The sequence below is a fragment of the Staurois parvus genome, unplaced genomic scaffold, assembly GCF_062004578.1.
Source record: "Staurois parvus isolate SC_StPar_1 unplaced genomic scaffold, SC_StPar_1.0 ptg000454l, whole genome shotgun sequence".
Lineage (NCBI taxonomy): Eukaryota > Metazoa > Chordata > Amphibia > Anura > Ranidae > Staurois > Staurois parvus.
Genome location: NW_028318250.1, coordinates 5,771,354 through 6,924,786, shown reverse-complemented (window position 1 = coordinate 6,924,786; position 1,153,433 = coordinate 5,771,354). Strand labels below are relative to the sequence as shown.

The following is a 1,153,433-nucleotide window of genomic DNA, read 5'->3' as shown; positions in this document are numbered from 1 at the left end:
CCTCCCATTGCTGCTGTCTCCATCGCCACACTCTGCCATGTGCCACTTTCAGGTCTCCTCACACTGCTGGTGTGTAGAATTTTTTGACATAGGGTGCTGGCAGATTACGGGCCTCCTATAGCTGCTGCCAGGCCCCTAATCTGCCATAGGCCCCTATATACCGCCTCCTCATGCTGCTGCCAGGTCCAGAGTCTCTCATGGGTCCCTGTACGGCCTCCCATTGCTGCTGTCTCCATCGCCACACTCTGCCATGTGCCACTTTCAGGTCTCCTCACACACTGCTGGTGTGTAGAATTTTTTGACATAGGGTGTTGGCAGATTACGGGCCTCCCATTGCTGCTGCCAGGCCCCTAATCTGCCATGGGCCCCTATATACCGCCTCCTCATGCTGCTGCCAGGTCCACAGTGTCTCATGCCATGTGCCACTTTCAGGTCTCCTCACACTGCTGGTGTGTTGAATTTTTTGACATAGGGTGCTGGCAGATTATGGGCCTCCTATAGCTGCTGCCAGGCCCCTAATCTGCCATAGGCCCCTATATACCGCCTCCTCATGCTGCTGCCAGGTCCAGAGTCTCTCATGGTTCCCTGTACGGCCTCCCATTGCTGCTGTCTCCATCGCCACACTCTGCCATGTGCCACTTTCAGGTCTCCTCACACACTGCTGGTGTGTAGAATTTTTTGACATAGGGTGCTGGCAGATTACGGGCCTCCCATAGCTGCTGCCAGGCCCCTAATCTGCCATAGGCCCCTATATACCGCCTCCTCATGCTGCTGCCAGGTCCAGAGTCTCTCATGGGTCCCTGTACGGCCTCCCATTGCTGCTGTCTCCATCGCCACACTCTGCCATGTGCCACTTTCAGGTCTCCTCACACACTGCTGGTGTGTAGAATTTTTTGACATAGGGTGCTGGCAGATTACGGGCCTCCCATAGCTGCTGCCAGGCCCCTAATCTGCCATAGGCCCCTATATACCGCCTCCTCATGCTGCTGCCATGTCCAGAGTCTCTCATGGGTCCCTGTACGGCCTCCCATTGCTGCTGTCTCCATCGCCACACTCTGCCATGTGCCACTTTCAGGTCTCCTCACACTGCTGGTGTGTAGAATTTTTTGACATAGGGTGCTGGCAGATTACGGGCCTCCTATAGCTGCTGCCAGGCCCCTAATCTGCCATAGGCCCCTATATACCGCCTCCTCATGCTGCTGCCAGGTCCAGGGTCTCTCATGGGTCCCTGTACGGCCTCCCATTGCTGCTGTCTCCATCGCCACACTCTGCCATGTGCCACTTTCAGGTCTCCTCACACACTGCTGGTGTGTAGAATTTTTTGACATAGGGTGCTGGCAGATTACGGGCCTCCTATAGCTGCTGCCAGGCCCCTAATCTGCCATAGGCCCCTATATACCGCCTCCTCATGCTGCTGCCAGGTCCAGGGTCTCTCATGGGTCCCTGTACGGCCTCCCATTGCTGCTGTCTCCATCGCCACACTCTGCCATGTGCCACTTTCAGGTCTCCTCACACACTGCTGGTGTGTAGAATTTTTTGACATAGGGTGTTGGCAGATTACGGGCCTCCCATTGCTGCTGCCAGGCCCCTAATCTGCCATGGGCCCCTATATACCGCCTCCTCATGCTGCTGCCAGGTCCACAGTGTCTCATGCCATGTGCCACTTTCAGGTCTCCTCACACTGCTGGTGTGTTGAATTTTTTGACATAGGGTGCTGGCAGATTACGGGCCTCCCATAGCTGCTGCCAGGCCCCTAATCTGCCATAGGCCCCTATATACCGCCTCCTCATGCTGCTGCCAGGTCCAGAGTCTCTCATGGTTCCCTGTACGGCCTCCCTTTGCTGCTGTCTCCATCGCCACACTCTGCCATGTGCCACTTTCAGGTCTCCTCACACACTGCTGGTGTGTAGAATTTTTTGACATAGGGTGCTGGCAGATTACGGGCCTCCCATAGCTGCGGCCAGGCCCCTAATCTGCCATAGGCCCCTATATACCGCCTCCTCATGCTGCTGCCAGGTCCAGAGTCTCTCATGGGTCCCTGTACGGCCTCCCATTGCTGCTGTCTCCATCGCCACACTCTGCCATGTGCCACTTTCAGGTCTCCTCACACTGCTGGTGTGTTGAATTTTTTGACATAGGGTGCTGGCAGATTATGGGCCTCCTATAGCTGCTGCCAGGCCCCTAATCTGCCATAGGCCCCTATATACCGCCTCCTCATGCTGCTGCCAGGTCCAGAGTCTCTCATGGTTCCCTGTACGGCCTCCCATTGCTGCTGTCTCCATCGCCACACTCTGCCATGTGCCACTTTCAGGTCTCCTCACACACTGCTGGTGTGTAGAATTTTTTGACATAGGGTGCTGGCAGATTACGGGCCTCCCATAGCTGCTGCCAGGCCCCTAATCTGCCATAGGCCCCTATATACCGCCTCCTCATGCTGCTGCCAGGTCCAGAGTCTCTCATGGGTCCCTGTACGGCCTCCCATTGCTGCTGTCTCCATCGCCACACTCTGCCATGTGCCACTTTCAGGTCTCCTCACACACTGCTGGTGTGTAGAATTTTTTGACATAGGGTGCTGGCAGATTACGGGCCTCCCATAGCTGCTGCCAGGCCCCTAATCTGCCATGGGCCCCTATATACCGCCTCCTCATGCTGCTGCCAGGTCCACAGTGTCTCATGCCATGTGCCACTTTCAGGTCTCCTCACACTGCTGGTGTGTTGAATTTTTTGACATAGGGTGCTGGCAGATTATGGGCCTCCTATAGCTGCTGCCAGGCCCCTAATCTGCCATAGGCCCCTATATACCGCCTCCTCATGCTGCTGCCAGGTCCAGAGTCTCTCATGGGTCCCTGTACGGCCTCCCATTGCTGCTGTCTCCATCGCCACACTCTGCCATGTGCCACTTTCAGGTCTCCTCACACTGCTGGTGGGTTCCATTTTTTGTCATAGGGTGCTGGCAGATTACGGGCCTCCCATAGCTGCTGCCAGGCCCCTAATCTGCCATGGGCCCCCGTACCGACTCCTCATGCTGCTGCCAGGCCCGTAATCTGTCATGGGCCCCTGTTGTCGCTTGTTGGCATATTCCACTCGTTCAGATGCTCCTTCTCCTGCTACTCCTCTTCACGGATTCCGTCAGCAGTCTTTCTTGGAATCCGTTTCCAAGAGACAACAGTTTGCGAGCACGCACCAGACGGTGCAGAAGCTGAACGTCCTCCTGTCCAAGTTGCTGCTGCCAGGCTCGTAATCTGTCATGCGCCCCTGTAACGCCTCCTCATGCTGCTGCCAGGTCCAGAGTGTGTCATGGGCCCCCGTACCGACTCCTCATGCTGCTGCCAGGCCCGTAATCTGTCATGGGCCCCTGTACCGCCTCCCCATGCTGCTGCCAGGTCCAGAGTGTGTCATGGGTCCCTGTACGGCCTCCCATTGCTGCTGCCAGGCCCGTAATCTGCCATGGGCCCCCGTACCGACTCCTCATGCTGCTGCCAGGCCCGTAATCTGCCATGGGCCCCTGTACCGCCTCCTCATGCTGCTGCCAGGTCCAGAGTGTGTCATGGGTCCCTGTACGGCCTCCCATTGCTGCTGTCTCTATCGCCACACTCTGCCATGTGCCACTTTCAGGTCTCCTCACACTGCTGGTGGTTTCCATTTTTGTCATAGGGTGCTGTATGGCCTCCCATTGCTGCTGCCTCCACCGCCACACTGTGGCTCCACACTCTGGTTTTGGCCCCGTGACTGCCCAAATGAGTGAAGTGTGCGGTGATTCTAAGATCGACGGCACTCATCTGCATGTCATACTGACTGACAGTATTATTTCTCTTCCCCAGCAGACTCCAAGGGCATTTAAATTAAAGGTACAGTGTTCAGCACTAATATTAAGTCTCTTTGAAGCCTAGAAACACCCTTTTTTAAGTTAAATTCACAGCGAATATATTCGACTCGAATCGAAATTTTTCCACGAATTCGACGAATCAGTCGAATCGAATTTTTGAATACTTCGCTCATCTCTACCCTCAATATCAGCAATAGGATTGTATGAGTATAGTCAAATAAAATACAGTCACATTTGTAGTACAACATGACATATGAACTAGTTCAGATTCAACAATCACAGTGTACTTGTGAAATGAAAAATGTCTACAAGAATAAGTAAACAACAAAAAAAAAACATATAATGTCCTGAGGGCATAATGCATAGAGTTATATATCAGTGGAAATTGACACTATATAACTTATGGGCTAATAGAATAAACGTTAGTATCAAGGGGGGTTTTCAGTAGGTGAAGATTTACCATATGTTGTGGATTGGTCCCAGGTTTTATTGACCAGCTCTACTGAATTATGTATGGTAGCCATAATATATTCCATACATCTAATAGCAATGATAGACAAGAGTCGATCCATGGGATTGGTCAGCCAATGTCAATCCAGGGTATTGGTCCGCCAATGGATGGGAATGAGTCATCTAGCAGCAGTTATGATATGGGAACATACATTTTTTTGAGTACTTTGAATGGGAGGCCAAGAGAGCATGACCATAGTTTATTGAATTGAGTTCCCTTCTATGAGCCACACCACCAACATGTCATAGATAGATGTGAATTATAAGCATACAGAACTTCAGGTGTCTTATACCAATACATAATTTATAGATATTCACTTTATAAGTAACGCACATCGAAGACCTAGCTGCTGTGTCCTAAATGTTGACCCATTCATGTTAATAAGATGGTTCATTGAAAGTCACGCTCCAACTAAAACCTGTAGTATTCTGACTGTGATTAACAGAACTGATCTGCATTTAGACAAGCAGCAGTACATTAAGGTGGTCCTAACTTGCTATACCAGTCCCAGTTTTATCCCACTGGCCAGTGAATGATGTAAAAAAAAAGAAAACCATTGGCTGGCAAAGTGGGGGCCTTTGAAGAAATCACAACAGTGCCAGCAGACAACATGTCAGGAAAGGCCTGCCCACAGCGCAGGTAAAGCTCCACGACGCACAAATATGCGCATGCGCAGGGTCCTTGCAAGCCGAGCAGATGTGCAGGTGCTTGGGCAGAGGGGTGTGCACTTGCGCGTGCGCACACGCACTCGTGCATACGGGCATGAGCCTGTCATTAATGCTGGTGCCAAGAGAGCTATTTAAACTGCTGTGGTTATCTCATTGCTGTATGGTCTTTTCCCCCTGCTCTTGTTTCCTGACTTCCGTGATTGATTCCTGTTGCCAAACCAGCCTGTTCCTGACTTCTGCTTGATTGCCTCCTGCCCTGACCTCTGGCTTGTCCTCGGATTATTCTTCTGCCTGCTCCTATCTGATTGTCCTCCTGTTACTGAACCTGGCCTGTGACCTGACTACTCTTCCTCCTGCTGCTATAAGCCTGATCTGCCTCACCAATATCGAACCTGGCTCGTCTGACCCTGCATCCTCAGCACATGGTGCTCCGGCATCCATCCATCCCGCACAGATACACCTGCACCCTGCTCTAGCCTGCTACTCATCAGCCCTCCAGCTGTTACCGGACTGATCTCAGACACTCATACCCCACCGTGCTCCTGCGACCGCTGTCTCACCATCAGCGGTCCTCGAGCCAGAGTTGTATGGGAGGTCTGCCTCTTCACGTCAGGCTCACTATCCAGGTACGTGGCACAACAGATGAACTGTACTATGTTAGTCTCCTACCAAACCTAGGGTCCCCTCTTCTGGGTCTGCAGACATGTGCTCTGATTTAGTTCAATGCCTCAGACAGGGATAGGAGTTTCTATGATTTCTCTCTTTCAATACTGCAGACAGTTTCTTTTTCCCTTCCTTATAAGAGGTAGGGGTGCTCTGTAGTACAGTCATATTTCTCATGGCATTTAAATCATACCTCACACCTTTCCACGACGTTCCTGTGTTTGCCCCAGAGTGGGGAGGAGGAGCGGCCAGAACATGGTGTCAGTCGGACGTTAGGAGCAGGAGCTCCCGATGCCAGCAGCAAAACTAGAAATAGAAAACAGAGAGAAGGAGAGCACTGATCTGAAACAAACTGTAGCCCTGTGAGTCAGGAAGAAGCGGCTGTAAGTAAGGAATTATATGACTTAGAACAACTACATTAAATGAAAATACAGTGGATGCGGAGATACAACAGAAGATAATATTGAAACTAGAGGAATTGAAAGACATTATGGAACAGGAAACTAGAAAAGTTTTTAATAGGGTGGATAAATAATGATATCAGTGGGGGAATAAACCAGGAAAATATTTAATGAGAAGGGTAAGAGAAAGGAAATCAAGGAATTATATAGAGAAAATTAAAGATGAAAATGGGGAACTGGTTTACTCAATCACTGATATCGCCAAAACATTTCAAAGTATTATAGTAAGTTATATTATATAAAATCTAGTAACCTGAAAAAACCAGAGGGAAAAAGAGAAAGAAAAAACCAGAGGGAGAAAGAGGCGGGATTGCCCAGGTTAGAGGAGAAATTGTTATCAGCCCTAGAAAAAACAGTTTTTATAAGAAGAAATAATTGGGGCAATGAGAAGTTTCAAAAACAGCTTATTCCCAGACTGTGCCGATATATGAACACATTAGGAGAGGGGATTGATATGAGGAGAGAATAGTTGCAGGCATACATTACAATTATACCAAAAGAGGGAAAGGATCCATCCCAATGCACTAGCTATAGACCAATATCACTTTTAAATATAGATACGAAACTCTAAACTGCCAGACTGGATACATATAGATCAAGTAGGCTTTGTGCCAGGGAGAGAGGGAAGAGACAATGGATTAAGATCATTGTTTCTCCTGCAAAAAAGTAAGAAAGAGAGGGGTTCGGTGTTGATAGTATCGATTGATGCAGAAAAAGCCTTTGATAGGGTTGATTGAGGGTTTATGTTGGATGCATTGGAAGCATTAGGAATTGGGCACAGGATGATGCATTGGATAAGAATTCCATCAGCAGCGGTGAAGGTTAATGGTTCATTATCGCAATTCTTTAGGATGTATAATGGGACTAGGCAAGGTTGCCCGTTATCCCCACTGCTTTTTGTTATCTCCCTGGAACCACTTCTATTGAATGTTCGAAAGTGTACAGACATAAAAGGAATCTCGATTGGGAATGTAGGACATAGGGTGGAAGCTCATGTAGATGATATGCTATTTTATGTTACGAACCCTAAAATAGCGTTACCCAATTTAATGAAAATTTTAAAATATTACGGTGAATTATCAAATCTAAAAATCAACCCCTCAAAATCTGAGATATTAAATAGCACAGTTTCAAAGTTAGATAAACAGAGCTTGCAGGAAGCCTTCCCTTTTGCTTTGAAAGAAAGGGAATTAAGTTATTTAGAAGTAAAGCTATCCCCTTCCTTGAACAATCTCTACCAAATAAATTATATTTCATTAATACGTAAATGAAGTAAAGGAAGAATTGAGGAAATTTTCTGTAGGATCACTCTCATGGATGGGTCGTATAAATTTTATAAAAATGGTTATAGTTCCGAAGATCCTGTATAGGTTCCACATGCTGCCAATATATTTGCCAAAGTCCTTTTTTAAGATCATAAGAGGAATGATAAGTAAATTTGTTTTGGTAAATAAAAGAACAAGAATAAACTATAAAGTATTATGTAGAGATAGAGTTAATGGGGGTTTAGGTATGCCGGATTTTAGGAGATACTACCGCTCTGTGCTGATTTCATGAATAGTAGAGTGGACTCACAATATACAAGGGAAAATATGGGTGAAAATGGAATATACACTAAGTGGGTCACAGTTAGATAAAATAATATGAATTCCACAATATCACATTTTTTCAGAAAATATAAGTACATTAACACGGAATATTATAAGGGAATGGGATAGAATACACAAACAAATGGGATGGGAATATAATTCACTATTAATTCTATTAGAAGGAACAGGCTTCTTTCTTCCAGGGAAGGAGGGTGTTCGAGGAAAATCGATAAAAGATAAAAATGTACATTTGAAGGATAGCACTGAAAAAGGGGAATTGCTTACTTTTTTAACATTAAAAAATAGGAAAGATTTGTTTTTTTAGGTTAGATGAATGACGATACCACCAATTGAGGCTATTTGTAACAACTTTTCCGCAACCATGGCTGCGGAGAATATATACCCATTGGAATGATTTGTCAGTCAAGAGATAATACATAAACATGTAACTTCTTGTATTTACAAGTTTTTTAACAATATAGTGGGAACTGAACATCCATTGTATCTTGAGAAGTGGGAAAAGAGTTGGGAACAAAATTAGACAAGAACGAAAAAAAATAAATTATTTAGACTGGCACATAGTGCTGTAAATCTGAACATAGTAGAAATTAACTATAAATGTCTAGTTAGATGGTATTGTACACCCAGTGTAGCACACAAACAACGACCACAGTATTCACATTTATGTTGGAGGGGGTGTGGGTTTGAAGGAACTATGGCACATATATGGTGGGAATGCCCTAAGATCCAAGACTTTTGGCAAGGAATAATTCAACAAGTTCAGGAGATGACGGGAATTAGAATACCAAATAACCCTTGGGTTTGTATACTTCTTTTCAAATCTTTTTTATGAACTTTTTGTATAAAAGTACAAAAATACAAGGTTCAGGTCATAAATTGGGTACACACATTCCTTGCTCAACACTACATCCCAAATACAGCCTTAATGTTGCTATAACAGATAGAAGGAGGCCCACTGGTCATAAACAGAATATACATCAACTATAGATTGCAAAAGAAGGAGGTTACACATCCAATCCAAGAGATTACACATATAACATACTGTACTTTGCATAGTGGTTCACTTAATATTATTTATAGTAAACCCGGATGTACGGGCCCATCTGTACCAAACCTCTTGAGGATATTACGTATAACAAACAAGAAGGAAAAGAGAGGTACCAAACAAAGTAGGTACCAGGAGGTAAAAGAAAAAAGAGGAAAGTGTGAACCAAAGCAACCCTAAGGGGAAGAAAATAACAGAGCTTGCATCTTAATATTTGGGACCGTCTCTCACTTATCTCTAAACAATACTGTTATTTGACGAAAATATCTCTTTCCATCGGGACCACTTCTTTTCAAATTTCCCCATAGATTGATGGGTAACTGCTAAGGCTCTCTCGCATACATAATGTGTCTGCACTCTGTGATTCACTTCTAAAATAGAAGGAGTATTGGTTGATTTCCATTTATTAGTAATAGCAAGTCTAGCGGCAATAAAGATATGACCTATTATGGTTCTATAATTACTCGTTACTCGCTAAGCCTGGTGTTGAAATGGATGTTGTGCCCGACACCCTTGAAATAAGGGCAAAGACCTCTTGCCAAAACAGCTGTAGGCGAGGACACTTCCACATAGTATGGAGAATGTTCCTTTCCCCACCACAGTTCCTCCAACACAGTGGAGAGACGTTGGGGTACATTTTATATAACTTATATGGAGTAAAGTAGCTTCGATGGATTTGAAGTTTGGGGGATGAGTCCGATATTTTATTTATACCTATTATGCAGGCCTGCTATGTTGCAGTGATAGACGGTAAGGAAATAGTTAAGATCTTGGAGGCAACCGATCTAGCCAAAAGAAGTGCTCGTAAGTCTTTATTAGGAACCACAATCCGTTCTATCTGTACCCATAATTTGTCTGAAGGGGCAAACCATGCTGGAAGTTGGTCTAGAATTGTTGCATAATAATACATAGAAATTTCTGGGAGTCCCATTCCACCTTTGGTTTTATGTTTGGTCAGTGACCTAAACGGAATACGTAGTTTCTTCCCTTTCCAAATAAATCCTTTTATAGCCACCTCTAGTTTATAGAAATAGTTCCGAGGGATGAGAATTGGGATTGTTCTAAAAAAATATAATATTTTGGGAAATATCAACATCTTGAATGCAGCTATTCTACCAACCCATGAAATTTCAAATTTATCGATTCTTTGCATTTCCAATATAGTAGACTGGTACAATTTTTCTAAATTATTTTTGTATGTGAGGATGGGGCTGAAATATAGATACCCAAATATTCCAATTTCTTGTTGGTCCAATGATATGGAAATTTGTCCTTAAGAGAACTCAAATAACTCTTTCGTATAGCAATTGGAAGAGCACAAGATTTTGTGATATTAAGTTTGTAATAAGATACCTCGCTAAAAGACTGCAGGGAAGTTGAGATTGCTGTGAGGGAGTTCGCTGGGTCAGTGATGGTTAAGATGACATCTTCCGCAAACAGACCAATTTTGTGAGATGTGTACGCTACTTGGATGCCCGAGATCCGTGGATTATTTCTAATCTCGGTTGCAAAGGGTTCCATCACCAACACAAAAATGATATGGGATAGAGTTCAACCCTATCTTGTGCCATTAGTGATATTAAAGGGAGCGGACAGGGCATTAGAAGTGAATACCTGAGCCGAGGGGACTGTATATAACGCCATAATGGCAGATTTTATGAAGCCGTTGATACCAAATTTAGTGAGAGTAGCATCTAGGTATTGCCAGTGGACTCTGTCAAACTCCTTCTTGGCATCTAGTGCCAAGAACACCGCCTGAAGTCCCCTTGACTCAACCAGATGCATCAAATTGAGAATTCTACGAGTCCCATCTGCAGCTTGCCGGTCTTTTACAAAACCTACTTGGTCAGCCTGAATGAGAAGAGGAGTAATATTTAATAAATGAGTTGCTAATATTTTGGCATACATTTTAAGATCTGTATTTAGTAGGGAGATTGGTCTAAAATTTTGAGGACAGTCAGGCGCTTTTCCCGGTTTGGGTAGAGTAACTATAATATCCCTGTCAGGAATGGACTGGCCAGCAATAGTGGGACTCAGCTGCCTTATGAGCTGCAGTACCAGGGCTGGCCAGCGGGTGCTCCCAGCAATCAGAGACTCAACCTTGCAGCCAGTCAAACACCTGGAACTAATTATACTGGTGTATTTAAGGGACATTCAGACCTGCAGACTCTGCCTTGGTGTTGTGTTTCTCTTGGGCCCTGTATCCTGTTCCTGCTCTCTGTTCCTGTCTGATTCTCTGCTGACCCTGCTCTGATCCCTGGCTTGTCTGACCATTCTCCTCTGCCTGACCCTCTGTACCACGCTGCCCGCTACCTGCTGAACCTGGCCTGTGACCCCGACCATTCTCCGCTTGCTCCCCCTGTACCTACCTGCCCGACTGATATTGACCCGGCCTGCCTGACGACGCTTGCATTGTATGTACTGTTATCTGTGGGTGGTTGGTTGGTTTGTTTGCACTGTGTTATGTTTTAGTATTGCACTGCGTTTATGTTTGTATGGTTAGTGTTAATAAATTACATTGTTTATAACATATCTGAAGTCTGCGTTTCCCTGCGTCAGTCACACACCTCTGGTCATACCCGGGAGCCCTGACATTACACCAAGGCCAATCCTGACCAGAAGTGGCTGCACAGGGAAGCCATCTTGGCTTGTTGATGGGAAGGATGGATCTGGATGAGGTTGCGTATTTATATCTGCTAGTGTTTGATGACAGGGAGTATGCTTATCAAACTCTGAAGGAGTATCCCCGGGATGAACTGCTAGAATGTATACGGCTCGCTCATGTTCTAGTAGATCAGGGCACAGAGTTCTCTGAGGTGCAGCCTTTGATTGAGGTTTGTGCTGAGTTGGTTTCATCTGGTACCCCCGAATGCAGGGATGAATTTTTGCCACCATTTAGTGCAGACCAGGTAGAGTCCCTGGTGTGGTTATTAGAGGATGATGTGGGTTACTTTCTGGAGCGTTATTCCACATGTTCACCACAGACACTAAGAGACTGTATAAACGCAGTGCAGTCTTTGGTCAGACAGGCTTTGTGTAAGCTCAGCTTTGTTCAACCCATACTGCAGACATGGACAGACTTGTTGCACCCAGCCTCAGTCAGCTTACAAAAACCCAGTCCTGCTTCTAATCTATTTCCTCAAAGCTCTATTCCTGCATTCCCAACAGCTCCTCCTGCCCTGCTATCTACCGCATGTCAGTACCCTGTTCCCACTCGCTGCACCTATCCTGCCTTTAACCCTGTAAAAAAGTCCTCTGTAGCAACTGCTCCCTCTCCTGTTCCATCCTCCAGTTCTTCTCTGTCTCCAGCTGCTCCATTTGTTTGCAGACCTGCGTTTACTTGCAGTGCTCCAGTAGTTAAAACCAGAAAAAAGCGAAAATTCTTTCCAACCAATACCATCCTGCCAGTATCCAAACCGGTGAACCTGCCTTCCGTGGTTCAGCCTGAAGCCTCTACTCAGCCTGATGCCTGTACTCAGCCTGATGCCTGTACTCAGCCTGATGCCTGTATGCAGCCTGATGCCTCTACTCGGCCTGAAGCCTCTACTCGGCCTGATGCCTCTACTCGGCCTGATGCCTCTACTCGGCCTGAATCCTCTACTCAGCCTGAATCCTCTACTCAGCCTGAAGCCTCTACTCAGCCTGATGCCTCTACTCAGCCGGACGCCGGCATTCAGCCTGATGCCTCTACCCAGCATGATGAACTGATCCAGCCAGACGATCCAATGCCTGGTGACCCGGTGCCCACTGCCTTGCCAGATGATGCGGTGCCCGCTGTCGAGCCAAATGACTTGATGCCTGGTGACCCGATGCCCGCTGTCCAGTCAGACGATCCAATGTCTGACCCAGTGCCCGCGGTCATACCAGTTGACTCGGAGCCCACTGCCTTGCCAGATGACGCGGTGCCCGCTGTCGAGCCAAATGACCTGATGCCTGGTGACCCAGTGCCCGCTGTCATACCTGGTGACCCGATGCCCGCTGTCGAGCCAGACAATCCGGTACCTGATGACCCGGTGCCCTCTGTCGTGCCTGTTGACTCGGAGCCCACTGCCTTGCCAGATGACGCGGTGCCCGCTGTCAAGCCAAATGACCTGATGCCTGGTGACCCGATGCCCGTTGTCCAGCCAGACGATCCAATGTCTGACCCAGTGCCAGCGGTCATGCCAGTTTACTCGGAGCCCACTGTCGTGCCTGGTGACTAGGTGTCCGCCGCTCCGCCTGGGGGTCCGGCGCCCGCCGCTCCTCCTGGGGGTCCGGAGCCCGCCGCCCCGCCTGGGGGCCTGAGACCTGTCACTCCGCCTGAGGGCCCGAGACCTGTCGCTCCGCCTGGGGGTCCGGCGCCCGCCGCTCCGCCTGAGGGCCCGAGACCTGTCGCTCCACCTGGGGGTCCGGCGCCCGCCCGCTCCGCCTGAGGGCCCGAGACCTGTCGCTCCACCTGGGGGTCCGGCGCCCGCCGCTCCGCCTGAGGGCCCGAGACCTGTCGCTCCATCTGGGGGTCCGGCGCCCGCCGCTCCGCCTGAGGGCCCGAGACCTGTCGCTCCACCTGGGGGTCTGGCGCCCGCCGCTCCGCCTGAGGGCCCGAGACCTGGCGCTCCATCTGGGGGTCCGGCGCCTGCCGCTCCGCCTGAGGGCCTGAGACCTGGCGCTCCGCCTGGGGGCCCGATGCCTGTCGCCCCGCCTGGGGGCCCGATGCCTGTTGCCCCGCCTGGGGGCCCGATGCCTGTCGCCCCGCCTGGGGGCCCGATGCCTGTCGCCCCTCCTGGGGGCCCGGCACCCGCCGCTCCGCCTGGGGACCCGATGCCGGTTGCTCCGCCTGGGGGCCCGATGCCGGTCGCCCCGCCTGGGGACCCGATGCCGGTCGCCCCACCTGGCCCGATGCCTGTCGCCCCTCCTGTGGGCCCGGCGCCCGCCGCTTTGCCTGGGGGCCCGATGCCTGTTGCCCCGCCTGGGGGCCCGATGCCTGTCGCCCCTCCTGGGGGCCCGGCGCCCGCCGCTCTGCCTGGGGGCCCGATGCCGGTCGCTCCGCCTGGGGGCCCGATGCCGGTCGCCCCGCCTGGGGACCCGATGCCGGTCGCCCCACCTGGCCCGATGCCTGTCGCCCCTCCTGGGGGCCCGGCGCCCGCCGCTCTGCCTGGGGGCCCGATGCCTGTCGCCCCTCCTGGGGGCCCGGCGCCCGCCGCTCCGCCTGGGGGCCCGATGCCTGTCGCCCCGCCTGGGGGCCCAATGCCTGGGGGCCCGACGTCTGTCGCCCCGCCTGGGGGCCCGACGCCTGTCGCCCCTCCTGGGGGCCCGGCGCCCGCCGCTCCGCCTGGGGGCCCGATGCCGGTCGCCCCGCCTGGGGACCCGATGCCGGTCGCCCCGCCCGGGGGCCCGGTGCCTGCTGCCCCGCCCGGGGGCCTGGTGCCTGCTGCCCCGCCCGGGGGCCCGGTGCCTGCTGCTCCACCCGGGGGCCCGGTGCCTGCTGCTCCGCCTGGTGGCCCGCTGCCTGCTGCTTCGCCTGGTAATCCGATGTGCCTCTGCCCGGAGTCCGGCCCGATGTGCCTCTGCCCGGTGTGCCTCTGCCCGGTGTGTCTCTGCCCGGTGTGCCTCTGCCCGATGTGCCTCTGCCCGGAGTCCAGCCCGATGTGCCTCTGCCCGGAGTCCTGCCCGATGTGCCTCTGCCCGGAGTCCTGCCCGATGTGCCTCTGCCCGGAGTCCAGCCCGGTGTGCCTCTGCCCGATGTGCCTCTGCCCGGAGTCCAGCCCGATGTGCCTCTGCCCGGAGTCCAGCCCGATGTGCCTCTGCCCGGAGTCCAGCCCGATGTGCCTCTGCCCGGAGTCCAGCCCGATGTGCCTCTGCCCGGAGTCCAGCCTGATGTGCCTCTGCCCGGAGTCCAGCCCGATGTGCCTCTGCCCGGAGTCCAGCTCGATGTGCCTCTGCCCGGTGTGCCGCTGCCCGGAGTGCCTCTGCCCGGAGTCCAGCCCGATGTGCCTCTGCCCGGAGTCCAGCCCAATGTGCCTCTGCCCGGAGTCCAGCCCGATGTGCCTCTGCCCGGGTCCTGCCCGATGTGCCTCTGCCCGGTGTGCCACTGCCCGGAGTCCTGCCCGGTGTGCCAGTCTTTGATATCCCGCCAGTTACCAGACCCGGGCGGTGGAACATTTTGCCCAGCTATGACTGTTTGGAGCGTCCTGAGGCCGCTCCTTGAGGGGGGGTACTGTCAGGAATGGACTGGCCAGCAATAGTGGGACTCAGCTGCCTTATGAGCTGCAGTACCAGGGCTGGCCAGCGGGTGCTCCCAGCAATCAGAGACTCAACCTTGCAGCCAGTCAAACACCTGGAACTAATTATACTGGTGTATTTAAGGGACATTCAGACCTGCAGACTCTGCCTTGGTGTTGTGTTTCTCTTGGGCCCTGTATCCTGTTCCTGCTCTCTGTTCCTGTCTGATTCTCTGCTGACCCTGCTCTGATCCCTGGCTTGTCTGACCATTCTCCTCTGCCTGACCCTCTGTACCACGCTGCCCGCTACCTGCTGAACCTGGCCTGTGACCCCGACCATTCTCCGCTTGCTCCCCCTGTACCTACCTGCCCGACTGATATTGACCCGGCCTGCCTGACGACGCTTGCATTGTATGTACTGTTATCTGTGGGTGGTTGGTTGGTTTGTTTGCACTGTGTTATGTTTTAGTATTGCACTGCGTTTATGTTTGTATGGTTAGTGTTAATAAATTACATTGTTTATAACATATCTGAAGTCTGCGTTTCCCTGCGTCAGTCACATACCTCTGGTCATACCCGGGAGCCCTGACAATCCCGCAGCATTTCAGGTGGAAATGTGGATGTAGACACCGCTTCATCATAAGTTTTTTTAAGGTGAGGAACTAAGATAGATTGGAATTCCTTATAGTATTCTGTGGTAAAGCCATCCGTCCCTGGAGATTTCCCTTTGGGCAAGGCGTTAATAGCCGCACTTATCTCGCTTTCCAAAATGGGTTGATTTAGCCCTTCCAATTTTTGCTGCATTAATTTAGGTAGTTTATGTAGGAATTTATGGATCAGCTCTGGGGTAGGCTGCGGAGTGGTAGGATCTGCCTTTACATTATATAATTGGGAATAGTAGGATCTAAACGCAGCCGCTATTTTGTTGGGGGTGATAAGTAGGTTTTTTCAACACAGGATCCAGGATCGCTGCTAATTTAGATTTATATTGCCTAATAGTGAGATATCTCACAAGCATTTTACCCGCTTTATTCCCTTGTGTATAAAAAGCTGTGTTGGCTTTTTTTAGATTTAAAGCATGTTGCCATGCCACAATGGCCCTAAGCTCAAGTCTAGCCGTTTGGAGTTCCTGCAATACAGTGGGAGATAAGGATTGTTTATGGAGTCGTTCTAGTCTAGCTATCCTATCAACCATGTCTAAACATTTTTTATTCCTGTCCCGCCTCGCTTGAGAGGCCATTTTAAAGAGTAAACCTTTACAAAATGCTTTATGAGCGCACCATGTACTAAATGCATTTGTTGTAGGAGAGGAATTAATGTCAAAATATTCTTGTAAAGCTTTAGTAATAGAGGAATGAAAAGCAGGATTATTACACATAGATATGTCATTACTCCATAAAAACACTGGAGAAAATGTTAAGGACTCCTCAATGCTTAGTGAGATAGGTGCATGATCCGACCACGTCATAGGGTGGATTTCAGCACTGGATACATTTTGTAATAACTGAATGTCCGTCAAGAAAAGATCTATTCTCTAATAAGATTTGTGGGGTGCAGAATAGCGCGTATAGTCTCTCTCAGATGCATGTAGACATCTCCAAGGGTCGTACAAATTGGATTCAGATAGCACATTGGCTAAAAAGTGTCTCAGGCTGTGAGAGGGATGGGAAACATCTAAGGAATTATTTACAATAATGTTGAAGTCTCCACAAAATAACAAGAAGCCTTTCTGAATCTTATTTACTTTTTTCCACAAGGAATTGAGAAAATGGATCTGGTGCACATTAGGAGCATAGAGGTTAACTATGGTGTAGGTAATATTGTTAATTTCGCACACAATAATTAGGTATCTACCTTTGTTGTCAGACACTTGGGACAGCAACAAGAACGTAACGGAATTGTGAACTGCTATGAGAACACCACACTTTTTTTCTGGACCATTGGACATAAAAATATGTGGAAACATATGGTGTGAGCAATGTGGTTTTAGTGGATGCAAAATTAGTTTCCTGGACACAAACCATATCTCCAGCCAACCATTGTGCTTCTCTCCACATAGAGTGGCGTTTAAACGGGCTGTTAAGACCATGAGCGTTCATTGAGATTATTTTCAAGACCATGATGATTTTAGGAAAAATGCTGACAGGTTGCCCTCATGTGGTGAAGAAAGGAAGTGCATGGTGGTATAAACAATCCAAATATATAAACTTACATGGCCCAAGGTATTCCGGCAAGGAGATGAAGATGACGACCAGTTAGGGAGAGAGGAATTCAAGGTATGTGTATTCCATATCTTGCTGTCAGGGTGCTCTGTAAAAAAAGGGTTGGCAAAGAGGAGGAAAATACACATAAAAAGACAAACAGAACAGTTAACGTGAAACTTTGTGTGCAATCAATCACTGCAGTGAATGGGGGGTTCAGAGCCGAGAAGCGCAGGCCGTTAAATTGCTGTCCAAAAGTACAGCGGGTATACAGCAAATAAGTAGGAGGCCTGGGGAAGTACCGACAAGACGCATCACCCTGCTACCTGTTCCTAGTCAGGTGTTATTTTCCTGGGTGAAGCTTTAGTAGGCGCTGGCGTTTCATCTGTTGGTAGGAGGCCCCATTGTTTGGCTAACTGGAATCCCTCTTCTTCAGATTTAACCGTGATCACACGGTTATCTTTAGTGATAATCAATTTGGTAGGGAAGCCCCACTGGTATTTGATGTCGTTGTTGCGTAGCAATTTCGTAAAGGAGAGCAATTTTTTTGCGTGCTAAATGGTATGGTGCGAAAGATTGGTGAATAATGTGATCCCAGCATAGGGGGCAGGAAGTGGAGTATTTTTCCGAGCAAATAGCATTAACTCTTCCTTGACATGGTAAAAGTGATTTCTTACTATTATGTATGTATTATATTATGTAGGGAGAAATGAGGGCTTTGGCAGTCTGTGGGCCCTATGTACCACTACCTCCCTGTTTGGAGTGTGCGGTAGCAGAGCAGAGATCATTTGTTGGATATATTTGTGGCGTTCCCCGGCAGGTATATTTTCGCAAATGCCCCTGAATTTCACATTCTTCCTGGGAGACGGGTCCTCCAAATCTGCTAATTTCACCTTTAAAGCTCTCACATCTTCTTCTGTCTCCTTATGTGCATCAACTAATTCATTATGCACTTTAGCAAATTCACCCATTTTGGTTTCCACATGTGTAACTCGCTCCCCTAAACATTCAACATCCTTATTAACTTGCGCCACAAATCCCATCATATCTTTATGCAGGGAGCCTTTGAGAGTAATTAACATATCTTTCATTACTGACGCAGTAAGGGGTAAGGACTCTGCGGGGTAGTCTTTCAAGTGTTCAATAAATTCACTGGTGGTATTGTGTGAAAGTGAATTTGTATTTATTTGCTAGAATAGAATGCACATCTGCAGAGCGTTGTCTGTGCTTCTGTGGGCTGCTTGATGGGAATGAGTTTGCAGAGCCTGCAGTCATTGCTGGGCTGGATGTATGCAGAGGAGGGCTGTGACCCTCCCCCCTCCCCTGTCCCTGGAGCTCAGGAAAGGGATGATGCCCAATGCCAGGTTGAGGGGAGGGGCCGCCCACCGGAGTAAAAAACTCTGTCAATTTGCGGGGCCCCTCCTTATTTTTCCTCTTTCCCATATAGCCTCCTGTGTGCCGCCATCAGTTAGAGGGCTTACTGTATAGTTGGCAGGTTCACCCGCTGCCTCCTGTCGCTGTCTATCCCCGTAGATCGTGGCGGCTCCCGGAGCTCTGTCACTGAGCAGCCGTCTCCATCCTCTGCCGGCCACGCCCCCTGGGTTTGTATATTCCATAAAGGGGACTGTACAGTGAAGCAATATAAAAATACGTTAATATTTCATTTAATAAATGCAGCTAAAGGCCTGATCCCAAAAATGTTGGCTAAGTAAAGAAATTCCTAAAATAAAAGATTGGATTAGCAGAGTGGAATACATATGCAGGATGGAAGAACTTTATCATATCGGAGAAGATAAAATAAAAAAATTTAGAAAAATATGGGAGAGATGGATAATTTATACAATAACTAAGAAGTATGCAGAATTGAGAGTATTATGAGGGGGATGATTGAAGAGGAGGGACAGGAAGTGATAGAGGGAGGACAGAGGTTAATAAAAGGAAGGGTGACTGGGGGGGCGGAAGTGCAGGGTGGTGGGGAGGGAGGGGGAATGTGTTTTGGGGTATATCTAAGAATATTTATATTTGTAGATGTATTGTTGGATTATGTGAAACAATATGTTTTAAAACTAATAAAAGATATGATAGATACAAAAAAAATAACGTTTCTGTCTTTGAGGCAAGGTCCTATGAACAGTCTCTCTGAGGTCTTACCCAATTGTGGTTAGTTATGGCAGGGATCCTTTCAGTCAGCAGTCCAGTCTCACCATTCAGCCACCAGTCCAGTCTCTTTTTTTCATTCCATTGCATTTAAGACTGACCTCTCCCTTCCTGTCAGCAGCCTGCCAACACTCCTCTCCTTGCTTTATTGCAAAAGCCACTTGCCATCCTTCCAGAATCAACCCAGACTCAGCCAAGATGGCTGCCCCCTGCACTGGAGATACTATATAGACAAGCATTGCAAAGTGGTCTCTTTAAAGATGGCTGCTGCACTTCTGTATTAATGAATATTCTGTTTAACCCTGTGTAGCAATCATGCACACAGAGATGGACGCAGTCATCCATTTTGCTCCAAACCCCTCCATTTTGTATCTCTCTCTCCCAAATCAGATTCTTCTGATATCCCCCCTCCCTCTCTGTTGAGTGACATGTGGTCTGGATGATGACAGAGATCACAGGCAGCAAACTCATTGAGAGGGCGTCATGGCTATAAACCTCTCTAGCTGGTGCCCCTATGTCTGTGAGACTCTTGCAGTAGAAGGGATCGTAAAACCATAAACCAAGCCCTTACAGAGCCTCAAAGACATTCCAGGTAGTCGTAAAAACAGACGTACATTTAAAAACTCACTTTTCCATATAATTGTATATCTTCAAATAGGACATAACTACATAAACATAGAGCGTATATTCGGACGGTTCACTTTAATACAAATTGTTTGATATATCACATCCCCTAGCTGAGATCAACAGGAGAGCAGAAAATAATATCTCCTTAACTATCCCAGCAGGTATCTCATATTTCATATGTAGACGTTCAGCAGAAGATTCTGCATAATAATCTACTCGTGCATAGAATGTTATATGTATCCAGGGTAAGTTATGAACCATAATATAAGCTAAGAGGTATTTTTGGTCTTAGCTTGGGTCCTGCCACACCCGCCCAAATGAGGCGATTGGCTCTCTGCTTCAGGGAGACACCCTGCTGAGTTCCTAGATAAAGGCTGTGATGCTTGAAGGTAAGCTAAGCTGAGTTGAGCTAAGTTGAAGATTCTCCCTTGTAACATCGGAACCAACTCTGGGAAACGGCCCTTTTGCTCTGAAACCTGATCTGCTTAACCCAGGCTGATGACAAGTACTTTATCTATCCAAAATCCTTTCTGTTATCTCTTTGCTGTGCTATTATTCTCTGTATATTTATATATATATATATATATATATTTATATATATATATATATATATATATTGGCTACATCTTTTTCTGTAAATATTTTTATTGCACCCTTTTGACCTTTTAGTAATAAATCTTACTTTCTGAAAGTGTTGAACTGTTTCTAAAACTCTTTAATGCAAACTAAGAACCCCTGCCTCTGAATAGCACTACTGTGTGTGTGTTTTAAACTTCGGTATATCTCTGCCTGCAGTGACAGTGGTATACCAACGATTATTCAGCCATCATAGTGTCATTGCTGATATTGCCGAGTTCCCTTTTTCTCTGTACAAAAAGGAGGTGGTGGCAGTGTGAAGGGTTAATTGCATAATTAACCTGACCCAGTAACAATCGCTCTCAGGCTGCAGGTACACAGGTTGTGGTCCATTAGCTGGAAAATCTGTGTGCAGGGTGCAGCTGGGAGTGGCATTGTTACGCACGTGACAGCGCAGTTTTAGATTGGCTAGTCCTTCGGTCATGAGTTTGGTGAGAAGGGCTGGGGTCTGACGCCGCGATCGTCCCACGCTGTCCACACTGCAGAAGGATAATATAGCAGCAACAAAGGAATATGTTCTGCAGCAGTTTTTAGTTACAGTCCAGGTTACAGGAGGAATAAAAAAAAACAGGGAACTTCTTTTACACATAATTAAAAGTTTGGATTATATACAACTTCACTGATTTTAGTGAAAGTTGTGCTCCTTTATTATATAAACCCCATTTATTTGAGTTTAGTAGAGGTATAGGAGTTCACTGAATTGAATGTGCAATTATTTCTTACCCGATCTTAAAATTTAATATTATAACTCAAAAAGAATGAACAATGAAAACGTTTTATAAAGCAGGTGAATATCTACCTAAAAATATATATTTCTAAAATTTGTTGCATAACTCTCTGTGAAACTACTCTGGCTTCCTTTTGAAGGAGCTCAGTCTATACAGTATATAAATAAACATGATGAGATTGCTTCATGTGTCTGCTATATTTCAGCTCATATATTGTATTTATTCGTATGAAAAAGCTGAAAGAGCTTTAATGCTTCAAAACTCGATTTTTCTGTTTTGTACATATTATAAGGTGTTGATAAGAACATGATAAGTGACTTGTGATAAGAATCATGCATTAAGAAGGGTACAGAAAAATGTACTTGAATGATTTCTGTAGTATAGGCATCCTTATGTTCTGTTAATATAACATTAAATTGCAATAATTTGCATGCAGTGCTTTGTGTAAATATTCAAGGCCTCGCTCTGTGGACTTTTACCCATTTTCTAGTGTTATAATCTGGAACAAACATAGCTTTCAAAAAAGCTAAAAAAATATATTAAAACCTAATAGCAGTTTCTGCAGACCCATTAAAAGTCAGAAAACTAGTGCCTGAGGTTCTGCACTTGTAACAGCACCATCAGAGACCCTACTCACCTAATTTAGCACAAAAAATGTTAATGGGTTTTACATTCACCTCTGCTGAATAACTGAAAATGACTTCAATGACTGGCCAATGATGCTTTAATTTCACAAAGGAGTAAAGGGCACGTCAGGATCCCAATGTCTTTGGCAAGCCATTCAGTAGATATCTGACCTCAGATGGCAAAATCTTGGGGAAATAAAATGAGGTCACAATCCTCAAGATGTAAAGCAATGTATTTTACAGAGAGAATTGTACTGGATTTACAGTTTACAATCTTTATCCAACTGGGACTGAAACATGACTGTATTTGGTGATGCTTTCTCTCTTGATTTTACAATGTTTTGTCATCCTGTACCCCCCCCTTTTTTCTTCTAATTTTCTCTTCTTGTTATGCTTCCCTTAATACTCTTGGTATCCCGATTTTGTCTCTGTAACATTGATTTTCTCTTGCTATATAATCCTTTTTCTGATATCACATAAAACATAATAATGATGCAGCGCTAATTAAAAATAAAAATAAACAATCATGGGTGATATAAAGTGTATAAAACAAAATATATACATATGAAAAGGTCTAGAAGGCAGACCTATCAGTGATCACGTATACAATGGTGACCCCAGTCCACATGGGGATATATTAAATCGTGACCCCAAGTGCCCTATTGGGACACAATACAACAATAACAAACACAGATGTGAATCCCTGCTGAGGGATCAAGAATTAACACCATGTGAAACACACATCACATATACATAATAGCAGTGTCAAAAAAAGTCCATATAAAGGTGAGGTGATCTTCCTGTTGGCACCATCTGGTTAATAGAGCGGTTACTCTGAGGATCCAGAGGGGAGGTTTTTGCTTTGTAGAAGTAGAGGTGAGAGGCCATTGCAGCCATTCCTTTGGGTTCACATTGAGGGTGTGTGGACATCCACATCGTGCAGGAAGATCACTACACCGTTATATGGACTTTTTTTGACACTGCTATTATGTAGTGAAGTGAAAATCACTGAATTAGTGTTAGATTTACCAGTAGTTCAGCACAACCCTAAACACTTATCAGTATAATACGTAATGGCTCCTCAGCATTTTAAGAATTAAAACAAATGAAATGTTGTGTTGTTCTTGTATTAAAGGTAATTATATCCATTTCACAAATGTATCTGCTTAGAAACATACAGTTTATGTTTGAACTACAAGACATCTACATTTTTGTACATGGCCTTTAGAGACTTGAGATAACCAGTGTGACCAATAAGAGATTTATCAAAATGTAAGCCATCTAATTCCCTTTCGTAACATATATTATAAGGTCTCACTTAGGAAAACAACTTTTTATATTCTACAGTGCACTAGAAAAATGAAGAGAAGTATCCGATTGTTCCTATGAGTAGCAGACACACTTCTCTGTTGAGACACATTGATTAATGATTTCCTGTTCATAAGATTGGTACACTTGACACATGTCCTAGGTCTAGCAAAAGCCCTAAGCATTTTGTGCCCTATGCTTAATCCCAAAGAAACGTTAAAGCACATTAAACTGGTTTGGTTTTGTATATCTCTTTCAGTGTAAAGAATATAATTAATCTATACATGTCAAGAGAGGGAAGCATAAACAATGCTGTGAGGGTGTACAATTTTCTTGCAGCATATATTATTGCCATTACAATTCAGCCCATCGGTAATAAGTCTTTAAATAAGAAAGACTAGGTTTTATTACTTGTTTTCACTGTATATTGTATATATAACAATGAAGTTGATGTTTCAATCTGCTGTTTATTTGAAAAAAAGAAATTGCTTGCACTGTCACTGACCTTTTCCTTTCACATTCATACTTGTGCCTTGAAGGGTCACACACATTATTAAAAAATCTAGAAGGGTACATAGCAGAAGATTAACAAAGGTGAAACATGGGTCTACAGTAGACACCGGTCATACATGGAGCTATTTTATGTCAGCCCAAGAGATGGATGAAAATCTTTATCTGTTTTTCAAGATAGAATTCAGTTGTGAATCACACATTCTTCCAATAGGCATAAAACGGTAGTTTTCATTGGAAACTTATATCTGTTGGTCAACGTTTCGAATAATTTCTTTGCACATAACTTCCCCCATTTATCTTTAAAGTGTTATTTAACCACTTTGCACTGGAGCCTCCCGGCCCTTTAAGAGTTTCAGAACCCGGGAAGCAGGCAGGGTTTTAAGGTCATGTGACCACCGTGATTCGCCGTCACGGCGGTCACATGATCGGAAAAGGTCCCGATCTAAAGGGGAGATTGGGACCTTTCCATGAGTCATGGACATATGTGCTGAGAGCATGCAGGGCGCGCACTCTTAGCACATATGCATTTTCTAATTGCACGCAAAGGCCCAGACGCCGACGGGCCACATATTTGCGTGCGCTTGGTGTCAAGGGGTTAACCTTAAAAATGAAAAAAAAAACATACAGTGGTAGATTTACTAAAACTGGTGCACTTAGAATCTGGTGCAGCTGGGTATGGTAGTCAATCAGCGTCTAACTTCAGCTTGTTCAGTTAAGCTCTGGAAGCTGATTGGTTTCTATGCAGAGTTGCACCAGATTTTGTACTCCCTAGCTTTATTAAATAACCCCCATAGTTCTGTAGAGCATAGCATGCTTTGTACTTTTCTTCCCAGGCCTATGGTTGCTGTGTATGCCATCTCTTAACCACTTCCCCTCCGCCCTGTAGCAAATATACTGCTACAGGGAGGCAGGGGAGCGCAAAAGCACGTATATATACGTGATTTTGCATTTCCAGGTAGGGGGCGAGCGAGCCGTGTGCGCACCCTACCCGTACCTCTATTCGCAGCCTTGACTGTCAGTCACCAGGTCCCGGCCGGTGATTACTCGCTGGCGCCCAGTGATCAAGCAGGATTACCAACAGAGGGAGAGAACTGTAAGTAAACAAAACAGTTCTCTCCCCTGTCAGCTCCTGCACACTGCTATGCACAAACACAGCACACACAGTAAAATAGCACACAGTTAACCCTTTGATCACCCCAGATGTTAACCCCTTCCTGCCCAGTGCCATTAGTACAGTGTCAGTGATTTTTAATAGCACTGATCACTGTATTGTTGTCACTGGGGATGCCAGTGACACCAAGTCAGTTCCTCCCAGTGTCAGAATGCCCACTGCAGTCCCACAGTCCCACTATAATTCGCTGATCGCCGCCATTACTAGTAAAAATTAAAAACAAAAAAAAAATCCCAGTATATCTACCACCATTTTTTAAATGCTATAACTTTCACGCAAACCAATTAATTTGCACATATTGAGAATTTTTTTAAGGTATATAGGGAAATGCAAGAAACTCTGTCAGTTTTTTATTGCTATTTGTTTTACTCATGCAAATGTTAACTAATTTCCTGCTTGTTAAAGAGTAAAAGTGAGGGTAAATATTTATAGCAGAGCCCTACATAGCAGAAATACCTGACCAGTGAGTTCTAACCTTTCCCATTCTATAGAACTAAAAAAAATGTTTTGGGTATAGAAACACTTTAAATTTGTCAGAAACACTGAAAGAATCTACAGTATACCTATTGTGAAGCCTGCTGTAATGTCTCAGAGTTGCATAGAAGAGTTTTATCACACAACAATATGGCAGTGGCCTTTGGACTACAATGCCTCACTAACAGACAAAAGTTTGCAAATCTTCACTTCTCCATCTCAAGTACATCATCCTAATTCATTTAGAATAATAAATCTTTTAGTTATCATTACCTAAGTACCATGAAGAGTAACATGTATCTGCCCTATTAAATGCTCAGCTGTATAGCTAGGTGAATTACCATTTGGCAGAGACTGGATGAGCCTAGAAAATTCCAATAACCTAACTCATACCAGTGTTTAACTATTAATGTTTGGAAAGAGCAGGTTTTATATCTACAGTGGCAGTGGTTAGGCCACACCTTTCAGAGGCAGGGCACATCTGCCTTTTCCTTCTATGGCTTTTATCTCAGAAATAGCACATTCTAATTTTTTAATTTGATTTTATTTTCTAGTAAAACCTGCCCGGTCTCTGCCTCTGATATTGTGGCCCAGTAAAAAGGCAGGCATAATGTGAATGGAGTCTGTACAAGATTTCTGGCTTTTGTCTAAGAAATAATACATTTAATTGTTTTATTTCTTGATAACACCTTCCTTTGAAACTGCAAGCTGGTAAAAAGGCTGCCATGGAGTTGGCAAAGTATATCTGGCTATTTCTCAGAAAAAAAACATACATTGAGTGTTATTTTATGATAAAATCTACCTGATCTCTTCCTCTGAAATCACATCCTAGTAAAAACACTGCTGTAGTATTCATGTTTGCATGATACTTTTGGCTTTTGTCTCAGAAATAATGCACTCCGATTTCGATTTCATGATAAATCCTGCCTGGTCTCTCCCTCTGAAACTACTTTTATAGTGTGAATGGGGTCTGTACAATTATTCTGGCTTTTTCTCTGGCTAAGGTTAAACAGCAGGCATACCTGAGAAGTGTACATCAACTGCCAGATGTTATGCAGGAAAATGCACCATGTAGTACGTTAGACATGAAAGCAGGATCTTTGGAAAAGGAACCACACTGGATCACACTGGAAGCAGTAAGGCAAGGGAACAGGACCAGGATTAGTGTATCAGATAAGACTAGGTACCTGGATCAGAGTTCACCAAAATATGGATGGCCCAATGTGAGAAGAGCAGGTGATGTCGGATTTCACAGCTAACTGATATCAAAGACTCTCTCAGGGTGGGGTAATGTTGGACTTAGCTGTGTGCTGAATACAGGTTGTAATTGCCAGGGTCTCCCTGCTCAAGTACTGCAGACCACAAGTCAGGAAGACACCAGGTAGTCGGTCTGCAACAAACAGACTGTAGGTGACAGTGGAGCAAAATAGGTCACTAGATAATAGGCCAAATAGCTTCCAGGTTCTATTGAACAAGCTTATTTTGGAAGCTGATTGGCTACCATGCACAGCTGCAACAAATTCTGAGTGCACCAGTTTTAGTAAATCTCCCCCATAGTATTCATATAGTTAGTACAATATTTCTGGCTTTTGTCTCAGAAATAATACATATTGCATTGTTGTGGTCTCTAGTCAGCATGTCTGCATCATAGATACTTTTTAAATTGTGGTAGCAGACTCTAATTAAGGGTTTTCTACTAGTTTAAACAGTCTATAGTATACATTTTATATAAGCCTAACACACACCAAAAGTAAAAGATAGTATGTAATCATTAATCATTAATATAAAAAACTGAATTTCAGAACTTCCTGCTCACATACTGCCTTAGCCATATCACTTATTTTTAACCACTTGACGACCAGGCTAGAGCCGAATGATGGCTACAGCACAGTTGTCTAGTTCTGGGAGGGCATCATATGAAGTCCAAAGAACCATGTCTCCCACGTGCCCCCCTGGCCTCTGTGGTTGCTGTGACATGGTAAAGGGCCAATCAAAGCACCCTTTTTCCCAGTGATCATCTGTGTCCAATGACACAGCTGATCACAATGTAAATACAGCTCTGGTTATTGGTTGCACTTTCCTCATGCTGAAACAGCGCGAGGAGAGAGGAGAGCCAATAATCGGCAAGTGTATTTACACATCAGAGGACATCAGTGCAGCCCCAAGGGGACATTAGTGCAGTCCCAACAGTGTCCATCAGTACAGTCCCAGAAGTGTCTATCAGTGCAGTCCCAACATTGTTCATCAGTGCTGCCAGTCAGTGTCCATCAGTGCCACCAGTCTTTGTCCTTCAGTGCTGCCAGTCAGTGTACTTCAGTGCTTTCAGTCAGTGTTCATCAGTGGTGCCAGTCAATGTCCATCAGTGCCGCCAGTCAGTGCCCATCAGTTCTGCCTATCAGTGCAGCCTCGTCAGTGCCCATCACTGCAGCCTATCAGTGCCCAGCAGTGCTTCCTATCAGTGCAGCCTCATCAGTGCCACCTCGCCAGTACCCATCAGTGCAGCCTCTCAGTGCCTATCAGTGCTGCATATCAGTGTCCATCAGTGCAGCCTCATCAGCGCACATTAGTGAAGGAGAAAAATTACCTGTTAGCAACATTTTATAATAAAAACTAAAAAAAATATATTTTTTAAATAATTGGTCTTTTTTCCTTTGTTTAGCACAAAAAAATGAAAAACCTGTGGTGAAAAAAATACCACCAAAAGAAAGCTCTATATCTCTCAAAAAATGATACAAATGTCATTTGGGTACAGTGTTGCATGACAGCGCAATTGTCATTCAAAGTGCGAGAGCACTGAAAGCTGAAAATTGCCCTGGGCAGAAAAGAGGTGAAAGTGCCCGGTAGGCAATAATCTTCTGAGACTCTTCAAGCTAACTGTCCATTTCTGCTTAACTTCGAAACACCAGCTCAAACTTTTCTTTTATAGAAGACTGCATCTCTGGCTCTCTCTGGTCCAGTCTTTTTCATGATGTTTGAATTACTGAACATATGCAAAAGTAGCAAACTATAGTTAGAATACTGTCAGTAATTATGAGTAAAGGGATAGAAAGACATTTTCTCAGGAACCATGATTATATTATAAGGCCTGTTTATCATCATTATGATTGTATTAAACTCAAAGGGACAGATGCCATTAACCTCCCAATGTGCACTTGGAAGACAGCAAGCTGCCTAGGCTACTTGTGATCAGCAAGTGCAAGGTATCAACTTTTAATCACTTGCCCTCCTGAGGATTTACCCCGCTTCCTGACCAGGCCATATTTTGCGTTACGGCGCTGTGTTAATTTAACTGACAATTGCGCAGTCATGCATCACTGCACCCAAAATGAAATTTACGTCCTTTTTTTCCCACAAATTGAGCTTTCTGTCAGTGGTATTTGATCGCCTGTGCATTTAAATTTTTTGCGCTAAAAAAAAAAGACTGACAATTTTGAGAAAAAACAATATTTTTTACTTTTTGCTACTAAACATGTCCAGTAAAAAAATGTAAAAAATCAAATTTTGGCATACATTTAGGCCAAAATGTATTCTGCTACTTGTCCTTGCTAAAAAAAAATCCCAATAGGTGTAAATTAATTGGTTTACGTGAAAGTTATTGCGTTTACAAATGGTGGTATAGATACTGGATTTTTTTTAAATTTTAGTAATAATGGCTGCAATCAGCGACTTATAGCAGGACTGCGGGACTGCAGCGGGCATTCTGACACTGGGGGAACTGACTTTGTGTCACTGATATCCCCAGTGACACCAATACAATGATCAGTGCTAAAAAAAAAATGTGTTGGTGCTTCACTGTAAGCACACTGCTCTGGATGGCTGTGCTGTGCACCGCCATCCAGAGCAGTGTGCTCGAGCCGACAGGAAGGAGGACTGTTAGTAATCACTGGATGCCGGCGGGTAATCACCGAATGGCGGTGCGGGTAAGGCGTACACGCGGCTCATGCGCGCCCCCTAGCCGGAAATGCAAAATCACTAATATATGTAATTTTGTGCACCCCTGCCACCCTGTAGCAGTATATCTGCTATAGGGAGGCAGGAAGGCGATTAATCAACTTTTAATGTTTATCTTCACACTGTATTTTTTTTGCAAAGTATACTGTGCTTTTGTTTATGTTGCTGAATCTCCTCTGGAATTATACATGTTTGTTATGGCTTTGAGGTCTAATGTCTACTTTATAGACATTAAAGCTGAATTCTAGGCAAACAGATAGCTACAAAGATCATATATATATATATATATATATATATATACAGTATATGTGCAAACGTTTTAGGCAGATGTGAAAAATGATGTAAATTAAGAATGTTTTCAGAAATAGAAGTGTTAACAGTTTATTTTTATCAATTAACAAAATGAAAAATAAATGAACAGAAAGGACGTTCAAATCCATATTTGGTGTGACCACCCTTTATCCTATCTTGTGTACACTGAAGATAGTTCTTAATGACTTTGGCTGTATGTTTGGGGTTGTTGTCCTGCTGCAGAATACATTTGGGGCTAATCACACACCTCCCTGATGGAATGGCATGATGGATAAGTATCTGCCAGTATTTTTGAGCATTGAGGACACCATTGATCCTGACCAAATCTCCAACTACATTTGCAGATATGCAGCCCCAAACTTGATAGGAACCTTCACCGTGCTTCACTGTTGCCTGTAGAAACTCATTTGTGTACCGCTCTCAAGCCCTTCAATAAACAATCTGCCCATATATATATATATATATATATATATATATATAATTTTTTTTTTTTTTTTTTCATTTTTTTTTTTTAAAGCATTCTTACTTTACAGCATTTCTTCACACCTGCCATAAACTTTTGCACAGTACTGTATATATGAGCTTTTTCACCTGCAAAGAAAGGTTTAATTTTGTCCATCCAATCCTGAGATTTACACAGCTCTTCCACACAACACAGCTCTTTCTGTCAGGGCAGAATATCTGATTTTTATCTGCAGCAGGCTAATAAATGTATCTCTCATGTCATTCTGCTCTCTTCTCCTATCAGCATGTTCCTTATGTGCACATATGCAATGAAGTACAACTGCTCTATTTGTTGCCCCTCCTTCTTCCAGGCTGAGCTCTGAATGCAAGAGGCTGGTATCAAGTCAAATTCTGGTACCTACACTGCTTGCATTAAAAATAAATTATGTAATAATGAATATAAAGCTTTGTTAAATTGCATGAAGTACAGCTTTAAGCAAACAATGAACCTAATAATAATAGGTCATTTCATTTTACTGTCATTTGTTGTCATCTTGCATCAGGTCATGTTTTCAAAGTTGCCTAGTGTGCATATATTTTATGGTATACAGCAACCTATATAAACATTTATATAAGTCACTCTCATTGCAGAGGAAAATCTGATAAGTTCATTTCTCTTTTCTCTTGCAAGGAAATGGTAATGGGAAATTTGTTATGAAATTAAGCATTTGGGTTACCAGGTAACTCTTTTTAGAGGAGGAAGATGGGAAAGACGTAATTTTTCAAGAATGTCATTGCAGTAAAAATGGCCCAGCTTAAAACTTTATTTGGTCTGTTTTCTGAGTGTTTTCTAATAGTGCTTGTGGCGGAAAGAATTGAAGAGACTCTATTGTTCTTAAAGGATAAGTTCACTTAAAAAAAAAAAATCCCATTTGTGTGCATGTAAAAAAATGTGCATTTACAATTTATTTTTGAGCCTGAAAAGCATTGCACCATTGATCAGTAAATCGCTAGTGCCATGCAGGACTCCTGCAAACTGTCAGTGTATCTGCTTGTCCATACTGTACATCCCATATGGGCAAGCAGTTACAGTGTGACAGGAAGACTCAATGAACTACTGCAGTGCTCAATAGTGCCGTGGTAGTTCATTGAAGACTATAACCCAACAGCGACAAAGACTGTTGGGACTTGTAGTTCATTTATTCACAGAACTCTGTCAATTAATGGTGTGGTCATGTAGGTGGAGCCCTGCATGGCTGCACTGTTTTCAAAAACTGACAGATAGTATGGGGATCTTCTCCCAGTACTGCTGTACTGCTGTCAGAGGGATGGGGGGGATCAGGCAGCTGCTGCAGCGTTGGGAACATGTTACATGTTCCCACCTAAAACCGGGGGGAACGTATACCATGTTCCTAAAGGTGAAATGATCCTTTAACCTCTTCCCTACCGCACTATAGCCGAAAGATGGCTACAGCGTGGTTGTCTAGTTCTGGGAGAACATCCATGGACTTAATTCCAGAACACGCCCCCTGCGCGCTCCCAGCGGCACGCACCCAGCGCTGCTGGTGATCGTTATGTCCTACGGACACAGCTGATCACGTGATATGGTAAACGGCCAATCTCAGCAGCCTTTTACCATGTGATCAGCTGTGTCCAATGATACAGGAGACCACCGAGTAAATACAGTTGCCGGTTATCGGCTGCACTCTCCTCACGCTGCCACAGTGTGAGGAAAGTACTGCCGATAAGTGGCAATTGTCAGAGAAGTGATCAGCACTGATCATCAGGACACTGATGATCAGTGCCCTGATGATCAGTGCTGCCCACCTGTGCCACCCACCTGTGCGCATCAGTGCCACCCACTGTGCCCATCAGTGGCCATCATTGCCACCCACCTGTACCCATCAGTGCCACCCACCTGTCCCCTGCAGTGCCACCCACCTGTGCCCAGCAGTGCCACCCACGTGTGCCTAGCAGTGCCACCCACCTGTGCCCAGCAGTGCCACCCATCAGTGCCACCTATTAGTGCAGTATCATCAGTGCCAGCTCATCAGTGCTACATATCCTTGCTGCCTATCAGTGCCTCCTATCAGTGCCCATCAGTTTTACCTATCCATGCCACCTCATCAGCGCCCATCAGTGCTGCCTACCAGTGCCCATCAGTGCTGCCTATCAGTGCAGACTCATCAAAGCTCATCAGTGAAAGAGAAAAATTACCTGTTTTGAAAAATGTTATAATAGAAACAAAGAAAACCTTTTCTTTTTCAATTTTTTTGCTCTTTTTTTGTTTGTAGCACAAAAAATAAAACCCAGGGGTGATTAAATACCACCAAAAGAAAGCTCTATTTGTGTGGAAAAAAATGATAAAAATGTCATATGGGTAAAATGTTGCATGACAGCACAATTGTCATTCAAAATGCTGCTAATATTAATAACTTTCAGTATGTGCAGGTGTATTCTAGCAACTGGCAGATTAATATTCAGAATTATATTTCAAACCCAGGAATACCAAACACAACGTACCTTTGTCACCTAGTAGGGAAGAGACTGCTTTCTCCCCTTTCCTATGTACTAACATAGTTATGTAGGACCTTAATTGTTTCAGCATGAAATGTCCTATTCAAATATATACCTAATATTAATGTGCCCAGTTCCTGTTGGATGCTATGAATTGTATGTGGAATTGTTACATGTGGAATAGACGTTTTATGGCACTCTCTGCATTCCTAGATCTCTAATGGCCTAACAGGTCATGTGTGATGGTTGACTGAGTGATTTTTTTACGATAGGGCAGTGTTTTTCATGGTTCCTGAAAAATAGACATCCTCTCAAGACTAATTAGCGGTTTACAGCTCTGCAGCCGGCCTCTATTTGTGTTTTATTTAAGATAAAATGCTCCTTTTGTATTTCAATGGTTTTTATTAATTTTAAACAGTATAAAACACAGGCAACAAAACACACCCACGCAGGGGCTATCAATTGCACCAATAAGAAAGGCATAATAGAGCAGACAACGTTCTAATTCCAATAAGGCAGAACGTATGCCCACGCAGGGGCTATCAATGGCACATAGGTTACAATAACATCAGTGAGACTCTGACTAACACAACTAAAGACAGCTGTCCACTGTCACATCAAAACAAACAGAAAAGGAGAGAAGAAGAGCAGAGAAGAAAGGGAAAAAAACCCCAAAAAAAACCACCACACCAAAGAGCAGGGGTCCACGAGCGCCAATACCAAACTCCATTACCTCCCCACACTGGCCGGGGGGAGCGTGGGAAAGGCGTATTGTAACCACGGCTCCCATACTTTCAAAAATTTATGTTGAGAGTCGTTGCATATACTCGACATCTGTTCGTTGAGCATCATAGTAGTCATACGATCCCGCACCCCCTGGAAAAGTACAAACGGACTCTTCCAGGCCTAAAATGCTCCTTTTGAAGTTTGTTACAACTTACAGCCACAAATTCCATTTTCAAGAGGAGGGAGGAGAGCAGAAAGATGATTGTTCATGGAAAAATGAAAAACAAAATGGCTGAGACCTTAACAAGATGGCTATTCCATGTCTCTATTGCGCATAATCATTACAATTGGGCATTAGTAAATGCATAGCTGAAAGCCAACCTTCAGATTGTTTTACAGTTTTGTGTACCTTTGATATTCTCCATTTAAATTTACAAATATTTGTTATTTAATAACTCTATACAGTGTTAGCAATTATATTTTGTGAGAATTTAGCAGGAATTTGTAGTTTTGTTGTGTTTGTGCCCATTAACCTCCCTAGCGGTCTGATTATGTCCATATTTCTGTGCTGAAAGCAGTACATTTTTTTTCATGGAAATATGTTGTTTTTTTATTGTAGGCCTGTAATTTTTAGCAATAACTCACTGAAATCTGTCCGAACAAGAGTCTAGTAACCATTCTGGGTAGGATAAAACTTGAAACACAAAATCATAAATTATAATTTAATAAATAATCATAAAAAATAATAATATAATAATAATAAATTTAATTTAATAACATAATCAAACCAAAAACACTGAAATTTGAAATATAGTGCCAAGTTCGCACATCGCTGAGCAAAGTTGCAAAATCGTTTTCAGTGTCTGATGACGAATTTCCCCACAAATCATTATCACTCAATTCTGCAAGTGGTTCTGATTTACTATCACTGGTCTCTAAAGGGATGCTTTTTGGACGCCATGGACATTTCTCAGTTTCCAGGCAGATAGAACAGTAAAAATGCAGGCAGGGCACAGGACAAAGCACTAGGGACAAAATGTATGTGAAATGCCTTGATACAGTAATGTTTTACTATGTAATATTCGTTTATATAAAAATGACAGTTTTTAAAATTTTTTAATTTGCCACCGGTTCCGGCCCCCCGTACGTCCCACCGCTTGCAGGGACCGGAACACAGAAGCCGAATGCCGGCATCTGCTGGAGGAGATGGCCGGGGACGCTGTAGGAGGGACATCGCGGGAGCGAAGGACAAGGTAAGTGCTGCAGGGAATTCCTGAGCATTGCCGCATGGTAAGCCCGAGTGTAGCTCAGGGTTATCGCTTTTGGTACTGAAACTTTACCCCGAGCTACACTCGGGAATACCGCCAGGGAGGTTAATATTGGTTTTAGTGTATTTTTAGCAAAAGTGAAACATAATCTCCAGATTTTTATAGTAGTTTGCTTATTTACAGTTTTGTGTACCTTTGATTTTCACCATTTCACAAAAAAGCACAACTTAAAATGTACTAAATGTAATATTAACTTTTTAACAAAAATATAATTTTGATAAACATATAGTGGAAGCTAAAAAAATCAGTAGCACCATCTTTATATTTGATCTATAGACTTTTAGTGTAATTTACTTATTTACAGTTTTGCATACCTTTGATTTTCACCGTTTTGTAAAAAGGCACATATTAAAGTTTACAAATATTTGTTATTTATTAATTCAGTATAGCTTTATCTTTTAAATTTAGTTGAAATTTAGCTCTGAGAGTGTTTCAACCAGGCTTTGGAAAGTAAACAAATGGGCTACACCTAAAGCAGGGGCATTATACCACTTTCCCTCCAGAGGATTTACACCCCTTTCTGACCAGGCCATTTTTTTTTAACTGACAATTGCGCGGACTTGCAATGCTGTACATAAATTAAATTTATGTCCTTTTTTCCCACAAATAGACCTTTTTTTGGTGGTATTTGATCACCTATGCATTTTTTATTTTATGCGCTATAAAAAAAACTGAGCAGGAAGGGGTTAACATCTGGGGTGACCAAAAGGTTAACTGTGTGCTGTTTTACTGTGTGTGCTGTGTGCTGTGTGTGTTTTACTAGGGAAACATGCTGCTGTGCAGAGAAATACACAGCAGCATGTTATTGCTGGCAGGAGAGAGAACTATATTGTTTACACACAGATCTCTCACCTGTCAGTGTTTCTCGATGATTGCCGCGTGTCGGCAGGAATCTCCTTCTAGGATCGGTGATTGATATCTGTAGCCGCCAATGGTGGCGCGAGTAGGGCGGCACGCATGCGTCCCCTACCCAGAAATGCAAATCATGTATATATACATGATTTTGTGCAGTACTTCTGCTATATTGTGGAGGGGCAGCAGTTAATCAAAGCTGCACAGTTGTTTTTTTTGTGTACAGTCATCTGTTACCTTTGGGAAAGGTGAACTATATCTTTAAGATAAACCTGGCTCAAAATCATTTCTTTAAAAAGTTAAGGTCTCATCCACTACCTTCAATCAACCTACTGCCATTACATTATTTTATATTAAAATAAAACTAAAATTATTGTATGTTCATCTAATCTGAAATTTAAAGAAAAATCAGCTTGCATTTACAATTGTGTGAATACAGTACAGACATTTACCAGCACTCATGGGGTTATGAATGTCATAGACAGAAAATGATAACCTATTAAAATTTACATATAAATCTGAAGATATAAGGCTGCCTTCAAAGAGTCTGGATCCATTCCAGTGTTCTATTTGCTAGAACCATTAACATGCAGATGTCTGAAGATTAATATGAGCGGGACAAGATCTTTAGTTCATTGGCACTTACATTGATATATAACATTGCCATATGATGGATCACTAAAAAATATTTATGACAGTTTTAAAATAGATTCACTTGGACCTAACCTCTGTATCATCGCTGTACTCTACACTTACAGCTTTGTATTTTATTTAAAGTAGTTTTAAAACAGAACTCCAAACAAGATATTGTTTTAATGTAAAGCATTAATAACATCACTAGATGTAATACATAATAATATTATAACTTAAAGTGATTCTAAAAGTTATTTTCTTTTTAAAATAACAAACATCTCAAACTTACCAGCTCTGAGCAATGGTCTTGAGCCCAGAGCAGCCCTGTTCCTCCTCTTCTCGAGTCCCCGCTGGCGCTACTGGCTCCCCCTCTGCCTAGTGCCCACCATAGCAAGCTGCTTGCTATGGGGGCACTCATGCGGGCTCGCTCCCGAGGCAGTTCTGTCTGTCCACAAGACACATAGAGCATGGTTCGGCCCCACCCTGCTCCCTCCGCACTGGCTGTGACTGACAGTAGAGGGAGTCAATGGCTCTCACTGTGGTCTCTAAGCCAATGAGAAGTGAGAGAGCTGAGAGAGTCTTGCGCTTGTGCATATCGCTGGATCGAGATTGGGCTCAGGTGAGTATGGGGGGGGGGGCTGGGAGGAGGCTTAGCTGCACTCAGAAGATTCTCTACAACCACTTACTCCTATTACTTTCCTTTTCCGTGTTCGAAAAAGCATCCTGGAGCTGGATTTAACCTCCCTAGTGGTCTGATTATGTCAGTATTTCTGTGCTCAAAGTGGTACATTTTTTCCATGGAAATATGTCATTTTTTTATTGTAGGCCTGTAATTTTTAGGAATAATTCACTGAAATCTGTCTGAACAAGAGTCTAGTAGACATCCCGGGTATGATAAAATTTGAAACATGAAATCATAAATTATAATATAATAAATAATCATAAAAAATAATAATATAATAATAAATTTAATTCAATAATGTAATCAAGCCAAAAACACTGAAAGTTGAAATATAGCGCCACGTTCGCACATCACTTATCAAGGTCGCAAAATCGTTTTCAGTGTCTGATGACAAATTTCTCCATGAATCATTATCACTCAATTCTGCAAGTGGTTCTAATTTACTATTGCTGTTCTCTAGCTGGTCTAAAACCGCTTTTGTCCTAAAGGGACACTTTTTGGACGCCATGGACTTTTCTCAGTTTCCAGGCAGAAAGAACTGTAAAAATGTAGGCAGGGCACAGGACAAAATGTATGTGAAATGCTTTGATACAGTAATGTTTTACTATGTGATTTTAGTGTATTGAGTGAATGTCACTTTTAAAATTTTTGAATTTGCAGCCGGTTCTGTCCCCCGTACGTCCCGACTCTCGCAGTGACCGGGACCCGGAAGACAGATGCCGGCATAGGCCGGAGGAGATGGCCGGGGACGCTGCAGGGGGGACGTCACAGGAGCGAAGGAAAAGGTAAGTGCAAGAGGGATCCCGAAGCAAAGCTGCAGGGTAATCCCAAGTGTAGCTCGGGGTTACCGTTTTTGGCACTGAAAATTTACCCCGAGCTACACTCGGGAATACCGCCAGGGAGATTAAAGGATAACCGCTGCCTGATCCTCTGACAGCTTTCAAAATACAATGTCCCAGCCGTGGTGGTGAATGGAGGGGAGTTCCTCCCTCCATATTGTTTATGTGGAATCTGTTGAAGAAAAAAAAAAAAAATTGTGCATGGCCAGCTTAACTCTTCTGATTTTAGGGCCAGTTCACACCATGCCAGATTCTGAATATCACAGGAACGCTCTGTGCATTCCTGCGCAATTCAAACCGCATGCAAAATGCACAACAATTGTGATCTGCATCAACTGTCAACAAAAAGTCAACGCCACCCCAAACGCAAGTTTGTTCTATGCAATCCAGTTGCAGTGCATTTTAAGGAGTGCAGGCACTACTTTTGGTGCAGAGAAGTGTGATTTCAGTCTATTCAGAATAAATGGGCTGAAATAACACCACACAAAACCGCATGTGAATTGCTCAGGAACGCACAGCACATTCCTGTGCTATTCAGATGTGGATGTGGTGTGAACTGGCGCTTATGTATTATGAGTGCCTCAATCTTGAAAACAGCAGAACCTCTGCAGCTCACTATTTACAATCAGAGTCATCTTAGTGAAAGTGTATGTTAATACAACAATGCAATACATGCACATTTTCCTGTGCTGTATCTCTTTAGAGACCCTGCAAGTATAGAAAAATACTGGTTGATCTTCCAGAAATGCACTTGTCCCGTTGTGGGCTGACAATACACACATTTTTGTGGCTTGAGTGGTGTCATCCCTCCCAATGTCCTTTTCTACTCAACCACTCCCACTTTTAGATTTCTATTACAAAAAGGCTAATCATACTGTAGTATGAAATAACACCACACAAAACCGCATGTGAATTGCTCAGGAACGCACAGCACATTCCTGTGCTATTCAGATGTGGATGTGGTGTGAACTGGCGCTTATGTATTATGAGTGCCTCAATCTTGAAAACAGCAGAACCTCTGCAGCTCACTATTTACAATCAGAGTCATCTTAGTGAAAGTGTATGTTAATACAACAATGCAATACATGCACATTTTCCTGTGCTGTATCTCTTTAGAGACCCTGCAAGTATAGAAAAATACTGGTTGATCTTCCAGAAATGCACTTGTCCCGTTGTGGGCTGACAATACACACATTTTTGTGGCTTGAGTGGTGTCATCCCTCCCAATGTCCTTTTCTACTCAACCACTCCCACTTTTAGATTTCTATTACAAAAAGGCTAATCATACTGTAGTCCATTATAAGAAGTAAGAGGTTTAAGTAGCCTCTTTGAGATAACAGAGCAAATTTGCAGAGGATACAGGACAGATTAGAATTTCTGACAAGATCAACAGTTTTTTTTCCACATATCAAATATATTTAACTAGATTCTTCTAATGGAATATGTAACAGACAAAAGGCAAGCAAATAAGACAAGATCATTATTATGGTTTACATACACTTTAGTTCTAAGATCACTTGCTCTTCTGACCATTAACTGGTCAAAATCATGAATTTTGCCTGTTGATTCCTTCCTGTCACTAATTATCAGGCCTGACTTTCGTTTCACAGATCTAGTATACAGTAATTAGATACCTTGGTATGGATATATTCAGGGAACTTCATGATTATATCTGTTTAAATGTTGATCCCCTGGTTACTACTGTTAAAACTAAGACTGGCATCTTGTCTAAGCTCCCAGATGGTGTCACGGGATGTATTAACCTTGTTAAAATGATTCTTCTCCCAAAATCTTTTACGTTCTTTGGAACTCTCCAATCTATTTGTCCTTGAAATATGTAAAGTGTTAGATTCCCTACTTTTGTCTGAGACATCAACAGACAAGATCAACTGAACTGGTCCACTCTAAAACATTCTGCACATCCCACACTTCAGTTTATATTACTTGGCTTCACAGACTTCTTATATTTTCCATTGGTACACTGCTGAAGCCTGTAGGTTTATTAAACTTATGTCCCCTGACAGTACTTACCCCTCCCCTAGATTCTCTCGCTTATCTGTTGCTGGTGAAAAGATTGTACAGGCCTGAAGTCTTCCAACCTGATGTTGACTCAAGCTATGAGACATAGCTATCTCTGGGTAGGTAGGTAGATAGGTAGGTATTTCAGAGGTTAAACATCACACTTTACTGTGGCAGAATCTATCTTTGTTTCAGCTTTGTATGGTGTAGGCAAGGAATCATTTCTTTATCTTAGATCTCAACTGAACATTTGTGTGCTATGCTGACACCAAACTAGTAATTATTTTACTAAAGGAAGCTATATTTATTTGAAAAAATTATACCCTCTGTGTGATCTTTGTCAATTTAAATAGTAATTGATGGAGTTGTTTGTCAGATAAAAAAAATGTTATGTTTAAAAAACAGCAATATACAATTATATACAAGGTGTACACCTATCTGTCCAGGACTTTTGTTTTTTTTTATCTGACATTAATTTCTATCAGGCCAAGTCACTGTAGAATCTTCTGGTTTCTGGTGAGCTAATGTTCTTTAAGTCTTTAAGCTGTTTAATTTAATATATGGCTCAAAACACTTACTAAAGGCCAGAGGAGCCTCCAAACTCTCTTCCTCTTTCAATTTTCAAAGCATGCCATTCTTAGCTACTAGCCAAATGGTACTGTGGCTTCAGAGAAGTGAATGATCAGTGTCATCCTTTAACAATTTCCCGTTCGGCCCATGTACATAAATGGCCGGACGGGAGCAGTGCTGAAGTGGGTCACCGTTTATAAACAGCCCCACATTCCCTGCCTGTGCGCGCTCCCTGGGAGTGCGGCACCACGATCCAGTGCCCGCTGTGTCCTCTGTACGGGACCTCTGTGTGAGGTCCCGATCATGTGATCAGTGATTGGCCAATCAGTGATCACATGAATAGTAGTAAGCAAGATGTCACTTCCTTACATCATTGCTTACTACTTGTGAAATCTGTGACTGATCACAGAGTTCACATGATACTAGGCTATTCACAACAGCCTTGTACAATGTGACAAGCTGTGACCAATCATAGTTCACACAGTATTTCTCAATGGCTGCAAGAATGCAGTCAGAGAGGAGGAGAAATTATTGTTTTTACAGCCTTTATGGGTGTATTATCATTATCATTATTATTATACAGGATTTATATAGCGCCAACAGTTTGCTTAGCACTTTACAATATAACGGGAGACAATACAGCAACAATATAGGATAGGAGGGCCCTGATCCTTGGAGCTTACAATCTAGGAGTGTAAAAGCAATCAGTGTAAAAAAAGAAAAAAAAATCTTCATCACCCCCCACAAGTAGTACAGTGTCACTATGGTGACACTGTACTGCTAGGGTGACAGCATGTTAAAAAAACCATAAATAATGAAATTAAAATTTTTTTTTTTTTAATTTAGGAAAAATTATAATATTGGTTATAAACTAATTTGGGTTATTTTTTTTTTTACTAAAAAGATAGAGAATACATTTTGGCCAAGATTTATGAAGAAAGATTATTTATTTGCAAAATTTTATAAGAAAAACACTTTTTTTTCAAAATGTTTGGACTTTTTCATTTATATAGCAAAAAAATAAAAATCCCAGTGGTGCATAAATACCACCAAAATAAAGTTTTATCTGTCTCAACAAAATGCTAAAAAATTCATATGGGTACAGTGTTGCATGACCGCGCAATTGTCATTCAAAGTGTGAAACTGAAAGCTGAAAATTGGCCTGGACAGGAAGGGGGTAAAAGTGTCCAAACTGGAAGTGGTTAAATAGGGTAATGTCACTCCTCCTCGAGGTTTGGCAACATGCACTTGGAGGATGGGGCTCGTGCAGCTGGAACTTATTTGGTCTATGTGTGAGCACCCAAAACACTGGTTACTGTCCTACCCATCTGCAAAACAATCTGTGATGAGGCAAGCTTGGAGTTCTGGCATTCCTTTATCAGACAAATGCAAGTGATAAGTGGAGCAGTGATGGCAAGAAGGAGAGTGACAACTAACCTTTACTGTGTTACTATGAATGATTGCCATTCTGCTTAACATACTTCCTTGGTAACCCGTTTTTTTGTTTCACTCTCCTTGTCCCTAAAGCAGCAGTTTCATCACTGCTGTCCACTGGACGGATTGAATGCAGAGAGGTTTAGTTGTCAAGAAACAAGATTGCACAGCACAAAATGCGTAGTAGGAAAAAAACAGTCATTCAGTCTTGAAGAAAGAGATTATGGTTCATTTAGGTCCAGTTTTACTTATCAGTGCAGTTCTAGTTTATTTCATTTCTCTCCACACTTAAGTTCATCGTTCCGAGAAAGTAAAGAATGCATATGCAGAAAATGTTGTGCCTAAAATAAAGCTGCATGCTGTGTTATTTGCTGCTAATGTATTGGCTTTCTTTATCTTCAATGGTGCAGCTCCCCTCCAGTACTAAAGAAGTAGTAATACTTTTCCTAACTCCTGCTTCAAGCTGTAGCACATATAGGCTTATTGCATTGTTTCTATGACTACAGAACTTTTGTACTGTTTTGTTGCTGTTTTGTCTCCCGTTATATTGTAAAGCGCTGAGCAAACTGTTGGCGCTATATAAATCCTGTATAATAATAATAATACCAAACATCCATGCAAATCATATAAAAACAGTGTATTCTATTTGTAATTGACTTACTGTAATCATATTGTTTTATACCCTCGCTCTAATGCAGTGTTTCTCAATCTTTTTTTCAGTCAAAGCACACTTTAAAATTATGCACAATCTCGAGGCACCCCATTCCAAAATGTAAAAACCTAAACTAATACTTTTACAAAATGCTGCAACATCCACCTGCGTAGGACAGCCAACGTTAGAAGTGATTTATTCTTCCAAAGCAAGTTTAGCTTTGCACTTGAGTACTTCTTAGTATTCCAGCATTTTTCAGTTTCTCTCCCTCACTCAGCTAATGTGACCCCAGTGCTGATAGAGAGGGACAGGGGAGGGTAAAACAAGTATGCTGTGCAGGCTTCCATTGTTCCCTTTATTAACTAATCATATCATTGAATGTTAGGACTTTGGCGGCTGAAAGGTTGTAATGGTGCACAATGAAAACCTGTGGCTTTGTGCAACTAAAAGGCAAGTTTCATCCATCTGTTTTCTTGTATACAATTTTGGCCAATTTTTAGCCATTCTGCAAAGGCACCCCTAAAGAAACCTGAAGGCATCCCTGGTTGAGAAAAACATGTCTATTCATTCAAATAATTAAATGTAAATAACAAAAAGGCATGAGAAAGTCTGCTCTAATGAAATAAAGAATTAAATGAAATATTAAGATTAAAAGGCAGGGACAATTTGGTAAAACTCAAATTGTTCCAGATTAGTTACAACTCAAGGTCTACCACGAAGCACCAATTCATCTCTGTGAACTGGTAAGTGGTCAAGGTAAAGCTTTTTTGGGCCACTTACCAGTTACCTCCCTAACCTTTGAAGCAGTAAAGCCACACTCCCATATGGGATCACTCCATGAAAGGTGCAGAGGGTTTGGTGTCAAGAATAAAGCCATTTTTCAGATATATTAGACACAAATGAAACAGTGTGATAAATTAAGAGTAATAAATATTCAAGGGATCACATTATATCTTCTGATGGCAACATCCACTTAATAAAAAAAAAGTTAGAACACCTTAGTAATAACCAATATAGTAACAATATCAATTAACAATATTGTATCCCACATAAATACAGTAGATCTGAAGTATTCAGCTTCAGAATTATATAAAGCACTATATCAACCGAAAAATGACAGGGGCATTGTTAAGTTAAAGAATAAGTTCACCTTTGGGAGCATGTTACATGTTCCACCTGTTTTTTGGGTGGAATATATAACATGTTCCCACTGGCGGAGCCACTGCCCACTCTGCTGCATCTAGTGACAGCTAGCGGGGGATCTTCAAACCCGCTAGCTATCGCTATTTAAAAAAAAATCTGTGAATGGGAAAACTACAAGTCCAGAAAGCCTTGCAGCTGTCGGCTTGTAGTTCTCAATGAACTACCATGGAGCTGTTGAGCACTGTAGTAGTTCATTGTCTCTTTCTGTCAGTGTGTATCTGCTTGCCTGTATGAGGGACAAGCACACACATACACTGACATGTCTGCAGGATTCCTGCATGGCACCCGCGATCTGCTAATCATGGGTGCAACGCTTTCTAGGTTCTAATTAAAAAAAAAAATAAATGCACTTTTAGTTACCTGCAAAAAGATGTGGATTTATTATTATTTTTTTTAATTTAAACTTATCCTTTAAATACCTAAACTGGCTAAAGGCTGGATAAAAGAAATGATAGAGCCAAATCTAGCCCCAAAAAAACTATTTTGATGTTCATATCATACATCTGAATATGATAAGCATCGCTCAAATTAGCTGCGCAACTGGCAACTATCAGGCCTTTGCAACATTTGAAATGTTGATGCCTCAGATCAGGGGTCTCCAAACTGTGTCCCTTTAGGTGTTGAGGAACTGCAAGTCCCATGAGGCCTTGCAAGACTCTGAGAGCCACAGGCAAGGTTCCCAGAGGCAGAGGCATGATGGAACTTGTAGTACATCAACAGCTGGAGAGCCATAGTTTGGACACCCCTGCCACAGATAAAGACTAATGCAAGGTATACACATATAGGTTTCTTATTAACCTTTTGGTGGCCACCGCCCTTTCAGGGATGTAAAAGCCAGGAGGCAGAGGCAGGCCTTTGGGTCATGTGACCGCTGTGATTGGCTGTCACAGTGGTCACATGATCGGTTAAGCAAGTATGCATCGGGAGCTTCACCACCATCTAATGTTCTGGGAGCATTCAGGGGATGCGCTCTCAGTGCAGTAAGTAGTTTTAACAGGACTGTATATATGTGGCTGCTCAGCATCAAGGCCCATCCGCCTATATGAATACGGCCAGCATCAACAGGTTAAACCAGTGGGGTGAACAAAAAAGAACCCTGACAGACCTCTGCATCAATGCAAACGATGTGTGAGGCAGGGATCTCTCCCGCTGAGCTAATGTGTGGGTTCTTGTGAGCTACTATGGTGTATACAAAGTGCTAATAAATATTTAAATAATTATATTATAAATAAAATTGTGGTAAAATCAATGCAATAATGAAAATAAAAATATTCCCCCTGATGAAGCCACGTGACTCAGTGTCGTAATGCATAGGGGAGGGGTTCTGACATCACGACGTTTAAAGCAACATACAGCAAGTATTCAGCAATATTGCAAAACTGTACTGTGGATTCAAATTTCAACATTTTAACTTGTAACACACATGAGTGCACTACTTTATTTAATAAATTATGTTTTCAAGAGGATAAGGCACTATATTCTTTTATTACATTCCATGGCCATTATACTTATGGAGCAAAATCCCTAAGGAAACAAGGAGACCCCCTAGTGAGAAGAGGGATATTCTCATCCATCCATCAGGCTTCAGGAAAATCCATAAGGAAGCGAGGAGACCCCCTTTAGAAAGAGGGAACACTCCATTCATCCATCCCAGGGAAAGAGGGATATTCCCATCCATTTATCACTAAGTCCAATTAAAGGGACACAAGCCTTTTATGACCTCACTTAACGGTTTGGTCATACACTCCAGGTGAGAGCACAACGGGTGAAGGTGCACAATATATTTTTTATAATTGGTAAACTGCACGGCTATTATTTTCTATCACAGCACTAGAAGAAGTGTCAAGTTCACGGACTTAATAAGGACATGTTTGCAGCAGTAATATACTTGCAGTGATATTGGTATGTATTATTTCAATGCTGGACTATTATTTATTTAATACTTATTTATTCACAACATTTTGCAATTGGTAACGAAGCAGCACACTATTTCTGATTTTATTCTCCCACTGAGCTATTGTATTCTGACAGCGGGGAAATCTGACAGTCAGATCAGCTCCTGCAGCCAATGGTAGCTGATCGAATTCTGTTTTTCCAGCCTGACAGTTAGACAGAGCCGGTCATTAGACCATCTTCTTTCTAACACTCAGACTGAAAGCTAAACCATATGATTTTTAGTTTGTGTATATCCTGCTTTAGATGGCTTTCGCACAAAAATAAGTCTTGGCGTGAACAGACAGCTATATAATTATTTATTTTTTTAATTATATCTTTTATTATATTTTTCATTACAAAACTCAACAATACTGTATACCATATTCACCCAAAATTCAAGCATTTCACCTAAATTTTCCAACCCCATCTCTCTTCCTCCTCCCACCCCCCCCTCACCCAACCACCCCTCACCCAACCACCCCTCAAGCTACTCCCGTTCATATAATATTGTAAAGCGCTGAGCAAACTGTTGGTGCAATATAAATCCTGTATAACAATATAACTCTTCCTGTCTCTTTCCATCATTCCAGTCCATGTCCATATCTCTTTTCTTTTCCATTCTTTCTTTCTCTCCAACCTTTCTTTTGCCTTTTCCTATTGCTACGGCCCTCCGGATGCTCCATTCAATTTTCTTGCCTCCGACCACCTAGGACTCCCACTATTTACATATATTTTTTAGATTTCTTGAAGTCATGCCATCTACCCCATTCCTTTCTAAATTTTCCTATTTTATCTTTATCTATATGGTATAACTCCTCCACCTTTATATATTCAACCCTGTCTATCCAGTCCCTCATTGTTGGAGGCTCCTGTACCTGCCAGAATTTGGGAATACATCCCTTAGCCACACTAATTTGATGGTATAATGCACTATTTTTATACTGTTTCACTGATATATCTGACCTGTAAAATAGACCCACCCATGGATCATTCTGTATAGTGGTCCCCAATATCTCTTGTATAAATTGGATTATATCTTGCCAAAATCCTTGTATTTCTGGGCAATCCCACCATATATGTGCCATTGTTCCCTTAAATCCACATCCCCTCCAACATAATGGTGAGATTTCTACTCGTTGTCTATGTGCAACACTAGGTGTCAAATACCATCTCGTTAAACATAATTAATTTCAACTGTGTTCATATTCATCACCCCATGTGTTAAACATTTTATTTTTCTGTTGTTCACTCATTTTTGTTCCCAGATACCTTTCCCATTTCTCTAAGAACGAAAGAGGACCCGCCCCCTTCAATTCAATAAGAATTTTATATATCCTTGAAGTAACATGCTTTAGAGCTATATCACAACATATTTCTAATTACATTGTGTTCATGTTATAATTTTCTCTTCTTCTGGACAAGGAACTTTGCAAAGCAAAGGCTTTGTAATTCAAATTTTAGCAATTTTAAACACTTGCACTGTGACCTTGTTTACATTTTTCCTTTGTTCCTCAATAGACAGAATTTTTTAGCCTTATGAAAACCCCTAAATTATTGTTTATCTTTTCTTTTTTTTCCTAGGTCGTTATTCTTATGAAATTATTATAGAAAAGCAGGTATGCCAGGATAGTGGTGGTTTATTAAGAACACCTGTGCTTTATGAGAAAATAACGGCAGGCCTCTGAAGGATCCATTAGTTTTAGTGACAGTGTTATTGATTGTCTACTGCAATGTATATTTCATCAGGCCGGAAAGCCATAGCACCTTGTAATTGGTTTAGGTAAATGAGCTTCTTTTCTTGTGCGTCGGTAAGAGCTTATCTGGCTTGATATTACTATTACTGTGGCTGCTGAAGATCTATCCTCTTGGGTATGCGTCTCTGCAGTCTCATTAAGCAGCTTTGTACTAATTGTAACATTATTGTTTAAAAAAAATATTTACCTTAGATATCCAAGTTGGAATTCAAATTAAAAACTATCAGCTCCAAAAAAAGATTAAATATTTTTCATGTGAATTTATGTCAAGAGCTTGTCACGTGGTATGCTGTGCTGTTCATATTTAATTTGCTGTAAGTGCTTCTAATGAACTCCTGAACTTTACATATAGTCTGACTAAACACATCTGCGTAAAGTGGAGACTAATTACACCTGAAGATCCTGTACAGAACTTACAACATTAGAAATGATCAAAGTGGGACTTTAAAGATTAATGTAATTGGATGGGGCATAATATGCATAAAAGAGAAGATGATCCGGAAACTTCCCTCAGTCTTTTACTACACAAATATTGTTTGTTGCATAGCACATAGTAATCAAGAACCACAATACAAAAGTTATTGCTCTTATGTTAAACTTAACCCCTTAACGCTGGCACCTCTCCAGCCTTTTAAGGGGTTTCTTATGCTCTGGGATCATGTGACCGCCGTGTTTGGCTGTCGCAGCGGTCGCATGATCAGAAAGTTCCCAAGTAGCGATTGGGAGCTTTCCTTTAGGCACCAGTTTCGGGAGCAGGCAGGGTTTGTTTTCGTATTGATACACAAATATGCAGCCTCTCTGCATCAAGGCCCACCCACCGAGAGGCCGAACATTTGCATATTCTTGGAGTGAAGAGGTTAAAGTTGTATTAACTGCTTCCCGACCACCCTATAGCAGAACTACTGCTACAGGGCAGCAGGGCTGCGCAAAATCACGTATATATATATGATTTTGTATTTCCGGGTCCTGGCTGGAGATTCCCTGCCACTATAAGGCGATCTTTTTGTTTACACACCCCTGTATTAATTATCCTGATTTTTGTTTACATGCATACCTTATATTAATTGTTACCCTTACTCCATTGTGGTTTAATCTACTACATTTTTGTCATCGCAATTTTATCATGTTGGTGTATTTTGTTTTTATTCTTATTTTTATTGTTTGTATTACTTTTATTGTTTGATTTTATCTTTTGACTATTGGATTATATTTATATCACCGTATATGTATTATATTGTATATTACTAATTGTATCCTATCTGACCATTTACCATTCAGGTTAGTCCTTTCTCTATTGACATCCCATCTTTGATGTCCTAAAGGGTTTTTCTTTTAATTTTCTATTAATCATACTGTTTTTTACACATACTGACAGTATGTGTAATACGGTCTTTTGTAAGAGCATACATTGTCATTAGAATGCTCTTTATATTAACTTTTATTGCCCCATCAGCTTGGGAGATTAGGATCCTCTGCCTTTGACAACCCTCATTGTCAACTTATCAACAGTATATGTTGGCGCCTGAATACCGCCAACAAAATGGTGCCGATAGGCGCACGCACCTATATAGGACAATACAAGTTGGTCCTGGCGATCCACGACAAAATGGCACCGACACATTGCGTATGCGCCGGAAGCTGGGAAACTGGCGGCTGCGATAATCACTGGCACCATTTTCAAACATAAATAGCAGCTATTAAACGTCCCTGTCTGTAAGCCCAGCACCCTATGATGATGTGCATCGCACGAAATGCGTCAGATGGCTACAGTTTCTGGACGTCTGACCACCGCTGGTGGCCATCCTGAATTCTACATGAGCCCCCACTTGCAGAACCTGTTTAAAGGGACCCCAGACGGTGATACGCAGAAAGGTCCTCACAGTACCCTACTCTAGACGAGACCGGATGGTGTGTGACCCTGACCCTATCCTGGCAGCAGTTGACCACTACCTAACCTGATGAGACAGGCTAATTTCATATGCGCATTTTTGAAGCACTTCTGGTGAGTGCGCATTTCGTTTATCCTATATCCACCGTTTGGTACACTGGATTTACTCCCCATGCACTCATTAGGATCTATCGGATCCCCACGTGGGCTTTTTACCATTATTTTGGGACATTTTATTCACTTGTTTCACCGTAGGGCGATATACGACTTTGCACTTGATTCTATAGCAGTAGTTACTATATGTTCATTCAATATGCCGTTTTATTATTACTATGTTCAGTTCTTTATGTATATCTAGCGCTGCACCTTTTTGTATGTATAGTGTTTGGAAGGTTTGTTTTTGGTTGCCTTTTTTGGTGTTCCAGCAGCTATTTTTTGGAAATCATAGATAGCGCTCACTTACCATCTTTCTGCACTATACGGCGATCGCCAAGGAACACCGACAGGGGAGAGGTCTGTATGTAAACAATAAAGATCTCTCCCCTGTAAGTACCAGCACTCTGCTTTGTATTGCAGTGCATAGCAGAGCAATACAAAGCAGCATGCTTACATAATAAAGCACAAACAGACAAACTAGTAAAACAGCCCACATCCCACAGTTAACCCTATGATTGCCCCAGATGTTAATCCCTTCCTGCCCAGTGTCATTAGTACAGTGTCAGTGCTTTTTATTAGCACTGATCACTGTCAGTGGGGATGTCAGTGACAATTAGTCAGTTCCCCACAGTGTCAGAATGCCCACCGCAGTCCTCGCAGTCCTGCAGTCCTGCTTTAAATCACTGATCGCCGCCAATACTAGTAAAAAAAATTCCAGTATTTATACTGCCATTTGTAGACGCTATAACTTTCACGTAAACAAATTAATTTACATGTATTGGAATTTTTTTTAGCAAAAACATGTAGCAGAATACATTTTGGCCTAAATTTAAGATAACATTTTATTTTTTAAATTTTTTTACTGGATATGTTTTAAAAGTCATAAATACAGTTTTTTTTTTCAAAATTGGACTTTTTTGGTTTATAGCGCAAAAAAAAGCAGAGGTTATCAAATACCATCGAAAGAAAGTCCTACAAACGATGGTATATATACTGGAATTTTTATTCGTATTTTTTTTTATACTAGCAATGGCTTATAGCAGGACTGCGGTGGGCATTCTGACACTGGGTGGGAACTGACTAACTGCCACTGACATCCCCAGTGGCACTAATACGGTGATCAGTGCTAATTAAAAGCACTGACACTGTACTAATGGCACTGGGCAGGAAGGGGTTAACTTTTGGGCGATCAAAGGGTTAACTGTGTATTGTGTGCTGTTTTACTACAACGACATACTGCTTTGTATTTTTCTGTTGTGCAGAGAAATACAAAGCAGCATGTCCTTGTTGGCAGGAGAGAGACCTGTGTTGTTTACATAAAGGTATCTCCTCTGTCAGTTTTACACGCTGATTGCCGGTTGCCAGTGGGGAATATTCGGCCGGGACCCGGTGATTGACATCCTTAGCTGCCATGAATATATATATATATATATATATATATATATATATATGTGATTTTGCGCAGCCCTGTAGCAGTACTTCTACTACAGGGCGGCGAGGAAGCAGTTAATACATAGTCTTTTACTGGTTACTTAGATTTACGTGTTTGAAACATCAGCCTGAAGAGAATTTATACATTATATCCTTTTTTAACAGAAAAAAAAACCTTGCATCTAAGTATAGCAAGTAATTTTATATGTACGTAGGAACAGCTATACATACTCATACTGGGGCTTCTTACACAAAATTAAATTACACTTCAGTCCAACCTCATATTTTATTAATCCAGCTCTACATTAGCATTCATTAACCTGCATTTATGTATAGGACGCTTTAGACTAAACCAGCGTTTATGTTTTATGTAGGATTGGTCTATATGCTTGAAAAATACAATAGCTGAATCTTACCGAAATTCATGGTAACGTGTACCTAAACCCTCCTAGTTAGCTAAGCTGTTTACAGCAAATCTGTCCAAAATGTATTTAATAGCAACTCCAAGCTTTGTTCTGCCATCAGCACTGGGCGAAGGTTTGACAGAGCGATACTGGCTACAGAACAAATGCAGGATCTGCGTTAGGCTGAGCCACTATTGGGCTCCCAATGAGTTTAATTTATTGGAAAAACATCAGGGCACTTACTAAAAGTCAGATTGCAGTTTATGTAATATGTGTCTTTCAAAAGCAGCATGTGTATCTACCAAGCAGTATGTAGTATTGCCCACCTACTTTCTTTTCAAGTAAATATTTTTTCCAGCTACCAATACTTTGTGCCTTATATTTAGTATACTCTAACTTTACATTCTTCCTCCATATTCTGTTTCAATTCCCATATTAGACAGCTCACTTTCCATTTAACTTCATCCTAATTTCATTTTCCTGCTGCTTCCTTTGATGAACAACTTATTTTTCATAGTTTCCTTTGACTTGCATTTAAACATGTGCAGAACGAAAAAATTAGTTTAATTTTGTTCCTGATCGATTCGTTAAGTTACTAATTCAGTTTCTTTGCATTTGTAACAAAATTCATTTAGTTTTGTTTCATTTATTCGTTTTCGACCGGCTTCAAATTTTTCTTAGGGATTTGAAGTATTCAGAGAATTTGAATTTAATTTGAATAGAAAATATTAAATTGATCCGAATTCATTGTGAAGAATAGTTGGTTGTATTTTATTCGAAACTTCGGAAGATGGTTATATTCTTATTATTTTATTTTATTCTATTCTAGTCTATTTTTTTTTTAATTCTCTTCTATTATTTTCTGTTATATTATTTTCTTTTATTTTCTCTTTTATTATTTTCTTTTCTATTATATTCCTTTATTTTCTATACTATGTTATTCTATTTTTTTATCTTCTATTCTATTCTATTATTTTATTTTCTATTCTGTTCTGTTTTATTCTATTCTATTATTTTCTCTTCTATTCTATTATTTTCTATTCTATTACATTCCTTTATTTTCTATTCTATTTTATTATATTCTTTTCTTTTCTAATCTATTCTATTCTGTTCTCTTTTACTATATTCTATTCTGTTTTGTTCTATTCTATTCTTTTTGAAAATCAAATTTCAGAAGACGGCTATATTCTTTCTAAATTATTATATTCTATTCAAATCTATTCTATATTTTCTATTCTGTTCAAATCTATTGTATTCTATTCTATTCCTTTGTATTCAATTCTATTCTATTCTTTTATATTCTATTCTTTTATATTATATTATATTCTGTTTTATTCTATTCTTTTTGAAATTTAAATTTCAGAAGACGACCTTTTTTCAACACTAATACACATAGTCTTTGAAGTCAATCAGCAATAGACAACAATATGTTTATATTTCTAATTTGATTTCAAATTTGATTTCATTTTCAAATGTAATTCTAATTTCAGGCAAAATGTCATTTCGTTATGTCTGATTTGTTTAAATTCATTACTATTGTGATTTGGACATTCAGATACATCCAGATCTCAGAATAACAAAAATTTTATCCAAATTTTGAAACAAATTGCACATGTCTACATGCACTTAGAAATTGGGGTCAATACTTTCAAGTCCAGTTTCCACACATAATTGTTTTTGCTTTCTGATGTGGTCTGCAATGTACTGAACACTCCAATTCTTTCAAATTGTAATTTTAGAGTTGTAAAGAGTGATGCTCTGATAAGCAAAATCCCAGTGTGATATATGTAAACAAATATCCAGATCTAAAAAAGAGATTGATATAAATTCAGAAATCACTGATTAACATACTATTGCTATCTTATGTTTAGAGTATTTAACAACTAAATAAATCGTATGACAGGGGCATTGTCCTACTTTGGTGGCAATACCACTTTTCCTTTCATTTCATCTGATGCTATTGTACTAATGTTGTTCAAAGGGAATGAATGGTCTTTGTACATGTACATGTTCTTGTGGGACACATAACAGGTTTCAGTTTGATGTAAATAGGCTGACAAATCAAAGGGTTTTGAAAAACCTTCTTGCTATTTATAATTTGAAATTTTATATGTACTTAAGGTAGCCATTTTTGCTCATTATAAGCTCAGGCTTTGATGCATGCTTACCATTGTTACCCAATGGATTTGATTTACTGCTCCTAATTACTATGCAAGCCTATGAGCTCCTCAGTGCTCTGATAACAAAGTACTCCTTGAGAACCTGATTTTATTCTGACTATATCTGTAATAGTGACTTATCCCTTAGCTTGGCCTGAATAGGTAGTAGTTGAGACAATCACTGCAAACAATATTTATCAGATAGTTAAACTTACAACATCCATTGCATCTACAAATATCTTTACTGTTCGCAGAAGGTTCAGGCTAATGATATTGTGGATGTTGGTATTTGAAGTGCAAAATAAATCTTTCCTTTCTCACCTCAGTGTGTGGCTTGCCTGAAGAATAGCAGAAATTACAATGATGAAACTGTATTATGCAAAAGAATGGATTACATAACAAGAACTCAATGAAGTAAAATAAAGACTAATGAAATTACTTTGCTAATATAACTGTTGAAGACAGTGCACTCCCCCTCTGGCATTGTCAGATGTGACTATATCATTAACTGTAACATACCAACAGTTACACGCAAGCACATTACCAATAGCACAGCTTGCTATTATGAAAATCTGAAAGACAAAAGAGAAAACAGGCATGTATTGCAAAAAAACAATGACTTTAAGCCATTAAAGGCAAAAAAATAGCATATAAATCAATTCAACTGAATGTTCTTGGCACATTCATCCTAAGAGTTTGAGTAAAATCTCTACTTCAAGTACAGCTGAAGAAAAGCTCAGTCCTCAAAAGGCAAGAAGAAAACAAATTCAGTGACGGTCTGATACAATTACCCAGTCGTGCACCCTTCAACTCTACCTTATGTACTTTGCTATCATAACTAGTAATGCTCTTTATGACGAGCCCTATGGACCAGTCAGTTCTTTCAGCCTGTTGGCTTTTCAGAAGAACAAGGTCTTTACCTTGTAGATTTAGGTTGAGACATTGTCACATCTGCATCCTTTTCTATTGATTGCTGAATTAGACATAGACATGTTGGCCCTGATTTACTATTTGGCCTGGGTGCATATTCGTGGGCGAACGCCCAATTTTTATGGACGACCATTTATTTTTACCCCGCAACGAGATTTACTATTGAGCAGCGCCCATAAGCAGATGCCCAATCGAATTTACAAAAAGACACACGCCCGGAATCAGACTTGCTAAGAAGTACGTCTAACACCATGAAAAATCACTGCAGAGACATGTTCACTTAGAAATTTGCTTTGCCAAATATCAGGACTTCACTTTAAACAATATCTGCTATTTCCAAAAAAATTAAGAATGTGTTAAAAATCGTTTTTTTCAAGGAAATCAACACAGTAAAAATCTAGACGCCCGTGCAGTGTCTTTGGCCGATATAAATGCGCATGTGCAGAACACATTTTAGGTGTCTGCCATGGGCATTTGCTTTTTAGCCACTGCCTAATAGTAAATCTCACTGTGGATTCCTCTGACAGCCGACACTCGGTCGCGTCTACTGTGTTAAACAAATAGCACTAAGCATATCTTTATGTATTCTAATTTGATTTCCTTAGTTCTAGTGATTCTATTTTTGTTTCTTATCCTTTATAATTATTTTTGTAATGATTTTACTTATTTCGAAGGTCTAGATAATATTTACTTTGACAGCTGAATGTAAAAATAAAGGTCCGCAATAAAAAACAAAAACAAAAAACAATTCTAATATAGGTGTACTATTTATTACATTCTAAAGATTCTCTTTTGCTAATAGGAAAACGCCAATGCTAATAAAGCCCGCGCTTGTACGCCATCTAGTGAATATATCCGGTATTGCACCTAAAAATGTGCCAGATGCGATACCACATTTACTAATAGCAAAGTAGACATTGGTTAATGAGATTGCTAGACGCCGCTCAGAAGACTGACAGGTCTTGATTGATTTAATTGAGTCTGCCTGAATGGTCAGAGTCTGCTAGTAGACTCACGTCTTAGTGAATCAGGGCCGTTTTGTCTGATTATATATGTAACCGAGGTCAACTTTTCTGACTGTGTAGAACGTGATGTCATCTATTTGAATGTCTAGCTTGTGCAGTACAAAATCTTCAGTTTCCATAGCTAGCACAGTTACACAGGAATTGTATGCTGACGCTTAGGGGCTAACTTAGTTTTGCCAAACAGAAACCCAACATGGGTTTGATTTCAAGAGTCTATTAGGCTGGTTCAAATTATGTGGTAGATATTGGTATTTGTAGATCAAAAGGAAAGGTTTCTTCCTAACCTCAATATGTATTAATCTAAGAACGTGTATATTGAATCCCACGCCACCAACCTATATAAGATCTACTACTTCTAATTAGGGGTGACTGCTCACAATAAAAAGTGTTCCCACCAAGAAATCAATACATCAATAAATATATTGCTGCGCCTCCCTAAAGTGCAAAACACCTTTTCATATATACATCAATAAATATAACCTAGAAAAAAGGTGCTGGTGCAAATATAATCATTCCACACATGTGCCCAAACAAGAAATAAATCACATAGAAATTCACACAAGTATTGAAGTAAAGTACTATTCTTTTTTTTTTTTTCCAAAAAAATAATGTTTATTGTGAAGTACAGATTGACATAATAAGCTAAGATAAACATGAAATGTGAGAAAGACAATTAGCAACACACACATCCAGTCAAGAGTGCATGAAAACAAGTACAATTACAAAAACAAAGCAGTGTGGGGTAACTAAACCACGACACGGTAGTGCCTGAAATACATTAGGACGCTTGTAATGAAACGCGTTAGGCCAGGAGGCCCCAGACCTCCTCTGATAACGTCACAAAGTGTGGATCTGCAGCGGGGAGAAGAGCGCAAACGACGTCTAAGCCAGAGTCAGTGCTATAAGTTGAAAGTGGTGGAGGCGTCTGAGCGCGGATGTGAGAATGTGTGATCAAGTATACTGCTAGTATGAAAGGGGAAGTGATTCTGTCATCATAGCTAATTGTCCTTTGGGTAGTTGACCAATGCATGCAGAGGTTAGTCTGAAATGAAGAAAAGAAACCATAGAGCGGAGAAAAACAAAAAAAGAAAGGGGGGGGAGAGTAAGAGAGAGAAGAACAAAACAAAACAAAATAAAAACAAAACAGGGGGGGGGGGAAGGAGCAGCACAGGGGGTGGGCAAATGAGAAAGGGAATAACAGAGTGATTGTTATCCATACGGTGATACAGTCGCCAAACCTACAAAATTCCAGTCTGTCATCAGAATCGGTCGGTTGGGAGAGGAGGACAAACGGGGGTAATCTGCCCCCACAGAGTCAAACAAGAGAGAGTAGCGCCCTCAGGGGGTTCAATTGAATTCAGACCGACTGGTCCATAAGAGATCGGTATACAGGAGTAGTCAGAAAATGTGTCCAACAGGCCCATACGTGAGAAAATGTCGTGGGGGTATCGTGTGCAGTTGCAATCAACTCCTCCATATCCGCTATTTTTCCCACTCGGGTGAGCCAATCACGTATAGAGGGAGGACGGGTGGAGCCCCACAGAACAGGAATACAAAGTCTGGCCGCATTGACCATATGCATGGCCAGGGATTTGAAGTATTGTCCCCTGGGAAGGGGATAGTGGTGAAGGAGAAATTGAGCTGGGGAAAGAACTAAGGGCAAGGTAGTCACGGACACCACAAGCCGATGAACCTCTCGCCAAAACGGTTGAAGAGCCGGGCAGGACCACCAGATGTGAAGAAACGAACCAACAGAAGTTCCGCATCTCCAACAGCTGTTGGGAAAGGAAGGATTGAAACGATGAATCCTCAAAGGGGTGTGATACCATCTAGAGGCTATTTTGTAGCTGTTTTCCTGGGTCGAGACATTAAGGGAGCATTTATGAGAGTACTGAAAAATTAAATCCCAGTCGGAGTCTGATAGGTTAGTGTCTAAATCTCTATTCCAGGCCCGACAAGAGGGAAGAGAGTTGTATGTCCTGTTTTCCAGTAAGAGGGGGTAGATCTCCGAAATCAAATGTTTACATGGTTCTGCTTTAGCGCAAATAGACTCGAACAGGGTAAGAGGGCGGGACCAGTTCTGAGTGGGTTTATGTGATAGCAGGTAGTGTCTAATTTGGAGGTATGCCCAAAAGGGGAATTGGCGGATATCCAGACTCGTAAGTAATTCTTGAAGTGTTTTCAACTTGCCATTGTGGATGAAGTGTTTCGCCAAGACCTGTTTATATGGCCAGTGTTTAGATAAAAAATCTTGGTGCATCCCGGGAGGGAAATCAGGGTTAAGGCGGATAGAGGTTAAGGGGTTGGGTGTTTCAGAGATAGACGCGGATTTACACGCCAAACGAAAAATTTTTAAGGTGGGCCCTATCAGTGGGTGAGTAAGAAGGGCCAGTGGCGTATGTTTCGGTAAAAGCCAAGGGATTGAGGCCAGGGGTAGGGAGGAGGAAGCACTTTCAACATATATCCAATCCTTGGAGGACGTGTGAACGTGCCAATCGACTATCCGTGCGAGGTGACATGCCCAATAGTAGCGTTGAAGGTCAGGGAACCCAATACCACCCGCAAGTTTAGGGAGGATCAATTGGGAGTAGGCAATGCGCGGACATTAGGAACAACGAGCACATTCTTTTGCAAGATATGAAGAAGGTCATCGGTAACTGAATTGGTAATGTCTGGAAGAGATATAAGAGGCGGGGAAGTATGTTCATTTTGATGATCGCTGCCCGACCGAACCATGAGAAGCAAGGACGATGCCACTTACTGAGATCTTCCTGCATAGAGCGAAGCGCTGGAAGGAAATTTTTTGCATAAAGGTCACCAATGTGACGGGTAAGCTGGACACCGAGATAAGTAAAGGAATCCCTTTCCCAATGAAATGGGAATTGGGACTCACAAAAAGAGACTAGTGCGGCTGGCAGGGTCATATTAAGGGCAGAGGACTTGGAGAAGTTAATTTTGAAATTTGACAGGAATCTAAAAAAGGCAAGGTCTTTCAGTAGATTGGGTAAGGTAGTACGAGGGTCCGTAAGAAACAGGAGAATGTCATCCGCGTAGGCTGCTAACTTGAACTCTTTGTCTGCTATCATGACCCCCTTAATATCAGGGTTAAGACGGATTTTCCTTAGCAGCGGTTCGAGGGACAAAACGAACAAGATGGGGGATAGGGGACATCCCTGGCGGGTGCCATTTCTCAAATGAAAGGGGTTTGACAGATGGCCGTTAACTCGCACTTGGGCAGATGGGTCAGAGTATAGGGCCATGATAAAGTTGAGCATCTTCTCACCCAATCCCAAGGCCACTAGAGACGCCTTTAGATAATCCCATGCAATCCTATCAAAGGCCTTCTCTCCATCCAAGGAGAGGTAAAAACCAGGATATCTAGAGCCATGGATCCAATGGTTGAGATTAAGAGCCTTAATCGTGTTGTCCCTTGCTTCTCTGCCCGGGATGAATCCAACTTGATCAACGTGGACCAGAGAGGGGAGCAAGGGGAGAAAGCGATTAGCAATGATCTTAGCGAATAGCTTAATATCCACGTTCAGCAAGGAAATGGGTCTATAGTTGGACACCTGGGTGGTATCTTTCCAACTTTTGGGGATAACCGTAATGTGAGCCTCCAGGAGACGGTTATGCGGTTGTGAAGGGTGGGAAAGCGTATTAAAGGCAGAAAGAAATGGAGCTCCCAAAATATCTAGAAAAGATTTGTAGTAAGCTGCCGTAAAACCATCAGGGCCCGGACTCTTACCCGACTTCATCTGTTTCACCGCGCACTGCAGTTCATTTAGGGAGATGTCTTTTTCAAGAGCGAGAACCAGGTCCTCGGAGAGGGCGGTCGGACCGTGGAGATGGAGGAAATCGGAAATCAAGGAGGCTCTGGATTTATCTGTGTGTATAGGGGGGCGCTCCGGAGGAAGATTGTATAAAGATTTATAAAAATTTTCAAATTGAGCAGCAATGTCAGGGTTAGATGTGGCCTCAATGCCGTCGGGGCCCCTAATTTTATGAACCGTCATGGACGATCGTTGTTCACGCAGAGCTCTAGCTAAAAACCGTCCGCTCTTATTTGCGAATTCATAGTAGAGCTTCTGTGAGAGAATATATCTTTTCCTGACTACCTTACCCAGTTCCGAGAGAAGTTGTGTGCGAGCGTTCGTCAGTTCCAAGAGAGTGGAAGCGGCCAGGGTCCGCTTATGAGCTCGCTCCAGTGAGTGGATCCTGTCAGTAAGGAGTTTCATACGCTCTTGTTTGAGCCTTTTACGATTCGTCGCTTTAGCTATAAGAATACCCCGAATCACGCATTTGTGGGCTTCCCACTGCGTGAGAGGTGAAGTATCCGCGGAGTTATTCAAAGAAAAATATTCAGTTAGGGAAGAGCGGATCTCTTGTTCGGTAACAATATCCGTGAGCAGGGAAGCATCTAAACGCCAAAATTTAGAGCGCGGATGTGCAATGGGGAACTGCAATATCATAGTGATGGGATGGTGATCGGAGAAGATCATTGGCTCTATGGTGGCGGCGTGGAGGACAGGGAGATCCGATTGCGACAGAAAGAAGTAGTCTATCCTAGAGTATTTATTGTGCGGCGGAGAAAAAAAAGTGTAGTCCTTAACAGTAGGGTAAAGGGTACGCCAGGAGTCGTGCAATTGCAGGTGTTGTAGCTGTATACGTATTTGTTTAAGGGCCTTGTAGGGCAAAAATGAGCAACCTGAGGAGGAGTCTAACAAAGGACTCAAAGGGACATTCACATCACCCCCCAGTATCAGCATCCCTGACTGAAAGGCGGCCAGGGAGGAGGTGAGGGAACGCATAAACGAAACCTGCCTAGAGTTAGGAGCATAGACATTGGCAAGTGTGATAGGTCTGTTGGCGAAGGTCCCCTTTATAAACAGATATCTCCCTTCAGGGTCTGCAAGGGAATCAGTGATACGGAAGGGGAGGTGTCTAGCAAACAGGATGGAAACTCCCTTTGATTTAGCCAATGGGTTAGTGGCATGAAGGACCGTGGGAAAGCGGAAATTATGAAGCTTGGGGACGGAGTCTTGGCGAAAGTGCGTCTCTTGCAGGAACACCACGTCCACTTTCTGTTTGTGTAAATAGGAAAGTAGCATTGAGCGCTTTTCAGGTATGTTCAAACCCTTAGCATTAAGTGATAGGAGCTTCAAAGACAGTGGACCCGTCATAAAGGAAGAGGAAGGCATGACTAACGAGCAAGAATGAAGCCCGAAGCCTTGCTGCACCACTGCTTGGGAGAAAAAAAAAAAAAAAAAAAAGGGGGGGGGGGGGGAAAGGAAGAATACAGGTGATAGACGGCTCAAGGAACAGGCCAGCTGTTCCAAAAAAAAAAAAAAAAAAGGGGGTGGAGAGAGGAAGGGAACAGGAAGAAAAAAAAAGAAGTACAAAGAGAGTAGCAAAGAAACCAAGAGAAGAGATAGTAATAATTGCCGAATAAGGGGTTCAGTATAAGCTCACAGAGCTCACTGTGTGGGGAACTAGATCGGCGTGAAACCAGGAAGTGAACGACCGCCGGAGGCCCCCTGTTTAAAATTATGCGAAAGGAAAGCGGAAACGAGGATGCCGGGGTCGAGAGGTGCAAGTACCGCAGGGGATCTTCAGAGTTGGTAACGTAAGAACGATCAGCGATCCTCTACGAAGGACGGTGCAGGGTGTATCGTTAAAGGGTTGAGAACCGGGGCGATAGGAGTTGTCGCGACGTGAGGCGAGCCAAGTAGGCAAGAATCATCGCAGTCGTCGTATATAAGAGGTATCGTAAAGTGTACCGGGGGAATGCAAAAAGGACAAACAATGTCGAGGCGAGGTCCGGAACGAGATGAGGCTCCTCGGTAAAAAAGGGAGTGATGGAGGATCCTCACCACTATTACAGGCAAACCGTTTCATGTAATATAAATGTAAACATAAGAAGTCAGCCAAAACAGTACAGGTATAATCAAAATCACAACAGGTCGGGCATGAAAACGAAAATCCCCCCCCCCTCCAGCCCCTCCCCCACCCCCCCCCATTCAACAAACAGTAACCCTCCATACTCCTGAGGGACAAAACCAGATCCTAGAAAAAATACAAAAGGAGTAAACAAGTCCCCCAGGGTAGTAGAGTGAACGGGCACAACCCCCCTCAAATTAAGCATATGAGAGGGGACGAGGAGGTGGAAGGAGACCACGTATGGAGGAGGTCAGGGGCATGAGAACTTTCAGGTCAACCTCTTCAGCCCTGGCAGGGATCAGAGACCGGGCCGAGAATAAAGTACGACTCCAGTTGAGTCGGTCTGGCAGGTAGGGTAGAGAGGCGGTGCTCGTTCACTCCGCCACCCTCAGTGCTCAATATGAGCAGTTATGATCTTTAAAAAAAACATTTACCCGACTGAGCAATCAATCACCCCATCAACCCCCACCACCCCCACAAAAATATAATAAGCCTCGGCCAAATTTCACATATATTATACTTAACAAGGAAGCGGAGTCCTCTTTCGGTGAATCAGAAAAAAAAAAGGAGCATGCAATCCGAAGCATGTAGGGGTGAAGACATCTACAGCAGGACAGTCGCATATCAGCAGTACGACAACTTCAAAGGCAAAGAGGATGAGGTTCGAGTGTTTCAGGACGGGTGAGGCCATAGGACGGTGATCGCCCCGGAAACTCTCGGTCGACTGAAAAAAAAACGAGAGGCCGGAAAAGGCATGGGACGAAAGATTTCGCGCCTCGGCTTCCTGTGCGCCGGAGAGGCCGTTGGGCTGAGGGAAGCTGGCATGCCCCCTGCAGGGAGTCTTGGAGGAGTTGATGGGACCATCCGCCCCCTACGATGAGATTGGCCAAGCCGATCCATAGTGCTATCTTCAGTTCCCGGGTCCGGGGATGGTGGCACGCTCATGGAGCCATACCACTCAGGGAGGTCAGGCTGTGGGATGTCCAGGGAAGCGCAGAAAGATGGTAATTCGTCAGGAGTACGCAAGTTGTGGGTGCGACCATTAGCATGCACAGAGAGGAAAAAGGGGAACCTCCATCTGTAGGGGATGTTACGTGATCGGAGCATATCCAAAAGAGGACGTAAAGCACGCCGTTGTCGCAGGGTAATACTGGATAGGTCCTGAAACAGTTGTATTTCCGCTCCCCCATATAAAAGATGCCTCCTATCTCTGGCGCAGCGGAGGATATCCTCTTTAAGCGGAAAACTAACCAGGCAGCAAACGACATCCCTAGGTGGGTCTGCGTCTCCCCTCCTGGGGCGGATCGCTCTGTGAACACGCTCGATATCAATCATGGTTGCAGGCGGGCGACCAAGGAGGTCATTAAATATGGCGATAACCGCTTTGGAGAGATCAATAGTTTCCACTGATTCTGGGAGGCCGCGAATTCTAATATTATGCCTGCGACCCCGATTGTCTAAGTCCTCAATATGCCTCTGGATGTCCCTGATAGCAGAAGCGTGGAACGCTGATTTTTGCTGCACACCCTGTATAGCGGACCTGTTTTGTCTGGAGGCGGATTCCACCTGTTCCAATCTGGATCCCAGAGCCTGTATGTCTGCCCTTAAATCGCTAACAGCGGTATTTAGCAATGTAGTCAGGGTGGCTTTGATGTCTGCTGCCACCATCTGGAGATCCCTTAGGGAGAGAGAATGGGAGGCAGAAGGGATGTCATGCTGGGGCACTGTATCTGAGGCTTCATGTGTGGCTGAGCAGGAGGGAATAGCCATGTCTGCACATGTGGCAGTACAGGAGGGAATCGCCATATCTGCGGCTGTAGAGGGAGGGGGGGAGGGAGCTGCAGAGGGGGAAGGAGATGGCTGCTGTCCCTCTCTCTGCTGCTGGGAGCGGAAAAGCTCCTTTATGGGTCTCCCCTGCGCACTATTGCCCCGAGGGGATCGTGAACGGGCACCGGATGATGTCCGGTCCGTCTTCCCCATCCTGTGACAGCTGAGGCTCACCCGACACCTCTGAAAGGCAGTGTAGAGGGATCCGGCCGGCGGGAGCTCTCGGGCTAAGCGTCCATCTTCCTGGCACGGCAGACCACGCCCCAAGTACTATTCTTAGTACCCTACTACTACCGAGGAAACTCTTGTGTGAGTTTTCACTGCAGACCAGGAATCCCTATTTTAAAGGGCCAGTTATATACAAATAGAAGGATCCACTTGAATCATTGAAAGTGAGATTATCGGATAGGAGAGAATCCATATATGGGAGATATATTACCTTCAGGAATCCATTAATAAGGAATTAAGCACTTTGACCTGTAAGAGGACACGTCGCATAGTGGAGGTGAGCATGGATTTTTAATGTTGAAGATAATACACCTATGCATGAGTTTGGAAAAGCACATGGACTCTATTATATAAATTGCATTCACTTATTGACGTTTTTCATAAATAATATGCACTTTAAGAATAGCACTTTACTTCAATATTTGTGTGAATTGTTATGTGATTTATTTATTATTTATTGTTTGAGCACATGTGGGGGATGATTATATTTGCACCCACACTTTGATAGTAATAGCACCTTTTTTCTAGGTTATATACATTTATGTATATATGAGAAGGTTTTTTTGCACTTTAGGGAGGAGCAGCAATGTATTTATTGATGTATTAACCTCAATATGTGTCTTACTGGAATTGTAGCTGGAATTTACAATGAAGAAGGAGGCTGTTGCATCATACAAAGGGGAGACTTTATAAAAAAAATAGCTGAAATGAATGCAATGAACATAGGGTGGCAGCATAACAATAACTCAATGAAAGCCAGAAAGTAAGCACTAATGTAATTAAGCCTTGTTTACATAGGCGGCCAGGGAGGCAGTAACAATTGGTAGATGAACTATGGGGTTACCATACCCTGGCTGCCCAGCTGCAAGTTAACATGGCCAATGGCTATGTTAGACCCAATTCCTGTGGTTGTGGTGAGATGAGGAAAATATTATACCAAAGGTCCCATTCAGCAGGCAGCACCAATGTCAAATACAACTTACTCAAATAAATAGTGGTAATTTGCAACCACATGTAATGCACAATGTTCTGCTCTTCACTAGTATAGACCAAAAATATTACCTAACAACTTAGATACATCATAAGCATTACCACTATGTGATGGTTTTGCTGAAAATGTACCCAAAAAATAAAAAAAAGCCATGCACAGAAGAAAATGTATGAACAAAACTAGCCAACAATGAGCAGTAATTTTATCATTAATAAAGTTACACACTTTTGGAGCAGGAAGACATTCTTAAATAGAAACCACCTTAAGATGTTTAAAACGGTGCCAACTTTGAGAACTGAGATTGGTGGAATAACATCTTTATGAGAAAAGCGCTATAAAAAAAAACTGTTTTGCGGCTTTGCAAATAGAACAAGACAGTTCTCGTTTTCTAAAAAGATCTCAGATGCCGGCTTTTCTTTTCATGACGAATTGATCGTTAATAAGAAAAGAAGCCGAATGCTTTGCAATTTTCCACTAATTAAGTGACAGAAGATTCATCTGCAGACAGCAGGGGTTTATTTTAGTTCCAAGGAATTTTATGGCCTTGTCATATTTTTAACACAATATATGTTTAGCACACAAAAAAGCTACAATCAGGTACTTTTAGTTATTTTAAAAATCATCATTTGTAATTAAATAAATGCAAGCACGATTATTTACAAATATATTTATTTGTGACATTTCCTGACAGATGTTTGTTCTATATACTATACATAGCTCATTTTACCAAACTAACACCAAAGTAGTCAGTGTGAAAAAAATATTCCTTACATTTTTTTCATTGGGGGGAAAGAATGCCCCTTCTTACACTGGAGTTAGAGTTTCCCTTTCATTTGTGTGGGGGATGCCATTGATATAGATGTGCTGGCCATGTACCTTTAACCACAGAATAGAACCTGGTACTTTAACTATGGAAAAATTCAGCATCTACATCATTTGTAGAAAGGGAAGCTAGGGAAAAGTTATATTGTCCAACGTTCACATGAATATATAGTAATGAAAAGAGTGAAAAAAAAGAATTCTGGCTTCTGAAACCATCATGGTAGAGTGCAATGTCATCCATCTGACAGCAGGCAGGGCATGTTGAATACCGACAATGACATACAGAAGAGTCATCACTGCAGAAACTGAATTTGAAGAGAGAGATGGAGTCCAATAACAGTCCTTCATAATACTTTATTTGGTAAAAGATAAGTGATCAGTGACATGCAAATAAAACCAGCAGAACGTTAGCCCTTTTCAGCCAAAGCCTTAGTCACTGCAGAAACTGGTACTGTATGTGGCCTATAGTTCCCATTGGCTAAAGGTATCATCCAACAGAATATGGATGCCATAAATCATACATCTTGCTGACTGCTGATGGACCCCAGAAGATTGTAGACTGTGGCATTGTTCTAGAAAAAAAAATGTATTAGGACCACAAAATATAAGTGGTAAGGATGGCCCTATAACAAAGATGTGAACTGATTTGAATTTTGACATAACATTAGATGAGAAATTTGTGAAGAGGCAATAATTTAAAGTTTTTTTTTCTCCAGCAGAAGTAATAGCTGCTCCACCTAAGACACCAGACATATTGCCACCAAAATTAGTGGAGGACATAAATATTGATGACTACATTTTTCTGTTCAAGATACATTCATGTAACATTTCTCTACAAATAAGAGGCTCTCTTACATATACATTATATTCCTACTAGTGTGGAATTCAAGAAAAAATAATGGTGTACAAAGTGTGGAAACTTTGAAACTTGTGCTCGACATTTGCTCCAGATGTCACCAGGATAGGAGGTGAAAAAGTGTTTCTAATGGCGACACCTAAATCTCAGTGGTGGGCTTTCTACTCATCTGTAGATAGGTGAAATCCCAACAACAGGAACACTGGCTGCAATGAAAGCTGACAAAAGTTCTAAAATGTTCCCATATAAAAAAACAAGAAAAGCAAAATGTTGCATAGAGCTCCAAAATTAAGTAATGGTGAATGTGACTGGGCTGGAAGGTAATGACACGCACTCTGCAGTACATCATGGGAGGAGGTCAAATGCCTTGTATGCCATTAAAAAAATGGAATGGTGGGGATTGCTTGACAGATGAGTATAAGATGGTCAGAGGGTGGGCTTACACAGACCATTGTCCTGAATGAACAAGGTATCACAGTCTCTTAACCACTTCCCGTCCGGCCGCTGTTTATAAACGGCAGGACGGGACATCTACAGGAGCGGGTTGCCGTCTCTAAACGGCACCTTGTGTCTGAGGCTCGTGCGCGGCTCCTAGAGCGCGCACCCGCGAGCCCGATGATCGCCGAGTCCGACGGACTCGGTAGATTACGTGACATGGTATGGGACCAATGAAATCGGTCCCATACCATGTGATCAGCTGTGTCCAATAAGGACACAGCATAAGTGTAAACAAAAGCCGCATGGTGCGGCTTCCGCCTCCTTCTCCTCTCACGGAGTTGTCTGTGAGAGGAGAAACAGCCAAGAGGAGGTAGTAGACACCTGATCGCCCCTAAAGTGTCCCTGATCACCCCTAAAGTGTCCCTGATCGCCCCTAAAGTGGCCCTGATCACCCCAATAAGTGGCCCTGATTGCCCCAACAAGTGGCTTTGCCCATAAGTGGCCCTGATTGCCCCCACAAGTGTCCCTGATTGCCCCCACAAGTGGCCCTGATTGCCCCAACAAGTGGCTTTGCCCATAAGTGGCCCTGATTGCCCCCACAAGTGTCCCTGATTGCCCCCACAAGTGTCCCTGATTGCCCCAAGTGGCCCTGATTGCCCCAAGTGGCCCTGATCGCCCACAAGTGGCCCTGATCGCCCAACAAGTGGCCCAGCAGTGTCCCTGATTGTCAGTGTCCCTGATCGCCACATAGTGGCCCAGCAGTGTTCCTGATCTCCACAGTGTTCCTGATCGCCACACAAGTGGCCAAGCAGTGTCCCTGATCGCCGCAGTGGCCAAGCAGTGTCCCTGATTGTCACACAAGTGGCCCAGCAGTATCGCCGCAGTGGCCAAGCAGTGTCCCTGATTGCCACACAAGTGGCCCAGAAGTGTCCCTGATTGCCGCAGTGGCCCAGCAGTGTCCCTGATCACCACAGTGTCCCTGATTGCCACACAAGTGGTCCAGCAGTGTCCCTGATCGCCGCAGTGGCCCAGCAGTGTCCCTGATCACCGCAGTGTCCCTGATTGCCGCACAAGTGGTCCAGCAGTGTTCCTGATCGCCACAGTGTCCCTGATTGCCGCACAAGTGGTCCAGCAGTGTCCCTGATTGCCGCAGTGTCCCTGATTGCCGCAGTGGCCCAGCAGTGTCCCTGATCGCCACACAAGTGGCCCAGCAGTGTCCCTGATTGCCGCACAAGTAACCCAGCATTGTCCCTGATTGCCGCACAAGTGGTCCAGCAGTGTCCCTGATCACCGCAGTGGCCCAGCAGTGTCCCTGATCACCGCAGTGTCCCTGATTGCCGCACAAGTGGTCCAGCAGTGTCCCTGATCGCCGCAGTGGCCCTGATTGCCGCAGTGGCCCAGCAGTGTCCCTGAACACCACACAAGTGGCCCAGCAGTGTCCCTGATCACCGCATTGGCCCAGTAGTGTTCCTGATCACCACACAAGTGGCCCAGCAGTGTCCCTGATCACCGCATTGGCCCAGCAGTGTTCCTGATCACGACACAATTGGCCCAGCAGTGTCCCTGATCCCCACATTGGCCCAGCAGTGTTCCTGATCACCACACAAGTGGCCCAGCAGTGTCCCTGATCGCCGGACAAGTGGTCCAGCAGTGCCCCTGATCACCGAAGTGTCCCTGATCACCGCAGTAGTCCAGCAGTGTTTCTGATTGCCACACAAGTGGCCCAGCAGTGTCCTGATCATCGCAGTGGCCCAGCAGTGGCCCTGATCGCCGCAGAAGTGGTCCAGCAGTGTCCCTGATCGCCGCAGTGTCCCAGCAGTGTCCCTGATCACCGCAGTGTCCCCGATTGCTGCACAAGTGGTCCAGCAGTGTCCCTGATCACCGCAGTGTCCCTGATTGCCGCAGTGGCCCAGATCACCACACAAGTGGCCCAGCAGTGTCCCTGATCACCACACAAGTGGCCAGCAGTGTCCCTGATCGCCGGACAAGTGGTCCAGCAGTGCCCCTGATCACCGCAGTGTCCCTGATCACCGCAGTTGCCCAGCAGTGTTTCTGATCGCCACACAAGTGGCCCAGCAGTGTCCTGCTCATCGCAGTGGCCCAGCAGTGTCCATGGTCGCCGCACAAGTGGTCCAGCAGTGTCCCTGATCGCCACAGTGTCCCTGATTGCCACAGTGTCCCTGATCGCCACACAAGTGGCCCAGCAGTGTCCCTGATCACCGCAGTGGCCCAGCAGTGTCCCTGATCACCATACAGTGGCCCAATCAGTGTCCCTGATCACCTTACAGTGTACCTGTTCATAAAGTGTCCCTGATCTCTGCCACACCAGTGGATCCTGTTCACTGACATCGTCTGTGAGGAGAGAGATCCAGTACAGCTAACTGTGAGTAATTTTCAGCCTTTGCACAGAGTTTACACACACTCACAAAACATTGCCAGCCACCTCACTGTATCTCTGATTTTTGCCCAACAGTGACTAGTGTGAACCAACTGCAGCCAGATATCTGTCCCTCACCGCAACACCATCCTGATCACTGCCATACCAGTGGGTCCTGATCAGTGTCAAAAATATGGCCAAAAGATCATATACAAGCGAGGAGGCATTTCAAATTCTGAGTATGACAGATGAGAGTGACGGAGAACTCTCACTGTCAAACTCTGATTCTGTATATGAACCAGAACACAGCAGCGGTTCACTCTCTGAATCAGAAGAAGGTGTTCCAACAAAAAGAATGAGGAACTCCAAGGAGCAGCAAGCAACCACCAGCAGCTCAATACGTTCTTCTGATATGGCTACTACCAGCACTGTAAGTGCAAGTTCTAGTATTCAGGTGTCACATCCGCCACCAAGGATTAGGGCCCATACTGCTGTCCCAGATGCTCTTTTAAACCCTGTGTGGCTACCTTCAGGATCAGGAGCACCTATAATTCCCCCATTCATAGCCCAGTCAGGCATTCAGGCAGAAACCCAAAATTTTACAGCCATTGATTATTTCCATTTATTTTTCACTGAAGAGTTTTTGAATTCAGTTGTGCACCAATGCAATATTTTCGCCCAGCAATTAATCACTCAAAATCCCAACTCCTGTTATGCTCGAACATTTGAGTGGAAATGCCTCACAGTTGAAGAATTTAAAGTTTTTCTTGGCCTTACATTTAATATGGGACTAACAAAAAAAAATGAACTGCATGCTTATTGGTCGACAAATCCCATTCAACACATGCCGCTCTTTTCTGCCACTATGTCCAGGACCCGCTATAAAACAATTCTGCACTTTCTACATTTCAACGATAATTCCCTGTTCCCCCCCAGAGATCACCCCGAGTACGACAAACTTTATAAAATTCGTCCACTAATCAATTATTTCAACCAAAAATTTTCAGAAATATATTGTCCTGAAAAAAACATCTGTGTCGATGAATCCCTAATCCATTTCACTGGGAGGCTGATCATAAAACAGTACATTCCAAGTAAACGGGCCAGATACGGGGTGAAGATGAACAAACTCTGCGAAAGGTCCACAGGATACGTGCACAAGTTCCGTATCTACGAGGGAAAGGACAGTCAGCTAGAGCCCCCTGAATGCCCAGCCTATATGGGGATTAGTGGAAAAATTGTCTGGGACCTGGTATACCCCCTCTTCAATCAGGGGTACCATCTTTACGTGGACAATTTCTACACAAGCCTGTCCCTTTTCCGCCACCTTTATCTCAAGAACACTGTAGCCTGTGGCACAGCTCGACCCAATCGGAAGGGATTTCCACAACAATTGGTTGCCACCAAGCTAAACAGGGGGGAGTCAGCTAGCTTGAGAAATGAAGAGATCCTGGCCCTTAAGTGGCGAGACAAACGGGATGTGTATGTCCTTTCATCTATCCATAACAGCAGCTCATTGGAAATTCAAGGAAGTCGCGGTCCCATCCGAAAACCCCAATGCATACACGAATACAACCTGTTCATGGGGGGAGTGGATTTAAATGATCAAATGTTACAGCCCTACATACCCAACAGAAGATCAATCTACTGGTATAAAAAAGTATCCTTCTACCTTTTCCATATGGCCCTGTACAATTCCTACATCGTTTTCCAGAAGTCCACACAAAGACCTGTCACCTTCTTACAATATCAGGAAGAGATTATCACATCCCTCATCTATCAAGGAAGACCCGTACCTGAACAAATTCGGTCTGATGCAGTGAGCCGATTGCATGAAAGACATTTCCCCAATATCGTCCCCCCTACCGAAACAGACCGCAATCCTCAAAAGAGATGTCGGGTATGCTCCAAACATAGAATTCGATCTGACACCCGATACTACTGTCCCCAGTGTCCCTCAAAGCCTGGTCTCTGTATAGAAGAGTGCTTCCGTATCTACCATACCGCACTACATTATTAGTGAAGTACGGTGAAGATATATTTCTTTGTCCTCTGTTTGCTATTTCCCTGCCACGTTTCTGCCTGTTGCCTGAATTCATTTTCCTGCCTTCCATCTGAACTGACCTCGGCCTGTTTATTGACCATGCCTCTGCTTGCTGCCTGAACTGACCTCGGTGTGTTAATGGACCATGCCTCTGCCTGCTGCCTGAACTGACCTCAGCCTGTTAATCGACCATGCCTCTGCTTGCTGCCTGAACTGACCTCGGCCTGTTAATCGACCATGCCTCTGCCTGCTGCCTGAACTGACCTCAGCCTGTTAATCGACCATGCCTCTGCCTGCTGCCTGAACTGACCTCGGCCTGTTAATCGACCATGCCTCTGCCTGCCTCCTGGACTGATCTTTTGCCCTCCCACTTTAGTAGTGGGATTCAAGACAACACAGGGGTCTCACGTATGTGAGGGGATCCAGAGTAGTGTTTCCGAGCAGAGAAAACTTTTTTGTTTTCTTTGGGTTTTTTAATTCCCGGATCAGGGTCTGGAGACCAGAGGCTTCGAAGAGATTTGGGTGGGATGAAGCCTCTACCCCTTTGTCCAGTCTTACCTAACCAAGGCCCTAAGCTTAATGTTTCTGCCTGGACCAATCCTTTTACCACGTCTTTGCTTGCTGTCTGTATTGACTGTGGCCTTTTTATGGACCATGTTCCTGTCTTCTTCCTGGACCACTACTTTGCCTGTTTGCTCACCACGTCTATGCATGACACCGGTACTGACCCATCTGCACATCCCACTGGCTACCTTCCTGCAAGACACTGGTGCCACCCACCCTCTGCACTGAAACAACAGGTACTCTTTGGTTTATCTTTTGTTCAACTTCTTGGTGAATGAACATAGTGCTATGTGGACAGCCACGTACTAATAGGTTAAGCTTTTAGGAACAGGCTGTAGGTGAAGCTACACTATGCTTTATTGATATATAATGTTTGCTAATTTTTGTGATAAACAGGTTGCAATGATCAGTAATCAGTCCAAACACTGAAAATGTCTTACACATGTGGTATCCCCATACTCATGAAAAGTAGCAGAATGTGTTTTAAAGTGTTATTCTAAGAATACCTATGCAGTGTGTTAGAAATATGTTATTATTGGTAACATTGCATTAAAGAAAAAATAACTACTTTTTTCACATTTTCTAAAAATCTGTGTAAAAAATTAAGTCTTCAGAAGACTTTGCTGCTCCAGGACCTCCAAAATTGTGATACGTAGTCAATAAATTAGATGTGTAATTTTTGCCCTTAGTATGCCTAACGGTGCTTATTGCATGTGGGGCCCCTCCATTTGGTTAGGCTGTGAAAAAGTCTTGCACGTGTGGTATCGTTATACTCAGGAAGAGTTAGAGAATGTGTTTTGGGGTGTAATTTTAAGTATACCTATGCAGTGTATTAGAAATATCTTCTATATTGACAACTTTGCATAGAAAAAAATACATTTTCATTTTCTTTTAACATATTCCAAAAACTTTTGGCAAAAAATGAAGTCTTCAGAAGACTCCCCATGCCTCTTAAAACATACCTTGGGGTGTTTGCTTTCCAAAATGGGGTCATTTTGTGGATTATTCCATTGCCCTGATGCTCCAGGACCTCCAAAACGGCAATAGGTAGTCAAGAAATTAGATGTGTAATTTTTGCCCTTAGAACGCTAACAGGTGCTTATTGGATGTGGAACCCCTCTATGTGGCCAGACTGTGAAAAAGTCTCACACATTTGGTATCGCCATATTCAGCAGGAGTTAAAGAATGCATTTTGAGGTGTAATTTTAAGTATGCCTATGCTGTGTAATAGAAATATCTCATAGATTGACAACTTTGCATAAAAAAAAATATATTTTCATTTTCTTTTCACATTTTCCAAAAACATATGGCAAAAAATGAAGTCTTCAGAAGACTCCCCATGCATCTTAAAACATACCTTGGGGTGTTTGCTTTCCAAAATGGGGTCTTTTTGTGGATAATTTCATTGTCCTGATGCTCCAGGACCTCCAAAACAGCAATAGGTAGGTAAGAAGTTAGATGTGTGATTTTTGCCCTTAGAACGCTAACAGGTGCTTATTGGATGTGGAACCCCTCTATGTGGCCAGACTGTGAAAAAGTCTCACACATTTGGTATCACCATATTCAGGAAGAGTTAGAGAATGTGTTTTGGGGTGTAATTTTAAGTATGCCTATGCAGTGTATTAGAAATATCTCATAGATTGACAACTTTGTGTAGAAAAAAATACATTTTCATTTTCTTTTCGCATTTTCCAAAAACTTGTGGCAAAAAATGAAGTCTTCAGAAGACTCTGCATGCCTCTTAAAACATACCTTGGGGTGTTTGCTTTCCAAAATGGGGTCATTTTGTGGATAATTCCATTGCCCTGATGCTCCAGGACCTCCAAAACGGCAATAGGTAGTCAAGAAATTAGATGTGTAATTTTTGCCCTTAGAACACTAACAGGTGCTTATTGGATGTGGAACCCCTCTATGTGGCCAGACTGTGAAAAAGTCTCACACATTTGGTATCGCCATATTCAGCAGGAGTTAAAGAATGCGTTTTGAGGTATCATTTTAAGTATGCCTATGCTGTGTAATAGAAATATCTCATAGATTGACACCTTTGCGTAAAAAAAAATACATTTTCATTTTCTTTTCACATTTTCCAAAAACATGTGGCAAAAAATGAAGTCTTCAGAGGACTCCCCATGCCTCTTAAAACATACCTTGAGGTGTTTTCTTTTGAAAATGGGGTCATTTTGTGGGTAATTCAATTGTCCTGGTGCTCCAGGACCTCCAAAACTGTGATAGACAGTCAAGAAATTAGATGTGTAATTTTTGCCCCTAGAACGCCTAAGGGTGCTTATTGGATGTGGGGCCCTTCTATGTGGTTAGGCTGTGAAAAAGTTTTACACATGTGGTATCGCCATACTCAGGATGAGTAGCAGAATGTGTTTTGGGGTGTAATTGCAAGTATGCCTATGCCGTGTGAGAGAAAGAACTTGTTAAATGACAACTTTGTGGGAAAAAAAAAAGAATTTTTTTTACTTTCATCATTTCCTTAAAAAATTGGCAAAAAATGACAACTTCAAAAAACTCCCCATGCCTCTCATTAAATACCTCAGACTGTCTACTTTCCAAAAAGGGGTCATTGGGGGGTATTTGTACTGTCCTGGCATTTTAGGGCCCCAAGAAATTATATAGGTAGTCCGTGCATCAGGATTGATACATTTTAAAATATATCAAATATACAGTCATGGCCGAAATTGTTGGCACCCTTGATATTTCTCCAGGAAATCATGTATTTCTCACGAAACGTATTGCATTAACACATGTTTTGCTATACACATGTTTATTCCCTTTGTGTGTATTGGGACAAAACAAAAAAAGGGAGGAAAGAAAGCAAATTCGACATAATGTCACACAAACCTCCAAAAATGGGCTGGACAAAAGTATTGGCACCCTTTCACAACTGCGGATAAATAAGAATGTTACAAGCATGTGATGCTCCTGTAAACTCACCTGGGGCAAGTAACAGGTGTGGGCAATATAGAAATCACACCTGAAAGCAGATAAAAAGGAGAGACGTTCACTTAACCTTTGCATTGTGTGTCTGTCTGTGCCACACTAAGCATGGACAACAGAAAGAGGAGACGAGAACTGTCTGAGGACCTGAGAACCAAAATTGTGGCAAAATATCAACAATCTCAAGGTTACAAGTCCATCTCCAGAGAACTAGATTTGCCTTTGTCCACAGTGCGCAACATTATCAAGAAGTTTGCAACCCATGGCACTGTAGCTAATCTCCCTGGTCGTGGACGGATGAGGAAAATTGATGAAAGATTGCAACGCAGAATAGTCCGGATGGTGGATAAGCAGCCCCAAACATGTTCCAAAGACATTCAAGCTGTCCTGCAGGCTCAGGGAGCATCAGTGTCAGCGCGAACTATCCGTCGACATTTAAATGAAATGAAACGCTATGGCAGGAGACCCAGGAGGACCCCACTGCTGACACAGAGACATAAAAAAGCAAGACTACAGTTTGCCAAAATGTACTTGAGTAAGCCAAAAGCCTTCTGGGAAAACGTCTTGTGGACAGATGAGACCAAGATAGAGCTTTTCGGTAAAGCACATCATTCTACTGTTTACCGAAAACGGAATGAGGCCTACAAAGAACAAAACACAGTACCTACGGTAAAATATGGTGGAGGTTCAATGATGTTTTGGGGTTGTTTTGCTGCCTCTGGCACTGGGTGCCTTGACTGTGTGCAAGGCATCATGAAATCTGAGGATTACCAAAGGATTTTGGGTCGCACTGTAGGGCCCAGTGTCAGAAAGCTGGGTTTGCGTCCAAGATCCTGGGTCTTCCAGCAGGACAATGACCCCAAACATACGTCAAAAAGCACTCAGAAATGGATGGCAAAGAAGCGCTGGAGAGTTCTGAAGTGGCCAGCAATGAGCCCAGATCTAAATCCCATTGAACACCTGTGGAGAGATCTTAAAATTGCTGTTGGGAAAAGGTGTCCTTCCAATAAGAGAGACCTGGAGCTGTTTGCAAAGGAAGAGTGGTCCAAAATTCCGGGTGAGAGGTGTCAGAAGCTTATTGATGGTTATAGGAAGCGACTGATTTCAGTTATGTTTTCCAAAGGGTGTGCAACCAAATATTAAGTTAAGGGTGCCAATACTTTTGTCCAGCCCATTTTTGGGGTTTTGTGTGACATTATGTCATATTTGCTTTTCTGCCTCTGTTTTATATTTGTTCCAATACATACAAAGGGAATAAACATGTGTATAGCAAAACATGTGTTAATGCAATACCTTTTTTGTGTGAAATACTTGATTTTCAGGAAAAATATCAAGGGTGCCAACAATTTCGGCCATGACTGTATATACCGTGGTCTGTGGACTCTATAACTTTCACAAAGACTAAATAATACACACTGATTTGGGTTATGTCTACCAACAAAATGTAGCACAATGGATTTTGGCCTAAATTTATGAAGAAAGTATATTTATTTGCAAAATTTAGTATCAAATACTAAGAAAAACATGTTTTTTTTCAAAATTTTCAGCCTTTTTTAATTTTTCTAGCAAAAAATAAAAACCCCAGTGATGATTAAATACCACCAAATTAAAGCTCTATTTGTTTGAAAAAAATGATAATAATTTCATTTAGATACAGTGTTGTATGCCTGAGTAATTGTCATTCACAATGTGAGAGCGCCAAAAGCTGAAAATTGGCCTGGACAGGAAGGGGGTAAAAGTGTCCGGACAGGAAGTGGTTAAAACAAAGAGAACGGTACATTGAACAGAAATATAGTAATATAACAGTAATACAACCTAAGGGGTTAATCCTCCACATTGTGTAAAAAGGATGTTTAGGAGCAAGCGTCACATTCTCAGTTTGGTGTGTATTGCTAGATTTTTTTTTTCTTCGGAGAGTGCATGTGATCAGCAAAGGGCCAATCAACGCTGTCCAGACACAGGGTTCGGCATCCTGCAGTCTCATAGGACAATCAAAAGGGCATGAAAACTCCTCCTACAAGCTTTAACCAGTGCTCTGCTGGACACTGATCGAAGTCAGATGACTACTGTAACTGCTGCTGAGAAAAGGTATTTAGCAGTTTACATTTACTAAAATAATTGCATGTTCTGAGTACTGTGGGAGACTAGATATAGTGAATGCAGGGTCCTGGGTTTAGTAACACTTTAACCCTCTTGAGGAGCCTCTAGAAGATGTTATCACGGCCAGTCATACAAGAGTTTTAGATACTGGTTGGAATCAATATTTTCATTGCAAATAACTTAAAGCTCATCAGAAATGTATTCATAGATGCTGATGAGCATCTCAATTATTACAGCAATTTATTTGTGATTTGTAAGAGACAGAGCAGATTCAAACATCTGCAGAATTTCCACAGTCTGCTCCTCGAGCATTGAAATTCACTGTTCAGTCAGAGTCAGCTGAGACCTCCAAGAACACGAGAATGTGCCAACTGCTAATCTGTTTTCTGCACAACCACATGGCTGCCTTTCCATCTCTCTAACATTATAAATAGAACTAAATAAAAAGTGAAACTAATATGTGTGATTCTTAAACAGCACTGTGTCCAATAAAGCTTCCATCTCGGTTTGCTAGTCCAAGTTTTCTGACATCCTGACTCATAATGATATTGTTATTAATACAGATATTAGGGTTCCTTTTTTATTTTGTTTTCAGGAGCAGAGTTTCCATATACCTCATGATTTAAATATGGCACTTATAGCACATTGTGCCTGTTTTCAAGCAAATATATTTAAATCATTTTGACACATGATGCTGTCTGGAACTTTTTTTAATAAATATAACTGTCAAGCAATCCTGTTATGCAGTATACAGGGAGCTGCATATATTCATAATACTTTTTCAGCATGTTAATGTCAATCTTTAAAACTAATTAATACATGTATTCTAGCTAGGCTAAATTACACATTTCCATTACATATTTCATGAGTTTAGTCTCCCCTCTTGACTGTATATTGTAGACTTGCTGATGTAGCAACAGAGAACAAAGGTAACAACTGGACATATGATCTGAAATAAGGAGGGAGTTAAGCAGTTAAGGCAATCATTTAAAGTGTTACTAAATCCAGGACCCTGCATTCACTATATCTGGTTTCCCACAGTACACACAACATGGAAATGCAATTATTTTAGTAATTATAAATTGCTAAATACCTTTTCTCATCAGCAGTTAGATCAGTCTTGTTACTTTTATCAGTGTTCAGCAGAGCATTGGTTAAAGCTTGTAGGAGGAGTTTACTTTCTGCTCCAGGAGGATGAAGATACTGAACCCCTGACCTCTGTCTGGACAGTGCTGATTGGCCCTGTGCTGATCACCTAAGGGGTTATTCCTCTGCACTGTGTAAAAAGTCTGTTTGATCCTGACTTCTATGATCCTCCCCTTCTTCCAGCATCCCCCTCTTATCTCCTGATAAGTTATATCGTGTAGAGACACTCTGCACATGTTAAATTTGATATGTATTGCTAGAGAGGTTTTTTTTTCTTGAGTGCATATGATCAGCACAGGGCCAATGGGCACTGTCCAGACAGAGGTCAGGGGTTCTGCATCCTCCTAGATCAGAAAGAAAACTCTTACAACAAGCTTTAACCAGTGCTCTTCTGGACACCAATAGAAGTTACAAGACTGCTCTAACTGCTGATGAAAAAAGGTATTTAGCAGTTTATATTTACTAAAATACTTGCATTTCCATGTTCTGTGTACCAGACATAGTGAATGCAGGTTCCTACGTTTAGTAACACTTTAAGCAAGTGGGGCATGTTTGTAATGTTTTTTATAGATTAATGGATAAAGAATTCCTTTTTAAACTTTTTTCTTAATAAAATTGTTTGCATTTAAATGGAATTTGTTTAAGTTGTGCCTCAAAAATCCTGCCGTGAGATTCTTTTCCATTATATCGAATTGCATAAATTGATCACATAATATTAAGATAAGAGTAAGTTGGATTGACAAGGGAAAACATTAGCACAACAACTTCTTCAAAGGCTTGCGATTGATTATAATCTAATGAAATTGTATTTACAAAGGTCAAATAAAATAAGAAACCACAGAAGGGTATCTGACTCATTATAGGAAAGATAGCATGATCCCTTACAGAAATTACAATACCAAAAAACAACATAGGACATTTTAGGTTCCAGTACTGATTTTTAAATTTCTTCATTTTAATTATCCTCTAAAAAGAATATTTAAAAAATGATTAGGGATGAAACAACGTTACTCAACTAACCGTGGTCCCCAGGTTCCTGATCCTACAATCCTACTAGTAAATGAAACACATATTTATTGAATTTTGTCTATATGGCACATGAATTGTTTTTATAAAATTAATTTATTGACCATAGACTTACGGTGTTTTTATTCAATGCAGTTTCACAGAGCCTGATGAAGTTGGATATTTGGGACCAATAAAATACACACCATTGAGATCCCCCCTGCTATTGCCATCCAAAACTTTGTAAATCACTTGGTGTGAATATAATAAAAGACATAAAGGTTTCTTATAGTAGGGTGGGAAAGTCAACAATGAACTATGAAAATGTGATGCATTTTTAATATTTTAAAAATTGTGAATAAGTGTATGACGTTTTAACAGTGATGTATATTGTATACATATCTGGGTATAAAGTACCCATATACCCTTAAAGTCCCATATATTGTCACAATAGTGAATGTGTTTGGGGATAATGCACTAATATGGCAATTATAGTACTACTAAGTTAACTTTGCGATCTATAGTTTTTACTGTTTTCTCTCAAATACTATAAATTACAGATCCTGATGAAGCGGGTTGAATAACCCACTAAACACAGTGTCTGTATTTATGGCTGCAGGCAGAGCGGCTCAGGATCGAGCCCACAAGTGTGCCATAATAGGAAGTGGCTTCCTTTGGTGGCACACCGAGAAGGGGAGGGGCCAGGAGCACCAGTGGGAGACACCAGAAGAGGAGGATCAGGGCTGCTCTGTGCAATTTCATTGCACAGAGCAGGTAAAAATAAACTTTTTTTTATTTAAAAAAAATACTTTGAGTTTATAAGCTCTTTAAGGATAAAGAGATCAGTTTTAAGAGACTTAATAAAGGTTACAATTTTTTTTACAAGTTGCTTGCATCATATGTATACATTGGCACCCTAACATCCCACTAACAATTTAGAGCTTTTGTGGAAAGGTCTAAGAAACACAGTCCAAAAGTAGTCATTTGTGCCTCTTCTCGTGTAGACGTGACGTTTTTGTCCACTGAATATGTTCACTAAAGGCTTGTATTTCTGATGTTCTGATGTTGACCACACTGTATGCCCAGATACGTAAACCAATGACTTGGTGTTATTCCCTTGACAGAATACAAGTTTCTTTTTACCACCTAATGTATGTGCAAGTTAGCTACAATGTTTATAGAAGTTATCCCCATAATTTAAATATGTGGTGTTGAGACAAAAGGTCCATAGATCTATACAAGGAACAAATTTGGTCTGGCATGAGTTCTCTTCTGCCATGGAGAGTCTTATCTGATTTCAGATGTTTCCTCACAGTCTCAATAGCCTTTTCAGTTAGTATAGTGAAAAGAGATGTGACATCATAGGACTCCATAGTCTCTTTTGGCTCTTACTTCATTCCACATACCCTCTTGACCCAAAACGTAGGGTGATAGGATACTATCCAGATACTTAGCAATGTTATATCTGACAGACTTGATGCAGACATGGAACCTTCACATATATGCACTTCTGATGTAAACCACTTCCAAAACAAGATCAACGCAATTCGTAGGGACATCGCCACTGCTCAGACTTACACCCCACCTAGCATCCCGCACACGATAACCCCCTCAACACTCCTCTCATTTGACCTTGCCACTGTCCACACCTCCACCCCACCCCACCCCACCCCACCCCACCTAACATTCCTCAAGCTAAAACCCCCTCAACACTCCACACCTTCGACCTTACTACCACTGAAGAGGTCACTAAGGTCTTCTCTGAAGCTTGCCTCACCACCTACCCGCTTAATTCTGTTCCCACACAACTCCTATGATCACCCTCCTCCTCCATCCTACTCTCACATCTTTAATCTCTCCCTCTCTACTGGCGCTTTCCCCTCCCCTCTGAAGCATGCGCACATCACTCCCATACTTAAAAAACCCTCCCTGGATCCCACCGACCTGAACAACCTTAGACCCATCTCCTTGCTGCCATTTACATTCAAACTCCTTGAGCGCTTAGTCTATAATCGCCTGAGTTCCTACCTCACCGACAACAACCTCCTTGATCCCTTATCCTGGCTTTCGTCCCCTACACTCCACCGAAACCGCCCTACTCACCACCAAAGCTAATGGCCACTACTCAGTGCTCCTACTCCTTGACCTCTCCACGGCTTTCGACACGGTTGACCACCCCCTCCTCCTCACAAAACTATACTCTCTTGGCCTCAGGGACTCCGCTCTCTCCTGGCTCTCTTCCTATCTATCACAGCGCTCCTTCAGTGTTACCTATAAGGCTGCCACCTCCCCCTCACTCCCTCTCTCTGTTGGGGTCCCTCAAGGTTCTGTCCTCGGGCCCCTTCTCTTCTCCATCTACACCTCCTCCCTTAGCCAACTGATACACTCCCACGGCTTCAACTACCATCTCTATGCCGATGACACACAAATCTATTTCTCCAGCCCTCGCCTCATCTCTTCAGCCTCCGCCCGAATTACTGGCCTACTGAACGACATATCAGATTGGATGTCACTCCACTACCTCAAATTTAACCTTTCCGAAACCGAGCTCCTAGTTTTCCCCCCAGTCCGTGCCCCCCCCCCTGACTTCTCCATCACGACCAACAACGCCACCATCAGTCCCACCCCACAAGCCAGAGTACTAGGTGTCATTCTAGACTCCAATCTGTCTTTCCAGCCCCAGGTCCAATCGCTGACAAATTCATGTAGACTCCACCTCCGCAACATCTCCAAAATACGTCCGTTCCTAACCCCAGAGACTACTAAGCAACTCATTCACTCCCTTATTATATCACGACTTGACTACTGTAACTCCCTCCTCACCGGCTTACCTCATCACAGGCTATCCCCGTTTCAGTCTATCCTGAATACTGCGGCCAGACTCATCCACCTTACTAACCGCCCCGTATCCGCCGCCCCCCTCTGCCAATCCCTCCACTGGCTTCCGATTGCCCGACGCATAAAATTCAAATTGCTAACATTGACGTACAAAGCTGTTCATAACACTGCCCCAAACTACATCACCAATCTGATATCCAAATACCACCCAAAACGTATTCTCCGCTCCTCACAAGACCTTCTACTCTCTAGTTCCCTGGTCTCCTTCTCCCATGCCCATCTCCAGGACTTCTCCAGGGCTTCCCCCATCCTCTGGAAATCACTACCCCATTCCATCAGACTGTCACCTACTCTCCTCACCTTTAGGCCCACCCTGAAAACCCATCTCTTCAGGGAAGCCTACCCAGCCCTCACCTAACTGCCGATCTCCTCCACTCTTCCTACCACTCCATCCCCCACAGCTATTTCCTCAGGTAGCACTATCCCCTCCCTCCTAGATTGTGAGCTGCAAGGAGCAGGGCCCTCAAACCCCTCATGTATTGTATTGTTACTGTACTGTCTTGTGTACTGTCTCCCATTATAATGTACAGCGCTGAGCAAACTGTTGGCGCTATATAAATACTGTATAATAATAATAAAAATAATAATCACAAAGCAATACTCCAAGGTGTGGAATTTTCAAACTGGAAATTCTGTTGACATCAATGAAAATCTGAATCAAAAAGTATGTATTACAGAGCAGCAAATAATGCAGAATTGCTCAGCCTGATTTGTGAATCTCCTGGCATCCCTTCTTGATGAGGAAATAAGGACAAAAAAATGCCATGTTCTTTCAAAATTCTACCAGGGATACTAAGATAGAAGGGTGGGATCTAGTGACACTGGCAAACTGAGGGTGCTTGGGCTATAGCAGAAAGAGATAATATCAAAAACAGTCTTTGAAGTGGATTTTAGCTCCTTTCTCCTAAAAGTTTTTTGGAAATTTGAATCACAAAAAAAATCCACAAATTTGAATTTTCAATTTTGCCATCTGAATGCATGAAATTTGATCTAAAATATAACATCACCTGATACTCAAGATTAACTCTAGTTTTGGGTGGGCTAACCCATTAATACATCTTAATTGTACCACATGGAAAAGTGATAATAACCTGCATTCTCTTAAAAATTACAGCTATATTCTGCCTGGTTACTATTTTTTTTACTAAGAGCAATAATGCAAATGCTAACGTGTATATTTTAGAGTTTCTCTGCGATTTGCACTTATTGTTGATAACAGTTTCACTATTCAAACGTAAGACTATGTAACCTTAATGTCACATTAATTAATTCTTCATAATTTAGCAAGTCTGTTCACATGGGGATATTTAGTAAAATTGTGATGGCGCCCAACTCCAGGCAAAACATTTGGTTAGGGGAAGAGTGCAGGGAGGAGTTATAACCTCTATCATTGCTGTCTGTGTCTCCATAGGAGAGATTTCTCATAAATTTCTCTTATTTTGAGAAATTCCAGAAGAAGAAATGTGAAATTTCCCCTAAAGAAACAAAGACAACAAAAACACTTTTTTTTCTAGTAGACCTGGAAAATGGTGTGCTTGGTATCTCCAGTTTGCTTGGTTTCACAGAAAATCTCCCTGAAGGTTCACCAGCAGCAAAAAACATCCGACCAAAGTACTAACGTTTTCCTATTGTAATCAAAGCTAAAAAAAATTACTGTACAAGACTGTTCAGAGCTGTGATTTCCTATGCAAATTGCATATCTAGAGGTTTATTCCATTTTACTTAATAGAAACCAGGCATATTCCCTGTAGATTGTCTAGTGTTTACTAGCGTTTCAGTACAGAAATACTTTCCAACATTGCATTTTGATTTGTTCCCCCCTGACAATGCATTATGTAGTAAATGACCTGTATGAAGCCACTACTTCTTGATTCAAGACTTTTTCTGCAGCAATCTAAAATTTCAGAAAAAAATCTTTGGATGCTAGATTCTTTACACATGTTACATTTATCTGCTCACAAGAAACAACCAGTATACCAACCTGAATCATCTTCTAACACTATCCCTAATTCTTCCAATATTATTTTCTAACTCTGACGCTTAAGCTTGCCATACATGGATCTAAATTCAGCTGGTTCAGCAAGGACCAGCCACATTTTGATCCATATGTGAGCACACTGGTTGAACAGAAGTCAATTTCCTGATCAACTTCTGTGCAATCAGCCTGTCAGGTTTTTCCCGAACAATCATTGCCCCCGGCTGTGGCTGGCAACACTGGTCAGTGTGGTCTGATGGAGGGGAAGTCTTCACACTGTCAGAACACAATAGTGATAGTAACAGTGAGAGTAATTCCCTCATCTACCTTGAGTGTGTGGATGGGCGAATCATGTCATTTTTTTTTTCATTCAACCTGCTGTTTGAACAAAAAAACCTGGATAATGTATGGCCAACCTTAGTCACTAACAGTACTGATTCTATGAAACTCTTGTGATGTGGTGTGAAAAAATGCACTGTCCATGACTATGAACAATAAGAATGATGACTTTCGATGAGGGCACCCCCCTCCCTCCCATCCAAGAGCCAATTAATTAGTGTTTGTATGACAGATGATGGCACCGAGCAAGACTGCAAGAGTGTGCCAAGTGCCAGGACAGTCTGAAAATGGTGACTGATGTGCCTGCAATGGTCACTGTGAATTGAAAATGTTGGAAACTGCTTTGTGTGTACTGACAAAAGGTTTTGGCCTTTTAGATTGAACGAATTGACTTGATCATTGTGGAATCCTGGTATGCACAAATCATTTTACAACTTTTTTACCTGTTTGTTGAGGACATGTTACCTAAATATAACCATTCCTTTTGTGTAAACTTCTGTCAGGTATTTATTGAGGTACAATACATTTGCTTTTGATAAAGTAACTACTCATGTCATATTAGCAAAACAGAGTTACCTGTGATATTTCGTTTTAACTGACTTTGACCTTATAAGTGAAGCTCATACAATCCCCAGTGGCCTTATTAACCTCTAAAAATGCATACAAGGTTGATAGTAAGCCATGTGTGGATAATTATGCCTATTTCTCCATGCAGCATATTCCACAGATCATTGGTTTTCCAAAGCTATTAAGAAATCTTTTTAGTCCCGCCATTTAACCTTACTAGAGATGACAAAACCCAAATTTGAGAAAGGTATTGCTAAGTGGCTTGATACAGGTGAGGCAAACTTAATTTTATATGGTGAATCAATGATCCTCAAACATTTTCTTGGCTGTGCGTGTCTTTTGATTGCCATTTTTTAAAAATGGATCCATCATAAGGCAATCATACCTTCAGCATCCCTTCCACAGCTTCACCATTCTTATTTGGCTCAATGTTCATTGAACAGGTTACACCACAAGAAACATCTTTTTACATTTGTCTGCTATATTCTCAATACTATGTAATCACCTCTCAGTCATTTCTTCCTACCTGTAGCAATTTCAGAGATGGCCCAAATATTAAATATTATTGAAAATATAGAGACAAAATCTCTCAACAAAATTAAAGGAACACTTTTTAATCAGAGTATAGCATCAAGTCAATTAAACTCCTAGGATATTAATCTGGTTAGTTAAGTAGCAGACAGAGTTGATAATCAGTTTCAGCTGCTTTGGTGTTAATGAAATTAACAACAGGTGCATTAGATGGGCAACCATGAGACGACCCCCAAAACAGGAATGGTTTTACAGGTGGAGGCCACTGAAATTTTTTTCCTTACTCATTTTTTCTGACTGTTTTTCACTAGTTTTGCATTTGGCTAGGGTCAGTGTAACTACTGGTAGCATGAGGCGATACCTGGACCCTACAGAGGTTGCACAGGCAGTCCAACTCCTCCAGAATGGTACATCAGTAAGTGCCATTGCCAGAAGGTTTACTGTTTCTCTCAGCACAGTTTAAGGCTAGGTTCACTCTAATGCTGTGCAGTACATCGCATGTGATTCACACAGGAACTGCACCGCATTCCTGTGCAAATAACATGTGATTTGTGTGCGGTGCGATTGGAGCCATACATTATGATTGGCTCAAATCGCACCGCACCAAAAAGGTGCAGGATCATTTTTTGGGTCCACACTAGAATCGGATCGCAAGGGTATTCACACCTATGCGATCCAATTCTGCACAACGCATTGCGTTTTGTGGACCGATTTCAGGGTGTTGTTAACTTAACATACACGGGGTGCGATTCTGATGCGGTGCAGAATTCGCACAGAAAAACTGCAAATTCCGCAGAGCATCAGTGTGAACCCAGCCTCAAGAGCATGGAGGAGATTCCAGGAGACAGGCAGTTACTCTAGGAGAGCGGGACAGGGCAGTAGAAGGTCCTTAACCCATCAGCAGGACCCGTATCTGCTCGTTTGTGCAAGGAGGAACAGGATGAGCACTGCCAGAGCCCTACAAATTGACCTCCAGCAGGCCACTGGTGTGAATGTCTCTCAGAAACAGACTTCATGAGGGTGGCTGAGGGCCCGACATCGTCTAGTGGGCCCTGTGCTCACTGGCTGGCACCATAGAGCTCGATTGGCATTTGCCACTGAACATCAGAATTGGCAGGTTCGCCACTGGCGCCTTGTGCTTTTCACACATGAGAGCAGGTTCACTCTGAGTACATGTGACAGACATGAAAGGGTCTGGAGAAGCTGTGGAGAACATTATGCTGCCTGTAACATCATTCAGCATGATTGTTTTGGTGGTGGATCAGTGAGGCCTGGAGAGGCATATCCAAGGAGGGATGCACAGACCTCTACAAGATAGACAATGGCACCCTGACTGCCATTAGGTATTGGGGTGAAATCCTTGGACCTATTGTCAGACCCTACGCTGGTGCAGTGGGTCCTGGGTTCCTCCTGGTGCACGACCATGCCTGGCCTCATGTGGCGAGAGTATGCAGGCAGTTCCTGGAGGATAAAGGGATTGATACCATAAAATGGCCCCCATGCTTGCCTTACATAATCCAATAAAATAGCTCTGGGATATCATGTTTCGGTCCATCCGACGCAGTTTGCACATTAGACTGTTAAGGAGCTTAGTAATGTCCTGTCTGTTGTCTCATTAGGAGCATGCCCTGATATTGTCAAGCATGCATACAAGCACATGGGGGCCATACAAGCTACTGAGTACCATTTTGAGTTGCTGCAATGAAATTTCAGCAAAATGGACTAGCCCACTGCATCATTTTTTCACTTTTTTTGGGGTGTCTTTGAATTCAGTCCTCTGTAGGTTGATAATTTTCATTTCCATCAAATGATGGGGCATTGTTATGTTCCTAACACATTACCCAGTCCATATCAGTATAGATATCCAGCATGATATTTTTCCCCATTGAGATCTGATATGTTTTCAAAGTGTTCCTTTAATTTTTTTTGAGCAGTGTATATTCACCATTATCATTCTAACTGTTCTGTTGATGTTTTTTGATGCTGCCACACACCGGGAGTTACCATATTTATGCTCCATAAGACGCACTTTCCCCCCCCCAAAAAAAGGGGGGGAAAATGTTTGTGTGCCTTATGGAGCGGCCAACCCAGTATTCTCTCCGTCGCTACCGCTGTGTTAGAACACAACGGGCCGGCTGCTCGGCTCTGTACAGCAGAAACTGCAGCTCTTCAGCGGTCCTATCTGTTCCTTTGTGCAGCGATGTCCTCACCGTCTTCTCTCCCCGGTGCCGACATCTTTAGTGTGGGCACCTGCCTGTGAAAGCTTGCAGCTTCACAGCCGGGTGCCCACTGTGCATGAGCGAGAAGTGCTGCACTTTGTGAATGGCCCTGTAGTCTTCGGGGTCCTGTCACGTGTCCCACAAGACTATGGGAAGGGAGGGGGAAGGACAACTCTGCTGAAGTCGGAGTGGGTACCTGTCAAATTTGGGTACCCGCTTCCCTCCCTCTGCTCCCCAAAGGTCCGCAGTCTCTGGCCGTCCCCTGTACTATGTCCGCAGTCTCTGGTCATCTCTTGTACTGTGTATCCAGTCTCTGGTCGTCCCCTTTAATATGTCCACAGTCTCTGGTCAACCCCTATACTATGTCCGCAGTCTCTGGTCATCCCCTGTACTATGTCCGCAGTCTCTGGTCATCTCCTGTACTATGTCAACAGTCTCTGGTCATCTCCTGTACTGTGTCCGCAGTCTCTGGTCATCTCCTGTACTATGTCTGCAGTCCATTGGTTCAGAATATTTTTTTTTTGCTTTCCTCCTCTAAAACCTAGGTGCGTTTTATGGTCAGTTACATCTTTTGGAGTCAAAAATAAGGTATTTACTAAAACTGGCGAGTCTATGCAACTCTGCATAGAAACCAAACAGCTTCCAGGTTTTATTGCCAAAGCTTAACTGAACAAACAGAAAATAGAAGCTGAAAAAATACCATGCACAACTGCACCAGATTCTGAGTGCACAAGTTTTAGTAAATCTCCCCCATAGTTAAAGCAAAGATAAGAAAAATCTGTTTTGTTTTGTTCTTCTTTATTATTGGCCTCCCTGACAGTTACTTATGGTAAACCTTTTGCTTCTGTGATGTGATACTGCTGTATCCTCGGAATATGGTCTATAAATGTATTCTATGTTTGAATTCTGTATGTTTCTTTAATTCCAAACAGGACATGTCAGCAGATAATGTTTTGTGCTCTTTGCTTCTGTGCCACTCTTATCAGTTATATTGCTCCCAGTCTCTATAGACTACAAAACACCTCAATCTATGTTATTGTGAAAAGGACAGGGACATATTTCTTTGTAGTCCTGTCCTAGGGTGACAACACTGTTCCCCAATAGATATGGTACAGTAAGTGAATATTGTACCTTTAGGAAAGAAAGATGTCACTGATAATGTCACTGGTAGAATCACCAGGAGAAAATAAATAAAAAAAGAAAAACATTGTAGCCAAAGCATGTAAAAATGAATAAGCTGCAATCTAATACATTTTTGTTCTTTACTTTTTTGTGCTTTAAGACATTAACAAAAATGCTAGGGAGGTGACTTGAAGAGCTGATGATATGGTAGCTGGCTCCGTACAGCCTCTTTAAACATGTGCTCATTGCTTTGCTTTTTTAGATAATTGTTTCATAGTTGCAGCTCACCTACAACTATATTTGCACCTGATTTATATAGACATCCTCTGAATTAAAGCCCAACTCAAATCGTTTTTATAATTTTGGACAGAGTGGGAAAGAGATATAACATCTGTCTGGGTTATATAACTTCTTGTGTTCACAATGGGATGACTTTCCCTCACTTTCGTTCCCAGAAAGTACCAACATAAGCTGAAAACAATTTCAAGTAAGTGCAAAGTTCCCTAAGTGCAAATTTCCCTAACAGGACACAAATTCCCTTGTGCACAATCCAGCTAGTTGGCAGAAAAAAGACTTTCAACAGTGCAGATAAAAATATTGCAGTTTTTTGTTGCATACATTTGTGAATACATAAGAATAGCAGTAAAGCCTTGGCAGATGTTCTGATCCTTCTCTGTGCTACTTAACAGGTGCTTTTATTGCTGTTTCTACTGAAAAGATTTCCCCTTATTGATAGGAAACATGTGTGGGAAAATCTTTTGTGTGCACTGGGACATGGACAGTAACAAAAACCTAGCAAAAACAGAAACAGAAAGCACTTCAGGTACTTCTCCCAAATTCAATCAAAATCCCAATACACAAGAAACCCCTCCCAATACACAAGGACCCTCTCCTGCTACCTTCCATGGCTTTCTCAGGCACTCCTGTCCCATGGGGGAAGCCAAGAATGCATTCAGAGGCTCTGCCTGCTGACCATAGAGCTGATCAGAGACCAGAACAGCTCTGATCATTTCTTTGGTCTAAGAAACCGGAAGCAATGACCATTTCATCACTTCTGGTTTTGCCAGATGTAAACGTCACCATTTTTAAATTGGAAAACCATCTGATCACACCAATCTTGGTGTGATCAGTTTTTCCTAAGGGCAGAGAAGAAATTTGGGTTTAATATACCTCAGATTTCTCAAGAAAGAGTACCTGTCACTGCCTATTGCTATCACAGGCGATATTTACGTTCCCTGTGATAACAATAAAAGTGATAAAAAAATTAAAGATAAAGATACTGTAGATAAGATAAATAAATCAATAATAAATTTGTTGGTAAAAGTGTATTTTTACCAACAAATTGCATTTAAAAATGCTGCACAAATGCCATGTGAGATAAATAATTGAAAAACCCACTTTTTATTCTCTGTGGCCTTTGCTTTAAAAAATATATAATGTTTTGTGGATCCTATGTAACTTTCTAGCAACAAATACTGATATTTACATGAGAAAAAGTGTCAGAAAAGGCATGGTTTTCATGTGGTTAGAAGAGTGGGTGATGTGTGACAGAAGCTTCTAATCTTGGGCATAAAATGCCAGGATAGCACAACTTCCTCCATCAAATGACCTCATACACCCCAAGCTATTTTCTGAGAGGTATGTTGAGTGCATGAAAGATTTGATTTTTTGCCACAAGTTTGGCAGAATTTTTTTTTATTTAATTGTTGAAGGCCCCAAAATGCCAGAATAGTAACCCCCCTCCAAATGACCCTGTTTGGAAATTAGACACTCCAAGGTGTTTACTAAGAGGCATGATGAGTATTTTGCAGATCTCAGTTGTTGCCACAAGTTTTGGAAAATTAAGAAAGAAAACAAAAATGTATTTTTTGCTTTTCTTATTTTATTTTTCAAAACCTTGTGACATAACATGACAAAATACTCACGTTGCCTCTTATTAAATTCTTTGAGGTATCTACTTTCCAAAAAGGGGTAATTTGGGGGGGGGGTGCTTATACTATTCTAGCATTTTAGGGCCTCCGAAACTGTGATAGGTAGTGAGGAAGTGACATGACAAATTTACGCATCTTCAGGCTTTCAAAGGGGTCATTGGATTTTGGGTTTCTTATGCAGCTAGGCTACCAAAAAGTCTCACACATGTGGTGTTTCCATACTCGGGAGAAGTAGCAGAATGTATTTTTAAATGTAATTCCACACATACCCATGGCATGTATGAGCAATAAATAATTTAAGTGACAACTTTGTGTAAAAAAAAAAAAAAAAAAAAAAAGTCATTTTCCAGAAATTTGTGGCAAAAAACTAAATCATCCATGGAGTCAACATGGCTCTTAGCAAATAGCTTTTGGTGTCTGCTTTCCAATAAAGGGTTATTTGGAGTGGTTTTGTACTGCCCTGGCATTTTAGCACCTCAAGAAATGTGATAGGCAATCAGAACGTAAAAACTGTGTAAACTCCAGTATATATACCATAGTTTGTAGACGCTATAACTTTCACACAAATCAATTAATATACACTTATTGGGATTTTTTTTACCAAAGACATGTTGAAGAATACATTTTGACCTGAATGTATGCCAAAATTTGAGTAAATAAAATAAGTAAATGAAAATATAATTTTTATTCAAAATTTTCTGTCTTTTTTCGTTTAGATTGCAAAAAAATTAAAAACCCAGTGGTGATCACATACCACAAAAAGAAAGCTCTATTTGTGTGAAAAAAAGTATATACATTTTGTTTGGGTACAGCATTGCATAACCACACAATTACTAGTTAAAGTAGCACAGTGTCAAATTGCAGAAAATGCCCTGGTCGGGAATGGGTAAAACATTCCAGAGCTCAAGTGGTTAAATAGAAATCAAGACCTCCTTCCTCCTGCTGGTGACCTATCTAGTGATGCATCCTGGAATTCTTTTCACTTTTCCCATTGCCTGTCCACATTGTTTGCTCATTTTGCAATCCTCTGAAATAGGTACCACAAATCTTCTTCCTCTGTAGTACTGGCCAGCACTGTACCCCCAACATTGTTCTCTGTCAAGGGATTCACTTCCTGATTATTTTACATTTAGAAACATTGAACTGCTGTTTCTACTCCTTCGACCAATCATCCAGCAATACCAACTCATGTTCAATGTTACAGACACCTCCAGGTATATCAACCTTCCTGCACACCTTTGAATTATCAGCAAAAAGATGATACCTTACCCAACAACCCTTTAGTTACAGTATATCATACATATATACACATATCATTACATATAGATTAAAAAAAATAGGACCTAGTACAAAGCCTTGTGGTACACCACTACTGACTGGTCTCAGCTCTGAATGAACTCCGTTTATAACCATACATGAAATCTATCCTTTAGCCAACTGCATATCCACTTACCTTTTTATGAGATCATTATATAGAACTGTAACAAAAGCCTTGCTGAAATCAAAATAGACTATGTCCACAGCACCACCCTGATCAAAAACATTGGTGATGTAGTAAAAAAATAGTTTTGACTAGTCTGACATGATCTGCCCTCAGTAAAGCCATGCTGCTTTGAATCCAGCAAGTTGTGTGTTTTTAACGTGTTACTATCCATGACCCTACATTCACTATATCTGGTCTCCCACAGTACACACAAAATGGAAATGCAATTATTTTAGTAAATATAAACTGCTAAATATCTTTTCTCGGCAGTATATAACAGTCTTGTAACTTATATCAGTGTCCAGCTGAGCACTGGTTAAATCTTGTAGGAGGTGTTTTCCGTCTGCTCTGACTGTCCTATGAGGTTGCATAATCCCTGACCCTCTGTCTGGACAGTGCTGATTGGCCCTATGCTGATCACATGCACCCTCCCAAAGAAAAAAAAACTCTCTAGCAAAACACACCAAACTGAGCATGTGCAGAGTGACTCTGTACTATCAGCAGCTGGATTGGGGACAATAGAAGGGTAGGATCAGAGAAGACAGGATCAAATAGCCTATTGCACAACACAGAAGATTAACTCCTTAGGTTCCACAGTGAGAATGAGAAGCATGCTTTATTGCATATACAGACTGATTTTACTGTTGTGGGTTTAGTAACACGTTTAGTGATTGATGATCTTTCTTTTCAGGGGTGATTCCATTAACTTAACTGCAACAGATGTCAAAAGATATGTAATCCTTCACCTTGTAAAACAAACCATAAAATAGAAAGGTAGACATGAAAGGCAAAAGATTTGTGTATACATAGAAAAAAACAATATAAATACTTTTTTCCCCTTTTTTTGTAAGTGATCACTGTGACGATTGCGCATCAGACCCCTGACCTTCTCACCAAACTTGTGACCGAAGGACTAGCCAATCTAACACCGCAATGTCACGTGTGTAACAATGCCACGCCCAGCTGCACCCTGCACAACGATTTTCCAGCTAATGGGACCACAATCTATGTACCGGCAGGCTGAATGCAATTGTTACTGAGTCAGGTTATTTACGCAATTAACCCTTCACACTGTCACCACCTCCTTTTTGTATAGAGAAAGAGGAAACTCAGCAATACACTAGGATGATTGGTTATTCGTCGGTATACTGCTATCTCCGCGGTCAGGTTATACAGAGGGTTAAACATTTATAGTAGCGCTTTTCAGCGGCAGGGATTCATAAGTCACATTAAAGAGCTATAGAAACAGTTCAACACTTTCAGAAAGTAAGATTTATTACTAAAAGGTCAAAAGGGTGCAGTAGAAATATTTACATAAAAAAGATGTAACCAATATATATATATATATATATATATATATATATATATATATATACAGAGCACAACAGCACAGCAAACAGATAACAGAAAGAAGTTTAGGTAAATAAGTACTTGCCGAAAGATGCCTGGGGTTAAGCAGTTTCAAGTCTGATGAGCCCAAAAGGGATTTCTGGTCTCGCACTCAGTTTCGTTGTTACAGCGAGATTCTCCTTTCTCTCTGCCTGCTAGATGTTAAAACGCAGAAGGTCCTCACTTCTCTCTCTACACACAAAGCATAACAGCTTATTTCTACCCAAAATCAACAGGGTGTCTCTTACAACAGAACCCAATTACCTTATTTGGGAAAAGGTTTGCATAGACAGCCCCTTAGCAATGTACACTGAACGCATTCCTGACGGAGGGGAAATGAGGGGATACATAAAAAATCTTAACACAGTGAGGGCCGTGCCTGCCTCTGGTGTGCACGATTGCTACACCTCCCCCTCAGGTAGTTGCATAGGAGTTAAAAGAAATACCAAAATGCAGAAGTTTGGAGCAAAATTGAGAACGGCGCATCTCCTTTTGTGCATGATTGTTACAATCACCCTGTCGGAGATCGCCGCGCCGCTGGTCCCGGCGCAGGCGCAGTACACCTCCCTGTACGCGAGCGCCGGGACTTGGCCGACCGCGGCAATCAGGTTCGCGCATGCGCAGTGCTGACCGCGGGCGCGCGCCTGGCACCAATGACAGCGCAGGGCGGGATATTTAAACGGCCCTGAGCTGTCATTCAGTGCCTTTTGGTCTTTTGTATCCTGTGAACCTGTGAACCTGTCTGAAGTAAGTTGCTGACCCGGATTGTGCCCTGACCTTGCTGTTTTCTCCTGTTTTGACCCTTGCTTGCCTGACCTCTCTCCTGAATGCCCCCTATTGGATCTGACCTGCTGTTGCTGACCTGGCGTGTGACCCGACTATTCTCTGCCCGCTGCTCTGTACCGCACCGTCCCCATAGTTACCAACCCGGCTTGTATGACCCTGCTCCTGCTCAGCCATCCATCCATCCATCCATCCGTCCCTCTCTACGGGGTCTCCAGACCTCCTCATACCTGGCTCTCTCCCGTGGGAGCCCCTGGCAAATACCCCTACCACTGACGGGTGTCCTCAGTAGTCACGACCTGGTCCTAGGGTGCTCCAAGTCCATCCCCACCATCAGGGGCCCTGGTGAACAAGTACCCTGGGGCTTAGACTCCGTGCGCTGGGAACATCCGACCAGTGGAGTGCTAGTGGTACCGCCGGGCAGTCCCTTACAGTACCAAAAGGCCATGACTGAGCCTAGAGGAGGGCCCTCCCCGTTAGAGGAAATTTGCAGGCACCTAGCTAATTTGACGCAGGCCGTAACGGTCCTGCAGGACAGATGCATGCAGCTGGAGAATCGCATCCAGACTGGCTCTATTTCTGATCCTGCCCCACAGGCCCCGGTTACTGCACCCCCGGCCCTGGTAGCTCAGGAGCCAGTCTCAGGGGCTTCCGCCCCGCTCCCTATGGTAGAACCCCGAGTACCCCTACCGGAGCGTTTTCACGGGGACCGCACACGCTTTCGGTCATTCCGCGACTCCTGTCTCTTGTTCTTTGAGCTACAACCCCGTACCTTCCTGACCGAAAACGTGAAGGTAGGATTCATTATTTCACTCCTACAGGGGGAACCCCAGGATTGGGCCCACCGGCTAAGGGGAAACAATGATCCTCACCTGGGATCGGTCAATAGTTTCTTTGAAGCAATGGCCATCTTGTATGATGACCCACAGCGGGCAGCCTCTGCCGAAGCGACCTTATATGCGCTCCGACAGGGCCGGCGGGCGGCAGAGGAATACGCCTCTGATTTCAGGCGGTGAATGGGGGACACACGCTGGAATAAGTTCGCTCTATTGCACCAGTTCCGTATGGGACTCTCCGATCCCTTGAAAGATGAGCTGGCCCGGGTGGAGGTTCCCGAGTCTCTAGAAGACCTTATTGCCTTGACAATTAAGATTGACCGAAGACTGCGGGAACGCAGGCTTGAGAGGTCCGGCCAGGGTCACGGAAATACCTGGGGTCCATTCCTAGGCCCCAGCCCACCAACCCGACAAAGCATCCAGAACCCACCTCCAGGAGATGTTCCGGAACCTATGCAGCTAGGTCTGGCACGGCCTAAATTATCACCGGAGGAACGCCAGCGCAGACGAGCCCAGAACCTCTGCCTTTACTGCGGTGAAGCTGGTCATATGGTGCGATCCTGCCCTCATAAAATGAGTAAGTGCACCCGTTTTTCTTCCTTGTCTATTAGCAATACCTGTCCTTCGCAATACTTAGTAGTGCCCCTCTCCTTTCAGCTTCCAGGAAAGATCGTGGAGGTGACAGCCATAGTTGATTCGGGGGCATGCAGCTGTTTCCTGGATCTAGAGTTTGCTCACCAGCAGGGTATCCCTCTCCAACACAGACAGAAGGGCTTCAACATCTTTTTGGCTGATGGTTCCCAGATAAAATCGGGGGTGGTTAATCAGGAAACTCCCCCCATTGCCACTATCATTGCCAACCAGCACCAGGAGTTCCTCCGCCTGGACGCTATTGCATCACCTCTTTTCCCAGTCATTCTGGGGCTCCCATGGTTACGGGCCCATAACCCCCAGATTGACTGGGAGACCGGGTCAATCTCGTTCCCTTCCCCATACTGTCGGGAACATTGTCGCACTTCGGGCCCCGTGGGGCCCCGAGTTCTCCTTTGCTCCGAAGGAGACTCCGACTTGAAACAGGTTATTCCCGCAGCCTATCATGGGTTCCTGGATGTGTTCAGTAAGCGGGGAGCCGACACTCTGCCCCCCCACCGCCCGTATGACTGTCCAATCGACCTGTTACCAGGCTCTGAAATCCCTTTTGGGCGTATTTTCCCCCTATCTGAGCTTGAATTGGGGGCCCTGAAGGAATATATCGAGGACAGCCTCCAGAAGGGATTCATCCGCCCCTCCACTTCTCCAGCAGGAGCGGGAATCTTCTTCGTGGAGAAAAAAGACAAAACCCTGAGGCCTTGTATTGACTACCGGGAGCTGAACAGGGTCACGATAAAAAATCGTTACCCATTGCCATTGGTACCAGAACTGTTTCAGAGCCTAAAGGCTGCGGCTATTTTCACAAAGCTTGATTTAAGGGGGGCCTATAACCTGGTACGCATAAGAGAGGGGGACGAGTGGAAAACGGCTTTCCGTACCCGGTTTGGCCACTTTGAATACTTGGTCATGCCATTTGGGCTGTGCAATGCACCAGCCACCTTCCAACACTTTGTGAACGACATCTTCAGGGATTTTTTGGATGTCTTCGTTATCGTCTACTTGGACGACATACTAATTTTTTCACCCTCTCTAGAGGATCATAGGATACATGTGGCGAAAGTTTTGGGGCGATTGCGGCAGCATGGGTTATATGCTAAAGCGGAGAAATGTTGCTTTGAGCAAACTAGCATCACGTTTCTAGGCCTGATTATCTCCACTGCGGGGGTCGCGATGGACCCCCAGAAGGTCTCTGCAATTTTAGATTGGCCTGAACCCACGGACAAGAAAGGTGTCCAACGGTTTATAGGGTTCGCGAACTTTTATCGGAAGTTCATCAAGAACTTCTCGGGTCTGGTCTCCCCCATTACCCAACTAACCAAACTTGGAACCCGGTTCAAATGGACACCAGAGGCTCAAAAAGCTTTCGAAGCTCTGAAAAAGCTGTTTACCTCGGCACCCATCCTGGGCCACCCGGACGCGGCCCTGCCCTACATCTTGGAGGTAGATGCATCGGAGAATGCGGTAGGATCCATCCTGTCTCAGCGGAAAGGCACCAAAGAGTTACTCCATCCCGTAGCATTCTTCTCGAGGAAACTCACCCCAGCAGAAAAGAATTACGATATCGGGGATCGAGAGCTGCTGGCTATCAAAGCAGCGCTAGAAGAATGGAGATACCTGCTGGAAGGTGCCTCACACCCTATATTGATTTTCACAGACCACAAGAATCTGGAATATCTGAGGACTGCCAAGCGTCTACGCCCACGGCAGGCAAGATGGGCCCTGTTCTTTTCCAGATTCAATTTTCATATTACTTACAGGCCCGGATCTAAAAATACGAAGCCTGACGCGCTATCTCGTATGTTTGAGGACTCCGAAGAAGAACTGGTACCCGACACTATCTTGTCCTCAGGGAACTTCTTGGCGCTCCAGACGGACCTTCGCTCCAAGTTAATAGAAGCATCTACGGCCACACCAACCCCAGTTGGGGTATCCCTCCAGAACAAAGGGGGACTCCTGTGGAAGGAGAATTCGATCGTGGTACCTGAGGAAGTCCGGACCCTGGTTTTGGGGCATTGCCACGATCACCCGCTGGCGGGTCACTTTGGCCCAGTCAAGACTCTGGAGCTTCTCCGGCGCTCGTTTTGGTGGCCAAACATGGCTAAGGATTGCAAGCGCTACGTGAGATCCTGTACCATCTGCCAGAAGAGCAAACCGTCAAGGAGCAAAGCCTGGGGGCTGTTGCGACCTTTGCCGATTCCCGAACGGCCTTGGCAGAAGATCGCGATGGACTTCATAGTCGAGCTCCCACCGTCACAAGACCACACAGCAATTCTGGTGGTTATTGATCGCCTATCCAAGATGGCTCACTTCGTGCCACTAAGGAAGACTCCGTCAGCAACTGAGACGGCGCGAATATTTATCCGGGAGATCGTTAGACTTCATGGAGTACCCGAGGACATCGTCTCTGATCGAGGGGTCCAGTTTACATCTAAGTTTTGGAGGGCTCTGTGCAAGGCCCTGGACATCAAGTTGTCCCTCTCCTCCGCGTTCCACCCTCAGACCAACGGTCAGACCGAGAGGACGAACCAGACCCTGGAGCAATACTTGCGTTGCTACACGTCTTTCCTGCAGGATGATTGGCTGTCTCTTTTACCCCTGGCGGAGTTCGCTTATAACAACGCAAGCCATTCGGCAACGGGGCAGTCCCCATTCTTTTCGAATTATGGGTTTCACCCTGTCTTTCTCCCTGACTTGGTCTCTGAATGCCCAGTTCCAGCCACGCAGGATGCGTTGGCCTTCTTCTCCGTCAATAACAAATTACTCCAGGAAGCCATCGCTCGGGCCCAAGAGGACAATAAGAAGGAGTTTAACAAGAAACGAAGAGGGGATTTGGCGTTGCGGCCTGGGCAGAAGGTGTGGTTGGCCACAACCAACTTAAAGATGCTTTGTCCCTCGAAGAAATTGGGACCTAAATTTGTGGGGCCGTTTCAGGTAAAGCGGATGGTCAACGAAGTGGCATATGAGCTGATCCTTCCGGCCACGTTCAGAATTCATCCAGTTTTCCATGTATCTCTGCTGAAGCCAGTGATCCCAGATGCCTTCCCAGAACGAGAATCCAGACCCCCTGAGGCCATAACGGTCGAAGGACAAGAGGAATTTGAGGTGGAAACGATCCTTAAGTGCCGAAGAAGGGGGGGCCAGACCCAATTCCTAATTAAGTGGAAGGGCTATGGTCCTGAGGACAATTCCTGGGAACCGGCTCATAATGTCCACGCACCTAGACTAGTCCGGGAGTTTCTTCGTGATCACCCGTGGTGGAGAGATCGGGTGGGCATCCGGAGGTTGCCCGTAGGGGGGGGGGCAATGTCGGAGATCGCCGCGCCGCTGGTCCCGGCGCAGGCGCAGTACACCTCCCTGTACGCGAGCGCCGGGACTTGGCCGACCGCGGCAATCAGGTTCGCGCATGCGCAGTGCTGACCGCGGGCGCGCGCCTGGCACCAATGACAGCGCAGGGCGGGATATTTAAACGGCCCTGAGCTGTCATTCAGTGCCTTTTGGTCTTTTGTATCCTGTGAACCTGTGAACCTGTCTGAAGTAAGTTGCTGACCCGGATTGTGCCCTGACCTTGCTGTTTTCTCCTGTTTTGACCCTTGCTTGCCTGACCTCTCTCCTGAATGCCCCCTATTGGATCTGACCTGCTGTTGCTGACCTGGCGTGTGACCCGACTATTCTCTGCCCGCTGCTCTGTACCGCACCGTCCCCATAGTTACCGACCCGGCTTGTATGACCCTGCTCCTGCTCAGCCATCCATCCGTCCCTCTCTACGGGGTCTCCAGACCTCCTCATACCTGGCTCTCTCCCGTGGGAGCCCCTGGCAAATACCCCTACCACTGACGGGTGTCCTCAGTAGTCACGACCTGGTCCTAGGGTGCTCCAAGTCCATCCCCACCATCAGGGGCCCTGGTGAACAAGTACCCTGGGGCTTAGACTCCGTGCGCTGGGAACATCCGACCAGTGGAGTGCTAGTGGTACCGCCGGGCGGTCCCTTACACACCCTCTGTACTCAGCTGCATAAGGAGCTAGAAGAGGAGAAGCACCAGCATACTGATCTTCCCAATGAATGGCGGTGCTAGGGGAAGGGGGCATGACAGCACAAGCCTGATCACTGAATTAACTGCCAGCACCACTAGAAAATTGACCCTGCTGTGCTTTCCTGCCTAATGTGGTCAGTTTGAAATAGAAAAGCAGATGGACTGGCAGGAACACCAGGGATTTCGCACAAAGGAAACAATACAAAGATAACAGGATACTTTTTCACACAAGTAAAGCAGGCACATATCAGGAATATAAAATGCTGGGTTTGCATATTCATTAGACTTACTGGACTGTAAATGCCAGCTGCTGCTCTTCCTGTGGATAGGTAAAAAATTAGCTATCTGCCAGACATGGCAAACATCTGTTAGAAGAGATTGATTAAAAAGATCCCTTAATGGTTCAACAACTGTACTTCAAAGTTCTATTAGAACTCTAGGATGAATACCATTAGAGATGAGCGAAGTATTCAAAAATTCGATTCGGCGAATTCGCGGAATAAATTCGATTCGAGTCGAATATATTCGCTGCAAATTTAACTTATAAAAAGGGTGTTTCTAGGCTTCAGAGAGCCTTTATATTAGTGCAGAACACTGTACCTTTAATTTAAATGCCCTTGGAGTCTGCTGGGGAAGAGAAATAATACTGTCAGTCAGTATGACATGCAGATGAGTGCCGTCGATCTTAGAATCACCGCACACTTCACTCATTTGGGCAGTCACGGGGCCAAAACCAGAGTGTGGAGCCACAGTGTGGCGGTGGAGGCAGCAGCAATGGGAGGCCATACAGCACCCTATGACAAAATGGAACCCACCAGCAGTGTGAGGAGACCTGAAAGTGGCACATGGCAGAGTGTGGCAATGGAGACAGCAGCAATGGGAGGCCGTACAGGGACCCATGAGACACTCTGGACCTGGCAGCAGCATGAGGAGACGGTACGGGGGCCCATGGCAGATTACGGGCCTGGCAGCAGCAATGGGAGGCACGTAATCTGCCAGCACCCTATGACAAAATGGAACCCACCAGCAGTGTGAGGAGACCTGAAAGTGGCACATGGCAGAGTGTGGCGATAGAGACAGCAGCAATGGGAGGCCGTACAGGGACCCATGAGACACTCTGGACCTGGCAGCAGCATGAGGAGGCGGTACGGGGGCCCATGGCAGATTACGGGCCTGGCAGCAGCAATGGGAGGCCCGTAATCTGCCAGCACCCTATGACAAAATGGAACCCACCAGCAGTGTGAGGAGACCTGAAAGTGGCACATGGCAGAGTGTGGCGATGGAGACAGCAGCAATGGGAGGCCGTACAGGGACCCATGAGACACTCTGGACCTGGCAGCAGCATGAGGAGGCGGTACGGGGGCCCATGGCAGATTACGGGCCTGGCAGCAGCAATGGGAGGCCCGTAATCTGCCAGCACCCTATGACAAAATGGAACCCACCAGCAGTGTGAGGAGACCTGAAAGTGGCACATGGCAGAGTGTGGCGATGGAGACAGCAGCAATGGGAGGCCGTACAGGGACCCATGAGACACTGTGGACCTGGCAGCAGCATGAGGAGGCGGTACGGGGGCCCATGGCAGATTACGGGCCTGGCAGCAGCAATGGGAGGCCCGTAATCTGCCAGCACCCTATGACAAAATGGAACCCACCAGCAGTGTGAGGAGACCTGAAAGTGGCACATGGCAGAGTGTGGCAATGGAGACAGCAGCAATGGGAGGCCGTACAGGGACCCATGAGACACTCTGGACCTGGCAGCAGCATGAGGAGACGGTACGGGGGCCCATGGCAGATTACGGGCCTGGCAGCAGCAATGGGAGGCACGTAATCTGCCAGCACCCTATGACAAAATGGAACCCACCAGCAGTGTGAGGAGACCTGAAAGTGGCACATGGCAGAGTGTGGCGATAGAGACAGCAGCAATGGGAGGCCGTACAGGGACCCATGAGACACTCTGGACCTGGCAGCAGCATGAGGAGGCGGTACGGGGGCCCATGGCAGATTACGGGCCTGGCAGCAGCAATGGGAGGCCCGTAATCTGCCAGCACCCTATGACAAAATGGAACCCACCAGCAGTGTGAGGAGACCTGAAAGTGGCACATGGCAGAGTGTGGCGATGGAGACAGCAGCAATGGGAGGCCGTACAGGGACCCATGAGACACTCTGGACCTGGCAGCAGCATGAGGAGGCGGTACGGGGGCCCATGGCAGATTACGGGCCTGGCAGCAGCAATGGGAGGCCCGTAATCTGCCAGCACCCTATGACAAAATGGAACCCACCAGCAGTGTGAGGAGACCTGAAAGTGGCACATGGCAGAGTGTGGCGATGGAGACAGCAGCAATGGGAGGCCGTACAGGGACCCATGAGACACTGTGGACCTGGCAGCAGCATGAGGAGGCGGTACGGGGGCCCATGGCAGATTACGGGCCTGGCAGCAGCAATGGGAGGCCCGTAATCTGCCAGCACCCTATGACAAAATGGAACCCACCAGCAGTGTGAGGAGACCTGAAAGTGGCACATGGCAGAGTGTGGCGATGGAGACAGCAGCAATGGGAGGCCGTACAGGGACCCATGAGACACTATGGACCTGGCAGCAGCATGAGGAGGCGGTACGGGGGCCCATGGCAGATTACGGGCCTGGCAGCAGCAATGGGAGGCCCGTAATCTGCCAGCACCCTATGACAAAATGGAACCCACCAGCAGTGTGAGGAGACCTGAAAGTGGCACATGGCAGAGTGTGGCGATGGAGACAGCAGCAATGGGAGGCCGTACAGGGACCCATGAGACACTCTGGACCTGGCAGCAGCATGAAGAGGCGGTACGGGGGCCCATGGCAGATTACGGGCCTGGCAGCAGCAATGGGAGGCCCGTAATCTGCCAGCACCCTATGACAAAATGGAACCCACCAGCAGTGTGAGGAGACCTGAAAGTGGCACATGGCAGAGTGTGGCGATGGAGACAGCAGCAATGGGAGGCTGTACAGGGACCCATTACAGATTACGGGCCTGGCAGCAGCATGAGGAGGCGGTACAGGGGCCCATGGCAGATTACGGGCCTGGCAGCAGCAATGGGAGGCCCGTAATCTGCCAGCACCCTATGACAAAATGGAACCCACCAGCAGTGTGAGGAGACCTGAAAGTGGCACATGGCAGAGTGTGGCGATGGAGACAGCAGCAATGGGAGGCCGTACAGGGACCCATGAGACACTGTGGACCTGGCAGCAGCATGAGGAGGCGGTACGGGGGCCCATGGCAGATTACGGGCCTAGCAGCATCAATGGGAGGCCCGTAATCTGCCAGCACCCTATGACAAAATGGAACACACCAGCAGTGTGAGGAGACCTGAAAGTGGCACATGGCAGAGTGTGGCGATGGAGACAGCAGCAATGGGAGGCCGTACAGGGACCCATGAGACACTCTGGACCTGGCAGCAGCATGAGGAGGCGGTACGGGGGCCCATGGCAGATTACGGGCCTGGCAGCAGCAATGGGAGGCCCGTAATCTGCCAGCACCCTATGACAAAATGGAACCCACCAGCAGTGTGAGGAGACCTGAAAGTGGCACATGGCAGAGTGTGGCGATGGAGACAGCAGCAATGGGAGGCCGTACAGGGACCCATGAGACACTCTGGACCTGGCAGCAGCATGAGGAGGCGGTACGGGGGCCCATGGCAGATTACGGGCCTGGCAGCAGCAATGGGAGGCACGTAATCTGCCAGCACCCTATGACAAAATGGAACCCACCAGCAGTGTGAGGAGACCTGAAAGTGGCACATGGCAGAGTGTGGCGATGGAGACAGCAGCAATGGGAGGCCGTACAGGGACCCATGACACACTCTGGACCTGGCAGCAGCAAGAGGAGGCGGTACAGGGGCCCATGGCAGAGTGGCGAAGCGTAAGCAGCTTAAATTGAAGGCCATACAGAGGCCTATGTTAAAAATAATAACATGTTTGGGGCATGATTCATGGCGGATTTAGTCAGTTGTGTCAGGAACTGGTGGTTTGAAATCCAGACTAATCCACGCCTGATTCATTTTCACAAACGTGAGTCTCTCCACACTTTGGGTGGACAGTCGTGTCCTCCGCGGAGTTACAATACTTCCTGCCGCACTAAACACGCGCTCCGATGCCACGCTACTGGCCGGGCATGACAGCCTTTCAAGGGCAAATTCAGCTAGTTGGGGCCAAAGGTCAAGTTTCGTTGCCCAGTAGTCAAGGGGATTGTCTACCTCGGTTGGCAGGGTGCTGTCCAAGTAGGCCCAAGCCTGTTGTTTGAGGTCCTGCTCCAGGTCCACCTGATGCTGCTGCTGCTGCGGCTGATTAGTAGTTTCCTCACTGCGCTGGTGAAGAAAGCTACTCATCATCGACTGCAGACTGAGGCAGCCGCTGCTGGTGGAGCTGCCACTGCTCCTACCACCCCACCCCTCCCCTGCTGCCATGGCAGCGGAACACGAGCGCACAGGGCCCACAGTGTCTGAAGATGGACGTTGGCGCACAAAGTCAGAGACCAACTGACTACATAGGTGGTTTTTATAGTACGTTATTTTGGCCTCCCTCTCAGCAGGTGTGAAAAAGGCCACCATTTTTGAACGGTAGCGAGGGTCCAACAAGGTGGACAGCCAAAAGTCATCCCTCTGTCTGATGGTTATTATTCGGCTGTCGCTACGCAAGCAACCGAGCATGCTATGGGCCATTTGTGCCAAGGAATGCGAGGGACTCCCTGCCTCCATCTCCACAGCATACTGCCACGGTGCGTCTGGGTCCTCTGTCTCCTCCTCCTCCTCCTCTACCAGATGCTCCTGCTCCTCCACTCCTGTCCGCTGAGTGGAAAAACCACCCATTTCACTCAATAATTCCTGAGCACCAATGTCCTCCTCTACCTCCTCCTCTTCTTCCTGTCCTGCCCCCACAGGGGTCATGTGGCATTGAGATCTGTGCGCCACGTCTACCGCACCCTGACCAGCCATTGTTAACAGCATTTGTTCCAGGACGTGCAACAGAGGAATGACGTCGTTCATCCCATAGTCCTGCCGACTCACGAATAGCGTGGCCTCCTCAAAGGGCCTGAGCAAGCGGCAGGTGTCACGCATGAGCTGCCAATGGCTGACATCTAAGTTACACAGGGGAGTACCTTTATCCGCTTGTAACATCAGGAAATCGGTGATGGCCTTTCGCTGTTAGTAAAGGCGGTCTAACATATGTAGGGTTGAATTCCATCTTGTTGCAACGTCACAGCAAGAGGAGTCGGTACGGGGGCCCATGGCAGATTACGGGCCTGGCAGCAGCAATGGGAGGCCCGTAATCTGCCAGCACCCTATGGCAAAATGGAACACACCAGCAGTGTGAGGAGACCTGAAAGTGGCACATGGCAGAGTGTGGCGATGGAGACAGCAGCAATGGGAGGCCGTACAGGGACCCATGACAGATTACGGGCCTGGCAGCAGCATGAGGAGGCGGTACAGGGGCCCATGGCAGATTACGGGCCTGGCAGCAGCAATGGGAGGCCCGTAATCTGCCAGCACCCTATGACAAAATGGAACCCACCAGCAGTGTGAGGAGACCTGAAAGTGGCACATGGCAGAGTGTGGCGATGGAGACAGCAGCAATGGGAGGCCGTACAGGGACCCATGAGACACTGTGGACCGGGCAGCAGCATGAGGAGGCGATACGGGGGCCCATGGCAGATTACGGGCCTAGCAGCATCAATGGGAGGCCCGTAATCTGCCAGCACCCTATGACAAAATGGAACCCACCAGCAGTGTGAGGAGACCTGAAAGTGGCACATGGCAGAGTGTGGCGATGGAGACAGCAGCAATGGGAGGCCGTACAGGGACCCATGAGAGACTCTGGACCTGGCAGCAGCATGAGGAGGCGGTACGGGGGCCCATGGCAGATTACGGGCCTGGCAGCAGCAATGGGAGGCCCGTAATCTGCCAGCACCCTATGACAAAATGGAACCCACCAGCAGTGTGAGGAGACCTGAAAGTGGCACATGGCAGAGTGTGGCGATGGAGACAGCAGCAATGGGAGGCCGTACATGGGCCCATGACAGATTACGGGCCTGGCAGCAGCATGAGGAGTCGGTACGGGGGCCCATGGCAGATTACGGGCCTGGCAGCAGCAATGGGAGGCCCGTAATCTGCCAGCACCCTATGACAAAATGGAACCCACCAGCAGTGTGAGGAGACCTGAAAGTGGCACATGGCAGAGTGTGGCGATGGAGACAGCAGCAATGGGAGGCCGTACAGGGACCCATGAGAGACTCTGGACCTGGCAGCAGCATGAGGAGGCGATACGGGGGCCCATGGCAGATTACGGGCCTGGCAGCAGCAATGGGAGGCCCGTAATCTGCCAGCACCCTATGACAAAATGGAACCCACCAGCAGTGTGAGGAGACCTGAAAGTGGCACTTGGCAGAGTGTGGCGATGGAGACAGCAGCAATGGGAGGCCGTACAGGGACCCATGAGACACTCTGGACCTGGCAGCAGCATGAGGAGGCGGTACAGGGGCCCATGACAGATTACGGACCTGGCAGCAGCATGAGGAGGCGGTACGGGGGCCCATGGCAGATTACGGGCCTGGCAGATGACTACGAGGCTGCCAAGTGCGATCAGCCTCATCATCATCAATTAGGGTCTCCGCCTCACTACTAGCCCCCTCAGCTGCGTGTGGGTCAGGAGACAGACCTGTCTCTAGACCGGCTACCGAGCCACTCTCCTCGCCAGTACTTCTTCGCCTGGCTGCTGAAGAGGCGGATGTCTCCCCCCGTTCCTGACCGCCCTCTGTTAGCTCTTCCTCACTGTACAGTGGGGCTGAGCCCACAGCATGCGATACTTCGCTTGGTGAGGGAACACCAAAGGACAGGGGCAGGTAGAGGACACGTGATTTCAGTGGGCTTGCTCCCAGGCCATGCCAACTAACGGTTGTGTCTGACGTACCCACCGACCGTTGGCTGTAGGTGTCAGAGGTGACCTGGGAAGAGGAAGATGACCGAGCCAACCAATCGATGATGGCAGGGTTGTCGGTGGAGACACGACCGCTGGATGACACCGGGAGCACTGGCCTCTGGCTGCGACTAGTGCTGCCTCGACCCCTTCCTCTGCTGCCACTTCTGCTCGCTCCTGAAACATTGCCTCCTCTGCCACTCCTCTGCGTGTTGTCTGACATACTCTTTAATTCAACGATTCTGTGTCCCTGAGTAACAATTCTGTGTCCCTGAGTAAAAATTCTGTGTCCCTCAGTAACGATTCTGTGTCCCTGAGTAACAATTCTGTGTCCCTGAGTAACAATTCTGTGTCCCTGAGTAACAATTCTGTGTCCCTCAGTAACAATTCTGTGTCCCTGAGTAACAATTCTGTGTCCCTGAGTAACAATTCTGTGTCTGTCCCTGAGTAACAATTCTGTGTCCCTGAGTAACAATTCTGTGTCTGTCCCTGAGTAACAATTCTGTGTCCCTCAGTAACAATTCTGTGTCCCTGAGTAACAATTCTGTGTCTGTCCCTGAGTAACAATTCTGTGTCCCTGAGTAACAATTCTGTGTCCCTCAGTAACTATTCTGTGTCCCTGAGTAACAATTCTGTGTCCCTGAGTAACAATTCTGTGTCTGTCCCTGAGTAACAATTCTGTGTCCCTGAGTAACAATTCTGTGTCCCTGAGTAACAATTCTGTGTCCCTGAGTAACAATTATGTGTCCCTCAGTAACAATTCTGTGTCCCTGAGTAACAATTCTGTGTCCCTGAGTAACAATTCTGTGTCCCTCAGTAACAATTCTGTGTCCCTCAGTAACAATTCTGTGTCCCTGAGTAACAATTCTGTGTCCCACAGTAACAATTCTGTGTCTGTCCCTGAGTAACAATTCTGTGTCCCTGAGTAATAATTCTGTGTCCCTGAGTAACAATTCGGTGTCCCTCAGTAACAATACTGTGTCCCTCAGTAACAATTCTGTGTCCCTCAGTAACAATTCTGTGTCAGTCCCTGAGTAACAATTCTGTGTCCCTGAGTAACAATTCTGTGTCCCTGAGTAACAATTCTGTGTCCCTCAGTAACAATTCTGTGTCTCTCAGTAACAATTCTGTGTCCCTCAGTAACAATTCTGTGTCTGTCCCTGAGTAACAATTCTGTGTCCCTGAGTAACAATTCTGTGTCCCTCAGTAACAATTCTGTGTCCCTCAGTAACAATTCTGTGTCCCTGAGTAACAATTCTGTGTCCCTGAGTAACAATTCTGTGTCCCTGAGTAACAATTCTGTGTCCCTCAGTAACAATTCTGTGTCAGTCCCTGAGTAACAATTCTGTGTCCCTGAGTAACAATTCTGTGTCCCTGAGTAACAATTCTGTGTCCCTCAGTAACAATTCTGTGTCCCTCAGTAACAATTCTGTGTCTGTCCCTGAGTAACAATTCTGTGTCCCTCAGTAACAATTCTGTGTCCCTCAGTAACAATTCTGTGTCTGTCCCTGAGTAACAATTCTGTGTCCCTGAGTAACAATTCTGTGTCCCTAAGTAACAATTCTGTGTCCCTGAGTAACAATTCTGTGTCTGTCCCTGAGTAACAATTCTGTGTCCCTGAATAACAATTCTGTGTCCCTCAGTAACAATTCTGTGTCCCTCAGTAACAATTCTGTGTCTGTCCCTGAGTAACAATTCTGTGTCCCTGAGTAACAATTCTGTGTCCCTCAGTAACAATTCTGTGTCCCTCTGTAACAATTCTGTGTCTGTCCCTGAGTAACAATTCTGTGTCCCTGAGTAACAATTCTGTGTCCCTCAGTAACAATTCTGTGTCCCTCAGTAACAATTCTGTGTCTGTCCCTGAGTAACAATTCTGTGTCTGTCCCTGAGTAACAATTCTGTGTCCATGAGTAACAATTATGTGTCCCTGAGTAACAATTCTGTGTCCCTCAGTAACAATTCTGTGTCCCTCAGTAACAATTCTGTGTCCCTCAGTAACAATTCTGTGTCTGTCCCTGAGTAACAATTCTGTGTCCCTGAGTAACAATTCTGTGTCCCTGAGTAACAATTCTGTGTCCCTGAGTAACAATTCTGTGTCTGTCCCTGAGTAACAATTCTGTGTCCCTGAGTAACAATTCTGTGTCCCTGAATAACAATTATGTGTCCATCAGTAACAATTCTGTGTCCCTCAGTAACAATTCTGTGTCTGTCCCTGAGTAACAATTCTGTGTCTGTCCCTGAGTAACAATTCTGTGTCCCTGAGTAACAATTCTGTGTCCCTCAGTAACAATTCTGTGTCCCTCAGTAACAATTCTGTGTCCCTGAGTAACAATTCTGTGTCCCTGAGTAACAATTCTGTGTCCCTCAGTAACAATTCTGTGTCTGTCCCTGAGTAACAATTCTGTGTCCCTGAGTAACAATTCTCTGTCCCTGAATAACAATTCTGTGTCCCTCAGTAACAATTCTGTGTCCCTCAGTAACAATTCTGTGTCTGTCCCTGAGTAACAATTCTGTGTCCCTGAGTAACAATTCTGTGCCCCTCAGTAACAATTCTGTGTCCTTCAGTAACAATTCTGTGTCCCTCAGTAACAATTCTGTGTCTGTCCCTGAGTAACAATTCTGTGTCCCTGAGTAACAATTCTGTGTCCCTGAGTAACAATTCTGTGTCCCTCAGTAACAATTCTGTGTCCCTCAGTAACAATTCTGTGTCCCTCAGTAACAATTCTGTGTCTGTCCCTGAGTAACAATTCTGTGTCCCTGAGTAACAATTCTGTGTCCCTGAGTAACAATTCTGTGTCCCTCAGTAACAATTCTGTGTCCCTCTGTAACAATTCTGTGTCTGTCCCTGAGTAACAATTCTGTGTCCCTGAGTAACAATTCTGTGTCCCTGAGTAACAATTCTGTGTCCCTGAGTAACAATTCTGTGTCCCTCAGTAACAATTATGTGTCCCTCAGTAACAATTCTGTGTCCCTGATTAACAATTCTGTGTCTGTCCCTGAGTAACAATTCTGTGTCCCTGAGTAACAATTCTGTGTCCCTGAGTAACAATTCTGTGTCACTCAGTAACAATTCTGTGTCCCTGAGTAACAATTCTGTGTCTGTCCCTGAGTAACAATTCTGTGTCCCTGAGTAACAATTCTGTGTCCCTCAGTAACAATTATGTGTCCCTCAGTAACAATTCTGTGTCTGTCCCTGAGTAACAATTCTGTGTCCCTGAGTAACAATTCTGTGTCCCTGAGTAACAATTCTGTGTCCCTCAGTAACAATTATGTGTCCCTCAGTAACAATTCTGTGTCTGTCCCTGAGTAACAATTCTGTGTCCCTGAGTAACAATTTTGTGTCCCTCAGTAACGATTCTGTGTCTCTCAGTAAAAATTCTGTGTCCCTCTGTAACAATTCTGTGTCTGTCCCTGAGTAACAATTCTGTGTCCCTGAGTAACAATTCTGTGTCCCTCAGTAACAATTCTGTGTCCCTCAGTAACAATTCTGTGTCTGTCCCTGAGTAACAATTCTGTGTCCCTGAGTAACAATTCTGTGTCCCTCAGTAACAATTCTGTGTCCCTCTGTAACAATTCTGTGTCTGTCCCTGAGTAACAATTCTGTGTCCCTGAGTAACAATTCTGTGTCCCTCAGTAACAATTCTGTGTCCCTCAGTAACAATTCTGTGTCTGTCCCTGAGTAACAATTCTGTGTCTGTCCCTGAGTAACAATTCTGTGTCCCTGAGTAACAATTCTGTGTCCCTGAGTAACAATTCTGTGTCCCTGAGTAACAATTCTGTGTCCCTCAGTAACAATTCTGTGTCTGTCCCTGAGTAACAATTCTGTGTCCCTGAGTAACAATTCTGTGTCCCTGAGTAACAATTCTGTGTCCCTGAGTAACAATTATGTGTCCCTCAGTAACAATTCTGTGTCCCTGAGTAACAATTCTGTGTCCCTGAGTAACAATTCTGTGTCCCTCAGTAACAATTCTGTGTCCCTCAGTAACAATTCTGTGTCCCTGAGTAACAATTCTGTGTCCCTGAGTAACAATTCTGTGTCCCACAGTAACAATTCTGTGTCTGTCCCTGAGTAACAATTCTGTGTCCCTGAGTAATAATTCTGTGTCCCTGAGTAACAATTCGGTGTCCCTCAGTAACAATACTGTGTCCCTCAGTAACAATTCTGTGTCCCTCAGTAACAATTCTGTGTCAGTCCCTGAGTAACAATTCTGTGTCCCTGAGTAACAATTCTGTGTCCCTGAGTAACAATTCTGTGTCCCTCAGTAACAATTCTGTGTCTCTCAGTAACAATTCTGTGTCCCTCAGTAACAATTCTGTGTCTGTCCCTGAGTAACAATTCTGTGTCCCTGAGTAACAATTCTGTGTCCCTGAGTAACAATTCTGTGTCCCTCAGTAACAATTCTGTGTCCCTGAGTAACAATTCTGTGTCCCTGAGTAACAATTCTGTGTCCCTGAGTAACAATTCTGTGTCCCTCAGTAACAATTCTGTGTCAGTCCCTGAGTAACAATTCTGTGTCCCTGAGTAACAATTCTGTGTCCCTGAGTAACAATTTTGTGTCCCTCAGTAACAATTCTGTGTCCCTCAGTAACAATTCTGTGTCTGTCCCTGAGTAACAATTCTGTGTCCCTCAGTAACAATTCTGTGTCCCTCAGTAACAATTCTGTGTCTGTCCCTGAGTAACAATTCTGTGTCCCTGAGTAACAATTCTGTGTCCCTAAGTAACAATTCTGTGTCCCTGAGTAACAATTCTGTGTCTGTCCCTGAGTAACAATTCTGTGTCCCTGAATAACAATTCTGTGTCCCTCAGTAACAATTCTGTGTCCCTCAGTAACAATTCTGTGTCTGTCCCTGAGTAACAATTCTGTGTCCCTGAGTAACAATTCTGTGTCCCTGAGTAACAATTCTGTGTCCCTCAGTAACAATTCTGTGTCCCTCTGTAACAATTCTGTGTCTGTCCCTGAGTAACAATTCTGTGTCCCTGAGTAACAATTCTGTGTCCCTCAGTAACAATTCTGTGTCCCTCAGTAACAATTCTGTGTCTGTCCCTGAGTAACAATTCTGTGTCTGTCCCTGAGTAACAATTCTGTGTCCATGAGTAACAATTATGTGTCCCTGAGTAACAATTCTGTGTCCCTCAGTAACAATTCTGTGTCCCTCAGTAACAATTCTGTGTCCCTCAGTAACAATTCTGTGTCTGTCCCTGAGTAACAATTCTGTGTCCCTGAGTAACAATTCTGTGTCCCTGAGTAACAATTCTGTGTCTGTCCCTGAGTAACAATTCTGTGTCCCTGAGTAACAATTCTGTGTCCCTGAATAACAATTATGTGTCCATCAGTAACAATTCTGTGTCCCTCAGTAACAATTCTGTGTCTGTCCCTGAGTAACAATTCTGTGTCTGTCCCTGAGTAACAATTCTGTGTCCCTGAGTAACAATTCTGTGTCCCTCAGTAACAATTCTGTGTCCCTCAGTAACAATTCTGTGTCCCTGAGTAACAATTCTGTGTCCCTGAGTAACAATTCTGTGTCCCTCAGTAACAATTCTGTGTCTGTCCCTGAGTAACAATTCTGTGTCCCTGAGTAACAATTCTCTGTCCCTGAATAACAATTCTGTGTCCCTCAGTAACAATTCTGTGTCCCTCAGTAACAATTCTGTGTCTGTCCCTGAGTAACAATTCTGTGTCCCTGAGTAACAATTCTGTGCCCCTCAGTAACAATTCTGTGTCCTTCAGTAACAATTCTGTGTCCCTGAGTAACAATTCTGTGTCTGTCCCTGAGTAACAATTCTGTGTCCCTGAGTAACAATTCTGTGTCCCTGAGTAACAATTCTGTGTCCCTCAGTAACAATTCTGTGTCCCTCAGTAACAATTCTGTGTCCCTCAGTAACAATTCTGTGTCTGTCCCTGAGTAACAATTCTGTGTCCCTGAGTAACAATTCTGTGTCCCTGAGTAACAATTCTGTGTCCCTCAGTAACAATTCTGTGTCCCTCTGTAACAATTCTGTGTCTGTCCCTGAGTAACAATTCTGTGTCCCTGAGTAACAATTCTGTGTCCCTGAGTAACAATTCTGTGTCCCTGAGTAACAATTCTGTGTCCCTCAGTAACAATTATGTGTCCCTCAGTAACAATTCTGTGTCCCTGATTAACAATTCTGTGTCTGTCCCTGAGTAACAATTCTGTGTCCCTGAGTAACAATTCTGTGTCCCTGAGTAACAATTCTGTGTCCCTGAGTAACAATTCTGTGTCTGTCCCTGAGTAACAATTCTGTGTCCCTGAGTAACAATTCTGTGTCCCTGAGTAACAATTCTGTGTCCCTCAGTAACAATTATGTGTCCCTCAGTAACAATTCTGTGTCTGTCCCTGAGTAACAATTCTGTGTCCCTGAGTAACAATTCTGTGTCCCTGAGTAACAATTCTGTGTCCCTCAGTAACAATTATGTGTCCCTCAGTAACAATTCTGTGTCTGTCCCTGAGTAACAATTCTGTGTCCCTGAGTAACAATTTTGTGTCCCTCAGTAACGATTCTGTGTCTCTCAGTAAAAATTCTGTGTCCCTCTGTAACAATTCTGTGTCTGTCCCTGAGTAACAATTCTGTGTCCCTGAGTAACAATTCTGTGTCCCTCAGTAACAATTCTGTGTCCCTCAGTAACAATTCTGTGTCTGTCCCTGAGTAACAATTCTGTGTCCCTGAGTAACAATTCTGTGTCCCTCAGTAACAATTCTGTGTCCCTCTGTAACAATTCTGTGTCTGTCCCTGAGTAACAATTCTGTGTCCCTGAGTAACAATTCTGTGTCCCTCAGTAACAATTCTGTGTCCCTCAGTAACAATTCTGTGTCTGTCCCTGAGTAACAATTCTGTGTCTGTCCCTGAGTAACAATTCTGTGTCCCTGAGTAACAATTCTGTGTCCCTCAGTAACAATTCTGTGTCCCTCAGTAACAATTCTGTGTCTGTCCCTGAGTAACAATTCTGTGTCCCTGAGTAACAATTCTGTGTCCCTGAGTAACAATTATGTGTCCCTGAGTAACAATTCTGTGTGCCTCAGTAACAATTCTGTGTCCCTCAGTAACAATTCCTTGTCCCTCAGTAACAATTCTGTGTCTGTCCCTGAGTAACAATTCTGTGTCCCTGAGTAACAATTCTGTGTCCCTCAGTAACAATTCTGTGTCTGTCCCTGAGTAACAATTCTGTGTCCCTGAGTAACAATTCTGTGTCCCTGAGTAACAATTATGTGTCCCTGAATAACAATTCGGTGTCCCTCAGTAACAATTCTGTGTCCCTCAGTAACAATTCTGTGTCCCTCAGTAACAATTCTGTGTCTGTCCCTGAGTAACAATTCTGTGTCCCTGAGTAACAATTCTGTGTCCCTGAGTAACAATTCTGTGTCCCTCAGTAACAATTCTGTGTCCCTCAGTAACAATTCTGTGTCTGTCCCTGAGTAACAATTCTGTGTCCCTGAGTAACAATTCTGTGTCCCTGAGTAACAATTCTGTGTCCCTCAGTAACAATTCTGTGTCCCTCTGTAACAATTCTGTGTCTGTCCCTGAGTAACAATTCTGTGTCCCTGAGTAACAATTCTGTGTCCCTCAGTAACAATTCTGTGTCCCTCAGTAACAATTCTGTGTCTGTCCCTGAGTAACAATTCTGTGTCTGTCCCTGAGTAACAATTCTGTGTCCATGAGTAACAATTCTGTGTCCCTGAGTAACAATTCTGTGTCCCTCAGTAACAATTCTGTGTCCCTCAGTAACAATTCTGTGTCCCTCAGTAACAATTCTGTGTCTGTCCCTGAGTAACAATTCTGTGTCCCTGAGTAACAATTCTGTGTCCCTGAGTAACAATTCTGTGTCCCTCAGTAACAATTCTGTGTCTGTCCCTGAGTAACAATTCTGTGTCCCTGAGTAACAATTCTGTGTCCCTGAATAACAATTCTGTGTCCCTCAGTAACAATTCTGTGTCCCTCAGTAACAATTCTGTGTCCCTGAGTAACAATTCTGTGTCCCTGAGTAACAATTCTGTGTCCCTCAGTAACAATTCTGTGTCTGTCCCTGAGTAACAATTCTGTGTCCCTGAGTAACAATTCTGTGTCCCTGAATAACAATTCTGTGTCCCTCAGTAACAATTCTGTGTCCCTCAGTAACAATTCTGTGTCTTTCCATGAGTAACAATTCTGTGTCTTTCCCTGAGTAACAATTCTGTGTCCCTGAGTAACAATTCTGTGTCCCTCAGTAACAATTCTGTGTCCCTCAGTAACAATTCTGTGTCCCTCAGTAACAATTCTGTGTCTGTCCCTCAGTAACAATTCTGTGTCCCTGATTAACAATTCTGTGTCCCTGAGTAACGATTCTGTGTCCTTAAGTAACGCATCTGTGTCCCTAAGTAACGATTCTGTGGCCCTAAAGTATCTGTGTCCCTAAGTAACGATTCTGTGGCCCTAAAGTATCTGTGGCCCTAACTCTGTCCCTAATACAGACAGGTCTGTCTCTCTTGAATGACCGCAGGCTAATGAAGAATTGTAAGATGGCCGCAATTTATAGCTCCACCATTACACAGTGCTGGCTGGCTGGCTGCTGATTGGCTAATGCGATCACATGTCATGAATGAATGCATTATGGGTCAGCGCGCCTTGTCTGCGCGCCTTCCCAGAGATCCCCGCTCCGTTGCCACACATGTCGCCGCCATTTTTGGGAAAATTCGATTCGTGCATCCGAAGTTGGCTAATTTTCGGTTTCGGCGCGAATCGAATATTTCCCAATATTCGAAACGAATTCCACTTCGCCATGTTCGATTCGCTCATCTCTAAATACCATCATGGCCTGTTGCTTTTATAATCTTTAACTGCTACCTCTGTCTTCAGAAAAATGAACTGACATTACTAGAACTAATATAAACCTCCAACTTGTTATTGTTAATACAATTTATTTCTGAGCAAACTGAACAGAAGTAGTTTTTTTAGTGGTTTGCTACATCCAGGTCTTCCTCAACATAAGTGTTATGCCCAGTCTTTATTTTAGTGATCCCTTGTATTTTGTTGCCCATATTATCCAATATGGTCATTCTTTAGAAGCTGCATAATATTAAGGCAGTACTCCAATCAATTCATACTAAAGATAGTGCAGTTCACAACACATATTATTATTAGTATTATTATACAGGATTTATATAGCACCAACAGTTTACTCGGCACTTTACAAAATGAAAGTAGACATTACGTTTATAATACAATTTGGTACAAGAGGAAACAGAGGGCCCTGCTTGTTAGAGCTTACAATCTAGGAGGAACATACTGAGGGATCTTGTTTTTATACAGGCATTGACTCTTCCATACAGTTGACAGCCACGAGGAGAGAATAATGATGCAATCCATTACAGAAAGCAGTGATAGTCACCTTAGGGTCTACTGGCATACATTGATGTCCACTTATAATGTATAGCTATGGGTTGCCTCTGTGCAATACCATCATATATGAGCAGGTGCTATAATGATGGTGTAATATGATGATGGTATAGACCAGGGGCAGACTGACAACTCATGGGGCCCCCAGGCAATAGGGGATCATGGGGCCCCTGTGTCCTTCCCAAACTCAAAAAAGCCTATGAAAAAGGTACCAGGGGCATCTCATGGGGCCCCCTACTGACCCCGGGCCCTCGGGCAGTGCCCAAGTTTCCAAATGGTCAGTCCGCCCCTGGTATAGACATAGCCCATCTGTTGGAAACCTGAGACCTGATTGTATTTTGTCAAAACATCAAAGAAAGATGGCAAGCCATGTCATAGTAAAATCTCTGTAAAGCAGAAATACTGTATGTGCAAACACCATGCAGACTCAGATACTGAGGTATTTGTTTCAGCTTAACTGTCAAAAAATAGACCATGATATTGTGCAAGATACTAGCCTTGTCATCTTTCTTAGCCATTTTTTTTGACCGACTCTGCTGGATGGCCATGACATTTATTGTTCCTCTGAAGTGACTCTTGGACTTTGGTGAATTATAATCTTCATGACCTTTCACTTGGCACACTCTGCACAATAGCATGGTCTGTTTTCTTTATGCGAGGAAATTGATGGATAGTCTCTATAATCCAGTGGCTGACATTCCCTGTTCCACAATACATTGTATCCACCATACTCTGATATATGGAACCTGTCTTCCAGCCATTTTTCATTGCTCTGATGCTCTGGGTGATATCTGAAATATAATCTACTGCACCTGTTCATATCCAACAACCACAGTTTATAACACAGTGATGACTGTATATTTACTTTATTTTTAGTGATCACAGTATATGCCGAATGTTGTTTTTCATCATATATGTTTTTTTTTTTAGGGGGGGAATGGGGGTATACTTAAGTTATTATACGTAAGTTGTTTTCTTTTTTCTCTGATTTTTCTTGTGTATGTGCATTCTGAATTTGGGAGAAGAACCCAAAGCTCTTTTTTCCTGTTCATCCGTGTTTCCCCTTTTCTGCCCCCCCCCTTTTTTTTTCTTCCTTCTTTTTTCCTTTCATGTTTGCCTGCCAAGAAGTAATAAAAACCTGACAGATGTTTTTAACAATATTCAACAAAAGAAAAAACAGGAGGGTTGAAGTAGGCAAGCACACTTTATTTATGCTTCTATTATGGAGGCTCTTAAATTTTATAGAGCTAGGGCTGCAGATAACACAGGGGTCTGCAGCTTACGCATGTATTTGCAAATGTATGCAAACTAAACCCTGTTTTTATTCCAGAGCAATTTGCTTGTTTGCTGGCTGGTTGGTAAATTGAGCTGGGACTTTTTATTTGTTGTTTGACATGCATCGCCCTTCCATGTGCTCCTTGCTGCAAAAGCCAATTATAGATTGGTTCAGTTGCCATTTGTTTATACTGTTGATATACTGGTGCAGAGCACACTGAACACCTTGGCTGCCATTGTGCCATATGCTGGGTGTCCAATGTGCCCCTGTGCCTTTAAGGAGGGGTGGTCTCCCTTCAGGTTTAGCTGCCCTCAGTCTATCCATTATTATGCATTTGCTTCTACTATCGGGCTCTCAAAATTTATAGAGTTAAGATTTCCGATAATACTGGGGTGCCGTAAAGAGATTCTTCAGCTTACACATGTATTTGCATATGTGTGCAAATATGTGCAAACGAAACCTGTTTTTATGTGAACTGTTAGACAGTACAATTTGGTTGGTTGCAAGCTGGTTAGTAAGTTGAGCTGGAAATTTTTCTTTGTTGTTGTTTGACATGCGTCGCCCTTCCATGTGCTTCTTGCTGCAAAGGCCAGTTATAGATTGACGCAGTTGCCATTTTTTTGTACTAAGCACACTTTATATCACCACCTTATGGCAGAAGGCTTTCACTAAACCAATGCTGTCAGTGACAGGGTTAAATTTATTTGGAAGTTAACCCCGGACTGTGACTCATTAAAAGGTCCTTCTATTAAGAACAAACAGAAAAGGAACATGAACTAGAAATCAGACTAAAACATAAGCAGAAGCAACAGCATGCAAGAAAACCAGGAATAATGACAGGAGACTCAAAGGCAAAAAGAGGCAGGTACACAAGTTATAAAGTATACAAGAAATCCATGCAGAGTACAAGGAAAGTGGGTGAAGGGAAGTGGGATGCAGGACATTATAGGCCCTTGATGTCTCAATAAAGAGTTCCTGTCACCTGCCCAAAACTATCACAAGGGGCTTGTTCACCCCTTGTGATAGCAGTAAATTTAAATGAAAAAGTGTAAAAAAAAAAAGAAACAAAGAAAATAAATTAAAATAATAAAAAAAACTCCTTTCCCCCATGCTTGCACGCAAATGCAAACACACATGTAGGTCCGGCATGCACATGGAGATGGTGATAGCACCTCATATGGGGGATATTGCTGAGGATGTCAGAGTGAGAGCAATAATTCCAATGCCAGAGCTCACATTTTTGTAAATAAATGTATTTATTTTAAATAAAAAGCAAAACAGAACAACAAAAAATACAAAAGTGTTAAGAAAAAGACAGCAATAGGAGGCCACGCAAGACCCACTGTGCCAAACCTCTTTTCAATGCTAAACTGACCTGTAAAGGCTTTCAAAGCTTCACTTATGGTCAATATTAGATACCATAGTTGGTTTCCATTTCACAGGCATGCGTATTTTTAAATCTTGACATGTCAACTCAACATCATATTTTAGATTTTACCAAAAAAAAAGGGTATTATATTGGGTTTGTGTGCAATTAAATTCTTTTAGGTGTATTTTTTCTGGAAAAATTTACATTTGAAAAATGGAAAATATCTTGTGACGAAAAAAAAATTACAACAGCAACCATGTTATTATTCAGGGCCTCTGCTTTCAGAAAATATATAATGTTTGAGGGTTCTAAGTACTTTTCTACAAAAAACAAATCTGCAGATTTTAACGCATATGTGAAAAATTAACAAAAATTACCTGGTAGGCAAGCAGTTAAGAATGAAATCCCCATTTTTATTCATGTTTTTGCTGCTCTTTGCATCCCAACACTTCACATAATATTATTTCAGTTTATATTGGTCCCCTACATATATGTATTATGCCCCCTGCCTCTGGCTGTTTTCTGTGCCTTGGATTGCTGCCAATGTTATTTATCCAAAATGTTTTATAAAGTCAGTCCCAAACAGACCCAAAAACATTTTACTGTATTATGAGAGGAAGATTATTCTTTTGAGGAAATAGATAGTAAGCATGTTTAATGTATTTATTGATATTCAAGATTTCGAACACTAAATAAACCTGTTTTCAAATGTAACATGTAGAGATGGCCTTGAGCAATACTTCACCCACTGTTGGTACTTTTGTGACTGCTGACTTATTAAAACTTTGTCTATCAGGCGTTCAATCATTCAGCAGGAATGTTTTGCAAATCACATCAATTTCTGGGCCACCGCACACCTGAGGATATTCTCAGACAAGATTTATTTTGCTATGTGTGCTACTGTGCATTCTGGAATATCTGAAGTTTTAACTCAAATAATCTTTCATCTGAGTATGCTCTTGTGGGATGCAGAGTAGTCATACAGAGCCAGCACAGAATCTCTGCTATTTGTTCACACTTGTCTTTTCCTGTGAATATCTCATTTATCTGGGTGCCAGGTTCTAAATTAAGCAATGATTATAGACTACTTTCTTGTAATGTGATCAGTATAGCAATTTAACATTACAGCAATAAGATAATTACTGTCCTTTAGACAGTTATAAACACTTCTGAAAAAAAAAAAAATATATATATATATAAAATAGTGTTTCTGAAATCAAGGCTAGATACCTAGTTTGAAACCAAAAAACTTTCAGACCAGGTTAACAGGCTTTGTAACATATATACATATAGGGAGCATTTCTTTATATTTGAACAAGATTCTTCAGATATTTTTATCTCTGTTATAATTCATTATGTTCAATAAATATACATTAGCTCAAAAATGTCTCTACTCCTGTAATCAAAAGAAGCAGCAACAGACTATCAAAGCTGATTTTTCATTCTGAAGATACTAGTTGCCAGTTATCATTGTAATGGTTGTGAGCAGTAGGCACATGGAAGCTGTAGGCGACAGCCATCTTGTCAGGTCTCAGTTATTTTGTTTTTCCCGGGCCAAGTTACCTTACCCCCTTCCCTTATTCTGCAAATTGTGGAATTCATAGCTTTAACTTTTAACATGCTTCAAAAGAGCCTATTTTCTCCACTTAGGAACACCAGACACCAGCACACAGGCCTGGGTCAGAGTTGTAAACTACTAATTGAGGCCTGGCAAGATATTTGTTTCTACAGACCATAAAAAAGTCTACAGCTTAACACTTCCCTCTGACCTATTGTAAAACAGTGACAAAATCAGTTGTGTCACACATAATGTGTAAAACCATTAAAGCACTAGGAATGCATAGCATGCCATAAGAAACTACCGAGGAAGCAGCCATGTGTGGGCAATCTCTCTGAAACCTCTACCCCATTCACAACTTAACAAAATCCTCACACAATTCATAAAGTCCAACAGGACCAAGACACATTAATATTAGGTATATATATATGAATGGGGAACATCATACTGAACAAATCAAGGTCATAAAAGACTAAGCTAGCACATACAAAAGGAGAGAAAGTAGTCTCCTATCTCCTGGGTGACAGACCCACCTGGAATACTCTGTGTTTGATATCCCTGGACATGAAATTTAAGACTGAACAATAATCTACCAGTTTCCAAAATGCAACCTGTACATAGAGGAAGATTAGTAGTAGATTTTAATTAGTATAAAACTGTAATTGGGACTTGGTCATAAACGTGGTGACCTTCCAGCCCACACCCCTTACACCGGATGATTGGTCAGATGGTCTCTCTCAACACCCCTTTGATACCACTGAAAAAAGAAATGGCCTGTTAGGAAGCTCTCATTTTACCATCAACGAAGGAACATCTGTCAAGTTATGAGAGCTGATAACACCTAGCTTATTGACTGAACTCTGCTAAAACCAAGGACTTTTCCAATATTCTTCCTTTTCAACTCCTTTTTATTTCTCTGTTGCTTTATTCCTTTTTTTTTTCTTTGTAACATCTTTTTTTGGCAATTTGGAAAAGTGTTGAAATTATATCTAAAGCTTTTAATGCAAACTAAATAATCCCTGTCTCTTGAAGGTTGGTATTTCAGAGGCACTTACTTTTTAAACCAACAATAATTTAAAAAATCTAATAAACGGCACAGCTCCTGTTAATAACAGAAGCCAGACTGATTCTTCTCTTACTGTATATTCTTTTAGAAAAATAAGAATGGTAAAAAAAAAAAGTTAAAATCACTCTTTGGTCAAGATTTCACAAAAATGATAGGAAGATTAATTTCACAGTAAAAATAATAGAGTAAAGAAAAGCAATGAACTATTGGGGAAAGATAAAAAAACTCAGCTTTTGAAAATAGATTAGTATGAGTGAAACACATTAAATATCTTTTAAATTTTCAATCTTGAAAACATTTAAAAAAAAAACAACTACAATGGACTTATATACACCGTATTGCTGCTCTTGGTCAGAAGCTATAGTTACACTTTTCAACTGCAGAGGCACCTACCAGTGAAGGCAGATATTTACCATTACTATACACATATACTTGTAATCTGTACGTCTCAAGGGCTGAATGAAAGAAGTCACTTGACTCCCCCATCCACACTAAATAGTGTGGGTGGAGGAATATGGACTGCTAGCTATTGTATTTTGACAGCCAAAACATTGGCAATGAGAATATCCAAACAGTGGTTGCTCGTGACTGGATGCAGGCACTGTATGGCCAGGAATTTTCCACTTGGCTCCTTCGACAAAAGTCAATTTATACAATAAACTTTTGTTGAGCCAAATTTTGGCAACAAGCTCACCAATGGGTCGAATTTCACTTGATTCAGCGAGTTAGGTGAAATCAGTTTAACCTTTTCAGGGATTCCAAGCAGTTTGTATCTATTTAACCATTTGCCGCCCGCCCTATGGCCAAATGGTGGCCGGCAAACATCATCAGCGTTCCGGGTGGATGCCATATGGCGTCCTCCAGCACATGCGCAAATTGCGCTCCTGCAGAGCCGCGCAGCGGCGAGATCTGTCACTGGCCGTGTACCTCGGACACGGCCGATGACAGATCTGAGTATCGGCCCCCGTCGCCAGTACCATGTGACCTGCTGTGACCAATCACAGCAGGTCACATGACAGTTGTATACAATGGTAAAAGATGGATTGCGCCGCGCTTCTATATATTTATATATTCAACTTATACTTCTAAGGTAAATATCGATTTCAATTTCAATGTCAATAATTGTGACTTGTGGCTATAACACTAAACATATATAAAAATATACATATAAGTGACATACATAATCAATAATCCTAAAGTGATAGTGCCTTAATGGGTACCATGGTATAAAACCATATTGCACCTCTATATTGCTGTGATCACTCTATTCACATTGTGCAAAAACATATACAAATTGTGCACGTGCTTATAAAAAAGTAAATAAAATTATATATAAAGTCTTTCAAAGTAAATGTGCAAGTGAATTTTCTGTTCCTTCTTGCCGAGTGCTAAATGGTCTCCCTATGTGCTCACCTCTATATTTGCCTGAATGAATCCAGGCAAATACGCTTTTTATCCTTCCAGGATAGATGAAATGGGATGATGCTCTTGCTCTAGCCGTCCCAGAAGGTGGACATGCATTAAGATGGATCCTCCTGTTATCTCCTTTCTCTCCCTGTGTATCAATGAATACACTGACCAGCTCTCTTGGGATCTCCCAATTCCCCTCCTGGGGTTGTTTCCTCGTTCACTCCTCCTTATGCCAGCTCATGGGGTGTTGGTCAAAAAGAAAGAAAGCAGACCATGGTGTCTTATCCTTGTACATAAAGGGGATTTATTTCTGCCAATTAGGATATTGCTCAGTGGCATACAGCTCATATGTGATCCAGATAAGTATAGCTGGCAATCAACAGGTAAAAAAACTCTGCAGCTGCCCCTGCAGTGCTGTCTGCCTGCGCTTGTGCTCGGATCACCTCGCTTCTCCAGTGCAATGTCGTGACGTCAGAGCCCCTCCCCTACGCGTTGCGTCACAGGGTCACGTGACTTCATCAGGGGGAATTTGATTGGATGCCACGACTATGTTTACCCAGCTATTTATATCTCTCGGCCGCCATTTTCCCGAAGCCCGTATGGGCGCGGCCATTTTCCCAGTGATTTTCTTTAGCTATATTTAAGGTGAGTAGTTAAACGTGTATGTCCACTTGAATTTTGCATATTCTCTGTCTGTCAGACATTGCTAATTGGGTAAGCTGTGATCTATCTCTTGCACTGCAGTGGCTGTATTGCGACAACAGGCTATATCTTGTATTACAGAGTGTATACCTATGGCAGATAAACTAAAAATAATATTCTTTATTCAAAACAATATAAAGTAATTAAAACAATAAAAATTATATATTAAAAATTAAAATTGTTAAAAAATATAAAAATAAAAATTACATATATATATTTCTATAGATGACCTATGTATCATTGATTTATCTATTACCATCAGTCTTTCATCTTTTTGTACCATTAAGATCCCATTTTAATAATAAGGAAGATGTAGATGATGAAATAAGATATTATATTGGACTGTATGCGTTTTGTCCTAATATATTATACTATAATAATTCCTATAATAATAATAATAATTATTATAATAATAATATTATATAATAATATTCCTATAATGCCTAGGTTTATATACAAAAAAGCTCCTAACATTAGGGATAAGGTCGTTAAGAGCATAATAGCACCACCTGTTAAAAAACATCAAATAAGTTTTTTTCAAGGAAAAGGGTTCTATACTTGTGGTAGATGTTACAGTTGTATTAGATCGATAAATAATCCTAGGAGAAGATTCACATTTCAGAATCCCCTAAGTGGAAAGGAATACACTATCCAGCAATTTATATCATGTGATACAAGGGGGGTTATTTATGCCCTAAAATGCCCATGTAATTTAATTTACATTGGTCGTACAAAAAGGATGCTTAGAGAAAGAATAAAAGAACATGTATATAATATAAATAGGGGATATAAATATCACCATTTATCACAGCACTTCAAAAAATATCACAATAAGGATGCAAGCAAACTAGAGTTCTGGGGCATTGAGAAACATGTACAACACTGGAGGGGGGACAACCTGATAAGGGAGTCGAAGTGGATCTATGAAATGGGTTGTTTGGCTCCCAATGGGTTAAACAAGGAGTTTGACCTGGCATGTTTCATTAGCAATAAATAAACATGGAGATTACTTTTAATGATATTCTGAGGCCCTCAATATATATACATAGATTGGGGATATATGTAACTAAAATTATATATATTTGATATTTCTCTAGTTCCATTACTGGCACACTTACGGTGTGTTCAGGATGGAATTTGAGTATAATATATTAGGACAAAACGCATACAGTCCAATATAATATCTTATTTCATCATCTACATCTTCCTTATTATTAAAATGGGATCTTAATGGTACAAAAAGATGAAAGACTGATGGTAATAGATAAATCAATGATACATAGGTCATCTATAGAAATATATATATGTAATTTTTATTTTTATATTTTTTAACAATTTTAATTTTTAATATATAATTTTTATTGTTTTAATTACTTTATATTGTTTTGAATAAAGAATATTATTTTTAGTTTATCTGCCATAGGTATACACTCTGTAATACAAGATATAGCCTGTTGTCGCAATACAGCCACTGCAGTGCAAGAGATAGATCACAGCTGACCCAATTAGCAATGTCTGACAGACAGAGAATATGCAAAATTCAAGTGGACATACACGTTTAACTACTCACCTTAAATATAGCTAAAGAAAATCACTGGGAAAATGGCCGCGCCCATACGGCTTCGGGAAAATGGCGGCCGAGAGATATAAATAGCTGGGTAAACATAGTCGTGGCATCCAATCAAATTCCCCCTGATGAAGTCACGTGACCCTGTGTCGCAACGCGTAGGGGAGGGGCTCTGACGTCACGACATTGCACTGGAGAAGCGAGGTGATCCGAGCACAAGCGCAGGCAGACAGCACTGCAGGGGCAGCTGCAGAGTTTTTTTACCTGTTGATTGCCATCTATACTTATCTGGATCACATATGAGCTGTATGCCACTGAGCAATATCCTAATTGGCAGAAATAAATCCCCTTTATGTACAAGGATAAGACACCATGGTCTGCTTTCTTTCTTTTTGACCAACACCCCATGAGCTGGCATAAGGAGGAGTGAACGAGGAAACAACCCCAGGAGGGGAATTGGGAGATCCCAAGAGAGCTGGTCAGTGTATTCATTGATACACAGGGAGAGAAAGGAGATAACAGGAGGATCCATCTTAATGCATGTCCACCTACTGGGACGGCTAGAGCAAGAGCATCATCCCATTTCATCTATCCTGGAAGGATAAAAAGCGTATTTGCCTGGATTCATTCAGGCAAATATAGAGGTGAGCACATAGGGAGACCATTTAGCACTCGGCAAGAAGGAACAGAAAATTCACTTGCACATTTACTTTGAAAGACTTTATATATAATTTTATTTACTTTTTTATAAGCACGTGCACAATTTGTATATGTTTTTGCACAATGTGAATAGAGTGATCACAGCAATATAGAGGTGCAATATGGTTTTATACCATGGTACCCATTAAGGCACTATCACTTTAGGATTATTGATTATGTATGTCACTTATATGTATATTTTTATATATGTTTAGTGTTATAGCCACAAGTCACAATTATTGACATTGAAATTGAAATCGATATTTACCTTAGAAGTATAAGTTGAATATATAAATATATAGGAGCGCGGCGCAATCCATCTTTTACCATTTATACACACTAGCAAGTGAGTCAGTGTAAGTGCCAGCGCACCTTATACACTTAATAAGAAGATTTCACTATATGTTACTTATTGAACACCTCGATTCATAATAGCTCACAAGAATTCACTATCTATATCCATTCATACTAGTTGTATTCAATGGATGGCTTCATTCATGCCATCCATTGTATACTAGTGTCTACTGTAGCTGTGGATGATCAAAGCTAATCACATGCACGTCATGTGATTAGCTGTGGCCAAATCACAGCTAAGCACAAAAAAAAAAAAAACCCTGAATGAATCGATGTCATTCAGGTAAATGCTTGCTTATAGCAAAGTAATTCTTTGCTATAAGCAAATTGTGTAAAAAAAAAAAATACTGATCAGTTCCCCAAAGTAGTAAAATTTTACAATGTTTATTTAGCAAAGACATGTAGCAGAATACATTTTGGCCTAAATTTATGACAAATTTGATTTTTTAAATTTTTTTACTGGATATGTTTTATAGCAAAAAGTCAAAAATATTGTTTTTTCTCACAATTGTCAGTCTTTTGTTGTTTATAGCGCAAAGGTAAAAAATGCAGAGGCGATCAAATACCACCAAAAGAAAGCTCTATTTGTGGGAAAAAAGGACATAAATTTAATTTGGGTGCAGTGTTGCATGACCGCGCAATTATCAGTTAAGTTAATGCAGCGCCATATCGCGAAAAATGGCCTGGTCAGGAAGGGGGGTAAATCCTCTAGAGGGCAAGTAGTTAAAGTGCCTTGGTGTACCTTTAACTTTTTACACTTCTTTTTTTGCTTAACTTTATTACTATCACATGGGGGACCAATAGCCCCTATGTGAATGCTATCATAAAGTATAAGGGTTACTGGTCCCCTTATGTGGCAGGTTCACTTGTCATGTGGTTTCCGCCCATGGGGGAGACTGTTTGAATGTAGTGGTGGCCTGTGGAAGCGACCAAGTGCCTATAAAGTCAGATTTTCAGATTTACATGCATCAACAGTTATGTGTATGTGTAAAACCCCCTGCTGCATCTGAAGTATGCAATATGTACCTCTGTGACCAAGCCTAGGAGGGCAGGGTGAAACACATCAGTACACGCCAGTACAGCGCCTGAGGCCATTCCTTAACATTGGACTCATGGGGTCTGTTGAGCAGCATCCATCTCTTCGCTTGTATTGGCTGACACTGGAATCGCTCTGACTCATGCTCCCCTCTTCTTTCTTGTCGGTGGGGTGATCTTTTTCCTTCCATCCATAGCTTGGAACAGCACCACAAGGTATACTTTTCAGTATGCCACAAGGGTTACAAATTAAGTGAAGATGTATCCAAGGTTAAGACTGTTATTTAGTAGGGAAGGACTATCAAAACTGTCTTGCTTTTAGCAGTGTTTGTGTCTCTGCTGGGAAGGTTCTTCTTTTGTCCAGGTAATCATGGTTAGGTGGACTGACAGTGAAGGAAAATTAAAAAATGTAAGTTGTCAATGGAACAAAAATACAGAGGAAATCTTCCAATGGTTTGTTCCATGACAACTGAGCGAGAAAATCCTTCCCTATTCTGTCCAAAACATAAAAATGGCTGTAAATGTACTCTATAAGTAACCTGTCAGCCCTAGTGTGTAAAACAATGCTAATATTCTGGTCACAAATATGAAAAGTATGGCATTTTAGTAATACATTTTATGGTTAGAGATCAGACTAGGATTCAAGTTAAGATCAGGGTTACATGGTAAGGTTGAGGTCAAAGGTTAAAGAGTTAAACTTTCCAATTAAATCTTAGGTTAATTGTATGGGTTAAAGTAGACATTTAATTAACTACTATCTGAGCTTAAACCTGCTCCTGCCCCAATTCTAAGCCATATACCAACTAGCCTGTAAAGGAAAGATGTGTATACTTAGCTATTTTAAGGGCACTCCAGTCTAGTCACATGATTTGCGGTCTTCCTCCCCCCCCCCCCAAGAGGCAATTGGATATTTCCTGGATCAATTTTATCGATAAATGTTAGTATCCAGTTATATTATGTGTATCTAGGAAAGAATCCAGGCCTTTTTTAAAAGCAATCTACTGATCTGGCCAGAACCAACTCTTGAGGGAGTCTAGTCCACATTTTCACAGCTCTTACTATAAAGAAACCTTTCCATATTTGGAGATTAAATCTCTTTTCTTCCAGACATAAAGAGTGCCTCCTTGTCCTCTGTGATGACCTCAGGGTGAATAACTCTACACTAAGTTCACTATATGAACCACTCGTGTATTTACTGTATACATGTTGACCATATCCCCCTCAATCTCCTCTTCTCAAGAGAGAATAAATTAAATTTCTTTAATCTTTCGTCATAGATGAGCTCCTCCATGCCTCTTATCAGTTTGGCTGCCCTTCTCTGCACTTTCTCCAGTTCCCCAATTTTGTTTTGTGAATTGGTGCCCAAAACTGAACTGCATATTCCAGGTGAGGTGTTACTAATGATTTGTACAGGGGTAAAATAATATCTCTCTCTCTGGAGTCTATACCTCTTTTAATACAAGAGAGGGTTTTACTCGCTTTAGAAACTGAAGCTTGGCATTGCATGCCATTATTAAGCTTATGATCTACAAGAACTTTCTCCACCATTGATTCCCCCAGTTTTGCTCCCTCTAGTATGTATGATGAATGCATATTCTTAGCCCCCAAGTGCATAACCTTACATTTATCAACATTAAGTCTCATTTGCTACATAGTTGCCCAATTAAACAGTGCATTGAGATCAGCCTGTAAATTGGAGACATCCTGTAAGAACATTATTCCACTGCATAGCTTGGTGTCATCTGCAAAGACTGAAATGGTATTTTTAATCTCAGACCCTATATCGTTTATAATTTTATTAAAAAGTAATGGTCCCAACACTTGAGGTACACCACTGACAACCCTAGACCATTCAGAGTATGAATCATTAACCACTACTCTCTGAATTCCATATTTTAGCTAGTTTTCTATTCATTTACATACTGATTTTTCCAAGCCTGTAGACTTTACCTTACACAATAGCCATGTGTGGGGAACTGTGTCAAACGCTTTTGCAAAATCCAAGTATACCACATCCACCTCCACCCCTCTGTCCAAGGTTTTGCTCACCTCCTCATAAAAATAATTCAGATTTGTTTGACAACTTCTGTCTTTCATGAATCCATGCTGTCTTTTCTTTAAAATATTTTTTTTAATTCAAGAATACTTCCATGCGGTCTTTTATTAAACTCTTCAGTATCTTCCCAACTATAGAAGTTAAACTAACAGGTCTATAATTACTTGTAAAAGATTTTGATCTCTTTTAAAATATAGGCACCACACTGGCCTTATGCCAATCTTGTGGTACTATGCCAGTTATTAAAGAGTCCCTAAAAGTTAGAACAATGGCTTTGAAATGACAGAGCTCAATTCTTTAAGGATCTGTAGGTACAGGTCCATTATTCACCTTTATTCTTGTGACGGAGCGTAGGCAGGACAGAACACACGGGGTAGATGGCAAAAGCACACAGCTTTATTGGGGCAAACAGATGACAGTCACCGAATAGGGGAGTTCGCACACGGAAGGACCAACACACTTAAAGTCCAACACCGAGAGCCAAGGGAGAGTCTCTGTAGCAAGTAATCCAACAGGGGGGGTTGGTGTGAGGTCAGCACAAGAACAGTTCAAGTGAAGCAGGCAGAGGGCTTGTACTCACGGATCCCTGGAGTCTAGCAGACAGTCTTCCCCAGCTCTGGGAGAAGGGGGCGTCCTAGGAAGCCTTGGGTCTCTGACGAACCTGGCCACGGAAAAGGTCCTGGCCGCAGCCCAGGCTCTTTCCAGGCTCCTTTCATCAGCTACACAGTGGTGAATACCTCTGGAGCCTGGCATCAGCTTCTTAAAACTGGTCGGACCCCCCTAGTCACCTAGGCAACCGGGGGGGAGGAGGGGAGGTAGCTTGGCTCTAGCTTATCTTAGGAATGCCTTTCATCTCAGCAGAAGGGGGGAGGGGCACAAATGAGAGACAGCAGAGAGACCAGGGACAGAGCAAGGGGCTGAGAGGGGGGGCAGCTGTGACAATTCTGTCTAAATATTTCTGGATCATATCAATTGTGAGCCAATGAGGATCATCTGGGGCGGTGTCAATACCATGCCCATTATGGACAAGAGCTCCCCCATGCTCCTTTGTATACACAGAGCTGAAGGAGGTATTTAATAAATTTGCATTCTCTTTGTCCCCAGTCAAATTATTTTGTAAAGGGCCTACATGCTCAGACTGGACCTTTTTACTATTAATATATTTGAAGAATTTTTGTTTGTCCTGCTTTCTTTTGCAATCTGCCGTTCGTTTTCAGTTTTTGCGGCCTTGATTTCCTTTTTACATATTCTGTTATATTCTTTGTAATGTTTAAACGATGATAGCGTTCCTTCATTTTTATATTTTATAAAAGCTCTTTTCTTATTATTTATAGCTTTTTAACTTTGGCCATAAGCCACATAGATTTAATTTTTAGCCTTTTAAACTTGTTGCCCATGGGAATATATTTAGCAGTGTGTTCACATACAATCTTTTTGAAGACCTCCCATTTCTGTCTTTTGTTCATCGATGCCAATATTCCCTCCCAGTTTAGGTCTTGGAGAGCAGCTCTCAGCCTTGGAAAATTAGCTCTCTTAAAGTTGAGTGTTTTTATTTTTCCCAAATATAATTGTTGTTTACAACTAACAATAAATTAAATCATGTTATGGTCACTGCTACCCACATGTTCTTTTATATGGACATTAGTAATAAGCTCTGCATGGTTTGAGATGACCAAGTCCAGCAGAGCATCATTCATAGTTGGGGCCTCTATGAAATGTACCATACAATTGTCCTGTAGTAGGTTTATAAATGTTTGCTCTTTAACTGTTTCTGCAGTGCCATTATTCCAGTCAGTTTCCGGGTAGTTAAAATCCCCATTATTATCACTGTTCAAGCCCTTGCAGCCCTTTCAATCTGTGCAAGCAGCTTAGTTTCCACCTGCTCATTAACACTGGGAGGCCTATAACAAACTCCAATGATTACCTTTGTGGTACGCACCCCCATGTATAGTTCCACCCATAATACTTCAGCCTCATCACACTCTCCATCAACTAGGTTCTGTTTCACACTCACTTTGAGATTACTTCTCACATAGAGACAGATACCACCGCCTTTCCTTTTTACCCTGTCTCTCTGAAAGAGAACATAGACAGGAATATTAATGGTCCAGTCATGTGAAGGATGAAGCCAAGATTCAGCAATACCAATTAAATCATAGCTCTCTTTATGCACCAGAGCTTCCAACTCACCTATTTTGCTTGGCAGATTTCTTGGCATTGGTGAACAAACACTTTAATGCATTGGCGCCTTTTGTACACGTGTTGCATTTTTTTTATTTTCCTACAAATGGTACCAATTCCAATGGTTGTTTGTAACATGGGAACCTTCCTATCATCTACCATAGCCCTTCCCCCCATCTTTCCCCATTCCACCCAACAATAGGGACTGACCCCTGTCTGATCTGTTTGCCCCATTATAATCTAATTCTCCCTCTACCCTAGCTTAAATACTCTTCCAGCCGTCACATAAACCTTTACCACAGCACAGCAGACCCCCTTCCAGTTAGGTGCAAACCATCTCTGAAAAGTCAGCCCAGTGCTCTACAAACCCAAATACTTCCCTATTACACCGGGTCTTTAGCCATGCATTCAGTTCTCTAATCTCCCCCTGTCTTTCCTGTGTTGCAGATGGCACAGGTAATATTTCAGAGAATATCACCTTGGAGGTCCTTCCCTTCAACTTGCAGCCTAGTTCTTTAAATTGATTCTTAAGGAGCCTCCTCCTCCCATGTATTTTGTCAGTAGTTCCAACATGGACCAAGACAGCTGAGTCATGCCCAGCCCCTCCCAATAATTTATCAACCCGGTCCACCACATGCTGAACCCTGGCACCAGTGAGACAGCAAACCATTCAGTTGAGGCAATCCTGGTGATAAATTATTCTATAAGTCCTTATGATTATAGAATCCCCTATTACCACCAACTATCTAGATCATCCTGCACTACCCTCACCATCCCTCCCACATGGTCTGCTCTCCTGGCTGTAAAGGATAGCAGTGACATCCAGGGCAGCCACCCCTGAGCTTGCCACCCTCACATCTTTACCCAACTTGGCAAATCTGTTTGGGTGCTCAAAGCCAGGGTTGGCCTTCCTTTTCTGTGAGCCAGTAACACATCATCCTACCTGATAATCCTGACTAGCCCCTCTACCCTCCACATCAATTCCATTAGCTACCTGCTCAGGGAGCAGAAGACCCCTTTCAAGGTTGTCGGTTGTGCCCAGTGTTGCAAGTTGCTCCTCCAGATCTCTAACGTGAGCTTCAAGAAGGGCAACCCACTCACATCTGTCACAGCAATATCCATCCAGGAGCTGTTGCTCCATTGTTGCATACATGTGGCACACTGTGCACTACACAAAACACTCAACCCTGCTAGCACTCATTATCCCAGTTACAATATTATTATTGTAACTGTAGATACAGGTGTAGTTAATATAGGGCTGTAAATGGGAGTGCGAGCAGATACAGTTGCAAGAAAAAGTATGTGAACCCCTTGGGATTACGTGGAGTTTTGCATGAATTGGGCATAAAATGTGCTCTGAATGTCATCTAAGTCACAACAATAGAAGAACACAGTCTGCTGAACATAATACTACACAAACATTAGATGTTGCCATGGTTTAATTGCACATAACATGTAAACATTCACAGTGCAGGGAGGAAAAAGTATGTGAAGCCCTAGCTTAATGACTTCTCCCAGAGCTAATTGGAGCCAGGAGTGAGCCAACCTTGACTGCAATCAGTTTGATGATATTGGATGTGTTGCTGACAGCTGTCCTGCCCTTAAAAAACACACACCTGTTTTGGGTTTACTGGTTTCAAGAAGCACTGTGTGATGTGAACCATGCCTTGCAGAAAAGAGCTCTCAGAAGACCTACGATCAAGAATTGTTGACTTGCATGAAGCTGGAAAGGGTTACAAAAGTATCTCCAAAAGCCTTGATGTTCATGTGTCCATGGTAAGACAGACTGTCTACAAATGGAGAAAGTTTAGCAGTGTTGCTACTCTGCCTAGGCGTGGTCGTCCTGTAAAAATGACTGCAAGAGCACAGTGCAGAATGCTGCATGAGGTAAAGAAGAATCCCAGAGTGTCAGCTAAAGACCTACAGAAATCTCTGGCACATGCTAACATTTTTGTTGACACATCTACAATAAGGAAAACATTAAACAAGAATGGAGTACATGGGAGGACACCACGGAGGAAGCCATTGCTGTCCAAAAAGAATATTGCAGCACATTTGAAGTTTGCAAAAGAGCACCTGGATGTTCCACAGCACTACTGGCAAAATATACTGTGGACAGATGAAACCAAGATTGAGTTGTTTGGGAAGAACACACAACACTATGTGTGGAGAAAAAAAGGCACAGCACACCAACATCAAAACCTCATCCCCACTGTAAAACATGGCGGAGAGAGCATCATGGTTTGGGGCTGCTTTGCTGCCTCAGGGCCTGGACGGATTGTTGTCATTGATGGGAAAATGAATTCCAGAGTTTATCAAGACATTTTGCAGGAAAACGTACGACCATCTGTCCGCCAACTGAAGCTCCGCAGAGGATGGGTGATGCAACAGGACAATGACCCAAAGCATACAAGTAATTCAACAAAACAATGGCTGCAACAGCACAGAATACGCCTTCTGGAGTGGCCCAGTCAGAGTCCTGACCTCAACCCGATTGAAATGCTGTGGCATGACCTTAAGAGAGTGATTCACACCAGACATCCCAAGAATATTGCTACACTGAAACAGTTTTGTGAAGAGGAGTGGTCCAAAATGACTCCAGATCATTGTGCAGGTCTGATCTGCAACTACAGGAAACGTTTGGTTGAGGTTATTGCTGCCAAAGGAGGGTCAACCAGTTATTAAGTCCAAAGGTTCACATACTTTTTCCTCCCTGCACTGTGAATGTTTACATGTTATGTGCAATTAAACCATGGCAACATCTAATGTTTGTGTAGTATTATGTTCAGCAGACTGTGTTCTTCTATTGTTGTGACTTAGATGACGTTCAGAGCACATTTTATGCCCAATTCATGCAAAACTCCACGTAATCCCAAAGGGTTCACATACTTTTTCTTGCAACTGTATATGCTTAGATTGTATCTGACTGGACTACTTTAAGGTTCAGTGTCTAGGATTAGATTAAGCATCAATGATATGTGTTAGGTTCAAATAAGATGTTAAGTAAATTAAGTAAATTCATTTCAAATGAATATAATTTTAATTAAAATAAATTAAATTTAAATAAATTGGTCATGACAGAAATTTGAGGACTGCTTTAAATAAAATGCTAACCAAGCAAATAGTGTTTTTTTAGGAGAGCTCAGCATTTGCATCCTCCGTGTTTCTTTTAATGTAGGATTTCTTTAAAGGGTAACACAACTTTTGTGGCAAAAAAAAAAAATGCAAAAAAAAAAAAAAATAACAAAACATTTACAAGCAGCTAAGTCATAATTATAAAGTCACTCCTGTTCACATTCACTCTACACATGGACACAGACAAACAGCTATTACTTCAGAATACCAAAAGGTAGGAATCTGCAACAAAATGTTTTAAAATTTGTAAAATCTTTGCAATGTATGTAGATCACTTGGGAGCAGACAAAGAAACCTTGACCCCCTTGGCCCTCTCCTTGCAAATTCCATGGCATGGTTTAGTGTGGCACAAGGGCCTGTGGAGGATCTTCCTTGTTGGAGAGACTGGAACACCTTGTGTGAGTAATGTCTATGCAAAGAGATTGTAACTTCTGGGGAAGATGGCTGTAGCTGTTCAGTGAGGCATTAAAGTTTTCTGCACTTGTAGGACCACTGTATAGAAGTGCTCAACATAGGATTCGGCTGCAGGAAGACAAGCCATTCAGGGAAAGAGCCAAGCAGGTCCGTCTCTGTGACCTGGAAGATCTCAGGGAGCAGCTGGCTGAGTTGTAGAAATTGGGGGTCATTCGGGAATCCAGGAGTCCTTATGCCTCTCCTATCGTGGTGATGAGGAAGAAGAATGGGACGCTGCAAATTTTCATTGACTATAGAACCTTGAATAGAGGGACCATCCCTGACCAATACACCACCCCTCGCATTAAGGATACCCTTCAAAGTCTGTTGGGGGTTCAGCGTACTGGACTTAAGGAGTGGATACTACCAGATCCCATGCACCCAGAGGACAGGGAGAAGACAACATTCATCTGAGGTTCTTTGAATTCAACAGAATGCCTCAAGGGTTATCCTGGCCTCCTTGTCCAGATTTCAGCTCAGCCTGAAGTATCGGCCTGGAGCTGGGAATAGAGATGCAGATGCGCTGTCTCGAAGGCCTCATGAACCAGCTGGGGACTGGATGACTGGACCCATGTGACCTCTGAAGGAGTGCAGGCCCTATGTCAAGGAATTATCCAGAAGCTCAAAGGGGCTATCAGAGCTGAGTCCATCGGGGTTACCCTCTCAGGATTGCTGAAGTGTTATTGTGACCTGACCCAAGTGAGGAATGAGACATTGCCTAAATTGTCCAAGAGAGCTTTGAAGGTGGAACAGGAGGAAGATCCACTATGCCGTCTAACTGTGGAGGTCCTGACTAAACAGGACCCAAGCCTATTGCTGAAGAGTTCCATCTCAGATTCTAAAAGAGGGTCTCTTATACAGAAGGGGTCTTTCCGAGGAATTTGAAGATAAGTGGCAGCTAATCCTTCCCAAGAAACACCAAAAACCTGAAATGACAGCCCTCTATGATGAACATAGACATTTAGGCCCAGATAAGACCTTTAGGTTAGTGCTAGACAGGTTCTTTTGGCCCAATCTGAGAACTGAAGTAGAGAACTATTGTCACTCTTGCTTACCCTGCATACAAAGAAAGACCCTACCAGTCAAAGCTGCATACATTGGGCATTTAAAGAGTCAAGGGCCTATGGAGTTAGTTTGCATTGACTTCATGTGCCTGGGACCTGATGCCAGTGGGAGAAGTAATGTTCTGGTAGTGACTGATCATTTCACCCAATATTCTCAAGCCTACCCCGCAAGGATCAACAAGCCATCACCGTAGCAAAAGTCCTAGTGGAGACGTTTTTCATGCATTATGGCCTGCCTACAAGGATACATTCAGATCTAGGTAGAGACTTTGTGGGCAACTATGCCAGCTGCTAGGCATAAAAAGATCCAGAACCTCCCCATACCAACAACAGGGAGACACTCAACCTGAGAGATTTAAATCGCACCTTATTGAACATGCTAAGATCGTTGCCCTCTGAAAGGAAACAGCATTAGGGCAACTAATTATGCCACTGGATATTCCCCTTATAGACTCATCCTCGGAATGGATGCTTGAGTTCCAGATGATCTGGCTTTCGGAACCTCCTCAGATCACACATCCCTGATACCCTATAAAGGATATGTCGATCGATAACAAAAAAAAGCTTAAACAGGCCTGAGAAGGCAGAGGAGAATGTCACTGTCAGGCAACAGAGGAAAAAAAAGTAAGGTTGCAAGATCTTCAGCCGGGAGATCGTAAACTGTTGAGGAATTAAGGCGTGCCTGGGAAGCACAAGTTGGCAGACTGCTGGCGTTCTCAGCCCTACATCACCTGCAGGCAACTCCCTGGGCTGTTAGTATAGCAAATCTGGCCCAGCCCATGGCTCCTCAGAAGGATGAACCACTATCCCTCAGGACCCAGCTGTGACAACGAGGTCATAGCCACCGACCAACAGAGGTATAAGATGACAGCGATGAAGATGAGGTGGTGCCCTACTGGCTATGGTCAGATACCCAAAATATTGTAACCAGTACTGAGACAGCTGGAGAAGAGAGAGAAGGGTGTTTGAGTTCACAGGTAGAATCCTACCCACACCTGAAGGGGCCACCAAAGTTAAGATTGAGACAGTTATCCCACCAAGTGGAGGGGGAATAGAAGATATAATCAATTTTAATGATGAAGACCTCATCCAACCCAGATTCAGTAACCCTTGTGCAGTTGAAGAGACACCCACAGATGTGGAGTCAGAGGAAGGGATTGGATCCCTTGAGGGAAGGACCCATGCATATCCTGCCCTGGAGAAAACTAAACTTCTTTCTGTTAAGTCCATCTCAGCCGCTATTGGACTCTCATAGTCTCACTGATGCCATCAATCCATATGCAGATCCTATGCCTTCACCCATCCAGCTGAAGTGAAACATAAATCCACTCAAAAGACTAACCTATGATACATTAGGAGAAAACTCAAATCAACTAATACCTGCCATCAGATGACAAAACCCTGTGCCAGACCTCTCTACCATTTATTGGCTAGGAGGTGACCTTGACTTGTCCTCTGACCTCCCTGAGTGGGCCACAGCTATAGCTCTGGCTTGTCAACAGTTTTACTGTGAGTCAATGGGAGGTATAGGCAGATGGCTTTAGCAAACCCCTAACGTATGCCAATTGTTGTTGAAGTTAAGTTACGTTGAGCTAATCATAATCTGTGAGTACCGCCTTATTATTTATCAGTTAAAAAAATGTTTGGTAATATTTCTGTCTCTCTGAGAACCAAAGTTTTCAAGCTCAGGGAGAATGTAGCCCAGTGCTGGTCAGCTTATCTGTGCCATTGCCAGACATTTATAATAATGACTGTGTTGAATTAATGCCCCCCTCTAGTTTCTAGTTGTAACAGTGACATTGTGTATATTAGCACCGAGAGAGGATGATCTCATTGAGAGCAGGGGGTTGTGGGACATGTAGTCCCAATGTGATAGACTTGCCAGGAACTGCTGTGAATTACTGGTTCCAGCCAGCTGGAGGAGGAGAGGTGAATATTGGGAGAGGATATATAAGTTGGAGTCTGGAGAATGCTCTTCCTTTTGGGACCACATGCTGAAGCTGCAAGCAGGAACCCAGCTACTGTGGAGAGCTGAGCAGGCTGTGTGGTCCAGATGGAATGGGAATCGTTGGTGTGTGAGCTATTGACCATCTACCAGAACATCCATCTGCATTTTCTGTCAGCAGACATGACTGGGTCGAGGCGTGAGCATCATCATTGTCTCATCCACAACAGAATCCCCATGTCACAAGGCGCTAGGCCGAGTGTCCCATGCCGGTTGCAGATTCTGAGGAAACTTTCCAGGGAACCCTGGAACCCATGAGCCGCTGTATCATCAAGACTGGTAAGCAGGCAGAAGCCCACACTGTGTACACTCTTCACTAAGGGACACTGCATGCAGACACCTTTTATACCTCATACCTGCTTACCAGTTTTAGACCTTTACCTGGATTCATCTACATAAAATCATCTACATAAAATTTCTATTATTGCTGGTGCCCATTGCACAGCAATCCTTTGGGCACTTATTGAGCTAGCTGAAGACCCAGGACATCTCTTTTACCAGGACTCTCCTTGATATTCCTCAGTTCCAGGGCTTATCCATGTAAATATGTTAAGGGGGGGGGCTCTATTTAAAACTGTTCTTAGCATAGCTCATACAGTACATTTAATATACAGAGTGTGCTGTTTCCATTACCTGTGCATTAGGATTTTGAGGGAGACAATCATATGACATCATAATGTCTTCTCTTTTTCTACCTGAAGTCAGAGGCCCCCCTTACTGACCATATTTGAGACTCTGTTTGATTTATTGTGTTTACAGTATCTCTTCCAAATTCACCTGTGGTCATGATTTGAATTTCAATTTTGAATTTGAATTCCAGCAAGATGTTTACCACCTGAAAGGTATTCTTGTAACTGTTATTTACTGTTTACTGACTGAATAATTCTTAGTGAAAACACAACAGTATTACTGCATTCAAGTGTCTGTGCAACTGTTTCCTGTGTGCATTATGTCTGAATCCAGGGCATCAGAGGTGTCGAGTGGCTTGCAAGGTCAGGGCAACCTTCGGTGGCCCATCTCTTACAGAGGCCCTCACAAGGGTACTGCTACATAACCCTACGCTATTTACATATTATAGTACTCAGTGTTGTAATCTGTGGTGAATTATAATAAAAAAAGAAAACATACTGACTTATTTAATAGGAACAGTGCAAAGAATATATGCAATATGCAGGAACCCATGATAAACTAGTCGAGATTCAGTTTGCTGCAGTCACACGTAGAACATTATTTGAAAACATTCCTGTATTCCTGTAAGTGGGAGATAATTTCAAATATCAGTGGGACTAAGAAATATCTGGGCAAATCTGAGCTTTGTTAGGATAAACCTGAAAGGAGCCATTTTTGTCTTGGAATTTTACCTTTTGGAATGCTAGCAAATATCTATTTTCTACTGTAAACACAGTACTTCCAGAGATACAATTAAAAATAAAGAGTCCGTTGTTCCAATAAATGAATACTTTGCCAGGAAGTTTCAGTTTCAGACTGTCACACAACATGGGGTGAGTCAGACGTTTACAATATTGGTCCACAGCCATCATTTGTGGCATCTTGCTGTATCCAGATTACAAGAAAACACGATGCTGATGTGTTCTTTTATGCTACAGTGACTTTCATTTCTGCTACTTTTACCCTAGGCAAAAGAATAACAAGGAGCTTGTGACTGGAATACACATTTTCCTGTACTATTCATAGTACATTTTATCAGATAGCTAGAATGTCTTTCTTTTGAGCCCTTTGAATATTGCTAATTGTTGATCAATTGCTAAAGGCTAAGACAAGATGTTTTCTGCTTAATGGGAAAAATGTCATTATTCACATTAAATTGAAGATATGCCTGATACTTTATTACTGGTCACATCGTTTTTGATTGGTTGCTCTGCCAGAACACTTTAGGTCATACTGCTCATTAAGAGCCATATGTAGTGTGCAATTTTTCTATGTCAGAATTTATGTGAATATATGAGGATGTTGGTGTAAATAACAATTAGAAATACATATTACACATAAATATGCATCCTATGAAGTTCTTTACAGACTTTAACTGAGGTTGCTTGGTGAATATTTTATGACTTTCACTGATTTGTGCAATGTCTAACCCATGGCTGCCCAATGATTTCCCTTTCTATACCTTGCCCTTGGTGGAGGCAACATATAGTATATGGTTTGATTGTTGCCACATTTTTTTTTACATATGTGTAGACAGGTAGTTAATGTGATGTATCCGAATTCTAGGTGAAATCCTACACTAACAACTAGAGATGAGCGAATCGAAGTAGGCGAAGTGGAATTCGAGTCGAATATTGGAAATTTTTCCTAAAATGGCGGCGGACATGTGCGGCGACGGAGCGGGGATGTCTGGGAAGGCGCGCAGACAAGGCGCGCTGAGCCATAATGCATTCCTTAATGACATGTGATCGCATTAGCCAATCAGCAGCCAGCCAGCCAGCACTGTGTAATGGTCGAGCTATAAATAGCGGCCATTTTAGAATTCTTCATTTGCCTCCAGTCATTCAAGAGAGGCAGACCGCTCTGTATTAGGGACAGAGTTAGGGCCACAGAAACGTTACTTGGGGAAAGAGAAACGTTACTTAGGGACAGAGAAGCATTACTCAGGGACACAGAATTGTTAATGAGGGCCACAGAATCGTTACTTAGGGCCAAAGAAACGCTAGTTAGGGCCACAGAATTGTTACTCAGGGACAGACAGAATTGTTACTGAGTGCCAGAGAATTGTTACTTAGGGCCACAGAAACGTTAGTTAGGGCCACAGAATTGTTACTCAGGGACAGACACAGAATTGTTACTGAGGGCCACAGAACTGTTACTTAGGGCCACAGAAACGTTAGTTAGGGCCACAGAATTGTTACTCAGGGACAGACAGAATTGTTACTGAGTGCCAGAGAATTGTTACTTAGGGCCACAGAAACGTTAGTTAGGGCCACAGAATTGTTACTCAGGGACAGACACAGAATTGTTACTGAGGGCCACAGAACTGTTACTTAGGGCCACAGAAACATTAGTTAGGGCCACAGAATTGTTACTCAGGGACAGATACAGAATTGTTACTGAGGGCCACAGAACTGTTACTTAGGGCCACAGAAACGTTAGTTAGGGCCACAGAATTGTTACTCAGGGACAGACATAGAATTGTTACTGAGGGCCACAGAATTGTTACTTAGGGCCACAGAAACGTTACTCAGGGACACAGAATTGTTACTGAGGGCCACAGAACTGTTACTTAGGGCCACAGAAACGTTAGTTAGGGCCACAGAATTGTTACTCAGGGACAGACAGAATTGTTACTGAGTGCCAGAGAATTGTTACTTAGGGCCACATAAACATTAGTTAGGGCCACAGAATTGTTACTCAGGGACAGACACAGAATTGTTACTGAGGGCCACAGAACTGTTACTTAGGGCCACAGAAACGTTAGTTAGGGCCACAGAATTGAAACTCGGACAGACAGAATTGTTACTGAGGGCCACAGAATTGTTACTTAGGGCCACAGAAACGTTACTCAGGGACACAGAATTGTTACTGAGGGCCACAGAACTGTTACTTAGGGCCACAGAAACGTTAGTTAGGGCCACAGAATTGTTACTCAGGGACAGACACAGAATTGTTACTGAGGGCCACAGAATTGTTACTTAGGGCCACAGAAACGTTACTCAGGGACACAGAATTGTTACTGAGGGCCACAGAACCGTTACTTAGGGCCACAGAATTGTTACTCAGGGACAGACACAGAATTGTTACTCAGGGACACAGAATTGTTACTGAGGGCCACATAACCGTTACTTAGGGCCACATAATTGTTACTCAGGGACAGACACAGAATTGTTACTGAGGGACACAGAATTGTTACTGAGGGCCACAACCGTTACTTAGGGCCACAGAATCGTTACTCAGGGACACAGAATTGTTACTGAGGGCCACAGAACCGTTACTTAGGGCCACAGAATTGTTACTCAGGGACACAGAATTGTTACTGAGGGCCACAGAACTGTTACTTAGGGCCACATAATTGTTACTCGGACAGACACAGAATTGTTACTCAGGGACACAGAATTGTTACTCAGGGACACAGAATTGTTACTCAGGGACACAGAATTGTTACTCACGGACACAGAATTGTTACTGAGGGACACAGAATTGTTACTGAGGGACACAGAATTGTTACTCAGGGACAGACACAGAATTGTTACTCGGGGACACAGAATTGTTACTCAGGGACAGACACAGAATTGTTACTGAAGGACACAGAATTGTTACTGAGGGACACAGAATTGTTACTGAGGGACACAGAATTGTTACTCGGGGACACAGAATTGTTACTCGGGGACACAGAATTGTTACTGAGGGCAACAGAACCGTTACTTAGGGCCACATAAACGTTAATCAGGGACACAGAATTGTTACTGAGGGCCACAGAACCGTTACTTAGGGCCACAGAATTGTTACTCAGGGACAGACACAGAATTGTTACTGAGGGACACAGAATTGTTACTGAGGGCCACAGAACCGTTACTTAGGGCCACAGAATTGTTACTCAGGGACAGACACAGAATTGTTACTCAGGGACACAGAATTGTTACTCAGGGACACAGAATCGTTGAATTAAAGAGTATGTCAGACAACATGCAGAGGAGTGGCAGAGGAGGCAATGTTTTAGGAGCGAGCAGACGTGGCAGCAGAGGAAGGGGTCGAGGCAGCACTATTCGCAGCCAGAGGCCAGTGCTCCCGGTGTCATCCAGCGGTCGTGTCTCCACCGACAACCCTGCCGTCATCGATTGGTTGGCTCGGTCGTCTTCCTCTTCCCAGGTCACCTCTGACACCTACAGCCAACGGTCGGTGGGTACGTCAGACACAACCGTTAGTTGGCATGGCCCGGGACCAAGCCCACTGAAATCACGTGTCCTCTACCTGCCCCTGTCCTTTGGTGTTCCCTCACCAAGCGAAGTATCGCATGCTGTGGGCTCAGCCCCACTGTACAGTGAGGAAGAGCTAACAGAGGGCGGTCAGGAACGGGGGGAGACATCCGCCTTTTCAGCAGCCAGGCGAAGAAGTAGTGGCGAGGAGAGTGGCTTGGTAGCCGGTCTAGAGACAGGTCTGTCTCCTGACCCAGACGCAGCCGAGGGGGCTAGTAGTGAGGCGGAGACCCTACTTGATGATGAGGAGGTTGATCGCACTTGGCAGCCTCGTCGTCATCAGGCAATTTCTTCCGCATCATCAGGAGAAGAGGGTGGCAGCTTGGCAGCGAGCAAAACAGTCGGTGGGTTGCCCAGGAGGCAGCAGGGTCGCAGCAGTGTCAGTGGAGCCAAACGGCCACGGAGTAGAGCACCAGCTCCACTGCAGCCTACCACCACGGCCAGTAGTGGTGCCGGTGTGCACGGAGGAAGCAGCAGTCAGCCAGTGAGGAGTATCGGGGGCAAAGTTTCCTACTCGGCGGTGTGGCAATTTTTCGTCAAGCCGCCCGAGGAAGTAAACGTAGCCGTATGTCGACTATGTGGCCAGAAAGTCAAGCGTGGCCAGGGGGCCCATGTTGGGACTACAGCGTTGCGGCAGCATATGCAGCGTCGCCATTTGGTGGCCTGGGAAAACCGTGATAAAGATACGGCGGTTCTGCCCGCCCCAGCCCCCGCTCCATCACCCGCTCCGTTACTTGCTCCGTCACCCGACGTCAATCGCCCTCCATCAGCCAGTCAAGGCTCCAACACCTCTGCTGAGGGGAGTTGTCGCTCGTTGGCATCTTCCGCTCGTTCAGATGCTCCTTCTCCTGCTACTCCTCTTCACGGATTCCGTCAGCAGTCTTTCTTGGAATCCGTTTCCAAGAGACAACAGTTTGCGAGCACGCACCCGACGGTGCAAAAGCTGAACGTCCTCCTGTCCAAGTTGCTGGTGCTGCAGTCCCTCCCTTTCCAAGTGGTGGACTCAGCACCTTTCCGAGAAATGATGGCTTGTGCCGCGCCGCGGTGGAGAGTGCCAAGCCGTCATTTCTTCGCCAAAAAGGCAGTGCCAGCCCTGCATTCACATGTAGAAGACATGGTGGGCCAGTCTTTGAGCATGTCGGTCTCTGCCAAAGTGCACGGCAGCGCCGACGTGTGGAGCTGTAACTACGGTCAGGGACAGTACATGTCATTTACGGCCCACTGGGTGAACGTGGTGCCGTGACAGCCGCACCAGCAACTTGGACAGGTCACGCCGCTTTTGCCTCCACGTTTGCACGTCCTTGGTCCACAAAAGATGTCCGCCTCTACCACCTCTTCTTCCGCCGTGTCCTCAGCCGCCACCCCCGTGCCAAGTCCCATTACCCGACCGGCATATCACATGTGCAGGGCGCAACGGTGTCACGCTGTTCTGCACCTGGTATGCCTTGGCAAACGTAGTCACACAGGGGAGGAACTTCTCAGTGTAATGAACAGAGAAATCGACAGATGGCTGTCTCCGCGCAAACTCAAAATCGGAACCATGTTGACGGACAACGGAAAGAACATGGTGTCTGCTCTGCGTCAAGGAAGGTTGTGCCATGCGCCATGCATGGCTCACGTGTTCAATCTGGTTGTCAAGCGGTTCCTAAAATCCACCATCCCACTGCAAGACATCCTTAAAATGTCACGTAAACTTTGCATGCATTTCAGCCATTCCTACACCGCAAAGCACACCCTCATTGAGCTGCAGCGGCAGAACGGAATTCCACATCATCGCCTGATCTGCGAAGTTGCAACAAGGTGGAATTCAACCCTACACATGTTAGACCGCCTTTACGAGCAGCGAAAGGCCATCACCGATTTCCTGATGTTACAAGCGGATAAAGGTACTCCCCTGTGTAACTTCGATGTCAGCCATTGGCAGCTCATGCGTGACACCTGCCGCTTGCTCAGGCCCTTTGAGGAGGCCACGCTATTCGTGAGTCGGCAGGACTATGGGATGAACGACGTCATTCCTCTGTTGCACGTCCTTGAACAAATGCTGTTAACAATGGCTGGTCAGGGTGCGGTAGACGTGGCGCACAGATCTCAACGCCACATGACCCCTGTGGGGGCAGGACAGGAAGAAGAGGAGGAGGTAGAGGAGGACATTTGTGCTCAGGAATTATTGAGTGAAATGGGTGGTTTTTCCACTCAGCGGACAGGAGTGGAGGAGCAGGAGCATCTGGTAGAGGAGGAGGAGGAGGAGACAGAGGACCCAGACGCACCGTGGCAGTATGCTGTGGAGATGGAGGCAGGGAGTCCCTCGCATTCCTTGGCACAAATGGCCCATAGCATGCTCGGTTGCTTGCGTAGCGACAGCCGAATAATAACCATCAGACAGAGGGATGACTTTTGGCTGTCCACCTTGTTGGACCCTCGCTACCGTTCAAAAATGGTGGCCTTTTTCACACCTGCTGAGAGGGAGGCCAAAATAACGTACTATAAAAACCACCTATGTAGTCAGTTGGTCTCTGCCTTTGTGCGCCAACGTCCATCCTCAGACACTGTGGGCCCTGTGCGCTCGCGTTCCGCTGCCATGGCAGCAGGGGAGGGGTGGGGTGGTAGGAGCAGTGGCAGCTCCACCAGCAGCGGCTGCCTCAGTCTGCAGTCGATGATGAGTAGCTTTCTTCACCAGCGCAGTGAGGAAACTACTAACCAGCCGCAGCAGCAGCAGCAGCAGCATCAGGTGGACCTGGAGCAGGACCTCAAACAACAGGCTTGGGCCTACTTGGACAGCACCCTGCCAACCGAGGTAGACAATCCCCTTGACTACTGGGCAACGAAACTTGACCTTTGGCCCCAACTAGCTGAATTTGCCCTTGAAAGGCTGTCATGCCCGGCCAGTAGCGTGGCATCGGAGCGCGTGTTTAGTACGGCAGGAGGTATTGTAACTCCGCGGAGGACACGACTGTCCACCCAAAGTGTGGAGAGACTCACGTTTGTGAAAATGAATCAGGCGTGGATTAGTCTGGATTTCAAACCACCAGTTCCTGACACAACTGACTAAATCCGCCATGAATCATGCCTCAAACATTTGCCACTTTCAGGTCTCCTCACACACTGCTGGTGTGTTCCATTTTTTGTCATAGGGTGCTGGCAGATTACGGGCCTGCCATAGCTGCTGCCAGGCCCCTAATCTGCCATGGGCCCCTATACCGCCTCCTCATGCTGCTGCCAGGTTCACAGTCTCTTATGCCATGTGCCACTTTCAGGTCTCCTCACACTGCTGGTGTGTTGAATTTTTTGACATAGGGTGCTGGCAGATTACGGGCCTCCCATAGCTGCTGCCAGGCCCCTAATCTGCCATGGGCCCCTATACCGCCTGCTCATGCTGCTGCCAAGTCCAGAGTCTGTCATGGGTCCCTGTACGGCCTCCCATTGCTGCTGTCTCCATCGCCACACTCTGCCATGTGCCACATTCAGGTCTCCTCACACTGCTGGTGTGTTGAATTTTTTGACATAGGGTGCTGGCAGATTACGGGCCTCCCATAGCTGCTGCCAGTCCCCTGATCTGCCATGGGCCCCTATACCGCCTCCTCATGCTGCTGCCAGGTCCACAGTGTCTCATGCCATGTGCCACTTTCAGGTCTCCTCACACTGCTGGTGTGTTGAATTTTTTGACATAGGGTGCTGGCAGATTACGGGCCTCCTATAGCAGCTGCCAGGCCCCTAATCTGCCATGGGCCCCGATACCGCCTCCTCATGCTGCTGCCAGGTCCAGAGTCTCTCATGGGTCCCTGTACGGCCTCCCATTGCTGCTGTCTCCATCGCCACACTCTGCCATGTGCCACTTTCAGGTCTCCTCACACACTGCTGGTGTGTTGAATTTTTTGACATAGGGTGCTGGCAGATTACGGGCCTCCCATAGCTGCTGCCAGGCCCCTAATCTGCCATGGGCCCCTATATACCGCCTCCTCATGCTGCTGCCAAGTCCAGAGTCTGTCATGGGTCCCTGTACGGCCTCCCATTGCTGCTGTCTCCATCGCCACACTCTGCCATGTGCCACTTTCAGGTCTCCTCACACACTGCTGGTGTGTTGAATTTTTTGACATAGGGTGCTGGCAGATTACGGGCCTCCCATAGCTGCTGCCAGGCCCCTAATGTGCCATGGGCCCCTATACCGCCTCCTCATGCTGCTGCCAGGTCCACAGTCTCTCATGCCATGTGCCACTTTCAGGTCTCCTCACACTGCTGGTGTGTTGAATTTTTTGACATAGGGTGCTGGCAGATTACGGGCCTCCCATAGCTGCTGCCAGGCCCCTAATCTGCCATGAGCCCCTATATACCGCCTCCTCATGCTGCTGCCAAGTCCAGAGTCTGTCATGGGTCCCTGTACGGCCTCCCATTGCTGCTGTCTCCATCGCCACACTCTGCCATGTGCCACTTTCAGGTCTCCTCACACTGCTGGTGTGTTGAATTTTTTGACATAGGGTGCTGGCAGATTACGGGCCTCCCATAGCTGCTGCCAGGCCCCTAATCTGCCATGGGCCCCTATACTGCCTCCTCATGCTGCTGCCAAGTCCAGAGTCTGTCTTGGGTCCCTGTACGGCCTCCCATTGCTGCTGTCTCCATCGCCACACTCTGCCATGTGCCACTTTCAGGTCTCCTCACACTGCTGGTGTGTTGAATTTTTTGACATAGGGTGCTGGCAGATTACGGGCCTCCCATTGCTGCTGCCAGGCCCGTAATCTGCCATGGGCCCCCGTACCAACTCCTCATGCTGTGACGTTGCAACAAGGTGGAATTCAACCCTACATATGTTAGACCGCCTTTACGAACAGCAAAAGGCCATCACAGATTTCCTGATGTTAAAAGCGGATAAAGGTACTCCCTGTGTAACTTAGATGTCAGCCATTGGCAGCTCATGCGTGACACCTGCGCTTGCTCAGGCCCTTTGAGGAGGCCACGCTATTCGTGAGTCGGCAGGACTATGGGATGAACGACGTCATTCCTCTGTTGCACGTCCTGGAACAAATGCTGTTAATAATGGCTGGTCAGGGTGCGGTAGACGTGGCGCACAGATCTCAACGCCACATGACCCCTGTGGGGGCAGGACAGGAAGAAGAGGAGGAGGTAGAGGAGGACATTGGTGCTCAGGAATTATTGAGTGAAATGGGTGGTTTTTCCACTCAGCGGACAGGAGTGGAGGAGCAGGAGCATCTGGTAGAGGAGGAGGAAGAGGAGACAGAGGACCCAGACGCACCGTGGCAGTATGCTGTGGAGATGGAGGCAGGGAGTCCCTCGCATTCCTTGGCACAAATGGCCCATAGCATGCTCGCTTGCTTGCGTAGCGACAGCCGAATAATAACCATCAGACAGAGGGATGACTTTTGGCTGTCCACCTTGTTGGACCCTCGCTACCATTCCAAAATGGTGGCCTTTTTCACACCTGCTGAGAGGGAGGCCAAAATAACGTACTATAAAAACCACCTATGTAGTCAGCTGGTCTCTGCCTGTCTGCGCCAACGTCCATCCTCAGACACTGTGGGCCCTGTGCGCTCGCGTTACGCTGCCATGGCAGCAGAGGAGGGGTGGGGTGGTAGGAGCAGTGGCAGCTCCACCAGCAGCAGCTGCCTCAGTCTGCAGTCGATGATGAGTAGCTTTCTTCACCAGCGCAGTGAGGAAACTAATAACCAGCCGCAGCAGCAGCAGCAGCATCAGGTGGACCTGGAGCAGGACCTCAAACAACAGGCTTAGGCCTATTTGGACAGCACCCTGCCAACCAAGGTAGACAATCCCCTTGACTACTGGGCAACGAAACTTGACCTTTGGCCCCAACTAGCTGAATTTGCCCTTGAAAGGCTGTCATGCCCGGCCAGTAGCGTGGCATCGGAGCGCGTGTTTAGTGCGGCAGGAGGTATTGCAACTTCGCGGAGGACACGACTGTCCACCCAAAGTGTGGAGAGACTCACGTTTGTGAAAATGAATCAGTCGTGGATTAGTCTGGATTTCAAACCACCAGTTCCTGACACAACTGACTAAATCCGCCATGAATCATGCCCCAAACATGTGCCACTTTCAGGTCTCCTCACACTGCTGGTGTGTTGAATTTTTTGACATAGGGTGCTGGCAGATTACGGGCCTCCCATAGCTGCTGCCAGGCCCCTAATCTGCCATGGGCCCCTATACCGCCTCCTCATGCTGCTGCCAAGTCCAGAGTCTGTCATGGGTCCCTGTACGGCCTCCCATTGCTGCTGTCTCCATCGCCACACTCTGCCATGTGCCACTTTCAGGTCTCCTCACACTGCTGGTGTGTTGAATTTTTTGACATAGGGTGCTGGCAGATTACGGGCCTCCCATAGCTGCTCCCAGGCCCTTAATCTGCCATGGGCCCCTATACCGCCTCCTCATGCTGCTGCCAGGTCCAGAGTCTCTCATGGGTCCCTGTACGGCCTCCCATTGCTGCTGTCTCCATCGCCACACTCTGCCATGTGCCACTTTCAGGTCTCCTCACACACTGCTGGTGTGTTCCATTTTTTGTCATAGGGTGCTGACAGATTACGGGCCTCCCATTGCTGCTGCCAGGCCTGTAATCTGCCATGGGCCCCCGTACCGCCTGGTCACGCTGCTGCTGGGTCCACAGTGTGACATGGGTCCCTGTACCGCCTCCCATTGCTCCCACTCTGCCATGTGCCACTTTGAGGTCTCCTCACATTCCTGCTGGTTTCCATTTTGTCATAGGTTGCTGTATGGCCTCCCATTGCTGCTGCCTCCACCGCCACACTGTGGCTCCAAACACTGGTTTTGGCCCCGTGACTGGCCAAATGAGTGAAGTGTGCGGTGATTCTAAGATCGACGGCACTCATCTGCATGTCATACTGACTGACAGTATTATTTCTCTTCCCCAGCAGACTCCAAGGGCATTTAAATTAAAGGTACAGTGTTCTGCACTAATATTAAGTCTCTCTGAAGCCTAGAAACACCCTTTTTTAAGTTAAATTCACAGCGAATATATTCGACTCGAATCAAATATTGTCCACGAATTCGCCGAATCAGTCGAATCGAATTTTTGAATACTTCGCTCATCTCTACTAACAACCTCTTCAATGTTAAAGTCTATCCATGAGAACGTTAGCAGTATCTTCCTAATGTTAGTTAAAAATGACTTAGTTCTCATATATTTACCATGTCCTTATTTGATCTCCATATTTCATAAACGGGATGGTAAGGTGCCTTGAGCAAACTGTCTTGCAGCTTGAGGGCTCAGCTGTAAATCAAAGAGCACATCCTTCTTTTGCAATGGCTAAAAAAAAAATGTTTTGGAGCGACGCATGCTACTTATGTGAAAATTGCTTACGGCATTTTTCATTTGGTCTTCCATCTGCTAGGAAGTTGGAAGAACTTTATCAATCTTAAAGTCAGGCATTGCATTAGAGATTCCCAGAAGGCTGTTCATTTTCCTGAGCCTGCTCTGTGGGGTCTTTGCTCCCGTACTAACACAATAACCATACTTGTTTTTCAGAGTAGTAGGGTCCTTCCATATTGCTAACAGAAAGTAGAGTACCAAATGAAAAATGTTGCTAACAGGTTACATGCTAGCAATATATATCACTCCAAAAGTATTCTTACAGCTAATGGAAAGGGAAATAAACTGAATGAACAGTTTGATTTACAATAGAATAAAAAGGCATAAAAGTGAGCGCTATGGATGAGCTGCTGTAACACCGAAAGGCACCAATAACCTTCTGAGACCAAATTATATAATAAGGTGCAGCGCTAAAATAATGTAAATCTCAATACAATAAAGTGCAATGAAATGATGGAGTAAACAATCTTAATAACATATGGAGTGCAAGTAGTGCTAATTCAAGTGACAATTCAATCAGCAAGGCAAATGTATAAAGTGACAACAGTGTAAATGCACATCCATCAAAGTGAAAACAGTGCCAATAAAGTGATAAAGTCTGTATTTCAATCAATGAATAAACTTGAAGCTTCAGATAAAAGTGTTCCTCAGTGTGTCTTCTGGTGATAAATAAATAATAGAATTACGCACTCACCAGATGCGTAATACCATCACGCATTTGAGAATAATTATATTTCAGTGGGCCAGCTGGATCATCTTATGGACACCTCTACCCTGTTATGGACTCCCCTCTGGGTCATCAATGGGATGCAGTACCTTTCACCTCTTCCTGCAGTGGGCTCTGTGGGTGGTGAGGCTCAAGAGCCCCAAGAAAGGATGCCAGAATAGTGTGATACTGCTTCAAAGGGTTTTATTGATCCATTCACGGGTAAATAACAAAAGTAAAAGTAAATCACAAACTGACCATAAGCTGGAGGTAAAGATGGCCGGACCAGCAGGGGCCTCGGTGGCGTTACATCAGAACGCTGCAGCTCCTCCCTTACGTGTTTTGTGCTCTAGCACATACTCATAGGGGGTGTGCCTGCAAATGTCCAACATCTAGTATGTCCTATTTATAGCATGAAAATGACACGCATGTGCATCGCGTCTGCCATTTTGCCAGCTATTTCACACATGCGCGGTACGACCTGCGCCATGCTATCAGCTACCATGCACGTGCGCCGTACATCATCGCCATTTTGTTGTGGATTCAAGATCCATATAGATTGATACAGGATGCGCACGCATTCAGGGGCCATTTACTTGATGCCTTCCTATGCGCATTATACTACGATCACCAGGGAATGAAAGCCAAAATACACCAAAACTATAATCATTGTTCCATATTAAAGCAATGCATTATTGCGAACAAGCGGTGATTATAAATAGGTAGGTATCATATATATATATATCATAGCATATATTAAAACATGTATGGATACATAGTGGTATATATAAGATATATTAAAATATAGTCAGTAAAATACAAAAATTATAAATAAAAATGAATATAATATATAAAATATAATTTAAGACCAGATCTGTGCTGATAACTCAACATCAAAGTTGTGCAACATCAGTAAAAATGAATTGACATAATAAAATTCTATATATCTAAAAAATTGCAAGAGCAAAACCCAATTATACCATATAAGAAAAATAAAAAGAATAAAATGAAAAATAAATCTATGTCTGGTAAAATATTTAATGCATATAGCTAAAATAGAATAGCTATAAAAACTAGAATAAGATGATATACCATAAAAAACGAATAAAATTGAGATGACAATGAGGGAGTGTTGGTGGAAATAAAAGATAAAAATATTCCTGGTAAAAAAGCCGAAAATGTAAAACTAACTGTTATCTATAAAACAATTGATATCGAACTCAACATTGAGCCCTTTGGGATATAAGGTATCCAGTTCAAACATCCACTTTGATTCTAACTGAGAAACTGCCCTTCTTTTATTCATTCCTCTCCAATGTGTTTTTATGACATCAATGCCTGTAAATTTTAATGAGGAAGGGTCTCTATTGTGGCATAGACGACAGTGCTTAGAAAGGGAGTGTTATTTATAGCCCTTTTTAATGTTATTCACATGTTCCCTTAAGAGGTCTCTCAGCCTTCTTGTAGTTCGACCAACATATTGTTTTTTGCACGGGCATTGTAATAGGTACACCACATGTTTATTATTGCATGAAATAAAATTATCTATTGTATATATCTTCCCTGTAGTTGTAGAAATAAAATTATCCATTTTCCTTTTCCTCATGTTATTACAGAGGCAGATTACACATTTGTTACAGGGGAAAAGCCCTTTCATCTCAGCAAAGAAAGTTAAGAACGCAGAGTCAATACAGATCCCCAATGAGAACATGATAGTGAATACAATGTACCAGTAAGCAACATATATGACTCTCTATATCCTATAACTGATAATAACATTGGTTCACGAAACTGTGACTGGTAGTCTAACCAACAAAATAGGAACAACCAACGATACAATTATGGTAGACCAAGGCTTAATAATCACTGACAGTATAATGTTAGGCCTAATGAAGAATATGCATCTGCAAGGACAAATAAGGGTACATTCCATAACCAGCATTGGAGAAATCATACTTCCAAACCTCAGTCTCAGCAATTTAGAAGTAATAATAATGGTCCCCCGGTATACAACTGAGATTATTATGAAAATACAAATAGGAGTGAAGAGCACACACCTGCTAATTTTTAGGAAGCGCCATAACAGAGGAAAAAGGGGAGGCAATAGGGTTAACAAACCTGAAAAAAAAAAGACAGTTATAAAAAGAGCAGGTATTTACAATTTAAGTAAGGTTGAATTGAGTTGACAAGTATCTCTTAAGAAATATTTTCTAAGCAACCCCATTACACATAATGCCCCACTAGGTGGAAACATCAATTCGAATCTTAGAAATGCATCCTTATTCAACCCTCCAACTCAGTCGCAAGCTTACATTAATGCCTTCAGGGACACAGTAATTAAGGATCTCAACGACATTAAAATAAAACGTGTCAGGGATCAGAATGCTGGTAAAAAAGCTATGAATTCTGTTCTGGATAGAAAAGACCTTTGTTTGTTCACATTATTCAATATTTCATCTCTATCAATATTAGCCACTGTTTCTAAGGTGCAATCTAACATAGATTCATCATAACCTTTCTCCAAGAATCCTTTTTTTAGAATCGCTGCCTGGTAGGAGTAGTAAGTTTCAACACTAGTACAGTTTCTTCGAATCCTAGGGAACTGTCCTTTTGGAATATTGGTTAGTCAAGCTGGATGATGGCAACTATCAAGGGGGATATAACTGTTCCTATCTGTTTGTTTGAAAAAGGATTCAGTTATGATCTTACCCCCTTGATTCAACAAAGTTAAATCCAAAAAGTGTATGCTGTGTACACTATATTCAAAGGTAAGTTTGATGTTTAACGTATTGTTGTTTAAAGTGCTGACAAAGTTCATTAACTCCTGTTCTTCACCATTCCAAATTAACATTATATCATCTATATAGCGTCTATAGAATGAGAGCTCCCTCTATTCCCTGGCATATATAACATCTTCCTCCCACCTGGCCATAAAAAAATTGGTCAGGCTGGGAGCAAATTTCGCTCCCCTGGCAACTCCCTTGGTTTGTAAATAAAATTGATTATCGAACCAAAAATAGTTCTTTGTCATCGCAAATTCTAAAAGTTCAAATATAAAATCTTTTTGTAAAAAAGTCATGTCTTTAAAATCATTCAAATAAATTGTACTGCCTCCATGCCATCCAAATGATTTATGTTTGTATAGAGTGACGTGACATTTGCGGTAACCAAAAATGTTGTGGGTGCTGTTACTACATCTCTAATATCCTGCAGAACCTGTTTGGTATCATGTAAATATGCTGGAGTTTTGGTTACTAGTGGTTGCAGAAAATTATCTATATATTCACCTGCCCTTGAACATAACAATCCAATCCCGCTAATGATTTGTCTACCCGGGGGATTATTAGGATTTTTATGTATTTTTGGCAATATATATAACACGGGCAGTCTAGGGGCAGAAGGGCACAAGAAATCTCTTTCTTTTTTGTTTATAATCCTATTTTCATAGCCTTTATGGATAATTGTTTTAAATGATCTTTTAAAAGGTCCCAAGGGGTTCTTTTTCAGTAAGTGATATATATCTTTATCACTGAGGATATTATTTAACTCTTTGATATAGTCCATTTTTAATAGGACTACCACCCCACCAAGGTCTTTTCTATCGGCAAGCCGCGGCTCGCAAGCCACATGCGGCTCTTTGCACACTTTAATGCGGCTCTTATGTGTGCCGGGCGCCCGCTCCCCTCCCTCCTCTCGGGCGGCCGCCCCAAAAGTCAGGACTCTGCAGCTAGCCCAGCAATGGGCAAACTACGGCCCGCATACGGCCCGGAGGACCTCTTAATCCGGCCCGCGGAGTGTGGCAAACATTGGCTGTCAGGATGTAGGCGGGGCAGCGTGACAAACTCCTCTCCTCTCACAGTCCGCCCTGAAGACCGGAACGGCACGGGAACACGGCGAGAGGAACGCGCGGAGCAAAGGTAAGTGAATTGACACAATATGGGGAATGAATTACTATAGGGGGGATGAATTACTATATGGGGATGAATTACTATGCGGGATGAATTACTATATGGGGGATTAATTACTATGGGGGATGAATTACTATATGGGGGATGAATTACTATGGGGGGATGAATTACTATATGGGGGATTAATTACTATGGGGGATGAATTACTATATGGGGGATTAATTACTATGGGGAATGAATTACTAAATGGGGGATGAATTACTATATGGGGGATGAATTACTATATGGGGGATGAATTACTATGGGGGATGAATTACTATATGGGGATGAATTACTATGGGGGATGAATTACTATATGGGGGATGAATTACTATGGGGGATGAATTACTATGGGGGATGAATTACTATATGGGGGATGAATTACTATGGGGGATGAATTAATATATGGGGGATGAATTACTATATGGGGGATGAATTACTATATGGGGGATGAATTACTATGGGGGATGAATTACTATATGGGGGATGAATTACTATGGGGGATGAATTACTATGGGGGATGAATTACTATATGGGGGATGTATTTTCAGTTTTAAAAATGTGGCTCTCAAAATAAATTTCAATCATGGTTTTGGCGAGATTTGGCTCAGTTGAAAAAAAAGGTTGCCCACCACTGCTCTAGGCTATTGCTTTCCTGGGTTTTATACATGTAAACACAAGAAGTAAAATATAGGGGGGATTTAGTTCCCCGGTGCTTTTTTAAGCTCTGGTTCATACTGATGCGAATTAGATTTGCATGTCATCTAAAAATATATTGGTTTGTATGAAGGTCGTTCACATCTATGCGGTGCGATTAAGATCCGGTTAAGAAAAGGGTCCTCTGCGAGCTTAGAGCGGGTGCGGTACAATTTTATATCCAGCTATGCCCAGTTCCCCCAGAAATCACATTAAGTTTGCACCTGTCAAAACACAAATCGTACTGTGAAATCACATCAATTCGCACCGCATCTGTGTGAACCTAGCTTAAATGTTCTAATTGAGCTCTTTTCATTCTGTTCCAGATTTGTTACACTCTGGAGTTTTCCTTTGTGATATTACCTGCCAGCTTCTGTTAAAGAATATATAAACCAAACATTTCATATTTCTGATATGCGCCTGCTATACCATGTACTTGTATGAAAAGGTATCCTGTTCTCTTTGTATTGCTTCCTTTGTGTGAAATCCCTGGTGTACCTACCAGTTCCTCCAATTAAAAAACTGACCACACTAGGCATGAGAGCACAGCGTGGTCCGTTTTCTAGCTGTGCTGAGAACTCAGACTGCTGCTCTCAAATGATCAAACTGACACGCTTCCTTGCACAGCTGTTCACTGGGAAGATCAGTGTAATGCGGTTTCTCCTCCCTGAGCTCCTCATGAAGTTGAGAACAGAGGGTATGTGATCACTTATAAAAAGGGGGAAAATGGTATTTATAATGTTTTTTAATATGTATACATAAATGTTCTTCCTTTCATTTCTATTTTAAACTGAATGGGTTGTTTTACAAGGTGAAGGTTTACAAATGCTTTAAATTCTTCCAGAGGTATGGCATGGGTTCATCCTACATATTCACAGCTGTACAACCTCTGAGGAGGTACATTTAGTGGATTCGGTTCAATTTGAGGAGCAACTTTCTAGAGGTGCCTTATTTTGGTGAACTGTCTGGGAGTCTGGAGGCTGTTCTGGGTCCAGGGCCTTGAGCGCAGGGAACTCGTGACTGGGGATAAGAAAGCCTCAGAGGATTTTGCTGTTGCTGAGGCAGGGGATGAGCTGAGAGTTGGAATAACTGGAGTAGCACTAGAACCTCCTTTGGCATATTGCTAAAGTCATACATCTGCTTTAGAGCAAACTGCCCCTTGACAGTAACATTTTACTTTATTGAAAAAAAGAAATTACCATTGTGTAAAAAAAAAAAAAATCTCCATGCCAGGTATTTACATTGGAAGGACTTTGGCATTTTTTATTAATTTATTACGCACTCTTGCATTCTTTTGGAAGCAAGCCATTGCAATTACTTCTTCAGACTGCCAAATGGAGGATTCTACTTGTAAAAAGCATGAAGCCTGGACCTCAGTATCTAATATACGTGTAGCCTCAGTCAGTCTGACACCAAACATTAAGGCCTGTTGCAGCAAACCTACTGTTGGGAAATGTGCCAGTTCATATACTGACTCTTCATTCTTACAAATGATTTAAATATTGAAATATCAAAGATATATAAATGATATTGTAATGATATGGGGAAGAATTCCAAGAATATGTGGCATAACTACATGGAAATGTCTTGGGTTTTTAGAGACATTAGAAAAGGTTCTAGTAACTGACACTAGCTTTTACTTCCTTTAATTAAGGTGTTACTAAACCCAGGACCCTGCATTCACTATATTTGTTCTCCCACAGTACACAGAACATGGAAATGCAATTATTTTAGTAAATACAAACTGATAAATACCTTTTCTCATCAGAAGTTAGAGCTTGTGACTTCTATCAGTGTCCAGCTGAGCACTGGTTAAAGCTTGTAGGAGGAGTTTTCATTCTGCTCTAGGGGGATGCAGGACCCCTGACCTGTCTGGACAGTGCTGCATATGCTGATCACATGCACCTTCTCAAGAATTAAAAAAACTCTCTAGGAACACACCGACTGAGCATGTGCAGAGTGACTCCACACGATATGTCTTATCAGAAAATAAGAGGGGGGTAATGAAAGAAGGGGAGGATCACAGAAGTCAAGATCAAACAGCATTTTTACACAATGCAGAGGATTAACCCCTTAGCTTCCACAGTGAGTATAACAAGCATACTTTACTGCATATACAGACTGATTTTACTGTTGTGGGTTTAGTAACACTTTAATCACTTGCCCTCCAGAGGATTTACCCCCTTCCTAACCTGGCCATTTTTTTGCAATACGGCGCTGCGTTATTTTAAATGACAATTGCGAGGTCATTCAATGATGCACCCAAATTAAATTCATGTCTTTTTGCCCCCACAAATGGATCTTTCTTTTGGTGATATTTGATTGCCTTTGCGCTTTTTATTTTTTTGCGCTATAAACAAAAAACCTACAATTTTGAAATATATATATATATATTTATGACTTTTTGCTATAAAACATATCCAGTAAAAAAAATGTCAAAAATCAAATTTCATCATAAATTTAGGCCAAAATGTATTCTGCTGCATGTCTTTGATAAAAAAAATCCCAATACGTGTAAAATAATTGGTTTACAAGTTATAGCGTCTACAAATGGCAGTATATATACTGGAATTTTTTTTTATATATTCTAGTTATGGTGGGGATCAGCAACTTAATGCAGGACTGTGGCGGGCATTCTGACACTGGGGGGGAACTGACTAAGTGTCACTGACATCCCCAGTGACACCAATACAGTGATCAGTGCTAATAAAAAGCACTGACACTGTACTAATGACACTGGGCAGGAAGGGGTTAACATCTGGGGTGTTCAAAGGATGTTTTACTGTGTGCTGTGTTTTACTGTGTAATCCCCCTGCTTTGTATTGCTCTGCTATGCAGAGCAATACAAAGCCACTGTGGTGGAGCTGACGGGGGGGAGATCTGTATTGTTTACATACAGACCTCTCCCCTATCAGTGATACTCGGCGATCGCCGGGTGCCAGCGGGAAATCTCTAGTGATCGACAGCTGTAGCCGCCAATGGCCCTCTACTCATGAATAAAAACACGTATATATACGTGATATTGCGCAGCCCTGCTGCCCTGTAGCAGTAGTTCTGCTATAGGGCGGTTGGGAAGCGGTTATCTAAAAATCACCATTAAAAAAAAAACAAACAAACAATAAATAAATATATATATATTCATATATATATTCATATATATATATATATATATATATATATATATATATATATAAATAAACACTGTATATATATATACTGTATATATATATTTATATATATATATTTATTGTTTATTTGTTTTTTAAATGGTGATTTTTAGTTAACACTGTGTATATATATATATATACAGCATATGTATATATTGTATATGTAAAAATGAAGTTTGAAAGTATTTCATCCCAGTTCGTTCATGGTGCTTCTTCAATGAACTGAATTTCTGCTCCACAGGTTGCACAAAAAATGTGCTCTCTTTGTAGAACCTGTTTATTCATATTTCATATTTCCTTCACAATGGCAATCTCATTTTAGTACCCAAAAAGTCAGTCTCAGCCATTGTTGTAAATTCATCAAACGCCTATATTGCTTCAAAACAAATCCACTTGTTTTTTAGAAACAAATCATTTAAACACATTAATGAAGTATGACTCACAATAGCATGTTTACTTTTATTCTAATATAAATCTCACTTATTTTGGTTCCTGTCAATTGTGTATGCAATTTCTTCAAAGTGTTTTGACAATACCTAGATATTTGCATGAATTTCCAAATCTGCTGCATAATTTAGATATTTTTACTGCTCTAAAAAGGTAGAGTGCTGCTGAAAGAAATGCTCACTTACGGTGTTTTAGTTTCTGTCACCGCACAATCTATGAAAACAAATACAAGGCAGCCCAAAAAGAAATTTTTCATATTCAATTAAACGAGAAAATCACTTGCGCTGCTGTAGACAGAGCCCAGCCTTCAATCCTTCTGTGATGGAGCAGAGGCCACCTGGGTGTCTATAAAAACACAAGTATCATCAGCTAGCATAGAGGCATAAAGTCTGATCTGGGCCCTCTTGTCATGTATGATAAATCTGTTTTGTAAGGACAGAAACAGAGCAGATAAAATGATCTCCTTGACTTTTCTGAGCAGTCACAATATCTGTCTAAAACGCAGATCAGCAGGATAAATGTTCTACCTCTGTCCCACAGGAGTCTCCAAGGAAATAGACTAGGATAAGTATACCAAGTTCAATCTTAGCAACAACTTAACACATTTTTAAGCTATTTTTTAATTTACTTACCTGGACTGTCAGCTGTGTGTGCTCACAGTCCTGACCTAATCTTCCCAAAATACGCCTGCATTAAACTTAAAGGCAGCCTCTAATGCTATACAACAGACACCCCAGGTATTAAATCCTAGTTTCTTCCATATACACTGTGGAAACCCTGTAAAAAGCTAAAGCTTCTAATCTAAGGTGATCAGGCAAACTGTTCACCCAATGTAGCCCTCAGTGCTTACTGTGGAGCTCCACCCAAAAGGAGAAGTTCCACTTTAAGGACTGCTCTCCTGCTCCCCTTTAAGGATTGGCACCTTTGGGGGGCAGGGGTGGTGGGGACGGGTACCCGAATTTGACAGGTACCGGCTCCCACTTTTTCGGTTCAATCACCTAGGCGACTGGAAGTGGAAGGTGTCCTCCCATCCTCCCTATAGTCTTTTGGGACAAGTGACAGGTCCCAGAAGACTACAGGACCATTCATGAAGTGCAGCGCTACTCGTGCATGCGCAGTGGGTACCCAGCTGTGAGTTAGCAAGCTGTCACAGCCAAGTGCCCATGCTGAAGATGCCGGCACCTGGAACACAGGCTGGCCAGTGAAATGGGCTGCGGAGGAACATACCTCGGGACCGAGGGACAGGTAAGTGGCTGTTTTTTAAAAGTCAGCAGCTACAGTTTTTTTAGCTGCTGACTTTTATTTTTTGACAGGGTGAGTGGAACTCCGCTTTAAACAGCCAGGCCTGAGCAGTGTGGGTGCTGGGGGAAAGGAATGCATGTACCAGTTTTCAGACAGGGGTTTTCCAGCAAAGCATTGAAAAGATGATCAGATATTATGAAGGTAGAATGTGATATCCTCGAGTTCTTGCTATACAGTTTCACCAACCCTTTGTTTCTCTGTGTACAGTACATCAAAGGTCTACAAAAAAAAACTACAAAATGTCTTCTTCCCTCTAAGCAGGGGCATCCCTAGGGTTGGTGTCACCCAGTGTGATAACACTGAGTGACACCCCCTCCAGGGGCAGACTGACCATTCGAGCACTCGGGCACTGCCCGAAGGCCCGGGGTGAGTAGGGGGCCCCATGAAATGTCCCTGGTACCTTTTATAGGCTTTTTTGGGTGTGCTTTGAGTGTGGGTAAGGATACAGGGGCCCCATGATCCCCTATTTCCCGGGGGCCCCATGAGTTGTCAGTCCGCCCCTGACCCCCTCCGACGATCCCCGCAGAATGGATCAGATATGCGGATTGAGCATAATGGATCAGAGTCCGGTCCATTATGCTCCCCAATCTGCAGATCCGATCCATCCTGCGGGGATCGTTGGCATGCAACCTAAACAAGGTGACACCGGACCCCTCACGAAAAGGTAAGTTGTAAAGAAAGCCGACGATCCCCGCAGGATGGATTGGATCCATTCTGCTGGGATCGTCGGCTTGCTTTACAACTTACCTTTTGTGGAGCGGATCCAGTGTCACCCCATGCGGTCGGTGTCACCCGGTGCAGAGCGCACCCCCTGCACCTGCCTTGGGACACCACTGCCTCTAAACTGAAGAATGGAAGAGTTTTCTTTCAAATGTCTACATCACAACCTGCTGACATGGACACTGCTGATTGGCTGAACCACAAAAACAAATGGGGCTACTTAGAGATTGAGAGGTTTTCTGGCACAGAATGCAGGTCTAACATAATGCAAACTCTATGTCTTTGTATACCTTCTTTTTATTTCATGTTTTGGTGTACTATTTTTCTGACCTGTTTCATGATGTGGATCTATGATGTGACCTGTTTGGTTTCAAGTTCATTTCTTTTCTATGTTCTGATTGATAATGTAATGGAACTGTACTCATTACCACGTGTTTTCAATAAAAACATTTATGGAAAAACAAAGAAATAAATGGGGTGCTAAATTCATATTTTCTAAGGGACATTGAAATTGTCACTTGGCACATTGGCTACACTTCAGCAAAAATAGGGACTCTTGCCATACAAATGTATAAGAGTTCAAAGTCAAATTCATTCTCCTCCCTGGTTTAGGAATTTTGACTGTGCCTAATTGGACTCAAGTAAGCAGATACCCCTTAAACGCTTTAGGTTTTCTGCTATGAATCAATTTTATTATTAAAACATTGGACCCTTGGACATTTCTTTGGCACTTTTAATGGATTGTATGTATGTGACTTACCATTGGCTGTTCAGCAGCAGGGTTCACGATACTCCAGCAGCATCTCAACATCACAAGAAGGGTTGGAAACAAGACCAGTCTGTGTCCTGGACTAGAGCAGTGAATTGCTGGCAGAAGAGACACTGCACAGGGTAACTTAACAGGGTAAGTTAAAGGAGGTGTTAGGTGTTTTTTATTTTAAAGCCTGTGTGAATGGGTAGGGGTTGAAGGAGTGGAAACAATTGGGTGGATTGGTTTCTACAGAGATGGGCTTTTAACGGCTTCCTGACTGCCCTATAGCAGAACTACTGCTACAGAACGGCAGGGCTGCGCAAAATCACGTATATATACATGATTTTGTATTTCCGGGTCCCTACCCACTTCAAATCCATGCAATTAGAATAAGGTGTTCTAGATAAGGTGCCAACAACTAGAACTTCCATAGGAAATATGTAGGTAAAACATGTCTTATTTAAACCTCAGACATCTAGGGTCTGGTGCTCTATTTGCTTTTAACATTTGAGGAGTCATCATGCCAATATCAATAAAGCTACTAAACCTTTGATTTTAATATGTGAGGTGTAATCATGCCAAGATCAATAGATTTCTCTAAGGCCCTCAATAAGAACATTGCAGATACCTATGAATCTAGCAATGGATTTAAAGATATATATAATCAATCATTCAACTGTAAAAAAATACTCTTTAAGTGGTGTAGTTTTCAAACAACTGCTACTTTTTACAGAACTGGCTGGCCCAACAAATGCAACCATTTTGGTGCTAAAAGAAGTCTTCCAGAACCCCAAAATTCCATCACGAATTGTTCAGGTAACTACTGCAATCACTGGGGTCAAAGTGCATGTATCTGCAATCAGAAAGAGATTGCACCAATTCAACTTGCATGAGAGGTGTGTTAAGAAAAAGTGTTTGCTGTTTAGGAAGAACATTAGACCAAGATTACAGTTTGTCACTGAACATGTAGGCAAAGACCAGGCTTTCAGTAAAAATGTATTGAAAAATGATCAATCAAAGACAGAATTATTTTGGTCGCAGTAACAATGCTTGCTAAAAACTGAAGACAGAATTTCAAGAATGGAAATGTTCTAGTTTGGGGTTGCTTTGCTGCTTCAGGGACTGGGCAACTCTCAGTCATCGAATCAGTTATTCATTCTGAATCATATCAAAGTGTGCTTGATAAGAGTGATAATGATCTAAAGCACACTAGGAATTCCATCAAGAAATGGTTCATAAAGAAGAAACTGGACTGCCCTAGTTTGAGTCCTAATTTGATTCCGCTTGAAGTTTTGAAGAAGAATTTTTAAACTGGCAATTCATGCACGGAAACCCACAAATATCTTGCAACTGAAGACGTTTTCTATGGAGAAGTTGCCAGAAATTTCACTGACTCAATATCAAAGACTGGCATGCAGTTATACAAAATGCTTACAAAAAGGCATTTTTTAAAATTGAAAAAGCACAAGAATATTATTATTCAAGAATATCACCTTCATTTTTATACAGGGTTTGACAGAAGATCTAATGTTTGACTGTTCAGATATGTTGAAAGCGTCAACAACTTCCAACAAATTCCAACAACTTCCATGGGGTGTAATCAATTTCTCACGATTGTATACTATATATTTTACTGTGATTTAAATGTATTAATTGTTTTTATGCTAAAAATCTTATATTTGTATTTTGAAATACCTATGGATGGAAATAAGCACCAATTTCTACATTTTTTTAAGTTATTGTAGGCACAAGCATTTTAGAAAAAAGCAGCACTATTGTTCAACAGCTCTGGGCCAGATACTTAAATATTTTCTGCTTTTTCAAGGTCCCTGTTGTTTTGAGCACTCTCTCCCCATCTGTTTGTATTCCACTTCTTTGTCTCTGAGCTGCTCAGGTAAAAACCTTTAATAAACTGGTCAGATCCGGGTCACAAATCTGTGCATCTAACTCTTGAAAGCTCAGCAGAAATTTTTACGTTTTCAGCTCTCTTAGCAACACACCTGAATATACATGCCAGTCAGAAAAAGATGGCAATAAAAACACCGTACATACTGTATAAGTGTGTGCGATGGCTAAACTCTGTATCTCTATTCATTGTTTTTTTATTAAAAAAACTCCTTTCGTTTTTCACTACACTTGTTTAAAGTGGCTACAAATCTAATTTGATCAATATAACTATGCAAAATTAGATATCTGGTAATGCATTATTTTTGTTATAAGTCTAATTATATACTGTGTTAGTATCCATTTAGGCTAAACTGCCTGCAATATGTTTCAATTACATAAGTGGTTGAGAAGTACCCTGGGCCAATTAGTGCTCATTAACATAAAATTGTTAGTTGCCTGTCTATTTCTGGATTCAGTACTTTTCAGTCACAGTACCAGAACAAGCATGTTATACATGTGTGTCAGAAAAAAATAGCAGAATTTCTTATTTTTATTCTTGCTGTAGGTCAGTGACTCACATTTAGAGGCAGTGCCAGGCGGTGCATGGGTGTGCTATAGCACCCCCATAAATTCTCATAGAATTCCCATAGCACCTCCTACAGCAGCCATCACCATTGAAACACTGCTCTCCAGGTCCTCACCTGTCATCACCTGGCAGACCCAGCTTCTTCATGCAGGCTGTGCTCCTGCCCCTAAGTCAATCCTAATAAATTTGCTGGTGCTAACTGGTATGCTGTGAAGCAGCACTTCTGCCACCCACACCCCCCATCAGCCTCCTTGCTTACCCCCTACTTGCTGTTACCAACACTGGCAAGATTATACGTATACTGCTGTTGATTGTGTGTGATTGAGTAAACTGTACACCAACAAAGGGGGCACATTGACAACCAATGTAAGGGAGCACACTGACCCCAATTGTAGAGAGGCACACTGAGCACTGAATGCCAATGTAATGGGGCACACTGAGCACTGAATTCCAATGTAAGAAGGCCCACTGACCACTAAGGTAGGGGAGCATGCTTAACACTGACCATCAATGTAAAGTGGCACACTGACCATCGTAGAAGGGTACACTGAGCACTTATCACCAATGAAAGGGAACACACTGAGTAATGACCACCAATCTAAGAGGACACACTGAGTACTGACCGCTAATGTAAAAGGGCACACGGACACTGATCACCAATGTAAGGAGGCACTCTGAGCACTAAACAACAATGTAAGGGGGCTGCTGCCCACCATTGTAAAGGGACACACTGACCACAATTATAAGGGGCATATTGAGCACTGACCAACAATGTAAAGGAGCACATTGAGCACTGGCCGCCAATGTAAGGGAGCATACTGAGCACTGACTGCCAATGTAAGGGGGCACACTGAGCACTGACTGAAAATGTAAGGGGATCACACTGAGCAATGGCTGCCAATGTAAGGGAGCACACTGAGCATGACCACCAATGAAAAGGAGCACACTGAACACTGACTGCCAATATAAGGGAGCACACTAAGCACTGACCTTTACTGCAAGGAACTACACTAACTGCCAATGTAAGGGGACACAATGAGCACTGACCCCACATATAAGGGGGCATACAGACCACCAATATAAGGGGGGGCACACTGACCAACAATGCAAGGGGGCATATAGAGCATTGACCACTAATAAAGTGGAACATACTGAGCACTGACCACCAATTTAAAGTGGTACATTGACCACCAATGTAAGGTGGTCATTTGAGCACTTTGCACCAGTATAGGGGGGCCCACTGAGCAACTAACATTGTTCATAGTCCTGACCCACAATACCCTTTATGCTATATAGTGCTTACCCCTTTTCATTGTATGTTATGTCGTATGCTACACAATGAAGGGGGCACACTAACCACACAGTCCTGACTGCAATACTCTACATACTGTGATGTATGTTACATAGTCCTGACTGCTGCCCCACGTGATATTTTGTACATTACACAATTTAGTCTATTGCACTACTCCATGTTTTTTATTACAGTGCTAAACACTCACTCCATATACTATGTTGTATGTTATGCAGTCCTTACTGCTTGCCTTTCTGCACTGGATAGTCCTGGCCACTGCATTGTTTACCATATAATGTACATTATACAGTCCTGACTAGTACACTTTGTGTGTCTTGTTGTACATTACATAGTTCCAACCATTGCACTTTATACCCTATATTGCTCATTACATAGTCCTGAACCTGCCCCTTATATGCTACATTGAATACAATATAGTCCTGACCTCTGCACTCTATGTGCTACATTGCTCATTATATACTCCTTATCAAGATGGTTTTATCAGTTGCTGGTTGCAAAGTATTTTCCAACTATTTTAATAAAATGCTTCTATAAGGTGGAATAAGATAAAGTCTTAGTTCTCTGTGTACTATATATTCTGTGTCCAGAAAATAATATATGTATAATGGAAGATCTTCTTTTTTAAAACCTTTGTGCCAAGGTTTGTATGTGTCTGTTAGACTAGCACAGTAGTTAGGCACAGGGGCGGACTGACAACTCATGGGGCCCCAGGGCAATAAGGGATCATGGGGCCCCTGTGTCCTTGCCCAAACTCAAACCACACCCAAAAAAGCCTATGAAAGGTACCAGGAGCATCTCATGGGGCCCCCTACTGACCTGGGGCCCTCGGGCAGTGCCCGAGTTCCCGAATGGTCAGTCCGCCCCTGGTTAGGCATATTTTGTGGGTACAGGGACTGTGAAATACTGTATGTGTACAGGGTGTACAGCAACTAGATTCAAACTCTTGTTAACCTATACCTCATAAGCCAGTCCCACTGCTAGGTGTGACCTCCACATGCCTACCACTCTCCAAGGTGCACTGCATGGTGCAAAATTGCTTTTTCTTAGTGTACCAGTGGGTGACCGCGTCTTTTACAATCCTAGCAACAACCATGTGCCATACACATGCATTTAACATTTGCTTGCTAACAAAGCAATAACAAGGAATAGGGAATTTATCTTTGATTTGAAGAGTAACTCCTTGGCTGTCAACAGACTGCTGGGGATTACATAGTTACATAGTTAGTCTGGCTGACAAAAAGACAAAAGTCCATCTAGTTCAACCATAAAACAAAAACAATTTAAAAAATAGTTAAAATCCTATACCCACAGTTGATCCAAAGGAAAGCAAAAGGTGCAAAGCATGATCCAATTTGCTCCTGCAGGGGAAAAAAATCCTTCCGGATTCCCCAAGAGGAAATCTGTTATTCCCTAGATCAACTTTACCTATAAATGTTAGTATCCAGTTACACTGTATTATGTGTATATAGGAAAGAAATCAGGCCCTCTTTAAAACAATCTACTGAGATGGCTAGAACCAACTCTTGAGGGAGTCTGGTCCACATTTTCACAGCTCTTACTGTGAAGAAACCTTTCCATATCAGGTGAAATATGTTGGAAATTATTGTACCGATTGTGTAACGCTGACCAAAACATCACTACCAAGTTTGGTTTACTCAGATTGTTATTTTAATCCAAAACTTTTCATTGATTGTAATGAACTTTATAATTTTTATCTTCAGTTTTTATAACTTTTCATGGCACCTGTAAAGTCCCATTTACTCTCCGTTTCACCAGTGAGTTTATTCTTCTCCCCTGTTTTCTCTTTCTTTGTATCCCCTCCTTCGTTTTCTTTCTCCCCTTTCTCCTGTTTTCTTTCCTTCCCTGACAGATAGGTATTTCACTTATTGTCATTGCTTCTGTGTCTTCCCAGGGCACGAGGGCTGCGGTCCCTGCTCATTGGGGTTGGCGGCCTCTATGACCAGGCTTTGGGATGGCACAGTGTTTGTCCATCAGAGAGAGGCATGGCCTGCATGCTCTCATGGCCGTTCCTCTTCCTGGATTGGGTCCCATGCGTTGTCGTTGGCATGATGCGTGATGTCATCATGCTGCACCAGTGTGGTGACGCCGCGCGCCTCGTGGCCAGGAAGGGGCTGATGTGGCTGGTCAGACATGTGGATTGGTCCGCTCCAGCTCTTTTTAATTTTGTTTAATGCCCATTGGAGCTTTTTGGGAGCTTTTTGAAGCCTCCCTGGGGGTATAAAACATTGGTTCAAAAGCCTGGTTATTGCTTATGCAGCCATGATGAAAATCCATCTCAGCAAACCGGGTTTGCTTAATACAGATTGTTGGACAACTTTAGCCTTTTGAATATTTTGCCATTATCTTTATTTATTGTAGGCATGTAGTCCTGAAGTGATTTTTCTTCCCCTTTTTGGGCCTGTTTGATGCCAAACTACCATCAATTTTTCCTAGTTTTTCTGGTCATCTTGTTGCACCCCCAGTAAGTGCTGCTATTTTCAATTTTGGTGATTTTCTACCATTCAGTCATCACCATTATTTATGTATGTCATTGTTTATTTATACAGAACCACCTCATCAGTATTGGTGAACAGACAGCTCCTTGGTCTGCCACTGGTATGGTTGGGCGGGGCCCCTCCAGGAGGCATCTGGGTGGCTTTTGTTCTCTCCCACTTTCTTTCCTCCTTTCTTCTGTCCATTTTTGCTGTTTGAGGCACATGAAATCCCTGGCTGCATTCATGGAAATCAATGTCTTTTAACTATTTGGTGGTTCTCCCTATCCTTCTTGCCCCTATATGAGGCTATGTAAGTGCATAATGATACTCTATGTCAATTATATTATCGATATTGATGGAAATTTCTAAAATATATATTGCTTGAAGTGAGGTGATTGTAGCCGTATCAGTGCATTTGCGACAGAAACAATTGATTACTGTCCTTGATACTTTTTTTATTTGCACTAACATACAATTTTGAGGACAAGCTTTCGGGGAATGTCCCCTTCTTCAGGTCTAAGCAGTACTGAAAAAAGCTTAGACCTGAAGAAGGGGACATTCACCCAAAAGCTTGTCCTCAAAATTGTATGTTAGTGCAAATAAAAAAAGTATCACGGACAGTGCTCAATTGTTTCTGTCGCAAATGCACTGATATGGCTACAGTCACCTGACTTCAAGCAATATATATTAGCTGCATGTCACAGAATCTTATCATCCTCACCAAACCATAAATACACTGCTGAGGATGTTACACAGCTCATTGAATTCATACTTACACGCAACTACTTTGCTTTCAATAAAGACATCTATCTTCAATGTATGGGTACTGCGATGGGAAGTAAAATGGCACCCCAATATGCCAATTTATTTATGGCTGACCTGGAGGAAAAATTCCTGAACAGCATGGAACAAAAACCATACAGATACTATTGCTATATTGATGATATTTTCATCATATGGACAGAAGGTGAAGAAAACCTAAAACAATTTTACTCATTGATGAACACTTTTCATCCATCAATCAAACTAAAATTGGAATACTCAAACACACGTCAACTTCCTAGACACCACAGTATACATCAGGGATGATACGCTTCACACCTCAATATACAGGAAACCCACTGACAGATGCAACTACCTCCACAGTTCTAGCTTCCACCCCCAACACACGAAGCGTGCCATCATACCCAGTCAGGCCATTAGATACCACCGAATATGTTCTGACCCAAGAGACAGAGATAAACATCTTGGGACACTAGCAGACGCCTTCCATAAGAAAGGTTACAAGGACAAAACTATCAACACCAGCATAAACACAGCCTTGAGAACACAAAGAGAAAATCTACTTCAGTACAAGGAGAAAAAAAACAAACAACCGTGTACCTCTAGTAACCACATACAACCCAGCACTAGAAGGAAAAAGAAACATAATCAAAGATTTACAACCCATCATAACAGAGGATGGAACTCTGAAAGAAATATTCCAGCAACCACCATTACTGGCCTTCAGACAACCCCCCAACCTCGGAAATAAACTACTCAGTAGGAAACTTCCTTCTGATTATGATGTCACAAATAATGGAAGCAAACCCTGAAATAAGAAACGCTGCAAACTGTGCAACCAAATCAATCCATCAAAAAGTGTCAGACACTCAAAAGGGATCTTTAATATTTCCGGTTCATACAGCTGCACCTTCAGTAATGTTGTGTACCTTATCCAGTGCAGAAAATGTAGCAAAGTATCTTATGTTGGCGACACAGGACAGAAGTTGCAAACAAGGATGAATTTGCACAGACATAACATCAAGGAACATAAAGAAGATGACCTTTGCACACCTGTGGGACACCATTTCGCACAACCGGACCAGACTTTGGGAGACCTCAACATTTTAGTTCTTAAAGGAAATTTCAAATCCATTCAGGAAAGAAAAACTTTTGAACTAAGAATGATAATTCTATTTGACACAAGAGATAACGGCCTGAATTTGGACATGGGATTCCTCAAGTTTTATCACCTCAACCATGACTGTCTCTGTGAGTGTTGTCTTCCACCACCCCCCCCCCCGACTTTTCTTTTGCTGTGTCTTATCTCTCTTTTTTTTTTTTCTTCCCCATCCCCTACATCTCTTCCAACATTCTGCTAATTCTTAGTTTAGACCTGAAGAAGGGGACATTCCCCCAAAAGCTTGTCCTCAAAATTGTATGTTAGTGCAAATAAAAAAAGTATCATGGACAGTACTCAATTGTTTCTGTAAAATATATATTGATATATACTGTATGTTTGTTGTAGGTTTCATGCCTTTTTGAGCACTTCTGAAAAAGAGATTGTGATTGGTCTCGAAACGCATCAAGTACAATCATATGCATGACTTATCTCCACATCTTCACTGGAAAAACATTTCTGATGATACCGCCACACTTTGTATTGTAATTTATATGTCTTTTTTTAAGATTGTGAAAATAACAATTGTCTAAATGAACCACTGATGTATTTATACATGATACAACCCCCCCCCCCCTTAATCTCTTCTTCTCAAGATAGAATAAATGAAATTCCTTTAATCTTTCTTCATAGCTGAGCTCCTCCATGCCTCTTATCAGCTTGGTTGAAAGAATCCAGGCCTTTTTTGAAGCAATCCAGTGAGCTGGCCAGAACCAATTCTTGAGGGGGTCTATTCCACATTTTCACAGCTCTCAATGTGAAGAAACCTTTTCGTGTTTGGAGATTAAATTTCTTTTCCTCCAGACATAAAGAGTGCCCCTTTGTCCTCTGTGATGACCTCAGGGTGAATAGCTCTACACTGAGTTCACTATATGAACCACTGATGTATTTATACATGTTGATCATATCCCTCTTTAATCTCCTCTTCTCAAGAGATAATAAATTCAGTTCCTCTAATCTTTCCTCATAGCTGAGCTCCTCCATGCCTCTTATCAGTTTGGTTGTCCTTCTCTGTACTTTCTCCAGTTCCCCAATGTTCTTTTTGTGAATTGGTGCCCAAAACTGAACTGCATATTCCAGATGAGGTCTTACTAATGATTTGTACAGGGGGAAAATTATATCTCTCTCTCGAGTCTATACCTCTTTTAATACAAGATAGGATTTTGCTCGCTTTAAAAACCGCAGCTTAGCATTGCATGCCATTATTAAGCTTATAATGTACCAGAACTCCCAGACCCTTCTCCACCATTGATTCTCCCAGTTGTACTCCCCCTAGTATGCATGATTCATGCATATTCTTAGCCCCCAAATGCATAACTTTACATTTATCAACTTTAAGCCTCATTTGCTGCATAGTTGCCCAATTAAACAATGCATTGAGATCGGCTTGTAAGTTGGAGACATCCTGTAAGGACGTTATTCCACTGCACAGATTGGTGTCATCTGCAAAGACTGAAACAGTATTTTTAATCCCAGACCCTATATTGTTTATAAATATATTAAAAAGTAAGGGTTCCAACACTAAAGCTTGGGGTACACTACTGACAACCTAGACCATTCAGAGTATAAATCATTAACCACTACTCTCTGAATTCAGTCTTTTAGCCAGTTTTCTATCCATTTACATACTGATTTTTCCAAGCCTGTAGACTTTACCTTACACATTAGCCACATGTGGGGAACTGTGTCAAACACTTTTGCAAAAATCCAAGTAAACCACGTCCACCGCCACCCCTCTGTCTAAGGTTTTGCTCACTTCCTCATAAAAAGAAATCAGATTTGTTTTACTTCTGTATTTTATGAATCCATGTCCTGTCTTTTTTTTCAAGAAAGAACTCCTCCATGTGGTCTTTTGTTAACCATTTGCCCTCCAGAGGATTTACCCCCCTTCCTGACCAGGCCATTTTTTGCGATATGGCTCTGCGTTATTTTAAGTGACAATTACGCGGTCATGCATTGCTATACATAAATGAAATTTATTAAAAAAAAATCCCACAAATAGATATTTCTTTTGGCGGTATTTAATCAGTTCTGTATTTTTTATGTTTTGCTCCATGAACAAAAAAAGACAGACAATTTTGTAAAAAAAATATATTTTTGAGTTTTTGCTATAAAACATATCCAATAAAAAAAATTTAAAAAAATCAAATTTTGTCATAAATTTAGACCAAAATGTATTCTGCTACATGTCTTTGCTAAAAAAAATCCCAATACATGTAAATTAATTGGTTTACTTGAAATTTCTAGCATCTTCAAATGGCAGTATATATACTGGAATTTTTTTTTTTTTAATTTTATACTAGCAATGGCTGTGATCAGAGACTTATAGCGAGACTGCAGGACTGTGGGACTGTGGTGGGCATTCTGAGACTGGGTGGGAATTAATGCCACTGATATCCCCAGTGACACTAATACAGTGATCAGTGCTAATATAAAGCACTGACACTGTACTAATGACACTGGGAAGGAAGGGATTAACATCTGGGGTGATCAAAGGGTTAACTGTGTGCTGTATGTGTTTCACATTATGTGCTGTGTGTGATTTACTACGGAGACACACTGCTTTGTATTTCTCTGCTGTGCAGAGAAATACAAAGCAGCATGACCTTGCTGACAGGAGAGAGACCTGTGTTGTTTACACACAGGTCTCTCCCCTGTCAGCTTTCCCTGATGATCACCAAGTGTCAGCGGTCGGATCCCAGTGATTGACATCTCTAGCCGCCAATAGCGGCACAGGTAGGGTGGCTCGTGTGCACCCCCTACCCGGAAATGCAAATCACATATATACAGTTGTGTTCAAAATAATAGCAGTGTGTTGAAAAAAGTGAATAAAGCTCAAAATCATTCTAATAGCGTTTATTTCCATACACACAAATGCATTGGGAACACTACACATTCTATTCCAAATCAAAACATGAAGAAAAATATATCAAATTTGTGTTGTTCCTCTAACAAAATTGAAGAAAAGTGAATATTAGACTGTTCAAAAAAATAGCAGTGTTTGTATTCTTCTTTACAAACTCAAACATTCACAATATAAACTGAAAAATGTTTGAAGATTTTGCTTTCCTTTGAATCACTTAATTAATATTTAGTTGTATAAGCACTGTTTCTGAGAACTGCTGTACATCTGTGTTGCATGGAGTCAACCAACTTCTGGCACCTGTGAACAGGTATTCCAGCCCAGGATGATTGGACTACATTCCACAGTTCTTCTCCATTTCTTGGTTTTGCCTCAGAAACTGCATTTTTGATGTCACCCCACAAGTTTTCTATTGGATTAAGATCCGGGGATTGGGCTGGCCACTCCATAACGTCAATCTTGTTGGTCTGGAACCAAGATGTTGCACGTTTACTGGTGTGTTTGGGGTTGTTGTCTTGTTGGGACACCCATTTCAAGGGCATTTCCTCTTCAGCATAAGGAAGCATGACCTCTTCAAGTATTCTGATGTACTCAAACTGATCCATGATCCCTGGTATGCGATAAATAGGCCCAACACCGTAGTATGAGAAACATCCCCATATCATGATGCTTGCGCAACCACGCTTCACTGTCTTCACAGTGTACTGTGGCTTGAATTCAGTGTTTGGGGGTCGTCTGACAAACTGTCTCCTGCCACTAGACCCAAAAAGAACAATCTTACTTTCAGCAGTCCACAAAATGTTGCGCCATTTCTCTTTAGGCCAGTCAATGTGCTCTTTGGCAAATTGTAACCTCTTCAGCACATGTCTTTTTTTCCAACAGTGGGACTTTGCGGGGGCTTCTTGCAGATAGCTTGGCTTCACATAAGCGTCTTCTAATTGTAACAGTACTCACAGGTAACTTTAGACCTTTAATCTTCCTGGAGCTGATTGTTGGTCCTTGCCATTTTGGCTATTCTTCTATCCATTCAAATGGTAGTTTTTCGCTTTCTTCCACATCTTTCAGGTTTTGGTTGCCATTTTAAAGCATTTGCGATCATTTTAGCTGAGCAGCCTATCATTTTGTGCACTTCTTTATATGTTTTCCCCTCTCCAATCAACTATTTAATCAAGGTACGCTGTTCTTCTGAACAATGTCTGGAACAACCCATTTTCCTCAGAATTTCCGAGAGAAATGCACTGTAACCAGCATGTACAACATTTGCTGCCTTCCTTCCTTAAATAAGGGCAATAATTGCCACCTGTTTTTCAAAGAATGAATGACCTCACTAAAAGAACTCCACACTGCTATTATTTTGAACATGCCCCTTTCAATTAGTGATTCAATTACACAGAATCAGTAGCATCCATGTCATGACTGTTGGATCTGTTGGATTTCTATTACTCTACTACACCTGCTAGTAAATTATTTGCCATGTAGAAATATCATTTCTACCAAAAACAGTGATTGATCAGGTTAGTGATGTCTGACTGCTATTATTTTGAACACAATTGTATATATGTGATTTTGCGCAGTCCTGCTGCTCTGTAGCAGTATTTCTACTTAAGGGGCGGCGGGCAAGCGGTTAAACTCTCCAGTATCTTCCTGACTATAGAAGTCAAATAAACAGGTCTGTAGTTACTTGGTAAAGATTTTGATCCCTTTTTAAATATAGGCACCACATTAGCCTTGCACCAATCCAGTGGTACTATGTCAGTCATTAAAGTTTCCCTAAAAATCGGAAACAATGAGTTCAGTTCTTTAAGGACCCGTGGGTGTATGCCGTCTGATCCAGGTCCTTTAATCACCTTTATTCTGTCTTAATATTTCTGGATCATATCAATTGTTCACCAATGTGGATCATCTGGAGCTGTGTCAACATCATGGCCATTATGGACAAGAGCTCCCCCAATGCTCATTTGTGTACACAGAGCTAAAGAAGGTATTTAATAAATGTTCCTTCTCTTTGTCCCTAGTCACCCACTCTAGATTATTTTGTAAAGGGCCTACATGTTCGGACCTGACCTTTTTACTATAAATATATTTGAAGAATTTTTGGGGGTTTGTCCTGCTATCTTTTGCAATCTGTTGTTCGTTTTCAATTTTTGCGGCCTTGATTTCCTTTTTCCATATTCTGTTATATTCTTTGCAATGTTTAAACGATGCTATCGTTCCTTAATTTTTATATTTTATAAAAGCTATTTTCTTATTATTTATAACTTTTTTTTAACTTTGATCATAAGCATACCACATGGGTTTCATTTTTAGCCTTTTAAACTTGTTGTCCATGGGAATATATTTTGCATTGTATTCACATACAGTCTTTTTGAAGAACTCCCATTTCTGTCCTGTGTTCATCTATGCCAATATTCCCTCTCAGTATAGGTCTTGGAGAGCAGCTCTCAGCCTTGGAAAATTAGCTCTCTTAAAATTGAATGTTTTTATTTTTCCTGTATGCGCTTGTTGTTTACAGCTAACAATAAATTAAATCATGTTATGATCACTGCTACCCAGATGTTCTTTTATACGGACATTAGTATTAAGCTCTGCATGGTTTTAGATTACCAGGTCCAGCAGAGCATCATTCCTAGTTGGGGCCTCTATGACATGTACCATAAAATTGTCCTGTAGTAGGTTTATAAATGTTTGCCCTTTAACTGTTCCTGCAATGCCATTACTCCAGTCAATTGTCCACCTGCTCATTAACACTGGGTAGCCTATAACAAACTCCAATGATTACCTTTGTAGTACGCACCCCCATGTGCAGTTCCACCCATAATGCTTTATTCTCATCACGCTCTTCATCAACTAGATCCTCTTTAACATTCGCTTTGAGATCACTTCTCACGTAGAGACAGACAGACAGACATATAGAGACCTTTCCTTTTTACCCTGTTTTTCCAAAAGAGAACATAGTCAGGAATATTAATGGCCCAGTCATGTGAAGAATGAAGCCAAGATTCAGCAATACCAATTAAATCATAGTTCTCTTCATGCACCAAAGCTTCCAATTCAACTTTTGATTGGCAGACTTCTGGCATTAGTGAACAAACACTTTAATTCATTGACACCTTTTGCACACGCATGTTGCATGTTTTTTATTTTCCTACAAATGGTACCAATTCCAATGTTGGTTTATAACATGGAAATAATGAATATGTTCTATAAGCATAACCATATCAACTCTCCGTAAGACAGAAGCCAAAGGGACCATAGGGACTTCCAATAAAGGGCAATGGCCCATGAGGTGGAATTGCAGATAGTGTAAATTAGCCTTATTTTGTTTACTGAGATCCCCGAAAGCGATACACCCAATGAGCAAATTTACAAGGATAAATCCACAGGAGAACACACCAAAGTGGAGGCCAAATCCGAAATCCTACGCCAGATCAAGGAAAGACCAGGGCAAGCCCAAAATACATGTACGAGGGTACCAGCCAAGCCACACCCCCTAAAGCAAAGGTGCAATGTTCCCAGAAACAGGACATTAAGTCTAGAGGGGGTATAGTACCAGCACGTTAAAAGCTTCAGGACCGTCTCATGAACCGAAAGAGATCTTGAGCCCTTCCATATGTTCTCCACCATAGAAACCCAGTCCTCATTGGAGAACGTATTCCCACACTCATTGTCCTGTTTCCATCTATACAAAGAGGGCAAGGGAAAAATGACATGTAAGAAGGGGCGATAAATATTTGAGATAAGACCCCTACACCTGGATGAGTTATGACTGACGTTCAAAATTAGTAATCGGGGACGAGGGCATCGAACCAAAAGTGGGAACCGAAAAAGTGTTGACCTCAGTGTTTCTTTAACAAGTGTTGTCACAGTTTCAACACTGCAGTTTAATTAAAGCAGGATACCTAAAGCTGCCTGAAGATACAAGAACTCTGCTCCAGATTGGAAGGACAGCAAGCAAATCAGCCTCTGATATTTCCTTCCCTATGAAGTCTGATTTCCACTAATATGCTTCCTCTACTTCTCCTTCTTACATTAGTGTTCTCTGTATACAAATTATCTTTACTTTACCCATCATCTCCACCCCACAGCTTATACATATCACCGTCACTCCTACCCTCTTCCTTTTACCACACCCATCAGCTCTTGCAAATACTGAACCCACGTGTGCTCATATACATCCCGTTCCCATCTTACTTTCCTCACTCCTAATCTGTGGGGACGTTTCCCTCAATCCTGGCCCTCCATTTTCTAACTACAAACCCAATACCTGGCATTCCATCATTCCATTCCTCCTCTGATACAATTAACGCAGTTTAAGTTCTATCCCCCCCCCCCCCGCTTCCAAAAACCAACCCCCTAATCTCATGTGCCCTCTGGAATGCCAGGGCAGTCTGTAAAAAGATCACTTCTGTCCGTGACCTTTTATCTCCCATTGCTTTAACATACTTGCCATAACTGAAACCTGGCTTCAAGATTCTAACTTGGCTTCTGCTGCTGCACTCTCCCATGGCAGCCTCCACTGGACTCCCTCGCCTAAGCCTAGTGGACAGATAGGAAGTGGAAATGGATTCCTTCTATCCCACAGAGTACCTTCCAAGTCCTTCCTACCCCTCCCTCTCTATCCCTCTCTTCTTTGGAGATTCATCTGTTTTCTCCAATATCCCTGAGGATTGCAGTGATGTATTCATCTCCTGGTCCAGTATCACGCTTTTTTGATGACTTCATGGCTGTGGCATGAAACCAAATCCTGCAGGACTTCACCCTATATAAATCTGCCCTCCTAAAATACAATTCCTGCCTCCATGCTGCCAAGCAAACTTGCTAATACCTTGTCATCCAGTCCTCATCAGCTCTTTGCTATCTTTAACTCTCTGCTTTGTCATCCAAACCATTTACCCACTAACTCATTTACTGCCCAAGAGATTGCCAATCACGTCAAAGACAAGTTTGATGCAATATGTCTTCCCCACTTAACATACCATGTCTAACAGCATAGTCAACACTTTCCTCCTTTGAACTGGCTACTACTGAAGAGGTTACAAACTTTTCTCACATGCCCCCCTTCCCCCTAAAGTATGCACAGATTGCTCCCATATGTAAAAAGCCCTTAATACATCCAACCAACCTGAAAAAATTTAAGACTAATCTTGCTGCTCCCATTTACCTCTAAACTTGTAGAATGCTTCGTCTACAATCGTTCTACCTCACTGTAAATAAATTTCTTGACCCATTACAGTCTGGCTTTTGCTCACAGCACTCCACAGAAACTGTCTGCTAAAACTCACTAACGATTTACTAACTGCTAAAACCAATGGCTACTACTCTATACTCTTATTACTAGACCTCTCTGCAGCCTTTGAAACTGTTGGCCACCGTCTCCTTCTCAATAAACTCCACTGCCTTGGTCTCAGAGAGACAGCTCTTTCCTTGTTCTCCTCCTACCTATCATAGCGCTCCTTCAGTGTTACCTATAACACTGTCTCCACCTTTCCACTTCCTCTTTCTGTAGCAGTCCCCCAAGGCTCTGTTCTTGGACCCCTTCTCTTCTCTATCTACACCTCCTCTCTTGGTCACCTGATAACCTCCCACAGCTTCCAATACCATCTCTATGCCAATGAGACCCAAATCTACTTCTCTACTCCTCTCCTCACTCCTTCAGTCACCTCTCCCATTGCTAACTTTCTACTTAACATATCAGCATGGATGTTGCACCACTTCCTTAAACTAAATCTCTCTAAAACTGAGCTGATAATATTACCCCACTCATGTCCTCCTTCATGACTTTTCCATCAAGATCAGGGGGGCAAGTGGTTAACTTGTAATTCACCAGCTCAACATCCCTTGTTATGTATTTATTTATTATAGTATCAGTGAAGGTTTTGCTGCATACATTCTAACCCTCTTGTATTGAACTGTATTGTTGCTGTATTGTCTCCCATTATATTGTAAAGCGCTGAGCAAACTGTTGGCGCTATATAAATCCTGTATAATAATAATAAATATCAATAATGCAACTGTCAGTCCCTGAGCCAAGGTACTAGGTGTAATTCTGAACTCTGACCTATTGTTTAGTCCCCAAATCCAATCACTGTCAAAAGCTTGTAGACTTTACTTCCGTAACATCTCTAAAATTTGCCCCTTTAACTAATGAAATCACCAAGCTACCTCATTCACTCCCTTGTTATCTCTCACCTTGACTATTGCAACTTCTCATTGACCTACCATGCCATAGGCTATCCCCTCTTCAGTCTATCATGAATGCTGCTGCCAGAATCACCTACCTTACAAACTGCTTAGTGTCTGCTACCCCTCTCTGCCAATCCCTCCACTGGCTTCTAATTTCCCAGCGAATTAAATTCAAAATACTAACAACAACATACAAAGATATTCATAACTCTGCCCCAAGCTACATCACCAAACTTGTCTCCAAATATCACCCAAACCGTCCTCTTTGCTCCTCACATGATCTCCTGCTCTCAAGCTCCCATGTCTTCTCCAGGAGTTCCTTAGAGCCTCTCCCATCTTCTGAAACTCTCTACCTCAATATGTCCAGCTATCCCCTACTCAGGCTGCCTTTATGTGATCCCTGAAAATTCATCTCTTCTGGGAAGTCTATCACAACTCCAATTAAACATTTATCACCACCATTATCTCATCTCCCACATCTGTAACCTTTTGTACCACTTGCCCAGCCCTCTTAATCCTCTTGTTTTTATTTTATTGTAACTGTATTGTCTCCCTCTATATTGTAAAGCACAGCACAAGCTGCTGGTGCTATATAATTCCTGTATAATAATAATAATTAATTTTAGTGCATACAGACAAAAAAAATTTAGATTTTTTTGGTAAAATATAAAAGATGATGTTACCAAAGATACCCAACATGTCATGCTTTAAAACTGCATTGACGTGTGATTCAGGGTTGGGGACATAGCTCCCACTCCTATATTCCAGAACCAGCAAATCATCTCTCAAATAATTGTCTGGAGTCATCCCTGTTTATATATGAAGTTGAAAGCATCAGCATGACAACCAATGATTTACTGTTCTCAAAAAGAGAAGCTAGAAATTACAGCTTCCATAATTATTTTCTGACAGATACATAGTTTAAAACAAACTGTTTCATTATTTAGAGAAATACCTGCCACAATTACCTATTTAGCTGATAAACAACTCACTGGTTCATGTTCAGTGAAAAACAGTGTAGAGGTGGTGAAGCTAACCTGCTACTCACAGTCTGTACATCAAGGACAACTGTCAGGAAAGGAAATTTTGTTTATTGATGGTCTATCAAAAAGCCAACACAAAAATTTTCTTATAAAAATACAAAAGTAGAAATACAATAAATATATGCATAGCTACATTACTTGCATGTAACACATAAATCAAAACTTAACCTCTTGCCGTCCGCCTGCTGTTTATAAACGGCAGGGCGGTGGCAGTCCAGGGGCGGGTTGCCGTTCCTAAACGGCACCCGCCTTTTCTAGCTGTGCGCGCTCCCTAGGATTGTCTCCTCCGGACACAGTGAAACACCGATCGTCGGACGGGACCTCTGTACGAGGTCCCGGTCATGTGATCACTGATTGGCGAATCAGTGATCACATGCAAAGTAGTAAGCAAGATGTCACTTGTGACATCATTGCTTACTACGTGTGAAATCTGTGAATGATCACAGAGGTCACATGGTACAAGGCTATTCACAACACCCTTGTACCATGTGACAAGCTGTGACCAATCACAGCTCACTCAGTATTTCTCAATGACTGCAAGAATGCAGACAGAGAGAAAGAGAAATGATTGCTTTTACATCCTATATAGGTGTAAAAGCAATCAGTGTAAAAAAAAAAAAAAAATCTTCATCACCCCCCACAAGTAGTACAGTGTCACCATGGTGACACTGTACTGCTAGGGTGACAGTATGTAAAAAAAAAAAATAATAATAATATAAAAAAAATAAAATAAAAATCTAAAAAAAAATGTTTAAAAATTATAATTTTTGGTTATAAACTAATTTGGATTTTTTTTTTTACTAAAAAAAATAACGGAATAAATTTTGGTCAAGATTTAGGATGAAATATTATTTATTTGCAAAATTTTATTAAAAAAAACATTTTTTTTCAAAATTTTTGGACTTTTTCATTTACATAGTAAAAAAAATAAAAATCCCAGCGGTGAATAAATACCACCAAAATAAAGCTTTATCTGTCTCAAAAAAATGGTAAAAAATTCATATGGGTACAGTATTGCATGACCGCGCAATTGTCATTCAAAGTGTGATAGCGCCGAAAGCTGAAAATTGCCCTGGACAGGAAGGGGGTAAAAGTGTCTGGACAGGAAGTGGTTAAAGTCCAACAGAAAGTCCATACGGTAAATACATACTTAGACCTATGCGGTCAATAGAGGACTTGCACAATAAATATATGCATAGTTACATTGCTTGCATGTAACCGCAGAAATCAAAAACTTAAAGTCCAGCAGAAAGTCCATAAGGTAAATGTATACTTGGACCTATACGGTCAATAAAGGACATGCATACCTTAATTAATAGCCAAGAAAAGGGCCTTTATGGCCATATCAGAAAAAACAGTAATACATAGCATATAAACAAACACATTACATAACCAAGACTAAGGAACATAGACCTTCAGGTACACGTGGCCTCTCTTCAAAAATGCAGCTTCCAACATAAACCTAGGGTGTGTCAGAGAAGAAACAAAGGATAGCCCCGGCACCCAGAGGTCAACAAGCAGCAACAACAGGCCTGATACCCCTCCACGTCTCTATCCAGGCCTCCCGCCGCCACCCGTCTCTCTCAAGACCCCGAATTTTGCCCACCTCACCAAGGATGTCATGCACTACCACCGGGACAGGAAGGACTTTCTGCGGCAGGGACACCTGGCACTGTTCATTCCACATGAAGTAACTGACAACTAGGCTAACTAAGAACAAAGTGCTCAAATCAAAACCCTTGCGGTCTTGCAATGCTCCCACATGCAGTGCAGGAAAGGAATGCCAAGGGCCCTCCCCACCTCTTTACAGACTGCCACATTGAAGGGGCACTGAAGCAGGAAGTGGTCCATGGATTTCACCTTACCCCGACACTCCGCTCTCGGACAACCTCAGTCATCCAGAGAGCGGTACTTCAAGTTCCCCCTCACGTACAGTCTGCCATGGAAGCCGAGCCAGGTCTGGTCCCTAAACGTGAAGGGAATCCACTCAGAATTTATTAAACGCAAACCCTCCTGCAAGATATGGCCTGGGCAATCCCTCAAGGCCAGCGGTGCGTGAAAGACAATAGACACAATCCTCTCACCCAAGAGCCTCCTGGGAAGGGACTTGATGTCCTCCGCTGACACACACCACCGCCTGAGTGTTTTCAAGTTCGGGGCAATGTAAGCCAGGAGCTTACCATGCTTAACCCTTAAGCTTTTCACTGGCCCACCTTCCTCCCAACAGCACAGAAAAGGCCTAAACCAGTTCCGGAAGAGACTTACCCATGCAGGCGGACTCTCTGCCAGCATGTTACCAAAGTTGTGCTTCAAGAACACCAGAGAGAAGAAGACCACTGGGTTGACCATACCTAGGCCACCCTTCCGCCTGGATAGATATGTCACATCCTGCTTCACAAGGTTCAGCCTGTTTCCTCATAATAGCGGGAAGAAACAGCTGTAAATCCTCGTATAGAGAGATTCAGACAGTACTGTCTGAACTGGCAAGATACAGACAATACTGACATACAGAAATATGGGGATCAGGTACGTTTTCATCAGGTCTACCCTTTCCCTCAAGGAGAGCGCGACCCCTTCCAGCACTTCATCTTGATCTCGGTATCAGACGGCCTGGCCTCCCAATTTGATTTGCCATAATCAGCATAGCCAAAATCGATGCCTAACACTTTAACTGTCTGCTCGGGCTCTGGGAGGGTATCCGGAAGTGAGAAGCAATCACCCTCCTCACCCATCCAGAGAACTTCAGACTTGTCCTGATTAGTCTTAAACCCCGACACCTCAGAATACTGCTCTATCTCCGAGACTACCACCTGCGCCTCTTCAGCCCCGGAGACAAAGACAGAAACGTCATCGGCGTAGGCAAGGACCCTCAAAGGTGGCTCCCCAGGAATGCCCACTGGCACCCCACCCAATGCTCCGCCGTCTAACCTCCTTATGAAAGGATCAACCGTGAAAACATAGAGTAGAGGGCTCAGAGGACACCCCTGGCGCACCCCCGAACCAACCTCAAAGGGCTGCCCAATCCAACCATTCACCAGCATGAAGCTCTCCACCCCATTATACAAGGTCTTAAGCCAGCCAATGAACCTCCCCTCCAGACCATATCTATCAAGGAGAAGCCAGAGATACTCATGGTCCACCCGATCAAAAGCCTTAGCCTGATCCAATGTCAGTAAGTACTTTCCCAAGCCTTCAGCCCTGCACTGCTGCAAGACCTCGTGGACAGCTAACACCGCTGAGAATGTGCCTCTGCCCTGAACCGAGCAGTGCTGCTGACGGGAAAGCAAGGTGTCTGCGACTGACGCCAGGTGCCAAAAAAGTATCTTAGCCAGGATCTTCCTATCGACATTGAGAAGGCTGATGGGGCACCAGTTCCCAATCATCGAAGGATCCTTACCTTTTGACAGCAAGATTACAGCAGACTTTCTCATGGAGGGGGGAAGCGAACCTTCCTCCAGACAGCAATTAAAGACCTCCACCAGATAAGGCGCCAAGCTGGACTTGAAACATTTATAAAATTCTGCTGTCAATCCATCTGGCCCAGGCGTCTTTTTAGGGGCCAGACTCTCTATGGCTTTGAACACCTCTACCACCGTAATCTCACCTGTCAAACTTGGAAGCGGGACGTCACTCCCCAGACCTGGTGTAGAATCCAAGAAACCCAACATCCTCGCTCGGTCGAGATGCTTCTTCCCAAGAAGATCCTTGTAAAAGGACCTTGAGACCTCCATGATCCCTGATCTGGATTTCATCAGAGACCCCGTACTATCTCTCAGGCCTAGGACCGTCTTAATCGCTACACCATGCTTGCAGTTCTGGTAAGGGTCGGGTGAGTGGTACTTCCCGTAGTCCCTCTCCAGAACCAAGGAGGCATGCCGGTCATATTGATACTTCCTGAGAAGAAGTTTCACCTCAGAGATCGCCCCAGGATCTCCACCGTACGAGAGAAGGCAATCAAGCCTCCTCCGAAACCGCTGGTAGGCGACATATCTATCAAGTTGTTTCTTCCTCCCTAGGGCCTTGAAAAACTTGCTGGATCGCCGCTTAGTAAGCTCCCACCACTCTGACTTACTGTTGCAGAAATCCAGAAGAGTCACCTGAGCCTGGAAAAAGTCCTCGAAGGATTGTCTCACATCTTTGTCTTCCAGCAAGGTCGAGTTCATCTTCCAGACGACCCTCCCCTTCAGCGGTGCATCTGAAACATTCAAGACCACAGATAGCATAAGGTGATCATAAAACTTTACTGCCCGACACTCAGGTGCCAAAAAGGCAGAGCCCCCCTTCAAAAAAACCCTATCTATCCTGCTCTCACTATTGCCACGGCTATATGTGTACCCCGTGCTGTCCGGGCTGCACTTAATCAGTGCATCCACCAGACCTGCATCCCTGACCACTGCATTAAGAAAACCGCTGTCATAGCCCAGACTGTCAGAGGAGCCTTTCCTGTCTTTAGGCCTAGTGATGGTGTTAAAGTCACCCCCAAAGACAACCTGCCGGGCTGTAAAAAGGAAAGGCTTAATCTTTGTAAAGAGGCATTTCCTTTCCCACTTGAACTGCGGGCCATAGATATTAATCAAATGCAGGTCCTGCCTCTTCACAGAGATGTCCAGGACCATGCACCTTCCAATCTCCACCTCAATAACCCGCCGGCATGTTACCATACCGGTAAAAAGGACCGCAGCCCCACTGTAAGGCTCAGCCGCAAGGGACCAGAAGAAGGGCCCACATCTCCACTCCCTCTTTGCCAGGTGTATTGCAGCAAGGCTGTTCAGATGGGTCTCCTGCAAAAATAAAATGTCAGCATCATTTTCACTGAGCAAAAATAAGGCTAAATTACGAGCGCTCACAGACTTCAAGCTGGCAACATTAATGGTTGCCACTTTTACTGGGGCAGGAACTGCCATCAAGATGATTGAGGTAGGCATTCCTTAGCCTCAACTTCCCCTGCTGGGGACCTCTGCAACTCCTGGGGACCCTCAGAATCAATAACAACTACCTCCGTCTGATCCATGGAATCAGTACTATCTTCTCCATGGTCAGACAGAGTACCAAACTTATTTTCTACTGCAATATCCGACAGGTCCGAAGAGCTGGAAGACCTTGCCAGAGAAAGGACCACTCTATTCCCCCTGACTCTCTTCCTCCCAGCCGGGATCCACTCCTCCGCATCCCCAGCAGAAGGGGCCACCTTACTCTCCTCCTGAACCTGAGGGGATACCACCACCCTTTCAGCAGCCCTCCTCCCACTCATACTAGCCCCCTTCCGCCCCACCGCCCTGGAGCCTGTACCCACCACTGAGGGGTGCCCAGACTCCGAAGACTTAAAGGCACAGCTACCTCCTTCCACCCCACGGGCAGCCTCCGACAACAAGGAACCCTTGATGGGCACAATGCACACACGAGGGTTGAGGTTAGACATGGACAGGGAAGCAGGCAACACAAGTGACGAGACAGATGACACAGACAAGGGGGACCCAGAAGGACGCACAGACACAGGGGAAGACTCACTAGAAGAAGCCGGTACAACAGGAACCGACACAATGGGGGACTCAGCCACAGAAGCAGACCTTGTATCCCGACAGGGGGAGCTTACTAGGGGTAAAGCCGGGGCAGCCACCTGGACCTCAGAAGAAGCCTCCTGAAGGGGGACAGAGTCCTCCGCGTCCATCCTCAGAAGCTCCTCCGCCAGCTTACCCTGGTTGTAAAGAGCTTCCGGGCACAGGCTATAGGGATGCCCTAACACATTGCATAGGTTGCAGCGGATGATGCCGCAGCTCTTGGCTTGGTGGCCCCTGGCACAGAGAACACCTCTGGGTAGGGCACAAGGATGAAAAATGGCCCTTGTCACCGCATCGATGGCACAACTTGGGTTGACCCTGGTAGAAAACAATTATACAATCTCTGCCAATAAAAGCAGCGGATGGGATGTGCTGTACCACATTCTCGTACACTTTAAGTCTGACATGGGTCGTCCACCCACCTGTCCAGATGCCTTTCTGGTCAAGGACCTTACTCAAGGGGCCTAACACCTCCCCATACCTCTTCAGCCAAACCATCAAGTCAGCAGGGGGAATGGACTCATTTCTGACTAGAATTGTTACCTTCTTAGTCAGAGGCTGCCTGGATATTACTCTAGGTCAGTGTTTTTCAACCTTTTTTGTGCAAAGGCACACTTTTTTCATGAAAAAAATCACGAGGCACACCACCATTAGAAAATGTTAAAAAAATTTACCTCTGTGCCTATATTGACTATATATAAAGTAATTCTCTTGAATAGGAATCAAACACAAAGAAATTATTTTATAATTACTTTATTATGAAATAATAAAGTATTTTATAATTGGACCCGGGGGCCGGACCAAGAGTAGATGAATGATGTGTATGTGTCATCCATAGTAAGTATAGTAATATTCCCCCATAGTAAGCATAGTAATTAATCCCCCATATAGTAATTCATCCCCCATAGTAATTAATCCCCCATATAGTAATTCATCCCCCATAGTAATTCATCCTCCATATAGTAATTCATCCCCCATAGTAATTCATCCCCCATAGTAATTAATCCCCCATATAGTAATTCATCCCCCATAGTAATTCATCCCCCATAGTAATTAATCCCCCATATAGTAATTCATCCCCCATAGTAATTAATCCCCCATATAGTAATTCATCCCCCATATAGTAATTCATCCCCCATAGTAATTCATCCCCCATATAGTAATTCATCCCCCATAGTGTAATTCATCCCCCATAGTGTAATTCATCCCCCATAGTAATTCATCCCCCATAGTAATTCATCCCCCATATAGTAATTCATCCCCCATATAGTAATTCATCCTCCATATAGTAATTCATCCCCCATAGTAATTCATCCCCCATATAGTAATTCATCCCCCATAGCAATTCATCCCCCGTATAGTATTTCATCCCTCGTATAGTATTTCATCCCCCGTATAGTATTTCATCCCCCGTATAGTATTTCATCCCCCATATAGTATTTCATCCCCCATATAGTATTTCATCCCTCATATAGTATTTCATCCCCCATATAGTAATTCATCCCTCATATAGTATTTCATCCCTCATATAGTATTTCATCCCCCCATATAGTATTTCATCCCTCATATAGTATTTCATCCCCCCATATAGTATTTCATCCCTCATATAGTATTTCATCCCTCATATAGTAATTCATCCCTCATATAGTATTTCATCCCCCCATATAGTAATTCATCCCTCATATAGTATTTCATCCCCCCATATAGTATTTCATCCCCCCATATAGTATTTCATCCCTCATATAGTAATTCATCCCTCATATAGTATTTCATCCCCCCATATAGTATTTCATCCCCCCATATAGTATTTCATCCCCCCATATAGTATTTCATCCCTCATATAGTAATTCATCCCTCATATAGTATTTCATCCCTCATATAGTATTTCATCCCTCATATAGTATTTCATCCCCCATATAGTATTTCATCCCCCCATATAGTATTTCATCCCCTCATATAGTATTTCATCCCTCATATAGTATTTCATCCCCCCATATAGTATTTCATCCCTCATACAGTAATTCATCCCTCATATAGTAATTCATCCCCCATATAGTATTTCATCCCTCATATAGTATTTCATCCCCCCATATAGTATTTCATCCCTCATATAGTAATTCATCCCCCCATATAGTATTTCATCCCCCCATATAGTATTTCATCCCCCCATATAGTATTTCATCCCTCATATAGTAATTCATCCCTGATATAGTAATTCATCCCCCATATAGTATTTCATCCCCCCATATAGTATTTCATCCCTCATAAAGTAATTCATCCCTCATATAGTATTTCATCCCCCACAGTACTATTCCCCCCCCCCCCTTCTAGTAAGCCAAGTCCCCCGTGTCAATTCACTTACCTTTTGCGTTCCTCTCGCTGTCTTCCCGCGCCGTTCGGGTCTTCAGGGCGGACTGTGAGAGGAGCCTAGCTCCCCTCCCCTCACGTTCGGCACGCTGCCCCGCCTACACACATCCTGACAGCCACATCCGCAAGCCGGATTAAAAGGTCCGCGCGGACTTTTGGGGCTGCCAACCGAGAGGAGGCAGGGGAGCGGCCGACCGAGAGGAGGGAGGGGAGCAGGCGCCCGGCACACAGAAGAGCCGCATTAGACTGGGTAAAGAGCCGCATGTGGCTCGCGAGCCGCGGCTTGCCGACCACTGAATCATTAGATTCTAATGATTGGTCTATTTGTGAGCCGAAGCCACATGTTACAGATGAAATTGGAATTTTTCCCACGGCACACCAGACAATATCTCACGGCACACTAGTGTGCCGCGGCACAGTGGTTGAAAAACGCTGCTCTAGGTGACAAACCCTCCCATTCCTTATCCCGCTTATAAATGTGGTAGTACCTGTCCCAAAACAAACCGAGGTTCTCTGGTCTGACAAAGGATAAATCGAATTCGCCAGACCCTACAGGATTAATCTGGGCAAATATCTCCTCCACTTTAAAGCCCATCCCCATGATTTTATCCGCCACAGAACTCCTAGAGGGGGGACTACCAACCCCAGTCCACCTCAACTGGACCACATTCCTCCTAGTAAAGGAACTCCCAAAACTTGGCCACGCACCAAAGGGGGGGACCTGCAGGGGAACCCCCACCCCTCCACCACCCAGAGCGGCTGCATAGCTGACCTTAGGCTGTGCACCCCCTGACACCACACCAGCATATGAAGCTCCAGCAACCAGGGAACCCCTGGGAGCCACATTCACCCCACCACCACCAACCACTGCTGCAGCTATTCCTGGCTTAGCAGGGGCCTTAGCATGCACAGGCTGCACACCGCCCAAAGAGTCAACTTGGCCGGCAGCCAACACACCAGTGGCCACTGACCCTCCTACATCCCCTCCTGCAGACTGAGGGGAAACAGACACTGGAGTAGGGACCCCCTCCCCCTCACCAGAAACATCAGCCTTTGTTAAGCAAACAATAGATGCAGATACAGTAGATACAATACCGTCCCCAGCAGTGTTTGAAACCACGCTCTCGGCCATTGCTGTAGGCAGACAGGCAGCCGATTCACCATGCCCCTCACACACCTGTGTGGAGACACCGCCCTCGGCAGCCGGCCTGAGCACGAAGACAGTTTTCTCCTTGACCCTTTCTTTGGGCTTCCGCGGGGCTACATCCATCCCTTCATCATCTGAAGAATCTTCACTGAACTTCCTTCCACCCAACGAGGACTCCAGCTCACGAATAACTTGAAAGGTACCCACATACTCTCCAGAATCTTCAGCCCCCGATTCCTGGGCCACTTGACCAGGCGTCAGCATACCGCTCACCTCCAAGGCAGATGAAGCAGGCATTTCCTCCTGCAGCAAAGATTTCCCAGCAAGCTGGCCATCCTCCTCCACAGCCACATCCATAGACTCTCCCGAGCTTACTTCAGCATCTGGAGCCTTCACACCTTTCCTCATGGACATAAACCTGGCTTCGTTCTCAAACTTTTCTTTAAAGCTGACGCTTGTTTCCTTCAACGCAGCACCCAGCAGCACTTGGTTCTTAACTTTGTCTTCCAAGGCACGGACTTTGGGCTTGTGCACGGATCTTTTGTTGCTCCAAGCCTTATCACAAACGGCCTTCTTCTTCCTGAGGTCCATACGCAGCTTGGCCAACTTCTCCTCCTCCTTCACGATACGCAGCAGCCTTGCCGCAATCTTGCTACGGTAAACCGCTAACAGCTCACCTTTCTTGGGGCCACCACCAAGGTCTTCAAAGGATGGGGCCACATCCTGACTGACGCCTTCCAAAGCCTTGGAAAGGCTGTTCCCGGGACCTCCACCCGAGCCTCCTCCTGGGCCTCCCCCAGGATCCTGCATGCTACTCGGTCAGTAGCTGGGACTCTAGGTCCTGGCTTTTTGGGCCTCTGTGGAGCCCAGAGCACACTCACAGTGCAGCCACACCCTCCGCTGGTGGTACTGGGGATCACCTGCCGTGTGGGCTGCAGTACCGGTGCTTGCCAGCAGGTGCTTTAAGCAGCCAGGATCTCACTCCTGCAATCAAGCCATCACCTGAGGCTGATTGCAGGAGGTGTATTTAAGCAGTACCAAGCCTGCAATCAGTGCCTTGGTGTTTTCCCATGAGCCCCTGTATCTGCATCCTGTTGTCTACCTGCCTGATTCCCCTGCTTGACTCTGACTCTGATAGAACTCCGCCTGCACCGACCCCGGCTATTCCTGACCATTCTCCTGCCTGCTCCTTTTGTACCTTATCCGCCCGATTGATCCTGACCCGGCCTGCCTAACCATTCTACTTCTCCAGCTCTGTCTACGCCTGTGTTCCTGAGCATAGAATTATTAGTTGGAGGCTTGGTTTTTGGTTGCATGTGTGTTTCTGTATATTGGTGTAAGCTCTTAATAAATTATCTTATTACATCATTCCTGCAGTCTGCTATTCCCTGTGTCAGTCCACACATCTCTGGTCATATCCAGATCCTTGACAACAACTCAGTTCTACCTGATATATTATTATTATTATTATTATTACAGGTACTTACATAGCTCCGTCAATTTATGCAGCGCTTTACTTATATATAGTGTACATTCACATCAGTCCCTAACCCTCAAGAGGCGTACAATCTAAAGTCCCTAACTCACATTCATACATACACATACTAGGTCCAATTTAGACAGGATCCAATGAACCTACCAGCATGTCTTTGGAGTGTGGGAGGAAACCAGAGTACCCAGAGGAAACCCATGCAGGCACAGGTATAGTACCTGTTTTCCATTTGGAAAGAGTCAGTGGAACTTAAACAGCTGAAAGCTACAAGCGTGTGTCAACCTTTTGCTTAATGGAAAACTGATCTAGATGCAGAGGGGAGTTGTAGTATAGTTAAACCACTATACAGTAGTTTGATCATAATGGACATACAGGTTTAGTCTACAAATTTGTAAACCAAATACAGTTATGTGGTGTTAAATATGACATTTGTTTCTTTTCTTCAGGTAAATCTTATAATAACAATGCAAATATAACTTCTTCATGTATACAATACCTGGAAATGAGAGTAGGAAATTTAAAGTTTGATAGAATCAACAAAGAATTCAAAATAGTCACCTTCTATGAAAATATGGCCAAAACTACCTGAAATGAAAAAGAAAAACTCCCCTTACCAAATTAAAAAGAAAGATCTTCCAATTACAATTGACAATGACTTCATAGCATATCCCAAAATTAGGTAAAATATATATAATTCATCTCCCTGCTGCCCGAATACAGTCACTCAGCGAGAAGGATTTTACACACTCGCAGTGGATGGGAGAATCTATACATTTTTTTTCCCATTCAACCCTCCGATTGAAAGAAAAAAAAAATTAACAATGTAAGGTCTGCCTTATGCCCTTAAATTGCTTAACCAACACAATTGAAAACAACTGGGAGCTTCCCTTTGTTTTCTTATCACAGTCTCCTCCACACTATATGATGCCAACTTGCAACCAGACACAACTAAATTAACACAGATCCACAGAAAGCGTCAAAAAAGAGCCCATCTTAAAGTTGCATGTGGTATAAAAAGATATTCTTTTTTGAAACATATATGAATATAGAAAAAACACTAAAAGTTCATAAATCCTTCACCTAATAAAATTGACAACATTGTAATCAACATCCTTCTGTACGGACCAAATTCATACATCAAACCAGTCTGTACAATTATGTCCTAATTCCTATGGTTTTGCCAAAAGTCCAAAATCATGACTGATATATAGCCAGTGGCTAAAGTTGTATCCTACCTATATAGTACCTATATAGTTGTATAGAAAAGAGTTGGAGGTGAATGATAAGGCTGGAGTATTCTTGCCATTAATTTTATTGTATACAAACAGCAATTGTGTTTGGTTTATGCATTCTTGTGTAATTATCTATTCTCATATATATTTCAATATATAATCTATTTGTATACCACACAGAGCTTTAGAAAAACTTTCCTTTTTCATTTCTTTGTGGATTTCTGTTTAAATATTATATTATATACTGAGTAAATATATAAAATTGTTATTACAGTGTTTGAGAAATTTAATTTTTTTGTTTTGTGTTTTACATTTGTATAAACTTGCATTTCCAAATTTTTGTTCATGTATTGACTACTGAGATTTACTGCACATGCTACAGTTCAAAATGAATAAACTTTAAAATATTGCAGATTACCAGTCATTTGATGTAATAGGTGCATTAATTTTCTTTTTTCTTAGTAGATTTTTTGTGAGTGCAGAAGAACTCCTTATGATCCTGCTAAAAGTCGTGTGTGTTTGTCACTTCTCATGTACGGAATTGAAATCTCAATCATTATAAGCTCTCTTGAGTTCTCTTCTGTAAACTGTGGAACATAGTTTTATGTGATAAAGCTGCTTTAACAACTTGTGAGAAAAAATATCAGCCAAAAGGGAGAGTTGCTTTTAGTCAGTCAACCGCTAGTAGCACTGCTATGGCTTGTATTGGAAAAAGCAGCAGAGTACAACCATTGCATGGCACTGTAAAAAACGATATATATGTATATGGGGCAGATATCCCTGCCTCATGAAAATTATATATGTAATATACTATATATATATATATATATATATATATATATAGTGACAGTACAAGGCTCTGTCACTTTGGAGCTGGTCAGGAAGAGGACACAGGGTTTGCACTTGCAATCTTTCTCCAGATTCTGGTATTTTCGGATGGGGCTCCGTTGTTTGGAGACTCAACAGAGTCTTGGACAAGAAGGAATCTCCAATCCAGTGTCTGGTTGTTGTGGACAACCAGCAGTATGTATGCCCGGGTGCACACAGCCCTTGTAAGGATAGACTGGTGAGAGCAGTAGGTGGTAGGAATTGGAGTTGGTGCAGTTGCTGCTGTTTGAAGACAGAGCCCTGTCAGGATAGTTGGGAGCTCCTATTGGAGCAACTCCTGCAGCCCATGTAAGGGGGATTCAATAGACTGTGAAAATCTTATCCGCTACAAAAGTCTGGGAGTCTGACGAACCTGAGGAGGTCAGTGAGCCCAGGGGGGCTGGAGGGAATCTGTAAGTCTCTGGTGGGAGCAAGCTTGAGGTACTGGAAAAACCCTGTCAAGAGGCCACGTGGGGCCTGAACGGCAAGGTGCTGTCACCTAGGCTGAGAGAGCCTGAATAGTTAGTGGTCTGGGAGACAAAAACAAGCAGAGGTACTGCTGACCAGAGAGCCAGGTGGCTTGGTATTTTGCATTTGAGTTTGCTAAATGAAATGGAAACAACTGTGTGGGAATCCTGAATTAATATTTTAATTTTTGTTTATTAAAAGTATATTAAAAGCCCTTAAAGGATAAGTTCACCTTTCTACAAAAAATTATTTATTTTATTTATGTCAGGTACTTATATAGTGCCGTCAATTTACGCAGCACTTTTACATACCGTATTTTCCGGCGTATAAGACGACTGGGCGTATAAGACGACCCCCCTACTTTTCCTGTTAAAATATAGGGTTTGGGCTATACTCGCCGTATAAGACTACCCCCCTCTACCAACCAATCACGGCAAGCGATGTACCAGTATTTTCTGTGCACACTGCATACAAAGCCTGCTTGGATTGGGTGGGTCAGCTCTCCCTGCCTGCCCAGCCCTCCCTGTCTCCAAGATGATCTGAGAACTGCCACAGTTATTAATATATAATAATTAATGTTAATTACCGTATTTCCTAAAGGGGTCAAGAACTGCAAGGTACTGCCTAGCTGACGCTTCTGCACATGTCTTCGGCAACAGTAGACGATCGCTGATCACCATTCCTCACAGAACTGCATGAGACGTCGGATGCAGCCGTTCAGTGCTCGATTGAGCTTGACTGAAACTGTGATATGCAGAGAAGGGATACACATCGGGTAGCGGCAAGAAGACGCTTCTGCACATGTCACAGTTTCAGTCAAGCTCAATTGAGCACTGAACGGCTGCATCCGACGTCTCATGCAGTTCTGCGAGGAATGGTGATCAGCGATCGTCTACTGCTGCCGAAGACATGCGCAGAAGTGTCAGCTCGGAAGTACAGGTAAGGTTTCAGCACAACACCCGGCGTATAAGACGACCCCCGACTTTGTAGAAGATTTCCAGGGGTTAAAAAGTCGTCTTATACGCCGGAAAATACGGTATATATTGTATATTCACATCAGTCCCTAACCCTCAAGGGGTGTACAATCTAAGGTCTCTAACTCACATTCATATACAAGGGCCAATTTAGACAGAATCCAATTAACCTACCAGCATGTCTTTGGAGTGTGGGAGGAAACCGGAGTACACAGAGGAAACCCACGCAGGCACAGGGAGAACATGCAAACTCCAGGCAGGAGGTGCCATGGCTGGGATTCGAACCAACGACCCTAGTACTGCCAGGCAGAAGTGCTAACCATTTAGCCACTTTGAAGATGAAAAAACGTGCATTTATTATTTTTTTTGTAGTAGGAGCCTGTAAAGCATTGCACCAGCGATCAGCAGATTACTAATGCCATGCAGGGCTCCTGCAGACTGTCAGTGTATCTGATTGCTCGTACATGTCATACGGGCAAGCCGATACTTCCGACGGGTAGACTCAATGAACTACCACAGTGCTGTTTTTAAAAAGTGACAGCTAGTACAGGGAACTTCTACCCGTACTGCTGTCACAGGGAAGGGGGATTAGGCAAGGGCTGCAGGATCAGGAACATGTTACATGTTCCACCCTAAAAGCAGGTGGAACATGTAGCATGTTCCCAAAGGCAAACTTATCCTTTAACTGTAACTCCCTTGTTAAGTGGAATTTGTGTACAAAATCTACCACTGAGGTAACAATCGCCCAGACATATATATATATATATATATATATATATATATATATACAGTGTATATATATAATTTTCAGAACATTAATAGATTATTCACGTCATGCTCACCTGTTTTACACATCTCTTTGCAAAATGCTTGAAAGGTTTTATATTCCCTTTAACTCATTTTAACATACATTTAATTCAGTGCAAGACAATTCAACATGTAAGACCTAATTTTACATTGTGATAAAGTACATCCATCTGTAACAAACCACAACTTCTATTCATTCTTAAAAAAAGAAAGATCCCTTCGCTACCCAAGATTCTTGATATATCTTCACAAAAGGACCAGTTCAGTACCTTCATTTACAGCAAACAGCCTTTACTAGAGTCACTAGAGCCACTCTCAAGCTACTGAAGCACTGCTGCCCTGTGCACACAGACCTAATCGTTCACCTTTGGCCTTTATTCTGATCCAAAGGCTTCAATACTTTCTGAAGCTCTAACTTTCAACAAGTATGAAGGGATCTGACTTCACTCTGCATGCATGCTCTGTGTCGGTGACTAAGAACGTACTGAAGCCTGAAACAGACAGAAAACTAGTAATCTTAAAGTGATTATTTTAATTAAATATTGAATTTAATATCACTTTTGAGAAATCAAGAAGGGCTATCCTCACATTTTACACTAAGGATTTTCTATAATTACAAGTCTGCATGTTCTGGTGATAACACATTTTTACACAATTTTTCATGACCCATAAACATGAAAAGTAGAATTTCTAAGCTGTGACATGAATAACTTGGTTTTCATAGAGTAAGCAGGTGACTTTTTTTCTAATACTAAAAAAAGTTCACTATTCTGATCTTTTTTTTTTAAACATGCAGTCGTGTTTGTAAGAAATCCTATTTCAATGTATGCAATTCCAAAATTATTTTGAGATTACAAAGGCCTCTCATCATCTGCAATCTGCTGCATCACAATACCCACCAGAAGGCAAATGAAAACATCATGGATTACAATCAGCTATTTGGTTACAGCTGATTATTATTATTATTATTATTATTATTATTATTATCTGGTTATTTTTACCAGAGTACTGCCAACTCTTCTGAAAGTCATAGAAAGTCTGTGGCATAAAATAAAAAATAAAATAAGACCAGTGACCAATAATAATAATTATTTAAATAAAAAACAAAGCAATGAGGTTCTTAATTTTTTATCCTCGTAAATAATTTTGTGTCCTACCAAAAACAGTACCACACTTTAGATAGCTCTAGAGATTAATAAATAGTGAAAGTTTAATAAATGTAGATACTTTAGTCAGTTCTATTTTAATTTCAAACATATATTTTACTTTTCTGTAAAATATAAAATCCATGGTTAATGTGTGTTGGTTGGCCTTATGATTACACACCCTTTGCTAAGAGTCATAGCACTTTCATTTGATAAGCTATGTGTGGATGATTGAATGGGATGGCACTTGAAGGTATTAACAATAGTGATTTATTAAATGAGATCAAAGTTTTCATCTTTCTAGAGACCTCTACTAAGATATCTTAGTCCCAAGAGGCACCAAAATGTTGATTGCTTTTAATAAATCAGTTATGTTACATAAATTCACATTTAAACCACACTGTGAGAAATCATTCCCTTCTCAATAAATCAATCTTTGGCTCTGCCCCAATTATACTATATTATATGTTATTTTGTGCACATCACATATATTGAAATTAACTGAGCTGATTCGGATGGTGTTTAAGTCACTGGAATGGTTTAAATGAAAATACTAATTAAATATGTTGTTATTTTATGAATCCACAACATGTAAAATAGGACATGGGGTTGGGCCTCTAAGGCCAGTTGACCATTGCTGTAGCATTCTTTACCTTTAACAGATACTTTTTATGCTATGTTGGTAGTCCTTTAGAGCTCTTGTATCCTAGACCATTATCCCAGCTCACGGCTCCTACATCCCCTTGATGCTGCCAAGCCAAGCCAAGCATTAAGTACCCTTAATGAAAGACCAATATGTTGAATATGTTCATAGACAAATTACACATTGATATAAAATGGAGAGGGTAATTATATAACAACATGTTAACTTGCCTTACAGGTCCTCACACTACAGTATATATAGTAGTTGTTGGTAAGTCCAAGGGAGACTGCACAGATATAGTACAATGTTTTCAGCAAACACCATTGAAAGAGGGTAGATGATGCTCACATTATTGTGTCTCTGTACTATTGTTGTGTAATCATATCCACATTGGCAACGCATAATAGAGAACAATTCTCTTTGAAATCTTTCAGCTGTATCAACAACTATGAGTTGTGAGGATTTAAACAATCCATTCAATTTATTTCCAACCAGGCATGATCTCACTCAACATATTTATACAACAAGACTGAGATATGTGGCCAGCCTACATAAAAATCCACACAATGTATATTTTTTCAGCCACATACTGTAGCTGAAGTTGGAGTTGGAGTTGGTTTTTAAAAAGGACATTAGATTGTAACAAGGGTGCTCTGCTTTAAGTAGTATGTTGAAGTGAGAGGTACTCAACTGAATTATTTGTGAGCAGTTATAACATTTTTTCTTTCCACACATTTTTTTCCACACCTGTTATACATTTGGCAAAACCATGACATAAAATACATCCCCTAAAATAGTAAGGTATGAACAGTATATGAGGTACAAATAAATAAATAATTTGCGCTAGTAAATGTGTATAAATATATAAATATATATAAAGAAATCATCAAATCATAAGTCCAGAAAAAAAAAATATATATGCCAATACCACAAAAAAAATATAAAAAAACTTTTAAGTGCAAAAAACTTTTGTGCAAAAAAAGTGTCTAAATATGACCAAATCACCAAAAAACCTTGATAATATAATGGCAGATCATCCATAAATATATCTTCAGAAACGGAAACTCTGCAACACACCGATCCTCATCGATCGAAATAACAGGATGAAAAACTTTGTAGTTAATCGAAAATCCACTTCTCCAATAGATAAAGGACCACCTTCAAACGTATCCATGGGGGGAAATGCCAAGCACTCGAGAGAAACAGAAAGACTTCATGGTGCAATATTATAAAAACCAATTCCTTTATTAGGTACTCATTGCACTTACTCAAGAGGTGTCCCAGCCGACACCAGCATCAACAGCATAACAGCAATCACATAAACGAGCCTGGCTACTCAGCACATGCGCAGTAGCTGGCAGCCAAAAACGTAATGACGTCACATCAATCAAGCTCCGCCCTACGCGTTTCGTCATCGACGTCCTCACGGAGTGGATAGATGTGAGACGTCTCAACCTCCATAAATATTCACTCACAGGAAACGAACAGCTGACATCAATGGGGAATCAAGCAAAGCAAGCCGCCCCACAGATGACAGGAGTCCACAAAGGATATACAATGTATCCAATATATTTGCCATCACAAGCAAAAAAACTTTAAAACAAGAGAACAAAATAAAATAAAAAGAAATTTAAATAAAACACTAATGATAAATAAATCAAATAAATAAATAAATACATTAACGGGCCAGTACCCTCTAAGACTGTGTTTCAAAAAGGGAACTTAAAGGGCCAGTAACACTTTAAACACAAATAAAGGGGAACTCTAGTAATAATACAAAAATAATGCAGAAATTGTACAAAAAACATACAATCTCCCATATATCATCTTTAAACAGTTGCCTATATAAAAATATACTTAAAATAACATAAAAATTAAAAATTAAAAATTTGTGAGAAAACAATTCAAATCTATATTGACATTTAACCCAAATGGTTGCAAGGAATTTAGTTCATAAATCCAAAACGTCTCTTTTTTGGAAATCTCATTAACCAAATCCGAGCCCCTCCAATGGGGTTTTACCATCTCAATCCCATAAAAAGTAAGTAAGCTCGGATCACAATTATGTACCAATTTGAAATGTTTGGATACACTATGTTTATCAAATCCTTTTACTATGTTTCTTATATGTTCGCCTATTCTTGTTTTTAAACATCTCCCAGTTCTCCCAATATATCTCAAATGACATGGACATTCTAAAACATAAATCACATGTGTAGAATTGCATGTAATCAGGGATTTAATATCATATTCTTTTTTGGAAAATGAAGAGCAGAATGACTTTCTTTTTTTATTATTACCAACTTTTACAGTCCTACAAACTTTACACTTCCTACAAGGAAAAAAAACATTTAAATTTGGAAACAGATCGAACTTTTTTGGGGGTTCGATGACATTGCGAGCCAGTTTCATCCTAAGAGACTTATTTTTCTTATAAATGAATTTAGGAGTTTTAGATAAGAATTTATTTAGTATATCATCTTTTAACAAAATGGGCCAATATTTTTTAAACATTCATTCAATATTTTTGTATTGCATATTATAGTTAGTAATAAAGGGTACATTATTTTCAAATCCCAAATGAGCCTTTCTATTTCCAAGAAACGTCTCCCTATCTTTAATACTAATCGAATTTCTCTCTTTAATCAAAAAGGTCTTATCATACCCTTTCTCTATAAATCTTTCAATTAACACCTCAGATTGATCGAAAAAATCTTTGTTAGCGCTACAATTTCTTTTTAATCTGGTAAACTGACTTTTTGGAGTTCTATATAACCAATTTGGATGATGTCCACTAGAAATAGGTATATAGCTGTTTTTGTCCACTTCCTTGAAGTAAGTTTTGGTACAAATTTGGCCATTATCTTTATATAGGACCAGATCCAAAAAATTAATTTGCTCAAAATCACTAATAACAGTGAATCTCAATCCATAGCGGTTCATATTAATATATTCCATAAAGGAATCGAGCTTTTCTCTGGATCCATCCCATACCATTATAATGTCATCAATATACCTCCTGTATTGTATACAGTAACAAATGTAAAAGCTTAGTACACTAGCACTGATAATCAATCATTATTAGACAAGATAGCAACAAAAAAAAACAACATAATGCTTTCAGTAATGACTGACAATGTGATTCAGCATCTTTAAGTCCCCAGCTCAATGTAAAAAGGTTTTAAAATCACAAAAGACCCCCAACAAACCCCACCCCCCCCCAAACAAAAAAAAAAAAGCAGCTTTGGTTGTAATACTCTCTAAATCCAAAGCTAGTGCCCTACAGTAATTTCTTTTTTCTAAAAGATCCTCTTAGTGTAGAGCATCATGGGCTAACCCCTGAGGGGGTGTCATAATGGCAATCTACATTCACAGTATATAATAAAGAGAACTTAGCCATCACATCAGTGCTGCTCTAAACAGCACCCATAACTGTCCAACAGATTTCAGCTTTAAGCCCTATAGAGGGATAATACACAGTTGTAGGCCAATCAAATTCAACCTGCTGCCATTTTAGGACACCCAGGCATGATTTTCTGGTAAAAATACCTTGGTCAAGGCCAACTCAAATCATGGACCTGGAGCAGATTATTATCCTAACAGGTTCAGTTTCTGTTTGTGAGTGTGTGCCCACAATTATTTGAGGATCTGTTTTTTCAGAATGTGTGTAAAAGTAGTAGATTGCGTTATAGATCTAAATCAATGTACTATTCTTTTCCTCTGAAGAGAAAAACGTATTTTAGGCAGCTATTTTCTTACTGATCTCATAGTAGACTTACCATTCCAAGTGTCATAGAGGATTCCTGTTGCATTTCTTTTACCGTTTTCCTGTGTAAGGAAATCCTTTGAGTAGAAGAACTGTGTGCAGAGCACTTTTACGAACTATTTCCTCTTACTGAAGTAACTGACTGGTAACTTTCTGCCAAATTAGATTAGAAAACTAATAAAGAGGTTTTTTTTTTTGGGGGGGGGTTGTTTTTTTTAAATCTACAGTATGTGTATTTTGTATGACTGGATTTTTGGGGATGAGTACCAAATATAAGTGGGGGAAAAAATTTATCAAGATATTATCACACACTGGTGCATAAAAGATAAATGCATAAGAGCTACTCTGCTCTGTAAACAAGGACACAACACTGTAAGTTAAAGTAGATTAAATCCAATGACTAAAATGTCATATAAATGTATGGTAATTCAACTTCAATATTTGTTTTCAATCTTTTTAGGTCTACAGCTTTTATTAAATATTACCTGGTGCATCTGCCAAAAAGGTTCTTGTTCAGGTACCCCCTGGTAACTGTCTTCCAATTATGCTCCTGCATTGCTACGTGCACCTCCTGCTGGGACTTCATGTCAGCTTGCCAGCACACATTGCACAGGTATGATCCACCATTATCAGTAAACTTGTACAGAGCATGCACATAGACCATAAGGCAGGCCATAGACTATGTGAATTTCATTCCTGCAGCCACAACTGATCAACTTGGGTATATTCAGCATTCCTGCTGAATCGGTTGACTATGGCCCGCTTAAGTGGCTGAAAAATACTTTAAAAATATGCCAATATTTTATTGCTCATATCAAAACCACACTCAACATACTGTATATTGACATCCAGCTGCAATTCATCCACCAATTCATAGATCACCAGATACCAAAAACAATATTCTAACAGCAAAACTTATAATTAGAAAAAAAATTCTTATCACATTTAGCACTCATCTGAAACACCAGACCCACATTTCTGTAGGCCTATTAACTGGTGCTTCAGCTTCCCTATTAGTGGTTTCCAGGAAATCACCATTAGTAACAGAAATTGTCCCTTTGATGTTCATCCTCCTCCTAACTCTTTGATTACTCCCAAGCTCCACATCAGCACAGATAGATGGGATTACAGCTACAGAGGAATCTGTCCACCAATGTGACAAGGACTTAGGTTTGTCCTGAGTGCTTCTAAGCATTTTGATACCTAATCACAACTATCTTGTCCAGTTACACCTGCTCCATCAGGCACAGTCCCACTGAGCATAAAATGCCAGAGGAGCTACAATTTATATCCGCAAGCATGTCCAGAAATCCAGGAGTCCAAGGGATGACAGAAGCCCAGTGTAATGTAGGAGGGCTGGAGTAAAGAGAAATCTCCCCACGAGACATACAGTAAATGGCAGAAAAAAATTAACTACTCTATCTGAAAAAAAGGGTTTGCCTTTAGATACAATTTATTGTGTTTTTCTTTTTTTTTCAACATCTCTGTCAGGATCTTAGACCAAGGTGGCAGACTGAGGAAGATCATGAAAAAGTTGATTAACAATAGAATCATCCTACAGATATCTTTTCTTTGAGTATGACAGCCCTGTAGCCTCGGCACCTTAATCATCTTGAGTAGGGCAGAAAAGTCAATGGAATGAAAAAGATAAGAAAGGAAACTGAATTATTGTATGGATGATTTTATATGGTACAGCAGTTTTATACTATGGTAGCACCTAAAGTGTCATGGACAAGGGGAGCAGAAGTTAATTAGCATGTAAAAGTTTTTTAATGACTTAACACCTAAATATACTGCATGTCCACAGCAGGGAAGTATTTTTACTGCTACTGGATAACTAAAAAAAATGTACAACATTGGGAGCTTTAGTGTGTTAGAATGCAGAACACAGTCAGGGTTTACCAACCAAAGACAGCAGTATATTAACAGCAAAAACATTTATTTTTGTTTTCTCAAAAGTAAAAATGCCTGGGGATCAAGACTAACTAATGGTGGCTATATACAGTGCAATAAAACTGAATGATCGATGTCCAATATGACAAAACAATCGAATCAGACATTAATCAAGTGAGACAAAAATGACATGGCCAAGTGATGAGTGGCAGATAGTGACAGTTTCAATCCACCCAAGTTGATCGTTTGTGGTGAAAATAAAAATAGATCATACAGGGTCGATCAAAGGCATTTTTCATGCCCTTATGAATCACTTATTATCAGTATACAAGTAAGAGAGCAAACAACATCATCAGTTGACCCTGTGCAATCGATTATTTTCTTCCACAACCGATTGGGTCTATTAAATCAGTTACTATCTGTCACATATCACTCTGCCATGTTATGTTTGTCTCAGTCCATTGATGTCTAAGTTGAATGGTTTGTCAAATTGGACTTCAATCATTCAGTTTATCACATTGTATATGGCCACCATATGACTCTGTATCTTTCTTGTTTCCTCCGTCTCTTCCTTCTCACTAACCCTGAATCCTTTTATTTTCTCCATATATCTTTATGTTTCACTCCACCGGTCATTTTTTGGATTTCAAAACTGGCCTTTGCTTTCCTAGCATGACTTGTCATATGCTAGGCTTGTATATGTATGGAAGTGCAATTGGAGAGTGTTTAATAGCTTTACCCTGGCCATTCATTTGGCAATCTGACTTTCTAAGCCATGCATTATCACAAAATGCTTCAATATTTAAAGATTTTGCTGTTTCTAAATATGGTGTACACATTTAATAATTTGATTACTTGCTAGCCTTTGCCAAACTTCTGAATTATGCAGGGTATAAACACATTTCTCTTTATAACCACAATAGATTTTAAATCAAATCTTATTGATGTCTGAAAAGGTAACAGTTTAGTAAGAGGTTGCATGCCCGCCACATGCATGCTGATTATATGTGAATTAGGTTTAAAATGACCTGATTTGACCAATTTAAAAAAATAAATAGTATTCTTTTGTAATCAGATCACATACGGGAAGAAACCAGCTTAGGTTACAAATGGTCAACAGCATGTAAAATCTATATTATATAATAGTGTAGTGCCCTACTAGGCAGCTAGGGGAAATCTAATTATCAGCTAGGGACTAGATATCAGCCCAGGTGCAATAGTCAGAGGAGTAAAATTTCCATTAGGGCTGGAAGGCTCTGCAGAATTAGCACTCTGAGACTAACCCCTGCTCTAGGACTTTGGAGAGAGTTCTAAAAGAAGTGGGCAGATGTAAGGAGTAGCTGATCTGCATATTCAAGGGACTCTGACCAATCCCTAACAGGAGGCTTGGCAAGGGGTCAGAATAGCCCTTAAATATGAGAGAGCCTGGCCGGTAGCAGGAGTGTTGGGGTGGAAGCCTGGGAGGGGCCCCAGATGGGAGAGGGGCTCATTTACAGGTGGAGGAACTGGACAGGAGGAAAACTTGCACCCTTACCGGCCCCCTGAGAGAGGACCAGCTGTATAGCAGAGGAGGAGCAGCCCAGCTAGAAGGCCTGATAGCAGCCACCAAATAAATAGCAGCACGGGAGAGGGACAAGTGAGTAAACCTACACCCCCTGGGCTAGATAGGGGAAAGAGCGCTCTGGTCTGAAACTAGATTAGCAACCTGCTGGGACTGTCTTTCTTTTAAAGTGGCAAGACTGGATCCCCTGTCCAGGGATTTCCTCCTGGCAGCCAGATTGATGAATATTTGATGTCTGGAGAAGTAAACTAGGAGATGCTGGCTTGAAGTTTCTGCATAGACTTGTAAATAGTTCAGGAAGTTTGTCCTCAATTCTCAGTTCCATTGGGCATTCTGTATACCCCTTATCCCACACATGTTTTATTCCCCTAATTAAACAACCACAACAACGCTCAAAGTCTGTGTATTGACTCCTGAACACAAGTGAATGTAAATGCTTGTTCCCTGGCTGTGCAGCATTATAGGGGAACCCAAAAACCTCAGCAACTCCTAAGGGGTTAGTGCTACAATAGCAATAATACTACAGTATATAATTTTATAAAATATTCACATTAGCCCATGTATGCTGTTGTCAAACTTAATGCATGCTTTCGTTTTGCCAGTGAAAGGAAAGTTACCTGAGCCATATAGCCTGAAATAAAACCGGACCTTTTCCTCCTAGAGCAGGCTGACATGACAGACAATCATTGATGAACAGTGACTGCTGTTTATTCTATGTATTATCTAAATGTATATTTTTTTTCACTTTATTTTGTATGTGATGTGTGTTCTGAATAAATGTAGTTTTTTAATGTTTTAAGTTTTAACAGTGTATGTGTGAATGATTATTCTATCAGAAAAAACTGCCCAAAGTTTCCATTATTAAAGAGAATTTTTAATACAAATAAATATAAGAGTCAATGACAGTTTTGCTGTCTACAGTATATGTGTCTTCATATTTTTGTAGAGTTTCTGAAGTTCACACTTGGAATAATGTACCACTGAGTATCTGCATTCCAAACCTTCTATTCATTTTTTTTTATATTCTTGACATTTTAAAAGCTTTTCCGTATAGTATTAATGCATTGCAGAGAAAATACTTCACTTTGTCTAACCTTTGTTATTCATGCTCATTGATTTTCCACCTTTCCTTCCATGTTCTCACTGTTTCCCTGAGGTTTTTATCCATGTCTCCTCTAATCTCAGCATTTTGACTATCCCCTTGATTGCTTCTTTGTGAACTTGCTCGGTCTAGTGCTGTAGTACCTCTAGATCACTTCTCCATGGGTCAGTGCTGTCATTGCTGAACTTTAGACAATGTTCTACTTCTATCTTTCTGCCATTTTATAACACAGTATATTATTGTTCTCCATAGCTAACTCTGCTCTATCTAACCTAAAAATCTCTCTCTGCAAGACCCATTCATTGTGCTCTCTAACAAGTATCTGAGTTTTGCCTTTACAGTAAATCATATGTAGAGACCTTTAAGAGTTGTCCATTAAATAATATCTTTTTGAAGTTTAAATAATAGTAAAGGAAATGCTGAATGAATATTGGCAGCTTTTAAAAAAATGTAAACCATCCTGGACAAATAATCTAAGAAGATCTATTAGAAATTTAGTGTTGTGCTGATTACTGCCTAAACTGTGTTTCAGTTTTGGGTGGATGCTGGCAGGTTTAACAACCTGCCGGTGTACTATATAACTCAGAAACTGTAATAATGAGATATTAAAGTAAACCTGTTAGCACCATAAAAGCATTGGACAGGTTCCTGAACTAAAAATCTGGTACTGAGCAGTACGTGCATGTGCCTTTGACTGTAGTCTTTAGGATCCTAGGTGCCCTGGATGCCATAATGCTATAACAAGCAAGATATGGTGGTGACTGTTTACGGTTGGATTTCCCATCACCTTCTGTCCGGGACAATAGTATTTAGGGTAAATAGAGTGGATGAATTAACCTGATAATAACACAGACAGCAATACAAATCTTACAGGGTTTTTAACATTTTCCCACTACCAAAACGAAAAAAAATGATATACTTTGAAGAAACCTTTTGTGTTTTTATATCTATACACAAATGTTTTGTGTTTCATTTCTATTTTAAACTGATTAGGTTGTTTTACAAAGTGAGGGTTTCCAATCACTTTAATTATATACACACCATGTATATACAATTTGTATATAGTATCATTGGTGTGTGTGACCAGTTGCATTAGGATGTTGTGGGCTCATGTTTGCTTGCTTGCCTGTTTTTATGTGTTTGCTTAACTACTGATTGCATTGCTGTTTGCTCTTCATTATTTTGCAGTAAACACTCCTACTGCACTTACTACAGAGTGTGAGTTCCTCTCACGAGTTTTATAGACTGGTTATATTCTTATCAAATCAATCACAGAGGTTTCTAACACTGGTTTACTGCCACATTGCATTGTCCAATTGCCTTCCATTAGCATATACACATTGATAATCGTATTGTTTTAGAAGCTGCCATGTTACGGGTGTAATGCCCTCCTAATTAGGTTGCTAGGTAAATTTGGCTTTTGGTTCACGCTGTAATCAGGGGAGCTGTAGTTGTTTGGTCTGGTCTTTTCAGGGCTTTGCAGGCTGAGAGCTTGATTACTTTCCCCTGTTGCTAGAAGAAGTTTCTGGAACTTAGGGAGGAAGAATTTAAATGACCAGCCTGAAAATTGATCAGGGCCTAGCCAATCCCTAGGGAGGTGTGTCCAGATGGTAGCTGGATGCTCTTAAATAGTCTAGATCCCTGAGGAGAGATCTTTTTCCCTGCTGAGGAAATGGATCTGTAAGCTGAATGGAGGGGGGGGGGTGCTGTTTGTCCCTGGAGTCCTGTGGACTGGATGTTGGACTACTCTACAAGAGGCTGCACCTAAAGAATGATTCTGTTCCTGGAATATGTGAGTAGAGCCTCCAACCTGTTCTCACACCTACTTCATGGTCCCCAGCCATTAACCTGTGGACTGTTCCAGTCTGCCTTTACCTGTTCTCAAACCTACTTCATGGTCCCCAGCTATGAACCTATAGACTGCTCTAGTCTACCTCTACTTATACTCAAACCTACTTCATGGTCCCCAGCCTTGAATCTATAGACTGTTCAGGTCTACCTTTACTTGTGCTACTCTTACTGAGTGGCACATATCCTCTGCTAAGAATACCTAACAGGAGTACCTTTTGGAGTATACCATACCACCCAACCCCCCACCTGTTACCAGTTTTGTAAGCAAATAAAATCTAAAAAGACATCCCCCAAACTGTTGAATGACCCGGAGTGAATGAACTGTTGCTGTGTGCCTAGCTGCCTCTGAATTGTTTTGGAAAATAACCTGTTAAACATGCAGTATTTCCAGAGACTGATATGAGATTGCTACCATGTTATAAGAGAATGTTAGAAATCTGCCAAATTGCTGACAACTCAAGAAAAAAAAAGTCTGCTGTGATTTTCTGATATACCTCACAGGAGCCCTTCATGCTCTATTTGATAGGTAATTAGGAACCAAACACAGCAATGTGACCGGCCATCCAATTTATCCAAGTATTACCATTAGATACTGACTGCAAGTCTCTGTTTTTCATTTACTAATATTATACTGACCTTTGCTCAACTATTTTACATTGCACAAATAAAATAAGTATTTTGGTAACAATTGCATCATTTAAAGATTCAGCGTGGGGGTTTGTTTAATTGCTGTTGGGTAACCTTTCATTCTTCACATTCCAGAAATTAAGGCAGAAAAAAAACATTTTAGGCTTTCACAATATCAGAACAGTATGTGCAGACAATCACACCTACATTGACACCGTGTAGAAGAAAATACAGCGCAATTGCATTTCTGTGATTAATATGCTGGCAGCTCGTGAGTGTACTGATAACGCAAAGAAAAAAGAAACAACAGGGCACATAGCTCTGCTTTCTCTAAGCAGACTTGAAATAAAGCAGTATAAAAACAGCTTGGTGTTTGGTGGGTGATTATGAATAGATTTTTTTCTGTTAAATACAGAATAACAGAGACAAATTCCATGCGTTGTCACACAGTTGAAAATGTGCTCTAATGATGCATAGCGATGAAAATAATAGTCTCCAAGTAGCTCAAAGAGGAAACTATAAAAAAGTTTTTAAGCAATTATCGTGTCTACTGAAAGCTTGTACAATATTCTATTAGTACAACTAGTCCTTAGTTCTGTCAATGCCCCCCTCCCTTTCACCAAAACCTATATATCTATTATACCCTGAAGAGAGAAACTTCAATTTTCAGAACATAAGTTATATATTTTTCTGCATTACTGTATGAAATATGACGCTATCACTGCTGCACAAAAGACTGCAGACAGGTTTGTATTCCTTTTTTTTCACTCAATCTTTTCTTTTATTCAGCCAGAGCAGGCATCATTATTACGTTATTTATATTTTAATTGTGAGGAGTATATACAGTACATAAATAATAATAATGTGTCTTTTTTTTTTTTTCATTTAAAGTGTAAATTCAGCTGTACAAAAAGCACACTATGCTGTCCCATACAAGTAAAGCAGCATAGTGTGATAATCCTACCTACCAGCCAGGGCTCCCTTTCTGTTTAAACAATGAACTCCAAAGCCACATTTAAAATATGCTTCTTAAAGCAGTTCTTCAAAATCCCCCTCCCCCACCCAAAGAAAAAAAAAAATAATCAGCAGCTACAAATACTATAGCTGCTGACTTTTAATAAAAGGACATTTACCTGTCAAGATATCCAGTGCTGTCCTCACCTGGGATGGTATTTTGCTGGTCTTTGGGTCCCCGGTGCTGCCAAGCTACATGTGGGAAGCCGGCTGTGACTCCTTGCAACTTCACAGCCAGCTTCCCAGGCATGAGCTGCATTGCGCTGTGTGAATGGTTCTGCTGATCTGTGACACGTCCCAAGAGATTGCAGGCGGTGGGGGAGGGGGTGTGGCAATTTTTACTCAGATCACGTAGGCGATCAAGCCGAAAGTGGGTACCTGTCAAGAGCAGGTACCCGCTCCATCCTCTCCCCCCCAAAAAAAAACAAATACAAAAGTTGAAGAGGAAGGAGGGAGGAAGCAGAAAAGCAAAACTTCCCCTTTTGCTTGAATTTCCACTTTAAGATCCTACACAGCTCCATCCCAAGTTATTATTGGGATGGAGTATCCAATGGGATCAGAGTTCCCTGGTGCCATGGGAGGGAGCACAGTCCTTTTCTTCTGGGCCGGACCTGTGCAAGGTGTACTCTCTCCTGTTGCAGCCGCTGAGGTCATCATACAGTAGGTAGGTTTAGCACACTATGCTGCCATAAACATGAGGGGCAACATAAAGTGTTTTTAAAACCTAAAGTGAATTTAAAATACACATTTTATATAATTACTGTAAGTTTTATATATGGTGGAAATGGACAATTGCAAAATATAAAAAATTAAATGTAAAAAAAATCTCTCCTTACACAGAATAGTCAGCGTTCCCTAAATGGTCATACACATTGATCCTCTTTTATAGAAAGGGGCTGTGTTATCCATTCCATCATGCTTATGCAACTCAGCTGACTGAGGACAAAGGTTTTGTACTACATTTTAGGCTGTTCCTTATTTCTAGCAGTGAACTTGCAAAGGTCCATACTCTGGTTATCAACAAAGCCATGTGGCCATCATTGCTAGCACTGTTACATGACTTTGTTTAGTAAGAAAGACATATTACACAGTGCTGGGTTTCTCAGTCAACTTTAAAGAGGAATTAGATGCTTTAAAGCTAATTTCACCAAACAGTTTGGCATTGTGAAATTGGAGGCCTATGTTAACAGAATTTTGGTGAAGGTGAAATTGTTGTTTTCTTCTCTGTACCTAAGACCGAACAGTATTCCTTCATTGTGGGTCATAGCTCTGGTATACACAAATCCTTGGCAAAATAAAACAAGCCTTTAAGCATTAAAGTGTACTCTGCTGAATGAATATGACAAGTTTATTGTGTGTGAGGAGAAAGACAGTATTTTTAAAATACAGAGATTGGTGATATCAGTTCCTACCTTTCTGACTTATATTTGTATCTACACTCAACGGCCACTTTATTAGGTACACCTGTGCAATTGCTTGGTAACACAAAATGCTAATCAGCCAATCATATGGTAGCAACTTAATGAATTTAGGCATCTAGACATGGTGAAAAACTAAACTCAAACTAAGCATCAGAATGGGGAAGAAAGGGGATTTAGATGACTTTGAACGTGGCATGGTTGTTGGTGCCAGTATTTCAAAAACTGCTGATCTACTGGGATTTTTACACACAATTATCTCTAGGCTTTACAGAGAGTGGTCAAAAAAAGAGAAAATATCCAGTGAGTGGCAGTTGTGTGGAGAAAAATGCCTTGTTGATGTCAGAGGAGAATGGACAGACTAGTTCGAGATGATAGAAAGGCAACAGTAACTCATGTCGATATGGACCAAAATCTCTGAGGAATGTTTCCAACACCTTGTTGAATCTATGTTATGAAGAATTAAGGCAGTTCTGAAGTCAAAAGGGGTCCAACCCGATAGTAGCAAGGTGTACCTAATAAAGTAGCCGGTGAGTTTATATCTGCAAATTAAAGTGTTTGCAGTTTGTTCCAACTTTGTAATGTTAAACATACTGTACATATTTAGTAATCTATCCATACAATTCTTTTTTTTTATATTTGTAGTGATTAAATCTATGCATGGTTAACGTAAGATCTCTTGATTTTTCCTGATATTTCATAAACTATGCATATTCTTAACTTATCAACAGTGACAAACATTCCAAATGGAACGACGTCTTTCCAAAATATAGTCAAAAACAATGTGGATAAGTGTTTAAGTAAGGCAGATGAAAAATAAAGGAATTATGCCTTTCTGCTCCTGTATTATAATTCCTGCTTTCATATATTGATTCTTTAAAATGAGCCCAACTATTCCCTTGCAGCTCGCATAGTTTTTAATAAATCACTAGCACATTAACTTCCTTATTGCCAGACCATAATGTGCTAATTGCTTCATAATTGCCAAATATGCTAATTAATGCTTTCCTCAGGGCACTTTAAATAAACCAGCACTTGTATAAAAAAAACATAAACAAAAGACAAACACACAAAAAACAAACAATGTCACAGAGAATTGACTCAGCTTATAAAGTTAATAACCCTTTATTATTTCAATCGTAGAACAAGTCAAGTCATACAAAAGAGTCCAGAAAAAAATTAACAAAAGCGACCAAAGATGTTATTGGTTTGTTTATCTCCGATTTGTATTGTGGTTTAAGCCCTTGTTTGAAAAACGCATTCACTCTTAGTCCAGACCAGAAACTGTCAGGGACTTTTATTGGAAAGTGGAACAGTAACAAGATAATTACTGCATGCAAATGATTGCTTTTTCTACAAGCATCACTTGCTCTGGGGAGTTTGTTCTTCATTGCTCTGCTGAGTCTTGGTTGATAAAGGAAGAGCTGAGTAAATAACAGCTTATGGACACATATGTTAAATAGGAATAGTTTCGGGGCTTGTAGTTGACATATTTCCATTACTGAAGTAGAATGCATAAACATATTTTTTAGGCTTCTTTCAATACAAAACTCTTACACTTTTAGCTGCTTGACCTATCTTTTTAAGCTATCTGCTGTGCTCCCCAACCTTCTCGTGAAGTGCATTAACCAGGTGTATAGGAAGGAGCACAAGTCTCCTAATGAGTATTCTTGCAAACAAAGCACATCGTATATTGTACATGTAACTCTTTGAAGGATAATGCACTGGTAGAGTGGCTATAGAGCACCAGATGTCAACCCTAGAGTGATATGAGGTATCTACCTATGCTATGCTGTCACTTGAATGCCAAAGACCCATTTGAATACTTGCTTAAAATGTTCACATGCAATAGAGTGAAAATCAAGTTGAAAAACAAGCTCTGTGTTCAGTAAGACTCTATACTACCCGCTAAGATGATCTTATCAGGATTCACTATCAGAAGCATTGTTTGAATCAGGACCACTGGTTGCAAAATTTGGTCTTTATATAGCAATTCCTGGTGATAAGCTTGGTTTAGTGAGCCAAAACTGTGATAACAGCCTATGAAGAACCTCATCATCAATGCTCCTCACCCTTGTTTTTGGCAAAAAAATTAAAGAAAGACAGAGGGAGATATAATAGAAGGGGATGCACAAAGTACATTATCAGTAGCACACTCCCTGCATAATAGCTGGAGAGTATTGATTATATTAGAATATGCAACATTTTTTTTTATTTTTGTGGTATTTTAAAAAGGCGAGCCAAGAAGAGCCAGGGCAATGACTTTCATGGCCATGTTAAAGTGAACCAGTTTCCTGTGCATTCAAAACTTGGACTGTAATAAAAATTATATTTTAAGTTAATTAAAAATGTATAAATACACTAAAAAATATTGCATTAATAAGATTTAAATAAAGTAGATCTAAACCCAGGCACTAAAATCTTTATATAATCTTTAACATGCTAGTTCTGTTTCAAAATGTGTTTTCAATCAGTTTAAATTGGAAGCTGTCATTAAAATAATACCTGGTGATCCTGATGAACCTATGGTCTTTGTTACGCATCACTAAATGGCAGATCGCAGTCCAAATCCAGACTGAGCTACTGTCCCATGCAGACTGCTGCGACCGCATCATTTAGAAGCTGTCTCTTTCCACCAGCCTCCGTCGCTGTCCTTATCACAGCAGAGCAGAGAGTGGGAGGCAGGGCAATTCTGGACTGAGTGTGGGAGGCACAGCACAGGATGTACGGCGGGAACAGGAGCTGCTGGGGTTAACTTTTAAAGTTGACCAGCAGGTGATTGGTTACTAGGACACAGGGCATTCCTAGCAACCAATCACCTGGTGGTTAACATTAAACGTTAACCCTGGCATCTCCCTCTCCTGCCCTCTATCCAATACTGTGCTGTGCCTCCCTCATTCCAGTCCAGAATAGTCACACCTACCATTCTCCACTCTGTCTAATGTAGGTGAGTGAAGGGGGGCAGGGGACACTACTGTGTGGGGAGATGATGCAAAGGGGGGCAGTGCTGTGAAAGGTGGATGTCAAGAGGGCAGAGCACACTATTGTAGAGGGGTGTGACGTAAAAGGGACAGTTATGTGGGGTGGGTGATATAAATGTGGGGCAGTGCTGTGAGGGGGAGGGGTGTAAATGTGGGGCAGTGCTGTGGGGGGGGGGTGTAAATGTGGGGCAGTGCTGTGGGGGGTGATGTAAAGGGGGACAGTGCTGTGGGGGGGGGGTGATGTAAAGAGAGGCAGTTCTGTAGGAGGGAGGGAGAGATATGTGAAAGGAGCAGTGCTCTGGAGGGGGGGAGGGTTGATGTGAAGGTGCAGAGGACAGTACTGTGGAGGGGAGGTGATGATTTGAAGGAGGTTGAGGACACTGCTGTGAACAAAGGGGGTGTGATGTGAAGGGGGTTCAGTATGCTACGGTAAAGGAGGTGGGGGTGATGTGAAGGATTTCAGTCATCACACAAAAATGCGTTTCGGACCTCTGCTGCTATAAAATTTTACTGATCAGACTTCTATTAACTTTAATTCAATACCACTGGTCTATGTCTTCCAATTACTCTCCTGTGTTATTAGTGTCAAACATACTTCCATTGGACGCTATAAGCAGCCATGTCAAATTTCATTGTCCACGAGGAAGCCAACACTGAAAAATAACACACAGTAGCTGCTTCAGCAAGTGCATAAGTATAGGGCATGGTTGCAAAGAGGTTGTTTGAGCTCAAGCAGCACTTAGATGTAAAAGGCTGAAAAAAAGGTGAAGATAATATTTTCCAAAAGAGAAAAACATGGCAATTGCTTATTGTACATAATGCTTTAGCATACAGTTAGACTTTAGATCTATTTAAGCTGCTCACATTAATGTAAATAATTAAACTATTAAAAGTTTTATGAATATAGATTTTCTTTATTACAACACATACTTCAACATTATGGTCTGAAAATAGATCTTACAGTGGGCCCAAAGAAGGCCCATAGATGGAAATATTGCTGAACTCTGTAATCTTGTCTGACAGGTTGTATTTTTTTTCAGCAGCAATCCAGCTGTTAAAATCTAAACCATATATAGGTAGTAGAACATTTTAAGGAGCTGAATATTCAGCAGAGAGGAGCTGAGAAAAATGGTCAAATGCCAAAATACACTATTCTGCTGAGGCCAATATATATGTAAAATATGCACAGACATCAAATACATTATACTTACAATATATGCAGATATATTTCGTTATTAATTTTGAATTTGTGATTTACAAGGATTAACTAAAATCAGTGAAGACAGATATGTCACTGCATTAACAAGTGTACAAATCAAAAACTTTTAACTATGCAGAACATTTAAGGTTGCTTTCTCTAATCTTTTTATTAGAACAACTAAATGTCTGTCTTCATATAAAATAACAGCAGCAATATTTAAGTTCATGTGGAGTTACCTCCTGACTTGTCATATCTCTTGGTGACTGAAGTAATTATATCTCTTTGCCACATATCCTAGCAGTGTTTCTAACCCCCTAGGAGCCACATTGTTCCTGCTACAAAAAAAGGAATTCCTGGGTGACGCCAATTCTCTAACTACATTCTTCATGATATAAAAAACATTAAAAATTGAAAGGGAATTGAGGTACATCCTAGAAACTGTGTACATATTTGGAAAATGAATTGCAGAGATCATACCACGGAAGAATCTGTGTTTTGGGTGTACTGACCCTTTCAGTTGACAGGACATTGGAAATTGACTCATGCATATTCTTAAATTTCTTGGTAACTAAGGAGATCTCACACTACAGTCTCAAGCTTAATTTTCCCCTTCTCAAACTGCGATATTTTTCTTTTTGCCTGTCTTTAGGCTAATTAATGTTCTACCATTTTCTGCCTTGTTCTCTATGGTAAATGAAAAATCAAGCAGGGGGTAACATGACAATGTTAACTTGTATAACTGGCATAAAGCAGAGCACGTTTATGGCTCCAGTTGTGAGGTGAGAGCCAAAAATGTTATTAGAGGTTTACATTTGTCATTGATGATTTCATTAGACTCTATTGTAAAAAGAAGCTTTTCACGGTGGATCCTTCATTGCAAAATGGCTTGGTCCAAGAGTGAATGCACAGCTTTATTTTATATTGGCTATTGTTTTATTACTACCACTACAAGAAAAAGGGGATATTAAATTGCTCCTAAACATATATACATCCTAGCACTCATATTCTTTCACTCACCAAAAACACATAGAAAAATATATGTCCTTTTTCAATTATATATTTACAATATCTTACAGCAAGGTTAATGCATATGTATACAGTATGTATAGAAAATCAACATGGTTAATAAATTAAGCATTAATACAGTCATTAGGAGAGGCAGATTAACATTTACCTGTAGCTGACACAATGGAGTTGTTCACAGGCTATAGATAAGAAAGGGTAGTATTGCAATATCTAAATCTCTTCATGTACTAAGTATGTTATAACCAAAATCAGTGGAAAATCGTGTCATGTTTGTGCATCTAATACCATAATAAGTGCTTTAGAAATTAACATATAGTACAACTGTACTATTTATGTTGCTGGCGTAACCTCTCAGTTTTTACTGACAAATGAACTTGTTGAAAAACTATTTTAGTCTAAAATATGGAGTTTCCTAAAAAAAACACCCATTGTTTTAGTGCACGATGTATTTACTAGGCTAAATGACTAGTGGTGTCTTTTGTTGGTCTCCACTATCATGTTATGATCTTGCAATAGTACAGAATTCTAATTGTACTGTTGTCATCGCTAAATGCACATTGAACCACACATGTGCCTCAAGAAAAAAGTACCAGATTTTTACTCCCGACCCCCCCTAGGCCAAACCTCTTCTGCTGCCATCTTCCTGACTTAGTCAAGTGGCTAGACATAATGGGGGGGATTTGCTAAAATGTTAGCACTCAGAATCTGGTGAAACTATGCATGATAGCCAATCAGCTTCTAACTGCAGCTTGTTAAGTTAACCTCCCTGGAGGTATGATTATTTCAGATTTTTGGTGCTGAAAGTGGTACCATTATTTTGCATGGAAATTTGGCATTTTATATTGTAGGCCTGTAATTCTTAGGAAAAACTCACTGAAATCTGTCCGAACAAAAGTCTAGTAAAATACCGGGTATGATAAAACTTGAAACACAAAATCATAAATTATAATTTAATAAATAATCATAAAAAATAATAATATAATATTAATAAATTGAATTCAATAATATAATCAAACCAAAAACACTGAAATTGGAAATATAGCGCCAAGTTCGCACATCACTGAGCAAAGGCGCAAAATTGTTTTCAGTGTCTGATGACGAATTTCCCCACAAATCATCACTCAATTCTGCAAGTAGTTCTGATTTACTATCACTGTTCTCTAGCTGGTCTAACACCGCTTTTGACCTAAAGGGATGCTTTGTGGACGCCATGGACGTTTTTCAGTTTCCAGGCAGAAAGAACAGTAAAAATGCAGGCAGGGCACAGGACAAAGCACTCGACACAAAATGTATGTGAAATGGTTTGATACAGTAATGTTTTACTATGTGATTTTAGTGAATGTCACTTTGTGTCATTTTCAAATTTCCCGCCGTTCCATCCCCCGTTTGTCCGGACGCTCGCAGGGGATGGAATCCAGAAGACAGATGCCGGCATCCGCCGGATTACATTGCCGGGGACACTGCAGGAGGGACATCGCGGGAGCGCAGGACAAGGTAAGTGATTGAGGGATCGTGGAGCAGTGCCGCATTGTATTCCCGAGTGTAGCTCGGGGTTGCCGCTTGTGGTACTGAAACTTTACCCTGTGCTACACTTGGGAATACCGCCTGGGAGGTTAAGCTTTGACAATAAAACCTGGAAGCTGATTGGTTGCTGTGCAGAGCTGCACCAGATTTTGCACTCTCCAGTTTTAGTAAATCTCCCCTAGTATGACACTAACAAGACTAGAGTCATAGCTACACAAGGTGTTTTGAGTCTGGAGGCAGAAAGGCTGAAGGAGACAGGTTTTCCACTCTGTAAGTACACCTTGAACTGGGAACTACAAAAGTAGGCCAACAACCCCACTGTTAACAAATTTGTTCTAGGTTTACAGAGACAGAGAAGAATGCTTTTGACATATTTAGGGACAAACCAGTATATATATACCATTCTAAATGCTCAGTTGTTGTATTTTTATTTTTGTCACGTTAAAACCAAGCACAGTCTTATTTGAATATGACACTATAAATACAAAGTATTGCTTGGTGACCTATGTATAAAATCAGCTTTATATAATATGACAAAAGAGAAAAACGTGGTAAATCGCAAATTCCTAGAGTGACATCATTAAATGGAGATCTGTGTGATATGGGCTACTGAACTTTTCAAATCATCATTACTGTTGAAGAAGCCAATTGGTTTAAATTTCCTTATTCTCAACATATAGGCATATCTCATATGTATACATGACACATACAGCCATATGCAAATGATGGTAAGCTGGCATATTATACTTATTCTAATATATTACAATCTCCACATCTAATCCTGGTGTAATTGCTTTTCTTTATGTTTTAAATTAATAGGAAATACTTTTTTCAAGAGTGTCAGATTATCCGCATGTTCTCAAGGGAAATATACATCTTTTTGAGTCTTTTAACCCCCTTTACACCCACCTAAAGGCCAACATTTTTGTTAGCATGTCTATAAATGTATTAGAATGGTTATAATGCTTAGAATGCCTCTTAGAATGTGTGTCTGAGACTAACTTAGAAAAGGGAATGCAAAAAAAAAATCATATTATACATCAGATACCTAGTACAGTGTCCAAATGAAACATTAATTATTGCTTATTAATGAATATTTAAGGCGTAGCAGTTTATCTAGAGGTTTGTTACTAATTGAAAAGAAATTAGTAACTTTGTATTCATTTAAATGTTTCTGTGAATGTATCCCATTAGGTCATTAGGTAGGATCAGTAATACAAAGTTTTCTTACAGTATGAAAGGATGTTGACAAAATTCTTGAGATTTCTCAATCTTTTTTCATTTCAAGGATAATATGATATTTTTTTAATATAGCAATTAAGCTTCTGTGTTGTCACTGGTAATCTGAAACCATTCTCGTGATGTTTACAATATTATTTCTGAATCATTTTCATCCGTGTCTAGTCAGTTGGCTGTTGGGATTGAACAATCCATCCACAAATCCCAAGATGTCTGAAGAGCAGTAGTTGAGAGCACTATCTGTTAAATAAGATGGTTTGGAACTTTTGAAGTTACTGATAAGGGGGCTTGTTAGATAATAGTAAACATGCAAACTATGTGATGTAACCAACCACACAGAATCCAGCCAGCCGCTACCGACATTTCATTAACCGATGACTTTTCATTAACAGATGACCTAATTCTTAAACTTTTAGATATCAGTGATATGGGTATAGGCTGAACTCATATGTACTCTCATATTGTCTTCTGTGGTGGATAGGGGCAGTCTAAGGAGGGGCACAAACTTTTCATGATTCTGCCATTTAAAATGAAGGCTCTAGGCAGTTATTAGATAACATTTTAGAGTGAACTCAAAGAATTGAAAGCTTGTTTGTAACTGGTAATCTGCATTGTTCTATACCATATTGCTGAAGACAAAATTGCCAAAAGCACGTTGTTATGGCAATACCTTGAATGAATAGAACACCTGTATTTTTTGTTTGTAACTGGTAATCTGCATTGTTCTATACCATATTGCTGAAGCCAAAATCGCCAAAAGCACATTGTTATGGCAATACCTTGAATGAATAGAACACCTGTATTTTTTAATTCTGATAGATTTTGAAAAAACTTAACCTTCATATTCACTTTATCATATAAATGTGTCTATGCAGAAAGAAATGACATCAGCTGTAACTGATATTTTATTTCCATTCCAATCTTATCGAGCGAAGTGTACTTTGTCGTGAGGCATGAGTAAAATGATATGTATGCACTGGGTTTCTCAATACTTATCATAAATTCAAATGTCAACAGGGTAGAAAACGGGGGTTCTTTTTATTAATTTGGTATGCAAATTTGAGAAGGAAATAAAGCACTTGAGCAAACATGCTTTTGTAAGGTTAGCATCTCTCCCTAAGGTAAATGCTGATTACTTTTCCTGAATGCATATAAAGCAGGTTTAAACGGTGCCTTGAATGCCAATACTTCAGGCTCTTTTGTAATTTTATAGAAGCGTGGTAATGGGCACCTGTAGGCATATTAATAGATTTTTATGTTTGCTGTTTTAGCTGAATTTTAGAACAATACAGGAAGATCCCTGCTTGGACTAAATAATTTTTTTAGGTAAGGATTTTACTACTGGTAACAAACTACAAAGGGAACTACATATGTTAGAAATTGTTTTGGGGAAAAAAAATTGATGTTTGGGGGAACCAAAACTTTATCTAGGGCATTTGAACAGTGCAGGGTTGTTTATGGATATATACTGTATACATTGCTCAAAAAAATGAAAGAACACTCAATTTTTAATTAGAGTATAGCATCAAGTCAATTAAACTCCTGGGATATTGAGCTGGTCAGTTAAGTAGTAGAGGATGTTGTTAACCAGTTTCAGCTGCTTTGGTGTTAATGCAATCAACAAAGGGTGCACTAGATGGGCAACAATGAGATGACCCCCAAAACAGGAATGGTTTTACAGGTGGAGACCACTGACATTTTTTTCCCTACTCAACTTTTCTGACTGTATTTCCCTAGTTTTGCATTTGGCTAGGGTCAGTGTCACTACTGGTAATATGAGGTGATACCTGGACCCTACAGAGTTTGCAGAGGCAGTCCAACTCCTCCAGAATGGCACATCAATACGTGCCATTGCCAGAAAGTTTGCTGTGTCTCCCAGCACAGTTGCAAGAGCATGGAGGAGATTCCAGGAGACAGGCAGTTACTCTTGGAGAGCTGGACAGGGCCGTAGAAGGTCCTTAACCCATCAGCAGGACCGGTATCTGATCTGCTCCTTTGTGCAAGGAGGAACAGAATGAGCACTGCCAGGGCCCTACAAAATGACCTCCAGCAGGCCACTGGTGTAAATGTCTCTGACCAAACAATCAGAAACAGACTTCATGAGGGTGGCCTGAGGGCCTGCATCCTCTAGTTGGCCCTGTGCTCACTGCCCAGCACTATATAGCTCAACTTTGCCATTGAGCACCAGAATTGGTAGGTCCTCCACTGGCGCCCTGTGCTTTTCACAGATGAGAGCAGATTTACCCTGAGCACATGTGACAGACGTGAAAGGGTCTGGAGAAGCCATGGAAAATGTTATGTTGCCTGTAACATTGTTCAGAATGACCGTTTTGGTGGTGGGTCAGTGATGGTCTGGCGATGCATATCCATGGAGGGATGCACAGACCTCTACAGGCTAGACAATGGCACCCTGACTGCCATTGGGTATCGGGGTGAAATCCATTGTCAGACCCTATGCTGGTGCAGTGGGTCCTTAGTTCCTCCTGGTGCACGACAATGCCCGGCTTCATGTGGTGAGAGTATGCAGACTGCTCCTGGAGGATGAAGGATTTGATACCATTGAATGGCCCCCATGCTCGCCTGACCTAAATCCAATAGAACACCTCTGGGATATCATGTTTTGGTCCATCTGACGCCGCCAGGTTGCACCTCAGACTGTCCAGGAGCTCAGTGATGCCCTAGTCCAGATCTGGGAGGAAATACACCAGGACACCATCCATCATCTCATTAAGAGCATGCCCCGATGATGTCAGGCAAGCATACAAGCATGTGGGGGCAATACAAACTACTGAGTACATTTTGAGTTGCTGCAATAAAATTTCAGCAAAATGGACTAGCCTGCTGCATACTTTTTTCACTTTGATTTTTGGGGTGTCTTTAAATTCAGTCCTCTGCAGGTTGATAATTTTATTTCCATCAAACAATGGGGTATCTTTACTTTCCTAACACATTACCCAGTCCATATCAGTATAGATATCCAGCATGATATTTTTCCCCATTGAGATCTGATGTGTTTTCAAAGTGTTCCTTTAATTTTTTGAGTAGTATATATATATATATATATATATATATATATATATATATATGCCTAGTCACCTATTGGCAAGTTCTAATGCTTAGGAGTGTAAGTGGAGATATTTCTTCCATTGCCGTGATGGCTAGTGCTTCTCTAGTTTGGCTTTAGCTCAGGTAATATATCCAACCTGCCTCCGCTGGCTAGTAATAAAGGAAAATTTAGGAGCTGAAGCATAACACTGTGCTCATAATGCTGCGCAAGAAAAGTAAAAGCTGCAATGACCCCATAAACCCTGATAAAGAATATTTATGTAAGGAGAAGTAAAATTCTGAATACCAACTTACCCTTTAAACTTATAGGCATGTTTATGTGAGGGCTATTTTCCAAATATAGATATTATTACTAAGTAGGGCTGCATGGACAAATAAATCCCTTGCCACTGACAAATTGGCAAAATTCTGCACCTGTTTCTGCAAGGGCACAGAAAAAAAACAATTGTTTTCTATGTGCCCTGTTCACACCACAACACAGGTATCATGTTCAGATTTTGTCTGTGCAAGAATCTGCAATGTGTATGCAGTGTACATGAAAAAAACATCAACATTATGAATTGTTTTGTCTGTGCATTTGCAGAGAATTTATGTTACATATCTTTGCACAGCTTTTGGCTTACCCTTTAGTCATAAAAAACACTAGTATGTAACATTTTTTATATATACATATGTGTGATATTGGCAGTTTGAATGCAACATATCTACATTATGCCTGTTGCTAGCACTAGCGTTACCTCATTATCTCTGCTTTCTATCGCTTGACACTGATAATAAAGTTGCAACCACACCATGCTAACAGAAGATGAATGGTGGTTAATTATGGTCCTCATTATGATAACACCCCGACAAAATCAGTTTCAAAAGTTCCATCACTTTTTCTGATTCTAACAACTGCATTAGCACGACAAAAAGAAATATAATGTACTTTTAATGTTAAGTTTAATAACCCAAAACACTCTATCATTTGACTTTTTGCTGGCAGCATAAAAGGTGCTGTTAAATATAATTAAACCCTAAATGAGATTTTCTTGCTAGGAGCTTCGCTTCAGTAAAAACATTGTAAGGACAGGCTTCAATTACAATGCTGCCTTTCTAAAAGGGGAGTTTAGCAGAAAAAAGAATTTGGATATCTATATGGCCTGGCAGATGCATAGGAATGGGCTGCTAATGAACACTGCCTGAATAAAGACAGAGGTGGTAACCATTGTTGGCAGAACCTTTTGTTATTGAGAAATACATTACTTCAGGCACAGAAGGACCTGGTGGCAAAATGCCATCATTGCAAGCAGAGACGTTTAGCATTTGGCCTATTATTGATATCCATGGATAGGCCCCTTTGTTCCAACAGTAAAAGAATTACCTGAAATCTTCCTAGATAATTTGTGTAGTGAGAATTCTGGAATTTCCACATTATAAGCAAAGGTATCTTATATCACTAGGGTTACATCACCATAATGTATTTATGTTTCTCAGGCCAGTTACTTAACCCCTTCATGCCTAAGGGTAAAACAAATTTGAACACCTAAGCACAATTTTGCAACTTTGACATGTGTTAGTAAAACTGCACATATCATCACAACTACTTCGTACATCCAGGTGGATTATACCTTGTTTTTTTCAGGATAAATTGGGCTTTCATTTGGTGGTAAATGGTAATGGATATCTCCTGATTTTTTTTCTTTTATTATTGAAGGAAAACTGGCCCAAAATAGTAAAAAAACAAATAATTATTTTAAATTTAGCTGTGTGTTTCTTGTTACTACCATAACCTACCACCAAAGAACAACCCAAAATAAATTTCCCAGCTCTTGACGATCGCAGAAATGCGTATGTTATTTGTTGTTTGTACCCACAGTACAGCCTAGAAACAATAGTGCACATTTTGTTTTTTGGGGTTTTTTTTTTACCTAAAACACACTGACACTAACTGACACTGATACCAATTTAAAAAAAAGAAAAAAAAAATCCTGACCTTTAGCCTTGAACTTTGACCCTGACCCAAACACTAACCCTGGCACTGAACTAAATTAAACCTTGATCTAGGTATTTTTTCTTTATTTTTTTATTTTATTTTTAATATTTATTTATTTTTCTTTCTTTGTAACAAAAAGATTTTCTTTTTCTCTATGCAAGGAGATAGGGAGATACAATGTATCTCTCTTCTCCATTCAGAGAGAAAAACAAACAAACAAGGGGCCGGGCTGTACACTGACTGATCACTGTGATAGCCAATCAGAGGCTATCACAGTTATCATGTGACCCTGAATCGGGAGTCCCGGGTCCCGATTGTTAGAACGGGACACGGAGCTCTCACTGACACTCTGGTTCTTGTGCTGGGAGTGCGCTGAGTGATGCGCTCCCAGCATAAAAACAGGTACGCAAATATGCGGCCCCACAGAAAAAAGCCCAGTTCCGTGAGGCCGCATATTTGCGTGATGTCGGCGCCAAGGGGTTAAATACTTTACACATATGGAAGTTTATAGTTTGTCAAAAGCCGAGTGAAAACAGACAAACAAATCACAGCTGATCCAACCATCAACTTCTGTAGTAGCATGTTATATTGCAAAATATAGCATAAATGCTTATTCGTGTAACCCAGGAAAGTAGATGTATATATCGCAAATAAGAACGGTCTTTAGGAAAAAAAACCATAGTGCGTAGCCTCTCCCCATTAGTATGTAAAGAGATTACTACAAAGGGTGTGTTCTGAGATCTGTAGTAGCCTATAAATGTCCCAGTTTTTATCTGATATGTGTACCTTTAAATATTAAAATGTTATAGATGAAGTATTGTGAGTTGAACCACCTGCTGTTTTCTCTTATCTCTCAGAGGTTACCTGAAGTGTTTTGGGAGTTCTTAGCCACTTTGGGTGTTTTCATTCACTATGCTGTATAGAAAAAATAAATTAAGAAAGGAGTAGCACCCAGTGGCAGCTATGCAGACCTGGAGATACAAGAACAAACATTTAGTCAATTATGTCTCTGAGAAATACACCAACCAGGAGTGGACTGACCATTTGGAAACTCGGGCACTGCCCGAGGGCTCGGGGTCAGTAGGGGGCCCCATGAGATGCCCCTGGTACCTTTTTCATAGGCTTTTTTGAGTTTGGGCAAGGACACAGGGGCCCCATGATCCCCTATTGCCCGGGGGCCCCATGAGTTGTCAGTCCACCCCTGACACCAACTGTTAGTTTTCTGTAGTTTTAGTATGATTTATCAGCCCAGTAGAGGTCTGTGGAGCCAAACTATGTAGGCTTGGATGCCAGATCAGGAAGCTGGCAGTGAGGGGATACTGTATAGCAATTTTGGGGGGGAGGAGGCAAGGGATGGGTGGACTAGACCTACTTAGGGGCAAAAGCATAAGGAGCATTTTGTGGGAAAGTTTCCTTACCTATGAAACTCCAGTTAGCTGCAAAAATGAATTTTGTAGCAGTCCTGCATTGTTCGTGAGTATGCCAAGGTCCCACTCATATGCTGGGTAATCAGAGTGGATAAGAGTACTGGTTGCCAGGGGCAAGGAATAAGGTAAGTACTTCACCTTTGTTATTACCTCTCAAAAAACAATTAACCCTTGCAGTGTGGGGAAAGGGGGGTAAGAATTTACTGCATAGAATTTTTTTTAGCTGACTGGAGTTCGTCTTGAAATGTATACATCCTTGCATACACTTTTAAGTTGAATACTTGTTGTAATTATTCTTTTAAACTAGATTTTAAGTTGGTGTCAGAGTTTGATTTACTAAAACTGGAGAGTGCAAAATCGGGTGCAGCACTGCACAGAAACCAATCAGCTTCAAATCTTAACTGAACAAACTGAAGTTAGAAGCTAATTGGTTAGCATGCACAGCTGCAGCAGATTTTGCACTCTGCAGTTTTAGTAAATCAACCCCATAGAATGCATACAACAATTAGTTACTAAATATATTTTTAAACTGGTATCTTAATGCATTAAGTGCTGTTACATTTTTACTGTTTAATAAGTCTTCAGTGCTGAGCTATCTTTCTAAGTTTGGCCTGCAGTTTATTTTAGGTTTGATATTCCTGTCTTAAAGGAACGTGAGCTATTTCTAAAGTTAGCTGGATAGATAAAGACCTTTTTAAATTACTGCAAGCTCGATTTCCTCCTAAGTAACATGAATCACTTTTCATCTTCAACTATTGTTAGGTACTCTTCACTCATAATTATATTGCATCAAGTGAGCGACAAATGGCTGTGAGTGGTGGTGGTCAGTCAACCATTACTTTTACTGAACATAAAAGCAGATAGGTTAAAAAAACGACAGGCTCCAAATTAAATTGAGTTATTGGCAGGAACAGGAAAGGAGACCTTGACCCTAGATGACACAACCATTATCATTAATAAGTGGAAATGGATAAAACCTTGTTGAAACTGCTTTGGGCGAATGTCCCCTGAACGGCCATATGAAGTTACCAGGAAATTACTTATATTGTAGCTAAAAACAAATAGACAAAATCTTTACAAAACCGATGTATGTAGTAATATGTTATGTAAGTTGAGTTGGATGCTATTGAACATACCCTGTCTGTTATTCCATTAGGCTGGCACAATCTTTTCCAAAAGGTGCAATAATATCACTTACCCATGACTTGTGTATGCTTTAATATTTAAAATTGAGTCTGTAAAAAAGGCTTGCAACTGCTTTGTTGTTGTTTTTTTCTATCAATTTAGTTTGTCATTTCACCTCCCCATTGCTAAAATCTGTCAGACAAACCTTTGCAAAGTAAGCGATTGCTCTCTTTGAACTTCAGCTACAAGACAAATTGCACCACTTCGGCTGTTTCGCATTTGCCCCACGAGAGAGAGATGCCATCATTTAATGCCGCCAAGTAAAAAGTGCTAAGTAAGAGGAGAAAAGAAAAAGACTAGCACTTTCTGCACCAAACACATATCACTTGGACACTTGATGTGGTATAAAAAAAGTCTTTTTTTTACATTCTGTAAAAATAAAAGCTATTTATGGGAGTCAGTACAACACAGTTGCTGTTAGAAAAATACTTAAGTACTTATAGCTAATGGAGTAGTTGGCACCACAATATTACAACAATATACCCCATGTAAAAAATGAGTGCACACTTTTCCAGCTCACCCTGTATGCCTATGTTTCATACAGACACATGGCCCTGATAAAAGACTACTAAAATCTGTCCAGTTTTGCCATTTGTGGCTGTCATTGTGAATACACTGCCAGGTATTCCATCTTTCCATGGTAAGAAAATTTCCTTATGACATGGAACATAGTAGAATATCAGCCATACCAGCCAAAACAACAAATGCTTTCAGGGAGTTAAGAGAAATGTTGACTCCAAATCGATCCTAGTTACATTTTCCGCCTCGGTAGGTTTTTTTTCTTGCTGTTTCTGCTCTTGTTTCTTGGCCAGATTAGGGGGCTGTACAGCTCACCCTTTGGATTTCTGTGTTCTAGAACTAGCTTGGTATCCTTATGTCACACTTGCACTCCTCGTCCATGCATTTGTATAACTTGAGCACGTAAGGTCTGAATGCCACTAAGTATGGTCTTCTGGTGTTCCAAAGAGGTGATTCCTAGGCTCATAACATCCCTGGAGAAGAGAGCATAAATGTTATTGAGAGTGACATTATGGATATCACTTGAGGAGACAGTCAGCCTAAAATATAAAATATCTTTCTATTTTCTGTAGATACCACCAAATCGAATCAATTTATCATGTACCTCATGGGGAGTACTCTTTACCCAGCACAGCCTACCAGCAAAAGTTAATAGCAGAGAGTCTCACTCTCCCCACTTAATTTTCTTTAACCCCATGGTGCCAGTGCCTCCTGGCCCTTTAAGGGGTTTTAGCTGCCGGGAGGCGGGGCAGGGTTTTTGATTATGTGACCACCATGATTGGCAGTCACAGCAGTCAAATGATTGGAAAGTTCTGGATCACAAGTAGCGAGCGGGAGCTTTCCGTTAGCAGCTGGTAATTATGCCGGGAGCACGTGCAGTGTGCGCTCTCGGCACATTTCAGTTTTTGTTTGGGTACACATATACATATACAGCCTATGGCATTAAGGCCCACCCTTTGAGAGACCACATGTATGCGTGTGGCTGGCAGGAAGGAATTAAAATGCACCTGTCATGAGACAAGTATAGGGAATGTCATGTTACATTTAGGTTCCATGCAAAACTGAGCTTAAAAAATGCCTGATCCAGGGGCGGACTGACAACTCATGGGGCCCCTGGGCAATAGGGGATCATGGGACCCTTGATTCCTTGCCAAAACTCAAAAAAGCCTATGAAAAAGGTACCAGGGGCATCTCATGGGGCCCCCTACTGACGCTGGGCCCTCGGGCAGTGCCCGAGTTTCCAAATGGTCAGTCCGCCCCTGGCCTGGTTCCTTTGGCAAATGGTATAGAGTGTTTTTGTACACAGTTTAGGTGAGTTTAGGAGAGTTTAGCATTTTATTCTGCCAGAAAGCTCCAATCAAAAATGCAAATCAGAAGGGTTATTTTTCCTGCTTCTAAACGTTGAGCTTAAAATATGTCTCTAATCGTCCTAATGTACGTGGATACATAGGATAACACTGAGCTGCTTCTACTGGCAAAACACAAGACTCCTGTAGAAGCAGCAATTTTTAAACCAGTGTGCATGGAGCCATAAAGAGGAATGCTTGTTCATGTTCCAGGACATTGCTACTGCCCATGCTTTACTGTACCTCTTATTGTGCATTTTTAAATAGCTGGTTTCCTGAACATTCATTTAAAGTGAGGGTGCAAAGCCTGCTGAATACTTTAGTTTTGACCATGAAAGTTTCATGCACCTTAGGACTGATTTACATTGGTGTGTGGAATAACAACTGAGGATTATTCACTTTTTATATTTCTACTTGTATATAAATCTGTTTAAAGTTTCAGTGCAAGTTTGTGATTCCTGCACCCATTTATTTAGGTCCCCTCTGAGTGCTGCTTCTTTAAATGTAACTGTGATTGGATGCATATATCAGTTTTCGCTTGCTTCTCCTTTTTATAGATATTCAGAGGAGCCTAATTATTTTTTGTTTTATTGTTGCCTATCTTTGTCTGGCTTCAATAGCACAATGGCCAGGAAACTATCATTCCTGAAAGGAGAGATCACGGGAGAAGCTCATACAAGGCAAAGTAACAGATTTGCTTAATTGCCCGCTCTCCAGTAGCATAAAGTCACCTTTTTCTTTTCTCTCCAGCAACACTTCAACTGGGAGCAAAATTGCTAAGTAATGCTGCTGGGAAAGGAGGATCATGTGACTCACTTCATGTGGCAGTGTTGGCTCTTGGTGGTTGGCGCAGCACTGTAAGGAATGTCTTTAGTCCCATGTAAGCTCCAACTAGAATGACTAGAACCTTTAAAAGGTCAGACTTTCTTTGCTTTTTAGCAGCTTAACAAGAGAAAATAGGGAGCAAAGATAAAATGAGATTATGGAGTTGGAGGTGGGGTAATGAATTTGTTACTTTGTCATGTATTTACTAAATACTGGTTAATTCTAAGATGTTAGAGACAGAGTGAGTTTTGTTAAGGGCTTTGCTAAGAATGTTTGGCTAAATTACTTGATGTCATTGGTGTGGTACAGAGAAAACTGTAGCCGTGGCATCAGGGCAGCACAAGAAGGGATGTCAATGGTGAGGAACAAAACAGAGCTTTTTCATTTTTTGTGGCTGCACCCCATGGCTATTAAAGGGGATGTATAGTCGAGCAGATGGTATAATTCCATGGTATCACAGATTAGCTTGTAAAAAATGGCCATTGATTCTCTTGGCACAAAACCTGTGTCAATGAGAATTGACAGTTAGCAAATACACTGCCTGTGTCTGTGATGAGTAATAATTATGATGTCAATGTACTGAAAACAGTCCCCAATGAACAGTAATGCTAAATTCACAATGTACACTGTGAAAGCATTTGCAGTTTTATGTATTTTTTTACAGGTGGTATGACATGTATTTTTGCCCAATTGCCTATGTGTCAGCAAGCATTTTGCATCTCTCTGCATGATTTTTGCACATATTTACCTCAAATAAAGTAAATAAAAAATAACCTTTGTCGAAGTCCAACTCCAGCTTTTTTTTTTTTTATAAATATTTATTAATTTTTCAAATCATATACAAAACATTTCAACATTTATATTAAAATAGTTACCAAAACCGTATTTTCTCCTTATATAATTTATTTATATATAACTTCCTTTTCTTACCATCCCCCCACCCATACCCCCCACCTCTATCCCCCTATCCCCTTCCCTCCTCCCCCCTCCCTCCCGCGCTCCACATTTTCTCTTCTCTGATTAAGTCCATATTATTCTGTTGTTCCTAAACCCAATTCTAAATCCACTTCCAGGGATATTATCTCTTCATTTATTTCACCTTTTTTCTATATACTTCCCAGCCTTTCCATTTGTTATTATACATCTCCAACTTGTCCTCATGCGTATAGTACAATCTTTCTGTCCCTGAAATCTGATTTACTCTACCCATCCAATCCTCCTCAGCTGGCACCTCTCTTTTCTTCCAGAACCTGGGTATCAGGCTCTTTGCTGCGGTCAAGTAATGCCATATCCCCAAACTCTTATATGCTTTCACTGAGAGTTCTGAGATATGGAGGAGACATAGTTCTGGATCTAATCCTATATTGATTTTGGTAATTTTCCCTAGCAAATAAACTATCCTCCGCCAGAACACCTGTATTTCTGGACACTCCCACCACATATGATACCACGTGCCCACCTCTCCACAACTTCTCCAACACATCCGTGAAATTTCCGTATTCATCTTGTGCTCCACATTAGGGGTAATGTGCCATCTATTCAAACACTTACAATTTATTTCTACTTCCCTCATACTAATATTTTTGTGAATTAATGTGAGCATTTTCCTCTGCTCCTCCTCCTCTATTATTCTTCCCATATCTCTTTCCCATTTCTCTATGTGCATTAATGTTGTGTCGGTGTCAAGTTCCATTAATATCTTGTGTATTTTTGCCGTTCCGTGTCTACCATTTCCCCGTGACTCAAATATTCTCTCAAATGGATTCCAGTGTTTTATAGTTCTTATAGGCTTTGGAAGGCTCTCAAAAAAGTACTTCAGTTGGTAATATCTTAGTCTATCCATCTTATTAAAGACTTCTCCCTTTCTTTCCTCCATATCCTTGTATGACCCGATTTCCTCTCCTACCATTATATCTCTCAATTGCACCTCCTGTTTTATAATCCATTTCCCTGCTATGCTATCCTTACCCGTGGTAAAATATTTTGTGTTCCTAAGTGGTATTAATTGTGAATTAAAAACCCACCCCTTTTGTCTGTGTAATAAATCCCATTCTTTTAAAACATTAAGAGTGTACATACTAGTGCTCTCCTCTAATTCCCTATATTGTGCAGGTACCCAAATACTTTTACTTAAACTTATTCCACTCAGTGCTTTCTCAATTTTAACCCAACTTTTCTCCGGATTATGAATCCAGTCGAATATTCTCGCGATAATCCCCGCTTTATAATATCTCCTAAAATCTGGTACCCCCAATCCTCCTCTTTCTTTACTTTTAGTCAACGTTTCATAACCTGTTCTAGGCTTTTTATTCCTCCATATACATTTTAATATCATTTTCCTAAGTTCTTTAAAATATGCCTCTGGGAGTTTGATTGGGATCATTTGAAATTTGTATAATACTTTGGGGACAATTACCATCTTTATCAAGTTTATGCGACCTATCCACGTTGGGTTTCCATTTCCCACTTTCCTCAGCTCCTCCTTAATCTCATTTAATAATGCTATATAATTAGCTTTATATAGGTTCTTAATTGAGGCTGATAGTTTTATTCCTAGATATTTAATTCTTTGTCTCTCCAAAGTAAAGGGAATTCCTCTTGTAATTTTTCCTTTTCACTATTTTTAAGGTTTATATTTAAAATTTCAGTCTTTGTCGGGTTAATTTTCAGGTTCGACAGTTCTCCATACTCCCTCAATGCTTTCATTAAATTTGGAAGTGATGTTCTGGGGTTTCCAACATAAAACATCAGATCGTCCGCATAAGCCACTACCTTGTGTTCTCTATCTCCTATCTTTATTCCTTTTATGTCTATGTTCTTCCTAATCATGGACAATAAGGGCTCCAGTGATAACACATATAACAATGGCGACAATGGACATCCCTGTCTTGTACCATTTGACATCTTAAAATACTCCGATCTTCCTCCATTTACCATTATGGTAGCGGTAGGCCCTCTATATAACTCTCCAATCCACCCTCTCATTCTATTTCCAATTCCTAACGCTTCCAGGGTATTCATCATAAAACCCCAACTCACCCTGTCGAATGCCTTCTCAGCGTCTATCGATATCAGTATCATTGGGGTTTTCCCTTTTTTACCCTCCTGTATAAGCAACAGTGATCTCAAAGCATTATCTCTACCCTCTCTTCCTGAGACAAACCCCACTGATCTCTATGTATCCACTCCGGCATCAACTCTTTCAGTCTATTTGCCAGAACCTTTGCATATATTTTAGTGTCTACATTCAACAGCGCTATTGGTCAATAACTCGCACATTGCGAGGGGTCTTTATCTTCCTTCTGTATCAATACTATATTAGCCTGTAAAGATTCTCCCCTTATCTCCATCCCATTCCCCAAGGCGTTCATGTAAATCTTCATCTTGGGTATTAAAAGCTCTTTATATTTTTTATAGTATTTGACCGTATATCCATCTGGACCCGGACTTTTCCCTCCCGCCATGCTTTTTAATGCTGTTTTTATTTCCTCTGCAGTTATTTCTGCCTCTAAAGAGTTCAGTTGTGTTTCTCTTAATTTCGGTAGGCCTGCGTCCTCTAGGTATGTCTTTCTTTTCCCTCTATTTACTGTTTCCATTTTCTTAAACGTATCCTGAGGTATGATATTATACAGCTCGTTATAATACTCTTTAAATATTCTAGCAATATCCTTGGTTGAGTGTACAAATTCCCCCTTGGGATTTATTTTTTTCTCAATATAATTTCTATTTTTCTTCTTTCTTAAAGTTGTCATTAAATACTTTCCCGGCCTATCTCCCCATCTATACCTTTCACATGTTATTTTATTAAAGACTCTTCTTTTTTCCTCCTCCATTACATTCTCTAATTCTTCTTTCTTCTTTATTAACAGCTGCATTATCCCCTTAGATCTTTCCCTTTTATGCACCTGTTCAAGATCATATATTTCATTTAATAATCTATCTATCTTTTCTCTCCTTTCTTTTTTCTTTTTTGTCCCCATTGCAATGAGTATACCTCTGATGTAGGCTTTATGTGCTTCCCACACCGTTGCAACCGACACATCCTCTGTTTCATTCTCTTCAAAAAACCATTCAATTTCCCTCTCAATTCTTTGGCCAGTCTCTTCATCCATGAGAAGTGCCTCATTCAACCGCCATACATATCCTTCTCTCCCCTCTCTACCCCATCTTAACTTCATTGCAACTGGGGCATGATCCGACAGGGTGCTTCCTCCAATTTGTACTTCCACCACCAAACTCTATCATTCGATGTTCTACTAATATGTAATCTAATCTAGAATAAGTCTCATGTACATGCAAAAAGAAAGTATAATCTCTCTCCTTCATATTCCTGATTCTCCAGATGTCCACCAGTTGACACTCATGCAACAGTTTCTTTAACATTCTCAAGGACTTGCTTTCCTCCCTCCTCACACAGGAATTAGTATCCATCCGCGGGTCCATACAGATGTTAAAGTCTTCCGCTACTATCATACACCCCCTTTTAAAATCCATCAATCTCTTCAACACTTCTCTCATAAACATCTCCGGCCTCTTATTTGGACTGTATATGTTTGCTATTGTAAACTCAGTTCCCTGTAATTTACCTCTCAAAAATAAAAACCTTCCCTCCAAATCCGTTAATCTCTCCTCCACCTCAAACCTTATATTCTTTGCAAAGCCTATAGCAACTCCTTTTGCTCTTTTGATTGGTGAGTCCGCATAAAACCATGTTGGAAAATGTCTGGTCCTCAATCTAACCTTCGATTCTATCTCTAAGTGTGTTTCCTGCAGAAATACCACTGAGGATTTTCTATGTTATAGTTCTTTAAATAATCTAAATCTCTTTCCTGGACAGTTTAACCCTTTTACGTTATAGGTTATATATTGGATTTCTTCCATCTTACTCTTTTCCTGCTAACTCCTTCTTCCTCCTTCCCTTCCACTTTCTCATTCCTATAGAGCGTTTTTATCCCACTACACATTTCTCTCCCCTTATCCCTCCCCCCCCTCTCAGTACTCCCCTCAATCCCTTTCCTCTCCCTCCCCTCCACCCCCCTCCCTCACCATCTCTCCCTCCCTCCCCTCTCTTTTTAGGCCTTCGCTTTGCCTAACCATCATTTGAGGAGATGACATCCACTTTTGATTTAATCCTTACTCCAGCTTGATTAGAACAAACCCATTGCTCTGCAAAAACTAAAATAAAAAATGTATCTCTTCTGCATTACCCACCCTATCTCCATTGCTGTCTCTCCCAGACTCACTGTTCTGCAATCCACTACCTGCTGATCCACCCCCATGGGATAAATTATCAACAACCCACCATGGGCTTATAGGAGAAAGTTGCAGAGCATGATGCAATTGTATATTGGTTTTGAAAATGTGCTTGTGAATATTTTGTATTTTCACAGGTGGCCAACAGTTTCAGCGTCTTTTCACCTGTTTTCAAGGCTCTTCTTAGCTTCTTAAAGTTTTAGGTGATGTTGAAATGAAATAGTAATAGGAAATAGCAGTCATCCTCCACCCCCCCTCCCCTCCACACACTTATGTGGGGCGTATTTAATAAAGGCAAGTAAGCTGTTAACATTGCAAGGGAATTTTAACTATACAAGGATATTTTCCATTAGCTTAGCAAATCTAGTGCAAATTTACCTTGCAATCAATATTCAATCGTATACAAGGAGAATAAAAAAACAGTATTTTGCTTGCACATGATTGATTGATGGAGGTCAGAAAAGCTTTACCTCATTCACTAGGATAAGGGAAAATTCCCTTTAAAAGTGAACGGCCTACTTACTTTTAGTAAACTAACTCCATGGCAGGGGCGGACTGACAACTCATGGGGCCCCCAGGCAATAGGGGATCATGGGGACCCTGTGTCCTTGCCCAAACTCAAAAAAGCCTATGAAAAAGGTACCATGGGCATCTAATGGGGCCCCCTACTGACCCCGAGTTTCCAAATGGTCAGTCCGCCCCTGCTCCACGGAGTCTGATAGAAAACTGCTGCCTTTTGCTGTGTCTTTCTGTAGAAAACCATCTGGGTCACATCCTGTGTGATTAGCCAGGGAAGGACTGGAAACCTTTGGCCTGGAGGGACAAATACAACCAACTGGTCCTTTCATGAAAGGGGAGTTTCCTGTGGGCTAAAAAAGCCTACCACACAAAGTAGGATATAATATTGCCTGTCATGATTGGTGAGATGCTAAAAGGTGGGGATCCTTTTAAAGGAGTTAATTTACTAAGACACACCTTGTGTATATACACGCTCAGTATGCTAAAAAGAGTATTGCAAAGGATAATTTGTAAATTAGTAAGGTAGAACTAAATGCAAAACATTTTATTTTTTACTTTGGCTAGATACTAGCTCATTGGTTAGATTTTCCTTTCCCATTGATAATAAATATTTCCTGTCTGTTTTTCCCAAAAGATTCCCCCCACCCTGTTTTTGTTAATAAAACTTCAAGATTACATTCAGTCTGGTTTATTGCAGAATAGGAGAGTTTAGCACATTTTAAATTACACATGGAAATGTGTAGAAAAGACAGAACATGTACCTTTAAGTAAAGCTATCATAATTAGGTACTTACCAGCTTGTTACAATATTTGAGCCACTGACCTGGAACAAGTATGCAGATAAGGACTTCAGACTTCTCTGGCTGATAATACATACTTGTGCCTAGTCAGTGACTCAAAGTATTGAAGCCAGTAGGCAACATAACAGCCAAGCATAACAGTTTCTTCCGAAGGAGATCAGAAATGGCAGAATATGTTTACTTTCAACTGTTTTACTTATACTATGCAAAGAAAAGTGTGACAAGCAACAACAGCCTGCAGCTAGCATCAAAAAGCAGTTAAAGGGAAGTATTTTAGAAGTGAGAAGACTTGTCAATGGTCTCTGGATTACAAAGAGTACAGTACATGGTGATATTTAAATGTATTTAATTTTAGCGGCTTCTTTCTATTTGATTGAATAAAACAGAGTAAAATTTCATATTTGTTTGACATGGGATAAGTCATCTATAAAGGGGTACGTTGACTTCTAAATTTGTAATGCCCCATGTTTGCATTCCTACATCACCCCATCACACCCCACAATGAACACACAGCAGATGTCAAAATAAACACATGAAACTTACTGAACTGTCATTCTAGCCACTGACTCCAGGTAGCAATATCCTGCTGCTGTAAAGTTATCTTTGTATCTCTCCATTTCAATGGCCTGCAGCCATTCCCCCACAGAGCTAAATGAGGGAAATGTTGTAAATGTCCGTTCAATTAATGGAATGGAAGTGCTGTGTGATCTGGAAAATATAGGAACAAATGAGCGGTTCTGTTAATTGTCATTGTTCTACACAGGTATTAGGCATTTCTTATTTAAAAAGACAACTTTAAACACTTTCATCTTTGCCAACATCAGTCACAAAGCATCGGATGACTTGGTAGTATGCTGACAACAATCTCATAAATGTTCATAGATCACAACTAGAAATTAGTGAACAAATAATGTGCTCCACAAATAGCCCACCACATTGTTACAGAATTTCAACTACATTATGTTTGGAACTGCCAATTAGTTGTTGTTTCCCTTTTCTTTAAATAACATCTGTGATGCCTCTTACAGCTGTTACAATATTTGCAGTGGAATGAATAAACGAACAAAAGAAATAATTAACAATTTTGTATTTTGGTGAAGACCCTTAATGGAATCATTATGGGTATTTTTTGTAGTTGTCCTCATCCCTAACATATCATAAAGCCTTTTTTTTTAATAGAAACTGGGTCATGGCGAAACAAGCAGCTTTTTCTTCAAATTAGAAAAAAGAATCTGTTACAAAGTTTGTTAAAATTCTTGGAATGTACACCTAGAAGGGATTGTTTTTTTTTTTGTTTTTGTTTTTCAAGAAAGTGGAAGTTGCACCTTAATTTAAAATTATAAACAGAAAATGAAGTGTTAGGATGTATTAGTGTTTATGTATCCTGTATTTTAATTGTGTAGAGATGAAGGAGTAAAGGGTTTAATGATTTGCGTGTTACCTGACTGCGTCGAGAACAGTTAAGTTACACATAATCTCTCTAACGTCCCAAAATACTTTTTGGGCATTAGTGATGTTGAAATACATGAAGCTTATACTCAGTGGCTGATTGTTCAAAAATGGGCAAATTTTTTTTCTAAAAAAATGTCCTAAAAGACATGCTCAAAGTTGAAGGGTATAAGGGCCAGTTTTGGACATTTAGGGGTTTATTTACTAAAGCTGGAGAATTCAAAATTAGGATCACATCTACATTGAAACCAATCAGCTTCTACCATCAGCTTGTTCAATTAAGCCTTGGTAAATAAACTCCTTACTGTATTCTTGCAGTTTAAAAAAAAAAAAAAATTTAGATAAAGCAGTAGATTGGTGTATTGGGCTGAAGATGTTTGATCTGGATTGGATCTCTATTCAAGTGGATTAGTTTACTCATCTATTATTATAGCTATATTGCTAAAAAAAAAAAAAAAATACAAGATTTTAGTATCACTTTTGCAATAGGAAACAATAAGAAAAGAAAAATAAAAAATTAAAAGGAAAATGTAAAAATACTTACCTTTCTACTTGGCTTGAGCAACTTTTGGCTGCTCAGGGTGGCCCAGCGCCACCCTGAGCTTTAAGAAAGCCTTCCTTGCTTTAAGAAAGCCTTTTTGAAGCCATAGTTAAGGAAACCTAACTTTTAAATGTAATCTTTTTTTTCTTTCACTTTGCATTTATTTATTGGAAGGGGGGGTGATTGGGCTACAAAAATCTATTCTATTTTAAGGAATATATGAAAAAGCAATTGATAATCTCCAATTTTACATTACACATACTCAGCTGATTGTGTATGTCATTCTTATTTTTTCTCCAAATCCTGTAAGTGTTTGTGAACTCTAGATCTATTTTGCAATTTGGCATAATGTGTATTAAGCCAATAATGTTTGGGTAAATCTATTGCAATTTCTTACCTTAAGAACTTGCCAGTAACACCTATTAATTTTACAGGCTGACAATGCTAAGCTGCTGTCTTGATAGTTCCTTTGCTTGGTCTTTGGGCTGCCTATCTGATAGACCTGATAGGAAGCCCAATGGCCAACTGAAGAAGTGCATACAAGAAGTGAGAGCCAGTGACTTAAGCTGGCCATATATTGAACGAAGTTTGGATGGTTCAGTCCAGGGGCGAACTGACAACTCATGGGTTCCCCGGGCGATAGGGGATCATGGGGCCCGTGTCCTTGCCCACACTCAAAGCACACCCAAAAAAGCCTATAAAAGGTACCAGGGGCATTTCATGGGGCCCCCTACTGACCCAGGGCCCTCAGGCAGTGCCCGAGTGCTTGAATAGTCAGTCCGCCCCTTGTTCAGACACATTTTAAACCATGTTTGGCCTTGCCTGTTTGACAGAAGTCGATCAGGCTTGTTGGTAATATTTTCTTGATCAGTCGACTGAAGCCACTGATCAGTGTATTCTGACAGGGGAGAGTCTCGATTTCAGCATACCATGTCCCAGCGGGGAGGATTTCTCTATCCACCTTGCTTGTGTGTATGGAGGAATCCATTTGTTTTTGTTTTGTTTTTTTCATCTGACCCACTGACTGAACAAAAAAAAATGGCCAGCTTAAATGTTGTCAGCCTTGAACAGGAAGTGCTGGCAGCTGGAGGTTACTGGCAAGAGTTTATTATTTTCTTCATTTTTATATGTTTAGAGACTCTAAAACCTATAACAGAAGGCAATATTACAAATGTACTGCTGTGTCCATTTGTAAGCCATACAGCATAAAAAAATTTGTAAGGAGCTTAGACAACTCAGGTCTTCCAGAACATTTGAGAATGGATAATTAGTATGAAAAATAGCTGAGATAGAGCTTGACTGGCATTTAAATGTAAAATTCAAATGTGAACCACTTATATTCCCTCTACATTTAAAGCTAAATTCCTGGCAAACAACTAAATACACAGGTGAAATACATATATGAAAGCTGTTTTATCTGCCAAAATAATTTGTATTTCTGTCCATCCATTCCTAAGGTTTATGCAGCTTTGCCACACAGCATTGTCCTGTCAGTGGAGGTGACTTGACGTTTCTCTGCTGCAGTTTCCCATTTATATACCTGTGCCCCCCACTCCCAACCTATGACTAGACAGTAAATGCAATACACTTACGAGCTCATCTCTCTGTTACTCTTCTCTTTTCTCTGTTTATCATGCTCACTGCACTGTAGTATTTGTGATTGACTGCTTGTGTTGCTTTTGTCTCCCCCTCTCTGAGTTTTGCTATCCAGGACCACTGCACTTTCCTCACACTGTCACAGCATGAGGAGAGAAGAGAGCCAGTAATCAGCAAGTGTATTTACACATCAGCGGACGTCAGTGCAGCCCTAAGGGACATCAGTTCCGCCCCAACAGTGTCCATCAGTGCAGTTCCAAAAGTGTCCATCAGTGCAGTCCCAACAGTGTCCATCAGTGCTGCCAGACAATGTCCCATGGTGCTGCCAGTCAGTGTCCATCAGTGCCACCAGTCAGTGTCCATCAGTGCCACCAGTCAGTGGCCATCAGTGCCGCCAGTCATTGTCCATCAGTGCCACCAGTGTCCATCACTGCCACCAGCCAGTGACCATCAGTGCCACCAGTCAGTGTCTATCAGTGTCTCCTCATCAGTGCCCATCAGTGCAGCCTTATCAGTTCCACCTCCTCAGTACCCACCAGTGCAGCCTATCAGTGCCCATCAGTGCAGCCTCATGTAAAATGTTTTAATTTTTGGTTTCCAAGAGAAAACAAATTCAAAATTTGGTATTTTTTCATTTGTTTAGCAAAAAGTAAAAAACCCCAGTGGTGATTAAATACCACCAAAATATAGCTCTACGTCTCAAAAAATGCAAAAAATTTAATTTGGATACAGTGTTGAATGACTGGGCTATTGTCATTCAAAGTGCAACAGCACTGAAAGCTGAAAATTGGCTTGAGCAGGAAGGGGGTGAAAGTGCCCGGTAGGCAAGTGGATACATTTAAGAAAGTAGTAATGAATATAGAGCTACATTAGCTTGTGTATTGTATATCCACATAGACTTTCTATGATCAGGGTTTCATCTTATAATTTTGCAAGTAGTTCTATCACTAACACAAAAAGTGGAGGCAATTATGGTCACCTCTACCTTTAACCCCTTTTTTGATTGAGTTAAAACCTATTTAATTTGGGTATAGCTAGCAATAGTTAGTTGATTGACTTGTAGCTTCTCCATGCCAATTTTTCAGTTCCAGCTGGAAGGGAAGAGGTGGCTTGCAGATGTTATGAAATGTCTTCAACAAGCCAGAGCAAGTTCAGCTGGATGTGAGTAAATGCTACTTTCTTTTCCATGAACTTTACCATGAACTGGATAAATTAGAACTTTCAAAAACATATTTCACTTGGGCGATTTCAGAAAGATATGACAGACGTGTGACATACAAGATGAGATTCACTTTGAGGTTTCTAATTGAAGACAGCATAAGGGTAAATAAGGGTAAATATAATTGCATCAAGACTAAAATAATAATTTTTCTTCTTGAGATTTGTGCTGTTGTAGAAACATGTAGCCACTGTATAAGACCTGTGAGCAGGGGCAGACTGACAACTCATGGGGCCCCCCGGGCAATAGGGGATCATGGGGCCCCTGTGTCCTTGCCCAAACTCAAAAAAGCCTATGAAAAAGGTACCAGGGGCATCTCATGGGGCCCCCTACTGACCCCGGGCCCTCGGGCAATGCCCGAGTTTCCAAATGGTCAGTCCGCCCCTGCCTGTGAGTTCAGACTTTAAATTTATCTCAATAAAATGATCCAATGATTGGTACATTTAGGGCTAGGCAACAAGTTACTTTAATGCCACCCTCTCCTAGAGCATATACCTAACTTCCTTTGCTTCTCCCTCCACTCCAGTCACATGTTCCTCTATATTCGTATTTGTCTTTGTCCTAGGCAGGTGAACAAAGTTACAGAGGAGCAATCTATATTCTTCTGTGAGGGGGGCGCATGCGCGGCCGGCTCTGATGGTGGACGTGCTTTGAAAGCAGCGCCGTCCACCTGCCAGAATCTGAGCGGCTCACACCGGCCCTGGGACTCCACACAGGCTCCGCTGCCCTTATATAAGGTTCCCGCACCTCCTCAGCTATGCCACGGAGGAAAAAAACCTCCGATCAGCCCGGGAAACTGACCAAATTCTTCCCGGCCGTCGGGCCGAGAATTCAAGATGGCGCCCGTGGCTGTAAGCAGGGAGATATCAGCAGCGCCCAGCAGGAGGACTACATTTCCCAGCAACAAGATCCCAGGCTGCAGCACTCGCTCTACCCCGGGGACCCTGGTGAGTTGTCACCCCCACTGTCCCCTACATCACTCAACCCAGCTAAATCCAGGCCACTGTTAGATCAGGACCCCAGTACAGTATTTCAGGCCTCAAATCCTCCATCACAACCATCTTACACAGCCATGCCTGACATAGACGCATTCCCTGCGTCTGACCTACCTTTGACGGAGTTATGCATGAAAAGCATGCTCACATCTTTGCGTCAATCTTTACACAATGATATTTTTACGTCTCTCAATCAGCTATCAACTATAGTACAACAACAGGAACACAGCATAAGCCACATTGAAAATAGCATGGGAGACATAATCACGGCGCACAACAACTTGATTGACGCACGTGCAGATCACTCAACCGATATTGAGCAAATCAACCAAAAACTAGCCGACTTGGAAGACAGATCACGCCGCAACAACATTAAGTTCAGAGGGATTCCTGAATCTGTCGCCAACGACGACTTACTACCATACATACAGCAATACATCAAAATTCTCCTTCCATCACTCTCTGACATAGAGATCGCAATTGACCGTGCGCACCGCCTACCAAAACCCTCCTTTTTACCAGCATCCATCCCTAGAGATGTATTAGCTCGCATTCATTTCTACCATGTAAAAGACAAAATTATGTCGGCGGCCCAAAATCCACCGCCACTCCCGCCATCACATACAAATCTCCGCTTATATGCTGATCTATCTAAAGCTACCCTCCTCAACAGAAAAAGAATGGTATCCATCACCAAGGCCCTCAGAAACCACGGCATAGCCTACCAATGGGGGTTCCCCACCAAATTAACGGTGCGGCAACATGGTAGGATCTTTACTATCAAATCACTGGAGGCAGGCCTGGATTTACTAAAAACCTGGAATATCCTCCCTGCGGAATCACAGGAACCTGCGCATAGCTCTATGGAGGCAACATAGTCTTTACAAGACATATTTTCTACTGAAACATGCTCACATTCTCTCCCAGGAGCCATTCCTTAATTCAATATCTCTGGCGTTCGGCCTAGACCCACTGAAGTTCGTACTACGTGTTTACAATTGGCTTGACCCCCCCTGGTGGTCAAGTCCATTCGAATCCCCCAGTTTTGAAGTAGCAATGTTGGCTACTCAACATATTTGCATTTTTCGCAAATATTTTTTTATTGTTCTCTATATCCTCACCCTTCTCTCACCTTGGCACCACTGGACACCCACTCAAGACCCAAGTGTTAATTACCTCGACACATCATGGAATACTCCCCTCAACGCTCTGATTGAGCTACAATCCTATCACCCCCACATGAATACCTATTTTCTTGAAAAATACAGAATCATACGCTTCTCTCAAATACCACACCAGTTTATGGAAAATCTTGAAACCATGCTTACCAATGATTAATCTTACATCATTAAAGGTACGAGGCCTAAACTCACCATATAAAAGATCACTACTATCTAAAGAAGCACGGAAGTCGCGAGCGAACATACTCTTCATACAGGAAACACACTTCGCTACCCAAAAGACACCCAAGTTATACCTTCATCGTTTTTCTCAGCTATTCATGGCAACTAACCCCAAAAAGAAAAATGGAGTGATTACGGCCATTAACGACTCTCTTTCATTCCGTATCCTATCACAGACGGCTGACCCACAAGGACGCTACCACATACTAGTGTGCAACATAAACGACAAGACCCACACTTTAGTGAATGTATATGGCCCGAACTGCAAACAGTTACGTTTCTACCGTAAACTCTACAAAGTCATTTCTCCACTTAAACAAGGGAAACTCATCATCGGTGGTGATTTCAACATTGTGGGTAACCCGGACATAGACTCGTCTTCCACCTCGAAATCCACGAAATCTACTCTTAACCAATTCCTTCATGACAACGACCTATATGACATCTGGAGATGTCAACACGGCTCTGAAAGAGACTATACTTACTACTCTCCCCCACATCTCTCATACTCATGAATAGACTTGTTTATAACGGACAAATGGACATTACAACATGTGACGTCATCCAAAATAGGGACTATAACCTGGTCAGACCATGCTCCAATCCAAATATCACTAGACGACGATCAAAATGTAGCGCTCCCACCTATCTGGAGACTTAACTCCTCACTCCTAACATCACCGGAGAATCAGAAACATATTCAAGAAGCCCACAAACTCTTTTTTGATACCAATACCACCCCTGATATATCCATCACCACACTTTGGCCGGCTTACAAGGCCTACATGAGAGGTATCCTCATACAGTTGTGGCCAAAATTATTCAACCCCCAATGCTGTAAAGGGGTTTAGGGACTATAGTGTACATTTGGAATTGTATTCAGAATCAAATCCTACAAGGACGTTGTAACTACCCAAATGCAACTAAAATGACATCAATTGTTTATGTAATACAGTAGTAAATGGTTCTTATGTGGTTTCTTCATTGCCACAATTATTCAACCCCTTAAAGACTACCACTCTGAAGAACAGAGGTTCATACAGGTGCTTTCCATCAGGTATTGAAAACACCTGTGGATGTCACCGAGCAGCAATCAAGCATAATAAGCACCAATTAGGCAGCTTTAAAATGACTGTGATACTCAGCTCCTTCTAGACATTTACTGGTGTGGTTACAAACATGGTGAAGGCAAGAGAATGGTCCAGGAAGACAAGAGAAGAGGTGATTTCTCTTCACAGGAAGGGCAATGGCTATAAGAAGATTGCAAAGATGTTAAACATACCAAGAGACACCTTAGGAAGCATCATTCGCAAATTCAAGGCAAAGGGCACTGTTGAAACGCTACCTGGTCGTGGCAGAAAGAAGATGCTGACTTCGACTGCTGTGCGCTACCTGAAGCGTAGAGTGGAGAGAAGTCCCCGTGTGACTGCTGAGGAACTGAGAAAAGATTTGTCAGATGTGGGTACAGAAGTTTCAGCCCAGACAATAAGACGCACACTGCGTAATGAAGGCCTCCGTGCCAGAACTCCCAGGCGTACCCCCTTGCTGTCTCCAAAGAATAAGAAGAGTCGACTGCAGTATGCCAAAAGCCATGTGGACAAACCACAAAAGTTGTGGGATAGTGTTCTGTGGACTGATGAAACAAAATTAGAACTGTTTGGGCCCATGGATCAACGCTATGTTTGGAGGAGGAAGAACAAGGCCTATGATGAAAAGAACACCTTGCCTACTGTGAAGCATGGTGGAGGGTCAATCATGCTTTGGGGCTGTTTTGCTTCTGCAGGTACAGGGAAGCTTCAGCGTGTGCAAGGTACCATGAATTCTCTTCAGTACCAGGAGATATTGGATGGAAACGTGATGCAGTCCGTCACACACCTGAGGCTTGGGAGACGTTGGACCTTTCAACAGGACAATGATCCCAAGCATACCTCCAAGTCCACTAGAGCATGGTTGCAGAGGAAAGGCTGGAACATTTTGGAGTGGCCATCGCAGTCACCAGACTTAAATCCGATTGAGAACCTCTGGTGGGACTTAAAGAAAGCAGTTGCAGTGCGCAAGCCTAAGAATGTGACTGAACTGGAGGCCTTTGCCCATGAAGAATGGGCGAAGATACCCGTAGATCGCTGCAAGACACTTGTGTCAAGCTATGCTTCACGTTTAAAAGCTGTTATAACTGTAAAAGGATGCTGTACTAAGTACTAAGATTGAATGTCACTTGGGGGTTGAATAAAACTGATAATGCTGTGAGCACAGAAAAGACATTTGTGGTTATTTCATTATAACTGTTATGTTATATTTGTCTGACCTACAAGTGCCTCTTTAATGTAAATGTAAGCAAGATGACTGAATGATCAAAAGCAATGTCAAACTGGCCAAAACACTCAATTTCAGTGGGGGTTGAATAATTTTGGCCACAACTGTACAATTAAACTCCCGCATTAAGAGACAACGATCCCAACAAGTTGACCAACTCATGACCTCCATTCGCTTAAATGAACAACTCAATAAACAACATCCAAATCCCTCCACAACCGCGACACTAAACTCAGACAGAAATAAATTACGCACCATTTTACTGCACACGTACGACGCCAATCTGCAAAAATTGAAAGCCAAATTCTATGCACTGGGTAACAAAGCAAACTCGCTCCTTAGCAAGATCATTAAACAAAAACGACTTAAAACCAAAATACCCACAATCTGACATCCTACTTCACACGTCACCCTGACAAACCCACAAGATATAGCCAACGCTTTCGCGGCTTACTATCAGACACTATATAACTTAAAAGATGACACTAATACGACCCAACCAACAACACAATCAATGGAACAATTTCTGCATAACACTAATCTCCCACGCATTACCCCATCTCAACTTGAATCTATATCCGTACCGATTTCTCCTGCTGAGATTGGGAAAATCATACGCACCCTTCCTTTAAACAAATCACCAGGGAATGATGGCTTCACTAATGAATATTACAAAACATTTGCCCCCAACCTTAATTCGTACCTATCTGTTCTATACAACCATGTCGCCTCCTGTGGGGAATTCCCCCAAGACATGCTACATCCAATAATTACTACCATCCCGAAACCCGGTAAAGACCCTCAACTAGTACAAAATTACAGACCAATCTCGCTTCTTAACACGGATATAAAAATATACGCTAAAATAATCGCCCTCAGACTACTCCCTTACCTACGGACTCTAATTCACCCAGACCAAGTGGGATTTATTCCTGGTAGACAGGCGCCTGACGCCACTAGACGTATTATATCCCTAATACACCATCTTGAATTAGATACCCAACCTTTGCTTTTACTATCGCTTGATGCTGAAAAAGCATTTGACCGAATCCATTGGCAGTTTATGTCACATACGCTCCAAAAATTTGGAATATCTGATTGGATGTTATCAGCTATTCTGTCCCTGTACTCTAAACCTTTAGCCAGAGTTCTAACCAATGGCACACTATCTCAACCCTTCTACATTTCCAACGGAACTAGGCAAGGCTGCCCACTATCCCCTATAATTTTTGCCCTACTCATTGAACCACTAGCAACCAACCTTAGAAACGACCCTAATTTCACGGGAATCAAATTGCTAAAATCCGAACACAAGATCAGCCTATTTGCAGATGACATTATCCTAATGGTCACTAATCCATACAACTCCCTCAATTCGATACGAACACACATTCAAAATTATGCATCCGTATCTTACTACAAACTCAATGAGCCTAAATCATCTATATTGAACTTACACACACCTGAGATCACTCAAAGCCTACTCTCTAAACACTTCCCTTTTACTTGGGAAAAACTTAGCATCCCGTATTTGGGAATTAAACTTACTGCAAGGACAAACCAACTCTATACTACTAACTTTAAACCACTACTTGAATCTATTCCGCAAGAGATTAAAGGACTATGCACCACTACTCTCTCGACATTAGGCAAAATGGCGACAGTTAAAATGTGTATACTACCCAAGATACTCTACATATTTCGTACACTCCCTATCCCAGCACCCCACACTTTCTTCACAAAACTCCAGCCAATATTGAACAAATTCCTTTGGAACTCGAAAAAGCCCAGATGTGCCACAAACCTTCTAATCCGTCCACCCTCCAGAGGCGGAGCGGGTCTCCCACATGTGAAATCATATTACCTTGCCTCTCTACTTGATCAGCTCTTCTTCTGGAGACAGCCCACAATAAGTAAAACCTGGTCTCTTATGGAAACCTCCCTGTTCCTACCACACACCGCGTCAGACTTATTATTTGTACCCCGCGGAGCACACCCTACAAATCCACACAACCACCCTTGCATACAAGCTTCCCTAGCAGCTTGGTATGACTTTATTGCCCATAACCAATTACGCAACAACAACCTTCAAATTCCCACTCCGCTTTTGTCCCTACACTTCCTCTCACCTCATTTAAACCTAACTTTATGGATAAACTATGGAATACATCATATACAAGACCTATACACTAAAAATAAATTAGATTCCTTTCAGACTATTCGAGGAAAATACCAAATCCCGGCTACTGAACATTTCACTTATACACGTATAGCCCATACCCTGTACAAGGTGAATGTGCCACTCAACATAAAAATCCCAGCAACTGCACAACAATTCTTCCAAAGAACAACTTATCCAAAAAAAGGTATATCAACTTTTTACACAGCTCTAGTTGAAGCACAATTTACCACATACACATCATCCCTAGCGAACTGGGAAAAAATAATCCCCCAGCCAATATCTCCCAGCATGTGGGAGAAAACTTTCACCATCACTTTCAAGGCTTCAAAGTGCAGCTTACATTGGGAAACATACTTGAAAATACTTCATCAATGGTACTTAACCCCCGTTAAACTGTCCTTATTCTACCCTCAACATTCCCAAACTTGCTGGAGACATTGTGGTGAAACAGGCTCACTTCTCCATTTATTGTGGGCATGTAAATCCCTCACCTCCTACTGGAACCAAGTTTTCCAGATAATCTCCTCCATCACAAAGACACCAATAATTCCAAACCCAGCTCTAGCGCTCCTCCATATTGGCATAGACAAAATACCACTATCTTCACGCATCATCACCGTACACATCTTGTCAGCTGCAAAGCTCAATATCACCAGGCTGTGGCGATCCATCACCACTCCCTCTTTACCCCGACTACTAACTGACCTTAACTTCCTATGCGAGATGGAGAGAAGAACAGCCCTCCATAATTCCTCGTATCATAAATTTCAGACTCACTGGACTCGATGGTTACATAACCCCAATTGCTCAATAAAATGATTTTATAACATCAGCATTACACGATTCTGATAACTTAGGTGCCCCAACCTCCCCCTTTCCCCCCTTCTCCCCTTCTAATCCCCCCATATATATATCTACCAAAGTTTTAGCAAGGTTCACAAAATTAGAGCATACCTCTAATGTAACTAAGACGAGATTTTACAATTTACCCCGGCCAACTGGCGGGGTACCTCCACTCCATCCTCTCCTATCCATACAATGTTTGTATTAATTGTGAACAATTTATACCGTTGTTCTCTGTTACGTTGTATGTTTCTAAAATTTCTCAATAAAAAATACTTAAATAAAAAAGATATTTAACATATATTCTTCTGTGAGTCTAAAAATCTGCCAGTTTTGGATTTTAGGTGAAAATAGGAGTGAATATGACTTGCAAAATGTTTCTAATAAAGCCAGGATGTCAGTCAGTCAGTATGATATATCAGAGTAAATGAGCGCAAACATACAATTTTCTGATTGGTCAAACAGGAAACCGCGTATTAACTTCTCTGCAGTTGCACCAAAAATAGGTAAAAATGATAATCTGTCAATCTGAGTGTTTTCAACAGCTCCAAATAATATAAACATATATTTAGCTAGATTGGAGATCTTCTTCAGTAAGTTGCTATTAATATGGTTTTGATACAAACATATTTGCCCTTGTGTTGCCTTTCTTTAGAAACTTCAAAGTGAATCTCATCTCTTACATCACACATATGCCATGTATCTTTCTGAATTTATCCAAATGATATAAGGCAACTGAATAAATCCTGAATAGAGTAAAGTCATTTCATGTCACTGATCTCCACTTTTAATCCAATTATTTGATGCAGCAGCTGTCCATCTCCCTTATAAATTTCACATTCAGCTTTTTATTCATTGTAATACAGTGAAGCCAGAACCTGTTTTCATTTTCTCCTCTACTCAGTGCCTGGAAAAAAAACCATTCCAATAGCCAATTGCTATGAAAATTATAAAGCTGTAATTATATTAGAAATTACTATTATATTCCTCCATATAGGGAGCATTTAAATATAATTATACAGCTGTATAAAGAACATAGAACCATTGTGCTGCAATCTATACAAACCAAACTGATGGCACAGCACGAAAAGAAATATTTGAAAGTACCAACAGAGAATGCAGGTATTGTAAAGATTTCAAAGTAATCAAAGTGTGTAGCACTTTGTGACTGTAGACCAGGATACAAATTACATGTTTTAAACCTGAAGATGCTATGCTTTTCAAACAGAAGGAAACATTTATTTTGGTAGACTTTGGAACAAAATAGTCCTGAATAGAAAAATAGGTCCTGGCAGAAATGCGTTACTCAGTTTTAAAGTTAGATAGTAGCTAGATCTTCTTATGTTCTTTATCTGTTCTAGAAATGTTGTCAACGTTTGGTCAGATGTCAAAATTCAACGGAAAATTTGGCTGACAATAGCACGTTTTGCTTTTATTGTATTTTTTAAATCCTTCCTCAGTATGTAAAGTCTCACCTATCTCTGCCAAAGGGGTGGGGGAGAACAGATCGCTACAATACTAATTGAGAAAACTAAGCTCAGGATGTAATTGTCCTAATATAGCCACAGTCTTTTTTTTTCTGTATGATACATATAGTGTAAAAGACAGTTCCATTGATCTTGTAAGAAGTAAATACATATAACTGCCACTTCAGGTAATGGATTTTGTGGCTAGTGATAAGGCTGGCTGAATGACAAACAGAATGCACATGAAAAGGTCAATAGTTTATTTTAATAGGTCACTTCAACCAAAGTTGTTATATAAATTCAGCAGAAGGAATCAAGTGTATGAAAGTATATGTAAACCCAATCATTCAAATTTCATACAAGCTGTAAACATGACAATGTGACTACAAATAAAGATAATAGTATAAACCTCCTGCGCTATGAAGTAGAAAATAAATAAAATAAATAACAAATGGCTGCTAACTCTCATATGGATCCTCCCAACTCTCTAAGATGTCCCATCTTAGAGAGTTGGGAGGATCCATATAAGAGTTGCCTATATTACGGGTACGTACATCTGAAGGGAATCTGAAGGTGATCTGAGATGTTAAATGCATTATATTGAAGTGGCCTTTACTACTGCTTGGAAGGATACCACAAAGGGGAATCTGTTCGTGGAGCACCCAGTTGTGATCCCAAAAGCGGTTTGGCCCATTGGCTCACGGTAAGGAGGTGAGGAGGCAATTCAGCCATTTTTTAGATTTATCACCAGTGGCTGTAATGCACATCCATTGCACCACCTGCATGTTTTGTAAGAATTAGTGAAACACTTGGAATATATGCACATCATTTTGGACTTTTATATTTGATTTTTTAGTATTTTTAGGATTATTTTTAGGCAATATTTTGGGATTATTCTTGAGAGTTATTCAGTGGGGGAGGGTGTTGTGTTTTTCAGGCATTGTGTGATTTTTTTTGTGCACAATTTTTGGAGTTCTTTTTATATATTTTTGTCACTGAGCATAAGTCACTTTATATAAGAGGATTATCCCCCAGTGCAGGGATTCACTTGTATGTGGCACATGTTTGGTTTGCTTTTTAGGCTGTGTTCAGCGCTGATCTCCATTAGGGATTTGGGTATTGGATAGCACTTTGTGTGTGTTTACCACATTGGGTCCAATTAGGACCACATTTTTTATTTTTACAAGCTTTCAGGTCACTATAAGATCCCAGAGGTTATCAGGTCACTATATATTTATGTATCACTATTTATGTTTTTTTATGAATCACCATTTATGATTTTTATTGCTATTTATAATATTTGATTATTATTCATTTATTTATATATATATATATATATATATATATATGATATATATGAGCGCTACACCACTTCATATATGTTTAATGTAACTCCAAAATTAATTTTTATTATGTTTAGTTTTGCAGCTCTAATTAAAAAAATACCGGTGGCAGTGTCCTGCCAGGAAAGTCCTTGTTCATTTATTTACGGTTATAAGGTGAGAATGCTCTATCCTTGTCTCCCAGTTGTTCTCCTGCATTGTCACCCTGTCACTGCTGGAGACCAAAAGTGGTTATGTCAATGCATATTGCACAGACGTGGTCCAGTGCTGTCACTATACCTATTGAAACCTGCCCAGAAAAATGCCATGTAGAGTGGAGTGTGAGCATTACACATGTAGAATGTGTTTATCAATATGTCTTTATAACTGAATACGTACAGCGAGGGGCGGACTGACCATTTGGAAACTTGGGCACTGCCCGAGGGCCCAGGGTCAGTAGGGGGCCCCATGAGATGCCCCTGGTACCTTTTTCATAGGCTTTTTTGAGGTTGGGCAAGGACACAGGGGCCCCATGATCCCCTATTGTCCGGGGGGCCCCATGAGTTGTCAGTCTGCCCCTGCGTACAGCAAAAACTAAGGGGATTATGCTTCAAGAAGCTTTAAAAATAAACATGTTGTAGCAGGAACAGCAATATACATTGATAAAGCTTCTCCTCTATAGCTCACATCTGAGTGTTTCATTCAGCCTTAGGGGAAAGGGAGAGCAGCTGGGCCATCATTGTTTGCTGTCCTGTATAATGTACAAGCATTACTCTGGTATTGACTTAGTTAAAGGAAAGTTATCATGAGACAAATTTGTGGGCTGTCATGGCTGATCTACTTTTGGAAATGCAATACTTGGCTGTCTCTGACTCTAATACTTTCTAACTCATTGACCTGCAAGAAACATACACTAAGCGATGCCAAAAATTCAGTGACTCCGAAGATACAGGAGCCGATACCATAGCATGGCTGCCAGGCAACTATCATTCTCATAGGGAGATAAACAATTGCAGACTCCAGACTTCCTGCACCACAAGCGTTAAATATATTGAGTATAATGCTGGAGCCTGTTGGGTTGAGGTATACTGTAAGTGATACGCTTTATCCCTGCATCCCTGGATAAAAGGCGCATTTAACTATTGCAATGTGGGGGGCTACTGCAAGGGAATATTTTGGCCCATTCAGCTTTAATAATGTTCAGTTGTATTTGCTGCTGTAAAGTTAATATATTTGTGTGCAAACCAGAAAGAATGTTAAAGTGGTTGTAAAGCCTTAGTGTTTTTTTAACTTAATGCATTCTATGCATTAAGGTAAAAAATCTTCTGTGCTGCACGTTCCCCCTCACCCCCCTTCTACTTAACTGACAGAATCCAGAGATGTGCATGAGAGCAGCAGCTCTCCTGACTCTGTCTCACCTCACTGCACAGATTGATAACAGCAGGACGCATTGGTTCCTGCTGCTGTCAATCAAAATCTGTGACAAGGGAGTGGGGGTGGGACCAAAACGCCCTGTCTGTGTCAATGAACACAGACAAAACGGCTAAGGAGGAAGTCTGCACAAGTGCCCCCATAGGAAGAGGCTGCCTATGGAGGCACCTGCTGAAGAGGAGGAGCCAGGAGCGCCAGTGGGGGACCCCAGAAGAAGAAGATTGGGACTGCTCTGTGCAAAACCATTGCACAGGGAAGGTATGTATGACATGTTTGTTATTTTGAACAAAGAAAAGTGAACCTTTAATGTTTCTTTAAGATTAGTTGTCCATTAATATATTATCCTGCTAGTATATGCAGTTGCAGTATTTAGTTGTTGGAAAGGTCAGTAAATGTCTGAAAACTTGTGATATAATGGAAGAGGTCAAGCACCTAGAAGCAATCAATTAATTTGTAATATAGTGTATTCAATTGGCATGCATAGGTTATGCTAATGAATTCTTCAGTATTGAGTATAACAATGATCTTTTGAACTAATGCACAGAAAATGAAGCTATACAATGTCTTGTATCGAATTCCAATCAAGCTTTAAACATGCATGAAGGCTTTTGCAACTCTTCTTTGCCATATAAATATTTCTCTGAAACACAGAAACATAAGTCATTTCCTGTATTTTTTTGGGTGATGGATCAATAAAAGGTCTTTGTATATGAGAAGCAAGGCCTCTATTGCAGCAGTGCTCCATCAGCAAATGTTAGAGATAATCATTTCAGGTCTTGCTTGTTCTGGAAATCTTACACTCTCTACTTAACTTGATAACGCTCCAGCTGGGAATACGATTTGTGTACAGCACGACCTCTGGACCACTGCGGATGTGCAGGTTGATGATGAATAAAATATCAAGCAAGAGAGAGCAAGACAGGCAGAAAGCTCCAGCCCCCGTATTAGACCACACAGATATTACACCAATAAATGTTTCAGTAACAGGTGAGATTTAGTCTCATGTAATACCAACAACATAAAAAGCCAGCAGGATCCTCAGCTGTACAAAGAGAGCAATGTGAAAACAGATTATGCTATAAAGCTTTGCTCTACAAGGTCTGTTTCACAAGACTGACTTTACATTGCTCGGCTGGACAGCTTATTTGCAGGAAAGATGGCCAGTGTTAGTGGACATGTTGCATGCGTGAGGTCTTTATAGCTTCTGTAAAGCAATCAGTTCTGCCACATCTTTTTCGCTATTACAAGAAATTTCTATGGAAATAATACATTGGACTATGTTAAGTACAGATCATTATTGGCAAATATCCCAAACAAATATAACACTAAAATGTGTATATAATGATACCCATTTAGATGTTTAAAAGAAATAACTAGGCACTGAAGCAAATGAAACCATTTGGAAATATTTTAACAGTGGCATTGGATGCAATTCATCAATCAAAGTCACTATCGGTGGCACATATTATCTGGGTAAAGCAACTGTTTCTCGGAGAAAAACAGTATTGTTTATAGCCTCACCCTCCATGACTGCCACAGCAGTCACAGAGGCTAAACACAATACAAACTTTCATTCAATGTGGCAAAAGTTAAACCCAATGTGATTCTGCGCTTGGATAAAAAATATAAACCTAAACAGCTAGCATAGGTGTAAAATACTAAACCACAGTAAACATAATAGATAACGTACAGCACTAAAAAATAATTCAAAGTAGTGACAGTCCACTGTGATCAAATAAATGTCCACATCAAGAAATGTCCATGATAATGGGTATGTTTCACACAATCAAAGAAGAAGAAAAAGACCCACTTTTCCAACAGGACTGAAGAGAGAGTAACACTGTAGGTTACTTCTGGTGACCACAGGTGAGTGAAACCTTACCGGAACCATTGGGCTTTCAATTTACTGAAAAGTCAAAAGCACATAAAGGGATCAATCCCATAACATATTCATGCTGTATGGCAGTACTCCAATCTTATGGCTCCACTGTACCTTCTCTCTCCATCAGTAGTGGTATGTAAAAATACATAAAAGCCAAACATGCAGTATGTTCCAAAAAAACAAATTTATTAAAAACGTATTACACTTACAATGGGTAGATATCAAAACATTACAGAGCTGCAGCATTCCCAATGCATAACAAGTTGGTCGCTCAGCGTGGTGATGTCAGGCTCCAGCCAACGTGTTTCGTCATAGGATTGCCGTTGTCAGGGGCAATCCCTTTATGCACTTTTAGCATTTCATTAAATTTGAAAGCCCAATGGTTCCAGTAAGGGTTCACTCATCTGTGGTCACCACAAGTAACCTAGAGTGTCACTCTCTCTTCAGTCCTGTTGGAAAAGTGGGTCTTTCTCTTCTTCTTTGATTGTTTGAAACACACCCCTTATCATGAACATTTATTGATGTGGACATTTATTTGATCAAAGTGGACTGTCACTACTTTGAAAGATTTTTTAGTGATGCACTTTATCTATAATGTGACAAAAGTTACAAATATAAATCAAACTGGGATTGCACACTGGTAATGTTAACTACAAGAAAATGAATAAAATCTCAGCTTTAGCTCAGTCCCCTCTCATTGACCTTGCCCCTCTAACATACCTCACCTAGATAGGGCTTAATCGCATATCACCCACATAGGAAATCTTTGAATAAAGTGGCTGTAAACCCTTACATACAGCCAGTAAAGTGATTGCTCTTAGGTGATACACAGAGATGAAAAAAAAAAATCATCCAACATACGTTGTACCTGTTTATCTGAAGTTTTCTCTTCTCTACATCTTTTCAAAGTTCAGAATTTACAAAGCCTGTCTGAGCTTCCAGAAAACAGGTGGCAGGGAGCTGAAATTACATACTGCAGAGCTGAGTGAGGAGAAATCTGAGTGCTGATTGGAGGGAAGGGACATAACTCCCCTTTCACACAGCACACAGTAACAGAGCTGAATCTGTCAATCACAGGCTATGTGCTGGAGCTCCCTCCCGTGTCACCTTTTTTCTCTTGATGTCAGGAAACTTGTCAGAAGTGATTCATGCTGATAGCAAATGAAAGAAGCAGCAGACAGAAATGACACTTAGTGCTCTTAACTGAGACAAGTACACGCTACAGAGGGGTATGCTTTGTTCATATTTCATGTCTGAGGGTTACAACCACTTTAAGCCCTGTCCAGGTGAAACCCATCAGAGGGGCAGGGCGGCCAATGGGAAGGGGACTAAGCTGAAGCCGGGATACATATTCATGTTCTTATGGTTAACATTTCCAGTGTATGGTCCCAGTTTGTTTAATTTATGCATGCATCGAATGGAACGAGCTGTTGGAGAGAACTGAGACCTGGAGCAGTAGAAGCTGATGGAAGATGTTCACAGCAGCATTGGAGCAGTACAGTTCAATATTATCAAATAGGTACAAGAAGATATTTGGTTGAGGATGAAATAGGTTGGCTGTGATCAGCCAATAAAGGGGAATAACTTTTTCACTTTACTTGTGTTCAATGGTAATACATTGTAAAATAAAAGATTAAAGAGATATGTAAAATTTACTGCATTCAGGTCTATGACATTAAAACATTCTAAGGTTTTACAGGAAAAAATTTTCTATCACAAATTACAGGAAAGATTATGTGTTAGTCTTATAATCTATATGATTTAATATTTCCTTAAAGTTAGTGCTACACTATGAAGTAGTGTATTTTTTTTGGGATCCTCTTTAACATTATGGTAAAGATCATTTTTCATAGACCAAAGGCAATACATTTTTAGAACATTCAGTGTCTACCGCAAAATAATAGCCTGTTTCCCTTTAACCTATAGCAGGATCATATTTTACAGTTCAAAAGGACAAGAAATGTTTAATTTATCAGTACAGAAGAAAAACTCATCCATATATATGTTGGATAGTTGTAGTCCATGTGCGGAAGAGTTGTAGTAGCATACACATGCATGTAATAGCCAGAGATACTTAGTTTACAAATAATTCACTGTTAAATCTGAACTCTGAAAAGCTGTTGTACAGGCTCCCCGCTTGTACTGAAATTGCTTACTCTGCTTTTACTGCATACTTTGAGCTTCCCACAGTGTGTTTTAGAAGATGCAGGAAGCAGATAGAGACCTTTTCATTTATGAAATGGAGGACATCCAACATTATCAAGCTCTTTCTTTCTCAAACCCACAGCTACTAACCTGGCCCTTTTGATCCAGAATTTCCGTTCTTTTAGTCATGAAGGCTCATCATCACACGTTACATTACTTTTGAAAGGATAACTGAGGCAGGCTACTGTGATGTTTTTTTCTAACTAGGGATAGCACTCTGTGGGCCCCTCTTACAAGCCATGCATTGCATTAAGAAACACAGAGACACAGTGGTGATGTCACTTGGTCTCAAAAGTGAATTCTGATGTACCTACTGTACCTCACAGAGAGACTTGTGTTGCTTACTTTTGTTCAGAATTTATAACAAGCACTATGTTGCATAGTGATTGTTATAGTTGAAATATTGTGTATTAATGATTTATGCAAATTACTGATACATGCACTTTACCTTACCACTTGCCTACCAGGCACTTCACCCCCTTCCTGCCCAGGCCAATTTTCAGCTTTCAGCGCTGTTGCACATTGAATGGCAATTGCCCGGTCATGCAACATTGTATGCAAATGACATTTTTATAATTTTTTTCCACACAAATTGAGCTTTTTTGGTGGTATTTAATCATCACTGGGTGTTTTATTTTCTGCTAAATGAACAAAAAAAAAGACCAAACATTAAAAAAAATCTGTTTTTCTTAGTTTCTATTATAATATTTTGCAAAAAGGTAATTTTTCTCCTTCACTGATGTACACTGATGAGCCTGCATTGATGGACACTGATAGGCTGCACTGATGGGCATTGATGAGGTGGCACTGATAGGCAGCACTGATATGTTGCACTGATAGGCAGCACTGATATGCGGCACTAATGGGCACTGATAGGCGGGACTGATGGGCACTGTTGGGCTGCACTGATGAGGAGGCACTGATGAGGCTGTACTGATAGGTGGCACTGATGTGCACTAATAGGCAGCACTGAAGGGCACTAAAAGTCAGCAATGAAGGCCATTTATAGGCAGCACTAAAGGACGCTCATAGGCAGCACTAACTGGCAGCCCTGATGGGCACTGGTTGGCAGCACTGATGGGTACTGATTGGCAGCACTGATGGGTACTAACTGGCAGCACTGATGGACACCGATTGGCAGCACTGATGGACACTGATTGGCAGCACTGGTGGACACAGATTGACAGCACTAGTGGACACTTTTTGGCATTAGTAGGCAGCACTGATGGGCACTGTTAATCTGATTTTTAGTGTAGATGTCTCCTTTCACACTTGCCAGTTATCAGCAGTACTTTCTGCAGGCCAAAGGACACAGCAATCACAGAGAGCTCCAGGTGTACACCACAGTGGGCACGTGGGGAGCGCGGTTCTGGGAGGACATCAATAAATGCCCTCCCAGAATTGGATGACCGCACTTCACCGTCATTTAGCTATAGTGCAGTCGGCAAATGGTTAAGGATACCACTGAGGGGGATGCATTGTAGTACAGTACCATGTGTATGGTGTTACTGAAGGGAATATATTTGCATTATTGTATAGAGTAGTTGTTGTTGTTGTATATGAGGTGTAATGTATAATAAAGATATAAGGAATGTCATGAAAACATGACAATCATAAAAACATGACACTTGTACATGCCATTCTATGATTTCAATCACAAGCCCAACTTTTGTACTAATGTTAATACAAGATTCTTTAGGTTGTAAACCATAGTGATCAGCAGACATTCGTGTCTGCCAGATTTCTACAAACAGTACAATTTACAAAGAGCTGGAAGAAAATGCCTACCTTGTTGTTGTGGATGTGGCCGACTGACATTTCTCAGGACTCTGCCCATGTTTGGATAAAATGTTGTGAATATGAGTGAATTTTGGTCTGTCATTTCTGTCCTTCTGCCAGCAATCTAACATCAGCTGATGGAGAGCAGGTGGACAGTTCACTGGTGCTGGAAGTCGGAATCCATCTTCTATGGCTTTGATGACCTTGGTAATAAAACATAGAATACACATCAAATTTCTCTCTCTCATTCTCTCTCTACAGCAGACATGTCAAGCTTAGATGAAACATTGAATTGATTGGAGTAGATTAAATCTTCAAGTGGGGCATATTGTGTCTACTATTGGTTACACCTACTTCATTCCAGAAAAAAGATTATGGCAATTTGGACCTTAACAATAAAGTAAAAACTGCAATGTACAATATCTAATTCCAGATAAAGGGACCAGAAGACATTTCCTGAAGTATTTAGCTGGAACATTATGTTGGGAAGTACAGTATAAATTATCAATTCGAGAACAGCTGGAGATGCATTATTTTTTTTTATCCTTAAGTCACTAAGGGCCACAATGAAGCAGCTACATGCAGCCCATAGACGTCAATTTTACACATCTGCTCTATCCTGCATGTATGCAATATTTGTGCAATTCTCTTTATAATTGTAAATAGGTGATGATATGTACAGGGTGGCCAAAAGGTGTAAAAACATCTTCAGTTATGTCAAGGTGCATGTAGCCAGACCTCGCTGTACACATCCAGAGCCTGAGTTGAATCTGGGTAATTTGGAGAACAAAAGAGTCTTCTAATGACCAGCAAAACATACAGTATATAGTTTATGTGTGAATAAATATTTATAATACAAATGTGTGTATGTATACATATTTATAATATATTTTATAATTGTAATAATATAATATTAATTATGACAACTCACATCTTGATTAGACATGTCCCAGTAAGGTCTTTCACCGTAAGACATGACCTCCCACATTATTATACCAAAGCTCCATACATCACTGGCAGTACTGTAACGATGATATTGAATTGCTTCTGGTGCTGTCCATAAAACTGTGCTCTTTCCACCCTGCAATGTAGCAAATAATGATCAATTCCCAATTCTAAACTCACTCATAAGTCATTTATAAATAAACATATCCAAAACACAACATTTTAGATTTTACATTATCAATTTTGAGCCATTGTGGATCTTTTGGGGCTGTTTCAATATCATCCCTATTATAGACATGAGCTCCTCCATTTTAATATTTATTACTATCTCAAGACAATTTGCTGAACAAATTATATAGTAAACTGATTGTTTTGCATTGCTGCAATTTGCATTTCTCTCATTGTTCCCCTTTGATTGCACTGAATTCTATGAAATGTATATAAATATCAAACAATTAGACAATAGCATAAACAATCTTTATAATTCATGTGCACAGAGATAAACTTCAGAGGACAATAGCAGATTAGAAAAGACAAGTATAACCTCAGTTTTAGCTCAAGTTAAAATACTGACCAGCTATAAAAAAAAAAAATTCTTACATTTGAATTTCGAACCATGGTGGAATACACTGTGTCAAGTTTATCATCTTGAATATGTCGAAATCCAGATATTTTGCAGACCAGGTTAGAGTTGACAAGGACTTTGTGTGCAGCAAGGCACTTGTGAATGTAGCTCATCTCTGTCAGGTACTTCATTCCAGAAGCTATGCCAGTCAACATACCCACCAGCTGAGCAATTGTAAATTTCCCCTCATGTTTCTAAGGGAAAAAGGATACTTTAGATAAAAGTTGAAACTTCACATCATGTCATAAACAGTAATATGAGCATTACCAAAGATATCTGGAATTTTTATGATCCATTTAGGAAATATAGTTAAAGTCCTTTCAATTCAAATGAAATGCTATTAATGTTAAAGTAGAATTCCAGACAAGACTTCAGTAAATGTAGATATTGTGTTAGTTACAGCACCATTTAGAAAAAAAAAGTTGCAAACTCCTTTACTGCACCCATCAATAACTTCCTCTAATCAAATTACGTGGATGGGAAAGGATTCAGTGTTATATCCTAAGCTAGCTATACACGCATAGATTTCTCTCTTTCAGTTCACCTGCTGAGCAAGAGAAAATCAACAGATTCCTCTTTAGTATGGATGAGTGTTGTTTTCAGCAGCCACAGAACTTATGGCTGCCTTATAACCCAAACAGTGGCTGCATCTGATAGGATGTAGTTACTGCTTGAGCTAGAATTTCCCACCCAGCTTGGTTGATTTTTTTTAACCACTTGCCCTCCTGAGGATTTATCCCTTCTTCCTGACTAGGCCATTTTTTGCCTTTACACCGCTGCATTACTTTAACTGACAATTGCATGTTCATGCAACGCTGCACCCAAATGAAATGTATGTCCTTTTTTCTCATAAATTGAGCTTTTTGGGTGGTATTTAATTGAATGTGCGATTTTTTTTTTTTGCGCTATAAAAAAAGAAGTCCAACAATTTTGAGAAAAAAACAATATTTTTGACTTTTTGCTATTAAACATGTCTATTAAAAAAAATTTAAAAAATCAAATTTCATCATACATTTAGGACAAAATGTATTCTGCTAAAAAAATCCCAATACGTGTAAATTAATTGGTTTACGTGAAAATTATATTGTTTACAAATGGTAGTATATATACTGGGATTTTAATTTTAATTTTTTATTTTTACTAGTAATGGTTGCGACCAGCGACTTATAGTGGGACTGCAGGACTGTATTAGGCATTCTGACACCAATACAGTGATCAGTGCTAAAAAAAAAAGCACTGACACTGTAATAATGGCACTGAGGAGGAAGGGGTTAACATAAGGGGCGAGCAAAGGGATAACTGTGTGCTGTGTGCTGTTTCACTATAAGCTGTGTCCGTGTGCTTTACTGTAAGCACACTACTTTGCATGGCTGGCTGTGCACAGCCATCCAAAGCAGTGTGCACGAGCTGACAGGGAGGAGAACTATTTTGTTTACAAACAGTTCTCCTCCCCGTCGGAGATCCTCGGCAATCACCAGGCACCGGCGAGTAATCACCGGCCGGGACCCAGTGATTACGCTTCTCAGTTTGAACAGCTTGGAGCAGCCACTACTGAGCTCAATTGGATCAACTTCTACCCCTGCTCCAGGTAAGCTGGCAATTAACATCCACTTTCCAAACACAGGAGGGGTGCTAGCCCAGCAAGCTGTTGTACATGCACAAATGAAAAATCTGGATGGCTGCACTTCCTTTTTCTTCAGAGCAACATTTTATTTATTCAAAAACAGTGCATAAAAGCATTTCAATGGTACAAGAAGCTTATCTGGAGTAAGAAGAGTGCACTGCACAGGCACTCAGAATGGGCAACTTGGATCATCTGCTAGCAGACACATTATTTGAGTTGTTCTGCCTGTCCTGCATAAGCAGGTTCAAGGGGGATAAGGGGCCAACTGTTTTTGTGGAGAGGCCTCCCAACAGCTGCATCTGTAATGGGATAAAATGCACCATTTAAAATAGAAAGAACGCTGGTATGACTATTTACAGAATATGGAATTGCATAGGGAAATTTTTTGGACAATCTTGCTGAAGGTGAACCTACACTATAGGTGTATTTTGACTAATAGCTCCTTTGTGGTCTATAGCTCACAGAAGCAGAATGTTGTATGAGGCAGGATCATTTCCAGTTACAGGCATGGAATGTAATATTTTCTTCCCCAAACTCCATCCAAAAACAAAACATGTGTTCGGGAATAAGCTTTTAACTTTAAGTATTTTTTTACTGAATTTTGTATATCGCCTGGTGAAAATGAATTAGCAAAGTGACAGAATATCTTCAATTTTCACTCACTGTTCTACTGGAGACCCTGGATCCACCCTGCTTCCAGTTATTAGGCAGAATGTGATCTTTTAACATGACGAAGATCTCAAGCCTGAGAGGTCAGTTTCCAGGCCTAATCACGAGTCACGTGAATGTGAGGGTGGTATTATAAATCCTCTGTAAGATCCAACACCATCTGAAATGAAGCTTACACAGGGATCATGCTTTAATCCAAGAACTGAGCAATGGAAACTTGGTGCAACTCAGTTCTGTCACCTCTGGCTCAGGTCTTCTACTCCCTGCTCACCACTATCACTAATAGTGATAGTAGTCTAGCTTCTGTGTTTACAACTGATAGCCTGTCTCCCAGTGGCTCCAACATATCAGATCTTCTGAGCATATCCCACCGAGTGCAGGACAGGGACAAGAAAAATGCAGGTGCCTAGGGTGCGGTGCAGTCATGGGTGGGAGAGAGTGCATTTTTGGGCTGCACCCTCTGTAATCTATATTTTTTTCCTTGGTGCCTGGATGCCGATGCCTGTGTTGGATGATCTCCCAGCAAGTGAGAAAGGTGGAGCTGCCTGCAGTGTGGGGGAGGGCAGTTGGGGGGCATGACTGAGTTTCTGAACCTATTCTCGGAGAAAAAAAGCCCTGAGTGTGGTAAGTATAAATGAGTCGACAACTGAGCTTTAAAAAGAATTACCTGAATGAGCAAAGTGATACAGTCTCTTAGAGTGAACCTGTGCTTTGTCTATACACATTAAGTACTTACATGATTATTAATTGCTTTATGAGATAGCCATAATCATTTTAAAACGAGCTCTCATTCACCTCTGTATCTATAAACATTACAGAGAAATTGGTTTTCAAAGTTTGGAAAGCATAATCTTGTTAGTCCTGTATGTAGCTCAGTAATTTCTAAGCTGTCAGACACCAAATGACAATCAGTTTCAGAACTGATCATTGAGGAGCCTCAAAAATGAACTACTTTATAGTGCGCATGGTTAGAGAGTCAGTGAAGATTTGTTTTAAAGAGTTTTTTACTGCTTGTTAAGAATATGTAACTCTGGACACAGATGCACTTTAAGCAAAATATGCTTTTTTTTTACTCAAGTCTATACATTAAAAAAAACATACATACATACACACACCTAAAAAAATTCACTTGGTTTGTTTAAATGAACCTGTATTTAAGGCATTTTATAAACATTTAATGCACAAGAAATAGCATCTAACAGTAATACAAAGTGGTTAAAAATAGTTGCTCTAAAGGGATAGTGGTGTAATTATCATGCTTTTAGCAGCATCCTTATTTTTTTCAGTTCTATTTATGATCAGTTGAATAACAGCTATCTATGAGTGTCATAATCCTAAAAAAGAAACACATGGCTACAATCACATAATGAATAATATATACAATATATCTTAAAAGCCAGTGAAATTCTCAGTTCTATTTGAAAATGTTAATTCAGGAGCACTTAAACTTGTTTTTTTTTTGCAAATCGTACTTTGCAAATGCAATATATTTGCTGAAAAACATTGTGTTTCTTATATAAAACTGGAGATGAGTAAACAGGATTAAAATTGAAAGTGTTGCCCATATTCACCACTCCAGCTCCTAGTCTAATCTCTTGGACAATTAAAATATTCCAGTTATTTATAAATAGGATCCTTTAAATGACTGACTTTATATTGTGCACTAAACATTATACTTGATTGATTTATTGATTTGAGTTACTAGGCTATGTGCATCATCATTGTACTTTTGCACTGCTACATAAATCCGCATGAGAACACAAGCATAGCTGAAGATAGCTGGAAACTTCATAGGGTGTAATAAAATTCCACATAACAGACAAGCTCCCAGTCAGCAAAACATATTCATAAAACCTGCAGAAGCAGTACATGGCGGGATGCATTTAGGCTCAAACAAATGTTCTTTTTAACACAATCATGCAGCCTGAAGCTTATATGCTATACATGTTGTCTTGTAAATGCTCTATGTGCTCTGTCATAATCAGCTCAGACAAAATTGTCTGCTGTTCAGCTTTTGTTTTACACCCTCCAACCTTTTATTTCCTCTACACCTTTTATGTTTTCCCGAGCACAAACTTACTATTGTGGTCTGTGGTTTTCATGTGCTGTGTAAGTGCTGAAGGGGAGGGAATTTTAATTTTCTAGCTTTAAATCGAATAATACAACAAACTGATGCGACACACAAATATTCAGCTTAAAAGCCTCGGGGTTTCAAGTGGACAACTGTCCTTGATGTATTCTACTAAGATAATAGCCAGGGTAGGATAAAGGATGTCAGCCTACACATTGTTAGCAATGCACATCTCCAAAGAATTATATTTATGCGATGAAACATAAAAGCAGAAAAACAAACAACAAACTAAAATGCTCTCTTTTTCTTTCCCATCCCTTTATCAGTATATTTTTAAAGTTTAAAGAAAATAGTTTTTTCCACATCCCACTCTTTTGTCCAAAGCAAACATGTAGGTAATTGATGTGTAAAAGAACACTTTGTCAAAATGACATGAGAAGACACAGTTGGGCTGATTTACTAAAGGAGCTGAGAATCTTCGCTCACAAAATGTGTGAATATTGACTTCATAATTATATTCTCCTAGATTGTACGCTCTAATGAGCAGGGCCTTCTGTTTCCTCTTGTACCAAATTGTATTGTAACTGTTATGTCTACCTTCATTTTGTAAAGCAGTGCACAAACTGTTGGTGCTATATAAATCCTGTATAATAATAATAATATTCAATGATGGGAAACATCTGCCCAGGATTACATATTCAAAGTGAACATGATTTGGATTTCACATGATTAGATAATTGGAGTACATTTTCACACAATTTTTGAGTTCTCCTTCAATTGAGCACTTTTAATAAATTAACCTTAACTGGTCACATTGAGCTATCTTTTAACGATGTTCTCTAGGTAGGGTGGTGACAAAAATGTTATTGGGAAGATTTCCCTTCCATTCTTGTCTAGGGGACACAACAAAAAATGAGAGGAAACCTCTCCAGAGTAATCTACTTGTTGACAGTTTTCACTTTAACGTGTTTTCCCATTCAAAGATTTCCCCTTTATCCCTGTCCTGGTGACAATGGCAAAGTTTTGGTTTTCACAGCACTTCTTTTCCCGGTGACACTGGTCAACTGGATAAATAAAGAAAGTGAATCTCCTCAGCGAGATCACAGACATCGAAAACGACCTGATGTAATGCTTTGACAGTTTATAAAAAAAAAATTTAACACACCATTAAAATATCTGAAATTAAGGTGTATGCCATCCCAAAGTGTAATATTGCAGATATGTGTCTGTATTATTATATTATTGTATTAAAAAGTATCCTGCTCTCTTTGCATTGTATACTTGACTGTGAAATACCTAGTGATCCTGCCAGTGCTCCTGCTTTTTTTTTTCTATTCTGACCATGCCAGGCATGGAAGACTATCCGTCCAAGTGTGGTCAGTTTGCATCTTGACATATTTATGTACTCTTGCAGCAGGTAATAGGCCTACACAAAATTGTATAAGTAAGTACGTAAATTGTGAATCAATACAATACGATGAATTGAGGCCTTGAATGGTACAATATTAATAAACTTTAGCATTAAATGTTAAGCCTAATCATACATAGTTCTTGATTGATTTAAACTGTAGGCTGATATAGATAGAAAAGATTGCATTAAGTAACACAATAACTACTAAACTCCTTTTCCATCATAAAATAACTAACAACAAAAAACGTATGTTGCTATCATCAGTAAAATGATTTCTTTTTTTAATAGATGTTATTACGTGTTTTGGAAATATGTATTAGTAGGAACAGAATAAATGTCCTTCCAATATGAAGTATCAGGCATTTGGAGACCTCTAACAGGAAACATAGAAATGTAACCTGAGTGAAATATGAAATATAAGCTGCCAATAGGTGATTTTCAAAGCTTATTAAGACTTGAAGTTGAGAGTGGAGTGCATTAGAAATGCGTGGTTGAGCTGCATTTTTATTGCCCCGCCCAACCATTCCCTTAGGTTGCAAAGCAGATGGGGGTGCTAACATGCCACTGTGGAGATGCTTTGATTAGTGGGTGCATCAAAAATTACTGCTCCTGTTACATCATAACACAACTCATTAAAGAAAATTGTTGGTTCAGAAGTTATGGGCTTAAAACAGAGGGTAAGGAGGTGTCATACTGCTGCCTCACTGCCCAGCAAATGCCTCATACCCAAAGGTTTTCACTTTTCAGGGGTGCGGCATGTCTAAACTTAACCTTACTGCTGATACCTATTCCAAAATGAGATATCAGTTTGGGTGCACTGATGCTTTAACGTGCATAACTAAAGAACAGATATTTCAACTTGAGGATTACATACCCTTAAAAAGGAATCCAGAACACCATTACCCATATATTCCATTACAGTCATCATTGTATTACCTGTAAAGTAGTAAAAGCTGTGTCATTAATATATTTCAACATATATGTAAGATATACATGCTACTTGGATTTAAACAAAGTGAAATAGTGGTATATTGATGTTTCAGTAATATGGCAAAAATGTTTGATTTGGAATCAGTAAATATTTGCTAGATACGCTCAACATTACTGGTTTAAATGGGCCTACTTGCAGACAGTTAACTGTAAGAAAAGTTCCGCTCTAGTGTGACCCTGACAACTCTGGTTAGTCATTCTGGAGCTATCAGTGCCATATGATGACAGTACTTTTATTGCAGCTCACTATGTCCAAGTGGCTTCTGCCAGCCCGAGTTCATTTCTTTGCGGCCATGACATATCGGGGGGAGGGGGTTACAGATCACAGGATCCAGTACTTCTGGAAGTGTCAGCTCACTTTGCAATAAATATGAACCAACACGCTCACCATGTTTCCAAATCCTCTCCTATGTCAGGGGACATAATGGTAAACGGTTTATAGATTTACAATTTTTATTCCATGATATAGCTCATGCTTGTATGACAATTACTTGTTTTATGCTTGAGATGCTTTATCTGGCCTTTTTACCTATCTATTTATCTTTGTACGAACGTGTATGCTTTTTTGTACTGCTAATTACCTGAATTCCTAAAATATTAAATAAAATCAGTTTAAAAAATTAACCATTAAAACATTAAAAGAACCATAAAATGAAAAAGGTATTGGACACACAAGTATGTATAATATTTGCAGTACTCATTACAGGGTAAAAATTTAGCAGTGCAATCCACTGACAGTGTCTCAACATTGTTGCATGCAAGCTATTATATGTACAGAAATATGAAGCATGGATTAGATGCATGGTTCATTTTACCTACCTAGATGAGTTGATTAAAACTGTAGAATTTGTTTTCTTACCTCTAGTGATGACTCCTTCTAGGCGTATGATGTTGGGATGGTCAAATTGTCCCATTATGCTAGCCTCTGCCAGAAATGAACGCTTCTGTTTTTCTGAGCAGCCAGCTCTGAGAGTCTGTATTGCAACTGGAAGTTCTCTTTTGCTTGGTAGTTTCAAGCAACCCTTGCAAATTTCACCATATTCCCCTGAAATACAATATAGATTTGAAAATGGTATATACTGTATCATCATATCATCTAAACGTTTAAAAAAGAACACCAGAAGTGTCTCTGCCTGTAGTAGGAACAGAAGATTGTAGATTCAACTAGACAGTGCATACAATATTATTTGATTTCCATGCTTTGATTGTGTAATATATATATATATATATATATATATATATATATATATATCTCAATCAGCCAATCACATGACATTGATGCAATGCATTCAGACATATAGATGTGGTGGAGACCACTTGCTGAAATTCACACTGAGCATCAGAAAGGGGGTGAAAAGGGATTTAAGGGACTTTGAATGTGGCATGGTTGTGAAAAAATAAATGGATTTTTACTAACACATTATCAGTTGGCTAAAGTGGACACAGATTCATAGCTAATGGTAAAAAAATTGTTTTGTATCATTCAATTTAAACATTTTATTATTAGCAAAACCATTTATTTTGATTTAACTGGAATTAGCCTTAACATTAAAGTTACTGTAAATAAAGCATACCAGAAACAGCTCAATAAAATTCAATGTATAGTTCTGTGCTCTGGCTCACTGGGGAGATACTGTAGATGTTGATGCATAAAAGGAATTGTGAATCATCAAAACAGTTTATATACATACACTTTTTACATATATTATATATATTAATAGATTACACATATTTCTGAAAACTAAAAGGAAAAGCCCCCCAATTTTTTTTTGTTGGTGACTTTGTTAGGGAAAATAGTTCCCATACACTATACCCATGATACCAGCACAAGAAGTTAAAGGCATAGTCCATCTTTCAGAAAAATGTAATCAATGCACCAACTATGACCAAAGGGAACAGTCTCATGTATTGCTTACCTCCAGTCTATACTGGTAGAAGTAATGAATGAACACAAATATGGTGACATGCCCACCTTACTGCCGGCTGTCCTGCTGAGCCCCTTTGTCATTATGTCAGATGGGACTTAGTAGTAGTAGTATATTCATTCATAGATCTTGGTGAATGGATGACAAAACTGTGTGGGCAATGTCACTCCCAGCCACACTCAAATTCAAAAAAGATGTCTGCAGGGAAAAGCACCCACAATTCAGGAAAGGGGGGACATTTTGATGTTGGGGGTTTAGGTTTCCAACCATGCTTTTTGCTACACCCTGAATTTGGTTGCAGCATGAAACAGGGTCCAAAAGGTGAACTAAGCCTTTACCCTAGGCTCATAATACTGCAGGCTGTGTGGCCCAAGTTTGCTTGGGCACCGCTACCCATTTATTTGAATGGGCTGCTGTGCCCGCATATTCCGTAGAAAAAAAGGCACTTGCACCTTTATAAAACACAGCTGCAGGGAAATTGCATCGTCTTTTTGACCATGCAGTTCTCACACCCATAAACAAGCTATGGGCTGAGATGTGTGAGGGTGTTATTCAGAATGAATGGCAGCCATGCGCATCTTGTAAAAGCAGGATTTGGCTGCAGGTGGTTGCTGGTGCGGGAACAGGTGCGATTCCTGCACCCACAACCAGCCTGCTGCAGACAAATTTGAACCTACCCTGAAGGCAGAATGGGTCACTAGTGCAGGGAGGCAGAGACAACTTTAAAAATCTTATAGAGAACATTTTTGTTGCTGTCTCTGTCTCCCCTGTAGAGACTTCCCATCACTATCTGGCCTTTCAATGCCCTCCTAGGAGTCTATGGAACTCTATGGTTCTTGCAGAAGTTGCTAGTGGTTCCTTGAGCAATGAGAAAATACTGCCTCTCACATAAGTTACCACTGGCACCAATTTTTTTTCAGCTATCTGTAACAAAACTATTCTTCCCACTGGCCACCAATGTAAGAGATATTCTTCCCACTGACCACCAGTGTAATAGGACCCTTCTCCGCCAATCACCAATAAAAGGGGGCCTCTTCACCACTAACCACAAAGGTAACAAAGCACTTCACTGACTTGCCAATGGACACTACACTGACCATCATTATGTATAGAGACTTCAATGACCACAGTGCAAGGGGCATTTTTCAACTGACCACTAATGTGAGGTAACACTACATTTTTCACAGTCTGCATTTCATTTCCAGCAACTAATATTATGCGTTTCATTTCCTTAATATTACTGAAAATAATTTTGTCTTACACAGGAGCCCTGGAAGTCAAAAGCCCTTAATTTGATGCATACTTTACTCATTTTTTATATACTTATTTCCTTAACCAGCTGTTTGCACTAATGACCTGTGAGCTATATACATAATAATTATAAGCAGGGGTTCCCTGAGACCTGTAAGGTAATTTAAGGGTTTTTTAGGGGAATTTTAGGAGTAGCAAGATGGTGTCCACGCCAGAAGTGCGTCACCACGTACCGGCGTGGACGCCGTATTGCTACTCCTAAAACCTATGCAAACTACACCCATAGCATGTGGTTTAAATGCTTGTTTTCTGTTGATACCAAGTGAGTTGGCAATTGGCGGTGCTATGTCTTTCTGTTTACATTAAATGGTATTACACTATGGAGGATCTCTCTTTTATGTCATTATTAAGATCTATATGTGAGTTGGCTGTATTATGTTTACGCACATCTGAAGGGAACCAGAAGGGGACCTGAGATGCTAAATGCACACTACTGATGTGGTCTTTACTATTTGGAAGGATACCATAGAGGGGAATCCATTTGTGATCCCACAAGCATTTTGGCCCATTTGGTCACGGTAAGGAGGTGATGAGGCAATTCAGCCATTTTTGGATTTTATCATTAGTGGCTGTAATGCACATCCACTGCATGGAACACTTGGCATACGTGCACTTTTTTTGGACTTTTACAATTATTTATTTTAATTTATACTGTTTTTTACTTTTATAAGTATATTTCACTATACAATTATTTTTAGTCATTTTTGGTATATTTATATGTGTTACCAATTGGGGAAGATTGTTGGGTGGTTTTCATATATTTGTTTTAATATTTGGAGTTTTTTTTTTAAGTTCCCACTAACCATGAGTCACTTTATATAGGAGTTATATCCCCCTTTGCAGGGATTCACTTTCATGCGGCAATTGTTTGGTTTGATTTTTTTAGGCTGATTTTTAGCCACTGATCCCAATTAGGGATTTGGGTTGTCTGTTTGTTACTTTGTGTGTGTGTTCACTAAATTGGGTCCAATTAGGACCACATGTTTTTCACATTTTTCCTGTCACTTCAAGATCCCAGAGAGGATCAGATCACTATACAGTATATGTGTCACAGTATATGTTTTTTATTAATATCATATTTTTATATGTGTTTATATTAATTTTTATGTAGTAGCGCTACACCATTATATTTATATTCTCAGCACTATTTCCCTTATAGGTATAAGTTTTGGGTGTCATCAGCTTTATAGTTATTTATTTTATTTATTTATTTATTCATTTACTTCATAGTGCAGGAGGCAAAATCATTATTATTGTCTACAACTCTTAGGACTCGTTTACACTTGCTTCAACTTCAGCACCCATTAAAGAGCCTAATGCTTCAACATGCTTTTTTGATTAATTTTTCATGCTTCTGTGATGCTTTAATGATGTTTTGGTGGTGCTTCAATGATGCTTCAGTGGTGTTTCAATGATGCTTCGGTGGTGCTTCGATGATGCTTCAAGGATGCTTCGGTGGTGCTTTGATGATGCTTCAAGGATGCTTCGGTGGTGCTTTTTTTTTAACTTTAATAAAGCTTGGCAGATGCCATGTGGATGTTGATATCCCATACCTGCAATACCTCAAAAACAAAATGAATCTAAAGCTGAATAAAAGCTTCTCAAAAGCTGCAGGTGCTGTAAGCGAGCTTTGCCATAGACATCTATGGAGGCTTTGAAGATGCTTTGAAGCACCACTAAAGCGAAATGGGGTATAATTCTTGAAGCAAAACAAAGCAAACGCATCAGGTAAACAAGACTGTAATTAAACCATTTTATTTAGTGACAGGTGCTTTGATTGGCATTCAGAGTGTTTTAAAAAAGCCTGTCCATTGCCATGTTGTGAAGCTAGTATACATGAGCCCCCCATCATCACAGTGCACACACTTGTCTGATCACATGCAGTAAAAGCAGTCTATGAGCTCTTTCTGAAGCTCCCTGTGTGATATCAGTTTATTCTTTCATTTTTCAGCAATCATCTTTACAGTTTTCATCCAAACAGTCATCATGGCTCTGACAGCCACATAGGAGGTCTTACACGGTATTGTGCTCATGATCATACCAACGTTTCCATCTACTCCACTTATTGCCTGCTTTTGCTTAAAGGACTGTAAACAACTTAGCCAACTTAGTCTCATGTCTGCAATATTTACAAGCTTATGAGCCAGAACAGCACTAAAGCAGCCCATAGAATAGTCATTTTTTTCTGGCACCCAAGAAGGCGTGCTTCCAAGCCATGGATCTGTGTGTGAATGTCCATTCACACAGAGATCCATGGCTCGGCCCCTCCCTCTCCTGATTGGCTCACTGTCTGTGATTGAGAGCAGCAGGAGCAAATGGCTCCTGCTGCTGCCTCAGCTAATCAGGAGTGAGAGTCCCCAGAGAGCCGAGGCTCAAGTGGACATCGCTGGATTGGGATGGGGCTCAGGTAAGTGTCGAGAGAGGGGGGACTGCTACACACAGAAGTTTTTTTTACCTTTGTGCATAGAATGCATGAAGGTAAAAAACCTGGAGCCTTTAGAACCATTTTAATATTCTAGTTATTCTTTAATAGAGTTTGTAATATGTTGATGATGCATTAACATTTAATGCACTGTTGAGATTATTTACAGACAGAAAAATGGGAAATCTTTCATAATGCTGTTGAAAAAGTACAACAAACACAATGTTCTGCTATACATTATACTGATGAACAAAAGAGTGTACTTTATCTTTGTCCTCCAGCGTTGTTAGGCTATAAGACTATATTAACATTATTATTTTTTGCAAATACTTATATGTTCCAGGTGCCCATCAAGGTGAAACATTTCCGCTGTCATGGAAACTAAAGTATGGCAAGTGCTTACAGTAGACTATTTAACAGTGTGATCACTGTGCTTCAAGGCTGTGGATCAATTGTTTAAATATCAGAACATTCACTTCTAACGGTGGCAACTGGATATACTAACGCTATTATTACAAATTACTTATATTTTTTGAATGGCAATTATAAGGAGAAATTCCTGCTGACATGAAAAGCGAAGCATGGTAATGCTGTTAATAAGATTTTAGACATAAACATAATGGCTCCTTTCTTATACAATTTAAAATGTATGTCTGGGCAAAAAAAAAATTATTAAATCGTATTTAGCACTGCAACACACACATTTCCCCATGTTGTCTGTCTTTGAAAAGATTGCAGCTACACAAAATACCTGTTGATGTGTAAGAAATCCAGTTATCTTGTAACTTCATGTATAATGTGTTCCACCCAAAAGGGGAAGTTCCGCTGTTAGGACTGGTCCCCAGAAATTGCCAGGTATCTGCTCTAACTTCTGCTGAGATTGCCTAGGCGATTGGAAGTGGAAGTTGTCCTCCCCCTCCCTCCCTGTAGTCTTCTGGGACACGTGACAGGTCCCAGAAGACTACTGGACCATTCAGAAAGTGCAGAGCAACTCGCGCATGTGCAGTGGGCACCGGCTGTGAAGCTAGGTGCCCACACTGAAGATGCCAGCACCGGAAACACAGGACAGCCAGTGAAATGGGTGGGACCAAAGGACAGGTGAGTTGCTGTTTTTTAAAAGTCAGCAGCTACAGTTTTTTCAGCTACTGACTTTTATTTTTTTACAGTTTGGCTGGAGCTCCACTTTAACGGCTCTGTCCCTACTGCACTGAAATTCCAAGCAGGTAGATTGGGTAAAGCTCAACTCCAAAAAAATAAAACATCCACCTTTGAAGTGCCTCCCACTGCGTTGCATAATTGCTCATTATGTCTAGGGAAGATTTAAAGAGGCTTTTTCACTTACCTGATTCCTCGCTCCAGCCCACTCCAGTTCTCTCCTCCTCCTGAAGTTCCAGTCTGTGGGGGAGCCTTGGCATCATCATATACTGTACAGGGACATTAACCTTTTATAGTGCGACGAGGAGGCTGGAGTTTAACCGGAGCTGGTCACAGCTTGCAGAGAAACTGCAGGTAACTAATAGGAGCAAGGAACGGAAATTATTTACTCCCTTTTCCTAGGCTCCAAAACTAAATGAGATGTTTTTTATTTTTTTTTATTTTTCTGGAGTCGAGCTTTAAATTACTAAAAGGTCAGAGACTATTCACTTAGCAAAGTTAATATTCACTATGCTAAATGAATTATCACTTAATAAGGTGAAGCTGATTTCACACCAATCATCTAATGTTGTCCAAGAAACAAATCCTTGCTCATAACTAGATAAAGTGAACACATCTTCACCTTATTTACTTTGGTTGGTGAACATGCTCTTTGAAAATTAAACGGTCTTTACACGCTTAGTAAATAATGCTGTCACCACAATGTCACCACAATGTCACCACTAAAAGGACTTTGGCTAAATCAGCAGGTATTTTTCTGTATCTGCAATATTTTTTAAAGTGATATACCATGGGAAAATGCACATGTATTGCAGAGATGTAGTAATTGTGCTTTTTTTGCCAAGACATACACCTTAATTTTATACAATTTAATTAAAGTAGTGTGAAACAAAACATGCTTTACAAGTGTGTTTTCCAACAGTTTTACAGAACCTCTTGTACAAATGATTCCAAAAGTGACAAGGTCACATCACCAATCTCCAAATATATATTTTTTTCATAAGAGGCATCACTATTCACCAAGTTTAAATTATTATACAAATATAATATAATTTTAATATAACTTTTTTGAATATATAAATGTACTTCAAATTCATCTGACATTTCTATAAAAGGAAGAATTTTCAAAACATTTGTAAATTACATTTTTACAGTTCAGGTATTCATCAAAAAAAACTTCATCAGAGATGCATAATTAAATGTAATTAGCATCTTAATCCTAATAAAATATGTGCAGTATATACTCTTTGTGTAATGCCAATTTAATTAATGCTCTGTAATTAAAGAAGTGGGAGAAAGTACAATCTACTAAATAGCAATGATTACAATTAAGATGTTATTGATTGCCATTGCTAATTAGTAGCTTTGGTTGTCATAATTCAGTTTACTGGTGAAAATGATATAACAGAGAACATAAAGCAGGTTATAAGCCCTGATTGAATTAAACATACAATGAGCAGACAATACTTGCAGATGAACATGTTGATTAGTGAAGTAGAATGATTAACTTGAAGTAAAACTTAGAGGATGCAAGACTGATTAATTATTTCTCTTGTCATTGTGTAATACACACTTGTCCAATAATGCAACCTCCTAAATGACTAAAAAGTTGGTTCTCATAATACTCAGATCTCATAAGATACAGTACATGTTGAAATATTAAATTACATTTTATTTAACTTTTTCACTGCCAGGACCTGCTTCCTGCTTTTCACCACAAATGATGGAACCGGTCCTGCTATTTTTACTTACAGTGGGGCAAAAAAGTATTTAGTCAGCCACCAATTGTGCAAGTTCTCCCACTTTAAAATATTAGAGAAGCCTGTAATTGGCATCATGGGTAGACCTCAACTATGAGAGACAAAATGAGAAAAAAAATCCAGACAATCACATTGGCTGATTTGGAAAGATTTTTTTTGCAAATTATGGTGGAAAATAAGTATTTGGTCAATATCAAAAGTTTATCTCAATACTTTGTTATATATCCTTTGTTGGCAATGACAGAGGTCAAACGTTTCCTCCAAAGGTTTTCTATGGGGTTGAGATCAGGAGACTGGCTAGGCCACTCCAGGACCTTGAAATACTTCTTACGAAGCCACTCCTTCGTTGCCCGGGCGGTATGTTTGGGATCATTGTCATGTTGGAAGACCCAGCCACATTTCATCTTCAATGCCCTTGCTGATGGAAGGAGGTTTGCACTCAAAATTTCACGATACATGGCCCCATTCATTCTGTCCTGTACATGGATCAGTCGTCCTGGTCCCTTTGTGGAGAAACAGCCCCAAAGCATGATGTTGCCAGCCCAATACTTCACAGTAGGTATGGTGTTCTTTGGATGCAACTCAGCATTCTCTCTCCTCCAAACACAACGAGTTGTGTTTCTACCAAACAGTTCTATTTTGGTTTCATCTGACCATATGACATTCTCCCAATCCTCTTCTGGATCATCCAAATGCTCTCTAGCAAACTTCAGACGGGCCCGGACATGTACTGGCTTAAGCAGGGGGACACGTCTGGCACTGCAGGATCTGAGTCCCTGGCGGTGTAGTGTGTTACTGATGGTAGCCTTTGTTACGTTGGTCCCAGCTCTCTGCAGGTCATTCACTAGGTCCCCCCGTGTGGTCCTGGGATTTTTGCTCACTGTTCTTGTGATTATTTTGACTCCACGGGGTTAGATCTTGCATGGAGCCCCAGATCGAGGGAGATTATCAGTGGTCTTGTATGTCTTCCATTTTCTAATTATTGCTCCCACAGTTGATTTGTTCACACCAAGCTGCTTGCCTATTGCAGATTCAGTCTTCCCAGCCTGGTGCAGGTCTACAATTTTGTTTCTGGTGTCCTTCGACAGCTCTTTGGTCTTCACCATAGTGGAGTTTGGAGTGTGACTGTTTGAGGTTGTGGACAGGTGTCTTTTATACTGATAACAAGTTCAAACAGGTGCCACGGATACAGGTAATGAGTACAGGACAGAGGAGCCTCTTAAAGAAGAAGGTTCAGGTATGTGAGAGCCAGAAATCTTGCTTGTTTGTAGGTGACCAAATACTTATTTTCCACCATAATTTGCAAATAGATTCTTTCCAAATCAGCCAATGTGATTGTCTGGATTTTTTTTCTCATTTTGTCTCTCATAGTTGAGGTCTACCTATGATGCCAATTACAGGCCTCTCTCATCTTTGTAAGTGGGAGAACTTGCACAATTGGTGGCTGACTAAATACTTTTTTGCCCCACTGTAAGGTAAAATCAATATATACAGTGAAGCAGTGCAGCGCTGAAAGCAAAACACAGCCTGAATCCAAAATGATTAAGAAAGAAGATTTAAATAAATAGTAGAAATAAAAAGTCCAAAATTTCTTCTTTATGGTGCTTTCTTCCTTTTGCAATCACCAAGTGCTTCAAACAAAAAAGTGCAAAATTCAACCACCAGATGTCTGCTCACCTCCAGCTCACATAGTACTGTTTGGTCTAACTGCACTTTTGGTCCCACAATGGACACTGAAAATCAACTTGATAGATTTCAACTGTAGTTCACACCTTGTTCAGAATACAACTCTCACCAACACTTCACCTCATAAATAAAAAACTTTGTGAGCAAATTGGATCATGCTTTATTGTTTTTTTTGCCTTCCTCTGGGCCAACTGTGGGTATAGGATAGTGTATATGGAGGTTTTCAATGCGTGTGTGTGTGTTGATTGAACTTAATGGACTAGTGTCTTTTTTCAACCAGATTAACTATGTACGTATGTAACTTTATTGGAGATGTTTCACCTACCAAAGGATTTATATTTCCATTCCTGAGATGTACACAGCTCTACCCCACAGCATAGCCCTGTCTATCAAGGAAGCAGGAGAATCAACACACACATTATTCTCTCACTTGGCCCTCAAGTGCTTATGCTTATCTAAGCATGTCTGCTAATAGAAGAAACTTAAAATAAGGTTAGTTTTAATCACCAGGTACAATTATAACCAAAGTCAAACTGTTTTTTGTTGTTTGAGATAAAGTGGGGAGGGGTTAGAACACCTGTCAGGTTTTTATTGCTGTCTGTGGCTCTGTTAGGTAGATTCCCCCCTCTCTATTTGTCCTTTTTACCATTAACACTGAGAGTGAAAGTGAAAGAAAATCTAAAATTTTGGAATGTTGCCAAGAGGGATTTCCTCTCACTTCCTGTTTTGGCTATAGGACAGGAAGTGAAGGGCAATATCCCCAATGGGACACAGATGTTAAAAAAAACTGACAGGGTTTATAACCCTCCCTTACACTATCCAAAAATGAAAAAAATGTTTTGTCCTGTTCAACTTTAAAACCCTGTTGTAGTCATGCCATGTTTTTATTTTTCATAACTGCCTCCCGCCCACCATATAAGGAAATGACGGGAGGGAAGTGGTTCTCTCATTCTGGAAGGATGTCATATGACATCCTCCCACTCTAGCTGTGCATGCGCACCCCCTGGGGCACGCGGTGTGGCGATCGGTACTGCGCTGCATCCCTGGGACACAGTGGATCACCATTTGCAGTAAAGAGCCAATGACGTAGGCTCTATCATGTGATAAGCTGTGTCCAATCACAGCTGATCACATGAAAATAGGAAATGCTGGTTATCGGCAGTCCTCTCCTCATGCTGACAGCGCGTGAGGAGAAGAGAGATGGTAATCAGCATTCCTCAGAGGGGACATGTACAATGATCATCAGGGCACTGATCAGTGCACTGATGATCAATGTAGCCATATCAGTGACACCTGTCAGTGCCCATAATTGTCACCTGTCAGTGTCCATCAATGCCACATACCAGTGCCCATCAATGCACATCAATGCCACATATCAGTGAACATCAATGCCACATATTAGTGGCCATCAGAGCTGTCTTTCAATGCCAACTTTCAGTGCCAGCCAGTGCTGACTATCAGTGCCAGTAAGTGCCGCCTATTAGTTCCAGTCAGTTCTACCTATCAGTGAAGCATAACAGTGCCACCTATCAGTGCTCTTCACTGCAGCCTCATTAGCGCACATCAGTGAAGGAGAAAAATTACTTTTTTACAAAATTTTATACCAGAAACTAAGAAAAAACTTCTTTTTTCAAAGTGTTGTCTTTTTTAGTTTATTTAGCAAATAAATAAAAAAACCCAGTGGTGATTAAATATCACCAAAAGAAAGTTCTATATGTCTAAAAAAAATGATAACAATTTAGTTTGGGTACAGTGTTGCATGACTGCACAATTGTCATTCAAAGTGCAACAGCACTGAAAGCTGAAAACTGGCCTGGGCAGGAAGGTGGTAAAAGTGCCGTTAGGCAAGTGGTTAAATAAATGTTTTGCCCATTTCAGCTTTAAAACCCCATTGCTGTCATACCACGTTTTTATCTTTCTTAATTGTTGAAAAGGAGTAAAGGTTATGTCAGTTCTTCACTGCATTTTTTTTACTCATGTGTTGGATATCTTTTTTGCTTTCTACCATGGTAACTACACATGAAGTAAGTTCAGTGAGAATCACACCAAAGGGCACACAGACAGCAAACAAAAAACCTGAGCCATTTTATTTCTCCTCCCTCTCCCCTTTCTATCAAATGTTTACATAAATGTCCTAACTACAGCTAAGCTTTTAACCGCTTCCCAATCGCCCTATAGCAGAAATACTACTACAGGGCAGCACGTGTGTGCAAAATCACACATATATATGTGATTTTGCATTTCCGGGTAGGAAAATTAATAGCTGCCTCCATTCGTGTCAATGACCAGGTGATTACTCACCAGCACCCAGTGATTACTGAGGATCTCCAACAGGGAGAAGGACTGTTTTGTTTACTGTCCACAGCACAGCCATCCAAAGAAATGTGCTTCCAGTGAAGCAGACTGACACGGACTCTTATGTAAAACACTCCCAGCACACAGTTAGCCCTTTGATCGCCCCTCATGTTAACCCAGTGGTTCTCAACCTTTCTAGCGCCGCGACCCCTTAATACAGTTCCTCATGTTGTGGTGACCCCCAACCATAAAATTATTTTCGTTGCTACTTCATAACTGTAATTTTGCAGTAGGAGGAATAGTGCCACGTCATTGGTGTCATTGGGAGGAATAGTGCCCCATCATTGGTATCAGTGGGAGGAATAGTGCCCCGTCATTGGTGTCAGTGGGAGGAATAGTGCCCCCTTCATTGGTGTCAGTGGGAGGAATCGTGCCCCGTCATTGGTGTCAGTGGGAGGAATAGTGCCCCGTCATTGGTGTCAGTGGGAGGAATAGTGCTCCATCATCGGTGTCAGTGGGAGGAATAGTGCCCCATCATCGGTGTCAGTGGGAGGAATAGTGCCCCATCATCGGTGTCAGTCGGAGGAATAGTGCCTCATCATCGGTATCAGTGGGAGGAATAGTGTCCCATCATCGGGATCAGTGGGAGGAATAGTGCCCCATCATAGGTGTCAGTGGGAGGAGGAATAGTGCCCCATCATAGGTGTCAGTGGGAGGAGGAATAGTGCCCCATCATTGGTGTCAGTGGGGGGAGGAATAGTGCCCCATCATTGGTGTCAGTGGGGGGAATAGTGCCCCATCATTGGTATCAGTGGGAGGAATAGTGCCCCATCATTGGTGTCAGTGGGAGGAATAGTGCCCCGTCATTGGTATCAGTGGGAGGAGGAATAGTGCCCCGTCATTGGTATCAGTGGGAGGAATAGTGCCCCGTCATTGGTGTCAGTGGGAGGAATAGTGCCCCGTCATTGGTGTCAGTGGGAGGAATAGTGCCTCGTCATCGGTGTCAGTGGGAGGAATAGTGCCTCGTCATCGGTATCAGTGTGAGGAATAGTGCCCCGTCATCGGTATCAGTGTGAGGAATAGTGCCCCATCATCGGTGTCAGTGGGAGGAATAGTGCCCCATCTTCGGTATCAGTGGGAGGAATAGTGCCCCTTCATCGGTATCAGTGGGAGGAATAGTGCCCCATCATCGGTGTCAGTGGGAGGAATAGTGCCCCATCATCGGTGTCAGTGGGAGGAATAGTGCCTCATCATCGGTATCAGTGGGAGGAATAGTGCCCCATCATTGGTATCAGTGGGAGGAATAGTGCCCCATCATTGCTGTCAGTGGGAGGAATAGTGCCCCATCATTGGTGTCAGTGGGAGGAGGAATAGTGCCCCATCATTGGTGTCAGTGGGGGGAGGAATAGTGCCCCATCATAGGTGTCAGTGGGGGGAATAGTGCCCCATCATTGGTGTCAGTGGGGGGAATAGTGCCCCATCATAGGTGTCAGTGGGGGGAATAGTGCCCCATCATAGGTGTCAGTGGGGGGAGGAATAGTGCCCCATCCTTGGTGTCAGTGGGGGGAGGAATAGTGCCCCATCCTTGGTGTCAGTGGGGGGAGGAATAGTGCCCCATCCTTGGTGTCAGTGGGGGGAGGAATTGTGCCCCATCCTTGGTGTCAGTGGGGGGAGGAATAGTGCCCCATCCTTGGTGTCAGTGGGGGGAGGAATTGTGCCCCATCGTTGGTGTCAGTGGGGGGAGGAATCGTGCCCCATCCTTGGTGTCAGTGGGGGAGGAATAGTGCCCCATCGTTGGTGTCATTTGGGGGAGGAATAGTGCCCCATCGTTGGTGTCAGTGGGAGGAATAGTGCCCCATCATTGGTGTCAGTGGGAGGAATAGTGTCCCATCGTTGGTGTCAGTGGGAGGAATAGTGCCCCATCATTGGTATTAGTGACACCAATGATGGGGCACTATTCCCACTGACACCAATGATACTTACCTTGCAGACCCCTGCTCCAGCCTGGGCTCGCTCGCTCCCTCCCTCTCCCATGGTACCGACACTTACCTGTCAGATGTCTTCCTTCTCCGGCAGCTCTCCTACTCTTCACTCGCTCGATCTTCGCGGTGCCGCTCGGCTCCTCCTCTCCAAGCTCCACCTCCTTGCCGGTGATTGGCCGCCTGTGTGCCTCTCCTGAGCTACAGTGCCAGCGGCCAATCACAGGCGAGGATTGATCTCGAGGTGTGTCCAGATGACAGGGGCGGCATGTCATCCCGCCCACACCTGGAGACGGCGGTGGCGGCGGTGGCGGCGAGGAGCGGTGTCTTGCTTCCTAAGACCATCGGAAATATGTGTTTTCCGATGGTCTTAGGCGACCCCTGTGGAAGCGTCGTTCGACCCCCAAGTTGAGAACCGCTGTGTTAACCCCTTCCTGCCCAGTGCCATTAGTACAGTGTCAGTGCTTTTTTTTAGCTCTGATCATTGTATTGGTATCACTGGGGATGTCAGTGACAGTTAGTGAGCTCCCCCCCAGTGTCTGAATGTCTTCCGCAGTCCCGCTATAAGTTGCTGATCACCGCCATTACTAGTAAAAATTAAAAAAATGTTAAAAGTCCAGTATCTATACCGCCATTTGTAAAGGCTAAAACCTTCATGTAAACCAATTAATTTACATGTATTGGGATTTTTTTTAGCAAACACGTAACAGAATACATTTTGGCCTAAATGTATGACAAAATTTGATTTTTAAAATTTTTTTACTGGACATGTTTAATAGCAAAAAGTCAAAAATATAGTTTTTTTCTCAAAATTGTCAGTCTTTTTTTTTATAGCGCAAAGAATTGAAAATGCACAGGCGATCAAATACCACCAAAAGAAAGCTCAATTCATGGGAAAAAAGGACGTCATTTGGGTGCAGCATTGCATGACCGTGCAATTGTCAGTTAAAATAACGTAGCGTCGTAACGCAAAAAATGGCCTGGTCAGGAAGGGGGGTAAATCCTTTGGAGGGCCAGTGGTTAATTAAACTTGTGAATGTGGTTTTCTGAAAAAAAAAAGAAAATATGCCCACTGCTTTTGATATGTCTGTAAGATAAAAACAGTATCATTGTCAAGTTGTAAGGAACATGATGATCGTCAAGTAGTGAATGCACTATTTTCGCTGCGGTCCAGGGTGATGCAGTCCATTTAAAATGAATAGGCTCAAATCACACTGCACTGAACCCCATGTGAATCACACAGGATTGAGGAGCACATTCCTATGCAGTTCCTGGTGTGAACCATCCCTTTTCATAATTTCTAAGTGTTAGCAGCATTATTCCAGAGGTTATAGCACAAGGCATGTGATATAGGAGAAATATATCATTAACAGCACTGTTTGTAGTAAAAAACGAAGGCAGATGAGGGGGTGCCTTCTATTTTACTACAGGAGTCAAAACCTTTTGATTTTAGATTTGGTGAAATCTTTTTGAAAAGTCTTCAACTACATTCATATCCCAATTGGAAATTGTGAGCAAATATAACCAAGGAGTAGACTGGTCTATAACTGCTCATTTTCTGTCATTTCTAGTGACAATGACATGCACTTTTGTTTTTTATCTTACTGTTGAGTAATGTGCTTTTAAAGGTTTTCAAGGGAATTTATTAGCAATTATCCACCATGGTCCTGATATAAAGCACCTCTAGGAAAAGACCATGGATTTTCACAACATTCCTCAAGAACATAAGGATTGTTTTATACTCAATGCGCTGTCCTTTCCAGTAAGCTGTTACTAGAAGGACTTCTGATTTCTCTTAAATTTCTTGAGCTACACCCGTGTTCTCTCTCTGTGGCTTAAAATGTATTGAAGTAGGTCAGCATAACAAATAATAAAAGGTACAGTGCTAAAATACTAAACCAAATATTTATTCCAAATAATAACTCATAAAGGAATAAATTATGATATCCATAAAGTGACAGTTTGTGGTAAAGAGCTGAGTAAAGGCTGATGATAACTTCAAAATTCAGTGATGTGCCAAAAGGTATAGTAAAAATACGCACTCACCAGATGCATATTTTAAATACACATGTAAACAAAATAGCCAGAGGTCCCCTTGTAGGATGGAGTGGATGAGATAAGCCAATTACGGATTCTCCTCCCTCTGGGTAGTATACAGCCTTACAGATGTCTCCTTGGTGGGCACAGGATGGATCCAGCCAGAGGCCTCCTTTATGGATGGATGGATACTTTACAGCCAATCGTAATGGAAAACCTCCCTCCTCTGGATGCAATGGAATACTGCCACTTAACCATCAGTAATGGGCTCTGCAAATTAATTTTAGCTGGACGTAGAGCCAGACAAAAGGTAGTGCAGTATTGCATAAGCAAATGATTTATTAATAGATTACACATGGTAAAATACAAATAGCAGCAAAGTAGGTAATGTGGAGAGAGACTGACCATCCACAAAGCAAGATGGCCACCGGACCTACACGAGGCTCCGGCAGTGTGACGTCACGGCATACTGGTTCGTCCTTTAGGTCAACATAACAGTAAAGCAAGGCTAGTATTTCAGAAAGCGGTCAGCAATGGCAGCTCACATTTTTCTCTTTCGAGAGGGTCTACTGTAAATGGTAAATAAGTATAGAAAAATATTTCCAATAGCACCCCCCACCATCACCACCACCACCTGTTGTGTCCACCCGTAATCCTGTCTTCTCCATACTTTCTGTTTGAGCTCATAACAGCGTGATCCACTGTGATGAGTATTTCAGATGACAGTAGAGCAGTGGCTTGCAGGTGTCCTGGAGGCCATACTACCACCTCATGAATGCCTTTTTTCTTGTGACAGTTTTTTGCTGAAAAGGGATTTCGAATGAAATTACTGTGCTGCAAATGCTAGCTGAGCATTTGGCTCCAAGTTGTGGCTTGGTCTTATTGTATTCAATGAGTGGGTTTGACAAAAGATGCCACCTGTCAAACTTGACAAGCTGTGCTAAGTTGGTTGATGGCCATGGAGCTGCATGTTAACTTTTAGGTGTGAAGTCATGGGTTGTAAAAACATGGCTCAATCATTGCTTTTTTTATTGCGTCCCATGTAAATGATGCATAAGACTGATTTACAAATTAAACTGAGAACGGTCACACACAAAAAAAAAAACTTTATGAAGATTCACTTCAGTTATCCAATTATGTGAAAAGCAGATGGCTGTGTAAGTATTGTACTGAAATCTCAAGCAGCTTTGTCAGAACACCCCCCCTCCAGAGTACTGAATATCACTTTTCTTTTTCAATATTATTAGTATTTTTAAATATTTCAAGACATACACTTTAAAAAATATATTATTTTTTAATAAATCTCTCTAATATTATCCATTTTCCGACCACCCCATAGCAGATATACTGCTACAGTGCAGCTGTGCTGTGCAGAATCACATATATAAAACGTGATTCTGCATTGCCTGGTCATGGCTGCACGTGTGCACCGTCGGCACGCTGCTTCTGCTGTGATTGGTCATAGCAGAAGCCGATCAGGGGTTTCTGGCCAATGGATGAGCGCTGGCACCCGCTGATCATCTAGGAGACTGACAGAACACAGCTCTGCCTATGTAAACAAGGTAGACCTGCATCCTGTTAGCAGCATTGTGGTGGATTCTCTTTCCCTGCAAGCAGGGAAAGAGAAACCAGCATAATACCTAGAGAAAACAGCACACACGTAAACATCACACATAGCTAGGCACCACCTTAACCCCTTGATCGTCCTGGATGTTTAACCTCTTCCCACTTAGTGTCATTTGTACAGTGTCAGTACATATTTTTAACACTGTATACTGTTTTAGTGTCACTGGTCCCCACAAAGTGCCTGTTAGTGTCAGTTAGTGTCTGATTGTCTTCCGCAATATCACGATTCCGCTATAAGTCGCTGATTGCCACCATTACTAGTATAAAAAAATAATAAAATACAAATTCCAGTATACATACCATAGTTTGTAGACGCTATAACTTTTACGCAAACCAATAAATACACGGTTATTGGGATTTTTTACCAAAAATATGTAGCAGAATTCATACTGGCCTAAATTTATGAAGCAATTTAATTTTTTTATGTTTTTTTAATGGATATGTTTTAGAGCAGAAAGTAAAAAAAGTTTTTATTTCAAAATTTTCGGTCTTATTTTGTTTATAGCGTAAAAAAATAAAAAACCCAGAGGTAACCATTACCACCAAAAAAAAGCTATATTTGTGGGAAAAAAAATTACATAAATGTAACTTATGTACAGCACTGCATGACTGCGTAATTATCAGTTAAAATAACACAGTGCCGTATCGCAAAAAGTGGCCTGGTTTGTAAGGGGGGTAAATCTTCCAGAATTTAAGTGGTTATTCTCTGTCATTTTTAAATTCACACTAGACCACAAAGCCATTCCCCCAACCTTTTGCCCATACATCAGTGCGCAAGTACTAACCCCTAGCCTAGCCTAGACAATAATGACCAGCCTGATCCTTCTTGGCACAGAAGAACAGGCTATGGATTTTTTTCTCTATGGCTATCACTGCAGTGAAAAAGCTACTTTGATTCTCATTAGAATCCATAATAATTTACCAAAGAGAGAAGAAGATTAGGGATGTGTTTACTGCCTCTAGCTGTTGAAAAATAATGTCCAGGTAGAGCACTGTCACCATAGAGAAGCTGTATGTAGAAATCACAATTTTGATAATACATACATCCAGAGTCAAACCATTTACCACTGACTCCTATCCTGAGATATTGCAAATATCATCAGCTCAGAGCAATATTTCTGCAGGGTGATTGTCATGTAACAAAGTTTCTAGCATGAAAATCTCTTGTGCCACTTCACCTTGCAGGTACATAGAATACTCACAAAGGATTACATTTGAAGTTTAGGATAAATGAAGTGTATAAATTAACCAGTATGAAGAGTATTATGGTAGCACAATTAAAAGTGAGAATTACACATAAACGAAACCATGCTGCTGTGATTAATTACAAAACCAAAGTAAATCCCCTTAGCATGAATACAAATACACTTCTATAAATCCCAGAGCTTCAGCTCTGCAAGTGTCCTAGACTGGTGCACATCAAGCACAGTAATTATCACTGCTGAAACCCTGTAGGGGAACACCTCACACATGCTGTGAATATTTCCCATTCCGTTTAGTGGACTGAGCATCTGAAAAGTATTTTAGTATCCTCATGTGAGATTAGCTGCTTTTTTAATCTATATGTAGCAAACCTGTCAATTTCAGATCCTCCAGCAGGATCTACTCTATTATGCTCCTGAACTTATATTCACCTCACTATTTTATTTAACAGAGTTCAGTTAAAAGAAGACAATAAATATTTTAGATCAATTTTATTTAATATTTTTACATTTTTAACTATATATATATATATATATATATATATATGCAATAAAAGGTCAGGGGAGAACTGGAAACTGAAAGTGCTGGTCATAGCTGTGGAGCAGGGAGAGGACCACCAAGAGGAGGAGAAAAATTCAAACCTAATCCTGACAGCACAGGGGGTCACCGGTGTTCAGGGTGCAGGGTGGCCTTACCAGGTTGTGAAGCCTGTCTGGAAAGTATCCAGGGATGTAATAAGAAAAATATAAACATTATTTGATACAAGATACAAAAAACATAGCACTTAGGGCAATGACGCCTCAGTCCTTAAAGGCACTTTGGGATGTCACACAGTTCTCCCACCATCTCTTGGTGTTCAAAACACTCTGCAAAATCCTTTGTTGGAATCCTCAGATCAGCTTCTAGTTCTTGCACTGTCAGTTACCAATCTTTGTTGATTGCATACACATTTACCATTCTCAGGTGTTTTGCTTGTTGCAGGCCTTCCAGAACATTGATCACTTTCAACAGATTCTCAACCATCTTTTAAGTGTTTGTGCCACACTTTTATTTGAACTGTACTCATTGCATTGTCCCCAAAAGCCTTCTGAATCATTCAAATAGCTTCCATGGAGGAATGTTCAAGTTCAATGCAAAATTTGATGCAGATGCTTTACCCGTTGAGTCATTTTGAATGCAATGGCCACACAGTACATTATCCAGCATAAATCCAGCATAAATCTTCCACCAGCTCTAGATAGTAGAAAAAATTCTTCCAAATGCACAGAGAACAGCAGAGCTATGGAAAACATATCCATTTTCTTGAAGACACTAGCTAAAAGCTGAGAAATGATAGTTTGCAGGGTTATCCTGTTCTGGCTAACTTTTTTTGTTGTCAGTGCTCATACGACAGTAATGGCTGCAAGGTGTTCTGTGGTTAAAGAGGGGAGGTCATGATGCTCATTCGCACCTACTCCATTCACAGTCATTAAAAGTAATGCAGGGCTTTTTATGAATGGATGAGTGAGAAACTCTCAGTGATCAGTTTACGGTTTGCAGCTGATACAACTTGTCTCAGCCCTTCATGTCCAGTGCTGACAGGAGACTTCTGCTTGTGTAAAAATAGGATATGCAACAAATGCTGCAGCAGCCAGGGATGAGACACAAATTATTAAAGCTATTTTGTGCAATGCAAATAGGCTGAAATCATTGCTGACCACATATCGGCTTTAGATGTTGTTTGCCCGAAGTTCAGCTTCATTCTGTTGGCTTGTTCTCTTATTATTATTATTATTTATTTCAGGTACTTATATAGCTCTATCAATTTACGCAGCGCTTTACATATATATTGTACATTCACATCAGTCCCTAACCCTCAGGAGCCTACAGTCTAAGGTCCTTAACTCACATTCATAAATACACATACTAGCAGTGGTGGAGTTAGGTTTTGTGCTACTCTAGGCAACACAAAAATTGGCCACCCCTCCTCCTCCGCGGAGAGAGACTGACATTGACCAACAACACCCCTGTCCCCCCACCCGAGAGAGCCTTTCACTACCATCACCCACTATGCACCAGGCGTCCAACCCCCCCGGCAAGAGAGAGAAAGACACTCACTTGCACAGCTCCGGACATCTCCAGGAATGAGAGTCAGGCTCACCTTCAAGCAGTCCACAGTCTCTATCGGTTCCCACCTGGTCACCATGCCACGTGTGTCCCTACTTCCATCTCTTCTTCCAGGGGGCGGAGCTGCCCCCACTAAAAAATTCTGTCCTAGTCAAATACGCCTCTGCATACTAGGGCAAATTTAGACAGGAGCCAATTAACTTACCAGCATGTCTTTGGAGTGTGGGAGGAAACCAGAGTACCCAGAGGAAACGCACACTGGTACAGGGAGAACATGCAAACCCTGGCAGGTAGTGCCATGGTTGGGATTAGAACCAGCAACCCTAGTGCTACCAGGCAGGAGTGCTAACCTCTTAGCCACTTTACTACCCATACTTTTTCTTTATCTATTTCTGACAGTTCTGTCTTTAAATTGGATTTTTTGCAATCAAGTATACTATAAATGTGCTAATATACAAGTGTAGTAAAAATATTTGTTTCTGACTTGCTCGTGTTAGGCCCCATATGTAGAATGATTGCAGCTTTAGTTTCCATTTCTTGTTATATGGTTGAATTACTGGTTCTGAACCATGTCTTCTCCAGACTCATTGCATAGATTATTCCCTAGTTTATAATCAAAGTTCCCTTCTCTGCCTCTGTTCATAAAACCTAATTCATCTAAACAGCATCTCTAACTTGATTTTTCACAAGTTTTCATGTTTCTTCTGACCACTGGATTCCCTAATTGCACAATAATCAATGATCATGTACTGACCCCTGGGCCAGCACACAGGGAGGCATCAAAACACTTCAGTTACATATTTTCTTTGCAAAAAAAAAAGCAGTGTCAAAAAGGGCGAGAAGAATGGGTAGTTAGTATTCAGTTAACAATGCTAGCATTAAATTGTTGTTTTATTTGTCACTGATGAATAGTTCACCCAGCTGCTGGGCCATGAAATCTCTAGTGAATTTCCAATGCATGTCTGTATGTAAATCCTGCTTTTGGAGTACAATTTGTTGTTCAGACCTTCACTGTACACATCTCATTTGCTGAATGCAAGATACTTTGGAACATTGCACTGCAAACAACACAGGCAAGTATCCTGTATCCCTGTCTTTTATTATAAACACCAAGACAACTACTGTGGGTAGTAAAGGTACATTTGATCCCATATTTCTGAGCCGTATGGGGCCATAGTATAAACCCCTACATTGATATAGAGGAGAAAAATTGAGCTTTTTGGATTTAATTCTTAAACTTGCAGTGGTGTCCATGGCCCTCTCTCATCTGTAGACCCTACATGCATACAAAAGAGATGAAGGTGCTTCTCAAAGGCTTAATATAAGATAATTTGTAAGGACAGTGGGGTTTACTTATAAAATGCAAATGGACTGTTCACTTTGCAAGGAGAATTTGTACTTTGCAAAGGGAATTTGCCACAGAACCTAGTGAATGTAGTGAAGCTTTGCGGATTTCCATCATGTAATCATGTGAAGGCAAAAATGTTTTTTTTTTTTACTTCCACCTGGCATTCTTTGCAAAATGAAACTTTGCCATATTCACAAAGCTCTGGGGAAAATTCCCATGCAAAGTGCAACTTAACCTCAACGCAATCAACCTAATTGCCTTTAGTAAATCAACCCCAATGAGACACTATTGTTAAAGTAGATACTGCTCACGTAGCAAAGTGAATGTTAACGTAACAATGGGGGGGATTTACTAAACAACACTCAAAATCTGGTGCAGCTGCGCATGGTAGCCAATCAGCTTCTAACTTCAGCTTGTTCAATTAAGATTTAATAAAACCTGCAAGCTGATTGGTTTCTAGGCAGAGTTGCAACAGATTTTGCACACTCCAATTTTAGCAAACTTCCCCCATTGTGTTCACTTTGAATTGTGTTCCAGTTTCAGATTACAAAGTATACACTCACTTTACTAAATGAATAGTCCTTTGTGCTTTAGTAAATCAATCCCAGTATGAAAATAAAATGATCTTTGATCCATGGCCCAAAACAGTAAATGTACAATACAGCGAAAAACACTCTGACATGTGTTAAGTTCTGTAAACAGTATATTTTGTATATATTTTCTTTCTTTCATCACTAAAAAACAATTAAAAAAACCTACCTACTTTGATAACTATTAAAAAATATATATTTATTAATTATATTTCCATTTGACAAGTAGAGTGCTAAGCTTCTTAACTACTTACATTTAAAGCTGACATTTAATTGGATTATATTTTGCATTCCCTGGTTCTTTTCTGACCTCTCTTTAGCATGCCAGTGACATTTTAAGAACACTTTCCATTTTAATTGCATACTCTGTTTTAGACTAAGTGAGTGTAGATAGCGTCTTAAAAAAACATCACAGCACCCTACCTCAGAACTTTTTTCAAGAGCCCTCTGTCCTGACACGAGCAGTTGAATGAGTGCTGGGAGGGGTTACATATCAAACTGCCTTGATGAGGGGACATCAGCTTGAGGAGAGGATGTTCCCCTGTGCAGACTGCCCAAGATACTGAGCCTTCATGATTGGAAGAACTGAAATACAATGAATGAAAGCGGTGGGCCAGGGACAGTAATGCTGGTGAGGAAATGGCTAGATGATGCTGGATGTCCTTCAGACAGAAAATAAGGAAGGCTCCAATTTGCTGCACCTTTAAATGCACAAAGTGAGATGCTAGCAGCATGCAGTGAAATCAGAGTAAACATTTTCAGTACAGGGAAAGAGCATGTTTAATTATGCAAGACTTAAGGCTGGTACACACTGGCCGAATATCTGCTGGTACTGGCCGGTTTGACAGAAGCATGGCCTAACATCCGGTCTCTGTGAAATGAGCATGCTGAAAAACTAGCAGCTGATGGGCATCAGTATGCTCTGGCAGGGTGGCAGTCCCCCTATCAAAACACAATTGCTCAGCGGGTAGATCGCTGTACTAACATCACATATTTAGAACAGGAAGATCCTCAATTTTTTTTTCTGTTCAGCCCGCTGGGTTGAATGAGGAAAAAAATATTTGTGTGTACCAGGCCTAAAGGTAAGGCTAGGGTTTCACTTTAAAGATAAAATTGACTGAAAACCATGACTTTTCCCTTTAAAATCTGATATTTTACTGTTTTGACCATACTTTTACCATCTTGAGAGGTCCACTTTCAGAATACTGTATGAAAGATCAGCAATTAGTTTTTTCTACTAAGGTAGGTTGATGGCTATTGTTTATTTGTACATCTTTATTACTCTTTGTACATGGCTAGAAATGGAGCAAAACAATCTGACTTTTTTAGGTAGCTTTTGAAGAGCGCTCATGGCACTTTTTTAACATTTGCTTTTTGTTGTGATTTTGGGGACTATTGATCAAAAACATCATTTCATTCCAACAGCAAACCAGCCTAGCCATCTGTTAAGGGTTAACTTTTCCTGGTTGGAACTCAGAAGACCTTCTAGTGAAGTTACACGCAAACAATGGGTGGAAGGGACTCATTCCAGAGACAATGTACTATTTGAATATCTACAGGTGGTCTAAGACAGACAATCTTGAGAGCTTAGATTGGGGACTATAAGACTAGCTAAAGTGTATATTCTCAACCAGTACTATTTGTTTATTGGGGTTGAGGAGATTGCACCTACAAAAGTTAATTAGACAGTCAAATACAACTTTGGACTTCCAAACAGTGAGTCACCACACCGACCAAGTTAACAATACATAAGACCATACTTGTAAGTCTGAGAAGAGTAAACAAAACCTTGGGGAGGGTGATAAGCCAACAGTCTTTTCAAACGAAGGACAACTGGTTGTTTACCCTATTACCTTTACAATTATGTAAACAGCAGTTTCCTGTGTCATTCTTAAGACCAAAAGTTGAAACTCAGAACTTATATTTTTACCCACAAAGACATTAAAAGAAAGACACATTATTGTTGGGGTTGGGGACTGTATACCACTAAATTGAGTATGAAATGGTGAAAAGTAAGGTATATTGTGAATTGGTATCAGTTGTATATTTCTATCAGAAAGCAAATGTTTTCACCCAAGTTTAAACCTCAGGGAAAGGAATAACTGAATACACATATATCTTCTATGGTTCCTATCCAGGACATTATAGGTATAATCAAATATATATATCTGGATGAGACGTATATTTAATACCTGAAATCACCTTGGGTTCCACCCGAGGTATGAGTCATCATAAATACTCAAATCGTTTTGTGATCCCTAACTGCCCCCTGGTGGACAGGTGAGAGATAGCTTAGGTACATACACTTCTCGACCGGCCAATCAAAAAGCCTGTTGGGAGGGTCTTTTAGAACAATAGTTTAGATGGTATAAAAAAGCCATACACCTCATTTAAAAAAAAAAAAAACACACTGAAAAAAAGAGAGAGCCAAAGAAAGACAAGCTGAAGAAATCTGACGAGGCTGAAATCCATCCCTTCTGAAGAACCACTACTTCATCCTTTCAAACTTTTAAAACTTTCTACTAAACTTCTAAACCTCTGAATTTCTACCATTTTCCAACATTACCTATCTCTCACTTGCCCCTGCGGTCATTATTCTGAAGGAGTTTCCATTGCCAGCTGAATCCACTGGGGAGACGTCATAATCCAGTTTTGGGTGTGGTGAGACTGTTTAGATCTAATATTGTATTGCATATTTCCTCTGTTGCTTAGAGTGATAAGAATTACATTAGAGTGATAATAACTGCATTGGGTATATATATATATATAGAGAGAGATCCATGTATTACTGCTAAAATTGTTTGGTGTCATTTAAAAAATTTACATATTTCATAAATCATTAATTTTTATTGGTTAGAGTATAATTTATCAGGGAATATTTTCTCCCATTCCTATGGCCACGTTTTGGGAGAAAATGACCTCTGAGATACTCTAAATTATCATTTATTACTAAATTTAATTTTTAATCATTATTATCTAGAAATATTGTATTGTGTATAATATTGGTATAGTATATCTTTGATCGTGTGTACCAGTATCCATTCATCACCAGTCTTTTGCATTTTGTGTTAATATATATATAATTTTTGTACATAAATAAATTTATATATTTATCTATTATAAGGCAAATTTTGTGTGTATGGTACGAAATCATACTGGCTAAAAGGATTCAAGGTATAATAATAAGTGGTGATCAAATTATTAAGGTGTCCAAATTATTGGTTTATTAAATATTTGCCGTAGTTTAATGGCTGGAGGCACTGTAATATTTTATTTAAGGGAAAGGGACACCGCCCTTCACAAGTAGAATAAATCCTTACATAAACCACCACATTTTCATGACTTGAGTAAAAAGAGTTTAACTGTTTAACCATTTGCCGCCCACCCTATGGCCGAATGGCGGCTGGCAAATGTCAGCGTTCCGGGTGGACGCCATATGGCGTCCTCCCACACATGTGCAGATTGCACTCCTGCAGAGCCGCGCAGCGGCGCGATCTGTCACCGGCCGTGTACCTCGGACACGGCCGATGACAGATCTGAATATCGGCCCCTGTTGTCCGTACCATGTGACCTACTGTGACCAATCACAGCAGGTCACATGACAGTTGTATACAATGGATGGCTTCATTCATGCCATCCATTGTATACTAGTGTCTAGCTGTGAATGGTCACAGATAATCACATGCACACGTCATGTGATTAGCTGTGGCCAAATCACAGCTAAGCACAAAAAGAAAAACCCTGAATGAATCGATGTCATTCAGGTAAATGCTTGCTTATAGCAAAGTAATTCTTTGCTATAAGCAAATTGTGTAAAAAAAAAAAATACTGATCACTTCCCCAAAGTAATACAATGTTACTATGGTAACATTGTACTACTTTGGTCATAGTGAAATATGAAAAAAAAATCTTTAAAAAAAGAAAACAAATGTAATTAAAAATAAAAAATAATAAAAAAAAAAATATATATATATATTTTTTTTTTTCATACGGTCACCAGTCAGTGTCCCTGATCACCGCCATGCCAGTTATGTGATGACGATGTACTGCACTGGTGACAATATGTAAAAAAAAATTAGTGAAACAAATTTTTTTAATTTTCCGAAAAATTATGACAAAAAAAATACAACTTCCAAAAACTTGCCATGCCTCTTATGAAGTATGTCGGACTTTCTACTTTGCAAAAAGGGGTCATTTGGGGGATATCTGTACTGTTCTGACATTCTTGGACCTCAAGAAATTAGATTGGCTGTCAGTACTTCAGGATTGATCAATATTCAGATCTATACCATAGTTTGTGAACTCTATAACTTTCCTACAAACTAAAAAAAAAATCCTAATTTGGGTTATTTTCACCAAAGACATGTAGCAGAATACATCTTGGCCTAAATTTATGAAGAACAATTATTTATTTGCAAACTTTTATAACAGAAACAAAGAAAAACGTGTGTTTATTTCAAAATTTTTGTTTTTCTTTTGTTAATTTAGCAAAAAATAAAAACCCCAGTGGTTATTAAATACCACCAAAAGAAAGCTCTAGTTGTGTGAAGAAAATGATAAAATTTTAGTTTGGGTACAATGTTGTATGACCGCACAATTGTCATTCAAAGTGTGAGAGCGCTGAAACCTGAAAACTGGCCTGGGCAGGAAGGTGTAAAATCGCCCGGTATTAAATTGGTTACCTATACTTCCTAAATAAAGTAATTTTCAGAACTAAGCAAAAATGAAGTTTTTGAAAAAAATATGCTTAAAAAGTAACAGTAATTCTGTTCACTCCACGGATTGTACAACAGCCTTTTTTTGAGAGAGAGACATTTGTCGATTGCTTTTATATTCACAGAGCACATACAGTATATCTTAGTTCTGATTAATGCTTATTCTAATGTTAAATGTTTATTAAAGATTACAATTCTTCTTACAAGGGACATGAGGAGACAACCTTTCTTGTAGGGGCAGAGCCATTAAGAGCCATTTGAGTAAAATTTAAAATGATTAGAACCTCTTCTTAAAGTTGTCAAAGCCCCAACTGGGGAGATCTTAAATTACTTTCCAATAACAGATGTAACAGGATATCTCAGACAGCAAAAATCTGACAGTTCTAATGCATAAATGTTTTCCCCATTCAAGACAACACAAGCATTGTATATACAGGCATACATATACAGTACATAAACACACACATAATAATGCTTAACAGGGCACTGTTCTGGTACTACTTGACATGGCTTAATGTCTTTACTATGTCTCTGCAACCCCAGCAGGAAAAGGAATAGCCTCAACTGAAAAGGGTTCATGTGGAGTTGATAAATATACAAACACTTTCCACTAGTGAAATAACTCATTATTTTTAAAGAAACTAACAGCTCTATGACTCATTTTTAAAAATAAACCATTTTATTTATTTAAGAATTAAGGCTTGAACTCAGTGTGTTCAGGCTTAGGGGACTTCAATGTATCCACCTCCTTTCCTGCTGGGACTTCACAGTAGCAGTGCAGACGTGCAGCATACAGGGATTAGCAGAATCTATGGATTTACGTCAGTTATATAATGTATCCCTTTACAAACTGGCACACTGAAAAAATAATTTCATTATCTGATTATGTCAAGTTACATATACATAGCATGAAGTAATTTATTTGGGTTCTACACTAGCAAGCAAGATTCTTAACTACAAATAATTGATGGCAATTGTGACTGTCCTTTTCTCAACAGATTCCTTGTAATGGTAATGCCTTTGCTAAACTGATTTTAAAAAGGAAAGTATACAGGTAGTTGTTTTTTTTAAGTGAGTGCAATGTTTACATTAGGATCTGTGTTGACAGGCTTTTCTTCCATTCAAATGGGTTTTGTAGTTCTGTAAGTCAACCCAATAGAATCAGGTACCATGGAGGTCAGAAGGTCAAATTCAATCATCAATTAATTCTGAACAATCTCAGAAGCATCTCAAACTGATGTCAAACTGATGCCAAAGACAAGTCCAAAGCTTATCGACAGATGCTCAAGGTGGAGCTTTTACTACTAAAACAAACATTAACCACTTACTGACCACCTCACCTGGAAGTACGGTGGAAGAGCGGATCTCCTGTTCTGGATCACATATCTAGTACATGATGCCCCCCCCCCCAACTGACAATGCTGCTCCTTACTGTGTCCTGGCTCATTCATCCAGAGTGATGCCTCACTAATACAGGAGATGTATTACTGGCCAGATCACCAGGTGAACAGTTAATCAGCCAACTAAAAGAAAACTGATGCAGCCACCACCATATAATGATTAGCACGCTGTAATATATAAAAAATTTTGTTTTGGGTTTAATACCGCTTTAAACGCTAAGTTCACTTTTTGAAAAAAGAATAAATGCACATGATAAAAAGTGAATTTATTATTTTATACACAGGAGCCCACAGAGCATTGCACCAACTATCAGTGGATCACCGATGTAATGTCAGGCTCCTGCACACACTGCAGCTCTGTTACTCTTCCTTTGTATGGGCTTTCTGTTAAAGAGCAGTAGGCAGTGTGAATGAACTAGAAGCATGCTGATCAGCATACTTACTGTCCATTGAGAACTACAAGCCATCTGCCGTGGTGACAGATGGGACTTTTAGTTTTCTCTTGCATAGATTCCTGTGAATAAATGATGTGCTGTGAAGACGAAGCCTCGCATGGCTGTATCGTTTTCAAAATGTGGCAGGGGGTGCAGGGAGAGGAGGATCCCATGCCCTCTGTCACAAGGAGGAGGATCAAGTGTGTGGGGAGCAGTTCTGGAACATGTTACACCCCAAATAGGGATGTAATGGGTAACATGGTCTAAAAGGTGAACTTATCCTTTAAAATGCTTGGACTAGTCGAATCATATCCTGACCAGTGTAAAATAGGGGTTATAGTATTTTCATGTATAACCCATTTAGTAGATTAGGATTAAGTCTGCATAAAAAAGATAATTCTAAAAATTAAACCAGCAACAATATTTATATATCACAACCATTACAAGGTGATACTTGGACTACATAGACTGTTTTCTGCTACCATTATAGTTTGAGTTGTAAATTGAAAATAGCAATTCCAACTTTGTTAAAGGCATGTATGTTTTTTGTTTTTGTTTTAGAGCACAGATTTTGTTCAAAAATGTATCAGTTGGGATAGGGTTGAATGACTTTTAAAAGTAGAAGGACAAATTGAGGATTTCCAGCATTTCAAAATTAATGATTTGGCAGTTATTATCATTGCTGTAAAAAATTTAATTTCTTGTGGACCAAAATAATCTTCAAATATATATATCCATTTTCTGAGCATTTTTGAGATGGTTAGGAAAATATTATCCCAAAACACTTTTATACATAGTAACAGAAATTATTTTTTTTTCCTTTTAGAGTGTACAGTCTCAGCTCAATTTTGCATATTAAGGTACCAGCCTTCCAGTAATACCAGTGAGTTTTGGAAAAACAGGAGTATCAAAAAGGTACTGCATATAATACAGTGGTATAACAAACACATGTTCCTAGATTGTAAGCTCGAAAGAGCAGGGCCCTCGATCCCCTCATGTTTTGCATTGTATTGGTATTGTTCTGTCACATGTTCTGTTCCCCTCTGTAATGTACAGCGCTGAGCGAACTATTGGCGCTTTATAAATACTGTATAATAATAATAATAATAACCTTAATATAACATACATAATTGCTCAGGTAAGATTTTTAAACAATAAATTGTCAGGTACCACCCAAGGCCTCATTATCTTATTGTCTCCATTGTTAGACAGTGGAGTTCCTATATGAAGAGTTAATACTGATGAGGGAGATGAATGATGAAGTTAATACATATCCCATCTTAAGTCTGGGGTAACCAATAAAAATCTGAGCTATTTGAATATACAGTGAAATTGAAGTATCACAATAAGAAGGTCTTGTGAAGGAGCAAGAAGATAGAGAAAAAATAAAGAGGGGAGGGAGTTAGGAAAGGGGGGGGGTAATTACTTACTATGCCCAGGGGTAAAGGGCACAGATAGGTTAGATTCTTGCAAGGATTGCGAAGTGAGGAAAGTACGTTGTTTGAAAAAGACGTGCTGGAAGTAGGGGTTTATCATCTAAGAAAAAGATACAGAGTCACCAGGAGAGAAATCTGGATTATATCTGGATTATATTGAATAGGGGTCATTGGTGAATAGGATCATTCTGAAAAAAGATATAGTAGCCTCAGCAAGATGTTCATTTTTAGGATAGCCCAGGTCTTTAAATTTGAGCTGAGGGTTTAGTGAATGTTAGAGAAATGGAGCAATTATAAGTTTGTCAGGGCAGTAGGTAAATAAATTCTAAGATACTTAATAGACCTAGAGGCCCAAGGGAATGGAAACTTTTCATTGCACCTCGCTACCACCTCAGGGGGAAAGGAACTGTTCAACGTGAATTATTTTGAGTAGCTTATTTTGAAATCAGCAATATAATGGAATTCTTACAAGGCTTTGAGAAAGTTAGGAATGGAGATCAGGGGTTTGATAAGTAAAAATAACAAGTCATTTTCATAAGCAAGGGTTTTAATCTCTTTAGTTGAAGCCTGAATGCTATGAATATCAGGGCTCTGTTTTACCGTTCCTAAGAATGGTTCCAATGTAATGACAAAAATCAATGAGGACAAGGGACACCTCTGCCAGTTGCTATTGCTTATGGGGAAAGAGTCCGATAGGTGGCCATTAACCCCTACCCTGGCTGTTTGGTTTGTGTATAGAATATCAATACATGAAAACATTTTGGCTTGAAAACCTGTAAGGTTAGGCACATGTAGTCCTAAGCCACTCTAATGCCATCTCAGCATCAGTGGAAAGGAAGAAACTGGGTATGCTCTCAGTAGATGCCCTGTAATTAAGATTCATTTTCTTAATGGTATTGTCCCTCAACTACCAACCTGGGACAATGTCCACCTGGTTTAGGGATATAACCTTTGGAAACAGAGGCAGAAGTCTCTTGGCCGTAATCTTGGTGTGGATTTCACATCAATGTTTAATAAAGAAATTGATTGAAAGTTCGAATAAAGGGCAGGGTTCTTGCCTTCTTTCAGAATAACTAAAATGTGAGCTTGTCTGGCAGGATGGGGAAGATGATCAGCTGGATCACTTGCTATTATGTAGTAGTGGGGGGTGAGGTAATCAGCGCTTGGACTATTTCCTACTTTGAGTTGCATAACTGATAACCAAACTTCTTCATAAGTAAAAGTTGTTTTCACTGCTTTGCCAGTGGAATCTGAAATTGTGGAGACCATATTGTGAGAGGAAAGGTATTATCCTATCTAAGTCTAGGTTGGTTGGGGAGCTGGGAGGCTGGTGATTTTTTTTTAAATTATAGAGAGTTTCATAATTACATCTAAACAGGTTTTCATTCACTGTAGTAGTGCAGTGCTTAGTTCTGGAAGTGTCGCTAATAAATTTTACCATATGGGCAAGGTTCTTGGTGGGTAAGGCTTGAGCAATGCATTTTCTGCTTTTGTTGCCATGCTTGTAGAAGAGCTTATTGTGAAGCTCATTTAATGTTTCTTTTCAGTAAGGCAAAGCAACTCACAAGGGCTGCCAGGTGTCTCTGTAGTAGTGATTGCTTGGTAGGGCCAACATAGCTTTAATAAATATGTTTTCACTGAGTGTAGCAAAGAACGTGAAACAGGGTTTATATAACATACTAAATCATATACCAGGGCAAATAAAAATAACAGCATTTATTTCAGACATACGATTGGACAATTGAAATGAACACAGTTTCATAATTTTCACCTAGTGAACAGCGGCTGTTTCTTTAGTAAATATTCCTGAGACACTGTGAGAAAGAGCAGTAAAGTACAATCACTGTGTGGCACTTCAAAGTAAGGAGCAGCACCTGAGTATGTGAGAAACAAATATGGCTTTGCCTATCTACTTAAATAACTAAAAACTATACAAAGAAGCAAGGTCTTTAAAAAGAACAAAAGCTAGTAAGATTATTTACATCAAGCAAATATATTTACTATGTTTATCTAAGAAACACTGACATGACAATATATTCACTTAAATAAAAGATACTTTAACATTTGAAAAAGAAAATAACTTTTACTTTGCAGAGAATTTAAAAAATGTGATGGATGTCTAGGTTTTTAAAATATCTTTAGTAGCAGCTATACTTGGGCATTGAATAGGTTAAAGTCTTCAAATTTTGCTATATGTCATTAAAAAAATCCTTAACCTTACAATGAACCTATCTTTATAAAAAAGAAGCCTGAAGAACGGAGCTTGAAGTTTAGGCGTGCTCAAGTGATTAAAGCTTCAGGGTTGTAAGAATAGAATTAATTTGCTTTAAAGTTTTCAGCAGCAAAGCGGATGAAAATCAATAAATCATTTAGTAACTTAGCATATTTCCAGACAGTTTTCTGCAAAGCCTCTCAGAACAGATGTTAGCTTGTGATGTCTCACAGAGAGATCAGCAGCATCGTTTAATGCTATCCTAGCTGCAGGTAAATGAGAATATAAACTGAAAAAAGACAGCAAATTGTCCACACTACTGAACGTCAGACATCCTCAGGAGTGAATCACCCTCTTCCAGAGGAGTTATGTATTCAGAGTGGTATACCAAGAGAATTGGCTTATGTTTTTCTTCTGTCAAATTTGAGTAAAGTATTTATTCAGACATGTCTTTCTTCAAGCCTTTAAAAAAAGACCTTGTGGTCAATGGAAATCGTGATGAAGAAGACAATATGGATCTTGGATAAAAGCTCTTAGCAAGAATTTTCACTTAGAGACGCATGGGCCTTAATCATATTAGAGTACCATATTACTATAAATACCAACCAGGGTTGGACTGACAACTCATGGGGTCCCTGGGCAATAGGGGAACATGGGGCCCCTGTGTCCTTGCCCAAACTCAAAAAAGCCTATGGAAAAGGTACCAGGGGCATCTCATGGGGCCCCCTGCTGACCCCGGGCCCTCGGGCAGTGCCTGAGTTTCCAAATGGTCAGTCCGCCCCTGATACCAACTCATTTGTGAAGTGTACATTTCATCTTAACTGTCTACAATGTTGGCTGCTTTTTTTTCAGTAAATTGTGATAATATTGATCTTTCAAAGGAACCTTGCATTTACTTGCCCCCCTGCCATATAAGGCCAATAAGAAAAACCTTTACAAAAGGTCAATTTTAAGCTTTACGGAAACAATGATTTCTTCTGATTCTAATGATTAATATTGATTCTAATTATAAATTCTAATAATTTAAAAAAAGCGGTGTGATATCTGTTCCATGATAATTATATAAAGCTCCAGTCAGCCTAAATGTTATGTGATGCTCTCATACCAAAGACTTCAACAATGTAAGATCAGAAGCTTAAATAGCAGCTGGTTGCTGCACATTTGCCTTTATAATAATGTAGGACCTCAGTATGGACAGAACTCTGCCAATGTTCAAAAGCCTTTGCAAGTAACAACCCATTAATGCTTCCAGTGGCCTCTTTACACTACCATATTATATCAAACAAAATGAAATGCTAATGTTCATAAAGATCTGACCAGTACTGGAGCCTTGAAAAATATTTTCATTGTTCATTGAGGGAGGTTAGAGCTGAACTCCAGGACAGAAATCTAAATTCCCCTATTACTTCATTTGCTTTCCATCCTTAAAAATTCAATAAACATTTTTTTTTTTAAAGTATCATTTAATGTTCATGATGTCAACACTTTAGAAGGGTGAAAGCTGCTATGCCCTCACATCATGAAGAAGAATCAATGAGGTACCAATGTCCCTTTCCTTTCTTATTCAGCGCCTCTCTTTCAAACTACTCATCTCCTGCAATCGGGATGCCTTATCTGTGGACAGACACCAATTGCTCCTGTTTGAGGGCTATTTGTTGGAGGTTATGCAACAACATAAGGCCTTTTCTGCAATCTGCTCTATTCTCTATCACAGGCAGGTTAAATTCACCCTTGCCTTTCCCACTGTTCTTCATATCCAGCCACCGGATGGAGAAAGGATAATCAGAATCCTTCCAGAAACCCTTCCAGAATCAACCAAGTCCTCAAAAGCCACCACATGCGCTTTGGTCGGGCCGAAGACTGCTACTTTACCTGCTGACCTGTTTTATCGAAGGATATGTAATGGTTTTCCTTGTTTTTCTATGCTTTCTCAGGAACTGATGTAATTTGTCTTAAAACGGCTACCGTTTGATATTTGTCTGTCTTGTTCATGCCTCCCCTGAGGCGATCCGCCTTGCACACCTGTCCCCCCGGAAGAGCAAAGAGGATCTTCAGGTGTTTTTGGTTTCCCTTTAGCCTTTCCCCCTCTCACCCCCACCCCCTTCCCCTTTCCCCCTTTCTTTTCCACCCCTCCCCCCCCCCCCAAATCCTCCCACCCCTCGAGTGTCAAATGTGAGAGCTACGCTGTATTGCTCTATATGGAAAAAAGTGAAGTTCTCGATATACCTGGGGAGCTCTTCCCCATTTGTTAGAGAAGTTCTACATTTATTGTTCTGCATTTTTGTCTTTTACTGTTGCAATTCCCTAGGTAACGCATGCTGCTCTGATCAATCTGGACTCTTTGGGGTGATGCCTGGCATGGTTCTGACATATTGTAGGCCTTATTTAATCTTTATCTATGACAGACATGGCTTCACCTGATGACAGGGATCTCGTGGAATGTTAAGGGATTATGCTCACAGAACAATCATATGCAAGTAGTACGTTATTTGAAACGTTTGGGGGCAGATGTTACTCTTCTGCAGGAGACACATCTCTCCACCAGCGACCTTTCTCGTCTTTCGAGACTTTGGGTGGGACACGTGTTTGGTTCTCCAGCCGTGGGCCGTAAGGCAGGGGTGGCTATACTATTCCATAAAAATTTGTGTTACACTGTTTGCTCTGGTAACTCTAATTCTGAGGATCACAGACTCACTGTCCATATTACTATCGCCTCTCGTGACTTTGCTATGTCCACTTTATATGCTCCCAATTCTCCAAGACAAACATTTTACCAGGGACTGACTTCATGGGCCTTACAAATTCCAGAATCATGTCATATCCTGGGTGGAGACTTTAACGCAGTTATGCACAATGATATTGATCGAAACAGAGAACATCCCATGCGACATCCTGCTCCCAGGATTGTACCAACCTATTTCTTTAATCAATCTAGATGCTAAAACACTTTCCAAAATTGTGGCATCCAGGTTGGCCCAACTGCTTCCTGAAATACTACATTCGGACCAATCCGGGTTCACAAAGTATTATTAGCCCTGGAACATGCTAAAACAAACCCACAGATAGATCAGCACTTATATCTTTAGACGCCGAAAAGCCTTCGACAACATAACCTTTGCATGGCTCTTCATGGTTATGAGGAGGCTTGGTTTTTCAGGCCCTATTTTGGACTTTCATACGACACATGTACTGCTCGCCCATGGCTAGACTAGTCACACCTGACTTTATTTCCTCGAGCATTCCTTTGACCAAAGGCACTAGGCAGGGCTGCTCACTCTCCCTTCTGCTTTTTAATATCACCCTTGAACCTTTATCCAGACAGGTCAAATTGACATGGGGGGTTAGTGGTGTCTCGATTGGTGAACTTACGCTCTACTCAGCTCTCTTTGCAGATGATATATTACGGTTTTCCTCGGATCCACCCAAAGACTTGCAACTACTTCAAGACCTGTTTGCAACCTTTCATAAATGCTCTGGCCTTAGAATCAATTTTGATAAGAGCGAAGTACTTCCTTTGAATGCTACTACATCAAAGTGTTCATCCTCTCCCTTTGGTATAGATACCTAATCCATTACGTATTTGAGCATCCGCATAGGCAGAGAACCATCATCTCTATTACCTAAATTACCCTCCTTTAATTAACAAGATTGTACAGGAACTGGAGGTTTGGATGACTCTTCCCCTTTCCCTCTTTGGGGGATGTCATCTTTACAAAATGTTTTTTTTTTTGCAAGATTGCTCTATCCTTTGCAAACACTCCCTCTTCTGTTAAAACATTCTGATGTTCAGAAGATCTATAGGGCTCTACAGACCTTTCTGTGGCAGCATAAAAAACCACATATTGCATTACAAAAGCTTAGTCTCCCAAAGACTGAGGGGGGTGCAGGTCTGCTGAATATTAGATTTTACAACCTAACCTGCCTCCTTCATCAGAGTCTTGATTGGATTACTGGGAAGTTATGTTATTTGAACTACTCAATAGAAGAGGTCCTGGTGTCTCCGGCTACACCTTCCAGCCATTCTGCACTCTAACCTCAAGACCTTGCCTCAATCCCTCAGTTCAAATATACTGATTAGAGACACAGTACTGGCCTGGAGGGAAATGCGGAAACTACTTGGCCTACCACCAAGGATATCCTCCCATCTGCCTATTCTTGGAAACCCTGTGTTCACTCCAGCGAGTGAGCATGCAGCATTTACCCACTGGTCTCATAGTGCACTTACTAAAGTCATATCTATATTTGATGACACCAAATGTACCTTCCAGCCCTTTTCAGTACTAGCTGCCAAATACTGCCTACAGGGATGTCATATCTTCACTACCACCAGCTGGTGACCTTCCTATGGATGTGCTATTCTTCAAAACAAGATGCTTTCCAGTGCTCCTTTATAGAAATTCTACTACGTCAGGATAACTATTCCATCTCGGCAATTAACTCCCATCTAATCTCACACCAGTCTGCAAAATACCATCTTACTCCTTTTAAGCCATGGACTCCCATACTGCCTACTGACGATGCTCCAGATAAAATATTGTCAGGATACCGGAAAATCGCTTCACTCATGCTCTGTGAAACATGGGAGGAAACTCAATTTAAAATCATCCACAGAGCTTACTATCCTTTTTCAGCGAATCCAGCTGTCACTCCCCCCATGCATGTCCTTGGTGTGACCAGACTCGACCTACTCTGTTTCATCACCTTTGGGAATGTGCTTGAGTTTCCACCTTTTGGGACCAAGTTCATCGTTAAATTAATCATCTGTATAACATCTCTCTCACCAAAGACCCTATTCTCCCTATTCAATTATCAAGATCATGCGATGTCGACAAGTTCTACTGCACTTCCTCAGTGGATTCATATTTGCTTGCTGGTAGCTCGCAGAACACTCATGCAAGCTTGGACACAGCCAAACCATCCACAGCTTAAAATGATAATACAGGCACTAACTGCCTTATTTAATCTGGAGAAACTGGACACCATTACCCAGAATTTTAAATCTGCACGCCGCTTCCTTTCTAGATGACGGCACTTTATGGAACACTCTTTTACTCCTGCAAAACTGGCCACCCATATGGAACCTTTTCAATATTCAGTTTTGTATCTCAAAGCTCAACTCACCAATACACTGGGAAAACTACGATTATCCAACTCCTCTTGTAGCCCCACCCCACAGCTCTATATTTCCCAGTCACATAATAGAACCCATGCTCCTCCTTATGTTTCTTAGCCCATATGACACTCTTTCTCAATTGTCTTTTTGATAGAGTCATTATTGTTCAGGCCTGCATAACCAAACTTCCGTTCCTAGGGAATTGTTTATAAAAAAAAATTATTTCTTGGAATTTGGCTTATGTTCTACTGCTTTGTTGTAACATCGGATACTGTCTTTTATTTCCATTACAGAAGTTGTACTGACTTTTGTACTCACCACTGTCATGAAAAAAAAATGGTTTACAGGGTTGTATGTCAAGATATGCATGTACCAAGTGTATAAAATTCAATAAATATTGTTTAAAAAAAAAACCCTACAAAACCCAGTTACAAGAATACTGTAGTAGGCCTCTGTGTCCTGCATTTGTCACCACAATGCTATCAGTCTGACCTGGCAAATATGTCAGATGGCTTATATAAGTGGATAAATCATAAACAATTATGTATCTTATATAACCCCAATATTATGCACTGCCAGTTTTTATTATAGAAATATGGCCATACACAATTACGATCATGAAAAGCCCACATGTAAAGACACTATTTGACATTCGTTAGCATCCAGGTATCATCCCTTGAATTCCTGAGTATAGAGGTGTAAAATCATCAAATTGCAATCCACAGATGTTGAAATTATGTAAGGAGCTGTATATTTGTAAATGGAATAATTATAACATGAACTATGCTTGATCCAGTGTAAACATGTCTGTAAAGCTCTTGGCGGTGTTTCAAGCATTCGGCTGCCAAAGCCTGGTGATCTCCTTCTGTATATGGTGTCATGAAAAGTAAGCATGCACAGCTGCTACTACAGGAAAAACGTTCTTCTATAGGACAATCTCACACATAATAACCATTATATTGGTGCCTTGAGTCCAAATTCAATGATGCAGACTTGATGCAGCTATACCTAGAGATGTAAAATATTCCTTCATAGCAAAGTCAAAGTTTTTTTATTTTAACTTTATTGAAAATGAACAAAAAACACTTTATTCAAATTGATGCACAGCAGCACATTGTGCCGCACATTGTCTTACGTTGCATTGCATAAAATTTCATACACACTGCAAATTTATGCCATGCACACCAACACATTTGTATGGTATGAAAGAGCACAGAGTAGTAAACAATTGTTTTCTTAATTTCTTTGCATTAATCCTGCATTAATTATTGCAGATCAACACAGATCAATACACATGATGTGAATGAGCCTTTAGGCCAGATTCACATAAATTCGTTTTCCCTTTTGTCCATCTTTTATTATGTTTTTAAAATCTGTTTTATTGCATTTACATAAATTATTATTATTCTGTTGGGCATCACATCACATGAAAATACATAAAGAAACAGACATGCCTCATTTTTCAAGGTGCACTACACCACATACATCTGAAGCAGCCTTATTTACCAGCCTTATTTAATAACATTGTTTTCTATGACACATCTGCAGATTTGCTTTGCAGTGTTTGCATTAAAACATGAAAGTGAGAACAGGCCATAAAGTTAACAGTAGTTAAAATGTTACTAAACCCACAACAGTAAAATCAGTCTGTATATGTAGTAAAGTATGCTTGTTATATGTGGAACCTAAGGGGTTAATCCTCTGCATTGTGTAAAAAGGCTGTTTGATCCTTTTTTCTCTGCCCCTCCTCTTATTGAAATGGCCACCTGATACAGACTGAGCCTGTGGTTACATGCACATGCTCAGTTTGGTGTGTATTGCTAGAGATATTTTTTTTTTTTTTACTTTGGTGGGTGCATGTGATCAGCACAGGGCCAATCAGTGCTGTCCAGACAAAGGGTCAGAGGTTTCACATCCTCCCAGAGCAGAAAGAAATCTCCTCCTACAAGCTTTAATCAGTGCTCTGCTAAAGTCACAAGACTGCTCTAACTGCTGATGAAAAAAGGTATTTAGCAGTTTATATTTACTAAAATAATTGCATTTCCATGTCATGTGTACTGTGGGAGACCAGATATAATGAATGCAGGCTCCTGGGTTTATTATCACTTTAAGTGATTTTTTTAATGCATGCATCAGAGGTGCGTTGGGCTCTGAATGTTTGTACAACTTTTAACTTTCTTGTTTATTCCCTTTCTGACATCATATACAACCAGGTTGTTTAAAATGGGTGTATGTTGAAGCAGCAAAATCTGTAAAGCATTTTTATTCTCAAGATAGGTAATATAACTTAAACCAGTACTGTAGCCAAAGGCTTTGCCACCTAGCATGTATTTTGAGGTGAGTTCTTGCTATGAAAGCTATCCCCAATAGGAACCAGGTAGCCACACCTTTGGATGTAGTACTGGCTCAAGCTGTATGAGTTGTCCTAATAATAAAAATGTTTTAAGGACTTCATTGCTTCAACTTGCATCTATGTTTAAAACTATGTCACAAATTTAGTTTATAAAAATCTTATTGCTGTGTGTTAATTTTTTTAATAAAATGTTTTTGCATATATTTTTTGTTATAAATGATATTTGTACATAGGGATAGCCTTGTTAGCACATTTTGTATAAAACTTGTTCATTATTGCTTCACAGTGACTGTTCTTTACTGCTCCTACCACTCTATAAAGGCCTATCGGTCTGTCTAGATAAATTGCAAACACAACCTCTTGGTGTAATCAGTTATCAGTCATTCAGCAAGAGTGATACAGTAATTGCACTTTCCTGATATAGTTAGGCAACAAATGGACACATTGCACATGTATCAAAATTATTTTGTGAAAATATGAAAAATAAAACTCTGTTATATGAACAATAATAACTGAAATTGTGTCCTTTCTGAAATACTGTAGTTACCCTTTAACCCTTTTGTTCTACTAGTGTAGTTAATTTAAACTCCACGCCATTAAATTAATGACACTGGTCTAGTTTAGTACAAGCTCATGGTCACTTTAGCAACTAATGTCTGTTCTACACTAATTCTGCTCCACTGCACGTTATAACAGGGAATGCAGTTGAGATGGAGTTCATATATTTCTTTATTTTTTACACAGTGCAGCCTGATTTTTAATGAAGTTTTCTCCTTTTATTCACCCACTTGTGGTCTGCTATATTTCAGACTTGTGCGTCACACCTCAGAACATTGCAGCAGTCCCTCTCTATGTGATCAGAATGGAGTAATGGAGGCACTAGAATATATGTGTTTTCCTTCAGCTGCATTTGTAGAAAAGCATAACCCAACACTATGTGCCGGAGAACTAATATACACCAAATGTATCTATGCTGAGATCACAGATTCTTATTGCCATTCTGCAATAAACTGAGCAAATAATGTGGGATCAGATACATATTAGTCTTTTGATTGGACTTTCAATAATAACAACTGAATAATATTTATTTCTAAAATAACAGTAAACCATCATTAATGCAGAACATAACATGTTACAATTATATAAAATCTCCATAACTTTTTTCAACAAATTCATAAACATACAGACTTAATGAAAACCCTCTCATATCTATACATAGATATTAGGTAAGTCAGCTTAAAGCTGGAGTTTACCTGATTTTTTTTTTTACTCTACAGCTTTGGTTACAGCAATTAATTAAAAAAAAGTATGCCCCACGTTATGCAGGCACCTGGATCCTGGAGGATCCTTCTCTAGTGATGAGCCAAACTTATCTGGTTTGGCTTGAGCAAGGTTTGCCAAACATGACTAAAGTTCACATATCACATCCAAAGAACATTAAAGTCAATGGGTGCTGACTGTTAAAAACAATTTAAAAAAAAAAGATGTACAACATGAATATACATAAAGTCAAATAATGAGTTACACACACTCGTTAGTTGCAAAGGGTGAAAAGACAGGGAAGTCAAAAAGTGGGTACCCTTTCATACATATATCTTCCGGGGTCCATAAACCCTTAGTGGCCCATAGCTAATGTACTAGCACAAAGCAAAGCCAAATGCTAAATAAACAATATCAGTGACCACGGATAAACATAATCAGATTGCTTATTAACTGGTTGCTAAGTAGACAGCAGAACTTATGAAATAGTGATAAATATAGAGGGACAGGGAAAAAAAAGAAAAAAGGGAGAGTGATTGAAGAGGAAGGAGTAAAGTACATTTTTGCTGACCTGCCCCCACCCCAACATATTGGTCAGGATCTGCCCCAAGGAGGTAAAGCTTGCCTAATATCACTGTCTCATCAAGGACAGATAGAGTACCACTTCGTACCGGTACTTCAAGAATTTCTCTATTGACAAAAATCCTGATAATGTTGGGTTGTCTTAAAGTGAGCCCAGCAATATCAAGAAGAGGTATGTTTTGAAATATTACCTGTGAAATACGTATCAATTATTTCATTTCTTCTATCAAGGTCAACCTCTGAAACCATTCTTTAATAGCTGAACACCAATGGCACAGGACGGACACAATGTCTTGCTGAATTTCATCATAAACATTGCCAGGACTTTACAGTAGTTACATGTGGGAGCAGAGTTATAGTGCAAGATGTATTGTGCTGGGGAGAATGTAAGATTTTCAGCAGAAACCATTGAAGTGATCTCATGAAGTTTGGAGCATGACCACCAGACATGCAGCATTCTTGCCCACAACACCAACACGTATTGGGGATTGCTGGAGAAAACTTATGGAGAAGGGTTGGAGTCCTATACCAGCGAGTGAGGTTCTTGTAGCCACACTCTTGTGTAGCTATGTTCATGGATCCTTTATGAACTCTCATACAAACCAACACCCATTCCTCTTCCTTCAGCGATATCCCAAAGTCTTGCTCCCAAGCTATACAGGAGGAGCTAGAAAAGGCTGATTGTTCCCCAAACAGTGAAGAATATAGGTGAGAAATCAAATGTCTTTAGGGTAGGGGTCTGTGGCATAGAGCTTCACTTGGGTTTAGTGGTCTTGTTCATTGGTCAATAGCTCTATGAGAAATAAGGAAATGCCTGATATGGAGATATGTCCTTAATGTTATCGTGTGCGGGGTAAGTAAGGCATTAATTTCCATTAGAGAGAGGTTTGCCTTGTTTAAAGAAGTGGCAAGCTTGAACGTCCCTATAGGGCCATATGGAAGATAAGAAGATAGGTGTAAAACTAGGGGGAACAGCGGGATTGATATGTAAAGAAAGCAAAGGGCCAGGATGGGATGTCATGGCATATGTTCTACAAGCACTGCTGTATGCTTCTAAAGTGGGGCCAATCAAGGGGTGTGTTTTTGCTGCCAAAGGCATATGTTGGGAAGGAGCCAAGGTAAATTTGTAAGAGGGGGGGCACATGTTAACTCAAAGAGATCCAGCGCTTTACTTCAGTGTGCATGGTTCAGTCTTCAGTCAACCATGCGGGTTAATAGACAGGTCTTATGGTAACGACTGAGGTCGGGAAGGCTGATGACTTCCATTGTCTTTGGTAAAGTTAACCGGGCATATTTCATTCTGGGCGGTTTACTTTGACAAATAAATTTTGAGCAACATAATCCATAGGCGGTAAAGAAGGACGTAAGTAGGTAAATGAATACTGTCTTCATCAGATAAAGAAAGTTTGGGAGTATTATCATTTTAAGAAGTGTCCCAAACCAGGACATTTGCAGATTTGTAATTCTGAAAGTCCTTACACATATTAATCAGTGCCGGGAGATAATTCCTAGTATACAATTCAGATAACTTAGATGGAATTTGTATGCCCAGATATATAATGGCATACTCTGACCATCTAAAGGGAAAGTTAGATTTACAAAGTAATACTTGCTCAGAAGTTAGAGAAATATTAAGAGCCCTTGATTTAGAGTAGTTTATTTTCAGATTTGACAGACGCTGGAAGTGTTCTAAATCTCTGAATAAATTAGGTAGGGTAATGTGCGGTTCTGTTAGAAAGAATAACATATCGTCCTCAAAGGCCGTGATTTTATAGACCTGATCTTTAACCTGTATTCCTTTAATATTTGGATTGTGTCAAAGTCCGCGTAAGAATGGCTCTAGTGACAAGACAAATAGAAGGGGAGAAAGGGGGAAGCCCTGCCTAGTACCGTTGCTGAGCTCAAAGGTACTCGACAGGTGGCCGTTTACCTGCACTCTTGCACTTGGTTTATGGTAGCTAGCAAATAAAAGCACACATCTGAGATAAAAGTCCAATGACATGGAGGACCACATCCAGGTAGTCCCAGGCCACACTGTTGAATGCCTTCTCGGCATCCAGAGACAAAAAGAAGACTTTTTGATATTGTGTCATTAGCAGGTGATGCAGGTTCAGGTCTTTGATTGTGTTGTCTTGGCCTTCTCTATCTGGGACAAACCCAACCTGGTCCAGTGAGATAAGTGTCGGGAGTAGAGAAAGAAGACTATTAGCAAGAATTTTGGCGTACATTTTGATGTCCACGTTAAGTAGGGAAATAGGCCTGTAATTAGAAACAGAGGTCTCATCTTAACCTTTTTTTGGGTTCACTGTGCTGTGTGCTTGATGTGACGGATTTGGGTCAGTAGATAAGGTATTGAAAGCTGTTAGAAAGCAAGAACGTAAAAACAATTCTTGCCATTTTCTAGGCTATTGCATAAGGAATTGCCAAACAAATTTCATGGGGTATTGGACATTGTTCTGGGAGACATGCACCAGACAAAATAAATGGTTTGGCTATGCTATCGATTTTAATAATGCTTCAAGTGCAACATTATAACTTATAAAAAATAGAGTTTTTGTCAAGTATTTTAACAAAAAATGTCCCACAATGTACATCAAAGGGTCTGGTATAGAATCAGACCTGAAGATCCTAGAATGAATTATGGGGAATTCCCCACATTTTTTTTATCTATCCTTGCTTAATCACTCACATGACTGGAGATTAGGGCCATGTAAGTGAATTTGGCTGGTGACATTGCTAGTTGTTAATGCTTGGGGGGGGGTTCTAAATTATTTCTCAGTAAAATAAAACATGTAGACATGAACAGATGGGTGAGTTTGCGTTGAATATTTAAAATAAATTAAATAGCATGTTTGGTTTGTGGAGCTCAGATAAAGTGTAGTTCCACTTTAATAACTACTGACAGGCTTAAGAATATGTATATTAGCAGTAGTAATACTGCCAATATACATGACACTTGGCTCTTACCAAATGGATAATGGATATGTTCAACCATTCATCAGCATGTCCAAATAGCCAAGGTTCAGACCATAACTTAGCCTTAACCCTAATTTTCTCTCAGGGTGCTCTATCCTCTTCCTATGGCTAAACCACAGGCTTGCAGGAAGTTAATAGCTTCAGGCACCTGGCTGAGCTGCTGTGAAAAAAGTTCCTGACAAAGAGCTGTCCCCCCCCCTCATCATTGATAAAAGTTCTTTCTTTGCTTTTCCTGCCTGTAGCACAATTTGTGAATGAGGGAAAGTATGAGAGTGACAGGATGCTCCCCCACATTCACAGATAATGTTACAGACAGTAAAAGCAATGAAATAATGTTTCTCAATGGAGGTGCAGAGAGGATGGGGTAGGTCCTTATGAGGAACTTTTTCACAGCAGCTCTGCTGAGAGCCCATAGCTTTTTACTGCATGCCGTACATTCATCAACAGGAAGACAGGCATCCCTGCAGTGATGATTTATCCAGGATCCATCTGCCTGTACAATGTAGGACATACTTTATTACAGATATGTGATGTTACTACAGTTGCAGAGAAAAAAAATAAAATTTAAGTAAAATGTAGGTAAAAGTATGTAACTGGAGTCAGAATTTTGATTTTAGAGTAAGAATATCAGTCTTAAGAATTATTCAGAATTAAGATAGTGCCACTAAGTATGGCAGCCCTCCCACCACTTAATCTCCTGTAAATGTTATTATCTTTTCCTGATAACAACATACAGTTATTCATGTCTCAAACATCAAATTATACAAATAATGCCAAATCAGCCCTTTTGTCTTGTTGAGCAGGTAATAGGTATTAGTGTATTCAGTGTTTATTTCATGCTTGAACATACCTGTACCAAGGATTCTTTCTATTTTTATGCTGGAGTTATCCAATTCTTTTGCAAATAGGTGAACAGCTTGCATTGGGTCTTCACATGTGTCTGGATCTATGTAAGTTCTTCTTGTTGGTATTTTAACTGCAATCAGAATTTGAAAGAAAAATAGCATGAATAATGGATGACAATAATAGACATATTCTACATACAGTTTTAGAAAGGTTTATATTGTTACCCAAGGATAAAGGTTCAGATTACCATAGCCTGATATATTAAACTGTCACTACAAAAAATGAAGTTATTTTCAAACAGACAAAATGTTCAGTACAAGTTTGAACCTGCTTCTTTGATTTGGCTGTGAAAGTGCATAGTCTATGTAATCCAGTACACAATATAGGAAGCCAAGGTAATCCTGAGGTTTTTTTTCCTTTTTGATTAAAGTGATCATAAAGGCTCAAGATTTTTTTTTACCTTCATGCATTCTATGAATGAAGGTAAAAAATCTTCTGTGTGCAGCAACCCCCTCAGCTCCCCCCCCCCAAAAAAAAAAAACTTACCTGAGCTCCACTGAGATCCAGAGATGTGCATGAGAGCCTTGGCTCTCTGGGTACTATCCTTCCCTATTGGCTGAGACATTGGCTCCTACTGCTGTCAATCACAGCCAGTGAGCCAATGAGAGATAGAGGGTGGGGCCAAGCTGCAGCTCTGTGTGTTATTTGGGTTCAACACGTCTCCCTTTCATCAAAGAATGGCTCTAACAAATCCACAAGCTGGCTGAAATGGAAGAACTAATTTACATAGCTTGTGATTTCCCTACAAAATTCTTGGGCAAATGGGCATGCTGGATTCATTTCCAGATGACAGCAGAATTTGCCCATCTGATTAACCCCCCCCAACTCTTGAATCATCCCACATCATTGGACTACCTTTCTCCCTTTATATCAACCTTGCCCTACATCACACCATGCTAGAAGAGAAACCTGAGCTTTAGACCCCGCTCTGTTCATATTTCCCCCCCTCTACTCCACGAACTACTACTCTCCAGCAGCTGGGGTACCCATCACCTCCCCCATGGCCTGGGAGTAGAAGTAAGAGATGGCCACTCGGCCTCTCTCCCTTACCCACCCCTCCTCCCCCCATCTATACCCATCTAACCCTCATCACCCCCCCTTTTTTTATCCACTTTTCAAGGAATTGATTGATCCCCTAACCAAGCCATGCCTCTCCCCCCTCAACCCCCTTCCAGGTTTGTTCCCTACCCCGCCCCACCACCCTCCCCTCCCTTTCTGTAGGGGCGAAGCCCCATCAATCCAGTAATGTGTATGCAAAATACCTCAATTTGTACCTGTTGTACTTTCAAGTTGATGCCTGTGCTTACATTGTGTAAATTTGGGCTACATTTCATGTATGTACTGCTTAAATTCTCCTAATAAAATTCTTTGTGAAAAAAAAAAACTTCTGTGTACATCAACCCCCTCAGCCCCCCCAATACTTAACTGAGTCCCATCAAGGTCCAGAGATGTGCACAAGAGCCTTGGCTCTCTAGGGATTCTTCCTCCCTATTGACTGAGACAGCAGTGGGAGACATTGGCTACTGCTGTCAATCACAGCAAGTGAGCCAATGAGAGATAGGGGGTGGGCTGAGCTTCAGCTCTGTGTGTGCATGGACAATCTGCTTGGGAGCAAACCTGCTTGAGTGTCTTCATAGCAAGCTGCTTGCTCTGGGAGCACTAGGCAGAAAGGAAGGATGGGGAGAAAAAGAACATAAAATGTACACAGAATACAAAGCCTGTGATTACCTATACTAAACCTCCCTCAACACTTTCCTCTTTTGACCTTGCTACTACTGAAGAGGTCACTAAGGTTTTCTCAGAAGCCCGTCTAACTACCTGCCCCCTGGATCCTGTCCCCTCACAAATACTACAGTGACCCTCTTCTTCTATCCTATGCGCCCTCACTCACATCTTCAATCTCTCCCTCTCTAATGGTGCCTTCCCCACCCCTCTAAAGCATGCACACATCACTCCCATACTTAAAAAGCCCTACCTGGACCCCACCAACCTAAACAGCTTAAGAGCCATCTCCCTGTTCCCGTTTTCCTCTAAACTCTTAGAATGTTTAGTCTACAATTGCATGAGCTCCTACCTCACTGACAACAACCTTCTTGACCCTTTACAATCTGGCTTTTGCTCACTCCACTCCACTGAAACTGCCCTACTAAAACTCACTAATGATCTACTAACTGCTAAAACCTATAGCCATTACTCCGTACTCTTCCTACTTGACCTCTCTGCGGCTTTTGCTACTGTTGACCATCCCCTCCTCCTCAAAAAACTCCACTCTCTTGGCCTCCAAGACTCTGCTCTCTCCTGGTTCTCCTCCTACCTATCCCAGCACTCCTTCAGCATTACCTATAACTTCACTCTCCACTCCCTCTTTCTGTAGGGGTCCCTCAAGGTTCTGTTCTTGGATCCCTACTCTTCTCCATCTACAACTCCTCCCTTGGTCACTTGATAAACTCCCATGGCTTTAAGTACCATCTCTATGCTGATGACACACAAATCTATCTTTCTGCTCCTCACTTCAGTCTCCTCTCGCAGTACTAACCTACTAAGTGACATATCGGCATAGATGTCACTCCACTTCCTCAAACTCAATCTTTCCAAAACTGAGCTCTTAGTATTCCCTCCCCTCCCTCCCCTGACTTATCCATCAAGATCAATAACACAACCATCAGTCCCTCCCCTCATGCCAGGGTGCTAGGTGTAATCCTAGACTCCCATCTGTCCTTTCAGCCCCAAATCCAATCACTTTCCAAATCTTGTAGACATCAGCTCTGCAACATCTCCAAGATATGCCTGTTCTTAACCTCGAAAACTACTAAGCAACTTATTCACTCCCTTGTTAGCTTTCACCCTGACTATTGTAACTCCCTGCTCATTGGCCTACCTCATCGCAGGCTATCCCCTCTTCAGTCTATCATGAATGCTGCTGCCAGACTCATCCACCTTACTAACCGTTCCATATCTGCCACACCTCTCTGCCAATCCCTCCACTGGCTTCCCATTGCCCAACGGATAAATTTCAAAACATTAACAATAACATATAAAGCCATTTTTAACTCTGCCACAAATTACATCACCAATCTTTTCTCCAAATATCACCCAAACCGTACTCTCTGCTCCTCGCATGACCTCCTGTTCTCTAGCTCCCTTGTCTCCTCCTCCCATGCCTATCCCCAGGACTTCTCCAGAGCCTCTGGAACTCTCTACCCCATTTATCAGACTATCGCCTACTCTGCTCACTTTTAGGCAATCTCTGCAAACCTATCTCTTCAGGGAAGCCTATCCTGCCCTCAGCTAATAATGGAATCTTCTACTCCTCCTACCAGTCCACCCCCCATAGTTACTGCCTTTTGTACCTCTAGCCCTCCCTCTTAGATTGTAAGCTCCAAGGAGCATGGCCCTCCTAACCCCCTTGTATTGAACTGTATTGTTGCTGTATTGTCCCCCATTATATTGTAAAGCGCTGAGCAGGGGCGAACTGACTATTCGGAAACTCGGGGCACTGCCCGAGGGCCCGGGATCAGTAGGGGGCCCCATGAGATGCCCCTGGTACCTTTTTCATAGGCTTTTTTGAGTTTGGGCAAGGACACAGGGGCCCCACGATCCCCTATTGCCCGGGGGCCCCATGAGTTGTCAGTCCACCCCTGGTGCTGAGCAAACTGTTGGCGCTATATAAATCCTGTATAAAAATAATAATAATCTATAAATATCTGTTTGTAGATTGCTATTACTAAACATTTCTCATACAGGTTCTTTTGGTGTGATTTTTAAGATAAGCCTGAAGATTCTCTTTAAAGTGGAACTTTACTCTCTCAATCAATAATGACTATTTTTAATCCTAATGCTGCTAGCATTAGTAAATAGATAGGAATGTGTATTATATTTACTTGTTTTAAAGTGTTTTTTTTATTTATGCAGTTACTTGCTGGTTTCCAGGCCTAGGCAAATGATGTTATACATCCCAGGAGTCTTCAGGGGGGAAGGAGGGGTTTTCTCAACTAAGCACACCCTCCTGTCTGCATGACTGAGCTAAGAGCAGATGGATTCAGGAAATAATGCTACATTAATCATCTACTCTTACTTAAGATGGACATGGCCAGAAGTGCTGGGGGTGTTTTTAAAGTGATTTCTCAGCAAAAGAAAGCATGTAGACATAGATGGATTGTGTGAGTTTGCTTTAAATATTAAAAATGAATTAAATAGTGTTTTTGGATTTTGGTTTTTAGATGCAGTGTAGTTCCACTTTAAGAGCTCCAAGGGAGATGTAACTGATAATATCTGTAGGCACCTCACACTGTGAAGTGTTTCCAGAAAGTAGTAAAATCAATGGTGATCAGAAAGACACATGGACTAGATTACTTTCTGATAAACAGTAAGGAGAAGTGCTCATAATTAGGCCAAAGCAACTATATTCCACTGCCCTGAAGACAGATAATCTATCTGAATTAATGAGATAGACCTTTATAGTCTTTATTAATAAAGCTAGGAAAGATCCTATTCTGTCCATATCATGTAGACCTATATTATTACCTAATACAGATGGCAAAGTTATAGCCAAAAAACAGACTTAATTAGGTCATCAAATTGATTGCGCATCTTAGTCAAATAGGAATCATGCCATGAATGGCATGTACATAAACCTATACAACCTGTTCACAAATCTCTCACATTAACAATGATATTCTCTGTACCAGTCTCTTCTTCCCTTGATGCATGCAAAGCATTTTACTCCAATGGCAGGGAAATTTTTGGGAAAAGCTCTGTCGTGTTAGCCTAAAAATGATCCTAAAGTGGTTTGGACAGCTATAGGAAACTACCTAAGCAAAAGTAAAATTGGGGCAAATATTCTTTTCAAATCTCTGCTTATTTTCTGTAATTCTTTTTTAACTTGACTTGGATCCCCTACCAGTCCAAATTAGGGCATTTGAAGCTATAAAGTTATCCAAGTAGGTCATGTAACTGAAATAATATCTTTATATGCCGACAACACACTGTTGTATCTGGGAGATAATAAAAGAATGTGGGACGTATTCTGCAATTACGAACAGTGAATTTTATTTCCATTTATCCAGATGCTAAATTTATAGCATATGCTTCCCTACAGCTTCAGGTGAGCTCACTGCATTTTTAGTCATAAGAATATCCACTAATATTACCCAATTCCGCTTTTTTTTATATTATGCCCATTATACAGGCCTTAGGTGAACAGTGTGGCCATCTTTGCTGCTTTCCCTACAAAAGGTGGAAGTGTACAGTATGTATAGACACATTTGTTTCACCATTGGCTTGAGTAGGGAAGGCTTAAAACCCTGATGGGTATTTTTTTTTTTTTGCTGTCTGTGTTAGGCAAATTTCACTTCACCTTTTGTATCAGAGATGAAACAGAAACTCTCCCAAAATGGGGGAATTTCCCACTTAGACAGTTGTCCTTGAAACCAGTGTCACCATTGGAAGATTTTACCTCACCTCTTGTTCTGAAAACATTTTTTTATTTTCCCACTTTCTTTCTTAGTGACAAAGGCCTACAGTACAAATAGAGGGGCGAATCTCCCCAGTGAGAACAAAGACAGAAATAAAAACCCAACAGAGTATCTAACCTTTCTCTACTCTACCAAAAATGGGAAAAAAAAACTAAAAAAAAATGTTTTGCCTAGAGATACAATTTACCATAATTAAGTTAATTTTAAAAAATCTTCCCAATTGTATGCTTTTTTGAGAAATTACAGCATGGATAACCAGGAAACCATGCAAAGATATAAATACACCATTGCATTCTTTCATCTAAGGTAGCCTTTCTCAACTTTTTCAACACAGAGGAACCCTTGAAATAGCTTTCCAGTCACAGGAAACCCCTGCTAAAAATTACTATATATACAACATACAACTCATTATACTTTTTTTTTTGCCCATAGAGAAATTTATTGAGAAAAACAAACAGAATACAACATGGCAATAGTCAGATCAATATTTCCTACCAATCAGATAGTAAATGGGTCGACATATATCTGAGCTGACAGTGTAATAAATCACTCTAACTGAATAATGCAAATATTAGTAATTACATACATTTGTACAACCCTTATACATTATTATTAAAAATAAGATATCATAAATTCAGGTGAAAGTATCAAGCCATGTAGCACAGCATAAAATCAGCAATGCCTATGGATATTTGACCATTAATGGCAAAGAACGTTACAGTCATAAGTGTGAAGAATCAAGTAGTAAGAGAACAATACAAATAAATTGCTCAGTATGATAACTTGGTAAATAAGCAAGACTACAATCATAAGAGATCACCATAGAAGAAAGAGTGAGGAGAAAGAAAGAAAGACAAAAAAAAGGAGGGGGAATTAAGAGAAATCAAACAGAGAGGTAGGGGGAATTAGCAAGGAGTAATTGGTCAACCAGTACAGCCACGTGTGGATATATAGCTACAATAGGATATTATCTTAGTCATCTCCACAAAATAGCCGAATAATCTACAGGTAATTGAAACATGGACCATTGTGTACACGTCTCATGAAATCTGGGGTTAAGGTCATGTACCACGGCAATAGACCATTCCATCTCATAAATGTAATCTATCTTTAAAATCCAGTCCCTAATCAAAGGTACAGAGCAGGCTTTCCAATGTACTGGGATCACTGCTTTCGCAGCATTCAGCATGTGTGTCACGAGAGAGTGTTTATACTTTTTCAAAGGTTAGCGGTCAAGTTGCAGAAGAAAATATTCGGGAGTAAGATCGATTTGTGTATCAGTAATTTGAACTATAATGTTCTTAACCTTTGTCCAGTATTGTTCAATGGGCATTCCCACCTTATACGGAACATTGTCCCATGGGCCTGGGTACACCTCCAGCAAGTAGCAGAGGTAGAGGGGAAAAGGCGTCTTAACTTATCAGGAGTCATATACCATTGGGTCAGGATCTTATACGAAGTTTCCTGAATTCTAGATATCAGGGAGCATTTATGTGTTAGTATGCAGGCTCTAAGCCATTGTTGATCTGAGGTATCAGTGTGCAATGCTTTCGTCCATTGTGCCTTAAATCTATCTGAGGTTAGATCATGACCCTGTTGTAACCAGGAGTAAGAGAAAGAAGTAGTTTTACTAACATCCTTGCCTTTCAAACAAACATATTTGAATGGCATCAACAACCTGTTAAAGTGATATGTTTGTCTATGATGTGAGATAACTACAAATCTGCAGATAAGTCCATAATGGAAACACTTCCATCCTCAAGCCCATCATCATTGAGGCCCTGGATTGAAGTATACCTTTTTGGAAGCAGTGGGTGGCTAAAAGAGGCGTATCCAGCGTCGCAGTTGGAAGAAATTTATGTTCCACTTCCGGTATAAAATCTGGATTGCTAATTAGAGGGGTGAGAGGACTGGGTAATGTGGAGAGGTCAGTACGTGAGATAATATAGTGAAAGGTTTGTAATGTAGCTCCTATGAATGGATGGTAAAGAAGCGGCCTAGGACATTTCACCAATGGAATCCATGGGGCAAATTTCAGTGGGACAGATGAAAAAGATCATTCTAAATTGACCCAATCTTTCAAACCCGAGTGGCAATTCCAGTCCATTATTCTGGCCATGTGAACCGCATGGTAATACTTTCAACTTTGGAAGTCCAATAACTCCAGTAGATTTTGGTTTAGTCATCAAATGAAAGACAATACGTGGTTTCTTAAAGGCCCACACAAATTTAGCTTGAAAAGCCTGAAGAGTTTAAAACAAACTGTAAGATACCCAGATGGGGTAGAGCATGCACCATATATTATATGCCTGGTAGGATATTCATTTTTATGATGGAGGCTCTCCCAAACCAGGAGAAATTTTTAACTGTCCATTATTTAAGGTTTCATTCCACAGAAGTTAACAGGGTCAAGAAGTTACATTCAAACAGTTTACTGGCATGACTCGTAATCCACATTACAAGATATTTTAAAGCCTTAACTTCTCATTTGAAATGGCAGAGGAGTTCAATTTCAATTAGTTTTTGAGATGGGAGTGAGATATTCAAAGCCTCAGATTTGTGGTAATTTATTTTTTAAATTAGAGATATACCCAAAATCATGAAAAATAGCCAGTAGATTAGGAATGGACGTGTGGGGTCTAGTTAAAAAAAAAAGAAGGTCATCAGCATATGCTGCTACTTTGAACTCTCTCTTCTGAATTACATGGCCACAAATAGAAGGATTAAGATTCACCATGCATATAAAGGGTTCCAATGTTAAAAAAAAAGCAAAGGCAATAGTGGGCAGTCTTGTCTAGTACCATTAGATATAAACTACCGGTTCCAAAAGCGAGCCATTAATCTTAATTTGAGCGAACGGACTGCAATAAATAGAGGAAATCCAGGAGATCATTTTAGAGTCCAGGCCAATGTGTCTACAAGTAGGAAACATATAGTCCCAGGCCACTCTGTCGAAGGCCTTCTCCGCTTCAGTAGACAGGAGAAGACCCTTGACTGTATCCATACTCCAATCTTTTGCACCAAATTTACAGCCTTCATTACATTATCTCTTGCTTCCCTGCCAGGTATAAAACCTACTTGCTCAGGGCATATTAGTTTAGACAAGAGGGGTCGAAGACGATTGGCTAAGATGTTTGCTAACAATTTTAAGTCTATATTTAGACATGAGATTGGCCTATAGCTCCTGCAATCAGTCACATCCTTGTCTGGTTTCGGGATTACTGTAATGTGTGCTGAGAAGAATGAGTTGGGGATAGTCTGGGATTCGCTGAGGGTGTTGAAAGCCTGTAGAAGAGGCGCCTTCAAAATTTGCTGAAAAGTTTTATAATATTGGGCTGTGAATCCATCAGGACCTGGACTTTTGCCCGACTTCAGTGCTTTAATAGCCAGTAATAATTCTTCCTCAGATATAGGTTGCTCCAAATCTGCAATCTCCTCAGCAGTCAGGGAAGGCATTTTACTATTAAGTAAGTGTCCTTTGAGAATATGTTCCCTAGAGCCCTGTAAGCCAGAAGGTTTGTGCTGTACTGGAAGGTTATATAAATGTGAATAGAATTCTTGAAATTGTTTAGCGATACGTTCCGTGGTATGCTCCAGATTACCCTCTTTATTTCTAATGCCATGAATATTGTTAGCCAACTGAATGTTTTTTAAGGCCCTGTCAAGAAATTTGCCACTTTTGTCTCTATATTCATAATAAATGTATTTTCAAAAAAACAAGATATGTTTTGCAGTCACATCCAAAAGTTGTTGAAGAACTTTATGCACATCTTTAAGTTCTGTCGCCACCTGGGTTGCCAATGAGTATTTGTGTTGTGCTTCAAGGGATGCAATTGTATTAGATATATCTACAATCTGTCATTCTTTCTCTCTTACGCATGCGCCTAATTTTATAAATTCACCCCTTAATGTGCATTTTTGCGCTTCCCAGATCATCAGGGGTGCAACATCTACCATGGAGTTCACAGAGAAAAAGTCAGAGAGCTCCCCCAGTATATGCTGCTGGGTCTCTAAGTCCATCAGCAAAGTGGGGTTCAAACGCCATATACAGGTTTTCCTGGATTGTGGTATAACTGGGGTCAGAATTATGGAAATAGGGGCATGATTCGAAGTAGACTGGATCACAATATTAGCTGCCTGTAAGTCCGGTAAATCACGCTGTGTCAAAAAAACATAATCTATACAGGAGTATTTGTTATGTGGGGCCAAGTAGGAGGTGTAATCCTTATCCTCAGGATGTAACATTCTCCACGTATCAACCAGTGTTAGCAGGCGTAGCAAGGTTTTAATTCTCTTAAGAACCCTAAATCGTACACTAGAAGTGCCAGTGAAGTTATCTATCAGTGGATCCAGCAGTACATTAAAATCTCCACCTAAGATAATACAACCCGAGGAGAAGCATTTCAACTCATCTACTATGGTTTTGCAAAAAGAAACATGCAAATTATTCGGGAAATATACATTCGTCAATGTGACTGGGCAATCCGCTAAACTGCCTTTAAGAAATAGATATCTTCCACCTGGATTTGTCAACTGTTGAGTCAGGGAGAACTACGCTGCTTGGTTTACTGGGATAGAAACTCCCTTAGTTTTAGAAGTTTTGTTGGTAGCATGAAAAACCTGGGTAAAATGATTGTGTATCAATTTATTAATATGGCGAAAGTGAGTTTCCTGTAAGAAAACTACTTGAGGGCCCGCTTTCAAAAGTTCACAAAGCAGAGCTACTCTTTTTTCAGGGATATTCCGTCCCTTACAGTTGAAGGATACAATGGTGTTTTTTTTCCCTAACACAGAGAATGCCATATTCACTTAAAGATCGTATGAATGATAAGACCACTATGTTATAACTGCGTAATTTAATGCTGAGAGTTAGGTCTCCTCACATTAACAATACACAGAGACTTTCGAATATGGATGACCAATACTCCTAAAGAGAAGAGAAACAAAGAAAGAAAAAAAAAAAAAAAAAGGAAAAAAAGGGGGAGAGAGAGAAACGGATGAGGGTAGTGAAGGAGACAGGAAGATCAGAGTGAGCAGTCACAGTAACCCAATATCAAGTGTATAGACCAGAGTAAAAAAACAACGCCTATCGATGTAGTTATAGTGTCAATGTAGTAAATAGTAACAAGCAGATACAATTACTACTGGTGGAGTGCATGGGAGAAACTAAGGTTTCAGTTTTCCCCAAGCAGTAAAAGAATTATCAACTGAAAAAAAGAAAAGTGAACCCTAAGTCTTCCCAGAAAATGGCAAAACTAGCATTTGAAAAAACCCGTTATAATGGCTCCCGAACAGCGGCATGCAAACCATCTTAGACTAGTATCAGACAGACTGAGGAACTATATAGCAACAACCTCTGATAGGTAACTCCATGGGGGGAAAGAAGGGGAAAAAGAGAAGGGAGTCTCCCCTCTCATTCGCCCCCCCCCCCCACTCCCTTAAATACAAAGCAGGCAATCACATGAGTGAAGCCTTCCACAGCGTAGATTGAGCTAAATGAAATTGCATATATGTACCATACAGCGTATATCACCTGTGGAAAACAGTTATAACCTTTTGCAGCAGCCTAAGAAAATAAGTGGCCTAGACCACCAAATAGACAGAGCAGGAGGCAAATCAAAAAGTTGCGCCATCTGTGTACCATACAGGTGCAGGACAGCACAGCTCAGCAAGACAGACATACCGAAGAGAAGAAGAAAAAGAAAAAAAAACCCTCCCCCTCACATGTTCCAACCCCCCCAACCACTTCTAGTGATGTCCCAAGTAGCACTACAGTTAATGTGTCTAACTCCTCTGGCAAGGGCAAGGTCAAAGTACCGTATTTTCCGGTGTATAAGACGACTGGGTGTATAAGACGACCCCCTACTTTTTCTGTTTAAAATGTAGTGTTTGGGCTATACTCGCCGTATAAGACTACCCCTCTTCCAATGCAAAACAGTGGGAGGAATAGTGCCCCATCACTGGTGTCAGTGGGAGGAATAGTGCCCCATTATTGGTATCAGTGGGAGGAATAGTGCCCCATCATTGGTATCAGTGGGAGGAATAGTGCCCCATCATCGGTGTCAGTGGGAGGAATAGTGCTCCATCATTGGTATTAGTGGCAGGAATAGTGCCCCATCATTGGTATCAGTGGGAGGAATAGTGCCCCATCATTGGTGTCAGTGGGAGGAATAGTGCCCCATCATTGGTGTCAGTGAGAGGCATAGTGCCCCATCATTGGTATCAGTGGCAGGAATAGTGCCCCATCATTAGTATCATTGGGGGGAATAGCACCCCATCATTGGTGTCAGTGGAATAGTGCCCCATCTTTGGTGTCAGTGGTAGGAATAGTATCCCATCATTGGTGTCAGTGGGGGGGGGGTAGTGCCCCATCGTTGGTGTCAGTGGGGGGGGATAGTATCCCATCATTGGTGTCAGTGGGGGGTGGAATAGTGCCCCATCATTGGTGTCAGTGGGGGGGGGAGGAATAGTGCCCAATCGTTGGTGTCAGTGGGGGGGAGGAATAGTTCCCCATCGTTGGTGTCAGTGGGGGCGAGGAAAAGTGCCCCATCGTTGGTGTCAGTGGGAGGAATAATGCCGCATCATTGGTATCAGTGACACCAACGATGGGGCACTATTCCTCCCACTGACACTTGCTGACCCCTGTTCCAGTACGGTGCTGCTGCAGTCAGCATATGTGGTTGCAGCAGCACCTAAGCACGCAACACTTACCTGCATCTCCACTCAAATTTCGCGGGGCCGCTCAGCTCCGCCTCCTCGCCGGTGATTGGCCGCCTGTGTGCCTTTCCTGGGCTACAGTTCTGGCGGCCAATCACCGGTGAGGAGGCGGAGCCGAGCAGCCGCGCGAACATCCAGTGGACGAACCGAAGGAAGGAGCAGCCGCGCTTCCTGGACCGGATCGTCGTGGGACCGGAGCCAGGTAAGAGACAGCAGCCCCTGCCCACCCCTGTACTTAGTTTCCCTTCTGTTGGAAGGGGGGGCGGCGCCGCTGCCGCCGCCCCCCTAGAAAGTGTCAGCATGCCGTTACCGGAGTATAAGACGACCCCCGACTTTTGAGAAGATTTTCAAGGGGTAAAAAGTCATCTTATACGCCGGAAAATACGGTATCAAAATGTCAGAGAACATGCAAGGGGATGCAAGCCCTTACAGAAGCAGTGAATAGGACCCAAGGTAAGGTCAAATACAGTTCAGAATGAGTCCCTGATTCTCGACGTCTTGGGTGATTTGGAATGGAAGGAAAGGCTTGCAGGTGTTAGTCCCTGATGCTGCCATAGTTTATTCTTCTTGGTAAATTGATTGATTGATTGAGTCAGGTGGAGTAGTTGGACGACTGTTCAATGCTGTTGGGAGTCAGAACTCCATATACCACTCAGGTAACTCAATGAGTGGCAGCTGAAGTGTCTCACAAAAGGATGGCAAGTCAGCAAGTGTGCAAAGTAAAAGTGGTTTGCCGTTATAATTAACATTTAAAGCAAATGGAAACTTCCAGCGATAGGCATACCCTTTCTCTCTAAGCACTTCCAACAAGGGGTGCAGTGCTCTCCTATTTTTGAGAGTTATGAGGGAGAGATCTTGGTACAATATAATATTATCACCATTAAAGACAATATGATCATTAGCTCTTGCTTTTGCTAAAATGTCTTCTTTCAGAAAAAAGCTGTGTAAACAACATATAGAAGCGTGCTCAATCTTGAAGATGCTTGGGCTCTAAAAATAGAGGAGATGTTGCAGGCTGAGGAAGTTGAGGCACGATGTTGACAGGTCTTAGGTGCATGTCTAAGCATCTTGCCCATTTCGCTGCCGCCGGGAGTCTGCTGTGCCATGGTAGAGACTGTCGGGATCATGGAGCTCAGCTAGTGTGTGTCCATCCGCCTCGCCATCCAGGCCACGCCCCCAACTCATGATACTTTAGTGTGATGGTCAGTGGGAAGAATGCTCCTTATACAAGGTACAAGCACACAGATATACTGACAGGTCTGCATGAGACCTGCATGGCACCAGTGATCTGCTGATTGCTGTGCAATGCTTTAGAGGCTTCGGAAACAAAAAATGATAAACACACATTTTTTTACCTGCAAAAAAGTGTGCATTCATTATTCTTTATTAAAAGGTGATATTATCCTTTAAAGATTAACTAGAAGATCTTTTATTAAAAATATCCAGCATTTTTTTCAGCATTTATGCTAGTTGATAAATCTTGTTGAAATGGAAATACAATAAACCACCCACAATTGGTGAGTGGACAAATTGTATACATTGACAGGACAATGATCCAAATTATATTTTAAATTCAACCATGGACTATTTCAATAATATATTAGGGTTTAGACTGAGTCCCATAACTTGAGGAATGTTGAAAACATGTGGATAGATTCCAAACACTCCATGCTTGCAAGACAACTTTATAAAATGATTGCACTAATAGTGTTCCAAAAGAAAAAAGCGGTAAAAATTCCAAGTGAAAAAATAAAAAGATTGTTAGCCCTCTACAAAAAATGTTTGAAGGCTGTGATTTCTTTGACTGGGATGTTATTAAGTAACTTTTGCACATGCCATGTTTTATTTTTCCAGTCTGTTCAATTCAGCGAATAAATTGTAATTGTACATTAAAGTCTACAGAAGATTTGTTCCTTTCAGAGGTTGTGTGAACTTTTCACTGAGGAAAATCAACAGATTATAGATTTTAGATTGAGCAAGAAACAGAAAGCATGTACGTTAAAAAAAGGTTAAAAACTAAATCTACCACTTGGACAGTAGTTTTCAATCAGCCCTGGGATTCACCACTATAATACTTCAGTCTATAAAAAGCATGTCAAAATTGAGCTGGAACCACAAGGTAATAATACATTGTCACAAAGCAACAACGAACGACTTCTCAAAACTGCTCAAAACTATGCAACATATGAAACACTTGAATGGTTTGCTTTCTCATAATTTATTTAATATTTAGCACTTTCTGATATCTGTTCTGGGAGGGTCATGCTTAATTTCTTTAAATAGCTCTGAGCTTTGCTAATCACATGAGGAGGGTTTTGTTGTTTTGTAAACCAAAATACGAAATAAAAAATTAGGCAAATTAATAAAAGTTGGAAAAATAAAAATGAACAGTATCAAAAACTGAAACTGAAAAGCTGATTAAAGCTATTAAAGTTAAATTAAATCCTAGAATGTTTCCATTCTCTAATGTCTGCATCATTACAGGAATGTAACATGGGGTTTGAAGGAAGGAGTCATAGCATGCTGTGGTGGACACAGGCATATGACACTCCAATGGCAAATGCTAAAGAGTTTTTTTTAGAGGTGTCAGTGCTGGAACATAATGGAGGTAGTAGAGAAAGCTGACTGGAAAGAGGAGCATATTGGATCTTCTCTTGTGTGGAACTTCAGTTTGAGATTTACAGAGTATCTTTAAACTGGGAAATGCCCTAACACATGAGTTACTTATGGCAAAATCAATAGAGGATTTTTAAGAGGAATTTGATAACTTGTAAGTACAGCTATCCATTGTTCTAACAACCATACAAGAAAAAAATAAGTAAATAAATCTAACTGCTGCGATAGAGTCAAGAAAGAATATTCATCCAAATGTAACTATACTTTCACAGGGAGATTTGTTTTATCTGAGCCATTGAAAGTTTGAATGACAAATTAATAGATTTTTTGTTCTGCCAATCTTCACCTTATTTCTCTGCTAAATGTTCTCCTACTTATATAAGTTCAATTTAAAAAGTAGTAGTGTTGATATAAAGTAAAATAATGGTAAAAATTAGACAAATGTGAAATAAGTTAAAGTGACACTAAAATCTTAAATCTAATTCTGCAAGCATTGCGTCAATGGGGGATACTCCCTAACTCTCCTCCTGAAGCACCCTGTCCTCCATGGCTGTCAGGCCTCACCGAAGTCTGGCAGGTTGTAGCACACAAGCGATCCTCCAAGAAATCCACAAATGAAGGCTCCTGAAACCCAAAAGTGTCCATCAATACTACATATACAATTTCCCGGCTACCTGACAGTGATGTACACCTTCCTAAGTTCTACCCAGGTGCTGTCACAGAAATATCTGCTCATGACTCTCTCCTGGGTCCCCTTTTTTAAACTTTTTGGTTGTTCATGGTTTTTCCAATCACTGTTTCTCCCATCCCTAAGTCTCTTAGTACAAGTGCATCTCCCATGGGCTCTACACTTAAATATCTACTGGCTGACAATTGGAAGGTTCACCACACCAACATCTATGCCAACACTGAAAGTAAACTGCAACAACTACATTAGAACCGTTTCTCACTCATAATGCCACTTAACTGCCTGTCTATCATTGCTAAGGGTCTCAACCCCACTGCAAAGCAATTTTCATTATGGATAGAAACATCCAGGGCCAAAGCTGATTTAGTATGTGTTCAGGAGAAACACCTCCAAGCAACGGCTGTTCCTAAATGCACCACAAAGACTACCCACATATCTTTTTGGCATGTGCATCACAGAAAAAAAGGGAGTCCTTCTAGCTATTTGGAAGACACTTTCACTTTCCCATTAAAAAGTTCAATATTGGATGAGGAGGGCTGCTATTTTATTCTTACTTGTGTTATTAATAATATACTGTATACTTTGGTAGCCATATATACATCAAACTCCCACCAACTCTGCTTTATACTCGAAACTTATATCATCTGGTAAATATGGGCACCTCTTAGTCTGATCCACATCTAGACTCCAGTTCTCACTCAAAAGGTCATTCCTCTTCATTGAGGTCATTGTTACATGCAGAGGAGGTTTATGACATCTGGAGGTGCCAGCATGCTAACGAGAGAGACTACACTTTCTTCTCCTCCAGACACCGTACCTACTCTCGCATTGATCGTTTTGTAACTAATAAGTAGCTCTTGCAGAGAGTTTCCACCTCTTCAATCCACAACATGTCATTTTTAAACCCAGATGTTAAAGTGTATGCCAAACTCCTAGCAAACCAAACAATAAATGTTCTACCCACTTTGATCAAGAGAAAACAGATGGGTTTTGTCACTGGAAGGCAAACCTGCTGCTAGGAGAATTATACATTTCATACATTTTGAAGAAAAAAAAATGAACTCCTTCTCTTCTGTTGTCCATCGACACAGAGAAGGTATTCAATAGAGTTCACTGGCACAGGTATTTACTTCTGGCCTACAATCGAAAAAAACTTTCAGCATTATCTCCTATAATCTTTAATTTAGTGATTGAGCCACTGGCAGAAGAGATTCGCTCTCATCCATCCATCATGGGGTTTAAGATTAAAGCTAAATCACATAAAATCAATCTGTTTGCCAATGACATTATTCTTCCTCTGAGCAATCCGGTAACTTCTTTTCCACATGTGTTCCAAGTCCTGACACTATTCAGTAATATCTCTTACTATAAGGTAAATCCTATGAAATCCCCAATCCTAAATCTTGGAGTAAGCAAAGCCAATAAACACACCCTCCATCAAAAGATTCCATTCACATGGAGCTCAAAGGGGATACATCATCTATGTATCATTACCAATGCTTCCTCCACCTCACTAATAACCTCCAACTTCTAACTCTTGATGGGCAAAATTGAAAAAGAGCTTCAACGCATGTCACAATTCGAATTGTGTTGGTACGGAAGACTGGCATCCTTCAAAATGATTATACTACCCCAAATTCTATATATTTGCAGGACACTACCTATCCGAATTCTAACATATTACCTGACATTCCTGTTGAGCCTCTTCAAGAAATATCCCTGGAAAGAGAAAAGAGCCAGATGTGCATACTCCTGCCTGATTAAACATAGATCATTAGATGGAGTGGGCCTAGTAGAGATTAATACTGGGATGTACAGCTTGAACAAATCAAAACCGGTTCCCATCAGAGGAAGCACCAATATGGGTAGAGGTTGAATCAGCTCTGTCACCTACTGAAGACATAAATTTAATCCTCATAAGTGACATGTGGAGACCTTGGGACCTTGGTTCCTTACCCTTATCTACCCAAGCTTCATTATTAGCTTGGAGACACTTCAACAATACACAGGCACAGTACGACATATCCAACACAGTATCAATCTCTATAAATATTCTTTACTCTTTGATATTTATGCTGAATACTAAAATTCGGCATCTCTAAAGTCTCAAATTTTCTTACCCAAGGCACCACCAAAAACATAAACGAGCTAGAGCAGGAATACAACCTACCTAGAACAGCACTATTCACATGTGCTTGTATAATACGCCTCCTGTCCAAACATCCCATCCCTGCACTCATTACTCATCATAAAGCATGGTGTTTTTATACCTCGACAAACAAAAGGTGAAAGGAATTTCTCGTTTTTATAATATTTTACAAGATAAAACCATCTTTTGTAAATCAAACATGATAACTAAATGGGAGAAAGATCTTCACTCTACATTCACTCCCAAACAATGGCAAGCCACCTTTTGTTCAATAACCACAACATCACATAGTGCTAACCACTGGGAATTGGCATTGAAAATCACCAATAGATAGTACTACACTTCTTGTCAACTAGTTAGGTTTTCCCCCACCTATTCCTCTCTACGCTGCCTCAACTGTGGCCAAGTGGGCCACCTATTCCATACCCTTTGGTGATACCCTAATCTCACCAGCTTCTGGAGACAAACATTCCAGCTCCTTTCCACCTGTACTTGGATACTAACACCTCCATGCCCTGCACTGGCTCTACTTAATATAGGCTTTGACAAATACTCACACTCATTTAGACCGGTTGTCATAGACATAATACTAGCTGCTCGATCTACGGTTCTAAGGAATTGGAAATTTAATATGGCACAAAACCTTTCTATAGTAGTGAGCACAGTCCAAGACAACTATATCTTTGAATGATTGTTAGCTATAAATTCATTAAAATATGATGCTTTTAACGAATCTTGGCACTGTAGATTGATCAAATTCATTGAATATTCTAAACCCAGTAATTATATTGTACTTCAATATCTAAGATAAACTGTTACAGGATGGTACTTTGAGATTTGCACTGTACTGTTATGTTCTGTTATCCCTCTTGTAACTTTGTTATAACTAATACAAAATATTGATCATAAAAAATAGATTGCAGGGACATTAAGTAGTTGATGTATATGGATTATTTTTGGAAAAAAGGATATTGTTTAGTGTCACTTTAAAAAATAATTTTCCCAAGTTGAAGAGAGTGCTATTCCAGCTTCCTTCCTTTGAAAAAAAAAACTTTTTTTTTAGCAGTATGAATTATCAAAAATTTTCAGCAAAAAGGTAAAAAGTCCTTTTAAATTAGCAGAAGTCTACCTATAGGTTTTCACCTTAGAAGTATAGCTTAAATTAGTAAGGCAGCAGTATAACTAGGCAAAACCGTCAGAAAGATTTTTGTGTCATTATCAATTCTGCACTTGATATAAAGGACATCTATGCTTTTATATACAGTAAATTAAACTTCTTTTCAACAGTGTTTTATTATTTATTCGGATAACTATAATTATGCCTAGCAGAGCAGCATTATTGCTTCTAACTTCAGCTTGTTCAATTAAGCTTTGACAAATAAACTGGAAGCTGACTGGGTTCTATACAGAGTCTCACAGATTTTGCACTGTCCAGATTTAGTAAATCATCCCAAGGCCTATAAACATGTATATATGTTTGTGCACACACCTCAAAGAGCTACAGTACAATTATAATTCCTATTTTTTTTTTTAAGGGAAGGTACAGTATCCTATCACAACACATCACATCTTATCTTTCCATTATATTGTTAAAGGTTATATAAATTTTCTCTGAGATAATGGTTCAGTACAACTAATGGCTGGAACCTTAATTAATTAATGAACTAAGAAATAATGTTATACAATTTATACTCTGATAGGCCCCTTTTACTTTCCAAAATCTATAGTCTTCTCTCCTACTCTCTGCAGAGTGGAAAGGGATTTCCTAAGGTGCCCATATCACTCTCTGGCCATGCAGTGGTATGAAAACATCACAAAGAGTTGACCATTCATTGTGGGCACAACAAGGGAAATGTATTATTTTTTAAATTAAAGAAGTGAAGAAAAAGGGGGAAGAAGATATGGCAGGAGGCGTAACTTTCTCCGGAAATGGACTTAACACTCAGAAGATATTTCTGGATCTGAATATGGTCACTGTAAACAAGTATTTATTTAACCTTTTGATAAATAAACATTTTTTACATATCATCAACGAGCCTTTTGAGTTGAACGTAAAGTGGTTTTAAACATCAGACATGAAATATGAACAATGCATACCCCTCTATAGTGTGTACTTGTCTCAGTCCAAAGTACTAGGGGGTATATTTACTAAAGCTGGAGAGTGCAAAACCAGGCTCACTTCTGCATAGAAACCAATCAGCTCCTTACCTCAGCTTGTTCACTTGAGCTTTGGCAATAAAACCTAGAAGCTGATTGGCTTCTAGGAAGAAGTGAGCCTGATTTTGCACTCTCCAGATTTAGTAAATATACCCCCTCCTGTCATTTCTGCCTGCTGCCCCGTTCCTTTTATATCTTCATGAGTCACTTCGGACAAGTTTTCCTGACATTAAGTGGTAAAAAGTGACAAGGAAGGAAGCTCCAACACAAGCCTGTGATTTACAGTCTCAGCTCTATTACTGTGTGCTGTGTAAATGGGAGTGTGTCCCAATCCTCCAATCAGCTCTCATTGAGTTCTGCAGAGGGTAATTTCAGCCCCCCAACCCTGTTTTTTTAACACTGTTTTTGGAGCATATAAAAAATTGGTCACACAAATATTACTGCTGCTAATATTTTTAGTTTTTGGCAATTTCCATTTTTAGGAAACAACCAAGTACAAGGTGAAATTCCTCTTTAATAAGTCCATTCTGTCCAACAAATCTATCAGCAGCAGGGACTTTAGTATAGCAATCATAAAGATTCCAGGTACAATACATAGTTTCATAAAGGATGCTATGGAGAAGTTCCTTTCCATTATGGGTAAATTATTTGAAAGTATAAAATCCTCCAGCTAGCTTAACCCAATAACCTCTATGGGCACAAATACATTATTTGGCCATGATGAGGTGAATGCTCTCTCAGAGACAAAAGCATCCACTATAAATAGCATTTGTACATTTATCTCAATGAGGTGCTAAAGATGCGATACAACACTATGTTATTAGAAGGAATGTTCAGTACCAAATTTAAAGGTCACAGACACAGAAATGTGGCTACTAAAAATCAGCATGTGCCCACTAAAACAGATCATTGTACAAAGATTGCAAAAAATGCGTACTCTGTAGCAATCACTCTCTGGTTTCCATACACAATTTGTCCTGTATGATAGCAAAAATATCATCCTGATTATAGTTTGCCACGCATGACCAGCTTCACACATTCAGGTGAAACTCATTTTAGATTGGCTCATCCATACGAAACCCACAATTAAGTGAAACAAATGCGTGTCCCTTGTCTATCACCCAGCTATAGACACACACTAACTGCTAGTGATTAACAGAGCTGTGATGAGCAGTGAATGCTAATGCCGTATACCTTGCTCCTGTCTCTTCGTAAGTTTGTGGTTAGTGGAAAGGCTGCTCAAGAACAAAATTCTATTAATAAAGATGAGGGATCTTTTATCTACAAGTAATTTAACAAAATTCCACAGCATACCACAGTAAACAAAAGAGGATTCCAGGTCTTATCAAATGTAATGCATTTTCATCAATCATGTTTTTGTTTTAATAAAAGAGTTCCACTTTTTATCTCCCTCTGCTTACCAATGTTTCTTAGGTGCCTTTTCTGCAGTCTTAAAATAAACGTTTTCTAAAAGAAAATTCTAGACAACCATTGCTGACCTACTACTTAAACTTTTAGGTGTTTGGTTGTCATAGGATTCTCTGGTTCTAATATTGTCCCCAACCCAGAGCAAGTTTGGAGCAAGTGAAAACAGAACTCCTGATCTGCATTGTATTGTTAGTCAAAGATTTAGAATGAAAGCTAAAAAGCTAGAATTTTTAAAAAGAGATAAGCAATAGCTGCCTATATATTTCTGTTATTATAGTACATTGTTTTTTAAAAAAAATGCTAAATTCACCCAAAATTTATATCCCATTGGTGGATACAGAGGGCTGAATGATCATTGGACTTCTTATACCTTAGGGCTCCTTCACATAGGTGATTACTTGTATACACAGCATTAGAGCGGTAAGAATCAGCAGATACTTGCGGCTGGAATGACAGGTGTATGTGAACAAATGTGTCCGCTCAGTGTGTACAAAGTAATGACAGGCTGAGAGGAGCTGTCACTGTTCAAATGTATCCACAAACTTGACAGTTACAATTGGTTAGGAACAGATGATCAACCCTGAATGAAGAAAGATGCATCCAGGCTTGGACATCTGATAACCTAACCTTAGGTAACCGACTGATGTGTGGATACATGAACAGCTCCTGTCATGACTTTGTACAAGCTGAGTGGTTGTTCACATACACCTGTCATTTCAGTTGCAAGAATCTGCTGATCTGGTGAATGCAATAAACATCCATATAAAGGAGACCTTAAGGATCTGAGAGAGAGCAACTTCTGAATTCTGCAAGATGGAATTAGATGTATACCTTAAATGAATGACATTTAGTTCGCTAAAGCATTGGGTATCATAAAAAACTGAAGTAGTAGACCGGCGCATGCGGGTGGAATCACAATACTCCTTTTCTTAGCCAAGAGTCCTTCCTTGGTAGCAAGGATGAACACTTGTTTTTTTAATCCTGTGCTAAAAAAAGAATATTGAAGAATATTGTAATTCTCCTAGTGTGTGCCGGTCTACAACTTCATATTACTATTGTTGCTGTCAGGAGCTTCCTGAGAACTGCACACTTGCACTGGACCTACATGGACATGAGCAGTGGCTGATATTTAATTGTGTATCATAAAAAATGTTTTTTTTCAATATAACATTGTTTTGCACCTTTATCCCTTGCTGCAGTTCAGTAGCGTTGATCTCCAGTAACCTAAGTGCAGCCACTTCCTGTCTTAATGTTCTTTCAGGGTGGGGTACCTGAGAGTGACAACATTGAACCATACTTCTGTGCTGAAGCAGCCACTTTTCATAATATACTTGTGTGACAAGGGGACAACACAGGAGCACAATCGGAGACAGGGACGAGGTGTTGTCACACTATAACAGGAAGTGCTTAAACAAGGACATTCATGACCACCAGATATTATTTTAATGAACGCTGCAGGATAAAATTTTATTAAATTACTTATCAACATTGTAGATTTTATATTAACTTGTTGAATGTCATCTGAGAGTTTAGAAATTAGGTTTACAAATGCTTTAAGTGTCACTTCTGTGGTATTTTTCTTTATGTAAAATAAATGAAAAATCTAAACTGAAGAATGGTAAGCACTTTTAATGGCTGTGGTCTATGGATGAACATAGAATAGATATGCAGAGGGAAAAAAAATCTGTGGTTCAACTCAACTCACTAAAAGCCTATGTGTCCATGTACACATAGGCTTTTACTAGAGTTTAGAAGCAGCAGAGTTCAGGGTCAGTTAAACGTTCCTCCCCTGAACGCAGAAGAATTGCATTCAGGAGAGCAATGTTTTGGCCAAAAAATGCTAAATGTGGCAAAACTACATGTACACACATCTAAATGTGTCTAAACTCTAGCCATGTGTAGTGTTTGGGCATTTATTCATATCAATGGAAAATACTCTGACCAGTCAAATAAATAAACGTCCAAGTCCTAGATGCCGGTAAAAGCGGCTAAACGGTAGCGTTTTTTTGCAACCCGGAGAGCTTAACGTCTAGGGGAGTTCAAGTGTACATGAGGCTTTAAATATCAAATGTGTTTGTACTAGTTTTTTTATTTCATTGTTTTTTTCCCCAGTTCACATGTTTTTGTTGCATTGGTCAACAAATCAGACCATAAATGCCTCATAGCAAATCTGCCGCAACAATAAAGAAAAGAAAAAAACTATACTTACAAAATATTGTAAGCATGCCTAGGTGCCAGAACTTGCTGCTGGATTTTCAGCAGGGGCGGACTGACAACTCATGGGGCCCCCGGGCAATAGGGGATCATGGGGCCCCTGTGTCCTTGCCCAAACTCAAAAAAGCCTATGAAAAAGGTATCCGGGGCATCTCATGGGGCCCCCTACTGACCCCAGGCCCTTGGGCAGTGCCCAAGTTTCCAAATGGTCAGTCCGCCCCTGATTTTCAGCAAGACATAATATGAGCCCTGAATTCTGGGGGACTTGGATATGCAATAGAATTAATAATCCTCAGCACTGCATGCCAGGTCCAACCTCCTTCATTAGAGAGTGTGCCGATTTCAAGCAAGGCTCAGGATAACCATTGACCACAGGAAGTATTCAGAACCTGTGTGACTGAGCCTCTCATAATTTAGGGCTGGTTCAGATACCTGTAGAAGCCTTCAGTAAACCTTAAGCACTATTTTATGTTTTTTTTTTGGTTTATTTTGCTATCATTATTGGTTGACACTCACAGTTTCTGTACAGTCTTGTTCAAATAGTTGAAGGCCTCCCAGTCTGAGTGTTGCTATACAGCTGATTGCAACAAGTACTGTACATGCCAAATGAAATTCACCTTCAAAAACGAGTTGCATTTAAAATTAAATTTGATATATTCTAATTAAACATATCAATTGGTGTTTTTTTTCTTTTATCTACCTGGAACTTTAATGGCACCCTTTTTAACAAAAAGTAATTATTGCCTTTTTCCTCATTCTCTTATAAGAAAGAGTAGCTCTTGTATGTTAAATGCTATATTGCAATAGCAAGCATTTTGAATCACAGTCAAAGCCAAGAAAAAAGTGTGGTGTGTAAACTGAGTCAGGCAAGGACTGCCAGTGTGATGCTTCAGGGAGCAGAAGATAGCAAAATTACATGACATCCGCCAAAAAAATCAAATCAAGTTATCCTTTCTCACATCTGGACCAATTTTGACAAGGCCTGTCTATGAAATGATTGCGTCTTGATAACCCAGAGATGTCCCACAAAGACAAAGCCTTATGCCAAGCGGAGAGAAAAGCTGACATTGTCAGCAAACCGCACAGAATTTTAACAACACAGTGTTTTATACACTCCATGATTGACTTGGTTTATTTTTCTAGGAAGGCAGATTGTAAAGGTATCTGTAGCTGCCAAAAATGTATTATATTGTGGGAGATACAATGAACATTTATTTTAAGTTAAAATAAAACATAACAAATTAAGAGTTTTTAGTTTTTAATAAAAATGGTTTTTGAATTCAACTTTTTTTAATGTTGTGCAACCACAAAACCCATTTATTTTATTTATTGTATTGCACTTGGTATGTTCCCTGCTCATTTACTGTTTTGTGTTATTAATACTAGTTATCTCACTTCACCTTCCCTAGTTAGTTTTTATCCTTGTTGAGTAAAGGGGGTTTCAGAGAGTCAAGAGGCTCATGATGGGGGCATATCTTTTTACCTGCTTGGAGAATCCAGAAAAAAACACCCTCTGTAATGTGACAAGCAGAAATAAACTACATTAGATACTGCTTATTAGTCTTCCAGTTGAGTTCTCATTCCAGTGGATCTTATGAAGTCAGAAAGTTGCCGTACTGTCCGTACAGCTTGAGTTTCAGAAAGTATGCCTACTTCATAAAGAACCATTTAAGACAAAACATGTTTACCCACTAACTCCTTCCAGTAATGCCCATGTTTTTTAAATCACATATGCACACAAATTTCTATTTTTGAACCCCCCCCCCCCTTTTTTTTTTAGCTTTCTCTAATGTTGTGAATCCTGGAAACGGGTATGGCAATGTAACCAAATGTACTTTGAATATTCTTGATTAACAGTTACTGTATATAATAGATTGGTGCAGGTCTTCTTAAGCAGCTAAACAGTCTGGATCAAAAATTAAGAATTATGATATTTTAAACAATTAAAACATTTCCTCAGTGCTAAAAATAATTGTCTAAACAGTCGCAATTTTAATTGTTCACGTGAACAAACTAAATTAGCTTGATGTTCTGCTTTGTTTGTAAAAGCTTTTAGAAAAAAAATGGTATTTGAATATTAGATTCCTGCTAAATAGAATTAATATAGCTACTGTTGAAATAAGCGATATGTACAATAACTCCCTTTACAGTAGAACGCAGACTGGGAGATGGAGCAGCAGCATTAGTTGCCAATAAGAGCATGCTAAAAGTGGAAGCAGGCAGAGTAAGCAAAGGGATGAGCTCATAAGCATGTTTTTGCTCTTTCAGTATCCGGTCACAGGTTTAGAAAAGAGAGGTTGCATTGCTTAACTGAAGTAGGGAAAAATCAGTTCATCAACCTGGCCCAGATAATTGGTTGGGCTGTTTGGAATCTGATTGTTTGATTGCTCCTGTGGACAGGTGTCTTTTATACAGGTAACAAAATGAGATTAGATGCACTCCCTTTAAGAGACTGCTTCTAATCTCAGCTTCTTACTTGTATGAATGACACCTGGTAGCCAGAAATCCTGCTGAATGATAGGGGATCAAATACTTATTTCCCTCATGAACATGCAAATCAGTGCATAATTTGTTAGACATGCATTTCTTTTGATTTTTTGTTGCTATTCTGTCTCTCAGTGTTACAATACACCTACCATTCGATTTTTAGACTGATCATTTCTTTGTGAGTGGGCAAACATTCAAAATCAGCAGGGGATCAAATACTTATTTCCTTCACTGTACATTTATTTTTATTGAAACTAAAATCTTGTAATTCCCAGTACAACAGCACTCAGACTGCTAGAGGCTGGGGCAACATTAGAAACCAATCAGAAACTTGCTAATAGGAGCAGACAATAGGGGTGATGTATTATTTCTTCTTTACTGACCAGTATCAGTGCTGGTTAACATATATGCGGATTGAATGCAGTTTGAACTGCATCGAATCCTCATGACGTGAAAAAAAATTGCTTCCTATGGTGCCTGTTCACGTACTGTATGTCCAGTGAACTGGCAATATGGATTGAAAAAGGGCCCTTTCTGATTTCTGAACAGCGCAGTCCGGTTCAGGTGCGGATTACAGGCTATTGACTTCTATGGGAACCGTTTCTAAACCACACGTCATCAGTTGTGAACAGGATAAAATCCTGACCTGAACCTGATCTAAACCTGTCCTGAACCTGATGTAATGCAAAAAGGAACACAGCAGGGCGCCAAATTAGTATAAGTATAAACACATGAAATTTTGTTCATGTCGGAAACCTGTGCACAGCTCCGGTGGTCGATGCGGCATGCAAAGACAGCTCTCCCCGATCTGGTAAAGCCAGCAACAGCTGCAAAGATTTGTGACAGGTGGGCGGGCTGCAACGTGTTTCTGAGGCCCTCCTCCTTTCTCAAGCAGGCCCGCCCCTTGGATGAGGAAATTTAAGAGCTGTCAAGTGGCTGGCAGGGACCAAGCGGGGCCTCGGAAAAACACATCTTGGCCCAGACCCACCAGTCCCACCTGTCACTCACGGCACCGTCACAAATCTTTGTTAGCTGGCGGGAGCGAGTGGAGAAATGCCTCTGACTTCCATCTCCTAGTGGGTCTCCACCTATGCCTTGCAGCTGTTGTCGGTATCAACAGACCGGGAAGAGTTGTCTTTGCATGCCACACCAACTACTGGAGCTGTGCACAGGTTTCTTACATGTGAGCCTTGAATAAAGTTTCTTGTGTTTTTACTCATACTAGCCTTGCGCCTGCTGTGTTCCTTTTTGCATGCCTTCTGAGGGATTCCCCATATCCTTGGTGAGGAGCCACCGGAGTGTTTGTGTAGTAGCTTCCTAGCTGTCCATCCACCCACCCATCCAGCATTATACTCATCATGGACTGATCACGTATTTATATAATGTATTGTTACTTTTTGTGTTGACACTGTTTGCCTGTATCATAAGAGATATACATTGGTACCTTTAGAGGATTCTCATTGTTGACCCGTACATCTATGGACTTTCATTAAGGCTAAATTGCATCACCATTTGGAGCTCTGAATATGATTGTATGATCTACAGGGCGTCGTGCACTGAACCTGATGTAAACCTGACCTGAACCACTGAACAACTACTGTGTCAATTAGCTGTGAAATCTGAGCTTCAATCTGCACCGCACATGTGTGAATCAGCCGGGGGGCAGGAGAGGGACTTGGCTGTACTGCTTATCTGTAGCAGAAAGACATGAGGTTTCCAGCCTAGTATTGCTGTTTGGCAGAGCTGTGTAAATCTCTGGACTGGCTGTAAAAATTATAAATCTTTTTATGGATAAAGCTGCCCCCATATATGTATTTTACCTGTATAATTAGCTGTTTGCCTGGAGTTCCATTAAAATATAAAGGTTGTAGGATGGAGAAAAAATATTGAAATCTGTTTGGTAAACCTAGTATAATGATGTCATTCATTAGTGCTGGCACAATGATGCCCTGTAATACTTTTTTTAACATGTAGTTACTGTTAAGGTGACATCTAAAATTTGTGTGTAATATTAAAAAAAAAGGTTAAAAGAGTTAAAAGAAAATTATAGATGTGGGTAATAGGCACTGAGGTTTTTTGGAGAATAATAAATGTCTAACCTTCATTCAATGTCAGCTTCATTTTCAACTGAACACCATTCTATGCATTCAAGGATCAAATGCCAGGGTAAGTTTGGTAGGCCATGTTATTAGGCCAAGCGGTTTGTACTAATGTCAATTATATGGAAAATTTATAATAAAATACAATAAATATTTAGGTCATAAAAGTATTGTAAACTCAATGCAATTATTATTATTATACAGTATTTATATAGCGCCAAAAGGTTTGCTCAGCGGTGCTTATAGTGGGGGACAGTACATGAGACAATACAGTAACAAAACAATGCATGAGGGGTTCGAGGGCCCTGCTCTTTCAACCTGACAATAATAAAAATACAAGAAAGCCTGAATGTAACAATTTGTACACACTGACATTTTACTTTAATTATATTCTTGTTAGCCTCCAGTTTGACTTGTTTTCTAAATTAAAGATCTTTCCTAGAAAAATGCTAGATAGATGAATAGAACAATTTCAGATTGCTAAAGCAATCTCCCTAAATGTTTGATCATCTGTTCTTTCTCTATTTTTTTTTTGTCCTTATTCATCCTCAGACTGTTAGGATACAGCATACACATATACAGTATAACACAGAAGCATAATCTTACCACAGAAGCATACACTGGTCAACCATAACTTTATGACCACCCACCTAATATTGAGTAGCCTCACTTTTTGCAGCCAAAACAACCCTTTTGCCACCAAAACAGCCCTGACACATCAAAAGCATCATTTACAGTCATGGCCGAAATTGTTGGCACCCTTGATATTTCTCCAGGAAATCATGTATTTCTCACGAAACGTATTGCATTAACACATGTTTTGCTATACACATGTTTATTCCCTTTGTGTGTATTGGGACAAAACAAAAAAAGGGAGGAAAGAAAGCAAATTCGACATAATGTCACACAAACCTCCAAAAATGGGCTGGACAAAAGTATTGGCACCCTTTCACAACTGCGGATAAATAAGAATGTTACAAGCATGTGATGCTCCTGTAAACTCACCTGGGGCAAGTAACAGGTGTGGGCAATATAGAAATCACACCTGAAAGCAGATAAAAAGGAGAGACGTTCACTTAACCTTTGCATTGTGTGTCTGTCTGTGCCACACTAAGCATGGACAACAGAAAGAGGAGACGAGAACTGTCTGAGGACCTGAGAACCAAAATTGTGGCAAAATATCAACAATCTCAAGGTTACAAGTCCATCTCCAGAGAACTAGATTTGCCTTTGTCCACAGTGCGCAACATTATCAAGAAGTTTTCAACCCATGGCACTGTAGCTAATCTCCCTGGTCGTGGACGGATGAGGAAAATTGATGAAAGATTGCAACGCAGAATAGTCCGGATGGTGGATAAGCAGCCCCAAACATGTTCCAAAGACATTCAAGCTGTCCTGCAGGCTCAGGGAGCATCAGTGTCAGCGCGAACTATCCGTCGACATTTAAATGAAATGAAACGCTATGGCAGGAGACCCAGGAGGACCCCACTGCTGACACAGAGACATAAAAAAGCAAGACTACAGTTTGCCAAAATGTACTTGAGTAAGCCAAAAGCCTTCTGGGAAAACGTCTTGTGGACAGATGAGACCAAGATAGAGCTTTTCGGTAAAGCACATCATTCTACTGTTTACCGAAAACGGAATGAGGCCTACAAAGAACAAAACACAGTACCTACGGTAAAATATGGTGGAGGTTCAATGATGTTTTGGGGTTGTTTTGCTGCCTCTGGCACTGGGTGCCTTGACTGTGTGCAAGGCATCATGAAATCTGAGGATTACCAAAGGATTTTGGGTCGCACTGTAGGGCCCAGTGTCAGAAAGCTGGGTTTGCGTCCAAGATCCTGGGTCTTCCAGCAGGACAATGACCCCAAACATACGTCAAAAAGCACTCAGAAATGGATGGCAAAGAAGCGCTGGAGAGTTCTGAAGTGGCCAGCAATGAGCCCAGATCTAAATCCCATTGAACACCTGTGGAGAGATCTTAAAATTGCTGTTGGGAAAAGGTGTCCTTCCAATAAGAGAGACCTGGAGCTGTTTGCAAAGGAAGAGTGGTCCAAAATTCCGGGTGAGAGGTGTCAGAAGCTTATTGATGGTTATAGGAAGCGACTGATTTCAGTTATGTTTTCCAAAGGGTGTGCAACCAAATATTAAGTTAAGGGTGCCAATACTTTTGTCCAGCCCATTTTTGGGGTTTTGTGTGACATTATGTCATATTTGCTTTTCTGCCTCTGTTTTATATTTGTTCCAATACATACAAAGGGAATAAACATGTGTATAGCAAAACATGTGTTAATGCAATACCTTTTTTGTGTGAAATACTTGATTTGCAGGAAAAATATCAAGGGTGCCAACAATTTCGGCCATGACTGTAAGTCCTGGTGGGGCATCCATGGATTGGATTGGTTTTTCCAGCACATCCCATAGATGCCTGTTTGGATTGAGATCTGGAGAATTTGGAGGCCAAGTCAACATCTCAAACTCATTGTTGTGTTCCTAGAACCATTCTCTAACCATTTTTGCAGTGTGTCAGAGCGCATTCTCCTACTGAAAGAGGCCATTGTAGTCAGGAACCATTAGAGCATTTGGGCACTGCCCGAGGGCCCAGGGTCAGTAGGGGGCCCCGTGAAATGCCCCTGGTACCTTTTATAGGCTTTTTTGGGTGTGCTTTGAGTGTGGTCAAGGACACAGGGGCCCCATGATCCCCTATTGCACGGGGACCCCATGAGTTGTCAGTCCTCCCCTGGTCAGGAAATATTGTTTTCATGAAGACGTGTACTTGGATCAGCAACAATGTTTAGGTAGGTTGTACATGTGAAAATAATATCCACGTGAACAGCAGGACAAAGGTTTCCCAGAAGAACATTGCTCAAAGCATCACACTGCCTCCATCAGCCTGCCTTCTTCCCATACTGCATCCTAGTGCCATCTCTTCCCCAGGTAAGCGATACATGCGTACCTTTTCATCCACATGATGCAAAAGAACACATGATTCATCAGACCAGATCACATTCTTCCATTGCTCTGAGGTCTGGTTCTGATGCTCATGTGGTCATTGTAGGCACTTTTTGATGTGGACACGGGTCAGAATGGGCACCCTTACCAGTCTGTGGTTATGCAGCCTAAAACACAACAAACTGTGATGCTCGTATTTTCTGCTTTCAACACATCAACGTCAGGGTTAACATGTTTACTTGCTGCCTAATGTATTCCATTGACTTTCAGATGCCACTGTAACAAGATAATAAATAATAATATAACAATATAGGGAAGATAATAAATATTATTCTCTTTATCTGTCAGTGGTAACAAAGCTATGGCTGATCATTGTAGTTTAGACTTAAATGATTGAAAGGCAAAGGCTGATGGCTTAAAATAGATAACCTAATCACTGAAATCTCATAAGCTTTAACACAATAAAATAATTTCATGATTTGCTTTGATTTTTTTTTAAAGCTGTATGTTTTATAAAAATAATTCCCTGTGATCCTGCCATGATAGTCCTTGTTTAAGCACTTCTTATTATAGGTGACAAAGGGCTCTCAACTATCCTGGATATTCACTTGGTCACATGCACCTCTGAGGGAAAACGCAAGTAGCCATACCCAGGGACGTCCCTAGGCAGGTGAGGGGGTGCGCGCCACACCGGGTGACACCTACCGCACGGGGTGACACTGGACCCGCTCCACAAAAAGGTACGTTTTAAAGCAAGCTGACAATCCCTGCAGGATGGATCGAATCTGCAGACTGAGCATAATGGATCAGAGTCCAATCCATTATGCTCCTCAATCCGCAAATCCGATCCATCCTGCGGGGATCGTTGGCTTGCTTTATAACTTACCTTTTAGAGGAGCGGGTCCGGTGTCACCCCATATAGGTTGCATGCCGACGATCCCCGCAGGATGGATCGGATCTGCGGTTTGGGGAGCATAATGGATCGGACTCCGATTCATTATGCTCAATCCGCAGATCCGAACCATCCTGCGGGGATCGTCAGCATGCAACCTATACGGGGTGACATCAGACCTGCTCCACGAAAAGGTAAGTTGTAAAGCAAGCCGACGATCCCCGCAGGATGGATCGGATCTGCGGATTGAGCAGAATGGATCGGAGTCTGATCCATTATGCTCAATCCGCAGATCCTATCCATTCTGCGGGGATCGTTGGAGGGGGTGTCACCAAGTGTTATCACACTGGGTGACACCAACCCTAGGGACGCCCCTGGCCATACCCACAAAGATTAATCAGGCATGGTCTGCCTTTATTAAAATCAATTAACCTGTCCAGAAGATTTATGTGCAGTCAAATCTGGAACAAATGCATGTAGACAGGAAAGGGTTTATTTACTAAAGCTGGAGAGTCCAAAATCAGACTCCCTTCTGCATAGAAACCAATCAGCTTCCAGGTTTCATTGCAAAAGCTTCATTGAACAAGCTGAGGTTAGAAGCTGATTGGTTTCTATGCAGAAGGGAGTCTGATTTTGGACTCTCCAGCTTTAGTAAATAAACCCCGAAGTGTCTGAAAACAGTTGGCAGGGATCAGCAGCACCGAGATACAGAAAAAAAAAAAAAACCTAAAAAGCGGTGAAAACAGTATTCCATCAAAAGAAAACATATACATTCAGCAAAATGAAACACTAGGAACTTTTATCCATTTATCCATTTTTTACAACCATTGTTTGATTCTGAAAATAGGCAAACAAATGAATGCAACCAGGGCCTGCCTGTAGGAACACAATCCTTACGGCTCAGAGCAACATCCTTCTACTAGAATAACCTCTTTTACATGGAACCTTTCTTATTTTACTGTTAACATTGTGAGAGTGTGTAAATCTGTAAATAAAGAAAGTTGTATTTCTACTGATGATGGGAAAAATAAGCATCTAATAATCTAATAACTAAACAAAAAAAGAGCTACTTCTTTGCCTCTGCTGTCTTGAAACTACCTGTTATTTGTCATACTGTAAATACAAACAATGTAAAAAAAATCCTCCCATTATTCCGAATGTGGCGTTAGCTGCTAAAATATTAGTGGCATGCTTGAAAATAAGCTTTTATAGGCTTAGGATAATTATTCCATGATTGTTGACACAAATGTACTCAGTATGAGGATATTAGAGGAGTCTGAAAAATCAAGGACTTTTATGTTCACCTATATTTCCATTTTGGTGCAGTTATAACAATAAGCATACTCACAATGGAAGTACAATTCTTCATCTCCATCCTGACTTGCCTTGCTGTAGCCACACTGCCTGTAGAAACAGAGTGATGGGTCATAATAATCATTTTGTGCCAGTTGTATTTAATTTTGTATAGGTTTTGTAAACTGGTGTTTTACAGTATTTATTTTGCTGTGCATATACAATCTTTATTTTTCAAACAAACATTTATTACAATGAGTACCTATGGCACTTATGTTACAGAATGTCATTGATCTAATAAGAGATCATAGGAGAAATTGTTTGCTTTCAGATGCTCTCTCCTACTCTCAAAGCTCTCCTGAATAATAGATTGTATTTACTATTATGGCTGAAACAAACATTTGTGCTGTTGTACCATGTATGTGTAGCACCATCTAGTGTGGTAAATGTATTGTGTATGACTCATGGTAACTGTGTGAGTCTGTAATTAGGTCGGGTTACTACAGGTCAGGCTGGATGGCTTAAAGTTTGGGACTCTATCGCTGGCTCTAGAGGACCATGAAACCTTCCAGAAGCCAGTGGGCAGAAGGGGTGGAGACCTAATCTGAATTTTTATGGGAGTTTAACCAATCCAAGGTTTGGAGGCCCTGGTGAGACTAACCCATAAATATGGGAGAGTCGGTTTGGCAGAGGAGTTGCATGGAATATGAACTGCTGAGCAGACTGTCGGTGGCCCAGGAGGGGCCCTCTAGGTCTGGTGGGGCTGGGTTGCGGCTGGCACAGGAGGGTCTGTTCAGCATCACGGCATGAACAGGATCAAGGCCTGGGAGCAGTGGGAACAAGGAGGGCAGAGTGAGTACATTAGCACACCCAGGAATTTAAAAAGGGGAAGATTGCTACTTGTAGAAAGCTTTCAAAGGACAGCACTGTGCTTAATAATTCATCCTTGTCCTGGGAGATCTTTAGAGCAGTCCGGAGGGTTGGTAGTGTCTGCAGGCTGTGGAGCTGGGAGTAGTTGTACAGGGGAGAGGAGACATTTCAGCATGTAGTTTGCAACAATCTAAGCTAACGTTCAGAGGGGCTGAGGGTCCCTAGCCCATATGGGGATTTTTCTACTGATCCACAAAGACTGACCATTTTTAAGGAAAAGAACAGTCCAGGATCTGTTTCTGTAAATAGGAAGGAAGTTGTCCCTGTGCATGGATTCAGTCAAATTGGGTGTCCCATAATCCCTATTGCCCTATCCAAGTTATTTCCCTTAGTAAAATAACACAAAAAAACAAGCTCATGGAATGTTCTCTGATTGTGGATGCAAGTGTGGAAAAAGCATGTTGCCTGACTGTGCAGAGCTTAGGGACCTAGAAACACAGTGGCCCTCAAGAGGGTAGCGCTACATATGTTAACACACGTTACCCCAATATGCATTAATGTTCATTATGTGCATTAGCTTGTTATGGTGGTATTCATTTTGAATTGCATCCTAACACATAAAGGTACTGCAGATCTCATGCACATGAGTTGCATCTCACCACAATGCACAGTAACACACAACCTTGTGGAGCTGCATCAGAAAAAACGTTGTATTTCCATTGTATAGTCTGTTCCTGTATTTTGACAGCTCATTCAAAATGAATGGGCTGTCTTAATGCAATGCATGTTAATGCATGTGTGTTAACGCAATGCATAGGAATGAACAAGCGTGGAAGGGCCTTAGCAGCACAGAATTTTCATTATGCGCAATGAATGTTCACTTAGCTTAATTTTTTTTTCTCTGCTCATGATTGGATAGATAGTCAAAGTAAACATAGCCTTACTTTCTTTACTTAGCTAAAAGAACTTGCTCTATTCCTAGAGCGTGTTCACACCAGAATGAGGTGCAGGAAGGAATCATTTCATAAGATTTTCTCACACCACATTCAAAATGCACTGCCTTTGTGGTCTGCTGTAAGTGCCATTACATTTGTAAGGGAACCCCAAATGACGATCACAAACTCAGTGTGTTAACAGGCACCAGATCGCATGGTACCGCAGCACCATGCTATTTGATGCGGCACATTTTTCACTTCTTTTTGTGCATTCTAGTGCAAATTGCAGCCCATTCAAATGAATGTGCTGCCAAATCACACTGTAGGGGAATGCACAGGAACAGGTGCAGACTGACAGCTCATGGGGCCCCCGGGCAATAGGGGATCATGGGGCCCCTGTGTCCTTGCCCAAACTCAAAAAAGCCTATGAAAAGGGTACCAGGGGCATTTCATGGGGCCCCCTACTGGCCCCAGGCCCTCGGGCAGTGCCCGAGTTTCCAAATGGTCAGTCCGCCCCTGCACAGGAATCACACAGGACACCAGACCACATTCCTGTGCGATTTTAGTGTGAACCAGCCCTTATAGTAAATAAACATTCACAAATAGGTGAAAGGAAAAGCAACAGCATGCTAAGCCAAACTCTCATTCTGCTACTCATAAATATGTTCCTTTTTAGCACCTGAGCACTGGGGTACAGTCTTTGTGTTGCTTATCTGTTTTCCAGGCTAAATTCTGTACAGTGGATTCAAAAGTACATTTAATGATGTATTATTGAATAAAGAACTGCATTAATGTGTGTCTTTTATATCTTGAATTCAACTTTTTAGCTTTTCAAACAATGTATTGCTACCTCTGTAAAACAAAAGAATTTGTCAATATCTAGTTCAGTAACATATATTGCAAATTGGATTACATGGGATAACTTTTCCTTTTGTTACAGGTTAGGAAGTCTTACCTTCTCCATATCATGAGTCCCACCACCATGGATAGCAGAACGATGAATCCAGCCACAGACACTATCACTATGATGATGAGAGGGTTCTGTTCACTGGATGCCAGAGCCACTGCAATACACACAAGTAGAGTATGTCATTAAAAAGGGTAATGTTTCATGTTGTTATACACTTCAAAAGTGAGAGAAGCAACGCATAGAGCTATATAATAAAATAAATTCCTTCACTAAAGTCACAATACTTATATCCTTATAGAAATACCTTGATGAACAACTTGTGTGCCTTGCTATTGGTCAGCAAGGCCATTCATTGCTTTCATAACAGATGGCAAGGCTCAGATTTGCTTAAAAAATATACTTCAATTAAACATGATAATTTTGAACTTAGTTGCTGCATGCCTAGAGTGGCTCCTCTTGTTCTTCTGAAACACCCAGTTCAGAGTCTATGTACAAATGTACTTTAGTTTGTACAAATCATGAATGGGAGATTTAGCAGCACAGAATCATACTGAAAAGTGCCTACATCCAAACCATATGAACATTTGGGAAACTTATTCAACCTGTTCATATTAGATTTTATGGATATTAATCACACTTCCCTGATTTATTGTACTTGGAGAAAATTTTCAAATCAAGACCATGCTACATTGTATATTTATCAACTTTTACAATTAACTTGCACGGTTTTTAGGTTTGGATCTTCTACAAAAAAAATATTTGGAGACATAATTGCGAAATAAATGTATGCCTACATTTTGGAAGAATAATATTATGATTAGCACAATATCAGTTGAGTGAAATTTAAGTCCTCATGCATACTGAATGTTTTTATAGCTGCTGTTTTTGGCTTTTGGTGTTTTTTTTCTACAGCCAGTAAACTCCTCAGCAAGTTATCCTATGTGTCTATGCACACATAGACTGTAATCAGCGTTTTTTGGTAGGGGCATTCTTTGGCTGAAAAAAACACCCACAACTAGTGGGTTTCTAGAGGAGATTTTTTAGCTGTAAAAACGCTCTAACGCTGAAAAACGTGGTAAAACATGGCAAACCAGAGTTTTAGGACTTTTTTGAGCAAAACCAAAAAATTTTTTTGATTAAAATAATGCTAAAAAATGCAAACGTTAAAAAAAGCGGCAAAACTCAGCTAAACACTAATGCAAAAACGCTAAAAACACTGAAAAACTCACATTTTTAATGTGGCTTTAACGTCACCAGCATTATTAAAACACCCAGTGTGCATGGAGCCTTATTCCTTCATAAAAGTAAAACAAATTTATCATAATGTCTACTGTATATAGAGTACCTATATGCTGATTGTGCATCAGAAAATACCATAATTAACTGTTCATTTTCACCTAAAACAGTATGGCAATCTGCCAAATTAAATAATGCCTACATTCCATCTAGGAACTACAAGTGGTAGACAGTCATGGGCAATAATTATTTATTGTGGTGATCTGCCATACAGTACATTGTGCTAATCATAATACTATGATTCATATTTGAGACCATAGGTATAAAAACCTTATCAACCCCCTTCTGCTGCCAACTGCTGACCCTTAAAGATGTTCTAAATGCCAGGGGGTGGAGGCGGGCATTACGATCATGTGACTGCTGTGATTGGTAGTCACAGTAGTCACATGATCAGAAAGCTTCCGATCACAAGTATGCATAGGGACCTTTCCAGTACCCTGCCGGTGACTGTGTTGGAAGTGTGCTACCAGCATGGGAAGATGTTAACATAGGGCCACATATATGCAGCCTCTCGGCATTAAAGCCCGCCTACCGAGTGGCTGCATATATATGCGCTTGGCCGGCGGGAAGAGGTTAAAAATCTAAGCTAAGTACAAAACAATAGAATTACATGTTAATTCATGAATAAATGTAATTATCTCTCAGTCACTTCTATATGTGGAACCTTACATCTTACTAATGCTGTCATGTCTAACAATACAAACTACAGTACCAGAATGTATATGTAATTATGTACATTGATGTGTTGCAATAATACACAGAAATGTGCACTGTAAGCACTGATGCAACTCAACGTTCATTTTCAAAAGGGGTATGCCTTGAAAATAAACTTTGAGTTTGAAACGCGTTAAGGAGGAGCCCTTGTAAGCCATTGACGTCAAGCCGTCGGATCACGGGGATCCGACAGCCACTCCATATTCCCAGCTGGTCAGTTGTTCATATGTTTTACATAAGCGAATCGTATGTGGCATTTTTGTAACACTACAGTTCTTTCTGTACGTTTTTTATAATATAACTTTTACCATTACCAAATAAAGTACTTTTATCATACTACACTATGGGATATTCCTAATGTTTGCTCTGTACCGAGCACTTTAAATCCCTCAGCACCTCTTCCAGTCAGTATCCCGGTACCTTAAAGAGGCTAAATATCTGGAAAGACTAACGCACCCCAGGACCCTGAGGAGGACCACCCACCCCTGGCTGTATCGTCATCCATACCCGAGGGACCTCTCCACACCAGGAATACTATATAACAACGCGCTTTTTTAGCGCATCTGGTAAGTGTGCACTCTGTACATCAATTACATCATCCAGAGGAGAATATATATGCATTTGGATTCTATATAAACTTTTGGAAGGTTGTACCTGATCCTAATACATTTTGGACATTTGGATACTTCCACGCATGTCATTATCATGCGTTTTCTATATTCTTATTTCTAGTGCATCTTCAGCGTTACATCTTGTCTGGTCACTCCACATATATAAATAATGCATTTTTGCTGTATATGCGTTTATAAAACACACAGCAGGTCTTTTGTTTAAATGTTCAGCGCTGCACCAATATTTCTTTTTTGTTGTTTAGAGGCATTGTGGTTTACCTTTTAGTGTGTTCAGCTGCTTACTCTATCACTCAGATTTAGCGCTCGCTTTATTTTATCATTTTCTTGAATTAAAAATTAAGCTATATAAAACTTTAATATGGACTATGTATAAAAATTTTTACTGTGGAGTGATTCCCTGACTTTATGGCTAGCATGAATGCACCATTACATTGGTAAAGTGAAAAATACAATTTGTTTACTGTTGTTCTCTTCCTCATAATTTTACATCCTGCTGTTGCTACACAGCATGTAGAAGTACACATTTCTTGGTCTGTAGCATGTGTTCATGGGTTGAACCATGCTGTGGAATAATCAATGGTTGAAGAGGATCATTATTATGGACCTGTGTACAAAGGGTTATTTTTTTCCCTTCAGAACTACTTTTTTCCTCAAGTAAGTAGGGATGCCAATGTGGCTTGGAGCAGTTCAGAGGTAGCTCAATGGCAGGTCATAAGGAGGTTTTAAGGTCAAATTTATCTGTGAAGCATCTCAAAAAAGTCTCAAATGGAAGCTAAATGCACCTGAAAAATATAGTTGTTAGACTACACCAAGTGTGAATTATCTTTATGAGGATTCATAAGGATTATTTCATTTATTTCCAAGGCCACTTTTCCCTGAGAAATTTAAAAAAAGGCTTGTGGAATGTTTTATAATGATAAATAATATATTTATGACATGGTATTTAAACTATATACCATGTAGACCTTAATGAAATATTTTAGAGACGTTATGTAAAGTCTTAAATTATTGCAACCTCACAGAGCTGAAGACAAGCAAATTCTGGAATACAATTCAAGTAACACTGCACTTCTCAATGCATATCTCAAACAAGAAAATTATGCATGTCTCAAACAAGAGAATTATGCATTTCTTCCACTAGGAGATACTACAGGAGAAATGCTCCAGTTTAATTTGCTTGTGGGCTCTATCTTGTACCCCATACAGTTGGGTGATTGTTGGGATACGGTAGATGACAGTTTCTGTCCTACACTCAGGCCAATTGACAGGTAAGAGGGTTAATTTATCTGAAAAAATTGTCTTTTTTTTATAAACTTTAAATGATGCCAATTAATGTTCTCCACTATCATAGCATAATATTTACCTATAGTCTGGTCCCTAAATTGTTTTTTCTTTTCCTCCGCTAAAATGGTGAGACCAACGTTCAGAGTTTGGAAACATTTCCACAGTGCAAAGAGCAAAGCTGCAATTTGCAAATATTGTGGGAATAAATATTCTTTTCCAAATACTACAAGGATGAAAAAACACATCCTTGAATGCCAGAGGTGCCCTAAAGACACTAAAACATATTTTATGGGATTAAATGAGGACCATAGAGAAAGTCCAAGTACTGTAGCTCTTCTATCCAGAGTTCTCAATCCAGAGACACTCTTTCTGCTGCTTCTGGATCATCACAAAGTATTCCTTGCTGTTGAGGGAAACGGAGGTGGTTACATATTCTTATGTATAGTTGAAAGGTTCTTAACATATACAGTCTTTGCTATTCCATTTGTAATAAAAAAAATAAAAATTTATAAGGCAAGTTTATTTTATTTACTGAATTGATATTCATTTATTTTAAGCATTATTCTTTTATATACACCACGTTTCATGTTCCCAATGTAACAAAATTACTTTCAGTTTGTAAAACTACTCCACACTACATTTTCTTAAAATTTTTCAAAAAATTTCCATTTTTTTCTGGGAAAAAAACAGGGAAAAACTTTTTTTTGTTTTCAAAATTTCCAGAAATTTTAGATCTCTAGATGTCACATCCACTCCCTATACCATTTACGTCACACACTTCCCTGAATTGAATCATTGCCTCTATCTTTTCAATTCTTTAGACGTTAAGGTACTAATAAAAATCAAATATTTAGGAAATAATTTGACTGTCTGTTGGAAAATAAATGACCAGCACAAAAAATATTGTCATGTAAATGTTTATTAGAAAGATTGAAATTGCTAAACTTTTGTTCTCAAGTGTCTCTGTGACAACATGTGTGCAGGCTATAAAGTGTTGCTTGGAGAGAACAGTGATGAGTTAAAATAAACGCAAATGTCACATTTTTTTTTTAAATAAACATAAACATCACATGCTGGTCTCCTGCCAGGTCCACTTTAATGAAATCCGTATTTCAAAATTACTCTGCTGAAATATTAAATGAAGCCTTTTGGCTTCCACGAGCTCTGACACAGCCATATAAGATGGCATGAGAAAAAAATATTCCTGTTTATCACAAGGCCGTATTAAAATGATGACATCTGAATGCTTTTCTTATTCATTAATTTTCTGCCACCCAATGTTTGAATAAGAAGGCTCTAGGCAGCTACACTTTTTTTCCATAAAATTTTTATTGGATTCAATTCATTCTGAAAATGTCTCTTGAGCAGTAAACGGATGCAATTTAAGGCCCCGTTAAGCACAATCTGTAAAATTCATACCGAGCAAGCTATCATTCCAACCTTTCATTTATATCTGTGGTGTCTGTTTAAATGGAAATCATCCCTTTCTCAGCCAACAATATTTTTGACATGCATGCCTCTGCCGTACCTTTTTAACCAACTGTGGGTGAACTATCTATATTGTGGCTTTAGAGCCCTTTAATGGAACAAAATGAGAGGTTTTCATACATACATACAATTTCTCAGCAGATAAAAACCACTTGCCCCAACTAATCGGTTTTCTTCCAAATTGATATAAAATCCATGCCCTAGTTAATCCTCAACCTCCTCCAGCAGCCTTAGTTCAGATTACAAACCTAGGGAAACCTTAAAATGCTGCAGGCAGTTTTACATTGTAATAAGTGGAAAATCCACTTGGCAAACATTTCATGTAATAATACATCTATGTAGGATAAGTATTTTTTAGGTCAGTTTAGCTTTCAGGTTTGGTGCTATAATGTTTTAATTTAAAGTATTACTGAACCCAGGACCCTGCATTCACTATAGCTGGTCTCCCACAGTACACAGAACATGGAACTGCAATTATTTTAGTAAGTATAAACTGCTAAATATCTTTTCTCATCAGCAGTTAGAGCAGTCTTGTGACTTCTATCAGTGTCCAGCTGAGCACTGGTTAAAGCTTGTAGGAGGAGTTTTTATTCTCCTCTCACTGCCCTATAGGATTGCATAATCCTTGATTCACTGTCTGGAGAGTGCTGATTGGCCCTGTGCTGATCACATGCACCATCCCAAGAAAAAGACATTTTTTTTAAAAACTCTCCTGCAGTACACACCAAACTGAGCATGTGCAGAGTGTCCCCAAGGCTGTGTTCTATTAGAAGATGAAATGGGGAACTTGTAAGAAGGGGAGAATCAGAGAAGAGAGGATCAAACATCCTTTTTACATAATGCAGAGTATTAACCCTTTAAGTTCCACAGTGAGTATAACAAGCATGTTTAATGCATATACAGACTGATTTTACTGTTGTGGGTTTAGCAACACTTTAACCAGTTTGCAGGTGTGGTAGTATCATTTTTTATGTTAAGGCTTTACCTTAAAGCTGATCTTCATTGATAATTCCCCAATAAGGTTAGCATACAAATGTGACAGAGTACCCATAGCCAGTTTTAATTAGCAATTATTTATGTGATTCTTTAGCCCACGTTTATTGTACCACCCCCTATCAACACCTATTTGTACAGCAATAAAAACAGATCAGTAGGTTTGCAGTGTTTCCTCTGCTGTTTTAACCCTCTTTAAAAAAAGTAATGAAATAATTGACAAACCCTGTCCTGAAAGTAACAAGATTAAATTCCTAGTGTGACAACTTAGCACTGTGTTTTGTAATACATCATCATTAGGACAACGAGTTTTAAAGTGGGATTCCAGTGGCACCTGTTTCTGCTCCATCTACTTCTACTGCTTCTGGTGCTTGTAGAAAAACTATGTTGCACTTTAATTTCCCCTGCTCCTGTCTGAAAACACCCAGTCTTGGCATGTCCTTTGGGCTTCAGGAGCTGTTAATGGCAGCTGCTGTGTCCTACGTGGTGTACGCAACTTGCACAGAGCCAACTACATCTATATGAGAAAGAGTTACAACAGAGACCATCCTCTGTCCACACTGTATCCTAGAAACAATAGATAACACTGTATCTTAAGTTGTTGTTTTGCTTTCTGTGTGTGAACAGGGTCGGTGCTTCCACTAGGCAAAGTAGGTGGCCACCTAGGACGCACTGCCTCCTAGGAGCACCTGTGCGCAGCACAGACTGGCACTCTCTCTGAGTGGGACGCTGCCACATCATGAATGATCCTTCAGTTAAGAGAAGGGGTGGCAGAGGGGAGGAAGAAAGGACAAAGAAAGATGTCTGGTGTCTGGGACCAGTGTAGCAGCTGAGAATGCGCACCTTCCAGTGTTCCTCTCAGACTCAGTCCCTTACTGCAAGTCTGCTGGTGGCTGCTGATCACTATGGAGTTCCAGCCCTTCTCTTCCCATCCACCAGCAGAGGCGGAGGCAGAGCTGCACCTGTGGAGGAAGGCGATGTCTGACTCTGATGTCCCGTGTCTGTGTGAGTGTAAAGAGAATATGTAATCCCGAATGAGGTAAACATAAACAGTCTATCCTTTTTAAAAGATCTCCACAGGTTTAAATAAAAAGTGGGATATCAAACATTTAATATTATCTCATATAGTTGAGATATCTTGGTGCCCTTGTTGTCTTTTCTAATAGCAATGAATTATGTTAATATATACATTATATGTATAATATTCAATACTGACAATGTGCAGTGCTGTCATATACTGTTACTCTGTCTTATACATACAGTATATTAGTGAAAATATTTATATTATTAATTATAAATTACACTGTTCAACAAATTTTTATTTTTTGCCAGTTTTGGAAACAAAAGGATCCATTTCTTAATGAATTTCACATTCTGAGTTCAAATATAACAATGAAATTTGTCAATTGGCTCTAGTTTTTCTGTAAACGGAAAGTTTTCTATTATAGGCGTAATGACTACATAATGCACAATAATTATATAGATAGATGTCTTTCCACAAATATAAAGCAAGTGATATTGACTACATAACAAAGCCTAAATGGCATAATATATTGCATAGGATTACCAAGAAAAATTATAGCCATAAGCTAAGTTGAATCATTTTAATACTTAGGATTCTCACTAGTTTTGTCTTCAGTTTGTGTCGGTTTTGCTTCTCTTGGCTTTTCTCTTGTATTCGAGGAAAGGGCTATCTCTTACAACTGCACGTGACTACACGCTTCAGGTTCTTCCTCACTTGACTCAACCACGAAGGATTCTGGTGCTTTAGGAATTGGTAGCCCCTCTCCATGAGGAACTGGACGTATTGCCGATGGAATATTTGGATAGTGCACAGATAACTTTTTCTTCTTATTTAGCCCTTTTACAATTGGAGGCACCATACAAAAGTAACAATTACTAACATGATCTGTTGGCTCTCTCCAAATCATTGGCACAACGAAAGGCATAGATGCCTTTTTTCCATTCAACCATTGCTCCAGTGCCGTCCCACAAGAATTGCAGCATATATGTGGTGCCCAGCTCTTGTCCTGGTCTCCTATCTTGCAGCCAAAATACAAGTTGTAGGCTTTCTTAATCATTCCTGTTATCCTCCTTTTTTGTGAGATAAAAGTTATTTCACCGCAGATATAGCAGAAATTATCTGCTTTATTCATACAAGTTTGAGGCATTACTGAGTAGCCTATATAAGCATAAAACGAAATGTAAAGACGCTGTCGAACTACAATCAGCTACAGATACTGCAGCTTTTATGCAGTGAAGTGATGCAATTAAAGGCTAATATTGCATCATCTCAGTATACATGCAATTTTCTATTGGTCACCAGTATCAATTGCGCAATATGCAGCTGAAGTTGCATCATAATTTTGAATGGCTTACGTCATTAGATGGGTGAATATATCATGGAAACTAGAGCCAATCAACATTTTTTAGGGTCATTTTTGTTTTCAGCACCCCAAAATTATGTAAGATTAGCTAATTTTATGCCCAAAACTTTTTACCTGTTAGACATAATTTATAGATATTATTTTTGTATTCATATATATCTTAATTTGATTTCTTTATTCTCTTGTTCCTTACCAAGATTTCTGGATGTTTTTTGTGTTAGTTGGTGGGATTAAGTAATTTTTATAATAATTTAATTTTATATGTGAGATTAGCTATGATTAATGATTGGTTAACCTGAAATGGGTCAGATGGTTGCTATGGATGTGCCTTATTGTCTTATAAACCATCTGAAGCAATAGTGTATTGCTGATGTTAGTTTACTCAGCTCATATCTTCCCTGGGTTTGTATATGGAGAAATGGTGTTCTGTGCTGCAATACCTAGGAGCAACCAAGGGGGATAAAGTGATTATAAAGACTCGTGCAATTCTTCTTAAGTCCCCTGCCATGGCTCCAAGCGCCTCCCCCCTACTGATTGCCCCCAGAGCAGGCTCGCTCTGCTCTCATGCACATCATTGGATCGGGATAGGGCTCAGGTGAGTATATAGGGGGGGGGGGGCTGAGGGGGCAGCTGCACACTGAATTTTTTTTTGCCATCATGCCAAGAGTTGTCATCATGAAAACTGGGCATACATATTCTCATATTGATATTTAACTTTTTGGAAATTTGTAACAAAGCAAAACACATGTGCTTAGAGGCTGTGATTGACATAATTATCTGCATGGCCAACTTATGCTTTCTGAGCAGTTGAAGCTTGCATAACCACTGGGGTTGATTTACTATAGAGAGAGATTGTTTGCTTTGCAAAGTGACTGTTTACTAAGCTTAGTAAATAGGGTAAAGATGTGTTCCCTTTAGCTATGCAATCATGAGCTAGTAAAAATCCCTTTCTATACATTTTCTTTGCATACTAGTAAGTAGTCACTAGTATTCACTAAAATACTATTATTTAGTCTATTAATCATGTATGGGGAAACCTGACCTAGGAGCTTTTCATAAAAGTCTTTTTTTTCCATTTTGGATAATGTAAGGGGGGGTTATAACCAGGGCTTTTTTTCTCAGAAAATAGGTGCAGGAACTCACCTACGTCCCCCACCTTCCCCCAGGGGGCAGGGGTTGAGCATGCAGGGGCAAGAGGGTGCTACATTAGAAGCACAGGGTTCTGGAGGATGCTAGGTACAGGGTTCCAAAGAGTGGTTCTAGGTACAGGATGCAGAGTTCAGGAGGGTGCTAGGTACAGGATGCTGGGTACAGGGTGCAGAGTTCTGGATGCTGCTAGATACAGGATTCAGGAGGGTTCTAGGAACAGGATGCAGTGTACAGGAGGGTTCTAGGTACAGGGTGCAGAGTTATGGAGGGTGCAGGGTTCTGGAGGGTGCTAGGTACAAGGTGCAGAGTTCTGGAGGATGCTAGGTATAGGGTGAAGAGTTCTTAAAGGTGTGGGGTTTTGGACAGTGCTAGGTACAGGGTGCAGAGTTCTGGAGGGTGATAGGTACAGGGTAAAGAGTTCTGAAGGGTGAGGGGTTCTGGAAGGTGCTAGGTACAGGGTGCAGAGTTCTGGAGGGTGCCGGGTTCTGGAGGGTGCTAGGTACAGGGTGCAGAGTTCTGGAGGCTGCTAGGTACAGGGAACAGAGTTCTGGAGGGTGATAGGTACAGGGTACAGAGTTCTGGAGGGTGTCAGGTACAGGGTGCAGAGTTCCACCTTGAATCACTATCCTTAACAGGATTGTCTTCCCCCTGCTAGCACAGCCCCCCATACCCCTTCCTGTAAAATACCACACTAAAGGCTTTTCATTTCTCCCCCAAATCTCTCCTCCCAACCCAGACCTCAGATACAGTGTTGCTCCGTGCAGGACAGGCGATGCCCTTCCTCCCCAGCTCCTCCTCATGACCTGTCATGACACATCAGAGCTGAGGAGGAGTGTAGTGAAAGCTTGCCTGGCTCTAATGTGATAGGCGGCAGCAAGAGAAATGCTGCAGGTGCTGAGAATTGCAGCAGTTCAAAGCCTGGATGTCCAGCATTAGTACACCAGCTGTGCCCAGGGTGGGATCAGTGCAGTGGCCTGGACACCCTACTGACTACTGACCCCAGGCCCTCGGGCAGTGCCCGAGTTTCCAAATGGTCAGTCCGCCCCTGGGTGTCACCAGGGTTACCAGGACTAGTGCCCCTATTTGGAAGATTTTCTCCCTATTATTGTTCTGGTGTCAAAAATGTGACCCAAAATTTGGTATTTTCTTTCACTTTTGATGGTAAATAAGTTTTGCCTTTAGTTACACTTTATGGCAATCCCCCAAAATGCCTATTCTGCCTCTCACGCCAAACATAAAGATTTTAGACTGAGGAGTGCTATATTTTGCTTTGTAAAAAAGCTTCAATTTTAATATAATTACTTATTAGGTTAAGGGAATGTAAAAGGTCAAATTAAATTTACAAGTGGTGAGCCATGCTCCAAGACCAGATTTTCTTCATTTATCCAAGCATATGTAGAATTCTTATTAAGCTGTACTTTCAGCACCAAAGTTATGTGTTCAATTAAAATGTACATTAAGGTTATATTACATTTAGCAAAAGTAATTTCTTTTAATTTCTTTTGTGTTACTTGCCACAGTATATCAAAAGTAATTATAAGCAGCATGTGAAAAAGTTATAGAATTACTTTCTATTGTTATTTAAAATTATTTGATTGAGGGTAGCAGTCTTAGTGCCTGCTCATAAACATTTATACTACCATAATGGATGATTACCACTAATTTCAACTATATCCCCCTCTACAAATATATACATACATAGAGTATGTATATGTACAGTGTATATATATATATATATATATATATATATATATATACACACATACACACACACAGTATATATATATAATTGTTTTTATTATTTGTTTTTTAGGGAAGGTTAAGTTATCATAAAGATGCTATCAAAAATATGTACCACATTTTAATATTATACTCTCACAAAAAAAAAAAAGATTACTGGTACAGAGGATGACACAGTAACTGTTTAAAACATATCTTATACAATGTATTTAATTATTTAAAACCAAATATAAAAAGAGGGGGAAATTGCAAACCCCCTAACATGAGGTATGCCTCTCTCAAAGTACATTCATACAAAATCCCATAATTAGCATGATTTACAAAGATCTCCTATTGTAGGATCCCCAAAGTTGATGAGTTTTACATATAGCTTCTGCAGTACCTTACCTTGGGATCTGATGAAAGAGCAACCTAGCTAAATAAAGAGTAATTTAATTATGTGATCATACCAACTCATTAAAAAAAATACCATATATTACTTTGGTCGTGCATCTCTGCATACCACTTATGGAAGTACAATGAGGCAACCCCTTGTGGCATACATGGTGGCACTTCACATTGATCATATAGGTAAAGATGGCATATCACATAATTAATGTGCAATTTCTAATCATTGATCATCAGCCAAAGAAGGGGGAAAAAGAAGAGGAAAATAACATCAGAGCTAAATTAAAGTATCTATAGTGATAAAAGATCCCCTGTTAGTCAGAAATACATAAATAAACAGTTATTTGGGATAAACTCTCTGAGGCTAAATACACCATAGCAAAGATGTTTACTCTGAAGATTACACCAACCCAAATTATGGCTCCTAAAACCTACATGGCATATATGATAACCACAGTGTAATAACCACAAACATGGATTTTACATATAATGGCAAAAACCACCAATTCACTGACCATGTATGCATCACCGCTCTTCTTAATTCCCAGATCTAATTGTCAAATTACTATAAGGGTGCCTGCATCCATCAATCAAAAAAGCACAATAGGGGGGCTATACAAATTTAAAAAGAGCACAACTTAATTATAATACATACAATTGGTCCAAACTGCAGATTACCAAAAGCAAATGCTGAATTTACACTGGTATAAAACAGCCTCCTCTGTTATATAAGAGGACATACTAAAAGTAATGACAGAATGGAATGCCCATAGACTTTACCAATGCAGTGCAATGCGCATAGACAATAATGGAAAACAAAATATAAACTCATTTGCAGGCAAATCTGAGAAACATAGCAATTTCACCTTTTCCACGGGTGTTCTCCAAGTAGAGTAGCAGATTGTAAGATTGAAATTATTTGGGACTATAGCTGTTTTCTAGGGAAAGACAGATAAATGACACAAAGGAATGCCCATAGAGTATGATGGGAAACAAAATGTGACCTGGAGTTAAAACAATTAGACATATCATATAAATCCTTAGCAGAAATACTTTCCAAATTCAGTGATGATGTTTAACATTGAAATTAGGCAGTATTATTATTGTTTTCTATAGAATAACAAGGATGAATGACAAAAGGGAATGCCCACAGAATATAATGGGAAGAAAATTTTAAACTAATTTGCAGGAAAATCTGAGAAACAGCAATTTAACCTTTCCCACAGGTGTTCCCAAACTAGAGTAGCAGAAATTATTTGGGATTATATATATACCACAACTATCCGCGCTAGGGCAATTAAGTGATTCTAAAGGCTCTACTTACTTGCTGTGTGCAGTGGTTTGCACAGCGCAACCCGGATCCTCCTCTTCTCGGGTCCCCCACAGGCTCTTCTGGCCCCTCCCTCCTGTCGGGTGCCCCCACAGCAAGCAACTTGCTATGGGAGCACCCGCTGCGCTGTGTGTTCATTCACACACAGCGCTGCAGCTGGGCCCTGCCTCCTCTCTCTTCTCATTGGCTCACTGGCCAATGAGAAGAGGGAGTCCCGGGATAGCCGAGACTCCATTGCACATTGCTGGATTGAGAGGGGGCTCAGGTGAGTATTAGGGGGGTCTGGGGTTGATGTTGTACACAAAATCTTGAGCCTTTAGAACCACTTTAAGTGTCAAATATGTTACCAAAATTATGCAAAAACATGACAAAAACAGTGATATGTCAAATTACTGTTTCATTAACACTTATAGTAGATAAGTAGAGCTGCTGCTAAGATAGGGTTTGTCCCCCTTATATTGCAAACCAAGATGAAAACAACTCAAAGCACTGCTCTATAGGGTAATGTATGTCCAGTGTCTGTACAAACACCAACCAACTTAAATTTCAAATAATTGTGCAATCTATAGTGCCATTGTGCAATCTTCTTCCAAAACAATAAGTGCCAAAATTACTGTGCGGTGCTCACCTCCTTTTATCCCACACTCACCAACAGTTGTGGACTCATATATAAGGAGTCTAATGTGCTTGTGTTACAAATCCCTTCTGTTCGATGAGACTTCCCCTCAGTCATTCTCTCCTCCACTATGTCTCCTGTGGTTGGAAGGCTGGTATACTCTCACATGAAAAAAGGAATGGCAAAAGGGCCCACATAGTGTAATTCCATTTTATTGACAACACAATTAAAATTAGTTGCACTTACATAGGTAAAATTTTTAAAGCATAAAAACCGCCAGATCGGAAGTCGCGCATCAGCGTGCGTTCCACCAGCTGGATATAACATCACATCTGGTCTCCATCTAATGCATTTCACCCCTCCCACAGGGCGTCACAATTTGCTTCCCATTATACTCTATGGGCATTCTTTTGTGTCATTCACCTGTTATTCAATAGAAAACAGCTATAATCCTAAATAATTAAATTCTTACAATCTGCTGCTCTACTTGGGGTACACCTGTAGGAAAGGTTCGTTTTGTTTCCCATTATATTCTATGGGCATTCCCTTCTGTCATTCACCTTTCTCATTCCATAGAGAGCAATAATAACTCCACTTAATCTCAATTTAAACATCACCCCTGAACATGGAAAGTATGTCTGCTAAGGATTTATTTGGAATATTGAATGGTTCTGACTCCAGGTTAGTTCCAATTATACCCTATGGGCATTCTCTTTTGTCATTCACCTTTGTCATTCCATTGAAAACAGCTATAATCCCAAATGATTTCAATTTAGCAATCTGCTACTTCACTTGGCGAACACCTGTGGTAAAGAATAAATTGCTATGTTTCAGAGATTTGTCTGCAAAGGAGTTTATATTTTGCTTCCCATTATATTCTATGGGCATTCCCTTTTGTATTTCACTTTTGTTGTTCCATAGAAAACAATAATAACTCTGCTTAATCTCAATTTTTAACATCACCACTGAATTTAGAGAATATGTCTGTTAAGGATTTATGTCATACTGTATGTCTAATGGTTCTGACTCCAGGTCACAATTTGCTTCCCATTATACTCTATGGACAGTCCCCTGTGTCATTCATCTATCATTCCATAGAAGACAGCTATAATCCCAAATAATTTTATTATTACAATCTGCTACTCTACTTGAGGAACATCTGTGGTAAAGGTTACATTGCTATGTTTCTTAGATTTGCCTGCAAATGAGTTTATATTTTTCCCATTATTTGCTATGGGCATTCCCTTCTGTCATTCATCTTTGCCAGTCCGTAGAAAACAAAGATAATCCCGCTTAATCTTAAATTCTCAATTTTAAACATCACAACTTCAATTGAAGAGATTATATCTGCTAATGAATAATTTAATATGTCTAATGCTTCTGATCTCAAGTCACATTTTACTTCCTATTATAATCTATAGGCATTTCTTTTTGTCATTCACCTATGTCATTCTATAGAAAACAGCTACAATCCCAAATTATTTCAATGTTTCAATCTGCTACCCTACTTGGGGAACACCTGTGGGAAACATTAGTATGCTACGTGACACAGATTTTTCTGCAAATACATTAATAATTTGCTCCCCATTATATTCTACGGGCAATCCCTTCTGTTATTCACCTTTGTCATTAGAGAGTATGTTTGGCTAAAGATGTATTCAGAATGTTGAATGATGCTGACTCCAGGTCAAAATTTGCTTATTGTTATTCTCTATGGGAATTCCTTTGTGTTCATTTGTCATTCCATAGAAAACACTTATAATTCCAAATCATTTTAATCTTAAAATCTGATACTCTACTTAGGGAACACTTGGGGTAAAGGTGAAATTGCTATGGTTCTCAGATTTGTCTGCAAATGATTTTATATTTTGCTTCCCATTACATTCTATGGGTATTTCCTTCTGTCATTCACTTTTGACATTCCATAGAAAACAATAATAATCCCACTTAATCTTGATTTTTAACATCACCACTGAACTTGGAGGGTATGTCTGCTAAGGATTTATGTGACATGTCTAATGGTTCTGACTGCATTATTCTCTATTGGCATTCCGTTCTGTTCCATTATTCTCTATGAGCATTCCACTGCCCTGTTAAAGTCTATGGGCATTCCATTCAGTCATTCCTTATAGTATGTCCCTATACAAGCACACCAATCAGACAGAAAGGAGCATCCAAAATATATATAATTCAGTTATCCATCAATTCCAATTTTCCCCCTTAAGATAAAAAAGAGACATTAGCAGATAAATTCCTAAATACCATCAAAACATATATATCAAACTCATCTAGCCATAAACCAAACTCATACCTATTTCTGGGTCGTCATGAAAACTATCGCAATGCTATATGTAGATAGGGTAACCTCTAGGCACATCTATATACCTTGCAAAGGATGATGCAACGTCGGCATACACTATACGCTATTCATGTGACATCATCGACTGGTGCAAGCGAGTTCTTTTGCACATGCACATTGTGTCAAATGAGCTGAAGGATGGGAGCTGCAACTACAATATGGGCATGTGTCGAGCTCAGCCAAGGACACTGACAACTACCACCACAACTCAACCTCCATGGGTGGAATCGCTAGGAGAGGACAAACTGCTCCAGCAATGCCCAGATAAAATTATATTGCCACAGTGCCTCTGAGATCTTGGAAACTTTAGAACTGGATACTTCCCAATAGTGCCATCATGCTGACAAAAAGAAGAGCTGAACTATGCATAGCCACCATTACTCACCTCTCCTGACACCCAATATATCATTTGCAAAAATGCATTACCCAACAAAATTTTTTTTTACATAACATCGTAATGTTACTACCAAAAAAAAAAGAAAGACACATACAAATAACACAAACAAAGATACCTTCCCAACATTTATAGGACAACATATGAACCCAAAATGTCAAAGTGTTTGTTAATATGTAACTATACACATCTTTATACCATAAACAAAACCAAAAGCCAGACTTAAGAGAGGGAGCACAAACACACTACAATTAATCATTCACAAAAAAGGATTGAAGCCTAATACTTCATTTAAGCCAGGATGAACAGTAGCCTTCAAAGTGTCCATTCATCAGGCTTTCTTTTATAATATATTTTTTTTATCAAAATCTTCCCCACTTAATTTTCATAAACTCTAACGCTGCACAGTTGAAAATAGAGGAATCATAATTATGTTCAGTTCCACATTTCTGCCTATTGGGGTATAAACAGTAGTAACCCCTTTCAAATATAATAAATGTGATCATAAATCCTTTGCCAGAAATTGTGCATCATTTTGCCTACAAAAAGGCTCCACTCTTGCAAAACATAATATAGACCACACCCTTAGTCTGGCAATCAACAAAATGTTTAGCTTCATACATTTTTCCGTTAGGTCCTCCAAGGACCCTCCAAGATCCTCTCACAATAATCACAACAGCCACATTTGAAAGTACTCTCCTGTTCCTGTGACCTAGTGTCTGACCTAGAGTCTGCCACAAAATGGCTATGAACAAGTTGGTCCCTAATAAATCGAGAGCTCTTGTGTGATTTCTGGATAATCTCTATTGTTGGATCACTTGTTAACAGGTGCCAGTGTTTGCGTATAGCCTCCTCAATTTGTAGATGTTGGTTGTAGTAGGTTGTAATAATTTTCACTGTATCCATTTGTTTATTGGGCTTTTTACCAAACAGTAAGTCCTGCTACTTTTTACCTTTTGCCTTATTATAGGCTTTTTTTTTTAGGTTGTCTTGGTATACCTCTCTTCAACAACCTGGTCCTCAGTGCCTGAGCATCCTTTTCAAACAGGTTATCAATTGAACAGTTACGTTTAATCTGTAAATATTGGGAATACAGTATATTTTGAATAAGTGGCCAAGGATGAGCACTATGAGCATGCAAAATCGAATTCCCTGTGGTTGGTTTTTAATACAACAACATGCTTAGAATTACATTTCACTGTACACAGAATTTATTTTGGAAATCCTTTGGCACATTCTGAACAAGAATGTGTTTACATTCGATGGCTTATAAATTTTATAAGATATGTTAAACAGATACTGTGTCATCTCCTGTACCAGTAAAATCCTTTTTCTTTGTAATCTAATTTATCAAAGGTCATTATTATGTTGCTGTATATTAATCTAGATTAATAACATTTCTATCAACCTAAATGGTCAATCTACTCAAAAGTTATATTTTAGTGGGCCATGTCATCTGTTGGAGTTTTTTTTTCTATCATCAAAATCTCCCTGCAATAGGTCTCAACTGTATTCTTACACTGGGGTGTTTTTACTCATTGGGGTTGATTTACTAAAGTCAAATATACTGTGCACTGAAAGTATAGTTTGGTCCACAGCTTAGTAAATGAAGTAAATATTCACTTTGTATATAATAGCCAATCATATGCAAGAAAAATAAAAAAACAGCATTTTTGCTTGCACATAATTTGATGATGTGTAGTGTTCTCATATATTTCTGTTGAATGCCTGGTATCAGGGTATAGTGCCTAGCTCCTATTCTTTGTATATCCTGCACTATTGTCATACATTTCTGTTGAATGCCTGGTATCAGGGTATAGTGCCTAGCTGCTATTCTTTGTATATCCTGCACTATTGTCATACATTTCTGTTGAATGCCTGGTATCAGGGTATAGTGCCTAGCTGCTATTCTTTGTATATCCTGCACTATTGTCATATATTTCTGTTGAATGCCTGGTATCAGGGTATAGTGCCTAGCTGCTATTCTTTGTATATCCTGCACTATTGTCATACATTTCTGTTGAATGCCTGGTATCAGGGTATAGTGCCTAGCTCCTATTCTTTGTATACCCTGCACTATTGTCATACATTTCTGTTGAATGCCTGGTATCAGGGTATAGTGCCTAGCTGCTATTCTTTGTATATCCTGCACTATTGTCATACATTTCTGTTGAATGCCTGGTATCAGGGTATAGTGCCTAGCTCCTATTCTTTGTATACCCTGCACTATTGTCATACATTTCTGTTGAATGCCTGGTATCAAGGTATAGTGCCTAGCTCCTATTCTTTGTATATCCTGCACTATTGTCATACATTTCTGTTGAATGCCTGGTATCAGGGTATAGTGCCTAGCTCCTATTCTTTGTATATCCTGCACTATTGTCATACATTTCTGTTGAATGCCTGGTATCAGGGTATAGTGCCTAGCTCCTATTCTTTGTATATCCTGCACTATTGTCATACATTTCTGTTGAATGCCTGGTATCAGGGTATAGTGCCTAGCTGCTATTCTTTGTATACCCTGCACTATTGTCATACATTTCTGTTGAATGCCTGGTATCAGGGTATAGTGCCTAGCTGCTATTCTTTGTATATCCTGCACTATTGTCATACATTTCTGTTGAATGCCTGGTATCAGGGTATAGTGCCTAGCTGCTATTCTTTGTATATCCTGCACTATTGTCATATATTTCTGTTGAATGCCTGGTATCAGGGTATAGTGCCTAGCTCCTATTCTTTGTATATTATGACACCTTAAGCGCAGATTTTTTAACATTTTTAATGATTGGATGATAGAAATCAGCAGAGCGTCCCTTCATTTCAGAGCTTCCCCTCAGATCTTGAGCAATTGCACTTGCAGTGCACAGACTGTTTGCCTAAATCATCCCCATTGTGTTGCATTACTCATACTATAGGACAAACATTTGCCAGCCAAAGACGATACCTTTTAAAACAGTCTTGGCAAGAGTGTATAATTAAATCAATTACTCATAAATAAAAAGGGCCATCATCTGTAAAAAAAAATGTAGGACTTAATTCCATGCATGTATAAATAAAAACCGAGCATTTGTAAATAAATAATTAGTTCGGTAAAAAAAAGTTTTGCAGAGGAGGTGCTACTATTCTTCAATGTGGCGATGAGAAAAAAATATAATTCTTAAGGTTTTTAGACATAAACTGACCCCTTTAATTTCAAATGTGCGCAGTAAGGCATATTTATTAAAACGTGACATTCAAAAAACACTTATTACTAGTGACTCGTTCTGGTGCATTTGTTTTACATTTTGGGGACTTATTAACCTGCAGCGAATGTTTAGTGAATGTCATATTGACTGCTTTACACCTCGGCTGCATCAAACTCTACTTGCAGTGAAGTCGCACGATTTCAAAGTCAGATGACATGCTAATTTCAGACGCGATTTGCAAGACATCTGATACAGATGTCTATGCAAATCGCACCAAAGTAGTGCATGTATTACTTTAGAAATTGGTGCGACTCTGACCAAGTCGGAACCGCACCGATATGACCGCTCTAATTGCAGACAATAGGCTGCGATTTGGCATGCAATTTTCAAGTCACATGACATGCAAATTGCATGCCATTTCACAACCAGTGTGACCGGAGTCTTAGTCTAAATTAAAAAAACACTTTCTCTTATTGTTATATGTTGCATACATGTACAGTATATGATTACTTTATATGTTTTTTAGCTTTTTGCAAATTGCAATTGGAAATCACCCAAGTTGTATTATTTCTTTTTTTTTTTCAGGAGTTGATTTTCAGGTTATTGTGCAAAAAAAGGAAATAAATGTTTTGCTATATTCCATGTTAGGTTCTCAGTCAAAAACACATGTAAAGTCTTTCATTTTCATTTAGCAATTTTATCTGGTAAGATATTGTAATGGATCAATGGTTTCCTTTTAGCATGTGCTGTAGTCCTTATTTCTTTTCCTCCCTGTTTCACTTTCTCACATATGCCCATTTACATTTGCCTCATGGAGCTCCTGATCAGGTCCCCCTAAAAAACTGGGAGGCAGACCTGATTGGAAAGCCCATGTAAAAAGGACCCTAAGGCTTCTTTACAGTAAGAGTTGTGAAAATGTGAAATAAACTTCAACAGTAGTTAACTGTAACTAACTCTGTGCAAGGCTGCATGTGTTTCTAAATACACAGAATATTACTGGTTATACATACTGTATCTAAAAGAAATAAAGTAGCTGATTGTTGATTCAGAGGGTATCCAAGTTCCTTAAGGAACCATGAAGGACTTTTTTCCTGCTCCAGCCACAAGCTTACCACGCTATAGCCAAATGATGGCTACAGCGTGGCTGTCCAGTTCTGGGAGGGCGTCATATGACTTCCTCCAAGAATGCGCCCTCCCGTGTGCCCCCAGCAGGGGGAAACCTGGTGATCTCTATGATTGATGTGTCCTACGGACACAGCTGATCAGGTGATGAGGTAAAAGGCCAATCACAGCGGCCTTTTACCGCTTGATCAGCTGTGTCCAAGCATGAGGAAAGTACTGCTGATAACCATCAGCTGTCACAGAGCAGCCCGGCACTGAGAATCAGTGCCCTGCAGTTCTGCCCAGCAGTGCCAACCACCAGTGCCCAACAGTGCTACTCACCAGTGCCACTCAGCAAAGCCTATCTGTGCCCAGCAGTGCCACCCATCAGTGCCCAGCAGTGTCATCCATCAGTGCCCCACAGTGCCACCCATCAGTTTCCCCCCATCAGTGATACGCTGATGATACTCAAATCTACCTATCCACCCCTCACCTCACCCCCACATTCTCCGCCCGCATCACTCACCTCCTAAACGACATCTCCGACTGGATGTCGCTCCATTTCCTCAAGCTCAACCTCTCCAAAACCGAGCTTCTCGTCTTCCCCCCAGCCCGCGCCCCCCCCCATCCTTTCCATCACTACCAACAACACCACCATCAATCCCGCCCAGCAAGCCAAGGTCCTTGGAGTCATTCTGGACTCAAACCTTTCCTTTCAACCTCATATCAAATCACTTACAAACACATGCAGGCTCCACCTCCGGAACATCGCCAAGATACGCTCCTTCCTTACCCCAGACACCACTAAACTACTCGTACACTCCCTGATTATCTCACGCCTTGACTACTGCAACTCCCTCCTCACCAGCCTACCCCAGTGCAAACTCTCCCCGCTTCAGACCATCCTGAACTCAGCTGCCAGACTCATCCACCTCACCAGCCGCTCCACCTCTGCCACCCCCCTCTGCCTCTCCCTCCACTGGCTCCCCATTGCCCAACACATTAAATTCAAATTGCTCACCCTGACCTATAAGGACATTCACAACACTGCCCCTAACTACCTCACCGACCTGATTCCCAGGTACCACCCTACCCGGACCCTTTGCTCTTCACAGGACCTCTTTCTATCTTGCTCCCTGGTCTCCTCCTCCCACGCACGACTGCAAGACTTCTCCAGGTCCTCCCCCATCCTCTGGAACTCACTACCCCAATCCATCAGACTGTCACCTTCCCTCCTCACCTTCAGGCGCTCCCTGAAAACCCACCTCTTCAGGGAAGCCTACCCCACCCTCACCTAACAGCCGCTGCCCTTCCCTCCTCCTACCACTCCATCCCCCACAGCCATTTCCTCCTGTGCCTCTACCCCCTCCCTCCTAGATTGTAAGCTCGAAAGAGTAGGGCCCTCTTACCCCTTGTGTACTGTTTGATGTTACTGTTCTGTTTCATGTATTGTCCCCCCCTCTATTGTACAGCGCTGAGCAAACCCTTTGGCGCTATATAAACTCGATAAATAAATAAATAAATAAATCAGTGCCATCCATCAGTGCTGCCCAGCAGCTGAACCCATCAGTGCCCATCAGGGCCCTCCATCAGTGCCGCCCATCAGTGCAGCCAATCAGTGCCATCAGTCAGTGTCACCCATCAGTGCAGCCTATCAGTGCTGCTTTTTCATGCCACCTCATCAGTGTCCATCAGTGCTTCCTATCAGTGCCCATCAGTGCTGCCTATTAGTGCAGCCTCATCAACGCACATCAGTGAATGAGAAAAATTACCTGCCATCATTGTTGCATATCAGTGACAGCTCATCAGTGCCGCCTATCAGTGCCACCTCATCAGTGCCTCCTATCAGTGCCCATCAGTGTTGCCTTTCCATGCCACCTCATCAGTGTCCATCAGTGCTTCCTATCAGTGCCCATCAGTGCTGCCTATCAGTGCAGCCTCATCAACGCAAATCAGTGAAGGAGAAAAATAACCTGTTTGCAAAATTTTATAATAGAAACAAAGAAAAACTTTTTTTTGTCAAATTGTTTGCTCTTTTTTTGTTTTTAGTGAAAAAATAAAACACCCAATGGCAATTAAATACCACCAAAAAAAGCTCTATTTGTATGAAAAAATGATAATAGTTCATTTGGGTACAGTGTTGCATGACCGCACAATTGTCATTCAAAGTGCGACAGAGCTGAAAGCTGAAAATTGGCCTGGGCACAAAGGGGGTAAAAGTGCCCAGGAGGCAAGTAGTTAAAGGAGTTTTTGCCTTCTGGATCAACTGCAGGTTTAGAATTCTGTAGATGCAGGTTTTTATTTGATTTATTTTTGTCTATTGGTTGAACCTGATGAACTTGTAATCTTGTAAATCAAGGCTCTTGATCTCAATCTAGACAAATGTCTGTGGAATGAGATACAATAAATAATTTAAGCCAGCCATAGACAGTAAGAATAAGGGACTGGCTGAAATTCAAACTAAGTATGGGCAGGCTGAATGTACCGCAGTTGATCGATCAACTTGGGTACAACCAGCCTGTCGGAATTTATATGCGATTATTGCTAGAGGCTATGATAGCTGCTAGCAATAATCACTGTGTGTTTTCCTGGCAGGGACTCCCCCCATTGGGAGAACACAATTGCTCTGTGGAAGGGGTTCCCACATCAACACTGTGTTAATGGGAGAATCCAGTGATTTTCTTTCCTGAAACCCATGGTTGTTGGAAAGAAACTTGATCCATCTATAGCTGGCTTAAGTGTACAACCTTCACTATCAGCCAAACCTATAAGGGTTGGATGTACAGCATCAGCATTAGCTTCTAATTTATATATATTTTATATATGTCCACCAATCTATGATCTGAGCCACAACAAATGGAGATCTGCAACAACAGCATGCTGCATACTTATTCTAGTTAAAAGTCCTTCTCTAGCCATAAAATATTTGCTGTAAATATAGTTTTTGTCAAGCTTTATAACTATACCCACTTGGATAATCACCCCTTTACTTCCTGACTATACAGTATAATAGGTGTCATAAGAGAAAGAGAGAGCAAAACTACCTAATGGTGACAAAGATAGTAATTAAACACTTATTTGAAGAGCGAGAAAGGGTTAAAGCCTCAGCCAGATTTGTATTGTTTTCTATTATTAGGAAGAATTCCCCTTTCTTTGTGTCTAGGTAATGGCCACCAGAAAAAAACAGTAGGCAAAGAGAAATCATCCAGTGGGGTATAAGAAGAGAGTAAAACCTTACAGAGGTTCTAACTTTATTCCACTCTATCATAACAGAAAACAAATGTTTGGCTAGAGTTTGGCTTTAATAGTATGTCTCTTCTGGTTTAAAAAAACCACCAATCTGCAGTTTTTTCTTTTTAGCTGAAGTTCAACTTTAATAAATTCAGTCAATAAAATCATACAACTTTGCAAATATTACCTATTTTTTCCATGTGCTTTTAAGAGCTGTCATTACAGATCCAAGACATTAAATTATTTATATGCAACTTTCAGGCACTTTAAGGCTAAATTCACACCACAGCACATTCTACAAAGCAATCAGCAGTGGATCACTTTCAGTGTGTGGCTAAGCAGTGGCTTCCAGGGATTGAGGAGGAAATCCTGCCATCTTTGCTGAATAGCAATTTTCAATGAAACATGATGCAACAGCAAAGCAAGCATTCAGTTTGTGGTTGCAGCTGGGCCTTATTCACTTGAATAGGCAAGTTTAACAGGCACTGCCTCCTGTAAACTCAGTAAGCTATGGTAATTTTGCTACGACATGTGTATAGCATGCTCCAGCTGTACGTTTTCTTTAGGGTGGGTGTTTGGGGGTCAATAACAACGCAGCTTAACCACCTGTTTTATTGCCCTTTCCTAAGTATATATGGAAAGCTAGATATATGGAAAGAGCTCATTTGTAGAGTTACCCTTTAACTACACAGCTCACAAAAATTAAAGGAATACTTTTTAATTAGAGTATAGCATAAAGTCAGTTAAACTCCTGGGATATTCATCTGGTCAGTTAAGTAGCAGAGGGGGTTGTTAATCAGTTTCAACTGCTTTAGTGTTAATGAAATTAACAACAGGTGCACTCGATGGGCAAGAATGAAATGACCCCCAAAACAGGAATGGTTTTACAGGTGAAGGCCACTGACATTTTTTTCCCTACTCATCTTTTCTGACTGTTTTTCACTAGATTGGGCAGCACAGTGGCTAAATGGTTAGCACTTCCGCCTGGCAGTACTAGGGTCGCTGGTTCGAATCCCAGCCATGGCTCCACCTGCCTGGAGTTTGCATGTTCTCCCTGTGCCTGTGTAGGTTTCCTCCCACACTCCAAAGACATGCTGGTAGGTGCATTGGCACCTGTCTAAATTGGCCCCAGTATGTGTATGTATGAATGTGAGTTAGGGACCTTAGATTGTACGCTCCTTGAGGGTTAGGGACTGATGTAATTGTACAATATACATGTAAAGTGCTGCGTAAATTGACAGCGCTATATAAGTACCTGAAATAAATAAATAATAAATAAATAGATTGCATTTGGCTAGGGTCAGTGTCACTATTGGTAGCATGAGGCAATACCTGGAGCCTACAGAGGTTGCACAGGCAGTCCAAATCCTCCAGGATGGTACATCAATACATGCCATTGCCAAAAGGTTTGCTGTTGCTCCCAGCACAGTCTCAAAAGCATGGAGGAGATTTCAGGAGACAGGCAGTTACTCTAGGAGAGCTGGACAGGGCCGTATAAGGTCCTTAACCCATCAGCAGGACTGGTATCTGCTCCTTTGTGCAAGGAGGAACAGGATGAGCACTGCCAGAGCCCTACAAAATGACCTCCAGCATGCCACAGGTGTGAATGTCTCTGATCAAAAATGAAAAACAGACTTCATGAGGGTGGCCTGAGGCACCATAGAGTGCAATTGGCATTTGCCATTGAACACCAGAATTGGCAGGTCCACCACGGGCGCCCTGTGCTTTTCACAGATGAGAGCAGGTTCACCCTGAGCACATGTGACAGACATAAAAGGGTCTGGAGAAGCCATGCTTGTAACATCGTTCAGCATGACCGTTTTTGTGGTGGGTCAGTGATGGTCTGGGGAGGCATTTCCATAGAGGGACGCACATACCTCAAAAGGCTAGACAATGGCACCGTGACTGCCATTAGGTATTGGGATGAAATCCTTGGACCCATTGTCAGACCTTACTCTGGTGCAGTGGGTCCTGGGTTCCTCCTGGTACAAGACAATGCCCAATCTCATGTGGCGAGAGTATGCAGGAAGTTCCTGGAGGATGAAGCAATTGATTCCACTGAATGGCTCCCACACTTGCCTGATCTAAATCCAATAGAACACCTCTGGGATATCATGTTTCGGTCCATTCCACATAGCCAGGTTGCTCCTCCTACTGTCCAGGAGTTCAATAATGCCCTGGTCCAGATCCAGGCATGCATATAAGCACTTGGGGGCCATCCAAATTACTGAATACCATTTTGAGTTGCTGCAATGAAATTTCTGCAAAATGGACTAGCCTGCTGCATAATAAGGTGTCTTTGAATTCAGTCTTCTGTAGGTTGATCATTTTCATTTCCATTAAATGATGGGGCAGCCTTACATTCCCAACACATTACCCAATCCATATCAGTATAGATATCCAGCATGATATTTTTCTCCACTGAGGTCTTTTCAAAGTGTTCCTTTAATTTTTTTGAGCAGTGTATAATGAATATTAAGGGAAAACAATATTATAAATTATAACAATGTCCTTTCTCCTTTTTATCCAACAGTTTTTTTTCACAGGGATGGGCAGAAATATTGTGCCTGTTAATTGTTACTATACCAGTTTCCCTTTAGCAGCAAAATGAAAAATAAAGGAAAAACAATTCCCAGGATAGAGTTTCCTGATTGGAATGTAAAGTAAAGCCCCACATCATAGTACTTGGCAGGCTTGTGTGATTTAACAGTAGTTGTACTCTGATAGTGAAGAATTGATTTTGGCACACAAAAATGGATCATTCAGCTGTAATGTATAACTCTCAAGATATGTTTACATTCTCTGTGTCAGTGAATTCCTTCATAAACAGATGCATGGCTGAATACAATTAACATTCATTCCAAAAAAAGGCATGCAGGACTCTACAATTAAACATTTTAAGGTTTTATTTTATTCCTGGGATTACAAACTCTGTAATTTTACTAGTGCACTAAATTACAATCCTGTCATGATGGAATTTCAATAACCAGAGCTATGTTGGCACATTTGTAGCTGATTAATAATTAAGCAAAAGAGGTATTGCTTTTGTAATAGGATAAACTGAGCAGACGAAAAATGCTGTGTAGAAACACACATACAGTTTAATCTGTTGTGGATGAAACAGGTGGTGCTGAATCATAGGTCAAACATGCCATCAATATAGTGAAAATTGCATGAGGAATTAATGTAAATTTATGGAGATTTGGCTTCCCAACGAACAGCACTGCTATATACACAAGATGGTATAAAAACACTTGTTATATTTATGCATAGAAATCATCAGTCTACTTTATTATGCTTCACTGATGTCCATTCTACTAAACACAAATGAACCTCACACCACAGCTCCTTGGCTATCAAATAACTGCTAGCTATTAACTGCAGACTTCATACACCTGGATAGGTAAAGCTTGATGTTTTTAAAAAAATGCTATAGTAAATAACATCTAAGATTTTTATGCAAATGTAAAAACATCAAAATCATAAAATATACTAAAAAAATAAAAGTTGGTTATATACTGTATACTGTATGTTTGTAAAAAACTGATTTCCATCAACAATTACACATTTTAAAGATTTGAAGGATTTGAAGTTGCTGCTTGTAAACCTAGGAATTATATTTTAGGTTGACTGTATTTTTATTAATATTTTAATAAAGTGAGCACAGTTATCAAAGACATCCTGAGAGGTAGAGTGATGCAAGGGCTCATGAGTCCCCTCTATGGGGGCATATAAGAGCAGATAATGCGTATGTGACATAAGGGGGCCTCACCCCCAAATCCAATAACTGAGTGCATCAGAAGTGCATCATAAGGGTGGATATAAAAAGAAAGAAAAGGGAGTGAAGAGATAAAGGATTAGAAGGGAAGAAGTGGGTTAAGGGGTGGAGCTGGACATCCCAAGGATCTGCCCAAAAACTACAAAGGTAAAACAATTAAGCTACATGTGTGAGAAAGGAGACTGGGCCTAAGAACAAAGAGAAAGACTAGTGTTTCAGAGAGCAATTCACCTAAATAGAGAGTTTGGAAGAGGAAAAGATATAGGTAACTGCACTATAACATTCACCATCCTTCCTGGCTGCGTGCAGAGTTACTCAGTAGGTCATGAAATGTATATACCATCCCTGCCCATACTTGCTAGACCACATTTCTGTGGGCAGGAGGACCTTCCTGCTAACCACATGGTCCAGCCATGTGGAAACAAAAAAGGTTGCAGCCTATGCTTGCTCCTACTCTGCATGGCACCATGTTGAACCTCTTTTCCACTAGAAGAGCCATAAGGTAAGCCTCTGACACCCCTTGAGACTTTCATCCCTATCACTGGAGCCTGCTGATAGGGAATATTGTATTATGGGAGAAAAAGTGGAAATATGGAACTGCTAGGAGTAGGAGTGCAGCCCTTTTCCTGCCAATGGTTGGTGTTCCAGTACTGCTCCTAATGAGCTGTTAAATGACAAATCATTGCACATGACTGAAAATTACTATGGTGCAGTCATCCTGTGGAGCTCTCTGCTTCCTCCTCTCCTCTGCGACATGCCGCTGGTTTATATCTTGCCTAGCCAATATTGTGTCTCTCCTCCACTTTTCTCTTATGCCATATTTGTTCCCCAAGTATAAATGGATACCTTGCCATTGTCCTACCCCCTCCTCATCACTGGAGCCAACTTGGCAGTAAGCTGCAGGAACATCAGTGCCTGTTGTTACCTCCATATATGCTCACATTGCTCTCCCCTCAAACTCAGATACATTTTTTTGCTGCACATCCTTTTGCATAAAGTGGATGATACTATGCCTAAATAACTCAACTGACTCCTCCATGCCCATCAGTGAGGCAAAGGTAAAGTGTCTGTGAATGGGGAGACAGAACAGGGAACTTTGGCAGCTGGAGGTGACTTCAAACTATTCTGCTCCTGGGAGAAAGAGTAGAATGATAAAGGATTGGTTAGCCACTCCAACGTTTCCTCAGTGTGTTCTGGGATACAGTATGCATACTGCCAGAAAAGAAGGCACATGTGACCTGCCTCTAAATGATGCACCTTGATCACTGTCTATAGATGCTACCTCCCCCTCGATTGTTGTCTGGTAACCACTTGTTGTCTGGTAACCACTCTCTCCCTTTTGACCTCCCAGACATTATGCTGTTAATGTGGTATTTTTTTCCCTACTTTTACTTGTAATCCAGGATGGTAATCGGACTTACGGCCCAGTTTTATTTAAGGGCTAAGAAGGGCCAGAGATAGACCCTTGCATGATGACGACCCTATAACTACATGGGTCTCAAGTTCCAGAATACAAGTTCACTATGGCAGTGGGACTGTCCTTTTTGTGTCTTAGTGGAGACATGTTGAGTCCATATAGTATTAATGCAACTAGGCCCAATGTGGCTGAGGTACTCACAAACACAGGTAGCCGGTGTTGATGAGATGACCAGATCTATGTACTTACATAGTGGAAATAGTTTGGAGACCATAGACTAATGTGGTGCTTCAGGAGCAGCAATGGCAGGATGATGGTGCTTCCTTCAGGCTGAATAGTGGAAATGAGTGTCTGGAGTAGAGGCACGTGCTGCACTCCAACCAGCAGACAATGTCAGTGATTGGTCCCTGAGCCTCAACCCTCATTATGGGAAAACAGCCAGTGGCTAGAAATTTATGCAATCAGTTATGTAGCTACTGGTGCTTTAGGCAAAGTTGTCCATAGAAACTAAACAAAAATCAGTAATCTGTAGTCAAACATTATAGTATCAGTGAAGGCAACTGTAAAGCCCAAACTACAGCCAAATGTTTACAATTCATTTGTGGACAGAATTGGGAAGGGCTTGAACACTTTTTTGTCACTTTTGTGTCAATATTAGGGAGATTTTGTGTATTTTGTGAAAATATATTCAATGGACAGACAAAAACAAATAACCACTTTTGATAGAATAAGGAAGAAATAGAACTACCTGAATCATTTTTATTGCAGTCAGTCCTGATGACAACCACTACTGCGTTTTATGTCCTAGTGTTATTAGGATAAAAGTAAGGGTAAATCTCCCTAACAAAGTCCTATACAGGAATAAAGACCTGACATAAATTTGAAATCTTCCACTCTCTGTTCAGATAAACATTGCCTTGAAATAAGTTTTAAATGTTAATTAGAACATTATAATGTAGATGTGTGTGTACATATTTTGTATCCCCATAATATTGCTATTCTGCTCTATACCCTCATAAAATCTGTATAATTTCTGTTTTAATTAAAGTGGAAGAAAAGCCTAACTATAAATATTATTATAAATGTTTCCTCCCTCTCCTTCTACCTATCATGCCTAAACTGTATATAAAAAGGTGTGTGTACTTACTTATATATAATCTGTTCTAGTCACGGTATACCCAAGATCCTGCTCCCCTGTGTCAGAGAGTGGCTGCTGCAGGGGAGAGGAGGAAATGCTGATAATGGCTGGGCCATGGGAGCCTGGGATTGATGTCACAGCTCCCAGAATCCACAGCCATTGTTGAACACTCCCTTACGCTGAGCTACAGAATCATGTAACTGGACCAGAGAAGAATAGGTAAGTAGGTAGGTGGGGGTCATTTTCAAGAATAGTTATAGTTACAGTTTTCTTCCACTATAAGCAAAGTTTAAAGACTTGTTTCAGATGTTATATGCATATGTATGCACACACACACACACACACACACACACACACAGATATGCATACTAATTTGATGTGGGGGATTTACTAGACAAGGGTCTACTCATTTAGCACAGTAAATGTACAGTTGGCTTAGTAATTAGAATGAAGGTGTGCTCACTTTGAATATTGAATAATGTAAAAGGGGAATTGTAAAACAGTATTTTTGCTTGCATATGGTGCTGAAAGTAAAATGGCTAGCACTTCCTCCTGGAAGCACTAGGGAAGATGGGTCAAATCCCAACCACGGCACCACCTGCCTGGAGTTTACTTATATTCCTTGTGCCTGCGCAGGTTTCCTCCAACACTCCAAAGACATGCTGGTAGGTTAATTGGCTTCTGTCTAAAAAAAATGGCCCTAGTATGTGTATGTATGAATGTGAGTCAGGAACCTTAGATTGTAGCTCTTTGAGGGTTAGAGACTGATGTGAATGTACAAAATATATGTAAAGCACTGTGCAAATTGATGACTCTATATAAGTACCTGTAATAAATGTATAAATAACACAACTTCACCTTGTTCACTAAATAAACATTACTCCTTTAAATGAGCACTACTCTAAAAAAAATCAACCCCTATAAACAATAGGGCTACACAGTGTACCTAATTAGTACACTGTAAGGGGATGTAGGATCTCCTGTTACATACACTTGATCAGGTATAACCCAAAAAGAATCCAATTTAATTCAAATACAAGAATTAACTTACATTCTCCTAGTGTTTCCACTTCAATGCTTGGACTGTAGCTACCATAATCTTGTGATGATGATGATGTGCGAATTTGGAAGACATAGACTGTTCCCGGCTTCAGGTTATGAACCGTCACTGATGTGAGGGGTGTTTTCAATGTGGAGTAACTCTGGTCTCTTTGGTCCTATGGAAACATAAAATATAAAACATTTAGGGATCAAAAAAGATGCTAATCTTTACTGTTCTAACTGGCTACATTTGAAGCATTTATGCATAATACCATTCAGTATACACTTCTGCAACAAGATATACAGTACATAACACAGTGCCAAGACATAAGCACTGTTCAGCAGCTGCAGGGCAAACTTATCCCTTTAACGAACAAATCCCTATTATTAAGACATGGCAGGAATCTGTTATCTGACAGCAAATAAGTTTCAAGTTATTTATTTGGTATTTTGATTATGAGATTGGGAAAAGATCTGTAATTTTAAGTTAAGAAAGCAATGAAATGTAAAAGAACTATCTTATGTTGTTATCAGCAAAACCAAAATGAAAAGTACTAAAAAAGGGAAGGATTAAAAAAAAAGTAAATGAATCTGCCTTAAACTTATCTGTTGTGATATATTTGCACACACAGAGCATCAATATGTTTTTCTTTTTTAATTCAGACACAGTTAAGATAGTTACACTTCATAAGCAGAAAATAGGGTGTGTTTGTTACAAGTCTTGGCAAAGGAAATCATAGTTGTTCCTTGGAAAAAGAAACCCAAATAAACAAGAAATTGAACTTGCTATATTTATATGCTATTGCCCCTTAAAATGCAACTGCCTCCTCTGTTATAATGCAGTCATTTCCTATAAAGGACCTGGTTGCTGTAGAAAAAAATCGACAAGGTGTTTTTTGGGTACCGTGTAGTCCATCTCTTCCTGCTCTCCTTGCTTACTTATTGGCTACAGTGGGGCTTATTTACTAAAACTGGAGTGCAAAATCTGGTGCATCTCTCCATAGAAACCAATTATCTTCCAGGTTTTATTGCCAAAGCCTAACTGAACAAGCTGAAGTTAGAAGCTTGCAATGCACTGCTGTACGAGTTTACGGGTGAGGTATGAAGAGCAGGCAGAAACAAAAGAGAAAAGAACAGGAGGTGCCAGATAAGTACAGTGGTTATATGCTGCGTAAAATGGCATGGGATTAAAAACACTCACAGGAACCAAGAACATAAAAAGTTTATCTGCAAAAGGGTATGGAGCCACTCCACTCCATACTGCAAGTACCGCCAGTCATTCACCTACGGTGCCATGGGTGTAGGCTGGAAAATCGTGAAGCTGAGTGAGCTGGTTGAAATCCCCAGACACCATGGAGATGAGATGTCACTGGAAGAAGCTGAGGGGCAGATTTGGGACAAAGAGAACACAGGCTATGTGCTTGGAACCTCTTGCTCCTTCTACAGGCCTGTAGAAGGAGCGAGAGGCTCCAAGCGCGTAGCCTGTGTTCTCTTTGTCCCACATTCAGCCCTCCTCCTCTTCCGGTGACATCATTTCTGCCTGTGCATTCCATGCTGGTCAGTGCGGACTCTTCCTGGTCCAGGCGGATTTTGAGCAGCTCAGTCTCATCTCCATGGTGTCCAGGGATTTTGACCAGCTCACACGGCTTCACACTGTTCCAGCCTACACCCATGGTACCTTAGGTGAATGACAAGCGGTACCTGCAGTACGGAGAGGAGTGGCTCCATAGCCTTCCACAGATGAGCTTTTTATGTTTTTGTTTCCTGTGAATGTTTTTAATCCTATGTCTTTAAACACAGCATATAACCACTGCAGGTATCTGGCACCTCCTGTTCTTTTCTCTTCTGTTTCTGCATGTAGAGTTGGCCATGCTCTATAGGATGGCTGCTGGTACTTGACACCCAGTGTTCCAGAGACCTTTTAAGGACTTGTATATGTCCATGGACATTTTTATTATGATCCCCCTTTCAGTAGTGTTTTAATAACCATTCAACCTCTGAACCTTCCTTTAACCCTTTGAGGACCGTAAGATTACGGAACGCCAAAAGAATCAAATTTTTGTTTTTAAAGTTCGTACATTTCAGTTGCTGTAACTAAGCCATTTTATGAAATAATTGGCAAAAAGCTAGATCCATTTGTTGATAAGAACTAATATTTTGACTCAAACCAAAAAAAAAAAAGTATTTTAAGTTCCTAATCAGATGATACAGGCAATTAAAAACATGGGACAAATACGTCCCTTGGTCCTCAAAGGGTTAAATGAAGAGCAGGCAGGAGCTAGCTCCTCAGCTACAAGGAAAATAGGACATGGTTACTGTTCCTGTAATAGAGCACACAGGTTTTAAAGTATCTTTCTACTTTGCAGTTACGTTTGTGAAAACCTTACTCAACAATTGTTTGTGTCCGCATTCACATAGCATTCCTAAAAAATGTTTTAAAATGTTTTAGGCTTTTAACAGCTTCTAAGGAGAAGGTGTCCTGACTAATTTTAAACATTTCTGGACATTCCAAAGTGTCTTTGTCAGTGAGGGATAGTCTGAACTATCCCTCATTGACATATAATGCCTCAACCCTTTGTTAGGACAGACAGTGTTCAAATGTAGTTTACAGCTGATAATGAGGAACTGAAAACACAGTACGACAGCGTTAATTATGTTAAACATTACTCCACAGCCTCCTCCTAAACATACAAAACAGAGAGAGAATGAAAGGATTTTTCAAAAGCACTTAAGGTGACAAGTCATTTTAATTTTTTTTTAAGTTATGCTATGTAAATGGTAACATGTAACAAATATAAAGTTATGTCATCTCAATTTGGCTAGAAAAGTGAAATACACTTTAAAGGCTATGTTAACTTTTTTTTTCAATAAAATCCAACTCCCCTAATGCACCAATATACCGATAATGTGCCTCAGTCGCAAAAATATTCAAGCTCTCTTTGATTTAGAGAGCAAGGCCTTACCTTAGCCCTTGGTGAATTTCTTAGAAAGTTTTTTCAATTCCTGGAATGTAGACAGAGGACAGATGAGCCAGTAGGACCCCGGAAGCGGGTTACCAGCTGATCTCATTAGCACACACATCCTGCACTGACCTCATTAGTACACACACTTCACCCATCAACTATTTTTCACAGCATCCCCAGGATCTCTCCCTTTGTGCATTTACTTGGCTACCCCAGTATCCCTTCAGAAGGGCTCAGGCTGCATGCAGCCCATGGGACACTCCTGATATAGTGCAAGGACCTGCTTTATTGGATACAAAGCAATTGGATAGATGGTGTGTCCTCCTATTATATAGTTTTGATAAATCTAAAAGAGTTCATACAGATATTGTACAAACAGATTGCATAGTGTATGACCACCTTTATACACCTAAAATGAACTAGTTGCGCTTTTAGTGTTATTAATTGTTAACAGCACACCAAACACAAACTCAAGCATTGATTTTGCCACATGAAAAAACGGGTGACAAATACAACAAAACACACAGTAAAAACCGTGTAAAACGCACCATGACAAGATGTCTCATATGCTACTTTGCCATAGGTAGCGCAGCCCATTGAATGCCACTAGAAAAACGAGCCAAAAAATGTACTCTCAGTGTGAATGGGGCCTGAAAGTGAAATTGGTGCATTTACACAGAACAGTGAGGCTCCATGCACATTCGTGTGTTTCCGAATGCATGGTAGACTGCACAGAAAATGCATACTTTGCAAATGTGTGAGGTGTTTGTGTTGTCATTACATGTCAAAGGTACCCCAAGTGTGGCAAACACAGAAAAAACTGTGGTAATGCATCATGCTTCTCTCCAAAAAAAATTCTGGAGCTTCTCTGGGGTGATTTGTGTGTGTATGGCAGCCCATTCAAGTAAATGGACTGCACTATGCATGACAAGTGAAAACGCTCCAAAACACCCAAAATAAACGCATGCGGGAATGTGAGTCTTCACTATGTGGAGAAATGGGGCTGACAACTGAGTATCTCCATCCACTTCCTCCAATGTAATTGTATAAAGATGGCAATACACTATGCAGTCTGATTGTACAATCTCTGTAAAATTTCCTTTAGGTTTACCAAAACTATGGAATAGGAGTAGTAACCTGAACAATCTATTCCATCTGTATCAAATCAGACAGGCCCTTATACTACATGATGGGAGAAAGGTAGTATTGTAATGAGGGAGGTGTGATCCAGAGTGGTAAACACACCCTATCACACCCTCTTCTGTGCTTCAACAAGGAAGTGAAGTCTTCTGGGATGTGGCCTACAGGAAGTGAATGCTAAGATATCATCTAGGAAATCATCAATCTGAAAATCCATTCAAACATTGAAATAAACTGACAAAAAAGTAAACCTCTTGTGGATAAGGTAAGTGATAGAAAAAAGCATTGGGATGGCTGGGACCACAATGGCATTGAAAAATGCTTCTGTTTATTATGAAAAGTGAAATTCTGCCCGGAAAGGTGAACCTACCCTTTAAGGTGAGCTTGGCATAATATATAGGAAGTAGCCAAAAAATGTTGTATTATCACGGAGACAACAGTAATCAGTAGCCTAGAAATGCAATATTCAAAATTAAAACAGCTGCAATTTTGTTCTATTTCTGTCATGTTAATTTAAGGGTGCAGTTGCTTCATAACAAAATAAATACTTAAAAATAAAACACAGCAAATTACAGTAAAACTAATGTTCACGCGTCACCCTTCAAAATTCACAAAAACCTGGTCTTGCTGGACCCATCTCCAAACCACTCCCTATTATTCCCATCTCTTGGGTGGCTCTCCTTAAATTTTTGTCTCACTCGGTCACCTCCAGGCCAGAAATTTTTCCTGGACCCCTGTGTTTAGAGTACTCATATTCTGGTGGCTAACTGATACCATGCTGAAGGTAGCAGTTTGGGAGTAGGTGAGCGGGGATCACTACATCTCTACATCTCTGTCCCCTATTCACTTCCTTTTTCCTTCCCCCTCCTTTTTTCCCCTCCAACCCCTTTTTTTCTTTTCTTTCTACTGTCTTTCTTTTTCCCTTTCCTTCCTCATTCCCATTATCTTGGGTGCCCACATTTCTCCAACTCATGGTATCGAGTACCCCCACGTAAAAATGTCCTCTTTACTACCAGACTTATGATAAGAGCCCTCCCCCATAGGCTAATTTACCAAGAGGCTTTAGTTAGACTAGATATCCAAAATAAGTGGCTCCTTGCACAGGTGCCATACACAGTACTAGCACATTTTTGTACAAGTGTTGGTGGACTTACCCAAAATATTCGCTCCATCAGAACTTGCCTGTTCTACAAACCCAACGCAAGTATGCTCTCCTATTTCTCAAGTATATATCATGCATATTGTCTAAACACATTCTCCATTATTTATCCCGTTGAACATTACTGAAGCTGTAAACAAGTCCTACTTTCTTGTATCTTGTTAAAGTCTTTACGGGGAAAAAAGAAAAAAATAATATTCATGCCAATTAAAGTGACTCTCTGTTCAAAGTTTTTTTTTATGATTTTGGACAGTGTATGGCATTTTTAGAACACTTCCCAGGTTATTATAAAAATAATGAGTTTGGTATGGACCACAGTGTTGTTACCAGTGGATAATGAGTATAGTGCTGTTTCATATGGTGCACTGTATCTGAAGTTTATATGGCCTTAATTTCTGCATTCAATGACTAAGCTGCTGTCCATTGCTACAACAAAAAAGACAGAGGTTGATTTACTAAAATTGGAAAGTGCAATATCTGGTGCAGCTCTGCATAGGATCCAATTAGCTTCCATTTTTTTCTGTCAGCTTAATTGAACAAATTGAAGTTAGAAGCTGATTGGCTACCATGCACAGCTACACCAGATTTTGCACTCTCCAGTTTTAGTAAATCAACCCCTATGTGTCTAATTTGCAGGTCTTTTCCTGTGGAGATGTTAGCCCCTATCCAGGAGTGTTGAGCAGGTATAGGTTAAAGTGTGTCTAAACCCAAGAACCAACATTTAAAATATTGCAGCTTACAAGTCCGTAGATGTGGTAGCTGCATTGATTTCACCTGTTATTTTCACCTTCTGATGCTGCCAGTAACACATTCCTTGTAGATAGGTGACAACACTTTCTTAATGCACTATATCTTTTGAGGAACAAAGTTGTCACCTTAGAACAATGCTTAAAAAAAAAGAAAAGACTTTAGATTGTAAGCTCCATGAGGAGGGTCCTCCTATTCGTTCTGTATTGAACTGTATTGTAATCGCACTGTCTCCCTTTATATTGTAAAGTGCTGCACAAACTGTTGTTGCTATATAATTCCTGTACAATAATAATAATACAACAAAAAACTTTAAGATGGCAAAATTCCAGTGTATTCGTGGTGGTGGAGTCGACTGAAATAGCATAAGAGCAGAAAATAGGAAGTTTACATACCTATAGTGCTGTCTCCTTACTCATATCTAATTTGTTTATTCATCCATTCCTGTAAATTGTATTTACTTTTGAGTTTTACGTAAATTTTAAATCTTTAGATGACTTTCACCAATGACCCTCTCCCACAGCAGCTTGCTGTAGAAAAGCTTTCCAAAAGTTAAAGAGAGTATTGATATGCTCAGTGCATTTAATCATGCACAGTGATAATCACAGCACACAAAACACTGAGGCAATAATCAGCCAGGTATTTTGCATAGTGTCAGATTACCGCCTGTAAAGCACTGAAAATGGGGCCCCAAGAGTCATTTAGTCTTTTACACTGTACATTTAAGCACTTTCTCCTTCTCTTTCCCATTTTCTAGTTGATCCTCTGGCAGAGTCAAGGAATGCATAATTTTAATTAAATTATCTTGTACTTAAAAGAAATGGGTAATTAATAACTTATTCTTTGTCATAGTGTCCACTGATGAGGATCAATTTAAAATTTGGTAACATTATTTAAACTATTAATTTTCAACAGAAATTCTCATAAGGATAGCTGAAGTTAATTGAGTGTCCTACCCTCTTTTTTTTAGTAAGCTCTTTTCACACCTTTACATTTTGAAATTGCAAACTATATCTGTTAGGTCTGAGCGTTTTTTATCATTCATGATTATACATGTGCTTTCTAGTCAAGCTAGGCATAAAATAAAAACATAAGAATGCTGTCATTTTTTGTGTATTCCTATAGTTTCTTGGCGCTGGACGAATGCAAATGTGCAGCATCCCAGCGTCTGGGCCTAGACACCGAGCGGCCGCACATTTGCATTCTATTAAAAAAAGACATATGTGCGGAGAGCGTGTGCCCTGCACGCTCCCAGTACACATGTCCAGTACTCGCGGAAAGGTCCCGATCTCTTCTTTCGATCGGGACCTTTGCCAATCATGTGACCGCAGTGACGTCGTGTCACGGCGGTCACAGGACTCTAAACCCTGCGACGCCTCACGACTTCTGAATCCCTTAAAGGACCAGGAGGTGCCGCCGCCAAGGGGTTAAATAAAAAACAAAAAAGGGGTGCTATGTTTTTGCACTCTGTATTTGCAATGTGATAAAATATTAGTTCTGCACTAATAAGTGCTTCTCTAATTCAGATCACGTGAATCATATCAAAAGTTGAGCACTTTGCTGGGTCTGTCCCTTGTACTTCTGGGGTTAGAGCTGAACTATCTTGTTGAAAAAATGGCATTTAACCACCTCCCACCCGGCATATAAGGAAATGATGGGTGCAAGATGGTTCTCTCATTCTGGGAGGACATCATATGACATCCTCCCACTCTAAACGTGCATGCGCGGCTCCGGGGGCTTGCAGCACAGCGATTGGTGGTGCGCTGTGTCCCTCGGACACAGCGGATCGCCGATCAACGGAAAGAGCAGATGATGTCGCCTCGGTCATGTGATCAGCTGTATCCAATCACAGCTGATCGCATGTAAATAAGGAAATGCCGGTTATCTGCATTTCTCTCCTCACGAGCTGTCACGCTGACATCACGATAGGAGGGGAGAGCCGATAACCGGCATTCCTCAGAGGGGACATGTACACTGATCATCAGGACACTAATGATCAGTGTGCCCTGATGATCAGTGTAGCCCCAGCAGTGCCCATCAATGCCAAATGTCAGTGCTCATCAATGCCACCTGCTAGTGCCCATCAGTGCCACATCAATGCTACATGTCAGTGCCTACTAGTGCACGTCAATACCACATATCAGTACCCATCTGAGCTGCCTTTCAGTGCCAACTATCAGTGCCATTCAGTGCTGCCTATCAGTGCCGCCTAACAGTGCCAGTCAGTGACACCTACCAGTGCCAGTCAGTGTCCCTTATCAGTGCCAGTCAGTGTTGCCTATCAGTGCTGCCTATCAGTGCCCATCAGTGCTGCCTATCAGTGCCGCCTAACAGTGCCAGTCAGTGACACCTACCAGTGCCAGTCAGTGCCGCTTATCAGTGCCAATCAGTGTCGCCTATCAGTGCTGCCTTTCGGTGCCCATCAGTGATGCCTGTCAATGCCCATTAGTGCCACCTACCAGTGCCTCCTCATCAGTGCTCATCAGTGCCACCTATCAGTGCCATTAGTGCAGCCTATCAGTGCCCTTCACTGCAGCCTCATTAGCGCACATCAGTGAAGGAGAAAAATCACTTATTTACAAAATTGTATAACAAAAACTAAGAAAATTTTTTTTTTCAAAATGTTCAGTGGTTATTGGTTTGTTTAGCAAAAAATAAGAAACCCAGAGGTGATTAAATACCATCAGTGATGCCTGTCAATGCCCATTAGTGCCACCTACCAGTGCCTCCTCATCAGTGCTCATCAGTGCCACCTATCAGTGCCATTAGTGCAGCCTATCAGTGCCCTTCACTGCAGCCTCATTAGCGCACATCAGTGAAGGAGAAAAATCACTTATTTACAAAATTGTATAACAAAAACTAAGAAAATTTTTTTTTTCAAAATGTTCAGTGGTTATTGGTTTGTTTAGCAAAAAATAAGAAACCCAGAGGTGATTAAATACCATCGAAAGAAAGCTCTGTCTCAAAAAAATTATAAAAATTTCATATGAGTACAATGTTGCATAACCGCGCAATTGTCATTCAAAGTGTGACAGCGCTGAAAGCTGAAAATTGGCCTGGGTAGGAAGGGGGTATAAGTGCCCTGTAGGCGAGTGGTTAACGAGCTAAACCATTTAAATTACACAAACATAACTGATTGCATCAGAGGGGGTGACTAATTTCTTTGTTTCTTAGACTGTTCCTATGGACCCCCTGAAACATCAGTTAGACAGATAGGGATCAGATAATGTTGAGAATTCCCAGGATGCTATGCATATGTAATGTGATGTATGTACCCTGCATTAAATGTTCATTTGTAAAAATTAAGATTTTATATAAATATTCAAACATAAAACACTGAAAAAATAAAATACAATTGGCCTAAAATAAATATAGTTTTTGATAGGTTGAGCCTTATAGGTATGCCATAAGACAAATGATGAATATCATTGAGTTGAAAAAAGAAAAAAAAATCACAGATTTGTATCCAACATTTGTTTTGCATCTGTTTTTTAATTATTAGGGGCACAGGCAATTTCACACGTTTGGATATCCACTGAAAGAGAAGTTCCCTAGGAATATCTGATATTGCTGTAAAAGAATATACACTTATTTATATACATATTTTGGGTGAAAATTATATTTATCTATTATGTCTTTCTTCTTTTAATTCATTACAAGTAAATGACTTCTTGATTTCTCAGCTGTGCTACACCATGCATCCTTACATGTCTGTACAGTAACGGATGTACACATATGTGCAGACATACTGGACGTAACCATGCATGTCTAATATCATCGGTCATATGTACACACACGCTTGACTGCTCCTGGTCCATTCAGTCAGTTGTATACACTTACAGGTACACAAACCCATTGCACAAACACACATGTATTGCCAGACAAATGTAGGCATCATAGTGATGGCCTTTATCATTGTACTTAGCACTGAAAAGATCTAGTAACTGTTTTTTATCCTTCCTAAAAAACCTCCCTGTGAAAATGTCTTCCCATGTTTTTTGTTCTCACTGGCAGCAGGAAGCACCATGAGAATGTGGTTCCTGGGAAATGTGGCTTCCAACCATAAATATGAGCTGAAGAGTACAATATTTGCATTTGTGTGCAGAGCCGGTGGCAGCACAAGGCTGTTTAGACAGCCACATAAGGGGTGCCAGGATGGGGGGGGGGGGGGAATCCAAGTTCCCAGACACTTGCTGTGGATTTGGATTTTTAAAATACCTGTCTTGAGTTCCTTAACCCTTTGAGGACCATAAGATTGCGGAACGCCAAAAGAATCAATATTTTGTTTTTAAAGTTCGTACACTTCAGTTGTTGTAACTAAGCCATTTCATGAAATAATTGGCAACAAACTAGATCCATTTGTTGATAAGAACTAATATTTTGACTCAAACCAAAAAAAAAAGTATTTTAAGTTCTTAATCAGATGATACAGGCAATTAAAAACATGGGAGAAATATGTCCCTTGGTTCTCAAAGGGTTTAACCCCTTGGCGCTGACTGCCTCCCGGCCCTTTAAAGGTTCTAAGAGCTTTGAGGCAGAGACGGGCCTTCAGGTCATGTGATCGTTGTGATTAGCTGTCACAGCGGTCACATGATTGGAAAGCTCCTGATCGCAAATATGGATCAGGAGCAGGGGCGGACTGACAACTCATGGGGCCCCCGAGCAATAGGGGATCATGAGGCCCCTGTGTCCTTGCCCAAACTTAAAAAAGCCTATGAAAAAGGTACCAGGGGCATCTCATGCGGCCCCCTACTGACCCCGGGCCCACGGGCAGTGCCTGAGTTTCCAAATGGTCAGTCCGCCCCTGATCAGGAGCTTACCGATCACAGCCAGCTACCATGCTGGGAGGTTGAGGTTGGGGGTTGCTTTGCAGAGGGGTGGCTGGAGAGCAGAGGGGCGGGGGGGCTCCTCAATGTACCTTTGCATGTACACAAAAATCCTTGCACTGGCCCTGTTTGGGAACATTAGTGATATACTCTGTGAGGCCCAGAAAAAGCTTGGTAACTCAAAAAAAGGCTGTATAACCATTGTAAGTACACTGCACTAGAGTGCATTAATGAGAACTTAATGACAGGATTTAGCTGTACAGTTTAGTTTCCCTTTAATTCATAGGTGCTTTACTCTGCTGGAAACTGCATAAGTGCAAACAGGGCCCTATGTAATACTTAAACCCACTCGCGTTCAATATTCACACTTCAGGAAGCATCAATGACAATCTAGAAAATGATGTTGACCTTGTTAAATGTATTATAAGTGACTGTAAATGAATAAATAGGTTTATTTAATAAACTTGATATGCCAAGTCATTAAAAGGAATCTGTCACCTACAAAAGAGCACACGGGTATTTAGCAGTTGCCTAATTAGATAAAGTAATGTTTTTGCAAAGTCTGTTGGTGTTTGGATTAGTATTATAGTGTAATACATATCTCATTCTTGGACAGAACCCACTGAATGATTCTTCGGAGTGTTCTGACTACTTATAGCCTACATACATTCCAGCTTTTGTTCTTCCTCCACTAAGTGCTCTTCCAGCTTTTGTTCTTCCTTCAAAAGTTTACAGCCACCTTTGTGTGTCTATAAGCCACACAGAGCATGTCTTGGCCCCTCCCCCTTCACTGGTTGTAATGGCAATGGCTCCCACTGCTGTCTCTATGCCAATGAGGAGTGAGAGAGCAGAAAGAGTGTCAGCTCTTGTGCACATCGCTGGATCAAGATAGGGCTCAGGTATGTATAAAGGGGGTGGGGGGGTGCTGGACGGGGAAGCTGCACTCAGAAGCTTTCTACCTTACTGCATAGAATGCATAAAGGTAAAATACCTTCTGCCTTTACAACTTTAACCTTAATTATTTCAATTACAGTATGAATATTATTTATGTACCATCATAGCCAGTTTCCATGTATCATGCAGCATAAAGGCTGTCATAAATACCTTGCTTTTGCCACCACAAACTGTATACTATAATCATGTGGTTGAAATAGTTCTTTCTCCTCTGATCTTACTTCTTGTGGATGTGGTATTCTGACTTTTTGTATTTCTGTACTTTATTTTTTTACTTTTTCAAAGGTTCCAATTTTATTTAAACTCACTATGTTTCAGCTTGCCAACCCAAACTTTCCATTATAATAACATATTGCACACATATGTTGTTCAGTTTTCAAAAGTGATTTTAAAGTCTATATTTTATAAAAAATAACAAACAATTTACACTTACCTTCTCTTTTGAGGTCCCCCGCTGGATATCTTGACTCTTCCTCTTCTATGTCTGCCCCCAAAGCAATCCATATTTCAAACTCTTGGCTTGTATACATAATCCATAAGTACTACAATAGTGAAATTACCTTCCTGAAAAGTTACTACATGGATGTATAAGAAGATGCTATTCCATTGACACTAAACACAACACCTAATTTACAAGGTCCAGAAGGCTAATAAGACACATTATACACCCTAAAAGAAATATGTATCAGATCTATATCATATTTGGTATCTAAAAATTGCAACTTTGTGCTGCAAAATACTATGATAGTTTTTGTATGGTGAAATAAAAAATATTAATATAAACAAATCAAACTGCGCAAATTCTTTACTATACAAAGCTGCAAATATTAAAGAGGATATCCTCTCTTCACATAATTGTTAATAAATAAAATATTGTGCTCTATATACTGTAACAATGTTACAAACTAAACTTATCACATATAATCATTGTGAAATCACTAATGTCTATGTAAAATAATCAAATCAGTGAAAAAAACAAAATAAATAGTGACGTTTAGTCCAAGCAGAAAACAATAACGTCTGTTTAAATGCAATGCTCCACAATCAATAGTGAAGCCGTTTTCCAGTTCTGTGAATGTGAAATTAATGCTGTTAATCCTAATTCATCCATTTGTTAGCCAATATGTGCACCACCACCATGTGAATAAATGGAGGCTTACCAGAAGCAGAGACCCCTTAATTTTAGGGGGTGTTAACCAGCATAGCAGTATAAGATATCATCCAGATTTCCATGTCATGCCAGGATCAGATATCTCTCAAGCCTCACAATCCAGGATGTGAACTCCAATACGATGTCTTGCACAGGTCTGCACAGCAGGTGAAAACCAACGCATGTCCTGCAGTGTGAGGTGGTGAGTAGAAAGTTGCAGCCAGATCTTCGCTGATCAGCTGAAGATGGACCTCATCCAGCACTCAGGAAGCTGTCGGTTCTAGACTCGTTTGCACAGGGTGTGTTGCATTGATAAGTCCAGCTGAACAGTGCACTACACATTCTCCTGCATGAGTGCATTTTCTACTGGAGTGCGAAGCAGCAGTGGAACACAACAGTTTAACTAAAGCAGGATAACTCAAGCAGCAAGAAGATACAACAAAGGCCTCTACTGTACACTGGATAGACTGCAAGCAAAACACCCTGGGAAACATCTCCTACAAGTCTGATTCCACTCCATCTACCTTTTAATATGCTCCCTCTACTCCTCCTTTTCATTTTACTATCCTCTGTTCTCAAAATTTAATTTCTTTTCCCCTCTGCTCCACCCCAAAGCTTATACATATGACCCTCACTTGTACCATCTCCCTTACTACTGCTCTCATCACCTCCTGCTGATACTTTACTCACCTGCTGACCCAAATACCAGGACAAGAAGGCATGCGCGCTAATATACATCCTGCTCCCAACTTACTTTCCTCACCCTCCTTCTTCTCCTAACCTCTGGGGATTTCCCCCCAAACCCTGGTCCTCCAATATCTCACCCCCACACCAGGCATCCTCCTTCCTCCAGGAATAGCTGCAATCCACTCAATTTAATCTCAATCCCCATGCTCCTAAAGACTATCCTCCCTTTTTCATGTGCACTCTGGATAGCCCGATCTGTCTGTAATAAGGTCACCTCTGTCCTTTTTGTCTCCCACTCCCTTAACCTACTAGCAATTACAGAAACCTAGCTGCAAGCATTAGATTCTGCTTCTCCAGCAGCACTTTCCTATGGATGCCTCCACTGGACTCACTCACCCAGACCCTGTGGTTGGAGAGGAGGTGGAGTTGGTTTGCGTCTATCCTCACTGAGCACCTTTCAAATCCTCCCTACCCTTCCCTCTCTATCCTTCTCTTATTTCGAGCTTCATTGCATTCGGCTGTTTTCTCCCATTTCTCTGAGGATTGCAGTGATCAGCCTCCTGGACCGGTGTTGCGCTTTCTTGATAACTTCTCTGCCTGGCTATCCTACTTTCTCTCCTCTGAAATACCCACTATCATTCTTGGAGATTTTAACATCCCCATTAATGTGAACAACCCAGCTACATCCCAACTCTTCAACCTAACCTCATCTTTTGCCTTAACACAATGGAAACAGTCCTCCATTCACTCTGATGGGAATACATTAGACCTTGTTTTCTCCCATCTTTGCACTCCCTACAACCTCACAAACATCCACTTTCCTCTCTCTGATCACAATCCCATCACCTTCACAGTGTCCTCATCTTCAAACACCTATCCCTCCAAGCAGCAAACAATTACCCGCAGAAACTTTCAGAACTTTAACCCTTCTCTTTTCCACTCTGCAACTGACTGCCTCTATGACAGAATCTCTCACCTGTCCTGCCATGATCTGGCCACTTCTGTTTACAACATTTCGCTTTCATCCACACAAGACTCACTTGCTCCTCTAACTTCACGAAGTATAAGGCCCTGACCATTACAACCTTGTCAGATTGACTACACGAGAAATCTTAAAAGACATAGTCATGCACTGGAGTGACTGTCGCATAAAACCAAATTCCAGCAAGCATTCACCCTATATAAATCTGCTTTCTTTCAAATACAATTCATCCCTCCATGCTGTCAAGCAAGCCTACTTTGTCCACTACACAGATACCTATCCCACTTAGCATACCTTATACTAAACCTCCCTCAACGCTTTCCTCTTTTGACCTCGCTACTACTGAAGAGGTCACTAAAGTTTTCTTAGAAGCCTGTCTCACCACCTGCCCCCTGGATTCCTGTACCCTCACAACTACTACAGACACCCTCTTCTTCTATCCTATGCTCCCTCACTCACATATTCAATCTCTCCCTCTCTACTGGTGCCTTCCCCTCCATACTTAAAAAGCCCTCACTGGACCCCATCAATCTGAACGTAAGACCCATTTCCCTTCTCGCATTTACCTTTAAACTCTTAGGACACTTAGTCTACAATCGCCTGAGCTCCTAGCTCACTGACAACAACCTTCTTGACCGTTTACAGTCTGGATTTTGCTCACTCAACTCCACTGAAATTGCCCTACTAAAACTCACTAATGATTTACTAACTGCTAAAACCAATGGCCACTACTCCACACTTTTACAACTTGACCTCTCTGCTGCTTTTGATACTGTTGACAATCCCCTCCTCCTCAAAAAACTCCACTGTAAGGGATTTCTGGCAAGACAAATCACGATTAGAAATGCGCATGCGCATAGGAACTCCCGAAGAAGAGTTGTCGGTTGTGCGCATGCACGCAGAAATGCGTGAACACGCACGTGCACACACATGGCAAAGACTGGCGCCAGACAGCCTATTTAAAGAGTGTCTGCCCATGTTAAATGCTGACTGGTCTTCAGCTCCCCCGTGTCCTGCTTGTTTCTGTGTGATCTGCTCCTGACCTTAGCTTTCCTTCTGATTCTGTACTATCCATGTTGCCCGACTGTTGATGACCCTGGCTATTTCCTATGACACCGCTCCTGTCTCTTACCCTCACTACCTGCCTTGCTCTGGTGCACGCCTGGCAATCTACAAGACCTGCTCTGCTTGTTACTACTGTGCCTGAATCAGAAGATCATCCGTCTTCCAGGGTCATCATCTGCAAGAGCTGCAAACAACAACTACTGGCGCTCTTGTCCCCCTGGTCCTAGATTCCCTCTGTTCCAACTCCAGTGGGGTCGGGGCTAGTGACACAAGTGAGACCAACCTCGTCATTTTAGTCTCCCATCAGGTACGTGACATCCACTCTCTTGGCATCCGAGACTCTGTTCTTTTGGTTCTCCTCCTACCTATTGCAGCGCTCCTTCAGCGTTACCTGTAACTCTGTCTCCTCCCTTAATCTTCGTCTTTCTGTAGGGGTCCCTCAAGGTTCTGTCCTTGGACCCCTTCTCTTCTCCATCTACACCTCCTCCCTTGGTCACTTGATAAATTCCCATGGCTTTAAGTATCATCTCTATGCTGATGACACACAAATCTATCTTTCTACTCCTCACCTTATCCCTTCAGCCTCTTCTCGCATTACTAACCTACTAAGTGATATATGAGCATGGATGTCACTTCACTTCCTCAAACTAAATCTTTCTAAAACAGACCTCATATTATTCCCTCCAGCCTGTGCTCCCATCCCTGACTTCTTCATCAAGATCAATAATACAACCATTAATCCCTCCCCTGTTGCAAGGGTACTACATGTAATCTTGGACTCTCACCTGTCCTTTCTGCCCCAAATCTAATCACTGTCCAAATTTTGCAGACTTCACCTCCGCAACATTTCCAAGCTACGCCTGTTTTTAACCACTGAAAACACTTATTGAGTCCCTTGTTATCTCTCACCCTGACTATTGTAACTCCCTCCGCATTGGTCTACCTAATTGCAGGCTATCCCCGCTTCGGTCTATCAAGAATGCTGCTGCCAGACTCATCCACCTTACTAACTGTTCCATATCTGCCATCCCTCTCTGCCAATCCCTCCACTAGCTTCCCGTTGCCCAACAAATAAAATTCAAAGCATTAACAATAACATATAAAGCCATTTATAATTCTGTCCCAAATTACATCACCAATCTTGTCTCCAAATATCACCCAAACCGTACTCTCCGCTCCTCCCATGACTTCCTGCTCTCTAGCTCCCTTGTCTCCTCCTCCCTTGCTTATCTCCAGGACTTCTCCAGAGCCTCCCCCATCCCCTGGAACTCTCTAACCCAATTTATCCAACTATCACCTACTCTGCCCACTTTTAGGTGATCTCTGAAAACCTATCTCTTCAAGGAAGCTTATTCTGCCTTCAGCTAAAAATCAAATCTTCTATTTCTCCCATCAGTTCATCCCCCACAGTTATTCCCTTTTGTACCACCAACCTTCCCTCTTAGATTGTAAGCTCCAAAGAGCAGGGTCCTCCTCACCCTCTTGTATTGAATTGTATCGTTGCTGTATTGTCTCCCTTTATATTGTAAAGCGCTAAGAAAACTGTTGGTGCAATATAAATCCTGTATAATAATAATACTAATTTCAATGTTCTAGGCAATACTGCACGTGTCGTGCAATTGCTGTGCACTTAATATGCGGGCCTTAAGTGAATGTTTGCATTAGTACATATACACAGGGAGCACATTTTTTTAAAATTATTTTTATTTATTTTAGAAACATTCATTTTTTTCAATTTTTTTCATTTAACTTTATTGCTATAATAAGGGGTCTCACAAGCCACCTATGTGATAGCAAGGACAGCTGCAAGGGTCTCTTTATCAGGGACCTATAAACCCCTCAGTGTCTCCCCTGCCCCTCATTGCAGCTACCTAAGCACAGAACAGCACAGTGTGCTTGATTAGCTGCTTCCATAGCAATTTTCAGTGGTCCTTGCCTCCTTAAACCAGGAAAGCCTGGGAACCACCACTGGCTGTTGTGGTGGTGGGGCGGGGGGGGGGTGTCACGACTCTAGCGCAGTAGCTCTATAGGTCCACAGTTTGGGTTTTCCCCAGGGCGTGGGGTCTAAGCCCCAGTCTGCTTGTTCCCCAGAGCCCCTGATGGTGGGGATGGACTAGGTCGCGGCCCCCAGGTATGCCCAGCTGTGGTAGAGGAGACCGCTAGTGTCACGTACTTTAGTAGTGAGCCTGACGTGAAGAGGCAGAGCAGACCAGAGCAGGATGCGGATGGATCCATGCGGCAGGTAGCGAAGTCAGGTGGGCCGGGTTCGATATCCGAGAAGGCAGAGCAGACAAGAGCAGCAGGCAGAGGGATAGTCGGGTCACAGGCCAGGTTCAGCAACAGGAGGTCAGAATGATCAGGAGCAGGCAGAAGAATATCCAGAGACAAGCAAGGGGTCAGGGCAGGAGAAGGTCACGATAGTCAGGAGCAGGCTGGGTTCGACAACAGGAAACAACTCAGGATCAGGAATCACAGGCAGAGGAATAAGACCATATGGCAATTTGGGTCCTGCAGTGGCCCGTTTAAATAGCCCACCCGGCGTCGACAGGCGCACCTGGGTCCTAGTGCCTGCTTGCACCATCATTGGTGACAGGTGCGCCTGGGTCCTAGTGCCCGTCTGTCTGTATGCCTTGTCGGGATCCTGCGCATTATCACTTATGTACAAGTGAACTGGAAGGTGTAGAGCCATCTGGATCACTTTTGAGCATTTGCTTTAAACACTTAAAGTCCAGGGAGTTTTAAAATGGCCTAAGGATGTCAGTTGGTTAAAAATCATATTTTTCTTTTTAATCAGGTGAGGGAGCTGAGGGTGCATGGAATGGACCGCAGAGATTTTGCTCCTCCCTGGAACTAGCACTGGACTACCTGTGTGCTGAACTACAACCTATGCAGAAAGGACTTTATGCAGTAGAGAGTTAGGTGTCTGGGCAGCAGTAGGTTGTTTCAGGTCTGTTAGCGATCAGCATTGCATTACATTCAATAGAGCACAGGGGAGATATCCAGGATCCTTTAGACTATTGATGTCTCATTAGAGTGAACTTGTCACCAAAAAAATCATCACATATGGGACTTTTTATCCCCTATGTGATGAAAAAAAAGCTACCGTATATACTCGAGTATAAGCCGAGTTTTTCCAGCACATGTTTTGTGCTGAAAAACGGCCCCCTCGGCTTATACTCGAGTCAACGTCTGCAGGTGTGGGCGGGATGACATGCCGTCCCTGTCATCTGGACACACCCCCCGGATCAATCCTCGCCGGTGATTGGCCGCCAGAACTGTAGCTCAGGAGAGGCACACAGGCGCCCAATCACCGGCGAGGAGGTGGAGCTTGGAGAGGAGGAGCCGAGCGGCACCGCGAAGATCGAGCGAGTGAAGAGGAGGAGAGCGGCCGGAGAAGGAAGACATCTGACTGGTAAGTGTGTACCATGGGAGAGGGAGGGAGCGAGCGAGCCCAGGCTGGAGCAGGGGCACTATTCCTCCCCCCACTGACACCAACGATGGAGCACTATTCCTCCCCCCACTGACACCAACGATGGGGCCCTATTCCTCCCCCCACTGACACCAACGATGGGGCCCTATTCCTCCCCCCACTGACACCAACGATGGGGCACTATTCCTCCCCCCACTGACACCAACGATGGGGCACTATTCCTCCCCCCACTGACACCAACGATGGGGCACTATTCCTCCCCCCACTGACACCAACGATGGGGCACTATTCCTCCCCCCTTGGCTTATACTCGAGTCAATAGTTTTTCCCAGTTTTTTGTGGTAAAATTAGGTACCTCGGCTTATATTCGGGTCGGCTTATACTCGAGTATATACGGTAAATTAAAAAATGTTGTTTTAAGTTGTAAAAAATGAAAGTCACACTAAAGCACATAACAATCCCCCCAAAAAATTTTAAGGCCCCCCCCACTCCCAAATATATGCACAAATGAATGCTTTAGGGACGCCTACACACGTTGTTTGGGATACACATGTTACCTATTGCACGTCGGAGTGAGCAATATTTCTAGCACCAGATCTCCTCCATAATGCTAAATGACCTATAGGGGGCTTTTAAAGCATCACCTATAGAAAATTTAGAAAATATACAGTACTGAAGTTCGTTATCATTTCACAGGTGTACACAAATTTAAGGTTTGACATACTGGGTATCTATTTACTCAGTGCAACCTCATCTTTTATATTTTACAAAAAAATTTGGTAATTTATTGTGTTTGTGCGTCCTAAAATTAACTTAAGTTTAAAAATGTGTGCAAAAAATGGAAAAATGGCTTTGGCAGCAAAAGCGTTAAAGTGCATGAAGATGAAAAAACTTCTGTATCCAGCCCCATCAAGCCCCACCCCCTTATACATACCTGAGCCCTATTACAATCCAGCGGTGTGCATATCAGCAGCAACTCTCTCTGCTCTGTTCCTCCTCACAGAGCAGATCCTTAGCAGCAGGAGACATTGTCTCCTGCTCCTGTCAACAAACTCTGTGATGTGGGAGTAGGGGGTGGGGTCATGGGCATCAGGGCTCAGAAGCAAGCCCACATGAATGCCCCCATAGGAAGGGACTTGAAGAGGGATGAAGAGGAGGAGCCATGAGCGTTGGGGGATCGGGAAAGAGCAGGATCAGCGCTGCTCTGTTTAAAACCATTGCACAGAGAAGGTAAGTATGACATGTTTGTTATTTTTGTAAAAAAAAGAATAAAGCTTTAGAAACACTTTAATGTCATTAGAGAGGACAAGGGGATACTCTTTATGTCTGAAGGAAAAGAGATTTAACCTCCAAACACAGAAGGGCTTCTTCACAGTAAGAGCTTTGAAAATATGGAATAGAATCCCTCAAAAGTTTGTTCTGGTCAGCTCAGTAGATTGTTTTAAAAAAAATCCTGGATTCTTTCCTAAATGCACATAGGTAAAGTTGGTCCAGAGAATATCCAATTGCTTCTTGAGGGATCAGGAAGGAAACGTTTTCCCTGCTGAAGAAAATTGGACCATGCTTTATCAGGTTTTTTTTTGCCTTCCACTGGATGGACTGTGGGTATAGGATTGTGTATATGAGGATATATATACAGTACATATATATATATATATATATATATATATATATTTATATAATTTTTTTTCCCCTTCTGTTGGTTGAACTGGATGCACTTGTGTCTTTTTTCAGCCAGACTATGTGACTATGTAACTATGTACTGTACATGGTGACAATGCAGGAGCACAATTACGAGAGTTGCCACCACAGAAAAAGTGCCTGAACAAGGATCTTCATAGCAAAATAACTAGGTGCTCTTTTAATGAAAGCTTTTTATGAACGCTGAAACTACACAAGCTTGTTAAAGCTTGTAAAATACCATAATCAGATACAAGAGCAAGCAATTTGCATGTGTACATTGATTCAATGGCTTTTAATTCACTTTGGTCGTCTGCATATGGCTTTCAAGATTCAAAGAAGATTAAGCCATGCCACAGAAAAAGTTGCATTCTTCCATGAGCATACAAAGTGTTTCCTTGGCTGCACAGAAAATAAATGCATTACAATAATGTCTGAAGGACGGCCGCATTTTATCCTCAATAATGCAAGCCTACACCAAGTGGGATCATGTAATACCAATCTTTTATAGCAAGTGAAGGGAAAATAGGATACTTATAAAGTTACAAACGCAGAAGGAATCCATAGTTCTGTTAGACATTTATCTCCAACAAAGACTTTGCTGCTTTGCTTATCTGAACTGATTTGTAATCTGTTCAAAAGCAGCATCCATAATTAATAGTATCTCACAAGCAACAAGAAGTGACATCTTTCCAGCTCTGCCTGTAATTTATTTGGTGACCCCAGCAGAGGCAGGATGGGACCTTTCACAAGTGAGAACTGATAAAACCAAAAGAGGTATGAGATTGCTTGTAATCTCGGCAACCACACACTGCTTGTCTGCTGCCCTATATCAAACCTGTGCAAATGACTCTGATTGCTTCAACCCCCAGATCTGTCTACACTGCACTTTCTACTCTGAACCTTTTGTTCGGGTGAATTCCTGGCCTGCTAATGTGTGCTGATGTGGGCTTTGTGAGGAACTTTTCAAATGACTTTTAAATGTAAGGAAAAAAAGTGTTGTATTATATGCACTGCTGTAACAAAGTCATTACAAGTTAAATAGCCAGCCAATGTTTTCATACTCTCAAAACAATTTTGCCTGCTGTGGATATGTGCCAAATCTTTTCCTTCTAATTTTGCATTGTCTTTTTTATGGTATGAGTCACTCATGATGAATGAATGAATTGACCACTTAAAGGACAACTGTACTTTTGGTAATTTCTTTTTTTATTGTTGTTTAAATTGTTTGTAAACCTCTACAATTAAGCTCAATTGGGGTGGAATGCTTCAGTGGGACATAGCCTATGGTGTAAATGAAATGAAGTGACCACTTAAAGGACAACTGTGTCTTTGGTATATTGGTGGTAATTGACCTTTAAAGTGGCTGTTAACCTCTACAATTAAGCCAAATTGCAGATACATGCATCAATGAGACATGACATAAGGTGCTGACTGTTTTGGAAACCAGCTACATTGAATAAAAATACTATGCTGTGATATTAACTGTGTGCTACTTTGCCTTCACTATTTATCTTACATAAAATTATCAGTTGTAGAACTACTGCCATAACAACCATAGCAATATTATGTGGCCTAGGGCCTAGGGGGGCTCATACAGGACCTGGAAGGGTGTTTGTCCTGTTACTACCAGTCCTGGCTACTCCTATGAAATAGTTTTGTGGCAGTCAGAGCTTGTACAGCCAGTTCACTTCCAGGTACTCCTACCTAAACAGAGCCACCACCACCAGCAGCCCGGAACCCAACACAGTGTGCAGTACACTTATAAACTGGGTAAATGCCAAACTTCCTAACAGGCAGTGTAACAGACTGAAAGGTTTAGGGTGGTCAGTAGCAGAGGCAAATGCTGTAGGGAGACACTGCTGTAAGAAGACCTCTGAGAGCTCAGGACTGCTGGACAGGAGAGTGTTGTGTGTGTGTTTGTGTATGTGCATGTGCATGTGTGCATATTAAGATGACCAGATTCTCAAAATGGTATCCAAGAGCACCCTACTGACCATGCCCACTTATAACCACACCCAGAAAATTGAACCGCCATTATTAAACATCATCAAAAGAGTCCGAAATTTTTTAAACAAGAGACAGACATTTAAGGTATAAAGACAAATTATTCAGATTTAAAATAAAAGGCACCAAGATATACATGCATAGTTAGTAAAAGTATGAAGACAAATACCAAACCATATTTAATGCTTGCAACATGTGCCAAAATAGTGCCAATGGTTTTGGCAAACCACAAAGAAGAGAAGTGTTTAACAGCAATGTAACCACCAATGTAAATGACCTTTCAGTGTGAGGAGAAAACATTTTAGTGGTGTTTCTGAAGGTAAAAACTAGTGCTGTATCGGTGTCAGAGTAAAAATGCTGCTGTGTTGGTGGTGTCTTTCCAAGGAAGACCTCTTTCACATCTGTGTCAGATAGAGGTTGGAGTTCTTTGGGGTGCACAAAACTTAGGAACCTAGTGGGCCTATGGAAAGAAGGGGGGCTAAAGGACACTGACCTTCGTACTGGTGACTACTGAAGGCACTGTAAAAATTGTGAATGTAGTCTAAAGCTAGCTGTAGACATGAGATGGCATATAGATCATCCTGTGATCTATTGTTAGCCAAACTCTGGCAGTATGTATGGTTCCCAACCTGGCTGCTGGCTATTTCCCCATATTATTATTATTATTATTATTATTACATTGAGTTTATATAATGCCAAAGGATTTGCTCAGCGCTGTACAATAGAGGGGGGGACAATACATGAAACAGTACAACAACAAACAACACACGAGGGGTTAGAGGGCCCTACTCTTTCGATACTTACAATCTAGGAGGGAGGGGGTAGTGGTACAGGAGGAAGTGGCTGTGGGGGGTGGAGTGGTAGGAGGAATGAAGGAGGACGGCTGTTAGGTAAGGGTGGGGTAGGCTTCCCTGAAGAGGTGGGTTTTCAGGGAGCGCCTGAAGGTGAGGAGGGAAGGCGACAATCTGATGGATTTACATACACTTTACCTCCCCCCCAGTTGGTGTTTCAGTAGCTGATAGACTAATAATAAATGCATTTGTGACCCTCATGTAATGTGCCCTGCTGCCCCCCCCCCACATAAAGCACCATGCTGTGCCCCCACATAATGTGCCATGCTGTTCCCCTATCATAATGTGCCTTGCTGTGCCCCCAACCTAATGTGTCCTGCTGTACCCCCACATAATCTGTCCTGATGCCCCTCCATGTAATGTACCCTGCTGCCCTCCCATGTATTGTTTCTTGCTATGCCCTACTGTGCCCAATGTAATGTGCCCTGCTGTGCCCCATGTAATGTTCCATACTTTGCCCCATGTAATGTGCCTTGCTGTTCCCTGCGTACTGTGCCCTGCTGAGCACCCCATGTAATGTTCCCTGCTGAGCACTCCATGTAATGTTCCCTGCTGAGCACTCCATGTAATGTTCCCTGCTGAGCACTCCATGTAATGTGCCTGCTGCCCTCTTGTGTAATATGCCCTGCTGAGCCCCGTGTAATATGCCCTGATGCCTTCCCATGTAATGTGCTCTTCTGCCCCCATGTAATGAGCTCTTCTGAGCCCCCCATGTATTATGCGCTGCTGCTCTCCCATGTAATGTGCCCTGCTGCCCGCCATGTAATTTTTCCTGCTTCCCCCCATGTAATGTTCCCTATGAGCTCCTCATTTAATGTGCTCTGCTGTCCACTCCCCCCCTCTGTGTAATGTGCCCTGCTGCCCACCCTCCCCCCTTCTCATGTATTGTGCCCTGTACACTGCCCTGTTGAAACCCCTATACTTTGACCTGCTGACCCCCTGTACACTGCTTTTCTTAGGTGTGACCCAGAATTGAGTGTCTATGCAGAAAAAAGCAAGCACAAGTCTCACATTAAATAGGTACATTTTAATATTTATTCTTTTATTTATTTCTGCTAAAAAATAATAGTTGTTATATCAACAGCTCACTGATCACACCAATGTTCCATGACATGTACATGTGAACATTATACCAAGGGTTCCCCCTGAGATCTCAAAATTTTGCCAAGGTTTCCTGCAGGGTAAAAAAGTTGAGAAACCCTACACTATATTGTAGATTAAAAACTCCTGTACTGTGTATACTATATTGTAGATTACATACTCCTGCACTATATTGTAGATTACATACACTATTTTATTTATTTATATAACACTGTCAATTTACGCAGCGCTTTACATATATATATATATATATTGTACATTCATATCAGTCCCTAACCCTCAAGGGGTGTACAATCTAAGCTCACTAACTTACATTCATACATACACATACTAGGGCCAATTTAGACAGGATCCAATTAACCTACCAGCATGTCTTTGTGAGTGTGGGAGGAAACCAGAGTACCTGGAGGAAATCCACGCAGGCACAGGGAGAACATGCAAACTCCAGGCAGCTGCTGCCATGGCTGGGATTCGAACCAATGACCCTAGTACTGCCAGGCAGAAGTGCTAACCATTTAGCCACTGTGCTGTCCCACACTATATTGTAGATTACACTATATACACCATAAAAAAAACCTAAGCAATACTTTATGAGTACAAGAAGGCTTTTTTTTTTATTTAACTGTGCCTCTTTAAGCCCCTCCCACTGTTAATGCACCTTGGCCACACCCTCCAGTTTCCACACTGAACGCTGCATTACTGCTTTCCAAAAAATATCCAAAGACACCCCAGGTCTTTTAACAATTCTAGCAATGTCCCTGGCATAATGAAAACCATGCACACTTTTTGTTGCAGTGCATTAACTATATCACATTTTTTTTTCTTTTATCAGGCATGGGCCCAACTTGTAATCTTGCACACAAGCTCAATGATTTAAAAAAATGTCTCTTGTAGTAATTAATCACTCAGAAGAGAATCCAAAGACTGGATATGACAGCCAGGGTATCCATGGGCTACAAAACAAGTAAGCAACGGCAGAGCACATATATCTGTTATGACAGGTTCCCTTTAAGCAGTGTTGCTAAAGCTACCATAGACTGCAGAAATAAAAAATATTCTGTCAACTAATGACTTTGCCGTCTCCAACAGTCTTAAAGGCATTATGCAAATATAAAAGTCATAAAGGGGCACCATTTGGGTGACAGAACTGAGTTTGATAAATGGTGCTGATCTAGAAATATCATGTAGTACATTTATGGAAATGTGTATGTTGCATCTTAATGTAATAAAGTGGATCATGGTGAATACAATACATATAGGGTAAGAGACACGTGAATATCTGTTAACAAGTTTAAAAGACAACTCTTGTGCAGCAATGTGAAGAAATATCAGGAATAAATGCCTCTTTCCACTAGGTTACAATATATCTTAATAATGCAGGCTGTGAGCTCTGGTGAGGAAATACAGTTAGGGAATGGAAACAGCTTTATTACCATTCTCCACCAGGCAGTGAGGAGGATAATACACACCCCAGACAGTACAATAACAAAGTGATGATGCTCATAGCAAAAACCAGCACAGCCACATGGAAATTGGCTTTAAATAAATAGAATTTTGTGCTCAAGTTGCTAGATATATGTCCTATTATTTTAAAAACAGGATTTTGTTAATTTAAATATGTTGCAGCACTATGTTCTGTTGCTATTGAGAGACAAAGGAAACATTATTTTTTTTTAAGTTCATTTTTCTGTGTTTTCTGAATACTGTTAAATGTGATCTTTGGAGTTTCTATGTATCCTGGTTTTATACAAAGACTCTACCAATATCACATTTGCCCAAAATGTTCATAGATATATATGTATGTGATGTATATGTATATTTTGTTAAAAAGTTAACTTTATTGCAAATATTAAAAATCTCTACAAGATATGATAAAAAGCGCACTAAGCACCAAATGTAGGCATGGACCGTCACATATATCATTCATGAAAATATCTAGAAATTTACAAAGACTCTACCAATATCACATGTGCCCAAAATGTTCATAGATATATATGTATGTGATGTATATGTATATTTTGTTAAAAAGTTAACTTTATTGCAAATATTAAAAATCTCTACAAGATATGATAAAAAGCGCACTAAGCACCAAACTTAGGCATGGACAGTCACATATATCATTCATGAAAATATCTAGAAATTTACAAAGACTCTACCAATATCACATGTGCCCAAAATGTTCATAGATATATATGTATGTGATGTATATGTATATTTTGTTAAATAGTTAACTTTATTGCAAATATTAAAAATCTCTACAAGATATGATAAAAAGAGCACTAAGCACCAAACGTAGGCATGGACCGTCACATATATCTTTCATGAAAATATCTAGAAATCAATATACGTAGAACGTTTGTATAAAGTTATGTGTAGGCTTGTATACCTTCTGACATAATTAAGACAATTTAATGTCCAGACATTGTATATTCCACATGATCCATTTTTAAATTCTTCAATCTTTGTATACTTATGCTATATTGTTACAGATTCCAAGGCTGTATAATTCATTGTACTGTATATAGTGCCACTAATTGTTTAACAATCATGCTGGTCCATATTAGAAAACCAAAAAAGACTTCCAGTAATGCTAAGCCCACATTATGGCTGGATATCCATCAGTAGTCAGTGGTAACCAGTCGATAAACAGACAGGCATACATTTCAGTAAAACCTGGTAAAATTGTAGCAGCAGCTATAGCACAAATGCTTCTTGATGGTTTTCAGATGACTCCCATTGATAGATAGGTAGCCTATAAATGCATATCTAGATATGTACATACATGGATATCTCATTAAAAGGATAATGAATGAGATAATATGCAGTGCACTGTGAGGACACAAACTATAGTAGGAGCAGAGGAGCAAACCAGATATAGAAATTCAGAAGCAAGCATAAACTGCTAGTACATGCCAAAGCAAGCAGGTTTATGCAGGTATTTGAATATGCCAAACACTGAATGACCCCTGACAGCAACCAGAGGTACCAATGTTTACCAGTTAATTTTAAATGTTTATTTTACTATAAGTCAACTCTTTGATCATCTTTATTAAAAAAAAATACCCTAATAATTCAAGATAACTAAAGTTTCGGGCATATAAATATTAAAGTAAAACACTCATATTATGGGTAGACTGGTTTCTCTTTAAAGGCTAAGTTCACCTATGAAACATTTTACATGTTCCACCCGTATTTAGGGTAGAACGTGTAAGGCCCCTTTCACACAAACGTACCGATTGGGTCCGCCTGTCTGTTTTTTAGGTGGACCCGATCTGAACTTCCATTCTCCTCTTTGGAGCTCCAGGTGTAAACCTGCCGACATCCAATTCCATTTGTTAAAAACAGACAGATGGGGATCTGTTCCCCTTCTGTCCAGTGGATCAGATTGGATGGTAGTGTGGTGTAAATGCATCCATAAGGAATAGCGGGTCGTGTCTTGATCGCAGACCCGTCATCCGCCTGCTCAGCGGGGATCAGCGGTCAGATCCCCTGCTGAACCAGCGGATCACAGCCAGAGTCTGTACCATGTGAAAGGGGCCTAACATGTTCCAGTTCATGCCTCTTTTGCCCCTGTAAATGAAAGAACTACAGGTTCCGTCAGATTACAGCGGAGTTCTACCCAAAAGTGGAAGTTCTGCTTTTCTGCCTCCTCCCCTCCTCTGCTGCCACATTTGGCACCTTTTGGGGGGGAGGTGGGAGCGGATACTTGATTTTGACACCAGGTACCTGCTCCCACGTCCGGCTCAGTTTGCTGTGGCGAACTTAGGTGAAAGTTCAGTCCCACCCCCCTGCAGCCCTCTGGAACATTTCCAAGGTCCCAGAGGACTGCGGCCCATTCACAAAGTGCAGAAACTGACGACTTCCCCTTAGTCAAAATGGCGGCTTCTGCACCCAACAGCGGATTGAAGAATGGACGGGTGAGTGCCCTAATATTAAAAGTCACCAGCTACAGTATTTGTAGCTATTGTCTTTTAATTTTTTTTTTTTTTGGGGTGGGGGGCTGGGGGCTGGAACTCCGCTTTAGCTAAGAAGCAGAGCATGTGCACTTAAGCTAAATTCCCAAGGGAATGCAAGGGAAATGAAAATATAGGAAACCACATAACTAGGCAGTTGATATGAAGACACCTTCACTTTATTTACTATTAAAAACATTATCTGCATAGTTTCTGTGCAACCACTATTCATGTATATATTTAAATACAGTGCATGTATATACTTTTCAACAGGGATGTATATCAAAATTCCACATCAAAATGCTAGTTGTATGGCTTCTTACTCAAATATAATTGCATATCTCCTAGCAGATTAACATAAATTGTTTTCTCCTATCTTTTTCCCCGACAAAATATTTTCAATCCCTCCTGTAGTAGCGATTGTAGTCAATTGTAAGGTGGTATAACACTCTCCTGACTTCACCATTTATCCTCCTCTAACCTGTAACATAACCCATTCCTTGTAATAGCCCAAGCTGTCCAATAAAAGTGACAATTACAATTACAAAAAGACAATTACAGTCTCAGCTGCTAAATGGCCAGAGCAATTGACAATCAACTAGCAGAAGGCACTGACTGCTGTAGAGTGTATGAAAATTAGGTTTCAAGGTTGCCCCGAGAAAATTCAAGCAGCCTAGTGTCAAAGTTTCCTAGCAGCTACTAAAACCTCTGACCAGTGAGGTTTCAACCTGTAAAAAACCTTTGCAAGACCTACTCTAGACCAGTACTCCTGATTTACCTGTTACCAGTGCAGTACTAGAAAGTTAGCATTATAAAGGTGCCATATGCTCAAATGTCATTTAGTACCTCAAAACATCCCTGTGACACCTAATACTCCCACTGCCTAACCTCGATTCAGAGGTCATATTCCAAACATAGCAAAGGTTAAGGTTAAAAGTTGTAATGGAAATACTGACATAGGGTTACAGGAGCTGAAGCTTCATGTTTCTAAAATGCACAAAACAGCTTCACAATGAAAACCTCCCAGTACAGTTAAGGTTGTAAGACCACCATACAGGCATCAGTAGCTACCTGCGCAATTGTTTAGATATTTTTATTGGGCACATATCAACACTTTCAGACAGTACTGAACGCTATTCTGCTCCCTTTCATTTTTATCACCAACTTTTTGGCCATCAAAGTCACCATAAAAAATTTGTGGGACCTGAGATACTGAAGACATCTAAAAGGTACTGTATGTGCAGCAATGCCTTGTGGATGCATTATAGTGCTGTAGCCTGTTCTTTTTTTTAATCCAAACAGCTTTTATTGTCAAGATAACAGAGAAAATGGAACAGTACTTACAGAATCCACTATGATATTACTGCAACAGCAGGATTACACATAAATAGAACAATGTGGATACGCAGATTCCGTAATAAACATAATAACAGAAATGGTAATCAAAAAAAACAGAGACCACAAGGATCCAAAACTTTCTTGACAATATCTTGTTTTTTCCTTTTTATGTCTTATTCCTTCACGACCAGATGTAAACAGAAATGGGAGAAAGGAACAAAGCCCTAAACATGTCTTCCAACAATAAAAAAAAACCACATCAACAACAACCTCTGGTTCATCCGAGACATCTCATCAAAAAGAATGGGAGATGCACATGAACTTTCCCAGGGGGAGGAGTGGAGTCACACACTTGATATAAAATGTTATACCTGCAGAAGTCGGTCCACTATCAATTGAGGAGGGGCGAGCCCAGGTGTATCCAGCCAACCCTGCCATGCCTGCTGGAACTTAGGATAAGTATTGCAATGTTGGTACATGAGTTTCTCCCGTGGGCGTAAAGAACTAACATATTCTATCCATTGCTTACTAGTCGGAGGAGCCGATGATAACCAATACCTTGCTATCAACTTCCTAGCCAGATATAAAAGTCTAGATACCATAATATACCCTCCTGGTTGGAACAGTTCTTGGTCCAGTGCCCCCAACAGTCAGTGCAAGGGATCCTGGGGAACAGTATATTGCGATATTAGAGAAATAAGTTGGAGAACCTCACTCCAATATCTATGTAACTTGAAACTATGCCAGAGCATATGAATGAAATCACCCTGTTGGACCCTACACCTTTGACAATCAGATGAATCCCCTGCCCCACCAATACAGTTGAACAGGGATCCTATATGCTCGATGGAGAAAAAACAATTGAGACAATTTATGAGAGGGAGAAAGAGAAATTCCTGGAACAGATTCCAGGGCAGCATCCCAGACATCTCCAGCAAACTCTTCAATACCCCGAGACCACTGCGCCCTGCTCCGGAGACTAGCTTGATCCTGTACTGTAGACAATAGCTGGGAGTATGCCCGAGAAATCATGCCCTTCTTATGAGTTGCCTGAGTGACATCCTTAAGAAAAACTAAGTTTGTCAATGTGAGATTAGAGAGCAAAGACTGAGCCTGTACCGCATGGCGTAGCTGAAGATAACAATAAAAATGCTTACTGTATGTGTAAATGTAAATTACATTTACAGCTTAGAAAAGGACTTTAGGATTGCCCCCGAATATAGCTGATATACAAATTTCAGGCCTCGATCCCTCCAGTTGTGAAAAACCTCCAGTTTAGCCAGTTCTACATATTGCTGATTATTCCACAAGGGAGTACAGAAACTGTAGCCTGTTCACTACTTTTAGTATATGGATACATTTTAAAAACTACTGTGAAAATAAACAAGTACCTGGTAATATTCCAATTATGTGATAATTATAACTTTGATTCTCCTACAGAGGATGATCAAAGGCACCCAGGATGTTTTCAAGGATCCTGTATAACTCACCTTTTAGAGAAATATTCCACAGAAACCTTCTCCGACTGCTGTAAGAAGATCCAGGCTACCTGAGCCCTCTTCTGACACCAGAGGGGGGAAAGCCTATGAAGAACATTCTCGCTAACTGAAAATTTCCCTTAATTTGAGAGAGCAAGAAAAGTTGTTCAGAAAAATTAGCTTTCAATACCTTGAACTTTGGAAACAGATACAAAGCACAACATCTACCTTTTGCAAGAGCTGCCTAAAAAAAAACGACGTTGTTGGAGAAAGTATAAAAACAAACCACATAATCCTGTCAATAAATAGGATGATAACAAAATGTAAAAACATCAGAAAGAGAACTGCTAATGTATTTTCAGCACTGTGCAGGAAGGAAAGCAAAGACAACCACAGACAAAACTATTTGCGCAAAGTTACAAAGTCAAGATAAAAAAATACCGGTACCTAATCTATTTTTATATTTTATTCTCTTCTATATATGTACAGTATATATACAGTATTCTGTTAATTACAAAATATTAAAAATAACTCCATGAGTTTTACTTGTAAAAATAACATGGTATTTGTAAAACCGGTTATCTGGTAAAGTGTAAGACAGCAAGTACAGTATGTATTTTCATGGCTTCTTACATTTCCATTTAAGATAAAGAAAGCAAGTCCTTGAGGCAAATAAATTTAGTTCTTTACATCATGTTGTTTATGAAACATGTACTAAGGCTAGTTTTCACTGAGAATCTTTAAAGATTGGATGGGATGGATTCTCAAACCTGTGGACTAGATTTTGGGTTTTCCACAGGTTTCTTGATTACTGGAGCTGAGTGCAAACTAACAGCTGTTGAAGCACTCTCAGGACTAGATACGAGAAGCAAGTAAAATAGGTGTCCTTTTATGAAACTGAGATCAGCGGCGATCCTGAGGATTGTTGCTGATCTCTGATCATTAGTGGTTTAGGAAACAGAGATGATCAGCGGAGAACATGTTCTCTGCTGATCATCTCAGCACACAGCTGGCCAGTGTATGAAGGAGCAATCTTAGCCCTTCACTGGCCGTCTGTGTTCTCCCTGCAGATTCTCCAGCTCAGAGCTGGAGAATCGGAGGAACCGCAAACGAAGCAGCGATAATTTACCTCTGCTTAGTAAACGGTCTTTGACTGATCTCTTACTGTAATCTCGCGAGATTACAGTAACAGCAGACGTTTTCCAGCATTGAAAGCGTTTTAAGATCGCTTCTCCCTTCATTCAGAGAACTGATCTACACCGCTTCATAAAAGGCATTCAGAGGAGAATGGTCTTCTCCGAGAATGCCGGAGAACTGAGCAGCGGTAATTTACCGCTGCATGATAAAAGGACACCATGGTGCATTAATTCAACTATTTTACTTGCTCCACATACCAAATCCTAAGAGCTTGAACTACTACACGTTTGCTTTGTCATCTATGCGTACACTCACCAATGCATTTTATCCTTAATATATGCTTGTTTGTGTATGTCTGTATATAGACATATATTAGTGAATTTGCCCAAAAGAAAAGGAATAGGAAATTGGATACTGCCATGGGGGACATGTACCAATGGCAAATTTTAAATAAAAAAAATAACATAGAGCAGGGAGAGGACATTTTCAGGTGAGTGTAAAGGCAGAAAGTTTTTTAGCTTACTGAATTTTATGCAGCAATGTAAAAAACCTTCTGCATGCAGCTTCCCCCCACAGCCCCCCCTCCACCCCAAATACATACCTGAGCCAGATCTCGGTCCAGTGCTGTGCACGAGAGCCAAAGCTTCCTCAGCTCTCTCACTCCTCATTGGCTAAGATACAACAGTGGAAGCCATTGGCTTCTACTGCTTTCAATCAGAGCCAGTGACGAGGAGCAGTGGGTGGGGACGTGCCCCGTTCTATGTGTCTTATGGACACCCAGAGCAGGGCTTGGAAGTGAGCAAGCATGAGTGCCCCCCGAGTAGCTCAGAGCACCAACGAGGAACCACAGAAGAGGAAGACTGGGCTGCTCTGTGCAAAACCATTACACAGAGCAGGTAAGTATGATATGTTTGTTGTTTTAAGAAAAAAAAAACTTTAATATCTATTTAAATTGTAGGTTTGAGGATGTGTTAAAGCTGTATATGGTGCTATGGAGCTCATCTTGCTGTGCTCATTTTCACCTGTAGGTTCATTGCCTGCTCTAAAAACGTGCTGCTTTAGGAGCTGGGATTGTATTTATAATCCCTGTATACCAGCCGCAATTTGTAAACAGCGATGGCAGACAAGCAGATAAACATTATGTGACTTGAGTAGGCATGGGTGCTTATACTTACACTAACATTTGATTTCAGCAACAAAAGACGTGCCTAAATGTCATACATTAGGCTGCTGGTACTGAAAATTAACATACCACATTACCTATTACTATGAAAACAGCCAATGTGTTTGGAAGGTAGAGACCAGGTTGGTGCTCTGCTAAAAATACACTGTCATAGTTTTTTTTACCTCCCAATATAGTAGATAGTGTACAATCATGCAATTAATCCTAATAATAGCCATGTGTATCACTAAGTTAAAGATCTTCCATGCTACCCTGCCTCTGTAATGCAAGTAAATTTGTTGGAATGGCTCAGTTTATTGCATGGATGGGTTATATGTTCATGTAAGGTCAGAAACTATGGACAGGCTTTGCCTACTAGGCTCCCGAGCTATGGAGATTCTGAGGGCACTATACAACATGAATGTAAGTGTAAGCAATCAGTTACCCCTGCCTGTCTTTTTTTTTTGAACAAACTCAAAAAAAGATCAAGATTTGCTTTGCTATAGAAAACGTCTAGAAATGTGCCTAAGAATTACTATAAAAATGTACCTATTGTCCTGCATTCTTTCTGGAAAATTTCCTATTTCCTATGTTTTCACGCTCATAACTGATCTCACACTGCAGATACAAAGCTAAGGAATTGCTGTCTGTAACTGCTAGTTCAAAGAGATGGAGTGAGGTTGGAATATGTCACTCTACTGCTCATTGTTATCTTTGCTGAAGCTAAATCTGTACCTGAAGACCTGAAGTGGAAGGATCTTCCTGCTTCTGCTTTAATCATTCTGTGGATCTGTGCTTCCTTCATCTCTCCTGCTTGATTAGACAGGCAGCTTTTACATTAGAAAACTAAACCCTGCCTCTGCTAAGATGATCACTTCTATACATATAGAAGAAGAAATAGTAAATTAGCAGAAATTAAGGGGTGCCATGGGTAATAGTGGTGATTTGTTATTTGTACTCTACTTGATGTTTTTGAGGCACAAATTTCATAGCTCAGATCCTCTTCAAGTACAGGTTCACTTTTCCTGCTTTAAGTATGGATTCACTTTTAGAAATAGTGTTCATAAATATGAATGTTAATCTATAGAACTCTGCATTTAATAATGTAATTAGTAACAGCATGTATATCCAAGCCTGGACATGTGCCAATATTTTATCAGTCAAAGAAATCCAAAAAGTTCCAGATACTATGGAATTGCTGGCACAGATTCCAGTCAACTGATCATTTCCCTTTCCAATGCTTCCACTCTCAAATCAATGTCCTGCTATGTAATCCATATTGTATAGCTTTCAGTTTCCAATATAATGTACATAACTGACATAATTGTTATCCATTGTTCATGTAGGAAATGTTTTCTTCCCAGAGATGGCCAGTTTAAAATTACTTAACCAACGTACACCTTTACGTTAGTAAGTAGATAATACATAAGAAGAACTTCAGTTGAAATATAGCTTTACTGGTTTTAAAAAGTCAATATTTGCATAGATTTAGATGTCCCCTGATCCTCAGGCAATAATGCTCATGCCTGCCAACAGTTCGCTCAGGCACTGAGCTATACATTGTATGATAGGAGCTAGGTGCCTGAGAAACAATAGTAAACTTTTAAACAGAGGAACACTTGCCTAATAATCCCTAATTCTGACCTGGATTAGTAGCAGCTCCTCCATATCAGGACATGTGGTCTCAGGCCCTCTCTCTCTAGTTACTGCTTCCCTCTGGGGTTTCTAACCCAGCCACACAGAGACGGAAAGTGATGTAATTAAAAAACTGTCACATTAAGCAGCAAAGCCACTTACAAACACATACAGCAGAAGGCAGCATATTCATATAAGTGTCACAGAAGAAATAAATGTGCTGGGATCTTCACTAAGTTTACAAACTTTAAGATCATTCAGGTTATTAGTAGTAAGATAGAAATATTTGAAACACTGGAATTGAAAGAACTGAATATTTGATTTTAAATTTTGACCATAAATATGCTAGGAGTCTTTCACATGGGTGAACAAAAAAACCCAAAACAACACTATATTTGTAGTCGTGCAGTGTTTTATAGATCTGAAAACAGGTGCATTGTTGGCTATGGAACAATGCACACATCTGTGTATAGATCAGTAAAGCAGTGATGAGTTCAGAGCCTATGTCACAAGATTTACAGGGCACAATAGGCTAAAAAGAAAACACAGCAGAAGCTGTCCATTTATGGAGTATGTTGAGCTTAAATTTTTGGACACAGCCATCTTAGTTCAGTTTAAAGCAACTGTGTCATAATAAATGTAATATGGGGCTCCCTGTTAAAAAGATGTTAGTTACTCTCCTCTGCTGCTGTCCATGCTGCTGATTACTGTAGTAAGGAGAAATAGCCCTATGTTGTGTTCTCTGCATAATGCTGCAGAGAACTGTCCCAGATGGGGGAATCGTGTCACATGACTTGTCAAAATCATGACTGGTTTCCTCCTTATCCTGCACTTTTTTCCATTCATTACAATGAACAAAGCTTTGTTTGGTTCAAAGTCATGAAGCACGTGAAGCTGAAAGCACATTAGTAAAGCACACAGCTGTGCATAAATGTACTAGATTTTTGTAAGCAGCTATATAGCCATGGTTACACCATATAGCAGCTTTATAAATGGGCCTCTAAGTCCATTAAACACATTTGGCTCTATTCACAAAGCTTTAACACCAACATAAGGACCTTTATTTTAGCCATGTAACTATGATGCTCAAATCTCATTGGACTGAAAATAAATCACTTATTTTAAAATAAGTATCCTTATCCTGGTGTGCTTACTTTGTGAATTGAGCCTATCATACTATAGTTTTATCCTCACCAGGTACATCATCCCAGTCAGGAGATTTATGTGGGATTTGCCTGATATGTATGGAAAATTGTCTTGTGGGTTAGTCAATGGCTCATACAAGGATTGCATTGCGCTGCCAATAACTTGAAAATTTACTGTTAGATTTACTGGGAAATAAATTATATTTTTCAAATGTTCAAATAGGCAACTTCTGTATTTGAGCAAAAACAGCATCAATAGTCTCCTGGATTGTTTAAAGGGGAGATGTACTCTGGAAGCTGTGCAAAGGAAAAGATACACAGAGGGAAGGGACTTGTCAGTCACCAGTTTGTCTGTGGTCTCCCTGCAGCTGGTCTTACCCTATTACTGACTTACCATGCCTTGGTGTGCACTGTTTTTATGTGTGGTAGAGCCAGGGTATTACTTCTTCGTGTCAGAGTGCCAAACAAGCAAAACAGTGAGCAGCACAATAGTGACATCCCCAAATCTAACTCCACATCTGCTGACATTAGCAATCAGATGCAGGTAAAGGCACAGGAGTGCCTTGAAACCTGCACATACCAGGAGCTGCACTGCTATTTTTCAAGAGGAATTCCAGGACAGAGTTCCTGGAAACTACAGGCCAGTCAGTCTAACATCCATAGTATGTAAACTTTTAGAGAAGATGATAAGGGACCATATCCAAGAATTTGCTGATGAAAACAGTATCATTAGTAGTAATCAGCATGAATTTATGAAGATTATTCTTGCCAGATCAATCTGCTAACATTCTACAAGGAAGTGAGCTGCCATCTAGACAAAGGAAGGCCTGTGGATGTGGTATATCTGGATTTTGAAAAACCATTCAATTCAGTGCCCAATAAATGCTTAATTTACAAATGAAGGTCCGCCAATATGTTTAATTTATTCTATAAATTATATAGAAGTTGGCATAAATAGTTCAATCTCAGTGTTTGCTGAGCTAAGCTACGCAGGGCAATAACTTCAATGCAGGATACTGAAACTTTATAAAATTACCTTAATAAAATAAAGGGGTGGACAGCTACATGGAAAATGAGGTTGAATGTTGAAATATGTAAAGTAATGCACTTGGGGGCTAAAAATATGAACTCAAGTTACTCTCTAGGGGAAGAACCTTTGGGGGAATCCAGGATGGAAAAAGATCTGGAGATCCTAGTGGATCACAGACTCAGCAGCGGCATGAAATGTCAAGCTGCAGCAAGCAAAGTTAGCAGACTATTAGCATGCATAAAAAAGGTATTTACTCAAGAGATAAAACAATAATCCTGACACTTTCCAAAACTCTGGTTCAGCCACATCTGGAATATGCCGCCCAGATCTGGTCACCAATCCTCAGGAAGGATGTGCTGGAACTGGAGAGAGCCCAGAAAAGGGCAACACAACTAATAAGAGGACTGGAGGACCTCAATAACGAGGCAAGACTACAAACATTAAATGTATTCTCCCTGGAGAAGAGACACTTGAGAGGAGATATAATCACAATACACAAATATCTTAATAGTGAATCTAGTATAGGGAATAAACTATTCAGTCTCAGGGAGTGTAAGAAGACACGGAGCCACTCAATGAAATTGGAGGAGAAGCAGTTTAACCTTAAACTGCATAGGGGTGTTTTCACTAGAACGGTAAGGATGTGGAACTCCCTTCCACAATCGGTGGTGTCAGAGGGAAAAATTGATAGTTTAAAAAAACTCTTAGATGGGCATCTTAGCAAACAGTACACAGGGATATGGGAAATGTTTTTTGACATGAACACACACACCCACACAGGTTGAACTGGATGGACTGGTGTCCTTATTCAGCATAATCAACTACGTAACTATGTAACAAATAAAAAGTACATTATTCACAGTACTGATTAGGCACAGTTACCGTTTTTAAATATTCCTTATACCTTAGCAGATCTTCACTTTTCAAGCACAGTTCAACTTTAAGAACCTCAGGATTGGTTGTCTCTTAATGCTTGTGCCTGGAAGAGTTCCATGTTTTTCTTTACCTCACCAACTCTCTATCCAGATCACTTCTTAACCACTTCCAGACCGGACACTTTTACCCCCTTCCTGACCAGGGCAATTTTCAGCTTTTAGCGCTATCACACTTTGAATGACAATTGCGCGGTCATGCAACACTGTACCCAAATGAATTTTTTACCATTTTTTTGAGATAGATAAAGCTTTATTTTGGTGGTATTTATTCACCACTGGGATTTGTATTTTTTTTGCTATGTAAATGAAATGTCCAAAAAATTTGAAAAAAAGTGTTTTTTTTATAAAAATTTTGCAAATAAATAATATTTCATCATAAATCTTAGCCAAAATTTATTCCGTTATCTTTTTAGTAAAAAAAAAAAATCCAAATTAGTTTATAAGCAAAAATTATAATTTTTAAACATTTTTTTTTACATTTTTATTTTATTTTTTTATTATTATTATTTTTTTATTTTTTATTTTTTTTACATACTGTCACCCTAGCAGTACAGTGTCACCATGGTGACACTGTACTACTTGTGAGGGGTGATGAAGATTTTTTTTTTTTTTTTACACTGATTGCTTTTACACCCATATAGGATATAAAAGCAATCATTTCTCTTTCTCTCTGTGTGCATTCTTGCACTCATTGAAAAGAACTGAGTGAGCTGTGATTGGTCATAGCTTGTCACATGGTACAAGGCTTTTGTGAATAGCCTTGTACCATGTGACCTCTGTGATCATTCACAGATTTCACACATAGTAAGCAATGATGTCAGAAGTGACATCTTGCTTACTACTTTGCATGTGATCACTGATTGGCCAATCAGTGATCACATGATCGGGACCTCGTACAGAGGTCCCGTCCGACGATCGGTGTTTCACTGTGTCCGGAGGACACAGCGGGCACCGGATCGCGGTGCTGCGCGCTCCCAGGGAACGCGCACAAGCAGGGTGCGGGGAGGCCGTTTATAGACAGCCACCCGACCCTGCAGTGCCACCGTCCGGCCGTTTATATACAACGGCCGGTCGGGAAGTGGTTAAGCTAGCCATACATGGTTAGAATTTTATTTGAAATTGGTCATTTTTCAAACACTTTTTTTGCAATGGTTAACAAGGACAGTTCAACAATCATTTATAACTGGAGTAGTGGGAAAAATCGTAAGCAAAAGATGGAAATTTTTTCTTGTTCCTTACCTGAAAGAACAAACTTCAAACTATGATTGTGGTTTTCATTTGGGAAAAATCATACTCCTTGTAATGCACATGTGCCAGGTAAAGTTTGATTCAGAAGTTTTGTTGTCTGTCCTGCATTTTGTTTTCTATATGATGTATAAAGAATGTGGTAGGATCATGGCCATAAACATTACATCTCTTTCATGCATTCAGAAATTGAATGTTAAAATTGTAACCATTGGCCTGGCAACTGAAGCAAATTTTTAAGGACTTTCTAAGAAAATGTATCGAGGTACTGCAAGATACATGCACCAACAAATGATTTTTCAACATTTCTGTAAGTATGTTCAAGCAAAATTTTACCCATGCAAGGCCAGCAGATCAGAGTTGAGTTTTAGAAGAGATTCAAGTGGAGCTTTTTCACTGGAGCTATGCCTTACCCCTGTCTTTAAATGTGGGAGCCAAATTCTGTATTCACTAAAATTATTTATTCTGAATAGGGGGTCCACAGGAATGTGGGAATGGCTGTAAAGGGCAGTTTTCAAGTGAGATGTATGGGGAGAAAAATAGATATATGCTCTTCTTTTTCTTCTTTTTGTAGCTCAAAACTTGATAATTATAGTATTGTTCCTTCATATTCTGTTCAAAAATAGCAACCTAACAGTTGTTTGCATTTGAAATGACCACTTAACTCCATTACTGAATGTGACTTTTCACTTTCCTCAGCTTGGTTTACCTCAAAAGCTCTTAGCTAGAAAAATAAACTTTGCTGACTCTGATCCATTTCCTGTTCCTGTTTTGCTCCTGCTCGGGCTATACTGTCAATTAACACGATTCAAAGAAAAGAAATAAGTACAAGAAAAGCACAGGAGTTAATTGGCTATATTTAGTTATTTTCAGAGCTAATCATTTCAAAATATTGTCCTGCTTTTTAATTAAACTGAAGTTTTATTTTACTGCACCACAGTTATTGCAATGTAGAATCCTTAATATAAGCTGAGTATTAACAGTGCCACACTACCAAGTGCGAAACTGATTTCAAGCATTACTGTGACATTTTATAAAGGCATACAAAATCCTGTCCATAGTCAAAGCAGCAGTAAAGGTTCTCTCTCAGCAGGGCACTGTAAAAGCAGCTTTTACAGGGCAATTTTTTGTGTATTTTATGGTTTGTCAACAGATTTACTCAGGCTTTTATATAATCCCATGTTCAACTTGAACTCTGCCACCCTGTTAAGACAGAAACTTGCAGGTTATTGTGATATCATAAACCCCACTTAATCTTAGCTTTCCACTCCTTTTCTCTGTACTTCACAAGTATGGTTGTAAAGGACAGGTCCTATTTATTTAGATAGGAATGATACAAAGATACTGTAAGCGGTATTGTCCACTGCGCTTATATCATGTCTAGTGCAGGGAATAAAGTGCTAAGTGTAAAGTGCTTTCAGCCTGTTATTGGTAGAAAATCAGGAATCACTGTACTAAGCTCACACCTCCACAACACAGACAGACACAGTTGCACACATTTTAACAGTTACAGTAAGTGAAGGAGCCCGAGACAAGCAGACGCTACAAAAAAAAGCAGAAGGTGAGAGCAGTGGCGTCCCGAGGCAGGTGCGGGGAGTGCGGCCCGCACTGCGTGACACCGACAACATGGGGTGAGACCGGACCTACTCCAGGAAAAGGTAAATTGTAAAGAAAACCCATGATCCCTGCAGGATGGATCAGATCTGCAGATTGAGCATATGGATCAGAGTCTTATCCATTAGGTCTCAATCCGCAGATACGATCCATTCTTCTGGGATCATCAGAGGGGGTGTCACAAAGTGTTACCCCACCGGGTGACACAAACCCTAGGGACGCCTCTGGGTGAGAGAATGTTAGGGCAGTGCAGACACATAAGGCAGCAGCATTTAAAATTTATGTAAATCCTCACCTTGGTAAATAACCCATTTGGTTTAAAATAGAAATTAAAGGCAAAACATTGGTAGAGGAGAAACAGCAGGACACTGATCTTCTGATCTTCCCAATAAATGGCTGGGGAAGGGGGGTTCAGGAAAAGTCTGTTAATTGGAGAAGAGAACTGACCACGGTGTGCTCTCCCATTCTTAGTGTGGTCACTTTTAATAGGAAAGCAGGGGGACTGGCAGAAGTATCAGGGGTTTCGAACAAAGTAAGCAATGCAAAATAACTGGATACTTTTTCATATACAGTATCAGGAATATGAAATATTGGGTTTACATACTCTTTGAACAGCTGTTGATCTGCTTCCAAACTATTTATGCCACCAGGCGGAGTCTAAGTGCCATTCAACAGCTCTGTGTTTACCTGCTGCCACCTTATGTGTCAGCACTGTCTATGCGCTGTACCACAGTAGGTACAAGGCACTCCCTGGAAAACTGTGCTTGCTGCAACAATTGTAGGAATTGCAGTACACATAAACCCCCTCACTCTGTACTGGAGGCTGGAGAAAACAAATAGTGACTGGAGTAAAGCATAGGACTAAGAGTGTGGAGGTAAAAAAACATCAAGTTAAAGGGGAATACAAGACACAAGTTTCTAGATAGAAACATACAAAAATGGCTGGCTGAAGGGGTGAGAAAAGTTGGCAGGGGCGGCTCAAGCCATTTTTTTGCAGTGCTATGCTGGTGCTGAAGGTATAACGGGAGAAGCTGAACCCTGATTCTGAATTCCATGTTATAATAATGTATTGATAAACTCTTAAAAATGTGATGTTAAATAGTAATTGTACTAAGCAATCATGGCATAATAAAAAATAACACTGACTGTAGCAACTAGAGATGAGCGAATCGAACTTGGCGAAGTGGAATTCGTTTAGAATATTAGGAAAAATTTGATTCACGCCGAATCCGAAAATTAGCAAACTTCGGATGCACGAATCAAATTTTTCCCGATCGGCCGATTTTCATCCCTTCTACAGCCAGCAAAAAGTGTCCCTGCAGAGAGCTCCGCTATTTCTGACAGTTCTCTGACAGTTCCTTCACATTTACAGCGGTTGAAACATTGTATCTATTTGTTTCCATTTAGGATACAGATGTTTTTATTCGGAAACAAATAGATACAATGTTTCAACCGCTGTAAATGTGAAGGAACTGTCAGAGAACTGTCAGAAATAGCGGAGCTCTCTGCAGATACACTTTTTGCTGTACTGGAATTCTTCTTATTTTCATCCTACTTCTTCTTCTTCTTCTTCTTCTTCTTCTTCATCCTCATCCTCTTCTTCTTCTTCATCCTCATCCTCTTCTTCTTCTTCTTCTTCATCCTCATCCTCTTCCTCTTCTTCTTCTTCTTCATCCTCATCCTCTTCTTCATCCTCATTCTCTTCTTCTTCATCCTCATCCTCTTCTTCTTCATCATCATCATCCTCTTCTTCTTCTTCTTCTTCTTCATCCTCATCCTCTTCTTCTTCTTCTTCTTCTTCTTCTTCTTCTTCTTCTTCCTCACCATCATCCTCTTCTTCTTCTTCATCCTCATCCTCTTCTTCATCTTCATCCTCTTCTTCTTCTTCTTCTTCTTCATCCTCATCCTCTTCTTCTTCTTCTTCTTCTTCATCCGCATCCTCTTCTTCTTCTTCTTCTTCATCCTCATCTTCTTCTTCTTCTTCATCCTCATCTTCTTCTTCTTCTTCATCCTCATCTTCTTCTTCATCCTCATCCTCATCCTCTTCTTATTCTTCTTCATCCTCATCTTCTTCTTCTTCTTCTTCTTCCTCATCCTCATCTTCTTCTTCTTCATCCTCATCTTCTTCTTCTTCCTCATCCTCATCCTCTTCTTCTTCTTCATCCTCATCTTCTTCTTCTTCTTCCTCGTCCTCATCCTCTTCTTCTTCTTCCCCTTCTTCTTCTTCTTCTTCTTCATCCTCATCCTCTTCTTCCTCTTCTTCTTCTTCTTCTTCTTCTTCATCCTCATCTTCTTCTTCTTCTTTTTCTTCTTCTTCATCCTCATCCTCTTCTTCTTCTTCTTCTTCTTCATCCTCATCCTCATCCTCTTCTTCTTCTTCTTCTTCTTCCTCATCCTCATCCTCTTCTTCTTCTTCTTCTTCTTCATCCTCATCCTCTTCTTCTTCTTCCGCTTCTTTATCCTCATCTTCTTCTTCATCCTCATCCTCTTCTTCTTCTTCTTCTTCTTCATCCTCATCCTCTTCTTCTTCAATTCAAGCTGCTTCTGCTCCGCCACTCTGCCATTGGACTCTTGATAGTCGTCTCCCCACACTGCTGCTGGGGGGCTTTTTAACATAGGCCTTTGTATGGCCTTCAATTTAAGCTGCTTACGCTCCGCCACTCTGCCATGGGCCCCTGTACCGCCTCCTCATGCTGCTGCCAGGTCCAGAGTGTGTCATGGGTCCCTGTACGGCCTCCCATTGCTGCTGTCTCCATCGCCACACTCTGCCATGTGCCACTTTCAGGTCTCCTCACACTGCTGGTGGGTTCCATTTTGTCATAGGGTGCTGTATGGCCTCCCATTGCTGCTGCCTCCACCGCCACACTGTGGCTCCACACTCTGGTTTTGGCCCCGTGACTGCCCAAATGAGTGAAGTGTGCGGTGATTCTAAGATCGACGGCACTCATCTGCATGTCATACTGACTGACAGTATTATTTCTCTTCCCCAGCAGACTCCAAGGGCATTTAAATTAAAGGTACAGTGTTCTGCACTAATATAAAGGCTCTCTGAAGCCTAGAAACCCTTTTAATAAGTTAAATTCGCAGCGAATAAATTCGCATCGAATCGAATTTATTCCGCAAATTCGGCGAATCAGCCGAATCAAATTTTTTAATAATTCGCTCATCTCTAGTAGCAACCATTGGACAAGAGAAAATCTTTGGCATGCCACAGTGAATGGCATCCCCAGCCAATAATGATAAATAATATTCCATCCATGATCCAGACTAGCCAGTCAGTGGCAAAATGGCTATATAGTGCCTGAGTGAGTAATAGTGAACCAAACAAAGTTCAGTTCGCTGGACATTTACCGAACCCAGTAGGAAATCCACCAACTATGAATATAGTGATTGAACTCTATTGAGGTCCATGGCTTCATTCACGCATGAATGTTTTTAATATGGCTGTTAGGGGTGTATGGTGCTTTTTTTTTTTTTTTTTTTCTGCCTCTAAATGTCCCTGCTTGTTAGCCTTTTTGCCCATGCAAACCATTGGTTAAAGCTTTTAGGAGGAGTTTTCATTTTGTTCTAGGAGGATGCAGAACCCCTGACCTATGTCTGGGCAGTGCTGATTGGTCTTGTGCTGAACACATGTACTCTCCCAAGACAAAAAACTCTCTAGCAATACACACCAAACTGAGCATGTGCAGAGTGACTCTACATGATATATGTTTTATCAGGAGATAAGAGGAGGGGGGGCACTGGAAGAAGGGGAGGATCAGAGAAGTCAGGATCAAACAACCTTTTTACAACTTGCAGAGTATTAACCCCTTAGGTTCCACAGTGCGTATAACAAGCATGATTTACATATACAGACTGATTTTACTGTTGTGGGTTAAGTAACACTTTAGGCTGCTTTTCTTCTGACAGTAGAAAAGGTGTTCAAAGGAACTGAGCAAGTGCCCAGTGTGCATGAGACCTTAAAGAGATATTAAAACCAAAACCAAAAAAGTAATATAATGCAGATTCCTAACCCTTAGATATGGTAACTGCATTAGTTTTCTCTATTTTAGGCTTTTTTCCTTCTGTTTTACCCTGAAGATCAGGGCAGTAACATACTTCATGTATTAGAGTGCCCACACTATGGAGGAAGAAGCACAGGGTGTACCTTTGGACAGCAGCATTGTCAGTCTGTGGGGAGAGGGGTGTTAGATGCACTAACAAATTGAAGCCTAACTCCAACTAACACTTTTGAGGCAGTTACAGCAACAGTTATCTTTTCCATATTGGGATACAGCTTTTATATATAAATGAAAGCTGATCACTTTAAGAACTCCTGTCAGTGGAAAATGGTTTGTCTCATCCCACTAACTTCTACATATGCAATAGAGTTTTCTCTTTTAAAAACAACAGACTTACTACATTACTTCAATGTTCAGTTCAGACTCTTATTTTAAATATACTATATATGTTGACCTCCCATAGATTAGCCGTATAGCTCCAAAATGTAAGAATGATGGTGGCTTTCTTAAAACAATGACTGTGAACAATTATTCAGTATTCCTCTCAGTATAGAATGGTATTTTCTCACTAATGACAGAAATGTCACTTATTTTGTCTGATTTTGTTAGTCAGCTTTCTGTTGTCAAGATTTTTTGTCAACACTTTTCTGAAGCAACATTCCAAAGACATTATTTTTAGCAAACCCACGTTTTAAATAGCTGAAAATGCAAATCTAAAAAAATGGATAAAAAGAACAGAATCATAGGCATTTCTTCTATAGACCAATTACGGTTCCAATCGATTAGTGTTTTACCATCTGGCCTTAGGAACACAAAATTTGCTCCTATAATAACTATATTTCAAGTATATACCATCATCAGCTAATATCATCTTATGTTGTATAAAACTTCCAGTTGAAATCATTTGAATATTATCATTTTGGTCCTGTCCAATATCTTGCAGCTGTTTTTACTATATTTCTTCAGTGGCTAGATTGGTGGTTTAAATTATTAAATGATTGGCTTTACAAGTTATGGAACCACAATAATCAGTTACCATTCTTGCAGTTGGATGATGTGGAGATGTGGAGATATTTAAACATCTTTAAGTAAATTACAACAATGCTTTTATATACAGAACAAAATTGCACATAGTACATAATCCTTTTCTATGAAGGTACAGTGAAGGAAATAAGTATTTGATCCCCTGCTGATTTTGAATATTTGCCCACTCACAAAGAAATGATCAGTCTAAAAATTGAATGGTAGGTGTATTGTAACACTGAGAGACAGAATAGCAACAAAACATTTAAAAGAAATACATGTCTAACAAATTATGCACTGATTTGCATGTTCATGAGGGAAATAAGTATTTGATTCCCTATCATTCAGCAGGATTTCTGGCTACCAGGTGTCTTTCATAGCAGGCTCTTAAAGGGAGTGCTGTTAATCTCATTTTGATACCTGTTTAAAATACACCTGTCCACAGGAGCAATCAATCACATTCCAAACTCTCCACCATGGCAAAGACCAAAGAGCTGTTCAATGATGTCAGGGACAAGATTGTAGACCTACACAAGGCTGGAATGGGCTACAAAACTATCGCCAAGCAGCTTGGTGACAACAGTTGGTGCAATCATTCGCAAATGGAAGAATTACAAAACAACTGTCAGTCTCCCTAGGTCTGGTGCACCATGCAAGATCTCACCTTGTGGAGTGTCAATAATCATGATAACAGTGAGGAATCATCCCAGAACTACACCTGAGGATCTTGTCAATGATCTGCAGGCAGCTGGGACCACAGTCACCAAGAAAACAATTGGTAACACACTACGCCAAGGATTGAAATCCTGCAGCGCCAGCAAGGCCACTCTGCTCAGGAAAGCACATGTCCAGGCCCGTTTGAAGTTTGCCATTGAACATCTGAATGATGCAAAGGAGAACTGGTTGAAAATGTTGTGGTCAGATGAGACCAAAATCGAGCTCTTTGGCATCAACTCTGTTTGGAGGAGGAGGAATGCTGCCTGTGACCCCAAGAACACCATCCCAACTGTCAAACATGGTGGTGGAAACATTCTGCTTTGGAGATGTTTTTCTGCTAAGGGTACAGGACAACTGCACCACATCAAAGGGACGATAGACAGTGCAATGTACCAACAAATCTTGGGTGAGAACCTTCTTCCCTCCGCTAGGGCATTGAAAATGGATCATGGAATCATGGATGGGAGTTCCAGCATGACAATGACCCAAAACACACGGCCAAGGCAAAAAAGGAGTGGCTCAAGAAGCACATTAAGGTCCTGGAGTGGCTTAGCCAGTATCTAGATCTTAATCTGATTGAAAATCTGTGGAGGGAGCTGAAAGTTCGAGTTGTCAAACATCAGCCACCAAACCTTAATGACTTGGGGAAGATCTGCCAAGAGGAGTGGGCCAAAATCCCTCCTGAGATGAGTGCAAACCTGGTGGCCAACTACAGGAAACATCTGACATTTGCCACCAAGTACTAAGTCATGTTTTGTGAAGGGGATCAAATACTTATTTCCCTCATGAACATGCAAATCAGTGCATCATTTGTTAGACATGCATTTCTTTTGAATTTTTTGTTGCTATTGTGTCTCTGTGTCACAATACACCTACCATTCGATTTTTAGACTGATCATTTCTTTGTGAGTGGGCAAACATTCAAAATCAGCAGGTGATCAAATACTTATTTCCTTCACTGTATATTGTTGAAATTTGATCACAATGGTTGATTCTTAGCATGGTTTCCTGTGACTTCATATAGTTGATTGATATATATTCACCATACTTTTTATATTAGTATATGTTTTAAGGGGCGTGTAGGTTTGGTGTTGGAACTGTATGAATTACCAACCTTTCTGTTTTAACCTATAGGTGTTCTCTAGGAATATGGATATTTTATATGAGTAATCAATAAGCTGTATAATATTTTAACAATTTTGGATGCATGACTATATAAGCTTTTTTTAAATTATTCACTACATATTTTTTATTCTTCAGGAAAGTGAAACAGTGAATTTGATTGGTCATTATGGGAAGCAACTCCACTTAGGATCACATATTCTTACTTCCAGCTTAGAAGAATGAAGCATAATATACAGTATGGTATAATATCAATTTTCATCAATAGGATGAGCTACATAAAAAATCTGAAATGATCATTTTTGGTTGAAAAAAAAATGGGAAGATGGAACCTGCTATTCAAGGTGTCAAAAGCAGGTGTGAAATGTCCTTTTTTTGTCATTTAAAATGCTGTTATTGCTAAAGGTAAGCTATGAATTTAAAATTGAGTTAACAATTTGTTGTTGTTTTTACTACGGTAAGGAGACTGAAATATCAAATCACAGAACAGAGATTTGTGCTCCAGTCCCCTCTACACTGTTCTTATAGGTTTTAAAATTAATTCAGATTGAATAGCATGATGTAAATTTGGAGAGTTTATGAGCTGTGTGCAAGACAAAGGGCAGCTGAAAATTTTGAGTGGCCTTCATCCAGTAAAAACCATTCACATTCCAGGAAAATCTAATTCAGTCTATCAATTTATATAAGTAGTAGATACATTTATCTTTTTATATCCATGTTAAAAAGATAATGGCTTCAGAAAATTGATTGTATAGTTATGTTTGCTGACCTGGGGCAGATGACCTCACTAGCCTCTCCTAATGAGAACACTACTGTTACTACTCAATACAAAATGAGGTGGTCATTTAAAAAGCCCTTTCTCACCCCAAATCAAATAGACCATACAAAATAAAGTACTAGAGCAGGTCATGCCATGAGAGATCCATACAAGGTAACAATCTTTATTTTAATAAAAAAAATTCCATGTGGGATTTACAATCCAGCTGTACAGACAATATTTGAATATAGGGATACTATAACTTTTGCTATCCATGTGTACAAGATCTGTCCTAATTGAACTTTCTGTGAGGTTATTTTATGTATATGAGCAGTGTCATTTTTGTTATGTTTTACTGTAACATTATTTAAAAAAAAAAAAAAGAATGTTTAAAATATAGCTGGTGCCTGTCAGATCTGGGTGACTAGGTCCTCCTATCATTATCTATAATTTCCCCTCTTCATGTAGGATAATTTTTTAATGAAGACATGGCTTTATCTTTCTTATTTTGTGTCCTTGACAGTGAGTCATCAGTAATGCATCGACTAGATAAGAGTTAAAGGAGAATTTTATATGGCAATAGATTAATACAAATTTTTTATAGAGGTAAACAGAAGGAGGAAGGAAGGAAGGAAGGAAGGAAGGAAGGAAGGAAGGAAGGAAGGAAGGAAGGAAGGAAGGAAGGAAGGAGGGAGGAAGAAGAAAAGGGAGGAAAAAGAAAATAATCAGATCTGAATCAGTTGCAGACATGGGTCATGATAAACCTAGGAGTGACATTCTCACAAGGTCAGCAAGGATCAGTCAAAATTCCTTGATAATTAATGTTTAATTGAGGGGGACCAAATCTTTTTAAACTTACATACCAAATCCTTAAGTGTTGTGGGCATTTTCTTTTTATTTAGAAACCATGTCATTTTATTGCATAATCGTATGGGTTGAGGACCACTAAGGCTTAGCTAGCACATTTTGCTGTTTTAAAGAGAAATTATCATAGAGAAAATAGGAAAAATTCAATGCATTCTGGTGGTTTCAGGTTCAACAATGCCTCCCACTGAGATTTGTGTATGCCTTTTCCCAGAACAGTATATACTAGTTGATACACACTGGTCCAAAATATTTTGATCTTAGAAAATTCCCACCATATATGAAAAAGGATGTCTGGACTTTGGCATCATCTAAATCATTTATTAGAAGAAGTAGGTGTGAACTTTGCCAATGGTTGTGGAACCATAAACCATCACTTAAGTAATTTATCATTTGATTTTATCATTAATGTATTAGTAGGGAATCAGGCTGAGGTTTGCCTGATACATTTCCAGCTTCCATTTCCTTTTCCAGGTCTTTCTCCTATTTTGCTACATAGGGAAGAGGGTTTGGCATTTGTCCTTCTAGAATAGATGTATATATGGTGGAAACAGTTCCTTTAGATGTTGGTCCATGTAATCATATTTGTTTGAACATCGTGAGTATCTGGAGGGATGATAAATTATTGTGTAATGAAGTATTTATTTTGGAGTTACCTAAAGATTTCCTAGATGTTGTATCAGTGGCAAACTAAGGGGGGTGCAGTCCCTCAATCTGAGACTTCCTCTCACACTGAGCTCTGTCTGTCTGTCATTGAAGCACCATTGTGGAACCAATGGAGGTGCTGTGGCTGTTGGACATTTATTTTTTGTCCACAGTGCCGTAAAACACAAAAAAATAAACATATCAGGCAGCCACCACACCTCCAGCGAGTCCAGGCTGGTGCTTCAGTGACAGCTGGAGCTCTGTGTGAGAGAAAGTCTCCTCCCCTGCTCACACATATGACAGAGCCGAGAGGACTTTCTCTCTTTCTCCCAGGCTGTGCTCTGGCAAAACCATCTAGTGAGTGTAGGAGTGTCTGCCCTGAGTGTTCTGTACCCTGGGGGGGATGGTGTACTGAGGGGTGTGCACTCGGTAGATGGGTGCCTATACCAGGGGAAGAATGTGTCTGTACTGAGACGTTTGTACTGGGGGATTAAGAATGTTGGGGGCAGTATGTACTGAGATGTGCTGGGGAAGGGGGTGTTTTTGTACTGGGGGTTCCGGATGTGCTGAGATGGGGGGTTGGTCTGTGCCTAGGGGTCTGTGATGGAAGGGTAAGTCTGTGCCAAGGGGTTTGTGCTGGGGAGATGATTGGTCTGTTCTAAGGTCTTTGTGCTGTAGGTCAGTCTGTACTGATGGGTCTGTGCTGAGGCGATCTGTCTATGCTGAGGGGTCTGTGCTAGGACAGTCCATCTGTGCTGAGGAGTCGGTGTTGGGTGGTTCAATCTATGCTGGGAGTGGAGTCTTTACCGGGGGGGGGGGGGTACTGAGAGTGTCCTCTGCACTGAAGAGTCTGTGCTAGGGAGTCCACCTGTGCTAAGGGGTCTGTTCTATGGGGAGTTGGACTGCATTGGGGGAGGGGATGGAGAGAGTCTATGCTGAAGGGTTTGTACTGGAGGATATGAAGGGTTTATTCTGGAAGGGTTCTATCTGTTTTGGGGTGCGGTCTGTGCTGCAGGGGTTGGTCTGTGCTGGGGATCCATCTGTACTGAGGTTTCTGTGCTGGGTGGGGGTCAGTCTTTGCTGCAAAAGAGAGTCTTTACTGATGGGTGTGTGTTTTGGGGGTCGGTCTATGCTAACAGGAGAGTCTTTACTGATGGATTTATTTTGGAGAGGTCTGCATTGAAGGGGTAGGCTAGGATAGGGCACAAACAGCAATAAAAAACATGTCAGGTGTTTTTATTTTAAGAATGTTATGGTTAAATGAAAGTAGATATGGAGAATCCCTAAATAATCTTTTACTGTTAAACCATAAAAATATATAGACCAATTCATGGTAAATTTCTTTTATACAACAGCAATGACTACTGTTCAGTTGAAGAGCTGCAGATCAGACCATGCATATTCTATGTACTCATCAAATGCAGGATAAGGACATTTTATTTAGAGAAGATCAAGTTGCCTACATTTTAGAAGAATATATTTGTGAGCCCACTAACGCTTATGCCTTGTGGCAATGCATTTGCTTTATGTAAAAATATGGCTTTCGATGATCGGAAGAATTGTATTTATTTATTTTTATTTTTATAAATAACACTTGAGGTGTAGGATGAGTATAAGGAAGTGCTGTTAGTGTGAAGCAATCACATTACCTGCCATTATTCCAAGCTAAAATGGTTTCTATTGGTGGAATCTATCAATGGAGGAAAATTACTGGGAAGTAGCTTAGGATAATAGTCCATTAAAGAGCAATTCCACAACCAGTAAAATCAATTAGTGCACTGCTGATGTTATCCAGGGATTATTGCAAATGTGCTTAAATCACAAAGATTACCATTATCTTCACCTTCTTAGTCTTATCTTTTTTCTTTTTTTTTTTGCATATGGGTTCAGTAAAAATTGTCCTACTAAGAAGGACATACCAGAAACTGTTAAAGGACACCTGTCATAAGAGAAATATTAGGCTGGATCTGAAAATTGTGGATGCATGGCTGCTTCTGGATAAATAGTATGAGTCACACTAAAAGGAGAACTGAGGATTAGCATGAAAGCCAGGCAATTAGCATTTTACTAGAAAATTGGCGATGGCTAATCTAACAGCTAACAAAAATAATCTGCAACAAATCTTTAACTTGCAAGAAAACCGAGCTTTCACTGCTGTTTTCCTCTTTTACATGTCATGAACAATATTTATCATCTACATGCATGATCCTCTGAAAGGTTGGCAGTGCAATTTTCCTTTTGCAAATTAAGGCCATCTCATTTTCTAAATAATCCACCATGATTAGACCTTTAGTTACGATATTTGATTTGTTCAACTCAAATTGGATATGCAGTTATGCCTTGGAAATACAATTATACATAATAGGAAAGGTTCAGTATTGATTTAGCTACAGCTTGTCACAGCTAATTAGTTTATTGTTCTGCATAACTAAAGGACGTATTCATTTTGAGAGCCCGTGTTTCTGTCTTAATGTAATCATGTTGTGTTGATAGGATTCCAAATTTCACTGCAAGACATGACTTGAAATGTCTCTCCACACTCCAGGAATTTCAAAGGAGATCAAGTATAACAGGAGTGGCTAGGAGCCAAGCTTTATTTCCATTCTAAGAATTTGTATGTGAACTTGACTCAGCACAATGTAAAAAAGTTATATAGAGTATTATACTGTAAACACATATGATATAAAATCAGAGAGATCAGGCTACCTGACCCCTTCTAGACCATAGATATGTAAAGCAATATCTGACAAATTTCTACTATTTGATACCTGAGTGTATATCTGTTAGCTAGCAGATTCGATCTAAATAACTTCAGTTACCTATAATGTAGCTATATAAAGGCACCTTGAAGATCTCTAGGCAGGTATGAAAGAACCTGGCTTTTCCATTTACATCAAATATATATTCAGTAAAATAATTGAATGGACATTCAGGAGAATTGCTACAAAATTCGGACCTGCTGGTATAGAACTCCCGCTCTCCTACATAAGTTATCATCCACTACGCCGAACACATGCTGGAGATGTGGCATAGTAGTTGGGATGATGCTCCACATCTGGCGGGTGTGTGGGAAACTCCACCCTTTTTGGCATCTGATTCATGATATTATCTGGCTAGTTACCATGTACACCTTGGATTTCACACCTGAACAATATTTATTACATCATACATCTCTTTCTGAAACACACTATAGAAAATCCCTAGCTATGCATTTGGTCAATGCAGCTATACTCTGCATTCCAGTTCATTGTCATTCTACCCGTGTGCCCTTGATCAAAGGATGGCTCACTAGAATAAATAAAATAGAAGAGATGTAGGAATTGATTGGTATATCCCAAGACCAATTGCATAAGTTTACAACTGATTGGTCTTGCTGGTCTCATTTTCAGACAACTGAGTGATACAGGAACTACATACAATAGACAGCCTTAATGTTATAGGTGCATCATGATTGCATTTCCCTCTTCTGGGTACACAATGTAGCTGTCCCCTTCTGGGAGCCATTTTGGAGGTGGAGGTGGGTGGGGGGTTTTTCTTCTTCTCTCCCCCTTTTCACCCTTCCCAACCTGCTTCTTGATCCATACCCCCCTTTCCTTAGGTCCTGTCTCATAATCTCTTTTTCTTCCCTTACTTCCACTTGACCCCTGCTAGACATCTCCCTCTAGCATAACCATCTAAGGAACCTCTGTACGGTCCAACACTTGCATTTCTGTAGTTATGAGTTTTGTTTCATGGATATTCCCCTATCTCTACTGGGAGGTTTTCTGTTTGTTTACTGCCATTATACAGCTTATGGTTTGGGGTACTATATACTATTTGCCATCTTATGGTTACCGTCCTACAATGTTTATTGTAGGATATTTTTTGTATTGTGCCTACTTTATACGTCTGTTAATCCTTTCATTTTATTGTTCATGTATTGTCTTTGACTCTATCTTGAACAGCGATTGTAACTTGTACTTTTATCCTGACTTACAATGTAAATAAAACGTTTATGGAGAAAAAAAAATATTGAATGCATTTTTAATATAAAGAGTACATAGAGATGCCAACATCTGTCTTTATTGACTTCCTGAAATTGTTTTAGGCCAATAAGCTCTTCTGCTTTGCACAGTGCTACTGTTAATTGTAATAAAAGTCCAGTATACACTAGAGTGAAATTTAGCATACTTGCATCCGCAGACTCATGATCCATGGTTCATGGCTAACATATGTATTAGCATGCAGGCAAATGTATTAGTGTGCACGCCACGCTCCACACTGACATTGGTGCCAATGGCTTATTTACGGTAAGGTGGATTGTGATATGACCAGATTGCTGAGTGGTCTTCAACTAGTTCCTGATTTACCTGTGGCTTGACCCTATACCTTTGCCTTCCCATACATGATTGCTTTTGACCTGTTTTTGGATTCCTGTCTACCTGTTGTGACCTTGGCCTGTGTTTAGGCTCCTGTCGCCTGATTTGATACCTCACTGCCCGTCTGTGAACTGACCTCAGCTTGCATCCTGACTTTGTCTCTGCCGTATATTCATGTGCCTCGCTGACTGGTTGTTGATAACCTTTGGATAGTGCCCTGCTTCTAAATTCAAACACAAATATCCCATATTTGGCAGCTTACCAATCCTTGGATGCTGAAGCTGCATTCATTTTCTTTTATTCTGACGTTTTTTTAAAATGTATTTCCACCTAGTAAGTTTGCAGATAACTTACACCCAGTCCTTTCATATCTAAGCTTTTTTACCTACTGTATCTTTGGGTGAAGCCATAGTTGTCATCCAGGCTGGACTTCAAGCATATGTGTCTTTGTTTATTTCCATTACATGGTGGAATGAATATACTAGTACTTTGCACAATAAAGATATTTTTTTTTAAGTGACAACTCTGGTTAAAGTAAAAGCTACTTTGACTATACTTCTGCAGGTCACAACAGTGCTGTCAAATGACATCACAGAGCCAATTCAGGCTCTGAAAAGATACCCACCATATGATCGAAATCCACCCAGATGCGTGGACCGGCACCTGGCTCAGCCTTTGCTCTCTCCCCTATGCAGCCCAGTGTTCCAGTGAGCTCTGGAGGGGCAGAGCAGAGGGCCTGTGACTGACAGCCCCAGCTCTCTGCTCAGAGTGGAGGGGGAGAACTGAGAGATCAGCAATCAGAGCCAGCGGGGGACAGAAGCAGCATCCGGTGCATCCACCTAGTTTAGTATAAATGTTTTTTATTCACAAGTCCATACTTCTTTTTCAAGAACAAATATTCTATTTAAAGTGTTACTAAACCCAAGACCCTGTATTCACTATATCTGGTCTGCCACAGTACACACAACATGGAAATGCACTTATTTTTGAAAATATAAACTGCTAAATACCTTTTCTCATCAGCAGTTAGAGCAGTCTTGTGACTTCAGCAGAGCACTGGTTAAAGCTTGTAGGAGGAGTTTTCTTTCTGTTCTAGGAGGATGTAAAAGTCCTGACCCTCTGTCTGGACAGTGCTGATTGGCCCTGTGCTGATCACATGCACTTGCCCAAGAAAAAAAAATCCTTTCTAGCAATACACACCAAACTGAGCATGTGCATGTGACTACGAATTCAGTCTGTATCAGGTGGTCATTTCAACAAGATGATGGGCAGAGATGAAAGGATCGAACAACCGTTTTACACAATGCAGAGGATTAACCCCTAAGGTTCCACAGTGAGTATATTAAGCATGCTTTACTGCATATAAAGAATGATTTTACTGTTGTGGGTTTAGTAACACTTTAAGTATGTATTCTCAACAAAGTACATTGATCCAAGCTGGGCCAATGCATCTCTGCAAAAAGCCAAACCAAAAGTCAATGGGGGGAGGGTGAATCTTTAACCATTTGACGCCCGGCCAATAGCCGTATGGCAGCCGGAAAAATTTGCTAGCTTTCCGGGAGGCCACCATTTGGCGTACTCCCGCACATGTGCAGTTCGCGCGCTTGCTGAGCCGCGCAGCGGCGCGATCTGTCACAGGCCATGTACCTCGGACACGGCCGATGACAGATCTGAGTATAGACCCCGTTGCCGGTACCATGTGACCTGCTGTGACCAATCACAGCAGGTCACATGACAGTTGTATACAATGGATGGCTTCATTCATGCTATCCATTGTATACTAGTGTCTAGCTGTGAATTGCACATGTCATGTGATTAGCTGTGGCCAAATCACAGCTACGCACCAAAAAAAAAAAAAAAACCCTGAATGAATCGATGTCATTCAGGTAAATGCTTGCTTATAGCAAAGTAATTCTATAAGCAAATTGTGTAAAAAAAAAAAAAATACTGATCACTTCCCCAAAGTAGTACAATGTTACTATGGTAACATTGAACTACTTTGGACATAGTGAAATGTGAAAAAAAATCTAAAAAAAAAGAAAAAAAATGTAATAAAAAATTTAAAATAATAAAAAAAGTAAAAAAAATATATATATTTTTTTTTTTTTCACACTGTCAACAGTCAGTGTCACTGATCCCTGCCATGCCAGTTATATGATAACGCTGTACTGCACTAGTGACAGTATGTAAAAAAAAATAGTAAAAATAATTTTTTTTATTTTTTCATTTTCTGAAAAATTATGACAAAAAAAATACGAATTCAAAAAACTCGCCATGCCTCTTACGAAGTACGTTGGACTGTCTACTTTGCAAAAAGGGGTCATTTGGGCGATATCTGTACTATTCTGACATTCTTGGACCTCAAGAAATTAGATTGGCTGTCAGTACTTCAGGATTGATCAATATTCAGATATATCCCATAGTTTGTGAACTCTATAACTTTCCTACAGACTAAATAATACATCCTAATTTGGGTTATTTTAACCAAAGACATGTAGCAGAATACATCTCGGCCTAAATTTATGAAGAACAATTATTTATTTGCAAACTTTTATAACAGAAACAAAGAAAAACGTGTTTTTTTTCAAAATTTTTGGTCTTTTTTTGTTAATTTAGCAAAAAATAAAAACCTTGGCGATGATTAAATACCACCAAAAGAAAACTCTAGTTGTGTGAAGAAAATGATAAAATTCTAGTTTGGGTACAATGTTGTATGACCGCGCAATTGTCATTCTAAGTGTGAGAGCGCTGAAACCGGAAAAATGTCCTGGGAGGGAAGGTGTAAAATTGCCCGGTATTGAATTGGTTAAAATAACCCTGGCTATTTTCAAAGCTAACAGGTAAGGGATTGTCAAGCAAAAAGGATGGAGAGATGGGTGCTGCCATAGGGGGCACAGACCAATGCAAAAACAATTCTTTAAATATACTGTTCATCAGGGAGACAATCCTCATTCTCATGCGACTTCTAGGGCAACACAAAAACACTGTTCATTTATAATGCATGCTTAGGAGATGCTGTTTGCATTGATAGAATAGTATGATTATCATGGAAAGCATCAGCTACATTGTATTTTGGCATCACATATTTTTCATGTGTAATTGATTTTTTTAAAATTTTAAAGTTGACAGCAGCAGCACCCTGATCTGATTCCCTTCAATTTGACAAAAGTTTTTTTTTTTAGGTATTTTTGGCTATGAAAACTACAATTGTGCTTCACATGTTATATATTGACAAAAGTTGGAGTCAGAGCAATCATTCTAGGACCATAATTCATTGTTAATGCTTAACTAATAACCTGTAAAGACGTTTAAATCAATGCAATTTTAAGGATTGATATGTTGGGTACCTATTTACTCATCCCAATCTCATCTTTTATATTCTACAAACAATGGGTAATAAATTGTTTGTGTGCACTAAAATAAATACAAAAAAATGTATATTTTAAAAACAAAGAAATATTGCATAGACATTATTTTGACAATCTCTTGTAGGCCACATTTGCAAAACCATATAGCTCATGTAGCTTTTCAAACCATGCAATGCTATAAAGTGTATATTTTTTGCTCTTTGAAAATGTTGTATATACTGTGTAACCACAGTTTGAGCAACCTGTTGTGAGTTGCATTTGCAAAATCACACACCTCATGCAGATTTTCAAGCCAAAAAATACTATTAAGCTTATTTTTTTCACTGTAAAATGAATGAATTTTATACAGACAATACAGACAGCATTTAACCCCTTACTGCCAACCTGCACAGAGATCAGGCTTTCAATGAGAGTCCTGGGTCTAGTACTAATAATTGGGAACCAGAAGGCCTGGTTCTCGATCAATTGATCGCTGTAATAGCCTCTGGCTACCGCACAGCCTTACCCCTGTGTTTTTTTTTTTCACCTCTTGAATGGACAAGAAGATACATTGTATCTTTTTCGCCTTGCTAAAGGACAAAAGTATAAACCAAGAAGTGTGCTTAAAAAAAGAAAAAAAGAAAAAAAAAGAAAGAAAAAAATAGCTACATAGAACAAGGTTTGACCTACGTCACAGCCAGAGTTAGAGTCAAGGTTAGGGTTAAAGGTCACGGCCAGAGTCAAAGGTCAGGGTTAAAGCTTGGGGGTCAGAGGTCAGGGTCAATATAGAAAAGCATATAAAGTTAATAGCGGTTTTAAATTAGTATTATTGTCAGTTAGTATCAGTATATTTTAGATTTAAAAAGTCCACACTATTGTTTCTGGGCCCTACAGGTACAAATAACAAGAAACGTATACATATATGGTATCACTATGATCAGCAGGAGCAGGAGAACTTATTTTGGGTTGTTCCTTAGTGGTAGGTTATGATATTAGCAAGAAATATACAGCTGTGGAAGATCTTCTGGACAGGTTAAAAAAATGTGTCCCAATCACTGTTGACAATATATGAGAATCTTCAACTGTTCATTTCCTATTCATGCCTCTCTGGATTAGCATGTAAAGCAGTTTTTTTTTTAATTTGTTTTGTTTTTGCTGAAACCAATGTGACCCTTCATCAGGTGCCCTGACACATTGTATATCTGTGCAGTGCTAAGCAAATAAATTGGTTCTACTTGAATTTTCAGTAGCCTTGCTTCTAGCTATTTTCTTGTAGATGCTTAGGAATGAAGACACAAACAAGTCCACAATATGTCAAGTTAGTAGTATCTGAAATCTATTCTATCTGTTCAATTCAGTAGTTCCCTGAATATGTTATTTTTCCAGCAATAATGTAATGTCCAGTAAGACTACAGAGTGTAATGGTTTGAATTATTAATATACTGTAACATATGTGTTACTATTTTATATTTCTCTATAAACTCAGTGCACTCAGATTGTATGGCTCTGGATCTGAAGCATTTTACAAAGCACTTGTTTGAAAAGCAGTTTTTCATTTGAATTAAACTGTTGGTCATTCTTTGGAGATGTAAGTAGAAGATTGCTATTAATTGCATGACAGCATAATAAACGTTCATTCATCAAGTAAGCCAGCACAGTAAAGGAATATGTATGGTTTCCAAGGTAACCCTTAAGAATAAAAGACATATGTTGGAGCTTAGTTTTATAATAAATCATTGAATTTTTTTTTCCTAATGGAGTATCCACTAGAAGTCAAAGACAGTAGCTTTGGTATTCTAGTAAATTTTCCATGTAAACATTTACTCTTCACAGTGTTTGTAAAGAAATTCCCCAATGTGAACCTTAAAGCGGAGTTCCACTCACCCTTTCGAAAAATAAATGTCAGCAGCTACAAAACTGTAGGTGCTGACTTTTAAAAAACAGCCACTTACCTGTCCCTTGGTCCCAGGGTGTGTCCCCTGCAGCCCGTTTCACCGGCCGTCCTGTATTCCAGGAGGCTGGTATCTTCAGTGTGGGCACCCGGTTGTGCAGCTTGCGGCTTTACAGCCGGGTACCCAGTGCAAATGCGTAATTAGCACTGCGCTTCATGAAAGGTCCTGTAGACTTCTGGGACCTGTCACATGTCCCAAAAGACTACAGGAAGGGAGGAAGGACACCTTCCGCTTCCGATCTGACCGGAAGTGAGAGCGGGTACCTGTCAAATTTGGGTACCCGCCCCCCAAAGGTGCCAATCCTTAATAGGGAGTGGGGGAGCAGTCCTTAAAGTGGAACTTCCCCTTTATGGTTGAGCTCCGCTTTAACAGCATTAAAAACCTCTCAAAGAATCTAACCCAACCCCATTCTGCCAAATAAATAAATAAATATATGAAAATGTTTGAGCTATGGTTTGTCATACCCTTTAACAATGAACATTAGCATAAAAAATATGTCAAATGGTTATAAAGTAGAGACAAAAGAGCTTACAATTAGCGTTAACATGGGACAAAGTACAAAAGAAAAAACTTTATTTTGCCAAACTTTACAAATGAAATGAAAAGCAGCTGCAATGAGAAGAAATAAAATGGGTGCCAGCTTCTGAGTATTTTATGAGAAAGTATGACTTTTATGAAATTTATGAATGAAAAAGTTGGAGCTATGGTTTGTCATACCCTTTAACACTGAACGTCAGCATGAAAAATATGTCAAATAGTTATAAATTAAGAGACAAAACAGTTTACAATTAGCATTAACATGGTACAAAATGCAAAAGAAAAAAAGTTATTTTGCCAAACTTTATAAATGAAATGAACAGCAGCTGAAATGAGAAGAAATAAAACGGGTGCTAGCTTCAGAGTATTTTATGAGAAAGTATGACTTTTATGAAATGCTGCAATCACCTACATACTTACAAGCCTCTAAACCTGCAGAGAAAATATTTTCTTTTATGTTGTATTAGCGGAGTCTATTTGGGCAGTAATGGCACTGAAAACAAGAAAAGCTCAAAATACCTTTTCATAGTACTTGATCTCATACTCTGTGTTGTTGATGAATGGAAAAGCTGGCTCCTGCCATGATAACGTGATGCTTTTTTGATCCACTTTGTCCGCCCGAATGTCAGTGATCAAAGACAAGGCTAAAAAGATGAGAGCAGAAAATTAGCCAAAGTTGCAAATGAAACATATGCTTATACAAAATATCCATTTAAGCAAGACTGCATTAGACCAAAATGATTTCAAACTGATGTCACCTATCACTCTTTAAAGCTTTTTAGACCTCTGTTCATCAGGTTTTATAATATTGATATGTAACTCAAGAAGGCTTTCAGTGCTTGTCATTGCACATGTTACAGCTGTTTACAAACAACACAGTTCAGAGACTACTAGCATTTAGTAACGCACAGCAATCAATTAGCAGCATTTAATTAGTCTATCCACACTTTTTCTTTTCAGCAATATTACCTGTCAGCAATTTTAAACATATTAAAGTATAATTCAAGGTTTCAATTACCCTTAAGGCCACATGCACACCGGAAGAAAAACTGTCACTTTTTCATTTTGTTTTAGCCTCTGAATGAAGTTCTATTTCAGCCAACGGAGGATATTTTCTAAAATTGGTGCACTGAGAATCTGGTGCAGATGTGCATGGTAGCCAATCAGCTTCTAACGTCAACTTGTTCAATCAAGCTTTGGGAATAAAATCTGAAAGCTGATTGGTTTCTATGCAGAGCTACACCCGATTTTGCATTCTCCAGTTTTAGTAAATAACCCCTAATGTGTCCATGTACATTGTGGCATTTAGGTTTCTATTTTAGAGCTGTGTTTAGGGGCATTAAGAAAAAAGGCCCCAAACCTGTATTGACAAAGGAGCTTACAGGCAAAATACATACTCATATGAGCATAGGCACATGTATGCATGAAAATTAATTCCAGTGGCGAAAAGGAACAAATATTCTGGCCAAAAGAAAGAGTTTACTTGTATATACATCTAAACACCATACATCTGTAAACATGCAATTTTGCAACAAAATCAGCATTTTTTATGCTGGAGTATTCTGTCAGCTCATGGCAGAGATATCCAGTGTAAATTGGAGTCCTTTAATACCCCCATGTGCATAATGCCCAAGTACCGGTAGTTTGTTTGGACCAGTTTCTACCATATAAACTATTTAGCATGTATTTAAACATTTTACATTAAACCAAAAACCCTGCCTATAAACAGCTTCCACATCTTCCATGCAATTACCTTTACTTTAAAGCAAACATTTAGAATTTTTTTGACATCTGGTTAAGCCTTGCCCAGAAGCCAGCACTCTGCACACTAAAGCCAGCCATAGATGGATCGAATCTCAGCCGGTTCAGCAGAGATTGATCAATCAACTTCAGTATAACCAGCCTGTCAGATTGTTTGCATGTGATTACCATCAGTGGCTATAGGTGCCAGCAGTAATCATTGTGTTCTGCTGGCAGGGAATGTTCCCTGCCAGCAGACCATAATAGCTCTGTGGGAGGGAATCCCTCATCAACACTGACAATGTTGATGGGGGAATCAAGTGATTTTCTTTTCTGCAACCTTAAAAAAATTGCATTATCTATGTCTTGCATAAGAATGACTTACTGATGGTCAAACTGCCTTTATTGAATAAGGCGATAACAGTTGGGTAGGTCCCGCTTAGTCTGGAAAGTCAGACCCATAAAATAAAAATAGGAAAAAGCACAAAGAGGTTGATTTTCTGGTTAATAAAAGTAATAATAGAAATCTTGTGGTACCAGCTCATGAGCAGAATGCTTGGTTTTATATATTAAGAATGAAATAAGGTTCTCTGTTAAAGTGCAGGCATCTCCAAAAGTTTACATTTCTTTATTATAATAAAGATATAAGCATCTTATCTATACCAATGCAGAGTTCATACAGGAAAAAATAACTTTGTGGCTCCACACAACATAATTTATTGAACAAACATGTCAAGACATAACATAGTCTTTTACAGGATGTTAAATATATCCTCAATAAATTTGTACTTAGCATACATTATGAAGATATTGGCAACTGTTTGCTTTCAAGAAGCATTTAATCTTCTCTTCTACATTCTGTAGAGGCATTGACTAAGTTAATCGCATTTAAAAGTAAAGAATAAACAAATATCCAGCTTTTGCTAATTTGAGAACTGTGACTGTATCTATAAATGAATACTTATGGAATTAGCGAAATTGTGCGGCAACACATTTGCTCTTCTAATCCTGACTTGGTAAATCAGTAGACTGGAAATAACAGATCAGTAGCCTTTGGAGCTGAGATATTAGCACTGTGAGATCTTTGTGCTTAAGTGTAAGGATCTGGCATCAGAAATTGAATGGTTAAAGGTAACAGAACTGCAGTTTACAAGCCAGGTAAAGAACCTAATCACACAGGCAGAGGCATAACTAGAACCTTCAGGACCCTGGTGTAAGAAACCATAAAGGGCCCCCCTGGCCCCTGGTGGTGGAAAACCAGGGCTCAGTCGCAAGTGCAAAGTTTGTGACCCTGGTACTTCCACCACTGGTGTCACAATTTTTTTTATTTCTGGTATTTTCTTTTTAAAATATTTTTTACCATTTTATTTATTTATTGCAATTTTATTTGTTATTTTTTACAATTTTTCAGAAGCCCCGTTTTGGCTTTGGTGAGATATTCAGGGCCTAACAGACCTCTGATGTTTCACCTCTGAGACAGAGAAAGGAGATTGAAGACACAGCCCTCAATCTCCTTCTCTGCAGCCTCAGCTGTACAGAATGAAAGGGCAGGAATAGCACTGGACAGAGCTTGCCACTCACTCATAAATTGAAGCACATCACTGACTGTTTGTTAAGTCAAGCAAGGGGCCAGTAAATTTACAATCCCCTTCCCCTCCCCCACTCACCATCCCAAAAACATCCCCCCACAGCAGCTGGTAGGAGGGGGGAGAGGGGAACCCGGCAGCACTGAGAGAGATGATGGAGGCTGGGGAAGTACACAGGAGCCTGATTATAGCAGGAGGTGACTAGGAGGGGCGGTGGGAACTCATAAAGATTGAACGTATCCCCTCCATTTGCCTCCTGCAGCTGCTGAAAGGAGGGGATCAGTTCCTCTATATGCCACCGCCCCTCCTATCCTGGCATAAAGGGGGCTGCACAGGCCTCTGGAGCATAGGGCCGAGCTGCAATTGTGACCCCTGCAACTCCTGTACATACCTCCCTGCACACAGGTATATGGCCACATCCAAGAGCCATAGACAGGATGCAGGTCTAAATACACAGCCTAAAGTTGCAGGTCAGAATACAGAGATACTATACCATGAAGAAAAGGAAGAACAGAGGATATAACTAAGCCAACCAGGAGAAACAGACAGTAGAGATAGGAAAGATGCACATGGATAGATATACAGTGGGACAAGGAGTTGTTGGAACAGAACATAGGCAGAGACTTAGGCCCCTTGGCTAAAGGATTCTTTTAGTGAAGAGATTGAAAAACAAGGGTTTTGGGCAAAGGGATAGTTCCATCAATTACAGGTCTTGCAGGGACAAACAAGTAGCAAGGTCACGGACGGTAATAGAGTACAATAAAGGATAAGTTGAGGGTGAAAACTTGGTACAGCAAATAGTAAGTCCAGGGACCCAAAGCAGCTCTAGGGAACAGCAAGGATAAGTCCTGAATCACAGTGATATTGGCATGAGATGCAGCTAATATAGTGGACCTACATACCAGAGATATAGAACTGCATTGGGATAAGTGCAGGGGAACACAGGGCAACAATCCAAGCACAGAGAGGGTACAACAGCCACAGCCTACAGCAAGAAGAGAGTTAAGAGTCACAGGGTAGTGATTCTGGTTCAGCAAGGGGCAATCAGCAACAAAATACAGCAAGGAGGGTACAAGCAGCTTCTAGTTCACTGGAGGTTGAAACACAGAAAACCTCATCTCAGGATCTATGCAGGTAGCACAACATAGGATACACAACATAGCAGTCCACAGGGTAGCAGATTACAGGTCACAGGGCAGCAGGGGCAAGCTGACAGCAGGAGGCTTCAGGTTCTGCTCATATTTTCAATACTTGAGCTGGGGTAAAATCCTATGGCTAATGTTTGGTGGCTGAAATTGAGCACGTTGTCCACAGTATGGGAAGCAAGGTCAAGCTGTGCCAACTGGAAGACAAGGGTGGACCCAAAGGAAGTAAAACTGCAGCCTGCATGTGACATGTGGGGTGGCAGGATGTATGCATGGGCTCTGGGGAATCAGCTGGGCACCTTCTCTTGCCCCACTCAAGTGATGTGGGGTGGTGGAAGGTAAATGTGGGTAGTGAGGGAACAAGGAGGACGTATATATATATATATATATATATATATATATATATATATATAAAATCATAATTTGTAGTTGGATGGAATGCATAAACAGGTATTTGTCTTTTTGAACAGGTCAGGTAACATAGTTCAAAGGAGAGTTCTGAAAACATAGCTCAGAGTGGAGAAAGACACAGACGGGCTGGGACCATGAACAGAGACAGGATTCACAAGATCTACAATTAAAGAGGTCAAAATGAGGAAAAGGATTTAAAAAAATTGAGCAATGTGCTAACACGGAAACTGTACAAAGAAGGAAAAAGCATGCCCACAATCTAGGCGTAGGTGAGAAGATCCAAGTTATACTCAACCTGTGCTCTTTAATTATTATAATAATCCTCAGCTGCTGCAACTTGAATATCCCCCTGATATTCAAACAATCTTTTAACAAAGCTGAATGCAGTGTTACATTGTGAATGTGCCAAAAATATAAACATTACGCCACTTAAGAATGATGAATATAGTTACCACAATCTATGTGAAAGGTGCCAAATTATATAGGAGTTATACAATGCCCAGCTACTGCAACACAACTATCCACCTGATGTGCAAATGATCATATAGTAAAAAGCTGCCTCCAGTTTAACTATATGATTGTTTGTGCATCAGGGAGATATTTTTGTTGCAGTAGCTGGGCATTGTATAACTCCAATATAATTTGGCACCGTTTGCATAGATTGTGGTCACTATAATCATCATTTGTTAAGCGGTGTCATTTTTTATTTTTGGAACGTTCATTTGTTTGGAGCTGCATTCAGTTTTGTTGTAAAAAAAGCAAGTGAGAAGATGGCGCAAATACAAAGTAAGCAGGCAGACACAGAGCAAAGCAGATGTAGATGGACCAGTCATCACAGTAAGAGAGATACCAGAAAACACAGGGCTGAAACCAGACAGATTTGTGACAATAGGACCTGTTCCCTGTTTAATAACAATAAATATAGACTGTAGGTATGAATTCTGGTGATAACAAGAGATCAGTAAACTAAGGGTTACTAACTCTACCTTTAAATTACTACCTGGATCTATCAATATACCCTTTATAAATCCACAGAAATGTATGTAACATGTAACTCCACAAGACTGATGCCCTTGAATGCCAGTGTAAATATAAATAACTGATAGGTCAACTGATATATCAGTAATTTGCTTGTCTCCGGTGATGTCCATGTATAATGTTATCTCTAAGGCTGCTGCTATGACCAATTAATTATCTTGCCAGAATTCTATTAGCTTTTCATCCACCTAATTTCTTATTTCAAGGGCACACTTGCTAGCTATTCCAATTTTGACAGTCAAATTTAGCATCCCAGTTACCAGTTAAGCACAATATTTTTTGTGTTCCTAATTAGACAGAAAATGCTTCATATTCTAATAACATTAGTCACATGTAGCATTCTTAGCACATGTAATTTTAGAATAATTTGAGCATTAAATTAGAGCTATGGGATTAGCATTTTATTTCCTTCTTCAGTGGACCGTGTTTAGTCTGATCCCACAGTGGACTGTGCTCTGACTGATATTGCAGCCCATTACCTGCCTATCTTGTGTGACGCTGCATAGTACAGCTGACAGCTTCAATGGCATCTGCCTGCAAGCCACTTGACTGCAACAAGGAAATGATCCAAAAGTGGTAAGATTTATTGGAATTTTAAAAATTGTATGGATTAGCTCTGGAACACAGATCGTTTCAACAATTATAGAGAGAGGTTAGGGGCCCTGCTCAGAAAATAGCACCAGCACGCATTTCAAACAGATAAAAATTAGCTGTGTTGCACAGCTTTAGTAGTAGCAAAGGAAAGCAAAAGGCAATAAAAAGATAACAAAAAAATAAGAATAATAATATTTATCTGACTATAAGATCCAAGAAAATAGTAAGAGCAGATAAGAAGACATAAGTAACAGGAATCGGATGATAGAATGGGAAAAATAAGTAATTTCACCAAAATGAGTGAAGAAATCAAAAGGTGCTTTTCAGCAAACTACATACATCAAAAAGAGATAGAAGGAACACATTGAAATGTATTATATTAGAAATTGTTATATCTATGCAATAAAAATATCAATGGACTATAATCAGATTTTGGAAAGTATAGTTAAATGTCTTCTAAAAAGCATTGGTGATAAAAAAGAGATGGAAAGCGGCGGTATTCTAGATGAATTTTGCAAAAACCCTACTAGTGTTGCTCATTTGGAAAAGACAGCAGCCTCCATTAGGTTGGGAAAGGTCAATTTATTTTAAAATACCAAAAGAGGACAAATGGAGCTTTGATTTCTAGACAATTGCACGTATCTCACATGCTAGCAAGACATTGGGAAAGAAGTAGAGAGACAGGAACTCTGCAGATGATGACTGAAGCCATGAAATTAAAATGTATGTACACCGCGACAACTACACTTCCCTTATTTGCTCCCATTTCCCATTAAATATACAATTGGAAGCATTGTTTACATCTATTTTATAAGTGCAAAAAATACCTGTTGATCGAATAAAAAAACCCCACAAAACAGCTATTTTAGGGAGATTAGAAAAGGTGAAGATGTTTTGCAGCCCTAACTTTTTGGGGTTGATTTGCTAAAGGCAAATAGGCTTTTCACTTTGCAAGGAAATTTACATTGCAAAGAATATTTATTGCAGGTACTTATATAGCACAGTCAATTTACACAGCACATTACATACAATTATTGTACAATCACATCAGCCCCTAACCCTCAAGGGGCGCACAATCTAAGGTGCCTAACTTACATTCATACACATACCAGGGCCAATTTAGACAGGAGCCAATTAACCTACCAGCATGTCTTTGGAGTGTGCAAGGAAACCAGAGTACCTGAAGGAAACCCACGCAGGCACAGGGAGAACATGCAAACTCCAGGCAGGTGCTGCTGTGGTTGGGAGGTGGAAGTGCTAACCATTAAGCCACAGCACAGTGCTGCCCATAGCAAATCACATGCAAAGAAAAACAAATATTTTAGCTTTCACACTATTGGATTAAGTCATCAAAGCTTCACCTTATTCGTTAAGCTAAGGGAAAACTCACTTGCAAAGTTCTAATTCTCCAAGAAAGTGAACAGTCTGTTTGCATTTGGTGTATCAACCTCTTAGTGTCCTAGAGTGACATTTTTTTCTCCCCATAGATACAGTAAGGTGACTGAAGCCACCCTTACCAGAAAGTGTGTTACAGACTGGATCACCAGGTTAAAAAAAAAACTTTAAAAAGAAAAAGGAGTGCATCCACCACATCTAAGGATGGGGAAGCTGTAATATAATAATTGTTTGTTGTTTAGCTTAACCATTCTTGCTCGCTTTTTGGGAAAAAAACAACTGTGGCAAATCAGGACAACATAGCAAAGATATAATCACAATGTCAAGAAAAGTTTGTATAGGCAGAGTTGAAATCCTGCAAAGGCTGAACAATGGAAAAGCAAAACTTTTGAACTGTAGAATTAAAGAAAATCACAAAGCCCTAACTGGAGAAGAACAATCAGTCAAACTGAAAGAGGAGAAAACTATAATGGAAAAGGAAATACTGAAACAAAAAAAATAAAATATTTTGATCACACAATACAAAGGCTGGACTCATTGAAGAAGACTCTAACACTGGAAAGGATGGAAGCAAAAGGAGAAAAATAACAGAGGGTAAGCAACAGAGGGTAACATTGCTGACACTGTGAACTGAAAAACAATTGCTGACAGGCAAGGCTAGATATACCATTAGTCATAATAGGCATGTGCCTATAGGTAGCGGAAGGAAAGAGGCAGTTTTTCCCTGTATGGTTTCCAGCCATATATTTTTTTCCCATCATGTAGAAAACAATTGTCGCATACAAGCCTAATTCTGCATTGATAGGTCAGGTTACTGTGCCCATAGGCTCCGGTTATGGAAATTTCTGCTGAAAGATTAGATTCACGAAAGCCCATGAGGTCATGAAGTGCTGAAGTCAACTAAATGTCAACAATGACTATGTACACTGTATTAAACCAGAGCAAGCACCATATACTGTAATCAAATAAATCAAATGAAAAAGGGAAGATCTGTTTGTCATGTCTGTTACTTTGTATTTTAAACAACAATATTAGTACTGTAGCCTTTTGTAAAGTTGCACATTGTACAAGGTATATTTTTTCATCTGCATCTAACACATGGTATTTATATTTTGCGACTCTTATTAACTTAAAGCAGAACTATACTCAAATGGGGAGGAGTTGCTTTAAAGCGAAGCTCCACCCAAAAGGGGAAGTTCCGCTTTAAGCCTTTGTCCCCCCCCCCATTAAGGATTGGCACCTTTGGGGAGCGGGGGAGGTACCCAAATTTGACAGGTACCCACTCCCACTTCTGCTGCAATCGCCTAGCTGATCGGAAGCAGAAGTTGTCCTCCCCCCTCCCTCCTTGTAGTCTTCTGGGACACATGACAGGTCCCAGAAGACTACGGGGCCATTCACAAAGCACAGCACTTCTCATGCATGCGCAGTGAGCAGCTGTCACAGCCGGGTGCCCACACTGAAGATGCTGGCTCCAGGGAGAGAAGATGGCCGGTGAAACCAGCCGTGGTGAGGGCACCGCTGGACTGAGGAGCAGGTAAGTGACTGTATTTTAAGAGTCAGCAGCTACAGTTTTTGCAGCTGCTGACTTTTATTTTTTTTTTTTCAGGTGGAACTCTGCTTTAAGTCCTCCTCCTCCACTTCTCTGCCATATTTGGTTTATCATTTTGAGAGGGTGAGCAGGTACCTAGGTATACATTCACAATTCCTAGGCGATCCGAGCAGAAAATATTCCCCCCTCCACAAAGTCTTCTGGGACATGTCACAGATCCCAGAAGAATTCGAGACTATTCACGCATGCACAGTGGGCAGACAGCTGTGAAGCTAAAAGTAGCACAGTCGGCTGCCCACATTTAGGATACCAGCACCGGGAACCCAAAGACTAGTGAAAAACTAGCCCAGGTGAGGACAACGCTGGACCCTTGGGCAGGTAAGTGTCCTTTTATTAAAAGTCAACAGCTACGGGATTTGTAGCTGATGACTTTTAATTTTTATTTTGTTAACAACTGATTTAAAACATCTTCCTAGTGCATAAGCAGCCCCATTTCTTGTTTTGTATGATGGGATTGCTACTTTCAAAAAGGACTTGGTAAAACAAAAAACAGCAATTTTATTTTTATTTCAAAACAGAAAAAAAGCAAAAATCTGCTTGCTAAAATCATTGCAATGTGTACAATTGACCTATAGGGAGTTATTTTCCTTTGTTGCCAACATAACAAAACAATATATAATTTTCTACTTAGCATTAATTATTTTTTTTAATTTGAATTCCTTTTTTTTTCTTAGGTGATTTAAACCTCTAAACAATAGACCACAGCAAAGCTGTGAATGTTGACTAACACAGCAGGAGCAGAAAATGAAACCATAGATTTATTGTAAAGGCATTTATCAAACTTTACCTCTGTAAATATGTTTTGCTTTTGTTTGCATCTGGAATTCCCCCATGTTAAAGGTGGACAATGATCTTAAGCCAAAGTCCTGCCTCATATCAGCAAAAATCATTGACAAGCTTGGTGCTTTTTCTACAGCCTCAGGGAAAAGCCCACATCTAACTTGTCCTTGAATTTAAAAACTGAATAGGTTTGTGCAGAGCATATTTTATGAACTCTCAAACACAGTGGCAATAAAACGTCTAAGGAGAAGTGTTTGCCCTGAAACTTTAGCATCTGTACTAAAGTCAAGTCAAAACATCCAACTGCAATGCTGCTAAATTCATTTTGACAAGAAAAGGTGATGCTGGAGGGACACTGTGAAAGCCAGCTTGCTCCCTCCTTATTTCTACAGCCTTTCTTACAAAAAAGTGCAGCAGATCTCATGATATAATGGTCAAATGATGTCTATCAGGTTCTAGATTTATTTTTGACTAAAATTTACATTCTTAATTAGTTCTCTGGACAGTAAAGTGCAAAATATACAAGTTGTGAGATAGTGATGGCTAAAGGAAAATTAAATGGATGGATATGTGAATGGATGAAAAAATGTCTGAATGGAAAAAAATGGGATGGATGGAAGAATGGCTGGATAAAGTATTGGCGGATACAATGTCAACTGGAGAGATGCTGACAGATACAGTAGATGCAGGGCTTTTTTTCTGCCGGAACATGGTGGAACACCGCTCTGCCACCTCCGGCAGCCCTCTCCACTCACCACTCACTTCCTCCATCTGCTTCTGTGTGCAGGCGTGGGCTAGCAGATGCCCCACATCTACTTGATATGTGCCCCAGGACTGGGTCCAGACACAGCAAGCTGTAGTACCAATGTAGTACCTCTGTCTGGCTGTCAGATCTGTGTAGCACCGTGCCAAGTTAAGCACTCTGAAACTGTTCCTAGGCTCGGTACTACACAGATCTGACAAGTAGAGCTGCATGGATGAGAATGTAATATATTGGGGGGGAAAAAAGCCCACTCTGCATAATACAACAGCCAGTCAGCTTCACTGATCTAAATTAGAGCCCCTGAGACAACTGAAGGTGAGAAAGCTGTTGTGGTTATGGGGAGAGGAAGGGGAGCTGGTTGTGCAGAGAGGCCATGGAGAAGTTGTGAATGTTCTGCAGAGGTCAGAGGTGGGGAGAGCGTGGGGGGTTATAGATTGTGCAAAGTGAGAATTGTGGATCGGGATATTTGTACAGAGTTAGGATAGCTGTAGGGGGAGCTGGGGTGCAGATGTTGAGAGCTGTGGAGTGGATTGGGGTGAGCTGTAGATAGGGGTGCAGCAGTGAAATGTGGAGAGATAGGCTGTTGGGGGGGGGCAGAGGTGATTGTGAATTAGGAGTGTGAGGGGAGGGGTTTGGGTGCTAAGGTGACATGTTTACAGAGGGTAAAAATGGGAGTTGTGGATGGGGGGGCACATGCTAAGGTAAATGGTGGAATGTGGGGGGGGGAGAAGGTTAGCTGTGCATGGGGGGGTGAGCTGTGGATGAGGTGGAAAAAGGTGAGCTGTGGATTTTACTAGGATAAGCATTGCTATAAATGCCCCACTGGAGTTGATGATATGATCATGTCATTGTACATAAGGGCAAGTTGGTCACTGAGACGCCTTCCTAGGTTCTGAAGATTGAGGCTTGAGGTGGGGTTGTCAAACAGACATAAAGCTGTGGAGGGGGTGAGAGCTAGACAGGCAGGAGAAAGTAAGCTGTGGATGAGGGGGAGAGCTCTGGACAGGGGGGAAAGGGTGAGCTGTAGATGGAGGAGAGAGAGTGAGCTGTGGCTGGGAAGGGGTACAGAGGGTGAGCTGTGTATGGGGGGAGAGGGTGAGCTGTGTATGGGGGGTGAGCTGTGGATGGGGGGAAAAGGTGAGCTGTGAATGGGGGGGGGGGGCAGGTGAGCTGTGGATGGGGAGGGAGAAAGTGACCTGTGGAGGAGGGGAGAAGGTGAGCTGGGGGGAGAGGGTGAGCTGTGGACTGGGGAGGGAGGGTGAGTTGTGGATGCGAGTGGAGGTAGGGGGGAGAAGGTGACCTGTGGATGGGGGGAGGGAAGGTGAGCCCTGACCACACTCATTATTTCTCTTTTCCCAGCTTTATTTTACCTATTGGATTTCAATACAGTATCTCTCACTGTCATAGATGCTGCATAGATAATTTTTTTTTGGATGATGGCTTACCACTAACCAAAAGCCAATAAATATTTATTTCAAATGAGTTCTAGGTAGCAATGAAATTATTTATCTTACTTATTGTGCTTTTCACTTTTAAAAATAGTAAAATACAAACCATTTGTGAAGTAGATTTGTAAATAAGGAGATTTTTGAAAGTTTAAAGCTATTTCCAGTTTTGCTAACAGATTAGACCAAACAGTTGTACCACCCTTTCCTCACACATAGTTCATACCCTTGTACCAATCACATTTCAACTTTTGTGCTACATCAGAGCTCTTCCATAATTGGTAGTTTTGATAAATGCTTTCTGCATTTGCAGTTGCCATTCTGCATTACCAGTGGTGATTCGGTTGGTTGTGAAAATATAGTGTAAAAGTTTAGCAAAAATCCTATATATTTTTTTATAACGCAGTGCAAAATGTTTATGATGGCTTCCAGATATTTACCAACTTTTTTTTTGTGTCTGAAAGTCTATGAGAAAACACTATGTTAGGTTCACATTGTGTGCCATGTGTTTGCATGGGCACAGCAGCCCAATCACTTGATGGCAGCACCTGAGGGAAATGCAGGGAAAAAGTATTCGACCCATTTTTAAAAATGCCACCATACAGAACCTCATAATGCCATGGCACAATGCGGTTTCATGCACACAAAAATGCACCGTGTTTTCCAATGAATAGTAGTGTCATTAAGAATTAATGTGGATCAGGAATGTGTGCAATTATGCACACCTTCAGACCAGAAAAAGTGTGAACCTAGCTAATAAAAGCACTACATTACTTGTATCCTCCCATTTTAACATGTCAGATACACATTCTGCTTATAGTATGTAACAGTTTACACAATGCAAGCATTACAATGCATTTACATTGTGACAAACAGAGGTCATGAATGATTTATGATATACATATCATAGTATCAAACACATTTTGTTTGATAAGAAAAAAATTAATGAGGTACAAGAATAACAAGTTAAATCTAGGCTTTCCTGTAGTCTTGCACAGTTACACAGCTCCTCTCCTATACTAAAATTGCTTGCACTGACAAGCCCTCATTCAGGACTAACATCCAGCCATTAAGACATTTTAATATTTGCATAACTGCTCTCAAGGACCAGCCTACTGCTTGTATCAGGACTGAGGGCTCTTGAGAGGAGTACCTGAGAAGAGAAGGGTGCTGTGATGTTTTCAGGAAGCTAAGTATAGCCTACCAGACCCTACAACAGTCATCATCTGCTGCATTGCATAGAGAAGTGCAGAGACAGTGATGTCATCAGTGGTCCTAAATGAAGGTATGTAATGAAAACTGAAAGGTTTTATTTACATTTTTATTAGCATGTTGATGAAGGAGAATGGAGAAGACAGGGAAGGCAAAATAAAATCAAAATAAACTCCAGTTAACACTTGTGGATCAGCCTGTACTACCCTTTCACTACCAGGTCATTTTTCAGTTTTCTAGTCTGCCTTAGTTGACTGCCAATTACATGCAACAGTGTGATAGTTTGACTGACAAAGGTCAAACTATCACAGTTTGACCTTTGTCAGTCAAACTATCACACTGTTGCACAGCACTTTACGATATAAAGGGAGACAGTACAATTACAATACATATCAGTACAGAACAGGGGCGGACTGACAACTCATGGGGCCCCCAGGCAATAGGGGATCATGGGGCCCCTGTGTCCTTGCCCAAACTCAAAAAAGCCTATGAAAAAGGTACCGGGGAAACTCATGGGGCCCCTTACTGACCCTGGGCCCTCGGGCAGTGCCCGAGTTTCCAAATGGTCAGTCCGCTCCTGGTACAGAAGGAATGTGAGGGCCCTGCTTGTGGAGCTTAAAATCTAAAGGAAGATGGAGGTGGTACAAAAGGTGATAGCTGATGACCTGATGGAGGTGGCTCAAATACAGTTCCTAGGCAGAGGTGGGGGTAGGCTTCCCTGAATAAGTGAGTTTTCAAAGATCGCCTAAGGGGTGGGGGCTGACCGGACATACTTGGGTAGGAAGTTCCAGAGGATGGGAAAGGCTCTGGAGGTGAGCATGGGAGTAAGTGATGAGGGAGATAGAGAGCAAGATGACTTGGGAGGAGCGGAGCGGGCAATTAGGACGATATTTGTGGATGAGGTTGCAGATGTAGGTAGGGGCAGTGTTGTGGATAGCTTTGTATGTTGGGTTAATATTTAAATTTTATACGTTGGGTTAGTCAATAGCAAATAGCAATTCTAAGACAGTATTAAAACTCCCCTTTTTTGGAAACTAGAAACCACTAGACACCTGTCAGGGAGCGAGGAGTCAGACACACAAGGAGGTGCAATTAAAGGTAGGTTTATTTACACAGAAACAAGGCAAGAGTCTATGCAATTCCGACAGCAACAGCAGATGACTTGGTAGGACAGAAGTTCTCCTGCCGAGGTCATCTTCCAGGATAATCAAGTCGAGAACCAGTGGGAATCGTAGCCAAAGCCGGGGTCAGAAGCCAGGAAGAATGGCCGCCAGAGCCGGGGTCAGAAGCCAGGAAAAATGGTCGCCAGAGCCGGGGTCAGAAGCCAGGAGGAGTCTTTGCCAAAGCCGAGTTGGTATCCAGGAGAGCAATGAGCTACCTGTACAGGAGCTTGCTGCTGTGCAACAGACAGGACACGAATGCAATGGACAGCTACAAACAGCAGACTTAAATGACATAAGCCGTCACCTCCTGGGAGGAGCCACAGAGGGCTGAAAGCATAAAGGATCCCACAATGCTTTGCAGACCTAAGATGGATGCCAGCACATGGAGAAGCACAAGCCCTGAGGAAAGGTAGGACCTTGATAACACCACAAGGTTATCACATATTTTTTACATAATTTTTTGCAAATGAAGACACATGCTGGGACTGAAGGGGTTAGCACATGGAGCTGGGTAATGGTGCACTAGATACCCTATGGTACGGATCATACACAGAGGGAGTAAAGGGGTTAAAATATAGGTCACATAGCATGGCAGGATGGAGATGAACAGGGCGATGTGCAGGTTAAGGGAGGAAATGAGTTAATAGACATTACAGTTTACATACAGAGACAGCATTTATATCATATGTACTGTACAGGAGAGAATTGGTTGTGAATAGGTGAAAAATTACCCTGGTGTCAGTGAACTTCAGCAAAAGGATCTTCAGTTTCTGATCTGCTCACTCATTCACCATTCATAAATCACTGTACTCTCTCGCTTTTTTATGTTGAAAGAACAATGGGAGGGATCAACCAAGTAAACAATAGCATGTGATCACACTGATAACCAACTACAATAATCACATAGTACCAAGTCTCTGGGCTTCATATTCAGCAATTAGTGGGCAGAATGGCCATTTATTTATCCAGTGCCACTATAACTAGAACTGGGTAAATAATAGGATGCCAATCTGCCATATAAAGTGTACCCCAATAGAAAGGGTGTTAAGGCAAATTGCCTTTAGAATACAAAATTGAAAGTACAATATAATTAGAACTGGGTACATAATGGGAGGCCAAGCCATCATATAAAGTGTACCCCAGTAGAAAGTGTGTTAAGGCAAAATGCTTTTAGAATAAAAAATTGAAAGTACAATATAGCTAGAACTGGGTACATAATGGGAGGCCAATCCATCATATAAAGTGTAGCCCAGTAGAAAGTGTGTTAAGGGAAAATGCTTTTAGAATACAAAATTAAAAGTACAATACAACTAGAACTGGGTAAATAATAGGATGCCAATCTACCATATAATGTGTACCCTAGTAGAAAGTGTGTTAAGACAAAACACTTTTAGAATACAACATTTTAAGTACAAATAGTTGCTGAAATCCCTTGAACATTCTGTTAGTTATTCAATCAACAGTCAAACATATTCAAGGCTGACATCTCTTACAGCTTTGACTGTTTAAAGTATGTAGGCAAAACTTTTTGTCTTCACATAGAGTAAAGGAGAGTTAAGACCTATATCAGATTATTTTTTGCTGTCCTTGTCCCACTAGCTAGATTTACTTTTTTATTATTATTATTATTATTATTATTATTATTATTATACAGGATTTATATAGTGCCAACAGTTTGTGCAGTGCTTTACAAAATGAAGGCAGACATTACAGTTACAATACAATTTGGTACAAAAGGAATCATAGGGCCCTGCTCGTTAGAGCTTACAATCTTCTTTCACTTTTTGTTCTAGAGAGGCAACTGAAAATAATAGGAACTCTGTCCAAAATGAGGGAAATTCCCATCTTGGATAGTTGCCTCCATAACTTTTGCCCTGGTTGAATGATTTGTCTGTATTTCAGGAGGCAACTCAACATGTTGGGGTTTCCTTTACTTTATGTTTCTGTGGCAATGGCCACCAAGAAAATATAGAAGTAAATTTCCCCAACACTGATACAGCAATGAAAACATAAAAGACGATCTCATCTTTTCTCATTCTTAAATAAAGAGTTTTACCTTTACCTTAAGGCTTTTACCAATTTACTAATCATTGAAAAATGTATGCACTATGTTGCATGAACAAACCTGTGTTTATGTTCCCTGTGTTCCTTAGAGTACATATACAGTATATAAAATTAAAGGAGACTTGTGAACATGTCAAGACTAGAAATTCTCAGTGTCTCATTGTTTCTGTTCTATTTTCTCTTGAACAAAGAAGACTTCTGCAACCTGATTATATACAGAGGCTATGTTGTGGAGTTAGCAATTCTTATATATGATTTTAATAACCAGGTGGCAATTCAAAATTTTCAGAATTGAAAAATTCATAAAATTTTCGATATGGTCTTTTTTTTTACAGTGGTGGTTAGAGATGAGCGAATCGAAGTATCCGAAGTGGAATTCGAGTCGAATATCGGAAAAATTTCGATTCGTGCCGAATCCGAAAAACAGCCTAATTCGGACGCGCGAATCGAAATTTTTCCGAAAATGGCGGCTGACATGTGCGGCGACGGAGCGGGGATGTCGGGGAAGGCGCGCAGACAAGGCGCGCTGCCCCATAATGCATTCCTCAACGACATGTGATCGCATCAGCCAATCAGCAGCCAGCCAGCCAGCACTGTGTAATGGTCGAGGTATATATAGCGGCCATTTTGGAAATCTTCATTTGCCTGCAGTCATTGAACAGAGGCAGACCGCTCTGTACTAGGGACAGGGACAGAGTTAGGGCCACAGAAACGAGAATTGGGGACAGAGAGAAGTTACTTAGGGACAGAGAACCATTACTCAGGGACACAGACTTGTTAATGAGGGCCACAGAATCGTTATTTAGGGACAAAGAAACGCTAGTTAGGGCCACAGAATTCATACTCAGGGACAGACAGAATTTTCACTCAGTGCCAGAGAATTGTTACTTAGGGCCACAGAAACGTTATTAGGGCCACAGAATTTTTACTCAGGGACAGACAGAATTGTTACTGAGTGCCAGAGAATTCTTACTCAGGGCCACAGAATTCATTCTCAGGGACAGACAGAATTGTTACTCAGGGACAGACAGAATTGTTACTGAGTGCCAGAGAATTGTTACTCAGGGACAGACAGAATTGTTACTGAGTGCCAGAGAATTGTTACTCAGGGACAGACAGAATTGTTACTGAGTGCCAGAGAATTGTTACTCAGGGACAGACAGAATTGTTACTGAGTGCCAGAGAATTGTTACTCGCACAGACACAAAATTGTTACTTGCACAGACACAGAATTGTTACTCGCACAGACACAGAATTGTTACTCAGGGCCACAGAATTCATACTCAGGGACAGACAGAATTGTTACTGAGTGCCAGAGAATTGTTACTCAGGGACAGACAGAATTGTTACTGAGTGCCAGAGAATTGTTACTCAGGGACAGACAGAATTGTTACTGAGTGCCAGAGAATTGTTACTCAGGGACAGACAGAATTGTTACTGAGTGCCAGAGAATTGTTACTCAGGGACAGACAGAATTGTTACTGAGTGCCAGAGAATTGTTACTCAGGGACAGACAGAATTGTTACTGAGTGCCAGAGAATTGTTACTCGCACAGACACAAAATTGTTACTTGCACAGACACAGAATTGTTACTCGCACAGACACAGAATTGTTACTCAGGGCCACAGAATTCATACTCAGGGACAGACAGAATTGTTACTGAGTGCCAGAGAATTGTTACTCAGGGACAGACAGAATTGTTACTGAGTGCCAGAGAATTGTTACTCGCACAGACACAAAATTGTTACTTGCACAGACACAGAATTGTTACTCGCACAGACACAGAATTGTTACTGAGTGCCAGAGAATTGTTACTCAGGGACAGACAGAATTGTTACTGAGTGCCAGAGAATTGTTACTCAGGGACAGACAGAATTGTTACTGAGTGCCAGAGAATTGTTACTCAGGGACAGACAGAATTGTTACTGAGTGCCAGAGAATTGTTACTCGCACAGACACAAAATTGTTACTTGCACAGACACAGAATTGTTACTCGCACAGACACAGAATTGTTACTCAGGGCCACAGAATTCATACTCAGGGACAGACAGAATTGTTACTGAGTGCCAGAGAATTGTTACTCAGGGACAGACAGAATTGTTACTGAGTGCCAGAGAATTGTTACTCAGGGACAGACAGAATTGTTACTGAGTGCCAGAGAATTGTTACTCAGGGACAGACAGAATTGTTACTGAGTGCCAGAGAATTGTTACTCAGGGACAGACAGAATTGTTACTGAGTGCCAGAGAATTGTTACTCGCACAGACACAAAATTGTTACTTGCACAGACACAGAATTGTTACTCAGGGCCACAGAATTCATACTCAGGGACAGACAGAATTGTTACTGAGTGCCAGAGAATTGTTACTCAGGGACAGACAGAATTGTTACTGAGTGCCAGAGAATTGTTACTCGCACAGACACAAAATTGTTACTTGCACAGACACAGAATTGTTACTCGCACAGACACAGAATTGTTACTGAGTGCCAGAGAATTGTTACTCAGGGACAGACAGAATTGTTACTGAGTGCCAGAGAATTGTTACTCAGGGACAGACAGAATTGTTACTGAGTGCCAGAGAATTGTTACTCAGGGACAGACAGAATTGTTACTGAGTGCCAGAGAATTGTTACTCGCACAGACACAAAATTGTTACTTGCACAGACACAGAATTGTTACTCGCACAGACACAGAATTGTTACTCAGGGCCACAGAATTCATACTCAGGGACAGACAGAATTGTTACTGAGTGCCAGAGAATTGTTACTCAGGGACAGACAGAATTGTTACTGAGTGCCAGAGAATTGTTACTCAGGGACAGACAGAATTGTTACTGAGTGCCAGAGAATTGTTACTCAGGGACAGACAGAATTGTTACTGAGTGCCAGAGAATTGTTACTCAGGGACAGACAGAATTGTTACTGAGTGCCAGAGAATTGTTACTCAGGGACAGACAGAATTGTTACTGAGTGCCAGAGAATTGTTACTCGCACAGACACAAAATTGTTACTTGCACAGACACAGAATTGTTACTCGCACAGACACAGAATTGTTACTCAGGGCCACAGAATTCATACTCAGGGACAGACAGAATTGTTACTGAGTGCCAGAGAATTGTTACTCAGGGACAGACAGAATTGTTACTGAGTGCCAGAGAATTGTTACTCGCACAGACACAAAATTGTTACTTGCACAGACACAGAATTGTTACTCGCACAGACACAGAATTGTTACTGAGTGCCAGAGAATTGTTACTCAGGGACAGACAGAATTGTTACTGAGTGCCAGAGAATTGTTACTCAGGGACAGACAGAATTGTTACTGAGTGCCAGAGAATTGTTACTCAGGGACAGACAGAATTGTTACTGAGTGCCAGAGAATTGTTACTCGCACAGACACAAAATTGTTACTTGCACAGACACAGAATTGTTACTCGCACAGACACAGAATTGTTACTCAGGGCCACAGAATTCATACTCAGGGACAGACAGAATTGTTACTGAGTGCCAGAGAATTGTTACTCAGGGACAGACAGAATTGTTACTGAGTGCCAGAGAATTGTTACTCAGGGACAGACAGAATTGTTACTGAGTGCCAGAGAATTGTTACTCAGGGACAGACAGAATTGTTACTGAGTGCCAGAGAATTGTTACTCGCACAGACACAAAATTGTTACTTGCACAGACACAGAATTGTTACTCGCACAGACACAGAATTGTTACTGAGTGCCAGAGAATTGTTACTCAGGGACAGACAGAATTGTTACTGAGTGCCAGAGAATTGTTACTCAGGGACAGACAGAATTGTTACTGAGTGCCAGAGAATTGTTACTCAGGGACAGACAGAATTGTTACTGAGTGCCAGAGAATTGTTACTCGCACAGACACAAAATTGTTACTTGCACAGACACAGAATTGTTACTCGCACAGACACAGAATTGTTACTCGCACAGACACAGAATTGTTACTCAGGGGCACAGAATTCATACTCAGGGACAGACAGAATTGTTACTGAGTGCCAGAGAATTGTTACTCAGGGACACCTAATCGTTGAATTAAATAGTATGTCAGACAACATGCAGAGGAGTGGCAGAGGAGGCAATGTTTTAGGAGCGAGCAGACGTGGCAGCAGAGGAAGGGGTCGAGGCAGCAGTATTCGCAGCCAGAGGCCAGTGCTCCCGGTGTCATCCAGCGGTCGTGTCTCCACCGACAACCCTGCCGTCATTGATTGGTTGGCTCGGTCGTCTTCCTCTTCCCAGGTCACCTCTGACACCTACAGCCAACGGTCGGTGGGTACGTCAGACACAACCGTTAGTTGGCATGGCCCGGGACCAAGCCCACTGAAATCACGTGTCCTCTACCTGCCCCTGTCCTTTGCTGTTCCCTCACCAAGCGAAGTATCGCATGCTGTGGGCTCAGCCCCACTGTACAGTGAGGAAGAGCTAACAGAGGGCGGTCAGGAACGGGGGGAGACATCGGCCTTTTCAGCAGCCAAGCGAACAAGTACTGGCGAGGAGAGTGGCTCGGTAGCCGGTCTAGAGACAGGTCTGTCTCCTGACCCAGACGCAGCCGAGGGGGCTAGTAGTGAGGCGGAGACCCTACTTGATGATGAGGAGGTTGATCGCACTTGGCAGCCTCGTCGTCATCAGGCAATTTCTTCCGCATCATCAGGAGAAGAGGGTGGCAGCTTGGCAGCGAGCAAAACAGTCGGTGGGTTGCCCAGGAGACAGCAGCAGGGTCGCATCAGTGTCAGTGGAGCCAAACGTCCACGGAGTAGAGCACCAGCTCCACTGCAGCCTACCACCACGGCCAGTAGTGGTGCCGGTGCGCACGGAGGAAGTAGCAGTCAGCCAGTGAAGAGTAGCGGGGGCAAAGTTTCCTACTCGGTGGTGTGGCAATTTTTCCTCAAGCCGCCCGAGGAAGTAAACGTAGCCGTATGTCGACTATGTGGCCAGAAATGCAAGCGTGGCCAGGGGGCCCATGTTGGGACTACAGCGTTGCGTCAGCATATGCAGCGTCACCATTCGGTGGCCTGGGAAAACCGTGATAAACATACGGCGGTTCTGCCTGCCCCAGCCCCCGCTCCATCACCCGCTCCGTTACTTGCTCCGTCACCCGACGTCGTCAATCGCCCTCTATCAGCCAGTCAAGGCTCCAACACCTCTGCTGAGGGGAGTTGTCGCTCATTGGCATCTTCCGCTCGTTCAGATGCTCCTTCTCCTGCTACTCCTCTTCTCGGATTCCGTCAACAGTCTTTCTTGGAATCCGTATCCAAGAGACAACAGTTTGCGAGCACGCACCCGACGGTGCAAAAGCTGAACGTCCTCCTGTCCAAGTTGCTGGTGCTGCAGTCCCTCCCTTTCCAACTGGTGGACTCAGCACCTTTCCGAGAAATGATGGCTTGTGCCGCGCCGCGGTGGAGAGTGCCAAGCCGTCATTTCTTTGCCCAAAAGGCAGTGCCAGCCCTGCATTCACATGTAGAAGAGATGGTGGGCCAGTCTTTGAGCATGTCGGTCTCTGCCAAAGTGCACGGCAGCGCCGACGTGTGGAGCTGTAACTACGGTCAGGGACAGTACATGTCATTTACGGCCCACTGGGTGAACGTGGTGCCGGCACAGCCGCACCAGCAACTTGGACAGGTCACGACGCTTTTGCCTCCACGTTTGCACGTCCTTGGTCCAGCAAGCATGTCCGCCTCTACCACCTCTTTTTCCGCCGTGTCCTCAGCCGCCACCCCCGTGCCAAGTCCCATTACCCGACCGGCATATCACATGTGCAGGGCGCAACGGTGTCACGCTGTGCTGCACCTGGTATGCCTTGGCGAACGTAGTCACACAGGGGAGGAACTGCTGAGTGTAATGAACAGAGAAATCGACAGATGGCTGTCTCCGCGCAAACTAAAAATCGGAACCATGTTGACTGACAACGGAAAGAACATGGTGTCTGCTCTGCGTCAAGGAAGGTTGTGCCATGCGCCATGCATGGCTCACGTGTTCAATCTGGTTGTCAAGCGGTTCCTAAAATCCACCATCCCACTGCAAGACATCCTTAAAATGTCACGTAAACTGTGCATGCATTTCAGCCATTCCTACACCGCAAAGAACACCCTCCTTGAGCTGCAGCGGCAGAACGGAATTCCACAGCATCGCCTGATCTGCGACGTTGCAACAAGGTGGAATTCAACCCTACACATGTTAGACCGCCTTTACGAGCAGCGAAAGGCCATCACCGATTTCCTGATGTTACAAGCGGATAAAGGTACTCCCCTGTGTAACTTAGATGTCAGCCATTGGCAGCTCATGCGTGACACCTGCCGCTTGCTCAGGCCCTTTGAGGAGGCCACGCTATTCGTGAGTCGGCAGGACTATGGGATGAACGACGTCATTCCTCTGTTGCACGTCCTGGAACAAATGCTGTTAACAATGGCTGGTCAGGGTGCGGTAGACGTGGCGCACAGATGTCAACGCCACATGACCCCTGTGGGGGCAGGACAGGAAGAAGAGGAGGAGGTAGAGGAGGACATTTGTGCTCAGGAATTATTGAGTGAAATGGGTGGTTTTTCCACTCAGCGGACAGGAGTGGAGGAGCAGGAGCATCTGGTAGAGGAGGAGGAGGAGGAGACAGAGGACCCAGACGCACCGTGGCAGTATGCTGTGGAGATGGAGGCAGGGAGTCCCTCGCATTCCTTGGCACAAATGGCCCATAGCATGCTCGGTTGCTTGCGTAGCGACAGCCGAATAATAACCATCAGACAGAGGGATGACTTTTGGCTGTCCACCTTGTTGGACCCTCGCTACCGGTCCAAAATGGTGGCCTTTTTCACACCTGCTGAGAGGGAGGCCAAAATTACGTACTATAAAAACCACCTATGTAGTCAGTTGGTCTCTGCCTTTGTGCGCCAACGTCCATCCTCAGACACTGTGGGCCCTGTGCGCTCGCGTTCCGCTGGCATGGCAGCAGGGGAGGGGTGGGGTGGTAGGAGCAGTGGCAGCTCCACCAGCAGTGGCTGCCTCAGTCTGCAGTCGATGATGAGTAGCTTTCTTCACCAGCGCAGTGAGGAAACTACTAACCAGCCGCAGCAGCAGCAGCAGCATCAGGTGGACCTGGAGCAGGAGCTCAAACAACAGGCTTGGGCCTACTTGGACAGCACCCTGCCAACCGAGGTAGACAATCCCCTTGACTACTGGGCAACGAAACTTGACCTTTGGCCCCAACTAGCTGAATTTGCCCTTGAAAGGCTGTCATGCCCGGCCAGTAGCGTGGCATCGGAGCGCGTGTTTAGTGCGGCAGGAGGTATTGTAACTCCGCGGAGGACACGACTGTCCACCCAAAGTGTGGAGAGACTCACGTTTGTGAAAATGAATCAGGCGTGGATTAGTCTGGATTTCAAACCACCAGTTCCTGACACAACTGACTAAATCCGCCATGAATCATGCCTCAAACATGTACCACTTTCAGGTCTCCTCACACTGCTGGTGTGTTTAATTTTTTGACATAGGGTGCTGGCAGATTACGGGCCTCACATAGCTGCTGCCAGGCCCCTAATCTGCCATGGGCCCCTATATACCGCCTCCTCATGCTGCTGCCAAGTCCAGAGTCTCTCATGGGTCCCTGTACGGCCTCCCATTGCTGCTGTCTCCATCGCCACACTCTGCCATGTGCCACTTTCAGGTCTCCTCACACTGCTGGTGTGTTTAATTTTTTGACATAGGGTGCTGGCAGATTACGGGCCTCACATAGCTGCTGCCAGGCCCCTAATCTGCCATGGGCCCCTATATACCGCCTCCTCATGCTGCTGCCAAGTCTAGAGTCTGTCATGGGTCCCTGTACGGCCTCCCATTGCTGCTGTCTCCATCGCCACACTCTGCTGCCATGTGCCACTTTCAGGTCTCTTCACACTGCTGGTGTGTTAAATTTTTTGACATAGGGTGCAGGCAGATTACGGGCCTCACATAGCTGCTGCCAGGCCCCTAATCTGCCATGGGCCCCTATATACCGCCTCCTCATGCTGCTGCCAAGTCCAGAGTCTGTCATGGGTCCCTGTACGGCCTCCCATTGCTGCTGTCTCCATCGCCACACTCTGCCATGTGCCACTTTCAGGTCTCCTCACACTGCTGGTGTGTTTAATTTTTTGACATAGGGTGCTGGCAGATTACGGGCCTCACATAGCTGCTGCCAGGCCCCTAATCTGCCATGGGCCCCTATATACCTCCTCCTCATGCTGCTGCCAAGTCTAGAGTCTCTCATGGGTCCCTGTACGGCCTCCCATTGCTGCTGTCTCCATCGCCACACTCTGCTGCCATGTGCCACTTTCAGGTCTCTTCACACTGCTGGTGTGTTAAATTTTTTGACATAGGGTGCAGGCAGATTACGGGCCTCACATAGCTGCTGCCAGGCCCCTAATCTGCCATGGGCCCCTATATACCGCCTCCTCATGCTGCTGCCAAGTCCAGAGTCTCTCATGGGTCCCTGTACGGCCTCCCTTTGCTGCTGTCTCCATCGCCACACTCTGCCATGTGCCACTTTCAGGTCTCCTCACACTGCTGGTGTGTTTAATTTTTTGACATAGGGTGCTGGCAGATTACGGGCCTCACATAGCTGCTGCCAGGCCCCTAATCTGCCATGGGCCCCTATATACCGCCTCCTCATGCTGCTGCCAAGTCTAGAGTCTCTCATGGGTCCCTGTACGGCCTCCCATTGCTGCTGTCTCCATCGCCACACTCTGCTGCCATGTGCCACTTTCAGGTCTCTTCACACTGCTGGTGTGTTAAATTTTTTGACATAGGGTGCAGGCAGATTACGGGCCTCACATAGCTGCTGCCAGGCCCCTAATCTGCCATGGGCCCCTATATACCTCCTCCTCATGCTGCTGCCAAGTCTAGAGTCTCTCATGGGTCCCTGTACGGCCTCCCATTGCTGCTGTCTCCATCGCCACACTCTGCTGCCATGTGCCACTTTCAGGTCTCTTCACACTGCTGGTGTGTTAAATTTTTTGACATAGGGTGCAGGCAGATTACGGGCCTCACATAGCTGCTGCCAGGCCCCTAATCTGCCATGGGCCCCTATATACCGCCTCCTCATGCTGCTGCCAAGTCCAGAGTCTCTCATGGGTCCCTGTACGGCCTCCCATTGCTGCTGTCTCCATCGCCACACTCTGCCATGTGCCACTTTCAGGTCTCCTCACACTGCTGGTGTGTTTAATTTTTTGACATAGGGTGCAGGCAGATTACGGGCCTCACATAGCTGCTGCCAGGCCCCTAATCTGCCATGGGCCCCTATATACCGCCTCCTCATGCTGCTGCCAAGTCTAGAGTCTCTCATGGGTCCCTGTACGGCCTCCCATTGCTGCTGTCTCCATCGCCACACTCTGCCATGTGCCACTTTCAGGTCTCCTCACACTGCTGGTGTGTTTAATTTTTTGACATAGGGTGCTGGCAGATTACGGGCCTCACATAGCTGCTGCCAGGCCCCTAATCTGCCATGGGCCCCTATATACCGCCTCCTCATGCTGCTGCCAAGTCTAGAGTCTCTCATGGGTCCCTGTACGGCCTCCCATTGCTGCTGTCTCCATCGCCACACTCTGCTGCCATGTGCCACTTTCAGGTCTCTTCACACTGCTGGTGTGTTAAATTTTTTGACATAGGGTGCAGGCAGATTACGGGCCTCACATAGCTGCTGCCAGGCCCCTAATCTGCCATGGGCCCCTATATACCTCCTCCTCATGCTGCTGCCAAGTCTAGAGTCTCTCATGGGTCCCTGTACGGCCTCCCATTGCTGCTGTCTCCATCGCCACACTCTGCTGCCATGTGCCACTTTCAGGTCTCTTCACACTGCTGGTGTGTTAAATTTTTTGACATAGGGTGCAGGCAGATTACGGGCCTCACATAGCTGCTGCCAGGCCCCTAATCTGCCATGGGCCCCTATATACCGCCTCCTCATGCTGCTGCCAAGTCTAGAGTCTCTCATGGGTCCCTGTACGGCCTCCCATTGCTGCTGTCTCCATCGCCACACTCTGCTGCCATGTGCCACTTTCAGGTCTCTTCACACTGCTGGTGTGTTAAATTTTTTGACATAGGGTGCAGGCAGATTACGGGCCTCACATAGCTGCTGCCAGGCCCCTAATCTGCCATGGGCCCCTATATACCGCCTCCTCATGCTGCTGCCAAGTCTAGAGTCTCTCATGGGTCCCTGTACGGCCTCCCATTGCTGCTGTCTCCATCGCCACACTCTGCTGCCATGTGCCACTTTCAGGTCTCTTCACACTGCTGGTGTGTTAAATTTTTTGACATAGGGTGCAGGCAGATTACGGGCCTCACATAGCTGCTGCCAGGCCCCTAATCTGCCATGGGCCCCTATATACCTCCTCCTCATGCTGCTGCCAAGTCTAGAGTCTCTCATGGGTCCCTGTACGGCCTCCCATTGCTGCTGTCTCCATCGCCACACTCTGCTGCCATGTGCCACTTTCAGGTCTCTTCACACTGCTGGTGTGTTAAATTTTTTGACATAGGGTGCAGGCAGATTACGGGCCTCACATAGCTGCTGCCAGGCCCCTAATCTGCCATGGGCCCCTATATACCGCCTCCTCATGCTGCTGCCAAGTCCAGAGTCTGTCATGGGTCCCTGTACGGCCTCCCATTGCTGCTGTCTCCATCGCCACACTCTGCCATGTGCCACTTTCAGGTCTCTTCACACTGCTGGTGTGTTTAATTTTTTGACATAGGGTGCAGGCAGATTACGGGCCTCACATAGCTGCTGCCAGGCCCCTAATCTGCCATGGGCCCCTATATACCGCCTCCTCATGCTGCTGCCAAGTCTAGAGTCTGTCATGGGTCCCTGTACGGCCTCCCATTGCTGCTGTCTCCATCGCCACACTCTGCTGCCATGTGCCACTTTCAGGTCTCTTCACACTGCTGGTGTGTTTAATTTTTTGACATAGGGTGCAGGCAGATTACGGGCCTCACATAGCTGCTGCCAGGCCCCTAATCTGCCATGGGCCCCTATATACCGCCTCCTCATGCTGCTGCCAAGTCTAGAGTCTGTCATGGGTCCCTGTACGGCCTCCCATTGCTGCTGTCTCCATCGCCACACTCTGCTGCCATGTGCCACTTTCAGGTCTCTTCACACTGCTGGTGTGTTAAATTTTTTGACATAGGGTGCAGGCAGATTACGGGCCTCACATAGCTGCTGCCAGGCCCCTAATCTGCCATGGGCCCCTATATACCGCCTCCTCATGCTGCTGCCAAGTCCAGAGTCTCTCATGGGTCCCTGTACGGCCTCCCATTGCTGCTGTCTCCATCGCCACACTCTGCCATGTGCCACTTTCAGGTCTCCTCACACTGCTGGTGTGTTTAATTTTTTGACATAGGGTGCTGGCAGATTACGGGCCTCACATAGCTGCTGCCAGGCCCCTAATCTGCCATGGGCCCCTATATACCGCCTCCTCATGCTGCTGCCAAGTCTAGAGTCTCTCATGGGTCCCTGTACGGCCTCCCATTGCTGCTGTCTCCATCGCCACACTCTGCTGCCATGTGCCACTTTCAGGTCTCTTCACACTGCTGGTGTGTTAAATTTTTTGACATAGGGTGCAGGCAGATTACGGGCCTCACATAGCTGCTGCCAGGCCCCTAATCTGCCATGGGCCCCTATATACCGCCTCCTCATGCTGCTGCCAAGTCCAGAGTCTCTCATGGGTCCCTGTACGGCCTCCCATTGCTGCTGTCTCCATCGCCACACTCTGCCATGTGCCACTTTCAGGTCTCCTCACACTGCTGGTGTGTTTAATTTTTTGACATAGGGTGCTGGCAGATTACGGGCCTCACATAGCTGCTGCCAGGCCCCTAATCTGCCATGGGCCCCTATATACCGCCTCCTCATGCTGCTGCCAAGTCTAGAGTCTCTCATGGGTCCCTGTACGGCCTCCCATTGCTGCTGTCTCCATCGCCACACTCTGCTGCCATGTGCCACTTTCAGGTCTCTTCACACTGCTGGTGTGTTAAATTTTTTGACATAGGGTGCAGGCAGATTACAGGCCTCACATAGCTGCTGCCAGGCCCCTAATCTGCCATGGGCCCCTATATACCGCCTCCTCATGCTGCTGCCAAGTCTAGAGTCTCTCATGGGTCCCTGTACGGCCTCCCATTGCTGCTGTCTCCATCGCCACACTCTGCTGCCATGTGCCACTTTCAGGTCTCTTCACACTGCTGGTGTGTTAAATTTTTTGACATAGGGTGCAGGCAGATTACGGGCCTCACATAGCTGCTGCCAGGCCCCTAATCTGCCATGGGCCCCTATATACCGCCTCCTCATGCTGCTGCCAAGTCTAGAGTCTGTCATGGGTCCCTGTACGGCCTCCCATTGCTGCTGTCTCCATCGCCACACTCTGCTGCCATGTGCCACTTTCAGGTCTCTTCACACTGCTGGTGTGTTAAATTTTTTGACATAGGGTGCAGGCAGATTACGGGCCTCACATAGCTGCTGCCAGGCCCCTAATCTGCCATGGGCCCCTATATACCGCCTCCTCATGCTGCTGCCAAGTCCAGAGTCTGTCATGGGTCCCTGTACGGCCTCCCATTGCTGCTGTCTCCATCGCCACACTCTGCCATGTGCCACTTTCAGGTCTCTTCACACTGCTGGTGTGTTTAATTTTTTGACATAGGGTGCTGGCAGATTACGGGCCTCACATAGCTGCTGCCAGGCCCCTAATCTGCCATGGGCCCCTATATACCGCCTCCTCATGCTGCTGCCAAGTCTAGAGTCTGTCATGGGTCCCTGTACGGCCTCCCATTGCTGCTGTCTCCATCGCCACACTCTGCTGCCATGTGCCACTTTCAGGTCTCTTCACACTGCTGGTGTGTTAAATTTTTTGACATAGGGTGCAGGCAGATTACGGGCCTCACATAGCTGCTGCCAGGCCCCTAATCTGCCATGGGCCCCTATATACCGCCTCCTCATGCTGCTGCCAAGTCTAGAGTCTCTCATGGGTCCCTGTACGGCCTCCCATTGCTGCTGTCTCCATCGCCACACTCTGCTGCCATGTGCCACTTTCAGGTCTCTTCACACTGCTGGTGTGTTAAATTTTTTGACATAGGGTGCTGGCAGATTACGGGCCTCCCATTGCTGCTGCCAGACATGTAATCTGCCATGGGCCCCCGTACCGACTCCTCATGCTGTGACGTTGCAACAAGGTGTAATTCAACCCTACATATGTTAGACCACCTTTACGAACAGCTAAAGGCCATCACAGATTTCCTGATGTTAAAAGCGGATAAAGGTACTCCCTGTGTAACTTAGATGTCAGCCATTGTCAGCTCATGTGTGACACCTGCGCTTGCTCAGGCCCTTTGAGGAGGCCACGCTATTCGTGAGTCGGCAGGACTATGGGATGAATGAGGTCAAATCGGCCATGGGCCCCCGTACCGCCTGTTCACGCTGATGCTGGTCCCACAGTGTGACCTGGGTCCCTGTACGGCCTCCCATTGCTTCCACTCTGCCATGTGCCACTTTGAAATCTCCTCACACTCCTGCGGTTGTCCATTTTGTCATAGGTTGCTGGCAGATTACAGGCCTTCCATAGGTGCCACCAAGCCCCATATCGGCCATGGGCCCCCGTACCGCCTGGTCACGCTGCTGCTGGGCCCACAGTGTGACCTGGGTCCCTGTACCGCCTCCCATTGCTCCCACTCTGCCATGTGCCACTTTCAGGTCTCCTCACGCTCCTGCTGGTTTCCATTTTGTCATAGGTTGCTGTATGGCCTCCCATTGCTGCTGCCTCCACCGCCACACTGTGGCTCCAAACACTGGTTTTGGCCCCGTGACTGGCCAAAGGAGTGAAGTGTGCAGTGATTCTAAGATCGACGGCACTCATCTGCATGTCATACTGACAGACAGTATTATTTCTCTTCCCCAGCAGACTCCAAGGGCATTTAAATTAAAGGTACAGTGTTCTGCACTAATATTAAGTCTCTCTGAAGCCTAGAAACACCCTTTTTTAAGTTAAATTCACAGCGAATTTATTCGACTCGAATCGAATATTGTCCACGAATTCGCCGAATCAGTCGAATCGAATTTTTCATTTCTTCGCTCATCTCTAGTGGTGGTATAAGCAAACCATCTATCAGATTCCTCAATACAAGCATACAGGGTCAGTATTTTTATAGCATAAAAAAACACACATAAAATGTAAATGCAAAGAAATTGCTCATATTAACCAATCAGATTTCTTGCTTCCTTTAAAAGATATAACTCAATATAGAGCTAGGAGCTCCTGCTCCCTTCTCCTTTCCAGTTTTTAAACACATTTCAGGTTAATTGCTCACACAAGGGGGTTCTAAGGAAATCAAAAGGCATTTTACCACTAGGAGTTGTAAGAATCTTGTCTACAGAGACACCTTTCTACGGTGTGAAAAGAGTTACCAATCTCTGGCCAAAAAATAAAATGGCTATATGGAATGAACTTCTTATTTTGAGATTTGATATTATGAGCAATATTAATCTTTGCTGATCAGCTCAAAGTTATATTTAATGTTAGGACATTGATGTTATTTTTCTTTTAAGAAGATTTGAAATATTAATTTATTTAGATTTTCTGTAGAGTATAAAACTGCAAGATTTAAACCATAGTAATGTACATCCTGCTGACCCAAGAGAATGTACTGTTTGCAATATCTCTTATTATGGATTTGTAAATCAAATTATAGGACGATGACATAATTGTCAGGTTTGTCAAAATAAAAGGAACAGAAGAGGGCTCGAAACTAAGAGTAGCAATGAGGAAGCTTTATTAGATAAAAAGGCAATTGGCAACTCACTCAAAAAGATGCGCTTATCATGAACCTCATGCAATGCAAGTTCAGTCTCTTATTCCAGGCCAAGATGTTCTTTCACCGCTGCCAACCAGGTGGTAGGGAGAGACCAGAAGAGTGGGGTACCTGCAAATAATCCCCTCTAGTATTTCTTACACTTGATGGAGAGTAGCCGAGAATAGTTGCTGTCTCATATAACAGGCAACTTAATGCAGTGCATTTGCAGACAACAAATCACATGGTACTGTAGTACCAAACAGTTTGGTCCAGTGCGTTTTTAAAACAAGCACTGCTTTTAAGCACTACTTTCTGCATGGTCCAATGTGTTTTGCAGTCCATTCAAATGAATGGACTGTCACAATGTACTGCACCGGAATCAAATCCCATTTTATTGTCACTATGGCAATTTATGGGAGCTTTTGTGTCGGATGCATCAAGTCACATTAGGTGTAAAGATTGCTACAAATGAAAAAATGCCTTGTCTTTTACCAGCCTTCAACTGTATTTCTTCAGTTGATAGTTGTAAAATGAAACAAGTATTACCATATCTAAGGGAAACAAAGTATACCATTCGCACATGCATACACACACACACACACACACAAGCCCACACACGTACATGCATATTCTCCTAATAAATATAATAAGTAAATTTACGTGTAAGAAAATCCAGCTAATTAATGAATACATACAGGGGAAAAGTGTTGACAGGCTAATTAGTATTTGTCTTCATACAGGATATGAATAGAGACATAATGATGAATGGAAAGTAGGATTACATTGAATTAATTAGTCAAATTGGTGAAGGTGCAGGAGGTGAAATATACAAGAAAAATCATATAGGTGTATGGAAGCTGATTTTAACCATTTCAATACCGGGCAATTTTACACCTTCCTGCCCAGGCCATTTTTCACGTTTCAGCACTCTCACACTTTGAATGACAATTGCACGGTCATGCAACATTGTACCCAAACTAAAATTTTATCATTTTCTTCACACAACTAGAGCTTTCTTTTGGTGGTATTTAATCACCGCTGGGGTTTTTATTTTTTGCTAAATTAACAAAAAAAGACCAAAAATTTTGAAAAAAAAACCATGTTTTTCTTTGTTTCTGTTATAAAGGTTTACAAATAAATAATTGTTCTTCATAAATTTAGGCCGAGATGTATTCTGCTACACGTCTTTGGTGAAAATAACCCAAATTAGGATGTATTATTTAGTTTGTAGGAAAGTTATAGAGTTCACAAACTATGGTATACATCTGAAAATTGATCAATCCTGAAGTACTGACGGCCAATCTAATTTCTTGAAGTCCAAGAATGTCAGAATAGTACAGATATCCCCAAATGACCCCTTTTTGCAGAGTAGACAGTCCGACGTACTTCATAAGAGGAATGGCGAGTTTTTTTAAGTTGCATTCTTTTTGTCATAATTTTTCGGAAAATGAAAAAATTAAAAAAATTATTTTCACTATTTTTTTTTTTACATACTGTCACCAGTGCAGTACAGCATCATCATATAACTGGCATGGCAGTGAACAGGGACACTGACTGGTGACAGTATGAAAAAAAAAAAATATATATTTTTTTTATTATTATTTTTAATTTTTTATTACATTTTCTTTTATTTTTTTTAAGATTTTTTTTCATATTTCACTATGACTAAAGTAGTACAATGTTACCATAGTAACATTGTACTACTTTGGGGAAGTGATCAGTATTTTTTTTTTTTACACAATTTGCTTATAGCGAAGAATTACTTTGCTATAAGCAAGCATTTACCTGAATGAAATCGATTCATTCAGGTTTTTTTTTTTTTTTTTGTGCTTAGCTGTGATTTGGCCACAGCTAATCACATGACATGGTCATGTGATTGGTCCCAGCAGGTCACATGGTACCGGCAACGGGGGCCGGTACACAGATCTGTCATCGGCCGTGTCCGAGGTACACGGCCGGTGACAGATTGCGCCGCTGCTCGGCTCTGCAACCGTGCGAACTGTGCATGTGCGAGAGGACGCCAAATGGCGTGCACCCGGAAAGCTAGAGCATTTTTGCGGCCGCCAAATGGCTATAGGCTGGGCGGCTAATGGTTAAGAATGATACGTATTTAAAAGATAGGTGTAAGACAGACATATTACATAAGTTAAAAAGCTGCAGATACTTTATTGGCAAGTCATATATTAAACGGCATTAAATAAAAGATTTATTTTCCTTCAGTGTGCATTCTGCATGTTTCCTTACTTGCAGGGAAAGCTTCTCTCATCTATCCCTTGGTGCTGTGACACAGTGATGCATCAGCAAAAGTATTAGGGTTTCTGGGCCCATAGATGGAGCTGGGAGCTCTAAACTTGACTCAAAAGTGCATATCTCTTCATGGTAATGGCAGAATGCACCTGATGTGTTTATTGGTTAGAAGAAGCTTTCATTATGATAAGGTGTTTAAATATGTGAAACATTTTTATGCAGAAGGATGTTATCAATAATGTAGATATATTTTGAGACACTGATTCATTTTTAGCATTGGTTCCCACAACAGCTGATCTGATATCATTACATCTGCAAGCATAATATGCAAAAGGCTTTACCAACTATTACTTGTGACATACTGTGAAAGTGATACAATTTTTTTTTGTTAATAAAAAAGAGTTTTATACTTACCTGCTCTGTGCCGTAGTATTGCACCTTATCTCCTCTTCTGGGGTTCCCTACCGGAGGTCTCTGCTCCTGAACTTCTCTGAGTACCCCTATAGCAAGCAAGCTGCTTTGAAGGCACTCATGCAGGCCAGGCCTCAAAGGATTTGATTGGCAGCAGCAGGAACCAATGGCTCCTGATGTTGCCTCTGTGCCTGTGAGAGCAGGGAGAGAGCCCATTGCTGATGCAGATGGACACAAAACTGGATTGATACAGGACTCAAGTAAGTATTTAGGGAGGGAGTGAGGGGAATAGCTAGTGGAAGGATTTTACCTTAATCCAGGTACGAAAAAAAGAAAAAAAAACGTTTTGGCTTTAGAATTACTTTATGATACAAGGTCAATTCACTAAGAGATAAGTACCGCATGACTTTTTGAGTTAAAATAACTCATTTGGTATTTATTTCAAAAGTAGTCAATTCACTAAAAAACACGCATTATTTACAGACTGCATTAAATATTTATGTTATGTGATATTTAGCACTTAAATTTTGCATTATTTTTAGAGTTTTTTCACTTTATTTTTGCAGGCTACGCTGCACCAGAATGGACACAGCAATATTCTGAAACTATGAAAACATTGTATTGTGTTTTCATTCACAAAATGATCTCCCTCTGATGAAATCTTGCAATTTATTTTCATTCCTGAGCTCAGAGGACAACATTTTTACACTGATACATTGTATACTTTTCACTTTCTGGCCAATGCAGAGTTCCTTTAAGTGTTATTTTGTACATTTCTAAAATACCGCCAGCAAACACCAGGTGATAAATAACGAATGTGTGTGTTTTGATAGATGAATTGACTTGAATGATTTATCTCATATTTTTTTCCAGTATCTAGCTCACTATTTTAACGAATGTGCAGTATTTACCTCACATTCGATATTTTACTTTGATGAATTGACTCTTTTATTATCTAATGCGATAATTTATGCAAATGAGTCATGTGTCTGTGTTATCGCATGGGGTAAGCTTTAGTGAATTCACCCCAAAATACTGACATCCATCAAAAGCAGGGGTGACCAGATCTGTGTAGCTGTACAAAGGAGACTGGAACCAAACTAAGTGTAATTATAACAGGATTTATTAACACAACAACAGCCATCCAACACAGCCATCCAATATGAAAACAGTATACAAGCAATAGTGAAACACATGTTACACAGGAAACCAAGTGAAAATTAGCTAACTAAGTATGATACACTATACACATGCAAGTGGGATCAGGGGAACAGATACAGGTGAAACTCAAAAAATTTGAATATCGTGCAAAAGTTAATTTATTTCAGTAATCCAACTTAAAAGGTGAAACTAATATATGAGATAGACTCATTACATGCAAAGCCAGATAGTTCAAGCTGTGATTTGTCATAATTGTAATAATTATGGCTTACAGCTCATGAAAATCCCAAATCCACAATCTCAGAAAATTAGAATATTGTGAAAAGGTGCAATATTCTAGGCTCAAAGTGTCCCACTCTAATCAGCTAATTAAGCCATAACACCTGCAAAGGGTTCCTGAGCCTTTAAATGGTCTCTCAGTCGGGTTCAGTAGGAATCACAATCATGGGAAAGACTGCTGACCTGACAGTTGTGCAGAAAACCATCACTGACACCCTCCATAAGGAGGTAAATGCAAAAGAAGTTGGATGTTCCCAAAGTGCTGTATCAAAGCACATTAATAGAAAGTTATGTGGAAGGGAAAAGTGTGAAAGAAACACACTGCAAGATGCTTGAAGTCCAGTGTGAAGTTTCCACAGTCTGTGTTGATTTGTGGAGCCATTTCATCTGCTGGTGTTGGTCCACTGTGCTTCATTAAGTCCAGGGTCAACGCAGCCATCTACCAGGAGATTTTGGAGCACTTCATGCTTCCTTCCGCAGATGAGCTTTATGGGGATGCTGACTTAATTTTCCAGCAGGACTTGGCACCTGCCCACACTGCCAAAAGCACCAAAACCTGGTTCAATGACTGTGGGATTACTGAGCTTGATTGGCCAGCAAACTCGCCTGACCTGAACCCCACAGAGAATCTATGGGGCATTGCCAAGAGAAAGATGAGAGACATCAGACCGAACAATGCAGAAGAGCTGAAGGCCGCTATTGAAGCATCCTGGTCTTCCATAACACCTCAGCAGTGCCACAGGATGATAGCTTCCATGCCACGCCGCATTGAGGCAGTAATTGCTGCAAAAGGGGCCCAAACCAAGTACTGCGTACATATGCATGTTTGTACTTTTCAGAGGTCCGATACTGTTCTATGTACAATCCTTGTTTTATTGATTGCATGTAATATTCTAAATTTCTGAGATTGTGGATTTGGGGTTTTCATGAGCTGTAAGCCATAATCATCACAATTATGACAAATCACGGCTTGAACTATCTTGCTTTGCATGTAATGAGTCTATCTCATATATTAGTTTCACCTTTTAAGTTGCATTACTGAAATAAATGAACTTTTGCACGATATTCTAATTTTTCGAGTTTCACCTGTATAGGCAGCAAGACCAGGGGAACAGGTAGAAGGCAGCAAAGTAAGGGTAGCAGATACAAGATTAGAATCAAGACATGAAAATCAGGATGTATATAGGGCAAAAACACTGAGACACTGTAGAAAGCTAAAGGAGGGACTAAATGCCTCCCAACAGCTAGCATCAGGAACAGACTAATTTCTTGGACCTGCTGGCTGCTGGAAGAAATCTGCTAATAGACACCAGAACTACACACTTCAAATTTGAGCACCACAATGCCACCAGAAGGTGCTCTGGTTCCTGACACATATGCATTGTGTGTGGATGCCAATATCCTGACCTACTTTAGTGTAGTAACAAGTCTTTAGAGTAAACATTTAGGCCCTGTCCAGCTATAGTTCTCCCTATATAACTCCCCCCCAAAAATGCTTTAGTTTGTATTATATACATACTGTTTATAATAGTTGTATGCCCACTATGGAAATAAATGTTTATCCTTAGAAAGGAATCAAAAAATGTATTGCCATTATACCAACAGAGCACAGAATCAAATTCAAGTACAGTATAGCTACACATAACACAGACACACATATCACTCAAAGTCACTGCATAGTGGTAACACAGTGACATCCGTTCTCTTGAATCAGTAATAAAAAGGGTCAACTTGTCAGGCACAAAATTTGTACAAAAATCTTAAGATTTGCCATGATACACATTTATATTTAAATGGTAAGCCCACACCCCAAAGGCGGACAGCCAGCTAAAATGAGAAGTTTCAGCTGTTGACAGCAGGTGGACAAAACCCAGATAAATGAATTTTTCTCTAAAGACAGAAACAGTCCTCCTTGCTGAATGACGTGTCCTGAACGGTGAACAGTGAACACAAGAGGATGTCCAATTAGTATTCAGTACAAGTGTAGCAGTGAAAGGGTGAAATACAGTCTAAACTAGGAGTGAACATGCTGCTTGCTGTCTAATCAACAACACATTGTTATTACCTCTTCTCCCATCTTTCTAACAGGATTCTGTGTATCTGCTTAATTGAAAGAGTAGGAGGATGTGCTTTTTCATTACAGAGATGGGAAGGCTTTACATTTACTAGATGGATGCTTAGGAGAAAGTCTTGCATTTTCCACCAAGGATATAAAAACAAACTCATATATATTTGAAAAGCTTTTGTAATGGTTGCATAACACAACCCAGTTCCCTGTGAATTTAGCTTCATCTAGCACAAGAAATCAACTATCTCAAGCCTAGTTTAAAAATATGTTGTAGTGAGATATATTGTATGTGTATATATTATTAATGGCCAACGCAAACATTTTCTATATGATTTACAGCACAGTAAAGTTTATTATGAACAATGTTTTGTGTAGAATTAATAGAAACATGATTTGCAAATCATGTCAAGGCAAATTTTAATCAAATAGTTTAACCCTGAAAGAGGGATATATTCCTAAAATCTAGATAAGATGACTTTTAAAAAACTGCTCTGATACAATATTATGGAGCTCAATGACCTGTACTGCACTGCCCACTTATTAGGTAGGTAATCATGTATATGCACTTGATTATAGGTAGGTAAATGAATAATAATAATAAATGAATACACAGTTTTTGCTTTTACTGACAGTTTTCTTTTTTTGGCCAAAAGAATAGCAAAGGAATACATATAAAGCCAGCTACATACATAACAGTCTGAGTATACAGTTTAAACCTTTCATCCCCAAACAGGGATTTCATGAAACCCTAGGGTTCCTCTAGAGGTAGGTAGGGGTTCCTTGAGGACTAGCAGATTGGCCTATAATGTTTTAGCTCTCTGTATGGATTCATTCTTTCCACTTACCACCAATGTATGAGGCATTCATTCTTAAACTGCACATAGATGTAAGGGTTAGCTCCTCACTGACCATAATGTAAGGATGTATAGTTTCCTATCACCCACAGACCATCAATGTATAGGAAATTCCTCTTCCACTAACAGCCAATAGAAGGGGACCCTTCACCAAATGCCAAAACAAAAAAAGTGTTTAAGTGATTCTAAAGGTTGTAATTTAAAAAATAAATAACAAACATGTTATACTTACCTGCTCTCTGCAATGGTTTTGCACAGAGCAGCACCGATCCTGGTGGTCCTGGCTCCTCCCCCCCGCTGAGTGCCCCCAATAGCAACCTCTTGCTATGGAGACACTTGAGCAGACTCGATCCCAAGCCACGCTCCTGTGAATAGACATTGTCCATTGACACACAGAGCATGGCTCACCCCACCCCCATTCTCTCTTCATTGGCGCACTGGCTGTGATTGACAGCAGCAGGAGCTAATGGCTCCCACTGCTGTGTGAGCCAATGAGGAGAGAGAGACCTGAGAGAGCTGTCGCTCCCATGCAGGTCACTGGATTGAGATCAGGCTCAGGCAGGGGCGGACTGACCATTTGGAAACTCAGGCACTGCCCGAGGGCCCAGGGTCAGTAGGGGGCCCCATGAGATGCCCCTGGTACCTTTTTCATAGGCTTTTTTGAGTTTGGGCAAGGACACAGGGGCCCCATGATCCCCAATTGCCCGGGGGCCCCATGAGTTGTCAGCCTGCCCCTGGGCTCAGGTAAGTATAATAGGGGGCTGGGGGGGGAGCTACACCCAGGAAGTTATTTACCTTACTGCATAGAATGCATTAAGGTAAAACACCTTCTGCCTTAAGAACCACTTTTAGCTACTGACAGTAAGGGAGTCTGTCTTGTTTTCTGGACACAATTATTTTTCATTTTAATTTTGTCAACATTACACAAAAGTATTTTATTACATAGAGCAGAGGGTGATAAGACTGATCCACCAATGATATCATATATTCTAGGTATACCATATTCTTTTTTTTTTTAATCACATTTTTACAATAACTGATCTTGCTAATGTACAGTAAGCTGTAGATAACAATCTTAGCAGAGGTTCCCTGAGACCTGTACATTATTTCAAGGGTTCCTGTGGGGTAGAATAGAAATGCTGAGAAAGGTTAAAAGAAACAACTGTTTCTAAACAAATTAGTTTATCTTAGTAACAGCAAAAATGTAGTGAAATCCAGACCAGGCCAAAGTAAACATACCAAAACTTACAGAGCTCACATTTAACTAGTATAATAAAACTAGGCTAAAAAGGAATTACATAATTGGTTCACAGAACTTCTCCAGAAATTTACTTTGCTGCTAGAGTGATTGGTTCAGTAATTTTCTCATAAGTCTGCACTGAGCTACATGTCAAATTACAGGCATCCCTCAACCAACTTTTTGTTTTTTGGTCAGATACTTTCTAAGCAGTAAAACCCTGACTAACAGACTGCAAACACTGCAGCTTCTCTCACAACCAAACTAATGTTGCTCAGATGATTATAGTGAAGGCAAAATCTCTTACTAAGGCTCCATGTACATGGAACATTTGAAAAACACTTCTGAATGAAGGAAACTGACTGCTGGAAAACGTAGGTTAAAAAACATCTGTTTAGTCGTGTTTGCATACCGCATTTATGCACGGGAGCTAATGGCTCCCACTGCTGTGTGAGCCAATGAGGAGAGAGAGACCTGAGAGAGCTGTCGCTCCCATGCAGGTCACTGGATTGAGATCAGGCTCAGGCAGGGGCGGACTGACCATTTGGAAACTCAGGCACTGCCCGAGGGCCCAGGGTCAGTAGGGGGCCCCATGAGATGCCCCTGGTACCTTTTTCATAGGCTTTTTTGAGTTTGGGCAAGGAAACAGGGACCCCATGATCCCCAATTGCCCAGGGGCCCCATGAGTTGTCAGTCTGCCCCTGGGCTCAGGTAAGTATAATAGGGGGCTGGGGGGGGGAGCTACACCCAGGAGGTTTTTTACCTTACTGCATAGAATGCATTAAGGTAAAACACCTTCTGCCTTAAGAACCACTTTTAGCTACTGACAGTAAGGGAGTCTGTCTTGTTTTCTGGACACAATTATTTTTCATTTTAATTTTGTCAACATTACACAAAAGTATTTTATTACATAGAGCAGAGGGTGATAAGACTGATCCACCAATGATATCATATATTCTAGGTATACCATATTCTTTTTTTTTTAATCACATTTTTACAATAACTGATCTTGCTAATGTACAGTAAGCTGTAGATAACAATCTTAGCAGAGGTTCCCTGAGACCTGTACATTATTTCAAGGGTTCCTGTGGGGTAGAATAGAAATGCTGAGAAAGGTTAAAAGAAACAACTGTTTCTAAACAAATTAGTTTATCTTAGTAACAGCAAAAATGTAGTGAAATCCAGACCAGGCCAAAGTAAACATACCAAAACTTACAGAGCTCACATTTAACTAGTATAATAAAACTAGGCTAAAAAGGAATTACATAATTGGTTCACAGAACTTCTCCAGAAATTTACTTTGCTGCTAGAGTGATTGGTTCAGTAATTTTCTCATAAGTCTGCACTGAGCTACATGTCAAATTACAGGCATCCCTCAACCAACTTTTTGTTTTTTGGTCAGATACTTTCTAAGCAGTAAAACCCTGACTAACAGACTGCAAACACTGCAGCTTCTCTCACAACCAAACTAATGTTGCTCAGATGATTATAGTGAAGGCAAAATCTCTTACTACGGCTCCATGTACATGGGACATTTGGAAAACACTTCTGAATGAAGGAAACTGACTGCTGGAAAACGTAGGTTAAAAAACATCTGTTTAGCCGTGTTTGCATACCGCATTTATGCACGTTTGCGTTTAGAAGCGTTTTTTTAATATAACCTCAGGAGACCTTCCAAAATGCCCAGAATGCACTGAAAAACAGTAAAAAATTAACTATTTCAGACATTTTGAGAGAAATAGAGAGAGCGGAAGCAGAGATGACCTGTCTTTTCTGGTTGTATTCACTGTGAATCCCATCATGAGCATAATACAGCATGTTTTAACATTTTTTCCTTCACTCAAAACCTGGAACTGACTGCGCTGGTGTACTGGGTCCATTTGAATACATGGAAAACACTTTGCATGCATTTCTGATGATGAACAAAGGCTCTGGACAGCATCTAGATATGAAACAGTTAAAAACACTTCTAAACAGAAACGCTTATAAATGCGGTTAGCCAAATTTACAAGTGTTTAAAAGCGTTTGAATGCTGATAAAAATCTATTAAGTTTGGTGCGTTCAAAAAAATGACTGTAAACTCAACTGCCTGTAAATGACTGTAAGCAACATAGTGTACATGGACACATAGGAAAACATTAGGGAGAGTTCAGGGGCTGCTGAAAAAAATGCAGAAACGCTCCTAAACGTGAGTTTATCAGCTGCAGTGTACAGTACATGAACCCTAAGGCACAAATCACAGAAAGAACAAGATGAAAAAGGTTAAATCTAAGCAAAATGATGCCATGGACTCAAGGTGACAACTTCCGTCAGGTTTTCTATAATCTTGTTTGGGAGGTATTTACTAAAGGCAAAAGAGCTGTTCACTTGGCAAGTGCAGTTATTCCCCAGAGCTTAGTGAATGAGGTGAAGCTCTGCTGACTTTCATCATCTAATCATGTGCAAGCAGAAATGCTTTTTTTTAAATTTTCCTTGCCCTTGATTGGTATTCTTGGGGAAGCTTCCCCCCATTCACTAAGGTCTGTGGAAAGTTCCTTTGCAAAGTGCAATTTTACAATGTATTTTACTAAACTACCCCCATTGTCTTCAAGACAAAGATGTCACTTTAATAGGATCACAACAACTATCAACACCATTTTTTAACTGGTGGCAGGATGCAAGCTCTGAAAGCTTTTGCTATGTGTTTCTAAATATGGAAACATTACACCCTAAAACAAACATTTAATATATTGCATCTTACAAACGTATAGATATAGAAAACATTTGAAATTATCTAGTGTCTGTGCAGCTGATATCTAAATTGTGATTCACTTCACAAATAAAAAAAACAAACATTTAATATATTGCATCATACAAACGTATAGATATACAACAAATTTGAAATTGTCTAGTGTCTGTGCAGCTGATATCTAAATTCCCTCTAATTCTTAGCTGCTAGCAGCCTTGTGAATCACTTCACAAATAAAAAAAAAACATTTCTCAAAAACTCATAAACCAGTACCCTTAACACATTTATCTCTGTGTGCTTATATAGTCTGTGATAGTAACTAATACAAAGTCCCAAATGCTTTGGTGCAAAATACACTCAAATCTTCAATGTGCAATTGTGTTCCCAATTTTTAAGTGTACTCATTTATGGTCATGATGAGTTCTTGGGAAATGTTTTTTTTTTTACTTTATTGAAATTGGTCTGTGTATTTTGTATGGTATAATATGCCACAATTATAGCAGATAAGCTCTGCACATTATTTATTTTTATACATTTATAGTGGCTGCATTGAGCCTTCTTTTTTCATTTTTTCCCCTTTAAATTACCTATTGATCCAGCCAGTAAGTCTGTTACTTTTTCCATGAAAAAATGGCAGTTGGGGTGGGAGGTGGGACAAACCATTTAATGCTGACAGGGGTGCTTACAATTGTCAGCTCTTATTAAGTTATGTAAAACCTTTATCCCAAAAGGAATAAGAAAACTGTTGCTTAAAAACGTGTTAGCTGGAGTTTGGCTTTATTCTGTTACTCGTGTCCATCTAAATCTGCTAGCACATCTAACAGTAACCTCTACTCAGACTGACAATGCTGCTGTGCAAAAGTGTCTCCATCCAGAGAGCAGACACCCTAAGGCAGGAAGTGTGTTGCTGCCCAGATCACCAAGTGAAAATAAAGAAAAAAAACGAATACATAAACCACATTTAACCTCCCTAGCGGTCTGATTATGTCCATATTTCTCTGCTCAAAGCGGTACATTTTTTTGCATAGAAATATGTTGGTTTTTTTATTGTAGGCCTGTAATTCTTAGATATAACTCACTGAAATCTGTCCAAACAAGAGTCTAGTAAACATCCCGGGTATGATAAAATTTGGAACACAAAATCATAAATTATAATATAATAAATAATAATATAAAATAATAATATAATAATACATTTAATTCAATAATATAATCAAACCAAAAACACTGTAACTTGTTCAGTTTTCAGTGTCTGATGACAAATTTCCCCACAAATCATTATCACTCAATTCTGCAAGTGGTTCTAATTTACTATCGCTGTTTTCTAGCTGGTCTAAAACAGCTTTTGACCTAAAGGGACGCTTTTTGGACGCCATGGACATTTCTCAGTTTCCAAGCAGAAAGAACAGTAAAAATGCAGGCAGGGCACAGGACAAAGCACTAGGGACAAAATGTATGTGAAATGCTTTGATACAGTAATGTAATACTATTAGATTTTAGTGTATTGAGTGAATGTCTCATTTTTACATTTTTGAATTTCCTTCCAGTTCCGTCCCCCGTACGTCCCGACGCTTGCAGGGAACGGAACCCGGAAGACAGATGCAGGCGTCGGCCAGAAGACATGGCCAGGAACGCTGAATGGGGGACATCGTGGGAGCGCAGGACAAGGTAAGTGCTGGAGGGATCCCAGAGCAATGCTGCAGGGTAATCCCGAGTGTAGCTCAGGGTTACCGCTTCTGGTACTGAAACCTAACCCCGAGCTACACTCCGGAATGCCGCAAGGGGGGTTAAAGTGTTAGTTCACCTCTTCATAAAAATTAAACAATTTAAGGATTGATAGGTAGTTATATAATATTTTTTTTGTTTTGGGGTTTAATTCAGCTTAACAAAATGTTTTGACTATGCAAACGTGTTTACATTTTGCCTTTCTCCTTTATTCCAATGCATTTCACCCATTTTTTTCCATTTTAATGAATTAGCCCCCTGGTGTTGTTTAAATAACTATTGATATAAAGAAATAATTAAGACTATAACACATACTCTGGACAATGAATACATACAGTATGTATAACATTCCACATGGATTTGAGTTAAACTTTGATTAATATGATATACAGAAGGGTTCATGAATAACTAATGTGGTATTTCTGGAATTAAGTAAGATGAATTACAATTGGGAATCATGTGAGATGCTGTTTTATTAAAAATATAATCATGCAAATGGAGTTATATACATATGTATGTAAAGTTTCAAGTAATTTTTACCAATGTGTAATACAATGTGAAGCTATTTTACTGCAATGAATGGGGTCTTATGATGTGTAGCAAAATGTACATGGGGAATGAGATAAACTAGTAGACCTGTTTTACTTGTCTCTTGAGCATCTAACACTGATTTAAGCAGAAAATCTATTAAATATTAGATTAAAATTGCTGCTGGTGCAGTGGTCTGTCTCATAGCCTTCGCTATCATCATTCTATGTGTATATTGTCACAGCACCCCATCACAAACCACCTTCCAGCTAGAACATTTTGTATATATGATTTATAACATACAGTATATTTTTAGGCTTATACACTGCTCAAAAAAATTAAAGGAACACTTTTTAATCAGAGTATAGCATCAAATCAATTAAACTCCTGGGATATTGATTAGGTCAGTTAAGTAGCAGAGGGAGCTGTTAATCAGTTTCAGCTGCTTTGGCGCTAATGAAATTAACAACAGGTGCTCTAGATGGGCAACAATGAGATGACCCCTAAAACAGGAATGATTTTAGAGGTGGAGGTCACTGACATTTTTTTCACTCATTTTTTCTGATTGTTTTTCACTAGTTTTGCATTTGGCTAGGACCAGGGTCACTAATGGTAGCATGAGGCGATACCTGGACCCTAAAGAGGTTGCACAGGCAGTCCAACTCCTCCAGGATGGCACATCAATATGTGGCATTGCCAGAAGTTTTGCTGTGTCTCCCAGTACAGTCTCAAGAGCATGGAGGAGATTCCAGGAGACAGAAAGTTACTCTAGAAGAGCTGGACAGGCCTTAACCCATCATCAGAACCGTTATCTGCTGCTTTGTGCAAGGAAGAACAGGATGAGCACGTCAGGCCAGCAGGCCACTGGTGTGAATGTCTCCGACCAAACTATCAGAAACAGACTTCATGAGGGTAGCCTGAGGGCCTGACATCCTCTAGTGGGTCTTGGACTCACTGCCTGGCACCACAGAGCTCGATTGACATTTGTAAATGAACACCAGAATTTATTACCTCTGGAGTAAATTCTGTGGAGAATGTCATGCTGCCTGTAACATTGTTCAGCATGACCATTTTGGTGGTGGGTCAATGATGGTCTGGGGAGTCATATCCATGGAGAGATGCACAGATCTGTACCCTGACTGCCATTAGGTATTGTGATGAAATCCTTGGACCCATTGTCAGACCCTACGCTGGTGCAGTGGGTCTTGGGTTCCTCCTGTTGCATGATAATGCAGACAGTTCCTGAAGGAATTGATAGCATTGAATGCCCCCTATGCTCATCTAACCTAAATCCAAAAGAACAACTCTGGGATATTATTTTTCTGTCCATCCAACGCCACCAGGCTGCACCTCAGACTGTCCAGGAGCTCAGTGATGCCCTGGTCCAGATCTGGGAGGAAATACCCCAGGACACCATCCGTTGTCTCATTGGGAGCATGCCCCGACATTGTCAGGCATGCATACAAGAACGTGGGGGCCATACAAGCTACTGAGTACCATTTTGAGTTTCTTCAATGAAATTTCAGCATAATGGACTAGCCTGCTGCATCATCTTTTCACTTTGATTTTCGGGGTGTCTTAGAATTCAGTCCTCTGTAGGTTGATAATTCTCATTTCCATCAAACGATGGGGCATCCTTGCCTTCCTATATTGTAATATTCTCATATACCTCAACCATATTTACATTTTAGGTCAACCCAAAAAAGTCTTGCATAGTGTGGATAAAGTTTATAATTCCTATTTTTACTGCTATCCAGGGCTCTGGTAATGAGATTACCCTCATCTTCCAGCCTGTTGACAAAAGTGTCACAAGACAGGATGGGAAGAAGGGGGGATTCCACAATAGAGACACAGGCCTAAGAGTTTTACAGGCAGAGAAACTATCCAGAAAATTTGGGAGAGTAATGGAAATACATTAAATGTCAGTTTCAGTTCAAGAGAGGCCGCAGAATAGTCTCAAAGATGCTACACAATCAACAATTTACTCCAAAATAGAAAATGTTCTACTTATTTCCACCTTCCTTGTCACTAGTATGGAAGTATTTATGAATTTGTTACATACACAATGCTAGAAATGTGTTGCAAATGCCTTAATGAATCACCCTCAGACTCTTTCCAGAGCCACTAGGAAGAATTTGCTCACTATAAAAATGTAATTCCTCTTTGTTCAAACTCCTTACAACACACAGTCTTTCTGAGTGGCTGGACTTTGGCTGGACTCCACCTATGAAACTAGAGGAGAGGCAAAGCTGTGGGAAGCTTGACAGAGAGTGGACAGTGCTGGGTTGCTAAGGGAGAGAGGAGAGCCTCAGATAGTTCTTTAACTCCGTCCAGGCATCCAATAAGGGCATACCAGCAGTGCAAAAATATCTCATGGTGAGAGTCAAGGTGATCTATTCTACAGCCATCATCACCCAGCTTGGGTATTTTGCATCCTTCACATCTGGTCTGCTGAGTGTTTTCTACTGACTGCTGTCAGAAAGATATCCAAAAGGCATCTGCATGGTGAGAGTCCTTTAGCCATCCATGTTTGTACTGATCCTGTTGGATCTTTCAAGATCTATTATGCTGCCAAAGAAACACTATTTAAAGGGGCTCTTCCTCCATTCATCTTAATTCACCTTAGGATAAGAGAATGGGAGTTTTTGTCATTTTTTTGTGGATTACAAATATATTTATTTTGATGGTAAGCACTCCAATGTCAGATAAAGCCCTCCCTTTCATTAGCAGACCATGCTTATATTAACTCAACTGGCAAGTTCCTAGTAGTGATAAGCCATACTGCAAAACCTCATTGAAATCAATGGGAGCCAGACCTGTCAAATTAACAACTGCTAATTTTCTAGGCTAATAAGAAAGAGTGTACAAAATTGCATGGAGGGCTGAGCTCTATCTTCGGAACATGTACAGATGCAAAAAATTAAATGCTAAAAAGTTACATTTAAAAATGCCCAATTCCTTTAAAAAACATGCCTGGAGGGGGTGGGATTGCCCTAATACTGCCTGTGTGTGTGTGTGTGTGTGGGGGGGGGTAATATACAGAAATGTTGAAAAAGCACTGAAATTTACAAAGGAAAAAGGCATTTAAAATTGCCAGCAAATTACATTTTTTGCCTGCCTTTTTTTTCTAAATAAGCTTACAATGCATTTTGGGGGACCTTTGGATGAGTCTTTTTAAGAAGCTGGAGATAGTCATTTGTTGGCAATTTAAACTGCATGTTTTTTTCTTTTTTTTTTTGTAAGTGTCACTGTTGCTGTACCACATCCAAAAGTAAGAATAAATTAAAGAAAAAAAAAGGACCATTCCATTGAGTCCCTCCCATAATACATACTAGACTTATTTAGTCTGTTATAGGTTTTAAGAGGGCACCTCAAATGAAAAAAAAAGTGTGAGGTACTCTAGGAAATGTATTCCAGACTCTTAGGGTATGATATAAATTTTAGGATTTTAAGGATTCAATGCAAAAAATCCATACCAGACCCTTAATCCAAGCATTGAGCCTGGCTAGCCTGGAAAGGGGGGGGGGGGGTAGGATGAACATGCACCCCCTGAATCATACCAGGCCACCCTGAACATGAGTGTGACCTCCATTTGGTAAAACACTTTGCCCCTATGTTGATGAGGAAAAGGATTTCTTCCCTACTGCCATGGCCAATGGTTGTGGGGTCTGCAGGCAGGGGTCTAATTGGAATGTGAAAGCCCTCTTTCGCAATAAAGGTGGACATTCAGGTACTTCACCCCTACATGAATAAGTATGGGGCACATAGTACACCCACCTCAGTCAAACCTTCTCTGCATGCACAGATTTTAGTTTGGCTTGCCAGTATATTATATTTTCAAATATATAGTATGAGTGAAATGTACTTGTCATAAATTACACACCTTAGTAGCCAAATTAGTTCACGAACACTAACTTTTCTAGTTATCACAGTGCTGCATTCAGACAGCAAGGGGACCAACATTTCCTTTTATTAGAAAGTCCAGATTTTCACAGCTGACTAGCACCCCTTTGACTCCAACAGTATATCACAATAGTGGCGAAAGGGCAAATGGAAGCCGACACCACTATATCAAACGCGATATAAAAAAAAAGGTCTTATGAACTCTAATCAAATATGAAAAGCGCAACGCTTTAATCCAATTTAATCCTTTCCAATCCGGTTAATGCATTTTACATTTTGCATTAACCAAAAGGGCAATTTTTCTTTTTATCATTTGAAAATGCTGCAGTCATCAAATAAATGTACTAATACTTCACGTGTTTCCAGGCAATGTTGTTGACAGCACTGTGTATATTACTAGTGGATAAGGATTCTTACACACACATATTACTGTAAGCTTATTGACCATCCTTTACAATAAAAGCATTGCCATATACAAAAGTCTTTTACTTTGTTTGCGGGTTGATGGCATTGTATGGAAGAAGTGTACACTATATATGGCTCTTTTTTTTTCTTTTTCTGTGCGGATAACGAACTACAGAATGCAAATTCAATAGAATTTTGGCCATTATGTTATTTTTGTTTCATCTATTCAGACACAGAAAACATGCCGGTGTATTTTTTTTTTCTTATTTCTAACATGGGGGTTTATCTCAAATCCAACTAGCTAAAAAAAAAACTGATGTGATATATTACTATGATTTGCAATCCTATTTTACTGAAGACTATAGTTGTATATAGTTGTGTCAAAGTGCTGGACCCCAGAAATTTCTTTAGCTTTGAAATATTTCTGACGGGATCAAAAGGATAGCTGTTTGTAATGTATTTTAAATGTCATGTCTGGTGACATTGTTGTATATACAGAAAATTGAATTCCAGATGGATGTACAGCTGGCCATCCTACCATTTGTACAGTATGGCATCAATATCTCCCTCTCCGTGCCAGCAAATATCAAAGAAATGGACACAATATAAAGGGATATCTGCAGCGAGTGGGAATATTTAGCTGTCCTTATGTACATCATCCTAGTCTCATGTTGTAGATAAATAGAAAGCTCTCACACTGGTATTAAGAGAGAGTACAGTTTAAGTTAAATTAACAATACTTTACAATCTAAATTTTTTTTAGTATTTATATATTTATTACAAGTACTTATCAAGGGAGGACTGACAACTCATGGGGCCCCCGGGCAATAGGGGATCATAGGGCCCCTGTGTCCTTGCCCAAACTCAATAATAATAATTGTGTCCAGAAAACAAGACAGACTCCCTTACTGTCAGTAGCTAAAAGTGGTTCTTAAGGCAGAAGGTGTTTTACCTTAATGCATTCTATGCAGTAAGGTAAAAAACCTCCTGGGTGTAGCCCCCCCCCCCAGCCCCCTATTATACTTACCTGAGCCCAGGGGCGGACTGACAACTCATGGGGCCACCGGGCAATAGGGGATCATGGGGCCCCTGTGTCCTTGCCCAAACTCAAAAAAACCTATGAAAAAGGTACCAGGGCATCTCATGGGGCCCCCTACTGACCCCGGGCCCTCGGGCAGTGCCCGAGTTTCCAAATGGTCAGTCTGCCCCTGGTACTTATTTACACAGCACTATATATATGTATATATATACACTGTATATATACATATATTTTGCATTCACATCAGTCCCTGCCCTAAAGGAGCTTACAATCTAAGGTCCCTGAAATTTATACATACTAGGGACAATTTAAACAGCTACCAGCTACCTACCAGCTTGTCTTTGGACGGTGGGAGGAAACCAAAGTACCCGGAGAAAACCCACGCAGGCAGAAGGAGAACATGCAAACTCCTGGCATGTTCTGTAATATTACACTTCACACTTAAAGTTATAAAAAAAATAGAAATTAGAAATGTGCACATCATATTGTGTATGTTTAAGTCTGTTTCAGTTAGGCGGGACGTACATTATACATTTTTTTCATTCAACCAGTGGGTTGAACAAAAAAAAAAACAAATGCAGATTCCCTCATCTACATTTTAGAGGTCGATGAGGGAATCCCTCCCACTAACTACTGTGTTTTCATGGCAGGGCCTTCCCCATCATCAGAATACAGTAATCAGTGTTGCTGGCTATAGCCGGCTGCACTGGTTATTCGAAAAAAAAACAAAAACTGCAAGATGATTGTACAAAAGTCAATCGAAAGATTGATTTCTGTACAATCAGGGTGTCCATTTATGGGCTTGAAATTTGATCAATGTATGGCCGGCTTTAGGAATTTTCACTAAATCATTGTATAAGAATTTTTAATAAATTTTTTCAGATTGGATCAGGTTTATTGTTATTCCACATGCCAAGGTTAATCTGCATTTGAATTTAAATATAGAAGATTATACAACACTGTTTAAATGTGTGTGCTGCTATAAAATAATGTTAAAAAAAATCCTGCTGTTTACTTAATAGGATTAGGTTAGACCTCATACTTTGATACAAAAGCAGATACTTGAAATGTATATCTCTAAATAAGAAAAATATTCTAGCCTTCAAAAATATACATTACTTAAAACATTTGAAACCTGTGGATTTTATTTTGCTTTAATCTAGTTTGTTAAAAAAAAAAAAAAAAGAAAAGGTTTTGGTGTAGCTTGATGCAAACTTGCACACAGCTCAAATGGGTGTAATTTCTGGGGCCTTGCGGTCATAATAGCCAATTTGCACTCTCTGTTGTAGGAATTCTGACATATGCTTCTGTATGCATGACGAGTGTAGTGACTGTTACAATTTTCATTCATAACTGCACTGCAACAATATTATTGCAATAGATTTTGATGTTGCTCATATTGCAGATCAAAGATATTTCTTTGATTTACTTATAATCCCAGCTTCAGCAAACCTACTAAAGATTTCTGTTTTTTTTACAGCTGAATTCTAGACAGATAAAAGACACAAATCAATACAGCCTTGTAATCATTATTATATCATTAAATGTAGGTTTTTTTAATGCAAGCTGAATTTGCCCTGGTATTAGAATCTTGTAGTCCCTGGATAGCAGCTCTGGAGTGCGAGGAAGAAGCAGTACAGGGAACAAATCAGTTCATGTGCTGACAAGAAACATGTGTTTCTATTCATTTCACTGTCCAAAAACAGGCTGGAGAGGGTCCAGGACAACCTGGGCTCAGAGGAAGTAAGTTGAATGATGCTGGCCATCAGACTGAGTACATCAAGTAGCAGAAAAAGAGTATTGAGAAATATCCTGAACGAAGATGAATATTGCAGCAAAAGCTAATTTAGTTGTGTTTTTTTTAATGGGCTATTTCCATTTATCTTGTCTAATTAACTCCACCCTACTCCTTTTTGTGTTGTTTTTACCATCTCTATGCAACTTGTTTATTTTGTTAGTAGCATCACATTTTTATAAAAAATGTTGTTAGGAATCAGCATCAGAGATGGCCAGATCTGCATAGCTACACTAGAAAACTGACACCTGACTACATATAGTAAAGCAAATGTATTAATAGTAAAACAAAAGACATCCAAGCACCAGCACACAGGAAGCATAAAAAACAAAAAAACACAGCAAGTATAAAAAAAACCCATAACCATATAACCAAGATGTCTAACTAACAGGAAGCCTAACTACAAACTAACTAAATACAATATGTACTAAAATGGGGAACACAGATAAACAGGGTAGACTGGTGATGCAAGGAACAAATGGCAAGAAGAAACCAGGACTGGGATCAGGTACAAGGGTGAGCACAAATAATGTAGCAGGGTACATGATGCAGGGCAAGAGCAAGATTAGGAGCAGGATAAACAGCACACAGCATCTAGCAGCAAGCAAAGCAAAACTCTGACACAAAGTGCACTAGCAAAGAAGAGATTAAATACCTGCCCAGCAGGCAGCATCAGGTGGAAACTGTATACTAGAAACAGCTGGCTGCTGGGAGACACCAGCTGGTGTACACCAGAACTACAATTTCCCACTCAAAGCAGTGCCACCAGCAGATCTTGACAACTGTACTATAATGTAAATAGTAATATGTATTAAAAAGGCCTTTAATACATTTCTAAATAACTGCAATGTTTTGCACAAGAAACAGTGTCTTTGTACACAATATAATTTACAGCCTTTATAACTTCTTCCACAGTAATAATATTTTATTATTTTAAAACTTTTACTGGTTGAACTGGAAAAAAGGTTTCTTTTTGTGCATTATTTTGTTGTACTGTCTAGAAAATAGTATACTCTTGGAACAGCATTACCTTGTGTGCCTTCTCCCTCTCCCTTAAGAAAACATGTATCACTTAGGAGTTTGTTTAATTATTTTTGCATAGCTGTTCATCCCTTAAAACTGCATGTGAATTAATTCAGTGAAAATGGAGTAAAATTTAATGTTCTCAGACTATATTCTCTTCAGGTCAAAAGTTATTCACTGGAAAAAACAGGCTGAATGGGAAAATGTCACACTATGGCCACTAGATGGAACAGAGGAGCATATTCATCTCCTATGTTATTCAGTATCATCTAGTGATCATAATGTACTATTTTCCCATTTGCACTTTTTTAAAATAAGATTTGATCTGAGGAGAATATAGTCTGAGAACATTTGATTTTGCTACATTTAGATGGAATACATTAACATGCTATTAAGAAACAGCTATGTATTTTTTTTTATATAAATACACCTCTTAGTATTTTATGTAATATAATATATAATATGTAATGTTGCATCAATAGTCCAATGAAATAAATAGATATGTAAAATGTAAAACTCTTCTGGCTCATTAGAGGTATATAGATATGGGAACCCAAGTATATAAAGTTGAATTCCAGGAATATATATGCAATAAAACCATCTATTAGTCACTTGTTTATTAATTCAAAGCAGTTAAATTGTAGTGTTGCTTGCTAAATGAACCGTATTATTTATGCAGTTGCCAAATGCAAGTTAATCAGCCTTGCGGTGGGTGCGTCTCTTCTACAGGGAGGGGTGGGAATCATCAGTTCATAATATTTTACCTGTAGCAACAGCAGCAATTAGGAGTGTAGTAGTACTAAGTATTTCAGGCTTTTGTTGTTAATCTTCTTATTCTTTAGCATCCAATAGAGTTCATAGATATCAAGAGTATTTTCTTCTGCTCCTATGTATATAAGCACATTACTGGTTTTACCTTTAACTAAAAGCATGTAAACTATTTATAAAGGGCTGCATTGTGATATCTTATGCAATAATGTCATCTGTAATGTGGTGTTATTATACATTTTTATTTAGACAATATAGTTAAAACGAAGAGAACGCCTCTAAAAAAGTAAAGTATGACCCATATTAAAAATTACTTTGCTGTGATGCACTAAGTGTATTGATTGTCATGTTGTCCTAGCACTTGTATTCATGGTGACTTTGATTGATCACTCAATCAAATCAGCCATGCAGCTCACAGGACAGCATAGAACTTCTGATGAGCACTGAGGTGGCTTATTTCAGCCATAATCACATGTAGACCAAGTGCAACTTTTTCCCTAGAATATTCTCTAGCAATTGAATGAAAGGCAAGGATTGGACTAAACCAATGTTCCCCAAACCTGTTCTTAAGTCCTACTGACAGGTCAAGTCTTGTTGATAACCACCCAGGTAGCTGTATTGCATTGCTAAGACTACCAGCACATATGTGAAATTACCTCCAAAAGATGCAATGATGAGGAGAATTGAGTGTATGTTTGGGGGACATTTGTCTAAAGAAATAATCATTTGGTCCATTACTTGTTCTTAGTTAGAAAAATTAAAAAAAAAAACTGATAGTGCTTTTAACTCTTTCCTGCTCTATTCAAAATTGGAACAAAGTTTTTTTTTGCTGGAAAACTACTCTGTGTATTTGTGTTATTGGGTTCTGTTGAGCTCAAGCCCATGCAGTTCCTCGCTCAACAGTATTGGCAATAATACCTCTGCATAAACGCTCACTTTCCAGTGTTACTGGCTATGAGCAAACTAATATTTTTTTTCCAGCATGTCCTGTTACCTGTAAGTATCCCTCATATATGGCTATGTACCACTGATTCCTTTATTGGAGGCTCTAATTATCTCCCTTAAACTTAAAATGTATGTTACCCTACATATTTACAGTATACAGTGTTTTATAAATCATAGTCTTTATCATTGTTATGTACATCTTCCATCTGAAATATCTGATTGATCCTGCCAGTCACCTTTGTTCTATACTGATCATACAAAGTACAGAAGCTGATCTGTGTTAGCGTGGTCAGTTTGTATCCTTTGGCTGGCTAATCGGATGTACAAGATACTGTGCAGTCACACAACATGCTTGCTTCAGCTACCATGCCCCCAACCAATCACAGCCTACCTCTGGTACACATCTCCTCCCAATAACAGCTTGCCCCTGGCACACACCCCCTCTCAATCACAGCCTGCCTCTGGCACAAACCCTTCCCAATCACGGTCGGACTCTGGCACACACCCCCTCCCAATCACAGCCTGCTTCTTGTACATACTCCTCCAAATCACCAGTTGCTCCTGAACATGCCTCCTGCTCAATCACAGCTTGAAACTTTCCTTGGGCTGAATAGACTCTGCAATTCAGGCACACAGTGTGTCTGCACATTTTCCTGCCCCGCCTCTACTATCAGGAAGAAAAGATGCATGTTTACATGAGGAAGAGATGCAGGTTTACATGACAGAACGTTTAACCTTGTAAAAAAGGTAAGAATGATACTTTTTTAAATTACGCAAGGGCAGTTATTGTGCCTGCATGTCAGAAGCATGTAAACACTCCTGTTCCATGACATCTGCTGGTCTTATTCCAGCATCCTGGTTTTGGCTTTGGCTCTGTCTGCCTGTCCACCTGCAAAGTGACTGATATAGCCAGTCACTGGGTGGAATCCAAAGTTGCTTTAAGCCAGCCAAGCCTGTAGTCTCATGTTTTTTTATAGTGTGCTTCAAGCACCCTGTTTGTCTACCCTGTTCTGCTGTTTGGATTCCCCTGTTTATGACCTCAGATTGGAACTTGGACTATTCTCTGAACTTTGCTTGCCTTTTGACTATGGATTTGACCGTGGCTATTCTGAACATTGCCTGACTCGTACCTGGACTGTCACTGAACCACTCTGCCTGTCTGCCAACCACAATTACCTGTTTGTTATGCTCAGTTTGCACCTGCCCCAGAATGGTGGCCAGGCACTATAGTATTGTCTGGGGGCAACTGAATACTGGTAGGCCATGTTTGCCTTATGGAAAAGGGGGCTGCTTTAGGTGAAGAAAACAGAAGGCAGCCATAGTGCCTGTCCACCTGAGTTAGGGGTAGGCCTGACACTGCATAGTTTTAACTGTATGAGAGAGTGTATATAACATTGTATGTTCACAACACCTTTAATCATACAATGCATTGTTATAATGTGCTTGTAACATTTTTGCTAAGCGAACCTAAGCAAGTGGTAAGGGTTAGTGTTATCAGCTTTTAGTTGATGAAACTTCTAGATGGCTGGCAATAGAAACAGAACATGTTATAGTCACAGACCTGAGCACAGCAGCAGCGCAAGATAAGTAGTCATTGTCTTTCATGGCTGCCTCCAGCCGACAAGCATGTTAATATCTGACAGGCCTCTATGTCTTGTTTACGGCTGATTGCAGAGTGGTTCTGTTAATGAAAATTGAGGCCATCCTTTTGAACAAAGAGGCAGCCACATGGAATGGTTTAATCAGATGTCGCTCACACACTGCAAAAGCATTTTGTGAAAATTATAAGAGAAGCAAAAAAGAAGAGCCTATTGTCATGTTATTTCTTTTTGTTATACTAACAGTGTTAGGCAATATAAGCAATTATCCTAGTGACAAAATTAGAAGACACATGCAGAATGTTCTCATTCGGTACTGTTGCTGTGGATATTAAGCAGTATGCTCAGTGCATAATATATTTTATATTTAAAAAATTAAGTACAGTAAAATAGAGCTGTTGCTCATAACCTATCAAACTCATCTGTCACCTTTCTAGACCAGAAAAAAGCAAAGGGTGTTTTAAATGACTGCAATGCCACTGCAGGTGACATGTACTGTACATACTGTACATACTGTACATTAGGGTTGATTTAATAAAGGAGTTAGGAATTACCAATAAATTGTTGTCATATTCACTTTGAATCATGTACAAGTGAAACATAAAAACAGGAATTAGCTTTTTCAAATGATTGGAGTTGAAGTGAATCTCCTTTAGTAAATTAACTTCATTAGATAAACTGGTAATGGTATCCAGGACCAAAAGGCCTTTGCAATTGTATTTAAACCAGTGACGTAGCATGCATTGTCAGCTCCCCCCAGCCGCCTCCTCCTGCCCTTTCCCTCCCTCTAATCTGTCCTCCAGCACCAATTGCCATCCTCTCTATCCCTCCATCTCTGCCCAGCTCCCTCACTAACAGACAGCCTGAAAGGTTCCCCGGCCTCACCGCAGACTTTCAGTCAGACTCAGTTCCCTTTGTGAACAGGGGGCTGCAGAAGCTGGAGGAGGTGAGTGGAGCTTAGCACTAGGAGGAGGAAGCAACATCTGAATGCTGTGGTCTCTGCATTATGTCACTAGCTGCTAGAAGCCAGGTGGTCCTAGGTACCGATATTTTGGCAGCGGTAGAACTTGGGGCCTAGGCGGCTGGACCCCTCAAGAAGCCTGGACCCCTTGGGAAGCCTGCATACGTCCCAACTTTACAACTTAAGAATGAGGGACACTTCAAGGAGGCAGTGACCTGTGGTGTTCTACTTGTGCTGCAGCAAAAAGTGTTAAACAAAATACAGTCTTCCTTTTACCCATAAAATACGCTTTTATTGCTGTGCCACAAGCAAGAGTCTCACAGACAACATATTAACCCTAGTACAGTCATTAGAAAAAGACTTTCATTACATATGGTTTTGCTAACACTTTGTCTGAGCCTACATTAAAGAAGAGGTTCATTAAAATAGTCAAGGAGTGCTTAGCAACCAGTAACTGTTAATACAATAAACACTTTGGTGAAGAGTATATAATGTACATTATAGTGTATATTGTGCAGGAGTCTGTAAGATAGAGAGCAGGGGTCAATGGTGTGCAATGCACAGAGTGCAAGGGTCAGGATTGCACAACACAGAGTACTGCTGTCAGTGTCAGGTTTAGGTTACATATCACAGAGTGCAGGGGTCCAAGGTGTGTATTTCAATGTCTTTAAAGATCAGGAGTGTGTAACACACAGAGTGCTTTAGTCAGTGCTGGGTTTTGTAGTACATGACAGATAGAGAGCAGGGGTCAGTAATGCACGGAGTGCAGGGGATGGGAGTGTTATATTCAGAATGCAGGAGTCCTGGAGTACGTAATGCACGGAGTGTAGGGGGCAGTGCAAAATTCCCCCCCCCCCCACAAGCAGTATTCTCTCCCACCTTACCCTTTCAGCAAAAATCCCCACTCCGTCCCCTCCAAAAAAAACAGCATTCTCACCCCTTACAAAGAAAATCTTTGCCCCCTCCCCAGCACAAATCATCCCCCAGTCATTCTTTCTCAGCACAAATACCCCTCTACGTCCCAAATCAAATTCCCCTCCCAGCACAATCCACCATTCCCCCTCCCAACACAAATCCTATTCCTTCCCAGTACAAATCCTCCTTCCCCAAATCACCCCTTCCAGAATAAATCCTTTTCCACCCCACAAATCCTCTCTTCCAGCGTTGTCCCCATATCATTACAGATCCTCCTCCACCAATTTCTCTCTCCAAATACCCCCAGAAATAATCCTACTTCCCCCCATATACCCCCTCCCAGCACCAAAAATCCACCCAAAGCTCCTCCTCCCTGCTAACATTCTCTCCCTCCCTTCAAGCACAAATCCTCCCCACAAATCCTCCTTCTAGCACAAATAGCCTCCTCTCAACATAAATCCTTTCCCCACTTCTAGCACAAATCCTTTACCCCAAATCCTCCTTCCCAGAACAAATCTTCTCCTCACCAAATCACCCCTCACTGCACAGCTCCTTATCCGGGCACAATCCCCCTTTCGCCCAAATCCCCCCAGTGCAAATTCCCTTTCCTCAAATCTCTCTTTCCAGCTCAAATCCTCTCCCCATTTCTAGCACAAATCTCCCCTCATCCTGACACAAACCCTTTTTTGGAACAAATCTTTTGCCCCCAATCCCCTCCAGTACAAATCATCTTACACCCCCCCAAATATGCCTACATTTTAACAAAATCCCTGCATCCCGCAAGTCCAGTCGAGTCCTGAAGCCCAATGCCAGAACAAGTTCCAACACTTGGCTCCACTAACCCAAATGGGAGGGGCAAGCTAGCATGGACAACCAGGACAACTGCCCTGCATCTCTTGCAGGATACCCAGGGTTCCAAATGTTGCAATGGTCCACTCTATGGCAGCTGACATCTCTTTGATTTGAGGGGGGTTGTAGGTTAGAAGGTATGGGCTAGGGGGTACTTTGGGAGAGAAAATAAATTTTGCTGGGGATGTTACGAGGGTCAAACTTCAAATATGCCCCTCTCCTTCTAAGTCCTCTCTAACCCAAAACAAAGCACCCCCTAGCACAGCAATGGGCAAACTACGGCCCGGTGGCCGTTTACGGCCCGGCGGACCTTTTAATCCGGACCGCGGAGCGTGATATATTGACTGTCAGGATGTGTGTAGGCAGGGCAGCATGACGAACGTAAGGGGAGCTAGGCTCCTCTCACAGTCCGCCCTGAAGACCGGAACGGCGCGGAGCAAAAGTAAGTGAATTGACACAGGGGGGACTTGGCTTACTACTTGGGGGGGAATAGTACTGTGGGGGATGAAATACTATATGAGGGATGAATTAATATGGGGGATGAATTAATATGGGGAATGAATTACTATAGGGGGGATGAATTACTATAGGGGGGATGAATTACTATATGGGGGATGAATTACTATGGGGGATGAATTACTATATGGGGGATGAATTACTATGGGGGATGAATTACTATGGGGGATGAATTACTATATGGGGGATGAATTACTATGGGTAATGAATTACTATGGGGGATGAATTACTATATGGGGGATGAATTACTATATGGGGGATGAATTACTATGGGGGATGAATTACTATATGGGGGATTAATTACTATGCTTACTATGGGGGAATATTACTATACTTACTATGGATGACACATACACATCATTCATCTACTGTTGGTCTGGCCCCCGGGTCCAATATATGAACCCATTGTGGCCCTCAAGTCAAAAAGTTTGCCCACCCCTGCCCTAGCACATATCCTCTAACCCCCATCCCCTCCCTAAAATCACCCCTGGCAGAATAATTGTTACTTGCCCATGCCCCCCCACCTTCCCAGTCACTCCTCTGCAAGACTCCAATAAACGTTCTATTACAGACCTCAGATCAGCGCAGATGCTGTAGGCAGTGTAAAGCGGTGTGCCTTCTCTCCAGCTCCTCCTCCTGGCCTGTTATCAAGAGAGGGCTTCCCTTGCGGCTAAGTTCCAGACTCCCCTGAGAGTGGGACAGCGGGAGTCAGGCCCAAAGTGGCACAGGTTGCCTGTAGGAGTGCTTGTTGGTGGTCCACCCAGGAGTATAGCTGTTGCACGAAGATGAGGTCTGCAGACAGATGGCGCCTGTGCGAGGTATGCAAGCCCTTCTGGAAATAGAGGATTACTGGATCAAGGTAAGGTAAGTTACCAGGTAGGAATCAGAGCAGATGTAGTCAGATGGGATAGCCGAGGTCATACACAGCGGAGCGAGAGAGAGAGAGAGAGAGAGAGAGTATCCGTTAGCCTAACTGAGGTCAGATCAGGGGTAAAGCAGAGTAGACAGGTCCAAGAGCAAGCCGAGTCGCTATCAGGAAGTCACAGGTCACAATAACACAGGAAACAGGAACCAGGAATAAGGTATGGGGAGCTAGAGATCATCCAGCAACTTGAGGGAGTGAAGAGCCTCCTTATAAAGGCCGTTTGGCTCCAAAACTGGACCTGATGCATGTATTTCTGCGGCCATGTAGGGTACTGGCGGAAATGTCTGGTCTTCCAGGACTTCTGCCGTGTATAGGACCCTGACACCTGTGTTCATGAAACATCAGAGCCGAGGAGGAGGCAGCTGCAGTCTGGTCTGCAGTGAGTAGCTTATAGATGCAACTGCAAGGATAGAAATGCCTGCAGACATAGAGAGATGTGACTGCAGCATATGGGGGGGGGGGGGGGCAAGTGGGACGGTAAAACCCGGGCGCCCTGAATGTTTGTAAGTATGCAGTCGCTTGGGTATTTCTGCACCCCCCTAAATGTTACACCCAGGGAAACCGTGCCAACTGCCCTCCTTCCCCACACTATGCCACTGTTTCAGACTGCACCTAAATAAGTAATACAGCTATGGTGATCTTCTGCCATTAAAGAGTTTAGCATCTATTCACTTTTTTGTCTCTATGCACTTTGTACCCAGTAATATAAACCACCTTTCCACAACATGATTAGGAAATAACCTAATTGTTGCAACCCTCTGATATGATAACTTAATCAGATTTTTAAGTGTCACCAAGTCTTCCATACAAAAATAACTTTCTAATTCAGTCTTTCTCAACCTTTTCATCCTAGGGAAACCCTTGAAATAACTTTCCAGTCTCAGGGAACCCTTGCTGATAATGTCTATATCTACAACTCATTTTACATTAGTGTGATGGTCAGTTGGAAGAATGCACTTTACATTAGTGGTCATTGAGAAGAATTAACAGATAGATAAAAAGATAAATGGTGTCAGTGGGAACTTATCTGAAAGGCAGAAATTGCTCATTGCATAAGGAGCCCTTAGCAAGCTCTTGAGGAACCCTGGTTGAGAAACCCTGTTCTAATCCAACATAATACCCTACACATCCCTGTAAAATTGGAATCTGTATATGAAGTTTAATTTTTTTTTCTTTTTAAAGTGTTGTCTCTGCACACAACAGGTGGAGGCTTTTTTTCTTTCAATTGCTGTCCCTGGTTACCAGCAGAGCACGTATTTTGCAGTCACATGCACTCCTCCTACAAGCTACAAATCCCATGAACCAATTCTCTTGTCTATTGTAATGTACGTGTCCAGGGGCGGACTGACAACTCATGGGGCCCTTGGGTAATAGGGGATCATGGGGCCCCTGTGTCCTTGCCCAAACTCAAAAAGCCTATGAAAAAACGTACCAGGGGCATCTCATGGGGCCCCCTACTGACCCCGGGCCCTCAGGCAGTGCCCGAGTTTCCAAATGGTCAGTCCGCCCCTGTACGTGTCCTTTTTTGAATGGAATTTTAAGAAGAGGAGCTTTGCTCTACTATTCCATGCTGGTGCTGGTTGCGTTTACATGGAATACTGTAGCCTCATAAATGAGCACAGGAGGGTAGCTACATTCCCACATATAGTAGGACAGACTTAATTCTAAATGCAAATTGTTTTTAAATTAACAAACATGTCATATTTACCTGCTCTGTGCAATATTTTTGCACAACGTATTCCTGATCCTCCTCTTCTCTGGTCTCCTGTCAGGGCTCTTAGCTCCTCCCCCACACCGAGTGTCCACCATAGCAAGCTGCTTGCTTCCAAGCATGCTCTGTGTGTCCATTGACACACAAAGCGTGGCTTGCCCTCCTAACTGGCTGTGATTAACAGCAGAAGGAGCCATGGGCTCCAGCTGCTGCTTCTCTGTCCAGTGAGGAGAGAGAGAGCCGAGAGAGCTCTTGTGCACATTTCTGGATTGAGATAAGAGGCCAGGTAAGTATAAGGGGGCTGGGGGGACATGCCTGCAGAAGGTTTTTTACTTTAATGAATAAAATCTATTAGGATAAAAAAAAGTCTTCTGCCTTTAGAACCACTGTAATCACCCTCATAATGTAAGTTGAGGCACAGCAGATTTTAAATTCATATTTAGTGCTAAGAGATGCTACTATTAGAATGTACAATAGTGACAACAGATTATGGTAATTGATTTATATTTTTTGTTTATTGAGTTTATGACAGCTTAATTAAATACTGCTTACAAATAGGTGTTTGCACTGACTGCACAGAGCACAGCAGTGGATTTAAAAAGCATGAACATGATCACTGAAAAGAGATCTACTTTACACACAGCTGACCTCATCCCTCAGGCCTGTGAGTCACAATCCAAAATAGCTATGTCCAATAAACCTAAAACAGATTTTTTTTTCAGCTTTGGATAGAATGATGAAGGATGAAAACACCCTGCAAGGACAACCCTTCCCTTGCAAAGTAAGCAGTCTACTTATGGAGTTAATTTAGTAAATCAACTCGACAAACATTAAAAAAAGCATTTTTTTTCTGGAGTATAGGAAAAGGTGGAGGATATAAACTCTTTCAGATTCTGTGACCACATTGAGGAGATTTTTTTGTGGTCTCTGGGACAGGAAGTGAGGGGGAAAACACAGTTGAGGCTCAAGCAGCAATCAAGCAAGTCAGAGCAAGTGTGAAAGCTTTCATTTTCTAAGGTGTATTTGAACTCAAGCCACTGATATTCCAATACATAGAAACATAGAAAAGACCAAGTAGTCCATCGAGTCTACCGATTTTTTTTTTGTTTGTTTTCTGGGGAGGAGTACATGGATAGTACACAGTTCACAGCATCTGATGTAAGATTAAAAAATGTAGGATCCATGTATGGATCAGAAACAAATTCCAAGCAATTGCTAATAATGTAAACTACACTAAGCTGTTATCGTCAACCTTTTTTCACCAAAACATTTTACATTAAGCTATTTTTTCAAGTTTCTTTGTATGAAAAATGGCTAGTCAAAAAAATGTAAATTGGCAATATAAAAAATTCAATGATAAAATGAAAATGTAGTAGGAATAGATGGGAGAGAGTGGTAATTTATAAGCTACCACCATTTAACCTCTTCCTGTCCATTTCACAGTAATTTAATTTCTTTATAAATTGGTCCTTGGCATTCATCTGTAATCCCTTGAATGTACATGTTTGCCCCGGAGCATGCTCTCATTTGTGCTCTCGCACATATATCTGAACTAGCAATGGAGCATTAACAGTAATAGGCTATCATATGAGTATGCAATCCATCTTATTGTGATTGCTTTTAATAGATGTGCTTGCACTAAAGAAGCCTCTGCGGCTAATCTCTCCTTTACAATGAGCTAGTTGCATTAATGTGTGTTGGGATGTGCTGTCAGATATGCTACATGTACTTTTTTTGGTGTGTTTTGGTGTTTTACTCCAATGCATGGGCTGCCTTAATGCAATACACAATAACACATGGTATAACATAATTCAACCTCTTCATGCCGGCCGCACACAAATGTGCAGCCTCCCAGCGCCTGGGCCTAGACGCCGAGCATCCGCACATTTGCACTCTATTAAAAAAGGATATATGTGCCGAAAGCGCGAGCCCTGCGTGCTCCCAGCACACATGTCCGGTACTTACGGAAAGGTCCCAATATCCTCTTTCAATCGGGAACCTTTCTCGATCATGTGACCGCCGTGACAGAGCGTCACGGGTGTCATATGTCCCTAAACCCCACCCCGCCTCCCAGCTTCTGAAACTCTTAAAGGGCCGGGAGGCGCCGGCGTGAAGGGGTTAACATGTGTGCTCAAAAATAACAGAATAGTATGAATAGGTCCTTAACACTTATAGAAAGGTATTATTCAGTCTAAACAAATGTCTTTGTAGTTTTTACTTTGATTTAGATTGTGAGGCTGCTGGGTTTGGTAAAATGCAACTTTTGCTACTCAAATTAGCTTAGATCCAAACCAGACAACAGAAATAGTAATTTACTGCAAGCCAATAGAAGCTGTGCTGCATCTGTACACTCCCTTCCCAATCAATAGTGGGGACTAGGTGACGTGAAAGAATGACTTACGTTTTTTTTTGTTTGATAATTCTTCCATGCTGGTATAGCCAAGACATGCAACATAGTAACATAATTAGTCTGGCTGAAAAAAGTCAAAAGTCCATCCAGTTAAATCGTTTAAAAAAAAAAAGTTATAATCCTACACCCACAGTTGATCTAGAGGAAGGCAAAAAAAAAAAAACAGCAAAGCATGATCCAATTTGCTCCTGCAGTTGAAAACATTCCTTCCTGATCCACTGAGAGGCAATTGGATATTCCCTGGGTCAACTTTACCTATAAATGTTAGTATCAAGTTATATTCTGTGTATCCAAGAAAGAATCCAGGCCTTTTTTAAAGCAATCCACTGAGCTGGCCAGAACCAACTCTTGAGGGAGTCTATTCCACATTTTCACAGCTCTTACTATTAGATTCAATTTTTTTTCTTCCAGATGTAAAGAGTGCCCCCTTGTCTTCTGTGATGACCTCAAGGTGAATAGCTCTACACCAAGTTCACTATATGTACCACTGATGTATTTATACATGTTGACCATATCCCCCCTTAATCCCCTCTTCTCAAGAGAGAATACATTCAGTTCCACCATTCTTTCCTCATAGCTGAGCTTCTCCATGCCTCTTATCAGTTTGGTTGCCCTTCTCTGTACTTTCTCCAGTTCCCCAATGTTCTTTTTGTGAATTGGTGCCCAAAATTGATCTGCATATTCCAGATGAGGTCTTACTAATGATTTGTACAGGGGTAAAATTATATATCTCTCTCTCTGGAGTTTATACCTCTTTTAATACGAGAGGATTTTTCTTGCTTTAGAAACCGCAGCTTGGCATTGCATGCCATTATTAAGCTTGTGATCTACCGGAACTCTCAGATCCTTTTCCACCATTGATTCCCCCAGTTGTACTCCCCCTAGTATGTATGATGAATGCATATTCTTAGTCCCCAAGCGCATAACCTTACATGTATCATCAATAAACCTCATTTGCCACATAGTTGCCCAATTAAACAGTGCATTGAGGTCAGCTTGTAAGTTGGAGACATCCTGTAAGGATGTTATATCACTGCACAACTTGGTGTCATCTGCAAAGACTGAAATGGTATGCTGACCCCATAAACAGAGGATGTGTTTCATAAAAAGAGAAGTGGTTTGGTTACCGCTTCTGATACAAATTGTGCTCAGTAGTGTAATTAAAAAAAAACATCTTATCTGGTAGATAGGTGATGGCATTATTATTAATACATCATTTAACGTAACAGAGAATTCTGCTCACTATGTGCTTGGAAATTTGCGTCTAGTACTTGATGGATTTGAAAGAAATAATTAAGTGTTCTTCCATGGAAAGACCACTTACTGTTATCTCACATATATATTCTTATTATTATAGCCAAATTTACCACCCTAACTCCTCGTCCCACAGTTTTTACACTACATAGACAGTAATATACCGAAACGTGCGGATTGTTCCCGATTGGTGAGCTATTACTTTGTGGAATATTTCGCCGAATGGTTCACGGCGAATATCGGCATTTTTGTGGTGAAATTGGTCCCATAGAAATGAATGGCGGAATGCTCAAAACTAGAGTGGGAGCTGACAAAAGCTAGAGTGTGAGCTGAAAAATCAGGACATGATTTCTAAACTGCCATCACTCCCTCATTTTCAAGCCCACCTACACAAATCTTATATCAAAACGTTCAGCTATCCCTGCTGCCACTAAAAATGTCCATGGCTAAGCCATAGACCTGATAGTTTCCACAATATGACCATTTGTTTGCAACTCACGCTGCCTATTGACAATCATTGAAACTCCACTCTAGCACCCTCAAATTTGAAGGGCAATTTATAAACTGCGACTGTGCCTTCAGTTGTAATATTTCAGAGACATACTATGCACCAAATGTAGGTCTGGGTCTTGTGATTCTCACAATATAAAGCTCTTCCGTGTAGGATTTGTAATTTTTAAACTACAACCGTTTGAAGATGGCAAGCGCCAGTGAAGTGAGCAAGTTGGAGCAGTTTGTTTTTAACCGCTCTTCTTTGCCCTTGCTGTAGAGTGAGTTGCCATAGGAACCCAGGTGTGTGAGCAGGCAGCAGAGTGACAAAAGCTAGAGTGTGAGCTGAAAAATAAAAGTTGAAATGCATTAATCACTCTATCAAGCTTGCCATGTGCACTTTTTAAATTTGATCAATCAATTGGTTAGTGTAATGTTTACTATCTTTACTCACTCCAAACACTCCACGCAGTTACTCTGCCCACTCCATAAAGTTACTCTGCCCAGTCCAACCTTTTCACAGTTACTCCAGCCACTCCAACCACACAATAGTTACTCAAGCCACTCCACCCAGTTACTCCGCCCACTCCAGTTGTAGACTACTGGTGGAGGCAAGAGCACTTCACACAATTTCCCCAGAAATTGTAGCTTTTCTAGTTAAAAAGTGTATTGTAAACAATGCAAAACAAATGCTCATTTAAATATAGTCCTCAACAGCCCCATAAGATATGTATCTATTTTGTGTGTGCTATTTGTTTTTGCAAACTCAGATATTAACTTAAAATATTAGTGATTACATAATTTTGGTGATGTACATAGCCAATACAGTGAACAGAGCCCAGTAGGTCCTCCCATTAAAGACTATTTGCAGAAAACTAGAGAGGGCAGATGCACTACTTGTCACCCTGCACAAGGAAAGAGCATGGCAGTTATTGGTCTTTATTACAAGAAACCTCTGCAGGGAAGAAATTGTTGGAGGTATTTCATGGTGCATTACTGCACAGATCTAGAAGAAAAACAATAATGTCCAAGATCAAGAATCAAGTAAAAGTACAATAGGCACTTGACGTTAGACAATATTTGTTTAGCCTGAATTTCCGCAAAAACCAAGATCTTATGTTATCTGGTTAATGATGTTAGTGAATGATGTTAGCTGGCTTTTGCAGGGAAACATTTCCTCAGTGGTTGTGATATACACATAATTGAGGAGCAATATTAAATCCACATATACCAACATCGAGTAATTCAGGTTAAGCAATCCAAACACAGAGCATACAAGCAATGATAACAGGCAGATTTTAGTTTTCTGTCCTACGTTTTCATCAAAATGAAACCTAACATAGCTCTTTTATACTTTCCTCAGATATCCTGAAAATGTATCAGTCAAAATGAACTTTGAAGTCTAGACAACTGTAATCTATCTTTTTAATTGTTAAACAACTAGTTCCATTGTCTCACTCCTATGGCAACTCAGGAACCTACTGGTCTTGAAGTTGCAAGTCGTAATTGTAATAAACGTATGGATCTACTTGTATTCTGGCCGGAAGTTTTCTTTTTTATCTTTCAAATATTTCTATTTTTAATAAAGACAGGTAGGAAAAGTAGTATAACGTTTTACACAAAAAATGTTAACATATCCAAATGAATCCATAGAGTTACAAAATAGACTATATAATATGAGCAGAGCATGTTATAGCCTTACCAAAATACAGCACATAAAGAGATGGCAGACACCTAAAGGGCTCAACCATCCAACATTATAGGGTATCATTATACAACCTTCAGATCATCAGATATCTTAGTAGATTACCTACAAGAGGTCAAATAAACCAAAAGGAAATAAGGAGGGAAAATAAAATAATAGGAAATTGATAAGAAAGAGAAAGCACAAAAAGAGGTTATATAAGGTTCGGAGCAATTTTAGGGGTTTGCGGAATGTCAAGGGAAGTGATTTGGCAGAATGTGGAGAAAACATTTTTCCAGAAGGTTTGAATATGAGGACAATTCTGCCATATGTGATATTGTAGCACCCCCCCCCCCCCCACACACACACACACATACACAAAAATCTCCAGCAGGTATCTGGAAAGTAAGATATAATTGTTTGTATCATGAAAGGGCATCTATACCATCTAGTTAAGAGTTTAAAGTTCCTTTCTTGTGTTAAGAGACCACTGTGAGTTTGTGTCAGAGGTTGAAGGATTTCAGAAGATCAAAGTCAGAGAGGGTACAATGGAGTTTTTATTTCCATTCTGCTACATAGTAAATTCTTGAGGTAAAGGTTTCCAAGAGTAAAGCTGGAAATAGATGGATAGAATTTCAAATGAAAATACTTAAGAAAAAAATGTAGAAATTCGCAGAACATTTGTTTGTCCTTTGAAATGTTTTGTTTGCTTTTAACATATGATTTTGGAATGAAAGAACTTTCTCAAACAAAAATCACATACTCTGTTAGAAATTTATTCACTGAGAAAAATGTTCTATCCTGCTCCTTTTAAATTTTCTTGTCAATCTGGTCGAAAACTAATGTCAATTTGACCCACTAATGAAAAGAAAAACAAACTTTCTTAGAACCTTCTTTCCCCAAGAATTTGCATTCAAATTCTACTCATCTATGGTCAGCCTAATAGACTGTAAAGTAATGAGATAATATGGGTCAGTCAATCAGAGTAACGGCAAATTTGTTCATAAGGGGTCAGAGAGCGTATTCAAGATACTGTCTGATGTAACAAAGAACAGAATTTGTGACGTTAAAAATTTCACAGCCAGTGACAGGCATAGTCTTTTATAAATGATGGCTATATTAAACTGTTGTAAAGGTTTAAGCTGTTAAATCTAGTTTAGATAATTCCAATACCGGAATTTCATATGTACCAACCACACGCAACATCTCCATCGATATGAAAACATATTAGGCAGATATGTAAGGTCTGCATTCTTTAACTTCAAGCCTTATTTGGAGATTACTCAGATTTGCTAGCATGTCCTCAGTTGTACTATGGGAAGCAGACCTGTAGTGTAATAGAAGCATTAAAAAAACTACGCTAAGTGGAAATCTTTTGTGCAGTATTGTTAGCCTCATTTTTAAAGTTTAGTTCCATAGCTACCCTGGTCTGGGCTGTGTCAAAATGTGCTTAATGTCCTTTGACTAAAGAAAATCCTGATAGTCTTTTGTTACAAATTAGGCACCATTATCTTTATTTACAGTTAGGTCCATAAATATTGGGACATAGACACAATTCTAACATTTTTGGCTCTATACACCACCACAATGGATTTGAAATGAAACAAACAAGATGTTCTTTAACTGCAGACTGTCAGCTTTAATTTGAGGGTATTTACATCCAAATCAGGTGAACGGTGTAGGAATTACAACAGTTTGCATATGTGCCTCCCACTTGTTAAGGAACCAAAAGTAATGGGACAGAATAATAATCATAAATCAAACTTTCACTTTTTAATACTTGGTTGCAAATCCTTTGCAGTCAAATACAGCCTGAAGTGTGGAACGCGTAGACATCACCAGACGCTGGGTTTCATCCCTGGTGATGCTCTGCCAGGCCTCTACTGCAACTATCTTCAGTTCCTGCTTGTTCTTGGGACATTTTCCCTTCAGTTTTGTCTTCAGCAAGTGAAATGCATGCTCAATCGGATTCAGGTCAGGTGATTGACTTGGCCATTGCATAACATTCCACTTCTTTCCCTTAAAAAACGCTTTGGTTGCTTTTGCAGTATGCTTTGGGTCATTGTCCATCTGCACTGTGAAGCAGCGTCCAATGAGTTCTGAAGCATTTGGCTGAATATGAGCAGATAATATTGCCTGAAACACTTCAGAATTCATCCGGCTGCTTTTGTCAGCAGTCACATCATCAATAAATACAAGAGAAGCAGTTCCATTGGCAGCCATACATGCCCACGCCATGACACTACCACTACCATGCTTCACTGATGAGGTGGTATGCTTAGGATCATGAGCAGTTCCTTTCCTTCTCCATACTCTTCTCTTCCCATCACTCTGGTACAAGTTGATCTTGGTCTCATCTGTCCATAGGATGTTGTTCCAGAACTGTGAAGGCTTTTTTAGATGTCGCTTGGCAAACTCTAATCTGGCCTTCCTGTTTTTGAGGCTCACCAATGGTTTACATCTTGTGATGGACCCTCTGTATTCACTCTGGTGAAGTCTTCTCTTGATTGTTGACTTTGACACACATACACCTACCTCCTGGAGAGTGTTCTTGATCTGGACAACTGTTGTGAAGGGTATTTTCTTCACCAGGGAAAGAATTCTTTGGTCATCCACCACAGTTGTTTTCCGTGGTCTTCCGGGTCTTTTGGTGTTGCTGAGCTCACCAATGCATTCCTTCTTTTTAAGAATGTTCCCAACAGTTGTTTTGGCCACGCCTAATGTTTTTGCTATCTCTCTGATGGGTTTGTTTTGTTTTTTCAGCCTAATGATGGCTTGCTTCACTGATAGTGACAGCTCTTTGGATCTCATCTTGAGAGTTGACAGCAACAGATTCCAAATGCAAATAGCACACTTGAAATGAACTCTGGACCTTTTATCTGCTCATTGTAATTGGGATAATGAGGGAATAACACACACCTGGCCATGGAACAGCTGAGAAGCCAACTGTCCCTTTACTTTTGGTCCCTTAATAAGTGGGAGGTACATATGCATACTGTTGTAATTCCTACACCGTTCACCTGATTTGGATGTAAATACCCTCAAATTAAAGCTGACAGTCTGCAGTTAAAGCACATCTTGTTCGTTTCATTTCAAATCCTTTGTGGTGGTGTATAGAGCCAAAAATGTTAGAATTGTGTCGATGTCCCAATATTTATGGACCTGACTGTATATCTAGTGACATTCCTTCCAAAAATCTAACTACTTCTACTGACTTCTATGACATTTAATCCAGATAATTTTGGCTATTTTCAGAACAGGTCATTACATCTAACAAAGTACAACTAAGAGAAAAGCTTTTTTTTTTAGTTTTAGACAGAGTGAAGATGGATTTGAACACCTGTCAGGTTTTTATTGCTGTTAGGGAGATTTATCATTATCATCAAAAGTGAAAATAAAATAAAATTCCAAATCTTGGATTGCCTCCAGAAAATGAATAGAGGGAAAATTTTCCAATGGGGACACTAGTTCTGGCAACCTTGGGTGTCCCCAAGAAATTACCTTTATTTGCAGAGATTTTCTCACTTCCTGTTTTGGCTGAGACATGGAGTGAAGGTAAATCCCCCAGTGGGCACAGATAGCAAAAAAAAAGGGTTATAACCTTCCTGTACTCCATCCAAAAAGAAAGAAAAAGTTTTGTCTGTAGTTCTACTTTAAGTGATCCTGATGTTATGAAGCTAAAGAAATATATTTCTATAGATTCTATATCAATGTACTCCATAGACTTTGTAGGTAAAGCTTGAAAATATTTTCTTTTCAGATTCTAACCAATAAATAAACATTATGTTACTTTATTTTTACCTCATCATATTTAAGAGAGCTTAAAGAATTCCAGGTAAGGATATTTTTACATACAGTAGTTACATTGGTCCAGCTTGTAATTTTGCATATACTATACTGGATCCCTCTAGAAGCTGGAAATCACTGTAGCAGGTATCACTACTATAGTAATCAATTGTAGACACTACCGGTCACCATGAAATATAAGTACAAAAACACACAAATGTCCAACTCTAGGTCCCCAAGAAAAATATTATTTTCAAAATGTCTCCATACACCTCGATGGTATCTTCTTTTAATCCACCAGTTCTTAACCGCTTGCCGCCCTGCCACTGTGTATATATGTGTGCAGGGCGGCAGTGGAGCGCAAAACCACGTTTAAAAACGGGTTCCGCGCTCCCGACACTTTCGCCGGCAGGGGGCGCGCGCGCGCGCTCCCGCCGACCCGCGGGTGACACTATTTGATCCAGGAGGGATCAATCATTAGATTTCAGCCAGTGATTTCTGGCTGAAATCACATGATCGGTCCCTGTCCTATCCTGTCCTGTGTTGACATACACAGGGCAGGATATGATGTCATTCTTCTCTGCCTGGACACATTCCGTTCCAGACAGAGAAGAAGACATCCAAAAAGTGAGTACACAAGCACTACACTACAGTTAGAACACTCTAGGACACATTTAACCCCCTGATCGCCCCCCCCCCCTCCAGTTAACCCTTCACTGCCCTGTCACCAGTGTTACTGATCAGTGAAGCGATTTTTACTGATCAGTGTCGCTGGCGACTTTCGATAGAGTTAGCGCCCCTCCCTGATAGCGCCAGATTGCCCGCCAGTACACCAGTAATCCCGTTTAACCCCTTGATCGCCCCCCCCCTCCAGTTAACCTCTTCACTGCCCTGTCACCCAGTGTCACTGATCAGTGAACCAATTTTTACTGATCACTGTATCAGTGTCGCTGGCGACTTCCGATAGAGTTAGCGCCCCTCCCAGATAGCGCCAGTTTGCCCGCCAGTACACCAGTAATCCCGTTTAACCCCTTGATCGCCCCCCCCCCCCCCCAGTTAACCCCTGCACTGCCCTGTCACCAGTGTCACTGATCAGTGAACCAATTTTTACTGATCACTGTATCAGTGTCGCTGGCGACTTCCGATAGAGTTAGCGCCCCTCCCAGATAGCGCCAGCTTGCCCGCCAGTACATCAGTAATCCCGTTTAACCCCTTGATCGCCCCCCCCCCTAGTTAACCCCTTCACTGCCCTGTCACCAGTGTCACTGATCAGTGAACCAATTTTTACTGATCACTGTATCAGTGTCGCTGGCGACTTCCGATAGTGTTAGCGCCCCTCCCAGATAGGGCCAGTTTGCCCGCCAGTACACCAGTAATCCCGTTTAACCCCTTGATCACCCCCCCCCCCTCCAGTTAACCCCTTCACTGCCCTGTCACCAGTGTCACTGATCAGTGAACCAATTTTTACTGATCACTGTATCAGTGTCGCTGGCGACTTCCGATAGTGTTAGCGCCCCTCCCAGATAGCGCCAGTTTGCCCGCTAGTGCACCAGAAATCCCATTTAACCCCTTGATCGCCCCCCCCCCCAGTTAACCCCTTCACTGCCCTGTCACCAGTGTCATTGATTACAGTGAACAGATTTTTACTGATCACTGTATTAGTGTCACTGGTGACTTCCGATAGTGTTAGCGCCCCTCCTAGATAGCGCCAGTTTGCCCGCTAATGCACGGGATTTTTTTTACCAAAAACATGGAGCAGAATACATTTTGGCTTAAATTTATGACTAACTTTGAGTTTACGATATATTTTTTATAGCTGAAAGTAGAAAATATTGTTTTTTTTCAAAATTTTTGTGGTTTTTTTTGTTTATAGCGCAAAAAATAAAAAGCGCACAGGTGATCAAATACCACCAAAAGAAAGCTCTATTTGTGTGAAAAAAAGGACGTAATTTTCGTTTGGGTGCAGCATTGCATGACCGCGCAATTATCATTTGAGTTAGTGCAGCGCTGTATAGCAAAAAAAGGCATAAATTACAGTATCTATACCATAGTTTGTAGACGCTATAACTTTCACACAAAGCAATCAATATACACTTATTGGGATTTTTTTTACCAAAAACATGTAGCAGAATACATTTTGGCTTAAATTTATGACTAACTTTGAGTTTACGATATATTTTTTATAGCTGAAAGTAGAAAATATTGTTTTTTTTCAAAATTTTTGTGGTTTTTTTGTTTATAGCGCAAAAAATAAAAAGCGCACAGGTGATCAAATACCACCAAAAGAAAGCTCTATTTGTGTGAAAAAAAGGACGTAAATTTCGTTTGGGTATAGCATTGCATGATCGTGCAATTATCATTTGAATTAGTGCAGCGCTGTATAGAAAAAAAAGGCATAAATTACAGCATCTATACGATAGTTTGTAGACGCTATAACTTTCACACAAAGCAATCAATATACACTTATTGGGATTTTTTTTACCAAAAACATGGAGCAGAATACATTTTGGCTTAAATTTATGACTAACTTTGAGTTTACGATATATTTTTTATAGCTGAAAGTAGAAAATATTGTTTTTTTTCAAAATTTTCGTGGTTTTTTTGTTTATAGCGCAAAAAATAAAAAGCGCACAGGTGATCAAATACCACCAAAAGAAAGCTCTATTTGTGTGAAAAAAAGGACGTAAATTTTGTTTGGGTATAGCATTGCATGACCGCGCAATTATCATTTGAATTAGTGCAGCGCCAAACAGCAAAAAAAGGCCTGGTCATTAAGGGGGGTAAATCCTCTGGGGCTCAAGTGGTTAATGTTCCACCAATTTTCAATGCTCCTCAAACCAATGCTAACATTAAGAACTGGTGGATTAAAAGAAGATATCATCAAGGTGTATGGAGACATTTTGAAAATAATATTTTTCTTAGACCTAGAGTTGGACATTTGTGTGTTTTTGTGCTTATATTTCACGGTGACCGGTAGTGTCTACAATTAGGATCTGAAGCTTCTGGGGTGGAAGTAGTACTATAGCAGTCTGGGGTTATTGTATCACAAGAATTTTATTTAAGGAAGGAGTGGTTTTTGATACAGATCACTACTATAGTGATCTCTACTAGCTTCCAGGTTCCCTGCTGAGTGGCTGTGCTGCTGCAATCTGAACACAGGAGACTGGCCACATATCACCAGTTGCCATTGCATTTTCTCAATGAATTCAAATCAGACTGTGGAAGAGGTGGAGAGTCAGGGCAGTGACATAACACTCTCAACCTTGTCCAATCACTGGACATAAAATGCAAAGCATTTACTGAATGGAATCCATGCAAATTCCTCTTCTCCCAGCAGGGTGGCATGGGACCCAGACGCTTGTGGAGATCACTGTAGTAGGGCTGCTTACTACAGTGATATACATTTTCTAGAGGGATCCCACAGATATGGAATATACAGTACATAGTTATATTGGTCCAAGCCAGGCTAATATAACAAAGTAAAAATGTACATACTTGGATTCTTTAAAAAATGTTGAGAGCTGCTAGCCTGTGTAAGACAGAACTTACTGCTCCATGTCCTTTTACCATACAGGGGTTCTGTTACAAGTGGTTTCTAATTTGCCAGTATGGGCTGAAAGTGTCGAAGTAGTAAAGATGGTCATTCTTCATTTCAGTAAATCATTATTTCTTGAATTAATCGATCATTATTAAATTAGGCCATTACGTTTTATGGAATAAATGTGAAGACTGATTAATTGGATTAATTGTCTGCCCCTCATGGTTATCCTTTTCATCCCATGGCTTTAGTGCTACATTGGACGGGTAATCTGCAAACCTTATTCAAGTTTTCTGGTCTTTATTGAAGATAAAAGTTGTTGAAGGACAAATGTCTGATTCTCAGTAAAAATGGTAGTTTCCTAATCATGACGCATAAAGAACTGTTGTCATGGCAAACACTTTTCTATAAAGAATTGATGCCACCTATAAAAGCCTATACAATTGAGGACTTACTCCTGCAAAACAATTTTCCTCAGATGGGAAAGAGAAATTTAAAAAGACTACCCACTTCAATTTGGCTACCTAAAATGGAAAGCTGGCAAAAAGTTTGCTTTGGTGTGCAAGAGATAAGGTTAATTTGTCTAAGAGCATTTTGACATTGCTGTAGCCTATTAATGAATGTCTTTTAGAGTGAGTAATGCAAACATGGGTCTTCTAGGCAAATGAATGTATAATTAAACCTTTGTTCCATTATACAAAAAAAAGTGAAAATGTGACATTATTAATTTCAGTGTCAGAACTTGAAATTTGCACTATTTCATCAGGTGCCTGGTCAGCCTGTTCTAGATTATGAACAGATGTGTCTGGGGTTGAACAGCTCTATTTAGCAAAGTGATTCATTTTGTTATAACACCTGCCATGTTTCCCTTGTGCAAGGTATAGTTTTATGCATCCTTAAAGACATGGTAGACTTTTAAACATTTTTGGTGGTTTAACAAGATATTAGTGTAGTTATATTCCATGAGCTTTTTGCTTGCCTTGTCTTGTAAACCTCATGCACACAGGACTTTTGCCCATCTTCCTAGATTCTTTTCCTCCTGGAAGCAGCATTTTGACAGACAAAAATGCTTGACACTTGTAAATGTGTGTAAATGTGTCAAGGTGTGTTTAGGCACATTTAGGTGCACCAAGTGCTTGGGCATTAATTCATTTCATTGGCCACAATAATAATTTATTCTGGCCATTAAAATGAATTAACACTCAAGTGCTTGACTCATTTAGTGTTAATGTAGGTTTACACATGTTTACAAACGTCAAGAATTTTTTTCTGTCAGAATGCTGTTGCTCCTGGACATGCTGGTAGTGTTTTTTTCTGCCTCTCAGCGACTATGTGTGCATGGACACATAGGCTAACATGCAGGAACATTTAGAGGCAGAAAAAATACCAACACCCTAACAGTACCATTAAAAATTTCCAGTGCTCATGAGGCCGTAATGATGGGCTCACATGTTGTTACTGCAGTTTGTAGAGTCATGGCTGATCGTGACTGATCAATTTCTCAATGTCCAAATATTGCTTCAGCTAGCTTATCCCTATGCACCAAAAGGACAAGACAACTTCCTATTTCTGTTACACAGTGTCCAATGCATGACCTCACCATCTTCAAAGAGCCCTGAGTAATAAGCACCAATATTACATTTAAATGCAGGTTTTATGCATTGAAACAAAACTTCACCATAATAACTAGATTAAAAATAATGTTCTTTAACAAGAAACATTCATTCCAGAATAATTATGCTACCAAAATGAGTGTGTGCTGTAAATTGTCTCCACCATTGCTCCTGTTTCTTCTTACATCATAGGATAAGTTCACATTTTAACAAAAAATAAATGCATCATTTTTTTGCAGGTAAAAACAAATGTGCATTTAATATTTTTTGTTTCTGGAGCCTCTAAATCATTGCACCAGTGATCATTAGATCACTGAACCCATGCAGGTCTGACCTGTCAGTGTATCTGCTTGCTCATACATCACTTTTGAGCAAGCAGATACAGTGGGGCAAAATGAGAAAAAAAATCCAGACAATCACATTGGCTGATTTGGATAGAATTTATTTGCAAATTATGGTGGAAAATAAGTATTTGGTCACCTACAAACAAGCAAGATTTCTGGCTCTCACAGACCTGTACCTTCTTCTTTAAGAGGCTCCTCTGTCCTGCACTCATTACCTGTATCAATGGCACCTGTTTGAACTTGTTATCAGTATAAAAGACACCTGTCCACAACCTCAAACAGTCACACTCCAAACTCCACTATGGTGAAGACCAAAGAGCTGTCGAAGGACACCAGTAACAAAATTGTAGACCTGCCCCAGGCTGGGAAGGCTGAATCTGCAATAGGCAAGCAGCTTGGTGTGAACAAATCAACTGTGGGAGCAATAATTAGAAAATGGAAGACATACAAGACCACTGATAATCTCCCTCGATCTGGGGCTCCACGCAAGATCTCACCCCGTAGGGTCAAAATGATCACAAGATCGGTGAGCAAAAATCCCAAGACCACACGGGGGGACCTAGTGAATGACCTGCAGAGAGCTGGGACCAACGTAACAAAGGCTACCATCAGTAACACACTACGCCGCCAGGGACTCAGATCCTGCAGTGCCAGACGTGTCCCCCTGCTTAAGCCAGTACATGTCAGGGCCCGTCTGAAGTTTGCTAGAGAGCATTTGGATGATCCAGAAGAGGATTGGGAGAATGTCATATGGTCAGATGAAACCAAAATAGAACTGTTTGGTAGAAACACAACTCGTCGTGTTTGGAGGAGAGAGAATGCTGAGTTGCATCCAAAGAACACCATACCTACTGTGAAGCATGGGGGTGGCAACATCATGCTTTGGGGCTGTTTCTCCGCAAAGGGACCAGGACGACTGATTCATGTACAAGACAGAATGAATGGGGCCATGTATCGTGAGATTTTAAGTGCAAACCTCCTTCCATCAGCAAGGGCATTGAAGATGAAATGTGGCTGGGTCTTCCAACATGACAATGATCCCAAACATACCGCCCGGGCAACGACGTAGTAGCTTCGTAAGAAGCATTTCAAGGTCCTGGAGTGGCCTAGCCAGTCTCCAGATCTCAATCCCATAGAAAACCTTTGGAGGGAGTTGAAAGTCCGTGTTGCCCAGCGACAGCCCCAAAACATCACTGCTCTAGAGGAGATCTGCATGGAGGAATGGGCCAACATACCAGCAACAGTGTGTGCCAACCTTGTGAAGACTTACAGGAAACGTTTGACTCTGTCATTGCCAACAAAGGATATATAACAAAGTATTGAGATGAACTTTTGGTATTGACCAATTACTTATTTTCCACCATAATTTGTAAATAAATTCTTTCCAAATCAGCCAATGTGATTGTCTGGATTTTATTTCTCATTTTGTCTCTCATAGTTGAGGTCTACCTTTGATGCCAATTACAGGCCTCTCTCATCTTTTTAAGTGGGAGAACTTGCACAATTGGTGGCTGACTAAATACTTTTTTGCCCCACTGTACTTACTGACAGGAAGGCTCAATGAATTACCATGGTGCTGTGGAGCGCCGTGGTAGTACATTGAGAACTAAAAGCTGACAGCTGCAAAGGCTGTCTATACTTGTAATTTTCCCATTCACAGGATACTGTGAATGAGTGACATGGCCAGTGGGTGGAGCCCCGCATGGCCACATTTTTTTCAAATTGAGACAGCCAGCAAGGAGGAAAAGATCCCAGTTAGCTGTCACAATGCTAATGGGGGGGGGGGGGTGCAGGGACTGGTCCGTTCATAACATGTTGCATGTTACACCCTAAATATGGGTATAACATGTAACATGTTATGAACAGTGAACATATCCTTTAAATCATTAGGCTGTCAGAAGATCGGCCTCTACAAATTTGGCAAAGTGCCGAACAATAGAGAGCAACTGAGCATGCGCAGAGCAGGGTGAGACAGTGTTGTACTGGATTTTAAACAGTATAGGCACTTATTTTTTAATATTTTACATAATTATACCTGTAAAAGGAACCAGCCTGAAGTGATCTAATAGGCCTTAATTGTATAACTACAGTTCCACTTTAATGCACTACCTACACTGTGTGAATTTTATGCAGTTCTGTTTTATTCTGTTTCTTCCCCTTTGCTTACACTGTTCTTTCCTTTACAATGGACACTACAGTGGCCAGACCTCTGCTAATAACTGATATGAAATGTGTTTGTCCATGTGTAGCGAGGTCGTATCTGCTCTGATCTGCTCTCATTTTTTCAAAATTTCTGCAAAGCATAGACCTTTTGCAAAACTCAGAACAATTACTGTATATATTTTGGTCTGTTTGTGGTGATTGATTCTCACCTCCTCTTGCATTTCTTTTATGACTTTGGCCTGTGTCTGTGGCTGATCTGTCTTTGAGAAACATCCACTCCCAATTCGTGTGATCCTTATCAGTTCCTAATTGGGGCGGAGAAGAGTTGCTCATTTGACCATCTCCCAATAAAGTTAGACCAGCTCATGGGGGAGGTCACAGATGGGGGGCACAGTCACAGATGGGGTGCAGTTTTCTGCATGAGTGTGTTTGATGCTGGAGTGTGAAGCTGCAGTTGAACACAGCAGTTTAACTAAAACAGGATAACTCAAGCAGCAGGAAGATACAACAAGGAGCTCTACTGCACGCTGGATGGACTGCAATTAAACACCCTGGGAAAAATCTCCTACAAGTCTGATTGCCACTCCATGTAGCTTTTAATATGCCGCCTCTACTCCTCCTTTAAATATTACTATCCTGTGCTCCCAAAATAGCCTTTCTTTACCCCTCTGCTCCACCTCAAAGCTTATACATCTCACCCTCACTGCTACCATCTCCCTACTACTGCTCTCATCACCTCCTGCTGATACTTTACTCACCTGCTGACCCAAACACCAGGACTGGAAGGCATGTGTACTTGTATACATTCCACTCCCATTTTACTTTCCTCACCCTCCTTCTTCTCCTAACCTCTGAGGATATCTCCCCAAATCCTGGTCCTCCACTATCTCACCCCCACACCAGGCACCCTCTTTCCCCCGTGAATAGCCATAATCCGCTCAATTTAATATCAATCCCCGTGCTCCCCTCCCTCATGTGCAGTCTGGAATGCCAACTTTGTATGTAATAAGCTTACTTCCGTCCATCACCTTTTTGTCTCCGACTCCCTTAACCTACTAGCAATTACAGAAATCTGGCTTCAAGCAGCAGATTCTGCTTCTCCCACAGTACTTTCATATGGAGGCCTTCTCTGGACCCACTCACCCAGACCCAATGGTCAGAAAGATGGTGGAGTTGGTTTGTTTCTATCCCCACTGAGCACCTTTCAAGTCTTCCATAACCCTCCTTCTCTATCCTTCTCTTCATTCAAGACTTAATGCATTCGGCTGTTTTCTTCCATTTCTCTGAGGATTGCAGTGACCTATCGGCCTCCTGGACCAGTGTCTCACATTCTTGATGATTTCTCCACCTGGCTACCCTACTTTCTCTCCTCTCAACTACCAACTATCATTCTTGGAGATTTTAACATCCCCATTAATGTGAACAACCCAGCTACATCCCATCTCTTCAACCTAACCTCATCTTTTGCCTTAACGCAATGGACACAGTCCTCAACTCACTTTGATGGGAATGCATTAGACCTTCTCTTCTCCCATCGTTGCACTCCCTACACCTCACAAACACCCCCTTACCGCTCTCTGATCACAATCTCATCACCTTCACAGTGTCCTCGTCTTCAAACTCCTATCCCTCAAAGCAGCAAACAATTACCCACAGAAACCTTCCCAACTTTAACTCTTCTCTTTTTTACTCTGCAACTGACCACCTCTATGATACAATCTCTCCCCTGTCCTGCCCTGACCTGGCCACTGCTGTCTACAACAGTTTGCTTTCATCCACACTAGACTCACTTGCTCCTCTAACAACATGGAGCATCAGGCCACAACCATTACAACCTTGGCAGACTGAAGCCAAATCTCATCAAGCTTTCACCCAATATAAATCTGCTTTCTTAACATACAATTCCTCCCTCCATGCTGCCAAAAAAGCCTACTTTGTCACTCTCATCAATAGCTTGTCATCCAGGCCTTTTCATCTCTTCTCTACTTTCAACTCTCTACTTTCTCCACCTCCACCCAGTACCTCACTCACTGCTTACGAGATTGAAAATCATTGACCAACCAAGATTGATGCAATTAATAGGGGTATCTACACTGCACAGACATACATCCCACTTAGCATACCTTATACTAAACCGCCCTCAACACTTTCCTCTTTTTACCTTGCTACTACCGAAGAGGTCACTAAGGTTTTCTCAGATGCCCATCTCACTAACTGCCCCCTGGATCCTGTCCCCTCACAACTACTACGGTCACCCTCTTCTTCCATCCTATGCTCCCTCTCTCACATCTTCAATATCTCCCTCTCTAACGGTGCATTCCCCTTCCCTCTAAAGCATGCATACATCACTTCCATACTTAAAAAACCCTCCCTGGATCCCACCAACCTGAACAACTTCAGACCCATTTCCCTGCTCCTGTTTACCTCTAAACTCTTAGAACGCTTAGTCTACAATCGCCTGAGCTCCTGCCTCACTGACAACAACCTTCTTGACTCTTTACAGTCTGGCTTTCGCTCACTCCACTCCACTGAAACTGCCCTAGCTCACTAATGATCTACTAACTGCTAAAAACAATGGCCACTACTCCGTACTCTTACTACTTGACCTCTCTGCGGCTTTTGATACTGTTGACCATCCCCTCCTCAAAAAAAAACTCCACTCTCTTGGCCTCTGAGACTCTGCTCTCTCCTAGTTCTCCTCCTACCTATTGCAGCGCTCCTTCAGAGTTACCTATAACTCTGGCTCCTCCTCTCCACTCCCTCTTTCTGTAGGGGTCCTTCAAGGTTCTGTCCTTGGACCCCTACTCTTCTCCATCTACACCTCCTCCCTTGGTCACTTGAAAAACTCCCATGGCTTTAAGTACCATCTCTATGCTGATGACACACAAATCTATCTTTCTACTCCTCACCTCACCCCTTCAGTCTCCCTTCGCATTACTAATTTACTAAATGACATATCAGCATGGATGTCCCTCCACTTCCTCAAATTCAATCTTTCCAAAACTGAGCTCATACTATTCCCTCCAGCCCGCACTCCCTCCCCTGACTTCTCCATCAAGATCAATAACACAACCATTAGTCCCTCCCCTCATGCCAGGGTGCTAGGAGTAATCCTAGACTCTCGTCTGTCCTTTCAGCCCCAAATCCAATCACTGTCCAAATCTTGTAGACTTCACCTCCACAACATCTTCAAGATACACCGGTTCTTAACCTCAGAAACTACTAAGCAACTTATTCACTCCCTTGTTATCTCTCGCCTTGACTATTGTAACTCTCTCCTCAGTGGCCAACCTCATCGCAGGCTATCCCCTCTTCAGTCTATCATGAATGCTGCTGCCAGACTCATCCACCTTACTAACCATTCCATATCTGCCACCCTTCTCTGCCAATCTCTCCGTTGGCTTCCCATTGCCCAACGGATAAAATTCAAAACATTAACAATAACATATAAAGCCATTTATAACTCTGCCCCAAATTACATCACCAATCTTGTCTCCAAATATCACCCAAACTGTACTCTCTGCTCCTCGCACAACCTCCTGCTCTCTAGCTCCCTTATCTCCTCCTCCCATCTTCATCCCTAGGACTTCTCCAGAGCTTCCCCCATCCTCTGGAACTCTCTACCCCAATTTATCAGACTATCGCCTACTCTGCTCACTTGTTGGTGATCTCTGAAAACCTATCTCTTCAGGGAAGCCTCTCCTGCCCTCAGCTAATAATGAAATCTTCTACTCCTCCTACCAGTCCATCCCCCACAGGTACTACCTTCTTGTACCACTAGCACCTCCCTCTTAGATTGTAAGCTCCCAAGAGCAGGGCTCTCCTAACCCTCTTGTATGGAACTGTATTGTTGCTGTATTGTCTCCCGTTATATTGTAAGCACTGAGCAAACTGTTGGTGCTATATAAATCCTGTATAATAATAATAATAATATGTTGTCAGAAGTCTGCAGTACAGAGCAGCTTAGTGTAAATAAAAAGGATGTTCCATGGGTGAATAGGGAAAGCTGAACCTTCCACAAAATACAGTAAATCAGACTTGATTTAAAGTAACACTCAGTGGGAGAGATTTACCAAAACTGGTGCACTCAGAATCCGGTGCAGCTATGCATGGTAGCCAATCAATTATAACTTCAGTTTGTTCAATTAGACTTTAACAATAAAACCTAGAGTTTGATTGGTTTCTATGCAGAGCTACACCAGATTTTGCAGGTAGGTAGGTTTAATAAATAACCCCCAGTGTATACATTTAGCAATTTACAAATGAATCTTCAGGGTCAGGACACAAACATTTTTAAGTACAACTTAAAAGTATATGTAGGCTCCTTTTAGTTACCTGCTCTCAGATAGCTCTCAGATAGTTATGAAAAATTAAAAAGTCTTGAAAACAGGCTCATTTTAAAAATACTCAAAGAGTTATGAAAACAGTGCTCAGTGATTTCTTTGTAGCACTGTATCATTTAGATGGTGCAGCGTTAGCATGTTCCATAATTAAACTTACATGGCCAAGTTCAATGTTGCAGTATTCTAAGATAGATTAGTTTGATTAACAGCGCTGTATACAAGCCAGAGGAGAAATATAAATGGAAAAGATACCCTTTATGAGAGCCTTCATTTTCATATCTTAATTTTCCTCTAAATGGCAGTGACATATAAATTGAGAAAGAAAAGATCTCCCTTGGGTAAAACATATCTATATAATGATGTTTTGTAGGTCAGACTCAGCGCCAGAGGCTGTCTTCCCATTGGGATCATGTCCAGTGAATGGATTTACCACCAGTAAATTTTGTGCCTTAGTCTCTTGACTTGTCACTAGGTATTACTGCATGATTTCTTACAATTCATTGCTTTCTAGCAAAGCACACATTAAAATGTGGACTCTTTTATTAACTGTTTTCCTATAGAGAAAGTAAAATAAAGGTTTTTGGGGAAACTTTTACCTTTCTTTGTCTAATGTGTTTTATTTCTGTGATTGTTTTAAAGGGTGTAGTGCAGGAAAAGAGGTGTAATAAACTGTCAGAACATTACTGTGGCATACCACTCCAGGCAAGAATGTCTGGATTTTCATATAGAAATCATTCCAGTGCTCTGTTTTTATTTCACAAGACTAAACTTTTTTCAGAGCAAAGCTCAGATTACATTTTAAAATACATGGGCCAAAAGCAAGCATAAACTAATAAGACCATTGCTGTGTGGGGGACAACAAATGCTTTAATGAGGAATTGCTTGCTAAAGCCCAGTTTCAGAACATTATGGCAAGCTCTGGTGTTGTGTAACTATCCATCAAAATTCTTCTTAAAAATGACATAGTTTTTAACCACATCAGTACTGGGCTCTTTCACCCCCTCCTGCCCAGGCCAATTTTCAGCTTTCAGTGCTGTCACACATAGAAGGATAATTACTCAGTCATGCAACACTGTGAAAAAATAATTTTTCTTATGTTTGCAAATAAGTAATTTTTCTTCATAAATGTTGACCATTTCTTTGGTAAAAATAACCCGAATCAGTGCATATTATTTCGTCTTTGTGAATGTCATAGAGTCTACAAGCTATGGTACCAATCATTGAAAATTGATCACATATATTATACTGACTGCCAATTTCACATGCCAGGACAGTACAAATACCCGCCAAATGACCCCTTTTTGGAAAGTATATAATCCAAGGTATTTAGTAAAAGACATGGCAAGTTTTTTGAAGTTCTAATTTTTCCCAGAATTCTTTGGAAAATGAAGAAATTAAATACAATTTGTTTTTTTTGTCATATTAACTTAATATAACTTATTTCTCACACGTGGAAAAAGTATACTTGCAACTACACCCCAGAACACATTCTGCTACTCCTCCTGAATATGGCAATACCACATGCATGAGACTTTTTCACAGCCTAGCCACATAGAGAGGTCCAATATCCAAGGAGTACCTTCAAGCGTTATGGACGTTAAGACCAGGCCTACTTACAACACTTTCTGCTTACATGTAGAAAATCAGTATTTTTGCTAGAAAATTATTTATAACCCCCCAAACATTATATATATTTTTTAGCAGAGTCTTTAAAGAATAAAATGGAGGATTTTGCTAATTTTTATGTCAAACAGTATTTGTGCAGTGTTTTTTTTTAACTAAATATTACACACTAAGTCAAAAATACACTGTAATGAATTAAAATGCACACAAACACAGTATAATACCCTATTTTTGGTAAAATTTAAAATATGGTGCTGTGCCGAGTATATACTGCACACCAATGTCCCCAATTTAGAGTTACAGAGGAGATCTGATGCTAGAATTATTGCTCTCACTCTGACGTTCATGGCAATATTGCCATTTACATATGCATACAGGACCGACATGTGCGCTTGCCTTTGCAGGAAGCATGGGGGGGATGGGCGGCACTTTAAATGTTTTTATTTATTTATTGGTGGGATACTGGTACACTGATAGATGTATTTATGCACTTGTGCACTTGTACACTGTGACAAATGTTGATCATCCACCGGCGGACATTAACAGATGTTGATGGCCCACTAGGGACACTGACAGATGTTGATGTTTCAATGGAACACTATTGCAAATGTTTTTGTGCACTATACACTGTGACAGATGTTGATGTGACACTGGTACACTGTGACAGATGTTGATGTGACACTGGTACACTGTGACAGATGTTGATGGGACACTAGTATACTGTAACACATGTTTTGTGCACTGGTACACTCTTGATGGGATACTGATACAGATGTTGATGGGACACATGGACAGGGACAGATTGTGCATGGCGTACTGTGTGGGGATGGCTGTAGTCTGTGTAATCTGTGTGTAGCTGAACATTAAAATCATTAGCTACACACAGATAATGTCAGGCTACAGCATCCCCCTTGCACTGAACTCTTACTGAGCTCAGCGGGTGAGCCAACACAGAGACACGTGTCTCTGTTTACACTGTGTGATAGCTGTGATTGGACACAGCCATCACATGATCGGGAGGGACAATCACAGTGCCCATATTCCATTGGGACACAGCCATCACAGTATGGTACCGTTGCAGGGCCCGAGGCAGGGCGAGACACACATTCTGATGGGACATATAGGTACATCCAGTCAGAACGGCGAAGCTCCAACTTGGCCATTTACGTGCAGTGGCTGGGTGGGAAGCAGGTAAAAAAGAAACAGATGTGGACTGGAAGTAAGCTTATGATGTATAATTTAAGACACAAAATTAAAATGAATCTGTGCTCAGACTATGCACACTAAAGTATTTACATACTCTTAAAAAGCAATAAAATCACTTTAAAACAAGTCCACATTTATCTCCGTAGCTATAGACACTGTGGGAACATGTGCCTTCAAAGTTCACAACAGAGGCACTGAAATTTTGTATTTATTTATTACCTTCTATTGCAACAGAAACTTGTCAATCGGCTATCCCTCTAATATACTGTAAAACAAACAGAAGATGCTTATAAGCCGTTAGAAACCAGAAACAGTCTTTCTTGTGACCCTTGAATATTTTTGAGTTAGAATCGCTTCACATTACAAGCATATAAAGAGGTCACGAATGACTTGCTTTAAAGCTCTTTTTATGTTTATAAAGAATATGTAAATAGTTTAATGTTCATTGTCTAGGTACAGGTTCACTTTAAAGTGGACTTTTCACCTCATTGGCAAGGTCTGCTTAGTCAGAGTGCCCTCTTCCCTTCCCTAAAACACTGCATAAAAGTACCCATGTGGGGGAATGTGAATTAGTTAAATAATATCTCCCCTAGGTGATGTTATCCTGGGAATACCAAGCGGCCCAAATCTCACCAGAAGATACTGCAATAGCACAGAAGCACAGACAATGCCACATTTTCAAGGATCTGACCAGAATCAGGATGAAGTCACCCTTTGCCTTTGCCAGGTGCTGAAGGAGGAAGTTGGGGAAAGGTAAGCATGGTATATAACCATTTCTCCCCCCAAAGGTAATTTTATACAGCATTTTAGGGAGGGGGGATGTGGCAACTTGAATAAGCAGAGCTTGCCGCTGATGTGGAAGGTTTGCTTTAAAGACACCACTGACCTATGCATTAATTTACAAATACGTAATTGGTAAACACCTGGCTGATATTGTAAGCTGAAATATCACTTTCCATGGCTTATTTTCCAAGTTTTCACTATTTTACATAATAATTATTCAACTAGTATTAAAATTAGATGTCAAATCTATCAAAATCTAAAATATGAGACAATGTATCAAGTCATTAGTTGCACTAGGGGGATCTCAATGTAGTTAACAGTAAATTACTTTGTTTCAGGCTGAAAAATACTAAAAAATATTGAAACAGCCACAGACTTTTGTTAAAGTCACTGGAAAATCATATACTATATTTTCTGCTGCCCACAAACGGCTGTAATTTATTCTTTGAGTGTACACACAGCAGAAAAGTTATGTATGGTACTTTTTGAAAACTATTTAATCTCATTGGCACAGTATGGACTTCAGAAAGAAAAGAAAGATATTTGTGCAGAGACAGAGGCTGATTCATAATCAAGATTAATTCAGAGAGCAAACATCCTAACCTCTCATATACCCCGAAATCAATATGTGTGGTCATTACAAAACATGGCATAGGAGCACAAGCAAATGCAGATGTTTTGCTGCACGTAATCAGTTTATCTCTGAATTCAGCACCATGGACAGAAAATAATGCATCAGAGTTTGATTGGAGGTTAGGCTGGCTTTTATCAGGTCATTTACACACCAGTGAAAAGCAGAACTTGCATTAAACATTGGCAACAGCGCCAGAAAATGTTTCTGCAATTTGTCAAAAGCAATTTGCTAATGGTAATCTTGTCATATTTTAAACACAATTATGGGTTGTTATTTATCAACGTCTGACAACTTCAAAAATGTGACAGTGTGGGAACAAAACAAGCAGCCAGTTTATCAAATAAAAAAAAAATATTCACAGTATTTTCCACCTTTTTCCTGTAAAGTACAAACTACTTTAATGTTCACCATGTAATATAAAGAATGACATTGATAATAATAATAATAGCTTGGCACAGGCAATACAAGGCTCAAGATGTGATTTAATTACAGGTGTAGAAGAGTTGAAACCACTGTACAGGCTAGATTCAGCCCTAAAATAAAGGAGTGGAGTAAATGACTTTTTTAGCAGTCTTAGAATACGAAACAGATTTTTGTTGTCCTAGGTTAAATGGGATGGTGAGATAGTGGAGCAGAAGAGGTAGAGATCAAAAGACACGCAACTAAGATGTATGTTGTACTTCTGGTTTATAAAGATATTACCTTCTGTTAAAATGTTACTAAACCCACATTAGTAAAATCAGTCTGTATATGCAGTTAGTCTAGGTTCACACCTAAGTGTTTTCCTCTTTGCAGGAACGCACTACAGTCCATTTAACATTATTTCCTTTGTGACATGTTCACATCTGCTCATTTTCACCCGGGGCATATTTTGGAAAGGGTCAGGGACTTTTTTAAACTCAACAAGTTGTGTTTTTGGTTCTATAGACTTCAATGGAGATGTTGCAGAAAAACACGTAGTGAGTTTTTGCTTATTGCGTTTTAATCTGCCTAGCAACAAGGAAAAAACACAGCAAAAAATGCGCAAAAATGCATGTGGATAAACGCAAAATGCACCGTAAAAAGTATTGCAGAAATGGATCAAATGCAAACTGCATAGGTGTGAACCTAGCCTAAAGCATGCTTGTTATACTCACTGTGGAACCTAAGGGGTTAATCCTCTGCATTGTGTAAAAACGCTGTTTGATCCTGACTTCTCTGATCCTCCCCTTCTTCCAGTGCCCCCCTCTTGTCTCCTGATAAGACATATTGTGTGGAGTAACTCTGCACATGCACAGTTTGGTGTGTATTGCTTGCAAGGTTTTTTTTTTCTTGGGAGAGTGCATGTAATCAGTACAGGGCCCTTCAGCAATGTCTAGACAGAGGTCAGGGGTTCTGCATCCCCCTAAAGTAAAATTAAAACTCCTCCTGCAAGCTTTAACATGTGCTCAGCCGGACACTGATAGAAGTCACAAGACTGCTCTAACTGCTGATGAGAAAAGGTATTGAACAATTTATATTTACTAAAATAATTGCATTTCCATGTTGTGTGTACTGTGGGAGACCAGATATAGCGAATGCAGGGTCCTGGGTTTAGTAACTCTTTAAGACGTAAAAGATCAGTTCAGTGATGTTTTTATTTACATATTGCATACTATCAAGTATCTTTACGTATTATTTTAGATTGAAGCTGGAAATGATCCAGATGTTCAGGACTCCCCATCCAACCCAAATATTTGCTTCTTTTTATGAACTCATTGTTTGTACAATGTCCCTGGTCTCATAATCCACCAGTAGTGTTCAGCCGGACACTGATAGAAGTCACAAGACTGCTATAACTGCTGATGAGAAAAGGTATTGAGCAATTTATATTTACTAAAATAATTGCATTTCCATGTTGTGTGTAATGTGGAAGACCAGATACATGGATGCAGGGTCCTGGGTTTAGTAACACTTTAAGACGTAAAAGATCAGTTCAGTGATGTTTTTATTTACATATTGCATACTATCAAGTGTCTTTATGTATTATTTTAGATTGAAGTTGGAAATGATCCAGATGTTTAGGACTCGCCTCCCCCAAATATTTGCTTCTTTTTATAAACTCATTGTTTGTACAATGTCCCTGGTCTGATAATCCACCAGTAGTAGTGTGTTTTGTACATGCAGGCTACAGTGTAAGAATGACACTATTTACCTCACTAGATACCAAAATTGCACATTTTTCTGGAATGAAATGATTTATGTTGATGAATTGTGTTTGTTGTAATCTATCACCAGCAGCATCATTATTATCATCATTATCATCATAAACATAAATTAAAAAAAAGCATGATTTGACATTAAAATAAAAAAAAATTGAACCCTTACATAAATTAAAAAAACCCAAAACCTATCCACTTCACAGTACAAATCTTCCCAAAATCTAATTAGCCCTCAGCACAATTTGTTACTTTCTCCTTGACTTACCAAACCTTCCATCTTTCCAGGATTCCCCTTAGCAGTATCACAATAAAGTCAAGGAGGAATTCAGTCAAGGTTTCTATGGCTCTGCAATATGTCGCTGTGTCTGAGGTCTGACAGGCAGCGAGACTGTGAAAAAAGCCGATGGCTGCTGTGCCCGGCACTAGCAAAGCCGATGTGAAATGCAATGAAGATGTACACTATAACCAAAGCATACATGTACTAAAAAGTTCATGAAACCAACAGAGATACAGGCCTTCAGTGATAGTATCTACTGTTCTTATCTCCCTTTCTATCTCCCTCATGCTCTCCCTTGAGCAGTTATTAGAGTATGCAGTAATTGAGATCCTTCTCTTGAATAATTCCAAGCAATAAATAAAGAATTAAGGGAAGGATTTCATTCAAACGTAAGGCCTCATTCATGCAGAATGTTTTAACCACTTCCTGTCCGGGCACTTTTACCCCCTTCCTGTCCAGGGCAATTTTCAGCTTTCAGCGCTATCACACTTTGAATGACAATTGCGCAGTCATGCAACACTGTACCCATATGAATTTTTTACCATTTTTTTTGAGACAGATAAATCTTTATTTTGGTGGTATTTATTCAGCTCTGGGATTTTTATTTTTTTTTGCTATATAATTAAAAAAGTCCAAAAATTTTGAAAAAAGTGTTTTTCTTATAAAATTTTGCAAATAAATAATCTTTCTTTATAAATCTTGGCCAAAATGTATTCCGTTATCTTTTTAGTAAAAAAACAAAAATATGCCAAATTAGTTATAACCAAAAATTATAATTTTTAAACATTTTTTTTTACATTTTTATTTTTTTTTTTATATTATTACTTATGTTTTTTTTTTTTTTTACATACCGTCACCCTAGCAGTACAGTGTCACCATGGTGACACTGTACTACTTGTGGGGGGTGATGAAGTTTTTTTTTTTACAGTGATTGCTTTTACACTCATATAGGATGTAAAAGCAATCATTTCTCTTTCTCTCTGTCTGCATTCTTGCAGCCATTGAGAAATACTGTGTGAGCTGTGATTGGTCAGAGCTTGTCACATGGTACAAGGCGGTTGTGAATAGCCTTGTACCATGTGACCTCTGTGATCATTCACAGATTTCACACGTAGTAAGCAATGATGTCACAAGTGACATCTTGCTTACTACTTTGCATGTGATCACTGATTGGCCAATCAGTGATCACATGATCGGGACCTCGTACAGAGGAACTGTCCGACGATCGGTGTTTCACTGTGTCCCGAGGACACAGCAGGCACCGGATCGTGGTGCTGCGAGCTCCCAGGGAGTGTGCACAACTAGAATTAGCGGGTGCCGTTTATGAACGGCAACCCGCCCCTGGAGTGCCACCGCCCTGCCGTTTAAAAACAGCAGGCAGACGGCAAGTGGTTAAAGTGCCAGCAGCATTTCGGCAGAAAAAACACCTGACATGCTTTTACAAGCGTTTAGGCACATTTGCAAGCAACAAGCGCTTGGGCGTTAATTCATTTCATCGGCCATGATAATAATTTATTCTGGCCCTTGAAATTAATTACCATTGAAGCGCTAATTGCGCCTAACTTTAATATGCATTTAGGTGTGTTTTCATACTATTTTTTCTACCAAAACACTGCTGCTCCTGGATCACTGGCCCTGGTAAACGCTGCTGCTGCTATAAAAACACTAAAAAAGCTTCTAAAAGTCTATGTCTGCATGGACACGGATAAGATGGAGGGCTGTTTGGAAGCAGTGAAAAAACCTACCTGACTCCCCTAAGATCTCATGCACACTGGGCAATTTAGAAATGGCAGCAGTGTTAGCTGTATAGTCACAACACAAGTTTTTCCGCTTTTTTTTTGTATTTTTGCATTAGCGTTTAACCACGTTTTGCCTTGTTTGGCTGCATATTTCCACTTTTTTTGGAGTTTTTTCTTCCAAAAATAAATTTGGCTCAAAAAACACCTAAAAATGCGGGTTTGCCATATTTTACCATGCTTTACTGAGTTTACCAGAATTTACAGCTAAAAAACTCTTCTTGAAACTCACTAGTTCTGGGTTTTCTTTGCAGGTAGAAAACACCCCTGGCAAAATACGCTAATTAAAGCCCGTGTGTGCATGGACACATAGAATAACATGGAGAGCCATTCGGAAGTAGTAAAAAAAAACCCCACCTGACTCCCCTAAGGTCTCATGCAGACTGCGTTAGTTGTATAAAGTCATGTTAAAAACACATGTTTTTCCGCCTTCTTTACTATTTTTGTATTAATGTTTAGCCAGGTTTGGCCACATTTTTCCACGTTAGCATTTTTTAGATTTTTGTTTTTCTAAAAGTATATTTGGCTCAAAAAATGCTTAAAAATGCTGGTTTGTCATGTCTTACTGTGTTTTACCGCATTTACCAGCGTTAGAGAATTTTTACAGCTAAACAATCCCACTAGTTCTGGGGTTTTTTTTCAGCCAGAAAACGCCTGTGCCATAAAACGCTGATTGAATCCTATTTGTGCATGGACACATAGGATAACATGCTGGGAAGTTTACTGCTGCATAGGAAAAACTCCAGAATCCCAAACCAACAGCTGTAAAATGCCCAGTATGCATGAGGCCTCAAAGTAGTGCCAATTGCTGTGCCATTGTTACTGCTTGCTAATTCATATGAATGACTCCTCACAAAGAATAAATGTAGAAGATGTATTACTGCTCAGAGTGGTAACTTCACACATGCACACCCAAGATTGGGAACTTTACTGTGCAGGAAACCATTTGATGTACTGTATTGTAGTCAGGGGTGGACTGATCATTTGGAAACTCAGGCACTGCCCGAGGGCCCAGGGTCAGTAGGGGGCCCCATGAGATGCCCCTGGTACCTTTTTCATAGGCTTTTTTGAGTTTGGGAAAGGACACAGGGGCCCCATGATCCTCTATTGCCCAGAGGCCCCATGAGTTGTCAGTCCGCCTCTGATTGTAGTGTTTCAATTTGTAAGATAAACTCTTGGTTTGCTTTTCAGTTTTAACCCTTTCGCTGTACCAAAGATTATGGGATTGAGTAGGATTAAAACAAGCACACAATCCCAATAGCAGCCATGAGCTTGTTTTAAAGTGTTACTAAACCCACAAGAGTAAAATCAATCTGTATATGCAGTAAAACATGCTTGTTGTACTCACTGTGAAACCTAAGTGGTTACTTCTCTGCATTGTGTAAAAACACAGTTTGATCCTGATTTCTCTGATTCTCCCCTTCTTCCAGTGTCCCCCTCTTTTCTCCTGATAAAACATATCATGTGGAGTCACTTTGCACATGCTCAGTTTGGTGTGTATTGCTAGAAAGTTTTTTTTTCCTTGGGAGAGTCCATGTGATCAGCACACGACCAATCAGCAATGTCCAGACAGAGGTCAGGGGTTCTGCATCCTGCTAGAGCAAAGATTATGGGATTGAGTAGGATTAAAACAAGCACACAATCCCAATAGCAGCCATGAGCTTGTTTTAAAGTGTTACTAAACCCACAAGAGTAAAATCAATCTGTATATGCAGTAAAACATGCTTGTTGTACTCACTGTGAAACCTAAGTGGTTACTTCTCTGCATTGTGTAAAAACACAGTTTGATCCTGATTTCTCTGATTCTCCCCTTCTTCCAGTGTCCCCCTCTTTTCTCCTGATAAAACATATCATGTGGAGTCACTTTGCACATGCTCAGTTTGGTGTGTATTGCTAGAAAGTTTTTTTTTCCTTGGGAGAGTCCATGTGATCAGCACACGACCAATCAGCAATGTCCAGACAGAGGTCAGGGGTTCTGCATCCTCCTAGAGCAAAATTAAAACTCCTCCTAAAACCTTTAACCAGTGCTCAGCTAGACACTATTAGAAGTCACAAGACTGCTCTAACTGCTGATGAGAAAAGGTATTTAGGAGTTTATATTTACTAAAATAATTAAACTTCCATGTTCTGTGTACTGTGGGAGACCAGATATAGTGAATGCAGGGCTCTGGATTTAGTAACACTTTAAATGTATCACTTTTAATATGTGCTGCATATAGATCATAAAAAAATCATAAATCTGTGTTGCTGGTCAGTATTTTTACACGTGTACATACGTACATGTGCAAATATGCGCAAACATGTGCAAATATGTGCGTATGGCACACTCCCATGATTTAAAAAAAAAGAGACACATTTTTATCTGTGTGTGCACATACACACAAATACATGCAAATATGTGCATGCGCTACACACCCCATTTTTTTCTGCCAGTATATCTGATGTTCATAGATCAGTACCATGAGCAAGTACTCTAATGTTGTAGTTTTTGTTGCTGTTGCTATTGTGAGCTTGATGCTAACACAAATCTGTTTTGAACTGAATGTATTTTGTAGCCAAGAGGTTAATCAGATTACTTTCATGCTGTTTGCAAGAGGTTAATTAGAATTAATTTAGAAGGAGGTGTTGTACAGCATACCAGTAAATCAAATAGTCATATCAAGTGTGCATGTTAAATTAATTGTAAAGGTACAACCTCATTTTCTTTAATAAATAAAAGAAAAATTTGCTTAAATAACTACACATTTTCCCTTTAGAAATTGCATAGTTTTTCATTTCTTATATTAATCCCATTTGCTGTTTTATGTCCTCAAGGCATTTTCTGCTTTATAGAAATATTGATGTCAAACTTTTTTAGTGTTATTAAATATGGATAGCATTCTGAACTCTTCAGATATACCAAATACATTAAAACTGAATTCAAATTAGTATCTCATTTCAGACTTTCTGCGGCAGTTAACCTGAGGATAAATGTACCAATAAGACCCCATCATACTGCATATATCATACAAATTATAAATAAATAAGCACTGCTGCTATCTGATAACAGTTTAAAAAATTCATGAATATATATGTAAATGTTCCTATACTCTGACAGGCCTTATGTCAGATGAAATTACCCATATCCCAAACCAATGTCTCTCCAAGCCACTGTCAGTAATCAGCACAATAATATCAAATTCACTGCATGGGGTACAGACAAGGTGATTTGTCACTGGAACCTTACTGGACTGATGCCATGGCACAGCAATCACCCACTTCAAGTCCCTCCTTGTTTTAATGTATTTTGCACAAGAAAATTCTAAAATAAAATTATGAAATATAGTACTTAGTGATCCATATCCTCTGAACATTATTACTTTGAAATAGAGTTATTTGTTAAATATTTTCAGCCTGCATGCAGCACTTTTTAGTTTTGATTCCATTAAAGCCGATGTATAAAAGCTGAAAAAAATAATTGCTCTTCTTTGCAACCAACCAAACTTCAGATTGGTTTTGTGTACTGCAAGTCAGACTCCAAACCTCTCACATCCAAATTGTACTCACTCTGACAAGGGTGACCTGCAGTGACCTGCAAATGTACTGAAGAAATAAGATGAAAGGCTCTATCTTTAGTCCTCATGCACACTTGACGTCTTTACAGCTGACGTATTTTTTGGCTTTTGGCGTTCTTTTCTACAACTAGCCCCCAGCATGTTATCTTATGTGTCCATGCACACATAGACTGTAATCAACGTTTTTTGGCTGGGATGGTTTTTGGCTGGGAAAAAATCCAGAACTAGTGGGTTTCTAGAGGAGTTTTTTAGCTGTAAAATGCTCTAATGCTGAAAAATGCTGAAAAATGAGGCAAAATGCTGTAAAATGCCACAATCCAGCATTTGTGGACTTCTTTTGAGCAAAAATTAATTAAAAAAAACACCAAAAAAATGCAAAACGCGTAAAAACATGTGAAAACACCGCTAATCGTGGCAAAACGCCGCTAAATGCTAATGCAAAAATGCTGAAAAACTCATGTTTTTGATGTGATTAACACAGCTAACGCTACCAGCGTTATCAAAACGCCCAGTGTGCATGGAGCTTTAACATGTTGTACATTTAGAATTAAGGTAATTTTTCATGAACTGCTTCTTTGATCCGGGCAAGGAACATCTAAAAATGCCAACTCACTTCCTGTTCCAGTGACAACTTCACATTTCCCAGGTGTACTATATGTGCTGGTAGCAATGGCCCCAGAAGAAATAAAAAAGATGAGTATCACCAGTGAAGACACAAACAGCAATAAATGCCCTTGCCCAATTTATCAAAAACAAAAAAAAAGATGGTGCTTTATATACACTTTAAAAACAACAAAACATATGCTTTTAAATAATGTAAAGGGTGGTAAACTTATTACATCTGTTTTTTTTTTTTACGTTCCCATTTTTCTCCTGTTGTCTAACAGTAGATCCTCTATTCCACACCCATGGCCTTTCACATAAACCCTTCGCCTTTCACTTATGCAACAGATTTCCACTTTGGCTTGTTTACATTACTGAGTTTTTTAATGGTCTACAGAAGCAGTCCCCAGTGAGATGGTGCTTATCAGGATGATTCAAGCATTTATTGTGCACTTTATTTCAGAGTAACACTGGTCTAGCCTCTGTAATTTCTCCTTAATATAGAAAGAAAGCTCTTCCACTCTGGGGAGTAGGGATTAGAAAGCATATATGCCTACCTCAAAGTCCAACCTCAAGGAGCTCTCTCAAAATAAACATAAGCACGCACTATTGTTTATTCAACCTACAAGGGAAAATCCAGCATATGTCACCTGGTGCGCTATAGCAAAGATTACAGGCTCCATTTGATGGCCCATAGTATGATCCCTACACTAACATCCTCCTCTCACACAGTCTGCTCAGGCAATGCCCTCTAGTAGGCTATTCAATGTCAATTTATGTAAACCTTATGTGTTGCTGCTGCGGCAGCTGTTCGCCACACTCAGAATGTTGGAGGGCACATTGCCACCAGCTGAAACACAAACTGACCTCCTCTCTGGATACCAGAAGTTTGTAACTGTAAATCTGTCATCTGCATTCAGTGGCGAGCTCTGGAACTGTGGAGGATAAACACTTAGAAGACCCAAAGCTCAGCGCAACTAGGGCTAGCAGGTGCTAGAAGAACAAGCAGCCATATTTGGTGATGCAAGTGACTGTAAACATTCACAATGCCTGTCTTGCTTTCCCACTGCTCATGTCCTGCTGTGTGGCCTGGACTACTCACCTCTTGCTGTGCCTGTGCAGCCTGGTTCCTATCAGGTCATGGCCTGGGGGTTTGGGGACCACTGGTCTACACCACATTAAAATTGTGCACTTGTGTAAAGCTGGGCAAATGAAATCTTGAACTATTTGAGACTTTTTGCATACATTTTCCTAGGAGTTTTCATATGAATTTATGTTGGAAATTCTAATAGTATATATCCAGCTTAAGTTTGAAAGAAGAATGTCAGGAACCTCCAGCATAAAGTGTTTTTAACAATTCCAAATCAGAGCACTAAAGGGCACTTAAAAAAAAAAGATCTGGAAGATCTGCAGTTTTTTAAATAACAGTGTTGTATTTACTATAATGGTTGGTGATACAGGTAGCAGAGATAGGGAGCAGCACCAAGCTTCAAAATGTACAAATTGTGATAGTATTTTTCTTGTTTTGTTTCCCCTTCACTGTTACCTTTGGACTTTTGTTGCCAAATTCAGGAAGATGGGGTACAGGGAATCTTGAAAGTCAGAAAGCTCTTTATGGTTCAGAAAACATGAAACCACTTCTCCTTTATCTTCCTAGTAGATCTGCATATATGAAAAGTAGGCTTACATATAAAGCAAACCTCATGCTTCCTCAAGTGAAAGGATTTTGTACTCACCATAAAATTATTTTCTTTGGCCCCATTGAGGGTCACAGCTAAATGATAATGACAATGTAGAGTTGTTTTGCCACCTACAGTAGACAATGACAATGGGCACATAAAAAAATGAAGGCTTGTCCATTTAAGGTTAAAATGTCTCTCACTTCACACCTGCTCAGTTGTACCAAACAGTCCAAAGAAAGGACAATAGGAAAAAGGAGAGGGAGCTGTGTGTTTTTGAATAGGCTCTGAGAAAAGGATTCTACAGTAAGTACAAAAGTCCTATTTTTTTCTATGGTTCAGTAAGGGACACAGCTTGATTATAATTAAGCAAGTCCAACCTAAGGAAAGCTGGCTAAACAGACGGGTGGACACAGCAACACAATCACAGAAAAACCAACACAATAAGAGAAATCAAGTAAAATAGGAAACCAAGGGCATAAAGCCGACATTTGCAGAACCTTTTGTCCAAAACTATCATCTGCCAAGGCAGATACCATGATATAGAACACAAAAAATAGGTTTCAATTGCACAAACCTGAGACACAAGGACCAGATGACAAAAGAAAAATACTCACTGTTCTAATGGGGTGGACATTTTAATGGGAGAAAAAAACACTTGCAGCACACATGCATCATCACAACCTGTTGAATCCAATAGAAATAGTTTATCTGAAATCTGGAGAACCCCTTTATCAACTTCTGGAAAAGAACAACTTCCATCTGCCTAAAGAAAGCCGTGTATGAGAGACATCCTGATGGCCCTTACCACATCTTGCAGTGAAAATAGAAAAATCTCTTCAAAGGGTGAAAAGCAGAGACCACTATGGGCAAAGAGAGGCCCTTGGTCATAAAATAACCTTGCTGTTGTTTAAAATCTAATCGGGCTCCTTACATTACAATTTTAATAACTCAGAGACAATTTAGTCAAAGTGTTGGTTACAAGACAGGCTAACTTGTAGAATAACAATGTAGAAGAAAAGCTTCAACAGGGTCCAGAAACACCAATATTATTAGATGTTGATCCCACCTCAGAGTGGAGGCCCAAAAAGAGGAGCACATGGGCAATCCCTTAAAAAAAAGTAAAAATCAGAGAATTATTACCAAGACACTAAAAGGAATAGACAGCGCAGGCACCAGACCCTGGATGTTTTAAGAACCAAACGTTGCTCTACTCCTAAAAGATTGAAGAAAAAAACACAGCCTAGCTAAAAGGCCTCTTTAAGCGTGGTTGGAAAAATGTGAAATACTCAATAAAAGACCGATCCTTGAAAAAATAGATTTTGCCAATCTGACAGAGGCCACAGCATGTGGGCTAAAGACAAACAAAAGACAAACCACAGCACATGGGCTAAAGACATAGTTAGCATACCACTCCCCACTCTCTACACACCAACCACATAGGGTCACACGCCTGGCACAGCAATAATTTATAGAAAGCCTTGTATTCTTAAAAAAAATATAAGGCATTCCATGAATGGCAGCAGTGCCTTGTGAGAAACCCCCTGTAGCTACTATGTAGAAGGATGGCTGCTCAGCACAGGAAGATAGCAACAAGCACTGTGGCAATTAATACACTTATTGCCTTTCACTGAGATCACTCAGGTTTAAGACTTGCATATTTATATTGGCTCAAGCTGAACCAATGGAACTGCGCAATAAAAATCTTACCTAGACTTCAACTTTCAAACAAAACTTCTACTGAAAGAAATATAGAGGTTGCGATGCTATATTTTGTTAGCTAGAGTTAGCCTGGCAACCAGCATTTTCAGTGCTCTTCCTCTTTCTCAATACAGGTTTCCTTTAATTAAAAAGAAAAGCTGTCTACATGGTGCCGGTACCATCATTTGACAAACACTAAAGCTACTGAAAAGATACGTAAGTACATTATTTGTTAGCGTGACTGATGGCTTAATATTAAAAATTAATCTGACCTTTTCTGCTACTGTCTAGTGAAATACATGATTAAAATGGCAAAATCCAATGTCACAGCTCTCTGAAAAGTACAGTACAAAATATGCTATAAATACACTTTACCCGGTGTGGAAGGACGTCTGGTTTAAAGGATTAACAGGCGTACAATGAAAACCTAAATAAAGTACATTCTGTAGCTTTCCCTGCAGTTCACATTTCAGATCAGAATGTGAGCACTATTAATTAAGGCAACACGTACCTGTAGCTGTAATAGCATGCCACATTCACAGCAATAGAAAAGAGATTTGCACACTCTCTGGGAGGGAAAAAATTGACTAAATAAGTTAAGTGAATGTAATTGTTCACAAATCATAAACCTCTTTCCTAACTTCATAAAGACCTGAAAAGGCACAGAGAGGATTTAATTCTTTTTCCTTTTTTTTAGGAAGGAGCTGTATTTTTGCATTACTGTAAACTCAAGCATGAATAGTTTTAAGAGGGAAAATAAAGACACAATGAGATTTGTTTATAAAAGAAATAAAATCTCAAGGGGAAGTTTAGGTGCTGTCTATGTCAGCCAGTGTGATTCCAGCTATCATTTCTCTATTGCAGAAGAAATATACATCTGACTATTAGTAATAGATAAAAAGGTTTGCTGGGGCAGTGGCCAGCTGAGATAGTGTGCATGTACTGGAATCAGCAGAACACTGAGTAAGCCAAACCTTTAATGGGCAAGCCAAGCCCTGAAAGATCCACATTAGGACATTTGAAAAAGCAGCAGAAGTGTTGTGTTGTATATTTGTCCAGTAGTGCCGTGGACAGCCAAACAGCCACAATAGTGGTGGATGTCTTGATTAAGTATTATAGCAATAAAAGTCCTTACTTCAACAAATCATTTATGTATGCTTGGAGAAAACATCTATGGAGTAGCCTTGCTTTTATGTAAATAATTTGGTCATTCCTACAAAAAATTGCATATTAATAAAAAGTAAATTATTTGCCTGGAAAACATTATATATGCAGAGAATCTGTTTACAACAAAAAACTCTTTTTTTAACTAGTCCTGTAAAATGTATTATATAAAAGGAAATGGTCAGCGACAGCAAAGATATATCAAAGAAATTTTGCATAATGTAATGATTAATCAAGTTTTTTTTTGTTTGTTTTTGTTTTTTTTTGGAAATTACTATAAGTTTTTTTTTTGCTTGCAACCACCTGAGAACTTGATTTTTGATTATTATTCATGTTTTTTTGTGTTTGTAATATCAGTAATATTTTTAGTGTAACCTAACCATGGCTTAAAAATCATTCATGACGTATATAGCTGAACTTTTAGCAACAGCAAAAAACTGACTACGAACAAAAGAAATAGTTATTTTATGCTATTTGTATGCATTTCTGGACTGCAATAATCATAACACTATCATCAAGTTAGAATTGTTATATTATACTTTACTCATACTCAGGGAAATTCATCATGCCTGATGTTCACTACCATCAAGTTTGTACACATTTGGACAGGTGTCTTCTGGCAGTGTCTTTTTCCCAGAAGAATATAATAACAATTTAGATGTAGAAACATATGTCCATTTACATCCGTTTGCATGCACCTGAATGCACATCATTCAGTTAGCTAAGTTCCACTCTGTAAAATCAACACTAAATGGACTGCAAAGACATCTTTTTCTTGATTGGTGAATCAGAGCTATACTTTTCAAATGTAAATGGTTCTTAACATAGAAAACCATTGTTTGGGTTCAGATCCCTTCAACACTGTTTGGTTTATGGACCATGAATGCTCATGCAGAATGATCATTCTTATAGGCTCACCACAGGACTATATAGCACAATGGATTCTTTCCATTACATATTATAAAACACTCATTAGAACAGAGGGTATTATGACAGTACTGTAAAACATGTCACTTAGCAATGCATGTTTTTAGGCTGATATTCTAAAGGAATTGAAAATCTTCACTCAGTATTTGTAGGTGAATTCACTTTACTATACACATTTAAAGTATATGTAAAACTAAAAATTTCATTTCGCATAGAGTAGGCATGTGAAGACCAAGGCTTTCCTGACACTTTTTGTTTACATGTAAAAATAAGTATTTTTTGCTAGAATATTACTTTGAATCCCAAAACATTATATATTTATGGAGGCCCTAGAAAATAAAATGGTGGGTGTTTAAATTTTTTTATGTCACATGGTATTTGTGCAGTGTTTTTTCAAACACAATTTGTTTGGAAAAAAATTTTTTATTTTAATGCACAATATAATACACAATGGTTTGGTAAAATATAAAAGATGATGTTACACCAATTAAATAGATACCAAACATGATATGATTTAAAATCGCACACGCCCATGCAATGATGACAAACTACGTAAATTTTACTTTCCAACGGTGAAGCTTTAAAAGCCTTTACAGGTTACCACTTTAGTTTTGCACAGGAGGACTGGGGCTAGAATTAGCACCCTTGATCTGACATTTTCAGCCATACCTCACATGTGTGGTGCAATCACTTTTTACATATGCGTGCGGGACCAACGTGTGCATTCACCTTTGCACGCAAGCATATTTTAAAAAAATATTTATCACATTTTTTTATTTTTAAACTGTCCATTTAATTTTTTTAATCACTTTTATATTTATTTATTTATTTCAGGTACTTATATAGTGCTGTCAATTTACACAGCGTTTACACATATATATGGAATATTCACATCCCTAACCCTCAAGAGATGTACAATCTAAGGTCCCTAACTCACATTCATACATACACATATTAGGGCCAATTTAGACAGGATCCAATTAACCTACCAGCATGTCTTTGGAGTGTGGGAGGAAACCCACACAAGCACAGGGAGAACATGCAAACTCCATGCAGGAGGTGCCATGGTCGGAAATCGAACCCATGACCCATTTACTGCAAGGCAGATGTGCTAACCACTAAGCCACTGTGCCGCCCACAGGGAATAGAAATATACTCTATGATAGCAATAGGCAGTGACAGATACTCTTTAGACCTCAGATCTCTCTTCTGCCCTTCAAAGTTTAGATCATAATTTCGGTATAACCACTCAAAGTCCAGTGATTTACCCATACTTCGCTGGCTCTTAAGTGGGTAGAGAAGTTTTGGTATCCCTCTCATATTTTGTATTTCTGTCTGTGTACCCACTAGGGATATTCCCCCTCTATTTCTCCTAGTCATGAAAACAGAAAGTGATGAAAAACTCAAAATTTACAGTTGTCACCAGAATAGGAGGCAAGAAAAAAAATATTCCAATTGGGACAACTGTTCTAGTAACAAATGTCTATGAGAAAATTTCTCACTTTCATGAGATTTCCTCTCACGCCCTGCTGTGGCTCCAGAACAATGTGAAGGGGAATCTCCCCAATTTCCAACATTAGATACAGCAGAAAATATAAAACTGACAGAGGCTTTAACCCTTTCCTGCTATTCAAGACAAAAAGTTTGGTTTTTGATTTCCTTTAAATATAATGTGGATTTTTTTGAATTTTAAATAGACTAAATTACATAACAAGATTGTGGCAATTCCTAACAAACTGCACGGTTTTCTAGATACCCTGTATTTAGTGTAAATTTGGATTGTAAACGTGAATATGGAGAAATTGAGGAAAGTGGAAAACTAGATCTGGACCCTAAATGTTATCTTATAGGTATTGCTATCTTAAAGTATTGATTTTAATGTAAAGAACCAGGCAGGTGGCTTCTAAACCCCAGAGAATGTCCACAGTCTCCTTGGCTTGTAGTGTAACAAAAATAGAAACTGAAGCCCCACATCACTGAGGTCCAGGTACAGCAAACCAACTGCTGACAAAGCCTGGGCTTGTAATTGCATTGGAAGTTTCTGCTCATTTCTAGTCCATTCACATTGTGTTCTATCAAACCCTGATGAAGAGTACATTTTTGGACCCCTGAAAAGTGTTAGCCAGTCTTTGCAACTCAGAATACAGTTGCATATGAAGTTCTTTGCAGTGGTGTGGTGCTTCCATTTCCATTTGTGGTACATAAATACTGTATGAGGTAGACCAGGTTTCACATCCACAAAAATGCATCATTTTTAAACAGATAACCAAAATTCACTGATAACATAAAGCCTGCTCCATCAGGAGAGAGTCAGGGTGTCCAGTGGCAAGTTTAAACATTAACAGCAATGCATGCATCCATCTAAATGGTTCCTGACCAAAATGGTGTTAGGTTTTCAGACACTAGTTGGTTCTATGACTAAGTCTTTTCTATCAATCCTATAGATAGTATGACTCACAAGCTTACAGTACTCACCAGATGCCTCCTTCTTCTTGCAAATAATACATAACTTGTACTCTCAATGCCTGTACTGATGCCACATCCTCTGACCTTGGAAAAGTCAGTAACCATTGATCTACATTCCCAAAGTTCTATATGCACCCTTCAGCATCTCTCTTAGCTAATGATGCTGCTGTCAGAGCCATGTGAGGCCCCATACCCTCTGTGATGACAGGATGACAGAACCTCATGACCTATACAAATCAAGAAAGTAAATGTATTTAATTTTTTTATTATTCCCATTTTAAAATGTCAAATATTTTGTGAGATTTATGAGTACTGGCATTTCATTGCAAGGAGGGTACTCCTACCACTTGTGTCTACTGTGACAGAGCTTTCTTATATGCAGTAGAGAAAGACTCTAGAAGAATCATTTTTGCAGCTAACAAATTATTACATTAATCAGTCACTTAGCACTTAGTGTAGCTTTGGTTTCGTTGATTGAGTCATTGTTCCCAATACTTACAAACACAAGTCTTGTATATGTAAAATATTTGGCTTAGAACATACATCAGAATTTGTTGTAGATGGAAGATAAACAAATACTAAAGCTAAGAGGTTTTTTTTTGTCAATTGAACAAATTAAGAAAAGGTTTTTTGTTCTTTTTTTGCCATTTGTGTCCCATTGAGATTTCCCTTTATTTCCAGTATTGCAGACACAACAGGATATTTCTAAAGTGAAAGAAACACACTCCTACACATTTGTCAACAGAACAGGTATCCCAACCTATATACCCAGAATTCCCCATCTATTCCTCTGTTTTGGTAACAGAAAGTGTAAATCTCTTGAACAAGAACACAGACAGCAATAAAAACCTGAGAGGGGTTGCTATTCCATCTAAATTGAGAAAACAATGTTTGTAGATACATTTCAACCCTAAATTATTATAAACAATAGATGTAAAACTAGAAAATCTCTTCTCACATAATTTCTTATATTAATAAAATCTTTGGACACATAGAAGACAATATAGTCCTTTTTTTTTTGCTGTGCCCTACTTCTAAGTGAATTGTACAAAATACGCAATACAAACTTTCCAGATACAAAATGCAACTTTTCAAAGTTACAAGTCCCCAGGAAGTCAACTTAAATGTCTGTGAAATTCCATGTTTATTACTCTGCTTATTAATCTCAAGTGAAAAAGAAAAAAAATAAAATCTCCTGAATTATTCATGACTACTTCCTTTTACTAACAATCCCCGTGGCCTACATTTTAGCAGCTGGGAAAGCCACGGGTAGTATCTTAAGCAAAATGTGCATGACATTGTAAGTCGAGTTGTTAGTTTTGTTGCTGAAAAGGCTTTCATTTTCTCACACAGCATAACAAGAACTAAAACAATATACAGTTGTCATTCTAATATGTTTTTCTATTACTACTGAAAAGCAGCAATCAGAACTTAAAAAAAAAATCAATGATTCTGGGACAGTTTTTTTTAGAATTAATACAGCTGTGATGGACATTTGTTTCAGTGGATGGATCAAGGCTTGTTAGCTCACTGAAATATAGAAAAAACAATGAGTACTTCCGGAAGTGTGGATTTTATAGGTCAAATTCTCACTGGTTCCTCTTGCTGTGCCCCACATCATTGCTGTAGTCTATAATTTTGTGGAGGTAAATAGCAGAAACCCTTGAAGGCAGCAGGGATCTCAGGAGATCAACACTTCTTGAAGTTTTTTTTTTCCTCCTGGTGGACCATTTCTACTGAATGCAGCAGCATTAATCAGTAGGCATATACTTATCTTATCTTGCGTATCTTAGTAAATTTAGCTGACCTATTTAGTAAAGTAACAATGTTACTTTATAGCTGAACCTAAAATAGAAAAAACATATTTACTTAGATATGTAATAATAAAAATAAATACATGTATTTGGTGAAAGATCAGCATATCTCTAAATATGGCTTGATATGAGCCTCCTGCAGTGCCCTGTACAGCAGCATTGCGAGAGGCAATAGCATCACTGTGCTTGGCACAGTGCTAAAAACTTAACCTTGATCTTAATTACAGGATGGGAGGTGACCTCATCAATGCTCGGCTTCTGTGAGTGGAGCTATAATAAAGGAAGTAGCATAAACATGCTTTGTTATCCTGCTATTCAGTTCAGCCATTGGGAGAAAGGAAAAGCTGCATTGTGTATGCTCTAAATCACACCAGTCAGAGCTTACACAGGAGTAAGGACTTGTCCTACAACCCTTTTGTGACAGAACAAGTCAAATATAGGCAGCACAGTGGCTAAATGGTTAGCACTTCCTCCTGGCTAGTACTAGGGTCATTGGTTCGAATCCCAACAAGGGCACCACCTGCCTGGAGTTTGCATGTTCTCCCTGTGATTGCGTGGGTTTCCTCTGGGTACCCTGGTTTCCTCCCACACTCCAAAGACATGCTGGTAGGTTAATTGGATCCTGTCTAAATTGGCTCTAGTATGTGTATGTATGAATGTGAGTTAGGGACCTTAGATTGTACACCCCTTGAGGGTTAGGGACTGATGTGAATGTACAATATATATGTAAAGCGCTGCGTAAATTGACGGAGCTATATAAGTACCTGAAATAAATAAATAAATTACCAAGCACCACTGCTGTCACATTCTGTGATTGCCATGGTCCATCATACAGAAACATAGTATATTCTTGATTTTGGGAGCAGAGTGGAGTGGCAGGAAAGTGAAGCCAAGGGTGGCATTTGACGAAGAGGAGACACGATTCCTCCTTTATTGAAATTTTTATATTATTATTATTATTATACATTATTTATATAGCGCCAAAAGGTTTGCTCAGCGCTGTACATTGTAGTGGGGGATAGTACATGAGACAATACAGTAACAAAACAGTACACGAGGGGTTCGAGGGCCCTGCTCTTTCGAGCTTACAATCTAGGAGGAAATGTATTGTAACTGAACTGTCTGCCTCATGGTGCAAAGCACCGCAAAGACTGTTTGTGCTATATAAATCCTGTATAATAACAATAATTATTAAAGCATTGAAGAAAACGTTTTCTTTGCTCTTCAGTATGTGATGCTGAGGTTATTATTTTTGACCCTTTTCTGCCAATGAGTGATTTACTTTTTTCTCAGCTATATGGCTTAGGATCTTTTGTCTTTTTTTCATATATTAAAACAGACATTTCCCAAAGCTCACATCAAAAAAAAAAATCAAATATTAGATAACATTCTTTATTTGGTGTTTCCTATAGTACCTCTGAAAATGTTTATTAAAATTATATTTTCAATATGAATAAATAAACTGTTATTAGTATGCACAAAGCCAGTACAAAAGAATGCTTATAAAGATCCAGGAAATAGGAGGTTTTTTGTGATGCATACCCGCTCAATCTCATTATTACATTCCTTCACTTTACAACAATTTATAATGGAAAGTTAGAATGTCATAGTAAAGTGTTAAAATAATAATAAAAAGTAAAGAGATTGACAAAAAAGCGAGAAAAAAAAAAACTGTCAGAGGAAAAGTTCCATTTCCAGCTGAACTACAATGAAAATAATGACTTGCACCAGCTTCAGGATGGAATTCTTGATCAGTGAATTTTTAGACAAAGGAAAGAAAGGTCTATAAACTGGAATAGTTTCTATAAAAATTTATTTAATATTTCATCATATTGGTAAAATGAGAAGAAAAATTTCTGAAAGCAGATTTATAAATAGGCAAATCTGTCAGAATCAATATCATAAATAGGTCCTATAACTTCCTCAATGCCTAATAAATGTAGGTGGAAAAAACTAAATAAGTAAAAAATGGATAAAAAAAAAAACCGGGATACACTTGGTTAGAGACTAATTGGAAGTCAAAAGAAAAAGGGGAAAAGGGGGTTCCAAAATGGAAATTGTGGATAACCCCAATAATAAGCATAGCCGACTCACATAGAAGTAACTATGTGGTGTCCTCGGGACCCAAAAATAGCATATAGGAAAAGGAAGGAAAACATAGGGGAAAGAGACCCCTAGGTCAAGAAGTTCCAAAAAAGGACCTTTTTTGGACCTTCTTGACCTAGGGGTCTCTTTCCCCTAGGTTTTCCTTCCTTTTCCTATAAGTAAAAAATGGAGTTTGCAAGTGAAAAATAAGGAAACATAAAAATATCTTTATTGTACTTTCTACTAAATTCCATTCTTACTTCATTGAAAATGGTCTCATCAATCTGTGATGCCTAAAAATCCTACACCGAGTTCAATCACCTTAACATTAAACATACCATATACCAATGCTTGACTGATTACAGTGTGTGAGCTCCCCCTCTTAAGCCCCGTATACACACTGAGAATATCGGACAAATGATCTTCCATTTTTATTTTTGCATGCTAGTCTCATATGGGAATTGAAGAGGTTACTAAAGTTATGACAATTTTCATATGACAGAATAAAAATTTGTTAGTGATGTATGAAAGGATTAAATGGAATATAACTGAATCCATTTTGTATACACTAATACAAGATGCTAGTTTAACATACATATATGAGATATGTACACACTAACAAAACTGTCTATGCCAGCTTCATGTAGAAATGAGTGTTTTTGCAAACTTTACAAAAAAGCAGATAAGGTTTACTCTCATTTCTGAAATGTTTTAACCACAACTTGGGCGTTGGGTCAGATTACAGCCATGGTCTGGGCGTTAGACCAGATATGGTGTGACAGATAAAGCAGAAGAGTGAAAATGCAAACCTCATACAAATAATTGTTGAGTTAAAGTAAAAAAATGTACATGTATTTGACTGGATGGTCTGAGGGTGTGTTTGCCCAAAGACTATAGTATAATAACCCTGATGTTATGCCAATAAAACTGAAGTGTTTGCAATCGCAACTGAGGTGACTTGAGTGCATTCACTTTCCGAGATTTCGTAGCTGTGTCCAGGTGTGACTGTTGGTATCTTGAGGGGGCCCCCAAGGAACAAAGGAAAAAGACCACCTACCTACTTTCAATGTAATGTATTTGTATTGTATTTTCGGCTGAAAACTGCACTGGTTAAATGAAAATCGTATGACTTTGTATCATACGACAAACATTTTTGTGATTGTATGATTTTCTGATCGTGTACGCGGGGCTTAAGTCTAGCCAAGTGTACAATCCAAACGCACATATTCCTGCGTTGAAAATGGCTGTGTGTATAAGCGACTGTCGGCTGGAACCGAACAGAATCAGCAAGGGAAAATGTTACCAGCACACTGATTTTTTTTTTTATGGGTCCAAAAGTTTTAATGAACGATCACATAGTTACAGCAAGGCAATGTTTCAGAGTCTCGCAGGACCCCTTCCTCAGGCATGTGACAAATTGTGACAGAAACTGGAGAACTATTTAAGAAAACCATCCACCAACCAGAGTGGAGTGAAATTAGCCTGGCCCCGCCCCATGATGTCAAGTTCCCTCCAAAAATGCATTCAAATAAATGTAAACAGAAACATTACAAACTGCGAAAATAAATAAAAAAATAAAACAATAATCAGATGTTCATAAACTGCATTCCCAGGGATATAACCATCGTGGTCACATGTATATCATAGTACTCCCCATATAGTAATAAAGGGTCAGCTGAAAGCAGCGCTGTATTCTGGAAACAACGACCAGCAACATATATGTCCCTGACAGAAGATAAAGACTGTTGCCTAGAGATGTGGGGGGTGTCTCCGATTGCCAAGTGAGCTGCAATGGGGACACACCTACAGTGGTCCTATTAGTGCAGCGGCCGACAGTTTCATGGCAACGCATGTCACCTGCATGCACTCTGCAAGTTTACTAATCACGCATGCGCTCAAAGTCAGTGTGCTGGTGACATTTTCCCTTGTTAAGTCTACCCAGACACCCTACAATCTGATTAAAAAATTTTTGTACATTCTTCTTATATACCAAAAACTTTATAGTGTATGAGCCTTGCTAATCATTCAATGCATTTTGATTCTAAGCAGGTAAGCCCTCGCATTGCATAGTTTTTGGTAAAAAAAGATTTCAAATTTTAACATGTATGAATTCTTTTAGTATGTTTTCTACTGTGCAAGGTTTCTAAAAAATACATATTTTAGGCAAATAAACGATCAATATTGTTAAGTAAATCTAATGGTTACCTGAACAGAAAGGGGTGCTTTTTGCCTTTGTATATTCTGCTCATTCTGGCTAATTTATTATAAAACAAAGCTACAGTACATATTGAATACAGTAATACATGCAAACCAATCAACAACCAGCTTTTACTGTTACGACTTATTCGAAATCTGATTGGCTGCAATAGACTACTATGTACATTTACCATTCCATCAAAGCCCCTTGTGTTTCTTAAGTAACTTGTTTGAATATGCATAAAAAAGCAAACCCTGGTTCTATATTCTAATTGATCTTAATAAAAGTGATGGAGATTATATAAAAATAACAAATTAGTATCGATAAAAAAAGATAAAAGTCCTCTACTGTGTGTAAGCAAAACAAAAACTGATTTAAAAGTCTCTAAGAGGTCTTATATGCCATTTCTTTATAGGGAATGGGAATCTTAAAATGTGAGTTACTCAGCTGTATTCCTTAGTGACAGCATTATAACAGATGGAGATCTACAAGCAATGTTAGGTTATTGTCTTGAAATAAAAATGAATTACAAACTAAGAGTAAAGCAATACATAGTACGCCCTTCGTCATCTATAAAAGTGTGGGTTTTTTTTTTCTGCAGTTGATCAGAGAGAAATACAATCCACCTGAGAATGCCAGTTAGAGAAGTAAATTCCAGTATCACTTGTACTTCATTGAACAGTTTTATCAGTATATATATTGCTTACCACTTCTACCCAACTTACAAGAATAAAAAAAAATCAGTAAAATGAATAAGACATTTTCCGGGAAATGACGGTGGAAAACAAATACAGGAAAACAGAATGGTAAGAAGGGCAAGAAATAACTCTAACTACTTGCCCTCCACCATTTTTGTGGTACGGTGCTGCATTGCTGACAATTTCACGGTCATGCAACGCTGTACATAAATGAAATGTATTTCCTTTTTTCCCACAAATAAAGCTTTCTTTCAGTTGTATTTGATCACCCCTGTGTTTCTAATTTTTTGCGCTATAAACAAAAAAAACCTGACAATTTTGAAAAAAAAAACGATATTTTTGACATTTTGCTATAAAACATATCCAATAAAAAATGTCAAAAATTTAATTTCTTCAAAATTTAGGCCAAAAGTTATTCTTTGCTAAAAAAAATCCAAATTAGTGTATATTAATTGGTTTCTGTGAACGTTATAGCGTCTACAAATGGCGGTATATACTGTATACTGTATTTTTTATACTAGTAATGGCGTCGATCAGCAACTTAAAGCAGGACTTCAGGACTGTGGCGGGCATTCTGACACTGGGTGGGAACTGACTAACTGCCACTGACATCTGCTGAGCAGAGAGATACAAAGCAGAATGTCCATGCTGACAGGAGAGAGATCTGTGTTGTTTACACCCAGATCTCTCCCCTCTCAGCTTTGCCGGCGATCGCTGAGTTCCAGCCCAGAATTGGCAGCTTTGACCCAGTGATTGAAATCCCTAGCCGCCAATAGCGGAAATGCAAATCACGTATATATACGTGATTTTATACAGCCGTGACGCCCTGTTTTCATCAATAGAATTCCTAAATATTACATGATAAAAATATTCTGTTGACATCATTATCACAATCAAGGGCCTACCTGCCAGTTTTCAAACACCAAAATAGTTGATTTCTCATAATTGCCAATAGAAGCATGCCTTTAAAAAGTATAAGCATGTCTACATTGTATCAGAAAAAAGATTTTGTTTCACATGCAACAGATATACTTTAATGCAAGGTTACGAATGAGACAGGTAAAACATATCTTGAGGTGCCTATCATTTGTTCCTGTCAGGGATATGTTGGCCATGGCATAGGGGCCTGCAGGTGTTCGTACTGTTGTGCGTGGCCATGCACATATGCGCACACATATGCGAATGTGTGGGTGTATGTGCACGGAAATGTGCATTGGCTAATTCTGGTGCCCACTGGCCTATAAAGGTGGCCTATAATGGTGCCTCAGCTGCACTAGTGAATTGTTGTCTGATCTGCAGCTCCCCTTCCTATATTCCTGTGCCTGTTCCTATGAGTGATTACCTGTGATTGATCCCAGCCAGGGGCGGACTGACCATTTGGAAACTCGGGAACTGCCCGAAGGCCCGGGGTCAGTATGGGATGAGATGCCCCTGGTACCTTTTTCATAGGCTTTTTTGAGTTTGGGCAAGGACACAGGGGCCCCATGAGCCCCTATTGCTCGGGGGCACCATGAGTTGTCAGTCCGCCCCTGATCCCAGCTTGTTTCTTGGACTCTGCCTTTGCCTTCTGACTCTGCTTTATCTGCTCCCACCATCACCGACCTTGGCTTGTGACCCGACCACTCTTCTACCTGCCATTCATGTCTGATCCGCTTATCTGTTACCAACCCAGCTTGTTTGACCCTATATACAGCCTGCTACCAGCCTGCTCCACTGCCTGCCTGCTCTGCTACCAGTCTGCTCTGCCACCAGCCTGCCCTGATGTGACGTCTGCCTGCTTCCAGCCTGCTCTGCTGCCAGCCAGTCCAGCCATCCCATCTGCCAGTGAAATGCCAGCAATTTCCGCACAGACTGCAGTACTGACCAGGCACTCATACCCCGCCGTGCTCTTGTGGTTGCTGTCACATCTTCAGTGACCCTGGAGCTTGAGCCGCACGAGAGGCCTTCCACTCACAAGTAAGGTACGTGACAGTTGCATAACTCTCCCTAGCTTTCACACATTTGGGTTTATTTGCTCACTCTGTCAAGTAAATAGGTGAAGCTTTTTCACTACCAACATTCAATCAAGTGTCAGCAAAAAGCCTGCATTTTTCATTTCCCTTGCACATTATTGGGTATTCGAAATGAATGAGGATTCACCTTATTAGTAAACATTCACTATTCCTTTAGTAAATGAACCCCACTGGGTGAAATTGCTCTTAACAACCATTTATTAGAGATGAGAGCCATGCTTGATTTTTGAATGTTCACTTTTTCAGCCTACATACTTACTGCACTATGATGTTTATCTTTCTATACTCTGACAGCTTTTCAGGTATTGCAAACCGCAATTCTTCAACTACTGCCGAATAATAATCTATAATATATCAAATAAGCTAATTTTGCTGCCTTACATTGACCTTTTTACATTAAACATTTTTCTGTAACATTTCAAGTAACACACAAATGTGCTTAGTTTTAATTACAAAGACTAACCTGTAAATTACCTCATTCATTTTCTATTTTAATTTGAGAAGGAGAATTATTCATTTGAACAATTATGTATTTGTGTTTTTCTATGCATGCCTTAAAGTGCTAAGTGACTCTGCAACTCTTTATGCTTATTAAATTGAAATCTTTTATTCATTACCGTATTCTTGTTTCATTTATTTACACGGTCTAAAAACATTTCAAAGCCCACAGGCTAAAGTCTTTTCTAATGTGCTGCACTGTTCATTTTTTGCAGTTTCCTGGACTAAAGTGAATCTGAAAGAAAAAAAAATCCACACTGTAACAAGTATAAAGTTCAGGCATCTAGAACTGCCTACACCTATACTTAGCAGCCTGTAGTCCTACTTGCCACTATGATCAAGTCTTCAAAGCATCAACATTCTTTTGGACATGATAACGTTTGCCTTTAGGCTTCCTGTAATTTTCCCATTTGTCAGTGAGGCATCCAATCATAATGATCAGGTAGGAATGTGTGGAGGGTGGGGAGGGGGGATAACACTACCAGAATTTGCTGTCCAAATGAGAAAGGCTTGGCATTTAGGTGTAGTAACAAACACTGTAATTTGCTCAAGGTAGGTATCTGTATTTAATACTTCTTAACAGCATAGCAAATGTCTATAAAGATCTTTTTTACTATAAAATATGGAAATAAAGTATAGCCTTTGCAATGAACCTGTGCTAAATTTAAATCCCTTAAACTGCAGGCATAGTATAGAACAGTTATCTAGAGATGCCTGCATGTAGGGTCACTCACCCTATAGAGCCCCCCTGGTGCCCAAAAGCCTGAGACTCTCAGTAGACTCTCAATATGCAAGTAGCCATTTAACATTCTGTCTCCATGCAGGTAGCTTTACATGGTATGACACCATACATGCGAATGAAGACAATTTTATTTTTTTCTTCCACATATAATGATAAACATATATAGATAAACTACGATTGGCAGCTCTTACATTACATCTTGTTTTGACAAATTGCAAGTCAATTAAATTATTATGTTGCAAAGCATATAAGGGGAGATTTATTAAAACTGGTGCACACAGAATCTATTTTACAATTGCCTCACTAGTCACATCCATTCAAACCCTTAAAATTGAACTGCTAATTTGGTGCAAATAGAAAAGTAAGCTTGTATTTGCCAAATATTTGGTGCACTGACAATAGAGTATTTGACCCATAATTCACAGTTTCACTAATAAAAAGGGCAATAAATGGTAGCAACATCATTTTGTAGCTTAATAAATGCGATAGGGCACTTGTGAGATGGGGAAACAGCTCTCATTGTTCGAACACTGTTTGTGTGGAAGTAAATTAATGTTTTGACTGACATTCTGCTGTTTAGCCACAAGCTGTCACTGTTTTTCTAACACAGCCTCAGACTGCATAGATATTTGTATATTCACGAAGAGGTGGGGTTTTGCACACAGATTTGGAGAGAACAGGAATGAGAGAGAGAAGCCATGTTTTGGAGCATGGTGAATAAGGGGCCGTGTGAGCTGAGAATCTGATGACATCCAGGTGTGAAAGCTTCCCTCAGTAACCAGAGATTGCTGCCAGGAATGCTGATGAGATTGCTGCCAGGAAGCTGATGAGATTGCTGCCAGGAATGCTGATGAGATTGCTGCCAGGAAGGCTGATGAGAGCAGAGGAACTAAGCAACATATACGGCAAGACCGCATGCTTGTTGGAGAGACATTTGTTCTGTTCAGAGCCACCAGCGGATGCAAAGCAGACCCGGGCCGGTAAGATCGTGCACGCACCTCATTTCCGTGTTGGCGCCTTGAGACTGAGTCCAGGCCTATAGTTAGTTAGTTAGGGTCTCTGTTTGTGTCAGGCCACAAGCATTTATGGTTGTGCTTATTTGCCACATCTAAGTAAAATTCTGTTGTGGAAAAAGCTGGTGTTGGGGTTGCTTTCCTCGTTCGTGACTTCACTGTATCCTGGGGAGCCCACCCCGGTACACGGCTTACACACTGCTATCTTCAATGGTATGACTATTTTTTCTTTTTTCTTGTTCAAATTTTTTTTGGGTTTTTGACAGGGGGTTGGAAACAGAAAAAAATGGACAATACATAAACAGGTAAACAGAGGTGTTGATTACTATAGAAATGGTTTCCTTACAAAGATGGGGAGAAAAACACAGGTACGTAAGTATAACATTTTGAGATCATTTTTTTTCTTTTTAAGTTGATTTCATTGACATGTTTATAAAAACAGGTATTCAAAATTAAAAAATATATCTCCAAAATAAAATGTAACATTCATTACAAAAAAAAAATCTAGTTTAACTGCTCCTAAGAAGTGTATGGAAATGGAAATGTCCAGCCATGAAATGTCTGCTGAACCTTTATTACCTCCATGCAGACATAATCCCAAGGAGATTACCTCAAGAAAATGTTGAAAGAGTTGTTTTTCTTTGTAAAGGGAAGTATATTTTTGCAGCATGAGATCCATGACCTTTTGAGTGCACTTTCAACTCTAGTAAATCAGATCTTTGGACTGAATGGCATCTAAGAAGCTCAGCTTGTATGAAAGCTTTTACTGCAGGTCTTAAAATTCCAAGTCTGAAACTTTCATATTTTGTCTATTAGAGATTGTTTTTTAATAAACACAAAAAAATCCCAATAAAGGACAGACAACATCCAGCAAAAAAGAAAACTATGAACATAATTGTAAAATATTACACAATTTAAAAAAAAAACTATCTAACATAACCTTATGCCCCCCTTCCCCAAAATAAGAAAATCAACAAGCTTCCAACATCCATCATCTTCACATCAAACAGTTATAAAGTGATTCACTTCAACCTATAACCCCAAACTTTTTAATACAGCAATAATCAGACAAATAAATAGTTTGGTACCAGACCAGCTTTCTATAACCATTCCAGCCAAATATTTAGGAAATTATTCAAGCCTTTATGTTGAAAGGCCAACTGTTACACTTCAAATGCAAGTTAATGGTCGATAGCCACTGCCTTACTGCTGTTGGAGACATCAAGGTTCATGATTGTGAAATTCTTTTCGTAGCAAAAAGCAATGTTCCGCAATGTTCTGCTAAGCCCCAGGCTCAAATTGACATGACTTTGTGGAACATCTAAATGCCCCAAAATACATGTATAAGGATTACATAAACAGGTAACATTAAAGGATAAGTTCACCTTTGGGAACATGTTATATGTTCCATCTGTTTTTAGGGTGGAAAATTTAAAGTCTTCCAGCTCCTGCAGCTCAGCAATCCGATTCCTCTGTGTAACCAGCAGTACAGGGGGAATGTCCCTGTGCCAGCTGTCACTTTTCTGTCATTCACAGTTCTGTGAATGAATAAACTACAAGTACCGGCATCTTTTTGTGGATCTCAATGAACTACCACAGTGCTGTTGAGCACTGTGATAGTTCATTGATTCTGCCTGCCTGTACAATGTATGCTTTGTAGGCTCCTAAAAAAATAGTAAATGCACATATGTTAATCTGCAAAAAAAATTTGCATTTATTATTTTTTTAAAAGGTGTACCTATCCTTTAATGTGTTAAATAACATGTTTCCAATGTATCACAAGCAAATGATATTTTCAGAGAAGTTAAATCTCCTGAAGCTTGACCACATTGAGTACAATTGAATTATCCTAGATACCTGTTTTATAAAGTGAATATGGGGTTCTATATTTCCTATTAACAGAGAGTTATTCTCTGAGAAGCTAATATTGAGACTGAAGCAATCACCTGTAAAACCTCTAGCCACTTATTTTCATCTTGTCAATGTATCCCTTGTGAGCTGCTATGTATGCACCAATATAAATGTCTAATTCCTCACATAAATAATATATACCATGTGAAAAAAAACAATATTGGGCTAAAATGAATATATAAACCTATATACTGTGCACTGCAAGAAAAAGAAAAAACAAAAAAGTTAGACCAGCAGCTAAGCACTACATATGACTCTCATACACATCAGTACAAATATAATCACCCAGTTAATGCTGTGGTGGTGAAACTATGATTATATGCTGTTCCAATCTTGTATATAATGGACTGTGAATTACATACACATGCTCTCTGAGTGTATACCAAATAAATACATAAATAAATAAAATAAAATTGAATGTGTAAATAAAAAAGTGTCCATGTAAATAAAAAATTCCACCTCCATGCCCAACCAGACCACACTGTGTGCCACTGCCACCAGGTGTACTCTCACTTTAGCAATATGACCTCCCACTAAGTGTTTGGTCATAAAGTGTGGGTGTCCCTTTAAATGGACTATAGTCACCACTCCCCAGAATGCCAGATACTGGAGATGAAACTCTCCTCCTGTTGCCTCCACTCCACAATATGCAAAAAAATACTGAAGATAGTGCTTTATCCTTAAAAACTTTTATTGCCTGCCACAAACAGATAAATACCGCTCACATAGTGTAGGTGCTAGATCGCACCAGATATATCCAGGCATTATATATATGCAGCAACCTTATGCAATAGCACTATATCATAATCCACACTTGCCGTATCGAGTTGTCATCCAATCCCCAATCCAATGCATTTTGTCACAGGGCACATGACGTCCTCAGAGGTTTAAATAATGAGATTTATTTAAATTGCCTTATAGGTAATTATTAATGCAGTTGGTGAACATACCAGTATGGAGGGCTATGTTTACAAATCTGTGATTTATATTATGCACACAATTTAGAAATAAGTGAATCCAATGGGTGCCATGTGTAATTTGCATTGGGAGATAGTTATTTCATTTAACTCTTAAGCATAGATCTTGATAAAGAATTTTAACTCATTTGATCAATTGAGGACGAAAGAAAAACTTTTCATCACTGCCCATTCAATGCTTTCTATTTCAATATTTTTATTAAAGAAGTTTTTGGAATAGAACAGGCTCATGATACACCCAAGCTGGGGCAGAGCGGAAGAAAAGCAGATACAAATCAGCAGGGTATATTAGCCAAGTAATGGAATGTCCAATGGCACCAAGGGGGAATGGCAAAAGGCAAAACCAATCAATATCACCAGCATTACATTATCTTACCAAAACAATTAGGAAAAACCCCTGCCAAGAAGTATCAGCTCAGGGAAAATGGGAGAGAAACATAAACTAATGAAAAGATGAAAGTATAGGAAAGTAGAAAGAAATAAGGAAGGGAGAAAAGATTCAGGGAGAAAGAAAGTAAGAATGGAAGAATCACCGATCCAGGGCCAACACAGGCAATGACTACAAGAGGCCATAGCTAGTAGGAGGCAAGGACGGCAAGGAGTAATTTATCCAAAGTTCCCAAACCTTAAGGATTCTCGGATGAGAATCCTGAAGAATGCTAGACATCTGTTCACTGTTCATCATAGCATTCAGCCGGGTCTTCACACCCTGGAAGGCAACCGAAGGGGCTCTTCAGGCTTGAGCTATAGCACGTTTGGTCGAAATGAATAGGTAGGATGCCAATTTCTGCAGAGACATGGACAGACCCAAAATTGGACAATGCAGGGGGCCACTCTTTCATCCTTACAGACCATAATATGAAATAATGTTTGCAGCAAACCAAAAAGCCTAGACCAGAAGCCTATCAATCGTGGGCATGTCCACCAGATATGCAGGATGTCCTCATGTAGACCACAGTTCTTTAAACATCTATCTCCACCACTCAGATTAAAGTGAGCAGTCCAAGCCGGGACCCAGTAATACCGCAGGAGAACTTTGTACGCTGCCTCAAGAGTGACGGTATTAAAAGAACATTTTGCCAACATCTCCCAGACCTTGTTCCAATCCTCCGCTGCAATTGAGAAACCTAGATCTTGCTCCCATTGAGTCACATAGGACAGGGACGGGGAGGAAGACCTACTGTTAAAAGAGGCATAAATTACAGAAATGAGACCAGGAGACCCTGGGGAATGTTGACAAATGTGTTCAAAGGGCGTTTTGAGGTAAGGATATGTGGAAGTACGATGTAAGGACATAATCCAATGGCGTAATTGCAAATAACAAAGATTATTCCCGTGGTGGAACCCCCTGTGACTCCCGAAGAGTCTGCCCATTCAATACTTTCAAAAGCCGTGGTTGTATTCAAGAACAATAACTGTCTAGCTCCAAAGTACCACAGAAGTGTTTAAACATTTTATAAGTTATGCTGAATATTGAAGTCATAGAAACATTAGGCATGAAGCATGTTTGATCAGAATTTATGATTTTTTTGTATTACTATAACCAAACACTTTTCCATCATTTTGGCAGTTAGTTTAACATCTACTGTGAGCAAATATAGAGTGATATGAATCTGGATACAACATGTCTATACCTGGTTTCAATATAGCCCCAAGTATTTGTCTCATACATAAGGCTGCTAATAAATTAAGCTTAAAGGATGACAACTAGTGTCCAAAAAAGGCTAATTCATAGATCTTATATATCTCTGCTAGTAAACTATTCCCCAGAAGCCTTATAATTAGGAAGTGTTTATAATGTGTTTTTCAATTCCAAGAAAGGAATTATATTTACTAGAAAATAAGTATATTTCAATTCCTAGAAAGGAAGTATATTTACCTTATATTTCCAGACTACAAAAATGGTTATCTTAATTAAACACTTATATAATTGTCGATCTAAGTATGATGGTTTATAATCATAAAGAGTTATTGTAGAACACACAGAGTGTCAGATATAGGGATGAAAATATAGAAGATATAGACAAGCAATATTTTGGGGAACATAAGAAACTACCATACCCGTTTCACTTTCTGTCGGCTCTATAAAATATATGTAGAGGGCTGTTGGACCCATGCTACAATTGCTACTAAATAGTCAGATGTTCCTCCCTCAGTGCAACTCTTTTCACTATATCCTGTATCACTTCACAATTATTTAAAGGCATAATGTAAGGATTATTAATATACTCCACTCCCACTATTTACTTGCACTATCACTTATGACATACTTACAGATTAGATTCAACAGCTAAAATTTGTTTTAGCTGAAATACCAACCAAGAAGCCTTGCAATTTTTCCACATTAAAGCAGGGTATACCAGCAGGTTGAGAAAAAAAATCTGACTGATTCCCTCATCGACACAAGTGATGTGGATACTGAAAGCTCCCCCCTGCACTATTATATCCTGAAAGCAGAGACCCCCTTCCCAACAGAATACACTGATCATCGTTGCAAGTGCTGAGTTATTATGGTGTTCCTATAGGACCGCTAGACAAAAGCCAGAATAATGACCAGCTTCTGTTGAACAGACCAAATTTTGATACGTGTATACCCAGCCTAAAAGGTTATTAAATTCAGAGTAAAAAGAGGAAGATGCAGGAAACAATCACAACCAAAAAGGGTATAATTTCTGAAAAGCAGAGGTATCTCTAAAATTACTTTTGAATTGTATTGCTATTGGAGAATGAACAGATATCCCCTAACTACATAATCAGTCTTGTAGATTAATGGCTTAATATTAGGAGAGCCAATTGCTAGGTTTATTCTAGATAAAGTGGAATGCAACCTAGAAAAATAAGATGTTTTTTTCTCTCTAGGATACAGCAAATACCATATATTTATTATCCCAAGATCCTGCAACAGTTCAGAAAAAAAGAAAGACAACTAGAAGACTGTAACCCAGGAGGAAAGGGTCTATCCATTAAGTAATTATTAAAACTATTATATTTGAAATTATTATTATATTATTAAAATCTCCTACTGTGATAAGAAACATGTACTGCTTATTCAATGCAATTTCATCACTTAACGTTAACATGGTGATGAAATATAAATATTAGCAATTGTACATTTAGTGCAGTGCTACAAAATCCATATCTAGCTTTTAGATCCACCTCTTTCTAAATACAAATTATTAATATTATTATTATTTAGGAATTATATAGTGACATCAGTTTGCACAGCACTTTACAAAATAAAGCCAGCACAGTATGACAAAACAAACCAAAAAAAACTGCCCTTAACTGCAAAAAAAGTAGTATTCTCAGACTGCAGGACTCATACTGTATAGATACCAGACCTTAACACAATATATGAATCAAAATAAAGTGTGGTGCCCTTTAAAATACAAATCTATCAAAGTGACAAATAATGAATAATCCTATTATATAAATATAATAAACAGATATATAGTGATGATGATATAAATACCAGCACAAGTGCAAAACAAAATGTCCCAATCAAATAGTCCATATAAAGAACCAAAAAATCTTCAGTGCCAGGAGATAATAACCAAGTGCATAGGTAGGAAAAAGGTGCTTCAGAACCCCTCTGCCAAGAGTTAACAGAAACTCTTAACATATGAGGCAATCTCAAAGGAAGATAACACAAGCCATGGCAATTAAGCAATGATACCTGGATATGTACACTCAGCAGGGAACAAAAACACAGAGAGGGACTCTCATATTGTAATATATAAAAACCACTTCAATTTATCAAAGCAAATACACTTAGAATTCTGCTCAAAGTGATCACATTTTAGTAACAGTAAGCGCTGCTGGCTTTCCCATCGGTGTGCACTATGTCTTCAGGTGTCTGGCCCCACCCAATGCATTTCTCTCTAATGAGTATCTTCAGGGAAAGAGGATGACACAGGACACTGTATAGATAGTTTATATGCAGTTACAGAAGAAGATATTGCACCAATGTAGGATTCACAGCAACAAAAAACAGCAATGAAAACTGTGCTCAAAAGCCACACAAATCAAAAATAAATAGAAAAGTAAACAACAAAAATAATTAATGTGTTAATAAATATTTATCAAAACCACCAAACTTTATACTAATACAGTATATCCACCATCTGATAATATGCTCGCCATCTAGTGGTCAAAAAAGATTATACCTCAATAAGTCAGTTAATGGAATGAAACGAAATGAAGATAATAAAAATTATTTTCTTAAAAAAGGTGCATGATCTCCATCCTACAATTCATTACAGTTATAAATAAAATTGTATTAAAATACCTCAAAACAATAAAAACTATTTAAAGTTACAGAAAGAAGACAGGAAAAGGCAGGAAAAGCTCAACTATTACTGATAATTAATCCCCAGGGACAATATGTTTTCAAATATTAGATTTACTGGATCTCTCACTGTGAAATCATTCTCTGGGTATTATTCCCCTACCAGCGGGGAGAAAATTTATCAAACTCAATCAATTTCAAAGAGGAAGGGTCTTTAATATGACAAAAAGAATAATGACAAGACAAATGATGTGCCTTAAAACCCTTTTTGATATAGGCTATATGTTTACCTATCACAAGAGCACTGGGGGTTTGGATAGGTTAACATATAGCCTATATCAAAAAGGGTTTCTGTACAGCATCCCGTGTCAGCCTCTTTCTCTAAAAACGCTCATTAGAGATATATGCTTTGGGTGTGTCCAGACACGTGACGTCATCAGGGGTGGTTACTGTTACTGAGAGGTGATCACTTTGAGTGGCATTGTAAGTATATTTGCTTTGATGAATTGAAGTGGTTTTTACATATTACACTATGGGAGTCACTCTCTGTGTTTGTCCTCCCTGATGCTTTTACATATCCAGGAACCATTGCTGAACTGCCATGATGTAGGGATTTCTGGCTGCAGAGCAGCAAGGCACTGTGTGATCTCCATTTGAGATCATCTTATGTTACCTCTTGGTGGAGTAGCTTTGAAGCACCTCTTTCCTACTTATGCACCTGGCAATTATCTGTTGGCACTGAAGATTGTGTTTGTTCTTTATGTGGAGGGTAAGGATGGGTAATTAGGATTCACTACATGAGCCAAAATGCCACATGTCTGCTCACATTTCAGCTCAGGGCATGCCCCCTTTTCCCAATGGAAAGATTCTCAAGCAGATTGGAGGGATCAAAGACATAGAGGTGACCACATTACACTTATCACCTTTCACTATCCCAACCTATCCTTGCTTGCTAGTATAGCATGAAGTCATCTTTAGGAGTGCTATTGAAGATAATTGAACATTGTTGCATCTGCTTTAGGCTAATCTGTAATGATTAATCAAAATCTAAATAAAAACTAAATAAAAAAATAATGTTCATGTCACTTGACATGTATATTGCTTATTTTATTTGCAATATGTAGATATATCAAAAGCCAAATGTAATACTTACAGGTATTGAAGCATCTTAAATGAGTTTTTCTTTTTACATAATTTTTCTCTTTTCCTTTTAACAGCCCACAAGTTGGACAGTAAGTGTGTATATGTTTTTTAAAAATGTATTTTTCCACTCACAGATGAACTGGCCTTGCATTCCAAGCATGGAGTGATGATCTGACACCTTGACTACATTTGATGGTGTCCATAGGAGTTGATGTGGAGAACTCAGGTGCATTAACTTGACTTCTCTTCACAATGGTTGCAATAGCAGGTGATTGTGGTAGACAGACTCATTCTTGATCAGTGGATTGACAAGTTACTCCAGGAATATCTTTCACCAAAGTAGTTTACCGTCACTCCACTTACAAATATTTTCTATCCGGAAAACATAGACATTGTATGCACAAGCATCAAAAGCATATGGCCATCTGAACATTGTCCCCACCTTGTCATTTACTCCTCATTTGGTGTATTGTTGTCTATGATATATTGAGGTCGTGTAGAAATGAATCAATATGTATAGTGCATATAAATAGGAAACTCTTGTTCTTTTTAGGGCAGTATGGTGCCAGCCTAGTGTTAGTGAGAGCAAACCTAGATAGGTTCACAGGTCTTCCTTCCACATTCAGAAGCTTTTTGGGAATTCCTGGGTTATTTTTCTTCACAGGTGCCAACATAATAAGTTTTTTTAGTTTAACTCCCAGTCTGTAGGCTGTGTAGAAATGATGTGACATTGTGGCCCTGCAGTCCCTCACACACATACAGCACCACTTGCAAGTCATAGTTCTTTTAGGCTGCCCATCCTATTGGCTTTCCAAGACACAGCTGCAATTTCCAGGCAAAACTAAATTTGGTACCAAAAGCTGTTCAGATTTTGACCCATGTTTATTAGGCATTTACTGCATAAATTAACAGCATTCTCTGAATGGCATTCAGCCATTCATCCAATATGATGTGAGATACACAGTTGTAAATTAGAAGAAGGATCCCTACCCATATATACCATACATCCTTGATTGCTGCCATCTCGTCTCTCTCACATCAAACAGTTGTAGTACTGTGGTTGTCAAAACTAATAGCTAATGAGAGTTTGTGAAATTATTCAGGAGACTTGGTAGCTGGAAAAATAGCTCTTTTACTCTAGGTATTTCATAAGCTTGCAGATTCTTATTTGGGTTTGTGCAGACCTGCTATTATTAGCATCTCTATGTAAGCTTGCAAATCAATCTGAGTAGCTTTTAAGTAGCTTTCAGCTGCCCTGAAATGCACACCTTTCCTCTAAATTGCCATGTCTAGTATCATTTTATCATTGTCTTATAGTGTAAAGAGCTCACCGCTGACACTATGTCAGTAATTCTATATGTGGCAAACTTGTAGTCTCTGGAATTTTTTTTAAAGTGCAGAGGTTGGGATAAATAACTAGCCATAAAAGGGTAATAAAATTGTTAGTCATGGGATTATGTTCTCTTTGGTTACCAAGGCTTTTTATCCACATTAAAGGGACTGGGTCAGTTTGACCCACAACAACACTTTTGTGTGTACACTCTTCAGAGACAGTTCAAACAACATTAAAGTATCAAGACATAGCACATAGAAACATAGAAAAGTGATGGCTGAAAAAGGACCGAGTCCATTGGGTCTGCCTATTTTTTTAACACATATTTTGTTTTTTTTATATTTCAAAACAGGCATACAAAGACAAAGTAAAAGGTTTAATGGTAATGTTGCTCTGCAGAAATGGGCCAATTTGACCCACAACATAATAGTGGTAATCACAATTTAATGAATTAATATAACCTTTAAAACATGGACAATACATAACAACAGGCAATTGTCATTAGCCAGAGATCATCCCTTCCTAAATAGAAAAGGCAGTAAAGATAGAATTGCCAGCTCTAATTGCTTAGAAACACTGAGGTTGATTAACTAAAACAGGAGAGTGCAAAATCTGGTGCAGAACTGCATATAAACCAATCAGCTATGAGGTTTTATTGTCAAAGCTTAATTGAACAAGCTGAAGTTAGAAGCTGATTGGCTACCATGCAGAGCTGCACCAGATTGTGCACTTTCCAATCTTAGTAAATCAACCCCTAAGTCTACATAGTTTCTACCATTTGTCTAGCCCTTCCATAATAGTAGCATTTTACAATAGAATTTTAGCAAAAGTGTTTTTAAATCTGTTGCAACAAAAAGCCTACAAGCATTTGGCATTGCATAAATAAATGTTATGTCTTCATTTTCATCTCCTATCTGAAAACAGAAATCCCTTAACTAAAATAATCAGCTTTTAACACAAGTACTGAATGAGTACTGAACTGAGTAGAAATACAATTAAATATTTATATAGGATACAGAAAAGGTGCTGAAATGGACAGCTCCCAAAGAGGTTCAATTCACTAAGCTATAACCAATGTGTTATTTGTCTCATTGGCTGTCATTGATAAAAATAATGGTTGTTAAAGCACCTAATGATCACCACAGTTTAGTGAATTTAGCTTTATAGCAGACAGATTTCTAATTTTTGCTACAGAAACAATTGAGTACTGCCCGTGATACTTTTTTTATTTGCACTAACATACAATTTTTCAGGACAAGCTTTGGGGCTGTACCTTGTTCTTCAAGGTCCAAGTAGTACTAATACACAAAGTTTTATCAGAATGTTAAAAAAAGACAATCTGTGAATGAAAAAACAAACAAGTGTACACAGCAATGGTAATTGAACTGGGGGGGGGGTGTGGAGGTGGGGGGAAGACAGTCACAGAGGAGGTCATAAAACTGTTGAATAATGATTTAGAAAACCCAGGTCTAGATTTAGGTAATTATCTTTTGTGTCACATAGAACTATCATTAGTTCCAAACTTTTCCTTTCTTGAATAGTTTTAAATTTTCCTTTGACACTAAGATATTGAGGTCTTAGAAACATAGAAAAGTAACCACAGAAAAAAAACAAATGGTCCATTCAGTCTGCCCTTTTTTTGTTTTGTTTTTTTTTTGTTTATTTCATTAACTTTTTTGTCTGAGTTTTGAACATACCTCCACTTAGTTTAAGGTCATGTCCCCGTGTTCTTGATTTCGGTTTCCTGTTGAAAATGCTGTCCTTCTGAACCTTATTCACCCCCTAGATGTATTCAAAGGTTTCAATCATGTCTCCCCTTTCCCTCCTTTACTCTGGACTGTACATATTAAGTTCCTGAAGTCGCTCTTGATATGTTGTATCCCCCAGACCTTTCACTATTTCTGTTATCCATCTCTGGACTTTGTTATATCTTTATCAATATCTTTTTGTAAGTGAGGTCTCCAGAACTGGACATAGTATTCTAAATGAGGTCTAACTAAAGATCTATATAGGGGAATCAGAACCTCCTTCCTCCTGCTAGTGATCTCTCTAGAGAAGACTGAACAGAAGTACTTATTTAGGTGGTTTGCTACATCCTATCTCTACATCTTATACTCTTCTCTGTCAGCTACACCTCCTGTTTCCTTGAAGCTCCTATATGTTGTTTTTTTCCTTTACCATCCTACTTATCACTTTAGTGAACCATATTGTTTTTTTCTTCCATTTATTCTTACTAACTTGCCTGACATATGATCTAATTGCCTCCATGATGATAGACATTAACAGTGCCCACTGATTACTTACTCCCGTTGTTTTACTCCAACCTTTAAATAATTTTTTTAGAAATTCAACCATTTCAGCAAAATGTGTCCTTTTGAAATCTTAAACTTTTGTTTTTGTATATGGTTTTTCAGTTCTTATTTTAAAATCAAACCAAAGACATTGGTGATCACTAGAACCTAAATTTTCTCTTCACTCCACTTCAACTCCACTTCAACATTAGACAGTCGATCCCCATTTGTCAGTACTAGCTCTAAAATATGATCACCTTGGGTTGGACTTTTTACTAACTGTTTCACAGAAACCCCATTCAGTGCTTCCATTACATCTTCCATAGTGTGGTGTGGTTGTGAGCATTGATGTCCCACAGGTGTGCCAAAACTATCGTCCTTACGTTCCTTAATGGTGTACTGGTTCATCCTTGTTTGCAACTTCTGTCCTGTTTCACCATCATAAGTTCCTTTGCTACATTTATTGCACTGAATGAGGTACACATTACTGGAACATGTCCTGAAAATTGGTATATTAGTGCAAATGAAAAAAATTATCACGGATGATACTCAGTTGTTTCTGTCGCAAGTGCACTAATACAGCTACAATCACCTCAAGGAAGATGGAAGAATGTAGACTTGCAAACAAAACACAGAGCACAAAGTTGTTGCCAGACCATTTTTCATTTCAGTAATAAATGTTTATCAGCACAATCTATTAACCAAAACAAAAAGAAAATGGTATGAAATCAAAATGTTTAATCATAATGCAGTTAAATAATGGAACACATTTTTGTAATGTAACTAATATTTTCAAATTTAAGTATTTTAAAGCAAAAGATTGTAAAAGTAGTATTAAACAGTCATGCTACATAAATAAACAGAATACAGGTAATGCATTTTAGGCATGGTTTAAGAACATATGAATTCGGTAGAATTATATAATTAGATCTTGAAAATTAAATAGAAGGGGAAGCACATAACAATAGCTGGAAGGCAGAAACTTTCAGCAAGGAAACACTGTCAGAAGCAGTTAGAAGAGGGAATGAAGTTCACATTTGGAAATAGAATGTTACAGAAATGACATACTGCACAGGAGGACAGAGTTAATGTTGTGAGGTCATTGCTTTAAATGCATAGTGCACTCCAGACATCAGAGCTCAAATATCACAGGCCATGTGCATTTAAGGGCTGCTGGGAACAGAAGATTAAACCTCTGTAAATGCAATAAATCTGCCATAAAATGAGTAACTGGGTTCTGATTTTACATAGTAAATGAATTCTGCAGCGTAGCAGAACAAACAATAGTCTTATTATTGTGTTAATATGAGTGTCTGGGGCAGATCTGGTGCAGGCACAAGCACAATCCGTCTTACGCAAAGACTTCTATTTAACCCCATGCTGTTTACCGATTAGCAGGAAGGGTGAGTCTATGAATTAATTTATACCACCTGCTGTCTCCATGTTGAGATTTTTCCTGTAAATAACCACTATGGAAAAACTAATTAAATACCCAGAGTATAGTCTGGCTTAAAAATAAATACATACTGAATATTTTAAGCAAATATTTGTAAGACTTTTTAATTCCAAGTAAAAAAGCCATTATATTTCCTTTTTAGCTCAGATAATGTAATGTCAAGGTTTCAGTGAGCTTCTTCCTTTCATTTGGAGGTCTGTGATTAGATTTGTGAATTCATTTTGTGTCTTTCAGCTTGTATGGCATTGAAAGAATGTGTAGAATCACATAATCTGAAGTCGTGTTGTACCTGAAACACAGCAGCTCCGTCTCTAATGATTCTGTTTTTTTTAGATTCTCTAATTCTTTAAGATGTTATTTTGTCTGGTAACAGTGTCCATATAAGTTGAGGCAATCCCTCGTCAAATCTGTTGTGTTTGTTTTAATTAATAACACCAGATGACCAGGCAAGTATGCCATAAGCTACTATTTAGAATCCACAAAAGTCAAAGGTAATGGTGGATCAGGCCTATTTGGATGAAGTGAATGCTCATGGATAATACATAATCTGGGCTACCACAATTTATGCTGTATATTTTGTGATATTGGTAAGCCTACTCATTATCTCTAGTATTTTCTTGCCATTTAAAGTTTTGCAGACTAACATAAAATATGCGTTAGGGCAGTGACTGCTATTAGAAAGCATTTGTGTAGGAAAATGGAAGACTGCTGTGCTACTCTGAGTGCTTTTAGTGCCATTTCTACTGTTAAAAGTGAAGGCAAAAATGCAAAAGCGTTCTCTGAGACTTTATCACCTTTTATTAGCCAACACTTCAACCCTATTATACTTATCTTTGCCATGCTCCTCCAGTGCTCTATTCTCCAGGAGTTAAAGCCTATAAAAACTCAATTTCAGATGTTGTGAGAACTTATACAGGGTTGATAACATGTCTTCCTCATCAAATGGCAGCGACTAGATCATATGGGGAGAGATTTACTAAAACAAGTACACTCAGAATCGGGAGCAGCTCTGCATGGTAGCTAATCAGCTTCTAACTTCAGCTTGTTCAATTAAGATTTGACATTAAATCTTGGACACAGATTGGTTTCACTGCAGAGCTGCACCAGATTTTGCACCATGTAGATTTAGTAAATACCCCCTATGACTGGCCAGTCACATACTCCACTTACCTGGAAGTGCTGGATATTTGGAAAACTCCCAAAAAATTAACAGAGCAGTAAGGGAGCATGGAAAAGGTGAGTACAAGTGGGTCAGGAGAAAGCTAGTAAGTGATAGTCAAAAAGAGTCTCTAATATTTTCAATATTGCTTACAGAAGACACTCTCTAGCAGTATGTATCTTGCAGTATCATTCAAGAATGCTAACCTTTTTTTTTAAATGGATTGCTTTACCACAAGGACTTAGGTATCCCACTTTCAGCTTCAGAATCATCAATTTCCTCCAAACCCTCATATTCTTAATTTTCTGCTAACATTGCCATAGCGCATGTGTGGAAATCTCCTGTGGTCAATGTTGCTTTGGGCAAACATAAAATATCTTGGAATATGATTAATGTAAAATTCACTAGCATTCTCATATAAACAAACCATATTTGAAAAGTGTGGAATCCCTGGATTAGATACTACAGGCTCCTTAGTAACTGGGGTACCTTGAGGATTGGAGGCTGGGGTCGAGGGGACCATCTCTGTTCTATTACCTTTTTATCTTCTTTGCCTTTATCTACTCTCTTTTCTTCTTTTCTTATTCTTGTTTTGATTCTGGTTATTATATATGGATGCCAATGTGGTGGCCATGGTGTCTCTCTTGACCTGCTCTGAATTGGGATGCAAGGCATGGCACTTTTCAGTACTTAGAAACTATATGATGCTATGACACCCCAATCTTTCAGTACAGTAGAGATAATACCTGAGATGATATTCATTAATTCTTTTATTGCTTCCATGCTGTTTGACTAAGATGGGCCAGCCCATGATTTTGTTTGAGGAAACATTCATCCTTCGACACTTATATAAAAATGTTTGTACTTTTGTACTTTGAAAACTCTTTGAATAAACAGCTATTGAAAACAAAATAAAATTCCCATGTAGATGAAATTAAATACATACCCTACTCTAAAACACATTTAAACAAATAATTTTTCATTCTCAGTCAGAAAATTAGGTATAGAAGTAGGTGCATGTTTTTTTAACATTTATATCAAGGCAATACAGTTACATTTCTCTAAGTTTCTCCACTTTAAAGACCCTGCAATTGTAAAACAATATCTGTTGATCTGTCAGAAATGCACTTAACTCCTAATTTTACATTTATGAACTGACAATACATGACATTTTTTTGAATGCAGTGGTGTCAGACCTACCCAGTTGTCTTTTGCTAAATTGTGTAATTTATCCCACTATCTTCATATGGGAACCAAAAGCACATATTCACTTGTAGTTCCAAAATAAGAACTCAGAGAGCTAAATAGACTCTTTGAGATAGCTCAGGAAGTGTGCAGAGGGCACAGGGCAGACCCTAATTTCTAGGAAGTTCAAAAGGTTTATTTAACAGACCAAAATAGAGCAAATAAGAGAAGTTAACTATTAGAGTATATGTATACTTTGAACCAACTGCAGTCCAGTACACATTATGTGAAGAAAATAAAAGGAGAAAAATGTGTTCTTAAGTTGATGTGCTTGTTAGGTTAGTAGGTCAACTCCAGTCCACTGGGTAATTGGAAAGTGTGTTTCATGATATTACTAGAATTTCATATTGTAGCAGCTAAGAGTTTCCTAAGGTCAATTGCATAGAGTATGCTTTTTCCCCAAAAGAAAATTAAATAAAATATATCTTTTACAGATATGTGTACAGATACAGTATATAGGTGAAACTGTGGTGTTCATGTATTATTGCAGTACTGATCAGGTCCATAAGCTCATTGTACCCTGCTGTTTAAATACAGTACATAGTGAGGTTTTCAAAATGATTCCTAACATTTGTTTGCACATATGATCAGTGTGTCTAAGATATCTTATCTGATTGCAAGTAATCTTCTCCTATCTTATAACTGATGGTTAATAATATTAACCAATACACTGCATTTTAAACATCTTCACAGATTTATCTGTGCTTTTTGTAAAGACTGAATCTGCAGAGAGGACCAGTGGCATGAACTACCTCAGTATGTCATATAGATGTATTCCTCCCCACCTTCTAGACTTAGTCAATATTCCTTCTTCACCAGCCACCATACAAAAAAAAAACCTAAAAAAGCACCATAAAACCTCATTCTGGTGATCTGCTAATTCTTGGGGTGTATATTTATTGCTGAATTGAATTTTGGGTCTGATTTATGTAAATTGGGTGTGGAGCATATTTTGCTTATATTTATTACTAATGCTTTCCAGGGAACTTTGCAGCTTTGCTAAAGAAAAGAAGTCTTGTAAATGACTATATCATGGATGTTATCCTCTACATTTTACAGCTATCAACATGTTTAAAGAACATTTGAACAACCTGTAAATTCTGCTGTAGCATGTAAGGCATAAATAGCATACTTTTCCAAGGGTATAGCTAATTCTGATGACAAATCTCTGAGAAGTGGAAACACAGCTGCTGTGTGAATGCTGTGGGTTTTACCAGATGGTGTTGATGACAAAATATATTTTAAAATATGCAGCCCAAGAAATAAACAGGTGAACAGAGCTCCCTTAAAGCACATTGATAATAATTTCTGTGATTATCAATATGCTGTGTTTTTTTTGGAGTTAAAGTATATATATATATATATATATATATATATATATATATATATATACAAACACACACTATACTGCCAAAAGTATTGGGACGCCTGCCTTTACATACACATGAACTTTAATGGCATCCCAGTCTTAGTCCGTGGGGTTCAATATCGAGTTGGCCCACCCTTTGCAGCTATAACAGCTTTAACTGTTCTGAGAAGCCTGTCCACAAGGTTTAGGAGTGTATTTATGGGAATGTTTCACCATTCTTTCAGAAGCTCATTGGTGAGGTCAGGCGCTGATGTCTGACGAGAAGGCCTGGCCTGCAGTCTCCGCTCTAATTCATCTCAAAGGTGTTCTATCAGGTTGAGGTCAGGACTCAAGTTCCTCCACCACAAACTCGCTCATCCATGTCTTTATGAACCTTGCTTTGTGCACTGGTGCGCAGTCATGTTGGAACAGGAAGGCGCCATCCCCAAACTGTTGCCGCAAAGTTGGGAGCATGAAATTGTCCAAATTGTATTGGTATGCTGACACCTTAAGAGTTCCCTTCACTGGAACTAAGGGGCCAAGCCCAACCCCTGAAAAACAACCCAACACCATAATCCCCCCTCTACCAAACTTTACAATTGGCGCAATGCAGTCAAGCAAGTACCGTTCTCCTGGCAACAAACGCAGACACGTTCATTGGATTGCCAGACAGAGAAGAGTGATTGGTCACTCCAGAGAACACGTCTCCACTGCTTTAGAGTCCAGTGGCACTGCATCCAATGCTTTGCATTGCACTTGGTGATGTAAGGCTTGGATGCAACTGCTCGGCTATGTAAACACATTCCATGAAGCTCTCTAGACACTGCTGTGCTAATCTGAAGGCCACACGACGTTTGGAGGTCTTTAGCTATTGACTCTGCAGACAATTGGCGACTTCTGTGCACTTCAGCATGCGCCAACCCCGCTCTGTCATTTTACATGGTCTACCACTTCGTGGCTGAGTTGCTGTTGTTCATATTTGCTTCCACTTTGTTATAATACCACTAACAGTTGACCGCAGAAATATTTAGTAGCAAGGAAATTTAACGGATGAACTTATTGCACAGATGTCAACCTATCACGGTACCACGCTTGAATTCACTGAGCTCCTGAGAGCAACCCATTCTTTCACAAATGTTTGTAGAAGCAGTCTGCATACCTATGTGCTTGACTGTATACACCTGTGGCCATGGAGGTGATTGGAACACCTGAATCCTGAAACATGAATGATTTGGCGGGGTGCTCCAATACGTTTGGCAATATAGTGTATATGTAAATATATATATTTATATATATATATATATATATATATATACAGTAAAAGTGTTTTTCTTTTTTTGTTTTTGATAAAGTAGGAAAGGATTAGGTCAGGTTTTACTGCTGTCAAGAGTTCCATTACTTTATACCTGGTAAACATTTTGTCCCAAGGACAGGAAATGCTATTTTTTAAGGTAAGTATCAAATGCTAGTAGCTCTGTCAGCTTTGTATTATCTGTTTGAACTAGCTGGCATACTCAAGAAGCCTCTGAACCAGAGTTTTGTGAAGTGGTAGAATTATAGTTGTATCCCTGTGTGAATCCTGGGTGGAAATGTGTGAATCCTGGGTGAAAGTTATGCAAATTAGATTGTAAGCTCCAAGGAGCAGGGCCCTCCTAACCCTCTTGTATTGAACTGTATTGTTGCTGTATTGTCTCCCTCCCAAACTGTTGGCACTATATAAATCCTGTAAAATAATAATATCTGAAAACATTAAAAGTAGGCCCAAAGCAGTAAACTGTATCAGTAAATTAGTCTTATGATGGACCATCAGAGAATTTTTTAGTGGGTCCTGATCCATAGGGGTCGTTTTGCTTTTTGCCAGGTAAATGTAATGTTCCCTAACACTCAATCCTGAAAGAAGAATAGTTATAAGAACATACGACAATAAAGTTAAAGAACATTCACTAATAGGGAAATAGACTAACACTATAGGTCCTATAGTGTTAATCTATTTCCCTATTAGTGAATGTTCTTTAACTATAGTATATACTATAGTATAGGATAAGAACATTCAACCATCAGGGGAAATATTATGAATATACTATATTCTGCACTGTGTACAATCTATGGAGATTCCTGTGAGAATGGCTGAATGAATGAGTGTTCGGCTGAGCAATCCTCCAGCTGCAGTATGAAGTGAAACATTTAGCAGTGGTATTATTACCACTGCTAAAGGCGACATCATCCTGTTCAAGGCTCCTGGTAGTTAGTGAGCCAGCATCCTAAGAACCTGTGAATCAACCCTGCCAGGAACATTTTGTCTGCATGATAAGACATTCGCAAAGCATATTTTTTTTTGATAAAAAGGTCTGTAAATATGCTTTACAACCTGATTAACACAAGTTAATGAAGAAAACCATAATTTATTGGTTTCTAATATACTATCCAGAATGCACCTATATCTGTGCTAATCAGGCCTAAATGATTACCATTAACACACACAAGTAGTTAAGTAAATCTTGGGTTCCCTTTTTAAACCATGATTAATCAATGACGTGTGACTGGAACTACATTCATAAAGATCAGTTTGCATTTCTTAATTAAATTAAGATGCATCAGAAACAGCCATTTACTATGATACTATATAGAGCAGTGATATCCATCTGGCAGTTTGGGAGCCTAATTTGGGCCTTTTGGCCTTTTCTTACAATGCTGAGCCAAAGTAAAGAAAATACATATTTTCAGCAGCAGTGCTTCTTTTCAGAATATAAAGTGTCTGAATGTGCTTGGTAATTTTTGATCCTTATTAGTGTAAATAGCTACATGATTAATAAATATTTTGGCATTCATGGCATGAGAATCAATTTATTTACATTCAAGAAAAAAATTTAAAATAGAAGGTAAGGGGCATTGTTTCAAGAGCTATTATTTTGAAGACTTGTGCTGGCAACGAAAGCCTGTTTTACCTAAAATGACCCACTGTGCAATGATAGTATCAGTATCCACAATGATAATCATCACTGGTTGCTAAAACATATGTAACCGGGGCTGTAGCTGTTAACTGCTTTGGAATGTCTTCCTTTTGTTGCTGCTTTATTATCTTTCTGTAGTGTGGACATGGTTAAACTGAATATTCTTTAATGCAGAAGTGCAGCAGCCATCTTTAAGGAGATCAATTTGTAATGCTCATCTGTGCAGTGGCCCCAGTGCAGGGGGTAGCCATCTTGGCTGGGTCTAGAGGATGGTGATTTTATGATGCAACAGACAAGGGGACAGGGAACTGGGTTGCTGAAGAGAGGGAGCTCTGTTTTGCCACCAGCCTGCAGAATGCAGGGATGAAGCCAATGCGGGGACGTGCTGCTGCTATTGCAACCATCTTCCTGTGCTGAGCAGCTGAGAGCGAGCACCACAGGGTTGCAGTGAAGGGGGAACAGTGGTGTGTGATACATGTTAATCTGTTGTTTGTTGGGAACTGTTGTGGTTTTTTTCAAGAGCCCCAACATTGCCAGCCATCTTTTTCATAATCAATCACTGGCCAGTGGTATAAAACTGGGACTGTTATAGCAAGTTAGGACTGTCTTTACAAACTGTTGCCACCATGTATGTAAATGGAGTTTAGTTCTATTAATTTCTGTTAGTCAGAATACTACAGGTGTTTAACCCTATCTCTCAGAGTAATGTTGTATTATTGATTGTCTGTATAAGTTATCTTGCTAAACCTCTATTCTATGTTTGACCTAATAAATTCTTGAAATACCTCAAGGTGTGTTGGTAAGTGCTCAGTGAGAGAAGTGTCTCATCTTCAGATGTGCATAGAAATCCCAAAACAATTCAGCAGCTCCTCTAGGAGTAGCGCTACTCATATATTGTATGTTTCAAACAGCAGATCCTTATTTTGTTAGTCTAAGGAAGGCCATACACAATGAGAAATCTGAACAATGGATAATCAAAAGCAGTGGTCGAATAAACATGCGAGGGTACCATAAATGGGGATCGAAATTTGTACTGCCAAACTTCCAAACACACTTTTTTCATGGATACATTTCATGGCTCATGCGCAGTTTGCGTTCATTCTTTCATTTCATACAATTCCCCCATCAACGATTCAAAATTTGGAAAGAAAAAAAACATGTTGGAGCAATCACTTTCTGCTGCTGTACGAAAACCACGTGTCACACCTACCACACTAATGATGTGAAAAACAAACAATTTCACTTACAATATGAATTTTCATTCAGATTTGGCATTGTGTATGGCCTGTCTTAGTTAAAAAAAATGATATGTATATTGAAAGGATCTAGATAACTTCCATTTTGTATTATGTACGCCATTTTAAGTATTAAGTTAGCTTTTTGCAGAAATATTAAAAGTTTAATGAAACTGTTTTTGGTTGTTCAAGGATGTATCAACAGAAGCTAACATGACCCTGACAATGTCTTTGTCTGGCTGTTTTTCCAGAAAGTTAGCCAAAACAATTTGTACCAAGAAATGTATATGTTATGTTTCATGTAGTTAGCTCATGATGGAAAGTTACAAGTTACAGTTTTGAAACTCGCTCCCCCCTCCCTTATTATTATCTGTAGTCTATATAATCTTATTAATGTCTAATAAACTTTGAACATCTCTGAACATAAGCTGTCGTGATTTCCGTGTTCAAGGGGTGTTCCCAGAATTCTGCTGATAAACCAGGAATCTCTCCACAGACCGGGGGTCTCTGAGGGGAAAAGAAAATCATTCCTTTCAGCTGGGGGCTCGTCCGGGATGACCACCCACCTCACTTGGTAAGTAAACCTTTTGTCTTTTTATGACTAAAAGCTCTTTCTTGCCCTGTGTTGAGGGAAGGTCTTGAATCATTCTGTATTGTCTATATAGACCCGTGATAACCTGTAGCTGCTTTTGGTAAGCAGACTTAACTCTTTGGTAGAGTTACAAAATAGTGCACTATAAAAATATAAAAAAGGTGTTTTTGGTAAACACAGTTCTCTGGTAGAACACACTGTTTTTGGTAAAACAGTGAAGAGATAACTTTTGGGAAGTTATCAAGAGGTTAATAAGTCTGTGGAGCAGATTCTGGTTTATCTGTCTTTTGCTTTTTCTTTCTGTTGCGTAGAAGTATAAGATAATTTGTTGTGTGGAACAAAATAAGATTTTAAGCTAAAATTGTTTTATCCACTGTCTAAATATGGGTCAAGGAGGTAGTTACCCACCAGGTCCCCCAGAAAAGGGAGAAAATTGTAAGGATTATGTTGCTAGAGTTTGTGGAACGGACTATTATTTAATAAATCCCTGGGTAGATTGTATGGCAGGCTGGACAGAAGCTATGGGGAGTACAGACCCATTCCCAAGAAAGGGGGCAAATGATCCTTTTCATACAGACATGATTAAGGGATTATGTTTGGGGGACAAACAAGCCTTTCCTTGGTATGAGGGGGACCCACAATGGAACCAAGCTTATATGAAGAAAGGGGGAGAAAACTGGTTAAAATGGTCACCGTATTGGGTTGATAATAGCAAGGGAAAGTTCAATTAGATTTTCTCTTTAAAACAAAAGAGGAAGTTGAAATTGGATACATTAAAAATATACCAGGAAAAGCATCAATCTGAAAAGACATGCAGACCCAAGATTGGACTGAAAACAGTTCAGACACCAATCCCACCCCCCCCCCCCCCCCCGTATAATATATATCCTTCATTAAGTGGTTTTAAAAATGCTGCTGCTGATGATTTTTTGATTCGTTTGGGGATGATTACTCCCCAGCCTAATGCCCCTCCAGCCCCTGCTCCTGTCTCTGCAGCTCCAGCCCCTGCCCCTCCAGTCCCTGCCCCTGTCCCTGCGCCACTTCCCGTCCCGGATCTACAACCAATACAGCCAGGCCCCTCCACTAGACCCAAACAGATTATTAGTATAAAATCACCAGAGGAGGGTAGCCAAGTTCAAGGCATCCTTACGGAGAATAATGACAACGAAGGAGAGTTGGAATACGAAGAACAGGGACAGGTAAATATAATAAAATTACAGAAAAAGGATGGTCAATGGAGAAGAAGTGACACCAGTCATAGAAAGGGCAGAGATGTGGAGGAATTTAGAATGCAGCTTAGATCCATGGATAAGAAACTAGAGGGAAAAAGAGAAGGTGAGGGGGCCGTAGGAGGAAAGGAGTTGGCTATATTGACACTACCTTTTCTCACAGCAGGAGAACTAATTCTAATAAAACCCATAGAATTAGAAGATATTAATAAGATTGTTAAACATTGTCCCAAGCCTACAGTATCTCCTGGAGGTACACTTGCTTATTTAAAAAAGGCATGTTTAGGAAGAAATTACACACAGGAAGATATGAGATTGATCATTGATGGTATTCTGGGAAATAATCCAGCTTGGGATTGGATAAATGTAAAAAGCATTAGTCACATAGAACCAAGTAATACACAGGCTACTGCCTATAAACTAAATACCACAGAAGGGAGATAAACTATGTGGGAGGAGCTCGACACAGAATTAAAAAGGGTTTTCAAGAATAAGGCTTTCCTCCCTATTGCTACAGCATGTAAACAGAAGGTAGAAGAAACTGTTTCTCCTTACAACACACCTATCAATTCTGTTAAGAAGCCGGATGGCTCTTACAGGTTTGTACAAGATCTGAGGGCCATAAATAATTTGGTGGTTCCATTAGCCCCAATAGTGCCTGACGTGCCATCACTCCTTACCTCCATTCCGTCCGATGCAGAATATTTTACAGTGATTGATTTAACAAATGCATTTTTTTCGGTTCCTGTGGACCACCAGACGAGGGCGCTATTTGCATTTACGTTCCGTAACCGCCAGATGAGCTAGTGTAGAATGCCCAGGGCTATGTAGATTTGCTTGCGGTCTACTCACTTGCCCTCCAGACCACACTGAGGTCCTGGACCCCTCCCAATGGTTTGGTCCTCATTATATATGTGGATGACCTATTGATTTGTAGTTCAAGTCAGGAGGCCAGTCAGGAGGATAGTTGGTCTCTGTTAGAATGGTTGTCAGGGAATGGTCACAAAGCATCTAAAAAGAAATTGCAATGGTGCAAAAAACAGGTTGAATACCTTGGTTTTATTCTAAGTCATGGTGAGAGGAATGTCAGTCACAAAAGAGCTGTGGCTCTCGTGGGTCTGCCCCGCCCACAAACAAAAAAGGACATGCTAACTTTTCTTGGTATGATTGGTTACTGCCGCCAATGGATACCTGATTGTTCATTCTATGATCACACTCTGAGGTCTGCCACACTTTCAGAATCACCTGACATTCTCACATGGTCAAATGAAATGGTTGATGCCTTTGTGTACCTGAAGAATGCTATGGTAACAGCCTCTGGTCTTGGACTACCTGACTATAAGAAAATGTTTCATCTGTATGCTAGGGAAAATTGTACAACCATGGCGGGGCTCCTGGCTCAGGAACATGGAGGCAAGCTCCGCCCTGTAGCTTTTTTTTCCAAAGTAGTGCCAACTCAGGTTCAGGACATGCCTGCTTGTCTGAGAGTTTTTGCATTCTGCGTAATGGTGGTAGAAATGGGTATTTCTTTCACATTGGGACATGAAACTACCCTACACACCACACACCAAGTGTCCTTACTACTGAAAAACATACACACTCAACACATGTCAGCACAAAGGTTGAGCGGATATGAAGTGATACTTCTATCTGATCCCAACTTGATTATTAAATATTCTTCAGCAAATTCAGGTCCTACTCCAATTTTGAATGCCCTATTGGGGCTAAAGGGGGAACAGGATGAAGTGGCACCAGAACACAATTGTATAACCCACATACAGCAAGACACTTCCCCTAGGTCCGACATGTCAGCTGTGGCTCTTGATGGGGCCCCAGATGTGTTTGTTGATGGCTCATGTTCTAGGCCAAATGATAGTACTTACCATGCAGGATACGGCATTGTGCAACTTCCTGACAAAATACTCGAGGCAAAGCCAATTCCATATCAGTCAGCCCAAGCAGCCGAACTGATTGCCCTTACAAGAGCATGTCAATTATTTGCAGGACAGGATGTCAACATTTACACAGACTCCAAGTACGCCCATGGTGCTGTACATGATTTTGGGGTCATTTGGGAGAGAAGAGGATTCATTGCTGCTGATGGCAAAACCATATCTCACTCTTCTTTGATATCTGATCTACTCAAAGCCATACAGTTACCAAAAACATTAGCCATTCTACATTGCAGGGCACATACAAATCACAGAGATCATATTGCCAAAGGAAATGCATTAGCAGATAAGGTAGCAAAGGAAGCCGCATTACAACAGGTGGCCAGTGAGCAGATGCCTTTGCTCACTTCAGGCATCACAACCACCCCACATGACCAGATGTATGCAGATCTACAAAAATTTGCTACAAAAGTCGATTTAGCAGACTAGGATGGTTCTGGAGCACAACTAGATCCAGCTTCTGGTCTAGTGTGCTTAGAGGGGAAACCATGCATTCCCATGTCAAGTGCCCCATTGTTCATTGCACAGTACCACGGTCTAGGACATAGAGGATGGAAAACAACATGTGAAACATTATTGCAGGATTTTTACATTACAGGTTTATCTAGGTTGGTGAAAGAATATGTTTCTAGGTGCATTACATGTATAAGGAACAATCCACAGAACCCAAAGAAATCACAACACCAGCATCTAGTGTACCCAACTACACCTTTCACCCATTTACAAATAGATTTTACCCACATGCCAAAAACAGGACAGAGGCAAGAGTTTTTGTTGGTAATGGTGGATATGTTTAGCAGATGGGTGGAAGCATTTGTCACTAATAAAGAAGACGCACAAACTGTAGTCAGAATTCTCACACAGGAGATAATACCCAGATGGGGCTGTCCGCTGCAGATAAATTCTGATAACGGACCAGCTTTTGTGGCCAAGGTATGTCAAGATCTGGTAAAAGTACTTAAGAGAGATTGGAAGTTTCATATTCCCTATCATCCTCAAAGTTCGGGTATAGTAGAAAGGATGAACAGGACAATTAAGGAAAAGTTGAGGAAGGCCACTGGAGGAACCTATACCCACTGGAAGAAGATGTTACCTGCAATTCTAGCAGAGGTAAGAATGACACCTAATAAGACTACAGGGTTATCTCCTTTTGAAATATTAATGGGAAGACCGTTCCCCACTCCTTGGGCTAGACAGCCACTTATGTTAGAAAGAGGGGACCTTGACCTGGTACAACAAGAGTATGTGAGAAAATTGATTCGGATTTTAGATAAGGTTGAAAGAAATGTTGCTCGCACTTTTCTTTTTCTTTTCAGGAACCAACACACCTTTTCCAAGTGGGAGATGTCGTAGTGGTCCGCCAACTCGCTAAAGACAAGAAGCAAGGCTACCCCTTTGGACCACCTACTACGGTGATAGCGGTTACCAGAACGGCTGTTCTGGTGGAGAATTCCCAGTCCTGGATCCATGCTAGTTGAGTGAAGAAGGTGAACCAAACACCTGAGAAATATGAGATGGAAAAAGGAGGTGAAGTATGAGACAAAAATCCTCGAAGAGTGGGTGAAGTAAGTGAAAAAGGCCCTGAAGATGAAATGTTTTACTGCCCCTCATGGTGCTTTGAAACTCTGGGTCCTATTGGGCACACTGACTGTGCTCTTTTTCCTGCCAGTATGGATCCTAACTAACTGTATTTATCACCCTGAGGACTTGGGCCTAATAAAAGGTATCTGTGGTCAAGGACTAGTTTTAAATGAGACCCAGATAACCAAAAGTGAAAGAAAGTCAAAAAGAAAGTTTTGAAGACAACAATCCTTTTTCAGGAAAAATGTTGATGATGCAGTTTAAATATGCTTATGCTCAAAAGTCAGGTTCTGATAAATGTTGGATATGTAGTAAGTTACATCCTAGCACATATGAAATTCCTCTTCTGGCTGCTCCAGTCAAAATATTTTTGTTAATAAAAGGGAATGTAAGTATTGGTTTGACCAATATTACTTCTAATGCCACCATATCTTTTCCAACTCTGGGAGTCACTCAACTCCCCGATTGGTGTTTTAGACTGGGGAATACTTCCCACAAGGGAAAGGGAATGTGCTCTCAGTCCATATTAAACATATCTGATACTGGAAGGAGGGATGGAACTTCTTCTGTGAAACTCTGGCAAGTAAATGGTAAAACCCTGAATGAAAGTTTAGAAGGGATACAAGATAATGTGGGGAAAACTATGTTTGGAAAACTTCTTTTTTATTTTACATTTGTTGTCACCCCTGAATTTCACTCTGCAATACAAAAATTGCCGATCTCCTTGGGAAACAATACCTATATCTGTTGTGGTAAGATCTGTTACCCTTGGATACCAGGTAATGTCCAGGGCTGGTGCTATGTAGCCCAATTAGTGCCAATTATGGCAGCTATAGACCAAAAGGAACACCAGGTAAAAGCCAGTACATACCCAAAACACCAACTAACTCTGAGACAGAGAAGAGAAACCAAACAAGAAAAGGTAGATCTATTCTCTACAGGGGATAAGGTTTGGTCATGGTTTCCTACTTACACTGGATGGGGAATAACACTTATGAACAAAATAAATAATTACACAAACATTATTGATGACATACTGGAGAGGAACTCTAAGGACATAGGGTTGCTAAATACTGAGACCAGAGCTTTTAGAGAACAGCTGGAGATGCAAGAATTAGCTATTGAAAGTATGAGTGCTGCTCTGACAGGTTTGTGTGAGATGACAGAGGATTATGAATGTTGTACTTGTATATATAATACCACAATGACTGTTCCAGATTATTATGAAATAATAAAGCAACACAGGGAACAGGTAGATGGTTTGATGGAAGAAGCTAGAGCTATAGGGAAAGATGGATGGACTCCTTTTGATTGGTTAGGATTAGGATTTGGTTCCATCTTTTCATGGATGAAAGGTATCGCTGTAAGCATAGTCATGATATTGTTTTTTGTTTTATCTTTATATCTATTTTTTAAATGCTCATTATATTGCATTGCTAGAGCTACCAAGCCGCAAAATACAAATGAAGGTTATCTGGCTATGTAAAGAATTGAGATCATGTTCATGATCTCAGAGGGGATTGAAAGGATCTAGATAACTTCCATTTTGTATTATGTACGCCATTTTAAGTATTAAGTTAGCTTTTTGCAGGAATATTAAAAGTTTAATGAAACTGTTTTTGGTTGTTCAAGGATGTATCAACAGAAGCTAACATGACCCTGACAATGTCTTTGTCTGGCTGTTTTTCCAAAAAGTTAGCCAAAACAATTTGTACCAAGAAATGTATATGTTATGTTTCATGTAGTTAGCTCATGATGGAAAGTTACAAGTTACAGTTTTGAAACTCGCTCCCCCCTCCCTTATTATTATCTGTAGTCTATATAATCTTATTAATGTCTAATAAACTTTGAACATCTCTGAACATAAGCTGTCGTGATTTCCGTGTTCAAGGGGTGTTCCCAGAATTCTGCTGATAAACCAGGAATCTCTCCACAGACCGGGGATCTCTGAGGGGAAAAGAAAATCATTCCTTTCATATATATGTGAGTAGACTGAAGAATCTTCTTTAAACTAAAAATATGAGTGTGATATAGGTAATGAATATCATTTTGGGGTGAGGAAGTGGAGGGTGGTACTTGACACAACGATGAGAGTCCAGTAGACACTAATGGGGCAAACTGTGATGTACTGCATAGTTCTGCAGAGATATGAGTGGCATTAGTGGCACATGTTAAGAATCGTAGTTCTTCAGAAACTCTGATCAATGGCGTTTTCTTGGATTTGAAGTTCCATACCAGTAGGAGATACTTCAGAGATTCTGGTTTGAATAGAATACTATTACATCTTAAGATTCTAAAAAGCCAACAGGCAGTAGAGGCAGCAAAGCTTTCAAAGTTAGCATTGGTTATGAAACATACACATGTATGAAACACATGCACACACACACGCACTCTCTATTTCACTCTGACCCATTTTAAACCAAAAGAAACAAGCTGAACAAACTGTTTCTCTTATTCATTAATTTTTTGAACATATTGATCTAATTTACTGTTCAAAAATATACAAACCTCAAGGACAATCAGCTCTATTAAAGGAGTAATGTGAAGCAAATGTTCCAATCAATTTGAAACAATCAAATGCGAATGTGGAGAAGACCTTCAATAAAATATCAATTTCAAGGAAGAAAATAGCAGACTTTAGCTGCCTGTTTCATTATATTGTTATGTAGTAAATAGAAAAATAAAATATTTTGGATCACACCAAAATACGTACGTCAGTGTTTTTACCACAAAACTTTCACATGAAAACCTGGCTTAGACTCTACACCACACCAATGAATTTATTACATTAAAAATTATTATTACGCCTTGTTAATATATAAGTTGGTAATCCTAAGACATCTTTACAGTATATAAAAAATATTATATAATTTTATTTATTTATTTATCAATTCATTGTAGATAGCAAACAAGATTAAAATATGTTGGCCAAATATTTTTAAAACACATATTGACTTGCACCTTTCTGATACTAGTGCCCAAATATGCTTTAAAAATTCAAATGGACCCCCAATGAGGTATTCAAAGTGTGTGCAACCCTCTCCAGAAGCCACAGCTGTTTCTCAAAGCATGGATTCAAAATCAGTAAAGTTTCTCAAAATATGGGGTTAAACTAACAAGGAGTGTGGGATACAGTGTATGACATGGATCACAACATATAGCTATATTTTGCTGGCAGCATTTGTTTGTTTCCTTCCATATGATGGAAGAGCATGCTGATCTTCCAATTGGCTAAAACGAGCTAAGTCCAACATTCTTCAGCATTTGCATTGCTTTACATGTGTACACTTAAAGGATAGGTTCACTTTTTACAAAAAATAATAATTGCACATCTTTTTATCATTATGAGCCTGTAAAGCATTGTACCCTTGATCAGCGGTGGCAGTTCAGGGCCTGGATTGATTTTATTGATGACTCTATATGTTTTTAAAGGAAGTGAGTGTATTTTTGAGTGTACTTTTACATGTAATAAACAATATTGCGCTATGATGGCTCCCTCTGTCTTTTGATATGCATGGAGTAAATTAAAGTTTTGGAAGGTGACACTGGAGGTTTGGAGTAGAGAAACAGTAGCCCTGGAGCATGTTCCACAAGACCATTCCTTCACACCTGCATAGAAGTAAAAAAAATCGAATTGAGGCTCATATAGTCATAAGGTTATATTAGAGTTGCAGGTATAGAGTTGCAACCCTCTGGTGAGTGGGGATCTCTTACAGGGAGTCACAGAGCACGTGTGGTGTTTATTGTTAAAACAAAGCAAGGGAGCTGCAATATCCACTGTGAAGGGAAGGAGCATAGCAGGCATGATTTGTTAAAGACTGCATGACTTGTTAAATAGAAGATAAGCGGAGGGAGGAGATCCGCTAAGGACACTGCATTGAGCAGTTTTAATGATGAGATATTGTGTTTATTATAATTTTTTTTGTGTCACATATGGTATACATTGGTGTAGTCACATGTACAGTGCTGTCAATTTTTGGCTTTTGATCTTTAAAAGGACAGTGTACCCTTTATGAGTAGCAGTAGTCTATTTGACACTAATTATACATAGATCAGGTTTTTAGATTATATTAGTGCAGTCAATATATTCACTCACTCAATAGGGTGAGTTGAAGCATCATCCTTTGATTTGTGCACTTTTGGTAGTGCATTAAAAAAATAAATTTTTTGGATGCTCAACCTTCATTCAACTGCTTCTTTATCAATAATGTGGTTCTGTAGTGCCTTATCAGTGATGCTAAATAAAACTTTTTATCTATTTCAATGTTTGCAGTGGAAATGTGGGTATATCAAGTTCAATTCATCAAAATGCATCTGCACATGGCAGTGTTTTTTTCTCTGTCCATCAGCAATTTCTATTTCAGTATTGGGTTAGTTCTTAACTCTTGTAATGCACTCCTTTTCAGCAAACTGAGATGATGAAATTATCCCTAGTATGGTTAAAACAGAGCTTTAGTGGTACTGTGTTGTCCACAGGTATCAGGAGATTTTGTGAAATCTTAGCAAGAACAAATGTGTAACACACAGCAGGGTGTTTCAACATTTATCCTAGTTAGTCTTCTCAATATTCTGCAATCATTTTGGTTGAAGGAGGGGGAAGCAGTGTTAGAATTACTTTAGTAGATTTGAAGTGGATCTATACTAAAGAGCAATTCGCTATCTTATAGGAAACATCTAGAAATTATGGATAAGCAGTACCCTGAACAACTTATCTTTTTTTTTCTTGTGTCTTTGAAGGATTATTTATCCAGATAATGGTATAGTTAGTAGTTGAAGATAAACTCCAACAGTTATTCCCACACATGTACCCTTAATCCACTAACTGTGGCATCATGCAATGTGTCAAGTTAGATTCTGGTTGTTCTAGAAAACAACTGGATGTGAATGTGTGTGAAACTACCTTTGGTTTATAGCCTTACTTTTCAGCAAAATATCTCGTCTGGGTACCAGACTTATAAAGTGGACACAATTTAATTAAAACGAAGTGAGTGCCTCCTAGTAACAAATTGGGCCAAATCAGTTTTTGTTTACAAAAAAATAATGCAAATGTTCTCCTCAAAACATAATTTATGTAAGACCAAGCTATAATGTTTTGAGATCTTGAATTACTTTTAGCAGCACTTGATGTCCCATTCGCTTCAGATGTTCATTATTTGTACAGCATCATCTGTATTGCCACCAAGACATTCGACTTACTGTGTCATATTCGCTAGAGATGTGTGGATCAGACAAAGCAAGTGAAGTGAAGTGAAGTGAAAGTGAAGATCTGATTGACTGCTATGGGCAATATTGAACAACACATCTCATGTGCACCTTGAGTAATAATACCAAATACATAAATTCCCTATTGTACAACAGCAGTGATGGGAAATTGGGTTCAGTATAGTGTTCATAGCAGTCCTCGTGTACAGATACTTCCCTTACATTTAGGAAACCATATTGCCTTCACCCTTAGCCTTTAATCATCAAATAATTTAAAACATAAGTTATTGATTTTTTTCTTTAAGCTAAGCTTATGAACAGAACTCCCAATCTTGTCAAGTTGGCATATTGTGATTTTTAGTCTAATCCAGCTTTAGACCTTTGACAACATAAACCCTATAAAGGTCCATGAACGTTTTACTGGTGTTTGCAATATATATGGAGCTATAAATGAGCCCTGGACATGCCTTTTAAATGTATTTCTTGCATGATAGTCATCATTGATATCTTAGTGAGTGGGATTCGGCTCCTGAGATATAATCTACAAATCCACACACAACACAGCCATACCAGTGACATTTAATTTACAATGCACTAGGCTCTTTAGTACCGGCATAGGCACACCATTTAATCTGGGTCAAAGCACTACGTTAGCTCCTAGGAATTTACACTCACAGGAAATAATTGAAAGTGACAGTTCATTAAGTATGCTTCACTCCAAGTGCATTATGGTTTGAACTCACTGTTATTAAACTGCAGACTGCAAATGGCCCAGCTTACATATGAAGCAAACAGCAAATGGCGTGACAACAGGTAGATATTAAAGATGATAAGCACCTAATGTATTTACAACAAATTCTTGTACATTCATTTTCATTTCGCTCCATGAACCTAGCAAAAAAAGAAAATTGGATTCTGGAAAAACAAAAGCTTGGTATTTAAAGATGGCATAGCTCTTTTTTGAAATTATGTTTCGCAATTTCATATTACTGGGCCATAGCAGGTTCAATATATAGCAAAGCTATTTCCTACTGTACATTCATGCAGTGCAGTAATACACAAACTAGATTATTATAGGCTTAGCCTGCCAAAAAAGCAATGGTTGTAAATTATTTTTTTCTTTATGGTTTATGTACATTAAAATGCATTGAATCCTGTTTAAAGATCCCATATAGGTTGCTCATTTTATAATGCTTGAGAAGAAAATACATAATAGAAGTCACTTATCCTAATCTATTTTAAATTATATTATATGTATTCAATGACTACAATAGCAGAGTATAGATCTATATTTGTATTTTAATGGGCTATTGCCTTCATATGTAGCATTTTATGAGTAAGCAAGAATGTAGTACACGGGTCTACACTTTCACTTTAAAACAAGTGATTACTGTTATTTGACAGTAATCATCCGACAAAATAGTATTGCCTTAATACTGCTTAGTCAATATATTTCAGACAAGCTTGATATGACTGCTGTCTGTAACAGAGAGTTTGTAAATCATGCATATAAATAAAAAGGAATTAAATGCCTCCAGTTTGGAGCAAAAATGCTGGTGGCCTTAACCAGAACACTTTAACCCCTACATGACCAGGCCATTTTTTGCTATTCGGCACTGAACTCCTTTAACGCAATTGCGCGGTCAGGCAACACTGTACCCAAAAAAGATTTTATCTTTTTTACACAAATATAGCTTTCTTTTGCTGGTATTTGATCACCACTGTTTTTTTTTCTGTGCTATAAACTAAAAAGATTGAAAATGAAAAAAATAACATATTTTTACTTTCTGCTATAAAACCTATCCAACAAAAAATAAAAAAAAAAATCAAGTTTCTTCATAAATTTTGGCCAAAATGTATTCTGCTACATATAAACACAAGATATGGGGTGAGCACAGATAATATGGTAGCCGCTAGCACAAAAGGCAAGGTAACAAACCCACAGTACTCAATTCAAATGTAAGTGCAGCTCTAAAGCATACAGTAAGTGACAAATGCAATCATAAAGTGCTTATGTGAATAGAAGTGTTCATACAATATTCCAGTGAAATAAATCAAATACAATGTCTCAGATCACATAGAATCATAATCGTGGGTGGAGTCTTACATGACGACGTGATGCTTCAGTGGCCGGAGATCGCAGCGGCGGCCATTTTAGTATGCTTTTATGCATTTAACCCTTTGCTGTATCCACGTGGATTGCTTTTAACTATTTACAATCAATACTACACTATGTCGCTATACCTTTGGCTCCTGTGGTGAGCCTCTCCCCCTAGGAGGATCCTTTGCTGGTTTTGCATAGCCCTGACCCTGGAGAATTTTGGTCCCTATTTATGGCTTCCTGAGACCCCCCATAAGAAGCAGCATTAACACTATTATACAAGTAGCGTTCTGTTGAGTGCACATCCATATAAGGTGGTGGATTCCTATGTTGGATCATGAGCACTCTTGAGCATCCCTGCTGGTATTGCTGCACCTTGTAGTTCCATGAACATTGGGCATTGCTGTGACCTGTAGTGGCACAGACTATGTATAATCCCCATTATTGCTAAATAAGCACACATATATCACTTGGCACTTCTGTGACCTGCAGTGCCACAGACTATCTACTATTTATATTCAGAATTTTAGAGTTTATTTTATGATTTTATGATTCTATGTGATCTGAGATGTTTTATTTGATTTTTTTCAATGGAATATTGTATGGGCACTTCTGTTCACATAAGCACTTTATGATTGCATTTGTCACTTATGCTTTAGTGCTGCACTTACATTTGAATTGTATTCTGCTACATGTTTTTGATTAAAAAAGTTCAATAAGTGTATATTGATTGGTTTGCATGAAAATTATAGTGCCTACAAACTATGGTATATAAACTAGAATTTTTAATTTAATTATGTTTTTATACTACTAATGGCGGCAATCAGTGGCTTATAATGGGACTGCAATATGGTGGTGGGCAATCTGATACTAACTGATGCTGGGCTCGAACTGACTAACTGACACTAACATCGCCTGTAACGTTAATAGTGATCAGTGATGAAACTATATACTGTCACTGTCACTAAAGACACAGGTTGGGAATGAGTTAACATCTAGGGCAATCAAAGAGTTAAATATGTGCTATACTATGTGTAATGTGTGTACAGTGTGCTGCTTTTACTAACTGATCTCACGTTTCTCATGTCTGCTTTGCAAGCATGAGAAACTGATAGATTGCTCCCTTGGTATTGTTTACCAACACAAGAACTCTGGGCTGTGATTGCAAACAGCAGATCAACAGGTCCATAAACCCAAAAGTAGGCGGCGACGTACTAGTATGTCGCTCTGCCTATAGCTGCCGCATGCCCACAGTACAGTGTGGGCGGCCAGTTGGTAAGTGGTTAAGATGGATACATTAATTGTTTTGTAAACAACCCCCTGGAACATAGGTGGAAAAACGTCCATATATATTTGTCACGGTATATGGGCCCAGCCAATTATCAATTCCTGCTTACTGATCTGGAGTGTCACGATATGAGTTCTCTGCCAGCCCAGTTATTAATCCCCAGGTATTAATTCCTTGTTCCTAATCCCTCCTGGCCATAGGAAGAGCTTCCTCCAATTAGTATTCACTCCTGTGTGCCAAAGACCCCTAGCTGTAAATAACTCGCCCCTCCACAAAAGGTCCCAAATTTAGGAAGAGCTTCCTCCAATTAGTATTCACTCCTGTGTGCCAAAGGCCCCTAGCTGTAATTAACTCGCCCCTCCACAAAAGGTCTCAAATGCAATTAGTATATACATCCCTAATTAGTGCCTTACTTTTGTATTAATGTATTCCCCCCCCACTAATTATCCTGCCCAACCAGTCCTTTCTGTGTACAGCCACAAATTAAATTACTGTAGTTCCATTCTCTTCGTTGTCACCTGCTAATGACCCCCCTCCGCCTCTCATCCTGCTCAGGGGGTTTATGAGGCCAGTGCTAGTCTCTCTAGTGTGCCATTCTGCTGGGCAACCACTGAGGGGTCCAGCTGGACTCTAGTGGCCCCCGGCTCTGACTGAGCCCCATTGGAGGAAGGGGGATCCCAGAAGCTATATCAGCCCTGCCTGGAACGCTGTCAGCTCTGCCTGAGACTATCGCATCAGCTTTGCGTGAGTGTATGCTCCCCTTGTGCTATCTGACTGCTTTTTTACTGCCTATTGGATTACAAATTGCTGTGGAGCCTTTAGCTTTGTCCACCGGGGCTGGATTACAAGTATTTTGGACTCTCTCTCCCTGCACTACTCCCCATTGAGTGACTGTTGTCTGTTTTAAATAAAGCTTTAAGTGTTTGCCTTGTGTGTTCTGTCCCACTTACCCTCCGACACAATATTGTTAAATAGTTTGCAATTAACAGATGGAACAGATACAGATCTCATAGTTCTTATTTACTTACAGTGCATGTCCAGATAAAACTACTGCTATATGGGGCTTTATTAGGGAGATTTTTTTCCCGTTTATTGTTTTGATGACATCATAAAGAGAGAACTGAAGGAAAATCTTCAACAGCTTCAGATATGGTGCCTTTACCAAATACTATATCTAAGGGGCTTCAGGTATGACAAGTTTGCTAACTAGCAACCATATTTTTTCCATAACAACGGATCTGCTTACAACTGTCATTTTACTGTCCATCATTTCAGAATGAAACACAGAAGAAAAAAAATATTTTCTTGTTGGCAAACCTTTGATATAGAGGTCACTTACTAGTTTTGGATAGAGTGGGGAAGGGCTATAACCTATATCAGTTTTTTTTTGCTGACCATGTTCTTATTGGGGGAAACAATTGTAAAATTTTAGATTTCCCTTAACATTTACCTTTGATAGGTCACAGGACAGAAAGTGAGAATGGGACTCCTAAACAAGAATTGTAATAAAATAAACTGAGTTCTAAACCCTTCCCTGCCAAATTTGGCTGTAGTTCCACTTTAAGGGCTCAATTTCACTTGCGGCCTGGGGATGGGGGGGGGGGGGGGGGGGCAGTAAAAACAGCTGAGATGCACTTCTACCGTTTCTCAACTGCTCCTGTCATATGGAAAGAAGACAGTGTATAGCACCACAGTATACCAATAAACAATTACTTAAACTCCACCAAGGTTTCATGAGGACATAGCTCTACACAGTTGCAAGTGCTTGCGGTTATTTTGTAAGCATTCTGTTGAAGAGACCAGCAAACAGAATGCTTGTGATTGATTATAACTATTTGTATGTCATATTCAGCTGGATGTATTTTCTTTCTTCTGGGAAATATATTTGTTAGTAACTTTGAGGTGCCACTTTGATTGATTAATAGCACATCTTCCTTTTTACATTCGCTTACAACATGCTTGGGAATGATGTCTGGACAAAGCACAGCTGTAGCTATCATGACACCTTTTTCCACTAGAAGTTTTAATCCTTGCTAGCAGAACTCAAGACAAATAGAAAAACACCATTTAGCTGTGCAGTTCTTTCAGGATAATTAAAGTATATAGTGTAAAGTGAAAATACTCTTTTGTTTCTTAGTTTTGGATAAAGGAAGAAAGTTATGGCAGTTAAAACTTATGGCAGCCTTTTCTGTCTGTGGCCCAGTTTAGAAGATTATCCATCTATTCCTGTTCTGGGGCCAAATATTTCAGTGTGGAGAAATATCTCTAATAGGAACATGATAGCAATAAAAACTTGTCTGTCCCACTGGATATTCCCCTCGTTTTCTTGACAACATTGTCTTCTACATAGGAAATTAAAAGAAATCTCCCCAGTGCTGTAAATCACAGCCAGTGAGCCAATGAGGAGAGAGCTGGGGAGCAGCTGCTCTTTTTGTATTATGGTCACATAGCGCGGGGCTCAAGAGCAAGCATGCACCAATGTCCCCACACCAAGCAGCTGACTATTGGAGGCACTAATCAAGGGAGAGGAGCCAGGAACGCTGGTGGGGCACTTGAGAAGAGGAAGAGAATCATTGCACAGAGCAGGTAAGTATGACATGTTTGTTATTTAAAAAAAAAAACAAACCTTTAATATCGCTTTAATGGAAACCTTTAAAGTGATATTAATAAACTAATTAATTTACCAATCTTCTAGGACCTTTGGCCTGCCAGTTGTGCTGACCCTATTTTTTCATTACTTTACTAAACCAGGATACGTATGCAGATACCTGCCTTTACTCTGACATTAAAGTGGTTGTAAAGCCAAGACATTGTTTATCTCAAAGCATACCCAGTATTTGTATCCCTCCACCTCCAATACTTACATGAGTGCTCACTCAATTCAGCACTGTGCCCATCTGTAGTGATTCTTTCCTCTCCCTGCATTCACAAGACACATGGGCAGCAGTGGGAGCCATTGGCTCCTGTTGTTGTCAATCCAATCTTGTGAGGAGGGAGCAGGGGGCAGGGCCCAGCCACACTGTATGTCTGTGGACACACACAGCTAAGCTCGGGAGCATGTCCACCCATGTACCTCCATAGCTAGAGGCTTGCTATGGTGGCTCATGCAGAAGAAGAAGAGCCTAGAATGCCAGAGGGGGGACCCCATGAGAGGAAGTTCGAGCCCGCTCTGTGCAATAACATTACACAGAGCAGGTAAGTCAAACATATTTGTTATTTGAAAACTAAATATTTTAGCCTTTAAAACCGCTTTATTGATTTTGGAAAACACTCCAGCAAGAAAGTCAGATGGTAGCACCCTATATTTCTCCATTCCAGCAATGAAATTGGTGTCACCCTCCTGGCTGTGGCAGAAGTGTATAAATCACAAAAGTGGCTGGATAGATTTCAGTTCAAGCAGAGCAAGGTTCACATATTTGCATTTCAACCTTGCATTTAGCTGTTTGACTAGTATTCCACTTTAATCACAATAATTATACCCCAAATTCTCTCTGTTATGCAACAGAACTGTTATTAACTAATAACAGTTCTGTTGCATAACAGAGATCATGTGGGGTGTAATTAACTAAGCCACTCTATTTGTTTCTAAATAATTATAAGGGATAAGGTCATCTGGTCATTTCTTGATATTCATGCCAAGCTATGTCTGATCAATCAAAAGATGACAATAATTTCATGAAAAAAATATTTCTGCATTTCTTATTACTCATCAATATTTTCCATACACTTTGACTGTCTGGGCTTCTGTCAACCATGTCAGGTCATGTGAATTATGTATGCCTGAATGAAGCAAGTGCAAGGTTACAGGGTGATATTTCCTGTTGCTTGTCAATGAGTTGTCTAGATTGTGCTGAGTACTGTACAGCCTGGAACACTTTGTTGCATACTTCAACTATTTTGAAGAAAGTTTTGGGATGGAACATGCTGAAAGCATATAAAAAGAGAAAGCAAGTTAATATATTTTACACACTCCTGTTATATGAAATAAAAAGGATAGCATTAATTCCACAGGCCAGCTAAAAGCTGAATTATATAGTCGCTGGAGCTCAGATATTTTACACATAGTATCAGCTTTTACTTTCCTTTTTATGACCTTCAGTGAATAAATTAAATGTGGAATTTTTGCAGCCTTGGTTAACATAATCTTTTTTATCTCAGGCAGAGCTAGTAAGAGCTGCTGGTGCTTTCCATTCAGAATCATGAAAGTATAATTCTACTTTCTGGACTAAAGCTAGATGTGATATTGTCAGGCTGCGTATTGTAGTATCAGCTTTCTGAATAGCATGTATAAACTGCTACCTCTTCTTTTATGCTTGATTTGGTTTTGGTTGAACTCAAAAGGTACTGCAGCTTGATATACTTGTACATATAAAAGGATTGAACCGTTTTTTATTTATTTATTTATTTTAGATATACAGTACCAGCTTTATGTCAATAATCTTAATAATTTGTGATTAACAATAATTTAATTTGCATTTAGATATGTATATGAGGGTATTATATACACAGACCATGCTTCCTGCATTCTGAAGCTTTAATTTGGATGTGATTTAAAGCTCCTTTTCACAGTGCAAGTCTATTGGCACTTAAAAATAAATTACTCCTATTGCAGTCTGCCCCATGTATAGCTGCTGCTTTAAAAAATAAAAAAAAAATGTTTAGTTTTATTAACCCTACACAGAGCTGAAAATGTAGGACTGCTGGCCCTGAAACCTAAGGCCAGCCACAAACGAATTGGAATTCGGCTGTTCAGAAGGACCCGGACAAATTTTGATCTATCTATAAACTGGCTAATTCCCCATACCATTTTGTCATAAGAGACATAGCTTCAGTGACCTTCCCCCTCCCTTCAACTTCAGTTTATACAATCCACCAATTCTTAGCTGCAAGACAAACGCCCCTTAGCAGCACTTGATAGGATTAGCAGAATGTAACCCCAATACAGATCTCAGTCTTATCAGTTGTTTAACAGTCGTAAATAGCTCAGCTGGTGGAATGGTCAATACATATTCCTGATTGACTGGTTATTAGTAAAGACTCAAAAACTTCAGTGTATTTCATAACTTCTGAAATGATAATGGTATAGCCAGAGTAAAGACATATTTACCTCTATCAGTTAATTGATAGCATTTTGAGCCCAAACATCCCTATGCTAGGAGGTACCAGAGGGGATTAGGTCCCCACACCCCTCCTAGCAGAAATAGATATCCAAAACTTGTTATATTTATATTCATTCACAAGGTAATTGCACGCTGGGCAATAATATACACGTTACCAGACTGTAACGTAGGTATTAAAAGATATTAATACCTATAGAAAACTGTATTTGGGACATGGTCATAAACACAGTGTCATCCTGGCAGCCACACCTTAGACCGAATAATTGGTCAAGTCATTTCTGTCAACATTACCTCGAGGTCCAGAAAAGGGGACTGCAACCACAGTTGACAGCTCCCATTTAACATCAAACCAAGGAACACTTGTCAAGTTGTATGAAAGCCAATATACCACCTTGTTTGTTGGTTGGAGTCTGCTGAACCAGGATTTAACACATATCATTATTTTTTGAAACCCTTTTTGTTTTGCTGTTCCTTGTTGTCTTTCTGTTCTCTTTGTAATACCTTTTTCTGTAATTATTTTATTTGCACCGCTTTTTACCTTTTCATTATTAAACAATTTTATTAAACAATATTTTGGAGAGTGTTAAATTGTCTCCAATGCCCTAACACAGAGCCCAAAGAATCCCTGTCACTTGAAGAACACTACCACCTGGTAAATCTCTAAATATATCTGTCTGCGGTGACAGTATGTGGTACAGACGTTTATTCTAAAATCATAGTTGCTATTGCTAATCTTGTGAATGTTTACTACTTCTCAATTAAAGTAGATGGTGGCAATTTAAAGAGTTGATTGCTTAGCTAACTAAATCCACTGGCAATTGATCCCCACTTATTGGCACTTAGATTGTGGTCCAGCAAGCTGGAAAATATGTATGCAGGGTGAGGCTGAGAGTGTCATTGTTTCGTATCAGTGACAGCACAGTGTGTGGTTGAACAGCCATTTGTCACACGTCGATGCAGTGGGCAATGGTCTGACTTGCATTTGTCACACAAGGCACTCTGTGATTAGAAAGTAAATACATGATTGGGTTTTCAAAGTGAATTCAGTTTCAAACTATTAAAGCATTATTGCCCTCCAGAGGATTTACCCCCCCCCCCCCTGACCAGGCCATTTTTTGCGATACAGCACTGTGTTATTTTTACTGACAATTGCGCAGCCATGCAATGCTGCACCCAAACAAAATTTATCTACTTTTTTCCCATAAATAGATCTTTCTTTCAGTGGTATTTGATCACCTGTGTGTTTTTTATTTGTGTAAATTAATTGTTTTATGTGAAAGTTATAGCATTTACAAATGGAGGTATAGATACTGGATTTTTTTTTTTACTAGTAATGGCAGCAATCAGCGACTTATAGCGGGATTGTGGGACTGCGGCAGGCATTCTGACACTGGGGGGAACTGACTTGGTGTCTCTGACATCCCCAGTGACATCAATACAGTGATCAGTGCTAATAAACAGCACTGACATTGTACTAAATGGCACTGGGCAGGAAGGGGTTAACATATGGGGAGATTAAAGGATTAACCGTGTGCTCTGTGCTGTTTCACTATGGTGTCCTTTTATGAAACAGAGATCAGCGGCGATCCTGAGGATCGTTGCTGATCTCAGATCATTAGTGGTTTAGGAAACAGAGATGATCAGCGGAGAACATGTTCTCCGCTGATCATCTCAGCACACAAATGGCCAGTGTATGAAGGAGCGATGTCAGCCCTTCACTGGCGATCTGTGTTCTCCCTTCAGATTCTCCAGCCCAGAGCTAGAGAATCGAAGGAAACGCAAACGAAGCAGCAATAATTTACAGCTGCTTTGACTGATCTCTTACTGTAATTTCACGAGATTATAGTAAAATCAGCTGTTTTCCAGCGTTCAAAGCATCTGAAGATCGCTGCTCCCTTCATTCGGAGAAGTGATCTACACTGCTTCATAAAAAGGCTCTCTCTCCTCTGAGAATACCGGAGAACTGAGCAGTGGTCATTTACTTCTGCATGATAAAAGGACACCTATGTTGGCTGTGTATGTGCTTCACTATAAACACACTGCTTTGTATGGCTCTGCTATGCAGAGCCATACAAAGCAGTGTACATGAGCTGACGAGAGAGATCTGTATTGTTTATACACAGGTCTCTCCCCCATCGGAGATGCTCGGAAATCACCGGGTCCCGGCTGGTGATTACTCACCGTTCCCTGATGATTGACAGCCGAGGCCGTGTATGGCGGTGTGGCTCGCACACGCCCCCTACCCGGAAATGCAAAATAATTTATATATACATGATTTTGTGCACCTGTACTACCCTGTAGCCGCATTTCTGCTATAGTGTGGCACGGAACCAGTTAAAGTATTTTTCTTAATTAAAATAATAATCAAGTTATACTCACCTGCTCTGTACAAAGGTATTCCTTTGCATTCCTGAGTTGTGTGTCTATAGAGCTATAGTCCATAGACACACACAGTTGGGATTAGCCCCAGTCATGCCTCCTTCTCACTACACTTGAATAACAGCAGCAGTAGTTGTCGCAAACTTGCGCAACACACAGTGAAGGATGCAAACTCCATTTTGTTAAGAGCACCCATTTTCTCCCCTCACTCCCTCCCTCTCTGAGAGGAGACATTTGGCCAGCATGTGTGTGTGTGCTGGTTGTGGGTCACTGGCAGGCCAAGGCATCTCTGAGCATCATCTGATAAGGCAAGCTTTTTCCAGAGTTGAGAGAGATTCCAACCTCATAAAACCTAACTCAGCGTAAGTGACAAAATCAGATAACCTCGGTTAAAACCATTTTCCCCCTATGTCTCATATCTTGGGATATGAGAGACTTGATTAAAAACCGAACATATCGTCAGATGGACGATGAGCAGGCAAACATTTTGATAGGTCACTCGCCTTGTCTCAAACACACAGGAAAGCAGGAAAATAGATCTTGTGAACCAATTAGTGTACTCTTTCATAATTCATATCTAAGCAATCCTCAGACTTGTCTGCATAATAATCTACCCGTGGGTGGAGTGTCACTTATGCAGATGAAAAGTTTTAGGCCAAATATGAGTTACGGGAGATTTTGGCTCTAGTTTAGGTCGACACCCAGACCTCCATGCCTACACGGGGTATTGGTCCGTGGTGTCAGAGACACCCCCTGCTGGGGAACTACGAATTGGGCTGTCAGGCCTAAGAAAGGAAGTTGAAGAAGTCTCCCATTTTTAACATCAATACCACCTGGGGAGACATGTGCCCTCTTGCTCTGAAACTTGGATCTGCTAACCCAGGACTTTGGCAAGTACCTTAACCCTTTCACCTCTCTCTGATATCTCTTTGCTGTGCTGTGGTTCTTTGTATATTTATATATATATATATCTTAGTTACATCTTTTTTCTGTAAATATTTTTATTGCACCCATTTGACCTTTTAGTAATAAATCTTTCTTTCTGAAAGTGTTGAACTGTTTCTATAGCTCTGTATTGCAATTTACGAATCCCTGCCACTAAAGAGTACGCTACTGTTTGTTTAACCCTCTGTATAACAGGCCTGTGTTATGACCGTGTTATGCAGTTGATTATTTCAATCATTATAGTGTTATAGCTGATAACGCAGAGTTTCCTCTTTCTCTGTACAAAAAGGAGGTGGTGGCAGTGTGAAGGGTTAATTGCGTAATTAACCTGACCCAGTAATAATCGCCCAGGCTGCCGGTACATCGATTGTGGTCCGTTAGCTGGAAAATTGTTGTGCAGGTTGCAGCTGGGTGTGGCATTGTTACGCACGTCACATCGCGGTTTTAGATTGGCTAGTCCTTTGGTCACGAGTTTGGTGAGAAGGTTTGGGGTCTGACGCCGCGATCGTGACATATTGGTGGTGGTGATCTTGCGATCGTGACAGTAGCCAATGGCTTCTGCTGCTGCTCGAGTCCTGTGTGAGGAAGAAGAGAAGGGAGAAGAAATGCAGCCATGCACAGGGAAGAGGAATACAAATTTAATTTTTACCTTAATTCAGAGAATGCATAAAGGTAAGACAGGTTTTGGCTTTAGAACCACTTTAACTAATATTTACTAGACTAAGTGACTAGTCTATTTGTATTGTCTTTCTTTTTTTAATACCATGCCAATTGTATTGTGCATAATTCCTTCTCCCTGGAGCTTCTTCCACTCACAAGTGCATTCTTTTTTTTTTTATCACAGCACAGTCACTCAACATGGCTATCAAATATCTTGTTTACATTTGTTTACTAATGGTATACTCACCCTGAGGTCAACAAGAGGACAAGGGGGAACTCTTAACGTCTGGAGGAAAAGAAATTTAATCTCCAAACACGGAAAGGTTTCTTCACAGTGAGAGCTGTGAAAATGTGGAATAGACTCCTTCAAGAGTTGGTTCTGGTCAGCTCAGTGGATTACTTCAAAAAAGGTCTGGATTATTTCTTAGATACACAGAATATAACAGGATACTAACATTTATACGTAAAGTTGATCCATGGAGTATTGCCTCTTGGGGGATCAGGAAGGAATTTTTTCCCAGCAGGTGCAAATTGGATCATGCTTTGCTGGGCTTTTTTTTGCCTTCCTCTGGATCAACTGTGGGTATAGTACTATAATTTTTTTTTTTATGGTTGAACTGGATGGACTTTTCTCTTTTTTCTGCCAGACTAACTATGTAACTATATATGTAACCTTAGTTCTTGATTTTAAGTATTTCGGTATTACGTTCTGCATTTACTTTATATTGCAAATATCTTTAGGACCAAGTATTACTCAACCAGGGAAAGATTACTCTTACTCTATATCAGGACATTTTATTCTTTAAACATCCACTGAATGTAGATTGCTTGTGAAAAGAAAAAAACTTGCAAGCAGACAGGCCCTTTTTTTGCAGAAGACACATGCTATGTCTCTTCTACATTAAAACAAACGTACCTGCTTGTTTGCAATCTTTAGAACATACACTGAGCTGTGCATGCACAGCTCAGTGTATATTCTCAGCATGCATGCACATGCATAGGAGTTACATCATTCTGGCCAAATGGATTCCTGAACCCAGAAGACCTAATGAAGATGTTGATGCTGATGTGGGAGTGAAGGAAATTTAATTTAGTCCTTACTTGTCTCCTCTGTCATTACTGCTTATTCCTGCCTCTCATTGTGTTAATAAACACTAAATCCTGTATAATAAACACTGAGCCACGGGAGTGATGTCATCACTGACTGGACAATCAAGCAGCCCAAACATCCAGAAGAAGGATGAATGGGAGAATATGGAAGTGCCTGTGACAGCCAAGAGTGCTGACACTGCAGCACTGGAGGTGGTTACTTGGCAGGTAAAAGCTGGTACACAGTGGTACATGATTCAGATCAATAAACAAATCTAAATATCACACAAAGATAACCTGAGTAAATGCAAAATGCGGTTTTTAAATAATGATTTTATTTTTTAAGGGAAAAAAGATGTCCAAGCCTGCCTGGCCCTATATGAAAAAGAAATTGCCTCTCCAACAAACCCCCCTCCCCCTTTTTCTAAATCATGAATGAGCTGTGATTAACCACATTTTTTGGAAGCTGAGTTAAATTTCACTTGCCATACCTAGGCCTGATTACTTCCAAACCTGTTGGATCAGACAATCAATTAAACAGAATATGTCTGATAAAGTGAACCATGCTAAAAGATCTAAAAAAGGAACACATTATGTCACAATCTAGAGAAATTCAAAAACAGATGAGAAACAAATGTTTGGACAGCTTTTTTCCCTTAATAAATTAAAACATCATTTAAAAACTGCATTTTGTATTTTCAAGGGTTATCTTTGTATAATATTAAATTTGTTTTAGGATCTGAATCATTTAAGTTTGACAAATATGCATACTTTTTCACAGCACTGTAGATAGATAGATAGATAGATAGATAGATAGATAGATAGATAGATAGATAGATAGATAGATAGACAGACAGACAGACAGACAGACAGACAGACAGATAGACAGATAGACAGATAGACAGATAGACAGATAGATAGATAGATAGATAGATAGATAGATAGATAGATAGATAGATAGATAGATAGATATTGGAAAGAGAGAATTTACAAAAGAATAGCGTATTCATTCATTTAGTAAGTTGATGCAAAGAGCAATGGTGTTGTGCAGCAGCCCATTCTATTAAATTTCAGTTCACTGCTGTCAAGATTAGAGAAAGACGAACTGTGGCTGTTATAGAATACTGCACTTTGCAGATTGCTGCTTGCCTTATTATAAAGTCAAGTGAGATCAGGGCAGTCAGCCATCAGGAAAAGTTAATTTGTCTTCTTAAAGGTAAACGACTGTGTATTTTAATGTGGTGTGTTAATAGAAGGAGTAGTGGAGTACAGCTGTGGTACAGTATTACTAAACAGAAAGCAAAGCTTGCCTATCTAATGAAAAAATGAAGCCAATTTACTAAAGGCTTTCAAAATCTTAACACAATAAGTAGCGTGAATATTAACTTCAGTTATCTAATCATATTAAAAGAAAATCCCTGTTAAATTATTTACTTGAAAGCAAAATAAATAAAATAAATTCCGATGTTGGACTTCCAGAAAATGGCTGCTGCATTGGAAGGGTTATATAATACAGAAAGAGGAGGGTGTCTTAAGTTTTTACTTCCCTTTTCCTCTCACCCCGGAAATGTGTACTTCCTCTCCTTTCCCCACAATCACACACAGTGTGCACAGCACCCCCAGAGGCTGGATGACTGACTGGCCACTTCAGGATGCACTGGGGAGGAGGTGATGTCAGGAAGTGGGTGGAGGAGTGTTGTGAGGAGGTGAGTGGAGGAAGTGGGCAATGAACCCAGATAATCCAGACTCAGCTTCGCCTCCTCTCTGCATGTTCTGCAAAGGTAACGAGGGGAGGGGAGGCTGCGCAGGGACAGAGGGGCAATGGTGGATTTTTCAGTGGCAGAGTAGCTCACTGGCAGAAAGGTAGGGTATCTGGGGTATTGGGGTCCAGTTATAAGTGTGCTGGGAGGCAAGAAGGTTCAGAGACAGGGGTGCAGGTGGTTTCTGGGGTACTGGTACTGGGTAATAGGGAGCTGTTAAGGTGTACAGTGCCAGGAGTTGAGTTCTTCATAGGTCTGAAAACTTGTCTACTTGCAAGTATGCAAATAAACTTCTGTGAGCATAAACCATGATGGTACAGGCTCCTGGCCTGCATGGCCTACTAAACTAAGGTAAAGCCTGGTACACACTGGGAGTTATATAATTAATTCGACCCAGTGAACTGAACGAAAAATACTTAGAGGTTGCATTACTAACTAAGCAATGTTAGTACAGTGATCTCTCCCGCTATGCCGTTGTGTTCCAACAGGGGGGCTCCCTCCCCCCACCAGAACACACTAATCAGCTGGTCGGTTGCTAGTTTTCCAACATAAATATTCATTTGCAATAAGCACGTATTATGTTTTAGTTGATATGATTATGTTCACTTTAGTGATCTAGGTTTAATCACATATATGTTTTATGTGCATGATTTCACATTAGTGGACACTTACCGTATTTTCCGGCATATAAGATGACTTTTTACCCCTTGAAAATCTTCTCAAAAGTCGGGGATCGTCTTATACGCCGGTATACGGCACACTGACACTTTTTAGGGGGGCGGCGCGGTGCCGCCGCCGCCCCCCCTTCCAACTGAAGGGACACTAAGTACAGGGGTGGGCAGGGGCTGTTTCTTACCTGGCTCCGGTCCCACGACGATCCGGTCCAGGAAGCGCGGCTGCTCCTTCAGTTCGGCCACTGGTTGTTCGCGTGGCTGCTCGGCTCCGCCTCCTCACCGGTGATTGGCCGCCAGAACTGTAGCTCAGGAAAGGCACACAGGCGGCCAATCACCGGCGAGGGGGCGGAGCCGAGCGGCCCCGCGAAAATCGAGTGCAGGAGCAGCAGGTAAGTGTTCAGTGTAGAGGTGCTGCTGCAACCACATATGCTGGCTGCAGCAGCACCATACTAGAACAGGGTCAGCAAGTGTAATTGGTGTCAGTGGGAGGAATAGTGCCCCATCATTGGTGTCACTGATACCAATGATGGAGCACTATTCCTCCCACTGACACCAATGATGGGGCACTATTCCTCCCACTGACACCAACGATGGGGCACTATTCCCCCCCCCCACTGACACCAACGATGGGGCACTATTCCCCCCCCACTGACACCAATGATAGGGCACTATTCCACCCCCCACTGACACCAATGATGGGGCACTATTCCACCCCCCACTGACACCAATGATAAGACACCATTCCTCCCACTGACACCAATGTTGGGACACTATTCCTCCCACTGACACCAATGATGGGGCACTATTCCCCCCACTGATACTAATGATGGGGTACTATTCCTGCCACTGATACCAATGATGGGGCACCTATTCCCCCCACTGATACTAATGATGGGGCACTATTCCTGCCACTAATGCCAATGATAGGGCACTATTCCTGCCACTAATACCAATGATAGGGCACTATTCCTCCCACTGACACCGATGATGGGGCACTATTCCTTCCACTGGTGTGCATTGGAAGAGGGGTAGTCTTATACGGCGAGTATAGCCCAAACACTACATTTTAGCAGAAAAGTAGGGGGTCGTCTTATACGCCCAGTCGTCTTATACGCCGCCAAATACGGTATTTCTTATTTGATATTTATTCACTAGGTATTTTGGTTCACATGTTTATTTTTATTTAAGCGAGTAGCGCTACATTGGTTCCACATGTTTATGCTCAAGATCATTGGTATATGATTTAATGTGAACAGCTTCTCGGGATTAATTAATTAAATTTTTGGAAGGTATTCTGAGCGCAGGAGGTTCACACCATTACTAGTTTTCCAACATGCCCCTTCGACAAAAGCTGTACACAGGGGTCAAATGTTGGTTGGTTTTTGTTGAACACAGGGGCGGACTGACTATTGGGGAACTCGGGCACTGCCCGAGGGCCCGGGGTCAGTAGGGGGCCCCATGAGATGTCCCTGGTACCTTTAATAGGCTTTTTTGGGTGTGGTTTGAGTGTGGGGGAGGACACAGGGGCCCCATGATCCCCTATCACCCGGGGGCCCCATGAGTTGTCAGTCCGCCCCTGGTTGAACCAGCCAATACTGGACAGTATTTGCCCCTTGTGTATCACCCTTAAGTGTAGGGTGTTTTAGTTAGCAGGGGGTGGTAGGCCATTAGAATTAAGTTATTAGAAATTATTGATAGCCTTTAGGTCTCCTTCCAACCTATGCTTTGTGTATATGTATGTATACTACACAGGCGCTCTGAGCAATGCATTGTGGTGCCATTCATTTAGAATAACACCTCAGTACACAAGTACAGTAGGTGCTAATGAACACACACTATGGTGCACCACAACACACTTGTTTGCATTTTGGTGCACTGCATTAAAAAAGTAGCAGGTCTGTTTTTTTATTGCCATGCATTGGCAGCCTATTTTTTGATGAAATGGTTGATGCCGCACAGTTGCATGACACAATGAAACAGCCTAGTGTCAAGGGGCCTTAATATTTTGACCTGTACTACCAGTCATTTGATGTGTGAACTATGAGGATTTAGAAGGGGGCTTTCCAAAATGGCAGACAGTATGTGCTTTCCCTATGTTCTAGCTTCTTAAATCTGCTATATTATACAGTATACTTGAGATCCTAACAAATATGTTTTTAAATATTTCAGTGTTTCATAAATTGAATGCTTTTATTGTTAAAAGAATCACAAAGCAATATATTGGAAAACACTTATAAATACCTCATTATTGATTTAAAATTAATGTTAAGTAAACTCTTAAACATCATTGTATATATGTTTCCTTACCCTTTACCCCCCTCCCACTGTGCTGATCTAACCCAACCACCCATTTCTCCATTGTGTATTCACACACTTCTGGCACTGAATTTAATAGTGCTATTCTGCAATGTTTACTTGCATGCATGAGAACCCCATTGACCACTTCACCTGACCAGCATCCTTTCCCTCTGCGCTCAACACCTCTCCCACATGTCCCTGCATTACTCATCATTGCACCAACACTGCCACCAGGGCCGCTGATAAGGGAGTACCACCGGGCCTCCTGTAGGGGGCCCGGCCCCGTCACAGAACAGGTGGGCCTGGACAGCAACTTCAGGCTTCATGTAGCATCAAGTGTACAGTTAGTCCATACATACTGTTCCCCTGTGTACATGGCTCCCGGGTGGTGGTAACATTATTCCCGGGCTGGGGGGACCATCAGTTCATCCAAAGAGCCAGGAGACAAGGGGGACTTTTTCTTTTTTGGGCACCTGCGGACTTACACTATCCAGGGCCATTCCACAGTTGAGAAGATGAAGTCCTGGCTCTCTTGGTCCCTGCTGCTGGCTGACGGAGTGATTCAGCTTGCCTAAGTTTCCCTGCACACTGCCTGCCTCTTTCAGCAAGGAAGTACTGAGGAAATAGAGCAGGAGAAGAGTGCTGGCAGGCTGGAGGCAGCTGGCTGAAACTAGAAGGGACCTGTGCAGGCAGCAGAATCCATGTGTGATGTCCCTCTACTCAGCTCTGCAGCCAGCCCAGCACTGCAATGAGAGGGATCCCAGCAGCAGCGGAAGTCACAGGAAAGGTACAGTAATGACATGACAGCACATACACACCTTTCGCCATGTCCTGACCATTGCCTAGGCTATGTTCAATTAGACAGCAGGGAGCAGCCAAATGTAATCATTATTATCATCATGATGTTGAGGAACAGCACCTGCACTGTGTGATTATCATGATAATGATGATGATCATTGAGCTCTGGTTCACACCGGTACAATTTGCGACTTAACAGTTCCAAATCACATGATAAGTTGCACCCCATTGGTGGTAATGGAACCGTTCAAATTGCTGCAACTCATGTCAAGGCGACTTTGAAAAAGGTTCCTACAGTACTTTTTTCCGATTTCATTGCAACTTGCATTGACTTCTGTTAAATGGAGTCGTAATCCGCAGTAAAATCGTAGGTACAAATCTCTCTGGTCTGTGGATTTGAAATTGAAGGGCTGAAGGAAGGACAGTCAGATGCATCCCTAAGCCAGCCATAGATGTTGATGGGGGATTTGAGTGATTTTCTTTGTTGCCGGATAGAAAATTACATCATGTATGGCCTGCCTATAACAGGCTGGGGAAAAAAACATAACATCACATAAAGACAAAGTTGTATTTTTTTTAGGTGGGTAGGCAGGATCAGGAAGGTGGGGTCAAGGGCAGGTTTTTGGAGGCCATGTCAGGTAGGCTATACAGGGCCCCATGATTTCTAACAGCAGCCCTGACTACCACATAATGATGTTTGCCTTAGCACTTGCAACCACTGTACCAACACATTCAGACCATTTTTTTTACTACTTTTTTTCTTACTTTTTAGGCTTTTTACTACTTGCTGCATTTACTATTATGTACAGTACAGTATATAGAAAAAAATGCAAAAATTAATTACAAATATTGTTTTAAACATAGCTTTGTTTATGTATTTCTGGAGATGCTTCCCTCTCATCTGGCATACCAACATATAATGTTACTGTTTTGGCAAAGCCTTAGGTTTCATGTACATCAGGAAGCTTAGAGGCATATTTTAAGCTCGACGTCTAGAGGCAGGAAAAAAACCCTTCTGATTTGCATTTTTGAGAGGAGCTTTCTGGCAGAAAAAACAGTAAACTCTCTTAAACTCGCCTAAATTGTGTATAAAAACTCTCTATATCAGCATTTTTTTCTGCCAAGGAAATTTTAATTTTTTGTAAACCCAGCGTGCATGGAGCCTTAGGGTCTATATTAAATGCCTTTTGTCTGCATCAGACAGGTATTGCACACAAGTCTATGTGAATGTGAAATGCAAAACTGAAGTAGATCAACTGAAGGTCAAATGAACCTGTCAATGAAGTTTGAATGATTTCAAAAGCATCTCAAACAGATGTTAAACTAATGGCAACAACACAAGCCCAAAGGACTTGTGTTTGCTTTGGAACTGCTAAGCTTCCCATATAAGTCTATGGGAATTTAAAAAAAGCTAACAGAGGTCAAATGAAGATCAGAAAGAGGACAACTGTACCTGAAATGATTTAAAAACTGATGGAAAAGCGTGCTTCATTTGCTCATAGAAGCCCATCAACACTGACTCTTTGGGGTTTATTTACTAAAGCTGGAGAGTCCAAAATCAGACTCCCTTCTGCATAGAAACCAATCAGCTTCTAACCTCAGCTTGTTCAATGAAGCTTTGGCAATGAAACCTGGAAGCTGATTGGTTTCTATGCAGAAGGGAGTCTGATTTTGGACTCTCCAGCTTTGGTAAATAAACCCCTTTATGTATGTGTATCTAAAGCACCCAAGCCATATATGATGTTGGACATGTTCTTGTAATGTCAAAAAAGTCCAATCTTTTTATACATCTAGCTCACATTTAAATCTTACCAGCAAGGTGCATCCACAAATACTTTCTGCCCTAGAGTGACAATATGCCAAAGTTTAGATATGGCATTGTCACCTTTTGCTGTACACTTTAAAAATGGACTACAGGCAGACATGCCAATACACAGTGCACAGACTTATTCTGCAATAGGCATTACAGTAGGGGCCTAAGTTGTTGTTATTTTGTTAATGTCAGAACTACTTCTCAATACAAGTGAATAGATATGCAAAAGCACATCAAAGCAGATCAAATGATGGTCAGCAGGATGTATTTTACAGGTCAAATGCACATATCAATGAATTATGTATGATCTTAGGAATACCTTAAACAGGCCCCAAATGCATCCAGAATGCACCTGAACACAAGCTGCATATATTCATGGACACAAACCCAAAGCCTGGTGACAGAGACCCTAACTGTGACTTTCTATTTCCACTGGAGTATATACACATCCACAGGAATTTCATACAAAGATTTACTTGAGGTATATCACACAGTAGAAACATAAGTGAAAACTGTATGTAGCAGCCCTCTAGATAGCCAGTGAGAGCTAGAGTTTATTTTTTAGTTAGGAGGGATGAATAGAAGCCTGGGTGTAATAGTTAGTTGTGTCAAATTGTGGTCAGAGCTGAGAGGCTCTGCAGGTCAGCTCACTTATACCTCCCCCTGCTCTAGAATCTTGGAGATGTTTCTAGAAACAGTGGGTGGGATGAGGATGGGATAGCTTGCACACGTAGGGGACTCTGGCCAATCCCCAAGCAGGAGGCTTGGCATGGGACCAGGGCAGCCCTTAAATGTGAGAGAGCCTGCTCAGCAGCAGGAGAGTTCAGGTAGAAGACGGAGAGAGAAAGCTGAAGTGTAGAAGCCTGAGAGGGGGGCCAGTTTTGAAGGGGCTCACCTCCAGGCAGTGGTGCTGGAAAGGAGGAAAGCTCAGGACCTCATCGGCCCCCAGAGTGAGGACCACCTTTGCCACATGGAGGAGCAGCCCAGAAGAAGGCCTGGAATCAGCCACCGACCCATCAGCAGGTAGAGGATTGAGCGAGTAGACCTACACCACCTGGGCCAATTAAGGGTAAAGAGGCACTCTAGTGGGAAACTGGATTAGCTTTTTTACTCAAGACTGTTCCACACTAAAGTGGCAGGCACTGGATTCCCTGCCCAGGGATTCCTTCAGACGTCTGGATAGAAGAGAATTATCCAGAGTCTACAGTGGTACACCGGGAGAGGCTGGCTAGCTCTCCAAGGAGATAATTTTTTGTCTGTAAGGACTAGTATATAGTTCCAGAAAGTTGCAGTTCTCTTGGGCACCCCATACCCTCCTTACCCCATCCAAGTTATATACCCCTTAATAATACCCAAATAACCAAGCTAAAGGACTGGTTACTGTCTCCTGGATGCAAGTCTGTGTGGAAAATGCATGTTGCCTGACTGTGCAGGACTATAGGGGGACCCAAATCTTCAGTGACTCCTAAGAGTGTAGTGCTACATGTGCTTTTGTATAAAAAATGCTGTCTTATTTTACTGGCAGAGTTCAATATAACTCTTATAACTCTAACATTTTTGTGAGAGTTTTTATCTACTATAAAGCAGAAGTAAATCGTTGAATACAAGTATATTAACTAACTATCTGCCAAAGCATTTGTAATTGTGTTCAGTCAATATCTGGCCCACAAAGCCCTGTAAATCGGCATAGCCAAGTCATGACCTCACTTTTCTCTGTAGTAGTTAGCTAATAGACCTTGATAATTAAGCTGCTGTCAGTTTGTGATTGTTCAAGAAGCAGAAGAATGATGAGGTCATTGTTCTGCTCTCCCCTCTTTGCTTGCTAACATGTTAAGGCATTGTAATATTGTTAACTGATGCATTTGTGCAAAAAATAGAGCTAAACATTGAAACATTGAAGAGTGATGGCAGAAAAAAGAACAAGTGGTTCATCCAGTATGCCCCATTTTTTTATGTTTTATATTTTTTTTTGTTAAAATTTTTGTCTGAGTATAGATCTATATGTGTCCCAAGCATGTTAGAAATCACCTATTGTTGACTGACTCACTATTTCTGCAAAAAACACTTGACCAGCAGACCAGTGGTGCACAGGAAGAAGCTGGTGGGATCATTGAAAAGTGATTTTTGGTTGTGCCTGGTTGTGAAGGCCTGGAGGGACAGACTTGGAAGATGGGGCACACCAGAAGAAAGCAAGTGGGAGCACAGAAAAAGACTTCCTGAATGTGCCTGGCTGTGAAGGCTTGGAGAAGCAGAGTTGGCATACGGAGCATAGCAGGAGGAAGCTTGCAGGACACAGAAGAGGAATGTTTTGAAGTGTCTGGTTGCAAGGGCTTGAAGGTGCAAAGTTGGCAGTCCAAGTGTACCCAGAGGAAGCAGGAAAATGGTGGCACAGGTGGGTGGAGTGTACCTGGTAGAAAAGTTGAGGGGAAGAGCTGACAGATGTATACTATAAACAGTAGCTGTAGTGAGTAACTGACAGAATGAGCATTCCAGGAGCAGCAGCTGTGGCCATGAGCTGACAAAGGAGTGTACCTGTAGTAACATCTGCAGAATGCGTAGACCAGGTGACCACAGGCGAGTGGTCCAGGTGGCAGTAGAATGTCAGGAGAGAATCAGGGACTGGAAAGACACCAGAGCAGGCAAGTACAAATGGGGGCTTGGAGACATTAAGGACAAATGTTGCATAGGTGTCTGTATATGGAAAGTGACAACCCTTTCTGGATGCAGCTGAGTGACCACAGGCGAGTGGTCCAGGTGGCAGGAGAATGTCAGGAGAGACTCAGGGAATAGAAAGACACCAGGGGAGGCAAGTACAAAAGGGGGCTTGGAGACATTAAGGACAAATGTTGCATAGGTGTCTGTACATTGAAAGCGATAACCCTTTCTGGATGCAGCCAAGTGATGTGAAGGCACCTGATTGGCCATGTTACACCAAAATTAAGATCTGGAAGCATGGGCAGCCTAATAGAACGTATGCTTCTGGACCAAGGAAGATAAGTGATAGCTATACTCAGAGTGTTTCTGCTCCCTTTCCCAGAGTAAAAATGAATGTTACTGTTTTCAATGAATACATAGCTGGATTAAAAGGCTCCTTTCTTCCATCTGCCTGAAGTTCAGATTTACATTTTTGCAAAGTGAGTGCCTGCTATATTAATTTGGATGAGTTATCTGTTACACCCAGGTGATCTGTTGAAGAGCAAATTGCATTTTGGGAAATGGATATTTCACAGTCCACAAAGAGTTCAAGTGTTTTGGCTTGTCCCATTTGCTGCATTATACCTTTTGTGCCAAGGAAACTGCATTATATTACAGAGGCATACGATGTTTAAATTGTTGTCGGCTCAGTGGGTTAATATATCTGTCCTATACTACAATAGCCTACATATTTCTGTGTCTATTGGGTATTTATCTTCTTCAAATATTGCATTTATCTGCTTGGTAACAGAGGGCTTGCATGATGAATGTCTCTGCAGCAAGGGAACTGAAAAGAGATTGAGGAGATAGCGTTGTATTCTAACTAATTGCTTTATAACCAAAGAAAAAGCCAAGTGACCTGCAGTATTTGATCAAACGGCTAAAAAATGATTTCAAGCAGGATCAAAGTTTAATCTCTTAAAATTAAATTGCTCGTGAATTCCTTTTGAGAAGTGCATGAAAATCGTTTGTCTCCATTAACCTGAACTACTTGAATAGACTTTTATGCAAATGACTAATAACATAATAGTACAGAAAGAAAGAGAGATAAGGATGTGGGAAGATGGCAGACATCGGCACTGGTTTCAAACTCTGTAATAACATAGCGTGAGGAGGTATCAGCAAGCCTTACAAATCTTTCTCCAGCCTCCATTTAAAATCCAATTAGTTTCAGCAGATACGACATACCTATTAATTAAACCACCTGTCCAATCACTACTTGGGATTTTTTTTTTTAAGTTAAATCAAGGCATTGCAGAGGTAGGTGGATTGGTAGGAGAGACAGAAAGTTCTCAAGAAATTAACCTGCCACCTAAAAATACATTTATCTTACTTGAGAGAACTAATTATCCTGTCCATAGATTGTTTAAACTAGACTGATGTAAAATAAATACTTTGGTAGATATTCTCACTTTTCTTATTATTACTCTCCTGGCAGAGAGTCCACTGAGAACCTGCAAGCAAACAGTTATGACTTAAATTTTACTAGAGATATAACATTTTTAACACAATTTCTGGTTTGGCCTATTCTTAATTCATAAGTAGAGCTAACTGAAAAGTGTGTTGAACTGGATACAGAATAGAAAGAAGAATGTGATTTAAAACTTGAGACCTGTCAATATACAACTTGCATGAAAAAAAGAAACTTCTTTAAAAAAAAAGAAAAGGTTTCATGGGTTTTCAGTATCAGAATAAAAGATCACAGCCGAGGGGCATATCTACAGATTATGGGGCCTCATAGCATTATTTTGATGGGGCTCCCTTATGACCCCCATACTGTCATTGATCTGAACATAAAGAATGTCTAAATCAAGGACAGGTAGCAGGTGATTTGACGGCACAGGCAGTACTTTCATAGACAGAGAGGACGGGTGCTGTGAAATAAAATTGTCAGGAAAGGAAAGTTAAAGTTCCAACTAACTTCTCTATCCCTAGTGGTTCACCTGTCTTTTCCAGCATATCACATCTCAGGGTCTCCCACCCCTTCCATAACCACAGTAAACAAGTGCTGAAAGAAAGGGCATTGAAAGCAGTAAAAAGCAAAAAATCAATAATATTGACCATCACAAAATTACATATTATGACATTGTTGGTACTTTTTCACATAATTACTAAATAACCCCAGTAAAAACTTCTTCAAATACTTTTTTTTTTTTTTTTGCAGAACTACAAACAGCTGTCAGTTTGTATCTCAAGAAACACTCTGAGATTTTTACATTCTCAGGAAGACTGTATTAGACATTTAGGGTTAATTTCAGTGCTGGCTGGGATAACCAGATACTGTAAGGGCAAGAAACCCACACTACTAAGGCAGCTAAACAAATTTTCTTTACAGTACAGTCAACAAAGAGGAACTGCGACTTTCCACATGTCTGAAGTTTCCTTCTGTATGTCTGATGTCAGCTCTTCTCAATTGGAAATGTCACAGGGGGTGCAGGTTGAGTGTCAACAGCAACCTCTGTAATTCTCAATCACACAGAGATGGAGATGTGTTATCTTCACATGCACAGAGATTTGCTGTTTGATATGCCTCAATAGCGGAACAGGGCTCCCTTCCATCCCCAGTCCCTATAATGACATGGAATGCTATGGTTATTGTTCCACCACTGATACGGCAAATACAATTGAACTCCAGGCAAATGTTTAAAAACTCAGCAATTATTAAAGTTTTTCCATTAAAGTGTTGCTAAATGCTATTTTTTTTATTCAATAAAATTTTATGCAATGGTATTTCACAGAGCAGCCCCAAACCTCCTCTTCTCAGGTCCTCATGCCAGCTCCTCCTCTTCAGTGTCTGCCCCTATAGTGGTAGCAGACATGCAGTGTCACTCTGTAGACACACTGAGCCCGGCTCGGCCCTGCCCCCTCTCCCTCCTCAATGGATTTGATTGACTGAGGCAGGAGCCAATGGCTCCCGCTGCTACTTCTATGTCCAGTGGGGAAAGAGAGTATTTAGGAGGGGCTGGGGAGGAGTCAGTCTTAGAAGGTTTTTTACCAATGCATTAAGGTGAAAAACCTTTAGCCTTTACAAGAACTTTAAACAATATTAAATACATGTTTAAATGCAGTTAGTGAAAAAAAATATTTTATCTTTATATCAGCATTGCCCGATCTCTTAGAAAGAAGCATTCAGACTGGGGGAAAGAGGACCAGAACTAGGGGTCATTCAGGCTCTACTCCACTATGCATGCTTTGAAAAGAGACATACTAGCAGGTGAGTGAGCAGAGGGATTAATTCATCCATGTTCTAATGCTTTCCAATGGTCATGGTATGTTTTTGACCAAGCTTTTGTATTGCAGTGGATGTTAGGGAACTGACAGTGGTGTCTGGAATGGGTACCTATATTACAACACTGACTGAACAGACCTATAAATACTTTGGCAGGTAACACAGGTGTTGCATAGATATTTCATAGGTGTTGCATAGGTATTTCAATTCAATGTAGTTAGCTGCTTGTCTGAAGTACAGGTAATTTCAATACTTATTAGTACACAATCAGTATTGGATACTCACTGTACATGTCAGGGGCGGACTGACAACTCATGGGGCCCCCAGGCAATAGGGGCTCATGGGGCCCCTGTATCCTTGCCCACACTCAAAAAAGCCTATAAAAAAGGTACCAGGGGCATTTCATGGGGCCCGCTACTAACCCCGGGCCCTCAGGCAGTGCTCGACTGGTCAGCCCGCCCCGGTACATGTACTATATTTGATTGCATCTACAATCATGAACATTGCACGAACAATGGTGTCCTCAATGCTGAGCAATACGGGCAGATACTTATCCATCATATTATACCATCAGGAAGGTGTGTGATTGGCCCCAAAAATATTCTGAAGCCAGACAACGAACCCAAACATACAGCCCATGTAATGAAGAAATATTTTCAGCGTAAAGAAGAACAAGGAGTCGTGGAAGTGATGCTTTGGTCCCCACAGAGCCCTGATCGCAACATCAAGTCTATCTGGGATTACATGAAGAGACAGAAGGATTTGATGCAGCCTACATCCACAGAAGATCTGTGGTTTGTTCTCCAAAATGTTTGGAACAACCTACTTGCTGAGTTCCTTCAAAAACTGTGTGAAAGTGTACCTAGAAAAAAGTGATGCTGTTTTGAAGGCAAAGGGTGGTAACAATACATATTGATTTGGTTTGGATTTTTCTTCTGTTCATTTCCTTTTTGTAATAATTTTGTTAATTGATAAAAATAAACTATCATCACTTCTATTTTTGAAAGCATTCTAAATTTACAGTATAACACAGTTTGAACTGAACTGACTGGTATTGATATTCAGCCTTACCAACTATGTAATTATGTAACTTTACATAGAGTGCTTGTGTCTATGTAATAACTGATCAGCATTTTGTATTTTGTATGAATATTGCAGAATCATAAGCTAATGAAGATTGGTTGTCCACTGCCAATCACAAAACTTCTACAGCCTATTTTAACAACTTTTACAAAAGAGGACCTGTGCATGATTAATTAAGTATACCTTATTTTTTTTTAGAAATCTTGCACTCAACCCCAACCCTCCTAATCAAATCTAAATTCAGGACTAAATACCTTACTTTTATCAAATCCAGTTGTTACTGTCTATTTTGTATTCCACACAATTATGTACTTTTTTTTGTTGTTACAGTATATTGCAGTATGTTAAGATTATGGTGATACCAACTCATGCCAGGTGGGAAGTGTGCTTCCAAACCAGCCTGTTCATTTTGTACCTTTGGCATGTTCTTCTGTCCCCCCTGCTTCATTGTTGCTAATTAGTACAGTCCCTAGATAGACAATCTCTGCTCCTGTATGTTTGTTTAATATTGTAGACAAGCCTTAGTAAAGCTATTGGATAAAATGTATTATAACTGGATAAGACAGAATCTGGAGCAACCAATCACTTTCTATTTTCAGCTTGTTAAATTAAGCTTTGAAAATGAAAGTTAGAAGCTAACTGGTTAGATGAACAGTTGCTCCAGATTTTGGCTGCTCCAATTTTAGTAAATGCCCCTCTTACACTACAAAATACCAGAACACATCATATGTACTGTACTTATATGAAGTGAAACTACAATGAATTCTATTTCTTTGACTTATTGAAGAGTTAAGCTGCCTCATAAAAATGTCATATTTATTAATATATCATCATCATTATAGGGTATATTGCTATGGAACATTAATAAACAGGTGTCAGGCGGGGAGGGGTTAATATTTGCCAGTGGATAAAGGTGTTTATGATTTTTTTCTGTAAAATGGAGACAAAATGCAAAACTTAGCAGTACCTTCATAAGGAACTTTTATTCTCTGTGAAAGAGAGGACCTGTAGGCAGGGCTGGGACAAGGGGTGGGCAGGAGTGGCAGCTGCCCTGGGCACAATAGTTTACTGTAGGGATAGCTCCTTCCTTCAAGGCTGACAGGAGTAGTGACACAGCATCACTACTCTTGCCAACCCAGCCATGGAAGCAATGAGGAGAGGAGGAGAAAGCCAAGAGGCGATGCAGGCTGTGGTCTCTCTTTCCTGCCTCCTTCTTGTATTCAGAAGCCATTTGGCATCTCTGCCCTGGGCACTGGATCACCTTGTCCCAACACTGCCTGTAGGACTTGTATTTGTTCTCTGTGCAAAATATATTTCTTTTTTTTCCATGACAAATTATCACAAATAAAGAAAAAACAAGAAAAGATGTGCATGTTACTGCCTTGCATAGGATTTTGCAAGGGGTGTGCAGGATGTGCCTGGGCACACCCAAATAATCTGGTGACCGTTAGCATTATCGCTTTGTGTGCAAGTGGGGAAATGAGAAAAATCTTGCACTGACCAGCTCTTCAAAGAGAGTGTGTTTGTCTGTATGTGTATAAAAATATACAGTATATATTGTGAGAACTAGCATCAAATGGTCCCATTTTTCCAGCACACACCACTCGCTTTATTCTTTTTTTAAAGTCCTTTTAGCCCAATTTTATTTAAAAGAAAGTTCCACAACATGCTTCCCACGCAGAGGTATCCACCATCAAACAAATGAAACAAATAATCAGCCTCCTGTTTTGTACACAGATTTCTGCTGCTCTGGCCTTTCACTTAGGCTCACAGCTGTCTCCTACAGACTCCTTCCAAAATAGCTTTTAGCACACAGCTAGCAGCCTCTTGCTGCTCTGGCTTCCACCTCTCCTAGGTGGAGCCCTCCTGACTCCTGGGCAACAACCTCCTGTCACTAGATGGAGCCCAGAACCCTGGTCCTGACTCTAGAAGAGAGCCATGCACACCTGACCAATCAGTATCCTGGCCATTCCCAAAACCTGGCCCCAGGATTGGAGTTTTCATCTCTCCCAAATCACTTTGAAATCTCCAGGCTCCAGGTCCCAAAATGGACTTTACAAAGACATAAGGAAAGTGAAAAGCCACTTTCCTCTGCATCAAACAAGTACCCTGGAGCCCCTCAATCTGCCTTGTTGAGAATCCCAGGTGAAATATCCTTTTTATATCGTGACAGATAGCCACACTGTCAATATATATATATATATATATATATATATATATACAGTACTCACCAGCCACTTTATTAGGTACACCTTGCTAGTATCGGGTTGGACCCCCTTTTGACTTCAGAACTGCTTTAATTCTTTGTGGCATAGATTCAACAAGGTGTTGGAATTATTATAAGCATTATCCTGCTGGAAGTAACCATCAGAAGATGGGTACACTGTAGTCATAAAGGGATGGCGATTCTGCTCTGACATCAACAAGGCATTTTTGTCCACACAACTGCCACTCACTGGATATTTTCTCTTTTTAGGACCATTCTCTGTAAATCCTATCCTGAATGGTTGTGCATGAAAAGCCCAGTAGACCAGCAGTTTTTTAAATACCACATCTAGATGCCTAAATGCATTGAGTTGGTGTCATGTGATTGGCTGATTAACAATTTGTGTTCCCAAGCAATTGAACAGGTTTTTTTTTATTATTATGTCCTCCAATGTAGTGAACACACTCACAAAACTGCTCCTGATGCAAAAAAAAAAGTGAGCACACAAAAGTGAAGCACACACAAAAGTGCACAGGATGTACGTCTGACCCTCTTCCGAAGAGAAAGGGCCCTAGCCCTGATCCTCCGGGGTGCAAGGTTCCCAAGAGGGACTGAGGCACACAGTGGTCCACCTGGCCGAAACCAAGTAATTAGCGCGGCTCCCCTGAAGGGAGACCCCATAAAAAGAGGATAACCAGACCAAAAGGCCACTCCCCCCCCAAAACTTTCAGGGCAGGCTCGAGGACCTACACCATAATAATCGGGAAGGTGCTAAAGTGAATACAGTGCAGTGGAAAAAGTGCAAGTGACAAATAATTGAACAGGTGTACCTAATAAAGTGGCCGGAAAGTATGTACACACTCATGTGTGTTTGAGCTTTGTGGTGCACACCTTAATGCAATAGGCTGTGCACACTTATGGTGACTTGTACTAACTAGTGAAAGAAAGTAAATTAAAATATATTTTTTTCCTTGCAGGACCTTACCAAGCAAGCAATATACTATCGTAAAAATCACTGTTTTCTTAAATCATCTTAGCAGCAATTTATACCATATCTCAATCTATGAAGAAATAAACATACTGAAATACATGGCACTAAAAATATTTCAATCAGCCTTGAGATAAAAGATTTGTTAGAGCTCCATGAATTGTGACATACTCAATGCGATAGCACTGGGACATAATCCAATAGCTTAAAGCTTTTTTTTCTTATGCACATGTTGTGACTCTATTTTACAGACTTTGTGCTCTTCTGTATACAGTTCTTCTTTTGTACATGAACAAAAGGATTCATTAGTTTTAACCTCATTATGGTCAGACCAGGTCATGTATGCTAATCACCTTATTAGTCATCAGGGGTTCTATGGCACATCATCTGAGAGTAAAAAATGCCTTCATTCAGACAATGCCCTATAGGTTTCTCATTAATCATTGTTCATATCTGGACAGTGTTAAGACAAGGGCAGAAGATTCAGGATGAGACTTCTCTGCCACAATAGCAATAAATCTGTAATAACTTAATGAGTAGGTATTGTAACTACATTAACACATCAAAGCCCAACTCCAGCAAAATATATATATTTTTTATCTTTCGACAGACTTTGGAAGAGTAAATAATTCTGTTGAATTTTTTTTTGCTGTCTTTGACTCATTGTCAAAATTTCACCTTACCTCACCTCTTGTCCAGCAGGAGAAGAAATTAAGAAAGCTGTTCTCAATGGGGCACTAAAACACATGCAGTAATAATAAGCTGACAGAGTTTGTAACCCTTCCCAATGATATTAGAAAAAGTGTTTTGATGAGATCTGTGTCACCACTGGAGAGATTTCCCATCATTTCCTGTCCTCACAAGAAGTGAATGGAAATGTCCACAATGGAAATACAGATGACAAAGATAAGCCTGACATCTGTGCTATCCCTTACTCACTCTGTCCAAAACTGAAAAAAAAAGTTTTGGATGGATTGGACATTAACGTATACATGGAAAGATAAGTGCAAGCTCTGGATCTGTCATCATTCTCCTGTCTTCTGTCATCTTACTCTTTGTGAGTCACTGACCTGGAACAAGCACAGAGCATGTGTAGTCTAAACAGGTCTTAACTTCTGGCCCTACCTACTTGTTCTGTGCTTGTGATTCACTACATACTGACCCCAGGATGAGGATGGCAGTCATGGTGCTTACTCAGCAATGACAGCTACTATATTCCTATTCTCACAAGTTTCCTTTAAACACTTCAGTAGAGTTAAGAATTAATGTGTATGTTACCCCAAAAATTGTATCTACTATAAGTACTGTATACGTTAGTATAAGTCTATCTAACAAATTGCACTCTTTGCCTATTTTTAGACTCCATCCATCAGAAGTAATTGGCTTATCCTGCCAGTCCCCCTTCTTCCTTGTTCAATGGTTTTTTTTTTAATGTTTTTTATTTTCATTAATGGTTAAGGTCACTTACAGAAGCCACATGCCAATGGAAAATAGATTTACATTAGCTTAAGACAAAAATGATAAAAAGATTGGGCAATCTAACAGAGGCAAGAAATGTTGGGCATGAGCAAGATATGCCCAAACCAATAATATCTAGAGATTGCTAAGTAACATAGTAAAAGTAGTGCAAACAAACAGAGACAAGGACCCAATATACAATGTTGATCAATATAGCATAGATCCAAGGGACCTGGTTATAGGGGCATGAAGAAAGGGAGAAGTGGGGATGGTGGTGGGGATCCTGGGGGCCTATAAAAAACAGATTCCAGAGGAGGCAGACAGTAGTCTAGGATTACCATGTGATATATTGTCAAGGGCATAGCAAGGGATCATCAAATTGTGAAGGCAGTTAATTGGTCACCCAAGGCTGCCAGAGCCTTGTATACTTCCAGACCTTATCCTGGAGGACCACTTTCATTTTAGCATGGATCATGGATTATGGTCTTGGTGACTGAATATTTAGTTTCAATTATATTTAGGGGGCTATATTTCCATGCTTTTGCTATGGTCTATTTAGCAGCTGTAGTTACATATAAGAGCAGACAGAATTGGACCCATGTCAAGTTAGGTGGGTGACAATAGCAGTGCTATAAGTGGATCAGGGGAGATCAAGATTGAAAAAAGTGTGGAAAGAATGTGAAAGACTTTTACTCAGTAGCAAGTCATGCCTTGTTTTAAATTGATCATTCAAAATATGGAAGCAGATTTATGCTTGCATGATCAGTTTAGACACCAGGGCTTGCTGTTCAGAGAAACAAGAAAAAGTGCAAGAGCACATCGTGGCTATATCTTTTCTAGTCAGTTCAGGTGCCACCTTACTGCCCCCCCCCCCCCCCCCGCCTCCAAACATGCCCTGTCAAGCTGCAGCTGCTTTGAGACTTAAACTGACCATCTGCTTGTGGTGTAAATAGTTCCCGCCCACATCAGAAACTAACCCTCCCTCCCCCACTATGCAGTAGAAGATTTGGAAGATTACTGTGTGGATAAGTGACTGAAATTAAGCTGAAAAAGGTAAAACATAAATCCTAATATGGTGCATACGCTTTATGAACTTTATTAACATTTGTCTTGGAAGTTGTGCTTTCATGCATACTTTAATCAGGTATTATGGATAATAAACAGAAACTAGAAAAGCTACAATTTCTGGGGAAATTGTGTGAAGTGTTCTTGCCTCCACCAGTAGTCTACAACTGGAGTGGGTGGAGTAACTGGGTGGAGTGGCTTGAGTAACTATTGTGTGGTTGGAGTGGCTGGAGTAACTGTGAAAAGGTTGGACTGGGCAGAGTAACTTTATGGAGTGGGCAGAGTAACTGTGTGGAGTGTTTGGAGTGAGTAAAGATAGTAAACATTACACTAACCAATTGATTGATCAAATTTAAAATGTGCACATGGCAAGCTTGATAGAGTGAGAAATGCATTTCAACTTTTATTTTTCAGCTCACACTCTAGCTTTTGTTGCTCTGCTGCCTGCTCACACACCTGGGTTCCTATGGCAACTCACTCTACAGCAAGAGCAGAGAAGAGCGGTTAAAAACAAACTGCTCCAACGTGCTCACTTCACTGGTGGTTGCCATCTTCAAACGGTTGTAGATTAAAAATTTTTAAATCCTACACTGAAGAGCTTTATATTGTGAGAATCACAAGACCCAGACCTACATTTTGAAGCATAGTATGTCTCTGAAATATTAAAAATGAAGGCACAGTCACAGTTTAGAAATTGCCCTTCAAATTGGAGGTGGCTAGAGTGGAGTTTCAATGAATGTCAATGGGCAGCGTGAGTTGCAAACAAATGGTCATATTGTGAAAACTATCAGGACTCTGGCTTAGCCGTGGACATTGTTAGTGGCAGCAGGGATAGCTGAATGTTTTGATATAAGATTTGTGTAGGTGGGCTTGAAAATGAGGGAGTCATGGCCGTTTGGAAATCATGTCCTAATTTTTCAGCTCACACTCTAGCTTTTGTCAGCTCCCACTCTAGTTTTGAACATTCTGCCATTCATTCCTATGGGACCAATTTCACCACAAAAATGCCGATATTTCGTGAACCATTCGGCAAAACGTTCCACAAAGTGTTAGCACACCAATCGGGAACAATCCGCACGTTTCGGTATATTACTGTCTATGTAGTGTAAAAACTGTGGGAGGAGTTAGAGTGGTAAATTTGGCTATAATAATAAGAATATATATGTGAGATAACAGTAAGTGGTCTTGCCATGCAAGAACACTTAACTATTATGCAGAATTATAAAATGCTGACCTAAGTGCCAAGTATATATAGTGCTTATCTCTTTGCTCCCGTACACCTCCCTAAAATGCTCACCTGTTGGGGAAGTGATAGATATACATATATACAACATATACAATATACATACCTTTTCTCCAGTGGTGCCTGGACAAGGGTGACAACATCCTGCTTCTGGACAAATCCTGGGGAATGCTGAGTAGCCCAAATCTCATGAGAAAATGATTCTACACTACACTGTAACATCTTATTGTGAGATTTGAGCTATGAAATAGTCTCAAAGACCTTGTCAGCACTATGGAAGCTAGGGAAAGGTGGGTATATTATCTATTTTTTCCCCAAATATACTTTTACACAGCATTTTTGGTAGGGGAGGGGGCAGCTTGAATAAGTGGACCTTGCCACTGCTAAACCAAATCGCTTAGCAAATTATGTTGTAATATTGTAACTGAAGCACAGACTTCTTTCACACATGGCTTCTTTCTGTTAGCTGGGCTATTATCGTCTGGGAGCCAAGTGCATTCTCTGTGTGACAGCTCCCTCTAAGCACACATTTAATGAATATTCCATACTGCTGTATCTTTGAGTAGGAAACAAAAGAAAGCATAACTCTTAGGAAACAGTTTGTTCCACTGTTTGTTCTGTTTTAAATATTTAGTATTGCTAAATCTTTAGAGACCATTTAATGCTTACACCTAAAGGACAGCATTATGAATGCAGCTTGAAAATTTTTTTTAACTGGTTACGGATCCGCCAATAGCAGATTGATGGCTGGGCGCACCTTTCGTCCCTGGACATCATATGACATCCGTCACGCCGCTCGTGTGAGCAGCATGGTGAGCAGTGGTAAGCCTTGTCCTTCGGACACAGTGCATTACCGATCATTGTAGAGCCAATAACATTGGCACTTTACCATGTGATCAGCTGTGTCCAATCACTGCTGATCACATGTAAACAATTGCTTGTTGTCAGCATTTACAATCAGGGCAATGATCATCAGTTCCATGATCGTCAGTGCAGCCCCATCAGAGCAGCATGATAATGCCCATCAGTGCAGAATATCAGTGTAGCCCCATCAGTGCCAATCCATGTCTATCAGTGCAGCATATCAGTGCCCATTAGTGCCACCTATCAGTGCCCCTCAGTGCTGCCTCATGAGAGGCCATCAGTGCAGCCTCATCGGTACCCATCAGTGCAGTCTCATAGTTACATAGTTAGTCTGGCAGAAAAAAGACAAAAGTCCATCCAGTTAGAACATTAAAAAAAAAAAAGTTATAATCCTGTACCCACAGTTGATCCAGAGGACGGCAAGAAAACCCAGCAAAGCATGATCCAATTTGCTCCTGCTGGGTAAAAAAATCCTTCCTGATCCCCCAAGAGGTAATCGGATATTCCCTGAATCAACTTTACCTATAAATGTTAGTATTCAGTTATATTCTGTGTATCTAAAAAATAATCCAGGCCTTTTTTGAAGCAATCCACTGAGCTGGTCAGAACCAACTCTTAAGGGAGTCTATTCCACATTTTCTCAACTCTCTCTGTGAAGAAACCTTTCCGTGTTTGGAGATTACATTTCTTTTCCTCATCAGTGCCCATCAGTTCCCACCAGTGCAGTCTCATCAGTGCCTATCAGTGCAGCCTCATCAGTGCCTCTTCATCAGTGGCCATCAGTGGCACTTATCAGTGCTGCCTCATCAGTACCCATCAGTGCAGCCTCATCAGTACCCATCAGTGCAGCCTCATCAGTGCCCATCAATGCAGCCTATCAGTTTCCATCAATGTAGCCTATCAGTGGCCATCAGTGCAGCCTTATCAGTGCTTATCAGTGAAGAAGAAAATTTACTTGTTTGCAAATGTTTATAACAGAAACTAAGAAAAGGGTTTTTTCAAAATTGTTGGTCGTTTATCATTTGTTTAGCAAAATATAAAAAAACCCAGCGGTGATTAAATACCACCAAAAGAAATCTCTATCTGTCTCAAAAAAATTATAAAAATTTCATTTGGGTACAGTGTTTCATGACTATTGTCATTCAAAATGCGACAGCACTAAAAGCTGAAAATTGGCCTGGGCAGGAAGGGGGTAAATGCGACCAGTATGGAAGTGGTTAAATAATATATAGAAATGAAAAGGTCCCTGCTATTCTAGTAATATGGTAAATTTGGTAAAGCATCCCTATTTGTATACTGTTAAAAGTATTGGGACGCCTGCCTTTACACACACATTAACTTTAAGGACATCCCAGACTTAGTCCATAGGGTTCAATATTGAGTTGGCCCACCCTTTGCAGCTATAACACCTTCAATTCTTCTGGGAAGGCTGTCCACAAGGTTTAGGAGTGTGTCTATGGGAATGTTTGATCATTCTTCCAGAAGCTCATTTGTGAGGTCAGGCACCTATATCAGACGAGAAGGCCTGGCTCGCAGTCTCCGCTCTAATTTATTCCAAAGGTGTTCTATTGGGTTGAGGTCAGGCCTCTGTTCTGGGCAGTCAAGTTCCTCCACCCCAAATTTGCTCATTCATGTCTTTCTGGACCTTGCTTTGTGCACTGGTGCGCAGTCATGTTGGAACAGGAAGGGGCCATCCCCAAACTGTTCCCACAAAGCTGGGAGCATGAAATTATCCAAAATGATTTGGTGAGTTCCCTTCACTGGAAGTAAGTGGCCAAGCCCAACCCCTGAAAAACAACCCCACACCATAATCCCCCCTCCACCAAACTTTACAATTGGCACAATGCAGTCAAGCAAGTATTGTTCTCCTGGAAACTGCCAAACAGAAACACATCCATCAGATTGCCAGCCAGAGAAGCGTGATTCATCACTCCAGAAAACACGTTTCCTCTACTCTAGAGTCTAGTGACGGCGTGCTTTATACCACTGTATCTGACACTTTGCATTGCATTTGGTGATGTAAGGCTTACATGCAGTTCCTTGGCCATGTAAACCCATTCCAAGAAGCTCCCTATGCACTATTGTTGTGCTAATCTGAAGGCCACAAGAAGTTTGGAGGTTTTTGACATTGCAGACAGTTGGCGGCTTCTGCGCACTGTGTGTTCCAGCATGCGCTGACCCCGCTCTGTCATTTTAAGTGGCCTACCACTTCATGGCTGATTTGCTGTTTGTTCCCAGTTGCTTCCACTTTGTTATAATACCACTAACAGTTAAACATGGAATATTTAGTAGCAAGGAAATTTCACGGATGGACTTATTGCACAGGTGGCAAACTATCACGGTACCACGCTTGAATTCACTGAGCTCCTGAGAGCAACCCATTCTTTCACAAATGTTTGTAGAAACAGTCTGCACGCCTAGGTGCTTGATTTTATACATCTGTGGCCGTGGAGGTAATTGGAACACTTGAAACCAATAATTTGGAAGGGTGTCCAAATACTGTTGGCAATATAGTGTATGTAAATCCTTGATTTAGTAATGTTGACCCCATGAGAACAGCTTTCACCTCTACCATGTTGAGGGCTTTGATAAGATAGGGGATTACTTCCAGTGGTGTTTAGAAGATTTAGTCTTGATGCATAGCCGTAGCTTGCCACCCCCTCCCCCCCCTTCCTTTTCCATAGTCCCCAGGCCAATAATATTCTTACTAGTAAGTCATCATACAACTACTTCCACAGAATGGAAAGCAAGCTTGTTTCAGGGGCTTCTTGAATGTATAGTGTAAATAAATGGCAACTACTGCTAATTTGTGCCTTAAACCCTGTCTGAACTGCAGACTCCTCTCAAAGGGCATTATAGTGCCTGCATGTGTTTGTGAGATCCACAAAGGAAGGTTCATGTTGAGGAACCAACTTTTAGAAGTGTGATCATTTGAATGCAACATATGCCTTCAATTTGGGGAACAGCTACAGCAAGTTAGAGCCTAATGCTTGAACTTACTAGGTATTGTTAATTCCACAAAGAAAACTTTATCTTTCAATTACAATAATTGGTTTATCACCTTAACTCTTTTTCTTCCCTTGGCTGTGAATTGTTTACCATAGGTGCTTTTATATGTGTCCATTTTGCTGCCTTTATTTCACATTATCTGCCTTATTTGATTAGTTGTGGAATAAAGCAATGATGATGAGGAAATATAGTAATCTATAGCATCCAAACATAAATCATTTTTCACTGACCTGACCACAGCAAAATGAAGCAAATTTTTATTATGGGATACTGAACTTTCTCATTACCATTGCTCCTTCCACAGCCTCATTTAAAAAGGCCACTACTATGTTTGGCTGTAGCTTACTATGTATGATTCTGTTTCTAAAAGGCAAGCATGTTAAAGCCTAACTCCTGTTCTTACCTTTCCTTTTCCCTTTCATCCTATCCACCCCCTTGAAACAGAGCTACACCTTTTCTATATCTTTATACATACCTTATTTCCAGGTGTCTTTGGTCCAATGGTATGACATCATGGGTGTTTTTACCTGTGCATGACTGACAGGTATAGGACAGGCTTATGGAAAATGTAATAAAAAAAGAGAGATAGCTTTTTTTAGGATATGTGTCACTGTTGAGAAGGAATAGGAAATGCAATGGCTAATTACTGTCATAGGCTGTCCATATACCACATTGTTCTCAGATTCAATGCAAGGACAGAAAGGCAGAATTACTATGATTAATGTCCATCACTTACAATATTAAATATAGCAAAGACCTTTATTTATACATATTTTTCTCCAAAATACAATAATATATTTACCCTGTCTTGCCTGTCCTTTTTTTGTTGTACATCCCTTTTATTTAAAAAAAAAAGAAATGACAATAGTAAAAAGGTGTTGTGGCATTTAAAAAATATATTTGGAAAAGCAGGTCAGTTTTTCTTTGTCTGTTTTTTTTATCAATTTTAAATGTCACCTATTGTCTGCAGTAGACTTGACACTAGCTATGTTGCTTTCTTTTATAAGCCTGTATACAGATCAATCATGCTAAGACTCCATTCAGCTTGAAGAGTCTAAGCTGTATATTTTAGGAGATCCAGCAAGGTGGCTTAAACTCTCCTTTTTATGTCATTTAATGACCATATTGACTGCTGCGCTCTGTGCTTGCACAAGATAAATACACTTGAATCCTCTTTATACTTCTGATTAAATGCGTATTAAAAAGGGTAAACGTTAATGAAATAAAGCTAAAGGGATTTACTAGGCACCAAGGAAATAGCCTAACAACATCTTATAGGTTAATGAAAACAAATGTTTGCTTTTGCTGTAGTAGTGAATATTTCAAATTTATCTTTATTAAAAATAAATAATAATCTTCTAGATAAGGAATGCTGGCTGCAGATTAACAACTGCAGATCATGCTGACTCGTCTGTTACAGAATACTGATAGCAAGAAGGACATTTTTAGATGAGAATTTTAGAGGGTTTATAACCTGTGGAATTACAAAATAAATGGGATCACTAAGCAAAGGAGTTATTGTGGTTTGGCAATCCTATGGTTTACAGACATTGGAATACCTCCCAACTTTGGAACCTGACAAAAAGGGACACCTTAGGCCAGTGAAGACACATATGGCAAGCTGTGCCAAAAATGGACGTGACCAAATTGAGCTAATTATTGGAGGCTTCTTAAGGAACACACAGTATTTAGATTAAATTAGAGAGGATCCTTGGAATAAAATAATGCTCTGACATCAATTGAAGGAAGATTTGCCCATTTATGGTAGTCAGTGAAAGAAATATCATCAGCGGACAATGAGAGGAAAAAATACAGGCAGCGGTATGAAAAAATGCCTTGGTGCCTGCAGGAGTGAAGTATACCTTATTGTTGGTGGTAATTGGGGGATGGTGGTGGGAAATATCAGGCATTTATGTCAGTGCCGTATGGTGAGAGGCATTAATGCTTAGTGGGGGTAAAAAGGCAAAAATAAAGCCCAGAGTGGACATTGGTGTTCAGTACGGGGGGGACAATAGTGCTCATTGGGGTTTGATGGAAACAATAAGGCTTGGTGAGGGCAAAAAAATTTCTCAGCTGGAGGTTGGGGAACATTAGTTCTTTTTTGGAGAGGGGTACAATAGCACTCAGTGAGGCAGTGGGGAGGAATAAAAGTGACATTGGTTTCAGTGGAAAACACCTTGAACAGAAGTCTGTGTCCTGGTCTGCTGAGCTCTCTCCCTCTCCTCCTGTTTGCCAGGATTATGTAGACTTTTTCAGCAGGAGATCACTCCACCACACAGAGTCCGCAGTAAGCTGGAGTCGTGTTCTACAGTCCTGGATCCATGTGGCGTTGACATTGTGTTAAAGTCCTGGGAGAGTCACGTGAAATACAGGATGATATACCTATACTAGACTAGGGGTTTTTGTAAGGTAAATAATGTAGTTAGGAACATTATCATTAAAATACATTACATGAACAAATTATGCACTGTTTTTTGCAGTAGCAGTTTACTACCTCTAGCCTTATTATACTGGTTAGCTGTTAGGGAGTATGTACAGAGAGTGTGGAGGATATAATTGCTGAGCTTATAATCACCAAGGCCTTAAGGTTAAAGTGTAGTACGTAATATGCAGGCTGCTGTTGTTGTAAAAATCCTCTTCCTTAGAGCCACTGGATACTTCATCTACAAGTGCTGTGCCACTGCTAAAAAAAATATTGAAATTGATTGCCTGTACCTTCCTCCATTCACAGAACTCATACTATTATCCCATAATGCATTGCATTCTGTGAATGGAATATGAGAATAATAGTATGAGGTTTATAAATGGCAGAGAAGACCGAAAGAGGCAAGTGAGTGGTGCAACTTTTTCCAGTAGCAGCAACTGCTGTTTAACTCTCACAGCACCAGGGGACAACTGCTCAGGACAGTATCCAGCAGCTGTAAAGGAGGCACAGCAGGGAAGATTTTCAGCGGAAACAGACCCCTATAACAAATGGAATGCACATGATTACACAGAATTAATGTGTATGGAGCTGTATTCAAAAATAAATAAATCTTCCTACCTGCACCTTGCGTTTTTCATCTGCATAAGAAGTGTATTGACCATGTAGTTTCATGGTGTCATTGGTTGGCCTGTATGGACAGGCCAAATCATCACATTTAAGTGTTAGAAGGTCCTGTTTGTTTGAAATATGAGGCATGGCACTGCACAGGTTAATGCATGACCTCTGTCTGTAATCTGAAAGGTAACACTTCCTGTGAAGAAACTAAATATCCCACAATCCCTGGGTCTTTCAGTCTAGTGCTGGTGCAGGTGAAAGCAATTAACAGAGCTTACCACACTTGCTTCATAAAACATTTGTGATACAACACAGAAAAATAGATAGGTGTGCATATGATCTGGAACAAGAAGCTGTTTGTCTCGCTGGTGAAATGGGACATGGTAGGTGAATCGATGGATAGAGATAGAGGAGTAGATCAGTCATGACACTACAAACTGCAGCCACATGTGAAACATCATTACAGGGTAAGGAAAACAAGGAGCACAGGGAATATAGCTACACTAATACCTAGTTAAAACAACAAAAACATTTGAAAATGTACATTTTTTTAATTTTTAATTCTCCCGTATTTACTAGCTATGTATTACATTAGATTCTTTGTGTCTCTTGTCCTCCTTACATTCCTATTTTTGATCTGCCATCCATTAGTTAAAATGAACCTTTAGCAAGGCTCTAAAATTCATACATTTACATATTTGTTAACAAGAACATGAACTTTCAAACAGACCACAACTGAACTCAATAGCTACAGGCATCATGGAATAATTTATTCACAGAAACACAAAAACATTTAAGTCACTTTCTCATGTTGCTCAGCTCACCCTGCTCCCTCTTACTAACACACAGAAGGTGCTCTTGGAGGTGGAAGCAGGAGACCTAAGCTTCTGACAGAATGACTCAACTACTATAGTATGTCTGCAAAGAATTTTGAGCATGAATTTTCCCACAATGGCTATAAAGGTCAATAATTTTCCCACAATGGCTATAAAGGCTTCTTTCATACTCAATTCATTGCTTGTTAAAAATAGTGTTGGGCTAGATGTTCAAGCTGAGCTTATTTTCATCTCGAACATTGGCCATTTGTGTGTTCTCCACGCCCACCGCGCCCCACAATGCACTGCACCCTGACAGTGCTTTGTGATTGACCAAAGCATTGCACCTGACCATAGGTCAGGTGCAATGCTTTGGTCAATCATAGCACATGATGATGTCACAAGGGGGTGGGGTAATCCCATCGAGAAGTCATCACAGTATTTAAGAACTGTCATCCCAGTGCAGCTGTCAGATGGGACAGCTAGCGTTGAGAGGGGATCAGGTTTTTTTTCTCTTTTTCGGATCGACCGAGGCAGGCATCACGATTGACATTGGCTCTCCTAGATGGGACTTTTTTTAATTTTTGTTTTTAATAAAGGACTTGTCAAAGACTTTATACTGTCATTTTTTACATTACACTTTTTTTACCCCATACTCATTCACATGGGTGTGCTGGGATCTGGGGGCCTCCCTGTCAAAGGGGGCTTCTAGAATCTGATAAGCTCCCTGCCAAAAGATACCCACACCCACCAGCCATGGTTGTGGGGAAAAAGCCCTGGTCCCCATCAACATGAGAACAAGGTGCTTTGGGGAGGGAGCTCCATCTGCCCTAAAGCATTCCCTCATGTTGAGGGCATGTGGCCTGGTATGGTTCAGGAGGGGGGGGTCACTTGCCCGGACCTGCTGGGTTGCACGCACAGATAGGAGTCTGGTATGGATTTTAGGGGGGGGGGTAATCCCATCGTGAAGTCATCACAGTATTTAGGAACTGTCATCCCAGTGCAGCTGTCAGATGTGACAGCTAGCGTTGAGAGGAGATCAGGTTTTTTTTCTCTATTTTCGGGTCGATGGTGGCAGGCATCGTGATTGACATTGGCTCTACTTTAGGGGATTTTTTTTTTAATTTTTGTTTTTAATAAAGGACTTGTCAAAGACTTTCCACTGTCATTTTTTTACACTACACTTTTTTTACCCCATACTCATTCACATGGGGGTGCTGGGATCTTGGGGCCTCCCTGTCAAAGGGGGCTTCCACTGTCTGATAAGCTCCCTGCCCATAGATCCCCACACCCACCAGCCATGGTTGTGGGTAAAAAGCCCTGGTCTCCTTCAACATGGGAACAAGGTGCTTTGGGAAGGGAGCTCCATCTGCCCTAAAGCATTCCCTCATGTTGAGGGCATGTGGCTTGGTATGGTGCAGGAGCGGGGGGGGTCACTTTCCCGGATCTGCTGGGCTGCATGCTCAGATAGGGGTCTGGTATGGATTTTGGAGGGACCCCATGCCATTTGTTAAAAAGTTTTGGCATGGGGGTTCTCCTCAAAATCCATACCAGACCCAAAGGGGTAAATCCCACATGTTTTGTTTTTAAATCTGTTTATAAAGGTTATCACACAAGATTTACACAATATTCAAACAGGATTCACATTTTTTCATTTGGCTAGGAAAAACGCATGAATCCTGGATGAAAGTTGTGTAAATATTATGTAAATAGACCACAGAGTGTATAGTAATTGTACAAAAATGCAGTTATTTCATCTAGGATACAATTTAATTTATTTAATTTTATTTATGTAATTTTTAGTATAACTGGTTGATTTCATATAGTGCAGATATCACAGGTAAATTACATTAAGCTGAACAGAAAACATGAAAAAAAATACTGCTGAATTTGTGTGAAATGTTAGATGACAAGGAACATGTTCTTTTTGTTAAAATGTTAAAGCACTGTATTTTTTAGTTTTGCCTTTACCAATAGGTGGTCTGGAGTCTTAGCATGAGGCCTGTGGGTACATATTTTATGCAGATAGCACCTATTATGCCCCTTTGACTGGTGTTTCAAGAGTAAAGGCCCACCCTTCTCTCAAAAAAAGTGACACAACCCATTAGACACCAACTTGAGGTACAACCAATGCCCAAGAAAAGGTGTTCTGTATTCACCTGTGCTTCTTTTAAAAAATCCCCATCTAGGGTTAAAGTGATCCTGTGACCAAGCTGAGGCAATTTAAGTATTTACACCTGCTTAAGAAGAAGTAAATAGGCGTTGAAATAAGCCTTGCTGACATCAGGTAATTGTACATTCGGGTTACTGCACCCACCCAGATGTCAAATTGAGAGAAGCTGATGTGTCCATGCAGCTGCTGTGTCCGAATTGACATGAATGGAATTGCTTGCAGGTGGCTGCACAGAACACATGTGCATCCCATAAAGGAAAAACATGACCATCACAGGGGTGTATAGTTACATATGCCTGTGTAAACAAAGCCTAACTATTAAAAGACTAGAAGGCTCCCAAGTCACTGCTAATAAAGGGAGTTGGAAATGATAAAGTGGCTGTGAAATCAACCAAAATCTAAATTCAGTTCCTCTGCTATGAATATTGAGAATGAATTGCTCCCAGTCCTGAAGGTACAGAGGTTAGTAAAGTTGGTTTAAATGCTTATTAACTGCTTGTTAATAGTAATTAAATGTCCCTAGTTGGACCGCAGGTTCATTTTAAATCTGGAAAAGCAAGGTTCCCCACAATTTTATTCTATGACTTTAATACTTCAGAATTAATTAGTCTCATATACTCGCTGGTCCTTGATGTTGCCTCTATAGGGTGCTAATTAATGTTGTCATTACAATTGAGTATGATGGTTTTTAACTGATATTTTAACCTTTATGATACTGATTTTATCTATTCTGTGTGAATCACTTGCTGAGGGGGTTATACCTGCTTTTTTTCTGTCATATTTTTTTATTCTGGTCTCATATACAGTATATTTGCTATAACCTTTGTACATGGATTTCAAGGAGATTCCTTTACTAGGCTCTAATCAGTCAGCTTAATTTACTAAGTCATAAGAAACATTATAACCAGCTAAGCAGCTTCTGTAATTCAAATGAGGGTTCTGGAATATAGCCCAAACATTCATACTCGCATGGGAGGTTCAGTCACCTTAATCCAACAACACTCTGTCATGAAATATTGAGATATATAGATTGTAGAAGGAGAAGACGAGACATGTGAAAGTTTATAGTCTGTTCTAATTTACATAACTTAATCATCATAGTGCCGTGAAGTCTAGAACAGGTTTTAATTGATCAGTTACCAGGCTAAAGGTATGATTTGTTGTCAAATCACTGAGCTAAAAGATGTTAAATTGGCTTCATATGTGGTTGACAGGTAATATTGAAGGCCCCATTCCTTGCCTCTTTTATGAGTCTTGCAAACCCATTGTCTTCTCCATCCAAAATGTGCACTTCACTGTCCTCAAAGAATGTCTCTTCTTCTTAACGTGAAAAGACAAAGAAACCACTTAGTATACCCATAGCCCAACATAGGAGGCAAATTATGCAATTCAGGAGTCAAAAGTCTAAACAAAGATAGGACTTTATTTTGTTTAAAAGAATAACTGTTTATTAAGAAGGTCAGCACAGTAACAATCAGACAGGTAAGTTTTTTTGGGCTTAAGACCGTAACAACAGTAATACATTCAGTGAGATGAAAAAAAGCCCATCCATAAGGAGTAACATTGAGCTCTGATAAGGCACATAAACATAATCAATCTACCGGCAGGTAAATGCTTTGACTTCCACTTGAACAGCTTTGTCATAAAACAGAGCAGTTGCCTAGATGGGCTCAACCTAGCGAGAATGAAGAAATCGTTCCAGGAAACCAGAACATCTGTAAAAATTCAGATAAATGTACCAAGATGTGTCATGTTTTCAGTTTTAAAAAGGGGCAGGAAGAGAAACATATCTTAATTAGAGACAATGTACAGAATAGAAATGGGGGAAGGATAAGAAGAAAGAATGGGAGTGTCTGGTGGGAGGGAAGACAAGAGTGTACCCCATTACAGGATGTGGGCGCCTAACAGCTCAAAAACGGTGTGCGTTCAGGAGAGTCAGAAAATTTGGCCCAGGGGAATCACAAGTCCCAAAACATGGAATAATTTTCATTGGCCATTGCCAACAATTCCGATGTTTGTTTAATATGATTCAGTTCAGCAACCCATTCTCGGATGGTAGGTGATGTAGGGGATTTCCAATGCCCAGGGATTAAAGTACGCCCTTCCAGAAGACAGAAATGGAAAAGACCCTTTTAAATATGCTTGATGGAGCCTGGAATCATAGTGAGAAGAGCTACATTGGGTGTCTCTGGCCATGCTCTACCTGTAATAAGGTGACTCAATTTAAATATATCTGTCCAATTTTACCTAATTTTAGGGCAGGACCATCATATATGGAGATGTGTACAACCTGGCTCTTCACATTTCCAGCATATATCAGGTAGCATCAGAATGATCTTGTGAAGCAAGCATCAATACCATCTGGTCAGAAGGTTGTAGTTCCATTCCTGTGCTTGAGAAGCAAGTGTAATTTTAAAGGTAAGAAGGAAAGCTTGCTCCAGTCATCCTGAGATGGGCTATGGTCTAGTTCCTGCTCCCAGTCTTGATGTAAAAGGGAAGGTTGAGACAGGCATGTGACAGTAGAATGCCATATAGTTTGCAGACAGAGTGTAAACACACTTTGTTGAAGAGGCCAAGATTTTACAATGGAGGCAGACTCCTATGTAGCACAACCTTGTTGAAACCCTCATAGTTGTATTGCAATTGAAAATAGAGCAACGATCATCCCCGATATTAAATAAAAGGAGGTGCAATGTCCCTCAGGGGTTTCAACCCATTCGAACCAAGCGCCAGTCTTATGAGTGATGGCTTTTCAGGATGCCAATTAGGAAATCTCTTGACAGGCAGTCCTGGTGGGAACCCTGTTTTCTCCAGAATTGGAGTCATAGAGCCCAGGCAGGAGGAAATACCATAGTCCCTAATCAATTTATCCCATACTGCAAGAAGCGAAGACGGTAAAGGCGTCAACTCATGTGAAGGTGGGCGAGAGGGTTGAATCTAGGGGAGGGAAGTTAGAGGAATGGGTTAAATATCAGATTCAAGGTGAACCCAGATAGGACTTACCGGTACTTTTGAGGTGAAGTGGATAATAGCTATAAAAACAATAGTTATTTAACACCCATCTATGTTATATTATTATTTTTAATATTTCAAATTATTTGGTGCAAATAAAAATTCTTATATTAGTTAATGTTTTTATGTAAAAGGACGATTTGTACTTAAGCCATAACTTTCCATTAAATTAGGTGATATATACACTGTGTGTGTGTTAGTAAAAGAACATACTGTTTTATAATAAGGACCTTGAGAGATTCTGAGTGATAAAAGACATGAGCTAAAATGTTAGCAGTCTAAGTAATAAAGAGGCACAATTTAATTTTTAGGTTGTTGGCTGCCTTACTAAATGTTGCGAGAGACTTTCAAGACCAATAGCATGTCAAATTTCTTTTTCTAGCTTTTTCATGGCTATAATGAAATTGCTTTTATTTACAGCCTTGTAAGATATTAAATTGTAGACAGGGCTTTGCACAAGCTTGTAATAAAGCAGTTGATTCTGCACATTAGCTGATCTGAACTTTTCAAAATGTTGTCTTAAAAAATCGAGTGCATCTGCATTATCAGATGTTATTCTGTTTTCCAAGTGACTTCCATCTGTTGCGATCAAATACGGAACAAACGAGCCATTCTCGTCTCTGATTACTTTTCTGTGAATCTTGCTCCACTGGGGACTGTTTTCCAAGGCAAGTGTTGAAGTTAAAATTCTGTTCTGCACATGCCTCTAGATTTAACATGAACAGCTGACATGAGTTTTGTTAATTGTGTTAAAAATGACACTTGATTTTGATTTTATTGGATGTATTTTCATTAACTACATAATAGGGTATAGCAGTCAGTATGATTTAAGCTTGGTATATATGTGCGCTTGACAAGAATGTTTCTAACTTCAGAATAAATGAATAAGAATTAACCTAAGGTTTGCATTAGTATTGTGCATCAAACGTTCTTGGTTTTAAAGAGCATGGCTGAAAAGAAGTAAAAGATAAGATCCTACAAAATGAAATCAGGGGGCACAAATATTTTGCTCCAAATGTTCAGTAGGTGTTTCTTTCAATTCCTTTTGTAATTCCTTATGTAAAAAACATGAGTATTCATAATCATGTTGTGAAATTCAGTGGTGAGTACCCATCAATATGCAAATTCAATAAAACATTTGCAACACTTTATGAAGTTATAGCTGTATTCAAAAGTCCTGTGCCAAATTCATGAAATACCATGATGTAGGTGATGAGAGGACTTGAATCTCTTTCGCTCTTTATATATATATATATATATATATATATATATATATATATATATATATATATATATATGTGTGGCTTTCTTGAGCCAGAACATGATGGAACTCCACTTTCTGCACTGGCCCTGAACTTACTGCTATCTGGCTTAACTGGTATTGGATTGGTAAACCATTAAACAGAGGCACAATCTAAGCAGGTTTGTCCAGCCAACACAGGAGGGCTAAGACAAACAAAGAATGTGCTTATCAGGGCAATTACCTAATCTCATGTCAGTTTTTGAATGACAAAGTGCCCACTAATAGATTCCCCAAAACAGACAGCACTTGTACCTTTTTTCAGAATTCCATGAGCACTTAGCCTTTTCACATAGCAGCAAGCCACCAAAGCAGAGAGCCCTGAACATCAGTAAGCTTACATACTGTGCATAAATGCGTGTGGACAGCTGAGAGTAATAATGAGGTTTGGCTTCCAGGTAAAATGTGGACTTAGAAATTGAGGTTTTATTTCAAGTTCTACAAAGCGCCTGGACTCTAGGACCCAGAACATCACTTAATAAGTTAAAAGTTTGTTTTCTTCACATCAGTCATAAACCCAGTCAGAGTGCACGTACAGCAGCTAAAACACAAAACTGAGCCATTTTTCTGTGGGACCTGATGCCCGTTGTGTTTGAGAAATTGGGCGTTTTAACAACACAAGGCAGTGTTTAGCTTTATTTTGCTTTTTTGTTGTATTGAAATGTCACTTAGTGGTGCTTCACTCATTTTTATGAACCACAGCTAAACACATGGATAATCAGAGGCTTTAGAGAGCTCCAGTGCATTGTGGAGAAATACAGACATGCTGCATTTTTCCACACCTCTCCATATCGCACCTCTCCTCTCCATTGTAGTGTTAGCAGGGAACATAGAAAACAATTGTTTTCTTGGTGCCCTTGCTGAGTTTTTCAAGTACTGAAAAATATAGGTCCCTACGCAAGAATGAACAAGTTCTAAGTTTTAGAAGAAATGGTGTATGGCATAGGAGGAACCCCCATCCTTGAATGCATTGAACATAAAGATACCTCCAACAGATTGCAGCACACACAGAGAATTTAGTTACACTTACCGTGGCAAGCAACAGTTTCTTGAAAATGATTCCCTTTCCAAAGAAAGGTCATCATTTGCCTGCAACTGTTGCAGCCATTTTAAACACCATTTTGTTGTATATACAGTATAAAATGAAGAAACTTATATCCAGTCTATGGTGATAAGAATGTACACCCATCTGCCTAGTAAAGTTACCATTGTAAAGCATCGTTCCACATATATATAAAAATGCACAAAATCATTTCTACCAGCTTAGAAAACAGGTAAATCTACATTTAATTTTTTCATTAGCAGAGCTCTGTATCATAATGCAATTTTTGCAACTTGGAATAAAATAAGGGTAGACTGATCATGGAATACCTCAAAACCTTTATCATTGAATCAAAAATAGGACTTTCACAATTCTACAGTCTTCACACATAGGGCGTTTTTTTACAATGTACAAGTGATTATTGAGCTCCAAACCAACTTTGCAAGTACACTTAACAAGTGCATTAGCTAATAATTGCTGAACTAACTTATGATTGTGCTGTCATGACGGTTAGGTCCTATTGTTGTGTAGTGGAACTAAGTATTTGCAAATGAAAGGGAAACCCACCCTGTACAAGTCTATCATTTTTTTAATATACTGAACTGCATTATATTAACCAATGCCTGAAAATAGAGTGAAGTAGCTTTTGTAAGCCCTATATGAGATTGCATATTCTTAAGATACATTTTTTGGCATACAAAATGCCATACCATAAAAAATGTGCTATAAATATGCCAATAACATGGCTATTACTGAAGAAGTTTGAGTACAAATTTAAGTGTAGAGTAAAAAAATTAAGCAGAGTTGTTAGGGATTCTGAAGAAGTCATTGAAGTCATCAAGGGTTAGACTTTATCATGCCTGGTGTGCTTACTCAGCCTCCTGATTAGGCATCTCAGTTACAAAAAAGCCCAGAGATTAAGACTAATTAGTTTAGCTGCTGGCAAAGATTTCATCTGGGAGCAGCAGTTTGAAGAACCATGGCTCGAAATCCAAACATCCATTGATCTTTAACAGTAATGTAAAGCTGCATCAGCTGGTCTCACCTCGTCACACCTCTGTGTACTGAAACAAAGCATAGTCCAAACTAATTCTTAATCATGCACAGCAATTCTTTATGGCTGTTTACCATATGCAGTAATATTGGTCAGCTACTGTAGTGCTTTACTGGTATAACCATATTCTAGCAACTATCTTTCATCTTATAGGGATTTTTCACTCTGGGTATTATATCAATAGGGGAAACCTTTCAAATGCATATCTAAAAATGGTTGTGGCTACTTACTGAAAAACACGCAGATAGGAAATACACCATATATCCATATATAACATTGTGGCTCTATGGTTTCCTTGAAAGAAACACAGCTTTGCAAAATTAAGAAACACACTGTACATATATACATGCCATCATGGTTCTGATCAATTAATGTCTACACTACTGGATAGACATTATATGTAATCATTAGGTATAAGACATTGCACCAGATACTGCACTAGGGACTGCAGTTTTTTGGCTATTAAAAAAAATATTGGCAAATATCTAGTATTATCTGTTGTCACATTAACAGTCTTTGCAACAGTCATAGTGCTTGTTTACACTAGTATTGCCCTCTGAAGAACGACCCCTGAATTATGTCACCTTCCCACTGCCTCTTTTAAACCCTAAAAGCTTGTATCACTACATCAAAACCAAATGCATTTGCATGGTGGTTGCGGGGCAATTGTGGCATGGCCCCATTTACTTTAATTGCTCATGTTCATCTGATGGCACTGCCTGCCAAACATAGCAGTGGGGTACGTTTTGCTGCTCATGTGTATACCCTTATATGGCTGCCTTTGCAGCTGAAGGGGACAGGATGGGGGAAAGTAAAAACAGGCATCAATGTTTTTACCATTCCCCCCTTTCCCCCAACCACAAGTGTAAATTAAAGTGGAATTTTAGTCAGAACATGAATTCCTGCTAGATCACATCAGGCTGGCCCCATTTGCAGGTATAGCTATGTTAAACATTAAAATTAAGTGCCTATACTGTTTAAAATTTGCTAATACACTGTCTTACACTGCTCTGCCCATGCTCAGTTGCTCTCTATTTTTAGGCACTGGGCCAACTTTGTAGAGGCTGATCTGCAGGCAACCTAAAGATTTAATGCTGCCCAGGGGCTCTAGGCTTCAGAAAAATGGCAGCCTCCGGCAAGAAGAAACAGGAACAATGCTGGAGGCAATTTTGGTAGCATAATTAATAATATGAAATGCATGTTTCTTGCTAAAGAGTGTTATTTTTTATCAAGTTGTTATGATTAAAGTTCTACTTAAGCTATATATAGTGCCCATTTAAGAGGACCTATCACTGAACTGCACACCTTACATGAATCAGTAGTGCCCATGCCAACATGACCAAATCACTTTATTATTTTACATAAAAAATAGCTCTTGCTTGTCATGATAAATAAAAAAAACACTACTCTCGAGTTCTACAGTGTGACCTAAAGGGTAAGGAAATCTACTTCGCACAGCCTACCTTTTGATCGGTATACACTTCTGCACTTTAAAGCAAGAAGCAGGTCCTACATATGTAATGACCAAATATATCAAACAAACTATACAAACACTGTATTAATACACATTAATAAAATGATTTCATTAAACTGATTTCTTTCACATGTATATCTATAAATATTAAAAAGGCAGCTATCCCTTTTTAATTAAACAGAGTATGCATGTGGGAGATATAAGAAGGATCTTAGAGGAGCCAGAACATTTCCTAATGAATACCCATATTCAAATGTAAAAGACAACTTTGGTTATCCTAATAAAGCTGTAGTACTTTATTGGTATAACCAAATTATTCTAGAAACTCTCTTCAATTTTTGGAGGGATTCATCTTTCTGGGTTCTACAGTATACCAATAGAGAAAGCCTTTCAAATGCACATCTAAAAACTATTGTGGCTAGCTATTGAAGATACACAGAGAAGAAATACACCATATAGCCATACATAACATTGTGGTTTTAATCAAATGATGTCTACACTACCGGATAAACATTATAAGTACACACTAGGTCCAATACATTAGATCAGATTCAGCACCAATTCAAATATTAATATAAGAAAGAAAAATAACAATTTGTCATTTTAGGATAATGTGCTCCACAGAAGTGATGGTTTCCATGAACTCCATAGTTGACGGTCTGATAACGTATGCAGTTTATGGTATGTGGATTTTTAAAGTTAGGTTGTATCTGTGCTACAAACCAACAGTTATGGGTACAAAGTTGGTCCAGGGACACATGATTTGCTTGGCTCTGCCCACTATCCTAAACCTTATAAAATCTTATATTATGGATTTGTTATGGAAGTAGAACATGGACAACAAACCCAAAATGTATAGTTACTTTCCTCTTGTTGTTATATCAAATTACCTATTCAAATGTATAAAATCAACATATATATTAACTGACATGAACAGATCTATGTACACAATAAAGCGCTAAATGATATGTCTGTTCTGGAGAAAATACATGCATAAAAAATATTTACTATACAGTATAAGAAATTGATGGAGAGTTTACAGCATGTGATCATAAACATGTATTGTCACTTCTGAAGGAACATGTGTTCTTGGATGCTTTGATGTCTGATTTCAGAGAAGAATCTAAACTGCTACATTGATTAGATGGAGACTGTGGTGTGCTGAAATGTCTTGCCTTAGGGTCCTCTCAAGTCCTGGTGTTTTGCAAATTTAGTGTTTGATGTGCTCCTCTGTAATCAGTGGAGCTGCAGTTGTTTGCTTTGGGATGATCAGGGTCCAACAGGCTGTACACTTGTTTGCTCTTTCCTGCTTTCTGGAAGGCACCAGAACAAGTCCCAGCCAATCCTTGAGGGGGCATGCTCAAAAGGAAGCTAGGGCGGACATGAATAGTCTAAGGCTGCTGCAGGTGGGGGATCTGATCCAAAAGAAGAAGCACCCAGCCTGGAGGTTTGTGGCCCACTCAGGCCACCCTGCACCTTTACCAGGAGCTCGGCAAGGCTCCCAGCAACTTTAAGGTGAGGGCTCTATCTTCAGAGAGACTGCAAGTTAGAAAAGGGGGATTTCACCTAGGATCTGTTCTAGAGAAGTCCACTACACATCTGTTTGCCTGAGGCTGAGAGGCAACCCAGCACCCAATGACTTGCAAGTACAGACCTGAGAGAAAGATCACGGTGAATGCTGTTTGTTAACCCCCTGGTGCACTAAGACTGAGGTTTGCCTGGGACCATGCTTTGGTGCCTAATATCTCACTGCTCCCTCTACCCCAACCAAGTTCTACAGCAATAAATTCAGAAAAAGCAATCACCTAGACTACTTTTTGTGCTAGACATTTGTGGATGATACTGTGTGCCTGGCTGAAGGAAAAGTGTACCTGGTATCAGGTAGAAGGACCAATCTGAGTGTCTGGACTACAAAAAGTATGCATCAGTCAGAGTTTCTGTTTGCCTATTTCTTTTTCTAGTGACATCACACTTCCATCATATAGATTGGTTGTTCCCTTGTGACATCACACTTCCAGTACACAGATTAATCTTTCCCCATGAAAACCCACCTCCAGCACTCAGATTAGTCTTTCCCCTGTGAGATTCATCATCCACGACACACACTTTGGTTTTCACACTGTATCCCTTCTACAGTGCATGCTTTACAGTTACAGTCACAGCAGCCACACATTCCCACCATGATAGCTGGGATTTGCAAAGTCATTAACTGCAGATAATGTGGATTTATAAGCATTGAGGCTATTGACGAATACTGTATATTTTAATGGAAATTGTTGTGCTTAAAATATACACTGCTCCAAAAAAATAAAAGGAACACTCTTTAATCAGAATATAGCATTAAGTCAATTAAACTCCTGGGATGTTGATCTGGTCAGTTAAGTAGCAGAGGGGGTTGTTAATTAGTTTCAGCCACTTTGGTGTTAATGAAATTAACAACAGGTGCACTAGATGGGCAACAATGAGATGATCCCCAAAACAGGAATGGTATTACAGGTGGAGGCCACTGCCAATTTTTTCCCTACTCATCTTTTCTGACTGTTTTTCCCTAGTTTTGCATTTGGCTAGGGTCATTGTCACTACAGGTAGCATGAGGCGATACCTCGACACTACAGAGGTTGCACAGGCAGTCCAACCCCTCCAGGATGGCACATCAATATGTGCCATTGCCAGAAAGTTTTCTGTGTCTCCCAAAACAGTCTCAAGAGCATGGAGGAGATTCCAGGAGAAAGGCAGTTACTCTAGGAGAGCTGGACAGGGCTGTAGAAGGTCCTTAACCCATCAGCAGGACCGGTATCTGCTCTTTTGCACAAGGAGGAACAGGATGATCACTGCCAGAGCCCTACAAAATGACCTCCAGCACGCCATTGGTATGGATGCCTCTGAACAAACAATCAGAAACAGACTTCATGAGGGTGGCCTGAGGGCCTGACATCCTCGAGTGGGCCCTGTGCTCACTGCCCAGCACTATAGAGCTCGATTGGCATTTGCCACTGAACACAAGAATTGGCAGGTCCGCCACTGGTGCCATGTGCTTTTCACAGATGAGAGCAGGTTCAGCCTGAGCACATGTGACAAACGTGAAAGGGTCTGGAGAAGCCGTGAAGAATGTTATGCTGTCTGTAACATCGTTCAGCATGACCGTTTTGGTGGTGGGTCAGTGATGAGCTGGGGAGGCATATCCATGGAGGGACGCGCAGACCTCTACAGGCTAGACAATGGCACCCTGACTCCCATTAGATGTTGGGATGAAATCCTTGGACCCATTGTCAGACCCTCCGTTGGTACAGTGGGTCCTGGGTTCCTCCCTGAATTCTGTAAATATGCATTTTTCATAAAAGCAGCTAAGGATAGACTGAAAAAAATTAAAGGAAGCCAGGAGTTCCACATGAGGAACATATATGTAAAGACATCAAGTATTCATATTTATCTGCTTAAAAAATAAAAATATAACTTACAAATTGATTTTCTACTTCTGAATATTGTTAAAATGAAATTAATTAAAAAAAAACTATAAATTCCCCTGCAATACTCTGTTTCCTGTAACAACTATTAAGAATGAATGAATCGGAGAATTGTCAATAAAAGTTCTTTCTTTAGACAAATTGATTAATATTGCTAAGTTCTTTTAAAAAGTTATGCTCAGACATGGCAGTAAAGTACAGATGTACAGTATATATTAACTGTAAAAATGATCATTAACATTTGCTAGAATAAGTTTATCGTGGGGAATCTAATGCTAAACAAAAGTGAATTCTTCATTATTACTTCTTAAAAAAGCAACAGAGAGAAGTCTTGCCTTGACAAAATCCCTTTAACCAGTTGGTTGCACAAGCACTAGCTAACCAAATGTACAAACTCCCCTCAAACCACTACCTTAAAAACAGGAGGGTGAAAAGAGTAGTATAACAAGACTTTGACTGTACTAACTAGAGATATGGAACAAAAATATATTACAACATCATTTCTTACAAAAATTTAAACTTTGTGTACATAAATAAAATATGATCATCACACATTACATTTTCCTTATGAAACAAAGAGGGGAGAGAAACCCATCAAGAGATAAAAAAAACAAGAAGCTTAGTAATTAAAATGGCATTTCTAGATCACCGCGTTTTGCAAAAATCTAATTTCTTCAGGATCTTCGCCAAGGTCAATATTTGTGTGGTTGATGGTTTTTACAAGAGTAAAATAAATAAATCAAATGTAACAATACTTATAACTATGAAACAAAATAACAGTAGAACAAAATGCAAAGTATCAAAACCTACCCCAAATAGGGAACATGGAAGAAAAAAAGGGGAGGGGGGACACCTACACACTACAGCTGGAGGCTTGGGGGAAGAAGAATTAGAAAAGCCACCCAAACACATAGGTTCTCATTAGAGATGAGCGAATTATTCAAAAATTCGATTCGGCTGATTCGCCGAATTTGAGGAAGAAATTCGATTCGATGCAAATTTATTCGCTGCAAATTTAACTTATAAAAAGGGTTTCTAGGCTTCAGAGAGCCTTTATATTACTGCAGAACACTGTACCTTTAATTTAAATGCCCTTGGAGATGAGGAAGGAGAAGGAGAAGGATGAGAAGAAGGAGAAGGATGAGAAGAAGGAGAAGGATGAGAAGAAGGAGAAGGAGAAGGATGAGAAGAAGGAGAAGGATGAGAAGAAGGAGAAGGAGAAGGATGAGAAGAAGGAGAAGGAGAAGGATGAGAAGAAGGAGAAGGATGAGAAGAAGGAGAAGGATGAGAAGAAGGATGAGAAGAAGGAGAAGGATGAGAAGAAGGATGAGAAGAAGGAGAAGGATGAGAAGAAGAAGGATGAGAAGAAGAAGAAGGATGAGAAGAAGGAGAAGGATGAGAAGAAGAAGAAGGATGAGAAGAAGAAGAAGGATGAGAAGAAGGAGAAGGATGAGAAGAAGAAGAAGGATGAGAAAAAGAAGGATGAGAAGAAGGAGAATTCCAAGCCGGCAAAAAGTGTATCTGCAGAGCTCCGCTATTTCTTAGCGGAGCTCTGCAGATACACTTTTTGCCGGCTTGGAATTCTTCTTATTTTCATCCTACTTCTTCTTCTTCTTCTTCTTCATCCTCATCCTCAGAAGAAGAAGAAGAGGATGAGGATGAAGAAGAAGAAGAAGAAGAAGAAGAAGCAGGATGAAAATAAGAAGAATTCCAAGCCGGCAAAAAGTGTATCTGCAGAGCTCCTCTATTTCTGACAGATACAATTTTTCCCGGCTTGGAATTCTTCTTATTTTCACCCTACTTCTTCTTCTTCTTCTTCATCCTCATCCTCATCCTCTTCTTCTTCTTCTGAGGATGAGGATGAAGAAGAAGTAGAAGAAGTAGGATGAAAATAAGAAGAATTCCAAGCCGGCAAAAAGTGTATCTGCAGAGCTCCGCTAAGTGTATCTGCAGAGCTCCGCTATTTCTGACAGTTCTCTGACATTCACATTAACAGCGGTTGAAACATTGTATCTATTTGTTTCCATAAATGGAAACAAATAGATACAATGTTTCAACCGCTCTATGGAGTGAATGTCAGAGAACTGTCAGAAATAGCGGAGCTCTGCAGATACACTTAGCGGAGCTCTGCAGATACACTTTTTGCCGGCTTGGAATTCTTCTTATTTTCATCCTACTTCTTCTTCTTCTTCTTCTTCTTCATCCTCATCCTCATCCTCAGAAGAAGAAAAAGAGGATGAGGATGAGGATGAAGAAGAAGAAGAAGAAGAAGAAGAAGAAGTAGGATGAAAATAAGAAGAATTCCAAGCCGGCAAAAAGTGTATCTGCAGAGCTCCTCTATTTCTGACAGATAAACTTTTTCCCGGCTTGGAATTCTTCTTATTTTCATCCTACTTCTTCTTCTTCTTCATCCTCATCCTCATCCTCAGAAGAAGAAGAAGAATGAAAAGAAGAAGAAGAAGAATGAAAAGAAGAATGAAAAGAAGAAGAAGAATGAAAAGAAGAAGAAGAAGAAGAATGAAAAGAAGAATGAGAAGAATGAAAAGATTCTTCTTCTTCTTTTCATTCTTCTTTTCATTCTTCTTCTTCTTTTCATTCTTCTTCTTTTCATTCTTCTTTTCATTCTTCTCATTCTTCTTTTCATTCTTCTCATTCTTCTTCTCATTCTTCTTTTCATTCTTCTTCTTCTTTTCATTCTTCTTTTCATTCTTCTTCTTCTTCTTTTCAATCTTCTTCTTCTTCTTTTCATTCTTCTTTTCATTCTTCTCATTCTTCTTTTCATTCTTCTCATTCTTCTTCTCATTCTTCTTTTCATTCTTCTTCTCATTCTTCTTTTCATTCTTCTTCTTCTTCTTTTCATTCTTCTTTTCATTCTTCTCATTCTTCTTTTCATTCTTCTTCTCATTCTTCTTTTCATGAAGAAGAATGAGAAGAATGAAAAGAAGAATGAGAAGAATGAAAAGAAGAATGAGAAGAAGAATGAAAAGAAGAATGAAAAGAAGAATGAGAAGAATGAAAAGAAGAAATAAAAGAAGAATGAAAAGAAGAAGAAGAATGAAAAGAAGAAGAAGAATGAAAAGAAGAATGAAAAGAAGAAGAATGAAAAGAAGAAGAAGAATGAAAAGAAGAATGAAAAGAAGAAGAAGAATGAAAAGAAGAAGAAGAAGAAGAATGAAAAGAAAAAGAAGAAGAATGAAAAGAAGAATGAGAAGAATGAAAAGAAGAAGAAGAAGAATGAAAAGAAGAATGAAAAGAAGAAGAATGAAAAGAAGAAGAAGAAGAATGAAAAGAAGAATGAAAAGAAGAAGAATGAAAAGAAGAAGAAGAATGAAAAGAAGAATGAAAAGAAGAATGAGAAGAATGAAAAGATTATTCTTCTTCTTCTTTTCATTCTTCTTTTCATTCTTCTTCTTCTTTTCATTCTTCTTCTTTTCATTCTTCTCATTCTTCTTTTCATTCTTCTCATTCTTCTTCTCATTCTTCTTTTCATTCTTCTTCTCATTCTTCTTTTCATTCTTCTTCTTTTCATTCTTCTCATCATTCTTCTTTTCATTCTTCTTCTCATTCTTCTTTTCATTCTTCTTCTTCTTTTCATTCTTCTTTTCATTCTTCTTTTCATTCTTCTTCTCATTCTTCTTTTCATGAAGAAGAAAAGAAGAATGAGAAGAATGAAAAGAAGAATGAAAAGAAGAAGAAGAAGAATGAAAAGAAGAATGAGAAGAAGAATGAAAAGAAGAATGAAAATAAGAATGAGAAGAATGAAAAGAAGAATGAGAAGAATGAAAAGAAGAATGAAAAGAAGAAGAAGAAGAATGAAAAGAAGAAGAAGAATGAAAAGAAGAATGAAAAGAAGAAGAAGAAGAATGAAAAGAAGAAGAAGAAGAATGAAAAGAAGAATGAAAAGAAGAAGAAGAATGAAAAGAAGAAGAAGAAGAATGAAAAGAAGAATGAAAAGAAGAAGAAGAATGAAAAGAAGAATGAAAAGAAGAATGAGAAGAATGAAAAGATTCTTCTTCTTTTCATTTTTCTTTTCATTCTTCTTCTTCTTTTCATTCTTCTTCTTTTCATTCTTCTCATTCTTCTTCTCATTCTTCTTTTCATTCTTCTTCTCATTCTTCTTTTCATTCTTCTTCTTCTTCTTTTCATTCTTCTTTTCATTCTTCTCATTCTTCTTTTCATTCTTCTTTTCATCCTTCTTCTCATTCTTCTTTTCATTCTTCTTCTTCTTTTCATTCTTCTTCTCATTCTTCTTTTCATGAAGAAGAAAAGAAGAATGAGAAGAATGAAAAGAAGAATGAAAAGAAGAATGAAAAGAAGAATGAGAAGAATGAAAAGAAGAATGAGAAGAATGAAAAGAAGAATGAAAAGAAGAAGAAGAAGAATGAAAAGAAGAAGAAGAATGAAAAGAAGAATGAAAAGAAGAAGAAGAATAATGAAAAGAAGAAGAAGAAGAATGAAAAGAAGAATGAAAAGAAGAAGAAGAATGAAAAGAAGAAGAAGAATGAAAAGAAGAAGTAGAAGAATGAAAAGAAGAATGAAAAGAAGAAGAATGAAAAGAAGAAGAAGAATGAAAAGAAGAAGAAGAATGAAAAGAAAAATGAAAAGAAGAAGAAGAATGAAAAGAAGAAGAAGAAGAATGAAAAGAAGAATGAAAAGAAGAATGAGAAGAATGAAAAGATTCTTCTTCTTCTTCTTCTTTTCATTCTTCTTTTCATTCTTCTTCTTCTTTTCATTCTTCTTCTTCTTTTCATTCTTCTTTTCATTCTTCTCATTCTTCTTTTCATTCTTCTCATTCTTCTTCTCATTCTTCTTTTCATTCTTCTTCTTCTTTTCATTCTTCTTTTCATTCTTCTCATTCTTCTTTTCATTCTTCTTCTCATTCTTCTTTTCATTCTTCTTCTTCTTTTCATTCTTCTTTTCATTCTTCTTCTTCTTATTTTCATTCTTCTTCTTCTTCTTTTCATTCTTCTTTTCATTCTTCTCATTCTTCTTTTCATTCTTCTCATTCTTCTTCTCATTCTTCTTCTCATTCTTCTTTTCATTCTTCTTCTCATTCTTCTTTTCATTCTTCTTCTTCTTTTCATTCTTCTTTTCATTCTTCTCATTCTTCTTTTCATTCTTCTTTTCATTCTTCTTCTCATTCTTCTTTTCATGAAGAAGAAAAGAATAATGAGAAGAATGAAAAGAAGAAGAAGAATGAAAAGAAGAATGAGAAGAAGAATGAAAAGAAGAATGAAAAGAAGAATGAGAAGAATGAAAAGAAGAATGAAAAGAAGTGTATCTGCAGAGCTCCGCTATTTCTGACAGTTCTCTGACATTCACATTAACAGCGGTTGAAACATTGTATCTATTTGTTTCCATAAATGGAAACAAATAGATACAATGTTTCAACCGCTCTATGGAGTGAATGTCAGAGAACTGTCAGAAATAGCGGAGCTCTGCAGATACACTTAGCGGAGCTCTGCAGATACACTTTTTGCCGGCTTGGAATTCTTCTTATTTTCATCCTACTTCTTCTTCTTCTTCTTCTTCTTCATCCTCATCCTCATCCTCAGAAGAAGAAAAAGAGGATGAGGATGAGGATGAAGAAGAAGAAGAAGAAGAAGAAGTAGGATGAAAATAAGAAGAATTCCAAGCCGGCAAAAAGTGTATCTGCAGAGCTCCTCTATTTCTGACAGATAAACTTTTTCCCGGCTTGGAATTCTTCTTATTTTCATCCTACTTCTTCTTCTTCTTCATCCTCATCCTCAGAAGAAGAAGAAGAATGAAAAGAAGAAGAAGAAGAATGAAAAGAAGAATGAAAAGAAGAAGAAGAATGAAAAGAAGAAGATGAAGAAGAAGAAGAAGAAGAATGAAAAGAAGAATGAGAAGAATGAAAAGATTCTTCTTCTTCTTTTCATTCTTCTTTTCATTCTTCTTCTTCTTTTCATTCTTCTTATTTTCATTCTTCTTTTCATTCTTCTCATTCTTCTTTTCATTCTTCTCATTCTTCTTCTCATTCTTCTTTTCATTCTTCTTTTCATTCTTCTTCTTTTCATTCTTCTTTTCATTCTTCTTCTTCTTCTTTTCAATCTTCTTCTTCTTCTTTTCATTCTTCTTTTCATTCTTCTCATTCTTCTTTTCATTCTTCTCATTCTTCTTCTCATTCTTCTTTTCATTCTTCTTCTCATTCTTCTTTTCATTCTTCTTCTTCCTCTTTTCATTCTTCTTTTCATTCTTCTCATTCTTCTTTTCATTCTTCTTCTCATTCTTCTTTTCATGAAGAAGAATGAAAAGAAGAATGAAAAGAAGAATGAGAAGAATGAAAAGAAGAATGAGAAGAAGAATGAAAAGAAGAATGAAAAGAAGAATGAAAAGAAGAATGAGAAGAATGAAAAGAAGAAATAAAAGAAGAATGAAAAGAAGAAGAAGAATGAAAAGAAGAAGAAGAATGAAAAGAAGAATGAAAAGAAGAAGAAGAATGAAAAGAAGAAGAAGAAGAATGAAAAGAAGAATGAAAAGAAGAAGAAGAATGAAAAGAAGAAGAAGAAGAATGAAAAGAAAAAGAAGAAGAATGAAAAGAAGAATGAGAAGAATGAAAAGAAGAAGAAGAATAAAAAGAAGAATGAAAAGAAGAATGAAAAGAAGAAGAAGAAGAATGAAAAGAAGAATGAAAAGAAGAAGAATGAAAAGAAGAAGAAGAATGAAAAGAAGAATGAAAAGAAGAATGAGAAGAATGAAAAGATTATTCTTCTTCTTCTTTTCATTCTTCTTCTTCTTCTTTTCATTCTTCTTTTCATTCTTCTTCTCATTCTTCTTTTCATTCTTCTTCTCATTCTTCTTTTCATTCTTCTTCTCATTCTTCTTTTCATTCTTCTTCTCATTCTTCTTTTCATTCTTCTTCTTTTCATTCTTCTTTTCATTCTTCTCATCATTCTTCTTTTCATTCTTCTTCTCATTCTTCTTTTCATTCTTCTTCTTCTTTTCATTCTTCTTTTCATTCTTCTTTTCATTCTTCTTCTCATTCTTCTTTTCATGAAGAAGAAAAGAAGAATGAGAAGAATGAAAAGAAGAATGAAAAGAAGAAGAAGAAGAATGAAAAGAAGAATGAGAAGAAGAATGAAAAGAAGAATGAAAATAAGAATGAGAAGAATGAAAAGAAGAATGAGAAGAATGAAAAGAAGAATGAAAAGAAGAAGAAGAAGAATGAAATGAAGAAGAAGAATGAAAAGAAGAATGAAAAGAAGAAGAAGAAGAATGAAAAGAAGAATGAAAAGAAGAAGAAGAATGAAAAGAAGAAGAAGAAGAATGAAAAGAAGAATGAAAAGAAGAAGAATGAAAAGAAGAATGAGAAGAATGAAAAGATTCTTCTTCTTTTCATTCTTCTTTTCATTCTTCTTCTTCTTTTCATTCTTCTTCTTTTCATTCTTCTCATTCTTCTTTTCATTCTTCTCATTCTTCTTCTCATTCTTCTTTTCATTCTTCTTTTCATTCTTCTCATTCTTCTTTTCATTCTTCTTTTCATCCTTCTTCTCATTCTTCTTTTCATTCTTCTTCTTCTTTTCATTCTTCTTTTCATTCTTCTTCTCATTCTTCTTTTCATGAAGAAGAAAAGAAGAATGAGAAGAATGAAAAGAAGAATGAAAAGAAGAAGAATGAAAAGAAGAATGAGAAGAAGAATGAAAAGAAGAATGAGAAGAATGAAAAGAAGAATGAAAAGAAGAAGAAGAAGAATGAAAAGAAGAAGAAGAATGAAAAGAAGAAGAAGAATAATGAAAAGAAGAAGAAGAAGAATGAAAAGAAGAATGAAAAGAAGAAGAAGAATGAAAAGAAGAAGAAGAAGAATGAAAAGAAGAAGAAGAAGAATGAAAAGAAGAATGAAAAGAAGAATGAAAAGAAGAAGAAGAATGAAAAGAAGAAGAAGAAGAATGAAAAGAAAAATGAAAAGAAGAAGAAGAATGAAAAGAAGAAGAAGAAGAATGAAAAGAAGAATGAAAAGAAGAATGAGAAGAATGAAAAGATTCTTCTTCTTCTTCTTTTCATTCTTCTTTTCATTCTTCTTCTTCTTTTCATTCTTCTTCTTCTTTTCATTCTTCTTTTCATTCTTCTCATTCTTCTTTTCATTCTTCTCATTCTTCTTCTCATTCTTCTTTTCATTCTTCTTCTCATTCTTCTTTTCATTCTTCTTCTTCTTTTCATTCTTCTTTTCATTCTTCTCATTCTTCTTTTCATTCTTCTTCTCATTCTTCTTTTCATTCTTCTTCTTCTTTTCATTCTTCTTTTCATTCTTCTTCTTCTTATTTTCATTCTTCTTCTTCTTCTTTTCATTCTTCTTTTCATTCTTCTCATTCTTCTTTTCATTCTTCTCATTCTTCTTCTCATTCTTCTTTTCATTCTTCTTCTCATTCTTCTTTTCATTCTTCTTCTTCTTTTCATTCTTCTTTTCATTCTTCTCATTCTTCTTTTCATTCTTCTTCTCATTCTTCTTTTCATGAAGAAGAAAAGAATAATGAGAAGAATGAAAAGAAGAAGAAGAATGAAAAGAAGAATGAGAAGAAGAATGAAAAGAAGAATGAAAAGAAGAATGAGAAGAATGAAAAGAAGAATGAAAAGAAGAAGTATTCCAGTAGAGCAAAAAGTGTATCTGCAGAGAGCTCCGCTATTTCTGACAGTTCTCTGACAGTTCCTTCACATTTACAGCGGTTGAAACATTGTATCTGTTTCCGAATAAAAACATCTGTATCCTAAATGGAAACAAATAGATACAATGTTTCAACCGCTGTACATGTGAAGGAACTGTCAGAGAACTGTCAGAAATAGCGGAGCTCTCTGCAGGGACACTTTTGCCGGCTGATCGGGAAAAATCCGATTCGCGCACCCGAAGTATGCTAATATTCGGATTCGCCGCGAATCGAATTTTTCCTGAAATTCGAAACGAATTCCACTTCGCCTGGTTCGATTCGCTCATCTCTAGTTCTCATAATAAACTGCAAAATAAATGTGAAAGTAAAAAATGGGGTGGGGGAGACTCACCTATCTTAGAACACCATGAGGTTTCTACATGAAAGGAGCAAACCCCATAACATATAGATATCACAAAGGTGTAATCTCACAAACCTTTCAAGATAATGGACCACAAAAAAAAGTAGTGGTCACACAGAAGAGGTCAAATTCTAGATGAAAATAAATGAGTAAACCTAAAAAAAAACAATGGTGTACATTACCATTATTAAGATTATTTACCACAAACGATCTACCTCTGCCATCCTAATATGGACAATGACCAAAATAGAAAAAGTTGTTGGGACCCACTTTTTAGGACAAACAATGAATAAAGAAAAAAAAAGAAGCAAAAACATATCCTCTATAACTTATTAAAACACTGTGACTCCACTGTAACATCCAAACCAATAAAAAATAAATAAATAACAAGTGTCCCAAAGCACCAAATATTATATAAGTAGGATAAGTGAGTTAACATGCCCAAAATGCTCAAATCCACTCAAAATGTGAATTCACAATATCTATACGAGGAAATATAAACTCACAAAATCTAAAATTATGTGTGCATATCAGTATGTCAAGATGGTGCCTAGCATCTCTGGAATGTTAACCTTACATATAAAAAGTCAGGTAAAATTCCCAGCATATGGAGGGACCACTCCCCCAGGATATGACTCCACAACTGGTAGTGACGTCAAAGTGTGGTGTCAAGCTTTCGCTTGCAAGTGATACAAAGTGCCTTTCTAAACCCACATCCACCAGAACAAAGGATATCAGCATAATCCCCTAGCCAACAGGACCAAACATCAACCTATCACATCCAAACTACACAACAACATCATGTACACATGGTGATCGCCGTTAAATGGTTACCTAATGCATTATAATAAAGAAACTCAGGTGTCTACATCTCCAATACCCACACACCTTTAATCACCCTCTAGTGGCCACCCAGCAAAGTACAATATAAAAACAAAAAATAAAGAAACCTAAATAGACATTTTCACCTCCTACATCAATACCCTAATGGAAGACAAGAGATCGCCTGGGCACACAGACCAGGATAAAACACCCACTAATAAAAATAATATTGTTGCTCAACCATTCCCCTGTGCCTTCCTAGGGGCCCAGTTGACCTACAATATAATTTTTTTTTAGTGGGTCCTACATAGGACCTATGTGTTTGGCTGGCTTTTTTGTTTTTTCTTCCCGCCCACAGACTGGGTCGTATCTGGCCTCCAGGTGTACGGTTTAGGTGTTTCCCCCTTCACCCCTTTTTTTGAATTTTTCTTCCATGTCCCCCATTTGGAGTAGGTTTTGAAACTTTGCATCTTGTTCTACTGCTATTTTTTTCATAGTGTGTTATATTGCTTTTTTTAATTATATATTTATTATTCACTTGTAAGGCCAGCAACCACACAAATATTAAAGTGATTATAAAGGTTGAAGGTATTTTACCTTCATGAATTATGCATGCAGGTAAAAAACCTTTAGTGTGCAGATCCCCCCTCAGAACCCCCAATACTTACTTGAGTCTGATCTCGAACCAACGATGTGGATGAGAGCAATGGCTCACCCGGGTCTCTTCTTCCTGCTGTTAATCATAGCCAGTGGGGAGGGAGTGGAGTATGGGGCCAAGACACACTCTGTGTGTCTTATGGACATACAGAAGAAGCTCAGGAGCAAGCATACACAAGTACTTCCAGAGCAAGCAGCAGGGTGGAAGAGCCAGAAGTTCCGGTTGGGGACCAGGGCTGCTTTGTGAAAAACCATTGCACAGAGCAGGTAAGTATGAAGTTTATTATTATTTTTTTTTAACTGATACTTTAACATTGAGGATCCTGAAGAAGCAAGATTTTTGCAAAACGCGTCAGCCTAAAAGCGCATAATAATTACTATGCTGTTTGATGATTTATCAGTCTCTTGATGAGTTTCTCTCCTCTCTTTGTTTCATAAGGAAAATGTGATGCATATGATTTATAAACTTTTGTAATAAATTATGTTTATAGTTGATGTTTCATATCTCTAGTCTGTATAGTCAAAGTTCTATTATCCTATTCTTCTCACCCTCCTTCTGCTCTTGAGGTAGGGTTCTGAGGGGAGTTTACACTTATGGTTAATATTATGAATGGTACCAATACAGCATATATAATCTTCATGATGAGCATGCCCTTTGATCTTTTTCTGCACAAGCACTAGCTATTTTGCATATGTGTAGAATATTACTTATGTTTAAACAAAGGAGGATAATATCTACCTCTAACAAGCAATGCATTACAATTTGAAATATAGATAATTTAATGGATAATTAACCCCTAGCTATCCATGCACATAAATACCTACACTATAGTCAGAAAATATGCATTGCTGTGTAAAGTAACTTTATTAGTAAAAGAAAGCATGCAGTAAGCATTGACTGCTATCTCTCTCTGTAAAACTGTCAGACATATATCAAGCAATAGCAATATATTCAGTAGTGTCACAAAGCTAAAGCATATTAGAAATGACACATGCTTCATTCTAACCATAGCACTTGTTGCTCATTATTTATAACCAACAGAGTAATCACACAAAATATGCAAGTCTGCATTTAAAGCCTAGTCTAAGCTTACATTGTATACTATCATTTACTTTGTTAGAAGGTTCCAAGCAATCCATAATTCAAAGTGAGGCTGTTTACGACTCCAGCTCAATAGCGGGAAGTGAATGTCACTCTAATGGTGCCTCTTCCAAAGATTTAATTATATTAAATGTTATGACAATAATAATAGTAATCAAGAAAGATTAAGCAGATGGTGACTATTGACCAAGATGATAAAAAGGCATTAATTTACTACTTTTAATAGGCTTATCTAATCTGATTGTGGCTATAAACATTAATTACAAAATCAATCAAGGCAAAGCATTCACTCAAAGCTCTTCTTTAAATGAGCACTTAGCACCCTCTTCTTTTACTGTATTTCCAAAGATGAAATGATTATCATAAGAAAGAAAATGCAACCATTATATCCTGAGATCACACATTAGAAAAACACAACTTAATGAAGCCATGTTTACACTACTTTTGGAGGAAGCTTTGAAGTGTTTGTAGGATAGGATTATATTTCAGCCATGCATTAAACAAATACGAAGTGCACTCAGTTTTCATGTAACTTAGCATACCCTTTTGTATTTCTGCTTACTCATAATATGTCAAATAAAAACTCCATAGATATGATGTAAACAAACAATAGATGACTCATAGTTTTATTTAATAAATTTTGCTAGATCATTCATGACTATCATAAAACATCCCATATACATGCCATATCTTAAGCTAAGCATGTTAAAAGCCATACCTTTAATAATCTATTCCTCTGGCAAGGATGTAAGTCAGATCTTAGCTGTGACAAATGCACCAAACAAAAAACATGAATGAGCCAATACTTGTTAAGAATATTAAAAAGAACAAAAGGAAAAAAGGTAGGGAGGATAGAAAGAACACGTCCTTTTGTTAAAAAAAAAGCAAAAAGTTTTGTAACCTTCCCAAACGCTTTATAACATTTTTCTGTGAAAGTTTCTTCTCTGTTCCTTTGACCAGTCCTATGCCTATTACTAATAGTTAAATTAAATTAAAATTAATGAATTATGAAAAATCTACTCCATTTACAGTGCTGAATATACCTTCGCCATCTGACTTTGTTAACTTCAGATCTGCTAAGCTGCTTTTTAAAATGTTTCTAAATTCTTAGAATCTGAATTGAATTTCCCTGTTCTGTCAACCACAGATAAGCAGAAGATAATTTACAGACCTAAGTGACAAGCTGTACAGAATGTTGAATTTAAAAAATTCCATTTCCTTAAATTGAACATTTAAACGTATTATATATATGTACACTACATTGCCAAACGTATTGGGGCACCTGCCTTTACATGCACATGAACTTTAATGGCATCCCAGTCTTAGTCTGCAGGGTTCATTACTGAGTTGGCCCACCCTAAAGCTTCAACTCTTCTGGGAAGGCTGTCCACAAGGTTTAGGAGTGTGTCTATGGGAATGTTTGACCATTCTTCCAAAAGCACATTTGTGATGTCTGACAAGAAGGCCTGGCTCGCAGTCTCCACTCTAATTCATCCTGAAGGTGTTCGATTGGGTTGAGATCAGGTCTCTGTGCAGGCCAGTCAAGTTCCTCCACCCCAAACCACTCATCTATGTCTTTATGGACCTTGGTTTGTACACTGGTGTGCAGTCATGTTGGTACAGGAAAGGGCCATCCCCAAACTGTTCCCACAAAGTTGGGAGCATGAAATTGTCCAAAATGTCTTGGTATGCTGACACCTTAAGAGTTCCCTTCACTGGAACTAAGGAACCAAGCCCAAAACTTGAAAAACAACCCCCACACCTTAATCTCCCTCCACCAAACATTACACTTGGCACAATGCTTTGCATTGAACTTGGTGATGTAAGGCTTGGATGCAGTTCCTTGGCCATGGAAACCCATTCCATGAAGCTCTCTAGGCACTGTTGTTGTGCTAATCGGAAGGTCGGAGGTTTTTAGCTATTGACTCTGCATACAGTTGGCGACTTCTGTGTACTGTGCGCTTCAGCATGCACTGACCCCACTCTGTCATTTTACATGGCCTACCACTTCGTGGCTGAGTTGTTGTTGTTCCGCTTTGTTATAATAGTTGTTCCAGTTGCATCCGCTTTGTTATAATACCACTAACAGTTGACCATGTTTAGTAGCAAGGAAATGTCATGGACAAACTTATTGCACAGGTGGCAACCTATCACTGTACCACGCTTGAATTCACTGAGCTCCTAAGAGCGACCCATTCTTTCACAAATTTTGTAGAAGCAGTCTGCATGCCTAGGTGCTTGATTTTATACACCTGTGGCCATGGAGGTGATTTAAACACCAGAGTCCAATGATTTAGAGAGGTGTCCTAATACTTTTGGCAATATAGTGTATATTGATTGAAAATCACCACTCCTAGGAATAAGGCATCGCCTCCTAGTGGAGCACAGTGGCTTAATGATTCACCCTTCTGTCTTGAGACACTAGAGTTCTTGGCTCAAATCCCCACCAAGACACTACCTGAATGGAGTTTGTTCTTCTTGTGCTTGTTTGTGTTTCCTCCCATACTTCAAAGACATGCCGGTAAGTAAAATGAACCCTGTATGTGATATTGGGACCTTAGATTCTGGGCAGGGACTAATGTGTATGTAAAAGTGAACAAATATAAAAAATGCAATATTTACCCATTTTTTGTTACCAAACACTGCAATCCCTTCCCCCTCCCCAAGTCAGCAGAATTGGACAGTTCTTGAATTGGTGATCTCCTGTGTCCCTCACTAGAATCAGTAGCTCCACCCATTGACTTCTGCATCACTTCTGAGCTTTGTAGTGATGTGGAGGTTGGTGGGAGAGATCACTGATCTCAGAGGGGGACACGGAAGATTTCACACAATTTGCAGTATGTGGTACCATGGGATTTGTTTACCATGGAATTGGTTTGGTACCATGGGATTGGTAGATAGTTTCTAAAGTGTAGGTTTTTGCACAGATTTTGGGGTAAGATTTCTCTTCCATTGAGTGGTGTTTGGTTGGTTGGGCAGGCAGGGAGATAAGTAAGCATTTACCATTTTCTTAAAACTGTGTATTTTTAATGCATGTTCTGTTTAGCAATAGAGCTGTTTTAATTGTAGATCATGTAGATCATGTTGCCTCATGTAACTTTGGAATACCCACAAATGCCATTACGTTTCCTTGAGTGCCCTGGAACCTCAATACTGATATACTAATTTCAAAACTTCCCTGCAGTGCTAAGCGCTTGTGCATTAATCCAACAAAAATGTTGAACTGCTAGGACACTCAAGAAGATGTTATACACCTGAAATGTAATCCAATGAGAAAAATATGAAGACTTCACAGTCAGTCTGGAACTGTAGACTAAAGATTTCCATGCAACTGCTGGTTATAGTTTTGAACAAGTTAGACTTCAACAGATTTTTGGTACTTTTCAGCAGTGATTCAGGTATATACACACCAAATGTGGTGGGACTGTCTTGGGCGACTGTTCTTTTTTTCAGTGCAGAGTGATGCAATCCACTTCCTTGCACCACACAGCATCCAATTGAACTTTATAAGATGTCTGTGTGAGATTTCAATAAAGTCTTTTAAAAAAAAGTAAACAGCACTGTGCTGATCCAGCCGACTGTATTGCACACCAGCTGCTACATTGTAACCCTGTTGTATGATGTACCCTTAAGCTTGTTACAAACCTGTGCAGATCTGCTTAAAGCTTTGTTTAGTGGGACAACCTGCATTCTTGGATCTATATGCAGCACTCCAAGACTAAATCTGATAGGTACTTTAATGTAGAACTGAATTTTTATTATCTTGATATATTTGTATTTAACCCAGCAACTGCAGAGACAGGTTAAAATGCATAATGTTAAGTGACAATGCAGATCTACTTCAAAGATTTCTAAAATGCTGCTTGAAGCATGGTAAATGTTTTGTAAATTCTTGTTATTTTGTTGCGTTTCAGACAAAGGCTTTACAAGCTATAATTAAACAATGTTTGTGTGTATAAAGCCTTAGTTTAGCCTACATATCCTGTATTTAAGTAAAGTATAAACCTATTTTACTAGAGTTAGGCTTGAATTGGAATTCCTAAGCTATGCATTTAAGCTATCCAAATACTTAGGTTTTGCATAATATCCAAACAATTGTTCTACAGAAATGAAAGATAGACTGATATACACCCCTTCATTGCCATGATATGTATTTGTGCACATTCAAACTGTAAAAATGCAGAAAACAGATATTAAGGTGCATACAGAGATTTAAAAGTGGAAACCAATGTTATTATCAGTCTAAAAATAACTTGCGGCTACAGCTGCCACAGTTTTTGAGAAAGAACATTAGTCTCTATATTTGTCACGTCTCTGTTTTATTAACATTGGTTTCAAGATACATTTTTACCAGTCTGGCTGGTAAGATATTAGATTTCTTCCTTGTGAGCATATGAATCAGAATATGTTTCTGTAGACAGAACTTGTTGCTCAGTTGAAGCAAGTACTGGATTCTGAATATTTTAGAACATAACTGTAACATCAGAAGAGTAACTCATGGTTACAGAAGTGACATTGTTGTCTTTAAATAGCTGTGAAATTCTTTAGATATTAGACCTTGAAAAACAATGTTAAAAATCCAAAAGGAAAGTAGCATTTCCTTACTTTTCATGTAGTTAAAGGATCAATCAACTTCACAATACAGTAATATTTCAGTTATGAGTTGACTTTGATAGGAGGAGTCATTGGATTTTATAGCGACGTAATCCAGCCGGCTTCCTTGCCAACTTCTCCCACGCAAAACCTAAATTTTACTCATTCAGTACATAAAAAATCTTCAAGCAGTCTGTTTATAAATATTTTCACATAAGATTCGCACAACATCACTCAGAATCCACATCCAGGGATTTTTGCAATTGAACCAAATTAGATTCAATTTTGGGTGAAAGCTGTGTGAATTGTGTGTGAAAAAAATAGACCTCAAGTGTGTCTCTAGTTTTGAGCAGGAAATGGATAATACCACAGTCAGATCATTTTTGTTCTTGTAGACCTGTTTGGGAGATTTTCCAGAAACTTCTTGTCCTAGAGACAACTATAGAAGTGAGGAAAAGTTTCTTTAACCACTTGTCCTCCAAAGGATTTACCCCTCTTCCTGACCAGGCCACTTTTTGCGATACAATGCTGCGTTACTTTAACTGACAATTGCACGGTCATGCAACGCTGCACCCAAATTCAATTTACGTCCTTTTTTTCCACAAATAGAGCTTTCTTTCAGTGGTATTTGATTACCTCTGCATTTTTTATTATTTGCGCTATAAACAAAAATAACTGCCAATTTTGAAAAAAAAACTATGTTTCTGACTTTTTGCTATGAAACATATGCAATAAACAAATTTAAAAAATCAAATTTCTTCATACATTTAGGCCAAAATGTATTTTGCTACATGTCTGCTAAAAAAATCCTATCACGTGTAAATGAATTGGTTTATAACGTCTACAAATGGCAGTATATACAGTATACTGGAATTTACATTTTTTTTTATACTAGTAATGACGGTGATCAGAAACCTCTAGCGGGACTGCGGCGCTGCAGAGAGATAAAAAACAGCATGTCCATGCTGACAGGAGAGAGACCTGTGTTGTTTACACACAGGTCTCTCCACTGTCAGCTTTCCCCAATGATTGCCGAGTGCAGGCCAGGAATCACAAGCTGGGACCCGGTGATTGACACCTCTTGCCGCCGGAAATGCAAATCATATATATATATATATATATATATATATATATGATTTTGCGCAGCCCTGCCACCCTGTAGCAGTACTTCTGCTATAGGATGGAGGGCAAGCGATTAACAGGGACACCACAGCAAGAAAAAACAAATTATAATAGGGTGGGGGAACCTCCATCAGCTTATTTATTGCTGCTTGTGTCCAATCTGGAGAATTCTTCTTACTTCCTGCTATTGTGACAATGTTGAAACCAGTTTAAAGTACATACCGTATATAAGAAGCACTAGATCTCTTATTGTTGATATTCAGAAATGTGAGTGAGGTGTTTAATTAATTAAGCTGATTACCTTTGGTGAGGCTGCTTACAAGTAACACAGTGCTCCCAACTAGATGTTCTGAACAAAATACAAATTTGTGAAAGAAGCAGTGAGAGCACCACATCATTAATCCAAATTAAATTTTAATGAATTCACATTAGTGTGAAACAAGACAGCCAACATATTTTGAGCTGCTTATATGTGTGAAATCAGAGAGCAAAAGTAGCAAGCTGCACAGCAATGAACTTGGATCTCTATGATTAACGATATGGCACTCTCACTGCTTCTCTCAAGACGTTGAATCCAAGACAGGAAGTAAGAACAAATCTCCCCAGAAGGACGTAGACAACATGCAGGTTCACACCCGCAAAAACAAGCATTGGTGTAGATACATCTGTGCATCTGCTACACAGCAGCACATTTCTGTGCAGATTAGGAATGGGTGCAATTATGCACCCATTCCTGACCTGTACATATGTGAACCTAGCTTTAGGTAATGGGGTTTGGTAATTATGTAAACAGTGTATACCTGGGAGGCATCAGGTAGGAAGATTTAAATTGTTTATTCTGAACTAAAACTAACATTTCAGAAACATATTCTTTCCTGGCTGTTTACAAACAACTTATAACCAAATAATATGGTATGCTCGTATTCAAAAACAGAAATAACACTTTTGCTCTATAGGGACAACTCTAATTTTTTTTTGTTAATTGTTACTCAAAGATGATGATCACAAAAAACATCTGCTAATATCCATATGCATTCTGCTGTCCCATGCCATTTGTATTCATCAATACTCTGTGTTGCAACAGGTCATAATTACAAATAATTAGAAAAATGCATCATCATCTAATCCTAAATTGTTTATTTTGTGTCTTTTTTATTTTTAAAAGAAAAAATGGAAATTGAATGACTGCTGGTGCTAACATTTATGGGGTGATCATTATGTTCTTGAAATGGTTTGCTTTTTAAATGGTTCACTTCTGTTGACTATATGAAGCTGTGATAGCTATTGTCAAGGTATTACTTTGACAAAAGTTGGTTGTCAGTTTTTTTACAGAAGAAAATGGCTGTAATTCTTTCTGATGTGCTATATTTTTTCCAGAATGTATACATTATTGAAAGCATTGGATTTTAAAATTTCCTAGGTGATCAAGGTATGGAAGCAAGATGGACAAAATAAACACTGATACATCTTCTAACTGCAGAAATAAGGTTAATGATAAAGTTGTACAGTACCTGCATTACTGGTTGAGATGTTAATTTCTGCAAACTGCTTAGTATACATGCTAAAGTCAGAAACTCCATTTACAGACTCCACCCGGATAGTGTAGTTCATGTGGGGCAGCAAATTTATCAATGTAACTGTCCGTTCAACTAATCCAATCTGTTGTGGAACATAACCAATGCTGCTGCCACAGGGCTCACATTGTTGAAAGGCAATGGAGCAACGGTCACAGAAAATATTGTACATGAGGTCCCCTCTGCCTCCTGTATCCAGTGGCGGATGCCATTCTAAAACTATGGTTGTCTGCTTCATGCTATAAATGAGATCTTTTGGGGCCGAAGGTGGGCCTGGAATAGAAAAACAAATGAGGTTTACAGAAACCAGTCATACATGTAAAAATAGTATATATACATATGTATTTATACAATGGGAAAACATTTGATGGTATGTTTTTCTATTCATAATTTGCACATAGAAACATGCATAAAGTCTTTAGAGCAATACTACCCATTACTGCTATTTCTAGTCTAAGGCTGGCCATAGATGGGCCAGTGGGCTGATTGAAAAAAGGTGAGGTGGATGGAGGAGTCCTCCCTATCATGCTATTGTATTCTGACATTGGGACTTCTCCACTGTCAGAATACACTGATCGGCAGCTGCAGACAATTGTCTGAAGCCAGCTGATCAAGAAACATTTTCCAACAGTCCCATTTAACTGAAGGTGAGCTAAAAAGGACATAAATGGATCAAAATTCGGCCATTCCCTTTTAAACCAGAGGAAATTGGATCCATCTATGGGCAGATGAAATCTTTGGATTTAGAGTGCATAGCAGCAAAGCTTATTGATTCCCTATCTCCCAGCTGTCCATCTCTTCATAGAGTTCTTGACTTCCAGACCTTCAAAATTAACCTGTTGCTTTGCCCATGTTGAGCACAGCAACAGGTTCACTTAATTGCTACTCTCCCCAACAACACAAACTGACATTCCCTTCCCCAATGCTCAATTAGCCATGAAAAGATGTGTGTAAGCCCATGACTTGGAATTTACATAGGGCGAAGGATTATTTCAATCCCTCATGTGACGACTCTAGGTAGAATAATGCCAATCACAAAACACAAGCTTTGGCATGTGGGAGGAAGGGGAATTAGTCACATATCCTCCACCACCAAAGGTACCAGATATTTTTCTTTGCTCCTGGACTAACCAGATGGATTAGCACTGGAGAAAAGAGCAGGTAAGTGCAATAAACTGTTAAAGCTGGGCATTAAATCAACCTCAAAAGGAAAGTCTAGGTTTACTATTAAGCAGAGTTTTCTTTCAGTAAAACTGGCATGATTTTGAAATAATACAGACACATTTTCAGTGGACAGATTAAGGCTGACCAAAAATATCACACTTTTTTTGTAAGAAGAGGCTTTGAGGTCTACAAATGACCCATTCTCTGTGTTATTTGTGTTATCCATTTAATTGTTATATGCAATGCAGAATTAAATATTAAAGTCACAGCAGATCTCCACTTTTAAAATGCTAGTTGAGTCATTGTCATTCAGTTCCTCTGGCTTTAATACTTTCTGAGTTATTGGCCAAGATCAAAGACAGAGATCAGAATATAAGATCTTTGTCCAAATCAATTATTACTTTTCATGCATTCTGAGTCATAGATCAAAACCTGTGTAATCAGATTATCTGATCTACATACTTACTATTGGATCACCATGAAAGCCAGGCTACTTGCATTTTCAGAAGGAGATGAGCAAGAAAAAAATACATATTGCCTTTGATATAAGTATCCTTTAATCAACAATTCGGGGCAATAATTTGAATGGGTTTATTAAATGTTACACTTTGTGTAAAGGAATCTATGATTACTCACGTGTACACAAAGTGGAAGGCGAGTCCAGAGGAGATCTGTAGAAGTTCCTCTGACAGGTACACACTGTAGATGCTTCTTGATTGGTGTAGCTGTGTTGAGGACATGGAACACAGGTCTGCAGTCGGCTGGACATCTTGTAAAAACCAGGAGGACAAGCTGTTGTAATGAAAAGATAAATAAGTATTCACAAATGTAAACCAATACAGAACACAAAAATATCTGTTAACTATTAACTGTTTTATCAGCAAACAATAGAACAAAAATTATCCCTTTTATCAATTGCATGAACATAAAAGTAGAGTCCTACACCTTCTGCTCTCACGGAAGTTGTCAAGATCCTCAATGACCATTTCCTACTGGAATACATGTTTGTGAAACCCCACCTAACAGCCTCTAAATTCTACACCCAATGGGCCCTTGGATTAGTGACCAGGGATGTTTACTTCTAACATAACTTCCTCTTATTCCTTAATATAGGACCTGTCTACCCACCCATCGAGACTTGTGGTGGCTTTCTAGCTTACTGTTGACATCACACCACTTCCTACCCCCTCTCTTTCTCTTTGTCATTGCCACCTTCAAGAATGTTTACAAACATAGTTTGTCTGTTTATTATACTGAAGAAGAAAAAAGAAGGAGGGAAACACCACCATCCTTCAAAAATTGGGGACTTTTGAGGCACATCATCTAAAATCAATAATGTATTGATATAAATAAGCACCACAGATATTGTAACATTTACATTCCTATCCAATAACAAAATATTCACATAAAAAAGGGAAAGGTTTTACAATCAAGAAGAATATTATATTGCTTCAGAGATGGTTCAAACATTTAGGCTCGACGCATCTCATAGACTTGATCCACTTCTTCAGGAGCCATCACAATGTATATATTCATGAATAATGATCTAAACAAAACATATAAACTTTAATTACAAGTCTTCATGCCGGTATAATAGGATAGTACATCAAGGGCACTTTATGGGAAGGGGGGAATGAGAGGGCCAGCTCAGAGGAAACAAAACCACTCCCAGGGGGAAAAGTGGCAGTGAAGAAATGGCAAACCCAGATACTCCTGTGCTTAGGGATGGACTCAGTATAGTTAGGACCACATCACGAAATTCTTCGGATATGCACACCTTGCTGCTCTCAAAAGACGGGGGAAGTCCAAATATACTGAATAGAGAAAAACAAACAGGGGGCGCACCAGCCTAGTGCATTACCTTAAAAAATATGTTTATTATCTGAGGATGAGGCAAGTCCTCGAAACGCATCATCAAGGACACATTGTGGGAAAGGGGAAGGGGAGGGACAGCTCAGAGGGAACAAAACCACTCACAGGGGGAAAAGAGGTAGTGTCATATCCAGCCAAGCTGACACCATATGATTTATCTCTATGAAAGGTATCCACCATATCCATTAGATTTCTTAGCACAAAGCAATGACCAACACAGTGACATAAATCTTTTTTGTGGACATAACCTTTTTATCACCTCCCCCATAGGAAGGAATATTAACAGAAAAGGTAACCCAATAGGCAATTTATCTTGGGGTAATAACCCGCCAAAGCGACTTAATTCTAAAGATATTTATATTCCTTTATATTTTGTAGATGGTGAGGATGGAACCCCAGAGGACCAACATTTACTGTACATATATTTAAAATTGCATCTTTGCATGGGCATACTCCTATTAACAAGTATAACAAACCAAAAATCTCTAAATCATATGTCCTATCCATAACCCACTTTGGGAAAAATCTAAAGGAATATAAATATATAATATAAATATCTCTAGAATCAAGTCATTTTGGCAGGTATTACCCCAAGGTAAAGTCAGGGCCATCTTTAATGCGGGGCAAAAGGGGCAGCTGCCCTGGGCCCAGTTTTTGATGTGGGGCCCAGAGCAGCTGTCCCTTGAGCTCATGCTAATCAGTGCATCAATTTTGCCCTCCAGGTACCTGCCGGTACCCGGCACAAGTTTAGTGTCCCACAACGTCCCCTCCCTATTAATGGCTCCGCCCCTCCTAGACTGACTCCACCCCCCCAGCTCAGGCTCAGTGCAATGAGTCTCTTCCCCGGAGACGTGCTGCATCCCTGCCCCTCCCGGGCTCCTCTGTGGATGGCTGCCGGGTGACTCCACTCTGCCAGGTGAGTGGTGTGTGTCCCTCTGTTACAATGTGTTCAACCCTGAGCCTGGCTCCCCCTCCCCCGCCTCTTACAACTTTGCTGCAGAACGTCTTGCAGCGGGAGGACGAGGCTGCTGAGTATTGTAGTTTGTGACAGGGAATGACAGCTGTGGGGTTCACCTCCATCCCCTCCTCTGCATTTCCCAGCCATTGCTCCATACCAGAATATGGAAGAGAAGAGGCGCTTGTGAAGCCTGGCAACCAGACTGACCGACCTCTACCTCTCCACCCAAAAGAATAACCCCCTCCCCACCTCTCCACTCTAAACAATAACCCCCACCTCTCCACGCTAAACAATAACCCCATTGCCCTCCTCTCCTCCCTCAATAACCCCCTCACCCACCTCAACACGCTAAACAATAACTACCTCTCCACCCTAAACAATACCCCCTTTCTGGCTCTCCATCCTTAACAATAACCCCCTGCTCACTTCTCCACCCTTAACAATAACCCCCTCCCCACCTCTCCACCCTAAACCATAACCCCCTCCCCCACCTCTCCACCCTAAAGAATAAGCCTCTCCCCATCTCTTCACCCTAAACAATAACCCCCTTCCCCACCTCTCCACCCTAAAGAATAAGCCTCTCCCCATCTCTTCACCCTAAACAATAACCCCCTCCCCCACCTCTCCAACCTAAATAACAACCCCCTCTCCTACCTCTAAACCTTAAAGAATAATTCTCTCCCCACCTCTCCACCTTAAACAATAACCCCCTCCACACCTCTCCACCTTAAACAATAACTCCCTCTCCCACCTCCCCACCCTAAACAATAACCCTCTCCCCCACCTCTCCACCCTAAATAACAACCCCCTCTCCTACCTCTCCACCTTAAAGAATAACCTTCTCCCCACCTCTCCACCTTAAACAATATCCCCCTCCCCCACCTCCCCATCTTAAATAATAACCTCCTCCCCACCTCCACCCTAAACAATAACCCCCTCCACACCTCTCCACCCTAAACAATAATTCCCTCTCCCACCTCCTCACCCTAAACAATAACCTCATCTCCCACCTCTCTACCCTAAATAATAACCCCCTCCCCACCTCTCCACACTAAACAATAACCCCCTTACCACCCTAAACAATAACCCCTCTCCACCCTAAACAATAACCCCTCCGCACCTCTCCACCCTAAACAATACCCCCCCTCCCCTCCCTCAATAACTCCCTCACCCACCTCACCACCATAAACAATAACTCCCTCTCCCACCTCTCCACCCTAAACAATAACACCCTCCCCCACTTCTCCACCCTAAACAATAACCCCCCACCTTATGGGATCATGTGTTATGATGGGGGTAGTATAGTGGAGGGATTCCTGTGTACTGATGTGGGATGGGGGTTGTGTGTAATAATGGGGGTAGTATGGGGGAAGGGCTCTTGTGTAATGATGGGAAAGGATGGGGGAGGGATCCTGTGTAATGGTGGGGGAGGGTGATCTCTGTAATAATGGGGGCAGTATGGGGGAGGGGGGTTCTGTGTAATGATGGGCGTAGTGTGAGGGAGAGGGTCCTGTGTAATGATGGGGGTGGGAAAGTGCATGGGGGGGGCAAGAAAATGTTTGCGCAGGGTCCAAACAATATTAAAGACGGCCCTGGGTAAAGTACCTATTGGGTTACCTTTGTTGTTAATATTCCTTCCTATGGGGAGGTGATAACAGGGTTATATCCACAAAAAGGATTTATGTCACTGTGTTAGTCATTGCTTTGTGCTAAGAAATCTAATGTATATGGTGGATACCTTTTAATAGAGATAAATCATATTGTGTCAGCGTGGCTGGGCGTGACACTGCCTCTTTTCCCCCTGGAAGTGGTTTTGTTCCCTCTGGGCTGTCCCTCCCCTTCCCATAACGTGTCCTTGATGTAGTATCCTATTATACCGGGATGAAGAATTGTAATTGATGTTTTGTTCAGATCGTTATTTATGAATATATATATTGTGATGGCTCCTGAAGGAGTGGATCAAATCAATGACACGCATCGAGCCTAAATAATTGAACCATCTCTGAAGCAAAATGATATTCTTCTTAATTGTAAAACATTTCCCCTTTTTTATGTGAATATATTGTTATTAGAAGGGAATGTAAATTATTATTATTATTATTATTATTATACAGGATTTGTATAGCACCAAGAGTTTGCACAGCGCTTTACTAAATTAAGGTACACATTACAGTTACAATACAATTAAGAGGGCCTTGCTTGTTAGAGCTTATTGTTACAATATATGTGGTGCTCATTGATATAAATACATTATTGTTTTAGATGATGTGCCTCAAAAGCCCCAAATTTTTGAGGGATGGTGGTGTTTCCCTCCCTCTTTTTTTCTTTTTCAGTATAATGAAAACTAGGGATGCTGCACTTTTGCATTTTATCCATACAAGATTACACAAACCAGGTGAAAGACACCTTTTATTGTTTTTTTACTTTATGGGTTTAAACCTTTTTTTTTTCTTTTTTCTTTGAAACATGATTAAACACCCTTAGCATTATTATTACATCATTTTTCATCTCTTCATCAAACCTGTTATTCCCTATACAATTTAAAACTAAGGTATTGGAGATTTTTTTTTTATCTCCACCATGGCAGACTTCTGTGGCACAGCATGGACAGGCATGATGTCTAAAGCTAAAGATACCTATCAGACCATAAAACTACCAGATATACAGTTAAACAAATCTCTAGGTAGACTGAGGAAATTGTTAATGAAGAAAGTTAGGTTCTGTTGGCATGTACAATATTTTGAGAGGTACATTCAAGAAAACGTATGCTCTATTGGTCTTAGAGTACAGATTTTTCCCAACATCTCCTCTATTTCTCATTCTCTTAAGCAAGAATGGGAAGATATACTAACAAATTGTTGAATAGAGATGATGCCGTTCTTAATTAGATATTACACCAAAGAAATAGAGGAATTAAATAAATAAATCAAGGACATTTTTGATCAACCCAATAATGGTCTTACAGGGCAAACTTGGGTAACAAAAGAAAAGGAATTGAAAGAACAAATTGAAAGAATAACAGGTGACATCATTGATACCAAAGAAGGTAAATTCATTAAGGACTCTTCTGCATTTTATGAAGGTGTGGCTTATAAATGGAAAGAGAATGGTCCCACTAATAAAGTTATTAGGGGTACTCATATTCCCAGAGTTAAGTATCAGACTGATACAGAAACAGAATCTGACTGTTCTTTGTCCTCTCTCCCCTAGAGACAAAGCAATTTTGATATGCACATTCTATTCTGCAATTCAATCTACAGATCAGAGACATATGATCCATAATGGAGTTGGGCATAACACTGGTGTAAGTGGTGGTGGGTCTCGGAAACGTTCTTTTTTGCCAAATCATACTCCATATGGAGACACACAGTCCTAACAAAAATTTCAAAGGGCCAATGTAAGTTCAGATTCACGCACTCCTGACAATACACTTTCACAGAATACCTAAAAAAGCTTAATGCATAAGAGCAATCTTGGAAGTACCTCTGGGGGGTACAGAACACTGTAACCCTGGGAACAATTTAGGTGCTGTGCCTAAATAGACGGTCAACCACTTACAGTTGTGGCCAAAATTATTCAACCCCCACTGAAATTGAGTGTTTTGGCCAGTTTGACATTGCTTTTGATCATTCAGTCATCTTGCTTACATTTACATTAAAGAGGCACTTGTAGGTCAGACAAATATAACATAACAGTTATAATGAAATAACCACAAATGTCTTTTCTGTGCTCACAGCATTATCAGTTTTATTCAACCCCCAAGTGACATTCAATCTTAGTACTTAGTACAGCATCCTTTTACAGTTATAACAGCTTTTAAACGTGAAGCATAGCTTGACACAAGTGTCTTGCAGCGATCTACGGGTATCTTCGCCCATTCTTCATGGGCAAAGGCCTCCAGTTCAGTCACATTCTTAGGCTTGCGCACTGCAACTGCTTTCTTTAAGTCCCACCAGAGGTTCTCAATCGGATTTAAGTCTGGTGACTGCGATGGCCACTCCAAAATGTTCCAGCCTTTCCTCTGCAACCATGCTCTAGTGGACTTGGAGGTATGCTTGGGATCATTGTCCTGTTGAAAGGTCCAACGTCTCCCAAGCCTCAGGTGTGTGACGGACTGCATCACGTTTCCATCCAATATCTCCTGGTACTGAAGAGAATTCATGGTACCTTGCACACGCTGAAGCTTCCCTGTACCTGCAGAAGCAAAACAGCCCCAAAGCATGATTGACCCTCCACCATGCTTCACAGTAGGCAAGGTGTTCTTTTCATCATAGGCCTTGTTCTTCCTCCTCCAAACATAGCGTTGATCCATGGGCCCAAACAGTTCTAATTTTGTTTCATCAGTCCACAGAACACTATCCCACAACTTTTGTGGTTTGTCCACATGGCTTTTGGCATACTGCAGTCGACTCTTCTTATTCTTTGGAGACAGCAAGGGGGTACGCCTGGGAGTTCTGGCACGGAGGCCTTCATTACGCAGTGTGCGTCTTATTGTCTGGGCTGAAACTTCTGTACCCACATCTGACAAATCTTTTCTCAGTTCCTCAGCAGTCACACGGGGACTTCTCTCCACTCTACGCTTCAGGTAGCGCACAGCAGTCGAAGTCAGCATCTTCTTTCTGCCACGACCAGGTAGCGTTTCAACAGTGCCCTTTGCCTTGAATTTGCGAATGATGCTTCCTAAGGTGTCTCTTGGTATGTTTAACATCTTTGCAATCTTCTTATAGCCATTGCCCTTCCTGTGAAGAGAAATCACCTCTTCTCTTGTCTTCCTGGACCATTCTCTTGCCTTCACCATGTTTGTAACCACACCAGTAAATGTCTAGAAGGAGCTGAGTATCACAGTCATTTTAAAGCTGCCTAATTGGTGCTTATTATGCTTGATTGCTGCTCGGTGACATCCACAGGTGTTTTCAATACCTGATGGAAAGCACCTGTATGAACCTCTGTTCTTCAGAGTGGTAGTCTTTAAGGGGTTGAATAATTGTGGCAATGAAGAAACCACATAAGAACCATTTACTACTGTATTACATAAACAATTGATGTCATTTTAGTTGCATTTGGGTAGTTACAACGTCCTTGTAGGATTTGATTCTGAATACAATTCCAAATGTACACTATAGTCCCTAAACCCCTTTACAGCATTGGGGGTTGAATAATTTTGGCCACAACTGTAGATCCTATTTTTTTTATCGCAGACTCCTGGGGCCACCCCTTGATCAATATGTAGTCAAAGAGAACCCAGATCAAGAAGTCTAAGAGTTATTAATCTTTCTTCCAGATGATGAGGAACGAGTCTTAATTATGGGGTTGAATTTTTGCCCAGATCAACCTGTAGATACTTTTATAGAAGTTAAAGACATACAGTATATCTTGTTGCTAGAAAACTAACATTTAAATATCTATATGATAAAGACAGGACTCGTAAGAACAAGAATCAAATTGAAATTGACCAATATAAGAACTACACTGTGGCCGATTTTAGGGCCTTGCGAGATTTAATACAATTACTTAATGAAAATTAAAACAATGGTCAGGGGGAAGTAGAGGAGAACAATTTGGGATTATCTCAGATCAGTTAAAAATCCACTGAGGAATACACAGAACAGTTTAGGCCTAAATCACACAAATTTCCACTCTTAAATATTCTCCCTGCATCTGGGCATTTGTTACTTAAACAGGCAAGGCCATTGACACTCTGGACCCCACATGCATGGGAGAGACCAATTTAACTAAAGGACAATTAGAAGCCCTCAAGCAAAATTCTATAATCATCATAAAGTCGGACAATAAAGGTGGAAATATAGTTGTAATGGACCAAGGCCACTATGATTTGATGTGCAAAGCTCTTCTACAAAATAGAAACTGGTATAGATCAGTCCCTGAAGATACTTTCAAAATTTTAAAAGTTATTGGTGCAGGCATATAATGATGGAATAATTGACAAAAACAAGTATGAATACCTTACAGTGAAGTACCCTAAAGTGTTTGTTTTCTATGCTCTACCAAAAATTCACAAAAATTCAGTGGATCCCCCGGGACATCCTATCATCTCTGGCATTGGAGCCTATTCAGAACCAGCGAGTCGCTTTATTTACTTTTTTCTCCTCCCCCATGTTATGAGGTTGTCATCCTATAATAAGGACACTCCAGATCTTTTACAAACACTAGAGGACATTGTAGCCCCTAGAGAAGCATGTTTAGTTGCCATTGATGTGGAGGCATTGTACCCCAGTATACCGCACACTCAAGGTTTAGAGATAATTGGATCGTTCCATTCCGAAATGGATTTGACACAACGTCCCTTGAAAAAATTTATTCTGAACTTGTTAGATCATATTCTCCATAGTAACGTATTCATGTATGCTGGCTCCCACTTCCTCCAGGTGCAGGGCGTTGTGACGGAAACATGTTGTGCCCCCTCGTATGCAAACCTGTACCTGGGGAGGGGGGAGAATTAGCTATTTGCCAGGGAGAACTTGTTGATGTACCTGTGCCACATTCTTTTGTGGCACAGGTACATCAATTATATCCTCATGGTATGGACCAGCCCTATTCCCTTATTACATTAGTTCCTAGCAGGTTTAAACAATAAAAGTTTTACCCTTTACTTTACCCATTCAATTGCAATAAATATTACCATCCTTGATTTGAATATTACAAGGAGGAGGATGGCAAACTACCTACATCCCTTCGTAGGAAAGCAACGGCAGGAAACACTATTTTGAGGGCAAACAGTGCCCATCCTAAGGAACTAGTTAAAATAATTCCTTATGGGCAGTATCTCCATATTAAATGTGATTGTTCTAATGTACAGGATTGTGAAAGGGAAGCTTGAGCCTTGAGAGATTGTTTACTCTCAAGAGGTTATAGCAAAAAAAGCATATCAGAAGGCATGTGGGCGCTTGCAGTCTGAGTTGCTGCTTCCATTGAGTAGACAGCCTGTAAAGCAGCTGATGATTACTGTCAAGTTTATTCCTACCTATACTTGTCATCATCATCAAACCAGGGATACACTGTCCAAATTCTGGTGTCTGATTATACAGATGAGATTGTGGGAACATATGTAAAGCCTTATCAGGAGATAGTATATAGGCATACTACATCATTAAGGATAATTAAGTGCATAGTTCTGTTGCTGTCTCCCCTGAAGACATTGGACACCCATGGGGAACTTTTAGATGTGGTAAATGTCCAGAATGTCAATTCATCAGGGAGTGTACCCTGATGGTACGTGGTTTCAACCACATTTCCATGCAAACTGCACCACGGTGAGGGTTGTATAGTTAACTACCTGCACTTGTGCATTCTATGTGGGCAAAACTAAGCAGCCTTTTCATAAATGTATACATGATCATGTTTACTATATGCCTAAGATTAATACTCTGATTGGCCGTCATATAGGTCTCTCACACAATTAGGATGTTACTGCTATGCAATTTATGACTCTGGATAGAGTGAGGGAAGATCCTAAATAAGGAGACTTTGATAGGAGAGTGCTTAAACAGGAGTCCAGGTGGATACATCTGCTTAAAGCCATAGTACCACCTGGCCTCAAAGCTGTGATCAGTTTTGCATCATTTCTGTAATAATTTGTAATTTATTTTACTTTATTGATGTATTGATATATTGATATAGGGTATGTATGTTTGTATCTTGTATCTGTATTTGTCAGATGAGGTTATCCATATGTATATATTATGTCTGTGGAGGCTAGGTTTGGGTGATCTTTGTATTTCTCATTTTTTCTAGGTGTTGAATCTTTTATATTTTGTTTGTGTTTGGGTGTAGTTTAATATTAATACAATTTCTTTTTTTTTTCACCCGAAAGGATATGGACCTGGATGCATTGGGGGTGGTCCTGGGCTGCCCCCCCAAACCCCTTCTTGGGTAGTAGGGTGCTGCCTTCCCTATTGGATGAATTGGCGGTGTTGTATGCATTTAGACTTGTATGCATGCCTCTGGCGCCCAGGGGTCATTCTGATGGATTCCCATTCTCCAATTATTGGCCATTTGCTGCTTTTGGTGTGAATTTGGTTTGCGTGGTGCGTCGCGTGTGCGTCTCCGCCTGCCATTTTGTCGGTGGGTTGGGTGACTCTGAGCATGTGCGGTGCGTGTGCGTGATCCCGTTCTGGGATGGAGGTTACACCCGGCCATGCTGCATTGTTTGGATGATACTACAATTGAATCTGACCATGTTGCACTACTTTTACTTTACTTATAACTAGGTTGGAATTCTATGGAGTACATTCAAGCTCACTGGAGCTGACGGGAGCCTTGCTTGTTCTTAAAAAGGTATGTTGGTAACACACTTTGTGTCATGCTTGAAAATAGAGAAAGGATAGTAACTTTAATATGATAATGGGATTATATTTATCTTTGATACTGTTTTTGCAGGATATTTCAGTCCTATCCAAGATTTTTCCTGATAGCTGTTTATGAATCTTTACTGTATGCTCTGTAGTTGGACTTTTGTACTCTTCCCAAGGTGGGTTATGGATAGGACATATGATTTAGAGAGATGACAACTTTTGATAGAATAGTTTACTTGAGCTTATAATCTTTTTGTTTGTTATACTTAATAGGAGTATGCCCCGTGTGAAGATGCAGTTTTTAAATATATGAAAATGTCGGTCCTCTGGGGTTCCATCCTTATCATCAACAAAATCTAAAGGAATATAAATATCTCTAGAATTAAGTCACTTTGGCAAGGTAAATTGCCTGTTGGGTTACCTTTGTTGCTAATATTCCTTCCTATGGGAGAGATGATAACAGGTTATGTCCGCAAAAAGGATTTACTTCACTGTGTTGGTCATTGCTTTGTGCTAAGAAATCTAATGGTGGATACCTTTTTATAGAGATAAATCATATGGTGTCAGCGTGGCTGGGTGTTACACTGCCTCTTCCCCCTGGGAGTGGTTTTGTTCCCTCTGAGCTGGCCCTCTCATTCCTCCCTTCCCATAACGTGCCCTTGATGTTCTATCCTATCATACCAGGATGAAGACTTATAATTAATGTTTATATGTTTTGTTCAGATCGTTATTTATGAATATATACACTGTGATGGCTCCTGAAAAAGTGGATCAAATCCATGAAACACGTTGAGCCTACATGATTGAACCATTTCTGAAGAAATATGATATTCTCCTTGATTGTAAAACCTTTCCCTTTTTTATGTGAATATATTTTTATTAGATGGGAATGTAAATGTTACAATATATGTGGTGCTTACTGATATAAATAAATTATTGATTTTAGATGATGTGCCTCAAAAGTCCCCAATTTTTGAGGGATGGTAGTGTTTCCCTCCCTCTTTTTTTCTTTTTCAGTATAATGAAAACTAGGGATGCGGCACTTTTCCATTTTATCCATATGAGTTTTGTATGTTTATTGATATGACTAAATACCCTGCTCTCACTGAGTTAACTTCTGTTCTCTCCTTCCTGACTCTTGTGCCTACCCTGTGCCTAGTCCTATTGAATATGACACAGCCTCTATTAGTTCATCCCCTTTTTCTGACCTTTCAGGCTTTCTTTTTCTTGCACTAGAAATTCTTTTGAAATTGGCTGTATTTTATGACAAACAGCTTCATTTGATAATGTTCTATTATATCATTTGTTTTTATACTCTTCTATGATTTAATAAAATACCTATGGTTGAAAAAAAGTAAGTATTTTGTTACCAAATTCCAATGTTTGGATGATTTGGGTTCATAGAATCTTTTGTACATAAAAATAAAATTTGGCAATCATTTACACAGTTTTTCAGCCTACTGGCAAACGTTGTGTTATGAACTAGTTACAGGAAAGTGAAAATACACTGCTTTGAACTGTTTTATTGGTTGCAACTCTTATGCTTTGATTCCAGCCTCCTTTTCTGATGATGCCTATTTAGTGGAAACAAGTCAGATGGAGCTGTTTTATGACATCATCATGCACACCGGCGGGTCCTGTGTGAGTACGTTGAATTGTAGATTATGCATGTTTCTCTCTCTCTCTGGCTAATTTTGGCTAACTGTATTTGAATTCACAATTTTCTTCACTGGTCTGGAGCTAGCAAATGCATATCATGTTTCACATGCTCCATCCAGTCTATAGCCTAGGCACTTTTTGCAGGATTAAACCCGTTTTCTAATTGTAATGATTCATTGGTGGTAAAATGGTTTACTGCTATGCATGGCCACAGTACAGCTGCAAGTCACACGGTGCATTAATACTGTAATCTTCATAGAGGTAATATCAAGTGCACGACAGGCAGAATATGAAAAAACGAGCTCTATGTTAGTAGTTTTGGAATCATTGCAAACATAACTAGAACCTTCAGGGCTCCAGTGCAAAAAACTATTAAGAGCTCCCATGGGCCTTCCCACTGATCTCTGGGCCCTTTACTCCTGTTGCAGGGTATTTTATTACAGTCTAGCAGTGGAACCCTTTCACATGCTCTACAGCTGGACCCTTCTTACCATCTTGGGGCTCCCATGGTGGCAGAACAACAGGGTCCAGTCACGAGCTTTGCGACCTTGGTAGCTCCACCAATGGAGTCAGTAGTGTTTTGTTTTTGTTTTTTTCACTATTCAATTTTATTATTTTTTGGGGAGGAATCCAGCAGCAGAGGCAGTGCTGTCAATCCAGAAATCAGTAGGCAGAACATGGTGTGAATCAGCAGTGAAAATGCAGACAGTCATGGCCCATCCCACTGTAATGGAAGCAGTCAAAGCATTTGTCTACAGTGACAATGCTGCTTTGGATTTACGGGCAGGGCAGCAGCATTGGCATGAAGTAGATTTCATTGGCAACAGGTATTTGTTAACTGTTTCAGAGGGGGTTAGGATGCACCTAAAATAAAGTGCTCCAGCACCTAATTTTCAATGGGATGCCATAGTTATACTTTAATTCATTTCATTGTGATATGTCTAATGACATCATTGCATCGTTCCAAATGTTGTTACCAATCCTGTGGAGCCTGAAATCCATATCAGATGAGGAGCAGTGTAAAAACCATTCTATTTCTGTGTTGATAAAAAAGTAATGTCCTATTCATATCCACACCAAACCCAATGTTATATCAGTAGTCTCCACAAAGTATGGTTTCATTACCCACAGCTAGATTAGAGGGTAGCATCAGCTGTAAATACAAACAAGATTTATTGCCACTGTCTACATCACTTTAATCCAAAAAGTCTGCCAATTTACACAGCTATCACAAAAGACCAAAAAGGCTTGGATAAAGTGTTTATTTTAAGCACCAAAGCACATTTATTTGGTGGGAGTAAAAATAATGGCTATGCATACAGCAGGAAGAGTGAAAACAAATCATGAATTAGAGAGACATGCAACAGGTGTGCAGCCACTATCTATATTTCTCAGGTTAAAAGCAATTTTCATTGTACTGCTGTAAACTATTCCCTGCATTCCTGAGCTTCTGCAAAAGTCTACATCATTCCAGTAATAGTCATATATATTGAAATCATATATCCACAGGGAACACACTTGTCAGCTAAGAAAAAATTCTATAGTCTATTTGTCAGAAGGGTATTTACACAAAGGACACATCTGCTTTCATCTACTACAAAGTAAATAAATGAAAGAAGAACACTCTAACATGTAGGGGATCCATGAAACCAGCTCATTCTTAAAGAGACAATAAACTCTGGTGTAAAAAAAAATCTATTTAAATGTATATTTTAATTAAAAAAGGAATTTGTATTGCTCTTAGACTCCTACAAAGCTCTAAATTTCTTTTTTGCTGCTGTGATCTGACCTCCTGTTAGAGGGTGGCTATGTACGTTCTCCATAGCCCTGTTGTATGTAGGATCATAGCCACCCTCTCTTGCGCACCCTTCAGATAGACTATGGGATTTGCAATGTGCATAGAGCAGTGCACCGCTCTTTCCAAACAATTAGTGGTGGGGTGGGGTGGGGAACCGGAGACTCTGGAACTCACAGAGGACATTACAAAAAACACAGTAAGAAATGCTTTGGTAAAAAATTGATTGCAGGGCCGCTAAGTGGTAAATGTGCATAGATTATTTTTATAGAAAAACAATATTGTCGCTCTAAACTGCAATGAATAAAAGTGTACATATACAGGAGTTATAGTTCTAATTGTGGGGTTCTAAATTTGAGCTGTGTTTAAAGGTAAGCTGAAATGAGCTCATTCATAAATCAAACATTAATCCCTACATAGATCTTTGAATTCTCTATAGCATAATTACCTTTAATGTATGATCCTCAGTTGTCAGTTTGCTATTATTCAGGCATGTCAAAGACATTTCCTTTCCAATGTAACTCCAGATCAGACGGAGGTCATTGGCACCTGTCACTGAATGATGTCATAAGCATCTCAAACAGATATCATACTAATGCGATCAGCATAGGCCCAAAGGAACATTTGTGGAATGTACTAAATGCACACGATGTACTGTTGTATTTTTTGTTTCAGTATGCTTATGTAGCTCTAACCCTCATAGGAGCTGCTGGATTTGCCATAGTTCTTTCCTATACAGTGCAGAGGCAGCCAGGCACACAACAACAGTTCCACAATCAGCAGTCCAGGGGAAATCTTTTTTTTTTTTGCGGTTTATTGCTGTAAACTTGAACTGAATGAGAACAATGGAGAATGGGATACTTAAAAACACCTGAATACAAATGCAGGTTGAGGACACCTCTTTCTATAGTGGCAGCACAGTCAGTACATTAACTGTACATTATATCTTTTAACCAATACCTTAACAACGATGATATAACTAACTGACCTACTTTATTAGGCCTAGGGTCTTAGAAGACACCTGTATGCACCAACTGACTATATCTGCCAAAGTCCACTTAACAGGCCCTCAGCCTCGAGGACAATTTAAACTCAATACAGCCACATCACCCTGATTACCTTGCTGCCTTAAGTTGAATCAGGAGGGCACACTCATACCTCCGATGGGGCCCAATCCATTATTCTCCAAGTTATTTTACAGCCAACCTTCAAAAACGCTGGGACCTATGCCACAGAAATCTTATGCTTGGGTGGCCAAAGTGCCCTTTGTATGCCTTCCTGCAGGAGTAATAAAACCCCATACCCAGCCCAATGGCATTAAGGTGAACGCCATCCCCATGCAGGTACATTTAGGTATCTCTTTCCAACTCCAGATGGCGGATTGCCAGACCACCATTCCAAAGAAAAAATCTAGCAACTTCCCGATTAACCTTCATACACGCCTTGTTAATCCTGTCAACATACCGGGCTATGCACCAGCTGGACCTGGCCACCATGTCAGACCACATTAAAATGGTATTAGGGAAAAAAGACCTCAATCGTAAAAAATCTAATTTTATGTCCCTGATCAGGCCAAGCATGAATCGAGGCCCTAAGTCATTACCGCCCAACTAGAATGTCAGGCAGCCTGTCCAATCTGGCATAAAGGTGAACCTCTGGCAAAATCCGGGACCATAACGTGCCCAGGACCCCAATCCACCTCACCCGAACCGTGGCACACCATAATCCTGTTATCCCTTAGATCTGACCTCCAGCCTTTTGGCACCCCAGAAGACGTAGGTATGGCCAAGGATCCCCACCAAGCATTCCAATGTGTCTGAAAAACAAAACAGTATGAACATGCCAAGCAACACAAACTGCCCAATACTTAGAGACAATCTGTCCTGTCCATTCAAACAAAACATTGGCATTGTCGGTTGAAGTAATTTCTCTTTTTTTTTTTTATTTTAACTTAGGTGTGAAAGCAAACATAATAAACAGCACCATAGGAAGACTGGCAGCCTCCAATTAACCTAAATCGCGGGTAAGCACACATGTCGCGAAACTTTACTTGTATTATTCACAACTGTTACAATGAATGTGGCTGAACATACAAACGGAAACGCTGCATTTCCCATCACCCGTGTGACGAATAGGCAGCTGCTATAAAACCTGCGGACAGCAAGCACTTTTTAAAGACAGAGCTGAAGTGAAATTTGAACAGCGCCAAACTATCCACATGCTTCAAAAAAGAGCCTAGATCAATGGACCAGAGCACAAAGCACTCCTGTACTGCTCGTACCGGACACGCTGCCTACCTAGGAACCTGACCTAACTCAACCTTACCCCTGTGCCCCATTTGGTCCGTTTTGGATTTTTTGATCCACAAGTGCATCTTATCCCCAACCACAACCATATAACTGTCAACCAGACCCCCACCACCCACCTTCGTAGCACACACCAGTTCCCCAATGCGCAGGGCGCCAAAGAAAGCAAGGACAAATGTAGTGTGAAAAAGCACAACCTCATAAGAAGAGGAGCAAATACTAGAACCTTGCTCCAGGAGACACCAGAGCATTTCAAAAGACACAGGCCGTCGCATATCCAGGGACCAAGAACTGTTTTGTAACATTCGTAAACCTCAACATATTAAAGAGATATGCCATGCCAGCCAATTTGCAGTTCAGAACAGACACGTCCTCCTCGTAGTTCTTACCAATAAGATAAAGCAGGATGAAGAGGCAATTGTCATATCGAACACAACCTTCCATTGAACTCACCAACGCATGCCATTTCTGCCACACCTCCTCGTACGTAGACCACGTGGAAGGGCAAACAGAGCTCTAAATCAAACTTGCTGCAAAAGCAATGCAATGTCCCATAATTGGCAGGGGCAGGGGCTTCCATGTTGCTCCGCCTCTGGTGCCATCCACCAGAATTTCTCCCACTGAAAATGAGAACGCATCAGCAATGGAGTTATCAACTCCCCGGGACATGAGCATCAAAAATAAATGTATTCAAATGCAAGCACTGCAAACAGGGGCGGAATGACAACTCATGGGGCCCCCAGGCAATAGGGGATTATGGGGCCCCTGTGTCCTTGCCCACACTCAAAGTACACCCAAAAAAGCCTATTAAGGGTACCAGGAGCATTTCATAGGCCCCTTATTGACCCCGGGCCCTCGGGCAGTGCCCGAGTGCTCAAATGGTCAGTCCGCCCCTGACTGCAAAACGAAATACCTAAGAAGATGCACCACTGGAGGAGAGGAAGCTGTAATAGAGTGAATGGTGTGAACCACTCCCATGTTGTCACAGTTACATTTTACTCGCTTATTCCTGAATTCCTGGCCCCATAACTCAACAGCTAAAACATTGGGGAACAATTCCAGTAACACCAGGTTGCCCAACAACTTCAAAGCCCTCCATGACTCCAGCCCTTGCTGTCACAGTTAAATTTTACCCGCTTATTCCTGAATTCCTGGCCCCTTAACTCAACAGCTAAAACATTGGTGGACAATTCCAGTAACACCTATATGCCCAGCAACTTCAAAGCCTTCCACAACTCCAGTCCTTGCCCCACACTAAGGAACCCTAAGGAACCAGCTGCATCTGTGTACAATTCCAGATTGAGATTGGACACCGCTGCATCCATCCACAACGAACAGCCATTATGCTCACCCAGGAACATCCCCCAAACTAGCAAATCATCCCTATGTTCCTTGGTCAAATGAACATAATGATGTGGAAAAAAATGTTTTTTGCTTTTTTTTTTTCATTTTTTAAATTTTTTTTATTTGATTTCTCTTGTCTTCTTCCTGTTTTCCAATCACTCTATCATCACATATACATGCCTGATTCTTTTTTCACAGCCAATGATGCATATATATTTCCTTACTTCTCACATCCTCACTACCTCTGTGACCAAGCCACAGTGGGTGGGGCGAAACACATCAGAGGGCATGGTCAGAAAAGGCGGCTGAGGTCATTCCTCAACATTGGGCTCTTGGAGCTGGTTGAGCAGCGTCCATCCTATCACTTGTATTGGCTGACACTGGAATCGATCTGACTCATGCCCCCCTCTTCTCACTTGCTGGTGGGGTGATTCTTTTTCCTTCCATCTATAGCTTGGAGTGGTGCCATAAGGTATACTTTTCACTCTAATGATGTGGAGCTTTAGCTCTCGCAGTGCATGCAGCTAAACTCCTGCAAAAAATGACCCATGGGCATAATGCGGCGGGCAAAATTCAACTTTCCCAAAAGGGATTGCAGTGATCACAACTGAATCTTTTTGGCCCTCAACATAGCAGCAACCATCCCTCACAGATCATCCATTTTCTCCAGTGGCAGGCTGCGTTCCATCTTCAACATGTCAATGGCAATGCCCTGAAACCTCAACTCCATAGTAGGTCCCTCCGTCTTATCCTTTGCCAATGGCACGCCAAAACCCTCAAAGACATGTTGGATGGTGGATAACAAGATGGCACAGGTCCGTTCACCAGGTGGGCCAATGACCAAGCAGGACGGAGTCCAAGCCAGAAACCTCCCTGATCACCCACTCCATGAGCTAAAGGTTTCAAAAAGAGAATAGGAAATTCCACAGTCCATGGGTAAGCAATGGTCAACAAAGTATAGACCCTACCAGGTGATGTGGGTGCCTGCCCCGACCCCTGTAGCATACCTGAGAGCTGATCTCGAAGCCACTGAGGGCCATTCACCACCAAAGCCACTAGTATTTGAGCAATCAAGCTCTCTAGGTCACTCATAGCCTTCTCACTGCATAGGCCAGTAAAGGAGAAGCTCTTTTGTCACTGTCCCTGCTCCAGCTGACCACAAGGCAAAGTCACCACCCCTTATCACTCCCCTATGGTCACTTCCTCCTCCCCCTCTTTGCTCTCTCCAATCATAAATGGACCCTTAGCTTTTCAAATAAAATCAATGTTAACCCTTTCTTAAATTTCAACCTAACTGCAAACCTAGTTATGCCCCAGCCTTCCTTTTAGGCTGTACATGCCGCTCCAGGCATTTCTCTCTATGAAACAAGCTAAATACTAGCATATTCAGCTGACATATGCTGTACAAATGCCCTAAGAAAGGAATACCGATCCATTTTTATAAAAGCTATGTTAGAGTGACAACCCTAAGCATTAGTAAATACAAGAGCAGGACATTGACAATGAATCCAAACAATACAACTTACTACTGCATGGAAGAATCTGTGAAATGATAATGTTGTTTTACATGTTTGCTGTTTTTAGTCAATGAAAGTAAATTCCCACTTTATTAGTTGCCAGACACCTTTGGAAATCATTCCCTTCTAAACACTATTAGGTATATTAAAAAAGGCAAAGAACAATGAGGATAGAGAACTAGCCCATAGCATCCAGTCAGCAATCACTGTTCACTGTTTGACAGTTCTAACCTAATGTAGGCTGACATATAATTGGTTGTTGTGGATTTGAACACTTTGCAGTACGTCACTGATCTTTTTTTATTGCACTATGACTTAAGAGAAAAAAAAATCATTTACTTTAATTTCCAGCTAACCATTTTTTTCTTTCTACTCTCTCCATTGGTTTAATACCAAAAACCTGACAGCAAATTGTTCATATCAACCATAAATTGAAGATTTTTTTGAGTTGTTTCAATTCCTAGATAGTGTGTTAAAGCAGAACTTTACCGTCTCTATCAATATTGATTATTTTTAATCCTTATGCAGCTAGCATTAGTACACAGATAAGAAAGTATATCATTGTACTTGTTTTAAACCTTTATTTTTTACATTTCTTCAGTTATTTCCTGGTTTCTATGCCTAGGCATTTTACGTCATATATCCCATGAGTTGGGAAGAGGGGTTTTCTCAGCTCACCTCTCCCTTCTGCCTGCATGTCTAAGAGCAGATGGATTCCAGGAAGTAAATGCTATACAAATCATCTGTCCTTAGTCAAGATGGCCATGGCCATATATGCTATGGGTCTTTTACAGTGATTTCTCAACAAAATAAAGCATGGAGACACGGATGGATGGATGAGCTTGCTTGGGCTATTAAAAATGAATTTATATCCCTCTGCTCCTCCCAAACAACTGTACATTGTGCCCTCACTGCTTCCTTCGCCCCTCTACGGCACCCACCACCTCCTCCTAATACTCCACTCTCCCACTGACCCGAACACCCCCATTGGTAGACTTACAAGCTCCTGCACATCCAGCTCCCATGCCACCTTTCTCACCCTTCTTCTCCTCCTAACTGCGGGGGACATCTCCCCGAATACTGGCCCTTCACCACCCCGCTCACCCACACGGCACCCTCCCACATCCTGCCGCAACCTCCTCAACCTAGTATCTGTCCCCCTACTCCCTAAAACCACCCCCCCATTCTCGTGTGCATTCCTGAACACCCGACCGGTGTGCAACAAGCTCACCACCATCCACAACCTCTTTGTTTCCTGCTCCCTCAACTTCCTAGCGATCACGGAAACCTGGATCCAAGCCACTGACTCTACCTCCCCTGCAGCACTCTCCTATGGAGGTCTCATCTGGACCCACTCACCCAGACCCAACGGTCATAAAGGTGGTGGGGTTGGTCTGCTCCGGTCACCACAGAGCATCTTCTGAGTCCTCCCAAACCCCCCCTCTCTATCCTTCTCCTCCTTCAAGGCCCACTGCATCTGACTATTCTTACCAACCTCCCTGAGGATTTGCGCCATAGTCGCTCCAGCGCACAACTGTGTCGTTTGAGAGTTTTGTTGTGATCAGTCTGTCAGGGCTGGAGTGGACGGGGTCTGATGTTTCGTGTGGTTAAAGGCGCTAGCGAGTCAAGGGCGGTTGACAGCGAGTTGTTATAGGCAGTCATGGCCAGGTTGGGGCAGGACAGGGGGAGGATGCTGTCGTAATCTACCGGCCTCCAGGACCCGTATCCCGCTTCCTTGATGACTTTTCCACCTGGCTACCATTCTTTTTCTCCTCCGAGCTACCCACCATCATCCTTGGGGATTTCAACATTCCTGTTAACATCGACAACCCGGCCACATCCCAACTCCTCCACTTATCCTCCTCTTTTGAACTCGCACAGTGCACACAATCTACCACTCACTCCGACGGGAATATCCTGGACCTTGTCTTCTCCCATCTCTGCACTCCCCACAACCTCACAAATACCCCCTTCCCTCTCTCTGACCACAACCTTATTACCTTCTCTATCTCCTCGTCCTCTAATGCCTACCCCTCCAAGTGTCATACTACTACCAGCCATAACCTCCGCAACCTGAACCCTGCCCCCCTCCACTCTGCAGCTGATCAACTTTGCGACAGCATCCTCCCCCTGTCCTGACCCAACCTGGCCATGACTGCCTATAACAACTCGATGTCAACCGCCCTTGACTCACTAGCGCCTTTAACCACACGAAACATCAGACCCCGACCGCTCCAGCCCAGACAGACTGACACAGCCCAGACAGACACAAAAACTCCCAAACAACGCAGTCGTGCGCTGGAGCGACTATGGCACAAAACCAGATCCCAACTAGCATTCACCCTCTATAAATCTGCCTTCCACACCTACACCTCCTCCCTCCATGCTGCCAAACAAGCCTACTTCCTGACCCTCATCAAGACCCTCTCCTCCAATCCGCGCCGGCTCTTCTCTACCTTCAACTCTCTCCGCCCCCACCTCCACCCAGCACCTCACTCACCGCCCTTGAGATCGCCAATCAGTTCAAAAACAAGATAAACACAATTTGCAGGGACATCGCCATCGTTCAAACTTCCTCCTCACCCATCCCCTCTCACACAGCAACCCCCTCATCACCCCTCTCCCTCGGCCTCACCACTGTTCAGACTTCCACCCCACCTAACATTCCTCACACTGAAGCCCCCTCAACACTCCACTCCTTCGACCCTACTACCATTGAGGAGGTCACCTCGACCCTGTCCCCTCACAACTCCTACGACCTCCCTCCTCCTCCATCCTACGCTCCCTCACCCACATCTTTAATCTCTCCCTCTCTTCCGGCGCATTCCCCTCCCTTCTGAAGCACGCGCACATCACTCCCATACTCAAAAAGCCCTCCCTGGACGCCACTGACCCGAACAACCTTAGACCCATCTCCCTGCTGCCATTCACATCCAAACTCCTCAAGCGCTTAGTTTACAATCGCCTAAGCTTCCACCTCAACGACATCAACCTCCTCGATCCCCTACAGTCTGGCTTCCGTCCCCTACACTCCACCGAAGCCGCCTTACTCAAACTGTCCAATGACCTTCTAACCGCCAAAGCTAATGGCCACTATTCAGTGCTCCTACACCTCGACCTCTCCGCGGCTTTCGACACAGTCGACCACCCCCTCCTCCTCAAAAGACTACACTCCCTCAGCCTCAGAGATTCCGCTCTCTCCTGGCTCTCGTCCTACCTATCACAACACACCTTCAGCTTTACCTATAACGCTACCACCTCCCCCTCACTCCCCCTCTCTGATGGGGTCCCTCAAGGCTCTGTCCTCGGGCCCCTTCTCTTTTCCATCTACACCTCCTCCCTTGGCCAACTCATACACTCTCACGGCTTCAACTACCACCTCTATGCCAATGACGCGCAAATCTATCTCTCGACCCCTCGCCTCACCCCCTCAGTCTCCGCCCGAATCACAAACCTACTGAACGACATATCAGATTGGATGTTGCTCCACTTCCTTAAACTGAACCTCTCCACAACCAAGCTCCTAGTCTTCCCCCCAGCCTGCACACCACCCCCCAGACTTCTCCATCACGTCCAACAATGCCACCATCAGGCCCGCCCCGCAAGCCAGAGTACTAAGTGTCATTCTAGACTCCAATCTATCCTTCCTGCCCCAAACTCATGCAGACTCCACCTCCACAACCATTTCTCTCACAAACACTGACATATGCATTTATTCCAAAATCATAGCTAACAGACTTATATCTTTTTCATTGAAATCGGGTGGGCTTTATGCACAGCCATTGAGACACATGATACTTTTCAAACTATATCGCTGATTGAATATGCCAATTAAAGCAAAAAATACTGGCCCTGTAACACAAAAACCTAGCTAAAATCTCTGGTAATAGCATCTTGTTGGAGTCTCCACAGAACCACAATGGTAGTTGCCAGTGTTGTCTTTTATCTTATGTTCTAAATCCTTACAATGGAACAACAGGTAACAAACTATGTAACAACCCAAAAATGACCAGGATTTATTATTATTATACAGGATTTATATAGCGCCAACAGTTTGCTCAGCGCTTTGCAAAATAAAACGGAAGACAATACAGCAACAATACAGTTCAATACAAGAGGGATAGGAGGGCCTTGCTCCTTGAAGCTTACTATCTAGGAGGGAGGGGCTAGTGGTACAAAAGGTAATAACTGTGGTGGATGGACTGGTTGGAAGAGTAGAAGATTCCATTATTAGCTGAGGGCAGGATAGGCTTCCCTGAAGAGATAGGTTTTCAGAGATCACCTAAAAGTGAGCAGAGTAGGCGATAATCTGATAAATTTGAGTAGAGAGTTCCAGAGGATGGGGAAAGCTCTGGAGAAGTCCTGGAGATGAGAATGGGAGGAGGAGACAAGGGAGCTGGAGAGCAGGAGGTCGTGCGAGGAGCGGAGAGCACGGTTTGTGTGATATTTGGAGACAAGATCAGTGATGTAATTTGGGGCAGAGTTATAAATGGCTTTATATGTTATTGTTAATGTTTTCAATTGTATTCGTTGGGCAACGGGAAGCCAGTGGAGGGATTGACAGAGAGGGGTGGCTGATAAAGAATGGTTAGTAAGGTGGATGAGTCTGGCAGCAGAATTTATGATAGACTGAAGAGGGGATAGCCTGCAATGAGGTAGGCCAATGAGGATGGAGTTACAATAGTCAAGGTGAGATATAACAAGGGAGTGAAAAAGTTGCTTAGTGGTTTCCGAGGTTAAGAACGTCCGTATCTTGGAGATGTTGCAGAGGTGAACTCTACAAGATTTGGACAGCAATTGGATTTGGGATTGAAAGGACAGATGGGAGTCTAGGAAAACACCTAGTACCCAGGCATGAGGGGAGGGACTGATGGTTGTGTTATTGATCTTGATGGAGAAGTCAGGGGAGTTATAAATGGCTTTATATGTTATTGTTAATGTTTTCAATTTTATTCGTTGGGCAACGGGAAGCCAGTGGAGGGATTGACAGAGAGGGGTGGCTGATAAAGAATGGTTAGTAAGGTGGATGAGTCTGGCAGCAGCATTTATGATAGACTGAAGAGGGGATAGCCTGCGATGAGGTAGGCCAATGAGGATGGAGTTACAATAGTCATGGTGAGATATAACAAGGGAGTGAAAAAGTTGCATAGTGGTTTCCGAGGTTAAGAACGGCCGTATCTTGGAGATGTTGCAGAGGTGAACTCTACAAGATTTGGACAGCAATTGGATTTGGGATTGAAAGGACAGATGGGAGTCTAGGAAAACACCTAGTACCCAGGCATGAGGGGAGGGACTGATGATTTTGTTATTGATCTTGATGGAGAAGTCAGGGGAGGGGGAGGGGGCGCGGGCTGGAGGGAATACTAAGAGCTCAGTTTTGGAAAGATTGAGTTTGAGGAAGTGTTGTGACATCCATGCCGATATGTCTCTTAGTAGGTTAGTAATGCGAGAGGAGACTGAAGGGGTGAGGTGAGGGGTAGAAAGATAGATTTGTGTGTCATCAGCATAGAGATGGTACTTAAAGCCATGGGAGTTTATCAAGTGACCAAGGGAGGAGGTGTAGATGGAGAAGAGTAGGGGTCCAAGGACGGAACCTTGAGGGACCCCTACAGAAAGAGGAAGTGGAGAGGAGGAGGCAGAGTTATAGGTAACGCTGAAGGAGTGCTGCGATAGGTAGGAGGAGAACCGAGAGAGAGCAGAGTCTTGGAGGCCAAGAGAGTGGAGTTTTTTGAGGAGGAGGGGATGGTCAACTGTATAAAAAGCTGCAGAGAGGTCAAGTAGTAAGAGTATGGAGTAGTGGCCATTGGTTTTAGCAGTTAGCAGATCATTAGTGAGTTTTATTAGGGCAGTTTCAGTGGAGTGTAGTGAGCAAAAGCCAGACTGTAAAGGGTCAAGAAGGTTGTTGTCAGTGAGGTAGGAGCTCAGGCGATTGTAGACTAAGCGTTCTAGGAGTTTAGAGGTAAATGGCAGCAGGGAGATGGGTTTTAAGTTGTTCATGTTCAGGATTTAGCTTGTTGCTCAACACTACAACTTACAGTATCACTATAAGCTGATGACCACAATATCATAGGTACAATGTACATTTATACTCTTTTTAGAATATTGTTCCTACTTCTTTTAATGAGTCGATGACTAGTGGAGATGTGAATGGTCTTTTTGGCCCTTGCATGGACATTTTCCTCTACTGCCATTGTAGTAAATATAGTGAGTGTCTGGGCTAGGCCCACATAGTTCAACAACAGGTGATGACAGACACATTTCTATGTTTGATATCTCAGCACCTGATCAATATGTATGTATTATGGATGCTTTGCTCTTTCTATGTAAACTATTATGTACAGTATGTATGAGCTAATGCTGTATTTTTGTGCACTTATTTTAATGTATTCATGTTATAGAACATACCATCCTCCTCCAAAACTCACCCCAGATGAAAGAGATCGATCTGAAATGCGTTGGGTGTTCTACTGATGATATTCCATTAAGATAAGGAGGACCTCTTATCCTTAATAGACTGGTTATACTGGATCTTTCAAATCATTTTAGCCATACAATATGATATAATTTTGTCTTTTGCTTTTTATCAATGACATCATTGTGTGTCTTTTAGATATTGCAATACAATGTTGTTATATTTTGTTTTTGAATTGCCTTTAAAGTCCCACTCTTTTTTGGGGGCCTCCCACTTACTATAGTGCTTGGGGATGTAGGCAACAATGTCAATGTTAACAGCATCAATAGCACTGTCTGGATGCAGATGTAGGTGGAGGTGTGTTGGGATAAAAACCTTCCCCTTTAAAACTAAAGTATATAGTATGTGGAACATGTTTTCTAGTTCAAAAGGAGACAAAGTATATAGACTGAGTTGTACATGTCAAGAGTTGGAGATATCTGTTAAACACAGAACACATGGTTCTCTTTCATGTTTTTTTGTATTGAATGAGGAATGTTTAAAATCTCTGGCAGATTCTTATTGCCTCGCTGTCACTGTATGGTACAGTCACTCTTGCTTTTTGCCCTGTTAACCATGACAGAAAGTGAGGGAAGATATAAACTTTACAGCTGTCACTGAAATGGCGGTATAGGGGAACTCTCCCAATAGATACTTGTCCAGTGATAACTGTTAACGATGATATTTTCTTTCACTTTTGAGAGATATTTTGTCACTTCCCATTTTATCTCTAAGAATGAAGTGAAGGCTCCAGAAAAAAAAACTTGACAGAGGTGCTAAGCTTTCCCCATTCTATTTTATCCAAAAGTAGAAGAAAATATTTTTAATGAAGTTCATATTCAAATACCTTTCCAATCTCATTTCTATATTTTTTTAATAAAATAGTATATTGCTTCATACAGTATTCTCAAAATAGGAGCGCACTTATCATATGTGTGAAGAATACAATCTGTGACAGCCAAGGGGCCAGGGCAATTAACACCAGTCCCCAATTTCATGACAACTTAGTATTTGGATTATGATAATATTACCGGGTAGCTTCACACACTTACATCTCCTGTCACGTTCTTGGACAATCAGAATCTACTGTGACACATTTGATGACCCAGTGGTGATTGGATTCAAGTGACCCATGTGGCTATAAATGATGGTGTATGTTCTTGACACTCATTTGAAATAGGGATGTCACTTGGTGGGTGGTAAAAACTGTTCAGCATTACAGAATATGTCCAGTTGAATATGACTAAATACTATTAGCCAGGGCTTTTTTCAGCTGGAACACGGGGGAACGCAGTTCCGGCACCTCCAGAACTGAATGTGTGTAATGGCGAGGGGTGCTGTGATGTGCTGGAGGGTGTATTGATGCTGGCTGTTGGGGTATCTATTGTCACTGATAGGAATCTATTCTTGCATGGTGGTCTATTGTTGCTGGGTGGGTCTTATGTTGCTAGGAGGTCAGTTGGTGCTGGGAGGGATCTCCTGCTGAGGGAGGAGTCTATTGCTGCTGGCTGCTGGGAGAGCTGTTGTTTCTGCTGGAGGTCTATAATTACTTGGGTGGTGTTTTGTTGTGGGGGATCTATTTTGTGGATGATCAGTTGTTGCAGGCTGCAGGGGATCTACTATATTTTACTGCTTTTTTGTTATCATTAACACATTACATACAAATTACTTAGTACCACAAAATTATACTTAGTTCTGTATTCTCTAAAAGGGGCGGTGCTAGGAGATGGGTAGGAGGTGGATCCAGTGGACTGTGCTTGGAGGTGGGTAGGGAGGTGAGACAAGGGATGACTCAAAAGGTGGGGAGAGATTGCACCTAATCGCTGAGAAAAAAGCCCCACTATTAGCTATTCTTGTCCTACTGTTTTTGACATTGGTTTACTGATTCATGGATATTTTTCAAAACTTTAATGTTGAAATCTTGTATATAGCAGGGGGTGCTGCAAGGAATGCAGATATTAACACACCTGCTTTTCTTAAAAATTAAAAGCTGTAAATGGTTAGAACAAGTACACAGTGGGATGGATTTTCTAAAGGGAGATGAATGTGCATTCTGCAAGTGCAGTTGCCCCAGAGCATAGTTAGTGAGTTGAAGTTTCAATTTACAAAGAATACCTAATCACATGCAAGGAAAGAAAACCCTGCGGTTTTGCTTGCACATGATTGGATGATGGATATCAGCAGAGCTTCTCTTCATTTACTAAGCTGTGGAGCAACTGCACTTGCTAAGTGCACAGTCTATTTGCCCTTAGTAAATCAGCCCCATAGCGTCAGGAAGGTACATAATAAACCCACCTTTAAATTTCAAAGAAAGATTTCCTAGTTTCAGTATGCCGGGTCAAATGCAGCAGAGCATGAAACATTATTGGGTTAAGCATAATTAGAAGCAGAGGTATTGCCATTTCATAAGTACAACCTATAATTGTTTTGTTAGATGATGGATTTTGTGATGTGAGAACACAGATCTTCTCTCGGCTCTGCCCACTGTTTGTAATGGAATCTGAAATGAAATCAGAACTATCCTTTGTGCTTTGATTTGTTCACTTGCATTAATGTAAATTGGTTTAAAAGAAGCTTTGAGAAAATGCACAATGACCAGCCATTGATAGCAGTTGTATTCTTTTTGTGCTCAAAGGACAATTTTATACATGTTTGACCTGTGCCTTTGGAAAATTGAATGCTTTGTGGACAGGCTGACATAATGTTTTGTACTGCCTCATAGAAGAAAAGATTGGTTTATACCACACAATAAAGCCAACAGCTTTGAATGAAGGATTTACACTGATCTGTCAATGTCCTGCTGTTTTTGCCAGTTTTATGGTAACTCTTGTCACTACAATTGGTCCTCAGAGCATTATTAGGGTACCTTGGACTAAACAAGGTCCTTAATACCTGTAGAACAAAAATATAGCATACATCAAGGCTCATATGTAATAATCTTTTTTTAATTAAAAGCGGAAATATATTTTTTTATGTAAAGTTTAGCCTGCAGCAATCGCAGTTCTGCAATATAAAAAGGAAAATTATAGAACAATATATACAATATTTACATTTAAATTCTTAATAAAATCTAACCCTTTCACTGACGTCACAGTTTTTGCATTTTCTGCACCCATGTTTAAAAAATCAGTTTAGGCCTGAAGATTGCATTAAACTCCCAAACATTATATATTTTCTGAAAGCAGACATCCTAGAGAATAAAATGGTAGTAGTTCCAATATTAACAATTTAGGAAAAGCAAAATTACCGTAACATACACTAACATTAATTTTAGGGTCAGCAATAAAAAGACAGGAGAGTGGATGGACTTCCACTCTGCTACCTCCATTCTAGCAGAGTCACTGTCAATGTTAATGGGGAAATTCCTCCCGCTGAGCCATTGTGTTCTCTTGGCAGGAGGCTGGGCAAGCCATCCACACCAGGAGAACACAGTGATTGTTGCTAGCAGCTATAACAGCCACTGGGAAAATATTTAAAATTCAGCAGGCTGTTTGTACCCAAGTTGATTGATCGATCAACTTGGGTACATTCAGCCTTCCCATACATGGTTCAAATCTCGGCTAGTTCCTGCTGAACTAGCCGAAATTTGAACCAGCTATGGTTGGCCTAAGTCTAACAAATTAAGTGGTGTTGTTCTCCTAGATGTTGTATCTAAATGAGTTGCATGAATCACAAAACTAGTTAAAGTGATTTACAGTTCTTTAGTAGGTAAGGTTGCTCACATATTGTATTTCAGCTGTACATTCAGTTGGAGATTCTGATAGCCCACCCCCTAAGAGGATACACTCATGCCCTTGACACCTCCATGATAGGGTTCGGCTTTGCGACTGACCACTCAGGCATGAGCACTCCCATACAAGGGGAGTGCTTGCCTATATCCACAAAGCCCCACACTATTTCTGCAATGGGGCAAGGCCTCTGATGAAGTTGGGAGACAGCCTAAGAATGTAAATGACTAAGTATATTTTTCTGTGGAGGTGGGCTATTTGGAGGCACTGTCAACATACCCTGAATGGGCAAAGTGACAGAGTTTTGTGTAATAAATGGTCTATCCTTAAAAAAAAGGATTTGTTTAGATTAGTTAGATGAGATTTTCCAACATGCTACAAAATGCTCTTCTCCTGTCTGGAGCTGTTAATGAAGTGCAAATACCATTGTTACGAAGAACAGTGTCAGACATGGCCAGGGTAAAAAACAGAATTATGATTTTGCTCTAAAAGCTCCCTTGCACAGAGATAGAAAATAACAGTCTCTTCCTCTAAAACATCTGCAACAGTCTGAGAGCAAAATGTATAAAAAATCAGAACCTAAATATGTGCTAGAGAAATGGAAAAGCAACATTCACAGCTTCCAATTTCTTTCTTTTGTCCAGAAAAGTAAGTGCAACATATTTCAGTGAGAAACACAACCGAGCACCATATGCTGCATGCACAAGATTTTAGGAAGCGGCCTGGGCACAGACAATGTGACCGAGAAAGCATACACTATTTACTTCTCTCCATATGGTTATGCTGTTTTGGGAAAATTATTTTTGAGCACTTCCTGTGAAACTAAAAAAAAATGCATCATTACTTGTGTGTTTGCTAAATCATGAAAAAGCATTTTAAGTCTTCAAAAAAAAAAAGTCAATTTTGCAAGCACAATGTTATTTTAAATTCAACCTAGTTTTTATAGCAATGAAATTATGGTCTAAAACAAGAATTTAGAGAGGAGAATTATTGGAGGATCAGTATTTGAAAGCCCTACTCAACCGACTGCTTGATTGCTGTGACCCACCGCACTGAAAGGCTGTGTAGTGTCCAGTAGTTTTTGTCTATAAGGGTAATAAAAATTCTAGTAGTCATAGTGAAATCTCAAAATGCTTTTTGATTAAAAATGAACATATAAATATCCCCTTAAAGATTGGCCAATTGCTACGGTAAGTAAAAGCTTCAGATTTGTGTTGAATGTGAATTTGACCTGAACAAGTTGTTCATAGTTCAAGTCACTGCCATAGCAAACATTTACTAATAGTGCCTTTCCTGGCAGTTGAACTGTGGTCAGGTGGCATAGTAAAGTCAATAATGGGAGTATTCATTTGTGTCAGCCTCATCCCTATAAAAGTCAGGCTTCCAAGCAGACTTTTGTCAGTGTGTTTGGAGAATTGTGGTAGATAGGGAGAGCTGACAGAGTGTTTGCAGGGAGAGATAGTTGTTTCTACACTATAGTTTACCAAATCGCCACATTCTCAATTGCACTATTGCCAAAGCTGCTATTAACGTTTGGCAATCACCTGTATTCATCATGTCTTTAAGCACAGATAATAGTGAAAAAGCAAGTTTTAAATCCACAGGACAAAGTGGATGTTAGGCTACACCTTTGACAAGAAGGACATGTCTGATTTTTCTTTCTGGCAGTGGACATGCTATGTAGCTAGGGCATGTGGAGAAGATTGTGGAGAAGCCTTCTTCAACCTCCTTTTTCCAGATGTAGAGCAACACATTTTCCTAAGCAGCTGCAAATGCACTCCATTGTCCCCCCACCTCCACAGCTAATCCTTTCATTGCCTCCCAAACTGGCAAGGAGGATTTCTTTACACATCTGCTGTCAACAACATCATAGTGACTTCCAACCTCTGCCTGCAGTATGGTAAATCTGCCAGTCATTTGTCTACCACTAGTATGAGGAGACATGATTCTTCACCACAAATCTTAGCAGCACATCAATGGTACTGATTGATAGCCAAAGGCCTGCACTTCTCCTCCTCCTCCTCATCATTCTTCATTTTCCACCCCTCCCTCAACTCCACAAGATTCTCCATCTGCATCAGCTACAAGATTTGCGGCCTCGGGGGAAGTCTGACAAAAAGTTTGAGGCCTTTACCTTATGACACATGAAGCAGGGTAGAGGGTCAGCATTGGACCATGCTGCCTAAGGCCAAAGATAGAGTTGGACATTGTTGTAAGTGGCCGTATGGTTGCTTCCATTCCAGCTGATGGAATCTGCTCAGTTATTCAAGTTAATGGTCTTTGCTGTACCACAGGGGAAGGTGTCCAGCCATAATTGTTTTGCCCAGAAGCCCTTCCGCCCCCTCCACCAAAATGTGGAATGTAATGTCTCTGTGTCACTGGAACACATGTCAGTGGCAGGCTTCACATGACCACATGCACATGGTCCAGCAAACATTATGTAGGGATATTTGGTCAATTGCCATGGCCATATTTAGCAAATTACGTTGACCAAATATGGCTATGGTAATATTTGGTCAATTACTTCAGCCAATATTCCCACCTAGTTGTTTACAAACTAGTTGTCAGCTCAGAATTTGTCATTCTGTGAGGAGTAGCACTGGGAGCAGATAGTCATTGAGGATCTGCCTCACTGTACAAAGAAAATGACAATGCATTTACATTGGGGTAATGGTGTTCGTAGGGTGCTCTGCAATGGAATGACATCCAGGAGAAAAGGATCTTAGTCATCCAGTGGAGGGAAGGGAGACCAGATGACATGGGAGCACACTGTGCACTGGAGCAGTTCTTCAAGAGTGGAAGCAGACTCTAGTAAACTAAATAGGAATAAGGAAGGCACCTCTAAGTGCAGTATGCAGCAGTTTATTGAGTAGAAAAGGTTAAAAACACTTACAAGATAGCAGTCAGATAAAAACTCATCAGGTATAATGCCAGGGAGACACACTAAGCCGACCAGCGGTTCTGAGTGTGGTGGAACGCGTGGGCAAGATGGACACCATACTTCCAGGAGAGGTTTGGAACACAAACGCCGGAAGTGACATCAAGGACACCTTCCTCAGAACGTACCATTCATTTCAATGAAGTTACTGTTCAAAACTTTAGCACAGTTCAGCAAACCTCCTGCAAACCTAACCTAGGTATGTTCGACACATCCATAGTTATGTACCCTGGTGTCCAAGATGTCCTGTGGCAGGTCAAAGGAATATATGCCCACTTTAGGTGGTCTTACTCAGTAAGCAATACATTTAGTGGCCTGGAAGAAATGTGGTGGCCAGGAAGAAATGTAGTGGCAAAGCAAGCTGCCTGCCAACTGCTTAATAATCAATACACCCATGCTCTGGAACTGGAATGAGTATTTGTGAGGGTGTGGGATGAGAATTTGTGAGGGTGTGAGACAGACTATGGGGAGCTAAGGTTCTTTTCACCATGTCAGTGGCTCCTGATTCAGGATACCTCTTTCACAGAGATTAGCAGAAAAACCCACCAGAAGTTCCTGCCGGAGAATACACTGCATGGTGTAATAGACCAAGCTCTAGAGTCACAGCAGTAACAGGAATAGGGCACTTCCTGCTGTCTCAGGGCAAGCAGGATCCTTTGCCTACTGCCTCCATCCCAGTGAGGCAGGGACAGCAACAGACCGAGGGAGAGCACGAGAAGGAGGAAAGTTGGGTTGCCGGAGGTGAGAAGGAAATTGGACAGGTTTCTAGGTTTTACCCATCCAAACCCCAGGAACTAAATGTGGGTAAGATTAAATCTTTGAAGACACTGTTGTTCTGCTGCAGTCAGTTTCTAATGAATAGGCTCATTCGTGCTGAATTGCCTGCACAAGAACTTGAGGATTCATGCCATGAAGAAGAAGAACCATTACTGGTTGGTATCCCCATCAATAAAAGAGGGAAATGGCATACAAATTGAGTAAACCATTATTATTTTACACTTTTTTTTCCTAGTTAAATTGTTATCATATAGGGAATCACTAGAGACCTATGTAATATCATTTTTGTGACAGGTTTTCTTTAATGGACATCAGAGGGTTTATTTACTAAAGCTGGAGAGTCCAAAATCAGACTCCCTTCTGCATAGAAACCAATCAGCTTCCAGGTTTCATTGCCAAAGCTTCATTGAACAAGCTGAGGTTAGAAGCTGATTGGTTTCTATGCAGAAGGGAGTCTGATTTTGGACTCTCCAGCTTTAGTAAATAAACCCCCAGGGGTATATTATCAGAGTACCAACATTCTCATTGCTTCTGTGTTCTTACTAGCTGGTGGAGGTCAGCAAACAGAAGTTCACTGGTCTCCCTTCCATCTACCTGCTGACACCCTCCATGATTGTCCCAGGCCCACGGGTGACATAGTGGGACTGTAGAAACATGGTGGGAGGACCTGTAGAAGCAATCAGGCAGCTGTGCATTTAATGTCCCTTCTACAATAAATATCCTTCCTGTTCATAAACTGTTTAAATTTGACTTTAGTTTTGTCTTAAGAATATACAGTAGAAACCACAGATGATAGAGCTGTGTAAATGAGGCCAGGAGCAGGGGGATTTTAAATAGCAAGGTTAGGCCCAAATGAATTAGAAACAAAGAACACAAACTAGGATTTTACTATAAGAATTAAGTTACTGTAAAGGATAAAGGTTAGTAGCAGGATAGTTTTATGAATAATAATAGGCCAAAATGTACAAGAGACAAAGAGCACAGGCATCTGCAAGAATTAAAGTCTCATTTTTCATGGGTATGGAAGGGTTTGCCATATGTGTCCTACTTGGGAGATTTCCACTCACTTCCTGTCCTGTAGCCAAAACAGTAAGTGAGAGGAAATCCCTCCAAAGTAAGATAATCCTTGGTTGACACCTGGGTCACCAGAACTAGTGTTCCCATTGAAATATTTCCTCTCTATTTCTGTTCTGGTGACAACCCAAAGTTTGGGATTTTCTTTCACTTTCACTTTTGGTTATAGTAGTAAACAGGACAAATAGAGAGGGTGAATCTCCCTAACAGGTAGGAATGGCCACCGCAAAAGGAGGTCAGGGTTTTTCTTAGACATGAAAACTCATGTCTCTAGGTTTCTTCATAGTGTTTCTATCCAACATCTTTTTTATGACCTTTTTTTGCATTTCATGTGGATATCTTTGTGAGTATTAAAGATACATTAGTATATTGTCCCAGTGTAGTCATTTTCATTTATTTCATTTAGAAAGCTATAATATTTAAAATATAGTCATTTTGCAAAAATTCCCACTTATTAGAAAAGCAATTTGGTGACACTTTAAAGGATTACTATTCTAGAGAAATAGTGACTGTCCTTGACAGAGCTGTCCTGCGGGACTCCAGAGACATCTTTCATTATCTTTTCAATATGGCAGCTCTCAAGCAATTCCAGACTAGCGTGCAAATATTACAGGGCTGAAAATAAATTACCAAAAAAATAATTGAATTCAGCACACCCATCCATTCTCCACTCACAAAGTATCATCTTTCCACCTGTGACTGCTTAATAACATAGCAAATCTAAATTATTAAACACTTGTGAAAAAAGGTTTGGCATACTAATGCTTGTCTTTTTTCCCCAACTCTATTTGGAAAGCAGGTATGAATGTGGAATTTTTGTAAATGCATTCGTTAAAGTCAAGTAAGAAGTCTATGAATATTTGATGCACCAGCTGCAGTAAAGTGCAAACTTAAGGTAATAACTGGCTGTGTAGGGGGCTGATTGAAAATATTTCTCTTGCTGTTTGTGCAGCCTTGCTCCTCCTGTGAATTGTCTTGAATATCCTTTTATATCAAAGTAATATCCAAATAACATTTGTTGTGTAGATGTTTGTCCCCTCCTGCTGATCAGAAAGACACAACAGAAAAAAAAATCTGCCCTGGTACATATTACATAAATGTTAGCATTTTGTTCTTGCGTCTATGCTTGGTGTAAAAACCTAGGCATAGATAAAATTACTGAAAAAGCCTGGGTGCAACATTTTGTTGTTGATTTTTTTTTTAATTTAAAGTTAAAGCAGCAGAGCAAATAAAAAGTATGGTATCTACTACTAACCATACATTCAATTAACTATATAATTATTCCTTATGGCAGCTGCTACAATGCAAGCATTGAATCTTTAATAAACCAGTTGCAATACGTGAGCTGTTTGATCAGTCCCAGCTGAAGATCCAATCAAATTTTACTTAATCAAGCTTTGCTTTTGTTGTCTGAATGATTATTGAAAAAAACAATCAAATCAATGATTGATCATTGCAGTGACACATAGTTACTGTTAAAACCTGTTTAGGTTCACTGCACTTCAATTTACCTAAATTAATACATACAGTATAGTGGTGTGCAAAAGTTTTAGACAGGAAGAAATGCTGTAAAGTAAGAATGCTTTCAAAAATATATTTTTCATTGTTTATTTTTTCAATGTACAAAATGCAAAGTGAGCAAACAGAAAAATCTAAATCAAATCAATGTTTGGTGTGACTACCCTTTGGCTTCAAACCAGCATCAATTCTTACACTTGCACACTTTGAACAACTGTTCTGTCAGAGATTTTGCAGGATTAGAGTCAGGTGTATAATTAACCAATAATACCAAGCAAGTGCTAATGATCATCAATTTCATATATAGGCTGAAAAACAGTCATTGATTGAAATAGAACCAGCTGTGTAAGAGGCTTAAAACTGGGTGAGGAACAGCCAAACTCTACTACTAAGGTGAGATTGTGGAAGACATTTTTTATCTTACAGGTCATACATCATGGTAAGACTATGGTAAGACACATGGTAAGACTATGCACAGCAACAAGACACAAGTTAGTTATACTGCATCAACAAGGTCCCTCCCAGGCAAATATTTCAAAGCAGACTGGGGTTTCAACATGTGCTGTTTAAGCTCTTTTGAAGAAGCACAAAGAAATGAGCAACTTTGAGGACCGAGGACGCAGTGGTTGGTCAAGGAAACTTAATGCAGCAGATAAAAGACATCATGCTTGCTTCTCTTCAACATTGGAAGTTGTCCAGCAGTGCCATCAGCACAGATCTCACAGAAACCAGTGGGACAAAGCTACGCCCATCTACTGTCTGGAGACGTCAGGCCAGAAATGGCCTCCATGGAAGAATTGCACCCAAAAATCCATACTTTCAATGTGGAAACATGTCTAAATGACTCTATGCATGAAAACATAGAGTATACAGAAAAATGGCAGCAGGTGCTCTGGTCTGATTAGTTAAAAGTTAAAATGTATGGCTGTAGTAGGAGGCAGTTTGTTCCTCGCACATTTTGGGCTGCATTTCTGCAAATGGAGTTGAAAATTTGGTCAGGATCAATGGTGTCCTCAATGCTGAGAAACACAGGAGATATTTATCCATCATGTCATACTATCAGGGAGGCTTGTGATTGGTCTCCAACTTATTCATCAGCAGAACAACAACCCCAAACATATAGCTAACGTCATTAAGAACTATCTTCAGCATAAAGAAAAACAAGGAGTCCTGGAAGTGATGGTTTGGCTCCCACAGAACCCTGATCTCAACATCATTGAGTCTGTCTGGGATTACATGAAGAGGCAGAAGGATTTGAGGCAGCCTACATCCTCAGAAGATCTGTGGTCAGTTCCCCAAGATATTTGTAACAACTTACCTGCTCAGTTACTTCACAAAGTGGGTTAAACTGTACCTAGAAGAAATTATGCTGTTTTGAAACAAAGAGTGATCACATCAAGTATTGATTTGATTCGGATTTCTCTTCTGTTCAATTACTTTCCATTTTGTTAATTGATACAAAGCAACTATTAACATGGAACATTGTGACCAATACTTACTGTAATTTTCCTTTCCTGGCTTTGCCTCATACAAGCAACACAATGGGTCAACTCTGCCTCCTGATCCCTTATCGGACATCCCTGTATAGAATACCAGCAACACCATTTATAATTAACTGACCCAAATACCTGAGACTTTAGACCAAGCTTTCCAAGATATTGAGACAGCCCTGGAGGAATGAGCTCATCTCTCCTAAGGTCATCCTGGGACCTTTAGGAAGTACAAAAAAAGCATCTGATTTCTGAAATGTTTAATTCCGACACAAGCTAGTTTGAAAAAGAGTCTTTATATCTAACTTGCTCCAGCAAGGATCTTTGGAACTTGGTGATGAAGCTGGAACAGATTCAGTTTAAATAGAATTCTGAAGAAACCTTCAGGAGGAAGCTTAGAGAAGGCCTCAATATGGCATTAATAGGAAAAATGTTGCAATTAAGGTCATTACAGGAAAAGGTACAGTACCAATACCTGCCTCACTGGAACTATAGCCAGTAGAAAAATTGTCTTCAGAGTGAGGTACCACGCAGAGCTTTCTAAATCTGGAAAGAAGGTTAGTTCCACTAACCTTCTCAGGATTAATGGAAGATTCCACTTAGGAAGGAGTGGATGGATAGGGGGACAAATCTTGATGGCCACCATTAGAAACGTCATCTCTGGCTCTTTCCACCAGGATATTTCTGTTATGATTGATAATGCCGATACTTGCATCTTAAGAGTGTTATAGTTCAAACCAGTGTCAAGCCCTGCTTGGAAGAAGCACAGCACATTCACCAACGAAGGAGACTATAAGAAAAATTGTTTTTAGGAAGGAAAGGTTTCAAACTTCTGCCACACCTGATGGTATGTGGACTTCATAGAAACCTTTCTGGCTGAAAGAAGCATAGACAACACTGAGTTCAAAATATTTTATTCCTTGAGCTCGCTCCTTTCTAATTATATATGTAGTCAATTCCAGATGGGCCAGGTTTGGATGAGTCTGGCCATCCTGCAACAGCAGGTCCCATTGGGAAGTCTTATTGAAGGAAATGTCTTCAGATGACACAAGAGGGAGAACCACTGCCAGAATGGAGCAATCATTATCACCGACACCTCCTCTTCAAAGATCTTCAAAAAAGATTGGAAAGGAAAGGTAGACCACCTGAAAGTCTTGTGTGTGAGAGGGCATCCTGGGCCGGAGCCTGTGGACACCCTTATTTAAGATGTATGAGACAGGTGTTTTGCTATCCGTCAATAATCTGGCTCTGATCCTGTATGTCTGGTGAGAATGGTGCTTCTCTCAGCTTCAACAGGTTGGAGCAGCAAGGAACTAAAGTGTTCCATGGTCCCAACAGTGGGCCCTCAACCCTGGAGACTAGCATCTGTCATAACTATGATCTAGTCTCCAGGACTCCTGGGCCTGCCTGGTGAGAGTTTGGAATCCAGGGTCCACCATGTGAGGTTCTTCTGAATGGAACAAGGTACTGTATCTGGACAATCTGATAAAGGAAACTGTGAATCCACTGATTCAGGAGACAATACTGTATTCTCCTGGTATGCCATTGGGACCACGGTACTATTGAAATGGAAGTCATGAGAATGATGATTGATCTCATTAGACTCCTAACAAATGCACATGATTTGTCTTGGGAAGATACACGTTGCAAAGGTTAGTGTTGAAGGACATCCCCAAGTATATGAGACTCTAGGATGGGATAAGCTGGCTCTTCCCTATATTCCCCATCCATCAATCTCAATGTTTTAACAGAACTCTTCTGGATTCAGCAAGAATAAGGACATTATCCAAGTAATGAAATATCCAGACACCTTGTTTACTAAGAAATGCAATTACCATAACAAAAATTTGAGAAGATTCTTGGGGCTGAACTGAGACCAAATGGTAAGCATCTGATTTGTGCCTGTTTCTGAAGTGAAATCTTAAGAGCTACTGATGCTCTTTGGTGATCAGAATATGGAAGTAGGCATTCTTAAGGTCCAATGAGATCATCCAATCTCCTCTTTGTATCACAGTGGTAATGGTCTTCAGAGACTCCATTTGGAAAGATTCTTCCTTTAGATAGGAGTTTAGGGTCTAATACTGGGTACCATTTGTCTGAAGATTTGCTAGCAAGGACAGGAGAAGATTTTAACCCTCCCCAGACTCTGGAACTAGAACTATGCCCTGAAACTTTAGGAATTCTGCAACATATAACTCCAGCAATTACCGTTTTTCTGGAGATACTAGATACTTTGCTGAGGCAAGCAAGACATCAGAGGAGGCCTCTTGAACTCCAGCAGAAGATCTCTGAATACCACTCTTAGAACCTAGGTACCTGGAATGCTATCCACTCATATTTCGCGGAAATAGGTTAATCTTGCTGCCACTGGTGAATTCCAGCTTGGCAGATCTTCAGAAGAATTTTAGGGCTGGGTGTTCTAAGACTTAGACTGCTCTCTGAAGACATTGTGTCTTGCACAATATGGAAACCTAAAGAATCCTTCCTGGAGGATAGAAGCGTGTATCTTTGAATTGATTGTAAGTATTTCTACATGCCCGAAATGCTTGAAAGCAACATTTCTGATCATGGTGGAGATGGCCAGATTTATTTCCAGTCACCTAGTGAATAGCTTCCTCCAAAGCCTTCCCAAGACTAGGTGGACTAGGTGGATCCCTTTGAGAGTGTGTGTGCACGAAACGTGTCAGGGGGGAGCCTACGTGCTGACGTCACGCCACCGTGTCCTTGTGATGGTTCGGTGGCCATCTTTGTGAGTGCTTTTTATCCATTGATGATTTTATGCTCCACTTGATTGCTATCTTTTTAATAAAACCTACTACACTATATGGGCAGCACAGTGGCTAAATGGTTAGCACTTCCGCCTGGCAGTACTATGGTCACTGGTTCGAATCACGACCACGGAACCACCTGCCTGGAGTTTGCATGTCCTCCCTGTGACTGCGTGGGTTTCCTCCAGGTACTCTGGTTTCCTCCCGCACTCCAAAGACATGCTGGTAGGTTATTTGGCTCCTGTCTAAATTGGCCCTAGTATATGTATGTATGAATGTGAGTTAGGGACCTTAGATTGTACACCCCTTGAAGGTTAGGGACTGATGTGAATGTACAAAATATGTATGTGAAGCGCTGCATAAATTGACGGCGCTATATACTGTAAGTACATGTAATAATAATAAATATATGATACTGTCTCTGGGCTCGGTCTATGAGCTTGCCCTTTAGGAGGAATCCCTTTCCTTGGTTCACCGTGGGCTGGAGATGGAGACTTGGCTACTCTACTTTTGCTTGTTCATTTGATACATCACTGGCTTCTGAAGAGAACCCACCTTCAACCAGCTCACCGGCAGGAGGAACAAGCAGGAACACCCCTTAGTGTCATTCCGCTCTGGGCTTGCTTGCTACTTACTTCTGGTGAGTGCATTATGGTGGAGATGCAGTGCAGATGTCACAGAAGTCACTACATTTTTTTGATTTGACCATATCACTGTTTTCGGGACTATTATGATATTTAGAGGACTTATTTATTTTCATTTGTTATTTGTTATACCATCTATTTTGTTTCTTCATTGGAGTATTCACTATTCTCAATTTCTTTTTTGTGATGTTTGTTTTCTTTTTTACGATCACACTGGTCATAATTGATTATAATACACATTTTTATTAGCGCTGCACATTGATATTATAGAGATTCCAAAAAAAAAGAGTTTGTCCAGAAAAAAGAATAGAACATAGTTCTTACTTCAAGGCCATGATAGAGGATCAATGTTTTAACCATAGAGCCCATCTGGCTGTAATTGAGTGCACCATGATCCTGATGGTGAGCCTAACCAAGTCTACCACTACTTCAGCAATGAATTCTGCAGAAAAGCTTTAGACCTTCCACACTTAAGCTCACTGAATCCTTATGCATGCAGCCTTGACCCATGGACTAACCCAACCTTAGATGACAATGCCGTTATGGCTCTGGCAAATTAATTCAGAGCAGCTGGGGATCTACAGGCAGCAGCTGTGGAAAAAAAACCCTTTTAACCCTGAATCTGCTCTTCTTTCCATAGCATCCCTAAGGGAGACTGACTACTCCAAAGAGAGAGAGTAATATGTCTTGCCAGGCATGCAAAGAGGCATACCTCTTTGGAGGAGTCTTCCAAGACTACAGATCAGACGATCATACCAAGTATAAATTATTCATCCTGTTCTGAATGATTGGCTTTTTATCTGGCTTAGTCCATTCTTCATTCATAAGTTTCTTGATTTCCAGTATCAGAGGGAATTTGGGAAACTCTCTTTTTAATTTTGGGGAGTACTCTCTGTGCTCTTGTGATAAAGGAGACGTCACTTCCCACTCAATCACTTCTTTTGCTTCTTCTATAAAGGAAGGAATAAGGGCAAAATCAAATAAGAAAGCTTCTTAACCAATTACCGCCCAGCATATAGACAAATGACAGCCGGGCAGGACATTTACCAGTGCGAGTGGACTTTCTGGGAGGCATGATCTGTCACCCACTATGTCCACCGGACACAGTAAATAACCAATCAATGTACCCGCTGCTTCAAATGAGGAATCACAGGTGATCACATCACAAGTGTACACAATGGATGGCTTTCATTCATGCCATCCAGTGTGTACTATTGTGTTGATCTCTGTGATTTGTCGCAAGTGAGCACATGCTACAGACAGGGCAAATCACAGTCCATCTGTACCATGTGATTAGTGGTAGCTAATTACAGCTAACAATAGTAAACACTGAATGAATAAATTAATTAAATTCTGTCAAAATGAGTGCTTATAACAGTGAAATTCACTGGTACAAGCAATCATAATGTGTAAAAACAAAATCCTGATCACTTCCCCGAAGAGTACAATGTTACCATAGTACAGTAACACTCTTCTGGTCACAGTGTGTTAAAAAAATAAAAACAACAAATAAAAAAATGTAAAACAAAATTTAAAAAAAGTTTTTTTGTTTGTTTTTTGCTTTTTTTTTTACACGCTGTCACCAGTCAGTGACCCTGATCACCTCCACACCAGTTATGATGATGCTGTACTGCACTGGTGACAGCATGTAAAAAAAAAAAATGTGAAAAAAATTACAACTTCAAAAAACTCACCATATCTCAGACTGTCTAATTTTCAAAAAAGGATAATTCGGGGGATATTTGTACTGCCCTTAATATACCGGTAGTTTGAAGACTTTAACTACAGACTACAGACTAAATAACACACACTGATTTGGATTATTTTCACCAAAGAAATGTAGCAGAATACAGTTTGGCCTAAATGTATAAAGAAACATTATTTATTTGCAAACTTTTATCACAGAAACAAAGAAAACTTGCTTTTTTCCCCAAAATTTTCTGTCTTTTTTCGTTTATTTAGCAAACAATAAAAAACTCAGTAGTGATGAATTACCACCCAAAAAAAGCTTTATGTGTGAAAAAAAATGCTAGAAATGTAATATGGGTACAGTGCTTCATGACTGCACAATTGTCATTCAAAGTGCGACAGTGCTGAAAGCTGAAAATTGACCTGGGCAGGAAGGGGGTGAAAATGGCTAGTATTTAAGTATGTTAATGTTAGACTTGATATCTTTATTATCATTATTATGATTATTATTATACAGGATTTATATAGCACCGACAGTTTGCTCAGCGCTTTACAATATAATGGGAGACAATACAGCAACACTACAGTTCAATACAAGAGGGTTAGGAGGGCCCTGCTCCATGGAGCTTACAATTTAAGAGGGAGGGGCTAGTGGTACAAAAGATAATAACTGTGGGGGATGGACTGGTAGGAGGAATAGAAGATTCCATTATTAGCTGAGGGCAGGATAGGCTTCCCTGAAGAGATAGGTTTTCAGAGATCACCTAAAAGTGAGCAGAGTAGGCGATAGTCTGATAAATTGGGGTAGAGAGTTCCAGAGGATAGGGGAAGCTCGGGAGAAGTGCTGGAGAAGAGCATGGGAGGAGGAGACAAGGGAGCTAGAGAGCAGGAGGTCGTGCGAGGAGCGGAGAGTACGGTTTGGGTGATATTTGGAGACAAGATTGGTGATGTAATTTGGGGCAGAGTTATAAATGGCTTTATACGTTATTGTTAATGTTTTGAGTTTTATTCGTTGGGCAATGGGAAGCCAGTGGAGGGATTGGCAGAGAGGTGTGGCAGATATGGAACGGTTAGTAAAGTGGATGAGTCTGGCAGCAACATTCATGATAGACTGAAGAAGGGATAACCTTCAATGAGGTAGGCCAATGAGGAGGGAGTTACAATAGTCAAGGTGAGAGATAACCAAGGAGTGAATAAGTTGCTTAGTACTTTCAGAGGTTAAGAATGGGCATATCTTGGAGATGTTGCAGAGGTGAAGTCTACAAGATTTGGACAGTGATTGGGTTTGGGGCTGAAAGGACAGATGGGAGTCTAAGATTACACCTAGCACCCAGGCATGAGGGGAGGGACTGATGGTTGTGTTATTGATCTTGATGAAGAAGTCAGGGGAGGGGGCACCAGCTGGAGAGAATAGTATGAGCTCAGTTTTGGAAAGATTGAGTTTGAGGAAGTGGAGTGACATCCATGCTGATATGTCACATAGTAGGTTAGTAATGCGAGAGGAGACTAAAGGGGTGAGGTGAGGAGTAGAACGATAGATTTGTGTGTCATCAGCATAGAGATGGTACTTAAAGCCATGGGAGTTTATCAAGTGACCAAGGGAGGAGGTGTAGATGGAGAAGAGAAGGGGTCCAAGGACAGAACCTTGAGGGACCCCTACAGAAAGAGGGAGTGAGTGGAGAAGAGTAGACGGAGTTATAGGTAACGCTGAAGGAGCACTGTGATAGGTAGGAGGAGAACCAGGAGAGAGCAGAGTCTCGGAGGCCAAGAGAGTGGAGTTTTTTGAGGAGGGGGGGTGGTCAACATTATCAAAAGCCACAGAGAAGTCAAGTAGTAAGAGTACGGAGTAGTGGCCATTGGTTTCAGCAGTTAATAGATCATTAGTGAGTTTTAGTAGGGCAGTTTCAGTGGAGTAGAGTGAGCAAAAGCCAGACTGTAAAGGGTCAAGAAGGTTGTTGTAAGTGAGGTAGGAGTTCAGGTGATTGTAGACTAAGCGTTCTAAGAGTTTAAAGGTAAACGGGAGCAGGGAGATTAAGTTGTTCAGGGGTGGGGAAGGCACCGTTAGAGAGGGAGAGAATGAAGATGTGAGTGAGGGAGCATAGGATAGAAGAAGAGGGTGTCCGTAGTAGTTGTGAGGGGACAGGATCCAGGGGGCAGGTAGTGAGACGGGCTTCTGAGAAAACCTTAGTGACCTCTTTGGTAGTAGCAAGGTCAAAATAGGAAAGTGTTGAGGGAGGTTTAGTATAAGGTATGCTAAGTGGGATGGATGTCTGTGCAGCGGAGATGCTCCTATGAATTGCATCAATCTGGTTTTTGAAATTATTTGCAATCTCATAAGCAGTGAGTGAGGTACTGGGTGGAGGTGGAGAAAGTTGAGAGCTAGAAGTAGAGAAGAGACAACGAGGACTGGATGACAAGATATTGATGAGAGTGACAAAGTAGGCTTGTTTGGCAGCATGGAGGGAGGAATTGTATGTTAAAAAAAGCAGATTTATATAGGGTGAATGCTTGCTGAGATTTGGTTTTACGCCACAATTGCCCCAGTGCACGACTATATTAATAACTTATTTGCCTTGAGCTACCTCTTTATAGCACACTTTGCAAACCAGTTTAGGTGGTAGGAGTTTCATTGCACAAGCCCAACGGGTACTCTCCATCTGGTTCCTGGAGACCAACCGGCTAACTGAGCAGATGTATGTCATTGGTGACAAAGGAGGAAGAACTAATAGAGTACAATTATGAGCAATGTAACCCATGACACTGCTTTGATCTTGCTATAGAATGGGAGGCATGTAGAGAGGGTGAGCAATGATCACCAGAAGACATTGCAGTTTTTGTGAGCAGAACTTAAAAAAAAAGAGGAAGGGCTAATCATCAACAGATTCACAATAGAAAGAAATACAGTAGCAATCCAGAGAGAAAACATAACAACCCTGAGGCCACACTAACCAGCAGTGTAGGAAGCAGAACGGAGGCAGAGTAGACATAGGCCGGCAGCAGGAGCGCAACAGTGCTGGGGTGACAAGTTTAAAAAGATTATACCAGCATTTAAAGAGATTGTCCCCAACTCAATCGTAAGTGACCTTCCGCTTTCTAGGACCAATCAGCTCCAGCCCCCTGCTGCCAGTCAGAGCAGCTCTGATCATACACAAGCACTGGCTCGGAATGCAGTTAGGGGAGCGGTTCCTAATATCAGTGCTCAGCGCTACCAGGATGGAACACAGCCTTAAGGGGATGGAAAACACTATATCCCTGTCACTATCATCAGGCAGTACATGTCACCTGGATAGAGCCTAGGAAGAAAATCAAGGAAGACCCAGGATGGCAACATAGTTACCAGCATACACAGACATGTTATGCTACTCTCTCTGCTCTGGAACCAGGAACACCCTCCTTCAGGAAGACTTTACCTCCAACCAGATTGCCTTGTACTGTGGCTTGAACAGCAGGAAAAGTCACATGAAAAACATCAGGGACACCCACAGCAAGGGTAGAAAAAAAGAAGATCTGCCTCAGGTGTTTCCAGTGTTCACTGGATATTTTCTCATTTTCGGACCATTCTCTGTAAACCCTAGAGATGGTTGTTTGTGAAAATAACAGTAGATCAGCAGTTTTTTTTAAAGACTTAGACTAGCCCATCTAGCACCAACAACCATGCAACGTTCAAAGTCACTTAAATCCCCTTTCTTCCACATTCTGATGCTCGGTCTCAACTTCAGCAAGTTGTCTTCACCACATCTACATGCCTAAATGCTTTGAGTTGCTGCCATGTGATTGGCTGATTAGCAGTTTGTGTTACCAAACAAATGAAGAGGTGTACCTAATAAAGTGGCCAGTGAGTGTAGATATATATGTATAATATTTATATTATATTCATAAGACAGCACTTATGCTTTGTTGTGTGTCATGTGGTGGATGTGGTCTATTTAACCATTTGCTGACCATGCTATAGTTAACTACAGCGTGATCATCCAATTCTGGGAGGGCAACATATGTGTCCCTCCGTGCGCCCGCTGTGGCGTACACCAAGTGCTGTCTGTGATTGCTGTGTACTTTGGACACAGCTGATCACATTTTATGGCAAAGGGCCAGTCACAGTGGCTTTTTCCACATGATTAGTTGTGTCTATTCACAACTGGTCATAATGTAAACACACTTGCTGTCACAGTGTGAGAAAAGTACTGCCAGTAACTGGCAAGAGTGAAAGGAGACATCTACACTGATAATCAGGGCACTGATTTTCAGTGACCTGATTATCAGTGCAGCCCCAACAGTGCTCATCGCTGCTGCCTAATAAAGCCAATCAGGGTCCATCAGTGCTGACAATCAGTGATTAGCAGTGCTGCCAATAAGTGCTGCCAATTTGTATCCATTAGTGCTGCCAGTCAGTGCCCATCATTGCTTGCAATCAGTGCGCATCTGTGCTGCCAGTCAGTGCCACCTCTCAGCGCCACCTATCAATACCCTTGATGCCTTTTAGTGCTGCTTATTAGTGCTCATCAGCGCCGCCTATCAGTGCCCATCATTGCTGCCTATCAGTGTCCATCATTGCTGCCTATCAGTGCCCATCAATGCCGCATATCGTTGCAGCCTCATCAGTGCCTCCTCATCATTGCCCACCAGTGCCACCTCATCAGTGCAGCTTCATTAGTGCACATCAGTGCTGGCAATCAGTGCCCATCAGTGTGGCCTCATCAGCGCACATTAATTCAAAATTGCCTGTTTGCAAAATGTTACAATATAAACTAAGAAATAAAATTTTTTTCAAATGTTTTGGCCTTTTTTGTTTGTTTAGAAAAAAATAAAACACCCAGTGGTGATTAAAGAAAGCACTATTTGTGTAAAAAAAAATTATAATAATTTCATATAGGTACAATGTTGCATGGCCGTGCAACAGCGCTGAAAGCTGAAAATTGGCCTGGACAGGAAAGGGGAAAAAGTGCCAGATAGGCAATTGCTTAAACATGACTATTGAGGATTTATGGAATTTGATGTTTACTGGAGTTTGTGAAACACTGTGATTATCATTATCTGTCATTATCATTCTTGCTTTTGATATGAGATCCTTTTATAGTGAATATAGACGCATCAGTGACTAATGTGAATATTATTAGGAGTGCAAAAAAAAATCTACATCTGTAAAATGTAGCAAAGTGGGCTGTTGAATTTCCCATCTCTTATTTTGCATTACCACAGCAAATGTCTTCCACATTCAATTAGTAGCACATTATTGTGGAATGAAATCAATCAACCAGGTTTATGCAGCTTCTGTCATTCTTGGTCTCAGCTACACTCATCTAAAATGTCTAGCAAGAAAGTGCCCTATCTTGAACAAAGCGACTGCCTAAAATATCCATTATAAACATCTGGATTACTAATTCTAATGCCTTCATGTCCCTGGTGTTCAGAAGTAGAGTAAATGAAAAAACAGGCTTGGAATACTTAAGGAAATGAACAAGAGCAGGGAGAAATTGCTATGATACACTTGCATTGATTGTGTAGATGTACACTTGCAAATATTTTAAATGTAAACCTATCTACCAAACTGTACGCTGATGTCCAATGAATGAAATATAGTCCTAGTTTGTTATGCTCACTGAACATTCAAGTAATACCGCTTTTCTGAAATGGAGTGCATGTGTCAACATTTTACTTGAAAATAAAATACATTAAAAAAGTCTAATGTCACCAGCTTGCTAAGCAATGATATATGAATGTGCCAAGCATAGAGGAATGTAAAAAAACCCTGTATGCTGTGCTAAAAAAGCATCTGATTGATATTTGCCATTAAACCTTCTTTTCTAGGCAGCATCATATGCAGTCTTAGATGTGTGCTGGCCATGCTCACAGTAGGCATATCTGCTAGCTATAGTACCATTTCTTCACCATTGCCTGTAATGATTAAAGGACGTCACTTTTAACCACTTGCCCTCCGGAGGATTTACCCCCCTTCCTGACCTGGCAATTTTTTGCATTACGGTGCTGAGTTACTTTAGTTGACAATTGCGCGGTCATGGAAAGCTGCACCCAAATACAATTTTCATCCTTTTTTCACGTGAATTGATCTTTCTATTGGTGGTATTTGATCGTCTGTGCGTTTTTTATTCTTTGCGCTATAAAAAAAAATCCGACAATTTTGACTTTTTTGCTATTAAACACGTCCAGTAAAAAATTTTAAAAATCTAATTTTGTCATAAATTTACACCAAAATCTATTCTTGTCTTTGCTAAAAAAAAATCCCAATACGTGTAAATGAAATTGTTTATGTGAAAGTTTTGGTGTTTAAATGGATACTGGAATTTTTTTTATTACTAGTAATGGCGGCGATCTGCGGCTTATAGCGGGACTGCGGTGGGCATTATGACACTGGGGGGAACTGACTTGGTTTCACTGACATCCCCAGTGACACCAGTACAGTGATCAGTGCTAAAAAAAAAGCACTGACACTGTACTAATGGCACTGGGCAGGAAACCCCTTCCTGCCCAGTGCTATTAGTACAGTGTCAGTGCTAGGGGCGTTCAAAGGATTAACTGTGTGCTGGGAGTGTTTTACTAGGGGGCTGTGTCAGTGTGCTTCACTGTAAGCACACTGATTTGGATGGCTGTACTGTGTACAGCCATCTAAAGCAGTGTGCCCGAGCTGACAGGGAGGAGAACTGTTAGTAAACAAAACAGTCCTCCTCCGCGTCAGAGATCGTTGGAAAATCACCAGGCCCAGGCAAGTAATTCAGACCCGGCATGGGTAGGGCGTATATATACGTGATTTTGCGCACCCGTGCTGCCCTGTAGCAGTATTTTTTCTATAGGGCGGACGGGAAGGTAATAAGGTTATCTTCATCACTACTTCCCCCTCAGTGTAGCCCACACCCAAAAATACTTACTTTAATTAATGCTCCTTAGTTCTTTGCTGTGTTGCCCTGCCTAGAGCCAATATAATTTAAAGACAACTTCACTAAAAGTAAAATTATACTTTAATCTCAACTTTTAAATTGTAGAGACAGTTTAACAGGTCAAAGTCTTTAAAGTGATATTAAATTTTTTTTCGTAATAACAAACATGTTTTACTTACGTGCTCTGTGGAATGGTTTTGCACATAGCAGTCCGGTCCTCCTCTTCTTGGGTGCTCCTGGCTCCTCCCCACTGTTGAGTGCCCCCAGAGCAAGCTGCTTGCTCTGCGGGCACTTGTGCGTGTTCTCTCCTGAGCCACCTCTTGTGTGTCTATGAAACACACAACACACAGGGTGCAGCTCGGCCTTTCCCCATGCTCCCTCCTCATTTGCTGTGATTGACAGCATGGGAGAGCCAATGGCTCCCACTGCTGTGTCTCAGACAATGAAGAGGGAGAGATCCAGGAGAGCAGCTGCCTGCATGCACATCACTGGACTAAGATTGGCTCAGGTAAGTATTTTGGAGGCTGAGGCGAAGCTGCAAACTGAAGGTTTTTTACCTTCATACATTCAGCCTGTAGAACCATTTTAAGATACACATTTACGCTGAATGATACAAAGAACAAATATTAAATTAACCGCTTTTCACAGCTCTATAGCAGAAATACTGTTACAGGGTGGCAGGGCTGTGCAAAATTACATATATATTGGCCATTGGCGGCCTCAGCTGTCGATCACCGGTTCCCGGCCGGTGATTCCCCGCTGGCACCTGGCAATTGCCGAGTATCACTGATGGGGAAGAGACATGTAAACAATACAGATCTCTCCCCTGTCAGCTCCTGCACATTGCTTTGTATTGCTCTGAATAGCAGAGCAATACAAAAAAATGTGCTGACACAGTGAAAGACACACACAGCTCACAGAAAAACACACAGTTAACCCTTTGATTGCCCCAGATATTAACCCCTTTTTGCCCAGTGCCATTAGTACAGTGTCAGTGCTTTTTATTATCACTGACCACTGTATTGGTGTCACTGGGGATGTCAGACAGTTAGTAAGTCCCCCCTCCCCCCAGTGTCAGAACACCCGTCACAGTCCCGCTATAAGTCGCTGATCGCCGCTGTTACTAGTGAAAAAAACATTCCAGTATATATTCCACCATTTGTAGACACTACAACTTCACATAAACCAATTAATTTACATGTATTGGGATTTTGTTTTTAGCAAAGACATGTAGCAGAATACATTTTGTCCTAAATTTATGACAAACTTAGATTTTTTTAAACATGTTTAATAGCAAAAAGTCAAAAATATTGTTGGTCTTTTTTTGTTTATAGCGCAAAAGCTAAAAAATGCACAGGTGATCAAATACCACCAAAAGAAACCTCCATTTATGGGAAGAAAAGGACATACATTTCATTTGGGTGCAGTGTTGCATGACTGCGCAATTAAACTAACGCAGCACCATATCACGAAAAATGGTCTGGTCAGGAAGGGGGGTAAATCCTCTGGAGGGCGAGTGGTTTAAGGATCTAATGTGGCATTTCTTATTTCTGAAAGTTGGGAGCTTTATTCACATCACTTACCTGTAAATACATATGCCGCACATTGTGCAGACAGCTGGATCCTGGAGGAATCTTCACTTGCAGGGATGCCTGTCCTCTTCCAGAGAAAAAAAATTTGTCAACTTAAGTTGAAAAAAACCCTTACCTCTGAGGAACTTTGATTGAGAGTGTGTTTGTGCAGGTATTTTGCTCCCTGAGTTCAGTTTAAAAAACCGACAAGAAATCTAAATAGTAGTGAAGAGCACAGTATTGTAGCTGCCCAATTTTATCAAGTCCTGACCACCAAACAGCACACAATTTATAGCCTGAAGCACATCACTCTATCCCCATCTATTAAGCTATTTTTGATGGTTCAAAAGGTTGTGTTGTAACAACTATTTTACCAGGTGAGAAGATCCTTTTATCTGCTCCTTTATTGTATTCACGCAGCTACTCTAAGAGGTGTTCCATTTTCTGTACTTTACAGATTCTGCTTGTTCTGCACTGTGTCTCTGTGTGTGGTAGACCATGGCTTTTTCTTTCTCATGCCTTCAGCAACATAAATAGTGAGTAACACAGTAATGACATCATCAAATTTCACTTCAAATCTTCTGAGACTAGCATTTGGTGTCTTAGATCTCACACAACAGATATACAACTATGAGGCTGTAGACACAAGTGTAACTATTTATCTTCACATGCAAGAAGTGCACTGCGATTTTATAGGAGTCATTTTGGACAAAAGATATATTTTTCAGGGTATTGTTTAGGCATAGTTAACATTTCTAAACGTTCTCTTTAACCACTTCAAGTCCGAACACTTTCACCCCCTTCCAGTCCAGGCCAATTTTCAGCTTTCAGTGCTATCACAATTTGAATGACAATTGCACAGTCATGCAACACTGTACCCAAATGAATTTGTTTAGCATTTTTTGAGACAGATAAAACTTTATTTTGGTGGTATTTATTCACCACTGGGAATTTTATTTTTGCTATATAAATGAAAAAGTCCAAAAATTTTGAAAAAAAGTCTTATAAAATTTTGCAAATAAATAATGTTTCTTCATAAATCTTGGCCAAAATGTAATCATCTATCTTTTTAGTAAAAAAAAAAACCCTAATTAGTTTATAACCAAAAATTATAATTTTATACTATTTATTGTTTTTTTTTAACATACTGTCACGCTAGCAGTATAGTGTCACCATAGTGACACTGTTTTACTTGTGGGGGGTGATGGAGTTTTTTTTTTCTTTTTTCACACTGATTGCTTTTACAGCCTTTATGGGTGTAAAAGCAATCATTTCTCCTTCCCGCTGGCTGCATTCCTGCAGCCATTGAGGAATACTGTGAGAGCTGTGATTGGTCACAGCTTGTCACATGGTACAAGGCTGTTGTGAATAGCCTTGTACCATGTGACCTCTGTGATCATTCACAGATTTCACAAGTAGTAAGCAATGATGTCAGGAAGTGACATCTTGTTTGCTACTATTCATGTGATCACTGATTGACCAATCAGTGATCACATGAATTGGGACCTCACACAGAGGTCCCCCCACATCCATTGCCTGTGCACGCTCCCTGGGAGTGCGCAACACCACGAAAGGTGCCTATTGAGTTTGGAGAACACAATAGGCAGCGATCGTGGTGTTGCGCACTCCCAGGGAGCATGCACAGGCAATGGATACGGGGGGACATTTAGAAACACCCACCTGCTTTGGCAGCGCTCCCATCCAGCCATTTATATATATGGGCCAGATGAGAAGAGGTTAAAGTACAGACAGTCCCTGAGTTACAAACATCTGACTTACATATGATTAATACTTAAGAACAGAGGCAGCGTGACATCATGCGTGAAACCACACATTGGCCATCTTGCTGCTCACCACATGCTGCCACCTACTGTCCAGCAGACTTGCCAGCAATCCCACATTGCTGCATAGCCAGGTAACCCTTCCCTATGCTATCCAAAACTTAAAATCTTTTTTTTGTCTGGAGTTACACTTAAAAATGTACTTGTTCAAACTTATATACAAATTCAACTTAAGAACAAACCTACAGAACCTGCTGTAGCCAGCGTTGTTGAATCTTGTTCATAACCCGGGGACTGCCTGTATAACTAAAGGCAAAACTTTATTTTTATTTTTGGATAGAGTGGAGGTGAATTATAACACCTGTTAGGTTTTTATGGGAGATTAAACATCTCTATTTGTCCTGTTTACCATTATTAATGAAAGTGAAAGAAACCCCAAATTTTGGTTTGCCCCCAGTAAAGTAATAGAGGGGAGATTTTCCATTGGGGGCATTTGTTCTGGTGACCTGGAGGTCCCCAAAGAATTCCTTTGATTTGCTGAGATTTTCTCACTTAATGTTTTGGCTGTGGGACAAGAAGTAAAAGTAAAGCTACCAAATGGGACACGGTTGGCAGAAAATAAACTGAAGGGGGTTAAAACCCTCCCTTACTCCATCCAAAACTGCCTATAGTTCTACTTTACCATATCAGATCTTTACTTTTTTCATTTCATTCCACTTTAAAGTTGTGTTCAAGACAGTGGTTTGGATGCAGTTATAGCAAGTCTTTAAGCCATCGTAGCAAAGTAAGCATGTTGATTAATATTTGCTACTCATCTTGTTACATTAAGCTTATGCAAGCATTCACTGTGGCCGGGGGGTATAGTTTATATGAAGCCAGCTACTATAGATCAAGCTAAGTAGTAGAATAGTTTGTTGTCTAAAAGAGCAGAACAGAAAGTAACAGATACTTCAAAATGTCTGTGCAGGAATAAGGGAAACGGACAGGGAATACATATTACTAATAAAAAAAAAATTGTCCTGCCTTCTTTATGAAACATTCTAGGTAGACTTACTAACTATACCTACCTTATCATTATAAAAGGAATTTTTGTTTAGGTGTCTTTCCATAAATTGATTTCCACTCTGTCTTATTTTGTCAGGAGAACGTGTTGATATTTAGTTAGATTAAATGAGTATGCAGTAGATATACCTATGTGTTTACTGTATAAAAGTGCACTGTTAACATAAAATGTTTATTATTTACCCTAAAATGTTAGCTCACAGGCAATAAATATCTGGAGATAATTATACCAGTTGGATGCATAGTGTCCATTACCTGAAAATGGGTTATTATTTGCTATTACTACTATTTTATGATCCTGAAGATGCAGTTGCTTCTACTAGTTGTGTACACAGGTACTTAGCATATATTTGCATAAGCAGTTATGTAATCACTGGATATCTCTGAGTTCTCATGGAAATACTGGAAGTGAATAGGAAAAACACTGACTTTAGAGTGCATTTTATATATATATATATATATATATATATATATATATATATAAATATATACACACACACATTATATTGTCAACAGTATTGGGATGCCGGCCTTTACACACACATGAACTTTAAAAGCATCCCAGTCTTAGTCCATAAGGTTCAATATTGAGTTGGCCCACCCTTTACAGCTATAACAGCTTCACCTTTTCTGGGAGGGATGTCCACAAGTTTGTGTCTATGAGAATGATGTACCATTCTTCTAGAAGAGCATTTGTGAGGTCAGGCACTGATGTAGGAAGAGAAGGTCTGGCTTGCAGTCTCCCCTCTAATTCATCCCAAAGATGTTCTATCAGGTTGAGGTCAGGACTCTGTGTAGGCCAGTCAAGTTCCTCCACCCCAAACTCGCTCATCCATGTTTCTATGGACCTTGCTTTGTGCACTGTCATGTCATGTTGGAACAGGAAGGGACCATCCCCAAACTGTTTCCACAAAGTTGGGAGCATAAAATTGTCCAAAATGTCTTGGTATGCTGACACCTTAAGAGTTCCCTTCACTGGAACTAAGGGGCTAAGCCCAATCCCCGAAAAACAGCCTCACACCATAATCCCGTCTCCACCAAACTTTACACTTGGCACAATGCAGTCAGGCAAGTACCATTCTCCTGGCAACTGCTAAACTCATACATGTCCATCGGATTGCCAGACAGAGAAACGTGAATCGTCACTCCAGAGAACACGTCTCCACCGCTCCAGAGTCCAGTGGCAGCATGCTTTACACAACTGCATCCGACAGTTTGCATTGCACCTGGTGATATAAGGCTTGGATGCAGCTGATCGGCCATGGAAACCCATTCCATGAAGCTCTCTACGCTATGTTGTTGTGCTAATCTGAAGGCCACATGAAGTTTGGAGGACTTTAACTATTGACTCTGCAGACAGTTGGTGCACTGTGCGCTTCAGCATGCGCTGAAATATTTAGTAGCAAGGAAATTTACTGGATGGACACAGGTGGTACCACGCTTGAATTCACTGAGCTCCTGAGAGTGACCCATTCTTTCACAAATGTTTGCAGAAGCAGTTTGCATGCCTAGGTCCTTGATTTTATACACCTGTGGCCATGGAGGTGATTGGAACACCTGAATCCAGTGATCAGGAGGGGTGTTCCAATACTGTTGGCAACATATTATATATATATATATATATATATATATATATATATATATATATAAAACTACTAGAGAGCAGAAGGCACAGAAACTCTCAAGCCACCCATCCTAGATTGTGACTAGGCAATCATGAAACGACAGCACACAGGTGAGGTCCTGTCTCATCGTCTGTAAGCAGGTTCATGCTGTAAGATAGAGAATACTGTGAATAACAGTCCTGATAGTCCCTAGAGTGCTAACACTCCCTATCCCAACTGAAATGGTCATTTAAGGGGAAAAAATCATTACTAATTGCACTGTGTTAGTCTCTTTAAACTACCTAGGTAAAACATTTTAACAGCTGAACACTGGAAAAGAAACAAGCCTTGATAAGAAGGAAATAGAGTGTAATTTCACACTGGATAGTTAATAGTGTATTTGAGGACTGCATATGTTCTTCTAGAACCACAGGGATAATACCATAAATTACACTGTGCATTGTACAGATACTTCCTATTTTTTCATCATTGCACTTGTGGGACTTGTATTTTTACAAGCCTCCTATGACATCAGAATTAAATGCCACGTACTCTACAAGTGTATAGAAAAGAATGGAACACCTTGAAGCCTTCTGACAGCATGAGTAGTGGAGGCTTTGTTTAATGAAGGTTTAAATCAGCTGTCATTCCTTCCCCTGGCACACTTGTCATCTTGGTGGTTCAGTTGGCATCAATCTAGGATTACATGTAGTTCATCAGTTCTTAATGATATTTCTATTACTGGAATCTTACAGAAAACTTGGCGGCTGGGGAACTAATTTTTCATGGAACGATATGAGTTGTCAAATATACATTAACTTTTCTACCCTAATACTGCAGTATATCACACATATTATAACATTAAAGAAATGCATCTTGTGTATGGTTTTGTCTAGAATTGATGACGCAAATAATTGATGTACAAAGGCACGGCAGTATCAAAAGGAATGCGCAGTAACAAGGACATAAAGACAGGTCAGACCTTGCAGTGTAAGCTATGTTCCCAAAATGAATTTCACTTATAACTTTACAGTTTTGTACAGTTTTTGTGTGTGTATATATATATATATATATATATATATATATATATATATATATATATAAAAATAATGTTCAGAAGTATTGCTGCACATAAAATTTATTTAGAATGAAGAGAATATACAAACCATATTAGAAGTATTCCATAGCATGACAGTTTCAGGCTAGCATGATGACGCCCTTCATCAGATTGGAACACAACCGATATGTGACCCTTGACCTCTGATTGCATTGCAAAAGAATATTACCGAGTGCTGTTCACCTGCTTTGGTACTTTGGATATATATATATATATATATATATAAGCATTTCCAAGCAACAAATAAAGGCAGTCAAACTGCTAATTGCCAGTCATGGTCATCATATTGTACTTTAAGGACAACTCCAACAAAACCTTTTTTTATGTTATGGAGTGAGAGAGGAAGAGCTAGGATCTTTCCCATGGTTATAATGCTGTTACTGCTGGAGACAGTTCACCTCACTACTTGCTTTGTCGCAAAAATAGGCAATGCGGACAATCTCACCAACTTTTGTCTTATCTATGCTTTATTTTTTTGCATGTTGTTTATATGGTAAGTAATTTTAGATATTGTTTGGAAGTTTTAAAGTGATACTAAACACACTGTTTAATTTACATTATCCCTTCTCTTTCTGTATGTGTATGATGGCACTATAATTATTTTACTGTCACATGACCCAGCTCTATCCCAGCCTGTCTGCAGGGAAACATGAGCAGGAGTGTCTAGTCCTCTGCTGCTGGTCACATGTTCAAGATTAAAAAAAAAAAAAACAGTTTTTGAACACAGAGTAAAAATAAATAAATAATACCAATAAATTGTATATATATATATATATATATATATATATTCAGCAAACATGGTGTGGGTGGATTTCTTGGATTTCTGCCAGCCACAGACTGTGCCATGCCCCTCCAGCCTGTGTGTTAGAATCACAGGCTGGTGATGACTCCATTAATCTACATGTAATATCCCACCCCCGTTGTGTTTGGTTGGTTAGTGGACATGGAAGAGGAGAGAAGGCGTGGGCTGTCATTTACCACTGTGTGTACTCAAACATGTGGGACTCTTGAGTCACATGGGCTGCTCAGATGTGATGGGGAGGAAATGCTCAGCATAGAAACTCACTGAAAAATGAGCATGTGCAGAGTTGCTTCTACAGATGCAAAATCCGTAGCTGAATTGGGGACATGAACAGAAGGATAGACATAGAAGGCAGCAGGATCAACCAGGTTTTTTGAAAAATACAGAAAACAAATCCCATAGTGACTGAGTAAGTATGAACAGCATGTAATACAGCATTTATTGATAGTTTTTTTATGATGTGGGTTTAGTGACACTTTATGTTACTGTTTTAGCATTGGAATACATTTCCTTTTCTTCCCTTTTCCTGTTCTGTATGTCAACCATTATCTTGACAGAAAGTAAGGGTAAATCTACCTAATGGGGACAGAGATGGCAATAAAATACTTGCACAGTCTACAAGAAAGCCTGTTTGCATTGTCGGTTGTGCCCCCATTTATCCACGTTTCCTTCTGTATGACACCCATCACATTTCCCTTCATTTTTTGTTAAGTAACAAACCGTAAAAGAGACAAAAAAAGCTAGGTTCCCAAATGAGAACATAAACAGCACTACACAATTGGCAGAGTTGGGAGCCTATTATTCATTCTATCCAAAACATAAAATAAAAAAAAGTTTTCTGTGGAGTTATGGTTTGAATTTTGAGGTAAGCAAATTAATAAAATAAAAACAAGCAACACAATATATATAATCCACTCCTTGCATTTGTTACGTTTTGTGAAATTATATTTCTTTATTCAGAAAACCCATGAAAACCTTAATGCAAAATGCCAAAAATATTTGTTTATCTTTCAGTCTATGTGTATTCCACTCCATCTCAACGCGCATATAGTATTTTTTCAATTTACGCAGCTCTTTACACATAGATTGTAAGCTCCTTAAGGGCAGGAACTGATGTGAATGTACAATATAAGGTCCCTAACTCACATTCATATACACACATACTAGGGCCAATTTGTACATATTTCTAAATAGGTATGGATGTCCTTAATGTTCTCAAATGCACCTCAGCAGCAGGATCTTTGAATGATGTTGTGCTGAATTATAGGGTATTTACAACAAAAAATGAAAATCCTAATTGTGTCAACATAAATTGGTCTTCATAGCCCCATTATAAACCATGAAGGATCTAATTGTGCTGTTACATGTATTACTTGGCAGATTGGAATTCTTATAGGGAAAAATTGCATGCTATGGTCACACTGCAGTACCAGATTCAACCAGCTATAAACGGTTTGTTAATGTAGTATGCATACTTAGAAAGCCTAGAAACTTCAAATGAAGAAAGTAATCTGTGTTACCACGTATCGTATATAGTTCTCATGGACTTGTCTTGTGTGTCTTGGTACTAACAGGGGTCTGTCAGGCCTCAAGAATGATGTACTATAATACAAAGCAATCACTGAAATAATCCTCTGCATGAATAAGACCCCATACCTCTATCTCCTCCTGAACAAACCATTTAACCTACTGAACTTTACCCAACATCAAGGTCTTGTAGCTTATCTCCACTTCATTTTAACAGCTAGGGCATCTACATTGCCCTAAAGGTCAACTAGTTGCAAGATGGGTTCACTTCTAGACAGCAACTTAGCTACAGGGTGTATGTAGGTTAAAACAAATACTGTAAGATACAAGTGTATCAAAGACACCAGATCAGCGTTTAGTAAGTCATCATAACTTTGTTGTGTGGGCTATAATCTCAGCGGGCAAGACATTTTCTCGGTGGTTAGCACCGACAGCTTCCAAAGGCTGAGAGGAACATCATTTTATCCGAATTCCTGAGCTATGAAGGAGGGCTGATTAGTGCGGCAGACCTTTTTGTCACTGTTTAATGACATATTGATTCTTCGCAGCCGGCAGGTGCTCAATACTGACCTTCACCTGTTTACAAATGTGTTTGGTTAAAGGAAATAAAAGGAGTTCTATAAAAATTGGCTGCTGTGAGTGTGGGCTGAAAATATAGTTTTTGTAGATAGGGAATTGTCAAGTTAGATGTGCAAAGAGCATTTGTTCCTTGTGCTGTCCAGGACAACAGTCACGGGAATAACTCTCTGAAACTTTAATTGACTTTTGTCCTCATTTAACTCACGGTGACTAATGGCTATGGATTAAATGAAACAGGATTGCCAGGAATCTGACTGTCACACCATCTACTGCATAGAATGAAAATGTATTTTTTGACTGCCAATCTACACTGAGGATGATGCTTTTGTGAGTTTACTACTGTGATAAAAGTATTGCCCTTTTCCATAATAGTATGAATTCTTTTCTACTACAAATATCAGAGAAAATTTTTAAAACAGCATATTTACAGATCGATTGCTTGGTGTCCAAAACAGAATTTTTGCTACAAAGCTTGTACCTGTTACAGGTAATAATTTTTTTAATCATATATATGTGTTTTATGGCATATACAGTGCATTGAATAAGTATTCATACCCATTGAAATTCTCCACATTTTGTAATGTTACAACGATAAACAGAAATGTATTTTATTGGGATTTTATGTGATAGACCAACACAAAGTGGTACATAATTGTGAAGTGAAAGGAAAATGATAAATGGTTTTCAAAATTGTTTACAAATAAATATCTGAAAAGTGTGGCATGTATTTGCATTCAGCCCCCACCCCGAGCCAATACTTTGTAGAACCACTTTTTGCTGCAATTACAGCTGCAAGCCTTTTTGGGTATGTCTCTACCAGCTTTGCACATCTAGAGAGTAACATTTTGCCCATTCTTCTTTGCAAAATGGCTCAAGCTCTGTCAGATTGGATGGAGAGCATCTGTGAACAGCAATTTTCAAGTCTTACCACAGATTCTAAATTGGATTTAGGTCTGGACTTTGGGCCATTCTAACACATGAATATGCTTTGATCTAAACTATTCCATTATACCTCTGACTGTATGTTTAGGGCCATGGTCCTGCTGGAAGGTGAACCTCCACCCCAGTCTCAAGTCTTTTGCAGACTCTAACAGGTTTTCTTCTAAGATTGCCCTGTATTTGGCTCCATCCATCTTCCCATCATCAACTCTGACCAGCTTTCCTGTGCCTGCTGAGGAAAAGCATCCCCACAATATGATGCTGCCACCACCATGTTTCACAGTGGGGTTGGTGTGTTCAGGGTGATGTGCAGGGTTAGCTTTCTGCCACACATAGTATATTACATTTAGGCCAAAAAGTAAAATTTTGGTCTCATCTGACCAGAGCACCTTCTTCCACATGTTTGATGTTTCCCTCACATGGCTTCTTACAAACTGAAAAAGGGACTTCTTTTGGCATTCTTTCATCAATGGCTTTCTTCTTGCTACTCTGCCATAAAGACCATGGGCCTCTTGTCTCCTCCTCTGTTTAATGTTCTTCTTGCCCGGCCTGTCGGTTTAGGTGCATGGCCATGTCTTGGTAGGTTTGCAGTTGTGACATAGTCTTTCCATTTTCAAATGATGAATTGAACAGTAATCCGTGAGATGTTCAAAGCTTGGGAATCTTTTATAGCCTAACCCTGCTTTAAGCTTATCCACAACATTTTCCCTGACCTGTCTGAGAACTTCATAGACCTCTGAGGGCTTCACAGAACAGCTGTATTTATACAGAAAATAAATTACACACTGGTGAACTCTATTTACCAATTAGGTGACTTTTGAAGGCAATTGGTTCCACTAGATTTTAATTAGGGTATCAGAATAAAGAGGGCCAGATACATATGCATGCCACGCTTTTCAGATATTTATTTGTAAAAAAATTTGAAAACCATTTATCATTTTCCTTCCACTTCACAATTATGTGCCACTTTATGTTGATCTATCACATAAAATCCCAGAGCTACAATGGAATGGTTTAGATCAAAGCATATTCATGTGTTAGAGTGGCCCAGTCAAACTCAAGACCTTAATCCAATTTAGAATCTGTGGCAAGACTTGAAAATTGCTGTTCACAGACGCTCTCCATCCAATCTGACAAAGCTTGAGCTATTTTGCAAGCAAGAATGGGCAAAACTGTCACTCTCTAGTTGTGCAACACTGGTAGAGACATCCCTATGAAGACTTGAAGCTTTAATTGCAGGGAATGGTGGTTATGTAATGTATTACAAATGCATGCCACACTTTCAAGATATTTATTTGTAAAAAAAATTGAAAACCATTTATCATTTTCCTTCCACTTCACAATTATGTGCCACTTTGTGTTGATCTATCACATAAAATCCCAATAAAATAAATTCACATTTTTGGTTGGGGCTCTTGACATCTGATATAAGGGGGTGGGGTACACTAGACACCTGCTTATAATAATTATGAGAATAATGCAATTCTATACTAGTTAAAAAGGGGATTGCACACCGCTGGCATCATCTACAAGAAACTTTATTGGAGACTACTCATGCAGGACACTATGGCAGAACCATGTTCTGTCTGAGCAGTCTCCAACAAAGTTTCTTGTGGATGATACTAGCGATTTGCGACCCGCCTTTTCAGACTTGCATTATCTGCTACAGGAGTGTGTGTGGGCTCCGTGCCCTTCACAGCTTAAGTATTAAGTTATTACAAAAACCAGTAATAATTGAATGCAGAAGCAATTATTTAATAAGATAAAGATTAGATACATTTGTATAGTTTTACAGATACAACCTGCCCTTTGAGGACAACCATAATACTGATGCGGCCGTGATGAAATTGAGTTTGACAGCTCTGATATAGATAGTTTAATGTTTGTAGTTTTAGTACATAAGGTACTTGAGGCATGGGATTTTGAGAATTACTGGACAAGACCAGCTGACTTTAAGCTAATAAGTTAAACAATGGCTTTTCAGTGGTTCCTAAGGGCTACGCCACTTTACTTTTGTATTTATATATATATTAAAAATGTGGTAATAGTTAACAACTACTGTGGTTTGCAGTCATCTTTTTCAGTGAAGCTATCTCATAGCTACTGATAGAACTTTACTTTTGTTCTTAACAATAACATTAAATTGCCTAACATTATAAAGTTTATAAACTGACTTTTTCAACATACATATTTGACATATTTGAACAAATGCTAGATATTCATTTACACAATTCCTTCAGATAAAAGTGAATAAAAACACTACTAGAAACAAAACACAAATAACACAGGTCTTGTTAGTGATTTATTAAGCAAAGATAGCAAAAGATGTAATGCTGTACTCTAGAAAAAGTATGTACACCCTTGGCTGCAGCAGATGGCATTGCCCATTTTAGCAGAAATTACTTCTGGCAGGCATTTGCATAGCTGCCCACCAGTCTCTGACATTGACTCTGTGAAACTTACGGCTAGTGCTACATGAAAAATTTAGTTGCAAGATGTTTTTTTGTTTTTACACATGAACTGCCAGCTCCCACAACACTCCATCGGGATTCAAATTAAGACTTTGACTAGGCCAATCCATCATTTTTCATTTGTTCTTTTTTAGGCCATTATTTGGCAGATTTGCAAGTGTGCTTTGGATCATTATCATGTTAGCAGATTCATTTCCAGATCAGCATTAGCTTTTGCACATTGATATGAAACAGAAATGATAGTTGAATTGATAATTGCAAGCTGTGAAGGCCCTGAAGCAGCAAAACAACCCCAAACCATAACATGTCTACCACCATGCTTCACAGTTGGTGTGGGATTCTTTTCCAAAAATGCTATCCTAGGTTTGTGCCAAACATGTCTACTGCAATCCCCCTGTGATATTCTTTTTCTATAACAAAGGCTTTTCCTGGCACACCTATGACGCAGTTTATATTGGTGCAAACTCTTTTTGATTGTAGATCCATGACACTAACTCTTGCAGGAACTACTGCAGATTTCAAAATTAAAATTTTGGGATTCTTGGAGACTTATTTTAACACTAAACAGTCAGTTCTTTGGTTGATTTTGCTGGGCTATCCAGTCCTGGACAAATTAGTGGACGTTTTATACCTATAGCACAATTGGGCAATTTTTTTACAGTGAAATGATTGATTTCAGTAAATTTGGACATCTTTTTAACCAGATTTATAGATATCCAAAACCTCCTTTCTGAAGACCTTAAATATCTCTTTTGATCTTGGCGTGATGACATCACACATATCAATAGCAAAGAGAACACTAGACATTAGATGTTGGAGGTTCCTTTAAGACAGTTCCTTCTTCTTAAGGAGGTTCTAATCATTGGCACCCAATTTGAAACACTAGTTTTAATCTCATTGATTTAACCACTTACCCTCTAGAGGATTTACCCCACTTCCTGACCAGGCCATTTTTTGCGATATGGCCCTGCGTTACTTTAACTGACAATTGCGCGGTCATGCAACGCTGTACATAAATGACATTTTCATTTTTTCCCACAAATAGAGATTTATTTTGGTGGTATTTGATCACCTTTGCTTTTTTTTTCCTTAATTTAAAGAGTTGATTGCTTAGCTAACTAAAGCCACTGACAATCGATCCCCACCTATTGGCACTTTGATTGTGGTCCAGCAAGCTGGAAAATCTTTCTGCAGGGTGAGGCTGAGAGTGTCATTGCTGCATATTAGTGACAGCACAATGTGAGGTTGATCAGACATTTGTCAATGAAGTCGATAAAGAGGGCAATGGTCTGACCTGTGTTTGTCACACAAGGCACTCTGTGATTAAAGAGTAACCACATGATTGGGTCTTCAAAGTGTATGCAGGTTCAAACTTTTAAAGCATTATTAACTACTTGCCCTCCAGAGGATTTACCTTCCCCCCTCCTAACCAGGCCATTTTTTGTGATACAGCGCTGTGTTATTTTAACTGAAGTCGATGAAGAGGACAATGGTACGCTGTACATAAATTAAATTTAAGTAATTTTTGCCACAAATAGAGATTTATTTCGGTGATATTTGATCACCTCTGCTTTTTTTTATTTTTTGTGCCATCAACAAAAAAGACCAACAAGTTTGAAAAAAAATATTTTTGACTTTTTGCTGTAAAACATCCATTAAAATAATTAAAAAAATTAAAATCCTTCATAAATTTAGGCCAAAATGTATACTGCCACATGTATTTGCTAAAAAATCCCAATAAGTTTATAATAATTGGTTTATGTGAAACTTATAGCACCTACAAATGGCGGTATATATACTGGAATTTTGTTTTTTTGTCAACTAGTAATGGCGGTGATTAGCGAATTATAGCAGGACTGCAGAGGGCATTCTGACACTGGGTGGGAACTGACTAACTGCCACTGACATCCCCAGTGACACTAATAAAGTGATCAGTGCTAATAAAAAACACTGACACTGTACTATTGACACTGGTCAGGAAGGGGTTAACATCTGGGGTGATCTAAGGGTAAATTGTGTACTGTTTTACATTATGTGCTGTGTTGTGTTTTACTGTGGAGACATGCTGCTTTGTATTTCTCTGCTGTGCACACAGGTCTGTCCCCGTCAGCTCTGCCGATGATCACTAAGTCCAGACCGAGAATTGCTGGCCAAGATCCGGTGATTGACATGTCAAGCAGCCAAAAGCGGTGCGAAGATGCAAACCACGTATATTTACGTGACTTTGCGCAGGCCTACTGCCCTGTAGCAGTACTTCTGCTATAGGGCGACGGTGATGAAAATTGTAGGAGTGTACTTACAATTTCCACATGACATTCATTAATTTATTGTATTATATTATAATAATAAATAGACCATGCAACTTTTATGTGTCGTTTTTTCAAGTATATAACCTATATTTGTAAGTACTATTTGGATGAAAATGATTGCTTGTTCACATATGTTGAAAAAGTCAAAACTTTTTGTGGGATGTACTTACTTTTTTACATGACTGTGCAGTTAATAAAACATGCAGATATCATTCAGTTCAAAAGACAGCAGTAGCTAAAATAACAAGGCAACACTATATGTCCTTGATATTGGCAGGGTTTCACACTATTTGATGCATGTTGAACTCTGAATGAGGCTGAGTTTTGTCAAAGATAACAGAATAAGACAAGAATGAAAACATGTACTTTTTTCAGTTGATTGGCTTGTCAGACCTGCAATGAAGAAACTGCTAAGGATATCTTTCAGAGTTCAAGCTTTGTACTAAGGACACTGATAAAAATGAAGACATTGATACTGACAATATGAAGCTTTTTTTTCTGTAGTACCTATTACTTAAACTGTACATAGGGCACAGAAGTCTTTCCCAGACCTTTCAAAAGGGATTGAAAATGATTTACAACCAAGAGATTATATATCTTGCTTCCTACAAACTTCAACATTTAGGAAGGCTTACAAAATGCAAGAACATTCTGGCTAACAGAAGTGAATCAGCTTCTTTATTAAAATAAAGCATTTCACATATTCCTTCATCTACCATCTCACTCTGGAGGAAATACAGTACAATACAATACAATTTTTTCTCATAATTTTGCATGACCTGGTTCAGAGAAATGTTAAGATTCCAGAAGTCTACAGCCAATGTAGCTATTTATTTTAGAAATCACTAGTTATAAAATAGTAATACAAGCCTGGTAAAACGTTTGGTTCTAGCACCACTTGTAGAAGCCATGTAGAATGATATTTCTTGTTAACACACATTTTAAAATGGAAACAAAACCAGGCCAAACACCCAGCCACAGAAGCTTAGCCACAATCCGACACTCCCTAAATGGACCGTTGTTTGGCTTGCACCTAGTTGAGGTCACACATGTTAACCAGGCAACCACAGGGACCTACCTTGACCACAAAAGATGGCCACAGATCACTCTACACACACAGTAAGGGAATGTTCCCAATCCGGGTCATCCTCTGACAAGAATGATGATGCCTCATATGCCAAAATCACTAAGGCAGTAGAAAAGCTCTTAATCACAGAAGACATAAGCAAAGCACTGTCATTGAATAACTGTAGCAGTATGTGTTGGGACAGGTCCAATGCCTCATAAATAATGAGCACTGCAACTCTACACTAGAAGATAAACTTGAGCACTCATGCTCTGTTATAAAAAAAAAACCACAAAAAGATACAGCAAGCTCTCATGGGCAGAGTTAAAGAATCTAGAGAACCATTTGGGAAGAAACCTCTGTATCATCAGTCTTTCAGAGAACTACAAAGTAACTACACTCTTGAACTATGTTTTACATGCATTCCAAGGGTCTTGGACTTTAAGCACCCCTATGTAGCAGAACAATCCCACCAAATGGGACAGAGGTTCATACTTAAACTTTAGTTTAGTGACAGAAACAATTGAGTACTGTCCGTGATACTTTTTTATTTGCACTAACATACAATTTTGAGGACAAGCTTTCGGGGAATGTCCCCTTCTTCAAGGTCTAAGCAGTACTACTCACAAAGTTAGCAGAATGTTAGAAGAGATGAAAGAAAAAAAAAAAAAGGAGGCTAGAGATAAGATCTTCACCTTCCGTCCATATGATGAAAATATCATCAATATAGCGATAGTATCTGTATGGTTTTTGTTCCATGCTGTTCGGGAATTTTTCCTCCAGGTCAGCCATAAATAAATTGGCATATTGGGGTGCCATTTTATTTCCCATCGCAGTATACATACATTGAAGATAGATGTTTTTATTGAAGGCAAAGTAGTTGTGTGTAAGTATGAATTCAATGAGCTGTGTAACATCCTCAGCAGCATATCTGTGGTTTGGTGAGGATGATAAGGATCTGTGACATTCAGCTAATTTTCAAATCCATTCAGGAAAGAAAAACTTTTGAACTAAGAATGATAATTCTATTTGACACAAGAGATAAGGGCCTTAATTTGGACATGGGATTCCTCACTCATTATCCAACATTTTTATGACTATTAGCTGTAGCTTGACTCCCTCTGTGTGAGTGTAGTATCCCCCCCTCCCCCCTCGCTTTGACTGCATCTTATCTCTAGCCTCCTTTTCTTTTTTTTCTTTTTTTTCTTTTATCTCTTCTAACATTCTGCTAACTTTGTGAGTAGTACTGCTTAGACCTTGAAGAAGGGGACATTCCCCGAAAGCTTGTCCTCAAAATTGTATGTTAGTGCAAATAAAAAAAGTATCACGGACAGTACTCAATTGTTTCTGTCGCAAATGCACTAATACAGCTACAATCAACTCATAAAAAAGTGAAAAATCTTTGGACATAATATTATACTCTTTGAGGAAAGAACAATTGAGTACTGTCCATGATACTTTTTTTATTTGCACTAACATACAGTTTTTCAGGACAAGCTTTCATGGTATGTCCCTTCCTTCAAGGTTTAAGCAGTACTGATACACATGGGCAAATGGTTTTAGCAGAATGTTAAAGTAAAGCCAGCCATAGATGGAGTGATTTTCTTTCCTGCTACCACGGGTTGTAGGAAAGAAAATTGCTCCATACCCCCATCAACACAGTGTTGATAAGGGAATCCCTCCTGCGGAGCCATTTCTCCCAGTGGGGAATGGGGGCAATCTCCACAGGAGAACACAATGATTACTGCTAGCAGCTATAATAGCCACTAGCAATAATTGCATGCAAAATCAGACAGGCTGGCTGTACCCAAGTTGATCAACGAATCAACTTAGGTACATTCAGCCTGTCCATACATGGTTTGAATATTGGATCAGCTCCTGCGGAACTGGCTGAGATTCGAACCATCTATGGCCAGCTTTAGACAAACCTTGAGGGAAAAAAACAAACATACACTGCAATGGTAATTAACTAGGATAGTTAGTGAGATAAGAGAGAGAGCTATAGACAGGGGGCTGGGGGGGGGAGGGCTAACAGTCCCAGAGGGGGTTGGTTGGACTGGATAACGAGTAAGAAAACCCAGTTTCCACAATGTCCCCTTCCTAGACACCACAGTACACATCAAGGGTGACAAGCTGCACACCTCAATATACAGGAAACCCACTGACAGATGCAACTATTTCCATAGGACTACATCTTTTAAGCAGTCTGATCATGCCTTATGTCATATTTAAGCATTCCAATCATGGCGTGAAGAAAAGAGTTACCACCGTTCTGTGAAGGAGGCTGTCAAATGATGGCATGGCTCCTCCAGGAAACAGGGACCCATAAAGAACCAGTAATCAACAGAGCCACTGATAGTGTGGATAGATTACATTGAAGCTTGTGGCGATAGAGTCATGCATTAAATAAAATGCAATAACTAGTAGGTTTAGCCCAGAAAGTCCCTGTGCAGTAGATCATGTCACAATATAGAACTGAGTTTGCAGCAAGCAACCTTGATGATGAACTTCAGCGAAGCAGAGAGCTAAGTTGCTAAACAAGGGCAAAGTCAAGTACCAGAGATGGGAATCATGTTAGAGACAGGAGCCAGGTACACAGCAGAAAATCTGATCACTTCAAAGGGGGAAGTATCATAAGACACAGCCGCTAGAGCAAGTATATATTTTGCCCATTTGTTGATTGCACCAAAATTGAATATTTCTCAGTGTTATTTAGAGCCTTTACATCTTGTCACATTGCTTCTCATTGTTCATTATATTCAGACTTCAGTGCATTAACAATGTTACTGAGAGAAATCACCAATACTAGTCAGAAGCAGTGCTTCTAATGCTCACTTATCATTCTTACTGGATGCATTCCACTCTTACTAATAGCGGACTATGCAGATGGCAACTATGGCCAGTTCTAGGATTTGTTTGTTATATGGGTTGAAAGTTGGCACAGAATGGAAATGGGAGTGGTAGAAACAGCAGGGACAGTTCACTACTTGTTCTGTACATGCTCTAAAGATAGCAAGTTTTTGGTTAAATATGATTGGTTTGAAAAAGTACTTTGAATGTCTTAGTCAATTGGCTACTAAATACACTGGCTGTCTAATAAAATATATACTGCATGTAACAGTAGGAAATAGGAAACAGGTGTGACAGAGCCATTTACTCATGACAAAGACCATTCAGAACCAACAAATACTTTTAGATATAAACAGCAACATTTCAAAAGGGCAGCAAGGTATTTGTTTTGCGATATTTGCCCATGACATTTGCACTTGACAGAGGCCATTCAGAAACATTTGCCCATGACAGAGACCATTTATTGTAATTGAGAAATAGCATGTAAGTGCTACTTCATCTGACAATAAAACGGTTGGTAAAAAGTAGAAGCAGGAAGAAAGCACTGCAGTTCACGAACTTGTCACAACAATGTATTAACATACAGATTCATGAATGCTAGTTGGCTGACATTGCTGACTCAATTGCTTTTTTGTCTTTGCAGTCACAGCAGGATGATGAATCTGATACTGTACCTCTGAGCCAGCTCAGTTCAAGTGCCACTCAATCTTCCTTCTTCTTTTCAATCATTTGTCCTCTGAGTCCAAGATTGTCATCATCTCAATCTCCATTTGCTCATAGCCACATTGCTTCTGTAAATGAAAGCATCACTGGTGGCTGTCACTGACGGTTAAAGAGAGTCCTAACTCTGAAGTGCATGTTTGGATCTAAATATTTCTTATGATTAAAATACTTTGAGATACAACCTGCAACATTCTCCGGGGTACTGCTAAATGTAGCGGTTTTCATTGCCCATGTGCCCCTGCAGTTGACATTCTCACTTTCAGTACTGAAATATGCTTCTATGTTCATTTTACTAATGCTGGATTGTTATAGTCATTACGCTGGTTTTAGAAGAAGTGTTGGGGTCTTGGCCATGTCAAAGGTTTTGTTACTTGGTCTCCACAGCTGGTCATGGAAGAGGAGAAAACTGTGGAGGAGCTCAGATTGCTTAAGGAAGAAAGCATCAAGCAAGCAAAAATTTGCTTTTTACAGGAGGTCAGTTCAATGTCTCTTTAGGATGCTCCAATTACATGGTGCACAGGGAAAAAGTTAAAATATTTGTGTGCACTTAGGGGGTGGATAAAAAAGAATGGGCATTTTCATTGTTGTACTTTCCTGGCTGCAGTCCTACTTCCAAGCCATAGTTGAAAAACTAAAAATTAAGCAATATGACAAGGAAGAGGAGGAAGAAAGGATTGAATTAAATAAAAATAGCTCTCAATTCAAACCAGTGTGGTGACATGCAAATATATGGTTAGGCTCTATATTTATTAATGGTAGGGCTACTATGTTTGTGTCACTGTGACCAATTACATATGCTATTTTGGCAGCACAGTGGCTGGGTGGTTAACACTTCCACCTAGGAGCACTAGGGTCATTAGTCTGAATCCCAACCATGGTATTACCTGCCTGGGGCTCCCTGTTCTCCCTGTGCCTGTGAGGATTTCCTCTGGGTACTCCAATTTTCCCCCCACACTCTAAAGACATGCTGGTAAGTAAATTGTCCCTAGTATGTATGTGAATTAGGGACTTTAGATTGTAAGCTCCTTGAGGGCAGGGACTTGTGTGAATATACAATATATATGTAAAGAGCTGAGTAAATCGAGGGTGCTATATAAGTACAGATAATAAATATTTGCACCACCGCACCTTTTACTAGAACATCAAAGGCATTATCATCACAGACTGGTATTTTGGGACCACGCAGGATTCAATTCTAATAGTGTTATCTATATGGTTGCTTCAGCACCCACTCGAAGAATAGGGGACAAGGCTGAAAGGTGTTCTGCTAATAGAACAGCATAATAACATGCCGAATATGAATAACATTTACTATGGTGAGGATAATGTAGAGATGGGCAAGATGTAGAAAACAGAACAGAGTGATGATGAAGGATCTGAAGAGAATTGTGTTAATGAATCATCTGCAGGATGGATTTTAAGAAGTTCACCACCTCTAGTTTGATAATTTATTTATTCTGTAAAAGAGTAACAGCATTTACCATGGATTTTCTTTGCTCATGCAATATAAATGGAATTTTGTGTTCAAAAACATTATGATATTCAGAAGGATAGCACATTAAAAGTGATCTGTAAAAGCACATCCTTGAAATCTGTATATAGCTACAATTATGGCATAGAAGGAGCTAAGATAGCAGAAAAAAATCAACTGCTGTGTAGGGCACCCTAACTGGGCATTATAGAGTTTGCAAAGGATAGCTATTGCCACAGTAAAATTCTGCCTGGATGTAAATTGCTTCTATTGCTATCTTTATCTTGGCAGATGTTAACATTGTGCATTTAATGAACCAATTAATCAAGATTCTATCCAGAATTATATATGGCCTTTTATTCTGACCATTTGTTTCTTTGGATTCTTCACCACTGAATCACGAAGTGAATGAAGTGTTTCCACCTCATCAACATTAAGGTATTAAGAAGACAGAACTGTTTATAGTGTGACCCAGCAGACACATAGTATTTCATTGTCAGAAGAACATAAAGCATTCTACTGCATTCTCCTCTGATAATATCCGCTGCTTGTAGTACGAACGGGATAATTACATTCTAATAGGGTAGAAGACAACATAGAGGTTTAATTGTAGGTACTCAGATGAGCAACTGTACCTCATTTGGAGGTAATGACCCTGGTTTTGCTAAATGTATAGATCTAATTATCTTCGCTAACACACTCCATGAGAAGGTACAAATCTTTGTGGATGTCATTACCCTTCCTATTATTAGAATAGCAAAACACATTATAGTTAGTAAAGATTTTTTTTTTCAAAGCTGGAAATTCACACTAAGAACATATTTTTTTTTTACGCCTAGTAGAACATACATTACTGTAAATGCGGATCCTCCTATCAGTGACAGGAACTATTTTAAAAAGTTTGATACATTTTCCATAGTCAATGCAAAGTAGAGATCTTTTCATGGAAGAGTTTCCACTGAGCCATCATCCATATTCAGCTCCTAGTTTAGCTGTAAAATCACGTACGATCTGACATTTTAGTTTTTGCCTATATGATGGCATGTTCAAGCACTCATGTCCCCCCAAACCCCAAAATTGCTGGTATTTTTTTTTACTTACTTGAGGATTTATCATCCCATCTGTCCAGTGGACAAGTAACCATGAAGACAATTGGGATTGATTTACTAAAGTCAAATTGGTTGTTCCCTTTGTGAGGGAATTTTCCCTTAATGAATGTTGAGAAAATTCACTTTGCAAAGAATACCTTATTTTGTGCAGTAAAGAAAACTGTTTTTTTGCTTGCACATGACTGAATGATGTAAATTAACAGAGCTTCATCACATTCACTAAACTAAGGGAACATTCCCTTGCAAAGTGAAAATTTCCCTCAAAGTGAACACCATATTAGCCTTTAGTAAACCTACCACATTAGGTCAAGGGAAATCTCCCTAAACTGGACAAGCAAGAAACTATTGATGATGTTCTAACTCTTTTCCACTCTATCCATAGTTAAAGAATGTTTGGAGTTCTGCTTTAAATCTTTTCAGTAGAGAGATTTCCCCATCAGAACTTTTGACTGTAAACTGTACTAGTCCAATTGAAAAGCCTAGCAAAGAGGTTTCATATCTCTTGCAACATTTTCTAAAATGTAAAAAGAACAACTGAAAATTGGTGGCAAGAGTAAAGATGCACAAGACCACATCAAAAGAGCATCAAAAGTGTTTGAGTGTGAAAGGGCACTAACAGCTATGGCCGGTTCATGAGGCTCAACGCATCATGAAATCATGTACTGATATATAAGTCAGATTTATGGTCTCAAAGTCAGTACATTTAAGTAGAAGGTATTTCTACAGATTAATGTAGAAATGAAGAAGTACCTTCACATGACGTACAATTGTGTGCATCCAAGACCACTATAATTTTTCAAAAGGTAGACATAGGTTTAATGCATGGCAGTTAAAATATGTTGTACATACAGTGGGGATCGAAAGTTTGGGCACCCCAGCTAAAAATTTGTATTAATGTGCATAAAGAAGCCAAGGAAAGATGGAAAAATCTCCAAAAGGCATCAAATTACAGATTAGACATTCTTATTATATGTCAACAAAAGGTAGATTTTATTTCCATCATTTACACTTTCAAAATAACAGAAAACAAAAAAATGGCGTCTGCAAAAGTTTGGGCACCCTGCAGAATTTATAGCATGCATTGCCCCCCTTTGCCAAGCTGAGACCTGCCAGTGTCATGGATTGTTCTCAATCATCGTCTGGGAAGACCAGGTGATGTCAATCTCAAAGGTTTTAAATGCCCAGACTCATCTGACCTTGCCCCAACAATCATCACCATGGGTTCTTCTAAGCAGTTGTCTAGAAAACTGAAACTGAAAATAGTTGACGCTCACAAAGCTGGAGAAGGCTATAAGAAGATAGCAAAGCATTTTCAGATGTCAATATCCTCTGTTCGGAATGTAATTAAGAAATGGCAGTCATCAGGAACAGTGGAAGTTAAAGCAAGATCTGGAAGACCAAGAAAAATATCAGACAGAACAGCTCGCAGGATTGTGAGAAAAACAATTCAAAACCCACGTTTGACTGCACGATCCCTCCAGAAAGATCTGGCAGACACTGGAGTTGTGGTACACTATTCCACTATAAAGAGATACTTGTACAAATATGGCCTTCATGGAAGAGTCATCAGAAGAAAACCTCTTCTACGTCCTCACCACAAAAATCATCGTTTGAACTTTGCAAATGAACATATAGACAAGCCTGATGCATTTTGGAAACAAGTTCTGTGGACCGATGAGGTTAAAATTGAACTTTTTGGCCGGAACGAGCAAAGGTACGTTTGGAGAAGAAGGGGCACAGAATTTAATGAAAAGAACCTCTGTCCAACTGTTAAGCATGGGGTTGGATCAATCATGCTTTGGGGTTGTGTTGCAGCCAGTGGCACAGGGAACATCTAACGAGTAGAAGGACAAATGGATTCAATAAAATTTCAGCAAATTTTGGATGGTAACTTGGTGCCATCTGTGAAAAAGCTGAAGTTAAAGAGAGGATGGCTTCTACAAATGGATAATGATCCTAAACACACCTCGAAATCCACAGGGGATTACATCAAGAGGCGTAAACTGAAGGTTTTGCCATGGCCTTCACAATCTCCTGACCTCAACATAATTGAAAATCTATGGATAGACCTTAAAAGAGCAGTGCGTGACAGACAGCCCAGAAATCTCAAAGAACTGGAAGACTTTTGTAAGGAAGAATGGGCAAAGATACCTCAAACAAGAATTGAAAGACTCTTGGCTGGCTACAAAAAGCGTTTACAAGCTGTGATACTTGCCAAAGGGGGCAGTACAAGATATTAACTCTGCAGGGTGCCCAAACTTTTGCAGACGCCATTTTTTTGTTTTCGGTTATTTTGAAAGTGTAAATGATGGAAATAAAATCTAACTTTTGTTGACATATTATAAGAATGTCTAATCTGTAATTTGATGCCTTTTGGAGATTTTTCCATCTTTCCTTGGCTTCTTTATGCACATTAATACAAATTTTTAGCTGGGGTGCCCAAACTTTCGATCCCCACTGTATAGACCCTAGCAAGATGACATTGAGGGGGTGATTTACTAAAACTGGTGCACACAAAATCTGGTGCAGCTGTGCATAGTAACCAACCAGCTTCCAGGTTTTATTGACAAAGTTTAATTGAACAAGCTGAAGTTCAAGCTGTTTGGTTACTATGCACAGCTGTACCAGATTCTGTGTGTCCCAGTTTTAGTAAATCTCCCCCCTTAGTTTCCTAATTTACATTGTAAAATTACTTTTGAAATGTCAAACATATTTGTATTTTATATTGTACACTTAGTGAATTAACATAGATACAAGCTTGAAATACTGTACGACTGGAAATTAGCCTTATCAATTAACAATTATCGCCATTGTTGTCAGTATGCCATGTGAACTTCTTCAGTTGGCTATATAATAAACCTAATACACAATCCAAAGGTTAACTGAAGAAGTTCACATGACCTGCAACCTACAACAATGCTAAAAATTGAGTAGCAAGGGCTTTTAGAGTTTTTAGGCTGTAAAAACCTCTAGGCAGGAAGTACTGCCAGAATCTCCAGGTATGACATTATGCATCACATTCAAAAAAGCATATTTGCTTAAAGTAAAACTATGGACAAAGCTTTTTTTTCTTTATTTTTGATAGAGCAAGAGAGGGTTATAACAGCCGTCAGATTTGTTGCCATCTGTGTTCCATTGCAGAGATTCCCCTTCACTTCCTGCTCTATAGACAAACCGGAAGTGCATGGAAATCCCTGCAAATTAAGGAAATTCCTTGGGGACCCCCAGGTCACCAGAACTAGTGTGCCCATTGGAAGATTTTCCCTCTATTACTTTTCTGGGGACAACCCAAAATGTGGGATTTTATTTTACTTTCACTTTTAATGATAATGGTAAACAGGACAAATAGAGAGGGTGAATCTCCTTAACAAGACCACAGACCACAATAAAAACTGACATGGGTTCTAATCCATAGCCACAATTTCCAAAACTGAAAAAAAAAGTTTTGCCCTTAGTTATACTTTAAGAATACTGAATAGTACAGTATGACATAATACCAAAAATACTGAAAAATAGATTTTGGTGGTTATATTTTATAAGATGTTTCTTCTTGTCCCAGAATTATGTTTCAGAGGCTGTCCTGACAGCGGGACACATCTCCATATATTTTGGAGCTGTAAAGCTCTTAAACTCATCTGGCAAGCTGATACTACAGTGGCTTGAATCACAGGAGTCCATGTGACCCTCACCTACTCAATGTGCCTGCTCTTTGGGGATCTCCCTGCTCTTTGGGGAGATTTCGCTCCCCTGCCAGAAACTGGTGCACACGCTGTTTAGTGCCATACACTGGGCCATGGCACTGAAATGGCATTCCCCTTCAGTTCCATGGCCCCAGGTTGTTCAACATATGGAGGCGATCCAGTTGATGGAAGGGATCCACCAAACCATCATAGATATTATGCATATTTTCCACCATAAATGGTCATCATTGTCCTCTTATTGAATATTGTAGTAATGATTAGCTGATTGGCTGTACTTTGGATTATACCTCTACCTCTGTACCTCTGGAATGTATATCTTATATGTTTATTACCTGACAGTATGAGTATAAGGCTTTATATATAGTGTTATATTATTTCTTCTTGGTGTTTTTTGTTTTTTGCTATGAAAGGCTATATTGCCTGTTATAATGTATTGGGTATTTATATTGTCTTTGCCCACATACTCTTTGCCTACATGTTGTATGTATCTTTTATTACCTTTAATAAAAACATTTGTAATTAAAAAACAAATAGATTTGTGGTTTATATACATTTTAAGAGTCACAGGCACTTTTCTCTGTGTACTAGATGCAACAGCATGTGGGACTGGTTGACATTATTTCAAAACCCATAGCATTCCAAACTCAACATTTTCTTTCAGTAACTTTAGAGCCTTGCCTTGACATTGGTGAGATTAATGTTCAACTAACAATGCAAATGTGATATACAGGAACACAATGTTTGTTATTTTCTATGTCAATAATAGAGTTCACGACAGAGCATTTATAACAGAGAATTTGCATTTTATTACTTCTTTGTGCGTACTTTAGATTATGAAAAAAAAAAGATCTGTATTATGCCATGATGTAAAAGGATAATGCAACAACTGATTGGCTAAAAAATAGCTATGCCATCTAGCTGTGCGCTAGTTTATCTACTTTGAAGATAATACATCTACTTCTAGATGAGGGACATTGGACAGGGCCCAAGCTGTTGCACGTCATTTCTGAACTTGGAATTGCAGAAGTAACAATGGTTTTGCAGTTGCAGAATAATGACATCATCACATTACACTCAGATGACAGCAGTTAGTAATTTTTACAAGTAGTAGTTTTTACAAGTAGAGCAAAAACGGGTATAGCATCAAAAGCCAACACACTAATTAAAGTATAAGGGAATAGAGTAACTGCAATCTTTATATACAGACAAGAAGGGTATCATATACAATGTCTTTGACAATGATACACAGGAATCACACCTAAATGATCATTTTTATTTTATTTTTCTTGTTTTTTTTCTATCTGCACTAGCAAACAGCCATTCTATTTTACCACTCTCTGCAGCATTTAGAATCTTCCTACAGCGAAATGAAGAAGATGGTTAGGTCACCAGACTGGAGATTCCTCAAAAAAAAGTGATGCCTATCTATTTTTGTCTTAAAAGCTTTGGGGTGAACAAAATTTACAAACAAATTACGGAAAAACAAATGGTCTTTTAGAGTGTAAGTAAAAATGCATATCAGTCCACCTATGGTATAGGTAATACTAAGAGGCTTTGTAAACTTTGTGCATACACTGTAGAATTCCCTGTGTTTTGTATGTTAGTGTTAAAGCATTAAATCCAAAACCAAAATGGAATATATTGCAGCTTACCAATTCTTAGATGTGGTGGCTAAACTGGGTTTCTATTTTTTGTTTTTTTCCTTTATTTTCACCTGTTGACCTGGCCAGTAAGTCTGTTATTTTTCAATTTTCTTTAACAGACTAAGCTGTGCAGCAAAAGGGCATGTTGAGACACACCATTTAACACTGACAATGGTCAGCTTTATTCGTATAAAAAAATGTATCCCAAAAGGTAAAAAAAATGTTGCTGCATCTGCTTAAAAACTGCTAGCTTGAGTTCTGCTTTAATTTGTTAGCTATATTCTTATCTAAATCTGATATTGTATTTAACACTACCCTCTCCACAGATTGACATTGCACCTGTTCACGGATGTCTCAATTGTTCCTTCATCCAGAGTGAGGACAGAAAATGTGTTACTGGCAGGATCACCAGGTAAAGATAAAGGAAAAAAGACAAAAAAAAAAACATAACAAAATCACCACATCTAAAGACTAGGATGCTGCAATATAGAACATTTTTGTTTTTGGGTGCAAAGTACAACTAAAGGCAATGTTTTTCTCTCTTTGTTTTGGATAGAGTGGAGAGAGATTACAACACCTGTAATGTTTTTTATTGCCATCTGTGCCCCGTTAGTGAGATTCGCCCTGTCTATTAGTCCTGTTTACCATTATCACCGAAAGTGAAAGTAAACTAAAATCTAAACTTTTCCTCCAGAAGAGGAATAGCGGGGATGACCCTGGCGACAACAAAGGATTCCCGAATTTAATAGAGGTTTTGTCTCACTTCCTGTCTTGTTTATTGGGCAGGAAGCTAAGGGAAATCTCTCCAATGGGATACAGATGGCAAAGGGGTTGTTATCCTCCTTTACTCTATCAAAAATTAAAAGAAAAGTTTTGTCTTTAGTTCTACTTTATTACTGCTTTAAAGAATGCTTCAGTTTTAGCTATACTAGGCAGTGGCATAACTAGGACCTTCAGGGTTCCGATGCAAGAAACCATGAAGGGCGCCCCTGCCCTCAGCCAGGGTCCTTCCGTCTCAGCCTGGTGGCGGAACGGCAGGGCACAGTTACAAGTGTTATCTTTGTGACCCTGGTAGCACCAGCACTGGTGTCAGGAGGTATTTTTTTTATTTTGCATTCTTTTTTTTATTATTTTTTTTACCATTTTTAGTTTTTTTCATAATATTTTCATAATATTATTTAAAATAATTTTTTACTATTTTTTTAGGAGTCCCATTGTGGAGCTTTGGTGAGATATCAGGGGTCTAAACAGATCTTTGATGTTCCACCTTTGAGACAGAGAAAGGAGATTGAGGACACAGCCCTCAATCTCCATCTCTACAGCCTCAGCTGCACTGAATGAATGGATTGGAATAGAGCTCTGTACAGAGCTTCCCATTCATTCACAAACTGAAACATCGTGAACTGTGTTTACAATGTTTCAGTTATGAATGGACAGGGTCAGTGGTATAGATCATGTCATTTACCGGCTTCTTCTCCGCTCTCCATCCTGACAGGTCTGACAGATCCCCACAGCAGCCGGCGGGAGATGGGTGGGGGGGACCCAGCATGGGGGGCAGGAGAGCACAGGGGGCAAAAAAGAGCATGGGGGCAGGAAAGAGCACTGGGGGGCAGAAGAGCATGAGGGTGTGATGAATGATTTGTAGCCCAGTCCAGCCTTGTGTAGGTCTACAATCTTGTCTCAGACATCCTTGGACAGCTCTTTGGTCTTTGCCATGGTGGAGAGTTTGGAATCTGATTGTTTGATTGCTCCTGTCGACAGGTGTCTTTTATACAGGTAACAAAATTAGATTAGCAGCACTCCCTTTAAGAGACTGCTTCTAATCTCAGCTTGTTACCTGTATGAAAGACACCTGGCAGCCAGAAATCCTGCTGAATGATAGGGGATCAAATACTTATTTCCCTCATGAACATGCAAATTGGTGCATAATTTGTTCGACATGCATTTTTCTTGAATTTGTTGTTGCTATTCTGTCTCTCAGTGTAACAATACACCTATCATTCGATTTTTAGACTGATCATTTCTTTGTGAGTGAGCAAACATTCAAAATCAGAAGAGGATCAAAAATGTATTTCCTTCACTGTAGATGAAGCTCCAAGAGCTGTAAACCACTAATTAGGCTTGGAAAGATGTCTGTATGGCAGAGACACTTTACTCTGCTCTATCGTAAAACAATAACTCAGTCAGCCATGACCTGGTAGGCCATTAGGGCTCTAGGATTCAGAGCTTGCCATAAAACTTCTATTCCACATGTCACAGTTTCACATACAGTTCATAAAAGTCAAAAAAGTCAACAGGAACTGGGCACATTAATATTAGGTATATATTTGGAAAGGTCATTTTGTGTAGAGTCAAATGAGGTCATACATGACTATGTAAGCACCTAGGAGAGAGAAAAAAGCAGTCTCTTCCCTCCTGGGTGACAAGGGTACGCTATGTTTGGGATCCCTGGGTTTGAAATATAATTCTGAATATTAATCAGCCAGTCGCTAGAATACCACCTGCACATACTGTAAGTTATTAATATTAGTATGAAACTGCAGTTGGGACTAGGTCATTAACTTGGTGGCCATCTAGTATCCATCCCCAAACTGGATTGGTCATTTGTTCTCAGGCGATACCCCTTTAAAACCATAGAAAAAAACTGACAGGCCTGGAGATGACAGCTCTCGTTTAACATCAATCAGGAAACATCTAACGGACTTGAGAGCCAAGGCAACCTTTTTGCTCGGACAATTGGACTCTGCTTAAACCAGGACTTTGCAAGTATTCTGCCTTCTTAACTCCTTTCTTTTATTTATCGTTGCATTACTGTTCTCTTTATGTCTGTGTAGCATCTTTTTCTGTAAATATTTTAATTGCACCATTTTGACCTTTTTAGAAATAAACCCTATTTTGAAAAGTGTTGAAACTGTCTCCAAAGCTTTTAATGCAAACTAAAGAATCCCTGTCTCTTGAAGAGTGCTACTGTATGTAATAATCCTCTGAATATATCTGTCTGTGGTGACAGTGTGTATTACAGACGCTTATGCTAATATCATATTGTCACTGCTAAGATTTGTGAGTTTCCTCCTTCTCTGTAAAAAGGCGGTGGTGGCAATGTGAAGGGTTAATTGCGTAATTAACCTAACCCAATAACAATTGCTCTCAGGCTGCTGGCACATAGATTGTGGTCCCATGACCTGGAAAATCTTTGGCAGGGCACAACTGAGAGTGGCATTGTTATGCAAAGGACAGTGCAGTGCGAGATCTGCTGGTCCTTTAGTAACGAGTTGGTGAGAAAGGCAGGGGTCAGATGCCGCGTTCTGTCACAGAGGGGGGCAGGAAAGAGCATGAGGCTGGAGAGCAGGGGGGGGGGTGGAAAGATCTCAGGGCTGAATAGCATATGGGAGACAGCAGAAAAAGAGCTAGACAGGAGGCTTCTCTTTCTCTCCCTCCTGCAAACATTCAGAGGTTCAGAGATTTCAGGAGGACCATGGAGAGATAGTTTCCTCTATATGCAGCCTCCCCTGCCATTCCTCTTATCCAGGTATATGGGGGGGGGGCTGCTAGGGCCTCCTGCAGCATGGGACTGGCAATTGCGACCCCTGTAGGTACACCCTTGATACCATGGATTAAATTAGAGATAGCTCTGGAAGCTTCAAAGCTCTTAAAGCTCCACACTTTAACCACATGCCGCCCAGCCACTGTAGAAATACGGCGGCAGGGCGGCACAGCTGGGCAAAACTACGTTTTAAAATGTGTGTTTGCAAAACAGGTAGGGGGCGCGCGAGGCGCACCACCGCCCTGCCTGTCCCGCTGATCACGGCCGCAGATGTCAGTCGCCGGGTCACAGCCGTTCGTTACCGGCTGTGTCATGCCGATTAGCAGCAATCACTGACAGAGAGCAGGGCTGCAGTAGCTCTGCTTTCTGTCAGTTCCCTTTCAGCTCCTGACATGCTGAGCCGGAGACAAGAGTTTATCTCTCCGGATCAGTGGTTTCCGGTGCAGTACACACCCCTGCCCCCTAGTAAAACACTCCCCTCACACAGTTAACCCTTTCAGTAAATAAAAAAGTTAACCCCTACCTCCCCAGTGCCATTAGTAGTGTCAGTGTTTTGTTTTTTTTGCACTGATCACTGTATTGGTGTCACTGGGCATGTCAGTGACCCCAAGTCAGTTTTCCCCCAGTGTCAGAATGTCCACCGTAGTCCCATCATAAGTCGCTAATCGCCGCCATAAGTCACTGATCGCCGCCATTATTAGTATAAAAAAAAATTAAAAATCCCAGTATCTTACTGGGTTTTTTTTAGCAAAGACATGTCGCAGAATGCATTTTGGCTGAAATTTATGACGAAATTTGATTTTAAAAATTTTTTTACTGGACATGATTAATAGCAAAAAGTCCAAAATATTGTTTTTTTTTCCCCAAAATTGTCAGATTTCTTTTTATAGCGCAAAAAATAAAAAAACTGCACAGGCGATCAAATACCACCGAAAGAAAGCTCTATTTGTGTGAAAAAAGGACATAAATTTAATGTATGTACCATATTGCATGACCGTGCAATTGTCCATTAAACTAGCACAGCGCTGTATAGCAAAAAAATGGCGTAAATTGCAGTATCTATACCATAGTTTGTAGACGCTATAACTTTCACACAAAGCAATCAATTTACACTTATTGGGATTTGTTTTACCAAAAACATGTAGCAGAATACATTTTGGCCTAAATTTATGCCAACTTTGAGTTTACTATATATTTTTTATAGCTGAAAATAAAAAAATATTGTTTTTCTTCAAAATTTTTGGTCTTTTTTTGTTTATAGTAAGAAAAATAAAAAGCGCATAGGTGATCAAATACCACCGAAAGAAAGCTCTATTTGTGTGAAAAAAAGGTTGTAAATTTTGTTTGGGTGCAGCATTGCATGACCGCGCAATTATCAGTTGAATTAGTGCAGCGGCGAGTAGCAAATAGAGGCCTGGTCATTAAGGGGGGCAAATTCTCAGGAGGGCAAGTGGTTAACTATCAGAGCTTGGCATTCTGCCCCCAAAAAATTAATGAACTGATAGCATTTATTAACCTCTTTTTTTCTAGTGCAATCCTATGCATTCTTTATAAAACTGTATACAACTATGATATTAAAAGTATTATGAACAATGGCAAAATAATGTCCCATCTTCCTACCAAGATAACTGTAGATTCCAAATCTTCACTGCATGCTCCTCACAGAGACAGGGTTATATTTATTTATATTTGCATTTGCTCAGGGGTATGGTAAACTCAGCAGGAATAAGATAACATGTATGGAATCATAAGACCTGACAGCTAATGTGTGACTTGCAGCTGACTGACAAGAGAATTTTCTGTTCTTTAAGTACACACAGACCAATCTGGAAACTCTGCGTGCAGTCATGTCACATTAACGTCTGCCAGCTGGGACATGGGCATGGACCATCAACCTTTACCATGTGTAAGAACAGCTGAAAATGGTAGCTTCTCTTCAGATTAGAAAATGCATGTGCACCCCACTAGTTGATATGTGGTTAAAAAAAATAGGTGTGCAAGCACTGAGGTTTTTATGTGAGAGCAAAGCAATGGGGAAAAGACAGGAATTATGAGCAACCGCTTGCCTAATGAAGGTCAGTTGAGGAGTCATTTATATTTAGCAGAAATGGAGTTGTGCGTAAATATGAAAATCTAAACATCAAGTGGAGCCTTGCTAAATAGAAAAACCAATTGCTGTACGTGGAAAAAAAATCACATAGAAGATTTCATACAGCAGCAGACAGCCCGTGTTAGGGCTTAGATGTGTGTAGATAGGCAAATGCAGCATGCTTTCAGGTATGTTCAGCTTACATTTTTTATTTGAGATATTTCAAGTTCAGTTTATATTCTTGTGACACTAAATGATATCCTTATTCTCCAAAAATAAGCCATATACTGCACATTCATTAATTAAAATGGTATTAACCAGGGGAGGACTGACCATTTGGAAACTCGGCACTGCCCGAGGGCCCGGGGTCAGTAGGGGGCCCCATTGTACCTTTTTCATAGGCTTTTTTGAGTTTGGGCAATGACACAGGGGCCCCATGATCCCCTATTGCCCGGGGGCCCCATGAGTTGTCAGTCCGCCCCTGGTATTAACTACTCGAATAACATGCACTTTCACCCTTTCCTGCCCAGGCCAAATTTCAGCTTTCAGTGCTGTCGCATTTTGAATGATAATTACGCAGTCATACAACACTGTACCCAGATTACATTTTTTATAATTTTTTTCCCACAAATACAGCTTTCTTTTGGTGGTATTTAATCACCCCTGGGTTTTTTATTTTTTGCTAAATAAACTAAAAAAAAGAAAAGAAAAAAAAAGAAAAGAAAATTTTGAAAGAAAAATGCATTTTTCTTCATTTTTGTTATCACATTTTGCACATAAATAATCTTTCTTCATAAATTTAGGCCAAAATGAATTCTGCTACATTTCTTTGGTGAAAATAACCCAAATCAGTGTGTTATTTAGTTTGTAAGTCCACAAACTATGATATATATATTTGAAGACCAATCAATCCCAATGTACTTATATCTCATTTCTTGAGGTCCGAAAATGCTAGAACAGTACAAATATATATTTTTGAAGTTGTAATTTTTTACAATTATAATTTTTATAATTTTTTGAGAAATAAGAAATAAAAAAATCTTTTTTATTTTTAGATACTGTCATCAGTGCAGTGCAGTGTCATCATATAACTGTTGTGGTGGTGATCAAGGACACTGGTGACAGTATGCCAAAAACCCCCACAAAAATCCATTTTTATTTCCTTTTTTATTATAATTTTTCATTTGTTAATGATTTTTTAACAAACTGCAACCAGAGCAATATAATGTTACCCTACTAACATTTTACTACTCTGGGAACGTGATCCCGATTTATTTTCTTTTACACATTATGACTGCGTATACCAGTGAATCTCACTGGTGTAAGTAATCATTTTTACTGAATGAAATCAATTCATTCCATGTTTGTTATTGTAGTTAGCTGTGATTGACATGTAAACATATAGTACAGATGGGCTGTGATTGGCCCTGTCTGTACCATGTTATCACTGTGACCAGTCCAAGAGATCTACATAATAGTGCACAATGGATGACATAAATGAACACCATCTATGGTGTACGGCTGTCATGTAATCTGCTGTGATTGGTAACAGCGATCACTTGGTACCATCAGCAGCTGGTACACTGATCAGTCAGGACACAGCAGGTGACAGATCTTGCCGCAGAACCGGTAGGCACAAGGTGCAATCCGAGAGCACATCATATGATATCCACCCAGAAAGGTGAATGTCCCACCCTGGCCATCATTTGACAATAAGCCAGATGAGAAGTGTTTAAATCCTGCTTTTTTTTTTAAATGGGCCCCAGGTGGTTGATGCCATAATGTGCTAGAATGTACAACATATTACCACATTATGACAGACTTCCCTGAAAAACAAAGCAATCTAGTGCTGAGTTGTCACCACTCTAAGCACTTCCAATTTTGCCTGGTCTTTTTTCCAGGCAATTGTTCTCTGGCCACCTGAATAGTCAAACTCCAATGGTCTTCCTGCCATGCATGTGTACAGGAATTACAATTGCAGCACAGCGCACTCTGTAATCACAGCACAGACAGTGAGTCATGAATGAAAAGGCACATGTGCGAGTGTTGTCATTGGCCAGAGCCAAAATCACTATCTTTTCAAGGGAGCCTCTTTAGATTGTGTCCAAGGTAAGATTTGTTATATGCTTACCTGTAGGTTAAGTTAAATACCAGTTTACGTGATTTTGCCTTTCCGGGTAGGGGGCACACGTGCCTATTGCGCTACCATTGGCTCCCTGGCATGTTGATCAGCGAGTGATTCATAGCTGGGACCCGCCGATTGTCAGGGCTAGCTTCAGGAGAGATCTGTGTTGATAAAGAACACAGATCTCTCTGATGACAGTGGGGATGTGACAGTTTTTGTCTCCCTGCTTTACAGGGAGAAAAAAAACAATCACATCTCCTAGTAAAAGTGTACACAGTCAATACATTATGCATAGTTAGGCACACAGTTAACCCTTTGATTGCCCCAGATGTTAACTCCTTCCTGCTCAGTGTCATTAGTACAGTGTCAGTCCATGTTATTAGCACTCACCACTGTATTACTGTCACTGATCATGTCAGTGGCAGTTAGTCAGTGGCAGTTACTGTGAGAATGCCTGCTGTACTGTCACAGTCCCTCTATAAGTCGCTGATCGCTGCCGTTACTAATATAAGAAACAAATTCCAGTGTATATATCATCATTTGTAGACACTATCATTTGCACGCAAACCAATTAAAGTGATTTTAAAGGCATATATTTTTAAATAACAAACATGTCTATACTTGCCTGCTCTGTGTAATGATTTTGCAGAGAGCAACCCAGATCCTCCTCTTCTCGGGTCCCTGCTGGCACTCCTGGCTCCTCCCTCCTGTTGGGTGCCCCCACAGCAAGCAGCTTGCTATGGGGGCACCCGCTGCTGCGTGTGCCAATTCACATATGGAGCCCCACCCTCTCTTTCTTCTCATTGACTCACTTGCTGTGATTGACAGCACCGGGAGCCAATGGAAGGAGGGGGTCCACGGATAGCCGAGACTCCAGTGCACATTGCTGGATCAAAGAGGGGGCTTAGGTGAGTATTATGGGGGCTGGGGGGGGATACTGCACACAGAACAATTTTTACCTTCATGGATAGTATGCATGAAGGTACAAAACCTTCAGTCTTTACAACCATTTTAATATACACTTATTGGGATTTTCTTACTAAAGACATGTAGCAGAATACATATTGTCTTAAATTTATGAAGATTTTATTTTTTTTTTGCATATGTGATGATAAAACACCACCACAAGAAAGCTCTATTTGTGTTAAAAATTATGTAAGTTTCATTTGTGTACAGTTTTGCATGATCACGCAGTTGTCAGTAAAAGTAGTGCAGCGCCAAACAGCAAACCTGGTCATGAAAGGGGGGGTAAATCATGACCACACCTTTTTTAAACAATGGTACTTGGAGTTGGACTCAAGTTCATAGTGAACTTGAGCTTGATTCCCAAAGCATTAACACAAGTATAAGGATCACAGAGTTCAGTTATTATTTGACTGTCATTTTTAAACCTCAGCTGAAAAGAACTATCACTTTCTGAAGATAACTATCTTGGTATGTTTGATGAATTGAGCATTATGTCTAGAGAACCATGTAGATCCATAGCTGTTGTTTTCTACTGATTAGCAGTGATCAGTCAGTGTTCAGGGTCATTCGTGAGAACTATTGTTGGGATATTCACCCTATACTGGACAGTGGAATTGTATGTTTGGTGAAGAATTGATCCTATGAAGGTCTAATGATCTGGAAATGATTAGTTTCCCTCAAGCTCTAGGCCAGACATACAGTGTAAAACGTATAGAACAAGTGCAGAATAACCATCCCAGTATGAGCTTGAAAGCAAATTCAGCTTTGGCATAGAATGGAATTGGTGAATCAATATTGGTATAGACAACATTGAGATCATGAAAGTTCTTTAAAAATGAAAAAAACAAAATAGTTCTATTTATCCATATGATATACTGTAGGGGCACTGTGAACAATTCCTTATTTTTTGTAATTATAATTTTTTGTGTTTCTTTAAAAGCTTAGTAAAGCCTATAAACATTTTTCTGTCTTTTTTCAAACATACTGTATATAAATACACATGCAGTACATAGGATAAATTGCAGAAATAAATCATTCCTTGAGCCAATATAAATGTGAGCTGTAACCCACTAAAATGTTGGATTTTTACAACAAATCATACAGCGTTCCACTTTCAGACCTTGTATATGTTTTATAATTACTAACCTGCATTCCTATGGATAAAGAATACCCTCTGTTTTAGAGTCCTGAATGAATAATGAGAACCAACTGAAAACACTAAATCTATGTATTGAGTATCTTTTAATATCATGAATAAAATGAAATACCGGTGTTTATCAGCTGTGGATCAATGCAGTTGTAAAATCCACTCATGCATAACTAGGCGGTGGCAAGTCATGGAGGAATCTGAGATGTTTTATAGGGCACATAGTAATGACTGTCTCCATCCTATGCTACTATGCTGGTTAATTTACAGAATACAATAAAGATCAGTAGGTCTCCAGGAAATGAGCTATAATGTTTTTATTGAATTCATTGATTTGTGTTGTCTTGCATATTTATCAGATACATACTCAAAAATCTCTACGTATAAGGTTTTGAAAATGTTGCCACAGTCAGCATTGTACTTTTTAGTTGTATTACATGTTGAAAGTCATACAGTATGTGCATTTATATATAAAAAAAGTTTGAACATGTTATTATATATTTATACCCATCTAAAAGTGCAGCACAATTCTTCACTGAGGGGTTAATATGTCTATGTTATTGTGCCCAATTGTCAGTAACAGATAGAATTTGAAGATGACCTTTGTCACTATATATGATGCCTCCTCCTTTAACTTTAACTCCTTCCCACCTGGCCCTGGTGTCTCTTTAACTTGGCTATTATGTCCCAGAGGGGCGAGAAGGTCTACCTGATCATGTGACCTTGTGATTGGCTTTTACAGTGGTCTTGCCAGCTCCTAATCATTACTAGAGACTGGTAGCTGTCTGTGACAACTTGGTCACTGTGGTGGAAGCTTGCAGAGAGTGCACTCTCAGCACAGAAACCTCTGCTGCTCATGGACGTACAGTTGTGGCCAAAATTATTCAACCCCCACTGAAATTGAGTGTTTTGGCCAGTTTGACATTGCTTTTGATCATTCAGTCATCTTGCTTACATTTACATTAAAGAGGCACTTGTAGGTCAGACAAATATAACATAACAGTTATAATGAAATAACCACAAATGTCTTTTCTGTGCTCACAGCATTATCAGTTTTATTCAACCCCCAAGTGACATTCAATCTTAGTACTTAGTACAGCATCCTTTTACAGTTATAACAGCTTTTAAACGTGAAGCATAGCTTGACACAAGTGTCTTGCAGCGATCTACGGGTATCTTCGCCCATTCTTCATGGGCAAAGGCCTCCAGTTCAGTCACATTCTTAGGCTTGCGCACTGCAACTGCTTTCTTTAAGTCCCACCAGAGGTTCTCAATCAGATTTAAGTCTGGTGACTGCGATGGCCACTCCAAAATGTTCCAGCCTTTCCTCTGCAACCATGCTCTAGTGGACTTGGAGGTATGCTTGGGATCATTGTCCTGTTGAAAGGTCCAACGTCTCCCAAGCCTCAGGTGTGTGACGGACTGCATCACGTTTCCATCCAATATCTCCTGGTACTGAAGAGAATTCATGGTACCTTGCACACGCTGAAGCTTCCCTGTACCTGCAGAAGCAAAACAGCCCCAAAGCATGATTGACCCTCCACCATGCTTCACAGTAGGCAAGGTGTTCTTTTCATCATAGGCCTTGTTCTTCCTCCTCCAAACATAGCGTTGATCCATGGGCCCAAACAGTTCTAATTTTGTTTCATCAGTCCACAGAACACTATCCCACAACTTTTGTGGTTTGTCCACATGGCTTTTGGCATACTGCAGTCGACTCTTCTTATTCTTTGGAGACAGCAAGGGGGTACGCCTGGGAGTTCTGGCACGGAGGCCTTCATTACGCAGTGTGCGTCTTATTGTCTGGGCTGAAACTTCTGTACCCACATCTGACAAATCTTTTCTCAGTTCCTCAGCAGTCACACGGGGACTTCTCTCCACTCTACGCTTCAGGTAGCGCACAGCAGTCGAAGTCAGCATCTTCTTTCTGCCACGACCAGGTAGCGTTTCAACAGTGCCCTTTGCCTTGAATTTGCGAATGATGCTTCCTAAGGTGTCTCTTGGTATGTTTAACATCTTTGCAATCTTCTTATAGCCATTGCCCTTCCTGTGAAGAGAAATCACCTCTTCTCTTGTCTTCCTGGACCATTCTCTTGCCTTCACCATGTTTGTAACCACACCAGTAAATGTCTAGAAGGAGCTGAGTATCACAGTCATTTTAAAGCTGCCTAATTGGTGCTTATTATGCTTGATTGCTGCTCGGTGACATCCACAGGTGTTTTCAATACCTGATGGAAAGCACCTGTATGAACCTCTGTTCTTCAGAGTGGTAGTCTTTAAGGGGTTGAATAATTGTGGCAATGAAGAAACCACATAAGAACCATTTACTACTGTATTACATAAACAATTGATGTCATTTTAGTTGCATTTGGGTAGTTACAACGTCCTTGTAGGATTTGATTCTGAATACAATTCCAAATGTACACTATAGTCCCTAAACCCCTTTACAGCATTGGGGGTTGAATAATTTTGGCCACAACTGTATATGTGTTGTATGTGGGTGAAGAAACCCACCCTCTTTGTGGCTGCACATATGCATGTGGGCAGCAAGAGGTTAACATAGTATCATCTGAACAGAACATATTTCTTTTAGAGAGGCATAGAGCACACACAGTGGAGTTGATTTACTAAAGGCTGTGGTGAAAATTTACTTTGCTAACAATACCTAATTACATGCAAGGGAAATAAAAGAATAGTATTCATGCTTGCACATGATTGCATGATGGTCTTCTGCTTCCTGAAGATGCACAGAGCACAAAATGCATTGAAGCTAAGCCGTTGACATCACTTTCAGGTCTACCTCCAATGTCATTTCTGGTTTCCTGGAACGCACACCAGGCTCTGTGGTTCCAAGCAGTGGTGCTGGGTTAAGGTCTTTTGCAAGGAACTGTTTATATCAGTGCCTTTCCTGCAACCATTTTATGTGAATGCACATTCTTATATTTTTAATACCTTCCTGTTTAATAAAAACCTACTACATTATACGCACTTTCTTTGGGTTTTTGGTTGTTTGTTCCAGATGAATGAGAATTGACAGTGGGATCCATGAGCAGATTGGTCCCAGTTATCCCGCACTATGGATGTGATATCTAGCTCTTGCAGGCTGCTTTGCTGGCCATATAGGTCTAGTGAGTGAGGAGCTTATCTACACGTGGTGAAGCACATAGTATTTAAGAAGTTACTGTCACGTAGTTAACTTATGGACACGGTGATTAGAAACATAAACATATATTTGGGACTCTCTCTCTCTCTCTCTCTAATGTCAGGTTTCTGTGATGTCAAAAAATGACAGATGTATCATTTCAAATTTTTTCCAACTTTAACCGCTTCCTGCCCGCTCTATGGCTGAATGGCGGCTGGCAAAAACCCTCGTCCCTTCGGGTGGACACCATATGGCGTCCTTTCAGGCATGCGCAGTTTGCATGCCAGCAGAGCTGCGCAGCGGCACGATCTGTCACTGGCCGTGTACCTCAGACATGGCCGATGACAGATCTGTGTACCGGCCCCGTTTCCAGTATCATGCGACCTGCTGTGACCAATCACAGCAGGTTACATGACAGTTGTATACAATGGATGGCTTCCTATCATGCCATCCATTGTATACAACTGTGTCTAGCTGTGAATGGTCACAGCGATCACATGCACAAGTTGGATCAATCACAGCCCAGCTGTGTCATGTGATTAGCTGTGGCCAAATCACAGTTAAGAAAAAAAAAGATCCTGAATGAATCGATTTCATTCAGGCAAATGCTTGCTTATAGCAAAGTAATTCTTTGCTATAAGCAAATTGTGTAAAAAAAAAAAAAAATATATATATATATATATATATATATATATATAGATCACTTCCCCAAAGTAGTACAATGTTACTATGGTAACATTATACTACTTTGGTCATAGTGAAATATGAAAAAAACCTTTAAAAAAGAGGAAAAATATAATAAAATTACAAAATAAAAAAATATATATTTTTTTTTTTAAATTATCAATTTTTTTTTCATACTGTCACCAGTCAGTGTCCCTGATCCCCACCATGCCAGTTAAATTATGATGCTGTACTGCACTGGTGACAGTATGTAAAAAAAAAATAGTGAAAATAATTTTTTTTATTTCTTCATTTCAGAAAAATTATGACAAAAAAATTACAACTTCAAAAAACTCGCCATGCCTGTTATGAAATATATCGGACTGTCTACTTTGCAAAAAGTGGTCATTTGGGGGATATCTGTACTGTTCTGACATTCTTGGACCTCAAGAAATTAGATCGGCTGTCAGTACTTCAGGATTGATCAATATTCAGATCTATACCATAGTTTGTGAACGCTATGACTTTCCTACAGACTAAATAATAAATACTAATTTGGGTTATTTTCCCCAAAGACATGTAGTAAAATACATTGTGGCCTACATTTATGAAGAACAATTATTTATTTTCAAACTTTTATAACAGAAACAAAGAAAAACGTGTTTTTTTTTTCCAAATGTTTGGTCTTTTTTTGTTAATTTAGCAAAAAATAAAAACCCCAGTGGTGATTAAATACCACCAAAAGAAAGCTCTAGTTGTGTGAAGAAAATGATAAAATTTTAGTTTGGGTACAATGTTGTATGACTGCGCAATTGTCATTCAAAGTGTGAGAGCGATAAAACCTGAAAATTGGCCTGGGCATGAAGGGGGTAAAAGTTCCCTGTATGGAAGTGGTTAATGTGACCTATAAACTGTACAATTCACTAAAATAATGTGGTTGCATAGGTGTGCACACCCTCTTATAATTGAGGATGTAGCTGTGTTCAGAATTAAGCAATCACATTTAAAATCATGTTAAATAGGAGTCAGTACACACCTGCCATAATTTAAAGTGCCTCTGATTAACCCTAAATAAAGCTCAGCTGTTCTAGTAGGTCTTTCATGACATTTTCTTAGTCACATCCTACAGCAAAAGCCATGGACCGCAGAAAGCTTCCAAAGCATCAGAGGGATATCACTGTTAAAAGGTATCAGTCAGGAGAAGGGTACAAAAGAATTTCCAAGGCATTAGATATACCATGGAACACAGTGAAGACAGTCATCATCAAGTGGAGAAAATATGGCACAACAGTGACATTACCAATAACTGGACGTCCCTCCAAAATTGATGAAAAGACGAGAAAAAAATTGGTCTGGGAGGCTGCCAAGAGGCTTACAGCAACATTAAAAGAGCTGCAGGAATATCTGGCAAGTACTGGCTGTGTGGTACATGTGACAACAATCTCCCATATTCTGGGCTATGGGTACAGTGGCAAGATGGAAGCCTTTTCTTATGCAGAAAAACATCCAAGTCAGGCTAAATTTTGCAAAAACTCATCTGAAGTCTCCCAAAAGCACGTGGGAAAATGTGTTATGGTCTGATCAAACCAAGGCTGAACGTTTTGACCATAATTCCAAAAGATATGTTTGGTGCAAAAAGAACACTGCACATCACCAAAAAGAACACCATAGCCACAGTGAAGCATGGTGGTGGCAGCATCATGCTTTAGGGCTGTTTTTCTTCAGCTGGAACTGGGGCCTTAGTCAAGGTAGAAGGAATTATGAACAGTTCCAAATACCAGTCAATATTGGCTCAAATCCTTCAGGATTCTCTTCTGGTGAAGAGGAACTTCATCTTTCAGCATGACAATGACCAAATGCATACATCCAAATCAAGAAAGGAGTGGCTTCACCAGAAGAAGATTTAAAGTTTTGGAGTGACCCAGCCGGAGCCCAGACCTGAATCCGATCGAAAATCTGTGGGGTGATCTGAGGAGGGCTGTGCACAGAAGATGACCTCGCAATCTGACAGATTTAGAGTGGTTTTGCAAGGAAGAATGGGCAAATAGTGCCAAGTCAAAATGTGCCATGCTGATAGACCCATACCCAAAAAGACTGAGTACTGTAATAAAATCAAAAGGTGCCTCAACAAAATATTAGTTTAAGGGTGTGCACACTTATGCAACCAAAATATTTATTTTTACTTTCCTCCACCTAAAAGATTTCAGTTTGATGTTCAATTGAGTTGTACAGTTTATAGGTTACGTTAAAGGTGGAAAAGGTTTTGAAATGATTTATCCTTGTCTCATTTCTTTACACCACAGAAACCTGACATTTTAGCAGGGGTGCATAGACATTTTATATCCACTGTGCATATATATATATATATATATATACATACACATACACACTGTACTTAATATTTGGATTTGATTTAATTATGAGTATGATTTGATTCATCAGTCTGAAGTCTTGTTTCTATTCATGCACTAATTTGTAAGGCTAGCACCTACCTTTTTTTTTGTTTTCCCATAAGTAAAGTGTCACAGTTAAAGGAGCAGTTGCCTTGATATTGCTTTTTTTTTGCCTTGGAGTCCTTCTATATATTTTTAGTTTATCTTATAACTGAGTTAATTTTAATGATTTTCTGGGAAATCTCAATAACAGCAAAACAGACAGAATGAAAAAAATATATTTTTTATTTGCTATATTTGTATTTCCACAAAATTGGAGTTACCCTTTAAATTAAATACAAATATAGCAAATAAAAAAATGATAGCATATACAGTTGTTACACAAGCCAAATTGTAATTACTTTTCCTTTCAAACTGCAGCACTGTCATTTTCTGTAAAATTCAATGCAATATGGCAGCCTGGAAGCCTTCTGTACACAGTTGGTGTACGGAACATCCTCACAAATTCAATTTCCTGTTTGGCTGATGAACTGTGCAATAAGATACAAGCCTGATTGTAAGCATCATAGATTCTTTAGGGTTATCCACTTTTATGGGGATGCAGACACTGCAACTTTTCTTATCAGAACATAGAATGTGCACCAGCTTTTTAATGAATTAGTCACTCCCATTTAGAATCAGTACTCTAAAGAGTGTAACAATCCGTTTTTCACTTCACAGCAGAAACAGATAGGACTCTGCTACAAACCTTGGTAAAATCTTTGCAATGTACATTTATCACCTAGAAGGATTTTCTTTTAAATAAAACTGGAATTTCTTTCTAACTTGTTCCCTCTGACTGTACGCATATATGCATCCTTTGACCAGATAGTAGGGGTTCTAACCTTTCCCCATTCTATCCAACACAAAATCGGGCATAGTTAATTTTGCATTTGCAATTAAAATCTTATACACATACTATATTTTGAATGTATCTTTCTGAAATCAGAGGACAATCTGAAGGAAATCAGACGTTACAAAAGTGTAGCTGCCATGTGATATATGACTTTGATTTCTCATTTTTGTCTTCCTAAATCTGTAGAGATGAATTTCTTAAGGCAGTTAAAAAAAGTTTACTAAATATTACTATAGTATGAAAAAATAAGCACTGTTTGTTAGAAGTTGAAAGGGCTAAAATTTAAATTGTTGCTTTAGTCTGTGAGTCTTGGAGGGTACTGGATAATGTTCAGGGTTACCTGTCTCTTTGAGCAATGTAATCAAAAGTGACACTATGTTCTGAGCTCATTCCCTCGCTATATTTGTTATAAAATTTGCTTGTCTTCTCAAACTCCAACTCTTGTCTTGTAATAGATTTTGTAGGGCAATGTCATTTTGCCCTTGAGGAAATTAAGTAAGATCTAAGGCAGACCTTCGCCCTATAGATTCCATTACCCACAGTACCTAGGCGGTTGATTATTAAGGCACTCAATTTACTGTTAAAATTTACAGAGCCTCATAAACATGTGCAGATTAGTCATGCTTGTTTGCTTATTTAGATTTACATAAAAACTGGTTTGTGTTTGTGAGGTTGTGTACCTTCTCATGGACTAGTCAGCTTCATTTTAACCACTTCAGGACCGACATGTTACACCCTCTTCCTGTCTAGGCAATTTTTTTTTCAGTTTTCAGTGCTGTGATAGTTTGATTGACAATCACTACATCATATAACACTGTACCTAAATTAATTTATTTTCTTTTTATTTTATGGAATAACACATGGCGTTATTTTTATATATTACTATAATTTAAAAAAAAATACTTTTTCAAGGATAGATTTAAAAAAAAAAACTATTTCCCTTACATTCTTGTATAACAAAAATGCCAGGACAGTATGAATACCTCCAAACTGACCCCTTGAACACCTCATGATGAAGCCAAATGCAAGTCTTCTTTTATTACTGGAAACTCCCTGTAGAATGAAATTGCATTGCACTAAAAACACTTTAAATGCCCTTCAAAATAATTCCACAATTATTAGTAGGACTTTAAACCCCACTACCTCAAAACAATCCAACAACATTGGTTGTAAATGGCATTTTAAACCACTCCAAAACAATAGGAAAATCATTGATGGTCAGTGGCATTTTAAATCCCTTCCACTTCTCCCACATCATGGTGGTCACTGGCACTTTTAATTTCCCCCATAAAAATTTCACAATTGCTCCTTCCTCCACAGCAGCTGAAGGATTTAATGGATATATTAATTTATTAAATCCTCTTTCTGCTTACATTGGTGATTACAGTTCTTAGTCATCGCACTAATCAAATGGCACAAAGTTGCACCAATCAATTATATGCCTTTAGCAGATGCTCTTCACTGCCTAATATGAAAAAGTGAAACTAAAAGTATGTCCACCCACCCTAGTAATGGCACTGGCTACTGTTCATAGCTACTAGTGTCAGCTTTTGGAGCATATCGGACAGTAAATTTACATTGAAAAAAAGACAAATTAAGACAAATTCAGTTTGGCTTTCTCATTCAGTGTTCTTCCTAAGGCTGCTACAGGTGAGCTGTGAGCAACAGTGAACTGATCTCCCACCTACACTGACTAATAGAAAGGGCAGTTCTACACTGACCACTAACATTAGGAGATACCATTGTTTTCACTGTCTGTTTTTTTTTTTATTTCTGTTATTATCTTGAATTTAATTAACCACATGCCGCCCAGCCACTGTATAAATATGGCGGCAGGGCGGCACGGCTGGGCAAAATCACGTTTTAAAACGTGTGTTTTGAAAACAGGTAGGGGGCGCGCACGAGGCGCGCCGCCGCCCTACCTGTCCTGCCGATCACAGCCGCGGATGTCAGTCGCCGGGTCACAGCCGGTCGTTACCAGCTATGTCCCGGCGATCGGCGGCAATCTCTGACAGAGAGCACAGCTGCAGTAGCTGTGCTTTCTGTCAGTTCCCTGACAGCTCCAGGACACGCTGATTGGGAAAGAAGAGTTTCTCTCTCTCGATCAGCAGTGTTCCCTGCAGTACACACCCCCGCCCCCTAGTAAAACACTCCCCTCACACAGTTAACCCTTTCCCTGAATAATAAACTTAACCCCTTCCTCCCCAGTGCCATTAGTACAGTGTCAGTGTTTGGTTTTTTTGCACTGATCACTGTATTGGTGTCACTGGGGATGTCGGTGACCCCAAGTCAGTACCCCCCAATGTCAGAATGTCCGCCGCAGTCCCGCCATAAGTCACTGATTGCCGCCATTATTAGTATAAAAAAAACCCTAAAAATCCCAGTATCTTTCCCGCCATTTGTAAACGCTATAACTTTAAACCAATTAATATACACGTATTGGGTTTTTTTCTAGCAAAGACATGTCGCAGAATGCATTGTGGCAGAAATTTATGACTAAATTTGATTTTTAAATTTTTTTTACTGGACATGTTTTATAGCAAAAAGTCCAAAATATTGTTTTTTTCCCTCAAAAATGTCAGCCTTTTTTTTTATAGCGCAAAAAAAATAAACACCGCACCAGCAATCAAATACCACCAAAAGAAAGCTCAATTTGTAAGAAAAAAAAGGATGTAAAATTCATTTATGTACTGCATTGCATGACCGCGCAATTGTCCATTAAACTAGCGCAGCGCTGTATAGTAAATTGCAGTCTCTATACCATAGTTTGTAGACGCTATAACTTTCACACAAAGCAATCAATATACACTTATTGGGATTTTTTTTACCAAAAACATGTAGCAGAATACATTTTGGCCTACATTTATAACCAACTTTGAGTTTACTATATATTTTTTATAGCTGAAAGTAAAAAATATTGTTTTTCTTCAACATTTTTTTTGTTTATAGTGTGAAAAATAAAAAGCGCACAGGTGATCAAATACCACCGAAAGAAATCTCTATTTGTGTGAAAAAAAAGGACGTAAATTTCGTTTGGGTGCAGCATTGCATGACCATGCAATTATCAGTTGAATTAGTGCAGCGCCGAGTAGCAAAAAGAGGCCTGGTCATTAAGGGGGGTAAATCCTCTGGCGGTCAAGTGGTTAAAATAATATTACTAAAATTACTCTTCGGGTAGAAAATAAAGAATGTAAAAAAATATATATCTACCCTGGGTGTCAAATATATAGGCATGCCACAATATTTATGTTTTAATTGAAAATTTTTTTTACAACATACTGTACTCATCACATTAATGTGCCATGAGCTGTAGGTATAATCATTTTTAGTAATAGTTCACTGAGACCTCAAAATTATTATAAAGGTTCATTGGAGTAAAAAGGGAAGAGAAAGCATAAAGAAGTATATAGTCTAGTATATAGAATCTCTTAAATATTTATATCAGCTTGATTTAAATGGTCGTGTTGTTAACAATATCCAATATCCATCACATTAGGTTTAAAAAAAGAAAAAAACTGAAGAGAATCAGTATTCGATAGCCATTAAAATGTGCAATAACAAGCCTGCATTTCAGGATTTTTTTATATAATTGATTAAGGATTACATTTCACCAATCTAACTGTGAAAGTCGTAACGGTTGCATTATAGACAATGGCATTGCAAATGTGTTCAGCTACAATTATGAAAAAATAAAACAAACATACTGGCCAGCAACTGAACATTTTGTCCAATTTAGTATAATGGACTATATATACAGAGGAATTTGCTAAAACCACCAAAAAATGCTCAGTTTAATTTACTAATTTAAAAATATCACCTAAAATTCAGTCCTATTGTGCATGCACACTGGATACAGCATATACTACTTATGATCATCTAGCAAGACTATTGTCCTGTAGTGCTACTCTCGCAAGGGCCACTGTGTTGTTGGTACTCATAAGCTCCCTCTGCACAGCCACACAACAGGTATTTGTCAGACAGACTTGCAAGAGACAGTGACCAGTCCATTGGCTTGGTTTTGTTGCTTTATTAGGGGAAATCAACTTGTATAGGGAAATAAGGATTTTGGAATGCCCAGTTTAACTTGAATCAATGAAGGGGACAACGTCCTTTCTATCTACAAAGACAGATCCTGGACTGTTCTTTTCCATGAAAGCTACCAGTCTTTGTGGAACAGCAACAACAGCTCTTTATAGATAAGTAACTAGCAGGCCCTACAGAAATCAACTTAGCTTCTTGTAACTACACGCATAGATATCTTCTCTCCACTGCAGAGCTGCTCCCAGCTCCACAGCCTGGTAACACCACCTTCTCTCCTAACTTCTTGGAAGATCTTCTGGAATAAGGATAAAGAATTGAGCCCAGCGCTGTCCTTTGAAAGCTTGCTACATGTGGCAATCTTTTCCCTTGTGGATCCCAGGGAGTACTGATGTATTCTATCCTTTTTGTTCCCCACTGCTCCAGATCTCGATCCCATTCACGCCTCACTGCTGAATGTATCCTCCTGAGCCAACCTGGGCCCAGCCTGGAGGCCGACCCCTCCCAGGTACTGACAGTCTCCTCAGCACTCCATCTTTCAGCTGACTCCCCTGTCAGCCTGACTCTCCCATATTTATGGGCCAGTACACCGCTCTATCAGGGCCTCCAAACCTGGGATTAGCCAGACTCCCATAGCCATGCAGATTAGGTTTCCACACCTTCCTGTTTTCTGACTTCTGGAAGGTTCTATTGTCCTCCAAAGTTAGGAGGAGGCAATAGAGCCACAACCTGTTAAGTCATCCAGCTGACTTGCAATAACCCAACTGTGACGATTGTGCGCAATAGAGGCATGGACGCTGTACAGGGTAAGCCATCTTTTTAGGTCGTGGCTATGTTGTCTCTCCTGTCCTCCCTTTTGAATGGAATTGTGAGTCTGTAAGTGAACAGAGGTCAGGAGTGCCTCTTGTCCTAGATAAAAACAGAGCTACAGGAGCTCCATGGCTGTAAACCACTAATTAGTCTGGTCCCAGGGGATCTTTGAAAAACGACTTTCCTCTGCCCGATCGTAAAACAATAACTCTGTCAGTCATGACCTGTTAGTCATCTCAGAGACTTGAGAGCAAAGCAGCCTTTGTTCGAACATTTGGACTCAAACAAAGGACTTTTGCAAGTATTTTGCCTTCTGAACTTCTTTTATTTCTCTGTTGTTTTATTGCTCTCTTTATATCTTTGTTACATCTGAAGAATCCCTGTCTCTTGAAGACTGTATGTAATAATCCTCTGAATACATCTGTCTGTGGTGACAGTGTGTATTACAGACGCTTATACAAATATCATAGTGTTACTGCTAAGATTTGTGAGTTTCCTCCTTCTCTGTAAAAAGGTGGTGGTGGCAGTGTGAAGGGTTAATTGCGTAATTTTCTTTGTATGCCATTTTTTCTTTTTTTCTTTGTATGTTAATTGCGTAATTAACCTGACCCAGTAACAATCGCTCTCAGGCTGCTGGTACATAGATTTTGGTCCTGCGAGCTGGAAAATTTTTGTGCAGAGTGCAGCTGAGAGTGGCATTGTTACGCAAGTGACAGCGCGGTGTGAGATCGGCTGGTCCTTTGGTCACGAGTTGGTGAGAAGGGCTGGGGTCTGACGCCGCGTACCGTCACACCGACCTCAATCACAGACTCACACAATTACCATGAGTCATACACAATAATTTCACCTACAATACACTACACTATTCTAGTAGCACCCTAGAGGGTGCTAAAGTTATCAGAGATATTGTATCTTCAATACACTTCAATACTGGGAATTTTCACCCCCTTCCTGCCCAGGACAATTTTCAGCTTTCATTGCTGTCGCACTTTAAATGACAATTGCACAATTATGCAACACTGTAGCCATATGACATTTTTACCATTTTTTTAGACAGATAGAGCTTTCTTTTGATGGTATTTGATCACCACTAGGTTTTTATTTTTTGCTAAACAAATGAAAAAAAATGTTTGAAAAAAAATTCATAGTTTTAGTTATAAATTTTAGCAGATAAGTAATTTTACTCCTTCACCAATGTGTGCTGATGAGGCTGCACTGATAGGCTGCACTTATGGGTACTGATTAGGCAGCACGGATGGCAACTGATGAAGCAGCACAGATGGGCACTGATGAGGTGGCACTGATGAGGCTGCACTGATATGCGGCAAAGATTAGCACTGATATGGGCACTGATAGGCATTGATAGACAGCACTGATGGGCACTAATAGGCAGCACTGATGGGCGCTGATAGATGGCACTGATAGGTAGCATTGATAACCCCTGATAGGTGGAACTAATGAGGAGGCACTGATAGGTGGCACTGATGGGCACTGATATGCAGTACTGATGGACACTGATAGTCAGCACTGATGGGAACTTATAAGCAGCGCTGATGGGCACTGATTGGCACTTATGGGGCTGCACTGATGATAAATTCCCTGATTATCAATGTAGATGTTCCTGTGAGAATTGCTGGTTACCAGCTCTCTTCTCACGCTGTCACAGTGCGTGAGGAGAAGACTGACAATAACTGACAAGTCTATTTACACTGTGATCAGCTATGATTGGACACAACTGATCATGTGGTAAAGGGCTGCTGTGATTAGCCCTTTACCTCTGTCTGTGATTAGCTTTGTCCACAACAACACAGTGATCACAGAGCACTCCTGATGTGCTCCCTGAGAGTGCTCAGGGGGTGAGGTTCTGGGAGGACATGGCAGGAGGAACCTGAGCCTAGTTGCTTGCCAGGTGCAATCTTATAGTATGGCAAATTTAATTTGGATCATAGACCATTATTTGAAAACTCCTGTTCTATTCTGTAATCATATAGGATCTTTTTCAGTTACAAAATATATCCATTCTACAATGATACGCAAATATCTTTCTTTTCTGAGCACCAAAACATAAACTATCATGTCAAATGACAGACATTTATTCTGAGACCAACCTATTTAACTCAGAAATAAAAACTACCACCCCAGACACCTCAAAGAATCCATCATCTTTAGACAAGCCATAAGATACAAGTTGGTCTGTTCTAACATTAACAAAGACAAACACAAATATCATACACAAATTGTTACTTAAAAAAAAAAAATCAGCATTCACAGAACCTACATTTTTGTCATATAAGCAAACAAAAAGAGAAAAACGCATTGCATTGGTTGTCAATGAAAAAAAAGCAAAAGAATTCCAGTCAACATACAGGAACAATAGACTGAGACATATTCCTTGAACTCTATCTCTTGCCATATATGATCATACTGTATATTTACATACCCAGGGCTGTATTTCTGCATAGACAAAGTAGACATTACCTATGGTGGCAAGATTGTTGGGACAACAAGTACTAGCTCCTGGGGTTGATTTACTAAAGGCAATTAGACTATGTAATTTGCAAGGGAATTTTCCCTTAGCTTAGAAAATGTTGGGAAAATACACTTTGCAAAGAATATTGCAAAGGAAAAAAATAACAGTATTTTTGCTTGCACATGATTGAAGGATAGAAGTCAGCAAAGCTCACTAAGCATTGAGAAATGTCTCTTGCTATACACTAGGCTGAACAAAAAATAAAAATCCAATAGAACCCTCCATCTGCAAATACAGCATAGATGGGAGAATCTCAAACTGCACCTATTGCATCCTGACAGCCTGAGTTTACGCAGCCACTGTTTGGCCAAACATTTTCTGTCTGGCGTCTTCGATTTTTCCATTGAAGTATGCCAGGCAGGAAGGTGGTGACAGGGTCAACCACAAAGTGAACTGAAGCTGTTTTTTTCTGTAAATTTGCATGGTGTATGGTCGCTTTATTCTTCAAATGATTCCAAAGTTCCAGTGCTGATTTGAAACATCAGATCTCAAAAAGAGAGGTTGGTGGGAAATGTTATTGAAAGAGAAATTCGACACTCTGGACTGTGGCCTAAATAGAAATAGATTTTCAGGTTCCACAAAGATTTTCAAAGCAACAAATTGTTTCTCTGCCAAAGCAACCTGTTTCCTTTCAGGCTAAGGATCAACATTATATTGAAATTTCAAAAGACTTTCACTATCACCTCCTCACACTTAGGTGCGAAGTGTGTCCAGTCTTCTTATCTCCATACCATGTGTGTTTCCCTCAATAATGCTTCTGTGTCCTGATTCCTATCTGTAAATCCTAAAATTTTACAACAGCTAATACCACTCATGTGGTTCTCGGATTCAGACAAAGAAAATGTATTTCAAAAGCTTGCATTTTCAATCTTCTGAATTAGCCAATAAACTGCCAATATCACTTTAACTCCAAACTTACCAGGTAAATCGCCATCTAATCAGAAAGGGATGCTAAACTATAACATGATTTTGATAACTAATACATAATTTAGTATAACGTTTATTAGTTAATATGCTACACAATGCAATCAGAAAGACGCATTTAAGACATTTAACACATACATTTTGAAAAATAATATTTATACACAAATGTAAGGACTTAGATACAACAAGCTAATAGGGAGCCTTTACATAATTAGGAAAATCTCAGTACAGTCGCCTGAATTTAAACACCATGATCTGTAAATGACCCCCTTTATTGCCTTTTCCTCCTTCTTCACTAAATAGTAATTAAATCCCTCATACTCTTCCTACCTCTGTAAGCACTATGTTGTGGTTTTACGACCCATTTCTAAATGATTGTGAAGTAACAGACCATTACTGTGTTATTTAATAGCAGGCAGGAGTCCTTGAGGATAATGTTACTTTCATCAGGTCAGTGGTTAAGGTCTTCAGTTTCGTTTTTTTTTTATCCAGTACTTTTTGTTGAAGATGTGAAGTGTACACAGCGTATATCCATAAATACGACAGTCCAGAAATACGTGCAGGCACTAAAAAGAGCTTGTGCAGCATACACTATACAACAAGAAATACTTGGATTACACAACATTTTAGAAAACATAACAGCAGGTTTTGAATATACTTTGAATATATATTTTGAGTATATATGTTCATCAACTAAATAACCAGAACTACCCATTTTGTTTAAGAAGACCTAACTAGCTGAGCCCATTTGCTGGTGTACAAAGCAGCTCATGCACAAACATACAAAATGTGCCTCAGCTCATACTTGAAGTGAATTACAATGTTGATACATCAATTTCTCCCTTATCAAGGTTGAATTAACTTGTCTGTACAGTTTCATTTTGTAGGAGGATTAGGCAATATCCAATGCCTTGCTAATAACGTTCAGGCATTACATACAAGTCTCTGCACTACTACAAACACAGTTGGTTGAAACAACTCCTTGTCCAAAGTGCCTAAAAGGCATGTTACTGGGTCAAGAGGAACAGTAGCCGTATAACCATAGATATAGTTTCAAAAATGTAATTCCAATATCTACTTAATTTCGCACAACACAAAATCATATTGCTAAAATCTTCACTATTGCTATTACATTTAGAGTGGAGAGGGGAATTATCTCTTTCCCCATTGAAATAGTTTGGCTTGGGATCTATAAGTTAATGTATGAATAGTTGGGTGAAACTTTGTGAAGAGGATGAAGAAACCAAAGATACGGAACATAATGCCACCTCCCACCTATCCCTATCTATATCTCCCACTCTTTTCTAAAGGGCAATTTAGCAGCATCCTGAGACATAGACATTTAACTGCTGTAGATACATTAAATCATTTCCTTTTTAAGTTTAGTTTGGGATATTTCCTGAATTATTGCTGGTTCTTCCAGTTTTAATACGGAAAGGTGAGCTTGTGCCTGCAGTGCATGACACACCTGCAAGTATGTATAAAATTGTTACCTAGGTAAGCCATTTTCCTTATGCAGTTCATCAAAGGATTTCAATATAGTTGTGGAATATAATTGAGAGATTAATTTATTAGCCTTTGCCTGCCATGTGTAGAACAACTCCAGCTTGGCCAGCTCAACATAGTTATGGTTATGCTAAATCGCGGTGCAACTGAGAAACCCAAATACCCCCATGCAAGTTTTAAATGCTGTCCATAGTTTCTACAGGAGGACCACAGTTGGACATTAAGGGGGTACTAATGAGAGTCCCATTTCCAAATGGGATAGTGCAGAGAAATCTGGATACAGGTAAGTAATTTAACTGCATATAGGGCCTGAATAAGTCTCAATATCCCATTCTTTTAGATGTTGTAGTGATATGCATTGAACACCCTCAACACTATGGACCTCCTAAAAACTTGTACGTCTAGTATATAATGTGTTCCTACATGTGCAACATAAATAAACAAACAGAAAAATGCAGCGCAACAATATATATACAAATTGTAGTGCTAAACAAACAACTATGCTTGTGAAAATCAATCTGTGCTATACCAGACGTCTAATCAATACATACATATAGGACTCCATAAACTGCACATAACTAGTGCTCTAAGTAAATTGTGCACAAAACTAACAAATAATTGTCCTTAATAGTGAACTATCCCTACCAGCACGTGGACTTGTGTGGTATATATCCCATACAACATGATCCACATACACCAACTATAAGTGACTTCGGAAAATAGTCTCAAAAAATGGTGAACCGTCCCTTTAAATCCACTGTACTTCAAATAGACCAAGGTAACACACTACTGTATATACGTATACGGTGCTCCTGTGTCACCCCTTAGTGCTCATCCACTTCCAACACTCAATTGCGTGCATCTCCAGGTTTGACCCGTAATGACAGGTCAAACTACGATTTCCCCTTTAACCGGGGAGGGTATACTGGTACATAAATCTTCACCACCATTAGCCAGCACTTATTCAAAATGGCGGCAGGTGCACTTCCGGTTTCCGGCCTGACATCATCAGCGCAACCTGCGCGTTACGTCACATCATGTGACTTCATCAAGTTTGTCATTACAGGTCAAACCTGAAGGTGAGCGCAATTGAGTGTTGGAAGTGGATGAGCACTAAGGGGTGACACAGGAGCACAGTATATGTGTATACAGTAGTGTGTTACCTTGGTCTATTTGAAGTACAGTGGTTATGTGCAGTTTATTGAGTCCTACATGTATGTATTGATTAGATGTCTGGTATAGCAGATTTTCACAAGCATAGTCGTTTGTTTTTGCACGTATTTATTGTTTAGCACTAAAATTTGTATATATATTGTTGTGCTGCATTTTTCTATCTGTTTATTTATGTTGTAGTTATGCAACTAAAAAATACATTTTAAGGTTCAGTACCACTAGTCCCACTTGTTCCTTGCTGAACAGTAGGGTAGTCAATTTGATCCTAGCTAGTTGTTTTTTTCCAAATCAGTGCTCTAAAGTGGGTATCTGCAGTATATGTGTAATTGATTTCCTGGGTATCCACACAGCGGAGCTATGGAATATGTGAAGTAACTGAGGAGCCCAGACCATCGTAAATAAATTTACTCTACCCAAAACTGTAAGGGATAATTTGCACAATCTATTGCATTTCTTTTTAAACTTTTGTAAAAGAAGACAAAAATTTTATTTCAAGTACGACTGTGGATCTGAAGTAATCACAACTCCAAGGTATTTAACTCATGGAATTATTTGTATTTGTCACAGGGAGCAATAGGTTGACATTGGGGGTCCAAAGGTAACAACACTGATTTGCTTCTGTTTATAGAAAAGACTGAAAATGTACCAAATCTATCTATAAGAGATATCTATAAGAAATATGGTGGCAAGGATTCTGATATGTCTCTGAAATGTAACAGCATATCATCTGCATATAGTAAAATGTTTTCCTCCAGGGGACCACTGTGGAAACCTACAATGTCTGTGGATTCCCTAATTAGTACTGCTAGAGGCTCCACTGTCAGGGCAAACAGAAAAGGTGATAACAGACACCCCTGTCATGTTCCCATCTTCAGTGGCAGGGGATCAAATAAATTGCCATCATTCTTTTAAACAGGCCTAAAGGGCCTGAGTATAATATCTGAATCCACCTGACAAACTGATCACGTAACTCAAACGCGCATATCTCCAACAGATATGGCCATTAGATGCTGTCAAATGCCTTGGCAGCCTCTAATGAAAGGATGGCTCTGATACTGGGATTATCCACTGGGATTTGAAGGTTTAGAAATAGAAATGGATCTTGTGGGGATAAACCCTGACTGATCTCTGTGCACTGATTTATGGATTACCCAAGTTAACTTATTAGCTAAAATGCGTGCCAATAATTTAACTTCTATTTTCAACAGAGAAATTGGCTTGTAGGAGTCCAGCAGGAGTATCTCTTTACCAGGCTTTGGTAGGACAATTACAATGGCCTCATTCTTGGAAGGGGGTAAGCTTCCTGACAAACCTGCTTCAAGGAATGTTTTTAAAAGTTCTGGAAAAAGTGTCCTGAGAACAATGTTTATAAACCTCTGATGGTAAACCATCAGTACCCAGTAACTTGTTTTTAGAAGTGCTGGCCAATGATAGAGAAATTTCTTCTAACATTATTTGGGCATTAAGTACAGCGTGATCAGCTGCATCCACCTAAGGAAGGGAACACCTATCTAAAAACTGTGACAGTTCTACATGGTCTAGCTGTGCATTAAAAGTATAAAGATCTGTATATCGTTTGGAGGTCTGTCAAATCCCTTTATATTTTCAGGTCTCCTGAGATAGTGCCTATATGTGATGTTTCTTGTGGCGGCCCATATTTTCTCACTCCTCAAAATATTTTTGTTGTATAAAGAAATATTTCTTTTCAGCAGCACTGATAGCCATGGATTTATATAATTTATGTGCCTTCAGCCATCTACCCTTACTAGAAGAGTTAGGGTTCTTTATACAAGTGGTTTTCACAGATTGGGTTTCTTCTACTATGGAATCCTAGATTTATGTTGGATGAAGGAGACCTCCTTTATAAATAAACCCCTTAAATAGACTTTGAGTGTGTCCCTTGTAATTGCTACAGAAGCAGTGTTGGTGTTCCACTCCAGAGAGGCTAAAAGCGTCATTCTCCAAAAACCAAAAAAGGTTCATCTTCCATAGAGATCTCTTAAATGCACCTTGTACTCTTAATTTTACCCAAAAAGATGAATTATCTGATATGTGTTTTGGTTCATAGTTAGAGAAATCTAAAACCAAATAAATAACTGAATTGCCTAGTTCTAAATCTATGCTGGAAAGGTTACCATATGTAGCAGAATAACATGAATAACATTGACAACACATATTCCTCTCCCTTCACACATCTCTCAAGCCCAATTCACTAATGAATCTGGCAAAGGGTGTCATTCTAAGTACAGACGTAGCACAGGTATTAGCAGAGGACAGTTTGTCAAAGGTAGGATCTAGTAACTAGATGCTAGTAACTGCACATCAGGACATAATGCCATAAATTGGGCTAGGCATTTCAGTATTTTAGACTATACCCTGTATATATATATATATATATATATATATATATATATATATATAAAACAATGCAGGTAAAGCCATCAGTCTTATAAACGAAGAACATATACTGTATCTGCTATAGTCATTGATCTGTTCCTGTATGCATGAGAACTGCATCGTATGCGATCTAAGATCACACTCACACCTCCAGAATAGGAGAAATAAGTGTAGCAAAAATTAATATGGTACAGTATTGTACGGAGCCAGTGTGATGAATCTGGCTTCAAATGTGTTTCCTGGAAACACACCACTGATGGTACATACATCATTATAGTATTGAATTACGATGAACATTTAACCTTGTCACTTATTCCTCTGACATGCCAGGAGAGCATTAAAAGTTTACTACTCATGATGTAAACCTATCCCCATATATTACCAGGAAATATGTCCATCTAAGGCATTGTCCCAGGCTAGTCTGCCATCAAAATATTATAATGTTGGAGCAGAGTAGCAGGAACCCAATCCCAAAAACCGTCAGCCAGTGAGAGTGTGCTGTACAACGGGCAAAGAGACAAATTAGTTCCAAAAATTTGGTGGTACATAGGTAATCAGAAAAAGCAACCAGTAGTAATTGAACAGAATCTTAAGGGCAAATGTGGCCAACAACAAGTAAACATCCAAGTGAACAGAAACATCATGTCCTCACAGGCCATGTGTTTGGGGGTCAAACATAGCTTGACTGTCTGTTTGTTAAATGAAAAACAAAAAAGCCTAGGTAGAACTGTGTACTCTGTGGATCCACCACCATCTTTCAGAGGTAAATTTGGCTTGGCACCAGTTCCTTGTTTAGTACTGAGCATTTACCCTGCTGAGGGTTCTTTTAGAATTCCTGCCATGCGATCCAGCCAGTGCATTGCAGAGGAAAGATTATCAAGTGGGTTTCTCCTTGTGTAACCACCCCAGGTTTAGCTGGGTAGAGCATAGCATATTGATTTTGGTTGAAAAGGTTCATAATACAGCATTTAAATGAATAAAGCATTACTAGATTTTCTTCCAGTGCAATCCACATAGCTTTAGAAAAAAAAAATCAGTTAATTATCATATCCTTACAATATATGTACGTTTTAGCAGCTAAGTGTAGAGTTTAAGTGTTACTTAAGGATACGTGTTATTTACCCTAATGCATTCAATCAAATGTTTTCATTTTTTTAAAGCTAGATATTCATGTAGTTGTATTCAGTGTGTTGCTTGTTTGTGTTACCTTTTAATAAAGGGCTCACATGTTGTGGCTGCAGTTTGTAGTGCCATGGCTGACCAATTGCTTTATATCCAAGTATTGCTGCATCTAGCCTGTTCCAATTCACCAAAAGGGGAGAGATAACTTCTTGTTCCAGGTCACACACTGTCATACACTATCCAATTCATGTCCAGTTATTTTTCTATGTTTCATCACAAATGTGGGAGTGCTAATGTGATTAAACAAATCTCTTTCAGCTTGGTAAGCTGTGTCTGTTTGTGCCAGATCTATTTACTGTATATGTTCCGTTCTCAAAACACTGACTATGTGTGGCTCTAAACGGACAGCTAAACCCTTGTCAGAATCTCCAGCAAACAGAAGCCCACTGCTTGTGTTGTCTACCAAAGAATCCAACTTTATTTTATAGGTGAAACTGAAACACAATACAATAACAGCATATCAGTATACATAGAGTAACTAGTGTAACATAAATGACAGATGACACAGAAGAAAGGCACTTACAGGTGATGATGTCTCAGGCCCCTTGGGAGAGAAGCAAGCACACTGCATCCCCAGTGAATAGAAGTCTAAAATGGCTGACGAGCTTCCTAAACCAAGAGTCATTTCCTGTCTGAGAGCTTACATATGCAGAGGAGACCTGCCATTCATGTTTGCCACTAGATGGCAGTGGTACACTACATGTCCCATATAAGTAACTTCAATTCAATTAGCCTGTGAAGGCAACACAGTCCCTGCCTGATATAATATATTATATCACTGCCCATGCATATCTACTGTACAGGGAAAACACATAAGAAAATACATTTCGGCCTAGATTGGTAACATAAACTAAAACATGAGTCCACAACATATCAGGGTCTTTTGGCTATGGTACTTCAAGCTTATGGCCCACATGAAGAAATAGTTTAGTCCATAAACCCATCTTCGGATTGGAGTAGCCGCCCAAGGCCAAACTATCTCCAACCCCAATTGTAATCCACAGGATGGAATTTAACTCAATGGCAAATGTCTCGCCTGAATGCTATCAGTGAGGAGCTCTCTGCTATGTATTGTGCCAACTACACAACAGAAATGCTATTCAAAGGAGAACAATGACATCTGAAACTGGTCTAGTATACACTTTAGCAGTCCCTTGTTTTGTCACTTTGACTTCAACCTTTCTGACATTACCATCTTTACTTGGCAATGTATTTGTGACAATTCCCACAGGCCAGTTGTTTCTGCTTTCTTGACTATCTTTCAATAAAACATTTCCATCTTTGACGTTGGGACTGGTCTCAGTCCATTTCTTGCGACTTTGTAAGGTACACAGGTATTCTCTCCTCCATCTCTTCCAAAACGTATCAGCCAGGCATTGGACTTGTTTCCATTGCTTTACATGAAGTTCTGTTGTACTAAAGTCCCCATAAGGGGCCGATAAAGAGTCTACCTTTTGGGTCAAGAGCATGGCAGGCGTAAGAACTGCAGGATTATCAGGATCTGTAGATAGTGGTACCAAAGGTCTTGCATTAATGATAGCCATAACTTCTGCCATGAAAGTACTCAAAGTCTCATGAGTCAAACGAGTAGGTTTAGCTTGGAGTAACATTGCATCTAAAATGCGCCTAGCTACACCTATTAATCTCTCCCAGGCACCTCCCATGTGAGATGAGTGTGGAGTGTTAAAGATCCATGTGCATCCTTTGTCTTCAAGATAGTCTAGAAGTTCTGCATCATTTGAGCATATATGCAGCTCTTTGCATGCTCCTACAAAGTTAGTACCTCTATCAGAGCGAATCAACTTAGCTGGACCACGAATAGAAAAGAATCTTCTTAGAGCGTTAATGAAACTGGATGCCGACATGGACTCAACCAATTCTATATGCACTGCTCTTGTAGAAAGACATGTGAAAAGAACAGCCCAGCGTTTGCTGTCAGCACTGCCTCCTCTAGTTCGTCGTGTTACAACTGCCCAGGGGCCAAACACATCAACACCCACACTAGTGAAGGGAGGTTCAGGATTGACTCTATCTTTTGGCAACTCTGCCATCTTTTGGCTTTCCAATCTCCCTCTGAGCTTACGGCACACGACACATTTGTGAATAATTGCAGACACTAAACGTTTTCCACCAAGAATCCAGAAACCTGCAGCTCTGATTGCACCTTCTGTTATGTGGCGCCCTTGGTGAACTATCTGGTTGTGATAATATCTTACGATCAATGTAGCAATGTGGTGATCATGAGGAATGATGACAGGATGCTTCTCCTCATCTGACAGCGTGGCGAAGGATAAACGGCCACCCACTCTCAACAGTCCATCTTGATCTACAAAGGGACTCAGTTTTGTAAGACGGCTCTGTTTTGGAAGTGTCCTTTGTTGTTCAATACAGTCATATTCTTGTCTGAAACATGCGTGTTGTACAGAAGAAATTATAACTGTTTTGGCCTGTGAAAGTTCTTCTAAACTGACTCTTTCATGGAAAACTCCCCAGCTTCCGGGTTGATCATCATTCGTTTTCTTTTGGAAGCTTTTGGCAACATGAATTAATTTTGCTATAACCCTGCTTAGTCTCTTCCAGTTGGAAAATCTTTCGAAACAATGCGTCCGTAGTCTGGTGTCAAAGGCTTTAGTACTGAAGTTTACTACTTCTGACCTAATTTCAGGATCAGCTTCAGGATCCACTAAAGGATAAACATTGTTGTCATCAGGATTATCTACAGCTGTCTGATACAGAAAAGGTGGACCGGAGAACCATATAGAGTTCTGAAGGCAAGCTATCTGTGTAGGCCTGGTAGCATAATCTGCAGGATTTTGTTCTGAGGGTACGTAGAACCACTGCTCTGGACAGGTTGTTTGTCTGATCCTATTCACCCGATTGGAGACATACAAGAAGAATCTCTTTGTAGTGTTGCAGATATAGCCTAAAACTGTTTTACTGTCTGTAAAGAATTTCACAGCATCTAGGCTTAGGTCTATCTCGTCTCTCACTAGCTCATATAGTTCAACCGCTAGTACAGCTGCACATAACTCTAGGCGTGGAATTGTATGTGCCGGCCTAGGGCTCAGTTTGGATTTTCCCATTACGAATCCAACATGACAGACATTTCCTGCATCACTTACCTTCAAGTAAGCGACTGCACCTATTGCTATAACGGAGGCATCTGAAAAGATGTATAGTTCTCTCTTGCAGGCCTGTGACAATGAAACAGGAACATAACATCTGGATATTTGAAGACATTGTAAAGCTTGTAAAGACTCTGTCCATTGTACCCACTCATGGAGTCTCTCTTGTGGAAGTAAGGCATCCCACTCACTTTCTCCACTTGACAGTTCACGAACTAAGGCCTTACCTTTTATGGTGACTGGTGCTACAAACCCGAGAGGATCATAAAGACTGTTCACAGTGGATAGGATCCCTCTTCTTGTGAATGGCTTTTCTGCTAAAGAAACCTGAAACACAAAGCAGTCTTTATCTAGATCCCAGCTTAGGCCTAAACTATTCTGTAAAGGAAGGGTGTCTGTTCCCAGGCACAGGTCTTTGAGATCTTTAGCTCTATCTTCTGCGGTGAAAGCTTCCATGACTTGTTTGCTGTTAGAGGCAATCTTATGTAGTCGCAGATTAGACTCCGCCAGCATCTGTTTTGCTTTGTTGAGAATGTCGACTGCTCCTTCAGGTGTGTTAGCTGAAGCAAGTCCATCGTCTACATAGAAATGTCTCATCACAAAGTGTTTGGCATCTTGACCATAACATTCTGCACCTTTCTGGGCAGCTTTGCGCATGCAGTATATGGCAACAGCAGGAGACGGGCTGTTACCAAAAACATGTACTCTCATTCTGTACTCTGTCACCTCTTTAGCTATGTCATTATCCTTGTACCACAGGAAACGCAGGTAGTCACGATGGTCCTCTCTCACTAGGAAACAATAAAACATCTAGTGCACATCACCTGTGAAAGCAATAGGCTCTTTCCTGAAGCGTAAGAGGACTCCCAAAAGTGTGTTATTTAGATCTGGGCCACTCAGTAGTACATCATTCAATGAAACACCTCCATGTTGAGCACTGGAATCGAACACAACTCTTATTTGGTCTGGCTTGTGTGGATGGTAAACGCCAAACATCGGCAGATACCAGTGTTCTTTACCTTCATCCAGTGACGGTGCTACTTCAGCATGATTATTATCAAGCATTCTTTTGATGAATTCTGTAAAGTCTTTTTTCACTTCAGGCTTTCTTTGCAAGGTTTTACATAGTGTGTTCAGGCGCTTCAAGGCCTGCTCTCTGTTACTGGGTAAGTAACACCTTGGTGTGCGAAAGGGTAAGGGAGCTACCCAATTGTTGTTTTCATCTTGGAAAGTCTCTTTATCCATGATATGGAGAAAAGCTCGATCATCTATAGACATTGCTTGTTTGTCGTCATCTTTTGTTCTCTGGAATACTGAGTTCCCTAAAGTGTCAGACTCCATGCCGCTACTAATGTCTCTATTGTAACTAGAAGGAAAGTCACAGTATGGTTTTGGGATGTTAAGGGTTTCTTTCACAACAAAGCTGTTTTGGCATGGACTTAGAAGGGATGTGCGTCCATTCAGTAGCACAGATGTCTTTGACGTATTGACACTGTCAGGCCGATGTACTGCTCCTAGACAAACGTCTCCTACTATGACCCACCCTAGGTCAAGTCTTTGGGCATAGGGGGCATTAAAGGGCCCATTAATTTGTTGGCGTACCTTATGTACTTGTAGAATGTCTCTCCCAAGAAGTAGAAGAATAGAGGCATCTGTCTGGATAGCTGGAATAAGGTGAGATATTGAATTGAGATGAGGATGATGACGGGCTACTTCTGGTGAAGGGATTTCTGTTTTATCATCCGGTATCATATCACACTCTATCAAAATGGGAAGTGAGAGATGGACTCTCTTGTCAAGAGACTCAATAGTAAAGTCAGTAGCTCTTCTTCCTGAAGTTTCTATCATTCCTGCACATGTCTTTAGGGTGTATGGGATAGCACTTGATGTAATGTTGAAGGCATCGAAAAAGTCTGACCTTGCCAGTGATCTGTTACTCTGTTCATCCAGAACTACATACATCTTAACTGCCTTCTCCTTTTTTCCTGTGGGGTACACTGTTGCTAGGCAGATCTTGGCACATGAGCGTGGACTTGTACTGTCGCCACAGATTTCAGTGCATTTGGACATTACTGGGGTAGCTGAATTATCCTTTTGCTCCCTGCCCTCATCTTTCTGCTCTTCAGCGACCTCTAGTGGTTGATGCAATGTATCAGGGTGTAAAGCTGTGATGTGTCTGTTACTGCCACATTCTGAGCAATCCGCTTGTATTTTGCAGTCTTTTGCTAGATGCTTAGTGGTTCCACAACACTTGAAGCAGATGCCGTTTTGTCTAAGAAAGGCTATCCTTTCCTTGATGGGTTTACTTTTGAACCCTTTGCACTTGTTTAGAGGATGGGGCTTTTTATGGAGTGGGCAAAGTCTGTCAGGACCTTCAAAGGTGTTTACCTTGTAGCTGCTTGGACAGCCTGGGTCCTCAGAGGGAACCGCTGTCTTGTGGGCGATCACTGAAGTCCTATTGTAGGATCGAAGTGGCTTTTCTGCCTTTGGCAGTTGACTGCTGGTGATGAAGGAAAAGCTGGGATCACACCGGATCCTTGCTTGCTGCTGTACAAATCTAGAAAACACAAAGAAAGGGGGAAAGGGGACATCATATTCTTCTTTGTATTTGGCTCCAACACTCACCCATTTTTCTTGCAGGTTGTGAGGTAGTTTCTCCACTATTGGCTTAGTACCGCTGGCGGTATCTAAATGTGCAAGTCCTCTTAAATAGCCTTCTTCTTTGGCACACTGGACTTCCCAAAGAATATCACCCAGCTCTTGCAGTTTCAAGTTGTCTTTGCTATTTAGCTTGGGAAAAGACTCAAGTCTTTTCATTAGAGCACCTTCAATTGCCTCTGGTGATCCATATCTTTCCTCTAGCCTTTGCCAGGCCATATCAAGTCCTGCTGGAGGGTTAAATATATGTACCCTGCGCATCCTTCTTGCATGTTCTGCTGACTCCGTCCCAAGCCATTTTATCATCAGGTCCAGCATCTCGGCTGCTGATAAGCCTAAGTCTTTGACTGCATACAGAAAAGAAGACTTCCATGCCCAGTAATTCTCAGGGCAGTCATCAAACTTGAGAAAGCCCGAATTAACCATTTCTTTACGGATAAGATATTTAGTGACATCTTGTGTACTCTGGTGTTTGGATTGCTGTACTAAGGATTCATTTTTAATCGCTCTGGTACTGCTGGCCTCATCGGTTTGTTTTCGTACACTCAGGGGTTCTGCTGGTCTTGGTTTAGATTCAGCTGATTCTGGATTGGTTTGTTTTTGTACACTCAGGGATTCTGCTGGTCTTGGTTTAGATTCAGCTGACTCTAGATTAGGGAACTGTTTTGTTGCATTGCTGCTTGAAAGTTCTTGGACATACTCCCTTGTGCGTTCTACTGAGGAGAGGGGTTTCTCAGGCACATATGGGCCTTCGTGGATAGACCCACTTCCATACCGTTCCATTTCGGCATAAGCTGCGGCCTCTGCTGCGGCGGTGGCGGCTGCACACTGACGCTGAAGAATATGCAACTTTGCTTCTTGTTCTGATTTTTCTTTTTCTTTCTCAGCCCTTTCCTTTATAATGGCAGCCTCTGCTGCTGCAGCGGCGGCTTCTTTCTCAGCAATTTCCTTCATAACGGTGGCCTCTTTCTCAGCGAATTCTAGCTGAACACGAGCTGCCTCTGCTTTGGCGTGAGCTCTGGCTAAAAGGGCACTTGCTGATGAAATCTGACTGGACCTTGCTGATCTAGACGAGTGTGAGCGTGCATCATCTTGCTGGACACTTGGCATGCTCTCCCTGCCTTGATGTGTCCCGGGTGGCTGATCTTCAGCCTTATACTGTCTTCCTGATCTTAGACTCATTCTGTCTGTGCAGTGACTCCTATCTCCAGGCTTGTTGCGCTTCACCTTTTCACTGTTCCGTTCTCAAAACACTGACTATGTGTGGCTCTAAACGGACAGCTAAACCCTTGTCAGAATCTCCAGCAAACAGAAGCCCACTGCTTGTATTGTCTACCAAAGAATCCAACTTTATTTTATAGGTGAAACTGAAACACAATACAATAACAGCATATCAGTATACATAGAGTAACTAGTGTAACATAAATGACAGATGACACAGAAGAAAGGCACTTACAGGTGATGATGTCTCAGGCCCCTTGGGAGAGAAGCAAGCACACTGCATCCCCAGTGAATAGAAGTCTAAAATGGCTGACGAGCTTCCTAAACCAAGAGTCATTTCCTGTCTGAGAGCTTACATATGCAGAGGAGACCTGCCATTCATGTTTGCCACTAGATGGCAGTGGTACACTACATGTCCCATATAAGTAACTTCAATTCAATTAGCCTGTGAAGGCAACACAGTATAGTTCTTACTTGCAAAGCCCAAATCTGAGGTAAGCAGCTTGGTTGGAAGGTGGAAGAGGCATTATTTTGGTGGTGATCTGCAGAATAATCACTAGTGATAGGCTGAACACCTCCCTGTTTGGATTGTGGTTGAACATTCGAACTTAACAAAAGTTTGACCGTGAACTTTGAACCTAATGCAAGTATATGGGACTTGTAAGGCTTATATGCAAGTTATTGGCCATAAAAGGGGCATGGGGACTCGAGTACTGCCCTGAGGGACATGAATCAGTGAAAGAAAATTCAAAAAGCACCGCTTTTAAAGGGTCAGTCATTTTTCATTGCTTAAAGTTAAAAAAAAAGAAAAATTCCTTTAAATATCATGTCTTAACTACCTACAAAGTTGCAGATCTGTACAATGTATAGAACCTGCTGCAGCAGGACTGACATTTTTATCAAAAAAACAAACAAACACAGACTGGGGTCCCCCCCCAATCCATACCAGAACATTTAGGTCTGGTAGGAAGCTTAGGAGGGACACCCCCAATCCATACCAGACCATTTAGGTCTGGTAAGAAGCTTAGGACGGATACCACAGTAAAACTTTTTTTTAATACGTGGGGTTCCCCCTAAAAGCCATACCAGGCCCCTTAGGCCTGGTAGAATGTTTAAGGAGAATCCCACCTCCCAAAAATGGGGGGAAAGTACATGGGGTTCCCCCAAAAGCCATACAAGGCTCCTTAGGCCTGGTAGGACTTTTAGGAGGAACCCCACCCCAAATATTTGAGGAAAAAAGCATGTGGTTCCCCCTAAATTGCTACCAGACCCTTGAACCGAGCACAGGCCAGGAAAGGGGAGGGATAAGCGAGTGGCCCCCCTCCTGAAGTATACTAGGCCACATGCCCTTAACATGGAGCGGGTGCTTTGGAGTAGGGAGGATTGCCCCCCCAAAAACACCTTGTCCCCATGTTGATGATCAGAAACAGTTGACCCCCTATTTGTATTTTGACAGGTTCCCTCTATCAACAAACCAAATGGCATTATCTACAGTATAGTTTAGTCACCCTTTAAGCAAATAAGCTGTATGTTTTATATTGCTGCCACCAGTATCATAGTGTTTGAGTTATAGTCACAAGCATTATGGGCAGAGTGCCCAATGGCTGAAATGAAGGTCTGTTTTAATAGAACAGCTGACAGAGAAACATTGCCTACACCAGCCTGTCTAGCTAAAGCCAGAATTGAGAGATTAACTGACAACATGAAGGTCCCATTCTTTCCCTCTAGTGATGGTAATCCAAACCAGTTATTAGCAGTTTAGATACTATAGTTAGTTGCATAGAATGTGAACTGTCATAAGTCGCTATGTATTTTCCATTTAGTCCTTACACGGTTTATCAAATAAGTCTACATATTACATTTTGTAATTACTCTCATTATATGTATTTTGATATTTTATAACACATACAGTATTCATTGATAGCAATATAATGATATACTATTATCAGAGTTGATATATTATTTGTAGTAATTTAACAATATTAGGTAATATTATCATTGTTGAAATACTATGTGAAAAAAACATCACAATAAGGAGACAAGCATGGAATCTGTTTTACAAGAATTTTAAAAGGAAATTTATCAACTTTTTTTAAGATATGTTTGACAAAATCCTTACATTTCCTGTGGGTGGGATGAATGGTTCTGGAAAAATGAATTGTGGGACGAAATGCTCATCTCTGTTTATGACATTTATTTAGCAAGGTGCCCGTTTGCAAAGCTCAAATGCATGTTATTTAATGTCTTGAAAAACAGTTCTGACGCAAGCTATAATAATGAGATATATCTATTTCTTAAAAAATCATGACTTTGACAGTTTAATACCTCTGCATTGTGTGAATACTACAAAGAACATGCTTCCTCCATGGATGAAGAAGAACACTTTGCTTGACATTAGTATGCAAAAGAGCACTTAATACATGTCCAGTGACTCACCGATCACGAATAAAGATCCGTTTACTTGTCCTGCTGAACCTATCTATATCTTTTATTGGATGCTTTCACTTTGCTTTCCTGGATTGTTATTCCAGTCAATATATTTCATTTAGAATAGCAGAGAAAAAGAAGAACATTTATCTATGATATTAAATCATAACTGGTGGCTGTGGAGCTCTCCGAAAATAAATTCAGCAGCAACAATTTTTTTTTTTTTGCTGTTACACTGAGCATCTTTTGATTGTTTTGTGCTGGGCACCAACGGGCCAATTATGTTGCAATTTATGTCTTTGCAGGCTATAACTAGTATTATATTGGTGTACAAATGATGAACCCACATCACAGTACTTAGCACATAAGTCAGAATCTAACATGTTAGCCATCATGTGTCAAGATGCCTAAGTGGATGTCATGACATTAACAATATGTATGCTACTTACTGCATTGTGAGTCTTCAGATATTGCTCTCACTAAGTTTACAACAACCCAAAACAGTGTGACATTTATCAGTCATATAAATATGGCAAATGTGCACCTGGAGAATATGGCAGCTGGCAGTTAAGATACTGGCTCAAAGATGATTTTAGGAGCACAGAGAACTGTGGTATGAAAGATAGTGAAAAGCATGAAAACTACGGAGGGTCACCTTGTTTGGGGTGGGATAGAGAACATACAAGTTAACCTGGCTGTTTTATTTAATACCCCAGGATCAAAGCCCTGTCAGGGTATGAAGAAATTAAATAAGCACCAGTACGTTAACTGTTTATTTTTTATATTCCAATGGTTTTTATTAATTTTTAAACATTATAAAACAGCAGCAATAAAACTCGCCCACACAGGGGCTATCAATTGCACAGAAAAAAATAAAAAAATAAAAGGAAAACAGTGCTCTAACGCCAACAGGGCAAAAGGTACGCCCACGCAGGGGCTATCAATGGCACATAAGGTAACTGTTTATTTTTTAACCAGAAATTATGAACACCCAATGTGGGATTTTTAAGGAGTCAAAATTATAAATACTATCCAATCTATAAAAATGTTACATTTATTACCACTTATGATAAAATATCAATCATTAAATATTAAGCTGATACATTCATATGGTTGTTAGAACCACCATAAACCACACATATCCTTTGATTGTCATCATTACAATAGAATAATGATAATAAAATATATGTGGAACCCAATGCGTTTCGAACTGTACGTCTTCATCAGGGGTCCATTGCTGGAATTATTTATTTCAGTCAGCAAGTTTCCAAAAATGAATCTTTATGTCTTATATCTACATCTGTGTTCTGGTCACACTGCTGACAGTCTTTGGATCTTTTCTTTAGCATGGTTTGTCAATTTTTGGATACTTGCTTACTGCAATATAGGAAGCTCCACCACTGTCCCTGATGAAGACGCCCAGTTCAACACATATACGATTCCACATATAATATATTATCATAATTTGATTGTAATGATGACAACCATAGGATATGTGTGGTTTCTAGTGGTTCTAACAACTGAAATTATATTTTAATGATTGTATGACATTTGAGAAACCATGCGCAACGGTGAGATTAGGGTCTGTAGGCTGCTGCTAGCAACAAACACAAGAGTGTATGGTAATAAATCAATTAGGATGCTGCACTACCATGGTTTTCACTATATGTTTTACGTTCTTTATCACCAAGTAATATATTTATAATCATATTTATTAAAGAGTGTCGCACGAGTATCCTCATTGAGGAGGGTGGTGCATTTTAGCACGATACATCACGGAGGATTGTAGGAGCACCCTCATTGAGGAGAGAGGTGCATTGTACCATAATACACAATATTGTTATTTATGTTTATTTTTAGAGTTGTGATTACACATTTATCCATTGAGGAGGGAGGTATATTGTAGCACTATATACATAACTAACCACGCATCTTTTAAAGTGGGATTCACATACACACTTATCACTTTAAATATTTTCTCACAGTTTTTTCTCACAGTGGCAGCACAGCATCCTAATTGATTCATATTTTAATGATTTATAGTTTTTAAGAATGCAAATAATGTTTTTATATATTGGATTGTATTAATGATTTTGATTAAATAAACTCCTGCATAGGGTGTTAAATATTCTTGGATGATACTATTTAGGAAGTGGCATCATGGGTATTTAAACCTGACTTTAAAGGGTTGTATAGTTTATTTTTCAATTAAAGCAGAGTTCCAGTCATTTTTGTGTTTATTAAAAGTCAGCAGCTACAAAAACTGTAGCTGCTGACTTTTAATAAACACACACTTACCTGTCCCGGAGTCCAGCGATGTTCTCACCTGCACCGTCCCTTCTCCCCTTCTCTCCTCCATGGGGCGGGCATCTCTACTGTGGGCACCAGGCTGTTACAGCTTGAGGCTTCACAGCCAGGTGCCCACTGTGCATGCACGAGTCACGCTACGCACCCTAATTGGTCTGGCAGTCTTCTGGGACCTGTGAAAATTCCCAGTAAGGGAGGAGGGGGCCAATCTTCCAGCTCACTTCTATCTGAGCTGGAAGTGGGAGCGGGTACCTATCAAAAACAGGTATCCACTCCCCTCCAAAAGATGCCAAATATAGCAGTGAATCGGGGATGAGGCAAATAAGCGGAGCTTTCGTTTTTGAGTGGAACTCCGCTTGAAGTTGGGGAGGGTTGGGGGGTTGCAATGTATTTTAATGTTGTGCATATTGACCAAGAATTTGAAGTCTAGCCAATGACCAGAGCTAACTTCAATGACCAGAAAGTTACAAGACATTGGGTCATAAATACCTTACTTGGAAGTCGGGAGAATATACATCCTTGATGGACTGGTTATCAACCAAGACTCTAAAACTTCAGCATATTTCATAACTGATGAAATAATGACAGCACAGCCAGAATATAGACATTCATCTTCATCAGTTATTGGGTAGCATTTTGAACTCAAATAATCCTATGCAGGAGGTACCAGAGTGGATTAGGCCTCCACACCCCTGCTATGAGAAATAGATATCCAACCTGTCATATCTATATCCATTTTGAAGCTAATTTCATACTGGAGCAGTAGGTATTCAAAAATATGAATACTTTAAAGAAACTGTATTTGGGACTTGGTCATAAATGTGGTGACCTCCCAGCACCCACCCCTTAAAACAGATAATTGGTCAGATGGTCTCTTTCAACACCCCTTTAATACCACAGAAAAGGGGAATGTCAGGACCTTTTGACAGCTCCTCTTTTAAAATCGACCAAGGAACACCTAACCAAACTTGATAGAACCACTCTACGGTTTTTGCTTGATCAATTGCACTCTGCTAAAACTAAGGATTTGCAAGTATTCTTCATTTTTAAATATTTTTTATTTCTATGTTGCTTTACTGTCTCTTTGTTTTTTTATAACACCTTTTTTCTGTAAATATTCTATTTGCACCATTTTTACCTTTTTCATTATTTAACCATATTTGGAAAAGTGTTGAAATTGTCTCTAAAGCTTTTAATGCAAACTAAAAGAATCCCTGTCTTTTGAAGAAGTGCTACTGTAGTATAAATCTTTGAACATACCTGCCTGTGGTGACAATGCGTGTTGTAGACGTTTAATCTAAAATCAAAGTTGTTATTGCTAAGATTGGCAGTTTCCTCCTCTGTAAAAAGGTGGTGGTGGCATTTAAAGGGTTTATTGCTTAATTAACTTAATCAAGTGACAATCACTCTCAGGCTGCTCACACCTAGATTGTGGTCCCACAAGCTGGAAAATGTTTGTGCAGAGTGCAGCTGAGAGTGGAATTGTTATGCACGTGACAGAGCAGTGTGAGATTGGCCAGTATTTTGTCACAAGTTGGTAAGAATGGCAGGGATCTGACACCACATTCATCACATTTATAACTAATAATTATTGGTGATTCTATTTCCAGCCTACAAATTTCACATTCTTGCACTGTCTGTTTAGTGCCCTACTGCACACATCAATGTGATGTATCTAAATTGTGCATGGCTCAATAGTCATGATTAAACCAACATAGTCATCATAATAAGCATGTGAGTATAGTAAAGCAGGGCCAGTTTTTATTATTAACATTATGAAAAACCAAATGCTTTTATAAGTCTGGGTACTATGGAAGCGTTTGTCATTCCACAAGTTGTCTCAATTATTACAATAAAATTATGTTTCTGGTGCTGGATGTGTTGAAGTTATTTACAAATCAAATAAAAGCCTTTTAAAAGGTGTGCTTTTTTATTACAACACTGCAAAAACATATGAACAAAATGTATGAAAAAGTTACATATGAACTGTAAACAAAAAAAATAGATAAATACAACAAAAATAGCTAAAAGGAGGAATGAGTTAATGAAACAATTAAATATGAACAACGTATTTTAATTTTTTTTCAAACATTTTCAGGCTTCCTGGAACAAACATTATGGGATTGATTTACTAAAACCGAAGAGTGCAAAATCTGGTGCAGCTGTGCATGGTAGCCATTTGGTCTCTAATTTCAGCTTGTTCAATTAAGCTTTGACAATAAAACCTAGAAGCTGATTGGTTTCTATGCAGAGTTGCACCAGATTTTGTACTCTCCAGTTTTAGTAAATCAGCTCCTATGTGTGAATCAAAAGACAAGTTGCTGTGAGTAAGAACAAAAAATGCATTGTTAAAATGTACTGTAGTTATCAATAAAGCCTGCAAACAATGATTTGCAGGCTTCTTTCACACAGGAGTAGCTCTCCTGAAAATCATAGCAAGACTTGGATGTCAAACTGGCAGGCTGGTCCCACAATTGTAGCTGTAAGAGAGAGTGTGGGAGTTCCAGTTCTATTTAGAGTGCTCAAACTGGACACTTGGCATAGAAATTAAACTACTGGACAGTAGTTGCAAGCCAAGTTGCAAACCAAGGTATCACATGCTACATCCTTTGTCTCCTTGCACATGGGGCATCTAGCACCTGTGCATGAAACACTGACATTTTAATTTGCCCAGGAAGCACAGGTGCAGTCCCACTGCCCGCAGCCTGCAAAAGTCTTTGACAGGCTAAAATTTGTGCGATTTGACTGGGTTGACTCACATTTAGGGCCCTATGAGATGCATTTAATTCCAAACTGTGAAAAACTTGCCAGGCTTGCAGGTATATGTTCCTGGCATGTGGCAATATATAGCAGCAGTATACTTTTCCACAATACAATTCACCTTTTTATTATCAAAAAGAGATGCAAAAAATGGTTCTAAAGGCTTAAGGTTTTTTACCTTCATGCATTCTATGCATGAAGGTACAACCCCCCCCCATAGACCCCCGCCCCCAATCCTCACCTGAGCCCCCTCTGATCTAGCGATGTTCATGACAGCCTCTGCTGCCTGGGGACTTTTCCGTGTCTGAGACAGCAGTTTGGTTCCCATTGGCTCCTGCTGCTGTCAATCACAGCCAGTGAGCCAATGAGAAGAGAGCTGGGCCGTGCCACGGCTCTTTGTGTCTTATGGATGCATAAGGCTCGGGGACAAGCATGCAGCGGCACCCCCAGGGGAGTGGCTTTCCCTGGGGGGACCTGCTCGAGGAGGAGGAGGAGCCAGAAGTGCTGGAGGGGACCCAAAAAAAAGAGGATCTAGGCTCTGTGCAAAATCATGGCACAGGGCAGGTAGGTATAGACACGTTTGTTATTTTAAGAAAAAAAAAACAAAGCAATAGCGTCACTTTAAACTCCAGCAAAATTGCTAAAAGGAGTGAACGGTCTATTTGCCTTTAGTAAATCAACCCCATTGCAACAAGTGTCAATGTGAGAAGCAGCGATAGAGGACTGATCTTTAAGCTGATCAGACATTTCTGCACTGTGTTTTGCGTTGTGTTTTTCATTTTTACACTTGCATCTTTGGCACATTTTTGCCATGTTTTTGATGCGTTTTTTCTTTTTTAAATTTTTATTGTTGCTAGGCAGATTTTAAATGCAAAATGCAATCCACCTCAAAAACGCGGCACAAATGCATAAAAAAATGCAGCAAAAACGCAATACATGCTTTTCTGCAGCATTTACATTGAAGTCTATAGAAACAAAAATGCAGCTTTTTGTGTTCAAAAAAGTTCCTGACCCTTTCCAAAAAACGCACCAGGTGAAAATGCACAGGTGTGAACATATCCCATAGGAAATCATGGACTGTACTGCGTTTCTGGAAAACGATGCAGAAAACGTGTGAACCTAGGCTGATGAGATATCATGGGTTGAATTACTAGGCAAATAGGATGTTCATTTTTGGGGGGAATTTTCACTTTTCAAGGGACTTTTCCCCTAGCTTAGTGAATGACTGGAATGACTTATGACTTCTATCTATCATGTACAAGCAAATCAATTTTTTTTAATTCTACTTGCACGTAATTGGGTATTCTTTGCAAGTGAATTTTCACCACAATCACTAAGCTTAGTGAACATCCTTTTTGATCTTATTAAATCAACCCCATGTGTGTACAAAACTCAGACCATAAAGGTTGCTGCAAATATGCGAGGATTTACTTAATTGTATCATCTAGGGTAAGTAAATTCCAGAAAATTGATGCTGACCACAAATGATGCATGTGTGCAAATTTTTTAATTTGTCCCTATGCAGATAGGTCCAATCTGCATATAACCATAAATCATACGATCCATAAATCGTGATTGCTCTTTCCCCAAAAAAATAATAATCTTGCTGATCAGACACATCTACGTGCAAAAAATAAAGAGAATAAAAAAATGATGAATTGGTAATTTTCCTGATTCACTCATCCCAAGACCTCATCATTCCTGTTGTTCCGTGTATTACTAAAAGTAAGGGTCATGTACAGTATATATTTCATAGAGTCATTACTATTACAGATTTTATCTATTATCGACCATACTAAATGCCTCAAACGTCGCAGTCGCGCGCTGGAGAGACTATGGCGTAAAACCAGGTCCCCTCGTGTGTTCTCCCTCTACAAATCTGCTTTTCTCACTTACACCTCCTCCCTCCACGCCGCCAAGCAGGCCTACTTTGTAAACCTGATCAATACCCTCTCCACCTGTCCTTGTCAGCTCTTCTCCACTTTCAAATCCCTGCTTTCCCCCCCCCCCTCCTCCACTCAGTAACTCACTCACCGCCCACGAGATTGCCACCCATTTCCACAACAAGATTGACGCAATCCGTAAGGGCATAGTCAACTCGCAATCTACCTCCACACCTAGCCTCCCCCCTCCATCACCCCCTCATCCCTCCCCTCGTCTGACCTCGCAACAGCACTGCCCCCACCACACCCAAGGCCCCGCTTACCGCAACCCCCTCAGCACTGTACTCCTTCAGCCCTGCCACTACTGAGGAAGTCACCAAGGTCTTCTCAGAAGCCTGCCTCACTACCTGCCCCCTGGACCCTATCCCCTCTCAACTCCTCCGGTCACCCCCCTCTTCCCTCATCCGCTTCCTCACCCACATCTTCAAGCTCTCCCTCTCTACTGGCGCATTCCCCTCCCCCCTAAAGCATGCGCACATACTCAAAAAACCCTCCCTGGACCCCACTAACCCAAACAACCTCAGACCTATCTCCCTGCTGCCACTCACTTCCAAGCTCCTTGAGCGCTTAGTCTACGATCGCCTAAGCGCCCACCTAACTGACAACAAACTCCTTGATCCACTACAGTCCGGCTTTCATCCCCTACACTCCACCAAACCGCCCTCCTCACTAATGACCTACTAACCGCCAAAGCCAAAGGCGACTACTCTGTCCTCCTTCTCCTGGATCTTAGACATAGTTGACCACCCCCTCCTCCTTAATAAACTACTCTCCCTTGGCATCACAGACACCGCTCTCTCCTGGTTCTCCTCTTAGCTATCCCGATGTTCCTTCAGCGTTTCCTACAACGATGCCACCTCCCTTTCCTCCCCCTCTCTGTTGGGGTCCCCCAAGGCTCTGTCCTTGGACCCCTTCTCTTCTCCATCTACACCTCCTCCCTTGGCAAACTCATACACTCCCACGGCTTCAACTATCACCTCTACGCTGATGACACTCAAATTTAGCTCTCCACCCTTCACCTCACCCCCACAGTCTCCACCCGCATCACTCACCTCCTAAACGACATCTCAGACTGGATGTCGCTCCATTTCCTCAAGCTTAACCTCTCCAAAACCGAGCTCCTTGTCTTTCCCCCTGCCCACGCCCCCCCCATCCTATCCATCACTACTAACGACTCCACCATCAATCCTGCCCCGCAAGCCAAAGTCCTTGGAGTCATTCTGGACTCAAACCTTTCCTTCCAACCTCATGTCAAATCACTTACAAACACATGCAGGCTCCACCTCCGCAACATCGCCAAGATACGCTCCTTCCTTACCCCAGACACCACTAAACTACTCATACACTCCCTGATTATCTCACGCCTTGACTATTGCAACTCCCTTCTCACCGACCTACCCCAGTGCAGGCTCTCCCCGCTTCAGACCATCCTGAACTCAGCGGCTAGACTCATCCACCTCACCAACGGCTCCACCTCTGCCACCCCCCTCGGCCTATCCCTCCACTGGCTCCCGATTGCCCAACGCATCAAATTCAAACTACTAACTCTGACCTACAAAGCCATTCACAACACTGCCCCTAACTACCTCACCAACCTGATTCTTAAGTACCACCCTACCCGTACCCTTCGCTCCTCACAGGACATCCTTCTATCTTGCTCCCTGGTCTCCTCCTTCCACACACGACTGCAAGACTTCTCCAGGTCCTCCTCCATCCTCTGGAACTCACTACCCCAATCCATCAGATTATCACCGTCCCTCCTCACCTTCAGACACTCCCTGAAAACCCACCTCTTCAGGGAAGCCTACCCCACCCTCACCTAACAGCCATTCCTCCTTCATTCCTCCTACCACTCCATCCCCCACAGCCACTTCCTCCTGTACCACTACCCCCTCCCTCCTAGATTGTAAGCTCGAAAGAGTAGGGCCCTCTAACCCCTCGTGTGCTGTTTGTTGTTGCTGTACTGTTTCATGTATTCCCCCCCCCTCTTTTGTACAGCGCTGAGCAAACCCTTTGGCGCTATATAAGCTCAATGAAATAATAATAATAATAATAATTATCAATTGAAAATATGCTGGTGCAAGTTTTTTTTATTTAGGCTTATTCAAAATATTTCAGCTACAGTGATGACATACTGGTGTAAGTTTTACAAAATATAACCTCAGAAGATATGTTTGATCATTCCCTAACAAAATCACTGACGCTTAACCAAGACAAAAGTGAATACAACACAGACATACTCAGAGATGTATTTACCACAAGGCAAACAAGGCATTTGCCTAGGGCGGCATTTTTCAGGGGCAGCAGTATTTATCAGGGGGGCAGTGCTGCCCCCCGAAAGAAGAGATGGAAGAAGGGACACAAGTTTCATGGGGAGCATGTGGGATCTGAGGCTACAGGCTGCTTGATGGTGTATGCAGAGCCTGACTCTCTTGTTTCTGGAGATGTCTGGAGCTCTAACGGTTTCTCCTCTCTCGCTAAGGTGGTGGGAGGTTGTCAGTGTATGGGGGGTGGTGGTAGTGGAGGCCTCTCTTGGGTGTGGGGGGTGGTGCTGGGGCATTGTTGGTCAATGTCAGGCTTTCTTCATGGGGGAGGGGGGTGTTGGGGTCGGTGTCAGGGTCTCTCTCCGTGGGGGGAGCTGATTTTTGTATTGCCTAGGGCAGCATGAAACCTAAATACACCACTGGACATACTGTATATAGGCCTCTCAGAACAAATAATCATGCTTGTCTGATGAGTGATTCTTTTTATAAAATATTAGCATAGCATGAGATTGACTGCACAACAAAACAAACAAAGAATGATCAAGCGACCATATTAAAAAGCAGTTGGAGGAAATCTTGTTGCTGTTATACCCTAAGTATTTTGCTGCCGCGTTTTGCAGAAACGCAAGTACAGTCCATCTAACATGACTTCCTATGGGACAGGTTCACATCTCCGCGTTTTCACCCGATGTGTTTTTTATAAAGGGTCAGGGACTTTTTTGAACGGGAAGCGTTTTTGGTTCTATAGACTTCAATGAGAATGCTACGTTTTTGTTTTTGTATTGTGTTTTTGCTGTGTTTTTGCTGCATTTTGCATTTAAAATTTGCCTAGCAACAAGAAAAAGAAAAAAAAAGGAAAAAAAATGCAAAACACATCAAAATCGTGGCAAAGACGCAAAATGCAATGCAAAATGCAATTCAGAAATGCCTCAAATGCAACCCGCATAGGCGTAAATCTAGAGTTAGGGAGAATTCACATGGGAACAGAGAGCTGCCGTACAGTACCCTGCCATAAAATGCAGCATGTCTGTGTTTTATCGCAGCATGCTGCAGTGTAACCCTAGGTTGTGTTGCAGTGTGAATGGGACACATACAGGGACGGACTGACCATTTGGAAACTCGGCCACTGCTCGAGGTCCCGGGGTCAGTAGGGGGCCCCATGAGATGCCCCTGGTACCTTTTTCATAGGCTTTTTGAGTTTGGGCAAGGACACAGGGGCCCCATGATCCCCTATTGCCCAGGGGCCCCATGAGTTGTCAGTCTGCCCCTGGACACATAGGAAACAACTGTTTTCTGTGTGTCCTTGCGGGGACATTTTACAATGCAGTATAACGTCTGTCCCCGTACTGTGTGAATTCAGCCTTAGCCCTGTTACTGCAGCTGATGCTTCATCATTCACAGTAGCAAGTCTTCATGTTTAGCCTGAGAGAAGAGGCAGATTGTAGTCGAATCCCAAAAAGGTCACATCAGTTACTTTAGATCTTTTATGTGGATCACAGAGTCAACATTTATATTGTTGCTATGTCAAATAAAAGGTCAGTTCTGTCATATAATATGTTTAGTGTAGTATTATCATCACTAGCATGATGCAATAATATAGTGTTTACTACAATAATGGTATTTGTGGGAAAGCTATGGTTTTTAGGCTGGGTCTAAAGCAGACTTTCTCAACCAGGGTGCCCAGGCACCCTGGGGTGACTTGAGGTTTCTTCAGGGGTGCCTTAGAAAAATGTCTAAAAATTTCTCCGAAATTGTATACAATTGTAAACAAGCCAGCAGGTAGAAAAGCCTGCCTTTTAGTTATACAAAGCCACAGGTTTTCATTGTACACCATTACGACCTTCTAGCCGCCGCCGTTCTGACAACCAATGACATCATCAGTTGGAAGAGGATGTCAGCTGCCTGCACAGCATTCTCGTTTGACCCTCCCCTTCTCCTCTCCATCAGTTCTGGGGTGCTAAGTGATGGAGAAAAACTGAGGGAGAAGAGGAAACATTGGAATACTAGTCAGTACCAGTGTGCAAAAGTGTATTTGCTTTGGAAGAATAAATCACCACTAATGTTGGGTGTCCTACCTGTGTGGATGTTGCTGCATTATATAAAACTATTAGTTTTTCACATTTTAGAATGGGGTGCCCTTTTAAAATAATGGACAGTCTTAAGGCACCCTATATTAGAATGAGGTGCCTCAAGACTGTCCATAATTTTAAAGGGTGCCTCGGGACTGTCCATAATTTTAAAGGGTTCCTTGACTAAAAAAAAAGGTTGAGAAACACTGGTCTAAAGGATAAGTAAGGCTGGAATTTCAGCCCATATCTTTTTTTTTTTCAAGTTTAATGCTTAAGCTAAGATGGGGGAAGAGCCCTTCATCATCCAGTATGGCTTACGCATTTATAGGGGTGATCCTTCCTCCTCCTTGATGCCAAGACTGGCTCAGGTGTGAGCCCACAAGTGCACACCCTAGGAAGTCTAGGAAGTACCCTTCCTATGAGGGTACACCAAGAAGAGGAGGAGCCTAGAACACCTGCAGGGGACCCCAGAAGAGAAGGTTTGTACAGAGCAGACAAGTATACCATGTTTATTATTTAAAGAAAAAAAATTAGACTTTACAATCACTTTAAGATGAAAACGAATGCATTGATTTTATGACATGGAGCCACATCTTGTAATAGTGCACTTTAAACCAAAACATCTAAAACAAGAGGAACTCATCACTTGCATCACATTTTATTAAACCATGCTGACAGAATGTAATTCAGAGACTAAAACATAAAATATGAACACCATAAACTGGTATTGACAATGTTAAGTATAGCAAATGTTTTCTATGCACAGTACTATTTGGACTGCAATCAGAAAATTGTTATTTATCTCCTCAAATCTAACTTCTGATATAGAAAAATAGCCACTAGTACATATTGTGTTACTTTAATTTGTTACATTTTTCCATATATTTCACCTTGGCACCATTTTCTTTCTTATGTCATCATCTGTATGAAATATACACATGCTCAATTTGCTGAATACATTGGATTCATACATAAGAAATATAATGCTATTGTAGCCATTAGTTAATGAAATCACTGAAAGATTCATGTGCAGGGAAAATAATTGCAGTAACTCACCTTGAAAAATACTTTAACAGGGACACTGCAATGTCTGCATGCTGAGAGAGGAGGTTATCTTTACATAATAGATACTACATACATCCTAGAAGTAATACTGTTATAGAATGCGTATTCAAACCTCTACCATTGGTCTTTGGTAAATAATGTGTGCCTTGTATTCATGAGTTTGTAATACTGTACAAGAAATAGCTCATTGTTTCATTGTTACTTTCTACATCTATGCGCTTATTAATCCATGTGTGAAAATGTACTTCCTTTCTATTTAGCATGCAATGTGATAAATCCATTGATGTTGACTTACTAAAGACAAATAGACCATTTGCTTTGCAATGGAATTTTCCCCAGAGCTTAGTGAATGAGGTAAAGCTATATTGACCTCCGTCATCCAATCATGTGCAAGCAAAAATGCTGGTTTTTATTTTCCCTGCACGTGATTAGATATTCTTGCAAAGTGGAATTAAACTGGATGCACTAATCTTTGGGGAGGATTCACTTACAAAGGGAACAGTCTGTTTGCCTTTAGTAATTCAACCCCATTGTGTACAGCAAGTAGACACCAATGTTGTTTTTATCATGTGTGAATCTATAGTACCTTTAAGTACTTGCACAAATGGACAGTATTATTATTATACAGGACTTATATAGCGCCAACAGTTTTCTCAGCGCTTTACAATATAACGGGAGACAATACAGCAACAATACAGTTCAATACAACATGGTTTGGATCCTTGTAGCTTACAATCTAAGAGACATTACAGCTTAATGTTTAATACTGTGATTTGCAGTACAAACAAGCAGCCAGTAAAATCTAAAAACTGTTATCTTCCATGTTTGTGCTGGGTCTTCCTCTCAGTAAGTACTGTAGGAAGACCAGGATTACGACCCCCAAGACTAAACTTTTAAAGCCTAACTCTAGCCAAAATAGTTTTTATGGCTTTGTATAGAACAGGGAAGGGTCAGAAACTTTTGCTTACTTGCAGTCTGTGCCTTCACTGGGGAGATTTCTCCTGACTTCCTGTTTTGATAACAGTGTTTTGGGAGGCATTGCATTTTTGGTAATCCTTCCTTGCTTAACCACAGGAGCAGTGCAGGACCGGGTGGTCATTTATAAACGGCCTCCGCATTCACTGCCTGTGCGCGCTCCCTGGGAGCACGCGGCACCGTGATTCGGAGCCAGCTGCTTTCGGAGGACACAGCGGAACACCGATCATGGTACGGGACCTCTGTGCGAGGTCCCGATTCATGTGATCACTGATTGGCCAATCAGTGATCACAGGAACAGTAGTAAGCAAGACATCATTGCTTACTACATGTGAAATCTGTGAACAGAGGTCACATGGTGCAAGGCTATTCACAACAGCCTTGTACCTTGTGACAAGCTGTGACCAATCACAGCTCTCACAGTATTTCTAAATGGCTGCAAGAATGCTGCCAGAGAGGAGAAATGATTGCTTTTACATCCTTTGTGGGTGAAATGTATTTTTAAAATTATTATTCATATATTTTGTAATAAAAACAAATTTCAACATGCAGTACATATATATATACACATACACACACACATATATATATATATAGATGATAGATAGATAGATAGATAGATAGATAGATAGCTATATATATATATATATATATATATATATATATATATATTGAATATGGCCAAAATTGTAGCATTTCAAATATTTGGGAAGAATATTTTAAAAATATATTTCAAATATATTTTTCTTCCATATGGATGTGCCTTGAGTCAGCTGCTCCCATTCTCTCCAAAGCCAGGGCACTCCAGTGAGCACTGGAGGTGCAGACCAGACTTCTGTTTTTTTGCTATCCCACACTTTTCCTTTAACTGTCATAGTTTTCTGCCCTCTTAACTAAACTGCCATCAAATATTATCATAACCAATCACATGTGCAATCCCACATAGAAGAAAAATATATTTTAAATATATTTTAAAAATACATTCTTAATACATTCTTCCCAAATATATTGACATATATTTCAAATACTACAATGTTGGCCATATTCAATATATTTCAAAAATATATTTCAATATATTTGTGAATATATTATTAAAAATATATTCAGAACACATGCTACAATATATATCAAAGTGTAATTTGGAATGCATTTACAAGTATATTTAAAAATCTATGTTTAAATGCATTTTTACAGATGTTCAAAAATATCTGGAAAATATATTTTGAAAATATATTTTTAAATATATGCCTTTGGAAATTATATTTTAATTTACATTTTTGGAATACGTTAAAATATATTTGTGTATGCCAATATATTGTAAATATGTGTCACGTGTATAATTTTCTTTTCTAAATATATTGAAAATATATTTTTCTTCCATATGGGATACCATGGCAACAGAGGCCAAGATGACAGCTTCCTTTGCTGTAAAAAATAAGAAGGTTTAGGCCCCATGTACACGGGACACTTCTGAACAATGGAAACTGACTGCTGGAAAATGTAGGTTAAAAAACGTCTGTTGAGCCGCATTTGCATAACGTGTTTATGCGTGTTTATGTGCGTTTGTGTTTAAAAGTGCTTTTTAAAGATAAGCACAGGAGAACCTCCCAAATGCCCAAAATGCACTGAAAAGTGGGAAATTATTAACTATTTCAGACTGTTTCAGAGAAATACAGAGAGTAGAAGCAGAGTGAGCAGTATGCTTTGAAATTAGCTTAGGTGTGAGTTGTTCATTAACATTTCCTTTTTTTTCAAGGGTAGAAAAGGTATCTGGTGGAGTGAGCCATAAAGGTCACCTGGCAGGGGGTCTTCATGAGGAATTTGAAGTGTGAATGGTTATTAACATATCTTTTGTTTACAAGGGTGGGAGAGGTCTGAGGTGTGAATTGGTCAACAATGTGTGACAAGCTTGGTAGAAACATCCTGTGTTCAGTGTTTTGTCCATTTGAGTACCTTGAAACCACTTTGCATGCATTTTTCATGATGAAAAAAGGCTCTAGACAGCATCGGGAACTGGAAGAGTTAGAAAAAAATTTCAAAAGCAAACACTTATAAATGCGATTTGCCATGTTTAGCAGCGTTTACAAGCATTTTGCGTTTTAACCGCTGATAAAATCGACTGCTGAACGCAAGTTTTCTGCGTTCAAAAAACGCCTGTAAACTACAATGCCTGTAAATGACTGTAAATGAAGATGTATACATGGACACATAGAAGAACATTAGGGTGAGTTCAGGGGCTGCTGAAAAAAACGCTTAGTAAATGCTTATTAACTCTAAGGGATGAAGAAAAAGGTCAAATGTTTACTTTATTCTTTGCTCCAGCTGGCTCTTCTCTTCTCTACCTTGCTTGTGAGTGATATCGCACTGTCTTCATGTAAATTGCAGGGCTATTGGCCCTGCATTATACTCAATGACACCACTGTGGGACCATGACCCGGAGTGTCATATAGAAGAGATTTCAGGGAACCAGTTGTAGGCTGCTGAAGCGAGGGGTATGATAAGTACTTTTTTACCTCTAGCTGTGCAGAGCGATGAGAACCACTGTTTTATCACAGACATTATCTAGCTGCAAAATGAACAGGTGCTTCTTTTATTCTAGTTTAATGCACAGCATACCTGTTGGCTATGCTATGAAATACAGCTGGAACTGCAAGGTGCTGGAGCAGCTGTTACATTCCAAAAATCAATCTTTCATAAATATTATTTGATTTCAGGAAATCTATCCAGTGTGTCCATGTAAAAATAAGGTATTGAAAGATAGACCAAACACAGGAGCTGTTATCGTTTTTATATTTTCACCCAAAGGGGTAATAAGAAAGGCAAAGAGTAAATGGAATAGATCCCTTAAATAAATAAGGAAGCAAGAGCATGCATGTCTTTTAAATGTATTTCATTTTTAAATACCTTAGAGGCTTTAACCAGTCTTCTGATAATGTGGTAAGAAGACCAGAAAATACACCTTGCTGTGTGGGAAGATAGGAACCAATCTCCGTGTTCTAAATGTTGGCCGTCTAGTTTTCCATCAATGACTGCATGCAGCACCCATATAAATACATTTCTAGGTAATAGCTTCCGTAATGTACAGGGAAAATAGGAAGCAATTCACTGGAGGTCACAGTAGCTCAGCTGTAAAAATTTGCTATGCTCTTGTGCTAAAAGAACATTTAACTGAGAAACATGCTAAGACATTTCATAATTTATCATTATTACAGTAATATGAGGCTGGTGAGGCATCTCTTTTTAATCAGGTATGATTGAGTACTTTTTAATATACACAGTTCTGAGAGAGTGAATTTCTTTTCCACCGTGAACAGTGACTTACCCAGAAAACATTGCAAATGTATCATTAATAGAAAAGGTACTCAGACGATTGCACTGTGTTAACCTTGCCACTGCTCAGAAATGCAAAATATGGAAGGGATTTGAAAATGACATATACATCACAACATTGGGTCATTTGGACAGTTTTTGTGTCATCCTAGATTGTAAGCTCTAACGAGCAGGGCCCTCTGCTTCCTCTTGTACCAAATTGTATTGTAACCGTAATGTGTACCTTCATTTTGTAAAGCGCTGAGCAAACTGTTGGCGCTATATAAATCCTGTATAATAATAATAATATTAAAGTGGTTGAATCATTAGTAGATTTTATAAATTGGAACAGCCACATCTGAGTGATCTAAACAGGAACCTTGGGTCATTTTCAAATCAATTAAAAAAATAATTGTACAAGGACAGCATACACTAAGAGATGTTAAAGCGGAGTTCCACTCACCCTGTTTAAAAATAAAAGTCAGCAGCTACAAAAACTGTAGCTGTTGACTTTTAAAAAACAGCCACTTATCTGTCCCTCAGTTCCGCGGTGTGTCCCCCGCAGCCCGTTTCACCGGCCGTTATGTATTCCAGAAGGGCGGCATCTTCAGTGTGGGCACCCAGCTGGGATAGCTTGCAGCTTCACAGCTGGGTACCCACTGCTCATGCGCAAGTAGCGCTGCGCTTCATGAATGGTCCTGTAGTCTTCTGGGACTTATCCCACACGTATCCCAGGGAGAGAGGGAGGGAGGACATCTTCCGCTTCCGATCGCCTAGGTGTTCGGACCGGAAATGGGAGCAGATACCTGTCAAATTTGGGTACCCTCCCCCCCGTCCCCCAAGGTGCCAATCCTTAATGGGGAGCGGGGGAGCAGTCCTTAAAGCATAACTTCCCCTTTAGGGTAGAGCTCTGCTTTAAGGGCAGTTGCAGTTGTTTTACAATCAGTTTTTCTATTCTACATTCTAAATATGACAAAGGATATACCATAGATCAGGGGTCTCCAAACTATTGCCCTCCAGTTGTTGAAGTACTACAAGTCCCATCATGCCTCTTCCTCTGGGAGTCTTGCCTGTGGCTGTCAGAGTCTTGCAAGGCCTCACGGGACTTGAAGTTCCTCAACACCTGGAGGTCCATAGTTTGGAGAACTCTGCATAGATCAAGTGTGGACAATACCAAGCAAAAAAGGTGTTGTGTAGAGGGGGAGAACAACTGCTACTTAACTCATTCTGGACCCAGCGGTAGTGTCATTGGGCATGGGGTCCCCAAGGGAAAATGCTACTCTCCCTTGGGATGCCTGTGGGGAGGGACTCGTCCTCACTTAAAGTGAATGTGAACTCTGCCTATTCTAAAACTTTTTAATAACATAAAGTAACAACCTAAGTCAAACCTTTCCAAACAAAAACAAGAAAAATATTATATAAATACCTTTTTCAATATGTTAATAAACAATCAGATGGGCACTATGCAGGCCTGACATCCTGGGTTTCCGAAGGCTGGGGGAGGAGATGCCTAGTGACAATTGTCAGCTTCTCCCGATATCACATATCAAAGTAGCTGCCACTCAAATGTGCAAGTAATAGTAATAATAATATGAATATGCATAATAATTAAATTATCAATAACACATATGCAACTTAATATGAATAACACTAAATCCTACTACAGTGGAAAGAAGTGTCCACAGGGATCTGGTCATGGGAGTACAGGCAACACAGCATCCTTTAGCTCCCAAACAGAAGGTGGTGCTGGGCGGGGGGGGGGGGGGGGTATGTCAGTCACAATCTGACTACAAGAGTACAAGCATTATTCAGATTGCACAGATGCAAGCTAACCAAGCTAGAATGGATTCACATTCACGCTCAGCATGGTGAGAAGGAAACAGGTTGAAGGGGACTGGCAAGATCACCAGGTATTTGAATGTATTTCAAAACTTTCAAAACAAGAAATAAAAAAAGCACACCACATGCATAATTGAGGAAAAAGAAAACAAATCCCCAACTATGTACCGTAATTTAAAGTGACATTAAAAGGTACATTTAAAAAAAATAACAATGTTATACTTACCTGCTTTGAGCAATGGTTTTGCACAGAGCAGCTTTGATCTTCCTCTTCTTGGGTCCCTTGGTGGCTTTCCTGGCTTCTCCCCCATGTCGAGTACCCCTAGGCCAAGCTGCCTTTTTGGGGGGTACTCGTGAGTGCTTGCTCCTGAACCACCTCTGTGTGTCCATAGGACTCACAGAGAATGTCTTGTCCCCACCCCCACTCCCTCCTCACTGGCTGTGATTGACAGCCAATGAGGAGGGAGAGACCTGGGAGAGCCGCTGCTCTTTTGCACATCGCTGGATTGAAATCGGGTTCAGGTGAGTAAAAGGTGGGGCTGCGGCGGACAGCTGCAATTAGAAGGTTTTTTACCTTCCTGCATTGAATGTTTGAAGGTAAAAAAACCCTCTGCCTTTACAACCACTTTAACCTCTTGGCGGCCTCCTGGCATCTGGGCCTTGACGCTGAGCTGCCACATATTTGCATGCAATTAAGAAAAACATATGTGCTGGGAGCGCACGCCCTGCACGCTCCCAGCACACATGTCCAGTACTCACGGAAAGGTCCCGATCTCCTCTTGCGATCGGGACCATTCCCAATCATGTGACCGCTGTGACAGCGAATCACGGCGGTCACATGACCCTAAAACCCGCCCCGCCTCCCGGCTTCTGAAACCTTTAAAGATCCGGGAGGCGCCTGCGCCAAGGGGTTAAGGTTCACATACACTTATACCAGTACCTGTTGACAGTCCTTTGAACACCTGCATCTTGCTTTACATCAACAGACCCCATTTGCCCCTTGGGCACACATTTCATTTCAATTAGACATCCCCATCTAGAGGTTAGGAGAAGGAGGAGTTCACACCTGAAATACCATTTAACAGTTTACTAAATCAATAGAATAGAAATATTTGCACTTGCAGCTGTTCTTTGAAGTTGATGACAGCTTAGGTTACAAAAGTCCAGCAAAGTTCAGAAAGACCTGTAGGCATGTCCCTGAAGTCAAGCATCTCAAAATAGGGGGATGTGTGTAGTCCCAGAAAATGCACGTTGGTCCAGGAGTCCTTCCCAAGGGAAATGTAAATGAAAAACGCTCATCTGCTTACATATTAATCTGTTCCATCCACCCACAGAGACATCCAATAATTACTCTCATTGTGGCAACTAACTCAGGAAGCTCTCTGCCTTCCTAGTATATCCTTACCCAAGGTGCCCATTCCTGAAGTGTGCACAGCCTAAAGATCGTGCAAAAGATGAAGTTTTCAGCTGAGCCACTAAGAAGAGTTAAATAAAAATGAGACAGCTTTTAGCGATCAGTTTGTGGCTGTTTTTGGCACTGTGTTGTAAGTGACAAGAATAAGTGACAGCTGCTGTAGTGAGCCCTGCAATGCATTGTGACTGATATGAAGATGTGAATTAGAGAGAACAAGCAGTGTCCGTTGCACTTCGTGACAAGCATGGGTGAAGGATCTGAACAGCTTTGAAAGGAGCTGTGCAGCTGCTGAAAATAAACACCCTATGTTACTGAATTTATTTATAGGTGAGGATGTATGTGATATGTGATGAGAAATCATCTACTGACTGGCCACGGGAGGATGGAAAGGCAAAGAAGGCGGCATGGCATAGCCTGCTGACAATCAGAATGTGAAGATAATATACAGTTTTAGTCTATTCATGTTTAATCATGCAATCAGGAACAATAAAGCCTTTGAGAAAAATGTATTTTTTCTTAACATGAACATGCACTGTATATTGACCCCTTCACGCCTAAGGATTAAACAAATCTAAATGCCTAAGCACAATTTTGCAACGTTGACATGTGATAGTAAAACCATACATATCATCACAACTACTTTGTACATCCAGGCAAGGGCGTCCCTAGGGTTTGTGTCACCCGGTGCGATAACACTTGGTGACACCCCCTCCGACTATCCCCGCAGAATGGATCAGATCTGCGGATTGAGCATAATGGATCAGACTCTGATCCATTATGCTCAATCCGCAGATCCGATCCATCCTGCGGGGATAGTCGGCTTTCTTTACAACTTACCTTTGCGTAGAACGGGTCCAGTGTCACCCCGTATAGGTTGCATGCCTACGATCCCCGCAGGATGGTTCGGATCTGCGGATTGAGCATAATGGATCGGAGTCTGATCCATTATGCTCCCCAATCCACAGATCCGATCCATCCTGCGGGGATCATCGGCATGCAACCTATACGGGGTGACACCAGACCCGTTCCACGAAAAGGTAAGTTGTAAAGAAAGCCGACAATCCCCGCAAGATGGAATGGATCCATCCTGCGGGGATCGTTGGCTTGCTTTACAACTTACCTTTTCGTGGAACGGGTCCGGTGTCACCCCATGCGGTCGGTGTCCCCCGCACCTGCCTCAGGACGCCACTGCATCCGGGTGAATTATACCTTGTTTTTTTTCAGGACAAATTGGGCTTTCATTTGGTGGTAAATGGTAATGGATATCTCCTGATTTTTTTTTTTTTATTATCAAAGGCAAACTGGCCCAAAGTAGTAAAAAAATATATATTTTTTTTATTTAGCTGTGTGTTTCTTGTTACTACCATAACCTACCACCAAAGAACAACCCAAAATAAATTATCCAGCTCTTGACAATCGCAGCGATACCATATACGTATATGTTATTTGTTGTTTGTACCCGTAGTACAGCCCAGAAACAATAGTGCACATTTTATTTTTGTCTTTTTTTTTAACCTAAAATACACTGACACTGACATTGACACTAACTGACACTGATACCCATTTTTTTTAAATCCTGACATTTGACCCTGACCTTTTGACCTTGACCCAAACACTAACCCTGGCACTGAACTAGATCAAATCTTGATCTAGTTATTATTTCTTTTCTTTTATTTTTTAATATTTATCTTTTTTTTTCACAAACATTTTTTTTCGCTCTATAACAGGAGTTAGAGAGATACAATGTATCTCTCTCCTCCATTCATAGAGAGAGAAAAAACAAGGGGCCGGGCTGTACAGTGACTGATCACTGTGATAGCCAATCAGAGACTATCACAGTAATCAGGTGACCTGGAATCAGGAGTCCCAGGTCCCAATCGTTAGAACGGGACCGGATGCTTTCAGTGACACCACAGTCTTTGTGCTGGGAGCAAGCCGTGCATCGCGCTCCCAGCACAAAGACAGGTACGCAAATATGACGCCCAACAGAAAAAAGCCCAGTTCTGTGAGGCCACATATTTGTTGTACGTTGGCATCAAGGGGTTAAGTTCTGCCCAAGCTTTGCTTCAAAAATAGCTTTTCTTAGAACTGTCCAAAAAACTTCAAACATCCCCGAATGATCTCCCAACAATCTCCCAACAAACAAGCTCTATTTCCTCAGATTGTTTAGTGCCTCAGAAGAGTACACCGATTTCACTCTGGCTATCTTTAAGCCTCAAAGAAATTTCAGAATGCAATGACAGAATGGTGCTATTAAAGTCGTTTTCCATGGAAGTGCTAAAATGAACTGGGTAAAAAAAGTTGAGTACATATCCTTAAGAGAAAATCATAGGCAGGAAATGAATCTCTTTGTTACTGCCCACTGGTGTGTGGGTTAGAGAGGATGCAGTGACTTACAGGAACTGTGCCTAGTAATTTAGACTTCTCTAGTTTAATCCATAAGAATAAAATTCATACAAGAACATTACTTTCTCAGTAAACATCTTTTAAACCTTAAAAGTTAAAAGTACTTCTTGTGGTGCGTATTTTACTGTTCTCTGAATGAATAGAAGTACATTATGAACTGCAAGCACCATCATTGAAAGAAGAAGGAATATATTACAGCTGGTTCCCCTTTCTTTTAAAAATAGTTCAGTTCAGAGGTTTGCTTAAAAACACACTGTTCCCTTGTCCATCCAAGTGACAGTGTTACTCCAAAGGGGCCCCTGACCTTATAATCACTCCCATGCCACTGCTTCCTCTGTCTCTGCTGTCACAGAGATCAGTGGTGTCAACAACCTGGGAGAACAGTGACAACTTCACTTGGTCATGTGACGATTGGCTGCTAGGCCCTAATGTTGTCACAGGCAAGCAGGTCACATGCTTCCCCATACCCAGAACTGCTGGGTAGAGTTTGCTGGCTGCTACAGAGGAAGGCGTTGCAAGAGAATGCAGATAAGGAAAGCTGTATGTGTTTCAAAACACCACTCCTCTACGTAATGGAAAAAGAGGTTCTGTAGACCTTTCCTAGGGTGACAACAATGTTTATTCCTATTTACAGCATGGTGAATTAGCATTGTCACTCTAGGACAGGAAGTGTTTTACTTGCTGGATCACTAGGTGAAAATAATAAGAAAGAAGTCTGAAAAAAATGAATGCCACCACATCTTAAAGTTTGTAAGGTGCAATATATTAAATTTCTGTTCTTGGATTTAGATACACTTTCAGTAGAGTTAGAAGACACAAAATAAAAGTAAAAGTCAGGTCTCTGTCTCATTGCTGATAGAAGTGTTAACTCTCCAGTGCCTCGAGGGAGCCAATGCCAGTGGGAGGCCAGGGGATCAGGTTTGTGAATGACATATGGATAAAGTTCTGGAGATGCAGCCCTCCTCAGATAGGGAAATCAACAAACTGGAAGAAAGCATACAGGTGGAGCAAACTCCTAGTGTATTATCCAAGGTTTATTAAAAAGTGTAAAAAGACAAAAGACATACTCACAAAACATAGCGCATATATAAATCCTATAAGACCACAGACATGGCCACAGGGATGACAGAGTGTCCAACTGGTGGTCCGGTTGCCTTTTGATGTGTTTCAGGAATCCCTTTCCTCAGAGCTATGGCCAACTTGGGCTGGAGCCTTACTTTATATGTATGTAACCAGTAACCAGTCGCACCTACAATGAAGCCTCTCAGAGGGGGAGGGGGGGGGGGTTGGTACTGGTTACACACATATAAAGTAAGGCTCCAACCCAGGTTAGCCATAGGAAAGAGATTCGTCCCTAAATCGCATCAACAGGCCGACCGCACCACCAGTCGGACACTCTGCCATCCTTGCAGCCATCTCTGTGGCCTTATAGGGTTTATATATGCACTATGTTTGTGAGTATGTCTTTTGTATTTTTACACTTCTCTGTCCCATGGCTATCAGAGCACTGGCCAGAGCATCACCCATAAAGGCCCTTGTAACTGAGGATTAAAGATGAGTGAACTAATCTTTTAAAAGCAGATTTTGTAGCTGATTGGGCCAGACTGCAATATGCAGATGATAGAACATTTTATTTCCAATCTGCACCACTGCTGATCCAATCCACTAAAAAAAAAAAAATGGAAGGATATCCATTCCCCTCTGTCTAGGTGGATCAGATCGGAGAGTAGTCAGTTGTAAACGGAAAGCAGAGTTTAGAGCAGTGCTGGTCCTGTTCATGTCCACTCTGCATAGACTGAATGGACATAAACCTCTCATCTTCCCACTCTCCTCTGATCAGCAGGAGATCAGCAGACAGATCTCCTGCTAATCTAAACAGAGCCCTCCCCGTGTGAAAGGGACCTTTACCAAGAAAGAGATTATTTTCAAATAAACAGAAAAAATAAGAAATAATAATTTTCAAGAACAGTGGATTACATATAAGTTAACTGCATTGAAAAAAAAAATAGCTTAAAGAGTAGTAGAAGCTCTGACCCCACCGGAAACGGAAACATGGTCAGATACACAATCAGTACTATAACGACAGTGGAAGAAACAAGCCTGCAAAAACAAAACCAGTACTGTACTGAACTGTACTTTAAGAAACATGACCACAGAGACACAATCAATATCATACTAAAACTTCAAGAAACATGTCTGCAGAGGAAAAAAAAAGTGTTATATTGAGACTAAAAAACATGACCACAGAGATACAATCAATACTATGATAAAAGTGCAAGAAATTTGACAGAATGAGTACTATACTGAAACAGCAAGAAAAATGGCCACAGAGACAGCATTGTTGTGTGCGTGTGAGTATATTTATAATTTATGGAGGGTTGAGTGTGTGAGTATAGCTCAGATTCCAAAAGCACGCAATATCAGCATGATATGGAAGCCAGGACCAGCAGCACAGCAGCAGCCCATAATGTCCCTTACATTTTTTCAGCAGGCCCATTTCTCAAAATGAGTTTCTTCAGATTATAAACCATATGATTTACAGATGAAACTCGAAAAATTAGAATATTGTGCAAAAGTTAATTTATTTCAGTAATGCAACTTAACCTCCCTAGCGGTCTGATTATGTCCATATTTCTGTGCTCAAAGCGGTACATTTTTTACATGGAAATATGTAGTTTTTTTATTGTAGGCCTGTAATTTTTAGGAATAACTCACTGAAATCTGTCTGTACAAGAGTCTAGTAAACATCCCGGGTATGATAAAGTTTGAAAATGAAATCATAAATCATAATTTAATAAATAATCCTAAAAAATAATAATATAATAATTATAAATTTAATTCAATAATATAGTCAAACCAAAAACACTGAAATTTGAAATAGAGCGCCAAGTTCACACATCACTGAGCAAAGTCGCAAAATCGTTTTCAGTGTCTGATGACGAATTTCCCCACGAATCATTATCACTCAATTCTGCAAGTGGTTCTAATTTACTATGCTGTTCTCTAGCTGGTCTAAAACCGATTTTGACCTAAAGGGATGCTTTTTGGATGCCATGGATGTTTCTCAGTTTCCAGGCAGAAAGAACAGTACAAATGCAGGCAGGGCACAGGACAAAGCACTCGGGACAAAATGTATGTGAAATGGTTTGATACAGTAATGTTTTACTATGTGATTTTAGTGTATTTAGTGAAAGTCACTTTTTGTCATTTTCAAATTTCCCGCCATTCCGTCCCCATACGTCCCGACATCGCAGGGAACAGAACCCAGAAGACAGATGCCGGCATCCGCCGGAGGACATTGCCGGGGACACTGCAGGAGGGACATCGCAGGAGCGCAGGACAAGGTAAGTGCAGAACAGATGCCGGAGCAGCACCGCATGGTAAGCCCGAGTGTAGCTCGGGGTTACCGCTTTTGGTACTGAAACTTTACCCTGAGCTACACTCGGGAATACCGTCAGGGAGGTTAAAAGGTGAAACTAATATATGAGATAGACTCATTACATGCAAAGCAAGATAGTTCAAGCCGTGATTTGTCATAATTGTGATAATTATGGCGTACAGCTCATGAAAACCCCAAATCCACAATCTCAGAAAATTAGAATATTACATGCAATCAATAAAACAAGGATTGTACATAGAACAATATCGGACCTCTGAAAAGTATAAGCATGCATATGTACTCAGTACTTGGTTTGGGCCCCTTTTGCAGCAATTACTGCCTCAATGGCATGAAAGCTATCAGCTTGTGACACTGCTGAGGTGTTATGGAAGACCAGGATGCTTCAATAGCAACCTTCAGCTCTTCTGCATTGTTCGGTCTCATGTCTCTCATCTTTCTCTTGGCAATTCCCCATAGATTCTCTATGGGATTCAGGTCAGGAGAGTTTGCTGGCCAATCAAGCACAGTAATCCCACAGTCATTGAACCAGGTTTTGGTGCTTTTGGCAGTGCGGGCAGGTGCCAAGTCCTGCTGGAAAATGAATTCACCATCCCCATAAAGCTCATCTGCGGAAGGAAGCATGAGTGCTCCAAAATCTCCTGGTAGACGGCTGTGTTGACCCTGGACTTAATGAAGCACAGTGGACCAACACCAGCAGATGACATGGCTCCCCAAATCAACACAGACTGTGGAAACTTCACACTGGACTTCAAGCATCTTGCAGTGTGTGCCTCTCCATTCTTCCTCCATACTCTGGATTCTTGGCTTCCAAATGAGATGCAAAAGTTGCTCTCATCAGAAAAGAGGACTTTGGACCACTGAGCAACAGACCAGGTTTGTTTTTCTTTAGCCCAGGTATTACGCTTCTGATGTTGTTAGGACATTTGAAGCCCATGTCCAGGATCCGTCTGTGTGTGGTGGCTCTTGATGCACTGATTCCAGCCTCAGTCCACTCATTGTGAAAGTCCCCAACACTTTTGAATGGCCTTTTCATGACAATCCTCTCCAGGCTGTAGTCATCCCTGCTGCTTGTGCACCTTTTTCTTCCACACTTTTCCCTTCCACATAACTTTCTATTAATGTGCTTTGATACAGCACTTTGGGAACATCCAACTTCTTTTGCAATTACCTTTTGAGGCTTTCCCTCCTTATGAAGGGTGTCAATGATGGTTTTCTGCACAACTGTCAGGTCAGCAGTCTTTCCCATGATTGTGATTCCTACTGAACTAGACTGAGAGACCATTTAAAGGCTCAGGAACCCTTTGTAGGTGTTATGGCTTAATTAGCTGATTAGAGTTGGGACACTTTGAGCCTAGAATATTGCACCTTTTCACAATATTCTAATTTTCTGAGATTGTGGATTTGGGGTTTTCATGAGCTGTAAACCATAATCATCACAATTATGACAAATCACGGCTTGAACTATTTTGCTTTGCATGTAATGAGTCTATCTCATATATTAGTTTCACCTTTAAGTTGCATTACTGAAATAAATGAACTTTTGCACGATATTCTAATTTTTCGAGTTTAACCTGTAGTCATATTACTTTTTTACAAACTAGCAGCAGGCCCATTATCAAAGTTGGTGGTTGGTTGTTTGGTTAGGTCACCTCTATGTCCTAGTAGGCAGTTGACTAACTGGTCATGTTGACTTGGAGCAAGTGCACGTCTCATACCTACATTCAACCTATGCCAGCATTTTTCTTATGACCCCAAATGTCAATCTAATCTAACCAGTCACAGTCTTTCATTTATTGGCAAGCAGAACTGACACTACTGGACTATCTTCTACTTCTGCCCAAGGTGGAATGGTCAGTAAGCACTGGATATAGTGCCTTATCATATATTGCTTTTAATAAGGCATCAAGTGAGTCACAACCAGCTTGATTACATTATTAAGAACATAGAAATATCACTCATCTCCTCCTAACACTTGTACCAGATCTGTTTATCCACCCTAAATTTTAAAGTGTTACTAAACCCACAACAGTAATATCAGTCTGTATATACAGTAAAGCACGCTTGTTATAGTCACTGTGGAACCTAAGGGGTTAATTCTCTGCATTGTGTAAAAAGGCTGTTTGATCCTCTCTTTTCTGATATTCCCCTTCTTCCATTGTCCCCTAAATGTCTCCTGCTGGAACATAGGTTTGGAGTCACTCTGCACATGCTCAGTTTGGTGTGTATTGCTAGAAGACCAATCAGCACTGTCCAGACAGAGGTCAGGGGTCCTGCATCCTCCTAGAGGATAATGAAAACTCTTCCTATAAGCTTTAACCAGTGCTCTGCTGATCACTGATAGAAGTCACAAGACTGCTCCAACTGCTCATGAGAAATGTTATTTAGCAGTTTATATTTACTACAATAAGTGCATTTCCATGTTCTGTGTACTGTGGAAGACCAGACATAGTGAATGCAGGTCCTGGGTTTAGTAAAACTTTAATATTGCAAAGCCATGTGCAAAAGTCCAGCAATTTAAATTTACCAGTGAAAAATTCACTTTAATGGTTTTGTGTTTTTATGGATAATTTCCCATTTCTCTTCAGCATGAAAAACTGTAGTTTTGCAGCTGAAATGTTGGGTAGAAGCGAGTGTAGAAACAACTAGTGATTTTAAGTTAAGAGTTGGTAAAGGGGCTAGTGCAGGTTAGTAGCCTAATGTCAGGGAGGATGGAGTAAGGTAGTGTGAGCTGGTAAGTTGAGGTCTGGAAAAGATGCACTGCAGACCAGTGATTTTAGGCCAGGAGGGAAAAAAGTACAAGGGGCATTTAAGTCAAACCAGAGTTTTTGAGTTTATATAATAAAAGAACAAATTTCAAGAAGTGGAAATTGCATTTATTTTCATAATACTCCCCTGCTACATTTTTATACTTTTCCCAGTGTTTAACTAATGCCTGGAATGCCTTCAGCATAGAAAGATCTGTCAGTATGCCTGAACCATCTTAGGACAGCCTACTTCACTTCCTCATCAGTGAGGAAATGCTGACTACCCAGGAACTCTTTTAGGGGTCCCAACAGGTGGAACTCACTCTGAGCGAGGTCCAGGCTCTAAGGGAGATGTGGCAATACCTCCCAGCCGAGTTGTTATTATGTGCACGTAGTGTGGTGAGCAGTATGAGCTTGTACATTGCCCTGGAAAAACAGGACGCCCAGGCTGTTTTTTTCTGCAGACATGTGTGCACATCACTCAGAAAATTACAGTGATATTCGCTGTTAATAATGGCACCATGGGATAGAAAAGCTAAATGATTAATGCCATGCTTGTCCCAGAAAACACTTGCCATCACTTTACCTACAGACGCAATTGTTCAAAATTGTTTTGGTGGTGGTGGAGTCTGAATGCTTCCACTGCTTTGATGCTTATTTTGTTTCTGGAGTGAAATGATGTGCTGTGGGCTGGGAACTACCATGGCCACAATAATCACTGATGAACGTATGGCCATCTTTCAAACATTTACATCATTCAAATGTCTTACTGTGGCTGAGAATCTCCTCACCGTACTGTGCTTGAAGTCTTCTGTAGATATCTGTGGGTTTTACACCTTCGTGCACAAGAAACTTCATCACCTCACACTGTTCCATGCAGAAACTAACACTTTTGTAAGCCATCTTGATTAATGGTCTCTGGACTGGCTCGTAACAAGTGCGCTGCCTGCCAGTAATAGGACTCAATTACCACTTACTACTTCGTGTAGTACCGCCATGCTAGGTCTTTTTATACCTGTAAAATTAAAAGTCCCGGTTTGACTTGAATGCCCCTTGTATATAGTTAGCTGTTAACCTTGGATATATTTTATAAGGTTCTGTACAAGGCTAAATTTTGGCCTCCGGAAGGTAGTGGATGCAATGTTTTAGGCTGACAGATTTAGGTAGGAGCTTGTGTTGGTGTGTATGGCTTAATGCTGTAAAAGCAGAGAAATATCTGGCCCTCAGCGCATAGATACTGCACAATTCAGTAGAAGGAGTAGGGGAGGGGAGGGAGGGGGAAGAGGGGGTTGGGAAATTAGGATAAGATAAATAGTATAGTTCAACATGAACTAGCAAAAAACCATGATAAGTTCTATAGGCACACAAGTGATAAATAAATAAAGTCCATATAGAGTCTCTGTATAATGACGTGGTTAGTGGTTAATGGCTGCTGTCCTATAGAGCAAGGCCAACTCTGTCTTTCTCTCCTCTATGGCTTAATGCTGTTATTGTTCTCTGGCCATCACTGTCTCTTTTCTGTTCTGGTTTCCCTTGTTCATCTTAGTTACAGATGCAGCTTCATATTCCTACCAGCATGTTGGAGTGATCTCACATGGACAGTAATAGCGTTGCTACAAAGGACTCCAAAGGACTCCAACCTGAGAAAGTTAGCAAGAATTTAAGTTGTGTCCAGTACTCATAATTTGAGTCAGTTTGGAGATGGGTGTGGCAGGGAATGATGTGGCTGTGCACATGTCGATGTTGGGGTCACAGAAAGGATGTCAGACAAGATCATTGCCATGATTTGTGATTCTCCAGTGAGGCAAAAAATTGCCAGGGCTTATTTTATTGATCAATGAGTCACTGATTTAGCATGTGTTCTATTTGCTTGGCTATTTACATAATGTAAGTCCATCTCTTCTGCTGGGAATTATGTAGTTCGAAAAATCTTAATTCATGAATTATATGATTACCTGCAGAATGGGCAAATCTTTGTTGATATATTCAGGTAAAAAAAAATACAGGTTGCCTGTTTTTCAAACCCATGCACTCATCACTTGTCTAGCACAAACATTTTCTTTCTTTCTTTCTTTCTTTCTTTCTTTCTTTCTTTCTTTCTTTCTTTCTTTCTTTCTTTCTTTCTTTCTTTCTTTCTTTCTTTCAGCTGGGAAATGCCTTTAATATTACAGAAAATGTTGTGTTGAACGTGACCAAATACTAGTAGCTAAGGTGTTTCTTTCTTTCTCTTTCTTTTTCTCTCCCTGTCTATATATATTTTATTTCATAGTCTCTGTGAAGTAAAAACCAACTGGTAAGAATATTATAGATTATAACAAGTGTCTAAGTCACCCTAAGTGAAGCATCCAGTAGTTCTAACAGTATAAGTTGGCAGGTTAGTTCTGATCTGGCTATTCCACTGCCACTGGTAGAGAGAATAGATTAAAAGAACATTATTGCTTGGATTATTTCATGTACAGATCTCCAAAGGTCTTTCACCTCTATGACAAAATTTCATCAGTTTAATCCTTCAGGCTGAAATAACTATTATTGTATTGTTCAGGCTGCAGAGGAAATTCTTATGTCACAGAAGCTCTTATTGCTTTCCTACAGCAGTGCACTGACAATAGCTAATAACAGGTGCAGGTTACAGAGATCACTATAGCATGAACTGTAATCTCCTAATACTCATTTTCTAAATCGCAGTGCACAATGGGTCACATGATCAAATATGCGTTCATAACCTTTCTTCATGTTCAGCAATATGCACACAACACATCAAACACAAGTGCATCTCTAGCTGAATCATGCATGTGACATGTATAATACTTTTTATATAATAATGTTCTTTAACAAAATATAATAAATGCCTTAAATTTTAAAAGGATGTCAGTATTATTGCTTCAACTTTTAAAAATAGTCGGTTTGGTGGGTTAGCTTTTATATCAGTACCAACAGTGAAAAAAAATTGTTCATTATACTGCAATTTTGTAATTATTTATTTTCATAATACCAGGGCTTTTTTTTCCGCCAGAAATTGGCGGAACTTAGTTCAACCACCGTCAACGCTGACCTTGTGTCTTCCACTCACTAATGTCATTTGGCTTCTGCATTTGGAAGTGACAGCACTCCTGACCTGGCTGCTGCACTGAACCCTCCCTAGGTACAGCTGATGTAATGTACAGGGGGGTGCCAATGACATCACTATTGCTGGTCATCCAGGCATTGCCTCGCTGTGTTTTTCGGCACTGGCAGCATCCAGTAACATCTCTTACCACTGCCAGCCCTGTCACATTGGAGCCAGGGAGGCTTCCACTAGGCTTCTGACATGTCTTATGACAGATCATGGGGAGGAGCCTGAGAGGAAGAATATCTTCCCTGCTACATTGAGCCATGCTGTATCTGAGGTCTGTGTTGGAAGATGGGAGAAGAGTGTTGAGGGAAAGAAATAAAAGCATTTATGGTGGCATTTGTACAGGATGGGGGGCTGTGCTGAGAAGGGAAGAGGATTTATACCAGGAGGGGTGATGGGGAGACTTGTTTCAGAAAGGGGGAAGACAATCCTGTCAATGATGAGGATTTGGGGGTGGAACCCTGCACTCTGCACGCAGCACCCTCCTGAACCCTGGACTCTGTATGTAACACCCTCCTGAATCCTGCACTCTGTATGCAGCACCCTCCTAAACACTACATTCTGTATGTAGAACCCTCCTGAACCCTGCACTCTGTATGCAGAACCCTCCTGAACTGTGCACTCTGTACGCAGCACCCTCCTGAATCCTGGCTCTGTACTCAGCACCTTCCTGAACCTTACATTCTGTATGTAGCACCCTCCTGAAACCTACACTCTGTATGTAGCCCCCTACTGAATCTTTCACTCAGCACGCAGCACCCTCCTGAACCCTGCACTCTGTACGTAACACTCTCCTGAACCCAGCACTCTGTACACAGCAACCACCTGAACCCTGCACTCTGTAAGCAACACACTCCTGGTATTAAATGTCCCTTTAGGAGCTTCCCACACCCATTTGCTGCTGCATACATAACCCCCGACCACCATCCCCCTGGGGGGGGGGGGGCATGGTTGAGTTCCTCTGAGAAAAAAAGCCTTGCTTATTACTATGGCAATACTGGTAAGGTAATATATGTGAATATCTTTGAAAATTCTCTAATCGATTTCCATGCAGCAAGGTAAGCTTATTCAACACTGAGACCACCCACTGAAGCCCCTCCACTACTAGAGGTAAGCCTGGCTCTGCCTTTTACAAGTCCAGTGTGACCATCTTTACTACTCACTGAAGCTGGGAGATTGGACTGTTGAATAGTAGGTTTAAGACTTAGCTGTAGAAGAGGACATAACTTAGTTGGCATCCGAAGGCTTCCTAGATGCACAGATATTGATTGGAGAACTATCAAAAGTACCAGTAACCATCAAAAGGGATCTTCATTTAGACAATATTGGCTTTAGGAGTTAATTAAATTTAGCTGGACTTCTGTAAAGTTGAAAATGTATTGTAGCTTATCCAGTTCTGATGTCAAGAGAATACCCCAACATTTACCACAAACTGTCACTCCTTCTATCCTATTCTTAGACAGGAACATCTGCTTAAACACCCTAAATATATAATCAAATCCCATTGTGCCAGATAGTCTGCAATAAGTGTTAATCCTTTGAGCCGCATGGCGGAATTTGATTTGAATTAGAACAAGGTGTTTTCATAAACTGCCACACCATCCATCCTGTTCTTAGACAACCAACATCTGCCTTGACACATTACACAATGATTAGATTAATGTGACCAAGTTACCTATGTGGCTATAAATGCTAGGGTATGTTTCTAAAACTAATTAAAAGTGGTTTGGATAAGCTGGGAAATGCCTTTAATATTACAGAAAACGTTGTGTTGAACGTGACCAAATACTAGTAGCTAAGGTGTTTCTACAAACTGTCACACCACCCATCCTGTTCTTAGACAATCACCATCTGCCTTGATACATTACATTACACAATGAATAGATTAATGTGATCGAGTTACCTGTGTGGCTATGAATGCTAGGGTATATTCCAACTAAGTAAAAGCAGTTTAGATAAGCTGAGAAATGCCTTTAAAATTACAGAAAAAGTCCAGCTGAATGTGACCAAATACTAGTAGCTGCAACATGGTGTGGGTAAATTAGAGCCTTCAAGGGCATTTTGACAATATTCTTAGTTTAAACAAACTAACATATCTTATGGGGTCACCTAAATACAGAGATACTGTATGTACAACTAGAAACATTAATTTACTATCTTTTAATTTGTTAACAATGTTATAGTATAGGAGGCGCAAGTGACGTCACACCGCAAAACTGGAAGTGTGTTGTCGGCCATTTTGTTGGAGGTTTTATTGGTTAGATACATGGATACAGATGTGCACTAGTGTCCAAACTGAGTATAATACATTTTCAATAAAAACAGAGTTTTATATAAGAAGAGCACTATATATTCTGTTGTTTTTTGAGAGACTTATTCCTATTTACTGTGTGAATACTGAGGATAGAAATAAATTGAGAAGATCAACAAGATGGAGAAAGGCACAGCAACTGTGACATAGGATATCCCACTTTAAGGGGCAAGCACATAAGACCTGATATTAGGTGAGGGCATATGTATTCAAGGTGAGGGCATATGTATGCTGGTGAAGGGATACATACACATGGTGGAACATTGAACTTAATGAATCATAATATGCAGCAAAGAATTGGGAATATTGGACAATGCTACTAATAAGTGAATGTTATATCATAACATATATAGTTGTAAGACAATATGGACACTTGGAACTAGTTATTACTGTCATTTATTATTTATTTATGGATATACAATAATAATTGGATACTGGTTTTGATTTTTTTAATTTGGTATATGGTATCATTTATTAGTTCATTATTATTACACTGCACGGCACAATTTTGGAGGTATATTTATGTAATGTTATAGTTTAGAAGGTGTATATTCTGGCTGTCTTAGGCAATTGAACCATTGCTACATGATATGTCAGTGACTAATCCATTAAAGAAACAGCTAAGATACCCTTTTGAGAACTTACCATACAAATATATTCAATGAAAACCACCAGTGAATATGACTACATGCTGGTTGGTGTTTAATAAAATTTACATTCTCAGCTGTGTTATTAACGATTTGTTAATAAAGCAGTTACCTTTACCCTGATTTCCCATTTATCTACTATTTTCTGCTCATCTCCTACAAAAAATGTTTTTGAAACTTCTCCATTCATAGATTACACACACTAGGTACTTCTTTTGTAGTTTCAGACACTAGAACAAGAGAACAACTGATGTCTCCAGTAGAATAGTATACGAGATTACTTTTGACTGAATTCATAGATTTTTTTTTCTTCAGAAAAGCTTGTTTTTAATCATTGTAAAGATTTTCAAAAGAGACAACTGAATTTTTATTATTTATTCCAAACAATAGAGCCATCTTAGGCTAGATTACCAGGTGAGGCTATTCATCTATGCTGCATTGTGTGCTTGTCAACTGTCTATAGATATATTGTTAAAGCTATATCAACTGGCAGAGTTGCACAAAAAATAGATTAATGGGTCACAATGTTGTAGAACTTGTGCTGCCAAGCCTTCTTTTTTAATTGTCTTCAACGTTATATTTTTATAAATGATCATGTGACTCAACTCCTTATTTTAATAATGAACTGATTTCATATCAGCTTGCTATTGGAAGCAAGTTTATTTTCTGTTTGGGTTTTGTGCTCTGTTTATGTCTTCATAGATTCACGTCTTTATTTTGTATTTTTGTATTGTTTATGTTTACAGCATTTTGTCCTTTTATTGTGATTGTACTATTGAAAACATGTTCTAATGATTGGCATGGCATCTTCCAAATAACAATATATGCTTCTTGCAAGGATGATAGAATACTGTGAGGATCTCATCAGTCTGTAGTTCCGCTTTTATTTTTAAAGTTACAGGCTACTTTGGATCCTACATCAGGCTGTATTGTTCAGCTACTGTGCAGTCTGTCCAGTGGAATCAGGGGACTATGTTATCTGTCTCAGTTGCCTGGAGAAAATGACAAATCTATTGGCAGGTAAATCAATTAACATATACTGCACTTTTTTAAAGTCCAAGTTTTATCATGTTGAACTGCAGTACGCTTTAGTTAGGGAAATATGCATTTACAGTTTCTACTAAAGAAATCAACCAAAAACAATGTTGCACGTAATAAAGTAGATGCAAACCCTAACATAATAATATTTAGTTTCCCAAAGCATTGTTTGTCATAAACAATTGGAATTTTTTTAATAAAATACTTGTTTTCATCTATTTATACTCGTGTTTCTCTTGTGCCGTCTCATTGCAGTCTTTTCCTGTCTAGATGCACTACAGTGACTATTTCATGGTATATCTCAGGGTAGGTTTCTTGATGGAGACAGCAGTGGAACATACCTGTGCAAGTGTGTTGAAATGCACTTGCAGATTCCAATGGGGAATGGTGGGAACTGGGTGTCAGAGTGCCAACACAGGGGCACAACTGAAGCAGGGAGAGAGCATTGTCACACTATAACAAGAAGTGCCTGAAGAAGGATCTGTATGGCAGGATTGTAAATATACCTTATTAAAAACTGCAGATTTAAGAATATTGAAGTATTAAAGCAGAACTAAAGCCTCATAGGTGAAGACAGAAGGGTTGATTTATTGAAATTGGAGAGTGCAAAATTTGGTGAAACTCTGCATTGAACCAATCAGCTTTCAGGCTATTTTTCAAAGCTTAATTGAACAAGCTGAAGTTAGAAGCTGATTGGCTACCATGCACAGCTGCACCAGATTTTGCAATCTCCAGTTTTAGTAAACCAACCCCAGAAGAATCTTACCTCTATTTATAGGTTGCCATGGTGCTGCACATGTGATCAGCTATGACCCCAGCTATTTGAAGATTTGAATATTCCGTTGAGAGCTGACACAAGCACACTGGCAACTGTGGAAGTTTTCATGAGAGGCATGCCTTAAATGTAACTGTTTTGTGAAACAATTAAATCAGTGGTTTTAGTACCATTTTACAGCTTATATTACATTTTAGTGATTAAGTTTACATTTACTTTAACTAGAAATAGATAAATATTCCTGGAGGCTTATTAAAAGTTATGACCTAAGTGATATCTATACTGGCTGTCTTATGAACATGCAGTGTAATATTTTGAAGCATGGATGTCCTTTCCTCAAGCATATTTAGAGATAAACCATACATGAAAGAGCCTAGTTGCTGATAAAATTTGCATTGTAAACAATTTATTTAGCTATTAGAATGAAATGTGGTAAGCAGCATCAGAGTCTACAGTGATGATATCAAACTACAATAATGAAATTTCAGGACAACAGCCCTTTCTGTTAAAAAAAGAAACACATGATTTTATCTGTCATAACAAATGCAGACAAGATGAAAAAAAGCCAATCTTTTTAACTTGTACAGGTGACAGTAACCTCTAAGAGGTAGTCACATGACATTAAAGCGGAGTTCCACCCAAAATCTCTGCTTGTTTGCCTCCTCTGCCCTTCACTGCCATATTTGGCACCTTTTGGGGGGGGGGGAGAGGGTTTTGACATTTACTGGATAAATCTTTCTGCGCTTATATGGATAACCCTACAGGTTTTGAGCTGCTATCACCTGACCTGGTCTTAATAGGTGAAACAACTTTGAATAAATAAATGGTGAAGTGCTAATCCTAATGAATATCAGAGTGTAAACTAATAATAATACAGTGTAACAATGTTGATGATACCACACATAAATACAATATATACAGTGTAATACAGTATATTATATACACACAGTGCTCTGATCCAGATGGATCCACTCGAGTGCAACTAAGGTGAAAAAACACAGGATAACCTGTGTCCAAATATAGTGAATCCCTTTTTCAAATGGAAAAAAACACAAACCTCCCACTGTCCCTGTGGGGGACTTTTAATGATATATACAGTATGTGTTCATTTATATTGAAGGGAAAAATTCATAAGTGTATGGTGCCAATTAAAAATAACTGACATATAATAAACAAAAATTCAGCATGAGACGTGAAACAACCACATAATAATAATAATATACATATGTGAATCAAACAATAAAACACTCAAATAATGTCCAATTTCATATATCTGAGGTCTTTAAACACACACACACGTGCACGTAATCAGGTGATCTTCACTCTGGTGAAAAAAATCCTCCAAAGGGCAGAAATGCCCCCTCGCCTCCAAACCTTGACACAAGGGTCAACTCGCCTTTTTTAGGATCACACCACGATCCTTAGGAGAATAATCTCATCGAGGTGGAGATGCCACATAAGCTCCTTTCCTCAATACCACTCTCAGGTCACATTCCCATCAGGACCATGTTATTAAGACACAAGCAGAAACATCCTCCATAGTGCAATAACGTTTATTTTGCCAATATATCCAAATAAAATGTCAATTAGCCCACTCACATTTATCTCCTTCACAAAATGCTTTTACACCTCATGCTATGGGTGTACTGCATGGTGTACCATAATGGCATCCAACCGGAAGTGCATCACCGGAAGTTGCGTACCGACGTGTTGTGTCACGTTACCACGTGACTTCATCAGGGTATCATGTACCCGCTCCCACTTTCGGCTCAGTTCACCACGGCGAAGTGAGCTGGAAGTTTGGACCACTCCTTCCTCCCGCAGTCTCCTGGGAACCTTCACAGGTCCAAGAAGATGCGTGGCATGACTCGCACATGCACAGTAGGCACCCGTCTGTGAAGTCGCAAACTGTCACAGCCGGGTGCCCACAGTTGAGATGCCAGAGCCGTAGAAAGAAGAAGCAGAGAAGGGACGGCATGGGTGAACACATCGCTGGACCCTGGGAGAGGTAAGTGTCTGTTTATTAAAAGTCAGCAGCTACAGTTTTTGTAGCTGCTGACGTTTAAGAAACACAAAAACGGCTGGAACTCTGCTTTGAGTGGCAAAAAGAGAATTAAGTGCTAAATAAATTACTCCAGAATAAAAGAAAACAATTTCACATTCCCATTCTGATCTTGTTCCAAAGAAGATGTTATATTCTATAAATGACAATGTGAAGATCTTACTGACCAAATGCAGATGTTGATGTCCCGTATTCATCACTCAACCACCTCTACTTCCTACTATAAACTGTCTTGACCTTTTTTTGAGTTCTACACAAGCCAAGACCTTATCTTCTGCCTGAAGCTAACTTTGTTTTTCATACTGCCTTGGCTGCTTGTCATTGCCTGAACCCTTTGCTCTCCTTCTCCTGCCAACAACTAACCTACTTGTATTAGCTTACTCTGCTCCTTCATCTGCCTGTGCTTCCCTATTACCTCAGTCAGCACACATACAACATAAATAAAGCACTAGTATCCTCCCCCTATATTTCCATCCATGCCTTTCTAGCCCTACAGCAGTCATCCATGGTTTCCTATTAGTTTGCCATAACGACACCATACATTGCATTACACTGTCATAGCTTTGCGGCACAAAAATCTATAACCATCACCACTCATTACACAAGAACAATTTAGTAATTGGGGAAAACAGCCAAACTTTGAGTAGCTATTGTGATGTTCCATGATGGGCAATATTGGGTTTCAACATTATTTGGTGCAAGAGCAACATTATCAATAGGTTACATTTAGTAACACCACCAGCTCTACTATTAGAAAATATAGAAAGTGCAAAACTAGTTCTGTAAAAATGATCGCTTTGCAAATATTTTTGTTTTCCTTGCCAAAATAATGCATTATAACATTTATGGAACAAAGGAGAAAACAGGTTCCAGGACAGAAAGAACATATGATTCCCGTTAGCTTTAAAAATTATTGAAGTTGACAGTAACCAAGCTTTTCTAGAAATGTATCATTTATCCAAGAAAAAAAGCATGATGTACATTTCTGGCATTAAGAATAATAACATTAAACATCATTTACACATGTCCTGAATAAACAGTCTAATTAACTCCATAAGTACAAAATATGTCTGTCATCTTTGTGATAAAAGCTGTTATGATTAATTAAATCAGAACTTAACCCACAGAAATATAAACACAAAAGAAATACTCTGAGATTTATAAGCTGTCCATCTGTCAGGACATTAAATTTAGTTTTGGGTGTACAATATGTGGTTAAGACCTCCCCATTGTCTCAATGATAGAATTTCAAATACACATTATTAGGCAAAATGCCACAAAGTCTGACTTTTATATTTGTGACTGGCTATAGTAAAGTGTGACATTGCCAGTGCAAATGTTGAATCAAACGTTTTCAATTTATTTAAGCTGCATGTTGGTACTTGTATGCCTGAAATGCCATTGCAGCTTGCATCATATTATTAGGTAAATTTAAAATAACACATTGAAGAAATTCTTTTAAAAAAGACAATGCAAAATAATGCAGTTTCTGCCATATACATAAATGTTCTATATTCAGCGTATTACTAAACAGTTTGGCAATGTAGATAAGACTTTGGAGTTCAGCTCTTATATTTACCAAATGGTTTATTTCATATTCAAATGAAGGTAAGTACATAAATTGTTGCTCCTATGCACCCGATATGTAAATTGTATACATTTTTCCAGCTATTTATAAACACTTTCCTATGAAGTTCATTAATTCTGACAGCGGTTTAGCTGAAAGCTAGATTATTGGTTTAATATTCTATCTGTGACATAATGTAATGTTTTCTTTCTGTGGTTCAAGGGTAGGATATTCTGCATGACTTTTATTTAGCAGTTAAATTTGGCCAAATATGTATATCTGTTGACTACCTTAAAATATGGAAATATACATATTATGCCAGATAAAATGGAAAAAAAATATATATATATATGCACACACACCACACACACACATACACTATATATATATATATATATATATATATATATATATATATATATATATATATATATATATATATAGTTTATTGTGTAAAGACATGGATTCATTTTTTTTTACATATCAATTAATAGTAATTAATATTAGGCAGCAACTAGAAATGCATATGGAGACTTTGTCTCTTCACCGACTCTGACCTCAAAGGCATATGTTTGGGCCCCTTCTAGGTTAAGAAAAAAAAGTTTGGTGAACAAAAAAATCTTGGTAAGAGCAAAGGTCTATGTTCTCTAATGTAGGTAAAAACAAGGAGGAGCTCCACTTGGGAAGGTAAGAATTAGAATGAATAAAGTCATTCAAGGAATACAAAAAAATTTTTGGATTTAAAAAACACTTACTCAGGTAAAAGTGCTTTGGTTGTGGTCCAGTCTATGATGGTGAGTGAGTCTCCACTATGGATGGTGAAGGTTGAATGGTACTTTATGGCTGGTACATGCTACAAATGGTGAAGAACAAATGTTGCTTGCTGGAAGATATGTGATAGGGATGGTGAGGGGTAAATGGTACTTGGTTTAGGAAACATGCTATAGATGGTAGGGGTTGAATGGTAATTACTGAAGGGTATATGTTATGGATGGCAAAGTTTGAATGGAAAGAATGAAAAGCATCACAATGCAAATGTAAGACAATTGACGGTCAAAACAGATTGTGTAAGATTAAAGACTGTAAGTAGTAAGTAAACCTTAATGTCATCCAATTTGCTTAATTTGGATAGAATGGCTCAACACAAGAGAATGAACTATATAGGTCAGGATTCAGGAGCAGTCCACATATAGTTTAATTAAAAGGGGCATTTTTTCTAGGACAGAGAGGACATCTGGTTTACAACAGGCATGAAAGAAGCCACCATAGTGTAACTGGAACAATCATCCCTAAATAGGGGGCTTCAACACCATCTAACCATCTAAAATTCACTTATAATGCCATACCATGCTATACTAGACTTGTATCAGTGGTTCCATATATACTTGTATCAGTGGTTCCCCCTGTTCCCCTTTTGCAGGACTGCTCCTAATGAGTACTAGCTGTTCTTCCACAGCAGCCCCTATCCTTGCCATTCTGTACTGCAAAATTAACCATGCCTCTTTTAAGGCCCCCTCACACTTTTTTTTTAAAAGGTGTTTATTGCCGTATGCAAGTAATGTATGGCAAAACATCATGCATTTAGCATGTCTTTATACATATAGACCGTGACACATATCAGGATCAATACAGAACAGACATTATCATACAACATAAAAATGCACCAAGATCATTATCAAGGTTCCTCAAAAAGAGAAATAAAGAAAACATGGCCCTTCTGCTCTTAGTGCAATTTGGCCACACCTATCATTTGGCAATGTGCACTGCACATGCTGCCTCTTTACTGTTCTCTGAATGGAGGGATTGGTGAGTTATGAGTACCTAAACTTACTTTCTTAGGGAAAAAAAAACCCTGCTCATAGTATAGCAAAGCATTAGTCACTATTTTAGGTACAGTATTAAATGAAGAATTCCCAGTTACTAAAGTAACAAGACAAGGTTCTACTTTGAACAGAATATATAGATATAATTCTTCTTTTCTATTTTACTGAAGATCATCAAAATTCTGCAGTGACAGTAAAAACTCAAACCGCATGAACTAATGCTGTTAATCAATAAATAAGTGCTGCATCATATTTTAGTTTTAAAATCAATGACTTGATGCAATGCTTTCAGTAACTATAAACAAAAAAAAATCTTTACGGTCTTAGCCATAAAGTTTCATTCTCTTGCCTGTTATCTGGAGGTAACATTTTACAGAGCAAGAAAGAGCACTTCAGCAAATTGAGCTAGTACTAAAATACATATTAAATTTAATCAGGAATTACTGCACAGAAAACACAGTTTCCAAACTGTACTTGTGGAATTTATTTAGGTAAAATAAGATTTAAATCTCCTGCTTGTCCTGTATAGTTTAGACTGTTATATCATTGCTAGAAAAGATTGTTATCCTTAGCAGATAGGCAAAATCACTTGACAAGGAAAAGTTCCATTACCGAGCTAGATAAATGAAAAATAAGGACAGTTAATGTACTCTCCAGCCATAAAAGATATGGACAAGATGTAACTGAGCTGGATCCTTCAATTTCAGGTTTAAAGATGCCATATTTTCTCTATCATCTTTCCCTTAGGTTTAATGTACAGCTCTCTGTCCTACTGAAATCATCAGTAGGCTAGTAAAAATAACTGTTAGATTATGTTATGAACATTAATTAGATGACACTTGGTCAAGACGAACCAAAAGCAGTGGCCCTATCTTTTTATAGAATCATGTTCTGTATGTAGCTCTATACCAGTAGGAGTCACTGGTTAGGATGGGTCCTCTGTTTTGTGCCTCGACCTCTTTTAGAATTCCATGCCCTCTGACACACTAGGTTGAGTGTACAAAGCATGCACTATCATAGAAAATAACTAAAAGTAATGCTTAGTACCCCATAATAGTACTATATCAAAGAAAACAGGCACTGAACCAGTTAGTATAGGCAAACTTACCCAATTTAGCATAAAGGGAGATGTGTAATAAGATTGAGGCATAAGATAACACTTGTTGTCCAGATTAGCATAAACAGTAGCAAGGTAACCTAAATGCAGCAGTGAACAGCAATAGAGCTTGGTTTACTGAACATAGGGGCAATACTGCCAAAGTGCATTGATGGCAACTATGATAGTGGATGTGCACTGTCCATAGAAATAAATGAAAAGGGAGAAGGGAACAAAGGGGACTTGCAGGATGGTTTTACAAGAGGGTCAGTTCTTTATGCCATTCTTCTAAGCCCTTTAAGAAGCACTGGTGCACTTAATGACGATTTCTATAAACCAGCATGTAGTATAGGTGCAGTAAATATGCAGAAAAGGTGCAGTATAGGTGCAATATAGGTGCAGTATACTTAATGTCCTGCCTCCAGTAACTCAGGCCCTGCTAGCAGTATGTACAATCAGTTCCAGTGGTGCTGCCATGAACTCTCTCCCTAGAAAGGGGCCCCCCTCTGTCAAATCACAGAATGCCTCTGGTGATCAATGGTGGGAAGAAAAGGATGAGAGGATACTCTGCTCTCCCTGAAGCAATGCTGTGGTCTGTGCTGCACTGCCTCTGGTGTCCCTGCTGGTCTGGCCTCTCAGCAGTCTGGTCAGTATGCAGAAGATATGCTCTCATTAGATTCCTCAGTGCCAATAGAGAGAGACTAGCTGAATAGTCTCAGAAAAGCAGCTCCACTGCTCATCCTTGCCCCAGTGTCTCTTGGGAGTTATAATGCAAAGGGTCCATAATCTCCGCAATAGGGCTTACTTGCTAGACTCCAAATCCCATGATCCTAAGGGCTCTGTATAGGAATCCATAGGCTTTTCTGGCTATAGCTCTCCCTCTGCTGACTGGAGGGGGTAGTGCAACATTCAGCATACCAGCAAGCAAGTGAAAGTGAACTGAGTGTAAAGAGGGAAAAAGGTCTAATTCACCATGTTTCTGTATTCCAGCACCTGGCTACATGTATATCATTCCCTGCCAATATTTTACTTTCAAGGGTCTGAGTATAATAAAACAGCTATGGGATAAAAAAAACAAGCATACACTATGTATAAAAAAATGATAATGTGAAAGTAGAGGTACTCATTAATGCTTTTCCTTTTAAAGGTTTGGTCCATCATGAGCATGTCTCACATTCCATGTTAAACATTTATTTAAGTTATATTATGGAAAATGCATCATTGGAAGTTGGAAAATCCCATCATGCATGAGAACACCCAAATATTCAGTTTGGGTTGGCTCAGAGCTAGGTTAGCACAGAGATCCTACCACCGAAGTCTAGAGAAGATATTAGAACTCAACTGAATTTGTCCATTGGTATTCTATCCAAAACTATAATATTACTTTTCATAATAAATGTATTCATTTTTATATCATTTGGAAAAATATATCTTTATTTACTATAACTATTTTAAATTTATTTATGGTACTTATATAGCACCGTCAATTTACGCAGCGCTTTACATACATATATTGTACATTCACATCAGTCCCTAACCCTCAAGAGGTGTACAATCTAAGGTCCCTAACTTACATTCATACATACACATACTAGGGGCCAATTTAGACAGGAGCCAATTAGCCTACCAGCATGTCTTTTGGAGTGTGGGAGAAAATCGGAGTTCCCGGAGGAAACCCAGCCAGGCACAGGGAGAACATGCAAACTCCTGGCAGGTAATGCCATGGTTGAGATTCGAACCAGCGACCCTAGTGCTGCCAGGCGGAAGTGCTAACCATTTAGCCACTGTGCTGCCCAATGTATTGTAATGAATCTAATAAAAAGTGTAAACCTCCAATGAAAAAGGAAATGATGTGGCACTACTACCTATGAATAAACCCTAAACCTGTAAAAATTAAACTTATAAATGCATGTAAATATCCACAATAAAACAAATAAAATGAATACACAAATAAAGTGATATTATAGTGCATGTGATAAATGCCAACTATATAAGCGAAAAAAAGAACATGCATAAGCTGATAATGATGCCTAAACACAGTGTATGTGCATAGAAAACAAACCACACAACATTCACACTTATCTGGACTGAATGTCCAATTTTCACGTGATCGTGAGTAATAATACTTGGCTATCCCAGTGGAAGTCACGAGACACATGTGACGTATCGCGTAGGCGTGCGGTGACGTACTTCCGGTCGGACGCCATCTTTGTTCACCCATTCAGCTACAACCATTGTGAAGGGAAATATCTGTTTATGCTGTTCACAAGAAGGAGGATTATATGAGTGCATATCTTACCGTTACCTACATTTTTTAATAAAAGCAGTATTACACTATTTGGAGCTTCTGCTTATATTCTATGAGAGTTACTGGCCATACTTACTACACTACGGGAAAGAGGTCTGCCATTACATATACCAGTCTGAAAGAGGGATGTCATCCAGGAGAAAGTGATGTGGTTATGGAGGAGCTTTACACATGAAGGATCCAGTGATAGAGATCCTAATAGCATTGTGACCCTTTACGGGTCGACGCGGAAAGGTGAGCGCGCATTTTTTCCATTACTGGATGCCCTCTTGTCACCATCTACACAGATCACTCGAGTTCACAAGATTTCATATTTTATGTGTATTGCACCCATTTTGGACATTTTTTGTTATATTAGTGTGTGCTATATATATGTATGTTCTGCACGGCGTGAGATATATTTTTTGCACTGTATGCATGTACATGCATGTAGATATATTGATTTGTGTTTTCATCGTTTTATTGAGTATTTGCACGAAATGTAATGTGTTTTTTCACATATTGATTTAGTGGGTTGGTATATTTTGTATATATGTTACATGTACATGCGTTTTTGATACTTTATGTGGGGTATATTTTTTTGAGAAATAATAATAGTCCTATCATTGGATTACTCACGATCACATGCGTTTATGAGTTTAATTTTTACAGGTTTAGGGTTTATTTATAGGTAGTAGCGCCAATTCATTTCCTTTTTCATTATTGTAATGAATCTGACCTGTGATAACACGTTTGGCTGTTTGATATATCCAAACCTACAGACTTACAATATTGTGAAATGATGCCGCACCGGTGAATATAACAAAAACATACAAAAAACGAATAAGTAAACAGTGTTCAATGTATCAAAAGTCAAGTCTCTCTTAAAGCAAAGTCCATACTATATATATTCAGATAAAAAAGATTTTTCACCATCCAGTAAATCCTTGTGGTATAACAAAAACACAGAGTGCCACCACCTTAAACCAAATGCAAAATCACCAAACTATAAGCTGTAGCAGATAAAGCAGACACAGCATGTTTCTCAGGCAGAAATCCTCCCTAGATGTTGCACTTGCAAAAGGCAACTCCCACTGGAACTGAGAGAGCTCACCGAGGAGCTGAGAGAGCCGCTGATGACCCATGACTCGTACAGTGGCGTGAGGTCAGCACTGAGGATCCTCACCAATTAGTTTCATGCAATCAGACATTCTCAAGGACCACTTAACCAAGTTCACTTATAAAAGCACAGAGACTCCAAGGGCATGTTGCTTCCTGGACCAGTTTCCTTCCTCTTCCCAGAAAGATACAAGAACAGACACCTGCCCTGGTTGTGTATAAAGCCCATCAGAGTGTGAGAACCCTCTACACCATATTAGGCTTTACATATATCCCAGCTAATCCCAACTAGAATGTCCAGTCAAGGAATTTACTTTTCTGAATGTTTGATTGAACCTGATAACGCAAATTCAGAATAATTGTCATAATAATTGTCTCCACAAAAAACACCTAATCTTGCATGAAGGTATTGGTTGCTAGTATCCTGAGTCTCTGTATTGGCTTTTATCAAATGCCATTACCCTGACATTGCTTAACCAGGCCCAAGTTGGGGTCCATTGAGGGGAAGCATGTGACTATCTTACTACCACCTAATGGAGTCCTCTCTTCATATATACCACTCCACCAAGTAGCTACCCCCTCACTTTATATACCATATCCAGGGAAAAGAATCCCAGCCCAGTCTACTTGGCAGAGACCAGCCTAAAAAGGATCACTAACCTCCTCTTACAAGCTTACAAGTAGATGTAAACCCTATCCAAATGTCATTTAGTTTTTTTACATTTTTTAATCCCTAAAGAGAATAGAGCTGCTGCTCTCCTGTAGCCTATTTGGTACCATGTCCTGTCTATATGATATAAAACAGTGAGCCATGACTGCATAATGTGTGTTGAAATGGCCTCTTGATGCTGTTTTACTAAAGAAGTCAAGAATTTTTACCCCAAAAAATGTAGTTTTAGTTTTGTTCAAATTGAATACTTATTCATGTGCAGATAAAATAAACAAGAATTTGCTTCTTACATGATTAGATAAATAAAGAGAATCTTCGCCAAATTGATTGAGTGAAGGTTCTTAATTCCTTTAGCAAAGCAGTCTCGTGGTCTAAATTGGCAGCTTGTGAGATATCAGAGGAAAACAACTTGTTGACAGGAAGAGTTTGAGCAAGGAACTTCATAGAAGGATCTTCAAATATTATTCAAATGAAAAGTGTGGTTGTAAAAATACAGAAATGACTTTTGAAATTACATTAACATGTTAAAGCTTATATAAGATTTCAGTTACTGAATTTACATATACTTTATTACGGAACATTTAAATTCATGAATAAGCCCAATTGTGACTGCTTTCCTTCATCCTCATAAAGCAGGAAATAGCAAAAAACAGGGCTCTGAGGTTAATACTAAGCAAAAAACACCTTCATTAAAAGCAGCACACTTACATGTCAGAAATCACCAATCCACCAGTGTGTAATGAATGAAACATCAAATACGATCTGCTGAAGGTACACAGAGGAAATGAATGTCCGCCAAACATGCAGCAGCAGGGGCTCCAATGGACCAGCAAATAGTGTGGATAAAAAGAGCTGGTAGTGTCTGCAGCTGCACTGTGAGGATGCCAGAATCCGTAGCTGATGTCATGAGGGGCAAGCATAATGTGTTTCAAGGGCTCTTTCTTTTCAGCCCTCTTTTTCAAATGCATCTATCTGCTTGCCCATTAGAGCCCCAACCATAAACTTCCCTACCACTTACCTGAATCATGGGTGCTTCTCATCACAGCATTCTGTTATCTTTTGAATTTGGTGCACACAGCTACATCATCCATTTACAGATCTGTGCAGAATAAGAAGTTCCTCCACAGAAGGATTCAATGGAGCACAAATGTGATAATGTCACTGCACTTTTAGCCTATTGATTATGTTATGTCCTTCTTTTTATTCTTTCAAAGTATATGCAATTTTTTTTTAATATTAAACCCTTTCTCTGCCAGGCCCTCAGGTAAACTCAGGTGGCCAGACCATTTTTGCAATTCTTCCATTCCTTTTTTATTTTTCTCTTTCAGCTTTCAGAGTTTGTGAAAGACCTTCCCAAACCATGTGTTTTCTGAAATCATGGGACCAGTAGAATAAAAGAATAATGCTATTGATTTTTTAGGCTCTGTGATATTTGTGAAATGTTCATCAAATAGCTATTTTTACCAAAATTACACTAAAATCCTTATTAGTGGATAGATGCATGGCAATTAAAAAGATTAAATATTTCAAAAGACCTGTGCTTACATGGAATCCTAACCTTAGAGAAAGCTGCTGGCACTAAACTTATACCCAAAATAAGTGAATGATCAATTAAATAAACAGTGCAGCGCTAATAAATAATATATATATAAGTAACCAGTGAATAGGTGATACAATAAATAAACTCAATATACACCCCCTAAGAGTATATATCCAAAATAATCAATAATTATATAATAGTGTCATGCGTTTAATCCCTCATAGGGAATATCTAGTGCAAAAGGTGACAAATATAATCATAAAACAATATAGTGGCAAAAAACGTACAGTGCTCAAAATAAGTGAACCAGAATTCAGTTGCAAAAAACGTCCAAACAATTGATAAAAATAATGCAATGCTTTGTGGTGGTCTTCCCACTCCACTCTTTATGCAAAAGTAGTGTGCAGTGTGCGTGATTCACACGTGCCAATCCTTTAACGGCCAAAATGCCCCCTCACCTCCTTACTTAGACCCCGCAGGGCCAGCACGCTTTAAGGATCAAACGATCCTATCAGAATGGATTCCTCTCTGGGTTTCGCCTTCCACCTCCAGCATCCACCTCCTGGGATGTTTACTAGATTCTTGTTTGGACAGATTTCAGTGAGTTATTCCTCAAAATTAAAGGCCACATAGTACATTCATAAACAGTCTCTTAGATGTGAAATTAAGTGATTTCTCTTTCTCACAAGCTATTGTGTTTTCCACAAGTTTTGTGATTTTTCCCACTGAGTTTCCCACTGAGTTGATCCAATCACACAGGAACCTGTGTGATTCATGGTGTGAACCTTGAGGTGGAACACAATTGCAAAATCAGTTTTGGGTGGAGCACTGGATCAACTCAGTGGGAAAAATCACAAAACTTGTGGAAAACACAATAGCTTGTGAGAAATCACTTAATTTCACATCTAAGAGACTGTTTATGAATGTACTATGTGTCCTTTAATTTTGAGGAATAACTCACTGAAATCTGTCCAAACAAGAATCTAGTAAACATCCCAGGAGCTGGCTGCTAGTCTGGTGGATGCTGGAGGTGGAAGGCGAAACCCAGAGAGGAATCCATTCTGAGAGGATCGTTTGATCCTTAAAGCGTGCTGGCCCTGTGGGGTCTAAATAAGGAGGTGAGGGGGCATTTTGGCCGTTAAAGGATTGGCACGTGTGAATCACGCACACTGCACACTACAAAGCATTGCATTATTTTTATCAATTGTTTGGACTTTTTTTGCAACTGAATATTGGTTTACTTATTTTGAGCACTGTACGTTTTTTGCCACTATATTGTTTTATGATTATATTTGTCACCTTTTGCACTAGATATTCCCTATGAGGGATTAAACGCATGACACTATTATATAATTATTGATTATTTTGGATATATACTCTTAGGGGGTGTATATTGAGTTTATTTATTGTATCACCTATTCACTGGTTACTTATATATATATTATTTATTAGCGCTGCACTGTTTATTTAATCAATTAAAAAGATTCCTGCTAAATTCCTACTAGATATAAAAGTTAAAACTGTATTGAGTTAGTACATAACAAATATTTTTAAATTGTGCCTTTTTGTGAAATGGTGAAAACCGAAGGTACGCAAAACTGTAAATAGGCACAATTTACTCTAAAAACGTGAGGTTATAATTTTTCCCTTACAGCTTTTAGAGTTTGTAACATACCCCCCAAACCATATATTTTCTGAAAGCAAAGGATCTATAGAATAAAAAAAAGTGTTACAAATTTTTTTTAGGCTCCACAATAGTTGTGAAAATGTTAATCAAATCACTATTTTCACTGAAAATACACTAAAATCCTTATTAGTGGATATATACATGGTAAAATTTATAAAATTCCTGCTAAATTCCTACTAGATATAAATGTTAAAACTGTATTGAATTAGTACATAACAAATATTTGTATATTCTGAATTGCGTCTTTTTGTGAAATGATGAAAACTGAAGGTGCGCCAAACTGTAAATAGGCACAATTTACTCTAAAAAACTGAAGTTATCATTTTTTTCTTACAGCTTTCAGACTTTGTAAAAGATCACCCCCTCCCCCAACATATATTTTCTGAAAGCAAAGGACCTACAGAATAAAAAAAAAAGCTACTAATTTTGTCCATCAAATTGCTGTTTTCGCTAAAAATACACTAAAATCATTATTAGTGCATACAAACACAACATAACTTATGGACGTCCTCCTGAATTGCTACTAAAGTTTATGCCCATGGAGGACCGTGGTTACCTGCATGAGGATGCCCAGGTATTCCGTGCCAAATTGAATGATAAAATTCATGTCAATTGGGATGCAGCAGCTGCACAGGCACAGCCACTGCTCCCAATCTGACATCCGTGTAGGAGTGGATGCAAAACTCCAAATGCAGGCAGTGTGAGATCAGGGACATGCACCTGGTCCCACATGGATGTCAGTTTGGGAACAACGGCTGTGCTCGTGTAGCTACATCCCAAATTACATCAATTGGACTGCCTGTTCAGGGATGCACGGAACACCTGTGCATTCCTGTGCAGGTAATCATGGCCTTGCAGGGGCATACGGTGTAGTATGCCCTGAGTGAACAAGGCCTTGATATGTTTTTATTTTGTTTTTACTTAAATTTTTTTACTATTTTATTTTTTAATATTTTGTTCTTTTTATTTTGGGGGAGGGAGGCTTTGGTGAGATATCAGAGGTCTAAGCAGGCCCCTGATGTGTCTTTTTTTAAACAGAGAAAGGAGCTGAAGACAGTCTCTTTATCTGCAGCCTGAGCTGCACTGTGCATGAATGCTTGAGAGTCTGCAAAGAGACTCCTATGCATTCACAAAACTTCACTACAGTAAACAGTGTTTGCTATACTTCATTTATGAATGGATAGAGGACTATTGATTGCTCACTATATCCATTCAAGGAAAGGAAGGGGTCTGGTAAACACGTTTACCTGCTCCCCCCTTCCCCCCGCTCTCAATTCTGATGTCAGCTTCCCCCTGTGCCCATCAGAAGCTGCAGATGCCAGGAAGAGGGAGAGTCAGGCAGCAGGGGACAGATGGCAGGGGATTGTGGATTGGTGGAGTCCCAGGGAACATATTGTTGGAGCCATGTGATGGACAGAGCTGCAAGTGATCAGTAAGAGCAGGGGCAGCATTGCGGGGGTCAGAATGGGGGAGAATATACATATTTAAAAAGCTCCTGTGGCTTCCCTGCAGCATCTAAATCTGGTAGCTGCAGGGTAGCCACAGGAGATTGGATCAGATTGATGGATTGGGGGGGGGGGGTGATCAAGGCAGGAGATAAGAAAGGCAGCGTGGCAGCAGCGATGGGGGGGGGGGGCGGTCATATCTTAGCTGTATAACTCTGATCAGGGGCTTGTTAGCCACTATTCAGAGCTATCTGTTTGTTCAACAGAGTCTGCTGGACAATTCTGCTTTAAGTTTATGGTCTCTGAAGTGACCATGAGCTTATAGCAGAGGAGGACTGCAGGTCTGAATAGAGTACAGACCTGGCCTGCTAGAAGCAGTGCTGTAGGTGTGTACTCAGTATGAACCTGGCAGTGAAAGGGTTTAATCTCATTGGTGAAATGTTGTAGAAATCATCCAATAAAATAAAAGTCTTTGTTATACCCCCTGATGTCTTATTCATTTTTCAAATTAGATTTATTTAGAAATTTGACAAGCCAAGTATAACTAATATTTTGCTTGGCACTTTTAGACTTTAAATTATACCTAATTAAAATAAATATATTCAGGAGAAATCATTGATGAAGCCATCAAATAAAATGTTATATGTACAATATTTATCTATAGGAGACTCTTTTTCTGGAACTATGAAAGGTGATGAAAGTAACCTTGCCGAACCATAAATCACTCAATTAGACAACGTAATGATAATATGCTTTGTATGCATCAATAGCATCTCTAAAAGCGTGTTAATTCCCTAATTGTCATTTTTACTAGTGAAGGTTTGTGGGTAAGTGTTTCAGCTGTATGTCATGCTATGTGTAATACAAATGAGCTGCCAAAGCTCATTAATTAGCAGTCTTCCTCAATTTAGGAAAGTATTATTTTGTAAACACCTACTGTATTTAAGATGATATTATTGTTATGTTTGTGTTAAAATAATATCTCAAGGGACTTCTCATTTTTAATTTTCCTTGCACATGCCTGGGTATTCAAATTCAACTCAACTATGTATTAATAACTAACGCGCTCTTTTCATTTAGTAAAATAACCTTAGTGGGCCAGCTTATTTACAGATGTTTTATTGTGCAGAGGAGCAGAAAACCACAACTATTTGGTAGCACTGCAAACCAGTAAGCAAACCCTACTGTATGTGAGTAAAAGAAAAATATGGCTGCCCCTATGTTCATATACAATTATAAGCTATGCTTTGCAACAATGTTTTTTTAAAACATTAACCATCATATTTTGTTGAGGATCATTTTGATGCATCTGAAATCTCCTCTACATGAGCTCCTATGGTGTAAAGGTGTCAGATCTGTCCACCCACAAGAGCACTACATGTGTAAATTTCAGCACATACATTCATAGAAAATACAAACACATCTCAAATATAGCAAATACATTCATAAAAAACACACACTTACTGTTTAAAGTGTAGCAAGAAATTAATTTTAGGTGTGCAAATACCTGTGAGTAGGTTGTACAGTACTGTATATCTACACTTTCCAAAAATTAAATTAGCATGTTTTTTTAACATGCAGGTTATGTTATGCTGTTCTTGATCGATGGGAAGTTAAGCAAGATTAAAATTCCTTAAATTTTGCTAATTATTTGACTCGTTTGTGATAGATTGTCCTGTGCTGTGGTTTACCTATACATGTTAATATTCAATTGTTTGTTCATTTAGGAATGTATCTATTTTTTTTTTCCAATCTACCTACTTGGCCAGAACCAGTTCTTGGGGGAATCTTTTCCACAGGTCTTATTATATATAAAGAGGAGATTTACCAAAACTGTTGCACTCAGAATCTGGTGCAGCTGTGCACGGTAGCCAATCATCTAACTTCAGCTTCATAAATTAAGCTTTGACAATAAAATCTGAAATCCGAATGGTTTCTATGCAGAGTTGCACCAGATTTTGCACTCTCCAGCCTTAGTAAATACCCCCACTGAGTGCCCCTTGTCCTCTGTGATGACCTTAAAATGAATAACTCACGTTCACTAGATGGACCATATATGTATTTATACATGGTGATCATATCCCCCTTAGTCTTATCTTCTCAAGAGATAACAATTTCAGTTCAGCTAATATTTTCTGATAGCTTAATAACTCCATGCTGCTTATCAGTTTGGTTGCCCTTCTCTGCACCTTTTCCAATTCACAAAAATCCTTTTTGTGAACTGAAGCCCACAACTGAATTGCATATTTCAGTGAGGTCTTTCTAAAGATTTGTACAGATGATGTCTCCACTTAATTTGTATGATGAATGTATAATGTATGTGTGATGCATGCAAGTTTTTATCCCACAAGTGCATTACTTTACATATATCAACATTAGACCACTTTTGTTACCTAGTTGCCCAATTAAACAATGTGTCCAGGTCTGCTTGTAAGGAGACATCCTATAAAGATGATATTCCACTGCATAGCTTGGTGTCACCCGAAAACACTGAAATTGTACTTTTAATCCAAAACTCTATATCATTTATAAATAGATTTAAAAGTGAGTATCCCAACACTAAACCTTGGGGTACACCACTAATACATATAGACATTTCAGAGTATGAGTCATTAATCATTACTCTCTGAATATGCTCTTTTAACCAGCTTTCTATCCATTTATAAACTGAATTTTCTAAGCCTATAAACTTTAACTTACACATTAGCCGTTTGTGGGGAACTGAGTCAAACGCTGTGTGAAATTACTAGATGTGGATCACTAGATATGTATGTAAGTGAAGTGCAGTGTGAAGTAGGAGTTCTTTAAATCCACTGAATGCCTCAGCTCTGACCAAACTGATCAGTTCAGTTAAAGCTAAGTCAGTCATTTCTCTGATCCCATCCATGGCCCGTCATTTCTTTTGGACAGCTATGAGAGACTATTGATTCTGAGATGCTATATCCATACTGTCATAATGAGATTATATACAGCTATGAGTTAGATCTTGAAATCAGTGCAATTGTCTGACAGAGGAGTTCCTAGACTATACATTAAAGTGGCATGTGCACTATAATAGCAAACTAAAACGTTCAGTGTCAAAAGTGTTGTAAACATATTACCAGCAATATGTTGAAAACTGGCATCCTCTACAGGCAAAGGGTATCTTAAAGCCTATGTGCAGCCATGTTAAAAATAAATGGAAAAATCAGCACAAGGGACATAACTTACAGGGAATAGGATGTGTCCCTTGTGCTGTTGCCTCTTTTTATAAGTTGAAATGCTCCTCTGTTCATGGCCCCTCCACCCCAGTGGGGGTTAATGGAACTGTGGGAGCTGCCACAGGCTCTCATTACAAGAGCCTGACTGTACTCTCCCTTTCGGCCCAGCTGATTAATTCATAGAAGCTGTATTACAGCTTCTATGAATGGAAGAGGATGTGAGAATGGAGGACGGGTAGATGACTGATAGGTCTGTTACCTCCATTCTTAGAGCACAATTCATTCATAGCTGTAGTACCAGATTCTATAAATGGGGAATCTGGGTAAAGTTGGTATGTATAGTCACTCTCTTTTGATGAGAGCCTGTGATAGTGCCTTAGTAGTATTAACCCCGCCACACTGGGAAATTTCAGTGGCAGTGGTGGTGGGGGGTTATGGATAGCAACTAAAAAAAGGGGATATTAGCACAAAGGACACATCTTACGGACTGTAAGGTATGTGCCTTGAGCTAATTTTCCTGGGGTTTGTTTGGCTGTACTTAGGCTTTAAATATCACAATACTGTGGTTTGCTTTTTTTAATAAACATTATTGCCTGTAAAATGACACACTATATAACCAATCAGAGCCTTGGAAGATTTATTTCACAGGCAGTATGCATATCAGCTAATCAATTCATGAATGCCAGTCTCTGAATAGATGGTAATGTGGCTGACATTTACCAACTAGACCAATTTAGGTTCTGATGTTTGGTGAACTGTTGAAACCTATTTACTGCACACACAGCCTGTTTCTTATGTTTTAATAAACTATAATAAAATGCATACAAGTCTTTACTCATATTGCCATAAGGCTCGATTCACACTGCCACGACTTGGGATCCGACTTTTGAGACTCCAAGTTGCATGACATGTGAAATCCCATGTTAGTCAATCAGAGCTATCTTAATTGGCACTACTGAAGTCGATCCGACTTTAGAAAAGGTTCCTGTACTACTTCAAGGCTACTTAAACTTAAATAGACTTAAATGGAAGTTGCCTCCAAGTCAGATTCACATCTATATTGACGTGAATTGGATCCAACATTACAGTAAGATTACCCAGTAAGTCCCTGAAAGTTGCTTCAGAGTCACTTTAAAGTAGTACTCAAGTCACCTGGTAGAGTCGCACTGTAAGTCTCGTGATTTTCAGGTCACAGTAGGGTGAATTGAAACTAAGAGTCATGTGTGGTATAATAGCAAAATAAAGAAAGGTCATTGTCTAGTGTTGTAAACATGTTACTCCCACTGTGTTTTTGACTTTTACAGGCATAAATGATAACTTAAATGTTATAGTTTCCTGTCCTGGGTTTGCTTTTGTTTTTATAAATTGTATTGCCTTTGAATATTCATTTTACACTCAATATGCACATCAGTTAATCAATACATGCATGCTAGTCTCTAAATAGGTTGTAATGGGGCTGACATTGACTACATAGTTATTTGAGGGTACTGATGTTCATTAAGCATAGATATTTGTACTGTATACACAGATGGCTTCATAGAATAGTTTTCTTTAAATGTAATACAATCTATAAATTTCTTTACTTATAGTATATTACTATTAAGTATTTAAGAACAAGTTGAGCATTTGATAAGGAGTTCCCTAACAAAAAAAGGAAGTATAAAACTAAGTTGTAATGGTCCAAATAGAAAAAGATAGCAGTGCATAGACTTTGCACGTTTACAGGTCACGAGGTGTGACGTGTACATAAAAATGTCAGAGCGGATGATCTAAAGTATTACAAATCCTTTAGTGTCAAAAGAGGCATGTAATGAATTTTTCAAGTTCTTAGCTGACCTGGATTGGAAAATTGACTACAGTTTTACAATTGCTCTAAGCCATTACAGTAGGAAACAATATAGGGTGAAATGTGTTTGTATGGAGTTTCCCTAATTGAGGATACATGAAAGCGAAGCACACAGGAAAATATAATAAATGTATGATTAGATCAAAGTAAATACAACATTATACAAAAAAAAAATGAGTCACACAGGCTGAGAAATTTAGAAAAGAGATGATAGTCCAGCTGCAGGAAAAAAGGGAAAGGTGATTTTTAAGATTATAGTACACCTAAAGCTAAAACCTTTTTCTTTAAGGGAATGACAGCTTTGTTATGGTCTTGCACGAGGGGATGTGCCATTGCTGTAACAGGATGCATAATTATTATTATTATTATTATGCAGGACTTATATAGTGCCAACAGTTTGCTCAGCGCTTTACATTATGGAGGGAGACAGTACAGTAACAATACAGTTCAATACAAGAGGGATTAGAGAGCCCTGCTCCTTGGAGCTTACAATCTAGGAGATCAGTTAAATGATCGGACAGCGAGTAAATGTAGCTTGCAGTTTACTTTTTTTTTTTTAAATTTAAATATTTATTGAATTTTTCATGTTAATACAAGTACCAAAAAAGGGAAATAATTCTCATACAAAAAGACATTTATAACATTTCTGTCTTTCCCTTACTAAAAACTCTTTTCATTCCCATCCCACTACCCCCCCTTCCTGCCCCTCATCCCCCCTCCTCCCCCTCTGCAGACTCTAGCCCATTCTAATCACTTGAGGCTTTATTAATTTTTTACTAACATCCTACTTCATATTTTCCTATATTTCTCTTTCAATCCCGCTCTTTCCCACTTTTCCCATCTCCTAAAATAAACTCTCATCCTATCTTCCTGCATATGGTATGATCTTTCCATTCTACCTATCTGGTTTACTCTATTAATCCAGTCTTCCTCCTTCGGTACCTCAGATCTCTGCCAAAACTTGGGTATCAACCCTTTCGCCGCATTCAAGAAGTACCATATACCTGAATCTTTATATTTATTTACTGATGTCTCCACATTGTGTAGGAGGCACGTCGTTGGGTCTAACCCTATGTCAATTTCAGTTATTTCTTCAATCAATTTGACTATTATCTTCCAAAAAGCCTGGATTTTCGGACATTCCCACCATATGTGAAACACCGTGCCTATCTCTCCACATCCTCTCCAACACATATTTGAGTTTTCCCCATTCATCTTGTGCTCTACACTCGGTGTAATATGCCATCGTGTCACACACTTATAATTAACCTCAACCTCTCTCATACTAACATTATGGTGTATCAATCTAAACATCTTTCTCTGTCTATCTTCATCAAACCCAACTCCCATGTCCCTTTCCCATTTTGTTATAAAAGTTAACTTTGTGTTTGTGTCTAATTCTATGAGTATTCTATACACTTTTGAAATACCGTGCTTCCCATCCCTTCGTGTCTCTAACAACCTTTCAAACATATTCCACTCCTGTTTTAGTCTCAGGGGTTTCGGTAGATTTCCAATAAAACATTTCAATTGATGATATTTCCACTCATCTATTCTAATAAAAATATCTCCCTTCTTCTCTATTAAATCTTTAAGTGATCTCAATTCCCCATCCACCAAAACATCTCTCAGTTGGGTATCCTCCTTTCTAAACCATCTCCCTGATATCTTATTCTTTCCCGGGGGAAAGTACTCAGTATTTGTGAGAGGCATTAATATAGAATTAAATTCACATTTCATGTTTTTGTGTAAATTGTCCCATACCCTAAAGACATTTAAAGTGTAGATACTTGTGCTTTCTTTACTTCCCCTGAACTGTGGTGGAACCCATATCATCTGACTCAATCTAATGTCACTAAGATCATTTTCAATTGTTACCCAACTTTTCCCCTTATGGTTAAATGTCCAGTCATATATTCTTGCTAAAACCACTGCTTTATAGTATCTCTTGACATCTGGTAGACCCAATCTCCCTTTCTCTTTAGTCCTACTCAATGTTTCATATGCTATTCTAGGTTTTTTATTCTTCCATATGTATCTTGTTAACATTTTTTTCATTATCTTAAAGAAGGCTTCTGGAATTTTAATTGGTACCATTTGAAATCTATACAGTATTTTAGGCATAATTACCATTTTGACTAGATTTATACGTCCTATCCAGGATGGATTTCCTCCTTCTAGTCTTTTTAAATCTTCCCTGATCTCATTTATCAAAGAGATATAGTTTAATCTATACAAATGCTTAGATGAGGCAGTGAGTTTTATTCCTAGATATTTTATCTCTTTTTCTCTCCATATAAAGGGGGATTCTTTTTGTAGTTTTTCTTTTTCATTCTTTGGTATATTAATATTCAAGATCTCTGTTTTCGTTGGATTAATTTTTAAATTTGATAGTTCACCGTACTCCTTCAGAATCTTCATTATATTTGGGAGAGTTATTCGGGGATTCCCCACATAGAACAATAAGTCATCCGCAAAGGCCGCTACTCTATGTTCTATGGATTCTATCTGAATTCCCTTTACCGATCCACTATTTCTTATTATTGACAACAGAGGTTCGAGTGACAATACATATAACAGGGGGGACAGTGGACAGCCCTGTCTTGTACCATTAGACATTCCAATGGGTTCTGATCTCTCCCCATTTACCGTGATGATTGCAGTAGGCTCCCTATATAATTTACTTATCCACTCTCGCATTCTATCGCCTATCCCCAGCACTTTTAAGTTGTCCATCATAAAGCCCCAGTCCACTCTATCAAATGCCTTCTCTGCATCAATTGACAAGAGCACCACTGGGGCTTTCCCTTTTCTACTTTTCTGAATAAGCATCAGGGTTCTCAAGCCGTTATCTCTACCTTCTCTCCCCGGTACAAAGCCCACCTGGTCTCCATAGATCCATTCAGGCATCAGATCCCTCAACCTGTTTGCTAACACCTTTGCATACAGTTTAGTATCTGTGTTCAATAATGAGATAGGTCTATAGCTGGAGCACTGAGATGGATCTTTTCCCTCTTTGTGAATAAGTACTACATGGGCCTGTAGGGATTCTCTCCTCACTTCCATCCCACCTCCCAGAGCATTCATATATTTCTCCAGCTTGGGTAACAGTACTTCACTAAATTTCTTATAGTACTTAACTGTATAGCCATCCGGGCCTGGGCTTTCCCCCCCCCCCCCAGTGCTTCTTAATGCTATTTTAATTTCTTCCTGGGAAATTTCTGCATCTAGGGAGTTCAACTGTGCTTCACTTAGTTTTGGTAATCCCGCATTTTTTAAGTATATCATCTTTTTTTCATTAATTCCCTCTTGAGCTTCTTTTAGCGGGCCTTGGGGACTAATATTATATAACTTTTTGTAATACTCCGTAAACACTTTAATAATCTCTTTATTTGAGTGGACCAACTCCCCCTTTGAACTCTTTATCTTTTCTATATAATTCCTATTTTTCTTTTTATTCAAAGCTCTCATTAGATATCTTCCTGGTCTGTCTCCCCATCTATATCTCTCGTTCAGAACCCTGTTGTATACTCTTCTCTTCTCCTCATCCATCAACCTCTCTAGCTCATCTTTTTTATCCAATAACTTCTGTCTCGTATCTTTTGTTATTTTCTTCTTATGGATCTGCTCCAAGTCCAATATTTCTTTTAAAAGCCCTCTGACCCTCTCTCTTCTTTCTTTTTTCTGCCTTGCTCCTGTCGCTATCAAGATTCCTCTTATGAATACCTTGTGGCTTTCCCAGACTGTAGCTATCGATACTTCCTCTGTTTCGTTCTCCTTAAAATATACCTTAATCTCTTTCTCGATTTTCTGAACTAAATCCTCATCCAGAAGAAGAACCTCATTTAACCTCCACCCTAATCCTCCCGTCCACCTTCTTCCCCATCCCATTTTCATTACGACCGGAGCATGATCCGAGAACGTCCTTGTCTCTATGTCAATTTTAACCAGATGATCTATAAGTTGATGGTCTATTAAGATGTAATCTAATCTCGAGTATATCTCATGTGCATTAGAGAAGAAGGTATAGTCTCTGTCTTTCATATGCATTATTTTCCAGGTGTCCACTAGTTGATATTCATGTATCACTTTTTTCAAAGTTCTCAGAGACCTACCCCCCTCTCTTTGCACGGAAGAGGTATTATCCTTTTGTGGGTCCATACAGAAATTTAGGTCTCCAGCTACTATCAAGCGCCCTTTTTTAAATTCCATTAATTTTTTCAACAGACCCTTCATATACATCTCCGGGTTTTTATTAGGGCAGTATACATTGGCTAAAGTACACTCTATCCCCTGAAGTCTACCTTTTAAGAATAAAAACCTCCCCTCCGGGTCGGTTCTTCTATCCTCCAGCTCAAATCTCATATTCTTTGCCAAACCTATTGCAACCCCTTTTGCTCTTTTAATTGGAGAATCTGCATAGTACCATGTTGGGTAGTGTTTGGATTTCAATTTCACGTTTGCCTCTATCTCAAAGTGCGTCTCCTGTAAAAATACCACTGACGTAGCCCTATGATGTAACTCATTAAACAACCTAAATCTCTTCCCTGGACAACTCAGCCCGTTCACATTATAGGTTATAAACTGTATTTCTTCCATCATTCCCAATTAACTCCAACTCTCTTCCAGATTGCCTCTTCCTCTTTATCCCTTCTGTCATGCAGAGTATTGACCCAATACCTCCTCCCCTGCCTCCCTCCCACCCAACTCCCGTCCCCTCCACCCTCCCTCCCATTCTCCCTCTCTTCCCACCATCCCTCCCCTCTCCCTCCCCTCCATCCCCTCCCCCCCAACCCCACCACCATCCCTCCCCCCCCCCTCCCCCCTCTTTTTAGGCCTTCACTTTGCCTATTCATCTTTTGTGGAACTAACATCCACCTTTGATTTGATCCTTAGGGCTACACTCCTCCCATGGCTAGCCTCCCCTCCGTCCAGATCTCCCCATTGACCCCTATCTACTCTTGTACTTCTTAACAAGAAGGGGGAGAGTTATAGCAAAGCTAGAGGAGTGAAGGAGGAAACAAGAGACAGATTAGGGACACGGAGGGACAGAGAGAGGAAAAAAAACAAAAAAAAAAACAAAAAAAAAAAAAACCCTTTCTCCCCTCCACCCCCCCCTCTGCCCTACCTCCCCCCCTCCACCAGTCTCCACTCATCCCCTCTCCTTAGTCCAATTCCCCCATGTTCTTCTTTCCATTCATTAATTTCAATTCTCTGCATTTCCAGTCTATCACAAAAGTTTCTCAAGTCCTCTGGGAACCTCAAATGGGCTGTTGTTCCGTTTTTCCATCCTATTAAACATTCCGGTACCCCCCATCTATATTGCACCTTCTGTTTTCTCATCTGCTCCAGCAAAGGCCTCAGAGCTCGCCTCCTCCAGAGAGTCTCCGATGACAAGTCTGCATATATTTGAATGTCCATTTCTCTGTATTTTATTACTGGTTTTCCTTTAGTTTTCCTCCAAATTCTTTCCCTTTGCTGCAGATCCATAAATTTAACCAGTATGTCTCTCAGCCTATCCTTCTCATGGTTCCCCTGGATTTTCCCATTTCTGGAGATTCCTTCTATATTGATCCTTTCCATATCAGAGTTTCCCATTATATAGTTCAGTAATTTGCCAACCACCTCTTCCATTAGTTCTCCTTTTAGGCTTTCCGGTACCCCTCTTATCCTTATGTTTCTCCTTCTTTCTCTATTCTCTTGGATTTCCGCCTTATACCGCAATTTTTCCTGAACTTTTTCCATATTGATTATCTTGTTTTCTAGTTTGGATATGATCTGGGTCTGATTTTTAACTTTCTGCTCCGTTTCCTCCACTCTTAACAACAGCTGGCCCAGGTCACTCCGAATTTTTACCATTTCTTGCTTTATTGTTCTCTCCAATTCTTTAAACATTTCTGTCATCTCTTTTTTATTTGGGATTTGTAGGTCTTTTTCTGTCTCTGATATTTGTTGATTACTACTGTCCAAATCCATTACTTGTTTGGGGCTACTTTGAATACTTAATTCTAAATCTCCTTTGTCATTTCTGCTCTGGGGCCTTTCTGGGGTCCCGTTTCCCAGGGATGTGTACCTTTTAATTGTACCCGTTTGGGTCCCTTTAGGCCCAATTCCTTTTACACTTTTGTTCTTCATTGCTCCTGGACCTTTTATTATTTGCTCATGAATTCGTGTTTCACAAAAAAAAAAAAAAAAAATCTATGTGGTATAGAACTGGAAATCCCAGGCCTGTCTGTTAACTTTCTGTGTATTTCTTTACCAGCACCATATATTCTTCTCTTCTTTATATTCTCTGGGGGTCCCCTCTGTTCTCTCACTCTCTGCTTTCCTTCAGCTTAACACAATTCCTCCCATATCATCACAGTTTTTTATCATCACAGTTTTTTTTTTATTTTGAGGACACAGCCGGAGTCACTCACCCTCCCTGCGCCTCTCATGGGATTTATTCAGCTCCTCCGATGAATTGGCTCTCTTGCTCACAGGGGGACCCTCCAGGAGTTTCCAGGGCTTTCCCCCCCTTCCTTGTTTGGAAGGGAGTCCTCCTCCGTTCACCCCCACAGGGCTCCAACCATGGCTTTCTGTCTCCAGCTTGTCGGCCGGCCGGCCGGCTTCCTCTCCTCCCAGGGATGAACTGCGGTCGGTCACATGCCCCGGCCGCACCTCCCTGTTTCCCGGCAACCACAGTCAGCTTCCACGCCGCTCTCTGCTGGTCTCCGTTACCCCGCTCTTCCTCCCGCGGGCCGCCACTCGGCCGAAGGAGCCCACCAGACCAAGGTAGGTCTCTGGTTTCTAGGACACCATACCTTCAGGGGGATTCATGAGTCAACAGGGGATCGGTCGGAGGGGATCCAGGCGGGAGCTCCTACCGCGAGCTCTCCACCGCCGCCATAGTTAGGCTCCGCCCCTCACCAGTGACTCCTGTAACTTGCAGTTTACTAAGCAGACACATTATATTTTATAATAACTAGGAAATAGCTAAGCATGGTTGCAGAACTACATTGTACACAGACACAAACTAATTTGCCTTTACTAAATTACCCAGATCTGATTGCCAATTTTACTTGACAGCTTGAGTACTACATGTTTTCACTGACTTTTATTAGGAATAATAACTTCAGGCAGTGAGTCATCATTAGACATGTGCATGACGGAAATTTTAATTTCGTTTAGTTTCGGATACATTTGTCCATTGAAGAATTTAGTTTTGTCATATTCGTGATGTTGAACCAATTCATTTTCAGGATTCGTTTAGTTAAATTTGGCATTCCTTTCGTATATTTGTTGGATTTTAAAAAGAATCTGCAGCTTTTTTCCTAAGATTGCTAAATATTTCAGGTGGATCCAATATTCATATATTGAAACTATTCAGAAGTATTCAATATTTTCAGATGCAATGGAAAAAATAATGCAAAGTTTGGTGGCCCAAAATTTTTCAAATCTAAGAATTGCATTAGACTATGGAACTAAATTGACTCTGACAATTACAAATTGAATTTAAATCACAAATTCTTGAATTATCCAAAACAAATTTAAATTGAATTAAATTTCGCAAAGGCCCTGAACTGCTATCGAATCATGTGACTTCATATGAATGAAGCAAATGAAACTAATGCATTTGTTCATTTTAACTTTTTTCAAATTGTTTTACATTCATTACTATGTCCATTCGGAGATTTGTATACATCTGAATATCAATTTATTATGAAACGAAATGCATATGTCTAGTCATCATATAGTCTGCTATGTCTACAAGGTTTATTACTAGTAGAAATACCCCGAACAACACAAGAAATTGGGACCTCCAATGATCTGTGATGCTCCAACTCCTGTGGTTTTTTTTGATTACTCAGAAAAATGGCCATCCAGAAACAGACATAACTTATAAAATTCTAAGAGACTGTTAAAACTGTAAAACACAAGAATTAACTGAAAAATGATACATGAGGCAGTGCTAGTTTTTGAATTATTCTCTTTTCAAAACAGACACATAACAAATTAAAAGCTCTAAAAAACGAGATACATTAAAAATATATTTTTTTTTAATCCAAATGTTTATTTGTTTATTCTTATTTGAAAATATGATTGAGCATGGGCCTAATATGTTTGCTGCATGCCAGCTACAGGGCACATATGAAGAAACAATTTCACTCCAACTGACCAGGTTTTAATGAGCAGGACACCAACAAATTACAGAGCTTGTAAATTCTTCAACATATTTCATGTTTCAGTGCTTAATCATAAAATGTTTATTGCTTTAAAGACTATGTAATGAAGCATTGATGTTCACATCAAATTATTAAAGATTACTTCTGGTGGAGTGTGGTTTCTTCTATATATATATTCTGCTGCTTGGAGGTAGAAATGGGTCATCATCTGCCTCCTTAGACCTTCAAGGAGCATTATGGGTCCTGTGAACAGCATGGCATTTTTGTTATTCTCTACTAGTTTAGCTATTGCGGAATGTGTTCCCTTAAAGTGTGTCTATAGCCATTTTTTGGTTTTTGATAGAATTGGGAAGTTTTAGAATCTCTGTCAGATGTTATTGTTATCTAGGTTTCTATAAAGAGACTTCTCAGGTCTAGAGACTTCCCCTCGTTTTTACCGTTTACAAGACATGAAGTGAGGGAAAATATGCAACAGGGATACAGATGACAATAAAAAGCTGACAGAGTTTCTAACATCCACATACTTTGTTTACTTCTATCTGTGTTGCAGTAGGAGATTTATCTTTACTTCTTTTCTGGCAAAAAGTTTGTCCCAGGACAGAAAACAAGGGGAAATCTCCCTAACGGAGCATTAGTAAAACCTAACTATTTAAAGCTAAAGAAAAACTATAAGGACTATATATATGCTTTAATTTGTTCAATGTAAACTATTTAGTGAATGTGAATATTGATTGTAAAAACAATTGTGAGCAAACAGGATCCCATATATAGGTAATAGAGATATGTTTATAATTGTTGGGGTGGTATTTATTACTTATACATATTGTAGAAAAAAAACATTTCTCCTGGCTACTTCTCAACTAGTAATAGCTGTTAGTGGTGGATATAGGGACAGGTACTACATGGGTTACACCAACCAATCGATAAAATCATGGAAACTGTTCTACTTATATACCATGCTGTTCATTCAGTTTTCAAACTTCCCTGCCAAGGCAGCACATCATGGATCATAACTCACTTTTCCATACTGCAGTTACAGCAATACAGCAAGGTCAAATACTGTACTGTTCTGTGATTGGATAGAGAAGGAGCAGCAACACACTGAAGAGGTCAACCTTATCTTCCCCCCTTCTATCATCCTGTGTACCAAGGATTGCAGTCAAGCCTTATTGGCTTACAGTGCTACCCCTTTTTCCCTCTTTCTAAGTCATTCTGTGCAGAAACTTATTACATTTAATTTAATGTTTTTATAACTAATGCATAACAGGTTTAAAATAGAGTTTTTCATATCTGTATACAATCTTGCTTTAAAGCATAACATCATTTTGTAAAGTGCTGCTCAAACTGTTGGTGCTATATAAATCCTGTATAATAATAATAACAACAGGCACAGACAACAAATGATTTGCACACAAAAACATCATTGTTGCCAAGTTATGTTTAAAAATCTCAATAGCTTTGCCTGTAGAAACAATAGAAATATTTTTTTTATTTAGAACGGCAGTCTTGTTTAGTTGCCTCTATTGTCTAAATCATTCAGAAAAAGAACATATAAAAAGCATTCAAAAGTAGCAAGAACTAAACTTCCATGGAGTCGTCTTCGTATATGTTATTCAGATAAACATGATCTGCGTCTGGAAAACTTTTGCATTAACATATATACTTTTCCTTGCAAAGGTAATATATTTTGTCATTTGTCACCGAAGCTAAAAACTGCACAATAGGCATCAGAGTGTCTGATACCTCCTATTATTATTGATTTCAGCTTCCATATCAGTCAATAACAAATTACAAAGAAAAACCACTGCCATAGACCTACAACACCTGTATTCCAATCCATCTTAATATCGATGTCTTTATAACAGATATTGCATGACCCTTCCCAGGGGCATGGACACAAACAGGGACAGTGCTTTGATTAAAATCTGCTTAATGTCATAGTGGGTCGCTAGTTTGATAGCAGAGTTAAACGATTTAAAAAGTAATTTCAAACAAAGGGGAAAAAAAGCTCTCAGCTTCGCCCTCCTGTACAATTTAATTATGACTATGGAACTTAAAGGTAAACTTCACCTAGAGCTTTGGTCACCGGAGTAAAAACCCACAAAATCAAGTAATCAATAGTGTCATTTGGATTTTTAAGATATTTATAAGTTAGTTGTTCATTCAAAAGAGAGTAAAATGAATTTGGATCTCAATTGGAACATTGTGCTACTGTCTGCAATTATTGGCATAGCAGTACAACTGTAAATTTCCCATAAACTTTGCCAAATAAATTGCAGTGGAGAGAATTTCTGCAAAATGGAGCAGACGGAATCTGGAGCATAGCAACCAATCAACTTTTGGCTTCAGCTTGTTAGGCTTTGAAAATGAAAGGTAGAAGCTGACTGGTTGCCCTTCACAGCTGCTTCACATTTTGGATGCTCTGGTCTTAGTAAGTTCCCCTAATGTGTTTCAAAGTAGAACATTAGAGAGTTTGTTTGCAAAACTAAAAATCACTCATGCACTGTAGCTGCTCTTTGGTCTTAAAGTGTTACTAAACCCCGGACCCTGCACTCACTCTCTCTGGTCTACCTCAGTACACAGAACATAGAAGTGCAATTATTTTAGTAAATACAGTAAATATAAACTGCTAAAAAAAAGCTTGATGCATTCCAAAATGAACAGAACATAACTGGATATTAACATTTATAGGTAATAACACCGCAGCACAGGACACACTATCACAAATGTGAAAAAAAAATATTTCATTAAAATGTTTAAGGAATATTAATCTTGCGTAAAGTGATACTAAACCCAGGACCCTGCATTCACTATATTTGGTCTCCCACAGTACACACAACATGGAAATGCAATTATTTTAGTAAATATAAACTGCTAAATACCTTTTTTCATCAGCAGTCAGAGCAGTCTTGTGACTTCAGCAGAGCACTGGTTAAAGTTTGTAGGAGTTTTCTTTCTGCTCTAGGAGGATACAAAACCCCTGACCTCTGTCTGGGCAGTGCTGATTGGCCCTGTGCTGACCACATGCACTCTCCCAAGAAAAAAAAAACCTCTCTAGCAATACACACTAAGCTGAGCATATGCATGTGGCTACGGGTTCAGTCTGTCTTATCAGGAGATAAGACATGGACATTTGAACAAGAGGAGGGGCAGAGAAGAAAGGATCAAATGGCCTTTTTACACAATGCAGAGGATTAACCCCTTAGGTTTCACAATAAGTTTAACAAGCATGCTTTGTTGCATATACAGACTGATTTTACTGCTGTGGGTTTAGTAACACTTTAAGGGAGTGTCAATGTCCCTAAAGGAGTTCCTTGTGCGGCCTGATCTTTCTGTGATTGGTGAGTTAGCTCTCCAATGATTTAGGGTGGAGCCGTATGGAAAATGGAGGTCTGGTGGGTAAGTGAAAGAAATTTCTCTCATCCAGTAATGGACCCACCTTCCTTTGTGTACCTAAATACATACTTAAGCATGTTAGCACTTGGACATAAATATAAAAACTTCTCATGTTAGCATGAAAGCCCTGATTTATAGCTCTTGCCTATAAATAATATTTGTCTAAATGTTGTCAGACTGAGTAATATCCACTGGTGAAACCAGTCAGTAAACAGCTAATGTTATCCAGAAAGTTTTGCTTCTGTGTTAAAGTCAGAAAATTCAGTTTATCCTAAAGTGTGTCAAAACCTGAAAACAAAAAATGTAATTTATTGCAGCTTACCAGTTTATACGAGAGTAAGCACATTTTCCTTTTTGCAAGGACAGCCATAATCTAGTATCTTTACTCTATGCTGTCTGAGCAAGTTTATGAGAGCAGCCCATTTGTATAATTTCATTCTTTATACAGTATATAGTATACTTTTGGAGCAAAATTCCAGCCAGGTCCCTGTCTAACAGCAGACGGGGACTGGAAGACCAGGAAATAACATGGGTAACAATTCTTTCAATCTGATCCATTGATCCAGCTTGCTTGCTCCATTGCTCCAAAAATTGATCCAGACTGGATCCCAGATCCATTTTTTTGTTTTTGATGTTTTGGCTAAATAAAAATCCAAAGCCCTTTTAATGATACTAGTCAAGTACATCAGCCATATATAGCTTGGTATCTCATAGCAAGTGAGAACTTGAGGCCTCCTAGTTATGTTAATACTAGGCTAAATGCCATTCAGCTTTTGGTGAATGAAAGAGGTCCTCATCACCCATGCAAAGCACCAGCAAAATGATCATCTAACAATCAAGACAGGACTATCACTTCAAGTTGTTCCAGTTAATAGTCATATAACCCAACTATTCACTTCTCTTTTAATCCACATTCATGAGATCCTTAAGCTATAGAAGCTTACAATTTACACTAGCAGCAGTGCTATTCTTGGCACAGAAAACTGTGGGGGATTTATATGACATATCCCCTCAATAGAAAAATGATAATATCTCTCTCATTCAGCAGTGCAGGAGTTAAAGTAAATCTATAAGCACAACTTTTTTTCATTTTGAATAGAGAAAGAGAGGGTTATAACTACTGTCATATTTTTTTCATCATCTGTGTCCCATTGTGCAGATTCCCCCTCACTCTGTCCAAACAAACAACTCCCTGCAAATTAAGAGAATTCCTTGGGGACCACCAGGTCACCAGAGTAGTTGCCCCATTGGAAGACTTTTCCTCTATTACTTTTCTGGGGACAACTCTTTTACTTTCACTTTCAATGATGATACTAAACAGGACAAATAGAGAGGATGAATCTCCTTAATGGGGGCACAGACAGCAGGAAAAATTGGCATGGGTTCTAATCACACACACACACACACACACTGTCCGAAACAACAAAAAACTTTTGCCTTTAGTTATGCTTTAATAATCGGAGACAGGTAGTGGAAATGATCAGGTGCATGTTAAGAACACTAATATAATAATCGGTTAAGAAAGTATAAAGGTATATTTGTATACTGTATTTTATTATATGAAATATGAATCTGTAGTCCTCTGTTACCCTTTGTGTATTAGTATTTGCTTAGACCGATTTTTGGCTAAGGATACCCATTAGAGTGATAGAGGAATTGCGATGGCCTGGTTTCCCTTTTGTAAAATGGCGGCGGTGGCTTCGCATCATTAAGAGACATTAACATATAAGGAGAGCGATGTGGGACGTCCGTATCCCTTCAGACGAAGTCCGGAAGTGACGAAACGCGTTAAGGGTGTGACGTCGTGACGCACGCACGCAGACCGGAAGTGTCGCCGCGGCCATTTTGTGGGTTGTCAACACATGGCATTTGCATTTGTTTGATAGAGCTCACACAGAAACCATGTTGGAAGCTGGATTAATGAAGTTTTAATGTAAGTGGCTATTAAAGATTTCTTAATTATACCCTGAATATGAGCCTTGAGACCCTTCTTGTCTTTTGAGGACCTTGGAATAATTTCTTGGGAGCAAATTAGAAGATCTCATTGGATGCTGGTATATGGATACAGAGGGTAATAGTATTTAATACTATTGGTGTTGGTGGATACACAGTGTTGCAGTGTTCACAGAGTGGTCACAGTTAACTCATATGTGCACGGAAGAGATATATATATATATATAGTTTTTGCACAGTTTTTGTGTTTTTGTGTTTTTGCACAGAGTTATTATATTATTTATAAAGGTAATGCACTAGATTATTTAAATTTGTTTTTTTGAGGTACCACGGGACGAAATGGAATTTCTTCCTATTGGATGATAAAGTTTGGACATTGGGACATTTTGGACACTATTTTTGTTTGGATTGGGACATTTTTTTGGGACACTTTGTATTGGACTTTTTTTGACTTTTTTCTGATTTTTTGAGTTTTTATTATTATTATATTTGAATATGAGTATGTTTATGTAATTTCAAAAAGGTGATAATATTGTTAAGAACACTGCTAGGAAAAGATATGAAAACAAATTGATTGTATTCTATTTCCTCTCAACTTTTTCTGCATAAAAGGAATGAATGAATAAGAGTAGAAAAGAGAAGGAAACATAGAAAACATGAGAACCGAGAAAAAGTACGGCAGAAAAAAAGCGGTCCATCGAGTCTGCCCGTTTTTATGTTTGGATTTTTTGTATCTATTTTTATATATAGTATAGATCTACAGTATGTTTGTCCCAAATTGATTGTATTCTATTTCCTCTCAACTTTTTCTGCATAAAAGGAATGAATGAATAAGAGTAGGAAAGAGAAGGAAACATAGAAAACATGAGAACCGAGAAAAAGTACGGCAGAAAAAAAGCGGTCCATCGAGTCTGCCCGTTTTTATGTTTGGATTTTTTGTATCTATTTTTATATATAGTATAGATCTACAGTATGTTTGTCCCAAATTGATTGTATTCTATTTCCTCTCAACTTTTCCTGCATAAAAGGAATGAATGAATAAGAGTAAGTCAGGAGTCTGCTTTTCAGAACCATGGCCAGAGGTCAAAAACATATGGCAGGATTTCCCTTCATCAATCCTGAATGCAATACCTTTCTTACTAACATCCCAGCTGTGGGAAAGAGGCAGCAAGAGTCAACCATTTCATTATTCACAGAGGTTTCAACCCAAGATAAGATACCTGAGAATAATTCTGAACTGAACCTAATAGCTTATGTGCAAAGAATAAAACAAAATTTACTGGCACGTGAAACTGCAACAAACTCTTCCATTTGCACAGAAAACAAACCCTACTATAAACTGCAGGTATAAAAAAAAATCTGCCTTAAGGCTAGGTACACATATGTGCGGGTGGTGCAGCTGCAAATCCACACGAAAATCTGTGCAGCTCCACCCACCGCACAGAGGAATGCGTTCTATTTAGTTCTAATAAGTTCTAATGGCACGCCGCTTGCACTGGAAAACGCAACCATACTGGGAACCGAGGTTCCCGTGCGGGCTGCGTTTTCAGAAGAAGCGCAGGGACTTCTTCCCTGTGTGTCACGGGGCACAGGAGTCCATTCAAATGAATGGGCTCTCGTGCCTGTGCAAAACGTGGCCTGCATGGCCGCATAAATGTGATCCAGTGTAATGGAAAACCCTGCTTAGAGAAATGTAAAGGCACCCATTTTTTTTTAATTTTCATCTAAAAATGCTAGTTTCCTGGCTGTTGTCCTCATCGTTGGTATTTTCTGAATCATTTCCCTAGAACAAGTATTGAGGAATTCTGGCTTACTTTACTTGTTGAAAGATGACTCCTAGACCTAGACATCAACTCAAAAAGTAGTGAAATGAGAAAATCAGTATGACAGCCAAGAAACTTGAAATTTAAGCCCCTGTTCACACTAGAATATGATGCAGGTAAACCTGTGATACATGGGCCTTTCCCACACTGCATTCAAATTGCAGTTCCCTTGCAATCCCCTGAGGGTATCAGTGCAATGTTAATGACACCCCCAACGCAGGTCGCAAAAGCAGTGCATTTGCCTACACTGGATCACATGGTACAAAACTACTATGCAATCCAGTTGCAGTGCATTCTCAAAAGTAATGCATGCACTACTTGGGTGCGATGAGGTACGAGTTGAGCTCGTTGAAAATAAAATTTAAAATCGCTCCACACTAAATCGCATGTGAAATGCACAGAACGAAACATAGAAAACATAAGAACCGAGAAAAATTACGGCAGAAAAAAAGTGGTCCATCGAGTCTGCCCGTTTTAATGTTTGTATTTTTTGTATCTATTTTTATATATAGTATAGATCTACAGTATGTTGTCCCAAGCATGTTGGAAGCCATTTACTGTTTACTGGCTCACTACCTCTGCTGGAAGCATCAAATACCCTTTCAGTGCAGTGCGCATTGCTATGCGATTCATGGATAATTCATATTTTGAACCTAAGCTAAAGGAGGGCAGCAATGGCAGCCCATTATTTTTTTCAACATATGCTTCCCCTAAAATGACAGGCCAACCATTTTTTTCATTTATAGTTGGTATTAACTCAGACACCCAGTTTTTTATTTTTGTATTGTGACATTGCTCTGTTTTTCAAGTTTATCTTTTCCTATTATAACTCTGTGATTTACACAGCTCTGCCAAACAACAAAGCCCGGATCTAAATCTGATTTATTTCTGTTGCAGTTAAGTAACACTGGTCCAGGCACGGACTGACCATTTGGAAACTCGGGCACTGCCCAAGGGCCCGGGGTCAGTAGGGGGCCCCATGAGATGCCCCTGGTACTTTTTTCATAGGCTTTTTTGAGTTTGGTGCAAGGACACAGGGGCCCCTTGATCCCCTATTGCCCGGGGGCCCCATGAGTTGTCAGTCCGCCCCTGCACTGGTCATTTGCCTCTTCCATCCTGTGATGGGAGGAGAGATGGAAACATTAAACTGATAGGCTCACCTCTGTCAGTCTGTTCTCTTCTCCAATCAGCATACTTCATGTTAGCGGTAGATTGATTTTTTGCTGTTCTTCTTGATTTTAGGGCTATGTGTTGTAAAACAGTGGCTGGTGTGTGGTCTGGTGTAGTGGGATCACTGCAGTGTGGATGTTCCAATCACAGTGCATTATGCTGTTCACTTTTTTCTTTAAAACCAACTTCATTGAAATGTCACACAGTGACATTTCATTAAGTTGTATTGGCCATGGTGTGGTGCAAGCCAGTGGATTACTTTCCACTGTGCTGAGTTGAAGGAAAGTACAGTCTGCGATATTTTTTTTTCACTGCACACTGCCAACACACCACCGCAAAGCAGTGATGTGAACCGGGCACATAGGAGACCAAGCATTTTGCCTTGTCCTGTGGTGGAAATATACTGGAATAGCTACACAACGCAATCCCACTGCACCTGGTGTAAAAAGACCCTTACAGTCTGGGCTCTGTTGTACCAGGGCTGCAAGAGGATGGTACCAAGTTAATTCAGGTACCTACACTGCTTGTATTTGAAAAATGAACATTATGATGTAGTAATAAGTAGAGATGCATTCATTTTGTATCTACCTGAAGATTTCAAATCAATATATTTGGCTTTAACTTTGATACTGGATAATCTAGGAAGAAATCGTGTCAGCTATATTTGTCAATGACTCCTTTCTTTCGTTATTACATTTTAGAAGTCATGATTCTTCTCAGCTTATTAAATGCCAAGAAAGAGAATGACATTACAACCACTTCATGCCAGAACTGGACTGCATCTTTAAACACTTAGCGGTCATGAAAATTGCTGAGAATCAGCATCATTTTCATCCAGCAGAGTTCTGAAATCTGTAAACACTTTGAAAGCCTCACTCCATCCAATATACATGATCAGAGTCACTATTGATTCTCAGCAGCTGATTCTTGTCCAGTAGCTCATAACAGAATGTGTACTGCTTTTGTGCTCGTCCTCACAGTAGGGACCTTGTAGCAGTATCTCTCTCAGCCTGCCACTTATTGATTACAGTTTTTGCAATCAGAGTAATAGTGAAGGTAGAAGCAGCATGTGCGGAAGACATCAGATTCTTGCTCTTATTTTAGCTTTCTGTAAAACAAACCCTTTAGCTTACATACATGAATTGCTCAAGTGCCCAAACTAATTTCAGTCCCCAAATTGCTGCCTTTGGAGGGCAGTCAAAAGTGCCATTGCTCCATGCCGACAAAGGTCATTTAGTTTTCAAACTTCAAAAGTCATATAATATGTTTGCAATGATTTGTCACAACAAGAGAATATATTGTGGAATAGTTGTATACATTTCTTTCCTCATTTTCTTTTACCCTTTTTTCCATGAAGGAACCCTTGAAATAATGTGCAGGACCTGGGGAACCCCTGCTAAAATGAATTCATTGGTGATCTTTGAAAAAATGCCCCTTACATTGCTGGCCATTGTCAAGAATAGCCCTTTACAGTGGTAGTCAGAATACAACCCTTACATACAGCTAAAAACTTAATTGTCACCATGTAGCTTCAATTGAGAAGTGGTATCCCAGGAAATATGCAAGCACCAAGAAATGGGAGGTTAAATAGCCACAGCTCAAGGAACCTCTAGCAACCTCTGGAGGAACCATCTAAATCTATAAAATCCTGGCTGAGAATAGCTGCCTTATTGATTATGATTAAGACAAAAAAATTGAATTGTATAAAATATTTGTTTTTGTAAAGTAAAGCTACTTTCATAAACCAGGAAGTAGAGTCTTATGTTTTTTTCACATTTTACAAACTACAGACCACAGTAGCTCAAGATGAAATGTAGCACTGCCTTGTACTTTTCTAGGATCAGGTTTTGAGCTATATCTTTGGTGTGACTAATAAGACCATACTTAAAGATCCTACCTTAATATTATTCAGCTATGAAACTGGTATGCCACAGTGGGTGTATCCATGTATCCCTGGATACATATTTGTCTTCTAACTGAAACAAGGTTATCTTGAGAACATAGACTTCATCTTCAACAAAGACCATAGCAGATATCAATATAGATCTTAAAGATCTTATGTATAGAGAAAAATTGGACCCAGAACTACATAGTTCTACTTTAAATAAATATTTTTTCTGCAGATGAAAGACTTCCATAGAATGCACATTATCCTTATTGGTAGTTAAGCAACTAATGACAATTTTCAAATATGCAAAGTGGTATGTGTTAGAATTGTGCACTCACTGGCCACTTTATTAGGTACACTTTGCTAGTGCCAAGAAAATATCCCTTACACCGCCAGCCTCAACATTTGATACAAGGCAAGATGGATCCATGCTTTCATGTTGCTTACACCACATTCTGACCCTACCATCTGAATGTTGCAGCAACCAGGCATTTTCTTCCACAACACTGCCACTCATTGGATATTTTTTCTTTTTGGACCATTCTCTGTAAACACTAGAGATGGTTATGCATGAAAATTCCAGTAGATCAGCAGTTTTTTTTAATACTCAGACCAGCCTGTCTGACACCAACAATCATGCCACATTCAAAGTCACTCAAAACTCCTTTCTTCCACATTCTGATGCTCAGATTGAACTTCAGCAAATCATCTTCACCATGTCTAGATGCCTAAATGCATTGAGTTGCTGCCATGTGCTTGGCTGATTAGCAATTTGTGTTACCAACCAATTGAACAGTTGTACCTAATAAAGTAGCCGGTGAGTGTATATATATATATATATATATATATATATATATGTGAGCGTGTGGAGCTAAAAGGGTAACAACCCTTTAATGCTGTACCAGCTTAAATACTGACAGATCACCCACCCACAATGGAAACATAGAATCAATATACACAGCTCAAAAAAATTAAAGGAACGCTTTGAAAACATATCAGATCTCAATGGGGAAAAATATCATGTTGGATATCTATACTGATATGGACTGAGTAATGTGTTAAGAATGTAAGGATGCCCCATCATTTGAAGGAAATGAAAATTATCAACCTACAGAGGACTGCATTCAAAGACACTCCAAAAAACAAAACAGAAAAATGATGCAGCAGGCTAGTCCATTTTCCTGAAATTTCATTGCAACTCAAAATGGTACTCAGTAGTTTGTATGGCCCCCATGTGCTTGTATGCATGCCTGACAATGTTGGGGCATTTTCCTAATGAGACGACGGATGGTGTCCTGAGGTATTTCCTCCCAGATCTGGACCAGGGCATCACTGAGCTCCTGGACATTCTGAGGTGCAACCTGGCAGCGTTGGAGAGAAACACAGCAAACCTTCTGGCAATGGCACATATTGATGTGCCATCTGGGAGAAGTTGGACTGCCTGTGCAACCTATGTAGGGTCCAGGTATTGCCTCATGCTACCAGTAGTGACACTGACACTAGCCAAATGCAAAACTAATGAAAAACTGTCAGAAAAGATGAGTAGGGGAAAATATGTCAGTGCTACCTGTATAATCATTCCTGTTTTGGGGGTCATCTCATTGTTGCCCATCTAGTGTGCCTGTTGTTAATTTAATTAACACCAAAGCAGCTGAAACTGATTAAAAACCCCCTCTGCTACTTAACTGACCAGATCAATATCCCAGGAGTTTAATTGACTTGATGCTATACTCTGATTAAAAAGTGTTCCTTTAATTTTTTGAGCAGTGTATAAGAATGACCGAACAGTATTATACTAGAAACCATAAAGAATACTTTAAATATAAAAAATATTTTTATTAACCATGACATCAGTTAAAAAAAACAACATTACATATCAAAATAAAATTGGAAGGTATAATGGCATGAATCTGCTGGAAAAAGTGTGTCAATGTGTTTTGTGGTTTTATGCCCCTTCTTCAGGACATCAGATTTCTTCATAGAATAAAATGTCATATACTGGTGAATTTCATCTATTAAACATAGAGTATAAAGTGAATACATTATATGACTGCAAATAGGGTGATATACACAAAATGCTCCAAACATATATTTCCTCCACCATCAAGAAATAGGGATAGAGATAAGGATGGGATAGGTGGACTGTTATTTCTTGATGTTGTAGAAATTTCTTTACATCACTGCTATGTATGTAAAGGCCATACTTCAAGCAGCTGGACACACTTTACACATTTGCTGCTAACCTCAGTATCTCATATTGGTGTTTCTTTTGCAAAGGAATTAATCACAGACCCCAGTTTTGACAGCATGGATTTTCTGAAGTATAACTTTTCTCAGAAATCACAGTGATTACACAGATGGATCACATATTTCAGCAGCACAAATTTGTTACAAGATGACAGATAACACTGTTCTAATGCCTAATTCCAATTCATAATCCTAACACTCTGGGGCATGTTATGCAGAAAGCTACAGTTCATTGAGCTGCTTAATATCTACACTGCAAATAAACAGGTCTGTAAACTGCACACCTTTCTTTTATCTCTCTTCAGTAAAAGATTTGGAGGGTACCCTATATGGCCTTGCCTAAATAAACAACACTCCACTATGTGGGGCATAGGACTTCTTCTATGCACCGCCTAATGGAGTGCATGCACAAAGTTCTTTTCTAAGGACAAATGCAAGTTCAGCGATTTCATAGGAAGAGTTTATAGGAATTTTTGCTTAATTGCCAGATTATGTAAATAGTAGTAAAGTCTGGAGAATGGACCATTTATCTTTACCTGTGTATTTGTACTTATCATGCAAGGACATAGCAGTATGTAGAAGGTAAAGAGTGCCTCGTACAAACAGTCAAAGGATTTTAAGACAAATGTACTAAGACTAGAGCAGCCAGAATCTGAAACAGTGATGTCTGGCAACCAATCAGCTTCTAGTTTTCATTTTCAAAGCTAAACTGAATAAGAAATCTAAAAACTGATTGGTTACTATGCACCGCTGCATCAAATTCTTCTGCTCCAGTTTTAGTAACTTCCCCCTTTGTATGTAAGATTTGATTTTTTTAATAATTGAAAGTCGGGGGATTGAGATACATCCTTATTCAGGGCTGATCATAGAGTCTGATTATTCAGACTCATAGGGCTGATTATTCAGTGTGATCATAGAGGCTGAATACTGTTTGAGCACTGAAGCTGGCTGCTCTGACATGTGCCAGTAACCTCTCGTTATCATTGTAGCAATTATTAATGAAGAGCAATCAATGAATGAAGAAAGGTACACATTTACATAGTTAGTATGGTTGAAAAAAAACAAAAGTCCATCCAGTTCAACCATTAAAAAAAAAAAAGTTTTAATCCTATACCCACAGTTGATCCAGAGGAAGGCAAAAAAACAGCAAAGCATGATCCAATTTACTCCTGCAGAGAAAAAAATTCCTTTCTAAACCCCCGAGAGGCAATCGGATATTCCCTGGATCAACTTTACCTATAAATGTTAGTAACCAGTTATATTCTGTGTATCTAAGAAAGAATCCAGGCCTTTTTTAAAGCAATCTACTGAGCTGGCCAGAACTAACTCTTGAGGGAGTCTATTCCACGTTTTCACAGCTCTCACTGTGAAGAAACCTTTCCATGTTTGGAGATTAAATTTATTTTCCTCCCGATGTAAAGAGTGCCCCCTTCTTCTCTGTGATGACTTCAGGGGTTCACTATATGAACCACTGATGTATTTATACATGTTGATCATATCCCCCCTTAAGCTCCTCTTCTCAAGAGAGAATAAATTTAGTTCCTCTAATCTTTCCTCAGAGCTGAGCTCCTCCATGCCTCTTAGTGGTCTTCCTGTAGTACAGCTTCTATGAACAGGGTGGGAGGAGGGGGTAGAAAGGACAGGTATATTCAGTAGAGATGAGCGAAGAAATGAAAAATTCGATTCGACTGATTCGGCGAATTCGTGGACAATATTCGATTCGAGTCGAATAAATTCGCTGTGAATTTAACTTAAAAAAGGGTGTTTCTAGGCTTCAGAGAGACTTAATATTAGTGCAGAACACTGTACCTTTAATTTAAATGCCCTTGGAGTCTGCTGGGGAAGAGAAATAATACTGTCTGTCAGTATGACATGCAGATGAGTGCCGTCGATCTTAGAATCACTGCACACTTCACTCCTTTGGCCAGTCACGGGGCCAAAACCAGTGTTTGGAGCCACAGTGTGGCGGTGGAGGCAGCAGCAATGGGAGGCCATACAGCAACCTATGACAAAATGGAAACCAGCAGGAGCGTGAGGAGACCTGAAAGTGGCACATGGCAGAGTGGGAGCAATGGGAGGCGGTACAGGGACCCAGGTCACACTGTGGGCCCAGCAGCAGCGTGACCAGGCGGTACGGGGGCCCATGGCCGATATGGGGCTTGGTGGCACCTATGGAAGGCCTGTAATCTGCCAGCAACCTATGACAAAATGGACAACCGCAGGAGTGTGAGGAGATTTCAAAGTGGCACATGGCAGAGTGGAAGCAATGGGAGGCCGTACAGGGACCCAGGTCACACTGTGGGCTCAGCAGCAGCGTGACCAGGAGGTACGGGGGCCCATGGTCGATATGGGGCCTGGCGGCACCTATGGAAGGCCGCTAATCTGCCAGCAACCTATGACAAAATGGACAACCGCAGGAGTGTGAGGAGATTTCAAAGAGGTACATGGCAGAGTGGAAGCAATGGGAGGCCGTACAGGGACCCAGGTCACACTGTGGGACCAGCATCAGCGTGAACAGGCGGTACGGGGGCCCATGGCCGATTTGACCTCATTCATCCCATAGTCCTGCCGACTCACGAATAGCGTGGCCTCCTCAAAGGGCCTGAGCAAGCGCAGGTGTCACACATGAGCTGACAATGGCTGACATCTAAGTTACACAGGGAGTACCTTTATCCGCTTTTAACATCAGGAAATCTGTGATGGCCTTTAGCTGTTCGTAAAGGCGGTCTAACATATGTAGGGTTGAATTACACCTTGTTGCAACGTCACAGCATGAGGAGTCGGTACGGGGGCCCATGGCAGATTACATGTCTGGCAGCAGCAATGGGAGGCCCGTAATCTGCCAGCACCCTATGTCAAAAAATTTAACACACCAGCAGTGTGAAGAGACCTGAAAGTGGCACATGGCAGCAGAGTGTGGCGATGGAGACAGCAGCAATGGGAGGCCGTACAGGGACCCATGAGAGACTCTAGACTTGGCAGCAGCATGAGGAGGCGGTATATAGGGGCCCATGGCAGATTAGGGGCCTGGCAGCAGCTATGTGAGGCCCGTAATCTGCCTGCACCCTATGTCAAAAAATTTAACACACCAGCAGTGTGAAGAGACCTGAAAGTGGCACATGGCAGCAGAGTGTGGCGATGGAGACAGCAGCAATGGGAGGCCGTACAGGGACCCATGAGAGACTCTAGACTTGGCAGCAGCATGAGGAGGCGGTTTATAGGGGCCCATGGCAGATTAGGGGCCTGGCAGCAGCTATGTGAGGCCCGTAATCTGCCTGCACCCTATGTCAAAAAATTTAACACACCAGCAGTGTGAAGGAGACCTGAAAGTGGCACATGGCAGCAGAGTGTGGCGATGGAGACAGCAGCAATGGGAGGCCGTACAGGGACCCATGAGAGACTCTGGACTTGGCAGCAGCATGAGGAGGCGGTATATAGGGGCCCATGGCAGATTAGGGGCCTGGCAGCAGCTATGTGAGGCCCGTAATCTGCCTGCACCCTATGTCAAAAAATTTAACACACCAGCAGTGTGAAGAGACCTGAAAGTGGCACATGGCAGCAGAGTGTGGCGATGGAGACAGCAGCAATGGGAGGCCGTACAGGGACCCATGAGAGACTCTGGACTTGGCAGCAGCATGAGGAGGCGGTATATAGGGGCCCATGGCAGATTAGGGGCCTGGCAGCAGCTATGTGAGGCCCGTAATCTGCCTGCACCCTATGTCAAAAAATTAAACACACCAGCAGTGTGAAGAGACCTGAAAGTGGCACATGGCAGAGTGTGGCGATGGAGACAGCAGCAATGGGAGGCCGTACAGGGACCCATGACAGACTCTAGACTTGGCAGCAGCATGAGGAGGCGGTATATAGGGGCCCATGGCAGATTAGGGGCCTGGCAGCAGCTATGTGAGGCCCGTAATCTGCCTGCACCCTATGTCAAAAAATTTAACACACCAGCAGTGTGAAGAGACCTGAAAGTGGCACATGGCAGCAGAGTGTGGCGATGGAGACAGCAGCAATGGGAGGCCGTACAGGGACCCATGAGAGACTCTGGACTTGGCAGCAGCATGAGGAGGTGGTATATAGGGGCCCATGGCAGATTAGGGGCCTGGCAGCAGCTATGTGAGGCCCGTTATCTTGCAGCACCCTATGTCAAAAAATTAAACACACCAGCAGTGTGAAGAGACCTGAAAGTGGCACATGGCAGCAGAGTGTGGCGATGGAGACAGCAGCAATGGGAGGCCGTACAGGGACCCATGAGAGACTCTAGACTTGGCAGCAGCATGAGGAGGCGGTTTATAGGGGCCCATGGCAGATTAGGGGCCTGGCAGCAGCTATGTGAGGCCCGTAATCTGCCTGCACCCTATGTCAAAAAATTTAACACACCAGCAGTGTGAAGAGACCTGAAAGTGGCACATGGCAGCAGAGTGTGGCGATGGAGACAGCAGCAATGGGAGGCCGTACAGGGACCCATGAGAGACTCTAGACTTGGCAGCAGCATGAGGAGGCGGTATATAGGGGCCCATGGCAGATTAGGGGCCTGGCAGCAGCTATGTGAGGCCCGTAATCTGCCTGCACCCTATGTCAAAAAATTTAACACACCAGCAGTGTGAAGGAGACCTGAAAGTGGCACATGGCAGCAGAGTGTGGCGATGGAGACAGCAGCAATGGGAGGCCGTACAGGGACCCATGAGAGACTCTGGACTTGGCAGCAGCATGAGGAGGCGGTATATAGGGGCCCATGGCAGATTAGGGGCCTGGCAGCAGCTATGTGAGGCCCGTTATCTTGCAGCACCCTATGTCAAAAAATTAAACACACCAGCAGTGTGAAGAGACCTGAAAGTGGCACATGGCAGCAGAGTGTGGCGATGGAGACAGCAGCAATGGGAGGCCGTACAGGGACCCATGAGAGACTCTAGACTTGGCAGCAGCATGAGGAGGCGGTTTATAGGGGCCCATGGCAGATTAGGGGCCTGGCAGCAGCTATGTGAGGCCCGTAATCTGCCTGCACCCTATGTCAAAAAATTTAACACACCAGCAGTGTGAAGAGACCTGAAAGTGGCACATGGCAGCAGAGTGTGGCGATGGAGACAGCAGCAATGGGAGGCCGTACAGGGACCCATGAGAGACTCTAGACTTGGCAGCAGCATGAGGAGGCGGTATATAGGGGCCCATGGCAGATTAGGGGCCTGGCAGCAGCTATGTGAGGCCCGTAATCTGCCTGCACCCTATGTCAAAAAATTTAACACACCAGCAGTGTGAAGAGACCTGAAAGTGGCACATGGCAGCAGAGTGTGGCGATGGAGACAGCAGCAATGGGAGGCCGTACAGGGACCCATGAGAGACTCTGGACTTGGCAGCAGCATGAGGAGGTGGTATATAGGGGCCCATGGCAGATTAGGGGCCTGGCAGCAGCTATGTGAGGCCCGTTATCTTGCAGCACCCTATGTCAAAAAATTAAACACACCAGCAGTGTGAAGAGACCTGAAAGTGGCACATGGCAGCAGAGTGTGGCGATGGAGACAGCAGCAATGGGAGGCCGTACAGGGACCCATGAGAGACTCTAGACTTGGCAGCAGCATGAGGAGGCGGTTTATAGGGGCCCATGGCAGATTAGGGGCCTGGCAGCAGCTATGTGAGGCCCGTAATCTGCCTGCACCCTATGTCAAAAAATTTAACACACCAGCAGTGTGAAGAGACCTGAAAGTGGCACATGGCAGCAGAGTGTGGCGATGGAGACAGCAGCAATGGGAGGCCGTACAGGGACCCATGAGAGACTCTAGACTTGGCAGCAGCATGAGGAGGCGGTATATAGGGGCCCATGGCAGATTAGGGGCCTGGCAGCAGCTATGTGAGGCCCGTAATCTGCCTGCACCCTATGTCAAAAAATTTAACACACCAGCAGTGTGAAGGAGACCTGAAAGTGGCACATGGCAGCAGAGTGTGGCGATGGAGACAGCAGCAATGGGAGGCCGTACAGGGACCCATGAGAGACTCTGGACTTGGCAGCAGCATGAGGAGGCGGTATATAGGGGCCCATGGCAGATTAGGGGCCTGGCAGCAGCTATGTGAGGCCCGTTATCTTGCAGCACCCTATGTCAAAAAATTAAACACACCAGCAGTGTGAAGAGACCTGAAAGTGGCACATGGCAGCAGAGTGTGGCGATGGAGACAGCAGCAATGGGAGGCCGTACAGGGACCCATGAGAGACTCTAGACTTGGCAGCAGCATGAGGAGGCGGTTTATAGGGGCCCATGGCAGATTAGGGGCCTGGCAGCAGCTATGTGAGGCCCGTAATCTGCCTGCACCCTATGTCAAAAAATTTAACACACCAGCAGTGTGAAGAGACCTGAAAGTGGCACATGGCAGCAGAGTGTGGCGATGGAGACAGCAGCAATGGGAGGCCGTACAGGGACCCATGAGAGACTCTAGACTTGGCAGCAGCATGAGGAGGCGGTATATAGGGGCCCATGGCAGATTAGGGGCCTGGCAGCAGCTATGTGAGGCCCGTAATCTGCCTGCACCCTATGTCAAAAAATTTAACACACCAGCAGTGTGAAGAGACCTGAAAGTGGCACATGGCAGCAGAGTGTGGCGATGGAGACAGCAGCAATGGGAGGCCGTACAGGGACCCATGAGAGACTCTGGACTTGGCAGCAGCATGAGGAGGTGGTATATAGGGGCCCATGGCAGATTAGGGGCCTGGCAGCAGCTATGTGAGGCCCGTTATCTTGCAGCACCCTATGTCAAAAAATTAAACACACCAGCAGTGTGAAGAGACCTGAAAGTGGCACATGGCAGCAGAGTGTGGCGATGGAGACAGCAGCAATGGGAGGCCGTACAGGGACCCATGAGAGACTCTAGACTTGGCAGCAGCATGAGGAGGCGGTTTATAGGGGCCCATGGCAGATTAGGGGCCTGGCAGCAGCTATGTGAGGCCCGTAATCTGCCTGCACCCTATGTCAAAAAATTTAACACACCAGCAGTGTGAAGAGACCTGAAAGTGGCACATGGCAGCAGAGTGTGGCGATGGAGACAGCAGCAATGGGAGGCCGTACAGGGACCCATGAGAGACTCTAGACTTGGCAGCAGCATGAGGAGGCGGTATATAGGGGCCCATGGCAGATTAGGGGCCTGGCAGCAGCTATGTGAGGCCCGTAATCTGCCTGCACCCTATGTCAAAAAATTTAACACACCAGCAGTGTGAAGGAGACCTGAAAGTGGCACATGGCAGCAGAGTGTGGCGATGGAGACAGCAGCAATGGGAGGCCGTACAGGGACCCATGAGAGACTCTGGACTTGGCAGCAGCATGAGGAGGCGGTATATAGGGGCCCATGGCAGATTAGGGGCCTGGCAGCAGCTATGTGAGGCCCGTTATCTTGCAGCACCCTATGTCAAAAAATTAAACACACCAGCAGTGTGAAGAGACCTGAAAGTGGCACATGGCAGCAGAGTGTGGCGATGGAGACAGCAGCAATGGGAGGCCGTACAGGGACCCATGAGAGACTCTAGACTTGGCAGCAGCATGAGGAGGCGGTTTATAGGGGCCCATGGCAGATTAGGGGCCTGGCAGCAGCTATGTGAGGCCCGTAATCTGCCTGCACCCTATGTCAAAAAATTTAACACACCAGCAGTGTGAAGAGACCTGAAAGTGGCACATGGCAGCAGAGTGTGGCGATGGAGACAGCAGCAATGGGAGGCCGTACAGGGACCCATGAGAGACTCTAGACTTGGCAGCAGCATGAGGAGGCGGTATATAGGGGCCCATGGCAGATTAGGGGCCTGGCAGCAGCTATGTGAGGCCAGTAATCTGCCTGCACCCTATGTCAAAAAATTTAACACACCAGCAGTGTGAAGAGACCTGAAAGTGGCACATGGCAGCAGAGTGTGGCGATGGAGACAGCAGCAATGGGAGGCCGTACAGGGACCCATGAGAGACTCTAGACTTGGCAGCAGCATGAGGAGGCGGTATATAGGGGCCCATGGCAGATTAGGGGCCTGGCAGCAGCTATGTGAGGCCCGTAATCTGCCTGCACCCTATGTCAAAAAATTTAACACACCAGCAGTGTGAAGAGACCTGAAAGTGGCACATGGCAGCAGAGTGTGGCGATGGAGACAGCAGCAATGGGAGGCCGTACAGGGACCCATGAGAGACTCTGGACTTGGCAGCAGCATGAGGAGGCGGTATATAGGGGCCCATGGCAGATTAGGGGCCTGGCAGCAGCTATGTGAGGCCCGTTATCTTGCAGCACCCTATGTCAAAAAATTAAACACACCAGCAGTGTGAAGAGACCTGAAAGTGGCACATGGCAGCAGAGTGTGGCGATGGAGACAGCAGCAATGGGAGGCCGTACAGGGACCCATGAGAGACTCTAGACTTGGCAGCAGCATGAGGAGGCGGTATATAGGGGCCCATGGCAGATTAGGGGCCTGGCAGCAGCTATGTGAGGCCCGTAATCTGCCTGCACCCTATGTCAAAAAATTTAACACACCAGCAGTGTGAAGAGACCTGAAAGTGGCACATGGCAGCAGAGTGTGGCGATGGAGACAGCAGCAATGGGAGGCCGTACAGGGACCCATGAGAGACTCTGGACTTGGCAGCAGCATGAGGAGGCGGTATATAGGGGCCCATGGCAGATTAGGGGCCTGGCAGCAGCTATGTGAGGCCCGTTATCTTGCAGCACCCTATGTCAAAAAATTAAACACACCAGCAGTGTGAAGAGACCTGAAAGTGGCACATGGCAGCAGAGTGTGGCGATGGAGACAGCAGCAATGGGAGGCCGTACAGGGACCCATGAGAGACTCTAGACTTGGCAGCAGCATGAGGAGGCGGTATATAGGGGCCCATGGCAGATTAGGGGCCTGGCAGCAGCTATGTGAGGCCCGTAATCTGCCTGCACCCTATGTCAAAAAATTTAACACACCAGCAGTGTGAAGAGACCTGAAAGTGGCACATGGCAGCAGAGTGTGGCGATGGAGACAGCAGCAATGGGAGGCCGTACAGGGACCCATGAGAGACTCTGGACTTGGCAGCAGCATGAGGAGGCGGTATATAGGGGCCCATGGCAGATTAGGGGCCTGGCAGCAGCTATGTGAGGCCCGTTATCTTGCAGCACCCTATGTCAAAAAATTAAACACACCAGCAGTGTGAAGAGACCTGAAAGTGGCACATGGCAGCAGAGTGTGGCGATGGAGACAGCAGCAATGGGAGGCCGTACAGGGACCCATGAGAGACTCTGGACTTGGCAGCAGCATGAGGAGGCGGTATATAGGGGCCCATGGCAGATTAGGGGCCTGGCAGCAGCTATGTGAGGCCCGTTATCTTGCAGCACCCTATGTCAAAAAATTAAACACACCAGCAGTGTGAAGAGACCTGAAAGTGGCACATGGCAGCAGAGTGTGGCGATGGAGACAGCAGCAATGGGAGGCCGTACAGGGACCCATGAGAGACTCTAGACTTGGCAGCAGCATGAGGAGGCGGTTTATAGGGGCCCATGGCAGATTAGGGGCCTGGCAGCAGCTATGTGAGGCCCGTAATCTGCCTGCACCCTATGTCAAAAAATTTAACACACCAGCAGTGTGAAGAGACCTGAAAGTGGCACATGGCAGCAGAGTGTGGCGATGGAGACAGCAGCAATGGGTGCCGTACAGGGACCCATGAGAGACTCTAGACTTGGCAGCAGCATGAGGAGGCGGTATATAGGGGCCCATGGCAGATTAGGGGCCTGGCAGCAGCTATGTGAGGCCCGTAATCTGCCTGCACCCTATGTCAAAAAATTAAACACACCAGCAGTGTGAAGAGACCTGAAAGTGGCACATGGCAGCAGAGTGTGGCGATGGAGACAGCAGCAATGGGAGGCCGTACAGGGACCCATGAGAGACTCTGGACTTGGCAGCAGCATGAGGAGGCGGTATATAGGGGCCCATGGCAGATTAGGGGCCTGGCAGCAGCTATGTGAGGCCCGTAATCTGCCTGCACCCTATGTCAAAAAATTTAACACACCAGCAGTGTGAAGAGACCTGAAAGTGGCACATGGCAGCAGAGTGTGGCGATGGAGACAGCAGCAATGGGAGGCCGTACAGGGACCCATGAGAGACTCTAGACTTGGCAGCAGCATGAGGAGGCGGTATATAGGGGCCCATGGCAGATTAGGGGCCTGGCAGCAGCTATGTGAGGCCCGTAATCTGCCTGCACCCTATGTCAAAAAATTTAACACACCAGCAGTGTGAAGAGACCTGAAAGTGGCACATGGCAGCAGAGTGTGGCGATGGAGACAGCAGCAATGGGAGGCCGTACAGGGACCCATGAGAGACTCTGGACTTGGCAGCAGCATGAGGAGGCGGTATATAGGGGCCCATGGCAGATTAGGGGCCTGGCAGCAGCTATGTGAGGCCCGTAATCTGCCTGCACCCTATGTCAAAAAATTTAACACACCAGCAGTGTGAAGAGACCTGAAAGTGGCACATGGCAGCAGAGTGTGGCGATGGAGACAGCAGCAATGGGAGGCCGTACAGGGACCCATGAGAGACTCTAGACTTGGCAGCAGCATGAGGAGGCGGTATATAGGGGCCCATGGCAGATTAGGGGCCTGGCAGCAGCTATGTGAGGCCCGTAATCTGCCTGCACCCTATGTCAAAAAATTTAACACACCAGCAGTGTGAAGAGACCTGAAAGTGGCACATGGCAGCAGAGTGTGGCGATGGAGACAGCAGCAATGGGAGGCCGTACAGGGACCCATGAGAGACTCTGGACTTGGCAGCAGCATGAAGAGGCGGTATATAGGGGCCCATGGCAGATTAGGGGCCTGGCAGCAGCTATGTGAGGCCCGTAATCTGCCTGCACCCTATGTCAAAAAATTTAACACACCAGCAGTGTGAAGAGACCTGAAAGTGGCACATGGCAGCAGAGTGTGGCGATGGAGACAGCAGCAATGGGAGGCCGTACAGGGACCCATGAGAGACTCTAGACTTGGCAGCAGCATGAGGAGGCGGTTTATAGGGGCCCATGGCAGATTAGGGGCCTGGCAGCAGCTATGTGAGGCCCGTAATCTGCCTGCACCCTATGTCAAAAAATTTAGCACACCAGCAGTGTGAAGAGACCTGAAAGTGGCACATGGCAGCAGAGTGTGGCGATGGAGACAGCAGCAATGGGAGGCCGTACAGGGACCCATGAGAGACTCTGGACCTAGCAGCAGCATGAGGAGGCGGTATATAGGGGCCTATGGCAGATTAGGGGCCTGGCAGCAGCTATAGGAGGCCCGTAATCTGCCAGCACCCTATGTCAAAAAATTAAACACACCAGCAGTGTGAGGAGACCTGAAAGTGGCACATGTTTGAGGCATGATTCATGGCGGATTTAGTCAGTTGTGTCAGGAACTGGTGGTTTGAAATCCAGACTAATCCACGCCTGATTCATTTTCACAAACGTGAGTCTCTCCACACTTTGGGTGGACAGTCGTGTCCTCCGCGGAGTTACAATACCTCCTGCCGCACTAAACACGCGCTCCGATGCCACGCTACTGGCCGGGCATGACAGCCTTTCAAGGGCAAATTCAGCTAGTTGGGGCCAAAGGTCAAGTTTCGTTGCCCAGTAGTCAAGGGGATTGTCTACCTCGGTTGGCAGGGTGCTGTCCAAGTAGGCCCAAGCCTGTTGTTTGAGCTCCTGCTCCAGGTCCACCTGATGCTGCTGCTGCTGCTGCGGCTGGTTAGTAGTTTCCTCACTGCGCTGGTGAAGAAAGCTACTCATCATCGACTGCAGACTGAGGCAGCCACTGCTGGTGGAGCTGCCACTGCTCCTACCACCCCACCCCTCCCCTGCTGCCATGCCAGCGGAACGCGAGCGCACAGGGCCCACAGTGTCTGAGGATGGACGTTGGCGCACAAAGGCAGAGACCAACTGACTACATAGGTGGTTTTTATAGTACGTAATTTTGGCCTCCCTCTCAGCAGGTGTGAAAAAGGCCACCATTTTGGACCGGTAGCGAGGGTCCAACAAGGTGGACAGCCAAAAGTCATCCCTCTGTCTGATGGTTATTATTCGGCTGTCGCTACGCAAGCAACCGAGCATGCTATGGGCCATTTGTGCCAAGGAATGCGAGGGACTCCCTGCCTCCATCTCCACAGCATACTGCCACGGTGCGTCTGGGTCCTCTGTCTCCTCCTCCTCCTCCTCTACCAGATGCTCCTGCTCCTCCACTCCTGTCCGCTGAGTGGAAAAACCACCCATTTCACTCAATAATTCCTGAGCACAAATGTCCTCCTCTACCTCCTCCTCTTCTTCCTGTCCTGCCCCCACAGGGGTCATGTGGCGTTGAGATCTGTGCGCCACGTCTACCGCACCCTGACCAGCCATTGTTAACAGCATTTGTTCCAGGACGTGCAACAGAGGAATGACGTCGTTCATCCCATAGTCCTGCCGACTCACGAATAGCGTGGCCTCCTCAAAGGGCCTGAGCAAGCGGCAGGTGTCACGCATGAGCTGCCAATGGCTGACATCTAAGTTACACAGGGGAGTACCTTTATCCGCTTGTAACATCAGGAAATCGGTGATGGCCTTTCGCTGCTCGTAAAGGCGGTCTAACATGTGTAGGGTTGAATTCCACCTTGTTGCAACGTCGCAGATCAGGCGATGCTGTGGAATTCCGTTCTGCCGCTGCAGCTCAATGAGGGTGTTCTTTGCGGTGTAGGAATGGCTGAAATGCATGCACAGTTTACGTGACATTTTAAGGATGTCTTGCAGTGGGATGGTGGATTTTAGGAACCGCTTGACAACCAGATTGAACACGTGAGCCATGCATGGCGCATGGCACAACCTTCCTTGACGCAGAGCAGACACCATGTTCTTTCCGTTGTCAGTCAACATGGTTCCGATTTTTAGTTTGCGCGGAGACAGCCATCTGTCGATTTCTCTGTTCATTACACTCAGCAGTTCCTCCCCTGTGTGACTACGTTCGCCAAGGCATACCAGGTGCAGCACAGCGTGACACCGTTGCGCCCTGCACATGTGATATGCCGGTCGGGTAATGGGACTTGGCACGGGGGTGGCGGCTGAGGACACGGCGGAAAAAGAGGTGGTAGAGGCGGACATGCTTGCTGGACCAAGGACGTGCAAACGTGGAGGCAAAAGCGTCGTGACCTGTCCAAGTTGCTGGTGCGGCTGTGCCGGCACCACGTTCACCCAGTGGGCCGTAAATGACATGTACTGTCCCTGACCGTAGTTACAGCTCCACACGTCGGCGCTGCCGTGCACTTTGGCAGAGACCGACATGCTCAAAGACTGGCCCACCATCTCTTCTACATGTGAATGCAGGGCTGGCACTGCCTTTTGGGCAAAGAAATGACGGCTTGGCACTCTCCACCGCGGCGCGGCACAAGCCATCATTTCTCGGAAAGGTGCTGAGTCCACCAGTTGGAAAGGGAGGGACTGCAGCACCAGCAACTTGGACAGGAGGACGTTCAGCTTTTGCACCGTCGGGTGCGTGCTCGCAAACTGTTGTCTCTTGGATACGGATTCCAAGAAAGACTGTTGACGGAATCCGAGAAGAGGAGTAGCAGGAGAAGGAGCATCTGAACGAGCGGAAGATGCCAACGAGCGACAACTCCCCTCAGCAGAGGTGTTGGAGCCTTGACTGGCTGATAGAGGGCGATTGACGACGTCGGGTGACGGAGCAAGTAACGGAGCGGGTGATGGAGCGGGGGCTGGGGCAGGCAGAACCGCCGTATGTTTATCACGGTTTTCCCAGGCCACCGAATGGTGACGCTGCATATGCTGACGCAACGCTGTAGTCCCAACATGGGCCCCCTGGCCACGCTTGCATTTCTGGCCACATAGTCGACATACGGCTACGTTTACTTCCTCGGGCGGCTTGAGGAAAAATTGCCACACCACCGAGTAGGAAACTTTGCCCCCGCTACTCTTCACTGGCTGACTGCTACTTCCTCCGTGCGCACCGGCACCACTACTGGCCGTGGTGGTAGGCTGCAGTGGAGCTGGTGCTCTACTCCGTGGACGTTTGGCTCCACTGACACTGATGCGACCCTGCTGCTGTCTCCTGGGCAACCCACCGACTGTTTTGCTCGCTGCCAAGCTGCCACCCTCTTCTCCTGATGATGCGGAAGAAATTGCCTGATGACGACGAGGCTGCCAAGTGCGATCAACCTCCTCATCATCAAGTAGGGTCTCCGCCTCACTACTAGCCCCCTCGGCTGCGTCTGGGTCAGGAGACAGACCTGTCTCTAGACCGGCTACCGAGCCACTCTCCTCGCCAGTACTTGTTCGCTTGGCTGCTGAAAAGGCCGATGTCTCCCCCCGTTCCTGACCGCCCTCTGTTAGCTCTTCCTCACTGTACAGTGGGGCTGAGCCCACAGCATGCGATACTTCGCTTGGTGAGGGAACAGCAAAGGACAGGGGCAGGTAGAGGACACGTGATTTCAGTGGGCTTGCTCCCGGGCCATGCCAACTAACGGTTGTGTCTGACGTACCCACCGACCGTTGGCTGTAGGTGTCAGAGGTGACCTGGGAAGAGGAAGACGACCGAGCCAACCAATCAATGACGGCAGGGTTGTCGGTGGAGACACGACCGCTGGATGACACCGGGAGCACTGGCCTCTGGCTGCGAATACTGCTGCCTCGACCCCTTCCTCTGCTGCCACGTCTGCTCGCTCCTAAAACATTGCCTCCTCTGCCACTCCTCTGCATGTTGTCTGACATACTATTTAATTCAACGATTAGGTGTCCCTGAGTAACAATTCTCTGGCACTCAGTAACAATTCTGTCTGTCCCTGAGTATGAATTCTGTGGCCCTGAGTAACAATTCTGTGTCTGTGCGAGTAACAATTCTGTGTCTGTGCGAGTAACAATTCTGTGTCTGTGCAAGTAACAATTTTGTGTCTGTGCGAGTAACAATTCTCTGGCACTCAGTAACAATTCTGTCTGTCCCTGAGTAACAATTCTCTGGCACTCAGTAACAATTCTGTCTGTCCCTGAGTAACAATTCTCTGGCACTCAGTAACAATTCTGTCTGTCCCTGAGTATGAATTCTGTGGCCCTGAGTAACAATTCTGTGTCTGTGCGAGTAACAATTCTGTGTCTGTGCAAGTAACAATTTTGTGTCTGTGCGAGTAACAATTCTCTGGCACTCAGTAACAATTCTGTCTGTCCCTGAGTAACAATTCTCTGGCACTCAGTAACAATTCTGTCTGTCCCTGAGTAACAATTCTCTGGCACTCAGTAACAATTCTGTCTGTCCCTGAGTAACAATTCTCTGGCACTCAGTAACAATTCTGTGTCTGTGCGAGTAACAATTCTGTGTCTGTGCAAGTAACAATTTTGTGTCTGTGCGAGTAACAATTCTCTGGCACTCAGTAACAATTCTGTCTGTCCCTGAGTAACAATTCTCTGGCACTCAGTAACAATTCTGTCTGTCCCTGAGTAACAATTCTCTGGCACTCAGTAACAATTCTGTCTGTCCCTGAGTATGAATTCTGTGGCCCTGAGTAACAATTCTGTGTCTGTGCGAGTAACAATTCTGTGTCTGTGCAAGTAACAATTTTGTGTCTGTGCGAGTAACAATTCTCTGGCACTCAGTAACAATTCTGTCTGTCCCTGAGTAACAATTCTCTGGCACTCAGTAACAATTCTGTCTGTCCCTGAGTAACAATTCTCTGGCACTCAGTAACAATTCTGTCTGTCCCTGAGTAACAATTCTCTGGCACTCAGTAACAATTCTGTCTGTCCCTGAGTAACAATTCTCTGGCACTCAGTAACAATTCTGTGTCTGTGCGAGTAACAATTCTGTGTCTGTGCAAGTAACAATTTTGTGTCTGTGCGAGTAACAATTCTCTGGCACTCAGTAACAATTCTGTCTGTCCCTGAGTATGAATTCTGTGGCCCTGAGTAACAATTCTGTGTCTGTGCGAGTAACAATTCTGTGTCTGTGCAAGTAACAATTTTGTGTCTGTGCGAGTAACAATTCTCTGGCACTCAGTAACAATTCTGTCTGTCCCTGAGTAACAATTCTCTGGCACTCAGTAACAATTCTGTCTGTCCCTGAGTAACAATTCTCTGGCACTCAGTAACAATTCTGTCTGTCCCTGAGTATGAATTCTGTGGCACTCAGTAACAATTCTGTGTCTGTGCGAGTAACAATTCTGTGTCTGTGCAAGTAACAATTTTGTGTCTGTGCGAGTAACAATTCTCTGGCACTCAGTAACAATTCTGTCTGTCCCTGAGTATGAATTCTGTGGCCCTGAGTAACAATTCTGTGTCTGTGCGAGTAACAATTCTGTGTCTGTGCAAGTAACAATTTTGTGTCTGTGCGAGTAACAATTCTCTGGCACTCAGTAACAATTCTGTCTGTCCCTGAGTAACAATTCTCTGGCACTCAGTAACAATTCTGTCTGTCCCTGAGTAACAATTCTCTGGCACTCAGTAACAATTCTGTCTGTCCCTGAGTAACAATTCTCTGGCACTCAGTAACAATTCTGTCTGTCCCTGAGTAACAATTCTGTCTGTCCCTGAGAATGAATTCTGTGGCCCTGAGTAAGAATTCTCTGGCACTCAGTAACAATTCTGTCTGTCCCTGAGTAACAATTCTCTGGCACTCAGTAACAATTCTGTCTGTCCCTGAGTAAAAATTCTGTGGCCCTAATAACGTTTCTGTGGCCCTAAGTAACAATTCTCTGGCACTGAGTGAAAATTCTGTCTGTCCCTGAGTATGAATTCTGTGGCCCTAACTAGCGTTTCTTTGTCCCTAAATAACGATTCTGTGGCCCTCATTAACAAGTCTGTGTCCCTGAGTAATGGTTCTCTGTCCCTAAGTAACTTCTCTCTGTCCCCAATTCTCGTTTCTGTGGCCCTAACTCTGTCCCTGTCCCTAGTACAGAGCGGTCTGCCTCTGTTCAATGACTGCAGGCAAATGAAGATTTCCAAAATGGCCGCTATATATACCTCGACCATTACACAGTGCTGGCTGGCTGGCTGCTGATTGGCTGATGCGATCACATGTCGTTGAGGAATGCATTATGGGGCAGCGCGCCTTGTCTGCGCGCCTTCCCCGACATCCCCGCTCCGTCGCCGCACATGTCAGCCGCCATTTTCGGAAAAATTTCGATTCGCGCGTCCGAATTAGGCTGTTTTTCGGATTCGGCACGAATCGAAATTTTTCCGATATTCGACTCGAATTCCACTTCGGATACTTCGATTCGCTCATCTCTAATATTCAGCACTCTTTATGAGCACAGGTCCAGTGCTGTTATTAAATCTGAAAGCCTACTACACATGATGAGAATATTGTAGGAATGAATTTTTTTTTGCATGCCATTCTCATATCAAAAATGAATAGGTTAATAAAGTTATGAAAATTCTCGTAAGACAGAATACAACTTCAGAAATTATGAAATGTATTGTATTGTATTGTTTCATTTCTGAGCATGTGCGGTCTTGGTCACTTGATTTTTTTATGGATGAATACTGTACTGATGAAACAAAAATCATTCCCTCTGTTATCATTTGAAAAAAAATTTGCATATGTTTGCATGAACTGTCATGATCAGCTCTCAATAGCTGTGTGCTAATGATCAGATTATTGGAAGGTCACTCTAAAAGCTGTATTTTTTGTCCGATATTCTCATCATGTGTATGGGGCTAACCACTTGCCCTCCAGAGGATTTACTCCTCTTCTTGACCAGGCCATTATTTGCATTAAGGCGCTGCGTTATTTAACTGACAATTGTGCAGTCGTGCAACACTGCACCCAAATTAAATTTTTCAATGAATATAGCTTTCTTTCATTGGTATCTGATCGCCTGTGTGGTTTTTATTTTTTGAGCTATAAAAAAAAAAGGCCAATGATTTTGAGAAAAAAAACAATATTTTTTACTTTTTGCTGTTAAACATGTCCATTAAAAAATTTAAAAAAACTAATTCCATCATAAATTTAGGCCAAAATGTATTCTGCTACATGTCTTTGCTAAAAAAAAATCCCAATACGTGTAAATGAATTGGTTTACACGAAAGATATAGTGTTTACAAATGGCGGTATATATTTTTGATTGAAAAGATACTTTTATTACAGAAGCATCAAAAACAACATGATGCGGTATATATACTGAGATTTTTTTTATTTTTAATTTTTACTAGTAATAGTGGCTATCAGTGACTCATAATGGGACTGCAGCTGGCACTGGGGGAACGGACTTGGTGTCACTGACATCCCCAGTGACACCAACACAGTGATCAGTGCTAATAAAAAGCACTGATACTGTACTAATGGCACTGGACAGGAAGAAGTTAACATGTGGGGCAATCAAAGTGTTAACTGTGTGCTATTTTACTGTAAACTGTGTGCGCATGCTTCGCTGTAAGCACACTGCTTTGCATGGCTCTGCTATGCAAATCTATGCATAGCAGTGTGCAAGAGCTGACAGGGGAAAGAACTGTATTGTTTACTTACAGTTCTCTCCCTCCGTCGGTAATGCTCCTCGATCACTGGGTGCCGGTGAGTAATCACCAGCCAGGACCCCGTGATTGACAGCTGAGGCCGCGAATAGCAGCATGGGTAGGGCGCGAGCGAGGCTCGTACACGTTCCCTACCTGGAAATGCTAAATCACGTATATATACATGTGATTTTGCACACCACTGCTGCCCTGTAGCAATATATCTGCTATAGAGCAGTGGGAAAGTGATTGATTTTAACTGACTTTGGATTGCAGCTAACAGACCAGCTAGCATTACAAGGGACACTTTGCTTTAAATGTAAGTACTGTCCCTTGCACTGATTTTTAATGTAGGACTACACTTGGGCTTTAAAAGCAGTATATTGGACTAAAGGAACTCTGGATGAAAACATACCAGGGGCAGACTGACCATTTGGAAACTCGAGCACTGCCCGAGGGCCCGGGGTCAGTAGGGGGCCCCATGAGATGCCCCTGGTACCTTTTTTATAGGCTTTTTTGAGTTTGGGCAAGGACACAGGGGCCCCATGATCCCCTATTGCCCTGGGGCCCCATGAGTTGTCAGTCCGCCCCTGAAACATACAACACTTTTTATAACATAAACAGGCATGTGCAAACGTTTACAATATATATTCTGTATATAATAATCCAAAAGATAAATGTTAGTGTTTCATGATTTTTATTTTTGAAACTAGTGAAATAATATTTGCCTTGGCATTTATGCTGTTCTCTGACTGCCTTACTAACTAAATCCCCATGTTTGCTGTTGTGCTTATTTTCTGAATGTCCCAAAATCTGAATCATACTTACAAGTGTCAAACATCAATTTCTACAATTATGCTCATCTTCTAAATTACAAAGATCTGTGCAAAGATGTTACAGTGGCCAAACACATCTCAATGATATCACTGATTTAAACAGTGCCTGCGATAATAAATCAAGGTTCCCCTGAGGGGCAATAACATTTGTTTCTGAGTGTTGGAAGCTCTCATTCTTGAATACAGAGATTTTACAAATTTATGGAGGAAAGAAAACATGTATCCGGGTATTTGGTGCTTTCATATATCCACTGAGTTGCAGAGAACAAAGCAGCAGGTTGTAGTACAGTGACAATACATTCGAGGACATCCAGTCATTCTCTGTGAGACATTTGTTAGTCGATGGTCTTTCTTAGCTGCTATATAAAGTAGGTTTACAACTTACCGGTACTTTAAAACAGCTCAGCATCTTTATTCTAAGTGACCTTCTGACTTTTAAATGATTTCCCTTTACAATATGTGTCTGATTTCAAGCATTTTTTTTTCAAACAGGACACTTAAGAAACTCAAACAATCAAATTAACTTGAAAGACTTTCTTTAAAGGTCTTTAATTGACTCTCCGTAATGTTTAACCTAATGAGTTTCTGATGCCTAATCATATTTAACGATAGCAGACAAGCATGTACTTGATTGTTTTAGTGTGCGTGTTGATTGCCTAGCAAAGAGAGAAAAATCAGTGACAATCACAAGATATGGTAATGTATACATGAAGCATAATCAGCCATAGCCAAATATACAGATATGGTGATGTTCCAGCATAATGTAATTCACACACAAAAGCACTCTTATAGACCTTTTGTTAGCAACAAAGCCGAAATTCCGGGTAATCTCTATCACCATTCTGTTACTGCATCACAAGATTATGAAGACATATTTATTTCTTTAAATAGACATCAACACAGTCTTGAGCTGTAGTTGCAGTTAACACTACAGTTAACACTGTAGTTGTAGTTAATACAAACTATATACTGTATGTAGTCTATACATATACTATAGATGTAATCCCATAATATGAGTGCTTCAACAACCTCCTACAATATGGAAAAATGTATCAAAAGAGCCCTAAAAAAAAAAATCCAATATGTCCATATAATCACTATAGACTCATACCAAATTATAAATGTTCCAAAACAGGATGAAAATGACTCTTCATATGATAATATCCCAATTCCTCAAATCTTGTGACTTCGATTCATGAAGTTATTCAATTCACCATTTGTGCATGCCCCAAACATCAACAAATCTTATGCTCTCACCTTAAGGCTATACCTAACTGATATTAGGTCATATGCGCTTTCCCATTTAAATGGGGCTCACTTAAGCCACGGATGGATTCCGTCTATGGTACCCAGGTTTATTACCTATATATTTTGAATATTACATTTATATTTTGTATCTTTATTTATTATGGCCAGGATTAAAAACACATTTCCTTTTTTTAGTCAAGTATATATGATATACTGCATATTCAATTTTATATTTCTTTTTTAGCTAGCAGGTGGAGCTTTAGTTTCCTTTTTCACCAGAGTCTGCTTAGAATTCATTTTTAAAAAGCTTGTTGTTTACAGAGCTCCATAAATCAAGCTATAATCAATCCAAAGACCTTAATTACTCATCGCAGTGACTCATCCCTTATTGGAGGACTTAGTTGGAAGTTTTAATCACAGTTTTAAGACAGATGTGAGACAGACTGCTACCGCTGTGCTATCAGATAACTATGTTCTAGGAACTATTTACGATGTATTATTTGCAAAACAAAGATTTCATACATACAGTAAAAGTGGATGAAAAAGATCAGATTATTTTAAATTGACTTTAACCTCCCTAGCGGTCTGATTATGTCCATATTTCTGTGCTCAAAGCGGTACATTTTTTTGCATGGAAATATGTATTTTTTTATTGTAGACCTGTAATTTTTAGGAATAACTCACTGAAATCTGTCCGAACAAGAGTCTAGTAAACATCCCGGGTATGTTAAAATTTGAAACACGAAATCATAAATTATAATTTAATAAATAATCATAAAAAAGAATAATATAATAATAAATTTAATTAAATAATATAATCAAACCAAAAACACTGAAATGTGAAATATAGCGCCAAGTTTGCACATCACTGACTAAAGTTGCAAAATCGTTTTCAGTGTCTGATGAGGAATTTCCCCACGAATCATTATCACTCAATTCTGCAAGTGGTTCTGATTTACTATCGCTGTTCTCTAGCTGGTCTAAAACCGCTTTTGACCTAAAGGGACGCTTTTTGGACGCCGTGGACTTTTCTCAGTTTCCAGACAGAAAAACAGTAAAAATGCAGGCAGGGAACAGGACAAAGCACTCGGGACAAAATGTATGTGAAATGGTTTGATACAGTAATGTTTTACTATGTGATTTTAGTGAATTTAGTGAATGTCACTTTTTCAACTTTCAAATTTCCAGCCAGTTCCGTCCCCCAGACATCACAGGGAACGGAACCCAGAAGACAGATGCCGGCATCCGCCGGAGGACATTACAGGGGACACTGCAGGAGGGACATCGCGGGAGCGCAGGACAGTGAAAGTGAAGAACAGATCCCGGAGCAGCGCTGCAGGGTATTCCCGAGTGTAGCTCGGGGTTACCGCTTGTAGTACTGAAACCTTACCCCGAGCTACACTCGGTTATACCACCAGGGAGGTTAACAAAATATTAAAAGTATTAAAATTGACCCAAGGTCAACACAGTCTACCTTTAGGAGTTCAAAATACTGTATAATATGCTATATTTGACATCGAATTTAAACTATGATACAAAATCCTCAATGTATATGTAAGTATGGAGTCTATTTAGGGTTTCTCATTTTGATGAGTTTCTAATCACTTCTCATTCTACCTTTCAGGAAGGAAGTAAAAGGGAAATATCCCTAATAGCACACAGCAAAAAAAAGCCCTACTCTATTCAGAAATAAAAAGAAAAAATACTTTACAAACAGTATACCAAGTAAATGTTACTGTTCTGAGCTGGTCCACTCTTGGCCCCAAAAGATTCCCTGAGTGCATATCCAGCCTGTCACTAAGACAAATAGAGCAAACAAAAGTCAAGTTGATGACACACCAAACTCTTGATGCAAATATAAATGTTCCATGAAAATCAAGGATACAGCAAGCAGGTGGAATCTAACGTGTTTCTTGCAACTAAAGGGCTAATATGTGTGAAAAAATGTTAGAGACTGTGGAATAAAAACATGGGCCATCAAGCTGACATTAGTTTGGTCTAGAGATATGCTTTACCCATCATTGAAAACAAGCCCTGAATAATTAGGAGTCTATTTATAAATGTTTTCAAATAAGAGTCACACAACTTTTTTACCCAAGAGTTACACATTTTTCTAATGCATTCAATGAAAAATATGTGAATCATGGGCAAAAATCATGTGATTCTTATCTGAAAAATTGTAAATACAAAATGATAAATAGGCCCCTTTAAAGTGTAATGTTACCTATAGCAACATGATGAAAAATAATGTTCTTTAGCAAGGAGCAGGGGTGGACTGACAACTCATGGGGCCCCCGGGCAATACGGTATCATGGGGCCCCTGTGTCCTTGCCTAAACTCAAAAAAGCCTATGAAAAAGGTACCAGGGGCATCTCATGGGGCCCCCTACTGACCCCGGGCCCTTGGGCAGTGCCTGAGTTTTCAAATGGTCAATCCGCCCCTGGCAAGGAGCATACATTTCCCTTTAATAATTATGCTATCAAAATTAGTGGGTGCTGTAAATTGTCTCCAGCATTGTTCCTGTTTCTTCTTGTTGGAGGCTACCATTTTGCTGAAGCCCAGAGCGCCTGAGCAGCAGTAAATCTTTAGGCTCTCAGCAAAAAAATAGAGAACTGAGCATGTGCAGAGTAGAGTAAGTAAGGTATTACTGAATTTTAATAATATACTGTAGGCACCTATTTTCAATGTTTTACATAGCTATATCTGCAAAAGGGGCTAGTATGAAGTGATCTAGCAGGACTTAATTTTCTGCCTAAAGTTCCAATTTAGGTACAGCTAAAGGCAACATTTATTAGATTTGGGGAAGCAAAGGAGGGTATCAGAAGTATGTATTAGAATGCATTAAAAAACCTAGGAGTTCATTGATGCTCCTTTATAAAAAATTCCAAGCTAGATCTCAGATAATGTATGTCTACAAGCTATGAATGGCTGGAAGAGAAATAAGCTAACAGTTCCAAATGACTTCTGATGTCTCCATAAAGAGTACCCTATCACACAGGGGACTTATCAGGCTCCATGTGTTAGCAGTAAAATAAAGTGCAAACAAAAAAGGTTCCAAGCTAAAAAAAGATATTAAATATTTAGAAAAACAAAAAATAAATACACCCCCACATCCTTCAACACACAAAAGTACACTAAAGCATGCTACAGAGCACATGTGTAAATAAATGACAAATGTACAACATATATTGAGTTTTAGAGCACACACTGCAATGAAAGGAATAATCCAAGGGCCATTATGTATGGTAAATTGATGAGCTATAAAGGCTTTTAATGTGTTGCCTAAACAATTTTGGATAACATAATTTGTCACCATGACAGGTGTGCATGCAATTTTGAGACTTGACATACTTGGTATCTATTTACTTAACTCAGTTTTGATCTTTATAGTTCACAGAAAATGTGAAGATTTTATTGTGATGATGTGCACTAAAATTAATTTGACTGTATTTTCTAATGAGAATATATGTTTGATCAGTTGTACAAATATTGTACAACATAAAATATTAAGACTACCAATATTTTATTTTACAGAAATCTGCTTATTTACTATCAGAAAATATTTTGAGGCTTTTGCTTCTAGTTAAAACAATACATATCTTATTATTTGTGTGTAAAGTGAAAAAAATAGTCCTGATAGCAAAAGGGTTAAGGTGAATGTTATATGTTCATGTATGCATATTGTTTCTTAATTTATTATGGTCAGAAAATAAAGGAAATAATTTATACAGGGTGCAGCAACATAACTTCCTTTTTTCAAAACGCAATAAAACCCATTTTATGAATCAGAATTGTTTTTATTGTCTTTAATAATGTAGGTACATATCTAAAGTTCTGTTTTACACAGTTTTGAAAATCATATGAGGTAGGTGATGTCCCCCATTGTCCATACACTGAATAAGTGAATTCAGACCGGTATGTGAACATGTTGGAGGAATTTGTTTTTCCACGACTTGATGAATTGGACATTTGGTTCCAACAGGACGGAGCAACGGCTCACACTTCAAGAGCATCAATGGCTGTTTTAAGGGAACACTTCCCGGAGCGCCTCATCTCAATAAGGGGCGATTTGGAGTGGCCAGCCCGCTCCCCCGATTTGGCCCCTTGCGACTTTTTTTGTGGGTTTTTTTTAAATCCCGCGTTTATGTAAACTGTCCAAGGACCCTACAAGACCTGAAGGCCAACATCCGCGCAGAAATTGCCAACATACCAGCTGCTATGCTGGTAAGGGTCATGAAAAATGCCAGAAATCGGCTTATTCAGTGTGGACAATGGGGGGCGTCACCTACCTGATATGATTTTCAAAACTGTGTAAAACAGAACTTTAGATATGTACCTACATTATTAAAGACAATAAAAACAATTCTGATTCATAAAATGGGTTTTATTGCGTTTTGAAAAAAGGATGTTATGTTGCTGCACCCTGTATTTATATATATATATTTTTTTTTCAGTATATAGTATTTGGTGAAATTAACTTTAAATATATTTTTTCCTATTTCCAGCTACTAGGTTGAACTGTAGGGCCCCTTTTATCTGTTTATTCCTAGCTACTTAAAAAAATCCTGCTGTTTGTTGTGCACCCTATATTAAATTATAGTGGGTAACATTAATCCTGCCCCATTCCACTTTCATGAATGTTAATGTTAGCCCATCACTATAAAGGGTAGCCTTACCAGGAGAAACATATGAGAGGCAAAAAGGGGAAAGGTCATTGGGCGAGACCAGGAGCACTGCCCGAGGGCCCAGGGTCAGTAGGGGGCCCCATGAAATGCCCCTGGTACCTTTTTATAGTTTTTTTTGGGTGTGCTTTGAGTGTGGACAAGGACACAGGGGCCCCATGATCCTTACTGCGCAGGGGCCCCGTGAGTTGTCAGTCCGCCTCTGGGCGAGACTATTAGGAAATGTTGAAAGTTTCAAAGTGCAGCAACCAGGGATCCACTCAAGCTGCATCTGAGTGTATATGCAAAAGAAAAATGGGGAGAAGAATTTAAAGGAGAAGAAGGAGGCGGCAAACAAAAGAAGAGGGTGAGGAAATAGGTCGGGAGGAGTTGTCAGTCCCGAAACCACAAAATTACCTCAGATATATTCAGAAGAGAATGTAATGTAAAATCTAGTAAATCCAAGTACGATCAAACTGTTCTTCCCTGTGGTACGCATCATTTTTATCTTGAAATTAAGCATGAAATATGCCTATGTATTAAATCAGTAGTACTAAATGACTCATATGAAGAATGGCAATTTTCCTAATAAAATAACATTGTACTAAATAAAACTCTGAACTTAGTAAAATTGGGGTTTAATTGAAAATCAAGTCATGAGGATTTTTCAATATATTTTTACCTTTGCAGCATATTGTAATGTACTGATATTATTTAAGAAACTTGGTGTAGCATAAAAAACAGGTGGGAGCCATTTTATTTGACTGCACTGTAGCTGATAAATTATACTGTGATTTTTTTTTTCTGTAATTTTCTTCTGGGAACATTTCTTCACATAGAAACTTTAATTATACCAACAATTTCCATAAATACTCTATATATGAACACCACAAAGAAAGTGCTGTAAATGGTGTTCATAATTGTCTTAGTTTCACTGGGAAAAGTTATGATTTTCTACTTTCAGTTTGAAACAGCTGGAAGTTTAGTTAAATCCAAGGCAAAAATGAAAATGAAAAAAATAAAAAAAACGAATAAGAATGTGAGCAGATTAATTACATTTTGTTCTATTGGAAAAAAAATAATCATACTAGGTTTGGGGCAAAGTCAACTTTAGCCTCTGACCACTAATCATTAAAATCTGGATAAGATGATCAGAATGGTCAAAGCCTTGCTGATTGGGGCCAACAGCAAGATTAGACTGTTATCTTTGTCAGAGCTGCAAAGGTGATGCCTGAGGTCTCCTCCTTCATTTATGAAAGAGCGTTTTCAAATCAACAAACCTTTTTTACCTATTTATTTATGCAATAAATGATAGAATTGCTTGTGGGTCACTTAAAAAAGTGAGCAGCATAAGCAGAATGTAGACAAATATTTCAAATGGAAAGAGCTCATATCATTCATTTTTTTAAATGAATTTGTAAATGTGCACATCCTAATAAAAATATATTGTCAACATACAGTATTTTTTTAAATGATGATTTCTCTACTAAGCTTTTAATGATAAACATGGGATGAAACAAAGGCTCATCAAATAAGCATGTTGTGCTTTATATTATATGAAGCAAAGTAGAGGTTCTTGCTTTATCATATTGATTGTTTACACTCTCCAGTCTGAAATAAGTATCTAGAGGATAAATGAGCAAAACCTTTCCAGCCATGGTACTGACAATACACTCCAAAAAGCAGAGTTCCAGCTGAAAAAATAAAAGTCAGCAGCTACAAAAACTGTAGCTGCTGACTTTTAAAATACAGACACTTACCTGTCCCTCGGTCCAGCGGTGTCCTCACCACGGCTGATTTCGCCTGCCATCTTCTCTCCCCAGCGCCATCATCTTCAGTGTGGGCACCCGGCTGTGACAGCTTGCAGCTTCACAGCCAGGTGCCAAACTGCGCATGCGCAAGCAGCGCTGAGCTTTGTGAATGGTCCCGTAGTCTTCTGGGACCTGGCACATGTCCCAAAAGACTACGAGGAGGGAGGGGGGAGGACAACTTCCGTTTCCGATCCCCTAGGTGATCTCAGCTGAAGTAGGAGTGGGTACCTGTCAAATTCAGGCTTACAGTGGAACTTCCCCTTTTGGATGAAGCTCCGCTTTAAAATAAACCTATGGCTTGGTCCACTTAAACAGCCTGTAGGGTTGGATTTCAGGCAGATTCTGATGCCTATATATTGTATCTAACTAGTTATTTTTTAGAATACATTTAAAGCCTTAAAGTGGACATTTCTTTTGCTCATGAAGGGGCAATATAAAAGTTTAACTTAACTCTTCTTCTTGGGCAGCAGCATATATTTTCCTTACTTCCTCAATGCTCTACTCAGCATTGGGATTGGAGAGGAGCCATGTGTATGCTTTAAACTGACTTATTGCAGCTTACAAATGGTTTGTGGCTTTTTCTGATGATGGTGATGGACCAATCACAAGGCATCAGGACTGTCACATGAGAGAGGATGAGTCAGTCATCTGTTTACCCACATCCAGAAGTGCTGGGCATTTCACTTTTTTCCCAGTGGCAGGAGTGAGAAAAGGTAAGTACTTGCTTCTGGGGGAAATTGGGGGAGGGAGGAGATAGGAGAACGTATTTCTAAGCCCTGCATTGGTTGGTAGGTAGGTAAAAAAAAGTTAAAATATGTAAACTTTTTTTTTAATAATCTTTATTGGCTATATGCCCATATGGAAGAAAAATATATTGACATATATTTGAAATGCTCCAATTTTGGCCATATTCAATATATATATATATATATATATACACACACACACACATACACACTGCATGTTGAAATGCATTTTTTGTATATTACAAAATATATGAATTTTTTTTTTAAAAATATATAATTTTTTAAATATATTCTTCAGATTATTTTTAATATAGTCGTTTAAAGTCATATAAAGTCATTTTAACATACATATTTACATATATTTGTAAATGCATTCCAAAAATGTAGATTTGTATTTTTAAAGACATACAGTATATTTGAAATGTATTTTTATATATAATATTTATATAAATATTTTTCATATATTTTGTAATAAAAACTCATTTCAACATGCAGTATATATATATATATATATATATATATATATATATATATATATGGCCAGAATTGTAGCATTTCAAATATATGTCAATATATTTGGGAAGAATATTTTTCAAATATATTTTTCTTCCATGTGGGTGTTTACATTTGTTTTGACTACAACTTTGAAGATTTCAATGACATGTGGACTGTCAACAACAGCTTATGGACATGGAGGTAGACACAAGTGCAAATTGTGTAATTTCCCCAGTGTCCCACAACTTCTATAACATGTTCTCTCACCAACTGTTGTAGCATGAACACAGTCTTTGACTATCTCATGTTGCATGCCTGCAGATTTCAATAGCATTACATTCACTGACCATTCTGGGGTTGATTTACTAAAAGCAACTAGACTGTTCATTTTTCAAGGGAAGTTGCACTTTGCAAAGGGATTTTTTTCCCCAGAGTTTAATGAACAGGGTGAAGCTCTCCTGATTTCTATCACCCGACTGCATGCAAGAAAAAACTGAGTTTTCTTTTTATTTCACAACATTCACTAAACTCTGGGGGAAATTCACTTGCAAAGTACAACTTCTCCTGCAGAGTAAACAGCATATTTGCCTTTTATAAAGCAACCCTTATGTGTGGCCCTATGTGTGCTGATGACAGGGGCCATCTTCAGGCCACCTATTAAAGCAAAGTTGATCACCACTGCTCTATGGAGAACTGTAGATACCGGTATCTAAAGATATAAAGCATTCGTGTTTAATGCCTACGAATGCTTTCAGTTTGTGTATGAAAAGTTTTGCATTACAATCAATGAATGAGTATATATGGAAGACTTGACATCCAATTGACTACTCCTGATGAAGTCACATGATGTGACATAACGCGTAGGGTACGACGATGTCGTCAAGCCGCGGACCGGAGGTGCACGTGCCACCATTTTGGATAAGGGAATCCTGCACTTTGTCCTACAGTTAAACAGTATAGTGAGTTTTTAACCTGCGGTGTCCCAGGTGGACACTTTTAAATGTGAGTGTATTGGATTAATTTAATAAAGTGAGTTTTATTTGGCAATACTTCACTATATGGAGCATTTTTTTCATATTTCTGTGAAGCATTTTGGAGATTTTAAGTGCTGACGGTGGTGAAGATCTTGGTACCATTATACCCTCCCGGGTTAAAAGGAAAAGCGTAGTTTGACCTGGTATTTCGGGTCAAACTTGAAGGTGAACGCAGTAGTGTATCAGAGGTGGATGAGCACTAAAGGGTGACACAGGAGCACCGTACATGTGTACACAGTAGTGTGGTCACACAGACCCACTTGGAGTACAGTGGATTTAAAGGAACAGTTCACCATTATTTTGAAATTATAATTGTGGGACACTTATTGATAGTATATTTGGTATACGATGTACAGGAGATATACCGCACAAGCACATGTGAAGATATTGGAGTGTTAAAGGGACAGCTCACTATTTAGAACAGTTTATTTGATATTTGCGTACACTATTCATTATGGGTATTCATATGTATGTGTTGATACAGTATATATTTGATGTAGCACACATTATTGTCACTAAGCACAATTTTGGTTTCACTATTCGTTTATACACGTTGGATATTAGTAGCACCGTATTTCAGTTTATAGTAATGCATGCATTTTTTTGATTTAACATATTCAGTTTGCCTGCTTATAATGTTAAAAGTATTCCTTGTAGCTTTAACCTGTATTTGATCTTCTCACAGCAATCATTTATGAACAATATGATATTTGCACTAACTGAATTATGCTCTCTAGTGTCTAAAGATATATACTGTATATATGTGTGTGCAGAGCAAACTGTGCAATTTAAACACAAATAAGAGTGGAACTTTAAAATATTCAATGCTAGCTAATTCTTTTCATTACTGAATTCTATGGAGTTCTCTAGAACGAGCTCTGACTATTTAGACTGGGTAGATCTTTTACTAATGCTATTCCCACTGAATCACACATGTCAAATCTAATTTGAAAGGAGAATCAAACTGGTATGGCTGCCTCAGTTTTCTATTAAACTGCAAACTGTCGGGGGAGTCAGTAATGCATTGTGCAGACATACTGGAGATCTATATCCGAATATAGAACAACGCTGTTGTGGAATCCCCTGCTGTGAGGGAATTACATCTTTTTTAACTGCCAACCCCTCATACAGTGTAGGAGACATCTGGGTCACTGAACCATTCCAGGGTACATCAAATGAAGAGATATTATGGTGGGAATTATAAAAGCTATAATTGAAATGTCTATGATTACTGTTCAAACTTTTTATCAGCTAAAGGTTCACTCAGGCTGAAATGTCACCTATTTTATTTAATTAACTATTACAATAACTAGCAATACAGTATGTTGTAGATTTAACTGAAAGGTTTAGTGTGACTATTGAAATATATAATAGTTTCCTCCCTGGACTGCAAGATAGATTTGTTTTCCTGCTTGCACACCAGGAACAGGCTATGAGCCCCCCAATGTATTAGGAACTCAACTTGGTTGACATCTGAATAAATGTCACTTGACCCTGATTTCATCTCGGATTCGGATTCTGACTCACTTCCTTAGATTCCTATGTAGTGCCTGGTTGGTTGACAACCATTGTCTCATGACCCCATTCGAACATCAATGCAGCTCCTCGGGGCTAATATGACATGTAGGGTAAGAAAGTGAGAGTGCAGGCACAGTGGTGATGAAGGGTGGGGGGTGTTGGTACAGTGGTGGTGAAGGGAGTGGTTGCAAACATGATGGTCAGTGGTGCCTCCATTAGGAGCTGTCAGCTGTATCTCCAGATGCAGTGCTTCCTCCTGCAGTCAGGACTCCCACTATTGAACCCTCTTTCACCCTTGACTCTGAACCTTCCTGCCTCCCAGCACTACTGTCACTGAACCCTAACCGCGGCAAAATTGATCATTATCCTTGCTTCCCTCTTTTACCTTTACTGGAACATGCAGTGAAGAGGAGAGGCTGGGTTTTTGGGTTCTTTGTCCACTTCCTCTTCTCTCTCTAGTGAGATCAGCTCCTCCCCAGTGCAGCCTGTAGAGGCCAATCAGACCTCTGGCCTCTGGAGGCACTGTGCACCTTGTGTAAGTTCCCAGGGAATGGGGAGTAAGTACCCACTTCTGGTCTGTTAGTAATTGGAAAACCAAACACCAGGGGCAGACTGACCATTCGGGCACTGCCTGAAGGCCCGAAGTAGGTAAGGAGCCCCATGAGATGCCACTGGTACCTTTTATAGGCTTTTTGGGTGTGCTTTGAGTGTGGGCAAGGACACAGGGGCCCCATAATCCCCTATTGCCTGGGGACCCCATGAGTTGTCATCTGCCCCTGCCAAACACTGAGACACCCATCGCAGCAGCCGTTTTCTTGAAATCCAGCATATTTTTTTTTCCCTTTGTTTATTTTACTTTCAGATACACATCTTGTTTGAATTACAGCCTTGCCATTTATCACTCCTCCCTACGTTGTATATTATTATTTTAAACATTAAATTTATGTATCAGGCTGGAACTAAGGGGTAACTAAAATTTAATTTTATTATCTGTATTCTTCTTTTACAATAAGTACAGGGTATTCTGCTGTTGCCCCTCCAAACACACATGAGAGCAGATCAACTTCCAATTACCATCTGTACCCTAATGCACAGTTTTGTTAGTCTATATAATAAAAGTTAAATTAATATAAATTAACAAAATGCAATGGCTTAAAAAGGTATAGACAACATGCACATGACATACACATACTGTACATACAGTTAAGACAAATATATATGTCATCAAACATGAAGTTTAGGAGCATTTTAAGAATACCAATTTTATAACACTAAATAAGTAAACTAACTAAGCATTTTAGTGCTTTTTACAGTTAATGTACCTTTAATTTTCTGTTTGGTAAAATGGCACAATTTTATATTCACACATATTGTCAACTTATTAACTCAATACACCTTTATCCTTTACATTTAGTAGCATATGATTTATATTTAGAAGTGTATTTTTATATTTAAAAAAAATATCCTTCTGATAAACACTTTGAACAACTATAATGGGGTTTTAAAAATCATTGGTGCTCCCCTTTTAATACTAATGGTTCTTGGCTTTTAGTACATACATAATCTAAGGATCATTTGCAAACTTAAATCTACAATGTTTATGTTAAAATAGCAAAATTGTTTTAGACACCTGTGGTGAAAAATGGGAGGCAGATCATAACAGCCAACTGGTTAAAGTATATTTAAAGTCAAAACTTGTTTTCTTTTTATTTTGGGTAGGGAATGGTGAAAACCTGTCAAGTTTTGTTTCGATCTGTGTCCCACTGGGGACTTTACTTTCACTTTCTGTCCTGTAGAGACAACAGAAAGCAGGAGAAAATCTCTCCAATACGGACAAAATCCCCTGCTGTTACCAGAAAAAGTGTCGCTACTGGAAGATTTCCCATTTAACACAGTTCTGGTGGCAACCAAAACTTTGGTTTCTTCTTCACGTTCATTTCAGGGAAATGTGGTCCCAAGTAAAAAGAGTGCATAATCCTTATTAGAACACACATATCAATAAAAGCTGACAGGGGTACTAACCTACCACCACTCTATTCAAAAACCTAAATAAACATTTTGGCCTTAAACACTTTAATCACTTGCCTACCAGGCATTTATACCTCCTTCCTGCCCAGGCCAATTTTCAGCTTTCAGCACTGTCGCACTTTGAGTGACAATTTCGCGGTCATGCAACACTGCACCCATATGGAATTTTTATCATTTTTTTACACAAATAGAGCTTTATTTTGGTTGTATATACTCACCGCTGGGTGTTTTATTTTTTGCACTATAAACAAAAAAAGCAAAAATTTTGAAAAAAAAATTTTTTTCTTTGTATCTATTATAAAATTTTGCAAACAGGTAATTTTACTCCTTCACTGATGTGCGATGATGAGGCTGCACTGATAGGTAGCACTTATGGGCACCGATAGGCAGCACTGATGGGCACTGATAGGCAGCACTGATGGGCTGCACTAATATGCAACAATGATGGGCACTGATAGGCGGCACTGATGGGTGGCACTTACTGATGGCACTTACTGGCGGCACTGCTGAGCATTGACTCACAGCACTGTTGGGCACTGACTGGCAGCAATGCTGGACACTGATGGGTGGCACTGCTGGGCAGCACTGATGGGTAGAGGTGGTTGGCACTGCTGGACATTTATGGGCATCACTGCTGGGCACGGATGGGCGGCATTGGTGGGTGGCACTGCTGGGCGCTAATCATCAGGGCATTTATCATCAGTGTCCTGATGATCGGTGCCGATCCCTCTACTGAAAACTGTCAGTTATCGGCAGTACTGCTGCCGATAACCAGCAACTGCATTTACTGGAGATCTGCTGTGTCATTGGACACGACTGATCACGTGGTAAAAGGCCGCTGTGATTGGCCTTTTACCACCTCACGTGATCAACTGTGTCCGCTGGACACAAGAATCACAGAGATCGCCGGGTGCATGAACCCGGTGGGCATGCGGGAGGGCTCATTCTGGGAGGCCGTCATATGACACCCTCCCAGAACTGGCCGGCCGCAGTGAAGCCATCCTTCGGCTATCTGCGGTTGGCAAGTGGTTAAATCCACTTGCTCTTTATAGTGACGGCTAGCTGTTACAAGAGTAAAATTATTATGTAAAAGATGTGGTTGATTTACTAAAGGCAAACAGACTGTGCACTTTGCAAATTCAGGTAAATATTACCTAGAAAGTCTCCCCGCGCTGAGATGTAAACAGCAATGGAAATATATAAGGTACTACCAGCAGCTAAACACCTAATACTATACCTGTAGGTAGATGAAACATATACTAAAAAATGGTGTAGCTCTCAGTATCAGATAAATGCACAATATAAATAACATATAAAACACAGTGACAGTACGTGCTCTTAAAACAACTAAGGTCACAGCAGACCTGATAGGTGACTGACATACAGTGAACCCAATCCCTTTAAGGGATCAAAATATAAATGTTGTCCCCACAACTGGGACTTCAACTTCAAGGCATGAATCACTGTAGAGGGATAGGTGCTCATCATATATAAATAAACAATAGCACATAAGTGTATATCAAAGTCCAATAGATGTGAGAAAACGTGTAGACACAACTTAGGTCTTCTAAATTATGCAAAGACTATCGTTACCCACCAATAGGTGCTCCAAAAAATGGCTGCAGTGGCCTCTCACCACTCGGCGACCCCTAAGGGCCACAGAGCCTTATGGATCTCTCCTTGATCCTTCTGATATAATTCAGTTGCACTCAATTTCCCCAGAGCTTTTTGAATGTGGTGAAACTTCACTTAGTAAAGAATACCCAATCAGATGTAAATAAAAAACAGCAAGATCCCTCCTAATTTGTTTGAAAAAAACAAGCTTACAAACATAACAATTAAATATAATAATAATAATAATAATAATAATAAATTATATATATAAGAGCCACAGATTAGCAAAAATAATATTATTCTCCTATTGTTCTCAGGGAGGACTCGGGTTCCCTGATTTGTACCAATATCATAGGGCTTCCCAACTTACCCAGCTGTCAGCCATCTATTCCACTGGCACAATCCTGGACTGGGTCTCTATGGAACTCCTAGGAGCTGCTTCTGTTAACACTGAGCACTTGATATGGATAGCACAAAAAATTTACACCACCAGTGTTGGCTCCGACTCCCTAGCTCTATGGGACTCACTTCATGACATAGAGAATATAATTTTCTTGCATACATCTCTAGCACCTTCACTTGATAACCCTATGTTCTCCCTGGGGCTTATCCACAAGTTGCTCTAAGTGGTGGCAAGACAAGAGCTTGCACTGTATAGAACAGTTTTTCACCACTCAGGGCTCTCTCTCTCTAAGGTATAGTTTAAAAACATTTAAACTTCCAGCAGGAGAATGAGTCAGATTCCAACAAATGCATCACTTTTTACAACCTATTAAGGGAGAAGAGAGTCACCTGTAGCAATTGCTTATGATGGTATCTTCAAGCCAAAAGTCAGAGAGGGGGGCACCTCAATCTTCTATGAAACACTAATCCACCAACAAACTAAACTACCATATATGCCAGCATGGGAAGTGGAGGTTGGCAAGACTGACACCTTAGCTACTTAGCATTCTAGAAATTTAAGAATCTCCTGTGATATATTGACTGTATCTCTTATAGAAGCCAATTTCAAGATGGTAATTACACTACCCGTCAGACCTGCTAAAATGTATGCAGAATCTTCCCCTCTATATTTTAGTGGCTGTGACTTGCTGGGAACTATAAGTCATCTTTTGTGTGAATGGGAAAGTCTTCACAAGTTCTAGAACAAGGTACTAAAGCTCATCTACAAGTTTACCAGTAATCATGTTCCAAAAACCCCACAATGTGTATAATATAATAACCCACTCCAGGGGACACCTAAACACTCTCAATCCACGATACATTTTATATTCCTGGCAGCCAAAATCACTATTGCTAGGGCCTGGAAAAATCCATTGACATCCTATCCTATGGTCAAACATAAGATGTTTTAGATAATGACCCAAAGTTAGCCAGTATACTTAAAGACAAACAGCAGCATTTTGAAAAGATATGGAACCCATGGATTGAATTCATTTCTGGCGCTTGAATCATAACTTCCTGTTTACTCCTGTGCCCCGATTCTTTCTTGCTCCAAGACGGAACACTGCATATTCTACTTCTTATTACTGGTCTTTCTACTATGCTTTCCTTTCTTCTCTGCCCAATCTGAATTCGTGCCTAGGTTTCTCTCTTTTGACAATTATGCTTCCATTGAGGTGATCTCCTGTATAGGTGCCTTAGCAATTCATCCTAGAAATATTTTTGGCTGCACTGTGTCATATCTGGTTATTGTCACAACCTTCTCTTCAATTGTTTTATACAAAAATGTAATAAAAATCATTGAAAGTAAAACAGAAACAGCATTTTTGCTTGCCCATAATTGAATGATGGAACTCAGCAGGGCTTCACCACAGTTAATAGGCTCCGGGAAAACAAATTCAAATGCACTTGCGAAATGCACAGTCAATTTGCCTTTAGTAAATCAGTCAAAATCTTATCTTTACTCTATAATTGTTATCAGGCAGAAAAGGGAATGCAAGTATTTAAATTACTGAATGAGTGTGCATTTCTATTGGTTGTCCATTTAAATGCTTAGCCCTGTGGTACCAATCAGAATGGTAAGGCTACTGCTAATGGTGCATTTTTAAACTTTGAGAAGCTCTGTTCTTTTTCATGTGTAAAGGTCCTAGAAATGGGTGCCAATGTACAGTCTAAGCACCACATTTTCCCTGTAAAGGCTGACATTTTCTTTTCTTCTGGATATCATTCTTTTCTGCTGTGCCGTTTTAAAGCAATTGTCAAGAGTAGAAAGATTTCTCCACACATAAAACATTAATACACACAATGCCGATTCAAATATGGCTGTGTATATTTTATTATTTTTATTGGTGTTCATTTCATTTCCATAATTTGCAGGCATGGCAGTTTAAATTGCTTTATCCTGGGGTGTTCTGATGACTTTCTAGGCACAGTATGAATTATAAATAGATTTTACAGCAAACATGATTGTTTTGAATCTGAATATTATCAGTGGCAACTGATTAAATATAGCTTTGATCACTGGGGAATTCTAGTGTGTATCTATTGAAAAAAAAATTGTGAATACCCTGAATAATTGAAATACAATGGTGTTTAGTAACTATAGCACAAACATTGGTAAACAGCAGATCAACATTAAACTTTAAAGCACATAGAGAGCTTTGCTGTGTGTCATTTAACAGATAGCAAAAGATAAGCAAACAGCAGTTGTAGACTTCCAGAGGCAGAGATGCACCGAGCAGCACAGCTTTACCAAACAAGAAAAAAACAAGCTGATGTTCTGTAGCTAATGAGAGTCTACTATTGAAGGTGAAGAGAAGGTCACTGACACATTTATCTCTTTCATGAAGTTAATGTTACAGCTTGGTGTTACTAGGACCAACTGTCTAATATAATAACTCTATGGATTGAACTCATATTACTACATGCTGTATAGAAAAGAAAAATAATTCTCTTGCAGCAAACTGTTCTGTTTTATGGTTGGACATAAATGGGGAGAATTACTAAAAGCTTCCATGTGCACAGTGGCTAAATGGTTAGCACTTTCGTCTGGCAGTACTAGGGTTGTTGGTTCAAATCCCAACCACAGCACCACCTGCCTGGAGTTTGCATGTTCTCCCTGTGCCTGTGTGGGTTTCGTCTAGGTACTACAGTTTTCTCCCACACTCCAAAGACATTCTGGTAGGTTAATTGGATCCTGTCTAAATTGGTCCTTGTATATGTATGAATGTACGTTAGGGACCTTAGATTGGGGATTAGAGACTGATGTGAATGTACAATATATATATGTAAAGAGCTGCATAAATTGACAGTGCTATAGAAGTACCTGTAATAAATAAATAAACAAGCTGATTGGCTACCATGCACAGCTGCACCGGATTCTGAGAGCTCCATTTTTAGTAAATCTCCCCTAAATTGTTACATCTCACTACCGAGAGATCTGACATTCCACAAGTTGCTGATTTGCCATTGTTGGCCTCCATTTGAAAATGCTAGTTGCCTGGCACTAATGGAAACCCTCTAATTTCTGTACATTTTAAACTAATGACTAGCAGCAAGCATGTTTCTAGCAAATGAAGTCAGATTTATGTCAGAGCTCCTAATTTTCATGTTTCTTCCAGGCCAGTGATTCAGAGCACAATTATGCCATTAGCACCAAATAATTAGCAATTTTGAAAAAGAGTCATCACTACTTCCCCCATTTTTTTCTCAGAACAGGTTTCATTACATTAAATCTTGGTTCATGTATTTGCATATCCTTAACAAGCAGTAAATGAACTTTAAAACAAGCTCTCATTTATCTCTGTAGCTGTGGGCACTGTGAAGCAATATATCATCAAAGTTCACAACAGAAACACTGAAATCGTTTAGATAATTCTTAGTTCACCTTACTCCCCCCTCCAATTTGTGATTCAGCAGACCTTCAGCCTTACATTACCTAGTAAACACTGTGAAGCTGCTCTGAAAGTTCGGAAATGGGTGAGGTAAGCTCCCTGAAGAAAAGGACAGTGATTCTATTGTGAACTATGAGAATGGATTTCACCACATTGCCTGCAGCTATGGCTGTCAGTTGTGGTTTTTTTCAAAGTCTATTTACTGCTTGTTAATGTTAGAATGTTTATAGCCTGGCTTAAAGCAGTTTCAAAGGCAATTTTTAAAAATGAAAGTAATAATCATGTTAGACTCACCTGCCCTGTGCAAAAGTATTGCACAGAGCAGCCCTGAACCTCCACTTTTGGGGTTTCCCTGCCAGCAATCTTGGCTCCTCCTATTCTGTGTCTGCTCCCATAGCAAGCTTTTGCTATAGGGGCAGACATGCGGGCTTGATCCCAAGCCAGGCTTTGTGCATCCATTGACACACACTGTCACAATCAGGGGTCAGGTTCAAAGAACAGTTGCTATAGCAGTGGAAAGGCTCACCTGAAACCAGCAGGATAGGTACACAGGCAGGTCACCGTGGCAGAGGAGTGGGATCACCCAAGGTGCGGAGCCTAAGTACCAACCGTTGTTCACCAGAGCTCCTGATGGTGGAGATGGATTTTTCTGTGTGTTAGCACCAGGTCGCGGTCCTCAGAATCACCCCACCAGGAGGTGAGCAAGCAGAGGTCCAGTAGCGTATAAGCAGGTAAGGATCAAATGGAAGCGTGGTCAGTAAACAAGCCAAGGTCGGTAATGAGCAGTCGCAGGTTGGGATCAGGCAGAAGCGTAGTTGAGAAGAAGCCAAGGATAAATAACGAGTGGTAGCAAATATGGATAACAACAGAGAAGGCAAGGTGCAAGATACTGGCTGGAGAGCACAATAAACAGGAAGTGCAGAGACACGGCTTATAACAGGAAGTTCATGGGAGGAGCAAGGAGTTCAAGGTTCATGATAAACAAGGTCAAGGTAGGTTAAACCAAATATTTGTCAAGGGAGCTGTCCAGCATTCCAGGTGGCTCAGCAAGAAGAAACATTGCCTCTTACCGCAGAAGGCTTAGGTTCGGACCCAGGCTCTGTCCTCCTCTCTCTGCTCACAGGATTGGACTGACAGCCAAGCTTTTGAGAGCAGAGAGAGTGGAAAGAAGACTGGCAGGGGGGCACATCCCTGGATCTATACAGGACTCAGGTAAGTATTTGGGGGAAAGTTTAAAGTGGGTGGAAACATGTTAAAACCTTTCCTTAGCTTAAAGCGGTAAAAAAAAAAAAAAAACTCAAGGTAAAGGCATAATGTGCTAGTATGCATTGTATGCTTGCACATTATGAAGGAATTGCCTTGAAATTAAACCCTCAAGCGGAGCTCTGTCACGGCTCCCCAGGGCTTCCATCTTCACCTGGTCTTCCTTCTGGATTTGCGAGCTCTGGCCAGCTGACTGGCTGGGCCATGATGATGTCACTCGCCCATGTGCAGAAGTCCTGGGCCATGGCACAGTGTTCTGAAGGAATGGCACAGGTATACTGTTCCTTCAGAGTGCATGCGCTGAATATCAAAAAGGGCTATAATCTCCTTAACGGTTCACGTTGAGGAGATATTAATTTTACCTACAGGTACTCTTTATTATAAGCTTACCTGCAGTTAAAATTATTAAAGAAGAGTTTACTACCACTTTAATGCAGGGAATGTCCTTTTAATATTATTAAAAGTATATCATATCTAATAGTTTTGGAATCTCCAAAATATTTTTTAACCCTAGCCGTCTACAGGGTTTTTCACCTATGTTTTAAAGAATTACCTAGCTGCCAAACTTTCTTCAGTTCTGTTTTTCCAATCAATGTGATTTTTTTCATGTGGACATCCAGCAATGTGCATTGAAAAGATGACAGTTTAGTAGTCACAGAAAAGTTCAGGCATGGTTATTCTGATATTATTATAGATATATATGATGTCCCCTTAAATTGGTACCTGACATCCAGCTATCTGAAAACTTTGCTTTCCACTCTCTACTGCCTGCCTATTCTTTCAAACTATAGTGGAGTTGGCACTACCTTCTTTGTAGCTGGCTATCTAGGAATAGCAAATGATACTATAACCTCACACAGGCTGTGGCCTTTTGGCTGTTATCCTAATAATACAAGCAAAATGCTGCCAAAAATGCAAAAGTGGGTTTCATTTGAATTTGAGTATCAGATTTCAGACTTCCATTGAGCCACCTAGAGTGTATCAATAGATTATTATCAGCATGGGGAAAAACAACCAATATATTTATATATAATATTATTTATTTGATGTTTATTGCAAAAAACTAAAACCTAAATTAATGCAATCCTTTATGTGATGCCATGTATCGCCTGCTAATGGCCACTAAAGTGAAACATGTCCCATTTTACTACAGACCTACAAATATCTTTATTATTTCTGCTGCAAATATCACTGTTAATTTGTTTTGAACTCCAGTATATTGTGTTTGTGAACTCTGATATATATGTTGTTGTCGTTGTTAATATTGTTATTATTCTGTAGCTGGATAAGCAATGACAAGGGTACAACAGATGTCCACCAGTAAATCCTACCAAAGTGCCTATGGCATACTCCTTACTTTACTCAAATAAGGAACCCTACACCAAAATGAAGAAACATTTGGCCATATTGGCCATTTATTAGCAAATGCCAAAAATAACATTCCTTAAAGCAGAAACAATAATAATCAACTAACCATAACATAAAAGGTTGCCGATCAGCTTTGCATCTGCATTGTTACTTAACTATCCCCAGCCACGCTACACTGACTCGGGGACAAATCTACCACTCCGCAGATAAGACCTTGCTACCACCTCCCAGATAACATACCATTAAGTGGGATCCAACAAAGGACGCTTTACTTTAGATGGATCCCTACTATGAACTGTTACTGAAAGTTTTATCGCCTCCAAACCACAAATACCCCAAACCAGCGCTAAAAACGTATCCAAAGCAGGGCGGGAGGGTGGGAAGAATCCCTAGCTACCACTGTGCTATATGCTGGGTGTCAGGTGCGCTCCCAATACCTGTTAATGAGGGGTGGGGCACCCTCACGTTTATCTGCCCTTGTTTCTATCCATTTAAATGCATGTGCCTCCACTGTGAGGACTCTCTAGATTTACAGAGTTAGGACCACAGATACTCAGGGTACCGTGACGTGGCTCTGTGGCTTACGTATGTATTTGCAAATGTGTGCTAACTAAACCCCTGTTTTTAAACGCATGTTTCTAGATAGGTTAATTTGGTCTTTGATAGTTGGCCAACTGGCTGGCAGATTGAACTGGCTTTTCTTATCCCCCTCTGTTGATAAGTTATACATATCCATGTTCCTTGCCGACAATAGCCGTGATTAGACTGGGGTAGGCTGGCAAGTTGAACTGGATATTTCTATTTTTTGAATCTTTCACATAGTGACGCCCTCCATGTTCACTGTTTAAAAAGCCAGTTATAGACCTGGGCAGGTGATCGTTTTTTTGTTTTGTGTTTGAAGAATCCTTCTTGCCTGATCGCTTCGCAGCTTTGCCGCCTTCTAAATCCCACCTTGTCTAATCACATTTTTGACCCACCCACTCGCTACAGAATAGCCAATCAAGCTAAGTACCCAACCTTCCTATGTGAACACCAATTTTCCTACTCTTTCATGTTTCCCCTGCCCCCCTAGTCATGTAGCCCTGCACTCATTTTTCTTATTTTTGCTTCGGGCCTATCTTTATTCTTATCAAAACATTAGTGTGGTTATTTCATGTCAACATTTTCAATATTTAGCTTCGGATGGTCTTCTTAGCTAATAGCTTAACCCATGATTCTATCAATAACCTATCAATGGCCTCCTTTAGCTATAGTTAGCTAATATAATTTTTTCTACATACATATATACGTGAAAAGTATCACATATGATATGATATCCCTGGGATTGCTAGGACTGGGTTCTGGAAGCTAAGTATTTTTTCAGTTTTTAGAAATGTTTTTAGTTAAAAAAAATTAAAATGAAAGCAAACATTTGATCAGCATATTTAAGAATAAACCTTCCTCCTACCTAATCGACTAACCTTTCACTAGCTACATTGCCAGGTACTTCCAGGTATTCCTACCTTACACTATTCTGTGTAAGGTAGGACTCACTGGAATTGTAGCTTAAAGTACTTTCCTTCATGCCTGAGAGCTGAGAGGAAAAGAGTGGTAAGTATATGCTGCTGTACAGGGCTAAGTTGATGTAAATCTGTGGCTTTTCTTTCTCTATATACAATTCTGTATCTCTTCTTACTATGATTTGTGACTGAATTTTGCATGAAAATGCTTTAAAATATACTTTTCTCACATTTGTTCTATTACTTAGTGCTGCTTATCTAGTGCACTAGGTCACGATTTGGTTCTAGTTGGACAGTCATTTTAGACACCCTACAAAACTGATGTAACAGGAAATAAAAGTTTATGAAAAATAGAAAAAAAGACTACTGAACTATAGGTCGCAGTAGGGAACTGGGTCCTTACTCCTGAAGCACTTAGCAAAGATAACCAGATTGCCTATAGCAGAAAGGGGGTTTATAACAGTTAGGACATACTTTAGCTGCTGTGTTCTTTTTCTGACTAGTGTCCTATTCCTGTAGGTGGTACTATAATCCTATGGGCAAGAATGAAGAGAAGATGGGTCTACCATTGATCATAACAGAAATAGAGACTGTTAGTACAATGATTATCAGACTGCATATCTAGTTCAGCAACTTTAGTTAAACTATAAAATAAACAGACCAAGACAAAAGTGTTGAAAACTTTACCTGAAAAAGCAAGCAATAGCTATAATTTTCACTAATAATCTTGTAATTAAAATTAAATTGTGGTTTATTGATATATAGACATTAAATTCCCTGTCACATTAATTTGCTGGTAAAGAGACACAGTGAGCCTGGTCTACAATACGTGTGGCTGGATGCCAACAAATCAATATAATTTCAATCAGCTTTTGGAGAAAAGAATTAAACCACAAAGTCTCAAACTGCATAAAATGACCTCAGTGATTTATTTAATGAAATTTATTATACAGCTGTAGTCATACTTTACTAGGGCTTGCATTGACTTGTTTTATAGATGTACTTGTGTTAAATGTGCTTTTGTACTTTCCCAATTATTCATGAAAGAGGTACTCGTGCACTATTAAGATTTAATTTACACTGCCAAAAACTCATTTGTTTGTCTGTTAGAAGCCATCACAGACAGGGACAAACCATCTCTCCAGGATAAAATACTGATAGTCTGCACCACATCAAAAGTACTTAGTCTCTGGCAGCTGAGTTGCTAGTTATTTCCTTCCTTTCATCATTATCTCTGTAAGAGATGCATCCTAGTTTTGAATTAATAAGTGCAATAACAACTCACATGAATAATGCTTACAAACTGTATCCAAAGCCCCTGGATGGAATTAATCCAGGGTCTCCAGCATTGCTAGGCAAGAGTGCTAAACCATTTAGCCACCATGTTGAGTGGGGTCCTAGGTTCAGTTCCTTCCAGTTACGCCATCTGCAGGTAATTGTATATTCTTGTGTTCGTATGTTACTGGAAGCCAGTCATGGAACCATAATTCCGTGAATCTTGAAATAAATAAAGCTAAACTCTTTTGAATTCTGAATAATGAAACATTACCAAATATTTTACTTTTTAAACAGAAGCTGATAAATCTTATATACATATATGTACTATGTTCAGCACAACTTACAAGTAGTAAACAAAATAATTTGTTGCCTTATTTTTTTTTTATTTCTCTTGTTACAAATTTTGTTCCTCCTTGTTTTCTTGTCTTTGTTTTGTCTCATATTAAAATCTATACACTTAAAGTAAACCTTCCTACAAGTAAAAGCCGAAACAAATATTACATAGCAGGTAGGTGCACTAAGGTGTATGATTTTACCTTGATTTTCACTCAACTGCCAATTCAGAACCAGGTATTTCTGGGTATGGGGCATGTGTATACATCCCCACATTGCAGTGAGCAATACTCATTGCCAAAAAATTTATATTTACATTAGATTTTTGTGGATTTCAGATGAAGGATGGGGTTTAAAGGATCTGAAGGTTTGAAGGATGAAGGATTCAAATGGACCTAGCACCATTGGTGTATTTAAGTTTTGTGCTGCCCTAGGCAACACAAAAATAGGATGCCCCTCCTCCCCGGCAGAGAGAGCCTGACACCGACCAACATCAGATCCCCCAATGGAGAGAGCCTGACACCAACCAACACCAGCCCCCACCCCCCACGGAGAGAGCCTTTCAGTGACCAATAACACCCCTGCCCTGTTCCCTTCCCCCCCACCCGAGAGAGCTTTCCACTAACACCCCCCCACCCGAAACAGCCTTACACTGACCCCCACTCCCCCCGGCAACAGAGAGAAAGACACTCACGTTCACAGCTCTGGCCATCCCCAGGGATGACAGTCGGGCTCTGCATACACCATTAAACCACTCCATGGCCTCTCTCGCATTCCACCTGGTCCCCATGCCGCATATGTCCCTTCTTCCAGTGGCCAGCACTGCCCCCCTGAAAAATGCCGCCCTAGGCAAATGCCTTGTTTGCCTTGTGGTAAATACACCCCTGCCTAGCACCACATATGTTTTTCATGTTAAGTATAAATCTCAGTTGGTTCAGCAGGGACCAGCTGCTATTTGAACCATGTATGGGAAGGCTGAATGTACTCAAGTTGATTGATTGATCAACTTGGGTACAACCAGCCTGTTGTTGTATTTCACATGTGATTTTTGCTAGCGACTTTTATAGCTGTTAGCAGCAATTACTATGTTCTATCAATGGGGACAACTCTCCTGCCCCCCCTCCCCCACCAGGAGACAGGAAAATACAATAGCTCCACAGGGGGATTGCGCCAGCAGCTCTGACTGCGTTGATGGGGGAATCAAGTGATTTTCTTTCCTGCAGTGTGTGGTTGCAGTGGCTTTAGTGTAACACTTAAGTATCACCTACCTACCACAGGGAGCTGAATGCGCTCTTTGATAACATCTTCATCTGCTCTTCTTTGCAGTAGGCCAGAGCCATCTTTCTTCAGGCAAAAAGTATCCAGGGTCGGCATCTGCTGAACTAAGATGCTGACCCATACATGACATGATTACAGGTTATCTGTGCAGTTCTTGGCTGTGTTCACAAATATCTGACACATATTAGCCATATTGCTGCCTCTTACCTTGTGACTTACAGTGTTGCAGTCTGGTCACTGGGGAAGAGGAGACTAAGGAAATGCTTCTTCCTGCCTACAGTGGATTACTGATAAATATCTCAACCTAAACAAAGTCACTTGACTGGAGCTCTGCAACATCTTTGTAATGCTAAAAGACACATTTTTATAAAAATAATTATACTTGTTACATATGTACTTGTTGTATATTGTGATGTTGGGAAATTACTCGACCTTGTTCTTACTGACAGATACTATTTAAGTCTTTAAGACTACTCATATGTGCCTAGATTTCACTCCTTCAGCCCTGTTGACTATATAAGAGAAATCAATTGATTCCCCTATCTACACTAAGTAGTGTGATTGGAGGAATCTATACTGCCAGCTAAGGTGTTCAGACAGCTGTAGCACCCAAGGTTGCCTGAATACCTGAACAATTACTGAATATGATAGGATATAGCCAGTGTTCATCCAAAACTTTCAGTCCACTCTCTTTAAATTTGAAATGAACTTTTTTGGTACAAACAGGGACACCCATGGCTTGAATGTTGGTTGAGTCCTGTTGAATTTGATGAAGTTCGATTAGTTAGTCTAAGTATGCTTCCTATAGACTGTCAGCAACATGCGCATGTAAACCTTAGAAAAAGTTTACTTTAAGAAAAAATGGAATATACATACTTACTAGCCTGTTGTAAGTTGATATATTGATATATTATGGCTATTACCATTTTTAGAATATGGTTTTCAGAAACAAAAAACATTGTTAGCTTTACTTTCTTCCAAAGCACTGGTTTTAGAATGTATCCGTTTATTAGCTGCAGTAGGGACATTAGACTGTAATATTTGTGTAAGTTGTTAATTTTTTACATTCCAATTACTTGATACATTGATCCCTTTGATCACTTGATCACTAGATTTCTTGCTTATTATCACAAAGACTGACATCCTTAAAGTAAATTTGTCATCTGCCATGATCAATGAATCTAACATTGGAAGAAAAAACTAGATAACGCTCTAATCTCAAAACCATCAGTGCTGGGCACCTTGCAAGCCCTTGAAAGTGCATAAACTGTTGTTTCTATCTAAAGTCAAACCCAACCAATTCAGTAAAGGTGGCAGCATTGTATTAGGAAAGAATATGGAGGGAGACAGAAGGGGATGGGGATTAGGCAGAGATTTACAGTACAGGAAGCAGAGCTAATTACACTTGGTGCTTTGTGTACAAGTAAAGGTTACTTGGTCTTTGGGCTGTACCTGAATGAATTCAGAGCAGAAAAATCAGGGAAGTGTTGTCAGTCAAAACAGAACTACACTCAAAAATCAAAAAAGGCAGCACACAGCAGGTACAGCCCAAAGACCAAGTAACCTTTACTTGTACACAAAGCACCAAGTAATCTTTACTGGTCCACAAAGCACACTGGATTCCTGCCAGATCTACAGGTATATTTCTGTATTTGCAGCCTTTGTAAAAGGATAATACATGGGAAATGTGCATTCTGTGTTTTAAATCATTTTTTAGCCTTGACATACACCTGGGTGAACCAGAGCAATCTATTCCAATGGTAGGCTTCTTAAAAGGACATTTAAAAATGTAGCTATAAATAATATGATACCTCCAGTGGTGTAGCTGTCTTCTACACACCCGGTTTAATCATAGAGCTCCAAAAAAAACAGCATACATATGTCTATTTGAAGAAAGCTATTGAGCTAAAGACAAAACTATTCTTCGTCATGCATTAACAGCCTGCACAGTGCATTGATTTGGTTGCACTCCATAGCCATGGAAATTCAAAGTCACCGTTTAAAAAGAAAATCAATTAAACTATCTGCTTTAACAGAAATGTCTAACTCATTCTAATCAGTGACATATTGCTGCACACAGGGCCCAGTGGATTTGTTTTTACAGAAGAATAGCTCAGAGGAATATGATGACCACAGAGAACTAATTACAGCAGTAATTCTCCTTGATCATATACATAGGTGAGCATTTATTTAGGTGGGGTGTCCTACTGTGTACAAGACCACAGAAAATATAGTGTAAGGTAATGTTCTGTATAGTAGCCTGAGCAGTTTATGAGAGCACATATAGAAGATATAGTTTAAACTAAATGAATAGTTTTGTGTGTTGGCTTCTCCCCTTATATCGAATGACAAAAATGAAAGGCATATGAGGAAACGGTATAAAGGATGTGTGCAAGCAGCTCTGCTGACCACATATATCAAATACAGTTTATACCAGAGACCAACGCCTTCGGTTTATTTGTATTTTCTTGTACGTTTTCATGTAATATGTCTACTGCATTCCATCCTGATGTGTAAGTGTTAGAAAGACATGTTGTACTGCTTCTTCAAAATAAAGAATTAAAAAAAAAAAAAAATATATATATATATATATATATATATATTTTTTTTTTTGCTAGTTATTTCTTACAAACCGCTTAAATATGAACTGCAGGCTACAGTAATATACCCGAGTAATGGTAAAATATGAAAGTGCAGCGCTAACTTAAACAATGATTACACATAAGATAGATCCCATATGAATGTGGATCGGCAAAAAAGACGGCGTCAGTTCATCAGATGTGCTAAATACGTATACAGTCTCCAACACTTGAAGAGCCAGGGATAGTAGATATCAGCAATGATAAAGAAAAGCCAAGTAATGCACTGACCAGATAGCGCAAGTTAAAGCGCATGGGACATTTAAGACCTGTCCCTGGTACTCAGCCACTGTATCACTGGAGCAAGGCGGTGTCATCTGTAGGGTGACCACTAGATGTCATCTGTCCGGATGGAAGCTGTGTCCAGCCACTGTGTTGATGGATCAGGTGGGTGTTGTCTGTAGGGTGACCACTAGATGTCATCGGTTCCAGGAGAAGCTGTATCACGGATCCAGGGATGTCACTGCAGATGTGTTCTTGTTAGGCACAATCCCAGGACCTACTGGATTTACAGGCTCCCCAGAAATAAAGAGCCCGTGGAAAAAGATGATGATGTGTACTTACACGATACGCGTTAGGGAAGTGCCAAGCTTTGTTTATCTTATGTACATGTACCTCCGGTCTGGCCGTTTATAAGCAGCTGTACCTTTGCTAAGTAAGTTCTTTTCTGATTGTTCAATTTTAAATAAACGTTATCACACTATTTGAGGCCTTTTTCCACGGGCTCTTTATTTCTGGGGAGCCTGTAAATCCAGTAGGTCCTGGGATTGTGCCTAACAAGAACACATCTGCAGTGACATCCCTGGATCCGTGATACAGCTTCTCCTGGAACCGATGACATCTAGTGGTCACCCTACAGACAACACCCACCTGATCCATCAACACAGTGGCTGGACACAGCTTCCATCCGGACAGATGACATCTAGTGGTCACCCTACAGATGACACCGCCTTGCTCCAGTGATACAGTGGCTGAGTACCAGGGACAGGTCTTAAATGTCCCATGCACTTTAACTTGCGCTATCTGGTCAGTGCATTACTTGGCTTTTCTTTATCATTGCTGATATCTACTATCCCTGGCTCTTCAAGTGTTGGAGACTGTATACGTATTTAGCACATCTGATGAACTGACGCCGTCTTTTTTGCCGATCCACATTCATATGGGATCTATCTTATGTGTAATCATTGTTTAAGTTAGCGCTGCACTTTCATATTTTACCATTACTCTGGAGGTTCACGAGGTGCCTTTCAGTGCCAGCAGCTACCCTATCTACATCCTCATACTGCGCTCGATTTTATATATATATTTATATATAAGTTTATTTTATCTACAGTAATATACCCAATTAAAATGTATATAAGAGTTGTTTTACCTGCCAAAGGATTTACATTTCTGGCTATCCAGTCCTGTGGTTTTCGCAGTTCTTTCACACTGTACAACTAAGCTAGTGACCTGAATTTCCCTGCTGAAGTTAAGGGTTTCAGCCAGGTCATATCTCTTCCTCCAGCTTTTGATTGGAAAGACAAGGATTGTTATTATTATTATTATTATTATTATTATTATACAAGATTTATATAGCGCCAACAGTTTGCTCAGCACTTTACAATATAAATAGCAGAAGTTCACCCCTTGGCCTTACTGCACATTCTTCTTTCTATACATAATATGCCAAACACTATGGGAATGACCACTGCTGGTATTCCCAAGAAAATTAAAGGAAGCCAAAGGATGTCTCCATGTACCTGAAACATGACTCTTAAGAGGACTGGTCCTTTAAAGGATAATTGTACCAAAGAGGACTACCACATACCAATGGGACTTATACATATAGATGTCTTGTTTATCGGAATAAATAGAGACTCTTCTGCACATACATGGAAGAAGCAGAGCCTGACCTGGGAAGCAGTGGTTGTACAGCTCCCAGCAGTCACACAACAAAGATCTTAGAATATATATAAAACATGTAGTCATAGTTGGGGTAAAATGCAATGTCATTTAACCACTTCCCTTCCGGCCCATGTTTATGGGCAGTGCAGGAGTGGGTTGCTGTTCATAAACGGCGCCTGCCATTTTGCTGTATGCGCACTCCCTGGACACAGCGGAACACTGGTCATTGTACAGGACCTCTGTGTGAGATCCTGATCATGTGATCACTGATTGGCCAATCAGTGATCACATGAATAGTAGTAAGCAAGATGTAAGCAAGATGTCATTTATCACATCACTTTTTACTATGTGTGAAATCTGTGAATGATCACGGAGATCACATGGTACAAGGCTATTCACAACAGCCTTGTACCATGTGGCAAGCTGTTACCAATCACAGCTCAAACAGTATTTCTCAATGGCTGCAAGAATGCAGCCAGAGAGAAGGAGAAATGATTGCTTTTACAGCCTTCATGGGTGTAAAAGCAATCAGTGTAAAAAAAAAAAAAAAAAATTCATAACCCCCCAGAAGTAGCATAGTGTCACTATGGTGACACTGTACTGCTAGGGTGACAGTATGTAAAAAAAAAACATAAGTAATAATATACAAAAATAAAAATATATATAAAAAAAGTCTTGAAAAATTACAATTTTTGGTTATAAACTAATTTGGGTTATTTTCTTTTTACTAAAAAGATAACTGAATAAGGTTCTGCCAAGATGTATGAAGAAAGATTATTTATTGGCAAAATTTTATAAGAAAAACACTTTTTTTCAAAATGTTTGGACTTTTTAATCTATATAGTAAAAAAAATTAAAATCTCAGTGGTGAATGAATACCGCCAAAATAAAGTTTTATCTGTTTAAAAAAAAAATGCAAAAAAATTGAAATGGGTACAGTGGTGCATGCCCACGCAATTGTCATTCAAAGTGTGACAGCACTGAAAGCTGAAAATTGGCCTGGACAGGAAGGGGGTAAAAGTGTCCGGACATGAAGTGGTTAAAAGATAACAGTACTAAAATCAGTTAACCTTTATGGTACAATGAATTTGAATGTTTCCAAAATTGATAATTTTATACAGCTTGAAGGTGTTTATATTAGCCATTTCCTGTTTACATTCTTACTTTACTGGATGATGTGAATGTGTGAAATTCTTTGTTAAATAATGTATCTTGATGGCAGCATGAGTACACCTACATAATATTTCCAGCTCTGAAAATCTATGGACCAAACTTTAATTAGACTTGTAATTGAGAACAGGCCTGATACCACACAAGGACAGAATGACCCTAAGAAGAATTTTCCAATTAAATCAAATAATAAGCCGTTAACTTCTTATCTAGTGGGAGATATGATGGCTCATAGGAAGAACTCCCTTCACCTGACCGATACCGAGAGAAGAAAAAAAGAAAACTTAATGAACACACTTTAATAAGCATTCAGGAAAGCTGTCCTTGGACATGATGGAAAGTAGACAAGAAATTATCTAATCAAAAGCACAGATGATGAATTCTAAATGCTGAGGATTGCATTTTCATAGTATTCTCAAAGAGAGACTAGAGTATTTAGAAAATTGCAATTAAGCTATTAAGTAGCAGCTAGCTTAGAACTATGTAAATAATATATTAATTCAATTTAAAATCATGGTAACTAGTTTTACTTCTAAAGAGAAAATACAAGCAGCAAATGATGATAATTTAATATTAACAATTCCAAAAACCCTTTCTGAAAGTCTCTCCAGGATCAAGGTTTACCTACTGTAGAGATCCCACTTTTAATTCAAACACCACACAATGGTTACACAGTTTAGCCTGCTAAGATTTTAATTTGACCAAATAAGTAATTAATTGGATCATGGTTGTATTCTTTAAAAACACAGTACAATTTGTGAAAAAAAATGCATCCATATTGATGAAAAAAAAATATGTATTATGTTTTGTTTTGGGAAATTGGTGGATAACAGGTGCTGAAGTCTGGCTCCTGAATATTATTCCACAGGTTTGGGGCTAGAGGGAGTATCAATGGACTACAAGTGTGGTGACAACACTTGTCATTGTCTTACTGAGACATTGCCAGACCATGGCACATGGCTTATTTACCCCAGTTCACCAGTCAAGTGCCCTGGGTCTCAGACCTGAAGCCACTAATTCCTAAAAAGGTTACAAATACTAACTACTAAATAGGAGAGAATAGTGGCAAAAAAAGGGGAACAAATATTTTAAGTAGCAGATATCAGATCAAATTCTAGTTTTGGGCAAAATGTAAAATAAAAACTTCCTTCTAATTTATAGGTCAAACAGTAGGAAAGTATAGTTGCTCTCTACCTATGTTAAGAAATACTTAAGATACTAGTAGAGAGGGAGAGTTAGCAATGAGAGACAAAAGAGAAGGGATATTGAGAACAAAGAAGAATATGAGTCTTGTTCATTGTGTCTGTCTACATCTTTTTACCATAGGTGTGCTCAAGCATGTTCTGAGTCTTTTTGGACACTGGTAATGCCCCTGGAGTCTTAGACAGTGCTAAAACTAGTGGGTCCAGTGTGACAGCCAATCAATTGGTATTTTCAGTAGGATATCAGCAAAGGCAGTCCCTATGTTTACTCATGACAAGTTTGCTTTAACATTTTGATGTGATCATTAATTGTTTGAACTGTGGTCAGCACTGAAATAGTCAATTCGGTCAGAGATTTCTTTTAATCAATTTCACTTCAGATCAAACACTAACATAAAATATAAGATGACAATATAATTTTACTTCTTTTCTATTGTTAATTTTTGAATAACATTGCCTATAGAATAAATAGTCATATAAAACAGTAAGTAGTGTCAAATCTTTGATCTACAATGACTTAGTTCTTCTTCAAAGTAAACACGCTGTAATCTTTGACCCAGTTAGTTAAACAGAATCATGATTTACATGAAAACAGAATGATAAATTCATTAATATGATTTCCTGGCTTGCATGCAATATTGAAGCATGTTTATATATTGCTGGCAGTTAGAACGTAAAGTTGACTTACATTAGCTCTTCAATCAAACCCATGTAACAGACTGGTGGGACTCAGTTGCAGCATAATAAAACTAATACATCACAAAAGGTTGACTCATGATTGAAAGATATGCCAGGTTTTGTTAATTTTCTATATGCCCACTGAGTTGCGTTAGCCTCCCATAGCACTGTGGCAAAAGGACATCTTTTTTTATTCAGCATCCCATACTGTTTACTACATAATTAGCAGACCAATTAGCTGCTAACAAGTCACTTAGACACCCAGTTAGCACAGCTATAATTCAGGCTTTTTAATATGTTTATAATTGTTTCCAGCATTCTCGGTGAAGAGCAAAAGCTAATGAAAGTGAGGCAAATGTATGCAAATGGCAGTCTAATAAGTTTTAGCTATGGGCAGTCTGGTTGCCAGACCTCTTTCTGCTTTCAGACCACCCTTTGTGTAAGCAGATGCCAGAATCTCAATTCTCAACAGCTTCATAATGTCATTGTTTGCACATCTCATATACAGTTCGCTGGCGAGAAATTACAAGCCTGGCATGCATTACTTGGTCAGTAATACCAGCTCTGTTCATCTCCCTTGGCTACTGCATTTGCTAAAACAGTTTTCCATACTAGTGGTGAATACATCTGTCTTGGCTCTAAATCACTGCAATGGATTTCCCATGCAATGTTAGAAGAATGAAACAGACCTAAAGTTGAAGGCAAAAAAAAATGCAGCAGAACGTCTCCTGAATACAAGAATTGTGTTTGATGAATGCTTCTGTAGAAGTGCTTTTAAATTCACACCAACAATCAGTCAACCAATTTCTGATTTTGATAGGTAAAACCACATTACAGTTTTATATATATATATATATATATATATATATATATATATATATATACTGTATATATGAAGAAGCCCACACAGCACAACATAAATTCTTATCTCACCAATGAGTGCTTGCCACCGCTGAATAGATGAAGAATATTGAATATATAGCATATATAACTCGTGACTTCTGTGGTGCATCCACGGTTGGAGAACCGGAAAAAAGTTCGTGACTCTTGTGTTGGACAAGCTGAAAGAAGTTTGCACTAACCAGATATCTCAGCACATGGAGCATGGAGTAATTAAGACCTACTCCTGGTACTCTGAAAGGAAGCCACTGGAAAGGATGATGTCATCTGATATCTCGCCACTAGATGTCATGTTCCCAGGACAGCAGGACGATGATTCCAGAGATGCACATCAGCCAATAAGGAGATGAATCCAGCAAGCCAGCCAGCAATACACAGGAGACCAAGAGGAACCAGGCACCTTCAAAAAGCCCAGGCTCCCTCCAAAAAAGAGAGCCACAGGCCAGAAGCTTTGATAGTGTAGTATTGCATTTATTATGTAGTAATTCACAATGATAAGAAAAACCACACTTACAAATAAAGGTCACAGGAACAAGGGGCAGCTAAAGGATATGTCCAGACAGTGGGGGGCACATATCCTTTAGCTGCCCCTTGTTCCTGTGACCTTTATTTGTAAGTGTGGTTTTTCTTATCATTGTGAATTACTACATAATAAATGCAATACTACACTATCAAAGCTTCTGGCCTGTGGCTCTCTTTTTTGGAGGGAGCCTGGGCTTTTTGAAGGTGCCTGGTTCCTCTTGGTCTCCTGTGTATTGCTGGCTGGCTTGCTGGATTCATCTCCTTATTGGCTGATGTGCATCTCTGGAATCATCGTCCTGCTGTCCTGGGAACATGACATCTAGTGGCGAGATATCAGATGACATCATCCTTTCCAGTGGCTTCCTTTCAGAGTACCAGGAGTAGGTCTTAATTACTCCATGCTCCATGTGCTGAGATATCTGGTTAGTGCAAACTTCTTTCAGCTTGTCCAACACAAGAGTCACGAACTTTTTTCCGGTTCTCCAACCGTGGATGCACCACAGAAGTCACGAGTTATATATGCTATATATTCAATGGTATACTTTATTTAGAACAATTGTATGTTATCAGGTTTCTGTGGTTCTTGAGACCTGTTTATGAGCGCTGCATATTTTATGACATATTATCCGAAGTTTTTTTGAGGTTTACTTTCTATGCTAGCAGCTCAACTTATTATCTTTATAATCCATACACTCATTTATTTGAATAATTACTAGACACCTAGCGCTGTTGTACTCCAATTTTTTAGATGAAGAATATTGGTCGTCTAACATTTATACCTTCTATATTTTATTAAGGTATTGTTGGGTCCCTTTTTTCCCAACAGTATCATTGATTGTTGTTGGCTATGGTGAGATGGGTTTTATACATGTATTTAAATTGTGGAGGAGCCTGTGGACGTCGTTGACACTACGCCGCCAGTGCCATGTGGAGGCCCTGCGGCCACCTATAATTTTAAGAGGGTCAGTGGGTCACTTTCACTTGCCACCTGATTATATGTTTTACTTGTTTTTTTAAAATAAATTGAAGTAATATACTACACTATGAGTATCTCTCTGTGTTCTCTGTGAGGGGTCTTTCCCAATTTCACAGCCACAGAGTGATTTCAATCCCAGCCCTGGTTCCATTGAAGAGGAATATCCTATCCTGGGAGCTTCCTGACCTGCAGGATTTCGTTTTCCCACAAGAGGGCGTTATCGTCATCCATTTTGGCACATATCCATTTTCTGACCAGAGGGAGAGAGGGGAATCTCCAGGATTTCTTACACACATGCGTATTTTAAATGCGCTTCTGGTTAGTTTGCGTTCTTTCCATTGGCACTGGGAATTAATTAGCACCTTTTCAGGACTATTATTGTGTTGATTTCCATGATTTGATCATTTTACAGAGCGGCATTTTTTTATGTATATGTTTTACTGAGGATTTGTATATGCGTTTATCCTGGATGTTCAGCTGCTGTTTCTTTGAGAGCGCTCACTGTGTGTCCTTTACCTATACAGCTTCTATTTAAATTGTCTTTTTGAAGAAGTATATCTGTATCTTGAGAAAGAGACCCTGCTTGGCTCAGAAACATTGCTTGACAACACCTTAACCCCTTTGTGGTGACTAATCCAAGCCCTAAAAGGGTTTCAAAAGCTGGGAGGCAGAGGTAGACATTCAGGTCATGTGACCATGAACAGGTCCACTCACAGGGTGGCTGCATATATGCGTACTGCTGGCACCAAGTGGTTAATAAAAGATTGAAGATATCTGTGATGTACTAGCAGCATTTTTTTTTTTTGGAAGAAGTGCTAGACCGGGTGTCGGCAACCCGCGGCTCTTTTTCACCTTTCCTGGGGCTCCGGAGCACACTGCCCACCAGGTGACAGGCAATAGGGTCGGCAAGCCGCGGCTCTTTTAATGCAGCTCTTCTATGTGCCGGGCGCCCGCTCCCCTCCCTCCTCCAAACATTGGCTGTCAGGATGTAGGCGGGGCAGCGTGACGAACTCCTCTCCTCTCACAGTCCGCCCTGAAGACCAGAACGGCGCGGGAACACAGCTAGAGGAACGCGCGGAGCAAAGGTAAGTGAATTGACACAGGGGGAATGAATTACTATAGGGGGGATGAATTACTATATGGGGGATGAATTACTATATGGGGGATGTATTACTATATGGGGGATGTATTACTATATGGGGGATGAGTTACTATAGGGGGGATGAATTACTATGGGGGATGTATTACTATATGGGGGATGAATTACTATATGGGGGATGAATTACTATGGGGGATGAATTAATTACTATATGGGGGGTGAATTACTATGGGGGATGAATTACTATATGGGGGATGAATTACTATATGGGGGATGTATTTTCAGTTTTAAAAATGTTTCTCTCAAAATAAATTTCAATCGTGGTTTTGGCGAGATTTGGCTCAGTTGAAAAAAAAGGTTGCCCACCACTGACCTAAGGCTATGATTGTGATTATGACGATACACTGTGGCCCTGGTTAACCCTTTGCTTACTGGGCCCTTAAACCCCCTTCATGACCAGAGCGCTTTTCGCAATATATGCAGTGTCGGATTTGTTTTAAATGTTGCAATGGTTTTGCGGCTCCCAGTCTTTTTTTCCCTCTCGGAAACGGGTCCAAGTGGCTCTTTATGTCTTAAAGGTTGCAGACCCCTGTGCTAGACCATCAAAAGGGTAGATGAGAATAACAAAAAACAGTGGCATGGGATAGAGTCATAAATTATAACAACTCCCCTTATAAGTAGAAAATTGTTTGGGTCAAATAGCTTTTTTAATATAGACTGGATGCTTAACAGTATATAGACCCCTTTCCAATGTTCTGATTGGTGCTAACAGAAGTCAGTGCTAATCCAATATAAATACCACAGCCTACCCAGAACAGGCTTTGAATTCTTATCCAGTGCAGGTTGCTGATATTGTAAGAAGGTACGTTCAGTATTGGCACCTACTGTATAGACATACAAAGCTGTATAGGTAAAAGACACACAGTGAGCGCTCTCAAAGAAACAGCAGCTGAACAGCCAGGATAAACGCATATAAAAATCCTCAGTAAAACATATACATATAAAAATGCAGCGCTGTAAAATGATCAAATCATGCAAATCAACACAATAATAGTCCTGAAAAGGTGCTCATTAATTCCTAGTGCCAATGGAAAGAATGCAAACTAACCAGAAACATGTGGAGGCCCGGCGGACACCTATAATTTTAAGAGGGTCAGTGGGTCACTTTCACTTGCCACCTGATTATCTGTTTTACTTGTTTTTTTTAAATAAATTGAAGTAATATACTACACTATGAGTATCTCTCTGTGTTCTCTGTGAGGGGTCTTTCTCCCAATTTCACAGCCAATATCCTATCCTGGGAGCTTCCTGACCTGCAGGATTTTGTTTTTCCACAAGAGGGCGTTATCGTCATCCATTTCAGCACATATCCATTTTCTGACCAGAGGGAGAGAGGGGAATCTCCAGGATTTCTAACACACATGCGTATTTTAAATGCGCTTCTGGTTAGTTTGCATTCTTTCCATTGGCACTAGGAATTAATGAGCACCTTTTCAGGACTATTATTGTGTTGATTTGCATGATTTGATCATTTTACAGCGCTGCATTTTTATATGTATATGTATAGATATACAGTATGTCTAGTAGCACTCATAGTAAATCTGGCAGAAGTTACGCAACATACCGACATTCGCAACTCAAAGTAGAATATCACAGAAGTGACAAAAATATGTAAGAATAATTTAGACACTGCAGCAGAATTCAAAGCACTGTAATAAGATAGAAAAAGGCCAGACAGCTCTGAGAACCTGAATACTCTGACAGTAAGCAAGGCTTCCCATCTTTAGAGATACTGCTATCCATTCTAAAGATGATTAGAACAAGTCAGGGAGCATGATCAGACAATTTATGCTGTGTGATCTAAGAGCCAATTATAGTCATTAATAACACACTGTAAACTCATTAAACTCAATGTAATGTCTTTGCTGGGAGTTACAAAACAAATTCTGTAATGTATCGAGAATATGCCTCTAATTACCCTTAATCAAAACACGCTAATGTGGTTTTCAGGAAAACAGAGCATGTCCCTGAAAATGTTTTAAGGGCTTGTAATCTACTTTCTCCCACTCACCTTTAAAGGAAGCTTTTATTAGTATAACACCCTACTTATGTTTCCAATGTACATTCAATTAACAAAACACCTTTAAGTGAATACATCTCTCTTCTAGGCAACAACAAATAGTCAGTGCTTTTTATGTGAACATGTAAACAGTGCCTAATATTCTTGGCACCAAAACAAGGCAATCAAGGGAGGACAAGGGGAGAGCCACCTATTGTATTTGTCCTTGTTTCTGGGAAAATAATAGTAAATCCAAAATTTTTCACCAAAACAGAAAGAGAGAGTAAACATTCCACAGGGGTCAACTGTTTTAGAGGGGATTTCTCCCTGTTGTGTCTCCAGGACAGGAAATTAAATGAGAAGGGATCCCCCCCCAGTGGATCAAAGTGCAGAAAAAACATACACAAGACTGGCCTCAATGTCATTTAATGCAGTACAGTTTTTCAGAGTGTTCACATTCCAGCCGTAGAGAAGAATTGCTAGACAGTCATCTCAAGCTACTACTGTATTCCTTACCTTAACACCTCTAAATTAGCAATCACATCAAAGAACATTATTATACATAATTTTTTTGTACAGTTAGGTGTAAGAACTATATTGCTCAGTAATGTTGTTTGTTCAACGTACCTACCCCTCCTCCCCCCTCCTAGGTATTCTGTATAAGCTAAATTTAAGTAATAAGAAACAAGTGGCTAAATGGTTAGCACTTTCACCTGGCAGTTCTAGGGTCATCGGTTCAAATCCCAACCACGGCACCATCTGCCTGGAGTTTGCATGTTCTCCCTGTGCCTGCATGGGTTTCCTCCTGGTGCTCCAGTTTCCTCCCACACTACAAAGACTTGCTGGTAGATTAATTGGCCCTAGTATGTGTGTGTATGAATATAAGTTAGGGACCTTAGATTGTATGTCCCTTGAGGGTTAGGGACTGATGTGAATGTACAATATATATGTAAAGCACTGCATAATTTGACAGCGCTATAGACGTACCTGTAATAAATAAGCATCCTACAAAAACCAACATCATAAAGTTTTACATTTATTAGGACAGAGAAATTGGGAAGAAAAAGGCAAAAAGAAAACATTAGTACAATGGTAGAACCCTTTCCCTTAGTCTGAGAAAAAAAAATTAATATGTTGGAAGAAGGAGAAAGTCACAGTGATTTGTTCATTCCATTTATGCAGTTATGGGTTCCTTTATTCAATTTTATGTAAGGATAAAAAGTCACACTGGACTGAAAAAAAATGGTGTGGCATTTTCATTCTTGCAATACACTTTCTGAGAACTCCTTGAGGTACCCCAGCTGCCCACAATTGGACTGTTCTTCTGTCCACATAACAGGTCCACCACTCCTACACTCCTTTCATTTTTTGAGAAAAAAATGAAAGCCTGACTTAGTCCTAATTTTTTAACCAGTTGCAACTGCAGGATTTAAAATTAAAATAGCAATATTCAAGCTTTAGACTCAGTGTTCTGTAATCTACTGCCAACGCTCAGCTCAGAGTCCTCACCCAGCATCACCCAACCCACTTTCTTTGAGTCCAGGGTGTCAGGGATATGCCAATGGGGATGATATGAAGCAGCCCTGAACTCACAGGAAAATTCTGCAGTGGAGGTCTTTGACATTATTACATAGCATTCTCTGGACGAAGGAAAAGAGGATTCATGACCATGTGATACAATACAATGGCATAGCTACATACCTTGGGGCCCTATTGTAAAATCTTTATGGAGAGTTCCAATGACCTCTTTGTATAGCACCTCACACTATCAGTTGTGACAATTTGTTTTGCTGATCTCAACATAAAGTATGCCTAAATCAAGGACAGGTAGCAGGAGAGCTGTCAGCATAGTCAGAACAATACTAGCACTAGTGCTATGGATTTAGGTTGCCAGAAGGAATAGGAAACAGTACCTAGAAATAACATTTAACCATAAAATGCATGTCCAGCCAAAACTTTTTATTTATTTTTTTAATAAAGGGGGACAGATTTAGAGTCCCTCATGTTTTACTCTAACCTGGGCATCCATTTAAGAGATTTATCTTCACTTCCCAACCTGCTGAAATGTTTCACCTTACAGGAAGTGAGGGACTTTAAGAGGCAGTGACCATAAAGTAAAAATATAACATAGCTTGATTTGACGTCATTCTTAACCATTTGACGACCGGGCTACGGCGCGGCCGTCTAGTTCTGGGATTCTGGGAGGGCGTCCTCCAGAACTCGTCCCGGCACCCTCTATAATCGCTGTGTCTTTTGAACACAGCTAATCACATGACATGGTAAAGAGCCAATCAAAGCGCCCTTTTGCCACGTGATCAGCTGATAGCAATATAAATGCAGTTGCCGGTTGCCGGCTGCAATTTCCTCATGCTGTCACACAGCATGAAGAGAGAGGAGAGACTGTAATCGGCAATTGTATATACACATCAGGACATCAGTGCAGCCCCAACAATGTCCATCAGTGCAGTCCTGGAAGTTTCCAAAAGTGCAGTCCCAACAGGGTCCATCAGTGCTGCCAGTCTGTGTCCATCAGTGCTACCAGTCAGTGTCCATCAGTGCAGTCCTAACACTGTCCATCAGTGCTGCCAGTCAGTGTCCATCAGTGCCACCAGTCAGTGTCCATCATTGTCGCCAGTCAATGCCCATCTTTGCCATCTATTAGTGACCTTCAGTGTCACCTATAAGTGCCCATCAGTGCCTCCCATCAGTACCACCTATCAGTGCCGCATGTCAGAACAGCCTCATCAGTGCCGCCTCATCAGTACCCATCAGTGGAGCCTATCCGTGCCCATCAGTGCTGCATATCAGTGCCCATCAGTGCAGCCTCATCAGCGCACATCAGTGAAGGAGAAAAATTACCTGTTTGCAAAACTTTATAACAGAAACTAAGAAAAAAAATATTTTTTTCAAAATTGTTGGTCTTTTTTTGCTTCTTTAGCAAAAAATTAAAAACTCAGTGGTGTTTAAATACCAGAAAAAGAAAGCTCTATATGTATCAAAAAATTATAAAAATTTCATTTGGGTACAGTGTTGCATGACCACACCATAGTCATTCAAAGTGCAACAGCATTGAAAGCTGAAAATTGGTCTGGGCAGGAAGGGGGTGAAAATGCATGGTAGGCAAGTGGTAACAAAAAAATTAAACAGTCAGAAACAGAAAAAAAAATGGCTGGTAGTAACAATACATCCTTGGTTAACATACTAACATTCAGCCACAGTTCACCCCATAGTAGGAACGCATAACAATGATGTATCTTGCATACAAATTCCTCATTGGAGCAAACATAAACGTCCAATGTGTTTGGAGGATACTTATTTTCCCTTTTTCTTAGGGGTATGTATAGACTCTTGAATAAACGTTCTGTCAGTACATGCTTAACCAGCCAAAGATATGCATAAAAGAACATCCATGGACTGGAGGTCACCACTAAAGGAAGATTTTGCTTTACTGCTGCCTACTGCATAGAGATAACAACATGGAGCTGTGACTAGTGACACCATAATTCCAAAGAATCCTCTTGTGTTTCTAACATCAGCTTTTTCTTACTAGAAACTTCACAGGGGTCAAGATAAGAGTCAAATGAAAGCTCTCCAATTCCTAATGATACAACACTGGATGCTATGTTATCTTCCCACGCACACAGATTTTCTTTTTTTTTGTCACATAAGCCTCCCAAATGACCTCCCTTCCATCCCCAAACCCAATGGCAGCCATATGGGCTGATAAGGGCTATAGTTACACCACTGTAGGTTTACAATGCAGAGGTATGGGGGTCCAAGAAAAGATAGGGTTGGGTTTTAACCTGGCTACAGTTGTTACAATCTGATTTAGAAATCTCTCTATAATCTTCTGTAGGCTAACCAACACATGAACCTGGCACTGTATAGATGTCATTAGTTTGTTGCAAGGTAAATAGATTTGAAAGGGGTGTAGATCAGTGAGCACTCTTAATAAAAGCAACTATGCACAAAAGGTAACCATATAAAACCTTAAAAACCTACTCTAGGGCACTACGATAACCAAACAGCCAGAGGTCCCCTTTAACCTCCCTGGCGGTATGATCATGTCAGGAATTTTGTGCTGAAAGCGGCACCATTTTTTTGCATGGAAATATGTAGTTTTTAATTGTAGGCTGTAATTTTTAGGAATAACTCACTGAAATCTATCCGAAAAAGAGTCTATTAAACATTCCGGATATGATAAAACTTGAAACACGAAATCATAAATTATAATTTAATAAATAATCATAAAAAATAATAATATAATAATAATAAATTTAATTCAATAATATAATCAAACCAAAAACACTGAAATTTGAAATACAGAGGCAAATTCGCACATCGCTGAGCAAAGTCGCAAAATCGTTTTCAGTGTCTGATGACGAATTTCCCCACGAATCATTATCACTCAATTCTGCAAGTGGTTCTGATTTACTATCGCTGTTCTAAAACCGCTTTTGACGTAAAGGGATGCTTTTTGGCCGCCATGGACTTTTCTAAGTTTCCAGGCAGAAAGAACAGTCAAAATGCAGGCAGGGCACAGGACAAAGCAGTGGGGACAAAATGTATGTGAAATGCAGTGAAACAGCAATGACAGCAAAAATGTCATTTTTTAAAAATTTCAAATTTCCCGCCGGTTCCGCCGCCGGAACGTTCCGACGTCACGGGGACCGGAACACGGAAGCCAGATGCCGGCATCCGCCGGAGGAGATGGACGGGGACGCTGCAGGGGACCCATCGTGGGAGCGAAGGACAAGGTAAGCTCTGCAGGGACCCCCAGAGAACGCTGCATGGTAAGCCCGAGTGTAGCTCGGGGTTACCGTTCTTGGTATAGAAATTCTACCCCGAGCTACACTCGGGAACACTGGCAAGGAGGTTAAGGGATGGATGGGTGTTGCAGCCTGAGTTTATAGGGACTCCCCTCTCTGGATACTGGGATGAATGTTAAACTTTGATGGGCTCTGAAAATCATCCACAGGGGAGCCAAACAAAGAGTGCCCATAGTGTAGTAAGGTATTAAAGGTATTTATTCCAAGATAAAAATTCCAGAAATCAGGGTTAAAAACGATGCATCGGTATGTTAAAAGTACAGGACTAACCGTCCAAGATTAAAGATGGCCACCGGACCTTCATGAGGCTCCGGCGGAGTGACGTGACGACGTAATTGGCTCCTCCTTACATGTTTCATGCCACGCACGTCTTCAGAGGGGATGCCAATGCAGCCATGACGTGTGCCGTCTGTATTTATATAGTGACACATTTTTGGTCACTGCCGATGTGGCGTCACTCTGTAGTAATATTGACCATAAGGACGGTATACAAGCAGCCAAATTCTACCTCACCACTAATAGCACTTTACCTTCATCCAGAAAAACTTTATATTGGACGTACTACAATTCGCTATGAGCAAAAACTATTTTTGGTTCAATAAGAAATACTATTTACAAACTAAAGGTGTAGCCATGGGGGCAGAATTTGCCCCAGTCCTGCCAACCTTTTTATGGCACGCTGGGAGGAGGATTTTATCTATGTCAGGGACTGGCTGACACTTGTTCTATATAAGAGATACATAGACAATATTTTTCTTCTTTGGGATGATGAGGAACAGGCACTGATCAATTTCTTTGGGACACTCAATAATAACAACCTTAATATTAATCTCACATATGCATACAGCACTCAAGAGATCAATTTTCTGGACATGACTCTGATTAACCACAATGGTAGGATTGTTACTAAATCTTTAAAAAAAAAAAAAATGATTGTAACAGCTACATACCGATAGATAGCTGCCACCATCCATTATGGTTGGCTAATATCCTTAAAGGGCAGTTTTTGAGGATCAGGAGAAATTGCACTGATCTAGATACTTATCATTCACAAGCTCTGATCCTCAAACAAAGATTTCTGGAAAAAGGTTATAATGAAAATACCTTGAATACTACACTAAATTTGGTGGCAGGTATGAATAGAAGCAATATGCTTAAGGATAATGAAAGACATGGACAAACCCGAATTTGCCCATTTGGCACCACCTTTTCAACACAATATAGGGCCATCAGTAAGATTATTAACAAAAACTGGGGGAACCTTAAGACAGACCCAATATTATCCCAAATTTTACTAGACAAACCAGAAATCATATTTCGGAAGGCAGCTGCTTTTAACATACTGATGCATCGTTTTTAACCCTGATTTCTGGAATTTATATCTTGGAATAAATACCTTTAAAACCTTACTACACTATGGGCACTCTTTGTTTGGCACCCCTGTGGAGTGATTGATTTTCAGAGCCCATCAAAGTTTAAGATCCATCCCAGTATCCAGAGAGGGGAGTCCCTGTAAACTCAGGCTGCAACACCCATCCATCCCTTAAAGGGGACCTCTGGCTGTTTGGATTGTCATAGTGCCCTGGAGTGTTTGCTGTGCTGCTCGCCACTCAGAGAGAGGATAATCCATTACTTGGCTTACCTTGCTTTCCTTAAGAGGACCTCTGGTAATTTATTTTTATGCGCATTTCCATTGTGCATCTGGTGAGTGCGTAATTATACTACACCTACAAACACAAGCACTGAAGTATTGTTGGAATTGGCAGCTTAGAGCACAGATTGTCACCTTATGAACTTTCATTATATACTCATTGTCACTTTATGAACGTTTATCATTCATTTTATTTCATTTATTATTGGGTCATTTATACGGATATTTTTAAGATCATTTTAGCGCTGCACTTTTGATTTATAAGGTAAATAGATTGTATTCCGGCCATCTAACTGTATGATTTAACCACTTGCCCTTCAGAGCATTTACCTGCCTTCCTGACCAGGCCATTTTTTGCTATACAACGCTAGGTTTATTTAACTGACAATTGCGCTGTCATGCAATGCTGCAACCAAATTAAAAATGTACGTCTTTTTTTTTCCCCCATAAATGGAGCTTTCTTTTGGTGGCATTTGATCGCCTCTGCATTTTTTATTTTTTTGCACTATAAATAAAAAAGACCGACAATTTTGAAAAAAAAACAATATTTTTGACTTTTTGCTATAAAACTTATTCAGTAAAAAAATTTAAAAAAGTTAATTTCTTCATAAATTTAGGCCAAAATGTATTCTGCTACATGTCTTTGCCAAAAAAAAAATCCCAATACATGTAAATTAATTGGTTTACGTGAATTATTATTATTATTATTATTATTACATTGAATTTATATAGCGCCAAAGGGTTTGCTCAACGCTGTACAATAGAGGGGGGGGGGACAATACATGGAACAGCACAGCAACAACAAACAGCACACGAGGGGTTAGAGGGCCCTACTCTTTTGAGCTTACAATCTAGGAGGGAGGGGGTAGTGGCACAGGAGGAAGTGGCTGTGGGGGATGGAGTGGTTGGAGAAATGAAGGAGGACGGCTGTTAGGTAAGGGTGGGGTAGGCTTCCCTGAAGAGGTGGGTTTTCAGGGAGCGCCTGAAGGTGAGGAGGGAAGGCGACAATCTGATGGATTGGGGCAGTGAGTTCCAGAGGATGGGGGAGGACCTGGAGAAGTCTTGCAGTTGTGCGTGGGAGGAGGAGACCAGGGAGCAAGACAGAAGGAGGTCCTGTGAGGAGCAAAGGGTACGGATAGGGTGGTACTTGGGAATCAGGTTGGTGAGGTAGGTATGGGCAGTGTTGTGAATGGCTTTGTAGGTCAGAGTCAGTAGTTTGAATTTGATGCGTTGGGCAACCGGGAGCCAGTGGAGGGAATGACAGAGGGGGGTGGCAGAGGTGGAGCGGTCGATGAGGTGGATGAGTCTAGCCGCTGAGTTCAGGATGGTCTGAAGCGGGGAGAGCCTGCGCTGGGGTAGGCAGGTGAGAAGGGAGTTGCAGTAGTCAAGGCATGAGATAATCAGTGAGTGAACGAGTAGTTTAGTGGTGTCTGGGGTAAGGAAGGAATCATATCTTGGCGATGTTGCGGAGGTGGAGCCTGCATGTGTTTGCAAGTGATTTGACATGAGGTTGGAAGGAGAGGTTGAGTCCAGGGTGACGCCAAGGACTTTGGCTTGCTGGGTGGGATTGATGGTGGTGTTGTTGGTAGTGATGGATAGGATGGGGGGGGGGGGTGTGGGCAGGGGGAAAGATGAGGAGCTTGGTTTCGGAGAGGTTAAGCTTGAGGAAATGGAGCGACATCCAGTCTGAGATGTCGTTTAGGAGGTGAGTGATGCGGGTGGAGACTGTGGGGGTGAGGTGAGGGGTGGAGAGGTAGATTTGAGTGTCATCAGCGTAGAGGTGATAGTTGAAGCGGTGGGAGTGTATGAGTTTGCCAAGGGAGGAGGTGTAGATGGAAAAGAGAAGGGGTCCAAGGACAGAGCCTTGGGGGACCCCAACAGAGAGGGGGATGGAAGGGGAGGTGGCACCGTTGTAGGAAACGCTGAAGGAGTGTCTGGATAGGTAAGAGGAGAACCAGGAGAGAGCAGTGTCTCTGATGCCAAGGGAGAGTAGTTTATTAAGAAGGAGGGGGTGGTCAACTGTGTCGAAGGCCGCGGAGAGGTTCAGGAGAAGGCAGTATGTATCCTGGAATTTTTTTTTTTAATACTAGTAAAGGTGGCGACCAGCGACTTATAGTGGGACTGCAGGACTGTGGCAGGCATTCTTACACTTGGAGGGAACAGACTAACTGTCACTGACATCTTCAGTGACACCAATACAGTGATCAGTGCTAATAAAAAGCACTGACACTATAATAATGATACTGGGCAGGAAGGGGTTAACATGTGGGGCGATCAAAGGGTTAACTGTGTGCTGTTTTACTAACTATGCTGTGTGTTTTACTAGGGAAACATGCTGCTTTGTATTGCTTTGCTATGCAATGCAATACAAAGCAGCATGTTGGTTCTCACAGGAGAGAGATCTGTGTTGTTTACATACAGACCTCTCCCCTGTCAGTGTTCCTCAGCGATTGCCGGGTGCCAATGGCAGTGCGGGTAGGGCAATGCATGCGCACACCCCCTACCCAGAAATGCAAAAGCACATATATATACATGTGATTTTGTGCAGCCATGCTGCCCTGCAGCAGTAGTTCTGCTATATGGCAGTCAGGAAACGGAAGTCTGGGATTGAAAAAAAATAAATATACATACTGTACCTAGATGACTGCATCATTGATCTGATGCTTCAGCTATCCCCCGTTGGATCTAAAACCAAGAATTAAGCAATCACATGACTGCTGATCACCCAGTGCTTAGTCTTCACTGAGCACAGAGTGGTGACTGTCAGTTACCAGCTCTCTACTTTGCCCCTCCAGTGCACATTGGAGCACTGGGCTGGGGAGGAAGCAACTAGCTCAGGATCTTAGTGGTGCTCTGAGAGGCTATGCCAGCTGCCTCTCAGGAATCTGGATGGAGACTGACATTATTTTCCGGATCCCTGCAGAGCCTGGACTGGCTCTATGATGTCAGCCGACAGTGGACTTTAGCCTGCTGTCAGCTGAATCTTGATCCCAGGAGAGCAGAAATAGGTGCACTCTTGTGACCCACAAGAGGAGTATGACCAAAAGAGCTTCGACCATACTTCTCTTTTAAATCGGCTAAATGCATTCTAGGTGCGTTAAAGGGAAAGCTTTGCATGGTCCTATAGTTTGTTATAGAAAGCAGCCATAGCCTGAGTAGAAAAGTATCTTCCTCATAGCTATTACTCCCTGCTGACCGCAGAGCTCTAGCTCTCTGCAAAGAGACCACAGCTTTCACACAGGAGGCAAGGGTCCTTCTCTACAGTATATTGCTAGGGAATCGTACACAAATGATGAGACCTGGCACATGTTTTGTTTTGATGCACCTCGAATGTATTTAGCTGATGTAAACTGATATTTCAATTAAGTATTTTTTCTCTCCACGTTAAGAAAAGTATTTATGTTTGAATGCAATGTTTCCATAACAGGATACTAAAAAGATGCCTGGTACATTAAAGTCTTCAAACAACTCATGCACAAACACCCACTATGACAAATATACCAAAGAGTGTTATTTTACCAAGACAGAAGATAGAACTGCTGATTTTATAGCTTTACTGAAATACCAATAGCAAAGTTTTATAACTCTATATAAATCCACCTAGAAATCAGTTTTCATCTTGTTTCCCTCTGGTACTTTAATCACAGGATACTATTGTCCCTTTATCTTGTCTTATGGTGCAATAAGCCAGGACACAAGTTAACATTTTGTCAAGCAAAGAACATGATACCAAGCATCACATTATCCTGATAAAGATGGTTTCTAGAGACAGTTGTGCAGATAAGCAGCACTGTGGATGTCTAAATTGTTAATTATCTTGTTGTCTAATCCTTGCCCACAACAGGGATTATAGAGCTATACCCATCAGACAAGTGCATGCATGAATCTTTTACAGAGAAAATCTTGCTGGTTACTTACTATATCGGTTACAGAAACACTGAATGTGTTTAAAAAAATTAAGCCAAACAAAAGGAGCAAAAATAAAAAAAAAAGAGTGGAGTTTCTAAAACCTGAAACAATACAAATTTGACATTTCTTCAAGAGCAGAACTGGCTATTTTGCAGATGCACCTTATTTATGATAGATTTTGCAGCATTTTTCTTTCTACCATCAAATTTCATATGCATTGTCATATATAGGTGTTGTGTTTGTTTTGCTTTGTTTATGAGGTTGATTTAATAAACAGCAATGTAGCAGCTCGAACCAGACCCCAACGCTGTATTGCCTAAATACATGTACATAGGCAAACTAGAGTTGCAGCATACTAGCCTAATGTTAGTTCAAAATGACTTTGCTATTTTGGTTCAAAAGTATTTTCTATACACTGACAAGTGTTACCGCTTAGTAAATCCTGGGAGGTTTCTCCTCTTTCCCTGATTTTAAAAGTTCAGTTCACTCAAAGGTGATATTTCAGTTTTGGTAAAGTGGAAAAGTTAAACTAGCTGACAGCTTCTTACATCTCTTGGGCATTCCATTATTAAGTTCTCTATGCTTGATTTTCCTGGACTGTACACTGACTGTGGCCACAATAAGGGATTTATTTATTATAAAACATAGACAGTGCATAAAGAGGAGTGGTAAAACCCAAAGCTGAAAGGCTGTATTCAAAATGCCAAAATGGGCAGGTGGGCCGGAGCTGACCAACACTGCTAAGACATTAAAGGCAAAAATAACCTATTCCCAATAAACCCATTCCAATCCTCTTCACTGCTGTTTTCAATAGTGCAGATGCTGGTGAGTTCCTAAATAAAAAATTTAGTGTACAGCTATATTTGGGTGTAGGTAGGGATGGCTGTGTCAGGGCGAATGAATCGATATTTATAATACATTTAAACACGGTCTTTATTTGGTTTCTAAGGGTATCACAATTCCTTTTCCTTTTCTTTAGTTTATGCACGACCCCAAGTGACTTTAGCATGTATTTGTATATAACATTTCCAAAAGGGGCATCATCTGCATAGAGTCTGTACATTTTCTTGTCATAACCTAAATACCTATAGAGCTATGTATAAGAAAAGTGGTAACTGAAAATGGAATGTGTTTCCCATAATGACCAGTCAGATTCCTTTCTTCATTTTCTCAAATAATAAGATATAAAACCTAATTGGCCACTATAGGAAAAAAACTATATATTTTTGTCCATATTTGTATAGCTAGCCCCCATAATTTCCAGGTCCATAGGGGTCATACTTGCTTCTATGTTGTGACTGTGATCCATATTGTAAGCCACTTTGGGGCCATGGTGATGTTAGCAATTTAAAGTACTCTACAAAGTGCTGCTTAATATCTTAAGGTTGTATACATATCAAGAGCAATTAGTAGCAAAGACTCTATGTTAACATTATGTTAGGAGCATTTGAAGAAGTCACACTATAAAAATGTGAAATGGGCATCTAAATCTGAAATTAAAAAAAAAACCAACATTTTTTCATGGTTAGATTAAAAAAATGGAGAAATGAAAAATCACAAAAGTTGATAGCGTTCTTTCATTTTAGGGAGAAAATAAACAATTCAGATTAGTCACTGAAGTACAAGCTCCAATTTTGTGATTATATTCTCTTTTTTTTTCATGAATCAGCCTCTTTTAAAGACAAGAGCATAAGCTAACAGATAGGTTATATGTAATGATATATGCATCCTAAATTTAATTTTGTAGATGTGCTATATACTGTACATTTTAGCATCTTTGACTATTATGGCCCTTCACATAAACAGTTAAAATCTACCAGACCACATGTCTTAAGTCCCTGACTGATGAATACATTTTCTCCTTGAAAGGGGAAATCAGCAGGAAGGTGAAAAGTAACTGCTGCTTTCTGTAATGACTTAGGTCCCCTTCCTGCTGGGATATCTGCAAGTCATACAGCCTTCCAGTTTAGCCCATAAAACCTTCTTCTGCTTCCATTATGGCTTCTTCTAGAAAGAAATGAATGGAATGCCGTTCAAACCTTGTCCTGGAGTTTGGCAGAAGATAAAACTCCATGTGGTTTCAGGATGGCAGGATTGCATTAAGGCAATGTTTGTTGCTAAGCACAAGTCTTATAATGCTGAGAGCTATCTATTACACAGACAAATGCATTCGTTAGTTTTTACACTTTACTTGAGTTAAAAAAGAAATCCACTAAGCCCTATTCATATAAACAACAAGATAATAAAAGCACATTCAAATAAATACAATAAAAAATAAAAACAAGGCTGTTCTACACAAACTATTATGCCACCTTTCTGATTATCTCATTGCAAAGCAGGTCTGAAAAAAAGTCTCCTGTCAGTTAGCATGATGTAGTACAGGAGATGGACAAAACAACATTTTTGAGGGTGTCTGGTGTAGATCTTTATATTAGCTGCTTTCCCATTGTGACTTAATAGCAAATTATTTTTTGGTTGAAGTTATTGATATCAAGAGCTCCTCATTATAAAACAAGACCCCTCTTTTTATTTAGACATGCATTAAGAGATGGGAATGTGAAATGCAAACGTTAAAAAGCCCCTGTTATCAACTTAAAAAATTGCATGAAAAGCACAAAAAATTATTTATTTTTAATGGTTACTTGCAGAGATTTTCATTTCCATTAATTTGTTTTTTTGTTGTGCCTTTGAACTTGCTATAAAATTTGACTACTCCAAGAAAGTCAATTCCATAGCAGAATTCCTTCCCTCTTTGCATGTCATAGCCCTCTACTCTTCTAGATGTGTCCAATTATTCTCTCTGCTGGCTCTGCTCCTTCGTTTTTACACTCACTTCCCTACCTAACATTTTAAGGGGAGGAAGTGAAGAGGAATACTTTAGAGTGTCACTTAAGTGATAACTCTGAATCTTCTGAGACTGTTGACTTCACATCCAAGATGGCAGTGCCCAGCAGAAGTCTCAGGGCGTTTGGATATCTATACAAGGATTGTTTTTACAGGTAAATAACATGCTTGAAATATGTTAAATGTGCATATTATCTTATAGGAATATTTCTGTTGACATGACAATCTAACAACAGGGTCTCTTTATGATGTATGTTCCGATGATGCAAACATGGGATTTAGCTTTACTTTTGCTTCCTGACAACGGCTTTTTTTTCCATAGCAGTTCGCTGAAAATATTTTTCAGTATATTCTTTTAAACAGTCTATTTGAAAAACTGAAGAGCACAATGAGCCTGAATAATAAGTATCTGCTGCATAAAATTTCTAGGTAGTTGAGCATCTGCATTTCTTAGATTACATACAAAAATACTTGCTTTAGCTTGACACCAAAGCAACCCCCTTACAATATTTCTCAGTCTGTCTTTACTCCGTCAGCATATCTGTTTAAAAGACCTTAGCTGTCAGTAGTCACAGTTAAAAGAAGGCAGGGACTGCACGATAAGGCTCCCCGGATGGAATCTTTGACCTTGATTGACTAGAGATACTATAGCGTGGTTTCATAGTTCTTCAGTCAGGGAAGACAACTGTAATTTCCAAACACAGGCCTCCACAGCATTATCTCCCCAGTTTGAAGTTGTCTCATTTGTGACCAAATAGGTCGGAAAACATTAACCTTGGGCCTTGTTGAAATTCTCCTTGTAGAGCAGAATGGATGTGTGATGAGACGATGGGAGTTTGATAGTGAAGGTTTATCTGAACAAGGGTAGCATTTACATGAGGGTGTCAATCATGCTAAAGATTTAGGAAACATACAATACAGCAGGAAAAAGCACAAGAAAAATGGCATAGAAGCATATTGTTAGGAAGATATCTCAGATATGTGTATTAAAAACTCTGCTTGCAATTATTTCTGCTCTCTTTTTTATATTCAGTATGTTGTGTATATAGAAAAATAGATTTTGCCAGTAGCTGTGTTAGCAGTCTAGAGCCCAGGAGCTGACAATTGCCTGTGTGAGGGTACTATTTTTATTTGATTCCCACTTTTTGTCTGAAAATGTAAACTCTCTTTAAGGATAACTCAATCAAAAAAATTAGTTTAGATATCAAGTTAAATAGTGAGTTCTTTTTTCAAACATACTAAGTAAGGGAATCTAACAAAATTATATACAGTAGTTAGTCTTGAATTATCTCTTTGTTTTCTTTAATTGCTATCGGTATTCCTTGCTGAGATGATTTTCATTAATTTCTTCTTCTGGTGACACTCTGCCTCAGAAAGGTGTCAGTGTAATTAGAAATTAAAGGGAATTTCATCAAAAGGGGAAAAAAGACAACAATCTTAAAAAAAAAAAAAGTTTTTTAATCCTTTTCCATGCTCCCAAAAAAGTTATTTATTGCTGTTTGTGCCTCATTTGGGGTTAATGCACAGTGTACAAAATCAAATAAATCAAAATTAAAGTTTGTTGGGGTTTTTTCAATAGGAATTTCGCTGTAGAAGGAGGTTCAAAAAATCCCTGGTGGTTGTTCTTTCATTGTTTTCTAATCCACTTTCAAAGAATATTGAATAAAAATGTAATGTGTGTGTGTCATGGCGGATGGGTAAACGTCCCCTAACTTTACCAGATCGCCAGCCAGAGGTAGGAATGTTTTTAGCCCTGTAGAGTGGGTATCTTGCACATAATCCCCTCAGTTTTTTTAAGAACCATTTGGAGAATTAATGAAGTAATAAAACATTGATATCAGCAAAGCGGGGAGCCCTCATACTTGCAGATTTCCAATCATGGGGATAGCTACCTGTATGCTTAGCGTGACAGAGTGATATACTGCGAGGTAGTTTTATGATGTCTGTCAATTTCTGTGATTTCAATAAACACTTAGGAATAATGGAGAGAAAAGTAAATTTTAAAAAATGCAATACTAAATACTGGCAGATCAGTCGACACAAAATCAGACTCCAGGGCTGAAGGGGAAATTGCCAGCAAAACATATCTATTTATTTGCTCATCTCCAGTGAGTCAACTGAAGTAAAACCTTGATATGATAAATACTTTTTTTTATTATACTGTATGCTTTATGTATATGGTGTGGAGTATCATAACTGCACTGTGTTTATCATCCACGCTTTCCTAGTTGTTATCTACATCTGAAAAACACAAGCACAGTACTACATACTACAGCTATAAGGAGATTAAAACCAAACCTTGCAGTTTAACAGAATAAATGAAAACCACTTCTTTTTAGTGGCGGCTTCAAATTATGAGCTATTGATTGCCTGCACAGTTAATGTAAATGTAATTGATGTTTGATAAAGTGACTGAGAGATGCATTGATAGTTCGGTTTGCTTGAGTGGCAGTGATGCGGATTAGACAGAATGTGATTGTAAATAGACTGTGGAATGCATCTCATTAATTTCTAGGCACACCAAGGGTGACTTTTTGTATTAGAGAATAGGAGTATTCAGATTTTGATCTACCTGGTTGTTTTGAGATTTTGGTGTTCAATGTGTAAATATATATATATGTATATATATATATATATACACTATATTGCAAAAAAGTATTAGGACACCTGCCTTTACACTCAAATGAACTTTAATGGCATCCCAGTCTTAGTCCATAGGGTTCAATATTGAGTTGGCCCACCTTTTGCAGCTATAACAGCTTCAACTCCTCTGGGAAAGCTGTCCACAAGGTTTAGGAGTGTGTCCATGGGAATGTCTTACCATTCTTCCAGAAGCACCTCTGTGAGGTCAGGCACTGATGTTGGATGAAAAGGACTGCCTCGCAGACTCCACTCTAATTCATCCCAAAGGTGTTCTATCGGGTTGAGGTCAGGACTCACTGTGCAGACCAGTCAAGTTTCTCCACCCCAAACCCACTTATCCATGTCTTTATGAACCTTGCTTTGTGCACTGGTGTGCAGTCATGTTGGAACAGGAAGGGGCCATCCCCAAACTCTTCCCACAAAGTTGGGAGCATGAAATTATCCAAATTTTCTTGGTAAGCTGATGCCTTACGATATCCCTTCACTAGAACTAAGGTGCCAAGCCCAACCCCAGAAAAACAACCCCACACCATAATCCCCCTCCACCAAACTTTACACTTGGCACAATGCAGTCAGGCAACTACCATTCACCTGGAAACTGCCAGACCCAGACACGTCCATTGGATTGTCAGATAGAGAAGAGTGATTCGCCACTCCAGAAAACCCATCTCCACTGCTCTAGAGTCCAGTGGCAGTGTAAGTTACACCGCTGCATCCAACGCTTTGCATTGCATTTGGTGATGTAAGGCTTGGATGCAGCTGCTCGGCCATGGAAACCCATTGCATGAAGTTTTCTACACACTGTTGTGCTAATCTGAAGGCCACATGAAGTTTGGAGGTCTTTAGTTATTGACTCTGCAGACTTCTATGCACTGTGCGCTTCAGCATGCACTCACCCCGCTCTGTCATTTTACGTGTCCTACCACTTCGTGGCTGAGTTGCTGTTGTTCCCAGTTGCTTCCACTTTATTATAATACCACTAACAGTTGATTGTGAAATATTTAGTAGCAAGGCAATTTTACGGATGGACCTAATGTACAGGTGGCAACCTGTCATGGTACCACGCTTGAATTCACTGAGCTCCTGAGGGCGACCCATTCTTTCACAAATGTTTGTAAAAGCAGTCTGCATGCCTAGGTGCTTGATTATACACCTGTGGCCATGGAGGTGACTGGAACACCTGACTCCAATGATTTGGAGGGGTGTCCCAATACTTTTGGCAATATAGTGCATATATATATATATATATATATATATATATATACTAAATTGCCAAAAGTATTGGGATGCCTGCCTTTACATGCACGTGGACTTTAATGGTATCCCAGTCTTACTTCGTAGGGTTTGATATTGAGTTGGCCCACCTTTTACAGCTATAACACCTTCAACTCTTCAGAGAAGTCTGTCCCCCCCACATTACATCAGGGTCCTTAGAGTCATCCTGCATTACATCAGGGTTCTTAGAGTCCCCCTGCATTACATCAGAGTCTCTCAAGGAATGGGAAGATCGCCGCGGCGATCGAATCTGCACATGCATAGAATCCTGACAAAATGTACAGGCAGGCAGGCACTAGGACCCAGGCGCGCCTGTCACCAATGACGGCGCCGGGCAAGCACTAGGACCCAGGAGCGCCTGTCAGGAGTCGGGCGGGCTATTTAAACCCGGCTCTTGCAATGCTCAAATGCCTTATGGTCTTACCTGTTTTCCTGAAGTTCCTGATTGTAGATTGTTTTGTTGCCGACCTGTCTGACCCTGATTTGCTGTCCGTCTCCTGCTCTGATCCCTGGCTTGTCTAACCATTCTCCTGCTTAACCCTGTACGTTCTGACCTCCTGTTAACGAACCCGGCTTGTGACCTGTTTATCCCTCTGCCTGCTGATTTTGTACTATCCCGCCGGCACCACTGTTACCGACCCGGCCTGCCTGATGCTGCTCCTGTTACCTCCTCACATCAGACTCTCACCTGCTATACACCTCCAACGGTGCTTCTACCACAGCTGGGTGAACCCAGGGGCCGCGACCTGGTCTCAGCCTGCTCCAAGTCCATCCCCACCATCAGGGGCCCTGGTGAACAAGCAGGTCGGAGCTTAGATTCCGTGCCTTGGGGGAATCTGGTCTGTGGAGTGCTAGAGGCTACTGCGGTTGGATCCCTGATAGAGTCCTTAGAGTCGTCCTGCATTAAATCAGGGTTCTTAGATTCCCCCTGCATTACATCAGGGTCCCCAGAGTCCCTCCACAGTACATCAGGGTCCTTAGACTCCCCCTATATTGCATCAGGGTCCTTAGAGTCCCCCTGCATTATATCAGGAGCCTCAGAGTCTCACCGCATAACATCAGGGTCCCCAGAATCCCCCCACATTACATAAGGGTCCCCTGAGTCCCCCCATATTACATCAAGGTCCTTAGAGTTCATCTGCATTACATCAGGGTCCCCAGAGTCCCCCTGCATTACATCAGGGTCCCCAGAGTTCTCCCACATTACAACGGGGTCCTTAGAGTCCTTCTACAGTACATCAGTGTCCCCAGAGTCCCCCCACATTACATCAGAGTCCCCAGAGTCCCCCTACATTACACCAGAGTCCTTAGAGCCCCCCCACATTACATCAAGGTCCCCAGAGTCCCCCAACATTACATCAGGGTCCCCAAAGTCCCCCACATTACATCAGGGTCCATAGAGTCCCCTGTATTACATCAGGGTCCCCAGAGTTCCCCCACATTACATCAGGGTCCCCAGAGTCCCCTTGAATTACATCGGGGTCCCCAGAGTACCCCCACATTATATCAGGGTCCCCAGAGTCCCCCGCATTATTTCATGGTCCTTAGAGTCTCCTCCACATTACATCAGGGTCCCCAGAGTCCCCTCGCATTACATCAGGGTCCCCAGAGTTCCCTCGCATTACATCAGGGTTCTTAGATTCCCCCTGCATTACATCAGGGTCCCCAGAGTCCCTCCACAGTACATCAGGGTCCTTAGACTCCCCCGCACTACATCAGGGTCCTTAAAGTCCCCTCATATTGCATCAGGGTCCTTAGAGTCCCCCTGCATTATATCAGGAGCCCCAGAGTCTCTCCACATAACATCAGGGTCCCCAGAATCCCCCCGCATTACATCAGGGTCCCCAATGTCCCCCTAAACACTCCCTCATACTTAAACCATACACCCATAACCCCCCATAATTTGTCACTCACAAAACCATAACTCTACCAAGCATATCCTACCTTCTATCCAACCCAACAGTACCTCACATGCCCCATACTCTACCACCTATAATAACCACATAATTGAGAACCTGTCCAAACCAACTCATACATGTATGTTTACACACACATACAGACACATGTGCACACACAGACATACTGACACATGTGCACACACAGACATACTGACACATGTGCACACACACACATACAGACACATGTATACAGCCCTATAAAAAATTGCAGTATATTACTTTCCCTCACACAGCCAGGTACTGCACTCTAGAGGGAGGCAGAGAGCACAGCAGACACTCCCCCTCCCTTTGCTTTCACTCTACTCAGCGTTTTCAGCAGTCTGACAGCTCCCAGTGCTGATGTACAGGCTGCCCTGTGGGACACACTTGCCCTCACGTTATTTCCACTCGCCATATGTGTGCAGGCGAGTGGGAATTTTGAGGCATGTATTTATATATATATATATATATATATATATATATATACACACACTCACACGGGGGGGGTTGATGCTGTTACAGTCTGGCACAATAATGTAATATTGTATGACTTTTCCAGTATGCAGAAAGGAATAGGCCCCTTTACTGCTGGGGTTGGCCTATACTTGTGATGCAGCATGTAAAGTTGCATGACTGTGTGTCAGTGTTCATCCTCCTTAGTGTTAATCACTGCTTTTACAGCCAGTACCAGGTATGCAAGCCTGCACTGTCATAGCCTTAGATGAGTCATGAGGGATAATTTATGAACCTATAGGTATTCTTCTAATTACTGCATTGGAAGCTTCCCTAAGTATTGGAATATGGATATAGACCCTTATGCAATAAGCAATGAAAGCATTACATAGCCCTATCTCTGATTTTATTACCCCCTTGTGTCCTGTATTGCTTCATCTGAACATCTGGTATGGCCTTCGTGAAAGTGTCTTGCTAAATTCAGTTTTAAATGTATTTCATGTCAATAACAGCATGAATGGAAACACCACTGCTATAGAACCCCATGGTAGGTAAAAACAGCCTACTTATACTGAAATATTTTGTGTTGACTGACAATTCAGAAATTATATAGATACTATAAATATATATATATATATATATATATATATATATATATATATATATATGGTGGGGGTTAGCTCAGGTGGGGGATCACCTTCCTTGGGAAAAAGGTAGTCCAGACGGCAGGTCTTTCTTAAAAATCTGACTTGTAACCAGTTTTATTTAAAAGGTTGCATGCATCATAAACAAAATAGAACAGAAGATAAACCCTCACCATGCAGGCACTAACTAAACAGAGGAGATTCCTATTTCACAGGTGAAGGGCTTCTCCCTGTCACCAATAAAACAAAACGGTGTGCAAACCTTTTCCTTTTCCTTTCTTGTACAAAGCAAACTCTTTCATTCATTCACAGCTCTCTCAAGTATGAATCCCTGAGTCCCAGGCCAAGAGCAACTTCTTGCTCCAATCCTGCTTTATTTTTACCACCTGCTGGTGGTCATTAGTGGACCGCAGAATCCGGTCCGTACCCAACTCTGCCAAAGTAGCCTGGAAAGCCCAGACTGGACTCCACCTTAGTCTCCCAGATATGAACGCATGTGAGGTGACACAGAGGGGTTTATTTACTAAAGCTGGAGAGTCCAAAATCAGACTCCCTTCTGCATAGAAACCAATCAGCTTCCAGGTTTCATTGCCAAAGCTTCATTGAACAAGCTGAGGTTAGAAGCTGATTGGTTTCTATGCAGAAGGGAGTCTGATTTTGGACTCTCCAGCTTTAGTAAATAAACCCCATAGTGTCCATTAATCACCTCGCCTTTCATAATGTCACATTATATATATAAATCCGGGCCTTGATCACCGTAGCTGCTTGGGAGGGACCACACAAATGCAGGGTCTTGTACTGTTTTAGTTTTATAGTCACGGTTCAAAGTTGTAGCAAATACAATAGAGAAACATTATGGCACACTGGTAAACAGAACAGTATCCACACAGCTCGCTGTAGTATAGTTTACAGTAGTGTTACTGGAAGCCAGCCTCTACTGGAGGGGTGACAGTTTTTTTCTATAATCTTGCTGCACTGACCCACTACGAGATGTCCTCAGAAGGTTCCTCTTACTGACCAGGAATATTTCCCTGCACTAAGCACTTTCCCTTACCAGTGCGTTCCTCATCCCAACCTTCTGCTCACTTAAAGTGTACCCAAATTATGTTGGAATCCCTATTTAAAGTCTCCCTTGTTAAGGGAATTTGGCATCAAATCAAATACCTACCTTCCCTAGAAAAGACTAACAGAATTTCTAAGTGGACAATTTACCTGAACAGACTCCTCTTCCCCTTCAACACAGTGCCATATACAGGGCAGAAGAATGCCTGCACCTTTCTATCTATCTATCTATCTATCTATCTATCTATCTATCTATCTCTCCATATCTATCTATCCGTCTGTCTATCTATCTATCTATCTATCTATCTATCTTGCTGTGTCCTACAAAAACATTGGATACTCTGTAAAATAAATACCGTATTTTCTGGCGTATAAGACAACTTTTTTTACTTAAAAACATACCCCAACAATTGGGGGTCATCTTATACGCCAGGTATAGAACGCTGGATGTGCGGTAATACTGTATGGTAGCTTCAGAGCCTGCTGAAGTTGTGACATCATCAGCCCGCCTCTCTGACACAGCCAATCCGAGCAGGCTCTATATTCATTAATAGAATACATCACTTGCCGTGATTGGCTCATATGACATCCTCCCATTCTCCTCGCATGCGCAGCGAACCGCTGTGTCCCTCGGACACAGCTATCACCGATCACGGAAAGAGCCAAAGAGGTCGGCTCGGTCATGTGATCAGCTGTGTCCAATCACAGCTGATCACATGTAAACTGGGAAATGCCGGTTATCGGCATTTCTCTCCTCTCGAGCTGTCACGCTGACACCTCGAGAGGAGAGGAGAGCCAGTAATCGGCTTTCTGCGGAGAGGACATGTACACTGATCATCAGGGCACTGATGATCAGTGTGCCCTGATGATCAGTGTAGCCCCAGCAGTGCCAGCTGTCAGTGTCCATCAGTGCTACATCAATGCCACATATCAGTGCCTACCAGTGCACATCAATGCCACATATCAGTGCCCACCTGAGCTGCCTTTCAGTGTCACCCATCAGTGCCAGTCAGTGCCACCTATCAGTGCTGCCAATCAGTGCCACCTATTAGTGCCAGTCAGTGCTGCCTATCAGTGCCATGTATCAGTGCTGCCTTTCAGGGCCCATCAGTGATGCCTGTCAATGCCCATCAGTGCTGCCAATCAGTGCCACCTATCAGTGCCAGTCAGTGCCGCCTATCAGTGCATATCAGTGCCGCCTATCAGCCAGTCAGTGCCACCTATCAGTGCGCATCAGTGCCACCTATCAGTGCCAGTCAGTGCTGCCTAACAGTGCCATTCAGTGCCACCTAACAGTGCCAGTCAGTGCCACATATCAGTGCCGCCTATCAGTGCCCATATATCAGTACCATGTATCAGTGCTGCCTTTCAGTGCCCATCAGTGATGCCTGTCAATGCCCATCAGTGCCACCTACCAGTGCCTCCTCATCAGTGCCCATCAGAGCCACCTATTTCATATGGGTACAGTGTTGCATGACCACGGAATTGTCATTCAAAGTGTGACAGCGCTGAAAGCTGAAAATTGGCCTGGTGGGGAAGTGGGTATAAGTGCCCTGTAGGCTAGGGGTTAAATGGTGTTGCCTCAGAAGGGGGGTAGTCTTATACGACGAGTATTGCCAAAAAATCTATGTTTTAACTGGAAAATTAGGGGGTCGTCTTATACACCCAGTCGCCTTATACGCCGGAAAATACGGTATTTATTTTGCATATTGTGTCTCTTTTGAAGCCCTGCAAGTGCCTCTCTTCACTGCTGCATATATACAGTATGAACCAATTACTAATATTAATTATTGGGTAAAAGTGATTAAGCAGATAACATTGTTTTGAATGAACACATGATACAGTTAATTGGAAATGTTTTTTTTAGGTCCCATCTTTCTTCACTGTTCACTGTTTGTATGGAACTTATTTAGTGTGCACTTAAACAGCATTTAGACCTAAGAGAAATGTGAGGGGTGCTATGGCTGACTTCTTTTCCTGAAAATGCTAGTTCCCTGGCTGGCATACTGACCCTCATTGACTCACTGTAACTGTCGCTGATTCACTGGGTTTGATTTACTAAAGCCAAATAGACTGTGCACTTTGCAAGTGCAGTTGCACTTATCCCCAGCGCTTAGTGAATATGGTAAAAGCTCTGCTGATTTACATCACACAGGGAAAATGCTGTTTTTTATTTTCCTTGCACATGCATGTATATTCTTTACATAGTGAAGCTTGACTACATTTACTAAGCTCTGGAGAAGGTAAGCGCAACTGCACTTGCAAAGTGCACCATCCATTTGCCTTTAGTAAATTTATCCCACTGTCTCAACCTTTGAGTCACTGCTTTGACACAAATACGCAGAGGATTTAGTTGAGTCTTTTCTGCAAATTTGTTCGAGAAGTACCTAGTGGGTCAGCATAACAGCCAGGCAGCTAGCGTTTTTAAAACAAAGACAATAACAACAGTCCTATATTTATCTCATTACAAACTGCCATTGGGGGAAAAGTATTTTAAAATTAAATTGCTCAAAACATGTTTTAAAAAACCCTTGTATTACAAATGTCATAGAATTTATGCTTATAATAATACACAACAAAATAACTTCAATGTATTCATGCAGTCACTGGCTTTATCAAGTGGGTGGGTTAATCGTACACATTTAATAATTTCCCCTTATGTGTCCTATGAGAGCATAAATTATTCACACTCAACATAAAGAAATCCTACAAAATATTAGTAAAAAATTCTCTTCAGGGATTTGATATGTAAATGCTCAACAGCAAGCAGATGGCTGATAATGGCTAGCTGCCACTGGGGCAGTGAAGCGTACAACAATAGCAAGATTGCAATATGATTTTAACTGTGTCTCTTTACTCTGTGATTTAAAGTGAACAAATAGAAGTTAGAGTGCTTTTCAAAGTTCTCCCCACTTCAGTCTTTGAGAAACAAAAACTATTAATACTGCAAATGGCAGAGGTATTGAAGTGAGGTCAAATTCCGCTTAGTCTGATGAAAGTACTTGATTCTGTATTAGAAAAGAAATTGAGGATTTCCTCAAGAGCCATCAGAGCTTTCAGGCAGCAAAGGGCAGAATGGTAATAAGAGGAAGTACATGGAGATGGAATGGAGTTGTAATGGGCTAATGACGTAAGCTGCTATCAACTGCCAGTGTATTATCCTTTTGCTTAGTACCTGGTACTTCATCTACGCATAATGTTTACTTGTGCCGTCATTTATATTATAAAATCAGTACTCCTCCAAACCATATATTCACATTCCACTGATTTTTAAAAAATGATATGGAGTGGTAAGAACTCTTAAACCACTTCAGATTATTAAAATGTGTGTAATACAAGGTGCATATACATACAGTTGCTGCCAAATATGCTAAACTTAACAATTTTTAATGACTACTAAAACTAGGAGTACCCATGGACATTATAGTTATCTGATTTAGGTAAATTAAGTTGGAATACGCAATGATCTCATGTCCATTGGTTCCTCGTGAGCTGGCTGCCTGCCAACTTTTGGAAGGTTCAGTTAGTAGGGCTAGTAAGAAAACTTGTCCCAATTACTATGGAACCCCACTGATAGGCAAGCACCAGCTTCTGCTCCACCACCATCCTTTTCCAATGTGTATACTGTACACTGCAATCTTGACTGAGCCAAGCCTGCAGATATGTGATATACGCTGCAGTGCCTTGTGCTCTGGGGCTGATCCATTAAACACAGTAGCATGACTTGCCTGATTTGAGCTAAATCCCATCCAATGAGGGCACTTCAGTGGCCATTCAAGTTGCTCAGAAGATAGCAGGAGTATAAGAGAAATGTTGCACAAAATTCATGGAAAGAAAGCTCCTAATTACAAAGCAAAGCTGAATCAGAGAGGGTTTTAGTCCTCATGCACACTGGATGTTTTTACAACTGCTGGTTTTGGCTTTTGGAGTTTTTTTCAACAGCCAGTAAACTCCACAGCATGTTATCCTATGTGTCAATGCACACATAGGCTCTAATCAAAGGTTTTTGGCAGGGGAGTTTTTTGGCTGGAAAAAAACCCAGAACTAGTGGGTTTCTTGTGGAAGTTTTTTAGCTGTAAAAACGCTCTAACAAACGCGGAAAAACACGGCGTTTTTGGGCAGTTTTTTTAAAAAAAAATTGTATTCATTTTTTTTGTGTAAAAAACGCTAAGAACCACAAAAGTGGAAAAAGTTAATGAGTGAAAGGGACATTTTCTGACATTTGCCCAGAGGTTTGGGTTTGTGCTTTTACCACCTGCGTATTTAATGTGACTTTGCTACGGGTGTTTTTAAAACGCCCAGTGTGCATGAACAAGGGTTAACAAGGGTAGTAGCAGACAGCTTGTGGTGCCTGTTCTTAGATGTTTTTTAAACAATTAAAACAGTTAGGGGGTTCATACACCCTAAAGTGTCATTAAACTCACATAATTAAAAATTATCAGTGCATGCTGCATTACATGCTGTTCATACGCACACAGTCACTAAGGGATTTGCTTTTTGTATTCTGAGAAAACCAGTTTAATCTTGCTGTTCACTGTCCCTCCCCTCTTGTCAGTGTCGCCGCTGCAGCCTAAGATTATGTAGCCCAGCCACTGCCACATCTACTGAGCATGCTCCAGTTTTTAACTTCTTCGTCATTCATTCCCTCTTTCTTTTCTTATCTGTTCAGCCCACATGTGGGTTTATACACTCTGGATAAATGACAGGCCACTCTCTCCCTCCTCCTCCATGCCCACTAAACAGTTAAAGGCTATAGAGGCAAGATATTACATGACTGATGGAGGCTTCATCTCCCTGTAATTCTAAGCACATGGACACAGGCTGGAGGGGCATGAAGCAAGCTGAGACTGGAAGAACCCCCCCCCCTCCGATAGCCCACACAATGTTTTTGCATAAAAAATAAAGATTTTGGTTAAAATACATATTTGTGATGATTTGAACGCTGTAATTTATATATGTTATTTAACACTTGACTGGCAGCAGAATACTAGAAGCTCTTCTCGCTGATGTTTCCCTGCAGAAGTACTGGCAAGGAGCTGGGTCACATGACAGCTGTATATTAATTATGAAAACAGTACTATGATCTTTTTCTAATGATCAATAACGTTTCTTTATTCATATACATAAAGAGAGAAGATAAAGTAAGCGGGAAAGACAATATGGTATAGAAAAATTCTGAAATGCAATGCTACATTTACACCAAGTGACACTTTTGTGTATATATTCAGGAATATTTAAAACAGCTGAAAATAAAGACAGATATAGATATAAGAACTTAAATTCTACTTCTCTTGCACACAATATTCATACAATTTTATTAAAGGCAGTTTGAATTTCATGTGTATTGGCTAATATTATATATTTTTTTTTTTATGTAAAGAGCTAGTGGTAGAAATTGTTCAGATTTATTCTATTTTAACCATGTAAGTGAATGGTACAATGCTTTTCCCCACATTTGGCTCTGAGGAAGAGGCAAGTCTTCGAAACGCATCAGCTGTTGGAGGTCCAGAGTTTCCATCATGGATGCACACTTAGTGCGGATCAGACCGAACTGTTCCTATCAGGGGCGGACTGACAACTCATGGGGCCCCCGGGCAATAGAGGATCATGGGGCCCCTGTATCCTTACCCAAACTCAAAAAAGCCTATGAAAAAGGTACCAGGGGCATCTCATGGGGCCCCCTACTGACCCCGGGCCCTTGGCCAGTGCCCGAGTTTCCAAATGGTCAGTCCGCCCCTGGTTCCTATACAATGTAACTTGACTGTTTTGTCATTTTGTGAGTATAATACTTACTTTTATCATTTAATAAATACATTTATTAAATGCATTTTTTAAGGTAATGCACTAGGTCGATGCCTCTTTTTGTTTTTCGCTACTCCCCACATGTCTGATGTTCGACGTGTGTCATGTATTACAATTGGAACTACAGATTACAGAAATTTGTCAGATCAAGCTCAGCATTCCAGTAAAGTACTTAATGGGTCATTTTCAACAGTCATGTTATGTAAGAATCATGTTCACCTTACATATTATGTTCTTGACAAATCAAATTTAGCAGTTATTTCACTAATAGTAGGAGTAGTCACAATCAACTGAACTTGTTCTGCAATGTTAAAGGCGTTTTGTAAATTCACTTTTTGATGAGTCTCAGGAAAACACACCAGCATTTATATCCACATACAGTAGGTGGCTATAATGTCAGGTCATATTCATGAAGAATCTACCATATGTTGTAGTTACAATTTTATCTGTACAGAAAAGTGTCCTTAGACACTAGTTATAGTTATTTGGCTTTCGTCATGCTATTTTCATATTGATTTCCAAAAATCTGAGAAATAAAAATGAATCACTTGTATATGGGCAGTTAAAATAAGAAAACTGTCTGAAAAATAAATTCATGTTAAACTTTTCACGGCCATAGGCCATCCATTGCTAGGAGTTAGGGCCGAATTTAGCAGTGTTAGCTTGTGTCAGTTATATTGACAATAACCTTGTGTATTTTTTAATGTAATTTATGTTGTTTTTAAAGAACATATAAGTCTAAAAATATGATATAGTGTTTAATAAGAACCCTGTTCTGTTTTCTTTTAATTAATGGATGATAAATACACAAAGATATAAAAAAATGTTTAAAATGTTTTCTATTTTTTTAATCATTATTATTTTTATGATGTAATTGTATTTTAGAAAGTACACTTTTAAATGACATTGCAAATCAAACTGCAGATTGTAAATGGCAGTACTCATCTGCAGGCCTTATCATACTTTGTTAGTGAAGCCTTTGTTAGTGATCCTTGCATGGGATCACTAGCTGACATTGCAATCACAATACTGGAAATCGCTCTGATTGCTTCCCCAATAGTAGTGGGGACCAAAGCTGTCAGTGACAGCAAAGATTGAGTGTGACAGCTGCTTGGAAGAGGTGGGATTAAAGAAAAGGTACTAAAGAAATGTAGAGAGAAAAAGAGAAAAAGAAACAAGAGAAAAGTACTCCTTTTGACCTGCCCCTACCTTGCTCCAGTGTCTCCCGTTTATACTGGTGACTGAAAATATCTAATCCAGGGTTCCAAACCCTCTCGAATTTTGCTTGTTTGTCCTTCAAAATGCTGGTAAATTTTTCATAAAGCATGATCCACAGTATTTTATTTTTAGTGAGAGCATATGTTTTTGCAGAGGATTTCTATACTATGGGCTATGGACATTTTAGCAGACAGAAGGATATAAAATAGTATTGGACATCCTTCTAAGCTGAATCAACTTGCTTCAAGTTGTTTTGTGGTCTGGATTTTGGAATAAACTTAAATGTTTGGATTCTAGTCCTTTCAGAACACTCTTGTAAGGCTTAAGGGTTCCTTATAATGTGTATGATGTGACTTTTAATGTGTTTATTTCTATCTCAGTCAAGCCTGTGAAATTTTCCTTTATAATGGAACACATTCATATCTGTACATCTGCACCATTATTTTGTTAAAAGAAAACCCACACGCATTAAGCATTCACTGGCATCATTAGAGGTGTAACAAATTAAGTGTGAATTTAATGGTGTTCTATATATCACTTAGGTTTAGTAAAACCTACTCAAATGTTGGCATTTAAAGGCACCACATCCTGTTTTGTTAGCCTCTGCCATGATTAGAAGGAAACCATGCCTAATAAAATGACCATCAGATCATTGCTTGATAAGCCTGCTGTTAACCACTTCCAGGCCAGACACTTTTACCCCCTTCCTGACCAGGGCAATTTTCAGCTTTCAGCGCTATCACACTTTGAATGACAATTGCGCGGTCATGCAACAGTGTTTTTCTTATAAAATTTGGCAAATAAATAATATTTCATTATAAATCTTGGCCAAAATTTATTCCGTTATATTTTTAGTAAAAAAAAAAATAAGCCAAATTAGTTTATAACCAAAAATTATAATTTTTAAACATTTTTTTTTATTATTTTAATTTTTTTATATTATTATTTTTATTTATTTATTTTTTTTTACATACTGTCACCCTAGCAGTACAGTGTCACCATGGTGACACTGTACTACTTGTGGGGGGGGGTGATGAAGATTTTTTTTTTTTTACACTGATTGCTTTTACACCCATATAGGATGTAAAAGCAATAATTTCTCTTTCTCTCTGTCTGCATTCTTGCAGCCATTGAGAACTACTGAGTAAGCTATGATTGGTCACAGCTTGTCACATGGTACAAGGCTGTTGTGAATAGCCTTGTACCATGTGACCTCTGTGATCATTCACAGGTTTCACACGTAGTAAGCAATGATGACATCTTGCTTACTGCTCTGCATGTGATCACTGATTGGCCAATCAGTGATCACATGATCGGGACCTCGTACAGAGGTCCAGTCCGACGATCAGTGTTTCACTGTGTCCGGAGGACACAGCGGGCACCGGATCGTGGTGCTGCGCGCTCCCGGGGAGCGCGCACAAGCAGGGTGCCGGGAAGCCGTTTATAAACGGCCACCCGACCCTGCAGTGCCACCGTCCGGCCGTTTACATACAAAGGCCGGTCAGGAAGTGGTTAAAGAGTACAGGGTGCTCCTCAACATTTGCTTGTGATCATCCTGAAGTGGTAATAAACCCAAAACATAAAATGTCTTATATTGCAGCTAACAATCATTAGATGTGATGGCTGCATCTGTTTTCTTTTCTTTGGCGTTTTTTCCCTCTGTTCGCACCTGGTGATTTGGATGTATTAGTGTGACACCACTTTGGAGGAATGAGCACAGGACACAGCAGACTTTAACATTGTCAGTCTGGAGAGATGGGAGTTTTAAATGTATTAACAGGTTTGAATGCAATAACAAATTGAAGACAAGCTCACGCTTTATAATTAGTTACAGTAAACAGTTTTTTTTTCCTTTTGTTATAAAGGTTTTACAGAAATAAGTAAAAGCTGATAATTTTAGTCACCCGTCAGTGCTAAATAAATTGTCTCATCCATGTAAACTGATATATTCTGCTTGAACTTAAAAAATAGCAGAGTTGCTTGCTGGATCTTAAAAAGAAAACTAATGCAGCCATCACATCTAAGAAATGATGCAATATAATACATTTTCTCTTGGGTTTAACCACTTGCCGCCCTGCCACTATAGAAATACAGTGGCAGGGCGGCACGGGCAGGCAAAACCACGTTTTAAAACGTGTGTTTTGTAAACAGATAGGGGGCGCACGCAAGGCACGCCGCCGCCCTATCTGTCCCGCCGATCACCGCCGCGGATGTCAGTCGCCGGGTCACAGCCGGTCCTTACCGGCTGTTTCCCGGTGATCTGTGGCAAACAGTGACAGACAGCACAGCTACAGTAGCTGTGCTGTCTGTCACTTCCCTGACAGCTCGAGGACGAGCTGATCGAGAAAGAAGAGTTTCTCTCTCTCGATCAGCGGTGTCCCGTGCAACACACACCCCCGCCCCCTAGTAAAACACTCCCTCTCACACAGATAACCCTTCCCTGCAAAATAAAGTTAACCCCTTCCTCCCCATTGCCATTAGTACAGTGTCAGTGTTTTTTTTTTTTGCACTGATCACTGTATTAGTGTTTTTTGGGATGTCAGTGACCCCAAGTCAGTACCCCCCAATGTCAGAATGTCCGCCGCAGTCCCGCAGTCCTGCCATAAGTCGCTGGTCACTGCCATAAGTCACTGATCGCCGCCATAATTCTCTGATCGCTGCCATTATTAGTATAAAAAAAAAACTAAAAATCCCAGTATCTTTCCCTCCATTTGTAAACGCTATAACTTTCACGTAAACCAATTAATTTACATGTATTGGGTTTTTTTTTTTAGCAAAGACATGTCGCAGAATGCATTTTGGTAGAAATTTATGACTAAATTTGATTTTTGCATTTTTTTTTACTGGACATGTTTTATAGCAAAAAGTCCAAAATATTGTTTTTTTTTCCTCAAAATTGTCAGCCTTTTTTTTTTATAGTGCAAAAAATAAAAACCGCACAGGCAATCAAATACCACCAAAAGAAAGCTCAATTTGTGGGGAAAAAAGGATGTAAATTTCATTTATATACCGTATTGCATGACCGCGCAATTGTCCGTTAAACTAGCACAGCGCTGAACAGCAGAAAAATGGCGTAAATTGCAGTATCTATACCATAGTTTGTAGACGCTATAACTTCCACACAAAGAAATCAATATACACTTATTGGGATTTTTTTTACCAAAAACATGTAGCAGAATACATTTTGGCCTAAATTTATAACCAACTTTGAGTTTACTATATATTTTTTATAGCTGAAAGTAAAAAATATTGTTTTTCTTCAAAATTTTTGGCATTTTTTTTGTTTATAGCTTGAAAAATAAAAAGCGCACAGATGATCAAATACCACCGAAAGAAAGCTCTATTTGTGTGAAAAAAAGGACGTAAATTTCGTTTGGGTGCAGCATTGCATGACCGCGCAATTATCAGTTGAATTAGTGTAGCGCCGAGTAGCAAAAAGAGGCCTGGTCATTAAGGGGCGTAAATCCTCTATCTCTCAAGTGGTTAATACTGCTTTAAGCGGACTTGTTCATTAAATGTACTTTTATTTATATAATAACCTGATATATTGTTCATTTCATTTACAACAACCACAACTTTCCTGAACTTCCCTTAAATACTTTATACTTTTGCATTCCTATTGACTTGTATAAAGAGAGAAATAGTTCTGATGTGAACAATAGGCCCTATCCCACACTAGCCACTGCATGATCTCCCGGTGCGCGCCGCTCGTGGCATGCAGGAGGGTGCATTCTGGGAGGACATCATATGATACCCCCCAGAACTGGACATTCAGCTATAGCATGGTTAGTGTAGGTGATAGGTGTGGGTGGTGAATTCAGGGAAAACGTTGAGTATAATAACAAAATATTGCAAAAAGAATAAAATATTTGTATCTAAAGGTAAAATTATATTTCTAAACTAAGTGTCAAATAAAAGTATCTAGTAACAGTGAAGCAGTAGTATGAATAAGTACAAGATGAAGTTTTTAAACGGGTTTTGGACCTATGTGTATTATATCTGCAAATATCAGCATATGATTTATAGAGGACCGTGGATAGCAATCGCTCCCTTGGGCCAGTGTTATTTTTACTGCAAAGTGTCAGTGATGTAAAAAGTGGGCCATCAGGACATTCATGTGCAGTGAGATTCCCACACAGAAAACTCCACACAAACAATTGTATATCAGATCCAGCATAACTGGAGACTAAAAAGCATAAAAGGTATTAGAACAATGTTTTCACAATACTTTGGAAGAAAAGCTGTATATTTTCATTTCTTAACCACTTGTCTACTGGGCACTTTTACCCCCTTCGTGCCCAGGCCAATTTTCAGCTTTCAGTGCTGTCGCACTTTGACAATTGCGCAGTCACTCAACACTGTACCCATATGAACATTTTTTTCACACAAATAGAGATTTCTTTAGGTGGTATTTAATCGCCACTGGGTGTTTTATTTTTTGCAAAACAAACTAAAAAAAAGCAAAACATTTGAAAAAAAAAGTTTTTCTTTGTTTCTATTATAAAATTTGGCAAACAGGTAATTTATCTCCTTTGCTGATGTGTGTTGATGAGGCTGCACTGATAGGCAGCACTGATGGGCACTAATGAGATGGCATGGATAGGCAGCACTGATGGGCACTGACTGGCTGCACTGATGAGGTGGCACTGATGAAGCGGCACTGGTGAGCATTGATGAGGAGGCACTGATGATGCTGCACCGATATGGAGCAATGATGGTCACTGATAGGGCACTGGTGGGAGGCACTGTTGGGTACTGGTGGGTGGCACTGCTGGCCACTGGTGGGAGACACTGCTGGGAACTGGTGGGTAGCACTGATGGGCAAAACTGACGGGGGGCGCTGACTGACGACACTGACTAACAGCACTGACTGGCGGCACTGATGGGAACTGATGGGCGGCACTGATAAGTGCAACTGCTTGTACTGATGGGTGGCACTGTTGGGCACTGGTGGGAGGCACTGCTGGGAATTGGTGGGTGGCACTGCTGGGAATTGGTGGGTGGCACTGCTGGGCAGGCACTGCAGGGCACCGATGATCAGTGCCTTAATGATCAGTGCAGATTTGTTCTGTCACATTTGCCAGTTATTGGCTGCACTTTCCTCACGCTGTGACAGCGTGAGGAAAGTGCTGCCGATAACCGGCAACTGTATTTACTCCGTGATCTGCTGTGTCATTGGACACAGCTGATCACGTGGTAAAAGGCCGCTGAGATTGGTCTTTCATCTCATCACGTGAGCTGTTGTGTCCGTAGGACACAGCGATCATGGAGATCGCCGGGTGCTTGTCGCTGGGGGCAGGCAGGAGGGTGCATTCTGCAAGGACATCGTATGACGCCCTCCCAGAACTGGACAAGTGCACTGTGGCTGTCATTCAACTATACCGTGGTTAGCAAGTGGTTAAAGCAGAACATAACTGTATCTGATCACCACAAACCAGAAACACAATTTCAATAATTTTTAATATCCAAAGCAAACTCCCTCATCGATCCTTGCCTCCATGCTTTTTTTTGAGAAATCACTTTGAACCCACCCCCATTTCACTTTGTGGAATTCATCTGCCCTTAGCTCAGGCACACAGACAGGAGGGTGTGATCAGCTTAGAAAACCCCTCCACCCTCCTGAAGACTCCTGTGGTATATGACAACATCAAAAGTCTAAAACAATTAATATATCTTCCTGTCTATTTACTAATGCTAGCAGAATAAGAAGAGATTTCTACACCAATAAACTGTACATGAGTACAAAGGATGAGCTGCTGTTTTGGTCTGAACCCTGGTTCAGACCAAATTTTAGCTGTTCAAAAGTTCAGCAAACAGCCATACTAAATGGGTTTTTGAACTTCCTCTGCAGATACAGTGATAATATTACTGCTGCTAATTTTCACAGCTTCCTGCTCAGCATCACAGACATCCTAACAACCAGTGCAGCTATCAGCTGAATGTGCTGGGCAGGGATACATCACTGGTTGTTAGGCCTCCAATGACTGCTGGCTCCCTAACAACCAGGAAGCTGTCATATTTAGCAGTGGTAGTAACATTGGGTCGGGTATGGAATTTTGTGTGAGATTCCTCATTAACTTCTATACTTTACCCTCATCAAGGATAAAGGTCTGGTATAAATGAAGGGAATCCCTGGCTGCTTTGTTTACAAATAGAAGGATGCAACTGGGAAGTTCAACTGATTTTTTTTTCTCTACACATTTTTTGCTGATGGTAAGTTGTATATATTATACAGATAGGCCACTTCACAAGTAGTTTAAGCAAATCCTTCATGCGTTTTGTTTAAAAGAATTTAGCATTGTCAGGGGAATGTCCTATTTTATCATATACAGTATTCTGCCTATGCCCTCGTATCCAACCCCTTTGGACCCATGTACTGTCAAGTCTACAGCAACTTTTTAATATGCCATTGTCATTAGATCCTATCCATTTTGTTGGGTCTACCTCTCCCTGACATCCATAAAAACTCTAAAAGGCTAATCTCACATATTCTGACAGCTACCAGGCGAGAAATCCTCCTTTACCGGTTGTTCACCCAGGCTCCATGTTCCACAGAACTTCTGTCTATTAACTTCCCTGGCAGTTTAACTAATCAATATTTTTGAATGTCCAAGTGGTACATTGTTTTGAATGGAAATGTGTTGTTTTATATTGTAGGCCTATAATTCTTAGGAATAACTCACTGAAATCTGTCCAAACAAGAGTCTAGTAAACATCCCGGGTATGATAAACTTTGAAACATGAAATCATAAATTATAATATAATAAACAATAATAATACATTTAATTCAGTAATGTAATCAAAACAAAAATGCTGAAATTTGACATAGAGCACTAAGTTCGCACATCACTGAGCTCAGTCGCTGAATCGATTTCAGTGTCTGATGACGAATTTCCGCACAAATCGCTATTGCTCAATTCTGCAAGTGAATCTAATTCACTATCGCTGTTTTCTAGCTAGTCTAAAACCGTTTTTTTGGATGCCATGGACATTCTCAAATTTCCATGCAGAAAGAACGGTAAAAGTGCAGACAGGGCACGGGACAAAGCACTACGGACAGAATTTAGGTGAAATGGTTTGATACAGTAATGTAATACTAACAGATTACAATGTATTGTTTGTATGTCATATTTTTACTTTTTTGAATCTCCCGCCGGTTCCTCCCCCCTGCATACCGACGCTCGCAGGGAAGGAAACCTGAAAGACGGATGCCGACATCGGCAGGAGGACACAGTGGGAGAACATCAGGGGATCGCAGGACAAGCTAAGGATCAGGGGATTGCAGGACAAGCACTGCAGTGTAATCCCGAGTGTGGCTCGGGCTTACCGCTTTTGGTACTGTAAATTAACCCTGAGCCACACTCGGGATTACCACTAGGAAGGTTAATATGGAACATCTCATGGCCAAAGTCAATGATACCCTAGAACAGTTTCATAATGTATGCGCACTTTGGGATCAGTCCATCTATGGTGCCCCTCTTTCCTCTGACCAATTTGTTTGGACTTTGTATGACATAAAGCAACTTTCTTTTCCCTTTGATTACCACTAATATGTACTGTATACAAAATTATCTTTGTTTGCTGTTCTGATTACACTGTTTCTGGACAAGTGAGAGTTGGGCTTAGCTCCAACCCTACCCCTCTACATGACATGCAATGGGCATGATTTGCTAAAACTGCAGAGTGCAAAATAATAAATAATAAATCAACTCAACCCCCAATGTTTATTGGCTTTCTTTTCCATTTGTCAAGGATGGTTATTTATTTTTTATGTATACTGCAATTTCCTCCACACATTGCTTTGTGTATCTTGATATATTTTTGCACTTGGATCTATTTTATCTGAAAATCCAAATCATCTGTTTCTTTTGAAAATCCAAATAATTATACATTTAAAAAACGAATTGTTGCCCCTAATCAAACAAAATTGAAAAACAAAATTGTTTTAGTAAAGGTTTTCCAGAGCATTCCCTAGCAACCCAAGTCATTTGCTTGACAATCCCTTATACAATCTATTATAACAGAAAATAGCCATACTGATTTCTAAGAAGATAGGGTTTGGATTCGATATCTGAACTTCAAGAAAGATTATGAACTCTGAACGTTGGCGTTTGGCTCATCAATATGCGTACATTTTCGTTGCCTTTACTGTATGTATATCAAGCCTATCCCCAGTGCTCATCATAAAGCCCTAACCCCCATTTCTCAAAATCCTATTAATCTTCTCCTAATTTCTAATCCTCAAACCTTACTCACCATAAAAACCTACTCCTAATGCAAATACCAATCTTAAAGTGTTAGTTAACCATTTTAGAAACAATGAAAAATTGAATTAAAACTATACACCCTTCCACGCCACCAGTCAATGCTGCACTTACCTCCGTGGGTAATACAGTTTTACTTACATGCTGGCCGATGCTGCAGTCCTGGAGTTTTGGAAATCATGCTGTTCTTCGTCTTCTTTCCCAGATGGATCAGAGCAGTTCTGATTGGTCAACCCAGTCACTTGCTGTAGGGTGTTAGTTCACCTTTTCACTTATTCTGAAAAGGTGAACCAACACTTTGACATTTAAATTAACAACTTTAGCCACTATTACCCAAGAATACCCTTACAAATAAGTCTTGCCACATACATAAAAGGCTGATTTTGGCATACAATACACCAAAAAGGCAGGTCCCCAAGAAAGTACAATTGATTTGGTTTAGTGACAAGGGACAGTTTTTTCATTTCCAAAATAATTTTGCATTACCCTTTGCTAAGATAGCAAAGAGTAGGATAGGAGAACAATAGTGGAATTTGCCTTATGTAGGATTGCCAAAAGTTAAAAAGCATTTCTGCAGTATAACATTAGATATAGAAAGGGAGATCATAATATCACAAGTATTGACAAATGTGGCATCGTCTGAATAGTAGACCTGAATTAACACTTAGCTACTGATGAATCTTTGACAGGCTTGTGGCTGTAGATAAAGTTAATATACCATCACTTCACAAACCATCAAAGACTCTTCACAGACCTTGCGACTGTTACACTGTTACAAGATGTCTTTGCATCCTGATGCTCCACACTGTCTGGGATCACTATTCATTTTCTTTAACCAGAAGGATCATGTGTCATCTCTCATAAGATCCAAAATATTAATATTATCCTTCTGACAATACACACTATGAGCTGCATGCAGATGCAAAATGGTATGTCCTAGCCTTATAGAATTACCTAGAAACTGACTAAACAGTTTTACGGGTCCTGCTCCTGGGAACTGTGTAGTATTTGGACTAACTGCAGTAATTATGATGTGCTGGTGCTGGGAACCCTAATTCCCACCCAGTCTCACGAACATCTTATGGCTTGTGCACATGAACATGCACATGTGTTCACACATGGGAAGCTAACTAAACATGTAAGGAAGAGGATGCAAATAGGAACGTGTACACAATGGCGATGTTCACCACAGATATTGGCGCCTAGTGGGCTATTTAAACCTGGTCCCTGCATGAGATCATTGCTGAATGGTCTTTAAACTTCAGTTCCTTTTATTCATATCTTAAATCTGCTTGACCCTGATACTGAACTGGCTTTTGTCTGACCCGCTCCTGGATAATCCTTGCCTGTTTATGTTTTCTGTCTACCTTTGTTACCGACCTTGGCTTGGACTCTTGACCAAGATTTTGGCTATGCATTTTTACCTCGCAGCCTGCACATTGTCAATTTCTGCTTGTCCCTAACCTTGACCATGCTTACGAATTGATGCCATCCCACTCGGCTACTAGTTATCAAACTCGGATTGTGCCCAAGCCCTGATCTCTTCCAGACTTGGTGTATTCTTGGTGCCCTCACAACTGTGCTTCTTCTTACTTGAAACAAACTTTCCCAAGTTGAAGTCTTTGGTTCCAGCTTCTTGGTACTTGCGTTCTTCTATTGCCCTTGTAGCCCCTGTCCCAACTTTCAGGGGTGCTTGGATATGATTTGTGCAAGCAGATTCCACCATCATTTCAAGCTCCTCATATAAGTATGTGACACCCAGCCATCAGAACCTGCTCATCCATAAAATCTATGGCCACTTAAAGAGGCAAAAACTCTCCTCATACCAGGTGAGGTTTGACCTCCACCTAAATGACAAAAGAGTCCATTACGTATCTTTCACCCATAAATTAAGCAGCATGCAAATTAACATTGTAAATCATCTGGAAAATGTTTGAAAACACCGCAGTTACAGGATGTCCAAAGTACTCCCACCAACAGGATAAAGCAATATCTGCCAAATGGTAAAGTTTGGGGAAATTTTTTTTTTTGCCCTGCTTTTTGCCCTTTTTATTGTATAGTAAGAAGCCATTATTTCTGTATCTCATTTCCTTTCCTGTTTTTGTAATGACTACTTCTGTATACATTCATATGCACTGCAAGCCTAGGGATAATTAATAAAGGAAAAAAAAGTGGCCTTCTGTGTATTACACCAAGAAATAATTTAATTCCTAGAGAAATTATTGCATTATATTACTAATGTAATAAGCTCGTTTGTAAATTTGTTGATAATCTTTGTGAGATTGTATCATTGCAGCCAGTGGCTTATAGAGAATGAGACAGCCAATCTGATTGTTTACAGATTAGTGTCAATGTGTGGAAACTGTCATATCTGCCATAGACAAGGACAGATCTCATTGTCAACAACAGGAGTGTGTTTGTGTATGTGTGTGTGTGTGAGTCCAGACCAGTAAGCTGGTATGCATATAGGCAAATGCAAGGCTTCAGGCTCACAGAATCTGATAATCTGCTTGTTTCAGCCAGGTTTGATTGAGTCTCCCTTTAGTGGTGGCTTGCAGTATTGTCGTCTGTCTTAAAGTGTTACTAAACCTACAACCAGGGGCGGACTGACCATTCAAGCACTCGGGCACTACCCGAGGGCCCAGGGTCAGTAGGGGGCCCCATGAGATGCTCCTGGTACCTTTCATTGGCTGTTTCATAGGCTTTTTTGGGTGTGGACGAGGACATAGGGGCCCCATGAGTTGTCAGTCCACCCCTGCCTATAACACTAAAATCAGTCTGTATATGCAGTAAAGCATGCTTGTTATACTCACTGTGGAACCTAAAGGGTTAATCCTCTGCATTGTCTAAAAAGGATATTTGATTCTCTTTTCTCTGTCCCTCCTCTTGTTCAAATGTCCACATCTTATCTCCTGATAGACAGACTGAACACGTAGCCACATGCACATGCTCAGTTTAGTCCTAAAGCTAAAGTCTATGTATATCAGGTCTTAAACATTGAAGAGCATGTTTACTGCAATAAAGCATTTAAAAAATCTTAAAAATATTATATATATATATATATATATATATATAACATTGTAGACTTGTGGACTACATGGGAGGCTGACTGGAACTCTAGTAAAAAAAAAATCCACATACACTTTTTTTCACTGTGACCTTCAAGTCAAATATTAGCAAAAAGAAGTGGTCATTTATAAAAAAAAATCTTTGGATGCTAAACATTGTTATACCCCACTCAAGAAAAGAAAAAAATTATAAAATATGGTAAATCTTTCCCTATTGCTATTGGTTTTAATACCTAACTAGGAGCTAGGAGACTCTCCCATTAACCCCATCTAACTATCATTTAGCATCACAGTTTTTTGCTTTTCTTTTTCTTTATATTGTTTAAAATATTTTTTTTAAAAGGTTGTGCTGTACTCCAAATGATTAAGGATTAACACATCTGTCATGCAGATTAGTATCTAAAAGAAGGCACCCCAAAAATAGATTGCGTTTTAAAATTACTTTACTTAACTAGCTAAATTCTGTATTCAATAAAAACAAGTGCTTGCTTCATCTTTTCTATTCCTCTTCAGTCTTATTCTAAATTAGTGTCTTCAGATAATCACTCATTATGAGAGTCTTTTATTTAATTTTACTTGGGTCAAGTAAGCAGATAAGTTGTCAAAAGACATTGCCAACATTTTTAATTAAAGTAAAAATGGAATATGGGTCCACCCATATTAAAGCACCTAATGGCATATGGGCTGGTAACAACAGAACAAGGAGCTTCCAGTCATAAATACAAGGGACATTCAAGTCAAACCAGGACTTTTGAGTATATATAGTAAAAAAAAACGAACTTCAAAGAGTGGAAACTACATTTATTTTTTCAACATACTTCCCTGCTACATTTATGCTCATTCCAATGTTTAACTAATGTGACGTTTGTCCCAAAAAACACTTGCTATTGCTTTACCTGAAGATGCAATTGTTTGAAATTCATCACCGTTCGGTGCTTGAAGTCTTCTGTAGATATTCTTCTTCAGTTGCATGCCTTCATTCACAAGAAACTTCATCACCACCTGCTGTTCCACGCATGCGCTAACACTGTTGTCTGCCATCTTGGTCTTGGAACTGGCCCACGACATGTGCGCCACTTATTAGTAATAGGACACACTTGCCACTTACTACTGCATGTAGAACCGGCACGCTAGCATAGTATTTTATACCTGTAAAATTAAAAGTCCCAGTTTGACTTGAATGTCCCTCATATTTCCACTTATAAAACGGGTGTGCTGTAAGAGGGGGACCCAGCTCATTTCATTTTATTGTAATTAGACTCACTCTGTGTTTTACCAGCTTTTGCCTTGTAAAAACCTCCTTTGCTCCTAGTTGATCAGAAATCACAAGCAAAAGAGTTCCTGATAAGGTATTGGTGACACAGCACAAGCCGCTATAAATGTCAAAGAACTGTCAAAGAAATAGTGGAGCTCTCTGCAGAGACACTTTTTGCCGGCTGTAGACGGGATGAAAATCGGCCGATTTTTTTACCGTTTCTGGTTTTTTCGTTTTTTTAAAGAAAAATTGGCCGGTTTTCTCCTCATCTATGGCCTGCATTAGTGGCTCTCGTCTTGTAGTCTGCAATAAACTATCACCGCACTGTGAGCGCTGTGGTAGTTCATTGATTATTCCTGTCAGAAGTATCAGCTTGCTAGTACAAGATGTACAAGCAAGCAGATACATTGACAGTCTGCAGGAGATGTGCATAGGATCAGAGATCTGCTGATCACTGGTGCAATGTTTTAGAGGCTCTTAGCACAAACAATAATACATGCACCTTTTTTTTACCTGCAAATAAATGTACATGTATTATTTTTTGTGTAAAGGTGACTTTATCCTTTAACTATTGTGCTATTCCCTGCTTTCAAAGAGGGCCCTAAGTGAAGCACATATCCGGTGACACACTTGCTAAAACTCTCTTCTAGCAGTCTTGTAGTCTACTCCTAAACCACTTGGTGACTATTCTGCAGCACTGTTCAGATTCTCTTACCTTGAATTGTCAGGTACTACAGCATACAAGTACTTGTTCCACTGACCATACACCAGTCTCGAGTTTCTACACCTTTTTTTACTTCTACGGCTACTTGGGAGCAATACAGACACCCAGGAAAAGTCTTCTGAATCTCAAAGAGGCTTTTCCAAATGTTTTTGCTTGTGCCCCACATGTAGATAGCTTGCTTTATTAAAGGAGCTGCTCTGGATCAAGACATTAATTATTGAAGACAGAGTGAAAAGCAAATTAAGCTCCAGAGCTCTTACCAGTCACAATCAGGAGATTACACGTGAGAATTCAGGCATATATAGATAAACGTTTCTGAATTTCAGAAATTCAAGAAGTTATTTAGCTGAAATAGGCCTGGAAATACAAGGGGTGTCTGCTTGCTACAGTCTGCTGCTGCTGCCCAATATAGCTGCTATTTGTATAGCTAACTCAGACAAAAGCAATTATACATGGCTAATACCTAGAACAGAGGTGTTTTTGTATGCTCCAGTCTTGTGCCATATGAATTCATCATAAACCAACTGAACTTATGCTGACTCAAGGCTTAATACTTTTTTGGCAGTGGACCAGAAAGATAAAAACACAGTTCAGTAAACCAAGAACAAAGGGATAATTGGATGATGAAGTTCACTAAAAATAAACACAGCCAATTAAAAAGTACATGTGCACAAAGTACTGATAAACTTCTCTGTATATTCTTTATCAACTTTTAAGTTCATTATCAACTATCAGAAGGAAAACATTTAAACAATACAAATCACACAATACACAATGAGCCTTGTTAACAGACAAACCAAATGCCTAAAAAAAATCTTTTTATATATGTTATATGAATGTGTACCAAATGACACCAGGATGCACTAATGCTGCTAAAGTACAACATTTGTAAACATTATTTATAACATGGTTGTGCAGGTTATTGCTTCATTAAAGTTGCTACTGAAGGGGCAAGTAAGCAACAAAAACTAGTTGCTTGTTAGTTCTGTAGGAATGCTTAAAAGGGTATCAGCTGTATAGTAAAAAGTTAGTTGCTTTCTTCTAAATTTTTTGTATTCTGATAAATTCCTCAAACTGTGTTATATTAATCCATGGATGCCTTTGAAATACTTTCATAAAAATCAGAGATCATCCTTGAATATGTGTCACTTAGCATTAGGGAGGTACTCCTGGTTTGGTCCGAACCCACTTTCCTTGTTTGAGTGATCACCCAAATACCAAACTTTTAGCACTTTATCAGGTAGCTGAGTGTCATCTAGTAGAGGCTTTTTAATTGCTATTGTAGCGGGACCATTGATGTTTCCTTTTTAAAGAACTGTTTCCTTTTCAAGACTGCATGTTGTCAGAAAGGGTTTGATTGGCTCAGCTCTCAGCAGTACTGGAGTGTTTGTGGGAATTGCAGTTTCATCACAGAGGCAGACAATGTAACTTTATACTGCACAGGACTACAGGACCAATATGCTTTGCAAGGAGGAGGGAGAGGAGAGCCATGTGTGCCTTTGCAGAGGACATGTGGGACTAGTCTGCAGACCCTACTGTTGAAGTACACTGACACTGTTTCCAGATCAGCAACAGTTGCTAAGGACAACGGTTATCTACAGCAGCTTAAGTCAGCAGCAACTGTGATCATTGGTACCAGTCACCAGAAACGGCAGTTACCAACTGCAACGACATCTCCCACCGCAGAGAGAGGTCAGAGTGTTGGAAATCCCAGAGGAGGCGTGTGACCATCCCAGGTGAGGCACCTGACAACAGGAAACACTAGTCAGAGAGAGAGCCCCATTCATCATCCCTTTAAGGAGTTAACCCCTGAAGACTGTTCTTCTTGGATGTGGTGAGCAACTGCTAACCAGTGACATGTCAGTCCTTAAGAGCGCTCCACCGATTCACTAACACAGACCTGTGCAACACATAGACTCACACAGTGTAAAAATCCTGCAGTATACAAGTGAATTTGGGACTGAGCCTAAAGAGATGTCAGTAGCTGGGGACATATTGTTGCTGTGGTTGCAGGGGGTTAATTCTGATCTATAGCTATACCGGTATATACGTATATACATGAATATTGTGTTTATTGATGTTATTGTTCAATTCTAGAAGGTTTGTGCATTCAGTGCATTTAACTGCTATTTTCCAAGTTAATTGGCAGTCTATTTGCAGAGATTTACCTGTCTTATTAAACCTGTTATAAAACTTCCCACAAGGTGTACTGGTGTGCTGTGGATCCAATATATATGGTTCACTGGAGTAAGGGCAGAAGTGCCCGTTTATTCTAGCACCTCCTTTGGGGTGAGCGCTACACTCTTTCCCATCAATGGAAGTTAGGGAAGCAGTGGATGCCAGTACCTTGCTTTTCATTTGCAGCCAGTAACATCACCTGGCTATGTTCATTTGTATACCCCTGGCAATGTAAACAAAAGGGTGGTTATCATCACTGAATGAACATGACCGCTTGTCAATATTTGGACAATGAAATTGCAGCCATATTGAGTCAATTATTAATTAACACACTATGCCTGCACCTTTTTTGTATTTTACATGACAGATCTGGGATCTGTCATCTGAAATGTAAACAAAGAAGTGGTGGTAGTGGTAACATAATTGAATAAATATGTCCGCATGGTCATATTTGGGCAATGACATTGACCAAATATGGACATGGCCATATTTAGCCAATTATGTTATACTGTATACTATTCCAGTCCCTTTTTTTAAATTTTAGATGACAGATCAGGAAGCTGTTATTAGCATGGTGTGGATGGGTCTGTGGGTCAGCATGTTTTTTTTAACAGGTGCATGGATGTCCATCATCGTAATTAACATGCACCTGCTTCACTGGAAAGTGCATTTACATTGTGGAACTTTTTAAAAATGTTTTATGTTTTAATAATATAAATGAGTAGAACAATGTGTACCCATTACTCATTCACATTGGGGGTTAGGGCAGTATCTGGCTAACTGCATGCTCAGATAGAGGTCTGTTATAAAATGTATACATTTGTTTTCCTTTTTGCATTTATGGGGCCTCCCACGATATGCATACCAGACCCTCATTAGGATAAGGGACTGGTATGTACCTTTGGGGGGTGAACACCTTTTTTGTTTTTATTTGTGAAGGGTCCCCATTAACATCTATTTAACATCTATATCAGACTATTGACTAGGATAAAGCGGTATGGTATAGATGAAGGGAATCCCTGACTGCTTTTGTTACAAACAGAAAGAAGCAGCTGGGAGCTGTCATTTGCCAGAAATTTAAATGGCATTTCTTTCTTTGCAAATGCCAATTTTGCTGTAGGTTGTATATATTGTACAAATGCACCACTTTGCAGGAAGGTTGAGGGCATTCCCCAGGCATATTATTTAAAAGAATGTTAGATTTTAATGCTGCCCTTTAAAGATTATTAAAATCCACCAAACTTTTTTGCTTTGGTACATATTCAGCAGGGCTTGAGCCCTATATGAGCTTTGTTTGACAAACCCCTTCCTATTAGCATTACTTTTTAAAACATTGGCTCCCATTGACTTCAGTGGAGTTTGATTTAGAAGCTGAACTTCATTTAACAACCGTTAAGTTATTATTATTATTATTATTATTATTATAAAGTATTTATATAGCGCCAAAGGGTATGCTCAGCGCTGTACAGTAGCAAGGGGGACATAACATGAGACAAGACAGTAACAATACAATACACGAGGGGTTCGAGGGCCCTGCTTTTTCGAGCTTACAATCTAGGAGGGAGGGGAAGGTGGTACAGGAGGAAATGGCTGTGGGGGATGGAGTGGTGGGAGGAGTGGTGGAGGTTAGTTGTTAGGTGAGGTCAGGTGTTAGGTGAGGTTGGGGTAGGCTTCCCTGAAGAGGAGGGTTTTCAGGGTGCGCCTGAAGGTGAGGAGGGTAGGTGACAGTCTGATGGATTGGGGTAGGGAGTTCCAGAGGATGGGGGAAGTCCTAGAGAAGTCCTGCAAATTTACCCCAAATCTGAGCCCCAGACACTCAGATAATCACTAGCTAGCAGTGAAGTTCAGGTCTCTGCCATACACACCCGCCCTCATTTGTGCACTTTAAAGTGCAGTCCAAGCCATTACATGATCTACTGGTTTGCTGTTTTGCTCATTCCTCGTTAGCTCTATCTTTGATCTATGTCTGGCAGTGTGTGCGTTAGATCAGTCATTCTGTGCTGATGTCATCCTTTCAGTCATGTTTATTCCTAGAAAAAACGGATTCAGTTTACATCAGTTTGCACATCCATTTTCAGTTCAGTATAATTTACATCAGCTTCCACTTCAGTTCATTTCAGTTTATATTAGTTCAATTCAGTTCAGTTCATACATATCAGTTCAGTTCCGTTCAGTGTACATCAGTTTACATCCATTCTGCTCTGTTTCAATGGATATGGGCATTGAATGTTTCTTTTATTAAAAAAATGGCCCTAAACTGACATGGATGTCGACGGATGTAAACAGATGATCATCCGTTTGCATCCGCCCACCCACAGACATACATTGTAGTTCAGTCTGGGTCAGCTTTTCAAATGGATCCAGACTGAACCACAATGTATATCTATGGGTGGGCGGATGTAAACGGATGATCATCTACTGAATGTTTACTGAACACCCTTGTGAAAGGGACCTAACTTGATTACATGCTACAACTACTGTTGGAAGTATGTACTCTATTAACTTGTATGGAATCTGGACTGTTTGCACCTGACCTGGAAATCAGCCTACCAGGTCTGCTGCTATCTCCTTGTACTGAGCATCTAAGGACTTTGTCAAAAAATTATTTACCTATCCTTATCTTTCCCAAACTAAAAGTGTTCCCTATTTTTCCTAACCCAATGTGGGGTACACATTATATGCTTTTTCTTCTTTGCTCAGCCCAGAGATATTAGTACAGTGATGTCCCCTGCTGAGCTATTGTGTTCTGACAAGGGGACTGCCTCCCCGCCAGGACACACTGATCAGCATTTGCAGCCACTGGCCGAATGCCCATTGGCTGCTGGTCTTCTAGCATGTCCCTTTGCCCTTTTGGCTTCTGCTGCTCTGCTGTACACACAGGCTGAATGTCTACCGATTTCTGTTGAACCAGCAGATATTGGCTAATATACCAGCCTTAAAAGTGTAAAGTTGGCCATAGATGGATCAAATCTTGGCTGTTTCAGCAACATTTTTTTTGAGTTTAGATACGCTTTAAATTAAAATTCCCTAGTATCACTTACCTGGTCTCCTTCCTTCCTAGGTTCACACTTAAGTGTTTTCACAGCGTTTTGCATTTTGCAGAAATGCACTACGGTCCATTTAATAGTATTTCATATGGGACATGTTCACATCTCCATGTTTTTACCTGCTGCATTTTTTGGAAGGGGCCAGGGACTTTTTTTTAACTCAAAAAGCTACATTTTTGGTTCTATAAACTTCAATGGAAACACTGCGGAAAAGCATGTAGTGCGTTTTTGCAGTGTTTTGGATGCATTTTTGCCACATTTTTAATGCATTTTTGATGCGTTTTCATTTTAAATCTGCCTAGCAACAAGAAAAAAAATTAAATAAAAAAAGAAAAATGCTGCAAAAACGTGTCAACAATGTATGTGCAAAAACGCAATGCGAAAAAGGATCAAATGCAAACTGATTAGCTGTGAACCTAGCCTCAAAGTGGAAATACACAACATCTGAGCACCACAAACCAAAAACACTGTTTCATTGTTTTTAATTTTTAAAGAAACCCCCCCATCCATGCATGCCTCCATACTTTATTTTTCTGATAAATCACTTTGGAAAACAACCCTCTAACTGGCCGCAGCTATCTTTAGTAAGGGCAGGTAGTTCATGTAGCATTTACTTCCTGGAATCCATCTGCCTTTAGCTCAGGCATGCAGGCAGGAGGGTGTGCTAAGCTGAGAAAACCCCTCCTGAAGACTCCTGGGATGTATCACATCATTTGCCTATGCCAAAAACTAGGAATTAACTGAAGGAATGTAAAAGAAAAAGTTTAAAACAAGTAAATTCATATACACCTTCCTATCTATTTACTAATGCTAGCAGCAAAAGGATTAAAAATAGTCAACGCTGATTGAAAGACTGAAGTTCCCCTTTAATTTGTTTTCAAATAAGGGAACTGTCAATAAACAAAGACCTCCAGCCAGTTTTCATAGTATTACTTTGGAAACACTAATTTAATTCAATGACAACGGTTTTTAAAATTTACATGGAGGATCTTTGGACCTGAAGTGAAGGAAATTCTCTTATCATCAAACAAAGCAAGAAACTAAGTAACAGTATGTCAATTTGAGATTTCGTGAATGTAGTTTCTCTGTCTCTAAATGCTTTATAGCCATTTTAAATGAGAACTTTGCAGTGGGCATCAAACACTTGTCGTTGTGTCATCTGTGACACCGAGGGTGATTTCTCATTGCGGAACTATGCTTCTTCAGGATTATTTCCACTAATCACAACTGTCTAGTTTTGATTGTTGCACAAAGAGATATGCACTCTTCTCAGCCCTATAAATTATACATAACCATGACAAGCTATAAAATTTATATATCCAGTAAATTGTTATTGTCATTTTCTTCTTGTGAAGGAATGAAAAAAAGAATCTCAAAATATATGTACTGCAATTTTTTTTTTTTTTAACAGACATGGAACTTGTTTTTCAGAATTGCAGAGTTTAAGAGTAAGCAAACTTTCTGTAATGAGAAACAAATTCCTGTAATATATTATACCTATCTCTTTATTTGTTTTTAACAATCACTAGCATTCATAGCCTACAAACTTAAAGTGTAAGCAAAAACCTTTTTTTTTTGTTTAGAACAGAGTGGTGCTCAGTAGTGTTGGGCTTGATGTTCGAGTCAAATGTAAGTTCCACTCAAACATCAGCCATTTGTGTGTTCGGCAACACACAAACAGTAAGGGCATTCGGCGGGCTGTTCGCCCATCGTGCCCCACAATGCACTGTTCTCTGACAGTGCATTGTGATTGGCCAAAGCAATGCACCTGACCGAAGGTCAGGTGCAATGCTTTGGCCAATCACAGCACACGATGACATCACATGAGGGTGGGGTCACCCGGTTGATGTCGCCAGGTGGCCCCGCTCCTTAGATATTTAAGAACTGCCAGGCTGGTGCAGCTGACAGACGGCCAAGAGACAGAGTCGATAGCAGAGCCTTTTTTTTTTTCTTTTTTTGGGTTGGTGGCTGCTTGGGCATCGTGATCGACACTGAATCTATATTGTTTTTTTGTGACTGAGCAGGGGGGCAGGTATCTAGGGGCCCCCTTGTTAAAGGGGTCTTTCAGATTCTGATACGCCCCTCACCCGCAGACCCTCACAACTATCGGCCACGGTTGTGGGGAAGATGCCCTTGTCCCCATCAACATTGTAACAAGGTGCTTTGAGGGGCCTCCCTGCCCCCAAATCACCCCCCATGTAGGGCATGTGGCCTGGTATGGTTCAAGATGGGGGTGCTCGCATACTCGGATGTGGAAGATACCGTTTAGTGAACTGTCCTGGTTCGAATGTTCGACCGTGAACCAAACAGGGAGTGTTCGACTAATCACTAGTGCTTAGTTATAACCCATGGACAAGTATTTCTGCTGTCTGTGCTCCTCCCAGGCACATTCAGTGTGTCTACTTATCCTAGTGGCCACTGCCAATAGGACTGAAGATAAGAGAAAATCCAGAATTTGTGGTTACCTCACTTTGAAGAGATTTCCTCTAACAACTGTTTTTTTTTCAGGAGAGAAAATCATGGAAATTCTTCTCTATGGGACACAATTAGTAAAAACAATTGGCATTTTGAACATTTCCTACTTCAAACAAGCGCTATAGCAAAACGATGGATGGTGTAATCAAACAGTCATAGCATTGTATCACCAGCACAGCATTGTCGAAAAATATAAGCAAGACATGTATTTGCCACCAAAAAAGAGTGACATTTCAGGGCCACTGAGGACCTCTTCCTCATGCAGCAGTGACAGGAAACACTCATGAAGTAGTGATTGGTGGTTCTGGTCTTTTTAAAATTGAACTTTAGGAATTCAGCCAATTTGTAAATTGTCCTAGGAGGTATATGCCACTTTGTGAACTTATCTCTTTAATTTACATCTGACAGTTTTATTGAACAATTTCTGCCTGCTCCTCCCCTCCACTGTTCATTCACAGAAGCCTTTGTATTTTGTAAATGAGCTCATATAATACAAAGCGCTCTATGACTGGGCAGGAGGAGGGGATGAGTGAGCACAATGGCTGCATGCAACTCTGCAGCTGCAGTTGCTGAGACTAGAAGGTCCAATATTTGGAGAGCTGGAAATATAGCAATAACTATGCACCTGATGCTCAGTATCAATGTCAGTTGCACAAACAAGAGATGCATCCATGAGGTGGCATATACCTTGTTGAACTTAACCCCTATTAATGAGCCACATACAAAGTGACTGAATTCCTGAAGTTCAGCTTTAAACTCTGTTTCTGTTCCCTTTTCAGTTGGTACAATGATGTGCTGGTGATCCTTTTATGCTTACACTTTAAAGTGAAACACAAGGCATATGCAATGTATGCAGCGTTATTGTAAGATTCAAACAACTTGGAAGACCATGTAGAGGTCTAGGGACCTCTGATGTGTTTAGGAGAAGGAATGTGGAATTACAAGGGCTTCACTCTATTTATAAGGACAAAGCCCACAGTCAAAGTATTTTTAATAAGGTAGAATAGGTAATTAAAGATTTATAAGGAGCTAGGAGCATTTAAAGGATCTGTGTCTGCTTTCTCAGGACTAACATGAGAGATAACATAAAGATATTATACACAATTATTTGTACACTAGTTACACTAATATAGGAGGATGGCAGCACAAAGTAAATCCGAGCAATGTAACAAGGTTCTTTTATGGGCTGGATGGTGTGCATTAGTTGGTAAAGGAAACTGAAAGTTGCATTGGAAACTCTGGGGTACCCTTCTGCAATGTGACAGTGATATGCAAATCACAAGCATGGTTCAACATACTGTAATTAACAATATCTTCGAAAGCTCTCACAAATATGTGCATTTATTTCAATTGTAAATTTAGCTCTGATGATGGGGTGGGCCAATCATAATGGGTAATTCAAGTTTGGATGGGAGTAAGCCTAATCATAAGTTCCCTTATTTTTCTCTGTGCAGTACCTTTCTAAAGACTTCCATATTAGACATGTGGATCTGATCAATCACCTCATATTTTAAAAACATTGTATATACTATATATATATATACAGTTGTGCTCAAAAGTTTGCATACCCTGGCAGAAATTGTGAAATTTTGGCATTGATATTGAAAATATGACTGATCATGCCAAAAAATGCTCTTTTATTGAAGGATGATGATCATATGAAGCCATTTATTATCAAATAGTTATCTGGCTCTTTAAATCATAATGATAACAGAAATCACCCAAATGGCCATGATCAAAAGTTTCCATACTCTGGAATGTTTGGCCTTGGTACAGACACACAAGGTGACACACACGATTAAAATGCCAATTAGAGGTTAATGTCCCACATCTGTGGCTTTTTAAATTGCAATTAGTGTCAGTGTATAAATAGTCAATGAGTTTGTTAGCTCTTATGTGGAAGCACTGACTAGGCTATATACTGAGCCATGGGGATCAGAAAAGAACTGTCAAAAGTCCTGCGTAATAAGGTAATGGAACTTTATAAAGATGGAAAAGGACATAAAAAGATGTCCAAAGCCTTGAATATGCCAATCAGTACTGTTAAGTCACCTACTGAGAAATGGAAAGTTTGGGGATCTCTTGATAGCAAGCCAAGTACAGGTAGACCAAGAAAGATTGCAGCCACAACTGCCAGATGAATTGTTCAGGATACAAAGGGAAACCCATAGGTAACCACAAGAAAAATACAGGCTGCTCTGGAAAAAGACAGTGTGGTTGTTTTTAAGGAGTACAATTCGGTAAAACTTGAACAAAAATGAACTGTTAGGTTGAGGTGCCAGAAAGAAGCTTTTACTGCACCAATGCCACAAAAATGCCCAGTTACAATATGCCTGACAACACCTTGACATGTCTAACCAGGCCTTCTTGTGTCATTGATGCAGTAAAGGCTTCTTTATGGCACCTCGACCATGCAGCTCATATTTGTTCAAGTGTCATCATACTGTGCTCCTTCAAAACAACCACACTGTCTTTTTATAAAGTTCCATTACCTTGTTATGCAAGACGTTTGACAGTTCTTTTCTGATCCCCATGGCTCAGTATCTAGCCTAGTGAGGGCTTCAATGTAAGAGCTAACAAACTCATTGACTATTTATACACTGACACTAATTGCAATTTAAAAAGCCACAGTTGTGGGACATGAACATCTATTTGGCATTTTAACCCGTGTGTGTTACCTCGTGTGTCTGTACCAAGGCCAAACATTCCAGGGTATGTAAACCTTTGATCATGGCCATTTGGGTGATTTCTGTTATCATTATGATTCAAAAAGGAGTCAAACAACTATTTGATAATAAATGGCTTCATATGATCATCATCCTTCAATAAAAGAGCATTTTTTTGGCATGATCAGTCATATTTTTAATATCAATGCCAAAATTTCACAATTTCTGCCAGGGTATGCAAACTTTTGAGCACAACTGTATATATATATATATTGTATACACAACATTTTTAAAATATGAGGTGATTGATCAGATCCACATGCAAACTTTTGAGCACAACTGTGTATATATATATATATATACTGTATATCAATGGGGGCAGCTTTTCTCTTTTGCGTATTTGAGACTGTTATGTGAATTTAGAAGTTGACAATAAACAAGAATGCTGGCTACTGCCTCATATGGAAATTACAGATGTAGTTAAAGCCTAACTCTAGCCAAAATTTTATTTAAATTTTAGATACAGTGGGGGAAGAGTTTCCATTTTTGTCACGTTTTTTGTGCAGAGGGGCTGCCTGTAGGTGAGCTCACTCTTAGCTTATGTATATATGCTCCATAGCTCTTGGATAGTTTTGAGTTTGAGAAAACACTTTTTACAGTGGTATACTGCTCCTGAAAACGTTGATTGGATGAAACACGTTGGATGGAGCAAGAACTTTGTCATCACACAGAGGCTGCTCACATGTTTAGTGCAGAAAATGGAGTGGTCCTCTCCAAAAAGTTTGGGAGTTGTTATCCTTACTGCTGGGAGGTAGAGCTCTATAATGTGAGTGAGTTTTTAATGGTTTTAAATATGTTATTTTATGAATGTCTGCACCCTTTTCTTCATTATGATTGTCTTTGTTTGATTTTTTTTTTATATATAGTTAAGTGGTCAAATTCAGAAGATGCTTTTATTACCACTGAGGAGCTTGTTCTAAGTATAACACTGTGGAGTGGACATTTCAGCACTTAGTAGTGGGTTGAACTGAGGAGCCTGATTGTGGGAATATCACTGTAGAGTGGACATTACTGCACTTACGTAAGTGGTGGACTTATTTTTTTTTCACAAGTTTGTGCTGCATACTGTTCAAGAATAATTTGTAGCTTTTTTCAGTAGTGCACTATATTGTTTGGGCTGGACTTTTGATGTGAACATTTTTTCACCTAACATAATATCTATTTATTTTTTAATTGGAGGTTATACACTGACGTGCATTTTACTGTAATGTATGCACTTTATATTTAGTGGTAGAAATAGGAATTATATTTATTTGAATATATGTTTTTAAGATTTGATTTATATGAAGGAATTATGACATCTTATTTTTTGGGTAGATGTTCCCATTACTTTTTACAGTGGTGCCTTGGTCTGGCACTGAGGCTTCAATGTGTATTTGTAAAGGTATATAATAAAAACATCTGTTTGTAACGTGAGTAGTTGGCCCAGTTTCATTAAGTTTTGTCTTTTGCAGGCTAGCTTGAAGGTATGCTGGGACCTTTTTTGTGATGTTTTTGCTTAACTCTGTGACCTCACTGAGGAGAATTTTCTCTCACAATCTGTCCCTCTCAGCACCCCCTTCCAAAATATATACGGTGGATACATTTGTCAACAGGGTAGGAAAGCGTGGAGAGAAACAAAAATGTAATCAGAAGATCTAACCCCTTCTCGCAATGCTAAAACTATGCTTTAGTTATTTCCAGTGTCTATGTTGGAGAGATTTTTCATCACTTCCTGTCCTGACAGAAACTGATGGAAATTAAGTAAACACCTAAGAGAGAGAGAGAGACTTTAACCCTTCCTGCTCTACATAAAAGGGAAAAAAAAACATTCAAATTCCAGAAACAGAATTACTGTTAGAACTCATGTTAACCTCTATGATCCCCAAATTGCTTTCAACCGATTATTAATTACCCTGATTGATATGTATGTACTTTGATATTATACAATGATTAGTTATTATCAAATGGTTTAACAGATGAAATAACAGAAATTTAAACACTCAGGGCCCATAAGAATGCATTTGCTTGGGTCCATGGAGCCTTTAAATGGCATTGGATGAATTTGTATTATAAAGCTGGCATCTTACTGAGATAGTACCCTTTATTTGTTACAATTAGTGGTTATATACCTTGCCTCAGAGCTCCTTTACTGTGCTTAGAAGCAATGCAGGGATGTAATAAGATTGATTTACTGAAAGCAAATAGGCTGTTCACTTTGTAAGGGAATGTTCCTCTAGCTTAGTAAATGAGTTGAATCTCTACTGCCTTTCATCATCCACTCATGTGCAAGCAAAAATACAGACTTTCTTGCATGTGATTGGGTATTCTTTTCAAAGTGGTTTTCACTACATTCACTAAGCTAATTGAAAATTCCCTTGCAAAGTTAAAACTCTCTTAAAAAGTGAACAGCATATTTGACTTTATTATATTAACCTCAATGTCTCCACTCTTTCACTTTTACAAATTTATGGGCAGCATAAGTGAATTGGTGGGATGGGGCTTGGCTGTGGTGTGGGAGGCAATAAGCAGAACAGTGTTTTTGGCCAATTGGCATGATAATGCCAATTGGCATAAACAGGCTGCTTTATAGCCAATTGGCATGCAAACCTGTCAAATTCTGTATTATTATCAAAATATGGAAATGTAATTTGTTTTATTTTTATATCTACTCAATAGAAATTGACCAACTAAGCATCACTTCAAAACAATGCAAATTGTGTCAAAATCCAGATACACAAATTAAAAATCATCCATATTAATTAACTCTGTAGTTTAATACATAACCTCCGATTTTAATCATGGTTTCACATCTTACTAGAATTTAATATCTTTGATAACTTTAATTACACTTCTAAATTCCATTAATTAAACAGACATTAACTTATGCAAAGTGTACATAAATATTTCAATAGCATGTACAACAATTCATTATCTAAAAACACCTTTCGCATCTAGCAACATCTGGAAAGCATAAAAAAAAAATTTCTAATTAATATTATAAATGACTAAATTAGCTTAAACAGAATTATATCCCCTAATCAAAGCTGGTGAAAATGAAAATGTGAACTTCAGCAAAGTTTGTAAACTAATTTTGTCAGTAAAGTATCTTTGATTACAATCTTTTGTGCCTAAGCATGTCATTGAAATTCAGGCCCAGGTGCACAGGGCCTCAGCCTCTACTAGCTGCTGAAGTTCTGGCAGGGAACAGGAGTTAAGAGCTAAATCCAAAAACTCTGGATATAGAAAGGAAAGGTTATAACCCCTGTCAGTTTGTTTGCCATCTGTGTCCCAGCATAGAGATTTCCCTTCTTTTCCTGTCCCATTGCTGAAACAGGAAATGTGTGGAAATCCCTGAAAATTAAGGGAATCCCCCCCCCCCCAGGTCACCAGAACTAGTGTCCTCTATAGAATATTTCTCCTGTGATACTTTTCTGTAGACAACCTAAAATTAGTGATTTTTTTTCACTTTTAAATATAACTGTAAACATGACAAACAGAGAGGGTAAATCTTCCTAGCAGGGGCATAGACAGCAGTCAAAACTGACAGATGTTCTGATTCCTCTACCCTCTATCCAAAAACATAAGAAAGTTCTACCGTTAGTTATTCTTTAATGTCAGGTGGTGGCAGGGCTTAAATTCCACATACAAAGAAGTCATGGTTAGTATACCATCTGGGCACAGAACTGAAGTCCCTCTTTGAATCCAAAGGAACTGAAATGAAGGCCAGCACAGCTAATTGCAAGCACCACAAGGTGCCTGAATTTTATCAGAGATGTTAGTATACATGTTTCTTGGATATAGCAGGTTCATCTTAAGCTACCTCTCCTAGGACAACCTTAGTGAGCTGTATTCCAATTCTAATGATTTTGCCAATACCTCTAACTTGTGGACTTCAAAAAGAGTTGAGCTTACCAGAATGGGCATGGATGTGTCAAAATAACAATTTGTTTTTGATGATAGATTGGGGTTTTAATTTGATGAAAGCTTATCTGTCATCTGTTAAGAAAAGTCAAAATGTTGGGTATAATCTGCAGCAGCTCTGTACTGTGCAGGCAACAGTAGCAAACTTTTTTACTTTCACAGAATGTGTAGAAATTGGTCCCATAGAGGACTGTGACTATGGTTTCAGATCTTCTGGTCTGTTTAGATGAACTAGACTCACAGTGGCTTTAGAGTAGCTATAAAGTTAACAAGTAGTTTAGCAGATGTTATTTTCCTTCTCAATTAGAAGAGCGGGCTTTGAGTTGTTATGGCAAATGCCATTTTATTCGACATAGTGTGACTCCACTGAGACATTCTTGGCTGGTAAATTAATTAACACAAAACACTCAATTTATATAAACTCTCTTCTGTATTCAAAGGAAGTTTTATAAGCCTAAGCACTTTCAAGCATGAGGACTAATTGGGCTGATAAAGAGGTTGCTACAAAGGTTCAAGTGGGCATGTTGATACTTGTCTACTTAGTGGTCCCTTTGACGCTTCTATTGTAAAACCCGCCCCTAATATCTAGCAGTAAAAGAATATTCTAGATCGTCATCTGTTTCTGTCCTAGAAAAATATATTGTTATTTTCAAAAAAGAGAATAAAACAGAAGATTCTGTAAACAGAATGAGATCCTCGTCCATTTAAAGATGGATATTCTGGTTCAATCCTATCATACTGGGGTTGATTTCCTAAAACTGGAGAGTGCAAAATCTGGTACAGCTGTGCACGGTAGGCAATCAGCTTCTAACTTCAGCTTGTTCAATTTAGCTTTGAGAAAAAAACATGGAAGCTGATTGGTTTCTATGCAGAGCTGCACCAGATTTTTCAGTCTCCAGTTTTAGTAAATCAACCCCATGGTGAGGGGTGTGGTTACTGCTAAGTAAATTAGTGTAGTAACTCCACCAGATGGCTTTCCCTCACTGATTCCTCCACTGTTTTCTACTTGCAGTGGTCAAAACATGTCCTAACTTCTCTAGTGAGTTAATGTGTGGAGATTTCTTTTAAATAAACACAATAAGGGGAATATATCTGGAGAAGCCAGATCTGGACAGTTGTGCATGGCAACCAATTAGCTTCTATCTTTTATTTTCAAATCTTAACTGAACAAGTTAATGATATCGGCTGATCGATTGTCATGTAGAACTGCTCCACATTCTGCTTGCTCCAATTCCCACCAGTAAGTACATAATTCCCACCAGTAAGTACATAATATCATAAACTAAACTAGTAGAAATTGGACATATAGGAAAAGTTAGAAATGATCCAAAGGAAAAGTCAATTTCTAAGTGATTTATTAATTGCAAAGGTAGTAAGTATTCCAAGTGTATTTTGACCAAATAATGAAGTGAAACGTTAATTTAGCAGAACTGCATATAAATGTATTAAAATTTTGTTGTTAGCCTTTTTACCTCTGGATATTATTAATTGCTAGAAAATCATATAATCCTTAAATCTCACTTTTTTGCTATTACTACCTCATACCGCAAAGCTTTCCACAGCTAACCATATATTAAAAAGACATCATCTCCCAAAAAACTTTTCCTTTGTGCAGCCTAAAAAGTGAATTTGCTAAATCATTGCACTGTCTTTGGGTATATTTGTACATGTTAATTAAAGTACTTCTAAGATGTTTCTTTTAAAGACTGAACATTTCATATTTTCCTAATATTTCCATGTAAGTAAGATTTTTCATTACTTTTGTTCATTTGGTTGCCTGCTTCTCAGGCCTCTCCAACCTCCTACATGCTTCTTAAAATGCGGTGCTCAAAATTGTACCGTTTTCCAGATGTTACCTTACAAGCAATTTAGATAGAAGTTTCCTTTTCAAGTGCCGCTTGGTATTTACCGATACTGAATATTACTTTTACTGGGTAACTCCAAAGCCTTTCTCAGTCTTTGTTTTGTCCATTGTTATGAATGTTTTCCTCTTGAATGCTGAGTTTAAATTATGCCTATAGAAGTATAAATGATAGTAGTGGAAAACCCCCCCCCACAAACGACATATTGTGTATCAGATCCAGGTGTTAAATCTACAAGCTGTTTTTCTATAACAGATCATATGGTTTTTCAATGAACAGATGTACAAGCTGGAAAATGATTTGACCACCTAGCAAAGCAGAGTTTTGATAAGAACCATGTCATGTTAAAGACGGCAATATTTTTCCTTTATGGAAATGTATTAATTTAGCACACCTAACTGTCAAAGTACTATTTTTTCTGTACATAACATTATAAATATTAACAAAAGAAAAGGAGACTTTAAAATGTGCTTTCATCAAGTAACAATACCATTTATTTTAATATGTAAAAAAGATAACATGTGTTTCATGAACAGGGAAATTAGATTTTTTTTGTTTCACTTGTTTCAAGAGCACTTTGCAAAAATGATTAACCAAATATCTGAATTAACATTTTTCACTGGCATTATTTTTATAGGGTTACAATCACAGCTTGGAACATTCTCAACAGGCTGATCCCAAGATGCTTACAATATGTATTTTTCAAAATAAATATCATGCATTGAGAGAGATCAATGGTGTTTACTGTAGAAATAACATCTTTATATTCTTAAATTAGGCAATGAAAAAAAAAAATAAAACTGCTTTACACATGCTTATTTTTCTGTAACAATATGGGAACTGATCCAAAATGAATTATTTTAAATATATAAGGCTTCATGTGATGGCATGTGCAAACAGAAATTACGTGTAGTATCCATCTTACCATTCACAAAATAGTTTCAACTTAAAGACACAATAATAATTAGTTGTGATGGGTTACAGATCATAATTTCTCTTAGTATGAGTTTTAAACGGAAAACTTTGAAGAAGTGAAAAGCATCCTGGGAAGGGAATCAAGCTAGTCTTAGAATCTTGATTCAGAGAGCACCCAGCTATTCTTTTAGCCAGCTATGCACTTCATTGGGCTCCTTTTACAAAGCAAAGAGCAAAGGTGTATATCAACCACACATAATTTACTGTAAGTAGCAACCAATCAGAATGAATATTTTACTAACCCAACAACAGAAAAGTGCAGTGTGGTTGGTGTATGTGAGTTAATGCACTATTTATACCTTTTTAATACAGTATATTTGCAATTTTGCAAATGTAAATAAACAGTTATCAAGCCTGCAAGAGTCAACCATCTATAAAAGAATATAAGAACAACTGAGGTAGAATCAAATGCTGACAGTTGGAATTAAGGCTTAAAGTGGCTGGAAACCCTTCAAGATTTATGGTGACAGTGCGGGAAGCACTTGAGATACAGTGGCATACACAGACCTGCTAAATCTACTTAAATCTACTTTTAAACACAGATTTGAAAATTTCAAGTCAGTTGCAATAAAAACCAAATTGGATTGTGGGGTTCCATCCTTCTTGGCTACAATCATATAGATAATTCTAACTTCCTCAAGGAATATATATTAACGCAAGGTAAATACATAGCTTAGTAATTCTCATTTGGAAACCTTTAAATACTGCTTTTGTTGCATCAGTGGAAAACCTTTTTTGATACCAGTGATGAGTGAATTGTACATCGATAGAGGTTCAGACTGGATACTGACAAAAATCGTTTTGGAAAAATTTAAAAAGTAAACACTGGCATATAGACAGTACATTTTCTTTTGTTTGTTGAGACTTAAACATTTGATGTTCCTCTCCAAGTTAATACAAGCTAGTATGCCTGTAATCAATAGGAGACCTACACCCCTATGGGAAAAAACCAGCCCGGTGCTGTCAGATTGCATGTTCTTACAAACTACTGGTACCTCAGGGAGTGGTACAAACAATGGTTCAGAGCCTATGTGTCAATTGTCTATAAGGGAAAGTTAAGGTGTATCTATGGTCAAAATGTAAAATTGGCTATTCCTTTCCTATTGCAATTATCTCTAGCCTACCTCTAGCAATCCAAATGACCTTGAAGTCTGAAAACACATTTTCATCCTTCAATGCAGTGACACATATTCACTATACCTTGTGAATATGCACTATTGCGTCACACATTTCACAGAGCCTGCTGTCTGAAATACAGAGGAACTGAGAGAAGGAGTTTTAGGAGGCAGAGTTAGTACAGAAAACATACCACATCACCACAGTTAGCAAACAGCAAAGTAGCATGGGATATGTAATCCTTATAAATCAAAATTAAAACAAATGAATGAGCAAAGTAGAGGTTGATGAAAGAGATGGCCAGCATACAGGAAGCACTCACAACTTAATTTAAAAGTTTACTAATTAGGGTATATTGTTTGTTTGTATTGCTATTACAATGCTGATTTTCTCAAATTAATTGTGTGCTTTGGCCATAGAACTCCTTAGCAATTCTATCATTTCTTCCTTTGAAATAGTAAAGTATTCTATTACATGCTCACCATTGCAGTAAAACGTTATTTTAAAAAAAGATACATGGTAAAAAATAAGCTTTATTAGAAATAAAACACAACACTCTCTACTACACTCAACAGTTTTTTCTTAAAGTAAAACAAATTCATGCGCATCATTCCTTCATGTCTGACAGAAAACCTCTTTAACAGTATATGTAACAAAATCTCTTACAGTACTAAGAGCTCTACTCCACTAAGAGAGATGCAGGGGTTGAATTAGTAAATTCAACTAGACTGTTCACTTTTCCCTAGAGCTTAATGAATGAGGTCAAGCATTGCTGATATCCATCATCCAATCATGTGCAAGCAAACATACAGTTTTTTTTCCTTTACACTAATTGGGTATTCTTTGCACATTTACTAAACTCTGGGGAAAATTCCCTTAGAATATACATCTACCCTTACAAAGTGAACAGTATATTTGCCTTTAGTAAATCAATCCTACCAATAGGACTTTAGGGCTATATGGGGTTCAATTTGCAAGGGAATTTTAATTTTTCTGTTAGCTTAGTGAAGCTCAGCTGGCTAATTAAGTGCAAGCAAAATACTATTTATTTTTGCCTTGAATGAATTTTGAGTGAATTTCACTGCTTTAATTAAACTATTGTAAAAAAAGCTTGCAAAGTGAAATTTCATTTGCAAAGTAATATATATATATATATATATATATATATATATATATATATATATATAGTCAGTTGTGTTCAAAATAACAGCAGTCAGACATCACTAACCAGATCAGTCACTGTTTTTGGTATGAATTGTATTTTTACATGGCAAATAATTTACTAATAGGTGTAGTAGAGTAATAGAAAACCAACAGACCCAACATTCATGGCATGGATGCTGCTGATTCTGTGTAACTGAGTCATTAATTGAAAGGGGCATGTTCAAAATAATAGCGGTGTGGAGTTCAGTTAGTCAGGCTGTGAAAAAACAGGTGGCCCTTATTTAAGGACGAAGATAGAAAATGTTGTACATGCTGGATATAGAGCATTTCTCTTTGAAAATCTGTGAGTAAAATGTGTCCTTCCAGACATTGTTCAGAAGAACTGCGTACTTTCATTAAAAAGTTGATTGGAAAGGGGAAAACATATAAAGAAGTGCATAAACTGATAGGCTACTCAGCTAAAATTTTCTCAAACGCTTGAAAATTGCAACCAAAACCAGAAAGACATGGAAGAAAAAGGAAAACTACCATTCGAATGGATCGAAGACTAACCAAAATGGCAAAGACTCAGCCAGTGATCGGCTGTAGGGTGATCAAAGATGGTCTAAAGTTGCCTGTGTGTATTGTAACAATTAGAAGACGCCTATGTGAAGCCAAGCTATCGGCAAGAAGTTCCCTCAAAGTTCCATTGTTGAAAGAAACAACATGTGTTGAAAAGGTTACAATGTGCCAAAGAACACATCGACTGGCTTAAAGAGAAATGGCACAACATGTTGTGAACTGATGAAAGCAAGATTGTTCTTTTTGGGTCTAGGGACCTCAGACAGTTTGTCAGACGACCCCCAAACACTGAATTCAAGCCAGAGTACCCTGTGAAGACAGTGAAGCGTGGTGGTGCAAGCATCATGATATGGGGATGTTTCTCATACTATGGTGTTGGGCCTATTTATCACATACCAGGGATCATGGATCAATTTGAATGCATCAAAATGCTTGAAGAGGTCATGCTGCCTTATGCCAAAGAGGAAATGCCCTTGAAATGGGTACTTCAACAAGACAACGATCCCAAATAAGCCAGTAAGCAAGCAGCATCTTGGTTGCAAACCAACAAGATTAACATTATAAAGTGGCCAGCCCAATCCCAAACCTTAATCTAATAGAAAACTTGTGGGGTGACATAAAAATTTCTGTTACTGAGGTAAAACCAAGAAATGCAGAGGAATTGTGGAATGTAGTGCAATCATCCTTGGCTGGAATACCTGTTCACAGGTGCCAGATGTTGGTCAACTCCAAATAACACAGATGTAAAGCAGTTCATAGAAACAGTGGTTATGCACCTAAATATTAGTTCAGTGATTCACAGCTAAATCTTCAAGCATTTTTCAGTTTATACAGTAAATGTTTGAGTTTGTAAAGAAAATCCAGATACTGTTATTTTTTTGAACAGCCTAATATTCATTTTTCTTCACTTTATGAAAAGTGATAACAAATTTGAAACATTTTTCTTCATGTTTTGATTTGGAATAGACTGTACAACGTTTCCAATGCATTTGCGTGTATGGAATTAAAAGCAATTATAAGGATTTTGAGCTTTACTCACCTTTTTAAACACACTGCCATTATTTTGAACACAACTATATATATATAGATATATATATATATATCTATATATATATATAGATAGATATATATATTTATGCTGCCATTCCATACTTAATTAATTCAAAGTAACTATTGTGGTCACAATGTGTTCTTTGGAACCATACTAATCTGGAATCTTTCTTGTAGCCAAACAATGGGAATCTTCTAGAATCCCTTGATACAGTCATGAGTACAGCGAATTGTTATTAGATTTAGTCAAACTAAAATTCCTAGTGTAAACTTATGACCATTGAGCAAGCTTTCTAAAGAGGGAGACAGAAACCTTCTTCTCTCAAGACCCTATGCAGTAATTTTAATTAATTCATTTTAATAAACTGGTAACAAAAGAGAGTGGGTTGTGTTTTATTTCTGGTAGAATGCACTTTTACAGTGGATTCCTCCAAGTTACAGCACATTCTTAGCACATTCTTTAGTCTTGTACTATGTCCTGGGGCATTACTGGTGCAGAAAAGTCTGGTGTCCACAAGCACTGGGTAAGTAATTTTTAAAAGTTAGGCTGCATTCTCACAGCCCTACAGTCAGCAGGATAGAACACTGTACACCTGATGTACTAAACTGTTATCATTCAGAGAAGACCACATCTCATTTTCTGTAAGTCTTTGAAAAAACGGTTAAAATCCATAATAATAATAACTAGCAATGCATTAGTTAATGTACCCATTGGATTAACTAGTGGTAGAAAACAAGGAACAATTATGGCAGAGCAGATTTTTATTTCTCTTTTATATCTGATCATTAAGACTAAACTAAAGTTTATACCAATGTTTAGTTACTACCTCAAAAGGACTAAGCAGTTGAAAGTATACATTACATATTTTCTGATAGAAAGCGATTCATATAACGTTCATTATTATCCCACACTATTACAGTTATTTTATAAACATGCAAATTAATTACACAATATTTTCAGACAATATTGGCTGATACCCAGTCATCTTATACTGGACACAATTAGCTTTCATGCAGGACATATATGCTACATTCAGCTGCCTATTGGGTAAGTAATAACACATGACACATACATATTTGTGCATGTCTGCCTACTGCATCTGTAGTATCTACAACAACCATGAATATCTGTAATAGTTCAAATACGATACTGCCCTGACACGTAAGTGCATGTATGTGTGTATGCCTGTAGTATCGTACTTTAATGTTTGTTTGTCATTGACATTGCTTATGCTACCCTGCAGAATGCATGTAAATGTCCAACAAAATAAGGCAATTATAGTCAGTTTACTAGATATACTGTTAATATTTGTGCACAAATCACTGCAGACCTTTGGAATGTGAAAATATGCTATATAATAAAAGTGCACATTTTCTATATCATAACATCTGCAAAAAAAATAATAATTAGTGGAGAATTAAAAAACTTGCAAAACAGAGTCCGCAAATTACAATAATATACACCAAGAGTTAACTGACAGCTTAAAATGAACCTGTCACCTGTCTTAAAGTTTAACTACCAGAAAATAAAAAATCTACCTTTGCAATAAGGCTTGGGTTAGGGTACATGCTTGCGATTGTCTAGGGTACCCGTAAAAAGCACTTTTACTCACTTTATACATCACAACTGCAGACTCCTCTTTCCATACATCTGTTTCCCTCTTCTCTTTGGTGCTCCAACCAGCAGTCACAGTTTTGATGTCATAATGTATAATGCATGACCAATAGCCCTACATTTTAAGTAATGGTGCCAAGGTCCCATTCACAACCCAGAGTTTCAGAAAAAAGAGGTGAATGTCATTTGCTGGGGGAGGTAAAAGGTAGGCAAAAGTGCTTTTTATGGATACCCTAGGCAAAAACAAGCATTTAACACTTCCAAGGCGGAGAAGTCCCACTGCAAGGATAGATTTTTCATTTCAGTTCAGCATTAAGAGTATAAACTAGATGAGCTGTCACCAAAGTGTGCCTGAAAAGTACCATATCAATCCGCAAAATAGTTTTGGTGCACTGCTCTTGTACTCCAGAATGTGATTTCTTTGACTTAATACTGGGATGTGTGTTTTAATTCAATACCAAACTTTTAATGATCTGGCATTGGATTGGTAAATGGTGTGGAAATTAGGTGTGACACTAAGCAGAGTTTAGTATTGAGCTGAAGCAATTAAAGCCAGCATATTTTGATAATTATTGGAGCACCAAAACTAGAATAAGGATTGGTACACTCAACTCTTGGTGTCTGATTTTTAGCCAAATTGGTAATTTAAACAAATGATATAGACAATTGTCCCAGTTTAAACTGCAGAGAGATATGGTAACGACAACAGATATAAGCTGCAAGAAATCCCATTGTGCACCTTACTAGCATTTGGAAAGTTTTAGTGGTAAAACCTGTTTAAACACTTTATGAACAAGCCTGCATATACATATAAATGTATGTATATATATCTCATTGTAGACAATGGTTAATCAACAGAGGTATACAGTGCAGATATGTTCTATAGCAATTGATCTTTTTTTATTTTACTGAATCATCTGTAACGTCTCTAATCAGCTACCGAAATGTAACATTCACTTGCACTTTGATTTTTGTAATTATACCAGAAATACATTGTCAGTCAAGAGAATCTATAGAAACTTTAAACTGAGTTTTACCTGTACAGCTACCTTCCTTTTCTTCAAAGCCAGCACTACAAGTACATTTTCCAATTGGGACCAGCCACTCCCCCTCTGCACTGCAATGCATCCTGGGTGGATTATCCAAGTCTACTTCAGAGTTATTCACGCAAGTCCCCCTAACTTCCACCAGTGTTGAAAAGGCTGCCTCTGCCACTGTGTCCGGAAATACTGCCAGGTTCTGCACTGTGGAGAGACACTTTTTATAATAGACACGTACAGAGACTATGGCAACACAGGCCCCAACGTCCTGAAATCCCAGGTGAAAACCTTTTTTGTTCAGGTGTCCAATCTCTCTGACTTCTGTATTCAGTTTCATTTTACGTTCTCCTAGATCCCCTTGAGTGAAGCTTTCGTCAGCTGCAATGGTGTCAATTTTTACGTACTTGCTTTCTTTGATGTTTTTCCCCAGATCATAATCAGATTCAATATAGTAAAGGTTAAAGGTTTCCTTGCATGTCCCCACAACTCCAGGAATACTGTTGCAGTCTCTCAGAGTGAATTTTATCTCAATAAAGATCCTTTGCCCATTCCGCCGCAGAATCCAGCCCGTTTGTAGCCAGTTGTTCTGATTAGGCTCCATGACATTGCACACTTGATAAGTACGAATGGGCTTGTAGTTCTCATCAACACCACTAATTTCCTCCCACTAAGAAAAAATAAATAAGAATAAGAAAATGCTTGCATGCAGATGGCTTGAATGGAGAAAAAAAACATTTAATAGAATGGGAACATCTGAGAATGTAATAGTTTATTACAGATTGCAGACTCAGACAGTGAAAACTGAATGTCTGTGGCATTCACTTACATTCACCAAGTTTTAAGTGTTTAAAATAAAAAAAAATCAGGAATGGGTATCTGTAAGAATCTAAATCTACCTTGTTCATTGTAATAATGCAAGACTCATCAAATGTGACGTTGATTTCCTTTTTGTCCCAGTGGGTTTCACCCACTAGACCTAAAACTCTTATTTAAAAATATTAAAACCAATTTGTATATTTTTAGGAAAGTTATAGATCCCATATTTTTAATGGCATGCCTGCACTAACTTGTTTATGAGTTTATATCCTTTTCTTATGCTTCCTTATACTTTATATAATCTATCTATAAATAATTCTTTTTTTTTTTGTAGCATAATTTACCTTACTCCTTTGAAGGACAGGCCACTGTTTAATACAAATCTTCTCAATTTCCCTGCACTACTTGGTAAAATTAGTGATAAACAAGAAGGAGAAGTCTATTTATTCATTTGATGCTGCTCACCCCTTTGTGTTTCTTCCTTACCGTCTCCTATTTTATTATGTGATCTAATTGCTTTCTTTTATACTGTTACTGCTCCAACATCTTAATTGTCTTTTTCTTTATATCAATTCTGATCATGTTTTACAGAAAACAGGTTCTTGGTCCCATTTGATAAAAACATCATGTAGAAAGCTGTTTATAGTATGGAAAATCTCTCTCTTCTCTTTCTAATATAATAATGAGGAGCACTGATGGTATAACATTTCTAAAGAGGACAAGTTGATGGAAGGAGTTGCTGCAAAGCCCAAATTAGATGCTATTTGACCTTTTATTAATATAAATGTCAATAAAATCTAGTGAGTCAACCCATACAAGGTGGGCACAGAAAGAAATCACATGGAGAGTGTTATTGATTTTCAGCATGCTGTGGTGGATCTTCGTTGAAATTATAATGTGTTGCTATTGGTTACAGTGAATGGCTGTTTCCACTTATTCTGGTCAGCACTTACTGCACTGTTGAAATATTGACAGTCACAGAATCCAGACTGGCTTACTCATATTTCATGTGTGGTGAAGTTATTAAAACACACAGAAGGCAATAAGCCATGTTGGTTGCTATTAGTTACATATATTGTTAGTACATTTTATGATTCATTATCAGAATGGTTAAGGTTATCATGTACAAAAAATAGAAGACACATGATTATTTGGGAACATTGTATTTGTGACCTATTTATTTAAATGTATATTAATGTTTTACTGATTTTGCATTGTATTTTCCCATGGATTTATTTGTTTATGATTTGGTATTACCTAATATTTAGTAGCTCTGTGCCTCAGTAATACTTTTTCGTTTATATCTATTTACGATATAGCACAGCAGCTGTGGAACTTTTCGAATTTGAGTTAGGCTTTATTTTATTTATATAAATATTATTTACATTTCGTATTTATATGTTATATTTATATATACTACTACGCCAATTCAAGTCCACTCTACAACACATGTCTACACTATTGCAACAATACAAGTCCAGAGAAGCAGAAGAAAAATTCACATTACTTACTGGTTCTGTTTAAGAAAACCACAGATATAGTGATAATTTTTTCAGCAAAGCTCATGTTTAAATAGTGAGAAATCTATTTCACCTGTTGATCAATGCAGTTCTTTTTAAAGTTCTCAAATATAAAGCATAGAAAAGCGTATATATATATATATATATATATATATATATATATATATATATATATATATGTATATATATATATAGGATAGTAAGATTCATGAGGTTAACTCACTCTTCATTTTATGTTTCTCTTGCAAATTATTGAGTAGACAACTTGAACTTGAGGTGGCATAGAATACAGCCCTTCATTCACTACCTTACTACCTTGGTAAAAGCTCTGTAATCTCTCATAGACCTAAAATGAATCATTGGGTAGTAACCTGTCACACCTCTGACCTATAGCTACCATTGTTTGGGAGATTGGTGGAGGGAGAGTCAGTGGGCCATCTTGAGTATTCTAAACTATACAAGTGACTCCCTGACTATACAGGTTACTACCTGTTGTTGGGCAATGGGAAGCCTCCACTGGCTTCCCATTTCCCAATAAATAAAATTCAGAACAATAACAATAACATATAAAGCCATTTATAACTCTGCCCCATATTATATCACACCAATCCTGTCTCCAAATATCACTCAAACTGTCCTCTCTGCTCCTCCCAGAACCTCCTGCTCTCTAGCGCCCTTGTCTCCTCCTCCCATGCTTGTCTCCAGGACTTTTTCAGAACCCTCCCCCATCCTCTGGAACTCTCTACCCCAATCTATCCGACTATTGCCAACTCTGCCCATTTTAGGTGATCTCTGAAAACCTCTTTGGGGAAGCCTATCCTGACTTCAGCTAATAACCAAATTTTCTATTTCTCCTATCAGTTCATCCCCCACAGTTACTACCTTTTGTACCACCAGCCTCTCCCTCTTAGATTGTAAGCTCCAAGGAGCAGGGCCCTCCTAACCCTCTTGTATTGAACTGTATTGTTGCTGTATCGTCTCCCTTTTGTAAAGCGCTGAGCAAACTGTTGGCGCTATATAAACCCTGTATAATAACAATAATAGTATATTATATCTAATTTTAGCTTCATTTAGTTAAAAGTATAGACCTAATAATGTGGTGGTCATGTTACTTTAGATTGAAAATAAGATGGCATAAGCGAGAATTTTACTTTCACTGAGGTAAACATTCCATTAAAAGTAATGACCAGTCTGCTACATTTTGAGGGTAATAGTTGTGATCCTCATTTTTCCCGAGGGGACTGTTTTTTCCATAACTTTATTTTTGTCTAGAAAAGTTATATATATTTACAGCAGGAAAAAATACAAAATGGTGACTGTATATGTAAATGTCTGTGAAGGTTCTCATTTATCCAGGTAATGGTATACCTAGTAGTAATTGGTCACATCTTCAGTATTGCAAAGGGGGTTATTAACTAAAACTGAAGAGTCTAGTGCAACTTTGCATAGAAACCAATCAGCTTCCAGGTTTTATTGTCAAAGCTTAATTGAACAAGGTGAGGTTAGAATCTGATTGGCTACCATGCACAGCTGAACCAGATTCTGAGAGCACCAGTTTTAGTAAAACTACCCCAAAGTCATTACCACTAAGTAAACCAGCGCTAATTGTTTATCATGCTGTGAAGTTAGCAAAATGTAAGTCTTATATGCTAAAGTCAATATTCACTCCTAGTCTGGTCCATTATTGTGAGAGAGCTTTGCTGTATATCAGATAACAATTATGTGAACATATCTTATACTAAATGTACTAAATATGGTACTGAATCCAGACTATGAAACTATGATATGGCACATTGACAGTGTTAAAGACTCTGTGGTTTCTCCAATTTTTAATAGGAATTGATGAAGCCATGAAGCCTTTTTTTGTTCAACATTTACGCAGTGAAATCACATATTTGTGATTGTGTTGTGCCCTATTTTTCAAAGTAAATTACAAATGTTCTTTCTTAGTAGTTCCTGTTAGCTCTCTGTAATTTGCCTAGGTAGAATAGGAAACCAAAAATAACTACCTGGCATTACAAGCTATTTTGTAGGTCTACATTTTCTCTAAAGAAATACTGCATTATACTCGTGCTGATCGCATCCCTGTGCAGCTTCCCATAAAATGTTCTCTCTGGAAATACCACCTTCTGAACTTTATGTATACCCTGGAGGCATCTCAAAGTATTTGTCATAACCTTCTGTCTGTGAAGACTATAAAAAGAAGCTTATCTTGAGAAGAAGAGATTCTAGAGCAGTTTAGGTTCATCTGGGTTAATGGTGACAAGTACCAGCAGAGTTACATACATTAAATCAACTGAATGCAGCTAGTATATTTAACCCTACACATTATAGGGTATGTTTTAAATTGAAGGGGGTGAAGATTTGCACTTCCTTATATATCATATACCTTTAAATCAATTTTTGTTCATATTTATTTGACAAAGTCAAAATCATTTTATTATGACAAAGTTTCCTGACGTATGTATGGGATTTTCACTGTATATCTAGAAATTCAAGAAATTCTGAAAAAGAGTAAGGCAGTAGAGTTTTTTGCAGTACAGCTCCTTGTGTTAAGGATGCCTGTGTATTGTATCACACTGCTGCTTATTCTATTACTTGTATGGAGGACTTTACTTTTTTTTATTGTGGCTGTAGGCATCACCAAAATTCTACTTCTATTCCAAACACTAAACTATGCCCCTACGCTAAGTCCCTCTCTAGTATTGGTTCTACAATCATCTGTAATGCTGGATGCATCCTTGGACTGTTTCCTCAGTGCATCAAGGTGAGTGGTGAGAAATTTGTTTCATGCTGCCCATAGTTGCTGCATGAGACAAAATTCTCACCTTTCCTAATGGTAAAGATAGTCCTTCTTATAGCATACTTTGCATAAAATAGTGACAATACATAATGGAGTTGATTTACTAAAACTGGAGAGTACAAAATCTAGTACAGGTGTGCATGGTAACCAATCAGCTTCTGATTTCTGATTGTTCAATTAAACTTTGACAATAAAATCTGGAAGCTGACTTTCTTTGCAGAGCTGCACCAAATTTTGCACTGTCCAGTTTTAGTAAATCAACCCAATGTATAGTTGAGTCAAGAAGCATGCGTATAAATAAATTTGATTTTTAAACCAGTTTGTGGATAATTAGTTATGTGGTTAAAACGCGGTCTACATACCTTAAGGAATTGCAAAATATGAATTATTATTATATCAAATGTAATAATTAAATGTTTGCAAAGACTGATAATGAAACAATTGGTTGAATGCAACTATTTATGTAAGAGGACATATGCTATAATGAGTTGTCCATTGAAATCAGTGGCGCCGACACTAGATCTATCCTTGGTTTGCTCAGGTCACTAGTTAATGCTATATGATGATTATTAATTGTCTATAACCACATTAAGTTCAGCAAACCACCCATCAACATGTCAACCCATCAAATGCAACACTTACTCCATTAGATGGATGTGAAGTCCAGCCCAGCTCGGCCTGTGATTCTTTGGAATCCAGTAGGATAACTAAAATTAAAACAAAAAGGAGAAATTATGTCATGTTGTAAATCATTTCTCATTGCTACGACAATAACACAGCAATACGGCAACCAGCTATCTTCTTGTGCATCAAATTAAGTGTTTAAAACATTTCCTGATTCCAGAATCTCATCCAGCGCAAATGCAGGTTTTTCCACTGACTGGAATTCATAATAGAATTATTGCACTTCTTGTCTTTACTCCAGCATTTTACTGGCAATGAAAAATATAGCACCCATTGCTTCAATCTACTACTGGATGGGAATTTTGAACTTGGATCAGTCTGTTGCCAATCACATTGCACACAAGAGCAGCCCTATTCCCTTATTCGTCACAAAGATTATTCATTGGCAAAGACTGAACATTTTTATAATATGATAATACAATAAAAATTGAAATATACACGTTTAAAAAGTATAATATTATTTGAAACAATGCATGTCTTTAGCAATATATAGAGTGAGATGGTATCTGATTGGTATATGATTTAAAAGCCCAATTTCAGATTAAGCCTTAGTTTTTTATTCAGTGGTGAAGGAATGCAATCTTTGCCACCTTTTTAATGCTGTCTATGACTCCACTGAAAAAATATAATCTTTGATTCTTTACTTTGTGACACCGATATGATATTTAAACAAGAAACAAGGAATTTATACGATAAAATCTTTCATTCTTTTGCCCATCCTCCATTCACCGAGGGGCATAACACCAGAAGATTGCAGTCATAAGGGTCTCTGGGGGGCAGAGGACTGAAGATTTCAATAAACATAGCATTGTAAGTTCTGTCCCTGGTGCTGATTTTTTTTTTTTTAAAAAGCACCAAACACAGCTTTATGAATGAAAAGACTGCATCCTCCATTCACAAAACTCTTTTCATTGCTTTGCCCATATTCTTATAATTTTCTGTAAACACATAAGCATTCTTATCTTCCTTGCATAAACTACTATTCCCATCAGCACTATGAAAATGAACAAAGGCAGACACAATCAAATGCAAAAAAGGTAAAGTACAATTCCAGCAGAAACCTAACTAGTCTTTAAAAAATGCTCCCTCCCAACACTTATGCTGAATAATCTGTGTAAAAAAGATGTATGTACTTACCTATTTTCAGCTTGCACCGGTCTGCTCACATAGGTTTCCTGTATCAGTCAGCAGGACCTGCAGGGGAATTCAGAAAGTGCCCGACAACTGGGAGAGACGGGAGCGGTGACATCGCCCATAACCTCCCATGTCCCAGCTGTTGTCAGCAGGCCCTCCTCCTCTCTGCAGCAGCCTTTGGCTGACACAGGTGAGCAAGGTCATGTGATCAGACCAGAGCGGGCTGAAAATAGGTAAGTATATACATCTTTAATTTTTTACAGATTATAGACATTTATTGCTATTCGGCTGTGTGCTATTTCAACTGGTAGTTGTGCAGTAATGCAATGCTGTACCCAAACAAAATTATTATCCTTTTTTCATGCAAATACAGCTTTCTTTTGCTGGTATTTGATCACCACTGTTTGTTTTTTTTACACAAAGCTGTCACTTGATGATATATTTCTCACACATTTCATGGGCATATGTGGAATAACACACCAAAACACATTCTGATACTTCTCCTGAGTATGGGGTGCCACATGTAAGAGACTATTTTTACAGCCTAGCCACATTCAGGCCCCCAAAATCCAATGACCACCTTCAGGCATTCAAAGGGCATATTTCCCCATGTCACTTCCTCACTACTTATCACAGTTTAGGAGGCCCTTAAATAGTAAAAGCACCCCCCCCCCAAATGACCCTTTTTGGAAAGTAGACACCCTAAGGAATTTGATAAGAGGCATGGTGAGTAGTTTGCAGATACCATTCTTTGTCACAAGGTTTTAAAAAAAGAAAAAAAAGTAAAAAATACATTTTCATTTTCTTCATTTTCCAAAAACTGGTGGCAACAAATGAAATCTGAAAAATACTCACCATGCCCCTTAGCAAATACCTTGGAATGTTTACTTTCCAATGAATTCTAATCTACAGTATTTTAGGATTGTGCTATAGTATTTTAGGTTTTTTTTATTTGCAGCAGCAGTGGAATTGTTTTGTTTTTTTTTGTGGTTGCACATTTTACTCTGCAGATTGTACTGTCACTTTATCCAGCGCGCAGAGTAGGGCACATCTAATATCTACATTGACTAGCTAACTTCAAGCAGACTGGTGTCAATGAAATGCTATTGTTGTCCAGTGAAATACAAGGATAGCAGTGCATCCAAACCCAAAAATCAGGTAGGAGAAAAATCTATCCACACTGTATACCTCTACAATAAATAAACATCATTTCTATAAACTGTGAAGAGATACTCAAAATCTGAGTTATAGAAATGGAGCTAAGGCTTACAGTTTGCCATCTCAGTTTTGAAGTTATTTCCTTAATCTAAGGTTAGGGCCACAGATGTTAAGTGTGTTAAAGATGAAGAACAGATTTGCTACAACTGCTGATTTGACGTATGCCTATTAAATTGAAGTTCCACAACTGTTCCATTAGGGTGAAAACTAAAGAAAATGTTTGATAGTCATTGTAAGTATTAAGTCATTTTTTTCAGTTTCCAAATCCACACTCATGGATCCCATATTAACCTCCCCCCCCCACACACACACGCTGTAGTTACTTTTTCAAGGAAAGGACATGAAAGAATAAAAATCTGAAGGAACATTCTTTTGCAGATAGTTGTACTATGGTGATTGCAGCACTATGAATAGAATGCGTGTTATCTAACAGAGAAATTATTAGCCATAAAATATTCTAAACACTGCTTTCAAGATTGCAAGCTATTTTGCACCTCAGTGCTTGCAAATGACACCTCACTGAACATACTGTTCAGAATTCATATTATTCCTACTGCAAATATAATACAAAAAAATGAAATAAATAAATAAAGAATATACAACATCTCCTTTTATTGCGCTAATGAGATATGGATTGTTTGCTTAGCTGCCGTCTTGCTATGCCTCATCTTGACAGAAGAACCATGTAAGTTCTAAGTAAGCAATAAAGCAGGAGGGATGCTCCCTGTGTGCACAGGATGGTTTCAGTCAATGCATCTGTAGGAGAAAAAGCCTTTCAAAGGATACACAATTTCATCCATTATTAAGATCAGACTCAGTGTCTTCTAAAAAAAGACTAATAAGAGGCGAGTACAGTATCACATAAAATCTATAAGTCTAGCCCAGGGTCTGCCTTGACTTTAAGAGCTTGGCTTCTAGTCAATATAAACAAGATATATTTTCCTCCTTTTAAACATGCTATATGCATTACAAAGATGTACCATGTTTGGATTAGTACCAGTTTGAGTGTGTGGAATGTGTTTTATGGCTTTTGAACATTGGAACAGTTAGCTTAGGTGCAGGAGTATCAAAGCTACAGTTGTGGTGTTACATTGTCTGTGGATACATGACACTGATGCTCTTACTATATTATTATTATTATACAGGATTTATAAAGCGCCAATAGTTCGCTCAGTGCTGTACATTAAAAAGGGGGACAGAACATGTGACAACAATACCAATACAATGCAAAACATGAGGGGATTGAGGGCCCTGCTCTTTCGAACTTACAATCTAGGCAGTCTCTGATGGGGGTGCTGCTTTTGATTGAGTACTGCGTTGAAGGAGTGCGAAGCAGTTAAACACAGCAGTCTAATTATGCCTTCTCTACTTTCACAGGTAAATGCACCTATCTCCTATCTCCGCTCTTAACTAGAAAAACGCATTGACTCCTGCTGCTTTTCTCTGGGTAAATGCACCTATCTCCTATCTCCGCTCTTAACTAGAAAAACGCATTGACTCCTGCTGCTTTTCTCTGGGTAAATGCACCTATCTCCTATCTCCGCTCTTAACTAGAAAAACGCATTGACTCCTGCTGCTTTTCTCTGGGTAAATGCACCTATCTCCTATCTCTGCTCTTAACTAGAAAAACGCATTGACGCAGCCCCCATCATGCACACAAAACTCACCTGAACAGTTAATGTATCACAATCCAAAAAAAACCCTGAACCTTACAAATTAGTTAACCAAGTAAAAACGTCAGACTAACTTTACCCTCAATATCTCTTTTAAACCTAACTAATAAACTAAAGCTAAACTACTTGACCTCTGGAAGATTTACCCCCCTTCCTGACCAGGCCATTTTATGCGATATGGCACTGCATTATTTTGACTGACAATTGTGCGGTCATGCAATGCGGTATATAAAAAAATAAGAAATGTATGTAATTTTTTCCCCACAAATATAGCTTTCTTTTGGTGCTATTTGATCACCTCCGGGTTTTTAATTTATATGATAATCACAGAAAAGACTGAGAAATTTGAAAAAATAAATAAATTGTACTTTCTTCTATAAAACATACCCAATAAAAAATTAAAAAAATCAAATTGCTTCATAAATTTAGGCCAATATGTAATCTGCTACATATTTTTGTTAAAAAATTCCCAATAATCGCATATTGATTGGTTTGAGAAAAAATTATTGCATCTACAAACTATGGTATATATACTGAAATTTTTATTTTATTTTTTTACTAGTAATGGCAGCAATTAGTGACTTATAGTGTGACTGCGATATTGTAGTGGACCATCGGACAATAATTGACACTAACTGGCACTTTGTGGGAACCAGTGACACTAACACAGTGATCAGTGCCAAAAATATACACTGACACTGTACTAATGACACTGGCTGGGAAGTAGTTAAACATCTAGGGTGATCAAGGGGTTAGCTGTGTACCTAGCTATGTGTAATGTTTACTGTGTGTGCTGTTTTCACTAGGTAATGTGCTAGATTCTCCAGCACATTGCCACTGACAGAACACAGCTCTGCCTTGTTTACATAGGCAAAGCTGTGTTCTGTCAGTCTCTTAGACGATCGGCGGGTGCCAGGCTCATTCATTGGCCGGCACCCACTGATAGGCTTCTGCTGTGACCAATCAAAGCAGAAGCGGCAAGCCAGTGACCACGAAACGTAGAATCACATCTATGCATGTCATTCTGAACAGCGTGGCCACCCTGAAGCATTATATCTGCTATGGGCGGTCGACAAATGGTTAAACCCTCATCTACTGTTTACCTCACAATTACCTTGGAACTCAATCCTTATACTGAAGAAAACTCCTAATCCCAAACATTAACTACATTTCTAAATCCAAGTATAAAATTCAAGTCCAGCCATTATCCTATCACAAGTAATAATGGCAACCAATATTATGCTATAGCGTGAATAATTATGGTTAGGAACATTTCATAAACTTAACCCAAAAAAAGTTATTGCACATGAACAATGAGAATTTGACTGCTGACATACAATGTGCTAAAAATTATGCTGAAAAACATTTACATTGAAATGTTTACACCAATAAGATAGAAAAAATAAGATAGAATAAATAGAAAAATTAAATCTTCCACAATGTGAGTCCTCTTTAACTGCGATTCCCAGAGAAAAATCTATTAAACCATGTGCTGTGCCCACCATACACCCCCTCCCAGGTGTGCACTCAACAGAACATAGCCTTTATTCTGCCTTGTTACATAGATTCCAAATGTTGAGACCACCAGAACATAGCCTTTATTCTGCCTTGTTACATAGATTCAAAATGTTGAGACCACCAGAACATAGCCTTTATTCTGCCTTGTTACATAGATTCCAAATGTTGAGACCGGGAGGTTCCTCCAATAATCACCCATGATATGAATGGTTGCCAGGATCATAATAAATACTCCTCTCCATAGTTACATAGAAAGAGAATAACATTTGCTCCAATCGTGTATTACCCAAGCTAAACAACTTTAATAAGCCAAATATTGCACTTACAGCAATTTCGTCATATCCTGACTTAATATGACAAAACGCGTCAGTGTGTGACGCAGATCCGTAACCGGAAGTGACGTGACGGCATTCTGTCCAGCAGATCTGGAGGTGGTGAGAGCACCAGTGGTATCTGACTCACTAAAAGGCTATATTTTAAAGGCTTACCTAATTTTTAATTGCTGTAAGTGCAATATTTGGCTTATTAAAGTTGTTTACCTTGGGTAATACACGATTGGAGCACATTTTTTTCTCTTTCTATGTAACTATGGAGAGGAGTATTTATTATGATCCTGGCACCATTCATATCTATGTAACAAGGCAGAATAAAGGCTATGTTCTGGTGGTCTCAACATTTGAAATCTATGTAACAAGGCTGATTAAAATCTATGTTATGGTAAGTGCACAGCACGTGGTTTAATAGATTTTTCACTGGGAATCGCAGTTAAAGAGGACTTACATTGTGGAAGATTGTTTTGGACTTTCTTATTTAATTTTTCTATTTAATTTTCATGGGACTTATTATTTATGGTGTATATAATTTGGGCACTATAATTTGAAGTCACATATATTTTGTTGTATTGTTTTTTGAAGTTTTTTTAATATTTTGTGCACAATATGTTTGCATTGTAGGAACAACAATGAAGACAAGGAATTATGCACTGGGATTGATAATTAGGATTGAATGTGTTATATATACATAATGCACCGCTATTGATCACTAATACTGAGGCTGGTAACATTTGAAGCTCGTTTGACATAGCATTGAAAGTGGCAGCTAATTTGATACAATAATACATTGAGAGCATCATTTGGTGTGATTTAGTGATCATATAACCATATATTCATTGGTCACTTTATACAATAATAAAGACATGTTTTTTGCAGGTAAAAAAAAATGTGCTTTTACTCATTTTTGTTTTAGGATCCTGGAAAGGATTGTACCAGCGATCAGGAGATCTCAGGTGCCACGCAGGTCTCCTAGAGACTGACAATGTACTCTGTCTGCTCATACCTCATATGAGCAAGCAGATTTACACTGACAGGAAGAATCAATATACTACCACAGAACTCTACAGTGCCGTGGTAGTTCACTGAGAACTACAAGCCGACAGCCACAAAGGCTGTCGAGACTTGTAGTTTCCCATTTACAGGTCCATTGGAATGAATAACGCGGCCAGGTTAGGAGGAGCCTTGCATGGCACAGCTAGCAGGGGATCAGAGGGGGTGTGGGGGCCAGTCGTACAGTAACATTGTTACACCCTGAATGTGAGTGTAACATATAACATGTTACAAAAGGTGATCCTATCCTTTAAGAAAAGAATGATTAAAAATGAGCATGGCTTCCTATTTTTAAAGATCCCTATTTTTAGTAGATAAAAACACCCACCATATTAACCAATTTGGTGAAAAAAGATGTAAAAATAATTATTTAACGATCATCTTTGGTTCATACAATTTATGCAAAAGCCTGGTCTTCGCATTCCAAAGTCTGAATGCATCTCTCAAAGAATCAGTGAAGTAACTGGACCATGACTCCAATAATCCAGTTCCCATGCTGTTATTCTTAATTACTTAATTGATTTTATAGGAAGCTTTGCGGTTGCAATGTAAATAATAATTGCAATGTTTTATTAGTCAGATGAAAGAACAGTCTGCAAACATTGCAGTCCCATGCACATATAAATAAGAAATGAAAATAAGGGTTCTTTTTGTAAATGTTATTATTGTGAAAATATATAAATACAGTAAGTCCCCTACTTACGCATGAGTTCCGTTCTGAGAGTTCGTTCATAAGTCCAATTTGTTTGTAAGTCCAACAAAGTAAGGTTTATAATACTGTTCTCACAAATAATGCATAAAAAACAAACACACAAAATACTGTAAAGAAAGGATGTTTAATCTTACAATATCTTGAAAGGTACAGTAGTACAGTGCAACAGCTGACATACAGGGGCTGGCATGGAGTGACAAGACCGTTGCTTTTATGCTTGCTTTCAGACATCCTAGGCTTGAAATCAACACTGTACTACTGTACACAATTGTACTATACAGTTAAATATACAGCAGAACAACCGCTCGTGCAGGGGTAGACTGACAACTCATGGGGCCCCTGGGCAATAGGGGATGATGGGGCCCCTGTGTCCTTGCCCAAACTCAAAAAAGCCTATGAAAAAGGTACCAGGGGCATGTCATGGGGCCCAATACTGACTCCTAGCCCTCAATAGGGGATCATGGGGCCCCTGTGTCCTTGCCCAAACTCAAAAAAGCCTATGAAAAAGGTACCAGGGGCATCTCATGGGGCCCCCTACTGACCCCGGGCCCTCGGGCAGTGCCCGAGTTTCCAAATGGTCAGTCCGCCCCTGCGCTCTTGGCAGAGGGTGCCCGCAGCTGACAATGTCCGGCAGACACATAAGCTACTTTCATGATTTGACATGTGAATGCATGTTTGCATCTTTGAAAATTTGCAACTTGGAGGTTGTTCGTATCTTTGAAAATTCGCAACTCAAATGTTCGTGAGTAGAGGACTTACTGTACATCAATGAAATGAAGTGATTTGTTTTAATGAAGTTACAAATCTTAAAGTAAAACTAAAGGCTCCTATATGCCAGATTAAACAAGTACCCAACATAGTTAACCAAGTTTGATGACCCAAACCTTCAGATTCCTTCTTGGGCAGAGGTTTTCCTGCCAGCAGATTGAACGTGATCATCACCGCAGCAGGTTAATGGAATAGTTCACCCTTTACACACAAACACTAGCTGGCATCATGTGTTTTAACTGAAATGCACACATTTACAGCATCTGCTGTTGCAATTTTGACCTATTAAAAGAAACATCTGCCACACCCATACAGAATGTAAGAGTTTAATAAGGTAGTTTTCTTCATAGAGGCTTTTTAACAGAACTTCATAGAGAAGCTTTTTAATATTTGATTAGTAGAGAAGAGCTCAGGGTTCAGTCTGAATAGTTCAAAACAAACTTTGGCTGTTTGCGTGTTCATGTGAATGCTGAACTTTTTGTTAGTGTGGTGGGAGCCAGTAGGTAGCCAGTAGTAGGTCCAGAAAATGTCATCCAGTGCAAGCAAGGGTGTAGATATTTTTCTTTCATTGGGTTGATGGGCAATGTTCATCATTTTAAAAAAAAATTAAGGACTTGTCAAAAGTGTGGTGTCATTATCTACTGTTTACTATGTACTTCTTATTCAGTTAGATGGGGGACGGTATCTACCCCCATCCACAAACCCCTGAAACCACTATGTTAAGGTTGTGGGGAAGAGGCGCTTTTCATCATCAACAAGGGCAAAAGTTGATTTACCAGAGGGTCCACACTGGCAAGGTGTATCCCCATGTTGTGGACCTTCCTGGTATGGTTCAAGTAGGGGCACATATTCCCCCCTTTTCCTAGTGGGCTGGTATGCTAGGATAAGAGTTTGGTGTGGATTTTTTTGGGGGGGCTCTTGTTTTTTTTACTTGTTTTTGTGTAAGGTTCCCCCTTATAATTTATACAAGATATGAAATTTGGAGGGGACCATATGCCATTTTTTTCCTTTTTGCATGGGATTTCTTTGATATCCAGGGTCTGGTATATATTTTAGCAGGAACCACTTGCAGCATTTTTGTGTCATTATTATTTACAGTATACCACACCCTCACCTAAAAGATGGCCTTTGATTCTTTTTTACATTTGGCTCCTATTGACTTCAATTGGGATCTGTTTTACTTTCATTGAAGAAAAAAACACAAGAACATTTTACAAAAATAAAATTACAAAAGAGACAATAAGCAACAGTAAAATACACAGGATTAAAAGTGAAAAGTACTTCTTAGTAAAGTTTGCCTGTTGCCTGCGCTTTGTTTCCATGCAGAGTTGGATTCACTTACAGGGTAAGTCCAATTTGGTGTATCAGAGTCACTGGCTCTCAGAAAGTGACTCACTATAGTAGAGCTCAGAACTGCAAATGCAGCCATCTTTTCTAGTCCCTGGATAAGATGTTACAGAAATAACACAGATCTTTTTAACCATCTGAACCTTGCAATACAGGCATGTTTGGTGTCTAACTGATTGCCATTTCTCAATATGAAGGTATCTCCATCATAGAAAGAATTATGAAAATTGCATGAAATTTAACTCCGCGTACAGTATCTCTTCATTTAGATTTAGATGGACTTGACTAACAAATTAAAGCCAAAAACAGTTAACACTTTTTAGGCAGTTATAGCAAAAGTTTTATTTTCCTTTTGGGATAAAGGTTATACTGTATATAAATCCATAAAAGCTAAACATTGTAAGCACCTCCTTTATTGTATATAATTTGTTTCAACTCTCTAACTGCCACATATCCTGGACAGTTTGGTCTGTAAAATGAAGTTGAAAAGTAATCAATTTACTGGCAGGATAAACCGGTGAAAATAAAGGGAAATATGCCTAAAAAGATAACTAATGCAACCAACACTTCTAAGATCTAAACTGCAATAATAAATGTTTTTTTGGGGGGAGGGGCGCTGTAGTTTTACTTTAAAGTGATTGTAATTTTTTTTTTTTTTTTAAATAATAAACATGGTATACTTACCTGCTCTCTGCAATGGTTTTGCATAGAGCGGCCCTGCTCCTCCTCTTCTGGGATCTCCTGCAGCACTCCAAGCTTCATCTCTTCAATAAGTGCCCCCATAGCAAATTACTTTTTAGGGGGCACTTGTGTAAGCTCAATCCCGAGCCAGCCTGTCTACATCTATAGATACAGAGAGAGTGCGGCACGGTCCTACCTCCTGCTCCCTCATCACAGGATTTGATTGACAGCAGAAGGAGATAATGACTGATATCAATATGTCACAAGAAGAAGGAGAGAGCACAGCTGGATCGAGATCAGGCTCAGGTAAGTGTGTGTGGGGGGGGGGAATCTTGTGGCACAGAAGGTTTTTTTTTACCTTAATTCATAGAATGCATTATGGTAAAAAATCCTGAGCCTTTGGAACCACTTAAGTTTTAGGACATTGGAGAGTGATTATACAGTACTTACAAAGGTTTCTGAAATTTTCCTTTAATTTACAGATCACAAGCAGTCTGATCTGAGGAATTTTAGCAGTTTTTTTTTATCCAATCATTATGAATGAACTCATTGATTTGGCAATGGTAAGCTTATTTCACATACTAAAGCACAAATATAAAAGAACAGAAAAGGTTTAGATGAAGTGTCTTCTTAGTAGTACGAATGTTGAGTTTTACTAGAGTAATTTGTATGTGGATGCAGTAATGCAGTAAAGCAATGTTCACCTTTATTCTCATTTAGGCCTGCTTTAAATCTACTTAAATTAATCAGATGCTTGAAACTCTTACAAACTCCTTTATTAAATCACTCAAATCTCAAATGACTTGTTAACTAAATTATCCAATTTAATGTAATTTTAAATTACTTTGTTAGTCAAAACAACAATTTAAAAATGTAAGTACTGACTTTTCTATTAAACTGTTAATTATTGACACTTTAAAGAAGACTATAGAATATTCTTTATTGGTATTGTTGGGGCTGTTTTGTCTTGTATTACTAATTTATAAAACCTGTTGGATTAACAGTTTTATTTGTAAGCTGTTACTGATATTAATATTCTCTTTCAAGCAGTTAATTAACATGATTCTATAATATCATTGAATCTATTTACACTGTATGTAAAGCCAAACACTATTTTTATAGTGTTGGATTAAGGGAAGAACGGTTAGAGCTGTTGCTTTTTCTTCAATTTAGGGTTCTATTGGAGAGATTAATCATACCTTCCTGTCCTACTAACAATAATCTGCAAAAGTCACAAACAGAAATAAAAACCTGACAGGGGATCTAGCCTTCCCTTAGTCTGCTAAATACAACTTATTTGGATTAAGTTAAATGTTTATTTTTCATTATGTCTTTTTTAGGTAAAATATGTAGGCAGAATACTACAAACACCAGTAGAAGTGTGAGAAGAGATCAACACTCCTTTAATAGGTCCGCAAGGGATTAAGTGCCAGTCCAGTTCACACGGGGATACATATAAAAAAGGAAATGTGTAGATGACTGCACTTCAATGCAAACTACCTTTACTGATAAATATTCAAAAACCAAGGTGAAGTGGTAGAACATAGACAGCTAACACATTACTAGCACTTATTCATAGACCAGTAGAAGTGAATTACATTGTCACATCCATAACCTTAAAGCGGCGTTCCACTCAAAGGTGGAAGCTCTGCTTATTTGCCTCTCCCCCCTCCACTGCCATGTTTGGCATCATTTGGGGGGAGGGGGGCGGATACCTTTTTTTGACAGGTACCCGCTCCTACTCACGGCTCAGTTTGCAGCGGCGAAGTGAGCTGGAAGTTTGGCCCCCTCCTCCCTCCCGCAGTCTCCTGGGAACTTTCCCAGGTCCCAGAAGACTGCTGGACCAATTAGGAGATGCAGCATGACTCTCACATGCGCAGTGGACACCAGGCTGTGAAGCTGCAACCTGTCATGGCCTGGTGCCCACAGTTAAGATGCCGGCACCGTGGAGGGGAGAAGGGACAGTGCAGGTAAGAACATCGCAGGATCCTGGGACAGGTTAGTGTGTGTTTAATAAAAGTCAACAGCTACAGTTTTTGTAGCGGCTGACCTTTAATAAACACAAAAACCGCTGGAACTCCAGTTTAAGAACAACTGGGTTTTGCATAGAAAGGAATTCAGTACAGAACTTAGATGTTTACATATAAAGAAATTTACATAATAAGAATTTTTCCTGTGAATAATTTGTTTCAAATTGTTAAAGTGTACAATAACAGATTGTAAAAACATAGGGTAACAATAACTGTAACAAACTTATCCCAAAGGGAATGGTAAGGTTATTGAGATAGGTAATTGGTACAGTAAAGTCAGGGGTTAGCATGCAATAAGGATATGTGAGCCATTTGCCCTAAACATGTTGGAACCTGGTATACCATTTCTTTTTTTCGGCGAACATTCATTCACATGAGCATTGTAGATTCATATACTTAATGACATCTGCAAATCCTCTAACATCTGCAAGTCCTAAACTCCCGCTAACACTTTTTAAGCAGTAACATCAACATTTTGTTTTTCTTTTGGGATTAAAGTTTTATATGAATAAACATGGACTATTGTAAGTCTTCTACCAGTGTTAAAGTAACACTAAACCTATGGAGTTAACTGTTTAAAAAACAGGTGCATTCAAGGCATGCCATGAATGATAACCGGCATAGTTGCTTGTGCTCTCAACCCAACTGTCAAGCCATCAAATGTCTGGTGTCATGACAAAACATACATGTAGTACCATGACAACTCCAGATCAAACAGAGGCTATGATGTCAGCTTCCTTGGATGTAAAGAATAGGAGTGTTTAGTTCTGCTTTAAATTGTTTGTCTCAACCGTCTAACTGCCTTGTTTGCTGGATAGTCTGATCTGTTAAATAAAGTTAAAAAAATAATAGACTTACTGGACAGATAAATAGGTGAAAATAAAGGAAGAAAACCTAAAGAAAGAAAACTAATGTGGTCACCACAACTTAGAAATGGTATGCTGCAATATATTAGATTTTTTTGTTTTGGGATTTGATACCACTGTAAGGATGCTTTTTAAAAAAAAGTTTCAATGAGAGAGAGAAAGCTTGAAGGAAAACTGCTTCTTTTGTGCTCTTTTAAGAAACTCATAATGCTGTCAGATATAAAACATTTAAACATAAACATAGCTAAATTATAGTTGAATATATATATATATATATATATATATATATATACACTATATTGCCAAAAGTATTGCGACACATGCCTTTACATGCACATGAACTTTAATGGCATCCCAGTCTTAGTCTGAAGTGTTCAATATTGAGTTGGCCCACCCTTTGCAGCTATAACAGCTTCATCTCTTCTAGGAAGGCTGTCCACAAGGTTTAGGAGTGTGTCTATGGGAATGTTTGACCATTCTTTCTGAAGCGCATTTGTGAGGTCAGGCACTGATGTCGTGCGAGAAGGTCTGACTCGCAGTCTCCGCTCTAAGTCATCCCGAAGGTCTTCTATCAGGTTGAGGTCAGGACTCTGTGCAGGCCAGTCAAGTTTCTCCACCCCAATTTCGATCATCCATGTGTTTTTGGACCTTGCTTTGTGCACTGGTGGCAGTCATGTTGGAAAAGGTAGGAGCCATCCCCAAACTGTTCCCACAAAGTTGGGAGCATGAAATTTTCCAAAATGTCTTGGTATGCTTACACCTTAAAAGTTCCCTTCAGTGGAACTAAGGGGCCAAGCCCAACCCCTGAAGAACAACCCCACACAATAATTCCCACCTCCATCAAACTTTATTGCATTCACTGCATTCTTTTTTATTTAAGGCCATAGCATAGTGTTGTGAAGTTTACATTCTTCAAGATAAATCAGCATATGGTCCTCATAAGAGATCCATATTTAAATGTATATGACTTCAATGTATAGATGAAAAGACATACCTAAACTATTAATATTTTATTGTAAATAAATTTGATTGATGTGTTCATGTAATGTAATCTGTTGTGCAGGTTGAGGTGTGAAACTCTACTTTGATAACAGATGGTAAGAAATATATCAAATGAAATAACTTGCAAAACAAATCACGTTTCTGTTTTAAAAATAGCTGTTAAGTTTCCTCCCTTTTAAATCAACATTTACCTTAAAGTTTAATTTTCCCTATTTGGCTGTATGTATGGCAGATCAATACGTTTTTTAGGCTACTTTCACAGTGATCCGTAGCAAAAATGCAGCAACCGCCAGTAGCGCCAAATGATATGGATGGACCTTCTATGCACCTTCTCTAGCCTTTCATGGCAGGAGTGTTAGATTATATCTACGAATGCATCAATTGAGCATACCCTGTATGGATTAACCCCTTGACGAAGACGTAAGACAAATATACCGCCTCACAGAACTGGGCTTTTTTTCCGTGGGGCCGCATATTTGCGTATCTTTCTTTTTGCTGGGAACTGAAGTGTAACTATTTTAGTAAATATAAACTGCTAAATACTTTTTCTCATCAGCAATATATAGCAGTCTTGTGACTTCAGCATAGCACTGGTTACAGCTTGTAAGAGGACATTTCTTTCTGCTCTCGGAGGATGCAGAACCCCTAACATCTGTCTGGACAGTGCTGATCGGCCCTGTGCTGATCACATGCACTCTCCCAAGAAAAAAAACCCCTCTATAGCAATACACACCAAACTGAGCATGTGAAGAATGGCTACGGTTCAGTCTGTCTTATCAGGTGGACATCTGAACAGGAGGAGAAGCACAGAAGACAGGATCAAATGGCCTTTTTACACAATGTGGAGTATTCACCACTTAGGTTCCACAGTGAGTATAACAAGCATGCTTTACTGCATATACAGACTGATTTTACTGTTGTGGGTTTAGTAACGTGTGAAAGTTCAGCACTGGCTAGCCGATCACATCATGTAAACTCTAATTATTTTTACAGCAGTGATGGGTGTCCCAAATAAGTATTGTCTCCCAACCTAAAAGAGAAACATACAACTTACAGTAAGTAGGAATAGAACATGTTTACAACCAGAGGCAACATGTTTTATAAGTTGCACATAACAATATAATTGTTTAGTGTTATTATTAAATGTTTAAAATATATCCAAACCCCGACACTTAAACCAAATATACTGTTGTACATATACCTGCAATATCAAAAAGTTTAATTCAGTTTTTAATTAAATCTCATCAGCAATCATCTCATCATACACTTAGTTTCCTAGGATGACAACAGCTACTATAGTTCACCTGCAGTGTTGTCACCCATTACGCACTACTACAAACAGCTGCTCCATTTTGCGATAGTCCATGTATTAAGACTGTACTGTTCAGTTGCTTGAATATTAACATATCCACAGGAAGTTGTTACAATGAGTCTAGTTTTTAACAAAAAATAAAAAAGAAATTCTACTTCATTTATAGTGCATTACAATACTAAGTATTCTTTTGTGGGAATTTAATTCTATATTAATCACAGTGGGTTATGAAATTCTCTTTTTCTTTCAACTGTATATACCCTTGTAAAAAAACAAGCCTACTAGAGCTAAATATTCTTGAATAACTCAACATGACAAAAACTGTACCAGTGTAATAGAACAAAACAATGCAAAAAGAGAGAACAAGATAAAGAGGTACAAAGTTGAAAGGTAAAACTTTTTTTATTTTGCATACAGTAGAGAAGGGTCAGGTGTTTAATGCATTGTGTATCTAAACCAAGGAGATTCTTCACAATGAGGAGATGTCATGAGGATAAAAAAATCCATTTTAAGTTGCCACCAGAACTGAAATAAACTAGAAATCTTTTAATGTTCCTGTGACAATTGTATAAAAGGGAACTTATCTTTGGAGATATTTCTTCCCACTCCCTGTTGTGTTTAATGTACAGGAAGTGAAGGAAAACCTCTAAAATGGGACACAGTTGACAAAAAGCCCTACTCTATGCAAAATAAAAAAAAGGGTTCGAATTTGGATGTAGCTTAACCATTTGCCTACAGGGCACTTATACTGCCTTCATGCACAGGCCAGTTTTCAGCTTTCAGCGCTGTCGCACTTTGAATGACAATTGTGCGGTCATGCAATACTGTACCCATATGAAATTGTTATCATTTTTTTGAGACAGATAAAGATTTCCTTTGGTGCTATTTAATAACCTCTGGGTTTTTTATTTTTTGCTAAACAAAACAAAAACAACTGAAGATTTTGAATGAAATGTTTTTTCTTAGTTTTTGTTATACAATTTTGTAAAGAAGTGATTTTTCTCCTTCACTGATGAGCGCTAATGAGGCTGCAGTGATGGGCACTGATAGGCTGCAGTGATGGGCACTGATAGGTAGCACTGTTGGGCACTGATGAGGAGGCACTGGTAGGTGGCACTGATGGGCATTGACAGGCATCACTGATGGGCACTGAAAGGCAGCACTCATATATGGCACTGATAGGCGGCACTGACTGGCACTGATAGGAGGCACTGACTGGCACTGTTAGGTGGCACTGACTGGCTCTGTTAGGTGGCACTGATAGGCAGCACTGACGGACATTCATAGGCAGTACTGATGCACACTGATAGGTGGCACTGACTGGCACTGATAGGTGGCACTGATTGGCAGCACTGATAGGTGGCACAGACTGTCATTGATATGTGGCACTGACTGGCACTGATAGGTGACACTGAAAGGCAGCTCAGATGGGCACTGATATGTGGCATTCATGTGCACTGGTAGGCCCTGATATGTGGCATTGATGAGGCACTGATGGGCACTGGCAGGTGGCATTGATGAGCACTGATAGCTGGCATTGATGTGCACTGACAGGTGGCACTGCTAGGGCTACACTGATCATCAGGGCACATGTCCCCTCTGTGGAATGCCGATTACCGGCTCTCCTCTCGAGCTGTCAGCTTGACAGCTTTTGAGGAGAGAAATGCCGATAACCGGCATTTCCCTATTTACATCTGATCAGCAGTGATTGGACACAGCTGATCACATGATTGAGCCGACATCTTCGGCTCTTTCCATTGATCGTGATCCGCTGTGTCCGAGGGAGACAGCGCACCACCGATCGCTGCGCTGTGAGCTCCCGGAGCCGCGCATGCGTGGTTAAAGTGGGAGGACGTCATATGATGTCCTCCCAGAACAAGAGAACCGCCCTGTGCCCGTCATTACCTTATATGGTGGGCGGGAGGTGGTTAAAGGATAAGTTCACCTTTTGAACAAAAATAATAAATGCACATTTTTGTGCAAATTAAAAAATGTGCATTTATTATTTTTGTCCAAAGGAGCCTGGAAAGCATTGCACCAGTGATCAGTAGATCGCTGATGCTATGTAGGTCTCCTGCAGACCTGTCAGAATATCTGCTTGCCGAGGGGCGTGTCCAAGATGGCGACCGGAGCGGCCGCATTATCCGGAGCTCCGGCGCCGAATTCCGGAATCCGCTGCCATCCGTGCAGCAGCGGATCACGGCGGAGCAGCGGAGGGCCCTGGTATTATCCCGGATACCTGGGAGGTAGACTCCGGGTGACATTTCCGCCCTTCGTGGCGGCGGACATCCGCGGCCTGGTGTGGCCGCGTGGGCCGGAGCTCCGGCACCTTCTATCCGCACCCGCTGCCATCCGGGCTGTGGGGGATCACCCGAGGACGTCTGCAGCGTCCTCTGCATCACAGAGGCTGAGAGAGGGACGTCGCTGAGTGTTGCTGCTCCCCACGGCGGCGGCGACGTTTGCGGCCTACACCATCTGCCAGAGGCCTCCTTTCACCTGGTCACAGTGAGTGGGGGGTACAGGTAGCATCCTGTCATTAAGATCTCCCCACAGTGATTTGGGGAGTGGGCCTCATATTAATAGCCCCAGAGCCCATCTTCTTCTGTGACCGTGGCCCTTACTGGGCTCAGGGGCCTACTGGGGCCTTGATACTGCCCCGGAGGGAATCTCCCTGCAGGGCCTTGTACTCAGAATTGGAGGTCCTCTGCTTCCTGCTTCCCACCCGTCCCTCTCGTGTCCTGAGTTGGGATCTGATGCCATCATCCTGCTCCGGAGTGAACTTTTTGCTGGTTGCTGCGACTTATGTTCTACCTACCCTTTCGAGGCTTGTTGAATATTTTTACAATATAATGTTCTCGCAGATGGGTTTGACAGCATTCATGTAACTACAACCCTGAACCTATTTTGGGCGCTATAGGTCCCCTGGGGTTATAATATCCACTCACTTTCCAATTTTCAGCTGATCACCCCCGGGAGACTCCTTGTATGCCGTCCACCAAGAAAAAAAAGGGACAAGCTCAGTAGTCCCTCACGACATACCTACTTAAGGCTCACGAGATTTGCGGCATGTCTCCAGTTAATACAGAGCAAGCATCCCTGTCCGATCCCACACGTGATACCACCACTCCCTTATCGGCCTTGGTCAGCAAAAATACACAGCAACTCACAAAATGGGACTTGGAGTCCTGCTTGGAATCTATGTACGCAAAACTAGCTGCCAAATTTCAATCAGAATTGCATAAAAGCACTAATGTTCTCTCTCAGGAAATAGCCACGCTGGGCTCTAGGGCAGACCGCTTGGAAACCAAACACGATGAACTTAGCCTGGCCTATGGTGAACTTTCCAGAGAGCATGATCATTTACAAACAGCCTTTTCACAACTGCAGGCGCAGGTCGAGGATCTTGATAATCGCAATCGCAGGAATAATCTGCGAATCAGGGGAATCCCGGAGTCTATGTCGGATCTTTCATTAATTATAACCAAGTTATTCAAGTCACTCCTTCCGGATCGTGACCCTGGGTCTTTTGCCTGTGACCGCATTCACAGAGCCCTACGCCCTAAATCTCCTGCTGACAAGCCGCCTAGGGATATTGTCTTGTGCATGAAGGATTTTCTGACCAAGGAAGAAATACTCAGAGCTGCTCGCAATACTCCAACGATCTCCTTTGAAGGCTCGGTTTTACAAATCTATCCTGACGTTTCCCCGGCCACGTTGGAGAAACATAGAAAAATGAAAGAAGTTACAACTGCCCTGTTCTCAGCTCGTATCCGTTACAAGTGGGGCTTCCCTTTTAAGCTGATAGTGCCACATAATGGGAGCACATATATAGCTACATCCCTTCCCGAAGGTAGAGCAATCTTGGCCAAATTAGGCTTGGCGGATGCCCCATCGCCTCAACGTCCACCCTCCACCCCTCGTATCTCTCCCATTTGGCATTCCCCTTCCCCACGGAGGGATAGAAGGAGAGTCAGACAAGAACCGGGTTGACAGGTCCATTCTCACTTGCCTAATACCCATTGTCTTGATAGTCTTTGGTCCTATCTATTGTTTTTTATGACTTTACTAAGATTTGGGACACAGGGATTTTGCTCTCTATTTCTTACATTGTCAGGTTGTGTATTTCTGTGGTTGCTGCTGTGATATTTTTGCAATACTGAGTATTATGTATGCCTTGCATTGATAACTGGACGAGTTAAGGTATAACAAGGGTCATTGGACCCTCCTAATTGCGCCCATTAATTCATGGTTGTACTACTCTTTGACACGTTACCCCACCCTGCCTCCTGACATGGCCGGAGGTGTCGCCGCCCGATTGCGGGGTGGCAGCTCTGTTTTCCATATTCTAAGGAGACAGGGTTTGGGCCCATGTGGCCCCTTAATGTTTGAACTTTTTGTTTTATCAGGTATGACAACTTTTCTGCCTGATCCACGTTCTTCAGTTACCCTTTCAAATATAGAAGATATTAAAGCTTCTTCTCCATTGTTTTTCGTTTTCTCTTTTCTCAAAACTTTAGTGCATGAGGATGGTATTGTGTCGGTCCGTGGACGTCACGGCCCTTATGTTGGGGTCTGGCGGTCCCCTAGGCTGGTTCTGCCACCTGTACGTCTGTCTGATGCAGACCTGCTGGTCTCTATGTCTAGTCAAATAATTTTAGGGGATATCCTTGTAATGTGTACTTTTATGATGATAGTGGCAAGCTCTGTTTATTATGGTAATTCAATGTATTTCGCATAATGTCCAGGGTTTCAATTCGCCAAATAAGCGCAAAACAGCCTTTCTTCAATATAAAAGATTAGGAGCAAAAATCATCTTATTACAGGAAACACATTTTGCAGCCGCAAAACACCCGACATATTTTCATAAATCCTATAGGCAGGGGTATTATACCCTACATTCCTCCAAGAGTAGGGGAGTGGCCATCTTTCTACATAACTCATTTCCCTTTGAGGTTCAACATGTGTATCGTGATCCAGACAGTAGGTTTATCATTCTTAAAGGCACCCTTTCAGGTCGAGAACTTACAATTGCTAATGTCTATGCACCAAATTCAGCACAAGCTACCTTTTTTTCTAAATTTTTTGGTGCTCTGGATAAGTTTTTGTCCCCCCATCTATTGGTGGGTGGCGATTTTAATCTGGTGGCAAATCCTCTTTTGGACCGTAGCTCCTCCTCGCATACTTCCCAAGCTTTCCCAAAATCCCTTACTAAGAAACTAGATGCCCTCCAGTTGGTGGATGCCTGGAGAGCGCACAACACGGGAGCCAGGGATTACACATTTTATTCCCACCCACATGACTCTTATGCTAGATTAGACTATCTCTATTGTACCCCTATTTTGCTAGCTAATTCTAGGATAACTAGTATTCATTTGAGCCCCTGGTCGGATCACAGTATTATGGCCTTACCTATCACGTTTGTGGGATTGGCACCTACTCCCTTTTCTTGGAGACTTAATGACTCTATGCTAACTGATACTGACTCTCGCCAGGAGGTGGTTACATCTCTTCAGGAATACTTTCAATCTAATTCAACCCCTGATATTTCCCCAGCCACACTCTGGGTAGCCCACAAGGTGGTCCTACGAGGCCGACTTATCTCTATGGCTTCGACCAGAAATAAAAAACGTTGGCAGCAGATACTACTTTTAACCCGAGAATTAGAAGCACACTATAGAAGCCATGTAGCTAATCCATCTTTACTCAATGAACAGCTATTGTCCCAAAAACGCCTGGAACTGAATGCCCTACTTTCCCAAAAAACTGAAAAGGCCTTCCTCTGGTCGAAGGCCTCGTTCCTATTACATAGCAACTCAGCATCTACCATGTTTGCAAAGAAAATTGAACCATTCTTTGCGCCCCCACACATGTATAAATTGCGTACTAATTCGGGTGCTATCTCATCTTTACCTCAGGAAGTCTTGGGTATTTTTGAAAATTTTTATTCTAAACTACTAGCTTCCCCACAGTCGGATTCTGTTTCTCTATCAGATTCATGGATAGATTCTATACCCCTTCCTGCTCTCACACCTTCTCAGATTGCCTCTCTTAATGCCCCCTGTACTTTAGAGGAAATAACATGTGCGATAGGCGCGCACCCCCTGTAAAACATCATTAAATAAAGTTATCAAGTATGGAGCCAATGTAGAGGTGAAATGTTTATAATAGCTAGCAGTAAATCCATCAGGACCCGGTGCAGTAGAGCGTTTCAGGGCGCCTATGCGCAAGCCTTGCTGCCTGCGTCCATTGACACAGACAGCGGGGCTTTGACTCATTCTCCTACTGCCTTGTCAAAGAGTTTGATTGACTATCAATCTGCCCTGTGAGGATTGAGATCAGGCTCAGGTAAATATAAGGGGCCTGGGAAGAGGGATCCTAGACACAGAGAGTTTTTTACCTGAAAACCTAAAGGTTTTAGAAGCACTTTAATTGTGTGTGAACCAATATAGCCATGATGACCAAGTCGCCCATTAGCTGAATGGAGCAGCAGGAAATTGAAGGAAAAGCTAGTATGGACTATTGGGGAGGGGAGGACTAATGTGATCCAGAAAAACACAGGTCCTCTTACCTTTGTTTCTATTATGTTAAATTCCTAAATAAACCTGTAAGTCACTACATTGTGTATCTGATTTGCAAAACTTTAATAATAACTATTTTTGCAGACTTTTTCTATTACTGAGCTGCTATTTCAATATTGTGGAAAAAAAGGTAAGGCGGTAGAGATTGTGAAGCCATTGATTTTAAATGATATTTGATGGCTGAGCATGATTTCACATTTCACTAAAGCTACAACCCAATGCACAACATCATCCGTAAAGGGATTTCCACAATGATGGGGCCGGCAGCGAACACACAACATTTGACGGCTTTTCCATATGTCTTACATAACTTTAATAGCTGTTCTAGGTGCAGACTGGGTAAACGGAAGGTAGATTGGAGCTGTAATCATCCAGAACGCTATTTGAGGAGGAGAAAGCTGTACCTCAAATGTGCTTGGAATCAAAACACACAATATGTTTCATGGCCAATTCTCATATCATAATAAACTTTCTCATCCGACTCGCAATTTCTCTGCTTCTGCCCTCACACATCTGGTCTGGAAATGGTAGCTGGAGATTGCATTATGCTTCTCTATCTGCTATTACACAAGGTTATCTCTGCATCACTGGCCCTGCCTTGCCTTTAAATGATTTATACCCATGCTATGTGATTGATACCAGCTATTTAACAACGCTCCCGTAGGAGAAGAATTACGTTCAAACTCCTGCACAGGAAAAGACAAAGCAGGAAAAAGTACAGTCTGAAGGTATTTCCAATGTGAACATCTCGGCAATAAATAACATTTCCCCTGCCAGGGAAATAAAAGGTTTTGCTGATCTGCGGGTATACTTTTAAGCCTAGCAAGTGAATTTGGATGCTCTTTTCTCTGGTTTAAGGAGAAAAAAATATTTAAAAACCACTACATTAATTCATAGCTAATACAGTATATGACTTAATATTTTAAGATTCAGTATTCCTTATGTGATTATCAAAGGGTAATTCCTGAAAATCTAATTAGTACACCAAGCACTAAAAGGGAAAAATAATGTTTTGGTGTAAATTTTTATTTTAGTTGTTTTTTTTTTTTTAGTTTGTAAGTTTTAAGCTGTGTCTCATACCTGTTTAATTACTTTATGATACCCAGAGCACTATGGGTTAGAAAAAGAGGAATAGTGATGGGATAAACACCCCCCTGTTCGGTTCACAGTTGAAAATTTGAACCTAATGAAAGTTCGACCACGAACTTCGAACAGAGGAGACAATTCACTAGGTGGTATCTTACCGCATCTGAGTATGCAGTAAAATACTGCACAACTGCTAAAATGGCGCATGAGTTATATTATTATGTCATGCAGTTTTTTAGCAGTGAAAACATTCTTTAATGTTTCAGCTGTCAGCGGGATTCCCCACTGACAGCTGAATGTAAAAAGAATTGCCGGTATTGCCATCATCACAGCTCTATATCAATATAGGACTAAGGTAAGTATTTTTTTTGGGGGGGAAGGTAAAACATTTTTTACCTTAAGAACGTTTTACCTTTAGAACCATTGTAAGGCAGGGAGAGTCTGCCGTGCTTCCTCTTTAGTGTTGGGCTTGATGTTTGAGTCAAACACCAGACGTTTGTGTGTTCGGCGAACACATGAACACTAAGGGCATGCCCCACAATTCACTGCGCCCTGACAGTGCATTGTGATTGGCCAAAGCAAGTCAGGTGCAATGCTTTGGCCAATCACAGTGCATGATAACGTCACAAGAGGGCGGGGTGACCCCACCCCCTTGTGACATCATCACAATATTTAGGAACTGTCATCTCAGCACAGCTGTCAGAGAGCGCCAGCGTCGAGAAAGCAAAGCTTTCTTGCTTGAAGGTGGTCCCCCATGCTATCTTGGACAGTTTGACAAAATAACTGGAGTCAGTTTTGGTCCATTGGGATCTTGGACATCTCTACATCTCTACAGTTCAGTTAACCACATGCCGCCCAGCCACTGTATAAATAGGTTGGCAGGGCGGCACGGGCAGGCAAAACCACGTTTTAAAACGTGTGTTTTGTAAAGGGCACGCGCAAGGTGCACCGCCGCCCTACCTGCCAATCACCGCCGCGGATGTCAGTAGCGGGGTCACAGCCAGTCCTTACCGGCTATCTCCCGGCGATCGGCGGCAATCAGTGACAGAGAGCACAGCTGCAGAAGCTGTGCTTTCTCTCACTTCCCTGACAGCTCAAGGACAAGCTGATCGGGACAGCAGAGTTTCTCTCTCCCGATCAGCCTGTCCCCATCCAGCACACACCCCCGCCCCCTAGTAAAACACTCCCCCTCACACAGATAACCCTTTCCCTGAAAACTAAAGTTAACCCCTTCCTCCCCAGTGCCATTAGTACAGTGTCAGTGTTTTTTTTTTTGCACTGATCACTGTATTGGTGTCACTGGGGATGTCAGTGACCCCAAGTCAGTACCCCCCAATGTCAGAATGTCCGCACAGGCGATCAAATACCACTGAAAGAAAGCTCGATTTGTGGAAAAAAAAGGGTGTAAATTTCATTTATGTACCGTATTGCATGACCGCGCAATTGTCCATTAAACTAGCGCAACGCTGTATAGCAAAAAAATGGCGTAAATTGCAGTATCTATACCATAGTTTGTAGACGCTATAACTTTCACACAAAGCAATCAATATACACTTATTGGGATTTTTTTTTACCAAAAACATGTAGCAGAATACATTTTGGCCTAAATTTATAACCAACTTCGAGTTTACTATATATTTTTTATAGCTGAAAGTAAAAAATATTGTGTTTCTTCAAAATTTTTGGCCTTTTTTTGTTTATAGCGCAAAAAATAAAAACTGCACAGGTGATCAAATACCACCAAAAAAAAGCTCTATTTGTGTGAAAAAAAGGATGTAAACTTTGTTTGGGTGCAGCATTGCATGACCACGCAATTATCAGTTGAATTAGTGCAGCGCCGAGTAGCAAAAAGAGGCCTGGACATTAAGGGGGTAAATCCTCTGGAGGTCAAACAATTGCATATATGATTAAAAAAAGTTCTTCTTGAATACATGTGTAATTATATGTTTGCTGCATTATATTCCGATAGGGGGGTTCTTTATTTATAGATACAGAAAAAGAGAAGATTGCTGATGGGAGACCCCAAAAGAGGAGGTTCAGGGCTGCTCTGTGCAATATGTACAATGTGCTGTATGTACTATTTGCTGTACCATTGTACAGAGCAGGTGAGTATAATGTGTTTATTATTTTAATAAAAAAAGAATCGCCCTTAAAACCGCTTGAAGGCTTGTTTGATTGAAACCTTTGACAAAGCAGTCCAGTAAGGGAGGAGTCACTGCTCCGATGCATTCACTTGCATGAGTGTAAATTTCAACTTGAGCTTTTTAAACAGGATTGTTTCAATGACCTAAGAACAGCCTGTACAAAGCAGCCTAAAACTCCATCTACAGCTCAAAAGGAGACTGCAAAATATTAAAATCATCTATTTTATTTGTAGCTAAAAATACTGTATATATTTGCCATAATAAATATTGATATTATGTACAAAATATATTCCCTTTATGGATGAAATTCTACTTTACATTGAGAACACTCTTTTTCTCTAAGGAACATTAAAGTAGAACTGCAATCTCACTTAAAATTACTTATTAATATTTGTCCCACCAGCATCTGACAAAATAGCAATACTGTGTTAACTTTCCTTAACGTGTTACTAAACCCAGGACCCTGCATTCACTATATCAGGTCTCTCACAGTACACACAACATGGAAATTAAATTATTTTAGTACATATAAACTGATAAATACCTTTTCTCATCAGCAGTTAGAGCAGTCTTGTGACTTCTATCAGTGTCCAGCAGAACACTAACTAAAGCTTGCAGAAGGAGTTTTCATTCTTCTCTGACTGTCCTACGTGGCTGCATAACCCCTAACCCTCTGTCTGAGCAGCGCTGATTGGCCTTGTGCTGATCACACTCCCAAAGAGTAAAAAAACTCTCTAGCAATACACACCAAACTGAGCATGTGCAGATGGTCCCCAAAGATCTGTTCTATCAGCAGATGGATTGGGGACAGTAGAAGAAGGGGAGGATCAGCGGATACAAATGGAGAAACAGAAAAAGGGAGCACCGACCTAGTGCATTATCGTTTAAAATAATTTATTAAAGAAACAAAAATAGGTATCATACTCACAATGGACATAATAACACAGGCATGTCAAACTGAACAAGACGTATGATCCAAACAACATCTGAGTCCATACGATGGAATCCTAACGCACTTCGAGGACATAACCTCTTCCTCAGAGCCCAAGGATCAGCGGAGACAGGATCAACATCCTTTTTTACACATGGCAAAGGATTAACCCCTTAGGTTCCACAGTGAGTATAACAAGCATGCTTTACTGCATATACAGACTGATTTTACTGTTGTGGGTTTGGTAACACTTTAGGTCCTGTTTCCAATACTACTTCCTGCATTTGGCACCAAGCTCATCCTGTGTGGAGCTCTGCGGACTTCCATCATCCAATCAAGTGCCAGTAAAAAGGCTGCATTTTTTCATTGCACATGATTGGGCATTCTTTACACATTCTGTAAGCTTCGGGGAAAATTTCCATACAGAATTTATTAAATCCCTTGCCTTTATTAAATCAAGCTGATTATGTTTGTTGAACATATACATTTGCAGACTGACATTATTACAGGGGAACAATAACAGTTGTCTGAGAAATCTATTTCTGAGAGTTGGTTTTACCCCTAAGGCCAGTCACCTAGGGTATACCTGTAGGATTAATTATGTATGTTTATGGAAAGGCTTTTTTGTGGGTATACTTCTATGTGTCTCCCCCTACCAAAGACTGACAGATAAAAAAACTTAGCTGATGGTATCTATTCAATTGAATAATCAGTTTAAAAAATATTGTCTCTTTTTTTTGTTCACTGCCAGGAAATGAACTTTAATTATTCAAGAGGTTTGTACTTTTTTGTCAGCGGTGTCTTTTCAATACTGTTTGAAGAGCATCTGTTTCACTCCCTTGTTGCTACTGCATATTTTGTACACTTTATCTTAGTCCCACTAGTAGCATGGATATAAAGCCGGGATTTTCTACTAGGAGCTTTTGAGTCACAAGCAGTTCTTACTGCTATCTTGGGTGCTACCTGTGGCTGCATCATACATCTTTGTAAACGTAAAGTGGAGTTCTACCCGTTTTTTTCAAGAATACTTCATAATGTTCCTTATTGTAGTACATATATATAGTTCAGTATTTTTATTTTTGTAAAGGTTTATATACCTTTTTTCTTTATTCCGTTTCTTCCACGGCGTGGTACATCATCTCCCATTGTTACCTGGGATCCATGAGTCACCAATCCCAGGGATCAACGAGCAACCCCGCTTGTAGCATTGCGTTATTCCAAAACCGGAAATGATGTGATGCCAGGTGGAGACAAGCGCCATTTTTGAATAGGAAAATCAGTCCGTTTGTTATGACAACCTGTTCTAAACATCTTGCGCCGCGCACTGTCCCTACTGCGCATGCACGAGATCGAGAGGTGCATGCTGTGATAGCCAGTAGCACCTAATTCAGGAAGTGCACAGTAACGGGCTTCAGATGCCTACATCAATCATGAAACCTGCCTGCTTCTGAGATCCATGTAAGTAAAATGTACATTATTTACATAATGAGCATGTCCTATGTGGTTGCATAACCCCTAACCCTCTGTCTGAGCAGCGCTGATTAGCCTTGTGCTGATCACACGCACCCTCCCAAAGAGGAAAAAAAAACTCTCTAGCAATACACACCAAACTGAGCATGTGCAGATGGCCCCCCCAAGGATCTGTTCTGTCAGCAGATGGATTGGAGACAGTAGAAGAAGGGGAGGATCAGAGAAGACAGGATCAAACATCCTTTTTACACATGGCAGAGGATTAACCCCTTAGGTTCCACAGTGAGTATAACAAGCATGCTTTACTGCATATACAGACTGATTTTGCTATTGTGGGTTTAGTATCACTTTAAGTCCTGTTTCCAATACTAATTCCTGCAGTTACATGAGATCCATGTAAGTAAATTTACATTATTTACATAACGAACATGATTTAATCCTTGACAGTAGTATCATATTTAACTGCAGGTTGTAATAATTACAGGGGAGCCGTTTTTTAAAAAACAATTATGGCGACTGGAACTCCACTTTGAGGGCAGTTACAGGTTATCTAACTGATGCCATCCTTTTACAATTTTGTAATTTTATTATTTCTGAAAGTTTTCATTACAATTTTGAGTACACAGCCACTCTAAAAGTAACTCATATAGTATGCCTGCAAAGGCTGATATTTAAGAAAAAAAACATTGTTTTTTCATATACATATTTTATATATGCATTATGCTGATAAGTAAAAAAAAATATTTTCACTTCATTTCTTTTCAGTCAGATTACAATAGTATGCAACATCACATAAACGGTAAATATTTCATCTTTACCATTTTTCAGCCAGCAGATGCTTGAGTGTGGAGCTCTTTGGTTACAGATTGCTAGTTTACACTGTATTTGAATACAGAATAGCAGGATCACGTCATAAGTAATTTAAAGTGTTACTAAACCCAGGACCCTGCATTCACTATAGCTGATCTCCCACAGTACACACAACATAGAAATGCAATAATTTTAGTAAATATAAACTGCTAAATATCTTTTCTCATCAGCAGTTAGAGCAGTCTTGTGACTTCTATCAGTGTCCAGCAGAGCACTGGTTACAGCCTGCAGGAAGAGCTTTCTTTCTGCTCTCAGAGGATGCAGAAACCCTGACCTCTGTCTGGACCGTGCTGATTGGCCCTGTGCTGATCACATGCACTCTCCCAAGAAAAAAAAAACTTTCTAGCAATACACACCAAACTGAGCATCTGCAGAATGACTCCACAAAATATGTCTTATCAGGCGATAAGAGGGGGACACTGGAACAAGGAGAGGATCAGAGAAGACAGGATCAAACAGCCTTTTTACACAATGCAGAGGATTAACCCCTTAGGTTCCACAGTGAGTATAACAAGCATGCTTTACTGCATATACAGACTGATTTTACAGTTGTGGGTTTAGTAACACTTTACAGAATGGAAACACCCACCGCCCTTTTCCTAAGTGGTAGGCACTTTTGCCTAGCAGACTAGGGTTGTCGGTTTAAATCCCAATTATGACACTACCTGCTTAGAGTTTACATGATCTCCTTGTGCCTGGGTGGGCTTCCACCCACTCCAAAGACATGCTGGTAGGTTAATTGGCTCTAATATGGTTATGTTTGAATGTGAGTTAGGTGTTTTAGATTGCAAGCTCCATGAGGGCCTGGACTGATGCGCATGTACAACATATACAGTATATGTAAAGTGCTGTATACGCACCTGTAATAAATAAACACATTTTTAGATTGCAGTAGTCAACAAATATGAGGCTTTTCTTTTCAGACAGTCCAATCAGCCATCTAGTCATTTGCAATAAACGTATCAAAACAAAAGTCCTGCTCTATATGAAAAAATAAGTGTATCCACCTAAAAACTAAAAAACAATCAGCAAATAAAGGTGAAACTTAATATAATAGCCCATGAATGTTACTACATATCAAGACAATAGATATGCAAGAAATATAATATAATACGTGCAATCATTAATAGTGGTGATTAAACAAACAGTCCAATAAATAGAAGTCCTTGATGCAGTGATATCCAGTGTATAAACAGAAAAAAAAGTGCTCAGTGGAATAAATGGCTGCACCCGCAGTTTATATGAACTGCAGTCCTAGGTAGAGTGAAGTAACATCCAAATGTGGAAAAGAGACATCCGTGAAATCCTTCACCACTATGCATTCACCAGAACTAAGATCAAAAAGGCTTGTAATAAAAGATCCTCCAAGATATGCATATCTCCTCCTCTCAGGGCCTTCAGTAGCGTGTCCTGAAAGAAGAGCTGAAGCAGAATGTGTCACATGCCTGATGAAGGGGTCCTGCGAGACTCCGAAACGTTGCCTTGCTGTAACTATGTGATGGTTTATTAAAACCTTTGGACCCATATTGGTGATCCTCGGTGTGCTGGTGACATTTTTTCCTTTCCTTTCGAAGCAGAATGTGGAGCGCTCACATTAGGCGTCTGGTCTCCCTGGTGGTAGGGCGTGAGTTTCTGAGCGCTCCACATTTTGCTTCAGCTCTTTTGACACAGGGGAGTCAGACCACGTGACCAGACCGGGTTGAAAATAGGTAAGTATATGCATCTTTTTTTTAGAAAAGTTAGATTTTTTAAAAGTTAGATTTTATTTCCATCATTTACACTTTCAAAATAACAGAAAACAAAAAAATGGCGTCTGCAAAAGTTTGGGCACCCTGCAGAGTTTATATCTTGTACTGCCCCCTTTGGCAAGTATCACAGCTTGTAAACCCTTTTTGTAGCCAGCCAAGAGTCTTTCAATTCTTGTTTGAGGTATCTTTGCCCATTCTTCCTTACAAAAGTCTTCCAGTTCTTTGAGATTTCTGGGCTGTCTGTCACGCACTGCTCTTTTAAGGTCTATCCATAGATTTTCAATTATGTTGAGGTCAGGAGATTGTGAAGGCCATGGCAAAACCTTCAGTTTACGCCTCTTGATGTAATCCCCCGTGGATTTCGAGGTGTGTTTAGGATCATTATCCATTTGTAAAAGCCATCCTCTCTTTAACTTCAGCTTTTTCACAGATGGCATCAAGTTACTATCCAAAATTTGCTGAAATTTTATTGAATCCATTTTTCCTTCTACTCGTGAGATGTTCCCTGTGCCACTGGCTGCAACACAACCCCAAAGCATGATTGATCCAACCCCATGCTTAACAGTTGGACAGAGGTTCTTTTCATTAAATTCTGTGCCCCTTCGTCTCCAAACGTACCTTTGCTCATTCCGGCCAAAAAGTTCAATTTTAACCTCATCGGTCCACAGAACTTGTTTCCAAAATGCATCAGGCTTGTCTATATGTTCATTTGCAAAGTTCAAACGATGATTTTTGTGGTGAGGACGTAGAAGAGGTTTTCTTCTGATGACTCTTCCATGAAGACCATATTTGTACAAGTATCTCTTTATAGTGGAATAGTGTACCACAACTCCAGTGTCTGCCAGATCTTTCTGGAGGGATCGTGCAGTCAAACGTGGGTTTTGAATTGTTTTTCTCACAATCCTGCGAGCTGTTCTGTCTGATATTTTTCTTGGTCTTCCAGATCTTGCTTTAACTTCCACTGTTCCTGATGACTGCCATTTCTTAATTACATTCCGAACAGAGGATATTGACATCTGAAAACGCTTCTTATAGCCTTCTCCAGCTTTGTGAGCGTAAACTATTTTCAGTTTCAGTTTTCTAGACAACTGCTTAGAAGAACCCATGGAGCTGATTGTTGGGGCAAGGTCAGATGAGTCTGGGCATTTAAAACCTTTGAGATTGACATCACCTGGTCTTCCCAGACGATGATTGAGAACAATCCATGACACTGGCAGGTCTCAGCTTGGCAAAGGGGGCAGTGCATGCTATAAATTCTGCAGGGTGAACAAACTTTTGCAGACGCCATTTTTTTGTTTTCTGTTATTTTGAAAGTGTAAATGATGGAAATAAAATCTAACTTTTGTTGACATATTATAAGAATGTCTAATCTGTAATTTGATGCCTTTTGGAGATTTTTCCATCTTTCCTTGGCTTCTTTATGCACATTAATACAAATTTTTAGCTGGGGTGCCCAAACTTTCGATCCCCACTGTATATATATATATATATATATATATATATATATATATATATATATATACTGCATGTTGACATTAGATTTTTAAAAATATTTTTTTTAAATATATTCTTCAGATTTATTCTGTTATATGTTATTTTAACGTATATTTTTATACATATTTGTAAATTCATTCCAAAAATGTAGATTTGTATTTTTAAAAACATACAGTATATTTGAAAATGTATTTTTAAAAATATTCTTCATATATTTTATAATAAAAATGCATTTCAACATACAGTATATATATATATATATATATTGAAAAATCCAGCAGGCTGGTTAACCCAAGTTGATCAATCAATCAACTTGGGTACATTCAGCATGACCATACATGGTTTGAATCTGAGCTGGTTCCTGCTGAACCGGCCAAGATTCAAACCATCTATGAATGGCTTAAAATACCACCCAATAGTTTTTAGGCACTATTGTGTGGTAATACAATGTTGGATGAAAAGAGAATCTATGTTGTTTCTTTTGTGATTTTAGTGCCATCCATTTTGAAGTACATACCTGTTCTAAAATGTGGAATTTTTGATACAACCTTTGAACCGCACAAAATACCATGCTTGCCACCCCTTCCAATAAATAAATATACAGTATTTATAAACAGTATATGCAACACATGTTTTCCGGGATCCATTTATTAGAAAAATATGGAATAGTCAGTAGACATTTTGCTAACTTTAAAAAGAGAAAAACTAAAGATACTATGACTGATGTATCTTAATAATTAACCTGTGGATTAGGGATAAGATTCTTTTCCAGCAGAACTATAGTATTCCCAGCTGGGTGCACACCAGAAAACTAAAACTTGTATCCAGGGGCGGACTGACAACTCATGGGGCCCCCGGGCAATAGGGGATCATGGGGCTCCTGTGTCCTTGCTCAAACTAAAAAAAAGCCTATGAAAAAGGTACCAGGGGCATCTCATGGGGCCCCCTACTGACCCCGAGCCCTCGGGCAGTGCCCGAGTTTCCAAATGATCAGTCCGACCCTGCTTGTACCCAGACCTTAATTGCTACCATCGGTCTTTGTCAGAAGGCCAAAGCACATGTTTTCTGTAATATATATGTAAATTCTTCAGGTAACTCCCGCTATCACAAAATGACTAAGGGATCAGTATAAGCCCTTCCATGCATTATAGCAATGAACAGATATAAGTTGGCCACATATGCAATGACATCATGGCTCCTTTGCATACAGTGTGTAGCACAGTATCGAAAAACACAGATGTGTTGGTTCATTTCTTCATAATAATTTTGGAGCCAATACAACCATGTCCACCTCTAGTGTTCATTAATATTCAGACTTTTATATTATTCATCAGCTAAAGGCAGTTTTGTCACCGCTTTTCTCTTGCCCTTCATTTATGCTTCTACGTAGTGTGGATTCAGCAAGCATGATGTCAAAATCATAAAAGACCTGATATATCACTTTTATGTTCTTGGTACAATACTACAGGTAGGGAAAGGGCAGTTCACTGCCATCAAATTTTATATTTCCATGTTTGATCTACAGAACATGCCCTAGTTTAATGTTAAAATTCAAATATGGACGTTTCATCCCTGGAAGGAGAGATAATTGATCTGACTCTGGTTATGTCCTAAAGATTGTTTGGTCTCCACATGATATATGTGATGTAGAGAATCTCTGCACGTTTCAGAGTTCTTTCTTTAGCCGGATGATTATTTATAATGAATGGCACTGGCAGTGTCCCTGAATGCCCATAAAGTGCATCCTTTCCTGGTAAGACAGAAGCACTGCTAGGCTGCACATAATTCACTTTGCATTTCAAACTTATTTTCAACTCACTTGAATTTGACCTGCCTGGTTCCACTGGCAAAAGCTGAATACCTTAGTATATACTATGAACAAAGATTTCTGTCAGACAAAGCATCCCATTGTCATATGCAGGCTGCATTAATGTAGGATATGTGTAATGTGTGACCTGGTCACAAATGTTAATGTATTCCTTACAATCTCATCCAAGCTGTCTCGCAAGCATACATATCATACTGCTGATGAAGAACTTAATATATATTTCATATTAGCTACACAAAGATGGAATACCAGGCAGATAAGTGGCAATGATTATATCCAAGTAAGCACTTTCCCCCACTACCACAGCTCAGTCTTTCCCCACTTAGTTATAGACAATGAAGCTTAATCAACAAACCATGGATACACATGCTTAAAATCTATTCAAACCCCAATTTAAACCGGAACTACATTGCACCTGAGCACCACAAGCCAAAACCCCTATTTAATTACATTTAAATATGTAACCCCCCATGTCTCAATGCTTTATTTTGCTGAGAAATCACTTTAAAAAAAATCACCCTGTCATTTTTGACCATGGCTATCTTGATTATGGGCAGATTAATCATGTAGCATTTACTTCCTGGAATTCATCTACCCTTAGCTCAGGCACACAGATAGGAGGGTGTGCTTAGCTGATATAGTGGCTGCATTTGTTTACTTTTTCAGGCTTTTTTCCCTTTGTTTTTTTTTCTGGTAGGCTAACTCTTCCACTGCATCTATTGTGAAAGCTATGGTTTCCACCCAGGCTGGACTCCAAACATGCCTTCCTCTCTCCATCTCCATTACATGATGCTCAGGAGATTAGTAGTTTACAGGAGGTTAAAGAAAACACAATGTGTGTGGTTCCAGTTTATCTCACAGGATGGACACTGAATTTCTGTTAGGTTCAAGATATATTTTCTATACTTGCAGAAAATGTTCTTTGCCTTAAAAGACAGTGTAGGCACCACATCTAATGGCTGGTAAGTTGCAATATATTATAGTTCTGTTCTTGAGTTTATCCCAAGCAAAAAAGGTCTGGATAAAATGACAGTAGGAAAAAAGAGATAGATTCTTATGATGTATTCTTCTAGGAAAAGGTTGACAACATGATGTCATATTATTATTATATTGTTATTATACAGGATTTATATAGCGCCAAAAGTTTGCTCAGCACTTTACAATATAAAGGGAGACAATACAGCATTGATACAGTTCAATACAAGAGAGTTAGGAGGGCCCTGCTCCTTGGAGCTTACAATCTAAGAGGGAGGGGCTGGTGGTACAAAAGGCAATAACTGTGGGGCATGAACTGATAGGAGGAATAGAAGATTCCATTATTAGCTGAAGGCAGGATAAAATCTTCTTTATTTTATATCCATCCAGGTAAAATAAACAATGCACAAACGTTGATGTGTATCAGCCACGTTGGACCTTAGTCATAGTCCAAGGCTTATCAGGGCTGAAACGAGTCAATGTTTGTGCATTGTTCAAGAAAAAATTACCCCCTTGGGACTTTAATGCAGCTGACCAAACATCACACAAGTATTTGTAAAAAAATTCATATATGCTTTATTGTACAAAAATACATGAAAAAATTCATTACATACACGTTGATAACTCTGATAAGCTTTTCTAATGATATAATCCCTTAGGAGGTTAAAGTAATATAACATTCCCCAAAAAACCCAATACGTTTCAATCCTTATAGTTAAAGATCTTCCTCAGGGGGTATAAAGCAGGATCTCTACATAAATACATTGAAAATAAATAATAAATCATTATAATACCATCAATACCAATTGAATGATCTCCATTTTCATACTTACAGAACATCAATTGAACAGCTAATACTGTATATACCAGAGCAGTCCTAAAAACAATGGCTTTCAATACAGAGTTGCATATTCCGGCAGATAGTGATAGTGATGTGAGCAGTCTGGAGGTTCATGGGTGGACACATGAACATCCCAAATGATTTGCCAGCAAAGAAAGAGACCAGCCCACTCTCATATATATCATTCATGTATGGGGTGAAACATGGAAACCCAGATATTCCTGTTCCGTATTGGTAGGGGAAGAGATGGTATGATTTCCAATCAGTTAGCCTCAATCACTTCATCACTATCTCAAGAGGTGGGGAAAGCACAAACCCAAACCTCTGGGAAAATGTCAGAAAATGCCCCTTTCACTCATCCACCAAACGTTTCTTAGTATTCCAGGAATTCCCAACTCCATCAAGACCAGACAAATAATTTTAGTATTTAATGAATTTTTTTAAGTATTTTTGTTCAATAAAGCATATAGGAATTTTTTTTTTACAAATACTTGTGTGATGTTTCGTGAGCTGCATTAAAGTCCCAAGGGGGTAATTGTTTCTTGAATTTAACATTGGGGATGAACAGCCAGATACTGCACCCCTTTTTTATGTTTGCGCATTGTTTCCTTTACCTGGATGGATTTGAAACAAAGAAGATTTTATACATATGTCATGTAATGTTGCTGACCTTTTCTTGGAAGATTGTTTGATAGTACACACGGCTATGGTGTAAGTACAGGTATTGTCATTTTTACAGGACCGCAAGCATTACACTTCTACACTATGAATTTGTCAGGATGTACTGCACGGAAATTATTGCTCTAAATGTTAAACCTGTTTCAGAAATATGTTGGTTTGAATAACAATGCAGACACTATTTCTGAGCAATGAATAGGTGAATTAGTCTATCATCCATTATGCCTAGGATTTTGGGTACTGTCAGTAAATTGCAGCTTTATAGGATTTTTTTTTTAGTCAATTGAATATTCAATATTTCATACTTTTAATCCTGCAGCTAAAATGTTTCACATGTTTACTTATTCTTTGCGTCTTTGTTGTAAAAGACTGTTGTTTACAGAACACCATAGCTGAAGCAAATGAGCCAGAGAACTGATTAATTCTTTCTTCCTCCTGTTTTGTTTAGATTTGATCCTACAGAGTCTCAATCAGTGATGGAAAGTTTTCTTCCATAGAGTTATCTCATTAGAGAACCCATAATATATTGTGTGCTTTACATTTCTCTATACAGCTGCATACAGCTCCTGTAGAAAAACATTTGTAAAAATTGTATACTTCTCTTTGTTTCCTGTGTTTCAGAACTTCCTGGAATACTGGCTTTTAAATAATAGATATCAGTTGGAACACTATCAAAAGTGTGTTTGCTTGTTAAGGTAGAATTCACAAATCCAAATAAATTCCTAGTGGTAAAGATAATTTCTATTAGTGGTATGAAGTCTACAGAGTGGAGGAGGGAAGAATATATATAATATATAAGGCACAGCACAGTACATGGTTACAACATGTGCTGGGTTATTGTGTGAAGCCATTTTTAGATTCCCTTGTGTTCTTGCATTTAAAGGATAAGTTCAACATTTTACAAAAAAATAATAAATGCACATTTTTTTGCAGGTAAAAAAAAAATTGCATTTATTATTTGTTGTTTCTGGAGCCTGTAAAGCATTGCACCAGTGATCAGCAGAACACTGGTGCCATGCAAGTCTCATGTACGGGCAAGGAGATATACTGACAGGAAGAATTAATGAACAACCACGGCGCTCCAAGCCAACTGAAAACTACAAGCTGACAGCCGCTAAGGCTGTCGGGAATTGTAGCTCATTCATTCACAGAACACTGTGAATGAATGATGCGGCCGTATGGGAGTTTTTTCCAAATTGTGACAGCTAACGAGGAGAAGATCACCTGCTAGCTGTTGCAATGGGGAGCAGGAGTGGGGTCAGTCCATTCGTAACATGTTACACGTTACACCATGAATGTGGCTATAACATGTAACATATTACAGAAGGTGAACGTATCCTTTAAAAATAACAGTACTATGATTAGCATTAGTACTAATAATTATAATATTATTGCAAACTTGATTTGTCTAGAGGTACTGACTAATCAAACGTTTACCAATGTGTCATTTCTATTTGTAACATATTTTCTTTGCCATATGTCATTTTTTTTTTCATTTCATGAACTTGGTGTCATCTGTTTATACAAAATAATTACAGCTTCATGAAAGCAGTTTTATTGGAATTTGTTTTTCTCTAGAATAAAAATATATCCATCGTAACATTCTCTTAAATGGCAAACGTAAAAAATGTGTGTTATCTACCTTAGGGAAATAATTCTTGTGGTAGGGTGAAACAAAAGCAGGAGCATGGATTCACAGAGAAGTACACTTACTGGCACTTACCTGTGTAACATTTTTTGAAAGTTCCATTCATTGATGAAAAGCACAATACAGAAAAGTCATAGTTCATTGTACTATAGTGCAAATACTCAAGGGGATATAGACGGTTTTATTACTGTAACAGTAACTTTTCCTGCACACTATCCTTATTCTGAAAATACAATCTTTACAAATCTATTACTTAATGGCCCTACAATCTATTTTTAATTAAAACACTTCTTGCTGTGCTTTTCTGCCTCTTAGTAAAAGTCCTTTATGAGCTCCTGCGCCTCTCCTTTTCTCTCCCACTTCCACCTGTTTGGAACAAGCAGTGCAGGTTAATTGTGGTCGTGCACTCGTCGTACAATTCTCGTAGCCCAAAGTTTCTAGTCCATGTTGGGAGCATACAGGAGATTGTGGCTACAATACTACATACAATGTGACCATCTCACATACAATGTGACCTCTCCTTTTCCCTCCCACTTCCACCTGTTTGGAACAAGCAGTGCAGGTTAATTGTGGTCGTGCACTCATCATACAATTCTCGTAGCCCAAAGTTTCTAGTCCATGTTGGGAGTGTGCAGGAGACGGTGGCTACAATACTACATACAATGTGACCATCTCACATACAATGTGACCTCTCCTTTTCCCTTCCACTTCCACCTGTTTGGAACAAGCAGTGCAGGTTAAATGTGGTCGTGCACTCGTCATACAATTCTCGTAGCCCAAAGTTTCTAGTCCATGTTGGGAGTGTGCAGGAGACGGTGGCTACAATAGTACATACAACGTGACCATAAATGAATGTAGCCACCTTCTAACAGGTAGTCAGATTACAGCAGCAAAAAAAAAGTATTTGGAAATTTGGAGGCTGAGAGCAATAGAAGGTGCTTTTTGAGTTAAGAATACATACTTGAAAATATATATATATTTTTTTAAAAAAGAGGTTAGTGTCACTTTAAGCCTCCAATAGCCAAGGCAAGAATTACAGTATGTCAAATACTAACTATGGAAAACTCCAGCCAGATGAGATCAGAATACTGATGGTAAAAGTTTGTGTTAGAAAGTCTCAGGTGCCCTTTTCTTTTTTTTTTTATTTAAATAAACACAAGCCACGCTGCCTGAACCATCTGGCCAAACAGCCTTGAGAACTGAAATCTGCCTGAGCTTCAAGACTTGCATGTGTAATTTTATGGGATAAGGACTATCCAAAGTACTGATATAACAGCTGCCAGTTCCGTACCTCTCGTGAACGATACAAACTATGACTTGGTTAAAGAACCACTAAATCAATAAAAAAGCATACTGTCTGATCAAGACAGTCCTTACTAATACATTAACTGATAGATGGGTGTCATGTAGCATACTATGACAGCATTTTATATACTGTACGTGCTTTTCCTAGTTGTTATACATTCCTTATAAAACTTGCTTTAGAGTCACATAATTAGACTTGTAGGCCTCATGCGCACTGGACATTTGCCCAGCTCTTCTGAAAGCCTTTTCTCCTTTTCCCTTGGAAGGACAAAAGCAGCATACAAAGTTGCATTTTGCAAACATGTTTAGGTGTCCTTAGGCACATTAGGCATTTTGAGACGTTCATTCCATTGGCCAGAATATTATTTTTTTTAATATGCTAAACATGTATAGATGCATTAGGGCGAATGTAGGCGCTTCAGACATTTTTTTCATACATACATAGTTTTGGTAAATCTAAAGTTGATTGTACATAGATTGTATAGCCAGTTTGTAATGCGTATGGTGCCCCTAAGACGTTGATATGGGATCAAATCAGGTACTTACACTGCCTGCATTCATAAATACTTTTAATGGTGTTTAAATTCAGCCTAGTGTTTAGCTTTACTTGTAACAAAGAAAGAAGTATTACCTTCCTGCTTGTTCTATCACTAAAGGATGTATATGAATCACAAAAGTGGATAGACAGACTACTATTACAGTTTACAAATGCTCATTACGATTATATATAGTGTTGTTTGACTGGCGTTCAGCTTTATGTGATTCTGCCACATTTAATTCCAGCCTACGGTGATTTCAATTGTTAAAGGATTGGCAAGCCGGGATTTGTGGTAGGCTACATAGGGCACTGCCTTGGACAGCAAAGTTTCAAGCAGAGGAACCCTTCTAACTCAATTCATTCTAAATGAATACATTTACCTTCATGTAAACATGCAAGCATGAACAAGAGATATTTTATTGCCATTTGCAATTCATTTATTTAGAATAGTGAGATATATGTGGTAACACTGTATATAAGGAGAAATGGATACATATATTTGCACTACGGATTAGCTGGACATACCTGGGAGGTGAATGCTAAAAACAGAAATGGTAATTTTCTGGGCTAATGCTAGGGATTGTCAAACAAGGTGCATGAGAGGCTGGACAGTGCCCTGGGGGCATGTACCAAAGCCAAAAAAAAAAAAAAAAAAGCAAACCTTAAAATTCCATTTGGCGGGGAGCAGTGATTTTAGTAATGCTTAAAGTGAAACATTAAAAATGCAAAACTCCATTAACAAACATGCCTGGGGAATGCCCTGACTCTGCCTGTGAAGTGGTTCATCTGTGCAATGTATACAACTTAATACAGCAACACTGACATTTACAAAGAACAAAGTGTGTTTAAATTGCCAGCAATATGACAGCTCCCTGTGGCTTTATTCAGTTTGTAAACAAAGTGGATATGGATTTCATTCATCTATACCAGACCCTTATAACAGATGAAGGTGTGATATAGATGTTAATGGGACCCTCTACACAAAAAAGCAGCATAGGGTCCCCCCTAATTCAGACTCTTAACAGCCAAGATTCAGTCCTAACTTTTGTTCAGAGCAAACCTTAAAGTGGAACTACACTGCATCTGAGCACCACCTGTGTTCCATGGACACAGACAGTGACAGATCGCAACGCTGCGCGGCCCCTCTTCCGGGTGAACGGCTGCTTTTGACAGGACGTCATATGATGCCCAGTCACAACGGTGAGTGTCCTACCCGAACATCAATCTGCTATGGGCCGGGTGGGTAGGTGTTACAGCATCTGACAAAATAGCAATACTGTGTTAACTTTCCTTAACGTGTTACTAAACCCAGGACCCGGCATTCACTATATCTGGTCTCTTACAGTACACACAACATGGAAATGTAATTATTTTAGTAAATTTAAACTGCTAAATACCTTTTCTCATCAGCAGTTAGAGCTGTTTGTGACTTCTTTCAGTGTTCATCAGAGCACGGGTTAAAGCTTGTAGGAGGAGTTTTATTTCTGTTCTATAAGGATGCAGTACCCCTGACCTCTTTCTGGACAGTGCTGATTGGCCCTGTGCTGATCACATGCTCTCTCCTAAGACAAAAAAAACTTCTCTAGCAATACACACAAACTGAGCATCTGCAGAGTGACTGCACACGATATGTATTATCAGGAGATAAGAGGGGGACACTAGAAGAAGAGGAGGATTAGAGAAGTCAGGATCAAACAGCCTTTTTACACAAGGCAGAATATTAACCTCTTAGGTTCCGCAGTGAGTATAACAAGCATGCTTTACTGCATATACAGACTGATTTTACAGTTGTGGGTTTAGTAACACTTTAAAGTAAAGAATGGTTAAGCTTTTTAACCACTTTAAAATAGTGAAAGTTTGGCACTGGCTAGCCGATCACATCATGTAAACTCTAATTATTTTTACAGCAGTGATGGTGTCCCAAAAAAGTATTTTCTCCCAATCTAAAAGAGAAAAATACAACTTAAAGCGGAGTTCCACCAGGAAAAAAAAAAAAAGTCAGCAGCTACAAAAACTGTAGCTATTGACATTTAAAATACAGAGACTTCCCTGCTCCTCGGCCCAGTGGTGTCCTCACCACCGCTGGTTTCACCGACCTTCTTCTCTCTTTGTTGCCGACGTCTTCAGTGTGGGCACCCGGCTGTGACAGCTTGCAGCTTCACAGCCGGGTGTCCACTGCACATGTGCGAGAAGTGCTGCACTTTGTGAATGGCCCCGTAGTCTTCTGGGACCTGTCATGTGTCCCAGAAGACTACGGGAAGGAGAGGGGGAAGACAACGTCCGCTTCCGATTGTCTAGGCGATTGCAGTGGAAGTGGGAGCGGGTACCTGTCAAATTCAGGTACCCGCCTCACCCCTGCTTCCCAAAGGTTCCAATCCTTAATGGCGTGCAGGGGACAAGGACTTAAAGCGGAAATTCCCTTTTTGGGTGGAGCTCCACTTTAAGTAAGAAAAGAACATGTTTATATCCAGAGGCAACATAGTTTATAAGTTTGACATACCAATATAATTGTTTAATGTTATTATTAAATGTTTGAAGTGTATCCAAACCCCAGATTTTACTGTTGTGGATTTAGTAACACTTTAAACTATGCCCTAACTTGCACAAGTTAGAAATTGTTTACTCTGTGTACTGGCAAACTGGTCTAAGGGTCCACTAACCATTTCTCTTACTTAAATAGGGTGGCAGCAATACCCTCCAGAACAGCAATTCAAAGTAAATTCAGGTTTTAGCATTATAGTGGGTAACAGGGCAGGAATCCCCACCTTAAGATATAAGGGCTAATAAGAAAACAGGCCAAAATGTGTTACTGGTTTGAGGAGGTCACACTGTATCTGCTTCAGTACTGGTAGGCATACCACCCGGTAAACAATTAAATTTTTCACCATTGATTTTACATTATTATCATATTTCAAAAGTGGTGGCTTTAGTAAAAGCACAGTATAAGTGTTGTGGGAGCACATATCTAGCTCTTTCTTTAAATGCTAGCAATATACTGTACATTTATAGGCAGATGAAGTCTAGTTTCCCCACTGCAGGTAGCACTCATCCAGAGCGGCAATGCAGCTGGAGGGGGAAATCAAGAGAAACTTGGTTTCTCTATGATTCGATTGGTTCCCTGGAGCAGTTTTGCAGTTGGATAAGCTGTATCTAGGTGATCCTGGTGGCCATCTTGGGTCAAACAAGTGCATCTGGGTTTTGGCTTACTTTGGTGCAGTGGGTAGTCTGGGAAGAGCATAACCGTCTGTCAGGGACATCACTAGTGGCAGGGAGAGGTTCCAGAGGAGTAAGGAAAGCTCAGGGTCTACATATGCAACACCAGAGATCTCCCCTTTAGGTTGGACCTGCTAGGCCACACTCTGCCCTCCTTGACAGGCGCTGTCTTCAGTCCAGGTCTGCTCTCCGCTGCCTCTCAGCTCAATTGACTGTAAGTTCCTGGTCAGGTGGGCTTCCCTGTTGCACTGTTACAAGTTCTTCAATACATTGGTTACTGCTTTCTGGGCCCCTGTGTGGGCCATTCTGCACCTACTCAGCAAGTTTCTTAAAAATAATGAGTATTGCTATTAAATGTAGCTGCCGTTCACATAATGGTGGTTGAGGCTCTGTAGGCTTCTTCTTCAGCTTATCAATTCAATCGTCAGTCGACGGAGTGATATTACATTGTTCAGCTATGTAACTCTTTCTGAAATTATTGACAGCATTTTAACAAATATTGTCCCCATCTACAAAAATGTAGGTTCCTGCTATATGTGATTGCGGATATAGTGTACTTCACCAGTGTAAGACCAATATTTAGAGTTTCCATTTCCCTTTTTTTTCTTTTTTTGGAATTTTCATTTTGAATTTATATCACAGAGTATTACATAATGTTGGCTTTTCTCTACAGGATAGGTGCCAGAGAAACCCCATGTTGTAGTAAATGTGACTTAAATCATGGTGCTCTCATATGTCTGCTGTGGAGGTGTCCCAAACTTGTAAGATACCGGGATTTAGTGGTAACCAAAATTAATGGTGTATTTAGCACGCATGTAATACCCCACTTGTATATTGGCCTGTTGTGAAACCACAGAACTACAGCAGACGTTCCTTGCAGTGACATGTTCTTTATTCACAGATTGTGGAATGGTAGTATTGAAATGGGTCTCTACAACTCTCATGGTGGCAGAATGAGTCATTCAACAAACATACAGCATATGAAAAACCTACTTTTGAACAGTGAAAAATCTCAAAAGACACTCCTTCATACAGGCTAGATGGCTGGATGCAGCGACTGTGGAAACTAGCCACAGGGGTAACACATAATATATGATTAGCCTTATTAAAGTCACAGAGCATATAAAATGTGGATGAGAGGATGAAAATGTGGGCAATCAGCCAGCAAGGTAAATGTTGTTGTCTTTGCTGAAGATTCTCCCAATCTTGAAAATGTTGAAAAAGTTGCCAAAAATAAAATCTGATTAAAGGAAAAAAAAAAGAATTTTCACAATTTACGTGCTCCAGCTTTCTACACGTGAAACTAAATTCAATAAAATATCACATAAGCTGCATTCTTGAAAACCAACAAGACTTAGTTGTAAGCAGGGGCGGACTGAGCATTTGGAAACTCGGGCACGGCCTGAGGGCCTGGGGTCAGTAGGGGGCCCCATGAGATGCCCCTGGTACCTTTTTCATAGGCTTTTTTGAGTTTGGGCAAGGACAGGGGCCCGATGATCCCCTGTTGCCCGGGGGCCTCATGTTTTGTCAGTCCGCCCCTGGTTGTAAGCAGGTTGAAATGCTGGCTTTAGTAAGACAGCGGCTGGCCCAGGTTAGGGAAGGGCTAATGCAGTTCCCAATCTTTTATCTTTTATCGGCTCTGTCCCCTTCCCTGTGCTGTAAATAAGAGGGGGTAGGGCTCTGCACACAGAGAGCAGCTGCATGGGAAGAAGACACAAACAAGCCAAATTATGTAATCTCCAGCTATTACACAGGGCTCCAGTGTACATCTGTTGCCTCCCTAGACCCCGAGACCTCCAATATGCTGCTGTTACATTCCAGAACTAGGAGAAACCATCTTTTTCACCTTCTAAAATGAGGATCCCAGGGTGCCACCAATAATGATGGACTCTGCCATTATGGACTAATGCCTGAAAAGATATGCCTGGGCCACATATCAGTTAGTCAGGGTTAGGACAAATGAATGGTTTGCACTTGTAGCATGGTTACATTACAGTTGAACAGTTATGACTGTCAATTGTTCGCTTGAGCCTGGTCTGAAGTTATTTGAAGAGCTGCATTCTGGGGCTGGCGTATCCAAAAGAACCTGAGTATGGAAAGCACTAGAGGGTTATGAAACCCATTACATTACAGTGTCAAGTCAGCACGTAGGAAGAAGAGAACAATGTAATTACTAAGGGTAACCAAGTTTGTGTACATGACACATAGCAACCAGTCCAGGCTTGGTCCCTGGGTGAGATGAGGTATCCTCCGGTAGTGAGGTAGTCGTTACTTTGTCTGACATGCTAGTGGTCCATCTCCGCTAGCAACCAGGAGCAGACCAGTGTTATGGGGATCTTCAGCCTAGGTGCAAGGTACAGGAGCAAAGGAGTTAACACAGGACACGATTTGAGATCCAGCGGGATCTTATTCTGTTACTGAGAATGATGTAACAGAGGTACATTGGCTGGTGGCTGTGGAGTGGCTCGGCCCACCACTGTGGATGCAACAAGTAGACATCACAGCATACAGAACGATGGGACACCACCTAAGCCCTCATGCACACTTGATGTTTTTACAGCTGCTGTTTTTGGCTTTTTACTTTTCTTTCTACAGCCAGTAAACCCCCCAGCATGTTATCCTATGTGTCCATGCACACATAGACTATAATCAACGTTTTTTGGCAGGGATGTTTTTTGGCTGGAAAAAAACCCCAGAACTAGTGGGTTTCTAGAGGAGTTTTTTAGCTGTAAAAATGCTCAAACGCAGAAAAATGCAGCAAAATGTGGTAAAACGTTGTAAATCACAGTAAATCACGGCAAACCAACATTTTTGGATTTTTTTTTACTATTAAAACCCTAAAACCGCAAACACAAAAAAATGCAACTAAACGCTAATACAAAAACGCTAAAAAACACTGAAAAACTCACGTTTTTAACGTGACTTTACACTGCTAACGTTACCAGTATTATTAAAATGTCTAGTGTGCAGTCCTGGGCATTGTTCAGTATGCCCGTTGACAAAAGTACAAAATCAAGAACACAGGGACCTGACCCTTAAACTAACTGGAGGAAAGTTCAAAGCTAATCTCAGAAAGTATTCTTTTACTGAAAGAGTAGTTGATGCTTGAAATTAACTTCCAGCAAAAGTAGTGCGCCAGTCATCAGTAAAAAAAAACAAAAAAGCACAAAATACAAAACACACACAAAAAAAAAAATGGGCAAACTCGATAGACTGGTTGGCCTTTTTCTGCTGTCACTTTTCTATGTTTCTAGTGCACAGACACGGTAGGCTCTGCTTACTACTTGGTGTAGTTGGAGAGAACCCACTTTCATAGTGATTTCCCAGTATACCCTGGAATTCAAAAAGACTGGCACAGACACAATTGATAAAGTGTCTCCAATGCGTTCTAGAAGTAGCACAGCGTGTGCCAAATTCATGTACCTTTCTAGAACATGTAGAATGTCTGAAATACATATTAACAAGAGCTAGTAACACCAAAAACAGTGGCGCAGCTGCTTGATTGAGTTCCCCCATTGTGAGATTAACCACAGTGCATGATCACTGCTGCTAGAAAGTCTTACTATAGATGTCTAGGAACACTTCTATTGCCAACAACTAAAGCTGTCAATAAGGGCCCTTTCACAGGGCCTGCGTCTAGTCCAATCAGCAGGAGATCTGTGAACAGATTCCTCGTGCGTGACAGCGGAATGGTTGTCATTTTTTTACATCAGTGTCCCTTCTGGTTTTTCCTTCAGCTTGATACTGGTGCTTAGCGAACCCATGTTAGATCTATGAGCAGACACATGTAAATGGCCAAATGGGCATATGTCCTTTTACATCCTTTTACCTCCCATGCATCAACTTTAGATCCAAAAAAACCTGCTAAAGCCAAAAAGTCTTCCGGTATAACCTAGGGTATGGTTGCCATCATTCCTATTTTGCTAATGGAACAGTTTATACCTTACATTTGGTGTAGTTTCCTCAACTGAGGTTGCAAGATGAAAATCAGCTTCAAGAGATACCAATCATTTTTTGAGACAATAACACAAATATTGTCAAATCAACATGCTGTTAAAAATTGTCATGTTTTATTGGGGAAATATGCATTTGATGTACTAATAAAATGTCAAAACTTCTTTTTAAAATTTTTTTTGGTTTACTTATATTCCAAGGTTGCCTTAAAAATCCCACCAAATGTAAGGTATAAACTGTTCCATTAAAAAAAACGCTAAAAGGATGTCAACGGTTTTTTTTTCATACTTTGACTGACTCAGGGGTAGTCTGATGTAAATGGAGGCTTAAACATTTACATCCTCTTGACTATACAATGTCATTGAGCTTATATTCAGATCCATCTGAAAAACTAACAAGCAGATCAGACCAGAACAGCCATGTGAAAGGAACCTTAAAGTGTAAGCAAAACATTTCTTTTTCATTTTGGATAGAATAAGAGAGGGTTATAGACTTTTTTTTTTTAAATCTGTGTTCCATTGGGGAGATTTCCCTTCGCTTCTTGTCCCATAGTCAAAGCAGGAAGTGAGAGGAAATCCCTGCAAACTATAGGAATCCTTTGGGGACCCCTAGGTTACCAAAACTAGTGTCCTCATTGGAAGATTTCCTCTATTACATTTCTGGGGACAACACAAAATTTGGGATTTTCTTTTACTTTACCTTTCAATGCTAATGGTAAACAGGGCAAAAAAAGAGAGTGAATCCCTCTAGCGGAGACAGCTAATAAAACTGACAGGTTTTCTAATTAAAAAAAAAATAATAAAAGTTTTGCCTTTAGTTATACTTTAACCAGTTCCCAACTGTGCTATAGCCGAAGGACGGCTACAGCGCAGTTGTCTGGTTCTGGGATGACGTCCATTGATGTAATTCTAGAACACACTCCCTGTGCACCGCCAGTGATTGCTGTGTCCTACAGCTGATCACAGGCAATGGTAAACAGCCAATTGTGGCAAGCCTTTTACCATGTAATCAGTTGTGTCCAATGACACAACAGATCACCGGTAAATGCAGTTGCCGGTTATTGGCTGTACTTTCCTCACACTGTCACAGCTTGAGGAAAGTACTGTCGAGAACCAGCAATTGTCAGTGAAGGGATCGGCACTGATCTTCAGGGCACTGAGGATCAGTGGCCTGATCATTAGTGCCCAGCATAGCCGCCCAGCAGTGCTGCCCACTTGTACCCATAAGTGCCGCCCACCTGTACCCATCAGTGCCACCCATCTGTGCCCATCAATGTCACCCACCTGTGCCCTGCAGTGCCACTCAGCAGTGCCACCCACCTGTGCCCATCAGTGCCACCCACCTGTGCCTAGCAGTGCCACCCACATGTGCCCATCATTGTCACCCACCTGTGCCCTGCAGTGCCGCCCATCAGTGCTGCCCATCAGTGCTGCCCATCAGTGCCACCTATCAGTGTAGCATCATCAGTGCCAGCTCATCAGTGACGCCTATTCATGCCACCTCATCAGTGCTCATCGGTGCTGCCTATCAGTGCCCATCAGTGCTGCCTATCAGTGCTCATCAGTGCTGCCTATCAGTGCAGCCTCATCAACGCACATCAGTGAAGGATACAATTACCTGTTTGTAAAATTTTATAATAGAAACAAAGAAAAACTTTTTTTTTCTAATTTTTGGCTCTTAGCACAAAAAATAAAACACCCAGTGGTGATTAAATAGCAACAAAAGACAGCTCTATTTTTGTGAAAAACAATTCTAAAAATTTCATATGGGTACAGTGTCGCATGACTGGGCAATTGTCATTCAAAGTGCAACAGTGCTGAAAGCTGAAAATTGTCCTGGGCAGGAAGGGGGTATAACTGCCCAGTAGGTAAGTGGTTAAAATTTAGCAAAGGCACCTATTCAAAAAGTAATTAAACATTTCTATTTATATATTCAGATGGCTTTGTGATTTTGCTATCACAGCAGATCTCAAACTCATACAGCTCATAAATACAACTCATATTTTTTTTTTACAAGATGCATAGTGTGGAAAAGGTTAGACGCAGAGAGCTTGCCATGTTTTATTCTACTCACAGCAGACATTCAGAACATGGCACATGGATATAGGCGCCCTCTACTGGAAATATTCATAAGCAAGAGAGAGACAGAAGACACATGAAACACAAAATTAAAGAACAGGTTTACCTTTTGAAAAAAAAAGAAAAAGAAAAACGCACGCGCAAGATTTTGCAGGGAACAAATGTGCATTTTTAATTTTTTTTTATACTGCAGCCTACAAAGCATTGCACCCATGATCAGTGAAACATGAATGCATTGTCAGGATCCTGCAGACACTCAGTACAGCTGTACCTTCTGTGCAGGCAGACAGTGCTCATCAGCACTCTCATCAGGGACCTATTTACCACAAGGCAAAGAAAGCATTTGCCTAGGGCGGCATTTTTCAAGAGGGCAGCGCTGCTCCCCAGAAGAAAGAACACATGCCGCATGGGGACCAAGTGGGATTCGAGAAAGGCTGCGAGCTGCTTGACGGCATATGCAGAACCCGACTCTTGGTCCTGGGGATGTCCTGAGTTGTGAAGGTGAGTGTCTGTGAGTTTCTTTCTCGCTCTTGTTGGGAGGGGGGAGGGGAGTTGCGGCAGGTATATGGGAGAGGCAGTGGTAGTGGAAGGCTCTTTCGTCGGCCAGGGAGGAGGGAGGTGGTGTTGGTTGGTGTCAGGTTCTCCCCTTTTTTGCTGGTTGATGTTATGCTCTCGACGCGCTTGGGCGGTTTCAGGCTGTCTCCTTTGGGGGGTTGTTGGTCAGTGTTACGCTCTCTCCATGGTGGGGGGTGCTGGTTGGTATCAGGGTCTCTCTGCGGGGGAGGTAGATTTTTGCGTTGCCTAGGGCAGCACAAAACCTAAATACACCACTGGCTCTCGTAGTTCATTGAGAACAACAAGCCGTCAGCCATGGTGGAAGATGGGACTTGTAGTTCATTCACTCACAGAACTCTGTGAATGAATGATGCGGCTGTGTGGGCAGAACCCTGCACAGCCACTCTGTTTTTAAAATGTGATAGGGAGTGCCCCACCCACTGTCACGGGGGGGGGGGTGAGGAGGGTAAAGGTCAGCTGCTGCAAAGTACCATGTTACACCCTAAATGCGGGTGTAACATGTAATGGGGGTGAACTCATCCTTGAAGGCTGGTTCACACCAGATGCAATCCAGTACATTTTCAATCTGGATCAAAAATGTATGCAGACTGTTTTCCATGTATCCCAATGACCCTAGTTCACACCAGTGCAGTGCACTAAAGAAAAGTAGAACATACTGCATTTTGTGTATTAAACACATCTGGAATGTGGCAAAATGTTTAAAAAATGCACTGGAATGTATAAAAAATGCACCGAAACACACATGTCCTGAATTGAGATAAAGAAAAAAAAACAGTGTTTTGCGTTAACTACTTGAACTCCGAAGATTTTACCCCCTTTATGACCAGGCCGTTTCCTGCTATTCAGCACTGTGCTACTTTAAGTGGCACCTGCGCAGTCATGCAACAATGTACCCAAATGAAATTTATATCATTTTTTCACACAAATAGAGTTTTCTTTCAGTGGTATTTAAACATTATTATATAAAAGAAAAATGACTGAAAATTCTGAAAAAAAAATATATTTTCTACTTTCTTTTATAAAACATAGTCAATAAAAAAAATGAAAAAAAATCAAGTTTCTTCATAAATTTAGGCCAAAATGTATTCTGCTACATGTCTGTTGTATAAAAAAAATTCCAGTGTGTATATTAATTGGCTTGTATTAAAGTTATATTGTCTAGAAACAATGATATGAACATTTGAAAAATGATCAAACCTGATGTACTGACATCTTGAGGACTTTAATATGCCAGGACAGTACAAATGCCCCCAAATGACCCTTTTTTGGAAAGCAGACAGTCTATGGTATTTAGCATAAGGCACATTTTTTTGTCACAATTATTTTGGAAAAAGAAGAAATTAAATATTTTATTTTTTAAAGAATTTGTTTCCATACTGTCACCAGTGCAGTACAGCATCATTATATGACTGGTGTGGCAGTGATAAGGGACACTGGCGACAGTATGTAATAAATAAATAAATAATTTTCATGATAAATAAATAATCAATTTTGTACTTTTTCAATTTTTTTACATACTTTCATCAGAGTAGTTCAGTGTCACTGAACCTTGGGGGATCAGGGATTTTTTTTTTATTGCTGTTACAATGAAAACCACTGTAACAGCACTGTTTTGAACTGTCATGAATGGGTTACATTCATAAGAGCTGTGATTGATAGTGATTGACTACAATAATCACATGGTACAAGGTGCTGTGATTGGCCCAGGTACCATGTGATAGGTGTGGGCCAATCACAGCTCACTGATATAGGAAGCAGAGCTGTTATGAATGACATTCATTCATAACAACTGTGTTGACATGCTGCTCAAAGTGGCCTGTTAACAGGAGTGGCAGCCCACTGTGTACGGTGGAAACAGCAGTCATGGGGGGGTGCAGCACGCTCCAAAACTTGTGCAGGCTGGATGACGCACATGTAAGTGATCCAGTCTGCATGTGTTGTCCACCCGCAATAAATATACTGTGGGCAGTCAGAAAGTGGTTAAATAAAGGAAAAGGGGGAGCCTAGCTTTGCTCTCTGAAGAGCGATCAGTGTTCAGATCACTCTTTGGAGAGCATTTGACAGGTAATGAGGAGACACTGTATCACCATCTCACTGCCTGTTTTAACCCCTTGAACCCCACATTAGCATACCACAACCACATACATTGTACATGGTTGCAGGGCTCCTGCAGAGCAAGCTGTCAAAAGAGACAGAGAGTATCATTCTTGATGTAACATGTGTACACACAAAGCCACTGCCTCTGCAGCTAAAGGAGGTTGTGGTTGGGCTCAAAAAGTGTGGCTCAATTGCAATGTTTTACCACTTCTCAACCATTAGTGTGAATGAGTCCTTAGTTTTACAGAACTGGAGGTAATTGTAAACCTTGGTATTTTGCAGTCTGTCATGTAGTATATTGTAGGTGTAATTTGTATATGTATATATATATATATATATATATATATCTACAGTATATTCCTGGTGTACACACATAGACAGGTAGCAGTCAATTTACACATTAAAAGGGAAGTCATCAAGACTGATACAGTTGGCAGACTACCCCCCGATCAGGCCATTTTTGTGCTACGGCGCTGCATTACTTTATCTGACAATTGCCTGGTCATGCAACACTGCACATAAATAAAACATTTTTTCCCACAAATAGACCTTTCTTTCGATGGTATTTGATTGCCTGTGCGTTTTTTATTATTTGCACTAAAAACAAAAAAAGACTGACAATTTTGAAAAAAACCAACAACAATATTTTTGACTTTTTGCTATAAAACATATTCAGTAAAACAAAAAAATCTAATTTCTTCATAAATTTAGTATTCTACTACATATCTTTGCTAAAAAAAATCAGAGTACATGTAAATTAATAGGTTTACGTGAAAGTTATAGTGTCTACAAATGATGGCATATATACTGGAATTTTTTTTCTCTTTATGCTACTAATGGCAGCGATGAGCGACTTATAGCAGGACTGCAAGACTGCGGTGGGCTTTCTGACACTGGGGGGGAACTGATTAACTGACACTGATATAAGTGCTAATAAAAAGCACTGACTTTGTATTAATGACACTGGGCAGGAAGGGGTTAACATCGTGGACAATGAAAGGGTTAACTGTGTGCTGTTTTACTCTGTGTGCTGTATGTGTTTTACTAGGGAAACATACTGCTGTGTATTTCTATGCTGTGCAGAGAAATACACATCAGCATGTTACTGCTGGGAGGAGAGAGACCTTTGTTGTTTACACACGTCTCTCCCCTGTCAGTGATACTTGGCAATCGCTAGGTGACAGTGGGGAATCTCTGGCCGGGACCCAGTGATTGACATCTGAAGCCACCAATGGTGGCGCAGGTAGGGCGGCGCGCGTGTGCCCCCCCCCACCCAGGATTGCGAAATCACGTATATATACATGATTTTGCACAGCCCTGCTGTCCTATAGCAAAGCATGATCCAATTTGCTCCTGCAGGGAAAAAAATTCCTTCCTGATCCCCTGAGAGGCAATCGGATATTCCCTGGATCAACTTTACCTATAAATGTTAGTGTCCAGTTATATTCTGTGTATCTAAGAAACAATCCAGGCCTTTTTTGAAGAAATCCACTGAGCTGGCCAGAACCATCTCTTGAGGGAGTCTATTCCACATTTTCACAGCTCTCACTGTGAAGAAACCTTTCCGTGTTTGGAGATTACATTTCTTTTCCTCCAGACGTAAAGAGTGCCCCTTGTCCTCTGTGATGACCTCAGGGTGAATAACTCTACACCGAGTTCACTATATGAACCACTGATGTATTTCATAGCTGAGCTCCTTCATGCCTCTTATCAGTTTGGTTTCCCTTCTCTGTACTTTCTCCAGTTCCCCAATGTTCTTTTTGTGAATTGGTGCAAAAAACTGAACTGCATATTCCAGATGAGGTGTTACCAGGGGCGGACTGACAACTCATGGGGCCCCCGGGCAATAGGGGATCATGGGGCCCCTGTGTCCTTGCCCAAGCTCCAAAAAGCCTATGAAAAAGGTACCAGGGGCATCTCATGGGGCCCCCTACTGACCCCGGGCCCTCGGGCAGTGCCCGAGATTCCAAATGGTCAGTCCGCCCCTGGGTGTTACTAATGATTTGTACAGGAGTAAAATGATATCTCTCTCTCTCTGGAGTCTATACCTATTTTAGTACAAGAGGTGATTTTGCTGGCTTTAGAAACCACAGCTTGGCATCATTGCATGCATGGAAGCCACCTAGGTGCATAATATGGATTGGACATATATGCTGGATTGGTGGAGTGCCTGTGCGTTTGCTATGACAAAAAAGGATTCGGTAATTTGAATGGGACTCCGAAGGCTTCTGTTCCTTGTATTAGTTGCAAGTACTCTGTGGATTTTATCATCTGTTCTGGGATCCAATAAATGCTATATCTCTGGAGAACAAAGTTGATGCTGAGATGTAGTCAGATTGGAGGAGTTGGCTTTTAGACCTGCACTCCTGTTTCCACAATAACACTAATAATCCTAACAATAATCATTAGCCATCATCCATATATTTACAACACCTCAGTCGAGTGGTGACTCTTCTACCAATGTGAGTGCTGCTCTTCATTAGTGTTTTATATACTTGCCTGGAGTTCTGCTTTAATAATTGCTGAAAACAAATGACAGATGTAATACACTGCCATGTCAATGCAATGAATTTAAACACTAATATGTCAGTGCATTTAAATTATTTACAGTTCCCTGGGACATTGCTAACTTTAACATCCCCTTATAATCAATACATTTTATTTAAGAGACAGGAACACCAGGGTTTTTTTGAAGTTCAGGCAATAGCTAAACATCCCTGGGTTGTCCAAGCCTTGTTCATAATACAGAGAAGCAAACAAAGTGCTAAACACAGGCAGAGGTAGGCAAACACATAAATAAGCCGATAAGAAACAAGGCTAGAGAGAAAAATGAAGGATCATGTGGATAGAAAGCTTGCTTATTTGTTGGATTCGGTACTTGGTTGTCTTTATTGAAAGCAGCATGTAAATAGATGATGCTGGGTACAGGACCACACAGTGATAAGAGGGGAGGAATATGAGGCACATGCGGCAATATAAAGCAACATTAAATGACAATATCAATCTACCATGTCATAAAAAAGGTTCCTTCTGCGGTGTAGCACCAAATGAAACCTGCAGCATACAAATGATTCGCAGCAAAAAAAAAAAAAAACATATTACAGTGGAGATATTAAGAATCTACTGAAAGTCTAACCTCCTTCTCAGCAGAAAGAAAAGCTAATATGACATTGAACTGTGTGGGGCATTCATCATGTATTTAAGAGTACCATTTTATTGGTTGCTATAAAATAACTGGATGTTATTAGAATGTTGCAACAATACCTGTTTACACTGGGGAAAGCAATAGAAAAAGAATTGCACCATGGGGAAGGGAAATTATTCTATGGTCTGAGGCTAAATTTAAACCTATGTACAGTGATGTGTGTTTAAGGCTAAGTTTACCTTTCTAGGCAGCATTTCACTTTTCATAATAAATAGAAGCCTTTTCTAATGTCTTTTACACCCAAACCATACCAAAGTGCTTATTGCTCACTTACCTGTCCATGGCAGCTTTCAGTCTGCACCCTCTCTGTTCAAAATTTTATAAATGGCATTCTAAGCCCTGACTTCCTGTAGCATCATGTGATCATCTAGGAAACTTCATATGACATCATGCACTGCCTAACTGCACCATAGAATGGGATGTGTGTACCATTCTGCACCTCTCTCATTCCTATCATACCATCTCTTTTTTATTGCCACCCACTTTCCTACTTCTTCCTTTAAGGTGGCTTTACACTCACATTGTACAATCTCCTTTAGATCTAGCATCAGCTATGTAGTGCAAGGATAGAAAAGCTTCAGAACTGCACCACAGAATCAAAAAATTTTTGAAAACCATATATCACTAGTGCTGCTGCGATCAACACTTAGATCCATATATATATATTTGGACACAGGCGCAATTTTAGATTTTTTCAGGTATTTACCAAAACATATTCAAGCTATAGTTATATAATGGATATGAGCTGAAAGTGCACACCCTCAGGTTTAAATTGAGGGTATGTACATCCAAATTGGAGGAAGGGTTTAGGATTTACAGCACTAAAGAGTAGCCATCCACCTTTTTCAAAGGACCAAAAGGATTTTGGACAATTGAATCAAAAGCTGTTTCATGGCCAGGTGTGGGCTACTCCTTCGTTATCTTCATCAATTAAGCAGGTAAAAGGTCTGGAGTTTATTCTAAATGTGGGATTTGCATTTGGAATCTATTGCTGTGAACCTACATCATGTGTTCAAAGGAGATGTCCATGCAAGTGAAACAGGCCATTGTAAGGCTTCAAAAAATAAACAAATCCATCAGAAAGATAGCAGCAACATTAGGAGTGGCCAAATCAACAGTTTGGTACATTCTGAGGAAAGAAGAACGCACTGGTGAGCTCAACAACATAAAAAGGCATGAACGTCCACGGAAAACAACAGTGGTGGATGATCGCAGGATCCTCTCTATGGTAAAGAAAAACCCATTCACAACATCCAGACAAGTGAAGGACACTCTCCAGGAGGTGGGCATATCATTGTCAAAGTCTACAATAAAAAGACTTCACAAGAGCAAATACAGAGGGTTCACTACAAGGTGCAAACCATTCATAATCCTGAAGAATAGAAAAACCAGATTAGGCTTTGCCAAAAAACACCTAAAAAATCCAGACCAGTTCTGGAATAGCATTCTTTGGATGGATAAAACAAAGATTAATCTGTACCAGAATGATGGAAAGAGAAAAGTTTGGAGAAGGCTTGGAGCAGCTCATGATCCAAGGCACACAACATCATCTGTAAAACATGGTGGAGGCAGTGTGATGGCATGGGCATGCATGGCTTCCAGTGGCGCTGGGTCATTGGTGTTTATTGATGATGTGACAGAAGACAGAAGCAGCCGGATGAATTCTGCAGTGTTTAGAGATATATTGTCAGCCCAGATTCAGCCAAATGCAGCAAAGTTGATTGGACGGCGCTTCACAGTACAGATGGACAATGATCCAAAACACACTGCAAAAGTAACCCAGGAGCTTTTGAAGGAAAGAAGTGGAATATTCTGCAATAGCTGAGTCAATGATCTCACCTGATCTCAACCCAATTGAGCATGCATTTCACTTGCTGAAGGCAAAACTAAAGGCAGAAAGACCCACAAACAAAGGACAACTGAAGACAGCTGCTGTTAGAGCCAGGCAAAGCATCAGAAAGGAGGAAACCCAGTCTTTGGTAATGTCCATGGGTTCCAGACCTCAGGCAATCATTGTCAGTAAAGGATTCTCAACAAAATATTAAAAATGAACATTTTAATTATGATTATAATCATTTGTCAAATTACATTTGAGCCCCTGAAAATGGAGGAACTGTTTATAAAAATGGTTGCAGTTTCTAAAATTTGTACTTGATATTTATGTTCAACTCCTTGAATTAAAGCTGAAAGTCTGCACTACAACTTCATTTGGATTGTTTCATTTTAATTTATTCTGGTGGCATACAGAGCTAAAAGTATAAAAATAGTGCCTGTGTCCAAATATATATGGACCTAACTGTATATGATGTACTCATTAACAAATATGTTTGATTAAAAAACAGCGCTATTGCCTCATAATACAACATTTCATAACATGCATCAATATAAATTCATGAAATATAAAGTGCAATCAAGTGCCCAAAAATAGAAAGGGCAATATCACTCAAAAAAGTGTCCTGTGCTATCAGAATGCAATAAATAAATAAAAAAAAACTGTCCCAGATGAAAGATATATGAATTTCTTCTCTCCAATGCAATAAAGTGTCCTGTGCATAAAAATATTATATCCATAATTGTAATGCAGAAAGATCCCACTTTAATTGCGTGCTGCACCTTCAGTGCAACTTCCAACAACAAATCTACTAAATCACCCACCAGAACTCATTGCTAGTAATGTGAAAAACCAGCAATAGAGCATATGGATTGCAGAATTCATTGCTCTCATCAGAGCTCAATGGATTTCTCATCAGAACTGTCTCAGGCTAGCAATTTCCCCCAGTATCCACTCATACAGACCAGATCCAAAGGAGGAAAAAAATCTTAGTGTAAAGCTATCCCAACTTTTTTTCTTAAAATTCATACACCAAACACTTGCAAAAAATAGTGCCCCAACTTGATACTGGTATCGCATGCAATCTTTCTTTACCAGACCTTCTCTGACCACATACTCTAACCACGAGCATGGACCTGGCTCCAGTCAAGTGCTTGACTGATTTGGTACAGACTGAATAGATTGTTCAGAAAGATCCTTTCCATAGTTTTTATATATCTAAAGGAAATTGTATGTTACAGTTAGGGGTTAGGCTTGGAGGCCAGTAGCTATAACAGTAGAGAGTCCCCCCCCCCAAGCTGGACGGGTTACGGCGGGTTACCCTAGTGGATGACACAGGCTCACCTAAGGTGCAGAGTCTAAGCACTAACTGGTATTCACCAGACCAATTGTGGAGGTGGGTTTTGCTGTGAGTTAGTACCAGGTTGCGGTTCTTAGGATCACTCCAGGAGGTGAGCAAGCTGGGATCCAGTAGTAGATATAGAAGGTAGGGATCAAGCAGAAGCATAGGTATTGCATTAGGTTGTGCACCTTAAAGATTAAAAATTTCCCTGCCAGAACAGTGAACGAGAAGTGCATGATCACTGCTCTTATGGCAGAGCCAGTAAGAGGGACCTCTTTCCGATACTCCAGAGTGATAATGCTAATGCGCATGGGGCGATTAGGGTGTGCCCAGACACAACCAGGACACCCTGTGCGCATGCCTATGGTAGTCAATAAACACGCCAAAGGTCAGTAGCAAGTGGCTGCAGGTTGGGATTAAGCAGAAGTGTAGTCAAGGAACAAGCCAATGGTCTCCCACGATTGACAGTGGACATACGGATGACAGCAGCGGTGACAAGTACGAGATACTGTCTGGAGACGATCACACTAATCTGGCAAAAAGGAAGTGCAAAGGCATATCCTAAATAGGAAGCTCATGAGAGGAACAAAGGGGTCAAGGTTCAAGAGAAACAAAGTTCAAGGCAGGATCATTGTCCAGGGAGCTGTCCAGTATCCCAGGAGGCTCAGCAAGAAGAGGCATTGCCAGACACCACAGTGGCCTCCAGTTCAGACTCGGTTTCTGATATTGTACAGAGATTGTACAATCAGATTGCATAGTGTATGGGCAGCTTTATACAAGTAGATGGGAGGGAGTTGGTGGAGACACTCAGCTGCCCGTTGTTTTTGTGTAAACACACTAATTTCACTAATAACTTACTAATAAAATAATCATTTTCACTGTAATAGACGGGCACACCTATCTATCCAATCACTCTGTTCCCTGTTAAACAGACCCTTGCACTACACTGTTGATGGTACATCTAACGGAGATTGTACAATCAGATTGTATAGTGTATGGTAAGCTTTACAGACTTTCAGGGACACACTGCTCTTGTTTTCAGTACTAGAGCTTGGCTCCCTATAGGCTGTTATCTGATCACTCTGCTCCTGCACATTGACAAATGAACAATCTATGCAAGAAGGTAAGGTACAAAATGAATGATCAGCAGAAGAAGACACTGGCTATAATTTCAGGAACAACGCTACTCAGTGACAACGACTGCATGTAGGTGGGTGGGAGCAATCTCCTGGAAAAGGAGGGCAGGTGCAGGGTGTGTGTTAATGATGTCAGCTGCTGAACTATTTTCTTCGAATGGTTTTCATGTTCTAAAGGACAGATAGCAAGAAGTAATGAAGGAGTTTTCTATAGGAGACACTGGAGAATGAGGTATTGTCTGCTCTAGAATATGATGAAATATTTATTTTCTGCAACAGAGGTACATAATAGTATATTGGTACATAGAGAAGATATAAGAAAAACAAGGTGAACTTAGCCTTTAAAGTGTATGTGAACCCAAACGATAAACTTCTCCTGCTTTCTCCTTCCTGGTCTTCTAAATATTCCAATCAGAGGAAGCCTAGTATTCATTGATAAATTACTAGGCTTCCTATGAATGGATGCACAGCACTCATCTGGACTCAGTTTTGTACCAGCAGCAGATGGAAACAGAGTGCTGTATACTATGTGTAGCTGAATTATGTAGAGCTGTTCATTAATCTCCAGTGCAGCTGAGGCTGCTAACAAGGGAGTGAGAAATTTATGTCCTCAATTACTTAAAAGTAAGACATCGGGGTCTAGACCACCTACATTTCATCAAAGTCCCCCTACCTCCCACCACAGGCCCTTTAAAAAAAAAAAAGTAAATTGTAAAAATTAAAAAACATAATAAGCACTCATTCTCACCTGTACTCTGGGCACATGAATGAGTGGTTCAGCACGTTTCCACATGTTCCCTTGCATCATGTGTAGGGCAGCCCTTTAATTTCAATGGGCTTCCCTATGTTCAAGAAACATGGAAAAAAAAGTCCCTGACTCTTCTGAAAATGCATCACACCGAGCCCTATAGTGCTGCAGCACCATGCGGTTTGTAGGTGCATGGGGATTCCAATAACAATTAATGGCACCACCACACGTCTGCTAAATGGCAGTGTATTTCTGTGGATGTTTTTAATATCCATTTAATATTATTTTATGATTTTGCACGCATTACTGACATGCATAGATGTGATATTAAGCTTACTGTATGGAAAAGAACTGGCTGTATGAACACAGCCGCAGGTGATGGCTGCACCTACAAGTCTGGGGTGGGACTGTCAGGCTGTACAGGGTCCTGTGATTTCTAACAGCATCCCTGATCTCTCCATACCATTTTATGTAGCTGTCCAGGGGAAGAGGAATACTATACAGTGTCATTTTAGTCTAAACAAGGTCTACAGGCATTTATTTATTACAGGTACTTATATAGTGCTGTCAATTTACTCAGCACTTTACATATATTATTATTATTATTATTATACAGTATTTATATAGCGCTAAAAGGTTTGCTCAGCGCTGAACATTATAGTGGGGGACAGAACATGAGACAATACAGTAACAAAACAGAACACGAGGGGTTCGAGGGCCCTGCTCTTTCGAGCTTACGATCTTGTACATTTACAGTGAGGAACAGAAGTATTTGAACACCTTGCGATTTTGCAAGTTCTCCCACTTAGAAATCATGGAGGGGTCTGACATTCACATTGTAGGTGCATTCCCACTCTGAGAGACAGAATTTAAAAAAAAAATCAGGAAATCACATTGTATGATTTTTAAAGAATTTATTTGTCTTGCACTGCTGAACATAAGTATTTGAACACCTGAGAAAATCAGTGTTAATATTTGGTACAGAAGCCATTGTTTGCAATTACAGAGGTCAAACGTTTCCTGTAGTTCTTGATCAGGTTTGCACACACTGCAACAGGGATTTTGGCCCACTCCTCCACACAGATCTCCTCTAGATCTGTCAGGTTTCGGGGCTGTCGCTGAGCAACACGGAGTTTCAGCTCCCTCCAAAGATGTTCTATTGGATTCAGGTCTGGAGACTGGCTAGGCCACTCCAGAACCTTGATATGCTTCTTACGGAGCCACTCCTTGGTTATCCTGGCTGTGTGCTTTCGGGTCGTTGTCATGTTGGAAGACCCAGCCACGACCCATCTTCAATGCTCTGACTGAGGGAAGGAGGTTGTTGCTCAAAATCTCACAATAAATAGCCCCATTCATCCTCTTTTTAATACAGTGCAGTCGTCCTGTCCCCTTTGCAGAAAAGCACCCCCAATGCATGATGTTACCACCCCCATTCTTCACTGTAGGGATGGTGTTCTTGGGATGCAACTCATCCTTCTTTTTCCTCCAAACACGACGAATGAAGTTTAGACCAAAAAGTTCTACTTTGGTCTCATCTGACCACATGACTTTCTCCCATGCCTCCTCTGGATCATCCAGATGGTCATTGGCAAACTTCAGACGGGCCTGGACATGTGATGACTTGAGCAGGGGAACCTTCCGTGCAATGCATGATTTGAAACCATGACGGCGTAGTGTTCTACCGACAGTGACCTTTGAAACTGTGGTCCCAGCTCTCTTCATGTCATTGACCAGCTCCTCCCTTGTAGTTCTGGGCTGATTTCTCACCTTTCTTATCATCAGTGATACCCCACGAGGTGAGATCTTGCATGGAGCCCCAGTCTGAGGGAGACTGACAGTCGTCTTTAGCCTCTTCCATTTTCGAACAATTGCTCCAACATTTGATCTATTTTCACCAAGCTGCTTGGCAATTGCCCCGTAGCCCTTTCCAGCCTTGTGGAGGTCCACAATTTTGTCTCTGGTGTCTTTTGACAGCTCTTTGATCTTGCCCATGGTAGTAGTTGGCATCTGACTGACTGTGGGGTGGACAAGTGTCTTTAAAGAGCTCAGACAGGTGCTACTAAGTTAGATTAATGAGTGGAGTAGAGGTGGACTTTTTACAGTTACAGTAACAGGTCTTTGAGAGCCAGAATTCTTGCTGTTTCTTAGGTGTTCAAATACTTATGTTCAGCAGTGCAAAACAAATAAATTCTTTAAAAATCATACAATGTGATTTCCTGAATTTTTCCCTCCATGATTTCTAAGTGGGAGAACTTGCAAAATCATAGGGTGTTCAAATACTTCTGTTCCTCACTGTACATCAGTCCCTAACCCTCAAGGGGTGTACAATCTAAGGTCCCTAACTTACATTCATACATACACTAGGGCCAATTTAGACAGGAACCTACCAGCATGTCTTTGGAGTGTGGGAGAAAACCGGAGTACCCAGAGGAAACCCACACAGGCGGAACATGCGAATTCCAGGCAGATAGTGCTGTGGTTGGGATTCAAACTAACAACCCTAGTACTGCCAGGCGGAAGTGCTAACCATTTAGCCACTGTGCTGTCCATGTTTTGGAAGGTAGATAACATGCAAAAATATATTCAATGTACCTAAAATCCTGTAGGAAGATTTTTGTTGGAATTAATGGATTGGTGACAGGGTCTTTTTAACACAGGTAATGCGTTGTGTTATTTCAAATGTGTTAGCACAACGTATCATGCAAATGAGACTTAAGTGCTTTAACCCATATCAACCAGTCAAAATGTAATCTTGTACTAGTTGGCTGCAATGGAATGGAATTGGTTGCTAAAATTAGCATGTGACAATCAAGCTGTTATTCGCAATCACAATTATTGCAATGCGGCTACTGAAATATTTGGCCACCTATGACTGTTGAATTGTTTCATCAGATCATGGTCAACCCTGAAGACCTCAGCAGGACAGTTTTGTCCAATTCACTATTGTTCTACTGAGGAAAAAAAATAACCCAGCACTGTTCCGTGAAAACTCAGGAGGAAAAAAAAAAGCTTTTTGAAGGCTTTGATCATTCCTAATGGAACAATCAGAAGTCATCACATAAGAGTGCCCTTAATGTGACTGAACAATCACAGAATCAAAACTCTCATCATGCTTTTTATCTATAAAGTAAATCAAAGTTAATAAAAACCTGGAGCCACGTTGTTTTCAGCAACCTAATTCTAGCTGTCATTCGAAGTACCTTCTGATTGCTGTGCAATTCTTTTTCTTCCTTTCTCTTCTTTGTATAGGCATGAACACTTGGGCAATGCAAACATGTTTGTGTAATAATCATTCAAATATAGTTTTTTTTACTATTTATTGATTTATTTTTAGTTTTGGATAGAGTGGGGAAGGGTTAGAACTGCCAGGTTTTACTGCTACCTGGGGATCTGTTGAAGGGTTAAGGCTAAGTTCACACCTATGCAGTTTGCGTTTGATCCATTTCTGCAGTACTTTTTGCATTGCATTTTTTCAAATGGGTTTTTTACGTGTTTTTGATGTTTTGCTTTTTTGGGGGGGCAACTTGTTGTCGGGTAGATTAAAAACGCAAAATGCATCAAAAACGTATAAAAAATGCACGCAAAATGCAGCACTTGCGTTTTATATGGGGTTCCATTGAAGTCTATGGGACTAAAAACACAAACTGCTGCGGGAAAAGAAGTCCCTGACCTGACCCGTTCCAAAAAACGTGACTGCAAAAACTGCATAGATGTGCACATGATCCATAGAAAATCATGATAAATGGCATGCACTGCATTCCTGCAAAACGCATCGAAAAATGCACAGGTGTGAACCTGGCCTAATAGTCTTCCCTGCATGAGCATGGAAAAAGATTTTTACTTCTGCCTGTGCTGGTATTAGACTAGGTTCACAAGTATGCAGGTGGGGAACTGCAGGCAATTTACATGCTCTCCTGCACCCACAGCAAAGACTCCCTAATTTTAATTTTTAATCACTTGCGCACCGCCCGCCCACACTATACTGCGGACAGGTGGTCCATACAGGCACAGCAATGTACCTGTACTTCCATGTACAGGGTGCTTGTGTGCGTTCCCCAGTGTGAGTTTGTCAGCAGATTCCAGCCAATTATTCATGGCTGGGACCTGCTTACCAGCTGTGTCCAATCACAGCCCATAGCTCTGTGTTGTTAATCAACACAGAGCTTTGGTACAGAGGGAGTTATCTCTCTGTTTCTTCTCCCAGCAAATCAGGGAGAAGAAACAAAAAGTTTTTTTAGTAAAAAGCAGCACACAGGGAGTTATCTCTCTGTTTCTTCTCTCTGCAAAGCAGGGAGAAGAAACAAAGAGATGTTTAGTAAAAAGCAGCACACATTACACAAATTAACATGTATTAGGCATATACTTAACCCCTTGATTACCCAAAATGTTAACTCCTTTCTAGCCAGTGTCATTACAGTGAGAGTGTAAAATATTATCACTGATCACTGTATTAGTGTCACTGAAGATGTCAGTGTCAGTTAGTCAGTTCCCATACACTGTCAGTTAGTGTCAGATTGCCCGCTGCACTATCACAGTTGTACTATAAGTTGCTGATCACTGCCATTAAAAGTATAAAAAAAAAATAAAAATGCCAGTATATATACCATAGTTTGTAGATGCTATAACTTTTACGCAAACCAATCAATATACATTTTTTGGAATTTGTTTTACAAAAGACATGTAGCAGAATACATTTTGACCAAAATTTATGAAGAAATTAGATTTTTTTTTTAATTGGATGTGTTATATAGCAGAAAGTAAAACATATTGCGTTTTTTTTTCAAATTTTTCATCTTTTTTCATTTATACGATAAAAAATTAAACACCCAGTATTGATCAAATACCACCAAAATAAAGCTTTATTTATGTGAAAAAAATGATATAAATGTTGTTTGGGTACAGTGTTGCATGACCGGACAATTACCAGTTAGTAGCGCAGTGCTAAATAGTATAAAAATGATCTGGTCTTGAAAGGGGTAAAACCTTCTGGAGCTGAAGTGGTTAATTTTTCATTTTAAATGGCACCTCCCCACACTAGAAACTGAAAAGCATTTTCCCATGCTGGAAAATGCATAGTACTATGTTATTTCCTTGTGGTTGCGATTTCAGAAAAAGATGCAAGGACCTTCTCATGTGTTATCCCACAGGCACAACAGCCCATTCAAATGGATATGCTGCCCTCTCTACACAAACGTGGCTACAGGGAATATGGAGTAGTGTGAGCCTAGCCTTAGGCTAGGTTCACACCTATGCAGTTTGCGTTCAATCAATTTCTGCAGTGCGTTTCTGCACGTGCATTTTTGATGCATTTTGCAGGGGTTTTTTCAATTTGTTGAGGGGCAGATAAAAACACAACAAAAACGCATAAAAAGCATAAAAAAGGCACTACATGCATTTATGCAGCGTCTGCATTAAAGTCTATTGAACCAAAAATGCAACATTTGGCATTTAAAAAAGTCCCTGACCCTTTCCAAAACACGCACCAGGTGAAAACGCAGAGCTGTGAACATGTCCCATAGGAAATCATGGTAAATGGACTGCTGTGAGTTTCTTCAAAACTAAAAACGCATAGGTGTGAACTGACCATTTGAAAACTCGGGCACTGCCCGAGGGCCCGGGGTCAGTAGGGGGCCCCATGAGATGCCCCTGGTGCACCTTTTTCATAGGCTTTTTTGAGTTTGGGCAAGAACACAGGGGCCCCATAATCCCCTATTGCCCGGGGGCCCCATGAGTTGTCAGTCCACCACTGGGTGTGAACCTAGACTTAGGGAGAGTTCCCTTTTGTTCTTGCCAGGACAGTGAGTTGGGGGAACTCTATTTATTAAAACATGGACATCAATAATGCCTGACAAGGGTTCTAATCCTTCCCTGCTAAATCAAATCATGTGGTTTGGTGTGGCGTCAGGCATTTGTTTTCTGCATTTCTCACTCATAGGGAAGCCCATTGAAATGTATGAGCATGCCCTCCATGCCATGTATGGGAATTCACAGAAAAACCGTGGAAATGTGCGCATTCTTAGTCCCCCCTGTAGGCTAAACCTAGCCTGAGCATTTGTTTTCACTTTCGGTTGGGGGACGCATTAAAACGTGGTTGAGCCTCTTTTTTCCCACCCGCAACTGCTCCACCTTAAACAGCAGATGGGAGTGTACACATGCAGCACAACAATTAAACCGCCATTGCATTCGTCGGGCTGTATCGCCTGCCGAACGTGGCCCATTCAAGTGCAATGCATGAGAATGTGGAGCAGTGGTGCTGGCTTTTAGTAATTCAAATGGGCAACGAGGATGCAACATATCACCTTCTCACAGCCTGTTGAATGCCTTCTGAAAAGCAATTCACTGCAGATCGCTCTTCAGGGGGTTGATGCTAGCGTAGACTAACCTTAAAGCAGCAAAAAAAAAAACCACAACAAATCCAGGTATTGTTTAATTTTTTGGAACTGTAACAATAGTTATACCATGCATACAGGCAGAGCGTTACTATTTACCCAATAAGTAGTTTCGTTTTTCTGAAAATAAAAGAGAACCAAATGTCAGAAAGGAGCAGAACAGTGTAATCTTTATAACACATTTCAGACTTGAGCTGCTGATTCAGAGATTCCTACATTTTTCATTTTCTCTCCAATCCTTACTAAATAAGTGGGATAAGCGTGTATTACTGTCAGATACAGATAATACAGCATATAGAAGCTTTTTCTTTTCGATTTTTTCTTTCCAGATGACTCAATGTCATAACATACAAAAAAATCATAACATTTCCTTCATAGTAGAAGTAATAGTTTCTTTGAGATGATGTTCCCGCTACAGGTTGTCCATTTAAGAGATCAGTCAGTAATATTCATCACTGTGAGTGCTGCACATAATCAGTCTGGAAGTTATGTGGTTCAGTTGCCCTTTTCTTCTTGTAACCATGACAACCATCAACCTGAACTTGACACCCTGCCACCCTTTCCTTAACTGCCTATACCACAATTCAGAGCAGAGATGGCCAATTTCATTTTACAAGACAGGGAACTATTCAGACTAATATGGAAGTCAGCAGACTCTTTTTATGAAGCTTGATATATAGCTAAAGACTCAACTTTTTTTTTTTCTTTTAGTTTTGGAAGTGTTTAACCATTAGCCGCCCGGCCTATAGCCGTTTGGCGGCCGCAAAAATGCTTCAGCTTTCCGGGTGCACGCCATTTGGCGTGCTCCCGCATATGCGCAGTTCACGCGGTTGCAGAGCCGCGCAGCAGCGCGATCTGTCACCGGCCGTGTACCTCGGACACGGCCGATGACAGATCTGAGTACTGGCCCCCGTTGCCGGTACCATGTGACCTGCTGTGACCAATCACAGCAGGTCACATGACAGTTGTATACAATGGATGGCTTCAATCATGCCATCCATTGTATACTAGTGCCTAGCTGTGAATGGTCACAGCAGGTCACATGCACATGTCATGTGATTAGCTGTGGCCAAATCACAGCTAAGCACAAAAAAAAAAAAAAACCTGAATGAATCGATTTCATTCAGGTAAATGCTTGTTTATAGCAAAGTAATTCTTTGCTATAAGCAAATTGTGTAACAAAATAAATAAAATACTGATCACTTCCCCAAAGTAGTACAATGTTACTATGGTAACATTGTACTACTTTGGTCATAGTAAAATATGAAAAAACAAACTTAAAAAAAATAATAATAATGTAATAAAAAATTTAAAATAATAAAAAAATAATAAAAAAAATATATATATATTTTTTTTCATACTGTCACCAGTCAGTGTCCCTGTTCACCACCATGCCAGTTATATGATGACGCTGTACTGCACTGGTGACAGTATGTAAAAAAAAAATAGTGAAAATAATTTTTTTAAATTTTTCATTTTCTGAAAAATTATGACAAAAAAAATACAACTTCAAAAAACTCGCCATTCCTCTTATGAAGTACGTCCGACTGTCTACTTTGCAAAAAGGGGTCATTTGGGGGATATCTGTACTATTCTGACATTCTTGGACCTCAAGAAATTAGATTGGCTGTCAGTACTTCAGGATTGATCAATTTTCAGATCTATACCATAGTTTGTGAACTCTAGAACTTTCCTACAAACTAAAAAATACATCCTAATTTGGGTTATTTTCACCAAAGACATGTAGCAGAATACATCTCGGCCTAAATTTATGAAGAACAATTATTTATTTGTAAACTTTTATAACAGAAACAAAGAAAAACATGTTTTTTTTTCAAAATTTTGGGTCTTTTTTTGTTAATTTAGCAAAAAATAAAAACCCCAGTGGTGATTAAATACCACCAAAAGAAAGCTCTAGTTGTGTGAAGAAAATGATAAAATTTTAGTTTGGGTACAATGTTGTATGACTGCGCAATTGTCATTCAAAGTGTGAGAGCGCTGAAACCTGAAAAATGGCCTGGGCAGGAAGGTGTAAAATTGCCCGGTATTGAAATGGTTAACCTCCCTAGCAGTCTGATTATGTCCATATTTCTGTGCTTAAAGCAGTACATTGTTTTGCATGGAAATATGTTGTTTTTTTATTGTAGGCCTGTAATTTTTAGGAATAACTCACTGAAATCTGTCCGAACAAGAGTCTAGTAAACATCCCGGGTATGATAAAATTTGAAACACAAAATCATAAATTATAATATAATAAATAATCATAAAAAATCATAATATAATAATACATTTAATTCAATAATGTAATAAAACCAAAAACACTGACATTTGAAATAGAGCGCCAAGTTCACACATCACTGAGCGTAGTCGCAAAATCGTTTTCAGTGTCTGTTGACGAATTTCCCCACGAATCATTATCACTCAATTCTGCAAGTGGTTCTGATTTACTATCGCTGTTCTCTAGATGGTCTAAAACCGCTTTTGACCTAAAGGGACGCTTTTTGGATGCCACGACCGTTTCTCGGTTTCCAGGCAGAAAGAACAGTAAAAATGCAGAAAGGCACAGGACAAAGCACTCGGGACAAAATGTATGTGAAATGCTTTGATACAGTAATGTTATACTATGTGATTTTAGTGTATGAGTGAATGTCACATTTTTACATTTTTGAATTTCCCGCCAGTTCCGCCCACCGTATGTCCCAACGCTCGCAAGGAATGGAACCCGGAAGACGGATGCTGGCATCGGCCGGAGGAGATGGCCGGGGATGCTTCAGGGGGGACATTGCGGGAGCGCAGGACAAGGTAAGTGCTGGAGGGAATCCCTGAGCAACGCTGCAGGGTAATCCCGAGTGTAGTTTGGGGTTACTGGTACTGAAATATAACCCCAAGCTACACTCGGGAATACCGCCAGAGGGTTTAAAGCTGAACTCCAGGAATTCAGTAACTTTCTCAAAAGTGCTGGTTTACTATGGTTTAAACTGTTACTAAAACCACAACAATAAAATCAGTCAATAGGTAGGTGCTAATTCATTAAATCAATAAATCATATGACAAATAATATAAAAAATTATATAACAGGAAGACGGCGCAAGGTGAAACGTACGTAGATGCGTGATCCCGTCACTTCCGTGCCCCCATGACGTCACATCCGGCCCGCTGGTAGCGAGGCTTGGAACACACGCCAGCCATCACCTTTGAGTTTTATAACACACACAGGCTGCATAGACTGGCGCCGATATTTGGCCACCATTACATGTGAGTGCATCGGCATTTTATTTATTTGTACCATGGTCTTTAACCACTTCCAAGTCCGAACACTTTTACGTGAAGAAGAAAATTAAGATTTCCTACCTTATGAAATTTATATGAAGAGTGACCATGTCTAGACACTACAATTGTGTTACCTAATTGCTCTTTATCTACAATGCAAGATATGTGTAATGGCACTATTGCCTCTGTCTCAAAAAAGTGGAGTGAAATTTTATGTCACTACTGTGCTGCACTGTAGTGTGAACATCCCCCTCCACAGGTCCCCAAAGGTGGCATCACAAGGCAAAATGTAAAAGAAATAATAATAGTTGCAAATTTGGACTTTACTGTGGTTACTGTGTAACTTGTCTGAGACATTAACTCATAAATTTCCTATTATACCATGACCCTGATTAACCACTTGCCTACTGGGCACTTTGACCCCCTTTCTGTCCAGGTCAATTTTCAGCTTTCAGCGCTATTACACTTTGAATGACAATTGCGCGGTCATGCAGCACTGTACAGATATACATTTTTTAGTATTTTTTTGAAACAGATAAAACTTTATTTTGGTGGTATTTATTCACCACTGGGTGTTTTATTTATTTTGCTATATAAATGAAAACATTCAAACATTTTGAAAAAATAGTTTTTCAAATGCAAATACATAATCTTTCTTCTTAAATCTTGGCCAAAATGTGTTCAACTGTCTTTTTAGTAAAAAAAAAAAATTAACCCAAATTAGTTTATAAGCAAAAATTATAATTGTTCAAAAAATTTTTTACATTTTTATTTTATTTTTTTTTATATTATTATTTACTACTACTTGTGGGGGGTGATGGAGATTTTTTTTTCTTTTCTTTTCTTTTTTTTTTACACTGATTGCTTTCACACCCATAAAGGCTGTAAAAGCAATCATTTCTCCTTCTCTCTCCCTGCATTCTTGCAGCCATTGAGAAATACTGTGAGCGCTGTGATTGGTCACACCTTGTCACATGGTACAAGACTGTTGTGAATAGCCTTGTACCATGTGACCTCTGTGATCATTCACAGATTTCACTAGTAGTAAGCAATGGTGTCAGCAAGTGACATCTTGCTTACTACTCTTCATGTGATCACTGATTGGCCAATCAGTGATCACATGATCGGGACCTTTGCTAAAACAAAATCCCAATACGTGTAATTGGTTTACGTGAAAGTTATAGCATTTACAAATGGCGGTATAGATAATGGGATTTTTTTTTTCTACTTGTAATGGCAGCAATCAGCGACTTTTAGCGGGACTGTGGCGAACATTCTGACAGTGGGGGGGAACTAACTTGGTGTCACTGACACGCCATTGACACCAATATGTGGATCAGTGCTAAAAAAAAGCACTGACACGAGGGCCCAGGGTCAGTAGGGGGCCCCATGAAATGCCCCTGGTACCTTTCAGGCTTTTTTGGGTGTGGTTTGAGTGTAGGCGAGGACACAGGGGCCCCATGATCTCCTATTGCCCGGGGGCCCCATGAGTTGTCAGTTCGCCCCTGGCAGGGACCGACCAAATTTAAATACACGTATGAGTAAGCTGATTGTACCCAAGTCGATCATCAATTAAAATGCTACTAAACCCGGGACCCTGCATTCACTATATCTGGTCTCCCACAGTACACAGAACATGGAAGTGCAATTATTTTAGAAAATATAAACTGCTAAATACCTTTTCCCCTTTTGACATCCCCTAATTCCCTCTCCATACAGAGAACCTATGCCATAACTATTTTCCTATGCAGGGTTATCTTCTAACATTCTGTCCTTTTTATATGGGTACATATACACACATACTGTATATATAACTTTAATACATACCTATTTATTTTATATATATATATATATATACACATACATATTTTTTTTTTTTATTATATACATTTTTACAACAATTCCCTTTTTACTATTTTCATTATCTTATATACATTAATGTCTCTCCATACGAGATAATATTTTTACAATTATAATTTTTAAAACTTTTTTCCCCCTTTCCACCCCCCCCCCTTTTTTTTGTTGTTTGCTTTTTGTATTTTGAATTTTTTCATTTTTTGTTTTATTTTTTCCTAATGCCATGCTTTTTAACATTACCTCTGAGTGTCTCATATTGTTACCAACATTCACTATTTAAATCCTTTTATATTGTGCTGATCTTGATTTTATGTTAAACCCATGATATGTTTATTTGATGTGAATGCACAATATATATGTAAAGCGCTCTGTAAATCGACGGCGCTATATAAGTACCTGTAATAATAATAAAATAATAAATATAAGTATATTATCCCTCCACCAGTGTCATTAATCTTCCTGTTCAGAGACAGCTTGTCTGCTGCTCTGTGACAGTATCCTCCTTCTTTCCCCGTCCCTGGCCCTGTCCATCATCTGCCCCTTGCTCTACATAAGGCTCCTTCACCCCCAGCTCCTACCTGCACATGCTCAGAAACGTGTCGCATTTTGATGATGTCAGACGCCACTCGTGCTGATTCCGGACATCTTGGAGACTCTGCCAGGCTTCACCATCTATGCTGCATATGCACAGCACCACCTGCTGGAGGACTCAACCATCTGCTGGCAGACACCTCGGAGAATCCACCTGGCTTACCATCCATGTTGCACATGCACAGCACCACCTGCTGGAGGACTTAACCGATCTCCTCTCTGGATCAGACACACAATATCTGGCTATACTGTAGATGTCTCACCCTCTTACCCATGAGCCTGTTTTTAAATTCTAAGATGAGAGTTACTACTTATCTTTCTATTAAATACCTTCACAGTACATACTTAGAGGCACTGTGTTTCTTTGTTTCCCTTCTGCAGAGTTATGCTTCACTCCTACGCAGCCTGCCCTTAGTGCCTACTGGACTACCTTCACCCCTGCCCATTTGGAATTCATCAAACATACATGGACTGTCACACCATGCGCCTGTTATCCCTTTTGTATTATCCATGGGAGGTAAGACTGCACTAGTACTGTTATGATCAAGCTAAAGATCATAGTTGGAGTCACTATTTTGGGAGCAATATGGAGGTTTACATGCAGCATCTCCAGTTGATGCTGTTGGTGCTACTGTCAGAATACAATGTCCCAGCAGGGGGGATCCCTAAATCCACTGCTTAAACAAAAAAAAAACTAAAGCTCGCCATACATGGATCAAAATGTGGCCAGTTCAGCAGGGAACAGCCAAATTTAAATACATGTATGAGCATGCTGTTGTACCCAAGTCAATCCTTAATTAATATGTTACTAAACCCAGGACCCTTAACCATGAACAAAGGTTTTAGACCTATGCTCCAGTAAGTAGCAGGCACTATGTATTATTAATGGGTTTTTTATCTTAAACTTCTCAATGTATGCACACTAGACTGAGTTTCTAATGAATAAACTAATGTCAATATTCTATGGTCACATTTTGTTCCTTTCATTTAAATGTAACTTTGAGTTTCAGATTCTGCTCCAATCATTTTCATGAGTTTCTGCTATGTATGAGCCAGAATCTTTAATATATTCTAGTGGTTTATTATGGTTGGCAAGAATATATCTGTGCTCACCAAAGGTAAAAATAAGTGTAATACAATGTTTAAGACAATGCGGCATCACTTCACTGCATTACGATGATACTTCTACAAGGATCCTTCTGTGCCTCACCTACTGTCCATTTCAATAAGGGTCATTCATGTAATTGTTAATTCTATTACTACACATTATATATAAGCTGAGGTGAAGACTCTGCAGAGCAGATAAGTTAATTAGAATCTGTGAAGCCTTCTACTCCTCCCTACTGGTTTAATATTTTTTTCTTGTGCTGAAGACTCCTTATCAATTAAATGCATGGTTGTTAAAAATCAACGAGTGTCTTAAAAGCATAATAAACATCACAAAATCTATACAGCTGCAGATTAGAACAGTGCACCATATGTTCTAGACTGCACAAACTCCCTAAATATAAAAACTCACAGGGCTGCAGTAGTCTGCAAAATGTGAAAATGTAGTTTAATGGCAAGCAACTAAGAAAGGTGTGACGGTCATAATTTAGAATACGCATATGCAATCAAAACTAAAATCTAAGATAACATTTTTGTTAGGTCTAAATTCTGAACTAGAATATATACTCCAGTACACATTCTAAATTAGATTCTAATATCTTATATTTTTGTCCTAATCTCTAGCCATTTTATATTATTTGAGTCTCGTCTGTATGTTTTTTGTTTTTTGCATCTTTCTATCTTTTAAGCCCCTTTCACACAAGGTGGACTCTATTCCAATCAACAGGGGATCCTCTCACAGATCCTTTGTTAATCAGAGCAGAGCGGGTGGATGACAGGTCTGTGTCCACTCAGTTTATGCAGAACAGACACTGACAGAGCCTGCTCTGCTCTACAGGTAGCTGAGTGTAAAATGGATCCCCTTTACTTTTTTTTTTATCAAACCAGATCAGATCAGAGGTAGGAGGGTGTAAACGGACACAAGTCCATTTACACCTGCCAGTCCATAGGGGTGAATGGACCATCTGGTCAGGTCTGCCTAAAAAACCGACAGGCTGACCTAATCAAAATGCTCATGTGAAAGGGGCCTTAATGTCTTCTTGCTTGGTTTGCTTTATACTGTCTTGTTTTTATGCTGTTGCATCCTTGTTGTTTGTCTGTATTCCACTGTGATGTGAGCTTACCATAGTGTATTATACCTGTTTTCCTGCATCTCTTTCTTCCCTGTTCATTCTACTTTTGCACCAAGTTATCCCTGCCTATGAACCTTTGGCTTACTCTCTGCCATTAACCAAGGTGCATTGTGACTTAATTTTCTGTAGTATTTTGATTTCCCTCTAGAGTTATTTTTGGCAGACTGGATTTTTTTCTTATGTCCAACTTCCAACCAGATTATGGTGCTCTTTCTCACCCAGGTATGAAAGGGAGGGTTAGCATTCTGTAAGTTCTAGATATTTCAGATTGCTCTCCCACCTTACTTTAAAGGAGGTTTCTGTTCATGAAAGAGCACTCTAAGACAATTAATCCCTTCTTCTAGTACAGGGGTGTCAAACTGGAGGCCCTACAGCTGTTGAAAAACAACAAGTCCTATCATGCCTCTGCCTTTGGGAGTCATGCTTGCAACTGACAATCTTTCAATGCCTCATGGGACTTGTAGTTTGGAAACAGCTGGAGAGTCACCAGTTTGACACCCATGTTCTAGTAGATTCCAGGTCTGTTTCGTGCTCTTGTAGCTTATTTACTGTGCATCTACCTTGGATACTCTGGTATTTGGCCTTGAAGGCAACATGTCTTACTTCTCAGTCTGAATACAAACAGTTTCTATGGTTCTTGACTACAAGATGTCTCATGTTCTTTTTGGCTTCAGCATACTGTACTTGGTGCTGGCACTAAGACTACATCATTTATCTCTGTTGTTCAGAGGCTATTACCCAAAAAATACATAGGTCATAGCCCATTTAACACCAGCATATCTCTCCCAAGGCAGTCTGTATCTGCTACAGTTACCCAAAAGACACCCTGATCAAATAATGATCACCAAGCACAGTGCACTATGGCAGCTTAGCTGTTGCATTGCGTTGTATCACCAGTGTCCATGTTTCTGTTGATATAAGAAATCTATCTGCAATCTGTCTGTTCAATGTCTGATGATCTTGTTCCTTACATTAAACCATATTTTTGAGGAACAATGAAATTACTTTAAAAGCTAACCCAATATCTGCTGGGCACTATATACTTTAAATGGAAAGAAATATTACTGTGTTGTAAAGTTTCTACACTACTAACTGGAGTATGATTTACTTGTATTAGTAAATACTATGGGTACCTTTTCATATTAAAAGGGACCTACCTGGAAACAATTATGGGAACTGCCTTTGCTGACTTTTTAACTTTTTAAAAGTCCAAAGGCTGGAATTGTCCATCAGATCTTTGTTTTGCTATCTAAGTAGCAAGTCAGTGACCTGGCATAATAGGGAGGACCAGGGACGGACTGACAACTCATGGGGCCCCCGGGCAATAGGTGATCATGGGGCCCCTGTGTCCTTGCCCAAACTGAAAAAAGCCTATGAAAAAGGTACCAGGGGCATCTCATGGGGCCCCCTACTGACCCCGGGCCCTCGGGCAGTGCCCAAGTTTCCAAATGGTCAGTCCGCCCCTGGGGAGGACAGAAGTCTCTGATTCATTGACTACATGCTTGCACAAGATCTTTGACTTACTTTGTAGTGAGGTAAGGATAAACATATTTGGGGCGGACTGACCATTTGGAAACTCGGGCACTGCCCGAGGGCCCGGGGCCAGTAGGGGGCCCCATGAGATGCCCCTGGTACCTTTTTCATAGGCTTTTTTGAGTTTGGGCAAGGACACGGGGGCCCCATGATCCCCTATTGCCCGGGGGCCCCATGAGTTGTCAGTCCGCCCCTGTTTGGGTTGATTTACTAAAAACTGGAGAGTGCAAAATCTGGTGCAGCTGTGCATGGTAGCCAATCAGCTTCTAACTTTAGCCTGTTCAATTAAGCCTTGACAAAAAAGAAAACTAGAAACTGATTGGTTTCTATTCAGAGCTGCACTCTCCAGTTTTAGTATATTAACCCCATTAGGTCTGGTACACTTGCATAAAAACAAATCCTGTTCTCAGAATCATTTTCCCTTAAAGCCAGCATGTAATGTGACTGGTTTAGATACGTGTGATTTATCCATTAATACACTTGGTCAGTTACAACTCTGCTTTTAAGCTAACTTTTTATAATAGTGGTAATCTGTCTTTTCTAAAAAATGAACAAAATCCAAAACATATTAAGGCAAAATTGCCTGTTGAAAAGCATGTCAAGAGCATTCATTTTGTTGTCCTCTGGAAGAGCAGATTGGCATCTTGAGCTCAGTACATGCCCTGGGATGCCACTACCACCTGCTCTAATTGTTATTTTCATTCCATGCCAGCTTGGGATTGCACACTCATTGAATAATAGAACTGGGCAAGTCTATCAGCAAATGGCTGTATTCTGCCCACCACTGCCCCAAGAAATACAAAAAGTCTTCTTTAGCTAAACAAACCTGTTGCAAATACACAGCTAGAAAATAGAAGCAAAAGAGAATATACAAAATATTTACATCTTGTGCTACTTTTAAAAATGTACAAATAATTATTTATAAATAATTTGTCTAACAGAATTATTTCTTATGATCGTCAGCTCCATATTGTGGCCATAATGTGGTGTTTTCCTGAAATACCCCAATCAGCAAAAAAAAAAACGCATTATGGACACTAGGTGGAGCTGAGAAACACTGGAAATAATCATATTAGACAAATTACAGGGATTATTTTTAATAGCTGTGCAAATGATTGAGGCTGTGCAAATGCTTGATTTTTTAAAAATAAGTCCCTATACTCAAAAGATGAGGAAGGCACATTTTTCTTCTGTCTTCTGAGTTTTGTTTGTGTATTTTTCTTTATGCAAAATGAAATAAAATATTGCGTGAAAAAGAAAATTAATATTTCCTACCTTATGAAATTTATATGAAGAGTGACCATGTCTAGACACTACAATTGTGTTACCTATTTGCTGTTTATCTACAATGCAAGATATGTGTAATGGCACTATTGCCTCTGTCTTATAAAATTGGAGTGAAATTTTATGATGTCACTACTGTGCTGCACTGTAGTGTGAACATCCCCCTCCACAGGTCCCCAAAGGTGGCATCACAAGGCAAAATGTAAAAGAAATAATAATAGCTGCAAATTTAGACTTTACTGTTGTTACTGTGTAACTTGTTGTCTGAGGCATTAACTCATAAATGTCCTTATTATAACTATGACCCTGATTAACCACTTGCCTACTGGGCACTTTGACCCCCTTCCTTCCCAGGCCAATTTTCAGCTTTCAGTGCTGTCGCACTTTGAATGACAATTGCGCGGTCATGCAACACTGCACCCATATGAAATTTTTATAATTATTTTCACACAAGTAGAGCTTTCTTTTGCTGGTATTTAATCACCACTAGTTTTAATTTTTGCACTATAAACAAAAAGATGAAAAAAGTCACTGATGAGGCAGCACTGGTGGGCATTGATGAGGAGGCACTGATTAGGCTGCACTAATATGCGGCACTGATGGGCACTAATAGGCAGCACTGAAGGGCACTGACTTGCGGCACTGATAGGTGGCACTGATGGTGGCACTGTTGGGCTCTGATAGGCACCTTTGGGGCTGCAATAATCAATGATGTCTCCTTTGACATTTGCTTGTTATCGGCTGTATTTTCCTCACACTGACAGCGCGAGGAAAGTACTGCAGGTAACCAGCAAGTGTATATACATGGTGATCAGCTGTGATTGGACACAGCTGATCACATGGAAATGACCACTGTGATTGGCCTTTTACCATGTCATGTGATCAGCTGTGTCCAAAGGACACAGCAATCACAGGGAGTGCTAGGTGTGTGCCGGTGGGGGGTGCATTCTGGGAGGACGTCATATGATGCCCTCCCGTAACTGGATGATCATGCTGTAGCCATCATTCGACTATTAAGGTAGGGTAAGTGAGCGCTAAAGTAAAATGATAAATAAGTTGAAAGGAGAAAACAGCAGCTGAACACCAAAAAGGCACCATATAAACCTCCAAAGTAATCAAAATAAAGCAAGGTGCAGCGCTAAAATGTTATGTTTAGGACATATAGACATCTTTATGTAAAAAATACAATAGAGCAATATAATAAAACAATATCAAGGTGTTATTTCTTGCTTTATTTTCATCATTCGACTATAACACAGTCAGAAGTGGTTAAGAAATAGTGACCACTAGGAATTATAAAGAACTTCTGCAGGAATACTGTAAAATACTCCACTGACATAGTGTATAATCACCTTTTCAGAAAAAATGGTTACTTGGGGTTAGACCACAGACCACATTTTTCTTGCCTTCCACTGTGATCTTGTGACCTCTCATTTACAGATTTACAGATGTATTTATAGAGCAGAACACCTTCAAAAATTAGATTTATACAGATTATAAAACTCTATTCTACATACTGTATGTATGCTTTATTTGGCAAAATATTAATTTTCATAACAATTTACTTTGAAGTATACAAAGAAAAAAACGGGATAGGATGATTAAAGGGTAGTCTACTGGACTCTTATTAATGTGACCCTGGCCTTTATTTGTCGTGGGCATAGATATGAAATTCATATATTTTACACCACTGTGTCCTCAGAATTGCTGGTTCTTTACACAGTTACAAAATAAAGCATTTTTTTTGCAGCTTATATAGAGTTGTTTGAGGCTTATTAGCTTTTATCAGTGCAAGATGAATTAAACACAACTTCTTTTGGTTTATATGGCCTGGCTTCAGGGACAAAGATACAGAAAAGCCATTAGAATGAACTTGTCATGTTAGAAGTATGGTAGCTGTCTTTTCTGACCTTTTTGGTGTTGCTTATTTATCAGCGATCGTTGGTACCCTGTGTCTTTACTACTTAGTAATTCACTGGTCCAGAACAAGAATGCAAGTGAGCACATTTGACTGGCTGCATTTTGTTTTGAGCAAGTGACTCATAATTAAAAGCCATAGGATGGGCATGTCTGACAGGGAATGCGCAGCAAGAAGATCACATGGTTGTAATATGACAGGTCCACTTACGGTTATAGGACACTTGACCAATAAGAATGGAAAAGCTATATTTTCTAAAATATTATGGGTTTCTAACAACATTCAAAGCCCTGCATGTCTTTTTTTTAAGCTTGGGCATATTTTATTTTATAAGGAGAGCCCTGAAGGAATATCTCAGTTCTTTAAACAAGACAGGACAGTTTAAGGTTGTAAATGTAGCAAAAGAAAAGATCTGCGATTTATCTCTCCATCTAACAATAAAATAGAAGCTGGGTGAAATATTACTGTAGAGGTTTGTAAATAGCCTGTGTCTCATTTTTCTCTCTGAAGTTATTCCACAAAGCTCTTACAATGACTGTCATGGTGGAGATGAGAAGAGACAGCACAATGTAATGTGCAGCGGAGTTTATAAAGAAATAAAGCAGGAGAGAGAATGTAATGGCTTGATTTACATTCCAGGCAAACAAAGCCAGCCAATTCTCAGGAGTACTGTACCCGAGGCCGTAAATACATATCAGAATACAGTATGACCCTTTATGCAATGTCCATCTATTACCTCACGTTACCCTGCACTGTCTGATCTCACCCACCGCTGTCTAGAACTGAATTGTGTCTTATTTATATCTCTAGCTACTTTGTGCTGTTTAGTCTATTGTTTCTGTGATGCTGTAAATTGCCACATGAATGGATTGCATGCTAGAAATATAAAAACAATATTTCCAATCCATAAAATGAAATTCTCATGATACACCAGGGCTGCAAGTTTATGAGCTAATGATGGTTTTGTTCTCTTTATGTAAACAGTTGATGCTAAATGAATATTATATTGGTATATTAGTTTGTATGTGTTTGTGTTTGTGTATTTTTTTTTTCTTGCACTCGCAAATAAAAGAATGAAGAATGTCAAAGGAATTCTTTGACTTTTGATTTGTTAATGCCCTTCAGGCAAAGATGTAGCTACAATAATGCACCCCATGAAATGAGCGAGAGGGAGAGAGCACATGGGACCCACAACACAGAAACATCAAGCCTTAAAGGTTCCTCTCTTCAGCTGTACAATGTTATCCAAGCAGCAATGGCATTGGGTAAATATTCAAGATGAAACAAACATTTCAGGCTATCAATTTGTATGCAGCGTAGTTGGTTATTCTATTGGGATTCTGGTAGACTGTTGTTTGGCATCTGATGCCTAGTCAGGTTGAACTACACTGAGTCACATTTTGATTAGAAAAAAAGTAAATTCATAAAATAAATTCATCCAACAAGGCTGAGAAGTTCTGCAAATAGAAAAAAATAAGCCCCCCCCCCCATCAATGCCAGGTATATGACATGTTATTTGTATAACAAGAGGGCTGAAAGCATACTATATAGTGCTCTGTTGTGCTAGTACCAGCTTATATGTTGTGTTGCAAGAAGACGGGGCAAAAATGTAGAGTACAAAATGTGCTTTTCACTAAGATTGGACTCTTCTGCACCATTAGCCAAATGTGAGGCCAGAATACAGGCACAACTTACCTGTACCTTGGACGATGAACCAGTGAAAGGTAATTTTTAAAACTTTCCCATTTTATTTGATGTTGTTGATTTACTAAAAATATGCTGCAGAAGTGCATGGTAGCCAATCAGATTCTAACTTAACACCCTCTTGTCAGGCCGTTGTATATAAACAGCCGGACGGTGGCAGTGCAGGGTCAGGTGGCCATTTATAAATGGTCTCCCAGCACCCTGCTCTCTGGGAGCATGCAAACACCGATTGTCGGATGGGACCTCTGTACGAGGTCCCAAACATGTGATCACTGATTGTCCAATCAGTGATCACATGCAGAGTAGTAAGCAAGATGTCACTTGTGACATCATTGCTTACTACGTGTAAAATCTGTGAATGATCACAGAGGTCACATGGTACAAGGCTATTCACAACAGCCTTGTACCATGTGACAAGCTGTGACCAATCACGGCTCACTCAGTAGTTTGCAATGGCTGCAAGAATGCAGCTAGAGAGAAGGAGAAATGATTGCTTTTACATCCTTTATGGGTGTAAAAGCAATCAGTGTAAAAACAAAAAATCTCAATCACCCTCCACAAGTAGTACAGTGTCACCATGGTGACACTGTACTGCTAGGATGACAGTATGTAAAAAAAAAAAAAAAAATAAAAAATAATATAAAAAAATAAAAAAAAATGGAAAAATAAGTTTAAAAATTATAATTTTTGGTTATAAACTAATTTTGTTTTTTGTTTTTTTTACTAAAAATATAACGGAATACATTTTGGCCAAGATTTATGATGAAATACTATTTATTTGCAAAATATTATAAGAAAAATTTTTGGACGTTTTAATTTACATAGCAAAAAAAATAAAAATCCCAGTGGTGAAAAAATACCCCCAAAATAAAGTTTTATCTGTCTCAAAAAAAATGATAAAAAATTCATATGGGTACAGTGTTGCATGACCGCGCAATTTTCATTCAAAATGTGATAGCACTGAAAGCTGAAAATTGGCCTGGACAGGAAGGGGGTAAAAGTGTACGGACTGGAAGTGGTTAGGTTTGTTCAATTAAGCTTTGACAAAAAAAAAACTGGAAGCTGATTGGTACCTGCATCAGATTTTGCACTCTCCAGTTTTTGTAAACCCCAATATGTAGCTGTGAACAACGCTGAGCATGGGATTCCCCCATTCCATGCTCCAGCACTCCATTTATGCAGTCATAATGAGGATGGCAGTACAATGGTTAAGTAATGGTTACCTAAATTTCACCCTAGAAAATTGTTGAACAAAGATAGAAGACACTTCTAAGATATTTTCATATTAAAGCTGGTGTTGACATGTACTGTATGTGTGTGTGTGTGCAGGGGTGTATTTACCACAAGGCAAACAAGGCATTTGCCTAGGGCGGCATTTTTCAGGGGGGCAGCAGTGCCCCTTGGAAGAAGGGATGGAAGAAGGAACACACATGGCATGGGGACCTGGTGGGTTTCGAGAGATGTTGTGGGTTTCATGACAGTGTATGCACAGCCCGACTCCCGTTCCTGGGGATGTCTGGAGCTGTGAAGGTGAGTGTCTTTCTCTCTCTCGCCATGAAGGATGGTGTGGGGGGCAGTGGTAGTGGAAGGCTTGGGTGGAGTGCAGGGATGCTCTTGGTCAATGGCAGGCTCTTTCTGGGGGGGGGGGGCACCAATTTTTGTGTTGTCTAGGGCAGCATAAAACGTAAATACACCACTGCGTGTGTGTAGACATGTTTATTTCAATTGTCTTTGACTAAAAAGGTAAGTATTAAAAGATCCCTTCTAGTACCACAAATAGGAGGTAGTGACTGGCCAATCCTCACTAACTGCAAATAAAGGCTGCAAATAACATCTTCTTCAAACACCTGTATCACTATTTCTATGTGTCAGTTTTGTGAAAAAGCCTAACTCTTGTTAGCAATATCTTGTCAATAACTCTATGACTAATGTTTCATTGTGACAGCAAGTGTAAGAACTAGGGACACAAGCAGTTGCACATTTTCAGTTCCCTGCTACAAGGCTAATTAAAGTATATTTGAACCCTCACCTTGTAAATCAACCCAATCAGTTTAAAATATAAATGAAAGTCAAACATTTGTGTATATATTTATATTTTAAAATATTTATATTTTAAAAAGTTATAAATATCTCATTTTTCATTATTTTAAGTGATCACCTCTGTTCTTAGCTGCATAAGGGACTTACAGAGGCTGAGGAGGAAAAGCAACAGCACACTGATCTTCACAGTAAATGACTGTGCGGGTGGGGGGGGGGGGGGTGAGTATCAGTCTGATCATTAGAGGACAGACAGGCTGGCTTCCCAACACAGCTAGAAATCTGGGATGGATGTTCTCTTGTGCCTACTATGGTCAGTTTGATATAGGAAAGCAGAGGGACTGGCAGAATCACCAGGTATTTCACACAAAGGAAGCAATACAAAGAGAACAGGATACTTTTTAACACAGGTACATGGCATATCAGGCACATATCAGGAATATGAAATGTTGGGATAACCAGGGGCGGACTGACCATTTGGAAACTCAGGCACTGCCAGAGGGCCCGGGGTCAGTAGGGGGCCCCATGAGATGCCCCTGGTACCTTTTTCATAGGCTTTTTTGAGTTTGGGCAAGGACACAGGGGCCCCATGATCCCCTATTGCCCGAGGGCCCCATGAGTTGTCAGTCCGCCCCTGGGGATAACATATCTTTGGAAGGATAAGTTCACCTTCTAACAAAAAACAATAAATGCACATTTTTTTGCAGGTAAAAAAATATGCATTTATTATTTTTTGTTTCTGGAGCCTCTAAAGCATTGCACTAGGGATCAGCAGATCGCTGGTGCCATGTAGGTCTCCTTCAAACCTTCAATCCTACAGCCACAAAGTTTGTAGTTTTCTCATTCACAGGATAGTGTAAATGGGTGATGCGGCCGGGAGGACGAAATGCTTTTTATAAATTGTGACAGCTAGCGGTGGAGAAGATCCCCCACTAGCTGTGAAAACGGGGTGCAGGGACTGGTCCGTTCATAACATGTTACATGTTATACCCTGAATATGGGTGTAACATGTAACGTGTTACAAAAGATGAACTTATCTTTTAATGTTCTCATGGCAAGGGACATTTTTCATGTGGATTTAAAAATGCATATTGCAGTCATAAGGGGTTAATGCATTCCTCAGCTTCTGTGTATGCGTTATATATGTTGTTATCACAGTACAAGAATGTTTTCCACCAAGACTACTGAGACTCGAGTTTTTTTCATCTTAATGTCTGCTTACACCTTGTTCATGCTTGCTGTATTTTTTATTTCTTTCAGTAAACTATTCTGCATCCAGTAATTACATTATAGGTGTTTATATATTATTATTGAATTGGAGGTTTCTTAATATAGCAAATTGCAGCTAAGGATGGAAAAAATGGTATTGAATCCCTTGGAAGGTGTTACTGACCTTTAAAACAACTGCAATGTCAAAGAAGTCAAAACCAGTAAAACATCTTATATTATTTTAGGATTCCAGTTTTAACTTACAATGCCTGTGTAGCTTTGTGAACAGCAATTTTAGAGATCTTGAAGTAATGTACAAAAAACAAAGTGCAGAGGATGCCATCATTGACCTCCCCTTCAGAAATTATGAGTTCTTTGGTGCCATATTGACTGAGTATCTTCAGTACTTTTTGTGTCATTGAACCATAATAAGTATGCAGATTTACTCCAACTTCTCTTTGGCTTTCCTGATCTACATTCTTGCCCCAGGTAAGTCACTCAGACAGCACTGAAGCTTTAGGATCTCCATGAATAGTATTTTCAGAAAGAGGTCAGCAATTGGCAGCCTTCAGATTTCTTTAGGCAAAGGTTCACTTATATCTGACACAAAGTTGCCCATTTATTAAAGGAGAAGAATGTTTTCAGAAACCTAAGTAAGTAAATGTGGTGAAACTGTTTCAATAACCTGCCATGTGCAAGGAAATTAAAAGAAAAAACTGTATTTTTGCTTTTATGCTACTGGGCGATTGAAACAAAGATATGTCACTCTATTTGCAAAGCTAACATTCACTTTACTGAATGAACATTATTTACTCCCCCCAGTACATCAACCCTATAAGCTGTACTCCATCACCATGTTTTCATTTTTCTAACGTCTCACCCAATTATTCTGATATACAACACATATAATTTAATAAGAAATTAACACACTATGCTTTTTCCTTCTGAATATTCATAGGTATGCATAAATAGCTAACAATCCATTTCTGGCAACCTATTGATTACAGTGCAATGCAAGCTGCCTTTTACAAGTGAAGAGGTGACTATAGTTGGGGACAACAAATCAATAATGAAGTGTGAACCTTAATTTATAAAGCATTTCCTTCTCAATTACTTTTCAGATTTTGTTTCTTTTATAGCATTCCAGAAAAGTTTAATTGAAATGTTGCTTTTATATTATGTGTCTATGTCAGATATAATTTATTTCAGATGAATGATGAAACGTACTTTCTGTCATTTTAATTTTCATTTACACTGCAATTCTGTCTTGTTTCTGTACTGCAGAAACACTGTACTATGTCAGAAGAGTAACAAGATTATCATATGAAAGCTGAACTCTGGGAATTAAACAAAATGTACCCTTGCGATGGGGCCCCCTGCACTGCAGGGGTTAAATACTTGTCTAGTAATGCAGGGATAAGATGTAATACTTACCTTATTCCTTGCTCAGGCAGGCTTCTTCCATCTATGTGAATGGCCCAAGGCAGCATTCTCTTTAAGACACTTCAGGCTGCTGTTGCAAGCTCACCTCCTCCTGTACAATGCAGGGTTATTAACCTGCAGCATATGTGATGATGCAAGAGACAATCCACAACCTGGAGCTTCAGGTAGAAGAGAATGTTGCTGGAGCCTGTCAGACTGATGTATGGGGAAGGTAATACACCTTATCTCTCCAGTCCTAGACAAAAAGGCACTTATATTTATACAATGTACTAAAGCAATGAAAGCGGAAAGCTGATCAGGAGAATCATACATTTCCAGTTTGACTGATCAATGTTCCCTCAAGGACCTTTGGCTGGTTGTCAGCCTGACACATGACTATAAGATTGTTACCCAATAAGGCAAAGAATAGCCAAATCAGGCAACTGTCCTCTCATGAATATGGATAACTTTATTTAAGAAGACAGTGCAAGGAGCTATGATATACAAGATGGTCTACAGACAGCGTGTGCTGCTGATTTGGAAAGGCTCCCAAGATTTCAAAAGCTGGTACATATCTTTTATTGTCTGACGGTAATACAAAAGAGGATTGGTTTATACAAAATAATATTTTAAAATCTCATGAATACAATCCTAATAAATAATAATAATAATAATAATTGCAACCCTCTGAACATGTCAGGGGCTTCATTTGAGACTCTTTATTTTGATTACGTTGTCCGCCAGTGGTTTAAACTATTGTATATTGTGGCAAATTTTGTTAAATATGCATATCTCAGATCTCACTGAATTGGCTACACTAGGGTGTATGCTTAATAAACAGTGAAAGGCTGGTGATAAGCGAAGATAAATCCCTAGTGAAGTGTTTAATAAATGGTGATAAGTCAATTAGGATCTAAAAAAAAAGGAAATATCTGGCTCCTGCACTTCACTGTGTTTTCTCGGAGACAAGTACAGAGAATGTAATAGGAATGTACCTGTTTAATAAATGGTGAAAGTGTCTTATGTGATAAATATGGAGAAAAGCCACCAAGATTTACTGCCAAGCCAAACCAAGTAAGTCATGGTGAGAAAGGCTTTTTTGATAAAACACGAAGTAAAGAGTAAGGGACGTTACCATTTCACACATAAATCAGGCATAATGACATGAGTGCCCATGCTGTAAAGCATCCAATAAGGCGCTTTCCAGCATGTAACTCCTTCCTTCCTCCTCCCTTGATCTTCACAGGGGAATTCATTACTACCTATAGGACTGTTTGGTGTACAGATGCTTTAGGAACGATGCATGACACATTCATGTTTACAACTGGCAAATATTTTGCTACTTGATACTGCTGAGCTATGTTCACTAAGGGCCTATTCACACCAATGGAAGTGCTTTTGCTGCTGTGCATTGTGCATGCCCCCTGTGAGGCATTGTTTCAATGCACTGCAGTGGTTTTTTAAATTTTATTAATAAACTATTTATAAACTAACAGTTCATTGAACTCTATGCACAACAGCCTCTATACTCTATACACATTAATGCATGTTGCAATGCTTTTAGGCAGCATACCGATGTACAAAAATGTCACACATGTCCTGTAACAAGCATTTTCTTCCATTTTTGCCAAATCTCCTGACAGATGAAAACCAATCTGTGTTCACCCACAGAGAAAATGAGTGTTGACATATGTGCATCTGCTCACATGTTCATTTCTGATTGTCACATTAACGGACACAGAGGTTCTCAATTTAAAAAAAAAAGACAAATATTTTTACTTAAAAAAAAAAAAAAAGTTTGATTAAAGTAGGAACTGGTGTAGTATTGATGGTGATTGAAGTGGACAAGAGATGCTTGTATGATTGGGGGAGAGGGGAAATATGTGGTCAGAAGCAAAATTCAAGGGGATATGAGGGGCGATAGCAGAAGGATGAAGAATACAGCAGGCAGGGAGAGTAGATACAGAGGCAGTGAAGGCAATGCAATGTAATGTGTCAGTAATATGGGGGAATGGGAGAAGGCAGTCAGTCCTGGAGTATAGTGCTAGAATAAAAACATTGCTGTAGCCAGAGGGGGAGATTGGCCAGAGGCAGTGACAATAACGAGAGGGGAGACGTAGAGATTCGGCAGCCTGGAAACCCAGCAATCAAGCTGAATAACTGGAGTTTCCAGGTGATAGTTAGAGATGAGCGAATCGAACTTGGCGAAGTGGAATTCGTTTCGAATATTAGGAAAAATTCGATTCGCACCGAATCCGAATATTAGCAAACTTCGGATGCGCGAATCGAATTTTTCCCGATCGGCCGATTTTCATCCCTTCTACAGCCGGCAAAAAGTGTCCCTGCAGAGAGCTCCGCTATTTCTGACAGTTCTCTGACAGTTCCTTCACATTTACAGCGGTTGAAACATTGTATCTATTTGTTTCCATTTAGGATACAGATGTTTTTATTCGGAAACAAATAGATACAATGTTTCAACCGCTGTAAATGTGAAGGAGCTGTCAGAGAACTGTCAGAAATAGCGGAGCTCTCTGCAGATACACTTTTTGCTGGAATGGAATTCTTCTTCTTTTCATTCTTCTTCTTCTTTTCATTCTTCTTCTTCTTCTTCTTCTTCTTTTCATTCTTCTTCTTCTTCTTTTCATTCTTCTTTTCATTCTTCTTCTTTTCATTCTTCTTCTTCTTCTTTTCATTCTTCTTCTTTTCATTCTTCTTCTTCTTCTTTTCATTCTTCTTTTCCTTCTTCTTTTCATTCTTCTTTTCATTCTTCTTCTTCTTCTTTTCATTCTTCTTCTTCTTCTTTTCATTCTTCTTTTCATTCTTCTTCTTCTTCTTTTCATTCTTCTTTTCATTCTTCTTTTCATTCTTCTTTTCATTCTTCTTCTCATTCTTCTTTTCATTCTTCTTCTTCTTCTTTTCATTCTCCTTCTTCTTTTCATTCTTCTTTTCATTCTTCTTCTTTTCATTCTTCTTCTACTTCTTCTTCTTCTTCTTCTTCGTGCCCCGTGACTGCCCAAATGAGTGAAGTGTGCGGTGATTCTAAGATCGACGGCACTCATCTGCATGTCATACTGACTGACAGTATTATTTCTCTTCCCCAGCAGACTCCAAGGGCATTTAAATTAAAGGTACAGTGTTCTGCACTAATATAAAGGCTCTCTGAAGCCTAGAAACCCTTTAAATAAGTTAAATTCGCAGCGAATAAATTCGCATCGAATCGAATTTCTTCCGCAAATTCGGCGAATCAGCCGAATCGAATTTTTGAATAATTCGCTCATCTCTAGTGATAGTTATGCCAATGATACTGTTTCTCAGCAATACAAAAATGTCAACCACCCCAATCTATAACTAGCTTTCACAATAAGGTTCACATGGAAAGGATTTCCACAGCGCAAACAGCCAGAAAATTCCCCAGCACACTTACCAGCTACCCTACAAAAGAATCAAAATGACACTAACAATTTCCATATTTGTGTTTGCACAACATCTGCGAATATATGTGGGAGCTGCACTGCCTCGTCAAGGTCCTTCTGCGTTTACTGTATCCACTGCTATACATGCTCCAATATGTAGACTCTCAAACATTAGAGTTAGGACCAGATGGGCCTCAATGAGGCAATGTGGCTTCCACTTATATTTGCAGATTTTGTGCAAATTATTGGACAAATATGCACATTTTTAGATAGTGTGCATCCTTCTAAAGCTTTCTCCACTCTCCACTCCAGGCTTTTCTCCTGACATTGTGGTGATATTTAGGGATGAGCCCATGGGAAGCTATACCATGATTGCATTACTGCGGCCCAATCAGCTGTGGTAAAGACACTCCTCACCCCAGCTGCATGTATACAAAGGACCGGGAATGCTAGTGACATCCATGACCTAATATGGCCATATGGCCAGGTAGGGAAATGCTCCAGCCATAGCTGATTGGCCTGCCAGGGATTTGAACAAGTGACAGCATCCCATAGGTCTTGCTGAACTGAGTTTGGGCAGAACATGGCTCATCCACTCAAACAAACTTGAACCTTTCTCCAGCAGTGATAAATCAAGTTCTGTGTGGAGAAAGGTAAACCACAATCATGCAGGCATGATCGCATTTTAATAAACAGACACCTATACCATTAAAAGGTACCATATACACATTTTATTGTCATTGGTTTCTGAGTGGTAATAACTGACATCTCCCTTACTGACAGTTACATTTTAAAGCAACTTTTGAAGGACAAAGATAATTATTTGTTATTGTTAAACATATACCACAATTTCAGGATAATAACAAAAGTATAAATAGCTGTGATTACCATTTAAAAATCACCTTCATTAGTGTGTCCTCTACAGACTGCAGAAAAAATTGTTCTGATATTTTAGGCTACTTCATACCATGGCTGTAATAGGTCCAATATTTGGATTAAACTTTTGCTATGTATCACTAAAATGAAACTCTATGCAAGCTCAGTGATTTATTGCCAACATATGGAAAGAACATGACTTGAGGCACTGTGAGATCCTCCAGTAGATAATGTACAGAATACAATGAACATGTTTATCTGACATGTTATGTGACATTTCTGGACATTACAGTAATGAGCAGACAGGCTATTTAGCTGCTGACACAGTCTCCCAGATATAACTTGGTGTTTTTCATTACTAGGCTCCCTTTGTATTCCTGCTGTCCAATGTAATCCAAAAATGATTCACCAAGACAGTAAGTGGTCACACAATCACCAACCTATATTATACATAAAGTAAGAGCCATACCTTTATTTACAATATCCTGCACATAAAAAAACAGGATTAGTTGCCATTATAAAAAGCCAACCAGCACTTATGTACAATATTGCGCTTTATCACGGCCAACAACCCCCCTCAACCCCCCCCCCCATGATCATTTTGATAGCAACATACCACAAGTAGCAGCAAACACCCCCTGTAGATTTATGAACCACTCCAGCATTAACAGCAATTTGTGTTTAAGAATGGTTCTATCACTTGCGCCATGATGGGGGGAAGATATGAAAAAATTCATCATTATCTGCAATGAGGACTGGTGCACCAAATTATGTTGATGGAAGTGAAATTAAAGCCTAATTTTGTTTTTGCTACTTATACTGCTGGTGTGAGCACTTACAATCTGTATTGCTTCTCAATGTGCTCTAGTTTTCTTTTCCTTCTAAAAAAGCCTATACTTGGAGCACTGGCTGCACTTTCCGGTGTAAGAGAGGCTCCTTGGCTTGCATGGTCCTATGGAGCTTCCCATTCATAAGCTCCCATTTAAAACTGCAATCTGACGTAAGGATGCTCATTAGAGACCTGCATCCCGAATTTAATTTATTGAATGTATCCTGTAAGTAGTGGCTACACATAAAGTAATGACTGAGCATTCCCTGACAAGAGCATAACATGAAGCTCAAATAATGAGTAAGCTCATCAGTGTATAGTGCAGAAAGAAAATGGTTAGCAATCAGAGTGGTTTTCAATATGTGAACTTCAGATACTGGTAGAATAAACATAGAGTGATCAATGTACCTCCAAAGTTACTGGTTCTTAGTCCTTGTGGTTCAAGTCTTCTTTTGAAAGCAGATGGGCTACTCATACATTTTCTAATTAAAACCAATTTCCAGAACAGTCCTTATAATATTAAAGCTAAACTCCAGAAATTATTGGAAAGAGTATAAATATACAGCTAGCCATTTTCCTAATTTATACACCCCTTAATATGTCATCTCTAACCACTTTGCTTTATGGACACTGGTCCGTGTTGGTTATCATTTATCTGTGACCTCTCCCAACATTTCATCATAACAACTGCCACATTAATTTCAGGAAGCAAATCACCTATATGTTACAATTTTAGCTGCTTAGATATGATATGGAAAGAAAATGTTGCAACTCATAGGTCTTAAAGTGAGCCTAAAAAATTCCAAATAGAGATACCCTGCAATAGAAGAGCTAATATACTTACCTCTCTGGTGACCCATGTCTCTGTCATGTCTGGCCCTTGTCTGTCAGGAACATGTAGCTCTCCTGTTCCATGATAGCTGCTGGTCTCGTTCCAGCATCCTAGTTTGGTTGAGCTGCATTCTTTCTGGCAGTCTATTCCCTTGCAGGGTGATTGATAAAGGTAGCCTCTGGGTAGAGACCAAATCTGTTTTAGGTCAGCCAAGCCTGCAGTTTCATGCTTGTGATAGTGTTTGTAACATGTGCTTCAAACTCCCTGTTTCCCTGCCTTGTTTCCATGTCTAGTCCTGCATCTTAGCCATGCCCTGTCAGCTCATTCAGATTCCCTTGTTCCCACGTTCAGAACTCTGTCTGACTTTTGACCATGGACTGCCTATGACTACTCTTGGAATTCAGTCTGCTCTGAACCTGGACTGTCACTGGACTGCTCTGCCTGTCTGCCAACCGCAAGTAACTGTTCACTGTGCTCAGTTCCAGTACTTGTTCACTGTGATCAGTTCAAGTACCTGCTCTCTGTGCTCAATTCGTGCCTGCTCCAGAAGGATGACCAGGCACTATAGCATTGTGTATAGACCTGGGGGCAACCAAGTACCAGTAGGCCTGCTTGCCTTATGGGACAGGAGGCTGCAATTGGTGAAGAGCACAGAAGCAAGCTACAGTTGCCCGACCACTAACTCTAGGTTTAGATGTGGTATTCTACTTTCACACCACTCAGGCTCTGCTGTCTCTGCATTCAAAGCTTCTGTAACTTGAATCCTTCAAACTCAACATCAGTGCTGTATTCTGCAATGATCTAGGATCTTGGAGGATGGAACCAAATAGTGAAGTAGAGGATTTAGCAAACTGAAGAATACTAAAAGTCTGAAGGAGGCTGCAATGCTGGAATGAAAGGAATGCAGGCGATATGGGACACTAAAGAAGAAAAATTAATAGCTCCTCTATTGCAGGAACCTCCATCCATCCATGGATTTTTTAAGCAACCGATAGGATTGATTCCATTTTTGAATCCTATATCCTACTTTGTCAAATCATACTTCAGAAATATGTTATGCTCCGTATGAAAGTACACCTATTCTCCTAATTCACTTACTATTTCATTGTCTCTCAATAAATTACAAATAAATGCAGAAAAACTATGGAAGTTAAAAAGGAATTAATAAATATTTTGGACATCTTTTCCTGCATGGAAAGTGACCCTAAACAATTTACTAATAACTGCTACCTATGTGGTATTCTAAGGAAAAGATGACACTTGTCTGAAAGTTTCTTGCTGGTTTAATTACATTCTGGATGTAGCAAGAACAAAGATAGAATACCAAGCTTGTAGCGATAATTGCCATACTATTGATTGATACCTTCTATAGCAATTAGATAATACATTAATTACATGGGCAATAATCAGTTCCTGAGTACTTGAAAGACATGTAAAATATAACTGTATTTGGAGAGTATAGCTTTCTTCTCCTGAGATCAACCACTTATTATGTTTTCCTTAATTATCTTATTCAATAATTCTACAGTTTTAATCAGATTACAGATCATGTAAATGGAAGTGTATGGGGTATTGTTTCAATTCACACACATGGAAAAAAGGCAGTGAACATAATCACAAAATAATAATTTCTTTTTTAGATTAATAAAGTATTTTGAATCGGAATCTGAAAGAGTATTCCAAGAGAATATAGAATGGTATATATTTAAATAACCTGTTGTATGGACACAAATCCTTATAGACTCAGTACATTCATGGATAGGTGATTGATCAGTTCAAATACCATTTCCTTATGATGCAACTTGTAAATGCTTACCAAAAATATTAAAACATGTACTATCCCTAACCTTTTCTCTATAAAGTTCCTATTTCCATCACTTTCTACAAGGCTTAGCACATTCATGTATATCATCTTCAATCTCTGCTTCCATCAGTGCGATCCTCTTATACCAAGCTCAGAAATGCCTCATCTTTGAACCGCTTATATCTACAACACTCACACCTAAATCTTTCTTTCTCATCTCTGTGTAACTCTGGCCCTTTTTTCTTTTCAGAATTCATCATACACCTTTCTCCAACATCTTGAAGCTTGGATGAAAATGGACTTCTAAAAACAAGTTGTTCACCTAGATGAAAGTGACATCAAATATTTCTAAGATGCTTTGGCTTGTTTTACACAGTGCTCTTTGCCATTCCGGCAGATTGCGAGCTGTAAAGGATCACCTGTCTATTCTACACAGTGCCACATCCTTCTACCTATTTCATATTTGTCATCCCAAATAACTTCTTTTTTGCATAACTGTTGTGTAGCGGCAATTCACAGATGCAGAGCAGGTAGAAACATTTTTTTAAAGCCATAAGAATTGCAAAGGTTTCAATGAGCATAATAAGAACCCACTGGGCTATAATTCTGATAAGATTGTCGACAGGTCATTTTTAACTCATTTTTACACTGTATTCAACTATATCATATCAAATGTCTAATGTGGGTATAGAGTTATTACTTTAAAAGAAAGCAAACTGACATCTCCAGAATGCAACAATGCAGATTGCCAGACATTGCCTAGCTCATTCTGTACTGCCTACCAGCTGGCATGTTTTGTGTCACATAGCCTCACTTAACTCACAGCTTCAGCAACACTTTTCAAATATTCAAGAACGAGTCTTTTCCTTTAGAAAGTTTAAGGTGATGTTCACTTAACAGGTGAATCTTTAGATATTTCATTTATTACATGTATTTTTATGGCAACAACAATTTACACAGCATGCTAAATATTGTACAGTCACATCAGTCCCCTGTTCTTACAATCTAAGGTCCCTATCTCACATGTGCACACATACTTGGGCCAATTTAGAAAGCACCCAATTAACCTACCAGCATGTCTTAGGGATGAAACCCATGCAAGCACAGGGTGAATAAGCAAACTCCATGCAGAGAGTGTGCTGACCGGGATTCGAACTGGGGACTCCAGTGCTGAGAAGTGCTAATCACTAAGCAACTGTGTATATAATCAGCTTTCACTGCAGGCACACCCCCTTGTTTAATAAACGCACAACCAGGCTACCAATTTATTTACTAGGCAAAAAAGCTTCACTAAACCACAGTACCCAATCAGCCAATCAGAATGTATCCTTCATCTACTGGACTGCATTTAACTCACCAACTGATACTGGTTAAAGCACTTTGGATGACATCATTTCCATTCTTTACACAATCTTATAAAATAAAAGCAATAATTTACTGAATACACTAAGAAATGAATTTGCATTTTCCCCAATCAACCTACTGGAGGTGGCAATTTGTATTTTATGATATTGCTCTTAACCTTGCTGTGTCTTTAGAGGTGATTGCTGGTTTGGCGTGCTGGTACAAAGCTTACAATAGTAAGTAAATCATATGAGTCATCAGTTCATTGAGTAGCATTTGTACGATACTTTGTTACAGTGTTAGAAAAAAATCAAGTCTCTGATTAAACTAAAGAGATCTTGCTAGCGCGGCAGAGGACATTTTTGTCTCCAGGAAGTAATTATGCCATCTTGTGCCAATAGTTAAGTTCTACAGTAAATAGCTGTCATTGATGAGATATGCAGTTTCCCTGCTGGCTTGCTCTGTCAAGATACTAAGGAAGAGTCCAGTCAATTAGAAATCATGCATGCACCATTGAGCAATAATTTTCCATACCGCTGTGAAAATTAGCTCTACCATCCTAAATGCCCAGGACAAAAAAATAGCAATGATTCTGTGACTTCTCATTTACCTCCCACTTCACAGGTTTGTCAACCCCAGCTAGCAGTCAAGTGTTAGAGCTGCAAAGAACGACAAAGCCACAAAGGCACTGGACCAAAAGTATACCCTGAAAAATGCCTGCACGTGAGACACCTCTGAAATCTGCACCGTCTCCACTAACAAAACTCTGTGTCACAGGTATCATTAACCATCTCGCTGCTCCATTATTCAGCAGGAAGAGCAAAGACAAAAGATGCATCCTTGTATGCATTCAGTGAGGTCCTCCGATCAGCCAGCCCTTTAAATTCAGACTACCCAGAGCAGGGGGTGATTGTCTACACATCAAAACAATAGACGCTCAACTCTAGCATGGCTTACGGCTATTCCTGCAAGCAGCAGTGGAAGTGATGATATTATTAAACACAGGTCCTAGTGGTCTAAAATGTTATTAAACACCTGTATTGGTGATCTTAAATATTATTAAACATATGTATTGGTGATCTTAAATATTATTAAACATATGTATTGGTGATCTTAAATATTATTAAACACATGTATTGGTGATCTTAAATATTATTAAACACATGTATTGGTGATCTTAAATATTGTTAAACATATGTATTGGTAACCTAAAATGACATGATTAAACAGATGTATCTTAAATAGTAGTATTGAACAAATATCCTGGTGATCTAAAAAAATATATTCCTAAACTGATATCTCAATGGTTTACAGAATATTATTAATATTAGATACCTTAGTGATCTAAAGTAATATTAATAAACAGATACCTTAGTGATCTAAAGTAATATTAATAAACAGATACCTTAGTGATCTAAAGTAATATTAATAAACAGATACCTTACTGATCTAAAGTAATATTAATAAACAGATACCTTAGCGATCTAAAGTAATATTAATAAACAGATACCTTAGCGATCTAAAGTAATATTAATAAACAGATACCTTAGTGATCTTAAGCAATATTATTAAACAGATACCTTAGTGATCTAAAGTAATATTAATAAACAGATACCTTACTGATCTAAAGTAATATTAATAAACAGATACCTTAGCGATCTAAAGTAATATTAATAAACAGATACCTTAGCGATCTAAAGTAATATTAATAAACAGATACCTTAGTGATCTTAAGCAATATTATTAAACAGATACCTTAGCGATCTAAAGTAATATTAATAAACAGATACCTTAGTGATCTTAAGCAATATTATTAAACAGATACCTTAGTGATCTAAAATATTATTAAACATATGTCTCAGTGATGTATATTATTAAACATATGTCTCAGTGATCTATATTATTAAACAGATATCTCAGTGATCTAAAATAATATTATTATGAAGTCTCAATGATCTTACATGTGTTATTAAACAGATGTCTCAGCGATCTTTATTATTAAACGGACGTCTCAATAATATGAATCATAAAAGACACCCTGCCATTCATTGATAGCAATAGCACTGCTGATTGAGGAATCAGCAGAATTCAAAGGGGGGAATAGTGTGTATATGGCAACCAATCAGCGTCTAGCTTCAGCTTGTTCAGTTCAGCTTTAAAAATGAAAGCTAGAAGCTGATTGGCTGTAGTAAATTCTATTTTAAGTCACTAATGCACTATTAGACATTTCTTATGCTAGCTAACAACTGCAACAACAATAGTATAATAACAATGTTAGATAATACATCACCTTGATCACAGTATATATATATATATATATATATATATATATATATATATATAGTACTTTCAAACTGGCAGCAACAACAACTGTATTGGTCAATGGAAATGTCCCCATGCTAGTTGTATTAGTAAGTGTTGTGACATGTTACCATGTCATTTTTGTTTTATAAAGCCATGCAGACATCACATTGCACATTGCCCTATAGGTGGGATATGTCATCATAGTTGTGTCCCTATATAAAAGCTTTCTTTGTGATAAGGCACCCCTATACAACCCATGCATCCGTTGTGATGATGTAGCAGAGCAGATGTGCAGTGTGATTTGTGTGTAGCTGATGTCAGGAGACTTACCTTGCTCTCCATAGAGATAGCAGGGCAGAGTGAGAGCCATCAGACAAGTGAGGGTGCTGCAGAGCCCCATGCTGTGTGTACTATAGATACCCAGAGATGCTGATGCTGCTGATACTGATGCTGCTGTTTGGAGCTCCCAGTTCAGACTCAGGATGCCCCATAATAGGAAGAGGAGGGTGGCGAAAAGCCGGGATCAGCAGCCAATGGGAGAAAGGCGGAGGAGGGAGGCAGCACGTGTTGTGTCTGTCTGAGGATGGGGAGTGCAGAGAGTGATCAGACATCATACTACCCTATACAATGAGGGGATGAGGATCTGCATGCACTGACTATAGAGAGGATCATCATGTGCTGTGCAGCTGGAAGAAAGCCCTGCTATGGAAAGTACAGGCAAAGCTCACCTGACATACACATTCATGTAGCTTTAAGCTGCAAGAGGATTATGTGCACAGAAATGAGCTAGTGCATTGTTACATTTCACATCACAGACATGAAATGAATGGAGGAATGGAAAAGTGAGCACACTGTACAATCTGAGCGTACAATCGCCCCTATGGTGGATATACATGCTTCAATAAATAATCAACCTCTTCCAATCGGAATCAATGATCCAAAGTCGGCTACTCATCCGATCGATATGCCACACAGGGAAGCGGGGTTTATTTGATAGTTACGATACAAGCATAGCATAAGATTGTTAGAGATCAATTTATTTTTGCCATGTCATTTCATAATCTGATCAATCACAATCATGAATAAAGCATTGATCGAATGCACAATAATTAATCATTTTCCACCCTGGCCAATTGACTCGCTTTGATCAAATCCAGTCTAAACTGAATCTAAATCCGTCCATACATTACACAATATGATTGTACAATCTCCTTTATTGTGGTCATGCACACGTTGATAAATTATCAATTTCTTTCCTAATCGATCTCTTCTGATTGGATAACTCACTCAGTACATGCCACAGAGGGAAGCGGGGTTTATTTGATAGTTACGATACAAGCGTAGCATAAGATTGTTAGAGATCAATCTGTTTTTGCCATGTCATTTCATAATCTGATCAATCAAGATCAAATGCACAATAGTTGATCATTTTCCACTCTGGCCAATTGACACGGTTTGATCAAATCCAGTCTAAACTGAATCTAAATCTATCCATACGCTACATAATATGATTGTACAATCTCCTTTGTCATGGTCATGCACACTTTGATAAATTATCAATTTCTTTCCTAATCAATCTCTTCTGATTGGATGACTTTCTCAGTATATGCCACAGAGGGAAGCAGGGTTTATTTGATAGTTACGATACAAGCGTAACATAAGATTGTTAGAGATCAATCTATTTTTGCCATGTCATTTCATAATCTGATCAATCACAATCATGAATAAAGCATTGATCGAATGAACAATAATTGATCATTTTCCACCCTGGCCAATTGACTCACTTTGATCAAATCCAGTCTAAACTGAGTCTAAATCCGGCCATAAGCTACATAATATGATTGTACAATCTCCTTTGTGGTCAGGCACACTTTGATAAATTATCAATTTCTTTGCTAATCGATCTCTTCTGATTGGATAACTGACTAAGTATATGCCATACACAGGGAAGTGGAGTTTATTTGATAGTTACGATACAAGCGTAGCATAAGATTGTTAGAGATCAATCTATTTTTGCCATGTCATTTCATAATCTGATCAATCACAATCATGAATAACCAGGGGTGGACTGACAACTCATGGGGCCCCCAGGCAATAGGGGATCATGGGGCCCCTGTGTCCTTGCCCAAACTCAAAAAAGCCTATGAAAAAGGTACCAGGGGCATCTCATGGGGCCCCCTATTGACCCCGGCCCTCAGGCAGTGCCCGAATTTCCAAATGGTCAGTCCGCCCCTGTGAATAAAGCATCGATCGAATGCACAATAATTGATAATTTTCCACCCGGCCACATGACTCGGTTTGATCAAATCCAGTCTAAACTGAATCTAATTCCAGCCATACACTACATAATATGATTGCACAATCTCCTTTGCCATGGTCATGCACACTTTGATAAATTATCAATTTCTTTCCTAATCGATCTCTGCTGATAGGATATCTCACTCAGTATATGCCATACACAGGGAAGTGGAGTTTGATCGATAGGATGAGATCAAAACACATGATCGTTGCGATCGATTGCATCTCTATTATGTAATCCGATCTGATCAATCGATATACAATCCTATTCGTGGACAAAGTATCTTATTGCTGCCAGTCAATGGATAACGGTCAATCATTTTTCTACCCTGGACAAACTCCTCTGTTTGGTTGAATCCAATCAAGACTCTGAACCTCCATTTACATTTAGTGGTTTTCATGAACGAGTGCAAAATTGCACCATGCATATGTGGTTTTTGTGCCACATGCATAGTTTTACAGACCTATTACTGGAGTTTTACGTGTATTTCAGGTGTTTTACAGGCTTTTTCAAGTGTTTAACAGATGTATTAAAGGAGTTTTACAGGTTTATGCCAAGCGGTTTACAGGGAAATTGAAGGTGTTTTACAGGCAAATTACAAGCATTTTACAGGTGCATTAGAGGCAGTTTACAAGTATTTTACAGCCATATTATAGGAGTTTAAAGGCGTTTTACAGGGGTATTGCATTTTTTTTACAGGTATATTACTGGCATTTTTCCGGCATATTGCAGGTGTTTTACAGGTGTATTACAGGCCTTTTACAGGTGTATTGCAGGAATATTGCAGGTGTATTGCAGGAAAATTGCAGATTTAAAGCGGTAGTAAACCACAGTAAAAAAAAAAAAGTCCCCTGCAAGGTAATGTCATAATGTATGCATTATGTAGGACTTACCTTAAAGTGTTACTAAACCCAAAACAGTAAAATCAGTCTATACTTGCAGTAAAGCATGATTGTTATACTCACTGTGGAACCTAAGGGGTTAATCCTTCACATTGTGTGAAAAGGTTGTTTGATCCTGACTTCTCTGATCATCCCCTTCTTCCAGTGTCTCCTAAATATGTCTCCTGATAGAACAGAGGCTCCGAGGCAAGGTGCACATGCTCATTTTGGTGCATATTGCTAGATTTTTTTTTCTTCATTGGAGAGTGCATGCGATCAGCACAAGGCCAATCAGCACTATCCAGCCAGAGGTCAGGGGTCCTGCATCCTCCTACAGGAGAAAGTAAACTCCTCCTACAAGCTTTAACCAGTGCTCTGCTGGACACTGATAGAAGTCACAAGACTGCTCTAACTGCTGATGAGAAAAGGTATTTAACAGTTTATATTTACTAAAATAATTGCACTTCCATTTTCTGTGTACTGTGGGAGACCAGATAGAGTGAATGCAGGGTCCTGGGTTTAGTAACACCTTAAAATGAAGCCCTCAAGCAGCACACTGTCATCGCTGCAGAGGCTTCACCCTCCCCTGGTTTTCGCGAGCTCTGGCCGTCTGACAGGCCAGGCCTGCACGTCACTCCTGCACATGACAGTCTGGGCTATGGCAAAATACTCGGAAGGGATGGTAGAGCCATGTCATTCCTTCAGAGCGCATGTGCCGGCTCTAAAGAAGAGAGAATGTCTCCTAAATGGTGCACATTTAGGAGATATTCATTTTACCTACCTTTGAGCTTTATTATAAGCTTACCTGTAGGTAAAAATTAAAAAGAGTTTACTACCTCTTTAACAGGTGTACTATAGTCATTTTACAGGTATATTACTGGCGTATTGTAGGTGTTTTATAGGCTTTTTACAGGTGTGTTACAGGCATTTTACAGGCATATTACAAGTGTACTACAGACATTTTACAGGCGCATAACTGGTGTTTTACAGGCCTCTTGCAGCCATTTTACAGGTGTATTGTGGACATTTTTCAAATGTAATACAGGCCTTTTATAGACATATTACAAGTGTTTTACAGGCATATAGAAAGCATTTTATGGACATGTTATAGGTGTTTTACAGACGTATTTCAGTCTTTTACAGGTGTATAACAGGTGTATTACAGGCATTTTTACAGGTGTATTGAGGCCACTTTCACATTGATCCATAGGAAAACATGGTAAAAATGCACATGCATTTCTACAGCAATTTTGCTGCAATTTTACCGCGATAAGCACCACACTTGTGATGCATTTTATACAGGACATGTGACTCAAAAACCGCATCAAAAATACAACACAAGTGCATTTTTGATGCATTTTTGATGCCATTTCAGTGGGGTGGTACATTTTTTTTTTAACTGACCTAATATGCCCCCAAAATGTGGCAAGTAGGATTTTTTACACCGCGGTGAAAGTGCAACGGACCAGTGTGAAGATATGCATAGACATACATAGCAAAGCATTTTTCTTTGGCTTTTCTTACTCTTTTTTTTAAGCATAAGTTTTACAGATGTATTATAGGAGTTTTAAAGGCATTTTACAGGTATATTACAGGCATTTTACAGGCATATTACAGGAGTATTGTAGGTATTTTACAGACATATTACAGGTGTATTACAGACATACTAGGGCCGGTTCTCACCATGCCCACATCTGAATCGCACATGAACTCAACACACACTTCAATTTGTTCATCTGATTGATGTTTGATAAGATCAAATTTATCTAATCTGCAAATAATCAAACATCCTTAACTTCCCTTCCAATTTATTAAGACCCAATTTCAATTGGATTCCATCAAAGTGACTCAATCAGCCAGGGCAGAATATTATTGATCAATTTGTTTTGATTGGCAGTACTGAGATACATTGTTCATGAATACAATTGAATTATGATCAGTAAGATTATGAGATTAAATGATAGAAACCGAGATTTGATCGAGTAGTAGTATACGAGTAGTAGTATACGAGTAGTATAATTACAGTCAGTGTCTCAGTAGAGAGTTGTGCCAGTTATCACCCCTCTGGGGGGAACAAACAGAACTGGGGAACACCCACAGTGCCCCACTCTAGATGAACCACTGTCCTTATTGTGGGGATATATACCCCGCCGTACAATCCTCTGATTCACAGCTGCTCACTCCGGAAAGTAATAAAATTGCTCAGAATCCTTCCAGGCTAACCACCTGACAGGCGCCAGCGAGTCCAGCCTACCAATTATACGCAATATTGAGGGTAGCTGATTGACCCATGGACAGCTTATGTATCACAGGTGGATGCCTAGATTGACCTTTACAATGGTTAGGAATATGTGGAACAATGTGTAGCTGTGTCCGGAGGTCTCACCAGAACAGCACAGAATGTCCAAACAGAACATGGAAGCCGGTATGAACTCAGGCGTCTCCCAGGGGGACCTCTCAGGATAGGAGGACGTGATCCCTTCCACCTACATGTTTCTCCCCTCCCACTGACCAGGGCTTTTTCAGGGTGTAGCTTAGGAATTGGTCTGTAGCCAATGCTATTTGTCTCCATCTCTGGGGCTGTATTCTGCCTCTTAAAGTAACCTCCCAGGGATATTTCCACCATAGATTCCACATAGGTGCCCCCATGCTGATTGGTCAACCTGCAGGGATAATATAAAACTGGGTCAGAGACCCCAGAATCTCATTCTTTTTATCCAAAAACTAAATCCAATCCAATCCAATCTAATCCAATCCAATTATTTACAATTTATGCCTGACTGGTGGCCACTCAACCAAGTTACATGTATATATGTAGACATAGACCCTCCTCCTCGGAACAGTTGCAGTGATAGATCATTATTTAATCCATGGGCGCTCATGGTATTCAGTAAGAAAATCCATCTTGCTTCCTTTTGCAAGAGCACTTTATAGTTATCTCCCCTCTTTTCTGATAATGATAATTGAAAAATGGCTGCAGATTTTATATCTTTCAGAGATGAATTATAATATTGTTCAAAATGAAAAGCTATTGGGGACTCATCAGCTTTGCCAGATATACTGGCTAGTTATTCCCCTATCCTACGTCTAAATTCACTTCTTGTTTTACCTATATAGGCCTTTTTACATGGGCATACAATCCTATATATGACCCATGAGGAACAATTTAAGAAGGAATTAATGGAATATGTTCTTGTACCTGTTAAATCCTTAAATTCTTTAATTTTATCAATGTATCTGCATATGGAACAATGTCCTTTAGATATGGTTGTATATGCATGAGTTCTCTTCTTTTCCTTCTGTACTCACGTCTTACTAGGGTGTCACCTATCATAGGGGGTTTCCTTGCTGTGATCCAGGGTCTTTTTCCCAGTATCTCTTTTAATCTTCCATCTAACATTAGAATATGCCAGTCTTTATTCAATACTGACTCTAGCTGGTGCCAGTGTGTTCCATATCTAGTTACCAACCATACCATATCTTACTGTAAATTCTTTTCATGTTTTTTACTTTGCAGCAGCTGTGTCCTATTTTGTTTTAATGCTCTCACTTTAACCCTTTCTAGCACTGAATCAGGGTATCTCCTTACTCAAAATCTTTCTTTAAGTTCTTTACTCTCAATGTGATAATCATCTATATTTGAACAATTCCTTCTACTTCTTAGGAATTGTCCATATGGGATCCCCCTAATTAGTGGCCAGGGATGATGGCTGGTGGCTTGGAGAAGTATATTTCCCGCTGTGGATGTGCTAGTCTCAATTCTATCTCCTACTTCTTTCATTTGTTTTAATGCTCTCGCTTTAACCCTTTCTAGCACTGAATCAGGGTACCTCCTTACTCAAAATCTTTCTTTAAGTTCTTGACTCTCAATGTGATAATCATCTATATTTGAACAATTCCTTCTACTTCTTAGGAATTGTCTATATGGGATCCCCCTAATTAGTGGCCAGGGATGATGGTACATTTCCCGCTGTGAATGTGCTAATATCAATTCTATCTCCTACTTTTTTCATTTTTCAAATCCAGAAATTCCATCTGACGTTGATCCACTTTGTACGTAAGAAAGTTGTTTTTGTCGTTACAATTTAATTCTTATATGAATAAGTGAAACTCATCCACTGATCTAATCCATGCAACCAGCACATCGTCCATGTATTGAACCCACATGGCTACATTTATCTGATATCTGGGACTCTCATATACTACGGTTTTCTCCTACCAACCTAGATTCAGACAGGCATATGATGGCGCACATGCCTCACCCATTGCAACTCCTCTAGCCTGGTGATAGAACTTACCATCAAACATAAAGAATAAACGATTCCTATATGGTGGGGAATGAAAATGTATATGGACTCCACATCCACCCCTGCCAGGATACAGGTCACAGGTACCCTTAAGTCTGTCAATTTTCTCAGGAGATCCACTGTATCAAGAATGAAGGAGGGTAATTCTTCCACTAGATGTCTAATTCTCCTATCCACATATTGTCCCAGGCATTTGGTGGGATGACCTAACCCTGAGACAATAGGCCTCCCCAGTGGTCGGGTTACATTTTTATGGACCTTCGGGGTGACATAGAACATGGGAATGTTATATTCCTCTATATGTAGGTATTCCCGTTCTTTTTTCTTGATCAACCACACTTGAAAGGCTCTCTCAAGCTTGAAATTAATTTCAGTGGCAAGGGCAGGAAAAGGGTTACTTGCACATCTTTCATAACACAATTCACTATTCAGTTGTCTATACACTTCTTCAACATAATCTTTCTCTTTCCAAATCACCACATTTCCATCCTTGTCACTGGGCTTAATAACTACCTCTCTGAGGTCTTTAAGCTCCTGGACGGCTCTGCTTTATCCCTTGGACAGATTGTCCTCATCTGGTAAGAAATAGTCTCAGACCATTTCCCTTATGTCTTTAGTTACCTGCTTCAAAAAAGTTTGGAGGTATCTATTATTAGTTATACTTGGAAAAAGCTTGGACAGACCAGATAGTGTTGGTGGATCTATCATATTGGAATCCAACCAGGTGTTGCCCTGTACCAGGTACTCAAGTTGATCAATATCCCTGAGATCAGTGTACTGTGATTCCACCTGATATATGTCCTCCCCACCCTCTTGTATCTCTCTATGCATGTACAGTGAGGAACAGAAGTATTTGAACACCCTGCGATTTTGCAAGTTCTCCCACTTAGAAATCATGGAGGGGTCTGAAATTCACATTGTAGGTGCATTCCCACTCTGAGAGACAGAATTAAAAAAAAAATCAGGAAATCACATTGTATGATTTTTAAAGAATTTGTCTTGCACTGCTAAACTTAAGTATTTGAACACCTGAGAAAATCAGTGTTAATATTTGGTACAGAAGCCTTTGTTTGCAATTACAGCTCCCTCCAAAGATGTTCTATTGGATTTAGGTCTGGAGACTGGCTAGGCCACTCCAGAACCTTGATATGCTTCTTACGGAGCCACTCCTTGGTTATCCTGGCTGTGTGCTTCGGGTTGTTGTCATGTTGGAAGACCCAGCCATGACCCATCTTCAATGCTCTGACTGAGGGAAGGAGGTTGTTGCTCAAAATCTCACAATAAATGGCCCCATTCATCCTCTCCTTAATATAGTGCAGTCGTCCTGTCCCCTTCACAGAAAAGCACCCCCAAAGCATGATGTTACCACCCCCATGCTTCACAGTAGGGATTGTGTTCTTGGGATGCAACTCATCCTTCTTTTTTCTCCAAACACGACGAGTGAAGTTTAGACCAAAAAGTTCTACTTTGGTCTCATCTGACCACATGACTTTCTCCCATTCCTCCTCTGGATCATCCAGATGGTCGATGGCAAACTTCAGACGGGCCTGGACATGTGATGACTTGAGCAGGGGAACCTTCCGTGCAATGCATGATTTGAAACCATGACGGCTTAGTGTTCTTAGTGACCTTTGAAACTGTGGTCCCAGCTCTCTTCATGTCATTGACCAGCTCCTGCCTTGTAGTTCTGGGCTGATTCCTCACCTTTCTTATCATCAGTAATACCCCATGAGGTGACATCTTGCATGGAGCCCCAGTCCGAGGGAGACTGACAGTCGTCTTTAGCCTCTTCCATTTTCTAACAATTGCTCCAACAGTTGATCTATTTTCACCAAGCTGCTTGGCAATTGCCCCGTAGCCCTTTCCAGCCTTGTGGAGGTCCACAATTTTGTCTCTGGTGTCTTTTGACAGCTCTTTGGTCTTTCCCATGGTAGTAGTTGGCGTCTGACTGACTGTGGGGTGGACAGGTGTCTTTAAAGAGCTCAGACAGGTGCTACTAAGTTAGATTAATGAGTGGAGTAAAGGTGGACTTTTTAAAGGCACAGTAACAGGTCTTTGAGAGCCAGAATTCTTGCTGTTTCTTAGGTGTTCAAATACTTATGTTCAGCAGTGCAAGACAAATAAATTCTTTAAAAATCATACAATGTGATTTCCTGAATTTTTTTTTTTATTCTGTCTCTCAGAGTGGGAATGCACCTACAATGTGAATTTCAGACCCCTCCATGATTTCTAAGTGGGAAAACTTGCAAAACCACAAGGTGTTCAAATACTTCTGTTCCTCACTGTACAGTACATGAGTTTAAAACTCAATCTTCTAAGGAAGAGGCATATATCTTTAGAAATTTCCAACTGATCTCCAGGGCAACTAGGAGAGAAACCCAAACCCTTTTGTAACAAGAATATATGATCTTTTGAGAGTTCCTTTTCCATGAGGTTGATTACACTTAGAGACTCTTCTCTATTTTCAATTTCTATTTGGCCTGTCCGCGTGTCTGTTCTCTGACATTCTGGGTCTTTCTGCCCTTCTACATTTTGTTGGCTACTTGTGTCTGTTTTTCTATGTGTCCCCCTCGGTTGACTGTATCTGTTTCTCTGTCTTCTCCTTTTTTCCCTGTGAAGTCCCTAAAAAAGATACAGTCTTTTTTACTTCTGTATTTGGATCCCCCCTATCCTTATTCCACTGTCTATGCTTACGTCTTGATCTACTCCTACCCCTTCTTCCCTTCAGATCCAAGATCTGTCCGAATTCAAAGTCTGCTAAATTCTGTTGAAATTTCTTGTTTCACCATTTTTTGTTCCTTTTGAAAATCGGCCAACTCCTTTTTTAGATGGTCATTTAATTTTATAAACTCATCCAAATCTTTATATTCTTCTAAACCTTTTATACTCTCATGTAGTTGATCCTCTATTTCCTTTGATTGCAGCTTCTCTTCTTCAATTATCATATGCATCAGATGTAAACTATGTGAAATTGCTTCTTCCTGACATTTCTTCAGAAACCATTCATTATGTAAAGGTTCTGCTGAAATGATTCTCTCCCTGAGTCCCTGTGGAATTATCTTGGACTCACATAGGACTCCAAAGAGACAATATTCCACTTCCGTCTCAGATGTCTAAACGTCACGTTACTATGTGTCCTGAATAATTGCTTAAAGTCCTTATTTCTATGTGACATCTGCTGTTCTTCTTTTGAAAAGACCATCCTCATCTCTCTTTCTATTTCTTCATCTATTTGGTAAGTTATCCTTTCTGACGTTCAAGACATCCAATGATATATAAATTCTATGTCTATAAACAATTATGCAAATATATTTTGGAGGCTCCCACATGTAGTCCTACTCCTGGGTAAATGTCGTAGCCAAGTGGCCTCAATACCCCAGCTAGTGGAGGGGCCCATACATACCAAGCAGCTAGGGGTCAATTCCCCCAGTGGAAGCACGCGGGAGGGGAGAAAGGCAGAGGAAGAATGGGAAGGGACCCACAAATAATGGAGGGGAAGGTCCAGACACCACACAGGTGCACACATCGAGATGCAATAGATGAATCGTCCAATACCACGCTATCTGGACATTTATTGTACAGTATATATAAAACCCCACAGTAAGTGCCTTGTCCTGGGAATGGTATGTTACCTGCCAGTGCTTAACTCAAAATCGGGGAGGTGCATCCAAAAACCATATACGACAAACAAAAACCACCAAAAAGAATATTGCACCTCATAGGCTAACAACAGCGGTATTTATTTTGGACGTAAAAAATATATGTGATTAGCATATCAAACATATCAATGCATGCCCCCAAATCCAGTGGAGGCCCTCCTCCTCATAGAAATGGTTGCAGTGATAGATCATTATTATGTTCATGGGGGCTCATGGTATTCAATAAGAAAATCCATCTTTCTTCTTTTTGCAAGAGGACTTTATCTTTATCTCCCCTTCTTTCTGATAATGATAATTGAAAAATGGCTGCACATTTTATACCTTCAGGGATGAATTATGATATTGTTAGAAATTAACAGCTATTGGGGATCAATCATCTTTGCCAGATTTACTGGCTAGATGTTCCCCTATCCTACGTCTAAATTCACTTCTTGTTTTACCTTAAATCAGGGGGACCAGGGGAATGTGGTGGTGCCTTGGAGAGGGGTGGATGTCTTTCTAGGAGGTTGTAGGTGTGGGGGCGGGGGGGGGGGTTCGGACTGGGGGAGGGGGGGTGGGGGTTTTGATTAGGGGTGGACAGGGAGGGATGGAGGAGTGGACTGGATTTGGGGGCATGCATTGATATGTATGATTTGCAAATCACATATATATTTTTTTCGTCCAAAATAAATACTGCTGTTGTTAGCCTATGTGGGGCAATATCCTTGTTTGTGGTTTTTGTTTGTAATAACAGGACATACGTAGGTGGTTCAATCAATCTGGATTAAATCAGACAGGCCTCTGTACTTAGTTGTGGTAGATATATAAAGAGATCAGATTATAACATGTGTGGTAAGCTTTAACCTCCTCATTACCACACTATTGTTGAAAGACGGCTACATCATGATTCTTTCATTCTGGGAGTGCATCTAGAGACGTCCTCCCAGAATGCACCTGGACAGGGGCGGACTGACCATTTGGAAACTCGGGCACTGCCCGAGGGCCCGGGGTCAGTAGGGGGCCCCATGAGATGCCCCTGGTACCTTTTTCATAGGCTTTTTTGAGTTTGGGCAAGGACACAGGGGCCCCAATGATCCCCTATTGCCCAGGGGCCCCATGAGTTGTCAGTCCGCCCCTGCATCTGGGGCATGCATCGGGTGTGTTCTGTGACTGAAGTGTCCTTTGGACACAGTTGATCACAGATCGCTGTAAAAGTGCCAGTTACAGCAGCCCGTGTAAACACATTTCTGGTTACCGGCTTTTCCTTTTCTCTCGCTGTCACTGTGTGAGGAGAGGACCACTGATAACCAGCAATCCTGACAGCGCTTTGTTTACACTGATAATCAGGGCACTGATCATCAGTGCAGCCCCAGCAGTGCCCATCAGCTTGCTTACCGTTGTGATGCTATGGTTGGCCCACAGCTATCGTATGGTTTCTGGCACCCTGTACCATGTGATTATTTGTAGACAATCCCAGCATCACTACAGTAAGAAAGCTGTTATGAATGGAAAGCCATTGATGACAGTTATATCTATTGCTTATATCAGCGATCATAAACCCAAATCACGGAATTTAACAGACTTAATGACATGCCCTGCAATATGGGCATTACTGCATCAGTCAATAAAATATCAAAAACAACAAAATGATGATGTTACCCCTAATTTGACTCCCAGACAGACACAAGCACTAGCAGACTCCAAAAATGAACTGACATATTAGATAAACCGTTGCCAAGGGCAGCAATATTGTCATTATAAAGCACAAACAAAATCAAACCATGTGTTTGAATGTACTCACTAACAATAGCTGGTACAAACTGATATCTTCAGCATGTGTCGAGGTATTTATTATTGAATTTTGTAGCCTTATGTAAGTGCTTACCTCGAGGGACTGATAGACAAAGACACCTTGGACTACGTTAATGTGAGATTTCCCAGCACACCGACTTTTTACACCCTCTTAAAGACACACAAAAATCTGGCTTCACCCCCTGGCAGGCCTATTGTCTCGGGCATTGGCTCATTAACAGAAATCGGCAGCAGATTTGTGGATTTGTTTTTGATACCACATGTGTTGTGCTTACTATCATGTACATGTGACATTACAGACCTTTTAAAACACATCAAGTGGATTTAGGTCCCTCTGGGCACCCTGCTCATGACAGTCCATATCGAGATGCTTTACTCGAGTATTCCCCAGGAGCAGGGCTTCCGGACAGCTGAATCCTTTCTAAAAAAAACAGGACCAGACTACTTTGATTCTTAACACCTTTATTCTAGATCTGTTATGTTTCACCTTAATGAGAAATTACTTTATCTTCATGAATCAATTCTTCTTCCAAGTTCAAGGCATTGCAATGGGCACCTGCTGTGCTCCATCTTATGCAAACCTATTTTGGGGAGGATGGCAGAGAACGTTCTTTGCAGAAGAATTGTTTGTGCAATTTTATAACCATATACTTTGTTGTTATTTATTGATTTTAGTTTATTTATTTATTTGGACAGGCCCAGAACTCGCTACTTACCTTCACTGAATTGTTAAATTTGAATGTTTTCAACTTGCACTTTACTTACAATTTCGACCAGAATAGTATATCTTCTGGATCTTGAAATTATTATACAATCTGATGGATATATTGGTACCAACCTTTACCACAAACCGATGGCTGGCAGTACATTGCCACACATCTCAAGTGCACACCCTAAGCCCCTTTTCCGTAGTACTCCCTGAGCACAATACTTGCGCTTACAAAGAAAATGCTCCATGGACCGTGACTTCCCCCAACAGGCAGCGGCGCTGCAAGCAAGTGCCTGTTGGTAATAGGCTACTCACGCAGCACCTTAAAGAAGGATTTTAATAAGGCCTTGGGATACACATTGGCATTTTTACTTAGAAGATCACAGAAAAACACAGTTAAAGCCATCACAAGATTTTCTGCTCAACATAATTAGTTTTGCTCAAATCTTTGAAATCACTGGCATCTTCTAACAGATCATCATGTGCTTACTAAATATTAAAGTTCTAAACCAGAACTTGTTTTTCGCTGAGCTACTTCTATCAGAGACTTACTAGTCTCTAGTCATTATGCAACTGAGGCAGACTCCCCACTCCTCCGCCCCCTGGTCTATGGGACATTTTTTGATGTAGCTAGTGTCCGGTGCCCCTGGGTCTGTTTCCTTCTCCCAAATGCTGAATCCTTGCATCCATGGATGTTTACCAGTTGTGGAATTAGAGTTACCTATTTGATGAAGCTTTTTACATTGGGAAAATGACTAGAGAATTTTGTCAACCCATTGAGGATCATATCTTTTATTCCTGTAATGGGAAATTAACCATGGTAGAGCATCATATTGGCATGCATCATCATTATGGGTGACTGGGATTGACTGATTCTGCAGCACGAGACCTATGGATCGAGCATCTGAATGCAAACGTCCCCCTGGCTTCAATGAGGAAATATCCTGTAAACCCCTTCTGTAAATTGAGTATACTGTATTAATAACCCCCCTTCCCCTTTCCTTCCCGTTCCTTCTTTTCCTTTCATCCCTTTTATTCCTTTTGTTCTCTGCTAAGGGTCTGTGATCAGAACTGCATACCATCTCTTGTAATGTGCTAAGATTCTGTTGGTCAATGCTGCTGTTTTTGTTTTGCTGGATTCATCCCTGTTAGCTATTCTAACATGTAACCTATTATTGCTATTTATATGTCCCTAACCATTTGTTATTTACAACACTCTCTTTTAAGGTGCTCTGGTTTATGTGATATTATGTTATTTGGTGGTTGCTTTGGCAATTGGACTGTAAGGAGGGGTGCTTCTTTGGTTGGTCTCGGGTGGTGCCCTTTTTTTGCTTCCCCTGTGACCAGCATGTGTTCTCCTGAGGAGCTGGGCTGGACTTCGACAGGTTCTCTGTTGGTCCTCTCGTTGTTTGCGCCTCTTTGGAATTTCTAGGTCTGTCTGCATCTTTGGTAATGCTCATGCACGATGAATCCCACGTGTGTGCACTCAGGGGGGCTAACCCAGTGATGTCACATGCCAACCCATTTCAGCATGGATGGACATATCGATTCATGTAATATTATGTTATTTGGTGGTTGCTTTGGGAATTGGACTGTAAGGAGGGGCTCTTCTTTGGTAGGTGGTGCTCTTTTTGTTGCTTCCCCTGTGACTGGCATGTACTCTCCTGATTAGCTGGGCTGGACTTTGACAGGTTCTTTGTTGGTCCTCTCCTTGTTTGCACCTCTTTGGTATTTCTAGGTCTGTCTGCATCTTTGGTAATGCTCATGCACGATGAATCCCACGTGTGCGCACTCAGGGGGGCTGACCCTCTTTACCTTACTGCGAGAGGACTTTGGAATTTCTAGGTGTGTCTGCATCTTTGGTAATTCTCATGTGTGATGGATCCCACATGTGCGCACTCAGGGGGGGCTGACCCGGTGACATCACATGCCAACCTGTTTCAGCGTGGATGAAAGTGTCAGTTTGGGAGTATTTAAGATGTTCCCCATTGACTGGTATGGCATCAGAGGGAATACTTTGTCCATACAGCTCTACAGGTGAGCATCTTTGGCTGACTTGGCTATTGGATTAACATGAATGTACCAGTGGAGCCTTGGAGATTTCTTCTTTATTGCCTGATGCTGACATTTCATTTCCTTTTTTGTGTTATTTTTTTTTCTTTTAGATCTCTGCAGTTTCATTTGGGCATATTTTTTAACCTTTCTCTTTGATACTAATATCAGCAAACCTTTACCTTACTAGTACCCCTTTCTAGGGGTTAATGGGGGTTCCCATTCATTTGAGGGACTTGATGTAAATTTTTTAGCTGCTTTCTTCCCTCTGGTGCACATGGAAAGACTATACTGTACAATTGTTTTAAGGTCAGTGCTTAACTTACTTTTCTTTCTTTTTACTCCCCTTTTTTCCCTTCCCTTTTCCTTTTCGTCCTCCCCCCTTTTCCCTCTCTCTTTTCTTTTCCATTTCAACCCCCCCCCCCCCTTCTGTTCACTTTACCCTTTTTCTCCACCTCCCCTCTTCCTCCCTCCCTCTTCTTGTTCTTTTTTCTTGACCTCTTTTTTTCTCCCCCAGTTCCCCCTTTTTTGAGATCCTCTTTTGTGCGCTTGTTCAGGTCCCTAAGCAAAACCCTGACCATCTGCATAATTCAATAAGTTGGAATATTCACTCTATTGTATTGTACCTTGTGTTATGCTGTAAAAATATGCTGTTTTTTAAATTGTAGACAGTTTCTTGGCTCATTTTTCCTCCTGAGGAAGCGGTGTAGGCTGCGAAACATGTAGAGGCATGACCGCATATTGCACTCCCACACTTTATCATCTGGAATCAGCCTAACTGGCTGGTGTGGTCAGAGACCATTGGAGAATGGAGAACTATGTGAGAAACATGAGCTACAATTTGTCAAACTGTCAATTACTTTAATATTTTTTCTTTATAATGAATACATTTAAGATAGGTATAAATAAAATGTTTGCATTTAAAATATACATATTTGCTGTTCCTTGGGTACCGAGATAATCCATTATATTTGGAGCTTCTGTGCTTTTCCATAGTTAATTTTGGGATGAAGGTACACCCTTCTGTTATCAACTTCATTTTTTTAGGTACATTATTTGAAGTGGAAAAAACGAATTTGATTTAATTTCTTCATTTTCCAAAAAACTGACCAAATAATTACACCATGCCTCTTACTAAATACCTCAGACTGTCTGCTTTCCAAAAATGGCTGAATAGCAAAAAATGCCCTGGTCATGAAGCTGGTAAAATCTTTCGAAGGTCAAGTGGTTAAAGTGGTTTTAACCTCCCTAGCGGTATTCCCGAGTGTAGCTTGGGGTAAAACGTCTGTACCAAAAGCGGTAACCCCGAGCTACACTCGGGCTTACCATGCAGCGCTGCATAGGGAGTCCCTGCAGCACTTACCTTGTCCTTCGCTCCCGCGATGTGTCCCCTGCAGCGTCCCCGGCTATCTCCTCCGGCAGATGCCGGCATCCGGCTCCTGTGTTCCGGTCCCTGTGACGTCGGGACGTACGGGCGGCGGCGGCGAGAAATTTGAAAATTTAAAAAAAATGTCATTTTTTTCAAAACGATTTTTTCATAGTAAAACATTGCTGTTTCAACCCATTTCACATACATTTTGTCTCTAGTGCTCTGTCCTGTCCCCTGTCTGCATTTTGAATGTTCTTTCTGCCTGGAAACTTAGAAAAGTCCACGGCGTCCAAAAAGTGTCCCTTTAGGTCAAAAGCGGGTTTAGACCGGCTAGAGAACAGCGATAGTAAATCAGAACCACTTGCAGAATTGAGTGATAATGATTCGTGGAGAAATTCGTCATCAGACACTGAAAACGATTTTGCGACTTTGCTCAGCAATGTGTGAACTTGGCGCTATATTTCAAATTTCAGTGTTTTTGGTTTGATTATATTATTGAATTAAATGTATTATTATTATATTATTATTTTTTATGCTTATTTATTAAATTATAATTTATGATTTTGTGTTTCAGATTTTATCATACCCGGGATATTTAATAGACTCTTGTTCGGACAGATTTCAGTGAGTTATTCCTAAAAATTACAGCCTACAATAAAAAAACTACATATTTCCATGCAGAATAATGGTACCGCTTTCAGCACCAAAAATCGGAAATAATCATACAGCTAGGGAGGTTAAGGGTGCAGTGGGTTTTAATCACTTCAGAACCAGGAGATTGGAAATTGGTTCTGCATATTATATATTTGTGCCTTTCCAGTACCATGTTGCAAATGCACTGTGTTTTGCAATCTGCTGCAAATGTCAATTCAAAGTTAATGACACCCCAAAATCAGGTCGCAAATGAAGTGCGTTTGCCTGAACCAGAGGGAATGGTGCGATCCAGGACTATGCGATCCAGTTCCAGTACGTCCCAAAAATGCTGCAGGTAGATTTTTGGTGTGAATGTGGTTCAATTTGAGCCTTTCAAAATGAAGGGGCTCAGATCACGCATCACAAAATCACATGTGAATTAGACAGCTGTGTGATTCACATGCAGTTCATAGTGTGAACCTAGGCAAATGGATTGTTCACACCATGCTGATGAGACAATCCCAGCTCACTGCATTGTTTATTTTTTTTTCCATGTAACTTTATTTAAATGTCATATGTGATATGTGGGGCGTGGGGGGCAGATAAGGATTTAATATTAGTAGTAAATTTGGATTCATGCTTTCATTTCCTTGGTTTCTACTGGAAATAAACAGTAAAATATTAGAAAAATATGCATTTTTCTGTAACTTTCCCCAATACAGTGGGGTTGATTTACTAAAGGTAAATATACTGTGCACTGCAGAGGGAAAGCTCTGAAATGAGGCAAAGTTCTCCTGATTTCTATCATCTAATCATGTGCAAGCAAAAATGCTGTTTTTTTTAATTATTTCCCTTGCATGTTGCCCTCAGATCTAGCGCAACTGCACTTTCAGTGCACTACCAAGTGCACTTGGAATGCACTTACTGTGCACAGCCTATTTGTCTTTAGTAAATCAACCCCAATGTGTACTCAATTTGTACAACTCAAGTCAGCTGATTATTATGATGTCATGTGACTTTTATGTAATAATGCAATGGTATTGAACAGAACAGCCCCAAACCTCCTCATCTAGGGTCTCTCACTAGCGCTCTTCTGTGTACCATCATAGAGGATTGCTCCCAAGCCAGCTCTGTATGTCCATTGACACACAAAGCATGGCGTAGCCCTTCTCTCTGGATTTGACTGATGAAGCCAGGAGCCAGAAGTCAATGGTTCCCACTGCTCTCGGCAAAGCCTGTGAGAGAGCAGAAAGAGGACAGAAGTCCTGCAGATGAGCACTGGATTGACACAGGTGAGTATTTAGGTGTGGGAAAGTGGGGATTAGCAGGCACAGAAAGTTTTAGTCCTGTCCACTGGAACCTGCAGAGGCAGCAGAAAAGAGAGATAGAGCAGATAGAGGAACATGGGAGAGAGATCTACTGTGCAGGGTGAGCGCAGCCTGCCGGCAGGAGAGATAGACTGTCAAAGACAGAAAGGGACCTACTAGACACCAAAGAGATCTATTGGGACACCAGCCAGTGGTGTTTGAGCAAGGGTATGAGAGACCTGCAGCAAAAAGCAAAGACTGAGCTTCCTGCAGATCCAAGAGATTCATCATGGAGGAAGGTGCAAGCTAGAGAGGAAATGCCCAGGGCATTGCAGGCGTCCTCTTTCCTAATAAAAGTGCATTAAAACCCTAAACTTACCCAGGCACAAGAAAAGGTGCACAATAGTGCAGCTGCCAAAAATAACAACAGTCATTACATGGTTAACAACAGTTAAATACATGGTTTGCTCCCACCAGAAAACCGTGTGTAAACAAAAAGGAGAGAAAAGTGCCACCACCTAAGTGTAGCATTTATTAAAGCACATTTATGAAATGAAAAATAAATATGGACATTTACAAGGTATTAAGACGTTTATCAATAATTCTGAGGATGGTGGCGATCTTCCAGGTGGTCAATCGTGAGCAAACCTCTCCAACCGGATGTGATTTAAGATGCTTGGAACTAGGAAGTTAAGCAGAGGAACAGCGGGAAGAGCACAAAGAAGCAGCAGAGTGTGTATATCACATGGATGAGAACCACTGTGGACAGCAGGGAAGTGTTGCAGGCATACAATATGGTTGTGATGATGTCATATGTGATTGGTTGTTCCTGGTGTTGCCCTGGTTAACTTCCTGGTTCCAAGCACCTTATGTCACATCCATCCGGAGGGGCTTGCTCACCATTTTTTCCATCAATACAAAAACTGCAAAGAATATGCAAGCAGCATAAAAAAATGCATATGACACAAAGAGTGAAACTGGTACAAAAAAGCCTTGCTCGGAGGAGCATGAGCCAAGCGATACATAATATACCAGTATGTTTAAACATATGATGACCCTTGGCATCTTGCAAAGATATATATTTTGTAAATAAAACATCAATGAAGAAGTATTATGCAAATAAACTGGGTAAGTTACAGTCATGGCCGAAATTGTTGGCACCCTTGATATTTCTCCAGGAAATCATGTATTTCTCACGAAACGTATTGCATTAACACATGTTTTGCTATACACATGTTTATTCCCTTTGTGTGTATTGGGACAAAACAAAAAAAGGGAGGAAAGAAAGCAAATTCGACATAATGTCACACAAACCTCCAAAAATGGGCTGGACAAAAGTATTGGCACCCTTTCACAACTGCGGATAAATAAGAATGTTACAAGCATGTGATGCTCCTGTAAACTCACCTGGGGCAAGTAACAGGTGTGGGCAATATAGAAATCACACCTGAAAGCAGATAAAAAGGAGAGACGTTCACTTAACCTTTGCATTGTGTGTCTGTCTGTGCCACACTAAGCATGGACAACAGAAAGAGGAGACGAGAACTGTCTGAGGACCTGAGAACCAAAATTGTGGCAAAATATCAACAATCTCAAGGTTACAAGTCCATCTCCAGAGAACTAGATTTGCCTTTGTCCACAGTGCGCAACATTATCAAGAAGTTTGCAACCCATGGCACTGTAGCTAATCTCCCTGGTCGTGGACGGATGAGGAAAATTGATGAAAGATTGCAACGCAGAATAGTCCGGATGGTGGATAAGCAGCCCCAAACATGTTCCAAAGACATTCAAGCTGTCCTGCAGGCTCAGGGAGCATCAGTGTCAGCGCGAACTATCCGTCGACATTTAAATGAAATGAAACGCTATGGCAGGAGACCCAGGAGGACCCCACTGCTGACACAGAGACATAAAAAAGCAAGACTACAGTTTGCCAAAATGTACTTGAGTAAGCCAAAAGCCTTCTGGGAAAACGTCTTGTGGACAGATGAGACCAAGATAGAGCTTTTCGGTAAAGCACATCATTCTACTGTTTACCGAAAACGGAATGAGGCCTACAAAGAACAAAACACAGTACCTACGGTAAAATATGGTGGAGGTTCAATGATGTTTTGGGGTTGTTTTGCTGCCTCTGGCACTGGGTGCCTTGACTGTGTGCAAGGCATCATGAAATCTGAGGATTACCAAAGGATTTTGGGTCGCACTGTAGGGCCCAGTGTCAGAAAGCTGGGTTTGCGTCCAAGATCCTGGGTCTTCCAGCAGGACAATGACCCCAAACATACGTCAAAAATCACTCAGAAATGGATGGCAAAGAAGCGCTGGAGAGTTCTGAAGTGGCCAGCAATGAGCCCAGATCTAAATCCCATTGAACACCTGTGGAGAGATCTTAAAATTGCTGTTGGGAAAAGGTGTCCTTCCAATAAGAGAGACCTGGAGCTGTTTGCAAAGGAAGAGTGGTCCAAAATTCCGGGTGAGAGGTGTCAGAAGCTTATTGATGGTTATAGGAAGCGACTGATTTCAGTTATGTTTTCCAAAGGGTGTGCAACCAAATATTAAGTTAAGGGTGCCAATACTTTTGTCCAGCCCATTTTTGGGGTTTTGTGTGACATTATGTCATATTTGCTTTTCTGCCTCTGTTTTATATTTGTTCCAATACATACAAAGGGAATAAACATGTGTATAGCAAAACATGTGTTAATGCAATACCTTTTTTGTGTGAAATACTTGATTTTCAGGAAAAATATCAAGGGTGCCAACAATTTCGGCCATGACTGTAACTACTAATATATAGTATAATGCACTGTAAGAAGATAAGGGGGAGTAGGGGGTAGGAAAGGGAGGAGGAAGTAGGGAGAAAGGAAAGGGTAAAATTACTGCAAGTACAGAAAATAGAGTGAGAGGGGGAGGAGAGAAGGAAAGAGAGTAAGAGTGTACGGGAGAGGGAAGGGAGAAGGAAATAAAAGAAAGAGAGAGAAAAGGAGAATAAGGGAACGAGAACCTGTAAGAACCAGTACATTAGGTATATTTGGAGAGACTTCAGACGATTGACCTGTAAAGATGACTACACTGTAGGCCTTAGGAACTGTAGAGGACCATGGTGTTGTTGTTGTTGGGGGGACAACTTGCACATAGGCAGGTAAGAGGGCTGTGGTGACAGCTCAGGGCCAGGGGTGGACTGACCATATGGAAACTCGGGAACTGTCCGAGGGCCCAGGGTCAGTAGGGGGCCCCATGAGATGCCCCAGGTACTTTTTTCATAGGCTTTTTTAAATTTGGGCAAGGACACAGGGGCCCAATGATCCCCTATTGCCTGGGGGCCCCATGAGTTGTCAGTCTGCCCCTGCTCAGGGCTATCGCAAAAGTAGACACACTTTTCGACGAGTTCATGACTTAAGGAAGGTGGATTATGACCATATCAAGAGCTTTGATTACTCGGATGGTGGGAATGTTCTGGTGATGTATTGGTGCCATTTGCGGCAGCAAGGTTCCGAGGATTGAGACCTGAAAAGATGTAAGTCTAGTTTCTCTTTACGAAGTAGACTAGGATCTTGTTTAATGTCAGTTATAGTAGGAGGGATCGTTGAAATCCATTTTTTTAGAATGGCTCTCCTAGCTGCCATAAAAGCAAGTTATCAACCACAGCTTATTTCATTGGGAGAGCAATGAATTCAAACTTGAAGGGTTAGTGGCAACATGTTCTAGATTTCCAAAGATGAGGATAAGAGGATTTTTGGAAGGCTGAAGACCAATAACTGACTCAATTTTCAACTTGATCCCAGAATGTAGAAATAGATGCACACGACCTGAACCTGTGCATAAGGGATGGCTTGAGGAGGTTGCATAGTGTACATCACTGGAGATCCAGGGACGACTTTGAAAAGATACAAGCATGATGCATTATTTTAAGTTGTTGTTCGTGCCAGAACTTGTTTGATATAAAGGTGCAGGTGGTATTAAAGCCCGTTAGTATTTTTTCCACTGTTATGGTATTGCAAAAATGTCAATTGAATGGAGCATAAATGTCCGAGATCTTGAACTCTCAATGTAGCAGAAGCATACCAATTAGTGACGCATGGAATCTTTTGAATTTATCTGGGGCAATGTTTTTGACAAAGTTCAATATCTTGCAGCACATAGATAAAGTGATGAGAAGGCAAGTCGTTTTGTGTCATGATGTGTGTGAACGGTAGTAGCGACCCCGTAGAAGCATCAAATAATTGCAAATGTTTACTAAGCCACGGGTAGCCCATACTGCATACGCAGCATATTGTTGCGATTGAGGGACAGAGGTTTTTTTGTGAATTGGGAGGTAATGGGATATCCAAGGGGATAAGCCCAGTTTTCACTTGATTTCTTTCTAGGCTATAATCATATCACATATAAGCAGATTTTGCTTTAGCTGAGATGGGAGCAAATTAATATTACAATGTAGCAAAGCTGGTAGGCTATATGAGTGCACCATGTGTGTCTCAAATGCAAAGTTAGAATATATAGACGACTGGGAAAACCAGTCCAAACATACTCCTAATAAACAAGAAAGATAATACACTGTTATGTTGGGCAGACCTGATCCCCCCTCGCTCCTTGGGAAAAATAGCTTATGGAGAGCAATGTGAGAGCAACACCCTTGCCAGAGGAATTTAGCCATGGCTGTATTTAGCTTTAAGATGTCTCCGTGATGTAGCAAGAGGGGAATAGTTTGGAGAAGGAAAAGAAGTTTGGGAAACCTATCCATTTTAAACAAATGAGATCTCCCAAGGGGCTAAAGTGGCAGATCTGTCCACATATCCATTTTCCCTATGATCTTGCCTATCACCGGTGTGAAGTTAAGATAGTAAAAAGAGGAGGGAGGCTTCCTATCTTAATGCCCAGATATGTAATATGATTCTTGGCTGGAGTGAAGGTCATGTTTGTCATTCAGGGAGGGGGCCTTGCGTGATAGAGGGTAAGGATTTCGCTCTTTGAAAATTTTATATTTAATATCTTTTAAATGTGATTGCATATTCATTTTATTTTCATAATTATGTTTTAATAAAAGCTACACTTAGGTAGTGTACCCTTTCTCTCCGTCTTCAGTTTACCTCTTATTTAATGTCTCATTGATGTGCCAACAGCACAATGAGCGTCATTAACAATGCGGCTCACCTATCACCCAACAACATCCAGTGGCCTATCATACATATCTTTCCATCCGGGCCAACAAAAGTATCCATCAGGGGACTAACTGCTGGCCACAGGAAATCTATGCAGCATGGTTGTGGTGGAAAGCCTTTGGCTCCCCTTATATGTATTGAACTTTTGTTGTCAGTGGAACTTTTTACCACTAGAGATGAGCGAATTATTCAAAAATTCGATTCGGCTGATTCGCCGAATTTGCGGAATAAATTCGATTCGATGCGAATTTATTCGCTGCGAATTTAACTTATTAAAAGGGTTTCTAGGCTTCAGAGAGCCTTTATATTAGTGCAGAACACTGTACCTTTAATTTAAATGCCCTTGGAGTCTGCTGGGGAAGAGAAATAATACTGTCAGTCAGTATGACATGCAGATGAGTGCCGTCGATCTTAGAATCACCGCACACTTCACTCATTTGGGCAGTCACGGGGCACGACGAAGAAGATGAAGAAGAAGATGAAGAAGAAGAAGAAGATGAAGAAGAAGAAGAAGATGAAGAAGAAGATGAAGAAGAAGAAGATGAAGAAGATGAAGAAGAAGAAGAAGAAGAAGATGAAGAAGAAGAAGATGAAGAAGAAGATGATGAAGAAGATGATGATGAAGAAGATGATGAAGAAGAAGATGATGAAGAAGAAGATGATGAAGAAGAAGATGATGAAGAAGAAGATGATGAAGAAGAAGAAGATGAAGAAGAAGAAGAAGATGAAGAAGATGAAGAAGAAGAAGAAGATGAAGAAGAAGATGAAGAAGAAGAAGAAGAAGGAAAATAAGAAGAAGAAGAAGAAGGAAAATAAGAAGAAGAAGAAGGAAAATAAGAAGAAGAAGAAGAAGGAAAATAAGAAGAAGAAGGAAAATAAGAAGAAGAAGAAGAAGGAAAATAAGAAGAAGGAAAATAAGAAGAAGAAGAAGGAAAATAAGAATAATAAGAAGAAGGAAAATAAGAAGAAGAAGAAGAAGAAGAAGAAGAAGGAAAAGAAGAAGAAGAAGAAGGAAAATAAGAAGAAGAAGAAGAAGAAGAAGAAGAAGGAAAATAAGAAGAAGAAGAAGAAGAAGAAGAAGAAGGAAAATAAGAAGAAGAAGAAGAAGAAGAAGAAGAAGAAGAAGAAGAAGGAAAATAAGAAGAAGAAGAAGAAGAAGAAGAAGGAAAATAAGAAGAAGAAGGAAAATAAGAAGAAGAAGAAGAAGAAGGAAAATAAGAAGAAGAATGAAAAGAAGAAGAAGAAGAAGAAGAATGAAAAGAAGAAGGAGAAGAAGAAGAAGGAGAAGAAGGAGGAGAAGAAGAAGGAGAAGAAGAATTAAAAGAAGAAGGAGAAGAAGAATGAAAAGAAGAAGGAGAAGAAGAAGGAGAAGAAGAAGGAGAATGAAAAGAAGAAGGAGAAGAGGAATGAAAAGAAGAAGGAGAGGAGGAATGAAAAGAAGAAGGAGAAGAAGAAGGAGAAGAAGAAGGAAAATAAGAAGAAGAAGAAGAAGAAGAAGAAGGAAAATAAGAAGAAGAAGAAGAAGAAGGAAAATAAGAAGAAGAAGAAGAATGAAAATAAGAAGAAGAATGAAAAGAAGAAGGAGAAGAAGGAGAAGAAGAAGGAGAAGAAGAATGAAAAGAAGAAGGAGAAGAAGAATGAAAAGAAGAAGGAGAAGAAGAAGGAGAAGAAGAAGAAGGAGAAGAAGAATGAAAAGAAGAAGGAGAAGAAGAATGAAAAGAAGAAGGAGAAGAAGAATGAAAAGAAGAAGGAGAAGAAGAAGGAGAAGAAGAATGAAAAGAAGAAGAAGAAGAAGAAGGGGAATGAAAATAAGAAGAAGAAGAAGAAGAAGAAGAATGAAAATAAGAAGAAGAAGAAGAATGAAAAGAAGAAGGAGAAGAAGAATGAAAAGAAGAAGGAGAAGAAGAAGGAGAAGAAAAATGAAAAGAAGAAGGAGAAGAAGAATGAAAAGAAGAAGGAGAAGAAGAAGAAGAATGAAAATAAGAAGAAGAAGAAGAAGAATGAAAATAATAATAATAATAAGAAGAAGAATGAAAAGAAGAAGGAGAAGAAGAATGAAAAGAAGAAGGAGAAGAAGAAGGAGAAGAAGAATGAAAAGAAGAAGGAGAAGAAGAATGAAAAGAAGAAGGAGAAGAAGAAGGAGAAGAAGAATGAAAATAAGAAGAAGAAGAAGAATGAAAATAAGAAGAAGAAGAAGAAGAAGAAGAAGAATGAAAATAAGAGGAATTCCAGTACAGCAAAAAGTGTATCTGCAGAGAGCTCCGCTATTTCTGACAGTTCTCTGACAGTTCCTTCACATTTACAGCGGTTGAAACATTGTATCTATTTGTTTCCGAATAAAAACATCTGTATCCTAAATGGAAACAAATAGATACAATGTTTCAACCACTGTAAATGTGAAGGAACTGTCAGAGAACTGTCAGAAATAGCGGAGCTCTCTGCAGGGACACTTTTTGCCGGCTGTAGAAGGTATGAAAATCGGCCGATCGGGAAAAATTTGATTCGTGCATCCGAAGTTTGCTAATTTTCGGATTCGGTGCGAATCAAATTTTTCCTAATATTCGAAACGAATTCCACTTCGCCAAGTTCGATTCGCTCATCTCTAGTTGCCACCAAAAAAGTTATTTCTAAAGGGAGGCTACATAGCCTTTTCCTCACTTGAAGGGTGAGAACTCCACCTCAGTTTCAACTATCTAACCACCAACAGACTTGATTATTACTTCAAAGGCCAGTGGTTAGACAGGGCTTGCACACAGTATTTTGACACCTACCTCTTATATTTAGACTAGGCCATACACAGGTGATAAAAGGGAAAAAGATTTCACACTGTCATTGTTGAAAATGTTTAGTCAGAGTTTTCCACTTAGGGCTTATTCCTACCTAAATCAAGCCCATTTTATCCCTACTGATGTGTCAGTGAATTGGCAAATCACCAATGGGAAAGCCAAATCTAACAATTCAGCAGCTCCTAAGGGAATAAGTGCAACATATTTTTAAGCAAATCAATTCATTAAATGCTAACAAGTTGCCAGCTGGCAATCTTGGTCTACCATATGCAACTACAGTATATGGTAGACCAAAAATCTTCCTAAACTCAAAGCATTTCAATGGCTGATGTTTATCCGCTTGCCTACAGGACTTTTTTACCCCCTTCCTGCCCAGGCAAATTTTCAGCTTTCAACACTATACCCATATGAAATTTTTATAATTTTTTCCAACAAACAGAGTTTCTTTTGGTGGTATTTAATCACCACTTGGTGTTTTATTTTTTGCTAAACAAGTGAAAAAAGACTGACAATTATAAAAAAAAAAGTTTTTCTTAGTTTCTATTATAATTATTATAACATTTTGCAAACAGGTAATTCTTCTCCTTCACTGATGTGTTCTGATGAGACTGCACTGATGGACATTGATGAGGCTGCGAGAGAACAACATAGCGGCACCAGTATACATGTAGATAGCCATAAAAAGCATATTTAATAAAAGTAGTTTACTTCACAAGTGTGGCAAATAAAAGTACATGTAACAGTAGAAGACTTCCAGTGGTGTGGGTCATAGAGCTGTAGACTGTGCGATCCTTCTGGTCCCGGCTGCCTTGTGGATCCCAGGGCTCCAGGGATGGTGGAGATACACACAGGAGACTGACAGCCATGATGGCACCAGAAACCGGAAGAGTGGCGCGTTCACAGGCCACGAAGCAGCCATGTTGAGTATGATTTAAACAGTCACACAGGCAGACCACAATGCTCAGAACACCAGCGAAGCTGTCACAGAAAAAACTAAAGTACAACCAATATATCTTGCTATACATAGTGTGACTGTAAATAACATGCTTAGATGGAAATGATTCAATATATAAATAAAGAACTAAATGTATGTATAAATATAGATGTTTTAAAACATTCTGCTTGAGGGAGATGATGAGGAGGAACTGATGAGGCTGCATTGATATGCGGCACTGATGGGCACTGTTAGGCAGCAGTGATGGGCATTGATAGGTGACACTGATGGGCACTAATATGTTGGCCTGAAGTGCACTGATAGGTGGCACTGACTGGCAGCACTGCTGGGCACTGACTGGTAGCATTGCTGGGCAATGATTGGCAACACTGATGGACACTGATTGGCAGCACTGATGGACCCTGATTGGAATTGATAGGCAGCAATGATGGGCACTGTTGGGGCTACATTGATAATTAGGATACTGGTAATCAGTGCCTTATTATCAGAGTAGGGGTCTCCTTTCACACTTGCTGGCTATCGGCAGTGCTTTCCTCATGCTGTGACAGCGTGAGGAAAGTACTGCTGATAACTGGCAAGTGTGTTTACATTGAACACAGCTGATCACGTGGTAAAGGGTCGCTGTGATTGGTCCATTACCACTACATGTGATCAGCTGTGTTTGAAGGATACAGTGATCACAGAAAGCGCTGGGAGCGCATCGTAGCAGACACGTGGTGGGCTCGGTTCTGGGAGGATGTCATATGAAGCCCTCCCAGAACTAGACAACCATGCTGTAACCGCCATTCGGCTATAGCGCTGTCAGCAAGTGGTTAATATGGGCTCCTATTGGAAGACACAAATAAGACTTTACTGGTTGAAAAAGTCAGCATACTGCTCACCAGTGTATTCTACCTAAATGACTGGCTACACCAAGAGGTGTATTCATAAAAAACTGCAGAGCTATTAGTCCTTTGAAACTGCATGTACGTTCACTCATACAGAAGAGAGTGAATCAGAAAATACTGTATTATGACCACCAGCTGAAGCAGATGATTACAGGAAAAAAAAATAATTATGTCAGCAGCATTTAGTGGCCTTAAATGAAGGAGGTGAACCTTTCATTAATCTGCCTGTCCATTTATAGGGAATTTTTCATCGTGGAAACAGATTAATGGAGCAGTGGGACAGAAAAAGGGGGGCATAGTCGGCAATTGACGAGTACCTGTCACAGTTGCAGCTGCTCATATTACATTTTACCCTGCAGGCCAGAGGATCACTGCTGTGGGGATATCTGGGGGAAGAGGGTTGAGGATTTCAACCTAACACAATGGCCTCCAGCACATAAGGAACTCTTTATTTATGGTAAGTAGCATCCCTGATGCTATTAAAAGCAAAAAAAAAGGGCAAGCAAGCTTCTTATATGGTTACGCTGCATAAATAATATGACTGTGGGTCTGGCTATGCAGATCAATCGAACAGATATAAGAGAAAATATATTCTGCTGGGCAACATAATATTGGATATTCAGGGCCATCTTTAATATTGACTGCATCCCGGAAAAGTATTTTCTTGGCCACCCCCCAGGCCCCCGCCATGTAATTTAGTTGTTAACCTGCTCTGAGACATACAATAAATAGCAGCTAGACTCAAAAACAGTTTACTGCAGCAGATCAGGCAGCGATCACCATTGGTTGCCGGAGATTACAGCATATTATTACTGCTCACTGACTGGTTGCTAGAGGTTACTGCACATCCCTACCTCTCACCGATTGGCTGCCAGAGGTTACTGCACATCATTACCACTCGCCCATCGATAGCTGGATGTTACTGTACATTGTTGCTGCTAACTGAATGGTTGCTAAATAGATTATGCCACAAACTCACATAGGAGGCCCCTTGCCAGAGTACAATTGTTGTCTTGCATTGCAGCAGAATTTAACATGTGGCAGGAAAGATGGAGGATAATATTTAGTCTGACAACACTGACAATGATCATAGCAAGCAAAGAGGTAAGTGATAGTTAATGTAGCACTACCCCCTTAGGAGTCGCAGAATTTTGGAGCCCCGTAAAGCTCTGCACAGCCAGGCAACATGCATTTTTCCATGCCTTGCATTCAGAATCAGTAAACAGTCCTTGAGATTACTAATGTGATTTTATTAGGGGTTAACGACTTGGATGGGGTCTAAGGATCTATGGGATGCCCAAGGAACTGTAGAAACTTGATAACTAAAACCTTAGCAATAATGTACAGATGTGGACAAAAATAGTCTCTCCTTTAAGAGTCTTCTAGCTCTTTGGTGTATCTTTTCAGACCCCAAATGAATACTCATCTTCTCCCAGCTGCCTGAGGGTATTCCTAGAAGGGGCCTAGAAGCTGCCAATCTGAAGCAGCAGTGCTGGATGAGAAGCTAGTTGGGTTTTCCACCTGACTGCCCTCTCCCCTTATCCAGCCCAGGGGGTGTAAGAGTACCCACATTGTCCTTTCCTGCAAGCTTAATGGGTTGGTGGCTGCCTTCAAGACTTCCGCTGGTCTGGATCATTCACTGCTACACAGGATGTCCTCCCTTGAAGACTGTGGCCCAGGGGAGATGCTCTTCTCAAGCAACTGCCCATAGGTAGGCTCCTGCCCTGGGCCCCCTCCCAGGTTCCAAACTCCATCTCCTCACTCAATCTTCTACCCAACCCACACTGACCCTGCTGCACAGACTCTGCCACTTTTGAGGGTTGCCCTAGACACCATGCCCTGCCTCCTGCCAGGGGAATAGCCATGGTCCCACAAACATGCAGATCTGTGCTTCCTCCCCTCCTCTACCCCTCCTTTAGAAAGCTCTCAGGTTTCTGGAGAGGTGGGAGGGCTCCTGGAGCACTGACCTGTTAGGACCTCCCAGTCTGTCCTGAGGTAACCTTACTGCCTCTCTCCCCAGACTGACTCATCCCCAGAGTGTTGCTCAGCCTCTATCTAACAGAAAACTATGTAACTAAACTGGAGAGTGGTACATCAAGGTTAAAGCAGTGAGAGAGTTAAGCTCAGCAAAGCAGATGAGCTCATTCAGGTTGTTAATCACTTCATATACCAACTGTCCATTCATCCATGCTGTCTTGAGCATGTCATCCTTTCCTATGTGCAGTCTTCCCTCACTCCTCCGGCCCCTGCCACTACTTGTCAGCGTGTCCCTCCTCTCGGCCAGCTCCAGTGTCAGTTATTGACACCTCTGCTTACTGCTTCTCTTTCCCTGCAGCAGCACTATGTGACAGGGAGATTGGTAGGATGTTGGGCCCCATAGCTATGACAGGGCCCAGGGCAGCTGCCCCTTTTCTTACATGGAAGAAAAATATATTTGAAATATGTTTTAGAAATATTCTTACCAAATATATTGACATATATTTAAAATGCTACAATTTTGACCATATTCAATATATTTCAAAATATATTTCAATGAATAAATATATATATATACATATATATATATATATATATATATATATATATATATATATATATAAATATATACACACACATATATATATATACTGCATGTTGAAATGCATTTTTATTACAAAATATCTGAAAAATATATTTAAAAATACATTTTAAATATACTGTATGTCTTTAAAAATACAAATCTACATTTTTGGAATGCATTTACAAATATATGTAAAAATATATGTTAAAATTATTTTTTATATATGTTAAAATTATTATGTTAAAAAAATCAGAACAATATATTGTAAAAAATCTATATTTTTAAAAATATATTTTTTTCAGATTGTTTTAACAAATAAAAAGGTCATATACTGTATATATATATATTGAAATATATTTTGAAATATATTGAATATGGCCAAAATTGTAGCATTTCAAATATATGTCAATATATTTGGGAAAAATATTTTTGAAATTTATTTCAAATATATTTTTCTTCCATATGGGTTGCCCTGCCTTTAAGATGGCCCTGTAGATATCTATAGAAAGAAAGCTGTGGATCTAGTAAATCTGTTAGTAAATAATAAGTGCCATTTATTTGTAGAAAAATGTTATACCACTGTGCCATTATTAAATTTTTTTACATAGCTCATATCATAGAATGATAGAATTTGGAATCATGAGGCCAAAAAGCAAATGTTTTCCATGGCAGGCTCTAAATAAAAAAAGAAAAATAGCTCAGAAGCAATGAATGCCCAGTGTTAAAATACAAAGACAACAGGTATGTATTGACTTTAAAAGTGAAAATCGGGCAAACAACTAAATACATAAATTACATACGTACATATATGAGCGATTTTTTTACCTGCCCAAAGGATATATATTTCTTCCCTTCTAGCCCTGAGATATACACGAGTCTGCTACACAACACTGTCCAGCCTGGCAGGAAAGGGGCAATAGGCACATAACTGAAAATACAGTCTAGTCCATAGGAGGTAATACGGCATAAGATTTGAAAGGGTTATTAGTGACTAAAACAGCAAGCAGTATGAGTTTAATAAAAGACTGAATCTATGTGTCTTCCTGAGCCTTGATATAACTAAACTTACTGACATTTGCAGCACTATTTATGAGAGTTATAACATTTTGCTGCACTGAATACTCTGAGCAAATGGCAGCATATAGAAAAAAAAAGGTTTTTAGATTATGAAGATCAGGCTGGTATTTAGTAAATCCAAGATCTGAATATGTTGAAACAAGTTCACGGCTGCAGTAACGGCTGTGAGCTTGTTTCACTGTTGCTCGGGCAGCTCTGGCGGCCCTCCAATTACTTTTACTGTACTTGCAGAAGTTTAAGCTGGTGTCATGATTTCTGCCCCAGGTTTCCTGTTTCAGGATGGCTCCTTTCTCTTGCAGCATCCTTGAATGCTGGGACAGAATTTTATTTCCTTGCTCTGTGTGCATCAGTAGAAACTGACTGAGCCTGTAGCCCAGGATGGCAAGGCACTCCCTGCTCCTATCTCTTAGGGAAGGAGCACTGAGACAGCAAGAATGAGCTGTATTGATAGTTATAAACTGCAAGAGCTATGGTAAGAATTTTAGCAAATAGTTAACTAAGATATGTTTATTTTGTTGTGATCCATGTGTTAAGCTAAAAAATGCTGAGGGATTATTACTACTTTAAGCACTTGCCGACCGCAGATATCCGAATGACGGCTTCACAGCGGCCGGCCAGTTCTGGGAGGGCGTCATATGATGTCCTCCCAGAACACCCTCTCGTACGTGCACCCAGCGATCTCCAAGATCGATGTGTTCTATGGACACAGCTGATCACATGAGGTGGTAAAAGGCCAATCACAGTAGACTTTTACCACATGGTCAGCCGTGTCCAATGACACAGCAGATCATTGGTAAATGCAGTTGACAATTATCGGCTGCACTTTCCTCATACTGTCACAACGTGAGAAAGTACTGCCGATAACTGGTAATTTTCAGAGGAGGGATCGGCACCGATCATCAGGGCACTGATGATCAGTGCCCTGATAATCGGTGCCCAGCAGTGCCACCCACCAGTGCTGCCCATCTGTGCCCAGCAGTCTCGCCCACAAGTGCCCAGCCGTGCCTCCCACTGTGTCCATCAGTGCCCAGCAGTGCCACCCATCAGTGCCCAGCAGTGCCACCCATCAGTGCCCAGCAGTGCTGCCAGTCAGTGCCATCAGTCAGTTTCACCCATCAGTGCTGCCTATCAGTGCCCATCATTGTTGCATATCAGTACCACCTATAAGTGCCACCTATCAGAGCCCATCAGTGATGCATATCAGTGCCAGCTCATCAGTGCCGCCTATCAGTGCCCATAAGTGCCCATCAGTGCTGCCTATCAGTGTCCATAAGTGCTGCCTATCAGTGCAGCCTCATCAACGCACATCAGTGAAGGAGAAAAATTACCTGTTTGCAAAATGTTATAATAGAAACAAAGAAAAAAATTTTTTTTCAAAATGTTTGCTCTTTTTTTGTTTATAGCACAAAAAATAAAACACCAAGCTGTGAGTACATACCACCAAAAGAAAGTTCTATCTGTGTGAAAAAAATGATAAAAATGCCATATAGGTGCAGTGTTGCATGACCACACAATTGTCATTCAAAGTGTGACAGCGCTGAAAGCTGAAAATTGGCCTTGGCAGGAAGGGGGTATAAGTGCCCTGTAGGCTAGTGGTTAAGCAGAATCTGCCTGTTCCTCGGTTCTGTGCAGAGTTCATATCACTTGCTGAGTAAATCCTGGTCCTCTTGACTCTCAGCATCCTTCACAACCCAACAACCATATTTAGCAGAATGAAATTCTAATTTTCTAGATAGCAAATATTATAAAGTTCCTATGAATATATTTTTAGGTCTAATGTGCCTTATTAGCCTTGTGGACCTTGTACTATAGGGATGTTAGGTTTCTACCTGACCAGCATCTTCCTATACTTTAGTGTAGATGATTTATGAAGGTAACTCTGTTACAATAAGAATTATGGAGTTTGCATGAAACTTAACTCTGTACTGTTCAGCTGTAGGTCAGTTAAGAAAATAAAAAAAAAAAACCCACGAACATTCTAGCTGTGTATTCCTGATCAGTTCTGTGGACTGTTTATGATTAGACTATTTACAATGGGGCCATTTACAACAGGGCTGTGTCAGAAGTTCTTTAAAGACCTTAGCTAAGGAAGTTTATGACATCTATGCATTCTTTTTAACCCCTTGATGCCGGCCTCACAGAACTGGGCTTTTTTCTGTGGGGCCGCTAATTTGCGTACCTGTCTTTCTGCTGGGTGCTGCACAGCATGGTCCCAGTACAAAGACCTGGAACTCCCGATTCCGGGTCACCTGATTGATGCGATAGCCTCTGACTGGTTATCACAGTGATCACTCACTGTGAAGCCCGTCCTCCTTGTTTTCTCTCTCTGAATGGAAGATACATTATATCTCTCTCTGTCCTTTCAGAGAAAAAAAAGTGTGTATAAAAAAATAAATAAATGAAAATAATAAAAAAATAAACAAAAATACCTAGATCAAGGTTTGATCTAGATCTGTGCCAGGAATAGTGTTTGTGTCAAGGTCAGGGTCAAAGGTCAGGGTCAGGTTTTTTTTGTCAGGGTTTTTTTTTAATTTTTAAATTAGTATCAGTGTTGGTTAGTGGCAGGATAAAAAAAATCAAATTGCGCACTATTGTTTCTGGGCTGTACTACGGGTACAAACAACAACTAACATACACACGTGGTATCACTGCAATCAGCAGGAGCAAGAGAAATTATATGGGTCGTTCTTTGGTGGTAGGCAATGGCAGTAGCAAGAAATATACAACTACATTTTTAAAAATGTTTTTTTTTTTTACAATTTCGGACCAGTTTTCCTTTGGTAATAAAAAAAATCGGAAGATATCCATTACCATGTACCACCAAATTAAAGCCCAATTTGTCTGGTAAAAAAAAAGGTATAATCCACCTGTATGCACAAAGTAGTTGTGATTATATGTACAGTTTTGCTAACACATTTCATAGTTGCAAAATTGTGCTTAGGCATTAAGATATGTTTTACCCTTAGGCACGAATGTGTTATGTTAAATGTGTCTCTTCTCATGAATGTCTAGAACAGGCATGAGATGTAAATGTGACTGTTTTTGTTGCCAACTTGTGTATTAAGTACTGCTCCCCCATTCTCGCCACATAGTTTAGGGTTCAGAACTCAGTATTGTCATAATGGATATTTTGGTTTAATGGCTTCTCTGTTAAATCACAAAGCAGTTGCAGACATTTGAGAAAAAAGGTTTTTTTTTCAGCTGCCCTGTACTGCATGACATTATGACTTATTTTGGAGAAGGATTAGAACCCCTGCATCATTTCATTGCTGTCCAGGGATCCATTAATGTGATTTCCACTTACTCACTGTCTTGGAACATGCTTTTTACCAGTCACCAAGGACTTGGGCCCTGTTTGTTGGCTGGTAGGGCCTATATGCCTTACAAATTATTTTGTGTGTTTTTTACAGACAGTATATGCGACACTGGTCTCTGTAAATCAAATCAAGGTGTATGTCACCAGAGGAATAGTCAGTGGCCTTACCATGTTTACCTAATGGGGAGGTGAGTACCACTCCTTGATATATGTTATCTGTTCAAAACAGCCAGGCCTTTTTACCTCTTTACTAACACTAATATACCTATCTATGAACCATGCATCATTATAGGGTGTGTGGTCTGCTCCTTCGGTCTTGTTGGGATCCCCTAATTGATTGGCCTCTAGCAGCATTGTTTGGTGTTCCTATCCATCCTGTCTATGTGCAGATGTATGTATATAGACCAATTGTATCTATTCTACTACTATTTGTACTGATATACATATGCTTTATAAATTTTATGTAGGCTATATGGGCGTTTATCAATGTTATTTAATTTCTAGAAATCTTCTCATAGCTCCTGAAGAAGTGACATAACACTGAAACATGTTGAGCCACCATCATCATTATATTGAGAGTACCCCTCTCAGTTATTACTGAGACATATCATATATATGATGTTGTGGGGCATATTAACAGTATGTGAATCTGCATTGATTTCCTTGGTTAGGTTATAGTCTGTAAGTGATTTTATATGTATATGTTCAATAAAGTGTTGAATTTTATCATTGTAGTGCCTATAAAGTCCATGATTTTCATCCAATCTCCATTTAGCCAATGTTAGGATGAGGCACTTTAGAACTCTGATTATGCCCCCACAGTAACCACCCTGTGTTGGGAGCATCCATTTTTGTCATTAACCAAGCACCTATATTATTCAGTTATTCACCGAACCTTCAAGCGAGCCAAATTTGGTCTGAACCTGGTTCCAGGCCAAACTGGGACCTCATCCCCAGTAACCAGCATATTTAGGGCTCATTTTTCTTACTGCACTGCGAATTGCCTCACGATTCTCACCCTTTGGGCTACATTTTTAAATCTGTTCTATGTCTTGAGAAAACACAATTGGCTGGTAAGACCTTAGCTCCAATGTCACTTGCAACATAGAGCACTGCATAATTTTACACAACTCACCCTCTTTTCTGCCCTTCTGAAAGAAAAGACTTGTAATTCTGTTGCTCCTATTTAGAAGAACCACATAGATTCTCCAATCTCAGGTCAAATCCACTGCCTAGCTTTAGTGCCATTGTCACCACAAGTTGCCTATACTTCACACTTCACTCCACTTCACTCCAGTTTGTAAATACACAATTGCCTAGATGTTTATGAAACAATATGTTTGGAAAAATGTTGAATAAATATTAATTATGCAAAATGTAAAAACACACTAAAAAATAAAACTGTATTGTATCACATTTTTGTTAAACTTACTGGGGGGTTAAAAATTAATTATCAAATGAAGGCCTCATATATGCTAAAAATGGTGCACACCAAAACCTCAAAATGTGGTCTAGGTTTTGGTTGGCCATTAAAGGGTTAATCTGTTTTACAAGTTTAGTGTTCTTATATAGGCTTACAGATGTTCACATTCTGGATGTTCATTTGGCCAAAACTTTTTTTCATAAAAAATCTTGAAAATGAACACACGTTCCTTTGCTGAATTCTGGCAAATATTGTTTTTAAGCATTTTGTGTTATACCACACAGTCTACTGGCTGGAAATATGCACACAGAAGCATCTCTGTTCAAGAATTTCTTTGAGAAAAAAAATAATGAATATGTTTACACAACTAGGCTTCTCTTCTGATTCAAAATATGCTATGCAATTATTTGAAATGAGATCCACACAGAAACACCTCTGAAGTAGGCAATACAATTCAGCCTTCATCAAGTTCAACAGAACACCATGCAATTTAATGTAAGAGCATGGAAAGTCAGTGCCTTTTTGAAGATATATATATATATATATATATATATATATACAGTGGGGATCGAAAGTTTGGGCACCCCAGCTAAAAATTTGTATTAATGTGCATAAAGAAGCAAAGGAAAGATGGAAAAATCTCCAAAAGGCATCAAATTACAGATTAGACATTCTTATATGTCAACAAAAGTTAGATTTTATTTCCATCATTTACACTTTAAAAATAACAGAAAACAAAAACATGGCGTCTGCAAAAGTTTGGGCACCCTGCAGAATTTATAGCATGCACTTCCCCCTTTGCCATGCCGAGACCTGCCAGTGTCATGGATTGTTCTCAATCATCGTCTGGGAAGACCAGGTTATGTCAATCTCAAAGGTTTTAAATGCCCAGACTCATCTGACCTTGCCCCAACAATCAGCACCATGGGTTCTTCTAAGCAGTTGTCTAGAAAACTGAAACTGAAAATAGTTGACGCTCACAAAGCCGGAGAAGGCTATAGGAAGATAGCAAAGCGTTTTCAGATGTCAATATCCTCTGTTCGGCATGTAATTAAGAAATGGCAGTCATCAGGAACAGTGGAAGTTAAAGCAAGATCTGGAAGACCAAGAAAAATATCAGACAGAACAGCTCGCAGGATTGTGAGAAAAACAATTCAAAACCCATGTTTGACTGCACGATCCCTCCAGAAAGATCTGGCAGACACTGGAGTTGTGGTACACTATTCCACTATAAAGAGATACTTGTACAAATATGGTCTTCATGGAAGAGTCAACAGAAGAAAACCTCTTCTACGTCCTCACCTCAAAAATCATCATTTGAATTTTGCAAATGAACATATAGACAGGCCTGATGCATTTTGGAAACAAGTTCTGTGGACCGATGAGGTTAAAATTGAACTTTTTGGCCGGAATGAGCAAAGGTACGTTTGGAGAAGAAGGGGCACATCATTTAATGAAAAGAACCTCTGTCCAACTGTTAAGCATGGGGTTGGATCAATCATGCTTTGGGGTTGTGTTGCAGCCAGTGGCACAGGGAACATCTCACGAGTAGAAGGAAAAATGGATTCAATAAAATTTCAGCAAATTTTGGATGGTAACTTGATACCATCTGTGAAAAAGCTGAAGTTAAAGAGAGGATGGCTTCTACAAATGGATAATGATCCTAAACACACCTCAAAATCCACGGGGGATTACATCAAGAGGCGTAAACTGAAGGTTTTGCCATGGCCTTCACAATCTCCTGACCTCAACATAATGGAAAATACAGTATATGGATAGACCTTAAAAGAGCAGTGCTTGACAGGCAGCCCAGAAATCTCAAAGAACTGAAAGACTTTTGTAAGGAAGAATGGGCAAAGATACCTCAAAAAAGAATTGAAAGACTCTTGGCTGGCTACGAAAAGCGTTTACAAGCTGTGTTACTTGCCAAAGGGGGCAATACAAGATATTAACTCTGCAGGGTGCCCAAACTTTTGCAGACGCCATTTTTTTGTTTTCTGTTATTTTGAAAGTGTAAATGATGGAAATAAAATCTAACTTTTGTTGACATATTATAAGAATGTCTAATCTGTAATTTGATGCCTTTTGGAGATTTTTCCATCTTTCCTTGGCTTCTTTATGCACATTAATACAAATTTTTAGCTGGGGTGCCCAAACTTTCGATCCCCACTGTATAGATTATATATATATATTTTTTTTAATCTGGGAGGCAATGGGGACCCATGAAGCATCAAAGCAGATATTTTCTGGGTGGATTGGATTAAATGCATCAATATTTTGGAGTTTAGCCAGTGGAGCAGATAGGACAGTAAACAATACATTAAATACATGCATCAGTCTTACAAAATTTTCCAAACAATTGCTGAAATTCTCCCTGCATGTTGAAGTAATTCTAAAGTGAGTGCAATGGATAAATACTGTATTGGTGAAGGAAATTTAGGATTTTAGAAGTGAAATCCTTATTTGTAGGGCAACAATGAAGAATGAAGCAGTTTATTCAGTTGGTCAGCCATAGAAATTATCTGGAAAATGATATGTAGCATTGCCCCTTAGGAGTCATGTTATTTTTGGGCTCACTGTCATTCTGGACCCCTCTCTGATAGCCCAGCCCCTGCTGACACCACAGGATTCTTTTGACCAGAGCAAATTACCATCAGAAAGTAGAATCACACATAGTTTAGAGTAAACTAATATGAGGTTTATATTAAACTTTAATGTAAGCTTGGTTGAACAGTACAAAATGATATTGCTACTTGGATGGCAATGATTACTCTTAGCAACTCTAAGCAAAGAACCAACACATACAGCAAAACCTCAATCAATGTTGGCAGGACTGCTTTTCAGAAGTTAACTCAGTACCTTCAACCTGAGGTAGTGTCAACCCCAGTGAGCAATAAGAACTAGCAGCAATGGAACTCACTCACTTTGGGCCCCCAGAATCTGATGGCAAGGCTTAAATCTGAGATAAAAGAGGTCTTTTAAATGCAGTGAGGATCCTTCTGTGCGCTCGCTGGGGCCCAGTTGGTACACAAGTTGACAATGATGTACCTGACAGTTCCTGAAAGGATAAATACAAAGGGGAAGTAAAAGAAAGACTAGGACTTTCCCCTTTAAGTGACAATTGACTTGGGTGTTGTCTCCTTTAATGTGCTGGAAAAAGGGCAGGTTTAGGTAAATAAAGTTTCAAACTTACAAATTAGCTTGCTAGCAAAAGGGGGCAACTCCACTCTGGGATGCGGTAACCAATGGCAATGGTGGTAGAAGTTCCATTAGAAGGGTAGCCCAATGGTTAGGGGAATGCTGATGTGATCTGGCCTACAGAAGGCGTGCACTACGGTCAGCTCTAATGATTTGACTATGCTGCAAATGTGTTCCTCCATAGCGGTTATAGGAGCTAGGTCGCAACACGTGTTAACTGAATGTAATGCCCACAACTGTGAGCAGTTAAAGTAGCAGGTAGGAGGAGAATGTCAGTGTTCTCTTGCTTAACTGGTGTATGGGACACTCACCCAATTGGTGACTTCCAGCAGGTCCTGGCTGTCTCTCGGCAGATGGAGGCCCCCACAGGTTCTCTGGCCTCACGTGCAGCTTTCCGTACAGTCACTGTGCTCTGGGTCACCTAATGGCAGACTGTCTCACTGAACAAGCTGGTACGTTCAGTGGTTTCTCCTTGCATCTTTGTTCTCTGACTCTGCGGCCCGGTCTGGTTCTTCATCAGTCAGCACAACTCTTTTTCTCTGCTTCTTCTGTCCAGCTCTCTCCAATCTCACTTTCTGTCCAGTCTTCTGGGCTTCTGTATATATCTGCCCCACCAGCTCTTCTGGAAAAAGTAGTCCTCTGATCAGCTGATAAGTAGTTCAGCATACAAGGTCCATGGGGCTCTTCTGCAGAGTGTGAGTGCCACTGAATTTGCAGAACACTGCCATTATGTGTTGGTTTTAACATCCTGTAGCTGACATTACAGCAAGGGTGTTATACCCCCCTACCCCACTTAAAGTCTTTGGTCCCCAAAGAACAACAAAGACAAACTAATAATGTTTGACATAACATATAAACATTCAGCAAAGAAGTTGACCACCTTAATCAGGAGGAATAACAATTGGCAGATGTTCATTATTAATCAACTTCTGCAGAAATGCCTCCCACCAAGAATTAGGAGTCTCTGCTTGATCAAGAGGTAAGGTCATGAATTTAAAGACCTACTCAGGGTTGGTGTCAGCAGGGAGGCTCACAGATTCTTGAATATGTTCCCATAGACTATATGGGAGCTTCTAAAATTCTTTGGCTAGCATTGAAGGGTTTTTCAGAGCTCTCTCCCAAAACATTATAAGTTAGTCCCTTAGGCTCTCTTATCTCCCTTTTTTCCCTGGGCTCGTCCTGAGTGATGACACTATCTCCTTCCAAGATGCCATCCTCATCCAATCTCATGAGCTCAGCAGCTTCCTCCATCGCAGGCCCTGCTTGAGAACCCTTTGGGGGTCAATCACAGGCTCAAAGAGGAGGAGGTTTTCAAAGGTGGGATTTGACTGAGGAGTTTAACTAGTCCAGCAGGGCTTGTCCCTGTAGAGGAAGAAGGCTCTGAAGGGGAACTTGTTGAAGGGGCAGTCAAGCCTGAAGCAGGGGTGGGTGCCAAGATACTGTCTTTTATGACAGATAGGAGTGGTCACTAATCTATTCCTATTTCCACCCCCTCTTCCTCATTGGTCCCCTCCTCCTCTTCTGGAACTGCAGAGGGCTGAGGAGGGGATGGGGGAGACTTGCCTGGCCATGTCCTCACAGTGGGAGGATTGCTTGCCAGTGTTGGAATTTGCACAGCATCAGACAAGGGAAAAAAATTATTCCGGTGTGAATATTTCACTAGACCTTTCTTCCCTTCTGGGGGGATCTGATAGACTTTCAGCGGGCTGCTATTTTATGTTTCCCTGGAACACCCAAGGGTTCTTAACAGCACTCTGTTCCCTGGCTGCAGTTTCACCTTGGAATCATAGTTACATAGTTACATAGTTAGTCTGGCTGAAATAAGACAAAAGTCTATCCAGTTCAACTATAAAAAAAAAAACGTTATAATCCTATACCCACAGTTGATCCAGAGGAAGGCAAAAAACCCAGCAAACCATGATCCAATTTGTTCCTGCTGGGAAAAAAATTCCTTCATGATCCCCTGAGAGGCAACCCGATATTCCCTGGATCAACTTTACCTATAAATGTTAGTATCCTGTCAAGGTCCTACCTTTTCCCTGTGGTTATGTTACTTCATGTGCTGGTGTCCATCTTGGATTCTGCTGTGCATGATGGGAGCCCTTTTATGCCTTCAGGTTTCTGTGGTCCATCCTCCAGAGGGGTGTGGCTGATGACATATAAGCCTGTGGCCCGCACATGCTCTTTGCACTTGTGTCTTGTGTCTTTGTGTTGCTGTTACTCTGTTCTGACTCTCGTGACTCTCCTGGTATCTGATTCGGCTTGTCTTGACTATTCTTTGTATTCTCCTTTGATCTGACCCTCTGTTGCTGAACCCGGCTCGTGACCTGTGATTCTCGTCTGCTGTCCTGTACTGTTCTGTCCTGTTGTTGTTGACCCCGGCTTGTCTGACTACTCTTTTGTCTCTTCCACCAGCTACACGCCATTGGCGGCGGCCATTACCGCAGCTGAGGTGTCTCGGGGGCCGCGACCTGGTTCCTGGCTGCGTCAAGTCCATCCCCACCATCAGGGGCCCTGGTGAAGGGCAGCCTGGGACTTAGACTCCGCGCCCTGAGGGACTTCGGTCTGTGGGTGGTGGTTGTCGTCAGCCAGTGCGTTACATTGTTAGGCCTGCCTGTCCGTTCCTCAGCTCCTGCCCTGACATTACACAAGTGCCATGAACCCTGACGGTGCAGGCACGCCTTCGCTCCCAATGCTAGTCGCCAGACTCGATCAACAGGATCACCTGTTGGATCAGTTCGGTCAGGCGTTGCAAACTCTGCTTGCACGCACCGCGCACCTTACTCCTGGTGTTATTAGGCCGGTTGTCGCTCCGGTGGTCGCTTCCGCTGCTGTTCCGCTTGCTGTGCCTACCGCCGCGGCTGATGCGGCACCCGCGGTGTCCAGAGGTATGACCGGTTCAGCCCCTCTTCCACAGCGCTTTGGGGGTGAGCCGAGTCAGTGTCGTGGGTTCCTCAACCAGGTGGGTATTTATTTTGAATTAATACCCCACGCCTTTCCGTCTGAGAGGTCAAAGGTGGGGTTCCTCATCTCACTACTCTCAGACAAGGCCTTGGCCTGGGCAAATCCCTTATGGGAGAGGAACGACCCGGTGATTCAAGATTTTTCTGGTTTTGTCGATGCCTTCCGTAGGGTATTCGACGTACCGGCTCGTTCCGCCTCGGCGGCCAAGCTGCTCATGACCATGCATCAGGGTTCACGGACCGTGGCCGAGTACGCTATAGAGTTTCGTACCCTGGCGGCAGAGGTCGGTTGGAACAATGAGGCTCTGGTGGCTGCGTTTTCCCATGGTCTTTCTGACTCATTGAAGGACGAGATTGCAGCTAAGGAACTGCCTGTGGTGTTGGAGGAGCTCATCTCTTTCCTGATCCTGATTGACACCAGGCTCAGGGAGAGGCCTTCACTCAAGGAACGCCTGCGGAGGCCTTCCAATCGACTGGCACCTGCGTTTTCTGTCCCACCCGTTCCTCCCTCTCCTCCCACGCCTCCTGGGGATAGCTTGTCTGGTGGGGAACCCATGCAGCTGGGGTTTGCTCGCCTTTCCGAGGGAGAGCGGGCCGCTCGGCGTCGGGAGAGTCGCTGCCTGTACTGTGGCCTCGGTGGGCACTTTCGGCAGTCTTGTCCGGTCCGTCCGGGAAACGCTCGCACCTGAGATCATGTCGGGGACAGATCTTGGGTGGAGTTTCCTCGTCCCCGGCGTTCCGCAAGGATAAGCCACTGATCACCGTGGTCCTTTCTTGGACAGGGGGCTCGGTGACGGCCCAGGCGTTGGTAGACTCTGGGGCCGGTGGGTTGTTCTTGGACAGCTTGTTTGCTGCGCAGCACTCCATTCCCCTGCAGGCTCGTGCTGCCCCATTGGTTCTCGAAGCAATAGATGGCAGGCCCCTGCAGCCGCCGCAGGTTACCCACGAGACCCTGCCAATAGAGGTAGCCATTGGGGCTGTTCACAGGGAGTTGGCCTGTTTTCAGGTGATTTCTTCCCCACACTATTCGGTGGTTTTGGGGTATCCCTGGCTCCAGAGGCACAATCCAACCTTCAATTGGCAAACAGCCGAGATTCTCTCATGGTCTCCACAGTGTGGGGCCGGGTGCATCCGGGGGCCGGTTAAGGTATTGTGTGCCTCCTCGGACTCTGCGTTGCCCACCGACTATGGGGAATACCGGGACGTGTTCGATAAGGTACGCGCTGGTACCTTACCACCGCATCGTCCTTACGACTGCGCCATATCCCTGCAACCCGGAGCCACTCCTCCACGTGGCAGGGTGTACCCTCTCTCGGTTGCGGAGAATAAGGCCATGGAGGAGTACGTGGTGGATGCGCTTTCCCGGGGGCACATTCGTAAGTCTACTTCCCCAGCAGGAGCGGGGTTTTTTTTCGTAAAGAAGAAAGGTGGGGAATTGAGGCCCTGCATCGATTATAGGGGTCTCAATCAGATTACCATTAAAAATGCATATCCAATTCCTTTGATTTCTGAGTTATTCGACCGTCTTAAGGGAGCAACGGTCTTTACCAAACTCGACCTTAGGGCGGCGTACAACCTCGTACGGATCAGACAGGGGGATGAGTGGAAGACCGCGTTTAACACCAGAACTGGGCACTACGAATACCTGGTGATGCCCTTCGGATTGTGTAACGCGCCCGCGGTCTTTCAGGAATTCATAAACGATGTCCTTCGTGATTTGTTGCAGCAATGCGTAGTGGTTTACCTGGATGACATCTTGGTTTACTCTACCTCCATGGAGTCCCATGTCCAGGATGTTAAGCAGGTGCTGCAACGATTGCGTGAGAACGGACTCTTTTGTAAACTCGAGAAGTGCGAGTTCCATCGATCCCAGGTTGCCTTTTTGGGCTACATAATTTCCGCGGAGGGATTTTCCATGGACCCTCAGAAGGTTGCGGCAGTTCTGCAGTGGCCTCGTCCCAATGGTCTTCGGCCCATTCAGCGCTTTCTGGGTTTTGCCAACTACTATCGGAAGTTCATCAGGAACTTCTCCACATTGGCAAAGCCTCTCTCTGACCTAACCAAGAAGGGGAGTAACCCTCACGAGTGGCCATCCGAGGCCATCAGAGCTTTCGAGGCTCTGAAAGCTGCCTTTGCTTCGGCTCCGATTCTTTCGCATCCCAATCCTGGGTTGCCCTTCGTCCTCGAAGTTGATGCTTCCGAGACGGGAGTAGGGGCTCTCCTGTCTCAGCGTCGGTCACCCGATGGACCCCTACTTCCCTGCGGGTTCTACTCCAGGAAGCTTTCCTCGGCTGAGTGCAACTACCAGATTGGAGATCGGGAGTTGTTGGTCATCATTCTGGCTCTCAAGGAATGGAGGCACCTGCTCGAGGGTTCCGCGGTTCCGGTCCTCATTCTTACCGATCACAAGAACCTGACTTATCTTTCGGAGGCCAAGAGATTGACACCCCGCCAGGCCAGATGGGCTCTGTTCTTGTCACGCTTCAACTATGTGGTTTCATATTTGCCTGGTTCCAAGAATGTCAGGGCTGATGCGTTATCACGGCAATACTCTGAGTTGTCCAGGGAGGACTCTGAGCCAATCTCACTTATACCTCCAGATCAGATCCTGGCTGCCATTCGCACCAGTCTGACCTCTCCCCTTGGGGAGCAGATTTTGGCGGCTCAAACTGATGCTCCTCCCGGGAGGCCGGAGGGTAGATGTTTCGTACCCGAGGGATTGCGCACCCGCCTGCTGCGTACCTACCATAACGCCAAAACTGCCGGGCATCCAGGGAAGAACCAGCTGTGTTGGGTCGTCTCTCGCTTATTCTGGTGGCCAACCCTCCGTGCCGACATTGCCTCTTATGTAGCGGCATGTTCGATCTGTGCCCAGAATAAGTCTCCACGGCATCTCCCTTTGGGTCTTCTGCAACCCATTCCCAATGGGGAGCGTCCTTGGTCACATCTAGGGATGGACTTTATTGTAGACCTCCCGGTGTCTCGGGGTCATACGGTCATCCTCATGATCGTCGATCGGTTTTCCAAGATGTGCCATTGCATTCCACTCAGGAAATTACCCACAGCGCAGGTACTGGCCACGGTCTTTTCCAGGGAGATTTTTCGCCTGCATGGGTTACCTAAGGTGATTGTCTCAGACCGCGGGAGTCAGTTCGTGTCCAGATTCTGGCGTGCCTTCTGCTCCCAGTTGGGTATTAGTCTCTCCTTTTCATCAGCCTACCACCCGCAGTCCAATGGGGCTGCGGAGCGTTCCAATCAGGCCTTAGAACAATTCCTTCGGTGTTATATTTCAGACCATCAGGATGATTGGGCCGATCTCCTGCCGTGGGCAGAGTTTGCCAGGAACTCGGCGGTCAACTCCTCCACCGGGATGTCTCCCTTCATGGCCAACTATGGGTTTCAACCCGCGGTATTACCTGAGAGGTTCTCACCACAGGACATTCCGGCTGTGGAGAACCATCTTGCTGCCCTGCGTTCTTCTTGGGGGCAGATCCAGAGGGCCTTGAGGGACTCAGCTCAGCGCCAGAAGTTCCAGGCTGATCGCAGACGGTTGCCCGCTCCTTCATACCAGGTCGGCGATCGGGTGTGGTTGTCTACTCGCAACCTCAATCTTCGGGTGCCCACACCCAAACTGGCTCCCCGTTTTGTCGGTCCTTTCCGCATTCTCCACAAAGTGAATCCGGTGGCCTATGCACTTGCCCTTCCGTCTGGGATGCGGATCTCCAATATCTTTCATGTTTCCCTGTTGAAACCTCTGATCTGCAATCGCTTCACTACCTCTCTTCCTCGGCCCCGTCCTGTCCGGGTTGACGGTCATGAGGAGTATGAGGTGAGCCGGATCCTAGACTCTCGATTGGTGCGCGGTCAATTACAGTTCCTGGTTCATTGGCGCGGTTATGGTCCCGAGGAGCGTTCCTGGGTTCCTTCCGCGGATGTCCATGCTCCTGCCCTCCTCCGCGCTTTTCATACCCGCTTTCCTCAGAAACCTTTTGTTGAGCCGCGGAGGGGGAGGGGCCCTTGAGGGGGAGGTACTGTCAAGGTCCTACCTTTTCCCTGTGGTTATGTTACTTCATGTGCTGGTGTCCATCTTGGATTCTGCTGTGCATGATGGGAGCCCTTTTATGCCTTCAGGTTTCTGTGGTCCATCCTCCAGAGGGGTGTGGCTGATGACATATAAGCCTGTGGCCCGCACATGCTCTTTGCACTTGTGTCTTGTGTCTTTGTGTTGCTGTTACTCTGTTCTGACTCTCGTGACTCTCCTGGTATCTGATTCGGCTTGTCTTGACTATTCTTTGTATTCTCCTTTGATCTGACCCTCTGTTGCTGAACCCGGCTCGTGACCTGTGATTCTCGTCTGCTGTCCTGTACTGTTCTGTCCTGTTGTTGTTGACCCCGGCTTGTCTGACTACTCTTTTGTCTCTTCCACCAGCTACACGCCATTGGCGGCGGCCATTACCGCAGCTGAGGTGTCTCGGGGGCCGCGACCTGGTTCCTGGCTGCGTCAAGTCCATCCCCACCATCAGGGGCCCTGGTGAAGGGCAGCCTGGGACTTAGACTCCGCGCCCTGAGGGACTTCGGTCTGTGGGTGGTGGTTGTCGTCAGCCAGTGCGTTACATTGTTAGGCCTGCCTGTCCGTTCCTCAGCTCCTGCCCTGACATATCCAGTTATATCCTGTGTATCTAAGAAAGAATCCAGGCCTTTTTTGAAGCAATCCACTGAGCTGGCCAGAATCAACTCTTGAGGGAGTCTATTCCACATTTTCACAGCTCTCACTGTGAAGAAACCTTTCCATGTTTGGAGATTAAATTTATTTTCCTCCATATGTAAAGAGTGCCCCCTTGTCCTCTGTGATGACCGCAGGGTGAATAGCTCTAAAGTGAGTTCACTATATTAAACCACTGATGTATTTATACATGTTGATCATATCCCCCCTTTATTTCCTCTTCTCAAGAGAGAATACATTCAGTTCCTCTAATCTTTCATCATAGCCGAGTTCCTCCATGCCTCTTATCAGTTTGGTTGCCCTTCATTGTACTATCTCTAGTTCCCCAATGTTCTTTTTGTGAATTGGTGCCCACAATTGAACTGCATATTCCAGAAGAGGTCTTACTAATGATTTGTACAGGGGTAATATGATATCTCTCCCTCTGGAGTCTATACCTCTTTTAATACAAGAGAGGATTTTGCTCGCTTTAGAAACCGCAGCTTGGCATTGCATGCCATTATTAAGCTAGTAATCTACCAGAACTCCCAGATCCTTCTCCACCATTGACTCCCCCAGTTGTACCCCCCCCCCCCAGTATGTATGATGCATGCATATTCTTTGCCCCCAAGTGCATAACCTTACATTTATCAACATTAAACCATATTTGCCACATAGTTGCCCAATTAATAAGTGCATTGAGGTCGGCTTGTAAGTTGAAGACATTCTGTAAGGATGTTATTCCACTGCACAGCTTGGTGTCATCTGCAAAGACTGAAATGGTATTTTTACTCCCAGACCCTATATCGTTTATAAATATATTAAAATGTAAGGGTCCCAACACTGAACCTTGGGGTACACTACTGATGACCCTAGACCATTCAGAGTATGAATCATTAACCACTACTCTTTGAATAAAATCTTTTAGACAGTTTTCTATCCATTTACATACAGATTTTTCCAAGCCCATAGACTTTACCTTAGACATTAGCCATGTGTGGGGAACTGTATCAACTGAGGTTTAATGTTGACAAATGTAAGGTTATGCACTTGGGGTCTAAGAATATTCATGCATCATACATATTAGGGTGGGACACAACTGGGGTCAATGGTGAAGAAGGATCCAAGGAGCTGAGTTTCCACCTCCTCATTTACAGTGGGAGGCCTATAACAAACTCCAATGATTACCTTTGTAGTACGCACCCCTATGTGCAGTTCCACGCATAATACTTCAGCCTCATCACACTCTCCATCAACCAGGCCCTCTTTCACACTCACTCTGAGATCACTTCTCACATAGAGACAGACACCACCACCTTTCCTATTTAGTCTTTCTCTCCAAAAAAGAACATAGCCAGGAATATTAATTGCCAGTCATGTGAAGAATGAAGCCAAGATTCAGCAATACCAATTCAATCATAGTTTTCTTCATGCACCAAAGCTTCCAACTCACCTAATTTGCTTGGCAGACTTCTGGCATTGGTGAACAAACACTTTAATTAATTGACACCTTGCTCACACGTATTTTGCATATTTTTTGTTTTCGTACAAATGGTACCAATTCCACTGGTTGTTTGTAACATGGGAACCTTCTTATCATCTGCCATAGCCTTCCCCATTCCACCCACCAATAAGTACTGACCCCTGTCTGATCTGTCTACCCTGTTATAATCTAATTCTCCCTCTCCCCTCGATTCCTAGTTTAAATACTCCTCCAGCCTTCCCATAAACCTCTCCCCTGGCACAGCAGACCTCCTTCCATTTAGGTGCAGAACATCTATAGCATATAGGTTGCACCCCAATGAAAAGTCAGCCCAGTGCTCTAGAAACCCAAATCCTTCGCTCTTACACCAGGTCTTCAGCCATGTATTGAGTTCTCTAATCTCCCGCTGTCTTTCCTGAGTTGCGCATGGCACAGGTAATATTTCAGAGAATATCACCTTGGTGGCCCTTCCCTTCAGCCTAGTTCTTTAAATTGATTCATAAGGATCCTCCACCTTCCATGTATTCTGTCATTGGTTTCAACATGAACCAAGACAGCTGGTTCATTGCCAACCCCTTCCAGTAATTTATCAACCTGGTCCACCACATGCCGAGCCCTGGCACCAGGGAGACAGCAAGCCATTCAGTTGAGGCAATCCTGGTGACAAATTATTCTATCAGTCCTTCTGATTATAGGATCCCCTACTACCACCAGCTGTCTAAGCCTTCCTGCACTACCCTCACCACCCCTCACAGATGGTCTGCCTGTTAGGGGTAGCAGTGACATCCAGGGCTGCCACCCCTGAGCTTGCCAAGCCCACATCTTCACCCAACCCAGGACCAGCCTTCCTTTTCTGTGAGCCCCTACCACTCCCTCTCATTCCTACCTGATAATACTGATTAGCCCCTCCACATAAATCCCTTTAGCTACCTGCTCAGAGAGCAGAAGACCCCTTTCAAGGTTGTTGGTTCTGCCCAGTGTTGCAACTAGCTCCTTCAGATCTCTAACGCAAGTTTTCAGAAGGGCAACCCGCTCAAACCTGCGCAGCGGTATCCATCTTGGAGCTGTTGCTCCATTGCTGCATACAGGCGGCACACTGTGCACAGCAGAAAACCTTAACCCTGCTAGCACACATTATCCCAGTTACAAAATTAACAGGAACTATCAGGTGTCACTTACAGGTTGGGTAGACTCCTGTTATAATCTTCTGTTTACCATTCCGTTTTTTTAACTCGAGTCCCAGTCAACAGAGTTGGGAGCTGAATTGGCACTAGGGGAAAAGTAATGAAGTTTGAGTGTTTTTTTTGGTCTCTAGGGTCTGTGTCCCCTGAGAATTGTAGCTCACAATTTTCTTCAGGTCCTCAGCTGGCTCCTTCACTGAGCCCCCCATCTTTGGGAATAATAATTTCTTTAATGCTTGTAATACTGCAGTGATAAGGTCAGCCATTGGCTCAGTATGAGGGCATTGGGCTTGAAAGTGTCCTGATTCTCCACACTGGAAACAATGTCTGAGGTACCCAGAGCTGGATTCTGCCTGGCTGTCTGCCATTGCTGACACCGTTTGTCCCATTTCTGACATGGCCTTCTGCATGGCAACATGAGCTTCTTCTGCAAGGCAACATAAGCTTCCATATATTGACCTAATGTCTTCTGAACCTCACAGATGGACTGTTGATCAGGGCTTGAGCCTGGGCCAGCTGGATTAGGGTCTGCACTATGCCATCCATTGAAGCTATAGCCTGCACCTAGTGCACCTCCTCCACAGTCAGAATAGCTTGAGAGATACAAGAGCAGGCCCAGGGCCAGATTCCACCCTGAACGTCCTTCCTGGCCTTAACTGCTATTAGGACTTCCTCTACACGAATGGTCTTCAACATCTTTGAATATGTCATAGCGCCATAAGGGTAGCTGACCCTGATCTTCTGTATAATGGGATTGAGTGGTTAAGCCCCCTTCTGTACTTGGATCCAAAGAGCCTTGCTATCACATTCTGTTTTCTCCCCTCCTTAGACAACTACTTGGTACAGGATCTTGTCCAACCTTTGTACATTTCTTTCCTTCTTATTGATACATGTTCTCAAATAGATAAGTCAGTTCTGTGCAGTTTTTGACTCGCCCAAATACTTCCCGTAGGGCTTCAAGACAAGACAAGCGGTACAGTTTGGCTTATCCCACTTTAGATTCCACACAATGTCAGAGTCAGGGGCTCTCCAGGACCCTCATTCTCTTCACCGCATCTGCCACTTCCCACCCCTCTATGGCTTGGAGGGCTTGATCAACCCAAGTGTTGAAGTCGTATTCCCCCAAGGGAGTAGGGGCCTTAGCAAAGAAGAAAATCAGTCTTCTTAGTTATGAATGGTGATAGAGTTCTTCAGTAGTGTCTCTATAAACTTCCCTAGTTTGGCCATTGAACTGATGGGTATATCCCCCACAGTGTGTGCTGATGTAGATGGCATGGGATCAGGGGTCCCTTTCCTTGAACTCTCTGTGATGTCACCAGTGGGTCCTGGCTGCATCACCTATGCAACCACTGTGTCAGACAAGTGTATGCTCTCTTTTTCGAGCAAGGAAGGAATTCCTGTTTTCCATTCAGTCAGTACCAACATATTGGGTACATTTGGATTACTTCTGATATCAGCGATGCTCACTCTCTGGTCAGGGATGCAAGCCATCAGCATCTGTTCAACCTGCTCTTCAGCCAAGTCTTCCCTGGGAAGGCTCAGCACCATACACTGCTCTTGTCTTCCATTTTCCTCATGGCACCACACAGTGATCTGAGAGGGTTCCATGCTTCCTTCTTGGGGTTCACAGATCCTCTGGAAAGAGAAATCCTGGCAGAGCCTCCACATGTAGCACTGCCCCCTTAGGAGTCGCTGAGTTATATTCAGGCTTCCTGTCATTCTGGACCCCTCTCTGAAAGCCCAATCCCTGCTGACACCACAGGTTTCTTTTGACCAGTGAATTACGACCAAAAAGTAGACTCACACACATTTGAGTAAACTGATATGTGGTTTATATTAAACTTCATTGTAAGCTTGGTTGAACAGTACAAATTGGTATTGATACATGGGATGGCAATGATTACTCTTAGCAACTCTAAGCAAAGAAACAACATATACAGCAAAATCTCAATCAGTGTTAGCAGGGCTACTTTCAGAAGTTAACTCAATACCTTCGACCTGAGGTAGTGTCAACCCCAGTGAGCAATAAGAATGGGACTCGCTCACTTTGGGCCCCCAGAATCTGATGGCATGGCTTAAATCTGAGATAAAAGAGCTCTTTGACCAGGGTAGTCAATGTACCTTTAAATGCAGTGAGGATTCTTCTGTGTGCTCACTGGGGCCCAGTTGGTGCACAAGTAGACAGTGATGTAGGTGACAGTTCCAGACAGGATTAATACAAAGGTTATGCAGAAGAAAGGACAAGGACTTTCCCCTTTAAGTGACACTTGACTTGGGTGTTATTTCCTTTAATGTACTTGGAAAAGGGTAGCTTTAGGCAAATAAAATGTCAAACTGGCAAATGGGCTTGTTGGCAAAAGGGAACTCCACTCTGGGAAGCTGTAACCAATGGCAATGGTGGTAGAAGTTCCTTTAGAAGGTCCTGGCTGTCTCTCTCAGTGGATGGGGACCCCACAGGTTCTCCGGCCTCACATGCAGCGTTCCGTCTGGTCACTGTACTCCGGGTCGCCTGCTGGCAGACTGTCTCACTGAGCAAAGTGGCAAGGTCAGCGGACAGTGACTGCTCCTTGTCTGTTCTCTGTCTGACTCTGCAGTTCTTCTGGGAAAAGTAGTCCTTTGATACACTGCTCCCCTGCAAAGTCCTGTGATTCAGCATACAAGGTCTCTGGGGCTGCTCTGAAGAATGTGAGTGCAGCTGAATTTGCAGGACACTGCCATCTTGTGTTGGTTTTAACATCCTGCAGCCGACATTACAGCAAGGGTGTTACACATACATTAACTGATTTGACCTTTTAAGGCAACAAATATCTGTCAATTGTAAGAATATTCATATTGTAAAGATAATAAATTTTACTGGGACTTAGATTTGCCATTGATATATAAGCCAAGCTCTGTAGCAGTAGGACAGTGTGCAGGTGGAAAAGGTGCTTTAAAGCTATGGTGAATAATCTAAAAAGCATATACAGAGAGTATAGAAAAGAATCACCACCTTTTTAATAATCACATTTTGTTGCTTTGCAGCCTGAAATGAAGACAGACACGGTTTTTGTTTTATTCAGCTCTATTTACTCATTGCAATTTATAACATCCAAGTGAAAGATATAACACTGACATATCAGTAAAAACAAAATATAAAACAGAATCACTGAGTTGGAAAAAGGATTACCCCCTTGTGTCAGTATTTTGTTGAACAACCTTTTGCTTTAATTACAGCATTCAGTCTGTTGAGATATGTCTCTACTAACTTTGCACATCTAGACTTTACAATATTTTCCCACTCTTCGTTGCAGACCTGCTTAAGTTCAGTTAAATTTGATGGTGACCAGTTGTGGACTGCAGTCTTCAAGTCATTCCACAGATCTTCAATGGGATTCACAAGAATAGCATTTTGTCCTTCATGGTTAATATAGTAGAATAATTGTTGGCCATCACCAGCAATGATTTTTTTTGAGGCAAACAAAAAAAAAACTACAAGTGATCTTCAGTGGTTAGGTTTTTTGAAAGACACAGAGGTGAAACAGGAAAATATCCTATATCTCCTAATGCTATACCTGCCATTTCCAATTTTGCTTCCTTATATGTCCCTTAATAATTGTTGGACCCTATAATTGACCTTTTTTTATCCTGGTGCCTAATTGTAACAATGGTCAAATCAAAAACTTTGAGACCCGCTTAAGGGCTGATTTTACGTTACAATGTACATTTATTGTATACTCTCTGTTAACCCTGTACCAGTGACCCTTCTTAGAGAGAGTGTTACTGATTGATACTTTGTATTACTCTTGGGTTTTGCAATATAAACATATTGAACAAAATATAAAAACTACGCGTCACTAGAAAAAGGAATAAGTGACAACAATCAGAGCAGCAAGCCCCTCCAGTTAGCAATGCCTTCATATAGTTGGATGGCTCTGAGAGAAATTACTGTCATAATGTAGTAACTGCTGTTGTGAAATATTGCACTGCTGCTACTGATGTTGATGGCAACAATGGGTAGAAATGACACAAGAACTTAACACTCTAAATAGCACTGCGATATGTACAATAGATGTGTTCTTCTCTAACTGCCACTAGGAAATGGCGAGCATATGGTCCTCTATCTCTTTTAAATAAGTGATGTGTTTATGATATTGTTCTTAGATTCTGTCCATGAAAAAGAATGGGAATGTCCAAGGGGGGAGGGAGTAGCATGATAACATGGTTCAGCCTGCTGAATTTCATAACTATATAAAACAAAGCAAACATTCTGGAATGATAGTGGAACATTGGTGGTGGGAGCAGAATTAGCTGCCTTAATAATTGGTGTAAGTGGCTGCAACAATCCCCCTCTGTTGGTGATCACTGGTAGTAATATTAAGCAGTCCAGGATTGATGGTTAGTTGTGAGCTGCAATAATAATGTCCCTCTCCTCAAGCCTTGGTGGTCAATGGCTGTAATAACCCCCTTCCCAAAGCATTTGTGTTCAGTGTTTGCTTACCATGTCCCCATGCTTCTGCTTTACCTGTCACCCAGGAGGGCTTCACTTCTACTGTTGGGTGGGTGCTGGAATGCTCTCTTCCATCATTGTCACTCTGCATGTTGTGAATGGCTACACTAGAGCACCCTCCAAGTAGTGGTATCAGGTGTGAACAATTCCCCTGCCTCCCCCCCTCCCCTACCAGGATAGGCACTGGTCAGACTTCCTTGTGCATGCCCCACCGTGGCACAAGGTACCATGGTGGGCTATATATAAACATTTTCTTTTTCTAACTGTATCCCAGAAGAGGGAGATCACTGTGATCAGAACGCCTGTCACCCCGATTGGCATCGCCCCGAAGACTAGACAGGACTAGAAAAAATGCCAAAACTGGAACTACTTTATTGAACAAGAACACAGGTTTTTATAACTTCAGAAAAATGAGCAGTCCCCACAATAAAACAAATATTACACATTAAGATAAACACCCCGCACTGATTAAGTAAGAGTTTGATCACATTATCCTAAACAGTGTAAACGGTAAACAGTACAGCTAACAGTAATCTAATTACCAGTAAGCTAATCAACAGCCAAGCACCCAAAAAATGCTTTAGTTAATCAGGGAGACCACCACAGACAGACTGGCAACAAACCCACCCCTGAATACATAAAGTCCACTACACATGCTGTCTTTTAGGTGTTTGCTTTCACTTGTATAATCTGTCCATCATAAGACAAAACTCATACAATATTCTAACAGTCTGAAAAGTGGAATTCATTTATCTTCATAGATTTATTGAGGGAGATTGTTGATAAATATTTATGTCCCAAATAGAGGAGCTTTTCTAACCCAGTCCACATGAGGGCCACCATATTACATCTTTCTATTTACTCCAGAAGGAAAGATTTACTGTCTTTATGCAGAGAATGAATCCAAGCTTTGCTCTCAGCATTTATCATGTTATTGTCCAGCGTCACAGACTGATCCTTTCTCTCCATGCGATCAGAGGTGGAACCAAGCTCTTTTCCATGCTCTGACTGGATGAAGCAGACAAAATCTCCAGTCTCCTCCATGGGCCATAATCAGTGGGTAGAAGGTTAGCCCCTAGTCCGCTCCAAAAGCCCCTGTCCTGTTTGGGTCTACAGTATCACAATCACTGGCTGAAGAGAAACTGAGTTCTTTGCTTTACTTTTTTCACACTGGAATTACACTAGTAAGATATAGTAAATATATGAACTATATTTATTATTTTAACTCACAGTATTTTTTTTTTGTTCATTAAATTGTTCAATGTATGTATGCAAATGTTCTTTTGGTGTATAGTAATTTATTTTGTAACTATTAAAACTTTTTCATGATTCTTCTCACTTTTTGCACAAAATTACATCTATTAACCTCAAATAACCTTTTCTTTTTTTCCCTCAAAAAAGGACTTCATGATTACAGGTCAGAGAATATAGGATTTTGCAAAGCTATGCCCCCCACCCCAAAAAACAAATCTTGCAGGGGTCAAGGACTAGCCACCAGTACTGCCTGTAACTGATCTTTTTTTTTTAACTATAACTTCTTTATTATGCTTTATTCTGCATGTATTTATTTATTTATTTATTTATTTATTTATTTTAGGTACTTATATAGCGCCGTCAATTTACACACCCTCAAGGGGTGCACAATCTAAGGTATTGATTTACTAATGGAAAGAACAAGGAAATTTAAAAAAATAAATTTTTGGTTGCACATGATCAGTTATTCACTAAGCTCTGGGGGAAATTCCCTTGAAAATTGTAGCTTCCCTTGCAAAGTTAACCACCTATTTGCTTTTTAGTAAATCAACGCCTATATCTCTATACAGTGGCAATCTTGGTAGAGGCAGAGCTTTGTTTTCTAGTGTCAGAGCCACCCGTTGCATGATTGGTGGTCTAATAAACTGGCAGGGTAGAGTTGTCATTTAAAGTTGGCCATACATGGATCAAAATTTGGCTGGATCAGCAGTGATCGGCTGTATTTCAATCCATGTATAGGCAGAGAGATTGTACAGAAGTCCGTCGATTGATCAACTGCTGTACAACCGCCCTGTCAAATCTTCTCCTCTTGATCTTTATCACCAGCTATAGCCGGCAGAACTGATCAATAAGTTCTGACAATAAGGAAGTCTTTCTGCTTTAGGAATACAATAGTTCAGCCGGGAGGATTCCGCCATCCACATTGAATTTGTTTTGAGTGTTTTTTTTTTTCAACCCAACTCATCTATGGGCTGCTAACAGACACTTAGTGGGTAGGCTAGAAAAGCAGACTCAGCAAGGAAACTCATGAAAATGTTTTCTGCTCCTTGAAAACCCTTCCTAGAAGGAGAATCAATTTAGCCACTTGCTTACATAGACACCATAGTTCAATAGCTGCTCCTATAACTAATTATGCAGCATGCGCTGTACCTTTTTTTTAAACTAAATGAAAATGTCAGATATTGTTTTCTGATGAATACACAACAAAGGAAAGCATGACAGAATTTTAATATAAAGTCCAAACAGTAGATTGCTTTTTCAGATAACTGTTTTTGCACTACAGCTGAGGTTTCCTGTACATTGAATGAGTTTTTTGTGAATGGCTGTAGAAATGAAATTTTGTTTCTCTGAAATTTTGTTTCTGTGGTAAATTGACTGTAATGTTTTCATATCATAGCTGACTCAGAGAGCATCCAGCAACATTAGGCCAATGTACTCTCATTGGTAGAGAGAATAATAGCTGAATAAATATGGTTTGCCTTTTACAATGTCTCAAATACAAAAGTAAAATCAAATAACCTACATGCACATTTTCCGCTGTGAACTTTAGTCCATATATATATGTGCTTTAAAGACATTTTGTGTTAGAGATGATACATGCTCAATGGTTCTCTCAGCAGTTTTTAATGTTTAAAAGGTTCACATTACCGAGATGAAATATAGAAAATTAGAAGCAAAATTCAAAGAGTTTTTTGAACACCTGCTCAAAGTGGAACATTCTTCCTGCAAAGTTCTGAAGTACAGTTAACAGAACAGTTTTCTTTATTAAGCTGGTTCCTGATTAACTGACTGTAATTCGCTTCATGGCTGCTTTGTTGAACCCCTTCCTCTTGACATTCTTTGTTCAAAAAATCAAAGGAGCCAGGTGGAAAATCAAAAGCAACCATTGCTTGGGTATTTTGAAAGTTGCCACCAGAGCCCACCACTTTCTGTATAGTGTGGATGGGGTAGGTTGAATGAAAAAAATCTATGAGGGGGCATGGCTTGGCACACGAGCCGCATGGAAGCACACTGACAGAGCTCCGGGGAGCAGACTGATTCAGAGCCACTTAGCGGGTACACAGCGGGGCGACCATGGGCAGGTATGTCAAACCCACATCGCACAGTCGCCCACACCACTCAAATTTAGTGTCTTCAGCATGCCAGATCCTTGAACTTTTTCAAGCAGAGGGACACAGAGAAGCGGTTCTGCAGGGGGCAAGATGACATCTATACACCATGAGAAGACCACAGTGAGGAACCCCTGCCAGCTTCTGAAGACATGGTAAGAAAGAACACTCACCCTGATACACCTCCCACTCTGAGATGACACAGATCGCTGCAGATCTTAAAAGATTGTTCACAACAGCTATCACTGATCTGAAGGAAGACCTTCTTACTCTCTCTGAGCAAATGACAACACTTCAGAGAGCTGGCACACAAGAGAGCAGAGTGATTTCTAGGCTAGAAAATTATCTGAAACACATGCCACACATCTGATTACTGTGAATCGCCATCTTGAGGATTTAGATAACAGAGGGAGACGGAACAACATAAGAGAAAGAGGCATTCCTAAAACGGTGTCTGCTGAGCAAATTAAATCAGCATTACAATCCAGATTAAACAACCTACTAGAAAGATCTACTGACACTGCTATAGATTTTGATAGAGCACATAGAGCTTTCAGACTAAGAGGAGTGGAAAATTCCACCCCAAGGGACATTATTTGCTGAGTCACTAATTTTCCATTGAAATAGGAGATCCTCAGGAAAGCTAGACAGAATGACCTCATCACTTTTAATGGAGATGATATATCCCTTTTTCAGGACTTGTCCCCAATTACTCTGAAAAATAGAAGAGCACTGCGCCCTCTGTCGTCCATCTTAAAAGATAAAGGAATCCCTTACAGATGGCGGTTTCCCTTTTCCTTACAGGCAACCCAAAATGGCAAACACTACATGTTAAGACTGTCTAATGAAACACCTACAAATTCCATTCATAGAGTTACCAGAATCGTACGAAGAATTCAAACTTCCTCCAGCTGTATCTAATATCCAGTCTACACCACCATAAACTCCAACTAAGACACAGCATAGAAAAAACAGTCACCAAAAACAGAGCGGACCAGGCTCAAGCTTTTCCTCACCGAAATCTAAGCAGTTTAGAGTCAGAGAAGATTTGGATGATATTTGACTTTATTTGGTCAATTTTATATTTCATCACTTCCATCTTCATCTTGACATCCTGTCCCGACCATATGTAATCCATGATGGAGAGGACACAAATTAACGCATCTAGGGCAGTATTCCCTTCGGAATATTTAATATGTAGACTCGTTTTCTTTTGATTATGATCACCTTTGCTGTTATCCGTCCTGTTTGATGCTGTTTGGATCACAGACAAGGTTTTCTAACTTGTTGGAAACAAGATGTTATTGCTGTCATACTTTAGGCTTTTTGTTTTATTGTTTTATGTTTAGCATTCAGAAATTATATATGCTAAAGGTGTATGACAAGCTATTAATCACTTGAATGTGGTCTCAACGATAAATGTATACTGGTTATGGACTTCCAATGTTAACAGGGTGAGACCCTTCTCTACGGTATTGCCCCGCTGTTACCTAAGACTTGCTAACAGATATTAGTGATACTTGCTCTGAATACAAAATACAAAATTCCCCATACTCACATGTATTTTGGATCTTGTTAAACTAGCTGTTCATACAGTAATAACTACCGCAGTCACATTCATCTAACTCTTGACTCGTCAGCTCCTCCCACTAACCCCGACATTTGGCAGAGTATCTTTTTGAGCTCCTTCACAGTGCTCCTTATATAACGATCTACTTCTGCTGACACCCATATAACCTTATGATACAAAATATAGTTTCCTTGTCCCTAAATTTCTTCCTCTTTACGAAGTATCTTAAAGGTTAGTGATAGATAATATTCTACCTATCTCTATCTCTTTGTAAAAGTCTAACTAGCACGCCATCAGCAGTATTCTTAAGATATCGACATGGCTTATTCATCACTAGGAAAAATCTCTGATCATTTCACACAATGTTAGAGGTCTAAATATACCTGAGAAATGATCTCAACTTCTATGCAAGCTTAATAAAGTCAAATCTTCAATAGTGTTTCTACAAGAAACTAATTTTAAAACTGGACAGATCCCTAAATTATTGAATAAATATTTCACAAAAGCATTTAATGACCTGGCCAAGACTAAGGGGGTCACTATACTGATTAGTAAAGAAGCAAACATACTGATAAAGAAACATTAAATAGACCCCGAGGGCAGATACATTTTCCTAAAAGGTTCCTGGGCAGGTAAACCAATCACTCTAGCTAACATTTATTTTCCCAACTCAGCACACATCTCCTTCTGCCAGAAGATTGTTGATGAACTCAAGGGTTTTGCAGCTGGCTGCTTGATTCTGGGAGGAGATTTCAACATACCCCTTAATCACATCTACGATATGTCCACAGGGAAAACCTGTATTGCATATAAGATCCTTAAAAAGGTTAAGCTTCTTTTAAGGTCTTTATTACTGATAGACACATGGAGGACATTAAACCCCATGGGACGGCGCTACACTTGCTATTCCCCACTACACAAAAGGTACGCAAGGATTGATTATTTTTTCATATCACAAAGGGATCTCCCTGCCATCATCGACGCAAAAATAGGGATACAATATTTTTCGGATCACTCCCCAATCTCGCTTAATATGACGTTCCCAGAACAGGCAGACAAGACATATAACTGGAGACTCAACCCGGCTCTGCTAACTGAAGTATAAATCTTGAATGATATTAACAATGTCATAAAGCAGTATTTTTATATCAACACGGTAGAGGACACCCCTCAAATTACTGTGTGGGAAGCACACAAATGTGTCGTTCGCGGAGAGTTCATTAAGTGGGGCACCAAACAAAAAAAAGAGCAAAATGGAAAGATTGAGGGAATCTCCAAGGTTATAGCGGACCTTGAACCCCAACATAAATTATCCCTGACCTCCGCTTTGGCTGATAACCTTGTCCATCCTTGACACCAAATACAAACATTCCTTATTTTTTTAAAAAACTAATTTAATATGAGGGTGCGAATAAATGCGGAAGATTCCTGGCCAAGGCCCTACGAGAGGCTAAAGTAAATAAAAATATCCTTGGTATCAAAACGCAAAAAGGCATTTTAGAACATGATAGCAAATCAATTGCTTCTTCATTTCATCAATATTACACCACCTTATATAACTTGCCTCCTACACACACCCCTGAAAACCTTAATTGAGTGAAAATAGATTTAATTAATGATTTCCTTAAAAAAAGTAAATTACCATCACTAAAGCGTTCTGACGCAAACACCTAGAATGCCCTATAGAAGAAACAGAACTAGTCACTGCTATAAAAAACCTAAAACTGGGTTAAAGTCCAGGCCCAGGCAGTCTTACGTCACAATATTATAATGCTTACTTACAACATCTTTACTTCAGACATTTAACTCGCTGAGTAAACAACAACCTATATCTACTTCCTTCTCACTCTCACATATTTCTGTCATTCCCAAAAAAGACAAGGACCACACTGACTGTACGAGTTACAGACCGATCTAACTCCTCAACACAGACATAAAATTACTTGTGAAAATACTAGCTAACCAGCTTAGACCTTTATTGTCTGCTATCATTAGCCTAGAACAAGTCGGCTTCATGCCAGGCAGAGAGGCGTGAGATAACATTGTAAAATCCCTTAACCTAATTCATAGAGCATGCTTGGAAGGTATTTAAGGCCTCCTCCTCTCAACAGATGCAGAGAAGGCCTTTGATCGCGTTTCTTGGGACTTCATGTTTGCCACCTGTACACATATTGCCCTGAAAACTAATATGCTGAGCTGAATCACCACACTCTATCAAAACCCCACAGCTAGGAATAAAGTCAATGGATCCATGTCTGAAACAGTTACTATTAAAAACGGAATGAGACAGGGTTGCCCCCTATCCCCCCTTTTATTTATCCTCACACTTGAACCCTTCATAAGGCTAGTTCATTAAAATGACACTATACATGGTTTCAAAATAAACAATAAGATATTAAAAACTGCAGCGTACGCGGACGATCTATTGTTTTGCCTTTCTCAACCCCACATCTCTATACCTAATCTTTTAAGCTTATTCAACCACTATCTCTTTCTCTCTAATTTAAAGATAAACTACAAATTGGAGGTCTTAAATATATCCGTCCGCCTCTCTTCTTTAGCTCTCATTAAGCAAAACTGCTCTTTCAGATGGGCTTCCACAGCCCTTAAATATTTAGGTATTTGGCTTACACCACGTCTAGAGGACTTATATATACAAAACTATATCCCCCTCCTACGAAATCCTGAATAGGATCTCAAATCTTGGCATGCGAAAACCTTCTCCTGGTTTGGTAGACTGGCTAAAATGACCATATTACCTAGGCTGCTATATTGCATGAACGCACTCCCAATAAAAGTTCCATCAAATTTTTTCAAGAAGCTACAACAAGCCCAAAGAGCCTGTGTCTTGGCAAATAACAAACCACGCATTTGCTTTCAACTAATTACTCACACTAAAGACTATGAGAGCATTGGCCTACCATATTTTAAGAAATACTACTACGCCACACACATCACCAGAATTATTGACTGGAACCGTCACTCCAGCATTGGGTCACCTTAGAAGACTCCTACACTATTTTATTTTTTATTTTATTTATTTCAGGTACTTATATAGCGCCGTCAATTTACACAGCGCTTTACACATATATATTTTACATTCACATCAGTCCCTAACCCTTAAGGGGTGTACAATCTAAGGTCCCTAACTTACATTCATACATACACATATTAGGGCCAATTTAGACAGGATCCAATTAACCTACCATCATGTCTTTGGAGTGTGGGAGGAAACCGGAGTACACAGAGGAATCCCACGCAGGCACATGGAGAACATGCAAACTCCAGGCAGGTGGTGCCATGGCAGGGATTTGAAACAACGACCCTAGTATTGCCAGGCAGAAGTGCTAACCATTTAGCACATGTGCTTACAGTTATTTGGCAATATTATTAGGTTCATGTTCTTATATAGGACTATAAGTCTCTTTTATTTCCTTTTTCAACAATTTTGTTCACATTGTTCACTCACATTTGTTCAATTGTCTTTTCTTTGAAAGTATCTGGGTAGTACTTTTTTACATTCTTTCAATAGCTTAAGGTAAAATTTCCCTTCTAGGGGTACTAAACCCCTGTGTGCCTTGATTCCATTCCTTGAGGGATTCAGCCACTCCTGTTCCAAAGTTATATATCATGTAATCTTTGGCAATCCGGGAGGAGCTCCTGGTGGGATCACACAGATACCTATCTGGTGTGTACACGGTGGCACAATTCCCCATCTCACACGGTGGTGAGACTTCCTCAAGAATTAATCTATTACTAAGCCCCCACGATCAAATGCAAAGATACGATATACCTAGATAATGTCAGAATTCATCTATTACTAAGCCCCCACGATCAAACGCAAAGATACGATATACCTAGATAATAGCAGGAACCGTATATCTGGCCCCCAATCCTGGCCAAGGATATATATCAGACTATACTATGCATAAATCAGCCACACAGACTGAACAGGCAACAAATTAAACAGGGACATCTCAGTCACATAGGCTGAGGGGATTCAGTTATACAGATTAAAACAATTCAGGAATGTAACAAGTACTTCTTTCTAAAAAGAGACAGTCCACTTATATGTACAACACCTACATAAAGAGATCAATACAGTACAACCAAAGTAACCAAAATTTCAATAGAAGATTATAGAACTTTTTAGAGAAAGTATAGTATCTGACAGCTGTTTCCCTAAAAAGTCTTCCACATCAGTTTATAGACACTTCTGTAGAATAGAAAAGACAGTTCCTCTACTTATGGTGTGACTATATGGAGAGCCACGCAGAAGAGAAAAAGAAGAAAGATTTATCAATCAAAACTGGTACTAATGTTTCAAGCAGTGCTGTTTTTTTTTTTAAGCAGCCTGTCACCCACGGCAATGAACCACACGGCCCCACCATACTTACTACCTTATCAGTCATACCTCAAGATTTCTTGAGTCAGAAGATCTGATCCCTTACCTGCCCAGTCGCCTGGTAACAGGAACTGCAGAGATCCTACCTATCCACACATTGCACCTGAAATAGGGCAAATTGTTCAGCAGAACACATTCATACAAAAAGACAGTAGTAAGTAACAGATAGTATGGAAAGTAAAAAGAAAAGAAAAAAAATGCAACAGTCAAGGTTCTTGGAAAAGGTACTTTTCTACTACATTGACTTTACAGAAATAAACACAGCACAAGGGGAAATCATAGTAAGCAGAAAGTTAGCTTACCAATGCCGGCAGAGATGACTTCCCAGGTTGTGCTGTCCTTTTCTGCATCTAAACGATGTGTGTAGAGTTTCATTTTCCTGCTACCGAAGCACCATTTTGACTGGGAAACCCAAAACTCATGGGTTTCAGTAACATTTTGACTGCTGAAGCCAGATTGAAAAGTAGATGTTTATTATACAAGAATGTAGCTAGACCTCCATGCAGGGAGAGCAGAACAATACATGGTGTTGGATTCCAAGTAATGCTCACTACATTCCCTCTAAGATTCCTACCATGGATATCTAAGTTTTCCTGTCCAAAACAACTGCTAGCACACCCTTTAATCAATGCAACTAGAGATGAGCGAAGTATTCAAAAATTCGATTCGACTGATTCGGCGAATTCGTGGAAAAATTTTGATTCGAGTCGAATATATTCGCTGCGAATTTAACTTATAAAAGGGTGTTTCTAGGCTTCAGAGAGCCTTTATATTAGTGCAGAACACTGTACCTTTAATTTAAATGCCCTTGGAGTCTGCTGGGGAAGAGAAATAATACTGACAGTCAGTATGACATGCAGATGAGTGCCGTCGATCTTAGAATCACCGCACACTTCACTCATTTGGGCAGTCACGGGGCCAAAACCAGAGTGTGGAGCCACAGTGTGGCGGTGGAGGCAGCAGCAATGGGAGGCCATACAGCACCCTATGACAAAAATGGAAACCACCAGCAGTGTGAGGAGACCTGAAAGTGGCACATGGCAGAGTGTGGCGATGGAGACAGCAGCAATGGGAGGCCGTACAGGGACCCATGACACACTCTGGACCTGGCAGCAGCATGAGGAGGCGGTACAGGGGCCCATGACAGATTACGGGCCTGGCAGCAGCATGAGGAGTAGGTACGGGGGCACATGGCAGATTACGGGCCTGGCAGCAGCAATGGGAGGCCGTACAGGGACCCATGACACACTCTGGACCTGGCAGCAGCATGAGGAGGCGGTACAGGGGCCCATGACAGATTACGGGCCTGGCAGCAGCATGAGGAGTCGGTACGGGGGCCCATGACACACTCTGGACCTGGCAGCAGCATGTGGAGGCGGTACAGGGGCGCATGACAGATTACGAGCCTGGCAGCAGCAACTTGGACAGGAGGACGTTCAGCTTCTGCACCGTCGGGTGCGTGCTCGCAAACTGTTGTCTCTTGGAAACGTATTCCAAGAAAGACTGCTGACGGAATCCGTGAAGAGGAGTAGCAGGAGAAGGAGCATCTGAACGAGCGGAATATGCCAACAAGCGACAACAGGGGCCCATGACAGATTACGGGCCTGGCAGCAGCATGAGGAGTCGGTACGGGGGCCCATGGCAGATTACGGGCCTGGAAGCAGCAATGGGAGGCCCGTAATCTGCCAGCACCCTATGACAAAAAATGGAACACACCAGCAGTGTGTGAGGAGACCT

General features: G+C 40.5%; 1 protein-coding gene across 1 annotated transcript; it reads right to left on the bottom strand.

The window, feature by feature from the left end:
* Positions 1–225,786: 225,786 nt before the first annotated feature.
* Positions 225,787–1,087,653, bottom strand: EPHA10 (EPH receptor A10). The gene is made up of 17 exons (XM_089688795.1): positions 1,087,516–1,087,653; positions 990,331–990,395; positions 984,547–985,216; positions 665,112–665,267; positions 663,249–663,584; positions 441,299–441,423; positions 380,053–380,218; positions 348,428–348,536; positions 345,723–345,778; positions 312,446–312,571; positions 266,531–266,716; positions 265,556–265,617; positions 258,882–259,100; positions 258,268–258,417; positions 257,346–257,539; positions 235,254–235,418; positions 225,787–226,440 (listed from the first exon to the last, which is right to left on the bottom strand). Exons 1-17 carry the CDS (start codon positions 1,087,583–1,087,585, stop codon positions 226,326–226,328), a joined length of 2,970 nt encoding a protein of 989 aa, XP_089544921.1. The 5' UTR covers positions 1,087,586–1,087,653; the 3' UTR covers positions 225,787–226,325.
* Between the last annotated feature and the right edge of the window lie 65,780 nt (positions 1,087,654–1,153,433).

Coding starts and splice junctions, on each gene's coding strand:
- EPHA10 (XM_089688795.1), bottom strand. CDS start 1,087,585: ATGGGGCTCTGCAGCACCCTCACTTGTCTGATGGCTCTCACTCTGCCC. Junction 348,537..380,052: donor AGTGGAAACACTAGGAGAAT/GTAAGTTAATTC, acceptor TGTGTATTGCAG/TGGCTCTGGCATCCAGTGAA. Junction 257,540..258,267: donor GGGACATGTCTAATCAAGAT/GTGAGTTGTCAT, acceptor TTTATTACCAAG/GTCATCAAAGCCATAGAAGA.